Here is a 1,102,768-nt window from a genome sequence, read left to right on the forward strand (position 1 = left end):
AGCAAAAGATATGAGTTTATAGCTACTCGGCCGTTGATTGATGTTGAATCCAATTCGTACGTACTTCTCTCTGGGACGATATTTGGAGTGCAAAATTTAAAGGAAGTAATGAAAGAACGTGTAAATCACATACCTCTTTAAGAAATCCTCCATCGCATCTTTTGAGCCTTTTGGATCATGTTTTTTCTTCAAGTGATTCCTGAAATTATCCAATCTCCAGAAAATCTTTCCATTGTCACGGCAATGATCATAGCAACAATCGTATCCCACAGCTGGTCGGCTGAGGTGTCTCTTATGGACGGAATTCATGTGTCGATCTCGGTCGTTCATTGACGTAAAGCCCTGACCTTTCCGCTTGCAATCCGGAAATTGACACTTGAATGGTTTTGTATGCTTCATCTCATGTTTCCTTCAAGACCAGCCGACGGGGAAAAGGCCAATAGCCCGGAAAGACGCAGAATCAGCTATGTACTGCCACTCATTTATTTATTGCTTTCCTCTCCATTTCTTGTGTTTTTTCTATGTGCAGTTAGACTAGATGCAGCCCTGCCCCATTGAAGTAGGCATGAAAATCTCAACAGTGCGCAAAAAAGATCGCATACACCTGATTGAGCTACATCTAGTCTACTCTTTTCTGGGTGGGGAAGGGAGGGGGGGGGGGCTTTTTATGCTTTTTTTCTTCCTCCCAGTGATTCTTTCTTTCTCCATGATTTCTTTTTCTAATTGACTTAACAGACGGGCTGTTTGCTCTTACCGTCGTAATGAATCGCATTTAAACGTGGATTTGCATGTCTTGCAAGAAAACTGCCTCATATGCAACCCTGAAACTGTACTCCCCGCCTGACTCTGCGTATCACCCATCCCACTATTGATCTCCGACATTTCTCCCGGGTCCTCCGAGTATATCTCTGTTCCGGATTCAAAATTACTCGTCTCTGTTGTCGGGCTGATAGGCTGTGTAGAACGGTCCAAAGACCTATTGCGGTCAATATATTCACTATCCCAACTGGCCGCGCGGCGGCTATAGTCTGGGAATTCGCCATTATTACTTGGTGAGCGTTGTGAAGACTGCTGCTGATATTCGATGGTTTGGTGGTGGTTGTGGGTCCCTGGATATTGTACCGATGGAGGATGACCCTGCTTGTATGTCCCCCACGGGTCGTTCTTATGATCTGATAGATACTGCGACATTGCAGGGGCTCCTCCTGGTGCCCTCATGGCAGTGGGGGACTCGGGCGAGTAGCCAGAGTGCGGCGGAGGACTCAATCCGCTAGGAGTAGTTGGTGGGGGTATTGGGCCGCCGGGGCGGCCGAGTTCATACCCAAATATGGATTCGATTGAGGGGAGTATGTTGTGCTCTGGTCGACGATGGTAGTGTGGGTAATAGCCCACCGGCGACACAGGCATGTTGAAATTATCTCGCTCCATCCTGTTCTCCACAGGATAATGAGGCGGCATAGTTGATGTTGTGCTATTTTAATAATGCATACAATATTAGGCACCTCACTGTAACAGCAGTTAGCCATGGGGCATCTTGAGTTTGGGAATATGAAAGGGAGAACATTAAATGAACACAGAGGTGGGAACGAATGGAAAGAGTGGGACAGAAAGAGAAGAAGCAAGTCGATAGTTTCTGCTGCGTGCGCAAGATTGAAAATAGATTGGACGTGACATCAATATTGAAATCAAAAACGAACACAAGGAAATGTCGATAAACGGGTAAGAAAAGCCACACTGCAACTTTATGAATGTAGTGATAACCAATTATAATTGAACACTTGCTTACCTTACTTGCTGTATAGATTTAAATAGCCCTAGGTGTTGATATCTAAGACTCGATGGTGGAAGTTCGCTAAGTAAATCCTTGGTGGGAGTACGTTTGGGGAGGGAGAGTTCGGTTTGGAGCTAGTCCCCTAAATCCGTTGCGCACGATCAGTGTGGTCAGCACTCTCCCTGTTTCAATATTAACACACAAAGCCAAGTAGAGGGAACTTACAAGCGGGGAACCTTAACGCGACGGCGGAGCGGCGGCGGGGGGCAAAGCCGATACTGCGCGAGGGGAAGCGCGAAGTGACGAAAGGAGGGGGGTTGTGGGTGAAGGTGAGGGGGGGGGGGGGGGGGTGGTTGTGAAAGAAGGCTCTCTGTCTTCTGTCTTGCAAGCTCAGATCAAGGGACGGCTCGGGGTGATTCTACAAAGATCATGTCCGTAGACCGTAGATAACTATACCACCGATCTACCTACGTACATTACTCTCTCCCCTAATGGAAAGCGCTTTTAAAGAATATAATATTAACTGACTGTTCGGTAGTAAGTCTCGGCTGCAAAGAAACTTGTACGGTAGGTAGGTGTGGTTTGTATTTTATCATACGTCGTCGCCGCCCCCCCAGTCCAGTTCAAGTTCAAACCAGGTAAGTGGTTAGGGTAGTAGATAGGTAGGCTGGTAAGGTGAGTGTAAGAGAAGGGTGAGAAATAGGTATATCGTTAACCCCAAGAAGGGTCTCCTTCATAGAGTGCTGTCTTGGTCCCGCGATTACTACCCCCATGCGGTGGGATCAAGCTCTCGGCGTGGGCGCATGCACACTCAGAGTTGACGCAGCCCATAGTCGCAAAACCATTGGACGCCCTGGCAAGGCAGCAGTCTCAGGAAATATCCCAACGTCGCACCTATGCGTACCTCTCTTCCGCCTGGCTCGCCTTGCAAATCAAAAAAAAAAAAAAAAAAAAAAATTCCCCTTCCTTGACCCGCCCTCCCGTCCCATAAAGACCCGAGCACCCCCAAATAAAATTTGTTTGATTCTAGCAGGGCAGGTCCACTCCAGTGTGGAGGTGCGCAGGAAGAGAAACGGAATGCTTGGAAACAGCCTGTTGGATGGATCAAAAAGAACCTATTGCGCACATATGTGTTGTGCTGCGTTCAACCACTACATTAATCAGACAGATACAAAAGCACTGACTTTTTCTGTTGAATACTCACCAACCACCTTGTGCCCTTTCCCCTTCACTCTTCACATATTCCAGGTTATTTCTTTTCGGTTTTCAGTATCTACTAAACTACATATCCCCTGTTGTCACGAGAAAAAGCCACCGCAACGCATGATCAGGATGGCCGCCTCTAGATCTAGTTAACCGCCGGAGGTAACCGGTCCATATGGGGGTGTGTTCGACATTTCGGCGGCTATCATACCTAATTCCCCAAGTCTAGAATTGATCAGCTGGAATATCACAATCATATTTGTAGGATTAGCCAGCTGATTACATGGTTTGTTCAGACTCCGAGCAGGGATCATTATCGGCACTCGATGTAACCTTTCCTCCAGGGTTAGGGTAACTTGATTTCCAATCTACCCAGTAAGCATGACTGGGAGTTATGGAGTAGTCAGGTTTGGGCATGCGGGATGCGTATTCAGGCATTCCGCGGATGAGGTTTCCAAAATAGAAAATATCTGGCCTCGGACACTCTTAAGATCAGGTGTTATCTGAGTGGGCAAGATGTTCGATACTCTCGTGTCGAGATAGGGCCAATTGCATGCTTTCTCACTCGGTCGTTAGTGCAGTAGCCTTCCGGGAAAGAACATACGGTTTGAGTTCAACACATCCTCCAATCCCCTCCTTTAAAATTGTCATAAAGATTCAGATTGACCCTGGGAATAGCAGCGAAATGAATTTGGTCTCTAGCATATCAGCTTGTATTCCATGGAGCGTTGATATCTTTTTGCTAAGCTGGTGATGGACACACACTTGCTGATGCCAGCTGGAAGCTCGTTTGTGATGAACTAATCTCACTTAATAGCTAGATATAAGGCGAGTGTTTATCTAGAAAAGGTTTTCAGTGAGTTGGATGATGGATGTGGAGAAAACATAGCTGGAATGATGATGACGTTGCTTGAGGTAACCGTGTTCTTAAATCACGGTAGGAAACACCTGCTCGATATTATTTTTTCGTCATGTAGGTACGCAAGCTGAGAGTGGTTGCGTTTTGCACACATTCGATTCAGTTCTGGACCTTTGCCGTCGATTCATGTACGATGGAGCTTGGACGAGTGCTCTTTCATGACTCTGATCGTTTCCTCAAAGAAGTAAACACGAGCGACACATCATCGCCATCATCATCGACACCATTATCATCACAACTACCACTACAACATCCCTATAAATTTACTGTCATCATCATCATCATTTCTAGCAGCATGGTCTGCCCAGGTACAACGGCATCCTGCACCCCCTGTGATAATTGCGACCAGTCACTAACCAAATTTTGTTCTCAGTGCATCTGCATGTAGCCTTCAATGGAGTAGCCCCATGGTCTAGCTATTGTCGCCCATCATCTACTCTAGTTATCGTGTCTCAATGGAAAAAAATTTCCCCATGTACGAAGAGGTCCTAGCTAGCGGATAGCCGCTACGGTCTAAGCTTGAGCACAGATGTGTACATGTATGTACATACATGTACATACATTGGCTCTTGCACGGTCCCCTTAACTTCAAAGTCGAATTACGGCTCCACGCAGTTTAGAGAAACTAATGGGTAAGTGCTCATAAGAAGGACGGATGGCCGAGTAACTTCAACTTCAAGCAGTATTATTCATGGCGAGCCGAGAGGGAGTCTCAGATGTAAGCACGTCATAATATAAAATTAAAGAAAAGAACTCCTGCAAAATCCAGATCCAATACCCCTTCATAAGGCATCGTAAAAAAAAAAAACCAAGGAAAGGCAAGGGATTGACGCTAACGAGCACAATAAGACAAACGATATGAAATGGAGGGGAGGTGCGGAAACAGATCGATCGATCTACAGACTGGGCACATGCTGCACTCTTATCACCAAAGCTTTCCTAATCGATAAAGCACCGCCCTCTGTTTTATCCAGCCAACCTTTCTCCTAGCTTGATCATTAAGATCTCTGGGCGAGGACTCGACATGATATCACCCAATCCAAATATAGGACAAGAACAAATAGAAAATGCAAAGAAAGAAACGAAAAAGTCCATCCCTTCATAGACCCCTTAAAAGGAAATCGATAACCAGCACGAAGAAAAGATATCAAGTAAACGAAAACCAAAAACACCTCAAATCTAGAACAGTTTTTAGGGTTACGGTTCACGCAGAGATATACCCACCTCAGTGGATAAAACCGTAATCCTCGTTATCCAAAGGTGCCATAGCTACCCCCATCAAGGCCATTGGGATTTCCCCACCGGGGTAATACCCGTATTGCCCGTGATTCTCGATCAAGCTATTCGCTGTAGCCACCGTCTGAGTATGCATTTGCCCAACTCCGAGCCCGGGATTTGCGGGGAGCTGTCCAGAAGCATGCCCATAGGCAAAGTAACTCTGTTGTGGCTGCTGCTGCTGCTGCTGCACCTGTAGGTGTTGCTGTCCCGACATTACAGGGCCCATTCGCTGACTCGCTGGGCTGTGCGGTGGTGGGCGCTGTGAATATGTTGGAGACGGTGAATATCCGCTATTGATCGACGGTGCGCGTGCTCCTGTCATGGACGAAGGACTAGGATACATATCGTTCCCGGCGTACTCGAATTGATTGAGCATGGGATGTAGTCCTGAGACATTTTGCATGTTTTGGATACTATCCGGACCGAACCCCAGACTTCCGGGTGTGGAGTACTGAGGACCGCCTTGTGGGGGTGTCGACATGTTGAAATGATTGTCCATTGGTATGTGCGGCGAGCTTCGCGGAGGGGTGTGATGTGAACCATAATTTGTATTCCTGCCCGTATATTGGATGTCATCCTCGTATTGCACATCCACTGTATGATGTCGTTGACCTGATGCGTCTCCACCACCGATAGAGTCGATATCCATATCGGTTGATAGATGCTGAGCCTTCGGCATCGGCGCGACTGGGGCAGTATTTGCGCTTCTAGCGGGCGCCTGCTTACTGGAGCCCCTTGTGCTCGGCGGCACCACGGCATCATCCGTAATCAGATCCAGGACCGGGAGTGAGATTTGCTCCATGTGTCTAGCCAAGTGCACGGTCAATTTCTTCCATGTGGCACAGGTCACCCCACAGAACCTGCATTTTTCTTCCGTTGGGAGCTTTGATGTCTGCTGGTGACAGTCGTCAACAATCTGCCACACCTTATCAAAATCTTCCTGTGTCGGCGCCCCATCCGCTCCCGCGACGGCCTTGGCCGCCTTTCCCTTCTTCCCCGTCGACCTTCCGGCGGCTTTTGCGGCTGCTTTCTGTGCTTTGATCTTGGGCTCTGCCATCTTGTGTTCACGAACCAAGTGCTGAACGAAGTTATCCTTACGGTAACAGGTATGTGTACAATCGGGTGTGTTGCATGTCCACCATTCGAGATGTCTGTGGCGTTCATTCTCATGGCGAACCCAATCAGCCTTGCGCTTGAAGGATTTTGGCTCGGTGCACTCAGAAAACGTGCAGGTAAAGGGGTGGACGTCTTCGTGGACGTGCTTGGTCCAATCAGAGGGCTTTGTGAACTTTTTGACCTTGAAACAGATGGGACATTCAAATTCAGCTGGCAATCGAGAGACAGGAGGCTGAGGAACTCCAGAAGGGAATTGCGTCGCGGCTACTTTGCCTTCTGTGGGAGAGTGGTCGCCGGCAGTCTCATCGGATGAATATGCTATACTTTATGAGTTCCAGCTTCAAATGAGATTGCAGGATAGATTTGTGAGCCTACCTTCGCCTCCAGGACTGCCCGCAGAGATCTTTCTTTTATGTCCATTGTTCTCTTCTTGTCCTCCCGCTCCAATAGAACCAACGTTACCTCTACATTTTGCATTGTTACCACACTTGCCACCATTCTTGATCGTCGCAAGATGCTTTTGCCTGTGTTCAACTAATTTCTTGTACCGCTTCCCCTGTTCGTACACGATACGTTCGACCAACTTGTGATGCAATTCCGGTGTCTTAGACTTGATATGGGCTGTAAAGCCCTCTACGTTTGGTGTGATGTCTAATTTCTGCTGTCTTTGCCCAAGAGGCGGTGCCTGTGGGGGTCTGTTCAAGGTGTCATCCATAACCTCATCTTCACTATCATCATACCCGTCATGTCTATGCGGATCGGGAGGGCTCAGTAATGATTGATTCGCCGCTGCAAGTCCTCGCTTACTTGTCTCCTCGCCAAAGGTAAATCGGGATTTCAGAGTACTGTCGGGCGCGCTATCACCAGACGCAACGGGAGACTTGATGGGCACTAATGGTGGCCCACCATACTGGCCGAGCATACTGACAATGCCAAAGGAAGGTTTGTTGTTTTTATGGAGCCTTGAGCCTGTGGCAAGCTCGCTCTTGCTCCGAGCCCGACGGAGTTGTTGCATTACATGGCTTCCCACGCTCAGCCCAGTGGTTCGTTTCTCGGCCGGCGTAGGGCTGACAGACTTTGCTGTACTAGCGGTGTGCCCAGAGCTCTGGCCGATGCCCGCCGTGATGCCCGCCATGCTCACAATTGCACCATGGACACTCGTGTCAACTTTCAGAGTCCCAGGCTTTGACCATGATGTGCGCGTTTTCACGGGAGCGAAACTAGCAACGGATGCAGAAGAGGCAACAGAATCACCTCTCTTTCTGCCAAAGCTAGCTGCATCACCAACCAAGGTCTCCTTTTCAGCTTCGTCCTCGACAACCTCCGTCTTATTTTCTCTCAGTTTGTCGCTGGCGTTACTGTGCCCTCTCTTGAGACTTGTTCTCATGAGTGATTGCATGAGACTGGGCCTTCTTGAGTGTCCAGGAGGTGATGATACATCCTTATCTTGACCCTTCTCTTTGTTTCTGAAGCTCAACCTCTTTAGCAATCCGCCGTCTGCGGCAATTCGGTCTACATCGCTGGTACTGAGTCTTCGGTTTTTCGATGTCTCGCTGCCGAATGTGGCGACCCTTGATGCAGTCTCAATGTTCTGCGCATACTCGCGAAATCGGGACATCGCCGCATTCGCAGTGTGGGGCTGGCATTTCATAGCGGCCGCATTTGTGCCGCTGGGTATATGCCCGACGGTATCAATCCATGGATGCGCAGAGTAGAACTGCTTTGGATTCGGAAGCAGAGCAGGATCGTTGTCAATCCGCATCTGCTCTTCTTCTTCTTGCTCTTTCTCCGTTCTCTTCAAGGCCTCTTCAGTTGGAGGTGCTTCAGACGTATTCATTGACTCGTCATCATCATCGAGGGATCCATCGTTGGATAGAGATCCATCCGAGCTGTCATCTTCTTCATAGTCATATTCCCCTGGTCTGATATCATCGTCATCTATAACCAGTACACCTGTAATCGCCCCGGCACTACTCTCTCCAACCTTTACAATTTCTTCCTCCTCTGCACCCTTGGTCGACGAGCTCTTATTCCTGGAACCCGAAAAACTTTTCGCCCTGCCCCTCTTTGGAGCCTTAACCGTCAAACCACCAGGCTTTCCCTCCTTCCCATCCTTTCCGAATGTGGTGTCACCGTTTTTCCTCATCCAGTCTTGAATCTCCAAGGCTTTAAACTCTCGCTGCTGGTTGATTGTCTGCTCATTCAGGCTGGGGATTTCTGCAGCATCTTCACCCACACCCAGCGCAGCGCGCATTTCCGGATCATATCCACGACTCCATGCTCCATCCTCATCACGCTTGTCGACAGTGAGATCCACTACTGGCGGCGGTGACTTCACAACAGGATTACTAGATGACGCAGAGGACGCATGTGAGATTGGTGTTGGATGCTGGATATGCACACCCAGCCCCTTCACAGGTCCCGAGGGGGTGAATTGTTCCACCTTTATCTGCACGTCCTCATTCCCACTACTTCCAATACCAGGGCTTGGCGAAATAGTAGGCCTGGGGCTTGGGGGAAACGCCATGCGCCTACCACTAACACCAGTTGCCGGCGTCGAGTAGGCGGTCCCTGAAAGTCCGTCATCGAGCTCATACACATCATCGTCCGCCAGCGGCGGCATCTCTACGTCGTCAAAGTTTGGCGTCGTCGTGAACCTATCCATGAGTGTCGGCGACTCATCGTCCAGACTGTGACGCCCGCCAGTACTATGGTCATAGTAGCTCGGGTTTGGCGAATAGTGCGACCCGGGTCCCCGCGGGAAGCTCATGTTATTGTAAAAGCTACTGTTTGTGATCGGTGATGCAGCCGATAACGTGGAGGGGGAATTAGTCAGTCGTGAATGATCCGGATGAAGCGACGATGGAGACGCGGGTCGTTTGCCGTTGGGTAACCTGCTATTATTGTTCCTCACAGCCGGTAAAGTGGGCTGGTAAGGTTGTGAAAGTGATGGTGAGCCTGAAGCATCCATAGAGAAGAGGGAGCTGTCGAATGTGGGCTGTGATGGCGGGGACGCAGAGGTTGTGTAGGGGTTCATTTGTGATTTTCGCGTCTTTGGTGAGGGGGTGGAGGTTGTGGAGGTAGTCATGGCAGAGCGTTGTGAAAAGGTCCCGGGCCTGATATGATATGGTCCAATCTATATTAGGTTCTTCTGGTGCCTAGAATCGCGGGATTGTCAGCTGGCATTCCTTGACCTGCTCTTCTCTGATTCGCCAGCTAGATGGTTGAAGGATTGGATATGGGCCACCGAGGGGGGTGTACAGATGTATATGATTCAACATGCGGCCCAAAAGAGCACAAGAGATAAATAAGTGAGAGAGGGTATACAATAAGGGCTGCACGGTAGCTATCCAGAGGGGAAAACAAGAATGCCCAGCAATTCCAAAGAATGGAATTGATTGGACAAAAATGAAAATAAACCAGGCAGTACGAGGGTGCCAACATCGAATAAACGTCCCAGCTCTTATCCTCGTGCAGGATTGAAGGGAGGCCAATGTAAGAAGGAGGGACCCCATGTCCTCGTCGGTTGGGCTAGTGACAGGTACCAGAGCCGAAACCAGAAACCATCAAACCACGGCTAGGTAAAGTAAATGTGGGCAAAAAAGGGCATGGGATCGGATGAGTTGGGGAAGTTTGGGGGGATTGAGTGTGGGTTTTTTTTTTTTTTTTTTTTTTTTTTTTTTTTTTTTTTTGGGGGGGGGGGGGGGGGTAGAAGGGCAGTTCGCGCATATATTGTGAAGTAGAAAGAGCTCGCATGCTCACCCAGGTGCACAGAAACGTAAGAAAAAATAATAGAATAAAATCCCGTTCACTTAATGTCCCTATTTCTTTCCTCTCTCAAAGGCTGTTTGTCGCCGCCGCTGTAAAAACACAAACAAAAAAGACAAATGGCTATCGCCACTCAAAGTTCATTCCCGCTCCCGCCGGCCGTCGGTCTCTCTCCACTCAAATGTAAAAAATTAATAGTAATAATTAAGGACCCTCTGTGCGAATTTTTTTGGCCTTCTATTGATTGATTGATATTGATTTGGTTGGTTTGATTTTTGATTGACACGAATAAAAAAAAATGTTTTATTTCTCTTTCCTTTCTGGGAGGAGATGTAAAAAAATTGCCAAAAGCTTGTATGTAACAGGAGGAGAGGCAGTCGGAGGGGGTAGACTTGCACAGGTGCCTTCTTTTCGGTTTTTTCCAGCAACGCAGGTGAGGCGACCAAGAAGGTATAAATAAACGAAGTGGGGGAGCCAGTCAACTGGTCGTGAGAGCTAGTCGATATTGTAGGCAGTAGTCTCGGTAGCAAGTAGTAGTAATGATTGACCGAATTGGTTCGGAAGCTGGGCGCAGTAGCTAGTAGGCGGCGGTGCTGTATATATTTCTTCCCTTTGCAACGGCAAAGTGTATATTTCAACCTTAAAATGGGAGCTTTCTCTGTTTCGTTTTTGTGATGGAGCTGCGGACGGAGTGTAATGTGAGGTGACAGAGATGGAGTGGTAGTTGGTGGTGGTTGTGGGTTGTGGTTTTTAGTGAGTCCACAATCCGAGAGTCAGTCGCAGGAGGTGAGTATGTAGGCCGTAATGCTAATCGCAGGGTATAATTTAATGCCTGGGTACAAATCGAGCAAGGAACTTATTCCTGTCTCAGGCACACACGGGATTTTAGCAGGGCTTTCTTGGACGAGTTGCTAGAAGACGGTTGTTTAGAGGTACATACGATATTGTAATAGTAATAGCCGTAGGCAGTAAGTAGTAGTGGCAGTAGTATGCAAAGGCCTCTTGGGGGGAGATCTAGGTTAAGCTTTACCACTTTTTTTTTTTATTTTTTTCTTGCACCACTACCTTTTTAGACAAGAGGGTAGCACCGTATTCTCGGGTCTGTCGTAATTGGTAATGCAAGGAATGTCGAAGCTGTGCCAATTGTCGAATCACTAATGATAATCTCTCTGTGCACAAGGCGCAAAGAACAGAAAATCAGGATGGGGGAAACGAGAACGGGGGGTGGTGAGTAAGGAAGGGAGATTTTGGGCCCTAGGTGAATCCTATTGGAGTGTATGCGTTGGTGGGTTAATTGTGGGTGGAGGTTGGAGGTTGGAGGTGATGATGGCTAGATTTGTAAAGTCCTAATCGGATTCGCGTAGATTGGTAGAGATTTGCGTGTGGCCGAGAGGGCAGAGGACTGGGGAGAGAGTTGAGATGTCTAGTCTGTCTGCCTTGAGAGAGAGACCTTTTTGGAGAAAGTTAGGTTGTGAGAACCTAAACCTCGACGAATTTGGGGGAGGGGCTGAGAGCATATCGGAATGGCTGGGCATTACAACATGCCTAACAATCACCACTCGTGCAACACAGTGACAATCGCACGTTGCACTCAATCGGGGATAAAGAGCCCTTAATTCGATGCGGCTCTGCGAGAATATTCCTATGAAAAGTGAAATTAAGGGACATTGCTTTCTCTTTATTTCCCCTTTTCGACATCAAGCATGCCGGGGTTGTTTCGATAATATGCATGATGACATGCAAATCAACGTGGAGATTGATTGCAAAAGCGTCGCAAGCTTGTCGCTTAGGGTGAAGTGGGATCTTAACCTTCAAACCGTTCGCCAGCAGCCAGTAAGAAGCCTCTCTTTTCCCTTTGGGACCCTTCCACCATCATCATCATCCAGACCCCGAACCCTTTCTGCCCCTTCGCGCCGGCTGTTCCCGTATTCCCTCTTCGTTAGTTAGGCGCGGATGCTGTATTTAGGCGAGCGACCAGACAGTAAGGCGTTAGTCTGCTACTCTACTCTGGCTGTTTATCCAGCTCTCCCTGTTAGAGATGAAGTACCTGTGGTTAGTGTCTATAGATACATAACTCATCTTTGTCTCCATCATCCTCATCTTCACGGGAATCAGTCATCAGTCATCATCCATCGCTGTAGACACATGCCACGATGGGAGATTCCAATGCATACAACACATGGAGTGTCCATATCGTGAACAATCGCAGCCTTCTTTCTTTCCCACCCTTGATAGCCTGCATGCTACATGCTGCTGCTGCTCTCGAGACGCAGACTGGGTGAACTCGCAGACTGAGTAGAGTACCACTACCCATCCATTTCTGCAGAGCCGACTCGTAGAGTACAGACATACAGAGCGGTTGTTGTGTGTGTATGGTGTATGTAGTACAAGCCCACAGAAGGCCGCCTTGTGAAACGCTCCTCACGTCACACCTCCCTCACTGCGCCATTCCATCCATCTCGCGAGGTACAATCCCTCACGGATCTAGGGATGGAGTAAGCACTTGTACCTAAACGTAACTCATCTCGCTGTTGCTGCTGCTGCTGTATGTACCCCTCACGCAAATGTCCGGGCTTCTAGAAGAAAGGGGGATCGAGTGTACCTGAGAATCTCCCCTCAAACCCTACATAAGCTCTCTCGGCACAGATAGAGGATACCCAGAGTAGAGATAGAGAGCAGCAGAGTCAAGGAATACCGTATGTACTCGGGGCAGGTAAAAAGTACCGGACAATGCAAGTTTTGTCTCTGGGGTTTTTTGCAGTAGTTCACGCCTAGCACGCACACCCATTGGTGAACCAAAAACCTGCATTGTCCGGTACTTTTTACCTGCCCCGAGTACTCTACCTACATAAATGCGCACACCTTATCGCATAGATATGACTGTGCACTGCCCCACTACCAACCACACAAATTAACCATCCCACACACATGACACAGACCCCCCCACTCTCTCTCTCTCCGTATCGATACCTCCTACCCAGGTACCTACATACAACAACAACCTGGTCCTCTCTCCACAACCACAGCATCTTCAGTTTCCCCGTCCCTCTATTCATCCATCCATTCTCCCTCCCCATGTCAAACGAGCACCACGGAGTACCCTCCGCGAACAGCTCAGTGGCTTACACCCTCCCCCCCCCCACCACCACCACCACCCCGTGGCAGTGCACCCGGGAAAAGTCTACCTCTCCCCTCTCCCCTCTCCCTCTCTCTTCTTATGGTACTTGCTCCTGTCGGTAGTTGTGTTTCGTTTCGTTTCCAAATAAAACCCACTATGTAGAAGCGTTAATAAGGTTGTTTCGTGTGTGTGGGTGTGTGATATTGCCGGCCGACTGAACCGGACAGGCATTGTGTTTTCTCTTTCGGGGAATTTTTGCACCCTGGTGTGAATCTTGCGGGGGCCAGTGAGATCAAGATTGATTGATTGATTGATTGAATACTAGCTTTGTAGATTGATACCCGTAATTTGGACCTGGACCTGGACCTGGAATGGGAAGTGGGTGGATGTGGGTTTGGTATGGCCGGGTTTGGGGTGCGCATGCGAAGAGATGTTAGGATTGATGTGAATCAACTACTCTACAGAGCTAAGGCCTAAAGGGCTAGAACAGAGTAACTGCATCATGGAGGATATCACTGGTCTGGAGTACTCTTCGATTCTCGAAGGACTGGAACAATAACGCAGCTGCACGGCTGACTCTAATGACGGATGGGGGGCCTCATATCGAAAACCACGAGTATTTTTTTTCGAATAGCTAATCTCTTAAAAAGTACCCTGAGGTTGTGATGGCCGTCCTCAGAACCTACTATTAGCCAGCCGGCTTGGTACGAATCTACACTAACACTATTTAGCACTAACACTAGCAATTGTTTGTTGCCAAGACCCATGGTGGGCCAATGATCGATTGGTAGCATTATTAGTACCGGCCTACTAGTACAGTCATAGCGGGATTTGTACGGGATAGGGAACACCGTGGGGGATTATGGATACGGTGTCTATGGGGCTAATCCTTAAATCGGTTCATCTATTGAAGGTTATGATTGGCACTAGTCACCGTCACCGTGTAGTGTTCTCCATGAGACTAGACGTCTTGAAGGCCTGTCTCGAGGCTCTTGTCTCGAACAGCTCGACAACAAATAATAATAATTTTGATCTCGAAACCGGCTTGAAATCTACCAAGATATACCACATGTAGTGACATACATGTAAATACATGTAGATATTAGAGACAAAATGGTCTAGTCAACTGTTTGCTACACATCGTGGTGCGTGGCACTTGGCAAGCTTTCGGAATAGGTGGCCAACTGGGGCAAAAGGGAAACGTAGCAGTAACGGGCACTTAGATTAGTTTCTCTCTGTCACTCATAGAAGTTCATCCATCATCATCAATACATCCATCGCTGCGTTCACGTTTGAATTTGCGTAGGTTCTGGACAAGACTCGAGGAGATACGAGAGCCAGCCTGCAACGTTTATCGGGTAGAATTTGAGCAACTAGCTAATGGCTCACAACTACTCACTCGGTTTTCTCAAGCCTGTTTCGGGATTGGCAAGACGAGACGAGACCGGCACCCTCATTTCACAAGACGAGGCAGGACTGGGCCTTAGTCTCGTCTTGAACGGTGTCGTGGAGAACACTACGTGACTACATGTAGTGTGTCATGTTTAAAGCTTCTGCCTACTTCAAATATCTGTTACAGTACATACACTAGTGGTGAGAGACGCTGGCCCTTGGAATGGTTTAAATTCTGGAGTATAACCCTTGTGGGTGATCGTAAGTTTGTTCTATATTCGGAATCAGAATACCCACTATTTGCTCAAAACACTTTACGAACTGTTGTAGTCCCACGGGCCCGTACTTTTGCTTCATACTATATCTCTACCTCGGAGACCGCTTTCACACGAAAACTTGGTATTTACAAACATGGGCAAATCTCAATTTGTAGAATTGAGGTTCTTTCAGGCGAGACGACCTTAAAAGGGTAGTTAGGCTGTTCATCATATCAGCCAAGCTAGCCAAGCCAACCGGTACTCTCTACTCCCCCCTTTCTTACCTCAGATACAATATCTTCCATTCTGCACCAGAGGGCACAATTGGAGATAGCAAATATGCATGCAAATAGAATTCTGTGTCGACAATATGTCAGTGCCCGTATCGATAGTAATCCCTGATTGCATCATGTGATCGCGACCTCGGCACAACGCAGCTAGCGATCGAAGCTCAGCTCGAGAGCTTCCCGAGGCAGCTTGAAGACAACTCTGCGGAGTATCCTCGAATACTCCACGAACTCTTCACGACAATTCACTGCTCCCCGCGACATCTCCTCTCCTTTCCTCCTCCTCCTCCTCTTCAGCTCACAATATATCCAACACCCACCAGGCAAGTACACATCCACAATGTCCGAATGGAAGAACAAGCCCACCTTCCCCCCCGGCTTCCAATACTCCAGCTTCGCCGACGCAACCACTGTCACGCCCGCAGACGTCGACAGCAGCCTCCCCCCCAACTCCGGCGTCTATACCGCTGACCTCAAGCGCGACTGGTGCATTGGCTTCGGTACGCACACTCCCACCTCCACCGCTAACCCTGGCACTGATACCCCACCTTACAGTCCCCCACGGCGGCTACCTCACCGCCCTTCTCCTCAAGAGCGCCCACAAACACATCACCACCCACCCCGCCCTCGCACCACTCAATCAGCCGCACGCAATCCACATCTCCTGCACATTCTTCAACTCGTGCACCCCCGGCGCCGCCCGCATCGCCATCACGCCCGTCAAGACCGGCCGGCAGTACAGCTTCCTTCGCGCAACGCTCACGCAGAACGGCGGGGAGCGGCTCTGCTTCGAGGGGCTAATCCCATTCACGAATCTCGAGACTCTGCAGACTGGCCCAACGCTGCCAACCGCGTCCACGCTGCCGCGAAGAGGCATTCCGGATCGGGAGACAGAGTGTGTGCAGGCGCCGAACGCGAGCGATCCGCGGGTGGATGTGCGGCCGGCGTCGCGGAAGCTTATTTATGCGGTGCCGGCGGTGGGGGCGCGCACGTATGGCAGCCTTGAGGGGTCGCCGAGTGTGCGGGAGCAGTGGGTGTCTCTGAAGGATGGGGGGAGCATGGATGTTCCCGCGCTAGGGTTCTTGAGTGATATGGTAGTTATGTCCCCGCGTCCCCCCCCCCCCTACCGCGTCCCTTTTAACTGACCCGTGAACGTGATGGTAGTACCTCCCGATACCGGAGAACTACAAAGAGACCTCCCGGACGCACTGGTATCCGACGCTCTCGCTGAAGGTCGAGGTGAAGCGCATCCCGCCGCCGGAGGGATGGAAGTGGCTGTTCTGCCGTATCGAGGCGCGCGAGATCCGGAATGGCCGCATGGACGTCATGGTGGATATCTATGACGAGGATAAGAACCTGGTCGCCATCGCGAGCCAGCTGGCGATCATTGTCAGCAGTGACAGAAATAAACCGAAAAATTTAGTACCGGCGAAGCTTTAGGGTAGTTGTGAGGGGTGGCGTGGTTACAATGTAGGACTAGAGTAGACATGGTGTAGATGATCTGCGAGCGATGTTTATTTTTATACACTTTGCACATGTCCGTTTATGCTGCTGCTTTGTGCGCGTGAGAGGAAGATTCCCGTGCGTCGTGATCGGCGAGAAGCCCGTTTCCCGGTAATGACCATCCTGACATGAATGTTTGCACGGGTCGGTTGGGATCATGGGATGTCACTCGGATCTGTTCTTGCAGCGGTGTTAGACACGTTTGCGGTGCGTGATTATATAGCCATCTAGACTCTTCGTCCGTTAAGGAATCCGTCTCATCCTGCTTTTTCGACAAACGGTACTGACTGTGAGTCTTTAATCCATCCAAGGAATGCCAGATAACCAAGGTCAAATAAATAAGTAATCTATTTCCCCATCTTCTCACGTTAACCTAAGCTACACGTAACCACCACCAATTCCCCCCGTCCATCAAGGAGGGAGCCACGAACCATTATCACACATAGGACGGCACCGGCAGACAAGATGAAAGCAAAGCACGACACATGTATTCGACTACGTGCATTCACACATCCACACCTCCACACATCTACACCTCCACACATCCACACCTCCACACCTCCATACATCCACACATCCATACAAACATGACAGCATCAAAGCAGCACAAACAGTAATACAACATTCACCAAACACAGCCCAGAGCTAAGTAATATATAAAACCACGAAGAAGAAAAAGCACTACACCAGCCCAAACATAGAACAGAACGATTAACAAGTGTGGAAAATGGGAAAACGTAGATAAAATAACCACAAGCTAACGCAGCAAAGCAACTCACGCAGCAAATAACCAAACAACACCAGTTCCTCCGTGAAAATCCATCGCAAACTCCAGTTTCAACTCCTGAACACAAGTATAAAGATAATAAAAAAAAGATAAGAATAAAAAAGAACAACAATTGCAATAAACACCTTACTAAATACCAACTAGAATCGGAAGCAAAGAAAAAAAAATATCATACCACCCGGCCCAGCCAGCCAGTCATAGGAGCTACCAAATCAATTGCAAATAAGCATAAACTCCCATCCCTCTTTAATGACCTGCGCTCTCTCTAACCATCCAAGCATGAGGCATCAAAAAATAAAAAAATAAAAAGAAACAATATAATAAAAAAATAAATAAAAATAAAACTATATAAAAGCGAATCGAATTCCGCCCAAAGCTCAAACATCACCAACCTCAACATTAATCCCCGGAAACAGCTGCCCCAGCTCCGAGAACTTTGACGCAACCCCAGCTCCAGTAGCCATACACTCCCCAAAGGCGTTGGTATCCACCTCATGCCCAAAATAGGGCAATTGCTGCTGCTGCTGCTGCTGCATCTGCTGTGGGTTACCATGCATCATCATCATCATCGCCTGATGGGTAGGCAGCAAGCTGTTGTGTACCGCGGCGTGCTGGTTGAACCCGCCCGCTATGGTGAGGGGAATCGAGCCAGCGCCAGCAGAGGTCTGGATCCCAAACTGGTGGGTAAAGTGCTGCATGATCTTTGGGTCCGCGTATGTAAAGTTGGTGTTGTTGTCCCACGCAGCCCATGAGAAGCCGTCATTGGGGGTGTGGTGGTTGACGCCGCTTAGTGGCATGCCCTGCATCAAAGAGTCCATCGTGTTTAGCTGATTATCGGCAACCTGACCCTCGCCGTCGTTGTTATTATCATCATCCTCGTTATCTTCGCTGCTATCACCGGCCTCATCCTGACAGGCCGCAGCTAAAGCGGCGGCAGTGTTGTCTCTTCCCCTCTTGCTGTATGAGGTCTTATCCCGCGGTACCTCCACATTCACCTCAATCATCCACTTCCTCAGCTCGGCCATCTCGGGCACCGAGTGCTGCTCCAGCGTGCCCGCTGATGCGGCCGCAGCCGCAGCCCCCTTTTTACCATTCTTACCACCCCGCACCTTGGGCTTGAAGTGCTGTCTCCTCAGGTGCGCAGCAGCATTGTAGTCCACGCCATATTTCTTCCCGCTCTGGCAGGCCTTGCATTTGGCAAGGAGTGTCTTCCCCTTCGAGATGTCGCAGATGACATACATCTTTCTGGTTAAAGCATGCTCTCTGTCGGTGTGACGGCGCAGCTCATGATCACCCCGGAAGCCCTCAGGATGGGCCGTGCATTTCGTGCAGAAGACGCGTGGGTGAGGGGGCCGGACATAGGTGGATTTCGTGGAGGTGCTGGGGGTCGGGGGCGTGTTTGGGTTCTTCCCGGGCTTGATGGTTGGGAGGGGGCGGGAGGCAGTGGTAGTCTTTGGTCGGACTGTGGAGACGGGATTTGAGGGCTTTTGTGACTCTGACTTTGGCTCTTGCTGTTTGACATCCATAGTAGTGTCGGACGTAGACTGAGGAGTCGGCGGTAGAGGAAGAGGACGCTGTAGTATCTCCGCTACAAGCTTCTTCTCATCCATCTCTTCGCAATTCTTCAGCTCCTGCTTCACTGCTGTGGACGTCTCCTCCTTCACATCCTCCTCCTTGGCCCTCCTTTGTTTCTTCAGCCCCGCCGAACCCGGCGAATAGTAATCAGTTAGCCCAGCCAACCCGCCATCCAGCTCCTCCGATGACCTCTTCAACACAACCTGCCCTGCCACTCTCCCCAAGTCCCCCCCAGCCCCCGCAAACCCCCCCACGCCGCACAACAGATCCCCCATATCCTCGGAGAATATGTCGCCGCCCATACTCCCCGTCGAGGAATGGACTCTTAGCATGGAGAAGCCCGCATCGCATCCACTCGCCCCGCTGCCCTGCCGGCTCATCTTATGCTGGCCAAACACAAACCGCTCGGACTCGGCAGAGCCGTGCGAGAAGCTGCGTGTGTGCTTGTTGTTTTGCGGGCTCAGGTCCAGGTCCGGGAACACAGAGTCTTCCGTGTAGCTCGATGATAGCTGCGACGACGGCTGCGACCGCATCTGTGGTGCGCTGAACGGGTTTATGGTGAGTGCCGGGTAGCCCTTGTTGGAACGGGACCCACTGAAGCTTTCGGGGCGCAGGGCCAGCGGGAACGGGTCGTCGTTCTGGAACAGGTACTCCTGGAGGGCGGCGGGCGTGGCGCCGGTGTCGAAGTCGTCGAGGCCGAGAGAGTGCAGAACTTGGTAACTGGGTGCTGTAGGGGCCGACGTGTACTGCGTGAGCAGTGGTTGCGGTGGGTCCGCCGGTGTGACGGGCACCGTGTTAATGAATTGTGTGGGGGAGCGGCCGGCGCGGAGGGCGAAGCTGTGCTGAAGGCTGTTGTGCTGCGGGTTGGTCTGTGGACGGGGATAGTAGATACTCTCAGCGCCTGATTTCCCATAATATTATACCGGAGGACCACCACCAACACTCTCTTCAAGCTTCATATGTATGGGGGAGAAACAAAAACAAGGGAGAATCATACCGAGTTTCCTCGCACCATCCGCTGGCCCCCAGCCCCACCCAGCGGTGGGAGATTCGATGTCTGCGGACATGATTCTGGCCGAAAGCCACCGCTACCACTATGATTCATACCACCACCACCGCCTATCTGGATCGCTGAGCTCCGTTGGATTGTGTTAAAATCCACCGGAGACTGTAGCTGCTGCTGCTGCTGCTGCTGGGCGCTGAGGAAGCTCTTTACGGCTTCATCAGCGCCGAGGCTAGGATTCAGTTTCTGGAACCTTGCAAACTCCCGCAGTTGGCGCTGGCTGGCTTCTTCAGCGTCTACTTGATCTACTTCTAGAACCGAGTTTACGTGAGGAGATGCCATCCGAAGGGCCGTCCGTTTTCCGAGGATGAAGAGGAGGAGGAGGAGGAGGAGAAGAGTAAGGTTGTTAGTTTACGCTGATAATGGTGCTGCTGCTGCTGCTGCTGTGTAGAAAATAATAGCCGCTAGCTAGCAATGTGTAGCTGTGAAGCTTGATACGGGGTAATTGTTTTCCCACCCCGGAGGTTATAATTGATTTTAGTTTTGATTGATTTAGTTTTCTAGTAGTACCTGAACCAGCCAGCTACAAGGGAGAAATCTAATGTTTTCACTAAATATTGATCTCTCTTTTTTGTAATTAAGAGGTTTTTTTTTTATTGGTTTGTTGTGGTGGTAGTAGTGGTAGTAGTAGTAGTAGTAGTAGAAGAAGTTGGTTTTTGATTTGATTTGATTTTTTATAGCTATGTAGTTCTACTAATTTCCTGTCAGCTGGTGATTCTTGCAAGGAAGCGGCGGTAGCGGTGGTGAGTGGAAGCCGGGCTGGGGTAGAGACAGGTAGTTAATTGGGCTGGATTGGGCAGCTGGGTTGGGTTGGGTTGGGCAGGTGGAAGGGAGGATCTGGAGGGGTACAGCAACGACGTCCTCTAGGGCAATGGCGGGGCAGGCAGGTAGGCGGATTGAACACGATAAGGAATTTGGAGCAACCAACACTTTGGGGGGTTATAAGCCCGCAATCTTTACCTGACGAGCGGGGGAAAGAGAGAAGGGAGAACTCTAGCTCTTGAAATATATATCGGTATATAGTAGTAGTAGTATAGTAAGTGGGGAAGGAAGGAGGGGAAGGGGAACGAGACAGGACGCTATGTATGGCAAATCAAAAGAAGGGAGGCCGTAGGCGCCGTTCGTCGTTGGCGATGGATGGTTCGAAAGGAAGGTTTCAAAAGTTAAGACAGAGTCGAGTCGTTGTGGGGCAGTAGTAGTGGTATACCGTGTAGTGGTGAGTGGCAGTCGTGTTCTGTTGTCGTCGCAAGCAAGCAACAGTATAGTATAGTATAGTATGAAGAAAGAGCAGTGGTATAGAAGCAGAAGCAGTATAGAAGCAGAAGTAGAAGCAGAAGCAGAAGAAGCAGAAGAAGCAGAAGTAGAAGTAGAAGTAGAAGAAGTAGTAGAAGAAGCAAAAAGCAAATGTATAAGCCAGGTATGGTACGTATGCAGTATAGCTAGTAGATAGTAGATAGTAGTAGCAATAGTAGTAGTACGTCGTGGTAGTAGTAGTAGTCAAGTAGGGGAAAAAAAACTCCCAACTTATGAACAAATCTCGGAGAATAAATAAGAAGCGTCTCAAAAAGGCCGGCCAGCCCCCAAGGGATATCCCAAAAAAGTAAAAACCCTCAAACAGTTTTATGTGTGTGGTAGTTTGGTAGTGGTGTTTGGGGGGGGGGGGGGGGTGTGGCAGTGGGAGTAAGAGGGTATACGGTAGCTAGCTAGCCAAAAGTTGGAGCCTCTCTTTCTTCTTCCCAGAGTCGACATCTCTCACTGGCACTCTCTGCACTCTCTCTCATAGCATGGCTACACCACTCCCACCCTCACTCCTCCCCAAGACAAGACGTAAGTACACCTTTTTGTCAGCCTACCTCTAGATTGCCTGCCTGCCTGCCTGCCTGCCTGCTTTCTTGCCCGCTCCGCTTTCCGCCATGCCCCCCAGCCCAGCCCAGTACAGTGCAGTGACAGATATGACGGGCCCCCAAGCAACCGTTCCTTCCCTGGCCAAAGCAAAAAAAAAAAAAAGAGAAGGGAAAAAAAACCTGTGCGTCCTGGCTGGCCTACCTACCTAGGTGCGCACCTGGGTGTGTATGTGTGCAACCACCACGACCACCACCACTACCGCAACCACCACAGCGCTGCTGGAGTACAGTACCTGTATTCGCGCCAATCACGGGCAGCCAATGGATCGAGGCGGACACTGCTGGCATTGGCTGATTGGGCGGGACTGCCGACGGTGTGTGTTCCGCCTGGTAGGCGCAAAGAAGGCGGAGGTTCGACGACGACGAGGGGTGGAGGGGGGGGGGGGGGGGGGGGATGGGCGAATGGGGAGGGGGGATTGTGTTTTACCCTGGGTTTTTGCTTTGCTTTCTTGTTTGGAGGATGGAGGGAGAGAGTGTTGACGAGAGTAGCTAGCTAGCTAGCCAGCTTGGGGTGGAAGGGTGGATGGAGAGATACGACTCACTTGCTCACTCACCCCATTGCCAATGGGACTGTGGGATGGGTGAGGGAACATGGGATATCCTGGATAGACAATGTCATACAGGGACTTGTCGAGTTCAAGAAGTAAGATGAATGGACGTAAGTGGGTAGAAGTTGCATTTACTTGTTCGTTGTAGACAGTAGATACCAGCGCTCTAACTACTTGTGGATATATGTACTCTACTGTAGCTAATAAGTAGTAGAGCTGGCTAGAGAGCTGCTCAATTCGTTCGTCTACATGTTCATGGAGGATTGCAGCTGTCCAATTCATGGATGGGACCGGAAGTGTACTAATTGCAGTATGTCTGTAGAGGAGAGGAGAGTACCTACCTACTTTACGTAGCGAGAGCATGGCCGTTCTCTACTGTTACCGTGCCAGTGGCAGGTAGAGTACATGGAGTAACGTTCCTGCTGTATGTAACTGGATGTATGTAGTAGTAGTACTCGTAATCTCCTCTGCACACTCTCCTCTCCTCTCTTTCCTCTAACTTCCCTGCTCTCTCTCTCTCTCTACCGGTGCACCGTTCTCTTCGCACTCCAGTACTACGTCTCCAGAGCCTCATTCACACTCACACTCACACTCACACTCACACTCACGCTCACCTCCCACTCACACCCTCACTCACGCTCGCTCACTCACTCACTCATTCACTCACGCTCACCCATGATGCCCGATCTCTGTCCGCGTTGGTGCACGCGCGCATCACCAGAACCAGAAACCCAATTCTGCCTTGCGTCTTCCCAGCTAGCTGCTCTGTCTGTTCTAGTGCTTCCACTTCCACTTCCACTTCCACTTCCACTTCCACTTCCACTTCCACTTCCACTTCCACTGCTGTGCTGCAGGGTTCCCCGAACAGGAACACCGCTCACCCTCACCACCGCTCAATCGGGATAAAAAACGCAGAATGCAAATGAGGACACTCATAATGTAAAGTAAACCGCGAACCATGTCCTCTTGACAATTACATGTTATGTATGTATGTAGGCAGCTACATACATACATTATGTAGACATATGTAAACCTGCCATGCACTCACGATCCAACCATTCCATACGTCCTCACCATCCACCCACCTAATTGCACCACGGGCACCACCGACGAACAGAACAGTAGAACAGCCTCTGCTTGCGCGCGCGGGAGCGAGCATGTGCGCATAGCTCCGCATCCGCACCCGCATATGCACCGCACCCTCCTTCCCCGGGTTTACCAGCTCGAGGGCCATTCATGGATGAGCATGAGGCTGGAACTGACTGACTGAAGTGCCAGCACATCAGGGTGGGTGGTGCTTCTTCTTGTTCTGCTTCTCTCTCTCGCTAAGAGGAGCTGTCACTGTCACTGTCCTGCCCCCCCCCCCCCCTTCTTCTGTTCTGCTCGACATACCCCCTCCCATTGAGACACACCCCTTCCCATCGAGAAGTACCCCTCTACACACCCACCCCTCCTCCGACCCCTCCTCGCCCAAGCCGGACCATGGCGCCGGGCCTTCTGGAACAAAGGTGTGGATTTGGAACTTGGCGATGGCTACGTAGCTGGCTAGCTAGCTAGCTACTCTCGCTGAGAGGGGTGAAGCAGTGAAAGAGGCAGGATTTCCCCATCCTATCCCACCCGGCCTGACATCTGTGTTTGTAGAACAACACCGGCAAGCAAGTTACGTACCTCTCTGTCTGTATGTACCTTTCTCAAAAGTATCGTTGCACAAGCACAAGACAGGAGCCGGAAGTTCCAACTCCCCATCCCCGATACTCTACCCAAGACATACATTATTATTATACATACATAGAAACCGGGCACGGCCGGGCCCCTCCAGATACATATGACAGATCAGGGACATTGCCTTTGTGGTACTCCGCACATGCCACTGTTGCAATCAAACGGCTTGTCCTCCGGGTGGACAATGACAATTGCAAGGTATTGCAAGGTACTACATACATGTAGTTACAGAAGTATTGTGCATCGACCACTAATCACGACATGCCTTCGATCCCCCTCTCGTCTTGTATTGTCTTGTCCAAGGCTATGAGAAATGCTCTACCTGCTCTACCTACATCGTGAACCATGCAACATTGCACTATACTACGTAGAGCACCAGTCGACTCATACTCATATCACAGTCTTGCAAGTCTGTGTATCATAGCTACATGTGTACATATATATAGTATTACATAAGAACTACTCTTCCATACGTTTACAAGAGTTTACAAAAGTTGACACTCCCGAATCGGAGCCCCGATCGACCCGGCCCCCGGCCATGACAGTGCACTCCCGCTCACGTGGCTGTCTTGACCATCATATCGCCCAGTCAGGCCGGTCAGCCTTTGGGTTTAGTTGAGCACTCATCTACCTACAGCTACACCGCACCGTCTAAGAGCTACAGAAGGCAGGCAGGCATCCAACATCCACCAGCCGGGCCGGCCGGAGAGTTTCTCCAAAAGGGCATGCACTAAACACAAAACACTTACTCTAGAGTACTTCCCTTCGTATCTGCCCAGTGCAGTTCGGTTCCCATAGTTAGCAGCCAGCTGGGTGGCGGTGCACTGCAGCGTAGAGTATATTTACATAACGGAGAAAGGCGGGGTGGAGGGTCTCAGTTGATTATATTAGGTTTAGTTTCGTTTTTTTTTTTGTTTTTTTGCGGGGGGATCGATATCTGGGGGAGAGAGGGAGATGCGATATCTCGGATCGGGGGTATATTTTTACATGTATGATGTAGGCAGGTTCAGATGAGAGAGGGCCCCAGCACAGGAGGAAAGTCAGAAAGAGGTGGAGGAGTAAGAAGAAGTGGTGGGGAGCGAGCTAGGGTAGACCTGGGATCGAGGGTGCACTGTTGATTTGCGAGATGAGACAAGACGAAACTGAGGATTGCCAAATCAATCTTCGGTACAGAAGTGTGATGTGATTGATATATTGTGATATGGGATATGGTAAATATAGTGTGGGTGCATGTAGTGAGAATGAGTGAGGAGTGAGTGAGTGAGTGAATGATTGAACGAATGAACGAATGAACGAATAAATGAGTGAGTGAGTGAGTGAGTGTGATGGCCATCATATCAGTAACGTTTCCTCACTGTAATACTCTCAGCCCCGTTTCCGATATTTTAAAGTCCGGGCAGTAGAGTTATACATGTCTTTACATACTTTACATGCAATTGCAATCTACATTGTATTATTATCTACATATCACAAAGACCGATCAGAGCCTCGGCCTCTCGTATCACAATCGCACTAATACAGACCCACGAAATCACTACCAGTACAGGACTGCGGAATTTAGTACATAATACGGAGTTAAACGGGCATTACAAAAAGAACACCGTTATATATACCAGTACTGTATTCTTGCTACATTACTAGCGCATTAACGGTTATACTGTAGATATCTACATCTCCCCAATCCATGAAGTCCCCAACCCTCCCAAACCCGCCTACCTAGAGTACACCACCCCCGATGGCGTCGCCACCCTAGTTGAGTATACTAGCCAGCTTATAGCGGCTTCACAGACAATCACTCGCTCACAAACGCAATTTCCGCCCTTCCTCCAATCACAGCACGGGGACAGCCAGAGGAGATAGGTAATACGTTCAGAGCTAGCTAGCTATAGCATGGATAAGTTTATGTCAGCACCATCAGCATCATGCAAGGTCGACATGTCAGCGGAAGCAGCGGCATAATGAAAAAAATAAAAGAATAGAGGAGATCGAGGAGGAGGAGGAGGAGGAGGAAGAAGAGGTGCCGGAGCCGGCGCCCAGGAGGCATGGGCAGTCAGGTGCTCGCGGAGTGGGTTAGGATGGATGGATGGATTTCCTGTATCGGTCCCATGGGTTTTTTTCTCTTCAACTTCAACCGAACATTTGTTTGGCATGAGCTTAAGCTTAATCCGCATGTCCCGCGCGCCGCACGTCCCAGTGATAAGCGAAGGCGGGAAGGGGAAAGGAAAAAAAATGGATAATGCTCCGCCTGATCGAGGATTTCGATTGTCTCTGATATGGGTATGCCTGGAGAACCCTTCATCCTGATTCTAGACTGCTGGCTAAAATGGGAATCCTTGACCGGGTTTTGGGGTTTTAATTACCTCGATTGCTACCTGAGGTTTCAGCACGAAGTAAATACACACAACTGAGGCCTAGGTTGAGCACCTTCCTTCTCTAGCCCGCTGCCTGTCGCCTATGTTCAGTACGGCGAGTCGGGGGTCGAAGGAGCGATTGTTTGTTTGTTGAGAGCGATATATAATTATCAAGAAACAAACTGCAGGTAAAATTAACGACCATTAATACAATGCGGGTGGCGGTGGTAATTCCCAGGGTCGAGTAGAGGAGTCGAGTACCTTGTAGGTAAATACGGTACATGTAGAGTAAGCTCATGCTCAAGTGTCAACAAAAGTTCCCCTGTAAACTGCATTCATTGGATCCGCGAGCGCTGGATAGCTGAAAGATCAAAGGTAGATGGGGCCAGGGTCATGCTTGCCATGAGAATGCTGAGTAGAGCGTAGCTACCTACCTACATACAATATAATGTAGGACCGTTGTTATTAGAGTATCTAGCAAAATAAAAGTAACACCCGTACTGCACTCGAGATAACATAATCCAATGTCTGCATGCACAGTACAGTAGACCGCGAGATGAATCCGCAGGCAATCTGCTCCAAGCGCCTGAACAGAGCCTCAGCATATTATTAGAAATCCAACAAGGATTTTTTCTTCTTTTGTGCGGCGCCGCCTGGTCGCCCCAACATACATATGGCTATCATCCTTCCTTACTTGCCATTGACGATGGAAACGAGCTCATTCTCATTCTTCTCTTCTCCTCATCCCCATACGTGTACCCGAAGTCCGCCAGCGTAGTATAGTCTCAATCTTGTAACGCGCAATATGAGTTAGTAAATCCAAACCCCTTTGACTTGAACTCTGCAGCTACCCGTCGTACTGACCATGTGCACCTCGTCCAGCTACACGTTGGAGTCTTGATAAGTTCCCAACCTTCCCGTTGATTCAGACTGGAAGGCACAAGACAAACGCGGTGGTAAGTTATAAGCGATCAATGGTTCTGGGGGGCGCCTGAATTGATGCCCCATATAGATTGCGAATGGGTCCTCGGCGCCAGTAGTAGACGACACCAGCAGCGCCCTTCAAGCCACCACCACCACCACTACCACCACCACCCCCGAACCATTAAGCCCACTCCGATGTTTTCGGGAAGATTGTGGAAGCTATTTCACGGATGATGGTTTATACAGGTACGTTTCCCAATTAAGAGTTTAGAGAGCTAGCTCGGACCCGGCCTCTATTAGTAGCTACTAGCTACTACATCCATACATGTAGTTACATCTAGTAGTACTGGTAGTAGCATTAGTACTTTCGGTCAGATGTAGATGTGTTGACGTTTCCCCCATTGTCTGATCAGAGAACACACCAAGATTTGCCGTATCCCAACCAGACGCTACCACTGCGCATTCACCAAATGCGCCGAGAACTTCACCGCCTCCAGCATCGACGCCTTTATCCGGCACCAAGCGACGCACCGGATCTGGTACTGCGAAGTAGAAGTTTGCGCCTTCAGGAAACGCGAGAAAGCTCTGAAGCATGTGACAAAGCACCACAAGTCAGAAGAATCATTGAAGGTCACCTGGCTCCCGGTGCCGCCGAGGAATTTGAAGAAGGATGTAAGGACTTGCCTGAATATGGGTGTAAACCTTGACCTCGGCGACTTTTTGACCCAGTTTACCGGTGGAGGGGCGTTAGGTAGGCAGGCAAGTGCGCTGCTGAGTCCCCGTGATAATGGAGGTGTGGATATCAATGGTGTTGCAGAGTCTCTGCAAACAGCAGTATTGGCACATGTGCTTGGGCAATTGAACATGCTAGGGGATCTACTGGAGCATCAATCGCTCTCACCTAGTGCTGCTGAACACGCCCAGATAGTGCAATCTCTTGATAGGATACGTGATAGATTGGGCGCCAGAGAACAAAGGAACGGATTCCAGCTCGGCTGGAATGCAGGCTTTGGATTTCAAGCCGGTCCCGAATCGACTTCTTCTCGAGGCATCAACAGTCCGGGGATTCGATACGAGATTGGAACAATCTCGGTGGACCGTAGCGTTCCGGCTGCGCCCCAGATGTCCCCAACCAGTGAGATGGTGATAGGACGGGAGTTTCTTCCAAACATTGAAAGCGAGTCCGAGGATGATTCCGATGGAGATATCGAGGCAGAATCGAGTGCCGCGCCGACCATGGAACCCCAACAGGAAGCACACCTCGAAAAGGACCAGCAAATCAAGTATTTCGAACACTTACAGAAGTGTTGTATTGAGGCCGCATTCACGTTTTACAAACAACACAAGTCACACCTCGATACCATCAATGATAGGAGTTCAAAGCCGCTCTGTATAACCGCCAAACGCGAGGAAATCACAAGCCCCACCGATCTCAGTCTACCGCACTGGACACACCTTCTTCGGCGAATTAGTGATGCCCGAGGGTTGCAGAGGGACATGGTGTCGAGGATCGAGTCTTTTAATGGTGATATCTCACCTGTGGATGAGATACAGCATGCATTCAAGAAAGAGAAAGTAAAGTCAGACAGAGATCTTTTGGCGTTGATTCAATTGACGAGGAATTTTTGCTGGCAACTGAAGGACTGGGAGAGATGTAAGCTGTTGGACGATCTCTATGGGATAGTTGAGAAGGATATCAAAGACTTAAAGTCTATCAAGAGGAAGAGCTCACAGAGAGAAGGAAGGCCACAAAGGCCGGGGCTGTATAATCCAATGCGGTCATCACAAAACAACGACGGAATACGGAACGGCCATAGACCATCAGCAACGTGGCCACGGCTTCCGCCAGGTGAAGAGGTCGAAGCGTAGGCGTAAGTACTACGTGGAGGATAGTTTAAAGCGCTTGTCTTTGGGCGTTACTGGTACGGATTATTTGCTGATTATTATTTATTTCGTTAATATTCACTTTCGACATATTGCGTTTTCTCTTTCTTTGTCTAATATTGCTGGTTGGATCTAGAGAAGGGGGGGGAAGGGGGGTTGGAGTTAATTCGATCCTACGACTGATCTTCAATAGCTATTTGGCAAAAATCTGTTTTAGACTCTAGCTCGGTATTTGCTCTGTGGTGTTGATTGTGCCCGCTCGTTTTTTTTCTCTTTTTTTTTCTTTCTTTTTTTTGCCTTTTCAGAGTTCTGTACTCGATTGATTTCAGAGGGATTCAAGTCTTCTGTGACTACTGCATTTCTTATGTCAACTAGTACTACATCATTTTATACACGAGTTAACTTCATCGATCCAGAGTACACATATGTCTGTTGGGCTTTATGGAAAATACTAAGAGCTTTATGAAATGTATAAGCACGATCTTCATAGTCTTCTCAATGCTTCCCTTTAGGGTGACACCGAGGTCTTATAGTCGTGCACGTGGCTAGAAATAAGTCTGGCTAGCTAGCTAGACTGGAGGTCGAGCGTTTCAGCCTGAGATATATTTGCAACTTATTGTGGGCCCATTGCGCTAAGCTTTACTGAATGTTATAAATAGAGCAAGTAGTACGAGCAAATTGAAAGGGTACGGCGGAGGCGGAGAGACGTCAATGCTGGATCGGTTATATTAATGAAGGCGTTCGAATCTCAAGCCATATATATATGCTAGAGCTTACTCGATATTGTTGGTGACGTTTCTAGCTGCAAATCCCAATGCTTAAAAGTGGCTAATAGCGCAAATACATGTATGCAATATGTGTCTTCTTAAAATGACATCATGTATAACAACTTAGAGTACTTCATAAGCTACATGGGCGTACTCAATATTGTTGAGAGTATAACTTACACGTTTCCCCGGTATCACCGTGGCCGTATATACATGTATATATGGTATACCACATATTGTAGTACCTCATTTTAACTACATGCACATATGTAAATTGAGTTATAGGTTATAATTACATGTAGTACATGAACTTTAGATCAAACTACATACATTATACATGTATTTGAGCCGACAGTAAAGCTGTCCCGCTGTACTGGTGTTAGGACTTCAGTTCTAGTCAGCAATGCCCCTCTTCCCCATATCTTAGGACAATTAAGGGATATATAGAATCAGGTCACATCAGCAAAGCAGTTGTCTCTTCATCTTTGACAGTCAGCGCTCCAGCAGCTAGCAGCTTGTCAATAACCGACGTTCATCCTTTCATTATTCATGGATCGCCTTTGTACCAATGGGCCCAAAGACGTCCCTTGTCAGTTTTAAGCCGGTTTGTGCCATGGCCGGAAGGTCCGAGCTAGGTGTCAGGACTGCATACTTTAAGAAGGGCCTTGATAAAAGAAAGCCTAAGTTCCTAATCGCAGCACGCGTCGAGGAATCTATCTAGTTATGACTGTAAAATTATTTTTATGATAGCACCTTGCTGCTCATGGCGTTGGAGTTGGGCTAACTGAGATGCGGAATCGATACTTTGATCGAATAAGAACGTACAGAACCTTGAAATAGTAGAACAGAACAATATCCAAAAGCCCAGTCTAGGCTACCCCTTTCTCAGAACATGGATTCGAATGTAAACTGTACTGCCACTTATCTTTAGGCAAACGCGGCGCAGGGATGTAAAATTCCTCCCCTGACCTGCTGCATTGATGGATTAAGATCTGATATCTTGCTGGCTGTGTGACGGAAAGACGAATGTCTTCGGCTCACGGCGAGTAACCAACTCAATTGAACTTAACAGTATGCAGGGAATTATACAGTGAGACATTCATCAGGCGGGCCCGTTTCATGGATCATGGCCGACGATTCGTTGACCCTTTGATCGATTGGTCGATAGGCCGGAACTTATATTGCCTAGGCAGCTATATGTAACAGGTTGTAACACTTCCCCCATATATCAGTCGAAGAATGCGGCTGCCTTCTATCTTTTCTCTTTTATATACTCTAGTCCTTTATCAGCACCGTAGCTAAGCCTATTTAAGGTAATGTTTACAATATAGATCAGAGCAGTTCGCATTGAAGCTAACTCATTACACCTTGCGATGCAGTATCCGACAACCTGCGCACAAAATTAGGCACGGGGAAGAACAAAATTAATTCATCGATATGTCTATCATTTTTACACTAAAACGTGCACTTACGACCTCCTGCGGGCAGTGCTTACCTGCATACCAACGGCCAGCCTGCAATTGTATCAACCAGTACTACCCGCCTCTTCGTGTATAGAAGACTCGCCTGCGTATATATAGTGTGCTGCCTTATTTGAGGTTTTGATTCTTGGAAAATTAATTAGAGTTTAACTGTAGGCACGGTATAACTATATCAACATATACACTACGGCAGCAGCAATCGGTACGTAACTCAGTAAATATCACGCGATAATAGGAGGTTGAGGTATAAACAACTTGATGTTCTTCTTTACTATCCTGTACTAACCAGCCGGAAGCTATCTACAGGAATGTCCGAAAAACACACATCTCTCGCCGACCTCCATTCAGAAAATGGAATCGCTGAAAACAACGGTGATATGGAGAGAAATGATTCCTGGGAAAACCAAAATGCGATGAAAGTTCCGCAAAGATCAAACTCGATGCCTGAAGCTATGAGAAGATATCTTGGGCAAACACCAGACGAAGAGGGTGTAGTGGTATATTCGAGGTCTCGTGAATGATTGGGGATATCTATATCCGAATATAAATATGGTATGTTTCTCAAAACCACATATACAGGCTGCACGTTATTAAACAGCTTGGGCAAATGGATTAAGGCGTTAACCAATGAATCATAGGTAGCTGGGCTACTCTTATATAGATATCTAGATGAAAATTATTTGGTTTGCGCGCGTGGTTACTCTTAGTTCTAGTTTTGTTTCTTTCCTTATATCTACATATTTTAATCTACGAACCGAAAGTGTATTTGTGTTATGCTACATACATGTGTATGCATGTATTTTCTTCTATACTACGACATGTCGCCGTCTCTGCACAGCGCTGAATGTATACTCCTACCATAAGAATACGTCAATATATGCTTAAACCCACTTCAATTCACGATCTATGATTCCGGATGCAAAGTCACATCTTCCAAAGACCCCGCCGGCTGAATCTTTAAGCTTTTCGGCATGTGTACATACGTATATACGTATATATACCCAATCAAAACTTCTCTGTGCGGTCTATTCTATCAAAGATAAAGCCTCCAACCGGCAGTTGGAATTTGGGTGTCCAACGATGACTGCAGTGAGCAAGGTATCAAGAGCATATAAAATTGCAATTTATGATGATATCCTGAGGCGGGTGAGGGGTCCAAACATATCCCTCAATGATATTTCTAGACAGCTTTAGACGCTGGCTACAGGTTCGATGGTCGTACAGCATCGTGCTCATTCCACGTGGTTGACAGGGTTCAAGGTAAAGCGAGTTGCTCACGTTGCTGCCACGTTTTATGAGCCTCTTTTCTAGAACATGTGGGATTGGATAAGTAAGGCGCTATGCGCTACGCACTGATCTGAACCATTCAGAAGTTAGGGACTAGTTCTTCCTAACAGGGCGGTACGTGCTTCTCCTTTCCACTTAGACCTCACATGTACCGAAAATTAAATCCTCTTTGAATTGACTCGGAATCTGTTTCGCTCTTTGACAAGGCTTGCCTCTCTCTATCTCCTCGATCGAGAGCGATACGGGCCTCATCTTCTCTAATTGACCGGGAATTACGTTCGATTTTTATGTCAGCCTACAAACAAGATCATTCGGTGTGTGCCCCAGATTCTTACTCCAGGTTTTCCCAGGGTTGAAATGTCCAGAAAGGCAATAGATCGAACCCGGGCTGTGCATGCAGTGCTTACCAACTAGAGTTAATGAGTCCAGGTACTTCAATATATCACACAAGATTGCTCGCCATTTGGTTCGACCACTCACACTAACCACCAGTAAACATAGAGGCTGCCATGTTTACGGCGATCCCGACCCCTCAATCCTGACTCTATCAAAACCAGTCGTTATGCATACTCATGGGTTCCTTCAGAGCGTCCGAGATGAAGGTCACTAAAATATTAACCTCTCAGACCCAAGCCCCTTTTGCGCGTTACACAGCCCACGGCTGGATGATCCTTTCAAAAACGTGGAAAGTTCCATGAGATTGAGCACGCACGTCAGAGAGGTTTGGGAATGTCAACAGAAACATGTCCGTGAACTGTGATTCAAAACCGGTTCATGCGGAGAAAGCCACATGGCTGTGTGAAACCATGCAAGTAAGCACGGCATCTCAGACATGGAAACATCGACTAGCTAGAGTTTAGGTACCTCGAATTTTCCGATACAATACACATATTATTCCGAGTATTCCCAACTAACTCTAGGCGTAAGTGGTTTGTTCCAATACCTGGCTAATCAAAACAGCCCCTCCTGTACATACTTTTGTTCAAAGGAGGAAGACGCCAAACATAGCCAAGTGTATGGACTTCATGTTAGGCACCTCTACCACTATCATTTATGATATAAATCGCAAGATACGATTAGATCATGGACGCCGAATTGCCGGAATTGCCAGCGTCCCATACCAGGGTTAAGATCTAAGAATCTAAGTATAAGGTAAATTTGGATTTACTTACTCTCACAGCTAGCTGAGCAACTCAGTACTCTGGCTTATGCAGTGTTAGAGCTAACCAATCAGGCATGTCAAAAGCGCAATCGATGAGTTAAAAACAAGGCGTGCCAAAATGGTAGGCTTGATCGAGTGATATTTCATGACTACATACATACATCGAATGATCAATGCTTTTGATCGAGATTAATTTTGGAGCTATCTAAGATCAGGGACATAAAAAAAAGACTGAGAACTTCCTTGGCGTAGCCTTCTTTTCTCTCCTGGTCGTGGTGAAAACCCTATTTAGGCTACTTTCCTATCATTCTTCGACACATCTCCTTTTTTTTTCTTTCTTGTTGGTGAGTGAATCTAAGAGCCCTGTACGAGGCGTATAACTTCAGGATCTAACCGTATGGTACGAGTTAGATACAATGATAAAATTTTACATGTTGATAACCTACAAGGTTATATCCGTAGTCATGCAATGCAGGAGAGCCGGAGCTTCCGTAGACAATCACATGCAGGATCAAGGCGACTTTTGTATACGAATGACAAGCAGGACTATGTGGGTAGACAAAACATGATGTATCTGCTGTTAGCTACTGATTGATACAGCCTCGTGGTACTCCAATACTAAATTTTTGACTTGGATAGCACTGGGGAGAACGCTAGGGTTATACTCAGCGAGAAATCTCACCTGGGCTCACGGACGCCGTACCCGGTGACTGCTTCATTGGGAATTTGGTAATTCATTGACCCTAGATCTCTCCTCGAGGGTGCATAAATCCTTGGTCTATGCTAACTACATGTAGCCAGCCTACCAATCTCATAATCGCGATGATCAATCTTTGAGGAGTATCAAGAGCTAGAGACTCCATACGATATAAATGTGGGGGATAATTAGCCCTACATACGCTCTCACCCCAGACAGCCATGTGGCATTCCAACGAAAACCAAGCCTTCTGATTCACTTTAATTTACCGATTCTAGAAGACAAGGCTACGCGGTCCTAGGTACCAAGACATGTAAGTAAGACGTAGAAACCTCTCTGCGCGTTGAACGGTTTACTTTCCGATGGTATCCGTTCTTCTTACCAGGGAAAGGGATAAGAGATCTAGGATTTGAATTAAGACAAGGTACTCGATGAGAACGCGCCGCCGGCGTGCGGCACGACAACCCCTGACTTAGGTCAAGTAGATCTATGGCATTTGATTCATCAGAAGGGAGAAGGGCGTCGTCAAAAATGTGAAACCTTTATTACATCTATTGATGTCGTCGATGAATAGCTTCTAAGGGAGGGTAGTGGGCTTATTTTAAGCCCCAAGATGCAAGAGAGGAAGCCTTCAAATATCTTGTTCTGGAGTGGACGCCTTGCACAGTACTGCACTACCTGGATACCCGGTCCCTAATCGATTGCATGATGATTGGCTTATATCTGTCGAGGAGGATTCATATGGCTCCGATTAGAGGACATGCTGTGCCGCAGAATAACCTTGTACCTCACGCTGTTGGAAGAGCAGACAGTTCAAGGTATGTAGAGTAGAGACGTAATTAAAGTATCAATGCATCGAGGTCTTTTAGAGCCCATGTGTCTACAAAACTACTACTCTCAAGTAAGGCTCCGTGAGCTCTCGCCGACCTAACCACCATGGGGAATCGTGCATCATTATTCTGCGCGTATGTACGCCCTGCGCTTCATTTGAATGTGGAACAGGTAGGTTTTGAGATTCTAATTGTGACTTACTCTTCTTCTGTTGAAAATTCGACATTAACAACGTAATTGATCCACTGTCCCTGTTTTTATGATGAAATCATCATTGTTATATTGCACTCACAAAAGAGTTATGTAGCCTAGATTATTAGGATACCCGATTAGGATATCTTTCTACTATCGCCAATTGGGGAGCAGCAGTGCAACTCAATTGCTGAGCCGATGACTGATAGGAGTGCAAAATTCCAAGCGGAGAGCCTCCGTAATGATAGGTTTATTGGACGTATGCCAAAGCTCGCACGTTCAACGGAACGGAGAGGCTCCGGAGCTGGCCGCTGACTCTTAATGGTGATACATAGATCTTGGGTACAGACAATAGAAAACCCAAAATCCAGGTACCTACATACATACATACTTCATTCAAGCCCTATATGAAATTACCTGTCAATGTCCAGTACAGATACTGGGTGTAACATCTATGTTGAGTATGTACCTACTCTAAGTATATACTACAGTGGATCAGCTTACATGTAGTTTCCCCGTTCATGATCTGGCGAGTGAGCCTCGGGGCCATTTAGAACCTAACTGCCCCGGAAATTCGGATGAATAAGGCAAGATGGATGGAGGAACAGAGCCTTGTCGGGAGCTCTTCTATTCGTTATGTAACTCAGTGACCAGATATATGTATAGTTTACATACTCAAGTCAGTTGTCTCACTCAGTTATTCTAAGTACTCATTATTATACAGTGTAGGCAGGCTCAAATCCCTCCGGCCGCTCCGGAAAACCCGCTGTCTAAGCACACTTCTTCTGAATCTAGTGCAATTTGTATCCCGTGCTCATGTACTTTGAATAAGCAATGTCCTCACCGGCGTTTCGATGATTTTCAAAAGATTAGAAGATAGATTTAATTTCCCGACGTCCTCCAATTGCCAAGAAGCATGATAACTGTGCTTCCGGGGGCTCTGGGGGTTCGTTCAGCTAGGTGCAAGGTTCATAATAATTCAATGATTCATGTAGTCTAGAACAGATATTACACGTAACATTTATCGTGTACCGTTTGGTTTGGAGGCCTTCCAGAAGGCAAAGCTTATTTTTGGATGACAGAATCGTCGCAAGTGTTCGAACAGCTAGGCACAGGCGAACATCCATTCGCGTAAATAAGGTTCTTAATATGTACATGTAGTCATTCGATCGTGTGGTAATTTTTCGCTACCCCAGACGGTGGCAAGTCCAGCAATTAATAGATAGAGTAGTGAGGGAGGGGGAGGGGAACGAGCCTGTGGATGTGGAGGTGCATCAGCAGCAGTAGTGCAGAGACGCAAAGTATGGGCTGGGTTGGAGTTGTTGAGACTGGTTTTGTAGAGTATGTACCTACTGGAGTACTACTCTACGTGACAGTATGTATTACCATGATTAGGAGTTGAACTTAGAATTCTTAAGCAACTTTCTGTACGCTCACGACGGGTAATTCATCCTTGAGCCCCAAAATCATAGAGTAAAGCACTGGACAGTCTGCACCCAAGTAGAGTACCACACCGTACTCTACCGAAGTTACATGCAATTAGCCGGCAAACTACATGTATGTAATTGCAATGTAGTGTCTGCGCTGTCTGGCTAACAAGACGACGACGTTGGAATAGGCTTCAACCTCAAGGCTGATATTGTCCTTCTGTTCACGGGTCTCTGTACGATCCGTACAGCGTACATACAACTGTACTTTATTAATATGATCGCTTTTTGATCATGATGAAATCTCCAAATAGGTTCTCCTAGCCGGTAGGGACAATGACGGATGAGGCGGCTTTGATACCTCTCCATTGTATGCCCGTTTGAGAGTGTTCAAACAGGAAGTCACATCTAGTTTGAGGCTGAGAAATTTGGTTCATGAACGGGCTAATACCAGTACTCCGATCGTCACTTTCACTCAGTTTGGGTCCCATGAGCTGCTCATCTGGTCGAAAGGCGCTAGCAAGCACAGAAGAGAGGTGGCTAGACTACCTGTACGTACATGATCCAGGTCACAATTCTTGGAAAGATGACTACTGTAGGTAGGTGCAGCCATATTCTCAGCCTCCTCTTCGAACCTCGTTTTTGCAATTTGAGCCAGGTCATCTTTCACCAGCACAGGAACGTACAGCAACAGCAGCACAGCCCGCTCACAACTTAGCTACTTGCACCTACTGCGTCAAAGTGGATCCATAAAACAGTGAAACAGCAGAGCAATTATGGGTGCCAGGTTGTAAAACTCAGACGTGTGTAAGTACATGTATGTGGAGTGCATACAGAAAGAAAAAAAACGATATGCATCAATTGCTGATAGTATTTTCTGGCTGATGGTGCAGAGAGGATCAACGACCGGAGTTTAATCGACTTGCTAAACTAAACGTTCTTTATGATTTTGATTCATCTGAGTACCCACATCTACATAGGCACTATCATCAGTTCACCAGGCATCACCTCGAGCGATTGTGTTGCTACAACTGATTTTGATGCCCAGGTCTCAGGTGAAACGTCGCTGTGAAACTCAGTAACCGAAAGATGATGCCGTTCCATCTGAGTACGCGGTATATAATGCTATTGTGCATACATAAATTCACAAACGGGCCACAGAGCCACAAAAGATGATTGGTTCAATTCGGGATCCGGATGTCGCACAGGGTCCAAAAAAAAGGTCTGAACTAATTCCAAGGTAGGCTGATGATGTACCACTAGCAGCGAAAAGGAGCAGACAGACAGAAGCTTATCGTCCTCCCCCTCCAGCTTCCCCATCCCTAATTAAGAGAAATCCTGCGCATGTTTATTTGGTTATGAAAACCATAAAGCTACTGAAAGTCTGCTCGGGACTGCTCTCTGCAGCGACTCTACTTCGTCTTCGACTCTAGCAAAATTATCAATTCGCACTGCGCTCCTGTGCGAATTCGCACATTACGCACCGTTGGCGCATACCTATAAGTTATCGACGTCCGACCCTCCATTTTTACTTGAACTCGACTTGAAGGTCGATACGATAGTCAACTACGACCCTGTAGCTACGTCTTACCCTGCGCCTGTATCTGTGTTGCTTTTCATACAGGCTTATTTGGTTGCCTGTTTTACGCTTTGCGCAGCTGTTACCCACTTTTGCTCTCATTTTTGGGGGAAGGCATCTTTTGTTAAAATAAGACCTTATACCTTTTTGTCTGTTCCAGTACGCGATCGCAAGCTCTGGTGTTTACTTTTGTAAGTGCTAGCTCTCTAAATATACCCGCCTACCCGACTACCACTAGTGATGTTGCTACTACGATGCTAATACAAATACCTGTAATAGTCGATATTGACACAAAGAACAATCCATCATGGCGAGCGAAAGATGTACCGCTTCCCGACTACAAACATTGCCGGAGTCATTACAGCAGCACGCCGATTTCATCAAACCCCTAATGAAGCCTCTAATGGCAAACCTATGCACCACATTCATTCAAAACTTCGACGAGCGGAATATCGTAGAAAGTGTACCTTTAGACCTTGTCGATCCGTACTTTCTACCCTCTGAAGCTAGGGCATCCTTAGTGCAAGAAATCTCAAAGTGTATTGACAACTACCTCAACTGTAACACGTATGACTTTAATCCGGGCTACTCTATAATGAACCGATTCATAAACGAAGATCCAAAAGATGCGCCCTGGGCACCTGGACTAACTCAAAAGGATAACCACGGGGATGATATGGGGACTTCAACCTCTAAGAATCTCATCCAGCAGGCCGCCAAAGGCGTAGGCGTGGAGGGATTTGGTTGGGAAGCAGACCTAGGTATGCGCATGTCAGAAAGGTCAAGAGAGCAAAATGGCAATGCTTTTCTGGAGAGAATAGAGTCTGCACACAGGATTATCACGCAAGGAGGAACGGAGTTCTTGGACCCAAGGAGAGGGCTCGCCCCAAAAGCTATGTCGACTACTGGGGTAAGGGACCAAAATGTACATGCAGATGCTATCAAACCGCGTGGATGTTCGAGTTATATCGATGGCTCTACAAGACCGCGACAAAGTAAACGACGTGTATCTCCCGGAAATAATGGCAAAGGACTATCTACAACAGCAACAGGTACTCCGAGCCGGATGCATAGCACGAGCGCAGGTAGCACAAAATCGACTCGCCGGGAACCTAAAAGGCATAAATGCCCCGACTGCAACGAAGTATTTCAATTTGAAGCACGGCTGAAGTAAGTACTACCTACCTACTTTATTGTTCGATCTTTTTATTTGATGTTAATGCATTCCTTAGGAGTCATCAAGCCGTTCATAGCAAGACTAAATGCAGATGTCCCGTTTGTGACTCGCTCTTTGGGCGAGACAGCTCCCTCAAAAGACATCTCAACACTCCTGGCGCCTGCCAAAAGAAAAAGGATGCAAAGTTACGGAATGCATCATTTCAGAACTCTCCTACGGCGACGAGAGCTGGCAGTCAGCATAACTACTACGAAATGGATGCTACAGCTTCAACCTCCAGTCTTGTTGATGGCGGCTCAGTTAATAACTCGCCGCTAGATACCCGGCAACCTACTCAAAATTTCAGCCAGCATCCAAATTATTCTTTGACTTATATGTCACAGAGCCCAAATTCTCATTCCGCGAATTATGGATCCGCGTACCAAAATGTAAGCTCTCAAAGGCCCAGCGGGGATTGGGGCGCATTAGATCCTTCAAACTACAACTGGCACTGCGATCCGTTTCCGTTTGCCCAGTTCGAATGAGGCTTGATGATTGTGCCATCCGCCGGTCGCGTTACGGTACGCCGCCTGGCTCTCCCACATCAACCAATTACCGACTCATCAATGCAATCTAATGTTCAAACTTTTCATGTGGAAAATCTGCCGGTGGTCGGTACTCAAAAATCGAAAAACAAGGCAGCATTCTATTGAGCCCTACCTTCTAGATTCCTCGCCACACCGAACACTACTGCCACCCTGCCTCCGAGTCCGATCCATACATGATCACCATCTGAATATATGTACATATCCTTGGTAAATCACCAGGGTAATCTCAAAACCGACCCCCCACATGTGACGACGGCCTGGACCCAATTTTCATTTCCCCCTCCGCTTTCATGGCTATTGGATGAGGAATACAAACTCTCCTCTTCAAATTCTTTTTTTCATTAAAACCTTACACCATTTTAATTGGTCACTTAGTTTTTATTTCGTTAATTTTTGGTATGATTGATACTCATGTCCTGAGTTTTGCTTTGTTTGTACTTGTGCTGTTGTACTTCTATGGGTTTTGGACCTTTCCTTTTCATGTCTTCATGTTTGGCAGGATTTATATCTTGCGATAAAGGCTACTTGGCTATCTACTACCAATCATACGGTCTCTATTCATTTCCTTTGCAAGGCCAGACCATATACTCATTCGTTTGTGTATTTGTTTCTATCTTTTCTTTTGTTCCCTGATTTTATGCACCACTCCCGACTCTCGAGAGTCTTCGAAGAATCATAATTAAATACAGATGATGTACGATTCAACGTAAGCACCGTTCCTTAAATATTTGATGATTCGAGAATAAATCGCTAACTCTAAACGCATGCAGCTCTCCCTTGGCGACATCTCCAAACCACATACATATGTAGCTTCGCCCAATTCGCCATGAGATTCACGTTTGGAGTGGTGACGACAAACGAATCCCTCACAGTCGTCGTTATAGTTGCTGTCATGGGATGTACAAGAACGATATCTCGCCATAGATGGTTCAATTGCGCACCAATTTTGGCAACTTAACGATGCACCCAACTAGGCTAAATTTTTAGCCAGTGGGACGTGAAGCCTTGGTCATCAGGAAGGCTGAAGGTCTGATAGGACAGTGAATTATGCGCACCTGGTGTGCGTATTTGGGGAAAGGGAGCTTAGGGTAGAGAACTACGTGTAGCTGGCAAAAGAGAACTCTACCTCTACTGGAGGAATATATACTATACTCTCTGCCAGGAGTACCCACGCTAGATTTTTCCGTAAGGATTGAATATGAACAAGGCGGGTGGAAGTTCAGGCCATGGGTACTGTAGTTGAGTAGGTGCATATATGATGTGCTGATGTAGACATACATGTATGCATGTAACGTGTTCCTTTTGATTGATCTAGGTCGGTCGCTTGTGGAGTTGGTAACATTCAAAATTCACGATGTTTTCCTATATTATATGGGGATTTTCTTTTTGGGTATTGCTTAATTGGCTGGAAAGAAAACTAGAATCCATATCTTTTGGGCACGTTGTACCTAAAGTACCTACTTGATACAGACCTTTGATTGCCTGTGTTCTAGCCCCCACAAGGTGAGAGAGGCTGCTTCCCCCCATCCAAGTACACGCGGCAACAGCTCGCCAAAATTCAGTTGCCGAGGACGGACTGGGTGCGCAGCATGGCGCGCAAGCAACAGCTCGCCTAAATCCCAGGAGACCACTTCTCGGAACGTTCATGTGGGACATTACTAATGGAACGATTAAATAGTTCATGCACCTGTGCCTCAGTCGGGCGCTCTCGTGCTACTGGCTGGCGGTGCACATGAGCATCTGATTACATATGTGTGGTTGAAAGCCTCAGTCAAGAATATCTTGAAGAATTGGACACAGTCCATACGGTCTGGAAAGCTTATGGAATGAAGAGTACATACATCGACGATTCTTTTTCTCTTCCAAGGCGTTCTACTATAGAGTCCCAGAGTGTGTAGAGCTACATGTAGAGTACAGGTACCTACTCTAGCTATATACATGTAGTAGGTACTCTACCCACATGTACCATTCTCACATATCAATGTCAGCGCCCCTATCATGTACCTACATATTATTTCTATTTTGACCACAGTTTTAAATTTTGCTAGTCCATCGATGGAGGTGGTCGCCGCCAGCCATGTTGTTCCCAAAGATGAGATAAATGCCTGCCCAGCTTGATTTGCACATTTGGCTTACTGAGCCTCATATGTAATGTTTTCCGGTGCTGCTTCTTGTAGAGAGATATCTTATGGTCCAATTGCCTTTCATTCGGGTATGGCTGTTCCCGACTGTAAGTACTCTAACTACATGTACCTCTAGGTCTAGAACAAGTTGGATAGAGTACCTACGCTTTGACTCAAAATACAAATGTGATACATTGTGCTCGGCGAAACTCTAGCAGGAGATAGTGCGGGGGACGAGGTGAGAGATTTGAAAGTGATGTTCTAACCACCACCACCATCATCATCATCACTGTTCCAGTTCCGTGGGCGACATGACCCGCTCGAAGTGTACCTTTCTGGATTGTCAACAGTGGTAGCAGCGGGTGATGGCGGGAGGCCCAACGTTCTTGTTCCTGTCAATACATAAAAACAGATTACCTGTTGGTAATATTTCTTATTCTTCAGCCCCTGTAGAAAAAAAGTGTCTACAAGGAGGTTGGCATTGGGCAACCGACGTTCCCAACCCACCATATGGGATTTTAATCTCTAACTTCTAATGCTAGCTAGTTTTGTATGCGAGGGTGAGATGTTTAAACAGACTTTGCTGTATCTAGTTAGATCTTCGGCCCGTACCAATTCTTTACCCTGAAGGAGCCAAGCAGAGGGGTAGGAGGTATATGGGCTACTCTAAAAAGAATTTCGGAATATCGGGTACAGCCAGACACATGAACCAGGTGCTTACTGGTGATATATATATATATATATAAGCTATGAATACCCACGCACCATCTGCCTACCCGCAGTTAGTTCATCTTGTCTATTGGGCAAACTCGCTGTACAATTTTTCCCCCAGACTATTTCCTTCTGTATACATCAATCATGGCAGGAGCAGCAACATCAGCAGGTGATTTAGAATTCCCTGAGGAAGAGATCGCGCTTGACCCTTTGGTGAGTTGAAGTCTTTTAGGTTCTATGTGCGTTTTGTGGATCTAACTAACTGGTGTTTAACTCTGGACAGTGCGATGAAGATTCCGGATCCGATTATGGAACAGGGTCGTGAGTACACGAAACTTCTAATGACGGCTTATTGCACTATCTAACCTGCCTCTAGGAGCGAGTACTCCACAGATTCATTGACTTCCTCCATCTATGAGTATGACAATCCCCTACAGCCGTAATGAAAGATACAGTACTGTCACGCGATTGCGATCGAGGATTCATCTCTTCTTTGTTGAGATCTGCGATGGAAACTACTTTATAGCTTACTAATTATTCACAATTAGATATCGCTTCGAAAACGGCCGCAGATATCACGCCTACAAGGAAGGCAAATATCTCCTCCCTAATGACGAAGCCGAGCAAGAAAGGTATTTGATTTCACTCTCTTCCTGGCCCTGCTGCACACACTAACATGTGATGCTGGTATTTAGATTAGATATTCTACACCATATTTATGTGCTGTTATATAAGGATAAGCTTCACTTAGCGCCAGTAGAAGAACCCCAGAGAATCTTGGACATCGGTACTGGAACAGGTATCTGGGCAATTGATATCGCTGAGTAAGCAGATCGCCTACTGGAGCTGTTAAAAGCTATTCAACTAACTCTGGGAATTGATAATAGGAAGTACCCAAACGCCGAGGTCATCGGGACAGATTTGAGTCCTATTCAGCCAAGTTGGTATGTTAGGTTTTCCCAGCAAAAAATTAATCAAATTTTCTTAATTAGAATAACAGGGTTCCTCCAAACGTCCAATTCCAAATCGATGATGCGGAGGCCGACTGGACATTTGCAAGGAACTCTTTCGACCTAGTTCATATACGCCACTTGAACGGAGCAATTAAAGATTGGCCCAAGCTTATAAAAGAAGCTTTCAGGTTCGCTTTCATCTCTATTATTTAGTGATAGCAGCTTGCTGATAGATATTCGTAGATGTATCAAGCCCGGCGGCTGGATCGAACTCGCAGAATATGAATTATTCCTCCACAGTGACGACAATACTCTCCCCAAGGACAGCTCCCTCTACAAGTACTATGATCTATGTAATCAGGCTGCTACCAAGCTTGGACGGGAATTCATAATCGCCGCCAATCTCAAGCCAATCATTTTGGAGGCTGGATTCGAATGTGCCACCCACCAAACCATGAAGGTTCCGTTCGGAACGTGGCCTGCGGATAAGCTGCAGAAAGAGATGGGTGCATACTTATACATGACAGCTGAGGAAGGCTTTGCGGCCTTTGGTATGGCTCTATTGACGAGAGTAATGGAGATGGAGGTGGAGGAGGTCAACGCATTAATTGCCCAGGCAAAAATAGATGCGAAGAGCAGGAAGATTCATTCATATTCTCGACAGTGAGTAATACCCTTCCCCCATAATGTGGTTTAATAAACCTTTGACTAACATTGATTAGGCATATCTACTACGCACAAAAACCTATTTGCAGCGACGATGAAGAAGAGGGATACTAAGTAATTTGTAGAGCTTTTCGAACGTATTAAACCATATATGTCCTGACGATTGAGTATTGTTTTTCTTTACTTCTTTTCCTTGAATCATCTGTGCTTGTCAATGTGTTCATTTCTTCAACATCGGGCGTAAACAATGGCAATCGTGAAGATTTTCTCACTTGTAGTAATTCACGCAACGAATGGTTAACTAGAAAAGGAGGATGAATAGCCCGATTTTATTTATATTGCAGTTAATGTCACCATATATTATGGTGTTGGTTGATATACCTTTTGAGCGCCACCGTTATAATGTCTCTTTTTATGAGCTAGCATATAATTATTATTACACATGTCCTCCCACTGAATGCTACTCTCATCTACAGTCGCACCTCGTTATGTCGTAAGCGTATTCTGGGAGCCCAACCCCTACGAGATGGCAAATATACGAGACAGCAAATAGGATTTGGTGGAGGAGGGCAGTATCTGTCCCGCAAATCCGTACGATACAGAAAGAGATCCGAGATATCAAATTGGTAGACCGAACATGTAATGTTCAGCAGTCGTTGACTTGAGATATGTTGCGACCTTCGAGCTGAACACTGAGTTAGCGGAAGTTCCAGCTCATGTCCTTTATGTTGCGTGACCGCGAGACGTGTACTACGTACGTACCATATACTATACCTTTAACCTTAACCTTCCCGGAAAGCAACACTGATATGTACATGTTGGCAGCTCTCGGTATCTAATAATATGGACGTAAGGATAGGGAACTACATCTATAGCGGAATCCCGATAGCTAGTAGCATATTCGATAGTAGGCTGGCCAGAGAGAGCTCTGATCGATATCACACATACCCCAATACCCCACTAGGCCCTCAGGCCCTCCCAACAAGCTCCGAGAAAATTAACCCCCCCCCCCCCCCCCAAAGAAAAGGGCAATAAATTTACAAAAAGTGATGCTGTGGCCATATACCCTTCGCGGGGGTATCGGCCCAATACAGTACTGCAATATATTGGGCTACATTTTCCCGGTATATAATATACACCCCACAGACACTCCCACCCCCGGGATTGAACCCATGACCTACTGATGGTCATGGGGACTCAACCCACTCGGTGTTCATGCAAGACTACATGTAGCTGTCTACCCTAGACTACACTCGCCCACACAATTTTTAGTGCACTGGAAGTAATATCTAAGGGAGGGAGGGCAAAGTGAGCTAGGAAGACACCTAACCCTACAATCACAATCTACCACAAACCCACTGGCCATCCTCTTGTAGTAACATATTCGATATGGGTGTTCGATACTTGATGGTAACACACACTGGGTGACATTCTCTACCATATGTTACTGTCGAGACTCCATGAATTCAGTGCACTATAAACAAGTACATGTATCTTATGTAATATAATCGATACAGCGCTAACAGAGTGAGTGATATCTCGTGCTTAAGGCGCATGAGTTGATTAACCGTATAATTACATATACATATATAGGCCTAGGCTTAACCTCACGCGCACGTACAAGCGCAGCCTAAAACCATCATACGGAATACTTCTGCAGAAAGGAAAAAAAGAAAGAAAAAAAACAGCATTTTTTCTCGCAACCAAAAGACTTACGTGCCCTCCGATATATATATATGGCCACTAGTGCTCTAGCGACATGGTGGGGAATTAAACAAACGTCATAGCCAGCAATTGATAGAGTCAAACTACACAGCTCGTCCCATTATATATTAGTACTACACAGGCCATTCAACATCATGACACAATATTTATTTTTCGTAGCTTTGCCAGTTAGTATGGCTTGGCAATATTTGGTGGGAAATGATATGTTTGACACACTATTTTATAACCACACCTAACCCATCCATCTACGTGCTTTCTTGACCAATACATGTAATTCAGTCAATGTGCATAAAGGCGTATACGTAATATAAAAACTAAATTGGACTGACTGCAGAGTACTACATGTTCATGTAGTTCCCGTACTCTTATGTCACGAAGATTATCTTGGATGTATACGTACATGTATATGTGGAGCTAAGAAACATGGTGCACTACCTTGGGTATATGTAATTAGGTGCTTGGGTGATTCACTAAATACGTGTCATGTACGTTCGTGTTTTGTAAGGCTAGGTCTTATGAAATTATCCGGGAAGATTGATCAAGCGTAATCCGGTTACTTCATGAATTAACCAGTCAATCAATCAATGGTACACTACCTTCCCCCACATTGTTGCTTTTATCTGACCTCGGCAGTTATAGGTATGATGTACAATGATGTATGTAGGTACTTCCAACTTACAATTACAGTATTGTATAGGTTCTAAAGACAAGCGTATCAAAACGAAAGTATTTAGTCAAAATACGAATGAGCTAGGATTACAACATCCTTTTTTTACAGAGTATTAAGAGCACGTGTAAAGAAATTATGTTTTTAGTGGCTTGAACCCAGGGAAGTGCACAGCACCTCTAATGAGTCCCCGTGAAAACCCAGCCCATCTTCCGCCCTCTTCCTCTCTTTGGTGCCGACGCCCTCCTCCTCCTCTGTGCTGGCCTAGGCTCAGCAGGCTCTGCACCATCCTCAGAATCCGGATTTTCATCTGCCTTTCTTTTCCCCGTTACCGCTGACTTCGTAACCGGGGCCGCCGGAGCAACTGGAATAGTCGGAGTTGTTGTCTTATGTCCACCTTCCAGCCCCAATGCTGCATCGAGCGCATCCACCCCACTTAGACCTGCGATCCCCACCGGACCGGGAATACTGCGAAACTCGGCGCCCTCTTTTCCCAGGACAAATCCCACTTTCTCGACGTCGCCTGCAGTAACATCGCCCCCGAGTCTTTCCACGAGTGCCTTAACTCCCTCCACGTAGGTTCTATATTCTTTTGCGTCATATTTGATTTTTTTATTCCAACCCTCGCGACCAGGAGAATATAAAATCCAGCGGTACGCTTCATCTGAGAACGCTGGCACCGTATCTGGGGCCATAATGGCTAGGATGTAAGAAGCTGTGGCGGGTCCGACCCCTTTGAGGGGATCAGTGAGGTCCTTTAACGAGGCGATGATATGTGCGGTAGTGGGTGGGGACGGTGCGCCGAGGAGGTTATCGAATGCTGCAGTGGTCGCAGAGGTCACAGTGGAGGGATCGTTACTAGAGATAAGTTTTGGGAGGGCTTGACGACGTTTCCCACGTGCCCTATGGATTCTTCTTAGCTTTTGTATAGAGAGGATGGAGGTGAGGAGCTGTGGGGACAAACATTTTACAACCAAGTAACTTCTGGAGTTCCCCTTTCATCAAAAAGGGCTTACTTCTCGCCTTGACAACCTCGGGAAGTGTATTGAGCCTCCAAAGATCGAGCTCCTCAGAACTCAGTTCTGACGATTCATCTGGTTTGGCCAGCTTTGGCGCAGAATTTGTCTTTGAGAGAGCGCTCATGGTAGCGGGGTACCGAGAGAGAACCTCGGCGAATTCTTGAAGGGTGATGTGGTTCGGGGCAGGAGTGGTCGCCATCGTTTGTGTAATATCTGCGTGTGTATGTGGGTTGCTTGAGTGAGGTTGTAAGGAACGCGTAGCATACGGACATTTTCGAGGAGACGCGTTAATGGAAATGACGCAGGGCTTGGCGCCGGTGCGCGGTGATATTCATGAGTGTGAGGGGTGGAATACATGATGCCCGTGGTAATTCCGATAAGATGCTAGCTAGTTAATCGATAACGTATAACCTGGAGTCGAGCTCTGCTACGCCGGGCGATTGCATTGAAGGATACACCACTACATATGTCTGGTCACGCAGGGTTACATCTATTCAGAGTATAAATACGTAGATCTCCCCAGCCCTAGCCCTGGCATTTGCTCATTACGAGATTACATGGATATATACGTATGTACGCACATCCTAGTACTCTGATTGATACATCGGATTTAACAATCACCCCGGAAATGGTCATTTCCAACACCCCCTTCCACCACGAATTTTGAAGTGTGAAGCCGTGTACAATATATGAACGCGGGTCTGAGAAGACTTGACTTATGGGCCCAAACCTAACAAACCCAAACCACCAACCAATCCGCCCAAAAGCTGTTCTAAAGGGTGTATATTATATTTTTCAGAATTTCCTTTATGATTTAGCCAGTAGGAAGCTCCATATCAAGCTTAAGTTGGTTGAAACCTACTGTTTTAAATCTTTTATTCTGACACTATCACCATGAGAATTTTGGCCCTTGATATAGTTTTTCTATATATTCCCACTTGTTTTCCATACCTGTATTTTTGTATAGTGGTGTGGGGTCTTGGCAGATTTCAACCAAAATCACTTCAGAGCCAGTAACCCCCTTCGATACTTGAATACATGTACATAGTTTAGGTTATTTATAAATGTATTTACTTTAACTACTCTACCGCTAGAATACCGGATATACAATGTATCTAAGGGTTCTATTGCCTTGTGTAATATGTCATGTAGTTACATGTCATGTCATGGCTACCCTAAATGATGGAGAGCATGAGTTATTTTATATAGTAGAACTCACCAACGTGACTACTAATATAATGGCCTAAATATTTAGCGCTTTTATTAGAGCGTATTTACTAACCGTTAATTTTGATAATTGACACTTCGTTACTCTCTAAAGCGACATCCGCAAGTCAATTTTGGACGGTGTTGCTTGCCAGGCTGTGAAATGCGTCAAAAGGATACAAAATACAGCATATCCCGTCAGCGTATATCACAGATAGGTAGCGTGAGGAATCATTAGATCTTTAGAGTTACCCCAATCGTACCTTCTCTGCGCCGCTAGCCCTTGTGGAGAGGTAGTGTCAATTTTGCCCTTTGAAACCGTCAATTTTAAAGTGCCAATTGTCAGAAATGACACTTGGTAAATACGCTCTATTAGAGCGTTTTGGCAACGGCACTTTTCCAAATTTCTAGGTCAAATTTTGAGTTCTTGGCTCTGCGCCGCTAGAAGCGATTCCGTTGCTTCTTTGGTGTGAAATCGCAGCAGATCCTGGAAGATCGACTTGTAAATGCTTGTAGCAGCGCAGAGCCAAGAACTCAAATTTTGACCTAGAAATTTGGAAAAGGGCGTTTAGTACAGCCAGAAAATCCTATAATTCCGGATAAAACCCGATTTCTCAGGCCAAACCCCGCCATTGTGCAGATTTTAATTTGTGTGGTTTTAGCCACCGGTGTCCTTGATCTTGGAAAAGGCTTACGTATGCATGTGGATAATTGGGCGTGATGAAAATAACGGGAAAAATAAAATGTAGGTTACGTAGGTCTAGCAGTAGGCCGGTATAGCTGATCGCGCCCAATGACTTTACATGTACAAGGCTCTGGCATTTAGTGAGTGAACGGATCCTCACCTGTCAACACCCCATTTAGTTTGCTCACTTAATGCCAGAGCCTTGTACAGTCGCATGCAACAAGTTCCCGCCGTTTTTTGACAGTGAGTCAAACCATAACCACTCCACCATGAACTCTGCAAAATTTTCAAGATATGACAAGTGGCAAGCTGTTGTTATTCTCCATAAAATGGGCTGAAATACTGTACAAATAAATAAAGATACAAACTGTCCAGTTAGGAGGAGGATTGGCCTACTGGATGATCAGATTTCAATGCCATAGAGAATTCATGGGAAATGCTCAAGAGTGCACTAAAAAGGCAATGAAGTTATAGACAGAGAAGACCTCATCGTGATGATGAACCCTTTTATCGCTGCACAAGAGGAGTGGGGGGGCATTGTCTCAATCAAAGCTAGATAAATTGCCATTAAGGGTTGAGGCATGTCTCAAAGCCAATGGAGGCCATACTAGATGGTAGTCTCAAAATCGTTTTCTTTATATTCTATTTAACTCTACTATGTATTCTATATTAAATATCTTCACTTGTAGTTGAGTAACGAGTATTGAGGTCGGGTGTTGCATCGTGAACGGCGAGAACTTGATGCATGCGACTGTACATAGTTCTTTGCGAGTAATTCCAGGCTATCGTTATTACAGTACTTGAACTCCACGGTCCATAAATCAGGCGTGGCCGACTGCCAGTACCTACATACAGTACCTACATGTATGGCGCGAGAAGCCATGGGGGTACAAGTACTTGTTGTATGTACTCGCAATTTCACAGCGTTTCCGGACGCAACTGCTATTATATACACAGAAAAAACCCGCCAAGGCTATCTTTTGTATGGCATGCAATAGTGGTCGCGTCCGGAAACGTCAAAAAACTACGAGTAGGTGTGTCAACTTCGGATAACCTTATGGGAATCAGAGAAAATATCACCGTTAGCCTAGGCGCCTAGGCACTAACACCGTTATGGTAGTAGATCTTCCATTGGTTGATTCTTTAAAAAACGACACCTGCCCCTCCATGGCTTCTCGAGCCATCCCTTCGTCTGTTCCCGCGAATCACAACTTATTAGCGCTAGCGTGCAAACGGCGTCGTGATAAACCAAAATCTAACGACGATTGTTTAAAGCACTACTCGATTGTGAATTTATGTGACGAGTGGAGACAATTCTGCACCGCCGACAGCCGCTTCCAACTAGTCTGTGGATTTTGTGCCACAGATTGCCACAAGTCCTAAAAACAGACGAAGGGATAGACTTATACTACTAGTTGACGGGGTTACAATGCTGGTATTCGCAGAGTATTAACAGTGATCATGAACGACTGTCAAGCCTTTTTCCAAGTTGGAAAGTCAACCCGTAATTCCTTGCGTGCGGCTACATTTCTATCCTAGGCGAAACCGAGCATCTATCGGCTGCTTATCCTATTATTCCTACCTACATACTCGTTATTTTTTTGGAGTTTCCGGACTGAACTGGGTCTGCATATGGGCGAAAATCGTGCATAACAACCATATTTTGGTGGTATGCAAACCCAGTCCAGTCCGGAAACGCCAAAAAAAATAACGAGTTACACATACTTCACAGACATACATCTACAAATCAGTAATCGATCCTACGATTTCCTCTGGAACTACTCCGTTTCCCTGCTCAGCGAGATCCCTACTGAGCGAGATTGACATACAAATATTTCTTGGCTGCAGACTTGGGGGTCAGATTTTACGTGGTAGAGGACCCCAAGTCTCGGTCAGTAGGGATCTCACTGAGCAGGGAAACGGAGCTAGTAACCCACATTTCAATCTTCGGTTAATGCTTTTTGGGATGTGCGGGATCAAGCCGCTGCCGGCCGGTTCCATGTAAAATTAGTCCGTTAATGCATTTACATATTCTACCTGAAAACATTGTTATCAGATTTCATTGGCTAGCTAAGAGGAGTAATGCGTTGTTGTTTCTATAGAACGGAGGAACCTGATCATGAGAAATTGCGCAATGCGCATGATCGAGAGTTGTGATGGCGGCAAAACGGGGAAGATTGAGCATGAGGTCGTACAAGAGCAGTTGAGATCAGAATTAAAAAATATGACTGAGCGCGGACAGGAGAAGTTTGGAATGGGTACCATACATGCACTATTAACCTATCCCTTTCGACTTGAATTGGTGGAGATAGTAAGTAATTACTTAATGTCACCATGGCCAGTACCGCATGGGCTCTCACTCGGAGCAGCCGGTTTGAAGTTGTAGGACGGCATTAATGTCAAAAAAAAAAAGAGAGAACAAATAGCAATTAAGACATAAGCAATATGTTCGACGTGTGCGGAACTAAACGAATGCGTTAAACTTACTCGCGACAGGCATGAAGTACCCGAATATGCAGCTGCAAGTTTTTGGTGTATTTTTGACTTCTACTCCAATGGAAATTGCAGATTAGGACGTGCATTTTCGGGTACTTGTTACCTGCTGCGAGTACAGAGGGTGATCATTGGCCGCTTACGAGAGCTCGGAAACGAGGCTCCAACGTTGTGATAGGTCATTGCATATTGACTGCAACGCCACCAAGAACATTTTGGGATCTCTATCCGTTCCAGGTCACTGAGTCGATTTATGACACGAACGGTCAGGTTGGAACAATATTGAGAATAATAATCGCTCATGAAGATCAGCCAGCGTCTCATAGATCGAAACGTATCTTGCTGTACTCCAGATGCAGAAGATATAAGATTGAAGCCTTGAACCACCTTGAATATGGGTGAAAACTACATGTATTGTTCTATTTGTTTAGTATGCGATGTGGTGGTTGTGGTGCCGGTGGTGCACGGTGTTATAGTGTGTGTGTGTCTGGTGTGTGGGTTATGAAGTACGCTCGCAATAGGTATTGAGGCTCTTTGTTAGCTCACTAGCTGTATCTACCCCGATCGATCCGCGTACGCGTGGGTTGCAAGACAGGTTGAAAGCCTAGAAAGTCATTTGCGTGTTAGCCAATCCTGCAAGTCTTTTCTTTTTACCCGTTATTTTGATAGTACTAGAGTAAAGTCATTATTGAAGAAAGCTCGTGAGGGAGAGAAGGACGGCTCGAGGGGGAGTACTGATCATATATATATTATATATATAGACATTGCAACGTCAAAGTACTGTCAATCGATATTGATACTAATTCGTTTTTTCTTTTTATTTTATTTTCCGACAGTCCTATCTCTTATATTGCATGTATATACCGCCATAACTCGAAAAATTGGCTAGATCAAAATTACTTGTACGGGAAACTTATGGTGCAGATCGATGCCATTCAACCAATCACTCAAGTGGTAATCCCTGGACGGAGATAGCCAATTTTTCGAGTTTTGGCGGTATTGCCAGTGCACCCTGGCGTCACACACGTATGCATGTAGAACAACTGCTTTTTGATATGTAGCTGCCAACCCTTACCCAACTACATTTCCTGATCCCCCCACTACATGTAGCTTAGCTGCATCGCTAAACTAGCTTCCCAGGCTCGACAACTCCTCCTCCACCCCGCGTCTTTTGTCTGGCATTATCTTCAGCGGTACGGTAGAAAGAAAGAAAATTTAATCGGTTTACGTCTCACGTGTACATCACTACTTCTAGAGAGTTAAAGTACTAGTGTTATTAAGTAGAATCCAGAACCGACCAATTTACACTTTCGCGGTTCGAACGGGTGTGGACCACGTATACGTATATACGTCCTGTCAGTAATTCAAGGGCAATCAAGTGCTTATATGCTTTCCCAAGTTACTCTTTGTCCCCTCTAGAACGAAGCTTTTCCCTTACTTCCACCTTTTGAGGTTGAGCCTCCCTCGAGTCTGATGCCCCCCCACCCGTACCCAGTCACCCCCCCCCTCCTCGCGCCTCGTCATGAGTTGACTGAATCTAGGTTTACCATAATGGCCGCACGAGACGAGCACGAATATCTCTGGTTGAGTAAAGGAGTTATCACAGACATAGAAAAAGAATTGAACCCTGGAGGTCTTGCGTTTCACCCGCCAACTTCGTGGTCTTGCCCCCAGCTCTACCGTGCCCTCAAGACAGCTTATAAAAATAAGCATCCTCTAGCGGCACACGAACCACAGTATAAGGGACGCGCCCAGGAAATTGCGACAACGGAGCTCAACAAAATCTTGGAGGAGAGATTGAAGAGGCCCATGAACAACGACCCAATGGACAATTGGAGAGAGGCCAGGCCCATAGACGAGCCTTTTAATCCCACACTCATCGGCAGCAATATAAATGTTGGACGTCCGCCACCGGCACCGTACAAGAGGCATAATAGTCCACCTGCGACGACACCTGCGACGACGCTGCCTACATTGCCCTCGCAATCGCAATACACAGCAGCAAGCTCAAGCACTAGTGTTAGCACCGGCCGAGGTACAGGAACTACAGTAAATGGCAATAATGGTGGGCCCCTCCTTCATCAGAGGAATACGAACAGCCCAGGCCCATCGCCCGGAAGAGGGGCAGTTTCGATTAATGGGAACTTTCGTTCGCGTAGAGGCCGCGGCCCAGGCCACCGCTCAGGTCAGCCCCGCGCCGGTGCTCACCCTTGCCTCTTTGAAGGATGTGGGAAAAGCTTCCAGTACCCTTCGAAGCTGAAGTGAGTACATAACTCTGGCTAGTAAAATATGATGATTATGAAATGGAAGTATGCGTTCTAACGTCAATATTTCAATCATAGAGACCATGAACACACGCATTTACCCGCAAAGGACTTTGCCTGTAGGCTTGGATCATGTACAAAAAGCTTCAAGAGGATGCGCGAACTCAAGGCGCACGAGAAGATCACTCATCCAGGCCATCCATCAGAATCGGGGTCGGAGCCTAGGGATATGGAGATGGCTGATGCTGGGGAGGTAGAGCTTGTGGAAGATCAGAAGAAATTGTCAGGGCGCCGAGATGAGGATAATAAGGTTGAGATTGAGGGCGAATATAAGAAGGAGTCGCCGTCTCTAGAGCTACGTGAGCCCTCAGATAAGATCTCCGAAGCCGAAGTTGCGAGCCCAACACCTTCACCTCCCACGCCCAATGCTCGCGGAACAGCTACCCCGGAGCCTGAGCGGCATCCCTCCCCGGAGCCTGAACGGCTTCCCCCACTGGAGCCTAAACAACGTCCTTCCCAACCTCCAGTCCGTCTACCACCTCCCGATCCTAGCCCTACCGATCCTAACCCGAAACTGCCTGTTATGCCTACTAGGCCCGATGATACGGGTCTCGACAACAGCAAGAAGAGCATATCCCCACCACCAAACGGAAGGTAAGTCCATGCATTCTTGATCTACTCAATTCTAACCTTGAGTCTGATGTATTTCGTCGCAGTGCATCATCTCAAAGGCTCAATTCTGAGGCCCACATTACGAAGTTGGCAATTAATTTACTATCGTCCCCATCGTGACTTGGTTGGCCGAAAACTTGGCTCTTTTCTAGGTTGATATGCCCCCTCCACCGCGCGCTGAGAAAGCATTCAAAACTGATATTGCTTAACGGGTTATCCTTAGTTGCAACACGCTTCGAAATGAAAAAATTAATTTTTTCTCATGTAAACTTTCCTCCTCCACAAATCTTGAATATAAATATTGTATCCCTTTTTTCACCGTTTTTTTCAGTCATGTTTTTCGTACTCGCTTTTGTTTCTCTTTTGTTTATTTTTTGTGTTACATACATGTAACGAGTCTTCTTGAGCGCGCATAAAATTTGACAGTACACATGAAGCGCCTAATAAAACTAGGGTCCGGCCATCGTCATGGTATGTATATATACACTGAGATTATGACCTAACATGCATGGGTTGAATTCTTCTCACCGCGAATTCAAACACACGATCTTGGTCTGTTAGGTTGAGCCAACACCCACGTCTTCCATCAAAATCATGCGTTGCAAGCCTAGCTAGCTAGTCAACTAACTACGGCTTCCTAGTTTCTTCTTCTCAGCCCGTACAGCCAGCCTAGCGTGCTAATAGTGGGTTCTATTTATTAATCTCTCAGTGCACGCGAAGATCTCCAACACAGAGAGGCTGAGTGGAACCTGTATGTACGTACGGGGAGACTAACGAGGCTGTGGTTGTCAAGCAGCCGCGATGGGTTGTCCAAGCCCCACAACCCGTCCACTCATGAGCCATTGCCAACAGCGTCAGCCCCATTGAACCCTCTCAAATTGGACGATAGCCTCGTGAGCAATTAGATTGAGACATCTAATGCTTCGCCCGATCATATGTTCACATAAACTGAGTCCTGTGTATATGTACATTTGTTCAAGCCTTGTTCGATGGGTTTAATTTTGGTGATCATGATTCATGCAACGGGCGGTTGATACGAACAAGGCAACCACTATGACCCAATCGATGACTGTTCGCGAACACACGAACACACACACCCCAACATACGAACTCGATAGCTTCGAAGAAATATGTCTAGGTAGACACAACTAGCGTTTAGGCTCCCAGCACATAAAGTCTGCCCAGCCCAATCCTCGGGGCCTTCTAACAATTTCCAAAAGCTTAAATCAACCGAGTGCTGCAGCGACGGATGATCTAGTAAGCTTCAAGGCAACAAGCGTACATACACTACAGCTATATCATACTAGCAGCTATCTAGCGAGGCGACACAGACAGTCAGGTCAGGACCAATCTCACTAAAGGATATCACCCCAACCCAACCCACCTTAAATAGTAGTATGACCCTTATATTTGCCACCTCCAAGATTCAAGGAGAGAGAGAGAGAGAAAATAACAGTAATACTAACTCAATGTTGGTCGAGTAGAACAAAGTCAATCGGTGCTTCAATATCTATCCATCTCTCTAAGCTAAAATACTCTCAACACCTTTCCGTAAAACACGTACTTCAGTATGCTCTCCGAAGCTACTCGACCTCCATGGCTCTACCAGAAACATAAACTTGAGGAATTTGTTGAAAATCAGAACTGGACATTGAACATTGTTCAGCTACGATGCGACCGAAATCGTTGCCAGCTTGTCGACGACATCCTTGAGAAAATTGCCTTGAAGGAGCATCTCCAGCCCAGCGAGTTTGAGAAGGGCCTCGCAAGAAACCACCTAGCAGTCGATCTCCAGAATATCCTTCAGCGATGGTGCGGTATCGGGTTGAAGAAAACAATGGAGGGATCTGCCCTTTTGGGAGGCCCACCAACCCCTCCCACTAACCGATGGGCTCCTCCTCTGAACATGGAGAGGATCAATCCTGTGCCGAAAGTAGAAGTTACAAGTCCAGAGACAACTATATTTTCACCACCTGCAACGACATTCAATTGCATTGGAAGTGGAGACACCTACCAATCTCGAGCACGAGACCTATTCCCATCTTCGCAGCAACCCGCTTTGAGTTCCCGGCCGACCAAAAGACAGCTCGACGGTGTTGATCAATACGACGATATCACTAAAATGGCCAAAATAGATAGGACATCATCATTCACTTGCCCATATTATGCTCGGAACAAACACACCCCCGATCATGCAGAATGCGCAAAGAAGACCTTCCCAAACCCCCGCAAACTAAAGTAAGTGTAACTTTTCTACCCATTTTCCACATAACTACATGATATCCACCCCCGAGGTCTTGTTTTTTTTAGTATTTTAGCTAACGTACGCCAAATCTTCAGGGAGCACGTCTGGCGGTGGCTCAAACCTTTCAAGTGCGCAAACTGCGGCGAAGGTTTTGGCCGTGAGAAGACGAGAGCTATTCACTGCGAGCAGCGCAAAACCAAATGCAAGACGGCCGTATCAACATACGAGCAAAGTGCCGAGTTTCGTCGCGATCAGCAAATAGAGTCAGCAAAGAGTACTCAGGAGATGATCCGCATATTTGATGAATACGAAAAGGAAGTCAATGGTTAGTTACCTCACGGTCTTGACTGTTTTCGAGTAATAGGACAGAAGACCAGTTGAGGGGCTCACAACATGAATATAGAAGTAAATGCACAAAACCTCAACAACCAGGAGGGGAGCAGCAGCTCAGAATCAGAGGGAGGCTGCTCAAGTCCTGATAACACATCGGATAGCGAAATGGATGGTTCAGGAGATGGTTTAAAATACGTAGCGCCAGGGCACGTGGAACTAGCCGTTATGGCCGTTCGACCACGCTCAGAGAGTCTTCATCAAGCACACATTTTGCGGGAGGATTCAGACTCTACCCTCGAAGGTTTGAGCCCACAGACCCCGCAAGATTACTCCAGCCGAATACATGGACACCAACTGAGCCCAAGCTGGCAACAGGAAGGCGATCAAAACCAGTTTAGTCCGCTACACGCTCGCCGAAAAAGCGCGCCGTCGATTTATTTTACGTCAATACCTTCAAATAATTTCGTGCAGGAATCAAGTATGGGGGCTATGGAAGTACCAAAAATTACTATCACTCAACATGAACCATCTCTAAATTTTATGAGTCACAACAATAGCCCGATAGAGTTCGAGCCAGAGTTATATCAGATGCAGAATGAAATCAGTAATAGAGAACCATCATACATGACGGACCCTATGGACGAAGGACCTCAGATGACAGAAAATGATTTTTCCAACATCAGTCAGGGATTGCCATTGGGCGATAGAAGCATTCCGCAAAGAGTTGTCATACACAGTAATGGATTCGGCAGTGTTGGACCGTTTTTTGCTGGATTCAAGTTTAATTAAGTTTGGTGGTATTTCATCTCATTATTCCATGTTTTCATTTCCCATCTTTCGACTTTCGACTTTCTTTCGACTTTCTACTTTCTTTCGACTTTCTTTCGTTTTTTCGGATCATATGTACTTATGTATTTCGTGGGTCTCTCCCCTTCTTTTATGTCTATAACGTACGGCGTTTTCAAGTTGGTTATTTTGAGGCGGAATTCGTGGGAAAGCAAGGACTTTTTACCCAGTATTAAAATAAATAGTCAGATTATTACCAAAATTTCGCTTTCTCTGATTCAGGAAACTGTCTCATAAAGTCCCAGAACACCTGGTGGACGCAGGCAGATGAACTACCGGAGCGACCACTACAACTTTTCACCATATATCAGGCGTGACTATATATGTTACTAGTATTTTGGTATTTTAACCACTCCCCTGTGATTCTCACTAGGTTGTATGGGGGGTCGCCTTATAATAGAGCCCAAGGAGCGCAGAATCATAATAAATCTATAGGACTTTTTTTGTCTTGCTAACCTTGATAAAATCAAAAAATCCGATTAACCAGTAACATAACTAGCCCAAGTATCTATCTCTTTCAACGGCCAGTCACAGCTAAATTCGAAAAGGAGAAAGAAAAACTAAAGTGGGGCGATGCACGAGTGATATTTCATGACTAAGGTGACGATTCTAGGTTCACGTAGTACAATTGTCAATCAATTCCAGGTAAGTCTTATCCTAGTTATATCATTGTATCACCCTCATGTGATTAAACTTACTTCCTGATTAGTGGACAATGACTGCGGTCAACGAAGAAGGTCCATTTACCAGGGCCCGACTTTGCCTAAAGCATATCTGAAGATCTATGCTCCGATAACACCAGGTGAAGAAAGTACAGCTAGGTACCCCTCGCTGTCTATGGTATTGGGGAAAAACGAGGCTCAAATATTTTCCATCCATACGTCCGAATGAGAGGCTGGTTGCAGCCGTAGCCTTCTTCCAAAGACATTCGTTTTTCGCTTATACCCCGTCATATACTCACCCATTAATTAAGTCCTGAGAATTCTTGGTAGCAACGTCCTCACAAAATCTCTCAGGAATGAATTAACGCGCGAGTAACTTGAATCTTAATGGGTTGCTTCCGTTTCCCAGAGAAATATCATCACTATTGAGATCTGATTTCTCAAGATGTGGTCTTTGTCCTAGGCGTATGCGGAATTCTGCCGGAGACATAATATAAATGCCATAAAAGGTCGTGGCAAAGGTTGATTTCGGTTTACCAACTCCATTACATATCTACCACACTATAGCAGTTCTAAAGTAGGTTTGTATCAAATAAAGTGCATTTTGATACATTTTGCTATTGAGTTAGGGACGAACACAACCATGTTGCCGCCGTTTTCAAGTTCCTTGTTCTTCTCGGATAGATGTCTGTGGAGGCTCCTTAGTTCGTGAATCAGTGAGAAGACTCATTGACGAAAGTCTCTGTAGATCTTGATATATATGTATAACGGCCGAGAGAGGAGGGGTTCTGACGTGCCGTGTCCACATATGTGTCTACACACAAGACTATGCGCACCGTGGCTATGTAGGTACCCAGCCTGAACTACACATGATAGAACTATGATACCTAATGACGCAGGAAATCTAGATGTGAAAGATTCTTTGCGAATCTCGAACGACATTGAGGAAATGACTTGTGTCTGCAAAACCTGCCACACGCACACCCTTGAAAAGAGGGAAGGGGGGCAATCTTCGAGGATGACAGGGATGTGTGGGGATAGAGTTGTAGAGGGAATGAGTAAAGAGGTTGAAGTCTTCAAGAGCTGCGGTGACAAATATGCTTACTTCATCACATAGCATACATGTGACTATATAGCTATGGGAGTGTTTCCATTACCGGTAGTGGTGCCGGGAGAGTTAATATGTTGCTCAACCTCCGGTGAACGCAGCATAATTATCCCAGCCAACGTGGTGTTTGCGTCTTCACTCTGAGATTTATGTGTGTAACGTTGCAAGTGTTTAGGACTGCCCGCTGCTTCTCCCGTGGTCTGGACGGGTGTTTCCTTTACGGGCCCCACACTCCAGGCTAGCTACTTTCAGCTTGAAAAGCATGCCGAACTTCAACGGCAAGAAACTAAAAGCCGCGGTCTGTCAGGATGTTACGTATGCTACATCTATACTTCCATTTTTCTGTGTTATGTTCCACGATAAAGGCTTAAATTAACATCGTCCGGGAGTGACACCCTTCAGAATGCCATGTTGTGAGAAAAATGCGGGGAACACTAAACATCTCACCCGTTACACGCCAATCTCATCCCACATTTGCCAATCCTGTTCATTGCAGTTCCCGGAGCGAGGCCTCATAGAATCACAATTTGGAGTAATGCTCTCCATAAAGGTCTGCGGTCTGGAAGGATAAGGCAACCTAAACAAGCGGCTCAGAATTGAATATCCATGGGTGCATTCACACCGGAACTCCGAAAGGTATTTGGCAATGGGTCTGATATATACCCGAGAAGTACTTATGGTCAAATTATCATAGCTTTTGTGCTCGTGCCGCCATTCCGAACACTATCCATCATTCCAGCACATATAATTGGCAGTGTTGAAGATAAAGCCTTCTATAGATCCATGATATATATCATTGACTTTTAGTCAGGCAGCTAAGATATATGCACAAGAGTCTCTGAGATCATATATACAGTACTTCAATCTAGTACATAACTCTTCCGACCTGCTTTTCCCAATACTTGTTAGAACTGACCTCGATCAAGACGATAGTTCATGGCTTGTTTCTCTGGGGAGTGTCATATTTGCCATGGGTTTATTATATTCTCTTGTATCATACTGGACTGGGAGTACGTACTCATACTAGTCAAAGCTTGAACGGATATATTGCATGCAAGAAAGCCCTCAGAACCTCGGAAGACAACCAAATCCAGGGGCATATTAAGGCAAGTACATACTTCACCGTGTACATATTCAATACGCTTCCCGCTCGCTAATATTGACAACGATCAATTATATGTTGAGCTTATACCTGGCCCTAGTTCTAGGGGGAGAGTCGGATGGAGGGCGGGATGAACGGATCGGGGCTGCCTCCATCGGTATCACTGATTTGATTGGCATATATACTAGAACCTTTAAGGTCTCGAGGAGTACAAGATCCGGATCTTATTTTAAATTGATATACCGGTATTAAACGCCCATAGTGCGCCGATGGACTCGCCTATATAAACTCATACACATGTGGTTGATTTCGGCTAAGGTAAAGCCCTCAACTATCAACCAAAACGGCTACTGGCCGGTCCTCGTTTTGACGATCCCGGTATCATCCAATAACCACGTTTGTAGCTAGTATGTAACCGAGCCCTACGACGACTTCAAACCCGTCGCAGAACTCTGATTACTGAATGACATTCTGATAACGATGAATGATGGGAAAAAGTATAGGTACGATACCCCTGTTTGGGGCTGTCTTTTTTTGTTCTTGTCATTGAAGTCTTCGGTTGACGGATATAACCAACCCCCGTCATGCTCTTTTTCTTTTTCCTCCAGCTGGCCTACTAGCTACTCTGTACGGTGTACCTACAAGGCTCCATAGTTATGGCCTCTTGTCTTAGATATCCGGATATTCGTATCATAAATTTAGGTTAGACACGATCCATCGTGGTCACATAGCCCACGGCTGAATTTTTACTGGGGTTATCTTTTTTTTCCTTCTGATGAAGCAACCTTCAGTGGACTGTACTTTCTAAAGTCACATCAGACGGTAATGATCCTTCCAACATGATAGTTGTCATTGAATCAGAGTTATGTAATTTATATGATGCGGTTCCTAGCTCCCGGTTTTTCTCTAGAATATCACATCGATTCATGAGGCTGAAAGACATGAAAGCCAGATGACTCCACAGAGAGTCCACGTATGCGAAGATCTCGATGACTCATTTACAAACAGCCTCTACTGGTTGGGTCATATCTGTCGGTTTTGATATTATGATCATTGCCCTTTTGCAGGTTCTCTTGCAATTGGGCATATGTACCCAGATACACTTCCGCGGGGAGTTGAATGAATACATACGGTATGTATCTACCTTGTAGAATGTGATTGCAGTATTTTATTCGGCCTCTAAACTATGTTTACCGGTATGTAGTTACCTACTGTGCTCTACTTGCTGCGCGTGGTCAAAACTTTATCTCGCCCAATCTTGTTGATGGTGTCACGATGTAGGCAACCGATTAAAAGACCATTTCGAGAAGCCTGCCTCCTCCGTGAGAACCCTGTTGCTAGGTCTTGGCGCGCAACCTCCGGTGTGTGACGCATGCAACTCATCCAATATCGGGACTACATGTTAGTATATCCTAAGCGACTGATAGAAAGCCCACTTCTGTACTGATAATCTGGTAAGTACCTCAGGTCCAAACATTGGCATGTACTGTTGTTTGGCAGATTTTTATGGTCTTACCACAACACATAAACCTTAGGCAGTACATGCATGTGTGTCGACCAATGCCCGCAATTACATTCAAAGAAGGCTACGATATAATCTTTGCGTCCTCACTTCGCGGAAACTCGGCCGGCCCATTAGGCGTCGTGACATTTGGAGTAGGTATGTACATCGGAGAAGAGAGGCTCGAGGAGGAGGATGAGGATCCAGTCAGCCTTTAAAATTTCCTGCGGTGCTAGGATCGGATTCATCAGCAATGCACCGCTGAAGTGTCCCGGAAGCGCATTAAAGAAATATCCACATTTTTGAGCCGCATGTACCACCACAAACCACCACCGGTTCCACTACCACAGACACCATCACCCAGCAATCAATTGCCACACATGTCACGCCATCGGATAGCTTCCGAGACTATGGAACTCCCAAAAAGTAAAAAGTAGCGAGCTTGTCTAGATATCTGGATCGGCCGGTGTTGGTAACTATGCGAAAAGGTACAAACTGAACATACGTGGAGCTGGCTGTTACTGCCAAGACGACCAAGAGCCGCTGTACTATAATGTATTATTTATAGGGTTACCGAAGGCATCGGAACCCATCAACCAGCGATTATGATGAATCCATGTACGGTACTTTGCGGTTTCGGGTAGGTTTCCTTGGAACGTCGAGTTCGAGAAGATTATACATTGGGATTTATGAAAATAAGTTTAATTATTAACAAAAATCGACTGCACGTACCCGGAAACCCGTGTGACTTTTTAGGGAGCAAGGCAACAACAGTCCGCAACGTGCTGCATAGGAAGCACTCTTTTAACATTGATGATCATGATCGTTAATTCTTTGGCCCTAAAAAAATAATACCCATATGGCCATGCGTATCCCGAAGTCATTCTTTACCCCCCACTTTACCTGAAGCCTAGGACTACCCGGTAGGTCTAAAATCTACGAGCTAGCTACTTGTCCGTCAAAGAATATATGCAATCTGCTGCTTCAAGTGTCCACTCCACAATGCTTGATTTTGGGCGGCCGCCAGCAAATGCAATTTTAGCCGCTAGAGTGGATGTAGTGCGGCTCTTGTGCATCAAAAAATGACGAATTAGGTCAAGTCGCAGCCCCAGACGCGCATGGGGAAAAATTTAATTATTTAGAGCGTATCTGGTACTAGCAAGTTCGAGCGTTTCATGGGACCACGAGCCAATCAACGTAGAAGCACACCTTTTGAGGCTCTGCTACCTGCAGTCTCCCCGTGATGGAAGCCCTGCAATGCCCTCGAGCTCAAGTAGTTCTTGAACCGAGTCAAGTAATGTTAAAAAGCTTTCTTGAATCCTATCTTCAATACCTTATTCGAAATTCCCACCAACGTTCCCATGAAATCCTCCTTGAGAACTCTCGTCTTCTGGTAAAAAGGAAGATAGTTACAACCTTCGCCTTATATACTCCGAAAATAAAATTACCGTTTTGCCAGAAAGCCAGTCGCCGCTGTGACAAAAGCACACAATAATCCGAAATAGTATGCCCCCTAAATCTTCAGTTGGGAAAGGACTAACTCACCTAGATATAGCGCTTAGGTCGCCAGAATCTAGTCCTCAAATATTCCCGGAAATCTTTTATCAGTTAAAAAAACTTCTTTCAGAAAGCAATGTCTGATAACCGGGGTAGGGGAGATCAATCCAGACAAATGTTGCCTTGTATGTATACACTCATGTCTCCATATCACGTTTTGTCAAAACACCCTATAAACACGACATCTGTGTCTAAACCATGGGGCATCTTATGAATAGCAGCCCCTCAAGACCCACCATGGGAGCACATACTTCCGGTCGAGCACCCTGACCTAGCTTCCCGTCATAATGTCGAAAAGGAGACCCGTTTGCAATCTGAAATCGAAGACATAGATCACGCCTTTTCAGATTCCGCCTCCCCTGAAGCCACAATGGATCAACAGAAACCCCAAAAATGGGAACAGCTCAAGGGTTATGATAACACTTACTCCACCGGAGCCCACGACCGCTACCATTCAAAATGTGATCGCAGTAATTCACTCCAAGGACTTCACTTTAGCAACGATACCAATACAGACACGTCTTATACTTTAACACTCGGTGGTACACCCGCATCTCACTCGAGCCCTGATGAAATGACCGAATCATCAAGCACTATGGAGCAAAACTTTCCAGAAACAGTTCGAAGCAATAGTCCCCAATCAGACAATCCTGACAGTGGGCCTTCCGATCGCGGTGGAAGCTCAAGTGGTCAAGGTCTTATGGGCAATCGTCCTCGACCTTTCTCAAGGAAGTCCAAGGCCGGAATCGAGCATACTGTCACCCCTGCCCGTGCAGGTCCTGATGGTGGGTTTATTTGTAGGTTCCAGGAACGGGGAAAAGTCTGTGGACAATCATTCAAACTTCCCTCCGACATTAGGTTTGTTTGAAACCCAATCTGCGTGTTTTTGTTTTTTGTTTTTCTTTTTCTTTTTGAATTTACCTCTCATCAACATTCTTCTATAGATTCCATCTCATTGAAAACCACATGACGTTTTCCCCCTTCCAATGTGATAGATGCAAACGAGTGTACACGAGAAAATCTCTCTACACTCGCCATCTGAAGGAAGTTCCTCAGGATAATTCGACATCACGACGGACTCGTCAATGCCCTCACAGACTTGTCGAACCAGACGAATCCTATCGTATCCGAAAGAATACTTATGAAGCTCTATGGGCAATTCAACTGAGTCAAGAGCAAGTTGACAATGCGGCCAACATCATTTCTCAGTACAACGGAAAGCTTCCTGGCCGACGCAGACGTACTCAGAGCACCACTGAACATGAGATTCCCACTGCAGTTTGCGCAGATGCGTCACAGTCAGCCAGTCACTCTTCTCGGCAGTCTGAAACTGGTAAGATTCACACTTAAGCCATCTTCTATGCCATGTTCTAATTCACGGGCTTTGAAGGGTTTCCTGCTCACCAGAATCCGCCATATGTATCTCAGCCTGAGCCAGTCTATCCCCCACACATAATGAGGGTTTCCAGTGCTCCCAATCTTTACGCCCAAAACACAATTGCGGACTCAGCGGGAAGTCGTAGGCCCTCCCCTATCCCATGTTTTAGTACAGGCCCCAGCAACTCATACGAGGCGATTTCTCCCTTTCATGGCCAACAAGATCCAAATGCTCTTTCCACAGGGACAACAGGCTATGATCGACAGTATTTGAACCCTGGGGATGCACTTTACTCTTCGCAGCCAAGGGGATCTGAGTTCTATGAGGCACCTAGGGGATTCTCAACTTCATCTGACGGTATAGCTCCTCACATGATACAGAGTCGTCAAACTTCCTGGGATGATCCAGGCGTCGAATCAAGTTACGAAACTACCACTTGGTCCTCCGGAAATCGTACCGGATATCGTGAGCCTATGACATTTGAAAGCACTGGCCAGACCTCGAGTTATCAGTATTCAACTGTGAGTAGTATGTTTGGATTTGCTGGACTCGTTGGCTCCTCAGTGTCCTAATGAATGCCGAACCTCATCAGGCCCTCAATAGCGACCAAGTGCACCACACAGCTTTCAGTCAAGAGCTTAGCCCAAGAAGATGTGGTTATCAGAACGCGCGTCGTAATAACAGTCCAAAGCGGAGGGGATGAATAGTAGCTATTTCTACAGGTCTACGGAGTCGCCGGTGAATTTGGGACGGATAAAGATTTTGTTGGCCACATTGTTTAATTATGCTCAAGTTTGAATTTATGAAAAGTGGATATTTTCGATTATTTGTATATGCTAGGCAAAGGTTCAAAATGATACAATCAGAGCATAAGGTTTTTTTTCAAATTATACGCCTATGGAGAAACATTTATGCCATTATCGTTTGTTTCCAGAATCTCCATATGATTTAGTAAAGCCAGCCGGAAACTGCCGCTGTCGATGGAGTTGGCCGAAGAGATTTTAACTTTTAGCCTCTTAAACCCTCTGATAGTCAGTAGTCTCCCTTAGAGCTACTTTTCATTATAGATAGGGGGGAAAGGGGTTAGTACACGACATTAAGGAGTCGATAAGATCAGTAAAGAAACGGGGGGGGGTGTGTGTGGAGAGAGAGGTTGGTAAGGCTACATGGTCTTTCCCGCATTTCGGTCATAACGTGTTGTTCTGACGCACCCCAGAAATATATGTTACAGTTTATGTCAGTTTATGTATATATGTATGAACTTGAAATAAGTAATAATTGTAACGCAACCGCTGACTTTGACATCTAACGCCTCTGGCTACTAAGTAGCTATTATTTTCCCCCAAATATTCTGTGATGATGGCCACATATATTATATTGGATGAACGATAAACATGCAGGGCATGAAAATTTTCAGTCTGTGGCGTAGCTTAGCCAACAATGTGATACGGGAGAAGACAGGCATCCGTGAACTCATGTACGTCTGTACATGTATGTATCTAGCTGGGTACATGTACTGCGTTCGTGTGCAGGGCCGGGAATAAAGTGCACATCCCCACATCGATTATTGGAACCTTAAATAAGCGGTAATCAACCAGACACGATTGGCTTGATCCCAGAGCTGAGAGATGTAAGGGGTAAAGACATTGATGTAAATTTGTTCTGGAGCAGAGTAGCCATGAATCAGGCTGCGCATATGGCCTTACCTCTGGGAAGGGGATCTGTGAGGCCTAAATCCGTGGATCTAACACATAATCGAGGTTAGCCTTTATGCAAACCGAAATTCTGCCTACATGTAGCATGCGGTTGTGGAGTCGAAGCGCTGAAACAACACCCATGCTGAGTTCCGAAGGTCTATCCTATTGAATTTCCATCCAGCTTAATGAAATTACTTATGAATAGATCGATACATACGTATATATAAATTGATTTCGGCGCAGAAGCATCTAGACACCCCCCATGTACAAGATAGGAGTGCTGCGATGGGGTATACATATATATATGTGTTTGTATACCTTGTTTGAAACTCCTGAGATCGAGAAGGTTGTCCTAAGCATAACAAATTTATCCCTAGGGTGCCGCGTCTATTGAGACACACTTGCACAACGCCCAGGAACAACCCAAAGCTCACATATACGCTTACTTGGCCTTCTGCCGCTGCTCAATGCAAGCACACTGGACGTTTTTCTCCGTTACTGCGCGGACGGCTGGAACTTCAAGCATGGCACATGCACAGCTACGTACATGCTATGCTACACCCACGTGGCATATCTGCCCTACCGTTTAACCCTAAGTCAAGACCGGCCTCTAGCCCGCGTTCTAGCCCGCGCTTAACATATCAAATTGCAGCTGTGATTGTATGATTGGATAAACTTTATAATAACTTCATTTTGGTTCACTTCCATTAGGTTTTTACCACATCTACCTCTGAAGTCAACATGCATATTATACCAACGAAACTGAAGGACGCTAGTACTTGCAGATACTTATAGTCTCCGAAAGGTGAGCGAGAAACCACACCGTATTCCCTATGGGCCTGTTAAGGTATAGCATCATCCCACATGCCTTCGCAAGTAGACATCCTGACTCGTATCTTACCATCTTATCTTGTAGAAGCCCAGCTGCAGGCTTACAATTTTGAGCCTGCTTAATCATTATGCGAGTGATAGCCCATGATGCCAATCAACACCGTTTATAAATTCACAATTCTATTGTACGGGCACTCTGCAAACGTGTTCGTGATCAATTTATAATACTATTGATATCTAGTTAATCAGTCTTACACAAATACCTTCATATAATGATATCATCTAGTTAAGTTAGTTAGGTTTTATATATATGTAGTGGACACGACATTAAGTCCACGGACCAGATAATTGACGATATAGTCTAGATGGTTGAGTTAGATGAAATCATATATCAGTATTAGAGATATCATTGCTTATAAGTGAACATTGTTAAGTAATGTAGTTAATTCTAGAAACCTAAAGTTGGATAAAACCGCCAAAGCAAATATTGTAAGGATGGTGGGGTTGAATAGCCTAGCCACCAGAGCAGTGCTCATATCCGAGGACAGGTAGGTTTTTTTATTACGATGAACGGGTTCTACACATTATTTCATTTCTAACAAAAATATTCCAGTGGATTTGGGCCACTCTTGTCTCTTGGGGGGAAGCATTACATGCCAAATCGCTAACACTTTTGAGGAATGTCTGTACCTAAGCCTTTGAAACTAGGAGATCTATTATTCTAGTACATCTAGTAGTGAGTCAGTACTTTACTTTACCCAATGTGAAATAGTTCCATTATGACTAGCACCTTGTCTCGAGCCAGGCCCAATTCGGGTTGGGTGAATTCTGAACGTTAAGTTTAATATTTAGCCAAAGCCTGGTTTAAGACATCAATCAATCAAAAACTAGAGCATGATTACTACATGGAGTATTTAGCAGTCTCAAATAAGGTTTGAGCCTGATCAAAGTAGCCTTGACTTTCCGGCGTTTGGGACCCAGTCTCACGGATTTGAGCTTCTTATATATTTAGATATATGAGAGCGCTGTAAGTATATTAACTTATTATATGAATTGGAGCATCAAAGAGACAATTGATGCATCCGAGGGGGTTCTGAAGATGTCTATTCCTGCGACCATCTTCCTTCTCCTTTTTCATTAAGATTCGCAGGTAACCGGATCCAGGATTATCCTACGGCACGTGTTATCACGGATATCCGCCATAAGTATGACCCTTAACGCCAAGATTTCATGATAGAGCTCCTACTCATATTTTTAATTCATGGATTCAAAGAAGTTGCTAATGATATCATTACCCCTTGATTACCAAACCCTTAGACCGCAACCTGTTTATCAAGGCGAGGTGTATTCCCTGCATATTATAAAGCCCCCAACCCTCTATGCTATTTAAAAAAGCACGTGACTATGCACATCATGATGGGATCGCAATGCCCACCCTATATACATACAATATATAGAGGCAAATCGTGTAAATATGGGTGTCGATCTGGTAAAAGTCCGCATAGCAAAACTCTTGTTCCGAAGAGCCACGTAACCGATAAACCTCAAATATTCCTGAGATTCAGAGAATCTTAGTGAGGGACCCGAATGAATTTTCGGCCATTTGTTCCGTCAATTGGAGGCTGTAGAGTGTGGTAGTGAAGTGGCGAGGCTTTGTTGCATTGCCACACATGGCCCTTTTACCAGATCGACACCCATATCTACAGAGTTCCCAAATCCCCCCCTCTCCCCGAGCCTCATAGTCTTTCTCACTAACAAAGACTTGGCAGTAAGATACTTCTAATATACCGAGGCTGGCACCATTACAACCTCAATTACAATTCCGGGTTACCTTTTGACCTTGAAATATATCTATATACATTGCTTACCGCTTATATCCACTTGCCAGTGCAGAAACCTAGGAAATATGCGGGCAATTGCATGCGAGTGATATTATATGATTAACTCTGCAAAATTAACTAACCCTGCTAAACTACTGAAGAATTTCCCGCTTAAAGTTGCGTTAAAAATTGCGCGGTAATAAACTTCACTTATATATATGATCGGCAATAAGTGGCTAGATGGAGTACACGGAATCGATATCGTATTTTTAGGAGATGTTCATTAAGCTCCAGGACCAGGTTTCGTAGAATGAGCGGGTTTGTGTTCTTGAATGCAATTCGCAGTTTCACAGGCCGACTGATCAGCCTTATGTAGATCTATGAGCTAACTGAGGGGTAATACATCTTCGTCCATATAACCCAGTAGAAAAACCCCCAGTAGATGGATATCCATATTAGTAGGGCCCTAGTAAGAACGAGGATGGCTTTATCGTCAAAGCAAATTCCGCAAATCTTGATTGCGTGCATAAGATGAACTGCCGTTAAGAATGATGGTTCGGTAAAGGGATAATGTTTATACCACTTAAGAATTGAAACATACCTCACCATGAACCTTTCACTGCCACTCTTTTGGAACGTTTGTGAAACCTAGATCAACTGATCAGCTGATATCACGAAGGATCAGTACCATGCCACCAGATGGTTTTGGTCCCGGTACCTGCATGCAGCTAGTTAAAGTCAATAGAAAGACGTTAGGGTTTGCAAACTCTCTAATGCGGAGATCGGAGCGCTTTGATCAATTATAATCTCCACATCGAATGCCTTATTGCTTGACCTTACTCTGAGACAATGGTTATGAGTGAAAGGGAAGATACCGAGCCGAATTGCCGGTTAAAAGGAGATGCCAGGTGTAATGCTACTAGAACAACCCAAGACTGTTATGCCCCTCATTACTGGTGCATGCATGCATACAGTAAGTACATGTACATATCTACACGTTTCTATCAATTTGGACATTCGCTACGGTTGTACCTGGGAATACCGAAATTCTACTCCATCCGTGACTAAAATCACCGCCTTCTTAGTACTGTAAATAGTAACTCGGCACCTCAAACGAAATTTTCACATGACACGCATTTGAAAAGAAAAGAAAAAGAAAAAAACGCACAAGTGTAGTCCTGCGCTGGGGGCGATACAAGCGGCAACATCTCGATTCAACAAATCTTACCACAGCGCAATCTCTTGCCATTATGCTATAGATCTGCAAACCCACCGAAAAGTCCCCTTGTGAATCTTGAACTTCTTGCTTTGATTGAGACACAATAGCCGGAGCTTCGAGCCTCTCCCGAGCTCCCGATGCATGGCGCTTTATGCAACTCCGTCGTCCACCCATTGAGCTCTCAGGAAATGTTTCAGAATGACCACGAAACAAACTGGCCCTGTTTGTGCTCGCCAAGACACGGAACAAGATGACTTAGAAACTGCTTGACGCGGATGTGCGGGTCTCGCTGGTGTGGAATTCAACAATCTACGGGTGTAGAGAAGAAAAATAAAAAGGAAGTCAACTCACGAATGTTTCGCTGGTTAACTATACATAAGTAAGGCTTGAGGCTGAAGCAAGCCAGATCTTCGGAAGTGTACACAGGGTTTAGGTACTGTAGGTACATAGAAAGAACTTGCAGCCAGGATCTTTACCAATCCACCTCAGGACAAACTACGAGCAGCCCTTGCCAGATTGAATGGTTTTGATTGGCAGTTAAGCCACCCTTCCAATAAGACGACCTTTTGGTTTATCTATGATTAATTAATAAATATTGCTCTTCCGCTAGAGGTTTTAAGGCCTCGGCTTCTACCAACTGTCTTAGTGTATAGATAAGAATTGGTTTTCATACGTCCTTACTGGCGACGAGGAGACACTTGCATATATTCCATTTGACGTTGGTTGTAGGGAAATTTCTTAATCCAAGTAACTTAAGCCTTAGTTCAGCAGGGCTACATAAGAAAACAATCTAGCTCAGTCGCATTGCCGAGAGGCCGGTCTTCTGTCCATCAAGTAAGCTTTTGTATTTACGAGCCGCATATAATAATAGCAATGCGTATACTAGGAGTATACCGTGAGGCAAAGATTAGGGGTACCTACATATCTACATACATGTTGAAATTGCCCTTTTCAAAACGTTAATCGGCTGCTGGCCGGCCTGAGTACCATATGTATATACCCCATGGATGTTAAGGACCTCAAGAATTCAATAATTAAAGGGCAATCATCGAACCAAAGGGACCTTTTTTAGGAGTGGCACAGCTCCAAAGGCACATAACCCCAGGTTATATGGCAATGCTTGCCAACCGCTAGCTTGGTATCCATCCTTGATCGCTCTTCATATCAAGACCTTGTCGACATCTATGTTTTTGATCTTGTGACTAATGTAGAGAACCAATCGGGTTACCAGACACCTGATAGCTTGGCAAGCCGTAAGCACCGGTCGTGTTCCGTCTTGAGCAGAACGTCCAAAACCGCAGGGAGTCCCCTAGACTTCTGAGTTTCAACTCTGAGATATCGAAATGAATGTCCGAGACTAAATTTACAGAAAATTCATTCAGCATCGGAAAATTCACGATTTGTGGATTCGATAACGGGCCGAAATGCGAAGATTCGATCATTGCTTTTTCCAGGTCTACCAGAAACTATGTCTCAGTGCGGGACGGTACCCTGTGATCCCCCAGACAAGCGAAGGGCGCCTATTATATCAGCGTTATTTGGATGATGTTTCTGATCGCTGAGGATCATTGAGAACCGGAAGCCGAGTGCTTGCTAATAATCTCAATGGGGCGAAAATTATAGCAGCAATATGACTACATAACTTGGGACCCTGTTAAGGGAGTTCGTGCCTCAATTGAATCTCAGCGAATCAGCGAGGGGTGCTCGGCTGTTTTGTTTTCCCGCGGCGTCTCTGGCGCTTGATAAACAGTAGTCTAGTGACTAGCAGCGCGCGGTGGCACTGACTGACTCGCGCACCACTATGCTACCCGTGGCAGATCTGGAATGCAGACACACGTTGAGATCAGGCCGAAATCTATTTGAGATTTGAATCCTTGCTTTGGCGCTTACTCTTCTTGTGTGCTGGTGTCATACTCATACTTGGAGACAGGCATAGGCCATGTCAGTACCAACGTACTCCCCTCTTTTGCTCTTCAATGGTAATCCTCAAGCACCTGGATCCTGCGAAGATCATGAAGACAAGAAAGAAACCGCACCACGCAGAACTAAAGGTGATAAATGACTGCAGACCTTATGCCTCTGGATAGAAACGGAATATTTTAGTCGGATCTGGTGTTTGATTCCGGAAACGCATAATATTTTTTTGCACACGGTTGTAATTAACCGCCGACCCGCTGCCTGCTTGGTTCTCCCCTCTCAAGAAAAAAAAAAACCACCCTACATATCATGCGGCTCCAAAACTATTACAGCCGCATCTGCAGCCCACTATGGCAATAATTCAGTACTGACCACTAAATTATGGGGACATCCATGCCGATTTCTTCCCTCCTTCCTCAAGGTATCAGTGCACCCGGATTTCATACCTGATGAGGCTGATTGAATTTGCATGCGGAGCCGAGATATGTGGAGAGAGAGCTGCAAATATAGCCCATATGTGCGTTGTGTGATGGATTGCACAGAGCCCCATTCTTACATGGTCAGGTATGGGAAACCACTCCCGAATTGTTAGAAACTGCTTCTCAGTATGTTTTCAGAGGATGTACCTAGCTCTCGACAAGCGAAGATTCATGCCCCACACGGTTTCGAGTTCTTTTGTGTACCCATAACCCAGCCATACTGGGAATGGCTATTACTTGGCCAATGCGCTTTGAGCATTGACATATGGTATTTTGATGGGGCTGAAAGAGGTGCAGCTGTGTAGGTATGTAGGTAGAGAGAGTGCGTATGGGTGGATCTTAATGTGCCATGGTACATCCATTCTTCATTATCCGTCAATCAATTAAGTCAATCGTGGGAATAGGGAAGCCAGATCATGACTATCAGTTTGACTACCACATACATGTACTTACTACACATCAACGTACTCTACATACCACATGGTTGAGCAACCACTATCTACCCGTACGTACCCAATACCGTTAAATTTAAAAGCCTCAGACTGTGTAAATCAGACTGGCCTTACCGATGAGCCGCCTGCCGACCTGCAGGGTACCAAGTTTTATACCCCAAAATCTGGAGCGATCTGAATTAAACGTCCCCATGTATCTACGTACCTAGCTAGCTAGAAACATATATTCCCATTACTATACTAGCTATGCTGCTCCTCAACGCCCAATTCCTGAAACAATCTCAACCCCCCCCCAATTGACAACCCATTCAAGCAAGACCCCTTCCTTCTAGTTCTCCTCATACTTCCAATGCCCCATCGATCATCTTCCCCGGTCACGACTTCAGCATAGCTACATGTAGGTAGCTGCCGGCATACCTTAACATTAGATTATTCTTTAAGAAGCCCTCAGTGTCTCTTCCCCCCTCTTGCCTCGTCGCACATATCTGCATGGCATTGACGCCTTCCCGCCGAACCTCATCTAAGCGAGTCAAATTTTTATGCAAATCCTCCACGAGGAAGGTCTCAAACTATTAAAGAACGTCTGTCGATTTTAATGACTTGATTTTTTGCTTCTCCTCAGTATTGCTTGACCACCATTGGACCCACTGGCTAGAACATACAGGTTGGCCCCCATACATACATACATACATTCATCCTTGTGTGCGAACTAGCCCCTTCCATCCAACTCACTGATGGCACTCCACCAATATCCATATCATCCCCTAGGCCCTAATTACTTGCCCGCGTTGCAATTATCCCTCCCTATTCCTCTACTCATTTTAAGTTCATCTTTTACTTTAGAGTAACTTACCTGTAAGATACTGTGCATAGTTCCAAAAAATACTGGAATCCCGATTTCGCCAAACCTGTCCCATCTGTGCTGCTGGTCCGCAGGACATACATAAATTACACGCCGCCGCCCCATACACACAGAAAGAAAGAAAAAAGCCATTCTATCCTATTACATACCTACTGATCTTTTACTTCTTCCCTCTTGACACTCGGTAACTGAACCTTACGGTGAGCCTCATCAACAAACCCCCTGCAAAAGAAGAAAAAAAAAAAGAAATCAGCCTGCATCCCCATCATTGTAGCTTTGGGAATTAAGTGTGGAGTAGTAACCACAAGGCGGCAGGCATTTCATGGACCTTTACCAAAGCTCGACTTTTAAGTACCCACGCTCCTCCGAAACCATGGCTGTTCATAATCCATCCAACCCACTATTACTACCACTCGATACTAGAGGAAGCCCAAGGAGGTTTGAAAATAGATCAAACTTCAACATCAAGTCTGACTTTACACTATTTCCTCCTTCTTCTCCACTTGACAACTTCCTGTGCCAAACGTCCGATCCCATTTCGTCCAGACTATTTTCACAACCCACCACAGGCTCATATTCCATGGATACTACCACCATACCAACAACTGAAAATAATTCAACTACTGAGAAATACAAACCTTACCTCCCCTCACCTCTTTACGTGAGGGACCCTGAAACCTCTTCGCCAACCTCCGATCACTTGAGCTACACTTGCAGCAGCGGCAATACAAAGTTCAACCCACCACAACAAGGCCAAGGTCAAGGTGGTATTCAGAATAATAGTCTACCACTGGGACGAATGAGAGATACGGACCCAAGCCAAAGAATACCGTATTCACCTGAGTCTTTGGCCTCCGAATATCGATATTCAACTGGTGGTCAGGAGACTCAGCTCAACAGGACAACACCAAAAGTGAGGGGCACTTCTCCATCAGGAGGACATAATCCCCCAATGTATGGAATAAATGAATCTGCCGGCCCAGGTTCATACTTTTCAGCTTCCTTTCCTCTTGAAAAGGAGCAATCTGGCTGTAAGTATCTTGTGATTGAGTTGCACATATAGCTACAAGGAAGATACTAAACCGTGGCCTGCTAGCTCGAAATATGTCTAGCAACCGTGGAATTCCACGAAGCAGCAGCCGTTACCATCCGTATCCCTCGACGTATGGGACACCGTCACCCCATGCAGATGGCACCAGGGCAGCCAGCTATGATGAACGAATGATACAAGGAGGTATTTCTCAGAGGGGGGAACCACTCCGTTCGTCCTTCAATGGCGAGAGCGAATACAGCCAAACTTCACCACCACATCAAAGCAGAGTTCAGGACGAGCACCGAGAAGCCGCCCCTCAATGGCCTCGAACGGCCTGGTTGGCTACAGCGTCATCTGATCTTACTTCGTCCCAACAGTCATCTTCTGGGGGGCCATACCCCACTTCGTATACGCCGTACGATTCCTCAGCAAATGTATATAGAGCTCCATCAGTTTATGCACCACCATATGAGTCAGGGGCTGCTCTGCCAATTCAATTGAGGCATGGGGGAATTGAGACGCTCAATTCCAATCAGCTCGCCAATGCCATCCATTGCCCACATTGTACACAGAAGTTCCCCACTACTGAACAATTCACGTAAGCACAGCCCCCCCCCCCCCCCCCCCCGATTGACGTATAGACAGCGAACAAAAGGTGCTGATTGTTATTTGTGTTGTAGGAAGCACCAACAAAAGCACCAGAAGATGTATCGTTGCAGATTCGACAATTGCTCACGCACTGAAGGTTTCGCAACTCCAAACGATCGAGAACGACATGAGAAATCGGTGCACAAGATTCCTGGTTTCTACTGGAGATGTCTGGACCCCAACTGCTCGAGCTTTCGAAAGGAGTTTGCGAGACGCGATAACCTTAAGGATCATCTCAAGCGTATGCACACCATGCCACCTGGAGTGGATGAGGCAGAGGCCAATGCTTGGAGGAGTCAGATGGCAGACAATGGAAAATATGAGAAGCCTGACACCCAAATGCCAGGGCAATAGTTTAGAGGGTTGGAAGCGTCAAGGATTACTGGGTTGACGGACTATTTTATACGGATTCTTTTTTCTTATTCCTTTATTTTTTTTGTGGGTTGATTGGGACCTTTTTTCTTTATTTTCATTTTTTTCTTTCCTTTTCTACGGGTTGGTTGGAGTTTGTACAGCGTGGTTCGAATTTTTTTTTTTTTTTTTTTTATTTTTGGCTCGTTTTGGTTTGGTTTGGTTTGGTTATTAAGATAGGAAAGACGGGATTCTGGAGTTAAATATTTTGACCTTTTTGGTTTAGTACAGGTTTTTTATTTTTATTTTTACAGGGTTTTAGCGCAAGACACAGATCAGACGGAAATCGGTTAGCTTTGAGAGGGGTTAGTTACTGTTTAAGGGTTCCATGTCAACGTCGGATGTAAAGGTTTCGTTTACTTTGATCTACCGATAGGCTATCATGATTTTTTACAGGGTAGACCTCTAAGTAAGAGTACTTTGAGTGCTAGAGCTAGAGCCATTTTATTGTATTTCCTTTCATGATTCTTCTGTACGTTATGGGCATGAGCGAGCGCTACTGCTCCTCGTTATCTCATCACAATAATTGTATTGCAAGCCAGCTGTTACATGGCCATGGGGGGTTTTATGTATGTAGCTACAATAGCTAGACTTGCTACATAGACGGTTACATGGTATCTCACCTCTTCACACTCTCTCTTGTCTCCTTCACCCTCACTCACTCACTCTCCCCCCAATGGTGTTGTATTGTTGGGATTAGTGATGGAGTAAAACCGCAAGTGGGCGCGCGCGCGCGCGGTTGCTGTCCTCTGTCCCTTTGAGGATTACGGGCATGATTGGAAGGATGATGGCTTCCGTCCGGTACCATCCCATCCCATGCAATCCCCCCCCCCCGCTTGGCGAAAAACAACCCATTGACTATTGACCATTGATCCACCAGAGCGTTGGGGAGGGAGACATCAATTGACTGACTGACTGACACCTGCGCAGCTGTTGCTGTTGCTGCTGTTGGGAGCTGGGTATAGGTAGGCGTATGTTTACTCTTGCTTCTTATTACATCCATGGCGTAATCCCGCAGGCGCGCGAGCGCAGCGCACCGTACCCCCAGCCACGGCTCGTCGAAACATGGTACTCTTGAGCAGCTGTGTAGAGTACATATGTAGGAGTGTGTAGGTGGAGGGTAGGAGGAGGAGGAAAAAAACAAAAAAACGGAACAAAACTGTCGGACGGCAGGTGGGATGGTGGGATGGAAAGGATGGATGCGGAGGGGAGGAAAGGATAGGGAAACATGTGCAATTCCCATCCCATCGATCAGATACCTAGCAGGTAGCAGAAAGAGTACATAGAAAAATCACAGACGCACTGACCACTTTTGGGTTTTGAGATCCAGAATCTAGTGGGACTGTCCTGTCTGTCTGGTTGTGTGAGGAACTGGATTTGAAATAGGTAGAGTACCCGTGCAGCGCATTGCATAGCAGCAGGAGAAGGGTGGAAGCTCATCGAGTGTGGATGGGTGCTGGGATAGGAAGGTCCATGTGATTGGGCCGAGCTCTCTCTCTCTCTTTCTCTGTCTGTCACTCGAGAGAGCCAACAATCCCTCTGGCTGGCTTGCTAGCTGTGAGTGTTTTGATTCCCCAAGCAAGCAACGAGCACTCCGGCTCCACGAACCGCCTTTGTGGGGGAGTGTTTGTTGGGTGCGAAGGTTCGGCGGAGGATGGAGAGCAGGCAGAGAGGGAGGTACATGCTGTCTGTTGAGTATGTACGTTGACTGACAACTCAACGCATGCCTCCTGTCCTGTGGGTAGAGGATTAGAGGATGCCGCTGCCTGCACGGGGTTTGTTGTTTTTTTCTTTCTCTCTTACTGACTGCTTTACTGACTTACTGCTGACTGACTTGCTTGCTTGATGCTCTCAGTCACTCACTTGGACAGTCATCGTCATCACTGTAATTGACAGTGTAGTAATGTGGTGTTTAGGTACATGTACTCATGTAGAAGGTAGAAACATCGCAGAAAAGCTTAATTGCAAACCCACCAAGCAGAACCAGCTAGCTCCAAAGCCTCGCTCACTCACTCACTCACTCAGTCAGATAGACATGTAGAATTACAATTGCCATATATTATAAAAAGCAGTAAAATTAAAAAAAAAAAAAAAAAAAAATGCCTTATCGTCCGTCCGTACGTCTGTCACAATTGGGCAAACCGGATTAAGCCTTTTCCCGCCCGCCCGCGGCCTACTCTAGTTTTTCTACGGGTACCTTTTTTTTTATTTTTTGGGCTTCTAGAAGGGTTGGTGTGGTGGATGCAGCTTCTGGAAATGTTTTGGGGGTGCGCCGTACACGAACTGAGTTGAGGGTGGGCTTTGGTATCGTAATTGTGGTTGTGGGTGTGCGAAGCTCCGGCCGTGTGCTGCTCATGTGCCTAGAGAGCTAGAGGGCGAGAGAAGGAGAAAGAGATGGATAGACCAGAGCAGAGGAGAAGAGCATCGTGGTTACGTAGTTGCTGGTTACGTAGTTGCTGCCATACGTAGACCCCTTCGTCCTCCATTCCAATGCTCACGATGCTTGATGTTGACAATTCGCATACTTTACTTTACTTAGGTCTTACTGTACTACAGAAAGCTAATGTAGAGTATAGATATACGAACCCCGAGTGAGCTAGTGGATGATCCAGGTCTCGATATATCAGATGGAAACGACTCACACTCTCCTCTCCCCCCCCCCCCCCCCCTTCCTCCACTCCCCCACCTGGCCAAAATACCTGAGGGCAGCTAGAGTAGTAAAAATCTATCATTTATTTTCTGATTACTCGAGCTCGCTAATGTAATTCCAAAGAAAACCCATGATCTCCACTCCCCCCCCCCCGGGAGAGCGATCTGTTGCCCTAACCCGACCACTCCTCCCGTGGGGGCTAGCGTGCCTTTTTGCCTTCCGGTTCCGCAGTCCCGGGTTTTACTCTCCCATATGTCCGTATTGTTAGTGTGTGCTGCACATGTCTGCTGTGTCGACCACCGTTCCGTTCTCCTGCTCTCTCTGCCCGTGTAGACACTCTGCCCGTGTTCACGAGACCTCGAGCAGCACCCGCTCCGCCCCCACCCGGGTCCCTGCTTTTGTTGTTTTTTTGCTTTTTGGGAACTTTGAGTTCCCGCGCGAGATGTTTCAATCGATGGCAATTAAACATATGCGAGTAGACATGAACCCTAACCCAGCCCTGAGGTGGTGTTTCGGCGTTATGCGATCAATGCCGGTCCTAGCTACATATCTAGCTCTTTTCCCCCTACCTTGTCAGTACGAGTAGATGTTAGAGGTATGGTATAGAGAGACAGGGATAGCACCAGTGTAGGGATAATGGAAAGAATGCTACGATCATGATCATGGATATCTGCCCTCCCAGTCGAGGATCAAGATATTCACCGAAAGGGCCGTGTCCATGCGGTGCAGCTTGCTAGAGTATAACTTATTCCCATGTAGACCCCTCCCTCCTCTAATTCTCAGCCTCGATGCACGATTGCGAGGGGAGGGGAGGAAAGAGAGGGAAAATAAGATAACTGATATCCTTGTCGATAGTGTTGCTGACTGCGCATGCTTTGAGCCTCCTCCTCCTCCTGCTGTTCCCATGGGTTTGTGTGTTTTATCAGTCCGGTCTTATTTCTTCCGATTGGAAGTGATGGAGTGAGGGAGGGGAAGGGAACGAAGCGGCGGGTGAGGGGTTGTGACGCAGCAAGCGAGTGCACTGGGTGGGTGGTGCTGCACCGCGTAAAGCATCAAGATGGCTACTGCTCTACTCCAGATAGCTAGATATCTACAGCGCTGTACCACTGCCCATAGTAGTCAATAAACAGAGCGCCAATTAAGCTCTCCAGCGCATTAGCGACCACTGAAGTCGCATCAAGAATTGAGGCTGTTAATGAGGCTGAATGCACCCCCCCCGGATGCCCCTCCCCGGTCACTCTAAATTACCGACGCGGCGGGTGTCTTTCCTTACGGAAGAGCCCCATCCATTCCATCATCATCGAAGGGGGGCGCAGCACTCTGCTCTAACATATACTTACATGTACTTACGATAGAGTACTAGTGCGGCTTTTTTTTATGCTTAGGTTTGATCTTCATGCCCCGGGGGGGGGGGGGGGGGTGAAGGGGAATGATTGAGCCTCATGACTATATTTTTTTGCCGCACTTGGCCCTTGGGGCGGGCGGTTGTGGTTATGGTGGTGCTTGTATGTCGGGGTGCTGCGATGATGGTGGTGGTGGTGGAGGTGCTGCGATAGTGATGGTCTATGCTGGGATGGATGGGACGCTGGGGTGTATGAAGGCCGGGTGCTGATCAAGAACCCTTGGTTTCCGCGGGTGGTAATAATAATGAACTTGTATATGATATAATGAAATTTACTCAGCGAATCTAAGTGAAGCCGATCAAAGTAGAGGACTACGACATGATGTACAATCCAGACAGTACATGTTTCGTGATTTTCAGCGATCAGGGATTGTGGAGAGGAATTCGAGGAATTCTAGATGGTCAGATAGATAGAGAGCTAGATAATATGCCGTTGATTTTTCTTTCTTTTGCTTTTTCGACATATTTCTATGTAGCTTGATCTATTTCTATTTCTATTAATTCTCTGCTTTTCGCTCTGGAATTTTTTTTCTTTCGCTTTTTTGCTTTTGTTGTCCAGGCCCCCCCCCAGCTAGCTAGCTGGAAGATCTCGACTCATTCTTCACTCGCTCATGATCACTCACTCCATAATGAAAGTGCCGAACAAGAACAGGAACATTGCAATCGACAATTGGAATGCGGTCTACCCCTCTACCCCTCTACCCCCTCCTGCTCTCATGCTCTCATGCTCTCCGGGGCATGGTCCGTGTTTCATCATCATGAATGTCACCGGTGCATCTTCCTTTCTTCTCCTCCATGTCAGTCGGTACCTACATGACATACCTGGTATACCTACAACCTACATGTAGCTTGTACTCTCCCGGTATATACCTCTGTCATCGCAGCGCAGAATATAAACGTCCACCGCGCCGCACCGCGTCTATAATATACCGCTCTACTCTACTCTGCCGTCAGCACTAGCGCTCGTTTCAAATAAATGGAATAAAATACGCAAAAAAAAAAATTTATAATAAGAAGAAAACGTACGGACGTCTCACCCGCAGCTGGCTGGCAGCGCTCTCGTATATACATAGTAATTAGCAATCAGGTGAATTAGCAATCAACCAAACTAAGCAAGAAGATGTATGTACCTGTCCACTCCAATTAGCTAACTAACCAGGAAGCGTACTCTAGAGCAATTTACTCTACCTGTCTGTCCAGCGCTGTGGAGTACAGTGCTGCGCGCTGCATAACGTCAGCCCTACATGACATACACAGTATCGTTCGATCGCCATATTGTATGATATGTAGGTGATACAGGTTATATAAGTTCGATTACACGGTTTAGGGTTTCCCCTAGCTAGCTACGTCAGTGCGGTGCAGTGCAGTGTCGAGGGGTGGACTGATTGACCTGAAGAGTATCCATGCCCCCGGGTCTGTACTCTATGTACGTCTGCTAAGCTACTCTCGTTAATAATAAATTTAGAGTGTGTGCTGTGCGCGGGTCGCGCGCTCAGGCCTACCTACTATCTATCTCACAGGTGATAAGCAGCAGCGTACTCGAATGCGTGCGAGTACATCCCTTCCGAGTGCGGTAGGTACTGAACGAGCATAAGAGTACATGTAGATACATACAGTACTCTACCTAGAGTAGATAGACGTAGAGTGCTCTGCTGTGTGCAGGAATTAATTGATTACTACAATAACCTACGTGTAGTTACTTTGTAACGGGGCCATGCCCAACGTAGTAATTATTAGCTGTGCTCCAGAGTTCACCGAGCGATGTTGCGTGGTCTAGCCTCTGCTCTCCCCACGAGTCATAGAGCAAGCAGAGTGTGTGGAGTGTGGAGCAGCTACGCAGAGAGCGCCACAATCTACAAAGGGCCCTGATGGCTGACTAGACTCCTCTAGAATAAAGTGCCTATGCAACTAATGTAGATAGTCACGATACACGAACCTGACTGGTTAAGGTAAATAGACTTCATTTGATTCCTGTGGCGCTAATATTTCATACTAACTACAAAATGCGTACATGTATGTACCAAAGGAAAAAACCCTCAACACTAGAAAGTAATTGTGCGATATCCAGGTTAAATTGCCATTTCCGTGTGATGGCGAAGAAAAAAAGGTGTACTTGTAGAACTGTGGAGAGTGGGGGAGGGAAAAAATGATGATCGCCCCTAAAACTCTTCACTTCATTTCAATCTCTGCTGCTCTCCGTGTGTTTTCAGTGAATCTGAAGCCCTTCTCCCGGCAACTTGATCCTCGATCCTCGTGATCTCCCCCATAATATCCCCTACTGAGTGATCTATTTCCATCGCTAGGGCCTCTACTTCGGTCAATTTGTATCTCAACTCCTCCACCGGGCAGGCCACGACCTCCTTGTCCAAAACAAGGGCCTTCACATCCACCAAATGTTGCCTCACCCGACGCAGACTCTGGTAATTTTCATCCAGCATCTCTCTCTCAATCCACTTGAGATCCTCTGCTTTCATTTTCACTATCATCTCCGATAGCGTGTTGTCGAGGCTGCGCTCGGCTTGAACAAGCTTGACGAAAATAGGCACCCCCAGCTCGTGGAGTAGAGCCCACCTCAACCTTTTCTTCGGCAATACTTCGTCCACAGTATCTCCCAGTGTCTTGCAGAGGCCGTCCATCACCTTTGTGGCCATTCCCTCATCTGTCTTCTCGAATTCTCTCCACTTCAGCAATATTGGCCAGTACTTCTTCCAGAACGACTGAATCATTGACGCAGCCATGATCTCTGCCTTTGTGAGCGCCGCTTGGGCACCGTCGTCAGTGTGCCCGTTCTCCACCCTTTCATGCTTGGACGCCTTTGCCTGAGGATGTTTCTGCTTATTGAACGACGAAAGGGATTGGAATTGGCCCCTTTTTACCTTCCAGGCAGTCCGCATAATTCGGAATTTGCTATAAGGCTGTCGCAAACTTGATTTTTGGTACAGGGCCAAAGTTTCGATGCCGCTGTACGAACTACTGAACGCGTCCGCAAAGATGACCATGAACTTATTGATGTCAAGCTCAGATTCCTGAGCATTAATGGTCTTTTTATGGCACCAAAAGTTCCATGCTTGTATAATGCCCGTTAGGAAATCGTTTTCTGGAGCCGGCCTTATCTTGTTTCCAGTATACTGTTGCATATTGCATAAACATATTGCAAGCATATCCAGCACGCGTCTAATCAAGATATCTGGGCGTTTATTCCATGTCATCCGGAGCGTTGCGTATCTGCACGATTGGATCTTTTGAAGCGATTCAAGTACGTACTGGGCAATGGTCGCCAGAATGGTTTTGGCGGCTTCTGCGATCTCTCTGCACTCATTAAGGGGCAGGGCATCAAATGCTACTAGACATGGGAAGAAATATGTCAGATGGATCTTACGCCAATTATCTTTGATAAGAAACTCGTCGGATGATGATATAACAATCTAAGAGAGTAATCAATCTTAGTATTCACCATCCACAAACAGTAAGGGTGGCTAAAAGCCTATGGCTGGGTTTAGGAGGAGGGGGAACACAAACAAGGAATGCACAGCACTGCTCCCAGAAACCTATCACGCCATGGAAATATTGTACTTCCGGAGAATCCAGATCTAACTGCATAGGATGTATATGCCACATTAACTCAATCGCAAGCGCCAAATCTCCTTCCCTCAAGGCACTTCGAAGGCGTAGGATATCCCAGAAAGAACTAAATGGCTTTGTTTTTACCGGGCTCAAACGGCCCCAATCGATTCGGCTGATAATTTTTCGCCCGAAGATTTCACCGATATCTGAGAATAACCAGTCAGCATTTTAATTCTACCAGAATATCTTGGTCTGCGCTTACTTAAAGCATCGGCTAGGTCCACCTGTTGTAGAAGGAGCGAAAAGGACATATCGTTAACTTTCCAGCGGGTAATGCGGTAGTAGAGTAACTCCTCAAGCGCGTTACGCACGCCCCTCTCGGAGTCTCTCGGGTTTGAATATAGAGATCCTATATTAATTAAGGGGTGTGTTGTGAATTCGGACACAAAAGTGGTCGTAATGAGCAACTGCTCAAGCCAAGTACGAACTATTCCTCGCGTCAACAAAATCGCTCATAGACAGGGTTATCATAAGACCAACCTGTCCCTCTATATCTAATAGCATAAGCTACATCTCCAAACAGTCTTTGCTGGAAAGGGAGTGTAAGACATAGGATCATCTCTAGCGACGAGTTTAACAGCTAAATAACGATATAGTTAGTAAATATGTCGTTAGAAAAACAGTGGATAGAGGGACATGCTTCGAGTCTTGACAGGGAAATATCCCGGGACAGTAAAGAATGGGTATAATGGCAGCTGTTCTCCGTTTGGAACGTGCAGCTGCCCCAGAGGATAAACTCCTCGCACAATGACTCCTTTTTCAGAACTTTAATCGCATTATCCAGCAGAGAATAGACACTCTTGGCCATGTCGTCGGAAAGTTGTCTATTTAGCGCTTCAAAAGCTGAATCATGAGACATCATGATAGCCTGCTCGTTTGGTAAAAGTGGGCTTGGTGGCAGCACCCATGCACGCTGGGAGGGGTCTTCTTTTATGTAGGAGACACTGTAGAACCTTACTACTGCAGGTGGGAAACAGCCATCTTTATTGGCCTTCTTCAAGACCTCGGTACACCTTGCGAAGGATTGGAAGGGAAATTCCCTAGGGTCACATTTGACTCCGAAATAGTCACCATTGGCGACAATCTAAAATCGAATGGTGAGCAATGGTCATAATATTTTAAGGAAAAGGCAGTAAAGGACTTTATCTTACTAGCAAATCGGCGGTCAATTGTAAATCTTCGCCAATGTCATTCCACTTGGTTTCGTCCGCGGAAACTCTCCGCTCCTGAAATTGACCCATGACGAATCTTTCCAAAACCCTCCAATTGTTCTTTGTCTGTTCTCTAGCAAAGGATTTTTGGGAACTCAGTATGGAAGGGCGACTCTTAGTTATATCTAAACCTTGGCATCTCAGGAAGTCGTCAACCGAACGTTGCAGGCGTTTAGTCTCTGTCCAGCCGAAAATCTCATCCAATAGGTCGGTGGTGAAATCGTTCCCGAAAGCTCTAAACTCGATGATCTGAATAGCTTGAGCATAATCCCCCAAGCTCAGACACGTATTGACGGCCTTCATGAATTGCTTCGTCGTTATATAGTGCTGTATTAGTTCACGGGTCATGTCATACTGGATTAAAAAGGCCTCCTTCTCGGAGTCTGAACCCAGTAGCGTTATTGCCATAAGTTTCAAGTCCTTATCGGCATCCTTTTGACTTCTAAATAACACGTTAACGAGTCTGGCAAACTTGCGAAAGTTCACAGGCTTCATTTTATGGCCATGATCAATGAGGTATTGGAGTAGGTCGACGAAATAATGCCCTTCACTATATGCTGCTGCTGCCTTTTCGAAGTTTCCACAAAGATAGTATTGTTCCGCTGCTTCCTTCCAAAGGGACGCCCTGTCATAAAAGAGAGCAGCACGGTCGTGATCAGTACTTCTCCAAACCTCAGCTGCTGATTTCCAGTCGTAAATGGTGACGAAACATTTGGATGCTTGCTTTGGATGGTTTGATTCGCGGAAAAGTGTGCCAGCCTGTTTGAATAATAGCACAGACTCGGCAGGTTCTCTGTAGCAAATGTCAATTGCTTTCTGCTCCAAGATGTGTGCTTTAGAGAGACTCTGTCCAATTGAGTCTCCAGCACTCTGAAAACACCTCAAGGCCTGCAATCCACAAAGTCAGTATAAGGACCATTTTGGGGATAGGGGGGTTAAACGGATGTAATGAATATACTAACAGGATGCCAAAGCCTTTTTTCCAAGAACTCAAGGCCTTTTCGGTACCAGTCAGCCGGCGTGTTGCTTTTGCCTTGTCTCATATCCTTCATCATATCCGCGGCCTGTCGCGACGCACACAAAAAAAAAATTTAATCAGCAAGCTCAAAACCGGTTGATTCCTAGAAGCACATCTGGCCCCACTTACATTTTTATCACCCCTGAGAACAATATCCACTAACCCACCGTCAGGGCCTTTACTCCAGAGCCTCGCCATTGCCGTTATGTTTTCATCATGTTCTTCAATTAGCCAGAGCCTAGCTCGTGGTCTAGTGATAGCGACATACAGCCCTCTCAATTCCGCCGAGAGGACAGCATGCTTTCTTCTGTCAAACCCTAAGAGTCCTGTCCCTTGTTTGGTTTTCAAATCCTCCTCCATGGAGACCAAAGCTCTGAAGCTTGGACCCGCTGGGCTTCCAGAGAAGTAGTTGAAGAGGAGAACGTCATCAAACTCCATCCCCTTGCTCTCTACGATCGTGAGGATAAGATTAATCGTACCAATCTCGTCCCGCAGAGTGTTTCTTGCTTCATCATCACGGACCAGAATGACCTGCTCTGCACCGAACTCCGCGATATTTTCCACCACATCGACTGCGCCAAATAGTTTCTTGGAAAACATATCCGACGAAAATCCAACTACAAAAGGCTAAGATTAGCTTTATTCAGAAACTACTGAGACTACTGGGGCCGGGCCATCTTCTTTGAAGGTGTACTTACTGAATAGTTTTGGTTTCGGACCCAAGTAGTTGCCGACTTCTGGCTGTAGTTTATCTATCACATCAGGGAACACTACAAAAACCATGTCAGCTGGACCCATACAAACGTTCTGCAGCATTCGAGTTACCTTTCCAGAGAAGATCCACCACACTACTTGCCAATGCCAAAATCCCCTGGTGACTCCTATAATTCTTTGCCAACAAGAACAGCCTCGGTTTCTCCAAACTCTCTTCAGCTGTTTTTGAAGACCCATGCCCTCCTTTGATCACCATTGACCCAAAAAGTTGAAAGAACAGTGCCTTAATATCTTGGAACCGGAAGGTAGAATCGCGACTTATGCACTGCGCGGTGTCACCAGCCAGATGCACCCCTCTTGGGTTACCTACCACCCGCAACAAAATTTCGATCTCCCCAACACGAAGATCTTGTACTTCATCCACATAGCACTCCCCAATAGCTGTTTGTAGCCGTTCCAAAAGCTCGCGATCCTTACTCAGACCCTTACGTATATCTTTACATCTATCCAAATCATCCCACTCCCCTAGGCCTCGCCGGCGGTTCTCATATAACTCATACATCTTCCAAACAGTCTCGCGCTCTTTGCTGCCTTCCAAAAAGGTGGGCGCTAGCCGAGAAGAAAGTTTCAGATAACTTTGCTTTGTTAACGGGAGAAAGTCAGAAGCGTAGTTTCCGCCCTTGATTACCGCCATCAATTCGGCGAATACCAATTCGACCGAGATTCCCTTCCTTAAGTTTAACGAGAAAGATGGCCAATAGGCCCGCTTAAACTTTGAAAAGTCAACTCTGCGGTGCTCCCAGTTTAACTGTATTTCTGCCGAACTGGCTGGTGCGAAGTCGGTGCGATCAGAAATCCTGTAAAATAGATTAGCCATTGCTATGTTTAGATGTCCATTCAAAATGCGTACTTGAGCGTATTCTCTAACAGTCCACAAAATTGATCAAAGGTGCAGACGAGGGGCCAGCTATCTTTTCCAATAGTGAAAAGGTTTCTATCTGCATCGTCATGATCATGGTCTGTGCTTTCCCGAATTACGTGGGCCCCTGTGTCATTTTGCTCAACTTCCAATAGTGGGTTATCCAATCTCCCAAGCTGAGAGTCGATTAGTCGTCTTATATATCTTGCAATCTTTCCTGCAAGTATTGGACTTCTGGTAAGGAATATCTAAACAAAAACTCCACCGCCCAAACATTGGGTAAGGCAATCACGTGTTAGCATTACTTCATTATTGACCGAGTGATGGTTGATGATCCTACCTGTCGAGGCTCTAACCCAGCGCCTGTTCGTGTAAGATAGCCGGCCAGCAGCTTGAAAACCAAACAAGTCGTCTTTCCAGTTCCACTGCGTCCCAAAATCAACACAGAGCTTTTCCACCACCTGACTATCTCCGTCTCCTCCTCGCTCACGTCGAATGCAAATTCCGGTAGCACTCCGCATTTTTTAGATGCCTGAATACTCTCAAACATTTGCTCGTTCAGTGTATAAAACTTACCGGTAGTGAGAGCTTCGTGTAAGCCCAGAGCTTCCTCCCTTGATAGTTTATTCCCGCCCGAGTCGGTTCCTGTGGCTCCGAATTGTTCCCGCTTCAGAATGTCCTCGCTCAGCACGAACCTTGCGGGTAAGTGACGTAAGGTTCTACCCTTTCCCGTCTCTAATTGCCTCAACTTACATCCTCGAATGTAGTTATTGCTGTATCCTTTATGCGTCTTGAGAACGGTGGGAATACTCTCCAAAATCTCTTTATGATCGCCTATCCTCCATATCTTAATTATCTGTCTCCAGCCGCCCTCCAGCTCGTCCCAAGCGGCCTCGACGCCCCACAAAACTCTATAATTCTTACCGTAGACAGCTTTATACAGTTTCAACACTGCACGTTCGCCGCCATTGCCTTGCCATTCTTCCAAGATCCATTCCGGCTCTTTGTCTTCGTTCTTTGCGCCTTTCTTCCTTGCCCCGTGGTCGCTAGGAGGAATATTAGGTAACTTACTAGAATTGGCGCTCGTTCCCGCGAGTAAATGCGGTCTTGTCAAACTACGGCGGTTCCAGTATCCAGTTGCTAGCTCCTCCAGTATCTTCTTGACTATTTGGAATGTCCCATTGTGCTGCGTACCCATTAGGTCCTTCATTGCTTGTGTCGAAAGTATCACTCGCCATGGCCCCGCTAGTTGTGGAAACATGGAAGAGGGATCATAGGTACTAGATTCGGGGTTTCCATCTTCGGCGCGGAGGGTGTTCGATAGCTCATGATCCTCTGGTAATTCCGGTGGTGGGAGCGATTTTGCTTCATCGGCTTTTTCGGCCTGGCGTAGTTCTTCGGGTTTTTTGACTTTTTCTTTTCCCTTGCTTTTACTCTTTTTGCTCTTCCCGCCCTTGGGTTTTTCTTTATCTGCCAGGCTCCCGCCTATGTGATGGACTATCTCCGGGGCGACAGTACTACGTTCTACGTTGCTCCTTTCCGGAAGCCTAATCCCTGGCTCCACATCATAGAAACCCTTTCCTCTTACCACATCCCCAGCGCACACTTTACAACACGAGGCGCACGGAAAACTCCCCAAGATCTTTGCCAGTGTCTGGAAAGTTATCAGTGTTTTCAGTGTCTTCAACGCTTCCTGTACATCAGGAACTGACTGTGGCGATTTTACATTATTGCCCAACAGCCTCCGAAACATAATAAAGGAGTGTTGATCTAGCTGCGGTCTTGGTATCTCGATAACCTGACCTTGCGGCGGTAGTCGTGTCGATAGCTCTTCAGCCAGTTCCTCCACTGCTAGGGCGGAGAAGATGTTTTGGCTTCTTAGATCAGCTGCCGATTTTGGTTTTAGCGCACGCATCTTTTCTAGATCTGGGAGTTGTTTTGCGGCCTTCATCTGCTTTCTCAGAGCCTTCTTTGGATCTCCAGTTATGCGTGTGGGCCGTAGATTGTGTGCCTCCAGCTGCTTCTCAAAGTCCTCTAGCACCGATTTGAGGATTACAATCTCTACCCAGTCTGATAGAGCGCCCTCGACACTCGTGCCGTGGGATACCAAACATGATCCCACTAGTAGAGTGACACGGCACGTATAGAACTCTAGTAGCTGAGCATTGAAAACCTTTGCAACGGTGCTCTTCGATGCCATCAGCTTCTTCAGCACGTCACCGCCTGCCTTTGAGGAGATGAGGCGCTCGAGTAGCCCGACGCCGGGCGTCGTGTCGGGAATATATAGGAGACATTCTAGAACTGAACTAAGTGGCTTCAGAGATGCTTTTGAATTCAAAGCTTGCGGGATGTAGAGCTCCAGCACTGCCGTAATAAGATCCAAGAACTCTACGCTACAGAAAAAATGACTTTCATCCACAGAGGAAGAAGCTGACTTAAAGAGAGGGTGGATGAGGTTTGTGATAAATGTTTCTGGGATTGGAAGTACTGTGTGAGCACCTGCTGTGAACCCCGACCCTTTCGATTTTGGTTGGGTGCTGCTGGAGGAGGAAGCTTGAGCGCTGCTGGAAAGCGCATGAGGGATAATAGCTTGGATGAAGGTTGTGAGGCGGTGGGTGTAGTATTCGAAGCGACTGAAGTATATTTCCCTGTGGGAAGAGAGCAGAAGTGCGAGATCTGAGGTGTGAGTTGTGAGATAGCTGTATAGGGCAATGTTGACAGAGTAGGTGAGAGGCGTTCGGGAGAGGATTGTTGCGGTGAGCAAAGAATCCATCGCTGTTGTGTTTGTAGACATAGTGGATTTTGGATGTGTCGTTATCGGAAGCTATTTTTGTTTCGCTGTTTGTTTGTTTGTTTGCTATTGTCTGAGGCAGGTGAACGGTGATGGTTCAGGGCGACAAGCGGAGGGGAAGGTTGGCTGGACAATCAATTGGGCGAGAGACCAGTGAGATGACGTAGTAAATAAGGGGGCTTCGAAGTGAGGTAGAAAAATATCGATCAGGGTTGATAAATTAGCTACGATAAGCAAAGAGATTTTTGTCGAGCAACGGTGATGATGAATGGAGAGGGTGTTGACTACATGTATTTAAATAGACAAAAGGCTAGAGGTTTCAGGTTTAAGGGAGAATCAGGGAGAAAGAGCACAGGCAGAGCCTACAGTGCCCATATCTATAACCCTAGCAGGGGGGTGGTCCAAGAAACCAAGTAGTGATGGGCACGAGCCGAGCTCGCTCGACCTTAGAGCTCGAGCTTTAGGCTCGAACAGGTCGAGCTCTCTTAGTGACGAGCCCGAGCCAGCTCCAGGGCTCGAACACCTCGAGCCTTTGTCTCCACAATCCGAGCCAGCTCGAGCCCTACCCCGGGCTCGTCTCGAACCGGCTCGTGCCCATCACTAAAACCAAGATCCATAGAAAACCTGACAGGGCCGGAAATTTCGATGACGGCACCATACATCTTGCGCCAACCTGTGTAATGAGATATGATCTCCCTAAGTGATTATACGTTAGCATTCGCCAGAGACTACGTTACGGGTATAGTACCTTTACTGAAATAGAGGATTCGCACCTCACAGACTACGTTACGGACCGAGAACGATTTGGATGATCGGGTATAGCCACTATTATAAGATATATTTCAATGTGTTAGGGTGACCGAAAGGTGGAACCCTGACAAACTTCCAGCGAGTTGGAGTTTCATGAAATATCACTCGCACCCTCACCGTGCCATCAGGTTCAATGCACGCGGCGAAACCCATCCACTCAAAAATGCACTCCTCAGGAAGAAGAGTCTAGGAGGGGGGGGGAAGAGTCTAGGAGGGGGAGGGAAGAGTCTATGAGTGTGAAGAGGAGAACTTCCGAAAACAGTGGTCGATTTATACATTTTCAACTCTTGCCAGGTAAGCGACTACATGGAGTCATTGATGACGTGACACCTGTTCCTCACTTGCCAAGTCACGCTGGGCAAAGCGTGATTGCAAACTCCGCCAAAGTGGGTACAGCCGCCACTCGTTATAGTGATGGGGTCGGGACCGAAAATTGGTATCCTTATATCGAGGTTATCACTATATCGAATGATGGTTAGGTTTTCTCTGTGTGCCAGCGGATGAAGGTTGGGTTTTCTCCATGGTGGTGGTGGTGGTCGCGCGGGTTGCATGTTCCTTGCTGTCCATTCACAAATGGCTTTCTTTTCCGACTCTGAGAAGTGTTGTCTCTTTTGCTTATGCTCTATAACTGTAAGAATACACTACAAATAGGTGGGGTATGGTGTAGGATCGTTGGTGTGTTGAAGGATAGTGGGGTTGCGGGATCGGGTTGTAGAGTCACATCCACTCAAAAATGCTCTCTCGTTATAAGGATATCCATATAAAGTTACGCCAAATCCATAGTGATATTCTTATATACAATTATCACTAAACTACATACTAAAAAGTTGGGACCGCCAGGTGCCATCACTATAACGAGAATATCACTATATGCAGTATCACTATAACGAGAGGCGGCTGTAGAAGACTTGAAGTTAGCCATGTCTCCGCGCGCGAAAAGAGCATTATTTTCTGCTCCCAAAACTTTCTGGAGATCCAATAGATTTATATACTCAATATATATATTACCGTACCGTCATTTCCGTGATATGTAATGGCGAACATTGTTCGATGCCGAATTAGCCAATCAAACCCACCAAAAGCTCAAAAAAAAAAAAAAAAAAAAAAAAAAAAAAAAAAAAAAGCTAACAAAAGCGCGCCGACCAATTTGCCCTTGGGCTTACTACATATCAGCTCTATGGTTGGCTGAAAGCAGCTTGCCATTCGTCATTAACCCAGTTTCGCTATTATCCCCAGAAGAGACTAGACCCCTCGAGGTGTGAAAACCCCCATTTCCAGTTATCGCAAACATTCACCACAGATTTTTTTTCATAACCGAGGAGAACAAATCCTCCAGCCATTACCACCCCACCCACAATAACCAAATGCCAGAGCGAAACTGCCAGAGACCTCTCGATAAACAACCCATTCTACCACCCCCTTTTCCTACATACAATCCTCCTGCTTCCACCTCCAAAATATCAAATGAATTTTTCAATTCCGCACTTTACCTTCTTATCCCTGGGAAAAATACACCGCCCTCCATACTAGCCAGCTGGATTCAACGACAATGACTTGTTGAAGCTGTCTCTAAATCGTCTCAGTTACGGCCATCTGTTCACTTCTACAAGGTTTTGGGTCAGGAGAAGTCACTCGGCCGCCAAGACATTGTCGTTGGATGTCCTTAGTAAAGCGGTGGGTGATCTTTACTTTCCCTGGTCAGCCCTATCCTCACCTGGTGTGGTTCATGTGATCTATCCTTCTGGCAGGAGTGGTTTCTCGGTTCTTTCAGATTTTTTTTTTTTTTTTTTTCTAGATACGGTCAACCACGGTGTTTCGGAGAATGATCACCAGTTTTGCCGAAATTCTATTCTCGCAGTAAGTATTAATACGAAGTTATATTGATCGAGTGTTGATAGCTATGCTTACTACGGACCTAGCTAGTGTGGTGCCTTTACCCACAGTCCTTCTTGTTGTTTTTGGCAATATTTGCTTCGTTGTTTCTTTACTTCGTTAATTCCGTCCATACTGAACATGTTCTTGTCACGTCAGCTATATGTGTGTTCCTTTGTGGCTGTCTTTTTGCTCACTGCACAACGTGTTGAACATTTGCATTTGTTTACACTATCAATAGAGGACTTAATCCTCTTCATATTCGATAGATTAACACAATCAATCATCGTCTCACTTCCTCCTCTTTTCGCTAGCCAAACCAACACTTCTCGCCTCACAGACATCGGGAGAGCATTCCAGCTTCTCGTTTGGCTAGCTTGTGGTGCTGCTTCAGCTTCGATCAGCATCTGCCACATGCAACATTAGCGCCCGCCTGTCTGGCTGCGCGCTACCTATAGGAAACCGGCCATGCTGTTTCTCTGCGGGCAGCGCTTTGTCTCTACGGGTAGCTGGCGCTTTGATGGATCGATCCTTCACAGCGTGTTTGCATCCGATCAAGGCTGGGTGTCTCAGGGGCACGGTCTCACCTGCAGGCTGAGTTTATGCTGAAACATAATTGATTGCTTGCTTGAATCACAACAGGTCACTCGGGCCCAACTGACGACCTCATATCATTAATTAATTAATTATAATCATCCCCAAACATCCCCCAAACATCCCCCAAACATCTCCCCCTAGCTAGACAAGCCATCAATCGAGTATGCACTACATGTATCCACCGACGCCATTACACACACCGCCCGCGTCCCAGCCGGCGCAAGTCTAAAACGGCACGCACCCAGCCACAAACTGCGCCGCCGCGCCCGCATCATCCTCATAGTTCATATGCGGCGGCAGCGGCACGGGCCACCCCAGACAGATCAGGTCGCCAAAGTGGCAGAACGTCTTCACATTCGCGTTCATGCTGCCCGGGAACGGGTCGCCGTTGTTTGGGTCACCAAAGAGCACGATCGCGCCCACATTCGCATACTGCGCGGCCGGTATGCGCTTCGCGGCCTTGTGCACGACCTGGGCTCCTTGACTACATGTACACACCGCCACGCCGGTAAGTTAGCCTGTGTAGATATATCTATGTATATGCGTGTATGTGAGAGAGAGAGAGAGTGTGTGCGCCTACCTGAACCCCGAAAGCACAATCCTCGACCCCGGGCACTGCGTCGCCGCCTTCGCAACCGACGCCGCCATGTCCGCTGCCCCCGTGTCGGACCCGCCACCTAGATACCCCCACACGTCCGCCGGATAATTGTTGACGCCCTGCACCGCGATCTTCCCGGGCTTCATTGCCGCCAGCGCATCAAAGAAGTACGGCCCGACGTCGTCACCGACATTGCCCGGCTCCGTGGTGCCGCGGGCGAAAATGACGATGACGGGTGCGCAGGTCTTCTTTTCGAGGAGCTCGTTTCGCGTGGTCTTGACGGCGGCGAGGGCGCTGAAGGCGCCGGCGTGCTTGGCGGCGCGGAGGGACTTGAAGGCGTCTTCGATTGCGGAGACGGGCGTGGAGCCGACGGGTGCGGCGGGGATGTCAGAGATGTCGATGCCGGCGGGGGCGTCGGGTGTGGGCGTACCGGCGCCGGTGTCGAGGCCTTGTGGGGCGGCGTGGGCGAGGGAGGAGAGGAGGAGGGAGGAGAGGAGGGCGGTGAGAGGGATGAAGACCATTGTTACTAGTAACTACTTGAGAAAGACAGTGGATTGTAACGGGAGACTCGAGCTGAAGAGCTGGATAGTAGACGGAGCTACAGAGATGGATCCGGTCGAAGGAATGCAATGCAATGGCGCTGAGGGTTGGGGACGAGATATCGGATTCCCCACCGCCCTCTTTATAGCATTCCCCCTTCCCTCGCCCCTTCTCTCAAACCCAATACTCTTCCCCAATGTAACAAGCTTCCATCCGGCACCCGCAAGCGAGAGAGGCAAAGAAAACACACATTTTCATAACCTTAATATCCCCCCTCCCCCCGCCAAACTCACCACCCAATCATTACCCCCCCCCTCCCACCGCTCCAGCAACCGTAACACGCCGCCCCACACCCGCAATCTAACACACATCCCCAGCCTCGTAACCTTAGCTATTCACAAATCGCGCACCCTCCACCTCGTCGCGCTAACGGAGGCTACCCCAATGTCCCATCCGCCGCTGCCATTGGGCACCGGTTCGCGATGGTGGAGGTTAGCAACGGCCGATCGTACCTGCATGCGACCCACCCTGCACCAAGACAATCTCCCGCCGCCGGCGAATCAATCAACCCCGCAACCACTGGTCTGACAGCTCACGCCCGCGATGGCCTGTGCTTGGTCGGACGTTGAAATTAGACTACATCGGCTAGCTAGCTCGGTGCGACGTTATGCATAAAATCCACACTCAGTCAAACCACGCGCCGTTATTACTATGACCACTCCCCCCCCCCCCCCCAAACCCAAACGCCCGGACAGGGGTCCGGGCATGGCATCTAGGTAGATGCACTTCGGGGGGAACTATCTGGTTGGCCGGTCGTGATTGGCGGATAGCTGGGTTTGTTTCGTTTGCAATTGTGGTGATTAGGCCACCCTGCCATCTCCACCGCTCTACTAAGAATCGCCACCTCCTCACAGTAACAGCAACAACTACCCCCCCCTTCCCAACCACCCGCGAAACAGCGACTCGCCCCTCGCCCGCGGAGGACGAGCCGAGTGACATCCCATGAGTCCAGCGCCTAGCCATTCTCGGCTAGTTATTCCAGTGGCAGCCCACCCACCTACCGCATGCGGATTAGTGTGGGCTAATAATCTTTTCTTAATATTAAAGGGGGTTTAGTCTGTCTCTCCACCGGAGGGAGAGGCTGACTAGCTAGATGGATAGTGGTGTATTATTAGGAAATGTGGATGCGGTTAGGGCGGGGTTGGGGGGGCGAGTGATAGCGTGTGATCGGTGCTATAGCGGGAGTTGTGTTATAGGGGCAGGGTCTGTATAGGCAGTGTTTCTCATGTTTCTACAATAGGTACTTGCGTGTGTTTTATCACTCGCTGTAGATCTAGAAGGCTGCCGCCATAGCAACATATCTCTTGCCTTCCGGGAAACAATTGCAAGTTGACCGGCTCTTGGATCGCGATCAAGATGAACTAAATGAAAGTGCTTCAAGCGTTGAAAATTCCATGAAATGACGAGTTATTCGTGAGAGATATATACATAAAACATGAACCACATGAACCACATGACCATAACATAAACGATTTCATAGCGCAAAAGACAGAGATATTAATGATACATCAAGAGTGAAGAGCAACTAACAGATCTGGCGCACTAATAAAAAAAAAAAAAATAGAAACAGAAAAAAGACGAAAAAAAACACAAACTTCTTTTTATGCACCCGCTAAACTGATGCTACCAATAAATAAACCCATTGCTCCGGCATAATCAATAAAAAATAAAAATAAGAAAAACTCCCAAAACAAAAAAATGACAGACAGTTCAAAAACTCCGCAATTCCCAATTCACAAAGTGTGAGAGGCCTTTGGCTTTTCCAGTGCAAAAAACAAACCCATCGAGATAGAAAGAAAAAGAGAAAAAGAAACCATGCGCCGCCGCTCAGAAGATGAATCCCCCGCATTACAAGCTAAAAAAAGCCTAGGCCTCGCACCATGCTATTTCTTTGACTTCCTGGCACCAGACTTCTTGGGGAGCTTGCTCTTCTTGGACTTCTTGATCTCGACGAAAGCCTCCTCTTCGATGATGATGTCAGAGTGTTCGGGCTCGACGACTTCGGCGACAGCGTCAATCTCGGGGGTGATCTCCTCAACGACCTCGTCGACAACCTTGTGCTCTGGGAGAGGTTCCTCGAAGTGGGCTTCGACATGTTCGTGGATGGTCTCTTCGGTGGCTTCCTCAACGATGTGCTCTTCTGCTAGGGCGGCCATGTGCTCCTCGACGATGTGTTCCTCGAAGATGTGTTCCTCAACAATGTGCTCCGCCTCCTTCTCAATGTCAACACCCCCGATGACAGACTCAACCATTGTCTCTTCTGACTCGTGGGTCATTGGGATTTCTTCCTCTTCGGCAACGACGACGTCAAGCTTGGTCTCCTCTTCGATCTCAATGGCGGCATCGACTGGTGCAATGATCTCCGCAACCTCTTCTGTCGGGATCTCCTCAACAATGGCCTCCTCAGTCAAGACATGCTCGGAGTTCAACATTTCCTCGATCATGACCTCAGCCTCAGTGGCTTCAACTTCTATAAATGGTTAGCTTGGGTGCTAGAGAAGCTAGGATCATTATTAGACTTACCATGCACAGCAACCTCGTCTTCACAGACTTTGTGCTCCTCAACTTCCTCAGCTACCTCGACTGCCTCGACTGCCTCGACCACCTCAACTACCTCAACTGACTCAACAGTCTCAATAGCCTCAACAGCCTCAACAGCCTCAACAGCCTCAACAGCCTCAACTGCCTCAACTGCCTCAACTGCCTCAACTGCCTCAACTGCCTCAACTGCCTCAACTGCCTCAACTGCCTCAACTGCCTCAACTGCCTCAACTGCCTCAACAACGATCTCCTCTTGCGCAACCTCAACAACCTCAGGGACGACCTCTTCGGCGATAACCTCAGAGACAACCTCCTCAGCGACGATCTCAACGAGAGGGCACTCAACTTCAGCCTCAACAACCTCAATTGGAGCGGCTTCGACTTCAGCCTCAACAACCTCAATTGGAGCGGCTTCGACTTCGGCCAATGCCTCGAGATCAGTAGACTCGGTAACCTCAACAGTCACCTCTGCCTCCTTCAACTCTTCTTCAATCGCCTTCTCAGCCACTTCCTCCATCTGGACGGGCTCCGGGACCTCCTCCTTAGCAGCGTGGATCTCCTCAACCTCCACAGTCTCGACAGCCTTGACCTCCTCTTCCACCACCTCCTCAACAACGCGGCTCTCTTCCAACTGGGCCAAGTGGTCCTTGAGCATCATGGGAATTGGCAATTGCATCAGGTTAAGCTCCCATCTTCGGTGAAGCACGGGAAGACAGTCGGTGTAGAGAGCAGTCCCCTTTGAGAAGACGAGTCCACTATCGAGTACTGCAAGCGGGCGGTGAAGAGTGGGTAGTGTACCCTCACGAGAAAACACGGGCAGGAGCGGAAGGACCATAACACGTCCCTGCGCGGCAGACTTGAGCTGGGATGCGAGCATGACATTCTCAAAGTATGGGCTCTGTCTTCCGTAATTGTGGGGCTCCCATGAGCTGCAGTCCGTGTCATCGGTGCTCATCGATGCAGTGATGATCTCACGCTCCATACGGGCGTATCTCCAAGTCTCAACGGCGAACTTGACAATGCGGGTGATTCCCGAAGTGATGACGTCCATATTCTTCTGGTCCGCGAAAGGTTTGACATAACCCGCGATCTCCTCGATTACGCTTGTTGCAGCGACACCGGCGTTCTTCTTGGCGTTGGAGGCGGTGTAGCCGGCTAAGAGAGTGTAGTGACGCCAGACGGCCTCCTTGCGCGTGGACTTCTCACGAAGCTGGTTGGACATGGATTGGAAGAAGGTGTCGGCTTTGTCGTAGCGCTTTCCAAGGGAGAAAAGGAATGGCTGGAAGATACGGTGGCAAAGGTACTTGGAGATGATGTGTTGAACATATGCCATGCGGATTAGACGGGAAGCATCGCTGTTTCCGAGCATTGAGGGAAGTCCGGAAGGAAGCTCGGCGAGCACCTTGCTGGGAGGTGAGATGGGCAAGTTGGAGAACTCCCCGGAGATGTCAATAATATCTCTGGCGAGCTTCTGGAAGGCATCAATGCTAGTTGAGTGTTAGCTAAAGTTGCTTCATCGATTATCACTCGTCGTTGTCAAACAAGGTTACTTACTAGAAACAATCTCCGCGAGATCTGATTTCTGCGCCCTCTTCCTCTTCAGCGACTCCCTTGAGTGTCTCGACAAGTTTTGTATTGTCGTTCAAGAGATTGTTCTTGACACTCTCGAGCTGCTCGATCATTTCCTTAAGCTTGGCCTTCTCGCTTTCCCATTCGAGCCTTGCCCTTTCCTTCTCGGAGATCAGAACTTCTTTGTCGCCCTCAAGAGTTGCGGTCTTATCCTCGAGACTGGCAACAGCCCCTTCGAGCCCGGTCTTCTCGTCCTGGAGCGCGGCCTTCTCACCGAGAAGAGTTGACTTTTCATTGAGTAGGATAGCCTTCTCTCCTTCAAGGCCAGCCTTATCGGCCTCAAGCTCGAGCTTACAGCCCTCAAGCATCTGCTTGTCGTCTTCGAGGTTCTTGATGATCTCGTCCAATTTGGTCTTCTCGTCTTTGAAGTCAGAGATGATCTTCTCCTTCTCCTCACCCCATTCCATCTTTGCGGCCTCGAAAGTGCTAATCATGGCAGTCTTTTCGCCTTCGAAGTCCCCGTGGAGTTGGGCTTTCTGGGTAGCGAATTCCTCCTCGGCGGCCTTCTTTTGCGATGCAAAGTCCTCCTCGATGGATTGCTTCTGTGATGCAAAGTCCTCAGTGATCTTGTTCTTCTCGGCCTCGAATTCAGCCTCGATCCGCTGCTTCTCTGCCGAAAAGGCGTCTTCCATGTCGGTTTTTTCTGAGGCGAATGATTCTTGCATGCCCGTCTTCTCGGTGGCCCACTCGTCTTGCATTCCGGATTTCTCGGCAGCGAATGAGTCCTCCATAGTGGCCTTCTCGGTAGCAAAGGTATCCTCCATGCTAGCCTTCTCAGTCGCAAATACCTCCTCCATAACTGCCTTCTCATTGGCGAATGCCTCCTCCATATTTATCTTCTCAATAGAAAAGGCATCCTCTATACCGATTTTCTCAGTGGAGAACGCATCCTCTATTCCGAGCTTTTCAGTCGCAAAGTCCTCTTGCATATCCTTCTTTTCCATAGCAAACGCCTCCTCAACGGCCTTGACCTTGGCTGCGTGGTTCTCTTCCAAGTCCTTTACCATGGCTGCATGGAGCTCCTCAAGCTCCTTGACCTTCAACTCATGGAGTGATTGGATCTCCTGGACTTTGTCTGCGTGAGAATCCTCAAGGTCCTTTGTCAAGCTTCCGTGGTTCTCCTCGAGAGCCTTCTTTTCCGCCTCAAAGGTCTCCTCCATAGTCCTCTTCTCGGCATCGTGGCCCTCAACCATTGAAGTCTTCTCGTTGTCGTGAGCGGCAAGGGTCTCCTCTTTCCACTTCTGGAATTCCTGCTCGAGGGCTTCTCTCTCTTGGTTGAACTTCTGCTCGAACAGGATTCTCTCCTTGTCCTTGCTCTCGATGGAAGCATTCAGCCTCTTGACTTCAGACTCCAAGTCGGTAATTTTAAGTTTCAGGCGATTGATCTCGGCGGTGTTCATTTGAAGGTTCTGCTCCATGTTCTCCTTGAGAGCCTCTAGCTGCCTTTCCTTTGCCTGTAGCTCTTCGATATCTTTGTCCTGATCTGAGGCAATTTGGTAGTAGCGTTGGAGCTCATCATTGACAGCATTGTACCGATCACACAGCTGTTGCAAGCTGGGAATGGAAAGGGTGAGTGAAGAGACGGCGCCTTGAGCCCTCTGAATGATACCATCGAGGTTGCTATGTGGGTCTGCTGAGTTGAAACCACTTAGAGGTGGTGAATGACGGCCACCGTAGATCGGACCATCATCAATGGCATCCTCAAATGGGTACATGTCTTGGCGGGGGTGTCCCATCTCACTGGGTGCGTGGCTTGCATATCCCTGGCTACTTATCCGACGGACAAGCTCACTGCTGCCGCGGTATCCGTGCGCAAATGATGGTCTACGGGTTTGTGGCTGCTGAAGATGGGCAGAGTTTGGGGCTGTTGGTGGGTATTGACCACCATATCTGTCATCTTGGCGTCTCTGAGGATATTCTTGGGGGATCTGGATAGGTCTAGGAGGCTGGTAATTTGAGACATGGGGCAGCTGCTGGTGGTGCTGGTAATATGAAGGATATGAATTTGTGCTTGGAGGCGTTGTCTGGTGAGGGGGTGTTGGGGGATATTGTCCATGATGTGAGTACCGTGGAGAATATGGGCCTGTGGGTGATCTTGAACCGGACTTCATCATTCTTACTGGCTCTGGGAGAGGTGCAAGGTTGTCTGAGGGGAGAGGAGAAGTCGGTGCGTCAAGTGGGGGTTCTGGTGCCCTGGGCATGCGCTCCCGGTGGTGGTGAGTTGGTTCGTCGATGGAACCAGGTGGTGTGGGGATTGATACAACAGATGTAGATGCCATATTAAAGATTTCTTGTCAATCCCAGGAGATATCTGAGTTCAACCGTTCACAGTACTAATATATATTCTATAAAACTTTTGTTAGTTCAATAATTATGCTAAAGGTTTTAGGGCTGCGAATAGACGGTATATATATAGAAAGAGAAGTAGGATGGCAATAGAGTGATAGAGGGATATTCGAGATATTTGAACAAGCTTCAACTTACAAGACGCTAATAAGACCAAAAAAATCTTATAATCAAATGCCTTTACTCTGAATGAGATGTGTTGATGATGGAAGCTCTGTATCGTGGCAAAAAGCTAAAAGAGAGGGTCATCAAAGTCAGTCTATATACCCACGATGGTGGCCCTACAATAGAGGCATTGCAATATGAACAGATCTCAGGAGCGGGGAAGCTGGTGTGATGGAAAAGAAAGAAGAAGCAATTGTTTTACTAGAGATACGGACATACCGAGCGGGCCAGGAGCTCCAAACAGACAGACCTTTTTGCAAGGGCGGGGTGTGGGGTACCTGCTTGCCTGAACATGCAATTAAAAACTGTCAGTAAGGGTTCAATCAATGTTCCGACTAGAAAATTAATAACTCGAACTAAAAGCATAGAACAGAAAGAAGGAAAAAAGAAAAAGGAATGTTTATTACAATATGCACCAGAAGGGCAATATTCTGCGCCTTCAGATGGTGTGATGTGAAAGATGCCCTGGAAGACGATGGCCGCCGTGAGGATTAGGAGGGCGATATGGAAATGGGGGAGCCCGCGGGGGTTTATATGAAAATAACTTTTACGAGAAACATGGGATGACGGAGTATTATGATTCGGAGAAATCCACAAACCACAAATAATTCAAGATAGAGATATCATATATTGGAAACGGAACGGGATAAAGAGAAGAGGCAGATGTTGGTCAGAAAATAATTCGTAGAGGCAAGAAAGGCAGATCTTTTGGTAGTACAATCTGTAGGATAGGATAACTGCTTATGCAGATATCGTGCTTGGGGAGAATGACCGTATGGTGTGTGCGTGAAAAAAATGTGTGCGAGTAGTACTTACAGTACTTTCTTTTTTGGCGTAGATTCCTACCTAGGCCTCCCGTTTTCTACTTCCTTTTTTTCCGTGATTAAAGAAAAATTCAAGTACAGAAATACCTTCCAACGAAACAAATCGCTTCTGAACAGATGAGAGATACTCAAGTGTAAAAAAAATTTTGTGGAGGGGCTTCTTACATACGGGTTGTACCTATTCGCTCGCAAGACTTATGGGAGGAGAAATATAGGAAATACCACACGCTCTTACCCTCATAATTTCTACAAAAATAAGTTCAGGAGAGGCTGGATGGCACAAAGCCGCTCGAGGCGCACGTAATGGCCGTCGGAAGCCGCGTTGACAGGAGAGACGTGGCCGTCGCCGGCTCTTCGCTGCGTCCACATTGCTATCAATGGTCGGGATTTCTCACTAATTAACATAATTACCTAGCAGGTAGTCCGAGAAAGTAACGGAGGAGCAAAAGACCTGGTGGGATTTACACGAGAAAAGAATAGTTCGTTGCTGTGTTGTCAACTGACCCGCAGTTGCATGGATGAACTCTGCAGTTGAGTACGAGGTTAGAGTAGAGAAGTACCCAGAATAGCGAATTACTTACGGTTTGAGGTTTCCCACAGTCTCGGCCATGGATGATCAGCAAATAGATGAAACGCTGCCCTAAACTCTGCCCTAGAGTAGAATAGATACACACGCATAGCGCCTACCTGCATACACGCAAAAAAGACAAACCTCCAGAGCTAGAGAAAAACAGTAACGCCTCATAACGTCCATTCTTGCTTACATCGAGTCGAGGAATCGCGGTCAACTGAATGGGCAGTACGGACCAATAGGACTCTCGATTTCTCTCTGTGTTTACGGGTAGCACTGTCACATAACGAGGATTTTTGACACATTGAATGTAAACGAAAAAGAATTACAGACATTTTTTCCCCGGAACACTCGCTTGCCATGATAATCCCGTCGGATTTTTAAATCAAACTGATCCTCAAAGGAGGATCTACATGCCAAGTTCGGGAACTCTGGACGTCATGTCACGGTGGAGCATGGAGATTCTTTTCCCCGGATCCAAGCCGAGCAGCAAGGGTGGAGGTTGCTTTGCTGCCACCGTTCTCAGCGAACAACGCATCACCAATAACCTTGCGTCCCCCACCACCTCCACAATACGTCAAGCCTCAGACCCGTTCAGTATTCGCTGCACATCAATCTTAGGCTTACAGTCATGTACGTACGTACAGTAGCTTCTTAATTCCAATCCAGACATAGGTAGGTGACCTCGGCAGCTCACATTTTTGTGGGGCGAGACATCCAATAATACCACTGACGATTGGTACATACATACGTTCAACATCAAAACTACACCGTCGATACCTACGTATCTGTCGATGAGAACCCCCAGTCTTCCATCATCTAAAACGATCTCTATTGCTCACGTTGGGACGACTGCTGATACCCGCAGCGAGATCCACGATATCGATGATGATTCTGATATTCGAGAGGACGAGACTCGCTCGGTACGATGGATGCCGTTTACAGTCAAAAACCCAATCATTAATTATCACTCTATGCAGAGTGATGCAAGAGTCCAAGAATGGATCTAAGCTTTGCACCCCAATATATCTTTTGGGGCTATATGTATGGCTCAGGAACCTAGCTTGCCTATTTGCATGCACAAATTTTTATTTTCGAATTTTTTTTCCTAGCTATGTTATGTAGGTGAGAGGAGCACAGAAAAAAATGACAAAATATTAACTGTAGACAAAGAGGGGGCCGAAGATACAATGTCGTACGAACCTGCTTCTCGTATATAGAACTGGACTGCATGTTTGCTTCTGGAGATATAGGCACGGGCCTGCTTTACTGGAGTACCTGCAAAAGTAGCTGGAATGCAGGGTTTATCTGGTATGCCCGCTCGTAGTGGCGTGGAATTAAACTGGGCCCAGAGAGGCAAATTCAACGTCGGTGGTTAAAACTCCTGCATCTGCCCAACCTGAAGGAATTGCTGATGCATAAATCTGGGGGGCATGCCAATTGAGCACACACTTCCATATTGCAAACAAAAAATAGTTGAGAATTATTTAATTCCTTATCGCGTGTGGTGTTATGATAGTTGCTGCTCGAGTTAGCCGTTTCCTACTAAAACAGCTTCTCCGACGCGTTCATAGGCTTTCAACAACAAAGTGCATGCGTATGATGCCTGCCTATTATCCGGTACACGGATGATTACCGAAAATAATGCGCATAGGAAGCTTCTAGGAACAGTACCTCCTTTTGTCGTCGTTTGTTTCTACAACCATAGTACCTGTCTGTCTCGGCTGTTAGATCTAAAGTACTACAACCTATCTTCCAGCGAATGCGGGCTACGAAAATCAGTGCAGGGCGGTGATCAATTCTCGCGGCGCTAGAGATGCGGCCCAATCAAAAGGCCGAAACCGTTGCCAGGGCCGCCATGCGGGCCGCTGGCTTACTCTACCACACACGGAAGAACGGTTGAAATGATAAGTATTTAATTGCATCATTTATCATTACCGGCGGGGATTTTGATATGGACTACATGGAGAAAATACAATGTCATGCGGCTCTGACAACCTATTAGAAAACCCTCTTTTTACCGAAATATCTGAAAATATCAGTGTAGGAAGGAAGGAAACAATCAATTTCCGCAACCTTCTTTTCTTGTGAGCTGAAAATGCAAGTTGCTCAATAGTGTGGTCTTCCGAACAAGGCCACTTACGAGAAAGCAGGAACGAATTTTTTTATGCGTCGACAATCCCAGCGGGCCCGGGTTGGTTGCCGATTCACAAACGCCCACTTTACAATCGGCCCTGGCTCAAAAAAGGAATCATCTGTTGATAGCTGAGACTTATTATACCCCGTTTTCCATTGGGCTTGCGATTTGAACTTGGCTGGAGCTTTTGAAGTCTAAACCCTTGTCTGTCAGAGGAGTTTTCTTCCGATGTTTTTCTTCTTCTTACTTTTAGCTTGCCGGTCCAGCCTGAGTTGCATATAGTGGCATAGTATGAAAGCATTTCCGTGTCTGGATGACTTTACGTACGAATGAGACTGCAGTAATATCTCGAAGCCAGCTTACGCTAACGGTAGCAAACAAGTTTCTGCAAACTATCCGCAGGATAAAAAGTAAAGTGGTGATACCAACAAGAATGATCAATGTGCTAGCGTCCAAACCGTTCCTCTAGCACTTTTTGTCAGCCATAACTCGAAGAAAAAAACAGGTACGAAAACCACTAGTAATTGAGTCTGTTTGCAAGCGGGATCGCTACCCGGAACCTCTAAGGGATACGCGCTAGGAATCAAAACGCGCACAGGACCTATAGTCGGGCGCTCTTTCGTCTACCTACAATATTCAAATCTACGGTGGTTGCTTTCATGTATGCCCCCACTGAGCAGACAGATGTGTCTTGCATTTCCATTGACACATATCAACCACGACTTTCAGATAGCTTTTATTGTTTCCTTTTGAATACATCAAGAAAAATTTCAAAGCATATGCTTTCAATGTTTGCTAATTGGATTTTTACTTGAGTGTTGTTTTTGTAGGCATCTGGGTAGCTGCTATCAACGTTGTTGTGGTCAGTTGTTCCAATGAGCAGCGAACATTTTTTGTCTCATCTCATGAGTCAACCTTTTTGGGCAACCCCCAGCCAGTCGGAAAGCACAGTTGATCACTCGACACACATACCTACTCCACAACACCACTAAAACCTACAGCACACAGATGTCGTTGGTTAACGCCGAAACCTACGCCTGCGCCCTCTTCTTGGGAGTCTAGTAATTACCATTGGGATTGTTGCTGTAAATACCGATCGGATAGCTTACCGATGTTGTTGCGTTGCTGGCTACATACTAACAATTAACAAGCGATGTAATGATCTGTGGCTCATGGAGGAAAACACCAAAGCCGTCAATAGTTCACTCAAAACCACGTACTTAGCTCGCCATATCTTGAGATTCAACAAAATATTAGGCTTCACCGCAACTTCGAACCGAACACGAGCATATTCTCACAGATAAGATGTTTTAAGTATATAGATAGACAAGGAGAAGTTCCGACTTTCAATTTGAGATACTCTATTAGTAGCCACCACTTCATGCAAACGCCATGCATGAACATGAAGTGCTTGCGCCGCTAAAAAAGTAACAGTAATAATTGATAAGGATATGCAGCGTGTGAACCCTGATGATCATCAATTACGAAAACATGTGAGTGTAGGGTTGGGCCCAATAGGATTAGCGGCCCTAAATCAGTATCGCGACTGTGCGCCATGCTTGTTGCAGTGTGCATGCTGCGCATCATATGCCATCACTCGTTGAAAGTCGTTTTTAGAAATGTGCAGATGACATGTGCAGAACGAGGACCAAGACCCAAAGTGGGGGGATTCCGCAAACATTGAATGGAAGAAGTCCAGACGGTAACCCATCCTTGATTTGGGAGACAACCTCCCTCTTCACCTGGTTCCCGGGACCGTAAATTACTTTCCTTGCGAATTACTCATATCTTACGTGCAGAAAATAGATATAGCCTATAGAAAACCGGGAAGTATTCGGTAAAATGCTCAAAGACCTGAGGAAGTTTTATCCAGAATAATATCATTCCTGGATCCCATTTCGTGCTTTGCGAGCTTTCGCCCTGATGAACCGTTCTTCATACATTCCTCGGTACCTGCAACGAGAAATAATCGGAAGCGGTAAATTGAAATATCAGATCAGTAAAGTACGCCAGGCGGTGAGTTCCGGTAATATTTCCCTTTGCCACACTTTAACTGAGATGTGCAGAGATAAACCAAAATACCACAGATTACACAGGTGTGCCCTTTAGATGGCCCCAAATCATTCTTAATCTCTCAGTCGCAGCTCTCCCATGGCTACCTTGCTTTTGCTTTCCCTTTCTATCGGCCAAAATTTCTTCCCTAGCTTGCCGTACCACTTCTACAGCATCCCCCCAAACCTCTTCCGTATACACGTCCAAAGTGGAGAGAAACTCGACAGGATCATCACAGGCTACGAATAGGCGGATTGTTGGGTTTGTTAACTTCATTCCTTGAAGCTCTAGGTCTGGGGAGTATATTGCTGAGGTGAGGGGTTGTGAGAGGAGAGAAACAACGTCATGGCCATCCGATTCTAGCTCTGTAGTATGCGCATAGCCGTCTATGCCGGAGTCTAAAGGGGTCTGTTGACTTTCATGAAGCTGCGGGAAGAGCTGTCTTTCGAAAGAGGCGAATTCATCCTCTACAGAATAAGGTTGATGTGGCTGCCGGCTTCGAAATCCGTCGGTTCCACGTGTAGTAGCAGTGGATGTAGAAGTAAAAAGTAGTGAAGGAGGATGATGATCGGTAGAGAGGCCTCCAGCTGAGGTAGAGGGGTCTGTATAGGTACTGTGGAGTCGATGTTCTTGATTACTTGACTTTGTAGAAGCCAGGTATGATGAGGAAGCAAGCGAGTCAGTAATTAAAGAGGCAGAAGAAGGGCCAGTGATGGAAGAGAGAAGATTAGATGCTGAGGCTGAGATATTCGAGAAGACGCCACCAGCTGGGGGGTCTGCTACGGGAGTCGAGTCCGGTATAGGATCAGTTTTTTCTTTTGGTTGGGCATCCTGGCTATTGGTCTTTTCCGAGGACATTGAGATATTTGAGGAGCTGAATCTTTATTGTAAGTACTTGGTTGTAAAGATAGTGTCTGCGAGGGGAGCAAGAATCAAGTTCTAAAATGGCTATGAGTGCTTACATGTAGCCTAAAGATTAGTAGATGCACATGCAAATGTTGACGTATATCTGGGATTTTGTTTTGAGGAACCGAGGATACGGGAGAGCTATCGCTCAGAGCCTCTTAATCGGAAGAAACCTTCCCGAAATCGGAACACCAGGGGGAAGCGGAAGCATCATGAGATTGCCGAAGTCAGGGTACATAGTTTGGCGAGCCTTTGTTTTCCAGGTCCGGATATCTTTACATACGGGAATTTACCACGAGGGTACTTGAATGACAATGCCATATGCAAAAAGAAATAACTTCAAGGGGTTCAGCGGTAGCTTGAATAGTAGTACCCATAGAAGCTACACGTATCTACATGAAGTAAAGTATTTACACGGTAGTACTCTTCGTTACACGGTGATCTCATGGGAGTCGACAAGAGGGGCTTGTCCTTGGGTGACTAAGCACCCCACTCCGCATCAGATCAACCGAACCGTTTGTTCCCCCCACCAAGGGCGCCCTCAATACGGTGTTATCATTGACGTCGTCGTTGTCATCTCTGTTTCTCACCGTCGCCTGCTCTGCCATCTAACTACTGTTGTGCTGCGCTGTCACGAAGTAACAAGGCTCGAACAACAACTTACCTCTGTACTGCCAGCAATTTCTTTGAAAGTTTGGTTATCATCTCTCCACCCATCACAAGCAAGACAAGGTAAATATAATCCAATTAATTCTTGTCGGGTACCTATCAAGTACATACCATACCTATCCCCTCCCTGCTTCAGCAGTTGTCTGTCCGCATCGAGCCATCCCCTCCACTACATGACACGGGCACTGCCACTGCACCGTCACTGCCACTACATACCACCTCCGCTTCCGCTTCCACCTTCTTCCTCCTCACCACCAGCTACCCAATCCGCAAACCCATCCTTCCTTCTTCCCGCACAGATTATCTCCCCTCTTCCAAAAAGAAACGGATAGGCCTAGAGCCCGCCCCCCTCCATTCACCGCCGCCGCTTGTTCTTATCTTTTTATTGTCTGTGCTATTTCCCGTCTTTCACGCTGCACTTACAGTTGGAACTCAACAAACCCCTCCCTTGATCTCCTCCCTTTGCTTCCCACCCCACCCCATCCACCCATCCATCCAAGTGAACTTAACGACGTTGCTCCACGGCATCTTTATTTCAACAACGACTAACGTCGGATATTACTCCGCACCAGCCAGACGGAATTCTACAACGCCGCCGCTAGAACAAGCAATCCCGGCCTCGCTATCACTTGGGCAATCTCACCAATCTTCCCACTCAACCTATCCTTCCTCACACCTTCCCCCCCCCCCCCCCATACCTCCCCCCCTATATTCTCCCTCCTCTTCAACCTGCAGCCATCATGGTCGACGGGGAGACAGCATCTCCGACTTGGAAGTTTACACAGTACGTCTTGCTCTGTTAATTAATGATTTGCTAGCTACCTGTATCTATTTTTGGAGCGGGGCAGGGGTTGTGACCCCACTTCCCCGCTGATATCATAACATTGTTCTTTGATTCACTCGGTTTGGAACTCTCTCTAATCATTGGTGACAATTTAGGTGCTTCGGTGACAAGGGAGACGTAGAGGATATCACAGAAGGTAGTCTTAATCTGGCTGATTGCCCATTCATTGCATACACCATTCGCTAGTTTTGTTCATAAGCTAACGTTTATGAAACCTTTTCAGCTGATATAATATCAACCGTCGAGTTTGATCACACCGGTAACTATCTAGCAACAGGTGATAAAGGTGGAAGGGTGGTATTATTCGAGAGAAACGAAACGGTAAGTTCCTATATCCCTGTACACCATTTGTTACAATCTTACTGGCCGATCTTCTGGTTTTCGAACTCGCTAACCTGGGATATGTTCCAACGATACAGAAGAAAACATGTGAATATAAATTCCATACTGAATTTCAATCCCATGAACCCGAGTTCGACTACCTAAAATCCCTCGAAATCGAAGAAAAGATCAACAAGATCAAATGGTGTAAACGACAGAATGCTTCGCACTTCCTGCTGTCGACAAACGACAAGACTATTAAACTTTGGAAGGTGTTCGAGAAATCTCTCAAGGTTGTCGCCGAGAATAACCTCTCGCATGATGGCGCAACTACTGCTGTTGGGGGTATCCGGCATCATCTCCAACAACCACCTCCGATTTTCAATAATTCTACCGCCCTAAGACTACCAAGGCTCACTCACCACGATACGGTTGTTGCTGCAGTTCCCAGGAGGACCTATGCAAATGCTCATGCGTATCATATCAACAGTATCTCTGTGAATTCTGATGGGGAGACCTTCATTTCCAGTGATGACCTGAGGATTAACCTATGGAACCTAAACATCCAAGACCAGAGCTTCAATATCGTTGATATAAAACCAGCGAATATGGAGGAACTGACCGAGGTGATCACCGCAGCAGAGTTTCATCCGCAATATTGTAACTGGTTCATGTATGCCAGCAGCAAAGGGACTATAAAGCTGGCTGATATGAGAGAAAGCGCGCTTTGCGATCAACATGTGAAGTGTAAGCTCTGAACTTCCGATATTGATGAAACAATAAAGCTAATAGGATATCTTGAACATAGTATTCGAACAAGAAGAAGACCCATCTTCCCGTTCCTTCTTCTCTGAGATAATTTCCTCCATATCCGACGTTCGTTTCTCCTCAGATGGCCGATATATCCTCTCACGTGATTACCTCACCGTGAAGATCTGGGATATAAACATGGAGAACAAGCCCGTCAAAACTATTCCGATCCACGAGCACCTGAGACCACGACTCTGTGATACTTACGAGAACGACTCTATCTTCGACAAATTTGAGGTCGTGTTTTCAGGGGATGGCAAGAATGTCATGACCGGGTCCTACAACAATAACTTTATGATTTACCCCAGCGACCCTGAGAAAGAAGTCGAGGTGGTGTTGCAGGCGGACAAGAGTGCCTTCAAGGCTAAAAAGGTGGGTGTGCCTACTCCCATTAACGGTGGGAAGAAGGGAGGTTCGAGAGCAGGAAGTCCTGCTGCCGGTTCCGGTCCTGGAGGTAGAATGAGGAAGGAAACAGATGCAGACCAAATTGATTTCAACAAGAAAATCTTACACATGAGCTGGCATCCGTTTGAGGATTCGATTGCTATTGCAGCTACGAACAATGTGAGAATTCTCTTAGTAACCTCTAATGCCCTTGCTGACTTTTGTTTTAGTTGTTTGTCTTTTCAGCATTGTAGACCGGTTGTACCCATTCCTTTGCAATTGGAGGCCCGTCGTTCAATGAAACCAAGCGTTTGTGTTTTTGTTTGTCTTGACTTCATAAGAGTGACCGCCTGGGAAATTTCCTTGTTTGCATTCTCTGGTACTGTTGCGACCCGTGCCCTTAGTATTCTACCAAACAAGCCTTTCCCGACAATATTGAAGTATTAAGCTTAATATGTTGTTTCTGGGAAAATATAGCGCGCTTGAAGCCGCATGAATGTAAAAAGATCCATCAATTTATTCGTCTTAAAGGCGTCCTCCTTGAAAGGCGCAAGGTTTACGAACTACCGTTGTGAAATGATCAGTAAACTACCCATCCCTCTGTTACTTTGCGCAATGTTTGTACCCCATGTTAGATGAATTATCGGATCCATAACTGTCTCGATGGTTCACACCATCACATAAGTCAAGTCAACTGCATCTCGAGCTATATCAACCTCCATATTTCGTCCGTTCATTGTTAAAAGCCGACTTTGTTAGGAGATTTTCCTAAAATATCTCTTGAAAATAAGTATATCAGTTCAAACAGGACCGTAATTTTTTTCAGATGAGGGAAATACTTGACGTTCGGGCCTTCCTTATGCTCAATGATGCCAGTCCGATGAGTTATCTCCATCAACATCGGCATCACCCCCACGCCCGAGGTATGTGAAAAACTTCTCGCCAAGTTGAAAATGTGACCGGAAAGAAATATCAGGATCGAGGACTTCCCCGCAATTTGAATTATCAACCGCGAGTAGTACACACTTATGCATGGATGGATGGAGGATTATGTATGTATGTGTGGCTACATGAATCGATTGTCGAGTTAACAGCGCTCGCTTGGATAGGCTTCTTATCGATGGATGCATGCCGGCGCGGAGCATCTGTGGAGATGATGATCCGGAACGACAGGATGTGGAGTGCGCTGCTACGGGGATGCCATCCATGCTTGCCTGACACATGCAGTTATGCAGGCGTACACCCTGTCTAAGGCACTGGTACGAGAAGCGAGGAGGATCAATGATTTTCCGTGTCCACACTTAAGGATCCACCAATCCTCGCTGACTAAAATGTTAACGCTTCAATTTTCCATCTCGAGCGACTTCTTCCAATATATATAGCTATTAGTAGTCCCACTTCTGAAGATGCAAGATATCCATCGCATATGTATGTACACCCACAGGAAAAAAGTGATGAAACAACGAGTGAACACAAACGCGGTTAATCAACAACCATGCCTTTTGAAGGGAGGCCATACAAGGCGTCAAATATTCTTCAGAGGCCGCACTATATACTCTCTTTTTCATTTTTATAATTCAAGCACTTCTCGTCATTGGGGTTGGTGTTAAGTGTAGGCGTTGTTTCCTCACTTTTTTCCCGTGGGTGTATAATACCGATATATGGAACCTGTGCGCCTTAAGTAAGGCTTGTAACCAGAATAAAAGAAAGGCAGATGAACTACCTTATATACATTTCTGAACCCTGTAGACGCTTTTTTCTTCTTCTGGATAGATTGCGGTGAGTTCGGAAGTACATAAGGCATGTTCTTATTTTCTTTTTTGACGTGAGCCATATAACCTAAATGGGAACCGAGAACGTCTTGCAGTGACAAGGCAGAGCAAGACGCAAGTCTACATGGAACGTTTCATGTCTTTCAAAATTTGAATCATGTTCGTTTCAAGCACAGAACCTTGCTGTGAAATTTTACGGCGGAGATATCGAGGTAATTCGTAATTTTCAGCATGCCAAGGCTAGCCCCCCAAAGTTCGGTTGGAGGTATTTTAAATTTCAAGTCCACGTCTATTGTGCGAATACTGGTTTGAGTGGTAAAAATCTTTTAGTATCCTTGTCGAGACATCGTCGATCGAAATTTTTTGTCATTCCCAGACGCCGATATGTTCCTGCTCTCGTGACAAATAAGCTTATGAGATACTTCTAAGATGCAGTTACATAGTAGGCACATGTGCGAGCAACCTTGGCATAGTTGATATAATATACCTGTTTATTCAAAACCGCCCTGCTGGCCTGCCAGCGCTATCCAATACGTTTGCCTTCCCCTGGACCACCTGGCACAAAGCCTCGGGGATGAGGGAATTATTCGTTGTTTTGGACAGGTTTAAATTCTGTCAATCAGTCACAGATGCTTAGATGCAAGGCACGCAGAGCCATTGGCCTCAATGGGTTGGCAGGTATGTCGGGGGACAGAATAAGATGGCCACTAAGCCCCGGGTTTGGCTATGTACGTGTTATGCAGATAAGATTTTTGCCCAACCATTGACTGAGTCAACGGCATTTATTATGGCAGAGATTTATATGTGAACCTCGGTGCTTCCATGGGTTGGCTTTTGGGTTTATGAAAAGAAGTAGTAAATCGAGATCCTTTTGAAACATCTGTTTTTGGTGTTGTGCATGGTTGTTGCCTTGAGATCTTCTGAAATTTGCCACGTGACCAAAAATAGCAATTGCGTGCTCGCGAGTGGTGTCTTGGCAGCATCGAGGCTCAAAATTAAGCTTTTTTAAAAACGCCAAGTATTTACAGTCCAGGGATCCCCAGTCAATCAGCACGCGAGACACTTAATTCACTCTGACTGTGCTGATGACGCAAACTTAGCTTCAACGTTCTTCAGCTGAGATTCAATATATTTTCTTAAGGCACCCCAGATTCTGATCGAATCTATAGACAGGTGCACTGCCTCCTTTCTCTATTCCTTTCTTTTCTTTCTTTCTTTCTCGGGTTCACACCCGATGGCCAACATAGCTGAAAACATGGGATCAACACCGGCAGTTTTGTCTGGTTTTAACAGGTACGTCCCAGGAAACGGTAGATCTCTGAGTAAGGGTGTGACTTTTTCATTACTTTGTGTGTCTTCATGTTTCTTTCCTTCCCCTATTATATTACAAGAACATGCGGTAACATGATAGTCCTGGAAAAGGATAAGAAAAAGACCGCCACCCGTCCATCGTTGCCATCGTAAACGCAAGTCTCATCATAGCATGAAATATACAAAATTTTAGGAAGGAAAAGATTCGAACAACCCAACCAAAAAGTAGGACCGCCACCCAAGAGATCTGATGAGATATATGAGATGTGAGGTAAAAAAAAAAATAAAAAAGATAAAAAAAGATGGGAGACCACCAACAACATTCCCTCATCCCAAGCTACACCACCGTGCCACCACAACCTCCCCTAGGTTTGGGGATGAGTATACACACTAGTAGAAAAAAAACAAGCGCTCCCATATGGGGTCTGCACCCTTCCAGAGTCAAGTGTTTTTTTCAATATTATACTCATCCCCTTGCGACCCGAAGCGAAACCGCTGAGCGCGAACCCACACGCTCAATGGCTCCGCTTGAGCCGCAATAGAAAGCCCAGTGTGAGACCAAGGAGAGGACTCCCTGCAGTCGGACACTGGGCTTTCGAATGATACGTCTCGAACAGTGTCTTTGTTTTTTCCTCCCGCAGCACAACTATTTGGGTTTTATAATTGCCGATTCAATACGCCAATCGTTCGAGTTTCATCGTCAGTCAACAGTATCGCTATCAATGTTCCATGCAGACTCGTTTCCGATGCCGAATGTAGGATGAAAGTTGTGTTGAAAGTCTGAGATGCCGCGATACTGATGTACAGAGTTATCGACATCGTCAAACATAACCCAATCGCCGGTCATCACAGGGTTTGTTCTTGATCCACCTCGATAATCCTCAAAGTCATTTGGAACTATGGATAAGGGGCTTTGGTCATAATCGGTGGTATTAGTCATAGGAGATGCCCACGGGTAATTATTTCCTGGAAGCTGGCTGGGATCCAAGTAATTATCAAGGAATAAAGGAAAGTCGCTAGGCTGTGAAACCTGGGGAATCTCGAGATTCTCATTCGGCATGACTGGCGTCGAAGACTGCGACTCGTTTGCAATAGATGTGTTCTTCTTTCTCCTTGTCGGGGTAACCGGCACTCCCTGATCTCTCCTCCGCGGATTCCTCTTCATTCGCTTGTAGATGTACTGGTGTGCCTTCTCCATGTGTTGTTTACAATTGCTCTCACGCTTTGATTTGTATGGGCAAGGGGCGAATTGGCATTTCCACTCCCTTGAATTTAAGGCATGAATATCATTTTGGTGACGCTCCTTCTCCTTGTTGGTAGGAAATCCTTCAATGTGGTATTTGCAATTTACATCGTCGCATTTGAAAGGACGGTCATGTGTCTTGCGATGTTTCGTCAGGTCGCAAGGACGGGGAAAGGTCTTTTGGCAGAATTCACAGGAATAGTTGGCAGGTTCCTTGGAATTGGCTCGAGAAATTGGTGAAGAGTGAAGCGGAGAACCAGCGCTAATCGCAGAAGTGGGTTCGGATGGGGAGGTTGCGAAACCACCTAAGGCAAGAGTAGAGGTGGCTGTCAAAGATGTCTGCAAAGTTGCTGGAGAATATCCACCATGGCTGATCATGGTAGTAGTCATTCCCAATTGATCACTAGATTGCCATGGCTGCGATATAGTAGGCTGATAATATGCCCGAACATCGCAGGATTGACTTTGAGCGATGGTGTTTTTCGTGTTCTCGTCAAACTGGAAAGTAGAATTGTTGCCTATATGAGTCTGAGGGTGACTAACCAATTGGCAGGAATTGTAAACCTCAGGAGGAACCTGGGTAAGAATTTCAAGCTGTTGTTTGGGTGTATTGTTTTGCCTGAGCTTCGCAACTGGCTTGACAAACGGCCCTTGTGAGTTGAAACTGGCAGGAGTGATCGCTGGTCTTTTAATGCCAGATTCCTCGGCATCAGCCGACAACCTTCGCTTAGATACTCGCTGTTGGGCATTGGAATAATGCATGGCGCCTCCTGATACTAGGGCAAGCTGATCCAAAAAATAATTTTTTGTGTATGGAATGTCTTTCTCCCGAACACGATCTTTCTCAAGAACATCAGGATAGGCATTCTGAATCCCATTGAAGAGAGTATTGAAGAAGTTTTTCGGTGGAACGGTTGGGCTCATATTCTGCACCAGATAGTTAGCGGCGAACCCTGACAAAAAGGAGTACTTTAGGGATGTATCTACATTAACCATATTCATGATGTATTTCTCCACATCTCTCAAACATCGAATTTGCCCTTGATACATTCTTTCCTTCGCACAGGAGAGGACCTTCTGTAATCCAACAAATTCAAGGTTATCGATCATGGGACTAATTAAATGCCTCTCGATCGCGTGGATGCTTTCGAGGTCCATCATTGCCCTGCTTAACTCTGGTTGGGTAGCAAGGAAAGATTTCGGAGATAGAGTTGCCGAGCTCGGTGGAGTGAGCTCTTGGCAAGATGCCACTGTATAAGACGAGCCGGACTCGGGGACGAGGCTTGGTCGGCCCATAAGGCTCCCGTTCCCTAAGCCAGCTTCAGTCTCTAGTGAAGAAGCAGCCGAAATCTTCCTTGCATGCCCTGAAAGCGCCCTTGTTACCGACCCATCGGTGGCAAAACTTTGTAGTCCTGCATTGGCGTAGTTTGAGGCAAGCGTTCCAGGACTACCCATAGTAGACCCAACCCCAGAGTCGCTGATTGGACCCTGCACTACCGGAGCAACAAGAAGTCCCTGAGTAGTTGCTGACTGGGGATGTAGCGACATCTGTTGATGTTCGCTTGGGCTGTCCACAGTAATCTGAACAGGCTCCTGGATGGGTTCCTCTGGGTCCGGCATATACTCTGCTGTTTGAAATCCAGAAGCCCTCATAATGTAATCCAGGTCTTGATCTTCTAAGTCACCAATGGCAACAAATTCCTCGTGTAACATGTCATTGTCATCGGGGTAATTGCTAGCTCCAGGGCTGATGAAAAAAGTAGGCACTGGTTCGTCTTCTGGTCCGGATTCCTTTTGGGGTTCCTTAGACATTCTCTGGGCTTGGTCAAGAGTCTTGAGATGCGGTTCCAGCTTGGACTGCATGCGGTTCATGTATCTCTGTTGATGTTTCTCGATGTCCTTTCCAACCGGATGTGTGTATGATCTAGCCGGCGCGGGCGGAGAAATATTAGGAGACGAACTTGGAGATGGATAGGGCACGGTATGTCGCTTGTGTATCTTCATTGTGGAAGCTATGGCTGGGTGCTGCTGTTGCTGGCCTGGTATCTGCAGAGCTAATCGCGGAACGGGCGATGCACTGCGAGGAGTGGACATGTCGAAATCTTGTTGTCGGTAAGAAACTTTCTTTTGCTCGCTGCAGGAAGGCTGTGTTAGCTTATTTATGTTCTTGGGGTAAAAAGAGTAGTAGGTGGTAGGGCTGTGCGAAGTGCGAAGAGCCAAGCCATCATGAAATGGGAGTGGAAAAACAGATCAAGTGAAATGGATTGATCAAACACATGCTCGATGGGTAGCCAGTCGGTAGAATTGGTATAATGGGAGATAGGGAAGGGAAACACACTGTGATGTTGTTGAGGGTCCAGGAGCTACTATAGTAGACCTAGGGTGTGAGGATAATGTCCTTCTACTAATTTGTAGAGGATCCTGTCAGCTACTTGTACTGTAGCTAGTGACAACCACCAAGTGAATAAATAAAGGACATAAAAACGTGCGAACTTCGAAACAGAATAGTTCGTAAAAACATCAAAAAAGAACAGAAAGGCCCCTCTTCCCCTCTCCGAAGAAAGGTGGGGGTGGGTCATGGGCGGGGTGACGATATACAAGTGTGCACGTACGTGAGTGCGCACCGTTGAGTATACGGATTGCGTGGGTTGTGTGCGCAACAAACAGCGATAACTTGGATCTAAAGTGGAGCAAAGAAACAGCAAGACATAAACACATACCTGGTGTCCTCCTGGTCTTTTACTCCCCTTGACTTTCTGCTTTGCTGTCGTGTATTTGGGAATCCCATTACTGAAGAAGCTGGCGTATAGCTAAGAGATTCCTTACGTATAGGATGTAGGAGCTGTTCGAGTCACAGAGGGTTGTAGGGGTTAACGAGGAAAAATTGCTTTTCTGAAAAAAGAGTCGTAATGCTTTGGCGAATTTTCCAAAGATCGAAAATGATTAATTTTTTTGGTCTTCGATGGAGGGTCCTTTGGCTCGCTAAGTAGTAGCGGTGGATGAGGGTTGGTTATAGCTGACCTGCGGCTAGTAATAATTGAGGCTCTGTGGGTATCCCAGTTTGGTGTGGATGATTCGGTAGTAGCAAGTAACTGAAACCGAATAAAAAGTTGCGCCCGTAAGTGATGGATATCGATGATGACCCCCGATTTTTCCCTGTTGGTCGATCTTTCCTTTTTGCCTTTTTTTACTCGTCGCCGAAGGGAGCTGAAGGGTTAAAGAGGGAAAGATGAAAAGAAAGAAGAAAAAAAATAGAAAATAGAATTCTCGTATGTAGGTAAGTATGTAGGGATGGCGGCGGCCGGAAGAGCAAGGCTGATAAAAATGGGTACTGACTCTCTTTAACAGACAGACGGACAGATCACTCGCTTGCACAGCAACCTCTTGGGATCAGAAATATTGTACAGGACGCAACACAACTGATATACGATATGATATTGCTTGCTTCCTTCCCGACTATTCTAAAGAACGGAAAATCACATTGAATAGAGGGGGCACTGAGATGAAATAAGAATGGGGAAACCAGCCAACTGGGGCTCCGGTTGGAGATGCCATCATACATGTCATGAACCAAGTAAGTAAGTAGCAAGAAGGAAGGGAAAGGTAAGGGGAAGTTTGGCCAATGATGATCCGGCAATTTGGGCGGCTCTCTCTGCAATATGCGCAATGGGTGAATTGGGTTCTGACTGAGCCCGCTCTGAGGAGGCTTCGTGAAAGAGAGCGATGGGAGACTGTTTCTGTGGAGGGCAGTTCAACCTTCCTAGGCGCACAGCTTCCCATATTGTAACGTGCAGTGGGCTGTTGCCTAGCGACTACCCCTGTCTTGCAGTTGGCCCAATAACATCCCCCGTCCAGGCTGGGGCAGCGCAGCGCATATCATTAGTTCTCCCAAGTGAAGCGAAGGGACTAGAGGTCGGAATATCATGCTGTCATCCAAAAGAGCCCCGAAAGCGAAAACTTGAAGGCCGTTGCTGCAAACAAATCAACAGAAGCTGGTCAAACGTCCGGTAGAGGCGTGCGTTTCACGGCTTTCGGGCTTGCCATTTGTTCTCAAAACGCCCTTTTCTTGTGGCCAAGATCCACAAGTGACCAACACCTCCGTGATACCGAGTAGCATTTTTTGGTGGGTATGGGTAGAGAGTGCTTTCTGCCCCTTTACCTACATGTACTTACCGCACTGTCGTTGAAATTTCCCAGTGAATCGTGCGTGGTTCTTTTGCCCCGAGGGCCCTGGGGCTCGATATCTCTCCTTGATTTTTATTTTTTATTTTTTCAGTTTGAAGCGGCTATGGGTTACTGCGCGAGTCAAAGGCGCTCCTTATTTTAACGCGACCCAACCCAAGCCATTTACCGCTGAAGCCGCTGGAGTTAAACTGCCAAACTCGGCAGCAGAACCTATTTACACATGCAATATATGGACGGGGTAGATGCTCGGATAATGTGTTATCATGATATAAAGATAGATGGTTCCCAATTCGGTCTGGGGATAGTAGAACGTGGACTCGAGTAGTCTTTCTTAACATATCGAGTGCATTACCCAAGAGGGCAGTACATAATGTATGAACAGATATATGGCGCGGGGAGGGGACCAAATGGCGAGTGAGGAAGGGGGAGGAGGGGTGAAGTCGGATGGGAACACAAACAAAGATGGGTGAATGGTGATTGTGAGGGCCTGTACCGGAGCCAGTCGAGCATGGAGTGGAGGTGCTGGTGCTGGTTGCTGTCTGCACTTAGTACTGCTTAGTGATAGAGCCCCCCACGAAAGACTCATAAGCCACGATGTGCACCCCGCTGCTGCGTGTGAGTGCTGCGTGTTGCTGCGGGTTAACAGTCACCAACCCATGCATGGACACGGGATCCCTGCGCAGAGCCTCAACACCTGATCGTGATCTGCACCCGTCACATCTACGTACATACATTTGAGTTCTGCTCAACTCAACATGATCGATACCGTGCTGAACTGATTGGGCCGTATTATTATCTCATACATAAGTAGAGCCCCAATAGGTAATCATTCAGTCTTCGTCCGACTAGCATTACTAAATTTGACTGAGGTTGAGTCCTACTGACATCTGCCATGAGGGATCGACGATTCAACGATAAAGTGCCTACATTAAGTACATGTACCTATGAGAATTGGAGGATTTCTGCTTACCTACTCTTCTACATGTAAGTTACACACTTATAATTATCCTGTGTCTACATATAGGCACTTGCGTCCGTACAGTTAAAACTACATGTACGTGCTGCCCGTGAGTCCAATGCTCGTAATACTCTGGATTAAGTCCATGGATCCAAGTATGATCATGATAGGTAGACAGATACAGTAAATCATGGAAGATCACGAATTGTAAAGAGCCTCGGTTGACCGACATTACTTGGATGGAACGCTGAAACATATTAAACCCCCCTGTTCAAACTCACCTGCTAAGTGACAGTCCGCACCGTACCATGGCTGCGCTCCACCCTCTCTCACTCCGGGATCTTGTTCGTCAAGTAATGGTTGTAACACACGCACACACGCACACATACGCTTCCTCCCCTCCTCCCCGCCCCACGGATTAAGAAACACATGCGAGAAACAACAAAAAACCAGTCATCAAGGGCCGCGGATCTTCTCCCTTTACCCTCACGGGCTTGGAACCCAACCACCCACCACTTCCCTTCCCCAGTCTCTAATTCATGCGTTCCAAACTGTCGGGAAGAAGCGGCGGTCAATCAAGCGGCAGCGCCTAATCCTTTGCGGCGAATATGCGCAACAGCCAGCTAGCTGCCATTCTGCACAACAGTAGAGTAGGTACTTTGCTGTCCATATCCGATGTCTGTGTTCTATTCCGATCAGTGTCTAGAAAAAAGAAAAAAACACGGGCTCGTCCCCGGGTTAGACCAGAAAGTCCTCCCGAGAACAGAAAGGCCATTACGAAAGGACAAATACATGTAGATACAATAATACAATACACCTGCATCTCCTAAGGCTACGAAATGGTATAAAGATCATAATAATAGTAACAAAAAACTACATGATGTAGCTATTTCGAAACTCTTCTCTCGCGAGGAAAAGAAATATCGGCTCCTCAACCCAGACCCGGGAACAGCATAGCATCCTCCTTACCTCCGCTTCCAACTACCATGCGAATATGCGAAGCTTCCAGTATCGCTACCGGGAACTTGACACTGATCACGGCTGTGTTGTGCGAGTTCCTTGCATGCTGCTCCGTGGTTAAATTAGCGAACGAATTGCCAGAGTCGGTGGCAGAGGCTGAGGACTCAAGAAAAGCCCGGGCGGTTACAACACGAAAAGGAAATTTCCCCACCACCTGTCACCTCGCAGTGGCTGAGGATAACCTGACATTCCCCGCATCCACACACCGCACAAGTTCACTTCGGGCTTGAAGCGATAACAAGGACATGCCAGAAAGAAGTCCATCACCACCCCTCCTCTTTCGTCACCAGCATGAGCGTGGCTCGTGCAAACGAGACACGCACGACAGCCGCAGTGTATGACGCCATGTGAAGATGGGTCTAGATACGATCGATATTCAGAAGGTAAAGGAAGAATCCGAAACGAACCCCATACACACACACCACTCGTACACATGATATCCAGATCTTCCGGTAATCGACTATCGATCTAGGAGGTTTTACCAGAATCCGGGATTACGGACGGGCTGAGTATCATGGAAATTCACCGAAGATAGCAGAGCATTAGTTTAACGCACGGTGGGTAGAAATTGGGACATCGCAACATCAATCAGGACTTAAACAAGTACGAAAGGCAGACTCCCAGCCCTTTACCATGTCCCCGAAATTAAACGGTGCAGAAATCATGTGGAGTAGAGATGAAAATAGTAATAAAAATCTACTACTCGGAGGCGTCCCCAACTTCAGCTCTACTCTAGATACGGTACTGTATGTATCGGTAGCTTTCTCCTGCTTCAGGCAAGATAAAACAATTAGCAGTTTGCTTTTTCGATGCTCGGGATATTCCATAATTCCCTGGGACCCTTCCATCCGAGAGGATGAAAGTAAAAGAATCGAATATGATACATACTCTCCATACTCGACAAACTCGCATCCAGGATGTTGGTAGGAGTTGGAGTGTAACTACCAAGGTACGAAACCTCTTGTAGAAAAGGAAGGTCAATGAGAGTCAAAAGAAGCAAATCTAGGTTAGTTACATGTACATACCTAACCAACTTGTTTCTTAGGAAGGCTTCCTTCCTGGAACTGCCTAAAGAAAACAAAAACATTCAAGCTTTGGGTAAGTCAGCACTCAAAATGTTCACTGTTTCACAGCGATGCTCTTCTAACGCACCCCCTTTCTTCTACAGCCCTTCTAGAACAACTTTCCATCCGGAACGTGTGATGATCCTGGCACTGATCAAATGATATGCTTACTGGATGTGAACCTCGGAAATGAAACATCCGTCTAATCACCTCGTATGCCTGAGACTGAGGGATTGAACTAACTGTGAGGGGCTATGTGCGTGGAAGTAGAGGAGGTAATTCGCATAATAGCTCCAAGGATGCTCTGCGCAGAAGGCAACCACACAGTTGCGACGTACATATGCAGTCCAGAACGACGACGACGACGACAAAGACGATATCAATGACGACCAAATCAATGTGAATCACTTTGCATGATTGTCGCCACTCAAGCTAACCACTGAATTATTGCCGATAACATTAATAATTTCCCTAGTCTCTTCATGATTTAAAGGTTGCACTGTGCTTACTGTAAAACGTCGCACACCTTTAAGGTTATTTTTGTAGGAGGATAACGGCCCGAATCAATTCAACACTATTGAGTTTCTATGTATAGGGACGAGCCACCGGAGCGATATTAATCTAGATGAGGCCTGAGACGGCCGCTTCCCTTCCTCCTCTAGAAGCACATGATGGGGTAACGACCAAACTGGATGATTTTATTGTTTGCATCTGTTCCTGGAGATTTTCATTTCTTTTACCCCTTGCTCTGCCAAATCCGAGACATTGCGCTTTCTTGCAGCTGTCACAATCAGTGAGGATGGATGGAATGGGGGCGGGCGTCAGCCTCTCCCAGTAGTTTCCCTTTTTTTTTCTTTTCTGATGGATGATGGCTTTCAGCAAATGTTCCAGGGGCGGGGGTGGATACGGTGAAACCCTTCTGGAAGTGTGCGACGGAAGGAAAGAAGGAAAGAAGGGAGGGAAGGACGCGCCGCTGCGAGACATCTTGGAATGAGGCAACAGCAAATGTGAAATGTGTATGGTAAAAACGGGTTCAATCTTCTTCTTCTCCTTCCATTCCTCATGCCTTGGTATTCGGGATTGTGGTGTTGGTAAGGGGATGCACCCTTGGTTCTAGAAGCACATGTAGGTACTCTACAGGTGCAGATGAGGGGAGAGGGCACCGCCAATAAAACACGGTGGAGGCTGGATGAACATCTAAGTTCCATACATGTAGGTATAGAGAGTACTTGGTGAGGCGACGTGAGTACAAGCGGATGCAGAGTGGATATCCGTGCACTTGGGGTGCTTGGAATCGAATGGGTCCGGACCACTGTCAACATGTATGTACTCTAACTACATGTACGCAAGTATGTTCTTTCAAGCTCTGTAGCTTTACTTTTTGTCTTGGACTACCCTCCTCTATGTACTCTACGCACTTACCCTACAAAGATATTACAATCCATGTACATGTCCCTAACAGGCGTACGCAAATCCGTCTCGGTCACTCCCGTTGCAAACACCGGGATTTTTTTAGCTTCACCTAGGAGACGTAAGATTTCCACACACGCTCATAGATGCGACATCTACCAAGCGCATACCTAGAGATCTAGATATCAGTACTTAGATGTCACGCAGGCATATCAACGCCTACACGGCAGTACTTACATGCTCTGGTTTACCAAAATACCTCAACGAATATACAATTGTTGATCCCCAATTGATTTGAGTTCAAAGCGCCACTCATGATAGGGTGGTAACGTTGGACCGCATTATCAACCCGCTATCAGGTGCATGTACATCTATGTACGTACGTCCTGGATTGGGATAGCTGTAGATTGAGGACAAAGGAAGGCGGAAGGAAGGAAATGGGAGATCGAGACATGATCAGGTGGAGTATGCCTACATGTACATACACTACACATGCACTCTACCATACACGGCATACATGCACATACATATGTCCCTGTACCCATGCCGTTCTAGAGTACTGGGGGCAGGCAAAGAGATGTATCCGTGGCCGCGGGTAATACAGGACGAAAAATGATATTAGGTGTGGACCTCTGCCAAAAGAGAGACCTAAGCAAGAAGTGCATTATACGATACTATAGTTTTTTTTACCTGCGTCGAGTAGTTGCCATTGTTTTGAGTCACGAGACCGGCGTGGTGGCGACAAACAGTCTAGAATTGCATGTAATCTTGCATGTAGCCTAGAGAGCACTTCCTGTACTCACGGAAACTACGGGTTGCGTAGAGATAGATGAAACATTGCTTCCGGCTAGTACGTAGCCTGTTTCAGTTGTGGTCAGATAGCAAGTGAGAATCCATGAAGCATGGACTAGCTCCAACGAACAAACAAGTCGCTATGGAACATTGCACCCTTATTTAGGCTGGTTAGCAATGGGCCGCTATATATTTTTGTGTACATGGGTACAAAGCGACTCTATTCCAACATCCCCATATGTTACATCCCCTTGATGGCCTCATCGCTCAGTTTTTGCCCACACCAGTTTCTGGACCTGTTGTGCACTGATGTAGGAGACTGTCCTTGCTTTTAATGCCGGCATACCCCTTGGTTTCACCACGGCCTTCCACAATTACTTCTAGAAACACGGTTAAACCTTCTGTCGTGTCAACGTGGAGATGATGCTGATTTCATGAATTCAAGAAGTTCGAATCCAGGTGGCTTGAAGCTATAATGAAAACAGTAACGACGCTCGCAGCTGTATACGTATATTGACTAGGTAGGGATACACCCCACCATGAAAGTCAAAATAATCATACAAGACAACAAACAAAAATAATGCATGCAATTAAACAAAAAAAATAAGAAAAAAAAATAAGAGCTTCATGAGTGATAACTTGTGCAGCACTTTATCTAAGATTACTTCCCTCAACTTAACGGGCACCGAATATATAATTCCCCTAATAGTTTAGGTGTTATAGGTACATACCATATCACATAATCCTCACCTCTAAGCAATCAGGAAAGAAACTCGTTAACTTTATTATGAATATATGTGAGTCTAGTGTGCACCATGATTTACAAATCATGGTTCAAAAAATCGATTTGCTGATTTGATTCAACTCTCACAATCAAATCATGGTTGCGATTTAACCCAGTGAAATTGATTATCAATCGATTCTAATCATACACCAAATCATGTATAGGTCTGAGATACCTTTCATGGAAGAAGCTAGTCTCAGGAAATATGTGGATCTCAACCCAGTAAAAGAGTCCTTCCAGTGCAGGGAGTATGATTTGGATTTGAATCGATTTCCTGCGATTAATAAGTCAAATCAAATTATGGTTTAACTTGAGGCGGGCAATTGATGATTGGATTGGACTTAGGGGTCCGAGTCGAATCAAATCGAATTATGGAGCACACTAGGTAAGTCAATATAGAATATGTTGATTTTGTAGTTATGAGACATTGCTAAATTGATTGTACCTAGGCGTGCATGTGCAGCACTAGAATCATGACCGCCTACATGTATGTAGGTGCAGGCGGGTTCTGGGCATTTGGTAAGATTTAGCGATATCTATGAGACTTTCATTATGCCGAAAGAAACTGGCAATAAGATTTGGCACATTCTCCCAGTCTCGGGATTCAGAGCGAGGGTAAAGATTGTATCGTGAACTACGTCCGGGGCAATGCCGTCGATAGGGTGTAATGATGTAGAGATATAGATAGTGCATCTGCATGTAGTCAGTACATGTAGTGTCTCATTCCGTAAATACGTTAGATATATATATGATATTCCTGCTTTCTCCATTCTATAATGTTTATCTACAGAATAAATAGGACATAGAGCTAGAGCGTTGACTCTCGATCTAGACCTGCAGGTGGCTTGGTTAATTGATATAACAGCGTATAATTGTAACACCCCGGACTGTATTGGTCTAAGTTATGTGCACCTACGCGGTTCCTCTCTAGTATAAATAGCCGTCATGTCGCATAGGTTTTTAGGTGGTTTCTGTGGATGTATTATTAACATCCTGAAACGTGATCTGTTTTACTCCAGTAACGCGCGCGAACCAAATTCACGATTTCCTTGATTTTGATATCTAGCCATGGTAGTTATGATTAATTTGTATTGAAGTAGTTGATTACACATAGATACTATGTACCATTGACGCCATCCGCTCAAGTTAGTTGATTCTTTACTAGATACATGTAGACACGCTCTTAAGTCTATAGCTACATGTAGTATAGATCAGTTACTAGGGCGAAATATCGATATTTGTACCACCAAGGATTGCCAAGCCATTCTAAACCTCAAAAAAGGAGTTTGTAATCGTGAGGGACCATAGAATTGGGCTGGTGGGAAAGAGTAGTTTCTACTGTTTTATTTTTTATTTTTTTATTTTTTTTTCATTTTAAGCGGGATGCTCTTGATGGGTTTGGTTGGGCTGCTTTTGTCTATATATTGTGGATCACTCATTGTGCATGATCCCTTCGTCTGGCGAAAAATTCTTTCCCCCAAAAAAGGAAGCAAATTTTGTAATAATAGATCTCACATACAAATCTAATTCCCGTATTATAGGGTGGGCAGCGTCGCCAGACTAAGGTAGCACTATTAGTGCTGCCGGAACACCATTGGAGCTCATCGGAGGGCAACACACCCGCATGGTCGTGGCGTGATCATTAAGTATCACTCGATATCAATATCCCCGACCATAGATACAGGGAAAGGGCGAATATTCTTTCGAAGATATGCCGTGAACTTGCATGCTGGCAATGATATTAATGGAATTAACGCCACTGAGACATTTCTTGGCGTCTACTAGAGTTTTAGGAAAGATCACCGAGGTTCCTTACTTTTGCGATCTGGATGATAAAAATAGACAATTTGAGTATCGGATCTACATGAAAGGTGTTATCGCGGTGGACCTCATGACCAGGAAAGAGTAGCTAGAAAAGGTTGAGATAGATATCGATCTTGTTCCTAAGCTACTTAAGCGCCCCCAAATAAAGCTCAACGTACTTCTGTTACTGCTCCAGACATATATACGGTTTCCCTGGCCACTCGGACACCCCCCTCACTCGGACAGTCAATGGTGATTGTTGGAGAAGAGGTACAGAAGCCACTTACAACGTTGATCTTCTCTTTCTACTAACTGTCCGAGTGAGGGGGGTGTCCGAGGGAAACCGTCTACACCACCTTTTCTTTTCAGAACAGCCACCATCAACTGATCCTGTAATAGAATCATAATGCCCAATCCACTATATGAAATCACTTCCCGCATTTTAGAATCTCATGGCTCGGTAAGACCTGCTCAGAATTAGGCAAACGAGGTATTCCGTGGATACACATGGCCATAATTGATGCCAAGACGCCGAGCCTTCACTGAACTCAAAGCAGGGCCCCTCCGTTTACAAATGTGCGAACGACTACAAATTTGGTTTGTAATTATAAAGAGTTGATGTGAGTGGGGAGGTACTAACCTGCAAGTGAGTTGAATATAAATGGTATTGTACTTATAAGTCACTTCGGGGCAAAAATGAATGAGTGAAATTTGTGTCTGTATTGATTAGTTAAGCAAATCCCCGGCGTAGACATAGCCTATCACTCGTTCTAAGCTATCACCTTCATGACATATCACGCGCACAAATTACTATTTTTTCTCCTAATCCGAGTTAATGTTAGAACTCGCGCATAAATGATCAATGTTGATATGTTGGTAGCTTCAGGCTTTCATGCTGTGGTCATTGTTATATTAGGCCTAAAAACCACTTTAATTACCCCAATCATATATGTATATAGGCACTTCTATCCATTCGTCTGTCGAAAAATGCTGCCGCGCGAAAGTTGGTGCCAAGAGAGTGGCCTTTGATCACAGATCTCTTTAGCTTTCTTATCAATTGGTATTTCACCAAAATTACGAGCCTCTATTATGCGGTGGGCACCATCGACAAACGAGGGGTGAACTATCAATTCTAACTAGTTGTGAACAATCTTACATGTCCGCTCTTGAATTTTCGACACTGCTTAGGCTTCTTTCGGAGGAATGCTTATAGCAACCACAATCCTCATCTTATGTGTATCTCACCTATCCAATGGCTAATAGTGAAGTACATGTAGTAATCTTTTTAATATTTTCAAGGAACGTTGTGGTATTGTTGCAATCCGAAGTGAAGAGATTACGAGCTAGATCCTTGTGGATGATTGTGGTTGTTGCAATAGAGAAAAATTAGGATTGCAAGAATCATGATTTCGGGGCTCTCCAAAAATTTCCAAATCATAATGTGCCCAGGATCATGATTTGGGCTTTGCAACTATGCTTTGGATAGCTTCCGAACGAAGCCGTAAATCTTATGTTATCTATACCAAGTGGAATGTGACAAATGCTGTTGTATCAAATACTCTAGGTTTACTGTCATTCCACGTTTCTCTAGTCCTATGGGGATTATATGGTGGTGGTTGGGGTTTTGGGGGGAGGGGAGGGTAGCGCCAAATCTATACCATATGTTGAAAAACATATAAGACTCTATATAATCTGTATCATGATATATCACTCGTTATCTTACAAGCCCTATTCACGGATGACGTGTTTAAATAAAATGGTGGGCAACAGCGCCCTATGAAAAATACGACCTCTATCCGAATTAAATCTTATTATCAGTGCTCGAGTTTGAATATAGTACAATCTAACATAGAGAGTCCTGGGCATGAAAATTTGAATGCGAATTGAAGTACCCTGAAGACATATATCTTGACCAGGGTACATCACACAACATACTCGCAGCAGGTAACAAGTACCCGAAAATGCACGTCCTAATCTGCAATTTCCATTGGAGTAGAAGTCAAAAATACACCAAAAACTTGCAGCTGCATATACGGGTACTTCATGCCTGTCGCGAGTACCTACCAATCATCCACAATATCGTCATCAGACAATATCAAGCTTTCGATCGTCACTGCGTCCAATTTTTCGGTAGCTCCCTCATCCTTCTGATTCCTACCATCGACAATTTCTTGATAGGAAGTCATAAGCCCCGTCCTTCCTTCTTCGGCAACTTCTAGTTCGTCCAGTGCTTCGCTTGGCTCTTCATCAGGCAAATCATCGCTTGGCCCACCGATGCCTTTCAAAACAGTAACCTTCTCTAAATCTCGCATGAGCGCCCCGCCTGATCTACCGGCCATCTCGAACAATTTCATGCCAAATGAACTCTTCTCGGCTGCTTTCCTTTGTTGTCCCCTCATAATCGCCTTGAGGTACGGTAATGTTTCCAAAACCAAATCTACTTTTCCAGTTCCGAGCACCCCATGGTTATCATATCCATCGAGTCGAAAAAGGTTATCAACAACTAGATCCACCACACCTTCAATTTCCTCCTTAGTTTTCCATAATTTGAGACTCGTAGGGTAAAATATTTTGTTGTCCTTAAAATCCCGTTTGACAGGTGATGGCAATGCCATAGTTAGGCCTCGAACTGCGACCTGGAAGGAGATGTCGTCCTGTCTTATCCCCGTGGTACCTATAAAGCCGCCAAATGCTTCATGGTTACCACCTGTATTCCATGTACCGAGATTCTTGTGATATGCTCGCGATGATGTTAAAATATCACTGTCACTTAAATCCCCTATGCAGTGGTTGACACAGTCGAGAAGATCTTCGAGAGAGTGGGTCTGTCGTGAAAAGCCGCCAAGAAAATTACAAGAGCCGAGATAGTTCTCGTGTAGGGCAGATATTAAAGTCTGAGGGTCGGTACCCGCTTCGTCTATTAAATTGTTGATGTCTACTCTACTGGCTCTGGAGTTGTATGGATGAATATTCAAAAATGGTTTTGGCGGAGGTGCGACATAGACATCCTCTGTGTCGTCCCCATATCCTAGCTAACCTATTAGCCTGGGGTCACGGATATAGATAACATTACAAATCCTTACTCTTATTGTGAACTACCTTCCCAACAGCATGAAAAATCCCAAAACTTGATTCTCTCTGAGTAACGCCCGTCAATATTCTTCGCTCAAGATCTGTGAGCCCACCATCCCCCAGCTTTTGTCTGCGCTTGGGCCTAAATGTCACCTCCTCAGAAAATGCACCTAATTCTCCATTTATTGCCAGGAATTCTAGGCTCATGATTGCACTTCTGACGTCTCCACTAGTTGCCAATGCCTCCATTAAGGGCTTGCTAGGTCGAAGCTTGCGTCCAGAGTCGCATGATTCTTGAGTTAATACGTGGGAGAGCGCTTTGAGCATAAATGTAGGAGCAATTTTGTTGAAGGCGATGGAGGTGACAAGCGGATGGCGAAGGATTTCGGGGGATAGTAGACGATGGGCAGTAAAGGCACCAGGTCCGGCAACGGTGGCACTTTCGGATATTACAAGTACCAAAGGTGGTAGTGCAGCATGCACTGGAACAGGGGCAGCAAGAAATGACTTGATCGAGTGCCTAAAGGAAGCCAAAGGTGCTTGAGAGGAGGTAAAAAGCGTGTTTGGAAAATCTTCAATTAATATGACCCTTTTGGTATCGCCATCAGGAAGCGATTGCTTTTCGGGTTCCGTTCCAGTTAAACTCGACGAGGTTGAAGCTAACTCCAGGCTTCCAAATTTTGATGCCCTTCCTACAAATTCCTCGAAAATACCTGCCAGTCCTATGCCGAATTCTCCCTCTTCTCGATAGCGAATGGCATTGCTAGGATTGCCCCATTCCAGCACTTTGAATCCCAACTCCTTTGATAAGGCGTTGATCGTGGCAGTCTTCCCAACACCCGCTGAGCCCTTCAGTACCAACAACCTCTGTCTAGAAAAGCCATCAAATACGTGGCTAAGCCATGATCGAACTTCAGAAACCTTCCTAGGATTTACAGCAAGATTATCGGCCGACTGTGGTGCAAAGCGTTCCGGCCAAGGACGAGGATCAATCGCTGCATCTTTACGATTAGCACCAGTACTGCTGATGGTAGAAGGGCTGCTCCACTAAGGGTATGAATACCAACAGTTTTGGCCTTGGCAACTTTAAGTGGGGTTATAGTCAGAGTTTTGCTATTTCTTAGTTCCCGAATGCTTCCTCTGCTAGCACTCGGGGCCTCCCTTTGTTGCTTAGACCGAAGACCTCCGGTGCCTATGGATGGCTCACGGCTGTGACTTTTGAAATTTGCTGATGTGAGTTGAATTCTCTGGACAGTGGTGACCCTACTCGACACTTCAGTGTCGCATACGTTGCCTAATGCTGTGTCGGTGTCAGAAAAACAATCCTCAATCAAGTCATTGAGATCCTCGTGTTGCGAGGATGGTAGTAATCTAGTCGGTAGATTTGATGAAGAGGACAACAGAGGTTGAGAATTGGGAAAATAAGATTGAAGAGGTTTAGTCTTCGCGGAGACATCCCTTGGAGGAGATTGTATTTGTTTAAGATTGGGGTTCTCAGAAGTCTTGTTGTTTATCGAGCTAGCTTGAGTTGATCTGGGCGTTTCTCGTTTGGACTGAGATGAGAACAGCGCGAGTCTACGATTCAAAACTTGAGAGGAACCATGAGCCGTATTGGGGACCGAGCGCGTTGTGCGGGATGCCGGAGGAGAAGATCTTCGTGGAGACTTCAGTGGCGGGGATGCATGCTCATCTTCAGAGGAGTCGATTACCAGCCGGCGTTTGCTAGGTAAGGAACGAGCCGGCATGCTGATAAGGACAGAGCTTGGGAGGGAAAGTTCAGGGCTCAAAATATCAGGAATGGATCGGTGAGTTACGATTGAAGGATTTGGGTTTGATATGTCATGTATGGTGAAGTAAGAGAAAAAGAGCTGCAAAGAAAGGGTGACCTTCCAGATGTAAGAATTGGGGTAAAACAGCAAGAGAGCTTAGTATGTACTGTTCTCAATACATCAGCAGTATCGGGGAGTGAAGGACTTGAAGTCCACGGAAGGGAGACGCGATGATGATACAGTCAGGTGACCAGGTATTCTCGCTAGCTCCTGTCACTTACGCTACTCGCCAAAAAATAAAGTCTGGCGGTGAAATAAGTACCGTTGCAACGCAGCCATTCGGCCAGGTACTTAATTCACCCCCAGACTTTATTTTTTGGCGAGTAGTTATTCATCTGATAGCAAGTGATCCGGGGGAGCAAAGAAAGGGAAAAAGCAAATATGGGTATCGATGGGACAAATGATTGAAAAATTAATTCTGGGCCCTCACCAAGGTTCTCTGAGCTTTAGGAAGATTTGGAGTTTGTCCGTTGTGTGGTTCTTCGGAATAAGGATTTGGCTGTGCGGGCGGTTTTGCAAGATCGACACCCATAGGAGAACGTATAGGTGCTGTAGTTATAACAATGTAGAAAATAAGGTATTGTGAACTCTTCTACCCATATCCAAAATGCCTCCTACCCAGCGCAGAGAGTACATCGCCGGTTTTACTCCACGAGAAATATACAAATTGTGTAAATTGAGAGAGAGATTTCCAACCTTAAAAGAATCGTTGTCTGCTCCTTTACAAGACTGCGCAAGACGGCCAGATGGCCGGCCCCTTGAGCATCCAGCATTTAGTACCATGTAAAGGGATAGGAAAAGAGGGTAAAAGAAGATACTCTAAATAGTTTGAGGAAACTTTGATATATTTAAGTGACATCGGTTGTTTACCTAACTATAAACATGATATTAGGCGCCTGGCTAAAAGGAAAAAAAAGAATCAAGGCCGGCCTAATATCCATTGTGGTCAGGGGGTTTGTTAACCAACTTTAAAGAGAGATTGAACATTGACCATTTGAAGAAACATGAAGAAGCTGGTCAAGTTGACGAATCAATGCTTCCAGTATACACAGAGAGTGTATCTGAGGAATTATAACATTTCGCGCTGTCTGACAGTACCTTAAAAGTGGTTTGGTTTATAACAAAGAACCAAAAAGTTCCAGTATTAAAAAGAAGTAAAGGAGATAAGTACATTACTTGAGGGTCAGAACTGGTATTTCTATAAGCCTATTTAAAGGATTATAACGTGGGTCTATGGGCAAGGAACTATGATGCCAAGGAATACAACCGAGGCAGGGATGTAGTAGAAGATGTTCGTGACTATGGACTATGGAACGGCTCTGTTTGATCTGACAACCAAACTGTACCCTATGACATAGCGTTGTAACGGGGACTATGGGCGTGGGAACTATGAAGCCAAGGAATACAACCGAGGCGAAGACGTGGACGTAGGAGGTTCGTGGACTATGGACTATGGACTATGGGGCCGAAGGGTACACCTAAGGCAAGAACGGGGACTGTGGACTATGGACTATGGATGGTTGTACCTGGTCTAGTATACCGGGTAAACCCTATGACGTAGCGCAAACCGAATAGTATTTGTAACTGTTGTAACGGGGGTCCTTTCTAAGAGAAATAGATTTGTATAGAATAGAGACGGCCATGCAAGATAGACAATCAGGTTGCAGATTATTCAAAGATACTATCGCTAGAACTCAATAATCTTTAAGGGCTCTGCTACCGATAAGAACTTGGTTTTTCTTTCTGATGAAGACTGGAGAGAACAGGACTGAAGGGCGAGAATGAACCTGAGTACTTATACTCCGAAGGCCTCTATTCTCTGCTCCTAACTCCTTTTCTAAGTTCCGGTGGGCCTTCCCTCAGTACCGGAAACAATACCACCGCTACCCCGCTTTTCTCTAAGCGTCAGCAGGTGTTTCCGATACCCAAGGCAACCACCCTTAGTCAAAGCCTTTGTAACACCTGCAGCCTTGGTTGCCACACAACCGAGGACCTGCATGAATGAGCTGCTGCTCAGGTGTAAGCTTAATCATTGCTGTAGAGCTCTCGCTTATTGTAGACTTCCCTAGCATAGTCCCTGCCCTTCGGCGGACTTACAATGCTCAGAGGATATAGAGGATCACCGGGCAATCAGAGCTTCACTCTGGCCGATCTTCTAGACACTGGCGAGACATAGACTCGTCAGTCATTGCTCCCATGAATAGATCCCCTTCCTAGCGCCCGGAATGTAGTTACTCTAACAGCTGGTAGCTAACCACACTGCCGGTACTTGCATATCACCGTGCAACTGGCTTCTAACAATAACTCTCAGCATGTAACCGGGCCCTGTGTGTACTCATACACCAGACAGTTGAAATGGCTCCGTTACACCACTCCCCTCTTCCAGGATCTTGGTCTCCGAGATCTATAACCATTCTATTACCATTCATTCTATATGACAAGAAACTCCATGATATGCAAGGAAATGAAAACCCAAGAGGGAATAATCTACACCCCAACAATCCGCTTGTCCTTGGGTTTCTTAGGATACCTCATATGGAAATCCCGAAGGGCTTCTTCAGCACTCTTCTTGAGATGCTCCCAAGGTTCCCATGTAGCATCCTCGTTTTCATAACCTTCCCACAGCACTAGGTATTCCACTCGTCTCCTTTTCTTATTGACCCGGCTATCGGCTATCTCTCGGACAACCCAGTTCTGTTCTCCTTCAATCTCTTCGGGCTCCGGTACAGGAACTCTTCTCTCAGGATCTACCGGTGCTCGGTAAGGTTCCAGAAGAGAGACATGAAAGACCGGGTGGATTCCCATTTGGGGGGGAAGAGAGAGCTTGTAGGCACGGGTACCAATAGCTTCTAAGACCTTAAAGGGTCCCATCTTCTTCTGATCCAGTTTTCCCAAAGGCCGCTTTGTTTGCACATTGCGCCGGTCCAACATAACTTCATCTCCGGGCTTGATTTCGGGCGGTGCCAGGGCATGAGCATCATACCACCGGGCCATCCTTAATCTAGCTTTACCCAAGCTGGCGTTCATAGCCTGCCAGATAGATTCCCATTGAGATGTCATGACCTCGCTCGCTGGATTGTTCCATTCTACTCCTTCCTTTGGGGCCGGCCAGTTGGTCCTGGGTTCATATCCATAGTTGGCATAAAAAGCCGATACTTTGGTAGACTCAGAGACCGCCGAGTTATATGCATACTCTGCCAAAGGCAAGAGTTCTGCCCAGTCATCCTGTTGATATGAACAATAACTCCGCAAGTAATGTTCCAGGGTCTGGTTAACTCTTTCTGTTTGACCGTCCGTTTGTGGGTGGAAGGATGTGGACATCTTTAGCTTCACATTGAGGAGACTCATGAGAGATTGCCAAAAGTGAGAAATAAACCTGCTATCTCTGTCCGAGACTATGTCATCAGGTAAACCATGTAGTCTCCAAACTTCCTTCAAGAACAACTTAGCCAAATCTTCCGTTTTATTGAGGGTAGGAAGAGGGATGTAGTGTGCCATCTTCGAAAAGCGGTCCACTATTACCCAGATCTTTGTAAACCCACTAGATTCCGGTAACCCCACAATGAAGTCCATAGAGATGGAAGTCCATGGCCGATAGGGTATCTCCAATGGTTGGAGCATACCAAACTTCTTATGTCTTGAGGTCTTATTCCTCTGGCAGCTGTCACAGCTCCGGACATATTCCTCAACATCCTTATCCATGTTGGGCCAAAAGAAGTTGTTTTTCACCCGCTCAAGTGTCTTAAATTGGCCAAAGTGACCAGCCACCTTAGAGTCATGGGTATCGGACAGTATTTCCATCTGAAGCTTCTTGTCTTTGGGTATATACCATCTATTCTTGTAGAAGATGAGACCGTTCTTGACCGACAAGTTCTGGTCCAAATTTGGTTTCCTTTCAACCAGGGAGCGGTGCAATTCCTGCCAGAAACTATCCTCTTTAGCAGCCGTGTATAGGCGCTCTAAGAATGTATTCTGCAACTGATTCACCCTGACAGCCGCTAGCTTTGCAGGATCCAAAACCAATTGACCTGGCCTAAAAAAGGTCTGTGGCTCTGGCTGCAGAGTTTCACCTCCCTCTCCAAGGCGGTGATCCCAGCGCCTAGATAGCACATCAGTCTTGCCATTCTTTTCTCCCGGTCTGTAGACAACTTTGAAATTGTAGCCTGCGAGGTCTTCAGACCATCTAGCTTGCCGCCTAGTGAGAACCTTGGTAGAATTAAAATACTCCAAGTTCTTGTGGTCTGTGAAAACCGTGATTTCTTGCTCACAAGATTTGAGCATGTGTTCCCATTCCCGGAAAGAGGCTACAATAGCTCCCATTTCCTTATCATGAATGTCATAGTTGATCTCAGCAGGGGAGAACTTCTTAGAATAGAATGCTACCGGATGTAGCTTCCCATCGTCCCCATACTGAGAGAGCACCGCTCCCTTGGCAAAATCACTGGCATCCGTCTCGACCACCGTTCTCCTACTAGGGTCAAAATGAAGGAGGATTGGAGCGCTTGTGAACAGCCTCTTGAGTTCTTCAAAGGCCTGCTCATGTGCTGCTGTCCAATACCATTTCTTGTCCTTTTGCAGGAGGTCAGTTAATGGTTTGCAAACTTTACTGAAGCCTTCAATAAAGCGGCGATAGAAGTTTGCAAATCCGAGGAATGCCTGTACTGCCTTGATATTCTCAGGAACCGGCCATTCCTTAACTGCCTCCACCTTGTCTTCTGACATAGATACTCCTTGTTCTGAGATATGATAGCCTAGGTACTCTACCTCTCGGACATGGAAGGATGTCTTACTGATCGAGGCACAGAGCTTAGCTTCCCTTAGCTTCTGTAAGACCTTCTTGACCAGTATCTCATGCTCCTTCTCAGTTTCCGAGTAGATGAGGATGTCGTCGATATAGACAACCACTCCTTCATCCAGTAGTTCCTTTAGCACATCATTGATCATTGCCTGGAAGGCGGAGGGGGCATTGCATAGACCAAACGGCATCACATTATACTGATACAGTCCATAGCGGGTTCTGAAAGCGGTTTTCCACTCATCACCTTCTGCTATCCTGATCAAATTGAAGCCGTTCTTCAGGTCTATCTTTGTGAAGATCTTGGCCTTGAACAACCTGTCTCTGAGCTCACTCATGATAGGCAGCGGGTACTTGTCCTTGACAGTGACCTTGTTCAATCCTCTGTAGTCCACACAAATCCGCAATGTCCCATCCTTCTTAGGAATGAACAGTATGGGCGCTGCAGCAGGGCTGTTAGATCTGGAGATCTTTCCTGAAAACAATTCTTTGTCCAGGTACTCTCGGAGGGCCTTCAACTCTGGAGCGGAACATGGGTACAGCGGGCCAAATGGGGGAGCGGTGCCAGGCAAGAGTTTGATCTTCAAATCATTATGGGAATGCGGCGGCATTTCCTCAATCTTCTCTTGACTGAACACATCAGCCCAATCCCGGTATAGGTGGTGTATTTTCTCAGCAATATCACCTCCGTCCTCATCATGCCATACTGAACCAACCAATTGATAAACTGTCTCTTCTTCCTCCAGCATCTGGTATGGAGAGATCAGTTCGATCTTGGTGGCCGCTGGGAGACAATTCTGCTTGCAGTAGTCACTCCTCCAGCTCATGGTGTTGAGTTCCCAGTTAATGTCCGGGTTATGCTTCCTAGCCCAACTAATTGGCAGGTAACCGGTCATTCCTTCTTCCAAAGTAGCCACTTCCCATCGGAGTGTCTCTTTATGATCTCCCATAATCATGCGGACCGGGTGAGTGTAATACTCGCCTCCTCCCATCATGACATCTCCTTGAGCATCAAACATTGTCAGAGGTTGATCCCGCCGCACTAAGGGAATTCCATGTTTCCTGACAAAACTCTGGTTGAGGATAGCTCCTGTACAACCGGTGTCAAACAGGAAAGACCCTTGGGCGCCTTCATCCTTTCCTTTGACCGTCCATGACAGTCTTGCCTTCAGTATAGGTCTTTTTCCATGTACTGGTAAGGAAGGAAGCCTCTGTTCCAACTTTCTCTGCTTAACAGCGGTTTCCGGACTTGGTTCTCTTTGTCTTTTCAACATAGCTAATAGCTTCGGGCACTACTAAGATCAGGGATCCTTTGGTTCTATTCCCAAGCGATAATATAGCAGATGTATTGTGTGGTAGTCTTTTTAACAGCAGTTTGGAAGTGTCTTGGTAGCAAATATAACTTTGGTAGAGCACTGACAGACCAGCTGTTTCGGGTCTTAAACCCATCCTCAGAGTGCTTGGAGCAATCAAATAGGCGGAAACACAATCATAATTTATTCAAGAAAAGCATAGAAACCGAAAACCCATATGAAAGAAAACTAGTAAACATAGACTAAAAACAGACACTTTTTCTACCAGATGATTTCATTGTCCGAGTCTTGCTCAGGCTGAAAAACAAAATCTTCTGTAACCTCCGGGAGTACAACAAGTGGATCTTCTGCTACTACAGCAGCCACTTTAGCCTTCTTCTGAGAGTTGGACTTGCCATTCCCTCTTTTCCGCTTTTGTACTCTTACTGCTGCCACTCGGACAACAGTAGGTTCCTTGGACCAACAATCGGTCCATTTGTGTCTGGACTTGCCGCACTATTGCACAAGTCAGTCTATGCACTCTACCAATAGGGAGTACCGGAAGGTCATACCTTCAAGCATACTTCTGCTTTCCTTCTTTCTTCTAGAATATCCCCCGGGATACCCTTCAGTTCCACCGCTTTATCCTTAGGTCCGGGAGTCTTCTGAGGGCCGGAGGAGCTCGCAGCTTCTCTTTTCCTCTTAGGCTGCTGGTCTTTCTGAGCGGGAGGATCTTTCTTGGTCCGAGGGTGCGCTTTCTCAGCTGCCATCCCTTGGTACCTCTCATGGGTGTGCCCTAACTCTCTTAGAGCAGCTATCCGCTCCATCAAGGACTTTGGCTTGGGATTAAAAAGAGCCCAACTCATGCCTAGGTCCGGGAGGAGGGAATTATGAATCTTGTCATCCACCAACTGACCCTCATAGCCAGTCTTCCACATCAGCTGAATTATAGTATTCAGGAAGAGGTCTATTCCTCCTCGAGCTGTGTGAGTGAGGGTATTCCATTGGGCTACAGCATCATCTCTAGAGATGGCTTCACCGAAGGCAGCTCTAAAAGCATCCACAAAGGAATCCCAGCGCTTCCATCTCTGATCCAACTGCACTGACATCCCGGCAAGGCGGTTGGCGGAGGCTTGATCAATTGAGTTGTGGTATGCCTCATACCATCGGATCGCTGCCTCTCCTTCCATCAAGTTGCCTGCATATCGAATCTTAACCTCCTCAGAGGTAAAGGATAGGCTCTCAATGGAGAAGACATTCTCACATTGCCGGATGAAGGTCTCCACTTGCTCCGCCTTGCCCTGGAACTTGGAAGGTGGTGGTGCCTTTGGTTCTCGAGCCCTGGTGGAAGTAGAAGGGTGAGAGGCGGCCGGAGGTTGGAGCTGCTGGGACATCATAGCCAACAGATCCTTCTGCTGCTTTTCCAACTTCTTCTTGAAGTATCTCCGCCAGGCTCTTCTATCACCACCTTCTGGTTCCGAGTCTGAACTGTCTGAATCTCCAGGAGCAGGAGCTTGGGCCGCGGGAGGTGGAGGGTTCTGGTTTCCACCGCTTCCCCCTTGTGCATTGGCTGGAGGGGGAGCGGCGGCCGCAGCAGGAGGGGCCACAGGTGCTACTGGTGCCGGATTGCTGGCCAAAGGTGAGGTTGCTGCTGGTTGAGCAGCCCCAGACATGGTAAACCTTCCTGGGTTCCTGGCTAGCGGACTAGGAGGTCCTCGGCCTGCACCTGAGAAAAACTCTCCTTCATAGTCAAAGGGTCGGTCGGCTCCTCCAAGGAGTGGATGTGTTCCACCGAAGCGGCTAGGTGGTAAGGGTGAAGCCCCCACCGCTGGCTGCACAATAGGAATAACTCTCCTAGTGGATCGGACCGGAAATGCTGCAAAGGGGCTGGTCTTCCGCTGCATTGTCCTGGTAGCTGCTCTGGAAGAGGACCTGGAGACTGAAAGTGGTGCCGGAGTAGCTGGTCTCGCTACCACTAGTCTTCCTTCATCAAGGGCTTTCTGTATCTCGGCCACAAAGTCTGGTGGAGTTGCCGGGTTTGTCCACTCAATCTCCATGGCATCGGCTTGCAGTTCATCTTTCTCCGCATACTTTCGGAGTTCTTCCTGGACAGAGTTGACTTCATGCCTCATGTATTCAAGAGCTTCTGCCATTAAAGCATTCTGTGCTGCCTGGCGCTCTTGTACAAGGAGTAGTGCCTGACTGCCCCGGGTCAACTGATTCTGCAGGCTATGCTGGAGGTAGGTCTGAAGCTCTGTGAAGAACTGTTGGATGGAAATCTCGTCGGTATCCTGCCAGGCAGGCTCACAACCAGGAATGTAGGTCTGTAGAGCGGTCCTGGGCCTCTTGACAAGCTGTGTCTGCCCGGTGGCATCAAGCTGGAGGGGCACCGGCTGCCATTCAATCTGAAGGGGTGCATCTGGAGCCGAGAGGGCGGACATTTTGTATAGAGGAAGAATAATCTGAAGGTGACTTGAGCCTTAAAGATTATCTGTAACGGGGGTCCTTTCTAAGAGAAATAGATTTGTATAGAATAGAGACGGCCGTGCAAGATAGACAATCAGGTTGCAGATTATTCAAAGATACTATCGCTAGAACTCAATAATCTTTAAGGGCTCTGCTACCGATAAGAACTTGGTTTTTCTTTCTGATGAAGACTGGAGAGAACAGGACTGAAGGGCGAGAATGAACCTGAGTACTTATACTCCGAAGGCCTCTATTCTCTGCTCCTAACTCCTTTTCTAAGTTCCGGTGGGCCTTCCCTCAGTACCGGAAACAATACCACCGCTACCCCGCTTTTCTCTAAGCGTCAGCAGGTGTTTCCGATACCCAAGGCAACCACCCTTAGTCAAAGCCTTTGTAACACCTGCAGCCTTGGTTGCCACACAACCGAGGACCTGCATGAATGAGCTGCTGCTCAGGTGTAAGCTTAATCATTGCTGTAGAGCTCTCGCTTATTGTAGACTTCCCTAGCATAGTCCCTGCCCTTCGGCGGACTTACAATGCTCAGAGGATATAGAGGATCACCGGGCAATCAGAGCTTCACTCTGGCCGATCTTCTAGACACTGGCGAGACATAGACTCGTCAGTCATTGCTCCCATGAATAGATCCCCTTCCTAGCGCCCGGAATGTAGTTACTCTAACAGCTGGTAGCTAACCACACTGCCGGTACTTGCATATCACCGTGCAACTGGCTTCTAACAATAACTCTCAGCATGTAACCGGGCCCTGTGTGTACTCATACACCAGACAGTTGAAATGGCTCCGTTACAACTGTGAAGTACAGAAGAAGAAGAAGAAGAAGAAACTTATATTGCTTAGAAGCCGAAGCTTATCGCACACCTAACTACCCGACTACAACCTCCACCAACTAACCCGAAAGCAAAAACAAAGTACAAAAACTAACTACCGCAGCTACGAGAACTACGTACATAAAAATAAAAATAAACGACGCACGAAGAGGGCGCAAATAACAAGTGGTACAGGTAAGCAGAATCTAAGCGACAACAAAGAAACCTCCCCGTAGTAAGAATGAACCCCAAACTTCTCCGTCAACTACATAAGCGAGCACAATCCTAAACGTAGTGTTCAATCGAAACGATATCATTACCAACGTTCCCGGTGTCATATCTGTGGATGAACCTTAACAGGACTGGGAAACCACGCGCACGAAGGCAGGAGAAGCCAACCGCAACAGCGTCAGGGTGGAAGCGAGGGGGGTGGTGTAAGAGTGGGTCCTCGGGCGTCTGGTTGTCAGGCAGCGAGGAATTGAGGAGTGGTGACCGGTAGGTCAGTTAAGGAGTGGTGGGGTCGTCGGTCCCTGGAGCAGCGGCTAAAGACTGTGCCCGAGTCGTGTTTGAAGTGGTGTCCTCTGGAGGGGACATGCAAAGAGGGTTGAGCCGAAGGCTCAGTATGTATGGGGGTCGCAATCGAAAGTGCCGACCGTATTGTGTTGAGGGTGGTCTCGGAGACCGGTTGGGTTGGGGTGAGGGGAGCGGGCCGCCTCGGGTAAAAGTGGGTGGCCTGGTTAAGGCCGATAAAGAGGGGTAAGGTCACGGGACCTCGGGTAAAAAATTTGACGATAGTTTCGCGACCGAGAGGTCGCTAACTTCGCGGGCTGTCGAGCGCTTTGGCAGTAGGTTCTCGCTGACTGGAGATTACTGACAGTGTGCGTACCCAACGTGTGGGATCACTCGTGCGATGAGTGAAAGTAAGGAGGGGCGAAGGCGGCTTTCGAGAGTAGCCGCTGGTTTGGCGAGGGGTTGTAACGGCAGCCATGTGGTTTGGTCATGCGAGGTGTTAGGGTACCAATAGGAAGGGTTATGCAGTGTGGTTGGGTTTAGCGAAGTGGGTTTCTATTATGTTCTTTCTGTTTCTGTTACGCGAGAGTATGAGTCAGCATTGGGATAGGGTATGGATATATAAGGGGGGCGTTGTCTCGTGATTTCTTGTTTCTCTTTCTTTTCCTTTTCTCTTTATGCAACCTCTGTACTTTACAGTCACGAATACTATTTGGTTCGCGCTACGTCATAGGGTTTACCCGGTATACTAGACCAGGTACAACCATCCATAGTCCATAGTCCACAGTCCCCGTTCTTGCCTTAGGTGTACCCTTCGGCTCCATAGTCCATAGTCCACGAACCTCCTACGTCCACGTCTTCGCCTCGGTTGTATTCCTTGGCTTCATAGTTCCTACGCCCATAGTCCCCGTTATACTTAGGTTGCATCCTTCTACAGCCAACCGATACAACACCACCTTGCTTAGTTCTAGTCGCGACTATGTCCGACACCACTCAGGATACGCTGTTGCAGCGTCTTCCAGAATTTCTGACCACCTATGGTCCCCTCCCAGCCGATATAGACTTCGGCGAAGAACTTACGGAGGCTCATGGCCTTATTGCTGAGTGTTTGGAGGCTCTCACCAAGCCTCTTGACACCCCCGCACCACTAGAACCCGTTATCGACACAGCTCAGGAAGAGGTCATTGCCGGCCTCACCACAGAACTAGAAGCAGCCAACGAAAAGGCTGTAGATTTTTGGCAAACCTTGTGCGATAACCAGGAAGATTCTACCGAGATCATCCGAGGTCGCGACGAGGTTATTGTTGCTTTGAAGATTGAGCTGGAGGAATCGAAGGCTGAAGAAGAAGAGCTTCGGTTCCGTCTGGCACTACACCAGGAAAGTCTCGCCATTGCCGACGAGAACCTCGCTGATGTTGAAGATGAGATTCTTCACATCACTTCTGTTGCAAAAGCCTGGGAGGCCCAAGCCAATGCCACCATTGCTGATCTTCGTTCTCGTATCCCCGTTTCTACCGCTACAGTTAAATCTCGCCATGTCTCCAAGCCTCGTTACCTGGCTCCTCGCGCCCAAGATCCCCGTTCCATTAGCAATTGGCGAGAAAGGTCACTTGAAAATGGATCCCCAAAGCCGGCGTTAAAAGGTCAGCCCCTTTGGTAAAAAATGGCAAACCAAAGGGGCCAGCCCCGCCACCTGTTCCTGTTCTCCCTGCTGCTGCTGCTGTGTCTGAGGATAAGATGTCCGAAGACTCTCTTGTTGTTACCTGTTCGGTCTCTCAGAATCCCGACTCTTTCATTCCCACCTACGCTCTCATTGATACTGGAGCATCAGGATATGCTTTTATCGATGAATCCTTTGTACGTCACAACAATCTTGCAATGACCCCCCTTAGGAAATCTCGCCAGGTAGATGTTATGGATGGAAGACCTATCCAGTCAGGAGAAATTACCCACATTGTCGATGTTTCACTAGATATTCATGGTCACCGAGAAATTGCCTCATGTTTCGTTACAAAGTTGGGACATTATCCGATCGTGATGGGAATACCGTGGATGCGACGGCACGATGTCACCATTCGGCCAAAAAATAATCTACTTATTTTTGACTCTCGAAGCTGTTGTCAACACTGTTCACTCAGTGGAACGACAGTCACTGTCCATGGAATATCGATCCCTCCACCGGAACATCATACTGTTGTCGTTTCAGCAGTTGAGGAATCCACCGTCGATGTCAAGCAACTAGTACCAAAGGAGTTCCACCATCGTCTCCATATGTTCCAAGAATATGATGCTTCAGTCCTTCCACCACATCGGCCGTCACATGATATTGAGATCATATTGGAGGAAGGTAAACGACCACCGTACGGACCGATATATGGATTATCCCAGGTTGAATTGAAAGCACTACGAGAATACCTTGACGAAAATCTACCTAAGGGATTCATTCGAGCCAGTGAGTCGCCACCGGGAGCACCCATACTATTCGTAAAGAAAAGTGATGGGACTCTCCGACTATGTGTGGATTACCGAGGCCTCAATGCGATCACGATCAAAAATCGGTACCCGTTACCACTGTTAAAGGAAACTTTGGCTAAACTTTCGAAGGCACAGTACTATACCAAGTTGGATCTACGTTGGGGATACAATCAGATCAGGGTAGCGGAGGGAGACGAATGGAAAACGGCATTTAGGACTCGTTATGGACATTTCGAGTATACTGTAATGCCGTTCGGATTAGCTAATGCCCCTGCTACGTTCCAACACTGGATCAATGATATTTTACGACCATACCTCGACCAATTTGTGACAGCATACCTAGATGACATTCTTATCTACTCGGAAACCCTGGCAGAACACAAAGAGCACATTCGAAAGGTTTTGAAGGTACTTGATGAGAGTCATGTTCACCTTAAGCCTGAGAAATGTGAATTTATAGTCCAGGAAACGAAGTATCTCGGCCTTATTCTCACCCCGGATGGGAATAGGATGGATCCAAAGAAAGTTGTCGATGTTTTGGAATGGTCCACACCAAGGAATCTCCATGATATTCAAGTATTTCTGGGATTTGCGAATTTCTATCGACGTTTTATTTTAGGGTATTCAAAAATTGTTGCTCCGCTTACAGCTCTGACCAAGAAAAATGTTAAATTTGAATGGACGGATGAAAGGGAGGAAGCATTCCAGACATTGAAAAGGATGTTCACAACAGCACCCATACTAATGCACTTTGATCCGGATCGGAAAATCGTGGTAGAAACCGATGCATCCGATTATGTTTCTGCTGGAATTCTGTCCCAACGTGACGACGAAGGAATTCTACATCCAGTCGCTTTCTTCTCTAAGAAACATTCCCCTGCGGAATGTAACTATGAGATCTATGACAAAGAACTCCTGGCAATCGTACGATGTTTTGAGGAATGGCGACATTATTTAGAGGGGGCACAATTCCCAATTGAAGTTCTTAGCGACCATCGGAACCTCGAATATTTCATGTCAACAAAGTTATTAAACCGTCGACAAGCCCGTTGGTCGGAATTTCTTTCACGTTTCGATTTTGTCATTCAATTTAGACCAGGGAAACAAGGAGCAAAGCCGGATGCATTGACTAGGAAGTCGGGTGACCTACCTAAGGAGGGGGATGAACGGTTGACGCATCAAAGCCAGGTGGTTTTGAAGCGAAAAAATTTGGATTCAAAGCTAAGTTTGTTCGCGGGTTCTTTTTCAAATGAATCCGCTGAAGGAATGTCCACTGTAGAAGAGTTGTTTTCAAATGCTTATCAAGTTGACAGTTTCCCGAACAAAGTCCTTGCGATGCTTCGGAATGGCGTTCGCCATTCGAATAAAATTTCACTTGCTGAATGTACGGAGGACAACAATGGTCGGCTACTTTATCGTGGCGCACTCTACGTACCGGACGACAATGACCTTCGAATAAAACTTCTAAAAGAATACCATGATAACCCATCGGCAGGCCATCCAGGCAGAGCAAAGACTTTGGAACTCCTGAATCGAGAATAGTACTGGCCACGAATGCGAAATTATGTCGATCAGTATGTTAGGAATTGCAATGTGTGTGCCCGTAGCAAGGCATCACGCAATGCGCCCTACGGAGTACTCCGACCTATGCCAATACCTGATGGACCATGGATGGATGTATCGATGGATTTTGTTACAGACCTTCCGGAGAGTGATGGGTACAATGCAATTCTAGTTGTGGTGGATAGACTAACTAAAATGCGACATTTCATACCCACAACTAAAGAGGCGGATTCAAAAGAAGTAGCGAGGTTATATATCGATAATGTTTGGAAATTACATGGACTCCCTGAAACTATGGTATCTGATCGAGGAACACAATTTGTTGCGGAATTCTGGAGGTCACTTTGCGATCGTTTGGAAATATCGCCAAAATTCTCTACAGCGTTTCACCCCCAGACGGATGGACAAACGGAAAGAATCAATGCTGTGATGGAACAATACCTTCGAAGTTATGTTTCTTATCAACAGGACGACTGGGTTCGATGGTTGCCAATGGCCGAGTTTGCAACAAATAACCATGCTTCTGAAACGACGAGAATCTCTCCATTTTACGCCAACTCAGGGAGGAATCCAAGAATGACTTTTGGTCCTTTGGAACATGGTAGGACGACAGCGGAGGATCAGGCCAATAGTATTGCAAGGGAGATGAAGGATATATTGGATTTTCTAAAGGATGAATTATTTCGAGCGCAAAGGATTCAAGAAGAGTCCGCCAATATACGTCGAACTCCAGCACCTCACTATCGAGTAGGAGATCGAGTTTTCTTATCAACACGCCATGTCCTCACCAAACGACCATCGAAGAAACTTGATTGGAAACGCATTGGACCATACATCGTGAAGCGGATCGTTAGTCCTTATGCCTGTGAGTTGGAACTTCCTCGTTCCATGAAAGTTCATCCCGTATTCCATGTCTCTTTATTGTCGTCTGCAGCAAACGATCCTTTACCAGGACAACAACAGTTACCACCACCGCCGGTCGAAGTTGAAGGACAGGAGGAGTGGGAAGTCGAGGATATTTTGGATTCCAGGGATCGTCGGGGAAGATTTGAATACTTGGTTAAGTATGCCGGTTATGACGAAGCTTCGTGGCAGCCATTGTCGGATTTCGAACATTCGCCCGATATTGTCAAACGATTTCACAAACGATATCCACGGAAGCCTAAGCCTACCAGGAGGTAGGCCGTAGAGGGGGGAGTGGTCTGTAACGGCAGCCATATGGTTTGGTCATGCGAGGTGTTAGGGTACCAATAGGAAGGGTTATGCAGTGTGGTTGGGTTTAGCGAAGTGGGTTTCTATTATGTTCTTTCTGTTTCTGTTACGCGAGAGTATGAGTCAGCATTGGGATAGGGTATGGATATATAAGGGGGGCGTTGTCTCGTGATTTCTTGTTTCTCTTTCTTTTCCTTTTCTCTTTATGCAACCTCTGTACTTTACAGTCACGAATACTATTTGGTTCGCGCTACGTCATAGGGTTTACCCGGTATACTAGACCAGGTACAACCATCCATAGTCCATAGTCCACAGTCCCCGTTCTTGCCTTAGGTGTACCCTTCGGCTCCATAGTCCATAGTCCACGAACCTCCTACGTCCACGTCTTCGCCTCGGTTGTATTCCTTGGCTTCATAGTTCCTACGCCCATAGTCCCCGTTATAGGGGTGAACGGTGGACGCATCCCGTGAGGGCACTGAACGAGCAAAGAATGGGGGGTGTCGAGCGAGGGAAGTTCAGGGACCGAAGCAATTCGAGAATCAGTATAACTCCATCTCGGGGGGAAGAAATCCTACCGCGAGTGTAACGGGGGTCCTTTCTAAAAGAAATAGATTTGTATAGAATAGAGACGGCCGTGCAAGATAGACAATCAGGTTGCAGATTATTCAAAGATTGTATCGCTAGAACTCAATAATCTTTAAGGGCTCTGCTACCGATGAGAACTTGGTTTTTCTTTCTGATGAAGACTGGAGAGAATAGGACTGAAGGGCGGGAATGAACCTGAGTACTTATACTCCGAAGGCCTCTGTTCTCTGCTCCTAACTCCTTTTACTAAGTTCCGGTGGGCCTTCCCTCAGTACCGGAAACAATACCACCGCTACCCCGCTTTTCTCTAAGCGTCAGCAGGTGTTTCCGATACCCAAGGCAACCACCCTTAGTCAAAGCCTTTGTAACACCTGCAGCCTTGGTTGCCACACAACTGAGGACCTGCATGAATGAGCTGCCGCTCAGGTGTAAGCTTAATCATTGCTGTAGAGCTTTCGCTTATTGTAGACTTCCCTAGCATAGTCCCTGCCCTTCGGCGGACTTACAATGCACCGAGGATACAGAGGATCACCGGTCAATCAGAGCTTCACTCTGGCCGGTCTTCTAGTCACTGGCGAGGCATAGACTCGTCAGTCATTGCTCCCATGAATAGATCCTCTTCCTAGCGCCCGGAATGTAGTTACTCTAACAGCTGGTAGCTAACCACACTGCCGGTACTTGCATATCACCGTGCAACTGGCTTCTAACAATAGCTCTCAGCATGTAACCGGGCCCTGTGTGTACTCATACACCAGACAGTTGAAATGGCTCCGTTACAGCGAGCCAGAGGCGAGCGGGTAGAATACAGAGGTTGCGTAAAGAGAAAAGAGAAAGAAAGAGAAACAAGAAATCACGAAACAACGCCCCCCTTATATATCCATACCCTATCCCAATGCTGACTCATACCCTCGCGTAACAGCAACAGAAAGAACATAATAGAAACTCGCTTTACTAAACCCAACCACACTACATAATCCTTCTGCCTTGTACCCAGACAACTCACATAGCCAATCCGACTAGCTGCCGTTACAAGCGTGGAACAAGAATAATATTCGTGGAGTAGAATACAGAGGTTGCATAAATAAAGAAGGAAAGAAAGAAAACAGATAAAGCACGAAACAACACCTCCTTATATATCCAACCATAATCCAATGATGACTAAAACTTCCGCGTAATAGAAACTAAAGAACATAACAGAAATCCCTATTACAAATCCAAATCCCACTACACAATACTTCCTCTTCATATTCCAATTTATCCCTAACCGAAATACATAGTTGCCGTTACAGACCACGCCTCCCTCTAAGGCCTACCTCCTGGTAGGCTTAGGCTTCCTTGGATAACGCTCGTGGAATCGTTTAACGATATTAGGTGAATGCTTAAGGTCTGATAATGGATTTCAGGAGGCTTCATCATATCCCATATATCGTACCAAATACTCAAACCTTCCTCTTCGTTCCCTCGAATCCAAAATATCTTCGACTTCCCATTCTTCTTCTCCTTCGATTTCAACTGGAGGTGGTGGCAATTGTTGTTGTCGTGGTAAAGGATCATCTGTTTCGGGTGACAATAACGAAACAGGAAATACTGGATGAATCTTCATTGATCGAGGAAGTTTCAATTCGTAAGCATAGAGATTGATAATCCGCTTCACGCTATAAGGTCCAATACATCTCCAATCGAATTTCTTAGAAGGCCGCTTTGTTAGAATATGATGTGTCGATAGGAAAACCTTATCTCCTAAATAATAACGAGGAGCTGGAGTCCGATTCCTATTGGCTGACTCTTCTTGTATCCTTTGCGCCCGAAACATCTCTTCTCTTAGAAAATCCACTACATCCATCATTTCTTTTGCAATACGATTAGCTTGATCCTCCGCCGTCGTTCGACCATGTTCCAAAGGACCAAAAGTCATCCTTGGATTTCTTCCCAAATTGGCGTAAAAAGGAGAGACTTTTGTTGTTTCTGAAGCATGATTGTCTGTCGCAAACTCGGCCATTGATAACAATCGAGCCCAATCGTCCTGTTGATAAGATACATAGCTTCGAAGGTATTGTTCCATTACGGCATTGATTCTTTCCGTCTGTCCATCTGTCTGAGGATGAAATACGGTAGAGAATTTCGACGATATTTCCAACCGATCACAAAGCGACTTTCAAAACTCCGCAACGAACTGTGTTCCTCGATCAGATACAATGGTATTAAGTAATCCATGTAGCTTCCAAACGTTATCGATGTAAAGCCTCGCTACCTCCCTTGAATCTGCCTCTTTAGTCATTGGTATTAGATGTCGCATTTTGGTTAATCTATCCACCACAACTAAGATTGCATTGTGTTCATCGCTCTCAGGGAGATCGGTAACAAAATTCATTGACACATCCATCCACGGTCCATCAGGTATTGGCATCGGATGAAGTACTCCATAAGGTGCATTTCGAGGCGCCTTGCTACGGGTGCACACATTGCAATTCCTAACATATTGATCGACGTATCTTCGAATCTGTGGCCAATAATATTCTCGATTTAGGAGTTCTAACGTCTTTGCTCTGCCTGGATGACCTGCCGATAGTTTGTCATGGTGTTCTTTTAGGAGCCTTAGCCAAAGATCATTGTCCTCTAGTACATATAGTGCACCTCGATAAAGTAGCCCACCGTTGTTATCTTCCATACATTCGGCAAGCGAAATTTCATTCGAATGATGAATGCCATTCCGAAGCATAGCAAGGATCTGATTTGGGAAACTATCAACTTGGTAAGCTTTTGAAAATAACTCCTCTACAGTAGACGCTCCTTCTGTAACGGGGGTCCTTTCTAAGAGAAATAGAATCGGATTGTAACGGGGGTCCTTTCTAAGAGAAATAGATTTGTGTAGAATAGAGACGGCCGTGCAAGATAGACAATCAGGTTGCAGATTATTCAAAGATACTATCGCTAGAACTCAATAATCTTTAAGGGCTCTGCTACCGATAAGAACTTGATTTTTCTTTCTGATGAAGACTGGAGAGAATAGAACTGAAGGGCGAGAATGAACCTGAGTACTTATACTCCGAAGGCCTCTATTCTCTGCTCCTAACTCCTTACTAAGTTCCCGTGGGCCTCTCCTTAGTACCGGAAACAATACCACCGCTACCCCGCTTTTCTCTAAGCGTCAGCAGGTGTTTCCGATACCCAAGGCAACCACCCTTAGTCAAAGCCTTTGTAATACGTGCAGCCTTGGTTGCCACACAACCAAGGACCTGCATGAATGAGCTGCCGCTCAGGTGTAAGCTTAATCATTGCTGTAGAGCTTTCGCTTATTGTAGACTTCCCTAGCATGGTCCCTGCCTTTCGGCGGACTTACAATGCTCCGAGGATACAGAGGATCACCGGGCAATCAGAGCTTCCCTCTGGCCGGTCTTCTAGTCACTGGCGAGGCATAGACTCGTCAGTCATTGCTCCCATGAATAGACCCCCTTCCTAGTGCCCGGAATGTAGTTACTCTAACAGCTGGTAGCTAACCACACTGCCGGTACTTGCATATCACCTTGCAACTGGCTTCTAACAATAACTCTCAGCATGTAACCGGGCCCTGTGTGTACTCATACACCAGACAGTTGAAATGGCTCCGTTACACCACTCCCCTCTTCCAGGATCTTGGTCTCCGAGATCTATAATCATTTTATTACCATCCATCCTATGTGACAAGAAACTCCGTGATATGCAAGGAACGAAAACCTAAAGGGAAAAACTACACCCCAACAATCCGCTTGTCCTTGGGTTTCTTAGGATACCTCATATGGAAATCCCGAAGGGCTTCTTCGGCACTCTTCTTGAGATGCTCCCAAGGTTCCCATGTAGCATCCTCGTTTTCATAACCTTCCCACAGCACTAGGTATTCCACTCGTCTTCTCTTCTTATTGACCCGGCTATCAGCTACCTCTCGGACAACCCAGTTCTGCTCTCCTTCAATCTCCTCAGGTTCCGGTGGAGGAACTCTTCTCTCAGGATCTACCGGTGCTCTGTAAGGTTCCAGAAGAGAGACATGAAAGACCGGGTGGATTCCCATTTGAGGGGGAAGAGAGAGCTTGTAGGCACGGGTACCAATAGCTTCTAAGACCTTGAAGGGTCCCATCTTCTTCTGATCCAATTTTCCCAAAGGCCGCTTTGTTTGCACATTGCGCCGGTCCAACATTACTTCATCTCCGGGCTTGATTTCAGGTGGTGCCAGGGCATGAGCATCATACCACCGGGCCATCCTTAATCTAGCTTTACCCAAGCTGGCATTCATAGCCTGCCAGATAGATTCCCATTGAGATATCATGACCTCACTTGCTGGATTGTTCCATTCTACTCCTTCCTTTGGGGCCGGCCAGTTGGTCCTGGGTTCATATCCATAGTTGGCATAAAAAGCCGATACTTTGGTAGACTCAGAGACCGCCGAGTTATATGCATACTCTGCCAAAGGCAACAGCTCTGCCCAGTCATCCTGTTGATATGAACAATAACTCCGCAAGTAATGTTCCAGGGTCTGATTAACTCTTTCTGTTTGACCGTCCGTTTGAGGGTGGAAAGATGTGGACATCTTCAGCTTCACATTGAGGAGGCTCATGAGAGATTGCCAAAAGTGAGAGATGAACCTGCTATCTCTGTCCGAGACTATGTCATCAGGCAAACCATGGAGTCTCCAAACTTCCTTCAAGAACAACTTAGCCAAATCTTCCGTTTTATTGAGGGTAGGAAGAGGGATGTAGTGTGCCATCTTCGAAAAGCGGTCCACTATTACCCAGATCTTTGTAAACCCACTAGATTCCGGTAATCCCACAATGAAGTCCATAGAGATGGAAGTCCATGGCCGATAGGGTATCTCCAACGGTTGTAGCATACCAAACTTCTTATGTCTTGAGGTCTTATTCCTCTGGCAGCTGTCACAGCTCCGGACATATTCCTCAACATCCTTATCCATGTTGGGCCAAAAGAAGTTGTTTTTCAGCCGCTCAAGTGTCTTAAATTGGCCAAAGTGACCCGTCACCTTAGAGTCATGGGTATCGGACAGTATTTCCATCTGAAGCTTCTTGTCTTTGGGTATATACCATCTATTCTTGTAGAAGATGAGACCGTTCTTGACCGACAAGTTCTGGTCCAAATTTGGTTTCCTTTCAACCAGGGAGCGGTGCAATTCCTGCCAGAAACTATCCTCTTTAGCAGCCGTGTATAGGCGCTCTAAGAATGTATTCTGCAATTGATTCACCCTGACAGCCACTAGCTTTGCATGATCCAAAACCAATTGACCTGGCCTAAAAAAGATCTGTGGCTCCGGCTGCAGAGTTTCACCTCCCTCTCCAAGGCGGTGATCCCAGCGCCTAGATAGCACATCAGTCTTGCCATTCTTTTCTCCCGGTCTGTAGACAACTTTAAAATTGTAGCCCGCGAGGTCTTCAGACCATCTAGCTTGCCGCCTAGTGAGAACCTTGATAGAATTAAAGTACTCCAAGTTCTTGTGGTCTGTAAAAACCGTGATCTCTTGCTCACAAGATTTGAGCATGTGTTCCCATTCCCGGAAAGAGGCTACAATAGCTCCCATTTCCTTATCATGAATGTCATAGTTGATCTCAGCAGGGGAGAACTTCTTAGAATAGAATGCCACCGGATGTAGCTTCCCATCATCCCCATACTGAGAGAGCACCGCTCTTGGCAAAATCACTGGCATCTGTCTCGACCACCGTTCTCCTACTAGGGTCAAAATGAAGGAGGATTGGAGCGCTTGTGAACAGCCTCTTGAGTTCTTCAAAGGCCTGCTCATGTGCTGCCGTCCAATACCATTTCTTGTCCTTTTGCAGGAGGTCAGTTAATGGTTTGCAAACTTTACTGAAGCCTTCAATAAAGCGGCGATAGAAGTTTGCAAATCCGAGGAATGCCTGTACTGCCTTGATATTCTCAGGAACCGGCCATTCCTTAACTGCCTCCACCTTGTCTTCTGACATAGATACTCCTTGTTCTGAGATATGATAGCCTAGGTACTCTACCTCTCGGACATGGAAGGATGTCTTACTGATCGAGGCACAGAGCTTAGCTTCCCTTAGCTTCTGTAAGACCTTCTTGACCAGTATCTCATGCTCCTTCTCAGTTTCCGAGTAGATGAGGATGTCGTCGATATAGACAACCACTCCTTCATCCAGTAGTTCCTTTAGCACATCATTGATCATTGCCTGGAAGGCGGAGGGGGCATTGCATAGACCAAACGGCATCACATTATACTGATACAGTCCATAGCGGGTTCTGAAAGCGGTTTTCCACTCATCACCTTCTGCTATCCTGATCAAATTGAAGCCGTTCTTCAGGTCTATCTTTGTGAAGATCTTGGCCTTGAACAACCTGTCTCTGAGCTCGCTCATGATAGGCAGCGGGTACTTGTCCTTGACAGTGACCTTGTTCAAACCTCTGTAATCCACACAAATCCGCAATGTACCATCTTTCTTAGGAATGAACAATATGGGCGCCGCAGCAGGGCTATTAGATCTAGAGATCTTTCCTGAAGACAATTCTTTATCCAGGTACTCTCGGAGGGCCTTCAACTCTGGAGCGGAACATGGGTATAGTGGGCCAAATGGGGGAGCGGTACCAGGCAAGAGTTTGATCTTCAGATCATTATGGGAATGCGGCGGTATTTCCTCAATCCTCTCTTGACTGAACACATCAGCCCATTCCCGGTATAGGTGGTGTATTTTCTCAGCAATATCACCTCCGTCCTCATCATGCTGTAACGGAGCTATTTCAACTGTCTGATGTATGAGTACACACAGGGCCCGGTTACATGCTGAGAGTTTTGTTAGAAGCCAGTTGCACGGTGATATGCAAGTACCGGCAGTGTGGTTAGCTACCAGCTGTTAGAGTAACTACATTCCGGGCGCTAGGAAGGGGATCTATTCATGGGAGCAATGACTGACGAGTCTATGCCTCGCCAGTGTCTAGAAGACCGGCCAGAGTGAAGCTCTGATTGTCCGGTGATCCACTGTATCCTCCGAGCATTGTAAGTCTCCGCCGAAGGGCAGGGACTATGCTAGGGAAGTCTACAATAAGCGAAAAGCTCTACAGCAATGATTAAGCTTACACCTGAGCGGCAGCTCATTCATGCAGGTCCTCGGTTGTGTGGCAACCAAGGCTGCAGGTGTTACAAAGGCTTTGACTAAGGGTGGTTGCCTTGGGTATCAGAAACACCTGCTGACGTTTAGAGAAAAGCGGGGTAGCGGTGGTATTGTTTCCGGTACTAAGGGAAGGCCCACCGGAACTTAGTAAAGGAGTTAGGAGCAGAGAACAGAGGCCTTCGGAGTATAACTACTCAGGTTCTTTCTCGCCCTTCAGTCCTGTTTTCTCCAGTCTTCATCAGAAAGAAAAATCAAGTTCTTATCGGTAGCAGAGCCCTTAAAGATTATTGAGTTCTAGCGATAGTATCTTTGAATAATCTGCAACCTGATTGTCTATCTTGCACGGCCGTCTCTATTCTATCCGATTCTATTTCTCTTAGAAAGGACCCCCGTTACAGATAATCTTTAAGGCTCAAGTCACCTTCAGATTATTCTTCCTCTATACAAAATGTCCGCCCTCTCGGCTCCAGATGCACTCCTTCAGATTGAATGGCAGCCGGTGCCCCTCCAGCTTGATGCCACCGGGCAGACACAGCTTGTCAAAAAACCCAGGACCACTCTACAGTCCTACATTCCCGGCTGTGAGCCTGCCTGGCAGGATACCGACGAGATTTCCGTCCAACAGTTCTTCACAGAGCTCCAGACCTATCTCCAACACAGCCTGCAGAATCAGTTGACCCGGGGCAGTCAGGCCCTACTCATTGTACAAGAGCGCCAGGCAGCACAGAATGCTCTGATGGCAGAGGCTCTTGAGTACATGAGGAGGGAGGTCAACTCTGTTCAGGAAGAACTTCGGAAGTATGTGGAGAGAGATGAGCTGAATGCCGATGCCATGGAGATTGAGTGGACAAACCCGGCTACTCCACCAGACTTTGTTGCCGAGATACAGAGAGCCCTTGATGAAGGAAGACTGGTGGTGGGTAGACCAGCAACTCCGGCACCAAATCCAGGCTCTAGGTCCTCGTCCAGGGCAGCCACCAGAACAATGCAGCGGAAGACCAGTCCCTTCGCAGCATTTCCGGTCCGATCCACTAGGAGAGTTATCCCTATTGTGCAGCCAGCGGTGGGGGCTTCACCCTTACCACCTAGCCGCTTCGGTGGATCACACCCACTCCTTGGAGGAGCTGACCGATCCTTTGACTATGAAGGAGAGTTCTTCTCAGGTGCAGGCCGAGGACCTCCCAGTCCGCTAGCCAGGAACCCGGGAAGGTTCACCATGTCTGGGGCCGCTCAACCAGCAGCAACCTCACCATTGGCCAGCAATCCGGCACCAGTGGCACCTGTGGCCCCTCCTGCTCAGTCCGCCGCTCCCCCGCCAGCTGATGTGCAGGGTGGAAGCGGTGGAAACCAGAACCCTCCGCCTCCGGCGGCCCGCGCTCCCCCTCCAGGTGATTCCGACAGTTCTGATAGTTCAGACTCGGAACCAGAAGGTGGTAATAGAAAAGGCTGGCGGAGATACCTTAAGAAGAAGTTGGAGAAGCAACAGAAAAATTTGTTTGCTATTATGTCCCAGCAGTATCAACCTCCGGCCACCTCTCACCCTTCTACTTCCACCAGAGCTCGAGAACCAAAGGCACCATCACCCTCCAAGTTTCAGGGCAAGGCAGAGCAAGTGGAGACCTTCATCCGGCAATGTGAGAATGTGTTCTCCATTGAGAGCCTGTCATTTACCTCTGAGGAGGTTAAAATTCGATATGCAGGCAACTTGATGGAAGGAGAGGCAGCGATCAGATGGTATGAGGCATACCACAACTCAATTGATCAAGCCTCCGCCAACCGCCTTGCTGGAATGCCGGTGACTTTGGATTTGAGATGGAAGCGCTGGGATTCATTTGTGGATGCTTTTAGAGCAGCCTTCGGTGAAGCCATCTCTCGAGATGATGCCGTAGCCCAATGGAACACCCTTACCCACACAGCCCGAGGAGGAATAGCTCTCTTCCTGAATACTATTATTCAGCTGATGTGGAAGACTGGCTATGAGGGTCAGTTGGTGGATGATAAGATCAACAATTCCCTCCTCCCGGACCTAGGCATGAGTTCGGCTCTTTTCAACCCCAAGCCAAAGTCCTTGATGGAGCGGATAGCTGCTCTAAGAGAGTTAGGGCATACCCATGAGAGGTACCAAGGGATGGCAGCTGAGAAAGCGCACCCTCGGACCAAGAAAGATCCTCCCGCTCAGAAGGACCAGCAGCCTAAGAGGAAAAGAGAAGCTGCGAGCTCCTCCGGACCTCAGAAGACTCCAGGACCTAAAGACAAAGCGGTGGAACTGAAGCGTATCCCGGGGGATATTCTAGAAGAAAGAAGGAAAGCAGAAGTATGCTTGAAGGTATGACCTTCTGGTACTCCCTATTGGTAGAGTGCATAGACTGACTTGTGCAATAGTGCGGCAAGTCCAGACACAAATGGACCGATTGTTGGTCCAAGGAACCTACTGTTGTCCGAGTGGCAGCAGTGAGAGTACAAAAACGGAAAAGAGGGAATGGCAAGTCCAACTCTCAGAAGAAGGCTAAAGTGGCTGCTGTAGTAGCAGAAGATCCACTTGTTGTACTCCCGGAGGTTACAGAAGATTTTGTTTTTCAGCCTGAGCAAGACTCGGACAATGAAATCATCTGGTAGAAAAAAGTGTCTGTTTTAGTCTATGTTTACTAGTTTTCTTTTATATGGGTTTTTCGGTTTCTATGCTTTTCTTGAATAAATTATGATTGTGTTTCCGCCTATTTGATTGCTCCAAGCACTCTGAGGATGGGTTTAAGACCCGAAACAGCTGGTCTGTCAGTGCTCTACCAAAGTTATATTTGCTACCAAGACACTTCCAAACCGCTGCTAAAAAGACTACTACACAATACATCTGCTATATTATCGCTTGGGAATAGAACCAAAGGATCCCTGATCTTAGTAGTGCCCGAAGCTATTAGCTATGTTGAAAAGACAAAGAGAACCAAGTCCGGAAACCGCTGTTAAGCAGAGAAGGTTGGAACAGAGGCTTCCCTCCTTACCAGTACATGGAAAAAGACCTATACTGAAGGCAAGACTGTCATGGACGGTCAAAGGAAAGGATGAAGGCGCCCAAGGGTCTTTCCTGTTTGACACCGGTTGTACAGGAGCTATCCTCAACCAGAGTTTTGTCAAGAAACATGGAATTCCCTTAGTGCGGCGGGATCAACCTCTGACAATGTTTGATGCTCAAGGAGATGTCATGATGGGAGGAGGCGAGTATTACACTCACCCGGTCCACATGACTATGGGAGATCATAAGGAGACACTCCGATGGGAAGTGGCTACTCTGGAAGAAGGAATGACCGGTTACCTACCAATTAGTTGGGCTAGGAAGCATAACCCGGACATTAATTGGGAACTCAACACCATGAGCTGGAGGAGTGACTACTGCAAGCAGAATTGTCTCCCAGCGGCCACCAAGATTGAACTGATCTCTCCATACCAGATGCTGGAAGAAGAAGAGACGGTCTATCAATTGGTTGGCTCAGTATGGCGTGTGTAACGGGGGTCCTTTCTAAGAGAAATAGAATCGGATAGAATAGAGACGGCCGTGCAAGATAGACAATCAGGTTGCAGATTATTCAAAGATACTATCGCTAGAACTCAATAATCTTTAAGGGCTCTGCTACCGATAAGAACTTGGTTTTTCTTTCTGATGAAGACTGGAGAGAACAGGACTGAAGGGCGAGAACGAACCTGAGTACTTATACTCCGAAGGCTTCTGTTCTCTGCTCCTAACTCCTTTTAGTAAGTTCCGGTGGGCCTTCCCTCAGTACCGGAAACAATACCACCGCTACCCCGCTTTTCTCTAAGCGTCAGCAGGTGTTTTCCGATACCCAAGGCAACCTGTAACGGAGCCATTTCAACTGTCTGGTGTATGAGTACACACAGGGCCCGGTTACATGCTGAGAGTTATTGTTAGAAGCCAGTTGCACGGTGTCATGCAAGTACCGGCAGTGTGGTTAGCTACCAGCTGTTAGAGTAACTACATTCCGGGCACTAGGAAGAGGATCTATTCATGGGAGCAATGACTGACGAGTCTATGCCTCGCCAGTGACTAGAAGACCGGCCAGAGTGAAGCTCTGATTGCCCGGTGATCCTCTATATCCTGAGAGCATTGTAAGTCCGCCGAAGGGCAGGGACTATGCTAGGGAAGTCTACAATAAGCGAAAGCTCTACAGCAATGATTAAGCTTACACCTGAGTGGCAGCTCATTCATGCAGGTCCTCGGTTGTGTGGCAACCAAGGCTGCAGGTGTTACAAAGGCTTTGACTAAGGGTGGTTGCCTTGGGTATCGGAAACAACTGCTGACGCTTAGAGAAAAGCGGGGTAGCGGTGGTATTGTTTCCGGTACTAAGGGAAGGCCCACCGGAACTTAGAAAAGGAAGTTAGGAGCAGAGAACAGAGGCCTTCGGAGTATAAGTACTCAGGTTCATTCTCGCCCTTCAGTCCTGTTCTCTCCAGTCTTCATCAGAAAGAAAAACCAAGTTCTTATCGGTAGCAGAGTCCTTAAAGATTATTGAGTTCTAGCGATAAAATCTTTGAATAATCTGCAACCTGATTGTCTATCTTGCACGGCCGTCTCTATTCTATACAAATCTATTTCACTTAGAAAGGACCCCCGTTACAGATAATCTTTAAGGCTCAAGTCACCTTCAGATTATTCTTCCTCTACATAAAATGTCCGCCCTCTCGGCTCCAGATGCACCCCTTCAGATTGAATGGCAGCCGGTGCCCCTCCAGCTTGATGCCACTGGGCAGACACAGCTTGTCAAGAAGCCCAGGACCGCTTTACAGACCTACATCCCCGGTTGCGAGCCTGCTTGGCAGGATACCGACGAGATTTCCGTCCAGCAGTTCTTCACAGAGCTTCAGACCTACCTCCAGCACAGCCTGCAGAATCAGTTGACCCGGGGCAGTCAGGCCCTACTCCTTGTACAAGAGCGCCAGGCAGCACAGAATGCTCTGATGGCGGAAGCTCTTGAGTACATGAGAATGGAGGTCAACTCTGTTCAGGAAGAACTCCGGAAGTATGTGGAGAAAGATGAGCTGAATGCCGATGCCATGGAGATTGAGTGGACAAACCCGGCTACTCCGCCGGACTTTGTGGCCGAGATACAGAGAGCCCTTGATGAAGGAAGACTGGTGGTGGCTAGGCCAGCAACTCCGGCACTAAATCTAGGCTCTAGGTCCTCGTCCAGGGCAGCTACCAGGACAATGCAGCGGAAGACCAGCCCCTTTGCCGCATTTCCAGTCCGATCCACTAGAAGAGTTATCCCTATTGTACAGCCAGCGGTGGGGGCTTCACCTTTACCACCTAGCCGCTTTGGAGGAGTACACCCACTCCTAGGAGGAACTGACCGATCCTTTGACTACGAAGGAGAGTTCTTCTCAGGTGCAGGCCGAGGACCTCCCAGTCCACTAGCCAGGAACCCGGGGAGGTTCACCATGTCCGGTGCCGCTCAAGGAGCACCGTCCTCACCATTGGCTAGCAATCCGGCACCAGTGGCACCTGTGGCCGCCGCTCCCCCTCCAGCTCAGGCACAGGGAGGAAGTGGTGGGAATCAGAACCCTCCACCTCCCGCGGCCCAAGCTCCTGCTCCTGGAGATTCAGACAGTTCAGACTCGGAACCAGAAGGTGGGGATAGAAGAGCCTGGCGGAGATATTTCAAGAAGAAGTTGGAAAAGCAGCAGAAGGATCTGTTGGCTATGATGTCCCAGCAGTTCCGACCTCCGGCCGCCTCTCCCCCTTCTACTTCCACCAGGGCTCGAGAACCAAAGGCACCACCACCTTCCAAGTTCCAGGGCAAGGCGGAGCAAGTGGAGACCTTTATCCGGCAATGTGAGAATGTCTTCTCCATTGAGAGCCTATCCTTTACCTCTGAGGAGGTTAAGATCCGATATGCAGGCAACTTGATGGAAGGTGAGGCAGCGATCCGATGGTATGAGGCATACCACAATTCAATTGATCAAGCCTCCGCCAACCGCCTTGCTGGGATGTCAGTGCAGTTGGATCAGAGATGGAAGCGCTGGGATTCCTTTGTGGATGCTTTTAGAGCTGCCTTCGGTGAAGCCATCTCTAGAGATGATGCTGTAGCCCAATGGAATACCCTCACCCACACAGCTCGAGGAGGAATAGACCTCTTCCTGAATACTATCATTCAGCTGATGTGGAAGACTGGCTATGAGGGTCAGTTGGTGGATGATAAGATTCATAATTCCCTCCTCCCGGACCTAGGCATGAGTTGGGCTCTTTTTAATCCCAAGCCAAAGTCCTTGATGGAGCGGATAGCTGCTCTAAGAGAGTTAGGGCACACCCATGAGAGGTACCAAGGGATGGCAGCTGAGAAAGCGCACCCTCGGACCAAGAAAGATCCTTCCGCTCAGAAGGACCAGCAGCCTAAGAGGAAAAGAGAAGCTGTGAGCTCCTCCGGCCCTCAGAAGACTCCCGGACCTAAGGATAAAGCGGTGGAACTGAAGGGTATCCCGGGGGATATTCTAGAAGAAAGAAGGAAAGCAGAAGTATGCTTGAAGGTATGACCTTCCGGTACTCCCTATTGGTAGAGTGCATAGACTGACTTGTGCAATAGTGCGGCAAGTCCAGACACAAATGGACCGATTGTTGGTCCAAGGAACCTACTGTTGTCCGAGTGGCAGCAGTGAGAGTACAAAAGCGGAAAAGAGGGAATGGCAAGTCCAACTCTCAGAAGAAGGCTAAAGTGGCTGCTGTAGTAGCAGAAGATCCACTTGTTGTACTCCCGGAGGCTACAGAAGATTTTGTTTTTCAGCCTGAGCAAGACTCGGACAATGAAATCATCTGGTAGAAAAAGTGTCTGTTTTAGTCTATGTTTACTAGTTTTCCTTTATATGGGTTTTTCTGGTTTCTATGCTTTTCTTGAATAAATTATGATTGTGTTTCCGCCTATTTGATTGCTCCAAGCACTCTGAGGATGGGTTTAAGACCCGAAACAGCTGGTCTGTCAGTGCTCTACCAAAGTTATATTTGCTACCAAGACACTTCCAAACCGCTGCTAAAAAGACTACTACACAATATATCTACTATATTATTGCTTGGGAATAGAACCAAAGGATCTCTGATCTTAGTAGTGCCCGAAGCTATTAGCTATGTTGAAAAGACAAAGAGAAACCAGTTCAGAACCCGCTGTTAAGCAAAGAAAGTTGGAACAGAGGCTTCCTTCTTTACCAGTACATGGAAAAAGACCTATACTGAAGGCAGGACTGTCATGGACGGTCAAAGGAAAGGATAAAGGCGCCCAAGGGTCTTTCCTGTTTGACACCGGTTGTACAGGAGCAATCCTCAACCAGAGTTTTGTCAGGAAGCATGGAATTCCCTTAGTGCGGCGGGATCAACCTCTGACAATGTTTGATGCTCAAGGAGATGTCATGATGGGAGGAGGCGAGTATTACACTCACCCGGTCCGCATGATTATGGGAGATCATAAGGAGACACTCCGATGGGAAGTGGCCACACTGGAAGAAGGAATGACCGGTTACCTGCCAATTAGTTGGGCCAGGAAGCATAACCCGGACATCAACTGGGAACTCAACACCATGAGCTGGAGGAGTGACTACTGCAAGCAGAATTGTCTCCCAGCAGCCACCAAGATTGAACTGATCTCTCCATACCAAATGTTGGAAGAAGAAGAGACAGTCTATCAATTGGTTGGTTCAGTATGGCATGATGAGGACGGAGGTGATATTGCTGAGAAAATACACCACCTATACCGGGATTGGGCTGATGTGTTCAGTCAAGAGAGAATTGAGGAAATGCCGCCGCATTCCCATAATGATTTGAAGATCAAACTCTTGCCTGGCACCGCTCCCCCATTTGGCCCGCTATACCCATGTTCCGCTCCAGAATTGAAGGCGCTCCGAGAGTACCTGGACAAAGAATTGTCTTCAGGAAAGATCTCTAGATCTAACAGCCCTGCTGCGGCACCCATACTGTTCATTCCTAAGAAGGATGGGACATTGCGGATTTGTGTGGACTACAGAGGATTGAACAAGGTCACTGTCAAGGACAAGTACCCACTGCCTATCATGAGTGAGCTCAGAGACAGGTTGTTCAAGGCCAAGATCTTCACAAAGATAGACCTGAAGAACGGCTTCAATTTGATCAGGATAGCCGAAGGTGATGAGTGGAAAACCGCTTTTAGAACCCGCTATGGACTGTATCAGTATAATGTGATGCCATTTGGTCTATGCAATGCTCCCTCCGCTTTCCAGGCAATGATCAATGATGTGCTAAAGGAACTACTGGATGAAGGAGTAGTTGTCTACATTGATGACATCCTCATCTACTCGGAGACTGAGAAAGAGCATGAACTATTGGTCAAGAAGGTACTACAGAAGCTTAGGGAAGCTAAGCTCTGTGCCTCGATCAGTAAGACCTCATTCCATGTCCGAGAAGTAGAATATCTAGGCTATCACATCTCGGAAGAAGGAGTATCAATGTCAGAAGACAAGGTAGAGGCAGTTAAGGAATGGCCGGTCCCTGAAAATATCAAGGCAGTACAGGCATTCCTCGGATTTGCAAACTTCTATCGCCGCTTTATTGAAGGCTTCAGTAAAGTTTGCAAACCATTAACTGACCTCCTGCAAAAGGACAAGAAATGGTATTGGACGGCAGCACATGAGCAGGCCTTTGAAGAACTCAAGAGGCTGTTCACAAGCGCTCCAATCCTCCTTCATTTTGACCCTAGTAGGAGAACGGTGGTCGAGACAGATGCCAGTGATTTTGCCAAGGGAGCGGTGCTCTCTCAGTATGGGGATGATGGGAAGCTACATCCGGTGGCATTCTATTCTAAGAAGTTCTCCCCTGCTGAGATCAACTATGACATTCATGATAAGGAAATGGGAGCTATTGTAGCCTCTTTCCGGGAATGGGAACACATGCTCAAATCTTGTGAGCAAGAGATCACGGTTTTTACAGACCACAAGAACTTGGAGTACTTTAATTCTACCAAGGTTCTCACTAGGCGGCAAGCTAGATGGTCTGAAGACCTCGCAGGCTACAATTTCAAAGTTGTCTACAGACCGGGAGAAAAGAATGGCAAGACTGATGTGCTATCTAGGCGCTGGGATCACCGCCTTGGAGAGGGAGGTGAAACTCTGCAGCCGGAGCCACAGACCTTTTTTAGGCCAGGTCAATTGGTTTTGGATCCTGCAAAGCTAGCGGCTGTCAGGGTGAATCAGTTGCAGAATACATTCTTAGAGCGCCTATACACGGCTGCTAAAGAGGATAGTTTCTGGCAGGAATTGCACCGCTCCCTGGTTGAAAGGAAACCAAATTTGGACCAGAACTTGTCGGTCAAGAACGGTCTCATCTTCTACAAGAATAGATGGTACATACCCAAAGACAAGAAGCTTCAGAGGGAAATACTGTCCGATACCCATGACTCTAAGGTGGCTGGTCATTTTGGCCAATTTAAGACACTAGAGCGGGTGAAAAATAACTTCTTTTGGCCCAACATGGATAAGGATGTTGAGGAATATGTCCGGAGCTGTGACAGCTGCCAGAGGAATAAGACCTCAAGACACAAGAAGTTTGGTATGCTCCAACCGTTGGAGATACCCTATCGGCCATGGACTTCCATCTCTATGGACTTCATTGTGGGACTACCGGAATCTAGTGGGTTTACAAAGATCTGGGTAATAGTGGACCGCTTTTCGAAGATGGCACACTACATCCCTCTTCCTACCCTCAATAAAACGGAAGATTTGGCTAAATTGTTCTTGAAGGAAGTTTGGAGACTCCATGGTTTACCTGATGACATAGTCTCGGACAGAGATAGCAGGTTCATCTCTCACTTTTGGCAATCTCTCATGAACCTCCTCAATGTGAAGCTGAAGATGTCCACATCTTTCCACCCCCAAACGGACGGTCAAACAGAAAGAGTTAATCAGACCCTGGAACATTACTTGCGGAGTTATTGTTCATATCAACAGGATGACTGGGCAGAACTCTTGCCTTTGGCAGAGTATGCTTATAACTCGGCGGTCTCTGAGTCTACCAAAGTATCGGCTTTTTATGCCAACTATGGATATGAACCCAGGACCAACTGGCCGGCCCCAAAGGAAGGAGTAGAATGGAACAATCCAGCGAGCGAGGTCATGATATCTCAATGGGAATCTATCTGGCAGGCTATGAACGCCAGCTTGGGTAAAGCTAGATTAAGGATGGCCCGGTGGTATGATGCTCATGCCCTGGCACCGCCTGAAATCAAGCCCGGAGATGAAGTTATGTTGGACCGGCGCAATGTGCAAACAAAGCGGCCTTTGGGAAAACTGGATCAGAAGAAGATGGGACCATTTAAGGTCTTAGAAGCTATTGGTACCCGTGCCTACAAGCTCTCTCTTCCCCCCCAAATGGGAATCCACCCGGTCTTTCATGTCTCTCTTCTGGAACCTTACCGAGCACCGGTAGATCCTGAGAGAAGAGTTCCTGTACCGGAGCCCGAAGAGATTGAAGGAGAACAGAACTGGGTTGTCCGAGAGATAGCCGATAGCCGGGTCAATAAGAAAAGGAGACGAGTGGAATACCTAGTGCTGTGGGAAGGTTATGAAAACGAGGATGCTACATGGGAACCTTGGGAGCATCTCAAGAAGAGTGCTGAAGAAGCCCTTCGGGATTTCCATATGAGGTATCCTAAGAAACCCAAGGACAAGCGGATTGTTGGGGTGTAGATTATTTCCTCTTGGGTTTTCATTTCCTTGCATATCATGGAGTTTCTTGTCATATAGAATGAATGGTAATAGAATGGTTATAGATCTCGGAGACCAAGATCCTGGAAGAGGGGAGTGGTGTAACGGAGCCATTTCAACTGTCTGGTGTATGAGTACACACAGGGCCCGGTTACATGCTGAGAGTTATTGTTAGAAGCCAGTTGCACGGTGTCATGCAAGTACCGGCAGTGTGGTTAGCTACCAGCTGTTAGAGTAACTACATTCCGGGCACTAGGAAGAGGATCTATTCATGGGAGCAATGACTGACGAGTCTATGCCTCGCCAGTGACTAGAAGACCGGCCAGAGTGAAGCTCTGATTGCCCGGTGATCCTCTATATCCTGAGAGCATTGTAAGTCCGCCGAAGGGCAGGGACTATGCTAGGGAAGTCTACAATAAGCGAAAGCTCTACAGCAATGATTAAGCTTACACCTGAGTGGCAGCTCATTCATGCAGGTCCTCGGTTGTGTGGCAACCAAGGCTGCAGGTGTTACAAAGGCTTTGACTAAGGGTGGTTGCCTTGGGTATCGGAAACAACTGCTGACGCTTAGAGAAAAGCGGGGTAGCGGTGGTATTGTTTCCGGTACTAAGGGAAGGCCCACCGGAACTTAGAAAAGGAAGTTAGGAGCAGAGAACAGAGGCCTTCGGAGTATAAGTACTCAGGTTCATTCTCGCCCTTCAGTCCTGTTCTCTCCAGTCTTCATCAGAAAGAAAAACCAAGTTCTTATCGGTAGCAGAGTCCTTAAAGATTATTGAGTTCTAGCGATAAAATCTTTGAATAATCTGCAACCTGATTGTCTATCTTGCACGGCCGTCTCTATTCTATACAAATCTATTTCACTTAGAAAGGACCCCCGTTACACAACCACCCTTAGTCAAAGCCTTTGTAACACCTGCAGCCTTGGTTGCCACACAACCGAGGACCTGCATGAATGAGCTGCCGCTCAGGTGTAAGCTTAATCATTGCTGTAGAGCTTTCGCTTATTGTAGACTTCCCTAGCATAGTCCCTGCCCTTGGGCGGACTTACAATGCTCAGAGGATACAGTGGATCACCGGACAATCAGAGCTTCACTCTGGCCGGTCTTCTAGACACTGGCGAGGCATAGACTCGTCAGTCATTGCTCCCATGAATAGATCCCCTTCCTAGCGCCCGGAATGTAGTTACTCTAACAGCTGGTAGCTAACCACACTGCCGGTACTTGCATATCACCGTGCAACTGGCTTCTAACAATAACTCTCAGCATGTAACCGGGCCCTGTGTGTACTCATACATCAGACAGTTGAAATAGCTCCGTTACAGCATGATGAGGACGGAGGTGATATTGCTGAGAAAATACACCACCTATACCGGGAATGGGCTGATGTGTTCAGTCAAGAGAGGATTGAGGAAATACCGCCGCATTCCCATAATGATCTGAAGATCAAACTCTTGCCTGGTACCTGTTACGGGCATGCCAAGCATTTACGGGAGTGAGAGAAAGGCTAGTAGATATCCCTATACCCTTTTTACTAATGGCAACACCACTATCAACTCCGGTTCGCACCTACGAGGTACGGTGCGATCAACATGCGACCAAATGCGGAGTTGCGGTTTTCCTAGTTAAAAAACACGTTTTTGACCCCAATAATAACCCCCGGAGCGTCAAACCGCCGGAGGGGAGTGTTTTGGTACCGGTGGATATATGAGGGACAGCTGGAATCAATCGGATCGAAGATTGGACCGCTCGGAGCGAATCGGCGCAAGCTGCCAGCCGACCGAGTACCTATCGGCGGTACCTGTGGGCATGAGAGGACTCTGCTATGTGGGAAAGCGATGTGGGAAGAGGCCTGAGTAGGTAGCCTTGCTGTCCGAGACCTCCGAATAGCCGACGCTGACGATTATCCACCAGACGGCCGATGGTTAAGAAACATCGACAGGGAAACGTGCATTAGAGTGGGTAAATAGGTTGAGGGGTTTCAGCGGCTTTAGGAGTTTGGGTTACGGACTTAGGAGTTAAATGTTCTTGGTTATTTTTCAGGGTCTCGGGCATGCCCCAAGTGTATTCTGTATTATTAGTAGACTGGGTCCTCGAGGCATAAGCGAGGGATATAAATACTGTGTCATTCACTGACTAGCCAAACCATCATCGGCGAAATCAGAGTCTTAACAATATAAATCGTTGATACGCGAGTTACAACTTTATTTGACTATACTTTTGGAAATACTTTATTCTATCGTGACTTCGAACTCTACCTGAACTATTACGTCGAAGACGGTCGAACATCACACGCTAACTCTAGTGAATCTTTGTTGATAACGTAGCTCGCGGGGCCCGTATCGGATCAAGGAGAATCATACTCGACGTTGACTGAAGAGACCTTGGAGACTTCTACCTTTGTAGCTGTTAGCCGAACTCTGAGCTCCGCGTAGTGTACTCTGGTGGTCTGGTACGCATCCCTCACAGTATATTGTTACTCACAAGTTCACTTGGAGTAACGAAGTCACCTCAAAGAAAAGAACTATCATCGTTATCCCCTATCACAATGACTACCCGACGGGATAATTACTTCATAGATACCTCGGCCGTAACTGAGGAGGCCGGAGGAGAAGATTCTATGGTGATATCAAGGGCTGCTAGCCCAGACCCCCTACTTACGGGAGGACCCTCTACAACAACTAGGCAATCGAGTAAACGCTCTGCTCAAGCCCAGTTTGTGAGGAATATGCAGGAGTTTTTGGATACCCATGAGGCTCAAATGAGGTATCTTGGTGCAGCTGGACAGGCCGTTTGGCAGCAGCTACAAAATCTCCAGGAGCAAGTCCAAGGGAGTGGACAAATCCTGGACAAGAAGGTACGGCAAGAAGCCATTGCCCAAAAACAACATCTGGAATCGCTCTTTGAGCTCGTCTCCAGTGTCCAACAAGCACACGAAGCTGCACGAGCCGCCGACCACAAGGTTCTGGAGCAAAGCCATCTGCAAACCCAGAATCAGTTACAGGAGGCGGAGCGACAACTGAGGATCGTGAGAGAAGAGCGGGAGCAGGAAAAAGGGGAGCAACGAGCTTGGTTTGCGGAATTCAAGCGGTCCGATGCGGAAAGAAACCAACGGATAGCCGAGATGGAGGAACTACTGCGACAACATCTGTCAGTAGCACCTTCTGTGGCAAGTGCTCCTTTAGACCCTAATGCGCCCCGAACGGTTCCTGTTGGTAATGGCAAGAAACCCGAAAATACTGGCCCAGTAGGAGGAAACGCTGGTCCCGTAGGAGGAAATGGAGGCAGGCGACCGGAGGATGCCGGCCCAGTGCAGGGCAATAGTGGCAGAGGACCGGTGGGAGCTGCTCCAGTTGGCGGGAATGGTGGAAAGCAACCTCCACAAAACCCACCAAGAGGAAACGTTGGGGGAGACCCAGAACCTTCCGACGACGATGACGACGACAACAGTGAATGGTCGTACGGTCGAAAGAACTGGAGAGTGAACCGAGGCGGGAACCGGAATTCGGCGCCGCCCGAAGACGAGGATATGGTAGATTCGCTCGCCAAAATACCCTTTGAGTTCGATAATGCCAGGAAGCATAACCTGCGGCATTGGCTCATGGAGTGCGAGATCTACTTCGAGCAGAAACCCAAGAAGTTCCGAACGGACAAGAACAAGGTACTGTTCGCTGGAACGTATACGTGTGGGTTGGCAAAGGAGTGGTTCATGGAATACATCGAGACCAAAATGCTAGGACCGGCAGCCGCGGACTACGCTACTTGGACTCGTTTCCGTCAGGAGATTAGGAAACGCTTCTTAAGCACTCAGGAGGCTATGGAGAACGCGATGAAGATGCAGCAGTTTAAGTACTCTGCTAACATCGGAGACTACCTGACGAGAATGGAGATCATGAACCAGCATGCTCAGATGAAAGGAGCATCCTATCGCGCCGCCCTGCTCCAAGGGCTACCAAATGAAATCCGGGAGCGCCACTCACGCTTCGATCCAACCGATGACGACTCCGAGTACATCCAACAGTTGGAACGAGCCGGCAAGGCTCACGAGGCTTATCAAGAACAGATGAGGATGTTGGGGAAAGGGGAGTCGAGAGGAAGGGAGTCCAACAATGGTGGGAACTCGCGGCAGAAGGAGAAGGGGTTTAAGATCAAGGGGAGGGCTCAGACCGAGGAGAAGGAAAAAGGACAAGATAAGAAGAGCACCAGCAAGAACAAGTCGGGGAATAAGCCAATATACCACGACTACGACGAAGCCACCAAAGGAGTTCCACAGCCGGTCCGAGAACAGCGAAAGACCGATGGAGCCTGTGTGCGATGTGGCCGAAAGGGTCATCTTTGGAAGTGGTGTCGTTCAGATGCTAACAGCAGTGCATCTATCTCCTCTTTCTCCCGAAAGCGTACCCGCGATGACGATGGCGACCACGATATGGAACCACCAGAACCCCAACCTCAGAGAAAGCGAATGAGGCACCGTGCTAAGAAGCCAGCTGCGACGGCTGCCGCGGAGTACACCAGTGGGCAAGCGTTTGTGCGAGAACGCGGATCGGAATCTGAGATGGATTTCGACGAGGATTTTTAAAAGGGGACTCTGATGAGTCAGGTCAGGAGTATCCCCAGATTGCTATGTTATCACTGACGGAAAACAACAAAAAAAATATGAAAAGAAAAAGGCAGGAAGGGAGAGCGTCCTAACCGGAGAAAAAACAGAAAATTTTGGAGGAACCTATTCATGGTCCTCGACCTATCGTTAATCAGTTCCTTTGTTTTGCGGAAAAATGTTTACCTTGTAAGGTGTTGTTGGATACTGGTGCAACTGGTCCTGTTTTGTCTGCTGTTTTTGTTGATAGTTTTGAGGTCCCGAAGGTGAAACGAGACGTCCCGGCCCGGGTATTTGGATTTACGGGAGAAGTTATGAAGGGCACGGGACACGCCTTTACACAACCATTAATTATAATGTCAAGGGGGCATCAAACACAGTTGTCATTCGAGATCGCCCCTCTCCCACTTGGCATCGATGCGATACTACCGAACTGGTGGTTGAAAGAACATAAGCCGGTACTAGGGGCAAATGGGGAAGTTTCCTACGATGGCGAGAACTGTAAGAGTCGATGCTTCACTGACAAGGAACCTCAAATAGAAATGGACGAGGGTGTACTAGACGATCCGGAGGCCCAATTCATCGGTAGTATTTGTCTTCTGGAAGATGAATCGGTCAACCTCCGCGAAACTCTTCCCTCTTGGCTCCATGGGTTCCTTAAAGTCTTCCTACCATCGGAAGCAGACAAATTACCACCGCATCGATCTTACGACCACGCGATAGATCTCGAGCCAGAAAAGCAGCCACCATGGGGACCCGTCTACTCCCTATCCGAAGTCGAACTGAAGGTGCTTCGGGAGTACTGTGAGGGATGCGTACCAGACCACAAGAGTACACTACGCAGAGCTCAGAGTTCGGCTAACAGCTACAAAGGTAGAAGTCTCCAAGGTCTCTTCAGTCAACGTCGAGTATGATTCTCCTTGATCCGATACGGGCCCCGCGAGCTACGTTATCAACAAAGATTCACTAGAGTTAGCGTATAGAATTCGACCGTCTTCGACGTAATAGTTCAGGTAGAGTTCGAAGTCACGATAGAGTAAAGTATTTTCAAAAGTATAGTCAAAATAAAGTTGTAACTCGCGTATCAATGATTTATATTGTTAAGACTCTGATTTCGCCGATGATGGTTTGGCTAGTCAGTGAATGACACAGTATTTATATCCCTCGCTTATGTCTCGAGGACCCAGTCTACTAATAATACAGAATACACTCGGGGCATGCCCGAGACCCTGAAAAACAACCAAGAACATTTAACTCCTAAGTCCGTAACCCAAACTCCTAAATCCGCTGAAACCCCTCAACCTATTTATCCACTCTAATGCACGTTTCCCTGTCGATGTTTCTTCTCCATCGGCCGTCTGGTGGATAATCGTCAGCGTCGGCTATTCGGAGGTCTCGGACGGCAAGGCTACCTACTCAGGCCTCTTCCCACATCGCTTTCCCACATAGCAGAGTCCTCTCATGCCCACAGGTACCGCCGATAGGTACTCGGTCGGCTGGCAGCTTGCGCCGATTCGCTCCGAGCGGTCCGATCTTCGATCCGATTGATTCCAGCTGTCCCTCATATATCCACCGGTACCAAAACACTCCCCTCCGGCGGTTTGACGCTCCGGGGGTTATTATTGGGGTCGAAAACGTGTTTTTTATGACTCTGGGTTTTTTGGTCGTAATTTGGTCGCACCACACTCCGCGAGTGTGGTCAAGAGTTGATATTAGCGTACAGAGGGTATTGGGGTATCTACTAGCCTTTCTCTCACTCCCGTAAATGCTTGGCATGCCCGTAACAGCTTACCCCCCTTCTAGGGTGTCACGTCTCGGGACATCTTCTGACAGACTATGGTTCCAGTAAACCTGCTCCACATATCACCCGCGGTGTCTGTGGAGGGGAAGGACTTAGCCCCGTAGGGTACCTCTATAGTCTCAGGCGTTGGTCCTTCACGGCCTTGGGGTTCCTTCGATGGAAGTCGCGGACAAGGTCAAGTACTTCCTCATTCATAGCGTCCATGACTTGATACGTACAGTCACTCATCGAATAGCCCCGCCATTTCACCAGGTATTCCACTAATCCTCTTCTGCTTTTCCGGCTCCCCACGATACTTTCCACTTCGTACAGCACCTCTCCTTCCTTATCGACCTCTTCGGGAGTTGGGGGACGTTGTTCTCGACCTGGGATACTGCTCTGTCGATACCGTTCCAAGAGTTCAATATGGAACACATTATGGATTTTGACTTGTGGCGGCAGTTCCAGTTCGCAGGCTCGTTTCCCGGCTAGTCGGATGATTTTGAACGGGCCGAGTTTCTTGTGATCGAGTTTCTTGGTGGAGCGACGTGTCTTGATATTGGTCGCATTGAGCATAACCATGTCTCCCACCTTGAAGTTAGGCGGTTCGTCCCTTTTTCGATCATAGTATTTCCCCATCTTCTCCCTGGTGTCTGTTAAGCGAGCGAGAGCAGAATCATGAACCCCTCGGATGAAGTGAGCGTACAGGTCACTAGTTGGGTTGACCACTTCGGCTTCTGTTGGCCAGTTGGTTCTTGGGTTATAACCGTAATTGGTATAAAACGGAGATTGACCCGTGGCGGTGGTAACCGAGTTGTTGTAAGCATACTCCGCCAACGGGAGTAGCTCTGCCCAATCATCTTGCTCGTAGTTGCAGAACGCTCGTAAGTAATGCTCGAGGGTTTGGTTGACTCGCTCTGTTTGCCCATCGGTCTGAGGGTGGAAAGCCGTACTCATTCTTATCCTCACGTCCAATAATTCCATAAGGGATGCCCAAAAGCTTGAAGTAAACTTGGCGTCCCTGTCGGAAACTATATCAAGAGGCAGCCCATGGAGTCGCCAGATTTGACCGAGGAATATCTTCGCTAAATCCTGCGCGGTCGTTTCTGCTACTAGGGGAATGAAGTGCGACATCTTCGAGAACCTATCGACTACTACCCAAATTTGGTTGTATCCCTTCGATTCCGGTAACTGCACGACGAAGTCCATTGATATCGATTGCCAGACGGAATGTGGTGTGGACAATGGTAGAAGCGCACCGTACTTCTTATGGCGGCTGGGTTTGTTGCGCTGGCACTCGTCACATGACCGAACGTAATCATCAATCCACTCGTTCATTTTTGGCCAGTAGAAGTTACGCGTGATGAGTTCCAAAGTTTTGTCTTGTCCAAAGTGTCCTGCCACTTTCGAATCGTGTTCTGCCTGTGCGATTCGGATCTTGATACGGTCGTCTGCCGGAATGTAGAGTCGATTCTTATAGAAGAGTAGCCCGTCTTTCTCAGCGATATCCTTCATTTCCCCCAGCTTCTCTCCCTGCTCAACTCTCTCTTTCAATCCTACCCATGTCGGGTCTCCCGATGCCGCCTGCCTGACGTGATCCAGGAAATTCTTAGACCAGTCAATCACCCCCTTGGAGGCAAGTGACACCGCTGATACCACAAACTCTTCCTCCGCCAACTGTCCGGGCTTAAAGAACTTGTCTATCGGCTGTTTCCCAAGCGTGCCTCCCCCTTCAGGACGGTACTCCGGCCGTCGCGATAGTGCATCTGCCTTCCCATTTTTGGTTCCCGGGCGGTAAATAATCTTGAAGTCAAATTCCGCCAAAGATTCAGCCCACCTTGCCTGTCGTCGGTTAAGAACCTTGGTTGTTGAAAAATATTCCAAGTTCTTGTGATCCGTATATACGAGAACCGTTCGGCTAGGTCCTTCGAGGTAGTGACGCCATTGCTTGAAGGCTGACACAATTCCCAACATCTCCTTATCCCAGACGTCGTAGTTGAGTTCCGCTGGGTTAAGTTTTCGAGAATAGAAGGCAACAGGGTGAGTCTTTCCGTCAATAACCTGGGATAAAATTGCGGCGATAGCAAAATCACTTGCGTCCGTTTCCACGATAGTCTGGCGATCTGGAGAGAAGTGTACCAAGATCGGCGCAGACGTAAACAGGGTTTTGAGTTTTTCGAAGGCTGCTTGGGCCGTCATAGACCAGACAAAGTTCTTAGCATCACCCCTGAGACAATCGGTAATGGGTTTACAGACCCCGGAGAAATTGTGGATAAACCTTCTGTAGAAGTTGGCAAAGCCCATGAAGATCTGTACTTCCTTAACGCTGCGCGGGGCTTGCCAATTCGTAACAGACATAACCTTATCCAGTGCCATGGTGACGCCTGCTGGGGCAAGGATGTATCCGAGGAACTCGATTTCGGTGAGCTCGAAGAACGATTTCTTCGGGTTGGCGACCAGGTTGTATTCTTGTAGCCTGCTAAGTACTTTGCCGACCAGCTCCCTGTGTTCCTCTCGGGACTTGCTATATATTAGAATGTCATCAAGGTATACTACTACCCCTTGATCCAGGAATTCCCTCAGCGCATCATTCATCATATTCTGGAAGGTCGCCGGCGCATTTGCCAGCCCAAAAGGCATAACGAGGTACTCAAAATGCCCGTACCGCGTACGAAAGGCTGTCTTCCACTCGTCGCCGTCTTTGATCCTGATGAGGTTATAACCTTCCTTCAGGTCAATCTTCGAGAAGATAACCGCGCCTGCCACTCGATCTCGCAGCTCGTCCATAAGCGGTAACGGATACCTGTTCTTGATGGACACACGGTTAAGTCCACGGTAGTCAACGCAAAGTCGCAGACTACCGTCCTTCTTCTTCACAAATAGGATTGGGGCTCCTGCAGGAGATTTGCTTGGCCTAATTTTTCCCAATCGCAACATTTTGTCCAGGTATTCCCGAAGCACCTTTAGCTCGACTTCGGATAGGGAGTAAACGGGTCCCCATGGTGGCTGTTTGCCTGGTTCAAGATCTATCGCATGGTCGTAGGATCGATGCGGTGGTAATTTGTCGGCTTCCGACGGTAGGAAGACTTTAAGGAACCCATGGAGCCAAGAGGGAAGAGTTTCGCGGAGGTTAACCGATTCATCTTCCAAAAGACAAATGCTACCGATGAATTGGGCCTCCGGATCGTCCAATACACCCTCGTCCATTTCTATTTGAGGTTCCTTGTCAGTGAAGCATCGACTCTTACAGTTCTCACCATCGTAGGAGACTTCCCCGTTTGACCTTATAACCGGCTTGTGTTCTTTCAACCACCAATTCGGTAGTATTGCATCGATGCCAACCGGGAGAGGGGCGATCTCGAATGATAGCTGTGTTTGATGCCCCCTTGACATTATAATTAATGGTTGTGTAAAGGCGTGTCCCGTGCCCTTCATAACTTCTCCCGTAAATCCAAATACCCGGGCCGGGACGTCTCGTTTCACCTTCGGGACCTCAAAACTATCAACAAAAACAGCAGACAAAACAGGACCAGTTGCACCAGTATCCAATAACACCTTACAAGGTAAACATTTTTCCGCAAAACAAAGGAGCTGATTAACGATAGGTCGAGGACCATGAATAGGTTCCTCCAAAATTTTCTGTTTTTTCTCCGGTTGGGACGCTCTCCCTTCCTGCCTTTTTCTTTTCATATTTTTTTTGTTGTTTTCTGTAACGGGGGTCTCTTCTAAGAGAAATAGAATAAGATAGAATAGAGACGGCCGTGCAAGATAGACAATCAGGTTGCAGATTATTCAAAGATACTATCGCTAGAACTCAATAATCTTTAAGGGCTCTGCTACCGATAAGAACTTGGTTTTTCTTTCTGATGAAGACTGGAGAGAACCGGACTCAAGGGCGAGAATGAACCTGAGTACTTATACTCCGAAGGCCTCTGTTCTCCGCTCCTAACTCCTTTACTAAGTTCCGGTGGGCCTTCCCTCAGTACCGGAAACAATACCACCGCTACCCCGCTTTTCTCTAAGCGTCAGCAGGTGTTTCCGATACCCAAGGCAACCACCCTTAGTCAAAGCCTTTGTAACACCTGCAGCCTTGGTTGCCACACAACCGAGGACCTGCATGAATGAGCTGTCGCTCAGGTGTAAGCTTAATCATTGCTGTAGAGCTTTCGCTTATTGTAGACTTCCCTAGCATAGTCCCTGCCCTTCGGCGGACTTACAATGCACCGAGGATACAGAGGATCACCGGTCAATCAGAGCTTCACTCTGGCCGGTCTTCTAGTCACTGGCGAGGCATAGACTCGTCAGTCATTGCTCCCATGAATAGATCCTCTTCCTAGCGCCCGGAATGTAGTTACTCTAACAGCTGGTAGCTAACCACACTGCCGGTACTTGCATATCACCGTGCAACTGGCTTCTAACAATAACTCTTAGCATGTAACCGGGCCCTGTGTGTACTCATACACCAGACAGTTGAAATGGCTCCGTTACACCACTCCCCTCTTCCAGGATCTTGGTCTCCGAGATCTATAACCATTCTATTACCATTCTATATGACAAGAAAACTCCGTGATATGCAAGGAAATGAAAACCCAAAGGAAATAATCTACACCCCAACAATCCGCTTGTCCTTGGGTTTCTTAGGATACCTCATATGGAAATCCCGAAGGGCTTCTTCAGCACTCTTCTTGAGATGCTCCCAAGGTTCCCATGTAGCATCCTCGTTCTCATAACCTTCCCACAGCACTAGATATTCCACTCGTCTTCTCTTCTTATTGACCCGGCTATCAGCTACCTCTCGGACAACCCAGTTCTGTTCTCCCTCAACCTCTTCGGGTTCCGGTGGGGGAACTCTTCTCTCAGGATCTACCGGTGCTCTATAGGGTTCTAGGAGAGAGACATGAAAGACCGGGTGGATTCCCATCTGGGGGGGAAGAGAGAGCTTGTAGGCACGGGTACCAATAGCTTCTAAGACCTTAAAGGGTCCCATCTTCTTCTGATCCAATTTTCCCAAAGGCCGCTTTGTTTGCACATTGCGCCGGTCCAACATAACTTCATCTCCGGGCTTGATTTCAGGTGGCGCCAGGGCATGAGCATCATACCACCGGGCCATCCTTAATCTAGCTTTACCCAAGCTGGCGTTCATAGCCTGCCAGATAGATTCCCATTGAGAAATCATGACCTCGCTTGCTGGATTGTTCCATTCTACTCCTTCCTTTGGGGCCGGCCAGTTGGTCCTGGGTTCATATCCATAGTTGGCATAAAAAGCCGATACTTTGGTAGACTCAGAGACCGCCGAGTTATATGCATACTCTGCCAAAGGCAAGAGTTCTACCCAGTCATCCTGTTGATATGAACAATAACTCCGCAAGTAATGTTCCAGGGTCTGATTAACTCTTTCTGTTTGACCGTCCGTCTGGGGGTGGAAAGATGTGGACATCTTCAGCTTCACATTGAGGAGGCTCATGAGAGATTGCCAAAAGTGAGAAATGAACCTGCTATCTCTGTCCGAGACTATGTCATCAGGCAAACCATGGAGTCTCCAAACTTCCTTCAAGAACAATTTAGCCAAATCTTCCGTTTTATTGAGGGTAGGAAGAGGGATGTAGTGTGCCATCTTCGAAAAGCGGTCCACTATTACCCAGATCTTTGTAAACCCACTAGATTCCGGTAGTCCCACAATGAAGTCCATAGAGATGGAAGTCCATGGCCGATAGGGTATCTCCAACGGTTGGAGCATACCAAACTTCTTGTGTCTTGAGGTCTTATTCCTCTGGCAGCTGTCACAGCTCCGGACATATTCCTCAACATCCTTATCCATGTTGGGCCAAAAGAAGTTATTTTTCACCCGCTCTAGTGTCTTAAATTGGCCAAAATGACCAGCCACCTTAGAGTCATGGGTATCGGACAGTATTTCCATCTGAAGCTTCTTATCCTTGGGTATGTACCATCTATTCTTGTAGAAGATGAGACCGTTCTTGACCGACAAGTTCTGGTCCAAATTTGGTTTCCTTTCAACCAGGGAGCGGTGCAATTCCTGCCAGAAACTATCCTCTTTAGCAGCCGTGTATAGGCGCTCTAAGAATGTATTCTGCAATTGATTCACCCTGACAGCCGCTAGCTTTGCAGGATCCAAAACCAATTGACCTGGCCTAAAAAAGATCTGTGGCTCCGGCTGCAGAGTTTCACCTCCTTCTCCAAGGCGGTGATCCCAGCGCCTAGATAGCACATCAGTCTTGCCATTCTTTTCTCCCGGTCTGTAGACAACTTTAAAATTGTAGCCTGCGAGGTCCTCAGACCATCTAGCTTGCCGCCTAGTGAGAACCTTGGTAGAATTAAAGTACTCCAAGTTCTTGTGGTCTGTAAAAACCGTGATCTCTTGCTCACAAGATTTGAGCATGTGTTCCCATTCCCGGAAAGAGGCTACAATAGCTCCCATTTCCTTATCATGAATGTCATAGTTGATCTCAGCAGGGGAGAACTTCTTAGAATAGAATGCCACCGGATGTAGCTTCCCATCACCCCCATACTGAGAGAGCACCGCTCCCTTGGCAAAATCACTGGCATCTGTCTCGACCACCGTTCTCCTACTAGGGTCAAAATGAAGGAGGATTGGAGCGCTTGTGAACAGCCTCTTGAGTTCTTCAAAGGCCTGCTCATGTGCTGCTGTCCAATACCATTTCTTGTCTTTTTGCAGGAGGTCAGTTAGTGGTTTGCAAACCTTACTGAAGCCTTCAATAAAGCGGCGATAGAAGTTTGCAAATCCGAGGAATGCCTGTACTGCCTTGATATTCTCAGGGACCGGCCATTCCTTAACTGCCTCCACCTTGTCTTCTGACATAGATACTCCTTGTTCCGAGATATGATAGCCTAGGTATTCTACTTCTCGGACATGGAAGGATGTCTTATTGATCGAGGCACAGAGCTTAGCTTCCCTAAGCTTCTGTAGTACCTTCTTGACCAATAGCTCATGCTCTTTCTCAGTCTCCGAGTAGATGAGGATGTCATCGATATAGACAACTACTCCTTCATCCAGTAGTTCCTTTAGCACATCATTGATCATTGCCTGGAAAGCGGAGGGAGCATTGCATAGGCCAAATGGCATCACATTGTACTGATACAGTCCATAGCGGGTTCTGAAAGCGGTTTTCCACTCATCACCTTCGGCTATCCTGATCAAATTGAAGCCATTCTTTAGGTCTATCTTTGTGAAGATCTTGGCCTTGAACAACCTGTCTCTGAGCTCACTCATGATAGGCAGCGGGTACTTGTCCTTGACAGTGACCTTGTTCAAACCTCTGTAGTCCACACAAATCCGCAATGTCCCATCCTTCTTAGGAATGAACAGTATGGGCGCCGCAGCAGGGCTATTCGATCTAGAGATCTTTCCTGAAGACAACTCTTTGTCCAGGTACTCTCGGAGGGCCTTCAACTCTGGAGCGGAGCATGGGTATAGCGGGCCAAATGGGGGAGCGGTCCCAGGCAAGAGTTTGATCTTCAGATCATTATGGGAATGCGGCGGCATTTCCTCAATCTTCTCTTGACTGAACACATCAGCCCAATCCCGGTATAGGTGGTGTATTTTCTCAGCAATATCACCTCCGTCCTCATCATGCCATACTGAACCAACCAATTGATAGACTGTCTCTTCTTCTTCCAACATTTGGTATGGAGAGATCAGTTCAATCTTGGTGGCCGCTGGGAGACAATTCTGCTTGCAGTAGTCACTCCTCCAGCTCATGGTGTTGAGTTCCCAGTTGATGTCCGGGTTATGCTTCCTAGCCCAACTAATTGGCAGGTAACCGGTCATTCCTTCTTCCAGTGTAGCCACCTCCCATCGGAGTGTCTCTTTATGATCTCCCATAGTCATGCGGACCGGGTGAGTGTAATACTCGCCTCCTCCCATCATGACATCTCCTTGAGCATCAAACATTGTCAGAGGTTGATCCCGCCGCACTAAGGGAATTCCATGTTTCCTGACAAAACTCTGGTTGAGGATAGCTCCTGTACAACCGGTGTCAAACAGAAAAGACCCTTGGGCGCCTTCATCCTTTCCTTTGACCGTCCATGACAGTCCTGCCTTTAGTATAGGTCTTTTTCCATGTACTGGTAAGGAGGGGAGCCTCTGTTCCAACCTTCTTTGCTTAACAGCGGGTTCTGGACTTGTTTCTCTTTGTCTTTTCAACATAGCTAATAGCTTCGGGCACTACTAAGATCAGAGATCCTTTGGTTCTATTCCCAAGCAATAATATAGCAGGTATGATGTGTAGTAGTCTTAGTAGTGGTTTTTCGGAAGTGTCTTCGTAGCAAATGTAACTTTGGTAGAGCACTGACAGACCAGCTGTTTCGGGTCTTAAACCCATCCTCAGAGTGCTTGCAGCAATCAAATAGGCAGAAACACAATCATAATTTATTCAAGAGAAACATAGAAACCGAAAAACCCATATAAAAGAAAACTAGTAAACATAGACTCAAACAGACACTTTTCTACCAGATGATTTCATTGTCCGAGTCTTGCTCAGGCTGGAAAACAAAATCTTCTGTAACCTCCGGGAGTACAACAAGTGGATCTTCTGCTACTACAGCAGCCACTTTAGCCTTCTTCTGAGAGTTGGAATTACCCTTCCCTCTTTTCCGCTTTTGTACTCTCACTGCTGCCACTCGAACAACAGTGGGTTGCTTGGACCAACAATCGGTCCATTTGTGTCTGGACTTGCCGCACTATTGCACAAGTCAGTCTATGCACTCTACCAATAGGGAGTACCGGAAGGTCATACCTTCAAGCATACTTCTGCTTTCATTCTTTCTTCTAGAATATCCCCCGGGATACCCTTTAGTTCCACCGCTTTGTCTTTAGGTCCAGGAGTCTTCTGAGGTCCGGAGGAGCTTGCAGCTTCTCTTTTCCTCTTAGGCTGCTGGTCCTTCTGAGCAGGAGGATCTTTCTTGGTCCGAGGGTGCGCTTTCTCAGCTGCCATCCCTTGGTACCTTTCATGTGTGTGGCCTAACTCTCTTAGAGCAGCTATCCGCTCCATCAAGGACTTTGGCTTGGGGTTGAAAAGAGCCCAACTCATGCCTAGGTCCGGGAGGAGGGAGTTATGGATCTTATCATCCACCAACTGACCCTCATAGCCAGTCTTCCACATCAGCTGAATAATAGTATTCAGGAAGAGGTCTATTCCTCCTCGAGCTGTGTGGGTGAGGGTATTCCATTGGGCTACAGCATCATCTCTAGAGATGGCTTCACCGAAGGCAGCTCTAAAAGCATCCACAAAGGAATCCCAGCGCTTCCATCTCTGATCCAACTGCACCGGTATTCCAGCAAGGCGGTTGGCGGAGGCTTGATCAATTGAATTGTGGTATGCCTCATACCATCGGATCGCTGCCTCCCCTTCCATCAAGTTGCCTGCATATCGGATCTTAACCTCCTCCGAGGTAAATGACAGGCTCTCAATGGAGAACACATTCTCACATTGCCGAATGAAGGTTTCCACTTGCTCCGCCTTGCCTTGGAACTTTGATGGTGGTGGTGCCTTTGGTTCCCGGGCTCTGGTGGAAGTAGAAGGGTGGGAGGTAGCCGGAGGTTGATACTGCTGGGACATCATTGCCAACAGATTCTTCTGTTGCTTCTCCAACTTCTTCTTAAGGTATCTCCGCCATCCTCTCCTGTTACCACCTTCTGGTTCCGAGTCTGAGCTGTCCGAACTGTCTGAATCCCCAGGAGCGGGGGCGCGGGCCACGGGAGGGGGAGGGTTCTGATTTCCACCACTTCCACCCTGTGCATTGGCTGGAGGGTTCTGGCTTCCACCGCTTCCACCTTGTGCATTGGCTGGAGGGGGAGCGGTGGCCGCAGCAGAAGAGGCCACAGGTGCTACTGATGCCGGATTGCTGGCCAGTGGTGAGGTTGCTGCTGGTTGAGCGGCCCCAGACATGGTGAACCTTCCCGGGTTCCTGGCTAGCGGACTGGGAGGTCCTCGGCCGATACCTGAGAAGAACTCTCCTTCATAGTCAAAGGATCGGTCAGCTCCTCCAAGGAGTGGGTGTGTTCCACCGAAGCGGCTAGGTGGTAAGGGTGAAGCCCCCACCGCTGGCTGCACAATAGGGATAACTCTCCTAGTGGATCGGACCGGAAATGCTGCGAAGGGACTGGTCTTCCGCTGCATTGTTCTGGTGGCTGCCCTGGACGAGGACCTAGAGCCTGGATTTGGTGCCGGAGTTGCTGGTCTACCCACCACCAGTCTTCCTTCATCAAGGGCTCTCTGTATCTCGGCAACAAAGTCTGGTGGAGTAGCCGGGTTTGTCCACTCAATCTCCATGGCATCGGCATTCAGCTCATCCCTCTCCACATACTTCCGAAGTTCTTCCTGAACAGAGTTGACCTCCCTCCTCATGTACTCAAGAGCCTCTGCCATCAGAGCATTCTGTGCTGCCTGGCGCTCTTGTACAATGAGTAGGGCCTGACTGCCCCGGGTCAACTGATTCTGCAGGCTGTGTTGGAGGTAGGTCTGGAGCTCTGTGAAGAACTGTTGGACGGAGATCTCATCGGTATCCTGCCAGGCAGGCTCGCAGCCAGGAATGTAGGTCTGTAGAGCGGTCCTGGGTTTTTTGACAAGCTGTGTCTGCCCGGTGGCATCCAGTTGGAGGGGCACCGGCTGCCATTCAATCTGAAGGAGTGCATCTGGAGCCGAGAGGGCGGACATTTTGTATAGAGGAAGAATAATCTGAAGGTGATTTGAGCCTTAAAGATTATCTGTAACGGGGGTCTCTTCTAAGAGAAATAGAATAAGATAGAATAGAGACGGCCGTGCAAGATAGACAATCAGGTTGCAGATTATTCAAAGATACTATCGCTAGAACTCAATAATCTTTAAGGGCTCTGCTACCGATAAGAACTTGGTTTTTCTTTCTGATGAAGACTGGAGAGAACCGGACTCAAGGGCGAGAATGAACCTGAGTACTTATACTCCGAAGGCCTCTGTTCTCCGCTCCTAACTCCTTTACTAAGTTCCGGTGGGCCTTCCCTCAGTACCGGAAACAATACCACCGCTACCCCGCTTTTCTCTAAGCGTCAGCAGGTGTTTCCGATACCCAAGGCAACCACCCTTAGTCAAAGCCTTTGTAACACCTGCAGCCTTGGTTGCCACACAACTGAGGACCTGCATAAATGAGCTGTCGCTCAGGTGTAAGCTTAATCATTGCTGTAGAGCTTTCGCTTATTGTAGACTTCCCTAGCATAGTCCCTGCCCTTCGGCGGACTTACAATGCACCGAGGATACAGAGGATCACCGGTCAATCAGAGCTTCACTCTGGCCGGTCTTCTAGTCACTGGCGAGGCATAGACTCGTCAGTCATTGCTCCCATGAATAGATCCTCTTCCTAGCGCCCGGAATGTAGTTACTCTAACAGCTGGTAGCTAACCACACTGCCGGTACTTGCATATCACCGTGCAACTGGCTTCTAACAATAACTCTTAGCATGTAACCGGGCCCTGTGTGTACTCATACACCAGACAGTTGAAATGGCTCCGTTACACCACTCCCCTCTTCCAGGATCTTGGTCTCCGAGATCTATAACCATTCTATTACCATTCTATATGACAAGAAAACTCCGTGATATGCAAGGAAATGAAAACCCAAAGGAAATAATCTACACCCCAACAATCCGCTTGTCCTTGGGTTTCTTAGGATACCTCATATGGAAATCCCGAAGGGCTTCTTCAGCACTCTTCTTGAGATGCTCCCAAGGTTCCCATGTAGCATCCTCGTTCTCATAACCTTCCCACAGCACTAGATATTCCACTCGTCTTCTCTTCTTATTGACCCGGCTATCAGCTACCTCTCGGACAACCCAGTTCTGTTCTCCCTCAACCTCTTCGGGTTCCGGTGGGGGAACTCTTCTCTCAGGATCTACCGGTGCTCTATAGGGTTCTAGGAGAGAGACATGAAAGACCGGGTGGATTCCCATCTGGGGGGGAAGAGAGAGCTTGTAGGCACGGGTACCAATAGCTTCTAAGACCTTAAAGGGTCCCATCTTCTTCTGATCCAATTTTCCCAAAGGCCGCTTTGTTTGCACATTGCGCCGGTCCAACATAACTTCATCTCCGGGCTTGATTTCAGGTGGCGCCAGGGCATGAGCATCATACCACCGGGCCATCCTTAATCTAGCTTTACCCAAGCTGGCGTTCATAGCCTGCCAGATAGATTCCCATTGAGAAATCATGACCTCGCTTGCTGGATTGTTCCATTCTACTCCTTCCTTTGGGGCCGGCCAGTTGGTCCTGGGTTCATATCCATAGTTGGCATAAAAAGCCGATACTTTGGTAGACTCAGAGACCGCCGAGTTATATGCATACTCTGCCAAAGGCAAGAGTTCTACCCAGTCATCCTGTTGATATGAACAATAACTCCGCAAGTAATGTTCCAGGGTCTGATTAACTCTTTCTGTTTGACCGTCCGTCTGGGGGTGGAAAGATGTGGACATCTTCAGCTTCACATTGAGGAGGCTCATGAGAGATTGCCAAAAGTGAGAAATGAACCTGCTATCTCTGTCCGAGACTATGTCATCAGGCAAACCATGGAGTCTCCAAACTTCCTTCAAGAACAATTTAGCCAAATCTTCCGTTTTATTGAGGGTAGGAAGAGGGATGTAGTGTGCCATCTTCGAAAAGCGGTCCACTATTACCCAGATCTTTGTAAACCCACTAGATTCCGGTAGTCCCACAATGAAGTCCATAGAGATGGAAGTCCATGGCCGATAGGGTATCTCCAACGGTTGGAGCATACCAAACTTCTTGTGTCTTGAGGTCTTATTCCTCTGGCAGCTGTCACAGCTCCGGACATATTCCTCAACATCCTTATCTGTAACGGAGCCATTTCAACTGTCTGGTGTATGAGTACACACAGGGCCCGGTTACATGCTGAGAGCTATTGTTAGAAGCCAGTTGCACGGTGATATGCAAGTACCGGCAGTGTGGTTAGCTACCAGCTGTTAGAGTAACTACATTCCGGGCGCTAGGAAGAGGATCTATTCATGGGAGCAATGACTGACGAGTCTATGCCTCGCCAGTGACTAGAAGACCGGCCAGAGTGAAGCTCTGATTGACCGGTGATCCTCTGTATCCTCGGTGCATTATAAGTCCGCCGAAGGGCAGGGACTATGCTAGGGAAGTCTACAATAAGCGAAAGCTCTACAGCAATGATTAAGCTTACACCTGAGCGGCAGCTCATTCATGCAGGTCCTCAGTTGTGTGGCAACCAAGGCTGCAGGTGTTACAAAGGCTTTGACTAAGGGTGGTTGCCTTGGGTATCGGAAACACCTGCTGACGCTTAGAGAAAAGCGGGGTAGCGGTGGTATTGTTTCCGGTACTGAGGGAAGGCCCACCGGAACTTAGTAAAGGAGTTAGGAGCAGAGAACAGAGGCCTTCGGAGTATAAGTACTCAGGTTCATTCCCGCCCTTCAGTCCTATTCTCTCCAGTCTTCATCAGAAAGAAAAACCAAGTTCTCATCGGTAGCAGAGCCCTTAAAGATTATTGAGTTCTAGCGATAGTATCTTTGAATAATCTGCAACCTGATTGTCTATCTTGCACGGCCGTCTTTATTCTATACAAATCTATTTCTCTTAGAAAGGACCCCCGTTACAGATAATCTTTAAGGCTCAAGTCACCTTCAGATTATTCTTCCTCTATACAAAATGTCCGCCCTCTCGGCTCCAGATGCACCCCTTCAGATTGAATGGCAGCCGGTGCCCCTCCAGCTTGATGCCACCGGGCAGACACAGCTTGTTAAGAAACCCAGGACCGCTCTACAGGCCTATATTCCCGGCTGTGAGCCTGCCTGGCAGGATACCGATGAGGTTCCCTTACAACAGTTCTTCACAGAGCTTCAGACCTACCTCCAGCATAGCTTGCAGAGTCAGTTGAACCGAGGCAGTCAGGCACTGCTCATTGTACAAGAGCGCCAGGCAGCACAGAATGCTCTGATGGCAGAAGCTCTAGAGTACATGAGGTCGGAAGTCAACTCTGTTCAGGAAGAGCTCCGGAAGTATGCAGAAAGAGATGAACTAAATGCCGATGTTGATGCCATGGAGATTGAGTGGACAAATCCGGCCACTCCACCAGACTTTGTTGCCGAGATACAGAGAGCTCTTGATGAAGGAAGGTTGGTGGTGGGTAGACCAGCAACTCCGGCACCACTTTCAGTCTCCAGGTCCTCTTCCAGAGCAGCTACCAGAACAATGCAGCGGAAGACCAGCCCCTTTGCAGCATTTCCGGTCCGATCCACTAGGAGAGTTATCCCTATTGTACAGCCAGCGGTGGGGGCTTCACCCTTACCACCTAGCCGCTTCGGTGGAACACATCCACTCCTTGGAGGAGCCGACCGATCCTTTGACTATGAAGGAGAGTTCTTCTCAGGTGCAGGCCGAGGACCTCCTAGTCCGCTAGCCAGGAACCCAGGAAGGTTTACCATGTCTGGGGCTGCTCAACCAGCAGCAACCTCACCACTGGCTAGCAACCCGGCACCAGTAGCACCTGTGGCCCCTCCTGCTGCGGCCGCTGCTCCCCCTCCACCTCAGGCACAAGGAGGAAGTGGCGGAAATCAGAACCCTCCACCTCCAGCAGCCCGTGCTCCCATCCCAGGAGATTCGGATAATTCTGACAGCTCAGACTCGGAACCAGAAGGTAATAACAGAAGAGGTTGGCGGAGATACCTTAAGAAGAAGTTGGAGAAGCAACAGAAGAATCTGTTGGCAATGATGTCCCAGCAGTATCAACCTCCGACCACCTCCCACCCTTCTACTTCCACCAGAGCTCGAGAACCAAAGGCACCACCACCATCAAAGTTCCAAGGCAAGGCGGAGCAAGTGGAAACCTTCATCCGGCAATGTGAGAATGTGTTCTCCATTGAGAGCCTGTCATTTACCTCTGAGGAGGTTAAGATCCGATATGCAGGCAACTTGATGGAAGGGGAGGCAGCGATCCGATGGTATGAGGCATACCACAATTCAATTGATCAAGCCTCCGCCAACCGCCTTGCTGGAATACCGGTGCAGTTGGATCAGAGATGGAAGCGCTGGGATTCCTTTGTGGATGCTTTTAGAGCTGCCTTCGGTGAAGCCATCTCTAGAGATGATGCTGTAGCCCAATGGAATACCCTCACCCACACAGCTCGAGGAGGAATAGACCTCTTCCTGAATACTATTATTCAGCTGATGTGGAAGACTGGCTATGAGGGTCAGTTGGTGGATGATAAGATCCATAACTCCCTCCTTCCGGACCTAGGCATGAGTTGGGCTCTTTTCAACCCCAAGCCAAAGTCCTTGATGGAGCGGATAGCTGCTCTAAGAGAGTTAGGGCATACCCATGAGAGGTACCAAGGGATGGCAGCTGAGAAAGCGCACCCTCGGACCAAGAAAGATCCTCCCACTCAGAAGGACCAGCAGCCTAAGAGGAAAAGAGAAGCTGCGAGCTCCTCCGGACCTCAGAAGACTCCAGGACCTAAAGACAAAGCGGTGGAACTGAAGGGTATCCCGGGGGATATTCTAGAAGAAAGAAGGAAAGCAGAAGTATGCTTGAAGGTATGACCTTCCGGTACTCCCTATTGGTAGAGTGCATAGACTGACTTGTGCAATAGTGCGGCAAGTCCAGACACAAATGGACCGATTGTTGGTCCAAGGAACCTACTGTTGTCCGAGTGGCAGCAGTGAGAGTACAAAAACGGAAAAGAGGGAATGGGAAATCCAACTCTCAGAAGAAGGCTAAAGTGGCTGCTGTAGTAGCAGAAGATCCACTTGTTGTACTCCCGGAGGTTACAGAAGATTTTGTTTTTCAGCCTGAGCAAGACTCGGACAATGAAATCATCTGGTAGAAAAAGTGTCTGTTTTAGTCTATGTTTACTAGTTTTCTTTTATATGGGTTTTTGGTTTCTATGTTTCTCTTGAATAAATTATGATTGTGTTTCCGCCTATTTGATTGCTCCAAGCACTCTGAGGATGGGTTTAAGACCCGAAACAGCTGGTCTGTCAGTGCTCTACCAAAGTTACATTTTGTTACCAAGACACTTCCAAACCACTGCTAAAAAGACTACTACACAATATATCTGCTATATTACCGCTTGGGAATAGAACCAAAGGATCTCTGATCTTAGTAGTGCCCGAAGCTATTAGCTATGTTGAAAAGACAAAGAGAAACAAGTTCAGAACCCGCTGTTAAGCAAAGAAGGTTGGAACAGAGGCTTCCCTCCTTACCAGTACATGGAAAAAGACCTATACTAAAGGCAGGACTGTCATGGACGGTCAAAGGAAAGGATGAAGGCGCCCAAGGGTCTTTTCTGTTTGACACCGGTTGTACAGGAGCTATCCTCAACCAGAGTTTTGTCAGGAAACATGGAATTCCCTTAGTGCGGCGGGATCAACCTCTGACAATGTTTGATGCTCAAGGAGATGTCATGATGGGAGGAGGCGAGTATTACACTCACCCGGTCCGCATGACTATGGGAGATCATAAAGAGACACTCCGATGGGAGGTGGCTACACTGGAAGAAGGAATGACCGGTTACCTGCCAATTAGTTGGGCTAGGAAGCATAACCCGGACATCAACTGGGAACTCAACACCATGAGCTGGAGGAGTGACTACTGCAAGCAGAATTGTCTCCCAGCGGCCACCAAGATTGAACTGATCTCTCCATACCAAATGTTGGAAGAAGAAGAGACAGTCTATCAATTGGTTGGTTCAGTATGGCATGATGAGGACGGAGGTGATATTGCCGAGAAAATACACCACCTATACCGGGATTGGGCTGATGTGTTCAGTCAAGAGAAGATTGAGGAAATGCCGTCGCATTCCCATAATGATCTGAAGATCAAACTCTTGCCTGGGACCGCTCCCCCATTTGGCCCGCTATACCCATGCTCCGCTCCAGAGTTGAAGGCCCTCCGAGAGTACCTGGACAAAGAGTTGTCTTCAGGAAAGATCTCTAGATCGAATAGCCCTGCTGCGGCACCCATACTGTTCATTCCTAAGAAGGACGGGACTTTGCGGATTTGTGTGGATTATAGAGGTTTGAACAAGGTCACTGTCAAGGACAAGTACCCGCTGCCTATCATGAGTGAGCTCAGAGACAGGTTGTTCAAGGCCAAGATCTTCACAAAGATAGACCTGAAGAATGGCTTCAATTTGATCAGGATAGCCGAAGGTGATGAGTGGAAAACCGCTTTCAGAACCCGCTATGGACTGTATCAGTACAATGTGATGCCATTTGGCCTATGCAATGCTCCCTCCGCTTTCCAGGCAATGATCAATGATGTGCTAAAGGAACTACTGGATGAAGGAGTAGTTGTCTATATCGATGACATCCTCATCTACTCGGAGACTGAGAAAGAGCATGAGCTATTGGTCAAGAAGGTACTACAGAAGCTTAGGGAAGCTAAGCTCTGTGCCTCGATCAATAAGACATCCTTCCATGTCCGAGAAGTAGAATACCTAGGCTATCATATCTCGGAACAAGGAGTATCTATGTCAGAAGACAAGGTGGAGGCAGTTAAGGAATGGCCGGTCCCTGAGAATATCAAGGCAGTACAGGCATTCCTCGGATTTGCAAACTTCTATCGCCGCTTTATTGAAGGCTTCAGTAAGGTTTGCAAACCACTAACTGACCTCCTACAAAAAGACAAGAAATGGTATTGGACAGCAGCACATGAGCAGGCCTTTGAAGAACTCAAGAGGCTGTTTACAAGCGCTCCAATCCTCCTTCATTTTGACCCTAGTAGGAGAACGGTGGTCGAGACAGATGCCAGTGATTTTGCCAAGGGAGCGGTGCTCTCTCAGTATGGGGATGATGGGAAGCTACATCCGGTGGCATTCTATTCTAAGAAGTTCTCCCCTGCTGAGATCAACTATGACATTCATGATAAGGAAATGGGAGCTATTGTAGCCTCTTTCCGGGAATGGGAACACATGCTCAAATCTTGTGAGCAAGAGATCACGGTTTTTACAGACCACAAGAACTTGGAGTACTTTAATTCTACCAAGGTTCTCACTAGGCGGCAAGCTAGATGGTCTGAGGACCTCGCAGGCTACAATTTTAAAGTTGTCTACAGACCGGGAGAAAAGAATGGCAAGACTGATGTGCTATCTAGGCGCTGGGATCACCGCCTTGGAGAGGGAGGTGAAACTCTGCAGCCGGAGCCACAGATCTTTTTTAGGCCAGGTCAATTGGTTTTGGATCCTGCAAAGCTAGGGGCTGTCAGGGTGAATCAATTGCAGAATACATTCTTAGAGCGCCTATACACGGCTGCTAAAGAGGATAGTTTCTGGCAGGAATTGCACCGCTCCCTGGTTGAAAGGAAACCAAATTTGGACCAGAACTTGTCGGTCAAGAACGGTCTCATCTTCTACAAGAATAGATGGTACATACCCAAGGACAAGAAGCTTCAGATGGAAATACTGTCCGATACCCATGACTCTAAGGTGGCTGGTCATTTTGGCCAATTTAAGACACTAGAGCGGGTGAAAAATAACTTCTTTTGGCCCAACATGGATAAGGATGTTGAGGAATATGTCCGGAGCTGTGACAGCTGCCAGAGGAATAAGACCTCAAGACACAAGAAGTTTGGTATGCTCCAACCGTTGGAGATACCCTATCGGCCATGGACTTCCATCTCTATGGACTTCATTGTGGGACTACCGGAATCTAGTGGGTTTACAAAGATCTGGGTAATAGTGGACCGCTTTTCGAAGATGGCACACTACATCCCTCTTCCTACCCTCAATAAAACGGAAGATTTGGCTAAATTGTTCTTGAAGGAAGTTTGGAGACTCCATGGTTTGCCTGATGACATAGTCTCGGACAGAGATAGCAGGTTCATTTCTCACTTTTGGCAATCTCTCATGAGCCTCCTCAATGTGAAGCTGAAGATGTCCACATCTTTCCACCCCCAGACGGACGGTCAAACAGAAAGAGTTAATCAGACCCTGGAACATTACTTGCGGAGTTATTGTTCATATCAACAGGATGACTGGGCAGAACTCTTGCCTTTGGCAGAGTATGCTTATAACTCGGCGGTCTCTGAGTCTACCAAAGTATCGGCTTTTTATGCCAACTATGGATATGAACCCAGGACCAACTGGCCGGCCCCAAAGGAAGGAGTAGAATGGAACAATCCAGCAAGTGAGGTCATGATTTCTCAATGGGAATCTATCTGGCAGGCTATGAACGCCAGCTTGGGTAAAGCTAGATTAAGGATGGCCCGGTGGTATGATGCTCATGCCCTGGCACCACCTGAAATCAAGCCCGGAGATGAAGTTATGTTGGACCGGCGCAATGTGCAAACAAAGCGGCCTTTGGGAAAATTGGATCAGAAGAAGATGGGACCCTTTAAGGTCTTAGAAGCTATTGGTACCCGTGCCTACAAGCTCTCTCTTCCCCCCCAGATGGGAATCCACCCGGTCTTTCACGTCTCTCTCCTAGAACCCTACAGAGCACCGGTAGATCCTGAGAGAAGAGTTCCCCCACCGGAACCCGAAGAGGTTGAGGGAGAACAGAACTGGGTTGTCCGAGAGGTAGCTGATAGCCGGTTCAATAAGAAGAGAAGACGAGTGGAATATCTAGTGCTGTGGGAAGGTTATGAGAACGAGGATGCTACATGGGAACCTTGGGAGCATCTCAAGAAGAGTGCTGAAGAAGCCCTTCGGGATTTCCATATGAGGTATCCTAAGAAACCCAAGGACAAGCGGATTGTTGGGGTGTAGATTATTTCCTTTGGGTTTTCATTTCCTTGCATATCACGGAGTTTCTTGTCATATAGAATGGTAATAGAATGGTTATAGATCTCGGAGACCAAGATCCTGGAAGAGGGGAGTGGTGTAACGGAGCCATTTCAACTGTCTGGTGTATGAGTACACACAGGGCCCGGTTACATGCTGAGAGCTATTGTTAGAAGCCAGTTGCACGGTGATATGCAAGTACCGGCAGTGTGGTTAGCTACCAGCTGTTAGAGTAACTACATTCCGGGCGCTAGGAAGAGGATCTATTCATGGGAGCAATGACTGACGAGTCTATGCCTCGCCAGTGACTAGAAGACCGGCCAGAGTGAAGCTCTGATTGACCGGTGATCCTCTGTATCCTCGGTGCATTATAAGTCCGCCGAAGGGCAGGGACTATGCTAGGGAAGTCTACAATAAGCGAAAGCTCTACAGCAATGATTAAGCTTACACCTGAGCGGCAGCTCATTCATGCAGGTCCTCAGTTGTGTGGCAACCAAGGCTGCAGGTGTTACAAAGGCTTTGACTAAGGGTGGTTGCCTTGGGTATCGGAAACACCTGCTGACGCTTAGAGAAAAGCGGGGTAGCGGTGGTATTGTTTCCGGTACTGAGGGAAGGCCCACCGGAACTTAGTAAAGGAGTTAGGAGCAGAGAACAGAGGCCTTCGGAGTATAAGTACTCAGGTTCATTCCCGCCCTTCAGTCCTATTCTCTCCAGTCTTCATCAGAAAGAAAAACCAAGTTCTCATCGGTAGCAGAGCCCTTAAAGATTATTGAGTTCTAGCGATAGTATCTTTGAATAATCTGCAACCTGATTGTCTATCTTGCACGGCCGTCTTTATTCTATACAAATCTATTTCTCTTAGAAAGGACCCCCGTTACATTATCCATGTTGGGCCAAAAGAAGTTATTTTTCACCCGCTCTAGTGTCTTAAATTGGCCAAAATGACCAGCCACCTTAGAGTCATGGGTATCGGACAGTATTTCCCTCTGAAGCTTCTTGTCTTTGGGTATGTACCATCTATTCTTGTAGAAGATGAGACCGTTCTTGACCGACAAGTTCTGGTCCAAATTTGGTTTCCTTTCAACCAGGGAGCGGTGCAATTCCTGCCAGAAACTATCCTCTTTAGCAGCCGTGTATAGGCGCTCTAAGAATGTATTCTGCAACTGATTCACCCTGACAGCCACTAGCTTTGCATGATCCAAAACCAATTGACCTGGCCTAAAAAAGATCTGTGGCTCCGGCTGCAGAGTTTCACCTCCCTCTCCAAGGCGGTGATCCCAGCGCCTAGATAGCACATCAGTCTTGCCATTCTTTTCTCCCGGTCTGTAGACAACTTTAAAATTGTAGCCCGCGAGGTCTTCAGACCATCTAGCTTGCCGCCTAGTGAGAACCTTGATAGAATTAAAGTACTCCAAGTTCTTGTGGTCTGTAAAAACCGTGATCTCTTGCTCACAAGATTTGAGCATGTGTTCCCATTCCCGGAAAGAGGCTACAATAGCTCCCATTTCCTTATCATGAATGTCATAGTTGATCTCAGCAGGGGAGAACTTCTTAGAATAGAATGCCACCGGATGTAGCTTCCCATCATCCCCATACTGAGAGAGTGTAACGGGGGTCCTTTCTAAAAGAAATAGATTTGTATAGAATAGAGACGGCCGTGCAAGATAGACAATCAGGTTGCAGATTATTCAAAGATTCTATCGCTAGAACTCAATAATCTTTAAGGGCTCTGCTACCGATAAGAACTTGGTTTTTATTTCTAATGAAGACTGGAGAGAACAGGACTGAAGGGCGAGAATGAACCTGAGTACTTATACTCCGAAGGCCTCTGTTCTCTGCTCCTAACTTCCTTTACTAAGTTCCGGTGGGCCTTCCCTTAGTACCGGAAACAATACCACCGCTACCCCGCTTTTCTCTAAGCGTCAGCAGGTGTTTTCCGATACCCAAGGCAACCACCCTTAGTCAAAAGCCTTTGTAACACCTGCAGCCTTGGTTGCCACACAACCGAGGACCTGCATGAATGAGCTGCCACTCAGGTGTAAGCTTAATCATTGCTGTAGAGCTTTCGCTTATTGTAGACTTCCCTAGCATAGTCCCTGCCCTTCGGCGGACTCACAATGCTCAGAGGATACAGAGGATCACCGGGCAATCAGAGCTTCACTCTGGCCGATCTTCTAGTCACTGGCGAGGCATAGACTCGTCAGTCATTGCTCCCATGAATAGATCCCCTTCCTAGCGCCCGGAATGTAGTTACTCTGACAGCTGGTAGCTAACCACACTGCCGGTACTTGCATATCACCGTGCAACTGGCTTCTAACAATAACTCTCAGCATGTAACCGGGCCCTGTGTGTACTCATACACCAGACAGTTGAAATGGCTCCGTTACAGAGAGCACCGCTCTTGGCAAAATCACTGGCATCTGTCTCGACCACCGTTCTCCTACTAGGGTCAAAATGAAGGAGGATTGGGGCGCTTGTGAACAGCCTCTTGAGTTCTTCAAAGGCCTGCTCATGTGCTGCCGTCCAATACCATTTCTTGTCTTTTTGCAGGAGGTCAGTTAATGGTTTGCAAACTTTACTGAAGCCTTCAATAAAGCGGCGATAGAAGTTTGCAAATCCGAGGAATGCCTGTACTGCCTTGATATTCTCAGGAACCGGCCATTCCTTAACTGCCTCCACCTTGTCTTCTGACATAGATACTCCTTCTTCCGAGATGTGATAGCCTAGGTACTCTACTTCTCGGACATGGAAGGATGTCTTGCTGATCGAGGCACAGAGCTTTGCTTCTCTAAGCTTCTGTAGTACCTTCTTGACCAGTAGCTCATGCTCTTTCTCAGTTTCCGAGTAGATGAGGATCTCGTCGATATAGACAACTACTCCTTCATCCAGTAGTTCCTTTAGCGCATCATTGATCATTGCCTGGAAGGCGGAGGGGGCATTGCATAGACCAAACGGCATCACATTATACTGATACAGTCCATAGCGGGTTCTGAAAGCAGTTTTCCACTCATCACCTTCGGCTATCCTGATCAAATTGAAGCCGTTCTTCAGGTCTATCTTTGTGAAGATCTTGGCCTTGAACAACCTGTCTCTGAGCTCGCTCATGATAGGCAGCGGGTACTTGTCCTTGACAGTGACCTTGTTCAAACCTCTGTAATCCACACAAATCCGCAATGTACCATCTTTCTTAGGAATGAACAATATGGGCGCCGCAGCAGGGCTATTAGATCTAGAGATCTTTCCTGAAGACAATTCTTTATCCAGGTACTCTCGGAGGGCCTTCAACTCTGGAGCGGAACATGGGTATAGTGGGCCAAATGGGGGAGCGGTACTGTGAGGGATGCGTACCAGACCACCAGAGTACACTACGCGGAGCTCAGAGTTCGGCTAACAGCTACAAAGGTAGAAGTCTCCAAGGTCTCTTCAGTCAACGTCGAGTATGATTCTCCTTGATCCGATACGGGCCCCGCGAGCTACGTTATCAACAAAGATTCACTAGAGTTAGCGTGTGATGTTCGACCGTCTTCGACGTAATAGTTCAGGTAGAGTTCGAAGTCACGATAGAATAAAGTATTTCCAAAAGTATAGTCAAATAAAGTTGTAACTCGCGTATCAACGATTTATATTGTTAAGACTCTGATTTCGCCGATGATGGTTTGGCTAGTCAGTGAATGACACAGTATTTATATCCCTCGCTTATGCCTCGAGGACCCAGTCTACTAATAATACAGAATACACTCGGGGCATGCCCGAGACCCTGAAAAATAACCAAGAACATTTAACTCCTAAGTCCGTAACCCAAACTCCTAAAGCCGCTGAAACCCCTCAACCTATTTACCCACTCTAATGCACGTTTCCCTGTCGATGTTTCTTAACCATCGGCCGTCTGGTGGATAATCGTCAGCGTCGGCTATTCGGAGGTCTCGGACGGCAAGGCTACCTACTCAGGCCTCTTCCCACATCGCTTTCCCACATAGCAGAGTCCTCTCATGCCCACAGGTACCGCCGATAGGTACTCGGTCGGCTGGCAGCTTGCGCCGATTCGCTCCGAGCGGTCTAATCTTCGATCCGATTGATTCCAGCTGTCCCTCATATATCCACCGGTACCAAAACACTCCCCTCCGGCGGTTTGACGCTCCGGGGGTTATTATTGGGGTCAAAAACGTGTTTTTTAACTAGGAAAACCGCAACTCCGCATTTGGTCGCATATTGATCGCACCGCACCTCGTGGGTGCGAACCGGAGTGGACATTAGTGTACAGAGGGTATTGGGGTATCTACTAGCCTTTTCTCTTACTTCCGTAAATGCTTGGCATGCCCGTAACACCTCTATAGTCTCAGGCGTTGGTCCTTCACAGCCTTGGGGTTCCTTCGATGGAAGTCGCAGACTAGATCAAGTACGTCGTCACTCATAACGCCCATGACTTGGTAAGTACAGTCGCTCATCGAATAGCCCCGCCATTTCACCAGGTATTCTACTAATCCTCTTCTGCTCCTCCGGCTTCCCACTATACTTTCCACTTCGTACAGAACCTCTGCTTCCTTATCGACCTCTTCGGGAGTCGGGGGACGTTGTTCGCGGCCCGGGATACTGCTCTGTCGGTAACGTTCCAAAAGTTCAATTTGGAACACGTTATGGATTTTGATTTGTGGTGGCAGTTCCAATTCACAGGCTCGTTTTCCCGCTAGTCAGTTGATCTTGAACGGACCGAGTTTCTTATGATCGAGCTTTTTGATGGAGCGACGTGTCTTAATATTGGCCGCATTCAGCATGACCATGTCGCCTATCTTAAAGTTCGGCGGTTCGTCCCTTTTCCGATCATAGTATTTCCCCATCTTCTCCCTGGTGTCCGTTAAGCGAGCGAGAGCAGAGTCGTGAACTCCTCGGATGAAGTGAGCGTACAGGTCACTGGTTGGATTGACCACTTCGGCTTCCGTCGGCCAGTTGGTTCTTGGGTTGTAACCGTAATTGGTATAGAACGGAGATTGGCCCGTAGCGGTGGTAACCGAGTTGTTGTAAGCATACTCCGCCAACGGGAGTAGCTCTGCCCAATCATCTTGCTCGTAGTTGCAGAAGGCTCGTAGGTAGTGCTCGAGGGTTTGATTAACCCGCTCTGTTTGCCCATCGGTCTGAGGGTGGAAAGCCGTACTCATTCTTATCCTCACATCCAATAATTCCATAAGGGATGCCCAAAAGCTTGAAGTAAATTTGGCATCTCTATCGGAAACTATATCAAGAGGCAGCCCATGGAGTCGCCAGATTTGACTGAGGAATATCTTCGCTAAATCCTGCGCGGTCGTTTCTGCTACTAAGGGGATGAAGTGCGACATCTTTGAGAACCTATCGACTACTGCCCAAATTTGGTTATATCCTTTCGATTCCGGTAGCTGCACGATAAAGTCCATTGATATTGATTGCCAGACAGCATGTGGCGTGGACAGTGGTAGAAGCGCGCCGTATTTCTTATGGTGGCTGGGTTTGTTGCGCTGGCACTCGTCACATGACCGAACGTAATCATCAATCCACTCGTTCATTTTTGGCCAATAGAAGTTACACGTAATGAGTTCCAAAGTTTTGTCTTGTCCAAAGTGTCCTGCCACTTTTGAATCATGTTCTGCCTGTGCGATTCGGATCTTAATGCGGTCATCTGCCGGGATGTAGAGTCGGTTCTTATAGAAGAGTAGCCCGTCTTTCTCAGCGATGTCCTTCAATTCCCCCAGCTTCTCCCCTTGCTCAACTCTCTCTTTCAATCCTACCCATGTCGGGTCTCCCGATGCCGCCTGCCTGACATGATCCAGAAAGTCGTTAGACCAGTCAATCACCCCCTTGGAGGCAAGCGACACCGCTGATACCACAAACTCTTCCTCCGCCAACTGTCCGGGCTTAAACAACCTGTCTATCGGCTGTTTCCCAAGCGTGCCTCCCCCTTCAGGACGGTACTCCGGCCGTCGCGATAGTGCATCTGCCTTCCCATTTTTGGTTCCCGGGCGGTAAATAATCTTGAAGTCAAATTCCGCCAAAGACTCAGCCCACCTTGCCTGTCGTCGGTTAAGAACCTTGGTTGTAGAGAAGTACTCTAAGTTCTTGTGATCCGTATAGACGAGGACCGTTCGGCTAGGTCCCTCGAGGTAGTGACGCCATTGCTTGAAGGCTGACACAATTCCTAGCATCTCCTTATCCCAGACGTCGTAGTTGAGTTCCGCTGGGTTAAGCTTTCGAGAATAGAAGGCAACAGGGTGAGTCTTTCCGTCAATAACCTGGGATAGAATTGCGGCAATAGCAAAATCACTCGCGTCCGTTTCCACGATAGTCTGGCGATCTGGAGAGAAGTGTACCAAGATCGGCGCAGACGTAAATAGGGTTTTGAGTTTTTCGAAGGCTACTTGGGCCGTCATAGACCAGACAAAGTTCTTAGCATCACCCCTGAGACAATCGGTAATGGGTTTACAGACCCCAGAGAAATTGTGGATAAACCTTCTGTAGAAGTTGGCAAAGCCCATGAAGATCTGTACTTCCTTAACGCTGCGCGGGGATTGCCAATTCGTAACAGACATGACCTTATCCAGTGCCATGGTGACGCCTGCTGGGGCAAGGATATATCCAAGGAACTCGATTTCGGTGAGCTCGAAGAACGATTTCTTCGGGTTGGCGACTAGATTGTATTCTTGTAGCCTACTAAGGACTTTGCCGACCAACTCTCTATGCTCCTCTCGAGACTTGCTATATATTAGGATATCATCAAGGTATACTACTACACCTTGATCCAAAAATTCCCTCAGCGCATCATTCATCATGTTCTGGAAGGTCGCCGGCGCATTTGCCAGCCCAAAAGGCATAACGAGGTACTCAAAATGCCCGTACCGCGTACGAAAGGCTGTCTTCCACTCGTCGCCGTCTTTGATCCTGATGAGGTTGTAACCTTCCTTCAGGTCAATCTTCGAGAAGATAACCGCGCCTGCCACTCGATCTCGCAGCTCGTCCATAAGCGGTAGAGGATACCTATTCTTGATGGACACACGGTTAAGTCCACGGTAGTCAACGCAAAGTCGTAGACTACCGTCCTTCTTCTTCACAAATAGGATTGGGGCTCCTGCCGGGGATTTGCTCGGCCTAATTTTTCCCAATCGCAACATTTTGTCTAGGTACTTGTTACGGGCATGCCAAGCATTTACGGGAGTGAGAGAAAGGCTAGTAGATACCCCAATACCCTCTGTACGCTAATATCAACTCTTGACCACACTCGCGGAGTGTGGTGCGACCAAATTACGACCAAAAAACCCAGAGTCATAAAAAACACGTTTTCGACCCCAATAATAACCCCCGGAGCGTCAAACCGCCGGAGGGGAGTGTTTTGGTACCGGTGGATATATGAGGGACAGCTGGAATCAATCGGATCGAAGATCGGACCGCTCGGAGCGAATCGGCGCAAGCTGCCAGCCGACCGAGTACCTATCGGCGGTACCTGTGGGCATGAGAGGACTCTGCTATGTGGGAAAGCGATGTGGGAAGAGGCCTGAGTAGGTAGCCTTGCCGTCCGAGACCTCCGAATAGCCGACGCTGACGATTATCCACCAGACGGCCGATGGAGAAGAAACATCGACAGGGAAACGTGCATTAGAGTGGATAAATAGGTTGAGGGGTTTCAGCGGATTTAGGAGTTTGGGTTACGGACTTAGGAGTTAAATGTTCTTGGTTGTTTTTCAGGGTCTCGGGCATGCCCCGAGTGTATTCTGTATTATTAGTAGACTGGGTCCTCGAGACATAAGCGAGGGATATAAATACTGTGTCATTCACTGACTAGCCAAACCATCATCGGCGAAATCAGAGTCTTAACAATATAAATCATTGATACGCGAGTTACAACTTTATTTTGACTATACTTTTGAAAATACTTTACTCTATCGTGACTTCGAACTCTACCTGAACTATTACGTCGAAGACGGTCGAATTCTATACGCTAACTCTAGTGAATCTTTGTTGATAACGTAGCTCGCGGGGCCCGTATCGGATCAAGGAGAATCATACTCGACGTTGACTGAAGAGACCTTGGAGACTTCTACCTTTGTAGCTGTTAGCCGAACTCTGAGCTCTGCGTAGTGTACTCTTGTGGTCTGGTACGCATCCCTCACAGTATATTGTTACTCACAAGTTCACTTGGAGTAACGAAGTCACCTCAAAGAAAAGAACTATCATCGTTATCCCCTATTACAATGACTACCCGAAGGGATAATTACTTCATAGATACCTCGGCCGTAACTGAGGAGGCTGGAGGAGAAGATTCTATGGTGATATCAAGGGCTGCTAGCCCAGACCCCCTACTTACGGGAGGACCCTCTACAACAACTAGGCAATCGAGTAAACGCTCTGCTCAAGCCCAGTTTGTGAGGAATATGCAGGAGTTTTTGGATACCCATGAGGCACAGATGAGGTATCTTGGTGCAGCTGGACAGGCCGTTTGGCAGCAGCTACAAAACCTCCAGGAGCAAGTCCAAGGGAGTGGACAAATCCTGGATAAGAAGGTACGGCAAGAAGCCATTGCCCAAAAACAACATCTCGAGTCACTCTTTGAGCTCGTCACCCATGTCCAACAAGTGCAAGAAACCGCACGAGCCGCCGACCACGAGGTTCTGGACCGTAACCATCGGATTACCCAGAACCAACTATTGGAAGCGGAGCGACAGCTGAGGATGGTACGAGAAGAGCGGGAGCAGGAGAAAGGGGAACAACGGGCTATGTTTGCGCAATTCAAGCAGTCCGATGAGATAAGAAATCAGCGGATAGCCGAGATGGAGGAACTACTGCGACAACACCTGTCAGTAGCACCATCCGTGGCTAGTGCTCCCTTAGACCCTAACGCGCCCCGAACGGTTCCTGTTGGCAATGGCAAGAAACCCGAAAATGCTGGCCCAGTAGGAGGAAATGCTGGTCCCGTAGGAGGAAATGGAGGCAGGCAACCGGAGGATGCCAGCCCAGTGCATGGCAATAGTGGCAGAGGACCGGTGGGAGCTGCTCCAGTTGGTGGAAATGGTGGGAATCAACCGCCACAAAACCCACCAAGAGGAAACGTTGGGGGAGACCCAGAACCTTCCGACGACGATGACGACGACAACAGTGAATGGTCGCACGGTCGGAAGAATTGGAGAAGAAACCGAGGCGGGAACCGGAATTCGGCGCCGCCTGAAGACGACGATATGGTAGATTCGCTCGCCAAAATACCCTTTGAGTTCGATAATGCCAGGAAGCATAACCTGCGGCATTGGCTCATGGAGTGCGAGATCTACTTCGAGCAGAAACCCAAGAAGTTCCGAACGGACAGGAACAAGGTACTGTTCGCCGGAACGTATACGTGTGGGTTGGCAAAGGAATGGTTCATGGAATACATCGAGACCAAGATGCTAGGACCGGCAGCCGCGGACTACGCTACTTGGACTCGGTTCCGTCAGGAGATTAGGAAACGTTTCTTAAGCACTCAAGAGGCTATGGAAAACGCGATGAAGATGCAGCAGTTTAAGTACTCTGCTAACATCGGAGACTACCTGACGAGAATGGAGATCATGAACCAGCACGCTCAGATGAAAGGAGCATCCTATCGTGCCGCCCTGCTCCAAGGGCTACCAAATGAAATCCGAGAGCGCCACTCACGCTTCGATCCAACCGAGGACGACTCCGAGTATATCCAACAGTTGGAACGAGCCGGTAAGGCTCATGAGGCTTATCAAGAGCAGATGAAAATGTTGGGGAAAGCGGAGTCGAGGGGAAGGGAGTCGAATAATGGTGGGAACTCGCGGCAGAAGGAGAAGGGGTTTAAGATCAAGGGAAGAGCTCAGACCGAGGAGAAGGAAAAAGGGCAAGATAAGAAGAGCACCAGCAAGAACAAGTCGGGGAATAAGCCAATATACCACGACTACGATGAAGCCACCAAAGGAGTTCCACACCCGGTCCGAGAACAGCGAAAGACCGATGGAGCCTGTGTGCGATGTGGCCGAAAGGGTCATCTTTGGAAATGGTGTCGTTCGGACGCTAACAGCAGTGCATCTATCTCCTCCTTCTCCCGAAAGCGTACCCGCGATGACGATGGCGACCACGATATGGAACCACCGGAACCCCAACCTCAGAGAAAGCGAATGAGGCACCGTGCTAAGAAGCCGGCTGCGACGGCTGCTGCGGAGTACACCAGTGGGCAAGCATTTGTGCGAGAACGCGGATCGGAATCTGAGATGGATTTCGATGAGGATTTTTAAAAGGGGACTCTGATGAGTCAGGTCAGGAGTATCCCCAGATTGCTATGTTATCACTGACGGAAAACAACAAAAAAAATATGAAAAGAAAAAGGCAGGAAGGGAGAGCGTCCCAACCGGAGAAAAAACAGAAAATTTTGGAGGAACCTATTCATGGTCCTCGACCTATCGTTAATCAGCTCCTTTGTTTTGCGGAAAAATGTTTACCTTGTAAGGTGTTATTGGATACTGGTGCAACTGGTCCTGTTTTGTCTGCTGTTTTTGTTGATAGTTTTGAGGTCCCGAAGGTGAAACGAGACGTCCCGGCCCGGGTATTTGGATTTACGGGAGAAGTTATGAAGGGCACGGGACACGCCTTTACACAACCATTAATTATAATGTCAAGGGGGCATCAAACACAGCTATCATTCGAGATCGCCCCTCTCCCGGTTGGCATCGATGCAATACTACCGAATTGGTGGTTGAAAGAACACAAGCCGGTTATAAGGTCAAACGGGGAAGTCTCCTACGATGGTGAGAACTGTAAGAGTCGATGCTTCACTGACAAGGAACCTCAAATAGAAATGGACGAGGGTGTATTGGACGATCCGGAGGCCCAATTCATCGGTAGCATTTGTCTTTTGGAAGATGAATCGGTTAACCTCCGCGAAACTCTTCCCTCTTGGCTCCATGGGTTCCTTAAAGTCTTCCTACCGTCGGAAGCCGACAAATTACCACCGCATCGATCCTACGACCATGCGATAGATCTTGAACCAGGCAAACAGCCACCATGGGGACCCGTTTACTCCCTATCCGAAGTCGAGCTAAAGGTGCTTCGGGAATACCTGGACAAAATGTTGCGATTGGGAAAAATTAGGCCAAGCAAATCTCCTGCAGGAGCCCCAATCCTATTTGTGAAGAAGAAGGACGGTAGTCTGCGACTTTGCGTTGACTACCGTGGACTTAACCGTGTGTCCATCAAGAACAGGTATCCGTTACCGCTTATGGACGAGCTGCGAGATCGAGTGGCAGGCGCGGTTATCTTCTCGAAGATTGACCTGAAGGAAGGTTATAACCTCATCAGGATCAAAGACGGCGACGAGTGGAAGACAGCCTTTCGTACGCGGTACGGGCATTTTGAGTACCTCGTTATGCCTTTTGGGCTGGCAAATGCGCCGGCGACCTTCCAGAATATGATGAATGATGCGCTGAGGGAATTCCTGGATCAAGGGGTAGTAGTATACCTTGATGACATTCTAATATATAGCAAGTCCCGAGAGGAACACAGGGAGCTGGTCGGCAAAGTACTTAGCAGGCTACAAGAATACAACCTGGTCGCCAACCCGAAGAAATCGTTCTTCGAGCTCACCGAAATCGAGTTCCTCGGATACATCCTTGCCCCAGCAGGCGTCACCATGGCACTGGATAAGGTTATGTCTGTTACGAATTGGCAAGCCCCGCGCAGCGTTAAGGAAGTACAGATCTTCATGGGCTTTGCCAACTTCTACAGAAGGTTTATCCACAATTTCTCCGGGGTCTGTAAACCCATTACCGATTGTCTCAGGGGTGATGCTAAGAACTTTGTCTGGTCTATGACGGCCCAAGCAGCCTTCGAAAAACTCAAAACCCTGTTTACGTCTGCGCCGATCTTGGTACACTTCTCTCCAGATCGCCAGACTATCGTGGAAACGGACGCAAGTGATTTTGCTATCGCCGCAATTTTATCCCAGGTTATTGACGGAAAGACTCACCCTGTTGCCTTCTATTCTCGAAAACTTAACCCAGCGGAACTCAACTACGACGTCTGGGATAAGGAGATGTTGGGAATTGTGTCAGCCTTCAAGCAATGGCGTCACTACCTCGAAGGACCTAGCCGAACGGTTCTCGTATATACGGATCACAAGAACTTGGAATATTTTTCAACAACCAAGGTTCTTAACCGACGACAGGCAAGGTGGGCTGAATCTTTGGCGGAATTTGACTTCAAGATTATTTACCGCCCGGGAACCAAAAATGGGAAGGCAGATGCACTATCGCGACGGCCGGAGTACCGTCCTGAAGGGGGAGGCACGCTTGGGAAACAGCCGATAGACAAGTTCTTTAAGCCCGGACAGTTGGCGGAGGAAGAGTTTGTGGTATCAGCGGTGTCACTTGCCTCCAAGGGGGTGATTGACTGGTCTAAGAATTTCCTGGATCACGTCAGGCAGGCGGCATCGGGAGACCCGACATGGGTAGGATTGAAAGAGAGAGTTGAGCAGGGAGAGAAGCTGGGGGAAATGAAGGATATCGCTGAGAAAGACGGGCTACTCTTCTATAAGAATCGACTCTACATTCCGGCAGACGACCGTATCAAGATCCGAATCGCACAGGCAGAACACGATTCGAAAGTGGCAGGACACTTTGGACAAGACAAAACTTTGGAACTCATCACGCGTAACTTCTACTGGCCAAAAATGAACGAGTGGATTGATGATTACGTTCGGTCATGTGACGAGTGCCAGCGCAACAAACCCAGCCGCCATAAGAAGTACGGTGCGCTTCTACCATTGTCCACACCACATTCCGTCTGGCAATCGATATCAATGGACTTCGTCGTGCAGTTACCGGAATCGAAGGGATACAACCAAATTTGGGTAGTAGTCGATAGGTTCTCGAAGATGTCGCACTTCATTCCCCTAGTAGCAGAAACGACCGCGCAGGATTTAGCGAAGATATTCCTCGGTCAAATCTGGCGACTCCATGGGCTGCCTCTTGATATAGTTTCCGACAGGGACGCCAAGTTTACTTCAAGCTTTTGGGCATCCCTTATGGAATTATTGGACGTGAGGATAAGAATGAGTACGGCTTTCCACCCTCAGACCGATGGGCAAACAGAGCGAGTCAACCAAACCCTCGAGCATTACTTACGAGCCTTCTGCAACTACGAGCAAGATGATTGGGCAGAGCTACTCCCGTTGGCGGAGTATGCTTACAACAACTCGGTTACCACCGCTACGGGCCAATCTCCGTTCTATACCAATTACGGTTACAACCCAAGAACCAACTGGCCGACGGAAGCCGAAGTGGTCAATCCAACCAGTGACCTGTACGCTCACTTCATCCGAGGAGTTCACGACTCTGCTCTCGCTCGCTTAACGGACACCAGGGAGAAGATGGGGAAATACTATGATCGGAAAAGGGACGAACCGCCGAACTTTAAGATAGGCGACATGGTCATGCTGAATGCGGCCAATATTAAGACACGTCGCTCCATCAAAAAGCTCGATCATAAGAAACTCGGTCCGTTCAAGATCAACTGACTAGCGGGAAAACGAGCCTGTGAATTGGAACTGCCACCACAAATCAAAATCCATAACGTGTTCCAAATTGAACTTTTGGAACGTTACCGACAGAGCAGTATCCCGGGCCGCGAACAACGTCCCCCGACTCCCGAAGAGGTCGATAAGGAAGCAGAGGTTCTGTACGAAGTGGAAAGTATAGTGGGAAGCCGGAGGAGCAGAAGAGGATTAGTAGAATACCTGGTGAAATGGCGGGGCTATTCGATGAGCGACTGTACTTACCAAGTCATGGGCGTTATGAGTGACGACGTACTTGATCTAGTCTGCGACTTCCATCGAAGGAACCCCAAGGCTGTGAAGGACCAACGCCTGAGACTATAGAGGTGTTACGGGCATGCCAAGCATTTACGGAAGTAAGAGAAAAGGCTAGTAGATACCCCAATACCCTCTGTACACTAATGTCCACTCCGGTTCGCACCCACGAGGTGCGGTGCGATCAATATGCGACCAAATGCGGAGTTGCGGTTTTCCTAGTTAAAAAACACGTTTTTGACCCCAATAATAACCCCCGGATCGTCAAACCGCCGGAGGGGAGTGTTTTGGTACCGGTGGATATATGAGGGACAGCTGGAATCAATCGGATCGAAGATTGGACCGCTCGGAGCGAATCGGCGCAAGCTGCCAGCCGACCGAGTACCTATCGGCGGTACCTGTGGGCATGAGAGGACTCTGCTATGTGGGAAAGCGATGTGGGAAGAGGCCTGAGTAGGTAGCCTTGCTGTCCGAGACCTCCGAATAGCCGACGCTGACGATTATCCACCAGACGGCCGATGGTTAAGAAACATCGACAGGGAAACGTGCATTAGAGTGGGTAAATAGGTTGAGGGGTTTCAGCGGCTTTAGGAGTTTGGGTTACGGACTTAGGAGTTAAATGTTCTTGGTTATTTTTCAGGGTCTCGGGCATGCCCCGAGTGTATTCTGTATTATTAGTAGACTGGGTCCTCGAGGCATAAGCGAGGGATATAAATACTGTGTCATTCACTGACTAGCCAAACCATCATCGGCGAAATCAGAGTCTTAACAATATAAATCGTTGATACGCGAGTTACAACTTTATTTGACTATACTTTTGGAAATACTTTATTCTATCGTGACTTCGAACTCTACCTGAACTATTACGTCGAAGACGGTCGAACATCACACGCTAACTCTAGTGAATCTTTGTTGATAACGTAGCTCGCGGGGCCCGTATCGGATCAAGGAGAATCATACTCGACGTTGACTGAAGAGACCTTGGAGACTTCTACCTTTGTAGCTGTTAGCCGAACTCTGAGCTCCGCGTAGTGTACTCTGGTGGTCTGGTACGCATCCCTCACAGTATATTGTTACTCACAAGTTCACTTGGAGTAACGAAGTCACCTCAAAGAAAAGAACTATCATCGTTATCCCCTATCACAATGACTACCCGAAGGGATAATTACTTCATAGATACCTCGGCCGTAACTGAGGAGGCCGGAGGAGAAGATTCTATGGTGATATCAAGGGCTGCTAGCCCAGACCCCCTACTTACGGGAGGACCCTCTACAACAACTAGGCAATCGAGTAAACGCTCTGCTCAAGCCCAGTTTGTGAGGAATATGCAGGAGTTTTTGGATACCCATGAGGCTCAAATGAGGTATCTTGGTGCAGCTGGACAGGCCGTTTGGCAGCAGCTACAAAATCTCCAGGAGCAAGTCCAAGGGAGTGGACAAATCCTGGACAAGAAGGTACGGCAAGAAGCCATTGCCCAAAAACAACATCTGGAATCGCTCTTTGAGCTCGTCTCCAGTGTCCAACAAGCACACGAAGCTGCACGAGCCGCCGACCACAAGGTTCTGGAGCAAAGCCATCTGCAAACCCAGAATCAGTTACAGGAGGCGGAGCGACAACTGAGGATCGTGAGAGAAGAGCGGGAGCAGGAAAAAGGGGAGCAACGAGCTTGGTTTGCGGAATTCAAGCGGTCCGATGCGGAAAGAAACCAACGGATAGCCGAGATGGAGGAACTACTGCGACAACATCTGTCAGTAGCACCTTCTGTGGCAAGTGCTCCTTTAGACCCTAATGCGCCCCGAACGGTTCCTGTTGGTAATGGCAAGAAACCCGAAAATACTGGCCCAGTAGGAGGAAACGCTGGTCCCGTAGGAGGAAATGGAGGCAGGCGACCGGAGGATGCCGGCCCAGTGCAGGGCAATAGTGGCAGAGGACCGGTGGGAGCTGCTCCAGTTGGCGGGAATGGTGGAAAGCAACCTCCACAAAACCCACCAAGAGGAAACGTTGGGGGAGACCCAGAACCTTCCGACGACGATGACGACGACAACAGTGAATGGTCGTACGGTCGAAAGAACTGGAGAGTGAACCGAGGCGGGAACCGGAATTCGGCGCCGCCCGAAGACGAGGATATGGTAGATTCGCTCGCCAAAATACCCTTTGAGTTCGATAATGCCAGGAAGCATAACCTGCGGCATTGGCTCATGGAGTGCGAGATCTACTTCGAGCAGAAACCCAAGAAGTTCCGAACGGACAAGAACAAGGTACTGTTCGCTGGAACGTATACGTGTGGGTTGGCAAAGGAGTGGTTCATGGAATACATCGAGACCAAAATGCTAGGACCGGCAGCCGCGGACTACGCTACTTGGACTCGTTTCCGTCAGGAGATTAGGAAACGCTTCTTAAGCACTCAGGAGGCTATGGAGAACGCGATGAAGATGCAGCAGTTTAAGTACTCTGCTAACATCGGAGACTACCTGACGAGAATGGAGATCATGAACCAGCATGCTCAGATGAAAGGAGCATCCTATCGCGCCGCCCTGCTCCAAGGGCTACCAAATGAAATCCGGGAGCGCCACTCACGCTTCGATCCAACCGATGACGACTCCGAGTACATCCAACAGTTGGAACGAGCCGGCAAGGCTCACGAGGCTTATCAAGAACAGATGAGGATGTTGGGGAAAGGGGAGTCGAGAGGAAGGGAGTCCAACAATGGTGGGAACTCGCGGCAGAAGGAGAAGGGGTTTAAGATCAAGGGGAGGGCTCAGACCGAGGAGAAGGAAAAAGGACAAGATAAGAAGAGCACCAGCAAGAACAAGTCGGGGAATAAGCCAATATACCACGACTACGACGAAGCCACCAAAGGAGTTCCACAGCCGGTCCGAGAACAGCGAAAGACCGATGGAGCCTGTGTGCGATGTGGCCGAAAGGGTCATCTTTGGAAGTGGTGTCGTTCAGATGCTAACAGCAGTGCATCTATCTCCTCTTTCTCCCGAAAGCGTACCCGCGATGACGATGGCGACCACGATATGGAACCACCAGAACCCCAACCTCAGAGAAAGCGAATGAGGCACCGTGCTAAGAAGCCAGCTGCGACGGCTGCCGCGGAGTACACCAGTGGGCAAGCGTTTGTGCGAGAACGCGGATCGGAATCTGAGATGGATTTCGACGAGGATTTTTAAAAGGGGACTCTGATGAGTCAGGTCAGGAGTATCCCCAGATTGCTATGTTATCACTGACGGAAAACAACAAAAAAAATATGAAAAGAAAAAGGCAGGAAGGGAGAGCGTCCCAACCGGAGAAAAAACAGAAAATTTTGGAGGAACCTATTCATGGTCCTCGACCTATCGTTAATCAGTTCCTTTGTTTTGCGGAAAAATGTTTACCTTGTAAGGTGTTGTTGGATACTGGTGCAACTGGTCCTGTTTTGTCTGCTGTTTTTGTTGATAGTTTTGAGGTCCCGAAGGTGAAACGAGACGTCCCGGCCCGGGTATTTGGATTTACGGGAGAAGTTATGAAGGGCACGGGACACGCCTTTACACAACCATTAATTATAATGTCAAGGGGGCATCAAACACAGTTGTCATTCGAGATCGCCCCTCTCCCACTTGGCATCGATGCGATACTACCGAACTGGTGGTTGAAAGAACATAAGCCGGTACTAGGGGCAAATGGGGAAGTTTCCTACGATGGCGAGAACTGTAAGAGTCGATGCTTCACTGACAAGGAACCTCAAATAGAAATGGACGAGGGTGTACTAGACGATCCGGAGGCCCAATTCATCGGTAGTATTTGTCTTCTGGAAGATGAATCGGTCAACCTCCGCGAAACTCTTCCCTCTTGGCTCCATGGGTTCCTTAAAGTCTTCCTACCATCGGAAGCAGACAAATTACCACCGCATCGATCTTACGACCACGCGATAGATCTCGAGCCAGAAAAGCAGCCACCATGGGGACCCGTCTACTCCCTATCCGAAGTCGAACTGAAGGTGCTTCGGGAGTACTGTGAGGGATGCGTACCAGACCACAAGAGTACACTACGCAGAGCTCAGAGTTCGGCTAACAGCTACAAAGGTAGAAGTCTCCAAGGTCTCTTCAGTCAACGTCGAGTATGATTCTCCTTGATCCGATACGGGCCCCGCGAGCTACGTTATCAACAAAGATTCACTAGAGTTAGCGTATAGAATTCGACCGTCTTCGACGTAATAGTTCAGGTAGAGTTCGAAGTCACGATAGAGTAAAGTATTTTCAAAAGTATAGTCAAAATAAAGTTGTAACTCGCGTATCAATGATTTATATTGTTAAGACTCTGATTTCGCCGATGATGGTTTGGCTAGTCAGTGAATGACACAGTATTTATATCCCTCGCTTATGTCTCGAGGACCCAGTCTACTAATAATACAGAATACACTCGGGGCATGCCCGAGACCCTGAAAAACAACCAAGAACATTTAACTCCTAAGTCCGTAACCCAAACTCCTAAATCCGCTGAAACCCCTCAACCTATTTATCCACTCTAATGCACGTTTCCCTGTCGATGTTTCTTCTCCATCGGCCGTCTGGTGGATAATCGTCAGCGTCGGCTATTCGGAGGTCTCGGACGGCAAGGCTACCTACTCAGGCCTCTTCCCACATCGCTTTCCCACATAGCAGAGTCCTCTCATGCCCACAGGTACCGCCGATAGGTACTCGGTCGGCTGGCAGCTTGCGCCGATTCGCTCCGAGCGGTCCGATCTTCGATCCGATTGATTCCAGCTGTCCCTCATATATCCACCGGTACCAAAACACTCCCCTCCGGCGGTTTGACGCTCCGGGGGTTATTATTGGGGTCGAAAACGTGTTTTTTATGACTCTGGGTTTTTTGGTCGTAATTTGGTCGCACCACACTCCGCGAGTGTGGTCAAGAGTTGATATTAGCGTACAGAGGGTATTGGGGTATCTACTAGCCTTTCTCTCACTCCCGTAAATGCTTGGCATGCCCGTAACAGCTTACCCCCCTTCTAGGGTGTCACGTCTCGGGACATCTTCTGACAGACTATGGTTCCAGTAAACCTGCTCCACATATCACCCGCGGTGTCTGTGGAGGGGAAGGACTTAGCCCCGTAGGGTACCTCTATAGTCTCAGGCGTTGGTCCTTCACGGCCTTGGGGTTCCTTCGATGGAAGTCGCGGACAAGGTCAAGTACTTCCTCATTCATAGCGTCCATGACTTGATACGTACAGTCACTCATCGAATAGCCCCGCCATTTCACCAGGTATTCCACTAATCCTCTTCTGCTTTTCCGGCTCCCCACGATACTTTCCACTTCGTACAGCACCTCTCCTTCCTTATCGACCTCTTCGGGAGTTGGGGGACGTTGTTCTCGGCCTGGGATACTGCTCTGTCGATACCGTTCCAAGAGTTCAATATGGAACACATTATGGATTTTGACTTGTGGCGGCAGTTCCAGTTCGCAGGCTCGTTTCCCGGCTAGTCGGATGATTTTGAACGGGCCGAGTTTCTTGTGATCGAGTTTCTTGGTGGAGCGACGTGTCTTGATATTGGTCGCATTGAGCATAACCATGTCTCCCACCTTGAAGTTAGGCGGTTCGTCCCTTTTTCGATCATAGTATTTCCCCATCTTCTCCCTGGTGTCTGTTAAGCGAGCGAGAGCAGAATCATGAACCCCTCGGATGAAGTGAGCGTACAGGTCACTAGTTGGGTTGACCACTTCGGCTTCTGTTGGCCAGTTGGTTCTTGGGTTATAACCGTAATTGGTATAAAACGGAGATTGACCCGTGGCGGTGGTAACCGAGTTGTTGTAAGCATACTCCGCCAACGGGAGTAGCTCTGCCCAATCATCTTGCTCGTAGTTGCAGAACGCTCGTAAGTAATGCTCGAGGGTTTGGTTGACTCGCTCTGTTTGCCCATCGGTCTGAGGGTGGAAAGCCGTACTCATTCTTATCCTCACGTCCAATAATTCCATAAGGGATGCCCAAAAGCTTGAAGTAAACTTGGCGTCCCTGTCGGAAACTATATCAAGAGGCAGCCCATGGAGTCGCCAGATTTGACCGAGGAATATCTTCGCTAAATCCTGCGCGGTCGTTTCTGCTACTAGGGGAATGAAGTGCGACATCTTCGAGAACCTATCGACTACTACCCAAATTTGGTTGTATCCCTTCGATTCCGGTAACTGCACGACGAAGTCCATTGATATCGATTGCCAGACGGAATGTGGTGTGGACAATGGTAGAAGCGCACCGTACTTCTTATGGCGGCTGGGTTTGTTGCGCTGGCACTCGTCACATGACCGAACGTAATCATCAATCCACTCGTTCATTTTTGGCCAGTAGAAGTTACGCGTGATGAGTTCCAAAGTTTTGTCTTGTCCAAAGTGTCCTGCCACTTTCGAATCGTGTTCTGCCTGTGCGATTCGGATCTTGATACGGTCGTCTGCCGGAATGTAGAGTCGATTCTTATAGAAGAGTAGCCCGTCTTTCTCAGCGATATCCTTCATTTCCCCCAGCTTCTCTCCCTGCTCAACTCTCTCTTTCAATCCTACCCATGTCGGGTCTCCCGATGCCGCCTGCCTGACGTGATCCAGGAAATTCTTAGACCAGTCAATCACCCCCTTGGAGGCAAGTGACACCGCTGATACCACAAACTCTTCCTCCGCCAACTGTCCGGGCTTAAAGAACTTGTCTATCGGCTGTTTCCCAAGCGTGCCTCCCCCTTCAGGACGGTACTCCGGCCGTCGCGATAGTGCATCTGCCTTCCCATTTTTGGTTCCCGGGCGGTAAATAATCTTGAAGTCAAATTCCGCCAAAGATTCAGCCCACCTTGCCTGTCGTCGGTTAAGAACCTTGGTTGTTGAAAAATATTCCAAGTTCTTGTGATCCGTATATACGAGAACCGTTCGGCTAGGTCCTTCGAGGTAGTGACGCCATTGCTTGAAGGCTGACACAATTCCCAACATCTCCTTATCCCAGACGTCGTAGTTGAGTTCCGCTGGGTTAAGTTTTCGAGAATAGAAGGCAACAGGGTGAGTCTTTCCGTCAATAACCTGGGATAAAATTGCGGCGATAGCAAAATCACTTGCGTCCGTTTCCACGATAGTCTGGCGATCTGGAGAGAAGTGTACCAAGATCGGCGCAGACGTAAACAGGGTTTTGAGTTTTTCGAAGGCTGCTTGGGCCGTCATAGACCAGACAAAGTTCTTAGCATCACCCCTGAGACAATCGGTAATGGGTTTACAGACCCCGGAGAAATTGTGGATAAACCTTCTGTAGAAGTTGGCAAAGCCCATGAAGATCTGTACTTCCTTAACGCTGCGCGGGGCTTGCCAATTCGTAACAGACATAACCTTATCCAGTGCCATGGTGACGCCTGCTGGGGCAAGGATGTATCCGAGGAACTCGATTTCGGTGAGCTCGAAGAACGATTTCTTCGGGTTGGCGACCAGGTTGTATTCTTGTAGCCTGCTAAGTACTTTGCCGACCAGCTCCCTGTGTTCCTCTCGGGACTTGCTATATATTAGAATGTCATCAAGGTATACTACTACCCCTTGATCCAGGAATTCCCTCAGCGCATCATTCATCATATTCTGGAAGGTCGCCGGCGCATTTGCCAGCCCAAAAGGCATAACGAGGTACTCAAAATGCCCGTACCGCGTACGAAAGGCTGTCTTCCACTCGTCGCCGTCTTTGATCCTGATGAGGTTATAACCTTCCTTCAGGTCAATCTTCGAGAAGATAACCGCGCCTGCCACTCGATCTCGCAGCTCGTCCATAAGCGGTAACGGATACCTGTTCTTGATGGACACACGGTTAAGTCCACGGTAGTCAACGCAAAGTCGCAGACTACCGTCCTTCTTCTTCACAAATAGGATTGGGGCTCCTGCAGGAGATTTGCTTGGCCTAATTTTTCCCAATCGCAACATTTTGTCCAGGTATTCCCGAAGCACCTTTAGCTCGACTTCGGATAGGGAGTAAACGGGTCCCCATGGTGGCTGTTTGCCTGGTTCAAGATCTATCGCATGGTCGTAGGATCGATGCGGTGGTAATTTGTCGGCTTCCGACGGTAGGAAGACTTTAAGGAACCCATGGAGCCAAGAGGGAAGAGTTTCGCGGAGGTTAACCGATTCATCTTCCAAAAGACAAATGCTACCGATGAATTGGGCCTCCGGATCGTCCAATACACCCTCGTCCATTTCTATTTGAGGTTCCTTGTCAGTGAAGCATCGACTCTTACAGTTCTCACCATCGTAGGAGACTTCCCCGTTTGACCTTATAACCGGCTTGTGTTCTTTCAACCACCAATTCGGTAGTATTGCATCGATGCCAACCGGGAGAGGGGCGATCTCGAATGATAGCTGTGTTTGATGCCCCCTTGACATTATAATTAATGGTTGTGTAAAGGCGTGTCCCGTGCCCTTCATAACTTCTCCCGTAAATCCAAATACCCGGGCCGGGACGTCTCGTTTCACCTTCGGGACCTCAAAACTATCAACAAAAACAGCAGACAAAACAGGACCAGTTGCACCAGTATCCAATAACACCTTACAAGGTAAACATTTTTCCGCAAAACAAAGGAGCTGATTAACGATAGGTCGAGGACCATGAATAGGTTCCTCCAAAATTTTCTGTTTTTTCTCCGGTTGGGACGCTCTCCCTTCCTGCCTTTTTCTTTTCATATTTTTTTTGTTGTTTTCCGTCAGTGATAACATAGCAATCTGGGGATACTCCTGACCTGACTCATCAGAGTCCCCTTTTAAAAATCCTCATCGAAATCCATCTCAGATTCCGATCCGCGTTCTCGCACAAATGCTTGCCCACTGGTGTACTCCGCAGCAGCCGTCGCAGCCGGCTTCTTAGCACGGTGCCTCATTCGCTTTCTCTGAGGTTGGGGTTCCGGTGGTTCCTGTTACGGGCATGCCAAGTATTTACGGGAGTGAGAGAAAGGCTAGTAGATACCCCAATATCCTTTGATACTAATGGCAACACCACTATCAACTCCGGTTCGCACCCACGAGGTGTGGTGCGATCAATATGCGACCAAATGCGGAGTTGCGGTTTTCCTAGTTAAAAAACACGTTTTCGACCCCAATAATAACCCCCGGAGCGTCAAACCGCCGGAGGGGAGTGTTTTGGTACCGGTGGATATATGAGGGACAGCTGGAATCAATCGGATCGAAGATCGGACCACCCGGAGCGAATCGGCTCAAGCTGCCAGCCGACCGAGTACCTATCGGCGGTACCTGTGGGCATGAGAGGACTCTGCTATGTGGGAAAGCGATGTGGGAAGAGGCCTGAGTAGGTAGCCTTGCCGTCCGAGACCTCCGAATAGCCGACGCTGACGATCATCCACCAGACGGCCGATGGAGAAGAAACATCGACAGGGAAACGTGCATTAGAGTGGATAAATAGGTTGAGGGGTTTTAGCGGATTTAGGAGTTTGGGTTACGGATTTAGGAGTTAAATGTTCTTGGTTGTTTTTCAGGGTCTCGGGCATGCCCCGAGTGTATTCTGTATTATTAGTAGACTGGGTCCTCGAGACATAAGCGAGGGATATAAATACTGTGTCATTCACTGACTAGCCAAACCATTATCGGCGAAATCAGAGTCTTAACAATATAAATCGTTGATACGCGAGTTACAACTTTATTTGACTATACTTTTGGAAATACTTTATTCTATCGTGACTTCGAACTCTACCTGAACTATTACGTCGAAGACGGTCGAACATCACACGCTAACTCTAGTGAATCTTTGTTGATAACGTAGCTCGCGGGGCCCGTATCGGATCAAGGAGAATCATACTCGACGTTGACTGAAGAGACCTTGGAGACTTCTACCTTTGTAGCTGTTAGCCGAACTCTGAGCTCTGCGTAGTGTACTCTTGTGGTCTGGTACGCATCCCTCACAGTATATTGTTACTCACAAGTTCACTTGGAGTAACGAAGTCACCTCAAAGAAAAGAACTATCATCGTTATCCTCTATCACAATGACTACCCGAAGGGATAATTACTTCATAGATACCTCGGCCGTAACTGAGGAGGCCGGAGGAGAAGACTCTATGGTGATATCAAGGGCTGCTAGCCCAGACCCCCTAGTAACGGGAGGACCCTCTACAACAACTAGGCAATCGAGTAAACGCTCTGCTCAAGCCCAGTTCGTGAGGAATATGCAGGAGTTTTTGGATACCCATGAGGCACAAATGAGGTATCTTGGTGCAGCTGGACAGGCCGTGTGGCAGCAGCTACAAAACCTCCAGGAACAAGTCCAAGGGAGTGGGCAAATCCTGGACAAGAAGGTGCGACAAGAAGCCATTGCCCAAAAACAACATCTGGAATCGCTCTTTGAACTCGTCTCCAGTGTCCAACAAGTACATGAAGCTGCACGAGCCGCCGACCACAAGGTTCTGGAGCAAAGTCATCTGCAAACCCAGAACCAGTTACAGGAGGCGGAGCGACAACTGAGAATGGTAAGAGAAGAGCGAGAGCAGGAAAAAGGGGAGCAACGAGCTTGGTTTGCGGAATTCAAGCGGTCCGATGCGGAAAGAAACCAACGGATAGCCGAGATGGAGGAACTACTGCGACAACATCTGTCAGTAGCACCTTCCGTGGCAAGTGCTCCCTTAGATCCTAATGCACCCCGAACGGTTCCTGTTGGCAATGGCAAGAAACCCGAAAATGCTGGCCCAGTAGGAGGAAACGCTGGTCCAGTAGGAGGGAATGGAGGCAGGCAACCGGAGGATGCCGGCCCAGTGCAGGGCAATAATGGCAGAGGACCGGTGGGAGCTGCTCCAGTTGGTGGGAATGGTGGGAATCAACCCCCACAAAACCCACCAAGAGGAAACGTTGGGGGAGACCCAGAACCTTCCGACGACGATGACGACGATAACAGTGAATGGTCGCACGGTCGGAAGAATTGGAGAAGGAACCGAGGCGGGAACCGGAATTCGGCGCCGCCTGAAGACGACGATATGGTAGATTCGCTTGCCAAAATACCCTTCGAGTTCGATAATGCCAGGAAGCATAACCTGCGGCATTGGCTCATGGAGTGCGAAATCTACTTTGAGCAGAAGCCGAAGAAGTTCCGAACCGACAGGAACAAAGTACTGTTCGCTGGGACGTATACGTGTGGTTTGGCGAAGGAATGGTTTATGGAATATATCGAAACCAAAATGCTAGGTCCGGCAGCCGCGGACTATGCTACTTGGACTCGGTTCCGTCAGGAAATCAGGAAACGTTTCCTAAGCACTCAGGAAGCTATGGAAAATGCGATGAAGATGCAGCAATTTAAGTACTCTGCTAACATCGGGGACTACCTGACAAGAATGGAGATCATGAACCAGCATGCTCAGATGAAAGGAGCATCCTATCGTGCCGCCCTGCTCCAGGGGCTACCCAATGAAATCCGGGAGCGCCACTCACGCTTCGATCCAACCGATGACGACTCCGAGTACATCCAACAGTTGGAACGAGCCGGCAAGGCTCACGAGGCTTATCAAGAGCAGATGAAGATGTTGGGGAAAGCGGAGTCGAGAGGAAGGGAGACGAATAATGGTGGGAACTCGCGGCAAAAGGAGAAGGGGTTTAAGATCAAGGGGAGGGCTCAGACTGAGGAGAAAGAAAAGGGGCAAGATAAGAAGAGTACCAGCAAGAATAAGTCGGGGAATAAGCCAATATACCACGACTACGACGAAGCCACCAAAGGAGTTCCACAGCCGGTCCGAGAACAGCGAAAGACCGATGGAGCCTGTGTGCGATGTGGCCGAAAGGGTCATCTTTGGAAATGGTGTCGTTCAGATGCTAACAGTAGTGCATCTATCTCCTCTTTCTCCCGAAAGCGTACCCGCGATGACGATGGCGACCACGATATGGAACCACCGGAACCCCAACCTCAGAGAAAGCGAATGAGGCACCGTGCTAAGAAGCCGGCTGCTACGGCTGCTGCGGAGTACACCAGTGGGCAAGCGTTTGTACGAGAACGCGGATCGGAATCTGAGATGGATTTCGACGAGGATTTTTAAAAGGGGACTCTGATGAGTCAGGTCAGGAGTATCCCCAGATTGCTATGTTATCACTGACGGAAAACAACAAAAAAAATATGAAAAGAAAAAGGCAGGAAGGGAGAGCGTCCCAACCGGAGAAAAAACAGAAAACTTTGGAGGAACCTATTCATGGTCCTCGACCTATCGTTAATCAGTTCCTTTGTTTTGCGGAAAAATGTTTACCTTGTAAGGTGTTGTTGGATACTGGTGCAACTGGTCCTGTTTTGTCTGCTGTTTTTGTTGATAGTTTTGAGGTCCCGAAGGTGAAACGAGACGTCCCGGCCCGGGTATTTGGATTTACGGGAGAAGTTATGAAGGGCACGGGACACGCCTTTACACAACCATTAATTATAATGTCAAGGGGGCATCAGACGCAACTATCATTCGAGATCGCCCCTCTCCCACTTGGCATCGATGCAATATTACCGAACTGGTGGTTGAAAGAACACAAGCCGGTTATAGGGGCAAATGGGGAAGTTTCCTACGACGGTGAGAACTGTAAGAGTCGTTGCTTCACTGACAAGGAACCTCAAATAGAAATGGACGAGGGTGTACTGGACGATCCGGAGGCCCAATTCATCGGTAGCATCTGTCTCTTGGAAGATGAATCGGTTAACCTCCGTGAAACTCTTCCCTCTTGGCTCCATGGGTTCCTTAAAGTCTTCCTACCATCGGAAGCCGACAAACTACCACCGCATCGATCTTACGACCATGCGATAGATCTCGAACCAGGGAAGCAGCCACCATGGGGACCCGTTTACTCCCTATCCGAAGTCGAACTGAAGGTGCTTCGGGAGTACCTGGACAAAATGTTGCGATTGGGAAAGATTAGGCCGAGCAAATCCCCTGCAGGAGCCCCAATCCTATTTGTGAAGAAGAAGGACGGTAGTCTGCGACTTTGCGTTGACTACCGTGGACTTAACCGAGTATCCATTAAGAACAGGTATCCGTTACCACTTATGGACGAACTACGAGATCGAGTGGCAGGCGCGGTTATCTTCTCGAAGATTGATCTGAAGGAAGGTTACAACCTCATCAGGATCAAAGACGGCGACGAGTGGAAAACAGCATTCCGTACGCGGTACGGGCATTTTGAGTACCTCGTTATGCCTTTTGGGCTGGCAAATGCGCCGGCGACCTTCCAGAACATGATGAATGATGCGCTGAGGGAATTCTTGGATCAAGGTGTAGTAGTATACCTTGATGATATCCTAATATATAGCAAGTCTCGAGAGGAGCACAGGGAGTTGGTCGGCAAAGTCCTTAGTAGGCTACAAGAATACAATCTGGTCGCCAACCCGAAGAAATCGTTCTTCGAGCTCACTGAAATCGAGTTCCTCGGATACATCCTTGCCCCAGCAGGCGTCACCATGGCACTGGATAAGGTTATGTCTGTTACGAATTGGCAAGCCCCGCGTAGCGTTAAGGAAGTACAGATCTTCATGGGCTTTGCCAATTTCTACAGAAGGTTTATCCACAATTTCTCCGGGGTCTGTAAACCCATTACCGATTGTCTCAGGGGTGATGCTAAGAACTTTGTCTGGTCTATGACGGCCCAAGCAGCCTTCGAAAAACTCAAAACCCTGTTTACGTCTGCACCGATCTTGGTACATTTCTCTCCAGATCGCCAGACTATCGTGGAAACGGACGCAAGTGATTTTGCTATTGCCGCAATTCTATCCCAGGTTATTGACGGAAAGACTCACCCTGTTGCCTTTTACTCTCGAAAACTTAACCCAGCGGAACTCAACTACGACGTCTGGGATAAGGAGATGCTAGGAATTGTGTCGGCCTTCAAGCAATGGCGTCACTACCTCGAAGGACCTAGCCGAACGGTTCTCGTCTATACGGATCACAAGAACTTAGAGTACTTCTCAACAACCAAGGTTCTTAACCGACGACAGGCAAGGTGGGCTGAGTCTTTGGCGGAATTTGACTTTAAGATTATTTACCGCCCGGGAACCAAAAATGGGAAGGCAGATGCACTATCGCGACGGCCGGAGTACCGTCCTGAAGGGGGAGGCACGCTTGGGAAACAGCCGATAGACAGGTTCTTTAAGCCCGGACAGTTGGCGGAGGAAGAGTTTGTGGTATCAGCGGTGTCGCTTGCCTCCAAGGGGGTGATTGACTGGTCGAAGAATTTTCTGGATCATGTCAGGCAGGCGGCATCGGGAGACCCGACATGGGTAGGAATGAAAGAGAGAGTTGAGCAAGGGGAGAAGCTGGGGGAATTGAAGGATATTGCCGAAAAAGATGGGCTACTCTTCTATAAGAACCGACTCTATATTCCGGCAGACGACCGCATCAAGATCCGAATTGCACAGTCAGAACACGATTCGAAGGTGGCAGGACACTTTGGACAAGACAAAACTTTGGAACTCATCACACGTAACTTCTATTGGCCAAAAATGAACGAGTGGATTGATGATTACGTTCGGTCATGTGACGAGTGCCAGCGCAACAAACCCAGCCGCCATAAGAAGTACGGTGCGCTTCTACCATTGTCCACACCACATTCCGTCTGGCAATCGATATCAATGGACTTCGTCGTGCAATTACCGGAATCGAAGGGATACAACCAAATTTGGGTAGTAGTCGATAGGTTCTCAAAGATGTCGCACTTCATTCCCCTAGTAGCAGAAACGACCGCGCAGGATTTAGCGAAGATATTCCTCGGTCAAATCTGGCGACTCCATGGGCTGCCTCTTGATATAGTTTCCGACAGGGACGCCAAGTTTACTTCAAGCTTTTGGGCATCCCTTATGGAATTATTGGACGTGAGGATAAGAATGAGTACGGCTTTCCACCCTCAGACCGATGGGCAAACAGAGCGAGTCAACCAAACCCTCGAGCATTACTTACGAGCGTTCTGCAACTACGAGCAAGATGATTGGGCAGAGCTACTCCCGTTGGCGGAGTATGCTTACAACAACTCGGTTACCACCGCCACGGGTCAATCTCCGTTTTATACCAATTACGGTTATAACCCAAGAACCAACTGGCCGACAGAAGCCGAAGTGGTCAACCCAACTAGTGATCTGTACGCTCATTTTATCCGAGGGGTTCATGATTCTGCTCTCGCTCGCTTAACAGACACCAGGGAAAAGATGGGGAAATACTATGATCGAAAAAGGGACGAGCCGCCTAACTTCAAGGTGGGAGACATGGTTATGCTCAATGCGACCAATATCAAGACACGTCGCTCCACCAAGAAACTCGATCACAAGAAACTCGGCCCGTTCAAAATCATCCGACTAGCCGGGAAACGAGCCTGCGAACTGGAACTGCCGCCACAAGTCAAAATCCATAATGTGTTCCATATTGAACTCTTGGAACGGTATCGACAGAGCAGCATCCCAGGCCGAGAACAACGTCCCCCAACTCCCGAAGAGGTCGATAAGGAAGGAGAGGTGCTGTACGAAGTGGAAAGTATCGTGGGGAGCCGGAAAAGCAGAAGAGGATTAGTGGAATACCTGGTGAAGTGGCGGGGCTATTCGATGAGTGACTGTACGTATCAAGTCATGGACGCTATGGATGAGGAAGTACTTGACCTTGTCCGCGACTTCCATCGAAGGAACCCCAAGGCCGTGAAGGACCAACGCCTGAGACTATAGAGGTACCCTACGGGGCTAAGTCCTTCCCCTCCACAGACACCACGGGTGATATGTGGAGCAGGTTTACTGGAACCATAGTCTGTCAGAAGATGTCCCGAGACGTGACACCCTGGAAGGGGGGTAAGCTGTTACGGGCATGCCAAGTATTTACGGGAGTGAGAGAAAGGCTAGTAGATACCCCAATATCCTTTGATACTAATGGCAACACCACTATCAACTCCGGTTCGCACCCACGAGGTGTGGTGCGATCAATATGCGACCAAATGCGGAGTTGCGGTTTTCCTAGTTAAAAAACACGTTTTCGACCCCAATAATAACCCCCGGAGCGTCAAACCGCCGGAGGGGAGTGTTTTGGTACCGGTGGATATATGAGGGACAGCTGGAATCAATCGGATCGAAGATCGGACCACCCGGAGCGAATCGGCTCAAGCTGCCAGCCGACCGAGTACCTATCGGCGGTACCTGTGGGCATGAGAGGACTCTGCTATGTGGGAAAGCGATGTGGGAAGAGGCCTGAGTAGGTAGCCTTGCCGTCCGAGACCTCCGAATAGCCGACGCTGACGATCATCCACCAGACGGCCGATGGAGAAGAAACATCGACAGGGAAACGTGCATTAGAGTGGATAAATAGGTTGAGGGGTTTTAGCGGATTTAGGAGTTTGGGTTACGGATTTAGGAGTTAAATGTTCTTGGTTGTTTTTCAGGGTCTCGGGCATGCCCCGAGTGTATTCTGTATTATTAGTAGACTGGGTCCTCGAGACATAAGCGAGGGATATAAATACTGTGTCATTCACTGACTAGCCAAACCATTATCGGCGAAATCAGAGTCTTAACAATATAAATCGTTGATACGCGAGTTACAACTTTATTTGACTATACTTTTGGAAATACTTTATTCTATCGTGACTTCGAACTCTACCTGAACTATTACGTCGAAGACGGTCGAACATCACACGCTAACTCTAGTGAATCTTTGTTGATAACGTAGCTCGCGGGGCCCGTATCGGATCAAGGAGAATCATACTCGACGTTGACTGAAGAGACCTTGGAGACTTCTACCTTTGTAGCTGTTAGCCGAACTCTGAGCTCTGCGTAGTGTACTCTTGTGGTCTGGTACGCATCCCTCACAGTTCCATATCGTGGTCGCCATCGTCATCGCGGGTACGCTTTCGGGAGAAGGAGGAGATAGATGCACTGCTGTTAGCGTCCGAACGACACCATTTCCAAAGATGACCCTTTCGGCCACATCGCACACAGGCTCCATCGGTCTTTCGCTGTTCTCGGACCGGGTGTGGAACTCCTTTGGTGGCTTCATCGTAGTCGTGGTATATTGGCTTATTCCCCGACTTGTTCTTGCTGGTGCTCTTCTTATCTTGCCCTTTTTCCTTCTCCTCGGTCTGAGCTCTTCCCTTGATCTTAAACCCCTTCTCCTTCTGCCGCGAGTTCCCACCATTATTCGACTCCCTTCCTCTCGACTCCGCTTTCCCCAACATCTTCATCTGCTCTTGATAAGCCTCATGAGCCTTACCGGCTCGTTCCAACTGTTGGATATACTCGGAGTCGTCCTCGGTTGGATCGAAGCGTGAGTGGCGCTCTCGGATTTCATTTGGTAGCCCTTGGAGCAGGGCGGCACGATAGGATGCTCCTTTCATCTGAGCGTGCTGGTTCATGATCTCCATTCTCGTCAGGTAGTCTCCGATGTTAGCAGAGTACTTAAACTGCTGCATCTTCATCGCGTTTTCCATAGCCTCTTGAGTGCTTAAGAAACGTTTCCTAATCTCCTGACGGAACCGAGTCCAAGTAGCGTAGTCCGCGGCTGCCGGTCCTAGCATCTTGGTCTCGATGTATTCCATGAACCATTCCTTTGCCAACCCACACGTATACGTTCCGGCGAACAGTACCTTGTTCCTGTCCGTTCGGAACTTCTTGGGTTTCTGCTCGAAGTAGATCTCGCACTCCATGAGCCAATGCCGCAGGTTATGCTTCCTGGCATTATCGAACTCAAAGGGTATTTTGGCGAGCGAATCTACCATATCGTCGTCTTCAGGCGGCGCCGAATTCCGGTTCCCGCCTCGGTTTCTTCTCCAATTCTTCCGACCGTGCGACCATTCACTGTTGTCGTCGTCATCGTCGTCGGAAGGTTCTGGGTCTCCCCCAACGTTTCCTCTTGGTGGGTTTTGTGGCGGTTGATTCCCACCATTTCCACCAACTGGAGCAGCTCCCACCGGTCCTCTGCCACTATTGCCATGCACTGGGCCGGCATCCTCCGGTTGCCTGCCTCCATTTCCTCCTACGGGACCAGCATTTCCTCCTACTGGGCCAGCATTTTCGGGTTTCTTGCCATTGCCAACAGGAACCGTTCGGGGCGCGTTAGGGTCTAAGGGAGCACTAGCCACGGATGGTGCTACTGACAGGTGTTGTCGCAGTAGTTCCTCCATCTCGGCTATCCGCTGATTTCTTATCTCATCGGACTGCTTGAATTGCGCAAACATAGCCCGTTGTTCCCCTTTCTCCTGCTCCCGCTCTTCTCGTACCATCCTCAGCTGTCGCTCCGCTTCCAATAGTTGGTTCTGGGTAATCCGATGGTTACGGTCCAGAACCTCGTGGTCGGCGGCTCGTGCGGTTTCTTGCACTTGTTGGACATGGGTGACGAGCTCAAAGAGTGACTCGAGATGTTGTTTTTGGGCAATGGCTTCTTGCCGTACCTTCTTATCCAGGATTTGTCCACTCCCTTGGACTTGCTCCTGGAGGTTTTGTAGCTGCTGCCAAACGGCCTGTCCAGCTGCACCAAGATACCTCATCTGTGCCTCATGGGTATCCAAAAACTCCTGCATATTCCTCACAAACTGGGCTTGAGCAGAGCGTTTACTCGATTGCCTAGTTGTTGTAGAGGGTCCTCCCGTAAGTAGGGGGTCTGGGCTAGCAGCCCTTGATATCACCATAGAATCTTCTCCTCCAGCCTCCTCAGTTACGGCCGAGGTATCTATGAAGTAATTATCCCTTCGGGTAGTCATTGTAATAGGGGATAACGATGATAGTTCTTTTCTTTGAGGTGACTTCGTTACTCCAAGTGAACTTGTGAGTAACAATATACTGTGAGGGATGCGTACCAGACCACAAGAGTACACTACGCAGAGCTCAGAGTTCGGCTAACAGCTACAAAGGTAGAAGTCTCCAAGGTCTCTTCAGTCAACGTCGAGTATGATTCTCCTTGATCCGATACGGGCCCCGCGAGCTACGTTATCAACAAAGATTCACTAGAGTTAGCGTATAGAATTCGACCGTCTTCGACGTAATAGTTCAGGTAGAGTTCGAAGTCACGATAGAGTAAAGTATTTTCAAAAGTATAGTCAAAATAAAGTTGTAACTCGCGTATCAATGATTTATATTGTTAAGACTCTGATTTCGCCGATGATGGTTTGGCTAGTCAGTGAATGACACAGTATTTATATCCCTCGCTTATGTCTCGAGGACCCAGTCTACTAATAATACAGAATACACTCGGGGCATGCCCGAGACCCTGAAAAACAACCAAGAACATTTAACTCCTAAGTCCGTAACCCAAACTCCTAAATCCGCTGAAACCCCTCAACCTATTTATCCACTCTAATGCACGTTTCCCTGTCGATGTTTCTTCTCCATCGGCCGTCTGGTGGATAATCGTCAGCGTCGGCTATTCGGAGGTCTCGGACGGCAAGGCTACCTACTCAGGCCTCTTCCCACATCGCTTTCCCACATAGCAGAGTCCTCTCATGCCCACAGGTACCGCCGATAGGTACTCGGTCGGCTGGCAGCTTGCGCCGATTCGCTCCGAGCGGTCCGATCTTCGATCCGATTGATTCCAGCTGTCCCTCATATATCCACCGGTACCAAAACACTCCCCTCCGGCGGTTTGACGCTCCGGGGGTTATTATTGGGGTCGAAAACGTGTTTTTTATGACTCTGGGTTTTTTGGTCGTAATTTGGTCGCACCACACTCCGCGAGTGTGGTCAAGAGTTGATATTAGCGTACAGAGGGTATTGGGGTATCTACTAGCCTTTCTCTCACTCCCGTAAATGCTTGGCATGCCCGTAACAAGTACCTAGACAAAATGTTGCGATTGGGAAAAATTAGGCCGAGCAAATCCCCGGCAGGAGCCCCAATCCTATTTGTGAAGAAGAAGGACGGTAGTCTACGACTTTGCGTTGACTACCGTGGACTTAACCGTGTGTCCATCAAGAATAGGTATCCTCTACCGCTTATGGACGAGCTGCGAGATCGAGTGGCAGGCGCGGTTATCTTCTCGAAGATTGACCTGAAGGAAGGTTACAACCTCATCAGGATCAAAGACGGCGACGAGTGGAAGACAGCCTTTCGTACGCGGTACGGGCATTTTGAGTACCTCGTTATGCCTTTTGGGCTGGCAAATGCGCCGGCGACCTTCCAGAACATGATGAATGATGCGCTGAGGGAATTTTTGGATCAAGGTGTAGTAGTATACCTTGATGATATCCTAATATATAGCAAGTCTCGAGAGGAGCATAGAGAGTTGGTCGGCAAAGTCCTTAGTAGGCTACAAGAATACAATCTAGTCGCCAACCCGAAGAAATCGTTCTTCGAGCTCACCGAAATCGAGTTCCTTGGATATATCCTTGCCCCAGCAGGCGTCACCATGGCACTGGATAAGGTCATGTCTGTTACGAATTGGCAATCCCCGCGCAGCGTTAAGGAAGTACAGATCTTCATGGGCTTTGCCAACTTCTACAGAAGGTTTATCCACAATTTCTCTGGGGTCTGTAAACCCATTACCGATTGTCTCAGGGGTGATGCTAAGAACTTTGTCTGGTCTATGACGGCCCAAGTAGCCTTCGAAAAACTCAAAACCCTATTTACGTCTGCGCCGATCTTGGTACACTTCTCTCCAGATCGCCAGACTATCGTGGAAACGGACGCGAGTGATTTTGCTATTGCCGCAATTCTATCCCAGGTTATTGACGGAAAGACTCACCCTGTTGCCTTCTATTCTCGAAAGCTTAACCCAGCGGAACTCAACTACGACGTCTGGGATAAGGAGATGCTAGGAATTGTGTCAGCCTTCAAGCAATGGCGTCACTACCTCGAGGGACCTAGCCGAACGGTCCTCGTCTATACGGATCACAAGAACTTAGAGTACTTCTCTACAACCAAGGTTCTTAACCGACGACAGGCAAGGTGGGCTGAGTCTTTGGCGGAATTTGACTTCAAGATTATTTACCGCCCGGGAACCAAAAATGGGAAGGCAGATGCACTATCGCGACGGCCGGAGTACCGTCCTGAAGGGGGAGGCACGCTTGGGAAACAGCCGATAGACAGGTTGTTTAAGCCCGGACAGTTGGCGGAGGAAGAGTTTGTGGTATCAGCGGTGTCGCTTGCCTCCAAGGGGGTGATTGACTGGTCTAACGACTTTCTGGATCATGTCAGGCAGGCGGCATCGGGAGACCCGACATGGGTAGGATTGAAAGAGAGAGTTGAGCAAGGGGAGAAGCTGGGGGAATTGAAGGACATCGCTGAGAAAGACGGGCTACTCTTCTATAAGAACCGACTCTACATCCCGGCAGATGACCGCATTAAGATCCGAATCGCACAGGCAGAACATGATTCAAAAGTGGCAGGACACTTTGGACAAGACAAAACTTTGGAACTCATTACGTGTAACTTCTATTGGCCAAAAATGAACGAGTGGATTGATGATTACGTTCGGTCATGTGACGAGTGCCAGCGCAACAAACCCAGCCACCATAAGAAATACGGCGCGCTTCTACCACTGTCCACGCCACATGCTGTCTGGCAATCAATATCAATGGACTTTATCGTGCAGCTACCGGAATCGAAAGGATATAACCAAATTTGGGCAGTAGTCGATAGGTTCTCAAAGATGTCGCACTTCATCCCCTTAGTAGCAGAAACGACCGCGCAGGATTTAGCGAAGATATTCCTCAGTCAAATCTGGCGACTCCATGGGCTGCCTCTTGATATAGTTTCCGATAGAGATGCCAAATTTACTTCAAGCTTTTGGGCATCCCTTATGGAATTATTGGATGTGAGGATAAGAATGAGTACGGCTTTCCACCCTCAGACCGATGGGCAAACAGAGCGGGTTAATCAAACCCTCGAGCACTACCTACGAGCCTTCTGCAACTACGAGCAAGATGATTGGGCAGAGCTACTCCCGTTGGCGGAGTATGCTTACAACAACTCGGTTACCACCGCTACGGGCCAATCTCCGTTCTATACCAATTACGGTTACAACCCAAGAACCAACTGGCCGACGGAAGCCGAAGTGGTCAATCCAACCAGTGACCTGTACGCTCACTTCATCCGAGGAGTTCACGACTCTGCTCTCGCTCGCTTAACGGACACCAGGGAGAAGATGGGGAAATACTATGATCGGAAAAGGGACGAACCGCCGAACTTTAAGATAGGCGACATGGTCATGCTGAATGCGGCCAATATTAAGACACGTCGCTCCATCAAAAAGCTCGATCATAAGAAACTCGGTCCGTTCAAGATCAACTGACTAGCGGGAAAACGAGCCTGTGAATTGGAACTGCCACCACAAATCAAAATCCATAACGTGTTCCAAATTGAACTTTTGGAACGTTACCGACAGAGCAGTATCCCGGGCCGCGAACAACGTCCCCCGACTCCCGAAGAGGTCGATAAGGAAGCAGAGGTTCTGTACGAAGTGGAAAGTATAGTGGGAAGCCGGAGGAGCAGAAGAGGATTAGTAGAATACCTGGTGAAATGGCGGGGCTATTCGATGAGCGACTGTACTTACCAAGTCATGGGCGTTATGAGTGACGACGTACTTGATCTAGTCTGCGACTTCCATCGAAGGAACCCCAAGGCTGTGAAGGACCAACGCCTGAGACTATAGAGGTGTTACGGGCATGCCAAGCATTTACGGAAGTAAGAGAAAAGGCTAGTAGATACCCCAATACCCTCTGTACACTAATGTCCACTCCGGTTCGCACCCACGAGGTGCGGTGCGATCAATATGCGACCAAATGCGGAGTTGCGGTTTTCCTAGTTAAAAAACACGTTTTTGACCCCAATAATAACCCCCGGAGCGTCAAACCGCCGGAGGGGAGTGTTTTGGTACCGGTGGATATATGAGGGACAGCTGGAATCAATCGGATCGAAGATTAGACCGCTCGGAGCGAATCGGCGCAAGCTGCCAGCCGACCGAGTACCTATCGGCGGTACCTGTGGGCATGAGAGGACTCTGCTATGTGGGAAAGCGATGTGGGAAGAGGCCTGAGTAGGTAGCCTTGCCGTCCGAGACCTCCGAATAGCCGACGCTGACGATTATCCACCAGACGGCCGATGGTTAAGAAACATCGACAGGGAAACGTGCATTAGAGTGGGTAAATAGGTTGAGGGGTTTCAGCGGCTTTAGGAGTTTGGGTTACGGACTTAGGAGTTAAATGTTCTTGGTTATTTTTCAGGGTCTCGGGCATGCCCCGAGTGTATTCTGTATTATTAGTAGACTGGGTCCTCGAGGCATAAGCGAGGGATATAAATACTGTGTCATTCACTGACTAGCCAAACCATCATCGGCGAAATCAGAGTCTTAACAATATAAATCGTTGATACGCGAGTTACAACTTTATTTGACTATACTTTTGGAAATACTTTATTCTATCGTGACTTCGAACTCTACCTGAACTATTACGTCGAAGACGGTCGAACATCACACGCTAACTCTAGTGAATCTTTGTTGATAACGTAGCTCGCGGGGCCCGTATCGGATCAAGGAGAATCATACTCGACGTTGACTGAAGAGACCTTGGAGACTTCTACCTTTGTAGCTGTTAGCCGAACTCTGAGCTCCGCGTAGTGTACTCTGGTGGTCTGGTACGCATCCCTCACAGTACCGCTCCCCCATTTGGCCCACTATACCCATGTTCCGCTCCAGAGTTGAAGGCCCTCCGAGAGTACCTGGATAAAGAATTGTCTTCAGGAAAGATCTCTAGATCTAATAGCCCTGCTGCGGCGCCCATATTGTTCATTCCTAAGAAAGATGGTACATTGCGGATTTGTGTGGATTACAGAGGTTTGAACAAGGTCACTGTCAAGGACAAGTACCCGCTGCCTATCATGAGCGAGCTCAGAGACAGGTTGTTCAAGGCCAAGATCTTCACAAAGATAGACCTGAAGAACGGCTTCAATTTGATCAGGATAGCCGAAGGTGATGAGTGGAAAACTGCTTTCAGAACCCGCTATGGACTGTATCAGTATAATGTGATGCCGTTTGGTCTATGCAATGCCCCCTCCGCCTTCCAGGCAATGATCAATGATGCGCTAAAGGAACTACTGGATGAAGGAGTAGTTGTCTATATCGACGAGATCCTCATCTACTCGGAAACTGAGAAAGAGCATGAGCTACTGGTCAAGAAGGTACTACAGAAGCTTAGAGAAGCAAAGCTCTGTGCCTCGATCAGCAAGACATCCTTCCATGTCCGAGAAGTAGAGTACCTAGGCTATCACATCTCGGAAGAAGGAGTATCTATGTCAGAAGACAAGGTGGAGGCAGTTAAGGAATGGCCGGTTCCTGAGAATATCAAGGCAGTACAGGCATTCCTCGGATTTGCAAACTTCTATCGCCGCTTTATTGAAGTCTTCAGTAAAGTTTGCAAACCATTAACTGACCTCCTGCAAAAAGACAAGAAATGGTATTGGACGGCAGCACATGAGCAGGCCTTTGAAGAACTCAAGAGGCTGTTCACAAGCGCCCCAATCCTCCTTCATTTTGACCCTAGTAGGAGAACGGTGGTCGAGACAGATGCCAGTGATTTTGCCAAGAGCGGTGCTCTCTGTAACGGAGCCATTTCAACTGTCTGGTGTATGAGTACACACAGGGCCCGGTTACATGCTGAGAGTTATTGTTAGAAGCCAGTTGCACGGTGATATGCAAGTACCGGCAGTGTGGTTAGCTACCAGCTGTCAGAGTAACTACATTCCGGGCGCTAGGAAGGGGATCTATTCATGGGAGCAATGACTGACGAGTCTATGCCTCGCCAGTGACTAGAAGATCGGCCAGAGTGAAGCTCTGATTGCCCGGTGATCCTCTGTATCCTCTGAGCATTGTGAGTCCGCCGAAGGGCAGGGACTATGCTAGGGAAGTCTACAATAAGCGAAAGCTCTACAGCAATGATTAAGCTTACACCTGAGTGGCAGCTCATTCATGCAGGTCCTCGGTTGTGTGGCAACCAAGGCTGCAGGTGTTACAAAGGCTTTTGACTAAGGGTGGTTGCCTTGGGTATCGGAAAACACCTGCTGACGCTTAGAGAAAAGCGGGGTAGCGGTGGTATTGTTTCCGGTACTAAGGGAAGGCCCACCGGAACTTAGTAAAGGAAGTTAGGAGCAGAGAACAGAGGCCTTCGGAGTATAAGTACTCAGGTTCATTCTCGCCCTTCAGTCCTGTTCTCTCCAGTCTTCATTAGAAATAAAAACCAAGTTCTTATCGGTAGCAGAGCCCTTAAAGATTATTGAGTTCTAGCGATAGAATCTTTGAATAATCTGCAACCTGATTGTCTATCTTGCACGGCCGTCTCTATTCTATACAAATCTATTTCTTTTAGAAAGGACCCCCGTTACACTCTCTCAGTATGGGGATGATGGGAAGCTACATCCGGTGGCATTCTATTCTAAGAAGTTCTCCCCTGCTGAGATCAACTATGACATTCATGATAAGGAAATGGGAGCTATTGTAGCCTCTTTCCGGGAATGGGAACACATGCTCAAATCTTGTGAGCAAGAGATCACGGTTTTTACAGACCACAAGAACTTGGAGTACTTTAATTCTATCAAGGTTCTCACTAGGCGGCAAGCTAGATGGTCTGAAGACCTCGCGGGCTACAATTTTAAAGTTGTCTACAGACCGGGAGAAAAGAATGGCAAGACTGATGTGCTATCTAGGCGCTGGGATCACCGCCTTGGAGAGGGAGGTGAAACTCTGCAGCCGGAGCCACAGATCTTTTTTAGGCCAGGTCAATTGGTTTTGGATCATGCAAAGCTAGTGGCTGTCAGGGTGAATCAATTGCAGAATACATTCTTAGAGCGCCTATACACGGCTGCTAAAGAGGATAGTTTCTGGCAGGAATTGCACCGCTCCCTAGTTGAAAGGAAACCAAATTTAGACCAGAACTTGTCGGTCAAGAACGGTCTCATCTTCTACAAGAATAGATGGTATATACCCAATGACAAGAAGCTTCAGATGGAAATACTGTCCGATACCCATGACTCTAAGGTGACGGGTCACTTTGGCCAATTTAAGACACTTGAGCGGCTGAAAAACAACTTCTTTTGGCCCAACATGGATAAGGATGTTGAGGAATATGTCCGGAGCTGTGACAGCTGCCAGAGGAATAAGACCTCAAGACATAAGAAGTTTGGTATGCTACAACCGTTGGAGATACCCTATCGGCCATGGACTTCCATCTCTATGGACTTCATTGTGGGATTACCGGAATCTAGTGGGTTTACAAAGATCTGGGTAATAGTGGACCGCTTTTCGAAGATGGCACACTACATCCCTCTTCCTACCCTCAATAAAACGGAAGATTTGGCTAAGTTGTTCTTGAAGGAAGTTTGGAGACTCCATGGTTTGCCTGATGACATAGTCTCGGACAGAGATAGCAGGTTCATCTCTCACTTTTGGCAATCTCTCATGAGCCTCCTCAATGTGAAGCTGAAGATGTCCACATCTTTCCACCCTCAAACGGACGGTCAAACAGAAAGAGTTAATCAGACCCTGGAACATTACTTGCGGAGTTATTGTTCATATCAACAGGATGACTGGGCAGAGCTGTTGCCTTTGGCAGAGTATGCATATAACTCGGCGGTCTCTGAGTCTACCAAAGTATCGGCTTTTTATGCCAACTATGGATATGAACCCAGGACCAACTGGCCGGCCCCAAAGGAAGGAGTAGAATGGAACAATCCAGCAAGTGAGGTCATGATATCTCAATGGGAATCTATCTGGCAGGCTATGAATGCCAGCTTGGGTAAAGCTAGATTAAGGATGGCCCGGTGGTATGATGCTCATGCCCTGGCACCACCTGAAATCAAGCCCGGAGATGAAGTAATGTTGGACCGGCGCAATGTGCAAACAAAGCGGCCTTTGGGAAAATTGGATCAGAAGAAGATGGGACCCTTCAAGGTCTTAGAAGCTATTGGTACCCGTGCCTACAAGCTCTCTCTTCCCCCTCAAATGGGAATCCACCCGGTCTTTCATGTCTCTCTTCTGGAACCTTACAGAGCACCGGTAGATCCTGAGAGAAGAGTTCCTCCACCGGAACCTGAGGAGATTGAAGGAGAGCAGAACTGGGTTGTCCGAGAGGTAGCTGATAGCCGGGTCAATAAGAAGAGAAGACGAGTGGAATACCTAGTGCTGTGGGAAGGTTATGAAAACGAGGATGCTACATGGGAACCTTGGGAGCATCTCAAGAAGAGTGCCGAAGAAGCCCTTCGGGACTTCCATATGAGGTATCCTAAGAAACCCAAGGACAAGCGGATTGTTGGGGTGTAGTTTTTCCCTTTAGGTTTTCGTTCCTTGCATATCACGGAGTTTCTTGTCACATAGGATAGATGGTAATAAAATGATTATAGATCTCGGAGACCAAGATCCTGGAAGAGGGGAGTGGTGTAACGGAGCCATTTCAACTGTCTGGTGTATGAGTACACACAGGGCCCGGTTACATGCTGAGAGTTATTGTTAGAAGCCAGTTGCAAGGTGATATGCAAGTACCGGCAGTGTGGTTAGCTACCAGCTGTTAGAGTAACTACATTCCGGGCACTAGGAAGGGGGTCTATTCATGGGAGCAATGACTGACGAGTCTATGCCTCGCCAGTGTCTAGAAGACCGGCCAGAGTGAAGCTCTGATTGTCCGGTGATCCACTGTATCCTCCGAGCATTGTAAGTCTCCGCCGAAGGGCAGGGACTATGCTAGGGAAGTCTACAATAAGCGAAAAGCTCTACAGCAATGATTAAGCTTACACCTGAGCGGCAGCTCATTCATGCAGGTCCTCGGTTGTGTGGCAACCAAGGCTGCAGGTGTTACAAAGGCTTTGACTAAGGGTGGTTGCCTTGGGTATCAGAAACACCTGCTGACGCTTAGAGAAAAGCGGGGTAGCGGTGGTATTGTTTCCGGTACTAAGGGAAGGCCCACCGGAACTTAGTAAAGGAGTTAGGAGCAGAGAACAGAGGCCTTCGGAGTATAAGTACTCAGGTTCATTGTCGCCCTTCAGTCCTGTTTTCTCCAGTCTTCATCAGAAAGAAAAATCAAGTTCTTATCGGTAGCAGAGTGTGAGAGATGCGTACCAGACCACAAGAGTACACTACGCAGAGCTCAGAGTTCGGCTAACAGCTACAAAGGTAGAAGTCTCCAAGGTCTCTTCAGTCAACGTCGAGTATGATTCTCCTTGATCCGATACGGGCCCCGCGAGCTACGTTATCAACAAAGATTCACTAGAGTTAGCGTATAGAATTCGACCGTCTTCGACGTAATAGTTCAGGTAGAGTTCGAAGTCACGATAGAGTAAAGTATTTTCAAAAGTATAGTCAAAATAAAGTTGTAACTCGCGTATCAATGATTTATATTGTTAAGACTCTGATTTCGCCGATGATGGTTTGGCTAGTCAGTGAATGACACAGTATTTATATCCCTCGCTTATGTCTCGAGGACCCAGTCTACTATTAATACAGAATACACTCGGGGCATGCCCGAGACCCTGAAAAACAACCAAGAACATTTAACTCCTAAGTCCGTAACCCAAACTCCTAAATCCGCTGAAACCCCTCAACCTATTTATCCACTCTAATGCACGTTTCCCTGTCGATGTTTCTTCTCCATCGGCCGTCTGGTGGATAATCGTCAGCGTCGGCTATTCGGAGGTCTCGGACGGCAAGGCTACCTACTCAGGCCTCTTCCCACATCGCTTTCCCACATAGCAGAGTCCTCTCATGCCCACAGGTACCGCCGATAGGTACTCGGTCGGCTGGCAGCTTGCGCCGATTCGCTCCGAGCGGTCCGATCTTCGATCCGATTGATTCCAGCTGTCCCTCATATATCCACCGGTACCAAAACACTCCCCTCCGGCGGTTTGACGCTCCGGGGGTTATTATTGGGGTCGAAAACGTGTTTTTTATGACTCTGGGTTTTTTGGTCGTAATTTGGTCGCACCACACTCCGCGAGTGTGGTCAAGAGTTGATATTAGCGTACAGAGGGTATTGGGGTATCTACTAGCCTTTCTCTCACTCCCGTAAATGCTTGGCATGCCCGTAACACAGAGCCCTTAAAGATTATTGAGTTCTAGCGATAGTATCTTTGAATAATCTGCAACCTGATTGTCTATCTTGCACGGCCGTCTCTATTCTATCCGATTCTATTTCTCTTAGAAAGGACCCCCGTTACAGCCGGAATGTAGAGTCGATTCTTATAGAAGAGTAGCCCATCTTTCTCAGCAATATCCTTCAGTTCCCCCAGCTTCTCCCCTTGCTCAACTCTCTCTTTCATTCCTACCCATGTCGGGTCTCCCGATGCCGCCTGCCTGACATGATCCAGAAAATTTTTAGACCAGTCGATCACCCCCTTGGAGGCAAGCGACACCGCTGATACCACAAACTCTTCCTCCGCCAACTGTCCGGGCTTAAAGAACCTGTCTATCGGCTGTTTCCCAAGCGTGCCTGCCCCTTCAGGACGGTACTCCGGCCGTCGCGATAGTGCATCTGCCTTCCCATTTTTGGTTCCCGGGCGGTAAATAATCTTAAAGTCAAATTCCGCCAAAGACTCAGCCCACCTTGCCTGTCGTTGGTTAAGAACCTTGGTTGTAGAGAAGTACTCTAAGTTCTTGTGATCCTTATAAACGTGAACCATTCGGCTAGGTCCTTCGAGGTAGTGACGCCATTGCTTGAAGGCCGACACAATCCCTAGCATCTCCTTATCCCACACGTCGTAGTTCAGTTCCGCTGGGTTAAGCTTTCGAGAATAAAAGGCAATAGGGTGAGTCTTTCCGTCAATAACTTGGGATAGAATTGCGGCAATAGCAAAATCACTTGCGTCCGTTTCCACGATAGTCTGGCGATCTGGAGAGAAGTGTACCAAGATCGGCGCAGACGTAAACAGGGTTTTGAGTTTTTCGAAGGCTGCTTGGGCCATCATAGACCAGACAAAGTTCTTAGCATCACCCTGAGACAATCGGTAATGGGTTTACAGACCCCGGAGAAATTGTGGATAAACCTTCTGTAGAAGTTGGCAAAGCCCATGAAGATCTGTACTTTCTTAACGCTAGGCGGGGCTTGCCAATTTGTAACAGATATAACCTTATCCAGTGCCATGGTGACGCCTGCTGGGGCAAGGATGTATCCGAGGAACTCGATTTCGGTGAGCTCGAAGAACGATTTCTTCGGGTTGGCGACCAGGTTGTATTCTTGTAGCCTGCTAAGTACTTTGCCGACCAGCTCCCGGTGTTTCTCTCGGGACTTGCTATATATTAGGATATCATCAAGGTATACTACTACACCTTGATCCAAGAATTCTCTCAGCGCATCATTCATCATGTTCTGGAAGGTCGCCGGCGCATTTGCCAGCCCAAAAGGCATGACGAGATACTCAAAATGCCCGTACCGCGTACGGAATGCTGTCTTCCACTCGTCGCCGTCTTTAATCCTGATGAGGTTGTAACCTTCCTTCAGGTCAATCTTCGAGAAGATAACCGCGCCTGCCACTCGACCTCGCAGTTCGTCCATAAGTGGTAACGGATACCTGTTCTTAATGGACACACGGTTAAGTCCACGGTAGTCAACTGTGAGGGATGCGTACCAGACCACAAGAGTACACTACGCAGAGCTCAGAGTTCGGCTAACAACTACAAAGGTAGAAGCCTCCAAGGTCTCTTCAGTCAACGTCGAGTATAATTCTCCTTAATCCGATACGGGCCCCGCGAGCTACGTTATCAACAAAGATTCACTAGAGTTAGCGTAAGATGTTCGACCGTCTTCGACGTAATAGTTCAGGTAGAGTTCGAAGTCACGATAGAGTAAAGTATTTCAGAAAGTATAGTCAAAATAAAGTTGTAACTCGCGTATCAACGATTTATATTGTTAAGACTCTGATTTCGCCGATGATGGTTTGGCTAGTCAGTGAATGACACAGTATTTATATCCCTCGCTTATGTCTCGAGGACCCAGTCTAATAATACAGCATACACTCGGGGCATGCCCGAGACCCTGAAAAACAACCAAGAACATTTAACTCCTAAGTCCGTAACCCAAACTCCTAAACCCGCAGAAAACCCCTCAACCTATTTACCCATTATAATACACGTTTCCCTGTCGATGTTTCTTCTCCATCGGCCGTCTGGTGGATAATCGTCAGCGTCGGCTATTCGGAGGTCTCGGACGGCAAAGCTACCTACTCAGGCCTCTTCCCACATCGCTTTCCCACATAGCACAGTCCTCTCATGCCCACAGGTACCGCCGATAGGTACTCGGTCGGCTGGCAGCTTGCGCCGATTTGCTCCGGGTGGTTGGATCTTCGATCCGATTGATTCCAGCTGTCCCTCATATATCCACCGGTCCAAAAGCACTCCCCTCCGGCGGTTTGACGCTCCGGGGGTTATTATTGGGGTCGAAAACTTCTTTTTTAAGTAGGAAAACCGCAACTCCGCATTTGGTCGCGTATTGATCGCACCGCACCTCGTGGGTGCGAACCGGAGTTGATAGTGATATTGCCATTAGTATCAGAGGGTATTGGGGTATCTACTAGCCTTTTCTCTCACTTCCGTAAATGCTTGGCATGCCCGTAACAGCTTACCTGTAACGGGGGTCCTTTCTAAGAGAAATAGAATCGGATAGAATAGAGACGGCCGTGCAAGATAGACAATCAGGTTGCAGATTATTCAAAGATACTATCGCTAGAACTCAATAATCTTTAAGGGCTCTGCTACCGATAAGAACTTGGTTTTCTTTCTGATGAAGACTGGGGAGAACAGGACTGAAGGGCGAGAATGAACCTGAGTACTTATACTCCGAAGGCCTCTATTCTCTGCTCCTAACTCCTTACTAAGTTTCGGTGGGCCTTCCCTCAGTACCGGAAACAATACCACCGCTACCCCGCTTTTTCTCTAAGCGTCAGCAGGTGTTTCCGATACCCAAGGCAACCACCCTTAGTCAAAGCCTTTGTAACACCCGCAGCCTTGGTTGCCACACAACCGAGGACCTGCATGAATGAGCTGCCGCTCAGGTGTAAGCTTAATCATTGCTGTAGAGCTTTCGCTTATTGTAGACTTCCCTAGCATAGTCTCTGCCCCTTCGGCGGACTTACAATGCTCAGAGGATATTGAGGATCACCGGGCAATCAGAGCTTCACTCTGGCCGGTCTTCTAGTCACTGGCGAGGCATAGACTCGTCAGTCATTGCTCCCATGAATAGATCCTCTTCCTAGTGCCCGGAATGTAGTTACTCTAACAGCTGGTAGCCAACCACACTGCCGGTACTTGCATATCACCGTGCAACTGGCTTCTAACAATAACTCTCAGCATGTAACCGGGCCCTGTGTGTACTCATACACCAGACAGTTGAAATTGCTCCGTTACACCACTCCCCTCTTCCAGGATCTTGGTCTCCGAGATCTATAACCATTCTATTACCATCCATTCTATGTGACAAGAAACTCCGTGATATGCAAGGAACGAAAACCTAAAGGAAAAAACTACACCCCAACAATCCGCTTGTCCTTGGGTTTCTTAGGATACCTCATATGGAAATCCCGAAGGGCTTCTTCGGCACTCTTCTTGAGATGCTCCCAAGGTTCCCATGTAGCATCCTCGTTTTCATAACCTTCCCACAGCACTAGGTATTCCACTCGTCTTCTCTTCTTATTGACCCGGCTATCAGCTACCTCTCGGACAACCCAGTTCTGCTCTCCTTCAATCTCCTCAGGTTCCGGTGGAGGAACTCTTCTCTCAGGATCTACCGGTGCTCTGTAAGGTTCCAGAAGAGAGACATGAAAGACCGGGTGGATTCCCATTTGAGGGGGAAGAGAGAGCTTGTAGGCACGGGTACCAATAGCTTCTAAGACCTTGAAGGGTCCCATCTTCTTCTGATCCAATTTTCCCAAAGGCCGCTTTGTTTGCACATTGCGCCGGTCCAACATTACTTCATCTCCGGGCTTGATTTCAGGTGGTGCCAGGGCATGAGCATCATACCACCGGGCCATCCTTAATCTAGCTTTACCCAAGCTGGCATTCATAGCCTGCCAGATAGATTCCCATTGAGATATCATGACCTCACTTGCTGGATTGTTCCATTCTACTCCTTCCTTTGGGGCCGGCCAGTTGGTCCTGGGTTCATATCCATAGTTGGCATAAAAAGCCGATACTTTGGTAGACTCAGAGACCGCCGAGTTATATGCATACTCTGCCAAAGGCAAGAGTTCTGCCCAGTCATCCTGTTGATATGAACAATAACTCCGCAAGTAATGTTCCAGGGTCTGGTTAACTCTTTCTGTTTGACCGTCCGTTTGTGGGTGGAAGGATGTGGACATCTTTAGCTTCACATTGAGGAGACTCATGAGAGATTGCCAAAAGTGAGAAATAAACCTGCTATCTCTGTCCGAGACTATGTCATCAGGTAAACCATGTAGTCTCCAAACTTCCTTCAAGAACAACTTAGCCAAATCTTCCGTTTTATTGAGGGTAGGAAGAGGGATGTAGTGTGCCATCTTCGAAAAGCGGTCCACTATTACCCAGATCTTTGTAAACCCACTAGATTCCGGTAATCCCACAATGAAGTCCATAGAGATGGAAGTCCATGGCCGATAGGGTATCTCCAAAGGTTGGAGCATACCAAACTTCTTGTGTCTTGAGGTCTTATTCCTCTGGCAGCTATCACAGCTCCGGACATATTCCTCAACATCCTTATCCATGTTGGGCCAAAAAAAGTTATTTTTCACCCGCTCTAGTGTCTTAAATTGGCCAAAATGGCCAGCCACCTTAGAGTCATGGGTATCGGACAGTATTTCTGTGAGGGATGCGTACCAGACCACAAGAGTACACTACGCAGAGCTCAGAGTTCGGCTAACAGCTACAAAGGTAGAAGTCTCCAAGGTCTCTTCAGTCAACGTCGAGTATAATTCTCCTTGATCCGATACGGGCCCCGCGAGCTACGTTATCAACAAAGATTCACTAGAGTTAGCGTGTGATGTTCGACCGTCTTCGACGTAATAGTTCAGGTAGAGTTCGAAGTCACAATAAAGTATTTCCAAAAGTATAGTCAAATAAAGTTGTAACTCGCGTATCAACGATTTATATTGTTAAGACTCTGATTTCGCCGATGATGGTTTGGCTAGTCAGTGAATGACACAGTATTTATATCCCTCGCTTATGTCTCGAGGACCCAATCTACTAATAGTACAGAATACACTCGGGGCCTGCCCGAGACCCTGAAAAACAACCAAGAACATTTAACTCCTAAGTCCGTTACCCAAACTCCTAAACCCGCAGAAACCCCTCATCCTAATTACCCACTCTAATACACGTTTCCCTGTCGATGTTTCTTCTCCATCGGCCGTCTGGTGGATAATCGTCAGCGTCGGCTATTCGGAGGTCTCGGACGGCAAGGCTACCTACTCAGGCCTCTTCCCACATCGCTTTCCCACATAGCAGAGTCCTCTCATGCCCACAGGTACCGCCGATAGGTACTCGGTCGGCTGGCAGCTTGCGCCGATTCGCTCCGAGCGGTCCGATCTTCGATCCGATTGATTCCAGCTGTCCCTCATATATCCACCGGTACCAAAACACACCCCTCCGGCGGTTTGACGCTCCGGGGGTTATTATTGGGGTCGAAAAGGTGTTTTTTTTAACTAGGAAAACCGCAACTCCGCATTTGGTCGCATATCGATCGCACCACACCTCGTGGGTGCGAACCGGAGTTGATAGTGGTGTTGCCATTAGTATCAAAGAGTATTGGGGTATCTACTAGCCTTTCTTTCACTCCCGTAAATGCTTGGCATGCCCGTAACAGCTTACCCCCCTTCCAGGGTGTCACGTCTCGGGACATCTTCTGACAGACTATGGTTCCAGTAAACCTGCTCCACATATCACCCGCGGTGTCTGTGGAGGGGAAGGACTTAGCCCCGTGGGGTACCTCTATAGTCTCAGGCGTTGGTCCTTCACGGCCTTGGGGTTCCTTCGATGAAAGTCGCGGACTAGATCAAGTACGTCTTCGTCCATAACGTCCATGACTTGGTAAGTACAGTCGCTCATCGAATAGCCCCGCCATTTCACCAGGTATTCCACTAATCCTTTTCTACTCTTCCGGCTTCCCACTATACTTTCCACTTCATACAGGACCTCTCCTTCCTTATCGACCTCTTCGGGAGTCGGGGGACGTTGTTCACGGCCTGGGATACTGCTCTGTCGGTAACGTTCCAAGAGTTCAATATGGAACACGTTATGGATTTTGACTTGTGGTGGCAGTTCCAACTCACAGGCTCGTTTCCCGGCTAGTCGGATGATTTTGAACGGGCCGAGTTTCTTATGATCGAGCTTTTTAGTGGAACGTCGTGTTTTAATATTGGCCGCATTAAGCATGACCATGTCGCCTATCTTAAAGTTCGGCGGTTCGTCCCTTTTCCGATCATAGTATTTCCCCATCTTCTCCCTGGTGTCTGTTAAGCGAGCGAGAGCGGAATCGTGAACTCCTCGGATGAAGTGAGCATACAGGTCACTGGTTGGGTTGACCACTTCGGCTTCCGTCGGCCAGTTGGTTCTTGGGTTGTAACCGTAATTGGTATAGAACGGAGATTGACCCGTGGCGGTGGTAACCGAGTTGTTGTAAGCATACTCCGCCAACGGGAGTAGCTCTGCCCAATCATCTTGCTCGTAGTTGCAGAACGCTCGTAAGTAGTGCTCAAGGGTTTGATTAACCCGCTCTGTTTGCCCATCGGTCTGAGGGTGGAAAGCCGTACTCATTCTTATCCTCACATCCAATAATTCCATAAGGGATGCCCAAAAGCTTGAAGTAAATTTGGCGTCCCTGTCGGAAACTATATCAAGAGGCAGCCCATGGAGTCGCCAGATTTGACCGAGGAATATCTTCGCTAAATCCTGCGCGGTCGTTTCTGCTACTAGGGGGATAAAGTGCGACATCTTCGAGAACCTATCGACTACTACCCAAATTTGGTTGTATCCCTTTGATTCCGGTAACTGCACGACGAAGTCCATTGATATCGATTGCCAGACAGAGTGAGGCGTGGACAGTGGTAGAAGCGCACCCTATTTCTTATGGCGGCTGGGTTTATTGCGCTGGCACTCGTCACATGACCGAACGTAGTCATCAATCCACTCGTTCATTTTTGGCCAATAGAAGTTGCGCGTGATGAGCTCCAACGTCTTGTCTTGTCCAAAGTGTCCTGCCACTTTTGAATCGTGCTCTGCCTGTGCTATCCGGATCTTGATACGGTCGTCTGCCGGAATGTAGAGTCGGTTCTTATAGAAGAGTAGCCCGTCTTTCTCAGCAATATCCTTCAATTCCCCCAGCTTCTCCCCTTGCTCAACTCACTCTTTCAATCCTACCCATATCGGGTCTCCCGATGCCGCCTGCCTGACATGATCCAGAAAATTCTTAGACCAGTCAATCACTCCCTTGGAGGCAAGCGACACCGCTGATACCACAAACTCTTCCTCCGCCAACTGTCCGGGCTTAAAGAACCTGTCTATCGGCTGTTTCCCAAGCGTGCCTCCCCCTTCAGGACGGTACTCCGGCCGTCGCGATAGTGCATCTGCCTTCCCATTTTTGGTTCCCGGGCGGTAAATAATCTTGAAATCAAATTCCGCCAAAGACTCAGCCCATCTTGCCTGTCGTCGGTTAAGAACCTTGGTTGTTGAAAAATATTCCAAGTTCTTATGATCCGTGTAGACGAGAACCGTTCGGCTAGGTCCTTCGAGGTAGTGACGCCATTGCTTGAAGGCCGACACAATTCCTAGCATCTCCTTATCCCAGACGTCGTAGTTGAGTTCCGCTGGGTTAAGTTTCCGAGAATAAAAGGCAACAGGGTGAGTCTTTCCGTCAATAACCTGGGATAGAATTGCGGCGATAGCAAAATCACTTGCGTCCGTTTCCACGATAGTCTGGCGATCTGGAGAGAAGTGTACCAAGATCGGCGCAGACGTAAACAGGGTTTTGAGTTTTTCGAAGGCTGCTTGGGCCATCATAGACCAGACGAAGTTCTTAGCATCACCCCTGAGACAATCGGTAATGGGTTTACAGACCCCGGAGAAATTGTGGATAAACCTTCTGTAGAAGTTGGCAAAGCCCATGAAGATCTGTACTTCTTTAACACTCCGCGGGGCTTGCCAATTCGTAACAGACATGACCTTATCCAGTGCCATGGTGACGCCTGCTGGGGCAAGGATGTATCCGAGGAACTCGATTTCGGTGAGCTCGAAGAATGATTTCTTCGGGTTGGCGACCAGGTTGTATTCTTGTAGTCTGCTAAGTACTTTGCCAACCAGCTCCCTGTGTTCCTCTCGAGACTTGCTATATATTAGGATATCATCAAGGTATACTACTACACCTTGATCCAAGAATTCCCTCAGCGCATCATTCATCATATTCTGGAAGGTCGCCGGCGCATTTGCCAGCCCAAAAGGCATGACGAGGTACTCAAAATGCCCGTACCGCGTACGGAATGCTGTCTTCCACTCGTCGCCGTCTTTGATCCTGATGAGGTTGTAACCTTCCTTCAGGTCAATCTTCGAGAAAATAACCGCGCCTGCCACTCGATCTCGTAGTTCGTCCATAAGCGGTAACGGATACCTGTTCTTGATGGACACGCGGTTAAGTCCACGGTAGTCAACGCAAAGTCGTAGACTACCGTCCTTCTTCTTCACAAATAGGATTGGGGCTCCTGCCGGGGATTTGCTCGGCCTAATCTTTCCCAATCGCAACATTTTGTCCAGGTACTCCCGAAGCACCTTCAGCTCGACTTCGGATAAAGAGTAAACGGGTCCCCATGGTGGCTGTTTCCCTGGTTCGAGATCTATCGCATGGTCGTAAGATCGATGCGGTGGTAATTTGTCGGCTTCCGATGGTAGGAAGACTTTAAGGAACCCATGGAGCCAAGAGGGAAGGGTCTCACGGAGGTTAACCGATTCATCTTCCAAGAGACAAATGCTACCGATGAATTGGGCCTCCGGATCGTCCAGTACACCCTCGTCCATTTCTATTTGAGGTTCCTTGTCAGTGAAGCATCGACCCTTGCAGTTCTCACCATCGTAGGTAACTTCCCCATTTGCCCCTATAACTGGCTTGTGTTCTTTCAACCACCAGTTCGGTAGTATCGCATCGATGCCAAGTGGGAGAGGGGCGATCTCGAATGACAACTGTGTTTGATGCCCCCTTGACATTATAATTAATGGTTGTGTAAAGGCGTGTCCCGTGCCCTTCATAACTTCTCCCGTAAATCCAAATACCCGGGCCGGGACGTCTCGTTTCACCTTCGGGACCTCAAAACTATCAACAAAAACAGCAGACAAAACAGGACCAGTTGCACCAGTATCCAACAACACCTTACAAGGTAAACATTTTTTCGCAAAACAAATGAACTGATTAACGATAGGTCGAGGACCATGAATAGGTTCCTCCAAAATTTTCTGTTTTTTCTCCGGTTTGGACGCTCTCCCTTCCTGCCTTTTTCTTTTCATATTTTTTTGGTTGTTTTCCGTCAGTGATAACATAGCAATCTGGGGATACTCCTGACCTGACTCATCAGAGTCCCCTTTTAAAAATCCTCATCGAAATCCATCTCAGATTCCGATCCGCGTTCTCGCACAAACGCTTGCCCACTGGTGTACTCCGCAGCAGCCGTCGCAGCCGGCTTCTTAGCACGGTGCCTCATTCGCTTTCTCTGAGGTTGGGGTTCCGGTGGTTCCATATCGTGGTCGCCATCGTCATCGCGGGTACGCTTTCGTGAGAAAGAGGAGATAGATGCACTGCTGTTAGCATCTGAACGACACCACTTCCAAAGATGACCCTTTCGGCCACATCGCACACAGGCTCCATCGGTCTTTCGCTGTTCTCGGACCGGCTGTGGAACTCCTTTGGTGGCTTCGTCGTAGTCGTGGTATATTGGCTTATTCCCCGACTTGTTCTTGCTGGTGCTCTTCTTATCTTGCCCCTTTTCTTTCTCCTCAGTCTGAGCCCTCCCCTTGATCTTAAACCCCTTCTCCTTCTGCCGCGAGTTCCCACCATTGTTCGACTCCCTTCCCCTCGACTCCGCTTTCCCCAACATTTTCATCTGCTCTTGATAAGCCTCGTGAGCCTTGCCGGCTCGTTCCAACTGTTGGATGTACTCGGAGTCGTCATCGGTTGGATCGAAACGTGAGTGGCGCTCCCGGATTTCATTTGGTAACCCTTGGAGCAAGGCGGCGCGATAGGATGCTCCTTTCATCTGAGCATGCTGGTTCATAATCTCCATCCTCGTCAGGTAGTCCCCGATGTTAGCCGAGTACTTGAACTGCTGCATCTTCATCGCGTTTTCCATAGCTTCCTGAGTGCTTAGGAAACGTTTTCTAATCTCCTGACGGAACCGAGTCCAAGTAGCATAGTCCGCGGCTGCCGGGCCTAGCATCTTGGTCTCGATATACTCCATAAACCATTCCTTCGCCAACCCACACGTATATGTTCCAGCGAACAGTACTTTGTTTCTGTCCGTTCGGAACTTCTTTGGCTTCTGCTCGAAGTAGATCTCGCACTCCATGAGCCAATGCCGCAGGTTATGCTTCCGGGCATTATCGAACTCGAATGGAATTTTGGCGAGCGAATCTACCATATCCTCATCTTCGGGCGGCGCCGAATTCCGGTTCCCGCCTCGGTTCATTCTCCAATTCTTCCGACCGTGCGACCATTCGCTGTTATCGTCGTCATCGTCATCGGAAGGCTCTGGATCTCCCCCAACGTTCCCTCTTGGTGGGTTTCGGGGAGGTTGATTTCCCCCATTCCCTCCTACCGGAGCATTTCCTACCGGACGCCTGCCACTGTTCCCCTGTATTGGGCCTGCGTCTTCCGGTTGCTTGCCTCCGTTTCCACCAACTGGGCCAGCTTCCTCTGGTTGCTTGCCATTCCCTGATGTTTGGGGGCCAGCATTTTGGGGGTTCTTGCCATTGCCAACAGGAACCGTTCGGGGTGCATTAGGGTCTAAGGGAGCACTAGCCACGGAAGGTGCTACTGATAGATGTTGTCGCAGTAGTTCCTCCATCTCGGCTATCCGTTGGTTTCTTATCTCATCGGACTGCTTGAACTGCGCAAACATAGCCCGTTGTTCACCTTTCTCCTGCTCCCGCTCTTCTCGTACCAACCTCAGCTGTCGCTCCGCTTCCAATAGTTGGTTCTGGGTAATCCGATGGTTGCGGTCCAGAACCTCGTGGTCGGCGGCTCGTGCGGTTTCCTGCATTTGTTGAACATGGGTGACGAGCTCAAAGAGCGACTCGAGATGTTGTTTTTGGGCAATGGCTTCTTCCCGTACCTTCTTATCCAGGATTTGTCCACTCCCTTGGACTTGCTCCTGGAGGTTTTGTAACTGCTGCCATACGGCCTGTCCAGCGGCACCAAGATACCTCATTTGTGCCTCATGGGTATCCAAAAACTCCTGCATATTCCTCACGAACTGGGCTTGAGCAGAGCGTTTACTCGATTGCCTAGTTGTTGTAGAGGGTCCTCCCGTAAGTAGGGGATCTGGGCTAGCAGCCCTCGATATTACCATAGAATCTTCCCCCCCGGCCTCCTCGGTTGCGGCCGAGGTATCTATGAAATAATTATCCCTTCGGGCAGTCATTGTAATAGCGGATAATGATGATAGTTCTTCTTTTCGAGGTGACTTCGTTACTCCAAGTGAACTTGTGAGTAACAATATACTGTGAGGGATGCGTACCAGACCACAAGAGTACACTACGCAGAGCTCAGAGTTCGGCTAACAGCTACAAAGGTAGAAGTCTCCAAGGTCTCTTCAGTCAACGTCGAGTATAATTCTCCTTGATCCGATACGGGCCCCGCGAGCTACGTTATCAACAAAGATTCACTAGAGTTAGCGTGTGATGTTCGACCGTCTTCGACGTAATAGTTCAGGTAGAGTTCGAAGTCACAATAAAGTATTTCCAAAAGTATAGTCAAATAAAGTTGTAACTCGCGTATCAACGATTTATATTGTTAAGACTCTGATTTCGCCGATGATGGTTTGGCTAGTCAGTGAATGACACAGTATTTATATCCCTCGCTTATGTCTCGAGGACCCAATCTACTAATAGTACAGAATACACTCGGGGCCTGCCCGAGACCCTGAAAAACAACCAAGAACATTTAACTCCTAAGTCCGTTACCCAAACTCCTAAACCCGCAGAAACCCCTCATCCTAATTACCCACTCTAATACACGTTTCCCTGTCGATGTTTCTTCTCCATCGGCCGTCTGGTGGATAATCGTCAGCGTCGGCTATTCGGAGGTCTCGGACGGCAAGGCTACCTACTCAGGCCTCTTCCCACATCGCTTTCCCACATAGCAGAGTCCTCTCATGCCCACAGGTACCGCCGATAGGTACTCGGTCGGCTGGCAGCTTGCGCCGATTCGCTCCGAGCGGTCCGATCTTCGATCCGATTGATTCCAGCTGTCCCTCATATATCCACCGGTACCAAAACACACCCCTCCGGCGGTTTGACGCTCCGGGGGTTATTATTGGGGTCGAAAACGTGTTTTTTTTAACTAGGAAAACCGCAACTCCGCATTTGGTCGCATATCGATCGCACCACACCTCGTGGGTGCGAACCGGAGTTGATAGTGGTGTTGCCATTAGTATCAAAGAGTATTGGGGTATCTACTAGCCTTTCTTTCACTCCCGTAAATGCTTGGCATGCCCGTAACAATTTCCATCTGAAGCTTCTTGTCTTTGGGTATATACCATCTATTCTTGTAGAAGATGAGACCGTTCTTGACCGACAAGTTCTGGTCCAAATTTGGTTTCCTTTCAACCAGGGAGCGGTGCAATTCCTGCCAGAAACTATCTTCTTTAGCAGCCGTGTATAGGCGCTCTAAGAATGTATTCTGCAATTGATTCACCCTGACAGCCGCTAGCTTTGCAGGATCCAAAACCAATTGACCTGGCCTAAAAAAGATCTGTGGCTCCGGCTGCAGAGTTTCACCTCCCTCTCCAAGGCGGTGATCCCAGCGCCTAGATAGCACGTGTTACGGGCATGCCAAGCATTTACGGAAGTGAGAGTGAGGCTAGTAGATACCCCAATACCCTCTGTACGCCAATGTCAACTCCGGTTCGCACCTACGAGGTACTGTGCGATCAATAAGCGATCAAATGCGGAGTTGCGGTTTTCCTAGTTAAAAAAACACGTTTTCGACCCCAATAATAACCCCCGGAGCGTCAAACCGCCGGAGGGGAGTGTTTTGGTACCGGTGGATATATGAGGAACAGCTAGAATCAATCGGATCGAAGATCGGACCGCTCGGAGCGAATCGGCGCAAGCTGCCAGCCGACCGAGTACCTATCGGCGGTACCTGTGGGCATGAGAGGACTCTGCTATGTGGGAAAGCGATGTGGGAAGAGGCCTGAGTAGGTAGCCTTGCCGTCCGAGACCTCCAAATAGCCGACGCTGACGATTATCCACCAGACGGCCGATGGAGAAAAGACATCGACAGGGAAACGTGCATTAGAGTGGATAAATAGGTTGAGGGGTTTTAGCGGACTTAGGAGTTAAATGTTCTTGGTTGTTTTTCAGGGTCTCGGGCATGCCCCGAGTGTAATCTGTATTATTAGTAGACTGGGTCCTCGAGACATAAGCGAGGGATATAAATACTGTGTCATTCACTGACTAGCCAAACCATCATCGGCGAAATCAGAGTCTTAACAATATAAATCGTTGATACGCGAGTTACAACTTTATTTGAATATACTTTGAAAATACTTTATTCTATCGTGACTTCGAACTCTACCTGAACTATTACGTCGAAGACGGTCGAACATCACACGCTAACTCTAGTGAATCCTTGTTGATAACGTAGCTCGCGGGGCCCGTATCGGATCAAGGAGAATTATACTCGACGTTGACTGAAGAGACCTTGGAGACTTCTACCTTTGTAGCTGTTAGCCGAACTCTGAGCTCTGCGTAGTGTACTCTTGTGGTCTGGTACGCATCCCTCACACTGCCGTCCAATACCATTTCTTGTCCTTTTGCAGGAGATCAGTTAATGGTTTGCAAACTTTACTGAAGCCTTCAATGAAGCGGCGATAGAAGTTTGCAAATCCGAGGAATGCCTGTACTGCCTTAATATTCTCCGGAACAGGCCATTCCTTAACTGCCTCCACCTTGTCTTCTGACATAGATACCCCCTTTTCCGAGATGTGATAGCCTAGATATTCTACTTCTCGGACATGGAAGGATGTCTTACTGATGGAGGCACAGAGCTTAGCTTCCCTAAGCTTCTGTAGTAACTTCTTGACCAGTATCTCATGCTCCTTCTCAGTTTCCGAGTAGATGAGGATGTCATCAATATAGACAACCACTCCTTCATCTAGTAGTTCTTTTAGCGCATCATTGATCATTGCCTGGAAGGCGGAGGGGGCATTGCATAGACCAAACGGCATCACATTATACTGATACAGTCCATAGCGGGTTCTGAAAGCAGTTTTCCACTCATCACCTTCGGCTATCCTGATCAAATTGAAGCCGTTCTTCAGGTCTATCTTTGTGAAGATCTTGGCCTTGAACAACCTGTCTCTGAGCTCGCTCATGATAGGCAGCGGGTACTTGTCCTTGACAGTGACCTTGTTCAAACCTCTGTAATCCACACAAATCCGCAATGTACCATCTTTCTTAGGAATGAACAATATGGGCGCCGCAGCAGGGCTATTAGATCTAGAGATCTTTCCTGAAGACAATTCTTTATCCAGGTACTCTCGGAGGGCCTTCAACTCTGGAGCGGAACATGGGTACAGCGGGCCAAATGGGGGAGCGGTGCCAGGCAAGAGTTTGATCTTCAAATCATTATGGGAATGCGGCGGCATTTCCTCAATCTTCTCTTGACTGAACACATCAGCCCAATCCCGGTATAGGTGGTGTATTTTCTCAGCAATATCACCTCCGTCCTCATCATGCCATACTGAACCTACCAATTGATAGACTGTCTCTTCTTCTTCCAACATTTGGTATGGAGTGATCAGTTCGATCTTGGTGGCCGCTGGGAGACAATTCTGCTTGCAGTAGTCACTCCTCCAGCTCATGGTGTTGAGTTCCCAGTTGATGTCCGGGTTATGCTTCCTAGCCCAACTAATTGGCAGGTAACCGGTCATTCCTTCTTCCAAAGTAGCCACTTCCCATCGGAGTGTCTCCTTATGATCTCCCATAATCATGCGGACCGGGTGAGTATAATACTCGCCTCCTCCCATCATGACATCTCCTTGAGCATCAAACATTGTCAGAGGTTGATCTCGCCGCACTAAGGGAATTCCATGCTTCCTGACAAAACTCTGGTTGAGGATTGCTCCTGTACAACCGGTGTCAAACAGGAAAGACCCTTGGGCGCCTTCATCCTTTCCTTTGACCGTCCATGACAGTCCTGCCTTCAGTATAGGTCTTTTTCCATGAACTGGTAAGGAGGGAAGCCTCTGTTCCAACCTTCTCTGTTTAACAGCGGGTTCCAAACTTGTTTCTCTTTGTCTTTTCAACATAGCTAATAGCTTCGGGCACTACTAAGATCAGAAATCTTTTGGTTCTATTCCCAAGCGGTAATATAGCAGATGTATTGTGTAGTAGTCTTTTTAGCAGCGGTTTGGAAGTGTCTTGGTAGCAAATGTAACTTTGGTAGAGCACTGACAGACCAGCTGTTTCGGGTCTTAAACCCATCCTCAGAGTGCTTAGAGCAATCAAATAGGCGGAAACACAATCATAATTTATTCAAGAGAAACACAGAAACCGAAAAACCCATATAAAAGAAAACTAGTAAACATAGACTCAGACAGACACTTTTCTACCAGAGGATTTCATTGTCCGAGTCTTGCTCAGGCTGCAAAACAAAATCTTCTGTAACCTCCGGGAGTACAACAAGTGGATCCTCTGCTACTACAGCAGCCACTTTAGCCTTCTTCTGAGAGTTGGACTTGCCATTCCCTCTTTTCCGCTTTTGTACTCTCACTGCTGCCACTCGGACAACAGTAGGTTCCTTGGACCAACAATCGGTCCATTTGTGTCTGGACTTGCCGCACTATTGCACAAGTCAGTCTATGCACTCTACCAATAGGGAGTACCGAAAGGTCATACCTTCAAGCATACTTCTGCTTTCCTTCTTTCTTCTAGAATATCCCCCGGGATACCCTTCAGTTCCACCGCCTTGTCTTTAGGCCCAGGAGTCTTCTGAGGTCCGGAGGAGCTCGCAGCTTCTCTTTTTCTCTTAGGCTGCTGGTCCTTCTGAGCGGGAGGATCCTTCTTGGTCCGAGGGGGCGCTTTCTCAGCTGCTATCCCTTGGTACCTCTCATGTGTGTGCCCTAACTCTCTTAGAGCAGCTATCCGCTCCATCAAGGACTTTGGCTTGGGATTGAAAAGAGCCTAACTCATGCCTAGGTCCGGGAGGAGGGAATTATTGATCTTATCATCCACCAACTGACCCTCATAGCCAGTCTTCCACATCAGCTGAATGATAGTATTCAAGAAGAGGTCTATTCCTCCTCGAGCTGTGTGGGTGAGGGTATTCCAATGGGCTACAGCATCATCTCTGGAGATGGCTTCGCCGAAGGCTTCTCTAAAAGCGTCCACAAAGGAATCCCAGCGCTTCCATCTCAGATCCAAAGTCACCGGCATTCCAGCAAGGCGGTTGGCGGAGGCTTGATCAATTGAATTGTGGTATGCCTCATACCATCGGATCGCTGCCTCTCCTTCCATCAAGTTGCCTGCATATCGGATCTTAACCTCCTCAGAGGTGAATGACAGGCTCTCAATGGAGAACACATTCTCACATTGCCGGATGAAGGTCTCCACTTGCTCCGCTTTGCCTTGGAACTTGAAGGGTGGTGGTGCCTTTGGTTCTCGGGCTCTGGTAGTAGCAGAAGGTGGAGAAGCGGCCGGAGGTCGGTACTGCTGGGACATCATAGCAAACAAATCCTTTTGTTGCTTTTCCAACTTCTTCCTGAGGTATCTCCGCCAGCCTCTTCTGTTACCACCTTCTGGTTCCGAGTCCGAACCGTCAGAACTGTCTGAATCCCCTGGAGCGGGAGCGCGGGCCGCTGGAGGTGGAGGGTTCTGGTTCCCACCGCTTCCACCCTGTACATTTGCTGGAGGGGGAGCGGCGGTCGCAGCAGGAGGGGCCACAGGTGCTACTGGTGCCGGGTTGCTGGCCAGTGGGGAGGTTGCTGCTGGTTGAGCGGCCCCAGACATCGTGAACCTTCCCGGGTTCCTGGCTCGCGGGCTGGGAGGTCCTCGGCCTGCACCTGAGAAGAACTCTCCTTCATAGTCAAAGGATCGATCAGCTCCTCCAAGGAGTGGGTGTACTCCACCGAAGCGGCTAGGTGGTAAGGGCGAAGCCCCCACCGCTGGCTGCACAATAGGGATAACTCTCCTAGTGGATCTGACCGGAAATGCTGCGAATGGGCTGGTCTTCCGCTGCATTGTTCTGGTAGCTGCCCTGGAAGAGGCCCTGGAGCCTGGATTTGGTGCCGGAGTTGCTGGTCTACCCACCACCAGTCTTCCTTCATCAAGGGCTCTCTGTATCTCGGCCACAAAGTCTGGTGGAGTAGCCGGGTTTGTCCACTCAATTTCCATGGCATCGGCATTCAGTTCATCTCTCTCCACATACTTCCGGAGTTATTCCTGAACAGAGTTGACCTCCATCCTCATGTACTCAAGAGCTTCTGCCAGCAGAGCATTCTGTGCTGCCTGGCGCTCTTGTACAAGGAGTAGGGCCTGACTGCCCCGGGTCAACTGATTCTGCAGGCTGTGCTGGAGGTAGGTCTGGAGCTCTGTGAAGAACTGTTGGACGGAAATCTCGTCGGTATCCTGCCAGGCAGGCTCACAGCCGGGAATGTAGGTCTGTAGAGCGGTCCTGGGCTTCTTGACAAGCTGTGTCTGCCCGGTGGCATCAAGCTGGAGGGGCACCGGCTGCCATTCAATCTGTAGGGGCGCATCCAGAGCTGAGAGGGCGGACATTTTGGTATAGAGGAAGAATAATCTGAAGGTGACTTGAGCCTTAAAGATTATCTGTAACGGGGGTCCTTTCTAAGAGAAATAGAATCGGATAGAATAGAGACGGCCGTGCAAGATAGACAATCAGGTTGCAGATTATTCAAAGATACTATCGCTAGAACTCAATAATCTTTAAGGGCTCTGCTACCGATAAGAACTTGATTTTTCTTTCTGATGAAGACTGGAGAAAACAGGACTGAAGGGCGAGAAAGAACCTGAGTACTTATACTCCGAAGGCCTCTGTTCTCTGCTCCTAACTCCTTTACTAAGTTCCGGTGGGCCTTCCCTTAGTACCGGAAACAATACCACCGCTACCCCGCTTTTCTCTAAGCGTCAGCAGGTGTTTCTGATACCCAAGGCAACCACCCTTAGTCAAAGCCTTTGTAACACCTGCAGCCTTGGTTGCCACACAACCGAGGACCTGCATGAATGAGCTGCCGCTCAGGTGTAAGCTTAATCATTGCTGTAGAGCTTTCGCTTATTGTAGACTTCCCTAGCATAGTCCCTGCCCCTTCGGCGGACTTACAATGCTCAGAGGATATTGAGGATCACCGGGCAATCAGAGCTTCACTCTGGACGGTCTTCTAGTCACTGGCGAGGCATAGACTCGTCAGTCATTGCTCCCATGAATAGATCCTCTTCCTAGTGCCCGGAATGTAGTTACTCTAACAGCTGGTAGCTAACCACACTGCCGGTACTTGCATATCACCATGCAACTGGCTTCTAACAATAACTCTCAGCATGTAACCGGGCCCTGTGTGTACTCATACACCAGACAGTTGAAATGGCTCTGTTACATTACCCCCCTTCCAGGGTGTCACGTCTCGGGACATCTTCTGACAGACTAAGGTTCCAGTAAACCTGCTCCACATATCACCCGTGGTGTCTGTGGAGGGGAAGGACTTAGCCCCGTGGGGTACCTCTATAGTCTCAGGCGTTGGTCCTTCACGGCCTTGGGGTTCCTTCGATGAAAGTCGCGAACTAGATTAAGTACATCTTCGTTCATAACGTCCATGACTTGGTAAGCACAGTCGCTCATCGAATAGCCCCGCCATTTCACCAGGTATTCCACCAATCCTCTTCTGCTCTTCCGGCTTCCCACAATACTTTCCACTTCATACAGAACCTCTCCTTCCTTATCGACCTCCTCGGGAGTCGGGGGACGTTGTTCCCGGCCTGGGATACTGCTCTGTCGGTAACGTTCTAAGAGTTCGATGTGGAACACGTTATGGATTTTGACTTGTGGTGGCAGTTCCAATTCACAGGCCCGTTTCCCGCCTAGTCAAATGATTTTAAACGGACCAAGTTTCTTATGATCGAGCTTTTTGGTGGAACGACGTGTCTTGATATTGGCCGAATTGAGCATGACCATGTCGCCTATCTTAAAGTTCGGCGGTTCGTCCCTTTTCCGATCATAGTATTTCCCCATCTATTCCCTGGTGTCTGTTAAGCGAGCGAGAGCGGAATCGTGAACTCCTTGGATAAAGTGAGCGTACAGGTCACTGGTTGGGTTGACTACCTCGGCTTCCGTCGGCCAATTGGTTCTTGGGTTGTAACCGTAATTGGTATAGAACGGAGATTGACCCGTGGCGGTGGTAACCGAGTTGTTGTAAGCATACTCCGCCAACGGGAGTAGCTCTGCCCAATCATCTTGCTCGTAGTTGCAGAACGCTCGTAGATAGTGCTCGAGGGTTTGGTTCACCCGCTCTGTTTGCCCATCGGTCTGAGGGTGGAAAGCCGTACTCATTCTAATTCTCACATCCAATAATTCCATAAGGGATGCCCAAAAGCTTGAAGTAAACTTAGCGTCCCTGTCGGAAACTATGTCGAGAGGCAGCCCATGGAGTCGCCAGATTTGACCGAGGAATACCTTCGCTAAATCCTGCGCGGTCGTTTCTGCTACTAGGGGGATGAAATGCGACATCTTCGAGAACCTATCGACTACTACCCAGATTTGGTTGTATCCCTTTGATTCCGGTAACTGGACGACGAAGTCCATTGATATCGATTGCCAGACAGAATGTGGCGTGGACAGTGGTAGAAGCGCACCGTATTTCTTATGGCGGCTGGGTTTGTTGCGCTGGCACTCGTCACATGACCGAACGTAGTCATCAATCCACTCGTTCATTTTTGGCCAATAAAAGTTACGCGTGATGAGTTCCAAAGTTTTGTCTTGTCCAAAATGTCCTGCCACCTTCGAATCATGTTCTGACTGTGCAATTCGGATCTTAATGCGGTCGTCTGCCGGAATGTAGAGTCGGTTCTCATAGAAGAGTAGCCCATCTTTCTCAGCAATATCCTTCATTTCCCCCAGCTTCTCTCCCTGCTCAACTCTCTCTTTCAATCCTACCCATGTCGGGTCTCCCGATGCCGCCTGCCTGACATGATCCAGAAAGTCGTTAGACCAGTCAATCACCCCCTTGGAGGCAAGCGACACCGCTGATACCACAAACTCTTCCTCCGCCAACTGTCCGGGCTTAAACAACCTGTCTATCGGCTGTTTCCCAAGCGTGCCTCCCCCTTCAGGACGGTACTCCGGCCGTCGCGATAGTACATCTGCCTTCCCATTTTTGGTTCCCGGGCGGTAAATAATCTTGAAGTCAAATTCCGCCAAAGACTCAGCCCACCTTGCCTGTCGTCGGTTAATAACCTGGGTTGTAGAGAAGTACTCTAAGTTCTTGTGATCCGTATAAACGAGAACCGTTCGGCTAGGTCCTTCGAGGTAGTGACGCCATTGCTTGAAGGCCGACACAATTCCTAGCATCTCCTTATCCCATACGTCGTAGTTGAGTTCCGCTGGGTTAAGCTTTCGAGAATAAAAGGCAACAGGGTGAGTCTTTCCGTCAATAACCTGGGATAGAATTGCGGCGATAGCAAAATCACTTGCGTCCGTTTCCACGATAGTCTGGCGATCTGGAGAGAAGTGTACCAAGATCGGCGCAGACGTAAACAGGGTTTTGACTTTTTCGAAGGCTGCTTGGGCCGTCATAGACCAGACAAAGTTCTTAGCATCACCCCTGAGACAATCGGTAATGGGTTTACAGACCCCGGAGAAATTGTGGATAAACCTTCTGTAGAAGTTGGCAAAGCCCATGAAGATCTGTACTTCCTTAACACTGCGCGGGGCTTGCCAATTCGTAACAGACATGACCTTATCCAGTGCCATGGTGACGCCTGCTGGGGCAAGGATGTATCCGAGGAACTCGATTTCGGTGAGCTCGAAGAACGATTTCTTCGGGTTGGCGACCAGGTTATATTCTTGTAGCCTACTAAGTACTTTGCCAACCAGCTCTCTGTGTTCCTCTCGAGACTTGCTATATATTAGGATATCATCAAGGTATACTACTACACCTTGATCCAAGAATTCTCTCAGCGCATCATTGTAACGGCAGCTAGGTGGGTTGGCTATGTGAGTTGTCTGGGTATAAGGGAGAAGGATTATGCAGTGTGGTTGGGTTTAGCGAAGCGGGTTTCTATTATGTTCTTTCTGTTTCTGTTACGTGAGGGTATGAGTCAGCATTGGGATAGGGTATGGATATATAAGGGGGGCGTTGTCTCGTGATTTCTTGTTTCTCTTTCTTTCTCTTTCCTCTTTACGCAACCTCTGTACTTTATAGCCACGAATACTATTTGGTTCGCGCTACGTCATAGGGTTTACCCGGTATACTAGACCAGGTACAACCATTCATAGTCCATAGTCCACAGTCCCCGTTCTTGCCTTAGGTGTACCCTTCGGCCCCATAGTCCATAGTCCACGAACCTCCTACGTCCACGTCTTCGCCTCGGTTGTATTCCTTGGCTTCATAGTTCCTACGCCCATAGTCCCCGTTATAATCATTCATCATATTCTGGAAGGTCGCCGGCGCATTTGCCAGCCCAAAAGGCAAAACGAGTGTTACGGACATGCCAAGCATTTACGGGAGTGAGAAAAAGGCTAGTAGATACTCCTATACCCTTTAATACTAATGGCAACACCACTATCAACTCCGGTCCGCACCTACGAGGTACGGTGCGATCAATATGCGACTAAATGCGGAGTTGCGGTTTTCCTAGTTAAAAAACACGTTTTCGACCCCAATAATAACCCCCGGAGCGTCAAACCGCTGGAGGGGAGTGTTTTGGTACCGGTGGATATATGAGGGACAGCTGGAATCAATCGGATCGAAGATTGGACCGCTCGGAGCGAATCGGCGCAAGCTGCCAGCCGACCGAGTACCTATCGGCGGTACCTGTGGGCATGAGAGGACTCTGCTATGTGGGAAAGCGATGTGGGAAGAGGCCTGAGTAGGTAGCCTTGCCGTCCGAGACCTCCGAACAGCCGATGCTGACGATTATCCACCAGACGGCCGATGAAGAAGAAACATCGACAGGGAAACGTGCATTAGAGTGGATAAATAGGTTGAGGGGTTTCTGCGGGTTTATGTAACGGCAGCCATGTGGTTTGGTCATGCGAGGTGTTAGGGTACCAATAGGAAGGGTTATGCAGTGTGGTTGGGTTTAGCGAAGTGGGTTTCTATTATGTTCTTTCTGTTTCTGTTACGCGAGAGTATGAGTCAGCATTGGGATAGGGTATGGATATATAAGGGGGGCGTTGTCTCGTGATTTCTTGTTTCTCTTTCTTTTCCTTTTCTCTTTATGTAACCTCTGTACTTTACAGTCACGAATACTATTTGGTTCGCGCTACGTCATAGGGTTTACCCGGTATACTAGACCAGGTACAACCATCCATAGTCCATAGTCCACAGTCCCCGTTCTTGCCTTAGGTGTACCCTTCGGCTCCATAGTCCATAGTCCACGAACCTCCTACGTCCACGTCTTCGCCTCGGTTGTATTCCTTGGCTTCATAGTTCCTACGCCCATAGTCCCCGTTATACTTAGGTTACATCCTTCTACAGCCAACCGATACAACACCACCTTGCTTAGTTCTAGTCGCGACTATGTCCGACACCACTCAGGATACGCTGTTGCAGCGTCTTCCAGAATTTCTGACCACCTATGGTCCCCTCCCAGCCGATATAGACTTCGGCGAAGAACTTACGGAGGCTCATGGCCTTATATGCTGAGTGTTTGGAGGCTCTCACCAAGCCTCTTGACACCCCCGCACCACTAGAACCCGTTATCGACACAGCTCAAGAAGAGGTCATTGCCGGCCTCACCACAGAACTAGAAGCAGCCAACGAAAAGGCTGTAGATTTTTGGCAAACCTTGTGCGATAACCAGGAAGATTCTACCGAGATCATCCGAGGTCGCGACGAGGTTATTGTTGCTTTGAAGATTGAGCTGGAGGAATCGAAGGCTGAAGAAGAAGAGCTTCGGTTCCGTCTGGCACTACACCAGGAAAGTCTCGCCATTGCCGACGAGAACCTCGCTGATGTTGAAGATGAGATTCTTCACATCACTTCTGTTGCAAAAGCCTGGGAGGCCCAAGCCAATGCCACCATTGCTGATCTTCGTTCTCGTATCCCCGTTTCTACCGCTACAGTTAAATCTCGCCATGTCTCCAAGCCTCGTTACCTGGCTCCTCGCGCCCAAGATCCCCGTTCCATTAGCAATTGGCGAGAAAGGTCACTTGAAAATGGATCCCCAAAGCCGGCGTTAAAAGGTCAGCCCCTTTGGTAAAAAATGGCAAACCAAAGGGGCCAGCCCCGCCACCTGTTCCTGTTCTCCCTGCTGCTGCTGCTGTGTCTGAGGATAAGATGTCCGAAGACTCTCTTGTTGTTACCTGTTCGGTCTCTCAGAATCCCGACTCTTTCATTCCCACCTACGCTCTCATTGATACTGGAGCATCAGGATATGCTTTTATCGATGAATCTGTTACGGGCATGCCAAGCATTTATGGAAGTGAGAGAAAAGGCCAGTAGATACTCTAATACCCTCTGTATGCTAATGTCATCTCTGGACCGCACTTGCGGAGTGTGGTGCGACCAATATACGATCAAAACACGGAGTCATAAAAAACACGTTTTCGACCCCAATAATAACCCCCGGAGCGTCAAACCGCCGGAGGGGAGTGTTTTGGTACCGGTGGATATATGAGGGACAGCTGGAATCAATCGGATCGAAGATCGGACCGCTCGGAGTGAATCGGCGCAAGCTGCCAGCCGACCGAGTACCTATCGGCGGTACCTGTGGGCATGAGAGGACTCTGCTATGTGGGAAAGCGATGTGGGAAGAGGCCTGAGTAGGTAGCCTTGTCGTCCGAGACCTCCGAATAGCCGACGCTGACGATTATCCACCAGACGGCCGATGGAGAAGAAACATCGACAGGGAAACGTGCATTAGAGTGGATAAATAGGTTGAGGGGTTTCAGCGGGTTTAGGAGTTTGGGTTACGGACTTAGGAGTTAAATGTTCTTGGTTGTTTTTCAGGGTCTCGGGCATGCCCCGAGTGTATTCTGTATTATTAGTAGACTGGGTCCTCGAGACATAAGCGAGGGATATAAATACTGTGTCATTCACTGACTAGCCAAACCATCATCGGCGAAATCAGAGTCTTAACAATATAACTCGTTGATATGCGAGTTACAACTTTATTTGACTATACTTTTGGAATTACTTTACTCTATCGTGACTTCGAACTCTACCTGAACTATTAATTCGACGACGGTCGAATTCTATACGCTAACTCTAGTGAATCTTTGTTGATAACGTAGCTCGCGGGGCCCGTATCGGATCAAGGAGAATCATACTCGACGTTGACTGAAGAGACCTTGGAGACTTCTACCTTTGTAGCTGTTAGCCGAACTCTGAGCTCTGCGTAGTGTACTCTTGTGGTCTGGTACGCATCCCTCACAGAATCCTTTGTACGTCACAACAATCTTGCAATGACCCCCCTTAGGAAATTTCGCCAGGTAGATGTTATGGATGGAAGACCTATCCAGTCAGGAGAAATTACCCACATTGTCGATGTTTCACTAGATATTCATGGTCACCGAGAAATTGCCTCATGTTTCGTTACAAAGTTGGGACATTATCCGATCGTGATGGGAATACCGTGGATGCGACGGCACGATGTCACCATTCGGCCAAAAAATAATCTACTTATTTTTGACTCTCGAAGCTGTTGTCAACACTGTTCACTCAGTGGAACGACAGTCACTGTCCATGGAATATCGATCCCTCCACCGGAACATCATACTGTTGTCGTTTCAGCAGTTGAGGAATCCACCGTCGACGTCAAGCAACTAGTACCAAAGGAGTTCCACCATCGTCTCCATATGTTCCAAGAATATGATGCTTCAGTCCTTCCACCACATCGGCCGTCACATGATATTGAGATCATATTGGAGGAAGGTAAACGACCACCGTACGGACCGATATATGGATTATCCCAGGTTGAATTGAAAGCACTACGAGAATACCTTGACAAAAATCTACCTAAGGGATTCATTCGAGCCAGTGAGTCGCCAGCGGGAGCACCCATACTATTCGTAAAGAAAAGTGATGGAACTCTCCGACTATGTGTGGATTACCGAGGCCTCAATGCGATCACGATCAAAAATCGGTACCCATTACCACTGTTAAAGGAAACTTTGGCTAAACTTTCGAAGGCACAGTACTATACCAAGTTGGATCTACGTTGGGGATACAATCAGATCAGGGTAGCGGAGGGAGACGAATGGAAAACGGCATTTAGGACTCGTTATGGACATTTCGAGTATACTGTAATGCCGTTCGGATTAGCTAATGCCCCTGCTACGTTCCAACACTGGATCAATGATATTTTACGACCATACCTCGACCAATTTGTGACAGCATACCTAGATGACATTCTTATCTACTCGGAAACCCTGGCAGAACACAAAGAGCACATTCGAAAGGTTTTGAAGGTACTTGATGAGAGTCATGTTCACCTTAAGCCTGAGAAATGTGAATTTATAGTCCAGGAAACGAAGTATCTCGGCCTTATTCTCACCCCGGATGGGAATAGGATGGATCCAAAGAAAGTTGTCGATGTTTTGGAATGGTCCACACCAAGGAATCTCCATGATATTCAAGTATTTCTGGGATTTGCGAATTTCTATCGGCGTTTTATTTTAGGGTATTCAAAAATTGTTGCTCCGCTTACAGCTCTGACCAAGAAAAATGTTAAATTTGAATGGACGGATGAAAGGGAGGAAGCATTCCAGACATTGAAAAGGATGTTCACAACGGCACCCATACTAATGCACTTTGATCCGGATCGGAAAATCGTGGTAGAAACCGATGCATCTGACTATGTTTCTGCTGGAATTCTGTCCCAACGTGACGACGAAGGAATTCTACATCCAGTCGCTTTCTTCTCTAAGAAACATTCCCCTGCGGAATGTAACTATGAGATCTATGACAAAGAACTCCTGGCAATCGTACGATGTTTTGAGGAATGGCGACATTATTTAGAGGGGGCACAATTCCCAATTGAAGTTCTTAGCGACCATCGGAACCTCGAATATTTCATGTCAACAAAGTTATTAAACCGTCGACAAGCCCGTTGGTCGGAATTTCTTTCACGTTTCGATTTTGTCATTCAATTTAGACCAGGGAAACAAGGAGCAAAGCCGGATGCATTGACTAGGAAGTCGGGTGACCTACCTAAGGAGGGGGATGAACGGTTGACGCATCAAAGCCAGGTGGTTTTGAAGCGAAAAAATTTGGATTCAAAGCTAAGTTTGTTCGCGGGTTCTTTTTCAAATGAATCCGCTGAAGGAATGTCCACTGTAGAAGAGTTGTTTTCAAATGCTTATCAAGTTGACAGTTTCCCGAACAAAGTCCTTGCGATGCTTCGGAATGGCGTTCGCCATTCGAATAAAATTTCACTTGCTGAATGTACGGAGGACAACAATGGTCGGCTACTTTATCGTGGCGCACTCTACGTACCGGACGACAATGACCTTCGAATAAAACTTCTAAAAGAATACCATGATAACCCATCGGCAGGCCATCCAGGCAGAGCAAAGACTTTGGAACTCCTGAATCGAGAATAGTACTGGCCACGAATGCGAAATTATGTCGATCAGTATGTTAGGAATTGCAATGTGTGTGCCCGTAGCAAGGCATCACGCAATGCGCCCTACGGAGTACTCCGACCTATGCCAATACCTGATGGACCATGGATGGATGTATCGATGGATTTTGTTACAGACCTTCCGGAGAGTGATGGGTACAATGCAATTCTAGTTGTGGTGGATAGACTAACTAAAATGCGACATTTCATACCCACAACTAAAGAGGCGGATTCAAAAGAAGTAGCGAGGTTATATATCGATAATGTTTGGAAATTACATGGACTCCCTGAAACTATGGTATCTGATCGAGGAACACAATTTGTTGCGGAATTCTGGAGGTCACTTTGCGATCGTTTGGAAATATCGCCAAAATTCTCTACAGCGTTTCACCCCCAGACGGATGGACAAACGGAAAGAATCAATGCTGTGATGGAACAATACCTTCGAAGTTATGTTTCTTATCAACAGGACGACTGGGTTCGATGGTTGCCAATGGCCGAGTTTGCAACAAATAACCATGCTTCTGAAACGACGAGAATCTCTCCATTTTACGCCAACTCAGGGAGGAATCCAAGAATGACTTTTGGTCCTTTGGAACATGGTAGGACGACAGCGGAGGATCAGGCCAATAGTATTGCAAGGGAGATGAAGGATATATTGGATTTTCTAAAGGATGAATTATTTCGAGCGCAAAGGATTCAAGAAGAGTCCGCCAATATACGTCGAACTCCAGCACCTCACTATCGAGTAGGAGATCGAGTTTTCTTATCAACACGCCATGTCCTCACCAAACGACCATCGAAGAAACTTGATTGGAAACGCATTGGACCATACATCGTGAAGCGGATCGTTAGTCCTTATGCCTGTGAGTTGGAACTTCCTCGTTCCATGAAAGTTCATCCCGTATTCCATGTCTCTTTATTGTCGTCTGCAGCAAACGATCCTTTACCAGGACAACAACAGTTACCACCACCGCCGGTCGAAGTTGAAGGACAGGAGGAGTGGGAAGTCGAGGATATTTTGGATTCCAGGGATCGTCGGGGAAGATTTGAATACTTGGTTAAGTATGCCGGTTATGACGAAGCTTCGTGGCAGCCATTGTCGGATTTCGAACATTCGCCCGATATTGTCAAACGATTTCACAAACGATATCCACGGAAGCCTAAGCCTACCAGGAGGTAGGCCGTAGAGGGGGGAGTGGTCTGTAACGGCAGCCATGTGGTTTGGTCATGCGAGGTGTTAGGGTACCAATAGGAAGGGTTATGCAGTGTGGTTGGGTTTAGCGAAGTGGGTTTCTATTATGTTCTTTCTGTTTCTGTTACGCGAGAGTATGAGTCAGCATTGGGATAGGGTATGGATATATAAGGGGGGCGTTGTCTCGTGATTTCTTGTTTCTCTTTCTTTTCCTTTTCTCTTTATGTAACCTCTGTACTTTACAGTCACGAATACTATTTGGTTCGCGCTACGTCATAGGGTTTACCCGGTATACTAGACCAGGTACAACCATCCATAGTCCATAGTCCACAGTCCCCGTTCTTGCCTTAGGTGTACCCTTCGGCTCCATAGTCCATAGTCCACGAACCTCCTACGTCCACGTCTTCGCCTCGGTTGTATTCCTTGGCTTCATAGTTCCTACGCCCATAGTCCCCGTTATAGTTTAGGAGTTTGGGTTACGGACTTAGGAGTTAAATGTTCTTGGTTGTTTTTCAGGGTCTCGGGTAGGCCCCGAGTGTATTCTGTATTATTAGTAGACTGGGTCCTCGAGATATAAGTGAGGGATATAAATACTGTGTCATTCACTGACTAGCCAAACCATCATCGGCGAAATCAGAGTCTTAACAATATAAATCGTTGATACGCGAGTTACAACTTTATTTGACTATACTTTGGGAATTATTTTGCTCTATCGTGACTTCGAACTCTACCTGAACTACTACGTCGAAGACGGTCGAATACTATACGCTAACTCTAGTGAATCTTTGTTGATAACGTAGCTCGCGGGGCCCGTATCGGATCAAGGAGAATCATACTCGACGTTGACTGAAGAGACCTTGGAGACTTCTACCTTTGTAGCTGTTAGCCGAACTCTGAGCTCTGCGTAGTGTACTCTTGTGGTCTGGTACGCATCCCTCACAGAATCCTTTGTACGTCACAACAATCTTGCAATGACCCCCCTTAGGAAATTTCGCCAGGTAGATGTTATGGATGGAAGACCTATCCAGTCAGGAGAAATTACCCACATTGTCGATGTTTCACTAGATATTCATGGTCACCGAGAAATTGCCTCATGTTTCGTTACAAAGTTGGGACATTATCCGATCGTGATGGGAATACCGTGGATGCGACGGCACGATGTCACCATTCGGCCAAAAAATAATCTACTTATTTTTGACTCTCGAAGCTGTTGTCAACACTGTTCACTCAGTGGAACGACAGTCACTGTCCATGGAATATCGATCCCTCCACCGGAACATCATACTGTTGTCGTTTCAGCAGTTGAGGAATCCACCGTCGACGTCAAGCAACTAGTACCAAAGGAGTTCCACCATCGTCTCCATATGTTCCAAGAATATGATGCTTCAGTCCTTCCACCACATCGGCCGTCACATGATATTGAGATCATATTGGAGGAAGGTAAACGACCACCGTACGGACCGATATATGGATTATCCCAGGTTGAATTGAAAGCACTACGAGAATACCTTGACAAAAATCTACCTAAGGGATTCATTCGAGCCAGTGAGTCGCCAGCGGGAGCACCCATACTATTCGTAAAGAAAAGTGATGGAACTCTCCGACTATGTGTGGATTACCGAGGCCTCAATGCGATCACGATCAAAAATCGGTACCCATTACCACTGTTAAAGGAAACTTTGGCTAAACTTTCGAAGGCACAGTACTATACCAAGTTGGATCTACGTTGGGGATACAATCAGATCAGGGTAGCGGAGGGAGACGAATGGAAAACGGCATTTAGGACTCGTTATGGACATTTCGAGTATACTGTAATGCCGTTCGGATTAGCTAATGCCCCTGCTACGTTCCAACACTGGATCAATGATATTTTACGACCATACCTCGACCAATTTGTGACAGCATACCTAGATGACATTCTTATCTACTCGGAAACCCTGGCAGAACACAAAGAGCACATTCGAAAGGTTTTGAAGGTACTTGATGAGAGTCATGTTCACCTTAAGCCTGAGAAATGTGAATTTATAGTCCAGGAAACGAAGTATCTCGGCCTTATTCTCACCCCGGATGGGAATAGGATGGATCCAAAGAAAGTTGTCGATGTTTTGGAATGGTCCACACCAAGGAATCTCCATGATATTCAAGTATTTCTGGGATTTGCGAATTTCTATCGGCGTTTTATTTTAGGGTATTCAAAAATTGTTGCTCCGCTTACAGCTCTGACCAAGAAAAATGTTAAATTTGAATGGACGGATGAAAGGGAGGAAGCATTCCAGACATTGAAAAGGATGTTCACAACGGCACCCATACTAATGCACTTTGATCCGGATCGGAAAATCGTGGTAGAAACCGATGCATCTGACTATGTTTCTGCTGGAATTCTGTCCCAACGTGACGACGAAGGAATTCTACATCCAGTCGCTTTCTTCTCTAAGAAACATTCCCCTGCGGAATGTAACTATGAGATCTATGACAAAGAACTCCTGGCAATCGTACGATGTTTTGAGGAATGGCGACATTATTTAGAGGGGGCACAATTCCCAATTGAAGTTCTTAGCGACCATCGGAACCTCGAATATTTCATGTCAACAAAGTTATTAAACCGTCGACAAGCCCGTTGGTCGGAATTTCTTTCACGTTTCGATTTTGTCATTCAATTTAGACCAGGGAAACAAGGAGCAAAGCCGGATGCATTGACTAGGAAGTCGGGTGACCTACCTAAGGAGGGGGATGAACGGTTGACGCATCAAAGCCAGGTGGTTTTGAAGCGAAAAAATTTGGATTCAAAGCTAAGTTTGTTCGCGGGTTCTTTTTCAAATGAATCCGCTGAAGGAATGTCCACTGTAGAAGAGTTGTTTTCAAATGCTTATCAAGTTGACAGTTTCCCGAACAAAGTCCTTGCGATGCTTCGGAATGGCGTTCGCCATTCGAATAAAATTTCACTTGCTGAATGTACGGAGGACAACAATGGTCGGCTACTTTATCGTGGCGCACTCTACGTACCGGACGACAATGACCTTCGAATAAAACTTCTAAAAGAATACCATGATAACCCATCGGCAGGCCATCCAGGCAGAGCAAAGACTTTGGAACTCCTGAATCGAGAATAGTACTGGCCACGAATGCGAAATTATGTCGATCAGTATGTTAGGAATTGCAATGTGTGTGCCCGTAGCAAGGCATCACGCAATGCGCCCTACGGAGTACTCCGACCTATGCCAATACCTGATGGACCATGGATGGATGTATCGATGGATTTTGTCACAGACCTTCCGGAGAGTGATGGGTACAATGCAATTCTAGTTGTGGTGGATAGACTAACCAAAATGCGACATTTCATACCCACAACTAAAGAGGCGGATTCAAAAGAAGTAGCGAGGTTATATATCGATAATGTTTGGAAATTACATGGACTCCCTGAAACTATGGTATCTGATCGAGGAACACAATTTGTTGCGGAATTCTGGAGGTCACTTTGCGATCGTTTGGAAATATCGCCAAAATTCTCTACAGCGTTTCACCCCCAGACGGATGGACAAACGGAAAGAATCAATGCTGTGATGGAACAATACCTTCGAAGTTATGTTTCTTATCAACAGGACGACTGGGTTCGATGGTTGCCAATGGCCGAGTTTGCAACAAATAACCATGCTTCTGAAACGACGAGAATCTCTCCATTTTACGCCAACTCAGGGAGGAATCCAAGAATGACTTTTGGTCCTTTGGAACATGGTAGGACGACAGCGGAGGATCAGGCCAATAGTATTGCAAGGGAGATGAAGGATATATTGGATTTTCTAAAGGATGAATTATTTCGAGCGCAAAGGATTCAAGAAGAGTCCGCCAATATACGTCGAACTCCAGCACCTCACTATCGAGTAGGAGATCGAGTTTTCTTATCAACACGCCATGTCCTCACCAAACGACCATCGAAGAAACTTGATTGGAAACGCATTGGACCATACATCGTGAAGCGGATCGTTAGTCCTTATGCCTGTGAGTTGGAACTTCCTCGTTCCATGAAAGTTCATCCCGTATTCCATGTCTCTTTATTGTCGTCTGCAGCAAACGATCCTTTACCAGGACAACAACAGTTACCACCACCGCCGGTCGAAGTTGAAGGACAGGAGGAGTGGGAAGTCGAGGATATTTTGGATTCCAGGGATCGTCGGGGAAGATTTGAATACTTGGTTAAGTATGCCGGTTATGACGAAGCTTCGTGGCAGCCATTGTCGGATTTCGAACATTCGCCCGATATTGTCAAACGATTTCACAAACGATATCCACGGAAGCCTAAGCCTACCAGGAGGTAGGCCGTAGAGGGGGGAGTGGTCTGTAACGGTAGCCATGTGGTTTGGTCATGCGAGGTGTTAGGGTACCAATAGGAAGGGTTATGCAGTGTGGTTGGGTTTAGCGAAGTGGGTTTCTATTATGTTCTTTCTGTTTCTGTTACGCGAGAGTATGAGTCAGCATTGGGATAGGGTATGGATATATAAGGGGGGCGTTGTCTCGTGATTTCTTGTTTCTCTTTCTTTTCCTTTTCTCTTTATGTAACCTCTGTACTTTACAGTCACGAATACTATTTGGTTCGCGCTACGTCATAGGGTTTACCCGGTATACTAGACCAGGTACAACCATCCATAGTCCATAGTCCACAGTCCCCGTTCTTGCCTTAGGTGTACCCTTCGGCTCCATAGTCCATAGTCCACGAACCTCCTACGTCCACGTCTTCGCCTCGGTTGTATTCCTTGGCTTCATAGTTCCTACGCCCATAGTCCCCGTTATAGTTTAGGAGTTTGGGTTACGGACTTAGGAGTTAAATGTTCTTGGTTGTTTTTCAGGGTCTCGGGTAGGCCCCGAGTGTATTCTGTATTATTAGTAGACTGGGTCCTCGAGATATAAGTGAGGGATATAAATACTGTGTCATTCACTGACTAGCCAAACCATCATCGGCGAAATCAGAGTCTTAACAATATAAATCGTTGATACGCGAGTTACAACTTTATTTGACTATACTTTGGGAATTATTTTGCTCTATCGTGACTTCGAACTCTACCTGAACTACTACGTCGAAGACGGTCGAATACTATACGCTAACTCTAGTGAATCTTTGTTGATAACGTAGCTCGCGGGGCCCGTATCGGACCAAGGAGAATCATACTCGACGTTGACTGAAGAGACCTTGGAGACTTCTACCTTTGTAGCTGTTAGCCGAACTCTGAGCTCTGCGTAGTGTACTCTTGTGGTCTGGTACGCATCCCTCACAGTATATTGTTACTCACAAGTTCACTTGGAGTAACGAAGTCACCTCAAAAAAGAAGAACTATCATCATTATCCCTTACCACAATGGCTGGCCGAAGGGATTATTTCGTAGACACCTCGGCCGTAACAGACGAGGCCGCAGAGGATGCTATGGTACTATCTGGGGCTGTTAGCCCCGATCCCCTACTCCAGGGAGGACCCGCTACACAAACTAGGTCAACGAGTAAACGCTCTACTCAAGCCCAGTTTACGAGGTCCATGCAGGAGTTTTTGGATACCCATGAGGCACAAATGAGGTATCTTGGTACAGCTGGACAGGCCGTTTGGCAGCAGCTACAAAACCTCCAGGAACAAGTGCAGGGGAGTGGGCAGATCCTGGATAAGAAAGCACGGCAAGAAGCCATCGCCCAGAAGCAACATCTTGAATCGCTCTTTGAGCTCGTCGAAAATGTCCGGCAAGTACAGGAAGCCGCACGAGCCGCCGACCACGAGATTCTGGACCGTAACCATCGAATTATCCAGAACCAACTGTTGGAGGCGGAACGACAGCTGAGAGTTGCAAGAGAAGAGCGAGAGCAGGAAAAAAGGGAACAGCGGGAACTGTTGGTACAATTTAAGCAATCCGACGACGTAAGAAACCAACGAATAGCCGAGATGGAGGAACGTCTACGACAACATTTGTCGGTGGCACCCTCCATGGTGAGTATACCCTTGGACCCTAATGCACCCCAAACGGTTCCTGTGGGCAATGGCAAGAACCCCGAAAATGCTGGCCCAGTAGGAGGAAACGCTGGCCCAGTAGGAGGAAATGCTGGTCCCGTAGGAGGAAATGGAGGCAGGCAACCGGAGGATCCCGGCCCAGTGCAGGGAAATAGTGGTAGGAGACCGGTGGGAGCTGCCCCCGTCGGCGGGAATGGTGGAAAGCTACCTCCCCGAAACCCACCAAGAGGAAACGTTGGGGGAGATCTAGAACCTTCCGATGACGATGACGACGACAACAGTGAATGGTCGCACGGTCGGAAGAATTGGAGAACGAACCGAGGGGGAAACCGGAATTCGGCGCCGCCTGAAGACGACGATATGGTAGATTCGCTCGCCAAAATACCCTTTGAGTTCGATAATGCCAGGAAGCATAACCTGCGGCATTGGCTCATGGAGTGCGAGATCTACTTCGAGCAGAAGCCCAAGAAGTTCCGAACGGACAGGAACAAGGTACTGTTCGCTGGGACGTATACGTGTGGGTTGGCAAAGGAATGGTTTATGGAATATATCGAGACCAAGATGCTACGACCGGCAGCCGCGGACTACGCTACTTGGACTCGGTTCCGTCAAGAGATCAGGAAACGCTTCTTAAGCACTCAGGAGGCGATGGAGAACGCGATGAAGATGCAGCAGTTTAAGTACTCTGCTAACATCGGAGACTACCTGACGAGAATGGAGATCATGAACCAGCATGCTCAAATGAAAGGAGCATCCTATCGCGCCGCCCTGCTCCAAGGGCTACCAAATGAAATCCGGGAGCGCCACTCACGCTTCGACCCAACCGAGGACGATTCTGAGTACATCCAACAGTTGGAACGAGCCGGCAAGGCTCACGAGGCTTATCAGGAGCAGATGAAGATGTTGGGGAAAGCGGAGTCGAGAGGAAGGGAGCCGAACAATAGTGGGAACTCGCGGCAGAAGGAGAAGGGGTTTAAGATTAAGGGGAGGGCTCAGACTGAGGAGAAGGAAAAGGGGCAAGATAAGAAGAGCACCAGCAAAAATAAGTCGGGGAATAAGCCAATATACCACGACTACGACGAAGCCACCAAAGGAGTTCCACAGCCAGTCAGAGAACAGCGAAAGACTGATGGAGCCTGTGTGCGATGTGGCCGAAAGGGTCATCTTTGGAAGTGGTGTCGTTCAGATGCTAACAGCAGTGCATCTATCTCCTCTTTCTCCCGAAAGCGTACCCGCGATGACGATGGCGACCACGATATGGAACCACCGGAACCCCAACCTCAGAGAAAGCGTATGAGGCACTGTGCTAGAAAGCCGGCTGCTACGGCTGCTGCGGAGTATACCAGTGGGCAAGCGTTTGTACGAGAACGCGGATCGGAATCGGAAATGGATTTCGATGAGGATTTTTAAAAGGGGACTCTGATGAGTCAGGTCAGGAGTATCCCCAGATTGCTATGTTATCACTGACGGAAAATAACAAAAAAAATATGAAAAGAAAAAGGCAGGAAGGGAGAGCGTCCCAACCGGAGAAAAAACAGAAAATTTTGGAGGAACCTATTCACGGTCCTCGACCTATCGTTAATCAGTTCCTTTGTTTTGCGGAAAAATGTTTACCTTGTAAGGTGTTGTTGGATACTGGTGCAACTGGTCCTGTTTTGTCTGCTGTTTTTGTTGATAGTTTTGAGGTCCCGAAGGTGAAACGAGACGTCCCGGCCCGGGTATTTGGATTTACGGGAGAAGTTATGAAGGGCACGGGACACGCCTTTACACAACCATTAATTATAATGTCAAGGGGGCATCAAACACAGTTGTCATTCGAGATCGCCCCTCTCCCACTTGGCATCGACGCGATACTACCGAACTGGTGGTTGAAAGAACACAAGCCGGTACTAGGGGCAAATGGGGAAGTTTCCTACGATGGTGAGAACTGCAAGAGTCGATGCTTCACTGACAAGGAACCTCAAATAGAAATGGACGAGGGTGTACTGGACGATCCGGAGGCCCAATTCATCGGTAGCATCGGCTTACTGGAAGATGAATCAGTTAACCTCCGTGAAACTCTTCCCTCTTGGCTCTATGGGTTCCTTAAAGTCTTCCTACCATCAGAGCAGACAAATTACCACCGCATCGATCTTATGACCATGCGATAGACCTCGAACCAGGAAAGCAGCCACCATGGGGATCCGTTTACTCCTTATCCGAAGTCGAGTTAAAGGTGCTTCGGGAGTACCTGGATAAAATGTTGCGATTGGGAAAAATTAGGCCGAGCAAATCCCCGGCAGGAGCCCCAATCCTATTTGTGAAGAAGAAGGACGGTAGTCTGCGACTTTGCGTTGACTACCGTGGACTTAACCGTGTGTCCATCAAGAACAGGTATCCTCTACCGCTTATGGACGAGCTGCGAGATCGAGTGGCAGGCGCGGTTATCTTCTCGAAGATTGACCTGAAGGAAGGTTATAACCTCATCAGGATCAAAGACGGCGACGAGTGGAAGACAGCCTTTCGTACGCGGTACGGGCATTTTGAGTACCTCGTTATGCCTTTTGGGCTGGCAAATGCGCCGGCGACCTTCCAGAACATGATGAATGATGCGCTGAGGGAATTCTTGGATCAAGGTGTAGTAGTATACCTTGATGATATCCTAATCTATAGCAAGTCTCGAGAGGAACAGAGGGAGTTAGTCGGCAAAGTACTTAGCAGGCTACAAGAATACAACCTGGTCGCCAACCCGAAGAAATCGTTCTTCGAGCTCACCGAAATCGAGTTCCTTGGATATATCCTTGCCCCAGCAGGCGTCACCATGGCACTGGATAAGGTCATGTCTGTTACGAATTGGCAAGCCCCGCGCAGCGTTAAGGAAGTACAGATCTTCATGGGCTTTGCCAACTTCTACAGAAGATTTATCCACAATTTCTCCGGGGTCTGTAAACCCATTACCGATTGTCTCAGGGGTGATGCTAAGAACTTTGTCTGGTCTATGACGGCCTGTGAGGGATGCGTACCAGACCACAAGAGTACACTACGCAGAGCTCAGAGTTCGGCCAACAGCTACAAAGGTAGAAGTCTCCAAGGTCTCTTCAGTCAACATCGAGTATGATTCTCCTTGATCCGATACGGGCCCCGCGAGCTACGTTATCAACAAAGATTCACTAGAGTTAGCGTGTGATGTTCGACCGTCTTCGACGTAATAGTTCAGGTAGAGTTCGAAGTCACAATAGAATAAAGTATTTCCAAAAGTATAGTCAAATAAAGTTGTAACTCGCGTATCAACGATTTATATTGTTAAGACTCTGATTTCGCCGATGATGGTTTGGCTAGTCAGTGAATGACACAGTATTTATATCCCTCGCTTATGTCTCGAGGACCCAGTCTACTAATAATACAGCATACACTCGGGGCATGCCTGAGACCCTGAAAAACAACCAAGAACATTTAACTCCTAAGTCCGTAACCCAAACTCCTAAAGCCGCTGAAACCCCTCAACCTATTTATCAACTCTAATGCACGTTTCCCTGTCGATGTTTCTTCTCCATCGGCCGTCTGGTGGATAATCGTCAGCGTCGGCTATTCGGAGGTCTCGGACGGCAAGGCTACCTACTCAGGCCTCTTCCCACATCGCTTTCCCACATAGCAGAGTCCTCTCATGCCCACAGGTACCGCCGATAGGTACTCGGTCGGCTGGCAGCTTGCGCCGATTCGCTCCGGGTGGTCCGATCTTCGATCCGATTGATTCCAGCTGTCCCTCATATATCCACCGGTACCAAAACACTCCCCTCCGGCGGTTTGACGCTCCGGGGGTTATTATTGGGGTAGAAAACGTGTTTTTGAACTAGGAAAACCGCAACTCCGCATTTGGTCGCATATTGATCGCACCGCACCTCGTGGGTGCGAACCGGAGTTGATAGTGGTGTTGCCATTAGTTTCAGAGGGTATTGGGATTATCTACTAGCCTTTCTCTCACTCCCGTAAATGCTTGGCATGCCCGTAACAGCTTACCCCCCTTCCAGGGTGTCACGTCTCGGGACATCTTCTGACAGACTATGGTTCCAGTAAACCTGCTCCACATATCACCCGCGGTGTCTGTGGAGGGGAAGGACTTAGCCCCGTGGGGTACCTTTATAGTCTCAGGCGTTGGTCCTTCACAGCCTTGGGGTTCCTTCGATGAAAGTCGCGGACTAGATCAAGTACGTCTTCGTTCATAACGTCCATGACTTGGTACGTACAGTGGCTCATCGAATAGCCCCGTCATTTCACCAGGTATTCCACTAATCCTTTTCTGCTCTTCCGGCTTCCCACAATACTTTCCACTTCGTACAAAACCTCTCCTTCCTTATCGACTTCTTCGGGAGTTGGGGGACGTTGTTCGCGGCCTGGTATACTGCTCTGTCGGTAACGTTCCAAGAGTTCAATATGGAACACGTTATGGATTTTGACTTGCGGTGGCAGTTCCAGTTCGCAGGCTCGTTTACCGGCTAGTCGGACAATTTTGAACGGGCCGAGTTTCTTATGATCGAGTTTCTTGGTAGAGCGACGGGTCTTGATGTTGGTCGCATTGAGCATAACCATGTCTCCCACCTTGAAGTTAGGCGGTTCGTCTCTTTTCCGATCATAGTATTTCCCCATCTTCTCCCTGGTGTCTGTTAAGCGAGCGAGAGCGGAATCTTGAACTCCTCGGATAAAGTGAGCATACAGGTCACTGGTTGGGTTGACCACTTCAGCTTCCGTCGGCCAGTTGGTTCTTGGGTTGTAACCGTAATTGGTATAGAACGGAGATTGGCCCGTGGCGGTGGTAACCGAGTTGTTGTAAGCATACTCCGCCAACGGGAGTAGCTCTGCCCAATCATCTTGCTCGTAGTTGCAAAACGCTCGTAAGTAGTGCTCGAGGGTTTGGTTGACTCGCTCTGTTTGCCCATCGGTCTGAGGGTGGAAAGCCGTACTCATTCTTATCCTCACATCCAACAATTCCATAAGGGATGCCCAAAAACTTGAAGTAAACTTGGCGTCTCTGTCGGAAACTATGTCGAGAGGCAGCCCATGGAGTCGCCAGATTTGACCGAGGAATATCTTCGCTAAATCCTGCGCGGTCGTTTCTGCTACTAAGGGAATGAAGTGCGACATCTTCGAGAACCTATCGACTACTACCCAGATTTGATTATATCCCTTTGATTCCGGTAACTGCACGACGAAGTCCATTGATATCGATTGCCAGACAGAATGTGGCGTGGACAGTGGTAGAAGCGTACCGTATTTCTTATGGCGGCTGGGTTTGTTGCGCTGGCACTCGTCACATGACCGAACGTAGTCATCAATCCACTCGTTCATTTTTGGCCAATAGAAGTTACGCGTGATGAGTTCCAGTGTCTTGTCTTGTCCAAAGTGTCCTGCCACTTTCGAGTCGTGTTCTGCCTGTGCAATTCGGATCTTGATACGGTCGTCTGCCGGGATGTAGAGTCGGTTCTTATAGAAGAGTAGCCCGTCTTTCTCAGCGATGTCCTTCAATTCCCCCAGCTTCTCCCCTTGCTCAACTCTCTCTTTCAATCCTACCCATGTCGGGTCTCCCGATGCCGCCTGCCTGACATGATCCAGAAAATTCTTAGACCAGTCAATCACCCCCTTGGAGGCAAGCGACACCGCTGATACCACAAACTCTTCCTCCGCCAACTGTCCGGGCTTAAAGAACCTGTCTATCGGCTGTTTCCCAAGCGTGCCTCCCCCTTCAGGACGGTACTCCGGCCGTCGCGATAGTGCATCTGCCTTCCCATTTTTGGTTCCCGGGCGGTAAATAATCTCGAAATCAAATTCCGCCAAAGACTCAGCCCACCTTGCCTGTCGTCGGTTAAGAACCTTGGTTGTAGAGAAGTACTCTAAGTTCTTGTGATCCTTATAAACGTGAACCGTTCGGCTAGGTCCTTCGAGGTAGTGACGCCATTGCTTGAAGGCCGACACAATTCCTAGCATCTCCTTATCCCAGACGTCGTAGTTGAGTTCCGCTGGGTTAAGCTTTCGAGAATAAAAGGCAACAGGGTGAGTCTTTCCGTCAATAACCTGGGATAAAATTGCGGCGATAGCAAAATCGCTTCCGTCCGTTTCCACGATAGTCTGGCGATCTGGAGAGAAGTGTACCAAGATCGGCGCAGACGTAAATAGGGTTTTGAGTTTTTCGAAGGCTGCTTGGGCCGTCATAGACCAGACAAAGTTTTTAGCATCACCCCTGAGACAATCGGTAATGGGTTTACAGACCCCGGAGAAATTGTGGATAAACCTTCTGTAGAAGTTGGCAAAGCCCATGAAGATCTGTACTTCTTTAACACTCCGCGGGGCTTGCCAATTCGTAACAGACATGACCTTATCCAGTGCCATGGTGACGCCTGCTGGGGCAAGAATGTATCCGAGGAACTCAATTTCGGTGAGCTCGAAGAACGATTTCCTCGGGTTGGCGACCAGGTTGTATTCTTGTAGCCTGCTAAGTACTTTGCCAACCAGCTCCCTGTGTTCCTCTCGAGACTTGCTATATATTAGGATATCATCAAGGTATACTACTACCCCTTGATCCAGAAATTCCCTCAGCGCATCATTCATCATGTTCTGGAAGGTCGCCGGCGCATTTGCCAGCCCAAAAGGCATGACGAGGTACTCAAAATGCCCATACCGCATACGGAATGCTGTCTTCCACTCGTCGCCATCTTTGATCCTGATGAGGTTATAACCTTCCTTCAGGTCAATCTTCGAGAAGATAACCGCGCCTGCCACTCGATCTCGCAGTTCGTCCATAAGTGGTAACGGATACCTGTTCTTGATGGACACGCGGTTAAGTCCACGGTAGTCGACGCAAAGTCGCAGACTACCGTCCTTCTTCTTCACAAATAGGATTGGGGCTCCTGCCGGGGATTTGCTTGGCCTAATCTTTCCCAATCGCAACATTTTATCCAGGTACTCCCGAAGCACCTTCAGCTCGACTTCGGATAGGGAGTAAACGGGTCCCCATGGTGGCTGCTTCCCTGGTTCGAGATCTATCGCATGGTCGTAGGATCGATGCGGTGGTAATTTGTCTGCTTCCGATGGTAGGAAGACTTTAAGGAACCCATGGAGCCAAGAGGGGAGGGTTTCTCGAAGGTTGACCGATTCATCTTCCAATAGACAAATGCTACCGATGAATTGGGCCTCCGGATCGTCCAGTACACCCTCGTCCATCTCTATTTGAGGTTCCTTGTCAGTGAAGCATCGACTCTTGCAGTTCTCACCATCGTAGGAAACTTCCCCATTTGACCCTATAACCGGCTTGTGTTCTTTCAACCACCAGTTCGGTAGTATTGCATCAATGCCAATCGGGAGAGGGGCGATCTCGAATGATAACTGTGTTTGATGCCCCCTTGACATTATGATTAATGGTTGTGTAAAGGCGTGTCCCGTGCCCTTCATAACTTCTCCCGTAAATCCAAATACCCGGGCCGGGACGTCTCGTTTCTGTAACGGCAGCTAGTCGGATTGGCTATGTGAGTTGTCTAGGTACAAGGGAGAAGGATTATGTAGTGTGGTTGGGTTTAGTAAAGTGAGTTTCTATTATGTTCTTTCTGTTTCTGTTATGCGAGGGTATGAGTCAGCATTGGGATAGGGTATGGATATATAAGGGCGGCGTTGTCTTGTGATTTCTTGTTTCTTCTTCTTTCTCTTTTCTCTTTACGCAACCTCTGTATTTTACAGTTACGAATACTATTTGGTTCGCGCTACGTCATAGGGTTTACCCGGTATACTAGACCAGGTACAACCATCCATAGTCCATAGTCCACAGTCTCCGTTCTTGCCTTAGGTCTACCCTTCGGCCCTATAGTCCATAGTCCACGATTCCCGCCTTGGTAGCATACCTCGGCCCCATAGTCCATAGTCCACGAACCTCCTACGTCCACGTCTTCACCTCGGTTGTATTCCTTGGCTTCATAGTTCCTACGCCCATAGTCCCCGTTATACTTAGGTTGCGTCCTCTATCGCCAACCAATACAACACCACCTCGCTTAGCTCTGGTCGCAACTATGTCCGACATCACTCAGGATACGCTGTTGCAGCGTCTTTCAGAATTTCTGACCACCTATGGTCCCCTCCCAACCGATATAGACTTCGGCGAAGAACTTACGGAGGCTCATGGTCTTATCGCTGAGTGTTTGGAGGCTCTTATCAAGCCTCTTGACACCCCCGCGCCACTAGAACCCATTATCGACACGGCTCAGGAAGAGGTCATTGCCGGCCTCACCATAGAACTAGAAGCAGCCAACGAAAAGGCTGCCGATTTTTGGCAAACCTTGTGCGATAACCAGGAAGATTCTACCGATATCATCCGAGGTCGCGACGAGGTTATCGTTGCTTTGAAGATTGAGCTGGAGGAATCGAAGGCTGAAGGAGAAGAGTTTCGGTTCCGTCTGGCACTACATCAGGAAAGTCTCGCCACCGCTGACGAGGACCTCGCTGATGCTGAAGATGAGATTCTTCACATCACCTCTGTTGCAAAGGCCTGGGAGGCCCAAGCCAATGCCATCATTGCTGACCTTCGTTCTCGTATCTCCGTTTCTACCGCTACAGTTAAATCTCGCCATGTCTCCAAGCCTCGTTACCTGGCTCCTCGCACCAAAGATCCCCGTTCCATTAACAATTGGCGAGAAAGGCCACTTGAAAATGGATCTCCAAAGCCGGCGTTAAAAGGTCAGCCCCTTTGGTAAAAAATGGCAAACCAAAGGGGCCAGCCCCGCCACCTGTTTCTGTTCTCCCTGCTGCTGCTGCTGTGTCTGAGGATAAGATGTCCGAAGACTCTCTTGTTGTTACCTGTTCGGTCTCTCAGAATCCCGACTCTTTTATTCCCACTTACGCTCTCATTGATACTGGAGCATCAGGATATGCTTTTATCGATGAATCTTTCGTACATCACAACAATCTTGCAATGACCCCTCTTAGGAAACCTCGCCAGGTAGATGTTATGGATGGAAGACCTATCCAGTCAGGAGAAATTACCCACATTGTCGATGTTTCACTAGATATTCATGGCCACCGAGAAATTGCCTCATGTTTCGTTACAAAGTTGGGACATTACCCGATCGTGATGGGAATACCGTGGATGCGACGGCACGATGTCACCATTCGGCCAAAGGATAATCTACTTGTTTTTGATTCTCGGGACTGTGTTAAACACTGCTCACTCAGTGGAACCGCAGTTACTGTCCATGGAATATCGATCCCTTTACCAGAATATCATACTGTTGTCGCTTCAGCAGTTGAGAAATCCACCGTCGACGTCAAGCAACTAGTACCAAAGGAGTTCCACCATCGTCTCCATATGTTCCAAGAATATGATGCATCAGTCCTTCCACCACATCGGCCATCACATGATATTGAGATCGTATTGGAGGAAGGTAAACGACCACCGTACGGACCGATATATGGATTATCCCAAGTTGAATTGAAAGCACTACGAGAATACCTTGACGAAAATTTACCTAAGGGATTCATTCGAGCCAGTGAGTCGCCAGCGGGAGCACCCATACTATTCGTAAAGAAAAGTGATGGGACCCTTCGTCTTTGTGTGGATTATAGAGGCCTTAATGCAATTACGATTAAGAATCGCTATCCGTTACCATTGTTGAAAGAAACCCTGGCCAAGCTATCAAAAGCGCAATATTATACCAAGCTGGATCTACGTTGGGGATATAACCAAATCAGGGTCGCCGAGGGAGACGAATGGAAGACGGCGTTCAGGACTCGTTATGGACATTTCGAGTATACTGTAATGCCGTTCGGATTAGCTAATGCCCCTGCCACGTTCCAACACTGGATCAATGATATTTTACGGCCATACCTCGACCAATTTGTGACAGCATACCTAGATGACATTCTTATCTACTCGGAAACCCTGGCAGAACACAAAGAGCACATTCAAAAGATTTTGAAGGTGCTTGATGAGAATCATGTTCACCTCAAGCCTGAGAAATGTGAATTTATGGTCCAGGAAACGAAGTATCTCGGCCTTATTCTCACCCCGGATGGGAATAGAATGGATCCGAAGAAAGTTGTCGATGTTTTGGAATGGTCCACACCAAGGAATCTCCATGATGTTCAAGTATTTCTGGGATTTGCGAATTTCTATCGGCGTTTTATTTTAGGATATTCAAAAATTGTTGCTCCGCTCACGGCTTTGACCAAGAAAAATGTTAAATTCGAATGGACGGATGAGAGGGAGGAGGCATTCCAGACATTGAAAAAGATGTTCACAACGGCACCCATACTAGCGCACTTTGATCCGAATCGGAAAATCGTAATAGAAACCGATGCATCCGACTATGTTTCTGCTGCAATCCTGTCCCAACGTGATGATGAAGGAATTTTACATCCAGTTGCTTTCTTCTCAAAGAAGCATTCCCCTGCGGAATGCAACTATGAAATCTATGACAAAGAACTTCTGGCAATTGTACGATGTTTTGAGGAATGGCGACATCATTTGGAAGGGGCACAATTCCCAATCGAAGTCCTCAGCGATCATAGGAACCTCGAATATTTCATGTCAACAAAGTTATTAAACCGTCGACAAGCCCGTTGGTCGGAATTTCTTTCACGTTTTGATTTCGTCATTCAATTTAGACCAGGGAAACAAGGGGCAAAGCCGGATGCATTGACTAGGAGGTCGGGTGACCTACCTAAAGAGGGGGATGAACGGTTGACGCATCAAAGCCAGGTGGTTTTGAAGCGAAAAAATTTGGATTTAAAGCTAAGTTTGTTCGCGGGTTCTTTTTCAAATGAATCCGCTGAAGGAATGTCCACTGTAGAAGAGTTGTTTTTAAATGCTTACCAAGTTGACAGTTTCCCGAACAAAGTACTCGCGATGCTTCGGAACGGCGTCCGTCACTCGAATAAGATCTCGCTTGCCGAATGCACGGAAGATAACAACGGTCGGCTACTTTACCGTGGCGCACTCTATGTACCCGACGACAATGACCTTCGGCTAAGACTTCTAAAAGAGTATCATGACAAACCATCAGCAGGTCATCCAGGCAGAGCGAAGACTTTGGAACTCCTGAATCGAGAGTATTACTGGCCACAAATGCGGAAGTATATCGATCAGTATGTTCGGAATTGCAATGTGTGTGCCCGTAGTAAGGCACTACGCAATGCACCCTATGGAGTACTCCGCCCGATGCCAATACCCGATGGACCATGGACGGATGTGTCAATGGATTTTGTTACCGACCTTCCGGAGAGCGATGGATACAATGCAATCTTGGTCGTGGTGGATAGGTTAACTAAGATGCGACACCTAATACCAACAACAAAGGAGGCGGACTCAAGGGAAGTAGCGAGACTGTATATTGACAATGTTTGGAAATTACATGGGTTACCCGATACTATGGTATCCGATCGAGGGACACAATTCGTTGCGGAATTCTGGAGGTCTCTTTGCGACCGTCTGGAAATATCACCAAAGTTTTCTACCGCGTTCCACCCTCAGACGGATGGGCAGACGGAAAGGATTAATGCCGTAATGGAACAGTACCTTCGAAGTTATGTTTCCTATCAACAAGATGACTGGACTCGATGGTTACCAATGGCTGAATTTGCGACCAACAATCACGTTTCAGAAACAACAAAGATATCTCCTTTCTTTGCCAATTCAGGACGAAATCCAAGAATGACGTTCGGTCCTTTGGAACATGGTAGAACGACAGCAGAGGATCAGGCTAATGGTATTGCACGGGAGATGAAGGAGGTATTAGATTTTCTACGAGATGAGTTGTACCGAGCACAAAGGATTCAAGAAGAGTCGGCCAATACGAGTCGGACTCCTGCCCCTCACTATCGTGTGGGGGATAAAGTTTTCTTATCAACACGCCATGTCCTTACTAAACGCCCTTCGAAGAAACTCGATTGGAAACGCATTGGACCATATATCGTGAAGCGGATCGTTAATCCTTATGCCTATGAGTTGGAACTCCCTCGTTCTATGAAAGTTCATCCCGTATTCCATGTCTCTTTATTGTCGTCTGCAGCAAACGATCCTTTACTAGGACAACAACAGTTACCACCACCGCCGGTCGAAGTTGAAGGACAGGAGGAGTGGGAAGTCGAGAATATTTTGGATTCTAGGGATCGTCGAGGAAGATTTGAATACTTGGTTAAGTATGCCGGTTATGACGAAGCTTCATGGCAGCCATTGTCGGATGTCGAACATTCGCCTAATATTGTCAAACGATTTCACGAACGATACCCACGGAAGCCTAAGCCTACCAGGAGATAGGCTGTAGAGGGGGGAGTGGTCTGTAACGGCAGCTAGTCGGATTGGCTATGTGAGTTGTCTAGGTACAAGGGAGAAGGATTATGTAGTGTGGTTGGGTTTAGTAAAGTGAGTTTCTATTATGTTCTTTCTGTTTCTGTTATGCGAGGGTATGAGTCAGCATTGGGATAGGGTATGGATATATAAGGGCGGCGTTGTCTTGTGATTTCTTGTTTCTTCTTCTTTCTCTTTTCTCTTTACGCAACCTCTGTATTTTACAGTTACGAATACTATTTGGTTCGCGCTACGTCATAGGGTTTACCCGGTATACTAGACCAGGTACAACCATCCATAGTCCATAGTCCACAGTCTCCGTTCTTGCCTTAGGTCTACCCTTCGGCCCTATAGTCCATAGTCCACGATTCCCGCCTTGGTAGCATACCTCGGCCCCATAGTCCATAGTCCACGAACCTCCTACGTCCACGTCTTCACCTCGGTTGTATTCCTTGGCTTCATAGTTCCTACGCCCATAGTCCCCGTTATAGTTTCACCTTCGGGACCTCAAAACTATCAACAAAAACAGCAGACAAAACAGGACCAGTTGCACCAGTATCCAACAACACCTTACAGGGTAAACATTTTTCCGCAAAACAAAGGAACTGATTAACGATAGGTCGAGGACCATGAATAGGTTCCTCCAAAATTTTCTGTTTTTTCTCCGGTTGGGACGCTCTCCCTTCCTGCCTTTTTCTTTTCATATTTTTTTTGTTGTTTTCCGTCAGTGATAACATAGCAATCTGGAGATACTCCTGACCTGACTCATCAGAGTCCCCTTTTAAAAATCCTCGTCGAAATCCATCTCAGATTCTGATCCGCGCTCTCGCACAAACGCTTGCCCACTGGTGTACTCCGCCGCAGCCGTCGCAGCCGGCTTCTTGGCACGGTGCCTCATTCGCTTTCTCTGAGGTTGGGGTTCCGGTGGTTCCATATCATGGTCGCCATCGTCATCGCGGGTACGCTTTCGGGAGAAAGAGGAGATAGATGCACTGCTGTTAGCATCTGAACGATACCACATCCAAAGATGACCCTTCCGGCCACATCGCACACAGGCTCCATCGGTCTTTCGCTGTTCTCGGACCGGCTGTGGAACTCCTTTGGTGGCTTCGTCGTAGTCGTGGTATATTGGCTTGTTCCCCGACTTGTTCTTGCTGGTGCTCTTCTTATCTTGCCCTTTTTCTTTCTCCTCAGTCTGAGCCCTCCCTTTGATCTTAAACCCCTTCTCCTTTTGCCGCGAGTTCCCACCATTATTCGGCTCCCTTCCTCTCAACTCCGCTTTCCCCAACATCTTCATCTGCTCTTGATAAGCCTCATGAGCCTTGCCGGCTCGTTCCAACTGTTGGATGTACTCGGAGTCGTCATCGGTTGGATCGAAGCGTGAGTGGCGCTCCCGGATTTCATTTGGTAGCCCTTGGAGCAGGGCGGCGCGATAGGATGCTCCTTTCATCTGAGCATGCTGGTTCATGATCTCCATTCTCGTCAGGTAGTCCCCGATGTTAGCAGAGTACTTAAACTGCTGCATCTTCATCGCGTTTTCCATAGCCTCCTGAGTGCTTAAGAAGCGTTTCCTGATTTCCTGACGGAACCGAGTCCAAGTAGCGTAGTCTGCGGCTGCTGGACCTAGCATCTTGGTCTCGATATACTCCATAAACCATTCCTTCGCCAACCCACACGTATACGTTCCAGCGAACAGCACTTTGTTTCTGTCCGTTCGGAACTTCTTGGGCTTCTGCTCGAAGTAGATCTCGCACTCCATGAGCCAATGCCGCAGGTTATGTTTCCTGGCATTATCGAACTCAAAGGGTATTTTGGCAAGCGAGTCTACCATATCGTCATCTTCAGGCGGCGCCGAGTTCCGGTTTCCGCCTCGGTTTATTCTCCAATTCTTCCGACCGCGCGACCATTCACTGTTATCGTCGTCATCGTCGTCGGAAGGTTCTGGATCTCCCCCAACATTTCCTCTTGGTGGGTTCTGGGGAGGTTGATTTCCACCATTCCCGCCGACGGGGGCAGCTCTCACCGGTTTCCTGCCACTATTTCCCTGCACTGGGCCGGCATCCTCCGGTCGCCTGCCTCCATTTCCTCCTACGGGACCAGCGTTTCCTCCTACTGGGCCAACGTTTTCGGGGTTCTTGCCATTTCCAACAGGAACCATTTGGGGTGCAATAGGGTCCAAGGGAATACTCACCATGGAGGGTGCTACCGACAAATGTTGTCGTAGACGTTCCTCCATCTCGGCTATTCGTTGGTTTCTTACGTCGTCGGACTGCTTGAATTGTACCAACAGTTCCCGCTGTTCCCTTTTCTCCTGCTCTCGCTCCTCTCTTGCGATTCTCAGCTGTCGTTCCGCCTCCAGCAGTTGGTTCTGGGTAACTCGATAGTTGCGGTCCAGAACCTCGTGGTCAGCGACTCGTGCGGCTTCCTGTTCTTGTCGAACATTTGCGATGAGCTCAAAGAGCGATTCGAGATGTTGCTTCTGGGCGATGGCTTCTTGCCGTGCTTTCTTATCCAGAATTTGCCCACTCCCCTGCACTTGTTCCTGGAGGTTTTGTACCTGCTGCCAAACGGCCTGTCCAGCTGTACCAAGATACCTCATTTGTGCCTCATGGGTATCCAAAAACTCCTGCATGGACCTCGTAAACTGGGCTTGAGCAGAGCGTTTACTCGTTGACCTAGTTTGTGTAGAGGGTCCTCCCTGGAGTAGGGGATCGGGGCTAACAGCCTCAGATAGTACCATAGCGTCCTCTGCGGCCTCGTCTGTTACGGCCGAGGTGTCTACGAAATAATACCTTCGGAATGCCATTGTGGTAAGGGATAATGATGATAGTTCTTCTTTTTTGAGGTGACTTCGTTACTCCAAGTGAACTTGTGAGTAACAATATACTGTGAGGGATGCGTACCAGACCACAAGAGTACACTACGCAGAGCTCAGAGTTCGGCCAACAGCTACAAAGGTAGAAGTCTCCAAGGTCTCTTCAGTCAACGTCGAGTATGATTCTCCTTGATCCGATACGGGCCCCGCGAACTACGTTATCAACAAAGATTCACTAGAGTTAGCGTGTGATGTTCGACCGTCTTCGACGTAATAGTTCAGGTAGAGTTCGAAGTCACAATAGAATAAAGTATTTCCAAAAGTATAGTCAAATAAAGTTGTAACTCGCGTATCAACGATTTATATTGTTAAGACTCTGATTTCGCCGATGATGGTTTGGCTAGTCAGTGAATGACACAGTATTTATATCCCTCGCTTATGTCTCGAGGACCCAGTCTACTAATAATACAGCATACACTCGGGGCATGCCTGAGACCCTGAAAAACAACCAAGAACATTTAACTCCTAAGTCCGTAACCCAAACTCCTAAACCCGCAGAAACCCCTCAACCTATTTACCCACTCTAATGCACGTTTCCCTGTCGATGTTTCTTCTCCATCGGCCGTCTGGTGGATAATCGTCAGCGTCGGCTATTCGGAGGTCTCGGACGGCAAGGCTACCTACTCAGGCCTCTTCCCACATCGCTTTCCCACATAGCAGAGTCCTCTCATGCCCACAGGTACCGCCGATAGGTACTCGGTCGGCTGGTAGCTTGCGCCGATTCGCTCCGGGTGGTCCGATCTTCGATCCGATTGATTCCAGCTGTCCCTCATATATCCACCGGTACCAAAACACTCCCCTCCGGCGGTTTGACGCTCCGGGGGTTATTATTGGGGTCGAAAACGTGTTTTTTTAACTAGGAAAACCGCAACTCCGCATTTGGTCGCATATTGATCGCACCGCACCTCGTGGGTGCGAACCGGAGTTGATAGTGGTGTTGCCATTAGTTTCAGAGGGTATTGGGGTTATCTACTAGCCTTTCTCTCACTCCCGTAAATGCTTGGCATGCCCGTAACACGGCCCAAGCAGCCTTCGAAAAACTCAAAACCCTATTTACGTCGGCGCCGATCTTGGTACACTTTTCTCCAGATCGCCAGACAATCGTGGAAACGGACGCAAGTGATTTTGCTATTGCCGCAATTCTATCCCAGGTTATTGACGGGAAGACTCACCCTGTTGCCTTTTATTCTCGAAAGCTGAACCCAGCGGAACTCAACTACGACGTCTGGGATAAGGAGATGCTAGGAATTGTGTCGGCCTTCAAGCAATGGCGTCACTACCTCGAAGGACCTAGCCGAACGGTCCTCGTCTATACGGATCACAAGAACTTAGAGTACTTCTCTACAACTAAGGTTCTGAACCGACGACAGGCAAGGTGGGCTGAGTCTTTGGCGGAATTTGACTTTAAGATTATTTACCGCCCGGGAACCAAAAATGGGAAGGCAGATGCACTATCGCGACGGCCGGAGTACCGTCCTGAAGGGGGAGGCACGCTTGCGAAACAGCCGATAGACAGGTTCTTTAAGCCCGGACAGTTGGCGGAGGAAGAGTTTGTGGTATCAGCGGTGTCGCTTGCCTCCAAGGGAGTGATTGACTGGTCTAAGAATTTTCTGGATCATGTCAGGCAGGCGGCATCGGGAGACCCGATATGGGTAGGATTGAAAGAGTGAGTTGAGCAAGGGGAGAAGCTGGGGGAATTGAAGGATATTGCTGAGAAAGACGGGCTACTCTTCTATAAGAACCGACTCTACATTCCGGCAGACGACCGTATCAAGATCCGGATAGCACAGGCAGAGCACGATTCAAAAGTGGCAGGACACTTTGGACAAGACAAGACGTTGGAGCTCATCACGCGCAACTTCTATTGGCCAAAAATGAACGAGTGGATTGATGACTACGTTCGGTCATGTGACGAGTGCCAGCGCAATAAACCCAGCCGCCATAAGAAATAGGGTGCGCTTCTACCACTGTCCACGCCTCACTCTGTCTGGCAATCGATATCAATGGACTTCGTCGTGCAGTTACCGGAATCAAAGGGATACAACCAAATTTGGGTAGTAGTCGATAGGTTCTCGAAGATGTCGCACTTTATCCCCCTAGTAGCAGAAACGACCGCGCAGGATTTAGCGAAGATATTCCTCGGTCAAATCTGGCGACTCCATGGGCTGCCTCTTGATATAGTTTCCGACAGGGACGCCAAGTTTACTTCAAGCTTTTGGGCATCCCTTATGGAATTATTGGACGTGAGGATAAGAATGAGTACGGCTTTCCACCCTCAGACCGATGGGCAAACAGAGCGAGTCAACCAAACCCTCGAGCATTACTTACGAGCGTTCTGCAACTACGAGCAAGATGATTGGGCAGAGCTACTCCCGTTGGCGGAGTATGCTTACAACAACTCGGTTACCACCGCCACGGGTCAATCTCCGTTTTATACCAATTACGGTTATAACCCAAGAACCAACTGGCCAACAGAAGCCGAAGTGGTGAACCCAACCAGTGACCTGTACGCTCACTTCATCCGAGGAGTTCACGATTCCCCTCTCGCTCGCTTATCAGACACCAGGGAGAAGATGGGGAAATACTATGATCGGAAAAGGGACGAACCGCCGAACTTCAAGATAGGCGACATGATCATGCTTAACGCGGCCAATATTAAGACACGTCGCTCCACCAAGAAACTCGATCATAAGAAACTCGGTCCGTTCAAGATTACCCGACTAGCTGGGAAACGAACCTGCGAATTGGAACTGCCACCACAAGTCAAAATCCATAACGTGTTCCATATCGAACTCTTAGAACATTATCGACAGAGCAGTATCCCAGGCCGAGAACAACGTCACCCAACTCCTGAAGATGTCGATAAAGAAGGAGAGGTTCTGTACGAAGTGGAAAGTATTGTGGGAAGCCGGAAGAGCAGAAGAGGATTAGTGGAATACCTGGTGAAATGGCGGGGCTATTCGATGAGCGACTGTACTTACCAAGTCATGGACGTTATGAATGAAGACGTACTTGATCTAGTCCGCGACTTCCATCGAAGGAACCCCAAGGCCGTGAAGGACCAACGCCTGAGACTATAGAGGTACCCTACGGGGCTAAGTCCTTCCCCTCCACAGACACCGCGGGTTGTAACGGCAGCCATGTGGTTTGGTTATGCGAGGTGTTAGGGTACGAAAAGGAAGGGTTATGCAGTGTGGTTGGGTTTAGCGAAGCGGGTTTCTATTATGTTCTTTTTGTTTCTGTTATGTGAGAGTATGAGTCAGCATTGGGATAGGGTATGGATATATAAGGGGGGCGTTGTCTTGTGATTTCTTGTTTCTCTTTCTTTTCCTTTTCTCTTTATGCAACCTCTGTACTTTACAGTCACGAATATTATTTGGTTCGCGCTACGTCATAGGGTTTACCCGGTATACTAGACCAGGTACAACCATCCATAGTCCATAGTCCACAGTCTCCGTTCTTGCCTTAGGTGTACCCTTCGGCCCCATAGTCCATAGTCCATAGTCCACGAACTTCCTACGTCCACGTCTTCGCCTCGGTTGTATTCCTTGGCTTCATAGTTCCTACGCCCATAGTCCCCGTTAGACTTAGGTTGCATCCTTTATCGCCAACCAATACAACACCACCACGCTTAGCTCTGGTCGCGACTATGTCCGACACTACTCAGGATACCCTGTTACAGCGCCTTTCAGGATTTCTGACCACATATGGTCCCCTCCCAGCAGATATAGACTTCGGTGATGAACTTACCGAGGCCCATAATCTCATTGCTGAATGTTTGGAGGCTTTCACCAAGCCTTCCGAAATCCCCGAACCCGTTATCGATACGGCCCAAGAAGAGGTCATTATCGGCCTCACCAAGGAACTCGAAGCAGCTGACGAAAAGGCTGCCGATCTATTGCAAACCTTGTCCGAATGCCAGGAAGACTCTACTGAAACTATTCGGGGCCGCGATGAAGTTATCGTTGCTCTCAAGGGCGAGCTTGAGGAGTCTAAGGCTGAAGAGGAGGAGCTTCGGTATCGCCTGGCATTACATCAGGAAAGTCTTGCCATCGCTGACGAGAACCTCGCTGATGCTGAAGATGAGGTTCTTCACATCACCTCTGTTGCAAAGGCCTGGGAGGCCCAAGCCAATGCCACCATTGCTGACCTTCGTTCTCGTATCTCCGTTTCCACCGCTACAGTTAGATCTCGCCATGTCTCCAAGCCTCGTTACCTGGCTCCTCGCACCAAAGATCCCCGTTCCATTAGCAATTGGCGAGAAAGGCCACTTGAAAATGGGTCTCCAAAGCCGGCGTTAAAAGGTCAGCCCCTTTGGTAAAAAATGGCAAACCAAAGGGGCCAGCCCCGCCATCTGTTTCTGTTCTCCCTGCTGCTGCTGTGTCTGAGGATAAGATGTCCGAAGACTCTCTTGTTGTTACCTGTTCGGTCTCTCAGAATTCCGACTCCTTCATTCCCACCTACGCTCTCATTGATACTGGAGCATCAGGATATGCTTTTATCGATGAATCTTTCGTACGTCACAACAATCTTGCAATGACCCCTCTTAGGAAACCTCGCCAGGTAGATGTTATGGATGGAAGACCTATCCAGTCAGGAGAAATTACCCACATTGTCGATGTTTTACTAGATATTCATGGCCACCGAGAAATTGCTTCATGTTTCGTTACAAAATTGGGACATTATCCGATCGTGATGGGAATACCGTGGATGCGACGGCACGATGTCACCATTCGGCCAAAGGATAATCTACTTGTTTTTGATTCTCGGGACTGTGTTAAACACTGTTCACTCAATGGAACTGCAGTCACTGTCCATGGAATATCGATCCCTCTACCAGAACATCATACTATTGTCGTTTCAGCAATTGAGAAATCCACCGTCAATGTCAAGCAACTAGTACCAAAGGAGTTCCACCATCGTCTCGGTATGTTCCAAGAATATGATGCTTCTGTCCTGCCGCCACATCGACCGTCCCATGATATTGAGATCGTATTGGAGGAAGGTAAACGACCTCCATATGGACCAATATACGGCCTGTCCCAGATTGAATTAAAAGCGCTACGGGAATACCTCGATGAAAATCTACCAAAGGGATTTATCAGAGCTAGTGAATCACCGGCAGGAGCACCTATACTATTCGTAAAGAAAAATGATGGGACTCTCCGGCTATGTGTGGATTACCGAGGCCTCAATGCGATTACGGTCAAAAATCGGTATCCGTTACCACTGTTAAAGGAAACTTTGGCTAAACTTTCGAAGGCACAGTACTATACCAAGTTGGATTTACGTTGGGGATACAATCAGATCAGGGTAGCGGAGGGAGACGAATGGAAAACAGCATTTAGAACTCGATATGGACATTTCGAGTATACAGTAATGCCGTTCGGATTAGCCAACGCCCCCGCCACCTTTCAACATTGGATTAATGATATTCTACGTCCCTACCTCGACCAATTTGTAACGGCGTATTTAGACGACATCCTGATTTATTCCGAAACTTTATCGGAACACAAGGAACACATCCAAAAGGTTTTGAAGGTACTTGATGAGAATCATGTCCATCTTAAACCTGAGAAGTGTGAGTTTATGGTTCAAGAAACAAAGTATCTTGGTTTGATTCTCACCCCGGATGGGAATCGAATGGATCCGAAGAAAGTTGTCGATGTTTTGGAGTGGTCTACACCAAGGAACCTTCATGATGTTCAAGTATTTTTGGGATTTGCGAATTTCTATCGACGGTTTATTTTAGGATATTCAAGAATTGTTGCTCCGCTTACGGCTTTGACCAAGAAAAATATTAAATTCGAATGGACGGATGAGAGGGAGGAGGCATTCCAGATATTGAAAAAGATGTTCATAACGGCACCTATACTAATGCATTTTGATCCGGATCGGAAAATCGTGGTAGAAACCGATGCATCCGACTATGTTTCTGCTGGAATCCTGTCCCAATATGACGACGAAGGAATTCTACATCCAGTCGCTTTCTTCTCTAAGAAACATTCCCCTGCGGAATGTAACTATGAGATCTATGACAAAGAACTCCTGGCAATCGTACGATGTTTTGAGGAATGGCGACATCATTTAGAGGGAGCACAATTCCCAATTGAAGTTCTTAGCGACCATCGGAACCTTGAATATTTTATGTCAACAAAGTTATTAAACCGTCGACAAGCCCGTTGGTCGGAATTTCTTTCACGTTTCGATTTCGTTATTCAATTTAGACCAGGGAAACAAGGGGCAAAGCCGGATGCATTGACTAGGAGGTCGGGTGACCTACCTAAGGAGGGGGATGAACGGTTGACGCATCAAAGCCAGGTGGTTTTGAAGCGAAAAAATTTGGATTCAAAGCTAAGTTTGTTCGCGGGTTCTTTTTCAAATGAATCCGCTGAAGGAATGTCCACTGTAGAAGAGTTGTTTTTAAATGCTTACCAAGTTGACAGTTTCCCGAACAAAGTACTCGCGATGCTTCGGAATGGCGTCCGTCACTCGAATAAGATCTCGCTCGCCGAATGCACGGAAGATAACAACGGTCGGCTACTTTACCGTGGCGCACTCTATGTACCGGATGACAATGACCTTCGACTAAGACTTCTACAAGAGCACCATGACAAACCATCGGCAGGACATCCAGGCAGAGCAAAGACTTTGGAACTCCTGAATCGAGAGTATTACTGGCCACAAATGCGAAGGTATGTCGATCAGTATGTTCGAAATTGCAATGTGTGTGCCCGTAGCAAGGCACCACGTAATGCACCCTATGGAGTACTGCGCCCCATGCCAATACCAGAGGGACCATGGACGGATGTGTCAATGGATTTTGTTACCGATCTTCCTGAAAGCAATGGGTACAATGCAATCCTGGTTGTGGTAGATAGGCTGACCAAAATGCGACATCTGATACCAACGACTAAGGAGGCGGATGCAAGAGAAGTAGCGAGGCTGTATATCGACAATGTTTGGAAGTTACATGGATTACCTAATACCACTGTATCCGATCGAGGGACTCAGTTTGTTGCAGAATTCTGGAGGTCACTTTGCGATCGTCTAGAAATATCACCAAAGTTCTCTACCACATTTCATCCTCAGACGGATGGACAGACGGAACGGATCAATGCTATCATGGAACAATACCTTCGGAGTTATGTTTCCTATCAACAGGATGATTGGGCTCGATGGCTACCGATGGCCGAATTTGCAACAAACAATCATGCTTCGGAAACAACCAAAATCTCTCCTTTCTATGCCAATTCGGGAAGAAATCCAAGAATGACTTTTGGTCCCCTAGAACATGGACGGACAACAGCGGAGGATCAAGCTAATGGTATTGTACAAGAAATGAAGGAGATATTAGGTTTCTTAAAGGATGAGATGTTTCGAGCGCAACGAATACAAGAGGAATCAGCCAATGTAAATCGGACTCCAGCTCCCCACTATCGGGTAGGAGACCAAGTTTTCTTGTCGACACGTCATGTCCTTACGAAACGACCATCCAAAAAACTCGATTGGAAACGCCTCGGACCCTATGCGATCAAACGAGTTGTCAGTCCTTATGCCTATGAGTTGGAACTCCCTCGTTCCATGAAAGTTCACCCCGTATTCCATGTCTCTTTATTGTCGTCTGTAGCAAACGATCCTTTACCAGGACAACAACAGTTACCACCACCGCCGGTCGAAGTTGAAGGACAGGAGGAGTGGGAAGTCGAGGATATTTTGGATTCCAGGGATCGTCGGGGAAGATTTGAATACTTGATTAAGTATGCCGGTTATGACGAAGCTTCGTGGCAGCCATTGTCGGATGTCGAACATTCGCCCGATATTGTCAAACGATTTCACAAACGATATCCACGGAAGCCTAAGCCTACCAGGAGGTAGGCCGTAGAGGGGGGAGTGGTCTGTAACGGCAGCCATGTGGTTTGGTTATGCGAGGTGTTAGGGTACGAAAAGGAAGGGTTATGCAGTGTGGTTGGGTTTAGCGAAGCGGGTTTCTATTATGTTCTTTTTTGTTTCTGTTATGTGAGAGTATGAGTCAGCATTGGGATAGGGTATGGATATATAAGGGGGGCGTTGTCTTGTGATTTCTTGTTTCTCTTTCTTTTCCTTTTCTCTTTATGCAACCTCTGTACTTTACAGTCACGAATATTATTTGGTTCGCGCTACGTCATAGGGTTTACCCGGTATACTAGACCAGGTACAACCATCCATAGTCCATAGTCCACAGTCTCCGTTCTTGCCTTAGGTGTACCCTTCGGCCCCATAGTCCATAGTCCATAGTCCACGAACTTCCTACGTCCACGTCTTCGCCTCGGTTGTATTCCTTGGCTTCATAGTTCCTACGCCCATAGTCCCCGTTAGACGGGTGATATGTGGAGCAGGTTTACTGGAACCATAGTCTGTCAGAAAATGTCCCGAGACGTGACACCCTGGAAGGGGGGTAAGCTGTTACGGGCATGCCAAGCATTTACGGGAGTAAGAAGAAAGGCTAGTAGATACCCCAATACCCTCTGATACTAATGGCAACACCACTATCGACTCCGGTTCGCACCCACGAGGTGCGGTGCGATCAATATGCGACCAAATGCGGAGTTGCGGTTTCCCTAGTTAAAAAACACGTTTTCGACCCCAATAATAACCCCCGGAGCGTCAAACCGCCGAAGGGGAGTGCTTTTAGACCGGTGGATATATGAGGGACAGCTGGAATCAATTGGATCGAAGATCGGACCACCCGGAGCGAATCGGCGCAAGCTGCCAGCCGACCGAGTACCTATCGGCGGTACCTGTGGGCATGAGAAGACTCTGCTATGTGGGAAAGCGATGTGGGAAGAGGCCTGAGTAGGTAGCCTTGCCGTCCGAGACCTCCGAATAGCCGACGCTGACGATTATCCACCAGACGGCCGATGGAGAAGAAACATCGACAGGGAAACGTGCATTAGAGTGGGTAAATAGGTTGAGGGGTTTCTGCGGGTTTAGGAGTTTGGGTTACGGACTTAGGAGTTAAATGTTCTTGGTTGTTTTTCAGGGTCTCGGGTAGGCCCCGAGTGTATTCTGTATTATTAGTAGATTGGGTCCTCGAGACATAAGCGAGGGATTTAAATACTGTGTCATTCACTGACTAGCCAAACCATCATCGGCGAAATCAGAGTCTTAACAATATAAATCGTTGATAGGCGAGTTACAACTTTATTTGACTGTACTTTTGGAAATACTTTACTCTATCGTGACTTCGAACTCTACCTGAACTATTACGTCGAAGACGGTCGAACATCACACGCTAACTCTAGTGAATCTTTGTCGATAACGTAGCTCGCGGGGCCCGTATCGGATCAAGGAGAATCATACTTGACGTTGACTGAAGAGACCTTGGAGACTTCTACCTTTGTAGCTGTTAGCCGAACTCTGAGCTCTGCGTAGTGTACTCTTGTGGTCTGGTACGCATCCCTCACAGTATATTGTTACTCACAAGTTCACTTGTAGTAACGAAGTCACCTCAAAAAAAGAAGAACTATCATCATTATCCCTTACCACAATGGCTGGCCAAAGGGATTATTTCGTAGACACCTCGGCCGTAACAGACGAGGCCGCAGAGGATGCTATGGTACTATCTGGGGCTGTTAGCCCCGATCCCCTACTCCAGGGAGGACCCTCTACACAAACTAGGTCAACGAGTAAATGTAACGGCAGCCATGTGGTTTGGTTATGCGAGGTGTTGCGGTACGAAGAGGAAGGGTTATGCAGTGTGGTTGGGTTTAGCGAAGCGGGTTTCTATTATGTTCTTTCTGTTTCTGTTATGCGAAGGTATGAGTCAGCATTGGGATAGGGTATGGATATATAAGGGGGGCGTTGTCTCGTGATTCTTTGTTTCTCTTTCTTTCTCTTTTTTCTTTATGCAACCTCTGTTCTTTACAGTCACGAATACTATTTGGTTCGCGCTACGTCATAGGGTTTACCCGGTATACTAGACCAGGTACAACCATCCATAGTCCATAGTCCACAGTCCCCGTCCTTGCCTTAGGTGTAACCTTCGGCCCCATAGTCCATAGTCCACGAACCTCCTTACCTCTACGTCTTCGCCTCGGTTGTATTCCTTGGCTTCATAGTTCCTACGCCCATAGTCCCCGTTACACTTAGGTTGCATCCTCTACAGCCAACCAATACAACACCACCTCGCTTAGTTCTGGTCGCGACCATGTCCGACACCACTCAAGATACGTTGTTGCAGCGTCTTTCAGAATTTTTGACCACATATGGTCCTCTCCCAGTGGATATAGACTTCGGTGATGAACTTACCGAGGCCCATAATCTCATTGCTGAATGTTTGGAGGCTTTCACCAAGCCTTTCGAAATCCCTGAACCCATTGTCGATACGGCCCAAGAAGAGGTCATTATCGGCCTCACCAAGGAACTCGAAGCAGCTGACGAAAGGGCTGCCGATCTATTGCAAACCTTGTCCGAATGCCAGGAAGAGTCTACCGAGACTATCCGGGGCCGCGATGAAGTTATCGTTGCTCTCAAGGGCGAGCTTGAGGAGTCTAAAGTCGAAGAGGAGGAGCTTCGGTATCGCCTGGCACTACATCAGGAAAGTCTCGCCACCGCTGACGAGGACCTCGCTGATGCTGAAGAGGAGATTCTTCACATCACTTCTGTTGCAAAGGCCTGGGAGGCCCAAGCCAATGCCATCATCGCTGACCTTCGTTCTCGTATCTCCGTTTCCACCGCTACAGTTAAATCTCGCCATGTCTCCAAGCCTCATTACCTGACTCCTCGCGCCAAAGATCCCCGTTCCATTAGCAATTGGCGAGAAAGGCCACTTGAAAATGGGTCCCCAAAGCCGGCGTTAAAAGGTCAGCCCCTTTGGTAAAAAATGGCAAACCAAAGGGGCCAGCCCCGCCATCTGTTTCTGTTCTCTCTGCTGCTGTGTCTGAGGATAAGATGTCCGAAGACTCTCTTGTTGTTACCTGTTCGGTCTCTCAGAATCCCGACTCTTTCATTCCCACCTACGCTCTCATTGATACTGGAGCATCAGGATATGCTTTTATCGATGAATCTTTCGCACGTTACAACAATCTTGCAATGACCCCCCTTAGGAAATCTCGCCAGGTAGATGTTATGGATGGAAGACCTATCCAGTCAGGAGAAATTACCCACATTGTCGATGTTTCACTAGATATTCATGGTCACCGAGAAATTGCCTCATGTTTCGTTACAAAGTTGGGACATTATCCGATCGTGATGGGAATACCATGGATGCGACGGCACGATGTCACCATTCGACCAAAGGATAATCTACTTGTTTTTGATTCTCGGGACTGTCTTAAACACTGTTCATTCAATGGAACTGCAGTTACTGTTCATGGCGTATCGATTCCCTTACCAGAGTATCATACTGTTGTCGTTTCAGCAGCTGATAAATCCACTACCAACGTCAAGCAACTAGTACCAAAGGAATTCCACCATCGTCTCCATATGTTCCAAGAATATGACGCTGCTGTTCTGCCACCACATCGACCGTCCCATGATATTGAGATCGTATTGGAGGAAGGTAAACGACCTCCATATGGGCCAATATACGGCCTGTCCCAGATCGAATTAAAAGCGCTACGGGAATACCTTGATGAAAATCTACCAAAGGGATTTATTAGGGCTAGTGAATCACCGGCGGGAGCACCCATACTGTTCGTAAAGAAAAGTGATGGGACTCTTCGACTCTGTGTGGATTATCGAGGTCTCAATGCAATCACGGTCAAAAATCGATATCCGCTACCATTGTTAAAGGAAACCCTGGCCAAGTTATCAAGAGCGCAATACTACACCAAGCTGGATCTACGTTGGGGATATAACCAAATCAGGGTAGCCGAGGGAGACGAATGGAAGACGGCGTTCAGAACTCGATACGGACACTTCGAGTATACAGTAATGCCATTTGGATTAGCCAATGCTCCGGCCACATTCCAACATTGGATCAATGATATCCTACGACCTTATCTTGACCAATTCGTAACTGCATATCTGGATGATATCTTGATATATTCGGAAACCCTGTCGGAACATAAGGAACACATTCAGAAGGTTTTGAAGGTACTTGATGAGAATCATGTTCACCTTAAGCCTGAGAAATGTGAATTTATGGTCCAGGAAACAAAGTATCTTGGCCTTATTCTCACCCCTGATGGGAATAGGATGGACCCGAAGAAAGTTGTTGATGTTTTGGAATGGTCTATACCAAGGAATCTTCACGATGTTCAGGTATTTTTGGGTTTTGCGAATTTCTATCGACGGTTCATCTTGGGATATTCGAAAATTGTTGCTCCCCTTACAGCGTTAACAAAGAAGAATGTCAAATTCGAATGGACGGATGAAAGGGAGGGAGCATTCCAGACATTAAAGAAGATGTTCACCACAGCACCCATCCTAGCGCACTTCGATCCGGATCGGAAAATCATAATAGAAACCGATGCGTCCGATTATGTTTCTGCCGGAATCCTGTCCCAGCGTGATGATGAAGGAATTTTACATCCAGTTGCTTTCTTCTCAAAGAAGCATTCCCCTGCGGAATGCAACTATGAAATCTACGACAAAGAACTTCTGGCAATTGTACGATGTTTTGAGGAATGGCGACATCATTTGGAAGGGGCACAATTCCCAATCGAAGTCCTCAGCGATCATAGGAACCTCGAATATTTTATGTCAACAAAGCTATTAAACCGTCGACAAGCTCGTTGGTCGGAATTTCTTTCACGTTTCGATTTTGTCATTCAATTTAGACCAGGGAAACAAGGGGCAAAGCCGGATGCATTGACTAGGAGGTCGGGTGACCTACCTAAGGAGGGGGATGAACGGCTAATGCATCAAAGCCAGGTGGTTTTGAAGCGAAAAAATTTGGATTCAAAGCTAAGTTTGTTCGCGGGTTCTTTTTCAAATGAATCCGCTGAAGGAATGTCCACTGTAGAAGAGTTGTTTTTAAATGCTTACCAAGTTGACAGTTTCCCGAACAAAGTCCTTGCAATGCTTCGGAATGGCGTCCATTACTCGAATAAGATTTCGCTTGCCGAATGCACGGAAGACAATAACGGTCGGCTACTTTATCGTGGCGCACTCTATGTACCGGATGACAACGATCTTCGGCTAAGACTCCTAAAGGAACATCATGACAAACCATCGGCAGGCCATCCAGGCAGAGCGAAGACTTTGGAACTCCTGAATCGAGAGTACTACTGGCCACAGATGCGAAAATATGTCGACCAGTACGTTAGGAATTGCAATGTGTGTGCCCGTAGCAAGGCACCACGCAATGCACCTTATGGGGTACTTCGACCTATACCAATACCCGATGGACCATGGAGAGATGTATCAATGGATTTCGTTACTGACCTTCCGGAAAGCGACGGATATAATGCGATATTGGTGGTAGTGGATCGACTAACCAAGATGCGACATCTGATTCCCACAACTAAAGAGGCGGATTCAAAAGAAGTAGCGAGGTTGTACATCGATAATGTTTGGAAATTACATGGACTTCCTGAAACTATGGTATCTGATCGAGGAACACAATTTGTTGCGGAATTCTGGAGGTCCCTTTGCGATCGTTTGGAAATATCGCCAAAGTTCTCTACAGCGTTTCACCCCCAGACGGATGGACAAACGGAAAGAATCAATGCTGTGATGGAACAATACCTGCGAAATTATGTTTCTTATCAACAGGACGACTGGGTTCGATGGTTGCCAATGGCCGAGTTTGCAACAAATAACCATGCTTCGGAAACGACGAGAATCTCTCCATTTTACGCCAACTCAGGGAGGAATCCAAGAATGACTTTTGGTCCTTTGGAGCATGGTAGGACAACAGCGGAGGATCAGGCCAATAGTATTGCAAGGGAGATGAAGGATATATTGGATTTTCTAAAGGATGAATTATTTCGAGCGCAAAGGATTCAAGAAGAGTCCGCCAATATACGTCGGACTCCAGCACCTCACTATCGTGTGGGGGATAAAGTTTTCTTATCAACACGCCATGTCCTCACCAAACGACCATCGAAGAAACTCGATTGGAAACGCATTGGACCGTATGTCGTGAAACGGATCGTTAGTCCTTATGCCTGTGAGTTGGAACTTCCTCGTTCCATGAAAGTTCATCCCGTATTCCATGTCTCTTTATTGTCGTCTGCAGCAAACGATCCTTTACCAGGACAACAACAGTTACCACCACCGCCGGTCGAAGTTGAAGGACAGGAGGAGTGGGAAGTCGAGGATATTTTGGATTCCAGGGATCGTCGGGGAAGATTTGAATACTTGGTTAAGTATGCCGGTTATGACGAAGCTTCGTGGCAGCCATTGTCGGATGTCGAACATTCGCCCGATATTGTCAAACGATTTCACGAACGATATCCACGGAAGCCTAAGCCTACCAGGAGATAGGCCTTAGAGGGGGGAGTGGTCTGTAACGGCAGCCATGTGGTTTGGTTATGCGAGGTGTTGCGGTACGAAGAGGAAGGGTTATGCAGTGTGGTTGGGTTTAGCGAAGCGGGTTTCTATTATGTTCTTTCTGTTTCTGTTATGCGAAGGTATGAGTCAGCATTGGGATAGGGTATGGATATATAAGGGGGGCGTTGTCTCGTGATTCTTTGTTTCTCTTTCTTTCTCTTTTTTCTTTATGCAACCTCTGTTCTTTACAGTCACGAATACTATTTGGTTCGCGCTACGTCATAGGGTTTACCCGGTATACTAGACCAGGTACAACCATCCATAGTCCATAGTCCACAGTCCCCGTCCTTGCCTTAGGTGTACCCTTCGGCCCCATAGTCCATAGTCCACGAACCTCCTTACCTCTACGTCTTCGCCTCGGTTGTATTCCTTGGCTTCATAGTTCCTACGCCCATAGTCCCCGTTACAGTAAACGCTCTGCTCAAGCCCAGTTTACGAGGTCCATGCAGGAGTTTTTGGATACCCATGAGGCACAAATGAGGTATCTTGGCACAGCTGGACAGGCCGTTTGGCAGCAGCTACAAAACCTCCAGGAACAAGTCCAAGGAAGTGGGCAAATTCTGGACAAGAAAGTACGACAAGAAGCCATCGCCCAGAAACAACATCTCGAATCGCTCTTTGAGCTCGTCGAAAATGTTCGACAAGAACAGGAAGCCGCACGAGTCGCCGACCACGAGGTTCTGGACCGTAACCATCGAGTTACTCAGAACCAACTGCTGGAGGCGGAACGACAGCTGAGAATCGCAAGAGAAGAGCGAGAGCAGGAGAAAAGAGAACAGCGGGAACTGTTGGCACAATTCAAGCAGTCCGACGACGTAAGAAACCAACAAATAGCCGACATGGAGGAACGTCTACGACAACATTTGTCGGTAGCACCCTCCATGGTGAGTATTCCCCTGGACCCTAATGCACCCCAAACGGTTCCTGTGGGCAATGGCAAGAACCCCGAAAACGCTGGCCCAGTAGGAGGAAACGCTGGTCCCGTAGGAGGAAATGGAGGCAGGCAACCAGAGGATGCCGGCCCAGTGCAGGGAAATAGTGGCAGGAAACCGGTGGGAGCTGCCCCCGTCGGCGGGAATGGTGGAAATCAACCTCCCCAGAACCCACCAAGAGGAAATGTTGGGGGAGACCCAGAACCTTCCGACGACGATGACGACGACAACAGTGAATGGTCCCACGGTCGAAAGAACTGGAGAACGAACCGAGGCGGGAACCGGAATTCGGCGCCGCCTGAAGACGAGGATATGGTAGATTCGCTCGCCAAAATACCCTTCGAGTTCGATAATGCCCGGAAGCATAACCTGCGACATTGGCTCATGGAGTGCGAGATCTACTTTGAGCAGAAGCCGAAGAAGTTCCGAACGGACAGAAACAAAGTACTGTTCGCTGGAACGTATACGTGTGGGTTGGCGAAGGAATGGTTTATGGAGTACATCGAGACCAAGATGCTAGGTCCAGCAGCCGCAGACTACGCTACTTGGACTCGGTTCCGTCAGGAGATCAGGAAACGCTTCTTAAGCACTCAGGAGGCTATGGAGAATGCGATGAAGATGCAGCAGTTTAAGTACTCTGCTAACATCGGGGACTACCTGACGAGAATGGAGATCATGAACCAGCATGCTCAGATGAAAGGAGCATCCTATCGCGCCGCCCTGCTCCAAGGGCTACCAAATGAAATCCGGGAGCGCCACTCACGCTTCGATCCAACCGATGACGACTCCGAGTACATCCAACAGTTGGAACGAGCCGGCAAGGCTCATGAAGCTTATCAAGAGCAGATGAAGATGTTGGGGAAAGCGGAGTCGAGAGGAAGGGAGACGAATAATGGTGGGAACTCGCGGCAAAAGGAGAAGGGGTTTAAGATCAAGGGGAGGGCTCAGACTGAGGAGAAGGAAAAGGGGCAAGATAAGAAGAGCACCAGTAAGAACAAGTCGGGGAATAAGCCAATATACCACGACTACGACGAAGCCACCAAAGGAGTTCCACAGCCGGTCCGAGAACAGCGAAAGACCGATGGAGCCTGTGTGCGATGTGGCCGGAAGGGTCATCTTTGGAAGTGGTATCGTTCAGATGCTAACAGCAGTGCATCTATCTCCTCTTTCTCCCGAAAGCGTACCCGCGATGACGATGGCGACCACGATATGGAACCACCGGAACCCCAACCTCAGAGAAAGCGAATGAGGCACCGTGCCAAGAAGCCGGCTGCGACGGCTGCGGCGGAGTACACCAGTGGGCAAGCGTTTGTGCGAGAGCGCGGATCAGAATCTGAGATGGATTTCGACGAGGATTTTTAAAAGGGGACTCTGATGAGTCAGGTCAGGAGTATCCCCAGATTGCTATGTTATCACTGACGGAAAACAACAAAAAAAATATGAAAAGAAAAAGGCAGGAAGGGAGAGCGTCCCAACCGGAGAAAAAACAGAAAATTTTGGAGGAACCTATTCATGGTCCTCGACCTATCGTTAATCAGTTCCTTTGTTTTGCGGAAAAATGTTTACCCTGTAAGGTGTTGTTGGATACTGGTGCAACTGGTCCTGTTTTGTCTGCTGTTTTTGTTGATAGTTTTGAGGTCCCGAAGGTGAAACGAGACGTCCCGGCCTGGGTATTTGGATTTACGGGAGAAGTTATGAAGGGCACGGGACACGCCTTTACACAACCATTAATTATAATGTCAAGGGGGCATCAAACACAGTTGTCATTCGAGATCGCCCCTCTCCCACTTGGCATCGATGCAATATTACCGAACTGGTGGTTGAAAGAACACAAGCCGGTTATAGGGGCAAATAGGGAAGTTTCCTACGATGGTGAGAACTGCAAGAGTCGATGCTTCACTGACAAGGAACCTCAAATAGAAATGGACGAGGGTGTACTGGACGATCCGGAGGCCCAATTCATCGGTAGCATTTGTCTATTGGAAGATGAATCGGTCAACCTCCACGAAACTCTTCCCTTTTGGCTCCATGGGTTCCTTAAAGTCTTCCTACCATCGGAAGCCGACAAACTACCACCGCATCGATCTTACGACCATGCGATAGATCTCGAACCAGGGAAGCAGCCACCATGGGGACCCGTCTACTCCCTATCCGAAGCTGAGCTGAAGGTGCTTCGGGAGTACCTGGATAAAATGTTACGATTGGGAAAGATTAGGCCAAGCAAATCCCCGGCAGGAGCCCCAATCCTATTTGTGAAGAAGAAGGACGGTAGTCTGCGACTTTGCGTTGACTACCGTGGACTTAACCGTGTGTCCATCAAGAACAGGTATCCGTTACCGCTTATGGACGAGCTGCGAGATCGAGTGGCAGGCGCGGTTATCTTCTCGAAGATTGACCTGAAGGAAGGTTACAACCTTATCAGGATCAAAGACGGCGACGAGTGGAAGACAGCCTTTCGTACGCGGTACGGGCATTTTGAGTACCTCGTCATGCCTTTTGGGCTGGCAAATGCGCCGGCGACCTTCCAGAACATGATGAATGATGCGCTGAGGGAATTTCTGGATCAAGGGGTAGTAGTATACCTTGATGATATCCTAATATATAGCAAGTCTCGAGAGGAACACAGGGAGCTGGTTGGCAAAGTACTTAGCAGGCTACAAGAATACAACCTGGTCGCCAACCCGAAGAAATCATTCTTCGAGCTCACCGAAATCGAGTTCCTCGGATACATCCTTGCCCCAGCAGGCGTCACCATGGCACTGGATAAGGTCATGTCTGTTACGAATTGGCAAGCCCCGCGGAGTGTTAAAGAAGTACAGATCTTCATGGGCTTTGCCAACTTCTACAGAAGGTTTATCCACAATTTCTCCGGGGTCTGTAAACCCATTACCGATTGTCTCAGGGGTGATGCTAAGAACTTTGTCTGGTCTATGACGGCTCAAGCAGCCTTCGAAAAACTCAAAACCCTGTTTACGTGTTACGGGCATGCCAAGCATTTACGGGAGTAAGAGAAAGGCTAGTAGATACCCCAATACCCTCTGATACTAATGGCAACACCACTATCAACTCCGGTTCACACCCACGAGGTGCGGTGCGATCAATATGCGACCAAACGTGGAGTTGCGGTTTTCCTAGTTAAAAAACACGTTTTAGACCCCAATAATAACTCCCGGAGTGTCAAACCGCCGGAGGGGTGTGCTTTTGGACCGGTGGATATATGAGGGACAGCTGGAATCAATCGGATTGAAGATCGGACCACCCGGAGGGAATCGGCGCAAGCTACCAGCCGACCGAGTACCTATCGGCGGTACCTGTGGGCATGAGAGGACTCTGCTATGTGGGAAAGCGGTGTGGGAAGAGGCCTGAGTAGGTAGCCTTGCCATCCGAGACCTCCGAATAGCCGATGCTGACGATTATCCACCAGAAGGCCGATGTAGAAGAAACATCGACAGGGAAACGTGCATTAGAATGGGTAAATAGGTTGAGGGGTTTCAGTGGGTTTAGGAGTTTGGGTTACGGACTTAGGAGTTAAATGTTCTCGGTTGTTTTTCAGGGTCTCGGTGTAACGGGGGTCCTTTCTAAGAGAAATAGAATCGAGTAGAATAGAGACGGCCGTGCAAGATAGACAATCAGGTTGCAGATTATTCAAAGATACTATCGCTAGAACTCAATAATCTTTAAGGGCTCTGATACCGATAAGAACTTGGTTTCTTTTCTGATGAGGACTCGAGAGAACAGGACTGAAGGGCGAGAATGAACCTGAGTACTTATACTCCGAAGGCTTCTATTCTCTGCTCCTTACTCCTTACTAAGTTCCGGTGGGCCTTTCCTCGGTGCCGGAAATAATACCACCGCTACCCCACTTTTCTCTAAGCGTCAGCAGGTGTTTCCGATACCCAAGGCAACCACCCTTAGTCAAATCCTTTGTAACACCTGCAGCCTTGGTTACCACACAACCGAGGACCTGCATGAATGAGCTACCGCTCAGGTGTAAGCTTAATCATTGCTGTAGAGCTTTTTGCTTATTGTAGACTTCCCTAGCATAGTCCCTGCCCCTTCGGCGGACATACAATGCTCAGAGGATACAGAGGATCACCGGGCAATCAGAGCTTCACTCTGGCCGGTCTTCTAGTCACTGGCGAGGCATAGACTCGTCAGTCATTGCTCCCATGAATAGATTCCCTTCCTAATGCCCAGAATGTAGTTACTCTAACAGCTGGTAGCTAACCACACTGCCGGTACTTGCATATCACCGTGCAACTGGCTTCTAACAATAACTCTCAGCATGTAACCGGGCCCTGTGTGTAACGGCAGCTAGGCGGGTTGGCTATGTGAGTTGTCTGGGTATAAGGGAGAAGGATTATGTAGTGTGGTTGGGTTTAGTGAAGTGGGTTTCTATTATGTTCTTTTTGTTTCTGTTATGCGAGAGTATGAGTCAGCATTGGGATAGGGTATGGATATATAAGGGGGGCGTTGTTTTGTGATTTCTTGTTTCTCTTTCTTTTCCTTTCTTCTTTATGCAACCTCTGTACTTCACAGTCACGAATACTATTTGGTTCGCGCTACGTCATAGGGTTTACCCGGTATACTAGACCAGGTACAACCATCCATAGTCCATAGTCCACAGTCCCCGTTCTTGCCTTAGGTGTACCCTTCGGCCCCATAGTCCATAGTCCACGTTCCCGCCTTGGTAGCATACCTCGGCCCCATAGTCCATAGTCCACGAACCTCCTTACGTCTACGTCTTCGCCTCGGTTGTATTCCTTGGCTTCATAGTTCCTACGCCCATAGTCCCCGTTACACTGTGTGTACTCATACACCAGACAGTTGAAATGGCTCCGTTACAATATCACCGTGCAACTGTAACGGCAGCCATGTGGTTTGGTTATGCGAGGTGTTTGGGTATGAAGAGGAAGGGTTATGCAGTGTGGTTGGGTTTAGCGAAGCGGGTTTCTATTATGTTCTTTCTGTTTCTGTTACGCGAGAGTATGAGTCAGCATTGGGATAGGGCATGGATATATAAGGGGGGCGTTGTCTCGTGATTTCTTGTTTCTCTTTCTTTTCCTTTCCTCTTTATGTAACCTCTGTATTTTACAGTTACGAATACTATTTGGTTCGCGCTACGTCATAGGGTTTACCCGGTATACTAGACCAGGTACAACCATCCATAGTCCATAGTCCACAGTCTCCGTTCTTGCCTTAGGTCTACCCTTCGGCCCTATAGTCCATAGTCCACGATTCCCGCCTTGGTAGCATACCCCGGCCCCATAGTCCATAGTCCACGAACCTCCTACGTCCACGTCTTCACCTCGGTTGTATTCCTTGGCTTCATAGTTCCTACGCCCATAGTCCCCGTTACACTTAGGTTACATCCTCTACAGCCAACCGATACAACACTACCTTGCTTAGCTCTGGTCGCGACTATGTCCGACATCGCTCAGGATACGCTGTTGCAGCGTCTTTTAGAATTTCTGACCACCTATGGTCCCCTCCCAGCCGATATAGACTTCGGCGAAGAACTTACGGAGGCTCATGGCCTTATTGCTGAGTGTTTGGAGGCTCTCACCAAGCCTCTTGACACCCCCGCACCACTAGAACCCGTTATCGACACGGCTCAGGAAGAGGTCATTGCCGGCCTCACCACAGAACTAGAAGCAGCCAACGAAAAGGCTGCAGATTTTTGGCAAACCTTGTGCGATAACCAGGAAGATTCTACCGAGATCATCCGAGGTCGCGACGAGGTTATTGTTGCTTTGAAGACTGAGCTGGAGGAATCGAAGGCTGAAGAAGAAGAGCTTCGGTTCCGTCTGGCACTACACCAGGAAAGTCTCGCCATTGCCGACGAGAACCTCGCTGATGTTGAAGATGAGATTCTTCACATCACTTCTGTTGCAAAAGCCTGGGAGGCCCAAGCCAATGCCACCATTGCTGATCTTCGTTCTCGTATCCCCGTTTCTACCGCTACAGTTAAATCTCGCCATGTCTCCAAGCCTCGTTACCTGGCTCCTCGCGCCCAAGATCCCCGTTCCATTAGCAATTGGCGAGAAAGGCCACTTGAAAATGGGTCTTCAAAGCCGGCGTTAAAAGGTCAGCCCCTTTGGTAAAAAATGGCAAACCAAAGGGGCCAGTCCCGCCACCTGTTCCTGTTCTCCCTGCTGCTACTGCTGTGTCTGAGGATAAGATGTCCGAAGACTCTCTTGTTGTTACCTGTTCGGTCTCTCAGAATCCCGACTCTTTCATTCCCACCTACGCTCTCATTGATACTGGAGCATCAGGATATGCTTTTATCGATGAATCCTTTGTACGTCATAACAATCTTACAATGACCCCCCTTAGGAAATCTCGCCAGGTAGATGTTATGGATGGAAGACCTATCCAGTCAGGAGAAATTACCCACATTGTCGATGTTTCACTAGATATTCATGGTCACCGAGAAATTGCCTCATGTTTCGTTACAAAGTTAGGACATTATCCGATCGTGATGGGAATACCGTGGATGCGACGGCACGATGTCACCATTCGGCCAAAGGATAATCTACTTATTTTTGACTCTCGAAGCTGTTGTCAACACTGTTCACTCAGTGGAACGACAGTTACTGTCCATGGAATATCAATCCCTCTACCAGAACATCATACTATTGTCATTTCAGCAGTTGAAAAATCCACCGTCGACGTTAAACAACTAGTACCAAAGGAGTTCCACCATCGTCTCCATATGTTCCAAGAGTATGATGCTTCAGTCCTTCCACCACATCGGCCGTTACATGATATTGAGATCGTATTAAAGGAAGGTAAACGACCACCACACGGACCGATATATGGATTATCCCAGGTTGAATTGAAAGCACTACGAGAATACCTTGACGAAAATCTACCTAAGGGATTCATTCGAGCCAGTGAGTCGCCAGCGGGAGCACCCATACTATTCGTAAAGAAAAGTGATGGGACTCTCCGACTATGTGTGGATTACCGAGGCCTCAATGCGATCACGGTCAAAAATCGGTACCCGTTACCACTGTTAAAGGAAACTTTGGCTAAACTTTCGAAGGCACAGTACTATACCAAGTTGGATCTACGTTGGGGATACAATCAGATCAGGGTAGCGGAGGGAGACGAATGGAAAACGGCATTTAGGACTCGTTATGGACATTTCGAGTATACTGTAATGCCGTTCGGATTAGCTAATGCCCCTGCTACGTTCCAACACTGGATCAATGATATTTTACGACCATACCTCGACCAATTTGTGACAGCATACCTAGATGACATTCTTATCTACTCGGAAACCCTGGCAGAACACAAAGAGCACATTCGAAAGGTTTTGAAGGTACTTGATGAGAGTCATGTTCACCTTAAGCCTGAGAAATGTGAATTTATAGTCCAGGAAACGAAGTATCTCGGCCTTATTCTCACCCCGGATGGGAATAGGATGGATCCGAAGAAAGTTGTCGATGTTTTGGAATGGTCCACACCAAGGAATCTCCATGATATTCAAGTATTTCTGGGATTTGCGAATTTCTATCGACGTTTTATTTTAGGGTATTCAAAAATTGTTGCTCCGCTTACAGCTCTGACCAAGAAAAATGTTAAATTTGAATGGACGGATGAAAGGGAGGAAGCATTCCAGACATTGAAAAGGATGTTCACAACAGCACCCATACTAATGCACTTTGATCCGGATCGGAAAATCGTGGTAGAAACCGATGCATCCGATTATGTTTCTGCTGGAATTCTGTCCCAACGTGACGACGAAGGAATTCTACATCCAGTCGCTTTCTTCTCTAAGAAACATTCCCCTGCGGAATGTAACTATGAGATCTATGACAAAGAACTCCTGGCAATCGTACGATGTTTTGAGGAATGGCGACATTATTTAGAGGGGGCACAATTCCCAATTGAAGTTCTTAGCGACCATCGGAACCTCGAATATTTTATGTCAACAAAGTTATTAAACCGTCGACAAGCCCGTTGGTCGGAATTTCTTTCACGTTTCGATTTCGTCATTCAATTTAGACCAGGGAAACAAGGAGCAAAGCCGGATGCATTGACTAGGAGGTCGGGTGACCTACCTAAGGAGGGGGATGAACGGTTGACGCATCAAAGCCAGGTGGTTTTGAAGCGAAAAAATTTGGATTCAAAGCTAAGTTTGTTCGCGGGTTCTTTTTCAAATGAATCCGCTGAAGGAATGTCCACTGTAGAAGAGTTGTTTTCAAATGCTTATCAAGTTGACAGTTTCCCGAACAAAGTCCTTGCGATGCTTCGGAATGGCGTTCGCCATTCGAATAAAATTTCACTTGCTGAATGTACGGAGGACAACAACGGTCGGCTACTTTATCGTGGCGCACTCTACGTACCGGACGACAATGACCTTCGACTAAAACTTCTAAAAGAATACCATGATAACCCATCGGCAGGCCATCCAGGCAGAGCAAAGACTTTGGAACTCCTGAATCGAGAATACTACTGGCCACGAATGCGAAATTATGTCGATCAGTATGTTAGGAATTGCAATTTGTGTGTCCGTAGCAAGGCATCACGCAATGCGCCCTATGGAGTACTCCGACCTATGCCAATACCTGATGGACCATGGATGGATGTATCGATGGATTTTGTCACAGACCTTCCGGAGAGTGATGGGTACAATGCAATTCTAGTTGTGGTGGATAGACTAACCAAAATGCGACATTTCATACCCACAACTAAAGAGGCGGATTCAAAAGAAGTAGCGAGGTTATATATCGATAATGTTTGGAAATTACATGGACTCCCTGAAACTATGGTATCTGATCGAGGAACACAATTTGTTGCGGAATTCTGGAGGTCCCTTTGCGATCGTTTGGAAATATCGCCAAAATTCTCTACAGCGTTTCACCCTCAGACGGATGGACAAACGGAAAGAATCAATGCTGTGATGGAACAATACCTTCGAAGTTATGTTTCTTATCAACAGGACGACTGGGTTCGATGGTTGCCAATGGCCGAGTTTGCAACAAATAACCATGCTTCTGAAACGACGAGAATCTCTCCATTTTACGCCAACTCAGGGAGGAATCCAAGAATGACTTTTGGTCCTTTGGAACATGGTAGGACGACAGCGGAGGATCAGGCCAATAGTATTGCAAGGGAGATGAAGAATATATTGGATTTTCTAAAGGATGAATTATTTCGAGCGCAAAGGATTCAAGAAGAGTCCGCCAATATACGTCGAACTCCAGCACCTCACTATCGAGTAGGAGATCGAGTTTTCTTATCAACACGCCATGTCCTCACCAAACGACCATCGAAGAAACTTGATTGGAAACGCATTGGACCATATATCGTGAAGCGGATCGTTAGTCCTTATGCCTATGAGTTGGAACTCCCTCGTTCCATGAAAGTTCATCCCGTATTCCATGTCTCTTTATTGTCGTCTACAGCAAACGATCCTTTACCAGGACAACAACAGTTACCACCACCGCCGGTCGAAGTTGAAGGACAGGAGGAGTGGGAAGTCGAGGATATTTTGGATTCCAGGGATCGTCGGGGAAGATTTGAATACTTGGTTAAGTATGCCGGTTATGACGAAGCTTCGTGGCAGCCATTGTCGGATGTCGAACATTCGCCCGATATTGTCAAACGATTTCACAAACGATATCCACGGAAGCCTAAGCCTACCAGGAGGTAGGCCCTAGAGGGGGGAGTGGTCTGTAACGGCAGCCATGTGGTTTGGTTATGCGAGGTGTTAGGGTATGAAGAGGAAGGGTTATGCAGTGTGGTTGGGTTTAGCGAAGCGGGTTTCTATTATGTTCTTTCTGTTTCTGTTACGCGAGAGTATGAGTCAGCATTGGGATAGGGCATGGATATATAAGGGGGGCGTTGTCTCGTGATTTCTTGTTTCTCTTTCTTTTCCTTTCCTCTTTATGTAACCTCTGTATTTTACAGTTACGAATACTATTTGGTTCGCGCTACGTCATAGGGTTTACCCGGTATACTAGACCAGGTACAACCATCCATAGTCCATAGTCCACAGTCTCCGTTCTTGCCTTAGGTCTACCCTTCGGCCCTATAGTCCATAGTCCACGATTCCCGCCTTGGTAGCATACCCCGGCCCCATAGTCCATAGTCCACGAACCTCCTACGTCCACGTCTTCACCTCGGTTGTATTCCTTGGCTTCATAGTTCCTACGCCCATAGTCCCCGTTACAGCAACTGGCTTCTAACAAGAACTCTCAGCATGTAACCGGGCCCTGTGTGTACTCATACACCATACAGTTGAAATGGCTCCGTTACAGAGACCCCCGTTACAGTTGTTGCCAGTCACCTTTCATCCATTACACTAAAGTTATTTTTACTTTTCTACCGAGGTAATTTTCCCTCATTTTTCATGAAGACTAAAAGTGACATTACAGATCTCTCTTTTACAGCCAAAGTTTCTTTCTTATATAGTGCACATACTCTTAAAGGCAGGAAGTGAAACAATTGTTGCTGCAAGGTGACTCTCAGGCCAATTACTGTACCAATTTCTAGCCACTTTGCTGAATCTCTGATTTTAAGGAAGTATAAATAGGTATAATACTGTTCCAATTTGCCAATTTCAATCTGTAATAACTTTACAACTAGGATAGTTATCAAAATCCTGTTCAGTAAAAGTGAACTCCACCGCTACGTCTACACGTTTACTGTACTGATCTTTTTAATTTTTTTTGGTGGTAAAGCCATTCGCGATTGATTTTTTGTCACTTTTGGTTACCTTTAATACGGGGGACACCATATCTATCGAGGTATCGCCGTACTACGGGTGCAAAAGCTCTGTCTGTATTAACGACCGGAAAACTATACATGATCTCGAACTTCTTCCCTTTCGGTATAATGCACACTTCGTTGCAAAACCTCCCAATTGATAGTTGTCACAATACCCTGTACCACCAGATATCACTCGTATCGTTGCAACTCTGTTTTACCTTCATAAGAATAATACTAATAATCATAATAATCTCTCGAACTCACATACAACCTTGCAGTTATTACATTGATTGATTGATTTATCGCTTTATTAATTATATACACCCTATCTTATCTCAATTAAACAGTGCAATACCCACATGACTACGTAGTTGGAATTACTTTCAAAGTTTAGCCTCCGTTCATGTAGTTACGCTGCACGGTGATATCTAATATGTTCTAGAGAATTTGTGCTAAATCAAAGCCTTTCGAAAGCTCCCAACCCCCATTGAGTTTACTCAGCATTCAACATCCCTCTGACCTTATGGCACAATAAAAAGCCGGGTGTCTTGGACATAACGGTCCCATCGCCATCATTTTCGGAAAGGTCGAATGATACCATCAACTAGGAAAATCGAATTCCAAGAAGTAAATGATATCCCCAACCAAAAGCGGCAACTTGTGGTCGCAAGATGGGCCACTCCGAATTTTCATGCACGCCACAATTTCAGGCGCTTATCAATCCAAATCAGTAGTAAGACTTTATTTCATCTCACAGTTGTTTCGGTTCCTCCAGCCTGTTAACCTGAACAGATTAATGTGCGTGCTTTCTTGGCAACAAACGACGCTGTCTTACAAGATTGCTTTTGATATGACGAACCGTTGTGATGTAGTAAATTTTAAGATGACCCAATCGCATTATCCCTTGGACGGATGAAAGTTGTCAAATTCGCGACCACACTCTTTCAGCTATCACTAGCTTAATATGGCAATTGTTCGAAATTCTTGATTGGCTCTGTTGTTATTGCCAACCGTAAAAAGCAAGATAATTCCCTTACCAAGTGGCGCACGGTCCAGGTCTCGAATTTGACAACTTTCATCTGTCCAAGGGATAACATACTGTCGCGTGTACTGCGCCATATTTCGTGATGGTATTCCTCAAGCGAGTGATAGCGGATGGAACGCCGTTTTTATTGCGCAAGGGAAATGGGTGGGGCGGCAACCGATCTTTTACCGGAACAAGAACTTGTGCATTAAGTCTTGGCCAATCATCTTACTGTAGCGCACATGACCCGAACGAGAAGATTGATAGTCCACCCCGAAATGTCCGGAACCGCCGATTCGTACCTTGCAGTAGTGTCTCCCCATTCCTTCCTTTGACAACCATCCACAACCACCACTCATTTAAGACGCATGAGTGTAATGATATCCATTGGAACTACTCTGAATATTGTAAAATAGCACTAGATTTACTAGTTGATACTCAAGTATATTATGTAGCTGACACTAGTTACCTACTGACATTGAGATTGGTCGTGAACTGGCGCCTTTATTATAATTTACAGTACCCAAAGGGCTGCCTGTACCGACAAGCTTCCGAAGCAGTTAATGCATGGTCCAGATAAGGAAGCCACGAAACCAAATGAATTTCGCGCCGTTAACAGCCGGGGTGTGAGAAGGGCTCTATCTCGCTTGGCAGGGCACTTGCCTCCCACTAAGCCTAAATTGTTGGTTAACAAGAGTTTATGGGGGAAGGGGTGATGATGATGGTGGGGTGGTGAAATAGTTGATAGGGATAGGTGGAGGGGGTGGAGGGGGTGGAGGGGGTGGAAGGACCATCAATTTTCATTAATTACTGTCCGCAATGTTAATTTCGCGGGGGTATGAGACCTTGTGTTCCCTCAATTGGTGAAGCCTGGCGATGAATGCGAAAAAGGCATTCCTCGTGCCGGAAGCATACAAACTACATACATCTGTTGTATGTATGCTTCAGTGCTCCAGACTATGGGGCACCAACAAGGCTTTTTCGATTTGTTTGCGGAAATTTCACATGCACCCATGATATCTCGCTTGATAAGCTGCTCGAATCCCACACTCTATGAATGCACAAGGCGTGTCCTCCTCACATCAGATTGCTAGGGTTACTCCTCAAAGAGTGGAGCAACTACGATCATTGTATTTATGCCTATAGAGTATGAATACAAGTATATGATGTAGATACATGTACTTACGCATGGAATACATGTAGGCATATATCCCATACCCCAGTCAATCAAACGTGCCTGTCCTAGCTCCATATTGTAAAGAATCCATGTTAAATTATTCAATGCCCTGTCAGTTCATTCACTAGTTACATTGGCTACAGCCGCCATTTTTCGCCATAATAAAACCTGTCTCAGCGCCAGGCCCCCTTTTCTTTCTCCTCTTTTCTCTCCCCACACCTACTTCTATCTTGATATCTACCTCTATTGCCTCCAGGCGTCCCTTCGTTCCTTCTCTACACCACAAGTCTGTCGCTCTTTGAAAGTCACTCATTTCTTCTCGTGATCACTCGCTATTCACGCAGCCTCTCTCTACAAACCGCTCTCTATAATTCATTGTGTCAACAGTTTATCTTAATACAATCAAAATGCGCTTCACCTCTACTCTCGTTTTGGCAATTTCTGCCTTGACCTCTCTTGTTGCTGCTGCAACCACAACCTCATCGGGCGAGAATCCTATCACCTATCCTCTTGGCGGCAGTATCAAGGCCGGTTCTGATGTTACTATCACTTGGTACGTTCAATTAACTATTTAGTGCAACATATCGTCCATATACAATTCTCTTGACATTCTCGCTGACTTATTGGATTTCAGGAGCGTTACATCCGGCAATTCTTGCGACCTTGTCTTGAGGAAGGGCAAGGACACCAATTTGGACGAGGTCTTGGACATCGCAAGTGAGTATTAACCTAAGTTTCTGCTATTATATTCACACAGGAATGGAATATTTTCACTTCACATTTTTACTAACATACATGTACCTTCCAGCTGGTATTCCTAACACTGGTGCTTTCACTTGGTCCGTCTCTCCTAAGATCTCGGCTGGTAGCGACTACTCCATCCAGATCACCGCTGGTGATAAAGACAACTACTCCCCCATGTTCACCATTGAGTCCGATGTGACCTCTTCCTCTTCCACCTCGGCTTCCTCTACTTCAACTTCCTCCAAGTCGTCTTCTTCTTCTTCTTCTTCTTCTTCTTCAAGCACTTCTTCGACTACCCTTTCTACCTCCACCACCGCATCCACTACCGTTTCAGCCAGTGCTACCACTACCGCAGCCAATACTTCTACAACTGCAACAGGATCATCCAACTCTTCTGCCATTCTTAGCACTACCCGCGCTGCTTCTTCTTCTGCCACTCCCGAAGCCACCGTCGTGGCTGCCAATGTCAACAGTGGTGCCCACCTTGCCTCTCCATTGGCGTTGGTCATGTGCATCTTCGCCGGTCTCATGTACCTCAACTAAAATATCAACAATATACGGTTGAAATCGTGCTTATAGGGAGGGGATGATTGATTTCTAGCTTAATGTTTCTCAAGTGATTGTATGATGATACATTGTTTTTTTTCTACGGTGACACGCATTCTGTGAAATGACAACAATGCTGTTGCATTGGTTTAACAGACTCCCTACTGGGATTCTGTTTGCCATTAGTTCTTTTGAAATATTTTATATTCTTCTGTCTATTACTATTCTTGTTGCTTTGGTGTTTGTAGGTTCTGTTGCGGGAAATTAATGATTGAGTGAGGTTGAAAGTCTAACTGTTAAAAGTTATCATCAAAACATATTGTGAAACCAGAAGTGAATATCTGCGCCACTACACCAATTTGGAGCCAAACTTCCTCATGAATTGTCACTCGCCTTGGCAAATCGAGCCTTGCAGGTGTCTAGATATATATATGTATGTCTCTCGCCTCAGTAGCCAGCCAATTATTTTAATGCAGGCGTGAAATTCGAGACATACACTTATACAGACTTCCGGTCACAGGAGAGCTGCAGCTCCTAGTGCGTCATTCTAGTATTTATATAAAAATAATATCATGTTACATCCACGATGAGATACATAGATAATCTTACTCCAGAGGTGAGTCTTCCTTATGCGCCAAGGTCTTCCAATTACGGGCTTGCGCCAATCGTTGGGCGTATAACTCAAAACTCGCTCCCATCGATGGTGAATCCGTTTTGAGACCACCAAATCACACCGAGTATTGACGAATAAACCAGCAAGTTAAACAAGCCCGAATCTGGACCTGGACAGGTAATTTCGTCACCTCTTAACTGGTATGTAATTAATGACATACTACGGTGTTCTCAGGGTGTTGGAGTGAACGTGAACTTGAAATGAAGCTGCTATGATTCACGGTCGATAACTGCTAGAAATAACTTTAAAGCCTGCGAGGGTACCTCAATTACTTGAGATACGATGCGACAGGACAACTATCATCGTTGCGCAATGCTCATTGGTATAGATTCATGAGACATCACTCGCCAAGGTAGAGAAGTTAAACGCTTGATCAATTCATTCATTGTTTGCAAGAAGTAACATGTTTTGAGGGAGACTGCCTATTCCAACTTTTCTATAGTGTGGTTGTTGAAGTGTTCCTTCTGGTCAACTGTTAATTGCCTAGCTCGAGCTGCAGTCATTCTCGGGTCAATGGCGACACTGACTCGACAATCTGTGTCTTGCGGGGTTAACCAAATTTGGCCCCGAAATCGGTTGTTTCGCGGGCTTGAGCACGAGACAAAATACAGATACAGTTCTGTTAGATGGTACAAGCGGAGTGCGGCCTCCGGCCGCCAAAAAGTAGTGAGGAAACGGGGGCACGGTAGGTACTGTGATGACATTTTCGGATTGAAATGTATAGGCGCTAAGCTTGATCTCTCCTCGTGGGTAATCTGTGATATTAGCTCAAGTACATGTATGTACATGTATGCATTAAGAGTTAAAGAAATGCACTCACTCTAGGTCAGTTCTTTCAATGCATATGAGTACTCTTGCTCACAATCGGGGTGCCGCTGCGCGGCACACCGACCCTCCTTGCTCGCCGACTTTGTAGTAAGTACATGAACAGTCGCAACCAGATATGCCGGGACTCAATGCACCGGATCCCTTGCTGTCCTGTACGAGATCCTCTGAGTATATTGTTTTTCCTACTGCAAAATCAATTTGCTATCCCGCACGAAATCCTTAGAGTCTTGGCAACCCGGCATATCGAGTTGCGACTGTGGTGGGGAGTTCGAAGTTAATACATAAGTCTTTTCTTTTATCCATCAATTGTAATGACTACACGCTTTTTAAATATGCCAGTTCCCTTCCATCTCGGAAGCAGTTCTTTGCCTGACGATACGCAACCTGTAACTAATAGAAAACATTCCTGGTGACAAAGAAGACTATTAGATAAAAAATTAGCGAAATAATTACCAATATTGTAAATTTATATGCAACTCAAAACAAGGACTCCAGCCAGCTTGACAGGGCACAAAGCTTATACCGAAGAAATATAGATTACGGGTCGAGCTTCCAAGCTCTAAGAAGGTACAGGTGTTTATCAGTGAGGTTTATATCGCGGCCAAATTTTGAGATTGATGGCATTGAGCCTATAATGAAGGCTAAGAAAAATACAAGCAGAGAGAATCATGGGGTTAGATCTGTATTTTCCTGTTGTGGTTGTTACAAGACGACATTGGAGTTGCTTTCACATACAAAACTTGGTCGTAATGCAAGCATCCTGTTAATTATGTAAACTCGATATTTTTATTCGTTTGGCCTTCTTGAACCTATGTAGAGTAAAGAGAGTGATTTAACAAGAGAACGCGCACCAAAATCCCATACCCTGTCACTAAGAGCCAACTTCTTTCCATTTTTATAATTCAGGTTCAATTAAGCACCACCGAGTGATAGTTTATGATTACGCGCATCAAGAGCGAACTTGTCTAATTGCTAGGCAACTACGAAATGTACCACAGGGCTGGGCTAGTCGATGGATTTCTCGTGAAGGTCACACGTACGTACGAAGTCAACCCCCGGAGATGGAGTCTGAATAGAGCGAGTTTTGAAATACGCAATTGGAAATGTTAGGCCGGGTGGAGGAAATTTTAATACAGTTTTTGGAGAAGGGCACTAGATTGCCCTTAACAATCTTGCCCATCATTGGAAAGTTACCAGTCAAAAACAACACAACTCTGGATATTTATGCAACCATCTCAAACAATGAACCAGTGAGTTCTCGTCCCCCCTGAACTCCCGATCACTTGCGCAACTCCACGTAGTTTGCAGGCTGCCGATGTGTTAGCAATTTAAAAAAATCCACGAGGGAAATGATGACATACAAAGAGGCCGCGCTTTCCACCGTATGTTCCCAACCACCAATCATCGTCTGGAAATTCGATATCTTCGATGATTGCCTCATCAGGGAAGGAGAGTTCATTCTCTTCTGTTGCTTCATAGTCATACTGGGCAATCGCCGATGGGCCGTTGGTGGCTTGGTGTTCTTCCTCCTGCGGTGGAGGAGATTCTACAGAAGGTCTATCCTCTGGTCGAGAGGGTGGAGGACCTTGTTCTTCTTCGTCTCCCTCGATAAGCTCAACATAGTTGCTGGGGAACAGACCACTCTCCCCCTGTACGTTGCGTCCAGCCCACCAATCCTAGATGAATTAGCACAAACGGCCGTACTGTATCGCGACGTCAAAAGAGATATATACCTCGTCGACCATGTCGACCTCTCCAACAATCTGTCCCTCGACCAAGTTTATTTCGTTCGGCTCGGTTGCTTCGTAGTCAAATAAGATGAGTGCACGCCTTCCTGCGCTGCCTTCAACGGTTTCACCTCCTGCACCTATACCAACTGTTTCCGATCTAACCCTTGCTGGCTCTTCGTCCTCAAGATCATCTTCTTGTGGAACTACCCTACTCAAACTCTCTATGGGAATGGATGATTCTGGCTCTGGTTCATGTGTTATGGGATCTTCCTGTTGCCTAGATACGGGCATTGCGATCCTAATAGGACTTCCGGGAATCTCAGGAGTGGGTGGGGTAGGAGATCTTGGAGGTTGCGGCGGTGGGTGTGGAATTCCAGCTGCGTTTGTCTCATCTTCATCATCAACAGGCTTAGGAGGGAATCCAGGGAGTGCGACGGCCCCTCCAGCGACGATAGTAGGCCTGGAAGAGATATCAACGGGTGGAGGTGGAGGAGCACGCTCTCCTGTAGTTTGCTGGAACTGGTAACCGCCGGTTCTTGGAGGGCTCTTTGGTGATGTCGGTGCCCCCATCGGGGGCGCGCCTGAAAATTTATTTCTCAGTGCGCTGATACCACCCGCGGGGGCTTGTACATCCTCCTCGTGGTCATCCAATTTTTGTTGAGCAAACTTATTTGACAAGCCATCATTACTCCCGGAGCTACGGCCGGTGTTTGAGGTGCTAACAGGGGGGTATTGCTGGCCTGCGTAAGTCGGCGGAGTGGTTTCGCTGGCGCCTGAGAGACCGCGCTCTCTAGCTTTCTTTTCAGCCCATAACTGGGCGGGCGTTTTACCACCGGAGGAGCCAAAGTCTCTACTTGCAGAACCCACAGGTGCAGCTGCTGGGACAGAAGGATTCAATCCGAAACCACCAGGCGTGGGTGGTTTAGTACCAAAGCTGGGCGCACCTGTCCCAAACTTCTTTACAGGTTTTGGTTTGGGGAGAGAGGTGAGTCGCTCACTTTGCGAAAATGCAGCTGATCTCTCTGATACCGGTCTTGGCCTTTCTTCCTCTTCTTCATGCGCCGGAGATGGCCTCGCTTGAGCTCTGATGGCTGCGATATCTACTTTACCAACCGGCTCGTATGCACCCTTGACAATCTCCGGACGCTCAGATTTCTGCTGTGCTTGAGCTCTAATAGCGGCAATATCTACTTTTCCAATAGGTTGATAGGCTCCTTTCACGATATCCGGTCTATCACTAGCAGATGATGCACTGCCATAACCAGATGTAGTGGATGTTGGCTGAGCTCGAATTGCAGAAATGTCAACCTTTGTCGGTTTATAAGCAGGCGCAACCTTTTCCAACTGGCTCCTCGTTACAGGTGGGGCATCTGCACCCCAGCCATCACTGTCCGTCTGCTCTTCACGTTTGTAGGGAGCTCGCGAGCCTGTAGCACCGGAAACTCGAGTAGGTGTATACGCAGGTTTAGACGATGGAGCCGGCGGCTTCGGGGCAGATGTCGGAGGAGCGGTGGAAGTGCTCGAGGACGAATACTTAGCTCCCGAGGCATCACCGACCTTCTGGACTATAGATTCGGGTGAGAGGTCGGATTCAGACCGGGCAGTGACTTGTACATGGTAACCCTAAAACATCGATAAGTAAATTTTCGATGCGAAGGATAACGCATAGCTCTATCGGGTAGCTACTCACATGCAAAACTTTGGCGGCCGCGTTTAGATGGCCGGTGAAATATCCCTTGACTCTTTCCGGGACGCCCTCGCCACACTTTCCCCAGCTAGTCAATGAGGTTATCCGGACAGTGGAGGGGTTGGAGAGCTTACCCAGGCAATCAGAACAAACTTGGGTAACCCAGAGTTCGGATCCTTAACCTTGACGAAAGCAAATTGCACTTTGCCATCATTGAACTCTTCGATGAGCTCCTCAAGCTCGCCATCTGCAAACACAAAAACCGCCTGTCAGTGTTCGTTTTTAGGAAATCAGCAATGGGCTATGAATGGAATGAGTCGTTTAAACCTCCTGTGCTATGCACTTTCAGCGTGCTAGCTTTGGATGTAGAACTCGCAACAAAGGCATTCTGCAATGGTACTGAGACAGCAAAGACAGCCCACTGGGCATGAGTTGGGGACTTATTTGCGGGGGCTGGAGATGAGACGAGGGTTTTATAAGAACGGCCAATCTCGGGAGAGATGTCTAGGGAAGCCATGATGTTGTGAGAGAGATGGCTGGATGTGTATATGTGAGATAGATAGCAAGTAGGTCAAGAGCAAACTTCCGGTAGGATTAGTGAGTATGATGGGAAGGAGAAAGGGGAGGTCGAAGAACAGAGACGACAATTAACAGGGCCACAGGGTGGTGGTGGTGATGAGCATTCATACGCTCTGACGACAACAAGCATGTGGCGGGACCACAGGTTGTGGCTGTGCCGAACAATTAGTATTAGTGCTTAGGGCTCGAATCCAACGGAAAAAATGGCATTGAACTCCTTACCCTGCACGAGGCGGGATTTGTGTGGAAGTTCAAATGAAGAAGTTATAATTATATACTCTATATAAATCACTAACTCAATGCTAAACTCCGAGCAACGTTGAAGATAATGGTATTTCTCAGGCGCGCATAATAGTGATTTTAACCACTCGTTCCTTCTATGTATATACCACTACAGATACTGTTAATAATATTAATAGGTGTGGATGACTTGTCTTATAATTAATTAAACCTATCGAGGAGTTTGGACCCACAGACATCTGGCTATGGTTGCTATCATGTACATATGGTGCCGGTCACGATAGATCAACATTCCGGAAAAGCAGTTTATTAAAACATATATTTTGATTTTATAATTTAAATTTTGAGTCTCGATAAATGTTTTACCGGAAAAATTGGCTGGTTTTAGGTTAAACGACAGTGATTCCATGCACATATAGGCTGGAAGGTCCTAGTTTTTTTGAATCCTAGGTACATGTACATGTATCTACTCCTTCAAAAATGGATGATCGAGGAGGCTGAAACAGAGAATTTGTAATCCTAGTGATTACCTACAGGTTGTCTATCTTCAAACTTTGAATTCCTTAATATTTTTTTGAAGGCTCGGATATAGTTGGGCCAGAAGAGTTTGTTTTGGAGTACAATAAATAGGTAATAAGTGATGGAAGGGCTGGGACACAGTGATACTTGCTTTAGGTAAAAAGTCACCAACATACGTACGGTGTTTACAGATAACTGTATCTCAGTTGATCAGAGCGTTCCATCACTTATTACCTATCGCTATACATGTACGTACTACAGGTATTAATCATTAATCGTAGCCGGCACCATACATGTAGGTAGGTACAGGCCTGCTATACGGTGATTATTTTTCGTGATCGTCTACGTATCCCGATTTACTTTATACGTACATGTATTTCTTTATCAAAAGTTGCTCTAGAAATATTAGGGATATTCCATTATTACAAGGACAAAGTACATTTATAACAGATATCGGCATATATTGATCTAGATCTCAGGTGAATGCAATAGCAAAGCAGCATTTATAACACTGCTTCATTCTATAAACTATAAGTTATTTCAGGCGTAAAGCACTTCATCTCCCTCTGCTTCCAGGTGTATGAGCCACACAACACCATCATTTTCGATTTCAGGGACCTGTTGATGAATTGAATGATTTTAATTTAAAGTTAATTCTCGTGCATGTGCTTTGAAGATCAAGTAGTTACAGTGCTTCAATACATGTATGTAGGGACAACAAAGATCATCTAGTGTATACAATCAAAATTCCATGTGATGCGTACCAGAGATACATATAGCTATAGAGCTCAAGACACATGTACACCCGCGGGAAAAAGTGACGAAACAACACCTGCACTTAACACCAACCCCAATGACGAGAAGTACTTGAAATACAAAATGAGAAAGAGCGTATATACTACGGCCTCTGAAGTGTATTTAACACCCTTATGGTATCCCTTCAAAAGTCATGGTTGTTGGTTAACCGCGTTGGTGGTCACTCATTGTTTCGTCACTTTTTTCCTGCGTAGTGATGGGCACGAGACTTGAGGTCTCGAGACCAGGTCTCGAGCTTTCCAAACGAGACAAGACAAGATCAGTGAAAATAGTCTCACGATTATCTCGAGACTATTGTGGGTTGGTCTCGAGACGTCTCGCGAGATCATTTTAGACCCTTTGAGAAGGTTTTGGAGGGATTCTACTTTTTCGAGGGAGATAATTTTTCCACGAGATGATAATTAACACAAACAGTTGCAGAAATATCATTAGCTTTCCTATATTTCGCCTTTTTCCCAAAGTCTCGAGACCTCTCGAGACTTTGCGAAAGGTCCCGAGACAAGACGAAACCTACTACCCCTAAACACAAGACGAGACGATACCCCCTAAATGTGGTCTCGTTTTGTCTCGTGCCCGTCACTATTCCTGCGGGTGTATATGTTTATTATAGATGCAGCTAGATAGGTCTGAAGCTGAGTCTCTCTAACCAGAAATACATACATATGTACACAATTAAGATAATTATACATCATACAAGTGCGTAGTATATGAGTACTACCTGGCCGGTACTACGGGAAGTAAATCAGCAAGGTATTTCTAAACCTTACTCACCAATACCCAGTATTCCCACAAACATTACGGCAGAACTATGGTCTTTTGGGTTATATCGCAGCCGTGGTGCTACCGTAGTGATCATGATTCCACCCCGATTTTTGCTGTCGTAGCTAGCTACATACATACAACCCCACTATTGAAAACAGACTCTAACACCTCTTTCTGACATTTGTAATTTATACTCGCGGGTGGGTTAGTGAGGGTTTTACGGTTTTGATTGGCCAGTAAGTAGGCATTCGCAATTGAATCATGTTCTCCATATCTGACCCGGAAAGGACTATAGCGCCGTATATGAATTAAGCAATAAAAAAAAAAAAAACTATAGCGCCGTATTCACAGCTTATCACTCGGAAAATTCAATCTAATTGATGGGAACCTTGAAATATAAAGTATTACCTTCCTAACATCTACTCCAATCAGGTCATCGGGCAAATTACAATGTCAAATTTTATGCACTATCAATCTTATACCTGACATCACCGACAGTGATAAAAGGGATTCGGGTAATATAGTATTGCGTTTCACCCGAACAGACAATGGGTAGCAGACGTACCGGGGTCAGTCTGTTAATAACTACACCAAATTCCAATGGGAACAAAGTCCTTGGAAAGGCGAGGTGCAGGAGTATCATTGAGTTAGATACGCTCTATATATGCCATGCCCGTTTTGGCCTATTCAAACCTTTCCCAAGGCAGTTAGGACCTTGATAGCTCGAAATAAACGCTGGTGAAAGGCAAGAGACTTCGATCAAGATACCAGAGTAACGGCATTCTTGTTATTCCTGTTTCTGCTTGCCAATTGCAAAGTCACATAACTTCAATATCAGCCATATCCCCGTTTGCGAATATTTCTTTTGTAGGTTTGTTGAGATCTCTAGGCTTTGATTACAGCTCAATTACATTTCAATTCAGTTTCTATGACCCATATCATCTATACCAAGTTCACAACAGAACACGATCAGGCACGTAACGGGCAAACATCGCCCCGCGTTTCTCTCTTCTCCGAACGGAACTAATTATTCGGCCGTGATTTGTTCGGAACATAAAGTTGCAGCGCCACATAGAATGTAGACTTTGACGGTTCTAGACGCCGATACCTAGAATGAAATAAGGTTGATCTAAACCCAACCAGCCTAACACAGAAAGAAAGAAACGAAAATTGAAAACCGTCTTCCACTACAGTACAGGCCTCGGCTCCAGGTACAGCAACGTAAATTTGAGAAGGTTTAGAATAACTTGGTAGGGAAACAGCAACCTACATCTAGAAGATAGAGGAAGCCATCTCCAACTCATGTCATTCGTGAAACTGAGGTATTTATAGCTCACAAGTAGTCTTTATTGTCCACGCCTCCTTTAAACCTCTCACTAAGGGTTCTGAACTTCGACAAAAACGCATCTACGTCTACATATGTCCCCTTCAACCACCTATCACCACTTTTCGGATCAAACTCTCTCCTTCCATGTACTACTCTCCTATTGTTAAAGATAACGCACTCTCCCTCGTTGAGTTTAAGCTCAAATTGTGATTCCGGATCTTCTATACTCGTGCCGAGATTACGAATTGCATGAAGCCAGCTCCTAAAGACCCTATTATCCTTACCATTCGTATCGACCTCTATTGGTGCCTGGAACGGCGGCGACCAGTTCATATGGTCAATGCGTGGCTGGCGGAGGTATGTGTTCTTCTCCAGAACAACCGTTGGCCGGGTATAGTGGTAATGGTGCCCATCATTCTTATAATGGAAGGTAACAGGGAAATCGCATAAGGCTTTGAAGAGCGGTTCGGAGGTCATCCGGACTGTCTGTGCAGCACGAAATGCATCGGCGAAAAGGGAAGAACCACCCGTGGCACTGTTGCGGATGCAATGAAGGAATTGAAGCCCAGGAGGCGATTCAAAATAAAGGAGGTCCATGTGGAGGCCAAGATTGAGGGGAGTGTAGCTGAGCTATTGTCAGTGAAGTGTTGATATATGAGGATATGTGAAGTACAAACGCTATGTTTTTAGCATCTTTAACGCTCTTGACATCCCAAGTCCTTCCGTAGAAGGTTTCTTTAATGTTACCTATCCGTTTGGCAATTCCTTCGACCGAATTCTGCCTCGAGTTTTCCGGAACTTTACGAAGGAACACCAACCCATATATTGATAGGTATCGAACAGCTTCGAGCAGCATCTCGTCGGACTCCATATAATCCTGGTAGTCAATCCATAGCACATCTTGCTCCATTAACCGCTTATCCCATAGGACTTGTCGTCGATCATTAAAGTTACTCCTAAGCCTCCACCTCAGGTTTGCTTGAGTCCGAAGAAAGTCGAAACTATAGGTACTTGTGTGCTGACCGTCAACTCCTGGTCCTGTATCCCACTTGATAACGAGTGTGCCATCAGGGAGCGCTGTTTGGAACTTTGGCTTCGTGTCGTAGTTTATGTCGGAGGTCTGGATAAGCTTTTGTTGCGTTAAAGGGTCGACACACATATGGCATCTACAAGCGTCTCGGAGGAATATATTGTCGAATGCAACTTGTTCTCCCTCAATGTCAACCGTGACATATCTGGAGGCGGTTGTTTGAATGACTGAAAGACGGTTTATTGCCTTTCTCGTTGGTAGAGGAGCCCATCGTTTCTCTTCGGGGTATTCTTGTTGGCGAGGAGACCTTGACAAGGCGAAACCTCTCATCAGATTGTATTGGATATCTCTGCTCGAGCGCCACACAGAGCTGTCAGCTGACGCCGTGGGCCGGAGTTTTTGGCAAGCTGGCCTTCTCAGGAGCCCGAGTGGGCTTTGTCTGAGGATTGATTTCATCATGGCGGGAGAGAAAGTGTAACTTGAGAGCGGGACAAACTTGATCACAACTTCTCTTTTTTTCCTCCACACAACCTCCGTTCCTCCGTTGAGGCTCTTTAGACATCCCTTCAACTTCAACACTCAGCAACAAGCGCTAAAAGAGCTAGAAGTAAAGGAAGAAAGGAACCCTTCCAGAGAGATATCATAAACGAGCAGACTTTGGTTCGTGATGAGCCGAGTCGGGAAATCGAAATACGGAAACGAAAATGCAAGTAATCTCATGCTCACGTCTCCTGTGATGTCATAGGTTACATCCCACCAACAACAAAAAAAATGTTTCAATATCGGCATTACTAACGTATGTTTACAGGCCTCGAAACGAAGCGTTGTAACTGCTGGTGCCATCGCAGGTCTGGTTTCACGGTATGCTCTGCACAATCCCCTATTTATCGTGTACCGTCACATTCGGCGATGTCAAAATATAGAAATAGGCTAACCTCCCCAGGTTTGTAATAGCACCTCTCGACGTCGTCAAGATCCGCCTCCAGCTCCAGATTCACAGCCCTGCCGCGAATTTTACTCACAATGGGCCATTATATCATGGTATCTTTCCGACAATGCGGACAATTGTCGCACAAGAAGGGATCACTGGACTATGGAAGGGAAATATCCCAGCAGAGGCTCTATATCTCGCATATGGCGCTTCTCAATTTCTTACATACCAGCAAACACATCTCATGATCACGAAGTCAGGTTGGGAGGTTCCTGAGAGCGTAAAATCATTTATCGCCGGAGCTACCGCAGGAGGGCTTGCAACAACGGCTACATATCCTCTAGACCTTCTCCGAACCAGATTCGCCGCACAAGGTCAAGAAAAGGTTTGTCTTCATTCTTTCCTCTAATGATGATTCTTTCTAACAACCCCGCAAATAGGTCTACCAATCTATAAAACACTCGGTTCGACATATTATCGAAAACGAAGGTGCTTATGGCTTCTTCCGTGGCCTTGGGGCCGGCGTAATTCAGATTGTACCTCACATGGGCCTATTTTTCATGAACTACGAATTTGCCCGTCAGTACCTCTCTACTGTACAACAACTCCCGAGTGGATGGTCAGATGCTATAGCTGGCTCCTTTGCTGCCACCGTTGCCAAAACAGGTGTATTTCCTCTTGACTTGATCCGGAAAAGACTACAAGTCCAAGGTCCTACCAGGCAGAAATACGTCCATAGAAACATACCAATCTATGCAGGCATCTTTGGTACCGCTAGAGACATCTTAAGTACGGAAGGACTCAGAGGACTATATAAAGGGCTCTTTGTAAGCTTGGTGAAAGCAGCACCGTTGAGCGCAGTCACGATGTGGACATTTGAGAGGAGTCTAAAGGGTTTGACATGGTTAGAGGAGAAGAAGATTGTGCTGTAAAGGTTGAGTTGGTTCAATGTTTCCGATGTAGACTGGATGGGAATTGTCATTATGGTGTTGTGGGGTAGTTAGTATATACCTTGTGGGACTAGTTTTTCAACGGGAGGCTGGGCTGGATTCTTGGTGTTTTTTCTTGCTTTTTTTTTCATTAATTTAGTGGGATGGCATTTGATTTCATAGGGAATAGAGTGCATGATGGGGGGGTATTTTATAATATTAAGCCGTCGATACCAAAATTCCACCAATTTTAGCTTGAGACAACTTCATGCGATATCACTCGGTAGTCTTGGCTCGCACGATGAAACATCTCTGCCCCCTAGGTTGGGATTTGGATCTGGCCTATTACGATAACCGAGTGTGCGGAGAACTGAAGATTGTATCATTGGCACATGCCATTCACCCATATATCGACAGCCTTGTTTTTATGGGTTTGGGATTTCATCCCCGCCTGTCCAACCACATACCATAACTCAACCAATAAGAAACGGCCTGTGTTCCAGGAACACCGTGTCTGTATCTGCAACAAAAAAAAACCTGGTCCTAGGAGATTTATAAGCTCTTGAATCACAAGGCCTCCATAGGTAGAGCTACGCACCGGGACCGATCCACCCTCAACTGCTTAGCTAAGGCTGTAAGGAGCTCAATCTAATCTTGAGCTCGCAGCCCCCAAACAACCCCCAGCTACATTTCAGCATACAAACGTTTCGAGGTATGCACAGTCTATCAGTTGTGCCCGATGCCCCGAGAAGAAGCTTTGCGGGATGTTAAGAGATGGGCACGTGACCGATGTCCTCATGTGGTTGATTCATGGATTGCCGGCCGTAGCGGATGAAATACGGATGAAATGGAAAAAAAAAAAAAAAAAATGAGATACGGGAACTTCAGTCTACTCTATGTAGAGCAGGCAGGTACGCATAACTCGGATCATTGTGAAACCCCATGACCGTAACGTGTACATCGTTCTTGTGGAGATGACTAAACCGCCTAACTACAGGACATTGCCATTGCCATTGCCAGACAGACACCAGGCAGACAGAAAGCTCTGTGCACCTTTTTTGATCAGACGCGCATTCCACCATTTCACCACACAGCGGAGGAGCTCAGTTAAAATAAAAGTGATCGGGTAAAGGGTTAGGTGGGGGATGTTCGGCGAGAATTGCCCTAAGGATATAGGGGTCCAATAGGGCGTTTACAATCATCCGTCACCCCTGGTCACTTGAATCTCTCAGAACGCCAGAGGTTTGCACTTTTGGATGGTTTCTGAAAGTTGAGCAAAAACAGCACACATGTTAGGTTCTGGGCCCAATCAGCGGAAAATCTTAATAATGCGGAATGTCTACACCTCCTATTTACATGTATTGCGTCATGACATTGGTATTGCGGGTTATTCTCATGCAATAAACCTCCGATACATGAATTTGATCTTAGTGTAGAGAAAAACCCCTTACCATACCCCCCATAGCTCAACCGCCACGATATTAGAAAAAAAGATCACCGCGGGGCCATGTTTAGGACTACAACAAGGACATCATAATATCAACCGAGAACCCCCAGACCAGACCATCTCAAGGGAAGTTTTTTTTTTCGTACGTACCGGAGATTTTCCCTACCCCGCTACTCCGGCAGCATTTCCCAAGGTACTATTGTAGATCATGTCGTTAATTGCAGCCCACTCTTTCTTCAAGTCTCGGGGGTGGTATTGTTGGCTGGATGAATGATTGGTATGACAGCTGCTGCATTGCAGATGCTGTAGACTAGACGCCCAAACCACATTTTCCACACTTTTTTCGCTGCACTTTCTGCTTCTCCGGATTAACGTACTGATACGAGGCCAGAAACCAGATCTCTTCTGTGATTGTATGTACCCTAGATATTGTAGATACTTGGCTAGTTTCATTTATTAAGATGTGATGTGCTTTGTGCACCTTGCGGGGTTAGTAGGGTACGGCCTGGTCCGCCTGGATATTGACCCTCAATCTCAACCTCAGTCAAGGCTTGTATTACGGCTAATCCTTTGGTCGGAGAGGGGAAGTTGTATTGCACTTTCACAGCCATTGTGCTATCTAATATCAGTGATAAGCTATATACACCGATGACGGATCTGTGGTTGTCCATCTCCGGCGTTAGATACCACAATCTGGTGCGCATTTGTGGTACACGCTTGGATAATGTAAATATATAACCACTCTAGAAATTCAATTATCGACACCATAGAGCACGTGACATAATGCCGGGTCAAAATGATACTTTGCAAACATCATTGAAGAAGGCGCTTGTTAATTATTACTTGCAAAAGAACATCGTGGGCTCATTCGGTAGTCAGTATATAGATGAGCTAGGGCCGGAAGAACCATTGTTTTTCCTACAAATATCCCCATTCTGGGGTATCACAATCACTACGGTGCTGTAGTATACAATCTAAGAACAGTACATAGGGTTTAAGTACATATATCTGGGAATTTCCCAACTCACATATGTTTCAGTGGCTAGCCCTGTTCTAAGATGGAGATTCAGTCAGTAGCAATACATAAGCAGCTCTATGATATACAATATTCTACAGTTATATAAATTAATTGTCTTTACAGACAAGCCCTCTATCTCTAGTCCCTGGCCGCTTTTCAATGCGCCAGCACGACTGGTTTTCCCTTCTCCCACGAATTCAAACTCTCCCTGATATTCACCCAATACCTCAGCCTTACCGCCTCAATCTTTGCATTCTCCAAATCATCCTCCTTGAAGAGCTCTCCCAGTCTCTTCAAGCTGCCCTTGATCCTCTCTTCATTAATGACCTTCATAGGCCATAGATCCTCCTCGTTCTGGGCCTCCTCGATCTCTTCCCTGGCCTCCAGCACCTCCATCAACAGCTCCTGGTCATCCATCTTTAGATTCTCGTCCTCGGCCACGTCGATCCCACGCAGCTGGAGGATGTACTGGGCCCGGTGAAGCGGCGAGAGCAGCGTGCTGTAGGCGTGGTTTAGGTAAGCTGACCCTCCCTCGGCTTGCCGCTTTAGGGTCGGGTCGGTGACGGTGTCGGGGTGTGTGAGCTGCTGGAGCTTGAAGAACTCTTGGCGGAGAGCGCGTGGGTCGAGATCGAAAGGCCCGCTGGGCGGTGGCCCGAGTGGGAGCGTGTTGGGGAAGAGGGAATAATAGGTTGGGGGCACCTTTGGCCCGTTGGATGAGGAGCGGCGGAGATGCTGCAGAGGCCGGAGCCGTAGCAGCGGGCGTAGAAGCTTGTTGTTGATTGCCATTTTCCTGCCCGAACTGTAGTAGAGATGGGGTTTTTTTTCCTTTCTTTCTTTGCAGTTCCTCTAGCTAGAGTTTTACAATGCGCAGGTGACGTTGTTTTTGATATTGAAAAAAACCGGGGTTTACAACCTTCCAACTCCGCGATTATCAATTGGCGCGCGACGTTTGCGCGTTCATGAATCATGAATCATTTCTCCAACGTCAACCAATTACCAGACTTGTCCAGATTCCCGAATTTACATAAAAGTCTTCCCTACCGATCACTCTAAGCTCCATAGATACCAAACCCCACCCCACGATGCTCTCGCACAGTGGTTGATACATTGGTACATGTACCTCTCCCAAACCAGACCTATCACAACCACCCACAGCCACGATCATGATTGTTCGTTGTTGGCGGCCTGCCTACATACCGCCCACCGCCCCTGGATGGATGTAAGAAAAAAACAACGACACTTCACTTTACAGGTTACGAATGTTCCTTTTTCTTCTCCCGCCGATTTTTCTGCCTGCGTAACACCATCGTACTTGCCATTGCAAACACCCCCGCGGGGATCGAGATTTTTTTTCCTTTTTTCTATTTGCTTTTGTGAGTTCTGATTGATGGTTGCTTCCCACACAATTCAAAACACGGTAGAGGCAGGATGCGATACAAATGATCAAGTAGATGTTATGTTAATTTCCCCAGCCTGAGGCTTTGAGGAGGTGGTTTTTGTTAATCCTATTGTACAAAAAATAATTGTTTGCCCACCAAAAAAGTACCTACCATACCCCCCTTTCCGTGATGACCTGCCTGCATCTGAAGATGTTTTCCCAAAAGAAATAGAAACCCATGAGAGAAAAGAGAAAAAAGTAAATATGAAATGAAGCCCCCAACCGAGAGTAGAAGAAAGAAAAGAAAAAAAAAATTGAAGGAAAGAAGGAAAGAGGAGGGTAATCCTTACCTTAACTTTCCTTTCTACTTATCCATTCGACGCCAGCCGGCCGGTAGAGGGTCCTTTTTTTGTAGTGTTCTTCGAGTTTCCCATAAAACAAAAATCCAAGTCCAAACAGCCATAAAGAAACATGAGGAAGTAAAAATAAGAAAAATAAGAAATGAAAAACAATACAATTATTTTAGAGATTTAAAAGCGAGGCAAAAAAAGAGAAGTAGGAAGAAAAGGATGAGATTACAGCAGCTTCCACATCACGTCAATGATCGTTCAACCACGTACTCTCACCCTCTTCGCGCCAGGCTGTGGAAACGCGCCCCACGCCGCAAATGGCGCCTGCTGTTGCTGTTGCTGTACATTCTCCTCTTCATCGTCCGCCCACCTCTTCCTCTTGCTCACGCCGCCACTTGGCGCTGCCGCGGCCGCCGCAGCAGCAGCAGACATGTGCATTTCGAGCTCCATCTCCATCATCATGTCGTCGCCGTCATGCTGCACAACCACAGGCGCAAAGCGTTCCTCGCCGCCAGAAACATCAATCATTTCATCCTCGACGACTGAGCCTTCAGGCGAGGATCCCAGCTCGCACTCGGGCACCTGCGTTTCCGCTGGAGCCTGGAGCATACGCCCGCCGTGGTAGGGGTACACGCAGTCATCGTCGTATGACGAGTAGTCGTCGTCTTCGTCCATGCCGCCGTTGTCGTTGAGCAGAGGCATGGGGTTCTCGGACGACGAGAGCTTGTACCCGGTGTTGGCGCTCTCGGGACGCAGCTCCTTCAGAACTTGTTGGTCGACAAAGTCCCAGTCGGGGTCACGGGCGCCGCAGGAGAAGCCGGCGTAGACGTGGCGTTGGGTGGAACGCTCTTTGTAGGAGAGCCATTGATCTTGCTTGTAGGAGTTCATATTGATTGTAAGGGAATTGGTAATTTTATTTGGTTATGGTAGTAATTGCAGTAATTGCAGTAATTGCAGTAGTGGTAATTGTAATTGTGATGCTAGAGGTGGAGAGAGTAGATGGTGGGTAATAGTAGTGTAGATAGGCTGACGGATGAAGAGTGGGTAAATATGATGTAGTAATAATCGTGTGAGGAGGTATGATGGAGCGAGTGAGTGAGGGTAGATGATGGAAGAAGAGGAAGAAGGAGAGGAAGGGAGAGGAGAGGAGGAAAGAAAAGGAAGAGGAAGAGAAATAGCAAGAGAAATAGTAAGAGGACAGGACGAGTGAGAGTGGAAGAGGGAGAGGTTAACTTCAAGTACGGCATGAGGAATGGCTTCCAAAAGGTGACAAGTGCAATGTATTATTATCATAAAAGGTTAGCACCATATCGGAAATGGACAAATGGGGAGGCTGGCAGCAGCAAGCAGCAGGCAACAGCCAGACGACAATCTACGGACGGGGGAAAAGAGACAGAACGGACGAGAGTGGGAGCAAGACGGACAGTCAGCTCTCCAACTTACTAACTTACTAATAACCTGCCGATAGTACCGGAGGAGACGAGGAAAGAGAGGGAGGGTAGGTAGGGGAGGGGCGAAACAGGAGCGCAGTCTGAAAGCGGTAGCGAGCAACTCACGCCGTCTCTCTCTTCTCCAACGCCTAGCCTACATAGCTATGCGCGATGTCCATCCCCCACCGATTCGGCTACTACCGCAGAGCCCCAAAAACGAAGACCTGTGATTGGCCAGAAAAGGCACCTAATACTACCCCATACAGGGCTGAATCAACAGAACAGGACCGAAAAAGTCGACATGGTCTCTGCTCCCTTCTTTCTGCGATCCTCCCCCACCAAATTCCAAAATCGCGTCTTTCCAGAGTAATTTGGCCTCCCTTCCTTTCTCTGGCGTCCTCTGACACAATCCGGAGGGTGGAGAGCCAGGGAGGATCGCAAATATCACCCGCATGCGGCTTCAGTTAGCTGCTTCTGCCTACATGTCTGTCTGTCCAAGTTTCGCCCTGTTTGGCTAATACGGGTCCACGATCTACCAGGTTTTACAAAACAACGATGGAACGACCAGAGCAGGCCAAATCTTGGGTTTCCATGCCAACAGTCATGATCACCATCATCAACCTTCTGTCCATTTTTACATTTTTACATTTTGGCAAAGCAACCGGAAGGGAAAAACCCATCCATCCCCTTGAAACGGCTCGGCTATGTGCATTACACAACATGTTTATCAACTGGGGGTCACAAGCGAGGGCTGTTCATACAAGCCAAGACCCTGTATCCAGAGGCCAAAAAATATTAATTCTTCCAAGGGGTAAATGTGTTTTTTTCCTAGGCCCAGTTTACAATTTAGATTAAAAAAAAAATACAGAAATAGAAACGACAAGAAAGAAAAATCAGACCAAGACACCACTGGACAGACAGCCTGAATCAAAATCGGCAAAAACCAGCGAGGGCTCAGGGTTGCCCAAAAGAAAGAATGTGGAGTGTCATCTCCGACTTTCCGGGCGGCTAGTACCAATCAAGGCTCAGGGTACCAGTTCGATTTTATGGAGACCCACCCTCACTCAACTCTTTTAAGAAGATAAACCCCCAAGCCCTAAAACCAGAAGCCATAAAGGACAGAGGGCTCAGGGCTTCCTTCGCAAACCTCCCCAATGCACCAACCCATACCAAATCCACCCAGACCACGTATCCCACTCCCGCAGCCTCACTCTAGACGCTCATCAAGCCCGCCGTCCAGAACTTATATCAAATCCATCTAGGAGTGCAAAAACGCCCTTTTCCCTCCTCCTTCTCCAGAACAAGGAATGAAGCAGAGAGGGCCAAGGTAATTTCACCTTGTCCGGATGCACCTAACCGTTCGAGGTGATCTTCCGTAGACCTTTCTCTCCCTCTCTCTCGACTGACTTCGTACCACACACCATTACCACACCACACACCTGCATAATTGACCCTGGGGGGAAAGAAACTCTTATCACCGACGCGTCATGGATTCTCACTCGGTAGGTGTTCTCACGCTAGGCGCCGCGTGTAACACACTCCATATCAAGCTCAGGGGGGCACCGGGCGTTGTGTACGTAGAAATACAGACAGGTCCCTAGCATACAAAGTACCCTCTGGATAGGGAGGTGGTCACTTTTCGCAAGTGAAGAAGATAAAAACATCTGGCGGATGTCCACCGCCGCCGCCGGCCGGATAAGGGTCTGGCCGCGCGCCGTGCGAGCGCTATCTATCATATCAGCTTTTCCCTCTACTCTATCCACGACGCGTGGGGATGAAAGAGGGCGAAAAAAAACCGGATCATTTTTGTCGGAGCTCCGGGAGGTAAGATGAAGAGAGAGAGGAGGGGAGGTGTCCCTGTAACATTGGGGGGCTTGGAGGTGAGGCTGGTTTAGGAGTCCGTATTTCTTTCCTTCAACTACCCACGCCACCACCACCACACCAAGGAGAGGGGGGGGGAGGAAAAAAAATAAAGAATGATTTATCACAAGGCCCCTTGACTGCGCATGCGGTGCGTAGCTAGCAGGAGGGATGTGGGAGGGCCTTGGTAGTAGGGTACGCCAGGAAGGAGAGAACTGGGGTGTGGAGTGCAGGGGTTCGCCTGTGAGCGTGCTCACTCAACTGCCTAGGTTGGGTTGGCCGCGAGCCTTGGGGTTGTGAACCCTAAGAAGCTATATTTGGCAGACCAAGGTTTACGTGTGTTTGACTGAGTACTCAGGTGCTCTACTTAAGAGTAGCCGCGGTACTGTGCCTAGGTAGGTTTACGTACTGCTGGCATTGTAAATACTTACAGATAGACACCCCTTATCTCCAATAAGCTCTGTCGGACGAGGTCAAAGTACCTACCTACCAGTGCCAGTGACGATAATTCGACATTGCAATACTCAGTGAGGGCTAGAGTGCATACATGTAGCTAGGTTACGTGTTGAGTTCCAAGAAATCATCACTGTCAGCCTTGTATAAAAGGCGTGGGCTATGCGCGCATCGATATGTTCAGTGAGGTATAGAACAGTTGATATGTCATCTACAAGTAATTACAGTCGTTCGCGAACGGACGCATTTTCTTTTGACGTATAGTGGCCATGAGTAGATATGAGTATGAGCCGGCGATTTTGGGGGGGGCGATACTTTTGTAATTTCTCATCATCCGGCCTTGTCCACCAAATTGCAAAAGTCCGTGTTTATATTTGCATTTATGAGCAAGGCGTCCATTCTTGACTAAACGCCTACACATCCAGAACCAGAACCCGCCAGAATCTAGAACCCAAAACCATTGTTCTCGAGCATCAATAGAGTTTGACTCAAGGCCAGCAGCGCAGGGGGAGCTGTTTTATGTAGAGCAGAATGGAATCTGGGGAGGAGGCTAGCTGCATCGATGCACCGATATTGTCTACATAACGGCGTTTAGTGTCTCTCGCAGAACAAAGGGCCGGCCGTCCCTTTACATAAGACATCTTTAGGTCCATCACCGCGTGTATGATATGTAGGTACATGCTTTATGCTTAAAATGTCGTTCCTGTAGATCGCTGTGTGGGGTAGGTAATAGCGGAGGCTGTTTTGTTTCCAGCGTGCTTTGTTTGGCGTGTAATTTAATCGAGATTTTAGTGTCTGGGAGTAAAGAGATGCTTGGCTTTGCAGTGTATGCTGGGATCACGATGTATCACTCGAGTGGCGTGTTTGGGCGGGGCGGCGAGTTGGATGTCGTAAGTGGAAGCAGCTAACTAGTGGGCTTGGGTAATGACCCCAGACCTTCAGTAAATATTCAGCGCACCACCCGGAGCACCACCGGTGTACTCGGTATACCATACATTTATACACCACTCAATCACCATGAAGAGAAAGAAAAGAAGGAGGATCAGATTTCCCCCAGCTGGCCGGATTCAGTCCATTTTCCTCTCCTGTCCCTGAGCTCCTAAATGGCGTGCACGTGTAGTAAGTTTGTAAGTGCACTTCCGTATGGCCGAAAGCTCACAGACGGGCCAAATATAGGGGGCCCGGCCCATGGAAGAAACAGCCGGGTCCGGGCCGGCCCAAGTCGCCCTCTAGCAGCTCGTCCATGAACAAAGTCATATGCTATACGATATGTTCATCACTACACTGTTGATTTACGTACTATTGATGGTATGGAACGAAGATAACCAAGTTCAACATATCCCGTGAACGATGGGATAGAATAACTCTTAAGTAAAGAGGTCCCGAATGGATGAATGGGTGTATTTGGCCTCGAGATAGAAAACCTCGGATGTGGCTTAACACGAAGAAAGTCGGCCTACTTGGTATGTCGCAGCGAAGGCGAGGAGCGTGTCATGTGCGATTACACCTCTGACGTCCGGCATTGAGGGCTGTAGCATTCAATTCACATATACACATAAACATCCAATATAGTTATGCGTGATGCAAAACCCAGCACTCGACCGTTTGGTAGCGGATTCGCTGGACAATGAAAGGGCTAGAGGGTGTAGATATACCAAAAACAGATACCGTAACTACATCCTTACCACTCCGCAGCATTCTTGTATTACACTATCTTCAAAAGATAAAAGGTCTCGAGACGCTCCTTCTCGCTGTATTCTTGGTGGCCTAGGCGATTGGGGGGAGCTTGTGGATAGGCCACGACACACCGAATCATAAGCCTGTGTCCTCATCTTCATACCAGGCTACTCAACCCCGAACTACATGTACGCCTACCTCCCACGAGGGAACCCTTTTGGTATATGCAATACATACATGCATGTAATGTCTTTTGGTCTGGCCTTAAGATTTTTCTATTTGTCCATATGGGCACTGAGGATCAGATATTCTATTTTTGTAGGTATGTGTTCTAGTGGGTATGGAAGCTTAAGAATAAAGCTTTTTTGGGGGAGGGGGTGGAGGGATATTTACTGGTACTGACAAAATGCGACTCGGGAAATGCTAACCAAACCTTACAACTACTAAAAAAAAGGGCTCGGGGTACTCCTGACGGCTTTTGGTGTTTGGTTGTGCGGGCGTGTACGTGAGAGGGCGGAAGGGCCGTCCCTGTTCTTGTTTGTCATGAACGCTTGTAGATATGCTTATATCAACCCGGCATGTAGTGCCTTTAGAGGTGGAGTTGTGAATTATTTTACTATTATGATACCTTGTGGCAGATCCCTCGCTCTGATCCTCTCCCCCGCTGCCTGTTTTACCACCGAGTGATAATCTAAGACTAGATAACAGACACCACAAAAACTGGATATAAGCCTGCGGTTTTAACCCGAGAATTGCCATGATTTTCACTATAATCTGATGGCAGATGAAGATATCTTTCGCGAGTTAACGGCTCGCAGCTAATCGTTCTAATCACTATTCACCTCAATCAGGCACCCCATTATCCAAAACAGTCCATCCCACCCGGCATCAACTACAAAAACACGAAATCCCCAGGCTGTAAACAGGCACAACAACAACACGTCCTCCCAAGATCCACCTAGCTACAGTACTCACAATGGTCAGAACCTCAACCCAGCGGTCCACGGAAGAGCCACAGACACAGAGACCTTCAATTATAAGGAAGCGGAGTATGAGGGGACTTCTGGATGTCGACGGTTGGAAATGTGCGCGCCCCCCTACTAGTTCGATTGGTTGATCCACTGATAACTGATACCCCGCGCTGCACAGGCAATTGCAATCCACGGTACTTATCACAACTGAAACGGCCCATTCCATTGGTATATATATCAAGGTGAATCACTAACACTTGGCTCCTGTGTTTGCAATACCTAGACTCCCTGCAGTCAAGTGCACCGTCAGAAACAACGGCCTTAACCATGGCCGTCGATGTACCCAAACCCCACCAACCACTCCCTGAAAATCTGGATCTGGATTGTTAATACATAACCCAACCCCACAGACTACAAATGCCCCAATGCCGACACAGGCTGCGATTTATTCCTCTGGGAAACCGAAGCCATTACCCGCGAACCCCGCCCGGACCCCAGGCCCCTCTCACAGCCCGACCTATCGCTCCCTCCAACCCCCTCCACAGCCAGCAGAAGACACACCAGAGCCAACCCCAATCCCGAGAACGTAGTGGCGGCGACGCCGTTAAATAAGCGTCGCATCAGTGTAGATCTCACGTCCGATACCGAGCCCGACTCCGAGCGTGATGATGAGGATGTAGAGCCGTATATGAACTGGCGCGAGCCCTCACGCTCCTCAAACGGCGTGGCAACCCCGCGGAAACAGCGGAGAATTGATACCCAGCTGTCGCCTTCCAAGTCAAACAATGTGCAGCTGCATCAATCGCGTCTTCCCTTTGGCCCAGCAGAGGCGAGCTCATCCTCCAACCCCCGCGATGCGCTCTCTCCACATCCCGCATTAGCACCGCCGCCGCCGGCCACCACCACCGGCCCTCAACGCAAATCCCCGCGCCTCCACCCCGAAGCCGCCACCGCCCAAACCCCATCTAGACCACACCCTTCAGTCTCCTTGTCCGACAACATTCCCACTACGCCGCGCACTAACCCCGTCCGGCGCACCCTCTTCGGCCCGCGGCCGCGTACCCCGCCGCCGCAATCCCAACCCGCCTACGTGCCCGTCACCCCGGGCTCCCGCAACCGCAACATCGGCAGCCCCGGGCGGGGGCTGCAGGACACCCTGATCGCCGACACGTTTAAGCTGCTGGACCGCAATGGCGTGAGCCTGGCGGCGTTCTCGGCAGACCTCAGGGCGGTACTGATGCGGCATGTGATGCAGAAGGAGGGGATCTCGCAGGGGCGGGATACGCTGCGGCTGGCGATTGCAAGGAAGGATCTGGAGGTGGCAGATATTGGGGAGAGGGTTAGGGAGGTGGAGGGGAGGAATGAGACGCTGGAGAGTGAGAATGGGAGGATGAAGGAGGAGGGGGAGAAAATGGAGGAGGAGGTTGTGGAGATGAGGGTTAGGGTTGAGGAGCTGGAGGAGGAGAACGAGGCGCTGAAGAGGGAGAAAGAGGCGTTGGTGGAGGAGAAGGCGAGGATGGTGGAGGAGAAGGCGAGGATGGTGGAGGAGAAGGCGAGGATGCTGGAGGAGGAGAAGAAGATGAGGGCGGAGATGGCGAATTTGGCTTCTAGGCTTGGTAGGTGGATGATCGACTGGACATAATTGGAGAGCTAGGGAGCTAACTGCTGTCTTATCGTAGGACGAGTGAGCCTCGATTCGCAAACCCCGCAGCGGCAGTTTGAGGGGGTGATGTTGGAGTTGGATACGGCGTATCTCAATATTAAATAAATTGGAAGTGTCAGGTCTTGTGGGCATACTGATATGTATAGATTGGAATTGTGGCCGCATTAGAGGGATATACTTTGTTCAATGGGGCTGTGTTTTTGATATACCTATCCTATGTTTGCGATAAGTATTATTTGATGAAAGAGTTTCGGATTGTTAGCGTCGGCGTATCTTGGTTTTTGTTTTTTGTTCTTTTTGGGACATTGTTGAAATGATAAATGATATATATGACCACCTCAAGGGCTGTGAAAATGAGGGTTTTGAAAGTACAGAGCTCGACTGTGAAAACAAAGCCACATAGGCCGGCTCATAGTCAGTCGCATGAAGAGGTTTCCATTATATGTAAATTCGTTGAGCAAAAATAATTGCATGCATACATGTACGTACATATCGTAACCATGGCCTACAAAATGATCGTTAGCTACATGTAAGTACAGCTAAAATACACAGGAGTACATAGGTACTAGGGGTGTGCCAACTCGCGACCGCGAGTTGTACGTTGAATTATGGGTATCAAATAAAATTTAATTCTCCCTCTACAATCATGAGGGGCCTTCGGCCCCATCCTCCTCCTCTCGTGAGTGCTCAGTACTTTGATGTGTCGTGCTGACTAATCAACATCCCTGCACTCAGCAGCCAATCAAACCGTTCCAATGTTAGAAAACTTAGCGATAGTACATTATAGACATACATGTACTTTCAAATAAATCGATATATGTATACTTACTCACACGCTTCCAGAACTCTGTTTTCGTCCGTTTGACTGGGCGGAGGTTTTTCTGTTATCGTGATGATATCCAGTGCATTACCAGCAAGTAAAAGAAAAGACAGAGAATAGACCGTAGCCAATCTAACTAAGAAAACTGGACAGCAAGACAAAGGAAAGCAAGACAATAAGACAGCAAAACAAGACCACGAACTCTCTTTACAGGCAACCCGCATTGAGCAGCCAACGATTACTTCAACTCCGGCACCATTGGATTTCCATATAGCAGAAATAATTTACGATTAAGGGTTCAGTGCGATTCGTGTACCCTCGGAGTGTACCTAAAGTACTTGGGCACACAACCACCGGTTGGGATGAATGAGCAGGTGTCATTGATCGGGTATAAAGAGAAGTGAGAGAATTGAAGGCCCTTGCCGGGTTTTTTTTACACTCGTACAAGTCGAGATATTCGTATTAAGCACTAACTGCCACCCTTCTATCGGCGGACTCATTCAGACAGACGGAAAGAATCATACAAGGTAAGGTAAGGTAAAAATTCAGTACAAGACGGCGAGGCCTTGTCCGCGTTATTTGAGAAAGAAAAATATAAGCAAGAAGAATAAGAGAAGAAAAGAGGAACAGAAACCACAAGAATTAAAGTCATTAAAAGCTCCTTACACCCTACACCCAATGTGCCAATCATCATGCCCAGCACGTTTTGCGCACAAAAACAGATAGTCCCACAGAATCAGACAAACAAACTGTAATAATAATCATCATCGACCCCCTCCCTACTCGGCAAATCTGGTGGGTTTGTGTGGAAGTCATCCGTGTACCTCACATTCAGCAGCCGGATCTTGAGGCCATAGTTCGTCACCAGGTTGATGAGTTTACTGGTCTCACTGGTGATCGGCTGTTGGTTCAGGAGCATCAGAAGCCCATCCAGCCACTCAGACGCAACGCTATGAGTTTGCGGGTGCAGTGTCAATAAAACAACCTCTCTGGCATGTTTGCGGTCTGGTGAGTCGTGTGGCGGGTACCCATGGATCGTTATCTTGGTGGAGCCGAGCTTTGAGGCTTGGGTTAAGGTGTTTGTGGACGAGTTGGAGACGATGGACGCAGGGACAACATTTGAGACTACACTAGAGACTATTGAGAGGTCGACTATTTGCAAAAAAAAACATATTAATAGGGATTCTGGTGACCAAAGGAAGATGCATAACTTACTCTTCTCTGGAAGCTCTTCCAGTTTCGGCTCATACGCAGTCTCCATTTCATAATCGCAGTAATGCAGATATCGGCGATTATGTGACAGTCTCACATAACGCCACGCCGTTGAGTGCGCTTGAGTCTTCTTCTGCTCCTTCTGCTGCGTCGTCCCATTTTCTGTCCGTGGAGCAACCGTCACAGGGAACCATGCGCCGTGCAAAAGACACCTTATCCGCTGTTCTTTTACGAACTGGAAAGCCTCCGATTTCAATTCTTCCCTGACCTGTTTCAAGTGATTCCCCCACGCACTTTCATATGACTGCTCTAGTATCTCCATTTGCAAATCCCTCAGCCTGAGATACTCAAACAGCGTCAACTCTTCCTCTACTTCCTGCACTTCCTTGGTCCGAGGCGCTTGGCCGACGACATGGTAGATTAGTACTCTTACGAGTTCTGCAACCTTATCAAAATCTTCTGCGCTGGCACCTGTCTCGGTCCATAATCGAAGGAAGGCTTGGAGGCCGGCGGTGTGAAGCCGTGACCATTGAAGAAGAAGGGGACGAAAGGCGCGCTCATAGTTCGTTCGTGATTCGAGGACAGCATAGGTTTTCGCGTCGTCAAGATCGGATTTATCAACTTGGAACTGGTGATAAAGAATAAGTGTAACAGTGATGCTAGCACGAGCAACGGGGCAGCGGAAGTCCAGTGTTTTTGCGTTTTGCTCAAGTAAAACCTGCTAAATATCAGAAACGTGCGCACCTCAATGCTGAGTGCAACTTGATGAAGCTAGGAAAAACAAACCTTTCGAAATCCGTCTTCGTCCTTTCTCACAAAATCTGTCAAATCCATCATTCCCAAAAATCCAACTTCTCCAAACTCCCATGCTGGTGATTCAGTCTCGAATCCTAGTCTCCTCCATTTCTCGGGGTTGTGTTTCTTCTTTGTTGAGGAAGGATCTGAATGTTTCTCTGGGGCACTGGCCAAATGGAGGCCCTTCAGAGCTATCCGGTGTTCCTTCACTTCTAAATCTACCTTTACGTCTCTCCATCTTCGTAGCAATACCTTTGTAAGCGCTTGAAATTCAAGCAGCGGGTGAGCAAGATCTTGTAGGGCCGAACTTTGCATAAGGACCTATTATAAGGCAGTCTAGTCAGATATATGGTCTGCCAACTGGATAGGTAGTTGTTGATCTTACAAAGACAGCCTTAATAACTCCTAAGTCCTGCAACCTTTTGATAAACCTCGGCCACTCGTTATCCGCATCATTCGTAATAGCATCTCGCATTAAAGAATTGATCAGTTGCAGAGAGTTCGCACAAAGCGCATGATCAGCAGACGATAGCCGGCTAACCAGCATTTCCAAGAACTGCGGATGTGCCCCAATAGCTGGTTTCAACGCCCGGAAGCCGAATGGACCAGTGTATGAACCACGTGCTGAGGTTATATGTGGATGCGATACAATAGAAACCAGGATCGACATTGCACCACGGAGGATGTTTACGAGGGGATGGGTGACTATCAGTTCAACCACCTTTGATAACAATTCGTGTCAGTGTAAATTCCCAACTCTTCTGGCCAGCATTCCGAGTTGAGATTTACCCGTGATATAAGCTCGGCATTGACATGGTCCCATCCTTTATCGAGTTCCAGTAGTCGCGAGAACGAGGTGAGTGAATACGCCAGAGTATTGCCGCTTGCTGTCAACGCCAGTTCCCGTAACTTCGATAGGCCTCCCTGAGCAATGAATCGTTCCGCGAATGAGGGGTCCCCGATATTTGATTGAAGCTTGAAGACTGCCATTTTCTTGACGGCGTCCTGTTGATGCTTAGTCAATGCATGTATCTTTTATCTCCCCCGACACCTCCGCCTGCTCCTATCCACGCATAGATTGGAATGAAGAGAGCTATGCAGTAGCAATAACCTACTTCATCATTAGATAGCCGCTCGATAAGTTCCGAAATATTATCCATTTTTCCTAAAGAGCCGAAGCTCGTAGTATCGGTTCGGTTCCGTGGGGCGAATAGGGGCGAGCCAGAGGAATATCGAAAAGGAAAAGAAAAAAGAATGGAAGCTAGAACTGTACAGGCACAGCAGACGAAGGTAGCGATTCCAACATGTAAGGGATGGAAATCCCCGTGATCAATTCTCCGAGGACCAAAGGTGTGAAATTTTCAGTGAATCAAATGGATGCGCAAGCGGTGAATGAAGGATAACACTCTTTTTTCTTGCGGGGACAAGCGGAGCTTCCCTGCCTGTGCCCGATGAAGTTGAGTCGCGAGCCTCGCGATTGGCGCACAGGCCTCGCGTCCCTGCCAGGGACCTTCCTCTCCCGCTGTTGTTGGCTTCCTGCAGATCCGCAACTGAACCAAGCGACTATTGGACGAAAGATACTCTGGAGTAGAGTAGGTAGCTTTAAAAGGCTTTATTGGATGAAATGAATCATTAATTTCAGCTACTACTACTACTATAAGGCTCTTCTCAGGAAGTGCCGAGATTGTGTTCTCCGAGTGACATTATATGATGTAAGTTCCTTACCATGACGAGGCAAGTTAATTACACCAATTGCATGTAGTACCACCTCAGTCAGATCTACAGAGATGATTTCATCTCCCATGTAACTTATTTGTGTCGAGATGCAGTTTTATCCCAAGGATCTCTCTTGAAAGAATCTGGGTGTGCTTTTATATGAATCATACAGTATGAGTGCAATACAAGCCTCAAGACCAAAACCACTGGAAAACAGCTTATATCCTATCTGTTTTGATCTCAGTCTCAGTAGACAGTTGCTGAAGCATTAGAAAGGGGGGGTGGTTCGATTCACGACTGTGTTGAGTTAGTGTTGTGTGAGAGCCCCCTTGGTAGTGTGGCTGTAGCGATGGCGGTGCTGTGGCTTAGTTAATTATGGTTGTGAAGAGGATTAAAAAAGATGTTATGTTGTCCTTCGGGACATTTGGTCAATTTGAAACGATACAGAGAAGATTAGCATGGCCCCTGCACTAAGGATGACACGCTTCACAAAGATGAGCTAAACAGTTTTTTTTTGAAATCGTGTGGTCGGAGGTTCGACTCGCAAAGAATCCACGCCTTTTTTTTTTCACAACTTATTTTTCGCTACCTCCCAACACTCACTACACACTACATTCCCATTCACTTTATCCCTTTCATTCCACCCGAGATCTTCCGCAACATCCATACAAAACGCGGAAGCAAACCACAATTGGCAGGAGTCAAGTCTACACACCCACAGCTTGTGCTTCACAATATGGATATACAAAACCGCAGCGACTGGTTCGAGACAGGGCCTGGAGTACTCTTTCAGTTTTTTCCCCTTAAAGGACAGCGCTCTCGACAACTTAGAGAGCCATGACGCCACCATAATAAAGCATTAGCACCAGATTTTCCTTTACAGGTCGAGCTATGTACATACATACATGTAGCTCCATAGAAACCCAAGAACAACCTGTGAATTTACAGAGGCAGGCGTGGCCTAACATTGAGTAATCGTGCCAGACTCTCCAGTGCATAAGATGATCCGAAAACGAGCACAAGCCTAATAAGCTACCCGGTTGAAACGTGGGGAAACCGTTCAACAAGCATTTGAATGTTCAGTAGTACATCGTATCATTATCCACGGCAGATCACTCGCTTTTGTAACTTTCCCGCCGAGCTCCAGAAAGCTACCCCCGCTCCCCCACCCCCGCCAAAAGGATAACACGGGTGAAGTATTATGAAACCACAGAACATCAAAATCATTACTTCTTCTAGTCAATGACATCTGATGGTTCTGCATACCCCCTGTACGATTTTATCCGTAGAAGGTTGCTGGAAGCCAATCGTATGGATTTGGAGACCCTATAATTCAAGTAATTAAGACTATTGGATTGCGACTGTACTGGCGGTACTACAATGCATTACTATATAGTCGATATACCATGATCTGATTCCAACAAAGTGGCCGTCGAACAGTCCACATTCACGAAATGTCGACGCGTCTTCACCCGACGCTAGTATTCCTCTTGTTATAAAATCCCCATAAACCTCCCGAATATCTTCTCAGTAGCTATCCACAAACTCTTGAACTCCACACATATAAACGCCAGAGTATAAGACACGACTAATCAATCGCCCGATCATCACCCCACACTTTTTACCTAAATGGCAACCATCCTAAGGAGATTTATTGACCGTACGTACCTACATGTCTACACCTTTTTCTTTTTGCTCTTTCCAACAATTATGTACAATTAAGTACCAAAAATAAAATCTAACCCAAAAATAGCCGGCTACGCAGCTGTCATGATAGCATTCTGTCCTCTTGTTACCGCACTCGCTGTCACTGGCTCGAGTGGCGCGAAAATGAAGCACAATATCAACCTCCTCCTCATGCGAAAAGACGTCCCGCAGTCGAGGACCGCGATGCAGGTGTTGGAGAATAGGGGGGAGAGGAGGTTTGACGAGTTTTATGTTTATGATTAGGGGTTTGAGATGGGTTTGAGGGAGAATATTGGATGATCGATCATGATATTGCGTTTGTTTTGTTACGGGAGTTAATTGGTTGGGCTATATACATATGAGGATTTGTATATTTTTGAGCTTTGGGTTCGGGGTGGCTTTGCGATTTGGTGTTTTTCTCTCTCTCTGTTTTAATTTGCTTTTGAATATATTCTATATAAATCATTCTCTGTCCTTTACACGGGTGAATTATTATTTTCTACTATCGGTCATGACCAAAAAGAACTTATAATGAGCAAAGCCTTGATCATGATCCAATACAAAGCTCCGTAGAGACATGAAGTCCGCGTCCGATTGTAAACGGAGCCTTTCTATAACTACCGTGGTGCGTTGTTGGCCATGGCGTGACTATCATAATCTTTTTTTTCTTTTCTTTTTCTGTTTAATTCATTGCAGCCTTACAGACTATGATGATCGATCATGAGAAGAATCATCAAAAAATCTACATTCCGATGATGAAGCAGAACCTTGCACAACCAATCTGCTATAAAATAAAAAAAGAATATACTCAACCCTAACCCTGGTACTTATATTATGACATTTCTAGCGTATATGCCAATGATTGAAATAACCGTATTTAAATTTAGTACTATAGCTACATTAACGCCCGATTTGGTAAAAAAATAAGCCTCCAGTAACGATTTACTGACAAATAAGCGTTAAATAAGGCCTTATTGACAAACAATGGCGGTATTAGCCTTAATTTGAGATAAGGCTCTTTCTTGGGTAAGAGTTTTTCAAAAATAAGGCATATATACGGCTTATTTTATGGATAAGTATTAGATTTAGATAATTATTATCAAATAACTTAAGCCTTTACACCTGATCTCCCTTATTCATCAAGTAAGGCTTTTTTAAGGATTTTTGGTGGATAAGGTTTATATAAGGCTTAAAAATTCGCATTATATTGGCCATATATTACTTCCAGCACCGAAATTTCAGTTCCCCTATGGCTTAGTGGGTAGCATGAGGTAGATGCTACCTGCAAGGCTCTGGGTTCAACCCCCCGCTTTTTTCTTTTTGTTTTTATTTGAAAATAATCCTTAAAAATCGACATAGCCTTATAATCCTTATAATCCTTAATAAGCCTTAAAATCCGAAAAAGCCTTCAAATCAGAAATAATCCTTATTTGAGATAATGCTTATTGGTTTGAGTTTATTACTGGAGATGTAAAAACGGAATAAGCAATAAACTGCCAAAAACGGTTAAACAAGCCTTATTTCAGCGTTATACAACGCTTATAAAAATACCAAATCGGGCGTTAAAATAGCGTTCGGCGGGTTACAAAGATTTCCCCCGGAAGACCTCGGCGTCCTTCTGATACATCAATATCATTGTCCTGGCCTAATCTAATTGACTATGAACATGAGCGCCTCTGTATATAAATGTAGCTATCGTTATCGATATATCTACGCACATCCAACATGGGTGGGTGAGTATGTATGCTGTGGCGGCCTATTTAACTCCGGATCCCTCATGAATCTCTAATCCCAATTGAAATTGCGGCTTCAGAAGTAAGATTGAGAACTTGTGCACTCATTTTATCGACGGCTTTTTTTCTACCTCTTTTTTCTTTGTCATTCTTCATGGACCTTGATATGATCATGGATACCTTTTTCTATTCTCCCATTCGTATCATATATGGCCAGCTGCAGTATTAGATCCTCGCGCGCACTCAACCACCCGTTAGCTGCGCCTAATCGGTCTATTCTTCCACCATATTCCCGGCCCCGATAACTTCCAAATCACCAATACCTACATCCCCGGCTACACCGGAGGGAGAGGATTTGTACATAGGCCAATTGAAGACCCAGTGGACTTGTAAGTAAGTACTAGTACTATGGTTATCGGTAGTCTCAAGAGATTATATATACCGAGAAGACGGGGTGTCGACCGGTATCAATGGTAGTGTGATCAGATTCGAGGCGAAATGAAAGGGCAGCCTGGGGTTGGGTGTCTTAAGATGCAGCGTGGGCTGGAAAGATAGCTTTTTAGGCCATTGGGGTTGGAGTAGATCCATAGAGCTATGAAACCGCTCGATCTAATTATAAGTAGACTGCACTGGGCCCGGGTGTGTGTAGGTTTGTAATAGAGGGGTTGGATCAATGATACCTCCTACGTTACCACAGTGCTAATCGGCGACTACCGGCCATATATCCTGCAGTGAATTCAAAAAAACTGCGTTTGAGAGGAGTATCTAAAGAGGAAGATGATGTGGGGATAATTTGAAACAATCGACGTGCCCGGCCGGTCGATGAAGCTGCCGGTCTAATTCCTTCTATATCGATAGTCGATCGATAATCGATGATACCGTACTGATGAAATGATTACGGTGCTTTACTCTCCCATATACCCCTCGATATACCCCTCCAGCTACCCTTTACCCATTATAATAAATTATCGCCGGTAATATAAATATGTGTTAGCGAATCGACGAACCCCGATATCAAGTCCATCGCTACCACCATCATCACCAGTACCAAGGCAGCTATAGGTCAGATCTATCGTGCTAATTGGCCCGTGGTCATATAAATGACTACCCTAAAAGACACAGTCATTTAGTTTATGACTTTGTCACTTCTAGAAAGTGACATCGTCATTTAATGGTGAAGGACATAGTCGTTTATACGGCAAACGATTTAGTCACTTATCTTATGTTCCTAGAGCTCAAGTCTCGGCATAAGCCCAGAGCACGACCTTGCTCCTCCCATCCCGGTCCAGTCTCTCCGTTAAACCCTCGTCAAACTCTCGTCAAATTAACCCTCCAACAGAGTAGCAGGCGGGTCATCATCAGCGGGGTATACGTCTAATAATAAGGCATATCTCTAGAGGCAAGAGCCAGAAGAAAACCCCCTGTGTCAATGGAGTAGATCTATGGACTTGTCCACGGAGCGCTGGTGGGATAGGGATTGGATCGAGTGATATACTGTGATATGAGCTAACAATATCGTATATATAGAGTGCTAGGCTTCAGGATGTAGCCTCGCGGCCTCGAAATAGTACCGGTAGTGTCTAGGTACGAGACTGAGCTGTCAACTAAGGCTATGCTTAAATTGAATTAACATAAATACTGAGGTCCTTGGGCGATACGTACCAAGCGGTATTCCGTACTATCGTACGACATACGTGACTGTCAGTTACGTATACTACAACTGTTGATTTATGGCAAGGAATAGGCGGCGTGACAACCTGTCCCAATTAAGATCGTATAAAGCTAGAAACTCTAGTAACACATTATCACCTCACTTCTCATCTCGTCATTGGAACACAACACCTTACAGTACCTAAGAATTTAGAGCGACTCATCTTGAAATTCACAGGGAAGTAAAATCATAACCCACTAATACTTTAAACCCAAGTACCGGCAGCTAGGCCAGTTATATCTACTAATTCCGACTAGAAGTAAACCGAAATTCACAATGAAAATTTGGCAAGTAGAGACCAGTCTGGACAAGAGCTTATGTGGTCTCGTCTCCAAACCTGCATGCTTTTTCATCACTACTTCTACCGTTCCCCGTACCTTGATGGTCTTTTTTATTCGGAGACTTTCTATCCAGTAATACCTCCTAAGAGTGTTTAGACCAATTAATACAACCCGTTATAATATCAGCTTATATTCAAAATACCATGTTCATGTGCATGAGCTCTGACAAACGAACTCGATTAATGAAGTAATCGATCAATCAATCAATCAAGACCAATGAACCCGTATCGATCATGGGATATCACTCTCGCCGATTCGCCGGCAGCCATCGAGAACTAAGCCAAGATCTGGGGTCTATTGGTACAACGAGGCAAGTAGTTGTTAGCCTAGGAATCTTTACTGTCCATGATGGATAACTCGTCCAGACTTGTACCTAAAATGCGGCCCGCCGTTGCTTGACACAACCGCGAGGCGAAGATTTTTGGACCGGTATTTTAGCTTCTAAGGCAAAAAAAGCAAGTGGAGTGGATCGTTCAAGCCTCCAGAGATTTCCACGGAAATCTGCTAATATTTGGCTTCTAAATAGTCGAGCTATTACTCTAGGCTATAATAGGTTCTGCTCTGCTCAAAATTATTTGCGCTTCGGCCCGCGATTCCAGGGCAGAGGCAATATTTGGCGAGATAATATTGATCAAAACCATACCGCCGAACCCACAACGTCACTGATCAAGATTGAGTTAAGGGGATAAAAGACACGAAATGAGACTTTGTCGCCTTGGTTAGTAGTTTTACAAGCATTCTAATAGTCGATAGAAACGATGCTTCCGCAATTCCACGTCTTTACTACCACAGCCAAAGTATAGTGGACCACGCAAGGCACATGGCAGTGCTATCATTGCGCATTGTCCCCGTATGCCTTGGTTTCCGCAGGTCCCGATATGTTGAGGGCTTTTCCGGGGAGAAAGAATTAAATTATATTTTGTACAAGTTACATAGCTGAATAAGTGATATAAGGAAGTCGAAGTATGTACTAACAATTGCCAGTGAAATTGCCTAAAGCTCAAACAAATTGACTGGGGCGAACACGAGGGCTATGGTATACAGCCTTGAGCGTGAAGGTCTCAAGCGAAAATACCCCGAGATCGAACCACAGTGCCACTACTAAGGAATATATTTCCCATGAGTAGATGAGAATGAGACCGTGACCAGCGAGCGAGTGGTACTGGTGGATTTGAGGCATATATTTACCTGAACACGGAGGCCAGAGCACAACAAGCCCTACTCGATCGGCCCGTCCGGCATCGTGGTTGAGGATTGAGCTGCGTGAAATATAGCATTCCGAGAGCTAAGGCGTCATATCCGGCTCTCGGACCAGCATGTCTCACTTTTCTTCAATCATGGAAACTCACTCACCCATTTACTCTCAGACGGGTCCATATCACCGGGACTATTTATAGACCGACATATACATATATACTGTACCACTACAATACCGAGGAAGGCCCGCGCCTGGTAGCCGAAATCGCTTCATTGGATACTTGGATTTCTTGCGGGCGTAGAAAATAGCACTAGCTGGCCCCGGTTCTAGGCTGCACCATCACAAATGAGCGAGTGATTAATGAAGGAGATAAACCTGAGTTCCTGGGCTTGCTTGACTCTCTTGACTCATCAAAGAAAAATGCCTCAGAAATTTCAATACAAATCGCGATGACATTGTTCGCTAAATATTGAATCACAGCTAGCTGCTAGCTGGCCCGATCCATAAACTAATTGACCGGTAATCCAATTACCGCAACCGCAATAAGATACAGCAACGGCATCACCAAGGTGCATATATGTACATGGTAGAAGATCATCTCCGTGGCGGAGGTGATGAGGATCTGGTGTGCAGTGTCACTATATACTGGACGCCAGGGCCAGCTAGCTAACTATATAGAACTCACTCCTTCGATTTAATTTGAGCTCCGGGAAAGATGCTCGAATGCCGGTTTATTGCTCGGATGCATCATGCTTGTGCCATGTTTCGTAAAGAGATTCGCGAGGCGCATATATTACATGTGCGAGATAGACTTCCATGATGATAAAGGAATCGCGTCCTTCACAGCTAGATAAGGGGTAGCAGCAGCCTCGACATTGCTTATCATCAAAGAAAGGCGCCGAGTGATATCTCATGTTGCGGAACAACGGGGAGGGCAAGGTAGCGGCTTATCAGAGGGATACATTCTCCCACAGTCCTTCCTTCTGGGTGGACCTCCCTGACTGATCGACCACCCCCATGCTGCATGCTTTACACCTGCACTGCAGAAAACGCATATAACGAGATCAATAACTAGATATGGCAGACCGCATTGCGATCCCCCCCTCCCCCCTCCCCCATCCCACTCTTTCACCCTATCTACTCCTCTCCTCCGAGGGAGTTTTAGTGCGAACGGACCTCTGTTGTTTCTTGTTTTTCCTTTTTATTTATTTTAGGTGGTGGCTTTTTTTTCTCTGGGCACGCATATCGAGATGAACTCCTCTGCATAGGTGGAGTAGGTAGAGTAATTTATTGGCCTCGATCAGAATCCGAGCTTTCTGCTCATCACCGTCTGCATGTACCGCCATTGTACATCTAGAGTAGGCCTCCTCTGCTCCGGCCTTCGGCGCACCTACGGCCGCGGACGGAAACCTGGGGGGAACGCCGAACTGTTGCCTAGGTCCTAGGTAATGAGTAGGTAATGCCTATGCACGACCGTTAAACTTCACTCCAGCGGACTACCTATCCACTTTTGCCGCGACGTCGTGTATGGGCAAATAAACCAAGAAAAAAAAATTTGAAACTGGTGTCGAGACGAAAAACCCGCCGTATCGGAAAAACGTTAACCCCGCACCTAGCCTGTCTGGTCAGCAATAACAGGTTTTTACCGGTAGTCTAGCTAGCTAGATACCTCCTCGTACTCTATACGGCAGTTTTGCCTGCAAACGTGGTGAGGCTTACTTGTTACTTTACCAAGCAACAGAATGCTTGATTGCCATTCGATGGGACATGCGTGATATTCCCAGGGTTAAATAAATAGGTAGGTGTCGTATCGATATCTAGGTAGAAAGGGTGGTGGACGGCTGGTAAAATCCATCAAGAGTAGAGTACCTAACTAGCTCCTCTAGGTTTCCCGGCAGGCAGCTCTGTCACAAACCCCCCTGTCTGTCTCCCTGGATAGAGTACTTCACCATCTACCTAGAAACGGCGGTGGGTGTAAGTATAGCTATACTCTAGAGTGACAAGCTACCCACAGTACCCCGTTGACAGGCCCCAATACCGGGCAGTGCCGACGGACGGAAGAGAGGGAGGAGGGTGGAGGGGGGGTGGAGGAGGACGGAGGAAAGTGGCACAAGTAGGGTACCGGTAACGGTATCGGGACGTTCCTAATAAAGGCCCCCATCCCAGGGTAAGGTACTCTCAAACTCTCCAAGCGAGCGGTAAAGAAGCGCATCAAAACGGAAGATCTACCAGCCTGCTATCCTGATCCTTGACCAGCTAGCCACGATACGGTAGCAGGGTTTTGGTGTGCAACCAGCTACTCTAGCTTCCCTCACGCTCTCCATCGGACTTCACGACATCGAGATTTGAAATCGCACGTTTTGCTTGGAGGCGGGGGCCACCACACACACGCTGCATATCCACAGCGTGGGGCGGAGTAGGGTGCTGCACAGTAGGTGGAGTACATAGAGTAGATAGAACAGCTAACCTCTTATTTCAATCCCTATAAAAACACATACACACACACACAGAGAGGCAAAAAAACACCCCCGGGGTATATATTCCAACATTATTATTCGCTATTCCTTCCCATTTTCCAGTCCCCAAGACAAAATAAAAACAAAAAATTGGTCATGTCCCACGTATTACCCATAATCACTCCTCCTCCTTCTGCCAGTTCAAATCAATCAATGGGCTTAATCCATAAGCTGCTTGCAGGGAAATAAGGATGAGATATATAAGGAAGAAAAGGAAAAGAAAACGACACACAGAAAAAAATACAGTCAGAAAGGATTTGTCACAAAACAACTTTTATACAATGTTTTCCAATGCCATATAATACTTTCCCCCACCAGCACAACTGCAAGCACTACCCTTTCCTTAAAAACAAACAAGAAACCCCCACCCCGAGAGAGAAACCCAACCGACCGACCGAGTACTATAGAAGACGATACGATATAAAAAATAAAAATAAAAAAGTGCCACGCCACCACCGATACAGAGTAAATAATAGAGTGGGTAGAAATAAAAGCAGACTGGTAAAAAAAGGAATGCGAATATTACATGAAAAAACAAAAAAAAAACACATGGCAGTAATATAAGAGAGCCAAACCAACCCAACCTATACCAAACAAAAGAAACAAAATATAAAAAACCAAACCGCATTGTAGATCCAATGAAGAAAAGGAAAAGAAATTTGTCGAATATTGTACGATGTGCTATGCCATCCAGTCTCGACCCAACCGCTTTCAAAAGTCTTAGGGAAAGATTCCGCTAACCCGGCTGTCGAAAAAATGATAATTCGACACCAGTTAAACGCTCCGCCTTTGCCCCAAAGAGATAGGCGGCGGGTGAAACTAGTTTGGTGGAGAAGAAAGAGAAAGAGAGAAAAAAAAAAGGATAAAAACGCCACGACCAGATACCATAGAAAAAAAAACTCCTCCCATTTGATGTATTAACCGAAACCGGAAGCTATAGATCTCCATCTCCGTACGCGCGAAGCTTGTCGGAACCGAACTTTTCCGGCCAAGACTCCCGAAACTCAATCCCGGCCACACCCGCAAATCGCACCATTCCCCAATTACCCCGTTCATCTGCTCCAACCAACGTTCCAAAGCACATGCGCAATGTCCCTAGCAGTATTGACTGCATCAACAGCTCGCCCAAAAAGACCTGCTGCCGTTTCATCATCCTCATCCTCGTCGTGCGTGTAGTTTGGTAGTTCAAAGTCCTCATCCTCTACAGCAGCTGTGCTGGCCCCAAAACCTCGAGATCCGAAGCGGTCTTGCGTAACTGCCACACTATCTCTTCGAGTAGCAAACGAAAAGTGACTTGGCTCCCAATCAAGTTCTGCCATATCCTCGTCGTCGTCTTCCAAGATGTATGACTTTGTACCGACTGCAGCCAAGCCTTCTGATTTATCCGTTGCCTTGGCCTCCGTTGGACTAGCCCCAAATGATGAGAAGAAGCTGCCAATATTGCTAAAAGTGTCGCTCTTCTTGACTTCTACAACTTCCTCAACGGCTTTGAGTGTTGTGGATGGCAGCATGGCGATCGTCTGGTGATCGCTGGTGCTTCCTCTTGAGTTCAATTTGTTTGATCCCTTCTTCGGCATCATAATCAAACCATCCTCATCGGACGAACTATCCTCAACGTTCTCCACCTCAAAGACATCGTCCTCATCTTCATCCTCCTCATCCTTGTCAACGGCAATGCACTGCTGCACCTGGTCGTTAAAGTGAATATGCTTTGCACATGAAGGTGACTGGGAGCCGGTTGAAAGTGCTGAAGGAAGCTCCTTAGTGCTGATGGCGCTAGTACTCTTAGAGTCCTGGAAATATGTCGAAAAATCGGAATTTGCACGTGAGACCATAGCGGGCCGACTTAATCCCGATTGCTGGGATTCAATTGCAGCCGCGGCCTGTTTGAGCAGACTCGAATTTGACAAAGATCTTTGCAACATCACCTCAGACATGCTTCTTTTCTTCAAAATAGGTTTCTTCACCAAGAAAGACCCCGATGTCCTTAATCGTGATTCTGTTGGTGAAGCAGTTGGTGAAGGTGGATCAACCAGCAGCGAAGACTTCTGATTTCCAGTAGATAAAGGTCCATACAGCCATGTGACATCGCAATCCTTGAGCCTATATATTCCCACAGTCAGTCAAAAATGCCATGCCATATAAATTTACCTCGGCTGAATTTACCAATTCAAAGTCTCTGGTGACACCGTTCTCAGTTTGAATTTCGATTTTGCCCAGGTCCTCCATGAAGCATTCTCTAACCGGGCGGCATTGCTATACACCTTTCTCTTACCCACCATGTACCTCCACGACGCCCAGATGTCCTCCTCCTTCCAATCGTGAGACAGGTAGTCGACATGACGTGATGGCTCATGCCTGACAACGCTGTCATCGGCAGGCACCACAGCCACGTGCGGGGGCTCAGCAACCAATGGATGGCCGAGGGGCGTCGTTGTCGGTGTGGGGTAATCACTGATACTTGGCGAAGAAAGCGTTTCCGACTCTGGAGACGAGGAGCCAGTTCCTTGATCGTAGACCGGGAATAAAAGTTGATCATCAATATCTATAAACGAAGTGGTGGTATCCAAACAAATGCTGCTTGCAACTGACGAAGTGACGGACGAGCTTGCGGAGTACGAGACGCTCGAGAGCGGCGGCGAGGACGATGCGATTGAGGATGGTGGTGGTGACAGTTTGCTGGTGTCGTAGTGACTGTGGTACTGCGAGCGAGGCAGTGAAGTACCGTAGGAGGGCACACTGTGGTATGAGGGTTGTGGGGAACCACATCGAGGTGACGATGAGTAGTATCCATCCAGAGAGTGTATAGGTGCAGCCATGACTTCGGCCATTGTTGGTTTTTTTTTGGTTTGGTTTGGTAGTGGGGGATTGCTTTGGTTAACAATGGGCGCGGAATAAGATGACAGTTGATGAGATCAGTAGTGGGGAACTTCTCAGACAAAGGCAACCGCTGGTAATAAAAAAATCAATTCGAAATAGTCAAGAAGGTTAACCGTTGTAGGTCTGGTGGAATTTTCCAAGTGCGCTGCCTGATTGACCACACAACAGGAAGAAGTGGTAGAAGTGGCAGTAAGAACGTTGTAGTGGGCAACGTTTATTTTCTTCGAGTTCTTGGAGTAGAGGCTCTCTTTAGTGTTTTTGCCGTTCCCTTTTTTTTAGAAGAAAAAAAATAAGGCGAGGTGGTGGTGGTGGGTATAAGACGTTTGGTGCGGGCAAGCAGGTGTTTTGACCGGTTCCCAGCGGATGCGAGTGTTGTTGTATGATGCACTTATGCGAGGGAACAAGAGACCAGGTGCAGAGAGTCCAAAGGGTGCAGGCCACTGGTAGTAATAGTTGCAGATGGTTTGTGGTTAAATGCCGAGACTGGAAACGACGCAAGGGGAACAGCGGAATATCAGACTGTACAGCGGCGGTAGCATTACTTAGTTACAGGGCGTAGTATGTAAGTGAGAGTGATAGGGTAAGGGGGGGGGGGTTGGTGGGAATGGAGAGGAGGAGGATTGATGGGGATAGAAAAGGGACAGTGAGAGAAAGGAAAATATTAAAAAGAGAGAGTAAGAGAGAAGTGAACGAGTGGGAAAGGACGTGGTGAAGAGCGACACTACGGAAACCGGAAGGGAAGGAGTTGGCAGCAGCAGAGAGAAATCCAAGACAAGACGAAGAAAGAAGCAAAAGAGTGAGCAGCAGCTATGGATGCAGGCGCAGGTCAGGGAAGGAACGCTGAAGTGAAAAAAAGAAAAGCTCCCCGAAGCGAAATGTAAAGCTAGGTTTCGGACAGGGATTGGGGGCGTGGATAGGGTGGATTGGATCCTCGTCCACCTGGAGACAACGGGTTACGGGGGGCGGTGAAAGACAAGAGGCGTTGTTGGGTGTGGATGCCTCAACTGTTGTTTTTGGAATATCCAGAGTAACTTCACCACGAGGACATGTAGAAGTGCTCTACTCATCCACAGAGAATCTTACCATGACATACCTTAAGCAAGTGTATCATCTACATACAATACACACTCATACAGCTACTCACTTACAGGTCTCTCTTTCGCAATTCCATGTAATTCGTTGTGATACTTGGCCGGATGGACCCTGGGAGCAATCCATCACCAATGGTCACTCAGCAAAACAACGTCCACCACCGATCTTCCCTTCCTTCTTTATTCCTTCTCTAGCACGCCTATCTCCACCCCCCGACAAGACTGCACCATTACGTTGAGATGACCGGTACTTTAGCGAATATCTTGTACGCACATCTACCCCTTTGTCTTTGTTTCTCGAAGGGGATGGGGCACACATGTTTCATACATACTCTAGAGCAGATAGAGTAGATATGCTGTAGTATCCTACGTAGACGGGTTCCTTCTCCCCTTCTCCAAAGGGCTTTCTGATCAGCAAGCACAAAACTCTATTTTGGCTTTGGAGGTGGAGTAACTGTGCGATAACGGACGGCATGGCATCCTCGCAATCCTTTTCTTGATAGGGCTGGCCAACCAGCCAGATACACAACCATGGACAGTTGTGGGATAGAACCGTAGATAGATAGGACTTTCCCGTATGTGCGACGGGCGGTTACGGGTCAATATCATAACAATCCACACCAGGAATGGAGTGTACATATGAGCTATCTCCGCGTAGGTATGTAGATAGAGCACTCCTCTCAATATCAAACTACGAGTTGAGGCAGGAGGGAATAAGAAAATAAAATTTAAAAGAAAAAATGGAGATTGGGACATTGGGCGACCATCAAATTCCAATCCAGACGAAAATGTCGACACAACTAGTCGAGGGAAACACTCTTTGACCGACGACCTCCCACGATGGCAGTTGAATTCCAACGGCAATAGGCAGTGGAAAGGAAAGGAAAGAAAAGAAAAAAACAACAACCGTGGAGTAGGAGATAGGCCTACAAGTCGGGGCTGTACAGACTGTACCTACTCCGAACGGAGATTCTTCCCTGCGGGCTTCTGTTCGCCGCTTTCTCAGGGTTCAATCACTCACTTCCGGAATTACTATCCCCCCTGTAACTGTTGTATCATTGTCTTCCCCTTCCACGATCCAATCGTTTACCGTCCCCTCAGATGCCCCCTACCCTGCGAAAAAAAAGGTTCCAATTGATATATCGACTGCGTCAATATGCTGTCGCAGGCAGACACAGGAAAAGAAAAACACCCCTACCACCTAGTGAGTGATAAGTAACTCAGTATCAATTAATCGCGAGCTGCCCCGTTGCTGTTATTATTTCATTAATACCGGGGCGCGCAAGATTGCAACGCTCTATCGTATATCTCGTAGCTTCCTGGATGCCTACATGTACCTAAGTACCTGCCTGCTCTCCTTTCTCTCTCTATGCCCCCCAAATTCTGGCCTTGCAAAGTCCCCAATTCCAAGAATGTCAAGAGCAACCCAGTCTAAGGCTTACACCCCTCCTCCGAACTTCCACCCCCAACCCCCGCCCAAAGTTTTTTCATTAGCAACATAGATGCCAAGCTAACACCTGTACGGTGTACCACCCCTGTGGGTTCAACACTCAACCTTTTGTTGAGCGCTCTCAGACACAACCAGGCCAACGAATGGCCTTGCGAAGAGCGTGAAAGAGGAGAGAGAAAAAAAACCCGGGGAACCCGCTTTTCTGGTTTGACGCCACATCGACGACGATCCCTTTCCCTTCCCCCTCCAAAAGATGATCTCTGTGATGTCGAAGTACCTTGGGAAGGTTCTATGGAAACCCATACAACGTTCATCCCATTACGTTTCTGCCCATTTTTTGACTCTACCTTGCCACAACATCCCCCGGCGGAAGTCACGTTTTGTTGAGGTCCCTCACCCCTAATTAGCTGGCTAGTTAGGCCGGTGACCCAACCACGATGATGCTTCGTCGTCGATTTCTCTCCAACCCCAACGGACAGAAGGACTGTTCTCACCCCCTTGATGGGTCTATTTAGTTAGTAGTTAACCCACAAACTCTGAACATTGCGGGGGCGGCCCCAGGGATTTGGGGGGGGGGGGGGGGGGGGCGGTTTCATGAAGGAAACATATTTCTGGGGAGCGGGTTCCTTCCGGCGACGGGGTTTGAGGAAACAACACACCAGCCAGCATGGACGTAGGTGGAGGGTACTAGAGGTACATCCGGCTACTGTATCCTATATGTATCTGCAAACAAGTCGGAAGTCACACCTTGTAGACACCTATCAACATGAGCAATCCAAAGCCACAGAAAGCATATTTTATTATTATTATCACCATTATTAACCATTTTAACCACGCCATGAGGCATTGCGGAAGGAAGTCCACTAGAGTAGGTAGATACCTGCTACTGCAGCAGCAAGTAAGAAGGCGAAAGAGGAGAGACGCAAACGTGGTGTTTGTTAGAACGAATCTTGAATAGGTGCAGTTTCAAGATCCTAACTTCATGTCGCCCATCACAGCACTGGCAGTGGCAGCAGTGGCAAGAGAAGGGTCCACAAAGCAAACATCCATGGCCGACCATCACATCTGCAGGGCTGAAATGTCACCAAGCACGTAATGTTAAACCCTTACCACCACCCCTCTCGTTCTCCGATCTGTCCGTTTGTCCGGACGTCGTTGTTCTTGCGTTTCTTTCTTTCTCCCAGAGCAGCAACTGTGAAATTGTTTAGGTTTAGAAATAGCTTAGCCTTGTGCGTAGAGTATGGTTGCGGTTGCAGTAGCAGCATATAGCCTGGCATGCACCGTTGCATTGCTACTCTACTATACTCCACTAGCGTGGAGGGGTCAATGATGATGATAACAACATGCAGGTTCGACGGACATGCCGCTAAGAAATTCAATTCATCCTTTTCCTACTACCTGCTCTACTTTGACCCAAACCTATCGGTATCACTTCTCCCTTCACAGGTCTAGTTTGTAATTTCCGGCGTCGTTGTTGCTGCAGCTCGATATTCATGTGCACCGCCATTGGAGCACTTATGAAATCTTTCATACTGGGCCGCCGCTGCTGATATGCTATGCGCCTCAATAGGGTCCTGCTGCTGCAACCTCATGGCGATCCTACATAGCATAACATAGCATAGCATATGAGTACTTTTATGTAGGGAGACCGTATCTTGCTTTGGCTTCCTCAACTTCCCCTCTTCGCGGCATCATGGAAAACATATCTACATAACCGAGAGTTTCTGGTATCTGGTAAAATGGAGTACATAGACAGACCGACTTCCCCGCCCTCTGGGGCGAGCTGCAGCAGTAGTTAGTTGCATAGTCAGTGCTCTACCTAGAGTACCAGTTACCCATGATACCTACATGTACCTCTAGAAAGCAGAGGTGTCCCCCTCATCCCCATACACCCTCCCCGGATCAAACACATCCCTCTGCGCTGTAGTTGGCCGGTGCAGGCTACGCATACAAAACGGCGATATGCCCACCACCACCACCACCCAGCTATGTAGGTATCATCCATCTCCGTCGTCGGCCCACAATTCCCAAGCCGGAGTCGCTGCACAGGGAATGAGAAAGTCCAAGCTTTTGCACCAGATCTCGACCCCACAATTCAATTCCTCCCCTTCTTCCCCCCTCCCCCTTCGTATCTAAAAAAAGGGCCCACGAGTGCAGTCAGTCGATGTTCGTGATGTCTTATCCGACACCTTCCTCCTTATCGCCGGTGCCTCAAAAGGGGTTAGGCCGGTTAAACAGTACCAGCCTTCAAAATTCGAAGAAACGTGACCCCTTCGGCATCACGGTTCCCGAATTCCACGACCAGGACCCAGAGCGGCGGTGCCGAGGATGTCAGGGAAGGTAAAGTAGAGTCAGCGTCCCTCCCCCTTGCCCTACCGACCGGACCGAGTCCACAAAACCGGACCGGCGCGAGTAGTGATATCCGTGTGCGAATCCTCTCTCCTTTTACACATGTTCCTTTGCGCCCTACCTGGACCGAGCGTACCTAGGTAGTTACATAGGGCCGGGGGGAAGGGGAGCGTGTGAGGGCACGCGACCTGCTGTTTTATTGCGACATGATATCATGCAATTTCCCCCGCAAAAACACCGCATGAAATGAAACAGATCGATTTCGGACCCTTAATCTGTCTGGGCTGATTGTGGGCTGTTCACTCGCTCGCTCACGACACACACAATGAGCAACGAGCAACAACAATAGCATCGAGAGAGAGAGAACGAGAGAGGGATCCGAGTGAAATAAAGAATTGTCGATTCCTACATAGTTTTACTATAACCAGCTAGCGTCCCGATCATGACGTGTTTCTGCGCGCGTAGGACTTTTATTTCCTCTCTGAATTGATTATTTTGGGAATCCAGCAAGAAAGAGGTGAAAGGTGAGTAAGCAAAGCTGTAGCTGTGCGCAAAGTCGAATCATTTCTCCGAGTGAGGGGCTGTGATGGGGATGAGTATCCAAGCTGTGCTGGGGAACGGCGTAAAAAGTTGATGGCCTGAGACAGACAACATGCCAATCGCGCGCGCAGGCCGAGCAGTCGGGGTCTGTAGGTTATTCCGTAGATCGTGTGTACAGAGAGAGCAAAATCCGGGGAAATAATTGGCGAAACATCTGATGTTTCTTACAGCTCCGAAGGAACAAAGTCGCAAACCTTGATCGCGGATGGGGGTCCAGGTTTGGTATATGGACTCGAGAGTTACATATGTCGGCATATGTGGGATCGAAGAAATTCCAAGCCTGCGGGACCGTGGCATGGGCCAGTGGGAACGAACCCCTCAGTTGAGCCGCAATCTTGACTACACGTCCCCCCGCGAAAAACCCCACCACTACCACCATCTGATACACACAGCTCAGTTACATCAAGAAATGGCCGACAACAACAACAACGAAGAAGCTGGAGCAGCAGCTCCCCAGGAGCCCCAAGCTAGGGTCGTTCTCTACTGCGGAGGTAAGATCTTCGATTGGCAGTTCTTCTTTGGATCCCTTCCCCCACCCCTTGATGTCCGATTTGCAATGCTGATGAGGTGCGTCGGTGATGGTGGTAGTGTGTACATTACCCCCGGAGGTACCCAACCTATCCCACGGACACAGCTCTTTGATTCTGCGAGGCAGTACATCGACGTGATGCTAACGCTCGACACCGAGTCAAAAAGTACTGCGAGTTCGGCAGCTCCGCAAAGAAGTGCAAAGAATGGCTCGAAGAGAATCACCCTGACCTTGTGGCCTCGGTTTACAACACTGGTTGGGCCCCCCCCCCCCCCCCCCCCCCCACTTCTACCCCCACATGTTCTGTTTTTATCTATCCTCAGGCTTATGGGACACTGGCTGACTGTGGTTCTTTTCTTATCCACCTTTCCAGAAGCCGTCGAAGCTGCAATGTCTCACCTAACCGTGGACGCCCTTGCTCGCGCAGAAAAGGCTGAGCAGGCCGCGGAGAAGAAGGCAATCAAGGAAACCGCGAAAGCTGAGCGCGAGCTCGCTAAGAAGCTCTCGTCAAAGATTGTCCTCAAGCGGGTTGAGCGTGCGAAGCGCAAGCATGTGATTGTCGTTACTGGGCTCGAGGCGTTCGGGCTGGACCTGAAGAAGGTTGCGAAGGACTTTGGCAAGAAGTTTGCGTGCGGGAGCAGCGTGACAAAGGGGGCGGCCGCGGGACAGGATGAGATTGTGGTTCAGGGAGACCTGAGTGATGATATACTGGAGTATATCGAGGAGAAGTATCCGGAGGTGCCCGTGGATAATATCGAGCAGGTTGAGGAGAAGAAGAAGAAGAAGAGCGAGGGGCCTTGAAATTAATGGTGATTCTTGGTGTTTGCTTTTTCTTTTAAATCATTTCCTTCCTGCTTTCTCTTTGTAGTTTTTTGGCTTACGATTTGGCCCTTTGTAAGTACATATGATGCGGCGTACAATAACCTGAAGGTCGGGCGATAAATTGGCCCATCGGCGGGGTTCAGCCACTTACATTGGTTTGAATAATTGTAGGGTCGCAGAAATGACTCTTTTGCTAGATACCAAAGCGATGAATTGAGGAACAAACTTAAGCCCTTCATGATTAGAATACCTAAAGTCCTATCCCAACAAGTCGACGTGAAGTCATATCATCTATTGCCGATCGACGAATCGGGTCACATACATGTCTAACATTGCATTGACTTCAAAATTTTGCTATCAAGCATGCTCTGCAGTGGGAAACCGAACAGCGAACAGAAAGCATTGAATTCTAGGAAGTCCTGACTGGTCACGCCTGGGTAGTATTGATATAAAATAAATAGCTTTCATAAAATGCTAAGACCAGTATCTCACAAGGCCACACCAAATAACACTACAAGCGCAACCCCCCCCAAAGTCACAGCCTAGTGAGGTCTGTGATTAAAATACCATTCGAGTACTTAGGTACAATATCACGCTACACATACCTTACCCCCCCCCCCCCCCCCCCTCTCCTCTTCCTCTACTTAACTCTTAACCCATAGCTAAATGACAGCCCCGCCGGCTGCAGGTACACACATTTATTCCACGGTTTCGAAAAGCCTGCACCCCGCATGTCACAGTCCGGTGCGGTCATTCCCACAGTTATGAAACCTGGTAGCTGATGGACAGATCTGAGATAAAAGTGTTGCAGCTGACGTCGTTGCTCCCAACAAAAAAATCTCGTGTGGTACGACTGGATTCAACAAATTTATTTTCTTCTTATTGCGCAAGATTGGCGTATAACCAGTAGAGTAGAGTACTGTCGTTCACGGGTTATTGGCGGATACTGGGTGATGGCGGACAGGGCAAAAAAGAGACACCCAAGCCAACTTTTACCTGCAATTCGCCAACACCCAGTATCCGCCAATACCCCGTGAACGACAGTACGTAGCTTTGGACGATGTATATAAACCCAACAGTAGCAGTAGTCTCGATCGCTGTCTTTTGTGCGAGCCGTATCTCGCTTCGCTGCCGGTGTGCGTTACGTGTCTGCCGCTGGGTCAATGATTGTAGCGCAGGTTATTGGGCGCTCGGTCATAGACTTCACTGATCAACGACCGAGACTTCTTTAGCTTTGTACGTTGCCCATATCTCCACGATATATCTCACCCGCTTTCCAGATTTGGAGTAAAAGAGGCAAGCGAATGTCAGTGGCCTAGCTGCCGGTACTTGGGGTTTTAAGCATCTGCGGTTGCGATTTTTATCTTTACGGCAGGTTCTTTGCCAGGTTTGGAATGATTTGTATGTTTGATAATATTTCCAGCTTCCTTTATGCGCTAATTATTTTGGTCGTAGAGCTTATGCCTAGCTTGACTCGTCTTAAGTGAGCTAAAGATATATTTCATACTTCCTCGCGGGGAATTCTGTTACCTAGAATGAGGGGTACATGTAGTTGATATCAAGTGAAACATCAACTAGAACCGGAGAGGGATAGTACTTCCCCGGTAAGCCCTGGTGATCGAGTGGTGAATGTCAAGATGGGCCGCTTTCCTAGGCCGGTGCTGCAAGACGTTGCGTGTTCCAATGATTACATATAATGAGACCAAACTGTTGGATGAGAAGGAAGATGATAATTTACTGCTTTATGCGGTATTATTGAAGACAGGTTGTCAGGCTACCAATCCCTTGTCGTAAGTCTGCAGTTGTAGTATACGTAACTGATAGTCACGACGCGTATGCCACGGGAGTACGATGGAAGATCGTATAGCTCAGTTTCGTACCTATATGTATATAGACACTATTGGTATTATCTTGGGGCCACAATGTTACATCCCAACGGCTAGTGGGAATACCTACAGTTGTTAAACTATATCATGAGATATCACTCGTGTGTCTAAGGCCCAATCGCAATACCACTAGTCGCTCTTTTCCGTTGACCCAGGAGTCTTCTTCCGGCCCTCGCCTTTGGAGATAAGCCTATCAGCTTTATAATATCAAGCGCTGATAGTACTTGCCAGATTTTTTTATTCTGTCCAATCCAAATCCGGTAAGTAGGCGAGTATATCGTGAAAAACAGGCAAGATAGCAAGGTGAAGTCCATTGTGAAGCGGCTTTACGTCCGAACCACAATGGGGAGTCGGTCAGAATAAAAAATCCGGCAAGTATTGATCAACCTGCCCCTCCCTCGGAGGGTTTCGCTGGGAGGTTGATCTTGTTCGAATCTGCCGGCCACTTTTATATTTGTTGTTTTTGTTAAAAAAGCATAGAGTGGTGCTCTTATCCCGCACCACGCCACTAAACCTTGATATCAGGGTTTGTCGATTAGCTAAATGTAATTTCTTCAAGGGTAGTGAACTGTGTGTAAGTGCAGTTGATCTGCGAGATGAATTATTACCTATGTTATCAGAGATAGGTTATCATGATGGGTGGAGGGTTTGTTGATTGATTAATTGATAATTCATTGATTGTGTGCTGATAGGTGGGGGTAGCTGGAGGGGTAAAGAGGGGCATATGAAAGGTATATGTGGAGGTAGTCTCCGTGCACATCCGCTACGGGCAGCAAGCTGCTCACTGTAGGATCTGGAATATTACAGCAGGTTTCATAATACTAGGCTCAGCCGAACGAAATAACACATAGAACAATTCTTGTAAAGTTAAGCAAGATTACTCTATTAGGCAACTCGAGATACTGCTTTAGGTATCTCAGTTTAAACTTTCAGCCGGATTGCCTACATATAGTTAATGAGGCTATGGAAATTACCTAGAGAGGTAATAGCTTGAAGATTCCTACTATGTGATACGACGCTTCACTGAGCCTAGTATTATGAAACCTGCTGCAACTTTCCGAAAAATGTCGGGAAAAAACCCCGACGCTCTCCATTTCCTATGTCGGGGTCTAGCTGAAATGTGGTATCAGCCTCTAAACCTTAATTTTAATGTCGGAAGCTGAAAAGGCTTTATTTTCCGTATGTACTAAATTGGGCCCGACTTCCGACAGCTTCTCTCCGACGTTCACCAAGGGTCGGAAGAATAATAAAACTCCAGCCCCTCCGGTAGAAGGGCTGGATACGAGACTAATTTGGAGGTTATATGAGAGTATATATAGGGGCACACACCGCAATTCACATGGAGGGGCAACGATCGCGAAAGACCCTGAGCCCAGCGCGTGATGTAACCCCACGACTTGCCGAGGAAGCGACCCCATCATGATCATCTTCAGCCATCAATCGAAGGACATGTGATATCTCTCGAGATCTCCCGAGGGGGGATATCATCTAGATAGAAATGTTGCGCGGTTAGTATTAAATGAGACTAATATATATAGCTATACTTTAGAGTCTGCTGTAGCACGACCTCTAGCTATCTATGGTGGTTGTTATGTGTCATGAAACATCACCTACGTATCATGGAGTGGGAGGGCAGGGAGCGGGAGGGAGTAGGAGATGCGGAGATGGGGAGATGCGGAGATGGGAAGATGGGAAGATGAGGAGATGGGGAGATGGAGCTCCTAGCCTACATGTAGGTATATACCTCATACCTTCATGTACTCTAAGATCAGGGTCACAGGAATGGATGGGGATATCCGGGGCTGGCTGCGCGATACCCTCTCTCTAGAGTACAGTGGTGAGGTCATTCTCTCCGGAAGAAGAATGCCGCGCCTGTCCTATTCGCAGCATCAACTAGAGGCGGGATCGAAGCTGGCTGATCGACGAATCACCAGCCATCACTCGCACCGAAATTCTCCAGCCCACGCATCTCCACTTTAGCACATGGAATCACCTCGATATCAAGAAGACCCAGAAGCTGCATGAAGTGCACACAACGTACCAAAACGTCCAGACATCACATCACATAGCACACAGCACGGTCGAGTCATCCGTAATTAACGACCAGTCACGTGGAGCCAATGATCAACCTGCCCTGCCACCCGCGCTGTCTGAATTCTCACTCGCACTCAAGCTACAACCACCACCACCATCATCACCACAACTCACTCACACTCTGCATTTCACTCACGACTTACCCTCCATTGCGGACTCACAACACCACTCAACACCGTCCCTGCCAAGCCACCTCCTACCTAACCATCACCTCCGGGTAACTGGCAGCCCCCAAGCTCTCTGTCACACAGCCATAGTTACCTCCGCCGCCGCCCGTCAAGAAAGCTGGAGCTCTAAAGGCGATTCTACAGCTCGCGAACTCCCACAATGTCGGGCGGAAACATTCGAGGGTAAGTCTCTCCCGTGCAGCTCCCACTCACTGGCAGGGCTCGCGCACACAGCTAACGCCCTCTGCAGATTCAGCTACTTGGAGGTCAGTCGGTTTTCTCGGGGGTGCCGTCGAGCGAGCAGGAAGTCATTTGTGAATGAGTTGAGATGGAATTGACACCGCTATAGAACCTCCCTCCAATAACGTTCCGCCGCCTGTACCAGCAGCCCGCAACCTCCCTCGCCATCTTCCGCCGCATGCTCCCAAACCTAGGTACGCGCACTCACCCACCCGGGGGTGCCTCTCACCCCCCACCCCCCACCCCCCCCCCAAACTCAGCAGCACTAACTCCCCCAACAGCCAAAGTGATAGTGACCACTCTCCTCTACAATGACAAGCCTATCCCCCTGGCAGACCTCGAAGCGCTGATCCGGCCCGAATCACACCGTCAGCGCGAAGACGCCTTCAGCAAGCTGCGGCGACTGCACATCATCGCCGAGGCCGCGGATGGCATCAGCCTCGACCCCGTGTTCAAGAAGAACTTTCGTCTGGCGCTGACGGGCGGCGGGTCGCACCACTCGTTTGGTGTGCCGTGCAACACGCCCGACAAGAAGAACGTCACGGTGGCCTTCCTCGACGAGTATGCGCAGAAGAAGTTTGAGAGCATCCTGCACTTTATGGTGGGCACGCACAATGACACGAAGCCCGGCGATGGCGTCATTGAGCTGCTGTGTATCGGGAAGCTGATGGAGCGGCAGTATGACACCCCCCCCCCCCCCCCTTCTCTTTCCCCACCCCACGTACCCGGAGGACAAGGCTAACAGCAGCAGAGGCAAGGGCACCCAGGCAACAATCACAAAGAACGGCTTCTCCTTCCTCCTCCAGGAAGGCAACTCCCAGATCTGGGCACTACTGATCCAGTACCTGGACTACGCCGAGGACCTCAAGATGGAGAAGACGGACGTGCTGCACTTCTTCCTGATGCTTGGCTCGCTGGAGCTCGGGCAGGCATACGCCGTCGACACGCTGACGCTCACGCAGCGCACCATGCTCACGGACATGCGCGACTACGGTATCGTGTATCAGCGAAAGGCCTCCTCAGACCGCTTCTACCCCACGCGCCTAGCTACGACGCTGACGAGTGAGAGCGGCGGCTTGCGTAGCGCGAGTCAGACGATGGAGGTGGCGACGGGCGCGGATAAGGCCGATGATGGCGGGAAGGGCTTTGTCATTGTTGAGACGAACTACCGCGTTTACGCCTACACCAGTATGACCCCCCCCCCCCCCCCTTACCAGCGCAGCAGCAGCAGCAGTAGTAGTGCTAACACAAAAAACAGACTCCCCGCTACAAATCGCAGTCCTAAACCTCTTCGTCCGCCTCACCACCCGCTTCCCCAACCTCGTCTCGGGCCGCATCTCCCGCCACTCCATCCAAGAAGCCATTAAGATGGGCATCACCGCCGACCAGATCATCAGCTACCTGACCGTGCACGCGCACCCGCAGATGCGCAAGAACCTCGTCATCCTCCCGCCCACCGTCGTCGACCAGATCCGCCTGTGGCAGATTGAGGGCGAGCGAATGAAGGCGACGCAGGGCTTCCTGTTTAAGGACTTTACGACGGCGCAGGACTTTGAGGACGTGGCGAGGTATGCGGGCGAGCTGGGCGTGCTCAAGTGGAAGAGTGTGGCGAAGAGGTGCATGTTTGTGACGAGGCATGAGCAGATTGCGGAGTGGCTGAAGAGGAGGGCGGCGGGGGGGAAGAGGTAGTGTAAGAGGGGGGGGGGGGTGAGGGTGCTTTTTTTTTCTCTTTAGTTATAGCGGTTTTTTTTTTCTTTTTTTCTTTTTTTTCGGTTCTTTTCTTCTCTACTCGGTTTTTATGTCCCTTTATCTTACTATCTTTTCTTTTGGGAACGGGTCTGTCAGTGAGCAAACACGAGGCCATCGTGTACGCACCTATTTTTACGGGGCAAGGGGGGGGGGCGCGGAGTATATTAGATACGAAATTTGGTAATTATTAACCTGTACTTTTACGCGGTATACTACTTCATAGTTCGATCCTGCACACCGAGGAGAATCACTAGGAATCTGCTGGAGAGGGAGTGAGGGCCTGTAAAGGAATGTGTTGGGCAGTGTGTAGTGGTAAAATAGATTATCCACCTAGCTCGAGCTCTACTATCCCCGCAGCTAAAAATAAAAATTGAACAAAAAACAAGCACCGTGAGGATTCGACCTCGGCAAACGTCCTATAGCTACCCAGAGAGGTGCATTTTCACTTATGCTAACGAAACAACTTTTGATAGACTGGGCGGAGCAGGTAGCAACTAGCTAGGTATCGGTGAAACAACCCGTAAACCTCTCTTGTATGAAGGCGTTAAAATTAGTGAGAGTGAGCTGTGCCATGAAGCTATGGGTTGTCGGCACATGTATGGTGGGGAGAAAGGGAGGGGGGAGGGGAATCATAGAAAGTCACTCGTATATACCCGCGGGAGGGGAGGTGGTTGGCGTATAATTTTATAATCATCAAGTATCACTCGTAGATATTAAAGCCCGTGCTTTTTTTTTTTTTTGTTTAATTCATTAATTATTAAAGCCCGTGCTGTTGGATATTTGGCTTTTCAAATGATGTCGAACGGGTACGGGTGATCTGTCATGTCGAGACCTGTCCTTGTCATGTCGAAGACAGCTGTCTAATGACAGTTGTCCGATCCGTGACCATATAGCTAGTTAGTTTCTTTGTCGAGATCAGAATCAAGTCACTTAACTGTCTCGCCCTCATTCTGTCTCGCCCTCGTCCAACTTTTTCAACACGTGCTAGTATTCAAGCACCCCCCCGAAACTGGCACCCCGACGGCAATCTGGCTCCATCTTGTAAACAGTTTGTGGCCAATTCGGAAAATATCGACGGATGGATTGAGATTTGCCCCATCGATGGGCGAAAAGTTAATTCTATTATCCTGGCTGGTTTTGGCGTTCTATGTTCCTTACTCTACACACTACTATCATATTAACGGTTTCCCCCATTGCTCTGTCTATTTGTTACCCCGGATTACTACTAACGACGACGAGAATTAGTACTAGTTAAATGAAAGCTCAGCTTTTGGTCCCATAACTCCCTGGAATTGCAATATTTACAACCACCCATCTATTTATCTATTCAGCCATCCACCTACTTCCTCACAACCTCCACCACGCACCTCCCCACGCCCACCTCCTTCTCCTCCCTCACCATCCTCGTCACCCACCCCCCCCTCGCCTCCACTACCTCCAGAAACTCTCCCACGCCTCCACCAACCCCGAAATATATCCTCTTTGCCGCCACTAAACCCTTTCCTCCCTCCTCCACGGTCCCCAACAGCACATCCGTAAACAGCCCCAACGTGGCCGGCGAATAAATCGTCTCCGACCCCAACACCAGCCCAAACCTAGCACCCCCCAACAGCGCCAACATACCCTCCCCCCACCCACCACTCACAAACTCAACACCCACCCCACGGCTCTCCAGCGTCGCCACAAACTCGTCCACTAGCTCCTGCGTCACCTCCAGATCCCCTTCATCCTCCCACGCTGCCCCAGCGCGCAACATGCACCACACCAGCAGCAGATTCGGCAGCGTCACCAGCCGCAGCACATCCACATTGTAGTCTGCGAGTGTGAAGCTGCAAGGCGTGCCACTGACCAGTGCCGCCTGGAAGAGATGTAGTGACGGCAGCGCCGTGCCGCAGCCGAGCTCGAGGACGCGGGTAGGGGTGGGTGTCAGCGGAGTGCTGAAGAGGTGCTGGACGAGGTCCAGTGAGCACTCCCAGGACTTGAGGCCGCCCTCGTAGACGGAGGTGTGGATGTCGGAGGTGCCGATGAGGGCGTTTGGGGTGGTGGAGGTGGAGAGTGGGTCTTCGGACATGAGCTGCATGCGGACATCGTAGAGCTCGCGGCGGGGGAGGCGGATGTGGGGGGTGGGATGCAGGGTGGTGTAGGAGATGTTCTGGGGGAGTGTGCTAATCTGGCAGGTGTTAGCTGTGGGGGTTGTGGAGGGGGGGGGGGAGGGAGAGGGCGCACTAGTGAGGCGAGTGTGTGGTGCTGCGCGGGCGTGGTAGGGGCGGCTGTGGGTGCGGCGGGGGCGGGGGCGGGTGCGGCGGTCATGGGGGTGTCATCGTCGCTGTCGCTGTCGCCGCCGGTGGAAAAGTTGAATTTGAAGGACATTGCGGGTTTGGTCTGGCTGGCGGCGGGGTTGGTTGGTTGCAGGCGTTTTTGCTAAGTTTGTAGATTTGGATTTGCGCATGGAGTGGGTTTCTTAGTCATCCAGCATTAAGTTGTGGAAATCCGGGGGGGCGTGATCATTGACACTCGAGACATCGTGAGAGACCTTTAATTACATGTATGGTTGTGAGGAATTATCACCGAGTAGATAGATGAGTAAATGATTAATATGCCTCCAAATAGGCTGTGTCTGGCCACACAATATGCGCACCGTCCGCAGAATGCCCAGTGCATGTCATGAGCTACGTACACTACCTGAACCGTGGACTTGTATAATTATGGCCTGTCCTCAATAATGTCGTATAACGCTGGAAACTCTAGCTAGCAGTCCTGTTAACATCATCATCGTCTTTCTTCTCGATCTCACCCAATAGCTACATAGGTCTTGTTATAGCCGTTGGAACACGCACTGCCGTACAGTACCCATGGTAATGCACACCAATTACCCAGTGCATATAACCCCCTCCTCCTCCTCCGTCATGGCTCCTCACTCAGCCCATCTCATGTAGTCGAGTGATATTCCAAGACTCACTCGCTCACTCGCTCACTTCCCCGCCAGTGCCAACGACCGCTCTGCGATGACCTCACATCGCTGTGTGTCTGTCTGTGCCCGGGTTTAAATTCTGTGTCTCTCTGTCACATGCAACCAAGCTTCGCAGAGAGCCGCAACCGCAACCGCAACCGCAGCCGAGTGGGCCGAGCTGTGACATGTGGTGGAGCAAGCCATCTTCTGGATTGTGTCTGTCCCCCGACACCGGATCTGGCCCGGGAGGGAAGCTAGGTTTCCCCACACCCGCTGCGCTCCTTTCTCTACCTCTACATCTACGTCTATACACCTATATACGTCTACAGCTATATCTACGTCTCTGTATTCTACGTCTCGTCTCTATTCTACGCGTCTCGTATTCAGACTACTCCAACACCTTGCTATCTAGAAACCCCTCAGGACAGTACACAGTAGACTCCACCCCCCCCCACAGACGCCATGGCCGCCCCTATAGCCCCCTCAAAGCTTCAAGCCCTCCAGGTACCTCCCCTCCCCTCCCCTCCCCTCCCCACCCCCCTTCCCCTCCTCCACCCAACCAAACTAACCCCCCACCAGGAAACAATCACCACCTTCCTCCTCGACCCCCGCAACCATGACCTCCTCACAATCCTCAAGGGCCTCCGCAACGGCCTCGTCTACGGCACCAAAGTGCGCTTCCCCCACGCCCTCGTCATGGTGCTCCTCTTCCGCTCCGGCACCCTGCGCTCCAAGGCCTCGCAGATCTTCACGGCCACGCGCACGCACGCCATGAACCTGGGCCTGTTCGTCACGCTCTACAAGACCGCCATGCTGGCGCTGCGGCACGTCAGCCCCACGGGCAAGGAGCGCAGCGCCGACAGCTTCGTGGCCGGCGCGCTGGGCGGCTATGTCGTGTTTGGCCGCGGCGGTAGTGGTAATAGTGTCAATATGCAGATCGTGGTGTATGTGTTTGCGAGGGTGGTGCTGGCGCTGGCGAAGCTGACGGTGAGTGATGGCCCGCTGGGCGTGGTGAGGGGCGAGAAGGCGAGGGAGAGGGTGGGGAGGGTGGCGTGGCCGCTGTTTGCGGGCGGGAGTTGGGCGATGGTTATGTGGTTGTTTAGGTGGTATCCCGAGGCGGTGCAGGGGAGTATGAGGAGTAGTATGGTGTATTTGTGGGTATTCCTTGTGCTGGTTTTGGCTGTGGGGAGTTGGGTTGCTAATGTGGGTGTGATAGGTATGATAATGCGGAGACGTGGACGGGGATTAGGGACTTTTTGATACATAATAAATAGATGGGAATGGGGGCGTTTGGGGAAAGGGGGGACTTTGGGTTTTGTGGGGAGTGGGACTTGGGCATTGTATTGTGGGTGTGGGTGTATGATAGATATCCGTGGAGGCGCTGGTCATTTATATTCCATAACGTATCACACGCCAAAGCGCTGAGCTGCTAGCTGACTGACTAGAAATGAAATGAGAAATAAATAAAAAAATATAATACATTTAGAAGCAAGACTTATTTACATACAAGAAAGATCTCGTATACTCATTCCGTCAATGAAAACAAAAAGACTCGTACAGAAGTACCAACAAGCTATAATATAATAGAAATAATAAAAATCTAATTTAATACAAACCATTAACCTCCTCAGCTGCAGTTCGGTAGACATCGAGTCCAGAGCCCCAGAGTTAACCCCCACCTACAACCTCCGCACCCCCACCTCCTCCTCCCCCGACTCCACACTCGCCCTCATTGCGCTCGCCCCCGCGCCCGACCCCGGCCTCTGATAATCCACACTCAGCCTCCCGCGGTCCACCGGCCCCTGCGCACTCCCCGCCTCCACATCTACACTCCTCTTCCTCGCGCCAAAAAACCTATTCTGATGGCTCACCACGCTGCCCCCCGCGCTCCCCGCCCTGCGGCGCTGGACCCCCTCCCCGCGGTACTCTGAGCTGCTGCGCGACGTCGTCCGCGCCAGCTCCGCCTCTGCCTCTGCCGCCTCTGCCGCCTCTTCGCGCTCCCGCTCCTCGAGCACCTTCACCATCGGGATGTGCTGCTGCTTGCGCCGGTCCTCGAACACGTCGCCCGAGTCGTCGGAGGACGCGATGTCCTTCACGCCGAGTGAGAAGTCGACCTTTTTGTTGCCGCTGCGGCTGGAGGAGCGGCCGAGGCTGGTGCTGCGCGTGAGGTCTAGGTTGTGGTCTGGGCGGAGGATGCCGCCGGATGGTGTTCCACCGCCGCCGGGGATGAAGGGGCGGTACTCGCCGTCCTGTTTATCTGGTCCGGCGCCGCGGTCGAGCACGGACTGCTGCAGCTGGTCGTTGTTGACGGATTGGAGGAAGACGGGGTGACTGCTCTTTTGCCCGGGCCAGCGCATGTTCGGCGACTCGATGCCGACCTCGTCGACGGCCACCATGAGCGCGCACATGAACTTGTTCCGGCGCTGCAGGCGCACCAGCTCGTTCTGCCAGTTGCTCTTGTAGAAGAAGACCACGTTCAGCTTGACGCTGTGCATGTCGGGGATGTCGCGCAGCTCCGTGATGATCTTGGGCTGGTACTCGCGCTTCTCGGCGGTGACGAAGGCGAGCAGGCGCTCGCGGAGCTCCTCGATCTGCTCGAGGGAGGTGCCGAACTTGCACACCACGGGGATGGCCTCGGCGAGGCCGCCGGACCGCCGCATGTTCAGCACGAAGAGCGTGTTGAGGAGGGAGTTTGGCGCCTGCACGACGTGCCCCTCGAGCTTCTTGAACTCCGTGTACATCAGTGCGATCTCCTTGACGAAGAAGGTGTCGATTGTGCCGGCGCCCGTGTTGTAGATGTCGACGCGGTCGCCGACGTCGAACGGGTGCTTCACAAAGACGAAGATGATGCTCGCGAGGAACTCCTGGGCCGTGGCCGAGAAGAGCCAGCTGAGCGCCAGCACGGCGCTGGAGGCGGAGGTGAGCACGTTGGCGGTGGACTTTGAGATGAGGCTGAGGAAGACGAGGACCACGATGACGGCGACGATGAACGTGAGCACGTCGTCGAGCTTGCCGATGACGCTGTCGAGGTCCTTGAGCGAGGCGGCGATGGCCTTGCGTTCGCGCCCGATCTCGACGCAGGCGAGCTCCATTTCTTCGCACGAGATGTCGCCGTTGAGGTCGCGGTCGAACATGACGAAGGCGGCGTCGGCTTCGTCTTCGGAGGAGAAGGCGTGCTTGAGGTCGTCGGCTAGGACGTTTTCGCAGCCGTCGCGGATGAAGGTGCGGTAGAGGCGGCGGGCCAGCTATTGGGAGAGGGGAGATGTGTTAGTTATGGGTAATGATATATCATACATATAATGACGGTGTGTTATATAGGGTCAATGATCAAACTTACAGCTTGGCTCCCCTCGGTGGTGTACAGCAGCGTGAGCACGACCTGCTGCGGCGAAGTACTCTTCGACACCTGCTTCCCCGTAAAGTCGCCGGCCACCTTCCCAAACACATCGCCGACGCGATTAAACGTCTTCTGCGCGCCGGCCCTCGCCTGCTGCAGCCTCACCAGGGGCGTCCGCACGCCACTCGCCAGGTTCGAGTCCCGCTTCTCGTCCAGGTCGCGCTCCTTCTCAAACTGCTTCGAGTAGGCATACAGCTTCGCCAGCGAGCCGATCTGGAACTTGTTGAGCTCGATGCGGTCCTCGTAGGTGCGCTGGTGGAAGGAGATGGCGATCAGCTGGATGATGATCTTCTCGGCAAAGTTGAGCACCGTGGCGACGAAGAAGCAGAGGAGAACGATGTTGGCGCGGTTCTCCCAGTAGCGTGTGGACTTGTCGCCGTTGTTGTGGTGGTTGGTCATGGTGGGGAGGAAGGAGACGAAGATGGCCAGCCACCAGAAGAAGAGCGTTGCGGGCACTTCGAGCATGCGCGCCATGTCTTTCCATTTTTTGCTGTTGTTGGTGAAGACGCTGGTGAGGAGGGAGAAGAGGTAGGGGAGGCATTTGGCGATGATCTAGGGCGGGGTGTTAGCATTGGAAAGCCCAATTTCGGGTTATATGGGGGAATTGGGGGGGGGGGGGGTGTGGAGTACTTACTCGTGCGGCCCAGAGGGAGAGCCAGACTACTTCGAGCCAGACCATGAACCACATCAGATACACATCACCCACTGCAGCTTCATGAAACACCAATCCCCCCAAGAGCAGGGGGATCAGTAATATCAGCACCAGCGGAATGATATACGTGAAATACCGAATGATAACCGATGATTCATGAACCTTTCCGGAAAATTATCAGCTACAATTCATTGGGATTTTCAAGAACATCAATTCTTCGGTACTTACAGTCTTCATAAACTGCGCAAACCCATTCTGCGGCTTCTCCGGCGGCCGCCACACGCCCTTGCCATTGTCGTGCACCGGGTTCGTGGCAATATCAAAATCGTCGACGGGGTCCACCACCTCGCTGACCCTGGACCTGGAGCGGTGTCTCCTGCTCCTGCTTCTGTCCAGCCCCGTGGCCGACGCATTCGTCACCACGCGCTCCGCCTTCAGTAGCTCTAGGTCGTCGTCGAGTCGGTGGCTCTCCTCCCGTTTTCGGGACTGCGAGACGTGGCGGTGCGGGTTGAGGTCGTCGGAGACGGTGGTGCCCGTGGTGGGCCGCAGGTCGTGGAGCTGGTGCCGGGTGAGTGGTGAGTCGGTGTAGGTGTGCTCGTCGGAGGGGTGCGGGTGTGGGGTGGTGGTGGTGGTGGGCCGTGAGTGGGATTGGTAGCTGCCTGGCGGGCCGAACTCGGGGTAGGAGGGCTCGGGGATTTCGTGCATGGGGGTCGACATTGCGGTGGGTGGTGGGAGTGTCAAACTCTAGTATGCATTGAAGTATGCTGTATAAATAAGAAGAAACAATCGGAGAAGTATCGGCTTCCGGAGGGGCCGCTTCGTCGACGCAATTATAACGAAATATAGCAGGGAACAAGAAGGGAAAGATAGGAAGCGACTGGTTTAGGGATCAGAGGAGATCAACCCAAGGATCACTAGTTTGAATTTCAAGATAGATGGGAATTGAGATTGGGTTTTTTTGTTTAGTGATGTTTTGGTTTGCTATGTACATGGACGAAGGACATGGTCCCGTCTTTATACCCTACTAGCTCGTAGAGTAGAGTAGAGCGTTCTGAAATCTCCCAAGCTATACCAGCCATATCCATTATTAGCAGAGTTACTCTACTCGATACTTTTACAAAGGTAGATGGTCTGGGGAAATGAGATGCAGGCATTTCTAATAGAAACGCGTAGTGGATGTGGACGGGGTCTGTATATTCAGGGGAGACGCGGGACTTGTTGAGAATTAGAGTACCTAGTTGCATTATTTTGGATTTTTTTCACCTCTTCCCGCCGGAAGGCTCCCCATCAGGCACTGATGTACAGACAGCAATTCTGTGTGCAACTGGAGCACAATCGGGAGGAGCAGATTTGGTGGGGGGTTAAAGCAAAAGGGAATAGAAATAGTGATGATCATTGAAAAGTTCTGAAATGGTACAGACAGGCGGAGACCCTTTGGGTTAAGTATGACGCCACTGTCGTCATAAGGTTTGTAGATCCCGGTTTTTGGGTGGTGGTAGGGAGAGACCAGATGTGCCTGCTGGCTGCAACAGCGGAGGGCGTTCGATGGACCGGCCGCTGGATGGAGGTTGGAAGGTTGGAAGTTGGAAAACGGGAAACCGTTGTGGATGTCGACAGGGTCCAGTCAGGTCCACCAACGCCGGGAGAGGTTGATTCCGGGCTGTCTCCCCCTGCCGAGACATGTGCCTCGAAAGCCACAAAAAAGAGAGAGAGGCACCTTGATTTATCCGATGAATAGGTCCGATGAAGGCTCTCTAACCTTCAACTCCAGATGAAGGGCGAAGATAAATCAAGGCTGCTTGGTGGGTTCTGTTTGGCTGGTCTTTCTTTGTCTCTCTCCTCTCCCTGCGTCATATCTGACAGGGACCACACCACATCAAGGGCTTGCGCTTGGATACGACTCGTCGATTCCTCTAAACAACGCAGAATGCCAAGCCTCCCCGTTCCCTTCTACTCAATCATCCATCATCCTCTCAACTCCTCTATTCCAGTTCTGTCTTGTCATACAATTAAAAAATTCTGACATTTCTTCCTCTCCGAATTTTTCCTCATTTTTCTTTCTAAATAACGACTCCTCTCCATATTAGATTCTGCAATAATGAGGGGTGAAGTAAGCAAGCTGTTTTTCCAATTCTAGTTCTAATTCCACATTCCCTGACCAACGATCGTCCTATCTATCTATCTATCTCTCCATATCCTCGCATATCGTGTCGCTTATGATGCTGCTGCCCATGATCGGATCTTTCCCATTCATTCTGATCCCTGGCTTGATAATAATACCAATAATAATAATAACGCACGCACCGTCATCTAACCTCAACTCTTCTCACCTCCGTAGATCCTCCACGTCCACGTCGGCCAGGCCGGTGTGCAGCTAGGGAACAGTGCGTGGGAACTGTACGCTCTAACTTCTTTCCCCCCCCACAGTTCTCTCTCATCTCCTCTCCTGCTCCGTGGGTTGACTTCATAACTCCCCCGTGTGTGTGCTGCTCCAGATACCTCCTGGAACATGGCCTGGGGATGGATGGCCGTCCAGACCCAAACACAACCGCAGAGGGTGGTGGCTCAAATGAGACGTTCTTCTCGGAGGCCGGGAATGGGAAATACGTGCCTCGGTCCATTTTCGTGGACTTGGATCCCTCGGTCGGTTTTTTGTTTGTTCTTAGCTGTTGCTGCTGCTGCTGCTGCTGGGTGAATATGAGATAGTTACTGCTGCTAATGCAGGTCTACTGCAGCCCATTGATGAGATCCGGACTGGTCGCTACCGCCAGCTGTTCCACCCCGACCTCCTGGTCAGCGGGAAAGAGGACGCGGCCAACAACTGTAAATAGAACGATTCGCTAGGTAGCAAGACGAGACCAAAAACTGCTAACGGGGACGCTTTGGGTGCTCCATCTAGATGCCCGCGGCCACTACACCATCGGCAAAGAGATCCTCGAAAACGTGATCGACCGCATCCGCCGCGTAGCCGAAAACTGCTCCAGCCTGCAGGGCTTCCTCGTCTTCCACTCCTTCGGCGGCGGCACTGGCTCCGGCTTCGGCGCGCTGCTGCTGGAGCGCCTCTCGGCGGACTTTGCGAAGAAGTCGAAGCTCGAGTTCGCAGTGTACCCCGCGCCGCAGACGAGCACGGCCGTGGTGGAGCCGTACAATGCGGTCCTGTCGACGCACAGCACCATCGAGAATGCCGACTGCACGTTCTTGGTCGATAATGAGGCTGTCTACGATATCTGCAAGCGCAACCTGGACATCCCGCGCCCGGACCATGATTCGTTGAATCGCTTGATTGCGCAGGTGGTGTCGTCCATCACGTCGTCGCTGAGATTCGACGGGCATCTGAATGTGGACCTGGGCGAGTTCCAGACGAACTTGGTGCCTTATCCGCGTAAATAGATCCTTCACTCTATCAGCACCAAGCAAGTTACTGACCACAGAGATCTCCAGGTATTCACTACCCATTGATCAGCTATGCACCCGTCATCTCCGCATCCAGGAGCTCCCACGAGTCCTTCAAAGTCTCTGAGCTGACCTTCCAATGCTTCGAACCGCACAACCAGATGGTCGTCTGCGACCCCGCCAAAGGCAAATACATGGCCGTCGCCCTGCTCTACCGCGGGGACGTCGTGCCCCGCGACTGCAGCCTCGCCGTCGCCTCCATAAAGGCGCGTGCCAGCTTCAATCTCGTTGAATGGTGTCCCACCGGCTTCAGTATGTTCAATCCGTCACACACTCTCATCTTGGAAACCCCCCCACTAATTATGGAAACTCTTTAATGCAGAACTCGGCATCAACTGCCAGCGGCCAATGTCGGTGCCCAATGGCGAGCTGGCGTCCGTGGACCGCTCGGTGAGCATGTTGTCCAACACGACGGCGATCGCGGAGGCGTGGTCGCGGCTCAACCATAAGTTCGACCTGATGTATGCGAAGCGCGCGTTCGTGCATTGGTATGTGGGCGAGGGGATGGAGGAGGGCGAGTTCTCGGAGGCGAGGGAGGATCTGGCGGCGCTGGAGAGAGGTGAGTTGACCCCCGGGCTGTCTTGATATGAGGGAGTTGGGGTACTGATGTGGTTTTTTGGGGGGGTGGGTAGATTATGAGGAGGTTGCGATGGACAGTCCTGTGGAGGGGCATGAAGCGGAGTATTAGTAGGAGGGAGAGGGAGAGGGAGGTAGCACGCGGTAGGCAAACAGACGCTACGTGCTGGGGTGCGCATCGGTCATTTTTTTTTTTACTTTTTACGTTTGTTCGGAACAGCACCCGCCCCCTTTGCAATTGCTTACTGCAAGTGGAGTGCTGGGAGCAGCAATAATGATACTCGCTCTGTAATCTAAAAGAAAAGGATTCACTTGAGATGTTTATGTCCCCCCCGAGATAAAATTCATCATCAGATTTAGGTAGAGCTAGAAGTAGATGAGAGAGCATGGCATGGCATGTTTTTAGTGTTTATGGTCACAGTCATTTAGCGATTCTGGCTGTCTTGTTTTAGCTAGGCTTTATGAGTTGTTCTTTTCGTGCCCAGGTTTTTTTTTCTCTCTCGATCCAAGTGCAGTGCAGTGCAGACTGTGCAGCAGCCAGCAGAAACCGCACGTGTTGAGTGGGCGTGGATTGGGGGCGATGGTGGGGCAGAACAGACTCTCTCTGCAGTAGCGAAGTGTGAGTGTGAGTGTGAGTGTGAGAGTGAGTGTGAGTGTGAGTGTTGCTGCGGCAACGGGGGACGTGCCCGTTGCAGGCCACTCAAGCGAGACGTAAACAAAGGAAATGCAGCCAGAAACCCAAAAGGCCATTTCTCGCTTCTGCTCTTTTCTTTTCTTTCTTTCTTTCCCCGGGCAGAAAGAAGAGGAAGAGACAGCAAACAGACGACTCACCACGACACGACCACGACCACTACACGACCACTACACCACCATCACCACTCCACCATCACCACTCCACCATCACCACTCCACTATCACCACTCCACCACCATCACCACCACGGCCATCCATCCATCCATCCATCCATCCATCCATCCATCCCCGCATCGCTATTCCAACTAGCTAACCCCGTGAATATACCCACATGTCGCTAGTCGATCTCTCATCTAATTATTAAAGCAAATAAAAATTAAAGGAAATTAAAGGAAATATCTCTTTCACCCCCAACAAAGAACCACTTGCAGCAGCACCTCTGCAGCAGCCCAGAAATGACATCAATGTCAGCAAGCGTCTCCACCCCCTCCCCCCTCTCAGCACTGACCCGCCCCGCCAAACAACGACGCCAAAGCTCCTACCTCACGCACTCGCGCCGCAGCTCGCCGCTCTCAATTGGCCGAATGAACGACTCGGACGAGGACGAGGAGGAGGACGGAAAGGCCCCGCAGCTCAGCGCGCTGGCCCAGATGCTGCTCAACGACTTCCCCGAGTCGCAGTCGGACCGGGGATCGCGCACGCCGACCGCCGACCCAATGCCCGGCGTCGAGTCGGTCATCCCCCGGAAGCGCATCAGCTGGGACCGCTCGCCGCCGCCGGCAGCGCGGGACGCAATGATGGAGGAGCCGCACACGCACCGCCGCAGCGTCAGCCCCGACTATGCCGCTGCTCGCGAGCTGGTCACGCCTGCGCCGGGGAGGTATTCGCGGCGCGTGCTGGGCTCGGGCGGGTCCTCGGGGAACTCGGAGGAGCTGAAGCAGGAGGAGGGCCAGAGCTACTATGGGAGTGTTGCGAAGCCGAGCGCGAACCAGCCGACCATGACGATGCAGCCGTCCACGACGGCGTCGGCGAGCCGGTGGAAGCGCGCTGGGAGGGGGCTCGCGGGGGGGCTTGCGGGGCCGCCGAGGAGGGGCCCGCGGAGGGGGAGCGACCCGCAGGATATGGAGGGGTATGAGGGGTATGCGGTGGAGGATGCGGGGAGCGAGCATAACCCGATAGAGATCAAGGAGATAGATGAGCCAAGCTCGGGCTCGAGCTCAAAGGGATTTGGCGGGAATACGAGTATGCGCGAGGAGACGCCGGTCGGCGAGGGCTCGTTCTCGATGATGTCGAGGAGGTCCAGGAGATCGAGTCCGGAGACGTCAATGCAGCAGCAGCACCCGCGCTCAATGAGCCTGTTTTCAAATAATACCCCAGAGGAAATGCGGTCCGGATCGCCAGACACTTCAAGGCGCTCCTCTTCCTTGCGGGCTGCGGCGGTTGCGGCGGCGGCGGCAGCAGCTGTGCCCCAGGTTCTGGCAGCAAAGGACAAGGAGAACATGCCCCCGCCACCCACGTTCCGGCGCCCCACATCCACCGTGCCAGCTTCAAAGCGGCTGAGTTTTGCCGCGGAGGAGATTAAACCTGTTGTCTCCGCAGCAGCATCTCGCGCCCCGTCTCCTGCGGAGGAAAAGGAGTACAAATCGTTCGCTCCGACTCTGGCGGCAGCAGCAACAGCAGCAGCCGGGTCGCCGGAAAGGAAAAACGTACTGTCGATGAAGAGCAACAATACGCCGCTGCGGCCGCCGCCCCCGCCGCCCCCGCCGAAAATGTCGATGCTCGAGGCGGTCACGGCGAGCGCGGGGGCGTCGGCGACGGCGGCGCAGCAGTCGTCGAGGAAGCAGCGGTCCGTGGTGCATGTCAATGGGAAGCCGTACAGGCGCCTTGACGCGATCGGGAAGGGCGGGTCGAGCAAGGTGTACAAAGTCATGGCGGAGAACTTCAAGATACTCGCTATGAAGAAGGTGACGTTTACGGCGCAGGACGGCGAGTCGGCCATCCGGGGTTACAAGGGGGAGATCGACCTGCTGAAGAAGTTGGCGCATGTGGATCGGGTGGTAAGGTTGTATGACTGGGAGATTAATGATGGTAAACAGTGCTTGACTATGGTAAGCCACTCCCTCCCTCCCTCACTGACCCCCCCCCCCCCCCCCAAACCCCCTCCTCACCCCCTCACTCCATTTCTGCCGGCATGGTTTTCTGAGACTAATTCTGGGTGGGGGGACCAGTTGATGGAATGCGGCGAGACCGATCTGGCAAAGGTGCTCATGATGCGACACAACAACGAGGACTCGCAGATGGACATCTCCTTCATCCGCTACTACTGGCGCGAGATGCTCCTCTGCGTCGAATCCGTGCACAAGCTCAACATCATCCACTCGGACCTCAAGCCCGCCAACTTCCTCGTCGTCCAGGGCCGCCTCAAGCTCATCGACTTCGGCATCGCCAACGCCATCGCCGACGACACCGTCAACGTCCACCGCGAGTCGCAGGTCGGCACCCTAAACTACATGTCGCCCGAGGCCATCGTGGACATCAACGCCGCCTCCGGCAAGGCCATGGCCAGCGTCGGCGCCCCGCGCCTCATGAAGCTCGGCGCGCCCAGCGACGTCTGGAGTCTGGGCTGCATACTGTACCAGATGACGTACGGCCGCGGGCCCTTTGCGCACCTCACGTCAATGTACCAGAAGATCAACGCCATCCCGGACCCAAACTACGCCATCGACTACCCGGCCACGGGCATTGGCGGCGCGCCCGTGCCGGCGTCGCTGGTCGCTACCATCAGCGGGTGTCTGCAGAGGGACAAGGGCGAGCGGCCGACGATCGCAAGGATGCTGTCGTATGATGACCCGTTTTTGAACCCGGATACGTATCGGCCGGTGAGGGAGGGCGTGGTCGATATCAGCTATGAGGTGCTGAAGATGCTGATGGAGAATACGGTCGAGCATGTGAGTGTGAATGGCGCGGCGGATAAGGAGCGTGTGGCGGCGTGGGCGACGGATGTGTATAAGAAGCTGGAGAGGAGGATGTGGGAGTCGAGGGGCGGGCAGAGGTAGTAGTGGGGGGTTTTTTTTTGGCGGGGGGCGATCGATGGGCTATCTTTTTTTGTGGGGTGCAATATGTACCTTTATATTTTTTCTTTTTTTTTCTCCTTTTTTTTTTGTGATGGTTTGCGCCTTACTTTTGGTTTATAAACATACCCGGTTTTTCTCTGTGAATTATGCCTCTTTCTTTCTTTCTTTTTTTTTATTGGTCTTTTTTTTTATTTTGTTTTTGGTGGGAGTCGTTGTTTTAGGTTATGATGGGTTTGGTTCCTTTTTTTTTGCGGTGTTCTTCTTATTATTACTGACTTGACGATATTGACGAACTTTTTTTTTCCCCTTCCACTTTATTACTTTTTCTTACCCCCCCCCCCCCCCTCCCGCCTCCTTTTGAATATATGTACGTTTTTGTGCGTCGAGGTGCCGTATTATTATCCCCCCTTTCTTCGATTCTCTGCTTCTTGTTTATTATTCAGGTTATTTCTACTACTGCTTGCAAGCTGCTATCGCGGCGCCTTGGTGTGTGACTGATGCACACTCTGGGCTGGCTTCTCTACTTCTTTTTCTTATTTCTTTTTTTTATTCGTTTTGCTTTGTTTATCCTCCTGTAGCAGCAGGAGTTAGGGAGTAGTAGTAGTAGTAGTAGTAGTAGCTGGTGGCGTAAGGGGGGGCGCGCGGGTATAGTTATTAGCTCTTATTGTTATTACGGGTCGGTCAATCGGTCGGTCGGAGTAGAAAAAAAAAAATAAAGCGGTACGAATAAATAATATAGTTTACGAATCTATCCAGAGCGCAGTCGAGTGATGCTGGATGATGCGGTCGACGCGGTGTGTGTGTGTGCATGCAGACATGCAGACATGCAGGTACGTACAACTGGCTAGCGAGCTGGCTGGCTGGCTGGCTGGGTCTCGGCGTGGTGGTAAGGGGGGCACGCACACACGCGAGCTGCTAGAGCTCGAGCTCGAGTTCTGGAGACTTCGATAGCTAGCTACACACCTCTATCTCTACCTCTACCTCTACCTATAACATAACCTATACAACTTAGCTACACATCTACACCTCAACAACCAAGCTGCACCCATCACCATCATCATCATCATGGCAGATACAGATACAGCTACCCACGACCCCACGGCCACAACACACTCCCCCAAGCCTGAGAACAAGCCTGAAGACAGACCCCATCCTCCTCCCACTACCACTACCGCTACCACCACCACCACCCAAGACCCAGAACCAGACCCAGCATCGACAACACCGAAAGCAGAGCCTCCATCTCCATCTCCGCCGCCACCACCACCACTACTACCACCGACGCCACAAACCACCACCCCCACCCCCCGCCTCGCCCGCCTCCCGCGCCCCAAGGTCACAGCCAAGATCCGGACTACCACACGGCGGGTATGGCCCTTCCCCCGCCTCCCTTCCCACTTGCTATCCCCCTCCCTCTACCCCTAGCTCTCTACCTACTGCACCCCCTCCCTATCCCCCGTCTCCGCCTACCGTTCGGGTGTGGCTAATAGTGTGGACAGGACGACATGAGCGCGCAAGAAGCGCAGCGGCGGCAGCTCAACAACGAGCGCAACCGGCGGACGCGGCAGCGCAAGATTGAGCGCGAGATTGCCAGTGGCGTGCGGCATAAGGACGGTGAGTGTCTTTGTCCTTTGTGTTTTGTGGGGGAGGTAGGGGGGGGAAGGGGCTAACGGGTGTGTGGGGGGGGGAGTAGGCAGGGTTAGGAGGTCGACGGAGAGGCCTTGGTGCTGATGAGTGTGGGGTGAGGGTTAGGAGGAAGACTGGTTGGGGTGGCGGGATGGATGGGCGAGTGATGCATAGTGAATCACTCGATTGGGTGGTGGTTGGTTTTGGGGGGTGTTAAATAGTAGGGCTGCTTTTCGGGGAGCTTTGGGATTGGGCTGGTGTGTAGTTTGGAGAAATCTTGTTTGCAAGTCGGGGCTAATCGACCAAGCAATAGGTTGGATTCCAACCAATTGAAGCGCAATTGGAATTGGGTGATACCAGAAGGTGCTGGCGAAGGCCGCTGTGGGGGGGAATCAGGATATTTTGCTTTTTTAATTATAATATTATTATGGGGTGTTCTTTGTACTGCTCACATTGCCAGCTCCTGACCTCACACCCACCGCCAAGCCATGCGGCTCCCCCAACCCTTGGCACCCACAACCCACGCAAAAAAAACCTTCCCAACATCCCACCACCACTCTCTTCCCCACCACAACCCCCCAAACCACCACCCCCATCACAATGCCGCGCACCACCGGCACCCGCCCACCAGGCAACCGCACCCGCGCCCGCAACAACCCAAAAAACCGCTCTCTGAACGCCTTCTCAATCGCACAGTCCACCACCACCGACAGACCCAGCATCCCCGCCCGCCGCCTCGGCCAAGCTCCGTCCAAGAAACACAAGGCACGCAAGCACGAATCCGACGATGACGACGAAGAAGGCGCTGGCAGGGGCCGCGGTGGGGACGACGAGAGCGTAGACGGCGGCAGCGACTCGGACGGCGGCCACTGGAAGGTTGGCGTCGACAGCGACGACGAGAGCGACATTGACTCTGACGAGGCGATGGGCGAGAGCGACGAGGAACGGTTCGCGGACTTTGCGTTCCGCGGGAGCAGCTCCACGGGGAGGCCGAAGAAGGCGAAGGGCCGGAAGGAGGTCACGTTGGAAGAGAGCGGGGACGACGATGACGAGGAGGAGGAGGAGGAGGACGAGTCGGAGGAGGACGGGGAGGGCTTCGTGGACCTCTCTGAGATGCTGGATCGGGCGACGCCGAGCGATTCGGAGCCCGAAGACGACGAGAAGGCGGAGAAGACGGCCAGGAAGCCGCAGCAGACTAAGTCGAAGAAGCGTGCAGCTCCGGAATCCGAGTCGGAGGACGACAGCGACAATGGGCTGGATCTGGAGGAGTCAATGTCCGAAGACGGCGACGACGACGAGGAGGAGCCCTCAGATGGCGACGACTCTGATACAGACTCGTTTGCGCACTTCTCGGAAGAAGACGACACCCCCGAGGACCCCGCGAAGCTCGAGGCCCTCCAGTCCCTCATCACCGCGCTCCCCTCGGGCTCCAAGCACGCCGCGAAGCGTGTGCGCCTCGACGACCCCAACGAGGGAAAGACGCCCAACGAATACAACCTCTCCATCGGCACCGCGTCCCAAAAGCTCACCCTCGACGACCTGATGCCCACCATCACCGACCCCAAGCTGAAGAAGTCGCTCAAGGTCCTCTCCGACACTGCCCCCGCCGGCACAAAGAGTTCCGGCGTGCAGGGGAAGCTGTCAGCGCCGCTGGCAAAGCGCCAACAGGACCGCATCGACCGTGCCGCGGCATATGTCAAGACGAAGGAAACACTCGGCCGCTGGGTCGACACCGTCAAGATGAACCGCGAAGCCGACCACCTGCACTTCCCGCTCCCCAACGCGCCAAACGCGCCCATCCAGGCGCCCAAGCGGCTCCTGTCCATCACGACCGCCACGGGCCGCACGCCGCTGACGGCGCTCGAGGCCACCATCTCGGGCATCCTGAAGGAGTCGAACATGGAGTCCGAGAAGAGGATTGCCGAGTTTGAGGAGCTCAAGACGAACAAGCTCTCCATCGAGGAGGTGCAGAAGCGGACGGCGGAGCTCCGCATGGCGAGGGAGCTGCTGTACAGAGAGGAGCTAAAGGCGAAGCGCATAAAGAAGATCAAGTCAAAGGCCTACCACCGCGTCCACAAGAAGGAGCGCATGCGCCAGGAGCAGGCGATCGAGGAGGCGCTTGCGCTGGAGAAGGGCGGCGTCGTGGGCGAGGAGGAGATGATGGAGCGGGAGCGCAAGCGGGCGGAGGAGCGCATGACGCTGCGGCACAAGCAGAGCAAGTGGGCCAAGGGGATGAAGGAGTCTGGGCGCAGTGTCTGGGACGATGAAGCCCAGGATGGCGCGATTGAGATGGCGCGGCGCGCGGAGGAGCTTACAAGGCGCATCAAGGGAAAGGACATCCGTGGCGAGGGCGAGGAGTTTGGTGAGAGCAGCAGTGAGGAGGAAGACGACGATGCGTTTGACGAGGAGGGTGTGGAGCTGAGGAAGAAGCTGATAAAGGATATCGAGAAGGCGGAGGCCTCGTTGGGTGTCTCGTCGTCTGGGGCTGGCAGCAAGCTGGGTGGACGCTTGATGGGCATGAAGTTCATGCAGAACGCGGAAGCGGCCAAGAAGAAGGAAAACGACGCCCAATTGGAAGAGCTCAAAAACTCTCTGGTGGACGGCGACAGACTGAGTGATGTCGGCGAAGACAGCGAAGCCGAGGAGGAGGAGCCCAAACAGGCCAGTGGCAGAATGACATTCAAGCCTGGAAAGAAGGAGAAGCCAGCCGCCTCCAAAGCTACCCACAAATCAGAGTTTGAGGAACAGGACCTCAGCGACCAGGAACAAGATGACGAGGAGGACGACGAAGAGGACGAAGAAGTCACAGTCGTCAACAAAGCCAATGCAGCCTCCACGGCTGCTGCAAAGAACCCCTTCACAGCACCCAGAACCACAGCCGGGACAGCCGGGGGCAAGCACCTCTCCTTCGGCGCCAGCAAAGACGACGACCCGACACCCGCCGGAGGCAACCCCTGGCTCTCGCAGGACGCCGTCCCCCACGTCAAGCCCAAGCAGCTGACCATCACCAGCGGCAAGGTCGAATCCAAAACCGAGCGCAGCAGCAAGAAACTCGCAAGGGACAAAAAGGCGGCCCTGAAGAACGGCGACCCCGCCGAGAACGTCGAGGTCGAAATCGACACCTCTGTCACGCTCAAGCTGGCGCCGAAGACGGTTGCAAACCCCGACGACGGCGACGACGAGGAGGTGGACGACAAGGACATCAGCCTTATCCCGGCCAAGGGCGGGAAGGCCGCGAGGTCCCAGAGGGCGCTGGTGAAGCGGGCGTTTGCTGGGGACGATGTGGTGATGGACTTTACCAATGAGAAGAACGCGGTCGTGGAGGAGGAGGGCGACCAGGTTGTCGACGAGAGCCTACCTGGCTGGGGCAGCTGGACCGGCGAAGGGCTGAAACCGAAAAACCCGGACCAGCCAAACAGGTTCCTCAAGACCGTCAAGGGAATTGCCAAGGACAAGCGAAAGGACGCGAAGTTGGCAAAGGTCATCATCAACGAGAAGCGGGTTAAGAAGGTATTATATATCCTCTATATTTCCCCTTCCACTCGTTCGTGCGCTAATTGCGATGTTATTTTTTGTTCCAGAATGTGAAGTACCACGCATCGGCCCTCCCACACATGTTCGAGACCAAGCAGCAGTACGAGCGGAGTCTGCGGGTCCCGATCGGGCCCGAGTGGACCACGAAGGCGACCTTCCAGGACTCGACGATGCCCAGGGTCATGGTCAAGAAGGGTGTTGTTGTGGAGGCTATCTCTGCGCCGTTTAAATAGGGTGTTTAATTATTTCTTAATCTTTCTGTATTTGTGGATAGGTTTCCCTTTTCTTTTTCTTTTGTTCTCTCTGTTGCTTTGGGATAAAAGTATTGCGGGTTTATTTGCTGTAAATATCCTCCGGGTGGTAAAAAAAGTGAATGCGAGGTGGTGGTGGTAATCATTTGAGGAGATGCTGTAGCTACCATAAAACTACATGTAGAGTGCTGTTGTGGACAGTGTATACATCTTTTTGAGCAGTGCTGGTATATACTCTGATCTATCCGCGAAGACCGCTATATATTCCTCGAAGATTCGTAGATAGACCAACCCGCCCCAACTATGATTGACCCCTGGCCTGAATTTACCAAAATGCCTTCATGAATTATCACTCGGTATTGGAATACACTCGCTTAGCTGAAAAGATCTCGCTATGAGTGATGAATGGTGAAAGCAAAGAAAAAGGATAAAAGTATACTTCATATGAATTAACAATAGATACTTGAAGTCGAGCCCATGGAGGGGGGAGGCGGAGCACTTGACTAGATGTGTTGTGCAAGGAAGACAGACCCAGATAGCAGATAACTTCGACCCCCACCCTTTTTGGTTTTGGTAGGGGGTGCTGGCTGCCGCTCATGATTGATGATCGCGGGGGATTATGCAGGTTTCTGGTCCATTCCGGGGTGCCGTTGTTCTAGTGCTGGCATTCTTTTTGTGGGAAACATTATCCTCTCTCCTCTCTGCTGAAATAGATATAGGATGGACTTGATGAGACGAATAGTTTGATATATTGGTCTAGATATATGTATATAAGCTGTTTTATAGCAGAGCCGAATAGCTGAGGACACATGTTTGACAGCGAGACCTCCATCGTCACCTTAATTACCACCCGAAGGACACATGTACAACACGTCCCGGTAGCTTCATGGGATGGGTCGGGATAAAGACCAAACCTGGCAGAGTCGTTTGGTGCCGAACACCCCACTAAAATCCGCCATCCTGCCATGCGGCCCTAGGAAGAAGTTATGCCCGTCGTCACCCATATATACAGCTTGATATAATTAGGGTTCCCTGCGAAGCCTTCCTACAGCTCTACGAGGAGGCAGGTAATTAAGCCAGCGCGTGTAGATACCGCTGCAACCCAAGCCAACAGCCACCCAAGCCAACAGCCACCCAAAGTAGCAGACACCCGTAAAGGAAGTAGAGCTACGAAGAAGCATCCGCGACCGAGGACCTAACCTATAGACCTCCTCGGGCCCTCCCGCTATCAAGCGAGTGATAACTTGTGATTCCCACTCGAAGCCATGTTTGCCGGTACGAAAAGTAGGTTTACGGCGAAATCTTGACTTGTCTTCTTGTATCACGGTAGATGGAACCTGTTTTACAGCTGGCTGGGTGCAGCGAGGTGTTATAATGGGTGGTGTATTTGGCCGGAGCTCTCCTGGACTGTTTGACATCACACAGTAGTGGGCCCTACCCGCATTGGTGTTGTAGTTACCCGCTCCTCCTCCTACGACTATGTATGTGTCTACTGTATGTCGTTGCAGTACTGTGAATCTACCCCACATCTGTGATCAATCATTGAACACAGTGATCGAATCAGCATCACTGGTCTGGTTATGCAAAACCATCAGACAATTCACCAGATATCTCAGCTCCGTATGGCCATTTAATTCCTGCCACATATAAGCTTAAGGGGGACTACGTTGAAAATTAAACTCACAACTAGTACTGGAGAACGACCATCATCACCAACATTACCGACTAGCTAGCATGTCGGTCACCCCAAATGCATACATATTCAACAAACCGCCTCTTGATGAAAAGAGTGACTGTTTGCCTGCAAGTTCTTTTGCCACATGGTACGGGAGAATCAATGGGCTTTTATAGAACCAGTGTCCGCCATATATTCTCTAGAGAGCAGGTAGCACAAACGCCCCAGCATGGAGGAGCCCCCCAAAACCCAGGCAAACCGTCCAGTCAATGGAAACCGCCGCTCCACTACCTACTCGTTCTAGAAGAGTAGTTATGGACCTTTTGGGTATGAATGTTCCCCGATCACCTTAGGAAGTCAAGTGACATCGGCCCGTGAATCCGATAGAGAATACCCTAAAGACCCTTCGAACCCCTCTGGAAGTAGAGTACACATGAGTACTCTACCAGGATCAACCTGTTCTCACCAGGGAGGATTGGGGACAACTACCTACCAGGGCCCTCCTAACCTGTCTTTAATTCTCGGGCTCTTCCGGTAAGGTTAAAGATCTGGGGAGGGGGTCTCAGACATGACTCTAGTCTTGGCGTCATGAACAAGAGGAGGAGATTTGAGCCTCGTAGGTATTGTCAATACCTCTGGTCATCCATGCGCACGTCCTCTACCGCCATAATCGCGATGGACGCGGGGAACACCGATGTGCGATATGTATTAGAAATTTGGTTTTTGTGGATATCACAGGGGGAGAGTTCAGTGCCTACTCTGTTCAGACTGAGTATGGTATATTTATAGGTAGAGGGAATGGGAGGCTGTTGGATGAGGCGTATTGATCTGGTTTATATCTTTTGATAAGATCATAGAAAAACACAGTTTTTCCTCCAGTACATACATATGCTCATGGTATGGACTTCTCAATGACTACCTGCCGCGGTCTAAGCGTTCATCTAGTGTATCGATACCGATGCCTCTATCCGCTCATGGCAAAGCAATTAACACCCCCCCAGTTATCTATACCATGCTTGTCGTCTAGCATAGAGTACCTGTAGCTTCGGATTAACCGGCCAGCAGTGGTCGCGGGATGAGTTAATTATCTCGCAGGTCCCATCCCACGCCTAATTCCGAGAGACTGATGATGGGCCATTCCAGAAGTGTTTCTCCTCAATGTCATTTGCCAGGTGGGGCGAACCGGAAACTGCATGCCCAGAAACCTAATAACCACTCCCTGGTGGGCTGCGGGAGGCGCCGAACCTGCATAAGATTCGAATTTGAAGACCTCAGCTGCTAGAAATGATGGGACGAGATTAAATACCCAGATACCCAAGTCGATTGATTGCAGAGCTTGATTTGCAAGACCCTGGAGGAGTGGGTGAGCTGCGGGTGCGATTATGCATAATACACCGCTGATAAGTCGACAACTCCTCGTCATTTGAGGCGCATGGATTTCGATATATGTATGGGAATCCAATTAAACCGTGGTAATCTAATAAATGACTTACATTGCGACTAGTCTCTAGCTAGTAGTGGCTACTAGCTATTAATATAGCCCGTTTCCTAGATTCATCATATGGTGCTCAAGGCTCAAGCGCAACACTCTGGGGTTGTTTCGGTACTCGGTACTCTTCTTGGACTTGGTGGTAATTGGACGAGGTCAATGTGTAAGTGCGCCAGGGTATCCCTTGAATAAAGACTGCGAAGGTAGAAATTTCTGTCCATATCGGTAGAATCTGGTATTGATGCTTAGTTATGTATGCAGGTATGTATGGTACATGGTGGTTAGAGTAGAGTAGAGTAGAGTGAGATAAACACTTTTTTCTCAAATATTGATATCGGGGTTTGGGGGCGTAAGGTGAGGTGCAAACATGCTTGAAAGTGCAGTTATAGGGGCCCTTGCTTAACCTTGTTTCTAAGCCGCTGACGTCCGAATGGAAGACGACGAGAAGGGCGCCCCGGCGAAGGGAAAGAGCTAGGAAGGGAATGTGCTAGATATTGCGGCAGTTTACAGTCCTCAGTAGAAATTGCCCTCTCTTTCTTTCTAGCAGCGTGATCAAGGGGCTCGTGGTGTCATCCAAACGTTCAACGCCCAACGTCCAACGTCCAACTGTGAATATCAGACGTTGAAACACCTGCCCATATGAAGCGTTGTTCATACACAATGCACACATGTAAGGTACACCGTACATACATACAGATCTTCAACCCACCACCCATCCTTCAGCGCTTCTGAATGGGCAGAGGCGCTAAATGAAGCCCTTGCTCTGCTGTACTCAGACATGTCGCCAAACCAAGCACAGGAAGGAGCCTATCGGCTTGGCGTATCTGATACAATGTTTACCCCTGGCATATTGCTCCTGGCCCCACCGATCAACCCTTTTGTCTGCCCTCACCGGGGCCATGATTGGGCAGTGGCATCCCCACGCTCGCCTGTTGGTTCATAAACCGACACCTAAGGCCGTTTTTTGCGCGCGGGACCTTTCCTGGGTCTTTTCCTCTTTCTCTGCAGGCCCCCTGGACGGAGCTTAGAGAATTTCATTTTCTGTCTCGAGTCTTGAAGACCGAACACCACCACAGACTTCTCCCCTCCACACTCCCTTAACATCTCACGCTCTTTTTACCTGTGTTGTTGCATAACAGTTGGCTACCTAGTTTTTTTTCCCCCTCCAACCCGGTGTGTTGGAAGAACCGTCCGTCGACAATCCACTTGAAATCCCCGTAGCAATAAACTATTATCACACACTCTTTTTACAGCAGCCCGCTGTCACTGATTTCCCCTTCCCCACGGACCGCCCGTGAGTAATGAGAAATACCGTCTCATGAGGCTCTTGTAAATCACCTTCACACTCATTAACTACTACTGCTTGGACCCACGTCCAAATACCACTCATTAACAAACAAACTACAACTCTGTGCCGGTCACAACAAATTATCACCGCTTATCCAGCAAACATGACAGTCCTGTCGTCGAGTGAAGAAGATCAGTCCCTTGGGATCCATATCGCGGATATGGATATGGAGGACGAGGCGGATTATCGCAGCCCGTTGTTTGAGAAGTATGGAGCGGAGATAGGAGAGGAGGAGGTTATGGAGGAGGAGGACCTGTTGAAGAAGGCAGACGGAGAGGTCTCGAGTAAGGATAGGAAGCAACTCTGGCTGATCTACTCGTTGCATTTGGCGGAAGCGTATGTTCATCTCTCTCTCCCCACTGAGTTGCTCCGAGATACTGACTGACGTATGGGCAGTATCGTTGCATCGAGTCTTCAACCGCAGCTATATATCCTTCTTCGTGATAGCCAGCTATGTGGAAGCGTCAACTCTGCATACTGGACTGGCTTGGTTGAGACGGTTTTTGCTCTTGGTTCAATTGCGGGTAAGTTCCCCTTCTTGAAGATGTTGGTTATATAGTGAGTAAGAAGCTAAGACATTTTTAAGGTCTTTACTGGGGATGGATGGGAGACAAGTTGGGCCGACGACCTGTCGCCCTGGTTGGAATATTGGGATTGTCAGTATCCTGTGTAGTCATGGGCTTTAGCAACGGTCTGTTGAGCTGTTGCTTGATCCGCGCGTTTGGCGGGCTCATGAGCTCTTCGATCCGTGTGTCCACAGCGACAATGATTGGAGATGTCAGCGAGACGTCAAGCGCGAAGGCTCGCAACTTCTCCAGACTGCCCCTTGTGGCTACAGGTGGTGTCATTGGACCTCTTATCCAGGCACTTCTTGCTCATCGTTTCTCATCCGAAAATGAGATTTGGAAGAGATTCCCCATTCTGAGCTCCCAGCTAGCTTGCGCAAGTTTGATGTTTATCATTTTCCTCATCAACTTGGTTTTTCTCAAAGAGGTGCGGGTTTCGATTTTTCTCTCATAATTAGTTTTCCTTTCCTTACTTACTGAGTGCAACAGACTCTACCAAGCACCACTGCTGCCGAGAATCTCGATGAGGAAACGCAACCGTTGTACGGTCGCCGCAGCGATTCGTCTGACTTCTTGACCGAGAAGGACACTTTCCTTGGCCAATCGGAGACGACGTTGGCGACACCGTGCCGCAGAACCACGTTTTTCAAGAACGACAGACCGGACCCCATGAGATTTAGCGAGATTATGAAGGCGCCATCGTTGATGATCCTCCTATGCTCCTATTCTTTCCTTTCGCTTCACTCGGCATCTTTTGACCAACTGCTGCCACTCCTTGGCAACTCACCGACCGAACACGGTGGACTTGGGCTGCCTTGCTTCTTCCTGTCATTCGCTGTTTTGTTCGCCGGTATCGCTGCCGGTACAGTCATCTATTTAGGGTTCGCCAAATCAGTGCAACGTTTAGGATTACTGAGACTCTACCGCCTATGCTGCTGGGTCTTCCCCTTGATCTACATCGCGACACCTCTCGTGTCCAAGGTCGCCCGGAGTTCTGAGATCGCAGTATGGATTTCATCTGCGAGCTCCATCTTCACAAAGACGCTAGTCACTGGATTTGCACAAACACTTGTCGCATTTCTCGTCACAAATGCTAGCCCTGATGCATACAGCCTTGGAAGCATTATGGGCTTCATGCAGGGTGCGACTGCGTTCCGGTCTCTTGCGGTTGCAGGGACTGGAGTCGCCTTCTCGCTCAGCGATGATGTCTCGATCGAGACGACAAACTACAGCCTATGGGCAGCGATGACCATCATCTCGCTCGGCGGCGCTGCTGTTGCGTACTTTGTGAGGGACCACCCTACCGTTAGAGACTATGAGTCGAGTCTCAAGTGGGAGGTCTGCTACGAGAGCACCGAGGATCTTTCTCTATAGAGAGCGTTTGCATCCCAACGTGGTATCTCCACATAACGGCCTCGAGTCGGGCTTTTTTTTCTTTCCTTCTGTCTCTACTCGGGTGGCCTTTTTTATCATGCCGGGGCAAACTGCCGCGGCGCCTCTTTTTGTTTGTTGATTAACACGATCAAGGATTGATCAGGGGATGTTTGATACCATTTTTAACTTGAAGTTTTCACTTTCCACTCAATTTCTTGCTAGGGGAACCTTTGCTTTTCTTTTTCGTTGTTGGGTTAGCGGGGTCGGTTCATTGGTGGGGTAAGTAGAAGTGAGCCGGGGTGTACCGGTACAAATATTTGCTTGCTTAGTAGGGTTAGTGGGGGTTGGTCGGTGTGGTACGATTAAGCTTTCTTTAGTCTGGCTGGTTGGTTGGTTTGCTTGGGGTTCTTATTTTTTGGGTTGGGAAATTGTGGATATTGTTTTCACTGTAACAAATATATGGAGTGGAGGACTGCTGCTGAACTTTTTAACACTTACTTTTTATTCCCTAGTTATCTTTTTTTTTTGTCAAGTTCGGGTTCCCTTTGTATCTTCTAGTCTGTATTACACCTCAGTTAGGGTGTCGATAGAGAATCTCGCAATGGATTTTCGATCTTCTTAGTACCAAGGCCAAAGTACGTGACAATTATTCCTTAGTAACGGGTTTGAAAGCCATCAAGCCATCAAGCCATCATAGCGCCAGGATCTTTTATATCACATTAGTAGTGGTATATTCTACACAAGATCAATATTGCAATGTGTATCGGTAGATGCATACTCAATATTTCTTTTTCAGAGAAGAAACATGATCCATGAAGCGGAAAAAAAATTAACGGTGGTCAAGATAACTGTAGAGTATGTCTCCTTGCATATGGTATGCATCTAGAGTTACTCTATTTTGCCGTCATATGGAGCGTGCAGGATGCACTGTGCAGTGCACCGCATGCAGCAACCCTACTTTATTTCAAGGGTCACCGTATGGAGTTAAGTGAAGCCATTGTGGTTGATATTCTCTGTGCCTAGTACTACTGCGCATATCTACTACGAGTAGATAGAGTTGCGGATATGCGATGGTTACCATCGGCTAGATATCTCATTCGTTCTCATTCGACCGATAGACACTATCTCTCCATGCACTGGTAGGAGATGTCTCTGTACGTGGTTGAAGCTTGAGGGTCTAGAAGGTAGGACCGTACCTATTGCGGAGAATACACAAACTGCACAAACCAAGCTCAGTGAACTGTTATGTATCCAGTACAGACAGCGAGGGCATGACCTCTACTGACGTCCATGGAATACGATCAGGCACTTCCAAGACACACTCCTGCGCAAAAGAGTTGTGGTGGTGGTGAGGGAAAATGCCTGTAAAGCAGGTACGAGTAGTTAATTGCGGATTTGTCAGGTGAACTGATTTGTAAGGATTTTTACGACTCGGAGGAACTCAACAAGCGGCGGGGAAGAGCTCCAAAAGTTGAGGGTGTGTAGGCAGGGCTTGGTGTGTGTTAGGTTTCTAACTCCCGACGGATTCAGTCGGAAGCTTCCATCAGCTACTCCCGAGATGTCGCCATCGATTGGTGAGATCTATTTGAGAAAGGTGCAGGAACGAGCTTCGATGCATAGCTACTCCATACATACATTGTCAGCTACTTGGTAATACATTTTTTTTTCCCTACTCCTACTTGAGTCTTATAAAGACCAGCATTTTCTTCGTCTCGTCTTCTCTCTCCCTCCCATCTACCAGTTCCCCTACTACACTTTCTTCCTTACTCGAATTCTCTCAAGATCTCTTTGTTTGTTCGGGAATTTCTTGCGATTATACCAGTTTTCTTCACTTTCTCACTTGGTTGCCAGCCTTTTTACCCTAAACGCCACCCTTCTATTTTAAAGAAACCTCACCAAAAGCCAATTCCTCACTAAAATAGACAATGACTATCCAATCGATTCAAGATGTACCTGCCATCGATGAGGAACCCCGTTTCGCTAAGGACAACCGTGGGTTTGGTACCAGGGCTGTTCAAGCCGGTTCACCCCACGACCCTGTAACTGGGGCTGTTATCGCACCTGTATGTCCCCCATACCCCGCCATGCCCTGTTTGGGCGCTATTAGAAAATAAATAAAATACTAAACAATTCTCTATTGCAGATTTCCCTTGCTACCACCTACGCCCAAACAGCAGTAGGAAATCCAATCGGTCTTTACGAATATTCTCGTTCGTCGAACCCCAACCGTGACAACTTTGAGAAAGCTGTAGCTGCACTCGAAGGCGCCAGTTACGCTCTCGCCTTCTCATCCGGATCTGCAACCACTGCTACAATTCTTCAAAGTTTGGCAGCTGGTAGTCATGTCATCTCCATCAGTGATGTCTACGGCGGTACCCATCGTTACTTCACAAAAGTTGCAGCTGCCCACGGTGTTCGTGTGTCGTTCACGGGTGCCATCGAAGTCGACGCAGAATCCATGATTGGCCCAGACACCAAGCTTATCTGGATCGAGACCCCAAGCAATCCCACATTGTCGCTGGTGAACATCAGCGCCATTGCAAAGATTGCGCATCAGCACGGAATTCTTGTAGTGGTTGATAACACTTTCTTGTCGCCATACATCCAGAATCCTCTCAACCATGGAGCTGATATTGTCGTCCATTCGGTAACCAAATATATTAACGGCCATTCCGTAAGATTCCCATTATTAACATCTTAATATTGAAACCTCGCTGACCTGATTGTTAGGATGTCCTAATGGGTGTTGCTGCATTCAACGACTCACAGCTTAACGACCGCCTCACGTTCCTCCAAAACGCAATCGGCGCCGTTCCCTCTCCCTTCGACTGCTGGCTTGCCCACCGTGGTCTGAAGACTCTTCACCTCCGTGCAAAGGCCGCAACTGAGAACGCCACTGCCATTGCTACTGTCCTTGAGTCCTCGCCATACGTTCTTTCCGTCAACTACCCCGGCCTCAATTCTCACCCGCAGCGCAAGGTTGCCGTATTGCAGCACCGTAAGGGTATGGGTGGTGGTATGGTCTCGTTCAGAATCCAGGGTGGACGTCGCGCCGCCGAGAGGTTCTGCCAGGAAACGAAAATCTTTACACTTGCAGAATCCCTCGGTGGAATTGAGAGTCTTTGCGAGTTGCCAGCCGGTATGACCCACGCTGGAATCCCCGTAGAGGCGAGGGAGAAGAACGGCGTTTTCGATGACCTCATTCGGTTGAGTGTCGGTATCGAGGATACTGAGGACCTGGTTGATGATATCATCGGCGCACTTGAAAGAGTCAACAACTACGTCCAAGGAAACAAGGCTTAAGCTGTCTACCCAGCTTGCCTTTTCCTTTTCTTCAAAGTTTCGGTTTGTGCGTTTGCATACATAGAAGGGCTTCTTTTTTCTTAATCGGGAAGGGGGGCGGGGCTACCTGATAGATTAATTGCCTTTTTTCTTTTGTGTGGTCTGATAGTTTTCCTTGTTTCTTTTCCTATTTTCTTCGGGCTTTATTGGTTCGGTAATGGCGTTACGAATTTTCATTATACTGTGTTAATATAAACAGCTGGGGATTGTTCTCTCGGTTTTACATAGTACTTGCTAGTTACTCTACTTATAGATTAACAATAAACTGGAGTCTTCTATTGCTGAATGACGTTTCTAGTCAGATATTTGATGTGAGTGCACGCTCAGGCTGATTCCAGAACATTTCTCAGTCAACCATGTGGTTGGCGAATATTTAGAGTTTCCTGGGTTTTCCGAGGATTTACATAGGAATTCTGGAACCCAAAAATATGCCCAGTCCGTTAACCTCACATCACCTCACATCACCCCTCGAAGCATCAATCATACCAGCGGCCGAGATAGTCCGTTATACCTGCTGATCATTGAAAGGATAATCTACCAAAAGGGGAGCTAGTGAACAGAGTGTAGAGTAGGGTTTGTGGACTTAGCAAATCTTCACAGGTTCATACATCGTCGAACGAGCCATGAGCAAAGTCTAAATACTCGCCAACCAGCCGGTTGCCCCAGATGTATGTCGGTTTCCTTTGATAGAGATACCATACGGGTACTTGCATGTAGCCATGACGAAAGGTGGGGGATCAACTTCATTTTGGCAGACTGCCGTATCTATCCACCTCTGGAACCCTAACATGCCAATTATTTACAGTGCCAGAGAGGGTGAAACTGATACCGTATTAGTATTGTGGTAACACGCTCACATTTGTGTCACTGTGTTCAAGTGGTAGAATTGACCTCATGTTCGATGGGATTGGGAGTCAAGAGTATTGGTAGACATGTTGAGCGTGCCTTGATATGTCTCAGTGTCACTTACATACATAGTATTTATCTCAAGAAATGGTCACTCCAGTACTTTTTGTGGCATGTGAACTTCCTGTTCCAAAACTCTGTACTTGCAAAGGTGCCGGTGGTAGGTCTGGTGGAGTCTACCTATAAGGGAGGGTACTCGTACTTCGAGGGAGCTCTGTTTCAGTTCAGAGAATCCACCCTGTACAACTTTCAAGAGGTGTTTGGTGGAGGAAGGAACGGTGTCACCAGCTCAATCACGGCTCAGCACTCACTTTCCAGTGCGACAAGGGTAACCAAAATCTACATCACCAAGTTACGAGAATTGGATACGCGTTCGCGTAATCGAAAAGAAAGAAAGAAAAATGGGCTCTATTGGATATATATCATTGTCCTCAAGATCCCTCGAGAAACCTAGTAATACAGACAAACCGCGCGCGCCTGAAAAAATGCCCTTCGAATTTCAATTAACCATACCATTCCGTCCCCTGACCCTGAATGTCATTATATATACGCCCTAGCTAACAAACCAATTCCACGTAAGCCCGTGAAGTAAAAAAAAAACCTTTTTAAACTTCAATTCTTGTTGTTTTTCGTGCCCAAGGTGAAATAGTTGATCGTTTAACTAAATTCCTCGGCCTTTCCGGCAATCAACAATCCGATAATCAACCCAAATAGTCCCAATACACTGCCAAAGATCTCAATGACAAGGATCTTGACGAACAAGGCCGCGTCGGCAGCATCGGCAAGGGCTGCAGAAGAACCAGTGATACCGACGGCAACACCGCAGACAAGGTTGCAGACACCAACAGTGAGGCCTCCCCAGAAGATAGCCCAGCCTGTGTAGTAGTTCTTCTCGGTGAAGAGAAGTTCTGCTGAGGGTACGTTGCCAAGTTTAGACGAGAAGACAATACCTGTTTACGAGGCGTCAGTGGAATATGGCAAACAGAGAGGCTTGCTAAAGGGGTACAAACTCATAATAACCCCATAAATGGCGACAACTTCGCAGAAAATAATAGAAATCAAATTCTTAGTGCGGATGCGCGGTGCTCGTACTCCTCCTCCAATTATGCTGGAACCAGTGACGAAGATACCCCTGCGACGGCATTGTGAGAAGTGAACCTGTGGTAGAATATGAGGTGCCATACCATGCTGCCCCCACGACACTAAGACCTATACAAAGGGCCACTCCCAGCGAGGCCCATGCGTATGGTGATGTTTCTTCGAGAAAGCGACCGACCTGGATTTGCGTCCGTAAGTATACGCCCACTTAGGCGAGAAATGGAAGGTTGTGAGGAAAATAGGAAGAAGGCGTACATTAAAGGCTTCGCCGTCACCATTGAAGAGCATATCTATCTTTCTCCATTAGCTATCTAGACTAGTGACGACACAAGCCCAACTGGATAAACTCGAGGGGCGCGGCAAACAGGACAAACGTACAAGTTCCGACAACGACCACCGCAGTGGTAAGGCCTCCATAACGAGAGTAAGAGCCGTAGTACCCCATCTTTATTGTATTCGTAAGGAAGGAAGTCAAAATGTGTAGGGTCTGTAGGCGGTTTTCTGTAGAGGACGTGTTTTCGTGGGTATTCCGGGGGTGATTCGTGATGTAGAGGCCGTAGCAATCAGCTTTGGTCGACGTGATGTGAGGCTGGGTGGTGTGGCTAGTGTGGGATTATGTCATCCGCTTCAATGAACTGTGGGTCAACCTCTAGGATCTCCTACTCCATCTTCATCATCTACATCTCCATCCAGCTGCGTCTTCATCTCCATCCTCGTGGGAATCTCCATTGACGCAATCTTTCCCATCATTTCCATCCCAACGGTGTCTAGCCCATAGCTTCCCCCGCCTTTTAACGGAAAACCCACGGTACCCCTCCAACATGGGTTCGGACCCTCAATATGCGTCGTATCCCAACTTGCTCCTCTCGCAGCACATATTCACTCTCAAAACTACCTCCTTGAGCTCTAGCCATGCCGCTTCTCAAAAAACTTTGACTGCATCCATCAAGGAACTCTCTCAGGCGCCGCTGTACCGCTACTTGGCGCACCCAGTGGATGGCATTCTCTCGGGCAAGATTGATTGGGACGAAAAGTTCTACGAAGAGCTTAAGAAAAGCAACGATGATGAGCTCGAGGGATATGAGAAGGAGCTGAAGGAGGTAGAGGAGAAGGCTGGAGAATCAGAGGTCGTTGAAGCTATGGGAAAGAAGGCAGAGTTTTGGGCCAGGGTTGTCGATAAGGTAGGCCATTACCTTTATCGATGTTTTCAGATTGACATCATATCTGCGGCTACTTCCTGTGACCAGGAAGTGCTGGTTATCTAGCTTCAAGTAAATCTGACTCTTTTCATTCTTAGGAGAAAGCTCTCGCTGCCTATGAAGAGTTGTACACAAAAACCCCAACTCTTGGTGCCAAGATTGACATAGTCCTTGCCATAATCCGCATGGAGATGTTTTACGATGACAAGATGGCTGTAAAGAAGAGCGTTGAGCGTGCTAGACGGTACTTAATCGCTCAAACTTAGCTTTTCCGCGGGAACTGAGATCTAATTTTGTTTGTAGGCTTATTGACACTGGTGGAGATTGGGATCGCCGTAACCGCCTCAAGTCCTACACTGGCCTTCATCTCCTCTCAAGCCGTCAATACACCGAGGCCGCGCCACTATTGCTTGATTCACTATCAACCTTCACATCCACCGAAATCTGCACATACTCCTCGTTAGTCCTATATGCGGTTCTCGCCGGTACTATATCATTAAACCGTGTTGATTTCAAAGCAAAAGTTATCGATTCGGCTGAGGTTCTGGCCGTACTTGGATCCAAGAGTGGTGGGGCTGTATCTGCGGGTGATGTCGAGATGATTGACGCCGACATGGAGAACACAGATGGATATTCTTCGCTAGAGACACTGGTAAACAGCTTGTACCTGTGTGACTACAAGAGCTTCTTTGTGGCACTTGCGGAGGTTGAAGAAAGATTCTTAAGCAAGGACCGCGTATTGGCTGAGCACAAGGCTTGGTATGAACATCACCCAGCTTCCAATAATCTTAGATAAACTAACAGGAATGCAGGTACGTTCGTGAAATGAGGAGGAGAGCTTATGCACAGCTCCTTGAATCATACCGTGTTGTCGGACTGGAAAGCATGGCTAACGCCTTTGGTGTTTCCGTTGAATGGCTTGATCGTGACCTTTCGAAATTTATCCCATCCAAAAAGCTCAATTGCACCATTGACCGTGTAAATGGTGTCATCGAGACAAACCGGCCAGACGATAAGAACAAGCAATATCAGGATGTTGTAAAGCAGGGAGATCAGCTGCTTACCAAGCTGCAAAAGTTCGGTCAAGCCGTCAGGTTGAGGGGTAGCGAAAGAGCTTAGATTAGATCATAGATCACGTTGTAGTTATTTGGGGATTTTGATGGCGAATATCAAGCATTTGCTCTTTACAGCCTGAATCAATACATTAGGATGTTTGTAAAAAGAGAAAGAATGTGCTGGTGTGTTAAAGGTTATTAAAAGATATTTTTAAGTTGCCTTGGCTCTGTTAAGCTTATTAGATCCAATTCATCCTTCGTTAAAAATCCGGCTCCAGCTAGTATTAGCAATTAGAGAAACGAAATGGTGGACAATAATACAGCCTGCGCTACTTCTTACTGAATTAGTAAATATATATAACATGCTAGGGAGTATCTAAAGCTACTCTCTAAAAGATTTTCGTATTAAGAGGATATGTGACTTACATCAGAGCATCACAGCCATTTTGAACTTAATGCTCATTACTAATACCCATATAACTTGATCAATGACTTTTTTTTGGAATGGAATTGCCATGGATGAGCGCGCGACGTTACCCACAAGACTATAACATGATATTTCCCAACGAGTCTTTGGGAGATACAAGCAGTTGTATGTTAACGCTTAACTGATTGAAATTTGCGATTATCGAATACTATTGATCTGCCGCTACTTGTAGTTACCAGTGCAGTATACTTCAAAAAGCATTAATACTGATCATGAGGCGTGAATAGGAAGAAATAAGAAGTCGATAAGGTTCCTAATCATGAGCACTTTAGATACATGTAGTGCTGTAGCATGCAAGGGCCCTCTAGCTCCGCGTTCCAGCTATATGTATGTAGCTTCCAAGTATGATCGAATAGTTAGCTCTCAGCTTTTGGGGTAAGAATCGTATAAAGAGGCCCAATTGAAACCTTGGCGGTTAACGTTTCTTTCTTAAGGTATGTTCAAAAGAAAAATAAAGTTTTGAACTCTAGTAGCTTTCCCTGACCTGCACCAACCACTTCTCCAATCCGACCCCAACTCGGGCCCTTTTCTCTATACACTAATTTTCCAGGTAGAGACAGAACCCCCAATTGTTGTAAAACGAGCCCTCTCTATCAGCTATATCTCAAAACTTTATGCAGATGCAAACTTCGTCTACTCACCCAAACTCTCTGCTCGGTGGCTCTTCTCTGATGCATAGTATGTCCATGCCTTCAAGCTCTCACTCTTATCTCTTTTACCAGCCGAACCAAGGCCGTTACAGGCACACTGATTAAACATTGCCTGTCAGCTTATATCCCGGATCTGGTAAATACCATACCAAATGCTATGAGCTATGCAATTCCGAGGACACCTGATACTAAGCTTCTTAAAGGAAGGCGGTTTCGGCTCGAGAGAGCTACATGCCTTGCCACTTAAGGCTCCAATCTGAACCTTGTTGAGGCATAGCGCTCTAGAGTCTAGACCAAAGTCCTACCTCCCAGTACATTCGAGGCGCCATATTTCTCATCACCATGTCAGGGTTGCTTTGATGCCACCCTCACTAAGTGTATCGAGACCGTCTAATTCTAGAATACGAGGGACTTCAAGATACACCATACAGCCAATTGCAAGCGTAGTGCCGGTATCATCCCAGTTTAAGCTAGAAGATCGAAGTGGTCTCCATCCACCTTCGTTTTTGGATAGCCCAGCATCTCAGGAAGTAGGCACTTCCCGAACAAACTACCGGAATAGGGCTGTCAAAACTGGCTCCATTATCGCCGAGGATTGCCCGTTATCGTATTCACCACCCCTCCGGTGATGTCATCCTCTGCTGAGACGTGTGAGCGTGTTGATCTCGAGCGGATGGATGAAATAGCGACTAGCTGCTGAAAACAAACTCCGACAGATTTGGAAGTTTCGACCCAGCGCCTGGAATGGGTATGGATTTGGAAATCCATTCTCGGAAGATCGCTTGCTTACCGACAGCGGGGAAGTATCCAACATTGTCCACGTCCACGTGGCAGGCCCTACTGCGGACTGCGAAGTATAAGACTATAACCGATGAAGTGTGTCTATAGTTGAACCTGCGGCATCACAGCGGGGTTTTGAATTGATTGAATTATGAGATCAGACGTCCGATCTGCGGTCCGTAATCAACTATATCATACATGGATCTAATCAATAAAGCCAACCATCACCCAGACGAGCTATCATTGATGACAGGAGATCACTATATATAAGAAAGGCTCAAGGAGGATATTATTCGAGCACACGGCCCTTTAGAGTACATATGGTTTCCGGGCAGTCTCTCACCTACCTTGACGCTCTGTTCCGTGTGTGATTATCGATACCAAAGAATAATCTCCAGTATTGTATCTTGATGTTGTCCCTGAATAAAAGACTTGTGAGAAATGGTACGTAACTAATTACTGCAGTAGTGAGCACTATATTGCCGTATCGACTGGTGGAGTTGAGCGGGGCGGTACGCCTGTCCGGGAGAACATGTGGAGAATATCGCAGTGAGAAGGCGGATTCGAAGTTTTTAAAGAACGCAATTTCTAGAGAGAAACTAGCCTACTGCTAAGATCGGCACTTTCACGGCTACACCCCCTTCTCTAGACATAGTGAAAAGCACTGGCCGCCCAAATTTTTGAAGTTACAAGCTTCGAGAGGCTCGCATTAATATTACCAACATTATTAACGGAGCACTGGACTTGTTTCCTAGATATGGCCTAGTAAAACAACTAGGCATGAACAAGAGTAGATGACTAATCAAATATTACACGGCCATCTCAGGATTAGTCTGTGGCCCTGAAAGTAGATCTGACAGCGCTAGCCCAAAAGGTTGGTTACTACAGACCTCTCTATGCACGGATTTCACGAAGATATCTTTAGGGCATCGGACATCCCCTATTTATTTCGCAATCCGAATCCCCCGGCGAGCGTTCTGGAAGTTCTCCGTGTTCAGATTTTTCCCTCGGCAAATACCGCCCCGGTCTACGGATGCCCGAAACGTTGCGGTATGATATAGGTGGCTTTTTTTGCTTTCTTTCAGTGGCTGAGAATAATCTAAATCGCCAGCACGGGATATCGCAATACAAAACCGAAACCGAAACCGAAACATACGGACAAGAACTTTTAGGGCTTACACTCACATACGGCACATTTCGGTTAGCCAAGCGTGAGCTGACTCGGGAATAACAAGAAGGAAATAGAGTCTTTCAACAAGGCTCTTAGGAGTACTGATTTGTGTTTTTGTGTTCAATATATCACGCCAGCGACATGGTTGGCCGACCCCATACCCCTGAATTACGGGGAACTTGATACATCTTTAAGCACCCCGAGTACAACTCAGTTAGTCTAAGGGGTAGCGAAAAATCAAGCTCTTCCAATCTGTGGATCGGGAGCTTGCATTTCTCTTGTCGGTGAATGTTCACCCTGAAGTCATCAGCTTGGCAACGGATTTCTCCAGTTCACGGGGATCAATGAAAAATCCTGGTGTGTATTCATGTCGTTCGTCTCCCCTCTGGATGGAAGGTTGTTGTTGATATCGGCGAACTTATTTGTCATAATATTTCGGTATGTGCCGTGAAAGCTGGGGTAAAATGGGGGATCTCAAGGAGACTCACAAATGATAGATTGTGTCAAGAATAACTCTACCTTAGGCCTTACGTTACCAAGATAGCTTTTGGTTATCATACGGTACGTACGTCTGCAGTTATAATTCCGTGAAGGCCCTGGATAGGAGATAAGGCCGACCCGTGGATCACAGGGAAGAAGAAAATTTTTCTCAACCTCCAACTCCCATCCGATCCCACTACACTTCAGATTCCCGAGCCGCCATGCAATGCGCTGCAGCACGAGTCAACTGACTCGGGTGATATCCTATGATCTCAGTTGATTGGCGATCCTAGAGGAAACAAGAAAGCATTCTCCGGGTCGAAACAAAACAAACAAGAGTCTGGGCTATTCTATGATATTGGTGCTAGATTGTTCTGTACGTGTACTCTACTGTCCGAGACATTTATGCCGGTCGGGTTCACAGACCTTTCCTCCGGATGTTCTATCCTCCCCCTTCTTTTTTTTCTTTCCTTCCTTTTATACTCCCGGACCAAACATACTTGTAGGGTGCTGGCCCCGTGAAAAAGGGTCCTCCAACTTCTAAGCTTCTCACTTCCTCCATCACCTCCCCCCGCCCCCCCACCCCACGATGGCATCTCACCATCTCGCAGGGTCCGTGATCTGAATCAACTGTAGTCCTTGGTAGATCACTGTTTTTGTCTTGACATCAGTCAGTTACAAAATTACACACATAATTATACAACCGCAACTATAAAAATAAAAAAGCTTAAAAATAAAATGAGGAATGAAAAGCGATTCGCACATACATGTAGTAGTTGTGCACGCTCCGTGAACTAAAAACGGGACAATATAGAAATAGGCTCAAAACACTGTGCAGCGTTTCTCACTTGCGCACAATTGTCTATGAAGCATGCAAGGCGTGTTGGATAAAAACATGTAACAATCCGTGACTAGCCTAGGTGGACGTATAGTTTTCGTCGATTATACATGCGCAAACAGACATGGATTAAGATACATGTATGTCGAGTATCATATAGATGTCTTAGGATACTACATGTATGTACATGTAGGAACATACATGTATGTGCTCTTTACTCTCGAGGTTTTAAACAAGCATTCACAGGCGAAGGTCAGTCGGTGACTTGCAGGAAACGGGGCAGTTGAAGTATCAGATATCAAAGTGCTAGTAACTACTGTAGCTTCTTAAATATTTTTTTTTTTAGATTCTCTGTGGTTCATCCACACGATCGATTGAGTTCCTCCTAGTCTTTCCCCATCGAAAGCCATCCGGCCCAATTATCCTGTCCTACGGTGACAACAACCTATGAACCTTATGAACAAAAAAAAAAGTACCCCGCCCAGAGATAACTCAGAGAAAGGGTAACTTAAACCAGAATTTTTTACATATGCAGACTGAAAACAAGGAATGCGAGGAGGAGGGGAACGGGCGGTGAGAGGAATGAAAACGCATAATACGCCAACCTGGTAAAAAATTCAAGAAGACCCCAAATCGCTTGCACATATGCAGCTAAATCAAGATGAAGAAACCCGAAACAATAGCAAAACGCATAAGAAAATGACTCGGCCTCACAGACCAACGCTGCATAAAAAAGGAGCAGCCCAATAATATACCGGATTTCATGATAGACGTGAAGTTAAAGAGATTATAGCCACAAAAGAAGAGGAAAAAACCATGCGCCGCCAACCCTGATGAAAATAAACAAAAAAAAAAGAATTTTTAAGGAAAGCGAAGAATTTCGATGGATGACCGCTGTAGTTCATGCTGCAGGGACGACAGTAGGTAGGAAAAGAAAAATAGACATGTGAAATGGTGTAATAAAAAAATAAAATAAACCCGATTCCAAGCGCCAATCGCTTGTATCACCGACTCCCTCCTGTGATTCTTCGCCAAAGTCGTTTCAGCCCTGAATCCGACTCCTTCCCTGCATTTCCCCAATCGAATTGCCCAGCATCAGAATCACTCACTGGAGGTAATTCTTCGAGCGCCAGAGGGTCGGTATCCTTTTTCCACCCGTACAGCTCATTTTCATCTGCTCGCAAATCCTTCCTTGTGAGCGTCATTCTCAAAGTCATCTCCCTATTGCCAGGCTCGGCGTGCAGGTAAGGATCGAACAGAGAGCCATTGTTCATGCGCGAAGGCAGAATGTTTGTGCCCATCAATGGCTCGCCAAATTCTCTAAATTTATTGTCCCTAAGCTTGTGATAGGCAAGCAACTCATTCTGCGCCGAAGATGTCTCAGTATCGTCGAAGTTGTCGAAGAGGGGGCTATCGAGGGTTGAATAATCGTCAAGCCCGGGTTCTACCCTGCGAATAGTTGCCGAAGTGTTTGGTCGGCACTTGAAAAAGTCCTTGCATCCTGTTGCTGAGGGGAAACCAAACTCAATGGCCTCATCAAATTTCTGTGGAGATGCAAGGTAAACACGGAGTTTTAGTCGTGCTTCTGGGTCTTGATAGTACGCCGCATCTTTATCGATCAAATGAATGCTTCTCTGTCTGGAACCGCCCATGCTGTGCGACGCTGGACGACGGGCCGACCCTAGCGACGGCCGGCTGGGAGAAGATGAATGCGATGAAGGTGCTCTATATGGTCTTGAAGACAATGACATTGCCCTCTGGATAGATGGCTTCCCTAAGGGTTTTGCTGATGTATCTCTTGATACTTGACTGTAAAACTCATCCAACCGCAAATCCAATGTACCATCTTCCTCCATCCACCTAAAAGACTTCCTAATTTCTTCCACTGCATTCATCCCATCCAAGTCCAGGGATGATGCTCGGGATGTTGAACTTGATGACAAGCTGTTTAAGGTATCTAGGCTTCGGTTTGCCTGTCGTCCAATCCTGTAGATAGTTTCATCTGCTGCATCCACAATTATGCTCTCACACTTGCTTGCCAACAAGATACGTTCCTCTCTCGAGAAGTGCTTCCTCCTAATAGTCTCGGGAAGCTCGAGATACCACTTAGCATCTGCTTGTGACAAAATGAACTCGTCGGCTGTTGTACCAGGCGGCCTGTTTAATATAAAATTCGATGCGTGAGGTAGTGAGGAGTTGCTTCGAAAGCTATCGAAGGATGGCCTAGCCCTTGATTTTGGCTTGTTGTGCTTTGCGCTGTGTGAGCTCTGGCTTCTACCATGGCTAGAAGGTGGTAATGAGGAACCAGTGTGTTGCTGCTGTGCATACCGAAGTCTTTCAAGCGACGAAAAGTACTGCACAAATGAATCGTTAGATTGAGATCCTCAGTAGAAATCTGTACAATTGGATCTTGGCCAGAATAGGAGCTAAATTTCAATGAAACAATATTAAAGTGTTATTTTTGGACTTACTTTACGTCGAACAGCAGGCGGTAGGTTGTCGAAATCAACAGGATCCATTGCGGGAATAGGTGCCCTCATCTTCATTTCAGGATTGTTTGAGCTTATTCCAGCAGTACAGCACGATACACGTTTGAATGTAGGACGAGGACCTTCGTCTGATGAAGAAGAATCGTCGTATAGAGAACGTCTTTTGGAGATCTTACGAGTCACTGCCGGGGTATGATGCCTCGGTGAGCGAGCAGGATGTGATATAACTGGGCGTGCAGAAGGCATTTTTGTGGGAGATGCACGTATTGTGTATTTTGATATCCCTCTCTCGTGAAATGGTGGGTGTGGGTGTGTGGGTGGGTGTGTGGGATGAGAAGGAGGGATGAGGAGAAGGGAGTAATGTTGGATGATGATCGGATATCAGACTGATAGACGCTGGAGCTTACTAGTAGGGTTTGACTTGCAGTTGAGGGGGGGGAGTGAAGATCAGTAGATGTTGCTTCTTTTCTTGCGTATTCAAGGACAGACAGGCTCCAATCTGCATCAGAGTGTTCCTCCTTTGCTGCTGCCTGGTGTTAGTTACTGTTTGGTACCGTCCCGTTTATGGTCAGATGCTGCTCTGCTGGTTTCCCCAAACTTGAATCGAAGAACGCCAGTGCCCTATCCCAAGGAATTGGAAACGGGAACGAAGGGGGGAGGGGGAGCAAGTAGGGGAGATATGGGTTATTCTCGACACGACTGGAGGAATGGGAATGAGATGGGATACGGCCTGCAGGAGCAGAAGACTTTCCTGTGCTCACTCCGTAGTGTCCCGTTGGTTGAGTTGAGCTGTAGGTAATAGTAATGCAGAGTAGTACGCTTGGCTGCTGCCGAGTTCCCTTCTTGACACTGGGACTGGTGGTGGAGGTGCTGGTGGTTGTGGAGGTGCTGCCTGCTGCTGCTTTCTGCTTTCTGTCTGTCTTTCCCACCCCGGTATGTATGTACCGGTACCAGATAGAAAACCCAACTCGATGTGTAGGGAGGTAGCGTAAAATGGCTAGCTATGTCTGTCTGTACATGTACAGTATGTATGAGATGTCCGTCTCGGAGGCATTACCACAGTGCTTTCGGCTGAGACACTCCGTTGAACGTCAGGGCCCACCTGCCAGCGAGTGCAATTTTCTGCATCGTTTTGATTTGTTCGTGACGCAAACGCCTGCACGACGCGGGACCGAGCCAAACATCGCGCACAACGCCCACACCAGTGACCAGTCGTCCCACAGCTCGCTTGTTCAGACTCCAGGTTGGTTAACCCGGCAACTCCCCAGGCAGAGTAAAGTACTAAGGGCTCGTACCTGAGGCTAGATCAGGTACCTTGGGGCATGGAGTACCTACTCTAAAGGTATGGAGTGGAGGTACATAGCTATCTCGACAGGCAAGGGGACCCCCCTTCCGTCCCCCATAAGACCCGGGGAACTATTTTCCTTTAATTCCGAATTCTACAAGACGCATAGCCGATGGGACTCTGCTCTAGAGTACCTACATGTTTTCATTGCCGTACTCTACGCACATACAGCAAAGTACTATTAGTAGGCACGACACCTGCCCCAACAGGAATGTCTACCTGTAGCCTGTAGGTAGAGCACATACTCTACCACAGTATGTCTATATAGTACTACAATACAGTGTTTCTCAAAAATAAGAAGCTAAGCCATTTTCGGAATTGGACAGGGGTTGGTGACAGGGGTGCAGAGGTGCGGTAACAATAGTATTTTTATGGGATGGGAACAGGTTGGGGAGGTAGGGTAACCAAAGAAAAAAAAAACCCGGTTTTCAAGGGATGGGTAACTACACCTTCTTGACCACAAATTTCATTCCCCACCATCTTTCAATTCAATTATCTTAACAAAAAGCATCCATACCTCACAATCATGTCTACTGCCAAATGCTCCCAATGCAAGCATGATAAAGCCATTGCGGAATATGATAGAAACCGCCGCGGTTCTCTTTTGAGATCATGTAGAGATTGTTTGGTATGTATTTCTGCAACAACCAATAGAAACATTATTTGACAATTTGCAGAGAAGACAAGCGGAGATGAGATAAAGACGTGCTTCTTTGCGAGCCGGGCAAACAGTAGAAACATTAGAGGTATGTACTATAATACTTAAGAATTGCATCTTATAAATGCTTACAACTTCTGTTGATAGCTATCCCCACCCAGAGCTGTAAGACAAGGAATACGTTCTGCCTTTCCTTGCGCATTTCTCAGTTCCCGTTTACAATGGAAAGAATTGAATATGGGCTCAATGACGATCGTTTGCGAGTCCTGTTCAGCTTTGCATTGGATTGATGAGCGAATTGCAGCAAGTTCAAAGATAAAGCCACGCTTTGAAATCTGTTGTAAAAAGGGAGATGTTCAGCTGTTACCTTTGCAAGCACCACCTCCGTATTTACAATATCTTTTGCAGTCTCCTGATCCGGTTGCAAGAAGATTTCGGACCAGTATTCGTGAATACAATGCTGCACTCACGTTTACATCGGTAAAATATACTGCTGATCAACGGGCTCCAGCGCAAAGTGGTGGTTTGCAATGTTTTCAAATCCATGGAGAGCTTTACCATATGCAAGGACCATTGCATCCACAACAGAACGTCTCACCAAGCTTTGCACAGCTATATTTTTACGACCCTGAGTATGCAGTTGGTGTACGACATGAGGCACATCCCAACCTTGATCTTACCATATTGCAGAGACTTAACTCGAAAACAATTTCCTGTAAGATTGTGTTTTGCAATGACAGTAAATAAGGCACAGGGACACTTACTTGACATTGTAGGTATCGATTTACGAACTTCATCTTTTACCCATGGACAATTGTATGTTGCTTTGTCAAGGGCAACAGATATCACGGGGACCGTAGGCGATAGACTGTGGTGCCAAGGAATACAACCTAGGTAGTGACGTAGACGTGGACGTAGACGTAAAGGTATACTTTGACTATAGACTATGGAGTGGCTCTACCTGGTATGATAAACCGGTTGGAGCCCTATGACGTAGTGCGGACAAAGAATAGTATTCGTGGAATAAATACAGAGGTTGCGTAAAGAGGAAAGGAAAGAAAAGAAAACAGAAGAAAGCCGAAACAACGACCCTTTATATGTCCAGACCTCAACCCACGATGACTCATCTTCTCGCATAACAGAAACAAAAAGAACATAATGGAAACTCGCTTAACAAATCCCACACACACTACACAATCCTTTCTTTACATACTCTGACACTTCGCATAACCGAAACGTATGGCTGCCGTTACAACAGACGTCAATAAGTTACGAATCTTGCAAACAGAGGAGAGGGGTGGGGAAACTGAGAACATAGTGTATCCGGAGGTACTGTTGCGGGGATAAGAGTTGCACATTATAGAATACCCCTTACTGTCTTATATCTTTCAATTGCAGTGAGTTACGGCATTTATTACACTGTTGCAGGAACAAATCAAAGCTTACAATCACATACAACTCCTTGCATAAACTTGCAGAAAAGAAATATCAATTGTAATCAGCTGTAAGATAGTTGCGAGAGTTGCAAACACAAACTTTCTATTGTTAAAGCTATTGGAAATGTTTCTAACTAACTTAGAGTCTGATTACATTTAATCTTCCATTTCGTTCATGATATCCTCAATTGCATCAGCCACTCCCTCCACCGCTATCAAAAGCCTCCACCATTTTTCCTTGGTAGTGGACCGCTTCCTCTTTGCAACTCTCCTATGCCTGTCTGCACCCTCCGCAGTAACTGTAGAAGAGCTTGCAATGAGTGCAGAGCGTTCGCGAGGTTTAATTTCTATTGCATATGTTTGTAAGTCACTGTAAACACATTGTAAGACATTGTAGGAATTGTAAATTACATACCAGGACGAAAATTGCAATATTTGCCTTGGCTATTGTAGTGGCAATTGGTGCAACTACCTGCAAACATACCCTGCACAGTTACACATTCAATAAAAGGGCCCTTACCGTCAGTACAACAGTCACAAACTGCCTCTGCAAGTTCACCCCTGCTGTATCCCAATATAGCCTCAACATTAACTGGCCTTGCCATATTAAGACCCCTGTCTTCCTTAACCATAACAGGTCTAATCCAATCCATACTAGCCAATTTCTTAGCAGTAGCAGTATTGGTAACACCACCCATTACTAATGCCTCAGCAGCTGACTCATGATACTGAATGGGGCGGGTATCGGAAGGCTTGGCAGCAGGGGTGCCTGAATCGGAAGGCTTGGTAATCGGCTCGGCGGTATCGGAAGGCTTGGCAGCAGTGGTACCAGAAGCAGAAGGCTCGGCAGCTGGCTCGACGGTATCGGCTTGCTTGGCAGCTGGCTCGGCAGGAAGCTCAGCGGTTTTAGAACTCTCGGCGCTCTTAGAAGCCTTGGCAGCTCGGGTGCGCTTGGTGGGAGGCTTAGCGATAGGCTTGGCGGTGGCTGTAGGGGTGCCAGAATCAGAAGGCTTGGGAACCGGCTCAGCGATTTCGGTAGGCTTGGCGGTTTCGGAAGACTTGACAGAAAGTTCTGCGGTTTTAGAACTCTCGGCGGTTTTGGAAGCCTTGGTAGCCCGTGTGCGCTTGGCTGGAGGCTTGGCAGCCAGGGTGCACTTGGCACGAGGCTTGGCAGGAAGTTTGGCGGTTTTATTGCTCTTTGCAGACATGATGGGGGTAGTAGTAGTAGACATTGTTTGTGGATGATGAATTGTTTGTTGATGACGATGAATGAAGTGGATAAGAGAAATTTTCTGGCTCTATTTATTCATCATTGGAGCAACAGTAACCCGCCCAACTTGAAGTTGCAGCAGTAACCCGCCCACTGGCATGTTTCCAGAACCCTCCTTCGCGGTCGCGAAGTGGCCACTGCTAGTATGTATGTACAACTAAGCACTCAATTGGTAAAACAAAATCGCCAGAATCGATTTTTCCAGGCTCTTAACCAACAATGGCTGCGAGATTCCCTTCGAAATAAGTAAATAAGTATACGCAGCGTGTATCTGTATGGGGGATTGTGGAACGTTAGAGCGCGAATCACAGTGGTGCTGCCGTCTCTCACTAACTGCATTAGTCTAGCAGTCCTAAATTTGGGCAGGGGCAAACTACCAGGTATACTAATTGAGTAAAGTGGGGTGTGTTGAGATGCAGTTTAGGTCAGGGGCACGACTGGCTCGTGCGCATACAGAAAGTAACCCGTCAACGACGGTGGTGCGCAAGCCGCTGGCTTGCTCCCAGCGTCAATTGTTCCTATTTTTTGATTCCTCAACGACAGGATGGTTCTGAAAATTCAAAAAGGCTGAAAGGATGTCTGGCAGTATGTGTCCTGTGCACAGTACCGCGCATATAGGTATATATTTCACCAAAGGCGGCACTGAAGTTATCATGCGTATGTATGTTCTGGATATCTGGTAATATGTTTTGTTTAAGCACCTTATCTAGATCTCCCTTGTTCATACTGTAATCACCACAAAGTACATGAAGTAAGGCTATGGACTTCTATCTCCTGCTTCCCTTACCTACAATACAATGGGTACTGCAATTATCACTGCGGTGCTTGACAAACGCATAGAGATGTCCACCACCATGGCCACTTAAGCCCTATGCATGCATCATGGCATCACTGACTCCGGTTTCTGGATGTTCCCTTCTCCCCGGTCAATTTTTGCGCATATGTTTACTCAATTTGGCGCAGAATTCTCGACTATACCGACACCGCTACACCCAGCCCTAGACCATCGCAAAGCTTTGAACACCCTCGCGTTTGGACCGGGGTTTCGACACTAGGAATAAACAGATCCCCACTGTAGAGTAGTTTTATTAGGCATCATGCCACTTTCAAAACTCCTCCTCATCTCCACGACTGAATTTACGGTGGAACCGAGAGAATCCCATTCCCACTTTCTTCCAACCTCGTTCAGTGAGTGTAGCCATGCAATAAAAGCCACGCCGCCGCCGCAAGTTATAAAATGTCTCAAGGCTCAACTTCCCCCCATAATGCCATGGGTGATGCTTACATAGCCACGTTTTTGCCTGCAAGGCTAGCTCGGCTGCAAAAAAGGGAAGGGAGGTGGGAAAATTGTTTCGTTGAGATGGTGCATCGACATGGCGCGGAAACATTTTTCGTCATGAAGCATGATCTTAATTCGATGCTGCCGCCGGATCCAAATTGATACAGCACTTTTACTGTTGGCAGCAATTGGACCCCGCAGTTCATATCCTAACCAGCTTCGATTACCTTCGGACAATCTTCGGTGAACCCGTTTTCGAGGTCAGTAGGGCGAGCGCCTAAACCGACCAACAGGAGGCCTTCCCCTCACAGCCCTATAAACAGGAGATCACTCGCTTGACAAATCTGGAGGTTCGACCAATCACATGAAAAGTGTGCCTTGAAATCAAGACGCGTTCTTTTTTTTTATTCTTTATTCCTGACAGCTACATATGAGGGGCATCTGCATTATCTATGATCTGCCCAATTAAAAACCTGGCCGATTGGTTTCCGGGGAATCATAGTCTCGGGGCTCGTGTCGAGATTCGAGCATGAGCGAAGAGGCGGTAAACAAACAAACAAACAAATTAATACTAACTGGATGAACTCTCGTTTTTTTTTCTCGAAATGCTCCCCACCATGAGGATCCTAGGAATAACTACCCACATAGGCATCATGATGCGAGAGCTGAACACGCTTAAGGCTTAAAGGGACGGACTCAAAGAGAGATCCGCCGAAACATCCCTAAAATGGTTGTCTCAACCCCACGTGAGCACGTTGGCTATTCGTGATGCGTTGATACGTGACTGTTCGGGAAGAATAGGTCGATCCTTGCTCTTTTCCTTCACTCTACAAAAACCCCTGCAGTAAAAAGCTCACGAAATATTCCGGCGATAAGCGACCATCTTTTTGCTGGCGGTGACCGCAAAAATACCCCGTAAAGAACAGGGAGGATGAATATTCAAGAACATGCTACGCAGCCTACGCCGTAGCCCGGTACCTGCTTAACCCAGGAAGGTCCCTGTATAAGTGCGTTTTTCGCGGTGAATGTAAGAACAGTAAACGTCACAGCCGTTTGAAAAGTTAATTACGGATAGTGTAAAGGCTGATATGGCTTTTTTGTAGCCCTCATTGAAGATCTCAGCATATACGAATTTTGGCCCCAAATTTAACCTGCTTTGAAACAAATGCGTCGCTGATCATGGGTCATCGATGGATGGATCGTGCTACGTCTTCTGGCGGCTAACTCGTATGTATGGCGCTATTCAGATAGGTAGATAACTCTACATTTATCATTGACTCAGATATTACAGGTTGAGAGGTCTTTTTTTTTCTTCCTTGTCTTACACCTGGGACCTACCGGTACTCCAATTATTGATCGTTCCCTATCTACCTAGTGCCTCGGTATCCCGTAATATCACCGCTCTCCAGTGTCATGGCGCCGGTTACACGTGAGCATAATTTTTAGTTGCTAGATAGTTTTGGACAAGATGTGGAGCCTTAAGGAACGACGAGCCATCTAAGACTTTCCCAACAATCATTATGACCTTGGTACTCTATTACTACATGATGTTCCCGTTCGCTAGCAGTATGTACCTCCGGCTTCCCCGCTCTTGGATTTCTAAAAGATTTACTAGCATCGAGGCGATGTAAGCCACGATATGCTGTGTAATGGGTTGTTCCATTGGGACGCTGATATTGCCTGGGTAAAGGTTAGTTATGCGCACAGACCGACAATGGCGACAATTATCTAGACATATAATTTGACGAAATAACTGCTAATCGGCGGTATCTACCCAGGATACTTGGGTTTATGTGTATTGGGCCTTTGGCTCCGGATCGACGGGTACCAAGAGCTGTCCGTGATATGGGTTCAGTGGGAGGCTCTTGAGAAGATCATAGCTGCACGGTCGTATGACCTGCTTGATACAAGTCAAGATTATGGTGCGCAGCAAGACATATGAGGCTCGAATGGTTGGTAGTTGATGCATAACTTTAGAGTGAAGAGGGTCATCTTGGAAATCTGTGCATGTGTGGTCTCAGGATGGAGATGGTGCAGCTGCAGCCGCCCGATTAGTAACAAAAAGTATCGTGCAGAAGGCCTCGCAGAAAAAGAAAATGCGGAATGATGTAGGTAAGTTCCTTTGCTGCAAGTGTTTCAAACGGCCTGCCTGACTGTTTGGTTGCTCAAAAGTTAATCGTGAGAAAGAAACGCGAGTGATAATCTGTGAATCTATATATATGGAGGATTTATTGCTTCGTCATGCGGGCTGGAAATCTATTCGTACCACTCCTGTGCCCCATAATATACATGTGCAATGGTTTATATCCAACGGGAATCGGTACTCTATTATACGTCTTTACAGTGCGTACATGTAGTATCCCGGCTCTACCACTGATACGCTGCGAAATCTAGGATGATCTGTTATCTGGATTTTTCACCTTAGCATATGTATCTTCGCAGCATCATGTACATATGTATGATACATACGGTGTGATGGGACCTTCGAGTGACTGCCATGTGTTGCCTATCGATCTCTTTGCAAGTTTCTGGTACATAGTTGATGCGATTTTAGTACCTTTCCTAGTCTGGGGGCCATCTATCTAAATTTGTGCGCCGGGGTTGTAGGACCAATTAAATGATACGTAAAGTCTCTTTTGAGGACGTGCAGAATTTTGGGAGTCATTTTACTAAGTTACCCCGCGGGTCTAGTAGGTTACTTGGCACCCCGAGAGTGGCCTTCTTTATGGGAAACACCGCTTGAAAACTTAGACCTGTATAGACTTTAATCATCGACCCCCGAGGGACAAATTAGGCAGTAACATGATTCGAGTGATCATAAACGAATAATAAACCTAATTTTAAAACTACCGACTCCGACTGGCCCTATCTTTTATTAAGTTTTTACACAACATCGAGCGCTCTGGGTCTCGACCTGAAGAGTTTCTACTCAAAGGAGGACTAGCGATCTGCAATCGTGCGCATCAGTACTAGTATCGTGACCTTATTTGATTTGCTTGGCAACATAGCTTGTCTTTATCGGTAGCACTCCGCATTTATCGACATCCAAGCAAATCCCATCATCAGCTACCTATAAAATCACTCTAGCACATTTACTCCGCAATCATGAGCGATCTTATCCACGGACTGACCAGTGTCGAAGTCGCAGAACTTACAAAGCGGACCATTGCAGCTAAAGACGTCGCATACTGTAGGTGTCTTTTGTACTGCTGCTACTGCCGTGGTTAAGCTTCACGGCAGCTTTCTCGGAAGTCATGTTGATATAAGTCCTTCCGAACCTAGGTCCGTACTCAAACTTCCAGGTCGGTTGCGCTCTGCTTTGCGATGATGGCTCGTGGGTCATTGGTGCCAACATTGAGAATGCCTCATACCCGGTCACAATCTGCGCCGAGAGAGTGGCTCTGGTAAAAGCGATTGTAGGTTCAAAATTGAGATTTGCAGAACGTCTTGGCCTGATACTGACATGAAGCGGGGGGGAATTATAGACAGAGGGAAAGAAGAAGTATAGGGCAATTGGTGTAGCCACAAACATTACCCCGCCGGCATCACCATGCGGTACGGGGCTCTACTTTTGAAATTTTCACGCTTGGAACTACACAAAAAGTCTTAATCTAATCGGATCAATAGGAATGTGCCGTCAATTCATTCGTGAATTTGCGAGTCTTGAGACGCCTATTTTCATGTACGACAAGAACGCGGAATACGTGGTCAGGACACTAGAGCAGGTGAGAATAAAAGAAGGAGTCATAATTAGTCCTGGAAGTTTTTAGAATCATACACTGACAAATTCCTTTCACTTTGTCGTCGTCAGCTCCTGCCTATGTCATTTGGCCCCGATGATCTCAACCATGCTTCGGAGCTCCCCGGCCATGGCGATAAGAAGTAAGTACAGAAATTAGAGTACTTTACAGCTTGGACCATTTGATGATATTGTAGCGACATCGTTTATATAAAACATTCTATTTATGGTAAAAATGATTCCTAGTTGAACTTGTCTGCCTAAAGTTTTGGATCTTCGCTTTCGAACAGATTCTTGAAAGCTTGTCCAACTTCCAACGAAAGATCGAAAGCTTGTAGAGCCCTTCCCTTTTTCTCATATGCCAGCCGTGAACAATTTCTTGTCATAGCTGAAGCACCAAATGCTGACAATGCAATCAATTCAGAATCAGATAAAGAGTTGTCGTGTCTAATATAAAAAAATCCCGTCAATACTTGAAATAACCGGGAATATGTAGATCGTTTACTTACTTCCAGAGTCTATCTTGATATGCCTTTTTCCAAGCCAGAAAAGTAACCAAACATCCTGTCAACGTATCGCCTTGACCTCCACTTCTTTTCAATCCTCCCTTGAGATCGCAGACCATTGTATGTTTCCCATTGGATATATAATCCTTCGGCCCTTTCTGGATAATAGTAACCCCTCCAAACGCCTTGGCAAGCCTTGAACAGATTTCCGTCTCATCACCATCAGAAGGCTCAATCTTCATGGTTTTACACAGTCGCTCGAACTCTGCTTTGTTTGGTGTTAAGATGGCGTGTGTATAATTTTGGACCACCGACGGATGATTCTGGACCAGGAAAAGTCCATCCTATCGCAAACTGAGCATCATTTACTGCTGGAACAAATGAGGAATATACTTACGGCATCTACAACAAAAGGCATTCCTTTCTTCTTCGCTGCTTCTATGATCAATTTGGCCGTATCTTGCATTAAAGAGTCTCTCCCTAACCCTGGTCCAATGACGATGGCATGAAGCCGGTCCAGCATTTCCTCAATCTTGGTACTAATCTCCTCGGCCGTATCTGTCCCTTTCTCGCGGTGGTGCGACTGCCGCATGTAAGGATGTACCATGATATTAGGAGAATATGCTTTGATCACCTAAGGAAAAGTTATACGTCAGAAGGTAGTTTTGAATTTGAAGATATGAGAATATCACTTGAGCAGCTTGAGGTTCACAAATAACGTGGGACATATCCGCGCCTATACATTTAAACTTTAGCTAAGGTCACCAATGATTAATTCTGTGTGTAATACTGTACCCACCCATCAACGCAGACGCATTTGCAGAGAAAAACGGCGCGCCCGTGTAGCTAAATTTGGCAAGTAAGCTGTTATGTCAAAATCAATGAAAGGGTTTCCAAAACTAACTCTTCAGAACCACCAATTACGGCAACTCTTCCCTGCTGTCCTACGGTAGGTGAGATTTATTGACCTCCTGTGTTTTGATTTTTACTTATGGACGAAAGATAAAACCTTTGTGCATTGTTTCCAACAGAGGAGGAATGAACTTCCTGACCCTCATGAGGAGCTCTTTGGGCGTTGGTGTAGGAATTGGTGGCATTTTTGTTGGCGTTTAGAGGAATTGAGAAAATTGGTATCTGATGGCTTCAAGTCAGTGAGGTTTGTGGTGTTGAGGTTTGAGAAAGAAGGTTTGTTGTTTGGTTCTGCTTATTGCTTTACGGGAACGGCGTCATCAGTATGACGTAGGGACCTATGCGGGGTGTTCCGATCATCACGTGAGAGCATTTACAGTGAATCATAAAATATCACTCGGTCTCTGTTTTGGTGTTGTTTTTGAATTAGTGATTTTGATAGGCTAATCGAACAATATTACATATGATTTATGCTCTAGTCCCAGTTTAGTGACTGGGATAAGAAAATATGCTTTACCCTATATCTATGTGATTGTAAGTTTGGTAAGCTCAGTTAGGATGTGTATGCGTATTTCCGATTCAGGGCACGAGCTTAATCCAGTAGTACTGGCAAGAGACTTTAAACGATTAGTATTTGATGAGCATGATATGTATTCAAAAGAATACAGATTTTAGTATAGTACCACGCATATATCCGATCCCATTTATTTTCCAGGGTTCTTGCAAGCTTCTAGATCTTCGATGTATTCGCAGCTTAGACCAAGCGTACCGGGAGTTAACTATAGATACCGAGAATCTGATAAGATAAACACACCTATTTCACAGCAAGATTCTCTTATCAAATTCTTCGTATTTACCCTCAACACCCGGTACATAGAGAATATGAATATCATATTAAAAGCTATGTATCTTATTCCTTTGAAGCTAGGAATCAGGAATGATGCTCATGCCTGTGTAACTGTGATGGCTCTAATCAAGAGAATATACCCTTTGACAAGGATTGGGAGAAAGATGTCCTGCGTTTGCAATCTCAGTGGCCTAAGGCATCACAAGCCACATTAATTATTTGACGATCTTCTAGATCTACCGACTGAATCCTGTTTGCACCCATCCCCCAAAGAGCGCATTTTGGTCATTTGCCATAAAACCTGTAGCTAATCTTCTAGAATGCCAAGAATTAATTAAGTGAGCTGCCGATCACTGACGCAGGGCTGCGGTAGGATCAACAACTTATGTAACTGGCCATGGTATCGCAGGTATTCAACATTCGAAAATCCTGCAGTCGGGCTCTATGACGTTTATCACTCAAGGCTACTGTCAATGTGATTGAACACAGTAGATCTATATAATAGGCCCTCATCCCGACCTCTTTTGTTCTACATCTTCCCAGAAACCTTTGCATTACAATACTGCATCCAACCTTATCACAACTACAAATAAATCTTTACTTTTATCTCAAATCACAATCAACATGCCTTTGACTACCCGCCGCGCACATGCTACTCGTAGCACTACTGTTGCTAGAAAGCCATCTTTAATGTACCGCCTTACCCACCCTGCGGGAACCAGAACAGTAGGGACCAGATCAACAGTGGGAACTAGAGCGACCCGCAGAAGAACCAAGGCTACTGGTCCAGCCCCAGTATCGACCCACCGTCGTGCTCGCACGAAGCCTACCTTTGGTGCTAGGATTCATGGTTTGTTACATAACTTTATTTGGTATCGAAGCTCTACTAACATTGGAAAAGGTATGGCAAAGAAAGTTGCCGGAACTCTTACAGGGTCCAGGACCAAGAAAGCTCAGGTAGGCACTCCCATAATCAGGTTCATGTGTGTTTATTATTCCTTGCTAACAAGCTGCCAGGGAAACGCAATGGCGAACGGTAGAACTCCCGGATCTCGCCGCAGGAGACATTTGTAGATTTTCTAGTAGTCGAGTTATTAGAGTCGAGACTAGACAATATGACCTGCAATAGCTTTCGAATTTCTTATCTTCATTATTACCCTTTACACTAGCTTTTTCTGCTCTTCTTAGTAATAGTTTGTTTTCATTTGTATTTGTACGATTATGTAGTTTTATAACGAATCAATGAGTCATGAGAAATCTTCTATAACACATGTAGTAACTGTAACTGTGATATGGTTAATGATAGATATTTGGAGGTCAGGCCAATGCCGCGCCATGAATACATCTAGGTAACGGCTACGGCCGTCGCCGAAGGTCAAGTATAACATCTATCCTACGTATATTTAAAGCAGAGTGCTTTACTTACACGCATGGGGTATGCCAGAATCTCGGAAACCAGATTGGCTACAGGCGCCCCATAGATACTGCATCACAGGATATCTTTTTCGCTGCTGGTACGCATTCAATCCCACAGTGACAGACGGTACATACCGGTATGTAGGTACAGGTACTACATGTTCTCTTGGTTTCAAGTTCCGTGATCTCGGCTGCTACTACATACTTATGGCAAACCCACCCGGCATGCGCATGCAGTTGTGCAGGTTCAAGGTATTTCAAGTTTCAACTGCCACGGACAGTTATATTTAGTTTGTGGTTAAACAAAGAACTAGGTGTCCCAGACACTTTGTTTAGTATCTCGCTCAAATATCTTGAGCTTCGTCAGCACCCCTATCTTCGAACACTACCGTAGGTACAATGTTTCCAGAGATCGAAGATAGGTCTGATGACCACTGTCCAGCGATGTACCGTAGGAGGTACTGTAGCTATCAACCCCATCCATGTAGGTACAGTGTAGTTACTTATCGGTGCCCCACCATTTTTCCGGGCGGGGCCACTTGGCGCTGACTCGAGAAACGAATCAAAAGACGGTCTAGTCTTCAGCTCTGGGAATATTCCCCGCAGGTACAGATCCGTACACCTGCCTAAGTACCTCCTCCTACATAAGCTTTCGACGTTCCACATTGCGCAGAAGCAGCCCAGCCTCTACCTCCTCCTCTTGACATTACACCGCTGTAGAGTCCGATTGCATCTTCATCCCCAATTCCCCAATCATTTATCGTAACTTGCCCTTTCTAAACAGGACCGTCCTCAGTAATGCCCTCTCCCGACAATGTACCTTTGGTGGCTTCCCCAGACGGCTCGGAAATAGATGAGGATGCGTCTATGCATCGTGAAACATCTACTGATGGTGGGAGTATCGACCAAGCGAATAATGATGGAGTTCTTTCATCGTCGCCCGAAGATGATCACGCGGAAAGAAATTATAACGGCGGGAGGGATGGGGAGAGAAAATCTGCTTTTTTTGACTACAAACAAGAAAAAATATTGAAGCAAACAGATGCGAAGCTGTTTTACCAACCGCAGCAACCAGGGGGCAGTGGGTGGAATTCACCTATAATGCGAGCTTCGACCTGGGGCGGTGGAGGGAATGTAAGTAGAGCCGCCAGCGTCAAATCAATCAACTCTTCATACCAACACCCAAACCCGCATTCACACGGACATCAATACTTGGGACCGGCAGCAGGAGCAACAATTGGATCCAGTGTCGCAGGTGCCAGAGGTATGGGCGCACCAGTAGCACCAGTGGGACTGGCCTCCCTCGATAAGCCCAAGGAGCACGAAGGGATACAGGCACCAGAGATGGGCCGTTTTGACCCTCACGGCGTCATATCAAGTGCCCAAGATCTGGCACAGCCGCATGACATTGCCTCTTCGCATGGAGAGGCCCCAAGTGCTCCAAAGGGATCATATGTAGACAGTAGGTGCCCTTGGATCAAGTATCCAGTATTCCAATTTCAACCAGGGGACAATATCAGTAACTCGCTTTCAACTGAAATAGAAGATCCTGTACTTTCTAACGAGCTTACAACTATCTATACCAATGTGCAAAAGATCTTGGACCTTCGCCATAAGTATTTGCGGGTTTCCCTCCAAGGCCATGCCGATAATCCTAAAGACGACCCTAGCTGGAAGATTTACCCACCCCCACCAGCTCCTGTCTGGGTTGAAGATGCACAACGTCCTTCCACTGCCCAAGGTGAAGGTTCTAGCAACACTAACTGGGGCACTAGTAGTGGGGAGTTGAGACCAAGAACTGAGCTTGAGAAGAAGGGAAGAAAGCCAGGGCACAATATCGGGGAAGACTTTGTGCTTGAAGAGTGTGAGATCCCTACGGAAGATGAGATGGAATTTAAGCTTGATGATCAAGGCGTATACCAGGTGTATGAAAACAAGAAAGGTATTCATCGAGCTTCTCATGATGTAAACTTGGGCCGTAGATCTAATGTTGCATGAAAAACAGCGCTTGACGTCGGCATGCCAATTATTGCTATTCCAACGCTCCGAGAGTACTATATGGATCTGGATCAAGTACTTGACATTTCCAGTGATGGCCCTAGTAAAAGTTTTGCCTTTAGGAGATTGCAGTATCTGGAGGGGAAATGGAACTTGTACATCTTGCTGAACGAGCATCAGGAAATGGCCGACTCGAAGGTAAGTGACTCTTCAGCTGAGGATCAATGGTTCCAATCCTGATATTGATATCAATTGCTAAACTTTTGGACGGATAGAGGGTGCCACACAGAGACTTTTACAATGTCAGAAAGGTCGATACGCACGTTCATCATTCGGCCTGCATGAATCAGAAGCATCTTTTGCGTTTCATCAAACACAAGATGAAGAAGAGCCCCGACGTTAGTCGAAATTTCACCATTGGTATCGTTGTTCTAAATGCTGATTTATTATCGTAGGAGGTTGTGTTGTTCAGAGATGGAAAACATTTGACCTTGGCGGAGGTGTTCCAAAGTATCAATTTGACTGCTTACGATCTCAGTATTGATACCTTGGATATGCATGTTAGTAAAAAATACTTTGATTTTTTTTTTTTTTTTACCGAATCTTTACGGCAAGTCAACTGACATTACCACAGGCTCATACAGATTCCTTTCATCGGTTTGACAAATTCAATCTGAAATATAATCCGGTCGGCGAGTCACGTTTGAGAACCATTTTTTTGAAGACCGACAACGATATCAGAGGCCGTTACTTGGCAGAAATCACTAAGGGTATGCATAATTTATACAATGTTCCATTTTCAGTACTAACAGTGATATCCAGAGGTTTTCGTCGATTTGGAAGCCAGCAAATACCAAATGGCTGAATACCGAATCTCAATCTATGGCCGCTCTGAGGACGAATGGGATAAACTAGCTGCATGGGTCGTAGACAACAAGCTCTTCTCTCACAACGTCCGCTGGTTGATTCAGATCCCCAGACTTTACGATATCTACAAGTCCACCAACCTCCTTAGCTCATTCGATGAACTTATTCGAAACATCTTCAAGCCTTTGTTTGAGGTTACCAAGGATCCGACTTCTCATCCAAAGCTTCACATCTTTTTACAAAGAGTTATTGGTTTCGACAGCGTAGACGACGAAAGTAAAGTAGAGAGAAGGACATTCAAGAAGTTCCCATTCCCCTCAGCTTGGAACTTCAAGACAAACCCTCCATACAGTTACTGGGTCTACTACCTTTTCTCCAACATCGCCTCTTTGAATGTATGGAGAAAGCAGCGCGGATTCAACACATTTGTTCTCCGGCCTCATTGTGGAGAAGCAGGAGACACAGATCATCTTGCTGCCGCGCTTCTTTGCTGCCATTCCATCAGCCACGGCATCCTGTTGCGCAAGGTCCCGCTCTTGCAGTACATCTTCTACCTTGACCGTATTGGAATTGCCATGTCCCCTCTGTCCAATAACGCACTTTTCTTGGCGTATGACAAGAATCCGTTCCTCTCGTACTTCAAGCGGGGATTGAATGTGTCGCTATCAACAGATGATCCCCTCCAGTTTGCATTTACAAAGGAGCCATTGATCGAAGAGTACTCCGTTGCCGCACAAATCTACAAGTTGAGTGCTGTTGATATGTGTGAGCTTGCCAGAAACAGTGTGTTGCAATCCGGATTTGAAGGTGCTGTCAAGGCGAGGTGGCTAGGAAACGACTTCCATCTGCCGGGTGTTGCAGGCAATATGATGGACAAATCGAATGTTCCCAACATCAGAATGGCTTTCAGGCATGAGACCCTGATAGAAGAACTTGCAATGTATGTTTCCATTCAAAGCACAAAGCTTACAAGGCATTTCAGCTGATTTTATCTAGGATCGAACGTTACACATCCCAAGCGAGTTCCCAGAAGCCTTCCCACGCCACTTTGCAGACAAAGCTCCTACTCCCGACTTCGGCCGTACAAGGATCACGTCCTCACTCTCCCACAACAAGCATGCAAACAAACCCAACCTCTGTAGCCAACTTCTCTACTACCGCATCAATGGGAGGACGACCGGCTTTCCTTGATGCTATTTCCCCGGGATCATCTAGGTTGAGCACATCATTTACGCCTTATGAGATCTACCAAAACCCCATGAACACTGGCCTAAATATTGCCGGGACCGATAGAGGCCACAACAGCGTCGATGGCACTCATACTCCCACCCATCCAACCCTTTCAAGGGCGAACACTCTCGCCACCAGTACGGTGATGGATGGTGGGGGTTCCAGGAGCCCCGGCGGGTACATTGACGGTATGAAGGATCTGCATATCAGTGGATCTGAGCCGCGTGTTTGGCCAGGGGCGTTTAGCAGACGTCAAACCAGTTTATCGGAGAAGGAGGGGAGCATCGCCAAGGCAGAAAGGTCTGGGAGTGTCGTTGAAGAGACTCCAGAGGAGGCTTAAGTTAAGGGGTTGTCGATACCGGGCGCAAGGGAATAGTCTTTTATTTCATTTTTTTCTTGAAGTTTCCTTTTTTCTTTTTTTACTAGGCATAGTTGTCATATCTTGCAATGTTGAGCAAGAAATACCACGAATGATCATGGACTTTCTTTTTTACCCCCATCTTTCGTTTTGGTTTGTCAGAGGTTGTTAGCATAGCATATCCGGTCCGGACGAGACTCACGGCGTACGTAGTTGGTTGGGAGAATTGGGTTTACTATTTAGTGAGAGAGTTTTTCAAGAAATAGTTACATTGCTCGCACATACAGGAGTAACTGTTCATATACACGATGTGTTAGCTTCGAGACCTATAGGCTAAGCTGCAGCAGCCCGTTTAGTCTCAATCACCATTCCTTCCATCCTTCATCATCCGAGCAACAGAGCAAAATAGCCAGGACAGTCTTCTCGAGACCTATCCAGACCTCAGATATGTGGAAAGAACCCATCCACCAACAGCCTGAAAACGAGTGACTATTCACACATACGAGTGACTACCCATGATGCCAGCCGAAAGGGCCTTCGGGACAAAATATCCCGGGATACCGATCATTTCCCCGGAAGTCTCGGCAGCACAATTGGCAAATCCTGGTTAACGAGCAAAGGGCAGATCTGCAGGTATTAATAAACGCTTGCTGTTTTATACATACACAGCATGTGCCTGCAGATGAGCTTGAATAATCTTGGGTATGCATATATGGGGACATATAGCCCGAAGGAGCACGGGCTCTTGGAAGAACTTCCCTTGGGCCCGGCGGAGGAGCTGTGTTAGTAGTGTTAGTAGTAGTAGTAGTAAGTAAAGTACCGCTTTGATACCTGTACATCCAGCTATAAAACCGCCCCCCCCCCCCATACCCACAATGCCAGTTCAACAACGACCTACCCACCATCCAAAATGGCCCGCCTCCACCCCCTCCTCCTCCCGCTCCTCTCCGCGCTCCCTCACGCCCTCAGCACCCTCACGCCCTACGCCGGCCCGCTACCGGCACACCTCACCCGCACCCCGCTCGGCTTCGCGCACGACAGCACCGGCGGCGGCCTCCCGCCGCCCGCCAACACCTCCTACATCGTCACCACCATGCCCTCGCTGCGCGCCGCGCTGCAGCTCCCCTCGCCCAAAACAATCTACGTGAACGGCACCCTCTACGGCAACACCATCGCCGACAACGGCACGTCGGCCGACTGCCAGTGGTACATCGACCACTCGGCGTCGCCGGCGTTCAACTTCACCATGTATGTGTTGAGCCTGAACGCGACGTATGTGGCGGCGGTGGACGCGGCGGTGGATGCGGCGAACGGCACGTGGGAGGGGGGGGATGCGAGTGAGTATCGGGGGAGGCTGGGGAGGATGAATGGGTGGCGCGGGCAGGCGCAGAATGCGCAGAAGGCGTGGGAGGCGGTGGAGGTGGGGGGCGGGACGAGTCTGGTGGGGTGGGGGGAGGGGGAGGCGGGAGATGCGTTGGTGGGCGTGAATGTGAAGTTGAGTAGTGTGGATAATGTGCATGGTGAGTATTGCGCTGTGCTGGAGTGGACGGTGTAGGGAAGGGGGGGAGTGGTGGTTAATTGGTGGATTGTGTAGTAAGGAATCTCCGCATCGTGCCGCCGCAGGACTGTTTTCCGGCGCCAGAGACGTATCCCGCGACATGGTGTGTAGCAATCCGATCATTGACCCCCCAACACAACCTTCCTATCAATGATTGATTAACCCGCGTGTAGGAACGCGAGATACGACGCAATCTCGGCCGTCACGGCGACAAACATCTGGCTGGACGGGCTGATCCTCGAGGACGGGCCCGAGGACGTGCAGCCGCAGCCCTTCCTCGGCGGGTGGCTCGTCGATAGGTTTGACGGGCTGTTTGACGCCGAGGATGGATCGGATAATATCACCTTCTCGCACGTAAGACACCCTTCACTCTGTGTCTGTAGCATAGTGTAGAGATGATCTCTGACCTTCTTTTGCGCGCGAGCAGAACATCGTGCGCAACCACCACAAATCGCTCCTCTTCGGCGGCGGCAACAAGGAGGCCGACCGCGACCTGGGCAAGATGCGCTTCACAATCTACGGCAACCACTTCAACAACAGCGACTCGCGCAACCCGCTGATGCGCTTCGGCACCTTCCACCTCGTCAACAACCTCTTCGACTCGACCAACAACCAGGCGCCGCTGTTCCCGGCCTCAAACGCCACGGACGGCGACGGCGACGGCGACGACGACGGCGACACGGACGTGCACCCGTTCCAGTACCATCTCGGCGTGTACAACCAGAGCAGCGTGCTGGTGAGCGGGAACGTGTTCCGCCAGGGGGGAATGCATGCGCAGGACACGAGCAGGGTGTTTACGTATAGCGATTTGACGCGCGCGGATATACCCGCGAGGCTGTGTGTGAGGCCGGATGAGGGCGGGGTCGGGGACACGTTTAATGGCGCGAGCGTGGATCTGGAGGAGGTGGCGAGGGGCATCTTTGAGTACCAGGTCGGGCTGGGGAAGGCGGTGGAGGGCGGGCTGGTGTGGGGGTGTGATGGCTTTGGGGGGGCGGAGGTGGCGGGCGGGTTTGCGAGTGCGGAGGAGGTGGAGAGGTATGTGTTGGCCGAGGCGGGGAAGACAGGGGGCGATTGATGTGGATTCTCTAGTTTCTGTTTTTGTTTTGTTAGTTTTAGTAGTTTTGTTATTCTCGTGTTCGGCCTTGACATGTTTGGGGTTGGGGGGGGCATTCATGGTGTTGAAGAATGGACGTGTGTGTGTGAGTTTGATGCTTGACTGCAGAACCGAGTGAGAATGCATGCTCGGCCACCCCACCTCGCTTATCGACAAGCCCATCTCGCAGCCCTCGCATCCCCCCGTCCACAAGTGATGATACTAATAGATACATGTACCCATACCCATACACATCCATCCAAAACCCCAATCCCCCCCCGTCCACAAGTGATAATACTAATAGATACCCATACACATCCATCCCCCCCGCCCCCCCCCCCCCCCACCATAGCATATCTCCAGCCATGGACGCCCGCCTGTACATGCTCAACGTCGAAAAGGACCCCACCGAGGCCACGCGCATAGCCACCCAGTCCGCAAAACGTATTGTTCCTCTCATTACCACTGTACAATCCCACAGACAGCGCAATCCATAGTAACACTCCCCCCCCAGGTATCGAGAGCAAAGCGCTCAAGCTCCTGGACGTCGTGCAGTCGCTCGGCGAATACCTAGTCGACGACGACAGGACCGTGCGTGCCAAAGGTCTGAGCTGCCCTGCCCGCCCGATAACGCAAATACACGACTGACTAGTCACTGCGACTGCAGCAATCTCCTACCTCTCCGCCGTACTCTCATCGCTCGACTCGAAAGCTCTTACCCGACAACATGGTTCGCCCCCATCCTTCTCCCCCCCCCCCCCCCCCCCCAATCCTTCTCCCCGCCCCAAGAGCTAACCACACAAGCCAGTGGCGGTAATCGCGCAATTCCTCTGCGACCGCCTCGACGACGAAAGCGGGCTCAAAGAAACCAGCACGGGCCTCATCGCGCTGCAGGCCATGGCGCGCTTCGGCAAGGACGAGGCCGTGACCGTCACGGAGGCGCTGTGCAAGGTCGACCTTGCGAAGCACCCGCAGGGGACGCGCTTTGTGGTGCTCACGCTGCTGAACGGGCTGATGGAGAGGCATAGGGACGGTATGTTTTTTTCGAGCGCTCTGGATGGTGGTGGTGGAGGTGGTAGAGTGGTAGAGGGCAGGGTTCTTGCTGACTGTGGATAGCGCTGAAGAGCATGGGCGGGAGGTTTGTGACGGGGCTGGTGGACCTGGTGGGCGGGGAGAAGGATCCGAGGAATTTGATGATTGTGTTTTCGGTCGTCAAGGTTGTGCTGGTGGAGTTTGATATCGTGATGCATGTCGAGGTTTGCATTCCCCCTTCCGAGAGAAACCCACTCTGAATACTCGAAATCTAACCATAGACCCCCCACCCACAGCTGCTATTCGACGTCGTCTACTGCTACTTCCCCATCACCTTCCGCCCCCCGCCCGACGACCCCTACGGCATCACCGCCCAAGACCTCAAGCACCGCCTGCGCGCCTGCATCTCCTCCACACGCTACTTCGCCGCCCAAGTCTTCCCGCAGCTCATCGAAAAACTCGACTCCACCTCCCCCAGCGTCAAAAAAGACGTCCTACAGACCATCGCCGCCTGCGCCACCTCCTACGGCGCCCCCACCATCGCAACACACTCCGTCCAGCTCTGGGACGCCGTCAAGTTCGAGATCCTCAACTCCACCGACGAGGACGAGCTCGCGCAGGAGGCCCTCAACGTCGCCCACGCAATCGCGCAGACCCTCTCGTTCGGCCTGAACGTGGTCCCGCCGCCGACGTCGCCGCTCGCGCGCTTCCTCAAGGGCCTCGTGAAGGAGTGTCTCAAGCTGCTGCAGGAGCCGCAGCAGAAGCAGGCGAAGCCCGCGGGGCAGGTGCTGGCGAAGGTGGCGACGGCGAGCGCGGCGGCGCACGCGTATGTGGTGCAGACGGCGATGCCGGCGCTGCTGCTGATCTACAGCGACGCCGAGGGGATCGCGAAGCAGCGGGCGCTGCTGGAGGTGCTGAATCTGTTCCTCGAGAGTTCTGTCAAGGTGTATGGCAGCTGGGGGGACATGGCGGCGTACCCGGCGCTCGACAACCCGATGGGCGAGTTCCGCGAGAAGCTGTTTGAGATGTACTCCAAGGCGCTGATGGGGTCGACGAAGGAGGAAGCGGGGTTCCGGATCACGGCGCTGCGGGGGCTGGCGCTGCTGGCGAGGCTGAGGAGGTTCTTGGAGGAGGGGGAGGTGGGGATGGTGGTGCAGTATTTGGATGAGGTTGCGCTGGAGAAGGGGGAGAAGGTGGAGTTGAGGGAGGAGGCGCTGAGGGGGTTGAAGGATGTGAGCAAGTTGAAGCCGGCGCTCATCATGAGCATCACTTTCCCTGCGTTCATGGCGCAGCTGCCGGACTACGACGACGATGAAGCGGGCAGTAGCGCTTATACGGGCACGCTGGAGGCACTGGCGAAGCTGAGTCTGGAACGAGCGGTGTTTGAGATCCTGCTCACCAGGATGGTCAACAAGCTGGAAGTAATCCTGCACGGTATGTCACCCCCCTGACCCGCTCCTGTAGAAACAATCATTGACCCCCCACACCCACACAGGCGGATGCGGACCCGCCTACCCCCGCGCCATCCTCTCCACACTTCTCTACGTGCTGCAAAACATGCCCGAGCGCAGCAACGACGACATGAAAGCCCACTTCACGCGGCTCGTGCCCTCGCTGCTGACAAAGACCGTGCTGCCGCTCATCGGCGACGAGGGCTCCCGCGTCATGGCCGATGACTCGGTGCTGGATGTGAGCGGACGACTGATCAACATCCTTGTGCGCGCGCTGGACGTGGAGCAGCAGACGGAGATCATCGGGCAGGTGTTTAACCTGTTTGTGCGCGGGGAGCCGTGTGAGTATATTCCTGCTGCGAGCAGAGAGAGGGTGGCGGCCGAGTTTAGGCCGTTTGATGAGTCGGCGCCGAAGGAGCAGAGCGGGTGCTTTATTATCTTTGCATATGTCCTAGCGGCAATGAGACGAGAGGTGAGTTTGCCAGCCAGCCAGCCCAACCCAGTCCAGTCCAATTTCATGAGCTATCAATCATTGACCCACCACACCCAGATCCCCCTCCCCGTCGACTCCCTCCCCGCCTTCCTCCACTCAACCATCCACCAAGCCGCGCACCCCAAGTCGCCCGCCCACCGCATGAGCCACCTGCACACCGCCTCCCTCCTCACCAACAAATGGCTGCGCACCCCGCAGGACACGCCGCCCCTGCAAGCGCTGACCAGCAGCCTCCTCGCGCCGCTCCTCTCCGCCCCGCCCACCGCCCCCCACGACGAGCTCCTCGGCAACAACCTGCGCATCCTCTTCTTCATCGCCAAGGCGCTGGTGCTCCGCGGCGACAAGCACGGCATGGACATCACGGCCGACCTCGTCGCCCTCCTCTCGCACCCAACCTACGGCGCAACAGCAAGTAAAGGTTTTGCTGCGCTCCTTGGTGATGATGCTGACTTCCTCACGAGGGCCAACCACGCCGTCGTGCGGCTGCTCACGAAGCAGCGCATCTTTGCGTTCTGCGTGCCGAGGATCGTGGACGGGTTTAAAGCCGCCGATTCATGTAACTTCCCCCCCAACCCCAACCCCCACCCTCTCCCCTCCCCTCCTCTCTGTCCGCCAGAAAAAAAAACTAACAACCTACGAAACAGCACTCAAACCCCCCCACCTCACGGCCCTCTCCAACATCCTGCGCAGCGTGACACCCCCCGTGATCCTCCCCTCCCTCCCCACGCTCCTCCCGCTGCTGCTGCAATCCCTCGACCTGCGCGACCCCTCCGTCAAGCTCGCCACCATCGACACGCTCATCGTGACCGTGCGCGAGTCTGCCGACGCCGTCAAGGAGCACGTCGCCTCTCTCGTGGGCCGGCTGCTGTCGGCGTGTGGCGACCGGGAGACCAATCCGCCGCGGGTGCGGGCGAAGGCGCTGCGGTGTCTTGCGGCGTTCCCCGGGGCGCTGAGGGGCGAGCTGGTGTTGCCGTATAGGCGGCAGGTGGTGAGGGGGTTGGTGGGCGTGTTGGATGATCCGAAGAGGGGGGTGAGGAAGGAGGTGTGTATTATCTGCTCTCTTTTCTTTTTGGTTTTGTGTGGGGTGAGTGTGGGCTGACTTTGGGGGTGTGGTATGGTAGGCTGTTGATTGTAGGGCAAAGTGGTTCGCGATGGATGAGCCGGAGGCGTAGGTATAGCGAGACCATCATCTATTTTACACATAGATTGCAGGGGAGGAAAGAAAAGAAGAAGAAGGTACATATATTATAATGGACACAAAAGTTGGCAATAGACTCAAAAGTGTATTATATTCACAGCCCATCACTCAACTGTACCCTGAAATCATCTGCACCCAACTACATACTTAGCAACAACTCGTTTCAGACTAGCGCGTAAACTCGTGCAGATATCATGAATCAGACCGGAAAGTGAAGCACCCCGTAGTAAATCAAATAAAGAATAGCAGCGGCTCCTCAGGTTCCTAAGGCAAAATGACTAGAAAAATAGTCGAAAATAGCAACCAAACATATCGAGACCCCCCAAGCGCCGCCAGTAACTGCTACTAATACAATTCTTATGGGAAAGAAACTCCTTATTCAAACAGGCCTCTACTCATCCTCAACCTCCTTTGGTTTCAGGTGGTCTAGCTTCAAGTATTCGCCATTGAACGCTCTGATAAGCCACTGGCTGAGACGATCGTAGACCATCCTGTTTGCATTATCTGTAATAATGAACATAACCAGTTAGGGGTTTACAACACACAAGGGGCGGTGAATGGACTTACGGAAATAAATTGAATGGTCAGAGTCGGGGAACACGTGAACATCATAGTTTTCCACACTAGCAAGGTCCAACTTGTCCAGCAATGTAAGGGAATTCTGGAGATGGACGTTGTCATCGGCAATACCGTGCATCAAAAGAAAGCGAACGTTTTGAGAGATCGCCGTCACATTGCTGATTGCCGAGCTTTCGTAACCGTCAGGATTGTTTTGTGGGGTATGCATGTAGCGTTCGGTATAGATCGAGTCTGTTATAACCACAATAAGCTCTAGTCATGGGAATATATAGCTCCGAGAGCTGAGCCAAAAAAAAAAAAAGAAGACAGCTTGGAGCTATCATTGAGTATAGCTCACACAAATGTGAATACTCAATTTTGCTGCCAAGATGTGCTTTTTGTTTGTCTAGTTCTAAGGGCTCTAGAATTATAGGGAGTGGGGAAACGGGCTTACCATAGAATCGCCAGTCGGTAACGGGTGCGACTGCCATACCATAAGAGAACGTCTGGCCAGCATCTTGTTCCAGAGTTTTGAGAGTCATGAAACCACCATAGCTCCATCCCCAGATGGCAATTCGTTCCTCGTCAACATAATCCTTGGCTGCCCATATCTTTGCAGTCTCGATCTGATCATTTGCTTCCCAAGACCCCAAGTCATCTCGGACAGCGACACGAGCCTTCCTCCCGATAAATCCAGTTCCTCGCCCATCTACAGTGACGACGATATACTCAAGGGCTCCAGCAATGTAGGCTTGGAAATCAATCTGGAAACTCTTGGTAACAGACTGGCTGCCTGGGCCACCATAAACTTGGAAAAGGACAGGATACTTTTTCTTCGGGTCAAAGTTTGGGGGTCGTCGCTCAACAACTTCCAAGTCGAAGCCATCGATATTTACAGTCGAGTAGTGGAAAGTGGGGAGTGCATATGCCGCTGCGAGCTTTGCAAGCGCTTGATTCTTCTCAATATCTTTCTCGAATGAATCGCCTTTCTTGGACTGTGTGCTGACTACCTTTTGCCAAGGAATATCGGGTCCAGAATATGTTAGTAGGGCATAACCCGCCAGTTTTGAGAAGGAAACATCATAACGTCCGTCTTCAGATACGTTCGTCAGAGCGCGTTTGTCAGAACCGTCGAGTTTGACGCTATATATGTGTCTCTCGATGGGGGAACGCTCAGTAGAAACATAATATACCAATCCGTTTTCCAAATCAATCGCAGAAGGGGCGTCAACAACTTCCCATTGACCGGATGTCAAAAGTACGGGCGCTGGGTTATCAAGAGGAGTAAAATATGCCAGATGATCGTATCCTTTATGAATGACAGTGTCAATATATCCGTCATTCTTCCGGCCTTTAGAAGGATCCGCAGGAATATATTTCGTATTTTGTGTCTACACCATGGTTTAGATCTTTTTGTATTTCAGAATTCGGGATAGAGAGATTTTACTAACCACTTCAAGCCAGCCCCCATCGAGCGATTCAACATCTACTTCTCTCACAACCTTTCCAGTCCGTGTACTAACATCAATCAAAACCATTTTTAGAAAATCACTTTCGCGATTACTTTCTTTGATGAGGACATTTTCCCCTCCAGCCCACAAGACCTCTGTAATCAATCTATCATCATCAGAGAAATCGCCTTCAATGTCAACAGAGAATATTTGCTGCTTCTCCACATCATAAAAACGCAAATCAACCACAGGGTTGGGCGCGCCAGCTTTTGGATACTTGATGAACTCGAGTTCTGGATAATTTTCCTGGCCAGGCTCAGGGATCTCGCCTGAAGGACGCGAAACGAAATACTGAATTGGATATTCAGGGACCTCTGTCTCATTTGTTCGCAAAAAGGCAAGATGACCTCCATCTGCGCTCCACCAAAGTGCTTTGTTTCCAGAGAATACTTCCTCTTCATAAACCCAATCAGGAATACCATAGAACAACTCTGTCCCGCCATCTCTAGTAATTTGTGTGACTTTGAATACATCTGACGTGGTCTGTAGGTCTAGCTGATGGATGTATAGGTTGTTGTCAAGAACAAAGGCGATAGAATTTCCCTGAGGAGACCACACTGCCAACGCACATCTTGCCTCTGGATCAGAGGGTACAAGAGGCCGAACAACTTTTGTGGCGACATCATAGATCCAATATACAGCAGTGTACGAGTGGCGCCAATTCTAAATAATTGTTAACACAAAATAAGGCCTAGAATCACAAGACGCGAGAGAGCTGTACCGATTGAACATCCGATGCCACGAGGACGCGTTTTAAATCCGCACTAGGCCACGCTTTGGAAACATGAATCGGTTGTCCATTGCCCTGCAAGGACCTGCTTTGCATTAACACGATCGTATTGCTGGTATTTGTAACATCGTGTACCTCAAGGAAGTTATTAGATGAAGGGGGATTCTGTGTTAAAAGCAAGCCGTCCTCTGAGCCAGTAGCACCGTCGATCCATTCAATCTCATGTCTTCTACTCCTCCATTGCCCTCCCATGACTTGATCAAGTGTGATAGTCTTCCCCAAATGTGATGGTAGTGTTGAATCGGGGGTATCTGCCCATTTGTAATGATCTCTAGCAATGTATACCACAAGGGCCAGGGCCCAAGCTCCAACCATCACAGCTCCAAGGATATACACAGCTCTTCTAACTTTCCTTTCAGCAGGTTTGAGACGGGATTTTCCACCCTCAAGGTCATCATCACCGTGCTTTTCCCTGTGAATGGGCGCCGCTGGGTTGTAATCTGTGTCATCTCCATCACGATTTATCCTTTCGAGAATGAGGGAAGTAGTTGAAGTAGAGTCTATAGAAGACCTAGGAGAATCACTAGCTTCTCCTCCAAGTACTCGCGATGGTTGTCCCTCCACGTCCCGATAGGGTGCTGGATCGTACATTTTGTATAAGATGTTTAGGATGAGTTGTTCTCCAGTAGAGCGCAACTCCAGGTGGAAGAAGGATCTTAAGTTACTGAGGGAGAGCTTGACCCCTGAGGATGTGTGAGGTGGCTTAAGCCCTGTCCGGTGAGATCTACTAAATACATATGCTTGGAGCTTCTCAGGCGGTTAGGTATTGCATTGGGCGATCGTCGCTAGTTACATAATCAACGCATCTGTATCCTTGTGACCAGGAACATGTAGGTACTGACTCGAGACTACTTCATGGAGTTTGATTCAGTATTAGGGTTAGGGATCTTTTGTTACGGAAAAGATCAATTTTCGGTAGACGAGATGTACATATATTAGTTAGCACATGGCGGAAAATGACACACTTCACTATCAAGATCCAAAATGATAAATCACAGTCAACATTGTAAAAGAGAACTACTTGTAACCATAAATCCGTTTATATTCTTTCACTCCTTTTATAGATGTTCCCATAGAGGAAAACTGCCCTTGCCGTATTTCTTTATCCCATATTGGAAGGTTCCTAGGACGGCTTTTTTATGTACAGTCGCATGCAACAAGTTCCCGCCGTTTTTTGACGGTGAGTCAAACCATAACCACTCCACCACGAACTCTGCAAAAGTTTCAAGATATGACAAGTGGCAAGCTGTTGTTATTCTCCATAAAATTGGCTGAAATACTGTACAGATAAATAAAGATACAAACTGTCAGTCAGGAGGAGGATTGGCCTACTGGATCACCAGATTTCAACGCCATAGAGAATTCATGGGAGATGCTCAAGAGTGCACTAAAAAGGGAATGAAGTTATAGACAGAGAATACCTCATCGTGATGATGAACCTTTTATCGCTGCACAAGAGGAGTAGGGGGCATTGTCCCAACCAAAGCTAGATAAATTGCCATTAAGGGTTGAGGCGTGTCTCAAAGCCAATGGAGGGCATACTAGATGGTAGTCTCAAAATCGCTTTCTTTATATTCTATTTAACTCTACTATGTATTCTCCATTAAATATCTTCACTTATGGTTGAGTAACGAGTATTGAGGTTGGGTGTTGCATCGTGAACGGCGAGAACTTGATGCATGCGACTGTACATACAAGAGCCCGGTACAATCCACCTAGCCAAATATTTATAAAGAATGCCGTCCCTTTGTTTCTTGACGTCAACCCAAGGTTTCCACTCCTAGCTGGCAACGATAAACTACATCATGTGTAGTTATATATTCTTATAATATTTACGGAGATCTACTAGGTTCCTGGTCTTTTATGCTCAGAGTAATCAGCATATATATATACCGTTTGCGAAACCTTTCTTTTGACAGTGCGTTCTGCTGATCTGTCATAGGCGATGGGTGCTCAGGCTATATTGAGTTTCATAGGTATAAATTCGCCCTGAATAAAAAGGTAAATAAATACTTTTAAACAACGGATCTAGAGCAGTGAACTGACCCTGACAAAGTGGGCCGTCACGGTTGCCTGGTGGAATTATGAGGGGTATTTGTTTTAGCCAGCTGGATAGTTTATAGAGGCTGCGCTGTGGATGTAATGGTACTGTACCAATACGGAATTATACAAAACTTTCGAGTTAAATCGGAACCCTAATTGTTATACCGTAAACCTACGGTATTTTTCCAGATATGGTACTGGCCGGACCCCCCCGCTTTTTTGGTACTGTAGTTTATGTGCGTATCGTATCTTTCTTACTATTGTACCGTCATTTGTAGATTCTATCTTCTTAGGCCCATCGTGTCCTACATACATATACCACCCAAGTGCTATGGGCCCTTGTTGGCATGAAAGTCCTTCAATGACATCCCTAACCTCTCAAATACACTCATAAAATTGATATCTCTATAGATCCACACCATCCTAGGCGCTCCTCTCCTCGAACCTTCTAGTACTTATTCTCACTTACTAGGTACATTTGGAACTTTTATATAAGCCTGGAGATTTGTAAATTGATGAAAATATTTGGATTCTATTAAATGACGAGGGCGCCGGATATAAGGTTCCAAGTGAAACAGCCTTTATTATAATAGATGTGCTTACTATACCTACCTACATGTGCTTGTATTCAGGACCTCGTGTAATCATTACCAGCAATGAGTAAGCTATGATTAAGCGTTGAAATCAGTACTATTCTTGAGATGGAATTCGTTTCACGCACCCTCAGATCCTGCGGAATCACAAAAAAAACTAAAAAAAAAACTAAAAAAAAAAAAGACTGTTGAAATTCACGGTAAATACAACAACCCACTGTCCCCACGTCACAACTTTTTTCTCTAATATCTTGACCAACTAAAGAGACAGAGATTTTTACTTCATTCGTTCAAACATATATTTTTGTTGAGGCAATACAGTTTATGCGAATTGGGAGCAAAGTAACAAGGAAAGGGTGTACAAAAATGCTATGAGGCCAAATTTACCATGGGAAAAACATGAGGCTTATGTCTACAAGAAAGATTTTACGAAGCTGACAACAACTTCTTTCAGCTTGGCCTCAGTCTCCTTGGACAATGCACCCTCCTTGTTGATTGTGTCGATCAGTCCGGACTCGTTGCTCTTGAGGTGGGCAAGGAAGTCTGTATGGCTGTTAGCTCGTACTCCTATTCCATTTAGACCTTATATCGAGATACATACCTTGTTCGAACTGGCCAATCCTGCTAACTGGGATGCTGTCAAGGTGACCGTTTACACCAGCATAGATCAAAGGAACCTGCTCCTCAACGGCCATAGGGGAGTATTGCTTCTGCCTTTAATGGTGTTAGAGAGCTACGGTACATAAGCGGGGATATGTAGAACATACTTAAGAAGCTCAGTGAGACGTTCACCACGGTTCAAGGTGGACTTGGTGGACGCATCCAAATCAGAACCGAATTGGGCGAAAGCAGCGACTTCACGGTACTGGGCCAAGAACAATTTCAGGGAACTAACTTCAGAATTAGTGACTGGTTGACAATGGTTTGAACGACCTGAAATGCATACCCAGCGACCTGCTTCATGGCCTTAACCTGCGCAGCGGAACCGACACGGGAGACAGAAAGACCGACGTTGATAGCGGGACGGATACCCTTGTAGAACAACTCAGACTCCAAGAAGATCTGTCCATCGGTAATAGAAATGACGTTGGTGGGAATGTAGGCGGACACATCTCCTCCCTGGGTTTCAATAATAGGAAGGGCGGTGAGAGATCCACCACCGTGACTGTTGTGCATCTTGGCCGCACGTTCGAGGAGACGAGAGTGAAGGTAGAAGACACTAGGATAATTAGAACCTGAATGAAAGCCCTAAGAATTGTAATCCACTTACTCTCCGGGATAAGCCTCACGTCCAGGGGGACGACGAAGCAAAAGAGACATCTGACGGTAGGCAACAGCTTGCTTGGACAAATCGTCATAGATAATGACGGCATGCTTTCCATTGTCACGGAACCATTCACCAATGGCACATCCAGTGAAGGGGGCAAGGAACTGCAGGGGAGCGGCCTCGGAAGCTGTGGCGGCAACAACGACAGTGTACTTCATGGCATCGTTCTCCTCAAGGGTTTTGACGAACTGAGCGACGGTGGAACGCTTCTGACCGACAGCAACGTACACACAGTAAAGCTTCTTCTTCTCGTCGGACCCGCTGTTCCAGCGCTTCTGGTTGAGAATTGTGTCGAGAGCGACAGCGGTCTTACCAGTTTGACGATCACCAATGATAAGTTCACGCTGTCCACGTCCAATAGGAACCATGGCATCGACGGACTTCAACCCGGTCTGGACAGGCTCCCTGACAGACTGACGGGGGAGAATACCAGGAGCCTTGACTTCGGTACGTCTCCTCTCCTTGGCGTTGAGAGGGCCCTTTCCATCAATGGGGTTACCGAGGGCATCGACGACACGTCCAAGAAGTGACTCTCCAACAGGAACATCAACCTGATACAAAATTAGTAAATGTAATGGTCAATGCAATAGTATAAAATGATATGGCATTTGATGGGATGAAAGTGCAAAAGGTACTCCATACAATTTCACCGGTACGCTTGACAGTCTCTCCTTCCTTGACAAGACGATCGGAACCGAACAACACAACACCGACTTGGCCAGCCTCCAAGTTCAAGCACATACCCTTGACACCTGATGCGAATCTGATAAAAAAAATGAGTAAACATGTTTCATGTTTCATGTTTCATGAGTATATGATTGTACTTACTCGACCAATTCTTCGGCCTGAACGTTGGCCAAACCGTGAACTCTGGCGATACCGTCACTGTCGAATAGCCGATTTAGCGCTGCTTGGTACAGGTACATGATAGATTTAAAAAGTCATAATCCTACCCGATAGACAGAACTCTTCCGGTCTCAGCTAGGCCGGCTTCTTCGGAGACACCTCGGATCCTCTGTTCAAGGATGGAAGAAACCTCTGTTGGAGATGCCTTGGCCTCCCCGGCATAGGAGCGGACATGGCTAATCATGGCAGGAGCGACATTTCGTGCCTAGTTATAAATAAACCAAACATCAGCATTTTATCGCTTGATCAATGATTGAAACAATTCAGAAACATCTCGGGTTGTATCCGAAGTCAATTGGCTATGGATATGGTATTTCCCGGATGAAAAAAAAACTGGTTCCGGAGGGCCGAGGATGAATTGAAATGAGAAAATTCGACAGTATAATCTACGTACCGCGACGATTCTGCCAGCAGAGAAAGCCCCGACGGAGCGGGTAGACTGACGCAGGGCCGATCTAAACATTGTTAATGATGATGGCGATGATGATAATTAAGGTGGGTGGGAGGGTGGGGGGGAGGTGTGGTTGAGGGGAGAGTTGAGTTCTGAGACCACAGAGAACGGACGGCGGGGGAAAGAATGATGAATTTTGCAGACGAGGACAAGCCAGGCGGCGGGATGGACGGACGAGTGGTGGGCAGCGGCAGAATTCGGAGCGAACTGTGATTGGGTGTGGCAGTGTGGCGTAACTAGACTAGTAGAAATACAATAGAATTGTAGGTACAAGATGTACCTACATACATCTGGCAGTTACAGTCAGCCAGCTCGAAGGTTTGGTTGCCAAGATTCTCAGTCTGTCCTGACCTCTTACATGCTGTACCTAAATTACTACTGTATGGGGTACTCTAGCTCAAGGACTGATACATGTATCTAATTCGAGTAAAGGATTATGGCTTTGTACTTGCTCGGCGTATGCGTCATAGGATAAGAAGGGAATGCGTACCATCGTAGCAATAGTGGTGTAGAAATATATGCTGACCTACAGTAGTTCCAGATACGTACATTTCGCATCTAGCCCACAATGAAGAGAAGATTATTAGATTTCAATGGGCTTTATTTTAGAGCTGAAACCTTTCAAGGCCTTATATACCACATAATCTGTCTGGCAGCTAGGACCCAAAGTATATGTGGTTCCATATATAGATTTTGAGGTCCATCTCCGGGTGTTATGTAATTTTAACCGACGCTGCAACAAAGCCATTGTAACTGGGATGGACTTAGTGCATACAGTACTGTACCTACATACCTCACGTCTTCATCAGTTTAATCCCGTGAAAGCTTCAAAACGCGTTACCTACCCGCTATCTCCATAGTATACCCTCACTCTCCTTCAACCCCCCAACACCTCAACCCTCCCGTCGGCAGGAGATTCTTTTCAGAGAGGAACAAAGAAACTACCGAATACCCTTCAATCAACCGTCACGACTAGCTACAATGTTCTTCATACACGAGCTTCAGCGTACTATCACGCTCCACCCATCTTATTTTGGCCCTCATATGCGCGAGTACCTTATCCACAAACTTCATGCAGATGTGGAAGGTTCTTGTACCGGTCGATACTTCATCATCTGTGTGATAGAACACGATAATTTCACTCTAGGGAGAATCATTCCAGGCAAAGGAGATGCTGAGTTTACGATCACTTACAAAGCTGTTGTATGGCGACCTTTCAAGGGTGAGACAGTAAGTTCACTTTACTCTCCTGTGATATGTTCTCGCCAGAGCGATATTGCAGTCAACTCACCGCGCTGTTTTCTCCCGACAGGTTGACGGAGTTGTGAGCTCTGTCAATAAGATGGGATTCTTCGCCGAAGTCGGCCCTCTTACCGTCTTCGTGTCTAGCCATGTAAGTACCGCTGCTCTGTTTTACAACGTTCCTTCTCACTAGCCAGCTCATCCCTCGGGAAATAAAATTCGATCCTACCTCGAACCCCCCACAATTTTCGGACAATGGCGACCAAATTATCAACAAAGGCTCCCAGATCAGAATCAAACTTATGGGGACAAGAAGTGATGTTGGGAAAATGCATGCCATTGGCAGCATCAAAGAGGTATATTATTCAATTCGGCTACCGTCACTTGTAATTCTAACATGCTAATCAAATTTCTAGGATTACCTTGGGTAAGACCGATGAAAAAAACCCGAGCCCCATCCAAGTATTCATACTGACCGGTTGATAGGGTATTATAAACCATACGCTGGTCACGGAATTCGCCATCACTGTCTTCGATGTGGTCTATAATTTCGGTTACCATTTATAACCATATCCCAATTTCTGCACGCTCTTGGACGTTTCAACTCTCACGTAGGCCTGGTTATCTGACTCAACAGGGTTTCCCTACATGTTTTGCTTGTTGATACTCCCAGCGTCGCAAGCGTGTAAAATCGTTTTCCTTGTTGGCAGGAGGTTTCATATATTTCAGCCATCTTGCTCAGGGTGTTGGCTATCCTATTTTTTTTCTTTCCTTTTTTGATACATCTTTTTGTTAGCCAACCGCTCATCATATCCTCGTGAAGGATCGCAGCTGGTCGAGAAGTGCATCGAGTTTGAATTGGTTTGAACTCGGTTGTTTTTCTTTCTCTTTCTCCCTCTACGTCTAATGCCCGTGATTGGTTATCACTGTAAATTATATATGTACTTCCCCCCCTTTCCTTTTCCTTATCTGTTTTGGAGTTTGGAAAGAAAAGCACAGTTCAATGTCCCTGTTATGCCTGGGTCTTTATGGAATTTTCGAGTTTCTGAAAATCAGATCCGCCCGCTTAATATGTTGTCCTGTCGACTGGCAATGTGTAGTAAACGTCTGTAACACTGAAAAGGCGGGTTGAAGTCAATCAGTGGTTCAAAGAATATATTCGAGCTCAGGGAGGTAGATGTAAATACAAGAGAATTTAGACAATGGATATGTCTTCAATGGGATCCAAGGTTCAGGTTCTCACGAGTGTATGGACCATAACTGCGGAAATCCTCAATCTGACGATTAAAATACGGACAAGATAACGTCAATTTAACGAGCTAAATATCAGTCCTTTAATTTTATATTCTCAAAGAAAACTGGTTTGCTTCGCCCCGGCCCCATATGCATGATTGATTAGCCATAACCGAATATATTTTATTCGGCTATAGCTACCTATCTGTTTATCTCCTCAATTGAGAAATCCGCAAACAAACCAGCTCAATAGCTCGATTTACAGGCTCAAATTTTACAAATGAACACATGTTGATATCTAGAGGACCAGACTGTATGGGTTGCAATTAGGTCATTTCTGCAGATAGCCATGCCAATGATTGATTTGCAAGTAAAGGTACACAAGGCTCCAATGGGTTTTTGCATGCCAGTTTTGGACTTAAAGTTATAAAGCAAAGTTTTAGAGACTCAAATACATGCAAACGTGGTATGCAGATTTTGCTGTAGGTAGGGAATCTAAATGCAGGCAGAAAAAAATATTCAAAGCTGATAGGTACATACATACATACATACATACCTGGCAGTAACAAAAAAAAGTTAAAAGAAAGTTGAGTGCGGCTTGAAATGAGCGGGGAGAAAATAGAGAGATAATAGAATTGTGTTTCAACACCACCGGCAAGAAAGAGAATTGAAAGGAAGAGGAAAAAGACAAGCGGTATTATTATAGCATGCTCGCTGAAATGATGATGCTAAGTTGAAGTGAACAAGAAAAGAACAAGTAGAGAGACCAGAAGCAAATGCAATCGGATTAGATGCAAACAATTAATCCTCCAGAGATTAGTCAATATCGACTAAAACTAGTCTTGATACTTTTATCGGTGCCTCTCATATCATCGATATCTTCAACTTTAATTATACCCCTCCCCCCTCCTCCCCGGCCACAAGACTCACCCTTCCCGTACGAGAGATCAACCATCTTCGTTTTGGTCTTTTCAAATGATTTTACTTGCGGCCAGTCTCGTATTGACGGGGTCGCATATTGCTGATGATAATCTCTATCTTTATTCCATCCACTAGTTTTATACTGGTCATGTTCTGAGGTGACATGACCCCTATGCAAAGACACGGGCTCTGTTTCATAAGAGGGAGCCATTTCTTTATAGGAACACCTGTTTGAGACCACAGGGCTTCGCGATCTTCCTCTATAAGCAGCCTCTCTCACTGGCGATCGTAGCGGCGGGTAAGGGCGGTATTGAGTTGTTGTAGACTGGAGAGGAATCAAAGGGTCCCTGGATGTTGTTTGCCCTCTATAGTCAAACTCATACTGAGTGACATAACACCCACCTGAAGGTATGGTCGAAGGTAATGGCGGAGCAGGATACACCAATGGAGGTATATGGGACCACTCGGTACCCCGATAACCTTTCTTATAATCCTTTAAGCTATAATAGTCGCTTGACAGTGGCTGTGGAGGTGGCGGGGGAAGAGGAGAAGCAGGGGAAGGAAGAGGATATTTTGTGTCATAGTATTTATTACTTTCCTTAGGGTACAAAGGTTCACTATACTTCTCTTTCAAGTATGCTGACTGTTGTCGAAGAGGTTTATAGTCGTCTATGTCATGGTAAGAATAGGACCTCTTGCTAGTATGACATGGCGCAGTGGGCGAATTTCTTAAATTCGATATTTTGTGTAGCGCTGTCTCAGGCAACCTAGGCATATTCCGACTAGTGGGACATTTGGGATGTGCATATCTAGGCATCGACTTTCGGTCATGTTGGTTACTACGGAATGCTGGTGGTTCAATCGGACGGTTGTGCTTCCTGGGCTTGTTTGGTGTGATTTGAAGACTAGACCGGTCGTGTTCGAGGATATTATCCCTATCACCCTGGGGATAGGGATCAGGCGAGTAAGCTGACGAGTCATGTGCTTTTTCTGAAATGACCACCGAGGTATATGCTATTTTTTCTTTTTCTTTGTTGCGATCCAGTTGTAGACTATCCTCCGTATTTCGGAGGAAATTCTCAAGAAAAAGCTCTGCAGCGGTCATTTCTGGTTTGTCAACACACTGAGGTGATTTTGTTTGCAGTTCTGGCTCATGAATTTTCATGAGAGATCTACATCGATGGTCGTTGCTATTAACGTGTGATGAACGTTGGCAATCGATTCCAATGTGAAGGTCTTGTTGGGGGTTGGGATTCATTCTAGCTGGGGTTGTAGATATTTCCTTATGATTCTTCAGTCGTATACCTAAGTATCAATATCAAAGTACCATTAGTTGACCTATTGATTGGTATGCATTCATGATTAATTCTAATGGGCAGGAGGAAGCTTGATATGATTTCTTGCTGAAAAACCTTCTAGGGTAAAACTTTACCTTTCTGCTCTGATCCTATCTCCTTGGGTGGATTACACATATCAGTATTGATGTGACCTTCAGACGGAACCCCACGTGTTGCTTCATTGATTATACCGCTAGAACTCACTCCAGGGAATGGCAGAGGAAACGCTAGCGGGAAAACGCCTTTGAGTAAGCTGTATTTCTCTACGTCCATCCCTTGTGCTTGGCTTATCATTCCAATAACCCTTGTTTCAGGTAACTTCACCATTTCTGTTTTCCAATCCGGTTTTATCATGGCTCGATTTCGTAATATATGGATAGTTTCGAAATGCTGAAGTAACGCGGAAAATGCGAAAAGCCTTCCAGCTCTAATATTGCCTTCAGCTGTGGACGGCGGAGGATTCTTGTAGCACTCAAGACAGTGGAGACCATTTGTATTTCTTATAGGCTTCAAAGATTTATATTCCTTGAGTGCCTCAATGAACACTGCTAATGAGGGCTCGCAAGAGAACTTGTTCTGAAAACTGGGAACGATTTTCGAGATAAGATAATGGACTCGAACAGACGATGGAAGGTCCTTGATGCCAGAAAGTTGAAACCAGGCTTCCCGAGAATCCTGAGATATTTGTTCAAGATAGATACAGTGAGTTTGACTGATGGATTCGGACTGTGGGATTTCCTGATGCACTTGTCGGTGATGAGGAGGATAGTTGTAACCAGAATAATTCGAGAAATTATAGGCTGAATGCGATGTATGTAGACCGACAGACACTGGGGCAAAGATTCCCGGAAGTTGGTGCGTTATGGACGTTTGAAGAGATGGGTAAAATTGGCATTGACTAATATTCATGTCCGATTGGAAAAAAGGAACAGCTGTGGGGTAGGGGACTGGATCAAGTTTGAACGGCAGCTTTTCTGGCCAATCGGTCCTCCAGTGAACAACTATTGGCCCAAAGCTCAGCTGCGAAGTGTGTTTAGCAGCGTAATGTTGTATAGCACCTTCAAAGGCGTAGAGTCTCGAGTTGTGCTCGCACCCACTACAAGCAAATAGTTCCCTTCCAAACTGGTCTGTCAATGGCCTGATCTTATTATCAAACACGAATTTCATGTTCTCTAATGTCAACCTTCGAGTAGTAGGCACTTCTAAAGTTGCTTTACCAACTCGAGTTGTAGTATCAAGAGGGTTAATGCGGTGGGGATCATCCGTAGAGTAAGGGGTTTCCTCATAGAACCGACGCCTGCAATAGCTCAAAACATCAACTGCGAACTTCGAGGCAGTGTCTTTTGTGATGCAGCCAAGCCAATGTTTGGTAATTTCATCGGCGTATATTATCAGCCTTGCACGCACAGGAACCTGGAGTTCGTCCCATTCAATTTCTTTTCTTTCCTTTGTTTCTTTTTGCTTCTGCTCTAGAATCTTTCGATCTTCGTGCAGCAACTTTATCTTTAGTGGACCGGTTTTTCCATAGCTCTGTTCATCTTCATCTGAGATTTGTTTTAATAACTTAACTTTGAGGTTTTCCCAAGCGTACTCAGTGAGAGGAAGTGGTATTTTGATGGCAGCTTGAAACGCTGGCAACTGAGCCAAAAATTCTGGCTTCAGAAAAGGTCTCATTTGAAGACAGCGGAATTCGATGTCGGCGCGACGCTTAGATTTCACTTCTAATGCTTCGTGGACAGTATGCTGTACTTGAACAGAACCCGAAACCTGAGAAGAATCAAATTGTTTGAAATCTGTGAAAGGCATTAGCAACCAATTATGGACGCTAATCTCACTGCGGTAAATATAGGACAATGTTCGATGATAGTAGGGCCGATGATAGGTAAAATGTAGGGGGGAAGCTGGGATCTCAATAAAGGGTCCATCATACAGTTATTAGCCCCACCAGCACTTTCCGGTTCACAGAGCAGAAGGCCAGCTTTTGATTCTATACTCACGGCACTCGATTTTGTAACTGAGCTATTGTCGAGATTCACGCTTGGATTTTGATGCAGAGCAGGCCCTTCCCGGCACTGGTCATCATTATGAATATTCCCAGGCTGCACAATATATTCTTTCTGTAGCAAATCTCCCTGTAGCAAGCCAAGTTTTGCGCCGTCTCCACCTGGATAGGAACCACCTGCGCACGCTGATCGGGGATCTGACCCGTTAATCTTCATATTTTCGAATCTTTCAATTCTTATGATATCTAGCTTATGGGCCATTCCTTCGGCTTCCAGGCATTTCAACCATTCTTCCTGGGCTTTCATATCCTTTGCTTCTTGATATCTTTCGAGTATGTCTTGAATATCAGCATTCCAAAATATTCTCGTCAGACCGATATTTGGTTGGTAATGTATCGAGTTGGAGATCCAGTTATTGCGCAAGTCAACGATTCCAAATGGTAAAGGGGTCAATAAAACGTCAGGAAATGACTCAGATGAGAGAAGCACAAATTCCTGAAGAAGTACAATGATTAATACTAAACGCCTGCAGGGGCGTGGTAGTCTTGCCCTCACCTTCGTAGTATTTTCCTCCAAACACACTTTACAGCATCTCACCCGGAAAGGCCAATAAATCACTGCCTTTCTAGCTTTGACGTTTGGTGGTCTGCTACTATGTTCTCTTCTGGACGCACCTTTTTCACAAAGCATGCACCCAGTTCCCAGAATAAGACTTAACATCTCCGATTCATCTAATCCAAACACGGGTTTTGGGTGGTCTGGGAGATATCTTTTTCTGCTCCTTTTCCAGATATTTTCATTATCCAAATAGCTTTTAAATAACTTGCAGGTACGACGCTGGCGGCCCAGCTCAGCCGGGTGTAGCAGGGAAAATATATTGGCCCATATAACTTCTGGAAGTATAAAACAAATGGTTTGTTCAAGGGGGGTTCTCGAGTTGGGAGAGGTAGTAGCCCTTGCTCGCTTGAACTCTGCGGGGGTCCTGTGATATTCGCAGTCGGAAACAGCACGTTTTCGACTCACAGCTTCAAGATTGAGAGCTTCCGACGTATCAGGGCTGAAAACAGAAGGAGAGCCCGACTGAGAGTTACCAGTATATATGTCCTCTTCGGAGCGGTAATCATCCCCTTCTTCGACGCTTTCGTAAAACCTCTGATGGATAGTAGTACAATTGGGACCAACCCGAATCTTGCGGAAGGCTGTCATATCCAGAGTTTTCTCTAGAGTAATACCTTAAACTGTGAACTGCTCGCTTGGTAGAGGAATACGAGAGGAACTAGGGATGATCAAAGAAACCTCTTAGAGAGTCGAGAAATAAATTTGACAAACCAAAGCTTCAAACACCGAAAAAGTACGTACAGTTAACACAAGAAAGAAGTTGGCAGGATATTTGTATTGTAGGCGCCGTTTGTAGGCCCGAAGAATTGTAGATACCTGCCAGTATGGGGCTACGATGTAAGGGGTGAGTAGGACCAAGAAATGTGTAAGGATATGTACTTACAGCTAGCTCTGGGCGGCTTGTACGTAAGTACCTCCATACGTCAGAGCTCATAGCTAGTGAATCATGGTAGGGTAACAACTATAGTCCTTTCCGGGTCAATGGCGAACCTGGTTCAATGGCGAATAGCACTTATTGGAAGGACCTCACTCCATGCAAGTACATGTACGTACTCGTAGTTTTTTGGCGTTCCCGGACTGGGTCTGCATACCACCAAAATATGGTTGTCAAGCACGATTTACGCCCATATGCAGACCCAGTCCATTCCGGAATTTAAACGTCAAAAAACTACGAGTATATAAGAGTCCTTGGGTCATGCAATATCTACTATTATACATGTATATATATACAAGTAGTTTCCGGTACTACATGTATATCAATCAGTCCAATATACAGGCAAGCCGCTTTGCGGCTTATTTTCTCTATTTACCTGTTAGTCGAGGCTCTCAGGCCGCTGCGCGGCCCTCGACCCCTCCTGACAGGCAAAGTCCATCACTATATCTACTCTAGTCGATATGTGCCTTTTCTGATATCCTCCATATATCAGTGGACAGGTCAGACAATTTCTCCAGTTCAAGCTGCAAGTATATCCCTTTAGCAGCCACCAAGCCGCTAAAATCGAACTACTAATCGATTCGGCCAGAACCAGTAGAAAACCTATTAATAATCTAACACCACTCAGCACAATACCCTATGTTCATATCCAACACATGTTTCAAATGAAACAAAACCTCTCTCAATGTCGAGCCAATCAGAAGCTTTTAAATGCACAAGCATATGCAGGTTATAATTATATACTTATTAGATTAGATGGTCAATACAAACAAGCAGGTAGAGGGGGTCATAACTTTAGATAATAAGGAAAGTATCTACAAGTAACTACTGTACGTACGTAGCCGTTTTGCACGAAGATAAATTTAAATGGAAAGGGCTATATATTATTCGGATGAGGCAGCATGATCTTGCATTACCCGGCTGGCTTGGTATACAGTCATTCACGGTATTTTCCGTCTTGGCATTAAACTTTCGACTGAGCCTCAATCCAACCTTCAATATCGTTACCACGATAAATCAATTAACCTGACCAGAATGCTCCGACGACTCGTCATACCATAGCTACAATACCGTACACACAGCTAGTAGCTATGTTTATACTTGTGCGACCTCTCCAGGCCCAATCCCTAGAAAAGGAGCAGCACTGACGGAGAAAATTGTAGTCCAGCTTCACCGACCTAGTCATAATCGATCCCCAGGACTTCTCAAAGCCGACTGTCGATGCGCTTGAGGACCAGATCAACACCAAATATGCGAACAAGGTTCATTTCTACCGGATTATGTAGTTTTGCGCCAAGCTAGTTGGCTAACAGGTGTGGGATGTGTACAGGTCGTCTACAACATTGGGCTCTGTATCTGCCTATGGGACATCCTCAAAGTCAGCGAGGGCATGGTAGGGCATGGTAGTGGTTCTGCTCACGTCAACGGTACGCCAACCCATTCAATCTTTAACTTCTGTTCGATACTGATATGGGGGTGTAGTTGAATTTCGACTGGTCGTTTTCCGCCCGTTCAAGGGCGAAGTTCTCACAGGCCGTATTTCCTCCTCCACAGCACACGGGATTAAAGTACGAACAGATTTCTTCGACGAGATTTTTATTCCTCACCGCCTATTATTTGAGGGCACGACCTTCGACGGTAAGGAGCAGGTTTGGATATGGAATAACGACGGGCAAGAGTTCTACATGGACAAGAACGAACTCATCCGGTTCAGGATTGAGGAGGAACAGTTTGTTGACCAGCTGCCGATTCCACCCCATCTAAAAAACGATGAGGCAAGCTTGCATAAGAAGCCACCGTATTCGCTTACGGCTTCTTGTCAACAGGCTGGGATGGGGCTTTTGCAATGGTGGCTGGATGATGAGGGCGAGGGCGAGGGCGAGGGCGAGGAGCAGGAATAATGTTTTGGAGTTGTATGTAAGCGGGATGGTGTAACGCCTGTGTTTTACTTTCAGGTTCTTATAAGCCAAATTACTTTGCGCTCCCTCTCAAAACTACATATAAGTGTTGATGTCCACCACGAAGAATATCCTACGAAATTAAAGGATTGGTACGAAAAATGGTTGCCAGAGAAAACACCCCAAGGAAATATAACTAACTCGGATTTGGTATTATCACTAGGGTTTGAGACTATTGAGTCAAAACACGCATGCTGAGTATAATATCATAAAAAAAAACAAAGCTCGACGTTTTCAAAACTAATATCACAATTCGAATTGAAACAAGTCAGTGGTTCTTGACAACCATGCCTAATCCCATGCGTAAAAGGCTAACATGCAAATAACATCATTCGTTCCTCAAAGTTCATCGTCATCATCACTTCCCAACAGCTCGCCTTCATCGTTGTTGACAATCGAGTAATCTGCCCCTCTCGCAAATGACTGTCTGCTAGTATACCGCCTCGTCCTAGTAAACTTCCCTCCAACCCAAGTGCCAATTGCCTGCAATATTGTGGGAATCGACACAACAACCGCCACGAGAGCTGCAATGACGATGATAGGATATCTGATAAAAGGACTCTGTCCGCTTGAGTCTTCCCCAAGCCTAATAGCACCAAACCGACCATCCAATATTTTTGTCCAGACGAACCAACCGATTCCAAACGCGGCCGCGATAGGTGTAACCACAGCGAGGAAGAGCATAAATCCCTTAGCGCCGCGCCCCCGTTTTTTCTCGAAATCTTGTTCGTGGCCAGGACAGGGCTTTGGTGTGGTTTTCTCGAGTTCATGGCCACCCTCGCAGGTGGAATAAGGAATGCGGCGGTAACCCGTGGGTTCAAAATATTCTATCGCGTTTTTATCCTGTGTACAGATGGCCTTGTGATCTGGAGGACTGTAGCCCTTGACTAAGCCACAAGTTCCATCATTTTGTCGTTCATAATTGAAATCACTATGCAGCACAAGTCAGCAATCAAACAAAGCCAACACAACCTAGTAAAGACACTCGGATCACAGACCATTCAAAATCTCGGTTGCTGCACGGGCAATTCTTTACAATTTTATGCGAATTTTCGAGTGATCTTCCAATATAACAGTTGTGCGATGGGATTTTACGGGCGTACTCTGTTACGCGCCCAAACAGACAACCAGGAAGGCCTGCAGGGTGCTTCGGCGACCAAACTTCGAAATCGTCACTATTCGCTTCATCACCCTCCTTTAATTCACCTATATAACATGGTTAGATATCAATATTTAGGGTTAATGAATTTCAGCAGAAGACTTACATTGAACATCCGTGATTCCAGTAAAATCAAGTTGAATTGTCAAAAACTCGTCTCCGCCACCTTCTTGTCTACCCCAAAGGATAAACTTTCTACTCGTATCAGTCGGCAGCGTCGAGATATCTTTGACAACAACCTTCTCGTCCTTGTCCGCAAATATGTACTCATGCCAGTTTTCACCCTCGTCAAGGGTATACACTACACGGTCTGTCGCAGCCATTACATCTACGATGACAATGATGGAACCTTGGTCACCATACTCCCACATATGCTGTCCTTTTCTAACCTCCTTCCATGTGATGCCGCCGTCCCTGGTCATAAAGGTATCGCCGTCTCTATAACCTGTAAGTTCTCTTCCGACGTTCCCAACACCCAACATCAAACCAACAGCAGAGCCAGATGCGAATGTGTCCCTGGGATCAGTTCGCTCGGTGTAGTGGTGTAGATTTAGATGGCAATCATCTACATTTTTGGGATTGCAGGAGTAGTCCTTGTTCTCAGAGTCTTTCCCCTCAACCTGAATGTATTCCCACGTTGCTCCATCATTATGAGTAATCAAACTTTCCAGCTTCTTCTTCTCCCCATCTAAAGCTTTCTCCGCATTAGTGACACGGTTTGCGATGGCGACTCCCTCAAGACTGTGCATTTTCTCGAAATCGACGAAACCAAGTTCGTTCCTATTCACGGCATCAAGAGAGAGAACATAGTTTGTGCCGTTGAAATTTGACTTCAGAAGACTCCCGTATTCGAATCCTTTCTTCGGGTTGACAGTTACATGCAAGAAAACAGAATGTGTATTCGAGTCCAAGACTGTATATGCTGTTTGGTGGGGAACATTGAAGTTATGTGGGAACTTAGCTTCGGCGAAGTTATAACCATCGACCGATGCTGATGCCTTTAGAGAGGTTTCATCCTCATTGATACTTGCAACAACGATAAACTCGGCTATTGTCGCATAACCGATAATATCATCGAAGTGCTTTTTTTCATCATCGAAAAAGTTGTCACTAGCAACAAGTTCAATGTTGCCAGAGCCATTCTCCTTCGCGTCATGTTGACAGAAAATCAACTTCTCAGATTGGACCTTTTGCTTCTCGCCACGAACCCACTTGCAAGCTCCAACGTATTCAAGTAATTCATGCCACTCAAAACCGTTGTCTTTGGTATAGTAAGCAACTGCATGACAGGTTTCTGATTTGTCGCAATCTGCCTGGCCGGTCCAGATGAGCCAGTTCTTTTTTGTCGGGTGAAAATCCATTACTTGAAGGTTCCGCCTGTTAGGTTTTGAAGGGACTTTGTCCATTTTCTTGAAATTGCGGCCGCGATCTTGGGTGTACCAAACCTCGGCATCTGGTGTAATAAAATAGACAGAATCGTAAAAGTAGGTGTTGGGGTAGATCGACACAACCTCGACATCTTTGAGAATTCGCTCCCATTTTTCACCATGATCATGGGTGAGCCAAATCTCTTGCTTCTCCGTTCTCATTATAATAGTCTAGTAAGGACAGATAGGGTTAGTTGTATTCGACCCTCAATAGATAAGATGTCCTACCTCATCCTGGTTACTAGAGCTATCCGATTTCTCAAGATAGTAATACTCTGCAACTTGGGAGCCCGGGAACGATTTCTTTCTATTAACGATATCACCGTTGGACGGAGGCGCAGTAGCAGCTAGTTATGTATGGTTAGCCTTTGTGCGGGAATAATTCTGAGGGATCTTTACCATCTTTACAACTTGTCTCCACCTTCTTATCCAAATCTTTCCCACCCTCACAATCATTGCCCGGAATTTTACGGTAACCACTAGATCCCATAAATGTGTCTTCAGGCTTCTTGCATTCCCCGGAGGGAGTGGGAAATTTTGCGCCCTTCGCCTTAACACACTTATCCTTTCTCTTTCCGTTTTCCCTGACATAATTGAAGTCACACTCAAAGTCTTCTTCTGTGCACTTGCAAACATCTTCTTGAGGCTCAGGATCCTTATAAAGATCGTCAATATAACACTTCGCGTTTTTCTTCCGCCTCCAGAAAAATTGTTTGTGTCCCATCAGGCAGTCTGGCTCGCCATCCTCATCAAGTCGAGCGTACCACTTTTCGAGGTCATCATTTTTGTCGCTCTTATCAGACTTACACTTACGATCGAATACGTTAGAAAAGTCAATAGAGAAAGCAATAGTTTTTCGGTCTCTATTGGTTCCAATAAGAGTGAAGAACAGAGATGTTGAATCCGGCGTCGTTGTAAGCAACCTGGCACGGACTTTTTCATCCAGCTTGACTGAATCCCAATCATCGCCGTGATTAATTGAGTAGAAAACCTCGTCAGTCATCTCCTCATCGTTGATGGCGACAATAATTGAGCCAGAGCCTCCAAACTCATACTTGTGAGCTTCTTTACGCACACGGTTCCATGTGAGACCCGCGTCATCTGAAAGATATAAATCACAATCCGTATAGCTTTCGAGGTATTTGCCAGTATTTCCAACTCCCATCAGAATTCCGGGGGCTGGGCTGGAGAAAATTCGCCCCCCATTTGCTAATGCGGTGACTGAAAAAAGGTGAAGATCATCACCATCCTTCGTCTTAAGAGGCTTCCAGGTATCAAACTTTCCGTCATCGAAAGAAATCCTTGAAATGACTTTTTTCTGCGCGGAGTTGCTCTTGGCAACTTCATCGGCGTTATCCACTACGTTTGCTAGGATGATACCCTGGATATTCTGTACTTGTTCAAAATCCACATAACCCTCAGGAGCACGGTTGGTATACTCAAGGTTTTTAGTGAAATATGTTCCGTTAGAATTGCTGGTGAACAGGGAGCCCATAGGGTTCATAGGCTTTGTCGTGAGAACGTCTACCTGGATGCTATATGGTGTTGATTCCAAAATGGTATAAGCATCCTCTTTAAGCCCGCCATGGTCATGGGGGAACTCTGCGCGGTCCCAGTTAATTGTGTCATCAGTAACATAGCTGCATAGCACTTGTCAGTGTCATAATATATATCACTGAGACCCAAGGAAATGTGACATACAGTGCCATCTCATCTGTGCCTTTGCTCTTGACAGCGGCAACAATAAATTTCTGTACTCCTGCGATACCAGCCAACCCATCAACAGTGCTATAGCCGTTTAATTTGGGCTCAACCTCAGTATCAAAGAAGTTATCCGAAACCACTAGTTTGCGATGTTCCGCAAAGCTATCTTTGCCATTGACAATACAAACTATGGTGTAGTCCTTCGCTTCACTGAAGATTTCGGTTCCACGAGCAAAGATACAGCTATGAGTGTCATCTCTAAGCTGCTTCATATCGCTGTCGAAACCATCCTTTGTATAGTATGTCTGCAAGCCGACATATCAGCACCATTTATGTCAAGAGAACCCTAGAAAATGAACTAACTCACCACTTCCTTGCAATTGAGTCCGAAGAAATCATCATCCTCACAGATTCTGCCAGCGTAAAGTATTAAATTCGGTTTTTCCGCATGAAATGAGAAGGCTGGCTGAGTATAAGACGCTGGGTATTTGGCCTTGAACTTCTGCCAGCTCTTGCCCTGGTTTTTGGTGTACCAGTGCTCGGTATCCTGTCCCAGAATGAAGGCCCGCTTCTTATCGAATGGATGCTCGATCAGATCCCATGCATCACCCTCTGGAATATCCTGTACTTTTTGCCATTTCTTCCCATCATTATCTGATCGCCAGATGTTTCCCGCTTTCGCATCTAATGTTAATATGACCTGCATCACAATCAGCTTACAATCCGGCAGAACACAGAATAATATCTCTAATGAGTAATACCGAACTATCATCGAAGTAAAAGAAGATTGCAGGTATGTTGTCAAATTCCTTTGAGTTCACTTCCGGACCTTTTGCATAAGCAGCCTAAAAGCGTGACATATCCTGTCAGCTATCACAACGGTATATTTAATCCATTATCAAATTCTTACAGTAGATAGCAACGCAGCTGCGAGCGACCAAACCCTCAGCAGTTGCATATTGGGCGATATGAATGGAGAAGAGGCGTTGTTAGGCCGCCGATCACAAAGGTGACGCTGTTGGTCCGAGCACAAATATCGATAAGTTCGAAATGGTGGCGAGGTTCACTCCGAGACGAGGACACGGTTTGATAAGAAGCTTGATAACTCTTTTTAAAATAAGCAGATAGAAACGAACCTCACACAAAGCAAGGAGAGGTCGTAGTAGATTATCACAATGATGAGGATGAAGATACGTTGCTGGAGGTGGGGGGTCGTCTACTGATAGAAGGGGGGTGGTGGGTTCGAAGTTGCTTGAGTCTTACCTAGCCTGCGGCTGAGACCATTGGTGGGACGCGTGGAATTGCGACTTTGACTAATAACAGCTTAGGTGGCCGCATCCAGCGATCTGCAGCAACAGTCCTCTCATGTTCATGCCATAGATCCTGGCCCTGACATCGCCACATATCGCCAGAAACTCGTGTTTCGTTATTTCCCTTTGCCTTGCTTTTATTTTAGGCCAGGCGCTGTTTCAATTTCAACAGCATGTACATGTATGTACCTGCATGATATTGGAGCGCCCACATACCGTTACACTTAGTAGAACAGTTGAATTCATTGCAGTGACTCATCACTTGAGGCTCTTGATACTGTTCTACTTTTCTACTTAAGCTTTGCTTTCTCAACAGATATATATTGGGTTTAATACAATTGTATAAGCGATAAATGATTCAAGTAAGCTGTAGGTATGTAGGCCATAAAGCACCAGAAAAATTACGAAGTCAAACATTGAAACATTGATTTAATTGTGATACAAAGACTTACTTTAAGCACTAATATTTGAAGTGATTAATGTAAGGGATGAGAGCGAAATTCTAAAAGCTACTGAGCTAGTTATCCGAAACGAAACACAACGCCTACTGAAATGCCCCCCAGCATGCGCCCATAAACAGTGAATAGTTAAAAGACCCGGAAGGACCAGGTAGGTATAAGAAGAAATCAAAAGATTATAATTCACGAGAAGCTCCCTCTGAGAGGAATTTGGCTTCTGAGGTAGATGTTTGACCACCATGTACCCCTTGTATCGTGGTAGGTTCTTTGGAGGTCTCATGGGCCCGGGGCATCTCTACCTCATTTCCAGCTGTAGCCAAAAGCCATAGTATCACCAATATAGATATGAAGCCCCACAACAATCGTATCCTCCCTAAGGCAGCATTAGCGACATTTCAAACAATCCACAAAGCTATTCGGAGTAAAATCACATACGAGAAGCCCTCTGCTTCCACACAAGCTCCATCTCCTGCTGCTTATCGATTTTCCCTTGTACATTCTCTAATCTCTTCCTGTAAGCCTGTACCTTCATCTTCTCTGCCCCGAGCCGCTCCTGAAGCTTTTGAATCGAAACCAGTTCTTCTTGGAACCTTTCGATCCCTTTTATCTGAGCCGCAAATTCCTTCCGGCAGCCGATATCGCCATCATCGAATTCCCGGAGGACATCCTCTGCTGCACTTCCAAGATTTTTAAGCTGTTCGCCCATCAAGCGGATCTCCTGCAGTTTCCGCGACACCGCGGAGTAAGTGGTTTCTAAACGTTGCATCTGCCGCTTACTTGTTTCCTGAAGGTCGCGAACGGCAGTGGAAACTTCTCTGCCCAGAAGATTAGAGTGCGAGTCAACGAGGCAAACAGACACCACGGAGACCTACAACTGCTGCTCCGACTGTAAATGCACTGAGGGACCCCTATCTCTTTCCCGGTCTCGTTCCCTTTCCTGCTTTTCTGCCATATCGGCTTGCAACGAGTCTTTCCGGCTCATAGGCTGTGAGCTTGTATCTCTATGATCCTCCATTTCTAGTTCCGCCGCTACTCGGACACGTTCATCGTGGTTTCTGTGATGGTGGCGTTTGAAGTTGAGTGTGCCTGCGTGAGTGTTGGAGCGTATCAGAGGTGCAGGGGGCTTGATCTTGAAATCCCCCATGTTCGTTGGTTATGGTTTGTTTGTAGGTGTTGCGAGAAACGACAGGCTGTTATTCAACTCCAGGGGTGTCAGGCACATGCTCTTTCGGTGCAGTCCCACAGTCTCGGTAACTAAGCCTTTGCAGGTTGAGAGCTGGCCACTAAAGGCCCGTAAGGGGAAGTAATGCAGGTCCGGCCGTGGAGAGGCTCCTGCCGATGCTAGTGAAATCCGGGGTACCAGATGCAACCTAACATTTTGGTCCTCAAGCACAATACTGCGATGAAATGCGCGCAGTGGCACCACTTAATGTTGCAAAAATAGCTTAAAGTTCTCTAGAATAAATTAACTGCTGTATCTCGCGAGTTCCAAGAACTACGTGCATACATTTAAGAAGCACTCCGAAAACATTGATGTCTCACAGCGACTGAAGGCGGCGAGCTATGGATTTTGACATAGGGATATGTATATTTAATAATGCCCCAATATTGATTGCAAATCTTGTTACATGTATGTATATCTCCCCAGGTATCTGGCCTAGCTATGGCACGGTACATAAGTACATGTAGGTACAATTAAAGGAAACACAATGTCTCTAGAAGGTGCCTTTATAGACACACATATTAAAGTCACAATTCAAATTCTCGATCATACATGTAGTTATGCTGAAATTTGAAAGTGGGTTTGCGCGAGTTTACGCCTGCTTATAGTTCTGACGAGTCATTTTTCTGGGCCGCATATAAACCCAAGATATGTACAGCTTCGACCGAGTATTTTGCAACGTAATGTGTTTCTCACATAATTTGATAGGTTTATCAATGACACATACTGAACATAGGGATTTAATTTGCATAGCGTATAAGAGATTTGTCTCCAGTTATGGCGATGTGGATGAAATCGTGAAGATAGACCACTAGAGATCATCTGGGGCCACTAAACAATCACTCTCCTCTTTCACTAGAATTCTTATTTCACCGATTTATATCTCCTATACTTACAATCGCTTAGATACTATGGTCAACTGAACGAGAGTAGTTTTCAGTAAGTTTGCCCGGGAAATTATCCTGTTCCGCAACAGGAGATCATACAAATTTTCGGTATATCGTACAAAGGCAGAGAGACAACGACGCGCAAGGATCTAAAGACCAAGTAAAAGAAAATAGAAAAGGAAGGAATGATGAAGGATGATATACGATCACCTCTCCTTCAATGCCTTATTTCTCTTCTCACGCCTCTTCAACCTCTCCACTCTCTTGACATGCATTTTCTCTGCAAGCTTCTCATATCTCTCCTTCTCCGCCTTTGCTTCCCGCTTTGTCTTCAAGGCTGCTATCCGTGCCTGTATACATTTTTACTCGTAAGCTTTCATGTCCTTAGCCTGGGGTAGTAACTGATACGCACCACTCTAGCAGCTTCCTTCTCTTCCTTGAGCTCCTTCTCTCTGGACTTCATTGCGGCCAGGGCCTTTCGCTCTTCAAGGCGGGCTTCCCATGTCTTGCTTGTGCCAGCTTTAGGCCGGAAGGCTTGCTTGGCGGGTTTCCATTGCTTTCCTGGTTGATTGATAACATCTTAGTATTGTTGTCATATTTCTACGTGAAGAAGAAAAAGAATTTATCTCCAAATGCGCAATGAGAAAAATGAGGGGAATAAGAGGGGCATGATGATATTCATTAACATAGAGAGGCGAAATACCATTCTTTCGGGCACCGGCGATGGGCGCAATGGAAGCACCGACAATATCCTGCGCTGCGGGGGCAGCAGTTCCTACTGTCTCAGCCATAATTCGTCTAAATTCTTCTCGGTAGCGATCGGAAAGTGAATTGGGGGCCTGGTGGGTTGTAGTGATAGTAGTCCTGGTGGGGGGGTAGTGGGGAAAGCTTGCGAGCTCGATAACTTTGTGTGAGGCAGAAATTATTTTAGAGATGTTGCTAATAGAATCTCATCAGATGATCAGATTTGATATGATTAACCAGGATCTGTGCCGTGTTATCTGATTGCATGCATCGCAGCCTTTCCCTTTGTGGGCGAGGGGGAAACAACAACTGCCAGGAACTGAGAAAATTTGCAAAGTGGCTTACAGAAGTGGGACTTTTTTCTCAATTCACTTCCCCGATGAGTACTGAAGAAGTTTTGGGGTCTCCCTAGTTCTGCTCTATATATTACGGATATTCATCTGCTTAACCAATCTCGCACAATCCTCCGTTTTTGACAGCTGCTGGTCTAGTAGAGGCAAGGTCAGGGTTTATTTTCCTGCACAAATAATCCCTCGAACTTGTCGTCAGCACCGTCAATCGTCAGAGCGACGTTTCGTTGCCAAAGCGTCCCTCCTCCTCCTCCTCCTCCTCCTCCAGCTCATCAAAACAAAAAGGAGAGTGCTTCTCCTTTTCCTGTTCCCATTGCGCCTATTCTTTCTTTCTTTCTTTCTTTCTTTCTACTTTCTACTTCTGTTCCGTTACATCAACATTACTATGACATCCACTCGATAGCTTTCTTTATTCTCTTTTTATTGTGGTGAAATTATTACCAGGTCTTTCAGTACAAATTTACTATACCCCATCTGCAAGATAACTGGACTCCCGTAAAGTACCGTACCAATGTCCCAGGAACCCATTCTTCTCGATGTCGCAGCGGCGACCAGTATTCATTCAGAGGCTGCAGCCCTTACCGGCTTCAAGGACCTATTGTTCGGCTCGGTGAGTCTGCTGGTACTGCAAATTCAACTACTTTCGAAGCTCATAGAAACTGCGCGCAGATTGCTGGAATGATTGGCAAGACCATTGAATACCCATTCGACACTGTCAAGGTATATCCGCTGTCAAAAATTCAGATCACAGTATGGCAAATTACTCACCCCCGGCCTGCAGGTACGGTTGCAATCGCAACGCGACGATGCCCCACTGCGATACCGTGGACCGCTCGACTGCTTCCGGCAAACAGTGGCGCAGGACGGAATCCGAGGCCTCTACCGTGGGATCTCGTCGCCTCTTGTAGGAGCTGCTGTTGAGAATTCGGCACTGTTCTTTAGCGTAGGTGGACCCTTTGCGCCCAGAGGTTGGTTGCGTCATAACTAATCATATGAGACTTCTAGTACAACATCGCGCAGGGCTTCGTCAAAAAGACCCTCTACCCGGCGATCCCAGAGAACGAAAAACTCCCGCTAAATGCGCTAGTCTTCTGCGGTGCCGCCTCAGGCGCCTTCGCCTCCTTCATCCTCACGCCGATTGAGCTTATAAAATGCAAAATGCAAGTGCAGACGATCGGGTTACAGCGCCCTGTCTCCTCCGGAGCCATTCCTAGTGCAACAGCAGGAATCCATACTGCAGCGGTCCGCCATGCGGGGCCTATTGCGCTTATTGGAGAGGTTTACCGCGTGTATGGGGTTCGCGGGTTCTGGCATGGTCAGTTTGGAACCTTCCTTCGGGAAACCGGAGGGAGCGCAGCGTGGTTCGGAAGTTATGAATATATGAGCGGTATGCTGCGTGGGTTGAGTGGGAAGAAGACGAACTCTGCTGGGGAGCAGATGATTGCCGGTGCTACGGGTTTGTCATCTCCATGTTTATTTTCCCACCTATATGTCATGATGATGCTGACGTTATAATAGCGGGTGTAAGCTACAACTTTATGTTCTACCCCGCAGACTCGGTTAAGTCGCGTATGCAGACCGAAGCCATCGGCGCCAAGGGTGATAAGATGGAGTCTTTCTTCACCGTCGCGAAGAAGATGTACCAGGCCGGCGGCATCAAGCCTATGTATAGAGGCTGTGGCATCACATGCATGAGGAGTGCGCCCTCTTCAGCTGTTATCTTCTTGGTCTATGAGAGCTTGAAGTCGTACTTCGCTTAATAGACTTTAAAATTTTGATGGTTTCATTGGAGCATGGGTCGGTTACTTGATCTTATTTTTCATGCGAGCTGGCTGGCTGGTTGTTGGTGCATATTATTTTGTATTTATTCTGTTGTTTGTAGTACTGGTTTTGGCGTTAAAAAGACACCATGGGCGGCGTGGAGCACAGATGTATCAAGGTTTTTCGTTAGGAATAGACAAAATTTGGTTTCTAGAATATTCTTCCAAAGGTTCTTTATATTACATGTGACAGAAGGCAGCCGAGTGATTGCCTATGATCCAAATCTCTTGGCAACTTTTTTTTTTTAATTCAACTCTTAGCACCTCCATTAGTGTCACCTTCGTTTATAAGTAGCCCTTTACACAGTTTAGACGTCGGAAAGATAGAGACCCTCGGATGGTCACGCAGCGTTACTATTGGCAGGAAACATGCAAGCCAGCAAACCCATTGACAGAGGAAGGTGTAGCAAATACATGTATATCGTGGGGTGATCAATTTTGAACGTGTTGAAACCGAGTCCTTCGTTGATTGAAGGATTCTTGGAAGGAAAGATAGATAGGGTCCTAGTAGCCTCAATCCCAGCCCCTATTGGTGGTAATCCTCTGCGGTGGAGATCCAGGCTGGTACCCTCCCTCCCCGCCACTCGTCCATTCAATCCCGATGCTCATAGTTGCTGTTTCGGTAGCCTTGGCTAATCTTTGGTTTCTAAGCAGTCTCGTACCCAACCCCTACTTAGCAGCAAGCTGCTCTCGCCAGTATGGAAGTAGAGGGGTTGGGGACGAGCCTAGTTTCTAAGCTAACTTGGCAATGCATGGTACTAGCGAGCGGCCCGGTTCGGAGTTTTGTAGACCATTGAGTTATCCCAGGTCTATCAATCTACTCGCAAACATAGATCTCCCACCCACCATGTTACGCTATGTCGGATCTTCATTGATGTCAGCTCACCCACGAGAATTCATGAACCGAGGTTATTCGTGGGTGTGTCTGGGACCACCTTGAATCCAATCCCCACAAAATCTTGGAAATTATCACATTGATCTGGGTATGAGAGGAAGAGCGGTGAGATAGGCCTGGATGCGTGGTCACACCTGCTGGTGCGTCTTTCTCGGTAATAACTGTCCCTCTATAGCTATCAGTGGCTAGAGGATCCAGTTAGGTGGCTTATACCGGAAGATTGCTCAACCTTTCAAAACATCACGTTGTTCCCCATTGGTTTAGCACACCCATAAACTCGTCAAGCATTGCGGTCCATAGACTGGACTGGCTCAAGCTTTGATTCCACTAGCTGAGCTGAGTCTTCTTACCTACATATTGAGTTGACTCAGCATAAGTCTTTTTCTTAATGATGGCCGCATATGAATTAAACAAAAAAAAAAAAATTTATGGGCGCGTTCAAGCTGCATGAGCGAAATCGAGTGATATCCTATGATTAAATAACCTTGGTACGTGGCAGAGGGATTTTCTTATGAAATCTAGCGAAAATATCGAGGGTTTGAAGAATGGGGAGCCTCTTGTCCAATAAGACTGGCTATAGGCTGATATCTCTTTCCCTCTATAGAGGGTAGGTTTCGAGTTAGTGGCCCTGAGAGAGGAAAGCATGTAGAGGCAATCATTTTTTGAATACCTCTCTACTTAAGGCTTACTTTATTACTTAGGTTTGATAATATTTACAATACAAAAGCCTCGAGCTTTACGTGTTTCAGCTCACACCGAGCCGAAGGGTTCAGGCTTATGCTTCGACTAGATTCGAACCGGTTCATTAATCACACCACCAATGGTGGCGGCGACCACAGCGACCACAGCCATCACTTTGAATCCAATCTCAGTCATAATATAGGTAGCTGGACACAAGGAAGGCAGGAAGCAGGCCCATTAATAGGAGGTGATGTTATGTTTTCCCAGATACGATTGGAGGGACCGGCCTGGGGTACTATTATCTTTTACCCAACTCTTGAGCTGCTTCAGGCACAGGTATTTCCAATACGGGCCCTTCACAGACATTCGTGAATTGCGGGCTTTTGCCAGCGGAACGGACTACGGTATCTGTTAATCCTCTGGTGCCCCTTTAGCTCATACGATTCACCAGACAATTCCTAGCCTATGCGCTGAATCGCCGATGGAATGGCTTTTATATTTTTTGGGATTTGTTCCTATATTCCCTATCTAAATATGCACCTGCATCGATACTGACAACCTTCACTAGTACACATAAATCCTTCAAATTTTGTTTAAACTTGTTGCTTAATGCCAATTGATATAAAAATTTATAGATAGCTTTTTAGTTCAAGGAGAAGCTGTGGCATCCCAATTGAAAAGAGATTCTAGCTCTCAGTTTGATCTATGGTTTAAAAGCATGCGAATAGTAAGGATAAAGCGGAGCCTCTTTCAACTAGATTGTTGAACTACGTTTTAGGTATTAGAGTGCTCTTTTGATTCCACCTTTGCTAAGCACAACATGACGGAGGTGATCCTGCCCGGGCTGAGGCACAGAACACCCCAGGGTGAGGGATGTACATACATGTATATATGTACTACATATCAACAATATATATATATACAATCTCTCTGTCCCACCAGCGAAGCCTTTCTCTTTGCAATTTAAAGAAAAATGCCCTTTTCTGGAAGTAGCTAGCTTAACAGGGCATTGAAATTTAACAATTTAACCTTTCTTGCAGGAGGCACGCCAGCTGGACCCTGGTGGGTGGCACCATCCGTAAAAAAAATCTCTGAAATGAAGAAACAAAACCCTCCTTATAAGATTGTGGAGATTTAGTATAACGCAATTGGTTCGGGGTTTGTTTAGCTCTGACAAAATAAATTGCAAAATCATTTGAATCATGAAATGTCACGCGGATTAATCTCTCGAGGCTTTTTCGTATCATCGTGACCACCGTCCATTCCAACCTCAACAGACCCAAGCGGACATAAATTTGCAGTTTGTCGGATCTCAAGAGCCTTTATAGGAAAGCTCTGGACGACATATATGGCACATCGATAGCTCGCTACAGTCTTAGTGCGCGAATTGGCAATTTGTAGGAGGGCCCTGTACTGGCCTAGTCAATTCTTAGAGAGGTACACGGGATCTCAGGGCTGCACACGAGAGGCGTGAGCAGCCTACTAGTGAATGAACCCACGCGCGAAGCCCCCTTCTCACGAGGTAGGCATTCATAAATACATGTAGAGTTGGTGATCATAATTATCCTCTCGACTGTTCATATACATGTATATAGGCTATTCTGTAGGATGTGAATTCTTATGAGCTCCAGCCTAACCCCGAGCGATGCAGGGAACAACCCTCTACTCAATTTCGTGGCTAGAATGAGGCTTGCACTTACTTCATATCCCAGATCTCCAGCTGCGCCGGTCCTAAAGTCCCAGAAACCTGGCCCAGCCTTAACTAACAAAGGTGAGGCTATATCCCATCCTGGCCCAAGAAAAAGATCCGGACCGCCACCGCGCCCCCATCTAACTCTAGGGCCACATATTACTTGCTTGGAGCACGACTCCATAGATATAGTAGGGATATATCAGTACATGTAGATACCTAATATGCCGCTCTAAGGCAGCATTGCAATGGCGATTCTGTGGCAAAAGAACGCTCGTAAGGCGGCTATATACCTCCCAGTCTCCCATATGACCATGATATTCTGCATGCGGCACAGGCAACAGCGGGGATCAAGTTGAAGTTGAGATGAGAGTTTGAGACCCAATTGCAAACCGGGTGGTGGACCTAGGCCGGATGTGTAGCTGGCCGTTGGAGGAAATCAGTACTGCTTGCATCGCTCAATTTGGGTCAGATTTACATGCCATTGAATAATCACAGGCATATGGTTGGAACCATAAGAGTCTGGTCATATATAAACGTTGGCCATACCCAGGCCAGATTCTCAAGTCCAGGCGTTTTTATGCTGGATCCATGTATGGCATAGATTGGGCTGGCATCACCTAGCTCCGACTTCAGATAAAATCAATTGATCGATTTAATGTTTGGGCTTACATGTACATGTATCTACATGTAGTATGCGTAGCTTACTGCATGTGCATAAGGCCATATGTACATTGCTTTCAATGTATAATGTACATGTACCTACCCTAAGATGGTGACGCAAATTTCCACTTTCCGGTAGTTCAATGGAGGATGCCTACAGCGAATTTGTACAGCCAGATCTCAGATCCGCACTTTTTTTCATGCCACAGGTGCTAAAACTGGTACTGTTCGACAACGTCTTTGGGGTCAGTTACATATACTCTCGCCTCATCACCATCAACAGGAGCGACATCGTTATTGTCATCGTCGTCGTCGTCGCCTCTTGGCCATCATCATGCCTCTTTCCTGTTCTCCACCTTTTCCTACACACGCGCTCTTTGAAGAGAAAGACACTGCCAAAAGCCACTCAAGCGTCCCTGCTGCGTACGGTTAGAAATTGTATCGGTTCTGCAACTGGTCTACCGCTATTACGCTTCAAGACTTATCACTCGGTTAACATGAGTGTCGAGGTCAGGCTAACTCAGGGAACGAGTTTCACAGTTCACAACGTCCTCTTTGCCTCTCACAACGGTTGATCTTGGATTCCCAAGGAGATTACAATGTGCTGATCCGGATACAATGGACCAAAGAATGGCGTTACTCTACCCAAGGAATCCCTTAGAGGCAGTCATCTCTAGATCCGCTATCTAAATTGGGACGTATGTTCATGCGGAGAGTTTCAACGCCTATGCGTCTCGATCGACAATCCCGCCCTCAGCATACAGACCATACTTCAGAAGACATTAATAAACTATCCGATATGTTATCGACGGCTCGCTTACTTATAGTCTTGGATATAGTTGCGCATGGATCAATCTCGGTGGCTGGGAGATTGAAAAACACAGGCACTATATTCGGGATTCAGTAGGTGCTTTATTCGCAGAGCCGCTACTCTGCCTTCTCTAACTTCAGGGCAGGGAGGTTCCGTGGGATAATTCAGATGGCAGTTCAGGGATTAAGTAGCTCGGAGTATTGCTCTGCACCCCCTTCTACCTAATGGCAAGGATCACGAAGATACTCTAGATAAACCCTGTTCGCGGGATATGCCTTCGGTACATATCGAGTTCCGACCTTTAAATTCGTCTGATGGATTTTATGCCGCTTATCTGCATAGCAGGCGGTTAAAGCTGGTCCGTGATAAATGCCGTCAACTAGGTGCATATCATCCTAGTCACTTCTCTCATGGCACGTGGGGAAACAAGAGTAACAGCCGAAACCGTCCTTTGCTTTACAGCAGAGTTTTTGCTATATTTATCTTCACAAAGTTGCCTGCATCATGAAGACCTACAGGAAGCACCTATATGGCGTGTGGCAGAGTTTGTACCACAGGCGACATCTACAATTGTACCTACATAGTTACATCGGGGAACCAAATGTGGCCGTGCACCTCATTGAAGAGGGGGGCGCCGGAGAAAGCTTAGTGAAATTCGAAAAGATCAGGCATTAGGCTGGGAGTATGATGCAGTGTAGACTGTGTATGTACTCTAGTGAATCCACTTGCATAGGAGCTAGGGTTCATAATACTTGGAGAAAAGTTTATTTTTTGCCCTTGTAACTCGATTTTGCCCTTGGACGTGACGCGCTTTTACGGATACTCTAATGTGGAGTGGAACAGTGGAACAGTGGACAAGATTTATTCTGCAGTCGATCAAACTCTCCTGGTCCACAGGAAAACCGATTTGAGTTTGTGAAACCTGGTGTGCAGGTTTGAAGAAAGGTTCGCCGTCGAACACCAAGATTTCCAATATGCCCCTTCACGACTACATGATGTAGAGTAGAAATCGACTCGTACTCCGGAACATCAAAATATATCTCGACTAGAGCAGAATTCCACTAAGAGTCGTCTACAAAACCAAAATAGCTTAGTTATTACAAGTCTAGATAACAGCACGGGCCGAATAGGTAAATTAAGCTAGATTACATGCGCCATTTGGTAAGAAGAACCAATTCAGGAAGTCAGCAACTTAAACAACTCGACAATTTTGGTGTAGCATCGGAGCTATATCCGTTTTCTGTACAGAAATAACCGATCAAATGACCTGCCGACTCTAAAGGCATGTCTCAACCTTATTTGTGTAGGCGGATTTACAGAACTAAAGGTGTACTGTAGGTATGTAGTTTTGTTGCCTTATAATTAACACAACCGTAGAGTACTGCAAAGCTGATTTACTGTACATACAGAGCGCGCGGAATATTGGTAATCCAGCGTATCAAATTGCGGTTTTATTCCAAGAACTTTATGTCCTTAATTGCCGCCATGATCATTTCGTTCTGGCGAATTGAATCCTATAGCACTGAGGATTACAGGGTTTTTAATCTCCCTATGAAATCAAAGAAAAGAAAGGGGTGGCTTCCATAGGGCTGGGCGGCAGCTTTTTATCTCGATGGTCGGCTGGATATGATACGATGGCACCTGCATGAGTCAAAATTCAACATTCCGAAGACCATACTACCTATACAGTTACAGGACATACCTGCGACAGACCCCTGCCTGGAATGCTGCAGTATCGGTGGTTGTCACTATTTTGGACCTCCGGTGAGCACTTACTTCATCCAGCATGATGGTCCAACTATTTTACCAATCAGGAACAGATCAGCCCTATGGGCCTATCAACCCTTCCTTTCCAATTCTGAAACGTGACAATAAATATCTACAAAATAGAAAGGAATTGAAAATTAAGAGGGCAAGAGGAAGAAGAAGAAGAAGAAGTCTTCTCCCTTATGCCTTAATACTAGAGTCCTCGGGGAGTCTACTAATAGCTATCGTACTACAGAGTAACATAAACACTCGTGTTACTGCCACTAGGCGTGGCACATACATACATAATTTCATTTAACTATTTCATACTAGTTGCCCATGAGCGTAATCCCTTAGCAACTGTATGATCACCATGAAGAAGCCAACACAGCCATCCATCCACCCTAGCCAATCCAACGGGCCCTAATTTATATGGTGGATAATAATACTTACAAGCGATCCCGTGCTGAGTGAGAGTACTTAAGAAGAACCCTTGGTGCTTCTACTTTTATTATCTCTGGTTCTGTCTGTCTGTTGGTTCTTTCTACCTTTGCTTTCTTGCTTTCTTGCTTCGAATTTCTTTGCACGAACGTACAAACAGGGCAATTAAAACAAGAAAACAATAATTATGAGAATCCCAAGTACTGTTTTGCCTCGGGCAACAACTCAGCCGGTCAATTCTACAATATCGGTTGACTTTGTACACCCAACACTCGAGATGGAAAATCTCTATCTATTGCCTTTAACAGTAAGTACCCAAAGACCAAAACAATAAGATAACAATGGGTAATACTAATACTCCAAACCAAAAAAAAAAAAGGTCTCCAAGCCCAGCGTATCTTTCCGGGCTATGCTATCAAACCGTCTCACCACCAGCTGGTTCCCCCTCGCCGAAGCCTGTAACAACACCGGTCCCGACGACACCAAGCCATGGTACAAATATCTCGAAAACTGCTATGAGAACCAACTCCTCGACCCCTCAAAGTCCACAACAATGACACAGACACCCAACGGTGCATTCTCCGTGCCCAGTACCAGCGAGCTTGCGGATGTCTGGGGTGAAGCCTACCGGGGCCAGGGAGGCACTGGGACTGATACTATGACGATTGCTGGGGTTGATATTCCGGATGTTGAGCTGAACTTTGCGACGGGTATAAATAGCTCGCATGCGCATGTGGGGTTGGCAAAGGGTTCGACACTGCTGGATAAGTTGGTTGAGCAGAAGATTATTAACGCGAGGGCCTTTTCGCTGTTTGTGGGGAGTGATGTGAGGTATTTGCAGAACTGGGATCCGAATGCGAAGGTACGTTGCATATGGAATCTCTCATAGGCAGGGGAGGAAACACCGAATTTTGTTGGTGGATATTGAGAGTTGATATGAGATGGTGTTTATTGCAGGATGCGAACTATCCTGGATCAATCGTTTTTGGAGGCCTCGATTTCGCAAAACAGAGCCAAACGTACATAAGAGGTGACCTTGACTCGGATGGGATTCCCCAGCTCGATGTCTCAGGCATAAACGTCCATGCACAGCACGCGGTATATGACATTCTGGGAGACCTGAAAGTCGATACATATGATGCAGAGATCGATGTCTCGAGCCCTTGGATTTACGTTCCCGAGGTTGCTGCTCGTACGTACCGATGATCCCACCCTCTTGTCTTTGCTCGAGGACTTTGCTAAACCCGGGTTCTTTGCAGAGGCTATTCGTGCTAAACGTGATAATGACTGGAACGCCTCGGGTGATATTGTGAGCACCCCTGTACACCTGGGCAACATCTCCATGACCGTGAAGGTGAGGGGAACTGGGCATGGGGGTGCATCGGAGGTCAACATCACATTTCCAGAATCAAGTACGTGCCCGCACCGATTCAATCCCCAAATCGAGAAATCCGAACGACTGCTAACATATTGGTTATAATATAGTTTGGGGATGGGACAGGAGTTATTACGCGGAGCCCAAAGTCACAAAGGACAAATTCTTCCCGTTCCTGATCAACAAGTCCACCGCCCGCGCAAGGGTTATCCTTGGAAGGCCCTTCCTGAAGGCTGTCTATCTTGTGAGTTTTTTTTTTCATATGCTATTACTTATGTGTATATATATATATATTTCGAGCGAGTACTCACAATTTGGATCTTCCCCGTAGGCAATCAACTATGACAGCAACGAATTCCAAGTCGCCCCCGCCAGCTACTCCTCCGACTCCCAAATCAAACCCTTCGGGGCTGTCGCCGCCGACGGCAGCAACAGACTCGAATCCTTCCCCAGCCTAACCAACGAGGAGGGACAACCAAGCCCGACCGTCACAGCCCTTCCCGACCCCAGCGGCACCGCCCTCGCCGACTCCTCCTCCAGCTCCAGCACCCCCACCGGTGCCATCGCCGGCGGCGTCGTCGGTGGAGTCCTAGGCCTCCTCGCAATCGCAGGTCTCATCTTCCTGTTCATGAGGCGGGGCAAGAAGAAGCCGTGGGTTGAGAACAGAGAAAATGTCCTGCCTACGCCGTCAACGGCCGGGCTGAGTCCCGACGCGATGGGCGCCGCTGCCGCCGCCCCCCACAACCAGGAGCAGCCGCAGGAGTACTCCAAGGCGGAGCTCCCGGCTAGCACCGAGAGACATGAGCAGTACTATGCGCCGCTGGGAGAGCTGGCGGCCGGGTCGCCGACGGAGGTGAAGCAGGGGTACTATCATGAGCCGGAGGTGGACCCGCAGGAGGTGCCCGCGAGCCCGGTGGTGCCGGAGGCGTTTGTGCATGTGCCGAGACCACCGCATGCTGCGGTGCCCGGGCAGGAGACACATGAGTTACCGTAATCGGGAAGGGTGTGTTTAGAGTAGTGGACTTAATGTTTAGGGGTGTGGATAGTTTTGTATAGTACGGCTTTTTTTTTTTCTACTTACTGCGTGCGTGTAGATCCAGCGTTCGTTTGTTATATGCCTTTCTTTTGTCTGTATGGAGCGGCGTTTTGTACATGTACGATAACTATAATTCATGATAAAAGTAAATACAATCGAATCTGCTCTGCCTATACATAGCTGTTATCCTTGGCACACATTAGCTATGGAATCAAGCTTAAGCATAAGCTTAAATCAACCCTGGCATCTACACCCAGCTAACCTCCGCCCCTGTCCTTGTTCCCAAGAGAAGTGTTCTTTACATTGGTACATACGCGTCTGCGGTTCGGCCCGGGCCATGCATGGAATTGAGTTTATAGCTAAGGTTTTAAGGCCTGGTACCTTGCTCATTGCAGCTGTCCTGGAACGAATATTGAAGTATCGGCTTTCTTCCTTTCACTACTTACCTAGATAGAGATAGTTGTGAGTACATGTAGCCATGTATACTTGTGGATCCAGGGCACACTCCAGTGAATACTTCGTCCCCCTCCCTACAATGTGGGTTCATGGGATATCACTCGACTGTGCCAATCTTTTGGAGACGGTACATGTATATATGCCGAGCGGGCCAAGGTCTGGCAATATTGCTCTAGTCCAGTGAGCATAAAATGGCCCATTAAGGAAGAATTATTTAGGAGTGAAACAAATACCGGCAGGCAAGCAGCGGCTCACCCACCCGCAAAGATAACCGCCCGCCCGCCCGGCTGTCCGTCCGCAAGGCGGTCAAAACTAAATTTTAGCAGCGCTGAAAAGGCATAACGGCCGCTATGAAGTTGGCAACAACTGCCACGTGGTCACGTTAGTAGTTAGTGGTATTAGCTGCGCTACTCAACTGCTAAGGTGCTATATTTTAAGGCACTTTTCGCCGGCATTGCATACTGTTCATATTTCGCGTCTTGTCCGTTGTTTGGCAAACACTCTCATTGCGGGGAAGAATAATTGATAACCGGCGTTCAGATTCTTTTATGTGATATCGAGGGCTTGGTGGGTGAATTGGTGCAGGCATATATACTTTCGAGCAAACGAGGCTAAAATACTGTGTTTTTCCCAGTGTATTTCCGTGTATGTACCGGTAGTAACTCTCCGCCGAAAGTCTTTCCCTTCGCTTCGTCTACTTTTTTTTAAGTTTTTTTCCTTAGGCTCCCTGCATGCTTTTGTACGTCTACTCATTTTTTTGTCTGCTATATTAATACTGCCACTTCTAGGCTCTAGGGATTCGGAGATATATATTATTGCACACGCCAGCGGTGGGTCGTCTGTCCGTCCGACCATTTGCAGCAGGCGTCTTGGTGCGAGTGACACCCCATGATCCACGCCTTTTTTACTTTTTTTCTTTAATTCATTAATTCATTAATTGCGTATGATCCGCACCTCACCAACCTTCATCCAAAGCCATAAACTTCGTCGTCGTTGCCCGCCCATCCTTGGCACATCCAGCATATAACAAGCTCCTCAACCGCCTCTTCCCTCCCTTCCTTTTTCCATAAACACCAGGAGTCAGTGACTTCCCCAACCGTCCCCCGAGCCTCAGGACGGGTGCGAGATTGGGCGGGGAAGCCACTGACGTTTCCTGTCCGGAGGCGTCCCCCCCTCTCTCCTCCCCTCTGGGTAGGAGAGGAAGAGGAAGATGGGGACGATTCTTCTCCCGTCGCTGCTGGACAGCGACGGGGAGTATTGAGACTTGCCCGCCGAGGAGGGGAAATCCCCCCCCTCATGGCTTGGAGCCCTTGTGCGCCCCGCCTCCTGCACTCTGAAGAGAGGGGGAGGGTTGGGCCGGGCTCGCCGAGGGGGGGATATACCCTCCTATGGCTAGAGCCTTTGTGTCGGCCGCCTCCCGCCCTCGAGAAGAGGGGGTGGAGGGCCAGGCTTGTCGGGGGGAAGAATCCCCCGCATGCTCTGAGCTGTTGCGCCGCCTCCAGCCCTCGAGAAGAGGGGGAGGTCGGCCGTGCTCGCGGAGGGGGAGAAACTCCCCTCGTGGCTTGCCCCCTCCTGTCCTCTGTGGAGAGGAGGAGGTTGTTCGCCGGGGAGGAGAACCCCCCCCCCCCCCTCGACGAGCCTGGCTCACAGCTCCTCTCCTTCGAGGACAGGAGGGAGAGAGAGACTTCTGGCCATGAGGCAGGGGGTCTCCCTTCCTGTGGCTGGAAGCCTCTGCTCTCCCTCCTACCCTCGAAAGAGGGGGAGGCGTGAGCCAGGCTCGCCGAGGGGAGACCATCCCCCCTCACAGCGCCGCCTCCCCATTAGGGGGTTAGGCCCGCCTGCTGAGGGAGGAGGGGAGCCTCCCCCTCATGCCAGGCAACGTCTCTGCTCCCTCGTCGAGGGGGCGGCCGACGTTTCCCCCCCGTTGGGTTCCTGGGCGCTGCCGAGGGCCTAAAAGGGATGAAAATGTCGGTTTTGGCGTGGCTGGCCCGCGAGGTCGAAAGGCCCCGAGGCGGCCAAGCTGGGTGTTGGCAAAATGGGGCCCGAAGAGGCCGCTAGTTGCCCCTCCGCCCCAGCCCCCGCCTACCTGTAGACTTGCGGCTTCTGGGTGGTCCTTATGCTCCGCCTCACGGTGAGGTAGCAGGTCTCCGCCAGGATGTTTCGTTTGCCCCTCCTACGGTACGGGGAGGGGCTATGTTTCCCATACACCGCGGGGGCGAGAGGCAGCATTTTTGCGTCCCTGTTGGGTCCTGGGCGTCGGCGAGGGCCCGAAAAGGATATTTAATGTTCCTCTTACCTCCCGCCGGCCTAGATATCGAACCGCGCCTAGGAAGTAGTTAGTAGAGTTTGCATCTTCCTAGGTCGAATTCGGAGGTTTGGTTAGGCTGTATGTCTATAACGTAGCTATATGTAATCTCCGAGGTAAGTGCTAGAAACGGAGGCTGTTGAAACGTAGGTAAGATTACCGCTCTAGGACAACCACCATTTTTTTTTTTTCTTACTTCTATCCTGGGAGACCCTGTGGAGTGCATTTCTCTATAAATACTTGAGGCCCACGGATTTCGAAGGAACGCCTGACGGGTCGAGATGTTGCCCTGGTTTGGCTTTGTGACGTGGTCGAGCTCGAGCCTGATGACATGTCATGATGCTGACCAAATGCTAAATGTGAACTTCCGAAAGCCCCTCTCCAAAAAAAAAAAAAAAAAAAAAAAAAAAAAAAACCCATAAAAAGTCCGTAGAACACAAACACCGTGAGTAGCTGCCAGGATGTGCATCCCGGCTAGAATCACCAGATATCACTCGCACGAGAATCTTCCATCAGCGGCATGTGTTGTTTGCGAATGCGGGAATGCGAAGGTAAACGCAAAGTCTGCGAGACATGGATGGAGGCCTCTTTATATACCCCATCAAACCCTTAGTGCGCTGAAATATCCATCATTAACTACAATGTACATGTGCATGTACATGGAGTGACGATGTCATAGTGACGAACACGTGTGTCTTCCTAGCTAGGCTCGGAGGCCACGCCATCGTGTACCAGCGTTACCGCTGTTCAAACAGCTTCCGGTAAAGAGGCTTGGATATGGATGTGTGTTTGACCCAGGGTACGTGGTCTATGTATAAGTGCTACAAATGTCGCGGGTATCCCTTAAGCCGTCGATGCTGACCCCCCCCCTATAACAGAAGAATTAAATTTGTATGAGAGATCTATTACATATTTGATAAGAGAGATAACGGGATCTGTTAGTAAAGCCACACCAAATTCGCTTTTTTTTTTTTTTTTTTTTTTGGTGGGTCAGATAGCTAGCAGTTCGATGCTTGGTAGGAGTATGTACAGAGAGACCACACTCAACATAAAATAATGTGGCTAGAACAATTAACAAGCTTTCTTCCAGAAACTATTTTCTACAGGGTGGTCGACTTTGATGGTTCGCCGGCGTGAGCAGAAAGGCTAGAATAGGGTTTATTCAGGCACATATATATAGACCCATCTCTCCTCGACGAGTCTAACCCCATGATACCAAAAGAAAAAGCTGTTAGCACGAAGCACAGTTTTCCAGTCCGGGCCAGTCAGTTTAGATTTCATTATTGGAATATCATCAGTGATATGTAGTCTGACACTCTCATGTATACCCTACCACGTACTCACACCAACAACCCAATCCCAATATCCGATTCCGCACTCATATCACACCAATGATCATCTAGATAGCCCCTCTACACCCTACACTCTACTAAATACTCCCTCCACCACCCTCCCACCCCCCACCATCCCCTCCAACACCTCCCGAAACTCCCCCTCCCCATACACCCTCCCAAACCGATCCCCTTCATGCCCAAAGTCCAAAAACCGCTCCAACGTATCCTCGCCCTCCTCTGCCCCCCACACACCCAGTCAGCCCATCCACCATCCCCCATGCCCCTCTCCCCTCTCCCATCCTCATCCCCAGGTTAGAATTCACTCACCTTCCGACACAATACAGCTCCACACCGGCGGCTCCGCCACCCACCGCCACCCGCGGTCGCCCTCGTCGTTCACGATCTCGCGCCACATGTGTGCGCGCGTGCTCGCAAACAGGCGCATGTAGTCCTTTGCAGGGACGAGCTTGAAGTGGGCGGGCGGAGAGGCGGGGTGTGTGGGGAAGGTGTGCGAGAGGTAGCTGTGGTGGGAGAGGCCGAAGGGGAGGGTTGTGTCGAGGTCGTAGACGGTGATGGTGTGTGGGGTGGTGCGGGGGTGGTGCAGGAGGATTACGTGGTAGTCCTTTGGGGGGGGGGGGGGGGTTAGTAGGGCGGGAAGGAAGGGGAGGGGGAGGGGGGAGGGTACCCAGTAGACGGGGGTGTCGGGGGTGGTGCAGACCTACGGGGCGGGGGGTGTTAGTTGGTTTGTCTTAGGAAATAAGAGTAGCAGTGGGGTGGATATAGGTAGGTACTTTCTGGAAGCTCAGTGCGACGCCTGTAATAGGTTTAGCTGGGTTAGCACTTGTAGCACTCTCTCTCTCTCTCTCTCAGGTTGTAGATGTTTGTCACTCAAGTGATATCCCGCAAGCCCAACTAGCTAGGCAGAGCTATAGCTACCACACGAGCACCCATATATTCCACAAGGCAAGCAAAACTAACACTTCTCAATATTCGAGATAAAGACCACATAGAAGTCTTCCCAAAGCTCGGGCGCCACATGGTCCCGGATCATGCAGTATATGTTCTCCTCGCAGTAGCTACAAGCACACCCCGGTCAGACTTATACCCCACCCAGATTAAAAGTACCGAGTAAAAAAAAAGAAATACAAACGTACAACTGCGTGTATTTCACCTGGGACAGCTCAAACACGCCCGTCACTGCGACAAGCTCGGTGGTGGAGCTGTCGTTGGGGGCGTTTGCTAGGTCTGCTATTGCGGCGGGCATTGCTGGAGGGAGTATGGTGCAGCTGAGTGCAGGGTCTCAGGTAGAGCAGAGCAGTACCAGGCATTTAAATAAACTGCCCCACCTGGGCGTACCTACAGTGGGTTCAGCCTAACGCAACCCAACCCAGAACTCGGTCCACCACTCAGGCCCGCAGCTGGCTAAATTATAGTAGAGAGTAGAAGCACAATAAACTGGTTTAGAGACAGTGCAGTGGGCCTGGTGCATGTGCTGGTTTTCTACTATCTTTGGTACTCTACCGCTCTCGAGTGCCGATAAGCGAGACGTCCCGTTCCCGTTCCTGAGCAGCAGCAGCAGCAGCGGGATCCCTGCACCGCACCGCACACAAAACAGCCAGCCAGCCAGCCAGGTGCGACCAGAGAAAGCGGCTGAGGTGTCCTCTCACTACATACTGCTCCATGCCTCCATGTAGCTACGTAGCTGCCGAATTTCTACATCTCCATCTTTTCTCTCGATACCAGTTATTTTGATCATTTCCTCTGAAATATAATACAACCCATACCCGGTAAGTAAAGCACCCGCACCCGCACCCGCACCCGCCATCCCCATATATCCCGCCATTGCTAACCACCCCACTAGTAATGGCAAAAGGCCGCGCGACCTCTTCCGAGCCCGCCGCGGGCGCAGACATCAACAAGATCGACGCCCGCCCTCACCTCGACGGCGCAAGCAGTGGTGGTGGTGGTGGGGTGTCGACGCTGTCGGCGCTTGCGCAGGCGACGGTGCCGGCGTGGGTGCAGACGGCGGTCATGGTCGGTCTGATCTTTGGGGGGTGCTGCTCAAACGTGAGTTCCGATCATTGGCCCCTCTGTGCGCGGGGGGTGTTTCGGCGCTGGGGAGCTGGTAAAGAAGGAGGGGAAGAATAAAATGAGGATGAAGAAAATGCAGAAGTAGAAGAAGAAGAAGCTAAACCCACTGCCACCCCGGCGCAACAGGTATTCGCCCTCGAAGCCATCATCAAGTGCGCCTCTCCCCCCTCCCCCCTCCCCCCCCCCGCCTCCCCTTCTAACTCCCATCCCCCAGAACCGAACCGCAAAGCGGGCACCTCCTCACCTTCGCGCAGTTCCTCTTCGTGGCGCTCGAGGGGCTGCACCACCACTTCGACCGGCGCTCGCCCACGCTGCTCAAGAAGAACGCCGTGCCGCTGTACCGCTGGGCCGTGCAGATCCTGCTGTACTTCAGCGTGTCGGTGCTCAACAACTATGCGTTCGGCTTCCGCATCTCGGTGCCCGTGCACATCATCCTGCGCAGCGGCGGGAGCATGACCACGCTGGTGGTGGGGTGGGTGTTTGGCAAGCGGTTTGTCCCTCTTCTCCCCTCTCGGGCACCCTGACTGATAGGATGCGGCCGTGGGATTCTAGCTACACCCGCCTGCAACTCCTCTCTGTCCTAATCCTCACGCTCGGCATCGCCCTCTGCGCCTACAGCGACAACCCCCCTCCCTCCCGCAGCACCTCCCCCACCGCCACCGCCACCTCCACACCCACCTACATCACCGGCCTCCTCATCCTCCTCCTCGCGCAGGTGCTCTCCGCATTCATGGGCCTCTACATCGAGCGCACCTACCACACCTTCGGGCACCACCCGCGCGAAGGCCTCTTCTACAGCCACTTCCTCTCCCTCCCGCTCTTCCTGCCGCTGCTCCCCTCCATCCGGTCGCAATGGGAGCGCCTCGAGGGCCTGCGCTGGTATCTACTCGCCAATGCGGCAACGCACTATGTTTGTTCGAGAGGCGTGAATTTGTTGGCTGCACGCTCGAGCGCGCTGACGGTCACGGTGGTGCTGAATGTGCGCAAGCTGGTGAGCCTGGTGGTCAGTGTGTGGGTGTTTGGGAATGTGTTGGGGTGGGGTGTTGGCGTGGGGGCGGGGGTCGTGTTTTTGGGCGGGGGCTTGTATGCGTTGGAGGGGCAGAGGGTGAAGAGGGAGAAGGCGGCGGCCGCGGCGGCGGGGGGCGGGAAGAAGAAGGATTGATGGGGGGAATTGAAGGGGGGATATATACAGTTGCTGCAGTTGTGATACCATATAGTTTAGTTTAGATAGATTTTGGGTGCGCGGGATGGGCGCGGGATGGAATAGATATTGTGGTTGTGGTAATCATTCCCATTTTCTTAGTGTAGTGAGTAGTAGTAAAATGTGGTTTTCAAATAAAGTAACCAGTGGTTGATGTCTTTTGATCATTGACACTCGGTCATTGTTACTACTGATGACCACTGCTACGCGTGCACACCACAACAACCCAAAACCCAAAGCCAAAACCAGATAGTTACCTGAGATCACTTTTTTTATTTTATTTAATCCTTTTGTCTAACTACCCATCTAAACACCCTTTTGAAAAAAACCGAACCGAAAAGAGTAAAAAGACCAGAAAGAAGAACCAGCCACCGAACCAGCACCAAATTGAAACCAGAACCAGCATCAAACAAACCGGGAAAAAAAAAAGAGAAACAAAAAACCAGAAAAAGAACCCCCCCCCCTCCCCCCCCAAACCAAATTACCCCCTCATCACCGTATTCTCCCTCTCAAACCTCATGAGATACCCCACCTTCCACCCGCCCAAGCCCCCCACCGCGACCTCCAACGCCACCCCCTCCTCAAACCTCTCCCTCAACCCCGCCACCATCTCCCCCTGCAACCTCACCTCCTCAAACCCGCCACTCCCCATCGCCGTCCCCTGCTGCTGCTGCCCACCCCCCTCCGCACCGTCATCTTCCTGATAAAACACCTTCACAGCCCTCATCGGCCTCTCCACCGCGCTGCTCGTGTACCTCACGTCCGTGCTAAACAGCCACAGGCGCAACTTGCTCTTCTCCTCCTGCGCAGAGGAGGAGACAAGCATACGCCGCACTCCCTCGCCCTCGGCGAGCGCGAGCAGCTTGGCGGCAAGGAATGGCTCGAGCGGGTACGAGTACTCCTCGCTGATGCCGTGCGCAGAGAGGTGCAGCTTGAGCTTCCACTTGTTGAGGCTGTAGCTGCGTGTCTGGGGGTCGGTGGCGCCGAGGTGGGCTTTGCAGTTTGTGCAGTAGAGGCCGTGCGGGTATTGGGTTGACTATCCAATCATTTAGTTAGTTAGCTTAGTTATTATCGTAGAGGACCTTTTTTTTTTATAGCTAGCTAGGGAGATAGTTCGCCCGAGCTGCAAAGAAAGAAGACCGGGAAAGAAAAAGCGTAATGTTCCTCACTAACATTCCCCCGCTGCCTGCAGGCTTGTGGCAGAAAGGTGAAACTAAGAGGATTCTACAGCGGCCACTTCCCCAGGGGAAAGGGACCGCCGCTCTCTCGCCGCTCCCCCGCGTAAGGGTCCCGCGGGCGCTATGCATGGGACGTCCGCCCGCGTAGGCCGGGGGAATTGCTTTCCCCGGTAACACAGAGCCGGCCCGTCATGACAGCATCCTCACAGGGCCCCCCGAGTGGGGAGGAGAGAGACAATTAATCTGGGGCAATTGTATCGATGCAGATAACCACTGAAGTGGGCTACTGACCTTCTTTTTGCCCCGTTCATTTTCCACAAAGAAAAAAAGAAAAGGAATAATAAAAAAAGAAAAAAAAAAGAAAAACAGAATGGAAATTACCTCAACAACCTGCACACCCACACAATCCGCCTGCGCAACCAAAAAATACGTCAAATCCACCAGCACCGTGCCCGCCTCAGCTCCAAACCCACCCTGAAGCACGCCATACCTCGCCCCCTCGCCATTCGTCGCGGCGGCGGCGGCGGCGGCGGCGGCGATAGGAGCAGTATGAGCATTAGTATGAGCCCCATTAATCTGCTGCTTCTTCTTGTCGGGCCCGGGCTTATGGCAATGCCAGAACTCCATCATCTCGGCCCAATTGCCCGACGGCAGATCCTTCCACGTCTTCACGGCCGCACCATCAACGAGCACGCATGCACACGCCTTGCACATGAGCGAGACGCTCTTCCCAGACTGTGCCAGGGCGGCCGCGGTCCACGGGACATAGTTCTCCGCGGGCTCGTTGTTTGGAGGTGAGGCGGGAGCTGCGACGGGGAGGCGGTACGAGAGTGTTTTTTCGCCTATGGCGGTGGTTCGGAGGGTTGATGTGGCGACGCGTACGGCGACGGCAGCAGGGAGCGGGAGGGGTGTTGATGTGCCATTGTGCACGAGGAGGAGCTTGGTGGGGCTTGTGAGGGTGAGGCAGGTGGTGGGCGTGGACGGTGTGGGGAGCGTTATTGAGATTGAGATTGAGCGGATGTTGGGGAGGAGCTCAGCGTGGAAGAGCGGGGTGGGGACGGGGGAGGCAGACATGGCTGGCCGTCTGTGGTATGCGGGACTGATTGTACTCTAGCTGGTACAGTCTGGTTCTGTTGATGTCTTGTCAATTGCGGGACAGGCAGGCAGGGTTGTTGCGGTGGGGTTTCGTTGCTGACGAGCGTGTGCTTGGCAGTAGTCTGCGCAATGGAATGGACAGCCCAAACTGACATATGTTGTGATCCCGTCAGGAGTAATCACTCGATCGGGGGAGTAAGTACATGTATGTTGGCAGCGGTGGCTAACGGATAACACAGAGCCCACCTGGAGTAATCACTTGGAGGCGTGATTGCAAAGAGGGCTGGCTAATAATATTTGTTGCAGTAGCAATCATTTCTACTACTACCGATCTACCAGGGTCTTGAATAACCAGGGCTTGAATACTAAAGCTTCAATCTAATCTGTAGGCTATGTAAGTGACTGCATCCCGTCAAACCAAGCTCTCCACCTCTCCCAACCCTTCAAACTCCGTCCACTCCCCCTCCATTCCCTGCAAAATCCGGCTCTTCTCGGCCCACCTCTCCTCCAGCCATGTCCTCAGCCCCTCCTCATCCTCCGGTAGCTCCTTGATCTCAAATCTACGAACATGCACATGGAACCTCCACGGCGGCGAGACTCGCGCCATAGCAAATGTCTCCCACATTGTAGGAGCATCCATGAATCCCTTCCCACTACCACCGGCCTTTGAGTAGGCCAGGGTCAGGTCGTAGACGTGCTTGATGTGCGAGCTGCCGTCACGCAGGTTCTGCACCTCCGTCACGAACCCTTTGGAGCGCGGGTAGAGGACGTGCGGGAAGACAGGCTTCCCGCGGCTCTCGCAGAAGGTTTTGGTGTCCTCCCATTTCTTCTTCGTGAAGCGAGTGCCTTCAGAGTACGCAATTAACCCTATACGGGATGTCAGTCCATCGATCAAGAATATGGCAGGTCAATTGGTTTTTTTTTTTTTTTTTGGGGGGGGGGTTCCTTACAGATTGGCAGAGCTGCGCTCTTGATGCCCTCAAAGAGAGCTTCAAACTCCTTACGATCATTCACCCAGTTCCTCGAGACCATGGGCATACCAAGCGCAATCATACCCCACCCCAAGAACGGGACCCACCGCAGCGAGGCTTTGGCAAAGTATCTACTGCTGCCCAGCATGCCCGCCTTGACGGCCAGAGCTTGGACCAGGTAGAAGTCCGTCCACGAGACGTGATTGGCAATCACGATTGCATTCTCCAAGCGCGGGAGATCATCCCCAGAAACGGTGATCTTTGCGCCCCGGGAGCGCTCAAAGTAGAGCTGGATGTGCACCCAGACGGTGTACGCGATCTGCGAGTTTACCGCGTATATCTGCGCGGGAAACGGCCATGAGAAGGGCAGGGTGAGGGTCAAGAGGATGTTTGCGAGGATGAGATGGAGCAGCCAGGGGATGAAGAAGAGGAGGGCTCGAAGAATGGCTACCGGGGATTTTGTGGATGGAGCCATCTTGTGGGGGGGCTTTTTAGTTATTTTGGCTACTGCTTTGTTTTAATTAGGGGGGGGAGGAGGAGGTGGAGCTTTGATGCTGGAGCTGTCAGAGCTTGTACAAATAGTTAGTTGGAAACACCAAGGATCTGGGATGATATTTGGGACATCAGGACAGATCGCGGGCCGCATGGTCGATCTCCATTGCGTGCATTCTGGCTGGAGATCAATAATTGATATGTATGTAACAATGTGCAGGATTCCAAGGGCACTCTTGAGATCACGATGGGAGCCTTCACACTCACTGTCCAGGGCAGAGAAAGCCATCCTACTGGGCGCGTGTCGTGTCGTCGTCTACAATTGAAGCTGTAGGCAATTACTGCATGTTTCCAGAACCCCCAGAAACACACTTGTCTCTCGATCTCATCCCCATATTGGCCACCGTCATAGCAGAGAACAGAGTAGAATAGCAGTAGAGCCACCATCGTCATCAAATTTCCACTCCGTCCTATCCAATTTCCCCACTACTCTACGTAGGCAGCTTCGGAAATCTCCATCCTGATGCACAGGGGGGTTTTACTTACAATTCACCCTCCCGAGCATCAAAACCAGCAGGGCGGTGCGACGCCATAGATCCAGACCCGCAGCTCCCGAGCTCCGCCCTCTCTCGATCCCCCTCCATCCCCACGTGTGGCTTTCCTTCCCGACGTCAAAAGAAGCTTCAAGTTGCATGGGTGGCAAAAACGCAGTCTTAATATAATCCTGCTTGCTGCGCCCTCCTGAAATTCGAAATTCTGCAGAGGTTCTCTGGTATATATGAAGGACGGTCGGAGTATCTAGGTTCCCCGGAGTCGAAGAAGCAGAAGAAATCCAGAGAGACAGGACGGTTTAAGAGGACGCTAAGTACTTACTTTACGCTCTAACCGTGCCCCAACACGCTCCCCTTCCCCCATCCCTTCCCAGCCAGATCAGATCAGATCGATCCGAACGTTGCTTTCGCTACTGAACTCTATCGAAATAATCTCCGGCACCCCTCGAGCTTCCCCGGCCTTCTACATTCAACCATCCCAGATCACGGGGAGGAATACGAACCTTTGGGTCAGGCGGTATATAAAGGGATCCAGGATAAACATAATACAACCGTAACACCCACCCACACAAACCGACACACCCGCCCCCCCAAAACAGCGTTTCGAGTATTTGTCAACCTGCATATGCGCCGAGCCTGCTAAGAACGAAGGGAAGATCGCATCGCCTGTTCCCCCGCGACCCACCCCGGCCCTCTCCCTCTGTTGCCTGACCATCGATCCCTTTCTCTATCTAATACTACCATAGAGAGAGAGAGAGTTCTGTTTGCAGCGACCATAAAAAAACAAAAAGAAAAATTTATCTACGGCATCACGTACGTGCTTTGAAATTGTGTGGGTAAACTTTTCTCCTTTTCATTAACTGTTCTTGGTTGTGAGGAAAAATATCAATACTCAAAAATAAGCTGTTCAGTCTAGCAGTACTACTACTACACTACTACTACTACTACTGCCACTACTATCGCGATATACTCTACTGTCCCAGCTCAGCTCAGCTCGGCCAACAGCTTACAGCTCACAGCTCACAGCTCAGCTTCAAATAGCAATAAAGGGAAAAGGCACACGGGAGAAAGGCCGACTACTTATCTCCCCTTGATTCCAATTCCTCCTTCCAAATCTACCGCGCACGCGCCAGTTTCGCCCTCACCAACCGAAAAAGCGCAACAATTCCAAATACTTCAATCTCTCAACCTTTCTACCGGCAACCCACGGCTAACCCACAAACCACAATCACTAACCACCACACCACACACCCCTGGCCGAGAGAGCATTAAAGCAAAAGCACCCTATCAAAAATTCCAAATCTAGCCTAACAAGAGAAAATTTAGCAAAAAAATAAATTAGAAAAGCAAAAGATTCCAAATAACCCCCCTCCCCTCCCAAAACCCGCTCGACCCCCATCCCCCAAAATGTCGGACAACAACAACAACGAGCTTGCTCCGCATGTCGTAAATCATATGCACGACCTGGGCATGTCACCGCCGCCATCGGATCAGACGAGTCCCGCAGAGCGTGAGTCGAGTAGTTTTTCCTTAACAAAAGAAAAGAAAGAAAGAAGAACCCTTACCTTACTACTACTGCTGCCCAAACAATACTATACAGCCTTACAATTATACCCCCCCCCCCCCCCAGCTAGCCAATGATGGCAGTTACATGTCTATCAATGAATTCCAAATACCTACCCTTACCCCTACCCTACCCTACATATGTCATACCCATCTACCGTCCTATCCGTGATCAGCCCTACACATCATGATCACCGGTATCCCCCATCCATACAAAGAAAGCGAAATCGAAAAGAAACCCCACCCCCAACAAAAAAACAATAAAAAGAAAAAGCCAACTAACGGTAACCAGAGCCGAGCTCCGAAGGCTCAAACTCAGGCAGGTTCAGCCTCGACTTTCTCAAGCTCGGGCTCGGGTCTCGCAGGAAAGGTATCTACAACTGGTTATGTTTTTTTTTTCCTTTTTGGCTCCCATCCCATCCCCGGCCTGTCTGCTGTCTTACCTATCTGCAATCTGCGTACCTTATTTCATATTTTATGGAGGGCAGGTTTTGCCGACCCCCCCCATCACCTCCTTCATGATTTGAGTTTTTTGGGTGATTTGCAATGTCTTGCATGCCTACCTGGTCCACCTACCGGCCCGTGGGGTATGTGGGTTGGGGTTAATTGGGGTCGGGGTTTGGGTTGGGGGGTGATTGAACCTTGTGGGCATGCAAGTATTTGGAAGTAATCCATTCTTCCGTCACCACGCCTCACTCTGCGGCAGGGTGACGGGTTGTGACGGGGGCGGCGCGGGAGCGGACATTCATAGGCCTAGGTATTATCGAAATTGGCCTACTATTAGGCTAGATGATATCAAATACCCAGACCAGATACCCTGAGGGAGACAGACAGAGACAGCGAGACTGAGGCAGACAGAGAAAAAAATGATGGGCTATTTGGATTTGCACGCTGACACAACACGCTGCTGGCAGACGGCGAGAAACCGAAGCGTCGGGGCCCTAAGCCCGACTCCAAGCCGGCGCTCACTCGGCGCCAGGAACTGAACAGACAGGCGCAAAGGTACGCGCCCCTAGCCTATACTCTTCCCTGCTTTATATACCACCTCCCCTCCTTCACAGCCCACCTCCCCCCTCCCCCATAAGCCTCCTCAGCAGCTCCTTCCTCCCCTACCTCCCCGAAAGCCATACCATACCACAAAACCATAAGCAATGCCGGCTAACAACCACCCCCTCCGCCCCACGAACACAGGACGCATCGCGAAAGGAAGGAGTCCTACACCAAGAACCTCGAGGCTGAAACCACACGGTATGCACACCACCACCCTCAGCCCCCATCCCCATCCCCATCCCCATCCCCGCCCTCATCCCCGCCCCTCCTCTTCCTCACCCTATCCCTCTCCTCCCTCCTCCTCCTCCTCTTCTTCTCCCACCCCGCTCTCCCCCGCCCAACTGCTCTACCGCGAATCCTTACGCCGCATTAGCCTCGCCGCCGAGTTCACCCGCATCCAGAAAGAGAAGGCCGCCGTAGTGGCCGAGAACCAGCGTCTTCACGAGGAGACGGCGCGCCTGCGCGCGATCCTGGAAGCCCATGGCATCGCGTACACGCCGCAGACGGGGTACACCATGGGGCCCGCTGTAGGCCAGGGCGTCCCGCCGCCGGAGGTGGCCAGGTTCGGGAGGACGTATAATGAGATTGGCATTGATTTTGTATTGGCGTAAGTCCTACCGCCAGGGGGTGTGTGTCGGGGGGGGGTTGGGGGTGTGGGGGTGTGGGGATGAGGAAGAGGTGGAATGACGGGGGGTGCGGATGGGAGGGTAGGGGTGGGAGTTGTATATATTGGGCGGTGGGATGGTGAGCTAGAAGTGAAGTGGGAGTGAGGCTAAGATGTGCGGGTCGTGATTCGATTCTATAGGTTGGAGAAGCCGTGCATGGACCATATCCAGCTGATGTTTGGGAATATTGACAAGAACCCCGAGGCGGACTTCCACGGGCACCGGCTGATGGTGTCGTGCCCGCCCGAGCCGCTGTACCTCAAGCAGCATCAACAACAGCAAGAGCAGCAACAACAACAGACACATGCGGAGGTGCCGTGGGGCGCGCAGACGTGGGATCTGGCGGCGAACGAGTTGTGGGATCTCTTTAATATGCAGGATAGGTTTGAGCTGGAGGGGGAGTTGACGCCGATTGCGTGAGTATTCACCCTTCCTTTCTACTATCCCACCACGTTTCGAGGGCATCATGGTAGTAAATATGGGTTGGGTTTTTCTAATTATCAGACGAATACAGTGTTTGGGTTCTCGTCTCGCAGCACCCGCAGTTTGCCTACCTGGACATGAACGACTTCAACTCGCTGGCGGAGGGCCTGCTGCTGAAGGTCAAGTGCCACGGCTTTGGCGCCGTCATTGAAGAGTTTGAGGTCCAGGACTCGCTTGCGTCGCTGTTCTCAAAGAAGCAGGGCGCTGCTGGGTACTGATTGGCCCTTGCAATTCGGAGGATTCTTTTCTCTCTCTCTCTCTCTCTCGCCTATCTGGCTGTTTGTTTTTACTTTTCTGGACTTCTTTTTTGACATCTTTTTTTGTTGTTCTGGTCTTTTTGTGTGGGACCGGTGGGGGAAAAAGTATTGTGGAGGGTGTTTTAGTTCTTTTGGTAATCGTTCTTTTGGGTTGTTTTCTTAAGCCTGTTCTGTTTTTAGTTATTTATGATTGTGTGCTTTCTATGAACTATTTCTTTGGGTAATAGGGAAAAGAAATAATAAAAAACAGGAATAACAAGCATCAAGAATCCAATCGAGTCAGTTATTGTGATTACAAGTATTAGCAGCAGGAGTACCGACCGTCCCCAAAAGCCACAAAACAATCGTTGACCCTGCTCGTGGTTAATAATCGGCAGCCAACCAAGCCCACAATCAGCCACCACAGCAACCACACAGACACACACACACACACACACACACACATCCCCTGTCGCTGCAACGGCAACTACAGACAACCAAAACCTCAACCCTCAAACACCGCTGCACACCGCACCCAATCAATTAACCCCGACAGACGCGATTCACACCGACAAACAACACTCCCGACCACCACTCCCGGGAAACCATGAAAGGGCCCCTCCCGGTGTGAGCTGCAAACCAATCTCTCTCTTTTCTCTCTATTCTTACCAGACCTCTCTCTACACACGATAACTAAACACACACAGACCAAGACCAAGACCAAGAAGCACCCCCGGAATGAGCGACCAGGAACTCTTCTTCGCCCTCCTCCGCGTCTCGGCCGCACAAGCGCTCCGCGCTGCCGGCCTCACAACCGCGAAGCCCTCGGTGCTGGACGCTGTCACTGGTGTGCCCTCCCCTCCCTTCCCCACTCTGTTCCCCTCCCCCTCCACACCCCCCACCCCCCAATCCCCCCACGCCCCCCACCCCACTAACACCCCCAGACATCCTCTCCCGCTACCTCACGCTCCTCGGCAGCACCACCCGCGACATCGCCGAGTCCTCCGGGCGCACCCACGCCGAACTCCCCGACGTCCGTCTCGCACTAGAACACGTCGGCTTACTACGACCACTCAACATCTTCTCGGACCGCGACGACGAGGACACGCGCGCTGTGGACGCCTTCGTGGAGTGGATGAAGGGGGCACAGGCGGCCGAGATGCGGCGCGTGGCGGGCTTTGGGGTGGCGGGCGAGGAGAACGTGGTGCTGGCGGCAGGGGCGGGGGCGGTGACGGGCGCGACGACGATGCCGGCGGTGGCGGTGGGGGGCGCGACGTTGGAGAGTGGCGCGAGGGGGGAGGAGTGGGTTGCTGGTAGGTTTTCCGCTCCGTGGTTTTGGGGGGTGGGTTGTGGGAGGAGGCGGGTTTTGTGGGTGTGTGCTGACGGTGGGGGTGTGGTAGCGATTAGGAAGGTTACGGATAAGAGGCGGGCGGTGGGGACGCAGTAGCGTGTGTTCTGGTTCTGCTTGTGCTGTGGGAGTCTTTTGGTGGGGGATATATATCCTCGCCCCCAGTGTCCCAAATTCAAATCCTAATAACCTCTAGAAGAAAGCGAAAAACACACTACCGTGGGCTATGGGCAAGGTGTTATATGACCCTGTTCAGATAGCCACTACTTCTCTTTTGTCTTGTCTCTTTTGTCTGCTCTCTTTTGTCGTGTCTCACAATAAAGGCGTTTCTGTTTCTGTTTTCTGTTTTCTTTCCTGTTTTTTTTCCTGCTTTTCCTGTTTTTTTTGGCGGGGGGGATGGGGGCGAAGGAGAGGAGGGGGGGGGATTGTAGTTCCTGTAGCAGCAATCAAAACACAGACCAAAATCCCGTAGTAAATACGGCCGAGTGACTACCCGTGACCCAGTGCTCGAACCGGGTGCTACTCTGTGATGCAGCCTGCAGCCACCTCTGTTGGTCCCAACCGGATCTTGGTGCCGCATCATGGATAAGCACCCGTACGTGTGTTCACATGAGCCGAGTGATGCGTCATGATCACATCTATATGCGTACTAATACAAAGTGCTTACACGGAATGCATTCCTTTTTACGCTGTCTGCAGATATACTTGCTGGCTGTGCGCCTGCTTGCATTTACTTTGGGACGTCACGGGGTTAGGCAGGGCTAGACATGGAAACGCTGTGGGGTTGGAGAGTTTATTCATCACCGGTTCAGAGTTTACGTTTACGAAGGCCCTTGAGGGCTTGTCTACTCCTTGGTACCTGGCCTCACTCACCTTTAAGGTTTTACGACTCCTAAGGGCCTCACTGCACCTCAAGGCAAAACCAACTCTTACTGACCTCGAGCAGCCTATATACGCCTTACTATGAGCTCTTGCTCTGATCAGACCTCAAGGCCATTAGTTCAGGGGCAAAACTACACCGCCTCCCAGAACTGGACCATCAGATCCCCCAGACAGAGCTCATATCACAACCAGAGTTTTTAATCTCTTTCAGGCCCTCGGCATCGCCCAGAGCCTGACAGGAACCAAAAAATTGGCTATCTTCCTCTCAAAAATAGGGAGAAGAAAGGCCCCTCCTCGCGGGGAAAGCCGTCCTCTTCCCCTATTTCTGCGTTGCGGCCAGGACGGCCTCACCCGACGAGCACCCAGCGAGTGCACGCAGCCAAAGACCAAACCAAAAACCCTGATCCCTTTTAGGCCATCGGCACCGCCCAGGGCCCAACAGGAACCAAGGCTCTGGCTATCCCTCCTCCCTCTACCTCCACCTCCCTCTACCTCCACCTCCGCTCCCCTCCCCTGCAGAGGTCAAGCAAAACAGCCCACCCCCGGACCAGCTCACCTCCTCAACAAGCACACCCCCACCAGCAATTGCCAAAGGCGCCTCGCCCGTGAGCTAGCCAGCCCAGGCCACAAATCAATGCGGCCCTCGCCGGCGCTCACGCAGCCAGACACCCGCAGCTCTCGCCGGCGGGGTCGCGCTCCCTGAGGAGGGGAGGGGGGTCGAAGTTCCCCCGCCCTCTCCCCCCTTGAGGACCCTAGGCGCTGCCGAGGGACCCAACAGGGGAGGGAAGAGATTGGCTGTTGTGGGGGGGGGGGGGGCTTCTCCCTCTTGGTTTCCCCCTCCCAACCCAAGTAGGAGCTCTCCCGGGTCCCTCCGGACCCCCCGACGCCCGGGAGAGCACCACCGCCAGCCAGAGAAGCTCCCCTCGGCCTCCAGGCGACCGCCCCAAGAGAACACCACGAGGTCCTCCCGACCTCCCCCACCCCACCACGGGCACAACCGCCCAAAACACCCCCACCACAGCCAACGGCCCCAAGTACCCCCTACCTCCTCCCAACCATCCCAGCCAGCGGGAGAACAGCAGGAGGGGGAGTACCCAAGGACAAAAGAAAGCAGTGACCCGCCCCATCCCAGCTCACACCTGGCCTAAGGCTCAGAGGAGGGTTTGTGGGGGGCCACTGATTTTGATGGAGAAAGAAAGAAAGGAAGGGAGGAAGGCAAGAGGTGATGGAATGGTCTAGTTATATAGCGATTCTACTAAGGATAGATGGGCGGCGAAAACCCTAGAGTTTACCCTGGATTTTGGGTTGGGTTGTTGGGGTTGAGGCTTGGCCGCCGCTGTGCTACATGTGTGTACATGTAGGTAGGCCATGTAAGCTCTGGGGAGTCGTAGGGATAACTGGGAGGCGTGAAGAATAAAATGGGGGTCATCGAGATGGAATGGAAACTGTTTATAGGTATGAAATCCAGACCGGCTTGCGGGAGTTATATATTTCCGAGCAATGGAAGACGAGGCCGGAGAAATTATTTACTTTATTTCTTAATACGTGAGAGGGTGGATGAGGCGAGGCGAGCTGAGATGAGGTGAGAGCGAAGTGCCATAGCTGTAAGGCTGCATATATGCACTTACATTTATTGGTTAGACCAATCAATCAAGCTTCGTATAGTCATAGACCGTCACTCGGGTGCCAAGAAAAAGGCCCCTCCAGTCAGCTTCCACCTCAACGTTGAGGCCGTGGACACACCACCACTTACACCATACCCACAACTCCCGATTTAAATGGACAAGGGCTGCTAACGAATCACCGAACCAGCCTATGAGGACAAGCGAGTGATGGTCCATGAAGCCACCACACCACCGCCACAAGTCTCACTCTTACAATCGATGTTTCACTGTATCACTTAACTACTCGGCGGTACGCACACATCACCCGCCTACAGGATGGACTAGCCCGTAGATTCAAAAAACATAAATTCCCTTTTAAACTTTTATTCTCCAAGAAGGTTTCAGACATGCAAAGGTAACAATAAAATCATATAAATTTAGATACCCCCCTCCCCTTTCCACACACACACGCATACGAACGCACACCAAACCTTTCCCAAAGATCTAACCAGCTGCCATGACGGCAATGCATCCGTTCTTCCCGCCATCCAATCCAATCCACCATATCCGTCTGTACATGTAATGCTGTCCCAAGATAAAAACCCTATTATGTAATGAAAAGAAGAAAAATGACGTTGCCATGCAATTTAAAAAGGGCCTGATCAAATTAGTCATATAAAGAGAAAGATGGAAATTTGGGGGGGGGGGGGGGGAGGAAGGAAAAGAAAAACGATATCGATCTCCCCAGTCATGTCTGGTCTTATGCTTGGTTCCCGGGATGTATGACTTCTCTCCCCCTCAGCTTCTCCTACCGCCAGCTACTCGGCTAAGGAAAAGAATAAAAGGCAAGGAATTTTCCCAATAGCTTATCCCATCAACCTACAGCAATGGAGGGGAGGATTTGAAAAACACGAGCAGTAAACGACAACTAAGGAGTAGAGATAAAGAAAAAGTCCATGCAATTGATAGAAACAAAAAGCAAAAGCGAAAAAGAAAAAGATAAAAACAAGCATACGACACCGAACGACCGAGGACCAAGCAGACCAAGCCAGAACAACCCTATCAAAACGACTCCCTAAAGGGAGAGAACCCACAGAAGAATTTTTACGTTAATTCTCGTATTTCTCTTTCAATGCCATCACTCCATCAAATACAAGTCAAACTTTGCGTAGCCCTCCCATTAAGCAGTAGTGCCTGATGGTGGTCCCTCCAGGTCAAGTTTCATCACACCTCCCTTGTGCTCGCGGGCCTCCCTCAGAAGATTGCCAAAGTATTTGACAGCCACCTCACTCTCCTTCTCAAGCTTCTTCTTCTCTTCCACTGTCCTGCCCTGCTTCTCGATACTTCTCTGGAAAGCTCCCCTGAGTTCCTCGGCGGGAAATCCAAGAACCTTTCTGCATTCCTTCATAATTCTCTCAGAGTTGGCGTGGATGTAATCCATGGCTTCCAGCTCCTTGCGAATCTTCTTAGCGAGCTTTCGGGGGACAGCGTTCGGAATATCGGCGATCAAGAACCAGGCACCGGCGGCGCCAGCGACGAGGAGAGCAGGAACAATCAGCTTACGGGTAGTGCGAGGACCGAGCATGCTAGTGGCCTTCCACAATCCATCGATCCAGCTGCTCACGCCGAAGAGCTGTCCTCCAGCCATAGTGGCAACAGTGAGACCCATGCTCATACCGGCAACCTTCTCCTGCTTGTCAAAGTCGAAGAAATCAAAAATGTTGATCTCGGTTTGAATGGTCTTGCTCAATTGGTGCTTCTTGCGGGAAAACATCAACTCCTTGCGGAAAGCCTTCTCAACATATTCATCCCCAAGGTGCATGATTCCGAGGGCCTTGATTGAGTTGATACCTCCCACGGTCTGATTTCTGGCGTATTCTTCGCAAACCGTAACTGACTTTTGAATCTTTTGTAGCATAGCCTCCTTTGTCTTCTCTGCGTAAGCAAACGCCGAAAGAACTCCATCGTATTCAACAATAGCCTTGTCGTCGATGTGGGCAATTGTGGCGGAGATGTTCTTGCGTGAGAATCCATAGACGTTGTCACATGTCTCATCAATGGTGACTTCAACGTTATCCGAAACAGCAGTACGTGCTTGGACGGATTTCTGGAATTCAGGTGTGATTGTCGACAACTCGTCCCGAACTTTCTCAAGTTCCGCTGAGGTAACGTTGATGTTTACTTCCGCTAAAGTCTCCAAATCGCCAAGAACGTTCAACAAGTAATGCTTGGCCGGTGCCAACTTACTCCTCGCCCTCTTCTCTAGCACAAACCGCCTCAAGCTCTGCTCTAGCTCGTCAAACTCCTTCAACTTAGCACCATCCTTTCCTTCGATAACAGCATTTGACGATACAAAGTGCACGAGCTCCTTGGCATCTTGGTGAGTTCTGGGTGATAGCTGGGCAACTTGTTCGAGGATAAGTCTCTGACATCTGGCCTTGTCCCTGATGTTGTCGAATCGGTTAACAACGATAAAGATGTATGCCTTTTCGTTAGCAGCAGCCTGGATGAATTCCTTTGCTGACAGAGTAAAATGGTTTTCGGCGCTGACAACAAAGACGACAACATCGATTTCCTCTTGCCGTGCAAAAACAGCTGTAGTCTTAATAGAATCAAGGTTAAGACCCGGTGCATCAATAATGGCGATATCAACGACCCCATTACGCAGGAGAGACTCGTCGATTGCCCGGACATCTTCAACATAAATCTTAACCTGGCAGTACACATCGTTCTCTACAACAATCTCCTCCAACTGGTCGAGAGAATAGACGTGGTATGTGCTGCTATCATGTCGGTCGTAGAGAGCACCGTTGATGGGAATAGCATGAACCTCCTCAACCGATGAGTTTTCGCGGGCATCGAGTACTTCACAGAAGATACTGGTGCATGGTTGTTGATCTTCAGGGAGTACCTTCTTACGGAGCAGGGCGTTACAGAAAGTCGATTTTCCAGCGTTGAGATCACCAGTAACCAAGACCTTTGAAGAGGTATCCTCAATACGATCCCGGAGGAGCATCAAGTGCTTTACGGACTGTCCAATCTTCCCATCCAGTAACGAGGCGATAGATGACTTCTCGAGAGAGTGTACAAGTTCGGAGGGCGAGAGAGCACCAAGTTTCAGATCAAGCTTGAGGACGTTAAATTCCTGCGCAATTTGTGGTGTAACAAGACGGGGTTGCTCAGAGGTTTCGGCCTCTTCAGACAGTGCCTCTGCACGCTGCACTGCCGGGTAAGTGGCGGGCCATTTGCTATTCGCAGTTTGGAAGTTCTGCATATCAAACATTAGCATGTCACATGTGACCACCATTATTTAGCCTGTTTCAACCTCGAACTTACCTTCAGTGTCTCGACAGTTCGGCTGATCCATCGTCCAAGAGCAACACGATTCTGGTTGCTGTAATGAAATGTCAGAAAAGGCTCGAGGTAATAGATTAAAAGGTTTAGCGATGGGGTTCGTACAAGTATAGTTGGTGGACATGACTTGCCCATTGTCTCCTTTCGGGATCCGCTATCATTCACGTCAGTATCGCCGCACCTTGTATGCGATCGCACCGATGCCACTGGAGAGGCAAAGGAAAAGGGAGAAAAAGCCAGTCACATCACCACACAGGCAACTTACATGATTGTCCAGGAAGCACTGAAACCGAGAAATCGCGGTCGCCATCCTCAACAACAGATCCACCGTAGCCGGAATCACTGTTAGCGGGGCGTTGCTGCTGACTCGGGTTCTGGGCGTATCGAGACATGTTGTAAATGTTTGATGAGAGTGAAGAATCTTCTCTCAAGTTTGACAGACTCTTGTAGGTCGTCAGTCGTCAGGGGGTGGAGGGGGGGTAGTATAAACGAACGGATTCGTTTCGATTCACAAGCGTGAGTGATAAGTGGACTGGGAAGAAAGGAGGAGGAGGGGAGGAAGGGAACAAAAAACAGATCTAGGGGAGGGAGTGGCGATAAGTGGGTGGGGTGACGAGAAGGTGCAGGGTGAAGGGAGGAGTGGCGCCTTGCCCTAGAAGGTGAAGGTGTGTGAGATTTTCAATGGGTCCACCATCCTCCACCAACGAGAATCTCTGACAGGGTAACCTTGAAATCATGAATGTGACGGTTTTGTGAATACATAGGCACTTTACATGTAAACCCCGCAGTCAGGATATACCGGTAAGTGAGAAGATTCCCAAGAGAATTTTTCGGGCAACTGCTGCCGCTCTCCCCTCGGCCCTTCACTTTCATGCAAGTCTGAAAGCTCCAAGAGTTCATACTCTAGATCTATTTACAGCTGGAATAGACAACTAAGAACAGTGAATTTAGGGAAAGTTACCCGAGTTTATGATTTCGGTTGTGGCCGGAGCGGCGAGCGGGTTTAAGAAAGCGGGCAGGGCCCATGCCTTTCATCCCTTCCCTAAATTAGAAAACCACTACTGTGGTGCCTACACTCACGCGAGGTATTGGTACATACATGTAGTTGACAGAACGTCATAAGCAACGTTGAACATGATACATTGCATAGCATCCTATCCAAGGCATGTAGGTACTCTACTCTATTCTAGAGTAAATCTAACGGTATCTCCAGATGAAATGCCATCTGCAAGCATGATTGATATGTTCAAATAAAATGATCAGATGATGAGATCAGCAGCAGGTAGGGCTAGGGTTTCTCGATTCTTCCAGAATTCCCCCAATTTCTACCGGAGGAGGGAGACAGACAGCTGTGATTGGGCACATCCAGCCCCACAACGATTAATTCGAAACACACTCGTGCTCATGGTGTAACTTCTATCTAAGCCAAGGAAAGGAAAAAAAAAAAAGAAACACCCCTTCCAAGCAACCTCCAGGCAGCATTATTATGCACATAGACACGCGCGCACTTTTCTAGTTACAGCTCATCGTGCAGACAAGGCGCGCAAAACAGAAGAGTACATAAAGGGGATGGGGAGCAGAACATCAAAAAGAAGTGAGAAAACCAAAGTGGATATAATATAAAAGGCAAAATGAAAAAGAAAAATGACAAAAAAAGGTCTTTAAAAAGGGTAAATTACACATGACGACGATGATTGACGGTGCAGAAGCATGTGAGTCGGAATCCTCAAAACTCAATACATCAGCACTTGTGGCCCAGTCTTGAATCTCACCTTTTTGATGAGGCCTACCACTTCCCCGGTCTTTACCCCTCCTTCCTTCCGACCGGCCTCTCCCCCCTCCCTCATCCCGGCCAAGATTCAAACATTCAAATGCCGTGCCAACCAGAAATTCGACTCAAACAAAAAATAAGAGGAAATTTTTTACGATGCTTGAATAGGAGAGAAATGGAGTTGAAGACGAAAGGAAAAAGAAAAAATATTCAAGGTATAACGCAAAAAAGAAACTAAAAAACATGAACAAGTGAAATTGAGGGGAAAAAGAAGTAAACACCAACATATCCACCAAGCCCCGCTCCCCGAATATCCAAGTATCGCATACCATACTCCAATCCCAAATGCCAAAAAAAGAGAAAGAAAGAAACTAGGGAAAGAAACCAAATAAGTGGCATAGAACAGTTTGTTAACAAACCTGGCTCCCCGAATAAGTACCACAAAACCCGCCTGTGTAAGTAAGCATGAAGGGTAAAAGGAGAAATAAAAACGGCCAAAACGTCCCAAGCCATGAATGAAGAAAGGAAAGGGTTGGTTATCAATGAATTAAAATAGAGAACCCATTAAACGAAGGTTGAACAATAATGCTCTGAAAATAAAATACTTTTTTTTATCCATTTGCCAATATCCCACCTTATTACACCTACTGAATTTGGCCCTTAGATTAAGCCAGTAACACCCATAGTGCCTTGTTGCTGCGGTTGACGGCCTTGATGATTTTGGCTCGAATGATTTTGACCTTGTTGGCCTTGTCGATTACCCCATTGAGTTTGATTCTGACCATTTGGGGGATGATGAAGGACGCCATGATGGTTCGGGCCGTTAGGACCATTCTGGCCACCATGGCCATTCTGAATGGTGTTCTGACCAATATCGCCCTCCTGGCTTGAACCGGAATTCCCACGACCGTGCCCTCGGTGGTACTGGTTAGGATTACCACTTGGGGCATGGGCGTTCGGCGGAAAATGTTGGCCAGGTTGGTTGGGTTGAGGCATACCAACATGTCTAACTGAAGATTCTTTTTGGATCGCAACATTTTGAGATGGATCGGTATCCACACGATGGAAGACGGGGGTTGTTGGGGCTCTACCATCCTTAGACCTTGGTGGTGAACTGGTAGTTTGAGGAGTTCTTCCGGGAGCCGGCCTATTAATAAGGTCACCATATCGTTTCAAAATATCTTTAGTTGTAACATCCGCGCCGTTGGCAAAAAGATTGGAGTCGTTCAGTATTGATAATAAGTCCTCAGGAACCTATTTAAACAACTATTATTAACAACCACCATTTAAATATGCCTATAAGATAGTTTCTTACCTCGCACATAGTCTCGTTACATGCTATTAGTGTGTGTACCGCTTCAATAGCTAGAAAACTATCGTCCATGCCAGCTTCTTTCTTTTGGGAGTATAGAATATTCGGTGTGATAACAGTAGATAGGTTGTGAACGTCCATCTTACTTCCAGACTCTTCATCAATGTGAGAGAATGACGCAGCCCAATTTAGGAAAGAAAAAAGGATTTCCATAGTATCTCTGTGGCTTTTGGGAAGCAAGCAACATGTGAGGTGAAGTATACGACGTTTCTTCTCTTCATCCATGATTTCTATCACGCTGTCAGCAATCCCAGGTGATAATATTTGCTACAGGCTATTGCTTACTTTGAGAAGCCACGAACAAACGATGGAGCTTGAATGTTAGTAACGGATCCGGTAATTCTCTTAGAAACTTTTTCAAAAGCGCTGCTATTTGGACAGGGCCCCAGCCGCTCATCTCTACTTGAGTCTCACTCCGATCTATTTGGTCCGCAAGTTCTTTAAGCTTTCTAATATTGCCATTCTTTCGGAAAACACCCTCGACAGACATATCTGAGACATTCAGTAGGAGAACTTTAACCAGAGTAACCGAAGTATAGAGTATGATAGGATCTTACCCATTTGACGCATAGCCACCACGGCATCGTCTAATATTTGAGGTATTCGTAAAGTTCCGGGGCCAACACCCATGCTCGATTCGGCGCCGTCTCGCTCGACTAGCACGTCTAGCGCCACGCCAAAGACACCTAGTGTTTTTGTAAGCTTCTTGTTTGACATGATTTTCCTGACTACGGCGGCAAAAACACCTTTCTTTTTGGCACCCTTTTTCTTATCAACTGGTTGGAATGCCTTTCCGAATTTCCCCCAAAATGTCTTCTTGTTGGTCTCTATCAGTCCTAACAGTTCCTCCAAATTAAAATGACCTTCCACCAATGGTTCCATTGAAAGAACTGCAATATGTCGTACGATAAAATAATCGATTGCAGAGAGTTCCGAAAAATATCTTTTTGTCCTAACTGGTGGTGGCGGAGGTTCTTGTTGGCTTCCCATATCTCGTAATTTGTCAACTGAGAGATCTCTTTGATGCCCATTAACAAGTTTTGGCTGACCTGGTCCATCCGCTTCTCCATATGGATTGGGCCGGTGGTGCTTGAACGCGTTTGGCCGTTGTTCCCGGGCTTGCTCAGCGGCAACAATTCGCGGTATATCGTCAAGGGTTAGCACTTTATCATCGCCAAAAGTACGAGCCTCCTGCTCATCTCCATTATATTCCCTGTCCTCAACTATGTGGAATTGCCCTGTATTACGGCGCCTATCAACTTGGTGTCCATCTGAGGATCCTGGTCGCACACTGTCTGCCTCCGGCCCTTCAATTATTCGGGACTGACGGGCTTTCTTCGCCGAACTTCCAAGTTGCCGGTCTAGGCGGGTCGATCGTAACCTACGAATGTCGTTTATCGTGTTGGTGTAGGCTTCAGTTTGTTCCCCGCGTTCCCCACGTTCCCCACTATATGACTTTGACCGCGTATCTGATCGAAGTAGCGGAGGTTCAATATTACCAAGCTTATGACCCTCACTGGAATCGTAACTCCGGAGATTGGGGTCATCTACCAAGTTACAACTTATTAGATATTCTTTTTGGAACCAACAAGCATATAATTCGTACCTGATGTATGCGGGAGTGTCCCTCCTTGCCTAAGTCTCAGTAACAGCCGGGCAAGTGCCACACGTAGAAGATAGACGTATTGTTTTAAGCGTGTTACACGCTCAAATGGCCCACGGGTGTCCGATACTTGAGAGGCACAACTGGTGCAGAAAACACATTGCTCTGCTTCAAACCACGTGGTCTCGTCAAGATGGCCCCTCAATTCCCGCTTACAGTTTGAACATGCTAGGCAACTCATGTGCCACCTCTTATCATCAAATTTGGCACACTCCTCCTCAATGGTGGTGCGGCAAACGGTACAGAGATCAGAATGCTGATCTGCTAGGTTTTCCGACAATCCCTGCGTCGATTCAAGAGATTGTTTTGGTTCTTTGGTGGACTCTAAGTCAGATAGCTCTTCAAGAAACAACCTTAAAGCATCAATGTTGTTGTGCTCTCGTTCCTACATACCGGTATGTGGTTAGATGATTTTCCGCTAGACAAGCTTTCGGGTGGTGCATTGGGAAGCGGGAGCTTAGTACCAATCTTAAGGAGCCTTGCAGAGTGATCCGTATCAGTAGCTTCAGGTAATGTGCAAGGCCGGTAACAAGCGATAATAGCTCTTGTGTAACACCGAGCTTTCTTACACCGGTTTCTTGAGTTTTCGAGAGAAGACTAAAAAACGCAACTATCTTCTTACACAGTAGCTTCGCTTCTCTGGAGTAAGACAAACCTGTTTCGTGTAGTAATCAAAGAGTCAGCTTTATGACGTATGTCTAATAAAAATAGGTATTTGTGGTGGATTCCGCGAAAACGGCCAAGCGCTGTGCATCACAAAAGAACGTACCCTTCACTGACATGCCACTGAATTGAGCATCCAAGTTATCTGCGGAACCGAAAAGTATTTCGACATGCCAAATGAACTTTTCAGCCACGAACACGCCGTCTACATATGCTCCATTAGAGACATGTAAAAGCATGTCACTAATACATGCTGCAGAAGATTCTTCGAAAGATGATAATACACTCCAGATACGGTAGACTTTGTCTTCCATTTTCTCTTCGGCATCCCGAACCAATGAGCGCCTCTGAGTTGAGGGGTCCTCTACAGATGGCGACTTTGGTTCCCCGGTTTCCTGAGGCGCAAGCCGAACATTCCAAAACTAAAAATAAACCAAATAACATAATATTAGCGGTTATTCTTGCCATTTGAACGAAAATATTCCGCAAAAATGCCCAGAAAAGCACACAGTATTATAATAAAATTTGTAGAGATAATGTTTGCAAAAACCCCCCCCCCAACTTCTCGGAAAAAACCGACCTTATGTATCATATAGCACTCCGGGTGCCAGTGTTGATTCTGTCCATTCCGAAAAATTTCCACAAATTGCTTTAGAATTGCGGTTTGGCATCCGTTGCACCGGGCTGCAAATTGGGTTGAGTAGTGGTAATGGCAGTAAACTTTGCCGTCATGCTCATAGTAGGAATCCTGTGGCCCAAACACTGTTGGACAAACACAACATGTAAAATGCTCAATATGGTATTTCCGTTCTAGGGCAGTAATGTATGAGCCCCTTAGCGCCCCACCACATTCATGGCAAAGAAGGTCTAGGCGTCTGAAATAATCCGTTTCGCACAGCGGATATTGGCCTTCTCCTTCCTCCTCGTCCACGGGGAAAAACTTGGAGGCTACTGTTACTCCGCAGTCCTAAATCAAGTTAACAACAGCAAACTCTAGGAACAAAATCACATAAGGCTGAACAAAACTTACCCTGCATTTAAAACAATCCAAGTGAAATGTTCCGCCAAGAGCACGCACAAATTGACCTGTTAAAGGACCCTGACACTTTCCACAAATCCGAGTAGTTTTAGGGGAGCTCCCATGAGTCAGTCCGACAACAACACCCCCTCCTACAGGTACAGGCTCAGTTGGGGATGTAGGAGAACGATCATCAAGCTGTCTGTTTCGTGATTGGGAGGTCGAGGGACTTGGTAATGTGGTCGTGAGTTGAGGGAGGTCTTGCTGTGAATCGATTACAGGACGCCCAGGCCCGTCTGATGGTGCAGACATGTGATCTTAAAAAAGGTTGGCTCGTAAATGTGGAAGCAATTTCAATATTCTCGACGGGGTTGCCTAGCTGCTTAGTTGTCGAAGGACTGGTCTAAAGCAAAATGAAGGGAAAAAGTAAAATTAGAAAGAAAGAAAATAACGAGGGAGCCTCTAGGTGCAAAGCTTCGGTTGTAATTATTTCTCGCTCGGCGACCGATGAGATTGGTAACAGAACAGAGTTGTCACGCACGCCGAGTTTCTGGGAGCTTAAAAATTAAAATTTAAGCGTTGCTATTTTGACGATACTGGAGGAGGTCGTCGAGGAGGAAAGGGGTGGTTATGGGAAGAGCAAGGGAGCCGGTGACAAGCCCTCGGCGACAATGGCCCATGCACACACACACCCAAAAGAGCGGGGGGGGATCGTGTAGGTATGTACGTGAGAGGGGGAAGGCAATGCTAAAGGAGCGGTCAGTCTTTCTATCCACCAAACAACTATTCTATGGCGAATGATGTATCTATCCAGAGCAGCGGAGATGGGATGCAGCAGCAGAAGCACCAGCGGTGGAGAAGGGATTGCGGAGGAGGAAGAGTGGCTATTTTGGGGCTGCGGGAGAGGTTGGGTGTTTGAGGACAACCAGACAGACAACCAGGGCACGGCTGCGTTGTGGGGAGAAGTAGGTGAGACTGGAAAATGAAGCTAACAAATTCCACGACTGGAAGAGCAGAGCAGAGAACTAATCGACAGCGGGCGAGGCCAGAATGCAATTGCAACCGGAACAGCACCGCCAGCCGCAGGTACCTAACGCCTAGCACGCGACAACCAAAAAGATCGAGACACGAAGAGCGTCGACCTTTTTTGTATATTCGTCTACGGTTTTTCTAGATACATGCCAGGTTCTGTTTCAAAAGGTTCTCAGCTAGGTAGCAGCGCCCGTAGAACTGGTGCACTGCAAGGGACAGAAGGCTGCAACTTTGATATCACAACACTGTAAGCGGGGGTTCAGAGGATTAAGCAAGTATTGAGCCGCTGAGATACAGATGGAGCGAGAGATAAATCCATCCGGAAGCTGCTGGTGAATCCCTAGGGACGCCGGTTGCTGAAACTCACTTGTTTGATGGGAGTGTAAAAATAAAGATAGATCGGCTGTTCAGGTTACCCATGGTACTTTAGGTGGTTGATGTCAACGGAGATAGAGAGGCGGTGCGAGACGGCGAGCGCTCACTGCATGAATGATGGTCGCTCTACGAGGTTGTTTGGAGGAGAAGACTTGAAGGGTCCCTCCTCTCCAAACTCGGCATCGCAGGTGTGGAGGGGCCTCTTCTCTAACCCAATACGGAAAGGCCTGCTCTTTGTCATCTGCCAAGGGCAGAGAGAGCTGCACGATGGGTGACATGCTTGTGTAGTCGTGCTGCACTTTTTTACAGCTGTTTGCTGTCTGTGAGTCTTCCTGCAACTCTGAAAGTAACATTTGCACGTATTGGAAGCAAACAGTGAACCTACTACTTTTTTCCATCTCCCTGCTTACTTTTGTGTCTCTTCTCCACACCTCAGCCTTGCTTGACCCTTGAGCTTGGTGCCTCACCTCTTCCGCAAATACCTCTTGAACTCCCTTCTTTAGGTTCCCAGCTCTTATACTATTCTCTCCTACGACTACTTTGTATCCAGCCAACATGAACCAATCTATCATACGTCTTACTAGGGTTTGTTGCTCTTCTGAATCAATAATTATTCTTATTCCCCAAGAACCCCTCATTAACCCCGCCTTATAGGAGCTCAGCGAGATCAAAAAGTCAAACGACCTATGTGAGCTACTTCCCTGCTAATCATTACACCGCTGCGAATGCTGTTTTAACATCGAGCTTTCAGCTATCGCTGTGGCATGTAAAGACTCGGATGTCCGAAACGTCAAAGCCATCATCTTGGGACCTCCAGACACACCATACGAGTTCGGCTTCTTCGAGGTTTTTATCCCAACTCACGCCTCTTTTTCCTTTATGTTCTTTTGCTCCCATTCCTCAAGCTTCGTTCAACCCAAATAGCAGTAATCTCCTAAATGTCGCTCCGTTATTTCACGCTAACTCCAGCTGCTTTCTCAGTTTTCACTGAAATTTGGTAGAGGTAAGCTGAAATCGTTACTAACACCCTACAACATATGCCATATCTCCCAAACATGCAACTTTGAGCTCATAATGCTACTTCATAGATTACCCTGCAAAGGCCCCGGCAGTTAATTCCTTAACAACAAATTCTGGAAGGTGTCGATTTAATCCAAATATATATGCGGCGGGAAAGGTTTGCTTGTAAGTTCGCCTATATTTATCGACTTTGTTTTCAGCCTAGAGCTAACCTTACTACAAAATCAGATCGATCTTAGGGTAGGAATTTAAAATCCACTACAAGTAAAGAGCGTTACGCTTACAGTTATCAAATCAGAACATGGAGAGGAGATCGTGGAGAGGAGTGGTCTTCGGCACAAGGGCTTGAATCCATTCTGATCTCAATCCAGAGCCTCATGTCCTCTAACCCGTATGAGAATGAGCCCGGTTTTGAGAATGCAAACCAAGACCACGATAAAGAAAACATGAAGGCGTATTGTCTCAAAGTAATTCCCAGATTGTTACCTATGCTATAGACAAATTGCTTATCTATATTTCCAAATTTTCAGATTCGTCACGAAACACTCCGTGTCTCTGTGATATCCAGGCTTGAAGAACATCTTGGCATCAATCCAGACGGCACAATTCAATCCGTGCCTAGTCCAATGGAACAGGACGCATATGACGAAGACTCTAGTATAGTGGATCTGGAAGCCCCCGCAGTGTTTGAGCCTTTCAAGGATCTCTGTAAACGCCGCTTTCTTTGGTATTATGACTCTTATGTTGCTTCCATCGCCACAGAGCGCGAGAAGGTTACAGAGAATCAAGTATTCGCTAGGATGCCGTTTGAGCACTCTGGAAACGCAATGGAGGGGAAGTTCTTGTATTCCGAACTGGAAAGAAGACTTAGACTTATCAAAGAGCGGCTTGAAAAGGAGACTAAGGATTGGGCGGATGAAGGGTTGATTCTGAAAGGCAAGGAAAGTGGTGTTGCGGCAAACTTGCAGAGGCAGTTTGAGCAGACAGTGGAACACTTCAAGAAAGAAACCTCCGTCACACTAGACGTTGAATTGGTTAACGGCAATCCGTTCCTTTGGCGAGTTGTGCGTGAAAAAGTTCCAGACATTATAACACATATATATCAAACGACTAATATATTCATCAGACCTACTTTGGACGACCGATGACGAACCTAGATGGCGGTCTATTCACTTTTGAATTGGCATTCAGTCCAAGGTTTCCAGAGGAACAGCCACGAGCAAGATTTCTTACTCATCTTTATCACCACAGGATCACAAGTATGGATGGCTTTAAGATACCCTCGAATATAGCTTGCTGACGTATTGCGAACCTAGCCGATGGTATTCCGTGTTATTCCCCCCGAAGATATGATGATGGGCGTCATCACATTGATGCTATCATTCATCTCATGGAGGAAGAAAATCCTCCCTACGATCCACGTACGCAGGTCAACCAAGAAGCCTCAAAATTATATTGGGGTTCTAAGGAGGATAAAAAGGAATATAATAAGAAACTCAGGAGGTAACTCTTGGTTCCCCGGCTCGTTCTCTTTGATAAATCTCTAAGCTGTCCTCACAGATCCGTCCAAAGGTCCATGGAGTGCTAGAAAAACGGTGACATTGAAGGTGCCCAACATGGAAAAACAAATATACCCATGATATGATTGATGTTTTAACCCTGGAAGGAAGAACTTAACATCGCAGGTTAACAGGTCTAGGCCCTGGTTAATTCCATCTATAGATTGCCCTTCAATTATTCTTATTTTAAAAGTGTTGGGAAAGTATTATTTCCGTAGTAAAAGCTAAATTGTGCAGAATTCGGGATTATTGCTGGAAGGATTTTTTTCTTGGTGAAATATCGGCTTTTCTAAGGGATGGTGGGTGGCGTTGGATTCATTTTTACGGTCTCTCTGTGTTGAAAGTTTTACGATTTGAGATGTCCAGATAAGTAATTTCAATCAGTAGTTTCTCAAAAGGAAAAATTGATTTCCTAAGCCACCCTCCCCTCGTACAATCTGTGTAGTGACAAATGAGCAAGCTGTCAAATTTCCCTCGGTACTACATGTATAAAATTTCCTTCAAAGCACATACATGCTATGCAATGACAGGCCAGTTTGCAGCCCACATCCCCTGGGTCCAGATAATACGCATATCAACGTCCTTGACTTCTTTGAAATTCACTGAATAAAACGAAAGGTAGGCTGGATAGGAGGTCATCGTGCTGTTGGAAGTTTAGTAATCATGGGGTAATGATAATATTTACGGGATCAGTGTCCTGAGACGGCTTAGCGCCAGGGTTAGGTCTGGTACAGATTCAAGCCTTTTTTTGTTTAATTCATTAATTGCATTACAGATTCAAGCAAGATGTCTATCATTAATACCGTGTGAGGCTACTATGTAGCTGTTCACTGAGACTAGATGGTCTATCATGCTAATTTGAGAAATATGCTTAGGTGCAACTCTGAGTTTACAGTTTCGGTCAGTTAAATTGCAACTGAGTAGTCGTGATGAGTGGCCGCCTCGTGCGACATGCGTAAAAGGTTACTAACAACGTGCTAATATCCAGTAGGTTGAGAATTCAGGAACCATATCATGTCTATATATATGACCAGTAGTGGTTTAACCCTCGGAGTGCTTTGTTGACTGACACGGATGCGTTCACTGATCGGACTATCATAGTACAGTGGTAATGCGCATGCATGTTAAAATCTTGAGTCAGCCTGTAGACGTCTTCACGGGGTATGGTTCTCACGGGGGTATGGTGCAACGTTCAAGAACGTCAAAAATGAGCATGGAGAATTCGAGAAAAATCAACAGAAGTCCTTATTTTGCACAGAAAATTGTATCTATAAGCTTTATTTGCTGATATTCCTCATATTTTTTGTGCCCATTTTTGTCGTTCTTACTTGTTGCACCATACCCCCGTGAGCACCATACCCCAGTGAAGGCGTCTAGAGTATAAATTCAGATGTGAGCAGGGTAGTAAAACCAGCTAGACATAATAGTGCATTACTAATCGGAGATAGACTCAAGGTGACGTCATAGAGCTTCGGAAAAGGGTACATAATTATGAGCATAAATCCCAGCGCGTGATATATAAATCATATATTATCACTCGTTACAGTTCAAACGAATTTCATGACTTGTTACAATAGAAATTCTTAAGAGATTGAAAAGAGTAAAGGAATAGGCTAACCCACTTAAGACCCGGTAGTTAAAAAAGAAGAACTATAGGACTATTCTTACGCGAATTCCATCTCATCCGGCCCATTGTTATTGTTAAACCCGATATCATCAGTCTTTCTTAGCATTGTGAAGACAAGCGACTCTAGGCCCCTACAAATATTACTCTCACCCTCATTGTATTTGCCGATAAGACTGTCTGTCGTCCACAAAACCTCTTCACCAATCTCGAGGTTTGTGTTCTGTTGCAGGGCCCTTTCAATCCTGGTTGGAATCAGAGCGAATGAATAATGAAGCATGCCAGAAAACACCATGTGCAACCTAAACGATATCAGCATAATTCGCTAAAAATTAGGATCGAGGAACCAGAGCAAGCTGTGTAGTCCACGAGGTCATCGAGTCGAGGCACAAAAATTCCCTTGTCTAGACCTTTGGCTTTGCCTGGCTTCGGGGTATTGGTCCTCGGTGTGCCTCAAAACCCTTGGGATCAATGCGAACCGGAGGCCTCGTGAACTACAACGGGAATGGTTTATCTTACCTGTCATGAGCTACGGCCTTATATTGCTCGGGTACTCGCTTGCTACGCCTGATGATCATCTCCATTACTTCTTTGCAAACAAGGTCGATATCTTGTCCTTCTGTGACTTTTTTACTAATGCATGGGCGCCGAGTTTCCCGCTTGACGATAACTCTGTCGACAGAAAAGTCTTTCCCCCTCACAAGAAAACTGACGTTTGGAATATCAGAATCACCTGGAATCCAGAGACTTTCGAAAAGATCCTTGAAGACGGGCGTTTCATTATCAATGATCTTTCTCCCAACGAGAGCAAATCTGGCATCCCATGACCTAGAACAAGTTCAATTGATTATCCTCAGATGAATTCGGATAGACAAACCTAAGAGGATGGGCCCAGTAAACACTGCCAAATGCTTGTTGGTCGCCGTAGATGGTCGCCTCAAAAGTTCTGGCATTAACCTCCATAATACTATTGCACAGATCAGTGACAGTGTCCAGTAAAAAAAAAAAAAAAAAAAAAAAAAAAAAGGGGGGGGGGGAGATTAGAAGTGAAATCATACTAGTTTTTCCCTTTATATTTACAATGAAACTCGTAGGTAACCGTTTTTTTGATATGGTCCGGAGAAAAGAGCATTTCGGCCTTGCTCATTTTTAAGTCGGAGATAAACTCCATGTCGAAGAACTCGGTGGTCATTCTGAACGCGTGTCATATCAGCACTCATATCTTTATTAAGACCATAAGCAACAAATGGCTTTACAAATCAGTAAATATCGTTTTTATCTCCGGGGCTTTCGTTAACGATTGCGACCACTCAGTCCAGTCAATGCTACCCCTAGAAAGTGCCTTAGGAACATCGGCTAAAATGATACGTCCTAATCTTCATAAAGTAAGCACTCCAGGGTATTCAAACGTATATGTGGTAACTCGACTTACGAAGCTTCGAAAGTAACGTGGCCCCGCCAACTGCGAATATGTTCAAAGCTACCAATATATCAGTACGTTGTCACAGCCAAATAGATATCCTAAGTCTTACCTCTTGCTAATTGTATCATAAAATTTTAAGCTGTTGAATTGTTTGAGCCTGCATCTCGTCAATATCGTAACATAAGTATGTGTACATGCATGTAGCTGGGGATAGATGGTAACTTTTTGCTTTGATCTTGCCCGTCAAATAAGCCTCTGTGGCTAGGCGCCTTCTGTCTCATAGTGCTCCGAATTTCTCGAGTATCTACCTCTGAGACACCTTCCTTATCAGAAGATTCGGTGTTTGTTTTTGGCTTCCTCACTCTTGGTTGTCTGACTGTCCTAGTAGTAACAGCACCTGTTTGTTCCTTTTCTACAAAGGAACCATGTATATTAACAGCCCTCCCAATACCAGTTCCAAGGTGTCTCTCGGGAAGACTGAAAACCTGAGATATAACGTTATGAGTTTTCAGCGAGGTGTCGCCCTCGCCTTCGTCCTCAGTTTTGACATTACGATCGAAAGCAGGAAGTTCTTTAAAATATTCGCTAGATATAACACTAGCTTTTGTTCCCTCTTCTTTCGGGCTTTCTTCATGTTCTTCGAGGAGCGCTTCTTTACCGGCTCTCACTCTAGGAACGCGTACGGCACCGGTCATGGAGCGTTTCGACGCCCTCTCGGCCAAGTCTACACTTTCTGGTCGATCACCAAGTTCAAATCCACCATCGACCCTAGGCTGTGTTTGACGTGCAGGTTTAGGGGTAGGCACGTCTTTGATAATAGTCTGTACTGCTGCACCTCCAGGACTATTGTATTGGCCTACAAGATCTTCGGGGTTGAGACCTGAGATATCAGGGCTTTCCGGTACTTTCTTAGAGACTAGCCTCTTAGACACATTGGTCGGGTTCATATCCTGACTACCCCAGACATCAAATATATACTCCGCCCAATCACGTGGTGCAGATGCAGATCGTGTGAATGCTGCCCAAATGGGTGCTATTGCAACATCACATGGGAAAAACCGATCCAAGTCAGGATTGTATTCCAGAAGTCGAATAAGGAACATCTTATCAGCGCCATATGTTTGCCATTTAGACTTGTCGTAAAACAGTGTCGTCCTTTGCAGCTCACTCTGCTTTGATAATGGGACTAGCTTGAATTCAAACTTTTTCTTTTCCTCGGGATGAACCAAAACTACCGAGATTGGTTCAAATCCGCGTTTCTTCTTGGGATTAGTCAAAGCTTAATTCAAATTTTTTAGGGAGAACCTACAAAGAGTTCTTCAATTTTTCTAAGTTTCTTGAGGACTTTCTCGATTGTCGGGCGACTGTTGGCGCCGATCTTGACATTCCTCTTTTCCCAGTCTGGGAAAACAGCGCAATAGCACACCTTCGCAATCTCGTTCGTGAGACTACGTCCATCATGGAGATGTAACATCAAACTAAAATCCGCCGCTGTAATTCTTGGTTCCCAATATTCGATGCATGGATAGTTGCCAGTCGTATCCGCCAACGTAGAGGGATTTTGTAGGATATATCTTGGATCTCTCGAAGAAACCTATTCTAGATTCAGTCTCTGTAATAGCTCTCCTTTGAAAATAGACTTACGATGTCATTTTGCTTCTTATAAGAATCTCTGGGTTCATCTTCCCTTTCTGACCACTCAATAGCTGGTGAATTAAGCTTTGTGAGCCTAGAACGATGGATGGGCGCATATTCCTAGACCTAATTCAGTTATTGCGAGGTATGTGACAAGAGGGAACCAATACCTTTGGTGTACGGCGTTTCGACGTCTCTGTATCGATCGCTTTGCGGATCAACTCCATGAAATTCGTAAATGCGACTTCAGCATGTCTTCTATCCCCTTCTAGAACGAACGTCTAGAGGTGGGTTAGTTTGTTATTTCGGAGATAAACAAACACCTCTAGGGAAACTACGTGATTTATAGGATTGAATTTGCACTCAACATGGTTCGCATAACTCTCTTGCCTATATGTATCAACTTAGGAACGTCCGCAAACAGAGAGATTATGTTGGCTTACTTGTAGGTATTGATGAGACTGTCTACAGCAATAGGGCCATACTCAAAAACCTGAATCGTTGATTTCAGCAAACTTCAACTTCGTATAGATCTCAGGACTTACTGTGCGGATCGTGACAACTATACTAGGGTCGTCAGCCATGGCTAGAATATAGAGCGCAACTAGCGATCCTATTTGAAGCAATTGTTAAATACCAATTACCACTGGTGAGAGATAACGAGCAGGGGCTTTTACTTCTGGTGATGAAAAGATAACTTTTAACTTAGTAAGTTGAAAGAACGCAGGGTTTGAGAGGGAAAGAGATGTTGGGTGACAGCGGGAGCTACATGTAGCTTTGGCGTTAGGGCTGGATGCCTTATCCGCCTTGGCGCTATATTTGAGCCTCAAATTCTCAAATTAGAGAAAGCACTAGTAAGTACATGTACTTGCCGGATTCTTTATTGGGTCCGACTCTTTTACTACCTACTCTAAATCCGGCAACTACATGTAGGTGAAAATAAGCAACAGCCCTTGGGAAACTTCCTTACGAAGCCGTTTCCCACTAGTTCCGGACCCAATAAAAATCCAGCACAACTACAAGTACCCACAGTATACATCCCCACCCTAGCAAACCGGCCAGAGTTGACGGTTTCGGCAACCACGTTTAAATGTGGCGAAGTGTAAATTGTCGGTTTTGACACTTGGTAAATACTCTCTAATCAAAGTGCCTCCGACGCACGCAAGAATTAAGGGCAGTGCATATTAGATGTACAGCCACTCTGCAAAAGTGTTCGTGATTCCGATTTCGGAGTGAGACATTTCTTCATGTCCAACCGTGGTGGACCATCAAAACCCCCCAATAGAAGACTTTCCTAGTGACCAATGGCGCCCGAAATCAATGTTGAAGGTGATTAATGACCTACTTTCTTTTATATATAGTCACGAACTATATTATATATTTTTCGTTGTTTTGAATCTCAACATTAATAACATCAACTCCACGGGTGCGCCACACTGCGCACTGACATTAAAACTAAATCACGAACACTTTTGCAGAGTGGCTGTATGTATATGTATGTACGTTTACATACGACGCGGAGGATACAAGTTTAGAAACCACACCAAAAATTAAGTGTACTTTGGAGCTCCAACTTTCTCCTTGTAGCTTGTAGCTCTAAGCGTGCTGAGGTATTTTTGTCCTAAGATTTCCGGATCATAAGTGGTCACTCGAAGCATCTAGACAAAGATAATTTTACGCCAAGGCTTGATGAACCTCCTCGCAAAATCATATCCTCGTGCTGAGACTAACCGTATTTCGTATGATGGTATTCCGGCCGGAGATTACCAACGGCACAGTGATAAGTGGGAGCTTGGATCACCTCGTGAATTTTGCCACGCACGGGAAATAGAAAAGTAAACACAAGACATGTACAATAGCTATAGAGATAAGCTGATCTATATGTAGTACCTACGATGCGTATCTCCCATAGCTGTATGCTAATAATTAGCTATTTTAATCCTCCTATCCGCAGCAGAAGGCCGCAATATATACAGAAGAATAAGCGGCACTGGCTACAATATTTGCCAAAGACCTCTAGATATGAAGTTGTTAGATTAGAATGAAATACTTAACTTGAGTGAGTGATATAGTTTCTTGGTGGAATACCAAAAAAAAAAAAAAAAAATTGAAGTCCCGAAAAATATAAACATAAACCTTAAGATACTAGAAGAGAAATAGAAGAAAAGACATAAAAGAAAAATAGATGTTGAAGAACATAGGGGGTTAGCCAGGGGAATAGTACGCTCGCCAAATGAAGGTAAAGAAAGTACTAAAACACTACATGTAGTAATCATTACCGCAAGATATACTGACAAAGAAACCAGAACACACGAACAAATAATAAAAAAAAACATTGGCACAACCTCCGAAATATCCCCGGAAGAAAAAAGATTCCGCCTCTTCTATGGTACACATGGGCATAGATTGATCAAGATCCCACCTACCCCTCCTGCAAGTCCTCCTCCGTGCGATCTAGACAATGAAGAAGTTAAAGCAAAATGTGGTATAAAAGTATAGAAACAACACCAACTTGATCCCTTCAGAATCCCATCCAACACCATTCAACCACTGTTCCCCTGACCGAGCTGGGCCCTTTCGATAACCAAAAAAAAAGTAAAAAAACGAAAAGCAAGAAACGAGAGAGTAAGAGACGAAAACAAAGAGAACTCCGTTTTGTGTGCTGTCCAGCCAAACCCCGTCCCAATGCTCCTAATTGATCATTTCAATTCTGCAGAACCGGTCTGTCCCCTAGTATGAAAATCACTAGATCGAACTTAAACATCAACAACCATACAGTAGTCGCCAAACTCCTGCACCAATCTATGAGAAATACACCATCTTGCACATGCATGATGTGACTACCCTCACAATGCAAAATTACTCAAGTCTTCCGCAAGTCCCTCTGAACAGCCATAACATGTCGTAGCTTTCCAAGGGTCTCTTTTGCATCAGCCAGAATCTCATCCGCTTCCCTCCCAGTGGCATCCGCCCTTATCCGTATATCACCAACATCTCTCTCGGTATCGTTCATGGTCTTCGTGTATTTATCGGAAATCCGATTCTTGGCGACCCGCAGCTTTTCGACCTCTTGCCTTTGCTGTTCGATTGTGACCTCGAGCCGCTTCAGTAGTTGGTGGTCTCGCTCTCGCTCCGACTGTAAAGCTTCTAGCTCAGCTCGTAACCTATCAACTCTTGTCCTATAACCTTCGTCTAAATGCTTCCAACTCTGTTGCAGAACCTCATATTGATTCACTGCCTTTTTTCTTTCCGATGTCTCATTGCTTAGGGTAGTCATCAGTTCCTGAACCTTCACGTCACTTTGCCTAACAAGCTCGTGGAGACTCGAGTCTGCTTCCTGACGTCTCGCCATCTCTCGCTCCTTCTCCGCCTTCAATTCTTCGATCTTGCGATCCTTTCGAGCAAGCGAGGTTTTGTCGACATTGGTCTGGTGTATGAGATTTTCGTTTGTACTCTGCAGCGAATCTCTTGATGACCGGATAGCCTCCTTTTCCTTCCTCTCCTCCTCCCTCGCCGTGGTCTGTGTCTTCAGGTCCCTTTTCAACCGATCGTTCTCCGCCATGAGCCTCTCAATCACCCGTCCACTCTTTCCGGTCTGAATCCGATTACCCGAGCTCTGCTGTGTTGTACCATCGAAAATGTCGCCATTCGGCCCCGGAGAGATTGACAATAAGTCAACCGCGTCTCGGCCGTCAAGACTTCTCCTTTGATCCGGGGTCCTCTGGCCATCCATATCACTACTGTTTCTCCCGTCGGGAGTTACAACACCGGGTGGCAGCGGCATATCATCGTCGCCAGAGGTGGGCGTGTTGCCGTTCATACCGGAAGTAAGTTGTTCAAGTTGAAATATCTCTTCAGCTCTATCGTCTGTTTATTTCTCCGAACAAACTCGATTTTGTCGGAGAGGTTCTCGCGTCAGCCCAGAGTTCCCCGAATTCAGTATGTGTTCTGTTCTTGGTAATTTTGATTTCCTTTTTTTTTCCCCTGGGGAAAGAGAGTATTTGTTTAGATGTGTGTAATTTGGATTGTTTATGGACAGACTGAGAGAGCAGCAACAAGCAACAGACAACAACCAAGGGAAGGGAATTGGTAGGCACCCCCCTCCTTCCTGAATTCCCTACCTGGCCGGGATCTGCTACTTGCCTCACTATTTATGGTCGCCCCAACCGCACAGACATCTCTTGGGGCGAAAACGCGGTAGCGAGGATGCTGATGATGAGGACAAGAGCAAAAAATAGGAAAGGATAATACATGATAGGTAGGAGATAGGAGAAGATGAGGTGAGAAAGGGACCAGGAGTGGAAGAGTGGAGGATAGACTCACCAATATCGTTCTGCAGAAGGACTTGTAGACACTGCAGTTCTTGGAATTGTTTTGTCATGATATCTCCGGGCGGGTGTAATAAAATAGAAGAAAGAGTAAATTTACGTAGAGGAAGTGGAAGAAATGGCGGTCATGCGGTACTATATCTACATGTATCACTCTCTCTGTTTCTTCGCTTAAGTACATGTATGGCCCCTCTATCTACTTGAGTCCTTCCTGCGCGCTGGGACACTTGCCTGACAGGCTCAAGGGGTCGGAACCAGTCTGGGTTGAGACGGCGGGCGTCTGTCTGACTGTTCAGACTGTAATCCTGTGGTGAGTGAGGCTCGTTCCCACTTTCTTGCACTTACATACAAAATCTTAAAATAATCACCCCCGGCCGGCAGCCAATCCCTGAGTCTATCTATCGTTGAAACGTCTTCCAGAAGATTTTTATGAACATTATCTCATGCAAGGACTGCAAGGGATGGGCAGAAGGGGCAGTCCCATGTCTTATATGCAATATGCCCATGATTTCTCCACAGTTTCACTCCATTGTGATGATCATGAATATCACCATCGTCATCACCACCATATTCTGGTTAATTGTTTGCGTTATTACATGGTATTACTAAAACGCGAAGAGGATAATAATAATAATAGTAGTGATACAAGCTTCCCGATGACATTTTGAGATAGAAAATAGAAGAGAGGAAGAATATAGGTATCAGCACATTCAACGATCCTCAACCAGTGACAAGTAGAACATCAAATCAATAATACGTAACTCCGGCCCATGCTTTTCAGGAAACAGTCCCACAATACTTCTACACGGAATCAAAAAAGAAGCAGATGTTAGGTAGGGGAAATGAGTAGGATATAGAACGTAAAAACTAAGCTACCATCCCCCAAAGCAATTATAAGGTAAGGTTTATTGCTAGTTAATCGTGGCTGTTGTTGCACTATTCCTCTGTACCAGAGTGGCCGTCATGCCATTTGCATTCTGGGCGTTGCTCTGCGCGTTATCTATGGCAGCAAGCGCCTCCGGCCTCCATTTTTGCAAGAGCTTCTGTGCTTGAACACGGACTTCGACGTCTGTAGGAGACTATCAGTACAACGTTTTTAGAGTTCTGGTAAGAAAAACTGCAACTTACGGTTCTGGTACAAATCTTCGAGGACATCCATGCACATGTCCCTGACCGGGGGTCTCAACATCGCCAAATAGCTGCCCTTGGTCAGTATCCACCATGTATATTCAAATGGCGAGAGTGATCACGAACTGTAGCATCTGAATTCCCAGCATAGCTCTATCTGGGTCCAAACACAGCATTTTAACCTTCTGCATGAGCTCTACCGTAACCTCTGGGATCTCCGAGAGCAACCTCATAAAGAGCCTATCTTTACTCTCTAAAAATGGAAAGATCCCATCCATAACTTTCATCATCCATTTGCGGTATTGCGGCTCCCTATTAACCCCCGCGCGCGACATCACCTGGTCATTATACCATTCCTCATTGAGCCATGACACAGCAACATCCATCCTGCCTCTGAAATCGGCGATGACAAAGTTGTACAGTTTCTCGCGAATCGCTGTGCTTAAAGCAGTTGGGACTTGCATTTGAGCGATCTCTCCATTTTCTTCATCTTCACCCTTCACCTCCTCCTTCTTCACAGTATCAGGCGCAGTATCACCCATCCCACGAGTTGCTAGTCTAGTAAGGACAGCAATCCAGCCCTCTCTATCCCAATTACTAGCCGCTAGCCTATTCGCTCCCAGCTTACTTTTCCGAGAGATGAGAGAGGTCTTATCAAACTGGTCCACAACGGAAAACATTCTGTCTATGGCCTGGATAGCTATATCATGCATTTCCTCTGGGGCAAGTGAGGTCGGAGGAGGGAGACGGAATTTCCCGAGTTGGAGCTCACGTTCCTCTTCCTCCTCTTCCCCCTCTTCTTCTTCTTCTTTTTTTTCGATATCTCTTTGTTCTACTTGCTCACCTTGCGTTTCCTCAGCCCCTGGTTGAGCAGCCTGGCCTATTTGACCATCTTGTGCTGGGATTGGCACGGAAGCTGGTGGTACATACGCCATAAGCGCAGTATACCGGTTGTTAACCGCCTATATAACCTGCCAATCAGCAACCTCCCCAATTCATAAAAGGGAGAAACATAAGAAAACATACCGCGATCGCCGCCTGTAAAGTCTGCTGACTCAAGCTGTTGATACTGCCTACAATTATCTGTAGCACCAAATCAATTGGCAATTGCTGCCCATCAAAGCTAGTCATGGCTACATCAGTCGAAAGCGTATAAAGCTGTCCATAAGTCATTGGTCCAGTGATAACAGCAACAGGTGGCGGTGGGGGTGGTGTAGCTGTGGGTGTGATCACAGCCTGCGCCTGCGCATTCTCCACCTTCATCCTCTTGATCGCCTCGGCCTCAGGCTGTGTCTGAGTAGGGGCTGGCCTCTTTCGAGATAGCTCCTCGAGGACCTCAACTTTTGCCTGCGAGAGACGAGTGATGTGTTGAGAGATCTTGGCCGTGTATGGCCCGTTCTGGTTCGCACTATCACCGGAGGAGTAGAGAGTCAGTAATCCCCATCGCCGCATTACTTCTTCGCAGCTGGAATATGTGGGGGCAATACCGTGCAATGTTCATCAACAATATCCGTACCGTCTTCTCCATGCACTGCATCATGAGGCGGTTTTTTACAGTATTCGCCTTTGCGATGATGGCCAGCGGGTTGAAGTTCATCACGGCACTCAAGATCTTGTGTGCGAGTGGAGCGCGCGTCTTGACAATTACCGACAAATTATTCAAGGTTGCCGTGGTGAGAGCAGGATCACTATAGACAGATTGTCGAGAAATCGATCATCAATACCTATTATTATCTACTGAGGGGTTGTTTTTTTTTTTTTTTTTTTGGGGGGGGGGGGGGGGGGGGGGGGTAGATGAATGAATGAATTGATGAACTAAATGAGAGCTTTGTCCAACCTTGGGTCCTCATGGAGAATACTTAGAAGCCTATCGAGTAGACCTTGCGCCTCCGCATCCAGTGCAGGCAAGGAAAGTACAGGGTGGTTAGTAGGGACCATAGTCAATGATATCTCTGACCTGTCTGCAAGCTATACACCCCAACCAATTCAGCTATTAGTGACGTCGGGAAGTATCGAAGGGAGCATTATCAAATAAAGCTAATAAAGAAGAAAAAACACTCACTCTAGGATCCGTGACTCCCCTCGACTGCACCAATATGACACGCTGGACAAACTTGATACACCCTAGGCGCACACCCACTGGCCCTGAATCCCAAAGACTCAGAATCTTGGATTTGATCATGTCCATTTTGTCCCATGTAGCTTGATCATCTCGATTATTGCACCTGGAAATTTAATAACGGCAAGAAAAGCACTCGGTCTCAGTAAATCGTTCCTCACGTCATTGTCTTCTTTTCCAGAAAAGCAACACCAAATAAAAACAAAAAAAGAAGAAAAAAGCAACATGGAGCGCAGGAAATCAAACTCAAGTGGACAAACTAGAGTCTTTCCTTGATTTGGGGTAGTAACGGGCTGGACTGGTAATAAAATAAATGGATAGAGTGGATAGGCAAAGGCAAAGAAACTTGAACTTCAAAAAACCAAAGCAGTAGTGGCAGCAGCACGTACATATACCTGAACACCAGCGGATACACACTCGCACTACACTGGACCACACTCTTGAGGATGCCCGCCTCCTTCTCATCCATCAACCTCACCATAGTGTCCAAGCACGTCACGGCTAGGCTCTGCTTCTCGTTGATATCCACCACGGGCGTCGAGAAAGTCTCTGCAAGGAAGTCAGCTCCCCAACGACGTAGCTCCACGATAGGCCCAGACACGATAGGCAGGATCCCGTGGAGGACTTGCGGCCAGTAGACAGGGTCGCCGAGGACTAGAGCGCGGGCATCGCCCAGTTGGCGGAGTTGGTCGGCGACGGGAGTGGCGGCCATTATAAGTGTTTTCTTCTCTTTGGGGGGGATGTTTTATTTGGCCTGCGAACTTCCTTTTCTTCGAGCCTTATGGCTTGTTTCTTTTCTTGGCCAGACTTGCCTGGCTAGCTTTCTGTTCTTCTCTCTGTTCTGGCCTGCTCTAGCGGGTACGGTACGGTACGTTGCTCTATTACGACGCGAGAATGGAAAGGAACTGGGAGGTTGGAAGGGGAGGATGAGATTACAGGGGCAACAGTGTAGTAAGAAGTGAGGTAGGTAAATAATAGAAGCCAGCACTGGCAGTGTAAGAGGAAATTGAGCCGCTTCCTTCAGCCTTTCCCCCTTCTTAGCTTTGCTTCAGGAAATCTTATCTCCTCGAGGGTTTGGGAAGCAGAGGTATTGTTATGTTAGTAGTTTACCCTCTGAAAGAAGAAGAAAATGGATCGATTGCGAAAAGATTGAGATTGATGCTGTTGGACGTCGCTTTGTTGAAGGTTCGCGAGGACGTGTGCAACACTGGGACAACATATTCTATTGTTGGTGTGGCGCGTTTGTTGGATAATGAAACGCCTGCCAAGGAAATGCTTTTTAACCAGCCTCAAATGTTGAACGATGCCATCCTTTGCAACAGACTAGAGCTACATATAGATATGAAATCGCATATGTTAAGTATTATTCGGACACGAGAGCTGTACTAATAATTTATACAGAATTGAGCGGGGAACTAAAGACTGCTCCGTTACTGTACTAAATTTACAATGTCCCAAATTAACCCCTCCCAAACTTATCACCCATATCTCATTTCCCTAAAGGTCCACTTGTGATGGTACTAGTGCCCACATTCGGTGTCTTTGCAGGCTGGGTGGGCGCATCTGGTACTGTTACATCCTCAAAGTTGTCCTGGGCGACAGCCTTGATTGTGTAGAGGTCTATATATTCCTACGTGTCAGCAATCCCGTTATGATTCTCTCTCTTGATACGACCAGGGAACTCATTACAGATTGACCCAGTCAGCGTCAGAATAGCGGCGCCGGTGAGAAGGTTCTTGACCAAAAAGGGTTTCCGAGCACGAATGAGAGACGGCCCTTGTGTGTAGTCGGACTGGTAGTATGACGAGCGGGGGGCTCTATTTGGAGGGACATGCGTGAGCTTCTTCACTTTTGTTCACACTGAAAAGCGGGGAGGGGGTTTACACTGGGCCTAGGAGTCTTCGTGTAGGTATCATTGTAGGTCGTTCCGTCTGTTCAGTTTACAGAATGTTTGACTCAGTTTCGGTGGTGTTGGTTCAAACGTCAAGAAGTTTTAGTGCAGCGGCGGTCGCCGGAATCGACATTGCGCCATTACTGACGCAAGTCTACATGTATGCAGACCTCAGAACGCCAAGCTTCATCTCTCTACTGCTCACGTGTTTGGGAACCTCGACAGGCGGTTGTCAGGCACAGGTATCTAGCCTTACGAACGCCTAAAAGTGTTTAATAACGTCACTGGAGAAACAATATTATGACGAGATGCCTCCCCATGAACCATGAGCATGCGAGTGATACTCTATGATGGAACTCACGCGGTGCCCCTATGTTCTATATCCCCACGGGAGTTATGTAGGTGCCTCGGAATTTATATAATTCTGTGAATGTGCCGGAAGTTGGGAGGGAACCCGAATAATTCAGCGCGTTGCCGAGAAAAGCCGATAAATCATTTATCATTCACCCCGGCCCAACCCAACTCAAGACATCCAAGCTTTGCGGCTCTTCTTCTACCCCTGTCTGGTAACACAACAGAGCTACAAGCCAAGTTTTTTTCCTTCTACAAAATCTCATTTGTGTTGCGAAATAGCAATTAACTGAGTATAACAAAAGATGTCGGATTACATATATCGCCCACCACCGCCCCCACCACCACCGACACCTTCCAACAGCTCCGGGGGCAGCGCAAATCGCGGGGGATACAATGCGAACTCACAGCGCGGCTCTGGAGGCAATCGCGGCAATAGAGGGGGAGGCGCACATAGCGGAGGCTTCAATCGTGGTGGTAGTGGTGGTGGTGGTGGTGGTGGTGGAAATGCTGGTATTGGGGGACAATGGGGAGATTCTAGTCTAGGTCAACAGTACCAGCAATTCCCCCAACAGCAGCGGCAACCACATCCACTCCCTCAATTCCCACCAGCTGCACACTACAACCCAGCCTTTGTAGTACATCAGCAACATCAGGAGCACCATGGGAATCAGCAATACCAGCAATACCCATTATATCAGCAGCAGCCACATCAACCATATCAAAACCACTATTTAAACAACAACCCAATCTACACAAATCCACAGTACCAGTCACCACCAGCTCCTCCTCCTCCTCCCTCCCAGCAGCAGTTACATAACCCATACCTCTCCTACTCTCAAGAACACTACCAGTCCCAGCATCCGCGATCCCTACCCCTCAAACCACCCCAAAAGCAGCAGCATCCACCCTTCCCCGCTGCCGGCTGGCCTACCCACTCCTCCTATGGCCACTTTAGCCCGCCTCCCCAACCGCCTCCTAGAAAGCAGCAGAAACGGGAGCGTGATGATAAACCTGATATGGACAAAGCTACATGGCTCTCTCTCAACGGCGGGAAGCTCATTGGGACTAATATCGCCCCTCCGGAGACACCGGAGGAGATTGAGGTCTGGATCGCGCAACGAAAGAGTCGATTTCCGACTGCGAAGAAGATTGGGGAGAACCTGGAGAAAAAACAGGAGGTAGCTGCGAGGGCAGAAGCAGAGGCGAAGAGGGTTGCTGCGCAGCAGAAAAAAGAGAGGGACTTAAAAGCTCATGCAATAGGGGGCAAACGAAAACGTGTCACCGCTGATACTGGAGATGGAGATGGCGCGCCACTATTATTAACGGGCTCAGACATCGATAATGACTACGACACCAACGCCTCTGACTCTGACTCTGACTCTGATGGTGCACCGCCTGAAATCGCATCCTCAAAAGTCAAATCTACAGTCCCCGAATCCGCAATCCAAAAGCCCGAGGGACAGGGGTTCAAGAAGTCAACTGGGCACTGCCGTGATTTTCTGCGCGGAAAATGCGCGAAGGGCGATCGGTGCAGATTTCGGCATGAAAAGGAGCCAGTTAAGAAGAAGGAAACTAAGGCCGAGGAGAAAAAGACTTTATATCAGCGGGTATGTGTTCTTGGGTCCTTGAGTTATGGGGTTGTGAACGTATGGGTTAGGGTTTGATGTCTAACTGTGAGTGATAGCTTGTGGAGCACGATCGGGAGAAGGAGAATACTCTTATGCTACAGGTGATTCAGTACCTGATCGACAAAGGGCAGCTGCCAGAGGAAACATGGCCCCGTCAGGGATAGCAGAAGACTTCAACCAACACTAAGTAATATAAATTTGCTGTTAAAGTGTTTACCGCGAGGGTGCCTTTCCTGTTCTTAATAATTGTACGATAGTCGCAGTGTAAGATAGAATACATAAAAACCTAGTAAACCAACAGAAGCCAAGTAACTTTTTCTATCAAAATCATTTATATTACAAACCTATTAGACCGTATTAATCCGTTTTTCTACTTCGCATTCTTTGCCTTCCACGCCTGTGATCTCGCAACCGCTCTAGCTCTCGGCTTACCCGCCTTCTTCCCACTCCCCCCCTTCTTAATCCCACTATCTGTATTGGCCGTAGCTCTCAACCCCTCAAAAACGTCACCTTGACTCTTGAGCTGTGCCGCTGCCGCACGTCCAAGAATTTTGCTTGCACGGTTGAGCTGGTCCCGCTTACGGGGATCGACTTTAGGTTGGTAAATAGATCCCTTTATGTTGTCTCTTGGTCTATGAGAAGTAGGGTCAGGGCGGCGATCACGGTCATTTTCAGTTGACCTTTTTGCGTTTCGTTTGATAGTTCTAGCGCGTGTGACGCGAAGTTTACGATCATTAGGCATGCGCTTTTCATGGAGCAGAAGGGCCTCATCGACAGCCATTACGTCCTGTAACCATGTCAGTGGGTTGGTGGTGGTGTGGGTGAATGGTTGATATACATACCTCAAACTGAACATAGGCAAATCCCTTTCCAACGTTTGTTTTGGCATCCCTAACAATGCGTACACTCTCGACCTTCCCCGCGGTGGAGAAATGCTTCCAAAGACTTTCCTCCTGTGCCTCGAAATCCAAGTTTCCAACGAAAACACATCGTTTGGCATCTTGAGGTGCCGGGTGTGCAACGGAGTCGACACGGATGTGGCGGTCAAGGAGAACAACGCCGTTGAGTTTTAAGGCTTCACGAGCTGCAGCGGCGGTTTTAAAGACGATGTAGGCGTTCAAAGTTTGTTGCTTCTCGTGGAACTTGTGGGTGATAAATGCGGCCTTTCGGGGAATTTGTTCAGAGAAGGCGATGGAGCGGAAGCGGACGCTCTCGATAGGGCCAGCGCCAGCGGTAAAGTGGGATTTGAGGAGTTTGTATTCGGGCTGTTAGAGGTCAGTTATTGGGATTCCAAGTGAGGGTAAGGTGGGCGGATTTGACTTTTGAGGAAACCACTGTAGAGGGGACGTTTCCAAGGAAGACAGTCCTGACAGCTTTATCGATCTCGATTTGCTTTTCATCTCTCAGAGTTTCGTGCTTAACTTGGAACTCTGACTCTTCTTTCTTATCGTTTTCGTCCTCTGAACTATCCTTCTCACTCTCTGGAACAGTGATCCCGGCCTTCTTTGCAAGCTGTTTATTCCTCTTCCCTCTCCTCTCTTCTTCTGCTGCATCTTCTTCGTCCTGGAGCTTTCGGAGGTAGGTGTCCTCGAGTTCCCCGTTCTCTTCCTTCCGTTTCCGCTTCCGTTTCTTATCTGTTATTGTTACTTTGGCTACTTCCGGGATTGGGTCGGTAGGATCCTCGGTATCTTCGAGATCGGCAATCTCTTCATCAACCTCCGAAAGTTCGGCATCGGCATCGACAGCATTTTCCTCATCATTGTGCCCCTGCTCTTTACTTTCCTCGGGTAGAATACGGGCAGGCTTTATGGGAGCCTTTACAGCACCAAACTACAGTAACAAAGAGTCAACAATGTATCCTTATTGAGTAGAGTCAAGGGTGAAATACGCACGCTCGACTCAAAGAGAGAAGCCAATGAGGGGTCAATTTTCTTTTCAGGAAGGGTCGCAGTTGACATCTTTTCCTTCTTGGAAAGTTTTTCTGATCTGTCCTTCTTTCCCATTGCTTCAAAGTTTATGGCGGGGTAAATATGTTGATTGGAGGGGGGAGCAGTCTGGTTGTGGGAGCGACTTCTTTGAATTTTTCCAGCTCTCACTTTTTTTTTCTTTATCGGCGCTCGGTGTTGAAGACGGACAAGGGTTCCTGGCGTGTCAGGTGGAGCGGGTAAAAAAGTTTTGGGATAAGTGCAATAAAGTGCGCGTGACAATAGCGTTGTTGAACTGACAGATTGGCAGGGCAGTCAGGATATTTTAAATACATGTAGGTAAGGGCAGGCACACATCAAGAGATTTGGCGCAAAGGTTTGGTTTCAACGTTTTCCCCTAGTGAATTTTCCTCTGCCCCCGGATTTCTTGGCACTCAAGCCGGCAGCAATATCAGTTTCGATCAGTTCCGCACACACAGAGTTACTGTTACTGGGATGTGTGATATGGGTGGGTGTGAGTGAGGGAGTGAGTGCGTGAACGATGTGTGGGTGTGCAGTGGGCGCGGTGTATGTGCGGATTATTGGTATTGTGAGTGAAGCTCAAATTGGGCAATGGAGAAGGTATTGTACATGATGATGACGGCCGGGAGAATAAAAAGCAAGCAAGCAAATAAGCGTTATACATATAAATAAAAATAATTAAAAGTACATGTAAGGTATCTATGTGGAGTGAATGTAAGTCCAAGTGCACTGATTTTGATTGTTTATGGAAGTGGTAAAAGATGCGGCTTCATGCTTACTGCCAGAAAGGTTGTGGACAGTGGGGGGTCGCGCCGTCCATACATGTAAAGAGTTGCTTGCTTGTTGGTGCCGGCGGAGGCTGGGGGGGTACATGTGGTATGGTGTAGGTACTGCGGTGTAGCGTAGGTATCCCTCGCCCTTCTCCGCCGGTGTTTTCCTCTTCTCGCTCACTGTATGTACCTGGACGCTTCCACGAAACAACTTTCCCCCACCAGCAACATCCACCTCCTCGAAGGTCGCCCCATAATCGCCTTCACGGTCCAGTGTTCGCCATCCGTCCGTCCGCCGTCGATAGGCTACCTGTACATCTTCCTGGCCGTATCGTTCATTCGAATAATCGAATAAGTTGTCTTGCTACTGCAAACTCTTCAGAACGCTCCATCTCCGCCTCTCGCTATCTGTGTGTGTATCTCTGAGGCCTGCCTCCTTCGAGACCCTCCACCCACTCTCGCTCGTCATAGGAGAGAAAAGGTGCCCTTTCCCCTTCCCCTCTCCCCCGGCAACTCTCGCACCATTCCGAAAAGAGTCCGATCATGTTCCCTTATTCTTCTCATCTGTCACTGTAATCACTGGTCCTTCTGCACCCTGATCCTTCCCCTACTCACCAATACCCATTCTCACTCACGCACACTCCTAATTTCCCCATCTTTCCCCTCCTCACATTATTCAACTAACTCAGGTCCAGTCTGTGTTTCCCCTCCGCCGTATATTCCCGGCACGAACGCTTGTTTGGGGCGGCTCTTCTGGGTCCCTACTTTATCTTGGTGCCAATCTTTCCAATCTTTCCGTTAGACGTCACCATCCTGCTAAACACCACAACCACCACCTCCCTTCCACGGCTCTCACTTCCACTCTTGCATCTACAGAGTCCGTCTCCCTGTAGAAATCTCGCTTCATCCGCTGCTCATAGCATGACACCAGCTCCAAAACGCGGCAGCAGATCTCGTCCCTCCACCATAGCTCTGGAAGAATCTGGTACCACTCCTCCTCGTCCTATTCCCCTTCTCCCTCAAAGCCCTCACTCTCCCCGCACATATTCCCTGTTCCTATTTGGATATCCTCGCACCTGTCTATCCCTACTACCTACCATCCTACCCCCTCCTTCTCCTTCTCACAAGTCGGCCAACCTCTCAGGAATCTAACCAAAGACTCCCCTACCTCCTACTACAGCAGGACGGCGGCCCCGAAAGCGAACGCGTTCAACTAATTCGTTACCTTTATCCTCCGAACCACCTTCAGTTGTACTATCTACCCTCAACAACCGCTCTCGATCACTTCCTCGCTCTAACGCAACGAAGCTACTCGACCGCCGCGTTGACGGCCCCCCAGAAGACTCAAAAGTGCCGATCCTCTCTGATCGAATGGCACCAGACGCTACAGCTGTCGAAACACAACCCCTCTCCGCCGGAGCTCTGGAGAATTTGAACGGCCCACCCCGCCCCTCTCTCTCAGGAACAAGACGAAAGCATAACGGTCACGCTTCGGACCGCGACTCCGAGTCCAGCCTCAGCGACATTGGCGAGGATTCGGAGGCGGAAACTGAAAGGCTACACAATTCCCCGCTAAAACAGAGACCGAAATTTGTGCAACACAGAAAAGATTCAACATCCACAACGCAAGCAATCGCGATCGAAATGCCAGTCAGGAAAGAGGTGTTGCTTGATCAGGGGGATGTTTTTGCAGATGACGCTGCTGATGATTCTACGCCCTCTACACCTACACAATCTAGCCCCAGCAAAAAGCGGAAAAGAGACTTTCAAGAATCGCCTATTGTACGACCTACGGAAGAGCGGAAGACAAGACCATCAACACCACCCCCTAAGAAAAAAGTACATACCCCTCAAGTACCATCAGAAAATAGCAGTGTGAGCACGCTGGAAGGGAAAAAACCGAACACGGACGACGATGAACATCCTGCCATCACTAACGGAATTCGCCAGGAGACCCCAGTTGCAATTGTGACTAACGGTAAGGACGTTCGGCCAGTAAAATCAATTGTCAAGGTTGCTACATCCGCTGTGGAAGAATCCGATAGCAATCCGGACCAAGACCAAGAATCTGAGCGTGCTATTGGAATTGAAATTGAAGAGAATACAGATGTCGCGGCTCCCATAGTGCCAGAAGAAGAGCATGGCGATGCTGTTGATACGATTGGGGTGGATGACGAAGGTAAGCTGTGTAGTGGTAAGAGCATTTTTTCGGCCGGCTTTTTTTTTCTAATAACTCAGATTTAGAGCGCGCGTTAAAGAAGAAAGCTGCTATGGAAGAGCTCGCGGAGATAGAACGTGTTTTCGCACACCTCAAAGATAGGTTAGGACTAAGCGAAGCCGCCTTACTATGACGTAAAACCTTTTTGCTGACACTTGGCATAGAATTTATTCCGAAAAACTGCGCAGAGTTGAAATCGAAATGAAAATGATACAAGATGGCACCCACCCTGAATACGTCGCCCAGAAAGCTTGCATCGACCAGAAATTAGATGAAAAAGAACGTCTGGCCGACGCCCAGTACAAGAATGGTATGGAGTCTCTAGAGATTGCCACCCGAGTTACCAAGGCCCAGGTGCATTCACAGTATTATCAACGAGTGAGAGAATTACGAGAGAATACCCTCAATAAATGCAGTGAATTGTGGTATCATATTCAAAGAGAACGGAGGGCTGGCGATACATTAGTTTCAGGTTTGTCTTGCCTCGTGGTTTTAGTTTGCTTAAGCAGCGGAAGTAACACGGAACTACAGAATACACCTATCGGATACCAGATCGTGCAAGTACAAGGATACAGCACCGAAGACAGTACAATTGGGAAGTGGCACTTCTGACAGGAATTTCTAAACACGTTGGTTTTCCAGCTGCCCCTGACGTCTTGGGGGCATCTGAGGAAGAACGGGCGGAAGATTTGGAGGCCATCGGAGTAAGTAGTTATTTCCCCGTTTTTTTTCTTTCGCTTGGTGTCCTTCTTGGGGCACGGGGGATGCGTAGCCACGGGTGAAATTCTAACGTTTCTTTTGCAGATCGCTCCACGTGTACCTGTGAGGGTAAGTGCAACCGTACAACCACCTGTATTACGCGACCGACTACTTGATGATCATTATGAGAGGCCTCAGCCTATTCATTGGTCCCAAGTCCAACGACACTCGCCGCCATCTCCTGCACCCCAACCTGTTCAGGCCCATTCGCATCCCCACGTACATATTCACCATCATCATAATCGAAGACATGCCGCGTCTGGGGTGTCCAATCAGCCTGACCAACCTCTTTTCCTTAAACAGCGTGTTCCCTCTGCAACAGGTTCGGCAAACCCTGGTCACTCCCAGCCTTCAAATGTTCCATTATCCGCATTACTGCAAAACGACATAAAGCAAGAACATTCTTCACCACGACCTCCATCTAGCCTCGCACTTTCCATTCATGGCGGAAACAACCAAAATCGTTCTCCTCAACTAGTACACAATCACCCCCAGTCACATCCCTCTCAGCGTCCATTACAGTATAACTACTCTGGACATCCGATGCCGTCACATCCACTGCAACCACCACCTCATCAGCACCATAGTTTATATGCCAGCGCTAGTAGTATAGAATCACATCCAGCTCCACCACCAGCAACACAAAGGATAATTGATCTGGGGAGCCCGGCCCCTGGGGAAAGGATATATGGGAGAGAAGTCGAAGCACCAGATGGAGGATTGAAGAGGCTGAAAGAAGAGAGCGATGGTTCACTTGGAATGCCCACGGCAACTATGAGGTTTCCCTCACGGATGAGTGGTTTCTAATATGGCTTGGGTGTTGCACGTAATGAGTGTTTATAGGGTCACTGCGGGGGTCATGCATAAAGATTATGGTCGGGTCCGGTTTATTACTGGCTTTTGTCTGAATACGGGTTTGTTTCTTTTTTTTACACGTTTGGGAGGCGAATTGTGTTATGGGTACAGTTTACAAGGAAAGGGGACTAACACCAACCCCCCCCCCCCTCTTTGTGCATTATTTATTCCGTCTGGTTCTTATATCTTTACTACTCCGGCATATATCGGGTTCATCTATTATCTGCTAGCTTTTGTCAGGCCTTTTGTGTAAATCGTTTTTCCTCGGGGGGTCTTGTTTTTTGTTTTGTTTTGTGGGCGGGTGATATTTTGGTACTATCTTCCTTTTTATTTTCCCTCTTTCTTCATTGTTCTCCCATTTCCTTCTTTATACTTAGGTTACTCCTTCTCTTCACACATCCATTATCCCTAACCCTGCCTCTTTTTAGAAGGCAGGACTGACTTGGTTTTTTGTTTTGTGTTTATTTTTTAATGTGGAGTATGTGTTTGATATCGTTATGATGGCTTGGTGCGTGGTGAGTTGGGGCTGTTGGAGGCATTATTTGTGCGGAGGAGTTGTACGTATGGCATGGGGGCTAGAACCTGGGGTTTTGTACAATCACTCCATATGTGAAACATATCTCTTTTGAATCTGATGCATAACGGCTGGAACAAAAGAAAATGGACACGGCGTAGACAAAAGACGTGGGACAAATCTACATTAGTATAAAATTACAGTCGTTGCTGCAATGAAATGTTATCCGCCAAGCAGGCATCGAGTGTTTCTTTCTAGGAATATATAATACCGTAATCTTTGACTCTATCCAGTCCAACGAGTTTGACTGGTGGATTCAAGAGAATTGTCGTTCAATGTTTAACATTCGTTTGCCGGTGAAAGAAAGCTTACCGGAAGCACCGCCAGATCGATTTCAATCTGCTACTTAGAATTAACCAAGGTAGTATTAACCTAGATATCATCAAGACAATGGCACTGTAGGGATATATGTATATCTAAGTCGAGGGCATTCAATGACTTAATTACATGTAATAAGTAACATGTAATGTATATACAAGAATTATCAATCAAATCAACCAATCAATACATGTACCTACATAAGTGGAACTGTCGAGTGATAATGCATGATGCGCTTGATTACCCACCTTTACTACCAAAGCCAACATTTTTAGCTGTAGAAAGATTGAGAACTACATATCGAGAGAACGAAGTTTGACAGTACTATAATTTTAAAGTGTTTTCTGAATTGATGATTTGAGTTTCGCAGAGTTTATATTATGTATGTTCGTTCCCATACAAGAGATGAAAACTCCCGTTCCGGTTCTCCAGCCACACGCACGGAAGAGGGCCAGATCACAAGTCTGTTGGCGAATATGCGATGGGAAAAACGAACGTAAAATGAGTATAAGGCTTGCTAAGTTGCGTTCTGCAGAAATTTATTTAGTAGAGAAATGGTGACACTGGATGAGCACTACGAGGTCATTATGACTCTATCCGTAGGAATTCAGTGGTTTAGAACAAAGCGAGCAGTAAAGTCTTAAAATGAGAAAGGGAAATTTGTGATCAAACATATGTCTTTAGAAAAACCAGACAAAGCCTCCATGAATGACTATAAAAAAGTTGCAACCCTAAACACGTACCAATTACACCGCCAACGTGTTGGCGAGGTTTAAACAGCACAAACTCCCACCTGATAACCCCAAACATACCCCGAAAAGGGGGGAAAGAACACAGGTACTATAAAGTACACCTACCAACCTGTAAAGAACTCAATAAAAAGTAGGAGGGAAATAAAATAAAACACAGATACACAAAACTCCCTTATAAATCCCCATCTTGACGAAAAGAAAGGAACATAAAACAAAAACGAGAAACACCCATGACAAAAGAAAGCTAGGAATAATGCATAGGCGGGTGACGGCAGGGAATAAAAGCGAGGGGAAACGCATGATATGGTAGTTTAATGAATGAAGATAACTGAGGAAATAGTCATCTAGAAATCAAGGCCGCACAATACGTTTACTCAATAGTAAGTGCCACCAATTCTTTCCGAAAGGGTTTGGTGAATAAATGAAGAAGAAAAAACTCCGCCGAGATATACCTAATTGATCTGCGCCACATCCTAACCCCATTAAAAACGTTAACCCGATCTCAGATCGAGACTAGATTATTTCTTGGCCATCTTTGCGGCCATCAACTTCTTCTTTGCAGCTGCCTTCTTTGCAGCCAGCTCTTTCTCCCTCTTCTCTTCTGCTTGGTCCTCTAGAATAGCTACTCTCCTGCTTCGCTCCTCCTCCTCAAGCACATCAATACCTGCAGCTTCCATATCACTTCCCGAATCATAATCAGATTCGTAGTATATGTATCTATATGACGATTGGTTGATTAGTAAACCGAATTAAAAATCATTTAATCGGATGTATAAACGTACTTTTTGCCGCCGCCACCATATCCACCACCGCCATATCTCGGCCCGCGTGCGGGCACGTCGTCTTCATCGTCAACAACGAAATCATCTTCTTCATCCTCCTCGTAGGTGTCGTAACGTCTACCATTGTTTTTTTTGGAAGATGTAAAGCCACCGGCTCTACCGCTACCACCACCATATCCGGTGTCTTCACGCTTTCTTTTCGTCCCAGCTTCCACAGGGCCTCCATTCTTCCCCCTATCTGGAAGTTTTCCTTTTCCAGCAGCTCCCTGAATATTCCCTACAGATGATCTGCGGCTGTCAATACCTCCGACGCCTTTCTTCCCAGCTGTCGTCTTGACGGTTTCGCCGGACTTTTTCCCGGCAGAAGTGCCCTTTTCATTGCCTGAAGCAATGCCCGGGCTCTTACTATTCCTGTCATTCCCAACTACTCCTGACTTTCCAGCCTTCTGCTCTTCCAGCTTCTTCTGCCACGCACGTTGTTCCTTCACTTGAGGTCGGGCTTTGTGTGTAATTGTTCCTGAAGCCGACTTCTTCTCTGCTTGGGCCTGGGCTGCCCTAGCCAAGAGTTCCTTATAACCAGGCTTTTTAACAGTCTCTGTTGGCGTGTTTCCAGCAGAATTTGTGCCAGGTCGTGTGGTACCAGGTCGTGCACCAGCAGTTGTAATTTTTGAAACAGTTGGCCTATGAGTACTAGCTGATGCTGCCGTTGTGGAAGCCGGGGTTGTTTTTTTAACTTTAGCTAGAAGCGCTGCCCGCTGCTTTAACATTTCCATAGAACTTTGTTGAGGATCATCTACTTTGCGTTTTTTAACGATACCGCCAACATCTGTTTTCGAAGACGGTACTGAAGAGATGCCATTAGTCCGAGTAGTAGTATTGGTAGTACTGGTAGTAGTATTGGTAGTACTGGTAGTAGTACTAGTAGTGGTGGCCGGTTTTGATGATGTAATCGGAGGCCGGGATTGTATTGTACTTGTACTTGTCGTAGATGTAGTTGTTTTAGAGCCATCTACAAAGCCAGCCAGAAACAGGATATCGTCAGTGACAACCAATTATATTTCAAGCATATGTTATAGTTTCATAAAAATAGAACATATACAGGGAGGGGGCAACAGCAGGGCAACAACGAAAAAGGCACTCACTCTGCTGAGCAACCAAGGGCTTCTTATCGCTGTTAACTCTTGACGGGACTGGCCGTGAGGCTGCAGAAGAACTTGTTCCAGCTGCCACCGTAGGGTCAAAACGGCTAAGGAGCGAGGAGATGCTGAACTGGATTACGAATCGGGCGATGACCGCGCGCCCAGCGAGTTAGCCCGAGTTGACGCTGAGAGTGAGAGGAAGGAGGGGTGAGGGTGTACCGTGGGGTCAGCGTCGCTGAAAACCATCGTGAACCAGGGTTGCGGTGGCTTTCGTAGTAGTAGTAGTAGCTGTTTTCTCTTAGTAGGGGAGGTCAAAAAGCTGATGTGGTGTTGGTTATGGGGAGGTGGTTCGGATGTTGGAAATTTCGAGGTGGAAAAGCCCTGATTGCTGGCAACAGCGACCACGACCACGACGGACAACCAAGAGAACAGCAGAGCAAGTCGCGTCAACAACAACGCGGAGTGACGCTTTCGAGAGAGCCTATGTGGTAATAGCTGGCGATGTCAAAAATGGGGAGCTGATTGGCAGAAGAGGATCCTCTCTTCAGTGTTGTGTATGAGCCGGAAGAGGGAGTCTTCATAAGACTTACTCTACCATTCAATTTCTTTATTCAGTCAGCCACAACATTCCGCCACATGAGTCAAGGTTTAGCCACATGAGTGAAGCCACATCGGCAAAGCCACAAGCACAAGGGCTATAACCCTCGTAAAGCTTGAAGTCTTCACCAGTCACACCCCCACCAAACACCATCATCAGTCTGGAAATTTCCGGAGTAAATCGTTTTCACCTCAACCTAACATCACGACATTCCGAACAACGAAGAGCTTTCCCCGGTCCATTGCGGTTAAACTGATTGCTTCTCTTGTTCATTCCACTGTAAGTTTTTCCACAATATTTCTACTAGATAAATTGTCACTAATATTCGCCAAGTGACAAAATAACACAACCACAAAAATGAAGCACCTTGCTGCCTACCTCCTCCTCCAGATCGGTGGAAACGCCTCACCCTCTGCTGAAGACATTAAGACCGTCCTCAGCTCTGTCGGTATTGATTGCGACGATGACCGCGTCTCCTCCCTCCTCAAGGAACTTGAGGGCAAGGATATCAACGAGGTCAGCTATAAATTCTTCCCAATGGCGTAGTAAAGACGGGTGTCGTCCAGGAATAGATTTGAAGACTAGAAATTTGCAAGGTCTTTTGACAATGCAATTTTTCCAATATTGATCTCTATACCCGTGCATGCGTTTTCATACATGACTTGGAGAACTTTTCACTGATGGTCCAACAGTTGATTGCTGAGGGATCCTCAAAACTCGCCTCCGTCCCATCTGGTGGCTCTGGTGGTGCTGCTTCTGGTGGTGCCGCCGCCGCTACCAGCGGTGGTGCTGCCGCCGAGGCCCCCGCCGAGGAGAAGGAGGAGGAGAAGGAGGTTAGTACCAACTTATTATCCTCATCTACTACATACCTCAAAGTTTCTAATGCTATTATAGGAGTCCGACGAGGATATGGGTTTCGGTCTCTTCGACTAAGCGGGTCGCCTCTACGAGCACCAATCGAACGAAATCAAAAAAATCCTGGAATCTGGCTGGAAGGAGGGGGAAGTTGTGTCTTGTGGAAAACCCACAGATCTGTATATTTTATAGATTTGTGTGTGGGAAATAATACAGCGGAGGCGCCTTCTAACCTACTGAGTTTCACGTGCACTTGACGATCTTGTATTGCCGGTTCGAAGTTAAACAATGAGTGATAATCGTAGCTGACTCCCAAAGATACAATTATCCCCGTGGATCCATCTAGGTGTCACTCTAAGACCAATAAACAGGGAAACCATTCCTAATTGAGTTCTAAGTTTTGTTTAGGGAAATAAAAGTACAAAACTCCTTACATACACTTCCCAGCTGCCCACCCATTGTCGTTCACATTTCCGCCACCACTCCCATTCCCCCCTCTTGGACTCTCATAGTATGTGTCCATTGTCATACGTCTAGTCTCTGCCTTCCTTAGACGCTTTGCCAATATCATCTCAAGCGTTTGACCCAGCGCTGTTGAGTCATATAGCATCCCTCTTCCCTCGACTGGATTTCTCCTCCCGTAAACCTGAAACGCATCGATGCCAAGCGCTTTCAGTTCGTCATCATTGACCATCGGTGCTCCATTACCGACCAGATATATGACGTGTGTCAAGTATCTGTTCCAGTCCTGAGGCTTCAGTTCCTTACCCTTAAAGGCAGAATCAGAATATGCGCATGATTGAGCTACTGCACGAACGAACTCGGCCGCCGTGAAAGAAGCGTTATCGGGCCCCGTTTCCCGGTCATGAGAGCCGTTTAGAAGGAGAATCTTTGGAGTATTGCGTCCAGTGGCTGCGAGAGTCATGCCAATGTTACGGAGGACAAGACAAGGGATAAGAGAAGTGTATAAACTCCCGATACTGTAAATTATTGCCTGAGAGTTTTCGATGGCCGTAAGGACCTTCGGATTGGCGTGAGGCCTGATTTCTTGGCCGTATGGATTGATGTACCATATCCGTTCAATCCTAGACGACATTGCAGTTTCTTCGATCTTACTGAATTCGATATTCTGGGTTCGGAGGGAAGCTAGAGATCCAGGGAGGTTCGCATCTTCCTCTGGCTCTTCCGGCTCCTCTTCGAATACATCGAAGTCCTTTTCAGAGCCATTTTTAGAGCTTGGTTGTGATTCTGCAGGGATGGGCAGCGCAGACGGGTTGGATGGATGGGAAATCTGATTTTGTCCGATAATAACGCTTTTATCTGCCAATCCTGCAGCTATATGGTGGGCAAAATTTGAGTTGATGGCTGGAATGACTTGCACATTTTCCGGGATTCCGGTAATGGAACGAAAAAGATATATAGCGGATTCGAAGGAGCCGAAAAAGATACGTGCTCCAGTCAGGAAAAGGTTGCCGATTGAAGCGGAATGAAAGTTGAAGGAGGATTTGGGACGTTGACGTTTGAGGAGTTCGAGGTTCAGGAGGACGAAGAATGAACGGAGAAGTTCACGTTTTTCGGATGATATCTTAGGAGATTAGAGCCTTTATTTAACTTAACAGTAGGGAAACTAACATGTTTCCAAAGGCCGTGTGTGCCTTCGACAATAGCAAGCCACTCAAAACGAGCTTCATCGTTGGAGGGGGGAAGACGGTAATTGAGAAGACTCTTAATCGCTATTAACTCGACATCCTCTGTGTCTTCGGGGACTAGCCTGATAAGACGACCTATAAGTAGCAGCCAATAGATAAGCTTTGAATCATTGGGGTTGAACCCTTGCGTCCACGCGTCCAAAAGAACCAAAAAATATGCAGGTACGGGTACATACTTCTAACATCTCCAATACCAGGGCCACCAAATACTCTCAGAATCTCAGAGGTGCTACCACCATTATCTGAAATCGGGAGAACAAAATCCAGTGCTCGGTTGCCTTTGCTTGCAAGGGTCTTGAAAACATCGATAAGATTATTAGCTGCGCTGCCTCCACTAAAAACAACGAGGTGTTTTTTCGTCGACATCTCAATATTTTTCCCTGAAAGATGGAGTAGCCAAATAGGAAGAAGCGAAAAAAAGAGAGAGGAAAGCCAGGTTGAAAGGAAAGCTCCCCGCAAGACAATACCCGAGCATGACCCGGCTCTTATATGAATAAGTAGGTAGCTAGCAGGGGAAAACTAGGGGAGGGGGAGATAAACCGATTTTACGGAATGTCTACTTTTAGAAAACGCCATGGTCTCCTGTTCGCACGGTTGGAGGAGGAAGGGACGAAACAAATTTAATCTGGTTAAATGTCGCGTGGAATCTCAAGGGTGCAGATTCATTAAGGGTTAGTTAGGGTGGAGCAACCATGACGGCGCCCGTGTCCTTCAACCAGGTCAGAGAACCTGGATGTGTAGTGTGATGTTCTGTAACGTTGTCCATGACCAATAGTACTACACGGTGACAGATATTTTAAAGTACTTTCCAGAGTAAGGCGGAAATCATCCTGAAGTGTATTTCTGGGTTAAGCGGGGATAGAAAACTCTAGCTGTTGCTTCGTCTTCATATCATTCTTCTGGGCTTATATATAATTACAGGAGTACTTCAGGCACAATGAAAGGAAATATGGGTTCTGGATTAGTCATGCTACATATCTTCCAGGTAATCTACTTAGCTAGTACAGTAGTCTGTATCATGTAGGACATCAATACCCCGCCATAAACAGCAGAACAATACCCACTCCAAGATGCATTCTTCGCTGGTCCGTGTTCAAAGTGTCTTTAGTTTCTTTACAACAGTTACATTCTGTGTCGCTGCCTTTGTAGCATTGTCAGCTGTCCCTTTCCCCGCAAACCCAACAGCTACTGTCGATGTTCGCAAGTTTCGTGTGTAAGGACACCTTTCCATATTTACTAATTACTCAAAATCGACTTTCCTCCTAATCATGACTTTGATTATAGGATAAGGGGACGAGCTCACCAATATTATGCTTCAAAAGTGCAGGAATACGCATTCATTAACTTTGATCTTGATGCTGGTACTTTTTTAACTTGATCTACATGTGAGATTTTCGAGTTAGCTTACGCCCGTAGATCTAGAATCTCTCTTCAACTGGAACACAAAACAAGTATTCACCTATATCTCTGCCTCTTACCCGGGCTCTAAATTTGTCAATCTCCCAATATCTCTGTTTCTTGCTCTACTACCCTTGACAGCTAATCTCACATCTATTCGATAGTCTGAGAATGAAGCTGTCATCTGGGATGCAATTCTCCCTCACCGCTCAGCTTCGAGACTCCACCTTAAGAATGAACGCGCAAAATATAACATTAATGATATAACTGGGAAGTTTTCTGATCGTGAGAATATCACACTGAGCCTTTACTGGAACGTACAGCCACGTGTCGGTGTGCTTACTTGGGGTTCAGTCGGGTTGTCTGAGGCATTCAAGTTACCGCCTTTGGAAGGTAAAGGGAAGGTCTCGGCAAAGAACTAAATTGTGATAGGTGATGAGAAAGAAAGATATGCAAATACTTGGACCTTGGTTTGAGTTATTACTACCAGGACTAGCATTATTTCATTATTTATCAATGGTGGGTATTGGTATGGGTTCAAACTAGGAGATTATATTTATATATTTATTAAGAGGAAGTACTAGTAGTATTGGCAATGCCGTCCGGAATACATTCATGATGTACTCGGGCTCCAGGTAGGCAAGAGCCCTAGAATTAGAATCTGGAGTGACCCATTGTGATTCAGGAGGCGAGCTACCTATATAGCGGCCTCGCTTTATAAAGACTAGGCCGCCTGAGGTAAGCAGTGTTACTCGCCTCAAGAATCTCCAGGTTTATACATGTGTGTACATGCAGTAATGAGGGATATACCGGTATAACTCATGTAAATACTTACATGTAAGTAGTTGTGCACGTGTTGGCCCTTTTTTTTTATAGAAACACGATTCTTGAGTTTGATGATCATGAGGGATTGCGTATAGATCTAGAACTATTCGTGCTGGGGCGTATGAGCTCAGATTTATTAATTCCATATATTGACAGTGGCTGTTTGTAGCCAAATACATGTATATAGAGAGAGCTCTGATCACACTGTGCCGGGATTCCTCCAGAATACCTCAAGGCAAAGATTCGTAGCCATGTTAACGTCGAAATGGACATCCCGGGAAGCCACGACACGACAGTCCCTTCACCCCCTCTTAATCATAACTGATATGATACCATCATAGACCCAATTCGTCCCGAGCTCCGGATTTATCGTCCGATCAACGAATTCAGTAAAAGGTGCGCATGCTTTATAGAATTTCGTGGTTAAAGATCACGTCTTGAAGTGATATGATCGAAGGGCCAGAGTTATATTTATTATACAACTTAATTACATGTAGCTATGTTTTTTTTTTTAAAAAAAAAAGAAAAAAAAAACCATAGCGCTTTCCGGTCTTCCATTTCCTCTAATTTAAAGTCGATTATATGGCCCTCTTCCCAACAACCCACGTTCTTATATATATGCATATGCAACGGCGGATCAGTTGGTGAGCGAGTGATATTGCATGATTTCAAACCTGGTCTCCTACCGATTCTAATCGCTCGCCGATCGCCGGGTCGCAGGCCCGATAGATTTTTCCGCCCTGTATCGAAAAGCCATATGTATGCGGGGTACCTCCTGGTCCGCATGAATCCCGCCCGCAAGTGCACAATATTTGGGATTCTGGATTTTGAAATGTGTACCTCACAATTTTTTTTGCCAACACTTGAAAATATGGAGAAATATAACTACACGGAAATGAAGAAAAATAAAAGAAACGCCCATTCCAGTGCAAGATACCCACAAGAGACAAAAAAGGAAATACGCTTTCGTGGAAACAAATCCGCAGAGAGAGCGTCGTCATGAAAAAAGAAGAAAAGGCGGTGCTGAAAAAAGAGATTAGAATAATAAGTGCTTAAGAAGAGTAAAAATTTCTCTTCTACCATGTCTGGGAATCGTCTCCATCATCCATCATGGCAAGTACTGCAACTTCAGTCTGTAACATCCTCTCAAACTCGTCCCTCTGAATACCTGCAGCCTTAGACAACCGGTAAAGACTTTTGATTGTGCTTGAAATGTGTTGCTTGACCCCAAGTTCACTCTGCACTTGTACTGCCGCATTCTCCTCTAACTTTGTAATCGAGTTTCTGGTTGATGAGGAGGAGGACGCAACAGATATAGGTCGGGGCGCATGTGTTACTGAAGTGTTTTCATCCTTATTCGATAGGAATGACGACGAGAGAACCGTTGGAGGGGTCGTTGATGCTGTATTCGCAGTAGTAGTTGACAATGGGGAATATGATTGTGGGTTTAAAGGGATCGTGATTGGGTTGGAAGATTCAGCCGAAGTAAGTTCGGGTTCAAGGGCCGGCTGTACATCTCCATATCTTGCGTAATATGAATCCTCAGATGGCATATCCGTTTTTTGCGGGACCATTGGGGTACGTGCAGGGGTGCGGTCATACATATCCCAATAATCATCATCCTCGCCCTCGCCCTCGCCCTCGTTTGCCACGGGTGCCTGTTGTGAAGCAGTAGCAAAGGATGCCGACGGTGCCACCAGAGACTTGTAGGCATCGGATTGATCATAGAAGGCCTGATCAGCTTCGCCGACCGTTGCGTACCATTTTTGTTTTTCGGAATCTTCCGTGAGTCGGACATCTTGGATTTTCCAACCGTCATCCTCACCATCTGGATCGTTTCCAATCCAAATGTAGGTGACTTCTACATCAAGCTCCAAAAGCTCTGCGCATGCCCTTATGGTTTCTTTATCTTGTCGATGGAATCCTTTCAAATTTGTTTCGCCAACCTCAAGCTCACCAGATGATGGATGGGGAATGAATTCTTGTGTTGCCAAATGCGCAGAGAGTTTGGGCCCTGCTGTAGCAGACCATGTCAAGAGAGCGAGCCAGGTCTCTTCGACGCTAGAGCTCGCATTGCGAGCGGGAGCAAGGAGACGAATTCGTTGGCGAAGAATTGGGGACAAAATAGAGAAGAGAGATGGTGGAGGTTGCGGGGATGTGAAGGCGGTGGGAATATGTGCCAGGAAAGCTGGAAGGAGCTCTGACAAGATCGGAGGAGTAATGAAATTAACCATTGTTGCAACGGTGAGTATCTGGATAGGTGATAACGAGTGAGACTTTGCAGGAAGAATTGTCGTGTGGGGGAGAAAGTAAGTAATTTATAGAACTTTGAGAAGTACTAAGATCACAAGGAAACTATCCTGCAACAAGGTTAGCTAAGTGCAGATACAACAACTGGGCCATAGGGCTATTTGATACCGAGGATTGATGAGTCTCTGAAAAGCAAAAAAAAAACGGTCCTGTTTAGGTCGAAGGCTATTTAACAGCGAAAATATGTATACCCGCTGCGGCTGTTTAATAGGTAAAGTAACTACGGAAGATCTGACCGAGAAGCACAACGACGCCCGGGTTCCCAGATCTGCTGGTGGAACAAGTGATGGGGTAATCCTTGCACGAGTTAACGCAGGAGATAGAGTAGATGCCAATTTTCAAGGCGCTGTAGGGGAAAAAAAAAAGAAGATAAATTCTTCGTTTGTCTTAAGAAATGAGGGTTCTGAGAAGGCTCACCAAAGCAAAGGTGTAGAAGATTATTTTAGAGCATGGTTGGTAGGATGTTCTGCAGAAGATATTGGGTGAGTGGATGCTTGTGACCGGACAAATGGAAGATGCTCGCGACGAAAGCTCGGTGCAAAGGATCCTAAAAGGCGGGGGAATGTCCTTCATAAAAAGGACATCCGGATGAGAAAGCCATTGGCGTCACACGGGCATATCATCACCACGATGTGGCAGTGCACTATTTACATGTATTTTACATGTGAACTCGCTCGACGAGCGAAATCAAGCCCACTAATATACCAATATGCAAACTGTTCAGATCTGAAAGATAATCAGAGGTATATGTAGCTATATGTACAAAGATTAGATTTTTAATATATCGGTACTAACATACTAACAAAGACCTTTCCCAGTTGTATCTCATCTAGAGATATCGACACTGGCATGTGATTTCGTTGCCCTACCTATTTCACTCGGGGTCGCACTGTCGCAGTATTCGTTTGAACATGGTCCATTACATATGCACCGCAGGTTGCATGTCTTGAAAATCTGAAACTCATCATAGTACGGCAGTGTCAGCACCTCATGTGCCTAAGCTTACTCGATTTACTAAGCTAGGGGGGCCGGGGGAGCTTCGAGGTCTATTTGGTTGGTGTGGCTTGTGGTGGCAGTTGTGTGGCTCAAGATTGGACGGAACTGGCTAGATTCTTGGCCATCCATAATCAGGTATCAAATCCTTAAGCAACAGAGAGGAAGACGAGGAAAAAGGAGTAACATAAACAAGTATTTCAGTTGTTGTCTGAAGCTGAAAATCTTTTCTGTCTCTAATTCTTGCTTACTTCGCATCCCCTATTTCCTATGATCTTGCCTGTTCCTGCATCCCCTGCTTGATCCCGATTGCCGGAAAGCTAAACGTCAAAGTTGGGCATCAACCACACACACAACATCTTCCATCCCCTCTCAAGTCTTCTACTTCTTGTCCATCCCATCACCCTTACTTTTTTTCTACCTTCTCTTTCCTCGTTTACAGTAGAGTATCATGGCGTCTCCATTCTTGGGAGTGTATACTGCTAGTTACGCGTACACTCCCCAGGGAGAAGGGGAACTGGCCTTAGAAGAAGGTGACCTTCTCTATGTCCTGGAGAGATCTGACGATGATTGGTGGAAAGTAAAGAAGAAGGTCAACAACTCTGATGATGATGAGCCTGTCGGCCTTGTGCCTGCCACTTATATTGAGGAGGTGAGCTTTCTTATGCACTTGGAGGACACCATGTCCGCCGAGAGGGGTTGTTTGAGGAAATCTCCACATTATCGGAAGTCTATAGAGCTAAGCTTCTGCCCATGATAGACCAAACCTGTCGGTAAATACAAGGCGCTATACGAATATGCTCGACAAACAGAGGAAGAGATATCCTTCGACGAGGATGTAATTCTGGATGTATATGACGCTACGGATCCAGACTGGTGTCTTGTAGGTCGTAATGGTGAATATGGATTCGCTCCGGCAAACTACATCGAGAAGCTAGAGGGACACGATGCGGATGATGCGCATGGTGTAGAAGATACTGTACCCTCACCTGCTTCTGAGCACGCCCCGGTAGCTGCAGCAGCTGCAATAGTTAAGCATGTTGCGTTTTCTGCTCCCCCAAAAGAAGATTCACCACCACCCCCTACTCCTCCTAGACCTGTATCAGAAGATTCACGCCCTCGCGAGCTTCCTTCTGCCAATCTTGCCAGTATTATGCAGCATAGGCCAAATCAACACTCCGTATCTTCTAACAGATCCCCTTTGGCTTCACCAACACTGGCAGCACCACCGCGAGAGTCAGCTTCAGAGCGACATCATGACCGCGGCTCGGAACGTAGATCAAAGCCAGCGCCTACCTTTGCGCATTCGGATTCTGAATCCGATGGACCCTCGCTTCCTGTCCGGCGTCCCGGTCAGCCCAGATATGCAGGGGAGAATACCCATAGCGCTGATGACACATATGCAATTCCTCCAGGATTCCAGACATATCCAGTTCAAGAGGTTGATGAGAAGAAGAAGAAGCGAGCTGCCACATTTGGAATCGGGGCTACTCGTGTTATTCTCTTGCCTGATAAGAGCAGCCGTCCAAGAGAGGAGTGGTCTGTACAGCACCTTAAGGGTTATAACTCAGAAGGAAAACATGTTTTTATCGATTTGGAACAACCAACTCGCAATTTAGATCTTCACGCTGGTTCTAAAGATGCAGCAGAGGATATTATCAATGCACTTTCAGAAATTCGAGGCGCGTATAAACAGGCCGGCCTCGATGAAGTCGTCGCAGCGGCGACAGGTGGAAGGAAGAAAGACATCGGAACTATTCTTTACGATTTTCAGGCAAAGGGTGACGACGAAGTTTCGGTGATTGTTGGCGATGAAGTTGTTATCATTGATGCTACTAGCGAGGAATGGTGGCTAGTCGAGCGGAGAGTTAACGGGGAACGAGGGGTAGTACCAGCTAGTTACATCGAAAGGGGAAGAAATACGGCTATCACACCGGGGATCATGGCCTCTCCGGCCGACCCTCGAGATAGAGTTAGGTCGCAGCACTCAAGCAGTGGTAATGGAGGACGAAGTACTGGGATACCTACGAGGACGAGCAGTTTGGCCGGAAACCAACACAGGCCGGAAGGCAGGAGAAGTAGACCAGACAGTACCACAGGCTCTGATAGGGCACAAGCCACGTCCGGAAAACAGAGTAGGCTTCAACCATCTCGTTCACGTTATAGAAAGTCTGGGGCTTGGGGTGCAGTCCTGCTGACAGCTACAATCACAGAGCCAGATAGTTCTCAGGTCCGCCAGTGGACCGATCGCACAGGGAACTTTAAAGTTGAGGCGCAGTTTATTGGATACAACGATGGCAAGATAAACCTTCACAAAAGTAATGGAGTTAAAATTGCAGTACCTGTGGGTAAGATGTCACTAGAAGATTTAGAATACGTGGAAAGAAAGACTGGTATCTCTTTGGATGAGGTTAAACCCGTGAGTGCCTTCACGGCGAAGAATCGGAAGCCACAAACTGGTATTAGTTTTGAGACAAGCAAATCTGCGCCAGCGTCATCTGCATCGCCTTCACTTCCATCCTCTACGTCCCCGACGAAACAAACCAACGGAGGCTACGACTGGTTTGAATTCTTCCTGAGTTGTGGTGTGGATGTAAACGACGTTCAGCGGTACGCAACAGCCTTCGAAAAGGATAGAATGGACGAATCGGTTTTGGAAGACATCCAGCCGGAAGTCATGAGAATGCTTGGGCTAAAAGAAGGTGATATTTTACGGGTAAATAAAAAGCTGGATGAGAAGTATGGAAGAAAAAAGAAGAATGTCGCACACTTTGACGAAGACAGGGAAGAGGGCTCAGGATTGTTTTCAGGTCCTGGTGGTACCTTGAAGAACAATACACGAAAAGGAAGACCAGCCCCAGCGGTACAGACACCAGGTTCGGTGGACCCGGAAGCTTTCAAACAAAAGAACGATTCAAAATCACCAAGGGCCTCTCCGGCACCTGCTTCTCAGACCCCACCTCCTGCTCAACCTGCTGAAAAGGTGGCTGGTGGTTTTGATGATGACGCATGGGCACCAAAGCCGACCACTTTGAAGCCAGAATCACCCGCACCTCCTCCACAGCCCCCTCGTGTAGCCTCCCCAGCAACGCAGCCAGCCCCTGTACAACAGCCAGCGCCTACTGGGGCCATGGGCGACTTGCTATCATTGACTACCCCTCCATTACAACCAACTATCGCAAGTCCTCCTCCTCAACCTGTTCCTGTTCAGCCTGCTCCTGTTCAACCCACCCCACAAATCCAACAACCTCCAGTAACACAACCTCCTCCGTCATTTATGACCAGCCAGGCCACTGGTATCAATTATGGAGCTGGTAACATTCCATTGGCTCCCCCTATCCCAAACCAGTTTGGAAACCAGTTCACTGGGGTCAATCAGCCCCAGAACCAGTACACGGTGGGAAGGCAGCGACCTATGGCGCCAACTATGACAGGCACAAGCGGGTTATCAATACCCCCTCCTCCGCAAAGGCCAGGATCGGCGCCCCAGAACTTCACCCCTGGCATGACCTTGCCTCCACTCACACCCTCTTTCACGGGTCAGCCTGGTATGATGTCCAGTTACGGACAAATGGGAGCACAGCCAATGCAATTCCAAAACATGGGCATGACGGCCCCTATGGCAATGCAACCTACGGGGCAAATGTACCAGAACATGAACAATGGCATGATGCCTCAAAACACAGGAATGCCATACATGAATATGGTCAGTCACGCCACAGGCGGGATTCAGCAGCCTATGCCACATAATCCATTACAAGCCCCGCTCATCAATCAACCAACGGGACAATTGCAGAGCTTCGGCCAACAGCAACAACTTGGCTATATGTCAGGGCAGCCTACCATGAACGCTGGAAGAGGTATGGGTGTTAATTCACTCTTGCCACCGCCATTGGTACCCAATGCAACTGGTGCTCAACAACAATTTACAGGGGCTAGGCCCCTAGTTGCACAACCAACCGGACCCCCGCCCAATGTGAAATTCGGGGTTAATTCAGCGAAAAAGCTAGTGCCACAACCGACAGGAAGGGCAGATTTGACTAAAGCTAGTATGTTATCACTTTATTTTCTGGAATTAACATCATCGGGTACATTTACTAACTAAAGCATTTTATTTTTAGCTCCGGACAACCCATTCGGATTTTAAGTTTGGATTTTATGCGTGGGTCTGCCCGTTGAAATGTGTAGGTTGCTTGAGAGTATCGAAGACAGTTGGGAGGACGACAGATGGTGTTCGATTAGTTACGATAATGTTTTTTTTCGTCAATCGTTGACTTTATATAAACTCTCTTCTATTAATCTGTGTGTATGCCTCTACAGCGATTTTCTTCAATCACGAATGGAAGAACTTGTGTTTTGGTAGCAAGAAAGTAGCACTCCTTTTTCTTTTTGTCTGTGTTGTGTCTCGTTCGTTGATACTCACCTTATACACACCTATTCTGTTGCCTTTTTGGACCGATGCTTATATTTATAAGTTGTCTGTGTGCGTCATACCCTATTTTTGCATCTGAGTTTCGTTTTTCTTTTTTTTTATTCTCGACAAAGTTTGGTTTACATCTAGCGATATTTTAGTGAAGGCGTAGTATATAGAGGTGAATGCGTTCTAGGTATAATTTTGAAAATTCTTACTGCTTGCGGTGACATATCGAGTGATTTTCCATGAGCCTCGAGGTTTCGGAACGTACAAGTACCGGGCGTTGAGGTTAAATACGAAGAATCTGATAAGAGAATCTTGCCGTGAAATAGGTGTGTTTATCTTATCAGATTCTCGGTATTTATGGTTAACCACGGTACATACTACTACATCTAGTTATGCCTCAATTGTTGATAGCGAAGCGATATGTCTTACTCACACTAAGCCCAGACTAGAATCTTATCAGTATATGCCTTTTTATATCGTGTTCAAAGATCACTTCGGTATGAGAGTTGCGTTCTCGGACCAATAATAGTGCGAGGACCTCCTTTTCAGGAAAGTTTGGTATTCTGCCTCTTTACTCCAGACGTCGTCTTATCGAATAAATTCGATCCATAAGACTGGGGTTTGAATGAGCCACGGGTTATTTAATTCCGGAGGGAGAGCATATGAATTTGAAGTAAACGTCGTGCAGTCGGAAAACACCTTCGGGAGCTAGTCTAGAATTAAAGCTTTGTGTTGCTTCTAGAACCTCTGTTGGTGCAAGTGGGGGAACTAGATGGGGTTACCATCGCATGCTCTCGGTTAACATGATGCGAGCAAGGATCGGGATGGGTTGGGTTGGGTGTTCCCACGGGTAGACGAGTGACTTTCTGTAGTTGTAGGTCCACACTTGCCCGGAAGGCCAGGGCAGTGGGGGGGTCTATCTCTCTTCCGAGGTTAGAGAACGGAGGTTGCGCGGGTGCAACCGGAAATCGTTTCGTCACAGTTTCCCTACCCAGTGCCAGTAAAGCTAATAGAACTGTCAGTTGACTTCCATAAGGTTCCTCGTTTAAGCAATTAGTTCCGTAGGTAGCTTCATATTTAAGCTTCCCCTTCTTCCCTCCTTCTTTGTGATACTTTGGTTTGGTTTTTGATTATCAGTTCTGAGGAGCGAAATCACCAGCAATCTACTTCCGATATATGTAAGTTTGATCTTCTTGCATTGCGTTGCCTTACTTGCAGCTTGCTTCTTGCCTCCCCTGTAAATAGTGGGGTACATGTCTTATCAGTAGTCCTTTTATCGTTTACCACTAGCCAGGAACGCGAGCTCTAGGATGAATTATAAAGCTAACCAAGTACGGGAATAACCTCTAGACCATAAAAGTCCGCTTCTAAAAGCAAAAATGGGTGTTCTTGATATTTTGACCAGGAAGAAGGGTGTCATCGTTGGCGACGATGTCTTGAACGTAAGTTACTAATTGTTAGACCTGAACATTTAATTTTTAGCTTCTATCGGAGTTCAATTACTGGTATACTGATAAACTGCTTTTGGGCGATATATAGCTTTTCAAATATGCTAAAGAGCACAAGTTCGCCATTCCTGCTATTGTATGTATTTATACAAGTGATATACCGAGGATGATTTTGGTTTCTGATCACAGGTATAGAACGTCACATCCTCCTCAACCGTCGTTGCATCCCTGGAGGCCGCTCGTGATGCCAAATCACCGATTATCATCCAGATGTCCCAAGGAGGATCTGCCTACTTCGCTGGAAAGGGTGTTTCCAACACTGACCAATTTGCGTCAATTTCCGGTGCCATCTCTGCCGCTCATTACATCCGTAGCATTGCCCCAGCATACGGGATCCCCGTCATTCTCCACACAGATCATTGCGCAAAGAAACTACTTCCATGGTTGGACGGCATGCTTGACGCCGACGAGAAGTACTTCGCCGACCATGGTGAGCCTTTGTTCAGTTCCCATATGATCGACCTGAGCGAGGAGGACAAGGAGCACAACATTGCCACAACCAAGAAATACCTTGAGCGGGCAGCACCGATGAAGCAATGGCTAGAGATGGAGATCGGTATCACCGGTGGTGAGGAGGACGGTGTAGACAATACTGGCGTTGACAACAGCTCCCTCTATACGCAGCCTGAGGATATCTATGATGTCTATGCTGCCCTCTCCTCAGTCTCACCCTACTTCTCCATTGCCGCCGCTTTCGGAAACGTCCATGGTGTTTATAAACCTGGCAATGTTAAGCTTCACCCAGAGCTGCTTGGTAAGCATCAAGCGTACACAAAGGAGAAGATTAACTCCAACGAGTCGAAGCCTCTGTTTTTGGTCTTCCATGGTGGCTCTGGCAGCTCAAAGGATGAATTCAAGCAGGGCATTGAGAATGGCGTGGTAAAGGTTAATTTAGATACTGACCTGCAGTATGCCTATCTCACTGGTATTCGTGACTTTGTTTGTAAGTGGCCTAGTTCGACCCTACCTTGAGTAGACGATTTCTAACTAGCTCCTTAGTGAGCAAAACCGACTACATCATGAAGCAAGTTGGCAATCCGGATGGCGACGACAAGCCAAACAAGAAATACTTTGAGTAAGTGATAAAACTCAAGCTTTCTAACATGCGCTTAAACTAACTGAGCAATTACTAGTCCTCGAGTCTGGGTTCGCGAAGGTGAAAAGACCATGTCCGCTCGTGTTAAAGAGGCCCTAGAGGACTTCAACACAGCGAACCAGTTGTAGGGAGAGGGGACAAAAATGTTTTTTTCGGGATTGATCTAGAGTGATTATGCGTTTAATTCTTGTAACCTAGCTTTTTAAAAATAACTTTTTAAAAATAGCTTTTTGACATCGATTTTTTATTAGTGTCCTTCACTTATAATGTAGATCACCATTGTAGATTACCTCTGGCGGCTAAGTCCGGGGGTTTACTGCCGTATTCCGAAGAGGTGCCAGAAGCATTCGAGCATGGGGCGGATAAAGATATATCCTAGTCATCAACTATCACTCGTACCAGGCGTCTCGACACTCATCAGATATCACTCGAGATCTATCCAACGGTAACTATGTTTGTTTGTTGTTCGGTTTGTTAAGTCATTGGTTGTATGCAACCCCGCGACTATGAGAATACCTGAAGTCTTATCCCTAGGATTAGGGGTTCGGTCGCAGAAGTCTAATTAATTGGTTGATTGGTTGGTTCACATGTAGCCTTCCATGATCCAGCTATGATACTGCTCTCCTTTCCGCCGCCTGGCTTCATGCCATAAGAAAACAAAATGAAAAATATAAAAATGAGAACAAGTAATGGAATCCCAACTTCTTTTCCTTGGATTTCAGTGGATCATGATTTCGGTATATGTGCAGCGGTATCCGTATTATTCACTATTCCGAATATAGTAGTGGTGTCAACATGATAAGGTTAAAGTTTTGGAGGGTGTAGCCCATCCCATCCGGAGAATTGTGACTAAAAATCAAAACTACAATAGTAGTGACTCGATTTTTATGGTGTACTACGTATCTACAGAGGCTGTTGGCGGTCGACTCCTGCCATCAAGATTTGGGTTGGGGAAATGATTGGAAAAGATTGGTTGATATATTTTGATAGACTTCTATACCTATTCCCTTGGTTATATAAATACATGTATCTATGGAATGATAGTCTAAAACTTAAGGGTAACGATCAATTGCTTTTTGGATGATAAATGAAAGTGTGTACTTGCATGGAGTACATATATCATTGTTCAAATATAGTCATTGTATCCAGCATTGTATTAACCGAACAGTGGAAGCCATCCCGGGGATATTTTTGAAGGTTTGTAGGCGTTCAAATGTGGTCTGTAGATCCCTCCAGGGTGTGTCTACAGAGTTGTTGTGAGCCGTTTCTATGCAAGATCTGTAATTTATCTTCAAGGCTTCAAGTTTGAACACCTTCAGAATATCCACGGGAAGGCTTCCAGTTGCAACCCCGTGGATATTCTGAAGGTGTTCAAACCTGAAGCCTTATAGATCTTGCATAGCAACGGCTCACCACATCAAATTCTGTAAAACAAGACCAGAGCACAACGCTTCCCCATTCGACAGTGGGGAAAGAATAAGGCTTGTAAACATGATACCTATATCTCCAGTTGCTAATAGTGAAGCGCCAATTGAATTTTTAGAAGATGTTGTTGTGTTGTTTTGGTCATTTGAAGTATGAGAGTTGTAAGCAGACTGCCAGGTGAGTAAATCTGTAGACACCCCCGGGGGGGGGGGGGTCTAAAGACCGCACTTGAACGTCTACAAACCTTCAAAAATATCCACGGGATGGCTTCCACTACGCCTATATCTAGGTATCGCCATCTATATATCAACTATACAGACTTGCTCCCATATATAGGTGCAATAAAGACTCGTACTCGTTGAACGGAGAGCTAGGAAATGAGTATGCTGAGTGGAGGTATTAAGGTTATCGTTCAAGTATACTAGCTGGAAGAGTGATGTTCCTACAAGCGCAAAGTTTAGTTGGGCCCTTAATTGATAGTCTCCTTCCTTTATGGCCCACATGAGATGGCCGACGATTATTTTCGAGCAAAGCACTGAAATACCCGGGCTCCGAGGGTCAAACCCCAAGCAAAGATGTAAAATACGCTGGCAAGTGGTATAGAATACTATGTGGCTGATTAGGGCGGATTTCAAGTTATCCTACTAGAATCAATTGCTATGCTATCTTAGAAAATGGAAGCCACAAAAGAAAAGAAAAAAAGAAAAAGAAAAGAAAAACACTGCAAGCATCGCCGCCGAATGGCTGATCAGCGATAACTGACAAAGCTTCACCGACACTCATGTTAGCTGGCGTCCAAGCCCTGTAGGTATCTTAGGGCGACAAAAGATGTACCGGTTCCGGGTACTAGTCCATAAAGTGGGTTAGGTTTGGGAATTTTGCCTTTTTGATGAGCAATAACTTGAAAACCACCAATGGAGAATGTAGAGGTATTTGGCTGTATGGTTCGACGTGTTCTTCATGATCTTAGTTTGAACAGAGATAAGATTCATACCAAAGTACTTAGAGTGGTAGTATATAATTATACAAACGTCCCCAACCCGGGTCCAAAGCCCCCAACAAACTCCCGACCCATGAGGGTACTTCATGAGAAGATAAGAAAATAAAAGAAATATAAGCCCATAATGAAAGAGAGAAGGAGATACAGCCATAAAGAAATCTGTCATAATCATCTAATTCTTCGAATCCCATGCAGATCATTACGGCCAACCATACCTCGACCAGGATTTAAGAAAAGTATAGAAGCGCTGGCTATAAAAACAAGAGCAAAGTAATGACCAGATAAATGTCCCACCCAAACCAGATAGTATATAGCAAAAAGTGATAGGAAACGTGGTAATGATCGATGGAACAAAGGAGAGTATATCCATACAGCCAGAGATAGGAAAAGGAAACGAAATGTAAGAAGCTTTATACAAAAGCATATCAAAAATAAAGAAACGATATGAGAATAATCGGCGCAGGAAGAAAGCTAACGGACTCAATCTTTTGCAATGACGGATATTTAAGCTTGAAGTGGATAGAAGGATGGCAAAAACCCTATGGCTCGTTCCTTACCGGCCGTTATGACGCCCTTAAAATGGTATGAAGCAATAAAAGAGTAGAGGGACTGGAGTCAAACACAACCGCCCATTGACCAGTGAACCGACCACATTTCCCCAATCTAAGAATAACCGTACTGAACGCTACCATTCCGGTTCGAAATCCAAACAAAGAGCCATACTACTCAATCCCTTGATCCTTGTTAAAACCACCAGATACCTGCCATCTTCATCCGTATCCAATCCCCCCATCCCGCCAATTTTTCCACCACCACTACCACCCAAGAAAATAGTAGGATTTGTCTTAACAGACATTAAGCCCCAATCTTCCTCTTCCTCCCCAAGATTCTGTCTACGTCTTCTACGCATGATCTCTGGCTGTTGAAGTTTATGCCTCGAAGTTTGTCTGAACCATCGCTCCCTCGGCGGAGGTGGGGAGGTCGAAGATGTAGAAGAGATTGCTGGGAGAGAGTCGCCGGCAAAAAAAGTAGACGGGGTGGTGGCCGAAGATGTGAGGGAGTTTATCGAAGACGAGGAGTTACTTGAGGCTGTACCAGGACGATCCATTGAGATAGATTCACGTTTCCGCTTCAGATTCCTTGTTGCGAGTGGTGGTTCTTCTTTTGGATTCTCAAGCCACGGGCCAGTCCAACCTCCTTCGGGAACCTCTTCGTATCCGACTGTATCGATCCTAGCCGTGACAGGAGTCTTTGTTCCAGGGCCTACTGGAAAGTGGTTCCATGCTGTTATAACCGGAAAGGATGCTTCGGAATCATCATCGCTTTCGTCATCGCTACCGCTAAGATCGCTGGTGGTCGAAGTTTTCTCGGGACTCTTATTTTCGTCGTAAATAACCCAGCTAATACCACTATCAACATTTAATGCCTCCATCCTTGTGTATTCGGCCATCGGCCCATAGTAAAACCCCTCACGACTCTCAATCGCAGGTCGATTTTCTATTATAGGACGCATCTCATCATCTGCATATTTACTCTGGTAACGGCGAACCTCGAGGATATCAAAGTTCAGCGTTTCGAGGGTCCAGACTGAGAGGGTGGGATACTCCAGCTTTTCGTTAGCGTTGCGAGTCTTAGGCGGTATAACGTGAGGATGTGAGGTAGATTCAATAAGTAGAAGATTAGGATAGCCCTTCTGTGGGCTTGGGTCAGAACTAAATTCCATTCGGATAGATTTCTCCAATAGGTTCGTCCCTATCCCGATACCACTCCTCTCCAATTCAATATCTTTGAGCAGTGTTGCGTCCTCTCCAGAATCGTTGGCCAAGGAGTAGACCAGAACCTTATATGCAGCTTTTTTGGGAACTTCTTCTCCCGGAATCTTGGAACCTCTGTCCTCGAAAGCAACAACCATTTTTTCAGGCTTGCCTTTCCTGAGATTTGATGTAGGGAAAACGGTGTAGGCACCTGGGGGCTCGGGAAGAAAGTTTGGATAACCAGGACGCTTCTGTGTCGGCCATGAATCACTTAGAACGGTTCTAGAAAGCATTTTCCCGGTGAGAATACAGTGAACAACAAGCATATATCTGTACTCCTGAGTGATAACCCCGTTTGGTCCAGGAACTGTAGGCATTTGTGTTTGTGTTAGGTAATGAACCCATCCTCTAGTTCGCTGCAGTGAATTTGGGTTGTCCGCAAGGGAGACCTTCCACACAACCTCATCTGTCTCATAATCCAAAGCGGCCATCTCCAATCCCCAGGTTAGAACCTCTCGAAATAAGAGTACCACCAAACCACTTCCGTTTCTTCCAGGAACATTTTCGACAGCGGTAATTTGGTGAACATGAGCGATTCTATTCCCGACACTTCCGAGCTTTAGACCACGACGACCGCTGATCCCTTCTCCAATCTTTTGCTGCCAGATTTTCCTGTTCGACTCGCACCAGAAAAGATATCCTGCCGTGGATGTAAACCCTCTATCACATATATGGTGTAGACGGTATTTGTGAACTTTAGTTGGTTTGGCTATGGCCCTGGCATGAAGTCTAAATGTAGCGCGGGAAAAGCTAAGACATACTTCTGAAAGACCTCTATTTGCAGCAGCCTTTTTGGGGCTTCCAGAAATTGATCGAAGCTCATGCGACATTGAGGGCCTGCGCTTCATTTTGGACTTTCCTTTGCCCCTGGCAATCTTTTTGGGGGGTTCTTCCTCATCCTCTTCCTCCTTGATGTCTTCTTCCTTAATGATCTTGGATCCTGGTCTGGTGGGGACGATGGTTGTTGCATTCATCTCATGCAGCCGTTTTGTCTCCTTTGAGCGAGGGAAGTGCGCCTGCAAGGCAACCTTGCAGATATACTCAGAACTCAAGATATTATTCCAGGTTCTCGAGACTCGACGAAGGCGGATGATATCGATGGGGGGCAAAAGCTCTGCTATGATTGCAAGCTCATAGATATTGAGCTTACGGAAAGGATCCGTTCGGCCCATCTTTGATTGTGCTTTGCTGTAGAGGTAGCCGATTCTTTGTTTGTAGATGTATTTATGGGTTACAGTCGAAGTATTGTGGGTGGTGATGTTTGTGGATCACTGTGACGATAGAGGCAAAAATAGAAGGTTTACCGACGAGACTAACGCGGTGGGGGGGGGGGGGGGGGGCGGAGAGCAGGAGCGGTTGAAGGAAAGATGGGATGAAGCTAAACCCTATAGCAACGGTGAGGATCTAGGATGAAGGAGAAAGAGCGAACTCCGTAAGGATGGCAATGATTATGGTGATGGTGAGGCGGGGCGGGGGAGAGGGAGGAAGGTGGAGAGAAGGAAGGAGAAGATAGAGAGAGAAACTCGGAAAGAGAGCTCGACCGCAGGGCAGACCCGCACAAGTATCAGCAGCGAAGCAGCAGACCGTTGTTGAGTGGGGCAAGCAAGCCTGACGATGACAGCAGACAAACAGATAGGCGGATGGAGAGTTAGACCAAGAGGCAAAGTGGGCAGCATACTCTAGGCGTCGGAGGAGGGGGGCGTCAGTGCAGAGTAGCTACATGTAGCTGTCTTTAAAGCCTGTAGAGCACCATACTCTACCGGTACTCTAACTTTGCGTGCATATTATACAGGCAGTAAGTACAGTGGCACCTCGCTATGCTGAATGGCTAAGATACAGATAATTTCGTATAGGATAGCAAATCGATTTTGCAGCAAGAAAAATCATACTCTCAGAAGCTCTTGTACACAGCAAGGGAACGTCCGGTACATACGTTGGGTTCCGGCATATCGAGTTGCGGCTGTATTTGCTTGCAGGCGCTTCACTAAACTCACTCACTCACTCACTGCTCGGCAGTCACTACATTATAGGTAGGGGTGGAGTAAGGGTGTTCTTTCTGCTTGTCAAAGCTATGCAAAGAGCGCCCAAACGAACGAAGGAGTTTAGTGAGTGAGTGAGTTAAGTGAATAAATAGGTGAATGAGACCACAGGCCTACACCTGGCCTCTTGGCCGAAGTCGCCATGTGGGTAAAAAAAAAAAAAATCATGTTGTATGTAACAGTGTCGGGGCTGCATAGTAAATGACTTGCCGGAAGATATTTAATCGAAAATCAACCGATGGATGGATGGATGGATTGGATGGCCATGGATGGATGGATGGGGTGGATATTGTGTCTGGGAAGGTCCAAAAGGCAATAACAGTCCAATACCCTGTCCTGTCTGTACCTTAGACATTGGTATTGCATGCTGTAGGTATGATATACATTAGTCAAAATAACCCATTCAACTCGGAAGTGCAAAAAGCCATGCTTTCGATAATAAGCACTTTGTTGACCAATTCAGGTGGTGAACGACATGCTGAGCGTTTTGGTGGCACTGCCGCAGGGGGTCCAGGCGATGAATGAAGGGAGGGACCTGGGAGGGACATGGGTGAGGGAAGATGATGGAGAGACGGCGGGGTTCCAACAGTCACACACATTTAACACACAAGACCCTGCGGAAAGTAAAAAACAGTTGAGAAAAGTAAAAAACTATTTATTTACAAGTTTTCCCCCTCCCCCACTGAGTCCATGCATACTACATGTAGTTGTGAACCCAACTAACCAACCAACACGGTTTCCCCCTCCCGAGCATGGGACGGGAGGTGGAAGAGGTTAGGCTCCCCTGTCGTGCTGCAGCCTCGATTATCTTGGGAAGTTTTCAAATCTGGGAAGGACGGCGATCTTCTGACGCGATACATGGGATTTCTCACCCACTCTCTCCCCTATGAAAAGAGCGAGGTTTCCCACAAGGAGGAGACTGGAATTCGCGGCTTCTGCCGGTGCACGTTGGGAGAGGATCGTGCACGTCGAGCGAACCAACAACAACAGCATCGACACATCTCTCTCAGTGGGTGGACCCATAGCCAGAGTACAAACGTCCAGCACCCCTCTCATCCTTCACGGAGAGGTTCAAACCATCCAAATCAGTCGAGAGATGCTGCTGCAGAAACTAGCTGGAGTACGCACCCACTCACCCACCCAACAGCAATACATACATACATACCATTTACCTCACTTACAAAACCACCCCACCATAATCAATAAACAACCGCGACAGCCGAATAAACAAACACCCGCGTGGATAGATATCTCATCGAAACACGCGCACAATCCAGAGCAGTCACCTGGGCTTTCTGCATGGATCATATGGAGGAATAAAGGAATAATCAGAGATGCTTATTCCTTTAGATTCACAGATGCTGCCATCCATCTGCCTTCAACAAAGGCACTGCTCTACATACCTATCCGCAACCGCAGGCACCAAGGCCTATGTACCTATCGATCCTCGATGCGGCCCTGCAGCTCCCAAGACTCTAGCTTACTGCATTCTCGCATGTTGTCCCCCCCCCCCCCCCCCCCCTTCTTCGCAAAGCACACGCAGAATGCCCGCCAGGCCGCTCCTTTGCCTATGGTTTTTTTTTTATTTCTTTTCTTTTTTCCCACTTCACTTCAACACCCCCACCCCCACTCACTCGGATCAACCATGGATACATAGTGCTGGACTTATTTGAGTGCATACCTCACTCACTTCAGAGTAGAGCGGAATCGGAGTACCTGCTCGCACAAAACAGACACATATACTTTGCGAGTCGGCTCGGGCAGTGCGGAGCGAGTGGCCTTCATTAATTTGTCGAGGAACTAATGGGAAAGTGTACGACTTCGGAAAGGCGCCCGACAGACCGCCGTTCAATGGCCACTAATCGCATATATATGCTTTTCACTGGCGAGAAGTGACATATCTTCTCCATCTTTGGAACCGAGGCATCAGAGGAGACTTTTACCTCCCTTTCGGTTACGCGGTTCCATTAAGTTAGTCCTACTGGGAGCTCATTGATTCGTTCGGATACCATAAGTTACTGCACCTGCACGACTGCATATTCATGCTGCACAACCGGGGACTAAAAACAGTATCCTCGAAAAACGTTGTTTAGCAAAGGCAAAAAAATTTCACACGTCATCTCTAGCCCTTACCGGTAGAGTTGCTTTCTCCCGGAAATACTGACCTACGTCAGTCGATTTGGAAGAAATATCTTTCTGGATGGACTGAGCCCCGCCCTTTTTTTAATCTTATTTTTGGGGCCGATGAGGCTTAGACAGACATCTGATATCAAATCAATGTAGTGCAGCAATACGACGACTATTAGGACCTCCGGGGACGATTTTCCTTTCCTTTCTTTTTTTTGGCACATTGGACTGTTCATTCTTCCTAGCTGACTGAAGTCGGGAATAGAGTACCAATCGTCGAAGGTAGATTCGGGCCGAAGGGTGTCCTGTACATTATTCCGGATTGGAAGCCCGGAAAAGAAAACCTGCTGACAAGATGTGCTATGCACTCAGCAAAACTCGGGTTGGTAATCATAAATATGGAAACATTTGTTTCGATTTACATTTCCTATGATATTATTGGAGACCAAGCCGAGAGGTGTATCGGGGTTAAATGCCAGTCCAATTATTTTAATCTGAACCTGAGAGCTAAAGTTAATTGGGTTGAGCATCGGCTCGCGGAAGTCTTTATTGGGAATCCCGACATCAACTGGATTACCAATTATCATGCTCAGCACATCTACGCAATTGCCCAGGTTTTGTCTTCCTGAGGCGCCGCTATCGTGACTCTTTCTTATCCGATCATGATCAATCACTCACAAAAATGCCAAGTTCAGGGATCTAGGAGGCATATAATTTTTTCCAGACCAATAATACGCAATAAGAAACCCAGTTGAAACGATGAAAATCGCATACTTCATCATCGAAGAGTCCTAGCGAGGCCAATTGACCACAGCAGTGTTTTGGTGCCTGGAAACTACCCCATGTTTTGAGCCAATTGGGCTCTAGCTGGTAACGGAATAAGCTTCTTTTGCTCCCATGGATTGTCGATCACGATACCCGCTAAATGCTGCATGATGCGGCAAGGGCTGAAGAATTTCAAGCGCGACCTAGCGCATCGGCAAAGAAATGAACCGATATCTTGGCGACAAGGGAGGCTTGAAGATCCGCTAAACAAATCTATCCTCGGGTTGATACGGCTTCAATATCCCTAGTCAACCCCACTTCGATTTGAAACTGGAGGTACATTTAGTATTATAGCATCTTTCTCTTTCCCAGCAACGAACGTTACCTTAGCAGGCTTCTTGACCTTGACACCATCTTCCTGCAGAAGATAACACTTTGAGGAAGTAGAATTCCGATGGTTCCATACAGTTTTTACGTAATGTATCCCGGTGGATTTTGCTAACCTGGAAATCACTAGAGATCTTCCAAATATGAGACGGGATTGTGTACTATCAATATATGTAAAGTAATGGCACCTAAATGCATGTATGTACCTTTAGTATGGCTATGAGAACTAGCTCCTTTTAGTCGATTCTGTTGAAAAACATTCTGTTGAAACGAATACTACGTATATTTTAGATCTAGAGTTCACCATTATATATGTACATGTGAAAGTGGGGATTATGTTTTTAATCATAAAAGATCACTCGCTATATCACTTATCGGCCTTAGATCAAGCACGGAATTGTTCGACCCACCTATTTATTAATATTACAGAATTCGATTATTTGTTTACCTATTCATTGAGACCAATCACAGAAGGATTATATTAGCGGACAGCAATATAAAGTCAATCTTTCATCATGACCATGTCACACTAGCAGAGATAGGACTTCTGGAACAAGCAGGCGGTGCTTCCAGGCTGGTCCCGGCAGAAAACACATTCACATAGTACCGCAAAAATCAGAGAATGGGTATCCTCATATGTATATACACACCTGTAAATATGGTACCCTATCGATCTTGAGCGAGCTCTAGTATAGCTAAGGGATGTTTACCGCGAAATTCGATATTATGGCCTCCCAATATGCTGTACCCTAATTTGCATGCCCTGGATAGCCGTTTCCAGTTTTTTGTGGTGATAGAGTAACGGTGAGGTTTTTAGCATAAAATAAATCATTCAAGGCGCTATTAAAGAGAGTCGAGTCACGTGGAAACTTCCATTCCATGCCGGCTGGAAAAACACCCCCCCACATTTTCGGTGCGGGCAACACTCGCCTGTACCGAAATTTAAATCGATCGTGAGCGGGCAGCGGGATTGATGAAACTTTCTCTCTGACCGGTTCTCCAGTTCTCATGACCGTTTAAAGGAACTAAAGCCTCACTACATGAATTTTCCAATTATCTTTACAAAACTTACGATTGCCTGTGGCAAGATACGTAAATATAGTGATCGTATTTAGGTTTTTGTCCCCGGACGGGTCAGAATATGAATCATGGTGTACACGGCGGTGTGCTGCCAATTGGCATCGAAATTCCCTTTTGAGATTCGGGGGGAGATTAGCCATGAGCATGGGGCGGTTTGCGCCAAAACCCACTAGTACTTAGTATTTACATGTACTTACTTTTTTGAGGTTGAGAAGGAGGTACATGTACATGCAGTTGCCAGTACAAGGCATCAGCAAAAGATGACTTACATCCGAGTGCAAGGTGACTCGTTGGAGGCGCGTTCTAATTTTGCCACATATATACGCCCTACGTATACGCATACATCCACGTCTCCCTGATACTGTATGCACATGTAGTACCTGCCGCTGAATACACCTATTCATCGAATATCCCTCGGTTCTCTTCCTATATTCATCCTCTTGTGGCCTTATATTATCCAACCCTAGCACTTTGATATTTGGCCTGAGACAGCTAAGAAATTGCATCTAGCTTAGCACAATAAAGTGATAACTGGGTTCACTCACAACGAGTTACGGATGGAAGGCGGGTGCGGTTCCATGGCGCATCTATTAGGCGTTGGCTTTGCCCAGCGAACCGTTTCCGTCTTCTAGCTATAGTTCGCTGTGCCAAAATTTGTGTATATATCATCCACTCCTTGGTGGCCCCGAGAACCCTCGAAGTAAAGCTAAAGACAGATATGAGTCTCGAGGTACCCCGACCTTTATGCACCTATTGCATGATATCATCGTCTGGCCTTGAAGCTATGGCATTCAAATAGGGCCGGTCGTAAGCCCCCAGCTTTGCGCACCATGATATTTTCCGCTGATAATATTCTGATAGTACGAAGGTTAGCTGGTAGGGTAGGATCTAGGAGACAATAGCGATCTCTCTAAGTACTGGCATGGTAGACGGTGCAGTCGGAACGCCAGTCTTAGCCGATGATGCGTGTGATGTTTCCCTATATATATATACCGAATGATGTAAGTTGTCTTCTGGTAGTTGGGGGGGCATGAATACTGATAGGGAATTTAGAGACGCAGGGACTGAAGCCGAGTAGGTCGAAGGTCGGAGTGGTATCGAGGCAACCTCGTGTCCCAGCCTCGAGCAGCCTCATGTACCACAGTGCTAGTCAGAGAAACCATGTAAGTGTTTATATCCTAGTACTCTATGCAAGTGTTGACTATTTATGTGTATTCTAGCTCTATATAAGCGCTAGTCTACTACTTGTTCAATGCGTGCATGCTATCTATACAACTACATGTACCTATTAGGGTCTATGACACAGATACCCATTCCCTGTTAGTCACTTCCTACATGATGCTTACCCACTACTTCATGTGCATTTGCCCAAAATTCACTGACTATTTGGATGCTTACATACATCCAGTCTCTACCTATCCCTTCGTCTGTTCCCGGTAATCACAACATGTTAGGCCCACGACGGCGCCGTGATAGACACAATTTTAGCGAAAACCAGTATACTCCACTACACTTTAGAGAGATTTTGCGTGGCAAGTGGGTCAATCTTGCACCGCCAGTCGACGGTTCAGCTAGCTTCTGCAATTTGTATGTAGGTGAGCCACAGATCGCCGCATGTCCTGAAAACACACGAAGGGATACAACCAAACCAGTGGCCGTTTACCTCCTATTAAGTTAAGACCCCAGTTCGCTACCCACTTTACTACATCTTATATGCTACTAATCTAAACTTATCTGGTATATACTTTGAAAGGGGGCTAGAAAATACTCTTAGACGTTACATGCATGTATGTACATGTAGTAACGTCTTTTGCTTGCCAAGGCTTACAACTATTGGTTAATGTATGCCAAGCCCCGAGTGATACGCTGTGGTTGAGTACATATATACAAGCCGGACCCGTACACCCGCAACTAACTAGATAAGGCGAAAATATCATACTAAAGCTAGGGCTAAGCTCTTGTATTTGATTTTATGAGACAGTGTTCATGAAGTACTCGAGGCCGTCCCAACATGTGAGCAGGTGTTTCAATCTTGCCACCGTTTTTGCACTGCAGCTATACATATGAGCCAGACCGAGGATGTCCTCACTAGCATGCGCATAGAACCTACGGTAGGTACATACTTATACAAGTGTGCATATATTTTATGAATCGAATCACCTTTTTTAGGGCCCCATCAGATTGATGACTCAATTATGGCTAAGAGGGCCTAAAAGCTAACTGCGGGGCAAACGAATGTGCTTCTCGATATTTGCGATTAATTGGTACTTAGTATATTATTATGGAATCGAGGAGATTTAAGCCATCTATAAGTACTGCGATTTTCTAGGAAACCCCTGCCTGTATATGTAAGCGGCCTCCTTGCATATTATGCAGGTATTTGTAAGTTGGTGCTATCACCATTGCCATGGCGACTACATTAAAGCAGCCTATTCCGTATATGTATCTAATAGCATCCGGCACATGCTGATTCCGTTCTTACAAAAATTTAATAATACAAACTCCGCCAAAGTCCGCAACATCACCTCTTAAACCGATCTTTGACCCTCAGAAGGCTGGAAGGAAACACGAATATCATGGCTCCAAAACTATCGCTCGCCGAGACCCTCGATCTTATATTTGGGTTATTCCAATTCAGTAAGTTGAAACTATATTCCTCTTTCGCCCTGATAGGCATCACTAATAGCACGCCTACTAGTTTTGCAAATAATCCAATACAGGATTATCAGTCTCCTGGGCATCGAATTTTCTCTGGCTCGAGAGAAAAATCTAGGTATCTTCAAGATCGGCTATGTCTGTCGGCGCTTCTTAATTTGGCAGATACGGTGCGTCAATCCGCCATTGCTCACTCTTATATTCATAGTCGCAATGCTTCTATAGCGTGTATATGCAGATCTTATAAATTAGGGACTGATTCGGGACACAGTGCGATAACTGGAGAATCCAGTACTCGGCCCACATACCTACGCTACTGTGAAAGCCGAAATATCAAACCCTGTATCGAGCCAGTGCCCAACGGTGGGTATGCGCTCTGGGTAGATAAAAAGCAGTCACCTGAGAAGGTTTTAGTGTTCATTCATGGTAGGTCGATATTCCCTCTCAATTCCGCCGCGCTAATCGGCTGGAAAATGTCTAGGAGGTGGATTTCACGTCGGGTTATCGAGCGGTCATATTAAGTTTATCGACTCCGTAATCACGGAGGCAAAAAGTCCGGGGTTTCTTTATCCACCGTGATCCTATAGTATGGTTCGTCTTCAATTTCCTCCATCAGACGTCCGCGTGACTAACAACAAGAAAGATCTGGCACCTGAAAGCAGGTATCCGACACAACTCATCCAAGCCATTTCGCTTTTCAAGCATATTCTTGGCTCGGGAATCAGCCCATCGCAAATTATCCTCGGCGGTGAGTCTGCGGGCGGAAATCTAATACTAGGCCTCCTCTCACATATCCTTCATCCCAATCCCGAGTTCCCAATACTGCCTGAACTGTTGTCCCAGATTGGCGGAGCAATTATAATCTCCCCATGGGTGTCGTTCGACACAAATAGCGAGTCTATGCAGGGCTATAATTCCGAGCATGATACTATCTTCCCGGGTATCATGGATGCGTGGTCAAGCAGCTATCTCGGGTCGCAGGAGGCGAGGAATGCATATTCGGAGCCCATTAGAGCGCCGGAAGGATGGTGGAGTGATTTGCAGGGCGTGGTAAAGAGGATTCTTATTACCGCGGGGGCAGAAGAGGTGATGCTTGATGACTTGGTGAAGTTTTCACAGGTGTTGGGAGGGATGAAGGGAGTAGAGTTTAATCTTGAAAAGGGGCCACACGCAGTTCCAATACACTCTAATGAAGAGGGTGGGCCAGAAGGATCGGTGATGTGGAGTAAACAGGTGAGGTGGGTAGGGGAGACATTAAAGGAGATACCCTAAAGTTTACTTCAGGGTTAAGCGAAGAAATGTGAGAAAGGCCAAAATGCTGAGTGCTCTGAGGTCTTAATGCTGAGCCAAAGGTGGAGGTGGACAAACATGATATAATGTACATATAGTTATCCATGTTTGATATCGAGAAAATAATCAACGACCACCACCAACAGATTACTACAACTCTGGGAACGAAACTATGTACTTCGAATTAGGTAGTAAAAGCAATCGCATATATTAAAGACTACTACAAGTGCAAGAAAGGAGGGTCGAAAGCCGCGCAGCGACTTGAGAACCCGACTTCGAGCCCTTGTAGAGTAAGAGCACTTAATTAGATATATAAAAGCTTCAGCTCCAGTTTAGTAGGTGATACATAAGTGATTTGTAACATGTCTTCGGCGGTTGCAATGGGGTTTGTAAATGATATCTATATCTATAAAAAAACTTATTAACGGGGATTGATATTTTTATCCGGGGGATGGGAGTAACATTCCATGTTAACTCGGGGATCAAGGGCTAGAGTTCGTATTAACTTGATGCCATAGGTGCATGTATTATGGTCACTCCTCATATTTATTTCTTCTTTCATACACAAAAAGACCAAAAAGTACTGCACATATATCTGCCTGACCAAAATTCACTACTCCCACCTTGGATTAAACCATGGACCTTCTATACAACATGTAGTGATATGCAAGGCCTAATTTCATTACTTTGTAGATTAGTAAATTCTTCTCCGATTAACCTATCAACGATTTACATCATAATAACCTATAGCTTATAGAAAACATAGGGTTTTAGGCAGCTGTACGTACGACCATGGCACCATAGACCTGACTGACTATGAGGAAGGCCTATATAATAATTAGATCTCGTCCGCGTCCAAATTCTTGATCCGCCATTAATATAAATGGATAAATGGTGTTCCAAATCTCTCAGAAGAATTACTACGGTATAAGAAGTCACAAATACATAATCACAATGATCGGTTGATCAGAAATACGCGGGTATTAAGCAGAATCGAGTGATTTATTATGATTGGTATTAACGGAAGGTAGAAAAGAGGATCTGGGCCGGGTAGGATTTGTATTGTTGGTTAGGACAACAAAATTGCTTTGTATTTCTACAAGAATTCCATCACGCTATAGATATATGGTTGTAAAAAAAACAGGATTGTTTAACTTGTATATATAACTACACAATATGAAGTAACTAAACGTAGCTACTAATGCGCGTGAATAAGTTTTTCCATTATGCAGCCGCAGCTGGAGGATGAAAGGATGGGGGGACGGAAAGATAAAAGGGAGACGCTAAATTACTAAAACCTGTGCTTGGAAAATCAACTTATACTTAGTTGATTTCAAACAAACTCTGTCTGAACAGAGCCATATTTAACACCTTTTTACGATTAAGAAATCAGTCCCACATATAAATCATTGATAGGGTGTCCGAGATAAACATACCATCGATACGCATCACAAAACTTATAGATGCCGAATCCATCGTCATCTCCAGGTCGTACGAGATCTGATATTGATCTGGATCCCCCAATGTCTTACTCTTCCTTCTCTTGAATTTCGATCTAGGAATAGTTGACAGGTCCGCACTCAGCCTACAAACCTCTGTTGTATTCCAGGACTTGTAAGTTGGCGCATTGTCATCATCACAGCAGTAGATGGCGACCTCTTCTGAGGTTAAATTGCTGCTAACCCCCACGGTCCTCGACCAATTGAGTGTCACGGCCTTTGTCTCCGACACAGAGTCCCCCTTGTTGAGATACCATCTCATCAAGTTGGTACACTTGTAAAACCCTTCAAAGGAAGACCAGAACTTGCTGGATTCTGGGTCGACACCTTCGCGAAACCTGCTCCAATACCTAACTCCGTAGTGGCGGCGGGCTTGTCTTTGGGAAATGAGAGGTCCCTCTAGACCACGTTTGAGAGCTCCACGGACAACCGCAGTCCAGCTGTGTTACAAAGGCCGTTAATAAATGAAGGGAGACTTACAAGGAATAGAGAGGGTTACATACGCATTTTTGGGTTGCATTATAATTATTTCAGGATCTACGCACAAAGACAAGCGCTTTCGAAGATAGTCGCTGGCACCAAACCCGCCAACAAGAAGAACAGCAGCGATGTGTCCTCCCACCCTCTCTACATCTCGTATTTGGTTGAGAACAAGTTCTTGTACTTCTGAGACAACTGGTTCAAATATTGTTCGGACTTCTGCGCGGGTTACGATTAGAAAGCCATCTTGAATGCCGTTGTCTTCGGTCGGGTCAATTCCCGGAGTGCTGACAAAGTATTCGTCAACCTGAGCAAGATCGGAGAAGTTGGGTTTGATAAACTCATCAAATTCTTTGATCATTGATGCTTTGGCCTCTGGTCGGATTTTCGCCATGACGTCTGCCCCGATCCTGTTTTCTAGATATTCCTCGAACCTATTGGCAAACTTTAGTACCGATACTCCAGGACTTCCTTTAAATATCCACCCACCTTCGATTCAGATATGTACTGCCACACAGTCCACCATCACCTACTACACTTTCCTCCACTTGTAACGGATTCAATTGCGTCACCTTATACGTAATTAGATCCACAGTTCCGCCCCCTGCATCGCACACAACAAAGTTGTCACCTAACCGCAGGTTGTTTGGTTGGATCGCGCTCAGTGTATATATCGCTGCGGCTTCTGGCTCACTAATACATGAGATACGGGACATTCCTGCTTTCTTTGCACATTCGAAAGTTAAGTTGCGAGCTCGGTCAGACCATAGTGCCGGGATAGTAAGGATATATTCAATGGGTGTGTCATCCACGAATTCTGTTTGCATAAAATGCTTTTAGCTTGTATACTTGTGCTAACCGCATGGCGTTGAAGGATTTGATTATACTTTGACTGTATCTCTTGACCAAAACCCCCATCGTGTGTTTCATCAAGGCAGTAAGATAGTTCGTTACATGTTGTGATGTATCTCCAGAATAACCTGGGGGGAGTTCGGTCCTGCTTGGGTACCTCCTTGCCAGGCTCGATGGTTTGGTTGCTAGTTTCTGGGATGGATCCAGTTGCCTGTTCTCGGAATTAATCGATGTAGTCAGAGCTAGCCAGAGATTTATATATATATACAAATAAACTTACAGTTTGAACCACTGATGTCTTTTCTGCCCTGGCCTGATGTCGAATCCCCATCTGTATCCTCCAGGTGCCCTGTCATCGTAAGAGACCTCGGTAGGGACTTTGTCGGATGTCCTGTTTCCTCCACTGGGCCAGGCAGATATGACTTCTTTATCATCCGGCTCATCTGTGTACGCCTTCATAGAGAGTTAGACAGGGATATTCTATGTAGAGAGATAGCTTTATGGGCAGAAGTCGGTTAAGAGGGGCTCACAAAAGCTACACCAGAGAAAGTAGTACCGAAATCAACTGCGACGATAATCTTTGGCTCTGAGTGGGCATTCATGACTGTAGTAGGGAACTAAGGACTTTGGTAATAGTCGTTGATACAAAACCGCTGCCGATTATATAGTATTTTAAGGCGAGCAAAAATACAGCACACGTCAAAAATTGTATAGATAATCAGTTCGATCTCTTATCATGAGAGCGGCACCTTTCTCATATTTATGAGGTCAAATTAGAATATGGTGGTAGCAATTGGTTGGTTACATACATGTATATGGTTGTAACGGGATGCCTGAACTGAGGCCTTGCAGCAAAACCTTCCCCGCAACAAGGCCTCCCACACAAGACATGTAGGCCGATAAGTTTCGTACTCTCAGTGGCATTTAATTGGCCGTGTGTCTATATTGTGTAATAGCATTGACTTTCATGAGTACCCCGCATGCGCAGAATCAATGGATTACATGTATTAGATATCATCCTCTTTCTTTCCACTCATATTTATCAAAGGGCTACCTGACCTTTCAAAACCACAATTTACACGAGTAAAACCACGATTAGCGTTGTCTGTTGACCCAATCAAACAAGCCTCTCCATAAGCACCATCGCAGTTATATCAATTGATATTACCATCAGCAATGGGGCGGTACAATGGTATGTGCTCTTTCACGATCGGGCTTAAAATTCCTACTCATAATAGACATAGACCCAGACCATAAGATGAAGGATGCCGATGATCATATTACTATGAGCCCAACCGACCCTATGCAGCTTTCCGAAGGACCGAGTGAAAAATGGCAAAACCCTGGGTCAAAATCTTGGACACAACGCACTTTGGGAAGAATTCGCGAAACATCAAGCGCTCCAGTTTTTCCTGGACGTATCACTCGCAAAACAGCTGCAACTGCACAGCGCGCAAGCACCTCGAGCGCCTCTGAAGCCAGACCGCGCCGCCGAAGTCACGACAACCCTGGTGATTACTCTGAAGACTGTGAGAGTTGCACTAGGCTGAATGAATCCTATGAGAGGTTACTCACGGAAAAGGATACCTCTTTTCAGCTAGAATTTCAAAAGGTCACTACGGAAAACGAGGATATGAAAAAAGAGATTGATCGTCTAAGAGCTGTATCAGAAACATCTGGATGCGATGAGAAAGCCCAACAACAGCTTGAAGCCCTTAAGGAACGCATTCGCACTCTGGAATCCGAGTTGGTTTCAGCCCACAAGTACACAGCTGAGCAAAAGTCCGAGAACACTTCGTGTCATACACACATCGACGAGCTTAAAGAGCGGCTGAAAAAATACCACGAAGAAATCGAAGACCTTAAGTTCGAGAGGGACACGTTCCATGGAAAGTTACAGAGTATGACTGGGGATCGCAAAGAAATGAAACAAGCCATCGACAATCTCCGATCAGAAATAGTCGCTCGCGATAATGATGTTCGTGGCTTGAAGCAAGAAATCTCAAGATCCCGCGCCAGCAACCCAGCCTTTATGCCGGATAACAAGATAGTCTCCGACTACCAATATCTCCTCTCGCATTTAAGTAACTGGGCTCTATCGAATTTCCGAAAATTAGAGCCGACAAATGTCGATCAGGTCATTGCGGAATTAAAATTAGATCCTACGACCTACGATGCGATCACTGCGTGTATGAAGGAAACCGCTGGCCGAAAGTGTCTTGCTATAAGCTCGCTGGTAATGCGATTTATTAGTAGAGGTATCTTCCGGCCATTTCTTTTTGGATTGGATGAGACAGAGGAAAAATACCTCAAAAGCCTTGAGTCTAGCCTCGCCGAGCAGAGCACTGAAAAGGAAATCCAATTTTGGCGTTCCACAACTTTAAGAATGTTGATTGCTAGTAAATCGCACAAGAGTAAAGTCGATTCCTCCATAGATAAGGTCGCTTCAGAGATCAAATCTTTCCTCGAAACTATATTTCCACCTTCAGCTGGCTCGCCAGTATCGAATTACGGGGCAGAGGCCTTGAAAACGGTAATCACGCATGCAGCTGAGCTTTCACTAGCGCTCCGTATGCAGCGACCATCGTACACGTTGTCGGCACCACCTTCGGGGAGTCCGTTCCTGAAACACATGGAATCTGCAGAACCTAGCTTAGATAATGATGATAGTGGAGGGGGCCTTATGGGAACTTTAAGACGGACGAAGCCACCACAAGATAAAGTTAGGCTAACGATCTTTCCTTTACTGCACAAGTCAGGAAATGAAGATGGTGACGAGTACGACAAGGTTTTTGTTATACATAAGGGAAAGATACTGAAGGCTTAAAATGTAGTACAGGTATGAATGTAATGTGGGTTATAGGAGAAGGGCTTATTCGTTGGCTTATGTTAAAATGATCAATACGAAAGTTCTCTTTAGTAAAATCAACTTAGGCCGAATCTACACGTTTCAATTTCTATACTTGAAGGGATACATGTACTTTCGATCAAGGTTATGACCCAAAAGTCCAACGTACGCAGTATATATATACCCAGTCAATTATTCCAACGGAATATTTCCGTGTTGACTCCAAGTTATACTCATTTGATAGTTAGATGACCCGCTCTGATGCACTGGCTTATTTCAAATTACCTTGTAGTCTTGTGTGAATATAGTATCTATCATATACTATCACTCGACCTAAATATCGCTAACTAACCATAATGGGCATAGTGAGATATTCAAGAAGTGATAGGGGGGGTGGTTCTCTCAACCAAGAGATATTTGGTAAGTAAGAAATGTGAAAAGAGTGTCTATTCCACTAGGCTCATGAATCAGCTAGCTTGATACTTCTCGTGAAGCTGTGGTTTCCGCGTGGGATTTGTAGTACACCCTCCGACTACATGCAACACGATGGTTTTCGCTGTATCTCAAGACTTTGTAGCATAATCGTGCACCACCACTTGGCGAGGGGAAACTGGTGAAGACGATGCGAGCCTGGCTCCTCGCAGATGCCATATTTTTTTTGCACTCACCAATATGAAGCCTAGCCGGTGGTCACACATCAATATGTCGATTGACTACATGTACCCCCTGTGAGTTCTTCCCAATAAAATACATGTATCTATTATAAAAAAAAGTAGAGCAGGCTTTACTAGCGTATCTCAGCCAAGACGTTTTCGCTTACCAATCAAAACGTGAGCGGAACGTTTGCCAAGCCTCAACTAACCTCCCAATGCTCCTCTAGGCTCTAGGTACTTGACCCTCACTACATGTACATAACCTTCACTCCCCCTTCCCCAATTCAACCCGGAGTAAAACTCGACAAAAGTGGTGAGAAGCGCCTTACATTTCTCCCCACGCAAATCACAGCGACCCATCTTTCTACGCGATCTCGGTTCGGTTACACTGACTGAAGTCGCGTCCAGTCCAAATATCGCGTTTGAGTTTCACTAACCGATTGCTGACAAATACGTCTTGGCATATTTGGTCTTGGCATCATCGCTTCATGATGGCCAACCCCACGTTCTTCAACCAACCTCCCAGCACCTGGAACATCATCGACTACCTCAACCAGCACGACCCAACATCACCATCCTACAACCAGCAGCATACCCTCGACAAATGGATCAAAGCACTAGTCGCCATCTCGAGCGATGCGAAATCCACCCCTGAACAACGCGACAAAGCCCAGCTCCTCAAGGACAAGTATCGACAGGTGGTAGGTGTCATAACCTGCTTTCTTCCCCTCCTTATCCAGATCTGTATGCACAGGCAGTGCAGGGACACAGATGAACTGCTCGCTCGTCTGCTGTTCAAGGCGCGGATGAACTGCTCGCTCATCCGCTATAAACTCTTGCGAGCCAGCGCTGTCTTCCCCCGTGCTACCAGGAACCTGCTCGGTTCTTGGAGTCAGCGACCTGCTCGGTCGCTGGCTGCTCGCGCGGGGGCACCACCGGACCCAGACGACCTGCTCGGTCGCTCTGTTCCCTTCGGTGGTTATCAGATCCTAATAGGCCATTGTTGCTGACACTTGATTTCATAGGGCCGGGACTCCGACCGCATCCGCGCCCGAGAATGGCTTGCCGGTTTGCAGCCGAGCAAGAAGAAGAAGCAGAATGCAGGCTCTTCTGTTAACATTTATAAGGCGCCCGTAATGAACATAGCCCAGGGGACTTTCGAGAATTCCGTGGTCGGCTCGACCATCAATCAGTCCGGGAAGAGGAAAGCATCTGATGATTTAGATGCAAGCGACTGTCTGGGTGATGATGAAAGCCTCGATGAGGATATTGTCCGTGCCGACCAGGACGAGCAGGGAGAAGGCACCCCCGCTGCTGCTGCTGCCCAGCCTCTTCAAGCAAACGATGACCCCCCTTACAAGGAGTTTGTTGCCGCCTACAAGGCAATGACTGACGAGAGCAAGTTTGTATTCTCGGAGACAGGCCGCGTTTTAGAAGACGTGATGTTTGAAAATGCCAGTGTTCTCACTGAAAAGCACACAGCGCACTTGTGGGTAGTTGACTTGGACCACCCCGTCGTCACGTCTTGGTTCCAGCCAAAAGAGTTAGAAGAGCTGCGAAACCAGATGCTGCCCATGCCAGAGCTTGATGAACCTTTCCTGGCGTCCATGGCGAGGTTTTCCCATGTAGGCCTATCTAATTTAATCTATAATACATTTGATCTACCATCTTCTACCTGGATTCTTTCTTACGTATCATCGCAATTGTAGGCGGACACAACAGAAGAGTTCCGACGCATCGTTGAAGAAGTCCCATACCGCCCCAAAGGCGAGCCTTACGACCGCTCAATGCACTTTGACGCCGCATGGGTCAACATCGTCATCCTGTCCATGTAATCTTCCAACCATCTTGCCATATATTCCCATGGCCATATATATAGCGTGATACTTACCACACCCCCACACCACAGGCTCTCCATCCTCGAGTCCCCAAACAACCTCCTCCACTACCCCAACCTCCGCGAAGGCTGGTACGACTGCAACCCCTGGTCATTCCTCATCGACCAATGCCTCCTCGGCCTCAACGGCGTCCTCGTCCAACGGCAACTCCCCCCCCCCTTTTCCCTCCCCCTCCTCCTCCACCCACTAACACCCAACAGCAAAGAGATCCTCTGCCTCGCCCTCAAGCTCGCCAGCCCCCTGCCCACCCGCCGCTTCGACGCCATCATCCACACCCTCGCCGAGTCCCCCGTGCTCGAGTACGGCGCCATCGAGGTCGCAAAGTCCTTCGAGTCCGTCCACGCCCGTAAGTGGAGTAGCGATAGTAGTAAGCTTGCCCTGGCGCTCCATGCGATGTTGGCGCGTCTGCGCGGCGCGGTGGAGAACGATGCGGAGGCGGTAAGGAGGCTGCAGGTGGTGGGATTGATGAATGCGGGCTTGAGGATGCAGGTCGTGAGGATGGGGGTTGTGGGGAAGGGGGGGAATGTGGCCGTGCTGCAGAGGGGGAGGGTTAAAGCTTTGCCGACGGAGGTGGGCGCCCTTAGGGGCGTGTTTGCCGTTATGATTAGTGTGGTTATGTTTAAGGTGAGTTTCTTTTCTTCCTTTGGCGGGTGGGTGGATGGTGTTGACGTGGTGGGGTGGGCAGCGCATGATACAGGATTGTGTGGAGGTTGTGAAGGGCTATAATGGCCTTTCGGGGGCGGGCGCGGGGAAGACGAGGGAGGAGTTCTTGGAGGAGTTGGGCAGGCAGAATGAGCTTTAGTGCTCTGTCCGACTCTGTCTCTCTCCGTCCCCTTTCAACTTTTCTCTGTCCTGCTCTGTTGCGAGGATAGATCAGGATATACAAGTATGCATATAGGCCAGGAGTTTTCAGTACATGCAATTAATGTGCATAATTAGATAGCACCTTAAATAACAAACAATTTCTAAATTTCAGCGGAGTTGTGCAGTTAATTACCTACCCGGGAAACAGATAGAGTACCGGGCCATTAGGGTGTTTTAAGAGAATAAATAGGCCACCCTTCGCAACCGGGGCCAAATGACTACATTAGCCGGTTTATAGATTACGGGAATAATACAGTGACAACAGTAGAGTAGAACCAAAAAGATCCGGATCATGAAGTCACTCGGTGAATATAGATCATAAAATATCACTCGGTTCCCGCGGCCCGCCGCATCTCCCTGTGGAAGTTCGACAGTGGAATCATGGATTATGACTCGGTGTGGTGCGCTTACTAATTCGGCAGGCGGGTTACTTTGTAGTCGAGGGCAATCCTTGCTGTAAGGGCACTGTGACAGAGTTAGATACACACCCGGCCGGTGCGACAGGGCCACGTCTAACCAAGAGCTTTGTGCTTTCATGCCGACGAGTGTTTTACCACCGCACGCAAGTGAGTGAGTGGAACGCCAAAAAAGTTTATCACAAAAAGAAAGTCTTGTAATGATCGCACCAGGGGTCGAACCTGGAATCTCTTGATTTCGGATATGAATCGTAGTCAAGCGCCTTGCCATTGGGCCATGCGACCGTGTGTGATGGCTGCTAAACAATGTTTATAAACAAACACATTAGTTACTAGCGTGGAAGCTGCTAATTGTTAACGGAGAATGCCGCCGGTAGACAGTTTTGGCAGGATTGCTGGGAACTGAGTGACACTTGTAAAGGGATGTGAGGGACTTTGCCAGTCGCTTGCCCGTCACTGGAAGAAGAGACTCGGGCGAGTGCTGCCGTGTGAAGGATATACATAGGATATTAATAACTGCTGTCACGTGGCAGGGCGTCCTCGCTTGAGCTGTCTGTCTTGATTCTGTCTGCAGAAACACTCAGTGAAACAGACAGCTCTCACAGACACTCTCTCACTCACACATTCTCTCACACTCACTGTCTTCGCTGCTGTCACTCTCCTGTCACTCTTCTCCTGTCCTGAGTCTCTCTCTTCCTCTTCCTGTCACTGTGAATGCAAAGACATCTCCTCGCCCCGGAAAGTCCCAAGCGCGTTCCAGCTATTCCTGCAAACGCGCACCCTGCAGCAGTTGGCTGCTTCTGAAACTTGGCCTCAACCAGGATCGGGTTTGGGAGCCTCACCCAACAAGACAGATATCACCACTGTGCCTTACCTCGACTTGTTTGCTCTCGACTCGCCCCCCCCCCCTCTCCCATAACTCACTCACTCGTCCACGAAACCGCACTCCTCGCAGAAGCCATAAATAAACTATGGTTCGGGGCGCCCTCGTACTCCTTGCTGCAGCCTCTGCGGCTACTACCGTCAACGGCCTCTTCAGCGTCAACGATGACATCCTAGCTTTCCCGCAGGTAAGCTCGCTGTCGGAGCTCTCCCCCCGCTGCCCGCACAAGTGCAACTAACCCAATTCGCCCCAGTACGAGATCCAATTCCCGCCGGAGCCCATCCCCGCCTCGGAAGCATCCGCTCTGCTTGCGCAAGCCCCCACCTCCTCCGCCTCTCCCGACTCTACCACCCCCGACGACGCCGCTACCTCCTCCGAGTCCTACGAAGCGCTCTGGCTCAACAACCGGCAGTATCTCTGCTCTGTACCCGTCGTGCAGGCGCCACCGGCCCTCAACGCAACCGAGAAGGAGCTCTCCCGCGCTGCGGAGGAGAAGGAGCTTGCGCGGGCGACTACGCGCGGTTGGGAGCTGCTTAGCGGGCTTGAGGGCGAGTGTCTGTATTTTGTGTCGGGATGGTGGTCGTACTCGTATTGTCATAACCGCGAGGTTAGGCAGTTCCACCAGAAGGCGCCGACCGCCGGGAACAATGCGCAGTGGCCACCGGCGGAGGATCCAATGACGCCGAGTTACGTCCTGGGTATGGTGACACCGGAGCAGAGGGAGAGGGAGAAGGGCAAGGGCGCCGGGACAGAGCTACAGGCGACAGGGGAGCTGCGCTTTTTGGTGCAGAAGTTGGGCGGTGGGACGACATGTGATTTGACGAGGAAGGAGAGGAAGATTGAGATCCAGGTGAGTCTTGGTATTCGGGCTAATTGGGTGCATGGGTGTGACTTACTGACGCTATGGGTGTAGTTCCACTGCTCGACAAAAGGAACCCACGACCGTATCGGCTGGATCAAGGAAATCTCCATCTGCTGCTACCTTATGGTAGTGTACACCCCGCGCCTCTGCGACGACGTTGCCTTCCTTCCGCCGCGCGAAGACCGCGCGAACGCCGTGCAGTGCAGAGAGATCATGGACCCAGAGACACTAGCCGAGTACTACGAGCAGAAAGCCGAGCTCGAGCGCACTGAGGCCCTAGAGCTGCTACAGGCCGCCCTGGGACTCACCGCCGGCGGGGCCGAGGCCGAGGAGGGCCAGAGTAAAGTGGAGAAGAAGAAGGGAAAGAAGAAGAAGTCGGCGGTAGCGGGAGAGGAGAAGAAGAAGAAAGCTGTGGGGGAGGAAGAGAAGCTGGTGTTGGGGAAGGATGGGGAGGGGGCGGAGGAGCATTGGCATGATGAGTTGTAGTGTCGTCTCTTTCTCCGATTTATTTTTATTTTTCAAAATAGCTCTTTTTTTTCGCTGTTCTTTTTCTTGTTCCTGTTAAGTGGGGTGGGGTGGGGTGGGGTGAGTGTATGATAGATTAGGAGTGTAGAATGGGGATGGTCCGAGTGATGGGCTGTGATTACGTGCGGACGGGAAATGACTAGGATGCCGCTAACTGCGTAAGGAGGGGCACGTGATACTGGTATTGTGCATGAGAATACGGAAAAACAGATATGGAAAATGGCATTCCAGGAATGGGAATTATCAATTGAACCGTGGGCTCTGCCTGTCTTGTCCTGTATTACGAATTGCGAACCGTGAATTGCGAACCATCAATCGGCGAATCAAAACTACATACAAAAAAAACTCTCAAGCTATTTACATTTACTGAGGTCCACTCGAACCGTGTAAAAACCGACCAACACGAAGATGCGAATCGCAATGAACACACCCACCCACCCACGCACACTGCAATATTGGCCCTGCTATACAGGTAGTTGCGAATCTGCCTGAGTGAGTGCAGTTTCATCGGGCATCGTTCGCCCTACCATGCCCCCATCGGGATGCGGCTTGAGTAGAGTATATGTATGGATTGGTGTCAGTGGCCCGCGGGTGCCACATCCACGGTTCTATGCAGCGGAATGGTATGTACATATAGGTACAGCGGGAGGGAGGAGCGGGATGGAGGGCGGGGGGGGGGGGGGGGGGGAAGGGTGTTTACGGGAGTGGAGGCGGGAGGGGGAGGTTCGGGGGTGTACACATAGGTAGCAGTAGAGGGAGATAGCAGTAGTTTACGAAGCCTTGAAGATAGGGCGCTCGAAGATAGCTCTATCTTTCTATCTTTCTATCTTTGCTTTGCTTTAATTCTACCCTGTTCTGTTTATGCCCTCAACACTGACTGACTGCGATCTACATACGCATGCCATGAGCTCTACTTATGCCCGACGCCGGGCCCTTCTGCACATATTGTGTGCATGCCAACTTAACCGGGAGCAGCAGATAGATTGCCTGCCTGCCTTGCATTGCCTATGCAAAAGTAAAGTACGTAGATCGCTCTTTTCATGTACGACATTTATTTATGTATACTGTAGATTGTTTGTCTCGTTTCACCCGGGGGGGGAGGGGGGGGAGTTATTGATTGTTTCATCGCCCGCCGGCCGTTTGGGTGTTTGTGGGGAAGGTTAATATCAATGCCTGCTCTGATCATCTCTGTTACGCTATCATCTATGTACCACCCACCGTCACTTTCTTGGCGGGGGATCTTTTCTTTTGGTTTTTTTTTTTTCGGGGGGCTGGCTGGCTGGCTGGCTGGACTGACCCGAGGAGGCGAGGCAGCACGGGACGTTTTGGGGATCCGAGGATGTTGATGGCGAGGTTCGGTTCGGTTAGGTGCGAGGTGAGCGTTTTTTTTGGGTGTTCGGAGGTGAGGTGGTGAAGGAAGGGGGCAGAGGTGGGTGCTGGACCCCGGGTATTTACGCTGAGAGAGATCTTGTGGTACCGAAGGATGCATGGAAGGGTGGAGGGGTGCGACGGAGGGGAGGGGAGGGATCGGGTGGTTGTAATATCTGCGTGGTACGTACATGAATGTAGTCGCGGGCTGGCTGGGTGTTTCAGGGTTGGTGCATGAAGGGAAGGGGAATACTCTACATAATTAAGGGAGCTGTGGTTTGCCGCGGCGAACCAAATGACTGGTGGATGGGGATGTGTTGGTGGTGATTGCGGAGGCGAGTGTGAGAATTGGGGGAGTTGGGGATTGGGTATCGGGGGTGGAGGTATCGGGGGATTGGTGGTGGTGGTGTTGCGGGTGCGAGATAACTGGATGTCTTGGCTTTGGTTTCTTAGCTTCTTGATGTCGAGATGTCTTAGAAAGTGTCTCTGGAGGGTTAGTAGTTACCAGGAAGTGGGCCCTCTCCCCGCAAAGTGACAAGCAAGCGCCGTTACGACAGAGGAGGAGGGGGAGCGTTACAGGTGGAGAGGAGATAGAGTATGGAGATAAGTAGAGTGCAACCAAGCAAGGAACAGAACATATACATGGGGCCGGGGGACAGCCTACAGAAGTGACAGACGACTGACTGACTGTCACTGAACTGACGGAAGTGTCAGTCCAATGCTTCAATGGGCATAGGCGCTGCTCTAGTTGGCTGTGTGATCAGCTGCAGCTATGGATGAGGTTAGCATTACATGTATGTCCATGTATGTCCATGTATGTCCATGTATGTAGCAGGACAGGTGTGTGCTAGTAGGAGTGACTTGACTGACAACCGGAAAGAGTCTTTCTTCTCTTCTTTCAACGTCACTTCATTCACGATATCGTCCATATACTTGCTTTGACCGAGAGATACAACCTGTCTGCCGGTGGGGGGAATAGTAATAGTAATAGCAGGCAGTTGTTATTTCTCAAAGTGCTGGCTGCTGCAGTATCTACACAATTATAACTCGGATTCGGACGCACTCGCATTATCTATCATTCACTCAATCATCTCTCTCTACTTACTGTAACCCCCCTCGTCCCTGTCATTTCGCGCCCCCCCGTCACCTTCATTATCCTCACTCTCATTCTCGCTCGCCTTCAACCCCCCCCCCCCCCCCCCCCCCCCGCGCCTCGCTGATGCTTTGCTGGGTGTTGCTGTCATAATTCTCACACACCCTCTCCCCGCAATAGGAAATAGCCCTTTTTTTTTTTTTTGATTTTTCTCCGCTCACCAACCTCCTCAACTCCCTCCTCGACAACACCATCACGACTCGGCCCTCACACACCACACACCCACACCCTCCCACACCCTCCACACACCCTTCTCCGCTCACCCACCCATTCACGGCGCTATGATGCGAGCGTCATGCAGCAGCTCCTCCTGCTGCTGCTCATTGCGCTCACGCCTTATGGCTCAGACTCAGGGCATTCGCTGCGGCAATGGTAGCCTGCGTGGCCTGGCCTCCTCCTCCTCGTCCTCAGCAACGGCCTCCTCCTCCCCTTCCTCCTCCACGCTAAGGACTCCCAGTGAATGGGCAAGAGTGTACCCAGTCGCAGCTGCATTGCCGGGTGGAGGAGATAATAACAGCAGTACTCCCACCACCTGTTCAGGGGAAACACTACCAGTGCCGCTGCAGGTTCCACCACAGCAGCGCCGAGTTAATATAATAGTGTCGCCCATCCTCTCGCAGCTCCATCCTGCTGCTTCCTCTTACTCTGCAAAGTCGTCCTTGCTCTCGGAAAAGTGGTTTGCCTCTACTGCTGCATACATGTCTCCGTCTCTTGCAAACCCGCTGGTTGTTTCTCCTACGCCTATACGGCCGTTCTCGACGATGGGGAACTCGAGGTTTAGCACTTCTACGCCGGTACTTAATGGTAGTGCCACCAGCACCGCAACCGCAGCTACCACCACCACTACTGCCGTACCGGCTGCTACTGCTACACCACAGCAGCAAAAGTTCACATACCACATCTCGGCATCCTTCGCCGCGAAGCAGAAGCGCTTCAGTCCGACGACAAACATATTCAACTTCAACCCCTACAACCGCGTTCAGGACTCCGCGCGCCGAAAGTCACGCCCGGACGCGGGACAAGATGCCTTCTTTGTCTCACGGATTAACGATAGTGGCGCCGTCGCCGCGGGAGTGGTAGGTCCCCCCCTTGCCTTGTGTCACTTTGTGGGGGGAGTTTTGAAGGGGTCCGTGGGCTAACTAAACAAGGCGGATGGCGTGGGCGGGTATGCCGAGTCCGGGATCGACTCTGCAGACTTCTCACACACTTTCTGCGAGCGCATGGCTACGGCCGCTCACCAAGCGACCACCGAAAGCGTCAGCGCAAAACAACTTATCGAGACGGGATACCGCCGCATCCTGGATGAGGACGCAATCGCGGGCGGCGCAAGCACGGCCTGTGTCGGCGTCGCGAAACCAGATGGACAGCTCAATGTCGCAAAGTAAGACCCCCACTCCCCAAACACACATACTTGTGAGACCCATTGCTGACACAGATGTGCGCCCTCACCTCAGCCTTGGTGACTCTGGCTTCCTCATCATCCGCCAAGGAAAGATCCACTATGCATCCGCCCCGCAAACCCACGATTTCAACACCCCCTACCAGCTCGCAATGATCCCAAAGAAGCTTCTTGCCCAGGCGCGCCAGTTTGGTGGCGGGCCGTTCTCGGACGAGCCGGCGGACGCACAGGTGTCGACGCACTCGCTGCGCAACGGCGACGTCGTTGTCTTTGCGACCGACGGCGTCTGGGACAACCTCTCGATCCAGGACGTGCTGCGCGTCGTCACGGACGAGATGCAGATCGGCAAGGGCTGGGTCAACAGCGGCGACGTGGGAATAGTCCCAGCGCCGAACTTGGAGGGCGTGGCCGCGAAGACGGACGGAAAGGGAATACAGGCGCAGGTTGCGAGGGCAATTGCGACGAGGGCAAAGAGCGCGAGCGTCAGCACAAAGCTGGACGGGCCGTTTGCCAAGGAGGTGCAGAGGCTCTTTCCGGGGGAGAACTTCCATGGTGGGAAGAAGGATGATATATGTGTAGTTTGCATGGTTGTAGTCGAGGTATGTTTGGTTCTTGTTTAGTGTTCTTTTTGTTTTGGAGTTGGGGGTTTGATACTGATTGTTTGTGGGGAGTAGGCAAAGGGCTCGACGGCACCGAAGTTGTAGAATATGTATTTTTTGTTCTTTCCCGTTTTCTTTTTTTTTTTTTTTTTGTATCTCTCTCTTTTTTATTATTATTATCATGCTGCATTTGGGGATATAGACGGGCATCTCTTTTTCTTCAATGGCTTGTTGTTCATTCTTACCTCTTACCTCTTATCCATCTAACCACCACCACCTACCACCTACAATCTACTCGGCGCCCTACACTGCGCCGGACATAACACACAACACAGCACAACACAGGACTAAGGGTGCGGGGTGCTATATACACGCCCTCAACCTCCTCCTTCACAACACTATTTCCTTCTTTATATATATATATACTTAGTTTGTCTCTTTTGTTTTTCGTCATGCCCCAAAATGTGGGTTCGGGGGCCGGGGGGTCACTTTTTTGCGCTTTCTGAGGTTGCGCTTCTGTTCAATGCGTTACGAAAATCTGAGTCACGAATTTCCTTTGGGCAGGCGGGCGGGTATGGGATTGTATTAGTAGCGGGAGCGGGGAAAGGGGTTCGGGGGTTCGGGGGTGCGAGGGGAGGGCTGTAACAAGGGGCTGCTGCTATGGATAACTGGTATTCGTTCATGATTATAGACGGCAATCGTGTGAATTGCGCAATTCTTCATACTCTACCTTGATTGATTGATCGATTGATATTTATAATCCATTCTCATCTCTTGAAACAAAAACCCCCAAAAAAAGTCCCTGCAAAATAAACTACCTAGGCCTACACTTGCTGAAACCTGAACGAGCAAACGAACAATGACGCTCGCTGCATGCAATGCATCCTTTTCCCTTCCGTTTTTTTCTTTTTTTCCCCCCTACATTTCTTCAGATGACCCTACCTACTAGCTTCCTTTTTTTGGTTTGTTGACGTTATGATTTTTGCTTTTTTTGGTTTTTGGGTGGTGAGGGTTATCATCATGTGGAGGGTTTGCTTTTTTGTTGTTGCTTGGAGGTTGGTGGTGGGCGGTTGTGGTGGGGCTTGAACGGTTTGGGTTAGTGTGGAAGGGAGGGAGGCGCGAGTGATGGGCTGTGACTGCAATCGATATAAAGTGTGATGATTGCTGAGATACATGTAGTTGGACATAAAATCAAATATAAGAAATCCGGTGGCCTATCCATACTTTACTGCTCGTCTTCCTCCTCCGATTCTAGCGGTTTGTTGTGCGGCGTAAGTCAGTGCGTAGTCAGCTTGATAACCCGAGTCACTCTCATGATTGGAACCCGGCTCCTTTTTGAAGTAGGTACAGTCGAATCGCCCTATAAGGGTACCTCTGATAAGGGTAATCGCCTTATAAGAGTACAAGCCGATTCCGGCCTTCGGCCGGTAAGGATAATGAAATAGGGAGGGGTGAAGACTCTACATGTCACTAGAGCTAGAGGGTTGTAGTATTGCTGTGGGGGGTGTACTTTCACATATGGTGAACTGCCGCTGAGCTGCCCTGTTAAAGAGGTCTACTGTCGGTACCTGTTAAGCGGTGTTCTTTGATCTGATTAAATGAGCTGTACTACTATCGCCTGGATACTGTTAGGCTAGGGGTGTATTTAATGGTGTGTATTGTCGTCATGCTAGGGAGTTAAACATACCACAACCACCAAACACATATCACAAATACCCCTAAGATTCACTAGTATTTTTTTTACTTTTTCTTAGCTGATTCAAACAATACCAAACAATACCCAAAACATACTAAAATCACCAAAGACATATCACAATCACTGAATAACAGAATAACAACAAAAAGAAATGATAACCTCCCACATAACCTTTCTTTTTAGCTGGCTCACCCTATTCAATAGCTTAAGGAAAAGAAAACATCCAAAACCCAGCCAATCAAAACCTTTAAAATACACATTGCATACTCGGGCTATATACTAATTAGATGGGTTCTCGGGCTATAATAGCCTTCGTAGACACAAATTACCCCTAGCTATAAGGGTAAACGCCCTATAGGAGTACGACTTCGCACCACTTTTGTACCCTTATCGGGCGGTTCGACTGAATATGACTTGTTCGGGTTCTGTGGCTTGTTCGTGGTAGTAACTACGTATGTTATCTCAATGTTAGTGGATATCTACGTATTATTTCGAGTATCGATAAATAGCCGGCATACGCATACCATTGAGGTCTTTGTTACAGTATTGACATTTGGGGTTAGGATCCTCATGAGAAGAGCCTGGTGTGGAGGGCCTGAAAATTGGTCAACGATGAGTTACGTATCAAAGAGAACCATTCGAAAATTATAGTAGTAGTATCTTACCTAACCTTAATGTAGTCTTCTTTCTCGTCAGGGAAGGGGCGTGGTGTGAGGGGCCTGAAAATTGGTCAACAACGAGTAATACATCGAACAATTGTAATCGAATATCATAGCGGTAATATCTTACTGTATTTAGATTTTTCTTTTCTCGGGAATTGCTGAGCAGTTACTACAACTATAGTTCTCATCCTCCTGGAGATTTGGAGAGGACTCGGGCTTGATTGATTGATTGATTAATTCACTAATTGGAGAGGTCTCGGGCTCGTTACTGTTAGGTTCATTTTTTTATCTAAAGTCTCGGTAAACGTGTGTGTACGTGTAGCGCGAGGATCTTTGTGGATCTTCCTCCGGTGTTGAAGTAGGTTATCATAACGAACAAATCCTCTCTCCTCGGTCCTGTCACAGCCTTCGAATGGACAGGAGTAGAGTAGGACAGCTTCACCTCTGGCGTTATGCGGACCGCTCGGACGGCTCGTACGGCGCCAAGACGAGACCGGGGGTGCCATGGATGGAGAGGGAGATTTCTGCTGCAGCATCATGTGCTCTTGATGCTTAATACTCCCGGATCCCGTATTATAATATTTGTCGTCAAAGCTGTACTGGTGTCCAGCTTGTGTGGGTGGGTTGGATAGTATATCGGTGCCTGTGCATTTAGGATTTAGAGGATCCTTATTATTGTCCTCTTGATTTAGCGTCAAGGAGTACGCCGACGCCCTGGGGAGTAAAATTGGAAATGGGCTAGGAGTTATTGAAGCATCCATGGCAGGTATACTGGTGAGCGTTTGTGAAGTACTGACTGTGACTTTATTGAATATTGGTTGAGATTGCTGCAAGCTGGGAGAACACTGATTGATCGAGTGGGGTGTAGGGAGACTTTTGTAATCACTGCTCTCATGTTTAGTGGATTTATTGCATTCATCCTCGATGCTTGCCGACAATGCCATAAGAGCTATATCATCCATATGTGTTCCAATATGAAGTTCGATGGATTCCTTGGTCTCCGGGATAACTTCACAACAAAAGGGACAGGAGATCCGGTCGTTGCCAGCCTTTGGTATTTTAACTTTGCGATTTTCTACAATATCGTCGATATCGGATGCGATGACTGCTCCTTCTAGATGATCCTCTAGGATGTGGCGTATAAACTCCTCCCTCTCTCTGAAAACCTTAGCACATTTATCACTACAGTGCCATTCGAAGGCATTATGTGGCCGGTGATGCTCAAACTCGTGCGCTAACCAGTCATCTCTTCTAGCATATGTGGTAGATTTCCATGGACAATAGTTGAATAGGCAGCTATATGGCCTGAGACTAGCTAGATAATCGCGTGATTTTGGTATAGGCGTTTTGCCGCTAGGTATGGGGTTCAAGGTGCGGCCAGTTGAAGTTGTTGATGTTGAGGCTGGTGCTTCTGACGCAAATTCCAGAAGGGGGTCTATTTCTGATGAGCCTAGAGAATCCCGAGGGATGGAGTTCGAATCGCCTGTTACAGGGTCCGGGAGTATTCTTTCATATGATTTTTGATCTTTGGTCTCTTGGGTGAGGGTGTTCTTTTCCGCGAACCTCCGGCTGCGAATTCTTTCAACTCGTTCCCAGTTTAACTCGGCCAGAGTTTCGATTAGGTGGTCATTAATTTTTGGAAACTTGTTCCGGATGTCTATCCTATATGATTTTGTCGCAGCGCCATAAATTTGAACAGGGGATAGCTGAACCTTTTCATGCAGTTTTTTGACGAGAATATCTTCTTCCTCAATTGGGAATAATTCGCCTATAGAAGGAATGAGGTCAAATAATGAATCCAATGAGTCTCCCAAGTCGCCAACGATCTCGAATAGGTCGAGTCCTAGGGGTTGACCGTCGCTATCGCTATTGCTTCTACTATCGTTGATTGACGCTTGCCCCACTAGGCTTGCAATATCTGGCATAAGTATTTGCACCAAACCTAGTAAACCTTCTAAGTCCAGCATGGTGGGGGGCTTGGATAGATTGACTTTAGGGACTTTCTCACGAGTGGGCGACCCAGTGTTTCTTTTCGTCCTATCATTTTGTAAAGGTTCCTTTATCAGCCCCTCACCACAAGTTTGGTCTATGGGCTCTTCGATCGATACTGATTGGATTGTTGATGTGTTATTGATATGAGCTGCTATGATGTTGGACCGGAGGCTGGGGCTGGGGCTTATCGGAACTCCGTGTGACCCTTTTGGGGACTGAACATTGATATTTGAGAAGTATGTATCAAGTGTTCTTGCTATACTGCATAGTAAGATAACTGTAGACTCTTTCAAGTACTTATTTTTTGCGTTTTCGAATAATATATCAAGCTTTCCCTTGGAGACAGCATAACTATCACCCCATAGTAAAAGCCGCCCTATCTCTTCTTGCAACTTTGCTCGGTCCTTGTTTTTACCCACTTTATGGCTGGCATAGGGAATTGATGCTTTGTATGTAGTTATGCAGAAGACAAAAAGCTCCCAGATGATGTAGTACATATGACCTCGTTCGACGGCTGGATGAACCCGAGAAAGAATTAGACGCAGCACTGTATTTGGAAATATTTTTCCTCCTGTATTCATAATATGATTCGGTAGTACATACCTGTTTGATTCGATCAAGATATTTTGAAATCCTTGGAATTCGAAGATATAGAGAGAGCACCGAGGTGATGTTGGGTAAGGCGTGATTGCATGCAGTGTTAATATATAATGATATTTTAGTGTATCCCCCAGATTTCACGATGGCAAGCTAGAGTTATAATGATCGTGAAAGTTGCGACGATAAGCTTAGTTTTAGAAAAACGTAGAAGAAATATATGACTGTCACTTACTACTATTAACTCATCAAAAGCTAGCGACCCGTAAATTGGCGAGTTTGGTTTTTAAAAGCGGGGCTTGATGGATATATGTGGCAGCCTTGACTGATCAAACCATTTTTCAGCCTCGTGCTGCATGTGCGTGGACAAGGCGCAGTCGCGCACCAAAGGGTCTACATAAAAAATTCCAAGATTTAACTACCAATTATGTTCGAAGATATATGACCTCAACATGTAGATCTTCGCACTAGACATCCACCGTGAGGCCGAATTCAAATAACAGGATCCTAACGCAATGTGGAAATCGTGACCTCATTTTCAATACATCTTTCCACTTCTAAATCAGGATATCCACTCCCTGTAGCAGTTAGTATTTGAATATCAACCCGGCTATTCTATGTGAATCGCGGGCACAAACAAAGGGTTATATACTCGCGCGGCCGAGTTTCGACTTACTCACGTGACGCTATTTAACAGGTTTTTGCGTTATGTGATTAAGTCGAAACTCGGCTGCGCGAGTAAGTATATTAGCCTGATAAAGATTACAACGTCAGCTACTAACTGGTTCTACCGGCTCATAGGCCGGTGCATTAAATATCCATATATCTATATAGCGGCTCCAGCTTATAGCAGTGAAGAAAAAACCAATAGCTCAGACAAATTAAGGATCGACATCGATATCGGTTGGTAACAAGCTTGTACTTTCGCTACATAGAAATTTAGTTGGTAAGATTGACTTCCAGATTTAAGTATAACATATTACAGCTTGGGCTAAATTTTAGAATAGCTTTGAATATGGAGGTTGCGGGGGTAGTTCTCGGGGCAGTCGCGCTAGTTGGGCCAGTACATGATCTATACGACAAATGCGCCATCCTTTTCGCCAACATCCGTAACTACATGAATGATTTGAGGAGATGCGGAGAGAAACTCTCTATCCAAAAGTTTGCTTTCTTGCAATCGCTCCAGCTTCTTCTCAGAAATCTTGTACAGGATGACTTGGCAGAGAGCATGGCGAAAGACAAGACTCATCAAAAATGGAAGGATCTAAAATTCAAAGCTGACTGGGATAAAGCAATGGGCAAGTGTTTTGATGACCTTTTGGGGGGTATACATGAAACTCTGCGCGAAATTGAGGGAAAGCTCTCGAGATTACACGCAAGCGGGGGCGCAAATCAAAATAACACATCGGTGGGTTTATATTTATTCTACCTAAGAGAGAAGGAACCATTAAAGGAAAAGGAGATATAGGTCTCCCGGTCATCAAATATTGTAAGCCGGGCAAGAGTCACAGCTTGGACTCTAAGAACTGGCTGGGTCGTGTCCGGAAAGAAGGAAATTGAAATCCTGATCAATACACTCCGTGTTCAAAATCAAGATTTGGGAAATCTTCAGAGGCAACAGAACTCTTTGCAAAAGACTGGGGCCCGCCCCCGGGCCTTTAGTTCGAAACCTCTCGATTCAAAAGCAATTTTGGCACAGCTTCTCGCTATTTCCGAGGTTGCGAAAAATGTTTACGACGGGTTGGCGGTGACCGCACGGTGTTCTTGTCACCGTGTGAATTTACAGCTCCGAGGACAGCCCGAAAGTCTAGATATCCCAATGAGAAACACAAGCCTAGACCTCACCTATAATGCTTCAAACCTCACCAAAAGTGCTTCGGAAATCAACTTTTACCTTATCCTAACGAAGGAGATCGGAAATCAGAATACCAACCTTAACTCTGATGAACGTTGTGAGTGTACATGCATTACTATAAGTTCTGAGGTGCAGCAATCTCTCCCGGGGAATCCAAATCAACTATCTTATGGGGTACCGGATCCTAAGAGGATAATTAGGCTTGGCGGTATTGAAACTTCTTCTGCACGCACCATTATAACGGTAACCGATGACAGTCAGCCTTTAAAGGAACGAGCTATGTCGATAGACCTTGGGACTGGAAAGAAAATATTGAAACTTGAGCTTTCCGAAACTAATCATAAAGCTCACCCCGCGACGATATGCACTGCCACGGTAGACATTCAGACCAACAATATAACTCACGATATCGATGAAAATGGCACTACACTTTCTATGACCTCCCAGGATATTATAGAAATCGATAGTCTTTGTTTACGACTAGCTAAACTCCGGCCAGAAGTACGGGGGCGGGAGCTCATTGGGAAAATATCAATAAACGAACGCGATAATTTAACCCGCCACTGCCTAATGTATCGGGAGCCTCTAGTCTCAGGCTTTACTTCTCGAACTTCACTAGAGGCAATTCTGGCACGGCCCGATAAAGAATGTCTATTACCCCCTATAGAACGTCTTAAAATAGCCCACAGGCTATCACTCTCACTACTCTACTTCGGGCCGAACTCTCCGTCGTGGTTTCAAGAACGATGGCGGAGCCGGGATATCTTTTTCTTCCTGAAGCTCCAGCTTCCAAACAATAGATACACTTTGGATCCATATGTAGTACCATGTTTTTCAGCGGCAGTAAAGCCCCCTTCGATCAATGCCAAAGCCCCGACTACACCATTAAAAGGTATCGCATTGAATGAACAACTCTTTTCCCTCGCAATAGTGCTCATCGAAATTGCTTTTGGGGAAAAGTTACTTAACATCTACGAACCCAAAGAGATCCCTAAGAAAGACGACGATGATTTTACGGAGATCCTTAAGGCTCGGAGTATTTTGAGCTCGAATACCCTTTTAAAGAAGATGGGGCCTGTATACTCTAATGTGGCTAAGCGGTGTTTGGATTGTCGATTCGACGGGACCCTTGAGTGCGATCTCAGCAATACCGAGTTACAAAAAATATATTATGAACAGGTCGTTTGTGAGCTCGAACGTTGTCTAAAGGCAGTCCAGAAAATGCATGAAATTTAGTGATGAGTGTTCGGGATAGGGGGACCTTCAAGGACGACGCTCATTTTTGGTTTTCTTTTTTATACACATACTGTCACGAGCACTATGGCTGGGATGTCAGTTGTCAGTCTTATTTTTATAAGTCACTATCTCTTACATTCAGAAGTTACTTTTCTTATTTTCATAAGTCACTATTTCTTACATTTGTTACAGGCTACTAGCCTATCATTTTACGGTTATATTTTCTTTTCTTTTCTTAAAAATATGTGAGAGGCGGAGGAAGTGATTGGGAAGTTCTGGGGCAGTGTGATATTGTCATAGACTACGGTCTGCATACAATTAATGAATTAAACAAAAAAAAAATGTCAGTTGTCAGTGACCTCAAATTGTCTTGTATTTTTTCGGGTCTTTATCAGTATCAGTGGGGATCTGTCCCATATTCTCGTGTCCCATACATGTAGTTCTTTTGTCAGCAGTCAGGAGCAGGGGAACGCTATTAGTATTTTGATATCCATGAGTGTATGTACATGACAAAGTGTTTTCTCTTTCATTCCAGATCCTTTCCCTCTGTAACTATTAGATAAGGAATCGACCTGTTGTTCCCTCTCTGATTCCGTTTGAAACTGCAAGATCTAAAGAAAGAAGAAAAAATGCTTTTAGATTGCCTTTCAATTCTGTTCTTCCAAAACTCCCGCAGAAAGGGGGCGTAAGACTCAGAAAGTAGTTTGCCCGAAACCTTCATGTTGTGATTGTCTATTATTTTGCTAGCAATACCAGGAGCACCTTATTCTCAGAAAAAAGAGGATCGGAATGAAATCCTATCCCAACTAGAGCGCTCGTCACTGTATATCTACAGACTCGATCAAGCAAGTGTAGTTTCTCGTCAAATTCATGGCGTTTCTCCCCATGAAGTAGCCTTTAAATACATGTAGTGAGTATTACACGCGCATAGAAGGATTAGATAAATAAATCACATATTATCACTCGGTGCTAGACCCTTCCAATTCCCGAATTGATCCTTAGTTATTACCAAATTTTGACTATTATACACTGGAATCTATAGGCATCCATACATTTCTATTAAGCCTATAGCTCGATATCCTCCCTGGCCCATAGCTTACAAGTCCTATCCTGCCCACTACTCACAATAAACCTATTGTCTCTACTCACATCCACACTCATGACGTTCCCTGAATGTGCGCTCAAATTCTTGACCAGCGCCCAATCATCCGTCGAGAAGATGTTGACATTTCCGTCAAACCCACTAGTGACGAAATATGTTCCCTCTGTTCTCATAATATCTGCAGCTGTCCCCTCCATCTCATCGACGCCATCCGGTTTCCCAGAAAAGAACCGGACATCCGATACCAGCCCCTTGTGAGCCCCGATTGTGGCCGTACATCGTACCATACGTACGTCCCAGACCTTGACGGCTGCATCGCCGGAGGAACTAACAACACGGTACCCGTCGGGGCTCCAGGCAAGGCCTGTTATTTCTCGGATATGCCCGTCAAGGACCATTATTGTGCGGCCCGTCCGGAGATCCCACACACGTCCAATAGAGTCAAGTCCACCAGAAGCGATCAGCGCACCGTCGGACTGGAAGGCAACAGAGTAGACTTCTCTACTGTGACCTTCCTGTAGGAGCAGTTCTTTTTGCGTTGTGAGATCCCATAGCCGCCATGTTGTGTCAAATGAAGCTGAGGCAAGATAGTTCCCACTCGGGTGGTGTTCTACTCTAGCAACACGCGCAGAGTGTCCCGAAAGCGTAGCGATAGGAAGATCCTGTGTGAGGGACCAAAGGTGAATATTGCCTTCGCCGCCTCCGGACGCGATATTAGCGGATGATGCGTCCAGAGAAACAGTAGCCTGTGGGTGCCAGGAGAGGCCTCCGACACGGTCAGTATGGCCCCTAAGGAGACCTTTATCCTCCATATTTGGCACGCCGAGGAGCTTGATACTCCCGCTCCAAGACCCCGCTGCAATGATCTCGCTATTTGGAGAAAACCGTGCTATTGAGACTGCACGCTCCCCGGCCAATTGTGATCCAAGAACTTGGTATCCTGATAGCCGCTCCTTGATCGCCCGTCTGTGTTTGATATGTTTTTGTAGTGGCACCCCCGCCTCCATTCTTTGCCTCTCTACCCGCTCTTTCGCTCTTGGCAGCGAGTATCCTGCCATCCATCTTCGTGCCTCCAGCAGCGCCGGTTCTCCTGGAGTGTAGAACTCCTCGTCCTCGTCCTCGTCCGCCTCAGGCGATGACACCCCACCAATCATATCCGTGTCCTCACCACCAGCCTCCCTAGATGTCCCTTCTTGTATATGGTAAAGCAGCTCCCGGAGTCGATCTCGACGGTCGGCTGGACCTTCTCCGAAGAGCGTTATGGGTTCTTGGAGCTCCCGGAGTCGAGCACGTACCCGGCCGTCGTCGGTGGGGACAATAATAGCCGCGGCCTTCTTTTTGCGCTCCATTTGTGAGATGATTGCGGAGGCTTTTTCTGGGGCGACACCTGCGCGTGCCGTCGAGGGTATGTTGTAGTCGCGGTCGATTGGGACATTGTTGAGATCGAGCATATCGGAGTCCTAGCTGAATGTTAGTATGGATTGATTGCAAGTGTGAGGAGAAGGAGGGGTACATCATCTTCGACATAAGCCTTCCGAGAAGGGTGGATGGCAGACATTTCTGAGGTGAGATTTATAGGACGTGAGGGGTACTTCCGACGAGAATCGCAGCTGGGGCTGCTAAATTGAAGGTGCGAGTATTGAATATTAGCTACGACTAGTAACTGGATAGAGGTGAGGTTGAATGTGGCTGAGGAGGGAGGGTAACTGCCCACGGGGTTAGACTGGTTTGCCACAACCCCTTGGCGAGTCTAGGATGAGGCTTGAAAGTCTTGTTTTGTTACCCAGCTAAAAATCCACTTGTGTTTCAGCACCCTGTTACCCCTGCTGCCCTAGATCACCCCACATGTTTCTAACTGACTACGGTTACCCGGTTGGATATTATCAGGGTTAGGGTCTCATTCTGGCCACCTTTCTTGTTCTCCCCTGCTCAGTGGAAATTTGGAAGGAGCATTCAGCCGCGTGTTCAGCAACAAAGAGTAAGTGAGACGACAGCTCAAATTGTGTTCAACAACTTCAGGGGAACAAAGAATCCTCCTCCTCTTTTTCTTCATATCCATCTTTCTTCAAAATAACTTGTTGCTTTAATCAGTTTTTATAATTCAATCTTCTACTATTTCTCTACACTCGTTACTCGAATTATCTCTCTCAGCTCATTTGTTCTTAACGACAGAATGTCGGACTCTCCCGTAGGGGTCCGCCAGCGCTCCTCTAAAAAAAAGTCGCCGTCATCGCAGGCTGGGGTTGGCTCAGGGTCTGAAGATGAATTATTATCAAAGACAAATGCCCGGAATGTTGCCTCTGTCTCTGCGCCTACAACTTCAAAATCGCCATCGCAGCTTGGACACAAGCTTAGTTTAGTTCTAGTGACTGTTTTAGCCTTCATCACAAGATTCTGGAAGATTAGCCACCCCAATCAGGTGGTATTTGATGAAGTGCATTTTGGAAAGGTGGGTTCCTTTAGAGGAAAGAATTGAGGAGTACAATGATTACTGACCCGGTGTGCAGTTTGCTTCTTATGTATGAAATCTTTAGAATATTTTCTCAAAACCCTTGGAGCTGTAGCTCACTGATTACATTTTGCAGTATCTACAAAGAACATACTTCTTCGATGTTCACCCGCCGTTCGGAAAGCTCCTTTTCGCCCTTATGGGTTGGTTCGTTGGATACGATGGGCACTTTAAGTTTGACAACATTGGCGATTCTTACATCGACAACAAGGTTCCTTATGTGGCTTTCAGAGCTATGCCGGCATTAATGGGTTCTCTGACAGTCCCGGTGGTGTTTCTAACCATGTGGGAGAGTGGTTATAGTCTGCCTGCTTGCTTGGTTGCGACGGGATTGGTTCTGTTTGGTAGGATCTGCACTCGGGGTGTACTCAACAGCCATTGCTTATGATTGTGAATAGACAACGCCCATATTGGCCAGACTCGTCTCATTCTCCTCGATGCGACCCTTATCTTCGCCATGTCACTCTCAATCCTCTGCTACGTCCGATTCTACAAGCTCCGTCACATTCCTTTCAGCCGTAAATGGTGGAAGTGGCTTCTGCTTACGGGTGTTTCTATGTCATGCGTCATCTCCACAAAATACGTGGGAGTCTTCACATTTGTTACTATCGGCGCGGCTGTCGCAATTGACCTGTGGAACCTTCTCGACTACAAGCGTGGCCTCTCTCTTCAGCAGTTCACCAAACACTTCGCTGCTCGCGCCTTCGGACTGATCATTGTGCCTTTCTTTTTCTACCTATTTTGGTTCCAAGTTCATTTCGCGATTCTGTACCGTAGCGGGCCAGGTGACGACTTTATGACTCCGGAATTTCAGGAAACCTTGAGCGACAATGCCATGTCATTGAGTAGTGTCGATATTAACTACTATGATACTATCGTTCTCAGGCACAAGGAAACCAAGGCCTACCTACATTCTCACCCCGACAGGTATCCATTGAGATATGAGGATGGAAGGATTTCCTCTCAAGGTGTGTGCATGCCGGGTGAGAATATATGAAATAAACAAACATAGGCTTACAAAATGATTAGGCCAGCAGGTAACCGGATATCCGTTCAATGATACAAACAACCACTGGATCATTCTTCCCGCTGTATCAGTTCCTGAGGACCAGCGCACCAACCTCCCTGTTAAAAACGGAGATATCGTCAAACTCCGCCATGTTGTCACCTCCACAGATCTCCTCTCTCACGATGTCGCCTCACCTTGGTTCCCCACCAACCAGGAATTTACCACTATTGAAATTGAAAAGTCTGAGGGTGAACGCCATAATGACACTCTTTTCGAAATCAAGATTGAGAACGGCAAGAAGAACCAGAACTTCCGCACCATGGCCGGCCTCTTCAAGCTCCTTCACCACCCATCCAAAGTCGCCATGTGGACGCACACCAAACCTCTCCCGGATTGGGGCTACAAGCAGCAGGAGATCAACGGGAACAAGAATATTGCACAATCATCCAACCTCTGGTTCGTCGAGGAAATTCCCTCCCTCGCCGAGACAGACCCCCGCAACAAGAAGGAGGCCAAAAAGGTCAAGCCTATGCCTTTCCTCCGAAAATACCTCGAGCTTCAACGCGCTATGTTCCACCACAACAACGCACTGACCAGCTCCCACCCCTATGCTTCACAGCCAATTCAGTGGCCCTTCCTCCTTCGCGGTGTCTCCTTCTGGACTAAGAACGATACCCGTGAGCAAATCTACTTCCTCGGTAACCCTATTGGCTGGTGGCTCTCCTCATCTGTGCTTGCAGTCTTTGTCGGTATTATCGCCGCGGACCAGCTCACACAGCGCCGTGGGGTTGATGCGCTTGACCGCAAGACAAGGAACCGCCTTTATAATTCGACTGGCTTCTTTTTCCTTGCCTGGACAGCGCACTATATCCCTTTCTTCTTGATGGGGCGTCAACTCTTCTTGCACCACTACCTTCCCGCGCACCTTGCATCTGCTTTAGTCACGGGTGCACTTGTGGAATTTGTGTTCTGTGTCGAACCCCTCGAGACAGAGAAGATTGGGAAGGATGGGAAGAAGATTTACGAGGCTCGCAAAGGACCGCAAAGCTTGATCGGCGCGTGGATCGCTTGTGTGGTCATTTTGGGGGCAGTAGCAGGCGGATGGTACTTTTTCGTGCCACTCACTTACGGCAGTCCCGGGTTGGATGTTGCTGGTGTGATCGCTAGAAAATGGTTGGGATATGATTTGCATTTTGCCAAATAGGCCGTGATATTGAGTTTATTTGAGGTGTTGAAGAGGAAAAGTAAGAGGATGTGAGATAGTATTAATCCAATTGGGTTGGAATGGTTACTCTTTTTTAAAAATCCTCTTACATTTGCATGTATCTCCGATGCGAGTTCATGATTGAGCTGTACTTGTATCGATTTTTACTCTGTGCCTAATAATTATGGGCACAGGATTGTTAAACATATGTAACCTCATGTACTACTGTGATAGAAATACAGTTTCGTTCACGAGATATGTTTTCTCACATGACGAATGATCTCCTGTGACTGCAGCTATACCATCGATTCACACAGGGGCTAGAGTAGTGATAAATGCATAAGTCTTGTGTCGCGGGGGAATATAATATTAAGTACTCTTTGTATTTCAAGAAATACTCCTAAAGATTTTGTACTGCTCTCTCCTTTTGTTGGTTCATGCATAGGCTTCCCGGAATGGCTATAAGAATTCCCTACTCGTCCCTGTACGTACCAGGAAGCTCCCTTGATCAAGCTCATGCACCATATACCTCGGCATTGGCGCCTTAATTCCCTTTAATATACATGTAGTGAGCAGAGAAAGAAAAACTATACACACAGCAATGAGGCTCCGATAAAAAAAAAGCCAAAACATAGCATCGACAGGTTGCTCCTAGTCCAGGATAAACTTGGATCATAGAATATCACTCGCGAGGATTCGCCCATGTGCGATCTCTTTACTGTTACAAGTACCACTTCTGAGGTTAAAATATGGCTCAGCCCCCGGTGCTGTTGCCTTAAGCAAAACTATAATCTGAAGGCCTGAACCTGAACAACTAGGAAATATAACAGCTAAATATCTCACCCTAACCCTAGATGGAAACGATCGGATAAGATTAGATTAGATTGGCTTTAACCGAAGACCCACGGATCAATGCTTACTCCGCCGGCACTTCCGACACTGATTGATGGATTGACTCGGAATTCGTTTGGATCCTCCCAGTTATCGAAAGTTTTTCTAGAAGCGAGGCCATGTTGCTCTGAAAAGAGGTCTATGAATGATCGTGATTGTTTGAGAAAGTGCCGTCGATTCGGTAGGCTCACCTTAACTTGAGACGTTCAAAAACCAGGGACCTTACCCATCCTTTTTACTCTGAAAGCAAGGGGAAGAAACTTACGAAATGGGTCAGATATGGAGAATTGGAGACAGAAGAGAGAGAGAAAATATAAGAAACGAAAAATCAAAACGGCAGTATGATACAGAAAACCCCAAGAGACTTCTTTTTCTGCTCTAAAAACCGTCCGAGCAAGTAAAAAAAAAAAAATATAACACCCAACTTCCCTTTCCACAGCCCCCCCCCCTTTTTTTTCCCCCCCATGTATATTCCCTGGACCCAAACTCTATTCGTGATTATATGCGGAAGCCAAATCAATCCCTTTCCCATTTTTTTTATATTCCTTTTAAGAGTTCCCCTGTATCAGATACACCTTATGAATTGAATAGGCAAGATGGAGGCGTGTGTTCATCTGAGCAGGTTTCCATATCCGCCACTATTTATCCGGCCAAGGCGAAAGGTTCAAAAACAGAAAAATCTAAAGAGACGCCTTCTTGTCGTCCGCTGCCAGCTGCAGTAGGAAAGCCTCCAGATCAAATCGTGGGTCATTGGGGTCGGTGATGACTAGAAGAAGAATCCAGTTATTAGCCCACAAAACGAAGCCAATTGAAGGGATATGAGGTGTGTGTGCATACGTCCGTCAGGACCGACAGACTTGGGCGCGTTCTTCTTTGCCCACTCTGCCTTCGCCTGCATGATCAAGGCTTCTTTGTGGTTGTATTCGTTCTGGGCCTGGCGGACCTTGGCCTGGGCACTCAGCTTACGCTGGTGGGTGAAGCCGTAGAACACTCCCGCGCCGAGAGCGGTGTACCGGAGGACCTATGTGGTGAGGAAAAAAAGCATCTGGGATTAGCAAGTTTTTAATTCATCCAACAAACTACACTGTTGATTGATTTTTTGAAGGGGGAGGAGGGGGGGTTGATGGAGGGGCTGTGGCGATGGAGGGGGGTTGCTTTGGCCGATGACGGACGAAACAACGAAAAAAAGCCGGGGGATGATTTTTTTTTTTTCCTTTTCTTTTGTTGCTGGATTATGGGAGCGCTTACATTCACGGTTTGTGTTGAGAGAACCATGGCTGCGGGGGGTGAAATTGATAGCTGGCCGGAGGTGGTAGAGTGGAAGTTAATTGACAGAATGCGAGACTGCGGAAGGACGCTGGTTCAAAGGGACGACGGGGGTGGAGGAGAACGAGCGGTAGGTGGAGGAGTCCGAGGTTCCTTGGTGGTGGTTGGTGGTTGGTTGACGTTGCGTCCTCTCGGGAAAGCGCTCAAAACAGAACGTTTCTCACCTGAGGAGTAAATTGATAGCCAACGGACCACCAACGAGTATAAAAAATATTATAACAGCACATGATAAGCTTTAGAGCGATTTTCTCATGTGATCATAACCATATTCAAGGGCTCATAACGCGCGTATCCCAATGTTTTCTGTATCTCACCGTAGCCGCATCTCCTCCTGCATGGACGTTACTTAGCGAGTAGGCCAGGAACCTTCCTTTCTTCTTCTTCCGGTCCCTATTCCTATTCCTATTCCTATTCCTAGGAGCATAGGTATTTTTCGAACTTCCCCTGTCTCTCACTCTAAAGGCACGTCGCCTAGCCAAAGGATTTCTGTCATATATACAATACATACACAGCTCCCTACCCCACTCACCACCCCACCTCACACGAACCAGCATCCATCCTTCGTTCCATCGATTCCATAGCTGTTATTCCATCCCCAGAAACAAACCTCCATCACGAGCCCACCATGAGCACAAATACGACAGAGCAGCGAAGGGCAGAGATAGCCGCAAAGAAGGCAAGGCTTGCAGAGATCAAGCGCCGGAACCAGGAGCGGCAACAATCTCTCTCAATCCAGAGACGGAGCACAGAGCTTAATGAGGTACAAACTTACATTCCCGCAGAAGTATACATCTTCGGCACGGGCTAATCCATCTACCTGGAGGGCCGACAATAGGTTACAGCGCCTCTCCCCCGGTCCTACGCCGACAGGCGAAGCTTAGAGGATCTGGTAAATGTTCTCATAGGCGACCGCCCGTCCTCGACGGGGCCTGGCGCAATGAAGAGCAGCAGGTCAAACTCAGTCATGTCTGGTGCAGATAGCAATTTTTCGGACTCGGCTTCTCCCACAATAATGTCACCGTAAGAAAAGAACTCCTGGAGGGAAAAACCTTGTTGAAGGCCCATGCTAAGAGCCCTGTTTCATTTGCAGAGGTGTTGCAATGACCCCCGACTCTACGCCTACGCCAAATCAATTGAATTTGCAGCATATGTCCATAGCACCCCTTACAATCACCTACGACGCGCCACCGTCCCCTGTACGCGAGGTCGTGACCTACAGCAAGGAGGTTCAAACTTCGGAGGCTTGGACTGGGCCTGACGATGAGGAGGGACATGATGGCTCCGAGAGCAGATCGCGAAGGACGGACGAGGAGCTACGGGAACAGATACGCAAAGAGATAGAAGAGGAGTTGAGGGAGCTCCATGCCGACGAACAACAGCAAAATGGAAATTCCGGGTCAGATTCAAATGGAGGCTTCTTTGCAAGGGAGTTGACGGATGAGGAAAGGGCAGCAATTACAGCCTCGGAGGACTTTGTGGACTTCATCGAAAGGTCCTCGAAGGTCGTAGAAAGAGCATTGGATATGGAATACGACGTATTGGCGGACTATGGGTTGGGTATGAACGCCGAGGACGAGGAGCAAAGCGGAAGAAAAATCAAAGAGATCGCGCAATTCTACGACGAGCGGTGGTCAAAGAAGAGGATGATTAGTGATATTAATTATTCACCGAAGGTATGGTCGAGAGAAGTACTGCGGAAGAATAGTAGCTGATTTTGAGCAGTTTCCGGAGTTACTTCTGGCGTCGTACACAAAGAATCCTTCTGCACCACACGACCCTGATGGTTTGGTTCTGGTCTGGAACATGCATATGCACGACAGACCGGAATACGTCTTCCATGCACAGGTTTGTACTCCTTCTTGTCATCAGAAATCCTTCTTCTGACGAATAACTTAGAGCGATGTCCTTACTGCGCGGTTCTCGCCCTTTCATCCCAATCTCATCGTAGGAGGGGCATACAGTGGGCAGGTTCTCCTATGGGACACTCGTGCTAAATCTCAACCTGTTTTGAAAACCCCCCTAACAGGTTCGGGCCACACGCACCCGGTCTACTCCGTTTCAGTAATCGGAACCCAAAACGCAAACAACATTCTCAGCTGTTCAACAGACGGTGTAGTCTGTGGCTGGACAGTGGACATGTTAGCGCAGCCGCAGGAACTCTTGGAACTGATCACACCCCCTCCCTCCAAAACCGACGACCTCAGCCCGACCTGCATGGCATTCCCCCACTCAGACCCCACCTACTTCCTCGTCGGCACTGAGGAAGGCACAATCTACCCCTGCCACCGCTACGACCGCGCCGGCGCCAAAGCCGGCGTCGAACCCCGAATCTCCTACAAAGGCCACGCAGGCCCCGTCATGTCCGTCGACTTCCACCCCGTCCGCGGCCCCGTAGACCTCGGCGACCTCGTGCTGAGCAGCTCCGTCGACTGGAGCGTAAAGCTGTGGAAAGCGCGCCCGCCCGCCGCCACCACCTCCAGCGCAGCGGGATCATCGCAGGTCGCCACGCCCATCTTGGAGTTTAGCAGGGAGGACGTGGTGTACGATGCTGCGTGGAGCCCGGTCAAGCCCGGCATGTTTGGGCTCGTCGATGGCGCGGGCCAGCTGGAGATCTGGGATATCACGGTGGACACGGAGGTCCCCGTGGCGAAGGCGCAGCCGAGCTCGAGGGTGGGCGCGACGCACCTGACGAAGGGCTTGAATAAGCTGGCGTGGGAGGAGCATGATGGGAAGAGGGTTGCGGTCGGGGGGCTGGACGGGACGGTGACGGTGTTTGAGGTTGCGATTGATCCGCCGCGGAACGAGGAGTGGGCGAGTGTCAAGAGGCTTGTGTCGAGGGCGGAGATGGGGAACAATAGCATTACTACTGCTGCGGGGAAATAAGGGGAAACGAACGCTAAAGTCTGGCTCTTTTTTTTGTTGGTGCGTGTGTGCTATGCGGTAAAGCTTTTGTAATGTGGATTTTTTTTTCGTTTTTTGTCCATGTGGAAAGCGTGGATGTAGGGTGGAACTGGTATCTGTACTGTACTTTACTGCTTATATATCATGGGTGGCGGGGTTAGTTTTTTTTTTTTTCTCTTCTTTTTTTTTTTTATTAGTACTCGGGGAATGGGATACTGTAATTCTTATCTCGAGTTCTGCTCCTAAGTACTTGCTACATAGGGTTGGTGATATAGGGTTAGTTAATGGAGTGGATTTCCATGTAAGTGCTCGTTGTATAACTTCTGTTGCTGTTGTGAGAGCACTTCTGTCTCAGCAAAGGTTGCTATATTTAATCATGTATTATCACTCGCACCAGAGAACTCTGACTAATAATAAATAGCCCATGCCTGCAAGTAGCATCCTACACGATTCTGCTTGTTTGTGTTTGCGCAACTCAGCTCGAGTATGAGCGGTGCTCTAACTGCAGCGTTCAAACCAGCCTCGGTCATGGATTGTGATTCGGACCAACTGCCTGGTATCTCGTTACACAGCCATTGTAACGCTGACTCTTGTGTAGCTGTAGCTACCTACAAGTAGTCACAGACTCACAGACTCACACCTATATATCCTCTCATCTAATCTACAACTTCTTCCGCTTCTTCCTCTATCTCGCCAAGGTCATTCTATAGCTAACCCGCACACCCCCCACCATGCCGACGTCTCTAACGGACCCCTCGCTCCTCACCCTCTTCCAAGCCGCACCCCCCACCACCCGCCAAGCCTTCCTCCACTCCCTCGCGCCCCACTTCCACCCCGCCGACTGGCACAACCTGCACACCCTCCTCACCGCGCACTCCTACCACGTCGACCTCCTCCCCCTCCTCCCGCTCGAAATCACCCTCCAGATCCTGCGCCTCCTCCCTCTCCACGAGCTGGTCCTCGCCCGCCGCGTCTCCCGCCGATGGAACACGCTCCTCCGCTCCCCGGACGTGTGCCGCTCCCTCACACGCCACTTCTTCCCCGCAAACACCGAAACGCACGTGCAGGGCCCCGCGCACCTGTTCGAGAACCTTGCCTCGCGGCGGCTGGCGTTCCTGCGGCACCGGCCCGCGGCGGTCGAGGAGCTCGTTGCAGACCCGGCCGAGAGGAGCCTCGATGACGAGTTCAGCGTCGACATCGATTTCGAGCGCTGCCGCATGGCCGTCTGGATGCGCGGCGAGAACAGCATCGTCGTGCGCGACCTGCTGTGCGGTGCGTCGGGGCCCGCGGTGCTGCCGCGGTCGTACATGGACGACCACGGACAGATCGACGAGGGGTCGCTGTCCGGCGCGGTTGTGGCCGCGGTGTCGACGACGATGGGCGTGTGCCAGGTGTGGGAGCTGGCGACGGGCGACACGCACTCGTTCAGGCTGCCCGGCGCGGAGGTGGCGGCGATGCACAGCGATGGCCATGTCACGGGGATCCTGCTGCACCGGCGCAACCTGGAGTATCAGCTGGTTGTGCACAGCGCGGCGGCGAGGAGGACGAGGTGCATCGACATTGCGTGCGGGGAGCAGTACAATGGGAACCAGCTGATTGTGCATGAGGCCAGCAACAGGGTCGTCCATATGAGGTATTTCGTGGACGGCAAGCTGGATATCGAGCTGGCCTCGTGGAGCATCGACACGGGCAAGTTTATCGAGAAGTCAACGCTGCGGGTCCCTACCCAGAATGAAGTGCGGAGATTCTGGCCTGTGGGGAACGGGCGGTGGGTGATGCATGCCAATCTCGGATACAATGCAGATTCTATTAGCACAATGCGTCGCGAACTGGATCTCACAAAGCCAGGTCTGAATATTGTCGCCAAGCCTTACGAGGTGTCCATCAGCAAAGTATTTCCAGAAGTCGAAGAACACTTTGGGGGCTTTTGGCTGAAAGAGCTTGGAACCTCTGGCAGCATGGCCTGGACCTTGACCAGTACCGCGTTGAATGACGACCTCATAACAGGCCTCATCTGGGAAGAAGGTAACCTGGAAGCGAGGGCCATTGACTTCCCACCTTTTCGGGCCGAAAACTCGACGATACTCGGCGATAAGCAATTTGCCCCTTACTATTTTGACCCATATAATCGATTCGCGCTATGGGGTTACTGCCCAAGTAATTCTGAACCTCTGGAAGTCGGGGTGCCCGATAGGTGTGGTTTTGAATCTTGCGTTTTAATCGTGGAGAGATATTATGGTATACATGAACAGCCAGAAAAAGTTCCGGGCGTGGCTATATAGACGGTGGCCCGAGGAGAAAACTATATGATGTTTGTTTTGCTACCATCAGGGCCTACTGACATCCCCCCTTTCATTTTTATCAAAAATGTATTTAGCACCCGCGCTGGATTAGGGTCTGTTTGGACAAGCCAGTAGTTCGGGTTGTTGGCAATAATCTGACAGATTATCGACTTAAGTGGATTATTGTAGTATTCCATGCTGGTTGTGCAATTGAATAGTCCCACTTTCTGGACTGCGGCCCGATTATCCCAAAGAACTAATCACCTTCAGAGGTAGTAAATTAGTATTCCCAAACAACGCAGAGCAATATTTATAGAGTGGCTGCTCTGAGTACGATCCGGGGAAAGGGAATCGTAGTCATTTCACCCGATATTCCTGTACGGTGTAGTAGATGCATAGCTTCTTCTGAGTCCGGATCCAGGCTTCCTTGCGATAATTATTTTCCTACAGCTGCTGTTATACCTATATACTGCTTTCCATAGGCTTAAAATTAGTCCATCTCCGTTGTCAGTATTTACCTAGTCTAAATCCAACTGTCTCGATTCCAAATAATCTAATAATTAGTCCTGGTTGCCTGACCAATAATCCGGGCACGGGCCTGGACCCACTCGGACCCATGCACGTGACCACTCTCCGCTAACTAACGCTTACACAGCATTACTTAACGCATGACATGAAAGAAAAAGGCACTCGCATAATCGATGATTGATGCACGGTCAGTCCCATCTAATGTTCAAGTCAGCCATTACCGATGGCTAGTAAACAACCAGCAAGCGAGCAAGTTTTTTTTCCATGAGCTTCTCCACCCCGTCTGTAGACAAGACACTGGACTGGTAGGAGGGTGGGAGGGTGGGTAGAGTAATAGTATATAAAGAGCCCAGTCCTCCAGCTGTTAGATTTAGCAAGAAAAAAAGGTTATGTTTACTGGCTCATCGATCATTGTCTCCATCCGTAACGCAGCAATCACTATTTGGATAACCTTGACCACGTTTTTGAAGACCCTGACTTCGTCGCAAACCCCATTCCAGTACAGCAGAAAGGAAATAGACCTCCCAGAAACCATGTCTGTCGCCCGAACAATCGTGAAAGCCTTCAAGGCCATCGAGAAGGCCGAAGGAGCTGGCGCAAGGGTCCGCCGCTCAGTGGGGACCCACCAGCTCCAGCACTTCAGTCCCTTCCTCATGCTCGACCACTTTACAATTGGCGAAGGTGCCGGATTCCCGGACCATCCTCATCGGTTTGTACACTCTGCTCGTCCTCTCCCATAGCTAGACAGGTCTCTAACAAACACCAGTGGGCAAGAAACAATCACCTACCTCCTCGAGGGCGCTGTCGACCATGAAGATTTCGCCGGAAACGCCGGCACGATCCATGCCGGCGATCTCCAGTTCATGACCGCTGGGCGCGGTATTATCCACGCCGAGATGCCCGGCAAGTCAGTCGACGGTAAGCCCAACGTTGGGCTACAACTGTGGGTGGACCTGCCAAAGCACCTCAAGTTCTGCGAGCCGCGGTACCGCGACCTGCGGGCGTCGGAGATCCCGGTGGCGAAGACAGACGGGGACAAGGTCGAGATCAAGGTGATTTCCGGAAACTCGCATGGGGTGGATAGCGTGCGTGATTTGGCGTACACACCGGTGTGGATCTTGGATGTGACGATGAAGCCGGGTGCGAAGCTGGCGCAGCCGCTGCCAAAGGGGTGGAATGCGTTTGTGTATACGCTGAAGGGGAGTGCGGCATTTGTGGGGAAGAGGGTGGAGGCGTTTCACAACGTTGTGTTTGCGCAGGAGGGGGATGGAATTGATGTTGCGGTTGATGAGGCCGAGAAGGAAGATGCGCGATTTGGTATGTTCTTCTGTTCTTCTGTTTCCTCTGGGTGGCTGGATTGCTAACGGTGCATGTTGTGGTGTAGTCATTGTTGCGGGACAGCCTCTCGACCAGCCGGTGGTGCAGTATGGGCCGTTCGTCCTGAACACAAACGAGCAGGTCTACCAGGCCATGCTTGACTTCCAGAGCAACAGCAATGGCTTCGAGAGAGCCAAGGGATGGAAGTCAGTCATCGGGAAGCGCATGTAAAGGAGGAAATATTGCCATTTCTTACTTTCTTTCTTTCTTTCCTTTTGTTTGGATACCACAGGTTATAACGTTGCTTTTTTTCCTTCTCTGTTTTGATATCAGTGTATTCTATTGTATTCCGGAGTTATGTATTTACTACAAATTTAGAGGTCAAAGGAAATTCAGTTGATTATTAATCTACTCTAGATATGAACTGGAGTGGCACAGATTGGGGGTTTGGGGGGGGGGCCAAATGCAGTTCGAGTGATTGACTATGACGGATGCTTGGTTGCTATCTGGTGGTAATGAATCGATATAATCTAGCCACGAGAGATCGAGAGACTGGGTGGTGGACAGAGATGAGAAAGACAGACACCCGTCGACGAGCCGATTGGGTCTTGGCTTTAACGTGACTTTGCTTTTGGAGCGCTGAAAGGACATTGTCGATAGGAGCGAGACTGAGAGTGGATGTATTGACAGACCCAAAGGTCTATCCAGGAAGTATTTATACAGTCTAGGTTTGAGAGGACAACCACATGTGTTCACACGCAATTGCTTGTCCAGACACGTACATACGACCTAGAGCCACATAGCCAACGGATCCGCCCATGCCAGCGCAACGTAGCCTTACCAACACCGAATCCCCGAGTATAGCACATCTACATCTACATGTATCCAGCACTCTCCCTCTGACCGATGTCTATATACACACAGTTGCCCTTCCCACCTCTGTGCGTTCACACCTCTTCTCTGGCTCCGTTCTTCTACGGGGTCGGTGGGAGTAATTTGAATATAGGCGTCCATATATTGTTTCATTTGCACAGTGCAGCCTCAGCTGTAGGGTATTTCTAGCTAGTGATCTGAACCTCGATAAAGATTGCCGCAGACAGACGAACTTCAATAAAGGGTTGGGAATCCGATCGTGCCGTTGTGTTGGGTGGTTGTCGCCCAAACAGCTCGATCATGAACCCTCACTCGGAGCCGAGGGGACAGTCTTTGCTGGATATGTGTCGTTCAAGGCAGTAAGGTCACGGTGTCGAGTAGTAGACGCTTTCAAGGGGAATAAACGGTGTCCTATCCGGGCTCCTATAAGATGGCTTGTATTATCTTTAGACATCGACAGCAACTGGAGTTTTAAGGCTCGCCCTACTTTCAACAGTCTTCATATCTACAGACAGATGGACCCCCACAGTATGAAATACATAGTAATCAGTCAAAAATTCATAGAGGCCCGGAAAGAGGTCGGTTTTTCTCGGACGCCGTATGCGATGCGGTGTTTTGATGAGGTTCTAGTGGAGGTAAGAGCTGCATGACTGTCTACGCCCATGTTTTCCCATGGTGGGCGGTATGACTCTACGTTCTCAGACAGGCAACAGATTAAAAAAGAAAAGAAAAAACTACTAGTATTATGAACTACGAACAATCAATCCATCAAAGCAAAAAGAGAGTGTATCATTAAGCAGCCCAACTAAAACGAGAGTAAGTACGTCCCCATAAACACCCAACTACCTATACCACCTCCCAATAAACCCCCAGGCTAATTTGTCTCCCCATCAAAGCCCCCCCACTTCACAAACTCCCACGCCAGCTTCACCGCCGCCTTCAAATAAAACTCGCCATCCTCCTCCCACAGGCCCGCCGCATCCCTCATCGCCCTCACCGCCTTGAGATAGTGCACATCCTTACTACTCTCCTTCTCCAGCACATGGCCCACCACCTGCTCCCACCCGCGCCCCTTCACGTCCACGTCCTCCACCAGCTCCGGGTGTATCATGGGGCGCAGCTGTATTATGTACACTATGATCACAAACAGCCAGTGCGAGCGCACCAGCGGCAGCGCATACTTCACGGGCACCACAGGCAGCAGCGTGCGCACGGCGTGCGACACCGTCAGCAGGTGCACGTAGAAGAAGTCGAAGTTGGTCTCGCCGGGGGTGTGGGTTGCGCAGAGCAGGAGCACGGCCGCATGGGTGATTGCGCGGTGGATCTGGGCGAGGTCCGTGGTGTCGAGGGAGTAGTAGTGCTCGAGGACGGCGGACTCGCGCTCGGCGAAGAGCTTCTCGATGTTGACGGAGCCGGGGGAGTCGAAGAGGTTGTCGAAGCGGGCGTCGGTGCGGATGGCGTCGAGGATGGCGAGCGGGTCGGTGGTATGGGCCTTGGAGGAGAGGGATTGCGCGGCGGTGGTGTGGGTGGGGACGAAGCCGGTGGTGGGGAAGTCGCGGTCGATGTAGTTGTGCAGGAAGTTGTAGTTTGTGGCGGCGAGGGTGAGGGCTATGGGGGGGGGGGGGGTCAGTCTCTTGTTATAGAGCAGTGGAAGTAAGGATAGTAGGAAGCGGGGACAGACCTTCCATGGCAACGTCTTTGCTGTTGAGTTCAAAGGCGTACTGATGGCGGCCATGTTAGATCACTCGGCACCTAGGTCAATGATTGCGATATCCACTTACCCCAAGATGGATCAACGGATGCCCCACTGCAACACACCACCACGCCCGTTAGCACACCGCCACCCAATCCAATCCCCAAAAAGGCAGAAAGAGACACTTACATCCCCCAATGCCTCCAAACAGCATTGGCTCCGGCCCCTTGAGCATATACTCCGTGACGACCGCCTTCCAGTCATACCCAAACCTCACCAGCTCGTCTTCAAAGAAGTCCAGGAACGCTCTCTGGTACCTATCGCGCCCACCCGCATCAGCGCCACCCTGCACCCAGAGAGGGAAGAACCAGCACCCACTCGCGCATCGACAAAAAGTCCCTCCAGTCATGCCTACTAATCTCGCCCGGCGCATCCACCCACGGCTCCAGATGGCGTATCTCCTCCTCATACATGCCATTCAGCGTCTCCGCGCTCGCGCCCAACAGGTATGCCGTTCCCAACGCCTAGCCAATCAGCCCACTGTCTTCTCTCGACCACATCATAGAGGAAAAAGGGAACACTTGCATGCGGCAAATGGTTATGGTATCTCAGCTGCGAGTACAGCACCGAGTAGTTATGGTGGTTCGCGCGCAGCAGGTGCTTCAGCGTGCGGTCGCGCTTCTCGGGCGACGTCTCGTAGTCGACGGTTGCGACGGGCGGGAGCCCCGTGTACGGTGCTTGCTCGGTGGAGGTTATGTCGCTTGTTGATGCTACTGCGCCCATTGTGCTGTGTGCTGTGTGCTGTGTGCTGTGTGTGGGAGTGCAATTGGTAGAATTGTGTGTGAGATGCTTCTTTATATCGATTGCAATGGAGCTATGGATCGATCGAGGGTGCAGCTCGGTGCGTTATATAGCTGCGACGCGCGCGTATGAGGTCATGGTTACCCGGAACCGCGGGCGCCGGTACGGGATGTGCCGCTGACAAATTGTGGTGCTGCCATAATATGTGTTTCGATATCTACTTCAATTCTCTACATACCTACAGTGCCCACCAGCCCACCTCCGCATCCACAGCGCAGAACATTCACATCCACCACAGCACAAGAACCCACAATGTCGTCCACAACCCGTACCGTCCCCCCCACCGGTCAGTCCCTCTCCATCTCTCCCCCGTCTCTCCCCCGTCTGTATAATAGCTAACCCGCACGCAACCCACAGCAAAAACCTCCGATGCCCCAGGTACCTACCCTCACCCAGCACCCAGCACTTACAACCGCACCACCCTCGGTCTCCATCACAGCTAGCTAACACAAAGAACCGCAGAAAACGTAGTCCTCAAGCCGACCGCCAACGGGCCCAAGCCCTGCTGCGTGTGCAAGGACGAGAAGGCGTCGCGCGACGAGTGCATGCTCTTCAGCGACAAGGGCGAGTCGCAGTGCCTGGACAAGATTGCGGCGTACAAGGCGTGCATGGCCGGGTTTGGGTTCAAGATCTAGCGGGCTTAAATCTAGACTAGAATAGAAAATGGCGGTGTACAGTGTATGATATTGGTACTAGTTTGGTATAGATGGAATGGGTTAGATAGAGGCGGGCAATGAATTACAAGGTCTCTTCTCAATGCGTGGTTGTCGAAGAGCTTTTCATGATTGTACGAGTGATGCCAACGTCAATGATCAATGCGTATCCAAATGTAAATCGGTGCTATAACAGCGCCCCAAACACAACTCTCTAACTACAAATCCTAAAAAGATATCTAAAGAAAAGCCCCTTCCACAGTCCCCCCCCTACTCGCTCTTCACCTTACACCTCCCACTCTCCCACCACAGCCTCTGCATCACCCACCCCCACGCCACCACAAACGCACCAAAACACACCTCCACCCCCGCCACCACCCACACATCCGGCCACCTCCCCACCCCCGCCCCGCCAACCCACCACTCCGCCGCATGCAGCCCCACCACCGCCGCATACCCGCCCAAATGCACCCCCCTCCCCACCCACCCCCTCGGCAGACTACAAAAGCCGCCCATAAGCCACGCATACAGCAGGGCCACAACACCATACTGCAGCGCGAGGCCATCGCGCCGCAGCAGCGGCCACATGCTAAACATAGCCATATTATTAACCCACGCGACCCACGCAACAACGTCCTTGTCCAGCGTGCCGGCGAGATACAGCGTCAGCGGCACGAGCGGCAGCAGCACGCTCTTCTCGTGCACCTGGAACGAGAACATGTAGAAGCCCCACGCGCAGGCCGAGAGCGCGAGCGGGAGGAGGCGCTTGTGCGGGTTGAGGAAGATGATGATGCACGGCGGGGCGATTGACAGGAGGGTTGCGAGCAGGCTGTGGTCCCCCCTCTGTTAGCAGTGGGGTGGGGAGAGGGAGAAGAGAGGGGGGGGGGGGGGTAAACTTACGATACTTTCTGGAGCAGCGGGGCCTCGAAGCGTTCGCGGAACTTGATGGCGACGTTGGCGGCGCACCAGAAGTTTGCGACTTTGTCTTCCCAGAGGCCGCGGGCGAAGGGGAAGACGCGGAAGAGGCACTGGCCGACCTGTTCCGTCCCGCCCAGGAGCACGAGCGGCGCGAATACCAAACCGAACGACACCACGACTGTGATGCCCAGCAGCACGAGGCGCACAATGTTGAGGCGCGGAAAGACGCACAGGCCGAGGAGGTAGGCAAAGACGACGGGGGCGTAGTACAGCGCCATCTGCTTGAATGAGAGCGCGAGCACGAAGAAGAACGAGCCCCAGTAGATGTGGTCTGTGAGGAAGCAGTCGAGCGCCGAGATGGCGAGGCCGAGCATGACGCTGTTGTACTGGAAGTGGCCGTTGTCGATGATCATGAGTGCGGGCTGGAGGAGGATTGCGGCGAGCGCGCAGGCCTTGTCGTATTTGCTCATGGAGGAGAGGGTGCCGTAGAGGCGCACGAAGATCACGGTGGCCGGCACGTAGAGGAGGAAGTCGGAGACGAGGACGGTCGCGCGCATGTAGGTCTTGAGCGAGGGGTCGTCGGAGCCGCGGGAGGTGTGCAGAGCGAACCAGTCGGGGTTGATGCGGTCGCCGCTGCGGGAGGGTAGAGCTGTGTTAGCTACCAGCTACGAAACTAACCAACTGCTACTCCGGAGAAGAAAGAAAAGAAAAGGCAGCACGAACATCACGCCCAGCACCCACGAGTGGTATGCAGTCAACGGCGGGTAGTCCAGCCCCCACCACTCGAGCTCGTGCCAGTACCACTCCCGCACAGGCAGATGCTTTGTGATCTCCATCCAGTGCCTCTGCGCCTCGAAATCACCGTGCATTGGCGGCGCGGCCATTCCTAATTTCCCCCCACCACCAAGAGCTGTCAGCAACCCATTCCCCACCATTAGATTCACACCTGGTCCCCTCCTCGGTCTGGATACATACCGGAATACGGGCCCAGCCCCACGGCCCACCTCACCAGCAGCACCACCATCAGCAGCACCGGCAGCACGAGCCATTGCGACGACGCCGAGCGCAGCGGATGCAGGAACGACGCGAGCGGGAACGGCAGTGCCGGGAGCGAGAAGGACACGGAGCGCGTGGGCTTCTTCTTCTTCTTGTGCGGGGACTTTGGGGGAGCTGGTTGTTGCTGTGCCGGTATCGCCATTGCGGGTATACGGACGGATTGTTTTGGGGGGGGGAGAGGGAAAAAAGAAGGTCGGGGGGGTGAAGACGCTCAGAGCAGACACAGCAGCATGGGAGGTCGAGGCATTGCAAGCTGGTCTCTTTCTGTCTCACTTCGCTAAGGGCATGCCAAGGCCAATGATCGCCACGTCGACAGGGATGTGGGAGCCGCAGTGCCGAGTGAGAGCCTGTGATTGAGGGGGGGCCGGGGGTTGTTTGTGTGGGAAATGGAAATGGAAATGGCTGTGGGGAGAAGGGAGAGCGGCCGCGAGGAGAGGGGACGCTGGGTCCGGGGCAGCAATTGTCATGTTGGGGTCTCGCGTGTGGGTAGATGCGACCGAGTGATCCCCCATGACCAGTGCCGGCCCAGCCAATGGCTCCCGCGGACCAATCCATCGATCCATGAGATCCGTGAGATCCAGTCGAGTACCTCCCATCCACAATCACATCTAACACCGACAGCATCCACAACCACCCCATCCACCCATCATCCATCCACCCATCATCCATCCACCCATCCATCCACCCGTCCATCCACCCGTCCATCCATGCCCCCAATTGACACGCCAGGAAACACGTAGGCCCGCCCTACTCCAGTCCTCGGAGGCTGATGGGGACATGTCGACAATGTTCCGACAAGTAGCTAGCTGCTAGAGTAGGCAAGTATGTACATGTGGTGCGTGAGTGAGTGAGTGAGTGAGTGAGCGAGCGTGTGAGTGTGTGAGTGTGTGCATACATACATACATACATACATACATACATGTCGAACACTTCACATCAGCAGCATCATCACCACCACCACCCGCATCGCATGCAGTCTTCGTGTTGAGCTGTGAGTTAGTCAGCCTGTCTGTTACATATATTATCGCTCCCCTTCCCCGCCCAATCACGCCCCCCCCCCCCCGCTAGCACCGTCTTGGGCAAACCGGCCAGGGCGTCGGATGTTGCCGCACTGAACTTTTTTTTGTATGTGAGGGAGCTAGTTACAATATCACATTGGGGGGAAGGCCGTTTGGGGCTTGACAGACCTCCTTCTGAACAACTGCTTTAATTGACGATACTTTATACCCACCGTGCGCCCACGACACCGCCAGCACCCGCACCTAGGTGTCTACAGCACCTGTCCACATACCAGCCTACATCTCTAGCTATCTACGTGATCCAAGTGCCTCTATACGACATCCACACATCTCCATGCCCCACGACCCTCCCCACAGCACCTAGCTTCCCGAGCACCACCTACACACCCACACCAGCACCTCCAAACACCACCACAAACACCACCACCCCCCATGGCCCAAGCCCAAAGCGCCGACCACCCGCCTCCCCCGCCGCTCAAGCGCCGCCGCGACGACACGCACCACCACCGCCCCGCCAAGCACAAGCGCCCGTCCGCCGCCCCCGTCCCGTCCGAAGACAAGATGCAGATCACCCTCGAGGCCGCCGCACCACCACTGCGAATGCTACCGCAGCGGTGCCATGTGTGCTCGCGCGCGCAGAGCATCGGCTTTGGCACCATCACGGTGTGTGGCGCGTGCGCGAGGGGCACGTGTTATGTGTGCACGCGGAGGTGCGATGGCTGTGCGGAGACGGTGTGTTCGGGGTGCTGTGAGGAGAGGGGCGTGCAGTGCTTTTGCGGGAGGTGTGTGGGTGCGGGGAGGTAATGCTATGCTGGGGGGGGGGGACGGGGAGGAGAGGGAAAGGGAAAAGGGGGGGGGGGGGGGGGGAGGATGGGAGGGGGAGGGGATTGTTTCCTTTGCTTGGTTTGGTTTGTTTGGTTTGGATTTGGCTTTGGTTTGGCTTTGGTTTGGTTTGGTTTGGTTTTGCTTGCTGCGTGGGTATGTCTTTAATTTTCTTTTCTTTTCATTTTTTTTTATTACTATCTTCAACTCTTTCCCATCTCCCCCGGCCCATGGCCCAGCCCATACGTTACTCTATCTACATATCTCTACCACTGAAAAGAAGGGCCACGTCGACATCGACGACGACGTCAAGGAAAGGAAAGGATCAAGGACGCCTGTGATGGACGGATACACGAGCACAGGCAGGCATATATAAAAGCACACTCATAAAAGCAACATAGCATAAATTAATACTCATTGCAACTGCATCTGAATCCAGTTCTACATACATTACGATCGAGTGACACACACACACACACACACACACACAACCGCCCATACTTAAGCTTTCGCTTACTGCAGAGCCGCAACCACAGGGTTAGGTGTGTATTCGAATCCCCGTGGTACATACAGGTAGTGTTTTACCCGCTCCTTCCTTTCCTGTCCTGTAGACCGCGTGTGTCTTGACTCACTGCTGCGGGGTGAAGCGAGGGTTTGTTCTAGAACTTCGGCTGGAAGGAAGGTAGATAAGAACTTTATTAGTTGGTTAACTACATGTAGCTGTTGGTAGGTGCATGTAGTTAATTTGTTTGTTCGCTCATACCATAGATACATGCGAGCGTTGACGCGGCCAGTAGGGCCACCAATCTATCGAGCGAGCGTACCCAGAGCACAGCATACCTACCTGCCTGATGGCTAGTACTTGCTACTTGGAGCTTGAGTGTACGGTTGTGGAGCTCTGGGCAGCTTGCGTGGGCTTACGTATGGAGGATGACTGGAATGTAGTGGAATGCAAGAGACGATGATGATGAACTCTCAGTTAATTGAGCTCATGGGATAGCGAGGGGTCTGTACGTAATTGAGATGATGGTGATGATGGGGAGGGGAGCTTGGGGGGTATGAGTGGAGGGGGGGTTGGGTTGAGGTATAAAGGCACCTCTGCGCCGGTCCAGCTGAAGGACATCAGGAGCTTCAAAGCCAGTCAAAGTGGTATTCAGCTGTTCTCAAAAACCTCAGAAGCTACAGGCAAATCATATCGGTATTTAGCTCTTCAAGCCATTATCCTCAAAGCAATTCTCTCCTCGGGCTCCTCAGTCTCGTTACCAAAAGCCTATCTCTCATAGAGCTCCTAAACCACATTACCAAAAGACCTACCTCCTCCAGCAGTACACAATGTCCAGCACACCTCCCCCGCGCACCTCTTTCGACTCCACGACCACCGCCTCGACGGCCCAGCGCCCGCTGCTCGAGCATGCGCAGCAGGGCGGCGACGTAAAGGCGAAGATCAAGGCTGTCTTCAAGAAGGCCAAGTCCACCGAGGAGCAGCATGAGCAGGATAAGCAGGAGGACGGGAAGAAGAAGAAGGCGGCTGTTCCTGGGAGTGTCAAGCAGGGGAGCTTTGGGGGGGAGTCGAGTCATATGAGGATGCATATGTAGCTACATAGCTAGCTAGATGGTCATATATGGGCAGATGATGAGTTGTGGTTGTAATGGTGTGTGGTTGGGTGTGGTAACTAAGGGAAATGATTGATGTGACGGAAAGTTTGTAGTAATGGAACGGGGTTAGTGCGTTATTAGGGGAGGATTTCATGTTTGGTCACTTTTTTTGTAGCGAGAGAATTAAGGATTTTTGAATGATCGGTATTTATTTGATAACATACTGGTACTACATAAAAACACGGAAAAAGAAGCAGCTCCATTTACTGCTTGTCGTTCTGCGCATAGAAGAAGTTGGCCCCTGCACTCGCATTAGCACCCGTTTCTAAGTAATGAATTCACCAAAAAAGTACTACAATTACTCACCTATGAGCTCCAACCCATACTTATCCGCCCACAACTTCGCCCCCTTCCTCTCCGCCGAGTCCGCATGCCCCCACTTCTTCCTCTCCGACGGCGCCTCCACCCTCTTCCCCGAGCCCTTGTATAGCAGGAACACATACCTATGCTTCCCCGTCTTCTCCGGCGGCGCCGGGCCCATGTACTCGACGACCTGCGTCGCCTTTGACATGTCGATTCCCAGCGTGTCTGCGTTCGCCGCGGCCGTGACTGCGTCCGGAGACGCCACCTTGACGTCCGTCACGATCCAGTGGCAGAACTCGGACCACTTGTGGTCGTCGCGCGAGGGCGCGTCCGGGTCCGTGAGCACTACGGTGTAGGTCTTGCTGGAGTCGGCGTCCTCGGGGGTGATCTGGAGGTGGGGTTGGTCTTGGGTTTCGCTGGGTTTGAGGGTGTTGCCGAGGGAGACGCTTTTGTTGTCGGGGTAGACGACGGAGATCATGGTGCTGGGGGTGAAGTCGTTGACGACTGGGGGTGTTAGCTGTGGTTGTGGAGTGTGGGGAGGCGGGTCTGCTTTAATGATTACATGTACATACCATCGGGGATGATGTCATGTTTCTTGAGACTGGTGGGTGTTAGTGATTGTTTATAGGTGTGATATTATTTGCAATTGCGATAAATCGTTTGTGGCCCGATATGATTACTACCCAAGATAAAGTGTGTAATCATTATCGGATCAAAAAAGATCCATCGGCATTTCTAGGTAATGGAGCTATCTGGAAACTCACGAGTCACGGAGCGACTGGTTGATAGTTACCTGTCAAGGTGTTAATTGGAGCTAATTGATAAATGAAGCATTATAATATATAGCACTCACAAGAGGCATTCTGTGGATCAATGGTTTTGATACTGGTCTGATTGCAATTGAACAGGCTGGTTTGGAGACAGTGGTACGTGTGATACTGCGAGAAGCAATAGAGAAGAATGATTTACTGAAAGCTGAAACCATCACGAAATGCTAGAGGGATTAGAAAGTTGTCTTGCTTTATATAGGCCCAATCCAATCTGGTGTTGCTTGTGATCGATGCGTTGAGAATGACGTCGAGGTCGCAGACTCGCAGTACCTGAGACCATCTTATTATTAGCTAAGCAGACGCCCAGGAATAACGTTGATCCGGGGTACATACATTAGACCTTGATCAGGTTTGGATGAGAATTTCAAATCAATGAAAAACCAGTCTGCACACATCCAGCAGCCACTTTGGCAACTCTTAATAAACTCCATCTGCAGGATCTTCCCGTGGCAATCTTCGATGCTTATCCTTCTTTTTCTGTCAACCAACCTGAGGCCAATGATTTTTTTTTCACCCTGATCTCTGGCGCAGCCTGAGACAACCACCCAGGAAACGCGCTTGCATTGCCGTGCAACGCTGCCGAACCACCAGGACCCTCGCGCCGGGCACACAGAGCCGCAAGCCTCGCCGGCGGCAACTTGCGAAAGCCAATTTTTGCGCCGGTGCTATCTTGCTTGTGATATTCCGTAGCTTAATTGGACGTCTGCATGCCGTGTGCTACTCACATGTTGTGTTGCCATAGGCACGCTAAGTACATGTAGTTATACTTTTTGCGTTGTTTCGCTCCGGCCGAAACTTGGCGGGGTGAATCTTCGTTCGCCAGCAAATCAATTCGGCTTCACGCAAACACCCACGGCCAAGTCATCATACCTCTACCTCCCCGCACCTTTCCCTCCCTCCCTCCCCTCCAACCCCCCGCTTTCAATTCAATAGGGTAGGATAGAAAGTCTTTCTTTCTTGCGTCCTTTCTCTCTTCTCTTGTTTTCTCATCTTCATCTACCCCCCACTCCCTGTCTCTCTTTCCCGCTGTCAGTTTAGGACATCGATACATCCATCTAATCTCTATCCCGCAACCATGGCTTCTCTTGGGTAAGTCCCATCTACTTGCGCCGTCCCGCACACCCCAAAAATTAATTGCCTTCGTAATGCTCATTCATTCCACAGTGAAGATTTGCTCGGTGTAGTCAACAGGCTGCAAGATCTTGTATTTATCTCTCTCTCTCTCCTCCGCGGGGTATGCCCCTTTTATAAGTGCACATCTTTTGACTGTGGTTCGCCTCTTTCAGGTTTTCAATACGATCGGATCCGACTCTGGCCTTGACCTACCTCAAATTGTAAATTTCCCTCTCTCTCTCTCTCTCTCCCCGCCCTCACCCCCGCCCTCACCCCCTCCTCTCTCCGCTCCTACCCCACCAGTCAACGCGAATATAGTTACCGTAGTAGTAGTGGGGTTGGCGTCGCCGTCAATCACCCGTCGCTAACCCGTTTCCGCACGCCCGTAACATAGGTCGTAGTCGGTTCCCAATCCAGTGGCAAATCCTCGGTCCTTGAGAACATAGTTGGCAGAGACTTCCTTCCCCGTGGGTCGGGTATCGTTACTCGTCGCCCATTGATCCTCCAGCTCATCAACATACCGACGGAGGATGGGTCCAACAGCGTCGAGCCCCACAGCCCAGAAGCTGTTGCCGAGCACCCAGAGTTTGGAGAGTTCTTGCATCAGCCTGGGCGCAGATACTACGACTTTCACGAGATTCGGAGGGAGATCGAGGCGGAGACGGCGAGAATCGCGGGTAACAACAAGGGCATCAACAGGACTCCGATTAACTTGAAGATCTACTCTCCCCATGTGCTGAGTTTGACTTTGGTGGATTTGCCGGGTTTGACAAAGGTTGGTATATTTTTAAGGCTACATAGCTTACTAGGACTATTGGCTGATCCTGCTCAAAACTACAGGTGCCAATCGGGGACCAGCCAACGGATATTGAGAAGCAGACGAAGAACCTTATTTGCGAATACATTGCTAAACCCAACAGTATCGTCCTCGCTGTCTCTCCTGCCAATGTCGACTTGGTCAACTCTGAAGCTCTCAAGCTTGCCCGCCAAGTCGACCCACAAGGGAAGAGGACCATTGGTGTGTTGACCAAGCTGGATCTTATGGACCACGGCACCAACGCCCTTGAGATTCTTTCCGGAAGGGTTTACCCTTTGAAGCTTGGATTCATTGGTGTTGTGAATAGGTCCCAGCAAGACATTCAAGGAAACAAGTCCCTCGCAGATGCCCTCAATGCTGAGCGAGAATTTTTCAAGCTCCACCCGGCATACCGAAACATGTCGCACCGATGCGGTACCCAGTTTTTGGCAAAGAGCTTGAACTCTGTATGTTAGACCGGTTTCTATTATGAGGTGGGGCTACTTTACTGACCCCGCTTTAGACTCTGATGGCGCACATCCGGGACCGCCTACCGGATATCAAGGCCCGGTTAAATACACTCATGGGCCAGACACAGCAGGAGCTCGCGTCATATGGCGATATGACTTTCAGCGGAAAGGAGCACCGGGTGGGTTTTTATTGCTGCCTTAAAGGTCGACTGGGCTAATTTGTGCAGGGTTCCCTTATTCTCCAACTTATGACCCGTTTCGCCAGCTCTTTCATCTCTTCCATTGACGGAACCTCCTCTGAGATCTCTACAAAAGACCTTTGCGGTGGTGCAAGGATATACTACATTTTCAACAGCGTTTTTGGTAACTCTCTTGAGCTTATAGACCCCACTACAAATCTTTCGGTCCTCGATATCCGAACCGCCATTAGAAACTCTACAGGTCCCAGGCCAAGTCTTTTTGTGCCCGAGCTCGCTTTCGACCTACTCGTAAAACCTCAAATCAGGCTCCTGGAGATTCCATCTCACCGATGCGTGGAGCTTGTATACGAGGAGCTAATCAAGATCGCTCACACTTGTGGAAGCCAGGAACTTCTGCGATATCCAAGACTGCAGGCAAAGCTGATTGAGACTGTCAGCGACTTGTTGAGAGAGCGATTAGGGCCCACTTCTACTTATGTCGAGAGCTTGATTGCGATCCAGCGAGCATACATCAACACAAACCATCCCAACTTCCTTGGAGCTGCTGCGGCGATGTCCTCAGTGATCTCAAACAAACAGGAGAAGGAGAGGAAAGCTCAAGCTTTGGAGAGAAGAAAGGAGCGTCCTGCCAACGCACGCAGGTCAAACCTGGCATCAGATGGCCAGCCAATTACAAATGGCACTGACACACCTGAACCGGAGGAGAGTGTAGGCCCTAACAGCACCAGTGAACTTGTCAGGCATTTCCGTGCCAACTCTAGGTCCATGTCTCCAGCTCCAGGTCACCACCTTCAAGCTTCGGCCGTCAGCGGAGCCATAAACGGAAGGCCAAACAGCCCGCAAGTCTTCACCTCACCAACACAGCAGCAAAACAAGGCAACTGACTCGTTCCTGAACTACTTCTTTGGGAAAGAAGGCGGAATGCCAGCGTCCAGCGGAGCTACACCGAAATCTGTTCCGGAACCCAGCTTCAGCCAGAGCGTCAGGCGCGGCCACGAGAGAATTGAAAGGGAAAAGTATAACGCGCAAGATGTGCAGAGACTGTCGAGAGATTTTGATGACAACTCTCTGGTATGTAGTCCAATGGGGGTTTCTATGGCCGGACCGGTACTGAGATTTTCATACTTTGTTCAGGAACCTGCTGGCCAGCAATCGGATGAGCCAGTTCTTACAGAGCGAGAACAGATGGAGACTGAGCTGATCCAAAGGCTGATCTCATCGTACTTTAACATTGTTCGCGAGACTATCCAGGACCAGGTCCCGAAGGCGGTCATGCACTTCCTTGTTAACCACTCCAAGGATGCCATCCAGAACCGATTGGTCACCGAACTGTACAAGGAGGACTACTTCAGCGATCTACTGTACGAGGATGATGCCATCAAGGCGGAGCGTGTCAAGTGCGAGAGGCTGCTGAAGACATATCGCGAGGCGGCGAAGATTATCTCGGAGGTTGGACTTTAGGCGTAAAATGACAATTAAGATATAGATTGGCGGCCCCGTAGGACTAGGGTTGAAAGTGTAATTATATATATATGACGAACGCATGAACGGGTACGAGCGATTACGATGGTTGGTTTGGGTTGAACAAAAAAAAAATGCCTGAGACGGGTTTGTTGGTGGTGTGTTTTTTTGTACTTTTCTTTCTCTTTTTCCTTTTTCTTTTTCGGGGAACGGTTTTTTGGATCCAATAAGTCGTCCACCCCCCGCCCCGTCGTTTCCTTTACTCTCTCTCTCTCCCTCTCTCTCTTTACCTCCCTTTTTTCCTTTTTTCTTTCCGTTTGTTTTTTGTCCTGTTATTCCTTCTCTTTCTCTCACCTCTACGAATTCACTATGTCCAATTTCGTTTGGGTTCTCTGTTCTACTATCTATTATGGGATGTAAGGACTTGTTTGGTTAAGATGGATAAGAAAGAGCTGTTTTTTTTCCTTCCCTTGTTCTTCTTTCATATCCATTCGTTTTTCAACATTTGCGGAGTGGAGGGGGAGGAGGGGGGCTGTTGTGTGTCGTACAAAATAAAGTTAAAGAAACCATGCCTGTGCTGCGAGTGATGGTGTGTGATTGACACATTACACCATTTATAAGGGCAATCGCCCTATAAGGGTATGGATTTATGGTTCAATACTTTTGTGTGTAAAATTAAGGGTAAATGGCCGAATACTTTCTATAATGATACCCTTAGCAACTTGAGTATTTTTTTGCTGGTGCATACATACCCTTATAGAAAGGGTAGGGCTAGGGTCAGATCTCTCCTACAACTCGATTCGACTGTAGTCTCGTGCCCATTTCCTACGAGCAAGGGAGATGCCGCTCCTGCAGGGGGAAAGATAAAGGCGGAAGTAATTAAAGGAGAAGCGGGGCGAGTGTAGTCTTAGTAAATAGCTTGAATACATGTTCCCGGTCCAAAAGAAAAAGGGTGCGATCAAGGATATTGCTAATGAATAAAACTTCAGGGAAGGGGCCACAAGTAAGACGGTCAGATTCTAGAGGGACGATGGAGCTATATTTGGGTCCTTGGAAGAACGGAGCCAGAGAGGGAGCACAAACGCATACAGGTCAGAAGGACAACTGTACATCAGTCAGAGTAAGAGTGCTGGGTAGATGTAAACCGCGTAAATACTTCCTAAATAGACCTCCGTATCTGCCAGTGCATTCACCTTCAGTTGCTTTCCTATCGACCATGTCCTTTCAGCGCTCCAAAGGCAAAGCCGCATCAAATCCGATCGTCTCATCTGCGGTCCTCGCAATGTCGGTTCCGAGTGATGGTTCATGATTGCTTTATTTTGGGCGACGTCCTAAAAGAACGGCATATAGGCCGGTGACTGGATTTTTAACCCTCTTATTGATATTATTCAGCTTATGATTATACCTTTGAAGTGGTTTCAATGAGTAGTACGGAACGAGGTCGTTAGTAAAATTATGCTGCATGCAACAGTTGGGGTTGCACTGTGGCTCGCAAATAGAAGCAAAACTGAAAAAGCGAATTTATAAAATCGTATCCGTATTTTCCATCGTATATATGTATTATTACACACACACCCGTACAGTGTTTCTCTCTATGACGCTCGCATGTACCCTTTAGTACGTAACAAGCCGTAGGTACAGACTCGGTACAAATGAGAAAGAAAAAAAAAGATTCATATGGCACTTTCCGACTCATTCCACTCATAAAGATGAATGAAGCCCGAGACATATTCAAAAAGTTATCAGAGATGCGCCGTAAGGGACTCGAACCCTTCCCAGTTGCTTGCTCGACCCTTTTCAGGAATCAATGGAAGGCAACTATGCTACCCCTGCACCAACGGCGCTTGAGGGTTCTTCAAAACTTTGGGCAATTTGAAAACTTGGCTGAAGCTTATTAGTAGGTTGAGGTCTGTGGTATTCGGGCTAAGCGCGATGGGGATAAGGTTCGGATTTTGCGTGACAACGATGCACCACACCAAACTCTGTGGAACCACAGTATGACCACCAAGACTAAACAGCTCGGTGGAGGAGTCATAAGCAGTCGAACAAGGAATTACATGCGCAAAGACCAGTCATCAACGGTTAGCTTTTTTTACTCGGGGATGATAAGTATTCCTCGGTACTATAATTCTGGGCATTGAGAGTTTCGGTTGTTATGAACAATATTGGGAGTAGGCTTATACATGCAAGCTTGAAGCACCAACAGAAAATTGCTGAGATGATTATTAGTGATTTGTGAACTGCCGTCACCATAACTTAAATCCGCATACGTGTATCACCCTCATATGGCGAAGAGGTCTTGGTGGTTGGGATTCTATTCTCAGCATTCCTTGTGATAACGATCATAGAAGATCACTCAACCACGTTACTCATCACAAAATATCACTCGTGTGCACAGCCCATCGACCATTCCAGATTGAGGTATCCTTTTAAGCCGAAGAACATATCCATAGCCTACAACCCTAGAATAATGTGATATCGGTTTGCCCTAGATGTAAGGATGCAGGCAGTAAGGGCCAGTGAGTGATATTTCATGATCGCATACCCCGCCGTCAACGAATCACGCTGGATGGAACGTGATTTGTCGAAGCAAGATAGCGTCCCCAGTGAAAAAAAGCAATCACGCATTAGGGGCTCTTTTACAGAATCTCGGACGATATCACCATGCAAATCATCTACTGTTACCGATTCCGATCGGACGCGCCGACATCCCGCCCGATCGAGATCCAACCTGTCAAATTCTAAAAGTGTGTATCCGTCCTGTCTTTCGAGTGTTTCTCACCGCGCTAAAACAAAAGATTCCAGAAACTGAGCTCCCTCTTTAGGGTACGTCACCACATCATACGTTGAGGTGTGCAATCTACTACCCGTTCGTTACTGCGATCTTGTCGTATCTTGGTCCTTCAATTACCTGAAGCCGTTCAGAAGACATGGTTCACGCCGGGATTCCGGTCTCTGCCGTGCCTATCTCATTCTAGCTGGCAGCTCAGTTCAGTGCCCCAACGGCGGTTCCCATGGTAACAGGTTTGCATGGTTCCTTAAACCCGGTCTGGGCTCCGTCGTTCCGGCTTGGAAGTCAGTGCCGATTCGACAACAACGTTATTTGTTTCCGACCTGAACAAGACGTGTTTGTTTCTTGGGCTCTTGTGGTATGTGTTATTTCAGAAAACATTGTCTGACGTCTGATGACGATTTTGATCTGCCTGTTATGATGATAGAGAGACGAAGAGTAATCATTTAATTGCTTTTACTATTTTTTGTGAGCTGCATCTGAAGAAAAAAAAATCATGTACATATGTAGGTGACTTACCTCAGGGGTTGTTATAGTATATATAAACTAAGGCTGCAGTATCCGTGGGGATTTCAAAAGCTATGCGCGTGTCGAAAGTGCTTTGTAGAACCACAACCACTCCCAGTGTCAGGCGCCCTTTGGCGTAGATATGGGAGGTTCGATAGAAGCTCTCTTATTTCTTTTATATTCACACACACACTCTACTTTTGAGGAGCGGGCTTGTGACCATGGTCTCATAACTTGATTTCAGAATTATTTAACGTTGGGTGGCGGCACACGCCGCACTTCCTGACCGCACATTTCAATGCATTGCGCCGCACCATGCTGACTGCACATGGATCCAAAGAAGAAGGCAGCAAGGTGTGGCTGGATTTCAAAGGCCAAATCCAGTGTCACCAAGGAACTGGATGCTGGAATTGCATTTATCCGATCGCTGATAGAGTACTTACTCTAGTCTCTAGGGAGAAGCTGTCTGTTTTCACTTGTGATGCTCAGCATTTGTGCGAGTGGGGGTTGGTGGTGGGGAATCGAATCGCACGGGCGATAACCCCATATCCTGCTATCGTAATCGATTAGATATAGGCCTGGAAAGGCGGGGTATGAGATTGGCTCAACGCACCACCGGCACCCACGAATGAAGGAACCTCGGTACAACATAGGGCGAATTTGGGCCAAAATTCGACAAGAACCTTCATCGAGATCCTAAAACCCTTACATATGGGCTGGGGGACAAAAGCTACTGCGAGTGATAAGAATAGAGACGCTATTCCACATGTGCAACTTACATGAACCTTTTCCAGTTTATTCCCCTGCATCAGCCTTGACATCGTGTGCATAAGTGGAAGGGCTAAATGCGCCGACGAAGGGAGGTCCAAGAAGTCCTCTTGAGTTTGTCGCTTTCCAGCGTCTCCCCGGAGCCCCCCCGCGAGTGCTGCTTGCTGCTTGCTTGCCCAGCAGTGCTCGATTCCATTATGGTCCACGAACCTGCCTCGCTTCCCCCCTCCTTCGCTTACTGAGGGTTACGATAGATAGACAAACAGATAGCCAGGCAGCCCTCTCCGCAGTCAGTTGCACACGCCTCTTCATTCCGGCGGGTCTCATACTTGCAATGAAAGTGCACGTAGAGATAGACGGAGTGTAAGAAACACGGGACGGATGCCTCAAATAAGTCCGCCGAGACTGAGCGAAATAGCTCCTCCAGTCAGACAGGTCTCGAGACCAGGACTTGAACGAAGAAGTTCGTGTAAATCCTACCGGATTTGAGTGCCAAGTTAAAGAGAGGATGGGTGCAGGCTTGGTGGTTGCAACTTGGGGCTACCGTCTGGTCGGGAGGGATTTTATCTCTCATGCTTTTTGAGGCGGGATTCTGGGATGTTGCGCCGAGAGAAGTCCAGCTGGCTGAAGGGGGCGAGGAGAGTTTGGCCTACTAAAGAGAGCTTGGCTCCCTGAAATTACTCTCCAGCTGTGAGTTTACGTTGCTTTGGATTGTTGTTTCTCTAGGGGTATCTGCGTAATAATTGAGGTCAACAACCTGATTTCTCGGCTTGCGTCATTATTATTCTTTGAAGTTCTTTCGGAAGTCTTTTATATCAGGCGTTAGAATTCACACACACCCTCACTCCCCTCCGGACTATTCCTGCCAGAAGTCCCAAGAGTTATCTATTCACAGGTTGCATTGAGTGGCGTTGCTACTGTCGTTGTCAAAATGTTCGTTACTGCCCTGTCGCTCATTTCTTAATCCGATCAGGCTCTGCGGAAGCTTACACAGTGACATCTAGGGCCCGGTCCGAGAAGAAGAACCCTCTTACAGTGTCGCAACGGTCGAACAACCTCCAGTTCTCACGTTCCCCGCATTTTAATGGACTCCCCTCATCCCAACTCGGAACTCGATCGATTTATCTATATACGGACCCACGCTCGATTTCTGCGGAGGGACGTCCGGCGAAGAAACAGTTCCAGCCTAATAATGTCCATACGGTTCCAAGGGAGGATTCCAGCAGCCCCCCACCACCACCGTATACCCGTCGAGCAATTGCTTCGTTGATTACACCTTATTTGCAGCAGAACCCCTCTAAGCGTACCAGCAAAAATGCCCGCCATCCCCACAGGCTTTCCTCATCTGCTTCGTCCATCCGCAGCGTAACCAGTAGCATTCTGTCTAGGAAGCGGAAACACTACTATGAACACCCTACTCTTGCAAAGCTACCCTCTGAGATCTTGGATGAAATATTTTCGTACTTGGACCAGCCTACTCTACTATCGCTTGTGAAAGTATCCAAGCGGATGGTAGAGGAAGTGGCGTACACGCTGTACGCTCAACCATGCTTTGCTTCGACGTATCGTTTCGCACAGTTTGTCACGGTAGTGACCCAAAATCCCATGCTAGCCCGGATGGTGCGTGTGCTGGATCTGTCACAGTTGGGAGCATGTGTAGAGGAAGATGTTCCATTGGCTGGCTGGAGGGAGTGGAAGTACAGAGACTCACCACTCCACACCATTCACAGAGATGATGTAGGGAAGAAGAGAATCACATCTAGACCCTCCATCATGTCTATGAAATCCGCTACCTCTAGCATCGTAAATAGCGGCTTACACCCGCTCCCGTCGCCGTTCCTGAAACAGTATTCCCTTTCCCGAGACGTGCCCATCGGAGCACTGATTCATCTGCTCACAGCTTGTACTTACATCCGGAAGCTCAACTTTTCCGGCGTACCGCTGGCAGCAGATTACTCGGTTATGCACACCAAGTCTGCGTCGTATACGCCTGTTGCGTTCACGGGGCTGCTTTTCGTTTCTGATGTCCCAAAAAGTTTCACTTGGAAAGAGGGTGACACGAAGCCTTTGCATGCAGCTGTCGACTTGGTGGATGCTATTACCAACCTGAAATGTTTGACCTCGCTTAAGATCAAAGGCGGGCTTTGGGTGACGCGGGACGCAGCCACCACACTTGTTGAAAGGTGTCCAAAGCTTGAGAAGGTTGACTTCAGAGAGTGTGGCATGTATAAGGGGAACCGCTGGGCGGTGAACGGGCCAAGGGACAAAGTCAGAGAGGTTCTGCTTTCGGAGGGAGACGTGCAACCAACGAGGAGGTAAATTTGGGTACAAATTTGGAGTATCAAAAGTGTTTACTGGGAACTGTATTACTGTAGCATCATGGGCGGGGACTTTTGCTGTTTTGTCTTGCTTGGTTTTTTTCTCCTTGTGGGCTCGATCCTTGCGCATTTGGGACATTGGCGCAGGCACCCTTTATCTTCTTCTCTTTTTTATTATCTTCTCTTCCGTTGTATATAGCTACACGCAGCTTCCTTTTGTCTACGGTATTGGTATCTTATGAATTATGTAGTTATGATTTATCTGATCATCATACAAAGAATCTCGATCGAGTGATATTCTGTTCAAATGTTGAGGCTCAACTCGCGTAGCTTGGTGGCAGTGATTACCCCGCCTAAGCCACAACTCCACGTCCCCCCACAAGCTTGACGCCTGCGGGAAGTCAACCATATGAGACTTTGGAAACCTCATCTGAATTTCAAACCATCTCGCGAGCCACCAAACATCTAGATAAAGCTCTGATATCTCTGCCAGTTGCTATCCTATCACTATACGTATACTTCGCTCGAAATGGCTTCCCCAGAAATTCAGAAACAGCTCGCCGATATCGAGAGCTCCTCGACCTCTCAAGGAGATAAAGGATCGGCCTTCACTTCACTTCTCAACTCTATCATCGCCTCCTCTGCACCGGAGCAGCTAACTGCCAACCTCACAGTTTTCATCGACACTATTCTTTCCGATAATGTAGGAATTGTGACCTCGCGCCCCGTGCTCGCAGAGTACGTCAACGCAATCTCGAAGCTCCCCTCCGCCGAGATCAAGAAGGAAGTTTACGAATACACCCTCGAGAAGATCCGCCCCAAGATTGTATCATTCGAAGAACAAGACTGCAACATCCGAGAAGCCCTCGCAACCATCTACGAAGCCGAGGAAGAGCACGGCGAAGCAGCAAAGGTGCTCCAGGGAATCCAGCTGAACCCCCACCAACGTCAGATCACCGATGAGTTTAGGCTGCAGATCTACATCCGGATCATGCGTAATCTACTGGAGGATGACGAGTCTATCTCAGCGGACGTGTGGCTCAACCGTGCTACGCTGTTGATCCACAAGTCGGAGGACCCCCAGCTCAATCTCATGTTCCAGATGTGCCAGGCTCGTATTCTTGATGCGAAGAGGCAATTCTTGAATGCTTGTTCCAAATACCACCAGCTGTCGTTCTCGCCAATCGTAGCTGAGTCGGACAGGATGCAATGTCTTTCTGCTGCGATGACTTGTGCTATTCTTGCCCCAGCAGGTCCGTTACGTAGTCGTTCTCTCGCAACACTCTACAAAGATGAGCGTTCTCCTCAGCTCCCACAGGACTATGCGCTCCTTGAGAAGATGTACATGGACCGTCTTCTATCCCAGAAAGAGGTTGATGAGTTTGCATCACGTCTAAAACCGCATCAGGTCGCTACACAATCAGATGGTACAACTGTATTATCAAAGGCCGTCATTGAACACAATTTGCTCGCCGCCTCTCGTCTCTACAATAATATTGGAGTTGAGGAGCTTGGTGTGTTATTAGGTCTTTCGGGCGAGAAGGCGGAGGAGTATGCTGCCAGGATGATTGAGCAGAAGAGAATGAGTGGGCAAATTGACCAAATTGATGGACTGATCTACTTTGATTCGATCTCTGGCGCCGCAAAAGAAGGTGGTGCGGCCATTGGAAGTGCAGAAAAACCAGTAGGCAGGCAGATTAGAAGGTGGGACGAGAACGTTAGCGCATTGGCACAGGAGGTAGAAAACATCACTAGTATGCTACAGAACGAATACCCGGTTAGTGATTCATCAAGCGTAGCTCCATTGCTGTGGTTCTTAAGAGACAGTCACTGATGTATTTTCTTTACAGGACTTTGTGGCTGCGCATTTGGTCACTTGAGTAAATGTTAGTGGGTTTCTCTGTAGTAATTTTATAAGCATTAGAGATGATATCTACGAAGGGTAAAGATAAAAACTTGACCTGGTTTTGTTTTTCATTTGGAGTTTATGGGAGGGGTTATGTTTGTCCTGTTTTTATTTCCTAGTCGTCATTACGATAGGTTGCTTCACATACCAATCAAGAATAGAGAGGAAATCGCAGACAAAAAAGTTGCCAGTTTTAGGCACATGCTTCAACCTGTCTTTGGATTTCAGGCGTGAAGCACGAACGATCACTCGATGCATGTGCCAAATTAGGCCTAGCGCCCGCGAAGGTGCTTCTATCTACTGCTTCCACCAACCACTCGACCTTTCTCCTCGGGCAATAACTCTATCCCGAAGATCCTCCAATAGCACAGTGAGGGGGATCCGCAAATGATGGAATGATGATGATTGCTTGGGAGGGGTTGACGAAGGTTTGCTTTTTCATGTTCCTTCCTTTTTGTGACATCAAACGGCGGGTGTGCAGAATGACACGACACAGTCCAGAACGATATAAAAAAAGAACTCTGGGTGTAGTTGCACGGAAAGCTCCTGCTCTTTCTTCCAGACGGTTTTGAGTCGAAGCTGCAATAAAAGCTGCATGTGAAGCTCTGAGAGTGAGCTTGACTCAACAGGACCACGCATTCCCGCGCAGTTACCACATGCAGAGTCACGGTAAGTACCAATGACCGTCCAGTCGGAAGTTAGCAGTGAGCAAAGATTCAATAATCTCCGAACCAAGCACTAGAATGATTACTGGTGATTCTCGAGTTCCACCAAGCGTGATAATAGGCCGCCGTAGAGTATATCTATGCGTATTTAACCCGGGCCCGGAGATGCGAAAAAGTGGCGTGGAAATGTATCCTCGCCTCAAGTGCCGTACGTGCATGCTTCGTTTTGCTTTTCTTAATCCAATTACTCGCAATTTCACAGCGTTTCCGGACGCAACTGCTATTGCATACACAGAAAAAAGCCGCCAAGGCTATCTTTTGTATGGCATGCAATAGTGGTCGCGTCCGGAAACGTCAAAAAACTACGAGTAGTCCTTCTCTGCAGCGTAATATCCTGTATCCCGGTTTATATTCATGACTGGAGCCCGGCCAAGAGGTCAGAAAGGCACAGTTTGGAGGCGGTGGCGGTCAAGTAAGTCATTACCGACATTGCACGCACAAAGTCTAGGCCTCTCAAGAACTTGGACAAAACCTCAATCCGCAGCGTTTATCCTATCCTCATAAGCTTAAGATGTTACGGATATGATATGCCCTAAGCCCAGTTCTTCCCAAAGCGAAAGAGTATCTCCGTTCATGCCAGATCGTGCAAAGTCAGCCTGCTACTGAAAAGTGCTAAAAAGAAAGTCCGGACACCAAATTGCCAAAGTGCAAATCCGTAACTAGCACTTCTTACAGTACCTTAAAGTCACTGACCCATGAGAAGTTTCACGGACGAGTAAGCTTCGGTCTATATCAATCCCACATATTGATATAACCCACGCTCAGCATTTGCTTCGAAGAGAAGAATGTGCTTAGTCTTGAAAAAAAGATATTATGAATGGGGTCTACCCCATAAAACCTAAGCGCCAAACCGCAGAGACCTCAGGCCCACAGTCCACACCAATGTCTCCCGCAACATAAAAAAGCTCCTGCCTCCAACGACACCGCTAAAAATCTGCCTATGCTACAGGTTTAATATCCCTTATAACTTTTGCTACGCCCAACTCCCTCTAAGATAGAAGAGCATCTCTATTCATTCAAAACCTCGGAAACCGCAAAAACCGCAAAAACCAAAAACTTTAAACTCAAGAGCCAAAAGAAGACTCCAGACACCAAACGCCAAAGAATTTAAACAACCTCCAAACCCACGGCTAACCTTAGTTAACACCATAAAAAAAACTGCCCTAGAGGCATCGTCCAGCAGGCAAGTCTTCAGTCAATATTCCTCATGCATAGAAAAAATAGACTTAACATGTCATCGCCTAATTCCTCCTAAAGCGGAAGAGTGCCCCGTTGTCAAAACTGAATTGTATGGGGAGTAAGGAATCATGGGAAAGAACATACATGTATCTCTAGACCTATTACTAAAAACAAAACCCCTCGAAAGCAAAGCCGGCCCTGCATTATTAGCCGGACTCCAAACTTCGAAAAAATCGAAAAATGTCCAGCCCTAAATTCCACTTACTATCACCAAGAGCAGCACTCGGCGGATAAGTAAGCTTCAGCCCATCCCATGTATCCTAATTAACGGTCTCGGAATACTCTACTCCCAACTCTTCTCAAAGTAGAAGAAAGCCCTCACTCATGAAAATCTGAGCTGCATAGCGGGCGAAGAACGACGGGGAAATGGCACATAAATTTGAACTCAAATCCGGATTCCCCAAAATCCGGACCCACATAAGCCGAACGTCGATTCCTGAGTCCACATCTAAGTTAACCCCAGATATCAATCTTATCAGACTATGACTAGCTCATTGATCTCCGCTATAATCGAGATAAGGCCTGACATGGCATATACTGTGACCTATCTCACAGCTCTCCTCCGCACCAACCAAGGACCATTTCAGCGCATTGACCAGAGTCTTCAGATATCCCCAAAGCTTATTATATCGGTGATTAGTATATCTAAGAAAGAATAACGGTGTAGCATCATATCCCCATAGCTCCACCATAGGTCCATAGCATGTAGTATCACAGGTTCTATTACCGTCTCCTGTTATAAAAACCAATATGGGGAGCAAAAAAGGAGGTGAGGGAAAGCACATATCCTCTATTCCACGCGGCCGTCAAACCTCCAAAAACCAAAGCCAAATACGTTTAGACCGCAAACCGCAACCCCAATCCCCAAAAGCCAGGCCATAGACCCTTAAAAGACCAGCACACAAATAAAATCTCCAAGTCTACAGACAGCTCCGCAGGGCCCACAGTGCTCGGATGATAGAAATACTTGGCCGGTATCACCCATACATAGCAAAATAGATTCGGCATACATAAGGTAAAAGGGTATATCCCCTCAGAAAATGATGATGAAAGCCAAAACCCACAAAGCCAGACCCCACAGAAGCCAATTGCAAAGCCAAAGCCAACTCGATCTCCCCAAAGACCGAACAAGCTCAGACAAAAAACTGAAGGCTCACAGACCATATCTAACTCTCTCACAGCGCCTTAAGACTATATTACCCCAATCGACTCATAAGTTTCAGCCTATAGATCTATATGCCCCTAGCCCACATGTATCCCCACGGGCTCAATCCCTCCTATACACAACCTATAACTCCAATGTAGACGAGTATCCCCGTCCCGAAGAGCCGGATTGACTGGGTACCAAACCAAAAAAACGTCCAGGAAAAAAGTGAAGATCCCATAAAATCCAAAGCCAAACTCCAACTACCCAATATCGACTCCAACTCGAAGGCTCAAGCCCACAGCTCCCATAGAACCCCAAAGCCGCTGTCTCCACTGACACCACTGCTCAACCAAAGCTAGCCCCAGACTACATGCCCTATCCCACATATATCCCCACGGACTAGATGTCTCCTAAGCTCAGCTACGTAACTCTAAGGCAAATAAGTATCCCCGCCCATACAAAGACTGAATTCTTCGGGAGCAAAGAAACGTCTAGGTAAGAATCCAAAGCCCACAAAAGCCAAACCCAAACCCAAACCGCAACTACCCAAATATCGACTCCAAACCAAAGTCTCAAACTCACAGCCCACATCCCGCACCCAGCCCACAGCTCTCGGCGCCTCAAAGCCATCCCCCCCCCCCTTGCATTACTGCCTAAAACAAAAGCAAGCTACAGTCTATATGCCTCACCCCCTCATGCCATATACATCACCACTAACTCGGTCAATGCCACCTAAACTCAGCCTGTTCAAAGCAAAAGAGCATCCCCACATGACATCTCAAGCAAGGAGTGAAGAGGAGCCTGGAATGATGTCCAATTCCCAAAGTCAACCCCCAAAAGCCAACCCCACGAAAAACCGAACCCCATGAAAGTTAATTCGACCCCAAGGATCCAAAAGAACCCACAAAGCCAAAGAACCCACAAGCCAAGCCCGCAAGCCCACAGGCTCACAGCAGACCCCTCGCATAGCGGCCAGAGGCCGCCGCTGACTATGGTTTGGTCAATTAGTGGAGCTTATGTTGCACAGCTGCAGTTAGTTGCCTGTATCTCATGTTGTAGGAGCGTAGAGAGGGTAGGTGGCTGTGTGTGGGGGTGAATGTATAGACATGGAGTGGTAGACAAGAACGGGACGGCTATGAAGAGGAACCTGGGCGGTTGGCGAAGAGTAGATGAGGGAGAAAAGAATTGTGGCTATGGGGGTAAAGATAGACATGAATCAGTGCGTAGGACAAGAGTAAAGACAGTTGCGTGGAAGAGCACAAATGGTGCGTGAAAGAGAGTAAAAATCTCAACAGGGGATTGAGCGGGTGGATTTAGCTGGGTAACTAGCTGGTTAGTAGGAGGAGTGTGGATCATAAACGATCACTCGGTTTATCTTGTACTGGCCGTGTTGGATATGTGTCGTTCAAACAGTAAATAACCCGCTGTCAAGAGGAATGGTGTCCTACCCGGGCTCCTGTAAGATATGTAGCTTGTACTAGCTTTAGACATGGACATCAATTGAAAAACTCTAAGACTCGTCCTACTTTCAACAGCCAGCAGCGCGTTTGTTTAGCTTGCTGATACATAGGGTACGGGCGCGGGACGAAGCGATCAATTCTTATTTTCATCACTGGTGAGATCCTCCTATGTGGCCCAGCTTCCTGAAAGCGATAATGGGAAATACTGATGGGCCTGGCCCGGGGGAGTATAGATATTTGATTCTATGAACGAGCGGCTACAGCAGGCCGAGCTAGAAAGAAAGAGACGCTCTGTTTGAAAATACCATTGACTTCCATTGTTAAGAAGAGCTTGACCTGATCAATTGAAGTTATATACGTAATTATAACATCTTAAGTTGGAATTGACCACGTTCCCAAGAGGCCACCGTTCAATAAGCTAGCAAAAGTCCAGATAGTGTGACGTGTTCTCGATACTGTCCACATCAACTACATAACAGACAATCCATTCGGGAACCATTCCAGCACCCGACATCCACCACGAGTGACCGTCCGTGAGCAAACTCACACACTCAAAACCACAACCACAACTACAATCACAAATCCACCAGCACCGCGATCCCAGAAAGCTAGTACTACGGTTTTCAAAAGCCATCATCCACAGCTAGCAGCGCATATCCAGCTGCCCGGGCAGCACCCCAGGGTTAGGGTTCCCACACACCGCTCCACAAAGCAACCACCAGCATATATCCAAGCTCCGTTAATTCAGGAGGGGCATCTCAACCTCATCTGAAACCCCTTCACGCCCCCCCACAAACCCGCAACCAAAAACGCGCAATGGACGAACTCGCCGGCCTCTCCTGGAGCTCGACGTCCCCAACCCCAAACAGCAGCAACAAACCCCCAGCACTTAAGCCAACAGGAATGTCGTCGTTCGCAACCACCACCAACAACACCCTCCCCATCCGCCCCAGTCCCCTCTCGTCCCGCACGGCCTCGCCAGGCCTCGCGTCGCCGCCGGCAGGGACGGCGTCAGATAGCTTCGCGAACCTGGTGAGCTTCGGGCGGAGCAAGCAGGCGTCTGAGAACCTGTCGCTGCAGGAGCAGCAGCGGAGGCTCCAGGAACAGCGCGCAAAGGAGGAGCAGGAGCGCAGGAAGAAGATTGATGCGCTATTTGGCGGCGGGGAAGCGAGTGCTGGCTTCTGGGACTCGCTGGAGACGGGGAAAGGGGGCAGTCATTCGGCACCACCGCCTCCTCCTCCGCCCCTGGATAATGACGATGAGGACATTCTGGCGGCGTTTAGTGCGTCAGTGCCGGTGGACAATAGCTCGCATTATCCGCCGCCGTCGCAGGTGTCAAACAGCTCTTACAGTACGCCGAGGAGCGGTACGCCGAGGAGCGGTACGCCGAGGAGCAGTACGCCGAGGAGCGGGACTCCGCGGAATGGGATGGCACCGTCGGGCTCCCATTTGCAGGATTTGATGGGTTCTACGAGTTCGAGCTACAAATCGGCGGAGCCTATAGATCCATTCGACATTGAGAACCTACCAAGCCGGGATACACCCACCACTACTACTACAAATAATAATAACAATACAGCCGACGATGACTTTGACATCCTAGGTGACCTCGCAAAGCCGGTTTCTGAGCTTCCCCCGCGACGAGACCCTACACCCCCGCCGAAGCCGCAAATTGTGGAACCACCGAGGAGCGCAGACCCAAGGGACCCGGTGATTGCCGAGATCATGGAGATGGGGTTTACGGCTGCGCAGGCCAAGAAGGCGCTCATCGAGACCGATTCCCTGGATGTCCAGCGGGCTGTCGGGTGGCTACTAGAAGAAGCGCACCGGAAGAGCCGGCCGGCGTCATCGCAGCCAATCTCGAGATCTGTCTCTGAGCAAAGCCAGCGCGGGAGACGCAACGATGAGGGCGGAAGGCGCAGAGAGGAGGGTAGGGAGGACTCGAGTGTACCTGCCTGGGCTAGAGACCGGAGCCGAGAATCGGGCGGCGAGAAGGACATAGGTGCATTGGCCCAGGAAATCGGTGGCACTCTGTTTAAATCGGCAAATAGTCTGTGGAACACGGGGAGGAAGAAGGTTGAGAAAGCAATTGCCGAATTCCAGACAGAGGGCTCCAGTGGGGAGGGCGGCGATCCAAATATGCCAAAATGGATGCGTGATCAGCAATTGGAGGCCAACACAATCCCCGCACGGGCCCGGGAAACAGGAGACAGGCCGTCAAGAAACAGGTTCGACGACGAGGACATGAGGCCTGCACCAAGGGCTGCACCAAGGGCTGCACAACGGTCACAGAATGCCGCCCCAGAGCCGGCATTGACCGAAGAGGCCATGATGTTAGAAGCTGGAAGCGGGCCTCCACCTAGGAGAAAGCAGGAACGAGAGAGAGAGCGGGAACCGTCTTCCTCTTCGCCGTTTCCACGATCCTCATCAGCCGTATCGGAGAAGGAAATGATCCAGCGCCAGCGCCAGCTCGCATTCGAGCAGGCCATCCGGGACAAAGAGCGGGAGATGCGGGAGCGAGAACGGAGGCAGCAGTCTTCAAGCATCCCCAACAGCAGTGAGCGGAACAAGAAGCTGACGCGCGAGGCCGTCGAGGAAGACAGCTCTGTGCAATACGTATCGAGAAACCGCCGCCGCCCACCGCCGCCAAACGTGCCATCGAAACCCAAGCCAGCTACCCCAGAACCCCCGCAGGGAGATCTACTATTCGGCGGTGGGCCAGCACGGGAACAATCACGCAATCCATTCCAGCAACAGCAGCAACAGCAGCAACAGCAGCAACAGCAGCAACAGCAGCAACAGCAGCAACAGCAACAACTCCGACAACCCGCCCCCCGCCACTCTCCCGCCCCAACACCCACCCCACCCCCCGCTCCACGGCGCACAATCCCCCCCCGCGCCGCCGTCCCCCTCTCTTCCGCCGCCGCCAATACCTCAACAGCCTCCCGCAAAGAAGGCACAGAAGCCTTCAAACGCGGCGACTACACCCTTGCACTAACACACTACACCTCCGCGCTCTCCCCCATCCCCGACGCTCACCCCATCCGCATCATCCTCCTCTCCAACCGCGCCCTCTGCAACCTCAAACTCGGTGACCCACGCTCTGCGCTGTCTGACTGCGAGTCCGCCCTCAACATAATCGGCCCCGCTCGCGGTGAAGGCGAGACAATAGCCATCGACGGCGCTCAAAAGGACATGAAAGACTTCTGGGCCAAGACAATCACACGTAAAGCCGAGGGCCTCGAGCAGCTCGAGAAGTGGGCTGACGCCGCCGCAACCTGGACCATCGCCGTGGAAGCCGGCGTCGGCGGCGCTGTTGCCGCTGCTGGCAGACGCCGCTGCGAGGCCGCATTGAAGCCGAAGGCGCCACCCAAGCCGAAACCCGCAGCACCTGTGCGGAGGCCTGCGGCGCCGAAGACGATGGGGGATGCGACGGCGGTACGTGCGCTGCGGCAGGCGAATGCTGCGGCGGACCGTGTGGAGGATGAGAAGCTTGCGCTGCACGACAGCGTTGAGGCGCGGATCGGCGCGTGGAAGGCTGGTAAGGAGGGGAATCTGCGGGCACTACTAGGAAGTCTGGATGTGGTGCTTTGGGAGGGGGCTGGGTGGAAGAAGGTGGGGATGGGGGATCTGCTGATGCCGAATAAGTGTAAGGTGGCGTATATGAAGGGGATTGCGAAGGTGCATCCTGATAAGGTATGTAGACTCTTCTATTTCTACTTGTTTATTTAGTTTGCTAATAATTGCTACAGATCTCGCAAGACGCAACGACAGAGCAGCGCATGATTAGTGCTGCAGTGTTTAGTCTTCTCAATGAGGCGTGGGATGGGTTCAAAGCTGAGAACGGACTGTAGTTGAGTTCGGGAAATGGGGTTTCTTTTTTTTATGTTTGTATTTTTTTTCATCAGAAAAAGAAAAGTAGGCATTAGTTAGTTAGCGCGCGTACGGACCCGGTAGACTGTGCGGGATAGATTTTTCAGGTTATTGTGGTAATTAGGTTGTTAAATACATGTAGGCAATGAGAATCGGGGAATGGCAGCTAGCTGGGGAGGGGATTGAGTGTAGCCAGCTTCATGATGCTGTAGCGGTGGAGTGAGTAGCTGTACTTCTCCACGAGACTAAAACAGTGAATTGATAGCTAATAAAAAACGAGCATCTAAAAAGTTACATTACTAGAATTCCTGTCAAAACTATCATTCTCACCATACCCTGTGTAACCAGTCAGGATCCCTTGGCACAATTTGCTTGGCATTCCATCCTTCATGCGGCTCAAGTCCACCTCAACAACACAGCTCCATCACCACAACCACAACTACCACGGCCACTATCACCACCTCATCCACCACCCTCCATATCACCACCCCAAATTATATACAACCCCCAATCCACAATGGCCGAACTCCTCAACAAGCCCCGCGCAGACCTAACGTATCCCCCCCCCCTTCCCTCCCTCCCCAATCCCCCATCCTCCTACCATCATCCCACTAACACATATCCACATAGCGAATACGAGATCGCCGAGCTCGAGAAATACGAATTCAGCGCGGGACCCCTCTCGATCCTGCAGACGGCCGTGCGCTCGCACAACCAGGTGCTCATCTCGTGCCGCAACAACCGGAAGCTGCTTGCGCGCGTCAAGGCGTTCGACCGCCACTGCAACATGGTGCTCGAGAACGTCAAGGAGATGTGGACGGAGACGCCGAGGAAGGCGGATGGGAAGAAGGGCAGGCCGGTTAATAAGGATCGGTTTATCTCGAAGATGTATGTATCACCTTTGGGGCGGCAGAGGGGGTGTGGGGAGAGGCCCCCCGGGGGGGGGGGGATTGTGGGGGTGATGGGTGATGAGTGCTAATATATATGGCGGTTGTAGGTTTCTGAGAGGCGATTCGGTGATCCTTGTGTTGTTGAGTTAGGGGGGGTTCGTTTGGACTGGGGCTTTCTTCTCTTTTCTCTTTCTCTTTTTGCTGCTTCGTTGTGGGTGGGTGTTGCGTAGGTATTGACCTTAATACAAAAAGCGTGATGCCTGGAAACTTGAATTGTTGCGTGACTGAATAGCATATCGTGTCTCTCTCCCAGCTACCAAAGAATTGCTATACACTAGCTACTTGTGTGTATAGAGGTGGATATATTGAGGTTGTGAATATCAATTGTTGATGATGATATGGAGGAAGAGCTTCCCATATGCTTAGGCCAGCTTCAGGAGTGGTCAAAGTTGTCGAGGAGATGTATATTTGTACTGCTGTGATTTATGTTATTAAGAGGTGTGCACAAGTACCATTGGAATTGGGGAAGATATGGCGTTTTCGGATCACTAGGTATCACTCGCATCGATTTATTGAAGTAATAATTGCCGCTAACCGCGATGGAGCCACTTCTTCATACGTGCTCTTCCATGTGGGCTTGTAGATATTAGGTATATGCATGGTTTTTCCGCATTGTCTATAGAACGTTCAGAATTAGTGTATTGAAATTCATAAATGGTAGTGGTATTCCCTCCATAACTGTGATGAGAAAGAAGAACTGGATTACTTGCCGAATTTTTTTCTCGTGCCGAGCAAACCTATTCTTCCTGATATGGAAGAGTCGCAACGACTTCACCTCACCAAATAGCTATCCGATTCATGAAGTTTTAGGGCCGTTACTTCGTAGCACTCCAATGTTTCCGGATGAGGAAGAAAACAGCTGGACACAAGAAAATTTGGCAAGTATTTCATGTGAATATGGGTTAGGGTTTCGTGCGAGTGGTTAACACAAGACCTACCAACGTTGGAAGCATAAACCACTTGGCTTATACAGGATAAGACATGGTCCCTATAAGAAGTTGTTAGCGGGCGAATAGTAAGCATCGAACTAAAGGAGTACGACCGGCGTTGCCGCACCAACCTAAACAGAACTGTGCAATCATAAAAGATCACTCGAGAATAAAGACAGGCCATTCCAAGCCATCCCTCCGACCAAAAAGGCTACATGGCTTGTGACTGACCTGTCTAACAGGTCTCTGATGCTTTCCCTATCTCCCCCTGGTATGCACCAGAATAAGCAAAACTTCCAGTCACGAAGACCCTAGTCTTGCTGCGCCACTGGTCCCTACTACGTAAGCTTAAGATTATGTAGCTACATATATCCTCACTGCATACTCAGACTTTCCCACTGTCCAAAAATAGTCATTACGAGTCACAAGCTGATGAAATCCCGTTCCGGTATCTCTTCTCCATGGCCCACTTGACCCCACCTGTATCTCCAGCGCTCAGTGTGAGAGGGAAAGGGGGAGGGCCTACGTATTGTACTAGCTACGCATACCACCCTCCGGAATGAACACTAAACTGTCGCTCGATCGAGGCATGGAAGCACTTGACTTCGTGTCTGCCCAAGATATAATAACTAATCGGACGTAGGATCCTAACGCCGAAAACGACAATCCTTCTGCAGGTCTGGGCTTACAAGCTGCAGCTTGGTCGACCGACAGCTCGTATGGCAAACCCTACTTACCCCCACATGGCCGATGAGAATAGGACATCTATAGGTAATGTGCTTCGCCGTCTTTCCCCACCTAGAGATGATACGAGGGGGGGGGGGGGAGGGAGAATGTATTGTTGGTAATGAAGATGGGAGCTCCTCGGCCGGTTTCACCTAGACGTAAAAGCATACTGGGGGGAGATGGACTGCCTCCTCAGCTGCACTAGAGAGATAATGTTTTCGAGACAGGCCGGAACCATATTGGCATACTCTGCCAGATGTTTGCTTTTTGTACTCAGGTGTGCAGCCCATCTAGGGTACCTTGCTTCGAGCCGTTTTTTTTTAATGCGCTGCATGGTACGTCGTTTCTTTATTGCATGCAATTTATGACATACGAGGCTTTCCCTCAGTTTGGCACCCTATCAACAATGTCGAATGAGCGCTATCGGGTCCTGCAGCATAATCAACGGAAAATAACACTTTTCCCTTCCCATCACAGTAACAGCGTAGATGTACCTGCACTCAGGTTACACAACTTACGCATCCTCACGGATGCAAGATGCTGACCTTTGTACTCCGCGAACCAATTATCATGATCCGGGACCAGACGTAATAGACACTTGTGAATAGCTCATCTACAACGGGGTGGAATATGCACATGTGCGCTTGGAAGCTGGCATCTTCACTATAAACGGAGGCATCGTGCTGTACGACAGAAGAATCATAAATCTCTCCACATCCTGCAGTATGAGATATCGAGCATATTGGGGTTCCTACATGCTGTAATACCTCATGGAGCAGTAGCCAGTAAACTCTGCGGGATATGATTATATAGAAGCAGAAGTACCAAACCTCAGGAAGATAGTACACGTGGGCATATGGGTCCAATGATAATGCCTTAAGGTCGGCCTCGGATTCCGGTTGATGCATACCCCAACCAATGCAAAGGCGGTCCTTTCTTTTTGGCTTTGGAAGAGTCGCACAACAGCAGTCCAGTTGGGCCAATAAATACCACGGCATCGTTCATGTTTTCGGGCCGTTTGATTATGCACAGGCGATAGGTCGTCTACGTAGGTAACTTCACCATGCCCTTTCCCAAGGCGTACAAAGACATCCCGTCGCCGAGGTTTGCCTCGTACAACTTTACAAAGCTCGATCCCATCACCCTCTGATGTCCAAACCAGCTTAATGCTCCAGTGACTGGGCTCGATTAGGTCATGCTTAACTATACCTGGCCTTAGCACAACATTCAAGCTTTAATTTGATCTCGGGAAAAAATTGGAATTTGTGGTGTCCACAAAGGCCTTCGATCAAGGCTTGTACTTTCTGTTGGCCCTTGCATCCTGCATAGGAGGCAAGGCGGATTTCCGAAAGAAAAATAATAACCTGTCTTCAAGCACTGATTCTATATTTGCACTTAATTACCGAAAGCCCCCGCGTGGCTGGTGGCTGTGCAGGAGATGCAGCGAGTGATCTCTCATGAACGAGGCCTGTCCTACCCGCGCGTGGCGATCATAGGTCGATTAATTGGTTAATACTAGAGACTTGAACTTAACCTCAATAGAGATAGCTTATTATTCTCCGTATTCTCCCAAACCTTCATGCCTTAGATTATGAGCTAGGAGTATACGATGAAGATATTCTTCACAGTTTTTTGCAACATTAGACAATTGCAACGTCCACTACACTGTTTAAAGACTCCAGCCCTGCTATCTTCATGGGAGAGTTAGCTCTCCCTTCTTATCACGTGAAATGATGAGGTGGTTCGTTCATAGATCAACGCACGGGTCCCGATAGAGAATCGGTGGCAAAATTCAATGGAGTACAATATGATATGTACGATAAACTAGCTTAGCAAGTTAAATACATGTACTTGATGTTTAGATAAGTGCATTTAGATAACCGAAGTTTAAGGCTGACTTGGGCTGGTCGTCTGTGCTGGCCACTAAACTCTCTCAAATTTGCAAGGCATAATATAATAGCGTGCATGGACTGAAACCTGTAATTATATCTTGACCTTCTTTTGGCACGACGTAGAGATTTGAGCCGAGTTTCTTTGTTTCCTTTTTCTTTTCCCATACAGGTACTTTACCCAATGTACCTACAATATATGTATGAAGTATGTACCTTGCCCAGCACGGAAATTCGGACTTACGCTATATATGGCAGCTATTATGTATTCTACGAAACAACGGAGTTTCCGAATGTGATAGCTGACTGAAACTCCAAAGTGCTCGGCCGGAGCTCAACCATTAATATTACAGAATGCTAGTTATCAAGTACCAAAGACTTTATGATAGTCACTTGATATATAACTTCGCACTCACATAAGTAACGTGACATTATAATTCAATCACAGCGAGTAATTATATAATTTTGATGTCACGCTCTGTTGCCTGTTTGGGTGTTCATATCCATTTTATTGAATTATAGATGTATTGCATGATACTCTATTAAAACCCACGCTTTTAAGCCGAGTTGATAATATCAATAACTATATGATTTCATCAGCTCTCCTAATTCTAGAAATATACGCTTGAAACAAATCATAGCGGGTAGGGAAGAGAACAAGCAACTTACAAGCGGGCTTCAAGCTAGCGCCACCAACTAAAAATCCATCAACATCCGGCTGGGTCGCAAGCTCCTTAGAGTTCTTGTCGGTGACAGAGCCGCCGTACAAGATCCTGGTAGCATCTGAGGCTTCAGCGGAGACCTTTTCCTTAAGCCATGAGCGGATAGCAGCGTGAACTTCCTGGGCTTGCTGTTGGCCCCACCGAAATTAGTTGAACTTCAAGGTCATAGTTTGAATTAGAGATGCAATCAATCATATTACACGTACCGCAGTGGTGGCAACCTTTCCGGTACCAATTGCCCAGACAGGCTCATACGCAATAACAATCTTACTCCAATCCTTTACCTGTTCGGCGACAGCTGCAAGCTGCCGAGTTACGACATCGATAGTGACTCCCTTCTCACGCTCCTGTTGAAGAAATTATTATTATTGGTCTCATTTGAGAGAGTGGGAGGGAAGAAGAAAAGGCGACACAAACCTCCAATGATTCACCAATGCAAAGGATCACACTCAAGCCTGCATCAAGGGCAGCCTTGGTCTTAGAGGCCACGAACTACTCAATTGAATTTAATAAGTATATCACGAGCAATATAAAAAGATATTAGATTGACAGATACCTCATCAGATTCGCCAAAGATACTCCTACGCTCAGAGTGACCAAGAATAACCCAGTGGACCTGAGCATCCTTGAGCTGCTGGGCGCTAATCTCACCAGTATAGGCACCGTTTCCCTTATCATAGATGTTCTGAGCAGCAACCTCAACGCCGTTTCTAGTGATCTCCTTCGCAAGGAGAAGGTACAAAGCCGGGGGTGAGATAACGACCTCTGGGAGAAAGTTAGCTTCTGTTTTTGTAGAATCTGTTCTTCGCTCTGGTGAAAGATTCTTCTTGGATAAAGGAACCAAATATGGCTATTTGAAGAAGTTGGAGTACTAACCAACACTGTTGTTCAACTTTGCATTGTTGAGACAATCGATAATGCTCTTGATTGAGGAAACAGTCCCATTTGACTTGAAGTTACCACCTACAAAGAATTTACGAGCCTTGCCGGAGGTGATTCAAGTTAGTGAAAATTCTTTGAGCTTTCTCTAAAAGATTGGGGGTTCAGAAGATGAAAACAGATATCCACCATTGTATTTGGTATGTGATTATTTTTGCTTTAGCTGCGATTGATTGTTCTGTTGGGGCTTGGAGTTGTAGTGTTGATGAGGAAAGCTTGTGGAATTAAGTGAGATCACCAGCGGGGTTGGCGGGGGAGGGGCAATCTGTCGCACAATTGCAACCACGCACCCATGCTCTTCTCCTCCCACGCACGCCATAGTGCTCTATGTGACTAATAGATCTCAATTTAATGAAGTCCTCCAGGCTGCTTGTAGCGGTCAAGTAGCTGAGTACAATGAGTTATCAAATAATATCAACCCTAACCCTAGTCTTGAGTCAGACAACTTAATTCATGGATACAGGCTATATAATAATCCCGATTCAAACGCAAAACGTCTTGAGCTAGATTTCTCAAGGCCCCTTTGGCGGTTGATTAGGTGGAATTCGAGCGTTTAAGCCATACGTATCTATGTATGTATGGGCGTGGGTACTTTGATTTCCATCAATACTCCACGATTAATATAAGATGTACATGTAGGTATACGTATATGTGCCTACATGATGTAGGTAATTCAATTGCATTCAGCCCTAATACTATGACATGGAGTACATGTAAATGATAGTAATACTCCTGTAGCACATATACATGTAGCTTACCTATTATTATAGGACTTCTTTTAGTAACTATACATGTAGCTATACTCTAGTAGCACTGTGCGTACATACAATGCCAAACTTCAAGTCTCAGATACGTAACTATACCTATAGTTAATATACATTTTCCCCTCTATTTAGAATATAGGTCAAATCTTCATGCACGATGTAGTACAATACAGCAGCGCTACTGTATATACATATAGGTACTTGCTTACCAGCAAGTAAAAATCGTAGCCGACATCCCTGCTTTAATGAAGGTAACCGAAACAGCTTTTCATGGCTGCATCTTCACATCGAGAAAGTCGCGGCCAAATTGGGGCCAATCACGTTAGGCTGATTATTCAGTACTGTTATCGATAAATTCTGAACACAAAATGTCATCAAAATAAGTGATGAAAAAAAAACCATATCCCTACTCAACACTTCAAAGAACAAACCCATTCAACTCTCTAACCCGATATATGTTTATTTAAGTAGTTACCTCCACACACTCTAAAACCTCTATAGAAATCGATCAATCAGTAGCCTCAGAGACAGGAGACTTCGCCTTCTCAAGTATCTTTTGGTACTTTGCATTGTCAAAGACCCAGATACCATCAGTCTTCTCTGGTTCTAGAACGACGCCAGATTTATCGCCGAGGGCTTTCAAGACGGGGTCTTCCTGGACTCTAGTGAAGTATCGTCTTTCCCACTCTCTTCCTTCCTCCTTCTCTTTTTTCCGAAGCTCGCGCTGCTCATTTTCAATTTTTGTCTTTTCCGCGCTAGTGGTTTCGAGGTCGCCATTAACAATTGCAGATTGGACTTTAGCCCAAGCATTCCTCGACTCGAGAGGATCTTGTTTCTCAAGAGGGGCGATATACAAGGGCGTAGTTTTGGAAGCCTTTGCGTTGTAAAGATCGAACTGTATTCCATAAGTTATTGCATCTTTTACAGGAAAACTAGTCTGACAAACCTCCTTCTTGGATTTTCCTTCCTTGATTATGAAGCTATCCGTCCATTGACCATCAATTGTGTATAGAATATCCTTGCTACCTTCTTTTGATAGGGTTGCCGTGAAGGTATTCTTCTTACCAGTGACCCATCCTTTTCCACTGTATTCAATTTTGGCGACATATCCAGTAGATGAAGTGATAGTGCTGCTCTTATTCAATTCAACATATGGGGATCCATAAACAATTCCCTCAATATGGAGAGATGGGAGCGTGATAACATCTAAGATGAGTCAGTGATACCGACAACAAATTAGGACTATGATAAAAATGAGCTCAGCTGACAATCTTCGTTGAATTCCTTCAGGTGGTATTTTGCATGACCAATTTGCTTGACAGTGATTGTTCCCCTGGTAAACGATGCTTTTTGGCCATTGTAACCCTCAAGTTTTACTCCATGCTTATCATTGATAATAGCGTATGCAGTGACTGGTGGGTGGTGGCTATAATCTCATCTATCAGTAAGCCCCCAATTATCCAAGAACCCAGAGAGCTAACCTGACTTGCTCCGAGATTAACTGAGTGTCGCCGATAACTCCGCTTGGGTCTTTCCAAGTGCCAAGAAATAACTCCCCCAAAAATGGGTTCAATGGCTTCTTCTCGGAACCGCTATTAGTAAGTGTATTAGTACTCGAGTATTCTCTTCGTCCAAACCATTCTTCCAAGGCATGAAGGAAGAATTTACAGTTTCTCGTTCCTGGAGCTGTATTGTTGCTTCAGTGTCGACAAGAACCACTTTAGCACCGCCAGAGCTCTCTTCTGCGGATCCTTTTCCTGTGCAGGGGCTACAAAGATTTCCGGGTGTTCCGCCTAGATATTAAGTCAGTACGCTTACTTCAGCCCAAGTAAAAGGGGCCAAACTCACCCAGTACCCGGAATACTCAGTCAAACTAGTAACACTCAAAATAAAAGGCTACATGCGAGATCATGTCAGCACTACGTATACTAGAGGATTGGTATATCTGTACGAGAGATCTGAGAAACGAACAGGTGCTGTCAAGCTCGCCAAGTCGCCGTTGAATGATGCGATGGACTGTAGTTGTCGCCATTTCGTCAGCACTGCTTAGTCAAATAAAAGGAGGGAGATTAACAAACCTTTAGAAATGGTCCCCAGGAACTCTTTGCAGCTTGCGGCACGTCACTACCTTCTTCTCTACTGGTACTCATAATGGCGGGGGTGGTCTAAGTTGATTAAAAATGGGTAGGCAATACTCTAAGTGACAGTTGAAGGGTAAACGCAAATCAGAAGCAATAGGGGTAGTTAAGGTAGATTCTTTGGAGCTGACGATGTTGGAGGTGAAAGGAAGGAACGACGGATCTCAATTCCACAGGGCACCCGCATATTCGCTGGGCAAGGGCGGGCATATTACGTTATCACACCAAGAGTTGGCTGGGAACGATCCGACGAATGACGACACGGCCGGCGGCGGACTTAGACAGTTGACGGTGATTGGTGAAGGGCATACAAAACGTACTCTATGTACATGTACATAGCTAGGGACATGCAAACATGTTACATAACATTAAAGCCCTGTTTTTCTAATGGTTTTGTCGACTTTTGAGGTTTAAAGTTTTTAACCTAGTACGAGGAAATGGATTATTAGTATACAAATTCGGTTATGAACAAATTGGGTTGCAATTGTGATTATTGCCGAGCTTTTTGCCTCCAAGGTTTATGTGTGCTGTTGCCATACTTTATGCCTGACTAGGGGTTAGCCCGGTATTACTAAGTACATACTCCGAACAGTGATTGACGACCTTGCTTTTAAACTAAATTTGAATAGAGCGTATTTGCCAACCGTCAATTTCAAGAATTTACAAATTGTGGGGCTCCGAAATGGCAACCGGGGCTGTTAATTTTGAATTTCGGTGGGGCGGCGTGCTGTGAGATATACCAGGAGGATCACAAGTACCCAGTTTTGTTACTACCGAAGCTAGTATCATGGGTATGAATTTTCAGTTCCAACAGCGTACTTCACAGGTAGCGTGATGGGTTGTCTGGTTTTCGGGGTTTATTCTGTCATACCGTTAACCAGATCGATTTTGGCCACTGCGGGGAACTGTCAATTTTGCCTCCCGAAACTGTCAAGTTTGAAGTGTCAATAGTTGAAATTGACGGTTGGCAAATACGCTCTATTATAAGTCGCTGACTCGAGTCAGTCAAATCAACCAACTACATGTACGATGCAGGGGACAGGATATCTTTATTACTTGCCAGATTTTCAATAGTAGGACGGATTTTGGGCGATTCTAGTGGTTGCTACCTAAAATTCGTCCTACATATACTACATGTATTAAAAATCTAGCAAGTTGTACGCACTGAGTACACATACATATATACATGCGTTAGTCTCGTTCCCAGACCCAATCCAGTGATGGTAGTGGTGGTTGAGTACATGTATTTTTGATATGATAGTAATTTAGCGTGGTCGTAATTTATTATTGTCCACACCACCGGATTATGTCTAGAACGAGACTACATGAACTTTTGCATGTAAGTACATGTATTCAGTACATACATGTACATGTATTTACTTGTATTTACTTTGTACCTATAGCCGCCTACATCTAATCCTGTCCTAGGTCTCTGTAAGTACAGATTCCGGTAGAATTATTGCGAAAGTGGGTTCTCCGTGACCCGATAGTCCTATTAGCCCTTAAAAGATTTTTGCTACGAGCACAGACCAACAGGATCCACTCTTTTAGCTCTGGCTTTCGCAATAATTCTACCGGAAACTGTAGAAGTAAAAAACACTTGAATGGGTAAAGTCTTCTATCGTCAATACAGACGAAGGGATGCCAACTACGGTCACTTGAACATATAGTGCTTGTCAGATCGTCTCTGGAGTTTGTGATCATGTCTGGTGATAAACAGGAGCTTTTCTATAATCTTCGAGCTGGGAGGCCATATGTACATGTAGTACATGCTAAGTCTTCCTCGTGTTGGACTGCTAGTGCGCACGTGTCCGACCAAAAGTTAATAGTATGCGTAATTTCAGACGAAATCAGCACTATCAAGATCCAGAATCCTGACACAGAGTGCAGTAATGGCGATATGTGTATTTGTTAAATCACAATGAATATCTCACGATATATACTGGCTACAGAAACATGATACATGGAGTTTCGGTTCAAGATTCTTGGTGCGATGTCAGGCAAGAATTTACCATTCTATGGCCATGGATCCGGACGTGTGAATGAACACATACACCTACAAAGACACCTGCGCTCCCCCTCAACCACACATCAACTACAACAATCCATCGAACACATTCCTTCATTCATCACCGCCATGCCCTCCATTGTTACTATCAAGGAAGAAAAGGTTGAGTCCGACTCTACCCCAAGAAAGACTCTAGATGAGAAACATGAAGTGAAACTTGAAGAATCCTCTTCAGACTTAAACCCCAATATTTATGAGGAGACCGATGAATGTGACTTACAACACTCAAATCACCATGTTTGGCTTGTTAAACTCCCAGCGTTTATTCGAGAAAACTGGAATCCCATCCTCTCGAATTCTGAAGAGGAAGTTGTTCTTGGCCGAGTCATGGTCAATAAAAAGGATGCCAGTGTAAGAGAACCTACCTTTCTTTATCGTAAGCGAGTGGCAAGAAACTAATGATCCTGAGAGGGGGCCATGCGCCAGATGATGAAGATCTTTCTTTCTGATGAGCAGTATGTCAATACCGGGATTCCGCGAGCGTACAACCTGAAACCAACCAACTCGGAACTTGCAAACACCTTCGTGTTCACGGAAAAGGTTACCTTAAAGAGAAAGGCAGAAGAAGATGATGAGCTTCCTGAAATACCTTCTAGGCTCCTCAGGAAAGTTCACGTCAAAGGGCCACAAGGAGAAGGGGTAAACCCTACATTTACCCGCCGAATTATAAAGAACAGTGAGCATCATTACCACACATCTACATAAACACAATTTTTTAACATAAGAAAATATAGGCCCGACTGCCCTCATGGGAACTGCAATTGCTGAGCTAGTTATGCAACCTGTTAAAAATCCTGAGAATGCAGAATTTGAGCGGCAACGAATCTTGAATGCGAGGAACCTAGAAAAAAAGACGAAATATTTCAACAAACACATCGATGACAATGCTTTCATCTCCAAACAGACTGGGCCCATGGCCATCAAGCCTTTCTTAAAGATCACAGTATGTGCTAACTCACATCCTTCTTCTATTTGAAAATATTATCTTCTGACACCTTGTGCTATCATAATAGCAATCTAATAGCCTTCGTGTGAAGAAACTCGACAAAGCATATCGTGGCTCAAAGGAAACCATCCAAACAAAACTTTTCGACCTTTTCGAAGATTATGAGTATTACTCAATTAAGCTTCTCGTTGAGAAACTTGACCAGCCAGAAGCGTATCTTAGAGAGATATTGGAAGATATTGCAGAATACACTGTTCGCGGGGACTATGCTGGAAAGTGGTGCTTGAAGAGCGAGTACAAACGGAAGTTGGAGAATAGTTAGTGGTCAATCGATGTGAGAAATCACTATACGCGTGAATTACTCATAATCCTAGCGATTAAACCTTAGTTAGCTCTGGTGAGACCCCCTGCTAGATTAACGCATAAGTTGTATTTTTGATATTACCTTATGAGAAAGTTTGCCATAGTGGTTTAGCAATCTTGAACCCTGTATACATGGGAGGAAAATAATCGGTGCTACTCCTGTGTAATTTCATATGTACTTTTTCTTTAATTCACATGTATACTTTCCGTAAATCATGCTCTGATATCTACATGTATGCCTTATGGATTGGACACTTCCTACTTGTGTATGGGGTAATTTGAATACTTAATATACTAGATCGCTAAAACCCCTCATGGAGCTCTAATTCATTGCTGGGAACTGATACCTGACAATCTATTTGAAAGGTTGGGTGAAGGCATGCCTAGGCACATTGAGGCTGTTAAAAGGACAAGGGGTTGGTACACAAGACATTAGATGTCATTTAACTATACTACAAAAAACCAGTTCTTTAAAGCATCAATTGTGCTTGTGGTGGGGCGGCGCGAATGCGATGATTTCTGACATCATGCTATTCATATATGCACGGCCAGATAAATTCACGTACTTGACTTTAACTACATACATTATATTGTATGCTATATACATGTATGTGTGTATGTGTTACATGTATGTATATGGGTGTCGATCTGGTAAAACCGTCCGCACAGCCAAATCCTTATCCCGAAGAACCACGCGACCGATCACTCCGAACCTTCCTAAAGTTCAGAGAACCGTGGCGAGGGCCCGGAATTACTTTTTCGGCCATTTGTCCCATCGTTGCGTTACCACAGTACCAGGCCTTTTACTAGATCGACACCCCTAGTTAGTACGTATAGCTCGTCGGAACTACATGTAGGCATTGGCGTATTAGAGATAAATGTATGTACATGTACTTGAGCGTTCAAGTAGTTTCATACCCTAAAACTACATACGTGTACAAATTACCGTGAAAAAGTCAAAACGATATTGGCAAGAAAGGCCAATGTCACTCATCAAAGACAAAGTTAACCTTCTTTCGGGATACACACGATCTCACTCGACACATTCACGTGATCTTTGCCAAGAAGGCAGATGCGCGCCACACAGCGATCCTAGTCGGACATGCCATGCACGGACCTGGTCCCACCACTTATGATCGCAAGGACAAAACCCAGCGAACCGCCCCCCATTCTCTCCCTCTTTCCCCTTCTTTCCTGCATTTGCTCTTTTACCCCACCGCCACCATCATTAGAAACTTCATCTGCATCCTCCAGCCCTTTTGGAATCACACAGTTTGTAGTATCTTTGGCGCATTATTATTATACCATGTCTGAAGACCAGGCACTTCTAGCAAAAATAGGCCAGCTTGCTGGTCAGCCACCCGGCCCCTATCGCATTCGGTGACTCTTTCGAGGCATGGTCTCAGAAGCTGATGATGGAAAACAACGTAATCTACAGGTCAAATCAATCGACATAAAAATCAACGGGAACTGGCACCAGGCTCTCCTTCTTCTTCCAGTACTGGGCATCAAGGACAACATCCTTATCACTCTTCTAACTATCGTATGGGACTCTTTACTCTTCTGCTACGCTGTTTACTTCATTTCCATATCTGTTTTCTCTGATAATCTGGATTTGTGGCGACCACTACTTGCACGCGATGTTAACAGTCAACTATTAGAAAATTCAACTAGGGGAAGAGGCACGCCATCATGGCGACCGCCGATAAGGGCTGCTTACACCCGAACTAGGTTTCGAGGCCGAGGAGGCCGGGTAGCACCTGTTGCTTATTCACATAGAACCCTTGTGGTCAATAATAATAAACCAGTATCTGGGTCGACGAGCCCTACAATTGCCACAGCTTCCTCAGTATCAAGTTTTGGCACCGAATCTATAAATGCGGCATTGCCTTCTCCAACATCAGTCCCAGTACCTGGGTCCAGTTTGCCTGCCCAGCAAAAGTCGACGGCATGGGTGGCAAAACGCGCACCAGGTGCGGTGCAACTTATCAATAGCTCCATTTTTGGCCAACAGGCTCAGGCGAAAGCCAAGGAGAGATTGCGGAGAAGAGAGGAAAAAGATAAATTGAAAATGAAAAGTTGGATGCAAAAGTCCCGTGGTCCTACTTATGGAGGGTTGGCGTCAAACACAAATCAAACTCCTTACGAGGTCATAATATCAGGGGAACGCTATCGAGTTGCTGCAAACGGCAGCAAACTAGAAAAAATATCTGGTGAGGGCAAGGAACAAACATTAATAGGAATGGAACAAAATAGTGTTGGGTTTAACTGGTCAGCAACAGATGATCCGAAGGCAGCGAAATCCACTCCTAAGAAAGCCGTCGTTGGTGGTGTTAATTTCGTACGAAGTAAGAACGGGAATCTTTGGAGGGCTGGTTTAGTGAAAGCATCACGGTGAGTATACATCATTGCCTCCATAGAGCATTGTCCCACTCTTATCGTCTCTCGTTGTATGGCTGACAATAAACCCTATTATTTTACGGTACAGCCAATCAACGAACACGCGCGGTTTAAAGATTAATAAACCCTGCAAATACTTTTCAAATACCGGTACCGACTATTTCTTCCAATCGCTTATCTCGGCTCTTATTGCAGACTTCATTGTTGCCTTAGAGCTCCCCTTCACAAAAAATACCGCGCCATTGGATACAAATGGGAAAGGGTTGATGAACTGACTCGATCACTCGAATTTTTTTTTTTACTTATAGGACAATGCAAATACGGGATGTCTTGCCCATACACCCATGATGCTCACAAAGTTGCTATTTGCCCGCGATTTCTCAAAAATGATTCGTGTCCGGACGGGGATTCATGCGACTTGTCTCACGATGCCAAGCCACATCGTGTTCCAGCGTGCCTACATTTTGGTTATGGCAATTGTCAGAAAGACCAATGTTTGTATGCGCACGTCAAGGTTAACCCTGCTGCTCCTATCTGCCGCCCCTTCGCAACCTATGGATATTGCGACAAGGGCGCAGAGTGCACCGAGCGACACGTACGAGATTGTCCTGACTTCGACGAAAAGGGCGTTTGCAACGACAAATCGTGCAAGCTATCACACGTGCAAAAGGCTGGACGAAGGCGAGTAATAGAGAAAGCGGCCGCCGCAGCCGCTTCGGCCCACAGATCCAGTGTTGAAGAGGACAAAGATTCCGAGGAAAGCGATATTTCCAGCGAAGAGGAGGGTGAAGAAATCAACAGTGATGATGTCGATTCTGATGCGTTTAGCGACGATGATTTTCTCTCTAAGGACGACACTCCTCATGAAGTCACTATGCAACAGGACTTTATCCACTTCTAACCCAATGAACATAGATACATATAAAAAAAATAGCCAAACTTGCTCAAGAAGCAATGGTCTTACTACTCTTTTTTGGGACTTATTCGACCTTTCCAGATATACCCCCGGTTTTTCTTCATTATACCATGTTTCATGCGCGCGTCGTTAACTAATCTCTATTAATATGGGGATGACTTCACCTAACATTGGACGAAGTGTTGCTTTTTTTTAATGCGATCATTCCTTTTTTTTCTCCGTTCTTTCCCCTTGTATTTTCTTATTCTGCTTAAACTTCTATTCTCATGCGATAACGGCTGGGAGTCTGGGGAAAGTAAGCAGGCCGTCTCCCCGAGATGTTGCTTTATTGGCGGTATTAGTTTTTGTTAGGGTGGGAAAAGTCGGGCGTTTGGAAGGTTCTATTGGTTGGGTTGGTTGTCTCGTTTCTTCTTACTGCGTCTCCTCATCGGTCGATGAGACAGACACGTGGAAAGCCGGCGTCGACGACGAGTCGACAATCGATTGTTTGTGATACACAGAAATGGTAACACAGTCAAGAAGAGTGCAGGCTGAATAGAAGAAAAAAAATAAAGAGCTGGAAGTAAGAGTTGGAAGTGCAACAATGGAATGGTTATTTTGGGGGGTCAGGCGCTCTTCGAAAGAGGAGGAAGCGAAATACATGGTGGGGAAAAAAAGGGATTAGTTCTGAGGCAAATGTTGTAGTTACGAGAAATACGAGACAAAAATAAAACATAGTAAAAATGTTACTTGGAAAAATCAACTCTTGTTGAAAACAGATGTGATCCAGAAGCCTAATGACGAACAATGCAAGGTGATGATGTTGTATGTTGCCTTGTTGGGGCTTTGAAAAAATGCCTGTGGTTTGTTTCCCAGGATCAGTAAGTGGGAAACATTACAACAAAGCGCTTGTATGTGGGGCAAGACAAGGGTGGTGTAGAGTATTTGCAAAGTTAGTCAGGGCTCCGGGATATCCTGTGCCATCTGTTGGTGAGCTGTTCGTCTTGGGTTGTGCAAGAGTATTTGGTTTCTGCCCTTTTCTACACTCCGCATGTTTCAGGATTGGAAGTTATTAGTTCTACCCCTCCCACGCCTATTTTGTATGTCTTTGTCCATCTGTCCAGGCCCCCGTCCTGTCCGGTTCGCTGGTAAACGAAAGCATGCAAGGTTAATGTCGGGCCATTTCATCATCATCGCTGGTCACTGGCTGCAAGCCCATTCCAGTCCAGTTCAGCCAGTGATGATGCTGTTCCTTAGCAACTCGTCTCGAAATCAACAGGGGCAGGGGCAACGCTTCTGCACGACGCCGCCGTCATGAATGAAATGACATGACATGATGGCGGAGAGCCTCGACGATCGAGAGAGGTTGATGTGCTTGGCTACAGTGGAACAATGTATATGTCATGTTGTATGCAGCAGAGGTAGAAGATTTCACCTGAAAGTCCCTGTCCCTGGTGATCGTAATAATTGTAACTAGGTAGAGTAGGTACATACCTACATGGTACAGTAGTTAGACATTTATTCATTCCAGTGCGATGGATAGCCCAGGATGGCTGGAGGGATGTCTACACTCTACATTACAGTGCAGAACCAGAATTTCAAAGTCATGTTCATCCGAGTTAAGTATGTGCATAGTAAGCTCCCTCAGGGAAGTACCCAGAGTATTCCTACTGATGTCTAAGGCTACATGTATCCTGTCTGCAAGGCCGGGGATGGGATACTTAGAACTAGGTACTAGGAATAACACAGCTACTAATCAGGTAAGGATGTACGTACTGCCTTGAAGTGCGGATTCCATTTCCGCATAGAAAAAAAATAGTCTAGAAGGAAAAGGGATAGTTATGTCTATTCAACAGGCGGTCCATATCGATATTTCTAATAATTCTCTGGTTTCGGTAGTTGAGATTTGACCAGGAACTATATCGCGGCTATCGATTATCGATTATCTATCGGAGTGACACTAATATTAGAGGGGCGAGATGAGTAATACGTTAGTAACGTGTAACGCACTTGGTTCACGATCCGTGTTGAGATAATCTGGGGAACCCAAGCGAGCAAGTATGGATTAGGGTTTGCATTCTCCAGCTCGTGACAGCGGGGTTCGTTTCTATCGCGTCACGTCAACCCGTTATCGATATCGGGATCTATCCTTAAAATTCCTTGCTGTTGTCCGACCAACTCAACACACATAAATTGGGTCGATAGTTTTGTAAACATGGTCCCGGGTCGAGACTGACATAGGTACATACTCAGAACAACGTTTGCTGCCCAAATTTCGAACAAGCAGGGAGAAAACCCCGTGCTGATTCTGATTTCTAACCCCACCGCCTGCAAGAACGCCGTCCCTGCACCGTCAGTCTTAATCCATCCAAGCAGTCATCTTATCCCCACTTGATTCTGTCAGTCCCCGGATCCATCCGCCTTCAAAACCGTTCCTGAATATGTTGCGTGACGTGAGGTTGAGGCTCCTACCGAACGTTCTCGACTGTCTACGCTGGTCTCCGGATGGGCAGCTGGCCGTGTCAGCCAGTGAGGATGTAATTATCTTGGTCCGTTCTTTCAATTTGATCTTCCTTGCCCCCAAGATGTGGCCAAAATTTAAATACTTCGCAGAAAGCATGCCAAATAAAATTTTGCCTACGTGCATTAGAGACATAGCTAACCAGAAGCCCCGAGTCTTGCAGGTCCCGAAAAATGGAAACACTAGCGGAAAACGCTCGCACCAGTTTCACCATGCTCGGGCGAATCTGAGGGAGTTAATGGTGAATTCCATGAACGATGAGATCCCCCCTGCAGACGGTATTGTTCCACTCACTGGGCTTGATCATTTTTTGAGTGTGGGCGAAATCGAATAGTTCAGGGGCTTTAGACTTGATGCTGATGTTTGAGATTTTCGAGACGCAGCGGAGATTTACAGTATCGGCGACGAGCAGGGGCCCGGGTATGCGAAGCAATTGGCATGGTCGCCTTTGGGAACTTCCAAGTATCGCAGGTCAGTCCGGTTCAGTGGCTACAGGATGCAGGATAAGAGCTTAGAGCATGATCAGAATCCCCACTAGTTGAAGAGACAATACTGAAATATAATGATGGTGATTGGTGGTGAAGATGCATTTTGGCAGTCCTCGCAACGAACCACCAAATAAGAATTTTTGAGCCCAAAGACCATCCTTGGAGCGATTGGCACCTGGTACGTGAAGCGAACTTTCTCACACCAAATCTTTTAGACCAATCATTTATTACTCAATATAACAAAAAACTAATTGGCGTGGGCAGAAACACGATCTTACACTTGACATATTCGACTATGAAGGATGGACGTCCGAAAGCTCCGATGAAACTACGTCCAGACTACGCTCAAGAACACGAGCCATATCGTGGTCCCCCGCATGTCACTTATTTACAGCACGCCGTTGTGGCGAGTCACTGATAGCAGCAGCCAATGAGAACTTTGAGATTGTATTTTTTAGGTTTAACTTACTCTTGTATCTAGTCTGCCGAGAAAATTTCGTTTTGCTAACTAGGTGGGGGAACGCAGGGTCACGCATGACTACCACTCAATTGTGGGGTATTTCACTGCTGCTGAAGGTGCAGGATTGCAAGCGGGAACTGGAATACAGGCAACATGGGTGAACAATCTCACCTGGAGCCTGTGGAAACGTGCGCAGGAGGAGGGGAAGAATGAGGCTTTTTTGGCCTATTCATTTCATGGAAGGGTTTACATGTCCAGAGTTACCATAGGCCTAGACGTGGATAAAGAAGGCAATCCCTCTGTCAATGTTTCGGTTGGAGAAGAGACTTTGGTGGGCAAGTCTATGTCGGATGTTCATCCGGTTTTCGCAATCGCGTGGGCTGACGAGGTATGCTCAGACCGCAGAGCGATCAGACAGTATCAGTGATCGTTTTGCTGATATGATATTGGTGCAGGAATTCAATGGATTGTCGATCCTGGCGTATGCAGTATCTAAATACATTATGATCGCTGCGATAAACACCGATGGAGAAATTGTGTCCACGAGGGAGTTCGTGAATGGGTTTGTAGAACCTATTACTGGTACGTAATATTCCTGACTGGAGTTTTGAAGCAGGAGCTCTGACCCCAAAATATGCCTGTAGGCCTATGTTTCACACCCTCCACAAATTCATCCGGAGTAGTCCTACATGCTATTACTGTCAATGGTCAAAGCCAAACGGTAGTTTATTCTCCGCTCTCCGCGGCTCTTTATGACCACAATAATATCTCCACCTGTCACACATCTGGGGATATTGACCAAACAGATACCCATATGCCCGATTCCTATCCAGAAGACAAAGAGGAAGAAGAGGCACTTCGAGCAATGGCCACCCGCTGGACCAACGCCATCTCACTAAGGAAGCAGGATTTCGTGAACGAGTACGAGCTTTCTGCCGCCAATTGCAGGGTGTATGGTATTGCACCGAGCCCTCTAGGTGGCGTGATAGCGGCAGCGTGCAGTTTCCACCCAAATGATAGCTTGGAGTATATTACTGCATCAAAAGAGAACACTAGGATTGTATTTGGTACACATGAAGGTAGTGAAGGGGTATGGAAAGCAAGGGGCTTCTTAGCTGGAGAAGAAATAGACCTAAGTAAAGTGCCGAATCCTATAGCCCGGGCAAGTGAAGCTCTCCTCTTGGAGGCAGAGACTCTTGGTGACAACCGGGAGGGTATCTTGAGGAATATCCGGAAGTCTTTAGATCGTTTTAAGGGAACAGGTTGGGGCCTAGACAGTGCTTCTATACCATCGGAGGCGGTCGAGAATGCTTTATCCGCCAATATCCTCCTCCAACCTTCGTTGAATGCGCTTCGATATAGTTCCTGTCTAGAGATAATCCCTGATAGCAACAATTTTGGTCTTCCGTTAGTCCCACGGGAGAACACGGAAATAGTAGCACATCACATCAACAGTATCCTCCGAGCACCTCGGAATGAGACTACCGCTAGATCGACGCTGAGCAAACGCATTCTATATTCAGTTGCATGTATCGGCATTCTTGGGTTGTACAACCGCCGACCTGTACTTGAAGCTGCCCGGGATGCTCTTAGCTGGCTTTCTAGTGTCGATGAAACGTCTACCGATAACGCAGGGGATCCCGAAAGAACCATCATAGATGTCATCACTGAGCTTCAGATTGTTGAAAGACGCATTGCCGACTTGGACGTCATAGAACGCGGAGACGACGACGGTTCAGGTCTGGCAACGATTCGGGAAAAAGACAAGCTATTCACCAGCAAGTTCGAGAAATGCACGCTCTGCAAGAAAGGAATGGTCTGGGAGGATCTGCGAGTTGCGGAGTGCGAGGGGAATCATCGCTTTTCGCGTTGCGCGTTGACGTTCCTCCCAATCAAGGAACCAAAACTCACCAAAGAATGCACAATATGCTCGAGGACCGTGCTCGGGGATGCGGTGCTTGAAGGTGATAAAATGGAAATGAGGACTAGAGGACATGAGGGTAAGAAAACTTTGGCTGAGGCGGTTTTGACCGGATTGGACATATGCGTACATTGTGGCGGGAGGTATTGGGCGAAAGGGAGTTAATCACATATATATATCCTTCGCTTTTGTACTTTGTTGCTATGGACGTCACGGTACTTGTAGACTGAATGAATATCCGATATCCTGGGAATACTTGTGTTTTTGAAACAACTCCTTGATCGTCCGCCTCACTCGGGCATGGGAGGAAAAGCCGTTATGATACCGGTACTCCGGATCTCTCAAAACTCGGGATGTACGATTGCAAGCTGTGCATGAAGCATGGCCAATGTGGAGCCCCTGCGCCGTCCGATTGGGGAGGTCATTGCTGATTGGAATACTCGCGATATGCAAAAATCGGAAGGGGGGACCCTTAGGTGATATGTGACCGCTAAGTCCTTCAGTTTTCTAGAATGCGGGGTAGTTCTGTCTTGAGAGTTACTAATTGGGCTGATAGCGCATGCGTACCCTATTCGTCTCCCGAGACCCGAGCGAGACTTTGTGTCTCATCCTATTGCTTTGTGCAGTTCTGAAAATTAACAAGGGTAAGAAAGGTGGGTTTCGTCATTTACATGGAGATGGGCCCTTTAAAATGGTACATCATATGATCTAATGTAGAGTATGTAGCCTCTCTGCCATTTATCAAATAGATTGTGTCGTTGCCCGTTGAAGCCGACAGAACGGGCAGTTTTGTATCATGCCGTAGGATAAGTACAACACGGCCTATTAAATAACATAAGTATATAACAGCGATAACCTGCATTAGCATCAAGGCTCCAATCCCAAATCTGGTAGCTACACAGCCCCTTTCATCCTTACGTATTTAGATGTGGGGTGGGAGTGCACCAGTAAATTATTTTTCTCGGGCAGAAAAAAAAAGAAAAAAAGAGTTGAGCAGCAGATACAGTCGTTCACGAATACTGCCACTTGACGAACAGGGGACTTTGGGCCAATAGAAATTAAAAGGACTGGAGATCTCGCAGCTTGGCTGTTGCTTGACTATTTCTTGCCATACTTGGAATCCCTGTTCGTCAAGTGGCAGTATTCGTGAACGACTGTAGGTAGGGGGAAAAAATGTGAGATGTTGAGATCCACGTGAGACCGTCTTCAAAATCATTTGCCCTTGGTCGGAAATACAGCCAACCAGCGATGCTTTTTAGTCCCGCTCTCCTCTCCAAGGAGCTCCGCGATATTACATGACCAATGTGACGGGCCGGCGAGTTCCATTATTTTAAAGTGACGTTTCTTACTCATGCTCGTTACAAAACCACTGTACCAAGCGAGGAGTTAGTGTGCGTTCATTTGAGAACCGCATGTGCCCGAATTTCACGATGTGTGACCGCGGCCAAAAGGAAAGTGAAGAAAAGAAAAAACTTCCTCGAACGGCGTGAGCTCCGAGGGAGAGGATTCGAGGAGAAGTAAATCAAATATCCTACATAGAACATGCCGTATTCAATTGTCTTAGGAAAGCCGCAACTTCGCCGCATGCTATCATAGAACCAAAAACTGACTTCAAAGGGTTTCGCATCGGGGATCTGGCCCATCTCTGATCTCCGAAGTAGAGTATTTGCGCGTTTTTCCCGAAAGCTTGATCCCCCCCCCCAAATGAGAATTAGAGGACACACACAAACCAAAATAGACCGAGAAAACTGAGTATCCGACTTTACCGATCAAGGTGTGGGATTTGTGACCTAGTTCAATTTATGTTTCAGGCATGCGGCATCATGATAAAGACCTGCATTGTGTGCACTTTTTGACCCTAAACGACGTAAGAGTAACACCACATGTCTGTAAGTGCTTCTGCTGCGAAGAGGAACGTTTAGAGATCTTGAATCCATCCGGGTAAATTTCTAAATTCTGTGAGGGGGGAAGGTCTGCGGCTTTATAGCTAGCAAGACATCAAGGTGCAATACCTATCTTGTCCTCTAGCTCGACTCTCTCCTTATCGTATGTGTGTTTATTCGGGGACCCACCCAGTATGCAGAGCTGGTGGTTGCACCACCACCAAACTTGGGCGAAGAGTGGTTCGTAGAACTGATCGACGGGTAAATACCCGGGTCTACATGAGTTCCGGTTCCACTGTATATGAACTTGTTTCGTTTATGTCGAGGTGCTGTGTGTGGAGACGAGGCAGAACGTGATTCAATTCGTCAATTGCTGCTTGCAGTCTGCGGTGAAGAAGGAAGAATTGAAGACCCGTCCGGCTCTACTGTGGAGCATACATCGTGTAATTATCAGGATATCCGCCGCCGCCGCCGCCGCCATCATGTCCGATAGATATGTACATGTATATACATGCCAGAAGTGATATCAATTCGGAGGCTCTCGGAAGATTGGTACTGATAGCGGGTACCTGACTGCTGCTTCCGATGAGGATGGATGAGGATGGATGAGGTTCATGTACACCATCACACATATCATCGCATACATGTGAGTACGGTTGAGTACCGTAGTTAGAAACCCCTGTGTATGGGGTACACTTCAAAGTATGGAGATTTGAAAGCAAGAAATCGTTGAGGAGGTTGAGGTTATAAGTAAGGATTGTTGGATTGTCGGGTTGAGGTGAGGTTTCAAATTCCTCAACGTCTTTAGTAGGTAACGTAACATGTAGTTACCGATGATCAGCCTTATGGTGACTCCTTTCCTTTGTTCCTGTTCCAGGGTCCGCCAAGCGTCAAAGCATTCCCGACAAGGCCTTCGAGAACGCCAGGGCCGCACAGACTAGAGACCTGACCATGCTTAATTCAACCGCGAACCTCATTTAGTCCCTTCCCTGATTACACCACCAGAATCCCTGGGCACATCACCACCATCACTTAATAAAACGCCGGGCAGTGAAACAGAGGCAAATACGCAATATTCATTCCCACCACAGGTATCAATCCGCAGCTGCAGATGCAAGGGCGTTTGACTGTATTCTGCGCGTGCACAGAGACAGCATCGCATCAGTACATAGCAGCAAAGAGGTTTGCGTCGAAAACACGCGGATGAGATGTTCCCGGGAAGGATCAGAAACGAGATGAGGGTCGAGACTCCCTCAACCAATTCTTTATGATCGCCATTTTTATGTCGTCTTCCGTTTTGACAGGATGGATCGAAAGGAAGAAAAAAGAATTATACTTTAGGTTTGCAGCCATCCAATGGCTAGACCCTTCAAAATCAAATCATAGTTAGGTGGAAAACCGTTAATGGCATTCTCAAGGAGTGAGACTTAAAGGTGAATCATAAAATCACATGTTTGGATTTAACGGTTGTGGTTGTGGTTGTGGTTTTGAGTTTTCTGCCTACTTCTGTTACCGCGGGTTTTTGTTTAAAGGGACCTATCAACGCCCACTAAAATTGGTACAGTACTACTTTTGATAATTTCCTGTTTTACCGGCCCGCCGACTCCGCAGGCTGCACATATGTGAGTGTTTTACTGGAGTCTTAGCCAACTCGAGTACTTGGACAATAATAATAACTGATAGGGTCGATGGATGTCAAAATGCACATGTTTAATGATCTCCAACGCAGTTGTGGGAAAATCTTTTCATCGCAGATGTCACAATCCGGAACTGTCCTTGCGCATATTACCTGCATTGGCAAGATCGAAAGATCGAGGGAGAAATCAAGGTTCGGATGAAACATTTATGCGAGATGGAAGTGGAAGGATACCTACAATCGTTACCCATGTCATGCCCGTAGGATTACACATTTGAATGTAGGTATGTATTTTAGCCTCTTTCACAAGCCACTCACGAATAGTTGACATATCTTGCGTGCACCGGCGGCCGGACTCTAGAGGGACTTCAACCGTACCGGGTCTTCGTTGTATTCTATTTGCTGAGGACTTTGACATTCGATTAGCAGATCTGTGGGATTGATGGGGATCGAAAAATGTTGACCGGAACTTTTTTCGCTACAGCATTGGTGCTACTGGCCTTCGGCGTATGAGCTCAAGCTAGTGGTAAATAAAAGCTTTAATCCTTACCAGTCGTTATTCGGTTTTCCATTTCCAGTGGCCCTCTTGATATCGGGCACGGATTGGTTACAGAGGGAAGCACCTAATAGCCAATTAATGAATACTGAGAGTGGAGAAGAGTGAAATGATTAAATCTCGGCTTTCAGTGTCGGTAACTACAGTATACTGACGTTGATGATTTGAGTAACTTCGTTCATTGAATTATTAACGACTGAGCTATATGGAAGGGTCCTAATTGCAATTCTTGGTGATGGGGATAAAAAGCAACATCACCGCAACGTTTCTCTGTATTCACAGATGGCTCCTGTGCTTCAGTAAGCCCTGCTTGAACCGGATTTGAATCTGCACTGCAGGGTTTCTGCTTGACCAAAGGAGAGAGTAAACGCCTACGTCAATGGTGGCATGAGCGTGAGAGCCTCCATCAGAAATATCTCCTCACGACACACATATTGTGGTACATACATACCAACCAATCTTTTGGATGTTGTATCACCACCAAAACGCGGGTGTGAAGTTTATCGAGAAGTTTGGGTCCTCCTTCCGTCCCGCCCGGGATTCGGCAAACGAAATAAATCAGAAGGGAAAGAAAAGAAATAAAAGGGCGGGGAAAGGTGAGGGCGGGGTGCGATGCCGGGTACGATCATTGGCCGACTGGTATTCGCCCCTCCTCCCGCCTAGCTAGAGTAGTAGGTAGGCCCTTAGCTCTTCCGTTTCTTGCCTACCCTACCCCCCGACGACAAGCTACCTATGTTGAGTACCTCGGGCACCAGAACCTATGCCACAGCCGCAAAATGGGATAACGTTTGCCTTCTGTCTTGCCATGTTTCATTTCTCCTCAGGCGGCTGAGGGTTTTTTCCCTGTTAGCCATGGCAACTAGGTCGATTGGGTACGGGCTACTGATGTACAAGTTGACTTGGGTACATATGTACTACCGATTTGGACCAAAATTGTACCAGTCATCGCGGGGAGAAGGAACGAAGCTGCGGACTGATAGGAGACGACAGTCAGTAGGGCGGCAGCGGCAGCGGGGACCAGTCGACTGCCTACGATAAAGCGACCGGCCGATAAGTTTGCCTTAACCTGTCTCGGAGTAAGTAAGGCCGGTCCGAGTGTGAGGTAAGGTAGCTCTTTAAGCTAGTCTTGGCTCCATGTATGTACCCCAAGTATCAGATACATTGGGGGCGGCGTAGAGTACATCATGGCCCAGGTCTGGTCTTACGCAAGACAACTGCTTTCGCGATCATTACCCACATAGTAACCTTCCGATAGAGACATGTAGGAAAAGCATTGGTCCCGATACATACCTTGCCCTCAGCTATCGCCGGAGATTTTATTTTAGCTTCCTACATCGGGCGATGGAGAGCGGCACTCTAACTTTAGGGTATGGCAAGTACATTCCCAAAGCGCACTTTAGGGTTGTCTCAATCGCAATATCACTCTAGATAGCAGCAAATCATAGTGTGGGGTGGAAGTCAAGGCCCATGGCTGACCCTCTTTGAGAGTACTCCAACTACGCACATCTGATACATACATGAATAGAGTATATTCATGCACTGACTGGTACTTACATACAGGCCTGAACGCGCAGCCTGCGGATGCGAAATCCTAGAGACCGTGAAAAGATCAGAAAGAAGAAGTGCAGTGGGGGAGAAAATTTTCCCTTCTTTTTCTACACTTTTGGAGTTCGGCACTTTTAACTATACCGATCTCGAATACCCTCGCGAGGTTCCATCTACATAAGACATAAGCCTGAACCCAGAAGAAGCAAAGGATCTGTCGAAAAACAGGAAACTGGGCGACCTGAAAAAGGAAATATCGGCTCTTTTATCACCCAAAGGGAAAGCAAAAAGAAAATGCTGCCTGCCTACTGTCTACATACAAAAAGATTGGGGAAAGGTTCAAGGTGACAGGCGGCGTGACATCGCCAAAAAGCCCGGATTGGGCAGCGGCAGACGCGTCATGAAAATCACGTCCGGAAGGCCCGTGGGGGACTCAACTTTTTTTTAAGACCCAGGAAGGGGGCTTTGCGCTGTTTATCCTGCCTGGGACAGTAGGACCCACCCTATCACCTTTGTGGAAGCTCCAACCAATTGTCTGCATGAGTAGAGATCAAAGAGGGGAAAGGCGCAAAAAAGGGTAGGATTCCGTAACCGTGATCAGGCGTGGGGCGGAAAGGACGGGGGTTTGCTGATACGGGATTGACGGATAGTTGGGCACTTCGGACCAATCGCTTGTGGTCCTGGTTAGTGGGAGAGGCTGCCAGAGGCATTCTCGGTCGGTAACAGGGAACTTCGGAAGGTATCCTGCCTGGGAGACTTGCGTGATAATCGTTGCTTGGGGCGGTGCGCAAGGGCGGACGGGTAGGCTGTTTGGAGCAGCTCGAAGCCGTGGTGGTTTGCGACCTTGATATCTTTTTTGGCCCTCCAAGCTTACGGTACATGCCATAGATACCTAGAATACCTACCACTCTACTATTCAGAGTACTCCCATGCTCCGCCGCCATCATTCTCCATGAGCAATGCCAGTACTCAATGTGTAACTCTACTCTGCCTAGAGCAGTCAAGGTAAATACTCTAGTGTAGAGTACCTACAGTAAGCTATTACTCCAAGCAAGTACTTTTTTTTACTGGGGTGAGTGGTCAAGACAAGAATGGGGAAAAAGCAAATACGAGACGCGAGAGCGAGGCGACTTTTTTGGATCATCCCCAGACGAGCGCGTCCATTCGGATCACAGAAGGAAAGGTTGGTGTTTTATGCTATCCTTAGTTCCCTAGTTCCTCGAGATCTGCTCACGCGCGCGTGGATCGATTTTTCGCTTATTGGGCTGGATCCTCTAATTTTTTGATTTTTGATTTCGTTTATTTTTTTGGTCCTGGCTTTTCCCTTCTTTTCTGCCTGCGGAAAAGGCCAATGATATGTTGCACTCCATGTACCACTACCCGCCGTTTCCCTTCGTTTCCTCTAACTATAGGGTATGTAACGGTCCATGTTTGGCTTTGTTTGTGAATGGGAACCATATTCAGCTACCGGTATATACACCTATTTGCATGAAAGGGTACATTCGACGAGGTTCCGGCCGCGGCAACTTGCAACAATTGGCGATAGTTTTTGTGATGAGTTTCCCTTTTGTCACTTTTTGTCATTAATATTCTGAATGCATTGTACTTTCATGTCTTTCCTTTTCTTATTTTCGTTCATTTCTCCCCGTAGTTGGCTGGGATGATGTCTTTCTCTCTTACAGGTTACGCCACGGACCGTCTGGTCTCTTCACAGAAGATCAGGCAGGACGCGCGCAATTGGGGTGGGTCGCGCGAAATCTGAATGGAAAGTTGCCAAAAAGAAAAAATCAAGGCAAAATGGTGCGCCGCGGACATGGAGAACCTTGCTCTACAGTACAGCCTGCAATGTCAGTCGAATCGGCACCCTTCGTTCCCCAAAATAATATAAATTATTTATCGATGGGATACAAAAATATTGTCGGTATGAAATATATACATTAAATAAAAAAGACCGCATGTTACGGTTTAGGGAACAGAATAGCCCCATTGATCATGGGAAAGGTGGGATAATGATCAGCGCAGATTCCTAGCCGGATAGCCCGATGGAAGGAATATTGAGAATCCGGGAATTCACGAGGGCAAGCAAGCCAAAAAAGTTTGGCTCCAGAACGGATACAGACGATTGACAAATGGTCACGGTGCGCCGTAAGGACCGACATACCTATGAGGGAGGGAGACTACGGCACCGACAGGACCAGACGGGGGCAAAAAAAACCATCGATTCGCTGCGTCGAGAAAAAGAGGCTGCGAATGGTCAAGACAGCCTGCCCTGCTTAGTTGAGACACAGCTCGTGAATGGATCTTCGCGTGGATGCGACACTCTCTCACCACTCTCACTCACTCTCACTCACTACTCACTAGAGCGCTCTCAATCACTTCCAACCAGCTAGCCTCGTTCAATAGGACTCTCACTGAGGACCATTTAGAAAAAGCACATTTACATGGGGAAGGAGGGGTGGTTTTGGATCTTAGTGGAGGGCGCGAAGGGAAGAAGAAGAGGGGCTTTTTCTATTCTAATACCCACCAGTGTATTTGATTATTCCTGAGAGGTCCTGACCGCATGTCTCCTCCCTTCCCTTCCGGTGGTGGGCAGCAGCTGGCTCTATCGAATGGAAGTGCAGAACAGATGCTTCTAGTGGCCAGGATCATGAGTGGACAGAGTGAAGGGGGGAGGGATGGGTGCAAGGTGACAACGAATCAGACAGGAGGGGCTGCAGGCTGAGGAACAGAATCGTCGCCCCAGCAGCAGCAGCAACAGGAAGCACGCTCCCTCCCAGTTGCTTTCCCAGACATGGTCCATACTGGATTGGACGAAGGGCGCGGGTCTCTCTGTGAGGGAGGGGGTCAGGCTACAGTAGAGAAGCAGCCAAGGATCATGCCCACCCGCTATATATCAATGGGACGAGCTCGGGGCTTCTGATTTTCCATATTTCCTCTCCGTTTCCCCCTCCTCGTTCCATTTTCTCTCCCCAGACCCAAACGTGTATCCGCCGTTTTAAGAGACGACCCATTTGTCTGTATAACTGAGTTAAATTACAGACCATCGTCACGAATTTACTACTACATCTTCATAAGTCTTGCAGATACTGCATTGATATTATTTTGCTTCCCCCTCACTTACTTTACGATACCCCTCTGTCATAGTACACACACAAACACACACGCACACACACACACACGCGAGCGAAATGTCTACAGGAGGATATCTTCCGTTCCAGATGGAACAATACCTTCAGCATAGTCTTTCTGTCGATACACGACGGACATGGCTGGACGATGATGAATCGTCAATACTTGACGAGAACATCCTCGACAACAACCTTCTAGATTCTGCTCTCGATATGTCTCCAATCGACCGACGACGTCCTTCCCTATTGGAGTCATCGTCGGCCATTTTTTCTCCCTCAAATGACTGGGATTTTGATCATGATATGGGTATGGCTGGTCCCGCCGATGATGCTGCCGTCCCAGCGGCTACTTTCGAGCACAGCAATGGAACCAACAACCCATTTATCAAGCTTGAGCAGGCACAGCCATCATACGCTCAACAGAACGGTTCATGGTCGTCGAATCATGGTGCTTCAGGCTCGTGCACACCTGCCCCGGCATCATACGACAACAATGCGTTCCCCCACTCCACCTACGAAGATGGCTCTGCATACCTCGCTCCCGCGATTTCTGCAAGCCCCGCAGGTGCTTTTGATAACAACATCCACATTACTCCTCATGCCACTGTCTTCCAATCGAGCCTAAACAGCTCTATGCCATCGACACCGGCTCAGAAGGATTGGCAGGCTACTGGTGCTGAGCACGAGGGACAGCCAATGCAGAAGAGGATGCGACCACAGAGCCCCAGCCCGAGAGCACATTCTCCTCTGCACGTTCTGCGAAGAGACGGGATCCGAAAGAAGAACGCCCGTTTTGATATCCCGGCTGAGAGGACTTTGATGAACATCGATCAGTTGATTGCCCGATCAAACGACGATAACGAGATCAAGGAGTTGAAGCAACAGAAACGATTACTCCGAAACCGACAGGCGGCGTGAGTAAACCCTTGGATACGTTTTCTTATCTTGTAGCCATTTACTGATATATATCATCTAGTCTCGATTCTCGCCAGCGCAAGAAGCAGCACACTGAGCGCCTCGAGGAGGAGAAGAAGATTCACAGCGCTGTCATCCAGGAGCTTGAGGATAAGATTAATGCGATGGCATTGCAAGAGGAGGCTCTTCACCAGAGACTCGAGGCTGTTGCCCGTGAGCGCGACTTTCTTGCACACAAGGCTGAGACTCTTCAGATGGAGAAGGAGGATATGGTCCGCAACCACACCATCGAGACTGGCGAACTTCGAAAGAAGAACAGCTACTTCGCGGAGCAAATTCAAAAGATGCAGGACACTCTTGAACGTACTCCTATGGCACATGCTGCCAGCTCATCTGGTTTCAGCGATGACTTCAACTTGGATACCGACTTTGATCTTAATGACAACTACTGGAATGACCCTATGCAGATGTCCAACTCTGAGGTTTCTATCAAGGCCGAGAAAGTTCAATCACATGGCGATTCGGACAAGCCGGCAGCTGCTCCTGGTCTTTTGCTTATTGTATGTCTATCATTTACACTTTTTTTTTTCTTTTTTTTTTTTCTTTGAAAGAAAATATGTACTAACATCTTGTGCTCTAGCTTCTTTTGTGTGGTGCATTCGTTGCTTCCTCGAAGTCTTCGATTCACTCTTTGCCTCCTCTGCCAAAGCAACTTCAAGCTGCCTCTGCTAGCGTTTTAAGCAACATCTTTCAAGATGCTGGTGTCACAACTATGCAGCCAAACGCTGTTGAGGTTGCTGATGGATCCTCCACTTCTGACTGGGTGGTTGCTAAGTCTGCCGTACCAAACATGGTTGGACTTGACTCTTCTTTGGCAGTATTGAACGCACAACTCGATGGCAAACCAACTACCGAACAACAGCACGAGCAGTTCATGCAACTGAGTGCCGCTGAATACAACGATGTTACCACAAACAACTACCTTCGTGATCCTGAACCGATTTCTCAACGTGGCCGACGACACCTCGAAGAGGGTCTTGCTTCCATGCGAAATAACAAGGGCTCCGCTGCTGAGGTTTATACACGATCGCTTCTCTGGGACAAGGTTGATGCCGAGGTAGTGCGACGCTTTGCTGCCTTCGCTGCACGAGCACAAGCAGATACCAAGGTCAAGACCGTAGGCGAGGGTGGCGGATATGGCGATAGCGCTGTATAAAGCGTCTACAAATATTTTCTTTGCTATTTTTTCTTTCTTGGAGGCACCAGACACACCCCAAACGGACTTTGCTATACGCATTTATTTCATATGTCTTACACTTCCTTCCCGACTATGAGCGGAACAAACTCTTCGAGCACTTGGCTCGACCGATCGACAACGATCACCCTGGGTCTTCACCCAAATTTTCTTTTGTTTTTTTTGTCTGAAGAACGGCCTAATCTTTTTGACATTCCTGCGCGGATTGATGGATTGATGTCTCGATCTTGAACTTGACTACCTTGGTGCGGGGCTTGTTTGGTTACCTACGAAAGGTGCGGTACTTATTATGTGAACTGGACTGGACGACTGCGATCGACGAAATTTAAAGACGATGCAAAGTATTTACGATATTGACGAATTGGGCGGCCTTGATGAGCGGTATTATTCAGCAATTTGGACTTGGTCGGCGGCGGCATAGCAATGGAAATTGGTTTTGATATTCCTGCTTTTGATTTTTGCGTTTTTTTATTTGATTTTAGCGTTTTCTCCTCCGTAACCTCAAGTTTGCTTGTTTGCGTGCGTTGCCATTCCCCCCCCCCTTAGTATTTCTTCCTTGTATCTTTCTGTATTTTTGCGTTTGATTTTGCGTTCTTGTTTCTTGCTTTTTATACTTTATATTCTCACAGTATTTTAGCTATACCTGAGGCTGGTTTCCTCAGGATGGCTCTCTGGCGGCCTCTTCGAGTTTTGATTTCTCGGTTCTTTCTCTGTAATTAAATTCGTTCAGGTCATACTTCTTTTTTCTTGGGGGGCTTTGCTTATATTCTATCTATTGTCTTGTTTTTACTGCTACGTTTTTTTGTCTTATGTTTGTCTTCTTGATCACGAACGTCTACGAGTTACGATGTTACGATATTTACGCCGTTACGACGTGACGACGGTTTACGATTTTTCTTCTCCTATTACTCTCTATCTCAGCCTTGGGGCTTGATATGTTCTTGTTTGTTAGTTGTGTTGAATTGGCTTCTGTTTTTAATTTGAGGACTGAGAATTATTTCTTTCATATTTTTGATAAAAATTTGGCGACGATATTAAGAGGAGCCTTTCATCATATAGTAAAAGGGCGGTTTCCTGAATAGTCTTTTCCTCTCTCTCAGACACAATTAGTATCATACTTTACTTTGATTTTTCTTTTATATTACGATAGACTACTAGTAACTATGTACTACCTGAAGAAGTTGAAAATAAATATAGGAAGAACATAAACGGATTTTCCATGACATCAGACACCCTTCCACTTACGATTCCACTTTGATATCGCAATCTAAAACACTACAAGATTGATGGTGACAGGGAATAGGTGTTCCAAGATCCTAGAGAATGGTGCTTTTTGGCGTCTAGAACATGGAACGTTTTCCCATCTTAATCGTCCTTCATGTACTTGTCCTTGTATATCCTAGAAAGATCATGAAAAAAGCAAGGTATTGTCAGCCTCACGCACGATCAGGTTATCGCATCAAAAGAAGCATAGTAAAAAAGCATGGGCAGGAAAGAAGCGAGAAAGCCACTTGTGGCCCTGCCTCACAACAAAGTCACTCAGCAAGGTCACCCAGGTTTCCCGAAACAAGTGGTGATCCTAGCCGAAACGCCAAAAAAATAGCAGCGACCAAAAAAGAATAAGAGGGAAAATATTGACCAGCATGTGTACTTTAGTAGCAACAATTAAGACCACGGGGATGACGGAATGCATTCTTACCAACTGTTACCGAGAATCTTGTTGCCTTGCTTTTCAGCCATGCGGTAGAATTTTGCAGCTTTGTACTAGAATAGAGTGTGAAACCGAGACCGGGGGTGAACCCGGTCGATTTTCTTTGCGTCAGCCTAAGTCTAGGAAGCCTTATTTTTTTTTTTTACAAGCAGCGATCAGGGTAAAAAAAGTCCTCTTTCCCCATCCACCGAAGCTTCCGAGAGAAAGTACCGACATGCCGATATATGCCCGGGGTATGGAAATCCCCGAATGGAGGTTTGGGATTTATACGTAGATCATAGGTGCTGGGAGTGAAGAGCGATTATCAGATACTGACCTTATCCTTCTTACATCCAAATCCCTCCAGATAGCACCACGCGACCTCGTTCTGTGCATCCGCGTCGCCCAGGTTTGCTGCAGTCTCGTAGTATTCCCTTGCGGCAACGGGATCCTTCTCCACACCCCAGGCGTGACGGAAGCAATTGCCAAGCTCGAATATAGCAAGCACCAGCTCTCCCTTCGCGGAGCCGCCCTTCTTCATCCCGGCGGCTAGTGCTTGCTCTTCGACGGCGGCCGAGTTACGAGCGGCGGCCTGAAGGTAAGTGAGTGCCTTGGGAAGGTCTACGTCGATACCCCATCCGTGTCTAAACATCACATATTAGTGGATCCTGCCCTTGACCCCGAAACTCCGACCTGGCAACCCCCGACTGGCAGAACTTTTGAATCATGAATCATGATATGGTGATAGCGATGGAAACAATAGAGGGTGATCGAACCTTAAAGCTAATCCATAGAGAACCTGGCTCAATGGGTTATTCTGCTCGGCAAGCTTTCCGAACATTCGAGTTGATCTAGCTAGCTCTGGATAGGTTCAAAATGGCTGTCAGTCCTGTCCGTTCACCGCAAGCTTACATATTGCTTGTCCAACCCATTCCCTTCTATTTATCGACCGACCATGGACCTTAGGCTTAGGAGCCCAACAGAGTACAATGAAACCCACCTACGTACCTCCGGCTTCATGAAGTCGTATGGCTTCCTGAATATTATCCTGTTCGTCCGATTTCACCATCAGAATCGGCCATCAACGATCATCATCGAAGATCACTTACATCAGTATCTACGGTGCTGACGACGCTCGTGCTCCTCTTACGTCCGCCGCTGTCCTCCGCTCCAAGATGTCCCCCAAGATGCCCAACGCCGTTTACAGAGCTCGGCTGTCCCCCGGACGCCAGGAGGGCTGCTCTGTGTTCCCACTGATCCTCGCCAGCGCCTTTCTCGAGGCTTGGTAAATTTACTGGGACATGAGCCGAGGATCTTGAACGGGGTCGGCCAAAGCTATGGATATGGAAGGAATCTCTGAAACGGTCGGACAAGGGTGACTTTGGCCGAACTCTATCAAGGGACAATCTTTCGTTTACCGGGCTTGAACGTGGTTGTCCATCAGGAAAGTCCGGAGTCATGAGGATAGCATTTTGAGACAACTGAAGCTCTGTATTAGCTCAAGATATCCCCTTCGTCTGATAACTTTGATAAGAAACGCGGAGGGGAACAGGGGATGTGTTGGGTGGAGGGGGAACTTGCAGTATCACTCCGCATGAGTGTGATTTCGGGAGTTGATCGCGTGTCCAGCGGGGGTCCTTTCATATTTTTCTCCTCTCTCTTGAACATACTCTTAAACTCAGTTAAAGGCATGGCGTCTTGCTGATCTGTAGGGTCCTGTTGGTTGGTGTTTCTTCGTGTTTACCTCGTGACAGGGACAGCTAGGAGTGTTTGGAGCTCGTTTAGGAGTATGAGGGGTTATCTTTTCTTGATGCGGTTACCAGAAGCTCTGGTGATTAATGCAGGTGAGTATCTGTGAGCAGTAAACTATGCTGCTGCTATCCGTGACGACTGATTGATTTGTTTGGTTTGGTATAAGAATCCTTTCGAGAGAAAAGAGTTGTGGTGGAGTGGCTATTAAATGTGTATATATAGTCCAAGTCGCCTCCCTTCTACGCCATGATATCTCATCGCTCGGCCCCAAGGAATGTTTGTACATCGAGAAGTCCGTGAATAGGGAAATTATATGGTGTTGCAGATCGGCGGAGAGTGGGAGGGGGGATGAGCAGCTAAGCCACACTCAGTCAAGCAGTTACCGAGCCCGACAGGCTTAATTACTACATGTACCGCACATAAAGCTGACCATGTCTTAAAATACATCCTTCGCGCTTACCAAGGTTGCTCGTCACCAAGCCGCTGGTTTTCCTCAGCCCAGAAATGTCATTCGGAAGCTTCCGTCTTCGCAAATGAGGAACATGCACACAGATGTATTTGACAATAGACACAATGCGCACTTTCTTCTCCGATCGTCAGAGCTATACATACATGTACATACGTACATACATAGATACAGATACAGAAAATTAGGATAGGAAGAAAGGAAAGAGAAAGAACAAAAAACGACATGGCTCAAAGAATAATGAACGTCGAGTGTGCACGCGGATATTCGTGCAACTCGGACCGCCTAGAAAGTAGAGAAATATAATAGTAACAATAAAAATGGATACCAAAGAATGACTTGTGACGCCTGGTCCCATTGCAACGCTAGTCCCCGCAATCTGCCATACAATCAAATCAATCACTGTACATACCAGTTCCAACCTCTTCGCCTTATTTTCTCCTTGCAGAAACATGATAAATAAAATCTGCCAGAAAGTTCCTCGTAGCTCATGTAAACACCAAGAGAAGGGAAACAGCAACAAACAAACGCCTTTCTAAAGCTTTATAAATAAAGTTCATGAAATAGAATATAGACTCCACACACACAAACACAAATACACACTGACGCGCTATTAAAACAATATCCATCAATCCAACCATAAAGTACTACTCCTCAGGGGTGTTGCTTCGACTCGAACCAAGGAAATGCGACTGATCTATCTTCATGATCCACTCGATCATATCTCTTTCATCTTTTGCCGCAAAAAGATAGGTGTTGAGCGGTGCGTAAACAGCAAATACATGCGGCCTCCGCAGTAATTTTGCTACTTGTGGCTGATGGTCAATTCGGCAGTGGCTGAGGTTGACCGCCATGATCTCCTGGCCATCAGATACCCTAAACATGTGCATGTATGGTCGTCGCAGCTCGAAATATCTCTTCACCCAAGCCTTATTCGTTTCGTCCAGCGTCCACAGATACCCGGACTTAAGCATTGGTGTACTGCAACAGCGTCAGAAAGTGTCAATCATACGATATACTAGCCTCGATACATACCTTCTAGGAATCTGCCGAACTTCAGCAATCAACCTAGGTGGCTCTGCCTCAGTTGCTTCCGCAAAGCAGGCACCATTCTGCGGGGGCTCGGTATTTCTTCTCACGAGGATCCTCTACATACCCGTTAGCATGTTATATAGAGATGACTAGCGTATTGCGGTAACCCACTTCACTTGGGTCCTTCCCGGAGGTCCAAAGCTTTACGAACTTTCGTAGCACAGTGATCTGCGGGTCTTCCACTAGGATTGGCATGATGCTTGAGACCGTTGACGTCTCCCGTGTCATTATCTCGGCTGTTTCGATCTGCTCGACTGGCTCAAAGGTTTTAACTGTCTCGGCTGTTTCGATTTCGGTAGCGGGGGGTTCCTGCGCCTCCCCTTTAAGTTTACCGTTTTCTTTAGATGCGGACCTCTCCAAATCCAAACTTGTTATACCCTCATCCACGAGGATGCTCTCCGGCAGACCGTTTACACCAGTCACACCAAGTCCCAGCCCACCATTTTCAGGCTGCATGACCTCTTCCATCGATACCGATACGGGATTTAAAGTTAATGGAGACCCGTTCCTAGTAACAGGTAGCGACCCCAAGAACCCTTTCGCATTCTCCACTTCTGCGACCCTTATCCTTCTCTTTCGTGCCCTTAAAAAGTCCCTGACAAGACTCACACCTCGAGGCATCCATGGGCCAAGATTTTCCTCGCCCTTAACATATCTATGTAGTGTGTTCATTCTCCATAGGTCCCCCGCCCTCCTTGCTACAGCAGGTCGGATAACAAGTTGAAATAAACCCACACTCACATGTATGATCCTGCTGTTATTCCACATCTGCAAGAATTTGCTTGGGGTTTTGACGACCCTAGGCTGTACTTGCGAGTAGATATCTTGTGAAAACGCGATTGGTTCCGACAGCCTATCCGACGTAATGTTCCACCGCAGACTCATCTGAACGCGGTACTTATCAGCAGTAGTCCGGTCTAATAGTATCGAATTGTGTAGACTGGAGTCCCATTGTGCGACAACCGTGACTGTACTTGTCCCGTCCGCGTTGGTTTTTACTACAGGGCCCAAGACAGGATTAAGCCTTATTTCTCGAGTGGTTGAAGAAAGATCAGGAATTTTGCCCCTGGGATCCAATAAACGAACTTGGCCCATCCGAATATGTGTGATGTCACGCCACTGCAATGTGTCTCTTGAACTGTGCGTGAGGCTAAGTTGCACCCTACGCTGCAAACCCTGTCGGAGCTGGAATGATCCAGGATCAATATCAGACTGCTGTGACACCTCTACTGGCAGATACTCCCCCGTTTCAGAGAGCTCCAGTATTTGTACCGTTGAAAACACATCATGCCGTTCTTCTGTATAGAACTCGGTTTCGTTTAGGCGTGCACCCCTCTTCTTCTTTGGCGAAATTGGCTTGTTGTCCCGCATATCATCCCAGCTGATGAGCTTTTCGAGGTGCATCTGCATTATTTTTGCGAAGATAGCTACCCGTAACGTTGCATTCCTTAGCGGAGTTCCTAATGGAATACTCATACTATGGGTGCTATGAAATTTGACCGGGCCTTCATCAAAGTCGGATACAACAGTGGTCGCAGTAGCACCGCTCTCATCAGAGACTCCAGGGATAAACATCTGGGCGTGAACTGATGTTCCCTCCCGTTCAGCAAACCCGACCATTTCTCGCATAACGACATTGAATTTCAGAGTAGATGAGGGGGCTTCTGCAGAGGATGGTTCCAAAGCGAGCTTAATCATGCCAACCACGCTGGCAGTGTGGGGCGAAGTAACGTCCAGGACAAATTCTTGAGACCGCGACTCGAAAATTGCAGTGAGTGGTACATCGACATCCCCTATCAACGAATATTGTGGAAGGATAGGTTCTGAAAAAGGATCGTCGAGTCGGAAGTGCTTTGTAGAGAGTTAGTTGGTCATGTATATATGTGGAGATTTGGAGAAATTCACCTGTAAATATTCTGGTCGATCTATGTACTGATAAATCTGTCTCATTTGACGCACACGGGTTTGAAGTTTTTCCAGGGACCAAAGATGTACTACTGCGTTTTGAAAATCCATCACCCTCACCCCAACACAGGGCTTACGCGCCATGTCTAGAAACTCATCGTCTTCTGCTGATATCCCATTAAGTACTAGATCATAGCTTGACTGGAATGTGTGTCCTTCGTCCACGATTGTAAATTGGAACACAACATTCTTTTCCATTTCATTGCTCATAATCTGTGCCTCCTTCAGAGTAGCAGCATGCTGCAAAATTGCCTCGGCCATACGAACATATCTCCGTTGTCGCCAATGATCGACGGTTTGCTTCGCGAGACTCTTCTCTTGGCCCGTTAAATCCTCTGGATCTTTGTTTTTCGGGGGAGAAAGACTAATCTCCTCGAGTCTGCTTTCAAACTCCTGTCGCTGCTTTTCTAACTCTTGTCGCATCTCTTGTTTGGCCGAATCCAGCTTTTCCTGCATCTTTGTTCTTTCTGCTTTGATCTCCTCGAATTCAACATTAGCTTCTTCTGCAGCCTTCAACTTCTCTTGATACTCCTCTTTTTGCCTTTCCAGTTGTTCTTGCATTTCCTCTTTCACCATTCTGAGCCTATCTTCAGCTTCCCCTGGAGTTCCAGGTATCGTGATCATCGTGTCGAGTGAAAGATCGTCTAAGGTACCCATCGAAGTGTATTTCTCTCGACTGCCAGGGTAAGACATTACTGACTCCGTCTCATCATCGATTGAATCCAGCCGACTATCCGGTCGCCCCTTCCGAATCATCTTTACCCTCTGCATTTCCTCCAATAATACATCCAACTCATCATCCGTTAGATTGGTTATCCTCGAATTGTCTCCTAGTAATGCAGAGGCAGCCTCTCTTCGTGCAAACGACCAGTCGATATCCCTACTATTTGCAGGGATGTGTGACGGCGAGTCTGGTCGGCTACTACCATTTGTCTCTGATTCAATCCTTTCCATCATATCAGCAGTTATCCCATTGCTCGATGAGTGTCGATGGTCGGGGGATTGTGCCCCAGCGTTCATGGTAGCAGACTGTCGTAGTTTATCTCTTTCTGCACGTGCTTCCTGCGGGTGGTTAAATCGAAATATATGAAAGTCCCCTAAGATAATACGATATCCTGTTCGTAGCCTTCGAGGTGCATCTATTCGCAGACCGTTGACCATCACTGCTGCCCCTTCGTTCGGTATTAATGTAACCACTCCATTCTCATTCTCAAAACGACAGTGATCCATGAGTATCTTAGAGCCGTTGAGCCGGATCTGCGCAGTTTGTGAGGTTTCAACGTTTCCAACAGTGGTCGTCCCTGCCTTAATATTATATACAAGGCACTCAGCGAGTAGAGGGTCATCACTAGCTTGTGTGAGCCATAATTTTTAATCGATATATAATTAGGATATAGGAGCCGAACCTCAGATTGACAAGATGTGGTATCCTTTTTGGTGTTGATAGGCCAACGAACCCCTTTTCTATACTAATTCCCAATTCCTCCAACGCAGCCTCGCGCTCCTTGTGGACAAGCTGTGTCTTCTCCATTCTTTGTTCCCATGTTTGATTGAGATCTCCCAGAAGTTTTTCAGAAGCAGTCAACTGTTCTGCAATTTCTGCCTTGGAAACCTTCTTTATCACTCCATCGGGGGTCGTGATCGTAACCATTTGTTTTTCCAGTGGTGTGTCTGGGGCATACCTCTCCTCCTCTGGTAAACTTCCACCGCCTGATAATTTTGATCTCAACTGCTGAAGCTCTTCCTTCAACTCCCGAATCATTTTTGCGTTCGGATCCTCATTGACAACGGCATGATTCTTGATCCGCTTTGCTGAGTCGGCATATCTTAGTGTCGATAATGTCTCGTCGAAGTTTATATCAGCTGGTGAGATAGCTGCAATCATAGCCGTCATACTATTACCTCCCAGTGAATCCTTCAATAACCATGTCAAAATCGAGTCTCTATATGGAACCATATTTGCATTCTTTTTCTTCCCAGTTGATAGATCTGCCAAAGCCGCAATGACACGGCCCAAAGTTGATAAAGACCTGTTAATTTCTGCTCCCTCCTTTAACCTAGCCCCGGTAGCCCCGGTAGATTGTGCCCTCTCAGATCCTGCCAAATCAACCAGACTTATTCTCGATACTTTTTCAGAATCGAATCCAGTCTCAGTATCGTGAATTTTTTGCGATAATATAATTGTAAAGACGGCGTGGGAACGCGAAGATGTTTCGTTCATATTGGTCGCCGCAACTGTTCGTGCTTTGTTGCCCTCGTCCATAAGGTTTTCAATTTCAGCGAAATTGTTAACTATCAATTTTGCAAGATCTTCAACGTAAGGTCCTAAAGCTGGATGCTCTCTGACTTTCAGATTCCCTTTAGTGGATGGATTTAATAAATCACGAACACGCTCGTTATAAATTTCTAAGTACGAAACTTCAACGGTGCATTTTAAGTTCGGATCTGCTTGCATAGCATCACTGTGGCAAGTAATGTTAGAGTCGATCATCATATAATGTTAATACAACTTACATTCGCTCAAACATATGCTGGCAAATCTTTGGGATAACACCATACTCCTCTCCGTATCCCATCTACCAAATCACAACTATTAGTATCAACTCCAAAGTCTTGTCCGATTCCTCCCCCCTCCGAGTGATAGAAACCACAACTCGTACCATAGAATATGATTTCCCGGAACCTGTCTGGCCATAAGCAAAGATACAGTTATTATAACCCCCAAATGCATTATCCAGTAATGGTCTTCCGAGGTCGTCAAAAAGATTCCCCTGGCCCGCTAAACCGGCCGTCAGCATCAAATCCCATCGAACTAGCCCGTCCCGAGATACCCACCATATGGACAATCGGGGTCGTCTTTTGAAAAACTCCAGTAACTCCGGTCGAAATTAAACGTCTTGGGGCCGCCGTGGTCCTTAGACCCTTTACCCGCAGTCTTTTCCGCGCCAGGCGGCGGTAATAAAACCGTTTGGCTGTCTTTCATCTGAACAATACATTTTGCGCCTCTGTCTCTCTCTATTCAACGAGTTCCCCCAGAGCATCAGCCGCAGTCCTCCCAGGTATTAAGCGGTGACAAGCAAGTACCTCTGCTATTGAACGGCCGCACACGCACCACCACCTTAATATTCGCCCCCATTCTTGCGGTCGTTGACCGGATGTCCTAGAAATCCCAAAATTCCCTTCCGCTCCACTTCTTCAGTCCCTTATCCTTAGTTAACCTAGAGTAGTTTGATGGTATGGATATAGATGGAGATAGCAGAAAGCTTCGGATTTGACGGGACCTAAAAAACGTTGAATGCGTTAACTGTCAACTGTCAATTTTGAGGTCTTTGAGTAAACGTTCTTATAAGGGATGGTAGAGAAGGAGCGGCAAACCGTAACGCGTCGGAATATTGATGGCACGCACCGTGCCCAGCGATGTAAAGAAGCCCGTGTATCTTTGCGGGCAAGAATAGTTCAACTGATCTAGTAAACGGGGGGTTGACTGTTGACTATGCTGGGGCGAAACCTAGGAGATTTGAGACCCTGAGATGGAGTGCAAGGGGCGCGGGTCTTGGCAAGATGACCTACCTACACCAGATGAGCAAGCACGAGTCGTGGTGGCTTAGAGCCATCAACAGCAACTCTGCCACAGCTACCCTTCATCAAAGAACCAAACAATCCACACAATGGTATACCTCTCTCGAAGTGGGGAAAGGAAAAGGGGATTCCGAGGGCGATGTGCTAATCTATAATTCTACAGTCTGCCCAAAATTCAGCTGGAATACAGACCCTCCTCGATGTACGAACACCCACTAGCTCCAGGGAATAATACTGATGGACATGTAGGCCGAGAGAGAGGCACAAAAGATCGTCCAAAAAGGTACGAAGCTATCCCACTCAGCTATCATATAGAAAGCTCAACGCTGATTGTCTACCTAGCAAGAACTTGTGTGTAACCCTCCGCCTTAAGAGACCCCGCCCTCTACCCCTCAGCAGTATCTAACACCTACAATCTCCCATTCAGATCGCACACAGAAAGTGAAAGACGCTCGCAGTGAAGCTCAAAAGGAAATCGATGAGTACAAGAAGCAGAAGGAAGCAGAATTTGCAAAATTTGAATCCGAGGTTTGTTCCTTATCTACACACGGTTCTACGAAACCCCAGGGTGGTGCTCACTAACTCATAATAGCACACTGGGGTCAATGCAAGGGCCGAGGAGGAGGCAGCTAAAGAAGTCGAGGAGAAGCTGAAGGAAATTGAAGCGGCCAAGGGGGAGAAAGGCCCCCAAGTCATCGAGGAACTATTGAAAGCTGTCACGGACATTAAGCCAGAACCACATCGTAACGCTGCTGTCACTCCTGTTTGAGCCTCTTTATGTCCTCGATGTTAGACTTGCATGGACGAGAATTCGCAAGCACACCTCGTCGCTTTAAGCAACCATATATCTCTTTAAAAACATACTAAACTCTACTACTTTGCCGCAATTATCTTAAACAATATCCTTACCATTCGTCTGAAACATGAAAATATAGCTGTCAGGTCTTTAATTTACTTGGTTAAACGAATCATCCTAGGAGTATATACACATATACACGCTAGCCAAAAGGCGTTCAGTAAAAGCTGTGAATTCAGCGCAACTGGGTGAACACAAAACTAGGCATCATACGAACCAATTTCGTTTTATTATTTTCTTGCCCCTGAATTTTGAATTTTGGGTGAGGTATTCAGGTTTTATTACCCGCCTGGTTTCGCTGAATTTATGACTTTGGTAGAAGATGGTATTCTGACCCGTGGACTGTCAAGGTATTGACGTGCCCAGGGTGTTCGAAAGCGATATCTATCACAACATGCACTCCCTATATTCAGATTTCGAGTACAGAATTCTTCGCCATGTATAAGCATACATTTGGTGGTATTTTAATACAAGGCATCTACTTTCCAGGCAAGAAGCTAAGTACTGTGAAGCAGCAATAATGACCCAGCTTCCAGGAAATCAACATAATAACAGACCTTTTTTCTTTCTCTCATTATGAAGAGAATCTGCACTCATATTGGCCTTGAGATAGCCTCGTGTGAGAAATCACCGAATGAATGCGCATCATCTTCCAACTCCTTGGTAGTTGTTGATTTCAAACCTCTAATTCTAGATACATATTGTAGGTACGGTTACGACGAACTTGAGATTCCATACCATCTAGGCCCGTAAGGGCTCAAATCGCCATTCGAACACAGCCCGACCGATCTGTACAGTCGGAATATCTACTAAATGTAGGTATACATGTAATTCTTGGATATAGATCGCTGTCTTCGCGCCAAAATCGACCGACCACTTAGGCTTCTCTATATATATTAACTCTCAATTGTTTCCCGAAAACCATGAAACCTTCGATTGGGATAGAAGGATGTGCTACTTAAGAACTACCTAAAAGTATACATTTCAATACAAAGTATCTCCATTCATCAAATACATGTATTTAAGGGGTTATGTGGCTTTCAATTCGTAGATTTTGAGATTTGGGCAGATTTTGTCAAGACCCCATACAAATTCGAAGTATTAGCACATTTTCCAAGAACAAAACGCCCTACATCAATTCTACCGTGGTTAAGGTAAAATTTTAAACGTTAGTTCCTGGTATTTTTTCTGATTTTTAAATTGTATCATGATTATACTGACTGTCACAAATAAATAATATATTCGAATTGTTGGCTGCACTTTACACCCGTTAACGCCCGAAAAAGGGAAGTGTTTGCCGAAAGTGAAAGTGCGGTATAATTCGCACCGTTAGTGATCACTACAGTCGCTCACCTAGTGACGGCAGATCCTGTCTGATGGTTGTGTTTGCAGTAATTTCCCCTTGGCGTCTCAAAGTTAACTCTATTATTGGCCTCAAATCCCTGACCGCCATCAGACAGGATCCGCCTTCACCCCGTGAGTGACTGTACCGCAGTCAACTAGAAATCGTGCACGGTCCTCTATCCCTTAGTCTGCCCCGCGTCCTACTAAATATATCTCAGAGTAAAAAGTGCCGGAAGAACTCCTGAATGGCCAAAAAGGTATTAAATGTCTGCCACAGCAAGCCACAACTACATCACACCAACTACATCACACTAAGACAGAGCAGTGGATGCTAATGACACCAACGCTCAACCTCACTACTCCCATTAAAGATACCGGTCGAGTGGCTGAATAGTAGGCTGTGACGTCATTGTTCTAGTGGCCTGTTTGGCAGTTTAAGGCGTTGCAACGGACTTACCAACGGGTCACTTATGTGGAGAGGACGAGTTGCTTTCTAGAAAAGTAGATTACCTATCGTTTAACAAGTCAAGTTAACCAAATGTGGTTGGGTTGGAGTGATATTGTAGCAACAGGAAACAAAAGCAGCTTTTTTATTTCAGTCGGTTTGTTGACTTTGGTTGACTTTTGTATTACAAATCTACTGGACAGAATGTGTTGCCAAACACTCAAAACTTTTCAAAAGTCAATATTTCACGGATAAGTCATTCCCCACCAAAATTTAACAAGTCGACCCCGTTGCCAAACGGGCCCTAAATACATGTATGTTTTCACTCTGGACAGAAATTTTGAAAAGTCACTTAAATTTATACAGCATATAATATAACCACCTCGTAATTTATTCCAATAAAATCATCCCGGTATGTAAAAAGACCAACTATAACAAACCCGATTGACAAGAATCGCCCAAAAATAAAAAACAAATGAACAAAATATTATCAAACAGTAACAGGAAGGAACACCAATATGAAGAAAAAGAAAAAAGAGGAAAGAAAAAACTCCCGCTATCATTTCGTCATGAAAATTATTTCCCTCAAAATATGTTATAGTTGAAGTCGTCCATAATTCCAGAAACCGGACTAACTAGTTTACTCGAATAATAGGCAATTCGACACCCTCTTGATCCAGTGACTAATTCCCTCCTTAACTTTCTTACCTTCTCGACCTCAGGACTCTTCCCCCATTTGAGGACGCACTCGTATCCCTCTTGGTAGCTTTTATTATAGAGCCCACCTCCTTCTTTATACCTTCAACTCGATTTTCCTTCAAGCTACCATTGCTTCCCGTAGCTTTCACGCCACCCCGTCTCAACCCTGAACCCGTGGAAGCTACCGCCGCATTTTTGGGTTTACTCTGCGAACTTTTTGCCTCGCGATTCACGGCACCTTGACCAACTTCCGCGCTAGTGAAAGTAGCATCTAAAGATGAGCGGGTCGTTGCACGGGAAGAAGATCGACTGGAGGATGCTATTGAGGGGGGGCTGGAGGGTATATTTCTTATAACCCGGGCTGGTGCCTTAGAGGTTGTATTTTTATTAGTCTTGGTGGAAGAAGACGGGAGAGTAGATGCTGAGGGAAGGCTGGGTTTTGAAGGCGAAAGGGCGAGGGGGCGGGGTGTATTTGCGGTAGCAGGAATAGGTGGTGGTGGCATTTGTTCCCGGGCAGAAACTGTATTCTTAGTGACCCTTTTCTTCTGGACCAGAAGGCGTGTTGACTGGGGACTTTCTGTTCCTTCTTCTCCCCCGCTATTGAAGATACACTTAGTAATGGTACGACGACAAGAGGATACAATAATAAAACCTCAGCCTCTTTATATCCTCCACGAATTCTTTGACCGCTGCAGAGTTCAGCTTGGCTGACACTGGTCCATCAGTAACAGCGACGGGTCCATGTTGTGCGAGTAATTCCCCCATTGTAACATCCCATAGTTTCTTTGGTACTCTATTAATGCGCATTTCGATCCTTTGTTTGAGGGCCTGCGCTTGCATCGCACATTGGGAACGAAGTTTCTTAGCTCGCTCAGTTACTATACAAGTTAGACAGTCTTTCGAGGTTTCATATAAGGTCCCACAAACGTACACTCTAGGTCCAGATTTTCTATTAAAACCATTTTCTGGTTCTTTGTAACTCCAGCAAGACGTACCTGGCGCAAAGGCGACTTCATGGGTGTCTTTATGGCCACTTGTCGTGAGGGTGATAGCTGTGGAATTGGTAATGGCGAGGCAGAAGCTGTCGGTGAAGCGCCCTTCTTACGGCGGAGTGGAGCCATTTTTCTAGAACACTTTTCCTTGTAATATCTTCTAATACCACGAATTCTAGTTCCTTTTCCTGTATCTGGAGGAAGCCGGACGAACGCGTAATTGTTAGCCAAGTATAGAGTGTAGTTGATTAGGATGTCGCGTTCTGAACAAACAAACACGACAAAGAAGCCTGCTAATAATGCTTGGCGTATGGCCGGGTAACCCACTTCACGATTGTAAGTTGAAGGTGGGTTGTGCTTTGCACCTCCGGATAGCTTACTCTAGCGTTCGACCTCCCCTCCATCACCACAACCACAACCATTACCATCATCGCCATCAACTCAAATTACAACCCAGTATCAGCTTCATCTACACCATCTCTCTTTATATAATTCATATCCAATACAGCTTTAACTATGGTGCTGGAGGCTACTATGATCATGTTCGTCTTCCTTGGATGTATTGAACTTTGTTTCAGAAGCTTACTAACAACATATAGAATCGACAATAGCGAGAGTAGTAGAAATGGGGACTATTCGTATGCTTTCTACCGCTCTCTGGATTTTTTGATTAAATGTAGAGCTTGTGGCTGATAAAATACCTGAATCAGACCAACCCGTTTCGGAGCTCAAGCTGATGCCGTCACACTCATTTTTGAGGCCAAAACCCAAGCAAATCCCGAATCTTCTGTCGGACTGATGACGATGGGTGGAAAAGGCCCGGAGGTGTTGGTTACGCTGACAACGGATGTTGGGAAGATATTGACCGGAATACATGATACCAAGATAAAAGGAGGAACTCATTTAACTACAGGGATTCAGGTAGCAGGGGTAAGTCAAATATATATCCTTAAAGGTCCTCGATATAGGGCATAATATGTATTTATTGCATGTAATGTGAATTTGGTGCCGAGGAACCTTGGTAGCAAGTATGCTGACTTCAGGGTTCACAGCTTGCGCTGAAGCACCGCCAAAACAAAGCGCAACGTCAACGTATCATTGTTTTTGTCGGATCGCCCATCACCGAAGATGAAAAGACACTTGTCAAGCTTGCCAAGAAGATGAAAAAGAACAATATCGCGATAGACTTTATCAACTTTGGAGAGGTCGATTCAGAAAATACCACCAAACTTCAAGCCTTCGTTGATGCCATCAACTCTAATGATAATTCTCACCTCGCTACAATTCCTCCCGGCCCTCATCTTCTCTCAGACCTTCTTGTTACTACTCCGATCTTGGGCGAAGCCGGAAGTGCGCAATCCGGTGGTGCGGGTGGTGAAGGTTCTGGTTCCGGAGAAGGTGCTGGGGCGTTTGAGTTCGGAGTTGATCCTAGCTTGGATCCAGAACTGGCTCTGGCGCTTAGAATGTCTATGGAAGAGGAAAAGGCTAGGTTGGCAAAAGAAGAGAAAGAGAAGGCAGATAAAGAGAAGAAGGAAAGCGAAGGCTCGGGATTATCGGGAATCAAAGAAGAGGATGAGAGCACACCCTTGTTGAAGGACGACGAGAAAGACGACGGTGAAGGTTCGAGTGGGAATAAGAAAGATGACGATAAAATGGATATCGCATGAGCAACGGCTAGAGTCTTCGCTTTAGGAAGAATTTCGATATATCCGGGTTCAAGTTTGAGGTCAAGGCCAAGGCCAAGGCGCATGTGCAATGTACAGTATCAGCCATTAGACCATCGTCTTCTTGATCCTAATTCCCATTGAGCGTTATTAGCATCAGATCCCTGTTCTTTTTTATGTCTCTGCCCAAATAAGTGCAAAGAAGATAAAGCTAAATGTTTAAACAGCCCTTTAGAGATAAAGAATTGTATCAGACGCGAGTAAACCCCTAATGAGTTTCTTTTTTTATGTTAAACCTCTCCTCAAAGGAAAATAAGTTTGGTTTTAGGTCATGTCTTCATTATATGCCTGGAACTGATAGCCGCCCAGACCGCGATGACCCCATTTAAACTGGAGAAACTGGGACGTCCGGCTTTTTCCATAATGAAGCATACTACGTGACTATCTGGGCCATTTTATGCGGCAGTGGTACCACAAAAATCAGCTTTTATACCTGTAGTGTTTGAGTCCCCAACGATTGACGGGTAGGAAAGAATAGTTATATCCAGGCACTACAGCCAACGCGAGGCAGCGATACCCCGTTGGCCGTCGGCGAAGCGGGGGCGGCGTAAATTTCTTTTGGGTAGAGTAGGCACATGTATGTATGTATATGTATGTACTCTACTCTAGAGTACTCCACATACTCTAGGTACATATACGTACTCTAGGTACTCGGGGCTATGTACCTACTCTAGCGAGAAGCGTGTAAATCCCAAGTAGGAGGCTAAGGCCGTTATTGAGGTATCATGCTGGTGCTGTGGATAGAGGTACTCGCAATTTTTTGGCGTTTCCGGACTGGACTGGGTCTGCATACCACCAAAATATGGTTCTTATGCACGATTTTCGCCCATATGCAGACCCAGTTCAGTCCGGAAACGCCAAAAAAATTGCGAGTACATACATACATATGTGTACCGTAGTCCAATTACGAGGACTACCGATACTGCATATGCCACATCTTTCCACTTTTGTTTTTGGCAGTTACTTCCTCCCTGCACTATCTTTTTTCTTTTTCTTTTCGTCCGAATCTGTGCTACGATAAGGAACTCGGCATATTCATTTTTCTAACGTTTTATAAACCCCAGGTGCGCGCAAATCCTCTTGTGAATTTTTTTTTAGTTTAGTGAGTTACGCGCCACGTGAGGACGGTAAGGTATCGTGACTTAAGCGCAACCGCGGGACAGTAACAGTAACTCAATGATTACAGTTAGTACGACTTTGGACTAGACTACAAACTGTGTGTGAATGTAGTACAAGCAAACAACATCACAAACTGCGCTCTAAAGTTCTGTATACTCTTCTGACACGCTACAAATCTCTCTTCGGCGACACGCACATCCTCTTTGTTACCTTGTCGATAATAATTATAGATCCATAAGCTATATATATTTTTTGCTAGCACCTCGCCCAGATGAGCTTATACTCTGCTACCTAATATGATTATAGTGATAGATAATATCATGATGTCATTGCAGAACCGGAACGCCATTCGAAGAGATATTTCGAGGATCATTATTTATCCGGTCCCGGTCATCTCTGAAAGGCCACGTCCACAAAACTTCTGGAACTCGAGATACTCGATACAGCCCTGGTACCGTTGAGAATTTCAACTCTGGTTCGCAGATCCTATTGCACATTAAATTAATATGATAACGTTTACGACAGGGGTTGTGCGTTACAGGACAAGATATCGAAACATTTCCTCGTGATCAGGCGACGTCAAAATACATACATACAAGTAGATACTACTGCTGTATACTAAAGTAATCCTTGTGACATCGGCGGCCGAAATTCCGTAAAACATAGGCCGAGGTATCGCCTAAGAGGATGTTATTTGACCCATGTTTCCGTAGAAGACGGATTTCAAGATCTTTTAGACTGAACTCCACATCACGTGCCACAAAACTTCGAGCAGCTTTCTGTAAAAAAAAAAAAAAAATCAATCCATAAGTACATACAATACAATCATTACGAGAAGAAGCATCTGAGCGGAAGCTAATACCTAGCCGGGAGCACTGGCTGAAATCGCCTTGCCTTAAGAATTAATTATCAAATCCGCTAAACATCAATCCCTTTCCTGGTGATTTGCTGAGACCATCCCAACTCAGAGGGGGTCAGAGCAAAATACTGTTGAGATCTCAACCGCATAAGAAAGGCAAAATTCGTGATGCCGAAGGAGGCTGTGATAACAATCTGTAGATGTATGTACTAGCCGTAGGGTATGTAGCAGATAAATGATTGTGATAAAGTTCGTCCGAGAATGCTGTGATATTGAATCGTACTACGAAGCGAGGCTGTTTGGGACTACTGTGAGTTGCATCTGTTGAGGAGAGCCCCACTATGGAGGATAAGGGCTTTTAGTGCTACAAGGTTGAAATGCGGCCACGAACGTGCGCATTATTGTTCAGAGCTACATGTAACTAACGGTGCTGTTGCAAAGGTCTTGGCATCATTGACACCTCACTAGGCAAGTAATATCGTAAAAATCTTGTTACAAGACTCCAAGACGTATCTACACGAAACTCACATCGCACTATGATAACTAAGTGCAATTGTCAAGGGTCGGGGCTGATAAAGTGAAAAAAAATCTACCTGTTCATGTTTCCCCCGCCTTCGAGTTTTAGTAATTGTAGACACATAGGGTATGCCGCACCGGCCTGTAACTTATCTAATGTTTGAAAAGAGGCATGTAACTTCGACGATCAACACTGTACTCGAGGGGGATGCAGTACTGCCTTGGATCCCCAATAGTAGCAGTCCACATAAATTTTAGGAAAAAATAATTCGCTCGCCTAAGAAAAGGTGACGGTTGAGTTTACTGCGTCAGCTGCAATGCAACTGATCATACTCTACTCCTCTTCCCGGGCCCCTTGTAGGAAGTATCAGACATCTGTAGGTGGATAAACAATTTTTCTACCATTCTTTCAAAACAAAGAAACCAGTAGTAAATTGGGCTACTGAAGCACAGAAGATCATAGCACTAACAGGCCCAGGGAATGCATGATCCCTGACCGTCATCATCGAAATCGACGAGCTAGCGTTTCAATACAGACATCATGATCATCCCGGGCTTCCTGTAACTCTGATACACTTATTGCTTACTGTGCCTTCAAACCATGTCCAGTTATTGCCCCGTTACCAATTGTGTACTTGCCTAGGAATACCTAGGCATGCAAAGTAACTACATGTACCTACTCTACGCCCCCAGTCTCTTGTGGTTTGCCGTCCTTGCATGAGCCGGCCGGCTGTTCCATTGCCTATATGCTGTGCTTTGTACCAACTTATGATAATACGATAAAAAAAAAACGGCAGATATCACCAATGAGAGTTTATTCAAACCGGCGGAAATAGGCGGAAAGGGAATCAAACAAGTCTTGAGTTTTTTTGGAGTTATGAGTAATGGAAACCATGGCTCTCATTAATTCTCGCAGAACACACCCTCTTAGTTTTTGAAACCTGTTTCTCGCTTTTTTTCCCTTCTCTCTATTCTTTCCCTTCGGGTATTTCTCGATGGGTGTGTGTGATGCGCGTGTACGTGGTCGGAACGATAAGCTTTTTCTTTTTCTTTTGGCCAGTTCTTAGGACGAGAAAATCTGAGGCTCAAGCTTCCCGGGCGATAACGGGGTAACAAAAACAGTACCGCCGTGAGATCTCATCGCCAAAGAACAATAATAAGAAACTGGGCTAGGGAGAAAGAGAGAAAACGGCAGACGGAACTTATGCCGTACCGTGGGCTGTTTCAGCAGGCATTCAGAGGAGTGACACAACCGAAGAAACATGGTGACATGCGAAGTTTATCAGAATCCACCGAGCGGGCACGTGGACATCGCCATGGCAAGACAATTGAAATCAAAAGTGAAGAAAATTACATGTATCTACATGTAGTACTAAGACGGTACTTCCCAGGTGAATACATATCACTAAACATGCTCACTCGCATCGGACGAGAGAAAAAGAGCATCCCGACAGCTTTCGGATCTTGCAGTGATCAATCGATTTCGATTCCCTGACCTCAATCCCGTGTTGCTAGTTATACAGTAGATCTTGTCTTCCCGAAAACTAATAATAATAATAATAATAATAGCAGTAAGAAGGAAATTGTAGTAATGAAAACCTTGCTCGCTTGCTGAAAAACCACTCTCACAGAAACACCAACATAAACATAAACAAACCAAAATATAAACCAAACCGAAAAAGGCATTTGAACCAAGGATATAAGGCGAAAGCAAGAATAATTCGCTAATAATGATAATAAAGAAAGAAGCGAATGTATACCCCACCCAGTGATAATGAAAACCTCCAGAAACCATAAGAACAGACCCCAATATACCAGAAACCAAAAACCAGAAAGAGACCCATTGTTGACAACCTCTTCGCCGAAATTTTGTTTTTTCCCCAAGATCTTAGAATGTTACTCCATAAAATAAAGAAATGGAACGAAAGAAAAGAAAAAAAAAAGCCCCAGAAAACCCAGAGGAAACCATCCAAGAGCCATTATAAAGGAAAATCCGCCAAACCGTGACTTCACCCATTTTTTTTTTTGATAAGTTTTCTCCCATATCTTTTTTTGTGTCCTTTTTTTCTCCTTTACCCTTATTTTTCAAGTTTTTTTGATTTGATTTCTTCGCTTTCCATCTTGTCATCGCAGTAAAAGAGTATCGTCCATTTAAGTATTAGCCTGGTCCATCTCGTGTGTCGTTAAGATCTTCGGTCAGGGTATGATAGTCAAGGGTGCCACGCCCTCATTACCTGGCCCCAAGGCTCAATTTGGAGAGAAGTGAAAGCGTAACAAAAACAGATGCAAGGTGCCAAAGCGAATCAGATGAAGGCAAAAGGTAGAAAGGTAAAGAACATTTGGGTTTGAAGTGAGATATCCAAAAAGAAATTAGAAGTCCAAAACTTTGAGATGAGATATAAGATATAAAAACCAGAACCAAATAAATCAACCACTCTGGATACACCAGTGCCCAAAAACTCTGTAATCACAACCGTTGATATAAAATTCCTAAACACGCTAAATAAAGAAAATGCAAAACAAAAGAAAATGCCCAACGAATAGAGAATAGAGAATGTCACAGGAAACTTTGGAGCATGTGTGTTATACTTGATCCATGTCCAGTGATGGAAAAGATCTTATGAAAAGTGCTCGTGGAGCTCGTATCGTCATCAACTTCGTGAAAAGGACTTAAAGAGCTAAATGATGTGCGTCTTGGGGTCGATAGGATGGATATATATTGGGATCTTCGATTTTGTCGAAGGTCTCGAAGGAACGTTGGAGTATTTTGGCGAGTTCGTGGATTTAACGCAAATCGTTTTAGATGAACCCCCATCACCGATGGTCTAGTCTTCCTCATCTATACCCCCCAAAACATCATCATCGTCGCTCTCACTCGGCATATTGGGAAGAGACAATCTACCATTAACTGTTTTTGGCTTTTTTCCAGGAGTGCCAGACGACAAGCCTCCTGGAGCCTTCCTTTTCATCCCACCACTAGTTGGCGTCGTATTATTTCCAGTTCCAGCCCCCATAGGGTGGGGTTGCCGATTAGGTGTTCGGTTCACGTTGCTGTTCGGGTTCATTTTGTCCGCCTCTTTACCCTTCACTGCACCAGCTTGCACGTTGTTACTTCCAGCTCCCGCTCCAGCATTTACTTCCTCATCCTTCTTTCGTCTCTCCATTTCCGCAACTTCATCTGCAGTCAAGAATCTTCCACCAGGCCCTCTGGGCCGTCTCATTGCATGGTTATGCCGGGATTCATGCAGATATGGTTTTCGTTGCTTCGACGTTAACCTAAGAGCTTCTTCGAGCTTCTGACGAGCAACACGACGCTTCAGTATTCGGTGAAACTGCTTGGCATTAACATAAAGAGGTGATTCTTCCGCCGGCACAAGATCTGGAGACTGTTGGTGAGGTTGTACAGGCGGATGCATTGGTGATTGTTGCACCGGCTGTGTAGGAGCTGGGGGTTGTTGTTGAGGTGGTGGGGGTGGGGGAGCTTGCTGGGTTGCTGGCGGTTGCGGAGGAGCTGAGGTTCTTGTGTTATTTACTGGCTGGGCATGCTGCATAGGAGGAGTCCCAGCGGGAGCTTGATGTTGGCTCATCCTTCGCTGAGGTGCACCCATAGCCTGCTGTTGGGGCACTTGCTGATTCGGAGGTTGTATAGCTTGCTGAGGTCCAGCCTGGTTTGTAGCAGCTACAGCCATTTGTGGAGACCTGTTTTGTGTTCCTTCCCGCTTAACCTTCACTGCTGCGGCATTCATTCTGGGTGATTGTACACTCTGTGGGCCATTTCCCTTGAGATTCATCGCATCACTGGACATATAGTATGTTCCTGTATTTCCCAGGTAGTTTTGGTAATAAGGGTGTCCTTGGCCTTGAATTGGAGAATGTTGGTTTCCTGGCGGATGCATACTCGCGTTATTGTGATGAGATCCTCCCCCACCAATCCCACTACCAGTGTTCTGTGGCGAGTATGCTGCTGTAGCATGAAGATGTGATGGATGGGGTTGTGGAGTAAATCTAGCGTATGCTGCATCCATTTTGGAAGGTCTGAATGATGAAGCTCAAAATGCCTCTGAGTATTCTGTGGAAATATTGATGTCTCTTTGAGCTTCCACTCAGTGTTGATATCTTATTTTCTGATGTGACAACTGGATGTTGGCCGAACGATTAAAGTTTGAGGATAGTTGATATTCTGTGTGTGTCTCGTAAAGCCGTGAATTCCGTAGCAACGTAAGACGCGACGACGCGATATGTCGAATGTTATCTCAAAGACACCACGGTGGGCTCAGAGAAGAATGACTGGATGGGGTAAATGCGGAGAATCTGTCAGGAACGCAACCGTGCGGGAAGAGGCAGCAAGGTCTATAAGCTATAGTAGGCGGCAAGGTAGATAGAGCTTAACTGACAGGTTGTGAACTGATGAGTCTTAAGCTTGAGGCTTTCAAAAAATCCAGCGTGCAAGTAAGTACAACAATGACGGTTCGTCAACTAGTTGTCGCAAGTCAAGTGGCTGGCCGGTCCCAAGGTGCAGTAGTGGAGCTTCCCGTCACAAACTACGAAGAACGTGAACCCGGCTGTTGCCTTATTCGTGAACGTCAGAATACTATGTTCTGTAACAGGTTGTTGCCAGCGACTGTGCAAAATCTGCCGTAGAATGTCTCAATTCCAGACAAACCTTCGTTTGGGGTGGGTTTGTTATTTTTAATTTTTTTTTCCTTTCCTCGTTCCAAAAAATTGCAGAGCAAAGCACGTGTCTGTCTGTTGCGTTGGCCAAATATTTTGCGGAAAGAAAATTCGAAGGCCGCTGGTAGTGGTGGTGTTGGTGGGGTGTGTGTGCGTGGGTACTTCGTAATGGGATGGGGGGGCAACCTGCAGCTTGAGTGATGTGTTAGTGACTTGGAGCAAAGAGCGCGGGGGAGGCGTTAAAAGGGAAATCGTACTGAAGAGGCTGATCTTCTACCTAGCCAATTGATGAACAGATTCTGATGGCTGGCGTTGAGTGGTCTTCAAGCGAAAGTACCAGCAAGGAACTGTATGATGATACTGAGGTCGAGATGCCCGAGCGTTTCGCACACAATGTTTCTCCGTTCCAGTGAAAGACTGCTGGGGATAAAGGTACTTTGCAGAGAGTAGTAGTAACGCCTAAATTGTAGAAAAGTATGATGACGATGAAAGTTCCTGTGTCGGATTGGAGGACCTGGAATTGGACGGATTCTAGGGTGGAAGACTGCGTAGGAAGTAATAATGGGGAGTTATGATTAGCAACCGTTCTAGCTTGCGATGCGGCAGTGAGGATGCACGCTGATTGGGAGGGTGATGCGCTGGCAGTCGGTCTATGCAGTGCAGAACACGACACTACAACACTGCCGATCTCAACTAACTATCGAATTTTCAAGGGATATTTTATTGTAATTTTTTTTCTTTACCTTTTTCTTTTCTTCTTTTCAAACACTGCCCAGCTGGGGTGGTGAAAGTTAAGTTACGGCCCCGAAGATTTACAACCCTGGCGCGGATTGTTTTCGTCGTGCTTCTTCTGCTGCTTGATGACGGAACAGTTGGTACCGTACCGGTGTGTGGTGCTGTTGTCGATGCTGTTCCTGCTGCCGCTGATGCGACTGCTACTACTGCGACTACCTACTCACAGTTGCTGCTGCCTCCCACCAGGTACGGGTTTTTTCTTCTTCTTTCCTTAGTAGACTAGTGTGTGGTCTGTACCCTGAGTTCGAAAGAAGCCCACAAATAGACTCTGATAATTCGTCAGGGTGACAGTCAAAAGGGCGGATTCGGTAGCAGCAAAGTCAGCTGCTTTACCTGTGCAGCCAGTCAGAAGTCAGCAGCCGACCCTTTGAGCGCACACGGGTTCCCAGCCCTACGGAACAGACGCAGGACAGATAATCAGTCTAATCAGACGGTCAAAAAAATTCAGAGCAGTACAGCCTGAAGAATGAGATATGACGAAGGGTAACAGATTCTTGGGATTTCACCTTGCTATTTTTTGGGGAGCAGCAACAACCTTTTTTTTTTTTCCTTTCTCTCTAAAGGTGGGGGGGGGGGAGGGGCCAACTGAAATATGATTGGGCGCGAGAGGCTGGGATTCAACGAAGAAGTTCTGGAGATGGCAGCGGGGGTAGCAGGGCAAGGCCAAATAGGACTTTTTTTTTTTGGCTGGGCAGGGTTTGGGTTTGGAAATGAGATGGCACTTTGATTGGTAAAAACACTCAGCAACGCCCAGCGACGCACCGAAGCCTTAGAAGTGTGGAGGCAACACGCGAAAAATCGAAAAGGGGAAAGACTTGGGGTAAGTGTCTCAAGAAATGCATTCCGACCCACACTATCGGACAACCATAGCCGGTGTGGCAGATTATTTCCGCGCGCGAAAGGCTGCTGTGATGTGATGTGTTCGTTAGTCATCACGAGAATGGCGGTGGCTGGGTGCTTCGTGGGGCATCCCGATTGGTTGAATCCAGTTTCACTTCAAATGTGAAATATGTACCTACCTTCCCTGGGCGCAACGTGATGTCGTCCGCAGCATTTTGAATCAAGGAAAAACATAGAAAGTGACGACAAAAGGTACATCCTGTAACCTGGAGCTGTAGGGAAAAAGAAGCCTACATGCGTAGGAGAATGTAAGTACAAGGTACTCTACTCTAGTACTCTATTATGCCTAGTACATGTATGTATGTATGTAGGCAAAGTCTGATAATGCACAGCTCTATGCAAACTCAGATCATCTGTTGTCATTTCGCAAGGTGGTCTTGTAGGCTCTATCAAGAATTGGGCATGTAGTTCTGATATTCTAGTATTCTGCGATAATATCAGCTGGTTTCCAGACAGATATCTTTTCTTTCCTATCGATTTTCCCAGGCTTAATCAATGTGCTTGACGAGCCATCGCGACATTTGAGTCTCGATATCCACATCAATGTCTCTCCGGACACCGTCCGCGTCTCACCGTCCGCGTCTCACAGGGCCGAAGAATTGTTTTTTATCTCCATCTCCTCTTATGAACCCGATCTTCAATCCCTTACTCCGAGTCCTCCCGTGTCGGCCTAAAAGACTATCCCGCGGAGCCTCCGCCACCACGATCCCGGTCCCCAGAGGGGAAAAGCAAGCGTAGCCAGATATCACACTCAAGAATTCGATCCCATATAAAAGAATACGGCAAGGCGTTCGCAGGACGGGGCTTGAGATTATTAAGGGTTCGAACCATAGGCAGGGTACGGGCCGCTTGTTGACAATTGATATCTCATTGATATCGGATCAGGTAAAGCACGGACGAGAATGAGTCTGTTTTTGACGGCAGACGCGATGGGATGGGTCGTCGTGCTCACGCGGACGCATAACGCGGGAGCACGGGTTAGTCGCAGAAAATCTTCTCGCCAAATCCTTCGGGCGCTCTCATCTCATCTCATCTCGACTGATCTTCATTGCTTCATTTCGCTCCGAACCCTGCTTGGTCCCGACCACCATCGCTGTAAGCAACTACACGCAGGTGTCATAGTTCGTCCCCACCCCTCCTAATATCGTCACTTGTTTTGTCTGGCTGTTTTGGCTCTGGAGTTTTGCTCCGTTGATTTCTCTTGTTTTGTCTTGTCCTGTCGTCGTCCCTGGCCTATCCCTACTATGGATGGTCCTTCTAGTTCATCGACTCGCTTGTTCTAGATCCCCCATCCCTCGCAGCAACAGCACGTCACTTCAGGTACCAGGAACGAAACCACACATCAGATAGTTGCACATGCCAGCCATAGAAGAACATTCAGTAATCTCACGAGCCTAAGCCGCAAATAAAATTAAAAAAACACATAAATCGCAATAAAACGAAGAATATACCTCGAAACTGTCCAGGGATCCCAGGAGAAACAAATTGCGGGAAAGAGAAATAGAACAGAAAAGAAATTTTGGAAGCGCGCGCTGTTCACGTGGGCCCAGAGGTTTGAAACTACAAGTCCGACATCAACCGAAATGAGGTTTATGCGCAACACCTCGATAACCGATCTGCACGCCAACTTTATGTTCCTTTTGTTCGGTTTCAGTTGCTTACCCATAGCGCACGGACAATTAACTGAAAAATCCAAGAATAACAGGGGCGGTTCTGGATTTGCAGCAAGCGTCTACGGTAACCATTATGAGACCGATGAAGTTATGGATAGTGATTTTTACCAGGTTAAGCGAATAAACTTACCAACAGATTGGCAAATAACAAGCAGGGCACCCTTTCCACAAAAGGAAGCCTTCATGTCTGAGATTTACGAAAACTGCTTAGTTTGTGGTTGCAGGGATAGTAAGGCTGCTAACTAATACCGCACGGGGAACTTGGTGTTCGTGATGAACTCGCAACACGATGTCTTTCTTACAAACAGGGTATCACTGTTGTACCTTCGGGTTCCGGTGGCTTTCCTCCTTCCTCAACGGCTGGCGAACGTTGGTATTGGAATGGACACGATCTTGCATCTCCACTTGTTATTTATCGTTTCAAGATCTATACATGTGAGTTTCTACGATCATGTGTCCAAGAAACATTCTAATGCTTCTTATTTTCCGTACAGGTTCCCGAACGCAAAATTACCCGTGACAGGCCGGTTTGGTGCGATCGTGGGGGTCCTTCGTACCTCGTATTTTATTGAATTCGATTCATAATTACCATCGGAACAACAAACACTCGTAAATCGCTTGGCTGGTTAAACTCGGGCGACGGCTGTTACATGTTGACAGTTAATATCTGCAGATCGTGGTGGTAAGTTTCGTTAACTAACTCTGGTTCCGAACTTCCTGCATTCGCACATCTCATTTCCGGTAATTCCTAACTGCCGTATTGCATAGAACTGACTAACCTGTCAGAAGTTTCAACGGCAATATTCATCACGTGTTTTAGTCTGCATAATCTGAATGTGGCATATCGATACTCTAGTGTTCGGTTACGCATGCAAGCGGATCGGTCGCATTCCAAACCTCTGAGCTTAGATCTCTCACCTTGCTTTATTCACTAATCCGATAGTTGGCAGAGCGAAAATACCGGCTTCACGACAACTCTTCATATTCGCACGGCAACCTTTATGACAGATTCTTTACGGAATCACAAATATATAATCGGCCTAAGAATTAACAGTAGGTATCTATGGAAACACCCGTTATTGAAACTAAATTGAGAAAGATTCCATCATGCGACAACAAAAGAATAAACTTCCATATGTATTTTTTTCTGCAACCATACAGCCTAGGCTATAGGTCGCGCGCATGCACCTATCGCTTTCTGGGGTTTCTTAATTATAACTTGGAAAGCCACTGACCCGTCTGTGATACTCAATTGCTAGGCTGAGAAATAATCTCACCACTTTATCTTATTTTCAATAGGGAATTAACAGGGACGACTTACCAATTTTGAAAATGACACAAGCAAGAGGCTGACATGGTTTATCAAACGTCCAGTTATGTGTGACAGTAACTGTCCAAGCTAAGGTCGTTTTGTGATTGATTAGTTACCCGCCTGTACAGTACACAACGTCGGTTCCTTATTCTGATCAACTAATATTAGCTAACCTATTTGGGTCGATTATTTAGTTAAAATTATTTGGATTTTATGTAAGCAGGCGACATCTTCAGAATGCGATGCACCTCCGACCAAAATTTACTTACGCCACCGGGCCCACGATTATTTTCGAACCAAATTTCTGAATCACATAGAAATCTCCCCTTATCACCCTACTAACCAATAAAACTTTAATTAGAAAACTTTGAGTATTAAGCGGCATACAATGACTATCTGGTCGAGATTAGATTTTCATATCTTATTAGAGTTCAGCTTCTGAGAGTGGGCTCCAAACTTAGAAATTAAAATAAAAGTAATAGAAGGTCTGATTCGGTTCGGACCCTCTGACGGGGCCAAAAACAAAAGTCCGCGGAAGATGAAAACCCGGGGAAAACGGACCCCGATAACCAGGTCAGCTTGCTGTCAGGCAACAACATGTACTCAATGACTGTGTTTCTAGACGATGTCTTAATCAGTCAGATACCTGGAATTGGCATCTGACGATGCTGGGGTTCTATTACCGGTTTAGTGAGATTCTGCTTGCAGCCTCGAATCACGGTCGGCACTCTGGTTGTTCGCCGCAGGACAGGCTGAGTGATTAGCGCTGCAGCCCAATAAGGAATTTACGGGAGAAGGCAGAAGTGGGAAAAGTTGCCTCAGTAGTCTAGGGGCTATGTATGGTCTAAATTGCTACAGAAAGCTGGACCCCATCTCATCCATAGCCTTCGCGACCCACGCCGTTGGGTGCATATCCTAGCTCACTGATGCAAATGGTGCGAGACGCGTGTGCCCCTGCTTCTGCCTCATGACAGGAGGAAGGCACAGCAGAAGACATAGTGCGCGCCCTGGATACGTGGTTGATTGGCTATGGTGGAGATTGCCAAGATGGTGATCTCGGTCATGGATTATCACTCGATGATGATCTTGGTCACTAACGGCTTTGGGGCATGCCCTAGGCGTCTACAGCCTATAAAGAAGTGTTATAAATACTCATGAGCAGGTTTGTGAGAATATTGCGGTGTGAAGCGAGGTGATCGAATTATGATGATGGCGATGATGCTGTCGCCCTGTAGTGGTGTGAAGGCCTTGTGGATACGAGACACGTGAATACGCACACAAGCCATGAGTCCTCGAAAGCTTACTACTGAGATCTCAATGTACTCATATAGTATAGCACATGTTAAAAGCTTCCAGGCAGATCAGCCTGGATCACAGTCCATCACTCGCGCTAAATCCTCCCCAGGGCTGGAGCAGCGGTGAGACATTTCTCAACCGTAGCTCCACCGACCTTGCCATGGGAGAAGGTTTATCCGCGTTAATGTGCCTGCAGGAGACCTCCGGTTTCCGGCCGAGTCGGTGGCTGGTTTTGGTTTATGATATTAGGGAATTCACTCTCCAGCCAATCTGATTGGTGCTTTGCCTTTGCGCGCTCTCATTGGCCGGAATCTGGATACAAGTCTCGCGCCAAAAGCTGAGTTTCAAGGATTATTGACCGCAAAAGAATTAAAATGGATCTTATTTGCTTTGCAAAGGAGATCATGTGGCTATGACTATCCGTTAGTAGTTGATCTATGTATAGCCTATGATAGAAAAAACAGGAGAAAGCGCATAAAACAGTATCCCTTGGCTATCACTATAGCTTAATCTGATCTCCGTTATCGCACGCTATAGTAGTTTATTTACTCGGGATTGCGGTTATCGGCAACTATTGGCGGGATATTTCCTGTTTTCAGGTGTATATTCTCCACAATACTCTATGATGAGAACAGACCATTATCTTTGTTTCATGACATCTCACCTCTCGCCGTCAAAAATCCCTCATTGATCAAGCTATGATGGAAAATACTAATACATGGGTAGTATCAAACGCCTCATCTCACAATGTGCTTTCATTCATATCCTTCCAGCCAGCCAGCCAGCCAGCGCGTCCCGAAACTCCTCGCTGCGAAGACCGGGCCATAGTCAGGTGCATCTAGCTGGACAGAACCGGCGCGGTGGACCCGTTCCGTTGACTGTCCTGGGAATTGAACTAAATGGAAATATGGTGGCGCTTCTATGGACGATTGTCATCCATTTTTTTTTTTTTTTTTTTTGGAAACGGCGAAGGAATTCTGTTTTGGGATCGATAGACATTAGGTACTCTATCTATGGACCGATATTGTCCCTGCGCTTTTCTTCCAGGAACCCCCACCCATGATGGCGGTCATGTGGGGAGCATAATTGCACAACTAGAGCAGCGGTGATCAATTGCACTAGAGCGGCGAGGGCTAGCCGAAAGACGTTGGCTCTGTAGTACCCTAGACTTGCTTGTGCTTGTAAAACATGTTTCCAGGAAACTGATTTGCAATCTTGCATGTGCTATTATGTCTCAATGATTATTGATTCGATTTCTGGGTGTGGAGCACAAGCTCGATGCTCGTAAAACTACTCGGGAAATTGATAAGAAAATTACTCCCACATGGACCATTGCCTGAGAATTTTAATCTTTCCCCCCACCCCCAAAAAAATACTCCGCAATTAATAACTGCCAATTTCTAAATTATATCGATGATTGCATGTATGTCAGGGACTAGAGACCGTCAGATAGCTTGGGACGTCATCCATCTTTTTACTACAATGCATTGAAAGGATATCCCGAGAAGAAATGATGTCTTCATGGATTAAGCCTGCAGTGATGGTTTCGGAACGCTCCATCGAGTATCCTCTCCCAGTCGGCTGACTGCTAGGCGTTGGAAAAGGAAAAGAGAAGGAAAAAAGCATTCGTACGTACATAAGCACGTACCCGGTATATCGATCCCACAAGCGCCAGCTTCTATCATTGCATATGTAGGGAGTTGGGTTGCATGGAGGTTCGAATTGTTGCCGGTCCGCGAACATATGTGCAACGATTCTCAAATTGTAATAACCTTCAAAGAAATCGGAAGTATCGCTTCGACGGATGAAAAATATAGACACGTATACAGACTATAAGCTGCTGTCTCTCCTGGGAATTACCATCGGGTATGGAAATATTGCATCGTGATAAAAAGCTACATGCAGTGCATGTTTCGGATCGAGTGATAGCATATGATGTTGTCACCCACGCAACCCCCTCAGCACGGCACAACTTAACTCTCTAACAAGCTTGAAACCTTAGCATACTGCAGAGGTCGGTTAAGACTTTCAAAGCGGATCTAGGCTAGTGGTGTTGGGAGCTTTTTGAACCGCACACCACAAGCCACAGTAATTACTTTTTGGACAAGTTAAAATCTCGTGTGCAAGGCCAGCAAGCAGGATTCGTGTTTCATGAAGCTGCACTCGGACTCCGCACACGTGGAAGAGCTGGGTACAAAAATAGTTCAGACTAGGTAGTTCAGTACACAACTAGAGTGAATGTAGGCATAGTAGCTGAAATGACATAGTATCGCGAGTAGTTGACTGCTCGTTTATCATGCAAATATCTAATACTTCACTGGCCAAGACTCCAAGGATAAGTTTGAGCTCATGAGCTCGAATAGTGAACTGAGTGCTGATTGGGTGCATTTTCGGCGGACTCCGAGGAGTCAGTTCTGCGCATATCGCAGCTTTGATATAGCATTTGAGCAGATGTTTTCTTCCGTTAGCTAGAGGTAGTGACCGGTATTGATGGCTGTCATGATAAGATAATAAAAACTTTAATTTCAAAACCCGAACATCTAAATCCGGTAGGCATTCGGAGAAGCTAAGAAGAAAAAAAAGAATGGTGGGTTTCATGACCCTGTATAGTGTGAGTGATGATCCGTGAACTTATCAACCCGATTTGATCGAACTAGCTATAAAGCTCCATTGAATATAGATTAATTCTACTAGTAACATGACAATAATAATAATGATGATGATGACGATGATGATGATGATGATGATGATCGATGATGGTGATAGTAATGGTGATTATGGTGATGATGATGAATACTAAGTGTAATTATTGGACAGTACACTACTATACAAACCATTGGTTGCCTATTCAAAATATCATGCACAGCCAAGATCGATGAATACATTTAGGTATGTAGTTATGTGCAGTTAATCTATTTCTCTGCACACTAGAGAGAAATCAATTATAGAAAAAGCAAATCATACATCGTGTTGGGCTACGAAACTCAATGCGTTTATGGGTATATTGGAATTTTCTTGAAATCAAAAGAAAAATCCTGTCAACTATTAGTGGCATTTATGGAATTCATATGCAAATGCAAAGCCCCGTACTAATGCGTACACCCCCTCCTTAGGCATATTTTCAAAACACTATGATTTCGTTATCACCTGCATCAATCCATGTGGCGTTTCGCGAGTTTCTGGAGCTCATGACAAATAATGCGCACCATAGCTAAAGGATGCAAGTTCACGATCAGTAATCCAGACTCGAATGATACTTAGTAGGGTAATGGGATATGCAAGTTAACCATGACTTACATGCTCCGCCATGCCACCATGGCAATATACCTTCACCACATCTCCAGTCCCCTCATCCAAGAACGCATTGACAGGTCCCAGCCTTCCATGCTCCACATTATCCTTCAATATGTTCCAGAAATTAATCTTCTTATTGGGGCTCTCCCAGGTGTTCATATCGACCCTCCAATGACCTCTCTCCCACGTCCGTAGCTCCCTAGTTTGGCTCCGCTTGAGCTTCTGATATTTCCCAACTAGAAGGTCTCCTACATCTGTCATCTCTCGCAATTGCGGAGTTATGAGCACTGGTGAAGAGTTTGTGTCCGGGGGAGGGGAGATTAACTCGTAGGCCCCATCAGTGGCGAGAAGTGTCCTTAGGGGATGTGATTCCGGATTATTGTTTTGGACCGAGGGTGAGGCAAAATTGGAATGCAAGGAGCTTAAGGAGTAGTCTGAGACTGCTAATGAGGACTCATGGCGTGGGGACAGTGGGGTAAGTGTGCTTGTGGTTGGAGGTTGGTTGTAGCAGAATGAAACACCTGGAAGTGCCGGGAAAACCGTTGCCTCTGTCTCATCGGTATATGCCCCTTCAGCACGAGCTGCAGGTACAGCGAATGGATCACTGGGCATCGGGGGTTGTGAGTCTGGGATACTGGCAGGTGGTGACTCCCATGAATCGAAGCGGGAGGTGGCATAGCTACTGTCGGATTCAACTCCATCCTCGTCTAGACTTAGAAGCCTGTGAGATTCCACCGAGCTTGGGTTTTGAGCTACATCCTCCGGAGTACTAGTTGGTGGCAGAGGAGGTATTCCTCCTCTGTAATCAATGAGGGGTGATAATAGGCGAGGTATCACATATTGTTCATCTGCAGTAGCTGTAACAGATTCAGAAAAAAAGCTCCAATTTGTTATCTGTAGGCATTGAAGTAGATAATACATTCCACACTATGTTCTAATAATATTTCATAAGAATCCCCAGCTACAGCCGTGGATACACTCTCAGAAGAGGACGGCTCTTCGCCATGTTTCTTTAACGCCCTCAACTCTCTCTGTACCTGGTCCCCCTTCTTAGGAAAGGTAAGACTAGTGATATGCGTTCTCTTCTCTGGCATAAAGCTGAGGATTGACAATGCTTGTGCTCTGATTTTGTCATCTTCACTTTTGGAAGTTGGTGCCGCCGAATGGACGAGGATTTCGATGTGTGTTTCGGACATTTTTGTTCATGGGGAAGTGCATGTTCAGGATGGAGGAAACTGTTCAGCGAGAATGTTGGTGTCGTACGTCGCTTAGTACAGAGGATCGAACAGCGAGGTTGAGGACGTGGTCGGCTTGGCGACAGCACATGGCCTTGTGGTATGTAGGTACAGGACCGGTACTCTACATACATGTAGGTACATACCTACATGTGAAGTATGCAGGTATATACATGTATACTTATGAGTACATGTACATCTAGTACATAATAAATGTATATATATGTAATCTACGCTATGTAGGTACATGTGGGTACATGCTCAAGAGCGGAGTACTCTATAGCTAGTTATTCGAGTAGGCCAAACTACATGTATGTACATAGCCATTAAGCCTGCGTGCAAACTTTTGGGGTTCAATTTTCTATGAAACGTAGGTACATGTACATGTGGTTGGGGCTTTATAATTTATCAAGTACATGTAAGTACATGTACTTATGTATTACTTAAGTAAATTAACTGTAGTATTAGGTGATATCATACTATACCTACATGTACTTAGTATTGGTTACGATATTGATACGTAGATCTTGTTAGGACATATCATAAAACGCATAAACTCTATTACTATGCGAGTAGGCTAAAACTGGTAAGGGTTAATCAACGTTCGATCTTAGTTTCAGCGTATTTATGGTAAAAACGATCTAGATCAGATCTGATCTAGATGTGAAATTTGTGTAAAACTGGTTTTTTTCTTCTCTTTCTACCTACCTACTCTACTGTCCTGTGTTGATGCCACCTGTTTGGCTAGGTCTCTATAAGCTGGTGAGTTTAGAACAATTCTAAAGATCGCAACTTTGATACTGATCCAAGTATTAATCAACCCAAGATTACTGATGGGAAATTAATGATATTACGTATCAAAGCGGTCAGTTATTAACTACTTGTACATACATGTACTTAGAGCCTGTTCGGTTGACACAAAAATCCATAGATTGGACTCAATAAAGTAATTACCTCCAGAGATTTTTTTTATTCAATCCATGGATTGCAACCAATTCAGTGTCAACCGAACAGGCCCATATTTATGTATGTAAATACCTACATGTATGTAACTACTCTAGTAACTCCGGCCCAGATCGGAATGGCGTTTCAATCTCACCCACAGGCCTGGATTTCGGTGGTAACACCTGTCAACGGGCATATTGGCCATGGCTTTACCCCTGGGTACGATGGATACCTTGCGCCTCTACCCTACCGGAATTCCGGCATCTTATAGAAGCCGGAATTTCTAGGATGCCTTCAGATTGAGGCGGTAGATTGTTTCTCAAGATCCTTGTCGCTCTGTTGGAACACCGTTTTCCACGTGCGCGCTTCCCCGAAGAGCGACTTGGGATTATGCTTGTATTTGCATTAATAATTAAAATAGCTGTACGCCTATATTGTAACCCTGTTTCTCCCAGGGAGCCTCTTGAATACAGTCGCACCTCGCTATCTCGTAATTCGATATCTCTGATCTCTTGCTGTCTCGTACGGATTTGCGGGTTAGGTACTGCCCTTCTCCACCAAAAACTATTTGCTGTCTCGTATATTTGCTATCTCGTAGGGGTTTGGCTCCCAGCATACGCTAACGACATAACGAGGTGCGACTGTATATGTAGCCGCTAAAGGACTGTATAGGAAGTAGGTCAGTTGTGATTTCCTACCCTTATTATTCAAGACGGCTGATCAAATACCCTATGAATATATCACTAGGTCAAATTGTCTGTGAGTGCTGTGTTGGGCTAGATAAGTCCCATGGTAGGTATTATTTCCTTGAGTGATAGTCACAATTTAAATCTAACGAGTGATATATTGTGATTCAATGCACAGCCTTTTTTAGGGCATGATAGTTTTTGTTGTTCTCAAGTGTTTCTGTTTCTTAGAATATTATTAATCTAGTTATAATACTCAGTGGAATATATGCATTGACTACCGTCTAATCTGAGAGTTTTATTTTTTGAGATAAATGTCTTTCGGGCCTTCTCGAGCGTTTTGCTTTCAGTATCGCAATTTTCCGCATGAATAAGTAGGAAGAGCTTGCATATGCAAAAGGGTGAGAACGAATTTATCTACTTCATTAGACCAGTCTAGGCAAGCAATTGGTCAGCTCAGGATTACTGGGTGTATACTCGGGGTAGTAAAGCATAAACAGCAGCCCTGTTTTGTCTCAAGCCTAAAACTTCTGTGTCTGGACAAATCTAGACACTACACCAGTCATGGGGATGTTTTGGTGGCCAGTTTGTATCGGGCTCGGTGTTTCTAACGGTTCCATATTTAATAAAGTCTCGATCATACTTAAGAATGCATATTGAGCTAGTACAGATGAGTATCGTATCCCCAGGAAACACTCAGTAAATATTGCCTTATCATATTGTCAACCAAGCGTTTGAAAATGGTGTGCTAGGCATTGGCCCAACACCTCATGTGATGATCGCGATTTTCTCCTCGAGCCATAATAGCACCCCACGACCCGACCGTCCACCGTCTGGGGCATCGCACAAACCTAACCTAGCAGTCCCCGGTTCTTGTTGTGCTCTCATGTATGAGCGGGCTGGTAAAGTACGGGCCATTTTGTTTCAAACAAGGTGGTCTGATCTTTGGACAAATGGTTTCTCTGCGATTAACGCCGTAGATGACACGGTCTGTCGGACGTCCGCATCGGATTGGATTGGATTGTAATCCTAGGTGTGATAGCGCAGCGAATGAGAAACGAACAGCCAAGCAATCAGGTAAAGAAAATCTATCGGTCCACCTCTTCAGCCAATGATATACCAGCCAACTGCGATCGAGCCTTCCCCTCGCTTCAGATTCTTATCAACATCGACATAAAAGCAGCTCTCGGACCGGAGCTTCCTGCTTTATTCGAGTTAATTATGCAAATCACACATGCTGAAAACGAACGTTCTACTCCAATATACCGGCCGGGATCTTCTCCGATATTCATTGTAAACGTAAAAAGAATGATGGCACATTCCCTGCCGTAATTTGACCAGCCTCTAAGTTTCAAAGAGATAATGCGTTAAAGATTCGTGAACCCCCACCTTTGCTCTATTATCCAAAAGGTGATTTAGTAGGCTATGCATATATGCCACAGTTCCCAGTCAATATGTGATATAATCCTTGAAAAGGTCAGCTGAGACGATCTGCGGGAGAGGATTCTGCAAGATGGCTGCGGGGCCTTGGGAAAAAGTGAAACGAAACAGCAGGAGACATGAAATGTGAGCAATAATCTTTCCCCATCTGTGCTCTTCGGCAGCCGGCTCTTGACTAGATCGAGATTGACCGTTATTCCCTTTTCCCGAGTGATTACCACGCCATTAACCTTTTATTTGATCATTGACCAATCACCAAACCAGCCTGTGTGTAGATGTATTCCTGTGGATTCTTGCTAAACAATCAAAGGTAATTCTAGAAAGGTAAAAACTAACCTCAACAAATATGATGATTGAGTGGCCCCCACAAGACTGACCTAAACAAGCATGATGAATGAGCTTGTCTCATAAGTTAGTGAGTAGGACTAAGCTCAGGCCTTTCGAACCTTTATTGTATAAAACTGCCAAGACATACCTACGAGTGATTTTGAGTGACTTGAAGAAGATTCGTTGATGAGGACGCTCATAGTCTGGTTAGTTTAATTTCTAGACGACTCACCACGTTCTGTGACTCCTCCAATGGGTCCATTCCCTAGCTGAAGATACAGGGAAGGAAACTCTCATCCATGACTCGAAGGTAAAACTCTATGGGGGCGGGGAGAGGTTCCTGAACACTGGCTTCTGATATGAGCCAGTACTACTACTAACATTACTAACCATTGGCAAGCCCTTCAAGCAAGCCATTTTATAGAAAGTTTAATCTCACATGTTGAAAGATGTTATCCCGCAGAACCCGCTCGTCTTATGGAAAACATCATTTATCATATCCGAAAGTTGGTAGTAAAGAGCGAGCATCATTTCTGGAAAGCCAATTGCTAAAGGGAATTTGTTTAATTCACTACTTCCCATCAAAAAGTACTTTTTTATAGTGCTTCATTTCCGCAATACTCTCAAGAATGTCCATCCTCGCTTCATGGGTTTCCTTCTTTGGCGGAACATTTCTCAGGGTTTCGTCTGAACACCACATGCGCACAGCCTCCTTCACCGTGGAGACATCTAGAAGTCGGTAGTGCAAGTGGTCGATTATCGATGGGAATTGTCGGTTCAGGAAAGCCCTGTCAGTATGAATAGAGTTTCCGGCCAGAATTGCTACCTTCGGAGTCGGAACATATTTTTGTATATATGCGAGTAGCTGTGAGGTGGCAGCTCCAATAGTGGTTGTGGAATTCAAAACGCGGTTGGTTAGACCAGTCTAAGTTCTTATCATTAGATTTCAAAGAGGAATATCAGAGTGGAGTATTAAGAGCGATTACAGAGGCATGAGTCCGCTGGCACCATTCTCCCATCTTGTCAAGTACAGGTTTTTCGTAATGTATGACGGTCTCAAATCCCCCATTGTCAAGAAGATTTAGTTCAAAATCCGTGATATAGCAACATATTTGCAGTATAACGTCATTTCCGTCATCAAGCCCGGTCATCTATAGCCAAAGGTAAGTTTCGAACTTAGTGTTTGTGGGCTGTTGGGTGGGCTCAGTACCTCACAATCTATCCACACTATCGGAGCAGTTGAGCGATTAAGCATCTTCGGTGATTGATACAAATGATGTTTAAATGTCGTTGTAAAATAGCTCGGTCCTGAGATGCGACTGATGAAATGGCCTACAGGGCGTTGGTGGAACCAGAAAACCATCAATATATGTATCGTTGTAATGTAATGGGTGAGGCTTGAGCACACCTCTGTCTCAGATCTCCCAAACTTAAATCAGAATAAAACCCTAGCCCTGATCCTTTCATCCATCAATTCATCCACCAATGGTGGCACAGTATTCCGATTACATAAGTGTGCGACTTGAAATGTTTTGACCTATTCTCAAAGTTGCTGTGCCCCTCCTCCTCCTTTGGCTCTCTCATAACCTGGTTGTCTAGACGTCATTGTGACAAAAAAAGAAACCCCGTCGCATTGGCTTCCCTTCGTTCCATCCTTCTGCGAAGGAATTCATACCCTTCCCTCCTTTTACGACGGACCCTAGGGAGACTATTCTCTGCCACAGCTGTTGTAAAGATGAAGGTTCAATGCCAGATTATCACCACCCCAGCCGATGATTCTCCGGGAACCACTCTGTTACTCCATTTCGACCAACAACGTTATATGATTGGTCAAATCGGTGAAGGTGCACAGCGAGCATTTATCGCACGAAGCGCACGGCTCAAGAAAATATCGAATATTTTTCTCACCGGGCGAACACAATGGCAGAATACCGGCGGGCTCATCGGATTTCTCTTGACTTTGGGAGATAAGGAGGAAGGGAAGACTTTGGATGCAGCGAGGCTGGGCAAGCCAAACATTGCAGCAAGCTCGGGGGTTACTGTTCATGGTGGCGAGAACTTAATGCACACACTTGCTACCGCTCGACCTTTCGTTTTCAGGAAAGCCATGAAACTGAAAGTTCGGGAAATTCCACAGCAATCTGAAAAACTATTACCTGCGAGAACGCCATACTATGGCGATGAAAATTTGACGGTTCATGCTATGCATATCTTTCCTGATGGCCATAAAAAGTTGGTAGTTGTTGGAGTAGGATCGGAGAAATCCTCAGAAGAAAGTAGTCCAAGCGACGATGAGACTAAAAGGAAGCGTTCTTTTGAAGATTTTTCGGGCAAAGAAAGTGTACAGAAAGCTCAAAACCGAAAGTCAATCCTTCAAGGTGTGGTTGAGAACATGTTTTGTTCTGACTGGACCATGGATACCATGATGGAAGATTCTGCGCCTGTCAACGAAAACGATATGATGAGAAATTCGGCCAGTGGAGACTCAAAGAGGCAGCGCAGCTCTCCGCCGACCAATGATGCTTTCACGACCCAGGAACATGACTTTCAACTTTCCACCAGGCCTCCGCCACCAGGAAAAACCAGAGCTCCATGGCCAGCATCAACTGTGACACATCTCCCACGCTCCAAACCTTCTGAAATTTCATTATCTTATTTGTTTACCCTTCGCCCCGTCCGTGGAAAATTCTTGCCCAAAAAAGCCATCTCTCTCGGTGTAAAACCCGGTCCAGATTTCTCTAAAATCTGTAACGGCGAATCAATTGTTGTCGCCGATGGCAAGATTGTTAGACCGGAAGACGTAATGGAACCAACTAAACCAGGTACTGGATTTGCTGTCTGCGACCTGCCCGATCCAGCATATATCAATGATTTCCTAGCGCGAGATGAATGGAGGGATATAGAAAGACTCAAAGTAGAAGTTGAATGTTTTTTCTGGATCCTGGGTAAAGGAGTCATAAAAGATCAGAACTTAAGGAAGTTTATGAAAAATATGGCACACGCCCGGCATGTGGTCAGCTCTCCAGATGTTTGCCCAAATACCATCTTTTACCAGGGGGCTGCAGGCGCTGCGACAAAGCTTAATATGATGGATGAGAGCTTTTTCCCTATACCTCTTTCGAGCAATAAGGCATCGATTGAAGATTTAGAGGGGATTGAGCCTGCATTGCCAGGGCTTGTTTGGCAACTGGAACCAAAACGGGAGCTACTGAAGGCCGGTGTTATGGAATTTTTCGACGTGGAGAAGGCTGTGGAGGACACAGAGCCTGATTATGTCCAGTTGGCCAAAACGGTCAAAACCCAAACCTTGGGAAATACAGCAGAAACGTTTAAGGAGACTCCGTGGAAAGATGTGGAGATCATCACTCTTGGTACTGGATCCGCAAGTCCCAGTGGATATCGGAACGTGTCAGCGACCCTTGTAAGGGTACCTGATGCTGGAAGCGTTCTCTTTGATTGTGGTGAGAGTACGGTTGGACAACTAAGGAGGCTATATACATCAACAGAGTTAGCTGGGGTGTTAAAAGACTTGAAGGCGATCTACATCTCACATCTACATGCGGACCATCATCTTGGTACCACTGCTGTGCTGAAAGCTTGGTATAACGAAGTTCACCTCAAGAACGAGGAAGTTATTGGAGATGGAATCATGAATGTTGTGGCCCCGTGGAAATTTCTAGTCTGGTTAAAGGAATACGCAGATGTCGAAGAGTTTGGGTTCTCAAAGATTCGCTTCGTAGCCTGTGGGGATATCCCATTGAGAGCAAGAGAGCAGGCAAGAGATCGCTCAATCATCACTAGCATCAACAAGCTCCCTGATGTTCTCAACTCCATGTCGCTAAAGGATATTCAAACTTCACCTGCTGTCCACTGTCAAGGTTCTTTTGTAACGGCTTGGACATGGAAAAACGGGTTTAAACTCGCATATTCTGGTGACACTCGGCCCACGTCTGGCTTTGTCAAGATCGGAAAAGACGCCACAGTACTTTTACATGAAGCTACGTTCGATGATGAATTACAGGCCGAAGCAATCGCGAAGAAACACTCGACGACATCTGAAGCTTTGAGGGCAGGGATGGATATGGGTGCAAAGGGGGTCATCCTGACACATTTCAGCCAAAGATACCCAAAGTTGCCAGTTTTCTCAACTAAGGGGGATGGAAATGGGATGGACATTGTCCTTGCGTTTGATCTATGTAGGATTCGCGTGGGTGATATGGGGAGGTTTGCAGGGTTTTTTCCGGCATTAAGAGAACTCTACAGATACGATGACGATGTGGTGGCAAATCTTGATGAAGAGGAAGAGGAAGAGATCAAGGTCGAGGTGGGAGCGCAAAAGAAGAAGCCAATGAAAGAGAAAAAATGAAAGAGATGGAAGAGATGAAAGAGATGAAAGAAATGAAAGAGATGAAAGAGATGAAAGAGATGAAAGAGATGAAAGAGATGGAAGAGATGGAAGAGAAAGAAAAGGTATAGATTCCTGCTTAAACTGTCAAAAATAAAGCCAAAAACTCTGTAACTATCAACTTATTTAATGAAGACATTGCAGTTAAAAGTGAGAAATACACAATTTTGGTGTCAAAATCAATGGCCCGCTTAGGAGCGGTCCAAAACAGAGCTTTTGTGGTCAAAGACTGGTACGAATATAACTCCATTTCGAGAATTATCTTGTACCCAGCCTTCTTCTGATTGTATAAACATCGGGTGTGTCATACATAAGAAATCTGTTGTAAAACGCCTAGGTGAGATCTGGGTGAGATCTGGATGGCATGATAATTTCCCCTGGTTCCGCTACATTAATCTGATCTGTCAACTCATTATTGAAAAGTTTGCAAGAGCGTTTAGTGTCCTGATTGAAATAATATAGGGTTCGTGGTTTTATCATCTCATGCGGATTATAAGAGAAAATTATAAAATGATAAAATTTACTTTACTATCTACTTCCGGTGAAGTTTAGAATTTATATCAGACTTTTGGGAAACTCGGGCAATACTCGGCTGAGTAGAGTAGTTTGTTTTCTGCACACCTAATATTCAATATTTAGATCATAATATTCCGGAAATTAGCTGTTTTCAGTAGCCTGGCGAGGCCCCGAGGAATTTGATATCGATGCTGACATACAGGTCTTTTAATTCTAGACTTCTTATAGAGAATTCTAAAACGCTGTGAGATACGAACCCGTACCATGGCCAAGACATGAAGTCTGGGCACGAGAAATGTCGATAGTTTTGAGAAATCGAGTTGCGTCTGGCATGCCATCTTACATGTCTAGGAACGTTAACTTGCTGTCCGTTTACAGACACTAATGGAGGTTTTAGTAGTTTTTGGTATGCACTCCCCCTCGAATGGGCCCTAAAGGTATCCCCACCGCATCTGAGAGTATTTGTCAACGCATCTGCAGTGTTATCCGAGTCATAGCTGGTGAAGGAAGAGCCACAGTGGCTGATGATGATATGTGGCACATGCACGTGGCTTCACTTCGCAAGCTTCACCTTCTGGGACCTTGGACCGCCGACCGCGACAACTCCTGAAGATCGGTCACCACCTCTCTACTTCAACTTCAACTTACCGTCCGCTCAACGAAATTTCACTCGCCCTCCTTCACAAATCAAATACTCATACCTTCGCTTTTGTACCAATTTAATTCACGATTTCCCTAACATCTCGGTAACTATGGCAGCAGCAGGAGCAGGCTCGTACTCAAACCCGTTGAAGAAGTTCAAGTACGGCACCTTCCTTGACTCCTATTCTGCCATATCTTATTGCGTCGGGAATTGCTAATAACATTTGCGCAGGTTGGTGTTTTTAGGAGAGCAGTCGGGTACTGAATTAACCAAAGAGCTATCACGAGAGTGGCAGGCTATAAATGCTGAGAACAGTTTGCTAATACAACTCGGAATATAGTTGGAAAGACATCATTGATTACTCGGTTTATGTACGACTCGTTTGACAACATGTACCAGGCCACCATCGGGATAGACTTTCTTTCAAAGGTGGGGCAACATTTACCTCCCTTGAAATGCCTCTGTTTTTATTCTTGGAGAAAGTGAGACTAATGAGAAGGTGGTGTGACAGACAATGTACCTTGAAGATCGAACAGTGCGGTTACAGCTTTGGGATACTGCTGGACAGGAGCGATTCCGATCCCTGATTCCTTCCTACATCCGGGACTCTAGTGTTGCAGTTGTGGTGTACGATATCACGAGTACTGTCTTCCCCAACCCCCCCCCTGATTCTGAATGCTGACTCCCCGCAGACCGTGCCTCTTTCATCAATACCTCTAAATGGGTCGATGATGTTCGTGGTGAACGCGGTAATGACGTTATCATCGTCCTTGTCGGTAATAAGACAGATTTGAACGATAAGCGCCAAGTCACTACAGAGGAGGGTGAGAAGAAAGCCAAGGAGTTTAAAGTTATGTTTATCGAGACTAGTGCGAAAGCCGGGCACAACGTCAAGACTCTTTTCAGGAGAATTGCACAGGCATTACCGGGTATGGAGGGCAGCGTTGGTGGTGAACAGGATAATGGGGGTAAGCGTTGTGTCTCAAAGATATGCGAATTCTATGTTACTAACGAAGTAAGTAATGATCAACATCGACATGAAGGGTGCCGAAGCTGGAAACCAGGATAGCCAGTGCAATTGCTGATATGGAGGATCATAAACACGCTTTTTACGGTAACGAGGATACAGATTTCGATAATGATTACGATAATAAATATACAGTTGGTAGTGTATTTTTCGGGGAGCGTGGTTTTGGGGGGGGGGGGGGGGCGGCGCAGGAATTCAAAGGGGGAAGTTCTCAAGAAATCGGTGTTTCTTTTCATGATATTTTCCCTTGACTCTTTATTTCTATGTTCGGATTTTTACTTATCTTAGCTTTGTTTTTTCTGTTGTCTCGCCGATGATGTGAACTGAAAGAACACCCTTGCGAGTCCCTTTATTCCCGATAAATCGTTTGCTGGTTTGTATGCTTTAAGGGGCGGTTACTTGTGCTTTTGATGTACCCGGAAGGTTTATTGTTGATATCGAACAAATAAACTGAGGGGCCAATATTTTGAGAGCTCAACTCGATATATGAGTTTGTGCTATTGGTATTGATATCGGGAACTCGATTAGTATAGACGTGGATGAATAACAATGATAAACGCAAAATACTAAGGCTTCTACTGAGGTTTATAGAACCACATGTATTTATCCGGGTGTTCATGGTACTATCATGCTGAGACCACTCGTCAAGTGACATCCAGCATGTCTTGGTATATATGTGAATTTATGAAGCTACATGTACTGGTGTTATATAAGATTACCCTTCGAGGCCCGTCCAATGAGGACTCGAAGCTCCCAACGGGTTTTAAGCCGGGTTTTAATTTGAGCAAAAATAGCTAACTGCATATAGTGGGAGGTTTTGTTTACTATTAAAAGATAAATTGCCCCGCTAACGCCGATATATATTGAAATATAAAACACAAAAAATCAAAGTAGTTAAAATTCCATTAGTTGTTGGTATTGAATCTTTTATATCATACAATTAGCATTTACTCTCAATCATGCTTGAAGTGGGACTCACCTATAGCCACATTCACACCGGTAAAATACCGTAGCACCTTCATCCGCACTTCGGAGTTGTAGCGTATAGAACCACATCTTCTCCCTCCCACATTCGGGGCAGGTCTGTTTGATCTCTGCTTCTGTCTGCATATCTTCTGCAGCCAAACTTTGAACCGCACTCTTCTTCAACCGGAGCGCTGACGGGAATGCAGAAAGTGCAGACTGAGTTGTAACTGTCTTGTTACCGGGGTCTGTAGAACTTTAATTAGAGCCTGATGAGGTAAGAATCGAATGAGTGGGAGTAGACCTTTGGTGACGGTGCCGCACATTTCGCATTCGAGCCTGTCAGTACCGGCGACGGAGTCGAGGAGATTACCGCAGTCGCTGCAGAACACTAGGGTTCCGACGGTAGACATTTTTTGAGTTGTCGGTTAAACAGTGTTGAGTTATAGAGGGCGGAATTATGTAGAGACAGAGCTTCACGAAAATCCAATTGAGGCTCTGTTTGGGTTTTTTTTCTTACAGGGAACGGTGGGGTGTGAGGAGGGTAACTCTATGTGAAGACTTGGCGTTAAAGTGAAGTTTTCAGGAACGTGAAACATACAGTTTGTGGGTTCCTGCAGAAGGGGGTCATAACTGATTGGATTAGGCAATGGTAACGACGAAGATCAAATCATCTTACTACATGTAGAATCCCAACCTACGTGTAGGGACGTGTACGTACAGTCGCACCTCGCTATAATGAACGTGCATATCCGGGCCTATTTTAATACAAGGCTCTGGCATTTAGTGAGTGAACGGATCCTCACCTGTCAACACCCATTTAGTTCGCTCACTTAATGCCAGAGCCTTGTACCTACAACAAATTTTGCAAATAAGGGTTAGGGTTTTCTTCCCATGGTTTCCCATTAGTTTTCCGATAGCGGCTGAGTTGTTTCTTTTGGAGAGTCTATTAGATATTGATTAAAAAGGTTGAATAAACAGGCAAACACCTCGTTAATCACCAGCGATTGAAAGAAAGTTGGGTGATAATTCCTTATAGCAGATTCTAGGCTCGTCCCCAGCCCCCCTGCTTACATCCTTCCAGTGTGAGCAGCTTGCTGCTAAGTAGGATGGGTACGAGACTAAGCAGATTAAGTTTGTATGGGAACAGGGGTGTGACAGGGCATTCTCATCCACTACACTAAATCCGATTTTTTCCTTATAGAGGTATTTTTGGTGGGGAGAAAACAATCCCCAAATCCCGTTCCTTATAGCAGATATTCCTTACGCCGGGGTTCCTTACGGCAAGGCGCGACTGTACGTAAGTATATATATCTACAAGTAGCTGCTATAGCGTGCGTATATGTATATATAAAAAATTATTTTCTGTGTCTAGCAACAACATGTATCCGAATCCCTCGACCCGTAACAATTTAGACAGAGGGAGAAATGGAGAAGTTGCCAGTACCTGAAAGGTATTGATGTTCTCTAGCTTTGTATCCAACACGGTCACAAGAAAAAAAAGTACCGCGGGTTATTAGATAGCGAGAGGTTCATCCGTTTACAAAAAAATCACCGAAGTACAGTAAAAATCATAAATACAGTAAGAACAGAAAAAATCAACTAAGAAGTGTTATTGCAACACAGAGGGTATCTAATTTATTATGGTGCGATGGGTATTTAAGGGGTATCTAATTGTTTTCCTAAACTGAAATCTAGTTAGCATTTCGTTCAAAGAAAACTGAGCGCATGGATGGTTTGAAGTGGTAATGATAGAACAAGAGTCAGAAAGTACAGAAGGAGCAACCTTCATTGCAAAAGCTATTCCGCATAGTAAGAGTACAAGTCTCTAGGACTGGTGCCAGCTATGAATTCTCATCATATTGTCCTGGGAGGGTGTGATGGGGAATAAGAGAACGGAATTGTAAACTTACATTAGTTGGAAACATGAGATGATTCGCAGAATATCTCGTTGGTAATTTGTTGCTTCGATGTTCCACAGATAATGCGATGATGAAGGTGGGTGAGAATTTTTTTTGGAATACCTCCCTCTTGCCAAGATGCGGCGAAAATAAGCCCTAGCCCTACCGAGAACCGTTTACTCCAAGATCACACTGTATCACTCGTGAATCGTGACCGCATTTGGGCCCGTGATTAATTTCTTGCTTAGTATTACCACACCGTAAGCCCAGATGTCCCAAGCCTGGAGGGCTTTAGAGTTGATTATAAGTACTGCAAAACTAGAATTGAGTATATAATGTCTTAATTTTACAACGGGGACCCAGATGTTTGCACTTTGTAGTTGCGCTGACAATCCCAAAGGGGGTAGGTAAATGACTGTGCGTGACTGTAGGAAATTAAAGAACTACATACATTAGTAAATTTAAACCCCAACCGATAACAACTTCTCAATATGATTATCATCGTGTGAAATAGGGTAGTATCCGAGTCATTTACACACGATTTCGAGAAGCTGAGACCGGAATTGTACCCACGTCCTTTTCATGGTATATGAGACGTTTGCCGTTAATTTAATGTGTAAGGGGTGAATATGTAGCTACAAGGTGGGAATTGAAGGTATCAGGAACAAAAAAAAAAAAACCTAAGAAATTCGTAGCAAAGTATTACCCCCGGCTTTCCATCCTATTTTCAAGCTAACCTCAACTTCACCCTGGCCAGCGACCGCAAGAGAAAACGAGCAAAAGAAACAATCCGATCTAAGAAGCATCACGGTGCCTATGTAGAGAGTAACAATAAGAAATCAATCGAGCCCATCACAAATATAGCCTGTAATAGCAACGCCTGTCATTCCGTTTGACGTATTATCCATCTGACCAACCTCTTAAGGTTGAAAGCCTTTGAAAATGAGTGAAAATTTGTATTCTCTCGACCAAAATCCTCTGCCTTCCTTCAAAGCGGAACCGGGCAGCAGGCGGAAACACAGAAAGTGACACCCCACCAAGATAGAAAGAAAGAAAAAAATACACAAGAAGAAAGTATAACTACAATTCGAAATGCCACCCTACTACAAACTGCAAAAAAAGACAATCCACCCAATTTTTTAGTTTTTTCTCTACTCCATCCGTATCCATTTACTGACGTGACAATCATATCGAACCCGCTATCGTGCATGCATTTTCTCCTAAATATTTGGATTTATTATTTTCACCTAGGGTACGAATATGATTCTGTAAGGAAAGTCAGTACGGGCACCTTAAATAAGTTAATGGAACTCACGAGAACCCTGCGCATCTCTAGGTATATTTAAACTCGCCAGAAGACCCATCATTGCCTCTGGTCTGAACCTTACTGCTTGGTATTGCTGTGCTCCTGGCAATATACTCAATAAGTACATCAACATTTCCGGGAGTGCAGGCGCTGGTGGTGGGGGCGGCGGTTGCTGGTGCATTGGCTGTTGTTGTTGTTGCTGCTGCTGCTGCTGTTGTTGTGGCCTTCCTTGGTGCTGCTGGCGTTGGTAACCACCTCGTGCATCGTCCCTTCCGACATCCCGGTCTGGCAAGTTACCACGCTCCCGGTTGTGCTGCTGCTGCTGCTGTAGCTGTAGTTGCTGTTGTTGCTGCTGCTGCTGCTGTTGTACACGTTTCTGTTGGTCAAGCCTTCGCCCAGCAGCACCCTTAAGCGGTGAGTCCGGCCGTAAAACCTTTCGTGGTCGGTGCTCTGACGAATCCGAGAGGTCTTCATTCGCGGGCCTCTTAGGGGATGCGATACCAGCTCCAACGCGCCCATTAGGAATGGTAACTTGAATTTGTTGCCGGTTATCAGTCTGGTTGTAATCTTGCATCATTTCTTGACGTCCGCTTGATTTGGGCCTGCACTGTTGGCTTGGTGAAATAACAGATATATATGAACATGGGTCAACGCTCTTGTAAGAGTATCTTGTAGAAAACCGGTTGAGATATGGATCTAAATTATCGTTAGAATCTTTCTCAACTACACTGTGAAATTTTTAAGGTTCACGGACCACCAGGAAATAGCTCACTCATCCGCTTCTCGAGCTTGTACACCTGATTGAGATCACCGTAATGTGCCTCATATTCATAAAAGTACTGGTAAATCTTCTTAGTGTTCTGCGCTGGCGCTTTGCCAACGAAAGTCTCAAACACAGCTCTGGCATCTGTTGACAGTCAACACGCATCCAAAGCAGTAGAACGAACCAAATTGGACTTACTAGTGATATCATTATCTGCTATCAGATGTTTTAGATATTCCAAGGCAAACTCCTCGTCCTCAGGAAACAACTTCATGCCCCGCTCAAAGATCTTTAACGCAGCCGGGTCTTTATAGCAATGGAATTCGATAAGTGCACTAGCTACGTATACATCGCTAGTGATTTTGCCCCTCTTCCTCGCATCTGCAAAAATCTGTCTGCTCCCGCCAAGTGGCTCATTAACCTTACCATGACCTTGGACACGGCGCATGGCACGCATAAGGTTGATCCAAACCGCTGAGATTGTTCCGGACATAACTTGAATCTGCGCCTTTGTCGACTCTTTGATGACTGCAATCTGGGACTCCTTTGCGGATTTATCCGCCATTATATCCGGGTCGTCGTAATCATCGTCATCTCGGCCTCCTTGAGGGTCTTGGTAGCCCTCCTCAAGCTTTGCAATCTCTTCTTTCTCTTTTTGTTGAGCCTTACTAACCTGGGTGTATAATACATTAAGAAGATCATCATACGGCTTCCTAATCATTTGGCCCTTCCGTACTAGGGCCTCCTCACCACCTTCAACAGAAATGGTTGCTTCAAGTCGCTCAGCGTATTTAAAATGTAATAGACAACTCTCTGGGTTTGCGACCATGCCTTGCTTGAGGAACTCTACTCCCTGGTCATCCATTCCATTCGCGAAGCACCATTCGGCCGCGTCAAACCATATCTCGGGCCAGAATCTCAGTGCCATGAGAGCTTGCTTAAAGACATATAAAATTCTTGTTTTTAAGCCTGCGGGATCGTCCTTGGATAGTACCAAGGGATCATCCTTCTCCCATTGAATCCATTTCTTCCACAGCTCTACCTGTTTGGTCCAATCCTCGTATCCTTCATATCCAGGTGCTGGGGGGAGCCGTGGAAGCGTTTCTCTTCTAAGGCCCTTTGTTGTATTTGTCAATTCGATGAGACAACTCCGGGCGGTCATAAATAGTGGCGATCTTTCTTGTAGGAACTTTCTAGCCTATAAATTCACAATGGAAGAAAGAAGAATAACCAATTTGTCAGAGTCACGTTTTTTTTCTATGCAAAAAAGTTTAAAAGAAAGAAAAAAAAATGGACAAGTTTCTTGTGGATTGGTTTTAAATACCGTTAGCTTGTTAAGCCCTTGTTCAAATTGGTCGTATTCTCTCCATAGCTGTTCAACTCCTTGCACGGGCATAGTAACAGCTTTTTGGTACACCTTCCTCAGTGAATCCATTTTTTGCTGATCCTGCCAACCACTCCCGCCTACATTACCTGGTCCACTTTTGACGAACTGTACATGGTCACCCCAGATCTTGCCGGCTTCGCGGTCACATCCGACACTGTTTAGAACAAATTCATAAGCCTGGGAAACAATGGCACGGGCTTTGCCGCCTGTATCGGTGGTGAGGTTGTTGCGTCTCCGGATGTAGTCGAGGTAAAGTGACCAAAGTTCAACATTGGGCACATTCAGAAGAGAACGGAAAAAAATTTGCTCCACACGAATCAATTCGTTGTTTGCCAGCTCCATCTTAACGTATGCAATCCATTGCTGGGCCTGTATCACAACATTAGTATATAATATATCAAACAGGGAGCACATTATTGGCACATAGTACAGATGAGCTGAGGCTCCGACAAAGGAAAAGAGGAAGTAAGAAAAGGGCCATATATATATACATATATATATTGTTTTCTTTTATAAAAGTAGGACTGTGACCTACCGCTGCTGGAAACACTACAAAAAACCTTTCGTAAGCTGCCCTGGCATCGTCAAGTTTTCCCTTTTTGCGATGTTCCTCAATTAGCGCCAACCAGGCATCAATGTCTCCTCTGGGATCCTCCTTGATCCTGTCCTCAAGTTGCCCTACGATATCCTGCGGAAGTCTTCTCCTCTTATTTGAAACAGGAGTAGCGGTCTTCTGGATAGAATTCTGTGCTGGTACAGTAGGAGTAGGGGCAGTGGTAGTGGTAAGGGTAGATACTGGAGGAGAAGCAACGGACGCCGATACAGGAAGTGAATCAACATTATGAGAACCAGTATTTGGGTTCGTGTCAATAAACATGGGAGGAGGGGTCTGGTCACTAATATTCTCATCAGGAACATAGGCACCATCATCGACTGTCGCAGAGTCGGCACGGGTAGGGGCAGCTGAGGAACGTGCAGAGGAATCTTGAGTAGTTGCACCAATATCAACAGTAGAGTGGTCGTGATGAAGAGTAGTAGTAACTTTCTCGTTGGCCGAGGCGTCAACACTAGAAGATCCTGTTTTCGGACTTGAAACAGTAGCAGGGAGAAGGGACGCAACAGGCGAGACTTCTTCCAACGCGGGAGTTTTCATATGAATATCTTCATCTTGTTCTTGTTCTTCGGCTTGCTCTTGATCTTCTTCTCCCTCTCCTCCTTCTTCTTGCTCTTGATCTTGATCTTCTTCGGCTTCTTCCACTTGTTCCACTTCTTCTTCTTCTTCTTCTTCTTCTTCATGCGGAGAAACCCCCCTAGTGCCATCTTCTGACGCTGATACGGCTTCTAAGCTCTCTTGAGCACTCAGCGACTCTGCGCGCCCGTTCGCACCCTTATCATTTTCACTACCCAGGTCATTTTGGGTATTTTCCAATTCTTGCAACACCTTCATCGCGTTTAGGAACGCGGCTTCGGCATCGTCAGAATTAATGGCTGCCATTGTTGTTAATCGTAAGAACAAGTAGTAGAGGAAATTTAAAACACAGGAAAAACAAGTATTGTTAAATTCCGAGAGAGAAAAATGAGTGAGAGAACAATTGTGGTGATGAATTCCGGGTGGCGATTATAGAGGTGTTAGTCTATTATTCGTGGTTTACGTAGAAGCGTCGCGCGGCGAAAAATAAAGGAGTGGTGTCTAGGTGTCTGTTCGATGAGATGAGGATGACGCGTGATGTCAGTCGTGGGTGAGAGAAGTGCCTGGATGGTGACAACTGACTGACCTTGGCAGACAAGGACCACCTGTCTTTGAGAGAGCGCCTATGTCCCGTAGGTGAAGAGGACAGAGGCAACGCGCGCGACAGAGTCAGGTAGAGATGTCGTCGGGCGACTTACTTGGCGGACACAATGGGTGGGGGGAGAAGATGGGTGATGATGGATTTGTTGGGCAGTGGAGAAAGAAAGTCCAGTGAGAGGAGAGAACAAGAAAAGGGCGAAATGCGGGTTCCAACCGAGACATGCAGCTAGCCAAGAATATGTCGCCAAGACGCAATTTTTTATTTTTTTTTGTAGAGTATTCTGAATCTCTGATACTCTCTCTGCCTACAATCTACGAGCGTTGCTTCCTCTGTAATCAGAATCAATGAATTGTTGTATGTACCTCGCAAAATACCTACATATATGTGTCCAGACCCAGGCGGTCAATTCCATTCATACCCAACACTCAATACTTACTCTACGAGTCTCTCACATAACTGTCACATAGGATTCGCTTTGACTGTCTCCATGGGGACCGCGCACTCCTGAAGTCTGCAGTATCGTAAGCGAGACAGGATATACTCTATGTTGAGTACGTGTACTCTATTTTATCGATGCTCTCTCACATGTTGCGCGCAGGCGCTAGTAGATCCGAGTAGGTACAAGTGATGGAAACTTGGGAAGTGTCGCAGGAACAAAGGGCGGAATAAGTACATGTAGGTACATAAATGTGTATTAGTAGCTACAGTATTCTGCAAAACTGAACTCTAGACTCTAGACTCGGAATACTAGGAGACCCGTCGCCCCTTGCTCACACCGGCAGTTAAGTGGGTTTCTCCGATGCCCGAAAGTCACACAAGGTCACAGAACTTGTTGCCCTCACCACCGGATGGTAATCATAAGTGATAATCTATGAATCAAAAAGATCACCAAATCCCGAATGCATTGAATTTAAAACCTGAAACCCACGCGCGGAAATTAGTAAGAAAAAAAAAGAAAAAAGAGAGAGAAGAAAAGCCTCTCCAACCCGAGCTCCGATGGCTGCTGGCTTGTAAATTCTGTCCCTTCCTCCATTTTGAGAGACATTCCAAAAATTCTTGGTTCATCAATGTTTCTGTTTCTGGTCCCCCGGATTGACATGAATTACACGGTCTAGCCCTTTTAAAAGATCTTCTCGACGCTCTCTCGAACATTGAAATAACAGACATTTTTTCGAAACTATAATACTGAGACAACACACTGACCTCAATATCGCAATACCATTTGTAGCGCACGGAAGGAGAGGCGTTAATTGACGTCACGACGCTAGGTTTATCTTTATCTCGCTAGAGTACATACGGGGTTCGCAGTCGATTTTAGTCTTATTTAGCATCCTATGATTGCATATCCATATTATGCGGTTTTAAGGAAGTAGGTAGTAAGCTGAGGTATCGTACATTTATAATTGTCCAAAGAATAACCATGATTCTGGCTCAAAAACAGTATCGAAGGCTAGGAATAACAAAAGAAATAGGCTTAGTTCACTGCCTCTACTATAAATTACTTGTGATTTGGAATCTGGGAGGGCAATAGCTTTCGTAGGGGGTCTGCTATCACTTAAGCAAGTCTCCCTTCCCCACTTCCATACCCCTAATTCTTTTTCTCCCGATATTTCATGCTCCCCCTTCCTTTAAATTTCACCTCTGGCTCGCCACTTCTGCCAACTCCCCGGTCATCATCCATTCTGGCGAATCTCTCCATCTCCCGTTCGTTCTCCTCTCTACGGATCCTCTCTTCCGCTTCCTCGTCACGCGTATACTCATATGCCTTCTCCCTATGCCTCCTATGCCGCCTTCTCGAAGGTGACCGTGATCCCGAGTGATACCTTCTCCGCCGGTGCCTATGCCGTGACCTCGAACGTGACGGAATACGCTTTGGTTGCAGCGGAGAGGAGATCGAGTCTTCCGGTTCCTCCATGATCGTCGCATTTGCATCTGCCGGTCCTGCGCCCCGACGCTCCCGAGACCGCCCTCGCGAGATATCCTCTACCGGGGCTGCGAGAGTTTCGGTCTCAGCCCCTCGGGGTCTACTCCTACTCCGGCTCTTTCTATATCTTGACTTTCCGTCCCGGGATCTTTTCCGTCTATGATGCCGACTTGATTCCTCTCTGCGGTGCTCATCCCTTTTCCCCCGCTCGCGCGATCGTGACCTTGGGGAACTGCGAACTTCAAGCTCTTTGCGCGTCTCTCGTGCTGCTGGAACGGGCACAGGGTCCCTCTTTTTGAATACGAGCTCTCCTGAGCTTGCGATAATGACATCTTCGAGCGGCCTATCGGAATCGTCGACCTTGAGGTCCTCTATCTTTTTGACAACATCCATGCCCGCGACTATATGTCCAAACAACGTATGTTTATCCGTTAGGTACTCGGACTCGGCCAATGTTATGAAAAACCTTTCCATCTCATCATTAGCCCTCAAATTGTCCTTCCAAGCATGTAAATGTGCTTACTGGCTACTGTTGGTGCCCTTTCCTCTGTTCGCCATGCACACAAGTCCCTCTTTATCGATCTTTCGCCAACCCAAGTTCTCGTCGGCGAACATTTTACCATCGTAGATACTCACCCCGCCAGTTCCATCGCCATTGGTGATATCGCCGCCTTGGATCATGAATTCTGAGATTACGCGGTGGAAGGTTGAGTTCTTATAATGGAGGGCGTGGGTTATACCTCCGGGGGCTGTATAGGTTCCATTGGAGCCGGTACATAGGAGCCTGAAGCTACATAAGTCAGTTAAACGTATTTTTGAAAGGATGCGGGGCTGGGAGGATACTTTTCACAGGTTTTGGGGGTCTTGTCGTCGAAGAGCTCGATGGTAATGCGGCCGGCAGGCTGCGTGCCGATTTGAATGTCAAAGAAGACGCGAGGGCGCGGCATTGTAAAGGTAAAAGTAAAAATTATTATATGATGTAGGGGAAGAAGGTTCAATAAGGGTTTGAGGAAGGGAAGCTGGAGGAGAAGGTCGGAGCTTCTGATCAATATCACTCGAGTAAGAGTAACTGCTTGACGAGAAGGGTACTTTACAGAGCAAGGGTTTCCTTGCAGGCATAAATCTTGGCGGTCGATACCAGATCATACATGTATTATCAAGTTAAGCTTATCAACTGTACATGTATGTATTTGATTGTTCTAATGGATACATGTATTTATTCATGTGTCTCGTCTCAGGTGTAGGGATGAACTTCACAGGCCCCATTAATTCCCTCGGTTTAATTAATGCCCCCTTGGTTGCTGTAACCAAACACTGTGTACCTGTGCCGCGCTGGTGTTGGCACTCAAAGACCAGTGCCAACGCCGCGCGCTGCCCAACAAAATAATTCCCTCTGTACGGTATTCTTCAGTACGATTAGAGATACTGATAACACAACTTCTGCCACAATTTCGACTTGAACTCCTAAACATCCCACCCATCACTGACCATGGCTTCATCAGTCAACGAGGCCGTAGCCAAAATTTCGTCCACTCTCGGCCCCTTCGCCATTCCCGCCCTCGCTGTCTTCGGTGCACTCTCGGTTTTATCCATAGGCCTCAAGACTGTCAATGCTATCCTGAGTCTCTTCATCCTCAGCGGAACTAATGTAAGAACTGTTCTCTCGTGTAAATAATCACTTGGCATCTTCTGATACACCATAGCTCCGCAAATTCGGTCCCAAAGGCTCCTGGGCCCTAGTCACTGGCGCCTCTGACGGCATCGGGAAAGAGTTTTCCCTCCAGCTCGCTGCAAAGGGGTTTAACATTCTCCTCGTCTCACGCACCGAATCCAAGCTTGCAACCCTAGCAACTGAAATCGAAAGCAAGTATACCAGTACCCAGACGAAGATACTTCCTATGGATTTTGCTGCAAATGACTCGGCCGACTACGACCGTCTTGCAGCGCTCATCAAGGACCTCGATATCGCAATTCTCGTCAACAACGTAGGCAAATCACACGACATCCCGGTCCCCTTCCTCGAAACTACTCAGAAGGAAATGAATGATATCATCACCATCAATGTTACTGGTACCCTAAAGGTCACGCAGCTTGTTGCTCCGGGAATGGCGGCGAGGAAGCGTGGGTTGATTCTGACCATGGGGTCGTTTGGTGGATTACTACCGACACCGTTTTTGGCAACGTATTCCGGGTCAAAGGCGTTCTTGCAGCACTGGAGCACGGCGCTGGGAGCAGAGCTGAAAAGGGATGGCGTTGAAGTGCAATTGGTTGTTGGTTATCTTATTACTTCGGCTATGAGCAAGATTAGAAAACCAAGTATGATGATCCCGACGCCTAAGGGCTTTGTCAAGGCTTGTCTTGGGAAAATTGGGGTTAAGGGAACGGCGGCGGGAATGGAGGGGACTATTACTCCATACTGGGCACATGGGCTTATGCACTGGGGTATTAATGCGCTGGGGATCTTCAATGGTACAGTGCTAATGAAAAACTTGGGCATGCATGTGTCCATTAGAAACAGGGCTTTAAAAAAGAGGGAAAGAGAGGCGGCGCAAGGAAAGAAAGGATTGTAGGTGACGAGTTTGTAAAGAGCGCGGTCAGAACATAGATAGTGATTTAATAGCTTCAAAGGGTGCTTTTTAATCTAATTTTCGCTATCTAAATGAACCATTGGGATTTGGGTTTTAGGTGCTGAGTGATGCTTCCATTTCTATTCTTTGTTTGTGTGGGGTTAGGAACAGTTCAGTGATGTTTTGGAGACTCCCAAGAGCCCAACCTGCATTCCATTCCTCGTGCCATTTATATACCCAAGAAACGACCGAACCTCTTTCGCGCGCCCTAAGTAAACAATTCCCCTTGATACCCCATAAAAATAGTGGTGCAAAAGTACTTGCATATTCCCCAGCACCAGACTGGCCTCCCCACCTGCAGATAAACAAAACGCCCAGACGCGCCAAGCCCCAGTCGCAACAAGCGCAACCGCAGCCAACAACACCACCCAGCGAACCCAGACCAAACCTAAGGGAACAAAAACAGAAGTCGTAACGTTCATTCATTCACGTCAACCGTCCATCACCACCACCACCATCACCTCCCTTACGCATAACGGTCCGCTCCTTTACCCCCAACCTTGGAACGCGTCTCAAATTCCACTCCCACCTCCACAGTCCGCCCTACACCAATCTCCCCACACACAGCGTCACAAACTCGCACCCTACGCCCACAGGGAAATCCTCTCCCATCCCTCCCCACACGCGACAGAAAAGGACAAATATAGAGAAAGAAAAGAAATGTCGATATTCGAGACCCCGCTATCGCAACGGCAGTTCCAACCCTCAGTCTACGCGGCGCCCGCCACAAACACTCTGTACCCAGAAGTACCAACCGATCTACGGACACCAGCAAGAACTAGTAATACATACGGAGGCCCTCCCGGTGCCTCTGCTGGCTTTGTGACCCCCGAGCGTCCGGCGGATGTGGCAAAGCATCCGCAACAACAGCAGCAACTGCAAAAGGTCCCGCCTACGGCAGACAATCTAAGCCCTGTTGCGCGCGCCGCAAGGACCGTAAATGAGTACCTGACCACCGAGGCACGGTATCCGCAGCTAGACGATATTGTATCTCGTAAGTTTTCCCTCTTGGTGCGTTGTTTTGGAAGGGCAATGTAATGCAGGGTTGTTAACAAGGTGTGGGATGAATAGAGGGCCAGTCGTCGGATTATGATCTCCCAAGGTCTCCGGCGTGGGAGCCGTTTCAGAGGTTGTTCAGCCATACGATCCCGGATTCAATTTTCGAACAGTATAACCGCGCAACGTCGCACACGCTTATGGGCCTGTTTGCGGAGTTGAAGCAGGCATGGATCACGGTTGATAATCGGCTGTATATGTGGGATTACACAACTCAAGGCTCGTTCCAGGGCTATGAGGACCAACCTAACAATATCACAGCGATGCGCCTTTTGACACCAAAGAAAGGTGTATTTGTTGAGAGCGTGAACTATGTGCTAGTTGTGGCGACGACGGTCGATATCTTCCTGATGCCAGTGAAGGCGGTGACGAATAGCAGGGGTGGGAAGGATGTTACGCTTCTCACTTCGCCGCTGAGCGTTCCAACCAAAGGACTGGGGGTTAGTATCATTGAGGGGAGCAAGAATACTGGAAGGATCTTTTTTGGCGGAAGAGGCGATAATGATGTTTATGAATTTACATATCAGGTACTAAAATTATTTCAGGAGATTTTTCGGGTTCAATGGTACTAATAAGCATATAGGTACAAGAGAAATGGTTTCATGGAAAGTACGGAAAAATTTGTCATACAAATGGTGGTGTTTCATCATTTGCCCCAAGACTCCCGTTTTGGGGCAGTCCTAAAGACAGTAAGTTTATCTTTGCTCTAAAATAGAAGAAAATGAGAAACTTATTAAATTTGGCTAGCCGAATACATCGTACAAATGGTTATGGATGATACACGGAATCTTCTATATACTTTATCATCTAAATCGGCAATCAGGGCTTTTCACGTCAAGGGAGACACCACTCTCCAGCTAACTATTACCCACTCCTTCTCACATACCTTGGCAAATATCAGGGTCATGATTGGAAACACACCATTACTGGAGCCTAAAACTCCCATTATTGCCATTAGCCCTGTCACCTCATCTGAAGCTCGCCGTACACATTTGATTGCTGTTACGACCTCAGGCTGTAGACTGTACATGAGCGCCGTAACTTCAGAGTATGGTTTTGGGGGCACCGATGCCGCACCAACAGCCATGCAGGTTATTCATGTCCGTTTCCCACCATCAGGGACTGGCCAGAGTTCTCTCAAGCCTACAAGAAAAGCTAAGGTTTTTCCACCTGGGTACTTCTTCTGCTTCGTAGACAAGCCAGACTCGAACGTTGATGAGCTATTCCTGTCCGCCCCTGACTCCGGGAAGATTGCATTACTGGCCGAGAGTGGAACCTCTAGGCTTCAACTTGCCGAGACAGGCATGACATTACAGCTTGATTCCCGTGTAGAAGCCGTCGAGCTTGTTTCTGCCCCTTTTGGCGCCAGCAAGGGACCCAACGGGTTCGGGAACGAGGCTGCAGTGCAATATGATATGGCCCCAACTGAGGTCGCGATCTTGACAAACTCGGGAATCCACATTATTAAGAGACGGAGACTTGTGGAGGTATTTGACGCTGCCATCCGCTATGGCTCAGCCGGCTCCCCACTTGGTGTTGAGGGTGAGGTGCGGAAGTTCTTTGAGACATATGGGCGGGGAGAGGGATGTGCATCTGCGCTTGCTGTTGCATGTGGTGCTAGCATCGAGGTCAACCAGATGCAAACACGTATCACTGATGTTGAGGTGTGCGATCTTGCACGTAAATACTTTATTGAGTTCGGCGGAAAGCCACGCACTGAAAGCGTCTATGACTCATACGACCAATCCGCGCTGCCGAGCTTGGATAACATCAAGGTTTCCGGCAGAGCGGAGGGTATTGCGCTTTATATCTCAAGGATCGTCAGGTCGATATGGAAAAGTGTCATGATTGTTGAAGCCCCTGGCCCCGCACCTATGTACAAGAGCAATGTTCCGATTCCCAAGCTGAAGGGGATTCAGGAGCAGCTAGTCAGGCTGGCGAAGTTCTTGCAAACAAATCGCAGCTTCATTGTCGGTCTGTCTGGCGCGGAGTCGCTCATGGGACTGGGAAGCCGCGTTGAGGAGGTTGCTCAACAAGCTGAACATCGCATGCTTCATGCGCTTCTTGCCCTAATCGAAAGTATGATTGAGGGAATTTCGTTCGTCCTTTTCTTGTTTGATGATAAACTCGACGATATCATTGCTAGCCTGCTCCCAGCCCAGCAGGAGGAGGTCAAGCGGATTACTTATGATGGGCTCTTCACTACCGAGAGTGGACAGGCGCTCGCGAAGGATCTCGTCACCGCTATCGTGAATAGAAATATCGCGGCAGGAATGAATGTAGATACAATCGCGGATGCGCTCAGGAGACGATGTGGAACTTTCTGTTCGGCAGATGATGTAGTGGTATTTAAAGCCATCGAGCAGGTCCGTAGAGCAAAGAACGAGACGTCAGACCCGGATGCTAGAAACAAACTGCTCAGGGAATCATTGAGGCTCTTCGAGGAGACGGCAGGAAGCTTGACCATGGAGAACCTGAGGGATACTCTGGCACATTACCGGGAATTGGGCTATTACCCAGGCGCAGTGCAGTTGGCATTGAAGGTCGCAAATGAGCATGATAGGGGCAATGAAGCTCTTGGGTTTCTAGCTGACGGCGGTTTAGATACTGTGAGTTTTATTTTTGTTCTGATCTTGGGGAATAGACGGGCGCTAATTGGCGGAATAGGATCCGAGAGCTAGCTTTTATCATAAGCGGGTCGAGTGCTATCGTCTGATTTTCGAGGTCCTTGAGGAGTTGGATCGCGTGTTTGGCACTGTGCCAGAAATGATCGATGGGGTTCCCAGTCCAGCCACACGTATTCGCAACGAGACATGGACCCTTGTCCATAGCTCCCTTGACGAGACATTCCACAATACCCTTTATGACTGGCTCTTTACACGAGGTGGCGGGGGCAGCAGTAAACGTCTCCTTGACGTGGACTCGCCACATGTTCTTTCTTACCTCAAACGTACCTCCGTAACCTCACTTCCCCACTCCGAGTTATTATGGCAGTATTACGCACGCCGTGAAGATTACTTTACCGCGGCGGAGGTACTTCATAAGCTCGCACAGAGCGATTTTGACCTAACACTGGGCAAAAGATTGGAGTTTTTGAGTCGTGCGAGAGGTTTCTGCCATAGTTATGGGCCTATGGGCACAAGACAGAAGATGAATGAGTTGAGCCACATGATCCAGGAAGAATTAGATGTAGCAGCAATTCAGGATGACATATTGAAGAAGATTAAGGACGACGATAGGATTACCCCAGCGAAAAAGGAGAAATTATCGAAGGAGCTAGACGCGAACTTGATGAGTCTAAGTGATGTATATTCCCCATACCTCTTTGATTATGGTATATGATTATATACTAACTGGGAAAACAGCTTTTCAACAAATATGCGGATCCATATGGATACATGGAAATCTGCCTTGCCATCTTCCAAGGCGCAGATTACCGCGGTGCCAACGAGATTAGAAAATGTTGGGAACAGCTCATCTCTCAAGTCCATGCGAAAGCCGTTGCCGACCAGCGAGTGCAGCCCTTCGAGCTTGTCGCTGACACCGTTCGTCGTCTCGGTGCTCGCTTCTCATTATCAGAATATATCTTCCCTCCAAACGATCTTGTCCCTCTTCTTGAGATATACGCCTACGAGAATCAGCGCGATGTTGGTCCGCCTACATGGGTCGTTGATACTCTGTCAGAGGCCGGGATTGCGAACGAGACAATTCTGAGAATACTCGATGAGATGTTCTGGCGCGACGAGGTCCCATTCAAGGGAACCGCAAGGAGAAGGCTGGTACGTGATGCCGTCTTCGTGGCGGAGAAATGGTTCGCAGCCGCCGTGAGAAGAGGCGGCGAGGCTGCGTTGAAGACAGAGATGGTCAAGAATGTGTTACATCAATTCGCGCAGGCGATTCCAGACGGCACAGACAAGGAGAGGATCGTGAGGTTGATTGAGGAGATCACAAAGAGGCTAGGATAACTTAATGTATCTTTTCAAGGTGGGAGAGGGTGGGAAAAATGATTAATGCAAGGTTTATTCTTTTCTGTATTTGTGTTGTGTGGTTTTGGTACAAATAATGTCTTTTTTTGTCGATTTCCTTGAAGCATGAGAGCCGGTAAAGAGTTTGTATGGATAGGTTAGGTTGGTAGAACATTCTTGATTTTTCACCCTTTTCTGTTACTCTTAAGATCTTACCACCCACCTACTTTTACAGGTGCCAGGGATAGCGGTTGTATATTAGTATTCTCAGTACTGCATGCATTTTGATATCCTGAATTAGTATATGTAGATTGTGGATTGTGTTCTCTGTTTTGTTCTTGGCAGGCGTTGTGCAATTGTAGGGATTTAATGATCCTTGGAAAGCTTGATTTGACTTCTTGACGATGGAAGTTGATCCCAAGAGTTATTTTGGGATCTCAGAACTGCAGAAATTTGATTCGAGGTCGAGCTAAAAAGAGAGAAAAAAGACTGGGAATTGTTTCTGATGTCTGATTATCTTACTACATGTAGTCCACCGTAAGCTGTCCCTGACGAATATATGCACTTTATGTATTGTTTCCCGCCCACGTGTGTAACTGGGCCGGGAAAACTGTATGCACCTACATGACATCATTTCCGGGGGTATCCGACTGACCACCTCAGTCCCTGGGTTGTTAACCACCATAAAGACTTCCGCACCATACCATTCCTGATACCGACATCCTTATCCGTTAAACATTCCAGTAGAATATCTCCAATTCGTTTAATTTATTCCCACCTATCTAATTCGGGTAATAAAGAAGGAATCTGGGAGCCACTACAGCGGAAATAAAACTACCTATCATGACTTCTGGTACGATTATTCCTACCATCTCTGAGGAGACAACATTACAGCTACCGCCGTCAACGGACCACAGTAGTGTATGTTGCTACTTATTCCCACTATGAAGATGTTGAGTTGATGAACTGATGGTGACGAGCAGAACGACCATGCAGTGTATATTGACGGTGAAGACGATGACGAAGATAATGAGCACGTTCTCCAGGTGAATATAGAATCTGATTGAGGCAAGCCTAAAAGAAGGCCTACATGCCTATTTTATGCTCGTATTTCTTAAAAACATTTATAGGAGCTTACCTAGTTTTATTTGTCCCGGTTTAGATAACATTTGACCCCCATGTTCGAGCAAACCGTCGACGAAAGTCGTCAATAGTCAGTATGGAGCGGCTCACGCTCAATTCCACCATTTACGGAGGCGGGGTAGGAGTAGGAGTAGGAGCAGTCGAAGCAGAATTTTGTGCCAGTCGCTCCCGCAGTAGCTGCTTTATTCATTCTCACCTCGAAGCGTACCAAGATACGGGTGATAATCGTGTCAATGGCCCGCTCGAGTGCAACAGGAACAACCCGGTTGAAAGGATCGTCGAGCAGAGTATCCCGCCGTTTATGAGCAAGTCAGAGCTCTCTGATATGGTCCTCGGGGTTGGGGAGCTGAGCAAGCGATTCTCGAACATGCGTATCAAAATCAAGGTTAAGACGGTAATGATCTTAACGAAGACTTACGATAAATCGCTTATAAAGCACACAAGGAGGTTGGCAGAGTGGATGCTATCGCCCGAGAGGGGAAAGAGTTATGTTGTCTATATCGATAGCGTTTTTAAGGACACACCAGAGCTGGACATCGCAGGGTTTTTTAAGCAGTATCCGCAGTACAAATCTCGTATTCATTGGTGGGATGCAGAGCTCTGTGCAACGAAGCCTCACACATTTGATATGGTGTTGACGTTGGGGGGTGATGGCACAGTCTTATATGCAAGTTGGCTGTTCCAGAAGGTCGTCCCCCCGGTCTTCTCGTTCGCTCTAGGTTCATTAGGGTTCTTGACGAAATTTGATTTCCAAGGATTCCAGGAAACTCTTTCTAGCGCTATCAAGGATGGGGTCATGGTTGGGTTAAGGTTGAGGTTCCAAGGTTCGCCCCATCACAAGTAATCACTCGATTGTCTTACCGTTACTAACGTTAGGTTTTGTAGGGGCAATCATGCGGTGCATTGATAAAGCTGGGGTCGAAAACAAGGATCGGGATATTACAGCAGAAATTCTGGATAGGGCAGTTAATAGACAGTTGACACATCGTTTAGATGTGGTCTACACTGTCCTTAACGAGATCGTGGTTGATCGCGGACCAAACGCTAGTATGTATCCTCTACATACACATACCATTGCGTTGACAAGTGCTGATTTTCACTGCCAACAGCCATGTCCGCCACAGAGCTTTATGGCGATGATATGCATCTCACTACTGTCCAGGCAGACGGTGTATGTATTGCTACTCCAACTGGATCTACTGCGTACAACCTTGCTGCTGGGGGATCTCTTTGTTATCCAGAGATTCCAGCGATGCTCGTAGGTGTCATTAATATAAATATTGTTTCCCCTATTAATACCGAACTTTAGGTTTCACCGATTTGCGCACACAGTCTCACTTTCCGCCCTTTGATACTCCCAGACTCCATGGTTCTTCGTGTTGGTGTCCCTTACGATGCCCGCACTACGGCTTGGGTCTCTTTTGATGGGCGGCAAAGAATTGAGTTGCAACGTATTACTCCCTCACAAGTTGGGCTTTGTTACCGGAGAATCCTAACTCGTGTTATATAGAGGGTGATTATGTTATGATAACTGCTTCCCGATTCCCATTCCCCTCTGTCCAGAGCAAAGGTGAGAATAAGGACTGGTTTGACTCTATCCGACGTACCATGAATTGGGGCGTGAGAGCCAGACAAGAAGCTTTTACTTAGCTACATATACGTAGTTCCCTGGGCGGTTATGGGGCGGCACGGATCTTAGGGATATTATTTCATGAGATGGGTCTTTTAGACGCCGTGTATAGAATTTCTTTTCGGACTTGCGTGGTGGACATGAGGCTTGGGCGTTGTGCAGATATCTAACTTCTGCTATGAATACCTCAATTTGGAAATACAAGCTTCAAGAATTATTTTGTATATGCACGGCATGGGAGAGGTTAATGATAAAATGTCGAATTCTCAAATTAATTCTGTATACTGCCAGATTACTATCAAAGTCCAACGGAATTCTGTTAAGTATGGTAGTAGCCTCACTAACCTTTAGGTATTGTACAGAACTCAAGCAGCCTAGGAAATGTCTATTATGGTTGTTCTTTACTCTTCGATCGGGTTCCTCCAACGAAGCGACTAGTAGGCATAAGGGTGAAACCCTGTACTTGTACTGTAGATTGTGGTGCGCCGCCATAGACTACGGTCTGCATGCGAGTATGAATTAAACAAAAAAAAAAAAGATCGGGTTCCTCCGTATCCAAATGTTGCATTGTTTTATAGGGCTAGGGTTCCTTGTGCTTACAAACAGCATCGCACATTCTCGTCACTGCGCCTCACGTTTGGCTTCTCTCCAACCATCTACCACGTTTCTTTGCCCCCCGTTAAACGCTCTCCCACGTAGAGCCTCAGCATCACTTCTACATACAGGCATCTTACACAGTCCTATCTGTCGTTACTGCAGGATCGATAATCACAGGAAAAAGGATTCTATTTGTTTGTTGAGTAGGAGGATCGACGGATCAGGGCTCGGAGGACTTCTCCTAGGCAGTCGTCAACTGAACGGGTCATCGCCCATTCAGGACGCCTCATCGATAATTATCTAGCGCGCACAGCTTCGTCCATCCCTGAACACCAGCGAAAAGATGGCGATGCTTCCGCCCCCCGCCCCGACAGCTGCTCAGCACCAGAAAGCGTGGGAAGCAAATCATAACGTCTCCGTCATGTGTCCCGACTGTCGAGAGGTCCCAGCAAACCTAGTTGAGGAGTTCTCATCGGGTGACATGGTGTGTGGCTCTTGCGGGCTAGTTCTTGGTGACCGTATCGTGGATACTAGATCCGAATGGCGTACCTTCTCCAACGACGATCAGGGTGGTGATGATCCTTCGCGTGTTGGTGACGCTGCGAATCCATTCTTGAACGGAGCTCAGCTCGAGACCACGATTTCTTATACACCCGGCGGTGCGGGACGAGAGCTCCACAGAGCGCAGAGTAAGACATCGCATGATAAGACCGCGAAGGGGCTTCTGGCCGCGTACAAGGAGATTGGTGCTTTCTGCGACTCCATCAATATCCAGAAGATCGTGTCAGACGCGGCCAAGCAGCTGTTTAAGGTTGTCGATGATAACAAGGCGTTCAAAGGGAAACCTCAGGAGGCCATCATCGCCGGGTGCATTTTTATTGCCTGCCGTCAGTGTAATGTTCCGCGAACGTTTCGTGAGATCTTTGCGTTGACAAAGGTTCCAAAGAAGGAGATTGGGCGTGTCTTCAAGGCACTGGAGAAGTTCTTTGCCGCACAGGATAGCAAGAAGATGGAAGAAATCACAAAAAGCGGTGGTATCGTGGATGATAGTCAGCAGTATAGGACTACTAGCTCGACGAAGGCCCACGACCTCATGATCCGTTACTGCAATAATCTGAACCTTTCGCAGAACTGTACTACAATCGCCCAAGAGCTTGCTAGCAGGGCAGCGAACACTGGGACTTTGGCCGGAAGGTCCCCGATCTCTAGTGCTGCGGCTTGTATCTACATGGTCTCCTACCTCATGAAACAACCCAAGACCGCGAAAGAGATTTCGGGCGTCGCGGGTGTCAGTGATGGGACGATTCGGAACGCCTACAAGCATCTCTACAACGATCGGGCGAAACTCATTGACCTCAAGTGGATCGAGAACGGAAAGGGGGACATTAGCTTGCTCCCATCATCCTAAAGGATATATCTATATACCTTCATACAATAGAGTGGTTAAGTATGGGAGGATGTGTCTATGGCTTTACAGACATTATTTGCACCATCTCTTTTGTTACCTAGACTGAAAAGCGCAGTTCCGGTTCTTTATCATCTTAGTGGTCATTAAATTGATTAGTTGTTCGTTTCCTGTTGTATTCATAGAGCTTTTTTACCTCTCTCTTTTGTTTCGCAATATTGGCGTTGATAAAAATGGAATATGGGGAGGTGGGAGGCTAAGGGGGGCATTCTTTTTTTATTTTTTATTTTTTTCCTTTTACAGGCGACTCTCGTTATAGCGATAAGGTTGGGACCGGGAAGTGGCATCCTTATAACGAGATAATCACTATAAGAAGTTCAGGGTTAGGTTTTATTGGAACGGAGAATAAGATTTAACAGCGGAAAGGGTAGAGGAGGAGGGTAACAGGGCCAGCGAAAGGGAATGGGTCCAGAGTGTACTAAATTTGGTATTAGTTCGTTGTTGGGTGAAAGTTTCGTTATCCAGCAGATGTTTTGTATTGGCTAATTCGGAAAAAATGTTGCGTTTTCTGCTTTTCCTTACTCAGACCCATTTTCTCGTTAGGTTTTTGATCTCTTGATATGAGGATACCCTTACAAATTTTCACTAAATAATGATATCGTTCTATCAACAATCCATACTAAAAAGTTGGGATCGGCAAGTGCCATCCTTATAAGGTGAATACCACCATATCTCTGTATTTTCGAATAGTTCCAATCGATTCATATGTCTATATGCTGGTTTGTTCTGAGGGGGGTTGTCTATCGATCGATCGATTGATTGGGAGGGGGGGCAAAATATCATACTACGTTTCTATAACATCTTTGAATAAAAATAAAATAGTTTGCGTAACTTTGCGTGAGTTAGTGTTGGATTGGAGAGTTTCTGAAACTACTGACTACGGGAACACGGGAGATCACTCGGCCGGCCTTGCATACTTTGGGAGAATGTTTGTTGTTCGATCAATTTACTAGTACTATAATTCCACCCCGCGGTGGCTGAACTTTGCTGGAAATATCGTAGAGATGGGATTTAGAGAGAGGCATTTGTTTATAGCAAAACACAGGTTTTGTTTCTTTAAACGAAATATCGTGATATTCGAGTTTTATCACGATATCGAAAATGTTCGCTGTATTTCTTTAGTAGTATCCTATAGCTCCACTTTCAGTGCTACGTATATGTAGTACTAAAGCCCAGTATCGCGGTCTGTCCCATCACCCTGATCTCTTTTTTTTTTTTTTTTTAAATATGCCACAATATGCCACAATATTCTGGCAATCACTAGATTATAATTATATGCATGCCGGATATTTGATTGTAATCTTTCATGCCGTCTTGTACCAAACAGCATATTTATAATAATTATAGAACGCACCGGCCTAAGTCTCAAACTTATCTGGAGGTTAGACCCCCATGGTGATCGGCGTCATGGTATGTGCCGGTCCCTTGATCTCGGGGTGACGTTTAAGGTCTTACTTTACCCCAGATTCTAACCGATACAGATTAGGAGCGGGTATAGTTCTTGGTTTAGTATTCAGAGCAATATTGTCAACTACATGTAGGTACTCTTGATATAATTAATACAATGTTTGGACTTCTAAGATTGCGATAAAATTATGCACATGAAGGTGAACAAAGAACGTACTACTAGTAGGGGCCTGTTCGGCACGAATATCATAATGTTCTCGACATTATGGTAAGAAGGCGTTTGGTAGACGTCTAGACGAATATCTGGTATTAATAAATATATATTCCTGGAGGTATTTATTGCAATTGTAGCCCCGTGAACCACCGTAACCTAGCCTACCGAATACCTCAATACCGCAACAATACATGTGCTTACATGTAGTTTTGCTTGGGATGAAATACCACACAGCCGAAAATACCATAGTATTAAAACCAAGATGCACCCGAGAGGGCCTAACTACATGTACTCTATCTAATAATGTAGGCACATACACAGAGTACTCGTAAATTCATGACGTTTCCGAACACGACTGCTATTGCATACCATATAAAAAGCGCTAAATCCACTTTTTGTATGTCATGCAATATTGGTCGTGTTCGGAAACGCTATGAACTTACGAGTAGAGTAGATGTATATATATTTATAGAACCGTTACACAAAGAATCAGTGAAAGCTGTTGCTATTGTCATTGAAGGTCAATGAATGATTAGTTAAATTTAACGGATTTCGCAGGATCAATGAAAGATGGATCTGGAACCGAGCCCATGCTTTTAAGCTTAATAAGACCATGGAAAGATTCACGATACACATACCCATGGGAAGATCTTTAGTTATAGATAGATAGTATGTTGATGTAGACGCGAGAGTGTACTCTAGGTAAGTACTCTACCTAGATCTAGATAGCACCTAGCTAGGATAGATAGGAGTTGCGCGTGCACGTGTTCCTGACCAGGGGCGTTCGGTGTTCTCCTTTGAGCCCTTTCAACTTTGGCACCTCCTGAACCCGCCAAGGTGCTCACTTGTCTGTGTCCTTTCCAAGCTCCCTATCTAAACATTCGAAGGGGAGCCCGCCAACCGCTCTGAACTTCCCTCACCCTCCCCACACCCCGCCCCCGTATATATTTTACCCCGGACTTCTTTGCTCCACAAAAAACTCGCCTTCACCCCGCATAAGCAGGCGTGTTTGTTTGTTGAGAGCCAGTGAGCTGCTAGAAACAGGAGTCATGGTTACTAATTCCCTTCCACAGCTGGCCATGGACTCGGAACATTCACACTCCTCTCACTCGCATTCTCACTCGCATTCTCACTCGCACTCGCCCTCCCATCTACATTCGCATTCCCACTCACACTCGCACCCACATTCAGGATCAGGGTCAGGGTCAGACTCGGATTCGCACTCGCACTCGCACTCTCATCCACAAGAGTCTTCCCATTCCCATTCGCATTCGCATTCGCATTCGCACTCCCGCGCCAATGGCCACAATTGTAATGGGCCTACGTTAGGCGTCCAGAACGGATATGCGTTTCCATCTCCCTTCGTAGGCACATCAGCACCACCGTCCACATATCTCGCTCCAACGGAGTTCCCTGATAACGGGAGATCATCCGTAGGGTATTTACCAATGTCTCTGCTTATTTGAGTACTTGTGAATACTGACTCCACATTTTAGGAAACCCTCAGTATCTGCCTCGAACTTTATTACGCCTCTTTCACTAGTGGCGGCCTTTCTTCTCGCAGAGCTCTCGGCCCCGCGCAATAAGGCCGCATTCACCTCCGAAAACGTTAATGTTTCCTCAGCTTTAAATCCACTCGAGACATCTGAGTCCGGTCCGGCTCCGCTTTCCGCGCTCCTCAACAGCCTCTCCTCGGCCTCTGCATTGGGCGCCGGAACACTTCTTTTGCTCGGTAGTTATAGGAAGCTGCGGCAAATTATCGGGGGTGGGGGCGGAGGTAATTCAGATGAAAGTGGCGGGAAGTTTTACCCCAAGAAGCGTGGGGAGCAATTTAGCCCTCTTGTCGTGGTCGAGAAAGCGGTAGGCGCCATGGTGCCTTATTTTGCGGCGATTGAGTTGGGCGCTGTTAGGACTGCGGCGATAGTGCTAAGTATTTCTGCAGGGGGGTTGATTATGGCCGGGAGAGCCGGAGATATAAAGGGTATGGTAACAAGTAAGAAGGGCGCTCTGGGAGCAATCATAGTGGGTGTGGTGTATGATTTGTGGAGAAGTAGTGAGCTGGAGAATGGTTTGTGCCTACCTCCGCCATGTTTTTCCGGGATGCCGAGATACTAATTACACCATATATATAGGCTCTCTTTCATGTTTAATAGCATATGTGTTTCTAGTCGTTTCACTTTTGTTCTTGTCATCGCCATACCCGCTATTGTTCATTCCGTCGGAAAAGTCGTCATCATCGTCGGGGACACAAACTCCGCTCTCAACAAAATCTACGCAGCTGCGGTCTAGCTTTCCAAAACTCACCCGGAATCCGTCAACACTGATGACATCAGCGCTTACTGGGAAAAACCCACTTATTTCCTCTTATCACACTAAACTATCGCTGATCTCTGGAGCCGTGTTATCGTCGATTACTGCCACAAATTGGGCCTTTACCGGATCTACAATAGAACTTACACAACCTGAAAATTGGTTCTATCTATGGGCTGCAGCGGTTGTTTCCGGATTGGTTGCGATAGAATTTGGCACGGGTGTCAGGAAGATTGGATTTGGAGTTGGTACCTTTACAGCGATAGTAGCTGGCTGGGCAATGTTAATGTCCGATATGACGGCCGTAGTAGGGAACGTTATTCTTGCTAGTATGATGTGGGTGGGAATACTACTCGATGAAAAGGCCCAAAATCATGGCCATGACCATGATCATGGACACCACCATGAACCGAAAGAAGCCAAAGCCCCATCAACAATTACCAAAAGTCTTCTACGTATGTCCGAGGGACTGCCTCTATTGCATGGTATCCTTATCGAAAGAGATTCGCGGCGGATCTTCTACTTCATGTGGTATGTATCATCCGCTCGAACTACCGCATGTATGGTTTTCTAATAACGTCCTTTATATAGTCTTAACTTCGCCTTTATGCTGGTCCAGACCTGCTACGGCTTTGCAACAGGCTCTCTCGGTTTGATCTCGGACAGTGTTCACATGTTCTTCGACTGCCTCGCCCTAGGTGTCGGCCTCTGCGCAGCAGTAATGTCGAAATGGCCGCCCTCAATGAAGTACCCATACGGACTGGGCAAGATGGATACTCTTGCCGGCTTTGCCAACGGCATTTTCTTGATGCTCATATCTGTCGAGATCGTCTGGGAAGCCATCGAGCGTCTCCAGAAGCCTACAGAGATGTCACGTCTTGTCGAACTCATGATTGTGTCTAGTCTTGGGTTGGCAGTAAATTTGGTCGGTATCATGGCCTTTGATCATGCGCATATGCACCATGGTCATAGTCACTCGCATGGTCATAGCCATGAGCACGCTCATGAATCATCTCACGATCATGTCCATGTCCATGCCCATGCCCATGATGATGACCATCACCACTCACACGCCGAGGAGCCTGTTGTATCCCCTCCGTCTCATAATCACCCACATGATTCGGAGAATATGCACGGTATCTTCCTGCATATCCTTGCTGACACGCTTGGCTCCGTCTCTGTTGTGATATCAACGCTTGCAATCCAATACACTGGCTGGACCGGCTTCGACCCGCTGGCGTCCGTGTTTATTGCAGTGCTCATCTTCCTTTCCGCCATCCCACTCGTGAAGTCTTCCGCCTCTAATCTCCTTCTCACTGTGCCCGCCAACACGGAATATACTCTCCGCGAGACTCTCGCAGGTGTTAGCGGCGTAAAGGGTGTCGCAGGATATACAGTGCCCAAGTTCTGGGACGTGGACGGCGTGGTAAGAGGATGCCTACATGTGCAGATAGTCAGAGGCGTGGATGCCGAGGCCGTTTGCAGAGAGGTCGAGAATTGGATCCAGAGCGGGCTTGGAAAAGTTGAGGTCTGTGTAGTAGCGGAGAGAGGAGACAGTGCGGGTAATTGTTGGTGTACGAAAATTTAAGTGGATTTAATGTTGCGGGGTGAATGATTTTCTTGTAGTTATCTTTTTTTCTATCCTATCATTTCTCGATAGTGATGATGCTGGTTGGTGGGTAACTATGTATTATGTTATGTATACATGCGGATGCCGGGAATGCGCTATGAAGGGTGGGTTTAGGGTGACGGGACTAAATGCAAATACTGTGCATTGATTAGATATATCCTCTGGGTGTTGGAAAGCTAGAAATAAATGCTTTCTATCGCTTCTAATTAATATTGGTGGTATGCGGTTGAGAAACCGTTGGCATGATGCTACTAGCTCCAATATTCGAAAGTGTTCGTGAGAAGGAACACCGAGAGAGTTTGTGAATGCCGTAATGTTTACAAGGGAAGAAGTGCAAGAGGATGATCTTTCTGGACATATTATGCATACTTCCTAACCATCGATTCCATCTAAGAAATAGCGTTTGGGCTTTATTCTGACAAGAAATGCTGTCGCTCACCCCGGTCCCTGGGCAACATAGTCCTCCCAAAAACAAGAGTGCTGAATGCGTAGCAAGGGGCAGCACAAACTTCTTTATATAATCGAGCCATACATAGAGTTGCCAAAATGAATTCTGGCCATCGGACACTTGCCGACGGCGATGATAAAGTATCCAATCATCACTTATCACTCGGCTACATATTCTGTTGGCGCTGTAAGTATCCCTTAGTCTGTCAGTAAACGATGCCCCCTGCTTGCAAAGATTGTGGCAAATACTAACAAATCGTTACCATTTTCTCATCTGAATTCGGATTTGCTGTACCTATATGAAGGGGCAGCATCGACAGGGTAAGGGATAGGGAAAGGAAGAACAAAGAATGGTACGTGTTAAGAGAGTTGAGGATACTTCCTAGAGTTGAATAGTATAATTAATGAGGGTGTAGAGGATAGGTGAGGTTTCTTGTGTTTTCGGGGGCCTAAATGCGCTGGTATTTTTGACCCATATGAAGCTCCTCCATAAAACTATTAGGATTCTGCTGGCATGGTAGCCTGAGACTTGATGAGCTTGTCTACTATATCTAATTTGAGTGAAATCAATTAATGAAGTAATCAATCAATCAATCAATCTGAGTGAAATGATGCTCACGAGTGATATCCTGTGAAGATGTAGCCTGATTGATTGATAATTCATTAATTCTGAAGATGTAGCTATATATATAGCCTTCAGACTACAGCATATGAATCAGTACCTATATATTGTCTCAGTACTAATTATATTTGAAATAAAGTCCCGGTATATATATACTTAATATCGGGTTATATACTGGGGCATGTGTATATGTACTTGGGGTTTTCAAAGTCCAAACTCCGAAAAATCGTAACTTTGGGTGTTCCACATATCTTATGATAACATAAAGTTCACTTGTAAATATTGGTTTCTTGAGTTAAGATAATAATTCTCGCTAATACATACTGCTAGATATCTTCATTTTTAAATACGCCTTGTGGCCACGTTGAAAAACCATAGGGTTGGGTTGGGCGAGTACTCTAGGATCTTCTGTAGTTGAAGAACTGTAAGGTAAGTAGCTCAAACTAGAGTAGTAAGCTGGATTTATTCACATGCGGCATCACTATCGTATTTCTACCGCACTAGATAACCCCTCTTTTTGCTGCTGTGTTTATTAGAGTAGAAAAAATGCAAGCGCTGCGTACTACTTCAATCCCATGCTTCTCCCCCTGTCCAACCAGCGGAGATTGGCTCTTCCTCCATGCCCTTTTCCTTTTTTCTCCAGCCTCCGTACCCAACTGTTGACTATTCGGGCCGTGAGACGTCTAATTGGCAAGAATAGTAGTTGCGCGAAGAAGCTCTGAAGCGCAGCCGGACAAGAACCTAAACTCGCAAAATGCGATGATTTATACACACAGTGTATCTAACTGACAATACTTAACTCAGGAGTATTTACCGGGAGATGAATTTGAATATGTTGCCTTTATATCCCGATAGTAACTTTCCATATGGAACAACTATCTGTAGAAGATAATGAGGTTGAATTCAACGCCCAAGCCGCCAAGACCCAACGATCACCAACCCGTAAAGCTTGTCTTATCCACGTGTACTGCATTGAACACGCAACCCCGCAACTATTCTCACTCCAATACCGCAATTCAATATGGCGCCTACCCTTACAGCGGTATATAGATCTCCTCTTTCCACGGAGCCTCATATCTTCTCATATCCTCTACCGGAATCTGTAGCTTCTTCTATGGCTACGGGTACTGATGCAAAGACGCAGCATCTTTCGGACCTCCGAGCGGCGGTCATAAAACTTCAGGAGGAGGTAAATACGTACCTAACTGAAAGAATGCAAGCAGAGAAAAAGGCGGAGGAGGATGCGATGGCGGAGGAGAAATATGGCGAGGAGGAGGGAGAGGAGGAGGATTAAGGTCATGAGGCGGGTGCGGATGTCATACGGTCTTGGGGATTTTTCTACTTTGCGGGAGAAGGCTTTCAGGATTTTTTGCAGTACTTGTTGCGCAAAGGCTGTCGGTTGTCAGATCGCCTTTCTTTTCTTTTTTCTTTTTCGCAAACCTTGGAGCCCGCGGTTTGTGGAAAGCTTTGTGAAAATTCCCTTCCTTTCCCGCTCTAAAAATCGAAGAATCATATCAAATCTGGGAACTCGTTTGACGAAAGGCTGTTACCTTGCTGAACTGGCAATCTTTTGTCAAACCGCGATATTATCCTATATGAAAAACTCGTTTCTTTTACTAAAAAAACATTTCTTGAGGATATGAGCTCATCAACAAATAACCAAAAGAAAAAAAGTAATAAACCCCTGTGTGAAAGTAAAAGAACAGACATCATTAAAACCAGAAGAAAAAAAAGTCGACTGAACCCCGAAAACCCTTATGTGTTATCAAGCGTACACGCTCGCTTGTAGCCTTTGCACACCTACCAACTAATAATGAAGGGGGAAAGGAATAAAAACCATGTTGTACAAAGCAGCCCGTACTTTACATTTCCTTCTGAGCACAGCCATAATGTACTACCATTCCACTTAACCGAATATAAATTATGTCAGTATTAGCCATAGTTGGAAAGCACACTTAGAATGGATGTTACATACCTTGCAGTTCTCAAAATAACACTAGTCCCCAACCTTTTGTGACAAACCGGGCACACCCTTTCCTCACCGACAATGACATGCTTATTCCGGCTTTCTAACAATCTTTCTTGGACATCTACCCTAAAACTTGCCCTTAATTGGGCTGCCATGCGGTTTTCTACCATACGGGAATTCGTATGTCTGATCCGGCTCTGGAAATAAGTTTCCAGATTCGAGATTTTGATGTCTTCAGGTATAAGCTTCAACGCGTCTGAAGCTTCTAGCCTTGCACCGTGCCGAGACAGAATTGAAAGTGCTGGACCGAGCTGCTGCATATATCCTGGTGGGGGACGTAAATAGAGAGAGAGGAGAGTATGGTAGACTGTCGTAGGCTTTGAGGTCTCGGCGGGATCTTCAGGAGGCGAAGCGTGGTGGATTTTAGCACAGTATCTATTACTATTAGCGTATATTTAGTAAATGCGGGAAAGTATAATATCTACTCTTCAGCTTTCTCGTGATCCCTCAGCTTGAACACATAAATTTCTAAGGCTGTCTTATGTTGTCCCATATTACTCAATACCACTGCCCTTGCCTCATAAAACTCCGGATCATCCCTCGGTAACCATCCAAGAACTTTCTCATTCCGGTATTGCTTTGAGCTAACCAGAAAGTCCAACAACTTCTCTCTCCATTTCAAGCGTTCTTCTTCTCGTCCATCAAAGTCATCCTCGGTTAGAGTTTGTAAATATAGCCAGACCATCCGAGTGTGGAACTCATGAGTTGGATCGCCGAGCTCGTTGATGATATACTCTAAATACTGCACGGCAAGCATTCTATCAATCTCCTGTAGATACTCGAGAACTTTCCCTCTCGGTAATGATTCTGCGTTCTGGGAGTCGGTAGTGAAGACTTCCATCCCTAACTTTGGGTCTATTTTTAGTGGCCATCTGGCATATTCAAGGATCAGGTCAATATGACCGGTCTTTAGGTTCTGCAAGTATCCAATCGTCCTTTGTGGACCCTGAAGGTTCATGGCGCGGGAATCTACACGCTCCTCCTGCCCGAACTGTCTTAATAGCTCTAATGCTTCTTTATGAAGCTCCTTCTGACATAGAAAGTCGACTAACTCTGTAAACATTCCCAGGTCCTGGAGTTTTTCACTAACGACCGCCGGATCGCCATGTTTCTGGACTCGAACGAATGGACCGACTAAGCGGGGATTCGTGATAATATAAATCCTGAATAGAGTCGTATCTACAAGCCTAGCTGCCTGCATGAGGCTGTCTAGCCGTGTAGTGGCATCCTCCTTTAACACTTCAACATTTTCCGTATGGTTCGCAAAGCTAGAATCAAAGAGGTCATTCTTTGAGATTGAAACTGGAGAGGTGGGGCCACCGGTATTTGCGAACGAATCAAGCGGCTTGCCATCAGCATTGAAATATTTCGATATCTCGCGCCGTGTGTCTGCTAGAAAAGCAGCCAACTCGTTGGCAGCTGTCTTTAGCTCGTCGCCTTGTAGTATCGGCGGTGCTTCAGGGACAGTTTGAGTGTGCTTTACAGTGATACTCGCTGTATCACTGTGATCGTCCGGTACAACCGCCGCCGTGTTACGTCGTACACCAAATGAAAATATGGAAGCAGTCTCAGAGTTCTTCTTCATGTGTGACAGATTTGTTTTCTTCAGCTCGGCAAGGTAAGAAGGGGGCTGGGCTTTCCCGGCCTCCACCTCCGCCTCTTTCTTCCTGCCAAGGTTCCCACTTTCCGCTGGCGTTTTATCGGCTTCTGGCGCTTCTTGTATAGTCGTAAGGGTCTCATCACCTTGCTCAACTGCCTCAGGGGATTTCGTTGCTTCTGTTGCTTCTGTTGCTTCACCTAGGCCACCATCCTCAGCAGTTTCGGAGGGGTCATCATCTCCCGAATCTGTAGACTCCGTTGTATCTTCTTCGTTCCTATTGGTCTCAACAATCGACAAATCACCCGCAATGACTCTAGGAAACAGTCGTATCGCCCTTTCTGGTGGTGCTGAAACTTTAATGAAAAGATCCATACTCTCTCGATATTTCTTTTTGTCAAACAATCTCTCTGCCTTCAACATTTGTACCTCTCGTAACTTTTCCTCTTTGCGATCTTTCAACAAAACATTTTCAAGGATTTCTAGGAGACTGATAGCTTCATCTAGATGCTCACCATCCACGAGCTCCTTGATCTGTGTCTCGTAATCTGCCGTACTCATGCGCCATACCTGTGTTGGGGATGCGACGTAAAAGAGCTTTCCCGCGTGGACAAGGGACACGTTCGGTGGGGGGACGTTAAGAGTTGATACATTAGGAAGATGTATTGTTTGTAGTAAAGTCTGTGTTGACGGATTACGGACTTCGAGGTGTTGTTTGGATGTGTTAAGAGATACTAAATATGGGTATGAAAATACAACTGAATCTGGGGATACTGGCCATGGGATTGGTGGTCTATCGGGTATAACGTTGCCTTCCTTATCGATGAACAGGCTTGTGGCTAAAGAGTATGTGTAAGCAGTTGTGACAGGGAGCGGGCTTTTCAGCCATACTTACTATCTTTTACTAACAAAAGCTCATCTCCTCCTAAATGTGTACTCAATGGTTTCGAACCCCATCCTCCCATCCCCATGTATGCCGACCAGCCCACTTGCTCTCCGCCGCCTACTACAGCAGCACCATTGCCTTTACTCTCTGGTGGGACTATATCTTCAATAGCGCCAGTCTGTACATTGACCGTCACAAATCCACCTGATAACCCCGCCACAACCTTTTGTCCACTAGCCCAGGTCAAAGACCTAATAGCCCCGCTCAAAATGACTTCTTTGCCCTCCTGAAACTCCTCATCATGCCACGAGTACAATAATAGTCTTTTCTTGATTCCGATGGACAATCGACTAACGATACTAGGAATTTGTGTTGTCTCATCCTTTTCGATGTTACTGGTCACAGCAAACGTAGTGGCTCCTTTCGTCTTAGATAATGTTTCCTTGAGAGTGAACTCGTCGAGGTCGTGAATATGAACGTAATTGTCACTAAGTGTAACGAGAATCTTAACCTCCTTTATACAAGCCAGAAGCTCGATCGACCTTCGTGAGAACTTGTCTATTGTACGTAGAAGTGATAGTGATATCTCGGGAGTGTCTGGGTTTAGTACTTGGCACACCCTTAAGGTGCCATTTGAAAGACCTAATAAGAGCTTGTCGCCTTCAGAACACAATGGATGTCAGCCTCAAGACTGCAAGAGCTAGCGGGCATGGAGTATTGCTGTTATTATTGGGTCGTCCTACCATATGCCAACAAGGACTCAATTCTAAAGCGCTCTCTCGGGCCGAGCTCCAAGATTGAGCGAGCATTGAAGGCGTTGAGCATGGCGGAAGGTAGCCAGCCCGCGGCAGAGCTGGGTCAGCTATTGTTATTAAGAGCTAGATTGGTAATCTATAAAGACGATTGTAGACCGATATTAATGAGAAGGGGTCCGATAAAATAGCGATCGCAGGACAACTCAACTCTACTCAGACAGAAGAGGAGACAGTCAAAGAGACTGGGCTACACCACCAGTGGGGAGTTGATGCAGGATGAAGTCGCGAAACGGCCAACACTGACTGTGCCAAGAGGTATGACCATGCACCCCAAGCGACATGTCCGGGTTCATTGGCTTAGAGCCGCACTAACTGATTGGCTGACTGGAGTGTAGAGATGTATGTATTACCTCATTCAGGGTAGGCACAGTAGCCTACAGTTCAATATGCCGGATCCCTTGCTGTTCCGTACATACAGTACTGTACTTACAAAATCTTCGGACAAAAATCTTGACCGTCCGGCATACTAGTAGTGAGGTACTGTATAGCCATGGGTTGGGACCTACGCCACCGATACACTCGCTTATGGCGGTTGCTTTAGCCAATCAACGACCATGGACTTTATCATGAGAAAGTACCTATGGCACTACATGTAATCCCCCTCAGCAGAAAACTAGCAAATAAACATCATATTATTATGTATGCAACGCACAGCGCTGTATAATTTCGCCTCTCTGAAATACGGCGCCAATATCTGGTCCCTATCGGTACTGGATTTACTTACGTACAGTATGAGAAAACGAGGTGAAACCATTACCACAGGACTGCGGAATTAAATCGGCATTTCAAAAAGAATACCGTATCAATACCGTATTCTTGCTGCATTACTGGCCTATTAACGGGAATACTGAAGTAAGTACACCTATTTTTGGTACTGTGTGCAATTACGTATAAAATAAATGAATGCAAAGTACGTAGTAGGTAGAAGAATCAAATGCTTTTATTTATCCATTATTCGTAAACAATTCCTCCGCTAAGTGTTTTGTATTGTATAGTACAGGTCGATCAAAAGAGAAAAAAATGATACCAGCTTTTACCTTTGAAAAGAAACTAAACCCCCTTCCCCTTCTTCTTCTCTTTCTCAATTTTTCTTCGTTTCTCCCTTAGATTCTCAACTTCCTCTTCCTTCTTCTTGTTTGAGAACTGCATCTTCTCATACAACTTACGCTTTCTTCTGGACATCATTATCTTTTGCATTTCCTTTTGCTCCTCCTCTTCTCTCTCTTGCCTACTCTTCTTCTTCTCCTTCTTCTTCTTCTTTTCTCCGGCTGGCAATTTGATACCTGCTGCCTCTGCTTCCAATTCCCGCTGATGCTCTTGCTGCGCCTTCTCCTCTTCATCCTCAGACTCTGGCTCTTCCTCCTCCAATGCGCCCACTTCGATCGCTTCGTGTTCGTCTTCCTCATCTCCACTTTCCAGATCCACTTCCATCCCACCCTCGATATCGTCTTCCTCATCCTCGCTCATTTCCTCGTCGGCGACATTAGGTGCGGTAGGATCATATGTCTTTTCGTCGATCTTGACCCATGGACTCAAGTGAGGAGGTAAGAGAGCTCCAGGGCCGTACTCGGCAGGCGAAAGTAGTCTCCCGATATTAACACAATCCCAGATATACTGCGGCTGCACGTAAATGCGTCCCGGAATCCTTCCATTGACTTTCTTGGCCTTGGATGCATCTGCCATTTCTTCATCGCCATCAATTGGCATGAGCGGGAGTGCAACTTGCTTAGCGGGGGGACGATCAACAATCTGGTGAGTGATTAATGGATCATTCTCGTTCTCAGTGAATGCACCCTCTCCGAGAACCAAATCCCATCCAATTCTCTTACATCCGAACGATCTCAAAAGGAACTCAAGTGGTTGTCTTGGAGTCTCGCGGGAGAGGAAGAAGGTGAATGGCGCAAAGAGGTTTGCTGGATCTTGAGATCCTGAGGTCCCAACATTGCTCATGTGAGGTTGTAGCAGCACATCTGCGCCAGTGGCGACAGGCTTAAAGGTGTCAATAGTACTCTCCCCCATCACAGAATCTTCTTCCAGTGTAGTGGTCTCAACAGGATCTTCCTCATCCTTCTGTTCAAGCGAAGCGATCTTCTCGTTAAGTGTAGCAAGCTGCCTCGACATCGCCTTGGTATTGCTTTTATCATTTCCAGCAGCCAGTAGAAGGCCAACACCTTTTGCCTCCAGGCTAAACGCCCTTAGTCCCGCACCCTTCGAGTCTGCATCTGCGTCGAATTTTGGTGGATACACGAGGCCTTCCTTGGTGTAAAGTCTGAAAAGCACAAATCCAACCAAAGTGCTGTAGAATTCAACGAACGTGCCCATAACCCTGAAATCAACATCTACAGGAACATTCTGCGCAAACTTATATGGTACTAGCCACAGAATCTCTTGCCCTTGAATCTCTGCCTGGTAGTATATTCCCTTGATCGATAGGAAACTCTTTCTCAATGAACGCGTGCGGATGATGTAGTGCTGCCACTCATTGGAAAGCCTCTCGCATGTTGCAATAGTCTCGGGGTTGAGATTGTGATTAGTTGGAAGGTTGGCAAAAAGAAACAACATAGAAACTGCATCGTCAAGATCACGGAGTGCGTCAGTGAAGGTGGGGTAGCGCTCTTTGACGATATGGTCAAGTTTAACTTGGGGCTTGTTATTAGTCTCGAGACGCTTTGCATCGGAATAGTCCCCACGGCCGAGGGCTTTGTTGAGCTTTTTGGCGAAGGCTTTGTGTTCGCGAAATTTTTCGAGGACGGGCTCGTGAAGTAGATATTGAATATCTTTTGTCTATAGGCAAATGTATTAGAATTAGACCCTGAGAATATACAGCATTACTTTTAACATACGTAGTAGAATGTAGTGGCGGCGGTAGAGCCCTTGTTTGCCTTTCTTTTATTCCGAGGTTCACGGGGGTAGATTCCTTCATACAATATATCAGTAAGCCTAATTCCTTGCCCAATTCGAAGAATTTTTGCGTACCTTTGAAAATACACAATCTTCGGAAATCAGGCAGAGAAACCTGGAGCTTACGGACCGCTTTTGTTCTAGTTATGAAGTTTTTCGCATTGCCGGCAACACCTATGCAGCACAGGTTAGTAAAAAAAGGTCTCGGTCAGGAAAATTGAAAGCCCAAGCCGCGGTCCAATTTTGTGGAACGGATTGTGCTGTAAGGGGTGAACGGGGTTTGTTACCCTTCTTCTTGATCCGGCCCATTATGAAGTTTATTATTTTCTGCTTTTTGATAAAGTACAATGTAGTTGGTGTTGGTTATTGGCGGGAAGAGAGAGAGTCGCGGAATTTTTTTCTTGAGTCTGGGTTGCCACTAGTGTAGTGCGGCTCAAGAGTTGGCCTGCAACAAGGGGATTGTCTCAGCTTCAGAAATACTTCCTACATGTTTCCTCCCCTCATTTAACGTCATAATTCTGCCTGTTATGGCGCCGGGCATCAATAATCAACAAATCCGGCCATTGGGTTCAAACTTTTCTCTCTACGGGTTATACAGCGAGAGGTAGAATTATTGTAGAAACAAGGGTCTAAAAACAGGGTTTAGGTGGCTGACTCGGCCAATAGGACTCTTCCCATACTTCTACAATAATTTTACCTCATGCTGTATAGAAAAAAGTTTATTTTTATCCCCCCCCAAAAAAAAGTACAACACTGTACCTACATGTAGGTACATGTATGTATTGGGTTACCCGGCTGATAGGACCTTAGTGGTTAAGCTACACTAGCTAGAAGAAAGCTTTGGGTCGAGTCCATGGATCCGGATTACATACATCATGTAGTAGAGTAGAGGTTAAGATGATCTCTACTAGTAGTCACCGGGGGAGAGAGCTTGGTATCCATATCCCTTTCATTTCCTTTAGCTTCTCGAAATACATGATCACGGTTGGAGAGACTTGGAATTCATAGATGATTGAACAATGTTAATAGATATTTTTAAACTGCCCAAGCTGTCCCTCATCACAATGGCCCAATCTGTTTAGCCATTTAGGTGTGTAGGTGCACCAGTTCCTAGGGATAGTCCGGATCAGCCAAAGAGTATTACACATTTATATTGAGTTTCAATTTTTCAGTATAATGTGGGGCCTTTGATACCTGTACTCACCAGCAGGCTTGATGATATTTCCTGATGCATCCCTGACTTCTGAGTTTGCCTTTGCCCATGCCTTCCCTTCCTCGGTCTGACTCCAATGTTTCCCCGCTTTGATAAGTTCAAACTCTTCCTTCGTCACTTTTGTCTCTGGATATCTCCCGAACCCCCTTGACTCGAATGCAGCCTCGATAACAGAGAGCGGTGCATTGATTCCGGCTTCGCGTGCGATGTCGAGAATTTCCATACGCCGATGCGCGGCATCTTTTATTGCCGTGGCGACGAGACGGTCGATTTCCTCTTCTGTGAGCTTTTGTGTGGAGCTTGACATTGTTTGTATTTGATGTTTGTGTGGAATGAGTCTTTGATGATTGGTGGTGGGTGATGATGAGGGGAGGTCTGGCTACTGGTGCTTATATAACAAAGGTCATCCTATCTATGTCCTAATTCAACCTATGGTTATAAACCTTGTCATAGCGTTCTAGCCTGCGAAAGAACCGCAAATAGATATCGATGAGTTTAATACTAATGAATCAAACTCGATAGTACCTAATCATTTATTTCTTTACGCGCGGACAGGTTTAATCTAATGTTTAACGGATCAACTTCATGGCCTGTCCTGTGTCATATCAGTCATACATACATGTACATAACCGGATCTCACAGTACTCTACTAAATGTTCTTTACCACCACCGAGACTGTGGCCAAAGGCTATATTAATCTATAGGTTTATCGTGGCTGCGGTGACTGGCCTCATGCATAGATACATGTAGATATCAAGACCTTATCTTATCTTATCTTATCTTATCTTATCCCATATTATCCCAACTTATCTTAGCTTAGCTTAGCTTAGCTTACCTTAGATCTTTTTTTTTTAAGTCGCACATCACTTTATTTGCCCAACTGTGCGCACGTACATAAATCTCCAATTCAAAACTTGCCCATGATAAAACCTTCATAATCTCAATAAAGATAGTAGGGAGTGTTAACGCCACTAGCCAAGCTTCAGAAGAAATCATGGTCCTCAATCCCCCACCGAAGCGCTCAGCGCCGGCAGAGCCTAATCTAGTAGCAAAGAAAAGGAAAGCATCTACGAAAGGTGGTAAAAAATCCATAAACTTTTCCTGCCTTTTCCTTCCGCAATTTATAGTATGAACCAAACTAATAAGAGGGGTAAATAGTAAATTCATGTCCTTACCCAGACTGCGGGAAAACATTCACGAAGCCATGTCGCCTTGAGGAGCATATTCGTTCTCACACCGGGGAAAGACCTTACATATGCACTGCGGATCCAGAGAATTGCGATAAAAGGTTTTTACGAAATTCGCACCTAAAGGCCCATGTAAAAGCATTGCATACGAAAGAAAAATCATTTAAATGCACATTTATGATTGTTCCCGGAAACGAGGAAGATCGGGGTGCTTTTGGGTTTAAGAGGAAGGCACCCGGAGGTGCCATCGAGCAAAATAATGGTGATGGGAAGGAACCTAGAGAGTGTGGGGCAACTTTCACCACAAATCAACATTTAAATAGGCATTTAGAGAGTCATATGAAAAGTCTCCCTCATGTGGTAAGTTAAGGTTGCTTCCGTGATGGGCCCTTGGCTGACTAAATTCAACCGTAGTGTACAGACTATCCTCCATGCTCGGAAGGATTTCGGAAACGTGGTCCATTACGGCGTCATATCCGCGAGGTGCACCTTAAATTATTACCATGGGGATGCACGTATAAGGACGTAGAAAATCCCGAGCATGGGTGTACGGCTGCTTTTGATACCAAAGGAAAATTGGGAGGTCACATAGATAAAGTTCATAAGGGCTTAATACCAGCACTCTATACCTGTGCCATGTGCAGTGCTTATACAGAAGGCGAAAAAGGACCCGAGCCAGCGCCTGGGGAAGAAATTATTGTCACGCCAAGGCAAGGAACAGAGCAAGAAGGCAACAAAACATCAACAGGAAATCCAGATCTTTGTAATGGTGGAATTGTTGAAAATCTCAGTCCAGAATCCTCCACCCCCTTTCCAGTGGTTCGTTCCATGCTTGTCACCAAACCAGTGGAGAAAATATTTTATCCTGAAACTGCCAGGTTGCAGGGTAAAATCGGGTTTAAAACATATCTAGAGCTTCGCCGTCACACAATACACATGCATCCTCCTACCTGTGTTCAATGCCGTTACACTTTTAAGAACGCCAGAAATCTAAAAGTCCACATCGCAAACACTCATGGTGCCCTTCTAGAAGAGAGAAGACATCATATTTGTGAGCAATGTGGCACGGGTTTCACAAAGGTATGGTCATCCATAACTTTTAGTGTCCAATTACTCATGGCCTTTTAATTTAGAAACATGCACTAAAAGTTCACGTCCGTCGAGTACACGAGGACCTTCGCCCTTTCGCCTGCGTAGACTGTCCCAAAACCTATGGCTATAAATCTCAGCTCCAAATACACATCGAAAACCATCATTCCGGTCGCAGAAAGCCCTGCAGAAAGCCACGCGGTAGATCCACCAAGAAACCGAATCTTATTCAACAGCTTACCGGCATGGGGTACGAAGAAAGCGGGAGGAATATCGAATGTGTTGTCGACAATTGCGATTATAGATTCGTTAGAATTTACGATTTAAAAGTACATTTGAGGAGTCTAAAGCACCATGGATTTGATGAAGGTCAGGTGGAAGAATTGATCATTGATGCAGAGGGGGGTAGACGAGAAGAAAACGGGGAATATAACGAGAATGATGACGAGGACGAGGATGAGATGACGGATACAGACAGCTCTGGTAGTGGGAGTGATGAGGAGAGCGATGTAATAGCGGATGGAATGGAATATGTAAATTTATGGGATGATATGGGTGATATGGATTTGGATAAAGAGAGTGGAGATGTTTCTGGGGAGGAATGATTTGTTCTTTCCGGCGTGCTAGTACATGTAATCATAAGCCGTGGTGAAAACACTCAAAACATACTTGTTCAATTGGATAGTCTAGATTTCTTCCTAGGAACATCTAAATCCTGTACTCTATCATTTCTTTTCCTTTCAGAAAAAAGAATTGCTTACTACCCCCTCTCCTGGAATGAACAGCGTCAAGGTATTGACCAGTCTTCATCTATCGAATCATATTCTGCCAATATAAGCAATCATAGGCCTAAAAGATCGAAGGAACCGTTTTATCGCTGCTCCTCTCTGTGGCCCCTCTGAATACCGTCTTTTGGATTTGTTCCTATTCTACCCTTTTAGCAACGTATCAGCCACTTCAATACAAAACATCATATGTTAAAGCTGGAGATGCATTCTCCCCCTTTAAAACGCTCTGTAACAGCTCCAAACAATCTAGGTTTAGCTGCTACAAAAGCCAAGGATAGCTTTACTACAGGGAATATCCCTCGACATCGCTCGCTCAGTCCAAATCCTCGGTCTCGAACACATAGTAATGATTCCCCGCGACCATCAGAGCTACTTTATCACAAGTCAGTGTCGATAGGAATTCCAAGTCCACTTTCCCACTCGCACTCTCACTCTCCAAGTTTAGAAACCAGAAACGCTCCAAGTAACTCTGCACCGCACTCTCAAGTACATGATTTTGAGCCCAGTACTTCCAAGTTACGTCCCCAGAACTTAACAAAATCAGATGATCGTAACTCTGAACTTCATCCCCCAATGGTTTGCGCTTCCGAGGCTAGTGGTTCATCTATTGGGAGAGTTTATATAAGCGCAGAGACATCAACAAGATCATCCAAGATTCAAAATACGCCACGAAACGAAGTAGATTATGATTACCTAGGAGTACTACAAAAGTCAGATTATCACTCGAACACATCTTCTCAATCATGCCTTAGCTTTTACGTTCCACCGACATTTGATACGGAGAGGATGCATGTTGAGAGTGAGCATTCGAATTCAGGTACGAGCGGATTCACATTGTCTGAGAGCGATAAAAGTGAAGCTCTGAGCAGGGTATCGGGTTATGTTATGGCCGAAGTCCAAAGAGGCTCTAGAATTGTTCCCGAGGGAGGTATGCTGGATTTGCAGTTTCCAATACTGACGACTCCCGACTTACAATCTCTCGTAGAAGCATCCTCAAAATTGAGGATAGATCCTGACGATTTTGAAAGGAAGCTCTTGGTTGAAGATCCTGACCCTTTATTTCACAGATCCCTTAATAGTGCTTTACAGGGCGAACCCCTGGATCAAGTACTGGTTGAGCAAGTGGGATCTTTTGGAGTTCATAACCTAAGAAGTGATACCTTAGGTCAACTACCCCGTATGACTACTATTGAAGCATTACCATTGCATTTGTCGCCCCCAGTTCTACCCACTAAAGAAGGTTTATTGGGAAAGATCACTCAGTTAGAAGTTCCGCCTGCTGTACCAAGTGGAGAGATAACACCTAGCACTGTGGTCCTTCCCGGCGAATATTTTCGTCGGCGCCATAGCGGATCTCATATACTTTCACATGGGCATAGGGATTTTTGTCTGAATCTTCAGATTATAGATCATGTACCATCGCCGTCGCCAAAAATACTTATCGGACCTCGGGTTTCGTCCGATAGACCGCCAAATACCCCTGAATCTCCATTCACGTTAATTTCGAGGGAAAAGACGAAAGTGAAGGGTAGAAGACAAAATTCACCATCGTCCTTAATCACATTCTTATCTGCGGTTAGCCCAACTGAGACCTATGGCGTTCCAGGAAGATCGAAACTAAAACCTCCCGGGAATTCGAAGGTGAATTCGTCCGGGATATTACTAGTGACGGTTTCGGCAGCCACAGTGATATGCTTGGTACCTGCGTATGGAGAAACACACATTTTGCTGACTGAGATAGAGAGTTCAGTTGGCCTAACCAATGGTGTGTAAACGTACAGAAAATAACTTACACTTTGTATCTACTGACATGATCGTACCGGTAGCAGAATACCCAGCGCATATTTCTAGGGGCCTTGCCGAGAAATCACCATGCATGAGAAGTTTGAGAAAGGTTATCGAGAAGGACGGCCTAAGAATTCTTTCGCAAAATAATTAATTATGCCTGTTGTTCAAATTCGATATTACATTCGAACTTTGGGTCGAAGAGTCCTTTCGATATGCTAGGATGAATGGTCTGGTACTCGTCTATTCATAGCGTTTCCGAACACGACCGATACTGCGTACCATATAAAAAGGAGGGCTTGACGCTTTTTTATCTGGCATGCAATAGCAGCCGTGTTCGGAATCGTCATGAAATTAGTAGTACTCTACATACACTCTGCGTGGTCTGGTATTTCCCTATCCTGGATTAGAATCAGCACTTGATGGCTTTCCTATTGGCTACGATCTCAGCCTCTAATAAGAGAAAGAAATCGACTGCTCATTCGATATTCCCTGTGTACTAAGTAATGATTAGGATTAAAACAAATCCTTGATTCATGTAAAATCACTCGACCAATTCTCGCCAAGCCATGTACACTGAAGTTTACTTCAGGGTTAAGCGAAGAAATGTGAGAAAGGCCAAAATGCTGAGTCATCAATTGTGCTCTGAGGTCTATGCTGAGCCAATTGCCAAAGCATAGATCTATAGGTGGAGGTGGACAAAGAGAAAGACGACATGATGTATGTAGATGTAGTTATCCTGTTCGATATCGAAAAAAATAATCAACGACCACCACCAACAGATTGTTGCAACTCTGAGGACGAAACTATGTGTATGCATATGTATGTATGGTGCGCCCAATCATAAAGGTAGTCAAAAAATTGGGGCGAGGTCGAGGTAGAATAACTTTCCAACGAAATAAATTATGAAAAATCTGGTTGGTAAAATTGAAGTACTAGTGATGAAGAAGAATTTTACCAACCAGATTTTTGATATCTCTCCTGGTTAAAAAGTTATTCAAGCTTGAAATTCGGTATTTTAGTATGTAAAATGCGCCAAGCAATCACAAAGTGGAACAGGCTTGGCAGTAGGGTAACTGCAACCTCACCACACCTCAACTACACCTTTACGCACCCAAAGCTGGTAGGCAACAACACAACCAGTTTTCAAGAGTTAAATTCGTAATTTTGGGAGGTTATCCAGCTAGATACTGTGAAAAGGACTTGTCTTAATCTTGAAAACTCGAAGAGTTATGGTGCATAGAGTAAGGGGACAATAATGTTGCATCCCTATCATTCTCAGCCCCATAGCAACCACCCCCACCAAATAATTTTGAGCACAACAACCACACAAGATATTATTCTCCTCTTCGGGAACATAGTAAATAAGACGTAGCTTAACAATATAGAACCCTGAAAATAATTTTAAATTAAGTAGATAATGATTTATAGCCTTTTTAACAATGAAAATGCAAATCCTATCCCTATTTGTGCATGTAAAAATTCATTTTAACTCTTCTATATACTTTTAAGCTAATCGACTATTACCTCCCAGAATTACGAATTTAACTCTTGAAAACTGGTTGTGTTGTTGCCTACCAGCTTTGGGTGCGTAAAGGTGTAGTTGAGGTGTGGTGAGGTTGCAGTTACCCTACTACCAAGCCTGTTCCACCAACCAAACCTGACTTGTCACCTTTTGTCACCTTTATGCGTGGGCGCACCATACTTCGAATTGGGTAGTAAAAGCAGTCTCATATATAAGTATGACAAGTGCGAGAGAGGAGGGGTCGAAAGCCGCGCAGCGGCTTGAGAGCCCAACTTCGAGCCCTTGTAGAGTAAGAGTACTCAATTAGATACTAAAGCTTCAGGGTGTTGCTAAGCGCAGCGCAGCTCCAGTGCCCTGAAGTTTACTTCAGGGTTAAGCAGGTACTGGACACCAGGCATTGCTTAGTCATTTCATTTAGTCATCATCGTGCTCGCTCAGCTCATTCAAGGGCAGCTGCGTCTAAAGTAGGCCAATTAAAGGTGAGGTTTGACATCCTACCCGTAGAGATCTTCCACCTCCGTCCTATCAGTTGCGATGAAATTAAGTATTGTCTCCACGATAGCAACCATCAACCTCACCATTTCCTTAAGCCCACCAACCACCACCATAACCAATGGGTAATTAAAGCCGGAGGGAATTACTTAACTTCCCCGAAAGCACCCCACACCCGAACCCACGGACCCACGAACCTACATAACAGAGCGTATTTATCACAAGTGTCATTTTGACAATTGCCCTTCGAAATTGGCGGTTGCAAAGGCAGAATTGACCGCAAAGCTGCAAGGCGAGAAGGAGCACTTGCAGAGTAAATATTATTTTACTAGTCAACTGTTTGCTTCAGGGCGTCGCTAAGCGTAGCGCAGCTCCAGTGATCTATAGTATGTAGTAATGCTGACTAAAACCGGTTACGTGAAGATGCATCTTTGATCGTCCAGTCAACCACTCACTCAACTCTGTGCTGGTAAAGTTCACTTGGTGAGGTGTAAGAAACAGAAGAGGTGATTAATAACTAAATACATGTAGGTACAGTTACCATACCTACCGTACTTACATCAACATGCAACTAAACACATTCAACATCAGACAAGCTGTATATAACCAGCGCAGCAATATGACACACAATATCAATATTTATACCAACCCTTCTTCTCTCGGGGGCACTGGCCTCTTCGCAACTACTAAAATCACACCTGGTCAGCTCGTCCTTGGTATACCAGAGCCTCTCGTCACCGTCCCAGACGATATACATCTTACGGAATGCTGCAGTCGATGTATGGTGTGGAGACCCGCCGGAGGTGGGACTTCAATGTTGAACTTATATGAAGATGAGAGATCTTTAAACTATTGTACTGGCTGTAGAGTGGTAAAGTACTGTAGCAAGGTATGTTCCTATAGCCAAACTCATCAGAAACGAATAATCGCTAAATTAATAAATACAAAGGACTGCCAAAGAGCCGATTGGCGCGCGCTCCACAAAGTGGAATGTGTAATTTTTAAGAAGCTCCATCCACGTATACTTCCCGGATCCGTTCGTGCTACAATACGCATGTTATGGACCACTCCCGGGGAAGCATGGAGCCAGATAAATTCGCTCGAGAGCCACGAGAGCGAATTCAGAAAGACAGACAAATGGGAGATGATAACTTTAATGGCCAAAGGAGCACATGGATATTCCGGAACAATTTTGGGGGAGAAGGACGTCCGAGGGATCTATGCAAGGGTCTGGATATCTACGCCTGTTATATAGAGTGTGAGTTAACAGAATGCTAACGGAGGGATGGAATAGCTCTTGATTAACAGCATCACCCTCGTTAACTCTACTTTCGACCCAATTGGTATCGCTTTTGACCCCTTAGCAAGTCTGATGAATCATTCGTGCGATCCAAACTCTGTGATGGTATTCGATGGCCGCACCATTTCCGTCAGGGCACTGCGGGAAATCGCAAAGGATGAAGAAATAACAATCTCTTACATCGATAACACCAATCCGACTTCTCGTCGCCGTTCAGAGCTCCAGGAACGATATTTTTTTACATGCTCATGTCAGAAATGTGTGTCACCCGCAACCGTCAGCGAATTGAAAGAGGTCTTTATCGATATCCCAGGTGTTCCCACCTCTAATCTCGAAGATGATGCCTGGGCGGCGATTTCTACACCTTCGGAGGATGTTTTGTTAAAAGCCATAAAAACCCTCCATACGACGAAATTATGGCCTCTACAACGACAGCCACTGCCACTGCTGCATCATGAGCTCATACACAGCGTCTACATCCCTTTATCGAAATGGCCCCAAGCGCTGCTTCACTCGCTGCTGCTATATTTATATGTCGACCCTGTGCACTATCCCCAAAGACATCATCCAGTGAGAGTAACGCATGCGTTCACGCTTGTTAGTTTATTTCTTCAAGTTTCCGGAGGCTTGGACTCGTTAGAAAGGGTAGCACCAAAAGCCAAAGGAATGGATTTGGATTTAGGAAAGATCATATGGGGTTTGCTATGCGAGATAGTCGCGCACGTAGCGTTATCACATGGTACTGAAAGTACATTTGCTCAAACTGTAAGGAGAAAGAAACAGGAGGTGGGTGAAGATTTGGGTGCTAATGAGACTACTGGGCTATGGGTGGGGAAAAGAATAAATGATGTTGGGTTAGAGGAAGAATTGGTGAAGGTTAGGGTACTCGTTGGTGGGTTGTTGGAAGAAATGAAGAACTAAATCTATATGTAGTTATGGTGTAGGACATTACTAGAAGATCAAAGTCTTACTTAATTTGATAATGGTAAGTTCAAGTAATCATGAAAAAAAGTAGTGGTGGATCTGAAAATTTAATTATGCAAGGAGGGATTCTGTTTGTACAGAACAAAGGCCTCCAACGTATGATTGCCCCAATCCCGGGCAGCCCAAGGTGATCTTGCCTCGTAGACCTCCTTACCTTGAGCTGCCCCAGAGACACGCTGGCCATGTTGACCACACTAGCATTGCCAATACCACATGCCACTGCTACATACTGGGTAAGTGACTAGGGTTAGGGTTATACATCTAACAACTGCCGGAAGAACATGTATCTAGATATAGCAAAAGCTTGCTATAAGGGTACGCCCAGAGCCGGAATTTGGTACCGTTACAGGGAGATTACCCTTATAGAGAGAGTGCTAGTGCTGAGAACTAAAGAAAAGGGACCGACAAGTGCTACCCTTATAGAGATTCCCCTATAGGAGGTGCCCTTATAGCAAGCTTTCGCTGCACTGGGAAATCGTACAAAAGACCAGTGATCCAGAGATCAATACCTACTCGTGTATTCTATTCTACAATAGAAGAGACTTTTTATGTACAGTAATTTGGAGTAGAATCTCAAAAATATTTGACATGCGCCGTACCAACCATTATTTAGGGTAATAAGAAACCAAACTTAAGGAAACAAATCGCGATTATCGAAGGCCATTAGCTTTAGTTGTTGATCACCGTCCTCCTCAACATCTCCATATAATCTTCCGCCTAAATCTGCCTGTGTATCTAACCATAGCAAGAAATCATCAGTAGACTTGCACCCAGCATGTCCATGATGTTTCCTCTTCAAGGCACTTAGAGCACTAAAAATTTTCTCCTGGACGTCGTTATCGATTCCTTTCTCAGTGCTTTTCAGAAGAGTATCCTCGAATAGCGAGCAGAACTTCCTTTCGTCGATGCCATCTCTAGCAGGATTAAAATGAGTTGATCCACCTTGTTTCTTCATGACTTCTGCGTCAGATCGCATGTCTTCGTTGAGAAAATTGTCCTCAATGACGATAGCGGATTTGCCCATGAATTCAGAATCACCATTCTTAAAGAGTTGATGCAGTGTTTGTAGGCCCTGTCCAGTGAGAAACTCGGCGCGAGTTACGGGGGACTTGATAGCTTGGTTAAGCGCATATAAGATCCGTGCCTTAACGTTGTTGTCGGTTTCCCTTTCGAGGGACGAAAGTAGTGTCCTGATTAGCTTCACCGAACTATCCGAGGTTGCAGAGGCGAGTGCTTTTGGATTGTTTGAGAGCGCACTGCCGATAACAAGAGCTGCCGTTGAGCGAATAGTTGGATCGGGCGAGTTTGAAACCAAGGTGAGCAGAGGGGAAACGTATTTTGGAGCTGAAACTTGAAGACCCCAGTAGATTTCGTGAACTAGATCTTCCAATGACAGGAGAGCGTGGGTAATCTCAGATGTTGAATATTTTGAGTGCTTGAGAAGGACTTCGAGGGAATCCGAGAAGGCGAGCGCTTCGCCAGCAGATGAGGGTAACGGTGGTTTTATAGCGCCATCAGGGCTAATCGGCGCTCGAGGTATAGGCTTTGGTGAATCTATGATCGCTGCCTCCTCATCTTTATTGGGGATAACAACCACGCCAGTATGATCATCATCGGAATCGCTGGCGACATTTATTTTTGCCTCTTTCAAGCCCGTCTCGACGTTGAGTCTATAATGAAGACCAAGGGGTACCACTTGATCATCGTGAATGATCTGGAATTCATTCGTTGGAACAAAGTGTTTGGAATAGCAGTTTGTGTCATGACAGATCAAATCTGATGATGACTCCTTAGTAGGATGTTTGTCGGGGATGCTGTGCGTTGCACTAACCACGAGGGCAGGAATTCCGAAAAAGAGGGCGAGCCAGGAAGGTCTCATGGCTGTGAGATGAATTTCAGGAAAATAGTCTGTGTATGAGATTCGGTCTGTATAGCAGGTAGATAATTCGTATGCTGCACAAAGGAGAGGGAAACGGAGGGCTTATACAGGGTTATAATACGTACTATGTATTTATATATCATCAGCAGTAGAGTAAAGTATTGCTGAGATGATCACAGGTGGCATCAACAACTTCAGTCGAGAATGGGTGCCAAGCCGTAGCTAGATGGGTTAGGGGTTTTAATGTGATTGAAAATCTAGTACCGATGTTATGCGCCGGCTTAATTGACCATAATTGGATAATCTTTGTGGGCTTTACTTTTTCCCAATTCGATTTTGAAACAAAGTGGCAAACAGGTCTTGATGATTTCTCGAGGACGTAGGGTACAAGTATCCTTATCGTTGACTCACTGCCGTCCATCTTTTGTCGGTTCTTCTAATTTTGCGGTGTTGCATGGGAGAAGAGCTTCTCTGATTAACCCCACCAACTACCAGCGACAACCCCTCCCTCACCCCTCCTCAACTACATTCCTTGTTCCGCATCGTCTCTTTCGTACCATGGTCTCCTCCGTTCCCGTCGGACCTTCCGAGGTGGAATGGCCTGCTCGTCGTGTAAGGGAAACCTTTATTGAATACTTCAGAAAAAATGGTCACACTGTTGGTTGGTTTTCCAATATTATTGTGTTGCTCGTGATCGTGAAAGGCTAATATTTGAACTCAATTTTTCTTTCTTCTAAAAAAGTGCCTTCTTCGTCCGTTGTGCCTCTGTCCGATCCAACCTTGCTGTTCGCCAACGCGGGCATGAATCAATTCAAGGCTATCTTTCTCGGAACTGTGGACCCTGCATCGGATTTCGCAACTTTGAAACGTGCCGTCAATACTCAAAAGGTGAGCTTTTTCAACTCTTTTAACTCGCTTATAATTTGCAATCTATTTGATTAATCGTCTATTCACTGCGCTCCAATCTTCTGTATTCCACATTCTAAACATTTCAAGAAACTAACGCCCAATTGCAGTGTATTAGAGCTGGTCAGTATCCAGCTACGAATTCAATAATCTGATGAAACATATCTAATAAATAAAAAGGCGGCAAGCACAATGATTTAGACGATGTTGGGAAAGATAGCTACCATCATGTAAGTTTTTCTTAAGCCAAGTTGTATCTGCGCGGAGATTGATTTAAACCTATGATGTTAGACTTTCTTTGAGATGCTCGGGAATTGGTCTTTTGGCGACTATTTCAAGAAGGAGGCTATCGCTTTTTCCTGGGAGCTCCTTACTAAAGTTTACAAACTCGATCCCGATAGGTTATACGTGACATACTTCGAGGGGGATAAGGCTGGGGGGCTCGAGCCGGATCTTGAATCAAAAGAACTTTGGAAATCCGTGGGTGTTGCTGATGATCATATTCTTCCAGGGAACATGAAGGACAATTTCTGGGAGATGGGAGACCAGGGCCCATGCGGTCCCTGCAGTGAAGTTCACTACGATCGCATTGGAGGGCGCAATGCTGCTCACCTCGTCAATCAAGACGACCCAAATGTGCTTGAGATCTGGAATAACGTCTTTATTCAATACAACCGCGAAGCTGATCGGTCTCTACGGTCTTTACCAAACAAGCATGTTGACACTGGTATGGGTTTTGAACGCTTAGTTTCTATCCTGCAGGACAAGTCATCCAATTATGATACCGATGTATTCACGCCACTCTTTAAGACGATCCAAGAGCTCACTAGTGCAAGACCATATACTGGTGCTTTCGGGGAAGACGATAAGGATGGAATTGATACTGCGTATCGAGTGATTGCAGACCACGTCCGAACACTCACATTTGCTATCTCGGATGGGGGAGTTCCCAACAATGAAGGGCGCGGATACGTTGTAAGGCGTATCTTGAGAAGAGGTGCTAGATATGCTCGAAGATACTTCGATGTTCCAATCGGTGAATTCTTTTCCCGGCTGGTACCGACTCTTATTCATCAAATGGTAATACCCCCGATCACTGGCCTATTAAAATTTCTCTAATATTTCAATCAGGGTGAAGTTTTCCCGGAGATTAGAAGAAAGGAGACCGATGTCAAGGAGGTGTTAAACGAAGAGGAGGAATCTTTTTCTCGCACTCTTGACAGAGGTGAAAAGATGTTTGCACACTACGCTCAACAGACCAAACTTAAAGGCTCAAAAACACTCAATGGTACCGACCTTTGGCGTTTGTACGACACCTTTGGTTTTCCAGTCGACCTCACAAGGATTATGGCCGAGGAGAGCGCGCTGGAAATCGATGAAGCTGAGTTCGAGAAAGCAAAAGCCGAAAGTAAGGAAGCTAGTAAGGGCAGGAAGAAGGCGGGTGAAGCCGAGCTTCTTAAGCTAGATGTGCATGATCTTGGTAAACTGGAAATGATGAAGAACGTTCCTAAAACGGATGACCAATATAAATATGGTGAGTAGTGTGCCACTAATAGTCGAAAATAGAACTAATACTTCCGTAGGGCGGGGAAATATTACTAGCCAAATCAAAGCTATATACTACAACAAGCAATTCGTTGAAAGCACGAAAGACATACCCGAAGACGCCCAGATTGGTCTTATTGTTGACAAAACCAACTTTTATGCGGAGCAAGGTGGCCAAGAATACGACACCGGAAAGATTCTTATTGACGGACAAGCTGAACTTGATATTCAGAATGTGCAGATGTACGCAGGATATGTTTTGCATACCGGCTTCATGAAATATGGCTCGTTTTCAGTTCTTGACGAGGTCATTTGTGAGTATGACGAGCTTCGCCGTTGGCCTATCCGCAATAACCATACTGGTACTCACGTCCTTAACTACGCTCTCCGCGAGGTTCTTGGCGAGGGTATCGATCAGAGGGGATCCCTTGTTTCGTCGGAAAAGCTCCGTTTTGATTTCTCACATAAAACCGGTGTTACCGACGCGGAACTTGAGCAAATAGAGAAAATCTCAACGGATTATATTCGACAAAATCTCGAGGTTTATGCTATGGACGTTCCTCTTGCTTCCGCCCGCGAGATTGAGGGAGTTCGGGCTGTCTTTGGGGAAATTTACCCTGACCCAGTTCGTGTTGTCTCTGTCGGAGTACAGGTCGAAGATCTTTTAGCGGATGTCAAAAACCCTCAGTGGAGGAAGGTTTCCATCGAGTTCTGCGGTGGTACTCACGTCCAAAAGACTGGAGATATCAAAGATCTTATCATCCTTGAGGAGAATGGTATCGCAAAAGGTATTCGCCGAATAGTTGCTGTTACCGGTGAAGATGCCCACGAAGTTCAACGCATTGCTGCCGAGTTTGAGGCGCGAATAAAGACCCTCGAGAAGATGCCTGCTAGTGCTTCAAAGGAAGCACAAATCAAACAAACCCAGGCGGATCTTAACAATCTTTATATCAGTGCTGTTAAGAAGAGTCAGCTGAAGGAGCGCTTCGCAAAGATTCATAAACAGATGCTTGATGACCAAAAGGGAAAACAAAAGGCTGAATTGAAGAAGGCTGTTGAGATAGTCACCGAGTACTTCAAAGACAATAGCGATAAGAAGTATCTCATAGCAAAACTACCAATCAGCGCAAACTCAAAGGCAGTGAGTGATGCGATCAAGCACGTTCAGAGTAAAAATAAGGATAAGACCGTCTATCTTTTCGCTGCGGATACTGTCGATCAGGGTGCGAATGGCAAGGTTATCCATGCTTGCTATGTTTCTGAGGTAAAATTATGCTATTTCATCCAACGAGAATCTCTACGTGGCTGACTTGTCTTGTAGGAATTTGCAAAGAAAACCTCAGCAAAAGATTGGGCTGATAAAGTCTCCGAAGTGGTTGGTGGTAAGGCTGGAGGGAAGGGTGCGACTTCCCAAGGTATTGGGAGTAACATTGAGAAGGTTGACGAAGCGGTTGAAGCTGCAACTAGGTATCTTGAGGGTCTTTCTCTGTAGTTAGTATTAGTCCGAGCTTTAGCCATGAGGACAATGGGGGTGTTTGGTCATTTCGTTAGTTCTGTTTTTACTATTTACCTTACTTTTTTTTCTTTCCTTTTTCCTCCAGGTTTCTAGGTGGCCGTTTTGATTCCCAATTACCTGTTCAGGTTGTGGTAACAGTGAATTAAATATTGCCTGAGCAAAGTTAAGGGTAGAGAACCGGTTTATTCTTAAATCCAGGTAATCATTCAACCCACACACACAAGAGCCAAATTCTAACTATAGTAACAGTGTATCGAGTGGAGTTTGAGTATATCACAAAGATTGTAATTATTTTCTCAGTTCTGCAGAACTTACATGTAGTATTTTGGAATTGCTTTACTGAAGATCATGCACAAATATTCACTGAATCAGACTATCGCGGTTTTCGCCGCACAGTGACCTCAGTCAGAATCACCAAGAATGGCCATTTTCAAATCTTTCCCCCAACCAATTGTTAAGGGATCCACTAGAAGTCTCGTATTCCTTAGGCCGTCAGACCGGATATAAATCGTGTTAGCTAACTTACTAGAATAGAAGTTGTGATAAAAGAAACACTCGAGAAGAGGCGATATATTACAGTACCTTCACGATTAGTTGCTCAGTTCTTAATGTCACAAGTTCTTCTGTAACGAACAGATTCTAGTGATCTAAATCTGAATTCCACACAGAATCATACTTAGGGCAACTGTATGAAGGATACAAGATCAGGGGATCTCAATGTCAGTGTGACTATCCGCTGAGACGAATTATGTATGTACTATAAAATTCCAGCTCTGTCTGCTTGAAGAAAAAGAAAGGCTCCACAAACTTGAACGTGGGCCTGAGAAAACTTGACTTATCTATGGATCGGCGAAGGCCAGGACGCAACGCAACAAATCCAATAGCACAACCACCAGATATGGGAAACAAGTGGGAATATGTACTCGCGCGGCCGAGTTTCGACTTAATCACATGACCTATGAGCAACGCAAAAACCTGTTAAATAGCGTCACGTGAGTAAGTCGAAACTCGGCCGCGCGAGTAGATAAAAGTCTCGCGCCAGACTCCCAGGATTAGGGTCAGGGGTGCGGTTGGTACGCGTACGTGCGGGTTAAGGCCTAGGGGGTACCCTAATTGCCTAATTAACGTAAAAACACCCTGGGGCTGATAGGATTTAGCTCGAAATTACGTATTAGCGATGCAGGGCTAAGAATCCGACAAAGTATCTGAGTTTATCGAGACTAGATAGACTACATGTGCCCTGAAGTTTAAGTGGGCATAGTCGCTCAGCATTTGCTTAGTTATCCTTGAGTCATCATCGTGCTACGCAACTCAAGCTTGAATGTAGAGACTTGACAATTCGGGAGGTTTCTAGACAACTTCACATGAAGAATATGACCTAACAAAGCATATATATATATCCCTGTATCAAATAAAGAATTCTGCTGTTTTGACCTTTTTAATTTCGTCGATTGCCTTTCGAAATTAAGGAAAGGAAGGCGTTAATTTACTTTGCAGGAGTTACGGCGAAGCTGAAGATAAACTAGGCTACAAGTGCTAGAACAAGTGCTAGAAGTACCTATGAGCCGTGAGTTCAGGGCGTTGCTAAGCGCAGCGCAGCTCCAGTATATCAAGGGCTAAAATTCTCTCGCTTATGTAATCTTTATCTGGTACAGCTGGGGAAGCCTATATCCGGAGCACTTTTAGCCCCGACTTCTAGCGTCAACTACTCGACCACCACAACCCCTAAATTCCTTTAATAATTCTACTGCTTCTTCTCTACAGTTCTATAGAGAGATAATTAATTTAGGTGTTGTGGTTGAGGTGTGGTTTGAATTTAAAGTTGGTACATTTTTGGTGGTGAGCCCACTGAATGTCGCCTCTTTTTATTGCCTAATCGGGTAATTCTTTACTCCAAATCGTTCATTATTACCATATTAGAAAGGAGATCTACCACATTTACTCCATAACTGGTTAGCGTATAAATAATAGGGAAATAGTCTCAGATCCCTTGGCATTATCCTATTTATTTTAATTACTTAAAGCAGTACTTAATTGTATTAGTAATCATCAAACTGAATGTCGCGGACACTCCGGGTATAGGCTTCCCCAGCTGTATCTCAACCGACTCCTCAAAACAGCAGGCTTCCACCAACTTAATGATGAGCCCCCTACACTAAAGGAACTTCTGAAAATATAATATACACCCTTTAGAACATGCTCTATCAGCAGGAGAAGCTTTGGGGTAGATTGATTGGGTGGTTTGGGCTTGTTAGGTTTGGGCCCATAAGTCAGGGTAAATAAGGGTTAGGGCTCCTTACCCGCATCGCATGTCATCACGCGTGCGCCAAGTCCGCCGTCGCCTAAACTTTTTGAGCGACACTACCAGTTGTAGGTAGAAGACTCTGCTACAACACACTGCAGAGGTGAGGTTCCACCATCCACCCAGGGGCAAATTCACTGAGCGGCCATCAATCAGACGAGCGCCTCGGTTACGTCTTTCAATCTCTGCCTGATAAATTAGTGTTTTTGAAAGACTTTCTCTTCGGTCTCAATAAAAACAGCTTCAAGACCACCGAAAGTTGCCAACAACACTTCTTAGCTATGGGTGACCGCGGCGATAGATACACCCCCTCGCACAGTCGCGACAATGACCGCGACTATGACCATGACCGCCGTGACCGTGGCGGTGACAGATATCCCCATGACGACAGAAGACCTCCCAGCGAAATGCCCCGTTTCACTGGACGTGAAGACTCTCGTGCTAATGGTCACGAATTCTCATTCGAGCACTCTCGTCAACTGCCTACCGACTCATATCGCCCTGATAGCAACGACCAGCGATCTCGAGCCCCACCGTCAGGACCTCGTCGTGGGGCTGGGCGAAGCGGATCTTCGAGAGGAAGAGGAGGGGGAAATTTCGCTAGAGGCGGTAGGGACGGGAAACCCTTTGTGTTTCATGCCCCTGTCCCTGCACATGAGAGGCCTATATTATATTTCGACACTCGCGAGAAAACACCTGAATTGATGGAGGGGATGGCTCCAGGCAGCGGGGATCGTTTCAAAGAGGATATTGAGGATGGGGTTAACGAGGGCCAGGTCGAGGGTGAATATGAATGCGAAGAGAAGAAAGATGACACTATGGACACTCCAATGGAAATGTCGGGAAATGAAGGTGAAGCTGAAAGCGGGAGCGCCCCTAAGGACAAAGTTGGGGAAGAAAAGGTGGGAAAGTCAGAAAAGAAACCGGACGTTATATCAATGATCCGGGCATTCAAAAAACAAACCGCTACCACTCGCAATGAGGTCGCTGAAAACGATGACTTTATTCCGTTCTCGTTCATTGATGAACCGGCTGCGCCGCAGCAGCAGCAGTCAGAGTCTGAATCAGAATATGAAGCTGAACGGGAGCGCGAGGAGGGTCGTAAGATGCGCCGCGCTAACGATGGTCACAGAATTGTCGAACATCATGGCCGTAGTAAGGACTTGAGTAGTGGCGATCTGAAAAGCCCTTCTGCTGGCGGCTTCTCACATCGAGACGCACTTTACAGTCGTGTCGATGAAAAAAAGCCTGTTCAGGATTTTGGCCCGCCTGGGGCATCAACTTTCATGGCTGCGCCTGCAGCACTTTCAGCGCCTCCGGGTCTAGGAGAGCCTATCAAACTTAATCTAGAAGAGGGCTCGAAAAAAGTTTCTACTGTTGAACATCTACCGAAGCCTGCCAAATCTTTCAATAACAAGGACGGAGATATGCCTTGGCCTCCCCCGCCTCCGAGCCCTCTTACCTCCGTCCCCGCCCCACCCCCGCCGCCACCAACTGGGGTGGGTATACATATGGATATCCCTAAGAAAAGGAAATTTGATGAATTCAACCGGAAACGGAATGTCAATCCCGCAACTGCTGATGGAAACGTTAAACCCGAGTGGGCAATTAAACCTGGCAGCGGGGTCGATCCTATACCATGGGTTAGGGGAGGAGCTGATCACTCGAGGTCTTTGGAAACCACAGATTGGTATGCACATACACGAATCAAATAAGATATTCAATAAACGTCTTTAGAGCCAGCTAATGAATTTTAAGGCTGCACAAGGAAATTACGGATTTTATGGCCTACATTCAACCGCGTGCCTATGAACACGCTATCCGCCGAGATCTCGTTCACCGCGTTCGTCAAGTGATCACTAACCTCTGGCCTGACGTTGATGTTCGCGTTTTTGGCTCCTTTGCAGCAGAACTTTACCTCCCGACATCCGATGTCGATTTGGTAGTTGTTTCGAAATCCTTCGTTGAATTCGACCTACCCAAGTATAATACAAGACAGTCCCTAAATAAGTTAGCAGGCGCACTTAAAAAGTCTGGCATTACAACCTGGCAAGACGTTCAAGTCATTGCGTCTGCAAAAGTGCCGATCATCAAATTTACAGACAGCATAACAAAAATTCACGTGGATATTTCATTTGAAAACTCTTCTGGGCTCGTTGCAAATGAAACTTTCCAACGTTGGAAAATTGAATACCCAGCAATGCCAGTCCTTGTTGTCCTGATAAAACACTTCCTTTCGATCCGCGGCCTTAACGAGCCGTATCAAGGCGGCCTTGGATCCTTCTCTGTCACATGCATGGTAATTTCCATGCTTCAACTCCTTCCATCGGTCCGCAGCGGAGCAGTCGATCCGCGCCTCCATCTGGGCGTAATGCTTCTTGAATTTCTCGAACTCTACGGGAAGAACATAAATACTAGTGTTGTTGGGATCCGCGTCGACGATAACGCCCCAGGCTATTTCAGGAAGACCGGTGTATTTAATGTTAACCCCAACCATAAGACCTGGCAATTATGCATACAGGATCCCCACGACCCTGAGAATGATGTCGCAAAGAGTTCATATCAAATATCTCTCATCTTGCAATGTTTTGCCGACGCCTACGATGCGCTGGTGAAACAGATGGCTTTACTTGACAGTTTACCATTCGAAAAGCGAGCTGGAAGGTCAATTCTCGGTGTCATAATAGGTGCCAACTACAGGAATATCAGTTCAATGCGGGAAACCCTGAAGCACGTGTATCGACAGAAATATGGTTCGCTTGATGTAGAAGACATCATGGAGACAAGGGAAGCCAAGGGTCCTGTAATTACTGCAAAAGAAAAAAGGGAAAAAAATGTGGGCGGAATTTCTGCTACGAAGCCTAAGAGATTGAGAGGTCTTGAGCAGCCTCATGAGAAACGGGATAGTAGAAAAGCGAAAAAAGAGGCGAGAGTAAAAGAGAGGGCGATGGAGAAGGAAAAAGCGGCTGGTGGTGGACTGAAAGACAAGGAAGTGATCATCATCGATTGAATGACCTGGATCTAGACTACGATATCTCTCTCTGTTACTACAATCTTTCTATCTTGTTCTTCTGGGATTTGAAATTCGTTTTTTATCGGTATTCCGGAGTTTTTTTTTCCAGGGCGGTTATTATTGTTTCTCTCCCTCTCACTTTTCATATGCCTTCTTTACTGCTTCTATGTATTCGACAATAGGGTCTTTATCAACATACTGGTTTTCAAAAGGGGGACGGATCGAGTGTCGAGTCATCGATTTACAGAATGGATTGAACTTGAATAAAGAGTGTCATTGGCACTAGACTTTAAAACGTTCCATATTGTTAACCTTATCTTGTACTCGATGATATCCTTATTCTCATTCTTGTTCTCATCCTCATTTTTTTCCATCATTCTAAATCGCACAAGTTTCTGTTTTGAAACATTATTCTCCCGTAAGTGTAATGGTTACCTGTACCTGGCCTATTTGGTTGTTCAATCCGAGCCATTCAAGTGTGAACTACATGTACCTTACCAGCTGCATGCACCTACATGTACTTAATACTCTACCCTCTAGAGTACACGTAAATTTACACTTACTACTTGCGAGTCCTATGGACCCTTAAGGCCCATGGCCCGAGATAAATCCTCTTCACGATTGAATCCGACCTCTCCGCGGGGTATTCTCGAACATGTAGGTATGCTGAGCTTACAACCTTTTGCTTGCTCTACGTAGGTGAATGAAGCTCAGTGTTACACGTGCACTCGATTAGATTATGTACTTGAATCACGGCCCCAGACAAGCTTTCCCTGGGCCCTGATCTACCGCTAAGCCGCATTTTAATGCAAGACGGGCCAGGCTGTCAAAACTGCGGGGTCCGTGCCTTATAGCACCAGAATCTATATAATCTCTATCCCATGGTACCATAATACCATAATACCCTATAACAAAATTCATATCAGCATTTTACAATGGATCCCCAAGTTCAACTTCTCCGTCGGCAGTATCTCCAGCTTGTTGAACCTTCAAACCTATCGTTCCCCACCGATCCCTCAACTCTCCGCTCTCCCCATTTCCAAGCATCTCTCTACGAGTCCCTTTTCTCCTCAAACCAGCCAAATAACACCTCTCCTCCAGAGAGATACACAGCGCGTGTCCTCAAAAAGCTTATAACCAAGCTATCCGAACCCCCAATTGCACTAGGAGGAGAAGAGCAAGATCAAGAGCAACCTGTGATACCTACCCCGTCCATCCATCCTGCAAAAAAAGTTAAGATCGACAACCTCACACTACTCCCCGAGCAGGAAATCCATGAGCACTTATTAGAGCTCTACACTGAGCTGCTCTCGCGCTCCTCGTCGGCGGCCTCTCCTCTTGATCTAGAGGCATCGAGAAGCTATGTCACGTACATCTTCCCGCCGAGCCCGTTCAATGGGGGTGAAATTGGTCTGCCAGTAACGCTACATGAGTCGAGAAATATAATATCTGGTGCAGGAACGACGGGGTTAAGGACTTGGGAGGCGGCGCTAGCGTTGAGCGAGTACTTAATTTGTGCACATCTACAGAATATCTACAAGAACACGGCGTTCACTCCGACTATTGAGGGTGTGGGAAGAGTCCTGAGGGAGTCTGATAGAGTCCTGGAGCTGGGGGCAGGTACAGGACTAGTATCAATTGTTGCTGCGAGGCTGGGAGCGCCAAAGGTACTTGCCACGGACGGGGACTCGATGGTGTGCGAGGCGTTGGCAAAAAACGTGCACTTGAGCGGTGTCAGCGAGACAGTGACTGTAAGGCAAAGACTATGGGGGGATGAAATCGAGATGGATGAGGACTTCGATCTAGTCGTTGGTGCTGACGTGGTAATTTCTCTTACTTTTTTATCTCCCCCCTTCCATTGCTGCGTGAATTGACATATCAGACCTACGACGCAACCGTGATCTCGTATTTGATCAAGGAGCTTGAACAGCTTTTTGCTAAAAATTCCCACATCCGAGTCGTCATCTCAGCAACCATACGCAACGAAGATACCTTTGCTACGTTTGAAGAGGCCTGCCGTAAGCATGGCCTACCCCATTTAGAGTCATTCACCCTAATAACCATAACATGAGTATAGGGGATAGCGGGTTTGTGTTGGAACAAAAACTCTGGATGCCACCTACCCCACAGATATTCTTTTATGACCAAATTGCACAGATTCGGATCATTCGCATTATGAAGAGCATAACCAAACCATTGGGGCTTTAAGAGGAGTATTTGTGCTCGTATATATCAGATTAAGTCGTTAAAATCACGGAGGAAAATTGGGAATTGTTTCTTTTCTTTGTAGAATACATACATAGTAACTTTCCCTGGTGAGTTAGTAAGGGTCAATAGTGAATTAAGCATGCAAGTTTTATACATAAATACTAAATGAACCTTTTGTCTACGTCTAATAATTGAATGATCTAGGTCAGAAAGGTTAATATGAGACGAAAGATTGAGGCCATCTTTCTCTTTGTTCAAGCTTCGTTGGTACTGGACATGGGTGTCGAGTGATGATCCATGACTCACTGAGACCTGAATCCGAGTATCGGCCTAGACGCCCTCACGGGGGTATGGCGGCCACGGGGTGTGTGGGAATATATGGGTTGTTTCCTTCTACAGACAGCTAAACTTACAGGAGTAAGTATATTCCCAATATCTCATGAGATTGGAGCAGTTCATAGTCTCATACAATATTAATTCCAAAATTGATTGGTACTTACCACCCTTGCAATAGTGAAATCTCCACACCACCGTAGTCGCCGTACCCCCGTGAGCGAGTGTAAACGAAGTTAAAATGTTTTAATTCATACATATCATGTTATCATTGTGTGGTGAAACGATCTTCTCATGATCCATCTTGTTTTGGGGAAGAACTTGCCCTAACCCTGAGTCTTGAGATTCGGGGTATTTTCGGTAGCCATTCAACTTGACTTACAGGCATGTCGTTTACCCCAGGGAAGAAGATTAGTTGAGGCGGAACGGATTGTTTGCTTTAGAACTCCGATATTTTTTTTTTGAGGGATAAAGTTTACGTGGAGGATATCGTTTCGGGGATACGGCAGGTTGATCGCGACCAGCGGCCAAAAGATATATGTCTTTCTTACTTAATTAACCCAATGCAATTTATTTGGATACGATTGCATCGTAATTGAAAATCTGTGGCGTAATTGAATATTTAATCTCTCTACCCTTTAAAACCAAAGAAGCAAAATAGTACAAATCCTTTGGTTTTCTATCAGCATCTGACAGCCTAGGAGATATGTATGTACGTATGATAGTATAACATGTAGATACTAGATCTTAGAAATATGACAGGAGAATGCGATGTTGCTTATAGATACATGACGTGTAGTAATTCATTAAATATAGATACCAAGTACTACGTATCTTTATGAATCTCATGGATCACTCGGATCTTTCATTATTACCACTCATATGCGAATTAATGTACTCTTTTGACATCTATATGTAGGCACATCTTTCTAAATCACCTCGAATATGTAGTTAAGTGGAAAGAACTGAATCTTTCGCGCGCCAGCTTCAAACAGTCCCAAACCTAAAACAAATGCATGCGCCAAACACCATACATCCCAAGCCACGGGAGAAGGTACGATATAAAAAAAGATAGATGGCCCCTTTTACCTATTCCCCTTCGCCCCACTCGGAACACCTGTTCTCCTTTTTTTCAAGACATTCCCAACCGCGTCCCTAACCTCTGGATCATTCCTGACTGTGTTCTCAACTAACCAGCTTTTCATTTTGGTCTGTATATCCCTCACTGTATCCACATCTGACTCGTGCGGGAGGAAGTCGAGCGCAAGGAGATTGCTAGCTTCGGTGTCTGCAAGCTTTGTAAAACCAAACAGACGCTCGAGTTGTGGGCGCATGGACTCGACGGTGGGAGGGCCCGTGTTTCGTTGTGATTGAAAGAGTGGGGCAAGTTGGGAAATTGCGATGAAAGTCGTAAATGCGATTTTGCGTGCAAGAATGAGCTGCTCGAATGGGAGGAGAGGGGCGAAGAAAGGTAGTGAGGGGAAGGCAGGACGGGTCACAACAGCAGTTTCGAAAGTGATCAAGCAGAAGAAGGTGAAGAATCGCCACTATAAAAAAGTATTGTTAGAATGCTGACAAAAATGTATAAGTAAATGCGACATACGTAGCGCCCGAATTCTGCTTTCCCAAGGACCGACAAGATCACTAGGAATAATAGACTTCCCACATAATATGGGAGCATCACTGTACCCCCTCTAACCAGATAGTCGTACATTGAACTGCAATGTTTCCAGTCTAGCATGTCAGGTCCAAAGCGATCATACGCAAATCTCTTAACCGGATCAGACAAAACATCATATGCCAGCTTCAACATGACGAATTGCTCCTCTCCACCAAGTCCAACTTTATCCGGATGATATAACACTGTAAGCCTGCGGAACTTAGACTTGAGTGTTCTTTCATCCACATCAATATTGGACCTCATGAATGCGTAGAAATTGGGCGTGTGTATAATCCCATGATAGGATTCGTAGATTGTGTAGAGTAGGTAGGCGCCTATGACACTGATATTGATGCGCTTGTAGTCACGCACCCACCGTGGGGTACCTCTTTGTGGGATTGGATCGCCGGCGCGCGTTATAAAGCGGTACCAGAATGACAGGATCCACCCAGTGACCATCTGTGGGCCGAGAATACAATTAATATATACATACATGTATAATATTTGAAAGCTCCTAGCACCTGGAAATATAATCCTCCAGGGGGAACTTACAGAAGGTAGGAAAGACCACCCAATGAACGAAAGAAGTGCTGACATCGCGACGACAGAGCGATGGTTCCACGTTGGCTGTGTAGAGAATACAAAGAGATGGTCTCTATTATATAGGTACCCTCACAGAGCTCTCATCTCCACATGGAAGCTGCCGGGGTGCATGAAATTAAGGTTACCCTGCCTATATGCACAAATGCCAAGATTTCATCCCAGGCACCAAATGCGCGAACTTTTTTCTTCACAAGAATCTCAAAAGTTGCAGGAAAATAGCAATAATGTCATCAGTAACCCCCACAAAACGCGAAAAGAAATCTAAAAAACATAGCAAAGAAGACAAAGGCCTTAAACGCAAACGCCACGCAGAATCCTCACAGCCTTCTCTGTCCCCGGAGATATCCAAGAAACCTCGAACTGCCATTGCCTCTACAAAAAAACAAGCTCAAGCTCAAAATGGCGAACCAAAAACCCCATTTCACCTCATGACAACTTCATTATATCTTTCCGTGTCCCCTCGATACTCCTTCTGGCCCGAAGAGACGTTTGGCCATCTCATCTCAAACCCGGATCCGTCCCTCCGCCCAACCTCCGAGCAGGCTGCACGGATGCTCTCTTTCACTCCAATCAACGGCCTACGGAAAGATCACCTTGATCCACTTCTAATGAGCTATTACGAGCCTCTTGACGGCGTTGTAATTGCATACGACAATATCCGGTTCGAGTCTGACAAAGCCCGCATTGCAGCAGAGTCCCCGTTTGCACACGTCTGGGTCACTGTTGACTTCCTTGTATGGAAACCAAAAAAGGGCGATGTCTTGCAAGGATGGGTCAATCTGCAGAGTGCATCACATGTGGGGTTATTAGTGGAGAATACGTGGAATGTCAGTATCCCTAAGGAAAAGATTCCGGAGAGCTGGAGTTATCATGAGGTTAGAGAGGGGTTTATTCCAAAGAAACCAGAGGTTCCAGTTCCGAACGAGGTGGGAGAGGAAGAGGGGATGGAGGGGATGGAGGGCGTGGAATATGGGAATGCCGAGATAGATGCTGGTGGATGGATGGATGCAAACGGTGAATATGTGGATGGGCTCCTCAAATTCCAGGTAGAATCCGTTCAAGCAATTGGGCACATATTTTCAATGGAGGGGAGCTTGCTGAACACCGAGGTTATTGAGAGCGTGGTGTTTTCGGGTAAAAAAGAGAAGAGGAAAGATAAAAAACATAAAAAGTCTAAATCTTTAGCGGCAGAATAAAGGAGGAAATGGAAAGGGAGTTTTGTATATATATACCGCGGTCTTTTTTTCTTTTTCTTTAGTATTTTTTGAACCTAAAGTTGATATCGATATGGGTCATCACGTTAAATCTAGGAATACATGTAATTGTAGCATACAGTATAACCAAGAAAAGTCTGATTGCATACAATTAATGAAGTAATCAATCAATCAAGAAAAGAAAAGTCTGAATTATCACGACTTGAATTCTATAGCTCACCGAGATCCGAGATTGAGATCCGGAATTTGAAGTAGTAAGTTTGAAACCATACATGCACTGAAGGCTAACATTCAACCTCGGCTGGTCAGTCCTCCTTGCATACTTCAAGGTACGCCTTTGAATAGAATGGGGGATATCCCTAGCTTGCGAATTTTGCGATCAAGTTCTTTTAAATACACCTACTCACCACATAATTTTCCACATCACATTATCTAGACAGCGTGCTATCTACCACACCATCAATCACCCACCACCAATCACCCACCATCAATCACCCCCCCCCCCCCCCCCCAATCAATCACCCACCAAAAATCACTCCTATTCGAACCACTATAATAACCAAAGCAAAACATACTAATATGGCACCCATAACTGTACACGAATGGCGCCACCACCTCTCTGATACTCTTTCAAATAACACAAATGCTATTTCCGGTAACTCGCACGATTCGGCGGTTGCTTATGAGATATATCGCTTCAACCGTATCCATGAACTTGAGCGAACACTTGAGATGCGCAAGGCTGAACTGGAGGAGATTCTTGAACGTGTTGATTCAGATCATCAAAAGAAGCTTGAGTTAGATGAACTCTTCGCAAGTTTGGATGCGGAGGATTCGCAAATGAAACTAAATGCTACCGATGGGCAGAATACAAATCTGGAAGGTCTTGAGGAGCTCTTAGTACACAAGAGGCTACAGATTGGGGGGGATGCCGTCAGTAACCGGGATTATCTGTATGAATGGCTCGGAATAGCAGCGGCTAATAAAGAGGGTCTGGAAGGTTTGAAAATAGATAAATCGGGTTTGGAGGATGTGGAGGTAGCATGTGTAGAAAAAACCGAGGAAGGTGCTGTGAATGGCTTAGAGAATTTGGGAAGCGAGTGATACTCTATGATTGTATGTAGGGTTTCAGCTGCAGTTACTAATAAAAATCTCTTTAACTACACTTACTAAGTAACTTATTTCTAGCCTGAAATAGTTCAGTGGGAGGATTATAATTGTAGTAAAGTAATACTTTGTTATGTATATTGGGTTTGGTAAGTACATGTATATATATTGGAACGGGTAGAGTGAGGAAACGTGGTGATACAGTGCAAATACTCCGTCGAGGACAACAATATATAAATAGCAACAACATCTTTTTAAAACTTTGTTTTGATTTTGTTCCCTTAACATCTTTCATCCTCATCTTCTAGATATCACATATCATTGGATTGCACCGCAGTCATGGATCCTAATCGTTTAACAATAGGGCCACCCTTGCCTCCCCCCCCTTATATTCGAGGTCCTCTCCCAACACGTTCTCCAACTGATGATGTAATTCGGAAGTGGAACCTTGCAGAAGAAACGAACAAAGCTCGCTGTTATCGTTATGAGTCTGAACGTTATCGTCGGATTATAATGAGCGAACGGACCCTGGAAATGAGGAAAGCCGAATTAAGCGCCATTTTCCAATGTTTCACGGTCAAAGCAAAGGTAGAGAAGGCGAAAGGGTCCCTCGTTATGGAGGACATTACCAACCGAAGCGCAGCTATTACACTTAATCCGTTACAAGAACTGAGGAGGAGCATTGACCCAGAAAAGGGATTTCATCTTACTCTGGATCTTGAGCGGGACACATCGCAGAGATTAGATGATTTCCTTACTATCGAAGAACCGATTGATCAAAAGAGTACATCATCGCAAACTAGCTGTAAAGATATGTTCATAGCATGGGCTAGTAAGCTACCGAGGGGTAGCTATTTAGATGAAGAAGCTACTGATAAAGAGGAAGTTGCAGAGAGATCTGATGTACAGAGTGGGAGCTTTTTGAAGGCCAAAAGGGATATAGAGGATTCACTCGGATTTGACGAACATGAAGATATTATACTTGTTTCGCGGAGTGTTCGGGCATCGAGGAACGGGGGCAATGGATTATGTTGATATCATGAAGATTCATGGTAAGAGCAGTGGCGTTTCTCCCCTAGATATGGGCAATCAATGTTTCTGGGGAGCTGCGAGTAGCGGAAAGGATGTATCGCACTGGGGTTCATTTAATTGAGTAGGCACCTACTATGCCGTCTCTTTGAGGTGTATAAATAAATTGCACATGCATATAATTAATGCAGAGTTTGTTTAAGACTAAATCATTTTAAGCTTAACGTACTGATTAGCTGACTATGTAGCTTAATTGTACGAATGATTAAAAATTTGACTTGCTTGATTCTCACGGTTCATCACTCGCCAAATCTCATCCTTGTTATAAGTTATGTAGATCATTAGGGAGTTCTGTGGCTTAGTAGTGGTTGGTGCGCCACAACTACATGTAGAGAGCTGCAAGGTTCATGCGAGAAGCAGCAAGAACGTCACCTCTCACTCACCTCGTCTCGATTATTTAGAGTAAGCAAGCGAAATATGGAAGCCATTAAGTTCATGGAGTAAGTGCACACTTACTGCTATCAATTCATAGCGAGCTTCATAAATAATTCCCCGCACAGTTATCTCAGGTCGGAAATAATAATTCTTTACGTCGGCCCAACAAAGATCCAGTTCCAGGCCTACGAACTAGCACTGCAAAAAATACCCCTTTTCAAAATTTCTCTACTAGAAACTCAACCCAAAGAAACCGGGGCCGTAAGGAGCATCTGCCTACCAGAAGATAATGCGAACGGTATTGCGGCCTTGATTCAATATTTATACTCCGAAACATATACACACAATATACCAGAAGCACCCACACGCACACTTATCGAAGACTGGGAGTATGAAGGGGTGTGCCATGCCTGGGTCTATAAGACTGCCGCAAGATATAAATGTCTGGGGCTGTGTAAACTTTCAGCAGAGAAATTTTGGGGGGTTTCTGAGAGAATGATAGAAGCAGATCTGCATATCAATGCGGTAAAGCTTTGGAGATCCGCGTACAGCGTGGGGTTTCACTGTTTTATGGGTGTGGATGGCCATAATAAGGAAGGAAATTGGAGAGGGACTTTAAGTTGTGTGAGGGACTTGGCTAATAATAAATGGGGGGCGGTACGAGGGATTATGATCGATTGCCCAGAGTTGGCTTGTGATTTGTTGGCCTTGACAAGCAAAAACATACCTGTATAATACGTTGATCATTAGCTATATTGTATACGTACTGTTATCATATCTATAGAGTACTATGTGAAATTATAAATGAATCCCGGGAAAAGATGTACTATAGTACTACTCGAGTATATATATACGCGATAAACGTGAAAGCAAGAATATGTGGTGTATAACGCTAACGGTTCTATATAACGTACAAAATTATATATAAGGTACATATATCATTTTATGTGAAATCATGATCATCGCCCTCGGTCGGTGGATTATTTCCTGCCGACAGCTTAGTTAAACCCAGATCTCAAGCTCATTGCATGTAAAATGTAGTCTTGGCAGGCCTAAGGCTTTGTCGGTAAAAGACTACATGTACATGTAGTTACGGTGCCACGGGTTTTAAAAATCTTGCCCGCTAGTGTGGCATATATTTAGGTGTGGCATTCTAGATAAATACAAAAAAAAATCTGTGGCATTGTATACGTAGTCTTTTACCATTAATTTGTAGGCCATGGATCGACTAACGTCATCCGAACAAAAGGCCACTTAGACTAGCTCAGCTACATATGTGCGTATAGCATATCATCATATTAACGTCTATTCCGTCAAGAACGAGCAATACCACCAGCACAAACGAAAACTCCAAAATGTCTGTGAATTCCGATACTCGCTCTGAGCATGATCTTCATCGATACATGTCATATACTAAAAAGCGAGCACTCGAAACAGCAGCCCGACACAAATATGAAGCCACACGACAAGAACGGATAAAACAGAATGAATATACAGCCGAAAGTCGCAAGAGTGGGTTAATGGAGATATTTGAGAGTGTTGATAGGGGCTCGCAGTTACGGAAGTGTGGCCAATCGGGAAAGCCGAAGACAACCCCTCTGGGAAATACCACTAACACATCCAAAGCTCTCAATGTCGCTAGGGTCGAGGGATTCGTTACAAAAACCGAGATAGTACCAATGCTGCCATGCAAGGGCTATACCCTACCACATAGGAATCTATTCATCGGAGGAAAGTGGCCCGCGTTAGACGTGAATGAGTGGAGGTACGAAGTGTTCGGGTTGGAAAGATTAAGAGATGAGACAATGCAGAAGATATACAAGATATCAAATCTTCAACATGAACATGAAAGATCTGATGATCAGCAGGGAGAACCTTCGGATGGGAGCCAGTCACAGTCACAGAGCTTCGATGTAGAAGATTGCCAATCGCAAACGCTTGAGCAGAAGACATTCATTTTTACGCAGGAATCACAAGATCTATGTCATGCGATACCATTGAAGGCGGGTAATAACTTTAACAAAAGTGATAATGGCCCTGGATGGGAGGATGGGATCTTGTGGGATAATGGACCAGCTTATCTCTAATAGGTACACTTATGTGTAGTCTCAATGATGTTTTCAAAGGCCAAGCGCTTCCAGAAAACGATCCCGTCTATTGGTGTTGCGTTTATGTGTAAGAACAGCTTAATTGGTTTATCAATACCTATGAATAAAGGGTAAACTTTGTACAGTACATAAAAGATAATAGACGTATGATGATATATTCTGGCTGTCACTGCAAAATTGAAAGTAAGACTCCTTTTGGGATTACTCTGTAGTTAAAATCATGACCTACTAAGAGTGTGATATATGGCTTGGCCTTTTGCCAGTTGATAATCCAGTAATGATTATCAGACATTACTGTTTATAAGAGGGGCCCAGGGATTATGGATCCCCCGTGCGGTACGGACGTAGTATCAGTAGCTGGACTAAATCTCGGAATATTTCAAGCCTGCCTTTGCGTGCACACAGATGCATTAAGTACATGTAATTAAAGTACTTATGTGCGTGTAAGTAAGTACTGGCAACGAAATCGATAAGATTCTGAGTCTCCGACCCCGAGACAATGAAGTTCCAAGATAATGAGGTACGGAATATCGAGGTAATACTACACAACACTGGTGGAATGAGAATTTGATTGTTAACAGTACAGGACTTGGATTTATGTAGGTACATGTACGTACATACATATTGTACGTACATACATGTACATATAAGTTGCGGCCGCGGTTGCCAAGAACGAGTGATGGTTCGTGAAGGACCCGGCCCGCCAACACCGGTTGCGGGTCGGTTAGGTCTTAAGGGGTCAAAATGGCTTTTGGTATTTGGGATTTTATCGTAGCTTTCGCCTTCACCCGCTTTTAGAAGAGTTTTTCTGACTAGTGCGCACACTAGGACGAACTTGTTTCTTTACAAAAAAAGGTCATAAAATGGCCGGTAGATGTATCGAAAACTGGATAAAGCAGAGTTCGAGCACTTTAGATATATGCACTACTTTTCTCGTGGTAGAGCCTCTAACCATAAATTTTACAGGTTTGATCAATTGAAGTGTCCAGACCCTGATCTGGGTAAATATCAATTTTAAGGCCAAGTTTGTAGAGTGGTTCTGGGGGGCGAGAAATGTAGATATCTGAACGTTAACTGCCCGCTGATTATGAACGGAGCCTAGTTACTCGGCTTTTTTTTGGCCCTTGGATATAAATTCGCCAAGTATTTCCGCTGGAATTCTAGAGCAGTGCCAAGAGATTGATATCAGGAGCCTCTAATCTTCAAAAGAACAGTTGAGAAGCTAGATAGTTGCTAAACCATTCGTGGCAGATTCCTATACTGAATGTGATCGTGTAGGGCGAGAGAGGATTAAAAGTCATGCTAAAAATAACTTTTACCCAAATTAGAAATCTACTTTTATTAGATGTTTCATTTGGGGGGAACCATATCATAGCCTCGACCTCTGCAATGTCCGTACCGTAATCGTTTCATCATAAAAAAATACATACGTATCATAAACTCTGTTTAACCCCCCCCCCCAAAAAAAAAAAAAAAACACACGTATACGTATATGCTTTGAGACCTTCGCTTGGTATCAAAGGCCACCATAATCATCGTCGTCGTCATCATCATCATACTAACAATGTCGGGCATTGACCAAGTACACATACTACCAGAAATCATCGAGGAGTCTGAAATATCTGCCATATCCACCAAAGATAATCCATCGGAAACCTTCAAGACAACAGATATCGCCATGTCGAAAGCAAATAAGCTCGAGGAGGAGCTAAAAGATACCGCTGTACCAGCTGGCGAGCAGATGCTAATATCAGAATCCGTGATCGAATCAGAAACCACCACCGATGTTGACATCCCGTCCAGAGGAACCAAACGTCCTGCTGAAGAGAGTGTTAATGCAAGTCAAAAGGCAGGGAAAGAGGACAACAAGGAGGAGGTAGAGGAGGTGGTGGAGGCGATGGAGGAGGAGGAGGAGGACGTCGCTGCCACGGATGGAGGAGAGCTCTCGAGATGTGAAAGCAGAGCCCAAACTGAGGATAACGGGCTTTTGGACTTGAATATGGACCCGGAACTAGATGCGATGGATGTGACTGACCCGCTCCCAACTACGGATAGCTCGAGTACCAAGCCCCTGTAGCTCGATGGGTGATAATGTTCGGAGTGAAAAAAAAGCTGATGCATGATGATACCCAGATATCGATCCTCATATCCTCACCGACAGCGGCAAGATCAGTTCAGACCATGTATCCCCTGCTGTAGTCTCATCCGGTATGGCCAATATCTCTCCGCCTGATTCTCCACCCTCCTCGTCTAGTAGTCCGCCATCATCGTCTGTCCGCGATGCTATTGAGAGTGTGTGGAGCTCAAGACCGCCATATGCGGACAACTCCGCGTATATGAAACCTCGACCATACAAGTCTCGTAGGGTTTCTGAGCCTAGTGTTTACGAGGCTGCCAGACGCAAAAGAATCATACAAAATGAGCGGAGTGTCGCCAGGAAGAAACTCGAGATGATGCTGTTTTTGGAGCAAGTCGACTGTCATATGAGAATGCTGGCGGCGAGGAAGGCCAGTGAAAACAGGAAAGTCGTGGAGGGCGGGGAGGGCGGGGAGAGAGGGCCCGGAAGGGCTAACTCAGTGAAGCAAGAAGATGATGATGGGGAGGATAAAATGGATTGTACAGTGGACGAGCTCTTTAATCCACACAAAGCGGAGGGGGAGGCTTTCAAGAGGGTAAGTTCCGGCGCTGGATTCTAAGTTTTAAAGATTCGCATCCTCAGAGGGCTTATAAACTACATTAATTGTAAGGATGCAGGCTCGTTTCCGGCGGCTGGGTCGGTGTAAGTCGATGCCTCACATCTCCAACCAAGAGGTCCGAAAAAAACTGCCCTTTTAAATGTCCACCCCATTACAGTAGATCGCTGAAAGCTGCGCGAAGGTTACAACTGCTGTTTCGACGACAATGGCTTTGGGTCTGTTTGTATGAATGGTTTTGTAATGTCTTGTCTTGGTAACTCATGATGATATATGTGTGTGTGAGTTTTTTTTTGTTTTACACATGAGATGCAGAGGATACTGCGATTTGTTTTTATGTAATAGTCGAGGTTGGATTCAATTCAATTGCATTGGCCATGAACGGATTTGCTTTGCAACCTCCATGCAAGTGGAGTCTCTGATGTATAACAAAATCCAACTTTTCTTGCGGTCAGACAGTGTCGTACTAAGTAGAGTACGTAATTCCTGAATGCGCGCGGGACTGGTGTAATCATAGAATATCACTCGTTCACATGGCATGCCCCACAAGCACGTTCAATAAGAACTCATTTCTTTGTACTGCTTCGGAATTGTAACCTTTGCTGAGGTTTTCATGTTCTATGTGTTCACGCGGTCACTAACAGGGGATATATGCAATCATGACTGAATCGGCGAGAATAAAGAAAGAAAGGAACACGAATTGAATTCGAGGAGTTATATATGAAGTAATCATCTATGGAAGTAAAACAGCTAGATGACCGTCGCATCGATAGATAGGCGTAGTTATATGCCCCACGGGGTCAGGTAGGCTTTTGTTAGCTAGGTACATTTTAATTCAGCATAATTAAAGTGACGAGGTCTAGAGGCCCTTTCTTTAACTTAGCTAGTTGTCTCTCTTAGTGTGCTATAGAAGTGGGTTTGTTATAATTTAATCGGATGAATATGATTTGATTGCATGCAATTATTATTCTCGGATCCCTATTAACATCCTGACCTAACCAACAAACCCCCCCCCCCCCCCTCTCCAACCGCCCCATTCAAGCCCCCAAGCACTTCTCCTCAAACACGCCCACCCCCCACCCCTTCTTTGAGTACCTCATACACCACCTCATCCCTTCCTCCTCCTCCCCCTTTTCCCCCCTCCCATACGCGACAATCTCCTCCCCACCAGCAAACTCCTCCTCCGCCGCCCGCCTCAGCGTATGGAAGCAGAAGTAATGCAGCGCCCGCGCCACATTCGCCAGCTCCCCATACCAATCACACACCCTGCTGTCCCCACGGTTTACGCTGGTGAAGCGCCAATCGGCGGTCCAGTCGCGGTCGTAGAGGTCGACGAACTCGGCGGCTTCGCCGGGCGCCAGGCAGGATTGGTTGGGGAGCTGCTGGATGCCCCAGAAGAGATTGGAGTATTTGTTGCGTGAGAGGGGCTTGCTGTCCGGGAGCGGGGTGCAGCCGTAGCGCGTGATGGTGTGTTTGGAGAGCGAGGAGTGCAGGTACTGGGTGTAGGTGATGGGGCGCGGGGGTGCGGGGGCGATGCGCGGGTCGGTGGTGTGGTTGCCGGCGGGGTGGGAGTAGGGGGCGGGGACGCGGAAGGGGGCGGGAGAGGGGGGGGAGTGGGTGTCGGAGTGGTGGGAGGACTTGGAGAAGTCGCAGGTGTAGCGGTTCTCGGTGAAGATCGGGCCCCAGGCGTCGTTGTAGGTGACGGTGTAGGTGAGTTTGCAGTGGGAGGATGAGGAGGCGGAGGCGCCGGCGCCGGCGGGAGGGTGGAGTTCGGTGGTGGGGGTGATGCTGGTGGTGTCGAGGTCGGGGAAGTACTCGGCAGGTAGGGCGAGCGCTAGAGATACTAGCAGCGGGAGAATAAATTTGGGGAGCATCGTGGGTGAGGTAATGAGCTATGGCAGCTGTGGTGCTGGTGCTGGTGCTGGTGGTGGTGGTGGTGGGATGCTGGTATATAAACACTGGTGCGGGGGAAGGTAAAACAAACAGCCCACCAAGAGAGGTCAGGTCTGGGGCAGACAGCTACGTCAAGCGCCTATTTGTGGAGCAGAGCTACATATTGCATGGATAGCTAATCTGCAGATGATTGCCTGTTTTGGATGGGAGCTGTTGTGCGACATGAGCGGTGTCTGCATGGTCTGCACCTCTACATGCAAGGACGTTATTGGAAACCTTGGACCGTCGAGTTGGATGGTATATGTAGCTTAGATAATTTCTTAACTGCTCCGGTTTGGATGAGAGACGTTCTCTGGTATTTGGCTGTGCCGTAGAACTTGCGATGGGGTACATACATGTACATATAGCTATGGACCAGCGACCAATTCGTGAGCCCGATAATCCGATATATCCGAGTAAGCATTCGATCATTATGGTGTGCCAGCCATAACAGGAGTCGACGGTCAACTTAGTTGACTCAGAGTCTCAGACATATACATGTATACCCGCCAGCTAGGTAGAACCGGATTGAGGGGAGCAAGTGCAGAACTAAGCCGTGCTACGTAGGATGTATGTACCCTGCTCATCACATATCGATGGCCCGGGACCTTCGGCAGTGTAGCGGCCGAGCCAACAATCACGAGCCATCACTCGTTGCGTACACCCGTGACCCGCACGACCGCACGGCCTCCCCTGTCGCCGCCGTGTAACCGGTATCATGCACCCGTTACGTGTACACAATTTCTTTCTCGAGCTCGTCTTCAAGGACCGGTGCCTTGCGATTGAGATATTGAAACCGCCTGGGCAGGCAGGCCTTCTCGTTTGTGCTGCTAATTGGTTCGGGTGCTTTCAGTTGCCTGTAAGGAGGCCCGCCGGACGGTAGTATGATCCGCGGGTAAGCCGGTGGTGTATAATGAGCCCGGTGGACGGAATTGAGGTTCGGTAGCATACGACAGCTGCTTGTCTTTGTGTTTTAGCAACGCAAAAAACAGACAGACGTTAGAAGCGGACAGGATGCGGCAGATACGTGGCACGAACTCTTTCATCTACTTTGTGCGCACCTAGGGTAATCGTTTCAGCTCCAACTGGTGTGTTTGTAGAGTATCCTGTGGCCCGTGGGGATGGGAGAAGGTAATTAATTGGTGAGCTCGAGCGGGGGGGCGGGGGCATATACTATTCTCGCATTGTAAGAGTCTTAAAAAGACCTCTTCCTACAACGGATCGGAAAGGAGGCCATAAGAGAAGAACACATCTAGCTGGATGTTTCCTCCATCGTGGTCCACAAGGACACTTGAAGATATCCTCGAGGCGCATTGCCCTGTTCTTGTCTGTCCTCGAGGTCCGGCGGGGCCGACAAAAAGAGCAAAAATAAAATAGAAGGCATATTCTATTCTCGGCTTCATCAAATTCGGGTATATTAGGTGTGCGTTACACGCATATGTAGCAAAGAAATGACCTTGGAAGGCATCGAAGCAAGGGCAGATAGTGTCCTCGAGACAATTAAAGACACACAGACGCTCGTCCTCATGGACCACACTAGTTTACTCCTTCATGTATGTTCCCCGCACGGTCGCAGGATGTAGTCTGGATTAAGAAGAAACGGGTTCTAAAATCCGGGTAGCGATAATGATTTCATTTGCGTGCTGTATTCTTGGTGGCCCTGTTGATCTGGTGCCGGTGTAGAAGTGTGTGGGAGGTGTCTTCTACAGGGTTATTCAATGGAAGGTCGTGGTATCATCTCGGTACGTGATCGATCGACGGATGGCTACTCCTGAGTTCTATCGAGAACCTTGGGCTCATCAGGAAATCGCTCAACTATATGTATGTTTCATGACTGTTGCGAGTTAAGTTTATAGTATGGATGCTATGCGTCTACTTAATGCCTCTGCCTATAAGCGTTAGGTTCGAGTGTAGGCTCTAGAAACGTACATAGTTCTTATAAAGGAAAAGAAACCTCCTCAGATATTAGCAGTACAGGTAGCCAAACTATGGGGCGGTAAATGTGTCAAAAGGAATTTTACCAACGGTAGTAAATTATTTTACCACCGGTGGTGAAATAATACCAGTATTTATACCTAGAATCCTAATTTTTATGATAAAAGCACAGATCTTTTTGGCCAAAAGGGGCCATATAATGCCAATATATATGAAAATTGTCCACCGGTGGGAAAATTTTCATAAGTTTTGGCATTAATGGTTGAACATTTACTTCTGTAGCATAGCGCAGCATAAAGACCGAAACCCAGTGTTTATACCGGTGGGGAATATACTAATGTAGGATAGCGTGCAGACACAATGACCGAAATCCATCCTGCGTGTCTTCTAAGCGTGTGGGAAGCCCTAGCTAGCCTGGCCGCCTGTGAGCCGTGACCACCGCCACCACCAACACCAACACCACACACGCCGACTCTGGGCTACACACGGGCCGGGTGGGACACCAGTACTGCAACGTGCCAACACCCGAGCATGATACCAGCGAAGCATCTATTTCGAGCCATATATATACGCCAAACCTCCTCCTCCTCCTCCTGCATGGCTATTTTGTCGCGCAGGCTACAAAAAAAAAAAAAACGATTACTGACGGGCTAGCTAGCTTAGTACATTACATAGATACATTAGTACTACCAAGGTCAGCCATATATATATATATATACAGCCAAGTACATGTACATGTAGTTCTCTGGGTAAAAAAAAAATTCTTTTTTATGTAGGTACCGTAAGCCCGGTATCCCTAACGGGTCAGGCGGAGAATTGACCATGATATAGCTGCATGCCGTCACGGTCGCCAGGCTGTATATATCCATCTCGTATTCTGTACCACATGCTAAATCTTGAGAGAAATATTATAGTAGGGCGATTGCCTCGCCTAGGAAGACGCATTTTCCTGTGTTCAGCGGGCTGGAAGTACATGGTGTGTGGGTAGGTGTGTAGCCTCTAGATCGCTGCGGCGAGGAGAAAAGTAGGCGAGTGATGGTTGATGATTGTACTTAGCTTTGGGATGTTGATACGCACCCCCCCACCCCCCCCCCCCGCGCTTTTTTTTTTTTTTTTCTGTTCACCAGCGGGAGAGAAAGAGAGAGCTTTTTTTTTTTTTCTCACGACTACTTGTATGATTTATATCAACGGATTATAATTGGGACCACGGGATTACTGGAAGAATCACTAGTAATACCAATGCTCGATTCTACAAGTAATTCCCACCTAATAAAACAAAAACAAAAACAAAAAAACACCCAACTCTCCCTATCTACCCCCCCCCCCCCCCAAACTAAAACCCCCTACCTACCCCTCTACCTCCGCCCCCGAATCTCCTCCAAGCACCTCCTCCGATTCTCCCCCTCCTGAAACAGCGCCACCACCAGCTCACACATCTCCTCCACCCCAAACTCCGCCACCAAGCCTTCCCTCCACAGATAACAAATCTCCACCATACTACTCTCCAGCACCTGCTGCAGCGCGCGGAACTTGATCCACGCCCCACAATACACGGCCACCATCCCCACGCCGCCCACCGACACCGGAAACAGCGCCTCCACCCCCGCCGCCAGCTCCTCGCACAGCCCCGCCAGCCGCTCGCTCTCGGCCGCCGCAATGTCGCTGATGTCCTCGACGTCGCTGATGAGCCGCGCGCACACGGCGTTGAGCAGCGAGCCGAGCGACTGCGAGAGCGCCGACCGCGACAGGATGGGCGACCAGGTGGCGCGCAGCTGCTGCATGTGCGCGACGGTGCTGGCGATGGCCGTGGCGCACGCGGCGCTCTGCGGGTAGGAGGTGCAGTTGACGAAGCCCTGCGCCGAGTCGAGGTAGTCGGTGAGGACCAGGCGCTGGCTGTGCAGCTCGCGCGCGTAGGTGCGCTTTCCGAAGGCGGCGGTGCGCGCGGCGTCTTCGGGCGGGATGGTGGGCGGGAGGAGGGAGGTGAGGCGCTGCGTGTCGTTGTAGAGGAGCATTCCGGCGGCCGGGTGGTGCGCGTAGTGGAGTGGGGCGAGGGCGCGGTAGGCGGCGAGGAGGAGCGGCGGGAGGGTGTGTAGGTCGGGGGCGGCGGGGGTGATGGCGTTGCGCGGGAGGCGCGTGAGGTGGCTGGCTTCGGTGGTGAGCGTGGTGATGAGCGTGAGGATGGCGTCGGGGATGGAGGTGATGGTGTAGGTTTCTTTGAGCGTGACGTCTTTGGAGGTGGAGGAGGAGGAGGTGGTGGGCAGCGGCGGCGGCGGCGGCGGCTGTTCGGGGGAGCTGGAGTGCGCCGACTCGCTGGTCGTCGGCGTGTAGTCGGCCGTCTTGGGCGTCGCGGGCGCAGCGGGCTCGTCGTCGTCGCCCCACTCGCCCCAGTCGAGCTCCTCCTCCTCCTCCTCCTCCTGCGGCGCTGCTTCTGCCTCTGCGGGTGCCGGCGCCTTCTCCGGCTCCTGCTCCTGCTCCTGCTCCTGCCCCGGCTTCGCAGCAGGCTCAGCGGGGGGGGGATCGTCGATATCGAGGTCCTCGTCGAGCCCCCACCCGCTGGCATCGTCGTCGTCGTCGTCGTCGTCCTCAATCGCCATGTCCAGGCCCTTCGCAACCTCCTTCGCCACCGCCTGCGTCTCCTCCTCCTCCTTCCAGTCCTCGTTCCACACCGCAGCGCCAGCAGAGTTCCTCCGCTGCTCCGGCTTCGTGGGCACCTTCTGTGTCTCGGAGCGCTCGACCACCTTGGTCTCGCGGATGCCCTGCGCGACCGTCTGCCGCAGCGTGTCGAGGCATGTTTCGCGGCGCTTTGCGAGCCAGACGCGGGGCGCGCGGCCGGCCCACTCGCGCAGCTCGCTGTCGCGCGTCCAGGCGATGCTCTGCAGGTGGTCCTCGAAGCGGCAGGTGTCGGCCAGGAGCGCCTCGAGCGCGGGGAGGCGGTCGAGCGAGCTGGGGACCGAGTGCGGGAGCGTGGAGGAGGTGAGGCGGGTGGTGAGGCTGGAGACGAGGATGCGTGAGAGCGGGGAGGTGACGGCGGGGGGGAGCTGCGCGTGCAGGAAGTTGATGATGAGGCGGAGGGAGGCGAACATGCGCGCGGCGCTGAGGTCGGTGCTGGGGGCGGCGGCGGCGGCGGCGGTGAGGGTGTCGCCGGTGACGGTGAAGGTGGGGGCGTGGGCGCGCTGGGTGTCGAGGAGGGGGCTGATGAGGAGGGTGTCGAGCTGCTGGTGGAGGTGGTCGACCTTGGTGTTGAGGAGGGAGAGCGCTTGGAGGGCTTCGACGACTGCGGTGCTGGATATCACGGAGTCGCCCTCTATGTGTTCCAGTTGTCCGTCAGCATCACCAACAAGAGCAGCAACTCACACGAGAAAGCGAGGGAAGCCCGACCTGTAATCTCCCGGCGAATGCGCAACTCGCCCTCCTCCTTCCGCACACACACAATCTCCGTCCACCCCCTCTCCACCCGCTCCACAACACTCTTCCGCAGCCCCGCCGCCCGCTCCTTCATCAGCTCCACCACGATCGTCTCGCCCGTCATCTCCGCGAGCGCCCTCTCCGCGCCCTCCAGCACCACCATCGCCTGCGCCAGCTCCCCGCCAGCGCTCAGCGCCGCCGCCTGCCCCAGCGTCGCCGAGACCATCTGCAGCAGCCCCAGCCGCCCCAGCAGCTCATCGTTGAAGCGGATCTCGGCCTCGAGGAAGCGCTGCTGCGCCTCGGCGTCCGCGAGCTCCGTCTCGAGCGCCTCCTCCTGCGCGGCGAGCGCGAGGATGCGGTCGGCCTGCGCGTTCGAGGCGTCGATGTCGGCCTGCAGGCGCCGCGCTTGCCGGATCCACGGGTCGAGCTCGGGCCCGTTTGCGCGGCTGACCTTGCGGATCTCTTCCTACACCACCGGGCGGTTAGCCATCAGCACAGTGGCTCTAGGGGAGAGCTGCGGCAGCAGTGGGCAGCACACACATTGACCTCCTCCTGTGCCTTCTCTAGATGGGCGATGATCTCGGGGAGCGCATCGGACGGCAGGGAGGCGCTGTAGACGTCGTCTGAGTCCGGGTAGGTGCCTGCGACGACGTTGGCGTGGACTGCGTGAGCGAGCTGCCCGGCGGTCACCGTCATGATGGGCTTTCGTTTCTGTATCGCCTGTGTTTGTTTAATTTACCTGGTTTGGGCTGTTTTCGGTGTTTCGTGTGGAGTTGTGTCGTGGAAACACCTATCGAGGCGGGGTTGCAGGTTGGTTGCAGAGCTTGGTGATCGTCACGCAGGTGGATAACCCTAACCCTGGGCTGTGTGGATGCAACTGTCACCGCCCCGGTGAGAGAGCTTTGGCGATGCGGAGCGATGCGGGGCAGGGGGGCGGCGGTATTCCATTTGCATTGCCAGCCCGCATTGTGCTCATGGCACGTATGCAATCCAGCTACGTTGCCATCAGGCCAGCTGGGGGTGCGTGGACTCGAAGGGATATGCGTGTATGTCCATATTACATGCAGCCGACCCGGTGTCTGCCTGCGTCATGAGATATCACTCTTGGCCAAAAACACCCACAACGAGCCTGCTTCGGGGCGTAGAGAGAGAGCCTTTGTGTGCTGGCAGCACCCGTAGCTGCCAGCACCCGTAGCTGCCAGCACCCGTAGCTGCCAGCACCCGTAGCTGCCAGCACCCGTGGCTGCACAAGAGGCTGGAACGTGCATGCTCTGCCTACATCACATGACCTCGATGGAAGCATTCAAACGGTGCAGTGCATCGGTCACGTGCTCTGCTTACTCACCCGCCAAGCCCCGACGTGACAACATTCTCGAATCTCCCTGAGCTTCCTTCCGATCATTCAATTCCCACGCACGCCACAAACCCCCCCCCCCCCCCATCACGACTCTTCCCCACAACCACAGAACGCAAACAGCAGCCACCAGCAGCAGCAACACCATGTCCTACCCGCCCCCCCCCGGCACCTCCTCCTCCTCGCTCCCCCCTCGCCCTCCCCCCCCAGTGCGCACCTACCAGTCCGCGCCCACCAGCACCTTCTCCGGCTTCCGCCCGCGCTCGCTCGCCGCCCCCTCCCCCATCGTCTCGGCGCCGCAGCACCACCCCTACCACCAGCAGCCCCCCCCCTACACGCAGCCGCCCTACCCCGGCGCCGCCGCCGCGCCCACAACCTACGCGCCCGCCACCTACAGCGCGCCCACGACCACGACCCCGCACATCATCAACCCGTTCCCGCTGCCGCAGGCCTCCGCGCCCTACCGCCGCGCCGACCCCCGCTACCCCGACCTCGACCCCGAGCTGCAGGCCCAGATCGCGCAGCAGCAGTCCATCTACGACCCTGCTGCGCGCGCCGCCGCATCCACTTCTGCCTCTGGCGCGGCGCAGAAGACCGCGGACGCGGAGTATGCGAAGCCGGTTGTTGGCGGTGGCGGTGGCGGTGGCGGTGGGGCGGGGGGGGGGAATAGGAATGCGCCGACGGTGCTGCGGCAGGGCGGTGGCCAGACGTGGACGGATGGGACGCTGCTGGAGTGGGATCCGAGCCATTTCCGCTTGTTTGTGGGGAACCTGGCGGGGGAGGTTACCGACGACTCGTTGCTCAAGGCGTTTGCAAAGTATCCGAGCGTGCAGAAGGCGAGGGTCATTAGGGATAAGCGGACGACGAAGAGTAAGGGGTATGGCTTTGTGGCCTTCTCGGATGGCGATGAGTATTTCCGCGCGGCGAGGGAGATGAATGGGAAGTATATTGGCAGCCACCCGGTGCTGCTCAAGAGGAGCAATACGGAGATTAAGCCCGTGGTGGTGGGCGGGGCGCGGAAGGGGAAGGAGGGGGGCGTGCTGGGGGGACGGGTCGAGAAGAAGAAGAAGAAGAAGGGCAGGGGGGAGGAGAGGAATGTGTTGGGGTAGAGGAGAGAGGTTTGGGGGGTCTTTTTTTCCCTGTGGGAATGGTGGGGAAGTTGGGGCCGTATCACCCAGCTTTTTCTCCCTTTTTTTTTCTTTTTTCTTTTCTCGTTTGGCCGTTTTCCGCTTTCTTCTTACGCTCCCTTCCTTTGCCTTTCTTGCTGATGGCTACTCTAGGCGGTGGAGGAGGCTTGGGTTCGGAGCCCTTTCTTCACTACTGTTGATGCGGGAAAGTGGGAAGGGGGTGGGGGTATAAAACGTCGTTCATGTAAGTAGCTACTAGATTGAACTTTTATGACAGAGATACAATAATAAACTAGCAATTCTCTTTAGCATCTTCTCCAGCATTGGTGTTACTATCTGTCTGTGCCCGTGAGAACATGTAGTTTGTGTGAATCACTGCCCGGCGTTGTGGTGTCAACTCGAGTCCATTTCATGCCAACACTGTAATGCCACGGATCTGATATGTGATGTAGCACAACTATTCTACCACACATCCACCGTATATCAGATCCCTCCCCAGCTATCATTGACCCCCCTATCTACCATACCCAAGCCCCGAGTATCCAAGTGACTATTCCACCGATACTTATCAGCATCAAATCAGATAAGATAACCCACTCTATAAATAGTCACCCCACCAGGGTTAGGGCTCCCCGCCCGCCCGCCCGTACCATGCGGCTCTCCCTCGTTCCTCCCCCCAAGCCAGCCATATCTGCATGTGTAACCACCAACCGCTATCTCCACCCCTGTCTGTCTGTCTGTCTGTCTGTCTGTCAGTCTATCTATCCGTCCGCCCCCACCACCAACCACCAACCACCAACCACCAACCACCACAACCACAACCACAAACAGCAGTAATGACCGCCCCCCCGGACGCATCGCAGCTGACAAAGTGGGAGGACGCATTCCAGCACCCGATCCCCGTTGTGCGCGGCCTCGAGCGCCAGCTGCAGACGGAGCTGGGTGCGAGTAAGGAGAAGCTGAGGGGTCTGGTTGGGTATGTACCCCCCCTCCCCTCTTTTCTTCCCTTCCGTGTTGAGTGGGTAGTGGGTAGTGGGTAGTGGGTAGTGGGTAGTGGGTAGTGGGTAGTGGGTAGTGGGTAATGAATAGTGGGGTGCTAATGGGGTGGAATGGGGTGCAACAGAGAGAGCTATCGAGACCTGCTCCGCACGGCAGAGCGAATCGTGGAGATGGACCGCGACGCACAAAAGGTCGAGAGCTGTCTGGCCGAGACGTCGCGCGCGTGCAGCTCCCGGCTACTGGAGCGGAAGGCGAGGAACTTGAGGATGTTTGAGGAGCGGGTTGGCGCCGAGGGTACTGCTCTTTTTTTTTTCTTTTTTTTCCCGTTATATATATATATATCTCCGGGGAGAGAGAGGGATTGTAGCTGACTGCGGTGTAGACAGGGAGAAGTATGTGTTTGCAGCGCAGCTGGCGGTGCTGGGGAGCTGCCCCAGCGTTGTGAGCCGGCTGCTGCAGAGGGACGAGGGCGGCGAGAATTGCCTGCTGGCTACAAAGGTGTTTGTGGTGCTGCGGCTGCTGCTCAAGAGTTTGCTGCAGAAGGTTGGTTTGTGCATGTGGTGGCTGCGATCATTGGCCCTCTTCCGTCCCCGTCCCCGTCCCCTTCCCCGCCCCCGGTTTACATCAAATATCTGGAAGAGCGATCATTGACACACCCCCCCCCGTTCTACTACACCACAGGGCCCGTCAGTCCCGCTACTCGAATCACTGAAGCACCAACGCACAACGCTCACCGCCCACCTCACCACCCACATCGACCACCTCCTCACCACGGCCACCCCCCACCTCACCACAGTCCTCACCTCCTACTCCCTCCTCAAGACCTCCTCCCCCTCCGACGTGCTCCGCCACTTCCTCTACATCCGCTCCTCCGCCATCAGCACCCTCACCGCCGAGCGCACGCCCAAAGCCACCCTGGCCGCAATGGCGCTCTACAACCAGACGCTCGCCCACGCCGACGCCCTGTTCCCAAAGCGCCTCAGCGACGCCCTCATCCTGCTCAAGTCGCGCCCCCTGTTCGCCGACCCCGCGCTCACCCAGCTCCCCGATCTGGCCCTCGACACGCACGCCAGCTGGCTGCCCGACGAGCTGTCGGGCTTCGTGCCGTGGGTGCGCCACGACGACCTGGAGCGCGCGCGCGTGGCCGAGCTGGCGGCGGCGTGGGGCGAGCGCGAGCTGCTGCTGCTGAACGAGGGGGTGGAGGGCACGCTGGCGGGGATGGAGGACCTGGGTGCAGTCGTGGGGCTGCGCGCAGAGGTGCTGGCGCTGTGGGGCGCGGGCGAGAGGGCGAGGAGGCCGTTTGCCGCCGCCGCCGCCGCCGCCGCCGCCGCTGGTGGGGACGGGCTGGGGGGGGGGAGGCAGAGTGAGCGGTTGAGGGAGCTGGTGGGCGCGAGGATCGCGGGCGTGGTCAGGGCGAAGAGTGCAAGGTTGGCGGAGGTGGGCGCGAGGATCAAGGAGGAGTTGGAGGGCGTGGGGACGCTGGAAGGTTTGTGTCCTTCCTCGCTGGATGGATGTGGGGGGGTCAATGATTGGTTTGACCGCTTTCTGGATGTGTGCTAATAATCTTGTTTCAGACTCGACCAGCCTGTGGGACCCCGTCCTGCTCAGCATCCCGCTCACGGCCGGCGGCGCGCTCTTCAAAGAAAGCGTGCAGTCGCGCGTGCACGGCAAAAACAGCGCCATCAAGTCCTTCCGCGCCACCTACGACGCCTTCCTCTCCGACATCGCAGCCACAACCACCACCCTACACTCACTACGCAGCCCGCCCACTCCCACCACTACCACCACTACCACCACCACCGCCGCCGCCACCGACGACGCCGACGACGACTTCGACGCCGAAGAGCAGCGCGCCCAGGAGGCCCTCGAGGACTCGCTGATCGCCGAGACGGAGCTGCGCTCCGCCCTCGACGCCGCCTACCGCGCCCTCGAAACGACGCTGGACCGCCTCGTCGACTCCACCACCTCCGCCCCCACCTCCACCACCACCACTACCACCACCGCAGCCACCCGCCAGACAACGTTCCTCCTGCGCACAATCCGGCAGATCCGGCAGCACCCCACGCCGCTGTGTCCGCTCCCCTGGTTCTGCAGCGCGCAGCTGCCGCGGCTGCACAGTGGCGTCGCGGCGCTCGTGGGGCGCGGCCCGGCCGAGACTGTGGGCACGCTGCTGAGGCAGCGGAGGTGGAGCGGCGTGTTGGCGTCGCGCGCGCTGTGGGAGGGGAGCCCGCCGCTGCCCGTGCAGCCGAGTCCGCTGGTTTTCAAGTTTTTGCTGGATCTGGTGGGGGGGATGCATGAGGCTGGCGACGACGTGTGGACGCCCGCGGCGGTGAGGGGTGTCAAGGTGTTGGCGTGCCAGGAGCTGTGGGGGGCGCTGGAGGGGGTTGTGGTGGGGAGGGAGGTGGCCGAGGTGCGCGGGAAAGAAGAGGGGAAAGAGGGACAAGCGGAGGGGGAAGGCGGAGAGAAGGAGGAGGGGGAGAAGGAGGAGGAGGAGGGGGTGGAGGCAGCGGACGAGGATGCCCGCGTGATTGGCAAAGACTGGGCCGTGCAGCTGCTCTTCGATGCGCTGTACCTGGACGAGGCGCTGCAGCGCAAGGGCGCCAATGCGCGGAACTCGGGCATCTCGAGCCTGGCGGGGAAGATCGAGGCTACGGTGGGCATACGGGTATGTATTCTTCTCTCTCTCTCTTTCTGTTCTTCCTTGGTGGATTTGGGGTGTATGCTGACTGTGTGGGTGTGTGATATGTAGCTGGGCTTCGACGAAGAGCTGCGGCGGCGCCTCGAGGGCTGCGCGAGGGAGTACTGGAAGAGGACTTGTCTGCTGTTTGGGCTGCTTTCGTAGCTGGCTAGCTAGCTGGTTGGTTGTGGGGGGGGGGTGGTGCTTTTTCTTTTCTTTTCTTTTAATAGGTTTCTCTTGTCATTTTTTTTTTTTTTTGTGTGCGCTTGTAGAGGAAAACTACTAGCTGGCTAGCTTAGCTTGTGGTGGTGATATCTAACCTTGAGCTGTTTGTTGGATTTGAGCGTGTGCGCGGGTTACTTGTTTTTGAAACTGCTTGTTTTGTTTTTGGTTTGTGCCCGCTTGGTTCATGTGATTATACCATTGATTTTTTTGCGTCTTTTTCCATCCTTAAAAAACATCGTAGAAGAAAAGAGCACAAAAGAGCAAAAAAAGAGCAAGAAAAGAAACTACAACACGAACTCCATCTAAAAACCTAATCATTACAAAAAGAAAAGGAAAACAACTAAAAACTAAAAAACTACAACTAAAAAACCAAAACCTACACAACGTCCACAAAGCCCGCCATCGGATCCTCCGCCAGCCTGCGCTGCTTCATAAAGTTCTCCATATCCTCCTCCGTGACGCCGTCCCTCATCTGCGCCAACTTGCGCTTCCCCTTCTCCGTCGCCGACTCCCCCTCCTCCTCCTTGCCCTTTCCCTTTCCCTTTCCCTTTCCCTTCCCCTTCCCCTCCTTCTCCTCCACCTGCTCCTCGGCCTGCTCCCGCACCACCAACTCCTGCACCACGCTCCTCGGCGCCACGGGCGCCACCAGCCCCAGCCTCATATTCTCCGCAATCTCCGCGGCCCGGATCCCCTCCACGCCCGTGCAGTAACTATTCTTCGTATGCGACCTACAGCACGCATACCCCCACCTGCCCGCGCGCCACCACGACCCCCACACGGCCTTATGGTTCCCGACCAGCACGTCCTCCGCATACTTACTCCTCGGCGTCACCTTCTCCCTCCCCTTAACCTGTCCCTCAGGCGTATACTCGACATACCTCTCCTCCTCCTCCAGCACCGGCGGCCTCGCCTCCAGATGCTCCCCGCCACCATACCGCTCCAGCAGCCTCCTCCTCTCCTCGGCCCTCCGCTTCTCCGCCGCCTCGGCCGCCGTGCGCTTCAGCTGCTCGGCCTCCGTCGGGTTCGCCTGCAGATGCATGCGGTTGCGGTCGCCGCGCTCCCGCGTCTCCCACGCCGCGCGCTGCAGCTTCTCAAACTCGGCCGCGTCGCCCGAGCTGCGCATAAAGTTGTCCTCGGCCACCAGCGCCGCCGCCTGGTCCGAGCGCGCCCCGCGGTCCACCATCGTCCGCGTCTTGGGGTCGTACTTGGCCGAGTCCAGGTCCAGGTCCACCAGGTACTTTGCCGTGTCCTCGCGGATGCGCAGGTTGCGCGTGCTGATCCTGTTCGCCGAGTCGTACCCCTGCCCGGGCGTCTCGCTCTCCTCCGCATACTTGTCCTCGTCGTCCACGTCCTCCGCGGCGGCAGCAGCCGCAGTGGTGGCCTCAGACCGCTTGCGCAGCGCCTCCATGCGCAGGTGGTCGTCGACCACGCGCTGGTGCTCGCGCGCGTCGTAGCCGTTCCAGCGGTCGCGCTTGCCGTCCCAGCCCAGCTCGAGCGTCTGGATGGCCTCGTCGGGCTGGATGTCCTGGCCCGTCCAGCGGGCGCCGAGCTTGCGCGGGCGGCTGAGGCAGTCCTTTGTGGCGTGCGACATGGCGCCGCAGTTTGTGCACGCGCCCGGGCGGTACTTTGTTGCGCGGGTTGTCTTGGCGCCGCGGTCGTACCATTTCTGTGTTTCGAGGGTGTCGGCGGCGGGCTTTTGGAGGCGCTGGTGCTCGACTGGGAGGGGGCGGTGTTAGTGGTGAGTGAGTGGCAATTGGGGGGGGAGGAGGGAGGGGGGGGGAGGGGGACGTACGGTAGTCGGCTCCGGTGCTGCCGCTGCCGGTGTTGTTGTTGTTGAAGTAGAAGGGCCGTTTGGCGATGAAGTGGGGGATGTACTCGTTCTTTGCCTGCTTCTCGGGGTTGTGCTTGAGGGAGGATGAGGAGGACGACATGTTTGGCTGTGGTGTGCAGTCTGCCTGCCGTCGGTGGTATACTGTGTCTTTAGTTCAGCTGTGTGATCCTTTTGCGGACCGGGTGATGGCTGGTGATTGATTGTCCGAGTGGTGTTGTGTTGTGGCAAGGGACCTCTGCAGCTTGTCGGAGGTGAGGTTGGTTGTGTGAGGTGAGGTGAGGTGAGGTGAGGTTGAGGTGGTGATGGATGGATGGATACACAGCGGTGGTGGTGGTGGGAGTCTTGGCGCCAAGGATGGATGGGCCCAACGTCGAAGGGATGCGAGGTGCAGTGCAATTGAATAACGGACGGTGGGGTGGCTTCACGGGGAGCTGTCTAAAATAATCTTTTCGAAGGAATGGAGCAGACTGTACTGGCTTTAATTTATGGAGCTGGGATTGGAGACTGTGGACAGGCAGGTGGGTGGTGGTAGGGCACAGGTGAATGAGACACAGACACAACTGAGAGCTTCACTGCTCTCCCTTCTTGCAGCATCCATCCATTGCCTATTCCTGGTATTTTAATATACAGCCAATCGTGTGATGTCTCAAGTGACGTTCAGCAGCCATCCCCGTCGGTCCATGAGCTGCAGGTACAGATAAGAAGATACACGAGGTAACAGAGCGAAGAAGACAAGACACCCGACACCCGACACCCCCGACGACGACGACGACGACGACGACGACGACGACGGCCCCACCACCACAGCTAGGCTCTAGTGTGTTCTACAGTAGTGCCCGCATCTCCCAGCCTTCCTTCCTTCACTTGACGGGGGAGGCAGCAACCAAGGGACGGACGGGCACACACACAGAGTTACAGTGACACTCCCGACCGACCGACCGACTGACGCACCCAATGCTCTCCCTCGCCTCTCTAAACCGCGCCACTCCCTCCCGCGCTATCAAGACATTCCTCTTCCTGCGCCGGCCCCTCATGACTCACCCACAACCAGCAGCAGCAGCAGCAGCAGCAGCCATGACTCCCACTAACCCCACTAACCCCACCATCCCCACCACCACCACTCCCCGCACTCGCACTCCCTCTCCCACCACTCCCCCAGCACCCAAACGCCGCCGTCTTCACAGCACCTCCCCCACCCCCTCCACAATGTCCACCACCACCACCACCACCACCATCACCACCACCACCATCACCACCACAACCCCCCGCATCGAACTAAGCGACACCGAAGAGACCGTGCGCCGCCTGCTCGTCGACGCCGGCGCCGAAATCGACACCTACAACCGCACGACGGGCGCGCGCAACAAGGAGCCCGTGGTGCTGCGCTTCACCGGCGGCTGGGTGCGCGACAAGCTGCTCGGCGTCCCCAGCCACGACATCGACGTGGGCATCAGCCGCATGACGGGCTACAACTTTGGCCTCTACCTCGTCGACTTCCTGCAGCGCCACTACCACAGCTATGGCATTGAGCCGGGCGCCGTGCACAAGATCGAGAGCAATCCCGAGAAGAGCAAGCACCTGGAGACGGCGACCATGAAGATCTTGGGCCTGGATATCGATCTGGTGAACCTGAGGAGCGAGGTGTACAAGGGGGATTCGAGGGTGCCGATTATGGTTTGTCTGCCCTGCCCTACTCTAGAATACTACGTTCTGCGGGGCCAGAAAGAAGATGCTGATAGACCCCCCCCTCCCCCAGGAATTCGGCACCCCCGTCCAAGACGCCCTCCGCCGCGACTGCACTGTCAACGCGCTCTTCTACAACCTCCACTCACGGCGCGTCGAAGACTACACGGAGCACGGGCTCGAGGACATGCGCAACAAGATTATCCGCACGCCGCTGCCGCCGCAAGAGACCTTTGACGATGACCCGCTGCGGATACTGAGGCTGGTGAGGTTTAGCTCGCGGCTAGGATTTGAGATTGTGCCTGAGGCGAGGGAGGCGATGAAATTGCCGGAGATTATTGTATGTATCTTTACCTTTTTCCGGGGTGGTTTGCGAGTTAGTTGGTGGTCGGGCATGGCTATGACTCGGTTGGCCGGGCATGAGATATCACTCTACTCCTCCCTCCACACCCTCCCACTCCACCACTCCACCACTCATCCCCACCCTTCCCCATACCACTATCTCACTGTGTGCCACACTAACACCGCCCCTAGGACGCCCTCCGCCACAAGATCTCGCGCGAGCGCATCGGCGTTGAGCTCCACAAAATGTTCACCGGCCCCTCCCCCCACCGCGCCCTCACCCTCCTCTACGAGCACTCCCTCTACCCCGCCATCTTCTGCCCGCCCACCATCCCCTTCCCCGACTCCCTCCCCCTGCACACACTCCCGCGCGCCCTCGCCGCAACCCGCCACCTCACCACCCTCACCACCCCCCTCCTCCCCACCGCGCACGGCCACTACCTCACCTGGCTGCTCACTGCAGTCACGCCCTGGAACGGCGTCGTGCTCGAGGCAGACATGAAGCGCAGGACGCCCGCTGCGGCCTCCGCCGTAAGGGAGGGCCTCAAGGTCGTGAATAAGGTGCATGATGTTGTTGCGCGGGCGTTCCAGAGCGTGGATGCTGTGAGGGGCGTGCTAGCCGAGGGGGAGTGGGGCAGGGCGAGGTTGGGCGTGTTTGTGAAGGAGTTGGGGGCGGCGTGGAGGAGCTGTGTGTTGCTGAGTGAGGTGTTGGAGCTGGTGGAGGTGTGGGAGGGGGAGGAGGAGCGGCCTTGTGAGTTTTTTTTCTTTTTTCCTTTCCTGTTTGCATTCATGTTTGGGGTGCGGGTGTGATGACGGGGACTAATGTGTGTGTGTGTGTGTGTGTGTGCGTGTAGCAAAAGAGGCGCAAGCCATCATCGACAAATACGAACACCTCGCCGCACGGATCATAGAGCTCGGAATGGAAGAGGCATATCTCATAAAGCCACTCGTCGACGTATATTCCCTCGCCTCCCACCCCCTTTCTTTCTTCCCCCATCACTCCGCTAACAAAAACAAAAACCAGGGCAACGAACTCCTCACAATCTTCTCGCGCCCGCGCGGCGCCTGGATCGCAAAGGCGATGCCCAAGATCCTCGAGTGGCAATGGGACAATCCGGCCGCGGGCAAGGAGGAGGCGCTGGAGTGGGTTAAGGCGCAGAAGGCGTTTTTGCTCCGGGCTTAAGTAGGAGCTAGTTCCTTTTTTTTTTTTTTTTTTTTTGTTTCTTTAGGGGCTTATATACCGCGGTAATAAAAGTATCTTTTTAATTTTTTCTTAGTGCGGGTGGTGAGCTGGTGAGGGACGTGGAATTACGGGCTGCAAATGATAGATCTATAGCCTAGCTTAGTAGTATCGTTGCTAGATGTTGTGGTTAAGACCTTGAGTGGGATTTTCAAGAGCCGGAATATTGGGGAAATTGATGCGAGTGATATCTCATGATTGATTCTACCTTAGGTCAGCTGTAACCTCCAAGACAAACCCCGCCTCTAAAATTCCGCAAAGAGCTCTTTGGGTGCCCCGGAGCATGTGATATTACCCACTCCAATATCAATTGGAAATGCAGTGTTTAATCTTGCGTGAGGAAACGTTCTCAGGTTGCTGGTGATCGAGGTCTGAAAGCCCCCAAGATTACTCAGGCTATTGCTCGAATTATGAATATGAGAGTGATAATGATTGGATCAAGTGGGTTACCGCAGCTTAACTTACAGCATCTCAAAACTAACTCATATGCTAAATCGATCGATTACCACAACGTAGCTCTTGTAGTGTCTTAACACCCACTCCGCTAACCTACCCCACAACGTTGACTGATGGCTCAGTGAGACGGCTGATCTCTTAGGTTCTTAGTTCACGAAGTTGCCCCTTCGAGTTCATGGCTATCTCTATATACATGTACTTCTACACATTTACAATTATTACTCTGTACCCGACCTATGCTCCATATCCCAAGCCATTACAAGAGCAAAAAAAAAAAAAAAGAACAAAGGGAGGGCCGGGATCGATGGGCTGCGTAATACGGAAAAAAAAAAAAAAAAACTTTAGGATAGAAGGCCCATCAACAAACTGATCTCTTTCGAAAATTCCACGTATAGTAGGCCTAAATTTAAATCGAGTGAATGGGAAAAGATGGGATGAAAGCTCACCTCTCCCCGGTCTAAAAAAAAAAAAAAAAAAAAAGATCTGTAAGATCACAAAGGACACGGAACAGGGACGGAGGCGCAAGGGACAGGAACGAAAAAGAGGAGGAGGGGCCCACGAGCGAACTGATTTCTTTCAAAAGATTCACGCACAGCGGCCTAAATCGAGTGAAAGAAAAGAGACGAGACGAAAGCCCGCTCCTAACCCGCCGATGAAAATGGTCAGTAAGACCAAACGGACGAGGAAAGGGACGGAGGAACAGTGGGCAGGAGCGAAGGGGACGGGGGACAGGCACAAGGGACGGGGGACAGGCACAATGGACAGGCACAGGCACAGGCACAGGAACAAGGAACAAGGAACAGGGACGCCCACAAGAAAACCAATCTCTTTCAAAAGACGCACGCTCAGCGGCCTACATCAAATGAAAGAGAGAAAGACCAATAAAGGTCTCTCTGGTTTTTCAATCCAGAAATTCCTTGGCCTGCCGAAGCAAGCCAAGAGCAGCCAACATAGTTGTAGTTTTCAACTAGCAAAAATCGAAGCTCGGACGAATCCTCACTGCTATCGATCTTGCCCATGCACTGAGATAGAGAGAGAAGAAGGGGTGTGGGGGAAAGTGTGCTTTTATTGTAACGTCGGGCGGCCAAATTGGTTTATTGGCACGGTATGCTGGCCATAGAAAGGGGCAAGAACCATTATGTATAGAAAGAAAGAAACCCCATATGGTAGGATACGTACCTCGTAATGGCTTGGCCCGGCGTTAAATTTAACAACACAGAAAGATCAACCAATATGAAGAAGGCCAGATTTGTAATTATCTTATGTATGTATGGTTATTCTCTACAATCGTTCTTCTCGGCGTCAACCAATTGTTTCTCATCAGTATGTCCCACGAGGACGCTTGAGGCGAGGTTTGAGAGTGTCCTCGAGGCGCCACGTCCAGCCTCGTTGACCTCTTACTCAAGACTAAGTAGTAGCAAGTACTGTAGCCCGTCAAGGTTGGTAACTGTTCTCTAAACCCGCGCGGGAAAATACAGAGGAGGAGGAGGAGGAGGAGGAGGAGGAGCAGGTTTGGGTCATGTATGGCCTTCGATAGTTCCTGTATCTGTTTGTGATACTCGGGTGTTGGCACATAGTAATAAGTACGTTGCAGTGTTGGCGCTTCACCCGTTGCTTAGGGTTGTTCCGGGTTTCTGGCATTTTACGGCTTTGGCTCGGTTTGTTTATTCTACTACATACCCGGTGGATTTGCTCATACGCCATGGCTGTTGGCTGTGCTCTGCGGCTGGGCTCTCTTCCCATTAGGCCATGGTGGGAGGCACGAACCTTGTACCGTGGGGGTGAACCTTTAGATCGAATATAGCTTATAGTTGAAGTGTTCCTCACAGGATATCACTCGATAAGGCTTGGCAAGGTTTTACAATCTAATATAATTTTTATTCCATTCCACCAGACGAGTAAAAAGAACAAGGATAAAGAGACGTTGCAACACTTCGACTATAACTTATAGAAACATTCCCATCAAGTAGTAGTTAAGTTGTTTGGAAGAAAGAAGGGGTGGGAAGGTAGTAAGTAGTAGTTAATAGTATACAAAAACAGCATTCATAAAAAAAGAAAAGAAAAAGAAAAATAAGAGAAATCAACATTTTCACACACTTTAATCGTAATTAGCATTCCTATGTCTTTTTGAGGCCCCTCCCGCCGGGGATCTTTCTCTTTCTTGCAGGCCGTGTTTCTGTCCTGCCTTTTCTCCGGCAGCCTTCACGAAGGCTTCTACGCCGAAGGGGTCGGCGGTGTCTTTTTCGAACTGGACGGGGCCGTCACGAGCCTAGTACAACACACACACACCAATTAGCAACTACGCCAGAATCCAAGATATGTATAAACTCACCTCCTGGTCGCCACTCCCCTTGAACCCCTGCGCCGCCCTCCCCAGCACCTCGAAGCGCCCGCTCTTCTTGATCCTTTCCATCTCGCCCTCTGCCGCATCCTCATCATCCTCGACAGAGACCTTCGGGCGATAGATACTATTCGCCGCCTCCTGCGCGGCAAACAACGGCTTATCGTACGGCTGGTCCTCGTTGAAGCCCACGTCAAACCCACTGCTCTGGTTGAACAGTCGGCTATCCCACATTGTCTCCTGACTCTGTGTCGGCTTCGCAAGCCCCAGCGCAATCTTCTCGCCAATATCTCTCCCCTGCTCGCGAGCCAGCATCGCAATCTTCCGCTCAGTGCCCATGCGCTTCATGCGCAGCTCGCGCTCCGCCTCGCGCCGTCGCTCAGCACGCATGGCTGTTCGCGCGGCGGCACTAGATGTGTCGGACCCGCGCGAAGACGACCGACTCCGTGATGATGCCGGTGAGCGGGAGTCCGCGGAGCCAGAGCGAGAGCGAGAGCGGGACCGAGTGCGGCTGCGGCCGCGGGTGGCATCCTCGCGGGCCTTCTGTGCGAGAGCGCGGAGATTCTCCTCTTTCTGCATCTTCTCCTTCTCGGCGAGCTTCTGCTGCATCAGTGCGCGCTGCTTGACTTCCTCTCGGGCGTGGCGGTCCGCCGTGAAGAGGGCTTCGGCGAACTGTGCGAACTTATCGTTGATGGTTACGTCCTGAAGACCTCTTCCGTCGGCTGCCAGACGCTTATCAAGCGGGACAGTGTAACCCTTGGGATTCTTCCAGTTGGACACAGGCGGGGGTATAGTCCACGCCTCTTGGTCTGCAGCTGTCAGCTTCCGCGGCGGCGAGTGCATGACCGGCGGTGGGGGGCTGGGCGGTCCTCGGGGGATCTTCTTGTGCTTGAACTTTGGCGGCTCCATGGGGTCCTGCTGGCGCTCGACGATCTTGATGATCTTGTCTGACCGCTTTGTGGTATCTCCAACCTGGTTGCTAGGGGTGTAGCGGACGTACTGCGCCTCCTTCCTATTCGTGCCCTTTATCGTTTTCGGCTTCTGAGCGGCGACAGCACCCGACACGAGAGCGGCCAGCGCGGCCTTTGTCTTCTCTGTTGTTGCCGCAACATCCTCCTCTGACGGGCGCTCGAGCGAGATCTCGCCGACGTCGGCGCGTTGTCGCAGCGGAATGAGGTCCTTAAATGACGCGTGGACAATTCTGGAGCTGTTGTGACCCTGGCGCGCGATAGCGTCATATTTTATCTTGCCGTCCGAGTCGACTTGTAAGGAAAGGGCTTTTGATGTTGTCGAGGAGCCTTTGCGGCCCATGTCGAGTGGGTACTGCGCGATGGGGATCTCGGGAAATGCGCCACCATCGTTAAAGTCATCAGTGGATCTGGGACGCCATGATGACCGCTTTCCGTACTCTGGTGGTGCGTTGTTCTGTGTGCGTTAGCTTTAGAGGGGGGTGGGAGGTAGGGAAATGGAGCTGTAGCGTACCTTGAGGACTAGCTGTGCTTGCTCGGCATCGCCGCCGCCGAGGATGCGGGCTCCGCTGGCACGAGAGGGGGCGGGTTCGTCAGGCGTGTAGCGGGGGGCGGGGAGAATCTTGTTGAGGCCGGCTGCAAGTGACATTTTGTGGAGGTGGATTTGGGGGGAGGGGAGGTTGTTAGAGGTTGGAGGTTTGTGGAAGGATGCGTGGTTGGATTTTTGGTGATGTCGCTAGCACGCCAAGGAATTGGAAGTTAGTGCCAAGACAAATGATCATAGGGGGGATCATTGACAGCTCGAGCTCATGCAACTACAGTGCTAGATTCGATTCTCTGCAATTGGGATTTAATTAATATCCCGAAGAACCAGACCTGGAATTGGAACGAATTTGATATCCCGCGGTGATTCTGGTAACAACTACAATATTAGGTGCACACTACTTAGTTAAACTCACACCCTGTCATTTCCACTTTATCGCGTCGTGACCCAAATCGCGTCTCCCCAAGTCGAGTGCACATACAGCGATCCAGAACTTGCAAACGACCACGCAAACGACCGCGCAAACACCACAATGACTCAGAACAACACCGGAATACCTCTTTCGTTCTCTCACAATCTTGCGCCAATCCGTTTGATTGAGCTGCCCCCAGCGCTGCTATCCTTGCTCTCAAACACCAACTCTCCGCCCACGTAACAAATTCTACCCAAGTTCTGAAAGGCTATAAATATATGGCTGACACCCTCATAGGCTACAAATTAAAGCTTCATCCGCCCCAACAGACACCCACTCAACCAGTAATCACGCCGTTCTCACTACACCAACACAAACCTTCTCCCTCCGCCAGGTCTACTCCTCCAACTCCCTCCTTCTCCTAAAGCCCTCCACCACCACCGGTCTAAACGTCGTTTCCACGGCTAATAGCTACATGGAGCTCATTCCAACCATCCACAATGCCAAAGATCTGATTCTGAAACACATCCCCGTATTCCCTCCACCCGCTGATGTCACCCCCATCACTCGTACGGAAATCCTCGCCTCCCTCCCCGTCTCAAACGGCGAGTTCGACGCCGCCTGGAGGGGCCTCCACTGCTTCACCTGTCCCAAGGGCTTTGCGTACCGCCCTCTGCCCTCGGCAGTTCTTCAGACGTTGAAGACGATCGAGCTAGTCAACTCTGCGGGTGATGACGGCATTGAGCTGAGCAAGTTCATGCCAGAGGACCTTGTAGAGGCTATAGACCGCTACTTTGCCTCACTCCATGATGAGGACGATGAGGATGACGATGAGGAGGTTGAGCGCTGTATCCCTGGCCTCGTAGAGGCCGTACTATTAGAAGTCGGCTTGGCCAATTGCAGGATGGGGTCATGCATGTCAATATGTGAAAGTACATGGATGGCATGGCTTGGAAGATTGGTTTTGGAGGATTGGGCTTTAAAGAGTAAAGGCGATATGCTTTATGCCTCGTTCATGACAAAGTGGAAGCAGGAGGCCCCGGATTGGTGTTCGGCAATCGAATGCGAGTTGAAGAACATCGAGGCATGCATTTACCCTCTCCGGTTTCTTTGATATTGTGCTAATCGTCTCATAGGGATGGTACACTCTTCCGACTCCTAACACGATTCGTTTTGCTCCGGGAGGCGATGCTGTTGCGGTTGAGGTTGAGGTGCCAAAGCCGCAGAAAAAGAACAAGTGGCACGAGAAATTCGGGAAGGGCAAGAGACGTTGATATATTCTGCGTATCGCCCTCACGCTTCAAATGATGGGTATATCTATTTATTCAAGAACATCAATGTTTTATTTCTGCATCTAAACTTCTCTTATTTTAGCTTTGGCAGGAACACTGAAAAACATGCTTGATAGATCATTGACTACTTGACCGTTTGTGAAAACCTGTGAAATCGAACAACTATGTACCAGAAATTAGAAGATACCAAGCTTTTTATCTACTCGGCTGATTTCGCAAGTCGTTTTATAAAAGATCTATATTGCTCCAGGTTGTGACTACACGTAGTGTCAAGATAGATATTTAGAATCATGGTGTATCACTCGGTTCCGTGGGAACTGATGAAAGGCGCTCAAAGAACCCTCGACACTTTAAATACGTGCCTCCAACCTCATCAATGTAATTCTACAACCAAATACCCTCAGCCCTCATACATGTATCCCTACAATGTGTCTCCGGAGAGTTGCTTAAGAGAGCCGAAGTTCGCCTAATCTATATTTAATGTCAGATCAGGGTAAGAGATTTTCAGGGTTAGGATTCATGAGGATCCAGAGTCTAGCCAGCTTAATGTTCTTCCCTAGAAAGAGGTAGTCATTAATATACTTCGTGCTACTAGCGGTTGTCTGTGTGAGCTGGGGCCTTGATGAACAATATCCAACCCCATACTAGAGGGGCCAGAGAGACCAAAGAAATCAAGCGGGTAACAGAGAGTTAGTACATCCGTCTATTCGTATCTGTTCCATTCTATGGTGCACTGGTAGTATTAAAAATAAAACGCGCGGTAGACCCCCCCCCCCCCCCCTCTTCTATGCGGTCGTTTAAAATACCCATTCGCCGGATCGCACTAGCATGGCAGCTCGTCTCTATTAGCTCTTTGCAGTGTGACCAAGGAGGGACTGGCGATAGCCGGGCCGTCGATCAGCTCACAGTTCATGGCCTTTAAATTTGATTGCCTCTACTAAACTCAGTAGAAGCTGAGTGTACCCTTGAGCCCCCGTCATAGTCACACTGTTCCACCAACCACAGTTGGATAGGGCCCTTCTCGGGTCATCCAAGCTGAATTGTGATGCACAAGCAGCGATGGTTGGCCTCGCCTATCTGCACATCCAGTCCTGTCGTAGCACCGATTCCTATCTCCTCTCAGCAATATGCTAGTGGCAGGTCTCGTGTGCTGGTCAACCTCCAAACATCCACAATACCAGAATTTTGCGGGGAAAGGGGCTTTCGTGGTCAGATCAAAAAATTCACCCGGTCTGCAGTCTTCTGGGTAGGTGGTAAATCGACGTCCAAAGAGTCATTAATTTCGCCTCTAAGTAGGCAGTATATTAATATATACCTACGGTGAAATATGTATCTGAATGGGGGTCCCAATATGCATCAAAATTCGAATCACAAGACACAATGAGAGTCAGAAAGCCGGCGGCTGGATAACATAACAGACAGAAGCCGACGAGCCCCTAGGGAGTCTTTGAAGGACGAATCCAGTAGCCTAGGCGGCACCGAGGCCAAAAGCCCAACTACCCGGCCATAGTTTTTCTTCTGAAAAAGAGCCGTACTAGATCGCCCGATAAAGGCACCGCCCAACCGTGGACGGATTCCGTGGATGGAAGATAGAACAGCCTTCCCCAAGCCCCGCCCATACACTACACTACCGCTTTTTACCCCCAGAAACAAACGCCAAAGACCCCCATTCTGCAAGTTTTTGGTTGCCGGATAGAACAAACTATTCTTTTTCAATTTCTTGTGGACGAATATTGTAGCTGGGGGGTTCTAAATATGGTGGTCGTGGAGTATCGCTCGATCCATTGGGACTTGGTGTAGGGATAGATCTATAGATCGGCTCCTACCCAATAACTTTCTATGCCCATGCTATCACCATGTGCTTCGATGCTAATGCTTAAAACTTCTAGGAGTCTAACCAACGGGGCGGAGGACCCGCTATGTATGTGCATGACTAGACGGTTCTAGATGATCACGCAGTGAGACTCTACGTGAGTTTTGAGGAGTAAAACACGCCAAGAGGCCCCAAATCTTATGTATGGCTCCGAGACCTAACTTACCATCCGAGTGATAAATCATGACCAACGCTAGAGATAAGTTTTCGCCAGAAAGAAAGGCTTGAATTTCATACATGTCGGTATAAAAACGAGAGAAAATATTGTAAGGAAAAAAGGCTTTAAAAGTACAACATGAAACCATAAGAAAAACAGAACCCTAATTATTCCCCCAAATCCCATTTTCATTTTTCTATGCACCCTCTGCAAAGGTAAGTTCCACTAAGGAGTCGTTGGCTCCGCATACCTAACTTCATCATCATCTCCTGCCCACACACCTGGAGTCCTCGGGTTTCCGTATCCTGCAGCTGGTGTTGGCGCGCCTTGGTAATACCCACCTCTGGGATCTCTGGCCGCGTATCCCGATGCACCTGGTGTCGGGGCAGCGCCATAAGGTGCAGGCGTAGGTGCGGTGTCAGCCCATCCACTACCGGAGTCTCTTGGCGTTGGCGCTGACATCGGACCTGGGGTGGGTGCTGATATCGCACTAGGTGTAGGTGCGGACATGGGATTCCCAGGGGTAGGTGCGGACATTTCCTTGGATGAATATGAAGGTGGAGCAAAATCCGGGGATGCAGCATTATAGGCTCCAGGTGTGCGGGCACTGTAAGACGACGTGGAAGGACCATCCATGAATGAGTCTGGGCGACCGGGTGTCTTAGAACCGGCATCCCAAGCGCTGCGTTCTGAGTCACCAATATATGGGGTACGGGAAGATGGGTTCCATCTATGTAGCATGTTAGGACGGCTCGGGTGCGCTCGGAGGTCAGAAGAAGTGGACTTACGCTGGAGTACGATTTCCGGCATATGAGGTGCGACTTCCGTCCATGCCCCAAGCAGGTGTTTTCCCTCCAGCCGTGTAGGCAGGCGTACGCCCACCGTCACCACCGGCCATCCAAGCCGGGGTTCTAGAGCCACCAGCCATCCAGGCCGGTGTGCGGCTACCACTGTGATCGACTTGAGGTGTACGGCTACCGCTTTGAGAGCCCCAGGATGGCTGGTCTCTAGGAGGACCGTAACCTCCGTGACCTCCACGGTCTCCTCCACCACGCCCTCCGCCATCACCACGACCGCCCGGACGAATAAATTCCTGATAACTACGGATTGTGCCAGTGATTGGACTAGGTATCTCGTCAGTTATAATCATCTCCGTGTGGCGAGGGGGAAATACTCTTTAAAGCCCAACTTCTCCTTGTCAATAGAAATCGTCTTATTCTTCGTGTGCAACTCTACTCTTGCCTGTAGGTCCGTAGCATCCTTTACAATTCCCATAAGCCCCTTCTGAGGCCCCATTCTAATAATAATGGTCTGACCAATGGTCCTGTCCCTCCCCCCAATTTTTGGCGGCGGGGCCATAGGTGCATTCTGAGGCCTTCCGTTCCTCTGGAGCGCTGGATTCATCTTCGTGAGATCTGGACCGGTCTGTGTAGCAACTCTACCACCCTTGGCGACGATCGTGGCAACGGCGTTTTGTCTGGTCACGAACACACCAGAGTTCTCGGCCTGTTCACGATTGTGAAGAAAGACGAAAGCTCGGAAAATGTGCAGAATTACACCGGTACGAGTTTCACCGGCAACCTCTTTCACAGTATCGCCAACGCGGATCTCGGAGTTGTTACGATCTGTTGCAACTCCGTTTCGACGATTGTTGATTTTGTTTGAAATCTGTGAGGGAACTATCATACGGCTGTTGCCGTTTTGATCAAGTACACGCAGAGAATCGCGGTCTACTTTTGTCACGCAGGCTACAGTAGCCATGCTGAAGATAAATCAGTATAAGTCCAGAATTTCGGAGGAGATGGGTAAGATCCTACTCAAGCTGTACTAAATCGTGTAAATCATATTTACCCGTTTGACTGACTCCACCTGCATCGCTCGCCTCTGTTAAATCCTTTGAGAAGACCGTAATTTCATTCATGTTCAGATCACTGAGAATAGTGACCTTGTCTTCAACCATTCTAACAACCATTCCTACTTCGTCTCTGTATTTACTTCCTCCGGTAACCTTGACGTGATCACCTTCTCTAAACTTCTTTCGTAGACCCTTGGAAGGAATCTCAATTCTTTTCCCCCTAAGATCCCCTTCGGTCACATCCATGGTGACGATATCATTCTGGACACTGGTAACCTTCCCAATGACACCCTGCTGTTCACCGTCATAAACTTCAACAGTGTCTCCAGGCTGATAACTGGACTGTGTGTTTCTCAATGATTGTGCAAGTGCGCCCAGATCCAAATTCTCGGTCCCGTCATCGCCAGTGGAGGATGCGAATTTTGACACCTCTTCAAGTGTTGGGTTAACGTTCTCGGTCTGGACCAAACTAAGCTTCACATCCTTAACGAGGAAACCATCTTCATATTCGTCGCCGAGATATGTAAAATTCTTCTTTCCGGCTGAGGTAGTTGTGCCTTGTTGAAGATACTTGGTATGATTCTTCCGAGCATCAATCTCGGAGAAAAGTCTTTGCGGCGGCCTTCCAACGAGAGAATTTCCCTTATTTCCGAAAGGATTTCGCTTCCTTTTTACGCCTGGTGGAAGGTTGTCGTTGTCATCTGGATTATTGCCGTAATCAAGTCTGGGAACCATACGAATCCGAACTTCGAGACCACTAGCAAGGACGTTCTCAACCTGCGCAAGATCACCTTGATACTTGCCGCGCTTGAAGCGAACCCAAGTTCCTGGGGTGATCTCGGCCTTCTTGACAACATACAACAGATCAGGCATTTCCTTGATTGGAACCAATAAGATCTTTGTCATCGGGTATGCGAATGAAACGCCTTTAAGAGCGTGCATCACATCTGCCTGTTTCCTTGCCTCAAGATAGATATATCCCGGCATAGTGTTCCCTCTCTCGAACGCGCTGGTGATCTGTAATGGCGTTTTCGTCATCTCGCTCTCCTCTTGCTTCTTTAAGATGGAGAATATGATCTCCCTCTCTTTCCCAGGCTTACACTTGACACCCCAGATGCTATTATCATGGACTGAGGGCAGTAGTAAACGCCTCGGTACCACCTGGGAATCTCCCAGATTACGCCTCGAGGATCTTCCATGTCGCTCCTTGAATCCGGCCGCAAGTGCTTCCATGTCCTCCGCCTTTTCCTGCTCGAATTTTCGATCAAGCTCACGATGACGATGGTCGTCGCGCGGGTACATTCTCAGATCATTTAGTTCAGGCTGGTCCCCATCATCAGCAATAAAGCCGTCCTCCGCGCGATCTTCGTCATCCTCATCAATATCGTCTTCATCCGCGTCGACTTCTGCTTCGACATCCAAGAACACATTTCGAGGGGCTTTGCGGTGGCGCTTTCTTCGAGGCTCCTATATTAACCATTTGATTAAGCGAATGGATACCACCAATTGCAATTCCCCTAGCCGCAACGTGAAGCTGGGTGATAGGGGTTTAACTTACGACCTCCTCGTCTTCTTCCTCGTCCTCATCATCGTCCTCGTCGTCATCGTCATCCTCTTCCTCGTCATCTTCCTCCTCTTCGTCGTCCACAGCTACGGGGACTGTGTTGACCTCATCATCAGGTTCCCCTTCGGCATCTTGGTCGCCGTGCGCAATTCCGGCGCTGAAATCCTGGTCGTCTTCGTCTGATTCGTCGAATTCTTGGTTATGTAGGTTCGATGCAGCCATGGTGTTTAATATTAGGAGGAGTGATAGAAGATAGACTGGGAGAATTTCGCGTATGGGCGGGGGGTAAGTTGTCCTTATATACTCACGGGCAAGGTGTGGAGCTTTTGGAGAACCGGAAAGGTCACGAAGAGCAAAACAAAGCTCGGAGCTGTGGCGTCTGCCTTGGCGCATGCTGGGCCCCAGGCAGGGTAATCATAAACTGGCGCTCGGCTTGCTCAACATGTAGCGACACCTAACCCTGGTTTTCATAATAATTGACTCATCAAAACTCCATACCTACATGTATGTACCAAACCTAACATTCAAAAATAAGTAGGAGGTACAAAAATTCTTAATTACACTCTAGCATTTTGTGGTCCCCCCCCCCCCCCCCCCACTGCAGCACATTATACATGTACATGTAAGTACATGTACATACATGTAGTACGTATATACACGAACGAATTATAGAATTTTGATAGGATTTAAATCCGCATGTTATACCGTGTATATGTGTATCCACCACCAGGTGTAGTATCCGAGTACTTTATCACTAGCAGAACCTTTGGCCCACAGAATGTGGTCATGCTTTCATGTATAATATAAATGTTCATGTTCAAACTCTTCTCTCAGAAAAAAAGAAAAAGAAATAGACAAAAAATTCCACTTCTTGAGGGGCCCGAGCTAGTCCACGACCCCCCAACACCAAGATTACCGCGGCCGAAACGGGGCGCTGACTCGAGGAGAGTAATGTCACTACTACACTACCGAAGCTACTGGTGTACTGCGGACGGAGAACATATTTGACCTTGACGCTCTCCCCTACCCGCTACCCTCCCTTCCACCCTCTCATTCAACTCAACCCATGCACTATGGGGCCTTTTTTTTTTTTTTTGCGCTGTAGGACCGCTCAGTATTGTAATGTGCCTCCTTGGCCACCCAGCCCTGCTGTGCACACCAAAAGAACGGATGTAGACAAAACACTTCTAAGAGATGTATATAAATTCTTCGAAATAGACTATTCCAGCCTCATATATATAGAACTTATCGGAGGTGCACATGAGGCAATTTCCTTAAATCTATGCGTCAAATAACCTAAGGTTCAGTTCATAGACGACAAGTACTACATAATTGAAAGCCTCAAGTATCCATGGCCATCAGATATTCCAGTAAACCCAAATGCCTTCTAACATGTAGTTGAAGAAAGTATCGTAAAGTACAAGACCACCTCCCAAAAAAAAAAAAAAAAATGAAAATGAAAATGAAAATGGAAAATGGAAAATGGAAAATGGAAAATGAAAATGAAAAATGAAAAGGAAGGAAAACAAAGAAGGAAAGAAAGAAAGGAAAAGAAAAAACGCCCTATTCATCTCTGAAAAAGAAAGAACCTGAATATACCTATACAAGTGTATTGTCCAATTTATCCCATCAAGTCAATTCATGTCCAACGCAAATCTGCGCATGACCTTTTCTCTACATTGGTACATCCTCCATCTCGACAAGATCATCGTCATCATCGTCATCAATCTGGATAACATCCCCAGCGCCTCCAGTTGCCTCCCCTCCTTCGCCAGGTTCTTTCTGACTATCAGGCTTATACTCGTCCTTCAATTGCCACTTCCCAACGTAAGGTCCGTTTCGATTGATTTGCGCAATTTCTTCGAGAACTGACTTGAGGTACTGTTCAGGCTGTACGAGCCTCTCGCGGAGGCCCTTCATTGACCAATATTCGTGTTCGCCAAAACAAGTAAAAAGTGCTGAGACAAGCTCGGCGTGTGGAATACGTGCAGCCTTATTGTCGGTGGGTTTTCGTACTTTCTCGGTTTGTTTCTACAGTAAAAATTAGAAGCAAATAACAGTAAAGCGCCATGTAGGAGAGACATACAATAAATGCGCTGAAACTCTTTGAACCAGCACCTGTAGTACCCGGCGCCAACAAATTTCCACCAATATGCTGATCGTCCAAAAACTTTGTCGTAACTCTCGGGGTATTTGCCTGATCGAATTTGGAAGCTTGAAAAGCCTTATACTCCGTATTCAACACCGGACTCATAGAGCACTCGTGCCTGACCGTTCCTGCTAATGCCGTCCGTTCTAGGTCCCATTAATAAAAATTAGCTCTAAGTGTTAGCAGGAAGCGCAGTAACGTACTCGGTATAGCCTTCCTTATATATGGCTGGAATCTCTGTGGCTTCCCCCAATTTCCTTTCCCGCCTCCACCACCACCGCCGCCACCTCTGTCACCACCGCCCTCCTTATTCCGATCCTGGTAGAGAAATCTCGGTGGCATTGGCGGCTCCCCTTCTTTTACTCCGCCGGTATTCATCTTACTCGAAAATCCCGGCATATCCTTTTCCGTAAACACAAACGTATTCGTAACTTCCATGTTCGTAATTCGGAGGTCATACTCTGTAGGCACATCTCCATTCACCTCATTTCGCTCCAGAGATAATTTAAGCTACTCGATGTTAGCGAGCCAACCCCACGACCTCCAAAGTCGACTTAAGACGAACCTGCTCGTTATTGTTCGGGTTGACCTTCACAACACCCAACACAATCTCCTCATCCTCATCGATATCATTCCAGCGCTCCGCTACAAAGCTTGGTAACTTAACGAGCCAAACGGCTTTACTACCCTCGACCATATCAAGATCCCCGGCATCCTCGTATAGTTCATCATCGGACTCAGGCTTTATGGATGGAATACTGGTCATATCGATATCTTGGTTCTCAGATTTAGGCTCGAGCTTTGTGCCTGGGTCGGGTTTGACGGTAGCCATTATCGCGGGTTATGGTGAGATCCTAAGTATTGTAAGGGTTGAAAGAGCGGGAGTAGTAGTTAGGCGTGAAGTGGTTGGTTTGAGTAGGATTCTTTGTCTGCGCGTTAGATGTTCATTGTATCCAGTGGCACTAATTCACGCGTGTAGCTTAGGCATTGTGTCACTGATACCATTTGTGCGCTAGGTAGGGGTACAGCTGGTACCATTCTCCCACCTATCAATGCGATCATTGATATGCTAATACAAGCTAGATGTATATGGAACCACCTAGTAGAGACTACCTCTAGAGTCACTCTCTAGATAGCTTGGCTCATGTCAAAGATACTGAGAAACGAGCGAATGAAATGTGTGGACCAAAATACTTGTATGCAGGTGGGATGTGCATGGGTCTAACACAGGACACAGGGACAGGTTGTAGTAGGGGGTCCTTGGCGGGTATTTTTAAGGATACATTTACATCTGTATCTACGAAAATCTATCCCGCGACCCAAGTTTGTAACAGTACCAAGCTACCCCCAGGCCTTCTTTGGGATCTTGGCCATAGATATAAGTAGCCATGGTCGTAGGAATTCAAGCTCTTCCGATTGAGGTGAGTTTGTTTCTCTGCCGGTGAATACCTGCAGTAATATCTATTATCACAAAATATAAGCCAATCATCCTAACCTACACATCCCGGACAGTTAATCCAACAGATAGCCACCAATCTTACTGCCATCGACGACCTCAATAACTTTTCTCGCACTTGTCGAACTTTCCATTCCGCAATCCAGCCCCAATTTGTCTACCGCGAGCTCTTCCTAAGCACCTACGACCGTCCAAATAATGAAAACTACAACTATAAGCACAACTACCGTTGGAGAAAGATTGTCCTCGAAAAATTCCTAAGATCCAATCACTATAGAGTCGAAAACTTGACGCAAAACCAGGTGAAGATCAAGGTAGTAGAAGATGTGCCACTTACAATAGAAATCCTTGAAGGAGTTCGAGAGCTTATCTTCGGTCTATCCACCCGTTCCCATATAATATCAACATACACTAACACACATCACAGAAGCAACCTCTAAGAACTTCGCGCAGCTCGAAAGCTTTGCCTCTAAATCCCGCAACCTCCTTATTTCTTCGGGTCTCAAAGCTCCCCGAACGCAATACTTCATGCTAGTGCAAATTCTACTCACTAATATTGCCCTTACCAAGCGCATAGTTTGGGCCGACACCAGTGAATACTGCAGCGCCTACACTCAGGCCCTCGCATACGGTGAGGCGGATAGGAAGCTCTTTGCAAATGATTACGCAGATGAAGATGATATAATTCAGATATGGGCTACTGCGAACCTTTTTTTATTACATCTAGGAAATCGCATTCCTGGATCGGAAAGCTTGGGGTTGAAATTGACATTTGATGGAATTTGCGGGGAAGGACGAGGGGCGCCGGATTTATGGAAGAATAACTTGTGGGTTGACGTAGAGCCGGAATTTCCTAGGTATTGGTTTGGATTCTATGGTAGGCCATATTGTAAAATTATAGTAATTTGGATTTGTAGCGGGGGTAGGCTGAGGCGTGCTTGTGAGCTGACCTGTGGGCGCAATAGTGTATCTCGATCCACCAGATCTTCAGGTGCTTCATACCTTCCGCCCCAATGGCGAGGTGAGGCTTCAGGAAGACCATTATGACGGCAAACTGACCGTAGCACCCTCTTCCTCTTTCTACATTTGACTATTCTAACTTTCACTTCCAACACAGATGATGGAGTTCCTTGCTAAAACACCCACAACCTTCGTCGGCACCGGCACCGACGCGGATGAACCCTTCACCATACAAGGCAGCATTAAGCCCCTCCCCACTTTTTACTCAATATTTAAATTCCGCCGTGTCTCTTTCACGACTAACTACAGCGCCGGCGATGGCTGGTCGTATGAGGGGTGCTTACTACCAAATTCACAAACCATCCTTGGAAGCTGGTCTACTTCGGATGAGGATATAGCTGATCCCATGCCCCCTCGGGGTCCGTTTATCATGTGGGCAGTAGGGAAAGAGTACTGGGAGTATGAGAAAGCACTTAGGGATGATGAGGGCAGGGTTGGAGAAGAAGACGATTTTTTGAACTTTTAGAAATTCGGAAGCGATCGATTGTCAGTTTAAATATATCTTGCTTTATGTCTGCAGGCTCATGAAGTCACACACAGACATACTAAAATTACACATGAAATGAATGGTAAAAAAATAAAGGAAAAAATAAAGCCCGACCCAAGTAGAAATAGAAGGGGAAAGGTTGAGATCATGAAATGAAAAGAAGGGCAAGGCAGGGCTTGCACCAGTCTTCTTCCTATCCTGGTCCCATCATCACTAACTCCAGGCTATCCCCTAGTTTTTTAACATGAAGAAACGAGACAAGCTTGAGTATATGAGAAAGATAAGATACACAGAATTGAATGAAGGTAGGTTTATGCTGTAAAAACTGGTGGAAAAAGTAGGGGAAAGGAGGGATTTTATATCGGTCCAACGGAGAAGGGCAAAAATGGTACAAGAAAAAAAGGAAACTTCACATTGGACCTTCGCGACATTTCTTTAAAAACTTTCTTTCACATACTATTCTCTCCCACGCACATGTTGCTTTGGTATGGATTACATAAGGAGTTGACCGAATTTTTGAGTTTTGAAAAAGAGGAATTCAAGAGAATTGAAGATAAGGAAAAGGGAAACGAAAAAAATAAACAGTTACAAACCCCCAACGCTTTTTTTTTGCGCCCAAAAACGCCTTATATAGTCAACTCTCCTTTTCCCTCTGTTTTTAAAAATTCGTATGTGTTATTAATGGAAGGGGTTAGGATAAACCCGATAGCTTTTCTTTTCACCGGAACGAGCAAGGCAAGCAAGCAAAAGAGCATGATGGTGATGGTATGGAGGTACATAGAGATTGGTTTGCATCACGCTTTGTTTGGCTTTTTCTTTTCTTCATGGCTCTCGCTTTATCTTGATTTTAGGGTTGATATCGACATCCTGTAATACGTATTAGTACCAAACATTAATAATACAGGAGGTGTTGAATGCATTACAAGAGAATTACTCACGTCCGCCTTCCTCTTCACTCCACCGACACCCACATCTGGAGTTCCCGCTCTACTACGTGGGGTGCCTGCGGCCTTATCTTTACTTGCCTCAGCATGGCAGCTGGCATGGAATATGCGACCCCCAACCTGCTTCGCGTCCATAAATACGAATTCCTCTGTTTCCTCGTGCCACTGATACTTGAGTTCTTCCTGACATATAGGGCACACAGTACGGGTAGGGGATGTTTCAGAAACCACTACATATTGTTCCTTCGGATCTTGCTCTGGCTTCCCGGTGGTTGAGAACTCGGCACTTTCAGGGCCACCGGGCGCGAGCGAAGAGCTGTCTTCGCCGTCGTCGCGCGATTTTATCCATTCCTGACAATTGGTTGGTCAGTGCGTTTCATAGACATAAATGAGACACTTTGTTGTGTGGATTATTACCTCTTCACCCAAATACCAACTTCTGTGCTGTCCACGCTTCATGGACTCAGCCATTCTCTGATGTACACGGAAGTGCCAGTCTAGATGAGAAGCTTTCTCTCTCTTTCCCTGTTCAGTATCCGCAAAGCGTCTTGCGCAAGAACTGCACTGATTCGGTAGAGCCTCGTTCAGCATTGGAAGAAGGTGTGGTCGTGGTCTTTAATAAGCAGCAAAAAATAAATCAATCACCAACTCTCATCAGCATACGTCTTTCTACGAGGATAATAATCTATAGAACTAGTCCTTCCACGAAAAATAAAGAAACAATGGAACGAAAAATCATGGGAGAGAGTGCACCGCGTAGCTATTACATTTTAAGGGACATAGATTTCATTTCTACGTCTATTGAGCGCCAGTCCAGCTTCCCCTGCCTTTGCGGGGGTGTCTGGGTCAATGGCGGGGGTATAAAATTGCCTCCAGGTGGGGCAAAAAGAAATGAAGGCAGCGCTGATGGCGGCGGAGGTGGTGGCGGCGGAGGTGGGACAGCACCTCCCATCATTCCTGGGAGTAAACCTGCTTTTTGAAGTGATGCTATCAATGATGCCGTATCTCCATTTAATGCCATCGAAAAGTTAGGAAGTTGCGGTAGTCCTTGAGCTACTGGCACTGGTGGTGGAGGTGGCGGTGGTGGGGGAAGATTCATGAATGGCTTCTGCGTCGCAGTCGCCAATAGGGCCGCAAGATCCTGGGACGAAAAGGGCAACTGAACCGGAGGTGGTGGTGGTGGTGGCGGCGGCGGCGGGGGTGGTGGTAGAGCCATCACGGGGGGAGGTGTTGGATTTGCCAACCTTTTAACCTGATCCCTGACCGATGCAAGTTGCGCTGGAGGGAGCTGTTGGGTCTTTAAGATATGCTGTAAGTCAAGTAATGCCTTCAATCTTTTCTGGATATCTTGGTTAAGTGGATCTTCTGCAAAACGTTTCTGCGATGTTTCAATTAGACCAGATATATCACTATGCAAACTGTCTACACTAGCAACAGGGGGTAGTTGCTGAGACATTCCCGCAGACGGTGTGAGATGGTGATTCGCCGGCGGCTGGGACACATGAGGATGAGAATTTATACTGGAATAATTTTGATGATTGTTGTTTCCACCCACCGTACTTCGACTATATGCTCCTAAGCCATTCTGACTATACTCATAAGCTTGTCCATTTGGATACTGTGGGGCAGCACCATTCATGACAGGGGGTGTACCCCGATATTGTGGTGGTGGGGGTGTCGGAACACCTGGACGATTATAACCTTTTGGATCCTGGGCCTGCTTCATCTGCTTCTGCTGAGTCTGAAGCGCCACTGTCCGGGCTTTGATTAAAGCATTGTCGATTTTCCGGGTGACTTCCGAAGAGAAAACCGGAGATGTAGATGATGAATTTGGCACTGGCTGCTTCCAAGTATGCAACATTTCCTCAAGTTTGCGTCTGATTTGGGGGTCCACCTTGGAATATGCGCCCATAAATGTAGAATACAGATCTCTCTGGAAGAATAGAGTATACGGGGTCCCAACGTTCTTTGCTATAGAATCCAACAGATACAGCGCCGGGAGCTTTTTGGCTGGGGCTGCCTATTTTGAGGGGAAGGAACGTTAGCAATCTAGCTGCGCATCGCATTTATTTACGCAAAAGATCATGCACAAGAGATATAATGATAGCTATGATCTTGAGTCATGATATTTGTAATTAAGCGAAGGCAAAGGAATGGAACAAGACGCGTCGCATATATCGAGGCAACAAGCCCGGGGGCGTCGACAGAGAGGGCGCACGATATAGACCAGACCGCCTTAACTTAAGGAAATTTGGGAGGCTTACTTTGTTGATGTGATCTTCGATGGACCGAGCGATTGCCTGCGCTGCGTGAATATTTTCCTTTGCGATGACCGTGAGATTGCTGATTTCATATCTCGAGTTGAAATGTAAATCCTCCAACGATGACTTATAATCTTCAGCTATCTCCTCGGAAGAGAGTTGTGTGGAAGACATCGGGGATAATGGCTGACAAAAAAAATGAAAGATTGTAAGGTGGAAAAGGTCGCGCGAAAGGCAGACAGGCAGTCAGGTAGCAGCGCACAACACACTCTCTCTTGAACTTCCTTTTCTCTCTTGATCTTCAAGTCTTTTGGTAGATGTCTCTAACTATTCACTTTCACAAAAAGGAAAAGCAATACGAGACTCCGGATCCGAATCAAAACACACGCGATTCACTTATGTTTGTCCCGCTGTTCTCCTTTGTTCCTTGTGGCCTTGAGTACTCCCCTCCTTTTCCGAAGTTTTCTTCTTTTTCTTTCCCTTGTAACCCCAGCCAAATCAAAACCAGTATCACCTTCTTGTATTAATCGCGAGAGGGAAGAAGAATGCTGATATCGCTTCACTCGCCGAGGCTGTAGTAACGGGTGTGTAGGTGGTGTTGAAGAGCTGACGTTGGATATCGTCGTCGTCGTCGTCGTCGTCGGGAAAGATGAGGAGAGAGGTTGGGACGTGAGCGCTGGCCTCCGCCCAAGGGTTGAAACGGTGATACAAGGTTGTGATTGGTTGCGGTGAGTCAAGGGGAGAAAAAAAGCCTTGCTTGCAATCTGATAAGATTGTCCCAAGTCCTCGGACACGGCCACTGAATTATTATGTAACCTATGTAGGTACTTACTGAACGCCAGCCGAAGCCCCCGGGTTTTGTTGATTTTCAGGATTTCCCTTAACTACATGTATGTACTTACTCTTCTTTCTCTACAATTTTTTTTTTTTGAAGCGACTACACGCACGTATCTCCGGGTCATTTATGTGACGTTGAAGGGTCTAGAAGCAGCCACCTCGGCTAACGAGGAATGCCGGTTGTCACGACTAGCTGTGAGACATCATTTTACGTCTAAATCTTACCGCCCAAATCTCCACAGGGTGATCTGTGACTACATGTATTGCTCTATCAAAAGCCTTCATTTAATGACATTCAACAGCCCGGTACGTCCTAAAACATGAAGAGTGAGTCGGGAGTGCGTGGCGGTTGTGTTTTGCGCCAGACCTTAGAGATTGAACTTGTATGTACTGGGGAGAACTCTTATCAAGAACGGGATCACTCTACTTCTTGTGTAATATGTCTTTAGTGAAGCTTTTCATCTAATTTTTCCCCCCTGAAGCCTTGAAATGGGGGGGAGCTGTAGATAAATTTATCCACTTTTTATTTTTTCCAAAAATAAAAGCGGTCGGGTTGCGGGTTCAAGCTCTTGGTGGGGCCGAGTGACGTATCATGATCCAACTGCCGCTATACAATATTACACAAGTAGGCTAGTATTTTATTCCACATATAACTCTAGTCTACTACAGATCCCTCCCTAGTTTGTCTATTCTTTTAGACTGGTATTTATTCTCCCTGACCACCACCACCTTGCCTGGCGCCCTTAGCACCACATATCTCATCAACACGAAGCAGGAGGCAAGCAGACTATCATAAAATTATTAGCCAAGAATTCCTCAAGACTTCTCAAAAACGCAATTAGAAACTCACTTCAATAGCAGTCTTGATACTCTGCAATTTAACAGCCTCGGGTTCCCAAACACCATACTCCTTCATATCTACGATTTTACCAGCCTCGCCGTCGATCCCAAAAGTATACTCCTTCTGTGCGTGTTTTGCCCTTAGCTGAGTAAGTACCCTAATTGGAGATGCACCACAGTTCTGAACGAGAGTTCTTGGGATGACTTCCATTGCTTCAGCAACGCTACGGTAGGGCCACTGCTCAACACCCTCCACCGACTTCCCAAGCTCAGCGAGACGGACAGAGACGGCCATTTCAGTGGCACCTCCGCCGGGAGAGAGACGAGGATGGAAAAAGACGTTGCGGGCAACAGACATGGCATCTTGAAGATTGCGCTCAATCTCGTTGAGGATATCCTTTGAGGGACCGCGGAGAAGGATAGTGCATGCTTTGGGATCAGCACATTTGGTAATGAAAGTGAAATATCTAGTAATATTAGATAGAGGGCACTAGTAAGGGAATGCGAATTAAATTCATACTCATCACCAATTTTCTCAATCTCGAAGAGACCACAGCCAGTTCCAACATCCGACTCTGCGATATCATCGACACGATTGACAATAGTGGCGCCAGTCGCACGAGCGATACGATTGTTGTCAGTCTTTCGGACACGACGAAGAGCAGTAACGTTACCCTTGAGAAGGTAGTGCTGAGCGAGATCTTTGAAATTATTAGTTCATCTAAAATTATATCTTTCCTAACAAGGAGTATTGAGATACATACCAGAGACACCCTTCTCGGTAATGACCAGATCTGGTTTGACGGCTAAAATATGATCACACATAGCCTTGACCTGCTGTTCCTCGATCTCTAAGATTTTGCTCCAATCCTCCTCCTTTGAGATCTCGATATTCGTTTGTGACTCCCCTTTCTTATATTCCAGAGGGCAATCCAACAATACAACTCTGGGGTTCTCGATTCTTCTCCTCATCTTTGGGTGGGTGATATCTTTGTTGACCATGACACCATCAAGCACCCTTGAATCCTCGATTTCTCCACCCGGAACCTTCTCAACCTTGGCATAACGTTTAATATCTACCTCGGTCTTCTCTCCAACTTGTTTTGCCACAGTACGAACCGCCTGGAGGGCAAGGCCGCACATCAATTTTGACCACCTAGAAACAAATTTTGTGCCGATTGAAGATGAAATTAACTGGTACATTGCCTCGTCGTCAGAGGTGTCGATAGGAATTGAGACCTCCTCGATGATCTGGAGAGCATCGGCGAGGGCACGCTTGAATGCGGAGATGATGACAACCGGGTGGATATTGCGTTGAAGATGAGGAAGGGCCTGGGCGAGAATCTCACCAGCAAGGATGATAACAGTTGTGGTCCCATCACCGACCTCTTCATCCTGTAGTATCGGGATAGTGGAGTCAATATTTGCTTAAAAGCTAGATAAGGGGGATAGCTCCATTGACAGAACCATCACGAATGCCATGAAAATCATCACTAGTAATAACTAACTTGTGTCCTGCTCAACTCGATCATGCTCTTGGCAGCCGGATGCGCAACCTCAATTTCTCTCAGGATAGCATGTCCATCGTTTGTCAACACAATCCCGCCCATTGGATCCAACAGCATCTTTAACATAGCCTTAGGGCCCAAACACGACCGAATGATATCGGCAACGGTTTTAGCAGCCGTAATGTTTGAAATTTGGGCCTTGCGTCCTATTTGCGAAGACCTATCAGTAATTACCATTTCACTGATAGCTAATATACGGTGGTGTTGAGATTAACAAACCAGTTTGACGCTCTCCCGCCCCGGTGTTCACCACCATCACTGGTGCCTGCATCATTAAATTATTTAGGCTACTTTAGCTGAAACTGGGAGATTTTTGATTAGGAAAACGGAAATTCGTGTAGGTGAGAGAAAGGCGGTTGTGGAAGGGTTGATGGTGGGGGGATTAAGGTCGCGGGGGGATGCGGGGGATGAATAATTTGGATGGTTTTTCCGTATTGTTGGTTGCCGCCAAGGCCATGTGAGTAGGGTCCAAAGGGGCCACGGGATTTCCTCAGAGCTCTCTTAAAGCTTCAACCTCACCTACCTCTGTCGTTCATTATTAACCCCACAATGGTGTCTTGGTCCACGATCCAGACGCTCCTTGTCCTCTTTGGGCCTATTTTGTATACCAGAGGCAAGGCTTTCTACCAATCAACCAAATCTCGTGGTCCTCCTCAACCACTACCCAAAGCTTCAAGGCGTCTTCTTAACGTCCTTTTCGTTACCGCCCTCATTGCTCTCGCCTCAACGTTTGAATACTTCACTCCTGAAAATATCTTCACATTAACAGACTCTCGCCTTCTACAAACTCCGACAGACGTCTTGTTCAATCGTGTGTCTCACATCCGCGAACTTACTCCATCAGATGAAATTCTCCGCCGGCGCCTAAGCAGTAAGGAGGGTCGGCTCCTCTACGCAACATATGGACCTGGCCCGCTCTCCGAATGCACCTGGTGTAAAGTCGATGATCCGAATACGTTCTTTTTTTACGCACTTCCAATGATGGCGCTACCACATCTTCTCCATATTGCTGTCATTGGAATTGTGACATCATCATTCTTTTCTCGTCATGGTGTCATCTGGAGGACTCAAGCCACTATAGCCGGTGTTGCATTATTTCTGGCTGAAATCTACATGGCCGGCATTTCAACCTCTGCTCATACGCTCAACACTATAGCCAAAACCCAGCAGGAAACCAAATGGACACATTGGAGTCTGTTTTTATACCGAGGCGTTGCCATGGCTGCCTTGGATGGAATCCTTGGTTACTTCGTTTTCTTGTCTGGAACAGGCCGCTGGACTCTTGGTCTCGAAGGTGTCCGTATAGAAGAAAGACTTGAAACCCTTACAAAATCGATCGAAATTGTGGCGTCTAGACTTCATGCAGATAACCTATTGCGCCAGACCATACTGCGCAATAAAACCCTTCGAGAAAGAATGGTTGATCATTGGACAAACGAAGAGAACGTTGCGCGTGAAATTATGGAGGATGATGAAGTCCAGCAGAGTAGGATAAACTTTGCTACGAATAGATCCAATTTGGATAAACTTGAGGAGGAAGCGGGAAAAAAGAGTGAGGGGGTGGTGGATAGGATCAGTGCATGGAGGGGTTTTCCAGCTGGAAAGGCTTCTTAAGTTTGGGGGATTGCACCATGTACGCCGATTTATTAAACTTTTAATGGGAGCAAGGCATTTTTGGACAGACATTTTAGATCCCCAGATTATCACTCGTGCCTGAAAAATAGGACTAGCCCACTTCGGAATGCTTGGCATATAAATTCTGGTTCTATGTACTACATGTACATATTCTCCTCTGTTTCCTATGTCCTGAGATAAAATTGCGTAGCTGGTACGAAAGTATATGGCCCGAGGAACGGGACGACCGAATTTCTAAGTTTGCTTTTCTGCGGAGGGAATGTCAGGGTTTCTTTTCAGTTATTGCTTCATGTTTATATCTTTCCTTTGTTTACTTTCTTTCGGCGGTAAGGTAGGGGAGGGGTGTTCACGCCATAGCCTAGGCTCCATGCGATATTCTTGTACCCAGAAATAAATGAAACACTGATAAAAAAAAAAAAAAAAAAGGTACTACATGTACATACTCTAATAATAGTGAACCTCATCACAAAAGATAAAGTGCAATAATTTGCAAAGCACTGTAGTTGATCCGACCCATAAAGCGACCAAGAGTATCGAAAACCCACACCGCAAGCCAGCACCTGCAATAATGCACTCAACATCTACTATTATCCTCAATAGATGGTGACTCCCACTGCGTGATGGCATGGAGCTACTTCTGATGGGACTAGAACGTTGAGTCTGGCATTTTTTTGGCCATAAGTACATACATGTACCTACCTACAGTAATTGTACTTCATACTCCATTCATATAATGTACATGTAGTAATCGTGGTTATTCCCAACAAACTTCGTTATTCGAATATCTATATCATTTCTTATTACAGAACAGCTATATTTATCAAAAATAGAGGAGATCATAAAGGGCCACCGAGTGTTCTAAACCATAATGGTCGCTCAGTTTTCCGAGCCCTTCCGAATGCCATGCACATACTGCTTAAGGTATGTACTATGTACTTACTCAGGATTATCCATCTACAAAGTTCATAAAGTACATGTAGAGAAGAACCAGCTTCACTAGAAGTCAAGCGTACAAGGGTAGAAGTCCGTTCAGGTTTCATATCAAGCAATTGAAACTATATTTTCGACACGTGTAAGTTCGACTCAATCACCATCGGCTCACTCGGTCATTGACATCACGAGTAGGTATTCTCCCTCATTTGGCGATCAGATGATCCTTGGTGCGCGGGTTAGGGTTGGCGGTAAATGTAGGTACGTAACAGCCGCATAAGTACATATCGCGAGTCTACCGTTTATCCTAAGCTGCCACCCCTCATCTCGCAGGAAATCCCTCCTTCCCCGGTACCGGTACCTACATATTCGTACCCCACATTCGCACTTATAAATACCTGCTGTTATTAGGGTTCTTATCCTCTGATTCAGTCTGTGTTCACTATCCGTTCTCAAGCAATGGATGGACCTACAGTTAACTTCGGCGAAGAGCTGAAGGTATGCCCTCCGCCTCCATCTCCAAAGCTTATGCCATACGTGTCACACAATGCTAACACTTGAACCTATCGCGCAGGACGCCTTTAAACCTGTCTATGCATGGGTACGTGCTCGACCTGAAACGCCACATATAAATACATCTACTAACGGCTTGTTCCGGGTAGACTGCGAATGGAATCGAATTTTTGGACGATGCTCAAGCCTTTTACCGCGAGCGGGCAGCGTTAGAGAAAGATTATGCTACAAAGATAAGCGCATTAACTAAGAAGTTTCTTGACCGAAAGGCCAAAAAGGCCTCAAGTTTAAGCGTGGGTGATACGCCTCAAATGACACCTGGAAGTTTGGAAAGGTATGTGTGGGTGTTGTAGACTACAGCTTATAGCTCTCCCCCCACGAACCGAGTGTCTTAGAAGAACATGCTAAAAGAATCCTTCTATCTAGTGCTTCAGTAACTACTTGGTCAACAATACTCACTAGTCACGACTCACTAGCGAAAGAACACGATAACTTGTCTAATGCCCTCATTACCCAGATTTCGGACCCCCTAAAGGCTATTGCAACTCGATACGAAGAATATCGAAAACTGTACAACACCTTGAACATGAAGGTCATGGCCGATAGGGATGGTGTATACAGCGAGTTGAAGAAGAGCAAGGGGAGCTACGATGCGGAGTGTAAACAAGTTGAGGATAAGAGAGCGAAAGTTGACAAAGCTTTTGACTCAAGTAAAACAAAGGCCGAGAAATCTTATAGCCAAGAGCTGATAGAAATGCACAATATTAAGGTCAGTAAACGTACTAGATCTCTGGAGAACCCGTAATTTACCAGGGTCCCTAACGCCGAACTCGATGAAACTAGAACACATATTTAATAAAGATCAATGTTGCAAACCGACACAAGCAGAAATACTATCATGAGGATATTCCTGATATATTAAACGTTTGTATCTTTCTATTTAAACCTTACAGTGGGCACCAACTAAATTTTACTAGTCTCTCCAAGATCTAAACGAGACTCGTGTTACCAAACTAAACGGCATCTGGACCTTGGGTTGTCAGCTTGACATCAATTGCAGGCAAAACTCTATCACTCTCCTCTCTGACACCGTGAAAGAGATTGCCAGAAACCTCCCAGCCCTTGATTCAGCCATGTTTTCTAGGCATAACATGGGCGGTTGGGTCGAGCCAAACAATTTTGAGTTCGAGCCGAGTCAAATATGGCACGATACTAGTGACATCGTAGTCGATGATCTTGCCACAGTATTCCTGCGGAATATCTTGGGAAAGAGCAGGAAAGAACTTGAGGGGGCAAAGGCTCAAGTAGATGCGAGAAACAGGGAAATCGAAGGCCTGAGAAAAACAAGAGATAGCATTAAACTCAATGAAGAGATGCAACTAAAGGAAGCCGAGGTTACTAGGGTAGGTGCTTGACCTTTTTGTGGTACCATTATTTAGCGGCTAATTATGTTTGGCAGAGTCTATTAATTCATCAAGAGCAACTTGTTCCTCATTCATCTAAACTTACAACCCTTCAGGTTGAAATCAGCACAATTCTCAATGCTGTTGGGGATGTTGAGCGTGGAACTCAAACCCATAAATTTAAATCAAAAACCTTCACGATTCCAACCACCTGTGACCTATGTGGTGAGCGAGCATGGCGTCTTACAGGTGCAGGCTTTTCATGCCAGGACTGTGGATACACTTGCCATGCGAAATGCGAAATGAAGGTTCCTGCACAATGCCCCGGTGTCTTGGATAAAGCGGGAAAGAAAGCCCTCAAGGAAGAAATGAAAACTACAGCTCCTGCGACCGGAGGCGATAGTGGTGTAGCATTAAGCAGAAGCAATACCATGAACTCACTATCGTCATCTTACGCAGTAGGGGGCGGAGGGGCTACAGTGCCTCAGCGGATGGGATCAACTTTGTCGAGAACGACTTCTCCGGCTACCAATACACCCGCGGAAACCGCTGTTCCCGCCGCATCAAGTTTGAATGCAGTGGCTGCTGCTGCTTCTCCAGCAGTCCGGAGAAACCGTGTCATCGCCCCGCCGCCAGAACGCTATGTTTCTGCACCGCCCCCAGAGGCGCCTGAGCCATCGGCGGAGAAAGATGAAGTAGTAGGTCGTATGCTATACGCATATTCTTCGAATGGTGCTGGCGAGATCAGTGTTGAAGGCGGACAAGAAGTTGTTATTGTCGAACCCGATGATGGTTCCGGTTGGATTCAGGTTCAAGTAGGTTCCTTGAGCGGTCTTGTGCCAGCTTCCTATGTTGATGCTTCACCACCCCCCTCAACACCTATAGGGGGCAGGCCTGACAGTAGACATTCCTCCTCCAACGTATCGATTTCAAATTCGATAGTTGGAAGCATGACAGGCAGCGGAACGATAAAAAAGAAGGGACCAGCTGTAAAGCCAAAGAGGGGTGCAAAGAGGGTGAAGCACGTTGAGGCTTTATATGAGTATTCTGCAAGATCGGATCTTGAATGGGATATGCTGGAGGGTGATCGGTTTGTGTTAGTAAAGGAGGATAGTGGGGATGGATGGTGTGAAGTAGAGAAAGGTGGAGTTACTAAAAGTGTGCCATCGGCCTATGTGCAAGTCATTGATTAGCATAAGATGTGGTATTAGTTGTGGGATTATCTTAATTTGATTCACCAGATTCTTTGTTGCACGCAATGGATTGTGAGATTGCTTTACTTTTTGTGAAAGTTAAGTAGATTCTTCTCCGCCCAATTTCCTTTCCTTTTTCTATACGATTTCCTCTATTATGTTATTGGTTTGTCCTTATATATTGCTGTTTCTTTTCCCTCTGAATGGGACATTGCCTGTGCTGTACGAAAAGTTCTTTGTTATTTCTTTACGGACTGGCTACGAGGGTCTTGGTTAACTACTATTCGTGAGGTTTATGGAGGCGTTCTTTGCATGATTTGTATTACAATGCTATTCAGTTATTTTTTGTTTGTAACATATACAGCTGTTTAAGACTGATAGTTTGAGAGTTCGGTGGTGCGTGCGGGGTACTTAACATACTTTCTTTCTATCTACTTAGTCGATCTATATTATACGGCACCCCATCTACTGTTGGCCCCTACTCTATTCCAGTGGGGTTAGGCAATTCATTCCACACTTTGCCCCCTTGGTATTAGAGCAATGTTTGAGGGTCGTTAGATAGAATTTTATGATGAAGCAGGTGGTAGAGTTGATAATCAAGTCCTGAGAATTGTTGGCCGCAGCGGCCTCACAAAATTTCTCGGGACTTAGTTAACGTGCGAGTATGTGCCTCTAATATCTTGCTTCCTTGCCAAGCATGTCTAAGTCAATGATTCAGATCCCCGGAAATACCAATTTTGCCAGAAAAAGAGTACAGAAAAATCTTTATAGAGGGTTTAACAGTATATTATGAATGTTTGTCTTGACATGATATACATTTGCACGGCAAAAGCTCGGGAATTAACCTCCCCTCAGCTAAACTCCTCCGGTTTTCTTCCCAGCGCAACCACGCCACTCCTTGCAGCAAGCAATCTGCAAGATCGTCCAGCTTCTTCCCAGGTGTTCTCTTTGCCTTCTTCCCATTGACCGTCTCGAGCGGGACAAAGTCATCAACCGTATCTGCTACTTCCTGGTTGAACGATATCACATCTCCATTCTTGATCCATTCGGATACTAGAGATATCTTTGCTTGCTTTATATTCCCGAAAGCCTTCTTCCCCGTAGTCTCTGTGTCCACATCTTGGCCTATTTCCCTCAAACCCTTAATTATCTTCATCTTCATCTCCTCCATCTCTCCCGCCCCTCCGCCCTCTACCACTACCCCCTCTACCACCCCCTCGAGGTGGTTATGTGATTTATCACTTTTCTTCTCAAACGTTTTGCCAACTTTGCCGATCCAAAATCCACTGACCCTACTAGGAGAAACGCTCTCCGCTGCCGGACTCTTTCGCTGTGTATCTTCACCATCCCCTACATATCCTACAGAATAGAAAAGAGCGTGAAGCATAGCTTCAAGCATATTAACCCGGATCGTCCACTGTTGGATTGCGGAAGCCCCTTGTGACCTATATCGCTGTTGTTCTATGATAATCGCATCCGGTGAGAAACGAGATAGTGTTTTACGAACAAAAGTGTTCGCTATAACTGCAAATTTGGAAGGTTCGAAGGACTCTGTGCTTTTCTTCGGTTTTCGAGGCTTTGCTGGAATTACTGATCCGTCCAAATCTGGTTTTGCCGATTTCCGGCTTCTCTTTTTTGCCGTGACTGCGGGGCCTGTCTCTGATTCCTCCGGTGTAATTGGCTCCTCTACTGGCCGTTCAGAAATAGAAATAGTTTCCCAGGCTATTACGTTCGGGAGTGCTTCCCCAACCGGACTCTTCCCCCCAATGGGAACCTCTATCACACACAATGCCAGGTTCCTAATCCCCATATCAATACTCAGGACTCTTTTTGTCCTCTGCCCCGTTTCTACCTTCCTCATTTTCACTTCTTCTTCCTCTTGAGACCTTTCCTTCTCACAACATTTTAAAGACCTGTCGAAAAATCCAACGTCTTTGCAGCAAGATTTTGCAATCCTGGCCGCAAGCTGCGCTTTCGCACCAGTAGAATTGACACCAACTGCTACGGCGAGAGACCTGAGTGCGCTAGCCTTCAACTGGAGAAGCATAGGGGAGAGGTGAGATGCCATGGGGGAGAGGTGAGATGCCACGGCGACTCCATATGTTGATACCAGTATTCTTTCTTGATGTTTGCAAGGACATTCAAATTCTTACATTGCAAATAGGCTGACTAATCCATAAGCTACGTTGATTAGCATGTAGTGGTGTCCGTTTCCAACAAAACGATTAGAATAACCAAATCCCAGGATTGTGGTTACCAATAATTGGTCATATTACACTGTGAGACGCAGGGACCATGAGCCTGTATGTATTTGTATGCTTTACATCCCGATTATTTCCAGTTTTCATTCTAAGTCTTTGCATGCACATACATGTAGGCTGGGAACGGTCCTAGGACAACGTGCGTACTGTACTGTACAAGGTATAATAACCGTATTGTAGGTGCATACATGTATATCGGCATCCCCTGCTCAATGAAGCACACATGGGTCAGCGTGATATAAACAGCCAAACTCTTGTACTTGATCGTTGTGCCGGTTTTGTTCATTTATATTGGCAAAAGTAATAACTGAGCATACTCAATGAATCCCCTATAACATGATTTCTGCGGTATCGCATAAGAATGCCGGTTTGTTATTGGCCGTACCATACATAAAAGTACATGTACTTGATATAATCCTTCCTACCAGTACGTGCGTACTCAATAAGTAGGATTATACACCACTCTCTGCGGCACATTGGTAGGTATATATACTTTGAATGTGCTTTACTCTGTCTACTACTAATGATGGTAATAGTAGCGAGCCCCCCATCGCCAAAGATGCTATCAAGTTACACAAAGTGGTTGAAGGTGCGAGTGGGGTGGAAGAAGAAGGCGTGCGGTAATTATAAAGGGAGATATATTGCTTTGTTCTGTCCATCAATAGAGAGCGGTCAAGGATATAAGTAGAGTATATGGGAGAAGATTTTCGGGGCTTGCATCGGCCATACACTCCTCCTACTCACGATGAATCTTAACCCGCGAGGTGGAGGTTAAAATATGGTAATCGGAGAATTTGATTCTCCGGATCGACATCTTGGCAGGATGAGGCTCGGCGGGACCCATATAAGTGTGCAGACTAGCGGTATGTAATGACGTTCCCGTACCCTTCGGGGATGACATAATTCGGGACCAAATGTGTCTAGAAACATGACGTATGTATTCATGTTTATGATGTTGGAATGGCGCTTTGGTACGTAAACAAGATTTTTCATTACTTGGTATTTCTAAATATCCCCAAAATAGGTTTCTTACACAAAAATCGACATCACGGGCTATCACTCAGTGAGTGCCAGGTATTACGTTGAGTATCCACAAAGAAAGAAAGAAAAAAATACAGAGGAGCGCAGGATTTTAACAAATAAAACAAGAAACGAAAGTGCGGTTCAACCATCAAAATCCACCTTTCACCTCCTTCAGGCACACAAACACTTAGATAAATCTCCACCTCTTTGCAAGAAAAAATGAAACCATCACAAAGGTGAAAATCACACCGAGGATTCCAAAGAACCAGTAATAACTATCCTCCTCATGTTGGCCGGGAACATGGACGTTCATTCCGAACAGACCACAAATCAAGTTCAGTGGAACGAGAATAGTCGCAATCGTGGTAATCTTTCCTAGAACCTCGTTGGCACGACTACTGGCCATGACTGAGTCGACCGAGAGCTGAGCAAGGTAGTTGGAGTGTGACCGAGACAACATCTTCTCGAAATGGGAAAGATTGCTCATCATAGTGATAACGTGATCTAAAAATCATTAATTTTATTCACCTATGACTGGTTTGGACTGAGACATACCTTGGATATCACCAAGATAGAGACCGATCTCGCCACGAGGTGTAACCTGGTACTGTTCGTTGCATCTTTTTGCAAAACCCTTGATGACGTCGGCCTTGCCCCCTAATAGCCGCATGAGACCCATACACTTCTTACGACATTCGCCGATCTGCTTGAGGAGTTCAGTGTAGTCATCTGTCCGTGCGATGAATACAGCATCCTCAATGGCATCAGACTCTTTCTCAATGTCGTGGATGGATGGACCGAATGAATCAGTGATATCGTCACTACAGGTTTAATTAGTATAGATCATTAAACTATAAGGACTTTGTTTGGATGAGACCTACATCAAGGCGTAGCAGATCCAGTCAGATGACAAAGCTACATAATCCCTCAATTGCCGTATACGCTTGCGCACTTGAGCACTGTGCTTGCATGGGTTGAAGTGGAAGCTCAGTACTCCTTCGCGGAACACGATGATATAGATATTGACAGGTTCCATAAAGTCCGGGGAATCCCTGTCCTGGATAAAAGACCGGAAACACACAAAGTAGTAAGAGTGGAAGAGCTCGACCTTCTCGCGGGTCTCCTGGACACGGATATCCTCGGCCGTCAAAGGATGAATCGCGAATGCCTTCATGAGCATGCTCAATTCCTCAGTGCTAGGGTTGAAGCAATCGAGCCACCAAACACCCTGGCCACCCCGGAAAAGGTCGTGGAAGTTCTCGCCGTCGCAGAGAAGGTCACCGATTTCAGGAGCATGGATTGTAGAATCCATTTCCGAGGAGAAGAAGCTAAAGCGATCAGGGTTGCTCATTCGCTGGTTGCGAGACCCTGGTGCCAAAAGATCGACTTTCTCATCAATAACCGAACATACATCGTTATCCTTAGACACCTGAACCGAGGCGTTTGTGTTGGTGGGCGTCAATTTGGTTTTGAAACCCTCAAAGTACCTTTCCGCCTTCGACGAGGAACAGCTGCTCATCTTTCTCCTCTTGGTTTGGGGCCTCCCTCGGTTTTGGTTAGCCACAAATTCATCCATCTCCTCAAAATCAATACCACCCCGGACCCTGGTCTCTTCAGGTGGGGGGAAGCAGACATCCTCCTCCGCCTTCTGTGAAGCCTCATCGCCGGAATTGACAACGGATCCTTCATCCTGATTGGTGAAAGTTGGGCGACGGGACATCGTCCGCCTAAGTCCCAAGACAAGCTCCGAGGGAGCTTGGCTGGTGATCGTTGCAGACCTTTCTTGACGACGGCGATGTTCAGGATTCGCAAATGCATTAACTGAATTTGGGGGGGATGGTGAGCGGGAAGAAGCGCGCGACGGATAGCGAACGCTATATCGACTTGTATCGTTATTAGGGTCGGAAGAACGGGGTGACAAGTTGTCATGGGCATCGTCATCGACAATTGCGTGTTCGTAGTCCCTGTGGATAGGGTTATGGCCATCTCCAATTATGATTGCAATATCGGGACGATCACGAATATCCTCAACACTTCTGCTTATCGTGTTCGAGCGTGGAAGGGAGTGTGCTTGCAGGCGGTGGTCATCCAGTTCTGCCACGGGAACTCCGAAAGGAGGTGAGTCGGAGCGTGGGGTTTCCATTTCGGCGAATTTTATCGAGAATCTAGTGTACTAGAAACTGTACTACTCCTTCTTTTTTCTTATTATTTTGTGACCTTTTTTTTGTGTGTGTGGCAATATTAGACGGTGGGTATTTTTTAAAGCGTAACGACAAAAACGTTTCTAAACAAATTAAAACAGCAAGTCTACCAAGGCACGTAAGTAACCGTCTTGATATCCAAGCATATGTTTTCGGTCCCTTACCTATCAAATAAAACAAGCTAAGTGCGATGCACTATGGCGAGCCGCCCTATGCGCTCACCGCGGTAGTTGCAATCAATTTGAATGCCGTTGTGGGGTGAGCATGTACCCCTCAAAGAAAACTATGTTTTCGAGGAGGCGGGAAGCGGATGTAGAAGGAACCGGTGAGAACGATATCAGGGTACGTTATCCTAAAGAGAGACCGAGCGGTGACAGACAGAACTTGGCAATAACACAGGTGATTAAGTTTTTATAGTTGTTGAACCAAAGGTCAATTATGGAGGTTTCTCGGATACTCCGTAGACCCAGAATGGACCGAGGAGAGGGTAGGCGAAGGAGAACTTGAAGCTGGTGGATCCCGCCAACTTGGTGGTTTCTGGGGAAGAAGGGTGACGAGGTGTTGGAATCTCGTGATCGACGGGGGTAGCTGAGGGACTGAACAGTGATGAAGCTGTAGGTGATGAGAAGAGCGCGGTGGCTGATGTGGCTGAAGGTGAGAGGGTGAAGCTTAGAGCTGGGACTTGTTCAGGGCTGGGCAGGAGGAGGGGGCTAGATAGTCAATGCGAAAGAGGACGTTGAGTTTCCATGTGAGTGAGGGAGGAAGATGGGGGCTAGCGTGTGCAGTGGCCGGAGCAGATAGCTACTACGAGAGAGAGTACGACGACGCCGAGACGGTCCAGGGCAGAAGGACTGCGATAAATGGCTGTGGGATGTGTGGTTGGAGCAGATAGACACAAACAAAACAGATCCGACAGACTGGCGAGATGGATAGTACCGGTATGTGAGATGTAAGTTGAGAGGAGGACAGGCAGACAAGTCAAGACAAGACGTTAAGTTAAATGTGTTCTCGTGGGAGAGAGGGGGGGGTGTGTGAGTCTGTGTGAGTGTGTGAGTTGTGTGAGTGTTGGGGAGAGGAGTAGGTAAAGAGGACTGGCGCCGAAGAAGTAGCTAAAAAAGAAAAGTGAAAAAAAAGGGACAGTCCTCTCTCAGTCCAAGGAAAACAAGCCCGCTCACCCACACATCCCATTGGTCACACAAGCCCTGGCACAACCCCAATCTCGACTAGACACCCCCCTAACCCTAACCCGTTCATACTCGGCAAATCACTTAGAGCGATTTATGCACGCTCTCCCGCCACCTTGGTCCCTTTTCTGCAACCCCGATTTCCTGTCCAGACCTCTCTCCTCTTTCCAGTCCTGCTCTGAACAACCCACGGGACCCTCTGCCGCCGAGCGTGAGAGAGAGAGAGTAATATCAGTGTAACATCAGGCTAGTTCAAAAATATCCCTCACATTCCAGCAATTCATGACCCACGCTGGTTATTCATTCGCTCTGGTTGGGTTTATTCAAAATAAAGAGGTGGAGTTCACCTGCCCTACCGTTTCAATAGGTATCTCACCTCCCTCTCTCCGCACAAACGACATCAAAACAACAGGTGATAGCGAAATAAAGCCAACGCAAAATAAATAAATTCTATCTCTTGTCTAATTCCTACCCATCGCAGACCTGGTAGGTGGAGGGTTATCTATGCCACACGTTCCCACCAATCTCTCTCCTATCCCCTCAGCTGAAAGAAGGACTTTCGATTGATTGAATTTGCGGCACCAGCACTGACATCACTTTCACACCAACCAATTTCCATGGTCAGGCTTCAACGAAGGAAAGAAAGAAAGAAAAACCTGAAGCGGCTACCTACCTAGAAAGTACAGTCCTGGTCTTGACAGTGGAACCATACAATCCTTTCTTCACATGTCCCTTTTTTTCTTTCTAGGAACCGAAATCTCCCACGTAATTTTTTTCTTAATATCCATGTCCTTGCATATGGGTTCGCTTCAAGGAACGACTAGTTTTTCCGTTATCGCTTGCACCACCCCCCAGTTTCCAGCAGAATTATTTTTTTCCTTGATGGAAACGGAGCGGTTGGATGTTGGCTTTGGGCTTGAAATATCAAATTTACAAGAATCAACGCCGAACAAAACAGCCGCGCCTTACCGCCCTGTTTGTTCCTGCGCATCATGGACGCCTGGAACTGGATCCCTACATACACCCTCTTCTCAAGTAGATTGCCTACCTACCCGTACGGTGTACCTACAGACAAGATACTCTAATATATCCGTCCTGCAAAATGCAATGCCATGTAGGCAGAGTACATCACTTACCGGTATCACTCCCGAGGTGGAGTAAACATAACCTACCCGCAGCGCAGCCGCATTCTCCAGAGAATGCGCTATACCGGACACGGCAATAGGTCGCGAGGACACTCTCACTCTTCAACCTGAGTGAAACCGTCTGCACATAATAATTGCTGCCGCACGTTAAAAAGAAGCTGGTGGAAGGAACAGGGACATTCTGATGGATGTCCTGCATACTCTAAAGTACTCCGTGCGACAGATATTGCATTGCATTACATACGCACATCATGGAGTACTCCATTGGACCATCCATTGTATGGTTATTTCTTTTGTGAAATGGAGGCAAACAGGACACAAAATAAATGAATAAAAAAAAGACGACCTCTCCCCTCTGTTTTACTTGACCTTAGGAGTGCCTAGCTACAGCCGAGAAGGTTGTGTGCAGGCGTCCCTGAACATGTAGGGTAGCAGGGAAGGGCTTGTGCAGAATATGGATGGCGCGCAGGAGAGAAGAAGTGCATGTATGTAGGCGGCGGCATGTTGGAAAAGCAAGTCAATCAATAACTCGTTGTGCGCTTGTTACTACCACATGCTCCAAAGACCTTCTAGGTTTCAGGGCTACAGAACTCAGGAGTTTAAAGTTATTGATCACTTAGCATTTTCTAGGGACAAAGAACACGCACGCTGTTGATTGCTACACGAAGAACTTCGAGGATGAAGGATAGCCGTTATATGCAACGTTAGTAAGCTTGAGCTTCACTAACTGATAGGACTCAAATATCTACCCTGAGTCACTTGTCTCCGGTAATGATAAGGCGTGACCTCCTCTTAGACAAAAGAGCAACTGAGATCGTAGGCTGGAATATGAATCATCGATTCGTTAGGTGCGTCTTAGAACTGTTATGACTACACCAATCAGGTATTACCAATGCCACACTCGTACGGCGTTGAAGCTACAGTATGTGATTGAAACAGTGGTACAGACATAATTACAACAGAGCTTACTACAATTGCGCCCATAAGCTTGACAGCACCGTGATATCTACCGTGTATTGAAGGTATATACGGAAAATAACTCAGGCCCACCACCCAAGTAAAAAAGTAAAGTAAAATAAATACCTGCTGTTTTCAAAGTTCTGGCGCACTCAACAACTACCCCCCAGCACGCTCAGTACGTAGTATACCACCACCCAGGACAAGAAACGCAACCCTCTCGCTCCACTAATCTAGGTTTCGGATAAAAATCTTGGAGACGAGATTCCGAGAGAATGGCTCGGCGCTCCCCTTGCGGGGTATCACTGATAGATAGGACGGGACAGCGCATGGGTGGGTCTTGGGTGGTAGTGATAAGAAGATCCGGGGGAGGTTCCGAAAGAGGTTATGCTTTCTTGTGGACCCTGAAGAGAACGCGTGGCTGTTGTAGCTTTGGCATGGTCAATTAAGTTATACATCTTTAAGGTTTAAGTGTGGCTTAGTAGCGAGTGAGAATTTGTGATGCTGATAACTGTCGCATTTCACACAGCATGCGTTACTACATCATGTACAATGTCATATAGACAGGCCATGTACATACATATATGTACATATGTATTTATATACGTCGTAGTACTGCAGCTGCGTACATTTAGTGTGATTAAGTGCTACAACTGATAGGATCTGCTGCCTCTAATTCTGTATCGATACCTATACATGTATGTACTCTATCGATACATCGGTGCCATATGTATCGCTACATTACTAGTATCTTCCTGACGTTTTTGAACTGGGCCATTATTGCATACACCCAAAATCATGAGCTTGGCGTATTTTTGTATGGCATGCAATATCAGTCGCGTCCACAAACGTCAGGAAAATACGAGTAGAGGTTACAGGTGGTATAATAACATACTCGATATAAACAACTAGAGAATCCTGGCGCAAGCAGCCTGTATCTTCTACCGGATTGTTAGACGCCATTTATCCACCAAGTACATATAGGGTAAATATATCACCAACATACTTGCTAATAGCTACAGTATAGACTACGGAATATCCAAACATAAAACATACCATTTAGAGTGTACATGTGCTATACTCGATCTACGAATGCTATATCAATCTGACGCCAATTGCAGCCACACATGCCCAAAGATCTCCGGCAAGCCAAGATCTACTCTATGTATGCATGTACGTTCCCTACTCGTAGTTTTTTGACGTTTCCGGACGCGACCACTATTGCATGCCATACAAAAGATAGCCTTGGCGGGTTTTTTCTGTGTATGCAATAGCAGTTGCGTCCGGAAACGCTGTGAAATTGCGAGTAGTATCTCTAATTGCAATATCACACATGTTAAAGTAGAGTGGACGGGAGAGTACGTCTGCACCTCAAATTCGGTAATGGGGCTTGGCTATGGGGCTCCCGGCGCTGGTACGATGCACCCCACGATGTTGGGATGCAGTCTGTGATGTTAAATCCACTGTATCAGAAGGAGACGCGCTCCATGAAATAACAGCACCACACACACAGAGTCATTAAAGTACTCACCAAGCTACTCACTATTACTACAAGTATATTGTTATGCACTGGTCAAACCGGACCAACCCTTAGTAGGCGGATAAACTCAACTAGCTGACGTAAGACAGAGAGAAAAGATAAACTAAGGCCACTTTTGGCTAGTTTTTGCTTTTTTTGGTTAATGCTACTGCTTACATGTATGTATATAGGCTAGATATGTTTGATTCAATACATTTAATTAACGCGTAAGTCTCAAATAAGATTAGATAATTGGTGTGAGTGAGATCGTGTGAAGGAAGGAAGATAAGCAAGAAATGCCGAATTCCGAATAAGAAATTGTGATCCGATGGTTATGTGCCACTTTTTATTCTGTATTGTCATATCGATTGTAGTAGGTTTCGAGCATCGTCACACACAGGTCATCTTTGTCCGCGGCCGCGTGGCCTTCTTCAAAAAACAAACTCATAGCTTGAACCATCGTAGCTTTTTACGCCCAGGGCACTGCGAAGAATGCATGGGTTAATTTTGGGAAGGAATAATATATTGTAGTTCAAAAAAGGGGTGAAAAATCGCTACCATAGTAGACGGTATGCCGCCGGACTGCGCTGGTGTCAATTCCGGGAACATCAGTACGGTTTAGAAACTACGTTAAGAATAGCGTTTGGTGGTTTCGGTCCAAGTGTTTTGAAAAAGCAGCTTAGAGCTACATTTTCTAAACTCCGTTAAAATCATCATGCATACACCGTTTTCAATTTTAACGGAGCTTTACCCCTGTTAACCTTAGTTTAGGCCGTTCTCAAAAGCGCCCTAAATTTACTTGTTGACCATCTAACTCTAATTACGTTGTGACATGATGGTTGTGCGACCTAGTTAGCTTAGCTCGTTGGTGATCTAACGAGTGGTAATGGTGTTCTATGTACTTCCGGCTGCATCCAGATAAATTTATTCCTTAGATTTTATATAAGAACTCGACTCGGTAGGATCAAAGGAGGAATTCTCACATGAACGTTACACAACTATAAGATAGCCCTAACCCACTGATCTTAGACTCTTTCCAGTATAGTTCTAAGCGGCTCTCTTGAACCCCGCAGACCCCCCGCCAATACCACACCGCGTCTTCCTAAACATCTACTCTACAGTCACACAACTCCCATTTTTCCAACTCTATCCTTTTTTTCCCTACCTAATCCACGACCTCTGAATTCATAATGGCAGCACCTGGCGCGTCTCTCGAGTCTCGTATGGGCCCAGTGCCTACAGAAGCAGCTCCTGCTGCTAGTGACGCCACTGCTCCCATCGCCGGTTCTAACATCACAGTCCAAGGTGCTACTCCTGCTCCTACTGACGCGACCCCCGATGAGCCTAGTGACCTTGTAGAGAGCAACTATGAGGTCGCTGTGAAGCTCGTAAATATGCAGGGGGACCCGAACAGTCCCCTATACTCGGTCAAGCGATTCGAGGATCTCGGAATGTAAGTAGCTTTTGTCTTATTTTTGCGAGATCGTGTTAGTTTAGTAAGAAATCCGGTACTGATGCCTCTTTTCTTAAAGATCGAAAGAGCTTCTTGAGGGAATATATTTTATGAACTTCAAGAAGCCTTCCAAGATCCAGGAGCGCGCGCTTCCACTCCTTCTTTCAAATCCCCCCACAAACATGATTGGACAGTCGCAGTCTGGAACTGGAAAGACAGCTGCTTTCGTTCTCACCATGTTGACTCGTGTTGATATGTCCAAGAACCAAGTCCAAGCTCTGTGTCTTGCCCCCTCGCGAGAGCTTGCAAGACAGATCATGAGTGTAGTTCAGACCATGGGCCAATTTACCAACATCAAGACCCAATTCGCCATTCCCAACATGGTAGCTAGGGGGCAGAGGATTGATGCTCAGATTGTTATCGGTACCCCGGGTACGGTTTTGGATTTGGTCAAGAAGAGGCAGCTTCCCGTTGACGGGATCAAGGTTTTCGTTTTGGACGAGGCCGATAACATGCTGGACCAACAGGGACTGGGAGACCAGTGTATCCGTGTTAAAAGGTGAGTTCCGTATCTTATAATGTCGGCCATTGACACTAATCCCACCAGTACTGTCCCACCCACCGCGCAGATCGTTCTCTTCTCCGCAACTTTCCCCGATCAAGTCGTCCAATACGCCAACCGATTCGCTCCAAACGCCAATCAGATTACACTGAAACACGAGGAGCTTACCGTCGATGGAATTAAGCAGCTCTATATGGACTGCGAAAACGAGGAAGACAAATACCGCGTGCTTGTCGAGCTCTACCACATCCTCACAATCGGCTCCTCGATCATCTTCGTTAAGAAGCGTGAAACCGCCTCTGAAATCCAACGACGCATGGAGGCCGACGGTCACAAGGTTGCCGCTCTTCACAGTGCCTTCGACGGTAATGAACGTGACAGGGTTATCGATGACTTCCGATCAGGAAAATCTAAGGTCCTCATCACAACAAACGTGCTTGCACGTGGTATTGATGTCGCAACCGTCTCTCTGGTCGTCAACTACGACATTCCGCTCGATCAGAACAACAAACCCGATCCACAAACCTACCTTCACCGTATTGGAAGAACCGGGCGATTTGGACGTGTCGGTGTTTCCATATCGTTTGTGCACGATAAGAACAGTTGGGCCGAGTTGAACGAGATATCCAGGTATTTCGGTGTGGAAATGACTCGGGTGCCAACTAATGATATCGATGTAAGTTCACCTCCCACTTTATATCCATCCATCTGGCCTTGGTGACTAACAACAGCTACAGGAGGTTGAAATTATCATCAAGAAGGCACTTAAGAGTAAGACTGCAGGTGTTTCAAAGGCCGAGTCGTAATCCAAGGACACCTCTTTGGATTTGCTTCGTGTTATTGCGCCTTGTTCCTGTTCGCAGAAGTAAAAATTGCGATGCGATTGAACGGATGTACAGATCTATGTCTTCATGAATGACGAAATTTTTATAGGACATGTGAGATGGGGTGATCACCTTTTTCTTTCCGTTTTTGTTTCCTATTTTCTTTGTTTTCTTTTGAAAGTCTGTATAATATCTTTATGAGGGGTTAAATTTCCTTTTTGTGGCCCGAGGTCTTTTTGGCGGAAAGAGCAAGTACTGTCGATGTTGTTAGAACATTGGTTGAGATATCAACTAGCTGAAAAGCTGCGGGATGAAAGTTAGTCAATCTATCTTCACTCTACTTAGACTGCCCTGAATGATTGAAACGCTTACTTGGTATGTGATAATATATGTGTTCTTTATGACTGATAGATCTGTCCAATGTGTGAGCCTGGTGCTCCGGTATGAAAGTCCAAAGCTGCATCATGAGAGCAGAAAGGAGGGGAGGTTTGATGCTCTCCGCCTGACCTTAGAACCGAGTGATATCCTGTGTTTTTGTCATGTAGCGCATCCGTTTTTTTTTTTTTTTTTGTTTGTTTAATTCATTAATTGTATGCAGCCCTTAAGCTATGACAATATCGCACTAACGCATCAGTTAAACATCGAGCTCAAATTGTATGCCCACCGCCGGAAAAATATGCTGGATTCAAGATATCCAAGAGAAAATTTTTCGTTGAGCACCAGGCTTGTTTTTTCTCTCTGGAGCTCTGGCTCTTGTGGGGATTTGAGGATGAATAGGCGCATGGGTTTTCTTTTGCGTTGCGGCTTAGTCGGGAAAGATGAACCTGAATGGTTTCGATGATAGGTCCGCTTGAAATTTTGATCCCCCTACTTCGTTGGTGCTGCGGTGAGATGAAGTATGTTGGAGATGCGAGGACGGGAGGAGGTGAGGTTAGGGGTGAGGTTGGAGATGAGGTTGGGGGTGAGGTTGGAGGTGAGGTTGGAGTGAGCCTACGCTAAATGATGTCGTTAAAAGCCCCCCTGCCAGGAGATATGCACTGCTACATAAAGGCATAGGATGGCTGTTGCCCTCGTTTTTCACCTTTGTGCTTGTTGTCCCCGAGCGCGTGGTGCCGTGCTGCAGCCACTTCAGGAGGGGCTGGGATAGAGCTTAAATGACACCAAACCAGAAACTTTAATGTTTCTCCTACTCGTTCCAACTTACACAGCTTTCCTCATGTTATCAGTTTGTGGGATTTAGGTTTATGCATTATGAGTGAGATTATATGCTTCACAGTCCTCCATACTTGTATCTTCCGCAGATAAATTCGTCTTCCATAAACGTGTGTGCGTGTGCATGCATCACGGCAGATCTAGAATTTTCAGAGGGTATTGGCCCTGGTAGGCGTAGCGGGATCCGGGAAGGCAAGGCTACTTGGGAAATTGTCTGAGCCGGGACCTACCAGCATAGGGTAAGGAACTCTGAGATCCTGTACTTGATCCTCCCAAACGTTGACAGACACAGTTTGTGAATCAGCTAGCACTAGTCTCATTCCTAGCCTCGCACTAATCCCCTACTAGTATCAAGCTGTTCTCTCATGCCCTGCCTATCATCTACGGATAGCATACATGTAATTATAATCTGGCACATGGGTGTGGGTTAGCGCGCGGTTGCTAGTCACAGAATATCACTCGGTAACTTCACACATATTCTCAGATGACAGGTGAACGACAATAACCCATGGAACGCGGCCTATAATCTATCCCTTAGTTGACGGATCCATCTTCTCTTTCAGGAGCTTTAAGAACGCCTGCACTTAAGCTACCACATGATGACACGGCTCGTTGATGGGCGATAATATCTTCCCGGAGACGCAACCCAGCTTTCCGCCTCAAGTCTCCAGTCGATGGAAAAAAGAAAGTTGTGAGACTACCTATTTTGTAACAGCAGCTTAAGTGCAAACCATCAACCATAGCTTTCTCCATACTATCCACATACCACCGCAGCTATAGCTCAGGTTCAAGTCGGGCTCTAACTTTAGAAGTAGAGGACTTGTACAAGACATGCGGCATGTCTCATAGCTCACGCATTCGACGCAAGATAGAAAAGACCATTCATGTTATGTTTACATCATAGGAACTTAGTCTCGCACCCATTTTCTACTTAGCAGCAAGCTGCTCAAGTGGGAGGGCTGGGTACGAGCCTATAGAAAACTGTGACTTAAGATCAATTGAATCTATAGATCTTCTGGCCTAAATGGCATAAGGCTGGACCATACTATATATTCGGTCCGTCGGGCTGGTCGGAGAATCACTAGGGGACGCACTACTATCGGGATGCTGCTATACGGGAGATAGCGATCTTTTTTGGTACCGTAGAATGGAGCTACAGTGTCTTATGTCCCGATAGAGATGAATAATTACTACCTTTTATAGGTCTCGCAGTCCCGCGTCGGCCTAATGGGTAATATAAGCGGCGAATGGAGCTAGCTTATATGACAATAATATTATGAGAAACGTTGAAAGTACTATAAAAGCCTTGAAAGACGCTTAATAGCTATCGACCCTTCGGGGCGTTATTAATCTGCAGATACCGCCAATTGATATATATGCTGTATTGGAATTGTGTGGTGTAAATTAATAATTTAAATAGACATACTCGTTAACCTCGTAAGTCTTCTCAAAGCTACTGAGCTAAGCCCGATCAGCTCTCTCAGCAACTATGACAGCAGCAACAGCCTCAGATTTTTACATCTGTAATTATTCCATCATCATAAAAAAGTGCATTGCGTGATTTGAAAGAACATCGTCTCTTACCCCCTCTTTGAAATTTTCTATTGAATTCAGTCTTCATCTCCTCCTCGAGCTCCATCCATCCTCCATACTATTTCCACGATATACATATCTTTTCCTTTTCGTACACAGCAAGCCACTGATTTCCAACCTGCATATGCACACGAAAGCTTAGCGATTTCGCCAATAACTCAATTTCACGCAATTCGGTTCCGCAATTTGAATAATTCCGCGAAATACCAAAAACTCTGAACTCAGTACGAGATATCCAATTTGACGATCACCAAAACAAGCACCGTAAACAATCCCAGAGCGATTGCAAAGCCTCATAGCTCGCAATCACAAACTCACAGTACATCCCCAGCTCTCCAAATCTCTAGAACTGTGAATTCGAGTAAAAACAATGTATATATAGGAAACAGACCAAGAATTCGGCATCAATTGAGGCTTACGGCAAGCTCCGTTGACCCCTGCACGCACCCGCGCTAGCGTCTCCCTCCCGTTCGTTGTGCCAGCCATCATGTCAGCCCGACAGCCCCAAGCCAATGGACCCATCTCCTCCGCTGAATGTGTTACCAAGAGACCCTCCTCACCGGCACTACCACCAGTGCCACAACCACTACCTGGTCCACCATCACCACCACCACCAGCACACTTACCACAGACACATATTCTTCCACGCCGCACCCGTGTACACAGGTACTCCCTATTTACAGAGTCCCTCAAGGCAGTCGAACCTCAAGGACGCGAGGCCAAAGGAGTCTTCAGAACCATGCCTGCTGCTGCACCAACCGTCAAGCAGACGGTCGAGGTCGGGAAGCCGGGCGAGTACAAAATCACGATCGGGGAAAGCTTGAGGCGACATGCTGACGCTTCGTCGGACGATGATGCCGCCTCCTCCGGGGATGTGTTTACGAGTGTGAAATGTAGCTATAGCTCTCTCTCACTCTCACTCTCACACCACTCACATACTCTGTTTACAGCTATACTGACTGAGTGCCTAACTATAGACAACTATAAACCCAACACCGCATTATCGAATCCCATTCCGCCTCAGCTCACAAAACATGCCCCGACCGGTCCTGCCCCATACACACTGTCGCTCCCAGGCGCCGCCGCCAAAGCCATCACATACACTGGTAGTCAGCACGTGCATCCTCCGCGGAAAGCAGAGTGCATACTCCTCTTCGACCACACCACGCAGTCTTTCACCCTCGAGAAGCTCACAAGTACATTTACGTTCAACGCCAAAGTCTATGCCCCTGCGCACCCTGCACTGCCGCTCCGCCCGCCAATCCCGGACGGCGAAGAGACTGACGAGGAGGAGCGAGAGGAGGACAACCCGTTCGATTACCGCCACTTCATCAACAAGAAGCCGACTACAAAATCGCGAGCCGAGCAGAAGAAGGAGCGCGAACAGCGCAGAAAGGAGGCGCTGAAGCGCGCAGGCAAGGATGTGCCGGAAGATGAGCCGGAGGAGGAGGACGACGAGGAAGACCTTGGCCTCGGAATCTCCTACAATGGCCGTCCGGCGGTCAGCGGTAAGGGATTTTTGGCGTCGCCTGCCATCGGGCCAAGGAGGAATGTTGGCGGGAAGTCGCCCTTTGCCGGGAAGAAGCCTGTGGGGATGTCGCCTGGTGTGCGGTTGCCTAGTCCGGGTCGCGAGAGCGAGAGCGACGAGGATGAGTCGGAGGAGGCTGATGATGAGGAAGAGGATGACGAGGAGATGGCGGCGCCACCTCTAATACCCCCACCACCAGCGCCGAAGAGGAAGGCACCCGTGCAGAGGAAGAAGGCTGCGGCGGCGGCCCTCGTGGTTGAGGAGCCGGAGGAATTGGTGTTTCCGGAGCTGATGGCCATTGATGAGCCATCAGAAGAGGAGATCAGCGACGTTGACGAGAGCGATGAGGACGCTCCGCCGCCACTACAGAAGCAGCAAGCGCCGCTTGTGGTGGAGGAAGAAGAGGACGACGAAGAGGATGACCTGGCGAAGCTGCTGGAGAAGGAATTGGGTGATGGCGACGGTGACGAGATCATCTTCGATGATGATGGTGAAGTCCGAGGCGGTGGTGCCGCAACAGAGAGTGGGTGGGGTGCGGAGAGTACTTCGGCAGCCACCGGCGGAGGCCCCATCAGTATTGCGGGCATGATGGGCGCTGACGATGATAGTGAGACCAGTGAGGAGGAGTAACTTCCTTACCTGAGTTTTTTATTTACTTTTTTATTAAAAATTCTCCATTTTCACCCTTTTTTTTTTTTTATTTATAAAAGAGTCTTTTTCTACTTGGTTTCTCTTAGTGATATTGGGGGTTTCCTTTCGGTGTTTTCTTTTTCTCTCTCTTTTTTTTTATTATTATTCGGTTCTTTTCTTTAAAGGTTATTTATTTATGCACCCACCCGGGTTGGGTTGGGTTTTGACGGGGCGGGGGCGGCCGGCAGGCGCCGGTAGTAGTTACTTGGGACAGGGCAGGACACGAAAAATCTACAAACAGACCTAGTGGTCTAGTGGGTTATATGAAAAAACGAATGATCGATGGCTTTCTTTGTGTTCTTTTCTTTATTATATTATTATTATTCGTAGTTTTCTTTTATTCTCTCTTTGAGATGTATATTAGAAGATTATATCTTGCCTTTACTATAGGTGATTCAATGAGAGGACATTGATTGATATTATATGCTGTTGGCCTCTTTTTGTTGAGGTTGAATTGATTGGGAGTTGGGGTGAGGTTTTTGATGCCCTGCACGGGGTATCACTCGCATCTGTGCACCATGGTGTTTAGTTTATCCTCCTCACACTTTATTTATTTCGCCGCTTCTAGCTCCCTAAAATTAGTTCAACCAACAGTGGGCGCGGCAAGCGCTGGAAATTGATGCCTCTATCCGTAGTAGTTTGGGTTATTGTTCGCACACGTTTGAAAGTCTGCGTGTAGGTGAAAAAAAGCTAAGGCACGAGACTTCAACCGGAGCGATGCAGATTCTTCTTTTGGGTTAGTTCTTTTCTCATAATTCCCTTTAATCGCCTCATCCTTTCTTCTTTCGTTGTGATGCAATGACGAGTGCAACTACAAAGGTGTATGGCCATGGCAACGAGAAGCCACTTTGTATGGACATAAACATAGTCCGTGATCCCTCTTCAGTTTACTGTGCCTTCAATTGTCGATGATATCTGGTCAAATGGCTAGCAATAATGATAGCCTAATCATAGCTCTCGACAGCATAACGTTATCCCTCCACAGCAGTAAATGTGGGTGTGGATATGTCGCAGGGTCCTTAGTACTAGTGGTGTCAACATTCAGGAGGCCTCGAGGCCCAGAAAACCACTCCAGAGGTCTTTCATCCAAGTTTGGGTTATAAAAGGCCGAGATAAGGGACTCTTGACGGCTAGTAGAGTAAGAGATTATAAAAAGATATCCCCACGGCCTAGCTATAGAGGAGCTTTTTTAGGTCCAGACTGGCCGGTATATATATTTGGTTTGATCGCGGATATCTTTGAGGTTAGTTAGATATAACTATAAATCCGCACTTGATAGAAGATAAACACTCTAATTTTGGCGACATACCTGGTAGAAAATGCTTATAAAGCTGGTGTTTCTCATTTACGTTGAGTGTTGGAGACGATGGTAGTTCCCAAACCACCGCTAGGAAATCTTTCATGCTCCAAGGCGCTATATCACTAATCATAATGTGCCGGGGAGTGACATCGGTGTCAGTGACTAGTGCCTCTGCCCTAGCCGCTAAAACTAGAGTTAAACTCCGGTTTTTCAGGAGGTGTATAACGTTGTGCGGCCAAAAGATGGCATGTCTCCCTACTGCACGGGGGTAGGTTGTCCCTGGCGGACTGCCGGGATCCAGCCTTCTTGCGTTGGCTCAGAACTAGATTTATTTATGACAGGTCAGGCACTAGGGCTTTGCTGGGAATCTGTCAATAGTAGCGGTAGGATGAAACGTTGGCAGGATTAAACCTCGCTGCTTTTAAATACTGGAAGCTCAATAAGGGAAGTAAAGGTAGAGAGTGTAGACAAGAGGGGTAAATAGAGAAAAGAGGGGAGAAAGGAGAGGTAGATACGAGGAAGGTGCGGACATGGCTATCCAAGAGATGGCTCAAAGCTAGCAGAATCAAAAGCGAGGGGGAACGAGGTAAGGTTTAAAGAGATGGCTACTCTTGATTGAGGGATAGAACTGAATGAGGACTGGGGGGTGCGGGAATGGGGGGAGTGGGACGTGGGACTGAAAAATGCAGAAATTGGCTAAGTGTAATTCTTTGCTTCATGGGTGGAGTGATCGACCATCAAACATTCTCTCTTTGTCCCTATTCCCCATCGCGCCCAGGACGTGCCCTTACACTCCTCCTTACCATGCCCCAATCACTTCACCCCATTCACCCTTATCCGGTCGTTCCTGAGGTTCGGAGAGTGGTTCTCCCTCATCCCTCCGCTCGTTCTCCGCCATGCAAGCTTAAGGCCTATAGCTATATAATTTCTCTAAGGATTTTGAAGTGAAAATCCCAGGCCCATGCCCAGGGTTAACTTATCAAACCATAAAAAAGTGCAAGTAGGTGTAGTGTAGATCAAAGTTATATGCTTATATTTGTTCGATGTAGATTCAGTCCTCTGGCCTAGGACAACGATGTGAGCTCTGGTTTGGGTTGTTGATGAGTACCCCCATTAAACACCATACCGTATTTTGGTTGCGTATACAATTAATGAAGTGATCAACCAACCAACATTTAATTAATGAATTAAACAAAAAAAAAAAAAAAAAAACCAACCAACATTGTGTGCTGGAAATTTATAGCCGAGTGATATTTTGTGATGCGATGTTCTTGGCTTGGAGTAATCTCTTTAGGCGATCTGTTGTATTATTGATAGTTAGAAATTAAACTCACAAATTACACCTAAACTCTCAGACATTATATTCGCCACGCTTTAGACTCGCTATCTATTATTTACAGAAAAAAGAGACATGAATGAAACCCAATTCGCCAGTAAAAAAACTCCATCCCAAGTACACTTACCCATTAACCCATTCTCAATAGTGTCTATGTTCTCCCAGCAAGCGTCTCCAGTCTCCCAGCAAGCACCTTATGCTTTGCAACGACGCCGACCCACTCTTCTCCTTCCCCGCCTCCACCTCCACCGCCAAAGCACTCAACCACACCCAGCATGGCTCCAAACTCACCGCCCAATCTCCCTAGACTCCCCGCCGCATATAGAACCTGCGTCAATAGGCTCTCCCTGCCAGCCTTGTCCTCAACCCCGCTGAGATATTCACCCAGCACCCCAGTGAGCAGCCCCACAAGGTGCAGAACAAACGAAGCAAGAGGATCCGGCGGCTGTCCCCCCTCTGGATCATCCTCATCCCTCGCAGAACTCAATGTACTCGATGAGCGCGATCTAAGAGTCTCCGTACGCGAGGTGAATGTAGGCGGCGAGGAGATCGTAGGTGATGCCGATGTAGCAGCAGTCGACTCCGCCGGCAATGAGTTCGGAAAAATACTCCTGTACATCCCAACGATCGCGAAGCTCTGCTCACGGAACACCTCGATCCAACGCTTGAGGTAGCGTTCTTTCCCAGCCGCACCCGTCGCTAACTCCTTCAATGGCTCGAGGGCGTCCAGCAGGCTCGACAGGTATGCGGCACGACACACCAGAAAGAGGCCTCGTAATCCGCGTTCGTCAAGAGTCTGTCCAGATGTGCACCGGCGTAGGAAACCAATTGTTTTCATTGCTGTAGGAAGTTTCAGGGGGCCGCGAAGCGTTGTGATCAGGTTGGTGACCATGGTTTGTTGGAGGGATGCGCAGGCGGTTGCAACGGAGGCAATAGTAGGTGAATTGGGGTGGAGAGCGTGTAGACGGCGTACATGCGCGAGAAGATCGAGAGCTGTCGGGTGCGAGGACGACGCAATGAGGGTTTGGAGGTGAGTAGGGAGGTGCAGTATGTCTAGTATGCGGTCGAGGTTGCGGGAGAGCAGATGTGTAGAGGCGCGGGTGGTGAGGTGAGGGCCATCCCGTGTAAAGGTGGTTGTGAAGTGGGTGATCTGGTCGTCGACGGTAGGTAAGGTGGTAGTAAGGGTGTCGAGAGAGGTATTCAAGGAGGTAATGGCCTCTGGAACGGAGGAGAGATGGTGCGAGGAGGCGATCAGTTGCTTGTGGGAGCGCGAGGAGAGCTTCTGGAGATTGAGAGTAAGGCTATGGAGAGAAGCGGAAAGGGACGAAGGTTCGGTTTCGAGTATCGAGGTGAGTGAGAGGGAGCTTAGACGGGTGAGGTAGGTGCTAGATGTGGTGGGGTCAGGCGGGGGTGCCGTGGGCGGCATGTGCGGGAGTAGAAGCTCCAGGAGAGGGTCAGTAGTTGATGTACTTGATGGAGTCGTCATTGTGGTAAGTGTGAAGCTGTAGAGGGCGTAAGTGATATTCACAGATACCGAGTGCTCAGTGATGTCTGTAACTTCAATTAGATCTTCCGAATAGGTAGGTTGTCGATGTTGACACCCCGCGGCCGTTACCCGGACGAGTAGCGGGGTGAAGGGTGGTACCTAGAGCACCCGGTACATATACATGTAGGTACATGATGGAGCTCGAGACAGATATATATATAGTCAGCTTTCTGAACCTGGAGCCTCTGTATGGTATATCTCACCCACATGATCCCAAAATCAGAAATTGATTTTGAATAGGGACCACAAGTATAAGGCTGAGGCATGACATACAGCTTTAATTAATTAAGAGACTTGGAGGCTTTCTGTTTTTTTTTTTTTTTAGTAAAGGATAGAACTAGCTTGTCTAAATTCTATAATATAAATACCGAAATGTAATTACATGAGGTGTCTCACTGGTCTTGGATTATTCGTAGGTTTTATGTGGCCGAGTGATATATTATGACTTATTGGCGTGTACCCCGCTGTCTCAGTCTCCCCCGCTTAGCAAAACCCAATCCGAGAACAGAATGGGCATCAACACTATTTGCAATACTTACGTGATATCCTATTTCACGGCTTATATAGAAGGAGCAAGAGTGTAATATGAAAAAAGCGGTCTAGATGAAAAGCTCCCACGATAAGGTCACCTAATATACCAGCACTAATGTCCTCCGTACACTCATTTGTATATTCAATTCCTTAGCCCATAGTAATTTCGAAGCTAGGTAAATCCTGCAGACCCATACAATGTACCCGGAGCGTTTGTAGCCCCGTATGCATCTCCGCAGCAGTAACCTACATGTAGGTAAATGCAGTAGTCTTGGCATTAGCACAACCCCACCAAAAGTGATTCGATCCCAGCTCTAACCCCAACCCACACAACGACCTCACCCCCACAAAGGAAAAGAAACACCCCCTTCCTTCATCACACTCTATCAATTGCCGGTCTCCCTGTTTTGCTTCCGGTGTGAGAAAGCTCAGAGGCCTGAGAGAGGTAGGGGTGTCCCTTACCCCCCATCAGCAGGCTGACCCCTCCTCTCCTCCGGTTGGCTACAGACTAATTAAACTTCAGTTATAGTAATACAGAGATTCGCAAACCTATTGCCCATCATGCCGCAAGCTCCCCTCGCGCCAAAAGACGCAAGTCTTTTCCGACAAGTTCTCAAATGTTACGAAACCAAGCAATACAAGAAGGGCCTCAAAGCCGCCGAAGTCCTCCCCCTCCTTTCCTCCAGCACGCGCACACTAAAACTAACCCCCCCTTAGCAAATTCTCAAACGCAACCCACATCATGGTGAAACGCTCGCCATGAAAGGTCTAATCACCAACTCCCTCGGCCGCACAACCGAAGCCTTCACTATCGCCAAAGAGGCCCTGAAACAGGACATGAAATCGCACGTCTGCTGGCACGTCTATGGCCTCCTCTACCGGTCTACTAAGAACTTTGAGGAGTCCATAAAGGCCTACAAAATGGCGCTGCGCTTCGAGCCAGAGTCTCAACAGATCCTACGCGACCTTGCGCTCCTCCAGATTCAGATGCGCGACTATGTGGGATATATTGAATCACGGCGACAGATCTTGCAGGGGAGACCACAGCTCCGACAGAACTGGACCGGTCTGGCAATTGCGCAGCATTTGGCAGGGAGCTATGCGGAAGCTGAAAATGTCATGGTCAAATTTGAGGAAACGCTGAAGGTGCCTGTAGGAAAGGGCGATGTGGAACATAGTGAAGCAGGACTATACAAGAATATGATTATTGCGGAATCCGGAGATATTGAACGGGCGCTAACGGACCTCGAGAAGATCTCAAAGACTACATTGGACAAGATCTCAGTGTTAGAAAAGCGGGCCGAATATCTGCTGAAGCTTGAGAGGAAAGAGGAGGCAGTGGGGGCTTATAAGGTGCTGTTAGAGAGGAATGCGGAAAAAAGGGCGTACTACCAGGGTCTAGAGAAGGCAATGGGATGTGAGGAAGATACAGCGGCACGAAAAGCGCTGTATGCCGAGTATGCGGAAAAAAACCAAAGGAGTGACGCACCCAGGCGGATCCCCCTGGATTTCCTAAGCGGTGATGAGTTTAGGGAGGCTGCGGATGTGTATCTGACGAAGCTACTCAAGAAGGGTGTGCCATCGACTTTTGCGAATGTTAAGGCCCTCTATGCTGATGCTGAGAAGCGTGCGACCATTCTCGAGCTCGTCCAAGGATACGCTGCATCGCTTGAGAATGAGGAGCCACAGGTAGTCGAAACTCCTACCAACGGAGATGCGAATGGTGACGAATCAGCAAAGACTACTAAGCCGAGCGAGTTCAAGCTGTGGACTCTCTATTTCCTAGGGCAGCATTACGACCATTACCGCACACGTAACACAGAACGGTCGCTGGAATACATCAACAAAGCCCTCGAGCTTAAACCTGAGCAGGTAGAACTCCACATGACACTTGCACGTATTTATAAACATGCCGGAAATCTGCAAAAAGCCATGGAGAAGATGAACGAGGCCCGTAATTTCGACAAAAAGGATCGCTACATCAACACCAAATGCGCCAAGTACCAACTCCGCAATGACCACAACGAGGAGGCCCTCGAGACCATGAGTCTATTTACAAGAGTACACTCCTAGCCCTCCCAGATCTTTGTAGAACACTGACAGGAAAACTAACCACCATTTCGTAGAACGATGCACATGGCGGTCCCCTCGGCGACCTCCTCGAAATGCAATGCGTTTGGTTTATCACCGAAGATGGTGAATCCTACCTCCGCCAGGGCAAGTTCGGCCTGGCTTTGAAACGTTTCCACGCCATTTTAAAGATTTTTGAGGACTGGACCGACGACCAGTTCGATTTCCATAGCTTCTCACTCCGGAAGGGACAGATCCGCTCATATGTTGAGATGCTCCGGTGGGAAGACGCCCTGCGCTCTCACCCCTTCTTCTCGCGCGCCGCACTCGGAGCCATCAAGGCCTATATAATGCTCTCCGATAGACCCCACCTCGCACATTCGTCCCTCTCAAATGGCAACAATAAGAAAGTTGACTTCGAAGGTCTCTCCATTGCAGACCGCAAGAAGGCCCTTAAGAAAGCCAAACGCGAGGCTCAAAAGGCACAGGAAAGAGCCGTCGAGGCCGCTGCCAAAGCAAAGGAAGAGAAGGCCAAAAACGCTCAGGTTGCCAATCTCGACGAGGAGAAGAAGAAGGATGACACCGACCCCTTAGGAACAGAGCTTGCACAAACTAAAGAGCCACTAGAAGCTGCTCTCAAGTTTTTGAACCCACTGCTTGAGTTCTCACCAGGCAAGCTGGAGGTCCAAACGAGTGGCTTTGAGATCCACTCTAGGCGGAAGAAGTGGCTGCTGTCAGTAAAGTGCCTCCGTGCCGCGCAGAAACTTGATCCCGAGAGCCCTGTAGTACACGAGCAGATCATACGCTTCCGAACCATGGTCTCAAAACTTTCTGACGAGGATATCAAAGCCCCGTCCAAGGAGATACTCATCTCAACGCTTGAGGAGATCCTCCCCGCAGCTACCGACCTGACTGCCTACAATGACGAGTTTTCGGCTAAGCATTCTCAGAGCGCTCCTCATATCCGTGGAGGTACCTTTTCCCTTCCCCGCCCTTTGCTACCCGCACACTAATACACGATAGCACTACGAGCCCGCCGCTTCTTGAACGCTGATACGCCCACTACACCGCTGTTTGATGCGCTGGACCAAGAGGGAATATCTCTTTATGATGTGCTGCAGGGACAGTCACTGCTCCAGGAACTGAAGGCCCCGGAAGAGAAGATTAAGGAATACAACCAGAAGGCTGCTGCGAAGTTCCCGGACGCAGTGGTATTCAGAGAGAAGGCTGGGACGGAATAAAAAGATTAGTTAGATATTTTTCAAAGAAGAAAAGAATATAGCCATCAGTTAAAAGTCAGGGTTTGTGATTTGGCCAGGTTTGGAAAAGAAAATTGCATGTATATTTTTTCTTCTTTCCTTTCTTCCCGTCTGAATAGTGAATTTTAGTTCAGCAAAAGGTAGTCTGGGGGTTTAGAAAAAAGGATTTAAATTTATTGGGGGAATTCCAAGGAGCAAAAGTTTCCTTTTCTTCTGTAAGCTGGAGGGTGATAAGAATGGAAGTGATGGTTTGAACTGTTTTTAATATGTTCTACTCGATTAAATTGAGCAGAATACTCTTGAATCAAACTCTGGGCCAATAGATGTGTAGAACATAGATGTTAAATAAATGGCTAGCGCCCCGCACCTGGTGAAACTCCTCCCGTAAGAACTAAGTTATTGTTGATTGAAATATATAGGATGAAGCCGAGGACCAAAGTCGTTTCACACTCACCGTAGTTACATGTAGGTACATATATGTACATATATGGCATTATTTTTCTTGTCGTGGGGAATCCTCAGTGTGTCGACGAGTCGAATAAATTCAATCGCCTAGCTCTGGAGCATGCACTAACCAATACCCGGAACCCAAATAGATGACATCCCTGTGGCTTCCTGATGTGGCATCATCTTAGATTCATGAAAATATCTGAATGATGAGAGGTATGACTGAATAAGTATTTCTATGTTAGCCAGCTTTCTACCGAAATCAAGATACCTCATGTCTAAAAATCGAGCCGAGCCTCTAGAAGAATAATAAGGGGTATAGGAAGAATGGTTTCGTCGAGAACTTGATTGAAAGTCTAGCTCCAGTCTAGGCCCGACTATGATCCTTATCCTGGTTCAAATACCCAAAGCTACATGTAGGTAATCAAGTTCTTACCTCTGTCGATCTGCCCTGGTCTCGTGGTCAAGCAAGAGCCAAGACGTACAGTTATGAAGTGACATTCATTACGTTGAGATCTGCAAAGCCCGAGTCAGAGCTCTCAACCGGCCGAGCACCACGATGAACGCGGAAGAGGAAACACCGGCCACTAACTATCATGTCTCTTGGTCTAGAAAGACGACCTCTCATGGGTTATTACTCGCACTTCACGTTCAAATCGGTATCGCGGATCAAGAGGCAAGAAGATTTTGATATATTCGATTCTATGAACGTTATCTATATAAACAGAAACGTAATATGATTGAAGACAAGACAAGATAAACAAGAGAACCCATATCTTCGCCCACTATTAGAACAAGAAGAACATCAAATAGAAACGATAATAGTACAGCACACCCAGAACATTCCTGTCGCTGAATATTATAAGGCGATTATAGAATGACCTAGTCGGCAAGAACGCAAATTAGAATACTCGTGATTAAAAGAACATGGGTTTCGGAGAACTTACATAGCATATGCCATCACAATTTTGACAAGAATTTGTAACATGTGGCTGGGATACCTCGTATAAGATAGGCCCGGGGCTATAACGAGATTCCACTCGCGCCTGTAAATGGTTTTGACCTTGATGAGTGGAGTGGCCCCTTACAACAATAATAGTGGAAGGATGGTCCTGGGCTTGGATCTGAGCTCGATGGCGAGCAGACTGGGCATGAGCTAAGGAAGTTTGAGCATGAGTTAGGGAAGTTTGAGCATGAGTTAAAGTTGTATGAGCCTGAGTCAGAGCAGCCTGAGCCTGAACATCAGCAATTTGAGCCCGGGTTCTATCAATCTGAGCCTGAGCCTGCGCTTGGGGTTGCTGCAGTAGCTCGGAGTTTCCGGTGGGTGTATACCCTCTTGGGAGGGTCGTATGGACCACGATCTGTTGTCTATTCTGTCTCTGGTATTCTTGGCCCCTATGGGTAATGGAAATATGAGATCCTTGGGGCAGCACAAAAGTTCCTATCTGTTGAACAGCACCCGCTAGTACCAGACCTTGGTTTGAAGGAAATGGGTGTATCTCATCAAGTGCATGCTCATGAGAGTGGTGGATTTCCATAATAGGCATCGTGGCGGTTATGACCTTAGGAGTAAAGACGATAGGCTCTTTTTTAAAAAAGTAGTTATATATATGTCAGGTTTTATATTGGCGTAGCAGATAGAGGGGGCGTGGAATAAAAAGAGAGTGTGTGCTAATTCTGGTGGCTATTTATTGCTTTCTTTATGATACCTGATGACTTCATGAATAGAAATTGTTTTTAATCTAGGAGGGCCTCTAGCTCTATACTCTCCCTATATGTTCTCAATTGTAAATCCAATCGAAGAGTAATTTCAATTCAATAGCGTATGAATTATACTCTTCTATACACTCATGTTGTTACCGTTCGCAAAAACACTATCTTGAAGCTGTATAACTTGATCTATTTACCGTATAATAAGAGGCCCAATGCGGTCACTAGTAGATACGACAGGAATCCGAAACTAATCCTACACTTCTTCAAGGATGTTGCTTTAGACTGATAATTCCTATTAAACAGTTAGTAATGCTACACCATTGACCCAACATACTTTATGCAATTAGACTCACTAACTCCACAACTTAAAACCCGATAGCCCGTAGCGTAGTTTACTAACTGACAAACACCGGCACAGTTTATCAGACAGCCGAGTGACAATTTATGACCCTTGCATTTTTAGTAAGGATTGAATTAGGCGCCAAACCATATGCAACGACGTCGCCTCTCGGTTACGGGGTCAATGATACTTGAGTCAATAACTTGGCTAATCGCTAAATGTGGTTAGTGTGGTTTCTTGGGAGTGTTATTTCTACACGTTGAAGAATTGAATCATAGACTTGGTATTGAATAAACCACAAAAACGCAATTGAATTACCAAGGAAAACAGCTTCATGCCGTAGAGTTACTAACACCAGCCCTCGTTCTAAAACAATCTACCATAAAGAAACTCATTACACGTACAGGGCTGCTTGATAGAGAGTCTAAGCTCTGCCCTTACCTTTGCCTTTTCCAAAGTCATTATCATCATCTTCAGCCAATGCCTCCATGATTTCCTTCCTTTCCTCCTCCTCCATCAAACTCAAACGAATTGCCATCTCTATCTCGTTCTCAAAATCTTCCTCTTCCTTGTCGTTACTCTGATACTTTCCTTTTCCTTTCCCAACAATCGGTCGACCGTCTATTTTATCTAAAGGAAGTCGTTCCCATCCTCGGCTTTTCGAAATGGACATAGGGGGATGTAATCCTGTTGAGTTGCTATTTTCCGGTCTAGAGGAGGATGAAGATGCTCCTGAATAGGGATAGGGCGAGTAGTGACTAGCAGAGTGGTTGATGCTCGAGCCGAAATCAGAATAAAGGTAGTCGGCATCTTCCCATACCCCATCCTTTGGTTTGGAGCTCCCGCCATCTCCAGGGTTATTTTCCAGAAGGCTTAACCTCAAGGCCTCTGCCAAATCCATATCCACATCATCATGACCATCTTCGGTTGGAGTCTTGTATTCGTCCGCAGTGCTATAGCTGCTCACAGAGGGCGCCGCATCAGGAGTGACAGTCCTGCTGCTCGTAACGCTCTCCCCCAAATCTGTAGGAGCTGAACCGTTTTCACGCTCGAACGTTTCACGGCTAATCATTGTTGCGTATTCGACCATTTCCTCTTCACTTAAGGCCGCCCTGCCACTAGCTATACCATAACGGTTCTTTAAATCCTCTTTTTCTTTGCGCTCTCGTTCCTTCTGTCTGAGGAGATGTTTCGTTTCCGATTCAATTACTGCCTTTATTGCGCCATTGCCTCTAGAAGGTGCTCCACCAGCTCTAGACCTCGTGCCTTGTTTACGTCGTTTTCTTTCTCCTTCTATGGCTGGAGATGAAAAGCTCCAATAGCGGATGTGGGTGCCCAAAGCTACTGCCCCACGAAGAGATGTCGCGTCCGGGTCGAGGATGATACATCGTGCGGCAAACTGGTTATCTCCAATACCAAACTCATCTTGAACGCCGGCATCAGCCTGGGCCAATCTACGTCTGGCGCGCAACGTAAACCGAGAATGAATATCGCGTATCCGTGAAAGTGTGGAACCTAGAGGATCCCAAGCCTGGACCAAACCGTCTGTACCACCATGGACCAAATATAGTGACGAGAGCGCCAGACTTGCTATCTGAGGAGAATCTGTGTGTATAACTCTTAACGGTTCATGAACTCCAACACCCGCAATATCCGGGAGTACAGGACTACGGATGTTCCAGAGGAAAATAGATCCCATAGAAGTACCAACAGCGAATAGCCTAGCATTTCCTCCGGGCACGTCCGCATCCGTTCCGGGTTCTTCGCGATCGGATAGAAGTGCGAGATTAGAGTTATCCATTGCCGTGGCTGTGATAATATGAAACCCTTTTTCTCCAAGTTTGAGTTGTGTAGCGATCCACCTATCCGTGAAGTCCGCAGCCGAATTCGGACTGTCATTCGGACTGCTTTCCATTTTAATTGTATTTGTAATTTTCTCGGCCGAATCGTCAACATATCCTCCGAAAAGAGAGCTTTCCGAGGCGCCGATCTCCTCCGTAGGACTTATTACCAGTAGCCCACGAACAAAATCACTCTTGGCCCCAGAACGTGATGTGCGGGGAGCTAAATGATACCTATACAGAACCGACTCTGTTACATCATCCTGGGGCCGAGGTCGCCTCTCGATGCTCTGCTTTTTCCCCATGACTACATTTTGATCAGGCCAGTCCACCTCAATGAACCAATCCATTCCCCAGCCTTCCCATAATTCCTTAACCTCTCCATAACTCATTTTCATCAATCTTTCATCCCTTGCCTTTTCCCATTTGGCCTGCTGATCTTTTGTCGGGGACGTTCCGGGCATCGAAAAAGTTGAGTTGCACAAAACAGTTGTGGTTCGTGCTGTTTGTGGTATTATTTTCCAGATGTCAAATGAGTCCTTAAGGTAGTACACCTCGCCGAGAGCATTAACGACCGCAATCCAGAAATTCTTTTGTTTCATCCTCTTGATTGAATAGTCGTCATCCACCTTTATCGACACAATTGGTATGCCGGGAGAAACAGTGAATTTCTTGGCACGTGTCAAACCGTTCTCCTTCCCAAAGCTTAACCCATGGATTGATACGACACCCCGGCTGTTACCAACCACAACCCCCGCACGCCCTTGGGTTGTCTCGAGTACTCCACTAGAACGTCTTTTCGCAATCCAAAGAGCCGTCACAGCAGGACGAAAACCATCGATCTTCTCGTGCTCGGGTCGAATATACAGTCCAGGTGGTGACGCAGCTATATATGGCGATGTATATGGGTGAATATAAACTTTTCCATCCGGTACATTCTCGCCATAAATCCAGCCAATATCCTCTGAAAGATCCATCACTCCGGATGTCCCCATATCCGTTGCTACCTCAAAACCATGAAGCCCTAGCAAAGGTTGATGGAGGTCGGGCCTTTCCTGAGTGCGTAAGGAAGCCTCCGCTATCGGAGGCCTCTCTATCCTGCCTTTATCAAAAATTAGCGAGAGGGGTAGGGCACCCGTAGATCATATGTCTTACCAATTGTGGGGTCACTCGCACTAACAACTCCGGGAGTATGGACAGATGCGTGCAATAGCCTAACACCTCTCGGCGTGAAACTGGCTGTTATATGACTTACGCTCCATGCTGCCGCAGGATATGTGATGATAATGCTTCCATGAGAATTCTGATTTGTAGGACTCGATGCGCTTGTAGCAAGGGATGCCTTTCCTTTGCTTAGACTTCGCAAAAGACGTGTGCGCAGGATGTATTCCCTTCTCCATGAATTAATGCCATTATCCGATGCGGATAGACGTGTAAAATGACGCCTATCTTGTGAAGAGGACAAGGCGGGGGATTCGTGTATATCACTGGATGATTTATCGGCAATTATAGAAGGAAAGTAACGAGAGAATGCAGATCGCCACGCATCTGGTGAAGTTACAAGAGAATAGAATCGCCGCGATATAAGAGCGGCGGTTAAAAGTGTTTGCGGATCGAGAAAAGATAGTGCATGGATCAAAATCTCTGAATAATAAAGATGTCAGATAAGGTGTTTTAGTTATCGTGCATTTTTATTTTAGGAACTGTAATAATACCGTTGGGAAACCTGGAGATCGGGCTATCTCTCCTTCCGTCCCAGTTCGTCTTCTTGATATGAAAGGCCGTCTCCGTTGTGGGAGAAACACCCATTGCCTCATACTTTCGGATAGCATCTTTCTTAGAGGGATATTCGCTGCCTCCATCATCCCGAGGTAGACCCTCTACCGAGCTGTCCTCGGGTGCGTTCAACCGAGACGTTCGCTCAGGAAACCCCTCCCCCGAGGCAGCATCGTCAATGACGCCACCTGAACCAGTAACTGCCTGGGGATCAACGCGGATGGGAGGTTCTGTTGAGACCGAGACCGGGAAGCCATGTTGAGCTGTTTGGTTATAGAGAACTGAGGCTGGCTGGATGATGGCTGTATCAGAGGATCCGTTGATAATATCGGGGTGCATAAAACGGGGAATTCAGGAACCGGGGGAAACAGTAAAAGAAAATCGACCTTTTACAAGGAAGTCGATATTTCAAAGGATCAAGCGAAACAAATCACTTGATGGGTTTGGGAAGCGATAGGGTAGTTGAACTAAATCTCTAATGAAAGGAGGCAGCACGGTTGATGTTAATGGTGAGGGACTGGTGAGAATGTCTTTTTTTTTTTTAGAAGCTGTTTGAGGTTGCACAAAGAGGAGATGAGACGAAGGGCTGATGAGAATTTATGCTTGTAAGCGAATTTTACATCCCCGAGTCTGCAATTTACAACTTTGGTTTGAACTGCCAAACAACCTGAATTTTACCACATGCCATTAATAGGGTCGAAATTAAGCAGGGCCCGGTGGACAATGATGCTTCACTAATATGCAGCCAATCCCTTCTTATCTCTCCGATCGCTTCGATGACTGGACGACCTGGGTCATACACTCTCACTCGCTGTAACAATTCAGCCGGTGGACGTAAGCCGCACCCCCATCCTTGCACATCAACGGGATGCAGGCTCTGCTCAGGCTAGCTAGTAAAACACGATGTCACACAGTCCCTAGAGATGGTACGGGATGGGAGATGTTAATCCTGACTCCTGGGGCGCCCCGTAGCTGGCATTTGGGATCCAACGGAAAGAGTCTGGTACCTACCCGCACCCAGTACTCTGCAGCACGTTCCAGCAGCAAAGAGAAATGATATGCGTGCCTGCCTGCATGTACTTGCAACACTCATGTCTTCCCCGCGAAATCCCCCCCGGAATATACACCGGGCAAGCTAGGTACATGCCCATGTTTACTGTGTGATTTTGTTACTTTACATAGATACTTCATACTCGTAATTATGTATTGTCCACCCTCGTCAACTCACTAGGAGAGGAAGCCTTTTATTTACCTCTTCTCCGATCCGAGGCAAATCCCGAGACAGGACCCTTTCGGTAATCGAAGCGTGCTCTCCACGTGTGTGCGTGTTAATAATTGATTTTTTGTACATTCCCGAGCAGGTGGGCGGCGAATTGAGTGACACAAGCGGGGAAGATGTGTTTCAGGGTGCGAGGAAACTACTCCACAAGATTGCTACGTTGCCATGGAACTACATGTATTTACGCCAGTCGAGGCGCCGCACCGTATGTACCCTCCTACCTCCATGTTCGTGCTTCCAGAATTGCCGGAAGATGGCCGGTTTATGCAATTACTGAGCCGGCTCCGTACTTCTTCGTTACCTGAATACACACACTTATTTACCCCCGGGATACTAATTGCTGCTTGCCCCTTGTGTGAGGAGGTTGGAGAGAGGTTGGAGAAGGGTATGTCCTACCCAAGTATACATGTACTACTAGTCGTCGTTTTTTGGCGTCTTTAAGGGACCTCATCGCTCACCCCCTCCCTATTCCAAAATCACCAGAACACGTCTACCTAGAGTACATAGCTGTGCTGTCTATGTGACGATCATTCTTGTGCCGCGAGCTCTTTACCTACGTCTTTTTGGAGCCCGTGCAATTCCCACTTTCCCGGAACCAGCTTTGTCCTCCAAGCGGCCTACCCCGAAATATCAACTTCGGTGTGGTAATTCCACCTGCTCACAGAATTTAAAAGCTAGACATCCCCACGCACACCTGAATCTTGCCCCACCACCGAGGTTTTCACGGGACTTTTAGATACATAGAGGAGCAAGGAGATAAAGTGGGTGTCCGAGCTTACAGCACATACGGCGTACATTTACATACAGCCAATCTCTGGGACGTTGACACGCCATTCCGCCTTTCGAAGATCGCAGCGCCCAACATACGCTGGTAACAAAGAATTCCGCACGCCTCTTGGCCAATTCCAAGTCACCGCCATAAACGGTGGTCCCCGTCAAAACGCTTGGGTCCGATTCGATCGCTAAAACCCAAATATACGATTCAAATCCCATCCCAACAACACATTCCCTGTCTTACTTAGGCTCCGTCGAGCTGGATCCCGTCGCCGCGGGTGTCGTCGTGTGTGGAATCGAACCAGCATTCGCCGTCTATAGTTAGGCCGTTTTGTTGACCCCCTTGACTTCCCTCAACCAAGGAAAAGCCTCCGCTGTGCCGCTGCCACAGGGCTCTTTGGGTGCGGCAGATTGATTAAAGATCAGCTACGGCTATCAAGGACCCACCCATTTTGTCATATATATATCTCCAGGCAGTCTCCCATGGAAGGTGGATTTATGGATTTATACGTCCCACCTTACGGGCCTCCTTCTGCATTCATGAGCACTTACGGTTCCTCGTCGTCTCACGACCATCCCACCTCACCTACGAGCACAAAAAAAGCCAGTCAGGTGTCCTTGCCAAAGCCTCCAACTTTTGCATCACGGCATGGCCGACGATTTCATGGCGATGAATCAATACCTTATTACTTGCCCTGTGATGTACAAGAGCTGAGCCGACAGTCTTTATTCCATGAGGTCCAACGTGAAGTATATGGGGGGTTATATTGTGCAGAATTCAGCGATAATAACATTCCGTGCAAAGTTCTAGAGCTTTGCTGTGGTACAGCGATATGGAGTGCAAGTGTGGCAGATGAATTTGCAGCCCGGGGAAGACCAGACGTTCAGTTCGTTGGTTTAGATATTGTTTCGGTGCACGCGGATATGAAGGGAGTCAACTTTACATTCGTCAAGCATAATTTTCAAGTGTTACCGCTCCCTTTTGCAGACGGAGAGTTTGATTACGTCTTTGGCCGGGAGATTTCAATGGCCACACCCATTAGTGATGCAAAGCAGATGACTGAGTGTGTACGAATCCTCAAACCAGGGGGGACCCTTGAGATTCAGTGTTGTATGTGTCCCGACTTCCTAATGCCGGAAGTCATTTATTGATATAGTTTATTCGGATAGCGGATTATTCCATTCGATCGCTACAGCGATCCCATATTACCTCCTATACTCCTGGTTCCAGTGCATACACGATGGTACCAACCACCCAATTTGCGAGCACCGCCGAAAACGCATACATCCACGCCTGGAACGAGCGGATAACAAAGATGCTGACGAAGAACAATCTATCGCCGGTGCCTTGTACACTCATCGGTCCTCAACTTTTGATGGAAGAGGAAATTGTAGGATTGCAATCGAAACGGGTAGCTCTACCGCTAGACGAGATATGGTGGGAAAGTCCCAACTCGGATTCAAAAGCACCGCATCTCACACGGGAAAAACGGATCAGCGCGGATGCTGCCAGCATCGAAAGTAGATCCGGAATTAACCGAAAAAGTAGTCAGTCAGCCACACGGCGTTCTTCGACATCTTCAGGATCCCTTCAGTCGCCGTTGACTGCCTCAGAAAAGGCTGTAAGGAATCTGGCAAAATTGACGTTTTCCCAATTAATTGAATCCCTTGAGCCTGTACTACGAGAAACAAACTCAATCCGGCAGGATGATTGGGATAATTGGTACAAAGAGCTCATGGTTGATTTCTTTGAAAATGGAGGACTGACGGGAGGGGAGTGTATGGAATTTGGGGCCTGGTGGGGAGTAAAATCAAAGTCGAGCTAGTTCGCCGACATTGCCTTATTTTCTGCGGGAGAATGGTTTTTTTTTTTTATTGATATCCATTTTATTGTTGAAATTGGAAGCGTGGTTTTGGAAGAATTGGGCGGCGGGTCTGTTTTGGGGATTTTTTTTACGGTGTATGCTCCTTTTGATGCTTAATGTTAGCGATGTTAGTTTGGTGTCTTTGTTTGGTGGGCTGGGTCGAATTGCCAACAAAGAGTCTTGGTAGGAATAAAGGAAGCAAATTGGAGGAGAAAAGTTTTTCCGGTGTCCGGCAGGTGGTGGTCTTTCTTTTGCGGTCGTGGCTAGCAAGGGGCGTTAATCTGAGCTTTTTTCTTCTTTCCTTCTTTCTCGCACCCAGTACTGGGCAACGAACGTACTGTAGGTATCCTAAACGTATGTATTTAGTTTTTCTAATCGAAGGATTACTCAAATGAAGAAAAAACTTCTTTAAGCAGTTTTTATTTTGGCTAATTTTTCATTCTGGATCGTATAAATATAATTGAGTGTAGCTACATGTATATGTATGTACCTACATGTATATTCTCTCTCTCGGCGCTCTGAGCTAATCCCGCACAGTCCAACACGCCAGTGTCGCCTGTTGTCAGATCATTTCATCGACATTTATTTTTGCCCATGGAACACCTATCTACTGTACTCTAGGTAACCTCTCAAGGGGAAGGTGACAGCTGTCTGAGACTCCCCGATCGGATTTTATTTTGGTTCTTTTGACGGTTAATAGGCACATTTTCCAGGCATTTAAGGTCGACCCCTGGATCGGGAATGGCGTTGGAAGCTTGCCGTGAGGAGATTAGACCAGGAATTGAACCCTGGGGTAATCCTAGGTTGACACTCTACCATGTAGAGAGTACCCACATGTATGTAACTGAGTACGAAGATGCACCATTGAGGCGTTGGGGCATGACTACCAAATACATGGGAATGTGAAGCAACGAATGCTAGGCTGCGGTATTCGCTGGTGATCTATTGGAGCGGAGAAGTGAACTGGATAATGCGTGCCTATTGGACGAAGGTTAAATAAAGATTATCGGGGAAGCCGTAGATACGGCAGAGTTTTTCTGCAGTTCTGCATGTAGGTAGAGTAGAGGTCCCTAGGCTTGGTAGCACACTTTCACTGCTATCCACTCGTTCTCTTAATCGCCCCCATGAAAAATTTCAGGCTTTACTTCCTTGCTAAAACTTAAACCGCGAAGGCTATCCACTGGTGAGAATGAGCCATAGGTATCTTAGAATAGGTACTAACCAATTTCACAGCGCGAGGACCTATGGCTAGCAGCCTCCGCTGATGCCGGTTCGATTCAGAAACAGGGCCATGAATTCTTTTTGTACGGTGAAGGTAAGTAGTGGAGAAGAAAGAAAAACGGGAGGGTTCAAACTGACTTTGTGGCTTAAACGAAATTACTGGTAGGCGGCGTCCTTCGTCATCTGAGATCGGTTTTACTTTTAACTGCAGCTGGCGGGTATCCTTACTGGTGGATGACACAGGTCTCAGAATTTGCGTCGGATTTCAGAAAGCGGGAAACTCCGTTCATCCAATCCTGACATCCTAGCCCATAAGGTCACCAGAATAGGAATAGCAGTCTTGAATTAGGTGAACTGGTCTTGATGCAAGTTTAGACGATTGTTTAATGTTTAAGGAGGTTCGGGGATGCTTGGATCACGGAGGGTTGTACGTAGGATACCTAGAAGGTTCAGCTGGGCAGAAGGCCGGCCACAAATCCCCACTTTCGCTGTGGTAGTCTAGAGCGAGTGATTGTTTATGATTTTACTAACTTAAATATCTTCTCGCTCAATCCCACTGGTCAGTTGGTGTCACAAGGTTAGAGATCGCGCTCACCTACATACCCATAAATTCCGTCCTCTGTAGAGTACCATCTATCCGATTTCTCTCTGTATCCTGCAGATTGTTATGCGGTTATTGTAACTACTGCAGTTGCAATTGCCTACAACACAACATGCAAGCGTTGGGTACATGTTATGATTAAGGATCTCATGTAACGTGGGGATGAGATCACCAAGGCCTAGGGCCAACCGTAGGGTTGGTTCGTGGGACGGCCTGGACCGGCACCGTCCGCCTTCTGCTAGCGCAATCTGAAACTACATACATGGCATGCAGTTGTATTGCCTAATATGCGTCGTTATCAACAACCATCAATTAACGTTGACTGTACTGAGCTGTGATGCTCTAACTCATCATTAACAAAAACAGGATTCTAGGTTGAATTGCAAAAAGCTTTCAGAACTTGATTATCTGTCGGATAAAACTGACATATAGGTACAATGTCCCTCGCCGGAAATCATCTGCAGGTGATTCAAGGCATACCTAAAATTCATTAGCTTACTTATACTAACGGACCAATATTTCATTGTAGATGATAATTAAGCTCCAAAAGCAAAAAACGAGTACGCGCTTCAACCTATGTAACGTGAGTTGGATCGGTTTGAAACGGCACTGCCTCGTTTTCTAGAGCATGGCATTGTCCACTGGGTGACCTTTCCCGCAGTGCAGAAATATACATGCATGCAAATATGTTTTGCATTTCAGTTACTACTACCTCATTGGGGAGGAGGACTTTACGGACTTTACCTAAGTTATGCAGACTCTTTTCACCGAGTGATATCAAATGACTTTGGGACCTTCCTGCACTTCAATCTAGATCGAGGTGATTACTCATCTACGCCTTTCGGCAGTGATAGTCGCAATATATAGCACAGTCATCTTCTTGCAGAATAGCCTCGAATTCCGCTTGAGTCCATCAGGAGGTAACGTAATGCCTCAGCTAAGTGCTCAAGGCGCTTGGGATGCATTTATATTATTGAAGGCAATTGCTTAACTGCGGTTGCTTTCTCAACATCTAGAGTGAGCTATCCACAATTTACCTAACACATCATGATCAGGGGATTACGAGTTTGAATTACTCTGGTGGCATAATGGCTTATACTTATGCTCGGCGACCGATATCTCGATGGTTAAGAAAGAAAAAATGCGTCATCACATAAACCTTGAGCGCATCGAGATAATCCATTAGAAAGCGTTACCCCGCAGTTCATATTGACCTTTATTAATCACTTTACTATACTCCGCTTTTACTTTGAGTTATTTACATCAACTAAATCATGATGGTGTCATAACTCCGCCTTAGGGAAGGTTTATTCTCCAGATAATTTCATATATATATAGGCGGAGAAGGTATACTTAATATGCCCCACAAGGTTTAGATGGGAATTTACGTAGTGACGATATCAATCGAGGTGCGTGTAAAGTCAGAAACAGTTGCATGGGGATGGATCTGTTACATTGCAGATGGTTATCGTCCGTCTCAAAGGATTTTACTATAGCTAGCGACGCCATAAAGTCTCTTTATCTCCGAACTTATATAGTAGTGCCGAGTGAAATATCAGTACAAAAGGACATTCCAGGTTTTACTCCTCTCGCGTATTCTTACAATTCCACCTGGCCGATATTTTAGTCGGCATCTCTTGTCCTTTATGGAAGAGATACGTCTCATAATCTGGAGATTTCGGCAATCTTGGTAGCTTGACACACCGAGTGATATCTTGTGAGTAAAATTCATCCTACCTTCTAACGTTATAATTACATTCCCATAGTAAATATTATTAACAGATTAAGAGGATTAAAACTCTTCTATTGGTTCATCAAAATATATAGACACATAGATACCACGATTGCAACCCATCCACCAGTTGTACCTACATGTACCTACATACAATCGGAGTAAAAAAAAAATTGATATTATGATTTCAGGATTCCCGTAGAAACAATGCCTGCTTGTTCATTTTGTGATGGCTTGAGGTAAGTATTGAATCGGCCTGATATTAGATTTCGAATATTTGTGAATAGGCCCAAGAAGTGACGGAATCATCAATCAATCAATCGGCTGCTAAGTTAGAGGTAGCAGGAAGACTGAGTGACAAACCATGATCAAAATACGAATTGCATCTATTTTTAGGCTGAAGCAAAGGTTTTCTGGGGGGGAGAAAAACGATTTAAACTACCTTACATGAACTTGATATCTCTATGAAATACACTCAGGTATTTAACCATTATAATATACTACAGACTGCCAAGTATGTACCTCCGGCGGGACTGCCAAGAAAAATCCCAGAGCCTCATTCCACTAAATATTGCACTTTAACCACTACTCCACGCATCAGAAAAGGCCTATTTATACCAGCCCCACCTCGAACAAAGCAATGGAGTCACCAGCGCCCGCACCAGCACTATCATTCCCCCCACAGACCTTCCAGAAGCTCTCACCTTCCTCATACCTTCTGCGCCATCTCCAAGCGACCCCACCAACCCGACCCTCTGGCAGATCGCCGAGTGCGTTCCGCGAACCAACAGTGCATACAAACTCATTATCCCATGCGCACGGGTCGGCAGTAGTGAGGACGGGAGATACAGCGGTAGTATGCGGTGTGCGCGCTGAGATTCTAAGTCTCAAGTATGGAGACGGAAAGTCTCAAGGAAGGGTCACGGTCTTGAGGAGCAACGAGGACGAGGAGTTGATGAACGACGAAGAGGACGGTGGTGAGGGCGAGCTTAGATCGAGGAACCTGATTGTAACAAATCTGGAATTGGGTATTTAATAACCTTCCTGTGCGCAACTCGAGAAGCCAATAACTAACAAGAACAGGCACTGGCTGCTCCCGCGACTACCACCCCGGACCCCCCTCAGACTTTGCGCAAACAACCACCTCACGCCTCCACCGCCTCATCTTGTCATCCACTTCCTCATTAATCTCACCATCCTCCCTCCGTATCACACATGATGACGAGATCAAGGCATACTGGGTCCTCTACATCGACGTCCTCTGCATCTCCCTCGACGGCAATGTCCTAGACACTGCTTGGGCCTCAATTATTGCCGCCCTACGCTCCACACGACTACCTCGCGCATTCTGGGATGCCGACTCAGAGAGTGTCTTGTGTGATCCTGAAATGAAGCTGGGACTGCAGTTGGGGCCGTTGTGCTTTACGGCAAGTTTTGGCGTTGTGAGTACGGGCGCAGAGGAAGATGGCGAAGAGCAAGATGGGAGCAAAGTCGTGATCCTATCGGATCCTGATGAGTTCGAGGAGAGCGTGTGTGAAGAGGCCGTGATGATCTGTATCAGGGAGGGAGGTGCCATTGCGAGAATTGAGAAGGGAGGTGGGCTGCTATGTGGAATGGAAGGGCTAGGAGAATGCGTCCGAAGGGCTAGGAGTAGATATGAGATTTGGGAGAAAGTAGTTAGAGACGCAGTATAAATATCTCGATAGTCTCAGTGAGCTAATTATGGGTTTCAAAAGTTATACAGCTAATGAGTTTTACAAGTTTAAATAAAAATATAGGATTGGATCAACTTAATATTTATTCTGACCAAATAAGTTTAAGAAATAGCCAAATTTCCTCAAAATCATTGACAAAAAACAGGAGCGGTGAAGAGACCGAGTGATATTCCATGAGGGTCAAATTTTCATTCTAAATCCAACATATACGTAGTATATCCAGTCTTCATCGTCGCCCCAATGTTTTCCATCCCTCCGTTTTATCAAAGCATTCGTGAATAGAGGATTCCCCGCGCGCCCGAGTTCGGAAAGGATCTAGCGCTATCATCCCCAAAGCTCAGATATATGTAGATGGCCTCCCCAATATCCGCGCTAGTATATTGGTTATTTACATATATGTGATGGTGCGCGGCCCAATGACCCCCCCGGCCCAAAACATACTAGAGGAAGAAAGAGTGGCCGGTTAAAAACCACTAGGAGTTATTTTTTACATGACCGAACAGTGCTTTATGTAGTTCTTCAAGACAAAAGACTTACGTGCCCCGGATACGCCCTGCTTTGAGCCTGTCCGGATCTAACGTGGTGGGGGGTTGAACGAGTGCAGTAGTATAGTCAAGAGAGCCGTTCAATTGAATCCCAATTTTATAATATTTGCTTTGATAGCTTTGGTCAAGCTTTAGTTTTAGGACAGTCTAACTAGTGTACGCTCTGGCCCCCGACCGCTGCCAATTCAGACGTAATTATAAACTTATAAGACCTTCAGTCCTAAAATGTGGCGGTGGTCATATGTTGACCCTACATACATCCACAGTACTAGAGCTCTCAACTTGCCTTCCTAGCTTTTACCGTTTTCGGATCCGAATTGTAGGGAGGTTAGGGTTAGGGTTGTCCAATGAAGATTGATAAGCCTTAAACCTCATGAAATTCTTTAACGGCGCTGCATAATACACCATTAAAACGATGACTCGCCTCCAAACACACTACGATATTCTCTCGCTCCCTCCCACCACCCCCTCTACCCCCCTCCCACCAAACATTCTCAAAAAGGCTTACCACCGTGCACTTCTCCTGCATCATCCTGACAAATCCCTGTCCCCAAGTACCAAGGCTGAATTCACGGTCGACCAGATCACAACTGCATACAATGTTCTGTCGACGCCGCATCTGCGAGCTGAGTATGATAAAAAACTTGGTGCAATGAATGGTGGGGAGACGGGTGATGATGGGAAGGTTCTGCAGGCTGTAGACTTAGACGATTTTATAGAGAGGGAGGAGGGGAGGTGGACCAAGAGCTGTAGATGTGGGGAGGAAGAGGGATATGTGGTTACAGAAGAGGGCTTAGAGGCCGGTGATGATGTGGTCGGGTGTTGTGGCTGTAGTTTGTGGTTGAAAGTGGGGTATGAGATTCTTGAGGACGAAGATGAAAACGTTACGGGGAAGGAATAATGCACTGGTATTTTGATATAGGGTAATGAACTTTTAGCGGAATACGATTATGGTTTGTTTCCCCAACACTCAGTTCTAGTGAGGGCTAGAACTGAGCAGCAGCGAATGGCAACTATCCATAGGTAGCTCCAGCTAGCTAATAGCTGAGTTGATAACAGAGCTATATCTCAACGGGTTCGAGACCTCCGATTGAAAGGGTAGAGATTCGGGAAAACCATGCCTATCAAATTGCAAAGTATGTACATGCACCTACGTACATGTACGTATGAGTTTGAGATGGAATTTGTAAATGAGGAAAATGCAGGGAATCCAGACCCAGTGGATCCCGCCTAGCCTGTTATTCTTATTTTAGCTATTTGTTCTAATCTCTTGGTAGGCTTGTAAGGGGGGTGTGAGCACCTGCCAAGGTTCAAAACAGATAAAGGCCTCAAAATGCTGGTAACACCTAACCTGGAGATTAGATCAATGTTCGGGAGGTCAAGCACTTGATCAACCTGTTTAGATGTGCGTGCTTTGTGTAGAATACGATTGATTTGGTTTTTGGCTTATGGAGCACTCTGCCAGTGGATCCGGGCTAGGATAACAGAGCTACAGGCTATGAATCAGAATATAGGACGACGATCGTCGCGATCGTCCCCGAGTCATTTTATAGTAAAAGCAATTAACAATTCGAGTTTAATGACTATGCGTAAAACTGGATGGTACGAAAACTTTGTAAAAATCAAAAAAAAAAAAAAAGGAACGAGGTAGAGCTAGAGGATACTATCTCTTCAATCCATCTCCTGACATTCACCCAGATGAACAACCCCATCACTCAAAATCTCCAACTCATACTGACTTGAATCATTCCCCCCGCCAGATGCATCCCCCATCCTTTCCAACACTATCCGATACCCCCAATCCACTTCTACATCAATACCCCCCGTCCTAACTCCTTGTGGCACGTCTGAATATTCTCCCTCGGGGCTCGAGGCCTTCTGCTCCTTTCCTCTTCTCCCGATCATTTTCTCAACGGAGACCCTTAACATCGGCTGCGCTCTGGAGCTGGCCCATATAGTTCGTGCCTTCACGGACACAACCGTCAGTCTCTCCACTTCAAACGGGTAAGCTACAGCATTTGCTCCATCTTTCCAGATACCCTCCACCGTCTTTCTCATCTTCCCAGCAGACTCGGACGCAATTGGCTCAAAAACAGCATCCGCGGATGTCGTCTCAACACTTAGAGTGAAATCACCAATCTGGCCAGGCTCGAATGTCGACGCGACTACAGTATATTCACCTGCTTGTAGGTTTGTGGTTTCAGCTATTGCACAGCCACGTCGATACTCTCCGCTTTCGGTGATGATGTCTCGGGTTGTTACTGATGCGATGCGTTTACCTCCTCCCCAGACAAGTTTAACGTGTACCGACAGGGTCTCGCGAGCTTCGAGAAGAAGAAGAAGATTACAAGGCTTGGAGATTGAGAGTCTGAACTGTGGGTTGTTTGAGTAGGTAGGCGACTGAGCATTCCCCCCTGCTGTTTCGGGGAGCCACTGCGACTGCAAAGTACGGTGGTAAGTGTATGGATCTTCCGCATCGCGTATCTGTAGCGGCGTTAAGGAGAAGGCGGAAAGAGTAAAACTGTATGGTGTCTTTGGTAGATCTTGTGAAGAAACGGCCACAGTATACGTAGTTTTTGGAGGCACTTCATCGAGACGTAATAGAGTCTGAGGGGAGTCAACATAAGGACCTCGATGAAGTGCTCCTTCAGAACGATAGGCTCGACGGCCCTCATTATCGAATACATAAAGCGAAATGTAACCTTTTTTTTCATTCGGGTCGTAATCCTCCCCAGTGATAGTAGAGGTGAGATGTCGTCCAAGTAATAGCCAGATAAGTGCCGATTTCGAGCTAGTATTCGTGACTGAAAACTGAGGGTTTCTACTAATACAGCCTTCCGACCTTTTGGTTGAGAGATCCCAAGAGAAATGTAGATCCTGCCGGTGGGTGAAAAGCGCTGGGTTCCAGTTAAGATATATGCTCGCGAAGTGACGAAAAACACTGTCCAGAGATATCCAGAAAACACCTGGTGAACATGAGTCCGACTTTTGAATTGCTATAGGAAGAGATTCCCGGAGATTTTCTGTTTTAAAAGCAGGCCCTGCCTCGTCTTCGTCGTCGTCACCATCTCCATCCTCATCTTCGCCATCATCAAATTCGTCCTCATCAGAATCTACTCCTGAAACACCCGTATAGGTTGCGCCCTCACTCCATGGATTCTTAACCTGTAGCCACTTCTCTCCATCTTCGTCCTTCAGACCCAAAACGGCATAGTCATGCTCACCCACGAGTCCTAGTTCACTTTCTTCCCGTCTGCTCATGCTCTCCGTACCTAAAGTGATCAACACATCACCACGGTCCCACGCTTTAAGTATCCTTTTCCACAGATTTCCTTGGTTTATATCATTCGACTGCAAGAACACATGTTCCGGAATCCAACCTGTCAATGCAAGAAGATCCGTTCCCGAGTTAGATCCGGGGAAGTCATAGCCACCCATCACTTTCAAGTATGCTTTTTCGATCAGTGCGGGGTAGAATACACTGGGATTATTACGACAGGTTACGTATAGCGAATGTTTGTTATTGGATGCAGGTAAGAGATCGTCGATGATTACCTGCAGAAATTATAAACGACAAATTTTGAATAAAAAAGCCGAATAACTTACCTTTCGGTAACAGCCGTTAAAATATAGTTTTACAAGATATTTGCCAGAAGGACTGGTTTTCGGATTACCATGTATATCTTGTGGGTAGAGAATATTGGACACAAGCTATTATTTCAGTCTGTTAAAAGCTTGAATATTGACGTTTGGTGCGCTCAGGTTAATTAATACCTTTCCAAGGGACCTTTCCTCTCTTGCAATCGCAGAACAGAGACTAGCGACCACCGAACAATCGGTTATTACATCCTGGGCAAGATCAAATACGGACCCAGTTCCCCCTTCAGGATATATCCTTGCACTGCCTTGATATAGTTCGTTCGGGCGCTTCCAGCCTTCCAGCATTGTGAACTGTAAGTCCGAAAGTTCGAGCAAACCGGAGGGGTCTCTCGTAATACCATTAGCCGAAGATAGTGGAGTATAGCTAGAATCAGGAAATCTCACGAGAATGGTATTGGTCCGGAAAATTCGGTCGCACCTGGAAGGTTTTCCCAAGGTGGGAAGATGTCATTGTTTACCTTGGAAGATTTCAGGAGAAGGGTCTGTTCCTTTACTGATAGTTTCGTCATAGATAACGGAGGTGTTTTGATAGCGTCGGTTCTTTTTTGGAGTCCATCCTGAGACTTTGTAGCTTCCATGGCCTGAGAGACTGGAAGAGGAGTTGGGGAGTTGGCCTTCATAGCTCCATCACTACTACCATTCCCACTACCTCTACCTTTTCGTAACGCTTGGATATTCTCTGCTCCTGCGGTAAACTCTTCGCGTTTTTGTTGGAGCTTTTTTTTATCGGCGCTCTTTTGAGCCCGTTTCCCGAGTTTCATGCAATATTCCGCAGCTTCTATTGAAGCTTTCAACGCATCGTCGTACTTCTCGGCCGCGAGGAATGCGCTTATGCGAGATTCGGCTGCCTAAACCCCATTAATTTACAGCTCTACAAAGGGGTTGACACAGGGGAATATATAACTTACAACTATGCTTTCATCATACGGGCATTTTGCAGCTGGTTTTGCTGAAGAAAGTTTCTGTCTGAGCTTTTGCATCGTCGTCAGTGGCACTGCTTCAATGATCGGGGTAGGTATGTAGGAGCGCTTTTGTAGTAACTAGCAATGCACACGCTGATAGGAGATAAATCACATGATCGATACATATAGTTAGTAGTTACCAATAGACTGGCGGTGACACGTGACAGTCGAAGTATACATGTATTTAGAAAGTCCTTAATATTATACTTGGCCATAGACTTATCTACATGTATCGATTTTATAATCAAAAGCTAATAAGACATAAGTGGCTTTCCTAGAATCATCCTTTCATAGTGAATCCCTTCGTTTGTCCCGAAACGCCCCAAGCAGGAAAGGATGAGGCATAGCAGTACTCAAAGTGGAGATAGCAAAACCTTTGATCCTACTATAGTAATACTATCGCCCAGCTTGGTTAAAAATCGAAAACCTTGAAAACAGCGGAAGGGATAACCTCATTCCATAACAATATCTGTGAAATTAATTGTGGTTTAATTATTTTACCCCAGATCAAGATTATGATTACAGTATTTGAAATCTTGGCATTGTAGCACCCTTGTCGGTCAGGTCGCATTCTAAACTTTTTGAGCCTCTTGACATTGCTTAAAGGTGAGACAGCTCGCACCTCCGAAACTACAATCCCCAATATCAACACTCAACAACTTCCAAAAATGTCACGAGGAGGAGGAGCCAGAGGCGGCAGGGGCGGCGTCGGTGGCCGTGGTGGACGAGGAGGCGGCGGTTTCGGCGGTGGAGGTGGCTTTGGCGGTGGTTTCGACGATTTGGTACCCGATTACAGCGTCACTGAACTTTTCCCAGTGAGTCATTTTTTCTTGCGAATTGTCGCCTTTATTCTTCTTTCTCTTATACGTCAGTATTAAAATATAAGGAGTTATAGCCCCAACCGCCGCCAGTACAATCCTCACTTATAAAAGAGGAGCGCGCAATAATCGCCCGATTTCGGAGTCATCGGGAGAAAATTCATAATGGACCTATGTAAGCTTGACATTTGTGCATTTCTGTAATTTCTGGAGATAACTCTAATCTAATTGAGTATAGGTACACAATAATGTCTAAGAAACGAGGCATGGAAGATCCATTTAACGATGTCTCGAAATACTCGCAAAAGTACAAAAAACAGCGACGAAAAGTTCCACAACTTGATGCACGCCCATATATCCACGAGCTGTTCCCATTGGAGCTACATTTGACTCTCGGAATTGACCCCGAGGAAGTCAACGGCAAAAAGAAAGCTATCAAGAAAAAACTACAGTTTAGCGCATTGGATACACTGGATCCATTAGGGGATCTTGCCGATGGTGCGGGATCAGATATAGAAGAAGGTACAGAAGGGGCTGATGCAGAGGGCGCAGAAAAGAAAAAGGGTGGCCTTCTGAGAGGGTTACTGGGCGAGGAGGCAGGCGACGATGAAGACGAGGAACAGGAACCAGAAGAAGAGGAGATTGAAGATGACTTCGGAGATGACGAAGAAGGAGATTATAACGCTGAGCAGTACTTCGACGATGGAGACGATATAGGCGATGATTGGGGAGACGAAGGGGGCGCTGAAGATTATTACTAAGGAATCTTTCCATGTTTGAAACTACTTCAATTTCTGTATGATAGACATCCGAGTCGAAAAACTAAAACAAAAGCCATTATGGCGATAATACTCCGAATAGTCCCTTGCGTTTGATTAATACTTGGCAAAAAAAAAAAAAAAAAAAAGATATCTCGCAGAGATTCGCAGGTGGCCGCCTATTACACTAAGCTTTCAGGCGCGTTTCGGCCATCCTCTGAAAGCATCTCAGACTCATGCTTCACCCCGTCTCCGGCTTCACCTTCAGCTCCCTGGTGATCTTTATTCCCATCCTCACCGGCCTCCTCAGCTCCCCGGCGATCCCTATCTTCTCTCCTCACCCAAACTCTCTCTGGGGGCGCTTCCATACAGAAATTCTCAAACAAGGTTTTGCCCCCATCTCTAACTCTGGTCAACCAAACCGCTCTCTTGAATTCCTCCTTGATCCTATTAACTCCAGGGCCATTACAAGTCCTACTGACGTTGTGTTCAGTCTCGAAGGGGTCCTCTACAGCAAAAAGGTATCGATTCTTGACCCCCGAGTTTTCTGTTCTCCCCGGTTTAATAACAGCTGCAACCCAACCTTTCTCTTGTTTTGTCATCAGCCCTCCCTTTGTCCGGATAGAGACCACCTCACGCCCCCACTGAAAACCGTGGGCGTAGTATTCAAAGAATCCCTTCAATAATTCACCAATATCCATGGTGTTATTCGACTTTGGTAATTTCTCGATGTCCTTATAGAACCATATTTCGAAAGTATCGTCGGAATCACCCTCAAATATTATCTCGTTTGTTGGTGCACTATCAGGGACTGGGAAAGTTTGAAGGTTCGGGAGAACCGGTGGTTTAACAACATTGATCAGGTAATGAAGGACTATCAGTGCGTAACCATATGAAGATAGCGTTCCTCGGTACGGATTATTTATATGGCGTCTTTTAGCCCACCACTATTAAGTTGATTAAAAATACGGAATCTATGTGTCAGCAGTCTGCAAAGGATCATAATTCCGGGAATCCTTTGTTCCCAAGGAGGTTTAAAGCCATACCTTAATGAATATCATCATCTCTTTGACCCTGGGATCACATTTGCTGTATGTCAATAACATTTGGGTATTGTACAAAGCTAAATGATTGCTGAAACCGATGTCGCATTGCAGCTCATACGGGCTCTGTTCAGTAGCTTTCTGCACAAGCTTGAGAATTGGAACACGGGTTTTTGTAAGTAGAGTAGTGCCGAAGCCTTCTTCTTGAAGTTTTGATTCGAGGAGCATAGGTATTCTGAAGTTAGATGATGGATCATCTGAACTTTCATTGAGAATATCGACTCGATCACCGCCTGTGAAGATAACGTCGAGATCGGAATTGGCGGTTGCGAAGCCGGCTGTGAATCAAAGAAAACAATGAAGGTTAAAGCATATTAGATTATATTTCTAGTATCATGTTTAATCAAAGAATGAGCTAAGAGGTACACGTTTAAAGAAACGAGTATCAAAAGGATTTGAAATAAATTCGACTTACTAACTAAACTCCCAAAAGCAATCAATTTTGCGTCTGGAACTATCGTTTTACTGATAGCTTCAAGTCTCTCTAGAAGTGCATGCTTCACCAACATTTCTGACTCTGGGGGAGCTGCTTCGGCTATTACTTTTTTTGAAAGCTCACTCAAATACTGGCATACCTCTGGCCCAATGTCTCGCTGTAGTTGGCGCTGGTTATAATAATCACGAAAATTTCTTCGTCCATGTGCTTCACCCCTAGCGTGATGGGGGTTAGTATTGCGGGTGTCAATTGGCAGTGGCTGATACTGAGTACGCTGCTGGGGTTTTGCTGTTGTTGATTGTTGCTGCTGAGAATAATTGGGTGGAGGCGTTTTTACTTTAGTAGGTTGGGTTCCCAGAGGTGGAAAGTGGTCTAGCGCATTCAAGGGTAGAGCTCTGGGTGCGTTCTGTGATTTGTTAAAACCCTGCTCACGCTGTCCACGAGGCGGACTTCGAATATTCCGCCCCGCGGTCATTTGGGGGGGGTGGTTTCGTTGTCTCGGCGGGGTATTTTGCTGTGGTGGTCGGGTTTGCGGTCTGTATTGCTGCCCCATCTGAGGCGGTATATTCCCTAAATCACCTGAGGTATTTGACGAGATGTTCATATTTAAGTTTTGAGACTGAAGTCCGGGATATTGACCAGGCGGAAAATGTAATCCAGTAGGTGATGCTAAATTTGTGGCTTGCAAGCCTGGTGGTTGTGGTGGTTGGGATGGGTATTGTCCTGGATAGTTTTGGAAAGAATTCGTGGGAGCAGATGCACTTGAGAAATCCCCTGGAGAGAAGAAACCACGTGGTAAGCCATGGAAAGTAGGCAAGGCATTTGAGCCCGTTGGATATACAGAAGGTAACGTAGTAGGATAGGGAAACTGGTCAGAATAGGGCAAAGATCCGCCCATATTTCCTGGCAGCATACCAAACAAAGGAACAGACTGTCGCTGTTGGTGCAATGGAGTTTCATGAGAAAATCCCGGCAATTGTGTAAATGACTGCACTGGTGCAGATAGGCGGGGGTTTACAGCACGATTGTTTGTAAGAATCATTCCTCTCAATTGGTTCTCCAAACTCTCCGCTGAGTGAGAACCTGGAGGGGATGATCCTGCAGACTGGTTAAACGACATGCTGATGCCAAGTGTGTCGAGATGTGGAGCGTTGAACACAGTTGAGACAGCGATATGATATTATGAGATTAGAGAGGAATCGTGTGTTGCGGGTCGACTGAATACATAGAATTTGGCGGGGTGGTTAGGCGTTTTCTCATGGCGGGGATGAATGGATGCACAGCAGATCTGCAAGCGGGTTCGATGTCATACTTTCAGGCAGCAACTAGCGCATCACGTGTAGAGCCTTGGCTGCATTACAGACAGACAGAGCCTCATGCGTCGGTCTTCTCGAGTTGTCTGAAGTTCTGAACGTCGCAACTTCCCTGCGTGCACGTATTTTATATTCCCACCCCTTAGGTGGTATCAACATCTTGAATCAAACCACTTAAGCCCTTCTGAACCTTCATATAAAGGCCGGTTATATTCTAGAACCGCGTCACGTTGCCTACTGTTCTCCTCTTCCAGGTCTCAGCGGTTCGAAAATGCGGAATGGCAGTTATATTCGTGCTTTAGGCCGGCAGTCGTTCGAACCATCTCAAGGACCCTCTGTTCCAGATAGTGAATCCCCAGATCATGGCTCTTCCACCTCAGAACAATCACAGGAGATGCAGAGACGTTTGATCAAAGCCCAGAACGATGTCTTAGCTACTGTTGGTGTCTGTCTACGGGATACCAAGGGGCAGGAGACATCAGAAGCTATAATGCAGGAAAATGAAGTCGGATTACTTGTCGGTGCTGTGGATCTGACTATCACATATTTGGCTAGTTGGCCACTGGTAGGTATCAGAAACAGACTCCAGGTAAATATCCATTCACCAGAAATCACTCGAGCATCAACATCTATTGTTCCTAAAGTTAGGATTGAGTTGGTATAACGGCTGATAATAATAACCTTAGACTTATCGGACTTATGAAGGGTGGCGGTATAAAGATGTTTTAATAATGTCCTGGCAAAGCAATAATATCTTTCAGATGCTATCGGGAATGCCAGCCCATCTGTGCTATCAGCTTGTGAATGTCGGCCGGGACTACCTTCAGGCAAGGTTCTTAAGATGGTTGAGCCGTAAACCTCTGTTCATAAATAAAAAAACAGGAAAGCCACGCAGATTTGTTTTAAATTCTCTCGACAAAATGTACATTCATTTTTTAGCTGCAAGATTCTCGGCGATAACATAGCTGACTTGTTTTAGATTTTCTACGTGCTCCTGGTTCCTTGTATATCCACTCTACCAACACTCAATCTTGCAATCGCTCCATCTGATACCTCCCACTCCATTGCTTCCTCCTGTCACTTCATTTGTGCCCTTTTCTACACTCTCACCGTTATCGCTTCCTGAGCTCACCACGCCCTTATTCTCCCTGATTACAGTATCAGCTTTAGCTACACAAGCTCTCGGGTCGTATTTCCTGTTTTCTTTTCTTCAACAATCTGTCTGTGCAATGTTGCAATACAATCTTTTTCACCGCCTCCGCCGAGTCTTACCCCGCCCCGATAATCCAGATGGTGCATCAATCTCAGGAGCTCTTGATGATGACGATATCGATAGCTATGGCCGCTGGGACTCTGGACGTCAGCCCCACACTCACCCACGCAGAACAGTCATGGATGAACCTAGCATAGCAGCAATAATGATTGAAGAAACCCGTACTTTCGCTGAATTTGGCGACCGAGAACGAAGTTTCTCGGCAACGGTTCAGATCGAACATCAGCAGAGATCAGGTTCACCTCCTGCCGACGCTACACAATTAGAAGAAGACTTGAATGATTTTGAGGCCAGAGCATTGGAAGCAGCAATGCAAACCAACGGAGGTCCTCTACCACACCCCCATCATCACACACCAGCTGATCCAGCTGCCGTAACCGCTCGGATGAGATCAGCAAGGCAACAACACCGTGTAACACGTCTATCACAACACCCTGCAGACGTCGTAGCCTCTCACGCATCCGATGGCATCGCAACTGCCCTCAGTAGCGGGTTTGAAAGTGCTGTTATGAGAACTGTAGCAAGGAGTTTCATGATCCGGCAGATGGGGGTTGATCCAAGCCCTATTTATAAACCAAGCGACGTCTTTGGAAACTGGAAACTGGTAACGAAGGCATTGGCAGGAGAATGGGCCTTGATGTTCATGTTATTTGAGGGCAGCTATTATGCCACGACTTTTATTGGAATTAGGTGGTTCGGGTGGGTGTGACATATCTTCCCATGAGGGTTTGTGGCTAACCTTTTGAGTGTAGGTATCCGAGGAGCCTTTGAGTTGAGCTTTGTCTCTTATACACAACCTGTTATTTGGCGTTTGTGATATCAATTGCGTTGTCTTATAGCGGCTGGCTTAGGTTTTATGTTCGATTTATTCAAGCATCAGGAGGGTCGCCGAGTATCATCATTATACTCTTGAAAGTCACTAGTTGAGGTGCTATTGGAACCAATAAGAAAACTTTATAGTTAATTATAAATTAATTTTACTGCAGTCATTCGCAAATCCGAAATACGCCTCTACTAAATTTAAATACTCTACCTATATACAATTAATAAAGTAATCAATCAATCAATAGATGCTCTGCCTACTCGGAACGAACGAGTGATGGCATGTGCTTAAGGGCCTGTTTATTATAGTTATTTGTTTATAACACGATAAAATGCAAAACCTGCGTACTTGAAAGGCTCACGGGGACCGGAATATGCAGGTTTTTTTTCTATCTTTCTTTTTTTTTTCTTTTTTCTTTTTTTCTTTTTTTTTGATATGTATCATGTACATATCTGAGTTGGTGGATAAGCCGGTCTAACGAACCGGTTTATTTGGTCTTTCAAACAGGCCCTGGGTGAATCATCTTATCATGAGATTACCTACTCCTCTAAAAAATATACAATTGAGGAATCTGTAAATGCATCTAGCTCCTTCATAGAGGCACGACAGCCAGTGTTAGACTCGTCTACAAGAGCACATTGAACAAAAAACACTGGTGATGAATGTTCTCTAGATCTCCGATACCAGACCCTTCCTAGCACGGTGCAAGATATTTTAGGACAATATCTTGCTTATGTCCACGTATATAACTATGTGCAAATGCAGAGCCTGAGATTTGCACCAACCCTTTGCGTACTATATCAATCTGTTGGTCTAATTGTTGAATTGTGGATATGAGAATTGATATTACGTAAAATTGTATATCAACCCAAGAGCTAATGATCAATCTTACCTATCTGTGCCAAGTTGAGCTTTATTGTAGCTTCACCACCGTGTATGTAGGTTCGCGCTTACCTCCCCTCTTTACTCCATTGCTACATGATGTGGTAGCTGTATTTAGAAAAACAAACATATCTTGCAAGTCGAGCTCTGGGGGGCTTCAATTGACAGTTCTATCACCTATAACTAACCTCTAATCCCAGTCATCGTCATCATCACTCTCCACCACCTTGGTTTTGAATATCCCCCCCGTAATTCTACCAGTATCCTCCGTCTTTGCCCTCTGAAGCACTCCGCAAGCAAGCAACCGGTTCTCCAACATGGCAGTGCTGAAGTTATCAGTATTGCCCAACTCTGCGAAGCCCTCGATACGATCTACACTTTTGCCATCGATGAAGGAGATAAGGCATGGTAGAACGACAATTTTCAGTCGCTCTACGAGGAAGGGTGCGTTCTCGACATGTATGCGGGTGAAACGGGTGTCAAAGTGTTTGGGTGCGAGAGTGGAAAGATGGGTATCCATGATCTGACAACGTCGGAAATCAGGGTGAAAGAAGTGGATTATTGTGTATTTTGTAGAGCTGGATGATGGTGAGTAAGACGCTTAACAGGAAGGAGTGGGCTAGATGTATATACGTGGTGAAATCCATAACCTTCTTCTCCGATGTGGATTCTTCATACCCTCCGTGAGCTCGGTCTCTCATCTGTCGTGCTCTCATCATCCTACAACACGCCCATTATAAGCAATCCATAACCGCAAACAACATGTATTGATAGAGCTGCTCATACTCATCGTGCAACTGTTGCATCCTCTTCTCGCGGAACGCGTCCAATGCCGCCTCGTCTGCCTCAAGCTCGTCCAGAAGCTCATCCTCCTTGTCGTCGTTTTCTTCGGCATCCGGGCGCTCCTTGTCGAGGACCTTTGCAACAGTTGGATCGAGCTCAGCACTCATTTTGGCAGCAATTGGATTTGTAAATAGCTTGCAGCTTCCGTTTGATGGGTTAGGGTTGTTTGCGGGGTTGTGGTGTTCTGCAAGGGCTCTCCTTCTTTCCTGGTCTTCCTTCACCCCGTCGAGAGTTAACCACGTTGGTGGTAAAGTAGTGGAACGTGCACGCGCGAACCTTGGCAAACGTAACCCCAGCTGTCCCTGACCTATCTGGGCCCTTGACCTTACAAGCCTAGAATTATATAAACCAGCTCTACAATGGCATCTTCCGCCCCTCCACCACCTGCTCAATTCCCCCTACCAGCTGTACATACCGCTCTATCACCGTATATACACCCTCCCCAAGAAACACTTCACATCCGTCAGCTAGCAACCCAGCACCTCGCCAATCTCTCCACCGAGAAACGTATCACAGATGGTTCCGGCTCTACCGATGAATTCCGCCGCTTCCTCGATTTTGAGCTCGGCCGGAAGGGACCAGATTCTGGCGTACGGAAGGAGTATCTAATCGCGCTACGAGAAAACCTCAAAGCAAAGCGGGAATATGAAGCTATGCTCCGCGAGGGAGATGACGACAATCCTGGCGATGAAGAGGAGGTGAACGATTTAGAGGAGGAAGGGTGGAGGGAACTATATCTCAACACGCTAAAACTACGCCGGCAGCATGAAAGACTGGAGCTACTCAGAGTTTACCTGAATACTGTCTCTAACCCTAATGCTGAAGATCTTGCTGCAGAGGCTGCTGAGAACTTTAATGAACAGCCGCCTGCACCACCTATCCAACTTACTGCACAGAGAGGTACAGGCATTGGAAGTGATAGTGAGGATATAAAAGCAGGGGTGGAGGCAATGATACTACGGCTTGAGAAGGAAGTCGTTGCGGCATATGAAGCCCTTGAGAAGGAGAAAAACAGGATACAAGATCTTCAGGAAGGGCTTCACGATGATCCTCAAGGCACAAAAAAGGAAGCGTTAATCCGAGCCCGAGATACACTCATATCATGGCTTGAGGGCCAACTTGCACGTACCACAGCTGGCGGTGAGCCTGAAGACGAAGATATGATGGATGTTACCTCCGAAGAAGAAGTTGAAGGGGTCTCGGCGCAACAAATAGTAGACCGGATTCAAGCAGCTTACAACGACTATCTCAGGTCCCGAACAGAATTAGTACATATACTTGCCTCTGCACCTTCCATTGACGAAACCGGGCCCCTTTCTATAGATCCTACCGATCTCCCAACTGAACTTCCGGGTACGATGAAGAAGACTATACCTGCACCACCAATCCTCAGTGTGCTAACAGCGATGGAGCACCTTTTACCCCTTACTAAATATGCAAAATCTCTTCTCTATCAACGAACACAGCTCTCAACCTCGCTCTCATCGCAGCAAAAGAAATTACTCCGCCTTCTAGAGTCTTCCCTCGAAAAGTTCTCAATCCAACCTCCCCCTATCGCCGCTACCACCGTCTCCCCGTCACTCGAGATGGTAACAGCGCTAGCCTCAACATCAAAGGCTGCGATAGCGAAGAATTGTATAGAGGTTGGCAAAAATGTGACTGACGCAAAAAAGACGCTTGAGAACGTTGAAGGAGTGTTGGCGGAGGTGGAAACTTTAGTCGTCATGCCAAAGAAAGAAGTGTCTAAAATTCCTATGGCAAGGAGGAAAAAGAAGGGGAGAAGAGAGGAAGAGGAAGAAGTGGACAAGGGCTTGTGGGGAGGACTAGGAGGTGGGGTGGGGGTTATTGGGGATGGGATCTAATGGTGAGTAGTAAGAGGGTTTGGTATTCTATTTTTTATATCGCTATTCTAATAATACCTAACAGTGTGAATTTAATGTTTTAGAAGTATTGCTATTGTAGCTTAGATTTTAAATAAGCGTCATGACCTACTTAGTATAAATAGAAGAAGGGCTTCCGAATAATAATGTTTCCCACACACCCCAGATGCTTGACATTGAATGGGTTAGGGTTGATGTGGGTGTTCTATTCCCAATTTCACCTAGCGCCAAAGCTTGTCTCATCTCATGCTCAAGATCATCTCCAGCGGATCACCCAATCGCGCAAAAGCTCTCCTCCACACAAAACGCTCCCCCTCATACCTCTCCACCACCAACACACTCCTTTGCGCAGATGGCACCTCCTCCTGTAAATGAGCCCCTCAAGAACGTTGACGGTACCTTTTATTCCTGTATTTCGCCCCCCTATAGCCACCTCGACTAACCTACCCTTGCAGTCCACCTCCGTGCCGTCATCGAAACACTCTACGAGATTTCCGTCGGTGTATACGGCTACCAAGGCCCAGAATCCACAGACGTCCTCGCGAACCAAATGTACCGCTGCGATTTTCCCCCTGCGTGGCGCCTGAAGCTAACAAACACATAGAAACAAGCTATCGACGCAGTACAGCACACTCGCAAACTCAGCCTCCAAGCTACCCCCCGACGTCGCGGTCCCGCGCGAGGTCATACAGTACATTGAGGACGGGCGCAACCCGGACATCTACACGAGAGAGTTCGTGGAGATTGTGGTCAAGCAGAACCAGTTCATGAAGGGGAAGATGGAGGCGTACCGGGACTTCCGCGACGTGTTGGCGGAGCAGATTAAGGTTTCGTTTCCGGAGTTGAGCGAAAAGGTTGAAGAGGTGGTAGAAGGCACGGGCGGAAGAAAAAGGGTTAATGGTGCGTAAATTGGAATTTTTCTTGTTTCTTTTGTTCTTTTTAAAAAATAGTAAGGCAAGGGAGGGAGGCGAGGGTCTGTAATGTGGAGGTTGTGGCAGGAGAGAGGCCCGGAGGATTGCGAATCCTTGTATGGTTAACCACTCTGCCTGCTAATAAAGGGCTAGGTCTATCATGATTTAGACTGCGGAGTAAAGGGGGAATGGTTTATAGCATCCGTTGATAACGTAGTATCATGCAGTAACTTTATCTCACGCATGGCGCTGTTTATATTAGAATAATGAAAGATGATTTATTTCACAATGTCCTAATGTTTTTACAAGAAGATTCCGGTGCGCATGATCATTGAAATTTGACTTGCGGTGGTCTGATATGCGACAAGAATTTGCAGGATATGAGAGAAGGTTCGAGAAAAACAGTGTAAGCCAACGGAATCAACCAATAGTAATGGGAATCAATTCGATCACGAGATTGAACAATCCCAAATTTCAAACATAGCATAGATACAAACCCCATGATTTAGCCCAAGTACATCAACGCTACTAACCTCGGAACCCCTCGATCAAGACCCTGTACGGCCACAATCTACTACAAGAGCGAGTAGCCGGTGTCTAGAATCTAGATCTCCCCATAACATTTGTTAACCTTCTTCCTCACCAGCCGGTATCCGCATAGCCGTGGAGGAGAACGGTGACTTCCGCAGCGCAGCCCACACCGAAGTTCCCTTTTTACGAGAACTAGAACAGCTTCGACTACCTACAGCTAGATATGATATCTAATATATACCACAGGACAGGTCTTTTGTGCACCATGTAAGATAGAAATATAGAGTTCTCCAGTTTCTCCCGCGCGCGGGAGAAAGAAATGGCTGGTGGGATGCAGCATCCATCACCTTTCCCTAAACATGGCTTGGGAGAATATTCTTAATTCTGGTACCAAGCTACATGTAGCTGGGATACAAAACAATCAAAAATGTACATACATACCCTTCTCCACCCTTTCCCTCCCTCCGTCCCACAAAAACTCTTTGGGGTGGGCGGGGTGCTGGTCGAGTGATACCCTATGACGCCCGAGATTGATTGATTGATTGTGACGCCCCGAGAAGTAGCTACTTGTATCTAACTACCTCCAAATCTGCGCCATTTGACTTATTTACTACCCTGCCATAGACTCGAGGTGTGTTTCTTGCCGTGCTTAATTGGGGGGGGGGGGGGGTATACTTGGCTATTTGTCTGTTTTATATCTACATGTACTACCTGTATGAGCGGTTTTCCGCGACTCTATTTCGGGCTGATATGTAGCTACATGTAGACATAGCGATTTTTTTGATCGATGGGTGCATAGATATAGTATACCAGGGTTATATTTTCAAGTCACTAGATGGGCATATATAAAGGGTTATGGAGCTGTAGACACAGTAGTCCGGATCTAAGCCTATAGGACTGTAGGTATGTAGATGCGAGCTTAGATAGATGGACGAGGCGGCGCCATGCAGAAAGAGCTATACACAATTGCAAACGCAACCACGCCGCTGCCAATGATTCTCGAGCCAGATTACTGTTCCTGCCAATGCAACGGCTGTCTATTAACCACTGCACCGTCCTATCCTACCAGCATCTAATCTAACCCTCCCCCTACCTTCCTTCAACTCTAAAGACTATATACACACCCCTGCCACCCCCCCTCTACCTCCTCCTCAAGAACCAATTAAACGCCAACTGCATGACCTCAGGCCCAAACGGCGACGGCACCTCCGTCTGCCCGGGCCTCGCCACGGGGTGGCGCAGATACACGGCGTGGCACGTGTTGTGGTTGACCTCGAGGTACTTTGGGATGAACGCGAAGGGCGGGAGGTAGTCTCTTGGCCGCCACGGGGTGGCGTAGGGCTTGCTGTAGTCGATGGGGTTGTTGGGGTCGCCTTTCTTGTGGGAGGAGGAGGGGGTGTCGAGAGAGAGGGCGGCGAGGGCCTCGTCGGGGGTCACGGGGTCGGGGGCCTCAGCGGAGGAGGCGGAGGCCTCGGCGGATTCAGAGGGTTCGGGGGATTCGGAGGCGGCGGCGGCGTCTTCGGGGGTCTCGGTGGACTCGGACTCGGACTCGGACTCGGTGAATTCAGAGGCGGACTTGCCGGTGCCGATTTTGGGGGCGCCGGTGGCGTAGAGGACCTTGGTCTGGTCGACGGAGAACATGTCGCCGGGGTTGAGCATGTAGTTCGGATGCGTCATCTATCCCCCCATTAGCACTCTCTCTTCCCCTCCCTTCCACCCCCACCCCTCATTCTCACTCCCCCCCCCAATACAAAACTCACCTTCTTCCCATTCACCTTCACAAACCCATGAATCACAAACTGCCTCGCCATCCTCGGACTCGCCGCAAACATGGCTCGATAACACGCAATATCCAGCCGCCTCTCCATGGGCCAATACAGCTGGCTCATATACGGCACGGCCTGCACACCCACGCCCTGGTCCGCGCCGACGCCGGCGCCGCGGCCAGCAGCCATGTGCGCGCCGCTGTGCTCGGCAAGGTCAACGCTGTACATGGGCACGACGGCCTTGAGCGTGCGCCGGAACATGGTCTGCCATTGGCGCGCCGTCAGGTACTCGCCGTGGTAGGCGCGCGTCTCGGCCTTGGAGGTCCACTTCTGCTGGAAGAAGGTGCGGCGCTCGAGGCGCGGGGGCCGCTGGCGGGTGAGGTTGTACAGGTTCCATTTGGACCAGGATTGGCGCATGCGCTGTCGGGGGTGTTAGTGGGGGGTGTGTCATTGGAGGGGGGGGGAGGGGAAGGGGGGGGGGGGGTACCGGGCGTTTGAGGGTGAAGAGCTTTTCGCGCATTGTGCTGGGTGGTGGGGTGGTGGTTGGCCGGGGGGGGTTGTGGATGGCGGGGTGCGTCGTGGTGGACGTTGCCGGTGTCAAAGTTTTCGGATGGTGGGGGCTTGGCGGGGGTCGAGTGAGATGCTGTGGCCGGGGATCGGGACCGCTGTGTCTGGCTGTGGAATGCAGAATGGGGGTTCTGTGTGTGCTGCAGCTGTCTCTGCGCGGTGGCGGTGGCGGGCTCTCGCTTGCACTGCTCTGCGCTGTGTTTCTGCTGCCCGCTGAAAGACGTCGTTGGGTGCCCGCGGATTAACGGTTAATCCGGGGAAGCGGCTGACTAACGGGACGCTCTTGGCGTGGCGGCAACGTTTCTCGAGTCAGCTCTCCAACCTTCAAACAGCAGCTCTCCACCATCTTATCTTCAACGCCCACAAAAACCAATACCAAAAACACCTCACATAACCAACACCCCCCAACACCCCCCAACCCCCCAACCTACCGCCCACCATGCCCCGCGCCGAAGCCGGCTCCCTCAAGTCGCTCAACAACAAAATGAAAGCCAAGGGCCTCCAACGCCTGCGCTGGTACTGCCAAGTCTGCGAAAAACAGTGCCGCGACGAGAACGGGTTCAAATGCCACACGCAGTCCGAGTCGCACGTCCGCCAGATGCTCGTGATCGGCGACAACGCCAAAAAGTTCATCACAGACTACAGCACGCAGTTCCAGCGCGACTTTTTGCTGCTGCTCAGGACGAGCCACGGCGAGAAGAAGATCAACGCGAACCACTTCTACCAGGAGTACATCGCCAACAAGGAGCACGTGCACATGAACGCGACGCGGTGGATCTCGCTGAGCGAGTTTGTGAAGCACCTTGGGCGCGAGGGCGTGTGTCGGGTGGAGGAGGGGGAGAAGGGGCTGTTTGTCAGCTGGGTGGATAGTGGTCCCGAGGCGATGCAGCGGCAGGAGGCGATTCAGCGGAAGGAGAGGCAGGACCGGGGCGACGAGGAGAGGGAGCAGCGCGCGATTAGGGAGCAGGTGGAGAGGGCGAGGAGGGATGCGGAGGTCGCGGGCAGGGACCTGGAGGGCGCGGAGGAGAGGGTGCTGAAGAGGGGGGAGGGCGAGAAGATTAAGCTCTCGTTTGGCGCGCGGAAGGTCGAGCCGGCGGAAGCTGAGGTGAAGGACGAGCCCGAGAAGGTCACGGAGTATACTACTGCTGCGCCGGAGACGAAGGCGGAGGCGCCCCCGCCGCAGCCGGCGAAGGTCTCGCTCAAGATGGCGGCGAATAAGCCGAAGAACGTCTTTGCGGCTAAAAAGAAGGACGCAAAGAAGGAGGCCAAGAAGGAGGCCACGGCAGCGCCAGAGAGGCCGATGAGCGCTGCCGAACGCATCATGAGGGAGGATATGGCGCGCAAACGGCTCAGAGGCGGGCCGGGGCCTGAGGGGCCGAGAGATACAAAGAGGCAGCGAGTTTAGTTCTTTTGTTTCTTTTTCTTTCTTTTTCTGTTTTGTGTTGGTTCTGGGCTTGGGTTGTAACATATATTTCTTTCCATTGGGTTGGGATAGTTAGTTAGCGGGTGGAATGCACTGAGAGTTGGAGATAGATATCTGTGTTTCTGTTGAAATTGAGATTCCTGGGCCTTAACCCGGAGTGCGGTTCGTGCCTGTATGTAATCATGGTCATTTCTATATAGCACTGTTCTAGTAATGGCAGCATTGGCAGATTTAGACCCCAACCCTTGTCACGGTGCTTTGAGTTGTAGGCCCATAGGTAGACTCATATCGAGTGTTCCTTTGTGGTTTGTATATACACTACTTGTGGTTGAGTAAATACTACTGCTATCATGACATTAAGGTCTGTTTGTCGGATTCTATGATTCACGGGTTATAGTTTCTGTCCTGGAATATATGAGCTGTCCTAGCATATAAAGAGGCCTACGCTTTATGCTTGGGTCTGTATAGGTACTCTATTGCAGGTAGCGGCGGCGGCGGCGGCGGTCTATGGCCTTTGTCTACCCAGAACAGACGTGATATCACAATCATGGCCTTGTGCTATATGTTGGTGAAGCTACAGACAGAATCGAGCATTTTTTCAATAGCTTGTTAGTTCAAACTGGCCAGCTTTGAGTGCTACTGTAGTCGCCGGATCCTGCTTATAAGAAGGCCAGTCAGTTCACTGGCAATTCTCATTTCATGCTTGTTTCAGCCGCCTGCCCTCCACCTCCAGCCCAGGCCTAGCTAGCTACATGTAGCTATTCCCAAGCTCGTATTCCTTTATGATAGCTGTCCTTTATCACTTTGAATAGGACCTAACTGGGCCGCCCATAATATAACCCCACGCCATCTCACGCAAAATTATTAATAGCGCCCCCCCGGTACGGTAGTGGTCAATCGTACACATCTGTCTGGCTTTGTGTAACTACGATGGCCCCAGAAATCATCCGAGTGGTATGGTATGGTATGGTATCTGCGCCACATGTCAAGATGTGGCTGTTTGTTCGATGAACAAGTAAAGGGTTTCATGGGGTTCTCTATTGAGAACTGTATATATAATACCTACCCCGGAGATGCCCTGGGAGGTGGGAGGTGGTGCGGCGAGGATTCGGTTGATGCGGATCCATTTAGCGACTCTTCCAGAAGACACGACCGGTGCTGTGTGCTGTACCTTGCATAGCCACCGACCACACACGCACGCGCCACTTACATGGGTGTTGTTGTTACCCCTGTCCTGGGTAGGGTGTCTAAGGTGGCCTTTAATTCTCAACGGTCACAGGTAGACAGCTGAAGTGCACTTGCTGTGGTAAGATGGGCAGAGGATGGATGGATTGGTGGATGGATATATGGAGTGGAACGGATGGAAGAGGGACGAAGGCCAGGAACATCCGTTGATGGTGTCATATATGGGCTGCTGCCCTCCCTTCCCTCTCTCCCGGCCCCCCGCCTCGATACTGCTGCTGTTCCCCCCCCCCCCCCCCCCCCCGTATATCAATTCAATCTGTCTGCCCATTTCTGCTTGCTGGCTGCGGGTGCTGCTGTACTGCTGTAGGTAAATTGATCGAGTGGTGATTCGCGCGTGTGGGTTTCATATATTTCTGTGTATTGGGGTCTCGGATATCTGGCCTCTACTAGCATTCTGCTGCACGCTGCACTCCTGGCTGGTCAACTGCGAGTCTACTTTTCTCTCCCGCTCCCTCTTATAACTTCTCCTTGCTTCCGGAGCTTTATAATCAGGGCCTGTTCCTTACACATCCGGGTCATTTTTTTTTTCTCCTTCTCCTTCTCTTTCTCTTTCTCTCTCCTTTCCCGTCCCGTCTACTACATACTTTAAATATCTTTAGCCAGCAGAATTCCACTCTACAGTTTTCTGCTTCTACTTCTTCTTCTTCTTCTTATTCTCGAGTGCACCTATTTGTCCTCTTGTGCAACACTCACTCTGTGAATACCTACCCACCTACCCACAACTGCTTCTACAACACCCCCGAAAGGACCACCTCCCACAATGCGGATCGCCCGCACCTCCCAGCTCCTAGCCGGGGCCGCACTGCTCTCCTCAACCCTCATCGAGGCCGCCGCCCCGCCACCCAGCGTCTGCAATGTAACTTCCCGCACCCACCCACCCCCTGGAGCACCCTACTCACATGTACAGAACTCCCCGAGCGAGCTCGTGCCCGACGGCTGCGCCTCCTACGACACCATCGAGCGCCTCAACAAGAAGCTCAACCCGCTGCTGAAGGAGATCACCCACGACACTGACTACTTTAGCTACTACCGCCTCGACCTCTTTGGGCGCACGTGCCCCTTCTGGGACGACGAGGGCATGTGCGGCAACATTGCCTGCGCCGTGACCACCATCGACGACGAGAAGGACATCCCCGAGATCTGGCGCGCGGAGGAGCTGGGCAAGCTGGCGGGGCCCAAGGCGTCGCATCCGGTGAGTCGGGAGCCGACGGAGCCGTCGCCGCTGAAGGGCGCGCTGGGCACGGACCGCGAGGAGAGCTGCATTGTGGAGGAGGATGAGTGCGATGAGAGGGACTACTGCGTGCCCGAGGACGAGACGGAGGGCAGCAGGGGCGACTATGTGTCGCTGATTGAGAACCCGGAGAGGTTCACGGGGTATGCGGGGGCCGGCGCGCAGAATGTCTGGAAGGCGATATATAGGGAGAATTGCTTCGACAGGCACCCGGAGCTGGAGGAGCCGAAGGGGTCCGCGGGGTTCTCGAAGAGGAACCCGGCGGCGATGGAGTTTGCGGGGGTGATGCAGGAGAAGGGGAAGCATGAGTTTGGGGTTGGGAAGGACGGGAAGCAGAGCCTGGTGGAGCTCGATGCGGACGATGAGTGTCTGGAGAAGAGGGTCTTCCATAGGGTCATCTCGGGCATGCATGCGAGTATCTCAATGCATCTGTGCTGGGACTACTTGAACCAGTCTACGGGTGAGTGGGGCCCCAACTACGAGTGCTTCATGTCCCGCTTCAAGGGACACCCGGAGCGTGTACAGAACATCTACTTTAACTACGCCCTCCTTGCCCGCGCCGTCTCGAAGCTCCAGAACTACCTCCAGGACTACACTTTCTGCTCCGGCGACACTTACCAGAGCCGTATTACCAGGGCTAAGGTCCTCAAGCTTGCCAAGACCGCTGCCTCCGCTGAGCCAATCTTTGATGAGTCTCTCATGTTCCGGGGCGAGGTGGCAGGTCTCAAAGAGGAGTTCCGCAACCGCTTCAGGAACGTCTCCAGGCTCATGGACTGCGTCGGCTGTGACAAGTGCCGTCTGTGGGGTAAAGTCCAGACGCAAGGATACGGAACTGCCCTCAAGGTCCTCTTCGAATTCGACGAAGACGCTGAGCCCGGCGTTAACCCTGTCCTCCGCCGCACCGAGCTCGTTGCGCTCGTCAACACCCTTCACCGTGTATCCGACTCCCTCGTTGCCCTTGACGCCTTCAAGGCCATGTGGGACCAGCGCCAGGCCGAGGAGCTGGAAGCGAAGAGAGAGGCGGGTCGCAGAGCGGCTGCGGGGCCTAGAAAGGAGGGGGAGGTTGAGCCGACTATCAAGGAGCTGTTCGTGGAGGAGGTTAAGGTCGTTTGGATGACGCTCATGTTTGTCATGAGGAGTTGGTACGAGGTGCCGAAGCATCTGTAAGTTTTATCTCGCTCTCTGTGTCTGTGAAGTAGAAGTGGATAGGAGGCTAATTGGCAATACATAGGATGATCATTGGACTGTCGGAGGCGAGTCAGCTGTGGGATCGCGCGATGGGGCGGGCGCCCAGAGAGGCGTTCTATAGCTGGAAGGGGGACAACTATCTTAACCCCAAGAACGAGCTCTAGCTAGCTAGTTGGTTTTGTGAATTTAATTAGGAGGGTTCCTTTTTTTTTCTTTTATAGCTGTTTTTCCATCTCATCTCGTTTTGGGGGGGTGTTTTGTTTCTTGGTTTTTTTTTTTTTTTTTTTTTTTCTCTTATTTACCAATTAGTTTTTTTTTGTCTCTCTGCCCTTTTTGTGTTTGAAAGGGTGGGAGTGTATAAAGTTATTCCTTTGGCGGTTGTGTATGAATGCGTGCGTGGTAGATGAGTGTTATTTTAGTGGTGCGGAATTGGGACGGGGATGGAATTGAAGTGGTTCCGTCAATAGTCAGTATTAGTGCAGTGCATGTGCGGGTGAATGAGCGCGATTGAAGAAAAGTGCCTCCTGGAGAGAGAGTGATATTCCATGTCCCCCACTCTGACGCGTATGTAGAGTAGCTCCACGGCACCGCCAAGCCCTAGCTCCACCCCACGTCAGTTAGCACCATACCAACCCACACCCTGAAGCTCCCCCTCACCATCACCAACCTCACACCTCACAACATCATCAATCCACACACCACTCCAACGATAGTAGAGTGCTGCTCCTATCCCCTCCATCCATCCACTCCATACCCCCAATTAACCAATTAACCCCCACCACCAACCCCCAACAGTAACAATGTCCCCCCACCCCCAAGCCCACCTCCTATTCCACGCCCCCATCGCAGACCACTCCTTCTCGGCCGACAGGAGCCTCCTAGCCGTGTCCAGAGACATCAAGGTCGAGCTCTACGGCCACGAGGCGGACGGCAGCTTCAAGTTTAAGGAGGAGCTCGTCGGCCATGATAAGACCGTCACCAGTGTCGATATTGCGGCCAAGAGCGGCAGGATTGTGACGTGCTCGCAGGGTAGGTTTTGGCTTCCTTTCCGGTTGGGTTAAGAGTGGTTTGTGGTTGCGGGAGTGCTCTTAAGCTCGCGGATTGGAGGTTTTGAATGCTCGACTAACGTCCCCAGACCGCAACGCCCTCGTCTGGGAGCCCTCCCCCACCGGCTGGAAACCTACCCTCGTGCTCCTCCGCCTCAACCGCGCCGCAACCCACGTCCGCTGGTCCCCCGACGAATCCAAATTCGCCGTCGGCTCCGGCGCGCGCGCCATCGCCGTCTGCTACTTTGAGCAAGAGAACGACTGGTGGGTGTCCAAGCACCTCAAGAAGCCCCTACGCTCCACGGTCCTCTCCCTCTGCTGGCACCCCAACAGCGTGCTCCTGGCCGCCGGCTCCGCCGACGCCCACGCCCGCGTCTTCTCCGCCTTCATCAAGGGCGTGGACCAGCGCCCCGAGCCCACGGCCTGGGGCGAGCGCATCCCGTTCAACACCGTCTGCGGCGAGTACATGAACTCGTCGGGCGGGTGGGTGCACGCCGTTGCGTTCTCGCCGAGCGGCGATGCGCTTGCCTTCGCGGCGCACGATTCGAGCGTGACGGTGGTGTATCCGGCGGCGCCGGACGCGCCGCCGAGGGCGGTGGTTACGGTTACTACGCAGATGCTGCCGTTTGTGGCGCTGTGCTGGACGAGGGAGGATCAGCTTGTGGCGGCGGGGCATGATTGCCATCCCGTGGTGTTTGAGGGGAGTGTGGAGGGGTGGCGGCAGGCGTATGCGGTCGATGATCCGAATAAGGCGCAGCAGGGCGCGGCGCAGGAGAGCTCGGCGCTTAATATGTTTAGGCAGATGGACCTGAAGGGGAAGAGTGGGGTCGGCGATGATGCGAGTCTGAAGACGATACATCAGAACTCGATTGCGAGCTTGAGGGCGTATGAGAGCGCGGGGGGAGAGGTGGTGAGGTTTAGTAGTAGTGGGTATGGGCTTTCTTCCCCCCTTTTTTTGTGTTGTGTGGTTATCTGTTGTTTTGGGTGAGACTGATTTGTGTGTAGTGTTGATGGGAGAATCGTCATCTTCCCGGTTGCGCAGTAGACGTGGATCAGAGCGGTGCCGATACCGATACCGGTACCGATACCCTGGAGGACTGGGTTGGTTTGTGAGTCTGGAGGTAGTTAGTTGGTAGAAATCATCAAGTAGATACATAACGTAGTGGCAGAGAGAAATATCATATCGTTGCCGTATTCTTATGTGTTGTGATTGAGTGATGAAGAGCGAAGTGAGCGTGAAGTGCTAGTGTGGTGAGTGCAGTGGCCGAGTGAGATACTATGACCGGTTTCTTGGCACTGGCGGGTGTAACGAAAAGAAACCACTGCAGTTCGAAAGCACTTTCGAACCACAGTCAAGTAGATACATTGATAAAGTGAATTTCCACGCTCTTGACCGAGGTGTCCTTCCGGTTGATAGTACCTATTTGTACAGCCTGTCATGATGGAATCAATCCTAGCTTTCAGCTACATTGACCAGAGGCAGTAACTAACCTCCTCCTCCTCCTCCTCCTCCTCCCATAGCTATAGCCACGCCCACCAAAATGTCCCGTAGGTACAATCCACTTTGTGTTTACCACACCATAGCTATACCGGTGTTCCACAACACAAAGCGCCCGCCCGGCACATCCATATCACGAGGCCCTCTAAAGTCAACATCTGGTCCAAGCCCGCGACTGCTGTGGAATAAGCTCTCGTGGGCTATGGTACCGGGTTTACTAACGATGGGGCGCGGGGGGAGGGGGGGGAGTTAATCATGGTTGCTTTTTCGGTCTGGTGCTATCATGGCTTGGTTGGTGAGAAGGCGTTTATGGGGGGTGGAGCCCGGGGCACAGAGATATGTAGTAGCGTACTGTGACGAGACAGAGAGAGTCATCAGGTCAGTACCAACCCGGGCAGGTCGATGATAATGATTATGGGCCTTTTCTATGCGACAAGTGCACAATCACGGAATATCACTCGAATAGCTCCGATTCTAGTACTGCAGGGTAAATCACCACACCACATTCCAACGTAGCACCTCACCATCATCGCCAGCCCGGTTCTGGGCAGGAAAGAAGTCTTGCATATTCTATCGCAGCTCAAAGAACCCACATAATTTGTACATGGGAATAAGATAGCTCAATATTCAGCAACCCCCCACCCACCTCCACGCTCATGAATTGGATCCGCTTTCCTCTACAGATTGGTATAGACAAGACAAGCCCACTCCTACCAGCACCGCATACTTTTTTCCCGCCACAGCAAAGGGTGGGAAAAAAAGGCAAAAAAGGGGGCTATGCTAATAAACCGGGGGAAATAAAAGGGAGAAAAAAGAAAAAGGAAAAAAGAAGCACAAAATCACAAAACCGCCTCCCGGCCAGTCTCATAAACTAAACTACACTGGGCCCTCAACCCGCATGCTCGACAATCTCGCTCTTCAACAGCCCGCCCTTCACCGTGTGCCTCAACTGCTCTGGCACGGGCTTCTCCACATAGTCCCACTCCTCGCTCCCCTCTGCCGCGTGCGGGATGTCGATGTTGATTGCGGTGCTCTTACTCGTCAACACCTCAATGTCGGGGTTGGTCTTGCTCAGGTATATCGTGCCGCCGTCGCACTGGTCGACCTGGACCGTAGGCGCGCTGCCGTTGATCTGGAGCGAGAACGAGTTGGACTTGATGATGTCGATCGAGGACACGAGGTTATCAACGATCACACCCGTCTTGGTGCACTCGTTGATGGACACAGCATTAATCTTGCCGTTGATCTGAATCACGGTATTTTTACAGCGGAAGATAAAGACGGATTGGTTGATTTCGACGTCCTCGAGGACGAGAGCGCTTTCATTTTCGTAGTTTTCCTAATGCGGCGTTAATAATAGCTACAATGTAGTAGCAGTATATGCAGGGTGGGAGGGTGTACAATCATCCACTTGTTCCCATCCAACTCCTTCTTTGGTGGCTTCTTCATCGTCAGCCCTGCTGGCTTCGCTCTCGTCGGCGGCGCTGGGGACTTCCCGCGCAGGCTTCCTGAGGACCCCGGCCTCGCGGCAGGAACCACAGAACTGGCGCGCAGCGACGGGTTCTTGTGCGTCATGTCCTCCTTGCTCACCTTCCTCAAGCCCGCCGTGACATCTGCACCGCGGTTGATCGCCGCAAACACCGAGCTGACAGGGTCTGCCTTGGGTGAGCTGCTCCCATCCAGTGCCGCCAAATTCGGTAGTGGCGGAGGAGGTGGGGGTGGCGCCCCGCCCGAGAACCCGAAAGCATTAGAACTGGAAGCACCGTCCAGAGCCAACAGGGCCTCCCTTGCATCAATCCCTTTAGCGTTCCATGTCAGTCCTGCAGGATACCACTTCTTCGTGTACGCCTGCAACGCGGTGATCCAGTTATAGATGGAGCGCACCCACTCGACGCCCGCAGGCTCCTTCGTCGTCAGGATGCGGTTTCCCCAAAACTGCGCTCCACCGAGGGTCTCTCCAATGTGTTTTGGGGGGGCCATGTCGGTTGCAACCCAGGTGAGACTGGTGATGCCCTCGCTGATGGTCTGGAGATAGGTGATGTGACGCGAGGCGCGGTTGGACTCGCAAATGTTGGAGGCGTTTGCCCATTCGCGCTGCATCGATGTCAGGAGGTCCATGAACTGCGTGGACCCCTCAGGCTTGCGCGCTTTGGTCGTGATCAGGAGGAATTTGCGTTGTGCGGCGAAGCACTTTTCGACAGCTTTGCTCTGCAAACTAAGTTAGTGGAGCTCCCCATGGAGTATGTGCGTGTGAATGAGAGTGGGCCATACCTGCTCAATGATAAGCGACTGGTCAAGAGCTTTACTCTTCTCAACATATGTCGCTACAGGGCCCGCAATAAGCTCATCAAACTCCTCAACGTTCGGAGGAAGCTCCTCTTGGACAACGGGGGGCTGCGGCAGTGGGACGTTCCTGATTGTCGATGCTGCACTCTCAGTGCTCTGGATCTGCTGCGTGGTACTGCTGGACGCCGCGTAGCTTGGGATTGAAGCAATATCTTCGAGACGAGACGTTGCGGCCTCGAGCCTAGCTTCTAGTGTCAGCAGAGCTATCTAAGAACCTGGGGGAGAAGGAGCGAGAGGGAACAAACCTCTTGATGAGGGTCGTTAGGTTGTGCATTTGTGTAGGATGGGCAGCCATGGTCGTGATGAAGTGTGGGGAGTATTGGGGAGCGGGGGGAGTAGAGAGTCGGTGGTGGCTTTCAGGGGGGAAGATGGGGTGAGGGGTGAGCTTGTAGGGCTGGGTACTTGGAGGGGGCTGTGTGGGTTACCCGGGCGAGGCCGAGTGAGCTGTGGTGAGCTTGTGGGACGTGAGGTTACAGATGAGTTCCGTAATGCATAGCACGCAGTGGGCAGTAGTAGGTACAGCGTCTCAGGAACTGAACATTGGGATCCAATCCCCATCATGCACTGAAGATCCCCAACTCCAGTAAGTACATACATACAGAAACAACTGTGAAACCACTGTCGCATTATGGCAATGCCATTAAACATGCGGGATCAATATTATTACTATCATATCATCCTAGTTCTGTAAAAATATCTCGCCCTGCAGTAGCACAGCATGTATGTACCTACATGTAGCATTCGGTAGAGCCCACAGCTCCTCATAGAACATGTTACACAGTTATCCCTCTCAACCCCAACCCACACAGACGCACTCCCGCAGAGCCTCACCACCACCAAACCAAACCAGCTAGGGCAAACCCTACCCACACACAACGACCCAGTCCACCCCTCCGCCCTCTCCGCCAAAGCACGCATCACGAAAAAAAAAAAGATAATACCCACTTCGCAACCACCCACCTCACACTACCCTCCCAAAACCGAATTTTCGAACCTCCCGCTTCGTCAAAAATCCTCAAATCGTACGTCTTTTTTGTTTTCGCCCCCCCGATGGAAACGGCTGGGAAAAATTGATGACGGGGACAAAATTGGCTGACTGGGTGAGGGGGGAATTATAGATCAAAAAATGGATTCTGGAAAGGCTGCCGTTAAGCTCGTCAAGGTCGTCAAGGTCCTCGGGCGCACTGGTCCGTAACCTCCTCCTCTCTACCAACTTTCCAGCGATACAACCACCCAGAATCCAAAAACCCTAACCAATATAAACAGGATCCCGTGGAGGCGTGACCCAGGTTCGCGTCGAGTTCATGGACGACACCACTCGTTCTATTATCCGTAACGTCAAGGGCCCCGTCCGTGAGAACGACATTCTCTGCCTCCTTGAGTCCGAGCGTGAGGCCAGGAGACTGAGATAAGCGGTTTCGTGTGTTCGCTGGGGTTCTCTTTTTTCAATGTTTTTCGCTACAATATAAAAAAAAATGGAATTGGGCTTCCCTTTTTTAGTCCGGATAGGAAAAGGATTTAGGGGTGGAATGTACCGGTAGGATTTTTTTTTACAAAAAACAAAACTATCGGGGATTTCAACGTTTTTGGCCAATTTCTTCTCTCTGTTTTCTGGGTGTGGTTGGGAATAATGGAGTGTGGGACTTGTTGATATATCGGCGTTTAATGATTCATATTCGACTTTACGAACCGGTACTCGGGAACCTTCAAGATTATGGATATTGGGGATATTTGAAGATTTTAGAAGAGCCAGTAAGAACCGGAACTAGATTATATATTCGCCAACCCCCAAACGCAGCAAACTTCGAACATTCCCCCATACACGACAATTTCGTAACATATCCAATGTTTATCGAATCCAAAAGAAGCTGCTATTATACCATGAAATGCGAAAGGAAGAAAAGATGTAAAAAAAAAAGAGAAGGGACAAATTAAACAAGTGATACCAATTGCCCACCTCTATAGCTGTGCCAACATAGTCTCCAAAGAGTGCCGATCATACTTGACATATTTGTCCCTCATCAAGTCCTTATACTTATCATAAAACCTGCCATAAAGCGGGCCAATAAATCCAATCTCTTTGGCCAGCATGGTACGTACTTCCTTATCAGGAAATGTGTACTGCTTATGTCTCTGCACAAGGTCCTCAAACGCCGTATTGAAGTTCTATCCTAAATCAGTCCTGTACCACCCCAAAACTAAGAGCATTAAAACTTGCCTTGAACTTCTCTTTGACGCCCTCCTTCTCCTTACTAGTTAGTGTGACCTTCCCCCCTGAGTGCTGCTTCGTGTATGTGACGTCCATCAGGTACGCTGCACATTCCTTCCACTGCTCCATGTACATCTTTACAGCGTCTTTTCTCCACTTCTCGACCTTCTGCTGCGCTTCCCGAGACATGATATTCGCCAGGTCGCTCTTCCGGATATTGCTCTCAATATAGTGAACATTGTTTACCATAAAGACCGCAACCGTGGATGTCTTCTTGATCATCACCCTCGCTTTCTGCTCCAGCTCATGTATCAACTGATCAATGGCATCAAGACAGAACTGCGACAGCAGCTGCACTCCATCCGCACCAACGTCAAAGGCCGACATTGTAGGTGCAGTATATGGCTTGTTACCATGCCAATTTCCCTCTCCCAAAGAGACCAAAAGACCTGATATCGCATTAGGATAATCTGACATTCTTCTGAGTCGGGCCATGACGTTCGTGGTCAGCTCTGCGACAGTATTGTCCAATGGTAGAGCAACTGTGCTTGACCCACTCTTCTTGATGTCCTCAAGAAAATGCGAGAAACTGCTTTGCGCGGTGAGCCGCAGCGGTTTCAGGGCCTCCGTGAACTCGCGCTGCTCGCCTGTTTTTGTCTTTAGACGCAGACTGGCGGGCTGGACGTTCTCAATAACGTCGTATGCGAGGAAACAGTCTGTCACCATGTTTGCCTTGACGAATGCGTTTAAATCTGCTAGGGTCTTTTTGAAGACGCCCATAGGCTGCAGCGTAGTATTACTGTACACAGTTGGCCACTCCGAGGACGGGAAGAGATGGCAGATATTGTCGTACTCGGCCTCGAAGATTGCCTCGAGGGCGTTTGTGTACATCGATATGCCATTCGAGCCCTTATCGTACGGTGCAACAGTGACGCGGCGAGTAGTATTTACCGTTGCAAGGGCCAGGGAGGCCAACGAGTTGGTCATGTAGGGACCACGGACTTCGGCATATATTGTGTTTGCATTGGATTGGATACCGGAGGACTGGGCGAGTGTCGATGAGAGAAAATCATTGAGCACCGCAAGCATGTTGACCTTCTCAGAACTAAAAGTCGGGAACGGCAGTTCCTTTGTGATGTAATGGAGTGGTTCGACAGACTTGGACTCTTCTGCCAATGCTTGCCTGAATAGGTCTTCCAGCTGCAAGCTTCCGGCTTTGAGCAGGCCGGTCTTAATTCCGGGTTAGCCAAAAATCCTCTCGATTTCCTTCCAAGTTGTGGGGACATGGATGTGTATGCAGACCATCTGCCCGACCGCTTTCTGGGAGCTTCTCAAGTTAGACTTTTTCAAAGTCCCCATTGCCTCGTTGATCCTCTTGAGAGCAGCAAGATACTCGGTCAATCCAGTCGCCTTGGGTCTATTGAACGGATGAACAAACCGAGTAAGCTATCCATTGTATTGTAAAAAAAAAAAAAAAATTGTAGGGTAAAACAGAAAACATTGCCATCGAATGACAAGCTGCAAGGGAACCCACCCCCGACGAATGACGCCTTCCTCCTGAGAAACGACATCTGCAGGTTGTCGTATCTTATCGATTGCGGCTATGGCATCATCGATATCTGTCAAAAGTGTCCAGTTCATCAGCCTCCGTCATCGTCATCGCGCCGCCCCATAAAGAATTTTTTTTTCCCCATCCCGCCAGCGAATAGAATCTGCTCACTCCCAGCAAGGGCCGTCAGGGACTGTGTCTTGCTGTAAATCGGTTTCACAGCCTGTTCGACATTCTGGGCGCTAGCTGAAAGCTTCTTCAAGCTTAACGAGATCTTGGTAGTGAGATCTGCGGTCTTCGATAGCTTCCTGTGGGGAGGGAGGCAGGTAACGAGAGGTGAACCCTGGGTCAGGAAATGAATTGCTTCTAGAATGCTCCGGGGGGAAGATGGATGGGGTGGGATGAGACTCACGACTCGAGAACCTCGACCTCAGCAGACAGCTCGTCCATCCGAAGGCCGTTCATGATGGACGTCAAGGGGGGTATGTGAAGGGACTTGTGGGGTGGACTGTGGGGGGAGAGAACTACAAAGATTCTGACCCTGGGGGGTGGGTGGGTGTGAACGGGTGAGCGGGTGAGCGGGTGAAAAGCTGTAGGGGGGGTAAACGGTAGTTTAGTTTGGTACGTAGGATAGGTAGCTGTGTTGGGTGGTTTGTTTCCGACGAAGAGAGCGTTGTCGTTGGACCGTCAGTGAGATGTCTCACCCCTGTTTGGTGGTTTCAAGCGTGCAGATCTATCTTACGAGGGGACGCGGCGGGAATTGAGTTCCCCCAACCAAGAACCTTTTTCGCAGTGTTCTAGAAAACGACACACTGCAGGCCAAGTCTAGACCAAGACCCAGTCGGATTCCCCCACGGTTCGGAGCCTCTCAATACCCGGATCTGTCTTCCTTGGAAGGGGAAATAATAACTTTATTCATTGTGTCACTACTACTCTCTCCATGCACCTACACATATGCAGCCTTTGATCTTCAGAACTCGGCAATAGTTGGGGGAATGAGGATAGCTAGCCAGGGAACACCGATTTTCAGTATCTTTATATGAAAATCCTCTCTTCATGCTGGCACAAGCTTATTGCTCAACCCATTGTGTACCTTGGACATGCATCGTCTGGGCCCTCGATAGTCAGGACCCTACTCGTCAGACTCTCCAGGCGCTCGGGCTCTGGGCCATGCCTGGAGAACGAGAGTGAGGTGATGTGGGTCCCAGCCTACCACCAAACAACACACGCAACAAGGGTTTTAGATCTCGAGTCATGGATCTCCTCATCCAAGCTTTTTCCCTTGTCATCTCGCCTAAGAAGGGTCTATGTACTATGCAACAAGAAAAGTAAAAAAAAAAAAAAAAGAAGAAAAAGGGTTCAGCTTACATAGTTTAGTCCATTTCACAAGCTGGTGGTGGGGTTGGTTGCGGGAAAGGGACCTTTCCACAGGCCGGAGTGGCCAGTAGGGAACTAGGATGATTGGAAGCGGGCTAAGGTATAATGACATCAGGGCGCGTGCTCTACCAGTAAGGCGAAACAGAGCCGCACGTTTTTTACCCTCCCTCCACACCGGAACCAGCCGCGGATATGTGCAAGTTCCAATGCAATTAGAGATACCCCTTCACCACCCCATCTGCGGCTATTTGCTCTCTCGACTCTTCCCCCCTGTCCGGGGGTGCCTACATATAGGTGCATGTATCTACTCATAATGGAGGTTGGATCTCTTCCCCCCACACCTTGTCCTTCGTTCAATTCCCGTCCTAATAATCATTCACCTAATACTATTACTACCTAAACTATACTCTACTACGACGTCTACTGCTACTACTACTACTGCTGGCTAAGATAAGTTAGTATTTAGCGTGTGCTCCACAACCGACACAAATATCATTACCAGCATTATTAAGCATCACATATCACGAACCTGTTAATCCGCCATCCGCCCAACGACTTTTTACGAATAAACATCACTACCTTTCTACCATTTACACTTGAACGAATACCAGCCCCTATATATTCCTTACAAAAGATTTAAAAGAAATCATATATATACATTCATAAAATACACCCTCAAATGCCACATTCCGAAGCCGATATCGATGGAGCCTATTCCACTACCGGCTTCACCTGTACATCCTGTGATGTGACATTTGGTGATCCTGATGACCTCAAATCTCATTACACTAAGCATCCCAAGCACCACTACTGTGACCGATGCCAAATGCACTTCTCCACGTACGAGCACTTCCTCCAACACCTCCTCGACTCACCCAATCACAACATTTGCATCACATGCCGCCTCGACTTCCGCACGCCCACCTCCCGCAACCAGCACTTCCGCACATCCCCTAAACACATCTTCTGCGGTCGTTGCAACGAACACTATAGTACCACCGCCGCCCTTTCCTCCCATCAGGAACGGTCCCCGCACCACCACCACTGCCGCGCCTGTGCCCTCGACCTCCCATCCCACAAGGAGCTCCTCCGCCACTATAAAGCTGACCCTACCAAACACCTCTACTGTATCCCCTGCAATGAGCTCTTTCCCACAGTAAAGCATCTTCGTGCTCACATTAAGGGTAAAAAATGCAACCATTTCTGTGACCGCTGCAACACCCACCATTACACAACCACCTCCTACAAGTCCCATATTACCACCTCGCCCAACCACCATCCGTGTGACCGCTGCAGCGCCGACCTCCGCTCCGCTGATGATCTCGCCGCACATCAACGCCACGCCCACCCGTTCAAAAAGGTCTCCTGCAAATCACCGGCGTGCATGCGCTCCTTCGAGACATGGGAGCAGATGCTAGCCCACCACACTAAGATGCATAAGCAGTTTTATACCTGCCCTGTTGCGAGCTGTCGTGAGAATTTCATGAGTGAGGGCACGATGCTGTCACATTTTCAGCGCGCGCACAAGAACCAGGTGCGCTGCAAGGCGGCATCCTGCGTGGACTCGTTCGAGTCGATCGAGGACATGCTCTCCCACTACAGCAAGTGTCACCGACTGCTGAAAGGGTTTCCATGCTTTAATTCACGGTGTACGAAGATCTTTAAGACACTACCAGAGGCAACGAGACACTCGAAGGAGCCACATTTGGCGTGCGCGGTGAGGGAGTGCAGGGAGGTGTTTCCAAATAGGCAGGGGATGGTTACACATATGTTTGGGAAGCACTCGGCGTGTGGTGTGTGTAAGGAGAAGGGCGGGGAGAGGTGGGTGTTTGGGGATCGCTGGGAATGTGAGGAGCATTTTAGGGAGAGCGCGCATTTGTATTGTTGGCTGTGCGCGGAGATGTTTTTAGAGAGGGGGATGTTTGAGAGGCATCATGAGGAGAAACATAGGGATGGGAGGAAGGAGACCGTAGAGGAGGTCGAGTAGTTGTGGATAAGTTCACTCTCCTTTAATTTGCTTTGGTGGTGGCTTTTTAACTTGTTTATATATATATATCGTTCGTAATGATGTGTTGGTACATATTTTTAGTATTAGTTAGCGTCTAGTCTTTTTTTTCTCTTTATTTTTTCTATTTCTCTTCTTTATCCTTTACGGTCTGGTTTTACCCGTTACATGCATTCATGACCTTTACGACGACATTCATTACCCCTACATTTTCTTTGTATGTACCTATACCCTCCTTTATACCCTTTTCCTTTTCTCGGACCAAAAGCAACATCTGGACATGAGCGTATGGCGTTGGTGGGCAAAAAATAATATCTACAATTGCTAATATAAGTATATCTGTTAAATGAATGCCCCGAATGTCGGAGACAGACGGGGTCGCGGGTGGAATGGTACAAAGTTGCCTATCTAAGTTTAGTTCACTATGAATCAATGATTATTCAGCCAAATCCACCACAGCCTGGGAGCATTTTCCGGCGTAGTCTCTGGCGGTCATTCCTTGGCACATATAAATCTCAAAGTCAGTCCCTTTTACTAGGTCGACTTATGTAGAGAGGAGAGAGAAGGGGATCCTGGAGGGTGGGAGGAAGAGGGAGTGCCGAAGGCACCCCAATACCGAGTACCCCATGATTATTGAGAAAAAGGTTATATATAAATGTATCTATAATCCATAATTATAACCCAAGTAGTCGCAAGGTAGACTTCAAAGAAGAGCAGAAACATTCGGGGTCTAGCTAGCCTGTTGGCAACCAGTAAACAAATCAATCAATCAGTCAGTCAGATCAGGCTAGTGTTGTGTGAGTGATATTCTATGCATACTAGTGCGTGGTAGGGTCTTGCCACTCCAGAGGCCCAATTAGTAGAGTAGTGGTTGACACACTAGACCCAACCTAATTTGTTCGCAGAGTCCTGGTAATTAACCCTTGACAACTCCTGTCAAACCTTACTTTTATTTCAGGGTAATGTTTCAAAACGGCAATTGAAACATTATCGAGGAGACGACCACTTCCTTTGTAACTTAGAAACAGTGGCACTTGGCACCACGCCCATGAGCCCACCCTGTACGCGGGATGCTAGTTGAGTTCGGGGCCAGAGCTAGATGACCCGTTGTTCTTATGGTTGGCTACATGTACATGTAGGTCATAGTTGGCACAACGAGTTAGAGTACAGATATCACTTAGACTTGGAGTATCAGTGAGAAGGAGCCATCCCACCTTCTCCCTTCAATCAACACTTTATCCCGCATACCTCCCTAGATCTGTCACTGGATTCACAGATCGTCTCTCACCAATCACACAAGCCCCTCATCCCAGGTACCCAAGGATCATCAGATGAGCCCCTCCCGATAAGTTGCCATGTATGTACGTACATACGTACCATGAAATTCGAGTGATTGGGTGTAGATAGCTAGAAAACTAACTACATGTATAGACAACTCAGACCCCTCATAGTTGTGGCTTGTGAACAGTTTCTCACTCGGACTCGGTTATCAATCTATCAACTTAAAACCTCACCAAGTGTACGGGCCGGGATCGATACACAATCGAATCAACTCTGTCAAACTCCATCCATTTTCTTCGCAGTTCGTAAACGATATATGTTAGATCTACTTAAATCTGCATACAAATCTCTCGAGCGTGGGATTAGAGTTCATCTCGTGTAGCACGGGACGATCCAATACGGGGATAGTCGGTGCCAAGACATGTCATGTTACCGCCCGTACCTGCATGTGCTGTGCTGTGCGTGTTCCCCGCCATCCTCATCCCCCACTGCATTAGGGTGTTGAACATCACCACCACAGTCAATGATTTCTGTTGATTGACAGCAGCAAACATTCAGGATACCCACCACCGCTCTAAAGAACCGCCTCCTCCACTCCACAACCCACAATGTCCTTCTGCTACACCTGCTCCCGCTCCTTCACCGGCCCCCGCTCCCTCCGCCAACACCACAAAACCTCTCCTAACCACTTCTTCTGCAACCGCTGCCACGCCGTCTTCAACACTCACACCGCACTCACCCAACATCTCAACGATTCTCAGCGGCACAACATCTGCCCTCTCTGCCCTCTCATGGACTTCCACACGCCCTCCGCCCTCATTGCACATTTTGTGCACTCCACCCGCAAACACTTCTACTGCGAACGCTGCACCCGTCATTTCCCCACAAAGACCGCTCTTAACTTCCACAAAACCGACTCGCACAAGCACCACCTCTGCCGTCCGTGCGGGCTTGACTTCGCCACCTGGGACGGGTTGCGCACGCACTACATCCAGCAACCGTCCGCGCACCATTACTGCGCGCGCCATAACCTCCACTTCACTGACGCCCGCACAATTAGACAGCATTACCAAGAATCGCCCGAGCATAACCAGTGCGAGGGGTGTCGCCGTGACTTTGTGAATGCTAGGGGCCTGAGAGAGCATTGGGTGCAGAGCCCGCTGCACCATTATTGTCAGCGCTGTGATCGACACTTTTCGGATACGAGGGCGTTGGGACAACATGTTGAGAACTCGGGGAGCCATCATGTGTGTGTGGCGTGTGACATGGATTTTGAAACTGTCAGGGGGCTGAGGGAGCATTATGTCCAGTCGGAGAAGCACCATTATTGTCAGAGGTGTGATCTGATGTTCCTCACCGCTTGGGCGCTGCAGAAGCATTATGGTGACAGCTGGGAGCACCATATTTGCAACCTCTGTGGGAAGGATTTGAAGACGGAGGATGGCCTCATTAGTCATGAGGATCAGGTGCACTATTGAGGGAGTGGGACTGGGTAATGTTTTCTTCGTTTTTTATGCCTCCATTATGGGTCTTATGTGGCGGGCTAACAACCATTTGAGTTATTGTTCTTGCTTTCTTTGCTTTGATTCCATGAGCTTTATTTTATTTTAATTTTTCTAGCCTAGACGATATGTAGGGTGGGCATTCGGTAACCTTATATGGACTTGCTCTTTGTTTTTAATGGGACAGTGTATTCCTGGCTGGATGCATGGTTTGAAGCCCATCAAATAACAAATATCGTGCACTAGTAAGGGCAGTCAAGTTTGCGTCTAAAGAACCCTGATAGAGAGGAGCGGGCTGCAGCTGGACTGACTCTTTTATTACACGGTAAACACAGCCAAGGCCTAGTTGAATATTCGCATAGATATCACTCGGCCCCAAGATCGTGAGTAAATTGTCGCGCTGCTTGCTTTAGCCATCACGTCTACACTTGAATGAAAGATGTTATGATATTTATCGAAATTTGCTCCCAAAAAAGAAAGTATCGTACAAATTAAGCAAAGGACCACAGTCTGTCATTCATCAGTACATCCTGCCAAGGATCGACAAATTATATATGTGTGTGTGTGTGTTGGAATGGCAGGCCCCGTTATGTATGTTAGGGGAAATGGCTTTATAGAATGCTAAGGTCCTGCAGCGCCGACTATCTTCAATCCCAACGGATCACCCGAATAAGCCAACCAGTACTTGTTCGGGTGCCAGGCGACGTTAGGGACTGGATGGCTTGTAGGGACCGTATACACATGTTCACCAGTGTCCAGATTTGCCTATTTTTATTATTAGTTATTTAGTATACATAGATATACAAACATTGAGGTTATAAACTTACGATATCAATATTAACGGCGCCCGGTTCATCGCTTCCAGCGCAGATATACGCGCCGTCAAATGAAATACTTAGATTTCTGACAGGACTTTCCATGTTTCTTAACGTGCGTTGGCAGATCCATTCTTTAGTATCCCAGACGCTCACAACAGCATCACTTCCGCCAACTGCTAAGGTAGATCCACGAGGGTCAAGCTCCAGGCAGAAAGCACCAGACGAATGCGCTTCTACCGTATAAACGTGTTCTAGAGATGGCCAGTCGCGGAGCACAACATGTCCCTGACCAGTGGTAAGAAGTAGAGTATCTCCAGAATGTGAGAATATAATTTGGTTTGTTTGTGTTCCTTCTTTATGTGTTTTAAGAATTTGCGATGTATTGCGTGGATCAATAAAGTGTATTTTATCATCCTAATAAAACCCTTAGTAAGGTAGCTTGTTATCAAGGGTCTGGAATGATTATTACTTTTGTTCCTACTGCGACAACGGAGCCTTCGGGATGATATGCTAAGCTGATATTCTCGCCGCTAGTTGAAGTGATTCCCAGGCACTTGTTACCTAACAAATGCTCGATTTAGCGTCTCATTCGCTGAGGGATAAATTAAATACGCAGCCATCACTTACTTCTGTAGTCCCAGAACCTAACAATTCCGTCTCCTCCACAGCTCACTAGCTTATCTGCATGGGTTGGGTCCCATGCGACTCTATCTACACCCATAGAATGACCTTTAAGTTCGGTGCTGTTACGGATTTCCGGCTTTTCAGGATTCCACACCCGTACCAGCTTATCGGTCAGCCCGCAGGCTATTCGGTTCCCCAGGATATTCCATGCGATTGAGCGGATAGAAGTGTGTGAATGGTTGCTCGATCTATGCTCGCGATATTCTCTAGTTTTCAGACCCGCAAAGAATTGGGGAGCTGGGATGGATTTCATCATCAGCTCTGATGCACTATCGTTCTTTTGACGATTATTGGAAGATGGATTTGACGAAGACACGGCTGGCTGTATATGGGAATTAAAGGCAATACGACGGACTGGTGGGGAAGACACACCCTCTGCCGGAATGGCAGCAGGAGAGCGTGTGATGGAGGATGATCGAGCGCCGCCCTTAGGGTAGTAATGGTGACTGTTCATCCGCAGCTGGTTTGAAGTACGGGAGCGGGAGTGGGAAGCATCGTTCATTGTAAACGAGGAATAAAGGAGGCCCAGAAAGTGAGTGGTGTAATTGATGGATGGGGGGCGAGACGGGTGGATGCGGGGGGGGTATGAGAAGGATCGAGGGATAAAAAGCAGGAGATGGTGGTGACGATGCGAAAGATAAAGAAAGTTGAATATTTTCAGGCGTACCTCTCTCTTTGGGCCATAGTTTGCGTGGAGGAGGTGGAGGAGCCATTGCGTATGGTGTGGATACAAGAAAGAAAGACGTGTAATATCGTGCTAACTAGCGGGTAGCCGATGCGAGGTCTACACGAGCTCAGGCTACTTTTCCCTATGATGTTAGACTCTGTAGTTCTTGAAAGGTTGCGGCTCTTAGGGCTTCGCGTCTTCGCGTTGCGGCCCAGTATTGTTGTTGGTTACTAGGGCAGTGCAAGCCAAGCGTTGTGAACGCAACTACCAAAATACGGATCCTATATTCCCTACCGAATGCTTCATTGATCCTTCTCACAGCTCAAATGATGTACAGTTGCAACTCGATATGCCGGATTGCCAAGATTCTAAGGATTTCGTACGGGATAGCAAAAAATCCGGGATAGCAAATTGATTTTGCAGTAGGAAAAATCATATTCTCAGAGGATCTCGTACGGGACAGCAAGGGATCCGGTGTATTGAGTTCCGGCATATCGAGTTGCGACTGTACATACATACATGTATATTAAGGATAGTGTATACATGTACATTGCAGATTTATCAGAGCTTCTAACAAACGATCAGTATCAGCCCAGAAATCCACGGTTAGGAGCTTGATACAATAAATAACACGGGTAGATATTAATACTCAGTACCAAAAAAGCGGGTGGATCCAGTACCATATCTGGAAAAATACCGTAGGGTTACGGTATTGCTACGGTATTGCTACGGTATAATAGTTAGGATTCCGATTTAATTCGGAAGTTTTGCACAATTCCGTATTGGTACAGTACCTATTACATCCTCTTTTTTCGTACTCTACATGTACTTCAACTACATACATGTACTTGTATACTTCGAAGTTAAGGATTTAGATTATCCCTTGGACGGATGAAAGTTGTCAAATTCGCGACCACACTCTTTCGGCTATCACTAGCTTAATATGGCAATTGTTCGAAATTCTTGATTGGCTCTGTTGTTATTGCCAACCGTAAAAAGCAAGATAATTCCCTTACTAATTGGTGCACGGTCCAGGTCGCGAATTTGACAACTTTCATCCGTCCAAGGGATACAGTACTAAAAAAGGGGATGTAATATAATAGGTACTGTACCAATACGGAATTGTGCAAAACCTCCGAATTAAATCGGAATCCTAACAAGTATACCGTAGCAATAACGTAGCAATAACGTATCAATACCACGTAACCTTACGATATTTCGCCAGATATGGTATTGGATCCACCCGCTTTTTTGGTGTAGGCAAAATTTAAAGCAGATACTTTTAGCGGATATATGTAAAGTACATGTAGTGTTGACTATTCCACCGCTAATTTATGAACGGTTGATATGTGCTTGATGACCTCCATGTACATACTTAAGAAGTGCTTGAGTGTTGTTTATAGGGTACGGTAATGCTAGGGGAAAGGAAACTTACATATGTACTTAGGTGCATGTAGCTACATGATATTGTATAGTACAATAAACTACATGTATGTATCTATATCCATACGGTGACCTGTTTCATTTTTCTATCAATGACACTATCGAGAACATGTACAGCCGCATTCGAAAAGTTTTGGCACCTCCGGGCCAAGCTCAAGAGGCAGTCCTTTCTGCTTTGCAATTCTCATATTCGAGACCGTTGTCAGAGAGCTCTGCAGTGTCTCCATTGAGGTCATACCTGTCAATAAGCTGAGTATGCGCGAGTGCTATGGTTGTTGGTGGGCTACAATTCATGAACAACTCAATATAGTAGGGTGCCAGTACTTTTTCGAATGCGGCTGTACAGCGACAGGTAATTACATGTATGTAAGTAACGGAACGCCCTGAGCTACAATTATACCTGAAAATACCGGATGTTGGTGGCGTTTTACCTAAAACAGGTATCACTGTGTCTCAGCCCGTTCCATCACTTATTACCTCCCACTCTACATAGGTACATGTACATTTAGACTCGGAAGGCCTATATCTCAACCGAGTGACATACTGTGATTAACGCCAAGCCTCTGCGGAAGCACCCGTCCCTAGCAAAAAGTCTTCATCGAAAGCTCACTCTACCATTCAGCTCACGTATTCCTCACAATGCCACCAAGATACAGCATCTTCGCCGCCTTTTCGGCCCCTTCGGCTTTTCTTCGACCCTCGGGGGTCCGTACAATTACTATAAACCCCTCGCCCCCTCGTGGCAGCTTCCCCCGCTTTGCTGATGCCATGGAACGCAATGGCAAGCCCTTCAGCGAAGGATTAGACGCTCGGTTACAGCTATTAAGGCCTCAACAGCCCACCGGACAACCTGGAGCAGCAGAAGAAGATAAAAGGGTTGCTGATAACGAACTCATCATGACGAACTACAGGTTTGCACAAGGTGATACCTATGCGCCGCACGATCTGAGTTTCCAAGAGCAAAGGAAGAGGAGGGCAAGGAAGACACCGGCCTTTGATGCGATGGACCTATTGGGAATCAACCCCATCAAAGAGTACAGGGTAAGTGAATTGGAAGAGAACGGGAGGAAGTGAAATGGAAGCTAATGACAAATAGAACTTTTCTATGATGTCCGAATATGTCACTGAGTTGGGTCGTATCAAACACAGTAGTGTGACAGGACTGCGACCGGTAAACCAGAGGAGAATGGCCAAAGCGATTCGAAGGGCGATTGGGTTGGGTCTTATGCCGGCGGTTCATAGACACCCTGAGGTTATGGGGTATGCTAAACCGGATAAGAAGTTCATACCTAAGGATTGGTAAGGGGAAGCTTGTGTAAATAACTGTATATGTGTTGGTATAGATCATTGTCTTCTCTATCTCCGATCGATTTTACATAGTGGGGGAGGAATGAGTGTTTCCAACTAATTGCATACGATAACAAATGCCTAAACAGCTCACATTTAATTCGCTGCCCCTAGATATGCGGAATGGTATTAGAACGAGGTGCAGTTAATGGAATACATGTATCTGTGAAAGTGTGAGACTGTAGTGTTAGGCACACCAAAAAAATCCCGTTAAATACTGGGAAGCATGACCGAGTCATTTAATCTGACTACATGTAGGAACACAATTGACACGTAATCGAATGTAACTGCGGTGCCATACTCATCGAATACATATGTACTTACACATACCTGGAAATTATTGAGATTCTATCATCACTAACTACATATATAGACCATGCGACGGATATTCAGAATGTAGAGTAAATTTAGAGTTGAGAAGTTTAGGTCCTCGTACATCTGCGGGTACATACATGAACTTAAGTGCTGCATGGTTTTGCTCTTACCAAGATTGGAAACTGGGAGGTCCGAGGTCATAAACAGGCATTTCGTTGGGGTGGCAGTGATTGGCGGGAAACGATCTAACGCTTCGTCACCTCTCCTATCCCTCTCCCTCTCCCTCTTCTTCTTCTACCCCATCTCCACCCCCCTTGAACCTATCCGTAATTCCACCTCATCAACCCTCTTTTATTCACTCGCTCAACCTTACTCTCTCGCTCATTCACAAGCCCACCGGTAAGCTTGTAAGCTTGTAGGCTCGCCATGTACAATGCGACGGGCTTCCTGGGTGCGAACGGCCAACAGGCCGGTCAAGGCCAGTATCAGCAGCAACCGCAGCAGCAACAACCACAACAGACTGGTTTCCCAGGTCAACAGCAAATGATGCCACAGCAGACTGGTTTCCCAGGCCAGCAACAGCAAATGATGCCACAACCAACGGGATTTATGCAATTCCAACAAACAGGATTCCCAGGCCAGCAAGCTCAGCAACAACAATTTCAAAACCAGCAACAGCAGCAACAACCGCTTCAACAACAGTACACGGGATTTCCAGGTGCTCTTCAGGGATTCCCAAGTCAGCAGGGGGTTCCTCCGGTACCCCAGTTGCCGAATATGACTACGTTTTCACCACCACCGCAACAACAAAACCAACCACCACCACCGCCTCAGCAATCTACTACTCCAACCCCCAAGAACCTCGCAAAGATCCCGAACATAAGGCTGAGTTTCATTACTGTCGCCGATCAAGCGAAATTTGAGCAGCTGTTTAAGGCTGCAGTAGGTGATGGGCAAGCACTACCAGGTAAGAAGCCCGAGCGCTATTGCTAGAACCTAGGTCTAACATCTGGAAATAGGCGATACCGCGAGAGATATCCTTTTGCGATCTAAGCTCCCGGCACAAGATCTGCATCAGATTTGGCAGCTTGCAGATACCACCAAGTCCGGGCAGTTACTCTTCCCCGAGTTTGCATTGGCAATGTATCTCTGTAATATGAAGCGTAACGGGAGAACATTACCTTCAACGCTTCCCGAAGTTGTTAAGAATGAGGTTAGCGGTATGGTCGACATTATTTCGTTCGGTGTTCCAGATTCCGCACCGGCTGCCCCTGCGAGGTCGAATGTTCCCAGCTTTGAGGTCAGCGCCCCAAGCCAGCAACCACCTGCGAGACAGAATACGATCTCCCCTGCAGGGTTTGGTCAAAACCAGACGAATAATTCACAACTCTTGGGAATGAATATGAGCACGCAACCAACCGGCTTTCAACAAACTGGATTCCAGCAGCCTCAACAGACTGGGTTTCAGCAGCAACCAACCGGATTCCAACCGCAGCAGACCGGATTTCAAGGCGGTCTTCAATCCCAACAAACAGGATATCCAGGCCTTCAACCTCAACAGACGGGATTTCCCGGGCTTCAAAACCAGCAGACTGGGTTCCAGACTCCATCGTTACTGACATCTCAAGCCACTGGATATCAGTCTAGTATTGGTTCTTATAGTGGGTCGATACCCCCCGTTCCCCCGATTCCAACCGGTATGTCTTCGCTGTCTGTCGGGGGACCGCTCCAAGCCCAGCCTACGGGACGTCCAGGACAATGGGGTTTCGTGAATGCTCCTACGAATATTCTTGGTGGTATTGAGGCTCTGCAGCAGCGTATGATGCCACAGAAAGGCCGTGAGGGTGGATTTAGTATGCAAGGACTACAGGGAAATGCAGTGATTCCATGGTCAATCACAAAAGTTGAGAAGGAAAAGTATGATATTGTCTTTGAAGGCTGGGATGGCTTTCATAAGGGATTTATTACCGGCGACACTGCAATCGAAGTTTTTGGGCAGAGTGGATTGCCGAAAGAGGATTTGATGTCCATTTGGACCTTGGCAGATACAGGAAATAAGGGAAAGCTTAACAAGGATGAGTTTGCTGTGGCAATGCATTTGGTACTTGCGATTTGTGGTTACTCATACATGCTGTCAGGTTACTAACTTTACTAGATCTTCCGTAAACTCAATGGATACGATATCCCCGCCCGCCTCCCCCCCGAATTGATCCCACCATCTACCAAGAAATTTTCAGAGTCTCTTAATACTGTAAAGTCATACCTTCAAAAAGGACAGACAGCAAACGCTCTTCAATCCCAATCAACCGGCGTCAGTTACATGAAGAGTCGTTCTTTCCATAGTGACACTAATACCAATGCTGGAAAGAAAGACGGAACAGTATACCGTTTTGATGACAATGAAGTTGCCTACACATCTAACGCCCGCCATCGTGCGCGTGGCGGTAGATCACCATCCCCAATGCCAGGCTCTTCTGCATCTCCTGCAACCGAAGAAATGTCCCTTGACCAGCTCCGTAAGAAAGTACGAGAAAAACAAATTCTTCTCGAGGCTGTTGATATAAAAGACGAGGCCGAAGGCGAGAACGATGAGATTCTTGATAGGCGTGATCGTAGGGACGCGGACGACCTCTACCGAAGGATCAGAAGGGTTCAGGAGGACATCGATTCACATCCTAATGCTGGACTTACTGGTGGGGATTCTGAGGTCGAGAGAAGGCAGCTAAGGAGGCAGTTGCAGAACCTTACAGATCGCCTTCCAGATCTTGCAAGCAAAGTGAGAAAGACAGAAAGAAGCATCGCGGACGCTAAGTTGGAATTATTTAGACTACGAGATGCAAAGGCTCACCCAGGATCTGCTGCCTCTATTATAGGAACTGGACCTGGAGGCTCAATAACCGAATCCGATAGGATCAAGGCGAAATCCAGGGCCATGATGCAGCAAAGACTCGCGGCATTGACAGGGAAACAAGTTGCGCCGGATGGTGACGATGACGAGGGTGGCTCCAGGAGACTGGCTGAAGAGACTCAAAAAGTGAATTCCGAAAAGGAAAGGAATGAGAAGATGATTAGGGATGTGGAAGAGAGTTTGAATGACTTTAAAAAGAATCTAGAGGATAGCATTAGGGATATACCTGCGGAGGGTGGAAGTAGTGCCATTACTGACCACGAGAGAAGGAGGTGGGATGAGGCTTTGGGCGTCGAGGACGAAGTCAAAGAATTCATTTTTGATTTACAAAGGCAAAGCCGTGTTGCTAGGGACAAACGTGAAGAGTATGATAACCTCTGACTTTATTTCCGGGAGATTTACTGATATCTGCCAGCGACCGTCGTTATAATGATCGCCCAAGAACAAGCTCTTCTAGAGCAGCTGAGGAGCCGACAAAGACTTTATCATCGCCCCCTCGCTCCTCAACTCCAGCTTCTAGCACCGCCTCATATTCATCCTTTAAATCTTCGGAAGAGCGTGCAACGTTCATTAAGCAACAGGCTGAGAGGAAGATGGCCGAACGACTAGCAGCTCTCGGCTTGCAACCACCCACCCGATCCACCATGGGTGAAACTACCCAGCAACGTATGGAGCGTGAACGCAAGGAGAAAGAAGACCGCCTTAGACAAGCCGAAGCGGAAGAATCTCAACGTGAGCAGCAGAGGCAACAGAGGCTTGCTGACGAAGGGATTAAACCTCCGTCTCCTATTGCTTCTAAAAAGCCGCCACCACCTGCGCCAAGGAAGGCGAATAATTCTAGGATCGAGGATGAGAGAAAGAAAGCCGAAGATGATGCAAGGGCAGAGCAGGAGGAGAACTTAAGGAGGGAGCAGGAAGCTCAGGAGGCTAAAATACACGAGTTGGAGTAAATCCCCCCCACTATACTTGAGAAATTACTTTTGATGTTAATTTTTTCCGATAGGGATGAGACACGACAAGAAGAAGAGGAACTCATGAGAGCACAGGAGGCTGCAAAGGCCAGACTACAGGCACTCGAGGAGGGCGTCAAACAGGGTAAGCTGAGAAAGGAGGAAGAGAAGCAAAAGAAGAAAGCAGCACTCCAAGCATCAAAGGAAAAGGAGGCTAGACTTGCAGCGATGCGTGCCGAGATTGAGAAAGCCAAGGAAGAAGAGGAGTGAGTTATTGTTCTATAAATAAGCTATTGACTCAACATGCTAACTCACGTTCTAGACGTTTGAGACGTTTGCAAATGGAACTAGAGGAGGATTCATCTTCGGATGACGAAGAGCCAGAGACCGTGGGTAAAAAAACACCCACCCAAGAAACGGCAGTCGAAGAATTTGTCCTTGCGCCTTCAACACCATCAACCCCTCCAGCACCAACACCAGCACCGCCACCACCACCGCCCCCAGCACCCCCCCTTCCACCAAGCACTCAGGTATCCTCTCCTACTCCTGGAACCCCAGCTGCCGATAAGCCAAGCAACAACCCCTTCTTCAAGAGTTTCGGCCCAGTTCCTACCGAAAGTACTACTGCCGCTATATCCTCGCCTCCTTCGACTGCTTCCGCAGCTAGCAAAAACCCATTCTACAACTTTGGGAACGATGCCGCCACTAGTGTGCCTCCGGCAACCCAATCTCCTCCACGAACTTATCGTCACCGTCCCTTAGACGAAGATGACTGGAGCGTAGTCGATGATGACAACTCTGATAGTGACGACGATGATCCTCTAAACCGTCAAAGTACCAAGGAACTTGCGGAAAAATTCTTTGCGAACATGGCCCCCCCAAGGCCGTTGAGTAGTATGGGCAATGAAGAGCCCTCCTCAAGTCCGGTACAAACTGGTGCGCCACCACCACCACCGCCGCCACCACCACCACCACCACCACCACCACCTCCAATGCCCGGAATTCCCGGGATGGCGGCCAACCCAGTTAACTTGCCTGCCGCACCACCGCCAGATGTTGCGAGTAGTAGGGGTGATTTACTAAGTCAAATCGCTATGGGAAGACAATTGAGGAAGACTCAGACAAAGGATAGGAGCGCACCGCCTTCCGGCGGAAGGGTCTTAGGATGATTTGTGAAGAGGGTGCTTGGGGCTAATAGAGGGCCTGAAATGTGAGATATTGGAATTTCCACCATTCTTTAGTCGGAAAAACCGGACCTTCGTTAGCTGTTTCATTTGTTATTTTCTTCTGTTTGTCTTCTGCGAATAACCCATATATACACGTCGATCCTCGAAATCTTTTTTATGTATGAAATAAATTGTTGGGGAGTAGTAGTAGTCTTAGTCGTAGATTGTGTTCCTAATGAAATTACCACATCGGTATACATAGTTAACTCCCAATTGTTTTTGGAGTTTTGTAGGGAGTTTTTCTCTACTAATGTTCTTAGAATTACTAAGCATGAATCGATCTCGAGCCTAAAATTTAAGCGTCACTGCTCTGGATAGCATGGCGTTCTGTCAGTACTGTCTTACTGTATATGTAGTTTTACTACAAATTCTCAATCAAAATTCGTGCTACAGCAGAGATTTTTGTCTCCTTAAAAAGGGATTTTCCTTGAGAAACCAGTGCCCAGAATAGTTCAAGTCGGCCTTGACATGTCATTTATCATTTATGTGTATCATGTCCCTAGAATGTTACTGGTCAGTGAGTGTTAACGTTAGTGGGAGCATGCACCTTGGCAACGCACACGGGCCCTCGCTAACTACTGTAACCATGTACATGTAGTTATTAAGCAGTAACACAATTTAGCTGCAGCCAAGCAGTCGCGATCTTTAAACCTTTACGCGTCTTTGACATCAATCATCCCAGCAGCCAACCTTTTTTCCAAGATGGCGCCTTCAAAACGACGAAGAAATCCAGCTGAGACAGACGAGGAGAGTGAACACGAAGATGCAACCCCTCCACCTAGGAGACATTCGGTACTGTTCATCCCCCCCTAAGAACAAGGCTGGATATATACTAACTAAGTGCTTTGTTAGACATCCAAACGGGCACGTACAAATAGCGATGACAATAATGCAGATGAACAAGACTGGAGAGCGCTCGAGGATGCATCCACTCAACGGGCGGCGATTGCCATTAAGAAGAAGATGAGCGAGGTGGTTGAGAACGTATATACCGATCTTTAAGCATCAACAGCCCTTGATAGTTTATTGATCTTTGTAGGTGCCAGCAGATCATGGGATTATACTCGCCGTTATTTGCGAAAACTTTATGGTTTGTGTGCCCTATATGGAGGGAGAAGAGAAGCTAATAGGCCATAGTGCCACAAATTTCTGGAGATTAAATTTGGACCTTTCATAAACTTCGTTATCGGACATAACGGGAGTGGAAAAAGTGCAATTCTTACGGCAATTACACTGGCACTTGGTGGGAAGGCGGCCAGTACAAACCGAGGGAATGCTATGAAGAGTTTCATCAAGGAAGGCGAGGAGTAAGGATAATCCGATCACAATAGCTTTCCCTTCCTTGCACAGTTCTAATAATAGGCGAGTAATAGACAGGCTAGAATTACAATCAAGCTCAAGAATGGCGGCGAAGGTTTCAAACGAGATCAATATGATGATGTCATTATTGTCGAAAGAAACTTTAGTCGAGAGGGAAGTAGTGGATACAAACTCAAGTCGAAGCAGGGGAAGATAATATCTTCGAAACGGGATGAATTAGATGAGATCTGTGATTGGTTTGGGTTGCAAGTCGATAATCCCATGAACGTACTGACACAGGATCTGGCCCGTGCATTTTTGAGCACCTCAACAAATCAGGACAAGTATAAATTTTTTGCGAGAGGAGTACAGTTGGAGCAACTGGATCAAGATTATTCTCTTATCAAGAACGGGATTGATAGTACGGAGGCAATCCTGGAAACGAAAGTCGGCGATATAACGGAACTAAAGGCGACTATGGATCAGTGGGCTGAAAAAGAACGGCAATTGGAGAGCCACGATACTCTGAGAGACCGCATTCAAACAATGAGCCATCAAATGGCCTGGGCACAGGTTAGAGAGGCTGAGTTGCACCTGGGAGTTCTTCAGGAAAGGCTTCAAACATCGCAGAGCAAAGTAACTAGGGCTGAAGAAGAGCGCGAACAAGCGTCTTCGCAATTCGAAAATGCAAATCACGCCCACGAAGAATTAATTAAACAAGTCAGAATCGAAGAAGAAAAATTGACTCCTCTGGAGGAAGCGAAGGACGCAGCAAAGGCACAAATGGATCACATCAAAAAGGAGCTTCAGACCTTAATAGTATGTGGCTTCAATCTCCGATTGTTATGTTAGTTATTAATAGTTCAAAATGATAGGGGTCAGAACGTGAAACAAGGAGCAATGTTCTCGGTGCAACCAAAAAGATCACCGAGACAGAGCAAGAAATCATGGGTGAAGAGAACAGACTAGAAGGAGTTAATGGCGGAAGCAATATTCAACTGATGGAGGACCAGCGAAGCGCTGAAAATGATGTTATTAGGATTAAGGCGGACATGGAAAGCCACGATCAAAAGAACAAGGACGACAACTCAAAACTCCAGGACGCAAAGCAGGAATTCGACCAAGCTATAAAACTCGTCGAAGCAAAAAAGGCTGAGATCGAAAACAAACAGATAGCTCTCAGGCAAATTAGTGCTGCGGAGGGCGATTTCATAAAGGTATTTGGCGTAAAGTTACGCCCTCTTCTTGATGCCATCCAAAGTGAACGTAGTTTTCGTGTCAAACCTGTCGGTCCCGTGGGAATGTATGTCACGCTTCGAGAGCCGAAATGGTGGAGCATCATCGAACGGATCCTGGGTAATAATCTATTGACTTTTGTCGTCACTTGTTATGAAGACAGTGAAATTCTAAAGCGATTGATGAAATCCATCAACTGGTACGGACACACCTTATCTTTATTACTCTAAAACACCACTAACATCTTATAAGTGAATATCCATTAAGCATTACCCAGGCGAAGCCGTTGAATCTTGTTGAGCCTGATCCTCGATTCAAGACTATTTACAGGATCTTAGAGGTATTTAGCCCCTCATCCAGGAGACACCTACTCCGGTCTCTGACCTTCCCTAGATCAGTGACGAAAATGTAAAGAGGCAACTCGTTATCGGCAACTCCATCGAGCAAGTTATCTTGGTTGAAGATTTGGAAGATGCAAATCGTATCATGGAACGAAGGACTCAAAATGACCATATAAATTCATGTTATGCTCTTAACTTGAAGCGTCAAGGGTGGGGATTGAAGGTTGGTGGAAAGTAAGTAGATTCCAATATAAAGTATGAATTTATATTAATTTGTTCACGTCTAGCAACGGAGCCAGTGGCGTGACTCCTGTCATTGCTTTCACAAGCCAGGCTCGTATGAGGACAGATGTTGGGGCACAAACAAAGTAACATCCATTTCCACAATACATCCTGTCATTGATCAGCAATTCGCTAATCATTGGGGGAAAAAAGATTTATCGAACAAGATATACAACTCCTTAAGAATGAGCTTGCTGACCTCGAGCAACATGCTCACGACAAAAAACGTGTTAGTGATGGGCTATATTACGGTATTCAAGGTTATAATGTATGTACTGAACCCTCGCTATGATTAGGAAGGGCTATCTTAACATTACCTTAGCGTCGTAAGAGGGATCTAGAATTAAAGCTTCACCGGGCCGAGGATAAGGTTGAGGAGTGCAAATCTAGGTTGGAGGAGGCTGCGCAGGATGGTAAACTTGGCGCTTTACAAGAGAAGCTAAAGGCAGGTTATCCAATTGTCATATAAAGTGCCAACTGCTTACATTTCCTACAGGTTTTTAAAGAGAGAGAACGCATGGCTACTGCCTCGTTCGAAGAGCTGGTCGTCAAAAAGGATGAGTTTAGTGCTGAAGCTGATAAACTATATGCACAACTAAAATCGACCGAGCAAGACCTAGCCCTTGCTCAACAACAGGTCGAAGATCTGAAGGTAATTGTGCCTTCTTTTTCGTTGTAAAAATCTCTAACATCTATCAAGGCTATGCTTTACAAGTCTGACCGAAAACGGTCACAATGTCTTGCAAACAAGAATCATTGGTATGAACAACTTGAGAAGTACCAACAAGAAACAGCCCGCCTAGAGGACCAAATCGCAACGCAGCAGGCAACAGTTGACAACTATACCGGAATGGCTTCACGGATTTGTGAACGGGTTGAAATACCTAATGACGAGACATGCGATGCTCTGGAAAGGAAGTTAGCCGCACTCCATGAAGAGCTGAAACGCGCTGAGGCTTCGTACATCATCCTTTCACTTTGACTTATCTGAGCCATCTAATGTTATTATAGGCTTGGTGGAACTGCGGAATATATCCATGAAAAGTCTGCTGAAGCAGCACAAACCTATATTGATGCGAGGAATCAGAGAAATGAATTTCAAAGACTTCTTGGCGTGGGTCTATAATCAATAAACGTTTACTTGGTACATTTTTAACGCATTTATGTGCTTAGACGCAAACTAGAGTTTACATGGAACGTATACGCCGCTGGAAGGAATTCCAACGCTACATCAGTGCGCGGGCACGGGCTCAGTTTAACTGGATGATGAGTGAACGCGCATTCAAGGGGCGCTTGCGCCTTGAACACACACGAAAACCTCCCGAACTTATCCTCGAAGTTCAACCTGGCCAGGAAGAAACCGGCAACCGTGGACCAAAGACCCTTTCTGGCGGTGAAAAGTCTTTTTCGACAATTTGTCTACTTCTTTCTTTGTGGGAGGCAATGGGCTCTCCAATTAGATGTCTTGATGAATTTGATGTCTTTATGGACGCGGTCAACCGTACTATCAGTGTGAATATGATGGTATGTTTCCTCTGACGTTGTATTCTGTTTTGAGCTAATGCTGTTTATAGATAAAAACTGCTGAACGTTCGATTGGCAAACAATTTATATTGATCACACCTCAGGCGATGAATAGTACGGCCGCATCAAACCAAGTCAAGATCATCCGGTAAGTAAACACCGATGGAGTCGCATCCCCCCAAGTAAAATGGTATTAATAGTTCCCAAAATAGAATGGCCGATCCCGAGAGAAATAATAATAACCAAACACGAATTGCTTGAATTCAGCAGTCTCTCGGCTACTGTAATGAATTATACTTTTTCCTTTGGAGTTTGAAATCTTGTGATCATGTGGCGTTTTTGAATGGCGGATACTATTTTAATGCCCTCCTCAGAAACATCAGCGGGTTATCCTCTCGCCGCTTATTATTACCATGGGCTTTGAAGATGATGAATATAAATATTTGGCATTATCTTACAAATACCTTAATATAACCGGGCCCATGAATAATCTTTTGTGCAAGGCCATGGCCGCACTAAACCAATTAATCAAAGGTTTAGAGTACTGGAGATATCTAGGACATTTTTTTATATGCCGTAATGAAGATGAAGCTCTTGCTACTGAGGAAATCGAACAAGTTAAAACGATCGGCGCTTAAGTAAACATCTTCAACAATCTCTGTCGAGTGATTTGCCATGATTCCAAGTGGCAGTTCAAGCAGGACATCAACCGAATCCCAAGCTTTCGATTGCCAGAGCTTAGATCTTGAATACCCTCTTTCCAATAATAATGCGTGGTCCGATTGTATTAATTGTTTTTCTCTGATCAAGATACAACCAATTTCAGCTGACACGCCATACATATCACGATATATATTATTTCATTATGAAACTACGGGCACACGTGTACAACATGTGTTTAGATCGAGCCCAAGTAGAATCAAGACTTAGTTTGAATGAATTGCTAACGTTCCCATATCTAGATCCCAAGAAGTGAAGTCATATTCCCAGATCCTCCTACAGGTGGTTCCGCGGACTTTCCTTTTGAGAAGCTATAGGACATCGGTGATACGTATCTCTAGCTCAAGGGTGCGAACCTAGTGCGCAGTCAAGGGTCTAGTTAGCCAACGAGTTAGTTACTTGGAAGATCTAGGCGCATTTCCTCGCTCATCATGCAAGACAACTGTACTGCATCATCATGAGAATTTTTTTTGATAGAAAACGGAATTATCGATACCATACAAGAAACCAATGATAGCGGTAGATGTAACTGACCAGTGTGGTATCAGGTGGCAGTAAAATCCATTTATTAATTCATGACTGGGCGAATAACTAACGCACTAAACTCCCATCTCAGTTTCTGGAGGGAGGTGAAGAGAATTCCATCGATATCGATCAGTGTACGTGTGTCAATAGTCATGATCCTGCAACAAAGCCTTTTTGGACAGAGAGTCTAGCCCCGGCAACTAAAAGAGAGAAAAAGAAAAACTGACAAAAGGATACTTGGCCGTCAGATGAGCTTCAAGCGCATTTTGACGCGCGTCTCTGGGAAGTGAGTGTATGGGATGTGTGTATGTATAGTGGGTGGGAAGGATGTTGAAACGAAACATCGAGACGGTTTTTATTGCTTCCGCCCGCTCATCCCCACGAGGAAAACACGTGGTGCAGTGTGGGGCGGAAACAGCAAGAAAAAGTTTTCCCCGCCAAAGGACATACCCCATCTCCAATATATCGCACATAGGCAAACCAGGATTCTTTCTTTTCCTTTCTCAGATTTAGATATATACCTATCATCCATAAGTCCCCAGTCGATGTGAAACCTCAGGTTTGTCTTATATGGTCATCGTTATCGCCACGTGGGGGGAGACAGCTGCAGTGCAGCCCTTCTTCAAACCTTACATACATACCGTGTTGATAACAGTGGATAATGCGTTGACCGTTCGGCAGAGAGGCCACTTCCGGAAAAACCACAATGCTGCACGTAGCTAACTATTGGGATTGGAATGTCGACTGGATTCCAACCACGTTTTGATGCTTCGCAAGCCCAATCCGAACCAGCACCATACCCCCCGGGGGTCGGGGATTCATATAGAGACTTCACCCGTCTCTTGAATGATAAAGTATAGGGAGAGTATAGTATTTTGGAGTACTTTACATACTTCATGCATGAATTTAGTGATCTGGATCTCACAGGAAAGGGCCGGGTAACCTAGAAAACAATTGGACAATTTTCCATGTTCTAGCTATTATTATTTTCATGCATGATAAGAAACGGCGTGTTCCCCCCAATCGGTAAAATTAAGCTATAGGGGACCGCAGGACTAACCTGGGTTTCAGAATATGTCATGTAGGCTAAGTATTGATAAACCTTCCTTATTCTATGGTATGTGCGTCAATGAATCGAATTTACAACGTTTATTCGAGGATGATATGGCTTCGCGACCTTATTTGCATGCAAACAGCTGTAGTCCAGATATACTCTATTTAGTGATCAAATAATCATAATAATAGGCTTAAGACAAGGAATATATAGATGGAAGAAAAAATAAGTCGCAATAACCAAGTGTTGCTGTGAAACCGACACAGATTGAATCGACTAGGTCAAAGCCAATGATAAGTGCAGGAATTTGATCATGCATGAACTTCCGCTTTGCAGATATTATAAGGTTCATCTCAACAACGACAACCATAATGTATGGAGCTTTAAATCTATCTAATACGTTAGGAGTTATTGTAAGAGCCCTAAATGCAGAGCACTGGTACTAAACCAGTGCTCTGTTAAATTATCTTTGGAAAAAGTTGGATCTTATAGATGAACCACCCCAGCGCATCATATAATCTCACTCGGTTGCTCCAAAACGGAAATTTACTAGAAATATGTTCAGAAAATGCCTACAGTTTAATAGATGGTAAACTTATCTTACTTTAAAGTATTTAAAAAGTTCTGCGGGATTATTTGGCAATATTTTGAGAGATGGACATATGCTGTGCCCTGATGAATCTTTGTATGACGTCGACTTATTGGTGGACGATTCTTTTGAAGCCAGGCGGGGCTGTTTGTGCCCACTGTAAGCTTAGATAATACAAAACCGTTACAGCTAAAGACAGCCCCTTACTTACCCCATTATTTCCCTTGCAAGTTTATGTTGTATGAACCGTCATCATGCCCAGATTTAATAAGCTGCATTTGTCGAACATCTCCGAGCGACATTAAGTAAATGTGATGAATATTCCCGCAGCCTTCACTTAAACCCTCGCAGCACATGATGTAGAATAAAGAAATTTTTTGATGCGGGAGTTGGCACCGGGGAGGATTATTTGCTTGACCACGGCGAGAGCGTCTCTATCCGGAAGCCGCCCAGAAACCTATTCTTCAAGAGGAAAGGTGTCAGGAACGGGAACGTGGGAGCCAGGAGAACCACGTTGCGAGGAAGCGTGGCATGCGCGTGCTAATTTTGCCATGCTTTTCTGCTTATTTTACGCGCTTGAATAACAGCAGGGATAACTTTGGTGCCGCTTATCACACCTAATCCGTCCAAATATTATTACTGCAAGCCCAGGATCGTCCAAGATCATCCCAATTTCGATTCATTGTTTCCTGATAGACTCCATAAGAGCCTGCGATCTATAGAAAACCAGCTGCTGGGGTTTACGGAATTGTCTGTCAGCATGCATCGCCTCTAACCAGAAACAAAACAATGGCATCTGTAGTCATTAGTTGTATCATTAGTAAACCAGCAAACCACGCTTGTGGGATTGCTATTTACCAACGATAATTTTTTGCTTAGGGTTGAGAGCAGCCAAAATCTTTAAAGTTTGCAAAGACATTACCAGGCCTAGTACCGGTTTATCCAAATGGAAGTGCTGAGGTAGGGCAAACGCAGCCATCAAGATTTTTATAGCATACAAACATCGCATGTTAAAGGATTGAAGAGCCTATAGCAGGCCTAAAGCCTTCCTTACCTTTACCATGGTTTCCTCGGCACTATTTGCCGCCTTCGCAGAACCCTCTCTAACCACCTTTTCCAAAAACCCATCTCCTTCCGTCTCCGTAATTCTCGTGTATTCGCTCCTGATATTCTCTAAACTCTCGTTGATACAATCGGCCACCCTCTCCTTGAAAACTTTCTTTGTCAAACCCTCAAACTCACTTGCCACGTGTTCAAAATCTTCCCGGCCTTGTATATGCGCATATATTTCTATCAAATTCGATAGGCCAGGCCGTTTTTGTGGGTCATAAGTGATCCCGTGGCTTTCGAGAGAATCCGTTAGAGCTACTTTAATCTTTCCCTGCACTGAAGTGGGACTATCCGTAAGTAGGATCCGGGACTTCGGATCCGGGGCTGACTTTGACATCTTTTGGGTTGGGTCGCTTAAGGACATGACACGTTTGGCAGGAGCTGACACAAATCAATATTCTTGCCTGAAGAAATCAGAGGATAAATTGCTTACACAGCAGCGTTGCCGGTAGCGGAAAGACTTTGCCATAGGTATGGTGAAAGGCACCGACGATATCTCTTGTCAGCTCTAGGTGTTGCGCTTGGTCTTCACCTACTGGAACATGGGTGGCTCTATCAAACATCAGCTAATTTAAAAAGGTAAATGAAGAACGTAGTAAGAAGCAAGGAGAGGCTTCGAACCTATGCACCAGTATATCAGCTGCTTGAAGCACGGGATAAGAGAACAATCCCAGTTTAAGTGCTGCTGTAGATTTATCTTCCAGAGAATGATGTTCTTCTGAAATACCTAATTTGCTCTATTGCCCCACCGCATTAGAAAACTACCCCGCTCTGATATGAAAGAAATCAAACCTTCCACTGAGTCATCCGTGAAAGTCGTCCTGTACTTGCTATGCAGCTTAAAATCCACATCAATTCTGAATGAGCCGGAACCCGGCTTTGCTCAAATATGATGCACCTATCAGGGCTCAGTCCAATCGCCAGCAGTGTTGTGAGCATTTCCTTCTTCCATTGTCGAAGATTGGATGCCTTTTGAGGTGACGTAATTGCATGGAGATCGACGATGCAAAAAATTAATTTTGTTGATTCTGTTTCTGTATTTTGGAAGTTTGCCCATTGTTTGAGAGCACCGAGATAATTTCCCAGATGGGGGACGCCAGTGGGTTGGATGCCAGAGAAGATAGTTTTAGGTGTAAACGATGCAGACGTGTGGAGGCCTCGAGGTAGACAACGTGGAGAATGCCACTGGGATTGCAGGTTCCGGTGCGGAAGCGAATCTAAAACTCTAGAGCCACGTTTCATGTTTGTTTACTTCTGGGGTCGTTGGAGTGAGGGCACAAAAAATGTGGGTTGAGGCTCAAAAAAACGGCGCTCGGATCACCAACAGCCCTGCGCACAAATGGGGGGACAAGTCCAAAACCCGTCTTGGCTTAAATGCTATGTAGTAGGTACATGTATGTATCTAACCAATCTCAACTTGCGCCGACACGCTTCCCACTCGGTACCCTACCGGGTCTATAAATCTTACATGAGGCGTTAATTTATTCTAAATTTACTACCGGTTTGACTATTGATTGCTCTTACGAACGTCAGATTTCCTATATACAGAGATAAGAATATCATACATAGATCGACTATTTCTGTTTCAGGAGAAATATCTGTTACCATTATCGGCATAAAATCAATATTGATATCGTTCCGGATCGGCGTTTAACCCGAATTGACAAAGTTGTATGTAGAGTATGTGGGACCTCAAATCAGCAGGTGTTCGTCCCACAACCAGCTGAAAGAGTTTGACAATGTTCACCAACTACTCCGCGGTCAACGATGTGGGTGTCCCACGCGAGGAATTCTAGGGAGCTTAGTCTGGCCAAATTAGTGATTATTTGTACTGATAGAGTTGAAGAAATTTATGGAACATAAAACTCAAGAGCGGGGTTGAGGCGTTTAGTACATACATCCTACACATGCCAAAGCATCCAGATCTCCCCCACCCCCATCGAGTAGATAGCAATATCCCCCACAGCTTTTCCTACATACCGCAGTATACGTATACGTCGCCGACCACTGCGGAAGAAGTTACACCGCAGCCGTTCCGAGAAATTAGATCAGTAAGTTCTTTATACCTTAGGCATAATATTAACGATAATTCAGCTGAGGAGATAGTCGTACTATACTTCACTACTCAGAGGCTGGGAAATAAAGATATATTTACACATGCATGATGTTTATGGTGTCTGTTTAATTCTTCGATTTTCCACTGTATGCGATAGGTCTTTTTTGTTATTGTTAGGAGGTCCTATCGTTTGAGTATCTCCAACAAAAGCATGCGCAACACAACAGTAGTAATAGTATGTGCGCACCACACCGCCTCCTTGACTGATACATACAGCGCCAAAGGATCAGATTGGGCAGTCTGAGGGCCAACTGCAACACATGCGGTAGAGAGTGTGTTCTGTAGAAGAATAACAGAGGGCGCTGTTATCCGTCTCCAACGAGGCCCAGCAACGACTGTCTATGGGTGGACCATCTTATCCAGAAGAGTCCCCTCTTCCGTTTGCTTTTAAGCAGTGCTTTTCTGGAGACGAAGCCCCACCACTATCGGTTCTTTCCAACCTGATTTCTTTTTTTCCAACCATTTCTTACATGCATAACGATGTAGGTTCACCCTCCTCTTGAATCAATAGGACAATCTTTCACAGCATGACAGTCTACCAAAAAGGTATGAGTTACCGGAGAAGCGTCGTTTCTTTTTTTCTTGTCTCGTCGGTCCTGAATTCCCCTCTTGTGTGTAGTTAGGTACATGTAGTCTCGCGGATAACTTCGTAGTCCATGAGATGCATACATATTATTACAGGAAACGGCCATCGTCACGATTGGGAGCATTTGTCTGCATCGGCATCGACTTTGGTACCAGCAGAGTAGGTATTTATGATGGTGAAATCAAAACTTATCGTATGCGACGATGATCTTTATGTGCACTAGTTAGCTTAATTAATAGAGGAGGGGTATGATGTAGGTACAATACAATACATACATACTTGTTTCACCAGGTAGATCCTTCAGATGCGATCAGTATCTACATGTATCGTGCAGCATCTTTGTTTTTGTAAGGTACATCCAGAAAGCGAACATTTTCGGCAGCGATTTCAACTCTCAAGAACCGAGAATTCACAACGCGGCTCGTTCATTCAAGCCAGCCGCGGTTGAGGAGCGTTTTTTGAAAGTAGTGATGGTCGCCGACGTACCAACCCTGGACATGAGGCCGTCATTTCATCCTACAGTTCCCCGGAACCTAGAACGGTTTCGCGTTCTAGTATGTATCTTAGGTCCAGACAGCCGTTGGGTCTTGGGATAGAGAATTTCGCCCTATTATCAAAAGTCCACTGATAATTCCTGCATGAAGGTATCTTGTGGCTCAGAAGAACAGGATTGTTCAAGTTATTTAACCGATACTCGGAGTGAAGCTGATAATCCGGTGGGATGGTCTTCTATCAACCAGAGAAGAAAAGCTCCTCGAAGATCGACAGCCGAATTCTTTGTATTCATGCACTTCAAATCCATGGGGTTTTCGCTGCTGAGAAGCTTTCAATTGAAACAATGCCAGGAGTTTTTGCTTTTCCCCGATCTCTTGGACATTTCTTTCGAAACATTTTGGCCATGCGGTATAGGTGCATCGAGAACACGTTTTGCTCACGTCTCTGCCAAACCGGACCAGTCCGAAAAGCACGTTGCAAACCCTGTTAATAGCCAAACCCTTGGCGTGTTTCGGCAAGTCTTGAAAATTAGTGGGCCCAACAAGATCCACTCGGTAAAGGTGTTCCCGGTTTTGTTCTCATGCCCTACTCCTCAGAGCCAAGGCATGATTCCCTTCGACGGGGCGAAAGATCACTCGACGACAACTGCATTGCGTCGCTGGAAGCACCTATATGATTCTTCCTTATCTGCAAATTGGATTTGTGTATTCGAGGCAGCTTTCAGCGTTGCAAAGCCACTTGCGTAAATAAACATTCCTAACTGCCAACTCGATATTTGATACCTCAGGAAGTTTCTCAGGGTATACTTTCTTTTTAGACTATCGTCGCATCACATCTATTCAATTTTGAGTCGCACGAGCACGTGTTAGGGCCTGTCCATCACTCGCAGATTCGCTGGGATCTTTCCCCCAAAGCCATGCCTACCACGCTTAAGTGCCTTCTGTGCCTATTTACCGATGTAGGTACTTACTAGGTGGATATTTTAGGACCTTACTTTAAAGTAACATCCTAGGTTCACTTCTGCATAAACAACAGAGTAGGCTTTTTTCGTTTTATGCCTGGACCCTGGGCTGATTTGGCGGTTATCGGTTCATCCGGTATGAGAACTAGATGTGTGTATGCACATATCTCTAACAAGGGCACTCTACTTACGTGCTCTGTAACTTATGTATACTACCTTCACTGAAATAAGCATATAATATCAATTCAAATCATGGCGTCAGGATAAAGTTGACTATATAAACAGAGATGATCATCAGGGGAGATGGAACTTTGGGGGAGGGGGAGGGGGAGGGGGAGGGGGAGGGAGGGATATCCAAGCATGTGAGGGCGAGACGCATATAATAATTGAAAGGGAAATCGCAATCACAATCGTAATGCTATTTTGTTCGTATCAATATTGTCTATAATTATTCGAAACTCGTATGTATGTACCTACATACATACAGGCACTATGAAAGGTATGTAACGTACCTACGTATGTACATACATACATACCTGATTGGCCATGGGGTTTCCTCCGGATTGGCCCAGACGCGTCTCCAGCCACATATCCCCGAAATCGTGACTTTCTGAGTATGCGATGTCGATATCAAAACCTGGGTGGTGACCGCAGATGTTTCCTTTCAGTGGCCCATGGGGTATCCGAGAAGGAAGGAAAGACGCTGTGCGCTGCTTTCGAGACGAGACATGTACATACACACATATGTATAACAAAGTCTTGTTAAGTTATTATCTCTAACCAGACGATTGGCAGCCATGGAACTCTTTTAGATCTCCACGATCCAGTGGTCTGGTCGTGACACACTGCTCTTCGTCCAACCAGTCGACAATTTTGCTTTTTTCTCCAAATAATATCAGGGTCCCCACCCTCTAAAGCACCGGACAATGCTGGGAAGAAAATGAAAATACAAAAAGCCAGTGGACGATTGAACTTGTAAGGTACATTTAGGTAGACGTGGGTGGGGTATCGTTTTATGTGATACATGTTGTTTTGAAGATCGAGATGATTGTCCGTACCTATTTTGCCCTCCCCAACAACTACGAATAGCAACTAGTGCCCGTGTCTTCACACAGTAATAGCTGAGAGAGGACTTGACCCTGAGTCCCCAATGCAAATTTGCACGACACGGACTAAAAGCCAAATGAGACCGGTTTCTCTTTTATATACATGTAGTTCGCCAACTAATTATGAATGATCTTGGGAAGGATAAAGACCGCCTATGTGGTAATGAATATACTTCCTATATCAACTTATCTCCTGCCAAAACCTGAGGGCTCAAGTACAAACATGCACATGCAGAGAGAGTACCTACGGCTCGAAGGATTACATGTACTTGCGGTGGTATGGGAAGATCTAGATGCCCCAATACCCTCATGTACTTCGCAATTTGTACATGTATGCCTCGGAGGGTGGCAGCACAACACACATGTGCATAAGTACGTATATCTGTACTGTTTTTGAAAAACATCACCGTCACCAGTATCAAGAACTCACCTGGTATACGTAGAAATAATGTGAAGTACATGAGCTTAAAACTCTCTCTGACAAGAAAACACCTGTTAAGTAGGCAAGACATGTATCTAAGTAGGATCAAGTACGGTTATAATGTATGTACTCTAACTGAGGCCCCGCAGATTATACATAAATGGAGCTACATGTATATATATACATTAATAGAAGGGCGCACGCGTAGGTACTTGTACGTATACATGTACCTAGGTAGTGATGAACTCCATGTGCGCCACCCCTTAGACTACATGTACGATTAATACATGTAGATGTACATATATTTTAATGATGTATTTCCATACATCATAAGCCAGATCAGACGCCCCTTAGATTAAATTTATTCAGCAGCAACTAAAACACCTAACATGATCATCAAATGGTAAGTAGTACAGGCGCGCTATTTATTAACTATTCTTAAAACTTCTGGGGGGGAATAAGTAAAGGCATTGCTTTTCCCATTCACTCCGTCTTTCTTTTTTGTTTATCCATCAACTTTCCAGAACACTCTGATCACACTCTCCAAATTTGAAAGATCTCCGGAGTGTGACAGAGCTCAGTGCAGTGACCAACGTCTCGGTTCCGGGGTGGTGTTGAGTATTTGAAGCAGCCATCCGACCCTCTCCCTCTCCCTCTCCCTCTCCTGTGCGTGTCTCTCTATACAGGGTAGCCTTTGTCATCGCGGGCAAATATACTTACACTTACATTACATAGCATTTATTTGAATTACAGCAGCAGCCGACGAGAAGGACCAGCAGAAACATCGGAGCAGTTGCAGTCTTCGCACGTTACTCTGTTAGGCGGATCAGATAGGAGTGACTGCCTGCAAGGGTAGGTAATGTAGTACCCATTGCCACCCCCCCAGCCAGCTGCCACTAGCTGCTGCCACCCTCTCGCGGGGGGGCTGTTCCACATTTCTGAGCGAGCCTGTAGTAACCTTGCGGCAGCCAAGTGGAGAACTACTTCCACATCCTAGAGACAACAGACATATCATTCCGTACTTCCCACACACCACACTGAGCTGCTGCAACCGTTCGGTTGATTTGCCTCGTGGAACCTAGACCCTCCTCTCCACTCCAACTCCTCCTCGTCAAAAAAATCTCCCAGAACAAAAACTCCTACCAACCCCCTTCCCTTCGTTTTTCTTGCTCTTTGATCGACTCGGTCTTTCCGTCTAGAAACGAAACATTAAATAAACAAAACGAGGCCCAGAGTCGGCTTCAATCACCAACCAGCCTCTACCATCTCTACAGAAAAGCCGTTCAAGAAACTCCTCAGGCCTCCCCGAATTCAACTCTAACGAAAAGCGATTTCTACTCCCCTTCTCCCTTGCTCACCTTTGTCGCTCTTTCATTTTAGTCACTCGTTAAATCTCATCCTCCGAAATTATGGAGACAAGCAGCCTGCCCTGGGATCGACGGTCATCCGTTTCCACTGCTCAAACCCTACCTCCGTTGGCAAACATCACGGGCAAGCCATCGTCTGCAAACAGTCACTCACCTTCCCTCAGCCAGCAGTCTGGAGACCTTCGAGATTCCGGCAACTGGTCGATGGCCTCAACGAGAGTCAGCAATAGTAAAGCCCCCTCCCCCTCCCCCTCCCCCCGTTCTCTCTCTCTCTCTCTCTTTTTTTACATACTCCCGGAGCAGCTGTAATACTGTCTGGAGGTGGCCAAGCTAACTGAATCAAGTTTCCGAATCATTTTCACCACAATTGACACTCCCTCCAATTGATGCCCATGGCCCCTCGCGTCAACATTCACAGGAGAATAATGGCGCTCCTTCATTCAGTTACAACCACTCCCCGACCGGTAGCACCTTTACCGCCTCAAACACTAGTTTGCACCACACAACTCCCCCCGGTACAATGTCGCAAGATGGGGCACTCCCTACACCTTCGCCGTCTGCGTCGCGACGAAGTAGCTTCGATAGTCGACTAAGCAATCTTCAGCTTTCGTCTCCAATAAGCGGTACACCTGCAGCTAGCCAGGTCAGTTTGGCCAGTACTTTACAGCGCGAAAGAGGAATTCAAAGTAATTCCCCGGCACCGCACAGGATGGATAATGGGCCTTCAGATGGCACAAATGGAGTTCCCTACAGCAATCCCTACAACAGATACAGTGTAGTTAGCAACAGCGATTCGATTAATGGATATAATGGAAACTCACCAAAGACTGGTGGTGTAGCTCGAACTGCTCCTCCAATCGGCGCATCAAGGTTTTCTTACAACCAAGGCCAAGTCCCTCACCCAAACGCTCCATCGCCAACAAAGGGTTTCCCATATGCTTTCCCCGATCCTGACCTTGCGCCACCAGGCCGAACTACAAGTCGTGAGGGGATTGCCCCGGGAAGGATCAGTACTGGAAGTTTGCCTGGTTCTGCGGCGAGTAGCATCTATAGCTCAAACTCATTACGTCCTGGCCATCATTCCCATATGAGTACGGACAATAGCTCCACAGCTATCACATATTCCAACAACCAATATCAGGCAGGTATGAATGGCAACCATCACCACCACCATCATCTTCAGCAAGATCGGAAATCAAGCCTGGGTCCAAGTGAGGCTGGCTCCTTGACTGCTACGCCATATTCAAGGACGCCCGAATTGAGGGTTAGCCATAAGTTGGCGGAACGGAAGCGAAGAAAGGAAATGAAAGACTTGTTTGACGAATTGCGGGATCAGTTGCCTGCAGAAAGGGGTGGGAAAAGTAGCAAATGGGAGGTTCTAACAAAAGGTTTTATCCCATTAAATCTCAACCTCCGATATTTTCTAACAGATAATTCTAGCGATTGAATATATCAATCAATTAAAGCAAAACCAGGATAATATGGGTCGCACCATTGAGCAGCTCCAGCACGAAGTTGAAACACTCCGAAATGAAAACCACATGCGCCTCGAAATGCAGGAGAACCTTCGGATTGAATCGGCCCAAAATTTTCATCACCCATCACAGCCCAATGCGTACCATCCGCAAACTCACCATGCAGCACACAATAGCGTCAGTAATGGACCAGGGCGGATGCAAGGCATTGAACGATGCTAAAAAATATTTATATCATTTCTCAACTCATGTTAATGTTTTTCCTAATTCACCTGCTGCGAGAATCTGTTCTCGCGGATTGCAACCTAAATTTGCATGGCTTGGCGCGACTACTTTTCTTGCAACAATTCCTACTGTATTTCTGTCATGTATGTTGACGGTGGCCTGGATGTCCCTTCTTCAACGAGTTATCAACAATCGTGGTATTTCTTTTCCCGCTGGATATCTTTTGCTTTTCTTTTTGCGGGGGCGGTAGTTTGAAAAAAAATCTTTTTTTTTTTTTTTTGGTGGGGGGGTACGGCTTATTCTCAGGTTTGTGCTGTGGGCGGGACACGGTAATTTGACCGAATGCTCACTTCGATCATGTTTTGAGTAAATATCCCACACGATCTAGGTAATATCGGAGGACCAGGCAGGTTTTCGATATAGTGGCTCATCTTACGTCTTGCGATATTTCTCATTCAATTGACCGATCTTTTCTTACATGTTTTTCTTTTTGGATTTATCTATTCATCTTGTCTGAGTCGAGGGAGGTATCTTTTGAAACTATCTTATGGGACAGGGTGTGCAAAGGACAGGAAATGGGTCGATACGGATGGGTCATGGCGGCGGGTCACAGGTGTTCTTTTTCTTGGGAGGGCTTTTTCATCTTTTACTATCTTGTCTACTCATCTTTTTATATTTTTCTTTGTAAACCCTCATCATGGTTGTATTTACTCTATAGGCCTATTCTCACGGGCTGAATAGTGTGTTGAAATCTATCGAAATGGATTTCGTATTAATTATCGAAAAACGAATGGCATAGGTTTCTGCATTTCTGATTGACTGGCCGAGTAATTGATTGATTGATTGATTGATTGGCACTCGATTCCCGTGGCCGCACCAGCTAGCCGGCGAATCCTTTGCAGCAATACCGTGGGAAGCAAATATTGGGCCAAATGACATCACACTGTATCACTCGTATGTCCAAGATTCACGAATTGCTATTCCAAATTAATCTGTTTTAGGATAAGATTTACGCAGGGCCTGGCTTAGCACTAGGAGATCTACTCTACCTAGGCTCGGCTTGGGTTCATGTAGCGACGTCCCGGGTACTGCGACTACTCTAGTAGGCATGTACGTAACTACGGGTACTACCTGAAATCAGGCTTTATTACTTATAGAACGAAGTATATACCTCTTTGCGCATTCTTATATGTCGCAATATTGTTATTGTGTAATCCGTCCATCTTTAAAATCCCATACAGTATTTATACAGATAACTATATGGGAAAACAGGGTGATATTACCGATATTACTGCAGTACAGGAGTTTAGTGGTGGAGGATACCATATCTGTAGATCAAATGAGCATATATATAATTATAAGGGAAAAAACGGCTTCTGTTTATGTACTTATATACTATACGAAGATCGATCGTGTTCAATCGAGCAATGCCTATATAACGAACGTCGGCTCCAATGTCCCTTTTTTTCATTGTACAAGTATTTTACGTGCGATTGGTATTCAGTATAAAGTACCTACGTAGAAACATCAGTGTAACTGGGTGGCCACATATGGGCGTACTAAATATATATGTAGTAAACATTCCACAGCATTTTGTAGACATGCACGGGCATGAATAAAAGAATACATACATAATCCAATCAGCCGTAGATCTAGTACTCAATACATAAAAGTGTTAAGAGCAGCTTGCGGGTTGACTGTTTGTGTCCACTGCAATGGGTCGTTTCTTAATTACGCGTAGTACTGTGTTCAGACAAAGGATTCGGCCTAACAAAGGACCAACAAGCAGCCGTTCGTAGACCAGTAAGAGCAACAAACGTACAACAGAGCGTAAAAGAAGCACATAGGCTGGATCATAGCAAAAGGACCATGTCTGCAGATAACGAAACGTAAATAAACAGGCATTTCGCACGTGTCATGTGGCCAATTAACATATAATGTGGCCTGAGTCATCTCCTATATATTTCTCATATTATACAAAAGAAAAACTTTGCAAATGGCGAGAGTTAATTGGACCGGGCTCGCACATGCAGGATAAAGAACCTCGACAATCCACCACTAAAATTAAAACCTCCCCGGGATTCTCATGTACTATAATCTGGCCAAGCTTACTAGACATCTCTATATAAATGAGGTGTCGAGTATTTTTTTTTTATGTACAAGGCTCTAGTGGCATTAAGTGAGCAAACTAAATGGGGTGTTGACAGGTGAGGATCCGTTCACTCACTAAATGCCAGAGCCTTGTATGTATATGCATTATAGCCTATCTACTCTCTGTATATAGTTCATGACCTGTTTTTTTCTTTTTTCTTTGTCAATGATTAATCGATTGCTCTCGTTGTGGCATAAGAATGCCTCTCTGGCTTTATGCTGGATTTATATATCGTACATGCAGATGATGGGCGGGATTTATATCTAGCATGGAATTCTATATTACTATCCGACTAAACAATTAGATCTCTAAACGTCCTTCATTAAACCCCTAAGTATCTACATGCACACCGTGCACCGTGCACCATGTACCATAGATCTGGTGGAGTACGAATATAAAGCGCGATCGAGGGTCCATAACGTCAACAAGCAATGCAATCCAAGACATACGTTCATGGTGACTTAGTTATAACTAAGAATACTATAGCGCGCGGCCAGTGACTCAATTATTTATATATACTCTGTATATATATAATACCAAAAAATGGTATGGATTCGCTACTAATGATGGGCACGAGACTAAGTCTCGAGACCTGACGAGACGACCTTGGGATAAGACGAGATGTCTCGAGAGTTTTTCTCCAAATCTCGAGATAAGTCTCGAGACTTCCGAGTGATGTTAAATGATCCAAATCAAGGGCTCTTCCTAATATTTAGACTTCTTCGTGATCAGATTTCCCCATATACAGGCTTCTGAAAATCGGGTGTGCATTTTGGACCCGAATTCTATCCACAATTTATTGCCAAGAATTTCTGATCCCTGTTCAAAAGTTCAAATCCGGATTGAGTTTAGCTTATAACAGTCTCGAGACTTACCTCAGGTCTCGAGACTTCCAAGACTATGGTGGGGCGAGACAAGACAAGACGAGACTTGGTGCAAAATGGTCTCGTCTTGCCTCGTGCCCATCATTATTCGCTACGTTATTCCCGTTAATGCGCTAGCTATAGTAATGCAGCAAGAATACGGCATTACTATATTCTTTTTGTAATGCCGGTTTGATTCCTTATTATTCACTAAATCCCGTAGTCATACAGTACTGATTTCACCCACTGTATATACATATATAGGTATATATTCGAATTCTCTTTCAAGCTTTAATTTATATGATTACGTATCCACCCCCTATAGTATACCACAAATCAACAAAGAATGTAATAATAATTACAGGTCCAATTAGAACAGAGAAGTTCTATTTCGAGCCGATTAAGAGAGCATAACAATATTTCGGGACATTGTAATTGGACTTCTAACTCACATGATAGGGGAATACTGCGATATCGATGGATTGTGCTAAATCTGTACACGCTTTAATTTGCCATGTATATGTGCCACCTACTATTATCGATTTCCCTGATCGTGGAGTTCATGAATTCATGGATCTCATCCTAAAGCCGAGTAATATGAGTTTAATGCGGTATGATACTGCTCTATGCCACCCATGCATGAATCAGGCCATTAATTGAAGGTACACGAGGCACTAGAGGTAAGGCGAAAAGATCTAGAGCGTATCGACTGACTTCTGCCTCGAGGTACGTGAGGAGGCTGTGGTTTATCGAAATGTTTCGATCTTGTTGGGGTATGTATGCTTCGGGCTACCCCTCGATGCGTATATACCGACCTCATGGATTACATGACTGATCCGGTCTTATTTATGGATATATACACAGAATTTTTAATGGACCACAACGCATCTAAAATTAACTCAGACCATGCCAATATTGCAATAGAAGAAATGGCTTCTGGGTATGAAATCTCAGCATGAACTCTTGTATTGGTATTGGCAGGTTGATAGATTTTCCCGCTTGTTGAATGATCGATTAAATTAACCCCACCTTCGCTTTGTGACGAGATTTGTGCACTTCAAATCGCCAGGATTGTGTGGTGGCATTTCAGTGACCTATAATTTTTAACATACATAAATGCTAGGGGCATATCAATAAACGAAGTTACGTTCTGGGCTTAGTACTCAAGAATATTGAGACCGCTGTTATATATTTCTGAGTGGTCCATATAATGATCAGCTGTTGATCTGGAACCCATTATATATACATGTATACCACGAATGTTTTTAGATAGACCCTAGGCCTGGTATATAAACACCCAGTGCACTTGAAATTAATTACCTACGTCATGTTCAAATATTTAAAACTCAACACTTTACGTGTCGATCGCGAGCCCAATTAAAATTAATCCCATGGGGTCGGACCTAATTAAACCACTTTGCGCTTAATTAATATGAGACTAGAATTTCTAGTCATTAAAGCATCGAGCAGGAACCTCGACACAGCCTGAGACTTACATCTTTTTACCCACCCCTAGTACAGTACCTAGGCTTCGGGAAAAGGTACTTGTTGGCTTAAGCTTAAGCACTTAAAGATTGAGTATCATGATGGGTCGATATTTCGGGATTAGGGCAATATTTTATAAATAGACCCAAGGTATATATATCGATAACTTGGAATTTCGAGATCATCACTTCCGTGAAGTTTGTGGATTTGATATCAGTGCTTAGTGTTCAGACATTTGCAAAGCTACCAAAATCTAAGGCCGGCGGGGGTTCAATTGATTCTAAGTACGACCAAATTTATCTCTGAAGGTGAGATTTCTTGATATGGGATATGTTCATCAATGAGCTGACGAGGGCTGCAAGAGGAGCAAGAGCAAGTGTTAGTTCAAACGCTAGTGCCAAGAACCATCCAAATACATAAGCAGTTCAAGTCTTGGCATAGTTACTGTTTGTGGGAATGTTGACCTTATAACCCTAACCCACATCGAGTGATGACACATGAATACATATATGGTGCGCCCACTCTTAAAGGTAGCGAATCGCGACGAAATGTCAATGGCTGATAACTTTGCAACGAAAAATGGTAAAAAAAAAAGCGTAATGATAGAACTCTAGTACTAGTGATGAAGTTTAGTTCTATCATTGCAGATTCTTGATATCTGTCTGGGTTGTAAAGTTATCAGAGGTTGAAATTGTGTATTTTTGTATGTAAAAAGCGCCAAGACTGAGCAAAGTAAAACAGTATTATACCCATTTATACCCCCTCAAAAGTGAATTGCGGCAGGAATACAGCAAAGTGGCTAGGAATAAGCCTTCTCATTGGCCTTGGAGTTCACCTTGCAGCCACAATTGTTCCACTTCCAGATACCGCCGTGTCACCTTTAAGAATGTGCACACCATACATACATATCCATATTATAGTCACTCAATATTACTATAATTTTACGGTGCGCGGTTTCACTATTACCATTATAAGTTTATAAGTAATATTGAGGGCTGACGGCCTATCCTACTATGGCTATTACTACCCACTTGAGTATCCGATAACTGGTAACGAGCGGCCGGAGAATTATAACACAGTTTACACCACTATATATATGCGTAGCATAAACATCCACAAAAATATACGCCGTCAAGCCACTTATATTATAATTACCAATACTGGCAAAGCACAGCGAGGTTATTAAGCTTGCCTTTTGATGGAAGCCCCGCGGCCGTTGCATTAACTGCTGCTTCGAGCGAGGTCCGACGACTCTTTTTGTTGATGAACTCTTAAAGGTACAAAGTTGGCTCATGCATTATAATGTAGTCAGTGGTTTACTAAGTTTTTATATATGATATATCTAATAAGTACTAGTATACTATATAATTATAACCTGTATGTATGTGTGTATTCTTTAAAGTCTTTGATTGGTTGATTCTGGGGGTGGGGGGGCCGGTTGGACGATATATTTGAGCGAATGGAGACACTCGTAGCTATGCCTAGGAAAGACAAGGGACTTAACCTAATCATGAAAAAATGCACAGCCTTCGACCATCTCATGTGATAGAGAACCATTTTTCCGGGGGGCCAAAAAGCGAGAGAAAAAAGATGGCTACATACATAGTCCTAATAAATTCTTGATTTGAGTTACGTCAATCTCTCATAATTACCAGTCGTCAGACTCCTGACGGTTTGCGATGTCTTATTGTCCCATATATGGAAAGGTCAATAGTTGATAGTCTAAGGAACAAAGGCTAAGTACCATAAGGTTTATGTTTAGAATAAAGCTATAAGAGTACGTAGCGTATATATATGGAATGAAATTATATATATAGTTAGTCCATGGCCAGCTTGCTTCACTCGTACATGTAACCAGGCGACTCATCAGCCTTGGTCTGGCCTACGCCTTATAATCGCCCGACTAATGTATTATTATAGACTGTAAAGGTAATTGCCACTGGGCCAGAAAGATATATATTTCTAATATTTAACTTGAGAGATATTGATATTAACATAAGTCGAGCTCAATATATCTATATACATTTATAAGTACAGGTGGACGCTGGCCTTCGGTCAGGTTTTAAATTTTATATCTAGGTACATGATCAGTATTTTAAATGAACCCTAGGCCTACAATGCTTTTCTAAGCATACATCATTAGTAAATACATTAATATGTAGTACTATAGTGTGATCCAAAGATAACCATTTAAATTTAATATATATGAAGGTATATCTATAGATCTATCGGGTCCCATAATTATCTTATTTAGACAGCAGCAGAAAATAATCTCCTGTCACTACCGGCCTTTACCTTTCTGTCTCGGGACTGACAGTACTTTATGGTTCGGAAACAACTAATTTACTGTATTCTCAAATTATGTATCATACAAAAAGATTATTTCAGCTCAATACTTAGTTGCATGCAAGAGTCACGTAAACCCTAGCCAATGAAAGTAGTTCTGACTTGACAATAATATTCAAATGTACCCAGTAATGACTATCTTTGATCTTAACCTATTAAAAAAAGCGTCAATATATACTCACGCGTTAATTAAGTCCTGAGAAATTTTTGTGAGGTCTGTGCTACCAAGAATTCTCAGGACTTAATTAAGTAATGCGCGAGTATAGAGTACCGCCTCCAAAAATTGAAATCATAATTAAAATAAAAAATAAAAAAAAAGGCGCGAGATAGAAAATATAATAGAAACAGAATTAAAAACCTCGCTGAATATCTATAAAAATTCCCCAAACAGAAAGAAAACACTCTAAACTACATGTAAATAGGTATCGTTTTCCTTTCGTCATAAATCATCACTCGGCAAGCTCATGGACTACACCCTTTTGGCACAACTACTCTTCCCTTCACATCCTCTTCTGCGCATTCCCAAATGACCTCTTTAACACCTTTGAAAACCTTCTCCACCGCATCTACCGCCCAAATGACATCGAGATGTTCGTATTCCTCAATAACGGATCTGTGAACAAGCCTCACATCCGGCTCCTTACCCTTATCAAATCTCCGCAGCAGCCTCGCTCCATCAACAAGGTCATCACTGCCCGCTATCCAAAGTGCGATTGGAGGGCAGCGCGAATCATACCACGCACCGCCCCCGACTGAGGACGATGATGAAGAAGCAGAGGGCGCTGGAGAGTGTTCGTCCCCTCCATCGTCGTTAGGTCTTTCCCCGTTTGCAAGGGCGGATTGATGCTTCTGTTCTTCTTCTGCTTCTTCAAGAGCAGCTTCTTCTTCTTCTTCAGTGTGAGTAGAGAGAATACACCTGTGGCGAGCAAATCCGCCCAACCACCAGCGAAGTGTCTCAGACGAGACATAAACAGGCGCAAATTGGAAGAAACGGCTACGAAGCCCACGGTCCCAGAGTCGATCACTCCAGCCAAACAGGAACCAAAATACACGATAGCCAAGAGCGCCGTAGATGCTCGCGGGAACGGTGGAGTGCATCGTCAACATGAACGGAATGAATGCATGTATCCCAAAAACTATGCGGAACATACTTGGCGGGATGATCTTCATGAACTTGAAGTAGAACTTGTCAATAAGTGGGCCTGCGTAGACCGCAGGGGCGAGAGCACAGAATACAGTTATCTTTTCGCCGATATCGGGACGTTGTTGCTTGGCAAGAGCTACAAAGGTTTGTGTTGTTCCCTGCGAGTGGCAGACGAGGCCTAGCTTCTTGAAGTGCGTACGGGCTAGAATATGATCGATGAATGCAGGGAGGTCAAGAATGCCCATTTGCCTAATATTCCATGCCCACATACGGGGGTCGCTATATTTCAAGACAGTATGTGATGGTTTGAAACCGCAACGGTTGTTACCAAGCCAGACATCATAACCACTGGGAGAAACGAGTGAGTAAGAATGCAATATTGGAGAGGTTTGATGGAAAGAGCAGACCTTTTACATAAGTAAAATGCCAAACTATCTTCATCATTAACACAAAATGATCCTGAGCTCTGCAAAAGTCCATGCATAAGCAACACTGGATACTTCTTTCTCCCTACCCTTGCACCGCCCTCGCCGACCTCGCCAGGATAATACGGTGGATCATCGGGGTCAAATATGTGTTGCAGGTTAATAAGAAAACCATCCTCTGTTTCTACCTGGAACTCTTCAAGCTCGAGTCCAACTCTTCTAGCATAGTATCCGACATCACATAACAGCTTATCCTTGCCGCCTGTACGCTGTCTATTCATTGCTCCTCTCCCGCCGATCTCAGCCTCGCCAAGGGTGTCTAGTGAGTTTTTCTTCTGGCTCCTCCACACCGCTTCTTCAAGCCGCCGTTTCTCGGCGCGTTCCTTTTCAATTTCGTTGAATGGGCGTGATGCGTCCGGATCTACTCCCTTTAAATTTTTGATTGCGTTTGATACAAAGACTGGTATTGACTTTGCGATAGACCCTGCCACAATCACACCAAGAAAAGACAGTGATAAAGCGCCGCTCGTAACGCGAAAAAACATACACTGCAATCTTCTCAGCGGCGTAGCAGGTCCGTAAACCGGCAAAGGTGGAAACAATGGATTGGTTGATGCTGGCGCACGTTCTATATTCGTATGTGTTTCATCTTCCTCCCCACTTATGCCAGCTGTTCGTTTGATTTTACCTTTCGCCGCGTCAATAACCACGTGCGGAGACGTCTCGTCCCTACGTGGCGAACTCGATAATAACCCATGCTTCCCTTCCTGCTCTTCTTCTTTCTTTGATCTCAGAGCGTTGAGCTTGCGCGCCTCGCACAGGGGGACTCCCGGGAGCCTGTGACGGTCCTCGGTCTCTATCACGGTATCGTTTGGGGTGATCTCGATTGCCCTGTACGCGGAACCTTCGTTTTCGCCCACGCCGAGAGAAACGGATTTGCCTTTAAGTGAATCATCGTCAGAACTCGAGATGAAGGAAGAGGTAGATGTGACGGAGGAGGGCGACATGATTCAGTTGTTTAGGGAGATCAGTGTCGTGTGTGGGTACGAGTTTATATAAGAGGGAGCAAAAAACAGTACACAACAAACGGCAGCCGCGCCGTTGAGGGTCCTCCTGAGACAGGGAGGCAGGAAGGAGATGCTCTGAGTCGCTGTCGCTAACTAAGTAGGGGGTGGGGGGGATGGCACATGATGTCAGCGGCTGAAGGAGCTACGTGCCAACCTGATTGCTTGTCTTTGGGGGCAGGCATGTGAAATCCAATGCACCCTGTCAATCGAGGGACGGGAATATCGTTGGTGGTTAGTAACTGATCGCAGACATGAGAAAAATTCTTCTGCTTTGAACGGATCGTTATTGTTGAATCTTATTCGTCTAAAAGCGCTGCCGATGTGTTTGTAAAGACGTAATGTAGTGTGGGCGATTGAAGGATAAACTCGCCATATGGTTGCAGCGAACGTGGAGGAGTCCAGGAGCAGCTCCAAGGGGTCACATCTATCGATTCAGTCCTCTAAGAACTCTATCCAACAGCGCGAGAAAGCTCCACGTCAGGCTTCTTCTTAAAATCGCTGATATATCAGCTATCAAGCTAAGGTTACATGATCACGTTCGGCTGCCCAATCAACAGCTACATGTCGAGCACTCTTCAATACATGGACCACCTGTACCAGGGATGCTTTTGGGAATTTTGGCGCCCAATACCGCAACACTACATGTGCAATACCTATATATTTATCGAGTTCCATTTAAAGATTTGTCTTTGTTTATTATTGAACGTATTTAAAAGGTTTCAAGTGGGCTTCCCAGTGTGAATGTCGTCCTCACCTTACTGCCTATTCCAGTCTTACTAGTTAAGACCTTGCCTTGAAAGCACATAAAACATGCACGCATGCAGCCAAAGGTCGCACAACAGATCAGTAGGTAGAGTACTCTACAGAGGTGTTGCCCAAGGAGATAATGTACAGAGATCTTATCAACCACGGGTGATTATTACGGAGAGTTCCGTGTTCGGATAAGAATTGTACGACCCTAGCACTCCTTCATGATCGGTCACTCGAGGGCCGGCACATGAGGGGAGGGCTAACTACATGTAAGTACATGTAGATTTATCGGGGTCGCTTGGAGGAGGAAATAAAAATGACTTCCGCAAAGCACGGCTTCCTGGCACCGAGTCATATGCGATATCATCAGACACCTTAGGTAAAGGGGCCAAACTCATTACCAAGCGGCTGCCTGTAGATGTCCACAAAAAGCTTGAACGCGTCCTGACTCGTGATGCGTCTTGAGTAACGTACTACGAAGTATGCAGGCAATTTGTGGCACATCAGGGACAAGTGTGGCTGGTATAGGGTTGACCGTATGTTGCCCTAGCAGACAGTCCCGTCTTGGCGCCACGCACACAATGGCCTGCAATACTCTGGCGCATACACACACATCGAAATTCTCAGGACCTACAGCAACAAAATAAACGACAACCCCCCGCCGACGAACCCCCCCAGCGCACCGACTTCTCCGCCATACTACGGCCGTAACAAACTAAAGTCGCCGCAATCATGAAGTTGAATATCGTGAGTTTCCCAGGTCGTTCTTTTGAGTTCTAGCTGTTCTGGACGTAATTTCTGTCATTATCATATAATTGGATGACAGCCCACTAACGATAAGCTTTTATAACTAGGCGTAAGTCCTCTACCCTGGTCAACTTAATCTTTTTCAATTACAACTCCTTCCCCGAGCATAAAGAATGAAAGGTTGGGATAAGATGGGAGAGCTGGAAAGGAATGGATGGGGGAGGGAGCGGAGGGGGACGGGAGCTCAAAGCACAGAAAGCGAAGAATCAGGGACTGACTCGAAACCTCAACAATAGCTACCCCGCCCAGGGCACTCAGAAGTTGATTGAGATTGAAGATGAGCGTCTTCTCCGCGTTTTCATGGAGAAGCGTATGGGTCAGGAAGTTCCCGGTGACAGCGTCGGTCCCGAATTCGCTGGATACATCTTCAAGATCACCGGTGGAAACGACAAGCAGGGTTTCCCCATGAAGCAGGGTGTTATGCACCCTACTCGTGTTCGTCTTCTTCTTTCTGCCGGCCACTCTTGCTACCGCCCAAGAAGGACCGGTGAGAGGAAGAGAAAGTCCGTTAGAGGATGTATCGTCGGAATGGACTTGGCCGTCTTGTCTCTGGTCGTCGTCAAGCAAGGTGAGGCCGACATTGCCGGTCTTACCGATATCACCCACCCCAAGCGTCTCGGACCCAAGAGGGCCACCAAGATTAGGAGGTTCTTCGGTTTGTCCAAGGATGACGATGTATGCTCTTTCCTCCGCCATTTGTTCGCCTTTTTATATATTGGATGCGGGCATAAGATATTTCATCGTGGCCTTCTAACACATCTGCTTTGAATACAGCTCCGCAAATTCGTCATTCGTCGTGAGGTCCAGCCCAAGGGTGAAGGAAAGAAGGCCTACACCAAGGCCCCCAAAATCCAGAGGCTCATCACTCCTCAGCGTCTCCAGCACAAGCGTCACAGGATCGCTCTCAAGAAGAGGAGGTCAGAGGCTTCTAAGGAGGCTGCTGTACGTCCCCCCCCCAAAAAAAAAAAAATTCTGGGCCTAACACCAAACTAATATAAAACAGGCCGAGTACAACAACCTTCTTGCCAAGCGCCTTAACGAGGAGAAGTCCAAGCGTTCTGAGGTTCGCAAGCGCCGTGCTTCATCAATGAGGACTGGTGCCGCCAAGACCTCCGCTTAAATTCCTCAAATGCAAATAGAAAAATATTAAAACAAAAAAAGTTTGTAATTTCTTTTTCCGGTCATGTCGCTAGGGATCAGGTGTGGTCGGGCTGGGAAGCGTTGGGAGCAAAACTGTGATGAATTTGAAGAATAAAAATAAATTCTTTTTTGTTCCTCTTTTGTGTATAAAAACATCACCGGAAAACCACACCCCTTGATATCCCCCCACGACTGACCTGACAAGACAATATACAAAATTCAGGCTTTTTTTATCCTTTCTTTTCTATCTTTTTATTCTGGCTATGGTTTGTGGCTGGTGGTGCGGTATGGGATTGATATTATTATGGATTGGGGTGTTCAAAATTTGTAGATTCTGCTCAATTAAGTTGGCGTGTTTTTGTTTTTCAGATTGATGATCTCATGTGAGTACAATTGAACATCCTTCTCCATACGGTCTCGGATCTCGACAGAAAAGCTTCTACGTTCTTATATCTACATGCATTTACTTGCCAGGGAAATAAGTTTCAAAAGCTGCGGCGGAAACTTACTCTCATAGCAAGTAATTAATTATCAAACAGTATGACTTCGACCTCTGCCTCCGAGTGATCGCCTGTGACGAAGCAGTCCAACTGCGATTGGATGTACTTGGCGTACGTATACAGACATACACAGAGATCGTGAGTCAAACTTTCGATCATGGGTTTCTCTGTAGGTGGCAAAACCAACACCAGCTTCACGGTGGTGATGTGGCTACTTGTATGTTATGAGTATATAGGTACAGCCATTCAGCAAAAGTGTTCGTGATTTAGTTTTAATGTTAGTGCGCAGTGTGGCGCATGACCCATGACGTTGATGTTATTAATGTAGAGATTTAAAACAACGAAAAATATATAATATAGTTCGTGACTATATATAAAAGAAGATAGGTCATTGATCTTATTATTCATTGATTCCGGGCTCCATTGGTCACTGGGAAGGTTTTCTCTTGGGGGGTTTTTAATGGTCCGCCAGAGTTACATATATAGAGAAATGTCTCACTCCGAAATCGGAATCACGAATACTTTTATAGAGTGGCTGTACATACATGTATGTATTACTTTAGGGCCCGTTCGGCAAACATGCTGTTTGGGAATTTTAGCGTTGTAAGATTACAACCGAATATGCTATAGTCGAAATCTGGTGATTTCCAGAATTTTGTGTCATGTTCGGCAAACCAAGAGGTCAGGGTGATGGGACACTTTTTGCGTTGATTGATTGATTGATTGATTGATTGATAATTCATTAATTGTGTGCAGCCCGGAGGCTATGACAAGACACATTTTGCGTTGAGTACAATGGTTGCAACGGAGATATCGCTATCGCAGTTCAAAAATTTGGGTCTGATCCAAATTTTGTAGATTGTGATATTGGGGCTTTTAACAGCTGTGAAATAGCACCGAAAGTGGTTGCTAGAACACTACCACAAGATATAATATAGCGAAAATTTTCAACCGAACGGGCCCTTATTTAAGTCAATATTACAAATAACATTGATTGTTATATGTATTTCTCTGGCAAATAGGAAAGCCTTTCATCATTATACGATGCAAAATATAATCCATGTGCGTGTTGTTCAATTAGGATGTAAGGTTTAGTATTAATTACAATTGGCTTAATTAGTGGAGTTAGCTAGACGCTAACGCCTGAGTATTATGTATACATGTAGTGACGAGGTTTAAATCACATGAGTTGCTACACTACATGTACATTGTATCACGCGGTTTGAATTTTCTTACTTAGATTTTTACGCATCAGCTTTTGTGACTGGGTATGAGCTTTGGGAGATGGCCTCGTTTGGGACCCCCCCCGCAACGTCAAGATGCGACCACACCGGGAGGATTTCGGTACATAGATGTATGTATACAATGCCACATTTACAGAGTACAGAGGGCCCGCCTGGCTATGAGTCCTGTGCCTACATCTTCAATATAGGGCCTCCCAAACAAGCAGAGGAGTATCAGCTGTACCATCGAAAGTGGTCACATCATAAAACTTTATGGAATACAAGATGTCTCTAGCAAACATATGCCTAGACACGTTTCAGGATCAATGGTATCTATCTAGTCTTGTACCCATCCCCTATCGTTCATCTGGGTATCGATGACACGTTATGATAGGATCACGTGGATGGTGGTCCTTTTATATGCAGAAAATGCACAGCTTGTGCACAAGACCACATTGTGACATTAAGCCGGATGCACCACTATAGCTATCGACGTGCATACATCACCCTTAATTGGTCTTGCGCTTCTGGCTTCTCTCATCTACTGGTATTTAAGGTAGGCCCGAAGGGCATTGGTTGTATGGCTGTCGCTGGAATGCTACTGCTCTATATCACTAGGAGCAAAGACAATACCGATTCTCCCTAGTTCTAAGCCTAAAGTTACAAAGGAATCTTCCCTTACCCAAACTGTAAGTACCATTTCTTATACATCATCTTCCAGCAGTCGTGCCGTCAAATTCACAGAAGATCACTCGGCATGGTTTCGCCTATAAAAAATCCCTTGGTATTGGTTTTTTGACCTATCTTTCTTTCAAAGGTATTGTTTTAAGGGAAATCAACCCCCACTCTTGAGTTCTGGCATAGTTATTGATATGTCTCAACCAGCGTCGATCCATCCGTGCACGAGCCTTCAGCTAAGGGACATCCGAATGTGTAACTTACAGACGCATATCATGTAGGAAGTATGTATACATATGGACATACCGCCCCAAAGTCTGCCCCCACTGTCGTTTTAGGATTTCCAACAATATGCACACTTATCTGCAACGGACCTTGGGCCTGTTAAGTCAATCTTTGCCAACATGGTGATTTCAATAAACCCCACTCTACTTGCCTTGAAAAGAAAACAAGGCAGAATAATTAGATTATGACCTGACAGCTGGAAGAATTCGGGTTGTTAGGCATCGAAACGTCTTGTCTCAAATAATGAGAATTAAACATCGAAGCGCTCTTTGGTGGATTAATCGGCATGAAAATAGTCACGAGTCTCTTGCATTGACACCCCACCGAGCCGTGGAAGCTACAACTGCTGTATACTTAGCGGCCTGAGGTTCAAGGATTCTCCCCTTAAATTATCATTTTTGTGTCAGGTTATTCAGCGGTGGGAAGTGTCAAGTGTTGTGTTACTGGTTAACTGGATCGTCTCAATAGCTTCTGTCCCCGAGCCGTGGGTACTCTATGTTTTATCTCCGCTATCCAACTTTCAATAAGAGTTTGTGTCAACGGCAGCTTATCCGATATGAAAAGTCTCAATGTTTTGATTATTATCGCCGACGTTTCGATGTGTTGTTTTGACCTCTGGATGTTTTGCACTGTTGTGGTTGGTTTGCCAAGACCCCCTTAAAGTGCACTATGATGGTTTGACACCTGTCATATCACAATTGACACTATGGCTAACTGTTCCCGGGTTAATTTTTAGGATATCATTTTTACCTATGGAATCATAATACATCTATTGGAAATGGGTTATGAGAAACCCTTCACGCCTTTAAGACACCGCGGCCCTCGAAACAATTTGAAGGATAAAGATTATCAGAGGGCGGAGTATACAGTTCCCATAGCATTTTTATACGGGACACGGTGACAAAAACCACAATATTCTGCGACAAAAATTCGATGGGAATGACGTCCGACATTACAGCTCGTTACAGTATCGTTTTTGCGTCTGTTCGATACAATCATTACAATCTGTTCGATCTGTGGAGAAACAACCCAACAACAGAACAACGCCTCCCAATGATTATACAGTCACCCGCTGTTGTAACGAACGCTCCCATACCGAATATTTGCTGTATCGAACCACTTGGGCTGGCCTTTTGCCCACCCCAGCAAAGAGTTTGGTCTGCTGTACCGAACAATCTGCTATACCGAGCGGAAAGGTGCTTGAATATGCACGTTCGTTATAGCGGCGGGCAACTGTAATCTAAAGCCAATCTTCATGGATACTCGGGGCAGGTGATGAATACCGGGTAATACAAGTTTTGCGTTTGAACTTTTTTATTGGAGTCTATCATCAAGCACCCGTGTGGATTAGCGAGAAAGGGACCCCGAATACATACGACAACTAATAAATTTATCACCTGTGTGTTTCGTTTAAAACAGATCAATTCGTCCCAATAGTTATCGAGAGAACCCTAGTTTTGATTGCTATTGGTGTCCAAAACTCCGACAAAAGACAGGGCATCCAAACGCTCGTGCTCTACGGCTTGGACCACCTTTCATCGTTATCTGGCAGAAGGGATTCACACTGAATGGATGATCGCCCGGAAATCCTACCATGTATGTAGCAAGACTGGCCAATTATCCGACGTCGATGCCCAGCCAGGCGCATTTAATATAGATGCACACAGTAAAACAACCAGGGTTATAGAAATTCCTCAACCCTAATAAGATCTACTTTTATAGAGTTATAATTCGTCCCCTAACCCCAATATGCCCACCCCTTTTCTAACGGTAGTTGGAGATAAAGTAGTTGTTTGCAATAAAAGAATAGCCGATACCCCTGGAATACGTATTTCAAGAAATGAGTGATATTCTATGATCTGGGTTTAATCGCTAATTCCCCGAGCTCGGGAAAGACGGGTGGCGATAGAACCTTCAGGAGATGGGAGTCCTTGTAACGTCAATTATCCAGGATAACTTGGATAGAAAACCTCCGTGACGCGTCGCAGAGGGCAACTTTCCACGATTATCCACGATTTTGTGACCGTGATTATTTCCTTTTAAATCATTTGCCAGCACTCGGAAACAGAAAGGCCCACATACAACATTCACTTATGCTATGAATATCATACATGTAGCTCAGAGTGGCAACAATTTCAAGAGCTCTAAGGTTATGCACAGGCTTGATGGTTGTCGACTCGAGCTAGCTGGAAATATGTGAGAGTAAAATTTGGACCAAGCCCACAACTGCAGCTACAGATTGAACTGCGCAGGAAAACATTCCTACATACCTCGATCCTAAGAGCTTCAAAGATCTACCTAAATTATCATACTAAGGGATCTTAGTTTCCAGATTCCACCATTCTCAGTGCCACCGATATCCTGATCTCACTTAACCATAAATACCTATCTACACACACGATGGTATATATATTCTTGCCCATATAATTCCGACCCGTGCTCCGAATTGCGCAATGACCCTGATAGCTGGAACTTGGAAGGATCGCTCGAGCCCCTCTATTAACGTATGTTGATCATCCCAATATTTTGGTTAAAGTTTTCTCTAGTACGGCCGACCTCTGAGCGTTAATTTGTGTGTTTAATCACTGGTACATGGCTCAACCAGTAGCAAATCTATCGTCTTGCGCATGAACACACTCTGCAAGAATTCCATACACTTAGCTAGCCAGTAAGGCGTATTCTTTCCGAGCCCACTATTGCTCAGGGAAGGAGAGAACGGACTGCATGTTTCCATCGAAAGAAAAGCCTTCGGTTTACACTATCAACGCCCCTCTCTTTTGAATATACACAAGTGTGCGATCAGACTTGCATAAAATATTACGTGCAATTATTTTTCTCTCAGAGCATGCCGTATTGCGTGGCTGTTGAAACATATGGGTGAAACACCTAGCAGATCTTGGATGGCGAAACCACAGAGACTCTGATAAACCAAAAATGACGAATCCAAGCGGACAGCGGTAAGCCACATTTGCCCGACTCACTCATTAACTCGCTCATACTCCACCACCGGTTTTCTCTCCGCCGCCGCCGTGCTCCATCCTTATGCGCAAAGAACGAAATGGAGTGTGCGCCGAACAAACCTTTACTGCAGTTTTCATTGGATGAAACAAACCTGCATAGGTAATCAGAGGTGTCTCAGACCTTCTTTCTCTTGGACGGAAATTGAGACCCTGACAAGACGAGACGTCAATGAAGCGTACCAAGTACCGGGTTGCTACTCGCTCGCACGTTATGTCTGTCTATCTGCCCGTCTATTCAGTTGACGTGTAGGTAGTAAAGGTAAGTGACCGAGGGCAATTCCCTGGACAGACACTCAAGGCCAGGTTAATCCGCTGGGTAGGCCCCCGAAGAAGTCGCAATTTACTGTGCTCCAGGCCGTTAAATGTTACGGTGGACTTCAGCTGCTCATGTATCCCGCCTAATACAGTTCTTGCCTTTTCTATCTTTACTACTAGTCCCAGGAAACCAACCAACATCCCGCTTTCTTCGCGAGATCCTAGCCACACGATGAAGATCACCAATATAAATCCATCCCCACTTTTTCAGAATTGGGTTTTCTGTGTTCTATGATATGAGGTTGATCCTCGTAACAAAAACAGAGAGCTGGGTATATCCATGGGCCTCAGGCTGGCATACCGTGTGACTGTTGACAGGCTACATCCGGCGCGGGGAGAAACCGGAGTTAGCTAACTAATGTCGAAGGCGTGAATATGACGAGCACAAAATAAACGGCAATAATTAGAAAAAGCATCTAGTTAAGCGAGATACGTGTGTGCTCATGTACGCATGCAAGATAGGGGGTTAATTATGGGACGAGATGGGACGAGGTTACTACATGTAGTGTTGAAGCCATCCAGCTAACCACTTTGTGCACTAGCTAGAGGTACAAGGGTCTTCGGGCAGAGTACCGGCACCATATCTGTACTACCAACACACAACAACTTCACGATAATTCCATACATGAGGTACTCTATCTACTAATGTCCAAGGTGCGGGGTACGTGAGAATAGTAGAGCTAGAGCTGTGTCTGGAGAGATCTCAGTGAATAGTAGAGTAACATATATGTGAGTGAACCCTTGTGATTGAAGCCTAGACTTCGCCATTCCTGGGGTACTTGATTGCAAGATCGGAATTATTACCAGTAGTAGCGAGCAACTGGCTCTACGAACGTTCTCGGAGACTTATTGCCCAATCACATCACTTTCTTACAAACAATACAAGGCGTCAGGGAGCGAGGTTAAAGCACTACAATCTACATGTATCTGCTCTATCTTTTGCCGAGTGCCGACCCTGCTAGATAGTACTCCAGAGTCCGCATTTCTCCATGCACATGCATATGTATACCTACTCTACTCTACTGTAACATGATATTTTCGATCCAACAGAAAAAAGAAAAGAGAGAAAGCCAGGCAGTAGATCAGGAGAGGAGGTAGAGTAGAGTAGCTGGACACTCTATTTACTGATCTGCTAGGATAAGACTTACCTACTGAATGATCTCTTCCAATGGAAAAGGCTAATAACTTTGCCGGGTTTTCCTGTACAGTCGTCCGCCGATATAACGAACGTGCATATTCCAAAGTTTTCCGTTCGATACAGCAGATTATTCGGTATAGCAGGCAAGTTTCTATGTGAAATTTAGATTCGGATCACAGAAACCCGTTCGTTATAGCAAATTTGTGGCTTTTTTGGCATTCGTTATATTGGCGAACGACTGTGCAACTTTCATGAGACCACTATCCGCCTGCTATTGGTCACGCCCACACGTCCTAACCGTACTGATTTATTTTGATTTCCAAATAATAAATAAAGGGCCTCGAATATATCCTACATACTGGGTTCTGTGGACTAAAGAAACTAAAGAACCATTTTTATCGCTCCCACCTTCCTCTCGTTTATACCTAGACACGCGCAGCAAACACGCACCTCCATCCATGGCCGTGGCAATCCCCAGATTCCGAGAAGCCGCGCCCAGAGAGCATCATTTGCATCCAAGCTGGCTGCTGGTCTGTCTGTAGGGAACCGTTCTATCGGAAACTCTTGTACCTCGAATCATATCACATTGATATCTAACTGCAACCACCACCCACAACACAATTGCTATCAATAATAAACAAGGCTTTGGGGGGTGAAATATTGGCTATCAAATTTAATAAATATAAAAGGGCATTCTCTGAAGTCAAATGTGGAAGAAGGTACATGAGCTAGAAGTAGAGAGACTTGGAGATTTGGGTCTTGGCGCATTTTTTGCAACTCAACGTAACAAAACCAACACAATTCATGCTGGAGGTATAATATTGTAATTTTCAACTGATAGAGCGATTATTCATATGCAAAATATATAGTCTTCCAATTCTCAGAAATAATTCATGACAATTGGTGGTCTAGGACCATGTTGAAAAGTGGCATTTTTGGTGTAAAATGGGTGCCTTCCCATGATTTACGACCAAGAACTATACATATATGTAATCACATATATAGGGTTCTTATTGCACTGGAAGAGGAAGAGCTAGGGGGGCCCAGATCTTTACGCCGCAGACCTGCAAGATGTAGCACCGGTAGTATGCAGGGCCTTGTCGACCTGAGTGACGGGTTCTCTGATGGTACGAGTGCTCGTCATTCGTTCCCACTTCTGGTGATCTGGATGAATGTGTTTCACGCCGGTGCAGCGCACGCTGTGCTGCAGGTAGGGTGGCCGAGGCTACTCTTTACTTTATCTTTCTGTTCTATGTATGGTGCTCTACTCTAGCCTCTACTCTACTCACTACATGTACTCACTACTGACTAGAGGGCTACTGGCCGGATGATCGTGAGTGAAACCTCGTGTTTATGTGTGTGTATAAATATGGTATCTGATAGTCCACCGTTGCGGTGCATGCACGCCCACGGGAATTGTAATACGAACCGAACGAGCGCGGCTCCGACTGTGGTTAGCTTGGCTATGATACTCTATGATGGGGTGCAATGATGAAGTTAACGCGCACATGCTTGGGTGCTGCCCTGCTTGCAGATGTCGGGGTGAGAGTAGTGTTTGTACTCCGATGGGTCATAGGAATTTACGGTAGCTACTACTAAGGGACGGATTAATTGTCCGGCATTCAGGGGGCCAAGTAACTTTATAAATACAAACTACGCCGGTGGAGGAGAGTAGAGTACTAGCATGCAGTAGAGATAGTAGAAATTGTAGAGTTTTGTATGAGCTCTAGTACTAGTACTCTGGAGTCTAGTTACTCTACTCTATGGTCTCTACCTGCAAGGAATCGGGACAGCAACTAATGTTACTACATGCTCCAACTAAGCTAGCAGCTCGCTCCCGCCAATGTCAACTCTACTTTTACTCTACCGGCCGCGGCGTTCGTCTGGATCGGACGGAAGCGACACTCCCCTACCCTTCTGTCTGCCATCCTCCTCTTTCCTCGTCCTGGGCATCCCACTTACCACTAGCGCCGTCGCGCGTCTGTCTTGTCTTGTCTTGTCGCCTGTCATCTAGCTACATGTAGCTGCTGGAATCTAGCTTCGTCACATATATATCACTCACTCAGCTAGAGTAGATGCAAAAAGGGGCTCAAGCGACCACAAGCTGTAGAGTTTTTTTTTCTTAACAGCTTCCGGAAGGATCTCTTTTTTACTTTTTTTTTTATCCTTCTTTCCATTTTCCTAAGTCCCATGGCTTTCGGCCGTTCGGTTATTTAACTAAAGCAAATTACACCACTCTAGCTTAGCTGCTCTCTATTCTAGAGTAGGTACATGTGTACCTAGACATTGTAGGTAGGGTACGTACGGCTCTCGCTTTGACCCCCCATGGCCGTGGCTGGAGGGCGGGATTTCGTAAGCCAAAGTGGGAGAGGAGGTAATTTAACTTTTGGGGGAGCGAGGGAGGGAGGAAGGGGAGGTGGGAGGGGGCGCGGAGGGGGGTAGGGTAAACTTTGGGTTTTTGCTATGTAGCTGCGGAAATGGGGATTAGCTTGGTGGTCGGTAATAAACGATGGGTGGTGGTTGTGGACGCTGACTTAGGTTTGGCTTGGATGGGATGGGATGATGGGATGGGTGGTGGTGGGTATGTACCTTTCCTGGGACCTGTCGATCTTCCCGGGTGGGTACATATGGAGTGGTGAAGTAGTAGTCTGTTGTGTATGGGCTTAGGGTTGCGGCCGTATTTGAGGGTATGTAGGTACATGTGAGAACGTATTTATGTACCTACTCGTGGGCACGTTTGTGGAGATATAGACAAGATATGCACATTCATTTTAATGGCAGATACATACTATACCTACTCCAGAGCAGCAGGTGGGTCTAACTGCCAAACGTTAACGCACGTTGTGTAGAGTACAGCTCTCTACCTGCCCTGGCACATATTCTACATAAACTCTAGAGAAACACTTTTTTCCAGAAGGGTCTGTGGATTGTTTCACCAAGGTTGGCTGACTGGCTAGCTGGCCCACGTTTTGCCCATGGCGTAATCTGCCGACACCCGCAGAGGATGTTTTGTATGTTTGTCTGGTTGATTGGTTGCGGTTGGTTGGGGGCCAGATACATACTGAGCTAGGTGGAAAGAGTTTGGAGAGCTAAGACAATGAATGCACCGCACTGCACTGCAGTGCGGTGCAGTACAAAGAAAGAGGGAAGAAGGGAAGAAAGAAATGAAATAAAGAATGGGGGTGGTGTGGTGTGGTGTAGGTGGCGTGCGAAATGTAGGCACTGGTGAAGTGAAAGATAGAGTGCACCTCGAGCTCCCGTATCGATCTAGGGTCGAGGTGGTAATGATTTATCGTACCGTAATATATCATGGTCATGATGGCAATACTGATATTGCAGAATATTCCTTCTCTCTTCCATTCCACCTTACTCCGGCGGGATTGGGGTTCCGACGCCGCATTTCGAAGGCGAACGATCTTGGACGAGGCGACTTGGCTTGATCATGATCGTGTGTGTATGGTGGGATTGATCGTAATGGTTAATTGTGGTGGCCGGTGGGTTGGCCGCAACAGAGTAGCAAGCTTCCTTCCTCCCCACCCTCTCCAGATGCACAAGCAAAAAGAAAGCATGTAGAAAAATGAGACCTGCACATCATTACTCCCCGCCTTTATTCCACTCCAGCTTCTTTGCAGATTCTAGGTATTCTAGACGATGCCTTTTCTGGTGGGTGGTGGGTGGTGGTTGTGGTTGCAGGCAGGCAGCCTCATCTCGTTGCTCGTCCGTTGCTTACTTGCAGGGCGATGATCAATGATGATGCTGTGTTTCTACTTGTCTACTGTACGTCTCTCTACATGCTCTCCACACCAGCTGCCTCCGGAGTACGCTTTGCTTAAAAAGATTCTCCGAGCTCATGTAGCCAGGTCCATACGATGAAAAAGAACGCACGCCGGTAGAGTTGAAGGAACAAGGCTGCAAAGGATGTGTGTGTGCATGTGTGTCTCCGTATAAACTATCACGGAGAAAAAAAAAATGCTTGCTAAAGTATCTAACACAACCCCACACAAGACAGGTAGTTTGTTTGATCTCTGGCTAGCTAGACTATGCTCGGATTTCTTTTCTTTTCAATCTCAATCAAGATTCAACTCCGTCATTCTGTTTCTTGAGTGTTGAGATATTCCGTCTGCTCATCGTCATATTACTGCTTCATAGGTCTCAGGGGAAGCAGGCAAAAGAAAATAAAGAGCGAAAAAAGAGGAAAGGGAACCCCTTGCAACCCCAGCCAGCTTGTGTGTAAAAAAAAATAGAGAGGGGAAAGAAAGACGGAGCCAGAGACAGAGAACGTATCAGTTCACACCGAGACACTCTCTAAGGGAGCCTTTTTCCCACCGGACTGGTAGCAGTAAACCTGCTTATCAGGGCGCTGGTGCGCTCGGAGATATTTCAATATCAATCCTCATATATTTTTTGGCCCCCATTCTGGCTTCTTACTTTGTTCGATATATCGATTCGGCGGGACAAAGGGGAGGTTTAGAGAGAGAGCGCTGCTACTACTCTACTAATTTCTAACTACTCTTATTCTGATATCCTGGTCGATTTTTTTTTCTCCTCAGCGCTCTAGCTTCTTGAGAACGAGAAGGACACCCCCGGTCCAGCGAGCGAGAGCGAGAGCGGTCCCACACTATATCACCCTCGTATACTTTTTTCTGACGAATCTGGTCCTCTCAAATGAGACATCCTCCACCACCTTTGATACGTCTGAGCACAGGCGCAGGTGCAGTGGTAGGTGGACCTGCTGCTGCTGCTGCTCGCGACGATTCAAGAGACGAACGGCAACAGGCTCCGTGGGCGGTCCAATATACGCCTTCCGTGCAAACCTCATCTGTCCCGCCTGTCACGCCCCACTGTTCTCCACAAAGCAATAACACCACCCCGTTTCCTCAAAGTGAGCCTGCTGCTGCTGCTGTTACTATTGCTACTCTTGATCCGTCGTCCCCCTATACCCCCCGTCAGATCAAGTCCACCGTTGTTACTGTTGCTGCTACTACTGGTGATAATACAATTATTACTGCTGCTACTACTGCCAGTGTTTTCCCCTCTCCTGGTGCCCCTTTGTTTGCATCAGTGGTCAACAATATGATGTTCAGGATGGGAACGAAATCGAGGTCTCCTCGGCGGGCGGCCTCGTCCTCGTCGTCGTCCGCGCTGTCCACAATATCGGCACCCACGTCCGCACCGTCGATAATAACCTCGAAACCAGGTTCACCCACTAGCTCCTACTCCGCTTCCATGGTGGTCCCGGATCCCCTGCAACGGCCATTCTCACCCTGGGGTTCTTCCGATTCCCAATCATCAACATCCCCTCGCAATTCTACAAGGATGTCAAGGGGGACGTTTATTAATAAGAGGTCGGGCTCGCCCACGGCGAGCGTGGGCACAAGCAACACCTCAATCATGTCGAGCCGTTCAAAAAGTTTCCTGGGCCGAAATCGCAAGCAGCAGCAGCAGCAGCAGCAGGCGGACACAGAGTTCGACCCAACCACATTCAGGAAGAACCGCACGAGGCCGGCGAGGAAGGGGCAGGACGCGTTGTATGGGGAGTATGAGGATCTATTTGACGACTCTCTGGACGAGGATCTAAATGAGGACTCTCTGCCCTCCGATGGCGGTGGCGACACGGACGAGGATGGGTATCTGATGTTGCGACGCAAGAATGGCAATGGTGGTGGTAGTGGTAGTTGTGGTGGTGGTGGTTGTGGTGGTGAGAGTCCTGTTAGCCCAAGATCGAGAGTGACGCCGAGGAGTGTGCCAATGCAGGATGATATGCGATATAATGGATCACTGTCTCCCCCTCCGCCTGCGCCGCCGCCAAAGAACTGGACGCAGAAGAGGTCGCTGGTCGTTGTTACTACTCCTCCTCGAAGTGCTCCTGCGTCTGTAGACGAACCTCTCACCATATCCGTCACATCCCTTCCCTCTGCCCCTCCAACACCCCCGCCAAAGCCCATACTCTTTGCCCTCGACACCAAGAACCTTACCATCACCACAATCCACAATGGCAATAGCAACAACAGCAACCACAACCACAACCACAACCCCATCACTCCATCATCATCACTATCCTCTGCCAGAGAGCCAGGAGAAACAAATGGCACATCTCCTGCATCATCAAACCCACCTCCGCACCGTCCTCCCCCCGATGCCCCAATCAGTGCTGCTCCTGTCGAGAAGAACCGCAGTAAACGATTAAGCAGACAGTTCCTCGAGCAGGCAGAGAAAAATGATGGCCTGGGGATCATCAGAATACCTTCCCCAACACTATTCCACTCGTCGTTTACACCCAGCGCTTCCTCGTCCAGCTGGTCGGAGTTGCCCGGTCACGCGACAAGGAGCCCGGCGCTTACACACAGTCCATCCTCTTATACACCACGGCAACCCCCCCAACCCACAACCGCCTATGAGACGCTCCCGTCCGACGACGACTTCATCCCAACCGGAATCCTGTTTGACGAAACCCCCGACGGCCTCGGTGTCTTACCGCTCTTCTCAAGCAGAAGCGAGAACTTCTCACCACGGCACCACAGCAATAATCATCAACACTACAATAACAATTCCGACACATACTTTCCCCCGCAGACTCCGCAAATGACGCAAGTCATCCTAAACGAGCTCCCGCCGGAGAGTCCGGGTGACGTTTCAGCCTCAACAAGCAAATCCATCGAGACACTGATGGATACCTACATGGAGACCACCGACACTTATAAGGAAGTGCAGATCCGCGTTGCCGAGGATGACAAGGACGCAAAGGAGGCTATCCTGCAGTCGTTGGCTCCAGAGGTTGTGACGGCGTCGATGATGCCCACCCCTGCCGAGGAGAAGATTCTTCTACTGGATGAACAGCAGGACGATGCCGCGAAGGATTCGTCGTATCTTCGCGCATTCAGGACGTTCGTGAAGAGCTCGGGCGAGAATGACTCGTTTGTGCATAGGATGCCTCGCTTCGATGCACTGCAGGCGCAGCGTATCTGCTCCCATCTGAGACAAGACTACCCGCTGATTGCAGGCGGATCGAAGCGAAGGTCTGCGGGCGGAAAGGCGGCGGGCGGGACTGTGCCTGCCAAGCAGAGGGAGGTCGGGGAGGAGATACTAACGAGCCTATGGGCGCTAATGGCCCTGAGATGGATGAATTTCGGAAGGGTCATCATTAGTCCGGGACACGAGACTTTGCTGGCAGCATCGGCAAAGAGGCTGACGAGGCGGGCGACGGTCAAGATGGATCAGAGAGCGACGCAGATGCTGGAGAATGTGGTGGTCGAGGGGTCGGTTCCGGATCATGAGAGGAGGCGGGTGCTGGATTTGGGCGGGTTACCTATCGGTATGCATTCATTCACTACTGCTTATTTACTACGCATCTACAATATGGGGTTTTTCTTTCGATGGTTTCTAATGGTTCTATCTAGCGGACTGGGGCTGGCATTGCGCCTACGATTATCCAAAGGCAAAGGTCTACACTGTCACCACTCGCACTCACGGCAAATCCTCGGCAGAGGACCCCGAGTCCCAGGATACCCCACTTTCGGCGGATAAATACCGGGGCCCGAAGAACCACCGGCACCTGGTGGTTTCGAACCTCTGGAAGCTCCCGTTCCCGTCCAACCACTTTGACGTGGTTTCGGCACGTACGTTGTACTTGAACCTGAAGACCACCGTCCCCTCTCGCTTGCAGAACGACCAGAACATGGACGAGTATGACCTATGCCTGGAAGAGTGTCTGCGTGTGCTGAAGCCTGGTGGACACCTGGAGTTTACCCTGTTTGATAACGACATCATTAACCCGGGCCCATTGGGGAGCGAGCTTTCGGAGAAGTTTGGAAAGAGCCTTCAGGCGAAGGGCTATGATCCCGAGCCGACGAAGAAATGGATCTCGAGGCTGAACCGAGCGGGGTATGGGGAGATCAAGCGTAGTTGGATGTTCTTGCCAATGGCCCCGCCGTGCTCGAAGCCAAAGGTTCCATCGAAGGGCGAGAACCTCCCCGCTCACGAGTCGCAGGATCTTGATCTGGCCAAAGAGGAGGTGCGGAAGAAGATTGAAGCGTGGGAAGAGGGCAGCACCAAAAAGGGCAGTCTGGAAAATGCTTCCCCCATCACAGGATTGGTGGGCAGCTGGATCTGGGAAAAATGGATGCTGAAGACTAGCAATGAGTCCGGAGAGGGCGAGTGGTCCTTGGCGGCAGATACAGTGGGGAGCGTCCTCAATGAGGCCAAGGAAAGAGGCTCGGGATGGAGGACATTGGTTGGTTGGGCTAGAAAGCCACTTCGCGTTGGGCAGCATTAGGGAGAGGCGTCTTGATTTTTTATTTTTTTGTCATAGGGGTTCATTTGGTTATTTTTTGTTATCTTTTTACTGCGTATCTTCGTTTATTCAGGGTTTATGGGATCATGGCGATAGCGTTTTTTTTATTCCGGCAAATTGATTGCAATTGGGTTTCTGGGGGGGTATTTTTCACGGCCACCGCTCATTAATGTTTTGTATCTAGAAACTTCTTCTTCCCTTTTACTCCCCCCCACCCAACTGGATTGCTTTTTGATGGTTCGTTTTTATATCTTTCTCTATGGGTGTTTTCCTTTGGAATGAGCGTCTTTTTTTTGGTCATACCCTTTCTCCTTTCACGTCATTGCTTTTCTTTGTGTTTTCTGGGATGTTTGGGCAACGGATTAACATTTTTTTGTTTCAATGCTTTTATGGATGGGTGGTTCAATTGGGCTGTCATTTACTCTCTCCAAAAAAATTGGGTCTCTTTTTTGTTTCTTTTCTAGTGGGTATAAAAGGGGAATTCTTCGGGGTTTGGGGGGGGGGGGGGGGGTGTGTTTGGGGCTGGGAGGGACCTTTCTTTTCTTGAAGACGCAGCGCTGGATGCTGGCGGGCGAGCGGAACGGGGGCGGGGGCGGGGATCCATAGCTGCTGCTTTATATAGCGGGAAAGAAAGAGAATAAAGTGCTTTGCGTACTACATAGTGACTCCGCTGTTGTGACTTGACTTGCAGATTTTTTTCTCTGTTTTTGAAACGGGCGCGGAGATTTATGGCAGGTAGTGGTTAGGTTAAGGGGTGGATGGTCTTTGGGGGTGGAGAAGCATGCAGGTACGACAATATGGCAGCGGGAGACTAACTACTTGTAACCTAGCTGGTTATAAATACAATTAAGGATTAGTATATACGTAGGTGGGTGTACGTTTACCCGATAAAGTCCCCCCTCCCATTCCCCTTCATCATTCGAATCCCGTAGATTTGGAATTCAATGCTGCCATGTTGGGTGCCTTACATGATGTTTAGAGTACTCTTAGGCAGGTACTCTACTCTTTGAATATACCTATAGGACCTCCCTATGTGCCGAACCTCTCGCCTTACTCTCGCTCTGGCCTCGGCTATGCATGCATGCAACGTCAACGGCTGTCAGTGTCAGACCGTTGGAGCAGGAGAGAGAAGGGGGGGGGGTATGTGCGCTTCGGTGCTGGGTGGTAGATATGGTTAGGGGGAGGGACGTTCAAATCTCATATGCAGTTATGGTCCCACTTTTTTTTTTTGCTTTCTTGCTTTCCTGTTCTCTATACTTTCCTTCTACGTTTCTCCATCCCTTCATCCTTCCCCCTTCCCCCCCTGGTCCGGAAAAACTGGTGGGGGTGAAGTTTATTTTACGTAGGGAGGTAGCGAATTAAGGGAGGTTTGGGGATCTGTCGGTGGGACGGACGCACAATGTGTGTAAGCCATTGGCTTTCAAACCCCACGCGTGAGTAATGCTGAGGGTCTGGGTCGTGCTGGATAGAACAGGACTGGACTGGACTGGGTAAGATAGGGTAGGTTCGAATTTTGGTCTAGTCTGTATGAATTATACTAACTACTCTGATCTAGTTAGGGCTTCGATGGGGGAATACCTACCTGCCAGGCCTCGAATCATGCGATATCACCCGGCTTGCAATTGCAATATACACATCTCAAGGGGCGAGGCATGATGGCAATTTGGGGAAATACATATTGGGACGGCACTTTTTGGGGGAGAAATCCCGCGGCCCTGGTTTTGGTACTGACCGTAGGATGGGGTGGGATGGGATCCGGATGGGCTGGGCTGGGAGATTTGATATTGTGGTAGAGCTCGAGATCGAGAATTAAGGTGCATACGTAAGGTAAAATAGATGTACAATACGGCGCGTTGAGCACCCCCTCCCCTTTTGCTTCTCGCTACCGGCGGTGGTGGTACTGGATTCCAGCGGTGTGTTTGTTTTCTTGCAAGGGTGGGCTCGGTGGGTAGTCACGGTGCTAAGAGTAAATTTTTGGGATGTAGATCGAGCCTGAGGGCGATGCGCCTGGATTATGGTGGGAAGGCGCATCATCATCTCTCACTCGACAGGAGAATTTTGCCCTGAGTTCGAAGTCAGTTCGGTATGGTGGGCCGCCTGCTGGTAACAACTCACCCTGCGCCCTCCTTGGAGACGGGACGCATGTAGTGGGGTCTGAGCCTTTCAACGTCGCCTTTGGAGAAGGCATGCATGATGTGTCTTCATGAGACGCCAAAAAATAAAGTCTGTTGATATTTTAGGTGCGGTTGACACGCAGACTTTATTGCGAGTAGTAAGTGCCGATATGCTCTCATACATATTCCAGAAAGTCGCGGTAGATGATTGGCTGATATGAAGTTAGAACAGCCGGGACCGACAACAAGCACCAATGGAGTAGAAGTGAAACATACACCGAAAACTTGCATTTTTGCTGCGAGTGATCATCTACTCGTCTATTCATAGCGTTTCCGAACACGACCAATATTGCATGACATACAAAAAGTTGAATTTGGCGCTTTTTTATATGGTATGCAATAGCAGTCGTGTCCGGAAACGTCATGAATTTACGAGTACAGACAGCATTTAATCTGCAGATAGAGTTGGAGATAGAGGAACCCCTTAAGGGCCTAGTTTCGTGACCTCCGTTTCGTGTGGCGAGCTTATGGAAAGCGCGGGAATACTTGGCACTCTGGTGTTGGGGATGTTTGTGTAGGTACATGTAGGTACATATACACATATTTTAGTGTGTACATATGTATATGAGCCGAATCTCTTTCTGAGGCTGTAGAAGGATAGGGAGAGCGATCTAAGAATTTTCTAGTTCTCCTAGGTCCTTATGATTCGAAATCCAACATCCAACTTTATGTAATAGTGGCATTAGGTAGTTTTCTTTTTCTCTTTTTTTTTTCTCTTTCACTTATTTCTGAAACTACAGCCATATTTATATGCACCTACTGTGATGGTCTACTCGATAGGTATCGTCATGTACTCTACAAACGCGCGTATATTCTCCCACGTGGATTTGTGGTTGACTTGATAGACATTGAGTCGGGCCGTTCGCGGGCGAACCTTCTCGTAGTTAGGTTAGCTAGAGCTACTCGCAACAGGCCTGAAGTACCCGAAAATGCAGCTGCAAGGTTTTGGTGTATTTTTGACTTCTACTCCAATGGCAATTGCAGATTAGGGCTTGCATTTTCGGGTACTTGTTACCTGCTGCGAATACTCTAAATGTTCTCATGTAGTATTTAGGGCCCGTTTGGGAGCCGAGACTGTGGAAAACGCCGTTTTGCTTAGGCCTCCGTTAGTGGGGAGGAAACGAAGAAATTTTAAAACGGAGTTTTACGCATGATGTGTACTGTTTGGGAGACTGTGATGTTGATGGTTCAACGAGGCAAAATTGGGTGATGGCAAAAGATGTTACAGTTGTGATAAGAAAAAGTAAGTCAGAGCTACTTTTTTAAAAACTCCGTTTTCATAGGGTTAACGTTGTTTTCTAGACTCGCAAAATGGGCCGCCAAACACAACCAGTTTTCTCAGAATGGAGTTTTCACCAGAACGGAGTTTCAAGCCCTAATAACTCCGTTTTGGACCGCTCCCAAACGGGCCCTAAGCTCTATCTCCCGCGCTACGTGGCCTACGAGCATGGACGCACTACATATATGTATGGTTTGCGAGGAATCAATGAGTATTAGAGCGTATTTGCCAACCGTCAATTTCAACTATTGACACTTCAAACTTGACAGTTTCGGGAGGTAAAATTGACAGTTCCCCTCAGTGACCAAAATCGATCTGGTTAACGGTGTGACAGAATAAACCCCGAAAACCAGACAATCCATCACGCTACCTGTGAAATACGCTGTTGGAACTGAAAATTCATACCCATGATACTAGCTTCGGTAGTAACAAAACTGGGTACTTGTGATCCTCCTGGTATATCTCACAGCACGCCGCCCCACCGAAATTCAAAATTCACAGCCCCGGTTGCCATTTCGGAGCCCCACAATTTGTAAATTCTTGAAATTGACGGTTGGCAAATACGCTCTAATGCAGCGACTTTGAATATTGATAGACTGGACGAATGACAGGCTATTAAGTAGACATCGTTGACACGAGTTGCATGATTTGAAACAGTGGGAAACAACGCTGCGCGCGTTGCGCGTTTCCCTTTGATAGTTATGTATTTACCTTCAATCGGCTGGCCGGGTTGGCAAAGGGGCATTAGTTGGTGCTGCATGAATAAAAATACTCAGGCCCTGGAGGTCTTCCCGGTTACGCGCAGATCCCGTCATGCAATCATGTGTACATGTAGTGTCTATGGGTTCTTCAGATTCCGTCTCTAGAGTAGAGTGGGTTGCCAATCGGGCACAATTGAACTCCGGCGTGGTAGAGACGTAAGCTCTGAATTAAATGCTACTAGTAGTGTCTTACTCTCGAATCGCTTTTTGAAGCCTATAGACCACGACCGATCATGAATCGGTACAGAAATTGGAAATGTGATGAGTGAAATGCCCCCCCCCCCTTTTTTGCAAAAAAAAAAAAAAAAAAAAAAAAAAAGCTTGCCTAGAAAAAACATGGTATGGCATGCGCAGATTCACAGTAAGTCGGTCTCTCTAGGATTTAAACTGCCTCAGATCTCCCCTCGTGGTATTTGGCCACAAAGAACATATATATCAAAAGCGCAAGAATTCATTACACCCACATACAAGTCTTAGGTAGGACTCAATTCCAATACCGTTTCAATAATTTCATACCTTGACATTCACATGGGTTGGAATGATTATAACTCTACTCTAGCTAACCTTGTACGTGGCGCTGGTAGTCAAATTACTACATAGTGCTAAAGTTCGAAGTTATTGAAGAATCCCAGACATTAAGCTACATATAGCTGGACCTCTGTCTACTATTGGGAAGAGGCTTTTGTGAAAGGTATATATAGGGACCAATGTCTTACCAGAGTATGATGAAGTCGATGCTGAATTCTTTACTACTAGGAATCCTGGTATTAATCTGAACTTTGACTTGTAGTCCTCGTCTTCACCTTTGGACTTTGTGTGGTCACATGACCATACTCTTCAAAGTAAGTGTATTCTGTATTTTATTGTTGTTGTGTGTAACTTATTTTTTGTTCCTAGTAGGCTAACGTCTATAAATTTTTAAAGGAAATAACAAATTACTCTACCCATTACACAAAATGAGACCACCATATATAGTTTTCCCTCTCGTCAAATCTAGGAGTAACATCCTCATAGGATTAAACATTCTTATTGCTTCTCTATACATCCCCGGTTATGCCCGTGCCGCCTGTACAGGCTCTGCTTGTGAACCAGCAGAAGGGTGGGATGATTTCGCCAATAACCTTGGGAGCGATTTGGCTCCATTACTCGCGCTCTTCGGCGAGCAAGTCACCAAACAGTACATGAGTGAGACGTTGAGTTGGGTTGATAATCTAATATTTTGTCTTGCTCCTTTGGGTGTCATCACCGCCATAGTGTCTGCGATCCGTGTTGGAGGCAGCCCGAAATTGAGGTCGTTGGTTGGCAGAGCGAAGGAAAGTCGTGGTGAGGTGGAGGCCGATTTGATGTCCTCCACATCTTCAGATGTCTGCGAGCTGTGGAACGGTGAAGGCGTCGTTAGGGTTCTTGGCCGCCCAGTCCTGTTACAATTGGTTTACGAAAAACCAGATGAGAGTGGTTCGGAACCGGGAGTTGGGAATCAAATTTGCACCTTCGTGGATGCAATCTATAGTAGAAAGCTATACAAGGAAAAAGGGAAAGGGAAAGACACTGATCAGGACACTAAAGAGTCTCCCGATCCGGAGATCGAAGAATACCGAAAGCGCCAAAATCCGCCCAACCTCTCACTGAACGTCAGCATGATACCTGTACGAAAATGGGTTTTGATCCTTTTCGTTGTAATTGGGGTTATTCTTCAGGGCGGCGTTCTAGTGTATGCCGCAATTACTCAGTACATTTTGAAATTAGAAAAGAACGATGCTCCGCCGATAGGTTATGGTTTCCCGCTCTTTCTAGCAGGCACAGTGGTGCTTGCCACTGGAATGTTTCTGTGCGCGCAGGTTGTGGAGTTGAGCACTGAAGAAAAGGTTTGGGTCCCAGCCGATGATAATAATATTGGTGCCTTTGAAATCATCTGGCTCCAACAAGGAGGGCAAACTGTCGGCGATCAACGGTTCGAATCATTCGCACGCAAAACTTCCGGCGAAACGATCATAACATCACATAACAATTCTAAAGCGAGGTCGATTCTACCCTTTCTGGTTATAGTTGGCGTTGGTGCTTCCCTAGTTGGCTTTATCGCGCAATTTGTCGCAATGCGCGCATTGCACTCATCAGTAACTGCGGCACAATTGGGAGCTATTTTGATCATGACTGCTATACGATCCTGTGCACACATCCAGAGAATGAGCGACAATGATATCAAGAAGCCGGATGATGTAGAGGGACATGAGCTAGACTGGCTCGCAAAGGACTTGAAGCGCTGTAAGACATGGATGGTTATTTCAGGGCCCGAATCGCCTGGAGTGTCCATATCAGAAAATAATCCTACAAACAATACCGCAACAGAAGTCATGGCTATCAGAACCGATCTTGCAAAGTTATCAAAAAACTGGGAATTAGAAGACGGAGTCCAGGTTCACAACCTCGAGAAAGCGATAGAGGCAGCAATTAACACTATTTACCTTCATATGGTGTTAATGCCTGATGAAGACGAAGATAAATCGAGTTTCGAGTGGGTTCTCCGGGTGAAGGTAGAAAAGAAGAAGGTAGAAAAGAAGGAGGTGGAGGAGAAGGAGGTGGAGGAGAAGGAGATGGAGGTGGAGGAGGTGAAGATGACTATCGAGAGAAAGAAAGACCAGAACAACAAGTGGAAACCATGGAAGGTTAAGGAAGGAGAGCTTGAAGCTGTCCTCTGTCTTTGGATATCTTCTCTTATGGAGGAATCCAGGGAAAGGACCAGGAAAGAATTAGGTCAATACTCAAATGTTCGTTGTTTATCCGCCGCTTCTTCCGAACATATGTTTGACCACAAAATATGGAGCTACCGCGGGACGACTCCAGTGAAGAAGCAATCGCCGGCTGATAAAATACGATACTTTGGACGGACGACTGGCAAAGGAGATTTTTGGTGTGTCGATACTGGATCGGATCTCAAAACGCTTTGTGTTCAGGAGTTATACGCAGCGTTCATGTTTGCGGTGGTGGAACTTATCAAGGACGTTGGTGGAAAAACCGGACAGCGCACTATTACTGCTCAACCCAACGAGAAAGATGCTGATGTGGAAGGTGATCTCTGGAATAAATGTGTGCTGACAAACACGAACGTCGACTTACTCGCATCGAGCTTTCATGAATCTCATCTTGGTTCAATTGAAGAGGCCTACATGATCATCATTCCTGCGTTACGCGCCGCCAAAAAATCACTTTCAGTTCATGATGTTCACGGACATCTGAGAAGCGTGGCAACCTTTTTGGAGAGTAAAGGCCGTTTGAACGAATCACGTCAAATTGATAACTATATATATTCCAATATAAGGGCAGCTCCTGATAGACCGATTATCGTGCTCGCGATGGATCGACGTCGTTTAGAACGAACTAAAAGGCTTTTGAGGATACCTCCCAGTGAGGAATCGGTAAAAGAGTGGAATTCAGCTTTCACGGAATTTCGAGATAACATAGATCACACTCTTATTCGGGTAAAAGGTCTGGTGAATCTATGCATTAGTCAAAGGGAACACAATCCCAAAATGGACTTCAACGAGATATTCCAAGAAACATTTACGGCCTTGAAGGACTGGAACATTCATCAGAGATCTGGATTCTGGATAGTTTTGGAATTTGCTTGGTTTGCGCTGCATGAGGGAAAGGAAGACGAGGCTGGAGAGCTTGCAAGGCAAATATGGGATCAAAATATCTCAGCTCGTGGCACGATATCACCTAAATTAAAATTCGAAGCAGCACAAATTGTAATAAACGTCCGTCGGAATAAAGGAACTTTTATGGGTATGGATAACCTGAGTCCATATCTTCGACCCCACAACTCGGAACGACACCCTGATCATACACGCCGCAAAACTCACAGTACAGATTCCCTGGACGACGACCAAGTACCTCTTGATCTTATGCTAATAGACCAGTGGAGGACTCCGGTGCAGGCGGCAGCAGGTGCTGGCGGGTCGGAACTTGTGGGATTACTTTCGAATCTTGACGCTGATATTAATGCGAAGCCTATAACTACCTACTTAAAGATGCAGGGCGAAGGATATAATAGTCTGAACGAAATTATAGATGATATTCGGGGGCGATCTTTTGACATGTTAAATGGTGGTTTGGCTAGAGTAAGTAGACGGGTACAGAAATTCTCGGGAATGACAGCGCTACAAGCAGCGGCAGAGGGGGGTCATTCAAAAACAGTGGATTTACTGTTGAATATGAAGGGGGATGCCAATGCCCCGGCAGGAGAGTATGGACGTACAGCACTACAGGCGGCAGCGGGAGCAGGGTATCTCGACATAGTAGAGCGACTACTACGGGAGAAGGCAGATGTCAATGCCGAGGCAGCAAGATGGGGCGGACGCACAGCACTGCAGGCGGCAGCGGGAGCAGGATACCTCAACATAGTAAAGCGACTGCTAGAGGAGAAGGCAGATGTCAATGCCAAGGCAGCACAAGACACCGGACGCACAGCACTGCAGGCGGCAGCGGAAGCAGGACACCTCAACATAGTAGAGCAACTGCTACAGGAGAACGCAGATGTCAATGCCAATGCAGCACAAGACAATGGACGCACAGCACTGCAGGCGGCAGCGGGAGCAGGGCACCTCGACATAGTAAAGCGACTGCTAGAGAAGAAGGCAAATGTCAATGCTGAGGCAGCAGAAGACGGCGGACGCACAGCACTGCAGGCGGCGGCGGAGGCAGGACACCTCGACATAGTAAAGCGACTGCTAGAGGAGAAGGGGGTATGTGTCAATGACTATGCAGCACCAAAGAACGGATGCACAGCACTGCAGGCGGCAGCAGGAGCAGGGCACCTGGACATAGTAGACCGACTGCTACAGGAGAAGGTATTTCTCTATCCCGAGTCAGGAAAGGATAGACGCACAGCACTGCAGGCGGCAGCGGGAGCAGGTCATCTCTATATAGTAGAGCGACTGCTAAAGTGTGGGGCAGGCGTGGGTGCCTCGGAAGGAAAGTACGGACCCACAGCACTGCAGGCGGCAGCGGGAGCAGGTCACCTCGACATAGTAAAGCGACTGCTAGAGGAGAAGGCATATGTCAATGACTATGCAGCACCAAAGAACGGACGCACGGCACTGCAGGCGGCAGCAGGAGCAGGGCACCTCGACATAGTAGAGCGACTGCTACAGGTAAAGGCATACCTCAATGACGAGGCAGCAGAAGACGGCGGACGCACGGCACTGCAGGCGGCAGCGGAAGCAGGGTACCCTGATATAGTAGAGCGACTGCTAGAGGAGAGGGTAGATGTCAATGACTATGCAGCACCAAAGAACGGACGCACAGCACTGCAGGCGGCAGCGGGAGCAGGTCACCTTGATATAGTGGAGCGACTGCTACAGGAAAAGGCAGATGTCAATGCCGAGGCAGCAAAAGACGGCGGACGCACAGCACTGCAGGCGGCGGCGGAAGCAGGACACCTCGACATAGTAGAGCGACTGCTACAGGAGAAGGCGGGTGTCGGTGCCGGGGCAGCAATAGACAACGGACGCACAGCACTGCAGGCGGCAGCGGAAGAAGGTCACCTAGATATAGTGGAGCGACTGCTACAGGGGAATGTCGACATCAATGCCCCGGTAGCAAAGGATGGACAGACAATACTGCAGGCGGCAGCGGAAGCAGGACACCTTGATATAGTAGAGCGACTGCTACAGAAGGGGGCAGACGTGAATGCCCGGGCAGGAAAGCACGGACGCACAGCACTGCAGAGAGCAGCGGGAACAGGTTACCTGGACATAGTAGACCGACTGCTACAGGAGAACGCAGATGTCAATACCGAGGCAGGAAAGTACGGACGCACAGCACTGCAGGCGGCAGCGGGAGCAGGTCACCTTGATATAGTGGAGCGACTGCTACAGGAAAAGGCAGATGTCAATGCCGAGGCAGCAGAAGACGGCGGACGCACAGCACTGCAGGCGGCGGCGGAAGCAGGACACCTCGATATAGTAAAGCGACTGCTACAGGCCGAGAATATAGATGTTAATGCCGAGGCAGTAGACGACGGCGGACGCACAGCACTGCAGGCGGCAGCGGAAGCAGGTCATCTCGATATAGTAGAGCGACTGCTACAGGAGAAGGCATATGTCAATGCCGATGGAGCACCAGACGCCGGACGCACGGCACTGCAGGCGGCAGCAGGAGCAGGTCATCTCGATATAGTAGAGCGACTACTAGAGGAGAAGGCAGATGTCAATGCCGAGGCAGCAATAGACAACGGACGCACAGCACTGCAGGCGGCAGCGGAAGCAGGTCATCTCGATATAGTAGAGCGACTGCTACAGAAGGGCGCAGATGTCAATGCCGATGGAGCAGCATCTGAGGGCGGACGCACAGCACTGCAGGCGGCAGCAGGAGCAGGTCATCTCGATATAGTAGAGCGACTACTAGAGGAGGAGGCAGATGTCAATGCCAAGGCAGGATTTTACGGCGGACGCACAGCACTGCAGGCGGCAGCGGAAGCAGGACACTTTGATATAGTATTGAAACTGCTAAGGGAGAAAGCAGACGTCAATGCTCCGGCATCTGAGCGTTGTGGATACACAGCACTGCAGGCGGCAGACCAAAATGGCCACAAGAAAATAGTAGAGATGCTAGAGAAAGTCATATCCAGAAGAGATAAGAAGATGAGGTCAACGCAACCGCAAGATTCCTGAAACCTATCGAAGAGTGAGTATTTTACCCCTGGCATCACCCCCCACCCCCTCCCCTCGCCCCAGACTCGGCGGTAGCATCCAAATAGCTAAACAGAACACAGTGTCCTAGAAGGAGACGAACTATACGAACCGATCACTGTTCCTTTTAAGCACCAATCCCACGAACATATGCAGCAAAATGATATATAGAGCCCCTTCGGATAGATGGACTTGTGGACGAATTTCTTTTCTTTTTCTTTTTCTGTTTCGTTTTCGTTTTCGTTTTCGTTCTTGTTTGTCTTTTCCGCTTCCGAGTTCCCATTTCCATTTCCGTTTCCGTTTATCCCCGCTTCCATTTCCTTCCTCGTCAAGGCCAAGTTGCAGAGATTCCTGGACCAGTGTACACGCATGGGGGCATTAGTTAGTTTAGTTTAGTTTATATACACGCAACACGTTATTTATACCTATTCTCGCCACATTTATATGCAGAAGCCAAAAAAAAAAAAAAACCTACATATAGTCACTCCACAGCGCGGGCCATAACCAGCGAGTGACACCTCATGATTGCGCCAATCATTGACAGGCGTCAGTAGCGTGGGTCGTCCGATACAACCGAGTGATACCCCATGACCAAAGATGGGGCGGTGTGATCATTGACACCGCGGTGTGGTTGAATCATTGACAGGGCAGGCCGGCGTGTATGCCCCGCACACTACCTATAGCTGTTGTCGGTGGTGTGGGGAAGGTGGTGGAAAAGGTGCTGCTACTTATAGGGCAGCTGGTGGTGGTCGGTGACTGGTGTTTGCTATGTGTTTGCTGTGTGTGTGTTTGTTGTGTGTGTGTGCTGTGTGTGTGTATGTGTGTGTTGGGGGGGGGGGGGGGGTGTTGTACAGGTTGTATATGTTGTCTAGGTAATAGTTGTATCTGTTGTATTGGTCGTATAGGTTGTTACGATATAGCGGTAGTGCAGTGCAGTGCACCCGGCGACGCACAGGTAGTGATATTAGTAGTGATATTAGTAGTGTTGGTGGCGCACGTGGTAGGCGACGGCAATTAGCATATTGGGAGGCGGGCGGAGGCCGTTCAAAGAGGTCGGGGCGGGGTGTGTTGTGTTGTTAGCCGTATGCATGCCACAAGATTGTTGGTACTCCAGCCTGTTCCTACTCACGGATAGCCCGGTGATGGAATAGCCCTGCAGTCCAGTATAGCACGCCCCCGGAAGTCTTAAATCTGGTCCTCTGGGAGGGGACGAAGGACGGGGGAGAGGGTCGATAGAAAATCTAGCCCTCATGCCCTCGCCCTCGCCGCTTCCCAGAGGACCGGTGTTAAGACTTGGAGTCATATGGTGGTGGTGGTGGTGTGGAGATATGGATAAGCTAGAGATAGGTGTACCGCGGTTTCCCCCGCCATCCGCCCGCACTCGCACCCGAACCTCCACGAAGATCACAACCCGCCTCCATGAGGATCACAAGCCACCCAAAAATCACAAGATGTCAAAATAAAAGGAAGAAAATAAAGAAAGAAAACAGAGAAAAAGGGCAAAACTTTTTATTTCTGCGCGGATGGGGTTAGTTACTAGTATACACGCACCCCCCCCCCCCCCCTCCTCTCCCACCACCCATCCAGCACGATAAGACAAGAAAAAACAAAATAGAAAACCAACCCCCTACTCCTCCTCCTCAATCCCCGCCCACTCATCCTCCCCCCCTTCCCCTTCGCCCCCTTCCCCTTCCTCCCCCTCATCCTCCCCACCTTCCACCTCCTCCCCATCCTCAGCAACACCCCACTCACCAACAACATCCCATCGATCGCCCTTCGCGCTCTGCGACACGTACTTGACAAACTTCAGCACGCCCGCATCGCGCAGCACGATACTGAACCTGTTCCACGCGGCAGGCATCGTGAAGAGCACGCTGTCGTCGTCGTCGGCCTTGGCGGTCTTGTAGATTGCGGGATCCGACTTCTTGGCCTTCTTCTTCTTTGCGCCCTCGTTTTCGTCGTCGTCATCGTCGCCGTCGTCGTCGGTGTCGCTGTCAGAGTCGTCGCCGGCCATGTACCTATTTTACTACTATTAGCCTATTGCCCGCTGGGTGGGTGGGGAAAGCGCGGGAACGCACATCTCGTAACCACCAACACTCCTCTCCGAGTCATCGAATTTACTCGGCCTGGGCACCTTCATCTTCGCCTTCCCCTTCGCGCCCTTCGCCGTCTTCTTAGCCTCCTCATCATCGTTATCGTCTTCCTCGCCGCCCCACCCTCTCGACGGCGTGATGCCCAGACACACCTCGACCCGCATCGCCGCCGCAGCAGCCTCGCCATCGCCCTCGCCGTTCTCGTCGATTTCGCCCGCGCCCCCGCTACCCCCGTAGCCAGTGGCAAGCGTGTAGTCGAGGCCGCGGCGGAAGCGGCGCGCGAGGAGGTTGCCGGCGAGGGTCAGCTGCGTGTCCGTTGCGAGCTGGAGGAGCTTGCGGAATGGGCGGGAGGGGAAGAGGACGGTGAGGAGCTCGTCGACGGGGTTGGTGGGTGGGGGGTCGCTGCGCGAGGGGGGCTGCTGAAGGTAGAGGTAGCGGTGCTTGTGGGGTGGGGTTGCGACGCGCCATGGCTCGGTGGGGGCGGCGTGGAGGGTGCTGTCGAGGGGTTCGAGGTGCGCTTTGAGTTTGGCGGAGAAGGATTTGGAGAGGAAGTGGGTGATCTGCACGGAGGAGTCCTCGCGGAAGGCGTCGCGGAGCTCTTCTAGTGTGTCCGGGGTCAGGTAGGTGGGCGCGATGTACTGTAGCAGGAAGGTGAGGTCCGCTTCTGTCAGGATTGAGTCGTCGCTGGCTTCTTCATCTTCTTCGTTGCTGTTGTTGTTGTCCTCCGCCTGGGGTTCAACTTCCTCGGTGACTGCTTGGGGCTTCGGAAAGTCGAAAGTGTCGCTCTTACTCTGCAGCTGCTGCAGCGAGCTCTTCTCCGCGAGCTCCTCCTCGAGACCGGGGATGTAGCCCTCCTCGCCCTCCTGTGGGATATGGAACCACCCACTGATCGCCATGCGGATACGCTCCTCGTCGTCGCCGCACTCATACACCTCCTCCACATCGTGGAAGCTCAGCCCAGGCTGCACCTCGAAGAAACTCAGCTGGTTCCACGCCGGCGGGATCACCTTCTCCCACATCGGCTCCGGCACCCGCGTGACGCCGTCATCGGCCACCACCGTCGGATACAGGCGCAGCGCGCCGCCCCAGCTCTCCTGCCACGGGCTGTCAGGCGACGTGAGGTACAGGATGTACGAGACTCTGCGGGAGCCAATGACGTCGTCGTGCGTCAGCAGGTGAGATCCGGGGGTGTAGACGTTGATTGCCATGTCGGTCTTTGTGCCGCTGAGGGCGCCGCAGCCGGTGACGGCGCAGACGTAGTCGCGGAAGGTCTTTGAGTAGAGGGCGTCGCGGAGCTGGCGCAGCGAGGGGAGGAGCTTCTGCATGGCGCGCGGGAGCCCATCGAGGTTGGCAAGGTCACCGGATTGGTGGATGCGGTAGATGTCGGTTTCCTTGGGCGTGAAGTGCAGTGAGGTGAGGGCCTCGGTGCGGACAGAGCGGAGGAGGGCGTCGTCTATTAGCTCGTGGATCACGGCGTGTTTGTAGCTATAGGCGGAGAGAAAGAAGGGGAAAACGTTAATTCAAACTATGTAGCTATAGATATATATATATTTCCCCAACCGGGATTGCAATGGGTATGGACGGGGCGGGGCGGGGCGGGGCGGGGTGGGAGTTGGACAGTGTCCAGGCAGCATACGGGGTGGAGGAAGCATATTCTTCTCGGTACTGAGCTTCCACGGCTTTGTCGAAGAGGCCCTTTCGGAACGATGATTTGACGTCCACAGGAGCCGGAGCCGGAGCTGGCGAGGAGGCCTTTGACGGTTTTCCCTTCTTCACGGGAGAGCTGGGGGCAGCTGTCCCTTCAGCCTTTCGCTTGGCCATTGTCGAGGAGGGAGGGCTGAGAATTATTGTTGTTGTTGTCTATGAGAGTGATAACGCAAGGAGGAGAGCAGAACAGAGAGGTTGCGAGAGGAGAAAGTTGGGACGAAACTTTTTTTTTCCGCACCGTCAGATCTGACCATATCGGCCCATGCACGGTGAGGCTGGCGAATGATTGTTAGTGTGCGTGTTACCCGGACGGCGGGAGGGACGAGGCACGGACCACGTGGGGCGAAAGAGCCGCAGTGCGGCTTCTTCCGGTAGCGGCTTTCGGCGGTCTCTTCGATCAACCAGCTGCCGGCGGTCGACAAGAGAGACAGAGCTACCCAAGCCTTTGGGGCGAAGCAGAAGTTCAGTATGAGCCTTTCTCCTATGTGCATGCATAATTATAATAAAAGAAGGATCAAGCTCTGTTCATGGAAATTGCAAAACTCGAATGATAGGATGATGTGATTGTGATGATGATGGGATCTAGATCTAGAAAGCAAAGGGAAAGACACGCTACATGTAAGTACATGTAGCTATCAGGGGAACGGTGCTCGCTGCTCGCTGCTCGCTGCGATCTGTCCTTCCTTTGACCCACCGTCCATCTGCCCCCACCCGGGAGCGTGTGTACGTGGAGCACATCAAGCTAACCACGGTCAATCTACTAGATAAGATTAGATCTTGCCTTCAGTCCTCGTCGCAAGGGACGTTAGGGTTTCACCAGATATCAGCGGTAGAAACAGCTACATGTATGTACATGTAGCTGCCACGGACCCGGACAGGCATCGACATGTGCGCAGCGCGGTACTCCTTCTCTCGCTGAAAAGGTACATGATAAATGTATGTATCTTGGAAGAGGTGTTGGCACCAGAGTAAATGGTGCAACCGCGTCTATCGTGTCCTCCACGGCGCCCGCACGCATCTGCAATACATATCTCCCGCAGTAAAGCCACGGTTCCCCGGCTACGTCTACTTACCTTGAAATAAAACCAAGTTCCATCCCCCCATCCCCCATCCCCCAAACCACAAACCACAATCACCATCATTGTAACCCCCGGGCCCATCTACCATTACCTCTCCCTCCCACAACCCCACTGTACCATATATAATCCACCCTATTAATCCCCCACCCAGCCATGCACCGCAGAAGAAAATCCACCCGCCGAGAAGGCAACACGGCCTATGCCCCTCCGCACACGCCCCCACACCCCGTCCTCCCTTACGGCTGGACCGCCCGCTTTGACACCCGCTACCAGCGCTTCTACTACGTTGATCTCGCCACCAAGCGGACCCAGTGGGAGATGCCGCTCGTGGCCGTTAACGCTCCCATTCAAGGTCGAGGTAAGATATATCCGCCTTTTATCAGTATAACTCCAGTAGAGGTGGATGGTTGACAATATATATTAAAGCATCGGGCGAGTATCATCGGCCTCTGTCGTTTCCGGATGGCATTGAGACCCCAGAACCACGAGAGCAAGACACCGGTGGCAGAGGGGAGCAGAGGCTGCTTATCTGTGCTTCTGGTGAGGGTGGCTCTGGTGGGCAGGGCTCCGGCGAGAACCGAGGTGGTGTTGGTGCCGGTGGTTGTGCACATGCCGGTTGTGCGAGTTGTGGGGGTTACAGTTGTGGTAGAGGTGCCACTGATCATAGAGAAGCCTCAGGCTGTGGGGGCCGCAATGGTAATAGTATAGAGATCCGGGCGGCCTCCCACGAGTCAGGTCCCAGGACTAGCTGCAGTGCACTGCACCGAGAGGAGGCACATCGAGCTGATGGCTGTGATCATCGATCAGTACATTACTCGCAACGGCCTCATGATCAGCCGGGTTACTGTCGGGAAGATAACTCTAGATCTGTCCATGTACATGGATCAGCAGAAGCTGTGGACGTCTCAGTGGGAGCCAGGGCCTGCGGAACCTCACAATCGAGAGAAGTAGTCGACAGAGGTCGAAGCAGGCCCGCTGACCTAGGCACCATACTAGACTCTGGACTATCTCTTGTAGCAGATACCGGGGCCGGTTTGGTACACACGGGAGCTGGCTTTATCCATAAAGGCGCCGAGATAGTTCGGGAAACGACCGACTTAGCTGTTAACACTGGTGCTGAGATAGTACGCGACGGGGTTGGCTTACTACACAATGCGGCTGATGTAGTTACTGGCAGAGACGAGCACAGGCACAGATGTGCTGACTGTCCACATTGTGGTGCCGGCACGGTCCGCATCTCTAACGGGTCTGAGTTGATGTGCGGAACAGCTGGCGTCAACCAGATCGTTGGTGCTGGGGTAATTGGCTTAGCGAGCAGAGGAGACCTTGTGCACGGAGTTGATTTTCCGTATAGTGGGACTGGTGTGGTCACTATTCCTGGTGGCACTGAGCTGGTTTATAGAACCGCTGGCGTCAATCGGGTGACTGGAGCTGAAGTGGTGCACACAAGGACCGACGGGGACTGCGGCGGGCAATTGACGCATAGAGACTACCCACCTGCTTATGAGGGCCGTAGATTGGTGAATTTCTTCAGAAGGGCTTTTCGAGGCTTTTGGATGTTTATAAGAGAGGTCACGAGAACTTAGTCTTATTGGGAGGGTGTTATGTATGTGGCAGCACTTTCGCGGGATCTGTTCGGGCTTCGAACAGACAGTGACTTGGAGCCTGGGAAAAGTGGCAGCACAAGTAGGCGCTGCTGGTTCGGCGCAGACGAATGGGTTGGGGTTTGGTAGTGCTCGTGGGGATACTCTAGAAGTCGGTAGTTAGATTAGCCCGACGCTTCTGAGACGTTAATGAATGGAGTTTTAATTTTGACCTTGATGGGTTTTGTGATGGGTGTGCTTTCTTAGCTGCTTACTGCTGTGCTGTGTTGGCTGCTTGTGTGTGTCCGGGTCCTGAAAACTAAAACTAAAACCCAGACTCAGTCGGTATTCCTTGGTGGTGGTGGTGATGGTGGTGGTGGTTGACTACCTAGAGGGTCTACTACCCAGAAGGCCCTGTGGTTGCTATGCCAAACACCCTAGTTGCTATGCGGTTGCTATGCCAGAAATACAGGTTGCTATGCCAGAAAGCCGGTTGCTAGCCTACCATGCATGGCCAGTGATATTACTCACTACAATACAATGCAATACAATAGGTATACCCAATTAGGAGAAAACACCGTAGCCGTAGTCGTAGGGCTTGGGAAAGCGACTGCAATATCCCTAGGTAGTCGTCGTCGAATACCTGCAGCTTAGTAGTACCTGGCCTAGTAGCTTAGTTAATACCGACCCCTGCCAAAAGTAAAACCTGCAAGGGCAATCATTGATAGCAACCACCGGCGACAACCACGCTATTCGGGAAGGTGCTTCATGGGATGTCACTCGGTCGTTGGGGCACTTCTCATATGATGTTGGGAGGGGGGGGCTTGCAAGAGGGGTTTGGGGGGGGGGGGGGGGAGGTGTAGGTGGAGAGATGTGGTGTGATACTATAGCTAATGTAACTAAGGGAAAAATCTAAAAGTTTATCTACAGAATTTTAAAGTACTTGTAATCGTAGCTACATGTAGCTATATAACCTAGCTAACCCCCAAACCTAATCCAAGAACCACGCTCTCTAGCGTCTATCTATATGTGTTAATCGAGTCTGGGAGGTCGTGGGGACGGTATGGGTTCAGGAGTGAGTATAGAAAGAGAGGTGATCAATGCTAATATATATAAAAAAAAATCTCTAAAACCGTATCTACAGAAAATAAGTACTCATATCATAACCAACTATATAACCCAGCCAGCCACCCCCCCAACCCAGCCACCCTGCACTCTCTCTATCCCTCCATCTACCCATCTATATACCCCCTCCCCCCCCCCCCTTCTCCCCCTTCCCCCTTCCCCCTTCCTCCCCATCACACCCTCACAACACTCCACACCGCCACCCCCACCCCCCTGGCGGCCATCACACCCAACGCACACCTCAACCCGCGATCATTCCGTACGGCCACGCCGTCGCTGTCCAGCACCACATACTCGCCGCACTCCCACGGCAGCCCGTCCTCCCTCAGACACTCGTGCAGCCGCCGCAGCGTCGGGGGCGAAGAAGCGGCGGCGCCGTCGTCGGTGAGGTCGCACAGCTGCACGCGGCAGCAGTCGCGCGGCGTGAGCGGGTGCGGGAGGGGGATCAGGAGCGTTGGTGCTGGTGCTGGTGCTGGTGCTGGTGCGGCGGAGGGTGCGGGTGCGGGTGCGGGTGTGGGCGTGGGTGTAGATAATGGCGGAGACACAGCGGGCGCGGATGGTGGCGGGGTGCACTCAACCGCCAGCGGCTGCGGCTGCGACTGCGACTGTAACTGCAACTGCAACTGCAACTGCGGCGGTGGTGGCGACGGCGACGGCGACGGCGTATTCCTCCTCCCCATCGCTGCCGCACCCCCACCTCCCCCACCACCACCACCACCACCACCCCCCGCCGCAACAACCGCGCCGCGCCGCCGCTTCATCCGCCGCTTCGCCACATCCATCGTCAGTGTGAGGAGCGCATAGCTCGTGTTCTTCCTCATCTCATATGTCCTCTCCCCTGCCCCCATCCCTCCTCCTCCCCCCCCCACCGCTCCCGCGGCGAGGCCAAAAACCTCCGGGTGCAGCTTCTCGAGCTCGTGCGCGACCTGGCGCTTCCGGATCTGCACGGCCTGGTCGTTCGCGCTGGCGAGGAGGATGCCGGCGTCGGTGAGGAGCGTGTGGGCGGTTGCGCGCAGGGCCGTGAAGAGGGCGTCGTTGTGCGTGAGGTTGAGGTGCGACTGGATGCTGCGGAGGACGGGGGAGTTGGATGCTGCGGTGGGGCGTTAGTGTGTGGTTCTGGGGGTCTGGGGGGAGGGGGGAGGGGGGGGGCTTACTGGAGTGCGGGGTCTTTGGGAGCGGTGTTGCGGCGGGGGTGGGGGTGGGTGTGGGGGAGGGCGTGGTTGTGGGGGAGGGTGTTTTCGGCGGCATTGTGGGTGTATGTATGTATGGAGTTTAGTATAGCTGATATCTTTCTCTCAATCGTCTGCCACTCCAGTCCAGCCAAACCCTAAAATGCCCGTGGAGGTGCGAAAAGGCATCCTTATATATATATATATATATCCAATCCCACCCACCCACCCACCCGGGCCCAGTATGTACACCCTTATCAAACGCACTCCCCTCCCCCCCTCCCTCCCTCCCGACCGGCCACCAACACCATGTACCAGCGATCCGGCCCCACGAAAACAATAAAAATAAAAAAAAAAGAGCATGCATCCCATCCCACAGACAGCCGACCCCTTCCCCTTCCCCGACCCCTTCCCCTTCCCCGACCCCTTCCCCTTCCCCTTCCCCTTCCCCCAAGGCCATGTGTCTCACCCCGGACGAGCCCAGTGCCCCGGCCGCGGGGCTACGTACGTACGTCCACACGTACGGGCTCGGGCTCGGGCTCGGGTGGGATGGGATGGGATGGGATGGGATGGGTAGTGTGGTGTCCGTGCTCACGGGCTAGCTAGCTAGCAGGAAGAAAAGCTGTTATCCGTCAATAACCCTAAATCAGGGGAGACAGGGCCCTACATAAAATCAGGGGAAGATCTGTGCGGCCACCAAATTTGGTTTTTTGACAGGTTGGCCATTTGGGGGGGATTGGGGGGGGGGTTGTTTATTGTTGGTACAAGTGTCTCTGGGATATTGGGGATATGTTTGGGGGTCATGGGTGAAATTAATGAGGAGTTAGTTGCCTTGATGCATGTCTTGATGCTTATTATAACGTTCGATCGTTAATTATAACGCTGGATTCAATCCGGAATCTGATTCCGGATCCACTGATCTCCGTCACTTCATATCCCTCCCTATTCCTCGCAGCGCCCCCCCCCCCCCCCCCCCAGAAGAAGCAGAGCAACTCGCAGACCAAACGCTTGGACCCTCCCCTGCCTACATACATACATATACATACCCCCCAAGCTTAAGTCTTGGCCTTAAGCTTATAAAACTATAACACAACCCTGGCTGGACATTGCACTGCACCGATAACCAACCCGCTATCGACCTAAACAGCCAAACTATCCCTTGCCCCCCCCTCCCCCCCCCCCCCCCCAAATCCGGACTGCCCCTACGGACCGACCACCGCCGGAGATGCCCGGGTGATATGCAGGGGTGTGGGGGGGGGGGGGGGCGTGCTCGAGACAGACAGGAGGAGGCCGAGTGAGACAGTGTGATTGAGATGAGGTTTGTGCCGGGTAACGGTGTGTGTGTGTGTGTGAGTGTGAGTGTGGGTAGGGTAGGGGTGTGCCTTAATATGGAAGTGGGTGGGTGGGGTGGGTAGAGTAAGCAGGATGAGATGAGCTCACTAGAGTACTCTAGGTACAGTGCCTGCATTGACATGGTCGTGAGTGTGAGTGAGTGAGTGAGTGAGCTCTGCATAAGACAGGATTGAATCATCATCGATCCCCCCCCCCACCAGCTCATCAAACAAAAAACATATGTATATACACCAGACACACAACGCGCGCCCCAAATATATAGCTAGAGAATTAATTGCAATCAACACGTAACGAGAAACAAAAAAAAAAAAAAACACTTAATTGCACGATCCTGATCCCGAATATTACCCCCAGTGTAAAAATAGTTGAGTGGAGTAAAAAAAAAAAAAAAAAAAATACTAGATAATATCAAGCTGACCAAAAGAATAATAATAATAATCGGTATCCAAACCCATGATACCCCTGAAATAAACCCGCAAGCAAGAATCATTAGTTGAAATCAATCATACATCACATACCCTAAGCTATCCCCGCGCGCGCGCGTCACCGTACTACGTACACATACACAGTTTTCTTTTCAACATCAATTCATAACCGGACTCGTAAAGTGAAAAAAGAAGAGAAAAAAGAAGAAATCTGAGCTACTACTCCACGCTATGAAATGGGATATTTGCCTCAGTGGTAATGGAAAATATAGATAGAGAAGAAAAGACATAGCAAATGCTTCCAGCGCTGGTGTGTACGAAAACTAACAAGTAACCCCTAACGAACGCAGCCATAAAATCATTTCCCAAGCCAGAAGAAAATGCATCCCAAGATAATGCAATTCATAAAAATGATATCCATCAATCATTCCACATATAAAGAACCCATAAAAAAAAAGGAAATACGCCCTAAAACTTCAGAAACTTACTAAAGGTCCTCCTCATCAAACCGACCTTGGCGGCGTCCTCACCGTCCGTCATATTCCCCGCTTGCCACGGCTGCTGCGAAGCGTTTCCATAGCCCTCGGGGTACCCCACCTCCATCTCTCTCATCATCTCCTTCTCGCGGCTCCTCTCGCTGTTGCTTCTAACTCTTCCGCCCTCTCTGTGCTTGCTCTTTTTTTCCTTCACATCCCGCACTTCGTTTCCGTTCAATGCCGCCAGTCTCCTTGCCTCCCGCCTCTCTTCCTTTCGGCGCCGTCTCTCCTCATCGTCTTCGGGGCCCGCGGGCCGAGATCGGGAGCGTGTGCGGTCGACCTTGTCGCGGCTCTTATGGTGGTGGTGGTGTTCGCGTTCCCGCTTTCCCTCCGACGAAAGAGAGTGACCAGAATCCTTCGGGTGGTCTGGGTTATCCCCATCAGTCTGCCGTGCCTCACGCTCCTTCCGTGCGCGGCGTTCAGCGCGCCGGGCCGCTTTCTCGGCCTTTGCTAGATCGTCAGATGCAGCAAACGAGGGTGAGAATGGCGCCTCTGGGTTCGGAGCGTTCAGATCTTGCTGGTCACGGTGGGGCTGGCCCCGGAGGTACTGGTCGCCGCCGTAGACACTCGGCGAGATCTCGGGCTGGTTGTCGGGGTTTTGGATCGGGAGGTTGAGCTCGTCCGTAAAGCGAGGCGTCGCAAGCGGGGGAGGAATGCCCTCGAGCTCTTCAGCTTTCGCTTTGGCGGCTTTTTGAAGGGCCTTTTCAAGCTTTCGCTTCTCTTTGCTTCCATTATAAAGATGGTTTTCTGGCCTATGTTAGCTTGATCCTAGATATTTGTCTGATTCCGCGGGCACATACCGAGTTCTCGACCCTCTCGAAGCGCCTTGTCGTCTTCATGTTTCCGTCTCCTCTTCTCTCTCTCCTCGGGGGTTAGATGCGCAGAATCCTTCTTCTTGTGGCTGTGCTTCTTTTCTCCGGACCCGGCGCTCCCATTGGGACCTGGGATCGGGTTTTTCAAAGAGTCGGAGCGGGACCTTCTGTTGGTTCCAGCTGGCGGCGGCCGGGCATCCGGCTCATGAAGGACCTGGACAGGCTCGGCGCCCATATCTGGCGGCGGTGATCTCTTGGAAGACTTTTTCCGCTTGGGTTGCTCTATTGGTCCATCAATGTATGGTGACATCGGGGGTTCGTTCATGATGACAGGCTCACCAAGGATAGCGGCTGCTTTCTTGGACGACTTTCTCCGTTTCAGCTGATCCTCTTGTTGTAGCTCATACTGTTGCTGTGTCGATTCGGTATCAATCGGGGGCGGGCGAGACTTCTTGGATTTCTTCTTTTCCCTCCGCTCCTCCTCATATGGCATTTCCATACCGCCCACGATCTGAGGTTCTACAAATTCTCCCGCAACAACACCGTTACGTCTGGAGGCTTTCTTCAGCTTGCGCCTGTCCTCTTCGTACTGCTGATCATATTGCTGGTCGTATTGATCGTAGGGCGCTGCGGCGATATCTGCGTATACGGGCGTTGGCGCGGTTAAGCCCTTCTTCGCAGCCTTTCGTGCCTCGCGTTCGGCTTTTTCTTCGGGTGTTCTGTGCTTCTTCTCCTTCTCCTTCTCTCTAGGATCCCGATCTCGTGATTTACCATCATCTCGTAGACGATCGCGTGACTTTGCTCGGCGCTCGCCAATCCCGAGTTCGCTCTTGTCCCTTTTCCCCCTCTCGCCTCTGTCTCTACTCTTGGCCCTTTCCCGGTCGCCCCTATCGCCCTTATCTCTATGCTTCCTTTCCTTTTCGGTTCCATCTCCAGAAGACCTATCCTTCTTTCTATGAGACTTGTCTTTCTTGGGCCTCCTGGAACCATCCTGTACGCCAACCGCAGACATGGCGAGCGCCGCAGCGCCGGCAGCAGCAGCAGCTTCGTCATCGAGCGGGCCGGCGGCAAAGCTTGTTTCGAAGGGATTCTGCGTAAATGGTTGCTGCAGGGTGGGCGGCGTGGCATCTTTATAGGAGCCAGTGCCATTGGACAGTGCAGACACTTCAGACATTATGGGGGGCGCGGTTACGATTGGGTCCTGTGGGTCTTTTTCGGGCTCTGTGGGGGTATAAGCTGGCGGGGGGACCTCGACGGATGATGCTTCTTCGGCCGCTGTTGGGGAGGGTTCTACTTCACCAGGAAGCTCCTCGTTGTCAGTCTTTGATGGGTCGTTGGGATTGGCCTCTTCCTGCTGCGGCTCTAGCACCGGAAAGTGTTGTGGTTCGTCGTCGGCGGTGTCGGCGGTGGGGGCAGCGTCTACGTCTTCTGCTTCTTCAACAACTTCAGTGCTAACTTGTTCGTTTTGCTCTGCGACAGGAGGAGGAGGATGTGGGTGGGTTATGGCTGTTTGATATCCGGCAGGGGGTAGCGGGAGCGGTTCGTTAATGTCGTAAATTACAGTGATTATTATGTTATTGCTGTTATTATTATCTCTCCTTAGCTGATGGGTGGAATCGAGTGGTGGTTCCGCGAAATCAGTAGAAAGAACCTTCTCCTGATCGCGATCTTGTACCAGAACCTGCTCTCCCTCTTGATCGCTTTCTTCTTTTTCTTGTTCTTCTCCCGAGTTGGCGTTCTGTTCTTGATATTCTAGGATGGGGTCAATGGAATCGGGAGCGGAAACGGGAGCAGCAGAAGCAGCAGAATCTTCAGCTGAGGTGTCGGCGGGGTTGGGGTTGTTTTCTTCGCCTGTTGTCTCGGACGGTGGGTCAGGAGCCTCGTCACGGCCTATGGGATGACACTCGCTTATTAGCTTGGTACACACTAATGGGGCGAAAGCTGAATGGATGGCCGAGGCGGTAGCACCCCGCAGCAAGGCGCGCTTGGCAGAGACAGGGAGGGGTGCGATATGCTGATTCTTGAAACAGAGAGCTCCAGCCTTCGACCACTCAGAGAGTGGAAAGAGGTGCAGGTTGCTGCTGCTGCGCAAGGGTGTGGGCAGCGGAGAGAAGAGAGGAAGGGTGTTCAGTGATTGATTGATTGAGTTCTCACCAGTATTATCGTCAGTTTTATTATCTTCGTCGTCTTCACCGTCCGCACTCGGTGGATCTGATGGAGTCGATGGCTGATCCTCTGGCAGCAGCTCAGTGGACTCCGGAACGTCGTTTGGAGAAGGTGCCTCCACCTCTGCCTGCGGCGGTGGAGAAACTGACCGTGAGGGCGGGTGTGAGGAGGAGGGGGAAGGGGAGGAGGGATCTTTGACCGCTTCTGTACAGTTTTCAACATCATCCTGGCTTGGTTCTATTGCAACTGCTGCTGCTGCTGCTGTGTCTGGTGTGATTATTACCTCTTCCTCCGGAAAAGGTTGTTGGGTATCATCCACTGCATCTTTTGGTTGAGAGTTCTCTTCGGCCTGTACGACATCTACTTCTCTAGAACTTGCCACTTCTTCTTTTTCTTCTTCTTGTTCGTCCTCTTCAATTTCTTCATCGCTATCACTTTGATCGTCGTCATCATCATCTTCTTCTTCGCCATCTTCGTCTTCATCGTCTCCTTCCACTTCCACTAGTTCCTCTTCCTCCCCCTCTTCCGTTCCTTCCGTATCTTGAGGTGGTGGAGGAGTAGGAGGCTGTGGCTGTTCATCACAACCATTTTCTGATATCCCCTCCACCCCACCTACATGCCCATTCTGATCCCCGTCCCCGTCCCCGTCCGCTCCCTCTCCCTCCCCTTCCTCATCATCTTCGTGGTGTACTTTCACACCGCCGTCCTCTTCCTCACCTGCGTGGTTGTCGTGGCCTTCTTGCTGTTGTTCGGCCTGCTCCTGCTCCTGCTGCTGCTCCTGCTGCCCGTTGCTGTCCCCTTCCTCTTCAGTCTGCAACGAGTCTACCACCTGTGGGGCAGATCGAGATTCGTCGTTCGCATCTTGCGTGCTGCCCGAATCCCCCGAATCCCCCGAATCCCCCGAATCCCCCTCTAGCCCTGATTGAACAGTTTCTTCTTCCTCTGCCGCTACCACCACTTCTTCTACTGCTGGTGCTGTCCCTTCGTTGTCGCTGCTCATGATTGATTGCTTTTATTTGTTGAATCTGATTGCTCAATAATAACCTTCCCCCCAATCGTTCCTTTTTTTCCCTTCTCTTCTCCGGTAGGTCAAACTCAGGATCGTAAAAACAAAAGAGGATAAAAAAAGATCAAATCGGTAAATTCGCTCGCTCAAACGTGGATATCTCTCGCTCCAGGCACCGCAAACCCACACCTCATCTGAATGCGCAAAGAACTATTGTAGGGAAAAAAAAAGAGAAAGGGAATGCAAAAAATATCTCTACATATGACGGGCCAGATAAGACAGGATAACCTACCTGCTTTTCCTACGTAGGGGGATAGGAGTAGGTACATACCTACATCCTTTTTTTTTCTTCTCTCCCCTTCTCCTGTCCTGTCCTGGAAGAAGTCTATTTTTCGCACCCCACCATGACGGGTTTACTCATGGTCGGGAGCGTCTCGCCATTGAACTGCTTGGTTGATCCTACATATCCAACCGCCCAGCAGCCAACCAACCCGGGCGTCCCTACCGGTAGGCAGCTTTTCAATTGGAGCCACGTTCACCCAGGGTCTCCGAATGGCCGGTCGCTGAGCCAGAGCAGGTACATACATCTATCTACTCTACTCTAGCTTACGTGCTGCGTCCCTGGCGTCCTAACGTCCCTTACACCATTATTCACTAAATAATATTCCACCCTTACGCCTGCCGTACCTAGTAGGTAGGTAGGTAGGTGCAGTAGAGTAGGTGTGTAGTTCTGATACCTACAAGTGGAGTATGTAGCCCGGGTGCTTTTTGCCTTAACCTTTTACTGGTTTTTATTTTTCCTTTCGCGGAGACCCGCACCGCTAGAAGGAACAAACCTTTGGTGCGACTACACTTTTGTGGGACCTGCGCGACGGCGACGGGAGGTCCAGGCGTCCCGAAGGAGACGGGTGCAGACGACATGCGTGGATCGACTCTTCTGGGGTTGGGTTGGGGTTGGGGTTAAGAAGAGTATGACCTAGATACATACGTAGATCTTCCTGTCAAGTAACGGTTTTGCCCGGCTTAGATGACACCGAATCGTGCAAACTCACCTCACCACAACCACAACCAGAGTACGTATGTAGAGGAGTGGGTATCTACACAGCCAGCTATCGAAATCTCGAGATTACTTAGGTGCGCAAAGAAGAAGAAAGATCAGTCAGAGAGAATGTTTCCCGCAGCTCGCCCAGTGTGAGCAGTTGCTCCTCCTCGTGCGTGCACGCATGCGTGAGTGTGTGCGTGCGTGACATGCCAAAAGCCTCACACCTCAGCCGTCTCAACCAATCCTCCGGGTCCATCCAATACCTCACAAAAAAAAATGTCGACGGAAAAGAAAAAACACCGATCGAATCGCAGCAATCAATATGAGATGCCGTCACTTCCACCCGGCATTTTGCTCTATGTGTAACGGCCGTTAAACAAGGTGAGTGCTACTCTACGGCGCTATGTGACACCCTCTCTCTCTCTCTCTCTCAGGGTCCAGTCACTGTGCAAATTTGTATGCGTGTGAGGAATGAAAGAAAAGCTTCCTTGTAGGGATTACATGACATGCAGCCAACCAGAAGATTTACCCCTCCCGCTTATCTACACTCTATGGACGATTGAATTTTTTTTTTTTTTTTTTTTTTTTTCGCTTTCCCGCCTTGAGCCTTCTGTGCGGACAGCGGGCGAGCCGGTTGGGATGGCAACTCATAAAAGCGCAGATAGAGGCGCACCTGCGCGCTGACAGCTATAGAGTAGAGCAGAGGGAGACAGAGCAAAAGCGGGGATTTTGTCCTCCCGGGAAATATATACACTTTGCTGTGGGATCATGGGGGACTCTAGCGGGGTTTGTTTGAACCTGGAATTCGCCTTTGCTGCTATGCAGCATAATAAATGCAAACTGCATACATATCGAGTCCCTACCTCGAGAGCATAGAAGTGCCGGGTGTTGTTTGGTTCGTTCCAAAATGATGGTAGGGTTAGGGTTCACTGGCATTGGATGTTTGTATCGTGACGAGGATCAGACCGACACGCATATCGCACTCTGGAATTACTCTGTATTACCGGCACGATGAGGCTTCCTCTTCGAATCTTCCTGGGCTTCTCTACGATTACTTGAGCGATGGGCACTACCTACATAAATAGGTCTAAATGCAGTTTTAAGGTTGGACACGATAGATATCCATAGCTATGTTCCCATCGGAACTTTACTTCTGGAGGAGTTAGAATGGCGGGTTTGGTTTGGGTGGCCTTCCCGATCCTGCGGCACGACACGTGCCGTCCCCACAGTTTCCCATAGGAGCTGTCAGTACTGTCACTGCTGTCAGTAACTCATTCGTTTTGGCCTCGGGAGCGAGGAGGAAGGGCCAACCTCCTTCTACTCGCGCCCCAGACACTGAGAGGGTAGAGTACGTATGGGTGACCAGCACAACCCGCTCGAGTTGGTGAGAATTACCCATCCATGTCCCTCCCACTCTTCGCAGATAGGATAGAGAGAAGGGGGGGGGGGGTTGGTACTTCCGTTTGGATAGACCTACGATATGGTCGCTAGGTACCTTCTCTGGCCGTGACTTGTCAACACTAGCCACGGATATATCCAGGGTCTTGCTGGCGGTGGTGGGCCAGCCACTTCAGCGTCATGATCTGTTGGCTGGGATTAGGCCGGGCCGTGGGTGCAGCTGTCACGTGCTGGATGTGGTAGGTGTAGCCGAGTGGTTCATGGGTGGTCACTCGTTGGTGAGGGTGAATTGGGTTTTGGGGGTTTGATCCGTAATAGACGGGTTTGGTACTGCGGTGGATAGGGAGTGGGGGGTTGGATGGGAGAGTGAGGGGGCGGGGTTTTAGAGGTTGGTTTGATGGGGTTGAATGGGTGGCTCACCAAATATCACTCGGACCTATAGTTTTAGTGGTTATGATATCGTGATTGATTGAGAGCGCCCGGTTAGAGCGATAAAGGTAAAGTAATACATTTTATCTGGCTATCTTAGTTGGCCACATCCCGGCTAGACATGGCATACTCTCTATTTCGTATATTTGTATCCATTTGTTTATGTGGGATATGAAGATTATCCCTTAGGCCGTCAGGCCGAATCGCAATGTGTTACCGAACCTGATATGGTTAATGTTCTCTGATAAACGCTTTCAATGTTCACTCTCTCCTTGAGTATAATACCATACCCTAGCGAGCTCCACCTGTTCCACCAGAGACAGGGAGAGAATGAACAATAACTGCGTTCAACTGAGCACATTAACCATATCAGGTTCGGCAACACATTGCGATTCGGCCTGACGACCTAAGGGATACAATAGTTCGAATATTCTCACGAATTTCGGGTCAAGCCTGTTACTTTGAGGAGCTAATGGCTCTATTCATCGGGCCAATTAATTCTCTATCAAAGAAGCTACGAGACCCGTTGCGCGTAATAGTAGGAATCGCACCCAAGCCCGCATAGGGTCTTTCCTTTATTATATCGACGTTTTGGGATAGGCCAGTCTAATAAACAGTATTAGTCGGCTCCCGAAGAGGCTTAGCTGGCTAAAGTTTAATTTAATATCGCAAACAAAACTCTAAGCTAGCAAGATCATTACAGACAATGTTGCAATCATCCTAGGAATACGTTACTACTGGTGAGAAGTGAACATTCTGTAGGGGCGTAGGTTATAAACAACAAGCACGTCTTTAGAAGTCTTTAACACCGTTTCAAGACACATCTCACCGGTTCTCAAGGCCGAGGCCAAGCCAATCCTTGATTAGCCCCCACAAATCCCAACAGAGACTAGCCCTAACCCTGACATTGAGCCGCAGCCAAGATCGTTTAACGACACCTCACCTCACACCCATGCTCAGCGCAAACTCAAAATTCACAACACGCGTCCTTAGCTGCAAAAGACAGACAACCATATATATATGGAGTCCTTCAATATGTCAAACATCGACGTTCTTGATGCCTCAGGCCCAGGACCCTTCCCACCCCTCCAGAAGGCTATCGACCTGCGTCCTGAGCTGAGGACGCTGACCATTGCTCGTGGAGGCCGTGAAAACCCTGCCATGTTTGAGGGTTTCTTGATGGCTATGCGGCAGACAAAGCCTTTATACTACAGACTTGTTCAGTGCAACGTAGCAAAGGACGACGGCAACGAGATGTTCAAGGCGGGCAAATTTCCCGAGGCGAGGGCAAAGTATGTCGAGGCCGCAAAAAAGATTCTGGGTGAGGACTTTGTCTTCCCCGTCGAGGCCCGCAAGGTAAAGAGTGAGAAATACATGAAATTGGTGTGGCAGGAGATGATGGATGTGGTTGCGTGCTTTAATAATATGGCGCAGTGCTACATCAGGGAAGGAAACTCGGAACAGGTTGGTCAATCTCTTATCGTTTTCTTTTCCAAGGCTGGGTTTTATTTCCGTGATAGGCATGTCACGTGAGTTACATGCGAGGGGCGAAGGATGGTTAGGCCTTGGGCATGAGGCTAATAAGTAGTAATTGAATCTCAAATAGGCTCTGGAATGGCTTCAAGAAGTTGCCGTAATCTACATGAACCAATCCTTCGCACAGAAGACACCGCTATTCTGTAGCCCTCCCCACCCACACCCCAACTTTCCCTCGCCCAGCCTAACAACTACCCTAAATAATTTTATAAAAATTCTTCTATTAACGACCTCTTATTTTCTTGTGTTTTTGTGTTGTCAACAATTGCTAACGTGATGCCCACGACCTTTCTTTGTCCCTTCATCGCATTTATTCAGATTGGAAGAACACAAATCTCCTGATTGAGGAATACTATCTCAATCAGCAAAAATACCACCTCCGCCTTTCGCAGGTATTCCTCAAACTTCTAAACACCTCATGCGCGGTCCACCACTCCTGGGCCGTCGCCTCAATCTCCGGATCCATTGCAACGCCCCAGAAGCCTCCTCGCGTCACCAAGATGCTCGATGATGCGAACGTGATGAAATTTGCGCAGTACCGCCATCCTGATATTAATCTCCCCGACAGGCTCAAGGTTTCCTACCCCAATCTGCAGATCCGGGGGAAATGGGAGAGACTGGTGACAAAGAGTCGACCTCCAGCACCACGACTCGGAATGGCTACGTGGATTTGGAGGGGGAAGCTGTATGTTGCGGGCGGCCAAAGTGCAATGCAGGATCGTGTTAGGGATATGTGGTGCTTGAATCTTTCCACGAAGCCGGAGGAAAGGAAATGGCGTAGACTTGTTGATATCCCACACCATACCCAAGGAGGTCCACAGGAACACAGCACCGCTGGGATTGTGATGAAAGTGTGGGAAGATAAAGCTTGGCTTTTCTTTGGGTCTAAAACTGTTTGGGCGTTTGACTTGGTTGAAGAAACCTGGGAAAAGAAAACAACGGTTCTCAAGAAGAAAAAGAAATGGCCGTATGAGAAAAATGACTTGTCAGAGTATGCGATGGAGGTATATAAGGGCAAAATGTATGTTTTTGGCGGACAAGATGGTCGTATGCAATTAGGCTGCAACCTGTTTATGGCATTGGATCTCAAGGATTTAACATGGGAACTGATCTCCGGGACCTCCGAACCGGTCGCAACACACGACTCTCCAATGCTCAGAGTCCATCCTGAGGCCTGGGTCATTCCAAAGGAAAACAAGCTGTTTATCATGTACGGAAACGCAAACCGTATGGGGGAGAGCCTTGGCGGCCGAGAAGGAACCCATGGCGCCGAGTGTGACTATACATATGAGGATATCTGGGCGTTCAGCTTCAGCACCAAGACATGGACTCGCGAGAAAACTCGAGGAAACTACCCATGCCCACGAACTGAGTTTTCATGCGCATACAACCCAAGGCTCGATAGAACTGTTGTGTTTGGAGGATATTGTGGAACCACGAATACATATTTCCCAGATCGAGGTGTGAACTTCACATTTGCCTACTATGCGGACACATATATCTGGAACCCTGCAGACCGAAAGTGGAGCCAAGTCCTCACCCGCGGGTTCCCAACATACCGCGCGCAGGCCCGTTTGATTATTGATGAACAGAGCGGCAAATCGTATTTGTTTGGCGGCTACACTAACTCGGACTTTGTGCCGTCTAACCACGTTGTTTCCCGTGCTTTTAACGATCTGTGGGAGCTCAAGATTGACTTTGAGGATGGGCGAGGGGGGATTGTGGACCGAGTGTTGGAACTCGGTAAAGACGAGAAAAGGACCGCTGTGATGGGACCGTGGGGAACGTGTTTCTGTTGTGGCGCTGTGGGGCAGTGGAAGATGTGTGGTGGTAGCTGTGGTGGGGTTGTCCGGTATTGTTCGAATGATTGTGGGAGGGAGGCGTGGACAGAGCATAAGAAGATTCATCAGTGCAAGGTGAAAGAGGTTGTGCGAAAAAAGACCTAACCTTGAGGTGTAGGATTGAAGGACTCAAATTTGTGGAGATATCCTTGAGAGGAAGTATCGAACATTATAAGAGAGTGTAGTGAATTGTTTCAGTAGTTTTTGCGAATGAGTGAATAGAGCAAGGATCTCTTCTCTTGCTTGACCTATGGGTATCGCACTCAATTAACTCTTGGGTTGAGAACTTCACTGCTTTTAGTCAATAGGTTTTCTGATCAGATACACCGCCTGCGCAATTCTCGTTGTACTAGTCTATCCAGAGATCCGGTCTGTTCGAGAGGGTTGCTGCGGGCTGATCCATCCAGAAGACTGATGAATTCCATAAGAGTAGAGAAAGTACTAACAACGTCGCCATTGTGCATCGTTTGATAGATGTTACACTACTAACTATAGCAGTTGATTCCACAACTCCATGTATGCATCTTCAGCTTCCGAAAGCTTCCAAGGTAAGAACTTAATAGAAAGGTAGTGCTATCACCTGTCTTATAGGGACTGTGAAGCTGGATATTTCTCGCGTTGAAAATCAAAGAGTTAATCATAGATAATCACTCGCCAAATCCCTTGGCAAACCAGGGGTGTGAAATCGCCAAGGCTAGATATCTATACAACTGATAGTATAATTGGTTTACGATGATTTGGGTCTTGTACAGCTGCGCGGCTTATTTGCACAGCTTAATGATACATGTACTGACTGTGGTGGTAGTGTTAGGCGCTAGCGAAACTGCCGTTGGAGCGCAACATGTTATCACGATATCAATCGTCTGTAGTGCTAGCTTCGGAGTGGTATGTAGCTGTAGCAGCTAGATTAGCTGAGAGCGGTTCCTTGCTTGGTGTGACGTGAATTTAGTGAATTTAGTAGTCATGTGGTTCGCGGACACTTGCGGCGTCTGACTAGTGGTGCTACCGACGACTATATAAGCACATGTAGAGTGCAGTGCGCTATAAATGAACTTTTTTTGCCTCGCAGTACGTAGATTAAACATTCCTGCGTTATCTCGTTATATCCTTTCTCCTCTCCAGCTCTATATACAAGTATGCCAAAATCTAGAAAGGCTCCGCAGAAGAAGAAGTAGCCAAGACCGAGGGAAAAGAGAAAAAAAACCTATCAAGAAAAGACGAGGTAAAGGAAAATAAACCCAAAAGTAAAACCCAATACCATATAGAGAAAAAAATATTGATAGATAAAATTCTATCCAACACAAAATGGTACTCATTAAACTAGAAATTATTAAATTACGCCCACTTGCCCAAAACACCCATCAAGATCATTCCGCACAGCAAACTGGCCATGGCTACTGTAGTAAGGGCAACGCCTGCTCTCTTGAGGTAACCGTGGATCCAGTCACCAGCCCACATTTCGACAAAGCCAACCCACATCAAGATGCCGGCACTCAAAGAGTTCAAAGTACCGAGGGCAATGAGAGTGGCTTTGTCGGATCCGTTGAACTGCTGAAGAACACCGATACCAATGCCCATGCCAAGGGGAGTGATGCAGGCAAAAGCACCGGCCATAAGCAATTTCGACAGGCTGGAGACGCTGGTCAAGGCAGCAATCCGAGAGCCAAGAGCAAGACCTTCAAACATCTGGTGGAAGATGATGACAACTAAAAGTCTCCAGAAACCCGAATCGCCAGATACAACGGTTGTGATTCCGATCACTGTATTGCACTGAGTTAGTTATTGCTCCTGGTAGAAAGAAACTGGACTAAACATACAGATAGAGTGGAAGATAATTCCAGCCTCCATGACCCAGACACTGAGATTGTCGTCCGTGGGATCGATGCAGTGAACATGTCCGTGCCCTTGACCTTCTCCCGCATGAATTATTTCGGGATCTGATGAGTGATGCTTAATCTCGGATTCCTCCCTTAGAGACGAAGCCGCGGATTCTCTCTGCCCGCGCCTGTGCATAACGTAACGTCCACCAAAGTACTCGATCAAAAAAGTGAGAAATGCCCCAGCCATGGCGATGGCCATAACCGTACCCTCATATTCCAACTCTCCCATGCACTCGCTTGCGAATAATAGGTTCGCATGAGTAAGAAGATGCACGAAAGCAGTCGCGATAATCACACCAGTACCGAATTGCTTGATTATGGTGAAGCGGATTCCAGTGGTCGAAATACCCTTGGCTATCTTCCGAAGTATGATGGGCCCGAATACAGCGAAAGAGGAGGTGGCAAGAACAATGAAGAGTGAGCCAATGCGGATGTTAAGATTATATTCGCGGTCGGGTCGTTCACAGGTCGCTTCTTGCTGAGCCGCCGTACCGCCAGTGCAGTGTTCAACTCCAGCATGGAAATGGCAATTCTGAGCTTCCGCTTCCTCCTCATGACCATGACCCTCATGGCTCTCCTCATCTTCCTCCTCATGACCGTGTCCCTCGTGCTCATCATGTCCCTCTTCCGAGTGGGATTCTTCGTCCGAGTCGAGGGCATGAATAGCCACATCCTCACCGTTTTCATTCACACAGTAGCTAGGGTGCGTTAGTGAATTAATTGATATATGATAGATGGAATATGCCTTACAATTCACCATCATGATTGTGGCAGTCATTATACTCTGTAGAAAGGGATTCGCTGGAAGAAGTTTGGGTAGCCACAGCGATCTCTGTCCCGGAGGGAGCAGGTGTACAGTATCTATCAATTGATATCAATTAGTATTTTGTAATTAAATATATCACGGAGATGGATATAACTAACTGAACATTGTCGTGCATATGGCACCCAGTCAGAGCAGTAATTGCTACATCCACTGTCGAAGAAGCTGCTGACGATGTAACTGGAGCAGCTGTGATGGTGGCCGGAGAAGCGACAGATGACGTAGTGGGGGCGGCAGCAGTTGTGGAAGATGCCCTCGTGCTTACAGCAACAAACTGGCCATCGCTATTCTCGCAAAATCTAGTAGGAGGAAGGATTAGCATTGTTGGAGCAAGAAATCGTGGATATCAAAAGGAAGGGTTTAGCATACTGGACGTCTCCTTCAAAGCGACAGCTCTGCTGAGAAACAACAACTTGGGCCGAGGACAGCCCAAGCAATAGTAGAAGAGATAAACTGGTTTTGGGAATCGGAACCATTTTGAAGTAATTTTATCGGACCTGCGAGTCGATTAGCATATTATTCCCTTGTAATTGATGAATCAAAAGCTCACAATTGATGGTATCTCTTCTGTATGTGAATCTCTGATGGGGTAATGATGTACGGTTGGCTATTGTACCGAAGGAAGAGAAAACCCCGCAGCCAAAAAAAAAAAAGATTATTGAGCTAAAGGGAGGGGGTTCCTCAAAAAAACAACACAACAAATTAAACGGAATGGAGGTCGAGATCAGTTATTTCACGGCGTAGGAGGTGCAAGATATATGACGGAGAGAAGTGTGTGAGGACCTGGATGGTTCCTGGACAGGGCGGGAAACGGTCACGTAAAACTGCTACCTGCCATCCCAAGCATATGGACAGCAAGGTTCCTCTCGGCAGCCAAACTCTGCATCTTGGCAGCTGGGCAAGTTGTCACCGCTGGACCGTGGGTGGACGCTTTCTACAGCTTAGGGCTTTTAGGAACTTTTAAGAACTCCCAGGAGCGCCAACCGCACGGCGTTGGTTTGACATCTCCCGCCTTGGTAACATTGGATGGATTATAACCACCAAGGTGTCCATGCCAAGTAAAACCCTAGCCACTTCGATCCCCTCTAGCCGTTTTACGAAGTGGGGTGGAAATACATGCTTATCGCGGCGGTGGGATATATCTCACCCAGTAGGTGTTGTTCTGAGCTCTTTTCTTGAAGTCAAAAGAGCTGTGATACTCTACCCCTCCGTTTACACAGCAAGTAAAAAGCTCTGTCCTAGCAAAATCATCCCCCAAATATCATTGTCCTTTTGATATTGTAATCCAGGCCATTCCCCGTAAATGATGCATCATACAATTAAAGTATGTATAACCTGCTCAGTACGTAGCACATACGTGTCGGAGTCCGTATATTGGGAAGATACATGTATCTCCACAAAATTCTCCAGAACGATACTATAACTGAAATAAGAATCATAAGACAGAAAAATTTGGTTTCGGAATGTCTCATTTGCTTTTCTTCTTCATAAAAGTTGTAAGTATTGATATATATCATAGCTTTTTATGGCATACTGGTAGGCTGCAGTCTTCTCTCAAAGTATTTTGAGAATACTTTGATTTTTCTTCAATCTTGGAATCTGACATATGATAACCTACATATAATATCAATACACGGAAGAGACATGCAGAAGGTCATCAGATGTCCAGGTTCGCCTATAATATTGCACCTATCCATAGACATGGGCCGGGAATGTTGGAAAAATTCGATTTTACGAGACGAGCGTTTCCGTATTATAATATAAAAACGGAAATCTTACAGCTGACTGTAACCCTAACGAATCTCATACTAGACAAATCACTCCAAGGCCCTCTTCTCAGCTTGAGTTCTTTCCAATTATGGAGGCGATATGATAACTTTATCTCTGTGTATCGTTTCGTTTCCATGAGGGAATTGATCGTCATATATATATATTTTAAATGCATATACTCGTGACTTGGGCGCCCAACTTCTGTACGCCAAGATCTAGAAGCTGCACTGCCATGTGCAGTAATGATGTTGTATAACGGCGCGCGCGTGCACCATGGCCATGCTTTAGTAACACTGCAATAGTCGTTATATATACACAACAGTAGAAATAAAATATTACATATGTTGTACCTTCGGCCAGAGCCCACCAAAACAAATTCTAATAGGGAAGCAAAGCAGAAACGGGAAGGGTGCTGATTCGAAGAACAACTTTCCCTATGCTGCTTTAAGTTTCGGTTTTTCAGCCAAGCAGTTGGATTAGCCGGCTATGCACATTTGCCGCTAAGGTGCGGCAGATATCTGTAGTGAATTCTTTAAATTGCGAGAAGCTTCCTGCTTTACCCGTAAGACATTTTCGTCATTTTTGGTTCTCAAACGAGATAAATTAGACAAGATTGACCTTGGCTGATCATTCATGAACATTGAAGTAGTATTCCTCTAGTAACTCCGTAAGATAAAGACAAAGAAATCGAAAAAGACAAAAGAAAAAAGAAAGCAGCAAAGTATAGAAATCTTATAATGTAAAAACAATCCACCACCATACTGCTAGTAGTCAAACAAAAAAAAACCGTAAGCCAAGTTACAGGTCCACTCCAAACAGGTCATTGTCTTTCCCCAAAGACGTTAGATATGTTTGCAGTCATTACCCAACCATTCTAAAAAGAGACACAAGAGAGAAAAGAGAGAAAAAGAGAAAAGAGAGAAATATAGAAATAAATAAATAAAAAAACTCAGTCTATCCCGATCCCGATAAAAAATTGCATTCATTTAACCTAAGCTCCCAGCATCCGGCATGCCTTATTGATGCTTTCCGAGACAGCAGCCACCTATTACAATTAGTGTCGTTATGAAGAGGTATTAAAGAAGCGGAAGGGGCTTACATTATTCTGGTCAAATGGCTCAAAGTGGTTACCAGGGATATCAATAACTGGTATTTTGGCACCAACAAGAGATTCCCATCCCCCGGTTGCAAGAGTAACGTCACTCCTGTTCGATAGCCATTCATGCGGAGCACAATTCAGGCCTGCTGTAGAGAACCCTTCTCGACTCCTCAAAAGGACCATCTTGGGGTTGGGGCCAGAACTAGCAGGCCGGTAGTTAACAAGGTTCCGGGTATTGTTCTCAAATTGCGTTCTGATCAAAGACTCGATCTTTTGACGAGATGCATTGCCCCCCGAGGACCTCCTGGAAACCGCTGCGATAACCTCTGCCGGAAGTCCCTGATGGTTGACAGGGGGTGGAGAATCAATCAAGACTACACCAGTGACAGGCTTTCCAGACCTAAGAAGCTGACGGGCAGCTTCAAATGCGACAACTCCACCATAAGACCACCCTAGATGTAACGCGTTAGATATCACTTAATGAAAGGGGATGGGTTAGAGGCAACTTACCACCAAGAATATAAGGACCAGGACTTGTCTCTTGAATATCCTTAGCGTAGGCCGAGGCCATATCTGCAAGCCCACCAGACCATTGCTCCATCTCAAAGAAACGTGGGTTGTAGAATCCCCAGGTGTTTCGCTCGAGCGGGCTCAGACGTTGGTAGTAGTTACACATGCCGCTGCCGTCGTGAACAAGAAACAGGGGCGCACCCGAACCAGCTCTTGTCTGAAGAGAAACTGGATTGGAGGTCATTTGCAGCATTTTCTTCAGTTCGGTAGTGTCATCTTTGGCTGGCGATACGTCTTTTGGCGCTGGAGCGGAAGGGCGAGGCATAGATTTCGTAACCAAGGACTCGAAATCGTAAATTGTCTTGCACTCGTTCATGGTATCCGGCGAAATATCGATTCCAATGCTCTGCTTCAATGAATGAAGAACCTCAATAGAAGTCAAAGAATCCAGACCGAGCGACTCAAGATCAGTGTCAGGTTGCATGTCACTAGCGGAAACTCCAAGTATGGATTCCAGGAAACCCTTGATATCAAGAAGAGCCGGGCCCGACGGAGGACTGGGTGGTGGGGTATCAATGAGCGCAGGAGCTGCTTTAGGGGCCGGGGCTGGAGGAGGAGCAGAAGGAGGAGGTGCTGCGCTCTGAGCAGGCATGTGCTTGGAGATAGCGTCCTCGAGATCTTTGACAGTGTGGCAGGCGGCCAATTCAGAAGAATCAATGGTAATCTGACTGAAAGTGGCCTTCAACTTATCCGCAATCTCAAAAATCATGAGGGAATCAACCCCAAGAGCTTCCATCTCGGTACCGGACGTGACATTATCAAGGGAAACACCGCAAACCTCCGCAATAACCCTGGCAACCTGACCAACAACATCAACAGCTGGAGCCACGGCAACAGCCTGAGGGGCGGCCTGTGGCGCAACATGCTGGATGACAGGAGTAGAGATAGTCTTGGCTGCTTGAGGAGTTGGAGCCTTCTTTCCAAGAGTATGGGCAAGATGCTTCCTGAACTTCGCGAGATTGACCTTCTTGAATTGCATGCCCTTGAGTCCACCAATAATCTTTCCGGCTGAGTTCGCAGCGTAGGCATCAGCAATAAAAGTGCTTTCCTTGGCTAGGTAGACAACGCTGCAGAAGACACCAAAGGTATCATCGTAGTCGATCTCGTCGTAGAGAATCCTTGCTTGGCCAGTCTCGTTGCAGATACATGCTTCCTCAGCGGTGACAGAACTGTTCGCAATGAAGCCCGCAGCATGAAGTAGGGTGTCCATAAATACTGGGTTGACGACATGCTTTCCACTCTTGTACCCAGTCGGTATCTGGACGATGGCATAGCCCTCAGTACCAGTCTGATCGATTGTCATAGATTTGATGGTCTGGTAGGGCTTGGAGTATGATACAACTCGAGGAAAGATCGTCTCATACAACATGCGGGTATGAATTGTCTCCGGACCCTGGCGGCCATTCGAGGTGAAGATAGAGATCTTTGTACGCTCAAGCTTGAGGCCTCGGTGGTTAAACTTGTGCTCAATACTTGCCTTTGGAATCTGCTTTAGTTCACCGGCGCAATGAAGCTGAGATGAATTTGGGTTGTCAGTATAGGAAGATACAGTGAAGCTGCTATCTCCAGTGAGACTATCAAGCTTCAGGGTGACGCGGACAATCTTTTTGGAGCCATCTTCATAGACCAAAGGATGCGAATACTTGATCTTGCTCAAAGTGTGCAGGGCAGCTGTTGTAGAATGAACACCAAACGCCGCAGAAGACATGGCAAGCTCGTGATAAATAGAAGCCGGGCAAAGTGCTGCTCCACCAACTTGATGCCCCATGATAGAGGAGGCGAGTTGGGATATCGGAGTCTCAAAGATTCCATCGACACCATCACCTGGAAGCTGGACGCAAGAAGCAAGCATCGCGTATCCAGTTGCCATACCAGTCGACGGCTCAGGAGCGATATCCTTGACCTCAGTTGCCTTGTTGTGTTCCTTGTAGTCAACCCAAAATTCCTTATCCTCGAAGGGATACGATGGAATATCCACACATATTGCCAAAGAGCCAGCATATACCTCACGCCATTTCGCTGGGAACCCGGAGAGGAAAAGACCTGCAAGGGAGTCCGAGAGACTAACCCAAGGGTCCTTTGTCTTATGCATTGATGGAATAAACTCCGCATTACTGGCAGTGGATCCAAGAGTGGATCTAACCATGGGCAAAGAGATAGGATGGGGCCCAATCTCGATATACCGGACATTTCCTGAGAACTCTGGGAGAGATGTGATTTCCTGAATTTCCTCGGCAAAGTGGACAGTGTGACGCGCATGTTTTGCGAAGTACTCGGCGTTGATATCTGATGACCCAATGATCTTTCCAAGAACGTTGGATCCAGTAATGATCCGAGGGGCAGAGAATTTGACAGATCCAGCAAGCGCAGTGAGTGGTTCAAGGATGGGGTCCATGGCAGATGAGTGATAACCGTAAGGAACATCGAGTTTGATACACTTGGCAATGGAGTTGTCCTTGAGATGGGCGCGAAGAATGTCAACCTGCTGGAGATCACCGGCAACGACACAGTCTGCAGTGCTATTACGGCAAGCGATGGTCAAGTTGGAGAGATCTGGGCGAGACTTCAGGAGTTCCTCAATCTTTTCCGGAGGAGCGTTGACGGCCAACATCCCACTGGCAGATGGCTTGCAAAGATTGGCCATCATGCGTGCACGGTTGGCAACCATTTTAAGACCATCAGAGAAAGTAATAACCTCAGATATAGCAAGAGCAGCATATTCTCCGAGACTGTAGGGAGAGAGTTAGTAAATTTTATAATATTAGGATGTGAGAGTGATTACCTGTGACCCAAAACTGCATCAGGCTGAAGACCAAAAGAAATCCACAATTTAGCCAAAGCATATTCCAACACAAAGATAGTGCATTGGAAGGCCTCAACTCGTTGTTTAGGCGTCAAGTCCGGCTCAACTCCGTCAGCGGCTTCCATGATAGGTAGCACACCAACAAATCCAAGACCCACAAGGCTGGAATGGGCTTGAAGAACGATCTCACGGAATACCGGAGAGGTTTGCATCAAGCTTCTCCCCATACCAAGATACTGGCTACCTTGTCCAGAGAACACAAACACGGTCTTTGACTCCTCAGTTCTCGCTGGGATCTGCTTAGGAACTGCCTTTTCTAGCTCAGAGATAAGCGCATCAAAAGAGCTAGCAGTTACTGCAATGCGATGGGCGAATGGTTGACGGCGGGCAGTGGCAGTATAGCATACATCCTCAAGGCAGAGAGTATCTTTGTTCTCCCTAAGGTATTTGATGTACTTATGGCGTAGATTCTCGAGTGCCTTCTTATTTTTTGCAGTCAAGGCGAATAAGTGTGCGGCCCGGGTAAGCTCAGCAGGTTTCTCGATGAGCTCAGGAGCCTCTTCGAGAAGAAGAACACCATTAGATCCAGCAGCGCCAAAGTTGTTGAGTAATGCAAGACGACGAGCGCCCTCCCTGTGGGAAACCCACGGAAGATTACTGCGTGCAATTTCGACCCCGTCGGTTCCCAGAGGAGCGATCTTGGGGTTAAGTTTCTTGAGTGAGATTTGCTTGGGAATGGTCCTGTGCTTCAGCATGAGCAACAATTTTGAAAGACCGGCTGCCCCAGATGCGGCTTCACAATGGCCGATATTTGCCTTGACAGAGGTGATATGTAGGGGCTTATCAGGGGTTCTTGTCTGGGCAAAAGTTCCACGAAGGGAAGCAAGCTCGGCGGGGTCACCAGCTTGAGTACCCGTGCCGTGAGCCTCAATAACACTAATGTCCAAAGGATCAACACCAGTCTCCTTGAGAAGCCGTTTGAAAAGGACCTGTTGTGTAGCAGCGTGGGGATGAGTGATGGAGTGTGTTTCACCGGATTGGTTGACTTGCACACCACGGATAACACCAAGGATTTGGTCGTTCTCGGCAATAGCGTCAGAAAGTCGCTTGAGGACAAACATCCCGCAACCCTCGGAACGACAGTATCCATCCGCAGATTCATCAAACGCCTTACATTGCCCGGTAGGAGACAAGAAATGAGCACGATCAAGGCCAAGGTACATCTAGTAAATCACGCGTTAGGAGATTGTCATAAGTAATTTGCGGTTGGAATGACTTACATCAGGGCTGGTAATAACGTTCACACCACCAGCAACGGCAGCGTTACAGTCGCCAGCTTCAAGGGCACGACAAGCCTGGTAGATGGCAATCAAAGATGAAGAGCATGCTGTGTCTACAACAAGCGAGGGACCGCTGAGTTTCAATGCATAGGAAATACGTCCGCTTAAGAAAGCTTTGAGGTTACCGGTACTATAGTACACGTCAATGTCGTCCCTCAGGTTTTCGCTGTAGTCGCCCGTCGCGACGCCAACATAACAACCGAAGGACTCCCGAGCGAAAGTGTCGGTAGAGTCTGCAACATATCCTGCATTTTCAATGGCGGTGTACGCCGTTTGAAGGAGAACACGCTGTTGTGGATCGAGTGACTTTGCCTCACGAGGAGAAATGTTGAAGAAAGTATTGTCAAAAGCAGCAGGGTTTTTCAAGAAGTTGCCAAACTTGGTGCCCATTGATCTGACTGGTTTGGTACCGCTTGAAGTGTCGTAATAGTTCGACACGTCAAACCGGGAGAAAGGGATCTACAAGTGTCAGCAGGTCTAATCATAAAATATCACTCGCGTCGCAGAGACAAACCTCAGACACGGTGTTGAGTCCTTCTTCAAGGACTCTCCACAAACCGGAAACATCGGTTGCACCAGGCATATTAACACCCATACCAACAATTGCAATGCCATCTTCTGGCTTGAACCTCAGTGGCTTCTGGCTTGCAAATGTCGCTGCAGCATCCGAAGTGTGCGACAGGTCAATCAAGTTAATATTCTGGTGAGGAGGCCTCTGGGCCTGAAAAACCGATCCAGTTCCCGGACCAAAGTTGACAAAAGACGTCTGTGTGTCGTTTGCAACTCTAATAGCATTCGAAACCATTCCATCGACAGCTTTATCCCAGTTGACACATTCAATGAGGATCATATCCAACACAAGCTCAAGTAGAGATTTGCTAGAGGTAGCGGGCGAAAGCAGCTTGCCGTTAACTGTGGAACGTAGGGGGATCTTTGTTTCTGCCAGAGTGGGGAACTTGAGGTTACGTCGAATCAGATGCGATTGGACCCTTTCTTTGACAGGCTGCATGACACTCCCACCGTGGTACAGAGTGTGCACATTGGTAAATCTAGTGCTGAATTTCCCAGCAACTTCCTCAATCTGGAATCGAGCGAGAATATCGCCACGACCAGAGATAGAAACAACTTTCTCTGAAGAGACAGCAGTGAGGTGTAGAGGTCCAGTGGACTGATAGTTTCCATATTGCAATATGTGAGCAACGAGATCGAGCAGCAAAGACAAAAACACCTCCCAAGAAGACGCTTTAGGCGATGACGCCAGCGAGATGGAGTGCGACGAGGGAGAGGGAGGAGGTGGGGGCCGACTAACCGTTTTGTTGAAGGCGGCAATGCGTTCGAGTGCGACTTCTCGAGTCCAACCGAAAACCACTAAACCCCAGGACAGCAGTTCTTTCTCACCCTCCTGTCTTTCAGATATCCTGTATAGCTCTGTCTCATATCCAATCCACACCGCCAGCTTAAAGGCCTCGACGGTGTTAGAGAGAAAATCAACAGTAGTATGTGAGCTTGCGACAACTGCAGCAGCCAAGGATCCTGAACAGAATCCAGCAACTTCAGAGAATGAAGCTGCGGCAGTTTCAAGCGAAACACCGGGAGTAGTTTCAATGTATGAGAGATATCGAAGGAGTTGGAAAAGTGTCAAACTTGTACCTTGAATGATACATGAGGATTGATACTTTTCCTTTGGCTCAAGTAGACTTCCCGGACTGGGGAAATCTGCAAGGTCAATGCCAATAACTGCGCGCTCTTCATCAGTCAAGCTGGAGAGTTCGGCGGTAAACGCATGGTGGGCAGCCTTAAGCAGCAGGGATCCGGAGGCGGTAGAGGCATCTTTGGTAGCGACAGTTCGAGCCTTGGGCGAAAATATTGAGAGGGAACCTTGGCCTGCAAAAATTGGAATACTTGTGGTCTTCATCTTGAGGCTGTATGATTTCTTTGGGGGGAGAAAATCAGAATTTGCAATTGGGGGGGGTAGGGAAGATGATCGTGGATCAAGTGAAGTCGTAGGGACAGAAAGAACTTCCAAGATACTGGGGAATATCTTGTCTGTATGTGATGGGGATTTGAGGGTATCTGTTTCCGGAGAAGGTTGGTGTGAAGAAGGGGAGTAAGGAGGATCTCGGCTCAGAAGCCGATTGTCTGGAAGTATGATATTGGACGTCTCGTTATGTGGAAGACTCTAGAGGAGATATGGGGGTATCTCGTCTTAAAGAGTCAATTGATATGGAGGATACTTTAAGAGATATTTGGGGAATATCTATTTTTGCTGGAACTGTGAAGCTTGGAGATATGGGGAGTATCTCTTTAACTTTGAGGATGAGAATGGAGGTGATTTTTGGGTTGGGAACGAGAGTAGATATGAGGAAGAATGTCTCTGGGTGAGATGAAGAATTGAAAAGTAGTGCAGAAGGTCTGAAGTATCTATAGTAGGATGGTTCAATTCTTACCACATCGTCATTGTCACAGGCCTGTCTCTGAAGTTTGGGGACTTAGCAGGTGGACCGCCTGCCACAGCCTGACAGCCTCAAAGTTGCTCACAATCTGACAGCCCAAGAACCTGGAAGGCGAACAGGAATCTCTACTGGAGAGTTATTCCTGGCCACTACAAAGGCTTCAGACAGAGTTGCAGACACCCATTAAGGTTACTCCGAACTCGGTGCATATCGCCGAAGTCAGGAAACCACCACAACTTTTGGCCGCCGCCAGGGTCGAGTCCCAGATAATCTTCCAAGAACTTTGCTTCTTCTGGGGCACAGCTTAGCACTCGTCCAGTCTGACCAGAACGGCGACCATGAAGGATAGGTATCAACTAGATTAGGAAATAGAGAAACGAGAGATTTAGTTTTCTGGAGAATAATAGCGAAAGTTGACCCTGCCTTGCTTACAGGTAGTTTAACCCATCTGCATTTGCAATGAATTATGTTCATACTTCATCCAGGTCCGATTTGTTGTAGCGTCGATTCGCTGGGGGGCGGGCAGTGCGATATGTCTTGGCATGTACTCCGAGTAATCTGAACTGTATACACCACAAGCACTACGCACTAGAATCTCTACCACCCCTCAACTTTCCTTTGGTAAATCTTTAACCGAGTTCTATTCTCGGTTCGAATAGCCCCTTTGAAATTTCTGTGGTTTTCCCTTTTTCATCAAAGACTCAGCATAGCTTTTTTAATACAGATAGGGTGTTATCTCTGGCTAGATTCGAACCTCGCCTCCTTGGTTTTCGTATTTGAAGCTTAAGGGCCCTTACTGAATGTATCCGTCGAGTTTAATGATTCGACAAATTGTAATCTGACAGTGTTTAGTGATAGATAAATTTGGTCACATCTGAATCTTCCGCTGTACGGGAAAAGTACACGTTACACGTTCCGGCCCCACCGAAGTATATATTTTATAACTACACTAAAACTAAAGTGCAGCCGAAGCTGAAGGTATGATCAAGCAACTAGAACATATCCCATCCGCGGGTAATCCGCTGATGCAGAAACGATTGACAAGAACATTATCCATGTGCACCAAGGCGACCCCCAAAACCCGGCTTACAACATGATCCACACCCACTAATGATGTCGAAATCATCCCACTAGCATCGTAGAGCAAAAATCAAGTACGTGATTATTGCCCTAGGCTATTTTGATATTTAGCCTCTTGCCCCGTGATAAGCTTCTGTCTTCTCAGGGACCGAATGCACGATCACTCGATCCATATCTGCACCCTGGATGCGGTACTACATGTCGAAAGATTAGCGAAGATTGGAACACCTCATATGGCCATACGGAGGTCCCCTCTAACTTTACCATGTCCCCTGTGCTGGGATGCTTCATTACTCCATGCCACACCACACAATTGACACTACCATATAAAGAGTTTTCTAGAAGAAGCAATAGAGATACAGCTTTTGCTGCATGCTTGCCCCCCCCCCCCCCCCCTCTTCCTTCCTCTTCGTTCGCGTACTGTACCCTGGGTTGTATCCAGTCATTGACTATAGATGCGAACCATGATTGGTTGGCGCAAGGTAAACGATCCTTTCTCGGGCAAAGATATTATTATGATACCACTTGAAGGAACCAGCCGGGCTCATCGCCGGAAAAGGAAAAAGAAAGAAGGCTGCATGTGTATGTACATGATTGAAGATTCAATCGATGAAAAACAAGCTTGATACGAGAGGCAGTAAGCCTCATCAAATCATAGCCATTATTATCTTACCTGGCTGTGTATGTACCTATTTTTGACTAAATACGTGATAAAATTGAATACGGATGTATCCATTACCTCGGCAGGACAACAACCTATGAGTAACGCCCATTACTCCGGACGCAGACTCTGACCCGGATTCGAGGATGTAGGTAGGTACAATTGTAGGCACTCTACAATTGCAACCAAGGCCGATGGACTAGTGAAAAGTCCGACTTTACCTACAGGTACCAAGACTAATGGCATACACTCTCGTTGACCAAGAGAGTAGTAGCATTCAATCCTGTATAGCGACTGCAGGATCAAAGTACAAAAACACATTCACATTTACCTGGATCCTCTTATAATATTAGTAACCCGAACTGGTTAGTAATGGCTAGGGTGAAAGCGTGTACTCTACATGTACATGTACATATGCCGTTGGGAGTGTGTAAAGTTGGCGGATATATATATACCCAAGATCAGTCTCACTCATGTTATGTTAAGATCTTATACCACGTGCTTTATTCTGGTCCTAGCTGTGCCTTGGACATAAAAGCTCTACTTCAGTAGCTGAACTTGAATTCCTCCAGATCACCACGCTGGCATCCAACAATTCAAAAAACCGCAAGACAGAATTTCTGTTGCAAAAAACTTTTTATAAAAAACTCCAAATCTTGGTCAGAACTCTCAGAATTCGTATGACCAGTTTCTTAAAGAAGTTTTTCAAGCGAAACTCATCTACAACAATGTCTTTTCGCCGGCCAAATTTCGAGCTTCTTCACCCGCTAGCTGCCACCAAGAATGACAACATAAGAACCTTCCCTGAGCTGCTCGCCTTCAATGCTAAGCATAATGGATCCTCTCTCTTTTGTTTCCAAGGCGTCAAAGATTCTAGCGAGCCGCCAGTCCCAGTTACTTTCGCACAGTTGCAGAAGGCAGTCGACCGCTGCAAGGCATGGCTCACTTCTAACGTCGCCGGAATTGAACTTCCCAAGGTCGACGCAGATGGGAGGGTTACAAAATCCCCCGCAGTTGGGATACTGATGGGCAGTGATGTGGGGATTATTATCTACATGATGGCGCTTTTGGCGCTTGGCGTACCTGTGAGTGAAACATCTGCTAGGCGCAAAGTGCGGTGGTTTTGTCTAACATTATGTTAGGTTGTTCTTCTTTCAGCACGGCTTACACCAGTCGCGATTGCACATCTCTTGAAAGCCACATCGGCAGGAGCCGTACTGGTCTCAACCCGCTGCACACGTGCGGCAACCGATGCGCTGTCATCCTATGATGAAGGCGAAAAACCACCCGCAGTCTATGAACCCATCTCGTATGAACGTTATCTCGATGACTCCGATCCAATCGGATGGGCTTCACTGGAGGTACCCCCAACCTACAACGTCGTCGATGAGATGGATCGTAATGTAGTCATTATGCATTCCTCCGGCACCACCGGCTTGCCGAAACCAATTTATCACCCGCACAAATATCTTCTGGGATATGCAAACAATCATTTGTTTGGCCCTGAAGAAAAGGTGGACGGTGTCAGTTGCTCTACACTTCCACTCTTCCATGTGAGTTATCATATTGGTATTCGGGAAATAAAGTATATTTTCTAATTTTTATAGGGTTTTGGCCTTCTCGCAATATCACTCTCATTATCGATCGGCAAGCCCTTCTGCATCCCTGCAGCTTCTGTAATTCCAACAGCAACGTCTACTCTTGCCCTGATACGCAGCTGTAATGCCCGTTCCCTTATGTCTGTTCCCTCGATTCTTGAGGATATTGAGAAGCTACCCAACAACGAAGGTCTGGATGTCCTTAAACAATTAGATTATGTGGTTGTTGGTGGAGGACCGATCAAGTCCGGTAATGCAGAGGCACTTGTTGCGGCAGGTGTAAAGCTTCTGAATCATATGGGGTGCACCGAAATCGGTGCAATTGCTCCTATATTCATTCCCGGTCCAGACTACGACTGGCATTATATCCAGCTCCGTAAAGACATCGGTCTGCGGGTAGAACCGGCTGAAGATGGCCTCTTCAAGCTCATAGGTTACCCGTTCGGATGGGGTGTTGAGTTTCCAGTATCGGACTTGCTTCAATGCAACCCCCTCCAACCGGAAACACAGTTCAGGGTTCTTGGTCGTGCAGATGACCTGCTTATTCTTGCAACTGGAGAGAAGATCCTCCCAAGGATGATGGAATCGACTGTTTCAAATGATAGCAAGGTGAAGGATGCAATCGCTTTTGGAGATGGGAGATTCAACATCGGATTGATCGTTGAGACCAATATCGAAATTGACCCAACAGATGAAGCTCAAGTCAAATCATACATTGACTCCATCTGGCCTTCTGTCGAGGCCGGAAATGAGTTCACCGATGCACATGGCAAGATCACCTCCAAGAGCATGATAGTTGTGACAGCTCCGTCTTACAAACCACTTGCTCGAACCGACAAGGGCAGTTTGATCCGGAAGACCATTGTGAAAGACTTCACAGACGAGATCGAGGAAGCGTACAAAAAGTCCGAGCACGAGGGGATTGAAGCTATGCCTCCTGCAGGGCAGACCGAGGATATTAGAACCTGGTTGAGAAACATGGTGGAAAGAGGCTTGAATCTCGGGGATGACGACGAATGGACCGACCAAGACGACTTCTTTGAACTCGGCATGGACTCTCTCCAAGCAACAGTTCTTAGGCGCAAAATAGTCGCGGGAATGAACAAGTCTGGAGGTGATGGGGGCAGCCTCCAACCAGATCTAATTTTCACCTATCCGACTATTGAAAAGATGGTTGGTATTCTGGCCGGGAAAGCTGTCGTGGCGGGTGACCGAGAGGACCGTGTGAAAAACATGGCGCAAAAATACATCAACATTGTTAACTCGCTCGACTCAAACTCTGGTGCAGTTGTCCTCATTACAGGATCTACTGGTAGTCTTGGTGCCTTCCTTCTAGCTCAGCTTTCGGGCCTTCCTAATGTTTCAAAGGTAATTTGCCTCAACCGCCGCACCGGTGCTGCAATCCGCGATTTCAACCTACGACAAAAGAAAGCCCTCGAAAGAGGTGGTATTGAGATTCCAAAATCCCATTGGGAGAAGATAACTGTTCATGAAGTCGATCTTAAGTCCGCACAGTTTGGCCTTTCTTCTGCAGATTACAACTCTCTAAAGAGCGTTACACACATTATTCATAATGCATGGCCGATGGATTTCAATCGCTCCCTCGAGTCCTTCGAACCCCATTTCCAAGGAACTAAGAACATCATCGAGCTTGCACTTGCGGCAAACACACTGAATACGGAAAACGTTCCACGAATTCTTTTCACATCCTCTGTGGCTGTTGTGGGACGATATCCTTCTCTCAACGGAACACCTCTGATTCCCGAAATTTCTATGCCCGACCCAAATGTAACAGACCATTTCGGTTATCCCGAAGCAAAATGGGTGTGCGAACAGATGCTGGAGGAAGCAGGCCGTACCTATGCCGGACGAGTCGAGACCATAATCACCCGTGTTGGCCAGCTTACAGGATCGGAGAGCAGCGGTGCTTGGAGTCCCAAGGAGCATTTCCCATCAATTCTCAAATCTTCACAGACAATTGGTAGCCTTCCAGCTGTCCAAGGTGTAAGTTTAATCCACTCCTTCACTTCCACACTTACTGTACATTATTTGGATCAGCACTAACGCATATATGAAACAGACACTGTCTTGGATCCCAGTAGACCGGGCAGCTAAAGTTGTTATCGAGCTCCTTCTTCAGCCCACCAAGCCTGCCCCTGTTTATCACCTTGAGAATCCCATGCGTCAACCTTGGATGGACATCCTGACTTTGCTTTCTCGAGCCCTCGATCTCAAATCCTCGGAGGAGGGCAAGCCTGCAGTGATCCCCTTCGATCAATGGCTTGACAAGGTCCGCTCAATCGACGACTATGAGAAAAATCCTGCTGGCAATGTTGTGAAATTCTTAGAAGAGGAATTTACATCAATGGCCAGTGGAGCAGTAATTTTGGATACCCAAAAGTCGCGAGGTGCATCGGATACCTTGGCAAATTCAGGTGGCATTGAAAAGAAGCATATCGACTTGTACGTCAACTATTGGAGAAGTATCGGTCATTTGGGGTAGATTTGAGACTTGTTTTGGGGCCCGGGTAAGAGTAGGAAAAGCATCGACTGACATTCCTTTTTCTTTTTCTTTGTAATTAAAGACTATCTTTTGATCATTTCCCTAGATTCAGCTCGTCAGTTTAGAATCGATTTTACTTCAACCTGATTTACCCGTATGATCACAAAGTGCAACTATTGTTAGACATGATTTTCGGCGGTTCTGGGACCTAAGTAATATGTTCCCTGACTTACTTTCTACTTTTAGGTATTGGAATTTCAATTCCTATTCTGGAAAATAATTCCGGAATATGACTGATCTTTCGGATAACCATATGGTTGGATTGATGAGATAGTTGAGATGCTGTAAGACAATAGTTGGAGCACACAGAATATCATTGGTTTCTCGGTATCGCTATCAACGGATCTCATCCATGATTAGATCTGTGAAAACGCGAACACAAGATACCCCGGTCCAAGTATTAGCATGTGAAGGCAAGCCCGGAGCAATGATAGCACGCCATGGGCGCACCATTCAGAGAAATCACAAAATGATCCCAGCCGATTGGGATTGGTTATGCACCCGCTCTTTGCACCCGCTCTTCTGGATCCCGAGTCCAAGTGACTCTAAGGCACCCCGCAATCTATGTAGGTCAACGATATGTCTGACCCAAGGTTGCAAAGTAGAGGTAGAGTAGGTACATGGGGCTGGATCTACCCCCGAGCCACTCACTACCATGATGCTGGTGACGCGAGCTGAAACGATGGTTCAGCAGGCTCGGGCCACAAGCAGGGACTGATTAGTAAATTAGAAGTATTCATGTACGTATATGTATGTACCTACATGGTAGGATACGAGCGTTCCAGCACACAAGGAGTGTCCCAAGGCCTCCTTAGAAGCGGAGCCCAATGCCTTGGATCGTAAGCGTAGGTACATTACATACCTTAGGTGAGCTCTAAGCAAAGAATGTCGAGGTTACAGGGACGAATAACACTTTCTTGGAGGTGGGTAAGCTTTGTCTTGGCGCCCGGATCAACCTAAATTCCCCTTTTGGGACCATCCCCGATTTGGAATCCAATGGGGGGGTAAGCCATTCGTCCGGAACTTATTTTTTCCTGCCCTATCGTGTGGAAAATACATGTCCTCTGCGCTTTTGCCTCGCCTCCTCCAAACTCTAAAAAGAAATAAAAAATAAGAAAAAAGTAAAAAGACCCAGAGGAGCTCTTGTTCCACGGAGCATCCGAGGGAATTCTACCTGGCAACACCTCAGGTATCTTACGGTACAGGCCACATCAAATCCACCAGAACCGTGCAGCTGCAGCTAGCTGCAGCAATGTACATGATCCGTGTTGCCGTTTTTTGCTGCCCACTTGAAGTATTCCTTGACGTAGAGAATACCTAATAATAAATGCACCTGTCCAGTACTGCATATGGCGCGCCAGTGCGCTTCTTGCCTTTTTCTGTGTATCTGGGACCGAGTTTTTTTTCATGAATGAATCGTGGAAACAAGTCATGATTAACGTATCTAATCCGTCAATTTATCAAAAAGAAATCTAGCCTTCACCGCGGTTCTCGGTGCCGGTGCCACTGATATACAGATTCGGATCATCCTGTGCTTGTGTGCGGGGGTCACCAATTACGGCCTATTTACATCAGGTCCAATCCATGACGGATTGCTATTTCCAATTGGCGTAAACATTCATGAGGCTCAATGTATGCATGTAAGCACTGGATTAGTCTCTATTCAGCTCGTATTTTGCACCTTTATGAAGTTTCTGAATAAAGATCTGCGGCATTGGCTGCCCCCTTGTGAGTATCGTAAAGTGGTGTGTTGTAAACAAGTGCTCAGAAAACCAGTTTCAAAACTTGTTATCGAGGATACTGCATAGATTATCACTCGAATATGGTTTTCTCGATTTGCGCACAAACTTCGCCTTGCATGTATGTACGTGTATGCAGAATATCAGAATATCATCAAATAAAAGGTAAAAATCAATTTGCTCTTAAGCGAACTGAACTTTGGGGTGAACAAGCTCAATCTGGCTCCAATCAGATGGATCCGATCGATTATTTCCCTTGGTAGTAAACTCGACTGGCGGTAGCCTAGTTTGGAAACCATATTGCTTATCTTGAGAAGATACGGTGCAATGATCGGGAGTGTTGTAACTTGGCGGATTCCCCATAGAGGCATTATCCGTCGCACAAGCTCATGAAATATCACTCGAAATCCGAATCACGTGCGCTTTTTCTTGGTGTATCTACCTAACCCCTCGTGTCCCCATCGATCATTGATCCTCCAAGTATGCGGTACCAGACTACATGTATTCTCATCCAAGCAGCAGCTACTGGAGGAAATGCAGCAATAAGTAGTGCGCAATCAAGGAAAGATACTTATTGCAGTTCAAGGCTCGTTTTCTTGGCTGAAAATCCTTCAACTGTAGATCCTTTTTGATAGAATTTCTTTTGTTTGGTGTGCCACTTACGAAGGCTAAAAAACTCTATTTCAAAAAGCACTTGTACCTGGGACCGACTTTTATTCAAAACGAAGTATATGGAGGCCGTTGTAACGCTAAAGTCCACTGTACCTTTAACCCTGCTAGTGAAGTTTGCGTTTCAAAAAGTTTCGCTAACGGAAGTTTCGTGTCACCAATAGCCTAAATACACATTTAAGCGATATCCATGAGTCACTGGAAATAAATGGATCTCATCTGATGTCATTTATGAGCTCGGGTCTGTAATTGGTGCGAGTTCTGTTCGAGCTTTAAGCGAGTGATAGCCTGTGATTCTCAAAAGCGCCTTCCTCTGCCCTTATGGACATCATCTCCAATTTTACCAATAGTACCGTTCCATAATAGTAATGCATTAGTGCTAAGCGGAGGTGCAAATTTGGGATCTTCAAATGTTTGGTTACTAATCTACTCCACTGGTAGGAGAATTTTATCCAATGTGAGATCATGTTATCGGAACAAGGGCTGTTACCAATCCTTGGTAGTCTCGTGCCTAATTAGGGGTGATATGGAGCTGGCTTGCATGTCGCATGGGAGCTTCATGGGGTCTCATGGGTTCGAACCTGTTTCCTCGAGAAGACATCATGACCCGACTCGTCTCGACACGAGGAATCGTAGCACAACCGGAAATGGAAGGAGTAGAGTTGTCCATTTAGCGAGGAGACCTTCGAGAAGAATCTATGTACACAGAAGTCCATATACATACCGTGTCCATCACACAAACCCTAATTGCCAAGCCACATTACGCGTTTCCATAGATCTTCTCAAACCCCTCATTATGTTCCCCAACGTGCGCTAAACAAAGCTTTACATCCTTCTCTTCCTTCAGAAACTGGTCTATTCTTTCCAAATTTAGTCTCGCATCATCCTCATCCAAGTGCAAATTATAACTCATATTCCCGCCCTTCTGGAACGACGTGAGGTGAGCACAATGATGACAAGAGTCACCGCCTAACAATAGCCTCCCATTTTCCGTCCTCACTAGAGCAACCTGGTGTCCTGGAAGATGTCCCGGCGCATCGATCAATAGAACGCTCCCATCACCAAAAAAGTCATGCGCCTTCGGCCACGGACCCACAGACGTCGCATAATCGGCGTCCTCGAGCTCCTGTGTACGACCGTCTGGGAAGTTCTCCTCCACAAACCCCGAGTCAGGGTTTATGGGCCATCCCGGGCGGCAATGAGCTTGTGTTCCTTTCCCGAGGATCATCGTCGCGTTGGGGAACTTTGAGGGATCCCCGATGTGGTCTACGTGGGGGTGAGATATGAGGATATAGTCGATGTCGGCAGGTGAGATCCCGTTACTGGTAAGAATCTCTGCAGCGTCTTGGACGATTGTTGGCCTCATGACAGCTGCCATGGCCTCTCGAATGGACGGCGAGATCTTGCTGGAGTCCTAGTTTTTTTCTTGTTAACTGAGGCTAGTGATTCTAACGAACGGTCTAGTACCTTAGCTATGCCCAAATCCCACAATGCCTGGATTTTCTTCTCGGGGTGATAGATATAGAACGCCCATACTGGGAGTGCTACCGACTCATCTCCATTCTCAGGAGTCGCATCAGCGAAGAGATATTTTCGAGTTAAAAACCCCGTCGCTGTGAGGAGCGGTCTGACTTCGACGGTTGCAGCCATTGTATAATAATAATAATCGAATCTTCTCGAGGTGTGTTTCTTGATGTTCTATCAAACTGTAGGTGAAAGGATTAACGTATACTTCTTCAGAGCAGATAAGTCACCTTATATAGCAAAGATTTCTCGGCACTTATAGAATCGAATGATCTGCTCAGTGGCTCAAGAATTCTTCAAAACACTATAGAGAAGCACTTCCGGCCTCCAGATCTCAACGTTTGTGATGTTGCTATCACTTGATATTTACTATAAGGATTGACGTCACATGACGTCACACGAAGTCAGGGGGGTTGACTCATTCTTGATAATATAATCTAACAATTCGGTAGACAGTATCGAATCCGGTTAATCTAGTACTATTTACTACCAAGTTCCGGTACTAATATTCATCCTAATCTCCGATAAATGACTATCTTCGGAACTCGACTTTCCCGCAATGAAGCCCGGGTTTGATTAGTATAAAGACCGAGACTCTATTCATCACGAGCACTCTTTATACGAGAGTTACATATGTCCAAGGACGTGCATGGATCTCTGTTTATCCGTCGTAAATAAAACTCACGCAACGGAATGACGTGCGTAGGGCGTTCGGTAAAACCGTTGATTGTCAGAAAGCGCTTAAGACCACTTTTGGCGGGAAGACATTTGTTTGGATATTTCGTTGAACATCCTCAAATGGCATAACCCGGTAACAACTTTATTCAGAATCAAAGCTATCACCGCGTTTATAAGTGGAGTTGGGCCACGCAACGGCATTGCTGGAAAGATGCTTGAGGTGTCGGGATTGATCTCCAAGTTGATGGATTCGAACGAAACTCGGGCCCTGAAAGTAATTGCGCATAAAATGTAGAATTCACCCAATTGTAGTAGTTTGATGAGGAAGAATCTTTCCTTCGCGATCGGGGTATAAGGATTGTCTGGAATCCAACCCACGTACTCGTAGAATATGGTCAAGTCGATAATTAAAGCCAGTTGTGAGATAGGGAGACGTTTAACTACGTTGCACAAATCGATCCTGCTAGCTGCAAGAACATAGATTAGCGTGATAAGGATATCTCATATTATGATCGCCTAGCTCCATTATTTTATTTAGCAAGCGCATATTGATATAGCATGAACAATCATTGCCCCGCATGGCGATAAAAACATTGAATAAGGCCCCGCATTATCTGCATATCTCTCTACCTACATTTATGTAGCTCATAACCAGTTCAAGAATTATTACATGTAGTATCGCGATAACTATCATTTCTCGGCTGCCGGTGCCGGCCAAAATTCGGCGTTGCTTTTTCGCAAAACACGCGCTTGTTATGCATATTACTGCGGTATTAGGTACATGAGCCACCAGATCTTGTAAGGGGATGTCTCGGAGAAAACGCTACATCTAGATCTTAAGAGCCTAATAGCGCAAGAACATCAACATCATTGGTGAATTCTTACTTCACGTCTACTCGCGACAGGCATGAAGTACCCGAATATGCAGCTGCAAGTTTTTGGTGTATTTTTGACTTCTACTCCAATGGAAATTGCAGATTAGGACGTGCATTTTCGGGTACTTGTTACCTACTACGAGTACCTACTAGCACGCGTACATGTACATGCCGGAGACTTTTACATACCTGCCCACCGGCGTACTCTACCCAGAATTTCGCCGACTCAATCGGGCTACTACGCTCCGAGACAGATATATAGCTGGAATAATTATGGTTACACTGGCTTGGTGATTGTATTGATTTGCTTCTGGGGTCTGGATCTGGTGCGAAAAAGGTGCTGAAAGTACAGTCATACGCATAAATTCCACAGCCTTGGGTAGAAGAAAAGTGTCCACATGTGCCATCCACGATCTTCGAGCAACGGGGGAAAGTAACGCGATGGAGATACAGCGTGCATTTCATACTGAGTGGGGCTAGGGGGGTTATATATGATACTTCTTTTGAGGTTTTCTGTTACGTTATCAGAGTACGTATTGTGTTTGGGAATGGGTTCACGATAATCCTGGAGGGCTAATTGGTTTCCAGTAGACCCTTTGATCGTAATGTTGTCAGCTGGTGGAGTAGGGGTTTTGCTTTTCGAGAATGGAATTTCTTTTTGAGAGGAATTGTCTTGACCTCTGGACCTACCCAATCATTTTGCATTGAGGTCAGTTCCGGGTAGCGTGGGATGGGGGATCTGGAGGCTGTGAGGATGCTGCGTGAAACTGCTTGGAAAGGCGTACGTACCCCGCTGCTGCGAGAAACTTAATTGAAACTACGGTGAGATATTTAAACTTAAAGTCTTGCTAAATATAAAGCTCAATTATGTTTAGCAATTGGTAAGCTCTTGGTGCGGATGTTCATTTCCTCTTTGCGCTCATGAAACACCTGAACTGACCGTAATTATAATTGCAGTACATACCAGGGATCGAGCGGTATCGTGGTCGGAATAATGCTTTTGAAAGGATTCTAGTTTGAGGGGAACAGGCGAATAGCATTTTCAAATGATCCAGCTCAGATCATAGCAATATCAGGTCTCTCTTGCCAAGCAAGAGGAAACTGTAATGAGAGGATCCGGATGCCGAACTAGGAATTCGAATTCTAGAGTCAATATTTGCAATATCTGTTGATTGTGGCAAGTCATTGCGCCTATGGTGGATATTGTTAATAATTGCATTGTTAAACGTTTTATGATGTGTACGTAGTTTGGACGTTGTTCCAAGCTATCTGTACTTTTGAATTAGAGGTAATTTGGCCACTAAACTGTAAAGAGCGAGCTTTCGTTCTCTCTCCTTGATTCTACTCATCAATTCATATAATACATTCTCTATATTCTCGGTTCTTTATTTTGCTAATTCACAAAAATCATCTCAGAAAACAATATCTATGTCAACAAGTGGAGAGTTCTGACGGTAAAAGATGTTGGTATTGTGCTAAATTAAGTACTAGAATATTTGCTAACTTGTGGGGTGCCAATTCATTTGACAAATTTTGGTCTCCCGTCCTTGTATCTGATCATATATATTGCATGGAGGAGACGTTTCAAACAAAACTAAAGAATCACCGAACATAGATAATTCTAGCTCCGTCCTCGGTAACTCTGCACAAAACTTTGCCCGAGTTCAATATATTATATATGGGACAGAAACTTTGAAAAGAGTCTAAAAGCCGTTTTACAGCTAACTACATATACTTAACACCAATTGAAATTTGTACAAAATACGCCACCAAATACACAACATATCACTCGACACACAAAGAAGTCAGCCCAGGTAGTTATATTACAGCCAACCCAATATCGATATCAAGAACACTACTTGAAATCCCTCCCCATCGGGAACGACACCTCGGGCCACTCCTCGTTCAACTCATTCGACAACAACACACTCTTCACCCCAGTAAACAAAAAGTCAAAAAACGCCGCTACAAACGTCTTCACCACCAGCGCACTCCTCGCTGCCTCCGCCGCGCCATACAAGCCCTCATACACACCCTCCGGCATTTCCTCCGCCAGCCCCAACAGCTCCGTCAGCACTGGGAAATCTGAATAGCCCATATGCCGCAGCCCGCTCACTCTCACATGTCTCCTCCAGCTCCGCAGCCTCTCCCACACCTCCACCTGTGCCGGACTCCGTACAACATCATCACCGTGCGCAGAATCCATGTACATAAACGGCTTATTCAACCCCTCGCCCACAACCTCGCCGTAGAAGTCCCCGTCCATGTTCAGCCCGCCCAGCACCCGCCCATCAAGCCAACAAACTTCTGCTGCTACTGCCCCGCCAAACGAGTGCCCAAACACCGCCAGCCCGCCGATATCGACAAAGTCAGTGAAACCCGGCACATGCGCCATGATCTCCCACACTGCGTCAATCACATACACCACGTCCTCCGTGCGCGCAGTAAACGCCTGTGATACCTCGCTCAGGTCCAGATCTGCCTCGGGCACGCCCACGAAGTGTCCCGTGGCCACAGAGCCATCGGCCATCTCGACCGCCTCGGCATCGTAGGTGTGGTCGATGGCAATCACCACATACCCTTTCGACGCAAGGTCCTCTAAGATACTGGTATAGAACACGCGCGAGAGCTGGAACCCCGGTGAGAAGATGATAATGTTTGTGAGGTTGTTGTCGGCGACGTGGAGGGTCGCGCCGGGGAGCGAGTTGCTCTGCAGAGCGCTGAGGGTACCAGCCTGTAGGCCCTTGGCGGCTTCGTAGGCAAGGGCTGCCTGCTGCTTCATGTACGAGGCGGCGTAGTACAGGGTGTGGAGTGTGCTGTGTTTGGCGGGGTAGAAGACCTGTACCATGAATGTGCGGGGGATATTGGGGGTTGGTGCGAATACGTCGAGCCGCCGAGAGTCGTGTATCTGTATCTCTAGGGTACCGACGGTGAAGGGTCCTGTGGGAGGGGGGAGCTGCAGTAATTGGGCGGATACATGAATGAAGAGGAGGGTGATCAGGGTGTACAGGTAGGCTTCTTTTGCCATGGGGAATGCAGTATTAAATGAAGGATATATAGGAAGCCAGAGGTCAATGATTGTTTAGCTACTAAAAGTGCTGGTGGGTTTTTGGAGGGAAACTGATGGTCCGATCACCTCCAACCTGGAGATACTCGAATATTGAGTTATAAGTAAGGTCATTCTATACGTGAAATACTTCTAAAGACTAGTTGTGAATTATTGAACACGAGAAATTACTTGTAGCGCCGCCATGAGAGAAATAATCTTGGCAGGAAACAAAGAACAGAAAACGCTTAACATTGTGTTTCTGTAATAAAGGGAAGACCCTTGAGAAAACTCTTGATATTGTTCGGAGGCTATGGCTACCGGTGGCATTATAATTAGGGACATTCCAGCAGTAATTAACAAGTAATTACGTAGTTCATGTAGACAGCCGGGGGAAAGAGTTCGTTCCCATAAATGAAGCGGCATCAAACGGAAAGATACATTTACGAGTGGAGTAGTTACACATCCTCCGGGAGAGGAGAAACTATTACAATGACTCAAAGGCTTCAAGTACTAAGTTTGGTATGCCTTAGAGCTTGTCGCATCGTGGGCGGGCCGTATGAGGGTTTCAAACTACATGTAGCTATTTAGCCGGTTTGTATTGTGTTCCTACTACTCTGTGGTGGATTGCCACCTAGAATATGCGTAGACACCGCGCTCTCTGCGATAAATACAAATAACACCAAGTAATTATCGGCGGAGTTACTTGACTCTCTTGTACCTCTTCGTAAAACGTGTAGGGTGAGTGATACCTCATGACCGAGCCCGGCCGACCGCTGCTATCTCCCTGCGCGACCGACACCGTAACACAGAAACGATAGAGTCTGTAACTATTATCGTAGTCTTGGGGGCATCATCAGCTCGCTGTCGCTGTGTTACTATACCCACCATCGCGGTCGCTATGCAGCGGGTCAAGCGAGGCTAGATCTATGTAACGCAGCTGTAGCTGTAGCTGGGTTAATTACCAAGCTACATTGCATTGTTCCGTGATGAGTTTTTCCTTCCTTCCGACCGACAACATTACCAATACAAGCACATTACCGACAATTCTGCGTCCTTATCTTCCCGCCTTGTAATGTATTGCCGAACGGTTCCGATTATATATTCCTATTCAATAGCCGAAAGAAAATTTAAAACCTTCGGGCGGCGTTAGCACAACGGATTTTACGCTAGCCAGGGTGGGTAGGTTGCAAACCAGAGTGATAATTCATGACGGGCGCCCACGACCGAACACCCCCGCCGAAAGAAACAAACGTAATTTTCGCTGCATGCTGGATACGGAACTGCTTCCAGCCGAACCGCTCTCTTCTTCTCTCGATTTCTCTCTCAACACAGTAAACGCGCGCGAGGCGTAGCTGGCCGGCATGCCAGGCAACTACACACGTACATAGCTGGGGATTAGAGTGCTGGTATACATGACTGACAGACAGCTACGTGCTGGCCAGCTGCTAGCTGCGCAAAGGGCACTTCGCTAAAAACAGCTTAAGGTTTTTTTAAGCATCTGGCTGGCACGCATGGGGGTGTGTAAGGTAAAGTAAGCTATAAGGTAATGTCAGAAAAGAGAGAGAAAGAGCCAGAGCCGAGACGTGGTTTATCTCTGTATGGCGGGAATGACACCGTTAGACCGTACATGTACATGTACGTATCGATACGTTTATACAGCCCGGGAACATTTTTTGCCTGCAAACGCAGACACACAGACACACGAATATCGTCGGGCTGACCCCAAGGTGCTCATAGCTATAGCACTAGCTGGGAATTATTTTTTAAAAATGTCCCCGAGGGGATGGGAAGATCTGTTGTTCCCTTGTCCCTAGAGAATATTCCCGGTAGACGTATAATTCGATCAACAGTATGAAGCAATATATTAATATTGGCAACGACGATCGGAGCGTTCCCAAGCACCGCACATACCACAGATTTCCTCCAGAGGACGAGTTACCGACTCGCAGGTTGCCGGTAATCATCTCTGACATTTTGCTACCCACACGGACGGAATTAACACCTTCCAGGAACCAGGGGCAACCGTACGTACAGTTATACCTGACGGCAGTTATAGATGGGTGCATAGCTAGGGATGAATGACTCAATCACGATTCCGATAACCTTCGGGATCAGTACTGGCCAGTGGATCCATGGCCATCAACTCGCACACACCACACCAAACAACCACACCCACTCGCATACCCACGTACTTGCACACCCACTCGCACGCGCACACCCAGCACCACACACATATATACACCAGGTTGACCCAGGATTGAGTGTGGGTGTGATTGGCATGTGCAAGGTCAAACAATCCTGCTAGCCCAAGAACAGGCTCCTGATGGATGGGAAAAGAACAGGAAGGAGGTGTCGGGATACAACCGAGTGGTTCGGAGAAACTCACATACCGAATCGACAGGCTTCCGTTTAATGCCTACAATTGCGCAAGGCATGGAGCTACATGATGATTACCTACCTAGGGACCCTGCCTTATGATTATATATAGCTCCCATTCCCTTCACTGGTTCCCCACGTGGACCATGCAGCCCTATTGCGCAACATAATCGGTAATTGTTGCTTGGAGAGTAATATATTTACTTTCCTCGCCAAGATTCTGCAAGGCAAAATCTGATCTGACAAAATCTCAAATCTCTCGCGTCAACTTTCTCAATGCCAGTAAAGTTACTTACTTGCGACCTTACTTGCATGAATGATGACCCAATCCTCTTAGCGTCATGTCGTCCCAAACCTGGGGACCGTTAGGTGGCGTGTGTCAAGAAAACGGTTTAATCTTCGGTAATCGATGCGCCCCTTCTAAAAGGTGCACCTAGCAAAAGGAATCGATAGGTTACCGGTGCAACTGGCCCAGATCTATTGACAAAGCATCACATGAATATGCCTATACTGTGAATGTGGGAAATGGCATTACGGACCTTAAGTCACTCATACGGCGCCCAGCCAACTTCGGCATTCGGAGATAAACACTGAATGCCGACCCGAGACTTGAGAGTCGATCTCGGTCCCTTAAACCCTAGATGGTGGGATATAACACCGGTAGAGGTTCCACATAACCAAAAAGCCCCAATACCTCATGTAAGCATCGCACGGCTTCTTTTTGGTGATAGTTCACGAGCCGTGCATAGGATATCACTCGGTCTTGGCAATATGGATCCGAGGGTTAGGTTTATTTTCAATCCAACGAATCCGTGTATAGGGAATCTGATAGGCCGGGAAATCTTATGGCCAGCCTAAACGCCCATCTTTATGATTAGTATACCTGTTGAATTGTTGAAAGTAACAAATGAAATCGGTGTTAGCCAGCGCTAATTCCGGTAGGTGTTCTTTTGGCCTATTGCAAGGGTCAGGTTTTACCATCAACCGTCAATGATCCATTTGATCTGCTTATTGTCTTATCTTTTTTGTGGTCCGGAAGATGCGGGCGACAAACCTAGTTTCACGTGTACAGATAATTTTCTGGAAATTGTATCTCCCATGGTCCGCGTACCGGTAAACAGTTCAGCACGATTGCACGTACATTGTAGATATGTATGTATGGGGACGTCGACCCCGGAACTTGGAATCCGACCACAGCGCAGTCATAAGCAGTAGTCACATTAGACTTTTCAGAGACCGTGTACCAAGTGGTGATCAATTGGGGGAGAATCAAGGTCCTTGTGTCACATGGTGATGCGGACCAGTGCCAAGGAAAGAACTCCGGAGAAACCCCCCTCTTTGGTATCCCTTGGCACAGGAAAAAAACAAATGGGGATCATCAGTTATGCAGCCTGCGGTAATACCCATCACCTAGTCGATTTCATCATTTGTCAGTAAGTAGAACTGCGTGCGGCTGAGACATGCGATTGAAAGGAGTTGAGTGCAATATCGCATGTTGAAAATATTCGTTAACCTATCCACTAGGGTACCACTGTCCTGGGAAGTCTTATAGAAAGTCATAGGAGGAGGGCGAGCCAACATAGTTTTCTCGATCTAAAAAAGAGGTGGGGTATGATCAGAGGCGAATACTTAGAGGCCTAGGCCGTTTCGACAGCTAGGCCTCATGCACATGGTGGTTATCAAAGCTTCAGGTTTTCTGATATGACGAACCTTACAGGCTGCGCCTTGTGCCTTGATCTTCACCTGAGGTGATGATAATGTTTGAGATGTACGGTCCATATTCAGAAAAAAACCTCGAAGCACATTTTCCCTTTGGAAGATGCCGAATTCAAGTGCATTTGTGGGGTATTCATCAAAACCGCAGTGAGATAGCGAATCAATATATATCTTGACAAATAGAAATCGGTAGACGATAAGAGAGTGCCGTATAGATCAGTTTGGAACCTTGATCATTTAGCTGTTTCCCAAGCCTTCTGGTCATTGTCAATAGACAATCTTCGCAGATCGTGTAGGATCAATATGTACTGAACAAGTATTAAGACACACTTCGACGATCGTGTATTGTCATTGGGAACTAATTCGTTCCCCACAATTGAGGTAGAACATATACGGACCGGGGGATAATCCTGTTACTCGATCACCTCGATCAAGGGAACCGGCCACCATGGAGCGAAAGATTCTCAGTATGCCCCGTGGACCCTCTAGCTACTGGTCTTATGTAAATCATATGTATAGGACGCTGAACCGTGCATCATCTCGAACCGTCCTTTGGAATTTTAAGGCTGAATGCGTCTGGTTTGAAATCTGCAGGGACGGCCGACAAGATGCGGTTAGTACGCACTTGTAAAGTACCTAGGCGTGTCTGATAGTAGCGGATAAATTATAATCCCTATGTGGTGATTAAGCTTACGTTTAATAGGTCTCATACGCGTAATCTCCTAGACAGACAACTGGCTGAGTATTCGGCTGTGAATGAAAATAAGTACTTTACATGATGACAGCGAGACAGCAAAGCCGCTAAAGTACATAAATAAATATAGATATAAGACCATTTACCTTTATGTAACGAAGAATTTCTTGATTCCGTGAGAGTGTAACAGGCTTGTAAGATCTGATCCGTCATCAACTCAAGAGCAGTAAGTTGTGCCTGGAATTCTGGGCCTAATCCGAGAGTAACATATGCGGTCATTGGAAAGATTTCCTCTGTGAAAGATAGGTTGATTCGACGTGATGGTTAAGAAGATTAAATCTGTACGTCTATTTACCAGCCTGTGACCTGAGATATATGGCATGTAGTCACTACATGCAGTCGTGACCGTTGGCAATCTGGCCTAGCCACTTTCATTTCACTAGCCCCTTTTAAGAGCCACAGTGTTCCCAAGCCAAAGCCAAGCCATAGAGACCTGCAATATACCCCCAAACTACATGTACACACTAGCTAAAACTTCATGTACCGCTAAATCTCGAGTTATTCGGGGGGTTGCCAAGGCCACCTGCTAAACTAGATTTAGTTTAGATCCTGTAAAAGAGGGCTGTTTTCTTCCTCTAAAGGTGAAGATCCTCAGCTTTTTGCCTTGGAAACCCCCCCGAATAACTCGAGATTTAGCGGTAGGTATCCTAAGAGCCGTTTGGTATCACATTACTGAGGCAATATGCTATATCAAGTACCTAGACGACGTTGGGATAACTACCAGAAGCAATTTGATGATTTCGTTAGAATTCCCAATGTCACAATATCGAAGATTATTACATAAAAACTCGATAGAATGTTGCGATTCATAAAAACTGCAATGCAGCCACATTACCCCAAGTAAAAAACGGTTGTATTCTTTTCTTCCGAGCGCGCTAGAATATTAGAAAATATGCACATACGCTTTTCATTTCTTGGCGACAACCCTGCATTTGTAATATCGTGATATTTTTCTCGTGGGCAGCCAAGTAATTTGGGATTTGTTTGCACCATGTACTGTGAATCTCGACTATATACATGTATCTTAATCCATGAAAACAATGAAACAAAGACTCATATTAGTATGCATGTATATGTAGTTATGCGTTTACTGTTACGTCATAAGCAATTGTAATTGGACTCCCGAAGAGTATAGCTACATGTAGCAACATGATCGATACTACATGTATGATGGAACAATACGATCTCTAAGGTCTATAGTCCTATCCCATGTAGACGCAAACCTCCCCCGCGGTTTTGAGAATAATTGATGCCAGTATGTTTACTATGCCATGCTCGTATCCGTGATAACAAAGAGTGACGTTCTGTTCCTTGACCTAACTGGATCTCTGCAAAAGAAAAGAAAAACCCTTAAACAAACTAGGATCGCAATGGGCCCAGGACCCCAGCGAATATTACCCCTACATGTATGTAGGCCACAAGAGTGGGGGGTGCTGCGCCAACAATTGGTTGATGCCCTCGACTCCTTACTTCCCCGGCGAGCCGGTGCCGAAGAAAAGAGACCCTGCACTTCACATCCATAGAGTGGAATGGGCACATATACATGTATGTCGTTTTATTGGGATGAAGCGTCACATGCTCTGGATGGTAGAGATAGGCATACCCATGCATGCCAGCTGGAGAAATAATGAAGGTCCGAGCCAGCAAGGTCTGGTGGATATACCTTGTTCTGGAAGTTTTAGTTAGCAAATAATTTTCAGATCTTGTCCCCGCCTCCAGTTTCTGTTGCGTGGACTTTGAAAAACATCGATCTACCTTGTTGTTGTCGGTGATGTTTCAGCCATGCGGATCTGACAGTATCGGATCAGTTACCGAGAGTAGATCAAACATTCTGAAGGATCTTACGTTAAACTGGGGATGAAACGAAGAGGGCTATGAGGGGATGTTATGGAGAGTTCCTGGAGAATCGTACGATGGCATTGAATGATCAGGGGTGCTTCACAGGTACATGTTGTATACTGACTGTACTAAAACTGAAATGCTAGATTTCGTGAAATGGGATTTATACCCTCCAAGCATCAAGTGTTATTTATATATTTATGTGGAATGAGCTTTATTCACTTTTGCGGGATAAGATTTGACCTATCAAACTAAAATTTAAAGTGAAGACCACCCCTTTGATACATGCAGCTCTAGATACATAATCTAACACTACTAAGGAAATAGAAAATATTGCGATAGTAACATCCTGGATACACTAAGATCCCACTGTAACTAATTCTTGGCAACATCGTCATGATCCGTTGAGCCTGCAATATCCTTCCACTCTTCAAGGGTCTTCCCAGTATCCGTACAAAACCCTCCAATCACCTTCAATGCATCCGACCCTAATGGGATTCTGCCGGGCAAGGCCTTCCCCTGCACCCTTCCTGTCTTCGTCAAAATCTCAACAATCACTCGCGCACCCTTTTCAGGGTCCCCTGGTTGCTTGCCATTGTATGCCGACAACATGTTCCTCAGAGGCTCCATCACAGGGTCATAGTCGGCGATGTGTTTCACACTCGATGTACGATGTCCCGGTGCCAAAAAATTGGTACGGAAGTAACCTGGTTCAATGCACACAACCTCTATCCCGAGTGGTGCAACTTCTTGACGAAGGCACTCGCTCAGTCCAGCAATCGCAAACTTGCTTGCACCGTACATACCGGCTCCACCGAAGCCTCTCCAACCGCCAATCGACCCCATATTCGCTATCACGCCGGATTTGCGAAGTCGCATGTAGGGCAGAACCGCACGGAGCACCTTCGTGACACCGAAGACATTGGTATTCCAGGATTTGAACTCCTCTTCCGGACTATTTGCAATCTTAGTGACAAAGGTCTTTTTGCACTGATGCAGGGGTCAGTGTTACATACCTGCACTCTTCAATAGCACCCTCAAGGATATAAGCAGCATTGTTGACCAAGATATCGATGTGACCATAGATTTCAACTGCAGCAGAGATAGTCTTATTGACATTTTCTTCGGTGTCGGTAACATCGAGCGCAAGGGTCGCAGCACCGAGGGCTTTTAGGTCCGCGATTTTAGCTGGGTCACGAGCAGTCGCGATGACTTTGTCGCCGTGAGCGAGGGCAGCCTTTGTGAGAAGTCCGCCGAAGCCAGAGGAGGTACCAGTGATGAGCCAGATCTGAGGAGACATAGTTATATGATTGAAAAAGTAGATGACTTGAGGTATCTTGTTGATATTATATATAGATTGAGTCGAGTGTTGAAATCGATGATGTTGTTGGAATTGTTGGAATTGAGTGCTTAACCAAGCTCTATATATGCTATCTCAATCATCATTCTAACCCCCAATTTCTCACACGAAAGTGGTATGTTAGTTAATTAAAAGGCTATCTCGACATGGAATTTTGTGAAGTTCTTCTGTTGAAGCTCACGATTTCGGTAATAACGACTCTTAGGTCCATCGGCGTTGTTCGTTGAGTGCTATCGCCGAAAACGCTAGGTTTTAGTTGTAACGCCGAATGCCAAGATCCCACGTGACCCAAGAGTAGAGAGCTAGATAGTAGATAAAAGAGCTCGGTCGCTCTAACTCAAGGGCCGAAGGGTCGATAGTTGCTCCAGCAGAGCATAACTGTCATACACGGTTAATTTTGTGAAAGTTATTGTAATTTGTGCCTGTTCTGATGGATTCCGTCCGTCCTCACCTAACCCTCGATCTGACAGGGCAGCAGCTCACTGTATCCAACCAGCTGCACCCAAATGTAACATTGATGGGTCATTTTCGCATGAGGCTCTGGCTCACTGATGAGAGATGATATGTAGTGGATCTACCGATCACTGGAGCGAAGTTCGGCAGACCAAGTGTGGTGAGTTCTTGAGCTGGGAGAGCGAGCGAATAGCGTTAGCAGTGTTTGGAATTTGGGTTTCGGCTTTCGTCAAAGCCGAAGTATTAGTACTACCTACCTACGTGTATCACATCAGTAGCACAAAATAAACAAAGGGTACAGGACCTCTTCATTACGGTCCAATGGTGGTACCAGATGCCTTGACTCACTCTAGCCTTAACTGTGCCTACAAAGCTCGAGTGCGACCTGTCAACTTCCTAGTAACGATAGGTCCATACAGTACCTACTATCTACACGTATCTATCTATCGATCCAAGGCAAGTGGCCTGGCGCGCTTAAACATATCTCGCTTTCTAGCTATCCACCAGGCTCGTATATCCTCGGACGCGGTCACGTCAAAGCTAGGACCTGAAGAGTGCGAAATCAGAATCCATAGGCTCCATTCAATCCTTATTTAAATACGAACCGATGAAACAAAGTTTCCAACTTAGGTGTGCTTCGCTAACAACTCACGCACGTGTAGCACAGAAGAACCTCTCTCTTCGTGCCATCGAATCAACCTGGATCCGATTCTTTAAGCAGCTTGACGTAATTGACCTCTAGGTATTCTGATATCACGCCAAGCAAAGCTGGCCCCCATCTGTAGAAACACTATTAGTTTTGTTTCCAGTAAATGAACATCTCTGAAACGACTTCAAACGACATGTATGCCTTCCGTCTTTCGCGGTACCTTACTAGATGCTGGTCACCCCGCAGCTTCCGAGTGCTATGGACCACGGGACATTCTACCCCTGTGCCTCCGCCCCAGAGTTGCTACCCCGGATTAAAGTCCCACTTATCGCCTATCAATTTAACACCGGCCGCTACCCCCACAACGTAACGAGAACTCGTTTTCTTCTCGAACCCTGCAGAGAAGGATCCCGTATTCAAAGTGATGGTTGTTTCCAACTTTACCAGAGTAATACACGTGCGTAACGTGGCGGATATATGGTTTGACATGGAAAACACCCAGAGTCTGTGTCCTGTTAGTCCCCGCCCTGCGCATCGAAGGCTTGATTTAGAAAAATTGTATCATAGTTATTTGCTTTTCTAAAACGGCTATCTCCAGGTTTACTTCTTTCTGCGGACCTCGATCAACCTCGAATTAATCCTCGCCATGAGAAGTGAGATAACTTTTGCTGGGGAATCGTTTGTACTTAGAGTTATTAGGAATCGCGCAAATATGTATATATATATATCACCATGACTGTATGAATGTGTTGTGACCTCCACATGAGACAATTATTGAGGTCCCTGCTGATAGTGTATACGTACACAGCTACTCTACATTTCTAGTCAGCGTGAAAATAGACATTGATGATGTCAGCGTAGCTGAGCTTGAGGCTATAACTTATAGCTCATCTTTAGTTTAAAATTTTGGTATAATTCGATCAAGATCAGGCACGTTGTCTCAACAGAACGCCAAAAATGTCAAATCTGCATCTAGATATATGCTTAATCACAACAGTGCATGCAGCTATGATTCATTGTGGTAAGCACTAGATGATCACTACAAATCTCAAAAGATATAATTATACTATCAGGAAGATAGACAAGTGTATAAAACAGACCTAGGAGAGTACTCAGGTCCCGAGTGGAAGATTTCTTTTCGGGAAGGCGGAGGGCTTAATAGCCAAGCTTTATTTCACCGGAACTGGTGTTCTAAGCTAATGGCCCAAACAGCAAGAGGTGCTAGAATGGAGGGCAGAATTGTACGAGATAGTCTAGAATATACGTATGAGTCTTTATTAGCAATATTAGAGCAAGACGTATACGTTGCTAAAGGCTCACAAAATCAACCTTCTCGGCTACATTGATATTCGTTGATTCCGGGGAGGGGGAAACGCCTCACAGCATCGATCGGGAACCTTAATGACGGGCTGAACTGATTGGTTGACTGATTAGTTGGAGGCCGAGTAGTTGAAGTGGGAACACACCGAAGAAACCGGTTTAGGTCACAACACTGGGTATTTGACCCAAGGGTGCTCTTTAACTGGGTTTTCATCCATTACTTAATGGTGAGATGATGAGAAAGACTATGTAAACTCTAAATACAGAACCTAGAAGCCAAGATAAGGGTCCGGCCCAGCATGGGTTAGAGAGTGAAAGATATATACATACGAGGGTCTACTCATGCGGGTACATGTAGATCACGCACTGCCCGGTCCTCACCTTCGTACCGTGATGCAGATGAACGTTTCCCCACTTCCTATTCCAGGCGATGGAACCGACCAATAACCGATTAACTGTGCTGCAAGAAGAACGCGTCCTGAAAGCGCCAGATTAACTGGCCACTCCCCCGGGATTCTTCTTAGATATATGCAGCATGTGCAAAGACGGCATCGAGCCAATGCTGAGCGTCCTCAGAATACGAAATGTTTCTATCCCATTTTGGACTATGGTTACTCAGCCTTTAAACCTCTGGTCCTCATGCCCTACAGCCAATGTTGTTGCCTGGAGATGGAGAGCCGAGACCCAATAGTGGTCTCTGCTTCCTTTCCTCTACGCGCTCAGCCACCGCTTACCAGCCTTGTTTCTGCGACTTTGGGTTTAACGTTTTTACTGCACAGCATTCCGATACATATCTCAGAGATCTTTGCCATCTGGCACATTAGGAACATACCAAATATCTGTCTCTCAGCTGTGACAATTTTGACAGCTGGCTCCCATCGCGTTGCAAGAATTGAATAGGAAGCTGTGGAGGCAGAAACGGGCATGCTTATATTTCAAAACCACCACAACTTCCAATTAAAATATCAAAAGGCTAATGAGGATAAGGCCTGGCGCACCGTGCATAGTGAAGTATCAAGTCTACTAGTAATGCACAGGGGATGTGACGGAGGCCGGAAAAAAAAGAAAAAGAAAATCTGTGAACCGGAATAAGCAATTAGCATTACCTCTGTCGAATTGCAGATGGCAGCAAAATAAGAAAGATCTGCAGAGCGCCGGAGAAGGAAAATCTTTGTGAACCACCCTAGGGCCTGACCTCGTACTCACACCTCAATGCCACTGCTTTCCCGATCTCTTGGAATCCAATCAGAATCGTGTAGCGGGAAGGCGATGCGTATGGAGTGTTCAAAGCTTCTGTAACACAGGCAGAAATGCTTTCGGTAGTTCTCTTCCTTCTTTCTAGTATGATTGTTAGAGGCTCATTTTGATAGGTTTAGTCCTCCTATTAGATTTATTTTATACTTATGCACCCTATACAGTAATGATGCCTCTTTCCTCCTCGAACAACACCCACCCCGCTTCACTATAATCTCACATAACTTGGTTCAAAGATTTGAATTCAAATCAGTAATCTATCCCTAAGATCCGAAGCTTGGTTTAAATACATCTTGTATTTCCAAACTTATTGGTTAGACAGTTAGGTTACAACTTAGCACTTACCCCCAGACACCCCACTCATACATCGATACACTGCCAGGATATAACTTCAGCATACATATACCTGCTCTACCTCTCTCTCGACAACATAAGCGAAGCCTACTTATAGTCACTGGCTCCCACCGTTCATTCAAACTTGATATCCAAATTCAATTTCGAATTTCATAACAGCTTTTATTCCACCTTGCCTCGAAATATCACAAAGACCTGTTCAAGAGAATCATAGTCTTTTCAAACTTTCTGGTTATCTCAGTAGTCCCCATCATCATGATGTCCACATTCGACCCCCACGCAGAAAGGCTATGGAGCAAAGAAGAAGACAAACAACTACGAAATGCCGTATTCCAAGGTAGGCTTCAGCGCACTGAAGCGTGAAGTATTTACATGGCTGATTTGGGCAATAGAGAAAGAACAAAAACGGCCAGTAAAATGGGATACAATCGCAGCATCATTACCTCGACGGAGTAAGAAGGAGTGCAGAAAGCGCTGGCATCATACAATGATGGAGGCGGTGAGAAGATGCAAATGGAAACCGGAGGAGGATGAACGACTCTCTACAGCTGTAGGGAAATTTGGAAGGAAGTAAGTGCGCGATATACTTCTTTTTTTCATCGGCAGAAATAGTGCTTCATTGCGGCGCCAAAAGATCTCCCGGCAGATTGACGGCGCACTATCTCTTCAAATTCTTATTATTATTCCTCGGGCTTCTTCGCGACATGGGCATGTGGGCCTGAAATTCAATAGCTAACATACGTAACGGTGCAGGTGGATTTCAGTAGCCCAGGTTGTCATGACCAGGAACGATAACGGTATGTGTACCCCTGCCCACGAACCCTGGTTTCGTGGGGTCCACGCCTAGGTGCATGTTGTATTGACTCCAATTTAATAGAATGCATGAGACGGTGGAAAGAAATACAGGCCAAAAACGCAAATGCGACCCCGAATGCGGCCCCGGGTTCTCCTAGCAGCATATGGTCATTAGACGAGGTGGGTACAAATACAAAGTCCTTCCATCATCACTCCAAAGATTCGCTTTAGAGACAAAATCTCAAAACATATACGTATATTAACAAGTCTTTTCAATGCTTCAGCTTAACCAAACTCAATCGCATCCTCAGCATGCTTCTATCAGCTCAAATACCTCATCAACAGGCTACTCTCCCAGCACCACTTCCTACGTTGATGATCTCCTGCGCGGCATGGGCCAAATGAGCCCCCAGACCACACAATTTGGCAGCATGGACACCGAGCCCTTAACTATGCACTCGCTTGATACTCCTACGAGTTTGATTGACTCTCGGGGACCCGAGATCCACCAGGACTTGGATGCGTTTATTGATTTTGATGCGGAACGCTCGGGAAACTTCTTCGAGCCCCGCTATGATTCTGACGGCCATCAATCTGATTCCAGCGAATGGGGCTGGTTTGATAGTATGATGCCTGGAACAACTCATGGCAGTCGTCCCCAATACGACAATAATGGGCTTTCTATTGGTTCTGGTGGCTTCATGATTGATAGCCATCCTGGTGAATTGATGCACGATAGCCCGGGGGCTCTTGATAGCTCATATCCAAGGTAAATTACATCAAGTCCTCTTTGCCACAACAAAAACTAACAATCTCCAAGCACCCGAAGTAATTCGGTCGTCCCACAGATGCAACCGCAAGTCTCGACTCCACAGGCACCGGATTCTTACGATACAGGCAATCGAAACCTGCTCTCCTTGAAATCTTCAGGTGCCGTTGGAGGTGTGAAGGTCGTCATTGTCTGCAAATCGAATGATCTACGCACATTGAGCTCGCTGGAAAACATCATGAAGAGTTTGAAGGCAAACGGCCACTCTGTTATTCAGGACTCGCAACCACTTGGTCGCAATGACTACCTTTGTGGATCTTTGGCGTATGATGGTAAGACGTCTTCTCGTGTATTAGGAATGAAACGTCCCGCTAACTTGATTTCTCATTCTAGATGTGTTACAGGATCTTGTAGGGGCTTGCACGTAACAATGTTCGCCACATAACAAAAAAAAACATGAGTACACAAAAAAAGAAAGAAAAAAAAGAAAAAAAAACAGTCTGCCCATCCGGCACTTTCCTTTCGTCTTGCTTCATGGGATATCACTAGCTTTAGGTGTCAACTTGTAATTTTTCGGAGTTAGGGTTCTCTTTACTACTATTTTCTTGTTCTACAGCGCTCGGTGTTCTTAATGATTTCCTATGTACTTATGTCTTTTCTTTTGTTTTTCTTTGTTTTATAGACCTGTAGCGCTTTCAAGCGAAAGCTTGTATACATGTATATATATTTGGCTGCCGCACCTCATGTTCGCCGGAATCCCGGAATCAACCATATCTTGTGGAACTTAGCTTTTCGGGTCTCGTATCCTGTACTCTGTGCATCCAAGAGACTCGATAGTTCTTTTTTTTTTCTTCCTTCCTTATTATCTCGGTCCGCTACCAAGAATCAAGAAGTGTGTATAGCGGCCTAGTGTGTAAATCGGACACCGCGTCTTTCCCGGGCTGTGGAGTACTTGTGATCATGAACGATCTTAAAAACGATCGTTTGCATTTGGGTTCCTGTCATTGTGAGCACATAGGTACTTTCAGGCCTCGTAAAAGACTCCACGCGGAAGATATTACTCGAACTCTGTTCTGGCCAAAACAAATTTTTATACTCTTGAATCATTGATCATTTGACATTTGTAATATGAAAGATCTATATTCTACAAGAGATGTGAGCTCGGCCCCGGCACACCCAGGGTCAGGGTTTGTGGTATTCTAAATTTATGTGTGACGACGACTTGAGTGCAGCCAACAAGAGCACTGCGAGTCAAGGCAAACTGGGGAAAAGTTCCCTTGAGGCACCTCTAACTCATCTAGGGGCACTTCTTACTCTATTCTGGGTATGTAAATAGTGATCTTTGTATTCTTAAGCTTACATGCGGGAAATTCAGCACATTCGATAAAGTTGCCAAGTGGGGGGGGGGGGGGGGTCGTCAGGCTGAGGCTCGTAAGACAGACACCTCCAAGCTTTAACACAACCCTATCCAAGGTAAGGGGGTACTAGTTGGATTAGGGTTAGGGTTATCTCTGAATTTGTCAGATGGGCTTACCCGATGATGAAAGAAGTAGTACTACTGTACGTGATTGCGCCCTCACTTCGAAGAATCATAGCCTTCAAGACAGGCAGCGCTCACGAGGACGCCTTGAGGGAAATCTGCCACCATGCCTCGATCAAGCAGCCTCGCAGACTCCTCCTACCCCCCCTTACTCTAATCTGCTCCGAGAGGTTTTACCTCGTGGATCAAGTTGATTTGCATGAATAGCCCCCTGGCACTGTTCATCAACCTCAGGGTGGTCTTTGAGGGTAGAATGCTTGTCAATGGCAGGAGAACCTGTGTAAGAATGCAAGTCTCAAATTAAAGCAGGGATACAAATGAGTCGCTGAGTTTCTAAATCGAGACATTTCATAATACGTCACTAGCTCCTAACTGTCATTTGAAGGTTTCTTTTTGCCCCGGACGAGTAGGGAGACATCGTGACAGCTCTACTACAAGAAAGTGGCTTTTATTTAGTTGAGAAAGATGCTTAGCACCCCTGAAAGATGCCGAAATTGTTGTGTTTCGGAGGATTATATACGCAGGGCAAATTGTAGGTGATATGAACACCATATATGTAGTGATTACTTAACTGATCGAGAAACTCAATAGTACTGCACAGAAAAGTGTATGTATATATCTTTGCCAAGAGATTCTGGTTATCAATGTCATGAAAGACACATATGTGTCTTACTTCCTCTTTGGTATAATCAACTGAACTACATATCATGCGGTGAGTGTGTATTTTGTACATAATCTAGCATCCCCTCTCCATTTTTCGAGCCGATCAATACGCTCGTTACATGTATCCTCCAATCTATCAAGTATACGTCATTGTTGGCACTCTAACTTGTAACTCAGCTTCCCTTTTACTTCTCCTTCATTCTAAGTTCCACAACTCTGCATTTGAAACATTTTATTCTACCATATCAAGATGCTTTCTTCGACCTGTACCTATATGACCAAGCACACTACATCTGTAGCATTGAAAGAACTGATTCGCGGTTTAAAGTGCTCAGAACTTTAATAGGTTAGTGGATACAATGCCAATCAAATGCAGAAGTGCCATAACTAATAATCAAGAAGGGGTTTACTATGCTCCAACCCCATGCCTCGATGGCAAACTATTGCACTTCCGGTAGCGAGTCCACCAACAGGGAATCAGGGTCTGAATCCATCTCAGAACCTGGAGGGAGTCACAATCGGTTTACAGCCATACCTTGCAATTGCTAATGATTGAATAGATGCTCCATGTTCCCACATGTGCAAACTCACAACCCCGAGTGAAACCCCTTCTTCACGATCAACGTCTGTAAACCAACCTCTTCTTTTCTTCCCTTTCTTAAGAATACACCTGCAGAAGTTTTCCGCTTGCTAACTTTATCAAGTAGCGGGTGTGTTTATTGCTTCCAGGGTTGTCTCCCTTGTTCTCACCCATGTGTAACACCACATGAAGCAACTCGGTTCTTCACATCCATCCATACAAACGCGACCCCGGTATCCCTGAACATTCCCTGGATTCTTCCCCCGAAACCACGATAATTTACCGAACGCAGTACTAGCCGCTTGATTGTGCTTCCATTATGGACGCTATATCTAATCCGGGGAACCAGCTCACAATCCTTTACCAGGTAATCAGCGTGTTTCAGCACTATTACCGGTACCGAGTCAAGATTAGGCTCGATTAAAGGATCTAATAAAGAAACCCATAAATCAGTAAGTACCCCCACATGTTCATACAATGTGGGGGTATCGCCATAGAGGTATTTAACTGCAATTTCGTCCAGTATTATTCGAGCCCGACAGCTAGCACTAACATCGCGCCGGTTTGTTAGCCGGCACATATGGCACAGCCCATAGAGAAATGTGATTAAGATACTGTCATTGTTAACAAGATAAATATTTGTACTTTTCATGGCGAGGTTTCTGCGCTGAGTGTAGCTAGATGAAGAAAAGAAGGAAAGATATGGCTTATGGGAGCCTTCGGTCGACGGGCGAGGGCAAGATTCCTCAACCAGAAGTATACCTAGGATATCCTAAAGAAATTGTAAAGTCAGAGGAAAGTTTCAGCATACTAAACTTCTTAATAATACTCTCAAGAAATCAAACCGACTAAACATGGAAAGTTTTCTGAATCATCATATATCACTCGGTCTCTTAATGTCCAAATCAACCAGGTTCATCTGCCTTATCGGTTTAGCTATCGGCCCGGCCCTGCGGAAATTAAAATATCATATACATACCAAAGATAAAATATTTCATGACTTCCTTTCTACAATTCCCGATTCGAGGTTAACCTTTTATGGATAAAATTTCAAAACCAACTCTCAATGTTTCTGACTACCTTCGTTCAGTAATATCATTCCGTTTACCAAAAAGGATGTAATTCACTTTCAGAATAGGTTTTGGAATCTCTGTACTGCAGTGGTTTAGCCTTAGGTATTAGATTCTGTACATGAATGTATGAAGAACATACATATTTGCCTAGTTCAAATCAGATCGAGACTGAGCTACCCAGTCATAATGGGTGTTCCTAAGTTTTCAGCTGCCAAGTAACATATGCCATAATTTTGATTAGATATCCATATTTTTGAGTAATAGAGCTGCAGCCCCCCCAATTGACGCAATAATTCGCAAATTGGAGTTTATAGTAGTTTTACCTGCTGTGATTCCTTTGGCCATCAATCCATTTTAAAGGTCTCATCCCAGCAAAACAACTTCTAGCGCCGGTCAAAAAAATGTAAACCGGAACGAAGTCTCGATCCAGTATTTTATCCGTATGGGCAACTGTTAATCCAAATTGTTGAATCTATCAATTAAATTGTGACACATGCCAGTTTGAATACGAACCAACCTCTATTTTCCCACCTCATGAGATTATTTCCGAATTTAGTAAATGTATTTTGGATCAATTTCTAGGACATGAATGTCACCTTTTCGAGGTAAGTGTATTTGATACATTCCTCTCCGGCATAGGCTACATGATGTGTGTATGGACGGGCGGATAGCTAATGAACTCCGGTCCCAATCAGACTTGATGTATTGAATTCACCTGGAAGATATTGGCGATGAGAATATGCGGCATACTGAACTGGAACCCGAAAGCAACTAAAAGACCCATGAGACCAGACCTTGTCCAGAGCACACGTAGTTTTCCAAACGATATGACCTTGACCATGCACACAAGATCGAGGATACGTGAGGATGAGGGGTAGTTTTAGTTTTTCCCTAGGCTGGAGAAAAGCTGCAAGTGTCAGCCAAGTTAAAATTCATGTTACGTATGTAGCTAATTATCAGGCGAGGGGCTTTGCATGATCGCCAACATTCTTCATAAAGAATGCACCCGTCATAACCAAGAAAAGATGGTGCCATATCTATTATTATCAAAGTAAAAATTCCTTTTTTTGGTCATGACTGGCTCAGTACGCCACCCAAAGCCAGTATGATCGTGGTTGATGTTCGCGAGCAAACGCCATCGATAAATCCGCGGGACCCGGTCGGTCGGGACTTGATAATATTTATTCTTTGTTCAAGAATCGGGGTATTAAATAGAGTGATCCGTGAAGCTGTAGATTGTAAGACATATGCCTAATATGTTTGATGCCATCTTAGTATAAGATATTATTATAAGGCTGGCGGTCTGTCGCAAGTAAACCACCGAAGCCTGGGGGTTTCACCGACGAGTAGGGTGCAGATGGTAGTGCATTTAGACTGCACCTGTGACGGGTTGTGTTCTGTAATTCGGGGTGTCTACGTCCCGATAACGGATGCAGCTCCTTTGGGCATTGCGTTAAGTGATCAATCAGCATGCAAATGTGACCGGCGTTGAGAAATCAAAAGAATTATCCGTGTCTCAGTTTGTGATCGCGTAGCTAGCTGAATGTCCGTTCCGACGGCGGAATCAAAAGTTAACATTGGAGAAAGTATCCACGCTCATCATTAGATTATGCCACAAGGGATGGCAATGAGAGGATTTACCTCTTCAATGGTGATATCTCAGTCGTCCTGGTATAGACTTCATGGCCTATGGCCCTTAATCTCAATAGCAAGGACATCCTATAATTTAACGCATGTAAATTAAAGCTCAAAATCGTATGTGAGGACATATAGTTGCAACTACATGTCCGTGACTACAAAATTGCTGAATTGTTTGATATTGTTAGCCCATAAGTGTTAGTACTTTACCAAAAAGATCGGTAAATACTAAAATATGTGCGCACAGATTTTCTGTGTCCTATGCGAGGGGAGACACAGTGGGTACCGTTCATAGGTTGTGTGAGTTTTTCGGCTTTCGGGTCTGCATGCGCCTACTCAGCTGCTTTTTTCAGCGCCACAGTTGCGGCTTTGAGAGCCGCCCGCCCTCCACATTGGGTAGCAAGCTTGATATTCTAGAAGTCTTGAGTATTGCCTGTCATAGCAGTGTATGTAGAGCCATCTTGTTTGAACCATGCCCTGATCAGCATGGGACCCATTGATCAATTGTATATAGTGATGGAGATATTATATCATCAAAGCGAACCGAACCTCCGGTCCATACCGGCTTAGGCCCTGTTTTGATCATTAGCTTGAAAAAATAAAATAGAACCAGATTTTGAACCCACATTATCGAGATTCCTGTCCCTAGTATCGATAGCATAGTCAAGATGTCTTTAGCGGTCCGGAGTTTTCCAAATGATCAACAGCACAGTACCAAGGCCAAAACGCTATCTATCCATGATATTGAAAAGGCTGAAATTATGTGACAATGAACCAGGTTTACAGTCGTGTTGGTCCGAATAAGCGGTTCCACCAAACGATGGGAATAGGGGACGTCGGATCAGTGTATCAATCCATTAGCGGGTTGGCTACAGGGACCGAAGAATTACAAGTGAGCCCCATCCAGTCTTCAAAATTCTTCTTTCGGTACGGATCGTCTGCAGGTCTGGCAAATTGGTACAAATAGAAACGTATCTATGGTGTCTATTTCGGGAGTTTCGATCGGATCCTCTAGTTGCCAGGCTGTGACGACGTGGCTCTGGTGTAGACCTTCATTTGTCTTCCATTCCAGATGTCGTATGTTATCATCGAAACGTGCGTGTCTATTGGTTGGATATTCGTGTAAGCCTTAAGCAAGACAACTTTATTTCAGCCCCAGGCAGACATAATAGAACCAATAAAGTGCAAGGGCAAACTTCTTTCTCGATTCTTGAGTTAGTTATATCCTGAATACGAAATTCCATCAGTTAGTTAATTGGCCCAATATCTGTAGATAGTGTAGATATCAAAAATAACTCTCCATCACATACATAGTTATGCCAGAACTGCCCCATGAGGCAGCAACTGAATAAGCGTTTCTGGTGGCCGGTGCGTAATATGTCTCTCACTGCGTAGCGAGCTGGTATTTTTGTTTGATTTCCTGTGCCACAGAACTTTCGTACGCCATACGTCCTGGTGAATAAAAACGAATCAGTCCCGTACTCATATCGGTAGACAATCGATCCCTACTTGATAAAAAAAAATCGCTTTCTCATGGGGTTGAGCCTCAACAAGTTCGTGATAGACAACATCATTAAATGTCCGCAGAACTATGGGGTTAGATTTGGATATTTAAGCGCATGTGAATCGAAATAATAAGGAGGAACGGGTGGGCGAGCGACAGTTTATCTCGAGATCTGTTCTATTCAAAAAAAAAAAAAATCATCCTTATTCTCGCTCTTCTCTTCTCTTCGAATTAAGGGTTACCTTGTAATCAAAAGGTCTACAAATGCTTTTGAAGTTCTTATACATCCCTGTTTTACTTCGGGCCTGAAGGGTGTTCTTGTTTTAACGACAACTAGGTACTCGCATTTTCCATATTCAACTCGAAGAACCCGGGTAAAACCGTTAGTCATCTCTTTAAATTCTTGATACGTATTGCGCGGGGGGAGGGATATTTGGGCCAAATGCACAGGGGAGACCGTTAATTGAGCGTCATTCTACTAGCTTTCTGCACGCCCTTTGTAGATCTTCTGGTTGCCGAGTTCCGCTATCCAATTGCTGTGCGTACTTCTTGACGTGCAAAGAGCGGTGGGTTTAGTTACCCGGGGTCGCTGCAAGTTATTATGATAGTTTTGCATAGGTGTACATATAGAAGAGGCTCTTGGATCATATCAGTCAAGTCCGGTAAGAGAATTTCTTATTCCTTGAACTGTTTGTTGTGGCTGAGTATCTTTGGTTTCTAGAAGGGTGTACCTAGAGTTTCGCCCTCTTTCCATTACGAAAAAATCCTGACTCCGGCAGACTGTACGTACGTGTACCCATAGCTCTGGTTGGGATAACGTGGGATAGATTTCCTTTGAATATATTTATATATATAGCAGCAAAACCCTTAGCTACTCCGGCCGCGCGGAGCTCCAAGAAACCCTAGTAGTAACACCTCTTAACGATGAGCTAGACTGAACTCATGAAGTACATGATAACTTCGAGGGTACAGATATACTTGCATGGGCGCTCGTGGCCAAATGTGTCCTTGGTTTATGTATCCAGGGACAGCACCCTTTGATTTCGGGTTTCTCTCTGTTGAGGGGGGTTTTGGGGGGGGGGGGGGTCGGTGTATTTCAGATGCTACAGATGGGTCGGCCTAGTCTCAAGATGAAGTCGTGATGGCAAGATAACTTAATTGGTTTATGTTGAAGAAAGGATAAATGCTGTAGGTATGGTAGCTGTGCCATCCAGACTAGCCACCAGATGTGACACTTAAAATTTGATAGAGTAGAGTACATGTACAATACATGTACATATAGCTACATGTATGTCACATTCTTACTAGTGACTCCTTAGGTCGCGCTAGGACTACTACAATTACACAGTCCGCTCCAAGCTGGCTTCGTCGTACGATCGTGACGGCCTAGAGCATGTAGATAAAGCCAATATACATGCATACACCCATGATCGATTAAATAGAGCTTCCCTACATCGACTACCCCAGGAAACTCCAATGCATCTATTGATACCGCTTGAGATTGAGGGTTCTTTGTGCGATTTTCAAAACAATTACCAGAAGCAAGGACGTTCAAACAAAGTGTGGCTGTAAGATCTACAGCGGTAGTGGCGTTAGTCAGATCTCTACATACACAAGTAGAGTAGCGTTTCCTGATTAGGCGACGGGTGTCTTTAGCGGCTGGGTGCCTTGTTCGTTTCAACGCTACAACCTCTAATACCTTAGCATGGTTCTCCCTCATCCGGTAGCCATGCCAAATTAAAGTACATACCTGTACTTCTCTCTCGAGGTAGTTCTGGCAGCTACCTATGACTTTGTAGGTAACAACATGTACTGTCCCAGAACCTCTTCAAACTCACCTTTTTTTACCTTGAGCCCCTCATTTTTTGTTAAGCTTATTGACAACGGAATTAAGGCTAATTATAACTAGCATTTGGCGGAGAATTAATTATCCGAGAAGTACAAGGAACGTCCCTTCCGTTCTCGGCAGATGAGCTTTATATTGTGCCCGCCCGATCGAAGCAGATCGAATGCCGAAATTCTTTAAACCCCAGGAAAGTATTCCTAGCATCCCATAGTATTAGCAGGTATCGCCCAGCCAAACCTAGGCACGGGGATAATGATTATGAGAAGCACCCAGAAATAAACCAAAATCTCAAGAACCAGATACTTAGCCTCAAATCGTTACAGGTCCACTTACCCCCTCCGAAAGTCCCCTTGTTCCCTGTTTCGAAACAGCACTAGTTGAAAGCGGTTTGACGAAGCTTAACTTTACGAAGGGAGCGGCTACAGGGGGGAGTGTGCCGTTCGAATCTATGCGTCATGCGGAGGCAGATGTGATTTGAGATTTACGATGTGCCTATTCTAGTACTCTAGAGCTGGAGTAGAGTAGGAGTAGATTACATGTTACATGATGCGTTAAGCACCTTGCATACGTACATGTGGTTGTGGGTGTGGTAGTAGGCTAATTTCTGCGGTGGGAATCACCGCGGATACTCCGCTGCTCTCTGTACCTACTGTCGGCACATCGTGCAACCTTACGTGTCATCCCGGTAACATCGTAACTCATGACAACAGAATACGGGGTGGATGGTACCTTTTCTTCGTAAATTTGTCTGCCTGTGCGTGCATTAGTCGAGATTTTCCCTAACGAGATCATTATCCAGGAATACCTAGAGTACATGTACCTACATGTACTTACTATTTGTGATAACAACGTCGTTCTTATCAACAAGGATCATCACCACCCAAATCTTCAATCGACCTTGAACCTGAGAGAAATGCAGCCTTATGGGTACATGCAGTTACTTTAAAGGGACATACTTGTTTTCTCACCGCTTGCTAGGTGGATCACCGAAGACAGTTGAAAAACACACCACAAAAAAAAGAAAAAGGTAAAGGAAACCAGAATGCATGGTAGGACGGCCAAAGACAAACAGGTTTAGGACTCGATGAGCATGAGATGGGTAGATGGAAAGTAAAGTGAGCTCAACTGTTTTGACTAACGCTACATGTATTTACCCCACCATACCATCCATACGGCATGGAATTTATATCTACATGTATTTAGCTCATATCAGGCCTAGGTAGGTACCGTGAATTGCAAGCACATCGTTAAAATAGCTATGATTTTGTGGCTTGGTCGTAAGAATCCAGAATTTCCTTTTTTTCTATAGTCTCTCGACCATATATTCCTTGATTGTGTTGAAATATAACTACATATAATTAACTAAGTACATGTAAATACTTCATAGTAGTAGATAAACCATGTGGGCTGTAATAAGTGAGCTAGTATTACGCCTTGTTTCGTTTGATGAACGCCTCACCGCCACGGCTATGCCACTAGCACTAATGTTCCGTGAGCTAGGTCAAGGCTGTATGCGAGAGGGTTATTCATTCTTCTATGTTCATAGCGAGTAACAAATAGATTGTCAGGTCATTTGGCCAGGAAAATGCTACATGTGTATACATTGTTTTTTTTTTATAATTCCTTCCATCGTAAATATTGTTCAACATATGAATGTCGATGCCTTGGCTGGGCCGGCTGGATGGTTGGCTGTTATCTGGCCAATAGGTAATTACATGTATACATACATATATCTACATGTAGGTTAGTTTGGAAGCTTTAATGAATGAATTAAACAGATCCAAAGAATTGCTTGTAATAGAGTTCCAGATAACCTCATATCAGCGATCTAACTCTCCCTTTAGCTCTTCGCAGATTAATCTCAAGAACAACGTACGTATACCTGGAAGATGGACGGCGCGAAAAGGGACAGGTACCATGGATACAGTTTTCACAAATCACCACCAGTTCAAGAATAACGTGAGATGAGAAGCTCCTGCTTGTACAACCTACCGATAAAACCCTTCCAGTGCACATGCTGATCCAGAAGAACGAGTCCGGACTCCGGAATATTCCTTACCACCCCCCCTCCCCCCCCACGCCTATTCGTGCCTCTACATGACAGCTTTCCATTACAAGGCTAGCCGTATTCGATGGGGCACTGCCATCATACCAACTACAAACTTCTTACCTAGTGTGTAGTCAGCCTGTGAGCCAGCCCTTTATATGCAGGTGTCTATTCTCCAGCTCAAGTCGATATAATAGCTCTTTGAGCCCCTCTGAATTTTCATCAACTCGCTATTTAATACGACCGCTATTACGACTTCTAAAATTTGCCCCGGGAAAAAAATAGTTTATTCCTCTCAAGTAACTTTTCCCATTCCCTGGTACTTTGCCTTGCGTTGAATACTTCATCACCCGGCCCCGGTCCAGACCTTGCAACCTTTCCCGAACGAACGGACAACTAGACGGAATGCCTCGAGAAAGAAGAAAGTGGACCGAGGCAGAAGACGCAACACTGCGGGACGCAGTCTTGAAAGGTCAGTACAGTCTCTTTCAAGAATACTAGATTCCTGGAATGAGCAGGGCTAGCTTGCATAGATACATCTTTTCCTTTACTATTCCTAGCAATGGAGCCGCTAGCTAGTAGGATCAGGAAGATGTTTCTTAAAGCCGATACTGACAATTCTGTAACTACTAGGAGGAGACTCAGCCTGTGACTGGCATTTGATTGCCTCCTGTATCCCTGGACGTACCAACAAAGATTGTCGAAAGAGGTGGCATTATAAGGTTGCAGCGACTGTCAATAAAGGTCCCTGGGAGGTTGCTGAGGATGAGCGGTTGTGGGCAGCTGTTCAGGAACATGGAAGTCGGTATGTGGGACTCGAAAGCTTCCATTGCGTCGGGATATACTTACCAAGCTTGCCAGATGGGCGCTCGTTGCACAGGTTGTTAAGACGCGAAACGGGGATCGTGAGTTGGATTTCTCTTTCCCTTAGATCTCTTTCGATTTACAGGCGCTAGAAAGCCTCTAGATCTGTATCTCAACTATATATATTGTGAAGTCCCATGTCTAACCTATAGTTTTTTTTATAGAATGCTCGAAAAGGTGGTATGATGCGTTAGACCCAAGTATCGATCACAGCCCATGGACACCCGAAGAGGTAGGTTTGATTTAATGTTACAATTCGATATTTTGTCAGGGAAACGAAATCTAATAAATACCAGGATGCCAGACTGCTAGAAGCCATCAATAAAAATGGTCGTAACTGGAAAGCTATTGTAAAAGCTTATTTCCCACGTCGTACAAGCCTTTCGGCCAAAAACAGGTACCAACTCCGATGGGTGATCGCTGTTGAATTATCCTCAATAAGATCTACAATAAAGTTTAAAAGGAATATAGAGAGCTAACTGACGATACGCGCCATGAATAGATACTCGTTATTGATCAGAAAAATGGAGCCAAAGACCAAACATTCCGGATCTCAAACGGGAGCTCAAAAAAAATCAAGCTCTCCTAACATCAAAGCACCGTCTAAGCTACAGCAGCAGGAACACCCCCAAGAGGCAACATCCCCAGTAATTATGGCAAATTCATCACCCCAGTTCCATCAGCAAGGTTTGAGTCTTGATGCAGATCGACAACTACGTTCCAATTCCTCCTCTTCGGCACAAGATACTATTACTGGGGGGTCAATTGATGCTCTTTTTGCTCAAACAGGCCGCCAGCAGCAGTACAATGAAGATCCGCCCTCCGACAATCAAGACCAAATAATGTATGGAAGCCCTCTCAGCGGGCGCAAAATGACGCCCGATGTTCATGGACCTCCATACACCTTCCAAACCTCAGAGTGCCCACCGTTGTCACCCACTGACTGGTCATTATTGACATCATCTTCAAATGCTGGCAGCACACCTGAAGCAACCTTCCCAAACAACACACCGCCTGGTTCAAACGAAGAAATGTCAATGTTTTTCAACGGTCTTCAACTCAACGCTAACCGACTCCGCTCGGTCTCTTACGGTTCAAGCACTTCTAAACACGCTGCAGAACAGATGATATCTCGGTCGCTTTCCCTAGACCAAACTGCGTTACTAGATTATAATGGCATGGTGGAAGAAGCAGGGCCTCTGAGCAGCCTACTGCAAGGATATTCTCCAAATGTGCAGTCAGAAAATATGGGGCAGCGAGTCGTAACTGTTTTAATCAACTCAGAGGTGTCTGAAACAGTCAATAGGATTGTTAATCAGATCGGAAGCGAGGATGGAGTTAGTATTGCTATCCACCTGGGGTGAAGTAACAGGTATAATCGTGCAACAACTAGCTGGGCTAGATAGATTTTTGGATAGCTGGTGGTGGGCGTTTGGCATGGGTGGTTCTTTTTTGTTTTCGGGTTTGGTTATTACGTCTACATCTTTGAAAAGAGTTTCTCCGGTTTCTTATCGTTGTTTTTGGCTTTGCTTTGTTGGGTTGGGTGGGCTGAATTTTTGACCTTGTTTCATCACTTCCTTTCCTTGCTTACTCTCTTATTTTCTTATTTACATTCCTTGGTCCTTTCATTTGTCTTTCATAGTTATTACTGAAACGAGGCTTCAAAGTTATAGTTTACTTTTATTCTCCCCGTCGTTTTCATGAACATGGAGTGGCCTAAGGAGATTCTCAACACAAGGTGATGAGTTTATAACTTACCAAGTATAGTACTACGTGTAGTTGCTTCTAAGCATATCTATTTCTTCCCAAAGGTTCCAGTCTTGGTTGATAAGGAACCACCTTCTGGTGTAGGTACTTAATTGCTTCTACTGCACTGCACCATAACCTTAAGTAGCTAGTTTCAGGATAAGTACAGCGCTCCAAACCAAACATTGTTTCTCAACCCCACCGATAATAAGCCTACTAAACAGACAACCCGCCTGCATTGAAAAACGTGGGGGGTGCGGGGAGGAGGAGAGGGGCGGGGGATAACGTATCTATCCAGCTAGCTGCTAAACAGCCAGATATTTCGATTCCTACGTACAAATGTACCCGTACTGTGCGGCATGTTTTTGCGGACCGGGCCAGAGTAATCACTCGCCCTGAATCGATAGCTATCTAGCTACTACTCGCTCCTCTAATATTATCCCTGCCCAATCAAATAGTGGTGGGGGATAAGGCAGATGTGCACTTGTAATTATAAACATATATCCACTTATTCTTTTCAGATCTGTTGCCCCATTATAATTACAAACACTATGGACGGCCTGGGATGGGTGTGGCGTGGCGGGGTAGCTAGGTTTGCAGTGGAGTGGATAGTAGGTGGGGAGGTGAGCACGTAGCTGGGCTGGGAGATGCGAAAATTTGCCCTTGGGGACTGGATGGCATTGGTGTAGTTGGTACGGGGGGGGCTTGGGCTTGGAGGTACATTGGTTAGCTGAGCCTAGCTAGCTTGGCTTTGCAATTTGGAGATGGTGATGTTTGATGTCGTGGGTTTGCACATTTCGGGGTGCTGGATCTGGTATATTGTGCTTGATTCTACTATTGTCCGAATCCTTCACCGGTATTTGGAATTCGTTCATGACCAATTGTTTTTCTTTTTGATACTCTGCTTACAATCATTTCTAGCCAAGTCTATAGCTACGTAAGCTAACCCCGAATCATGATCATATCAGTACCCCCCTAGCTTAACAATCAAATCAAAACAATTGCAAACGTCAAACCCAATTACAGAAACAAAACAACACCCCTCCGAGCTCCAGTCCAGTTCCGAGTTCCCGGGCAGAAACATACTTACCACGATATCCGCTCATATATCATCACTGATAACATACCTTCCGGAGTTCCGTACACATCAACACAGCACATCCAGCACAAGGACCTTCAATTCCGTGGCCAGTGGTCGATCTTTTACTTGTTCTGTGAACACACTGCTTATAAAGACGGAGCTATATATATATATCTTACCTGCCCTACCAGCACGATTAGTTATATAACGTGTTTTGTGAACGGTTCATCTCATCCCTATCTCCATTATATTATATATCTAGCTATAGCTGGGTTCCGGTCCGAAACTTGGACGAACCACCATGCCGAGATTTTTTTTCGGCAATTCGATATATCATCAGAAGCTCTCGGCGCTTACTAGATACATGTACTTGTAGCTAGGAAGTAGGTACTTGGGTAAGTATCTTTTCCTTATCTCGGAGCTTATTCAGAGCGACTGACGGGTAGCTTTAGTTTTGGGTTTTAGAGTATGCTCATGCTCACCCGCCGCGCCTTAACTATAGCTTATGCTTATTTGCTTGGCCCCGGGCCCATGTACACTAGTACCCATTGGCATACATGTACTAGCTGTAATGCACTAAAGTAGCGAGGGTTAGGTTAGGGGGCAGGCGGTGTATATACTGTATCTATCCACCAGGATGATTCTCCGAGATTGTTTCACTGGATGGCCGAGAAAAATGATGAAAGTTACTGCGAGGTGATCAATTGATATGTCTTCAAAGCTGCACTGGTCTAGCTTCTATCGTACGTTTATGCGCATGAGGGGCGGATGAGACATATTATCTGATTCTTGGCCCTTCATGCGCCAACGATCCGATGGTGATCGTCGGTCATAATATTACCTGACACTGGTGATCCCAAATTACAGTAACTGAAGATCTTAAGAGGCTCAAGGCTAACGACTGGCCTCAAGTTCTGTACCTGAAATATCCACGCCCCGGACGCCTCGGAACCAAAAAAGAGGCTGTACAGCTACAAGTACGGCTAACGTACGTACGTTGACTTGACTAGCATAGCATAACGTCCCGGCCGTGGCCGTACATGGGTACCGGGTGTGTGCTAGATCAACGATGTGTGGGACATCTAGTTGGTCTGCCTTCCTGCCTGCAGTGCACTGGTCCGGACGATAGACTCGCACGTGTCGTAGGCGTTTTTACTCCATCTCCCAGGAGATTCACCGGTAGGTGGGTGTCTATGTCTGTGTCTGTGTCCTTCCAACGGGTACCTACCTCTTCCATGGCGTCACTACATGGAGCTTGTGTCGAGTTGTGATCCGTACGTTCCGCCCCCCAGCTATCCCATACATACATATAAGATAATATGTTTCACAATATATGATATTATGGATTATGGCAGAGTCATGATGAGATGACCGTGCTGCATGTGTGGTACGTACATGATGAGCTCTATACTAGTGCGTTGTTATGTTTCCAATTGTACCAACATAGATCAAACGTCCGGCTCTTGTTGCAATTGTAGTACACCTGATCTGAGTACTTTTTGTTCATGATCCAGAACATTACCACTTCCTGCACAACGCAGTTCCTAAGGTACGAACATGTTCGAGAATTTTCTTTCGCCAGTGCTCAGCTGGACTAGGCTGAATTTCCTACAGCACTAGCTCGTGCAGCTTTGGATTCGTGTGAAGACTGTGTCTCACATGAGATTGATGACTCTCCTATTGCATAGGGCAACATAGTTTAAATGTTCCCCGCGGCGTGCACGTGCCAGTTATATATATATATGAGGATGATCTGCAGCTCCCCGATCCGGGCCCGGAGCCTGGTGGGTGCGAAATACGCCGGATTCTCACGGAGCGTGCGTTCGGATGTTTAACGACGTAGCCAGCTGGCCGACTACTCTATGTAAATGTAAGTATTGTATATCCACTGAACTCCATATACCTACATGTACTCCAGTGCCAATGCTACTTCCTTTGTGCTCTAGAGCTAGGTCTTTTTTCTTTTCCGGGCGATATTCTCCGCTGGCCGGCGCATGATCGCCATACATATCTGCATCGGTGTCATATGAACCGCCGTCACAATATTATATGCATGTAAGTACCGAATCCGGTCGAAATTATTAATATTGGCAGATATATTAAGTATAGTTAGTAGTAGATCATGATTCGGCCAAGTCTGCTTGACTCTAGTAATTCTCATTGCAACAAATAACTGACTTTAATATTTAGCATCACCCGCCTGGCCCAAAAACAAAAGTGCGGGGAGAGCGTCAGATTGAACCAATCCCTTATCAGAAAAGTGAGGGGTAGCTAAGATAAAGCTCGATCGTAACGACTTGCCTTGCGGTCGTCAAACATGAGATGCGCGCTCCTTATCGCCAGTTGATCGTATCAAATTAAAGCGACACCCGGGGCCAAGGGGCTGGAGTTTCTGAACGTCCGACTCCTAGGGAAACCACGCGACAATCTCACGCGGGTAGCTCGACAGAACTGCCGTGAAAAGGATATCCCCCGGGGCCCGGCGGAGAAGAGCGTGAACCAAGATTTCTACTCAACAGTATATGCTCGATCGGATGGTATTAACTGCAGTGTGGCTCAACTATCTACAGTCGCGGGGCGAAGGAACTGGTTGCCAAGAACGAGTGATGGTATGTGAATATATTCCACCATCAAAAGAGTTGGTCGGGCTGTCTGTCGGTTTCCGGTCGCTATACTTATGCGCGAGGATGGAGTAGACCCTGAGAGTAAACAACAGGTTCGTGTTAGGGCTGGGGTAGCGTGTGCATGTGCGGTCTCCTGGAATATGGTGTGTTATTCCAGCTTAGGAAGAATATATATTCGATTTATTTATTTTACCAGAGGCTAAATAGACGAGAGAGAGCTCCCCGAGCTCGGAAAGGGACCCATTGCCATCTTTGGTGGTATTCAAAAGTACATGTATCGCAGCGCAGTGCTACCAAAAAGCACAATACCGTCGACTTATAAAGAATGTCAAGATTTTGTATCGAGTGATACATTGTGACCCTGGCCCACAACAAAAACCAATTCGTGATCTTTGAATAGAAGGGAACCGACGAACAAAGCCTATCGAGGTGAATTGAAACAATTGAAGAGGTGAAGAGGTCCCTCTTATAGCCACAGGCAGAGAACAACTTGTTCTTCTAAACGCAAAAGCACAGCTGGTAATCCAAAGTGCATAAAGCAACGCTAGTTGTCCACAACGACCGGAAGGAATCGCCACGGATAACAGAAAGTAGATGAATGCTCGGGTGAGTGCGTGTATCTCGAATCTTCTTCAAGGGAGTTTGTGCAAGCAAAGGGATAAACACGATCGGAGAGAGAGTGCTACGTGTAACTTTGGGGAATGTAGTTCTGTCTACATGTAATCAGTCCACGTGTGCAGCTAGTGGTCGGATGCATCAAGCTAGCCACCTCACAGAGCACCGAACCACAAACATCACGATGCAACTCCAGTTCTATCTCGGGGATCAAACATCAATACGCAATTCAGACGACAATATCAATCTACTTTTTACAAACTTCTTCCGCTATATATATATATATACCTCAACCAGCCAGCCAGCTACACAAACTTCTAAACATGACCCGTACTTTATATGTACCACACTCCCCACCACACCCGAGAGTGTTCTCCCAAAATTGCAAAAGTCACCCCATCTCCATCTAAGCCTCGAAGCTCCTCGCCTTCTTCGCCGCACCCGGGCTCCAGACGGCCGGACCAGGAGCAGTGTAAGTGCCCGAGGGGTTGAAGTAAAGGTTGAACACAATCCCAGGATCGGCATACGTATACCCACCCTGGATAGCATAGTTCTGCGACGGCGAAGTGGTACCGCTACCAGTAACCTTGATCTGTACGCATGAGGGGTAGAACTGTGCACCGCGGGCACTGTTGGCGCTGTAGGCTACCTCGGACTCGTGCAGCCCAATGATCTCAGCACGGATCAGGTAGTCGCCGGCCTTGAGCCAGCTGGGGATGGTGACGCTGTGGCGGCCCTTGTTGGCGATCAGCTTGTCGACGGCCCAGGTTCCGCCGCTGAGGCCGTCGGAGGCAATTTTGGTCCAGACTGCACCCGCGCCGTTGCTGGAGGCGGGGGCGATGTAGACTTGGACGGGGCCCTTGTGGGACTGCGTATCATGTCATGTCAGTAACTGTGCCTTAATTGCATATCAATCTGGTTATGAAATCTGGGTACTTACAGAAGCAATGATATCATCACCCCTAGTATCATGGTACCACTCGAACTCGAACGTAGCACCAGTCGCAACAGTCACAGAGCTGCCAACTGCAGTGGTGCCGGCAACGTTGCAGTTGATGGCGCTGCTGGTGATGTCCTTGACGGGGTTGTTGTTGGGCGGGGAGCGGACGTAGACGCCACGGCCATCACCCTGGAAGGCACCATTGACCCAGACACCATACACACGGGTGTGGGCGTGGGCTCCAGTGGCGAGGAGACCGGCAGTCATGAGGGAGGTGAGGGTGGTGAGCTTCATGGTGGCGGTGGAGAGAGGAGATGGGGTATTAGGTTTAGGTAAAGATTGGTGGGCTGTATATAAGGATAGCTGGTTTAGAGAGTGACTGTGAAGGCAAGTGCTACTGGTGAGGACTAATGGAGAAGAGATATTGACGATGGGGATAGACACGCTTTTATATCTGCTTCTCTGCCAATTCTCGAAGACCCAGAGATTACAATTACAATCAATTCACCCCGTGAGGATCCGAGCAAGGAAAGACAAGAAAAAAAAATAAGCTGTCAAGATTACAGCACAGACACCGGTACAAATTTCCCCAACGGCCCGGCCATCCAGTGATTGAAAAAAAAAATCCTAGTTGATCATTACTCTTTGTTTTGATACCCAGCGGTAGAGGCAGTGAAGTGAGTGGGTCTAGCTAGCTAGCTGTCAGGCCAAGAAAAACTTAGATATAAAACTATAAGACTCGAAATCCCCGATTGGCTGTACAATTAAGCTACTACAGGGGCCTGGAGTCTCTGTTAAACAAAGCACGTGCACTTTCAAGGTACAAAGCAAAGTAGAGAAGGCGTTGTACCCTAGGAGCTTTTCTACTTTCCTCATCTAGAGTGTACCAAGCCCTCCCTCTATCAAAGGTCTGGGCATCTACCTTCATTCCTAGCTAGCATCTCTGTATTCATAGATTGAGTTTCTGTGCAACAGAACTTCAATTGCAACGTCAAAGCTAAAAAAATATTAAATATACACATGAAGTTTCAAGGCGCACTATCGGCCAAACTTCGGCGTTGTACAAGGCTACGTAGTTGCCAACGTCTCTGTACATGAGGTGGGTCTACCAAAGATTTGAAATCCGGGGATGCGGATAATTACTGTTCGTGTAGATGTGGATCTGGCTGGGTTCTGCAATTGCGTCTAGACTTTAGATCTGTATACAGTTGAAGATAAACATACTGTAAATTATAAACCAATCGCCCAGCCATTGCGAGTTTGTAGCTCATGATCAATTACAAAGCCCAATATCAAAACCACAAAGTCTGCGCTCCAGCAGCAAGCCTTCCAGCAAGCAGTAGTATCCGGGCTTTCGGGAGTCTCCAGCCATTGCATTGAACAATTTAAACATAATAGCTAGCTTACGAAGAATTCAAGCTTAAGGGGTCATCATTAATCTCCTTGATCTACGTGGGGGACGTTGTGCTACACTTTAAATTCTCGGGGCTTCCTAAATCGCCGGCGGCTTGGTAAGAAGGCATTATACATGTAATTAAGCTTAAGACAACCTACCTCGGATATTATAATTAACATTCTACTACATGTAAGTAAATAAACGACACCCTCAGTCTATTGATGATCCATGTACAAAGGGGAGGTCCTCGGATATCCCATAGTAGGTGGGTCAGTACGTCTTTTTTTTCTTTCTTCAATTTTCCCGCCATAGCTACATGTACTCTCCCTCGAGCTCCTGAATATAAACAAACCTCCCTACTATCTAGTACTGTACAAGACTCTTGGCACCTGATCCCCACCCCAGCTCCAAAACAATCAAAGCCAGGCTAGTACTCCACTTCGCCGTGCCAAGAATTAATAGAGTACCTACAAGCACTCTAGCTCTAGCTCTAGCTAGCTAGCTACCACTCTACCCACCCTACCCACTCTACCCACTCTACAGAATTAACAGACCTTGCCCCGGATCACCCCCTAACTTCTCCCAAAGCAATCTCTCAGTTTGAGATAACCGTGACTCTTGGCGTCCGGGGTACCGCAACGGCATGTTCCGGAGCGTTCTTGACTGACATGGCGGGCCGTCGGGCATGCCGGCCCGGGAAACCTGGCCATGGTGACAACGGTGACTAGAGCACGAAGGGACGCGACTACTTTACATGTCCAACAGAATGACTTGCTCTTGGGAATATCTCCAGTCATACTCTTGTTACTCAGTAGTAGCGGAGTAAAGATCCTCTGTTTCCCTTACACATGAGAGTCGCCGGTTTCGAATTCATGACCGGCCGCGCACGAATTCGGTCTTCCCTGTACGCGGCGCGCACGCGCCGGCCGGTCTACTCTACCGAAAACACAACGGCCAAATTATCGTGTTCAATATATTGTTTTTTTTTTTTTTTTTTTGCCACGCTGCATGCCCTATTGACTACTCGTATTTTTTTGACGTTTCCGGACGCGACCACTATTGCATGCCATACAAAAGATAGCCTTGGCGGGTTTTTTTCTGTGTATGCAATAGCAGTTGCATCCGGAAACGCTGTGAAATTGCGAGTACATACTCCCTGGTAAACCTAATCGGTCGGGGGAGGCGGGTATCCTTCCCCTTGAGAGGACAGTTTTGAAACAGGGTGCCCTACTAAATGTACACTTCTGGGAAATGCCTTACTACTGGCAATTTATATATCGACATCTCGTAAAATGATTATTATTGTTTTTCACTTGCCCTTCCGGGAGGCCGCAGGGGGAATTTTAAACTCTAAACGTTCCAGCCGCAAAATTTAAGCTTGGGGTTAATTGGTATGTAGCTGGTATCGACTCACCATATATAGAAGTGCCTCTAGCTCTCCAGCTGCCCGTTCGTTTCTCGTCATGATTCTTTTAGGTTTCTCACTCACCACGCACATATCGCTCTGGCCTGAGCTGACGTGTGAGTGAGTGAGTGAGTAAGCGAGTAAGCGAGTAAGTAAATATCATGTCAATTCTCCCTTAACCCATTAACCTAGCTTCAAACCGCTGTGAACCCCGTCACAACACGCCAGTTCCCAGTCGGACCCTCACGACGGACCCAAAGACTGTTGCCCCAGCAAGTGCAACAGTCAATGTAGGTAAAAACCACAACCTCAGGCAAAGTGCACATTCCAACATGCACCTAGTCGTTCGTGTCGTGTGACGGAGATAAGCTTCTGTCTGGCGAAACAGAATTAAGCTTGGAGTCTATATATACATGTATATCAGCGGGATGACTCGTCACAAAGCCTTAGCTGGAAAGAAGCTTATTCTCACACCACTCGTACTTGCGGCCGCTGTTCTCTAACGTGAGATTGTAAAGTAGTTGGAGTTTATACAACACCCCACGCACGCGTATAACGGATACGAAGAAACTGTGAAGGTTATCCTTTCTGCGCCTTTTTTCGATCCGGGGGTTTTTTTTTTGGGGGGGGGGGGGGGTTTGGGGTGCACGGGATCGGCAGGAATAACAGGTCTGGAGGTTGTGATGTGGTAAGTGTAGTTATGTTGGGCTTCGAATTCGAGGAGCCAAGTTTTCGCGATTCGTATAACCAGCGTAGCCTTCGAATGTGGTGGACGCATGTCGCCCGTAACAGTAACACTCGATCCTTATCAGGTATAAAAATAGTTCCGATCAGTTGCAAGTGAGTACATACTTGACTACCAGAACAGCGGGACGATAACGCCCTGCCTGCCACCTACATAACCTCCTTACTCAGTTACCCTGGATACCGCCCTCAAAACAAGCTTTCGCAGAGCGGGCGATTCCGAGTCCCCAGACTGGAAACACACCCTGCCTCACTCAGCGGGGAATAGTTCTTCAGCCGCTGGCAGGATATCTGCGTGTTGATGTCAGAGGCTTGTGTTGACTGCAGGAGTGGTTTTCGATACGATACGTGTGCATGTGGGGATGTAGAGGACATGTATCCGTTAACTTCAATCGCTAAATTATACCATTACCATCCCAAGCTCTTGGTTGAGTGAAACATTCATTGTCGTTGTAGGTAGATTAGAGTATATGTGGGTAAATAAATCACACTAACATCACACCAACGTCATGTACCTTAGTTCCCGGTGGTAGATTGACGGCCACGGCTTGCAGCGAGTTGGATATCAAGGATCGAGTGCGTAGATCTGGAACTCTTGAATCTCGGTCCTCTGTGTATGGGTGTAATTGATGCAATCGCTTGGCTTAGGAGGTTTTTCGATAAGAAAATCACATAGATGATTTCATTAAGAGGTTTGGTAGAGTCGATCCGTTAAATACTTTACTAGCCTCTTAGAGCCAGGTATCCGCCCGTCATCTTCAACAGCAGTTGTAGATACCTATGTTTGTGACTGACAAGGACCGCCTAGAATCGATGGTCAATTGATGCGGACACATGTGTCCCGCTAGTAGTAGATACATGTGCCAAGAAAACTACAGAATACACGTATATGGTGTTTTATACTTCAAGCTTGTCACGACCAATCAGTGGCATAATTACTTTAAACACTCTTATGGATCATTCACGGATTTTTACCCTAACATCGTGATTAAAAATCGTTGAAGCTGCCAACCATGGAGACTAATGGGACACATCAACCTCTGGATTGACTTTTTCAGAACATTTGGCAAACCGGATCTTGGCAATGCTACTGAGAGGCTTCACAGTGGAGACTTAGCTTGGGCTTGAGAAGTTCTTATTCGTAAGCTCCTATAAACAATGATAATTGGTTTCATAACGTTGATAGATTTTGATATTGCCGCATCACCGACGGGATTGGCGTCATAATATATCACTCGCACAAACCTCCACCTCCCTCTAAGCCAACGCCGACGCAATCGCCGCATAGGCGGGCTTCTTAACCAACGACTCATCCCATGGGAGAGCAGCTCCTTGTCCCGAGAACACACTCGGAATCCACGAATATTTCTACACCACTACCGTCAGTAACTCTTCAACACCCATTCAACAAAGAAAGGAAACTCACATCCGTATAATCCCAAATCGTGACCCCGACACATCTTGGCACACTCACACACGCCTTCACGACTGTCCCATAATCCGTCGCCTGCTGCGCAAGCTTCGTCGCATCCGACGGCGTCGTCATCCTAATGTCCAACTCCGTGATGGCCACATCCACGCCCAGCGATGCAAAGCTGGCCCAGTTAGTCGCGAGCGTGCTTGGTACGCTACCGGAGATGAGATGCGCCTGGACACCGATACCATCGATGGGCACACCGGCGGCAAGCAGCTTCTGCACGAGGTTGTACATGGCGGTTGACTTTGCGCCGGTGCCGTCGATGTTGTAGTCGTTGATGTAGAGCTTTGCGGCGGGGTCCGCGGCGCGCGCGGCTTTGAACGCGATGGAGACGAACTCTTCACCGAGGGTATTGTAGAACACGCTGTGGGTTTGGATTCGGTGTTAGTATCAAGAGGGAGTGAGATATATGTAAGGGCAGCGAATATACCTGGTACGGTATGTGCCATCGTCATTGAAAATTTCATTGACGACATCCCAGTGCAGGATCCTGCCCTTCCAGTTCGTCACCAACTTCGTCACATGCGTCTGAATAATCTCCGTCAACTCCGCCGCACTGAATCCACCGCTGCTAACTATTCACCACACAACAATTAGTCTCATCCCCACTACCACTCGGAGAAATACATACCCCAACTTGGCAGCTGCGAGTGCCACACCAACGTATGCCCGCGCACCTTCTGCCCATTGGCCTCCGCAAATTTCACAATGGTCTCTCCATTCGTGAGCGTAAAGGTCCCGCGCGTGCCTTCTGTCGCATCCCACTTCATGCTGTTCCCGGGAGTGATCACTCCGAACTCCTTGCTATTCTTCAGGATAGTCGTATATGCCGCGTCGCTGAGCTCGCCGTTGTCCGTCGCGGAGCCAAAGTACGTCTTTCCCTTGGCCACGGCGAGGGTGTTGAGGCCCGGGCTAGCGCTAGCTGCCGTGGAGGTTGTTGATGAGGCGACGGCGGTGGTGGTTGCGGTTCCGGCGATACATTGGGAGTAGTCTGGCCTTGTGTTAGAAGGGCAGCGGGGATAGTGAGGAGGGGGGAAGCTTACAGTCGTTTATCTTAGTGCAGGTGGCGCCGGAGACGCAAGTGGTTGCTCCAGTCCAGGTAACACCGCCCTGGAGGTGGTGTTAGTAGGGCTTCTAGTTTTCAGGCTTCGGGGGAGGCTTACACATTGGCCCCATAGTGCGGCCTGACCATTGACAGCAGTGGCCAGCACGGCCGCTCCGAGAAGAAAGTGTGCAACAACCATTATTGTCTCTTTGGGATGAGATGAAGAGTTCCAAAGCTGTTACTGAACAGAGAAGACCCAACACAGAGGGATTGGCAGATGGTACTTATATACCAAGTTCAACTTAATTTATTATATCAAGCTCAACCCACTATATCAACATCAAACATCCCCAGCAGGTACCCCGAAAAGTCCGAGAGGATATTAGATAGGACTCTGCAGGTACCGGGACGGGGTTCCGGAGTGGAGCTTAGGCTGCACGGAGCCATCGGAGTGGGCGACCAATTGAGCCTAAGTTGAGTGGTTGCAATTGGCGCCGCGGTCTGTCTGGGGTACATAGCCCTAAGACAGGAAACATTATTACTGTGGCTTGCCTTTAGTTAATTAGTAGGGTTTTATTAGAGGTAGAGGTGCATGTAGGTAATATATACAATCAAATACGAGTATGGTAAACATTAGTAGACCCCGCACCGCCACCGTGCGCAAGCGCCACAACCCTGCGAGTTTCGGCTTTAGTATAGTATGATTGATCCTTAAATTAACGGTGCAGGCGTGTATCCTGTATCGAAGGGTTATTAACACACCACAACTCCTGATCGGCGCTCTCGGACCTGTGTGGTGGTTCGTTAGCTATATTAATCACGAGTGGTCACTCGATGGGGCCGAGCGCGCACCTGGCTGTACTGTACTACTAGCGGTCTAGGACGAGCGAGCTGAGCACACATACCTATACTAGAGGTTTTCCCGTTTGTTACCAACCGGAATCATTTCATGATGCCCAATCTCAATTTATACTATCAATTCAAACCAGGTTGGTGAATGAAATAAAGCCTTACGTTTCTCTTTTCCCTGCTACTCTGGCCTGGAACCTTTTTGCCTTTGGAAGTACTTTCCCGGGCGGAGTAAACAAAACAATCATTTTATTAAAAAGCTATTCCAGCATATTATATTCCAGTACACCCTTATCGTTCTATGTAGGGAGCCTGGGTGCAAGGCCAATCATCACCCGCCATTTGCGAAATTCCTTTTCGTCCTGACCTTTTATATATTAGGAGATGTAGATTGTACCCTCCCGGTAGAAGTCACTATGTACGAGCAAGATACTTTCATTATATCGCAACAGACCTCGTCCAGATTCATATGCGGTCTCATTACATACTTCTCCCATCGCCCGGCCAGGGAGGCTGAATAGGCTCAGATCATCGGGAGAAAACTTATATTATATTGTTGCATGTCGTAAACAACCTGCACCCCACCGGCCTGTTTTACCCCACATCAGATTCGATTCGTGAACCCCACTATCGATTTTGCCCGGATATTTTTTGCAGCTGGGGTGCCAGCGCACGTGGGCCTCGACTAGATGGCATTCGGGTCCTCAGACGGCCAGTCCCGATGTCACCGCTCGTCCGTACCCAGGGTGTTGTCTGCTCATCTCGAGTGGTCGTATCTATAGAAGGTATTTCAATGGAAATATCATGGATGATAATTCTGTTAGGAGGTTCGGCGGGAACCTCTACTACGTTACGAAAAAAACGGGGTGAAATCAGTACTGTATGACTACGGGATTTAGTGAATAATACGGAATTAAACTGGCATTACAAAAAGAATACCGTAGTAATGCCGTATTCTTGCTGCATTACTAGCGCATTAGCGGGAATAACGTAGCGAATCCATACCCTTTTTTGGCATTGTAGCTTTCCCTTGATGTCATACTGATACCACGTCTCCGCCACAACACCCTTAAACTCTATCGTACATATATACAGCCACTCTGCAAAAGTGTTCGTGATTCCGATTTCGGAGTGAGACATTTCTCCATAGGTAACCGTGGCGGACCATCAAAAAAAAAAACCAAGAGAAGACTTTCCCGGTGATCAATGGCGCCAGGAATCAATGAAGAATAAGATCAATGACCTATCTTTTTTTTATATATAGTCACGAACTATATTATATATTTTTCGTTGTTTTGAATCTCAACTTTAATAACATCAACATTACGGGTGCGCCACACTGCGCACTGACATTAAAACTAAATCACGAACACTTTTGCTGAGTGGCTGTATGTATACATACATTATATAACTGCAACTACAAACATCTATGTATGGCCAGTTGCGTGGGTGTGTTTCTTTCCTGCCTAGTAGAATTTGATATATAATTCTAGAAGCGCTCGACTAGAGGCTGAGTTCTAACTTCAGTCATCATTTCTCTCTTGTTTGGAAGTCTATTCTTTGCAGGGTGTCACGGATGTTAGGCTCTTGAGCTCGAGTGATAGTAGGTGAGGTTATGTCATCATATTCTCTCAAAATGCTACAAATACATGTACACTCGATATTGATCCAATGGCATCTATAGATCTACACGTAGCTAAATGCTTTACACAAAATAAAATTAAACAAATGAAACCGCAAGTTATTTGCAGGCATAATTAAAGCTACGTATGTAGTTATGTGTGCCCTCTCAATAGAGGGCCGGGTCAATTCCCACCTCGCCGACAGACTGATATCCAACTAGAAATAGCTCAAAACAACTCAAAATATATAAACGCCCTTAGTAGTTCTTAAAGTAACGCCAGCAACACCACCCCAAAAACAAAAGAAAAAAGAGAAAAAAGAATGATTACGGAACCTCCGTCTCGACATTAGGTCTTCTCGGCTCCATCTTAAAATGCCCCTTCACGCCTTTCCCTGCGTCCTTCACGCCCTTCCCCACCCATGCCAGTGTCCTCGCACCTTTCCACTGCATCACACCTCTCTCCCTCTTGTGTAGCTCCCTCTGCATATCCCTTTTCTTCGAAAACCGCCTCTTTAGCCCACCGATACCGCCAGTCTCACCACCCTCGTCGCTTGAGACCTCGCTAGTGTCTTCGTCGTCATCCTCGCCGCCGCCAGCGCCGTCAACGCGTGAAGAGCCTGTCCCACCTTCAGAGTCAGAGGATGCCGACGAGTCCGTGACATTTGGATCGTCTCGGGTAATACATTGCTGTGCCTCCACGACATCCGCAAAGTCCTTCTCCTGCTCCGCGGCACGCAAATGGGCGCGCGAGTTCATTGCTAGCCCCCGGTGGAAACGTACAACTAGTTCGACGTGCCCGACGTGTTTTCCCCAGCGCTTCTGTACCTGACCCTCCACTCCGCAGTTTTGGATGAACCCGTCTAGATCCTGTGGTTGGTATACATCTAGTTTCACTGTTGTGTCCTCCTCGTCTGGGATATCCTTCAGCCACAAAACTGCTGCCGCATAAGTTTTATCCCGGCGGAGTTTCGAGTCTCGGCGGAAGTAGAGAATTAGTGGGACCGAGTGTCTGTTCCGAACACCGAGTCCGAATCCTGTTCTTGATGATCCAACTGGGCTCCAACCGTTGTTGTTTTCGCTTTGGGGCGCACGTTTGGAGACAAGTGGGGTCTGGAAGGTGATGTAGTCTGCTTCTCGGACTTCCTTATCAGTAATTCCAGCTGAGGAAATGTGCTTTGATATGATCCGGATCGTGCCAACGCTAGATCCAAGAAGTGGCCTCGGAAGCTGTGCGTCGATTGATCTAAATAGTAGCGAGACACGGATCTTTCCATATCCAATTCCGCCCTGCATGGGGTAGTATCTACTAATCATGCTAGAGTTTTTGAGGACATCCTTTAGCTTGAATTCCACGACGCCTAAAATAGGGTCTATCTCTCTCATTCTTGAATCAGACACTACGATCAGTACTGTACTTGCTTTGAAATCCCTAACGAAGCGCTCGGTTCCGGCATTAAAAAATGGTTTACTGGTCATCGGCTTTACACGGGTTTTGTAGATCTTCTCTTGGTCGAGAATGATTGAGCAGTAGGCGGAGGGTAGGTTATCGGCTTCCTCTTCTTCCATGTTGGAGGAGCCACCCCTGCGGGATGCAGGGCGACCTTTAGAGCCGGTGGTGCTATGTCGTTCAAGGGCAATAATGTTGTGTATTTGAATAGAAAGAATACCGGCGGGAAAGGCAGGGTCAGGTGGAATATAGCCAACCCTGGTTTCTTGTTCAGAGTCGACTTTACTGTTTTTGGACTTGAATTCCTCAGATTCCTGTGAAATGTTTAGTTTCAGGTTTTAATACACGCCATGAGAATAGGGCAAACCTCGAAATCCCCCGGAAGTCTCTCATCAACACCACTAGTAGCTAGGTCTTGATTCATATCTCGCTTTCCATGAAAGACTACGGACCAATTGATATGGCCTGGCATATAGTGCCCATCCTTAAATCCCTGAAGTCTATCTCTCCTCTTGCTCAATTGTCCCCGGTTCCTCACCAATTCTGTCACATCCACCTCAGTCCTCCCAACAATATCATCCGCCGTAAACCTATCCGAATCCCACAGTGTCACACTCAACTTCTCTGACGCTTTAACTTCATCTGCGTTCACCAGAAGCACTGCAGTCTCATCCCATACAGGGTTCAAATCACCAAAAATAATCCTCGTGCTCCACAACGGCTTTGCGTATTTCGAGTAGCTTAATGTAACATAACAATCACTCTTCCCGTTGATATCCGCAGCCCTGATAGCCTCAGCACAGTTGATGTGAACCACCAATACGCCAATTGCGAGAAGCGCTTTCTTGGTGTCTTCGCCAACTAAGATTTTGGAGAGGTCTAGTGTGTAGTTTGAGGGAGCGACGAATTCCTTTGCGGCAGTTTTGATGGAACTGTTGATAAAGTCTGAGATCACGGGGAGGTTCATGACGTTGAAGAAACGCTGATTGAGTGGGACGGCAGCGATCTCGATTTTGGGCATACCCATAAAGGAGAATGTGGCTAGCTTGACGAATGGTGGATCTGGAATTAGTTGAATTTTTACACGGCATATCCCTGTGCATCCCCGAAGCTCAACCCAAACCGCTATATCGAGCATTAGCAATATTCAGTATATTGATGCCGGAAATCTTGCATACGTATCGGTGTTCCCATCACCCCCTTCACACCAAACGTGAGGTGTATCAACAGATTTGCATTTTTCGCCTTGCTTGCAGCGCTTGAACCACTCGGGCTCGCCCTATACGCAAATGCAACTTCCAATGCCGCCCACTCTCCCACTTCTTCCTGCTCATTCAACCACTCCGTCGGGCCACCCGGAACTTCGCTTTCATTTAACCATCTCAGTGATAAAATTCTGATGGGATTCGTTCCCTGCCCCACATTTGTGACCTTTACCTCATTCACAATCGATGGTATCGATGCCTGCATCACATCCTCGAGAAGATCCACCATCGATGAAAAAAGATCTGCGTTGACTTGAGGCCACAGTTTCGCTATGGTCCCGTTGAGCCATTCAGCAGACTCGTTTCCTTCAGTGCCCTGAATGTGCATGCGGTCGATTCCTTGGGTGGTTTGCGCGTTGTGGATGATGTCCGTCCAGACGCTCTCAACATTTCTCCACCAGGTTACACCACCGGCGATGGTGATGAAAATGGAGATCGAGTATGGCAGAGGGAGACAGCCATTGAGGATGATGAAGGTGGTCATTACAAAGACGATATATTTCAGGGTTAGGTCGCGGAGCTATGGTTATTAGTCAAATTTCAATACTCGCCTCATTTTCACACGCAAACTCACCTCTTCCATGAACTGGTGCCATGCTTGTGGTGGGTGTACTTCTGGGTGTGTTTTCTCGATTTCTGGGGGTGGTGCATATTTTGCGTCACATATTTGGACACTGCCTTGTTAGAACCCGCATCCAGAGCACTACCACTCCGCAGAAGAAAAACTCACCTTCTTCCCGTTATAGGATCTACTACTTTCTTTGAGTTCTCTACTACTTTTCTCTTTCGCTCTTCTTCCCTCTTCCCGTTGTCCTCTGGGCTGCTTTCTCTTTCATTTGCGTATACATCTGTCCACAACGACTCGATCCGCGGAACCGGATTCCTCCCTGAATAGAAGCGAGGATCCTGTTCTATCGCTGAAGTATTTCGCCGATGTCGAGCCCTGATCGTACGGTGTCCTATATCATTGTCTTCAGAGTTACGGTTTTGGTCAGTTGTGGTTGTGGTAGCAGCGGTGGCCATGGACAGTTGATATCTTCTTCTTGTTCTTTTTCCCGTAGGGTTTTGCGCTGGGGAGGATGCTAAAAAACTCAATTGACTGGCGGACGGAAAATATAGAAGGGATGAAGGAAGACATACTATTCCGAAGAAGACTTTGTAACCCGTAAGTACCAAGATTGGCAAGTACACTTATGATGGATGCGACTGCAATTGTCCTCTAGTTTGTATACTACTGCATCTCCACAAATCTTGCAGGCCCCCAAGTTCAGTTCAGTGACTGAGCCAAGACAGAACACGGACGCTTGAGACAGCGTGGGATATTTTAGCCCATTTGCCAAATCCGAAGTCGTCATTTCCGATAAACTGAGGCAGGGTACATACATGTAGTACCATTGTTACCGGATATCTACTGGGTGAATATGTTTCCCAAGAAACCAAAGAAACAGTCGTTACGTGGCTGCTCTCCAACAAGGCACAGTCCACCAGTAACTAAACAGATTTTCTGCCACTGTTACCTTCCCGATTTACGAATTACATCCGAAACCGTTGAATCTCATTCCATAAGTCTTGATTTCTGCTTCGATGTGTGCGTGGACGTCATAGTAATCAATAAAAACCTATTTCGTGTTATTGGCCGTTTCCGAGGAGTTACATTGGCACAGCTACGCCCAGTCTGTGACGCGTAACGGCTCAACTTGGCGACCGGCATTTAGCCCTTGAGCAACCACCAACAACTTCACACGATGCTTCACTGTATTTACTGGAATGGTTCCCCGGCAGGGAACACATGGCTTTGAACACAGATCAATAGCATCAGCACGCCTGATGGTGAGTTATAATAAACCCCAAACTTCCTCAGATACCAGACTCGCACTCACTCGTTACCACCGGCCCCTTCCACGCCCCTTCAAACACGAATCACCCCTCAAAGCTCATGGATGGCCTTCCAGAAAATAAAATAAATTAAGCTTAAGACCGCCAAGTCGGGGATCTCCTGCACTTCGATCCCCGTTGGTTTACCTAATTAACCACCCCGGATGGGTGCGTGGAAACAACGGCAATCGGCAATCTCGGAACCTCATGGTATGACATTTTGACAGTTATGCGGGCTGTGTTAACTCAACCTGCCGAGTTCCCAGAGAAGAGGGCTGAGAGAAGAGCTGAAAGGAGGGACTTTGGCCCGGGAGGGGGCGAGGTTATATTGAAGGCCTTGGTTGGGGATGTAGATATTATGATAGCTGGTATCGACGGTGGTCCATGCAGCGGTGACATAGTCATGGACAGTCACTCGAGGTTTTAGGCGAAGGTGGTTTGGTCCCTCTTTACCCGCTGTGCCCCAGCTCAACAAACGTTGCTCCGATACCGACGTTGTACCAGCCTGGATGTCAGATAATTGGGCGGAAGTCGACTGTTTGCGTTTTTCATGGTCCTTTAGCTAGGCAGAAGCGACATCCCCTACTACTCAAGGTCTTTATTCTCCCCACGCAGTATGATTAATAAAGCCAAGAAAGCTTTGTGCTTCGCCTTGAGACAAGTCGACGCATCATTACCCCCTCAGCTCGTATATCTTACTGCCCGGTGCTAAAACAGTAGGTATTTGCATGCTCTAGAGGGTCTCTCTCATTGAGCGCTTAGCTCCTAGTATAATTCCTAGCAAGGAACCACTTTATAATCCACTAGACCCTAGGTCCAATCCTCTGCAAAATAGAAGCTTCTGAGAAATTTCTGGCTCTTTTTCTGAATAGATCTCTCTTTCCCTTCACGCCATCAAACCAAATTTCCAAAACCCTCTTTACGAAAAGCAACTTTCCCTATTGATTCGATGCACCGGTATTACCTCCTGAAGTTATCGATTCGCACCTTCTTTGATTGAGAAATCATCCAGGATTCTATACGCATTTAGCTTGCGCAATTGCATATGCTCTCTCACTGCCCTCCTGCACCCCTCACGGGACCCCTTCCACCACATATTTTTTTGCGTCTCTTTATTATCGATAAGACCACCTCCCCCCCACCCCAACTGCTGATCTCTGAACATGATGTCATGTAGCTCACGGGAGAAATTTGGTTGACTCGTCAGCAATTCTATGTACGGTTTAAGATTTACGATGTGAAAGAGCTAAATGCAACCTCGCAGGGCGCGAAAAAGGGCCGAAACCTAAATTATTTTAGATACTGCATGTAATACCCTTTTATAACGGTGATTCATAGCTGCCAAAAATCGGCGGCGCAGGATAATCGATGCCCGCCGAAATGCGGGACCAGAGAGGCGCAGGAGCTCGGACGCCAGACACTACAACCAAGACCGATCATTATTTCAAAGTAACTGTATAAGTCTTGTATGACTTAAATGTTGTGTATGGGTTCAAAAGCTCAAATACTTACAAAAATGTTTACAGGTGTATGGGGAAGGTTTCCAACGAAATAGTGTTTCTGATACTTACATCCAAGTATGCATGTTAGCCAGCGCGTGTTTCATGATATATCACTCGAGTTTCATTTGGCATCGATTGGCACAAATAGAGTTGAGATACAACACCCTCTGATTCTCTGGGTGAGAATACAGAAGATTCAAACTATTCAAAAATATGCTCATGTGAAGGGACGACATTGAATGATGGCTAGCCGCTAAGTTTGCAGTGACGCATGGGGTAAATAATAGCATGTAGTGAACCGCAATCGTGCGCGGCACGGTAATTTGTGGCAATCTTCCGTAGCCAGGCTTGCAACATCACTCCTCACCACCCCAACCACTTCAATTAAATATCATCCCATCTTTCATCGAAATCCTGACCCAATCATCAAAATGTCAGGTGAAACCGGCGGGGACAACGATGACCAGGCGGCCATGCGCAGCATGGACGAGCTCGGAACACCTCACAACCTACAGATTGGAAGACTCTTCTACCACTTTAGATCCACTCCAGACCCCTCTGTGAGTCGAGGGACAGTTGTTGTTCCTCAATTGGATTGGGAGGGGGTGAGAAATGAGATGGAGCGATTGTCCATTGAGAATCAGAGGCTGAAGGATATCATCATCTCTATGCACCTCAATCCTCCTGCAACAGTCAGTTACCGGAGTTACCAGGGCCATGCATCATCATCAACTGGGAACGGTCACAATATCGAACTAATTATAGGAGCAGGAAGCCTTACTTCAATTTCATCAGTCCCATCCCCGGACTCAAATGTACGACATGATGGCAGTGTTGCTGATGATTCTGTGTCCGTCTCTTCTTTGCCGTCAGATCAAACCGCTACTACTGAGGGGCCTAAGACTGATATTGTCCCGGCCAATTCACAACCAGAAGAATCCTTCGACTGCGTGGGGCTTGAAACATCGTCCGACATTTCATGTAAGTCGAATATAACACCTCAGTCTCTTCAGGTTGCAGATTATTGATATTCTCTGGCATAAATTTGCAGACAACACCGCTTCAGAGAATGATGTTACACTGGATGAAAGTGACGATTCTGTATCAGATTGCAGCACGATTCGGATCTTCGAAGTGGAGGACGCTTTTTCAGATAGTGAACATGTCGAAGCAGAAGACCAAAAAGTTGGTGTTAATAAGCATTCAGACCATGAAGGCGATATCCATATTGGTGTGGTTAGCGAATCAGAATCGGGATTCAAGTATTCCAGTCGTCTAAGATCTTCAAACAACTCGCTCAAGGCCCAAGCTATTTCAAGTGTTGAGCAGGATCAATATGGAACAACAGATTTCTGGGTAAACCAGAGAAACAGTGCAAGGTCCAGTGGACGCTTGAACTATGATGTCCCGGAGGATTTTGATCCTGAGCAGGATGATGTTTTGAGCGATGTTGAAACCGTTCGGAGTGATGAGGCGCTGACAGCCTGGGGAATTGAGCGTGAAACGGCCTCTAAAGAAACTCGACTTGTGCCCAGTGAGAAAGGTATTGAAAAGGAGAGTACTTGTAGTGATGATGAAGAGGGGTGGGAAGGTATATCTGGAATTGTCTTCTAGCAATATTGTCAGGATTTTTTACTAATGGTTAAATAGAGTTCGCAAAAGAAATCAATTCAACACCAAATCTTCGTTTGTGCAATTTTCAAACCCCCCCTACCCCAACTTCGCCGGGAAATATCCCGCGGGCTATTGGCAACATCAAAACCGAATCTAGATACCTGGGGGAAGATGGTACTTCAACTGTCACTGGAGATCATTTCTCGACGAGCACAATCAAAACCCCTATGAATTATAAGGTGCAAGCTATTGCCAAAACAAAAGAAAAGGCCAACAGTCATGAAGTTTTAGTTGATCTGTTTGAGGAAAAAAATTCGGAAATAGATGAGAGGGACGAAATATTTCAGGACAGGCAACATATACCACAGTCTTCTGCTTCTATGCTGGACCTTCGGACTTCACAGGAGGCCGCCTATGTCGCGCGACGAAAAGACTCCGCGTTATCTCCTGCCAGCTGCACGGGAACTGGATCCTCTATTTCCCCACATTCGAAGCTTTTTTCTAATCCCTCAACCCCACGAAGCTCCGATCCCTATGGTCATAACACGGCCCCCTTGATTCCCGTTACGTTAACAAGTCCTGCAGGGCGTATAATCCGGTCTCAAAGGTCAGTTGAATGGATGCATCTTAAGCCGACAGGTATGGATGATAGCGCCCGCATTCAGCCCTCAAGTAAGTTCATATCTGAAAATGAGCGCATCCTTTCGTCTTTTGACCCTATGGATGATGTTGTTTTCATGCCAAAGTCTAAAGGCGGGGGGGGCAACCTTGAGGCATCTGATATCACCAAGAACCAAGTAAAGGCTATGAATGAGCCAGGAAATGATGAAAGTTCTATCCTAATTCCAGGAATCAAAGAGATGCAGTTTCAAACCCTGAAAGAGAGGTGTCAGGGTGACATTACCTCTCGCAAGGTAGAGCATACCGTTGATAAAACGCCGCAAACTAGACCGAAAATTAGCCTTGAAACCCACACTCAGGAAGCTTTGGCCAAAATTGTGGAGACTCCGGTCATCAATAAACCTTCTCCGAGCGTTCCACCTACAGTCAACCTTTCAGCGAAAGAAAAACAAGCAAAGGTTACCAAAGCCTCTCAAAACATGCCTAACAGAGTGCCAAAGGCTAGTCATAGAATTTCGTCTCCTACCGCACTCAGGAGTAGAGGCTCGAAAGCTACTGCATCTCCAATGGTAATTTCACCAAAAGAACCAAGCCGTCTGGAGGAGCCCGAACTCCATCACAAAAAGTCTATTCGTTTTTGCGACGTATTAACCTCGAACCCGATGAAGCCCGAATCTCAGGCCACTAAAGTCGACGTGAATAAACCTTTGGTCTCCATTCTAAAATCAACACCTGCTGAGCCACTAACACACCTCTCGGATAATAATCGCATATACAATTACGAATACACCAGGGAAGTGGTTGTTTATAATCTTCCGAATGATATCACATTGTCTAGCCTCCTTCGACAGGTCAGGGGTGGACTGCTTGAGAAAGCCCTCATTGATTCGTATGACTTGTCGGCTCGACTGGTTTTCGTGGAGCCCGAGGCTGCCAGGAGGTTCTACAATCACATTCACAGAATTGGCTTCTTTGTGCATACAGAGATCCCCGCGGCTCAGTTTTCCTTGAAAGAAAGATTGATTCAGTGTAACCTTCGTGGGTTCATATGGACTAATCATTCGTGCGAGATTCCCGTGCATATGATTCAAAACATATGGAAACACGGCATCACTCGTTGCCTAATAATCAGTAATTTCCCCAGAGACATAGGAGTTATGAGGCTCATCGAAGATGTTATGGAGCTCTTAGGTTTGCCAGCCGTTGAGACAAAATATATTATCGAAGGAACTTCAACCGATCGGGATTTATCAAGTACTAGCGTATTCGTACGCATTGGGTTCTCCTGCATTCAGTATGCTTTCAGAGTAGGCAAAGATTTATCTACATATTCGCCGCTCTATTCCAGAGTTTCTGTGTCATATGACAAAGATCCATGTGGGGGTTTAATAAGCAATGAACCACCTAGCTGTTGGACAGGTGGAAAGGAAATTGGGAATGATAAGCCAGCAGTCCCGTCGCCAGCAATAAAATCACAAGCGCTCAACAGATCAGCACCACTTGCATGCACTGCTGCTCCAAAGAAGCCGACGACGAATGTCCGTGCCGATATCGTGGCTTTGTGGAATCAGTTTGATGACAAAAGTCAGCCCGTTCCTGTAGAAAAATTACCAGGAAACCCACATGCCACAGCCAGTGCTCCTCCAGTAGCAGACATCTCTATTGCGTTCAAAGGGTTTTCAATCCCAAAGAAGAAAACACGAAAGTCACCTGGAGAATCCAATCCCAATATTGCTCCTGACAAAATCATTCCACAAAAGGCCCAGATCCAAAAGAGCGCTATCCAAGATACTCCGTCACCAGCGATGCTTGAGCAGATCACTTATGACAACTGGGGGGTAGGCCTCTCCACAAAGGCTTCACAGCCCCCACTAGGCGCTCATTGGAACTATGGGGGACAGGAAGTGGCACGTGAATATAACGAAGCCATCACCAAAAAAGCTCGCAGGATGCCGGAAGCCCTTAATATTCCCGATGAAAAGCCGAAGATTGAAAATATTTGGCCAGAGCCTCCTTTGATTGATCGTATAGTTCATTTGAAGAATCTTCCTCGCACTTTTCATGTTGCTCGTCTTTTCCGCTTCATCCGTGGGGGAATGGTGGAGCACGTCGATCTGAAGCCTCCAAACAGTGAATACAACACTTCGAGTGCAATAATTGTATTCGTCGACCCGGACTCAGTCAAAAGCTATCAAAGTTATCTCAAATCCCCTGGCCTTACTGTTGAAATGAACCAGCGCGTCGTTTTTGCAGAAAACATCAGACCTGACATCGTGGAAAATATCCGCTCGTTGGGTCATCATGGTTCTCGCACCCGGTGCTTGCACATCGAGTCGTTACCAAACGGCACCATGCTAGGAGAATTTCTCGGAATTATCGAGGGACACATGAACCACAGCAATCTCGAATTTGAACACGCTGCTATTCGTAAGTCTAAAGATGGTGGTTCTGAGGCCTTTCTCAGACTACTCAGCATCGGTACAGCGGTCTTCGTCGCTCAAGTTCTGGAGAGGAGCTATACTGGTATAACTATCACATATGATAGGGACCCGTGTGAGGGCTCGGTGGAGGAACTGGATGAGGTTAATTTGGAATTAAGATAAAAAATAAGTGGCGGGATTCTTACGCAGGCTTTATTTTCCAGTTTTTTTTCGTTTCAGTATTTTACACACTCTCTCCGGTATTACATATCTACCTTCTCCCTTTATCACCTAACCCCCACACACTAGCTGAATAAACATCGCAATACGTCACACCTGCGTGACTAAACACAAAAGAAATATCTGTTTTCTCTTCAATCTCCACGAGTGATCGGATTGACTAGTAGGGAGTTTTAATAATTAAATAATAAGTAGAATATCATTTCGCGACTTATGGCGCCAAGGCCGAGTGATGACCTATCATTCTTGGCGACGAAGCGAGATCGAAGCAGATACGGGCCATTTGGTTGTCCTGTAGATATTTGAAGGGGTAATAGATGAATCTCGGGGTATTCTTCAAGTTGGCATGTTCAAGTTATCAAAAGTCGAGCTCATCCTACTCATCACCCCTTTGACGTTTCTAGAAGCACCTTTGTATAATTCGGTGTGTCCATAGTCATCCTCCATCTATTCACATGTCCGGCCCCAAGGTGAAGGAACCATGGGGTTGGAAATGACCTACATTCCTCTCGGCTTATTTCCCGACCACTTACATAGACTTTAGGAGCGAGTGAGAAAATCCGACAAAGTTGATATCATTTCAGCCGGAATTCTCATTATAAAGCTAGAAACTCTAGTAGTCCTATCAATACATTACCTACCATCTTCCTTCTCAGCCAATAGCTTGATCTCGTCATAGCCACTGGAACACACAACGCCGTACAGTCCCATTCAAAACTTCATATAAACTTTATCGCAAGGAGCTAGCAAAGTAAGTTTTGATTATCGGACCGATGACCGATGACTGACTGACTCACGCCTCTTGGGCTTTGGGCCTTATGTGAGATCGTTTCCACAACACACTACACCCGTCACGGACTAGACCAGCAATCGATACATCGCCAATCGGCCACAAAATTCGGGCTGCCCCCACATGCAGAGTCATTTCCCCATATCTCACTCTACCTACATAGCTAGGGCTGTTCGGAACCTCCCTCCGCCTTGTACAGTCTCCCTCCGCTATAACGAACCTGCATATTCCAAAATTCCTCGTTCGATACAGTAGATTATTCGGTACAGCAGATAAAATTCCATCATTTTCTATGTGAAATTGAAATTCGGATCACCAAAACCCGTTCGTAATAGCAGATTTGTGGCTTTATTGGCATTCAGTATATATAGCGGAGGTAGACTGTACATAGATTCAGCTGCTATTACAGTGCGTCTAGGCCGACCCCGCTAATTAATCGCTCCGCGGCGTTAAAAAAAAGGTTTAAAGCTTCCATTTACCAATATGACGACGGATGCCGATAAAATAAGCTGGTTCCCCCTTTTACACGCTCGTCCACCGTCGGCCGTTATGCCACCTCCAAGAGAAACCCGCCATCTCTTGCTGTCTGTCGCCAATGAGTTAGAAGCAGACAGACCCGACAATGTGTCACTTCAAAGTGATCAAATACACCGGCTGCAACTGTGAAGTCAAGTACGTCGTATCCTGCTGCTCCCAAGGCACGTTACGTCTCCAAACCACATCACGGGGTAATACTGATCGAGCTGCACCATATATAGGGAACGGTAAGGGTGACTGTGCTGGGGTGTCGATGTATGAGAGGGCTGTTGAAGGTGGGGTTTGTGGGAGAAGTGATTGCAGCTATTATTGCTATTGGGGGTGCAGTGGAGGAGGGGGTGGTGGTGGTGGGAAAGCTTAAGGTGTGCTGCCGCTTGAGGACTTGATAGTACTCGCGATGCTATGGGTATTCATAGGTAGGTGAGATTTGCTTAGATAGTGATTAACATATGTGCACGCATCCCGTGAGGAAACTTCGCTGACCTTCGATTGCCAGACAGGGCTTGAGCTATCCAACCAGTGCTTTCTTCCCTTCCGGAGGAAGAGTCTAATATTTTTTTCGAGAGAATACTCACTACTATTAGCTATGTAGCCACCTTCCAATATATAGGAAACCCACCATGCACTTGTGTCACTTGAAACGAAGCAGAGTGATAATCGATGAACCGGCAGGGGGGGGAGTGGATTGGATCAGGCAGGTACGAAGGGCACTTGTGCAACACAAAGCATCCATTCATCCACCCGCCATCACCACCACGGTAGAGTATCACCAACCAACCAATGCACGCATGAGTAACGGAAATACCAACGAGTTAATATAACCAGCCCACACCGCACACAGCAATCAATAATAATGATAATATAGCTCTCTCTCACTCTACATACCCCAGACCTCGGCTGTAGTTAAGCTTACCGCGGGACGATCGGCTTTGCCCCACGCAAGCGAGCCATAGCGTCATTCCGTCATTCCCCCGGCGCGACACGACATCCAATTCTAATCCCCCATATCAGATACCATATCAGATATCAAACCTACAACACCCAGCCAGTCCTCTCCCGACAAATTCTCCCTTTGAAAATCCGCAAAAGACAGTCACAGAGCAAAACATGGCATCCCCAGACACTGGCTCACAGCTGATTGCCCAGTCCCTCTACTCCCTCGGCGTCAAGGTCATTTTCGGCATCGTCGGCATTCCCGTCATCGAGGTCGCCGAAGCCTGTATCGCCCTCGGCATCAAGTTTGTTTCCTTCCGGAACGAGCAAGCAGCGTCCTACGCTGCAAGCGCCTATGGATTCCTCACTGGCCGACCGGGCGTCTGCCTCGTTGTCGGTGGCCCCGGAGTACTACACGCAATGGCCGGAGTGAGTCCCCAGGGTTAGGGTTTTGAATGATTTGTCTAATATGGAAATAGGTTGGAAACTCGACTGTCAACGCGACATTCCCACTCCTGCTGCTGGCAGGGAGCTCAGAGACTACCGCCGGCCCTACAAAAGGCGCCTTCCAACAGCTTGATGCCGTATCGCTGCTGGCGCCGCATACAAAGCTCGCAGTGAGACCCCCGAGCTTGGAACAGCTCCCGGAGAGCATTCGAGAGGCATACCGCACCGCTTTCTGGGGCCGGCCAGGCGTGGGCTTCGTGGATCTCCCCGCAGACTTCATCCAAGGCACCCCCAGAGAGAAAATTACAATCTCTCCGGTCCATCCCCAGCCCCGCGTCAGTGGCTCACCCGCTCAAATCCGGGCCCTCGCCGATGCGCTCAGAGGCGCAAAAAAGCCGCTCATAATCATTGGCAAAGGCTGCGCCTACGCGCGCTCCGAAAATATCCTTCACAAGTTCATCGAAGCCACCAACATCCCCTTCCTCCCCACTCCGCAGGGAAAGGGCGTCCTATCCGACAACCACCCGCTCAACATCGCCACCGCGCGCTCTGCAGCTCTCAAGAACACCGACGTCGCAGTCCTCCTCGGCGCGCGCCTCAACTGGATCCTCCACTTTGGCGAGACGCCGAAATGGTCTTCCACCGTGCGGATCGCGCAGGTCGACATCTCGCCCGAGGAGCTCGGCCGCGGCAGCACAGACCCCGCCCTCTCCGTGACGGGTGACATCACTGAAGTCGTCACACAACTCCACAGTGCGCTCTCTGGGTGGCGCTACAGCGACGCCTCATGGCACGGGCTGCTCTCCGCTTCGTCGGCGAAGAACGTAGCTGCCGCTGATAAGAAGGCCGCAATCGTCAAGAACCCGCTGGGCTACCACCGCTCGTTCACGCTGCTCCGCGAGCACCTGGAGAAGCTTGCGGGCGGCTCCCCGGACGATATCGTCTATGTCTCGGAGGGCGCAAACACGATGGACATCTCGCGCAGCATCTTCAGCGTCACCAAGCCGCGGCAGCGCCTCGACGCGGGGACATATGCCACCATGGGCGTGGGGCTCGGATATGCGATCGCGGCCGAGATCGCCTACAACCACACGCGCGAGACGAGGACCAGTACCCGTAAGCGCGTTGTCGCCATCGAGGGAGACAGCGCATTCGGGTTCTCGCTGCCGGAGATCGAGACGATGAGCCGGTACCGGCTGCCCATCATTGTGGTGGTGGTCAATAACGGCGGGGTGTATCGTGGGACCAGCGATAATTCACCTGCGTGGGGGACGGAGGTGTGGGACGCTGATAAGGAGGGGAGGAGAAGTGCGCAGTTGTTGCCGTCGACGGCGTTGAGCTTTGAGACGGGGTATGATGTGGTGGCGGAGGGGCTCGGGGGCAGAGGGTGGAAGGTGAGGACTGAAGAGGAGTTGGAGCGTGCGGTGAAGGAGGCGTGGGCGTATGGGCAGGGGCCCAGCGTAATTAATCTGATTATTGAGAGTGGGAGCGAGAGTAAGCTGGAGTTTAATTGGCTGGGTAAGAAGGAGAGTAAGCTGTAGATGCGGAGGTTGATTTCATATATCCATTGCTAGCTAACTGTTATGTGTTTTGAAGACTTTGTAGGATTTGCTGGGTGATGTGATTCGGAATATATGTAGTTATGCCATATCTAAAGAACATAAAGATTTCGATTCTTCTTATCCTCTCCGTACTAAATAATTGACCTCCATATTAGTGCTTGTAATTGTAATCTAGAGCCTGGGAATATCCTAATCACTAGCCCGAGTAGAATCCACAACTCGTAATATGCGCCTTCCACAGTAGATTCGGGGGTACCGAGAGCTGCAGCTGAGATAAACCATCAACAAAGCGGAAACACCAAAGACCAAGACAAGGGTAAGAACCGTCCAGGTATCCGGTTTTTTTGATAGTTCGGCGGTTGATAGTCGGTACGCGGTGGGTTGTTGTTCATGTGCCATCACTCGTTCTTGGCAGTTGCTTTATGGGCTGGGTTGGTGATTCGGGTGAGCTCGGGGGGTGTTTACAAAAATTCATTCCCATTCCCGGATTTTCTTCTCGGAGGGTCTTACCGGATGTTGACCCAGCCGAATATCGATGTCTACAGATCTAATAATCACCGCAAAAATCCAGAAGTTTAATGTTTGTGGTGACACCTATATAGCTACTAAGCTCTTTTTTACCTTCCTTGCATGCAGTGTGTGTGATAACCATTGTCGATATAAAAACTATTTTTTTACCCCACCCTCCAGCCGCCTTCCGCCTCAAACAGACGCCGAACATTTGCTATTGAAAAGCCTCCGATCCGGGATTTCAACACATGCCCATGGCGCCGTCTCACCACTGATTATGTATGGATCAACAATACATTAGGCGTTTAGTCCTAGAGACAAGTGACATGTGAGACATGATAGTAGAACTGAGGACGCTGATGTCACTCGACTAGCTAGCCTGTGGGTAAATGATCACAATGTCTGATTCACGTTACCCTCAACTGCGAAAGCTTTGAACCCCCGGCCCCCGACCCCGCCGAAACTTCGATATGGAATAGATTTTTTTTTTAAAAAGAAAAGTCCTTACTCGTGGTACTAGGTGCAAACTCTTTTCTTGACAAATTAAAGTGTCAAGCAACAAATATTGGAGTGTCAACTTTATCTATACTCAAAATAAAAAGCCTATCTGAAAAACTACAATGTCATGTACTTACAATAAAGAAACCCTAACCCACCATGAATCACTCCAGCCGTGGCTTCGCCGGTCCCCGTGCCCCCCTTAAAAAATAGAACCGGTTATGGAGCCATGATCCCAGCTCAAAAAAAATTGAAACCGAGAGCCCGGAAAGAAAAGTGTGCTACTAAAAGACTAACCCAAAAGCGGCACGATAGAGTTTTAAAAAGTTTGGGGGGTGGGGTGAATATTTATGGCGATAAGAACATGCCGAAATGGTTTTGTTTTGGCCGATGATCCGCTATCAGATAAGACACTAGAGCACACACATCCTGTTTGACACTATGGTAAGACTTTCGTTTCTATATAGTACTTGACTTTAACGTCACAGGTGCCACGGGCTCCTTAACTCTTGTGGACTAACACTGATCGATATCACAGCCTCCAAGAGGGGCTGATCTGTGAGTGATCTTTGTCGATACATGAAGAATCGGCGCACAACGCCGGTACCGAGCGCGAGCGCTTCGATAAACGAGTGATAGTCTATGATCGAATTCATAAGGGTATCATATTTACACAGTTGGCTATTTCAGATATTTGATACACCCACACACCCTCTTCTTTTCTATTGAGTTTGATCGTATAAAAGTACATGTATTGTCCTATATATAATCACTGATCATGATTGATGCTATGTTTTTTGTGGCTTTGGATGAACTTCAAAAAGGTTGCAGACATTTTTAGGGCAGCGACAACTGCACAAGCTGACTGGTTGAACGACAAACAGGGATCTCTACCAGTCAACGCAGTGGTGCTCAGGCCGATATCCAGCCAATTCATTGGCTGCACCCCGACCGGTACTTTCCTTGTGGACCAGGATTCATGATCACGCACAATCACTCGCGGTTCCCAGGATACCCCATTGGCGATACACCAAACGCAAATATGGCTCAACCCTCTATCTTTATCTTGAACTCTAATTTTTAAGCATACACAAGCCAGGACAAGTGTGCATAAAAAAAACCCACCCAGGCCCCGAAGTCAAATCCCGTCAAGCCCAAGGCAAGAAGCTCCGAGGCGAAACCGGTTACCGTTTCAAGCAAGGTCCCGGCCAGATCTAAACGTCCCCAACAAAGTTAACAAGTAAAAAATACACACAAGCCCCACAGAGGACCCCACCACCCCCCCCCTTTTTTTTTTGTCCTTTGGTCCCCTAGGAATCTTTGCCTGAAAAGAGCTGGGTTGAATATGCGGATGTTGACTCTCGCTATTTGATTCAGAGCAAAGCGTGACAGGCCTAGCTAGCTCCCCTTGCAGATATCGGGTTTGACACCTCCACCGGCTATTTAAGCTTAAGCTTTGAGCTCCAAATGTCCCTGAGGCGTAACTTTGTGGGACGTCCCTCTTAAGCCAGGGGCGTTGGTGCATGATGTGTGACATGGGTTTTTTAACATGGTTGTCACGGTCGCAGTAGTATTAACTTGTATTATGATTAGAACGTTGAGGGGAGAATGGTGGGTGTAAGTGGCACTTTTGTAAAGGACTGTTGGTATGTAGTAATCAAATGAGAGATTATAATTAGTACTATTACACCGCATCTAATCAGCTCTGAAGATGTTTGGACCTCGACGGCTATCGCCCGTACGAAGGTGATAGTAGGATAGATGGAACAGGTGGCTGCTATCCAAGACAGGTGGCTGGAATGGATGTGTTACTACAAGTCTCAGCCCCCTACACTTGGTCCTCTCTCCTTACACTGCTAGCTACCCGAGCCAATCAGCCAGAGCTTGTCACGAGAATAGTTAACGGAGAACCCAGACCTCTTGTCAAAATTCGCTACCCGTCGATTCCAAATTCTGTACTCTATTACCAGGAGTGTGGATGAAACCGCTGCCGGCCGGTTCATTCTGTCTAGCCTTCGGTGTTGCTCTCATGGCACAAGTCCCTGACCAGAACGCATATTTAACTCGAAGGCTCCAGTTAACTTGTTGCTGCATTCAGTATGTATTCCGGTCCCCTTTCTTGTACAGTACGATATTTGGGCCATTGCTGACACAAGGGAGTGGAGAGGGGGGGCATATCAGAGCTTATAAAGAACTTATATTTGAGACATCGCGAATTGATATAACCCCCTCTGGTGGAGCCACCGCGGAAATCTCGCCCGACCGTACCGTATCGGCCCTCAAATCTGGGAAAATAAAACCGATGAGGATGAAACTTCAAGTGTGGGGGAGTGCCCTTCCGCCGCGTAATCATCTCTGGTCGGCGACTGGGGGGCCCCCCGCCGCGATATAGGCGTAAACAATCCCGATTTTGACTCCGTGCTTTGCCATGATTTCTTCTGGTCGGCAAACCGTTATGCCGATAATTATAGGTATCCGAATGGCGAGCTTAGGGGGGTTAGATGACGTCGATGGAGCTCAAGAGCCGTTTTCTCGAACGGGTTTCTCTCGGGAACTCCCTCGGGTCCGAAAATAGGCAATCCCCCCCAATATTGACTGAGTGATAAGTTGTGACCAAGCCGGTCGCCAAGAAACCTAAACAGTTAGACCAGGGTCCAATAGTATCACACGGGCACCCCCCCATGTCTCAGATCTCGCACTTGAAAATGGACTTTAGGAACCTCGGTTTTTGGAGTAAAGTACTTATGCACTCTACTCTAGAAGCACAACTTCCCTTTTGCTCTATTGAGGTTAGTACCCTAATAATCATCATTACATTAGGCTCCGCTAATTGATCGCCGAATTACCGAAATTTCCTAAAGACATCTGGTACAGATGTGCCAGGATTTCGTAGAGTCGAGACTTTTGCCATTTTCAGGGAATTTTATCTCTCTTACCCATCTCGGAGATCACTAACCACTGACCAGGCCTCTGGGTGCGCGCAACCGCCCAATGGGATGTCTCGTAGGCACGTGCCAGAATAGTAAAACCCTATCCAACCCCCCCTTTTTCCGGAGTTCACACGCGATGGTTGAAGCGTTCGCAGGACCCCGCTGTCTCGTCCTACCCTAATTTTGGGGCCTTCGTAGTAATTTTAAGAGAATAGACCGGGTTGGTTCGCGGGTTATGATGTCAACTTCCTCGGCATACGTCAAGGGCTATTCTATCGAGGTCAGTGCGTTGCCCTTACAGGTGACGGGGCGAAAGCCACCAATCTCACGGTCTATTTTGTGCTGCAGAGTATGTAGAGGGCAGAGGATGTGCTACTCTACGGGCCATGAAAGGGGTTCTCTCGTGTACTTTACTTTGCGGAATGGTGATTACTTTATGGGAGGTTCATATAGTTCCGTAGTTGCCGTGCCTATCCTCTTCCACGAACCTGAGATCACTTTTTCCCCCTCTGCCTAAAGGCGCGTAAAGGTTGAGAGGGCTGAACGAGTGAGATTCTATGATCACACGGGAGGGATGAGATCGACCGATGTTGACATGACAGGTGGTCGCCCAGCTTATGTGTGGAGCTGGTCATCCATCAACTCACACCCAGTAATATGCATTTGCCAAAAGTGTAGAAATAATAATAACGATAGTAATAGTAATAATAATACAAGCACGCCAAACCAGTAGAACCCCATTAAAAAGAACAACCAACTAGTCCTACATACCCGAGATCTCGATCTTTCCTGCCAATAGCCAATCCACGGTATAATTTTTTCGGTCACCCCCCCTTCCCTTTGTGTTTTTGTATTTATGTTGCTTTTTTTTTATTTGCTTTGCATTCCCCACCATACCCGAGAAGCTTAATCACAATCCTCCTTTTTCCGCTTCATGCTCCTAACCTGCACTAAATGTTGTGGCGGACCTACTGCAGAGCCTCCGCACAACCTCCCCAAAACCTCCCTCATGAATCCGGGAAACTCCTCCATAAGCATGCCCACCTCACTATCTGCTTCCCTGAAATCCCACCTGTAGTCTTCCCACCTCGCCGCCACGGTGGCGGCTAGCATCCGCTTCAGCTCGTCCTCTGGTGCGGATATGCTTGTGTAGACCTCCTTCACCAGCTCTAGCCGCCGATCATCGCAACGTGTCTCGTCTTTTACGAGGAGGTAGATCTTGAGTAGCGCCTCTTCCATGAGCCTTGCTATACGAAATCGCAGGCCCAGGATATATAGCCGAGCATGTGTGGAGAGCTGCTCGGATTTCTCGCTGCAGTTGTGGGGGAGCGTGTAGTGTTGCCAGTAGAGAAAGTTTACGAAAAGGGCAATAGTTGACGGGTCTGCGTCGAGAGCGAGATTTTGGTTCTCGGATTGTGGGGTAGGGAGCAGGCGGGAGAAGTATGGGGATTTGGCGATCAGGATTTCGCGGTGCACTTTGAAGGGCTTGCGGTCGCGGCCGGCGAGGAGGGTTACTATGGGCCCGTGGATTGTACTGAGGGAAGGATTAGTTAGGGTGTGGAGAAAAGACAGGATGTAGGTGCATACCTCATATTGTGTACTCGGGCTGAAAGTCGGGCTGGACCTCCTGAACTTTGAGGTGGGCGTGGAATACGGCGAGAAAATTGGTGATAAATAATAAGTACTCAAAAAGTACGCAAAGCTATTAGATCTAAGCGAAGTCGTATTGTATATTCAAGCGAAGTCGTATCTTATATCAAGCGAAAGTCGACCAAGTATGAGAGATAGAGAACAGGTTCACTCGCTCTTTATAGATATTTCTTTTTTAATTCCCCAGGATCCAGGCAGCGGGACGATGTTATATCCCTACGCATCCACCATTCCCCTTCCATCTAGTATCCCAGCCTACCGCGTACTAACATCATATCGCACAGACGGCAGCCCGGTTGTCAATCCATCTGGCTCCTCTCAGGTCCATGGTCTTAGATACGCGTTGGCGCTTTGCTTTGCCTGCTTGCTTGCTTCCAGTAACCAAGTATTCTTTCCTTTCCCCGGCTGTGGCGTCTGAGACATGAATGACACAGCGTGACAAATTACTAAGAATGTAACATACCGTACCACCATTTCTACAATTGGTGTGCTTGACGATGCTGTGCACAGGCACTGACTGGGTGCTGCATCCTCTTTTCCTCGACAGGACATATTCGCCGGGAAACTGCATTTCCGTTTTGCCTTCTCGACTTAATACTTACTTTGCCCTCCCGGTCACGGTATCATGCGTTCATGTTGTTTTAGATTTCGAATCGTGCCGCTCAAGGCCTCTCAGCTGGTCAGATGCATGTCTTCGGGCAACTTATGTAGGTACCACCGTCACGCCAGAGTGAGTGGTCGTAGCTCACGAATTGTCACTCACCCGTCGATACCAACTCTATGTCATTGTTGTAACGTGTAACTATCCCATTTCTTGGATGCTGAAGCATCAATGTACTGTAGATCATGTTTAATTTAATGCAGGGAAGAAAAAAGGAAGAGAAGAGAGCGAGAGACGGACCGCTACCTAGGGCGGGGTCAAAGGTTATTTCCGAAAAGGCCGACCGACCGGCCAACTCTTATCAGTACATAAAAAGCAAATTCCCCCGGAGCATTGTTTGTTGGGATTTTGTCGATGTTTGTTTTTGACAGACAGCGCCGGGGGCTGAACGTCTAGAGTACGCACGTATACGGCCAATATGTGTACCCATAAATTGAGAGTATATAAATGTGTTTCATTGTCACGCGGTAAAAGCGTTAATTTCTTTCAGTCGCTGCACGTCAGTGAAAGAGTATGGGGCGGGGCGGGATCGTGAATGTGGGAATTGGGGGGGGGGGGGGGGGGGGGTTCGGAACGACACCGACCCCGGCCAGGCCAGGCCTCCGCGAGAGTCAAAGGCTATTTCTGGTTGATGTTTATCTCCGAAATAGTATCTATATTGCCGGGTTGATATATCAGTTTTAGTAATTCCTTTAATTCTAATAGGCCAATCCTGACGAACTTGATTCATCAGCTGGTTTATTGATATTGGCGGCACTTGTCCTCAGGTACCCCTCATTGTGGAGTACCTATGTGATAAAGAACAGGATGATGCTTCCGGAATCACCCTGCCTTTGACCAAGTTCCTATTTTTTAAAGAGGAACATAGTTGAATGGGGTTTATAGTGCGGGAATCTAAAGCCAATTTAGTTTTGGCGTGGAGTTTGTAAATCAATAAAGCAGAGGAATTAACCCACACGAATAATAACTTTGAGAGGAGGTCTCCTGGGGTAGGTGCGCCTAGCTCAATAATATGTACTTATATAGTCTCCACCGATGTTCACCTCCGTGTCTCGAATGAATCCATCGATGGCTTCAAGGTCCTTCGATCTCGCGGGTCACGAGGTTTTCCTGCACAAGATTGTCGATCTGCACTTTAAAATTGTTTTTTCCAACTCATCAAACAAACCCCACATAGTTTGTTGGTGGGACAATTAGTCTTACAGATAAAACAGTTCCCTTGATATTATAGCGTACTGTGGGGGATGTGATGAGGAAAAGAAAATCTGTCGCTCGAATCGTTTTTGTATGTTCAGTGATTGACGCCGAGGACTGTAGTAGAAGGAACTGTGCGTAGGTTGCCTATATACGGTATCTTCCAGAAGAATCTGCTTTTAGCTTTGAACTTCGTCCTAGTTCACTTAGGAGATACTACTAATAGCGTCAGTGGATATTATTCAAAGGAACCAACAATGATGTCTGAGGTGTGATGGGAATCAACTCACTAGCTGTATCTCTAGATATCTTTCAATGACAATCCTTGTCTAATTGACGAATCAGCAACGGCATGTGTATAGTTTTCAGTGAGCTAGTCGACATATTGGCAATACTGGGGATCGAGAGTGTGTGGTATATTCTCTAGGGGTAAGATGTATGTATATACGAGGGATATATGTGTACTTACGTATAGAACCTACGCATCCAACTTTTATCTGCTAGCTTTTCTCATACTGTGGTTTGGTTTGTGATATCGGTTTGACACGTAAACGCGGTCCGGCGTCTCGATGATATCTCAGGCCGTCATCTAGACAGGAACAGTTAGTGTTATCCTCTATGACCGGCGTTGTCGTCGGCAATATGAAGAGACCAACTCTCAGTGGGGAATTCGAGCGAAAAAAATCCATTATATTTCTTCGGCCTGCATGATGCATGCTTAAAGTTGTAAGTACGATTTTTCCCGGGTACTCTTCGGAGCTCACACAGTTGCCCGGCCGAGAGATTAAGAATCTCAGCCTCATCCGAATAAAGTTTGGAGATCCGAAAGTAGGTGGGTCTGCTAGTCTTAACAATCACCCCCGGGAGGAGCACCCTATGAATCAGATTGGACTCAACCGGTCAACTGGGAAATGAAAGCATCAATGGCAGGATAAAGTTAATTCGAGTCGACCCATATACATATTCACAATATCCAAGTGGCCATTAACCAACTTCCAGAAAAAATAAAATAAAATTCGATATAAGAAAATAACTTTTCTTTTTTTGATAGGGAGTCATATTACAAACTTCTAGCTGGCATTGCTTGTGCCGAGTGATAGGTTATGATTGAATAGATAGATTGATCGATTGATACTTCATTAATTGTATGCAACCCGGAGGTTATGACAATATCTGACAAACCAAAACGAAATTACATAATGAAACAGATAAAACGACAAAACAGAAAATCCCATCCAAAGAAAAGCGCTACTAAATGTCGATGCCTTTTTAACTCATTCTTCCCTTCCTATAATTATAAGCCGTTAGTCCTTTTCTCCTATTCTAACCCTCGTTTCATCCTTCCCTTAGGTTACCTCAACCTATTTCCAGCTCCCTTGGTTCGCCCCGCGCGCGCCCCACTGTCCCCTCGCTCTAGTCGGTGTCTCCACCGCAGGAATATGACCGAATAGATGTATTGTTGTTGTTTATTAACTCCTTGATGACCAAATCAATAACATAGCAGTTATAAATTTATAAAGAGAAGTGACTTTTATTTGATTTTTGTATATAGTCTTCTTGCAGTGCAGCTCAATTATCACTTTATCTAACCATATATATGAGTACATGTACAGCGGTGGGTAATAAGCGATGGAACGCCCTGAGATATAGTTATACCTGCAAGTACCGTATATTAGTGGCGTTTTACCCAAACCAGGTATCACTGTGTCTCAGCCCGTTCCATCACTTATTACCCATCGCTGTACTTTAGTGTTTAGCCATTAACCTTATGCTATTGTGGCAGACATTTGTAGGTGCAGCGAAAATTGAGTGATAATGGCTTCCATCAGCCGGAATCCTTGAGGGACAAATACAGATGTTTACCAATAGGTGTTGGTTCCTTTATATCTATTGTGTAGGGTGGCGAGCTTTGTGTGCGGGCCGGGTGGGTGGGGGTATATAGGAGGTCTGATTATACATAGGGTACTGCTATCAACTACTGGTACATATAAACTCATACCAGGTGTTCGATGTTTTAGAATATCTATCTCTTTATTTAATAACATTGAATGGGCTATAAACTATAGAGTAAATGCCCCCTGCCAGCGAAACCTGGACGATGCGTGTGGTTTTGAACTTCCCTGAATAGGGACGTTCACTGAAGGATCATAAAGATTGAGTCTTTCCCCCTTATCTTTCTCATCTTGTCTACTTCATAATTATCTAATATCTACCCAACAGCTTAAGTTCGTAGTGCTGATGAGGTATTGAAGTCACAAACCCTCACTCGCGGGACATATAGTACATTTCTGCTTCTGCAGGCCTAGGATATCACGAGTAGTAGGTTATTAAAGTTTAGCAAATTATAGTTAAGTTGAAACCTCAATATCGTCAGTGGTAATAATGTGTCCAGCATAGCTTTCAAGGCTCCGATAGAATTTATTCTCTCCATCGGCTTTAGTCCGAGGTTGTAGAGGGTCTCTTAGTTCCGATAATGATATCTGTTCACTGTTAAGTAACTCCCAAGTTATCGCTAACATTACTCATACCCTACATGAATATCTGTTCAAACGAGGTCTAAACTCATTTCTTCCTCTTTTAAATTTCTTCATCAGCATGACATAATCTCAGATTGCTCTCAAATCCTCAAGCCCTCGGCGGCAAACAGCAGACTTAGTAGGCCCTTAAAAGCTTCATCATAATGTCACGTTCAATATTAAACCTTTGGTGTATATTCTGAATTCGAACTCAATACCACAATAAGGTCGTTAAAAAATACGGCTCCTAAATGTCAAACAATTGGGCACTGGTAGGAGACATATGCGCCAAGGCCTTAGCTTCGCATCAGTTGGGTGGAGGAATAGCAAAAGTTCGCATTTTCTGCGAGGCCTTGAAGGACTTTGGGGATTTTAAAAGAATTTGGTACCACTCAAGACTATTTTTCTTGGCCTGGGTGCATCCGGAGCGGAATGAAGACGATATATCTCCAACTGCGCCGTATCGTTGAACTGTAATCTTCTTCTGGGCTCAGGCTGCTTCTCGTCTGCGTAAAAATGCTTATTGATATAATCCTCCCCCCGAATCATGCGCCTAGACTGATCGATCGCGCAACCCCTTACCCGATAATATATGTTCCAAATATCCATCCCGATGCCTCAATTGGCTATATAACAGCAGCACTATATATATTGTTAGTCCTAGTGCCCCTTTCATCTCAGTCCTACTAAATGGTTGTTTAACACCCTTGCTTGTTGTACGTACTTTAGTAGCAGCGGTCATAGCCCCTGTCACCAGCCAACCAGATACTTATCGTACCTTGCATATCTATCTGGTGGCGGTCGACTCCGCGCTCCGAGATAATTTATTAGATATCTCACCTTCCTATTCCTGTTTGGAACAACTCTAATAATCTCTACTCCAACTGCACCACGAGATAACTCGATTGGACAACAAAGATCGTCTCCAGGAACAGGCAGGTGGGATGAACTCAGATCCGCCCAATCATCTCGCCAAGAGCTTAATTGCGCCCTGGGTGATTTCTCATGCAGATATCTGTCTACGGCTGATAGTAAAACGCGGGGCTTGCTGTTCAGCGCTCGTGAATTCTGCTTGTAGCCGCACGTGGACTTGGAGCTCACACTTTCAACATAGTTACACCTTCTCATCCCATCCCGATGTTTGCCCTGAAGTTCCCGCGGTGGTGGCGACCACATCCTTAATCCCAGAGCTCAATTATATAGGGGAGTGCGCCTTGGTGAAGGGTATAAAACTGGCAGACACTGCTGCCTATTCGCAGAGTTCCAGCGCGTGCAAAACCACCTACTCACTCTCTTGTTGCCAATAATGAGGTTCATTCTTTTCGCCCCAAGCTTCCTCCCCTCACTTGTTTCGGCCGTGACCATCTCTGCGATCAATGGCCCCGCCTTCAGGTCTCCCTACGAGAACCAGAGTGTGACCAACGTCACCGGTCTAGTCACTGCTGTTGGCCCCTCTGGTTTCTTCCTGCGTGATACCACGCCTGATAGAGATGTGCGTACTTCGAATTCGGTATATGTGTTCACCACATCCGCCACTATCAGAGGAAGCGTCGCAGCGGGGGATATCGTCACGATTGACGGCAAGGTTTTGGAATACCGATCCAGCAAGGACTACCTATATCTTACTGAGATCACATCGCCGACAAACGTGCGAAAGATCTCGTCGGGGAATGCGGTCAAACCAGTAGTCCTGGGTGTGGATAGGTCTCCGCCGGCGTACCGGTACTCTGCGCTGGATGATAACGATGTTTTCGGTGTTCCGAACAATAGAAGCTTGGTGTCAGTGGTCAATGCCACACTCCAGCAGGATAAGTATGGATTGGATTTCTGGGAAAGCTTGAGCGGGGAGCTAGTGTCTGTAAAGGCGCCAGTAGCAGTCTCAATGTCAAATAATTATGGCGATGTCTGGGTTCGTGGGAGCTACAGAGTTACGGGAAAGAACTCACGAGGCGGGTTAACCATTGTGCCCGGCGTTGGCGCAGATGCGAACCCTGAAGCCATCCGTACTGCTCCTCAATCTCACCCAGTATTGATATAAAGCTAATTGACCGCTGCAGTGATCGGTGACCCTCTAGACGGCACTGACAACGCCGCCACAAAGCTCGGGGATGACCTCGGCGACATCACAGGTGTCATAACCTACGCGTTTGGCTTCTACCGCATACTCCCGCTCACCGCCCTCAGTGTCAAGTCTAACGCGCTCCCCCTCCTTCCCCCACCCACAACCCTCACCTCCACCGGCGCCTGCTCAGGCCTTACATTCGGCTCCTACAATGTCGAGAACCTCACACCAAACTCTACACACCTCCCTCTCGTCGCCGAGCATATTGCAACATACCTAAATACCCCCGACTTCGTCTTCCTGCAAGAAGTTCAAGACAACGACGGCGCCACAAACTCCGCCGTGGTTTCCGCAAACATCACTCTGCAAACCCTCGCCGATGCAATCGAGGCGATTTCTGGCGTAGAATACAGTTATCTCACCATTGACCCCGTCGACGACAAAGATGGCGGTCAACCAGGAGGCAATATCCGTGTGGCATACTTCTACAAGCCTGACCTCTTCTCCCTCCGCAACCCTAACCCTGGCTCAGGCTCCGACAAGATCGAGATCCTCCCCGGCGGCGAGCTCAACTTCAATCCTGGCCGTATCGACCCTGAAAACGAGGCGTGGACAAACTCAAGGAAGCCGCTGGTGGCAGCATTCGATACTGCGGGTGGGGAGACAGTATACGCAATCAATGTGCACTTTGGCTCTAAGGGCGGATCGTCGTCGCTGTACGGTGATGCTCGGCCGCCGGTAAATGGTGGTGTAGATGACCGCCAGAAGCAGGCGGAGCTTGTGGCGGGATTCATTCAGGAGTTGCAGGCTGAGAATGAAGGTGCACTCGTAATCGCCGCAGGAGACTTCAATGAGTTCAGTTATGTGAGCCCCATGAAAGCTTTTAAAGATATTGCCTGGGACTTGGATGAGGTTGTGGGTATACCGGTTGAGGAGAGGTATACATATCTGTATGATATGAATTGCCAACAGCTGGATCACATGCTAGTCAGTAGACCATTGAAGAAGGGTGCGAAGTACGAACATGTGAGTTTCTCTCTCGACGCGGGAAGATAAGGTGATGATTGGTGTGAAATGGGTTACTGACGATGATAGGTGCATATCAATACATGGAATACGAAGGCTGCACAGGTCTCGGACCATGACCCAAGTTTAGCCAGGTTGAACACTTGTAAGAGGTAGATCATATAGTAATGTATATAGCATCAGATTACATGCTTAGTTCGCATGGATACGGGTGTATGTAAATTAGGAAGAGAATACAAATTAGTGACATGAGAAACGGCTAAAAGCTCCGGTATCAGGAAGGGACGATACACACAAGGATCATTGTAGTGACTTAGTCCAACGAACGAACGGGTAGTACTTTGGTATGAGAAAATACGGTAGTATTTTTGGCTTTTGTTGAATAGATAGACTTGTTTGGCCGGACTGAACGTGATCTACCTTTACCACCCTGTCCCCTATGGGAGGTTTAACGGCCCACAAAGATGAAACAAATGGGCTGTAAATTATATTAGGACGTAGATGAGATCCTTGGTGGAATGATCCTCCACTCAGTCGCCTGAAAATTCATGCTGTTCCGATGAGTCCAATCATTTGTTCGGGGATTGGCCAAACTTCCCTTTGACCTACCCGAGTCCGAGAAAGAAGCACAAAAACCGATGACATGATCTAAGTCCTGCATGCCCTCATAACTCAGCTAAGCACATGAAAAGGTCTGTTTGTATGAATTTACGGTCTCCCTCGCTGGGGGAAAAAAAAGCTGGCCCAAGTGATTCTACACAACAGCATGGTGACATTAGTTACAACGGGGGTAGAGGGACGTCCTCTGGGCCTTTTCGTGTGTTCTAACACCTAGCCTCGTTCTGTGACTCGGCGCTGTCTCTTTTCTCGTCAGATTTCTAAACCTTTCACATTACGCTCTCAAACAAGATTACAGAATCGACACAAACGTCTAAACAGAACATTGAATTATCTCAAGCATACAAGATTATTGCACCTATCCATCCCTACAGGGTACCATGATCCCTTGACTACTGACTGAAGACAGCAAGAGAATTCCAGACACTCAACAGCGCCCCGCAAAGATAGGGAGCTTTATAGCAGCATCAGATCTGGGTGCGACGACACAAGTGAAGTCAACTATTGTCATGATTTGCCTTATTCCAAGTCTGCCCTCCGAAGGATGCTGATGATCTTTCTATCAATTCAATTGACAACGACCAGTCCAGGTCTGTTCTTTGTTAGTATTTTTTCAGCATCAGAGAAGACAACGCAGAGGAAGTCATTTTTCATCATTTGCAAGGATATTGGTTCTCTGTCCCCCCAGGATGATATCTTTCGATTCATTAAGAGACCATGACCAGTCCAGGTCCTCCTGATTCCAGTACATACATTGATGGAAGCATCAGAGCAAATAACCCGATGCCAGTCATTTATTCTCATCATATGCTGTTGGATTGACTTATAAGCCTCTGCCCTCCGCAGGATGCCGATGATCTTCCTGCCAGTTCAACTGACCATGACTAGTCCAGGTCCCTCCTCTGTTAGTAAAAGAGCATCAGAAAAAGACAACCGATTGGAAGTCTTTGTTATCATCATTTGCAAAGTTATACTCCTTAGTTCTGTTTCTCCTCCGCGGGATGCTGATGATCTTTCCGCCAGCTCAGCTGACGACGACCAGTCCAGGTCACTCCCATTTTAATATATATGAGCATCAGAGAAGACGACGCGATAATAGTATTCATTCTCATCATATGCTCGATCTTGAAATTCATGGATTGACTTACAAATCTCTGCCCTCCTCAGGATGCCGATGATCTTTCTGCCAGTACAAATGGTTACGACCAGTCCAGGTCCCTCCTCTGTTAGTAAAGGAGCATCAGAAAAAGTACTACCAATTGGAAGTTTTATCATCATTTGCTATTATAACCTACCCCTCTGGCTCTCGAACGATCAAAATCTTCTTTTCTCTTTCAGAAAGTTAGTCGTAAATAATTGAATAAAAGGGTCTAGAATAGAGACAAATACCTGCACAGGCTTATGGTGTTATTTAAATAGTCATCTTTCTATTATAGTTATCACTCCTATGTATCGAAGATGTTAACAATAATTCGATAGATTGTAAGATCAGGTCCTACTATGTCGTTAAATACCTTCATAGAGGGTCTTAAAACGTATTAGCAATGGTAAAATTGATGGATTATAAGGTATGATCACTCACGCAATTCTTAACTTTTAAATGATGTTATGCTAACGATAAAGCATCTGGAATATCGGTGAGTATTAACTCTACGAGCGCTTAACGATTGGGCAAATACCCGTAAAATTGGCGAGATAGTGCAAGTGAGTATTAATATGCAGAATGGGGAGTCGTCCGTTTGTTCCTATTCTCCAGGCGAGATGGATAGTTTGATCCAGAATATCGGGAACTGCCCTTATCGAAATACAACACTAAATCTCAATTGCAAAAGGTTAGTTGGCATCGATAACATAGATATAGGCACGAAGGGGTGGAAGAGGACTCTTTATATACCATCTTTTGAAATCATTCTCGAATAAATGATGAAACGATCAATTCTCAAACAAGAACTAGCTGGTACCTTGAACCTTTTTAGCATCAGAATCTAAAAGACGACACCTTGGAAGTCATTCATCATTTGCTTTTCATGAACCCTCAGTATGTTTTCGAAAATAACTTTTAAACCTTTTCTCCTATCCTCCACAGGATGCAGATGATCTTACGGTCCGCATGAACCACGACCAGGCCAGGTCCCTCCTGTATTAGTAAAAAAAAAAAAAGAATTTCCACCACAGGATGCAGATGATCTTACGATCCAAACGGACCACGACCAGGCCAGGTCCCTCCTGTTTTATTAAATCAGCATCAGAATAGGACGACACTTGCGAAGTCAATCATCATTTGCATCTACACCCCTTTGTTTAAATTTTCTAAGCTATCATTTGCTATTAATTAACGCTGAAATCTATTGTCATGTCAGTATTAGAACGAGCAGCAAATCTTAAGGTGCACTCAGCGTTGACTAATATCACTCTTCATGTGGATCGTTCCCACAGAATGATGATCACGGCATATAGTCGGAGGATTTGTTATATATATTGAGCAACTGTTTATACGGGTTTACGATTGCTTGATTCAGGATGAATATTTTCCTATCCCTTTGAAGATATTTGTATATCTTTTGGATGTCAGCTGTCGTAAACACGCATCGACTGAATAGCCCAACATAATATCAACTAGGGAAGCCAAAGGATCGGGAGATATTACATGATATTATTTTTGCTGCCGCAAGAACGATGCTTCTCTTTTTAATATGATGTTGGAAGATTGTATAATCGGTGTATTTGCTGAGCTACTGCTTATACAGACTTATGCTTGATTGATAGAGGATGGATATTTCCTTATCCTTTTAATTTTTCCTTGTCAGAATTTCTGGATTAGGGAACAATATCATCAATCCAAGGGAAAGGAGTCACTACCTAATATCTTTGATGACACCCGTTGGAAAGATATTCGTCTTTATATTTGAGACGACGATGATTATGATAATGAAAGATGGCATATTCGAAACCTTGTCTTATAACTGAGCCACTGCTTATACCGATTTATGCTTTCGATAGAGGATGGATGTTTCCTTATCCTTTCGATGAAGTTCATTTATCTATTCGATGCCAGTACATACAGTTAAATGAAGATCAATTAAAGAGATATTGACAGTAAAACCAAAGAATAGGGAGACATTACTTCATATTATTTTCATTTGTTGCTGCTGTCAGAAAGATTTTATCTTTAAATGCGATGGTGATGAAAGATGGTATATTTTCTTATATTCGAGCAACTGTTTATGCGGATTTATGCTTGGTTGATAGAGGATGGATTTTTCCTTATCCTTTTGATGAAGTTTATTTATCTTTTAGATGTCAGCACGTACGATTAATGAAGGTCGATTGAAGTAAAGATATATCAACGGAAAATTGAATGAGAAGAAAACCTTGATATTTTTAAATTTGCTAATGTTGGCAGGAATATTTTATCTTGTTGATATGATGAAAAATGGCGTAGTCGAGGCCTTATTTAATATCTTTTTGTTGAGCCACTGTTTATACAGATTTACGCTTGCATTATATAGGATGGATTTCTTCCTTATCCTTTTGATGATGTTTTTTTTTTTATCTATTCGACGTGTCAATACATGCTCTTGATGGAGATCGATAGCGAGGCAGTATTTACAGCACAAGGCAAAGGATAAGGAAAACTTACTTAATATCGTTTCATTTGTTGCTGTTAATAGAAAGTCGTATTCTTCAGATGATGATTGGATTCTGATAGTAAGGTGTGTAGATTCTGTTGCTTTCAGCGTTGATAATAAGTTGTTGAGAGAATGGTCGTCATTTGATGATAAAAAAGAGGACAACATCGGAAGTAGCAGAAAACTCACCATTATTTGTTATTATAAGTTCCCGCTGGTTATTTCCGATGATTCGCTGCTGCTCATCATGATGAAGTCTCTAAGTCCGTTAACAGAAGAGAGGGAAAGAATCTCAAGATTCTGATTCCGCATCAGAAAAGACGGCTTCACGATTGAAGCCATCGATATCATCATGTGCCTCATCGTTGATAAAGGAAATAATGATAGAAAGAGAGAGAGAGGAAACTCAATATTATTATTTGCTTCATTATTCTGCTTATAGGATGATGAAGATGAGTTTTGAAGCCCTGAATATGCTGATATTTTGGTGTAGAGTGATGGTTGAGAGAAAAATAATGGAGGAGAGGAGAAGGATGGAGGATGGAAGAAGGAAGAGGAGAGGAAGGGACGGAGCGAGGAAGTTTATACGTGGTACTTACTCTATGCTCATGCCTACGCATACGAGTATACAAGAGGCAGCCAAATAAGATTATGCACTGGGAAAGGAAGCAGGCAGTCTCCAGTAGAAAGATATCGGTATACATATATGTATCTGTCTGCTTCTACCAGGGTTGATATTAGCCAAGAGTCATCGAAATAAGGTTTTGCACTGGGAAACGAGCTAGACGCGGCCCGCACAGTCGAAAAGAGATACAGCAAGAGTGGGTCTGCGTACCTGCCTCTGACAGCACATGTATCTACATTAAATGAACATGGTTTGACAAATAAAGTTGCGGGGAAGGGAGCAGACGGAGGAATTGTCTTGAACAGATACATGTACATATAATTCATCCAGTCACGCGCCTAATAATAATATACATGTACATGTATCTATCATGTTAGAGATGTATATCGATTGATAAGTACTTATATCGACTGAAGGTCGGCCGTATCGTATTATTACATGCATTCCCAGAGAGCTATCTTGACTTCTTCGAAAAATATCTGGGGCCGATTGTGTATACAGTACGTCTACTAATCTTGTTAACAAAAGCTGAGGGCACGCGCATTAGTACCTATATGTAGTCTCATTTTCGACATGTTCATGCCGCTTCTACATACATGTAATTTATCAAAGCTACCAGTAAAAGGCAGCATCCTTGACAATGATACATCATGTACCTCCCATGTCAGCCTTCTGAGATATCCTCTAGTATAACGTACACAACCTACATGTAATACATCAATAGAATAACGGCCAGGGTTTACACACCAATCATATAAAAAGCATACATGTATCCAAACGTAATCATACGCCAGCATTCGGCACCACTGTGACATCCCATGATGCAGGTCGGAAAAAAGATAATCCTAATTCTAAGACCTACATCAACGACTCCTTGTGGCGAGCTAACTCAGCTCTTACTCAGTGTCCATCATACCGTTTCATACGCCAGGATTCGGTACCGTGATAATAACTCATGATGCAATCCGGAAAAAAAAATAGGCCCGATTCCGGGATCGAACCGGAGACCTGTCACAATTGAGAATTTAATTCCCGGGGAGAACATAATGATCTCCGGAGTCAGTTATCATCTGCTGCTAGCTAGAAGCTAACGAAGTGATGGTCAAAGTCGAACAAAATAAGTAGGGTTCCTCACAAAAGCAAGATCCAGAAACGCCGAAGGCGTATGAAGCTGACAATAAATTTATCCTCAGTCAAAGAGAAATTCTTGGAAAGGACATTCACCCCCATAACGCCGTAATGTAGAATTGAAGAGGTGTCTTGATATCGGCGTGATCAATGAAATGACTCGAAAGCCCTTCATAGAATTTGATTTGATGTATCAGATAGGGACTCGTGACATGGACTGTATTGTATGCATGTCGTATAGAATTTGCGAGGGTGTTTTCGGAAGATGGGATGGAAACAAAGACACGTGATTGTTAATCGGAAGAAACCAAAGAAAGATACACAGATCTTCCTTTTAATTTCTGTAAGTAAATACAGGTACATGTAGTTACATAACACGCACAAGGAATAAAGGTTTCACGAAGTCTGGCCAGAATATGGCTAGAGGAGCTGGAACCAAGGTAAATCTCGCGCTTGAAACCAAGTCTCGACATATAGCAGCAGCTCCCCAATAAATAGGCACATCTAGGAGCCTACCAAAATCCAAGCCAAGTACCAGAAAACCCCGAGAGACGATAGAAGTCGGGGTAAAGGTACCAATTGCAAATCCTTCAAACAAAATCACAAACACTGAAAAAATCATCTTTTACTAAGCAGCACGCACAGCGGCCTACTCCAAAGTATAAAAAATAGAATTGTATTTCAATACATATGTATTGTATGACTGATGAAGAAACAAAGGAGAGAGAGCGAAAGCTCTCTCTTTATAGTTACAAATCTAGAGGCCAAAACTGCCTCTAGTACAATAGTACACATAGCCTAGAACAACGTCTAGCTTTTACAATAATACGTCAACAATAGAATTGTTGACAGCAAACAACATAACAACATAGCAACGATTGACAATAATCAACAAAAACAACAGTAACTACTATTGTACGCATACTAACGGCTCCCTAAAGATGTAGTAATATCATCTCTAGGCTCTTCCTCCTCCAGAAGGGGGGGGAGGCGGTCTGAACTTTCAAAAACAGTATAACTGGCCGGAAACAAGCTTCTTTGTGAGCCAATTTCCTCCCACCAACCAGAACGATACCTCTTTTTGGGGGGCTGTGGCCCATTGAGACATATTTCGAACAGGTCTGCCCACGAGGATGGCAATGGGGCCACATTAAAGAAATCATCATCTTCGTCATCGGAAAACGACGAGTTGGAGTACATATCGTTGTCATCAGAATACTCGGGCCCAGAATAGTCAGAGTGGAGACCGCCTTCTGGATCGGAACCATCAAGGGTAAGTTCGGACACGTTATTGAGGTGCCGCTCCCACGAGGAGATATGAGTTATAGAGTCAGTACTAGCTGCAGTACTACTCCCGACGACAAGATTATCTGAGGAGACATTATCATCTTCAGCGTCTTCTACAGCTTCCCACCAGTCGCCGATGGGAATGCAGGGCTTGGAATTGGAGGGCTGTGAGGTGCCAGATCGGTACTCCTGGG

The 1,102,768-nt window shown here is 47.6% G+C and overlaps 288 protein-coding genes across 288 annotated transcripts in view; 156 read left to right on the plus strand and 132 right to left on the minus strand.

The window, feature by feature from the left end:
- Positions 1–750: 750 nt before the first annotated feature.
- Positions 751–1,458, minus strand: H6S33_001999 (uncharacterized protein; the record flags this gene model as incomplete). The annotated part of the gene is made up of 1 exon (XM_044833805.1): positions 751–1,458. One exon carries the CDS (start codon positions 1,456–1,458, stop codon positions 751–753), a length of 708 nt encoding a protein of 235 aa, XP_044693142.1.
- Positions 1,459–5,118: 3,660 nt separating this feature from the next.
- Positions 5,119–9,375, minus strand: H6S33_002000 (uncharacterized protein; the record flags this gene model as incomplete). The annotated part of the gene is made up of 2 exons (XM_044833806.1): positions 5,119–6,605; positions 6,663–9,375. 2 exons carry the CDS (start codon positions 9,373–9,375, stop codon positions 5,119–5,121), a joined length of 4,200 nt encoding a protein of 1,399 aa, XP_044693143.1.
- A 6,074-nt stretch (positions 9,376–15,449) lies between these two features.
- On the plus strand, positions 15,450–16,549 carry H6S33_002001 (uncharacterized protein; the record flags this gene model as incomplete). The annotated part of the gene is made up of 3 exons (XM_044833807.1): positions 15,450–15,609; positions 15,665–16,203; positions 16,274–16,549. 3 exons carry the CDS (start codon positions 15,450–15,452, stop codon positions 16,547–16,549), a joined length of 975 nt encoding a protein of 324 aa, XP_044693144.1.
- Positions 16,550–17,776: 1,227 nt separating this feature from the next.
- H6S33_002002 (uncharacterized protein) lies at positions 17,777–20,319 on the minus strand (the record flags this gene model as incomplete). Its single annotated transcript, XM_044833343.1, has 2 exons — positions 17,777–19,843; positions 19,972–20,319. The coding sequence occupies 2 exons, from the start codon at positions 20,317–20,319 to the stop codon at positions 17,777–17,779; spliced, it is 2,415 nt and encodes an 804-aa protein (XP_044693145.1).
- Positions 20,320–27,367: 7,048 nt separating this feature from the next.
- Positions 27,368–29,355, plus strand: H6S33_002003 (uncharacterized protein; the record flags this gene model as incomplete). The annotated part of the gene is made up of 4 exons (XM_044833344.1): positions 27,368–27,371; positions 27,445–27,518; positions 27,575–27,732; positions 27,900–29,355. 4 exons carry the CDS (start codon positions 27,368–27,370, stop codon positions 29,353–29,355), a joined length of 1,692 nt encoding a protein of 563 aa, XP_044693146.1.
- A 2,571-nt stretch (positions 29,356–31,926) lies between these two features.
- H6S33_002004 (uncharacterized protein) lies at positions 31,927–32,139 on the plus strand (the record flags this gene model as incomplete). Its single annotated transcript, XM_044833345.1, has 1 exon — positions 31,927–32,139. One exon carries the CDS (start codon positions 31,927–31,929, stop codon positions 32,137–32,139), a length of 213 nt encoding a protein of 70 aa, XP_044693147.1.
- Positions 32,140–39,100: 6,961 nt separating this feature from the next.
- On the plus strand, positions 39,101–40,494 carry H6S33_002005 (uncharacterized protein; the record flags this gene model as incomplete). The annotated part of the gene is made up of 2 exons (XM_044833346.1): positions 39,101–39,963; positions 40,026–40,494. The coding sequence occupies 2 exons, from the start codon at positions 39,101–39,103 to the stop codon at positions 40,492–40,494; spliced, it is 1,332 nt and encodes a 443-aa protein (XP_044693148.1).
- A 3,044-nt stretch (positions 40,495–43,538) lies between these two features.
- H6S33_002006 (uncharacterized protein) lies at positions 43,539–45,127 on the plus strand (the record flags this gene model as incomplete). The annotated part of the gene is made up of 9 exons (XM_044833347.1): positions 43,539–43,607; positions 43,678–43,715; positions 43,771–43,812; positions 43,943–44,026; positions 44,090–44,218; positions 44,282–44,338; positions 44,395–44,535; positions 44,591–45,010; positions 45,070–45,127. The coding sequence occupies 9 exons, from the start codon at positions 43,539–43,541 to the stop codon at positions 45,125–45,127; spliced, it is 1,038 nt and encodes a 345-aa protein (XP_044693149.1).
- Positions 45,128–47,584: 2,457 nt separating this feature from the next.
- On the minus strand, positions 47,585–48,623 carry H6S33_002007 (uncharacterized protein; the record flags this gene model as incomplete). Its single annotated transcript, XM_044833348.1, has 2 exons — positions 47,585–48,308; positions 48,370–48,623. The coding sequence occupies 2 exons, from the start codon at positions 48,621–48,623 to the stop codon at positions 47,585–47,587; spliced, it is 978 nt and encodes a 325-aa protein (XP_044693150.1).
- A 5,213-nt stretch (positions 48,624–53,836) lies between these two features.
- Positions 53,837–55,864, plus strand: H6S33_002008 (uncharacterized protein; the record flags this gene model as incomplete). The annotated part of the gene is made up of 10 exons (XM_044833349.1): positions 53,837–53,865; positions 53,949–54,001; positions 54,100–54,150; positions 54,208–54,216; positions 54,267–54,276; positions 54,350–54,873; positions 54,968–54,993; positions 55,053–55,069; positions 55,151–55,726; positions 55,789–55,864. The coding sequence occupies 10 exons, from the start codon at positions 53,837–53,839 to the stop codon at positions 55,862–55,864; spliced, it is 1,371 nt and encodes a 456-aa protein (XP_044693151.1).
- A 1,450-nt stretch (positions 55,865–57,314) lies between these two features.
- H6S33_002009 (uncharacterized protein) lies at positions 57,315–59,111 on the plus strand (the record flags this gene model as incomplete). Its single annotated transcript, XM_044833350.1, has 5 exons — positions 57,315–57,982; positions 58,085–58,314; positions 58,393–58,623; positions 58,698–58,719; positions 58,880–59,111. The coding sequence occupies 5 exons, from the start codon at positions 57,315–57,317 to the stop codon at positions 59,109–59,111; spliced, it is 1,383 nt and encodes a 460-aa protein (XP_044693152.1).
- Positions 59,112–61,200: 2,089 nt separating this feature from the next.
- H6S33_002010 (uncharacterized protein) lies at positions 61,201–62,347 on the plus strand (the record flags this gene model as incomplete). Its single annotated transcript, XM_044833351.1, has 7 exons — positions 61,201–61,253; positions 61,533–61,574; positions 61,633–61,692; positions 61,746–61,806; positions 61,865–62,048; positions 62,141–62,238; positions 62,303–62,347. The coding sequence occupies 7 exons, from the start codon at positions 61,201–61,203 to the stop codon at positions 62,345–62,347; spliced, it is 543 nt and encodes a 180-aa protein (XP_044693153.1).
- An 879-nt stretch (positions 62,348–63,226) lies between these two features.
- H6S33_002011 (uncharacterized protein) lies at positions 63,227–63,806 on the plus strand (the record flags this gene model as incomplete). The annotated part of the gene is made up of 5 exons (XM_044833352.1): positions 63,227–63,236; positions 63,322–63,441; positions 63,508–63,523; positions 63,576–63,700; positions 63,778–63,806. The coding sequence occupies 5 exons, from the start codon at positions 63,227–63,229 to the stop codon at positions 63,804–63,806; spliced, it is 300 nt and encodes a 99-aa protein (XP_044693154.1).
- A 1,368-nt stretch (positions 63,807–65,174) lies between these two features.
- On the plus strand, positions 65,175–67,048 carry H6S33_002012 (uncharacterized protein; the record flags this gene model as incomplete). The annotated part of the gene is made up of 4 exons (XM_044833354.1): positions 65,175–65,223; positions 65,317–65,956; positions 66,043–66,431; positions 66,489–67,048. The coding sequence occupies 4 exons, from the start codon at positions 65,175–65,177 to the stop codon at positions 67,046–67,048; spliced, it is 1,638 nt and encodes a 545-aa protein (XP_044693155.1).
- A 9,078-nt stretch (positions 67,049–76,126) lies between these two features.
- On the plus strand, positions 76,127–77,788 carry H6S33_002013 (uncharacterized protein; the record flags this gene model as incomplete). Its single annotated transcript, XM_044833355.1, has 3 exons — positions 76,127–76,784; positions 76,850–77,384; positions 77,467–77,788. 3 exons carry the CDS (start codon positions 76,127–76,129, stop codon positions 77,786–77,788), a joined length of 1,515 nt encoding a protein of 504 aa, XP_044693156.1.
- Positions 77,789–84,071: 6,283 nt separating this feature from the next.
- Positions 84,072–92,177, minus strand: H6S33_002014 (uncharacterized protein; the record flags this gene model as incomplete). Its single annotated transcript, XM_044833356.1, has 12 exons — positions 84,072–85,322; positions 85,417–85,667; positions 85,724–85,948; positions 86,002–86,101; positions 86,162–86,605; positions 86,673–87,620; positions 87,695–87,796; positions 87,880–88,367; positions 88,449–88,520; positions 88,576–89,321; positions 89,375–89,559; positions 89,724–92,177. 12 exons carry the CDS (start codon positions 92,175–92,177, stop codon positions 84,072–84,074), a joined length of 7,266 nt encoding a protein of 2,421 aa, XP_044693157.1.
- A 3,501-nt stretch (positions 92,178–95,678) lies between these two features.
- On the minus strand, positions 95,679–96,572 carry H6S33_002015 (uncharacterized protein; the record flags this gene model as incomplete). Its single annotated transcript, XM_044833357.1, has 2 exons — positions 95,679–95,937; positions 96,034–96,572. 2 exons carry the CDS (start codon positions 96,570–96,572, stop codon positions 95,679–95,681), a joined length of 798 nt encoding a protein of 265 aa, XP_044693158.1.
- A 1,962-nt stretch (positions 96,573–98,534) lies between these two features.
- On the minus strand, positions 98,535–103,100 carry H6S33_002016 (uncharacterized protein; the record flags this gene model as incomplete). The annotated part of the gene is made up of 3 exons (XM_044833358.1): positions 98,535–99,121; positions 99,175–100,663; positions 100,800–103,100. 3 exons carry the CDS (start codon positions 103,098–103,100, stop codon positions 98,535–98,537), a joined length of 4,377 nt encoding a protein of 1,458 aa, XP_044693159.1.
- Positions 103,101–108,952: 5,852 nt separating this feature from the next.
- H6S33_002017 (uncharacterized protein) lies at positions 108,953–109,774 on the minus strand (the record flags this gene model as incomplete). Its single annotated transcript, XM_044833359.1, has 1 exon — positions 108,953–109,774. One exon carries the CDS (start codon positions 109,772–109,774, stop codon positions 108,953–108,955), a length of 822 nt encoding a protein of 273 aa, XP_044693160.1.
- Positions 109,775–111,231: 1,457 nt separating this feature from the next.
- H6S33_002018 (uncharacterized protein) lies at positions 111,232–113,104 on the plus strand (the record flags this gene model as incomplete). The annotated part of the gene is made up of 6 exons (XM_044833360.1): positions 111,232–111,275; positions 111,431–111,471; positions 111,559–111,656; positions 111,755–112,403; positions 112,465–113,030; positions 113,081–113,104. The coding sequence occupies 6 exons, from the start codon at positions 111,232–111,234 to the stop codon at positions 113,102–113,104; spliced, it is 1,422 nt and encodes a 473-aa protein (XP_044693161.1).
- A 572-nt stretch (positions 113,105–113,676) lies between these two features.
- Positions 113,677–114,068, plus strand: H6S33_002019 (uncharacterized protein; the record flags this gene model as incomplete). The annotated part of the gene is made up of 3 exons (XM_044833361.1): positions 113,677–113,773; positions 113,827–113,902; positions 113,960–114,068. 3 exons carry the CDS (start codon positions 113,677–113,679, stop codon positions 114,066–114,068), a joined length of 282 nt encoding a protein of 93 aa, XP_044693162.1.
- A 2,565-nt stretch (positions 114,069–116,633) lies between these two features.
- H6S33_002020 (uncharacterized protein) lies at positions 116,634–119,270 on the minus strand (the record flags this gene model as incomplete). The annotated part of the gene is made up of 2 exons (XM_044833362.1): positions 116,634–118,103; positions 118,164–119,270. 2 exons carry the CDS (start codon positions 119,268–119,270, stop codon positions 116,634–116,636), a joined length of 2,577 nt encoding a protein of 858 aa, XP_044693163.1.
- Positions 119,271–131,252: 11,982 nt separating this feature from the next.
- On the minus strand, positions 131,253–134,009 carry H6S33_002021 (uncharacterized protein; the record flags this gene model as incomplete). Its single annotated transcript, XM_044833363.1, has 3 exons — positions 131,253–132,220; positions 132,276–133,259; positions 133,328–134,009. 3 exons carry the CDS (start codon positions 134,007–134,009, stop codon positions 131,253–131,255), a joined length of 2,634 nt encoding a protein of 877 aa, XP_044693164.1.
- A 2,571-nt stretch (positions 134,010–136,580) lies between these two features.
- Positions 136,581–140,162, minus strand: H6S33_002022 (uncharacterized protein; the record flags this gene model as incomplete). Its single annotated transcript, XM_044833365.1, has 1 exon — positions 136,581–140,162. One exon carries the CDS (start codon positions 140,160–140,162, stop codon positions 136,581–136,583), a length of 3,582 nt encoding a protein of 1,193 aa, XP_044693165.1.
- Positions 140,163–145,665: 5,503 nt separating this feature from the next.
- On the plus strand, positions 145,666–149,201 carry H6S33_002023 (uncharacterized protein; the record flags this gene model as incomplete). The annotated part of the gene is made up of 2 exons (XM_044833366.1): positions 145,666–147,997; positions 148,064–149,201. Coding segments are annotated over 2 exons (3,470 nt in total), but the record flags the coding sequence as incomplete, so codon positions are not given.
- A 2,014-nt stretch (positions 149,202–151,215) lies between these two features.
- On the minus strand, positions 151,216–151,878 carry H6S33_002024 (uncharacterized protein; the record flags this gene model as incomplete). The annotated part of the gene is made up of 1 exon (XM_044833367.1): positions 151,216–151,878. The coding sequence occupies one exon, from the start codon at positions 151,876–151,878 to the stop codon at positions 151,216–151,218; it is 663 nt and encodes a 220-aa protein (XP_044693167.1).
- Positions 151,879–151,971: 93 nt separating this feature from the next.
- H6S33_002025 (uncharacterized protein) lies at positions 151,972–152,535 on the minus strand (the record flags this gene model as incomplete). Its single annotated transcript, XM_044833368.1, has 1 exon — positions 151,972–152,535. One exon carries the CDS (start codon positions 152,533–152,535, stop codon positions 151,972–151,974), a length of 564 nt encoding a protein of 187 aa, XP_044693168.1.
- A 1,008-nt stretch (positions 152,536–153,543) lies between these two features.
- Positions 153,544–156,821, minus strand: H6S33_002026 (uncharacterized protein; the record flags this gene model as incomplete). The annotated part of the gene is made up of 3 exons (XM_044833369.1): positions 153,544–155,418; positions 155,468–156,570; positions 156,806–156,821. The coding sequence occupies 3 exons, from the start codon at positions 156,819–156,821 to the stop codon at positions 153,544–153,546; spliced, it is 2,994 nt and encodes a 997-aa protein (XP_044693169.1).
- A 3,033-nt stretch (positions 156,822–159,854) lies between these two features.
- Positions 159,855–160,436, plus strand: H6S33_002027 (uncharacterized protein; the record flags this gene model as incomplete). Its single annotated transcript, XM_044833370.1, has 1 exon — positions 159,855–160,436. One exon carries the CDS (start codon positions 159,855–159,857, stop codon positions 160,434–160,436), a length of 582 nt encoding a protein of 193 aa, XP_044693170.1.
- A 3,623-nt stretch (positions 160,437–164,059) lies between these two features.
- Positions 164,060–167,641, plus strand: H6S33_002028 (uncharacterized protein; the record flags this gene model as incomplete). Its single annotated transcript, XM_044833371.1, has 1 exon — positions 164,060–167,641. One exon carries the CDS (start codon positions 164,060–164,062, stop codon positions 167,639–167,641), a length of 3,582 nt encoding a protein of 1,193 aa, XP_044693171.1.
- A 2,562-nt stretch (positions 167,642–170,203) lies between these two features.
- On the plus strand, positions 170,204–173,176 carry H6S33_002029 (uncharacterized protein; the record flags this gene model as incomplete). The annotated part of the gene is made up of 3 exons (XM_044833372.1): positions 170,204–172,183; positions 172,363–173,067; positions 173,126–173,176. The coding sequence occupies 3 exons, from the start codon at positions 170,204–170,206 to the stop codon at positions 173,174–173,176; spliced, it is 2,736 nt and encodes a 911-aa protein (XP_044693172.1).
- A 988-nt stretch (positions 173,177–174,164) lies between these two features.
- On the minus strand, positions 174,165–177,722 carry H6S33_002030 (uncharacterized protein; the record flags this gene model as incomplete). Its single annotated transcript, XM_044833373.1, has 1 exon — positions 174,165–177,722. One exon carries the CDS (start codon positions 177,720–177,722, stop codon positions 174,165–174,167), a length of 3,558 nt encoding a protein of 1,185 aa, XP_044693173.1.
- Positions 177,723–178,635: 913 nt separating this feature from the next.
- H6S33_002031 (uncharacterized protein) lies at positions 178,636–182,217 on the minus strand (the record flags this gene model as incomplete). Its single annotated transcript, XM_044833374.1, has 1 exon — positions 178,636–182,217. One exon carries the CDS (start codon positions 182,215–182,217, stop codon positions 178,636–178,638), a length of 3,582 nt encoding a protein of 1,193 aa, XP_044693174.1.
- Positions 182,218–185,672: 3,455 nt separating this feature from the next.
- On the minus strand, positions 185,673–186,806 carry H6S33_002032 (uncharacterized protein; the record flags this gene model as incomplete). Its single annotated transcript, XM_044833376.1, has 1 exon — positions 185,673–186,806. One exon carries the CDS (start codon positions 186,804–186,806, stop codon positions 185,673–185,675), a length of 1,134 nt encoding a protein of 377 aa, XP_044693175.1.
- Positions 186,807–190,190: 3,384 nt separating this feature from the next.
- Positions 190,191–193,772, plus strand: H6S33_002033 (uncharacterized protein; the record flags this gene model as incomplete). The annotated part of the gene is made up of 1 exon (XM_044833377.1): positions 190,191–193,772. The coding sequence occupies one exon, from the start codon at positions 190,191–190,193 to the stop codon at positions 193,770–193,772; it is 3,582 nt and encodes a 1,193-aa protein (XP_044693176.1).
- An 854-nt stretch (positions 193,773–194,626) lies between these two features.
- Positions 194,627–198,038, minus strand: H6S33_002034 (uncharacterized protein; the record flags this gene model as incomplete). Its single annotated transcript, XM_044833378.1, has 3 exons — positions 194,627–195,408; positions 196,142–197,118; positions 198,007–198,038. 3 exons carry the CDS (start codon positions 198,036–198,038, stop codon positions 194,627–194,629), a joined length of 1,791 nt encoding a protein of 596 aa, XP_044693177.1.
- Positions 198,039–201,997: 3,959 nt separating this feature from the next.
- On the plus strand, positions 201,998–204,028 carry H6S33_002035 (uncharacterized protein; the record flags this gene model as incomplete). Its single annotated transcript, XM_044833379.1, has 1 exon — positions 201,998–204,028. The coding sequence occupies one exon, from the start codon at positions 201,998–202,000 to the stop codon at positions 204,026–204,028; it is 2,031 nt and encodes a 676-aa protein (XP_044693178.1).
- A 4,711-nt stretch (positions 204,029–208,739) lies between these two features.
- On the plus strand, positions 208,740–210,770 carry H6S33_002036 (uncharacterized protein; the record flags this gene model as incomplete). The annotated part of the gene is made up of 1 exon (XM_044833380.1): positions 208,740–210,770. One exon carries the CDS (start codon positions 208,740–208,742, stop codon positions 210,768–210,770), a length of 2,031 nt encoding a protein of 676 aa, XP_044693179.1.
- Positions 210,771–217,569: 6,799 nt separating this feature from the next.
- Positions 217,570–219,600, plus strand: H6S33_002037 (uncharacterized protein; the record flags this gene model as incomplete). The annotated part of the gene is made up of 1 exon (XM_044833381.1): positions 217,570–219,600. The coding sequence occupies one exon, from the start codon at positions 217,570–217,572 to the stop codon at positions 219,598–219,600; it is 2,031 nt and encodes a 676-aa protein (XP_044693180.1).
- Positions 219,601–219,677: 77 nt separating this feature from the next.
- H6S33_002038 (uncharacterized protein) lies at positions 219,678–223,235 on the plus strand (the record flags this gene model as incomplete). Its single annotated transcript, XM_044833382.1, has 1 exon — positions 219,678–223,235. One exon carries the CDS (start codon positions 219,678–219,680, stop codon positions 223,233–223,235), a length of 3,558 nt encoding a protein of 1,185 aa, XP_044693181.1.
- Positions 223,236–224,359: 1,124 nt separating this feature from the next.
- Positions 224,360–226,249, minus strand: H6S33_002039 (uncharacterized protein; the record flags this gene model as incomplete). The annotated part of the gene is made up of 1 exon (XM_044833383.1): positions 224,360–226,249. The coding sequence occupies one exon, from the start codon at positions 226,247–226,249 to the stop codon at positions 224,360–224,362; it is 1,890 nt and encodes a 629-aa protein (XP_044693182.1).
- Positions 226,250–230,208: 3,959 nt separating this feature from the next.
- On the plus strand, positions 230,209–232,105 carry H6S33_002040 (uncharacterized protein; the record flags this gene model as incomplete). The annotated part of the gene is made up of 2 exons (XM_044833384.1): positions 230,209–230,240; positions 231,129–232,105. Coding segments are annotated over 2 exons (1,009 nt in total), but the record flags the coding sequence as incomplete, so codon positions are not given.
- A 5,371-nt stretch (positions 232,106–237,476) lies between these two features.
- H6S33_002041 (uncharacterized protein) lies at positions 237,477–238,007 on the minus strand (the record flags this gene model as incomplete). The annotated part of the gene is made up of 1 exon (XM_044833385.1): positions 237,477–238,007. A coding segment is annotated over one exon (531 nt), but the record flags the coding sequence as incomplete, so codon positions are not given.
- Positions 238,008–239,970: 1,963 nt separating this feature from the next.
- On the minus strand, positions 239,971–241,185 carry H6S33_002042 (uncharacterized protein; the record flags this gene model as incomplete). The annotated part of the gene is made up of 1 exon (XM_044833387.1): positions 239,971–241,185. One exon carries the CDS (start codon positions 241,183–241,185, stop codon positions 239,971–239,973), a length of 1,215 nt encoding a protein of 404 aa, XP_044693185.1.
- A 1,222-nt stretch (positions 241,186–242,407) lies between these two features.
- On the minus strand, positions 242,408–243,484 carry H6S33_002043 (uncharacterized protein; the record flags this gene model as incomplete). The annotated part of the gene is made up of 1 exon (XM_044833388.1): positions 242,408–243,484. One exon carries the CDS (start codon positions 243,482–243,484, stop codon positions 242,408–242,410), a length of 1,077 nt encoding a protein of 358 aa, XP_044693186.1.
- Positions 243,485–243,535: 51 nt separating this feature from the next.
- Positions 243,536–243,784, minus strand: H6S33_002044 (uncharacterized protein; the record flags this gene model as incomplete). Its single annotated transcript, XM_044833389.1, has 1 exon — positions 243,536–243,784. A coding segment is annotated over one exon (249 nt), but the record flags the coding sequence as incomplete, so codon positions are not given.
- A 51-nt stretch (positions 243,785–243,835) lies between these two features.
- On the minus strand, positions 243,836–245,965 carry H6S33_002045 (uncharacterized protein; the record flags this gene model as incomplete). The annotated part of the gene is made up of 1 exon (XM_044833390.1): positions 243,836–245,965. A coding segment is annotated over one exon (2,130 nt), but the record flags the coding sequence as incomplete, so codon positions are not given.
- Positions 245,966–246,042: 77 nt separating this feature from the next.
- On the minus strand, positions 246,043–248,094 carry H6S33_002046 (uncharacterized protein; the record flags this gene model as incomplete). The annotated part of the gene is made up of 1 exon (XM_044833391.1): positions 246,043–248,094. The coding sequence occupies one exon, from the start codon at positions 248,092–248,094 to the stop codon at positions 246,043–246,045; it is 2,052 nt and encodes a 683-aa protein (XP_044693189.1).
- A 1,013-nt stretch (positions 248,095–249,107) lies between these two features.
- Positions 249,108–249,480, minus strand: H6S33_002047 (uncharacterized protein; the record flags this gene model as incomplete). The annotated part of the gene is made up of 1 exon (XM_044833392.1): positions 249,108–249,480. A coding segment is annotated over one exon (373 nt), but the record flags the coding sequence as incomplete, so codon positions are not given.
- A 982-nt stretch (positions 249,481–250,462) lies between these two features.
- Positions 250,463–251,988, minus strand: H6S33_002048 (uncharacterized protein; the record flags this gene model as incomplete). The annotated part of the gene is made up of 1 exon (XM_044833393.1): positions 250,463–251,988. A coding segment is annotated over one exon (1,526 nt), but the record flags the coding sequence as incomplete, so codon positions are not given.
- Positions 251,989–252,287: 299 nt separating this feature from the next.
- On the minus strand, positions 252,288–252,521 carry H6S33_002049 (uncharacterized protein; the record flags this gene model as incomplete). Its single annotated transcript, XM_044833394.1, has 1 exon — positions 252,288–252,521. A coding segment is annotated over one exon (234 nt), but the record flags the coding sequence as incomplete, so codon positions are not given.
- A 56-nt stretch (positions 252,522–252,577) lies between these two features.
- On the minus strand, positions 252,578–252,832 carry H6S33_002050 (uncharacterized protein; the record flags this gene model as incomplete). The annotated part of the gene is made up of 1 exon (XM_044833395.1): positions 252,578–252,832. A coding segment is annotated over one exon (255 nt), but the record flags the coding sequence as incomplete, so codon positions are not given.
- Positions 252,833–252,862: 30 nt separating this feature from the next.
- Positions 252,863–254,071, minus strand: H6S33_002051 (uncharacterized protein; the record flags this gene model as incomplete). Its single annotated transcript, XM_044833396.1, has 1 exon — positions 252,863–254,071. The coding sequence occupies one exon, from the start codon at positions 254,069–254,071 to the stop codon at positions 252,863–252,865; it is 1,209 nt and encodes a 402-aa protein (XP_044693194.1).
- Positions 254,072–254,113: 42 nt separating this feature from the next.
- H6S33_002052 (uncharacterized protein) lies at positions 254,114–254,455 on the minus strand (the record flags this gene model as incomplete). Its single annotated transcript, XM_044833398.1, has 1 exon — positions 254,114–254,455. The coding sequence occupies one exon, from the start codon at positions 254,453–254,455 to the stop codon at positions 254,114–254,116; it is 342 nt and encodes a 113-aa protein (XP_044693195.1).
- Positions 254,456–255,413: 958 nt separating this feature from the next.
- H6S33_002053 (uncharacterized protein) lies at positions 255,414–255,730 on the minus strand (the record flags this gene model as incomplete). The annotated part of the gene is made up of 1 exon (XM_044833399.1): positions 255,414–255,730. A coding segment is annotated over one exon (317 nt), but the record flags the coding sequence as incomplete, so codon positions are not given.
- Positions 255,731–255,987: 257 nt separating this feature from the next.
- H6S33_002054 (uncharacterized protein) lies at positions 255,988–257,883 on the minus strand (the record flags this gene model as incomplete). The annotated part of the gene is made up of 1 exon (XM_044833400.1): positions 255,988–257,883. A coding segment is annotated over one exon (1,896 nt), but the record flags the coding sequence as incomplete, so codon positions are not given.
- A 9,960-nt stretch (positions 257,884–267,843) lies between these two features.
- H6S33_002055 (uncharacterized protein) lies at positions 267,844–268,981 on the plus strand (the record flags this gene model as incomplete). Its single annotated transcript, XM_044833401.1, has 1 exon — positions 267,844–268,981. A coding segment is annotated over one exon (1,138 nt), but the record flags the coding sequence as incomplete, so codon positions are not given.
- A 1,034-nt stretch (positions 268,982–270,015) lies between these two features.
- Positions 270,016–272,061, plus strand: H6S33_002056 (uncharacterized protein; the record flags this gene model as incomplete). The annotated part of the gene is made up of 1 exon (XM_044833402.1): positions 270,016–272,061. One exon carries the CDS (start codon positions 270,016–270,018, stop codon positions 272,059–272,061), a length of 2,046 nt encoding a protein of 681 aa, XP_044693199.1.
- A 77-nt stretch (positions 272,062–272,138) lies between these two features.
- Positions 272,139–272,703, plus strand: H6S33_002057 (uncharacterized protein; the record flags this gene model as incomplete). Its single annotated transcript, XM_044833403.1, has 1 exon — positions 272,139–272,703. A coding segment is annotated over one exon (565 nt), but the record flags the coding sequence as incomplete, so codon positions are not given.
- A 98-nt stretch (positions 272,704–272,801) lies between these two features.
- On the plus strand, positions 272,802–273,758 carry H6S33_002058 (uncharacterized protein; the record flags this gene model as incomplete). Its single annotated transcript, XM_044833404.1, has 2 exons — positions 272,802–273,638; positions 273,700–273,758. Coding segments are annotated over 2 exons (896 nt in total), but the record flags the coding sequence as incomplete, so codon positions are not given.
- A 1,138-nt stretch (positions 273,759–274,896) lies between these two features.
- Positions 274,897–278,028, minus strand: H6S33_002059 (uncharacterized protein; the record flags this gene model as incomplete). Its single annotated transcript, XM_044833405.1, has 1 exon — positions 274,897–278,028. One exon carries the CDS (start codon positions 278,026–278,028, stop codon positions 274,897–274,899), a length of 3,132 nt encoding a protein of 1,043 aa, XP_044693202.1.
- A 5,702-nt stretch (positions 278,029–283,730) lies between these two features.
- Positions 283,731–285,755, minus strand: H6S33_002060 (uncharacterized protein; the record flags this gene model as incomplete). The annotated part of the gene is made up of 1 exon (XM_044833406.1): positions 283,731–285,755. One exon carries the CDS (start codon positions 285,753–285,755, stop codon positions 283,731–283,733), a length of 2,025 nt encoding a protein of 674 aa, XP_044693203.1.
- A 2,072-nt stretch (positions 285,756–287,827) lies between these two features.
- Positions 287,828–288,904, plus strand: H6S33_002061 (uncharacterized protein; the record flags this gene model as incomplete). The annotated part of the gene is made up of 1 exon (XM_044833407.1): positions 287,828–288,904. One exon carries the CDS (start codon positions 287,828–287,830, stop codon positions 288,902–288,904), a length of 1,077 nt encoding a protein of 358 aa, XP_044693204.1.
- An 11,844-nt stretch (positions 288,905–300,748) lies between these two features.
- H6S33_002062 (uncharacterized protein) lies at positions 300,749–302,599 on the plus strand (the record flags this gene model as incomplete). Its single annotated transcript, XM_044833409.1, has 1 exon — positions 300,749–302,599. One exon carries the CDS (start codon positions 300,749–300,751, stop codon positions 302,597–302,599), a length of 1,851 nt encoding a protein of 616 aa, XP_044693205.1.
- Positions 302,600–302,676: 77 nt separating this feature from the next.
- H6S33_002063 (uncharacterized protein) lies at positions 302,677–304,245 on the plus strand (the record flags this gene model as incomplete). Its single annotated transcript, XM_044833410.1, has 1 exon — positions 302,677–304,245. One exon carries the CDS (start codon positions 302,677–302,679, stop codon positions 304,243–304,245), a length of 1,569 nt encoding a protein of 522 aa, XP_044693206.1.
- Positions 304,246–314,567: 10,322 nt separating this feature from the next.
- On the plus strand, positions 314,568–315,447 carry H6S33_002064 (uncharacterized protein; the record flags this gene model as incomplete). Its single annotated transcript, XM_044833411.1, has 3 exons — positions 314,568–314,713; positions 314,795–314,877; positions 314,969–315,447. 3 exons carry the CDS (start codon positions 314,568–314,570, stop codon positions 315,445–315,447), a joined length of 708 nt encoding a protein of 235 aa, XP_044693207.1.
- Positions 315,448–318,230: 2,783 nt separating this feature from the next.
- Positions 318,231–320,885, minus strand: H6S33_002065 (uncharacterized protein; the record flags this gene model as incomplete). Its single annotated transcript, XM_044833412.1, has 6 exons — positions 318,231–318,260; positions 318,313–318,627; positions 318,685–320,304; positions 320,372–320,446; positions 320,503–320,634; positions 320,712–320,885. The coding sequence occupies 6 exons, from the start codon at positions 320,883–320,885 to the stop codon at positions 318,231–318,233; spliced, it is 2,346 nt and encodes a 781-aa protein (XP_044693208.1).
- Positions 320,886–324,617: 3,732 nt separating this feature from the next.
- On the minus strand, positions 324,618–326,100 carry H6S33_002066 (uncharacterized protein; the record flags this gene model as incomplete). Its single annotated transcript, XM_044833413.1, has 2 exons — positions 324,618–325,236; positions 325,289–326,100. The coding sequence occupies 2 exons, from the start codon at positions 326,098–326,100 to the stop codon at positions 324,618–324,620; spliced, it is 1,431 nt and encodes a 476-aa protein (XP_044693209.1).
- A 245-nt stretch (positions 326,101–326,345) lies between these two features.
- H6S33_002067 (uncharacterized protein) lies at positions 326,346–327,504 on the plus strand (the record flags this gene model as incomplete). The annotated part of the gene is made up of 4 exons (XM_044833414.1): positions 326,346–326,351; positions 326,450–326,502; positions 326,585–326,957; positions 327,013–327,504. 4 exons carry the CDS (start codon positions 326,346–326,348, stop codon positions 327,502–327,504), a joined length of 924 nt encoding a protein of 307 aa, XP_044693210.1.
- A 2,618-nt stretch (positions 327,505–330,122) lies between these two features.
- Positions 330,123–330,752, minus strand: H6S33_002068 (uncharacterized protein; the record flags this gene model as incomplete). The annotated part of the gene is made up of 1 exon (XM_044833415.1): positions 330,123–330,752. One exon carries the CDS (start codon positions 330,750–330,752, stop codon positions 330,123–330,125), a length of 630 nt encoding a protein of 209 aa, XP_044693211.1.
- A 1,200-nt stretch (positions 330,753–331,952) lies between these two features.
- On the minus strand, positions 331,953–332,582 carry H6S33_002069 (uncharacterized protein; the record flags this gene model as incomplete). The annotated part of the gene is made up of 1 exon (XM_044833416.1): positions 331,953–332,582. One exon carries the CDS (start codon positions 332,580–332,582, stop codon positions 331,953–331,955), a length of 630 nt encoding a protein of 209 aa, XP_044693212.1.
- Positions 332,583–333,576: 994 nt separating this feature from the next.
- Positions 333,577–334,201, plus strand: H6S33_002070 (uncharacterized protein; the record flags this gene model as incomplete). The annotated part of the gene is made up of 3 exons (XM_044833417.1): positions 333,577–333,587; positions 333,664–333,935; positions 333,993–334,201. The coding sequence occupies 3 exons, from the start codon at positions 333,577–333,579 to the stop codon at positions 334,199–334,201; spliced, it is 492 nt and encodes a 163-aa protein (XP_044693213.1).
- A 3,889-nt stretch (positions 334,202–338,090) lies between these two features.
- On the plus strand, positions 338,091–339,853 carry H6S33_002071 (uncharacterized protein; the record flags this gene model as incomplete). Its single annotated transcript, XM_044833418.1, has 5 exons — positions 338,091–338,199; positions 338,264–338,279; positions 338,369–338,424; positions 338,496–339,701; positions 339,765–339,853. The coding sequence occupies 5 exons, from the start codon at positions 338,091–338,093 to the stop codon at positions 339,851–339,853; spliced, it is 1,476 nt and encodes a 491-aa protein (XP_044693214.1).
- A 1,451-nt stretch (positions 339,854–341,304) lies between these two features.
- Positions 341,305–343,735, minus strand: H6S33_002072 (uncharacterized protein; the record flags this gene model as incomplete). The annotated part of the gene is made up of 6 exons (XM_044833420.1): positions 341,305–341,720; positions 341,784–342,498; positions 342,567–342,896; positions 342,961–343,296; positions 343,365–343,580; positions 343,691–343,735. The coding sequence occupies 6 exons, from the start codon at positions 343,733–343,735 to the stop codon at positions 341,305–341,307; spliced, it is 2,058 nt and encodes a 685-aa protein (XP_044693215.1).
- A 2,185-nt stretch (positions 343,736–345,920) lies between these two features.
- H6S33_002073 (uncharacterized protein) lies at positions 345,921–346,241 on the plus strand (the record flags this gene model as incomplete). The annotated part of the gene is made up of 2 exons (XM_044833421.1): positions 345,921–345,951; positions 346,045–346,241. The coding sequence occupies 2 exons, from the start codon at positions 345,921–345,923 to the stop codon at positions 346,239–346,241; spliced, it is 228 nt and encodes a 75-aa protein (XP_044693216.1).
- An 8,287-nt stretch (positions 346,242–354,528) lies between these two features.
- Positions 354,529–356,307, minus strand: H6S33_002074 (uncharacterized protein; the record flags this gene model as incomplete). Its single annotated transcript, XM_044833422.1, has 2 exons — positions 354,529–355,579; positions 355,643–356,307. 2 exons carry the CDS (start codon positions 356,305–356,307, stop codon positions 354,529–354,531), a joined length of 1,716 nt encoding a protein of 571 aa, XP_044693217.1.
- Positions 356,308–362,255: 5,948 nt separating this feature from the next.
- Positions 362,256–363,176, plus strand: H6S33_002075 (uncharacterized protein; the record flags this gene model as incomplete). Its single annotated transcript, XM_044833423.1, has 3 exons — positions 362,256–362,454; positions 362,535–362,630; positions 362,749–363,176. The coding sequence occupies 3 exons, from the start codon at positions 362,256–362,258 to the stop codon at positions 363,174–363,176; spliced, it is 723 nt and encodes a 240-aa protein (XP_044693218.1).
- Positions 363,177–367,504: 4,328 nt separating this feature from the next.
- On the plus strand, positions 367,505–369,273 carry H6S33_002076 (uncharacterized protein; the record flags this gene model as incomplete). The annotated part of the gene is made up of 6 exons (XM_044833424.1): positions 367,505–367,527; positions 367,595–367,610; positions 367,694–367,778; positions 367,866–368,262; positions 368,336–368,772; positions 368,843–369,273. 6 exons carry the CDS (start codon positions 367,505–367,507, stop codon positions 369,271–369,273), a joined length of 1,389 nt encoding a protein of 462 aa, XP_044693219.1.
- A 1,399-nt stretch (positions 369,274–370,672) lies between these two features.
- Positions 370,673–371,703, minus strand: H6S33_002077 (uncharacterized protein; the record flags this gene model as incomplete). The annotated part of the gene is made up of 2 exons (XM_044833425.1): positions 370,673–371,503; positions 371,560–371,703. 2 exons carry the CDS (start codon positions 371,701–371,703, stop codon positions 370,673–370,675), a joined length of 975 nt encoding a protein of 324 aa, XP_044693220.1.
- Positions 371,704–372,745: 1,042 nt separating this feature from the next.
- Positions 372,746–373,557, plus strand: H6S33_002078 (uncharacterized protein; the record flags this gene model as incomplete). Its single annotated transcript, XM_044833426.1, has 3 exons — positions 372,746–372,787; positions 372,863–373,437; positions 373,500–373,557. The coding sequence occupies 3 exons, from the start codon at positions 372,746–372,748 to the stop codon at positions 373,555–373,557; spliced, it is 675 nt and encodes a 224-aa protein (XP_044693221.1).
- A 405-nt stretch (positions 373,558–373,962) lies between these two features.
- H6S33_002079 (uncharacterized protein) lies at positions 373,963–377,049 on the minus strand (the record flags this gene model as incomplete). The annotated part of the gene is made up of 4 exons (XM_044833427.1): positions 373,963–375,528; positions 375,621–376,232; positions 376,315–376,494; positions 376,561–377,049. 4 exons carry the CDS (start codon positions 377,047–377,049, stop codon positions 373,963–373,965), a joined length of 2,847 nt encoding a protein of 948 aa, XP_044693222.1.
- Positions 377,050–378,852: 1,803 nt separating this feature from the next.
- Positions 378,853–380,473, plus strand: H6S33_002080 (uncharacterized protein; the record flags this gene model as incomplete). The annotated part of the gene is made up of 6 exons (XM_044833428.1): positions 378,853–378,975; positions 379,068–379,155; positions 379,232–379,714; positions 379,774–380,037; positions 380,108–380,344; positions 380,418–380,473. The coding sequence occupies 6 exons, from the start codon at positions 378,853–378,855 to the stop codon at positions 380,471–380,473; spliced, it is 1,251 nt and encodes a 416-aa protein (XP_044693223.1).
- Positions 380,474–381,518: 1,045 nt separating this feature from the next.
- H6S33_002081 (uncharacterized protein) lies at positions 381,519–384,110 on the plus strand (the record flags this gene model as incomplete). The annotated part of the gene is made up of 2 exons (XM_044833429.1): positions 381,519–383,162; positions 383,283–384,110. 2 exons carry the CDS (start codon positions 381,519–381,521, stop codon positions 384,108–384,110), a joined length of 2,472 nt encoding a protein of 823 aa, XP_044693224.1.
- A 1,083-nt stretch (positions 384,111–385,193) lies between these two features.
- Positions 385,194–386,087, plus strand: H6S33_002082 (uncharacterized protein; the record flags this gene model as incomplete). Its single annotated transcript, XM_044833431.1, has 6 exons — positions 385,194–385,496; positions 385,628–385,742; positions 385,822–385,834; positions 385,881–385,891; positions 385,976–386,011; positions 386,068–386,087. 6 exons carry the CDS (start codon positions 385,194–385,196, stop codon positions 386,085–386,087), a joined length of 498 nt encoding a protein of 165 aa, XP_044693225.1.
- Positions 386,088–386,354: 267 nt separating this feature from the next.
- H6S33_002083 (uncharacterized protein) lies at positions 386,355–389,521 on the plus strand (the record flags this gene model as incomplete). Its single annotated transcript, XM_044833432.1, has 2 exons — positions 386,355–389,264; positions 389,336–389,521. 2 exons carry the CDS (start codon positions 386,355–386,357, stop codon positions 389,519–389,521), a joined length of 3,096 nt encoding a protein of 1,031 aa, XP_044693226.1.
- A 4,633-nt stretch (positions 389,522–394,154) lies between these two features.
- H6S33_002084 (uncharacterized protein) lies at positions 394,155–395,991 on the plus strand (the record flags this gene model as incomplete). The annotated part of the gene is made up of 4 exons (XM_044833433.1): positions 394,155–394,387; positions 394,448–394,575; positions 394,638–395,044; positions 395,107–395,991. 4 exons carry the CDS (start codon positions 394,155–394,157, stop codon positions 395,989–395,991), a joined length of 1,653 nt encoding a protein of 550 aa, XP_044693227.1.
- Positions 395,992–397,916: 1,925 nt separating this feature from the next.
- Positions 397,917–399,294, plus strand: H6S33_002085 (uncharacterized protein; the record flags this gene model as incomplete). The annotated part of the gene is made up of 3 exons (XM_044833434.1): positions 397,917–398,054; positions 398,135–398,665; positions 398,722–399,294. 3 exons carry the CDS (start codon positions 397,917–397,919, stop codon positions 399,292–399,294), a joined length of 1,242 nt encoding a protein of 413 aa, XP_044693228.1.
- Positions 399,295–400,896: 1,602 nt separating this feature from the next.
- On the minus strand, positions 400,897–401,782 carry H6S33_002086 (uncharacterized protein; the record flags this gene model as incomplete). The annotated part of the gene is made up of 5 exons (XM_044833435.1): positions 400,897–401,189; positions 401,250–401,371; positions 401,424–401,515; positions 401,593–401,627; positions 401,716–401,782. The coding sequence occupies 5 exons, from the start codon at positions 401,780–401,782 to the stop codon at positions 400,897–400,899; spliced, it is 609 nt and encodes a 202-aa protein (XP_044693229.1).
- Positions 401,783–402,158: 376 nt separating this feature from the next.
- Positions 402,159–403,655, plus strand: H6S33_002087 (uncharacterized protein; the record flags this gene model as incomplete). The annotated part of the gene is made up of 4 exons (XM_044833436.1): positions 402,159–402,518; positions 402,635–402,780; positions 402,840–403,295; positions 403,349–403,655. 4 exons carry the CDS (start codon positions 402,159–402,161, stop codon positions 403,653–403,655), a joined length of 1,269 nt encoding a protein of 422 aa, XP_044693230.1.
- Positions 403,656–409,001: 5,346 nt separating this feature from the next.
- H6S33_002088 (uncharacterized protein) lies at positions 409,002–410,732 on the minus strand (the record flags this gene model as incomplete). The annotated part of the gene is made up of 2 exons (XM_044833437.1): positions 409,002–410,351; positions 410,469–410,732. 2 exons carry the CDS (start codon positions 410,730–410,732, stop codon positions 409,002–409,004), a joined length of 1,614 nt encoding a protein of 537 aa, XP_044693231.1.
- Positions 410,733–414,081: 3,349 nt separating this feature from the next.
- On the minus strand, positions 414,082–415,157 carry H6S33_002089 (uncharacterized protein; the record flags this gene model as incomplete). The annotated part of the gene is made up of 2 exons (XM_044833438.1): positions 414,082–414,272; positions 414,446–415,157. The coding sequence occupies 2 exons, from the start codon at positions 415,155–415,157 to the stop codon at positions 414,082–414,084; spliced, it is 903 nt and encodes a 300-aa protein (XP_044693232.1).
- A 4,422-nt stretch (positions 415,158–419,579) lies between these two features.
- Positions 419,580–420,360, plus strand: H6S33_002090 (uncharacterized protein; the record flags this gene model as incomplete). Its single annotated transcript, XM_044833439.1, has 5 exons — positions 419,580–419,664; positions 419,757–419,890; positions 419,960–420,029; positions 420,102–420,199; positions 420,286–420,360. The coding sequence occupies 5 exons, from the start codon at positions 419,580–419,582 to the stop codon at positions 420,358–420,360; spliced, it is 462 nt and encodes a 153-aa protein (XP_044693233.1).
- A 113-nt stretch (positions 420,361–420,473) lies between these two features.
- On the minus strand, positions 420,474–421,816 carry H6S33_002091 (uncharacterized protein; the record flags this gene model as incomplete). The annotated part of the gene is made up of 7 exons (XM_044833440.1): positions 420,474–420,660; positions 420,723–421,063; positions 421,117–421,353; positions 421,412–421,455; positions 421,519–421,565; positions 421,624–421,663; positions 421,729–421,816. 7 exons carry the CDS (start codon positions 421,814–421,816, stop codon positions 420,474–420,476), a joined length of 984 nt encoding a protein of 327 aa, XP_044693234.1.
- A 1,283-nt stretch (positions 421,817–423,099) lies between these two features.
- H6S33_002092 (uncharacterized protein) lies at positions 423,100–423,549 on the plus strand (the record flags this gene model as incomplete). The annotated part of the gene is made up of 4 exons (XM_044833442.1): positions 423,100–423,167; positions 423,231–423,325; positions 423,377–423,432; positions 423,493–423,549. 4 exons carry the CDS (start codon positions 423,100–423,102, stop codon positions 423,547–423,549), a joined length of 276 nt encoding a protein of 91 aa, XP_044693235.1.
- Positions 423,550–424,689: 1,140 nt separating this feature from the next.
- Positions 424,690–428,326, plus strand: H6S33_002093 (uncharacterized protein; the record flags this gene model as incomplete). Its single annotated transcript, XM_044833443.1, has 8 exons — positions 424,690–425,353; positions 425,435–425,833; positions 425,897–426,087; positions 426,165–426,287; positions 426,345–426,449; positions 426,524–426,659; positions 426,712–427,696; positions 427,753–428,326. 8 exons carry the CDS (start codon positions 424,690–424,692, stop codon positions 428,324–428,326), a joined length of 3,177 nt encoding a protein of 1,058 aa, XP_044693236.1.
- A 928-nt stretch (positions 428,327–429,254) lies between these two features.
- H6S33_002094 (uncharacterized protein) lies at positions 429,255–430,977 on the plus strand (the record flags this gene model as incomplete). The annotated part of the gene is made up of 4 exons (XM_044833444.1): positions 429,255–429,864; positions 429,939–430,005; positions 430,076–430,256; positions 430,330–430,977. 4 exons carry the CDS (start codon positions 429,255–429,257, stop codon positions 430,975–430,977), a joined length of 1,506 nt encoding a protein of 501 aa, XP_044693237.1.
- Positions 430,978–431,360: 383 nt separating this feature from the next.
- H6S33_002095 (uncharacterized protein) lies at positions 431,361–435,143 on the plus strand (the record flags this gene model as incomplete). The annotated part of the gene is made up of 10 exons (XM_044833445.1): positions 431,361–431,439; positions 431,510–431,599; positions 431,663–431,725; positions 431,804–432,028; positions 432,112–432,251; positions 432,309–433,461; positions 433,523–433,950; positions 434,029–434,527; positions 434,616–435,013; positions 435,093–435,143. 10 exons carry the CDS (start codon positions 431,361–431,363, stop codon positions 435,141–435,143), a joined length of 3,126 nt encoding a protein of 1,041 aa, XP_044693238.1.
- A 417-nt stretch (positions 435,144–435,560) lies between these two features.
- Positions 435,561–438,619, minus strand: H6S33_002096 (uncharacterized protein; the record flags this gene model as incomplete). The annotated part of the gene is made up of 5 exons (XM_044833446.1): positions 435,561–435,673; positions 435,737–435,979; positions 436,182–437,118; positions 437,179–437,901; positions 437,960–438,619. The coding sequence occupies 5 exons, from the start codon at positions 438,617–438,619 to the stop codon at positions 435,561–435,563; spliced, it is 2,676 nt and encodes an 891-aa protein (XP_044693239.1).
- Positions 438,620–441,076: 2,457 nt separating this feature from the next.
- H6S33_002097 (uncharacterized protein) lies at positions 441,077–443,360 on the minus strand (the record flags this gene model as incomplete). Its single annotated transcript, XM_044833447.1, has 9 exons — positions 441,077–441,207; positions 441,266–441,378; positions 441,432–441,554; positions 441,611–441,883; positions 441,935–442,542; positions 442,634–442,754; positions 442,820–442,876; positions 442,945–443,102; positions 443,292–443,360. 9 exons carry the CDS (start codon positions 443,358–443,360, stop codon positions 441,077–441,079), a joined length of 1,653 nt encoding a protein of 550 aa, XP_044693240.1.
- Positions 443,361–444,329: 969 nt separating this feature from the next.
- H6S33_002098 (uncharacterized protein) lies at positions 444,330–445,086 on the plus strand (the record flags this gene model as incomplete). Its single annotated transcript, XM_044833448.1, has 5 exons — positions 444,330–444,578; positions 444,661–444,741; positions 444,788–444,946; positions 445,007–445,017; positions 445,077–445,086. 5 exons carry the CDS (start codon positions 444,330–444,332, stop codon positions 445,084–445,086), a joined length of 510 nt encoding a protein of 169 aa, XP_044693241.1.
- A 1,557-nt stretch (positions 445,087–446,643) lies between these two features.
- On the minus strand, positions 446,644–451,290 carry H6S33_002099 (uncharacterized protein; the record flags this gene model as incomplete). Its single annotated transcript, XM_044833449.1, has 4 exons — positions 446,644–448,049; positions 448,177–449,874; positions 450,012–450,579; positions 450,640–451,290. The coding sequence occupies 4 exons, from the start codon at positions 451,288–451,290 to the stop codon at positions 446,644–446,646; spliced, it is 4,323 nt and encodes a 1,440-aa protein (XP_044693242.1).
- Positions 451,291–452,727: 1,437 nt separating this feature from the next.
- On the plus strand, positions 452,728–453,537 carry H6S33_002100 (uncharacterized protein; the record flags this gene model as incomplete). Its single annotated transcript, XM_044833450.1, has 4 exons — positions 452,728–452,739; positions 452,800–452,898; positions 452,967–453,063; positions 453,119–453,537. 4 exons carry the CDS (start codon positions 452,728–452,730, stop codon positions 453,535–453,537), a joined length of 627 nt encoding a protein of 208 aa, XP_044693243.1.
- A 396-nt stretch (positions 453,538–453,933) lies between these two features.
- Positions 453,934–458,842, minus strand: H6S33_002101 (uncharacterized protein; the record flags this gene model as incomplete). The annotated part of the gene is made up of 9 exons (XM_044833451.1): positions 453,934–454,525; positions 454,698–454,800; positions 454,860–456,351; positions 456,409–456,527; positions 456,580–457,820; positions 457,882–458,189; positions 458,252–458,584; positions 458,646–458,729; positions 458,795–458,842. 9 exons carry the CDS (start codon positions 458,840–458,842, stop codon positions 453,934–453,936), a joined length of 4,320 nt encoding a protein of 1,439 aa, XP_044693244.1.
- A 986-nt stretch (positions 458,843–459,828) lies between these two features.
- On the minus strand, positions 459,829–460,796 carry H6S33_002102 (uncharacterized protein; the record flags this gene model as incomplete). Its single annotated transcript, XM_044833454.1, has 3 exons — positions 459,829–460,025; positions 460,088–460,467; positions 460,525–460,796. 3 exons carry the CDS (start codon positions 460,794–460,796, stop codon positions 459,829–459,831), a joined length of 849 nt encoding a protein of 282 aa, XP_044693245.1.
- Positions 460,797–461,967: 1,171 nt separating this feature from the next.
- Positions 461,968–462,552, minus strand: H6S33_002103 (uncharacterized protein; the record flags this gene model as incomplete). Its single annotated transcript, XM_044833455.1, has 3 exons — positions 461,968–462,111; positions 462,174–462,322; positions 462,465–462,552. The coding sequence occupies 3 exons, from the start codon at positions 462,550–462,552 to the stop codon at positions 461,968–461,970; spliced, it is 381 nt and encodes a 126-aa protein (XP_044693246.1).
- An 814-nt stretch (positions 462,553–463,366) lies between these two features.
- Positions 463,367–464,615, plus strand: H6S33_002104 (uncharacterized protein; the record flags this gene model as incomplete). Its single annotated transcript, XM_044833456.1, has 5 exons — positions 463,367–463,465; positions 463,525–463,575; positions 463,637–463,798; positions 463,861–464,311; positions 464,374–464,615. The coding sequence occupies 5 exons, from the start codon at positions 463,367–463,369 to the stop codon at positions 464,613–464,615; spliced, it is 1,005 nt and encodes a 334-aa protein (XP_044693247.1).
- Positions 464,616–472,011: 7,396 nt separating this feature from the next.
- Positions 472,012–473,971, plus strand: H6S33_002105 (uncharacterized protein; the record flags this gene model as incomplete). Its single annotated transcript, XM_044833457.1, has 5 exons — positions 472,012–472,464; positions 472,560–472,794; positions 472,862–473,014; positions 473,088–473,221; positions 473,309–473,971. The coding sequence occupies 5 exons, from the start codon at positions 472,012–472,014 to the stop codon at positions 473,969–473,971; spliced, it is 1,638 nt and encodes a 545-aa protein (XP_044693248.1).
- Positions 473,972–475,434: 1,463 nt separating this feature from the next.
- H6S33_002106 (uncharacterized protein) lies at positions 475,435–476,698 on the minus strand (the record flags this gene model as incomplete). The annotated part of the gene is made up of 3 exons (XM_044833458.1): positions 475,435–476,282; positions 476,350–476,419; positions 476,600–476,698. The coding sequence occupies 3 exons, from the start codon at positions 476,696–476,698 to the stop codon at positions 475,435–475,437; spliced, it is 1,017 nt and encodes a 338-aa protein (XP_044693249.1).
- A 1,495-nt stretch (positions 476,699–478,193) lies between these two features.
- On the minus strand, positions 478,194–479,372 carry H6S33_002107 (uncharacterized protein; the record flags this gene model as incomplete). The annotated part of the gene is made up of 6 exons (XM_044833459.1): positions 478,194–478,345; positions 478,436–478,730; positions 478,794–478,826; positions 478,900–478,922; positions 479,087–479,184; positions 479,263–479,372. The coding sequence occupies 6 exons, from the start codon at positions 479,370–479,372 to the stop codon at positions 478,194–478,196; spliced, it is 711 nt and encodes a 236-aa protein (XP_044693250.1).
- Positions 479,373–479,971: 599 nt separating this feature from the next.
- On the plus strand, positions 479,972–481,361 carry H6S33_002108 (uncharacterized protein; the record flags this gene model as incomplete). The annotated part of the gene is made up of 4 exons (XM_044833460.1): positions 479,972–480,175; positions 480,263–480,351; positions 480,414–480,689; positions 480,752–481,361. The coding sequence occupies 4 exons, from the start codon at positions 479,972–479,974 to the stop codon at positions 481,359–481,361; spliced, it is 1,179 nt and encodes a 392-aa protein (XP_044693251.1).
- Positions 481,362–481,881: 520 nt separating this feature from the next.
- On the minus strand, positions 481,882–483,652 carry H6S33_002109 (uncharacterized protein; the record flags this gene model as incomplete). Its single annotated transcript, XM_044833461.1, has 2 exons — positions 481,882–482,436; positions 482,960–483,652. 2 exons carry the CDS (start codon positions 483,650–483,652, stop codon positions 481,882–481,884), a joined length of 1,248 nt encoding a protein of 415 aa, XP_044693252.1.
- Positions 483,653–484,085: 433 nt separating this feature from the next.
- H6S33_002110 (uncharacterized protein) lies at positions 484,086–485,119 on the minus strand (the record flags this gene model as incomplete). The annotated part of the gene is made up of 2 exons (XM_044833462.1): positions 484,086–484,540; positions 484,624–485,119. The coding sequence occupies 2 exons, from the start codon at positions 485,117–485,119 to the stop codon at positions 484,086–484,088; spliced, it is 951 nt and encodes a 316-aa protein (XP_044693253.1).
- A 1,975-nt stretch (positions 485,120–487,094) lies between these two features.
- Positions 487,095–489,666, plus strand: H6S33_002111 (uncharacterized protein; the record flags this gene model as incomplete). The annotated part of the gene is made up of 7 exons (XM_044833463.1): positions 487,095–487,197; positions 487,543–487,620; positions 488,165–488,252; positions 488,442–488,498; positions 488,674–488,907; positions 489,106–489,381; positions 489,480–489,666. 7 exons carry the CDS (start codon positions 487,095–487,097, stop codon positions 489,664–489,666), a joined length of 1,023 nt encoding a protein of 340 aa, XP_044693254.1.
- A 756-nt stretch (positions 489,667–490,422) lies between these two features.
- On the plus strand, positions 490,423–491,131 carry H6S33_002112 (uncharacterized protein; the record flags this gene model as incomplete). Its single annotated transcript, XM_044833465.1, has 3 exons — positions 490,423–490,531; positions 490,629–490,997; positions 491,085–491,131. 3 exons carry the CDS (start codon positions 490,423–490,425, stop codon positions 491,129–491,131), a joined length of 525 nt encoding a protein of 174 aa, XP_044693255.1.
- Positions 491,132–494,698: 3,567 nt separating this feature from the next.
- Positions 494,699–497,264, minus strand: H6S33_002113 (uncharacterized protein; the record flags this gene model as incomplete). Its single annotated transcript, XM_044833466.1, has 4 exons — positions 494,699–496,786; positions 496,855–496,912; positions 496,978–497,026; positions 497,138–497,264. 4 exons carry the CDS (start codon positions 497,262–497,264, stop codon positions 494,699–494,701), a joined length of 2,322 nt encoding a protein of 773 aa, XP_044693256.1.
- A 2,044-nt stretch (positions 497,265–499,308) lies between these two features.
- On the minus strand, positions 499,309–503,671 carry H6S33_002114 (uncharacterized protein; the record flags this gene model as incomplete). The annotated part of the gene is made up of 10 exons (XM_044833467.1): positions 499,309–499,583; positions 499,642–499,897; positions 499,959–500,245; positions 500,301–500,507; positions 500,573–501,562; positions 501,622–502,063; positions 502,143–502,333; positions 502,448–502,763; positions 502,922–503,308; positions 503,372–503,671. The coding sequence occupies 10 exons, from the start codon at positions 503,669–503,671 to the stop codon at positions 499,309–499,311; spliced, it is 3,651 nt and encodes a 1,216-aa protein (XP_044693257.1).
- Positions 503,672–503,772: 101 nt separating this feature from the next.
- H6S33_002115 (uncharacterized protein) lies at positions 503,773–504,453 on the plus strand (the record flags this gene model as incomplete). Its single annotated transcript, XM_044833468.1, has 4 exons — positions 503,773–503,825; positions 503,937–504,074; positions 504,123–504,328; positions 504,404–504,453. 4 exons carry the CDS (start codon positions 503,773–503,775, stop codon positions 504,451–504,453), a joined length of 447 nt encoding a protein of 148 aa, XP_044693258.1.
- An 868-nt stretch (positions 504,454–505,321) lies between these two features.
- H6S33_002116 (uncharacterized protein) lies at positions 505,322–507,293 on the plus strand (the record flags this gene model as incomplete). Its single annotated transcript, XM_044833469.1, has 9 exons — positions 505,322–505,351; positions 505,421–505,454; positions 505,518–505,612; positions 505,748–505,769; positions 505,855–505,951; positions 506,085–506,253; positions 506,317–506,850; positions 506,913–507,045; positions 507,103–507,293. 9 exons carry the CDS (start codon positions 505,322–505,324, stop codon positions 507,291–507,293), a joined length of 1,305 nt encoding a protein of 434 aa, XP_044693259.1.
- A 1,716-nt stretch (positions 507,294–509,009) lies between these two features.
- On the minus strand, positions 509,010–512,611 carry H6S33_002117 (uncharacterized protein; the record flags this gene model as incomplete). Its single annotated transcript, XM_044833470.1, has 13 exons — positions 509,010–509,271; positions 509,489–509,797; positions 509,847–509,936; positions 510,058–510,162; positions 510,226–510,340; positions 510,402–510,449; positions 510,712–511,651; positions 511,702–511,986; positions 512,037–512,147; positions 512,198–512,308; positions 512,366–512,417; positions 512,471–512,520; positions 512,573–512,611. 13 exons carry the CDS (start codon positions 512,609–512,611, stop codon positions 509,010–509,012), a joined length of 2,517 nt encoding a protein of 838 aa, XP_044693260.1.
- Positions 512,612–514,890: 2,279 nt separating this feature from the next.
- Positions 514,891–515,847, minus strand: H6S33_002118 (uncharacterized protein; the record flags this gene model as incomplete). The annotated part of the gene is made up of 1 exon (XM_044833471.1): positions 514,891–515,847. One exon carries the CDS (start codon positions 515,845–515,847, stop codon positions 514,891–514,893), a length of 957 nt encoding a protein of 318 aa, XP_044693261.1.
- Positions 515,848–517,266: 1,419 nt separating this feature from the next.
- Positions 517,267–520,314, minus strand: H6S33_002119 (uncharacterized protein; the record flags this gene model as incomplete). The annotated part of the gene is made up of 8 exons (XM_044833472.1): positions 517,267–517,424; positions 517,484–517,554; positions 517,610–518,445; positions 518,510–518,891; positions 518,971–519,171; positions 519,321–519,451; positions 519,546–519,708; positions 519,992–520,314. The coding sequence occupies 8 exons, from the start codon at positions 520,312–520,314 to the stop codon at positions 517,267–517,269; spliced, it is 2,265 nt and encodes a 754-aa protein (XP_044693262.1).
- A 777-nt stretch (positions 520,315–521,091) lies between these two features.
- H6S33_002120 (uncharacterized protein) lies at positions 521,092–521,626 on the minus strand (the record flags this gene model as incomplete). The annotated part of the gene is made up of 4 exons (XM_044833473.1): positions 521,092–521,222; positions 521,292–521,419; positions 521,487–521,533; positions 521,585–521,626. 4 exons carry the CDS (start codon positions 521,624–521,626, stop codon positions 521,092–521,094), a joined length of 348 nt encoding a protein of 115 aa, XP_044693263.1.
- A 523-nt stretch (positions 521,627–522,149) lies between these two features.
- On the plus strand, positions 522,150–523,639 carry H6S33_002121 (uncharacterized protein; the record flags this gene model as incomplete). The annotated part of the gene is made up of 2 exons (XM_044833474.1): positions 522,150–523,454; positions 523,532–523,639. The coding sequence occupies 2 exons, from the start codon at positions 522,150–522,152 to the stop codon at positions 523,637–523,639; spliced, it is 1,413 nt and encodes a 470-aa protein (XP_044693264.1).
- A 206-nt stretch (positions 523,640–523,845) lies between these two features.
- H6S33_002122 (uncharacterized protein) lies at positions 523,846–525,478 on the minus strand (the record flags this gene model as incomplete). Its single annotated transcript, XM_044833476.1, has 4 exons — positions 523,846–524,262; positions 524,318–524,740; positions 524,796–525,305; positions 525,368–525,478. 4 exons carry the CDS (start codon positions 525,476–525,478, stop codon positions 523,846–523,848), a joined length of 1,461 nt encoding a protein of 486 aa, XP_044693265.1.
- An 897-nt stretch (positions 525,479–526,375) lies between these two features.
- Positions 526,376–529,975, plus strand: H6S33_002123 (uncharacterized protein; the record flags this gene model as incomplete). Its single annotated transcript, XM_044833477.1, has 8 exons — positions 526,376–526,503; positions 526,574–526,672; positions 526,887–527,176; positions 527,441–528,370; positions 528,436–528,511; positions 528,574–528,881; positions 528,941–529,113; positions 529,214–529,975. The coding sequence occupies 8 exons, from the start codon at positions 526,376–526,378 to the stop codon at positions 529,973–529,975; spliced, it is 2,766 nt and encodes a 921-aa protein (XP_044693266.1).
- A 2,210-nt stretch (positions 529,976–532,185) lies between these two features.
- H6S33_002124 (uncharacterized protein) lies at positions 532,186–533,834 on the minus strand (the record flags this gene model as incomplete). Its single annotated transcript, XM_044833478.1, has 5 exons — positions 532,186–532,384; positions 532,450–533,293; positions 533,423–533,458; positions 533,592–533,718; positions 533,808–533,834. 5 exons carry the CDS (start codon positions 533,832–533,834, stop codon positions 532,186–532,188), a joined length of 1,233 nt encoding a protein of 410 aa, XP_044693267.1.
- Positions 533,835–534,543: 709 nt separating this feature from the next.
- H6S33_002125 (uncharacterized protein) lies at positions 534,544–535,119 on the plus strand (the record flags this gene model as incomplete). Its single annotated transcript, XM_044833479.1, has 3 exons — positions 534,544–534,702; positions 534,879–535,019; positions 535,081–535,119. The coding sequence occupies 3 exons, from the start codon at positions 534,544–534,546 to the stop codon at positions 535,117–535,119; spliced, it is 339 nt and encodes a 112-aa protein (XP_044693268.1).
- A 352-nt stretch (positions 535,120–535,471) lies between these two features.
- Positions 535,472–537,116, minus strand: H6S33_002126 (uncharacterized protein; the record flags this gene model as incomplete). The annotated part of the gene is made up of 3 exons (XM_044833480.1): positions 535,472–536,626; positions 536,674–536,825; positions 536,927–537,116. 3 exons carry the CDS (start codon positions 537,114–537,116, stop codon positions 535,472–535,474), a joined length of 1,497 nt encoding a protein of 498 aa, XP_044693269.1.
- A 704-nt stretch (positions 537,117–537,820) lies between these two features.
- On the plus strand, positions 537,821–538,570 carry H6S33_002127 (uncharacterized protein; the record flags this gene model as incomplete). Its single annotated transcript, XM_044833481.1, has 4 exons — positions 537,821–537,963; positions 538,035–538,111; positions 538,167–538,243; positions 538,313–538,570. The coding sequence occupies 4 exons, from the start codon at positions 537,821–537,823 to the stop codon at positions 538,568–538,570; spliced, it is 555 nt and encodes a 184-aa protein (XP_044693270.1).
- Positions 538,571–540,049: 1,479 nt separating this feature from the next.
- H6S33_002128 (uncharacterized protein) lies at positions 540,050–541,207 on the minus strand (the record flags this gene model as incomplete). Its single annotated transcript, XM_044833482.1, has 1 exon — positions 540,050–541,207. The coding sequence occupies one exon, from the start codon at positions 541,205–541,207 to the stop codon at positions 540,050–540,052; it is 1,158 nt and encodes a 385-aa protein (XP_044693271.1).
- A 1,520-nt stretch (positions 541,208–542,727) lies between these two features.
- On the plus strand, positions 542,728–546,423 carry H6S33_002129 (uncharacterized protein; the record flags this gene model as incomplete). Its single annotated transcript, XM_044833483.1, has 3 exons — positions 542,728–542,928; positions 543,037–546,325; positions 546,398–546,423. The coding sequence occupies 3 exons, from the start codon at positions 542,728–542,730 to the stop codon at positions 546,421–546,423; spliced, it is 3,516 nt and encodes a 1,171-aa protein (XP_044693272.1).
- A 1,652-nt stretch (positions 546,424–548,075) lies between these two features.
- On the plus strand, positions 548,076–549,428 carry H6S33_002130 (uncharacterized protein; the record flags this gene model as incomplete). Its single annotated transcript, XM_044833484.1, has 5 exons — positions 548,076–548,138; positions 548,236–548,280; positions 548,340–549,147; positions 549,204–549,279; positions 549,338–549,428. 5 exons carry the CDS (start codon positions 548,076–548,078, stop codon positions 549,426–549,428), a joined length of 1,083 nt encoding a protein of 360 aa, XP_044693273.1.
- Positions 549,429–552,410: 2,982 nt separating this feature from the next.
- H6S33_002131 (uncharacterized protein) lies at positions 552,411–554,711 on the minus strand (the record flags this gene model as incomplete). The annotated part of the gene is made up of 1 exon (XM_044833485.1): positions 552,411–554,711. The coding sequence occupies one exon, from the start codon at positions 554,709–554,711 to the stop codon at positions 552,411–552,413; it is 2,301 nt and encodes a 766-aa protein (XP_044693274.1).
- An 8,469-nt stretch (positions 554,712–563,180) lies between these two features.
- On the plus strand, positions 563,181–563,864 carry H6S33_002132 (uncharacterized protein; the record flags this gene model as incomplete). Its single annotated transcript, XM_044833487.1, has 1 exon — positions 563,181–563,864. The coding sequence occupies one exon, from the start codon at positions 563,181–563,183 to the stop codon at positions 563,862–563,864; it is 684 nt and encodes a 227-aa protein (XP_044693275.1).
- Positions 563,865–565,215: 1,351 nt separating this feature from the next.
- H6S33_002133 (uncharacterized protein) lies at positions 565,216–567,315 on the minus strand (the record flags this gene model as incomplete). Its single annotated transcript, XM_044833488.1, has 7 exons — positions 565,216–565,253; positions 565,319–565,821; positions 565,885–566,295; positions 566,351–566,678; positions 566,749–566,924; positions 566,994–567,166; positions 567,244–567,315. The coding sequence occupies 7 exons, from the start codon at positions 567,313–567,315 to the stop codon at positions 565,216–565,218; spliced, it is 1,701 nt and encodes a 566-aa protein (XP_044693276.1).
- A 574-nt stretch (positions 567,316–567,889) lies between these two features.
- On the plus strand, positions 567,890–569,540 carry H6S33_002134 (uncharacterized protein; the record flags this gene model as incomplete). The annotated part of the gene is made up of 2 exons (XM_044833489.1): positions 567,890–567,905; positions 567,958–569,540. The coding sequence occupies 2 exons, from the start codon at positions 567,890–567,892 to the stop codon at positions 569,538–569,540; spliced, it is 1,599 nt and encodes a 532-aa protein (XP_044693277.1).
- A 1,165-nt stretch (positions 569,541–570,705) lies between these two features.
- Positions 570,706–572,914, plus strand: H6S33_002135 (uncharacterized protein; the record flags this gene model as incomplete). Its single annotated transcript, XM_044833490.1, has 5 exons — positions 570,706–571,179; positions 571,240–571,839; positions 571,924–572,045; positions 572,124–572,736; positions 572,798–572,914. The coding sequence occupies 5 exons, from the start codon at positions 570,706–570,708 to the stop codon at positions 572,912–572,914; spliced, it is 1,926 nt and encodes a 641-aa protein (XP_044693278.1).
- A 1,449-nt stretch (positions 572,915–574,363) lies between these two features.
- Positions 574,364–575,623, plus strand: H6S33_002136 (uncharacterized protein; the record flags this gene model as incomplete). Its single annotated transcript, XM_044833491.1, has 3 exons — positions 574,364–574,462; positions 574,529–575,125; positions 575,189–575,623. The coding sequence occupies 3 exons, from the start codon at positions 574,364–574,366 to the stop codon at positions 575,621–575,623; spliced, it is 1,131 nt and encodes a 376-aa protein (XP_044693279.1).
- Positions 575,624–578,532: 2,909 nt separating this feature from the next.
- H6S33_002137 (uncharacterized protein) lies at positions 578,533–578,883 on the minus strand (the record flags this gene model as incomplete). The annotated part of the gene is made up of 2 exons (XM_044833492.1): positions 578,533–578,743; positions 578,828–578,883. 2 exons carry the CDS (start codon positions 578,881–578,883, stop codon positions 578,533–578,535), a joined length of 267 nt encoding a protein of 88 aa, XP_044693280.1.
- A 61-nt stretch (positions 578,884–578,944) lies between these two features.
- On the plus strand, positions 578,945–580,286 carry H6S33_002138 (uncharacterized protein; the record flags this gene model as incomplete). Its single annotated transcript, XM_044833493.1, has 4 exons — positions 578,945–579,259; positions 579,332–579,564; positions 579,638–580,181; positions 580,257–580,286. The coding sequence occupies 4 exons, from the start codon at positions 578,945–578,947 to the stop codon at positions 580,284–580,286; spliced, it is 1,122 nt and encodes a 373-aa protein (XP_044693281.1).
- Positions 580,287–582,989: 2,703 nt separating this feature from the next.
- H6S33_002139 (uncharacterized protein) lies at positions 582,990–584,506 on the minus strand (the record flags this gene model as incomplete). Its single annotated transcript, XM_044833494.1, has 2 exons — positions 582,990–583,083; positions 583,140–584,506. The coding sequence occupies 2 exons, from the start codon at positions 584,504–584,506 to the stop codon at positions 582,990–582,992; spliced, it is 1,461 nt and encodes a 486-aa protein (XP_044693282.1).
- Positions 584,507–586,143: 1,637 nt separating this feature from the next.
- Positions 586,144–588,116, plus strand: H6S33_002140 (uncharacterized protein; the record flags this gene model as incomplete). Its single annotated transcript, XM_044833495.1, has 3 exons — positions 586,144–586,536; positions 586,597–588,019; positions 588,082–588,116. 3 exons carry the CDS (start codon positions 586,144–586,146, stop codon positions 588,114–588,116), a joined length of 1,851 nt encoding a protein of 616 aa, XP_044693283.1.
- A 1,168-nt stretch (positions 588,117–589,284) lies between these two features.
- H6S33_002141 (uncharacterized protein) lies at positions 589,285–590,879 on the minus strand (the record flags this gene model as incomplete). The annotated part of the gene is made up of 2 exons (XM_044833496.1): positions 589,285–590,781; positions 590,835–590,879. 2 exons carry the CDS (start codon positions 590,877–590,879, stop codon positions 589,285–589,287), a joined length of 1,542 nt encoding a protein of 513 aa, XP_044693284.1.
- Positions 590,880–591,494: 615 nt separating this feature from the next.
- Positions 591,495–594,043, plus strand: H6S33_002142 (uncharacterized protein; the record flags this gene model as incomplete). The annotated part of the gene is made up of 5 exons (XM_044833498.1): positions 591,495–591,770; positions 591,829–591,840; positions 591,907–592,174; positions 592,229–592,798; positions 592,860–594,043. 5 exons carry the CDS (start codon positions 591,495–591,497, stop codon positions 594,041–594,043), a joined length of 2,310 nt encoding a protein of 769 aa, XP_044693285.1.
- A 1,571-nt stretch (positions 594,044–595,614) lies between these two features.
- On the minus strand, positions 595,615–596,209 carry H6S33_002143 (uncharacterized protein; the record flags this gene model as incomplete). Its single annotated transcript, XM_044833499.1, has 3 exons — positions 595,615–595,700; positions 595,772–595,955; positions 596,183–596,209. The coding sequence occupies 3 exons, from the start codon at positions 596,207–596,209 to the stop codon at positions 595,615–595,617; spliced, it is 297 nt and encodes a 98-aa protein (XP_044693286.1).
- A 676-nt stretch (positions 596,210–596,885) lies between these two features.
- Positions 596,886–599,143, plus strand: H6S33_002144 (uncharacterized protein; the record flags this gene model as incomplete). Its single annotated transcript, XM_044833500.1, has 5 exons — positions 596,886–597,020; positions 597,096–597,280; positions 597,351–597,933; positions 597,983–598,105; positions 598,157–599,143. The coding sequence occupies 5 exons, from the start codon at positions 596,886–596,888 to the stop codon at positions 599,141–599,143; spliced, it is 2,013 nt and encodes a 670-aa protein (XP_044693287.1).
- Positions 599,144–599,892: 749 nt separating this feature from the next.
- On the plus strand, positions 599,893–601,443 carry H6S33_002145 (uncharacterized protein; the record flags this gene model as incomplete). Its single annotated transcript, XM_044833501.1, has 1 exon — positions 599,893–601,443. One exon carries the CDS (start codon positions 599,893–599,895, stop codon positions 601,441–601,443), a length of 1,551 nt encoding a protein of 516 aa, XP_044693288.1.
- Positions 601,444–602,504: 1,061 nt separating this feature from the next.
- Positions 602,505–603,519, plus strand: H6S33_002146 (uncharacterized protein; the record flags this gene model as incomplete). The annotated part of the gene is made up of 3 exons (XM_044833502.1): positions 602,505–602,680; positions 602,738–603,288; positions 603,356–603,519. The coding sequence occupies 3 exons, from the start codon at positions 602,505–602,507 to the stop codon at positions 603,517–603,519; spliced, it is 891 nt and encodes a 296-aa protein (XP_044693289.1).
- A 1,516-nt stretch (positions 603,520–605,035) lies between these two features.
- On the minus strand, positions 605,036–606,637 carry H6S33_002147 (uncharacterized protein; the record flags this gene model as incomplete). The annotated part of the gene is made up of 6 exons (XM_044833503.1): positions 605,036–605,769; positions 605,843–605,882; positions 605,943–605,968; positions 606,044–606,171; positions 606,233–606,378; positions 606,440–606,637. The coding sequence occupies 6 exons, from the start codon at positions 606,635–606,637 to the stop codon at positions 605,036–605,038; spliced, it is 1,272 nt and encodes a 423-aa protein (XP_044693290.1).
- A 330-nt stretch (positions 606,638–606,967) lies between these two features.
- Positions 606,968–607,350, plus strand: H6S33_002148 (uncharacterized protein; the record flags this gene model as incomplete). The annotated part of the gene is made up of 3 exons (XM_044833504.1): positions 606,968–607,001; positions 607,073–607,093; positions 607,178–607,350. The coding sequence occupies 3 exons, from the start codon at positions 606,968–606,970 to the stop codon at positions 607,348–607,350; spliced, it is 228 nt and encodes a 75-aa protein (XP_044693291.1).
- Positions 607,351–607,638: 288 nt separating this feature from the next.
- Positions 607,639–609,484, minus strand: H6S33_002149 (uncharacterized protein; the record flags this gene model as incomplete). Its single annotated transcript, XM_044833505.1, has 4 exons — positions 607,639–608,197; positions 608,269–608,919; positions 609,010–609,196; positions 609,262–609,484. 4 exons carry the CDS (start codon positions 609,482–609,484, stop codon positions 607,639–607,641), a joined length of 1,620 nt encoding a protein of 539 aa, XP_044693292.1.
- A 1,309-nt stretch (positions 609,485–610,793) lies between these two features.
- Positions 610,794–611,165, plus strand: H6S33_002150 (uncharacterized protein; the record flags this gene model as incomplete). Its single annotated transcript, XM_044833506.1, has 1 exon — positions 610,794–611,165. One exon carries the CDS (start codon positions 610,794–610,796, stop codon positions 611,163–611,165), a length of 372 nt encoding a protein of 123 aa, XP_044693293.1.
- A 1,350-nt stretch (positions 611,166–612,515) lies between these two features.
- On the plus strand, positions 612,516–612,779 carry H6S33_002151 (uncharacterized protein; the record flags this gene model as incomplete). Its single annotated transcript, XM_044833507.1, has 1 exon — positions 612,516–612,779. The coding sequence occupies one exon, from the start codon at positions 612,516–612,518 to the stop codon at positions 612,777–612,779; it is 264 nt and encodes an 87-aa protein (XP_044693294.1).
- A 263-nt stretch (positions 612,780–613,042) lies between these two features.
- Positions 613,043–614,127, minus strand: H6S33_002152 (uncharacterized protein; the record flags this gene model as incomplete). The annotated part of the gene is made up of 5 exons (XM_044833509.1): positions 613,043–613,080; positions 613,146–613,646; positions 613,715–613,743; positions 613,907–613,935; positions 613,996–614,127. The coding sequence occupies 5 exons, from the start codon at positions 614,125–614,127 to the stop codon at positions 613,043–613,045; spliced, it is 729 nt and encodes a 242-aa protein (XP_044693295.1).
- A 920-nt stretch (positions 614,128–615,047) lies between these two features.
- On the plus strand, positions 615,048–618,012 carry H6S33_002153 (uncharacterized protein; the record flags this gene model as incomplete). The annotated part of the gene is made up of 7 exons (XM_044833510.1): positions 615,048–615,061; positions 615,137–615,206; positions 615,480–615,860; positions 615,926–616,348; positions 616,405–616,530; positions 616,579–617,622; positions 617,686–618,012. The coding sequence occupies 7 exons, from the start codon at positions 615,048–615,050 to the stop codon at positions 618,010–618,012; spliced, it is 2,385 nt and encodes a 794-aa protein (XP_044693296.1).
- Positions 618,013–621,259: 3,247 nt separating this feature from the next.
- On the minus strand, positions 621,260–622,131 carry H6S33_002154 (uncharacterized protein; the record flags this gene model as incomplete). Its single annotated transcript, XM_044833511.1, has 6 exons — positions 621,260–621,262; positions 621,323–621,349; positions 621,754–621,776; positions 621,843–621,863; positions 621,924–622,026; positions 622,090–622,131. The coding sequence occupies 6 exons, from the start codon at positions 622,129–622,131 to the stop codon at positions 621,260–621,262; spliced, it is 219 nt and encodes a 72-aa protein (XP_044693297.1).
- An 878-nt stretch (positions 622,132–623,009) lies between these two features.
- H6S33_002155 (uncharacterized protein) lies at positions 623,010–624,397 on the plus strand (the record flags this gene model as incomplete). Its single annotated transcript, XM_044833512.1, has 2 exons — positions 623,010–623,026; positions 623,083–624,397. The coding sequence occupies 2 exons, from the start codon at positions 623,010–623,012 to the stop codon at positions 624,395–624,397; spliced, it is 1,332 nt and encodes a 443-aa protein (XP_044693298.1).
- A 528-nt stretch (positions 624,398–624,925) lies between these two features.
- On the plus strand, positions 624,926–626,276 carry H6S33_002156 (uncharacterized protein; the record flags this gene model as incomplete). The annotated part of the gene is made up of 2 exons (XM_044833513.1): positions 624,926–626,173; positions 626,247–626,276. 2 exons carry the CDS (start codon positions 624,926–624,928, stop codon positions 626,274–626,276), a joined length of 1,278 nt encoding a protein of 425 aa, XP_044693299.1.
- Positions 626,277–631,689: 5,413 nt separating this feature from the next.
- On the plus strand, positions 631,690–634,727 carry H6S33_002157 (uncharacterized protein; the record flags this gene model as incomplete). The annotated part of the gene is made up of 2 exons (XM_044833514.1): positions 631,690–634,569; positions 634,626–634,727. The coding sequence occupies 2 exons, from the start codon at positions 631,690–631,692 to the stop codon at positions 634,725–634,727; spliced, it is 2,982 nt and encodes a 993-aa protein (XP_044693300.1).
- Positions 634,728–635,263: 536 nt separating this feature from the next.
- On the plus strand, positions 635,264–635,786 carry H6S33_002158 (uncharacterized protein; the record flags this gene model as incomplete). The annotated part of the gene is made up of 3 exons (XM_044833515.1): positions 635,264–635,301; positions 635,377–635,634; positions 635,744–635,786. The coding sequence occupies 3 exons, from the start codon at positions 635,264–635,266 to the stop codon at positions 635,784–635,786; spliced, it is 339 nt and encodes a 112-aa protein (XP_044693301.1).
- A 4,011-nt stretch (positions 635,787–639,797) lies between these two features.
- Positions 639,798–641,033, minus strand: H6S33_002159 (uncharacterized protein; the record flags this gene model as incomplete). The annotated part of the gene is made up of 7 exons (XM_044833516.1): positions 639,798–639,823; positions 639,910–640,090; positions 640,169–640,309; positions 640,380–640,454; positions 640,519–640,727; positions 640,839–640,944; positions 641,031–641,033. 7 exons carry the CDS (start codon positions 641,031–641,033, stop codon positions 639,798–639,800), a joined length of 741 nt encoding a protein of 246 aa, XP_044693302.1.
- Positions 641,034–642,173: 1,140 nt separating this feature from the next.
- On the minus strand, positions 642,174–643,815 carry H6S33_002160 (uncharacterized protein; the record flags this gene model as incomplete). Its single annotated transcript, XM_044833517.1, has 8 exons — positions 642,174–642,560; positions 642,612–642,871; positions 642,934–643,091; positions 643,147–643,257; positions 643,334–643,458; positions 643,514–643,561; positions 643,637–643,681; positions 643,744–643,815. 8 exons carry the CDS (start codon positions 643,813–643,815, stop codon positions 642,174–642,176), a joined length of 1,206 nt encoding a protein of 401 aa, XP_044693303.1.
- Positions 643,816–645,940: 2,125 nt separating this feature from the next.
- Positions 645,941–647,139, plus strand: H6S33_002161 (uncharacterized protein; the record flags this gene model as incomplete). The annotated part of the gene is made up of 4 exons (XM_044833518.1): positions 645,941–646,222; positions 646,283–646,547; positions 646,606–646,814; positions 646,885–647,139. 4 exons carry the CDS (start codon positions 645,941–645,943, stop codon positions 647,137–647,139), a joined length of 1,011 nt encoding a protein of 336 aa, XP_044693304.1.
- A 1,347-nt stretch (positions 647,140–648,486) lies between these two features.
- On the plus strand, positions 648,487–650,481 carry H6S33_002162 (uncharacterized protein; the record flags this gene model as incomplete). Its single annotated transcript, XM_044833520.1, has 6 exons — positions 648,487–648,532; positions 648,619–648,723; positions 648,842–649,399; positions 649,463–649,574; positions 649,669–649,730; positions 649,889–650,481. The coding sequence occupies 6 exons, from the start codon at positions 648,487–648,489 to the stop codon at positions 650,479–650,481; spliced, it is 1,476 nt and encodes a 491-aa protein (XP_044693305.1).
- A 2,953-nt stretch (positions 650,482–653,434) lies between these two features.
- On the plus strand, positions 653,435–656,030 carry H6S33_002163 (uncharacterized protein; the record flags this gene model as incomplete). Its single annotated transcript, XM_044833521.1, has 5 exons — positions 653,435–653,467; positions 653,749–653,942; positions 654,011–654,332; positions 654,400–654,526; positions 654,589–656,030. The coding sequence occupies 5 exons, from the start codon at positions 653,435–653,437 to the stop codon at positions 656,028–656,030; spliced, it is 2,118 nt and encodes a 705-aa protein (XP_044693306.1).
- A 4,642-nt stretch (positions 656,031–660,672) lies between these two features.
- Positions 660,673–662,700, plus strand: H6S33_002164 (uncharacterized protein; the record flags this gene model as incomplete). Its single annotated transcript, XM_044833522.1, has 10 exons — positions 660,673–660,726; positions 660,791–660,812; positions 660,931–661,042; positions 661,196–661,201; positions 661,266–661,307; positions 661,501–661,651; positions 662,033–662,062; positions 662,136–662,224; positions 662,374–662,490; positions 662,571–662,700. 10 exons carry the CDS (start codon positions 660,673–660,675, stop codon positions 662,698–662,700), a joined length of 753 nt encoding a protein of 250 aa, XP_044693307.1.
- A 1,973-nt stretch (positions 662,701–664,673) lies between these two features.
- H6S33_002165 (uncharacterized protein) lies at positions 664,674–666,744 on the plus strand (the record flags this gene model as incomplete). The annotated part of the gene is made up of 3 exons (XM_044833523.1): positions 664,674–665,527; positions 665,590–666,088; positions 666,169–666,744. 3 exons carry the CDS (start codon positions 664,674–664,676, stop codon positions 666,742–666,744), a joined length of 1,929 nt encoding a protein of 642 aa, XP_044693308.1.
- A 2,054-nt stretch (positions 666,745–668,798) lies between these two features.
- On the minus strand, positions 668,799–669,933 carry H6S33_002166 (uncharacterized protein; the record flags this gene model as incomplete). Its single annotated transcript, XM_044833524.1, has 4 exons — positions 668,799–669,117; positions 669,250–669,334; positions 669,482–669,521; positions 669,583–669,933. The coding sequence occupies 4 exons, from the start codon at positions 669,931–669,933 to the stop codon at positions 668,799–668,801; spliced, it is 795 nt and encodes a 264-aa protein (XP_044693309.1).
- A 1,405-nt stretch (positions 669,934–671,338) lies between these two features.
- Positions 671,339–676,884, minus strand: H6S33_002167 (uncharacterized protein; the record flags this gene model as incomplete). Its single annotated transcript, XM_044833525.1, has 9 exons — positions 671,339–671,672; positions 671,727–671,839; positions 671,895–673,634; positions 673,689–675,096; positions 675,155–676,210; positions 676,263–676,324; positions 676,409–676,527; positions 676,584–676,763; positions 676,833–676,884. 9 exons carry the CDS (start codon positions 676,882–676,884, stop codon positions 671,339–671,341), a joined length of 5,064 nt encoding a protein of 1,687 aa, XP_044693310.1.
- Positions 676,885–677,416: 532 nt separating this feature from the next.
- Positions 677,417–678,096, plus strand: H6S33_002168 (uncharacterized protein; the record flags this gene model as incomplete). Its single annotated transcript, XM_044833526.1, has 5 exons — positions 677,417–677,419; positions 677,491–677,529; positions 677,577–677,610; positions 677,755–677,855; positions 677,920–678,096. 5 exons carry the CDS (start codon positions 677,417–677,419, stop codon positions 678,094–678,096), a joined length of 354 nt encoding a protein of 117 aa, XP_044693311.1.
- A 2,580-nt stretch (positions 678,097–680,676) lies between these two features.
- On the minus strand, positions 680,677–681,792 carry H6S33_002169 (uncharacterized protein; the record flags this gene model as incomplete). The annotated part of the gene is made up of 3 exons (XM_044833527.1): positions 680,677–681,268; positions 681,324–681,549; positions 681,603–681,792. 3 exons carry the CDS (start codon positions 681,790–681,792, stop codon positions 680,677–680,679), a joined length of 1,008 nt encoding a protein of 335 aa, XP_044693312.1.
- Positions 681,793–682,179: 387 nt separating this feature from the next.
- On the plus strand, positions 682,180–683,330 carry H6S33_002170 (uncharacterized protein; the record flags this gene model as incomplete). Its single annotated transcript, XM_044833528.1, has 4 exons — positions 682,180–682,205; positions 682,263–682,301; positions 682,374–682,593; positions 682,716–683,330. 4 exons carry the CDS (start codon positions 682,180–682,182, stop codon positions 683,328–683,330), a joined length of 900 nt encoding a protein of 299 aa, XP_044693313.1.
- A 5,376-nt stretch (positions 683,331–688,706) lies between these two features.
- H6S33_002171 (uncharacterized protein) lies at positions 688,707–689,906 on the minus strand (the record flags this gene model as incomplete). The annotated part of the gene is made up of 1 exon (XM_044833529.1): positions 688,707–689,906. One exon carries the CDS (start codon positions 689,904–689,906, stop codon positions 688,707–688,709), a length of 1,200 nt encoding a protein of 399 aa, XP_044693314.1.
- Positions 689,907–690,129: 223 nt separating this feature from the next.
- Positions 690,130–692,280, minus strand: H6S33_002172 (uncharacterized protein; the record flags this gene model as incomplete). The annotated part of the gene is made up of 10 exons (XM_044833531.1): positions 690,130–690,192; positions 690,276–690,307; positions 690,424–690,450; positions 690,545–690,744; positions 690,810–690,829; positions 690,890–691,224; positions 691,296–691,503; positions 691,585–691,615; positions 691,681–691,769; positions 692,200–692,280. 10 exons carry the CDS (start codon positions 692,278–692,280, stop codon positions 690,130–690,132), a joined length of 1,086 nt encoding a protein of 361 aa, XP_044693315.1.
- A 1,913-nt stretch (positions 692,281–694,193) lies between these two features.
- On the plus strand, positions 694,194–695,430 carry H6S33_002173 (uncharacterized protein; the record flags this gene model as incomplete). The annotated part of the gene is made up of 8 exons (XM_044833532.1): positions 694,194–694,355; positions 694,415–694,447; positions 694,777–694,803; positions 694,871–694,973; positions 695,020–695,057; positions 695,231–695,277; positions 695,345–695,359; positions 695,427–695,430. The coding sequence occupies 8 exons, from the start codon at positions 694,194–694,196 to the stop codon at positions 695,428–695,430; spliced, it is 429 nt and encodes a 142-aa protein (XP_044693316.1).
- A 4,219-nt stretch (positions 695,431–699,649) lies between these two features.
- Positions 699,650–701,018, minus strand: H6S33_002174 (uncharacterized protein; the record flags this gene model as incomplete). Its single annotated transcript, XM_044833533.1, has 3 exons — positions 699,650–699,739; positions 699,826–700,679; positions 700,742–701,018. 3 exons carry the CDS (start codon positions 701,016–701,018, stop codon positions 699,650–699,652), a joined length of 1,221 nt encoding a protein of 406 aa, XP_044693317.1.
- A 5,172-nt stretch (positions 701,019–706,190) lies between these two features.
- Positions 706,191–708,821, plus strand: H6S33_002175 (uncharacterized protein; the record flags this gene model as incomplete). The annotated part of the gene is made up of 1 exon (XM_044833534.1): positions 706,191–708,821. One exon carries the CDS (start codon positions 706,191–706,193, stop codon positions 708,819–708,821), a length of 2,631 nt encoding a protein of 876 aa, XP_044693318.1.
- A 1,712-nt stretch (positions 708,822–710,533) lies between these two features.
- H6S33_002176 (uncharacterized protein) lies at positions 710,534–711,104 on the plus strand (the record flags this gene model as incomplete). The annotated part of the gene is made up of 3 exons (XM_044833535.1): positions 710,534–710,660; positions 710,712–710,987; positions 711,040–711,104. 3 exons carry the CDS (start codon positions 710,534–710,536, stop codon positions 711,102–711,104), a joined length of 468 nt encoding a protein of 155 aa, XP_044693319.1.
- An 847-nt stretch (positions 711,105–711,951) lies between these two features.
- On the minus strand, positions 711,952–712,422 carry H6S33_002177 (uncharacterized protein; the record flags this gene model as incomplete). The annotated part of the gene is made up of 3 exons (XM_044833536.1): positions 711,952–711,970; positions 712,026–712,257; positions 712,314–712,422. The coding sequence occupies 3 exons, from the start codon at positions 712,420–712,422 to the stop codon at positions 711,952–711,954; spliced, it is 360 nt and encodes a 119-aa protein (XP_044693320.1).
- Positions 712,423–715,211: 2,789 nt separating this feature from the next.
- On the minus strand, positions 715,212–718,861 carry H6S33_002178 (uncharacterized protein; the record flags this gene model as incomplete). Its single annotated transcript, XM_044833537.1, has 5 exons — positions 715,212–715,912; positions 715,971–716,123; positions 716,178–717,177; positions 717,304–717,735; positions 717,902–718,861. 5 exons carry the CDS (start codon positions 718,859–718,861, stop codon positions 715,212–715,214), a joined length of 3,246 nt encoding a protein of 1,081 aa, XP_044693321.1.
- A 1,883-nt stretch (positions 718,862–720,744) lies between these two features.
- On the minus strand, positions 720,745–722,027 carry H6S33_002179 (uncharacterized protein; the record flags this gene model as incomplete). The annotated part of the gene is made up of 3 exons (XM_044833538.1): positions 720,745–721,546; positions 721,604–721,864; positions 721,924–722,027. 3 exons carry the CDS (start codon positions 722,025–722,027, stop codon positions 720,745–720,747), a joined length of 1,167 nt encoding a protein of 388 aa, XP_044693322.1.
- A 542-nt stretch (positions 722,028–722,569) lies between these two features.
- Positions 722,570–723,650, plus strand: H6S33_002180 (uncharacterized protein; the record flags this gene model as incomplete). The annotated part of the gene is made up of 2 exons (XM_044833539.1): positions 722,570–722,728; positions 722,784–723,650. 2 exons carry the CDS (start codon positions 722,570–722,572, stop codon positions 723,648–723,650), a joined length of 1,026 nt encoding a protein of 341 aa, XP_044693323.1.
- A 717-nt stretch (positions 723,651–724,367) lies between these two features.
- On the plus strand, positions 724,368–728,728 carry H6S33_002181 (uncharacterized protein; the record flags this gene model as incomplete). Its single annotated transcript, XM_044833540.1, has 6 exons — positions 724,368–724,701; positions 724,779–725,290; positions 725,347–725,452; positions 725,511–727,372; positions 727,431–728,069; positions 728,129–728,728. 6 exons carry the CDS (start codon positions 724,368–724,370, stop codon positions 728,726–728,728), a joined length of 4,053 nt encoding a protein of 1,350 aa, XP_044693324.1.
- An 843-nt stretch (positions 728,729–729,571) lies between these two features.
- Positions 729,572–731,521, plus strand: H6S33_002182 (uncharacterized protein; the record flags this gene model as incomplete). Its single annotated transcript, XM_044833542.1, has 7 exons — positions 729,572–729,649; positions 729,712–729,774; positions 729,891–730,695; positions 730,757–730,918; positions 730,981–731,129; positions 731,181–731,322; positions 731,382–731,521. 7 exons carry the CDS (start codon positions 729,572–729,574, stop codon positions 731,519–731,521), a joined length of 1,539 nt encoding a protein of 512 aa, XP_044693325.1.
- Positions 731,522–732,441: 920 nt separating this feature from the next.
- On the plus strand, positions 732,442–733,506 carry H6S33_002183 (uncharacterized protein; the record flags this gene model as incomplete). The annotated part of the gene is made up of 1 exon (XM_044833543.1): positions 732,442–733,506. The coding sequence occupies one exon, from the start codon at positions 732,442–732,444 to the stop codon at positions 733,504–733,506; it is 1,065 nt and encodes a 354-aa protein (XP_044693326.1).
- Positions 733,507–736,263: 2,757 nt separating this feature from the next.
- H6S33_002184 (uncharacterized protein) lies at positions 736,264–739,082 on the plus strand (the record flags this gene model as incomplete). The annotated part of the gene is made up of 4 exons (XM_044833544.1): positions 736,264–736,622; positions 736,681–737,252; positions 737,317–738,025; positions 738,086–739,082. The coding sequence occupies 4 exons, from the start codon at positions 736,264–736,266 to the stop codon at positions 739,080–739,082; spliced, it is 2,637 nt and encodes an 878-aa protein (XP_044693327.1).
- A 2,132-nt stretch (positions 739,083–741,214) lies between these two features.
- On the plus strand, positions 741,215–741,487 carry H6S33_002185 (uncharacterized protein; the record flags this gene model as incomplete). The annotated part of the gene is made up of 1 exon (XM_044833545.1): positions 741,215–741,487. One exon carries the CDS (start codon positions 741,215–741,217, stop codon positions 741,485–741,487), a length of 273 nt encoding a protein of 90 aa, XP_044693328.1.
- Positions 741,488–742,055: 568 nt separating this feature from the next.
- On the minus strand, positions 742,056–745,530 carry H6S33_002186 (uncharacterized protein; the record flags this gene model as incomplete). Its single annotated transcript, XM_044833546.1, has 5 exons — positions 742,056–742,098; positions 742,169–742,597; positions 742,648–744,658; positions 744,715–745,365; positions 745,449–745,530. The coding sequence occupies 5 exons, from the start codon at positions 745,528–745,530 to the stop codon at positions 742,056–742,058; spliced, it is 3,216 nt and encodes a 1,071-aa protein (XP_044693329.1).
- A 1,040-nt stretch (positions 745,531–746,570) lies between these two features.
- H6S33_002187 (uncharacterized protein) lies at positions 746,571–748,730 on the minus strand (the record flags this gene model as incomplete). The annotated part of the gene is made up of 4 exons (XM_044833547.1): positions 746,571–748,304; positions 748,364–748,437; positions 748,497–748,595; positions 748,709–748,730. 4 exons carry the CDS (start codon positions 748,728–748,730, stop codon positions 746,571–746,573), a joined length of 1,929 nt encoding a protein of 642 aa, XP_044693330.1.
- Positions 748,731–749,208: 478 nt separating this feature from the next.
- H6S33_002188 (uncharacterized protein) lies at positions 749,209–749,941 on the minus strand (the record flags this gene model as incomplete). Its single annotated transcript, XM_044833548.1, has 4 exons — positions 749,209–749,226; positions 749,294–749,328; positions 749,526–749,531; positions 749,626–749,941. The coding sequence occupies 4 exons, from the start codon at positions 749,939–749,941 to the stop codon at positions 749,209–749,211; spliced, it is 375 nt and encodes a 124-aa protein (XP_044693331.1).
- A 687-nt stretch (positions 749,942–750,628) lies between these two features.
- H6S33_002189 (uncharacterized protein) lies at positions 750,629–752,515 on the plus strand (the record flags this gene model as incomplete). The annotated part of the gene is made up of 4 exons (XM_044833549.1): positions 750,629–750,713; positions 750,793–751,181; positions 751,236–751,901; positions 751,955–752,515. The coding sequence occupies 4 exons, from the start codon at positions 750,629–750,631 to the stop codon at positions 752,513–752,515; spliced, it is 1,701 nt and encodes a 566-aa protein (XP_044693332.1).
- Positions 752,516–753,044: 529 nt separating this feature from the next.
- H6S33_002190 (uncharacterized protein) lies at positions 753,045–754,637 on the plus strand (the record flags this gene model as incomplete). The annotated part of the gene is made up of 7 exons (XM_044833550.1): positions 753,045–753,081; positions 753,243–753,626; positions 753,684–754,150; positions 754,207–754,226; positions 754,305–754,339; positions 754,440–754,463; positions 754,528–754,637. 7 exons carry the CDS (start codon positions 753,045–753,047, stop codon positions 754,635–754,637), a joined length of 1,077 nt encoding a protein of 358 aa, XP_044693333.1.
- A 3,019-nt stretch (positions 754,638–757,656) lies between these two features.
- Positions 757,657–758,721, plus strand: H6S33_002191 (uncharacterized protein; the record flags this gene model as incomplete). The annotated part of the gene is made up of 2 exons (XM_044833551.1): positions 757,657–757,728; positions 757,795–758,721. 2 exons carry the CDS (start codon positions 757,657–757,659, stop codon positions 758,719–758,721), a joined length of 999 nt encoding a protein of 332 aa, XP_044693334.1.
- Positions 758,722–759,415: 694 nt separating this feature from the next.
- On the minus strand, positions 759,416–760,663 carry H6S33_002192 (uncharacterized protein; the record flags this gene model as incomplete). Its single annotated transcript, XM_044833553.1, has 1 exon — positions 759,416–760,663. The coding sequence occupies one exon, from the start codon at positions 760,661–760,663 to the stop codon at positions 759,416–759,418; it is 1,248 nt and encodes a 415-aa protein (XP_044693335.1).
- A 363-nt stretch (positions 760,664–761,026) lies between these two features.
- Positions 761,027–764,606, plus strand: H6S33_002193 (uncharacterized protein; the record flags this gene model as incomplete). The annotated part of the gene is made up of 8 exons (XM_044833554.1): positions 761,027–761,324; positions 761,406–761,551; positions 761,680–761,692; positions 761,750–761,799; positions 761,861–762,649; positions 762,701–763,103; positions 763,153–764,378; positions 764,436–764,606. The coding sequence occupies 8 exons, from the start codon at positions 761,027–761,029 to the stop codon at positions 764,604–764,606; spliced, it is 3,096 nt and encodes a 1,031-aa protein (XP_044693336.1).
- A 2,607-nt stretch (positions 764,607–767,213) lies between these two features.
- H6S33_002194 (uncharacterized protein) lies at positions 767,214–769,942 on the plus strand (the record flags this gene model as incomplete). The annotated part of the gene is made up of 2 exons (XM_044833555.1): positions 767,214–768,622; positions 768,691–769,942. The coding sequence occupies 2 exons, from the start codon at positions 767,214–767,216 to the stop codon at positions 769,940–769,942; spliced, it is 2,661 nt and encodes an 886-aa protein (XP_044693337.1).
- A 938-nt stretch (positions 769,943–770,880) lies between these two features.
- On the plus strand, positions 770,881–772,153 carry H6S33_002195 (uncharacterized protein; the record flags this gene model as incomplete). The annotated part of the gene is made up of 4 exons (XM_044833556.1): positions 770,881–771,141; positions 771,214–771,768; positions 771,828–771,963; positions 772,023–772,153. The coding sequence occupies 4 exons, from the start codon at positions 770,881–770,883 to the stop codon at positions 772,151–772,153; spliced, it is 1,083 nt and encodes a 360-aa protein (XP_044693338.1).
- Positions 772,154–773,571: 1,418 nt separating this feature from the next.
- On the minus strand, positions 773,572–774,743 carry H6S33_002196 (uncharacterized protein; the record flags this gene model as incomplete). Its single annotated transcript, XM_044833557.1, has 3 exons — positions 773,572–774,033; positions 774,090–774,605; positions 774,699–774,743. 3 exons carry the CDS (start codon positions 774,741–774,743, stop codon positions 773,572–773,574), a joined length of 1,023 nt encoding a protein of 340 aa, XP_044693339.1.
- Positions 774,744–774,973: 230 nt separating this feature from the next.
- H6S33_002197 (uncharacterized protein) lies at positions 774,974–775,945 on the plus strand (the record flags this gene model as incomplete). The annotated part of the gene is made up of 2 exons (XM_044833558.1): positions 774,974–775,624; positions 775,676–775,945. The coding sequence occupies 2 exons, from the start codon at positions 774,974–774,976 to the stop codon at positions 775,943–775,945; spliced, it is 921 nt and encodes a 306-aa protein (XP_044693340.1).
- Positions 775,946–776,542: 597 nt separating this feature from the next.
- On the plus strand, positions 776,543–776,969 carry H6S33_002198 (uncharacterized protein; the record flags this gene model as incomplete). The annotated part of the gene is made up of 2 exons (XM_044833559.1): positions 776,543–776,896; positions 776,964–776,969. The coding sequence occupies 2 exons, from the start codon at positions 776,543–776,545 to the stop codon at positions 776,967–776,969; spliced, it is 360 nt and encodes a 119-aa protein (XP_044693341.1).
- Positions 776,970–777,636: 667 nt separating this feature from the next.
- H6S33_002199 (uncharacterized protein) lies at positions 777,637–778,105 on the plus strand (the record flags this gene model as incomplete). Its single annotated transcript, XM_044833560.1, has 2 exons — positions 777,637–777,658; positions 777,714–778,105. The coding sequence occupies 2 exons, from the start codon at positions 777,637–777,639 to the stop codon at positions 778,103–778,105; spliced, it is 414 nt and encodes a 137-aa protein (XP_044693342.1).
- Positions 778,106–779,889: 1,784 nt separating this feature from the next.
- H6S33_002200 (uncharacterized protein) lies at positions 779,890–780,621 on the plus strand (the record flags this gene model as incomplete). Its single annotated transcript, XM_044833561.1, has 1 exon — positions 779,890–780,621. The coding sequence occupies one exon, from the start codon at positions 779,890–779,892 to the stop codon at positions 780,619–780,621; it is 732 nt and encodes a 243-aa protein (XP_044693343.1).
- Positions 780,622–782,206: 1,585 nt separating this feature from the next.
- On the plus strand, positions 782,207–783,567 carry H6S33_002201 (uncharacterized protein; the record flags this gene model as incomplete). Its single annotated transcript, XM_044833562.1, has 4 exons — positions 782,207–782,702; positions 782,776–783,314; positions 783,397–783,453; positions 783,520–783,567. The coding sequence occupies 4 exons, from the start codon at positions 782,207–782,209 to the stop codon at positions 783,565–783,567; spliced, it is 1,140 nt and encodes a 379-aa protein (XP_044693344.1).
- Positions 783,568–784,372: 805 nt separating this feature from the next.
- Positions 784,373–785,209, minus strand: H6S33_002202 (uncharacterized protein; the record flags this gene model as incomplete). Its single annotated transcript, XM_044833565.1, has 1 exon — positions 784,373–785,209. One exon carries the CDS (start codon positions 785,207–785,209, stop codon positions 784,373–784,375), a length of 837 nt encoding a protein of 278 aa, XP_044693345.1.
- A 3,348-nt stretch (positions 785,210–788,557) lies between these two features.
- H6S33_002203 (uncharacterized protein) lies at positions 788,558–791,303 on the minus strand (the record flags this gene model as incomplete). The annotated part of the gene is made up of 3 exons (XM_044833566.1): positions 788,558–790,506; positions 790,581–791,073; positions 791,148–791,303. The coding sequence occupies 3 exons, from the start codon at positions 791,301–791,303 to the stop codon at positions 788,558–788,560; spliced, it is 2,598 nt and encodes an 865-aa protein (XP_044693346.1).
- An 804-nt stretch (positions 791,304–792,107) lies between these two features.
- H6S33_002204 (uncharacterized protein) lies at positions 792,108–793,070 on the plus strand (the record flags this gene model as incomplete). The annotated part of the gene is made up of 1 exon (XM_044833567.1): positions 792,108–793,070. The coding sequence occupies one exon, from the start codon at positions 792,108–792,110 to the stop codon at positions 793,068–793,070; it is 963 nt and encodes a 320-aa protein (XP_044693347.1).
- An 854-nt stretch (positions 793,071–793,924) lies between these two features.
- Positions 793,925–796,929, plus strand: H6S33_002205 (uncharacterized protein; the record flags this gene model as incomplete). The annotated part of the gene is made up of 6 exons (XM_044833568.1): positions 793,925–794,064; positions 794,212–794,381; positions 794,470–794,630; positions 794,769–795,573; positions 795,662–796,752; positions 796,837–796,929. 6 exons carry the CDS (start codon positions 793,925–793,927, stop codon positions 796,927–796,929), a joined length of 2,460 nt encoding a protein of 819 aa, XP_044693348.1.
- Positions 796,930–797,365: 436 nt separating this feature from the next.
- H6S33_002206 (uncharacterized protein) lies at positions 797,366–798,920 on the minus strand (the record flags this gene model as incomplete). The annotated part of the gene is made up of 2 exons (XM_044833569.1): positions 797,366–798,705; positions 798,782–798,920. The coding sequence occupies 2 exons, from the start codon at positions 798,918–798,920 to the stop codon at positions 797,366–797,368; spliced, it is 1,479 nt and encodes a 492-aa protein (XP_044693349.1).
- An 854-nt stretch (positions 798,921–799,774) lies between these two features.
- H6S33_002207 (uncharacterized protein) lies at positions 799,775–802,028 on the plus strand (the record flags this gene model as incomplete). The annotated part of the gene is made up of 5 exons (XM_044833570.1): positions 799,775–800,494; positions 800,577–800,843; positions 801,038–801,596; positions 801,700–801,800; positions 801,870–802,028. The coding sequence occupies 5 exons, from the start codon at positions 799,775–799,777 to the stop codon at positions 802,026–802,028; spliced, it is 1,806 nt and encodes a 601-aa protein (XP_044693350.1).
- Positions 802,029–804,639: 2,611 nt separating this feature from the next.
- On the minus strand, positions 804,640–806,499 carry H6S33_002208 (uncharacterized protein; the record flags this gene model as incomplete). The annotated part of the gene is made up of 3 exons (XM_044833571.1): positions 804,640–804,810; positions 804,874–806,307; positions 806,365–806,499. The coding sequence occupies 3 exons, from the start codon at positions 806,497–806,499 to the stop codon at positions 804,640–804,642; spliced, it is 1,740 nt and encodes a 579-aa protein (XP_044693351.1).
- Positions 806,500–806,926: 427 nt separating this feature from the next.
- Positions 806,927–808,080, plus strand: H6S33_002209 (uncharacterized protein; the record flags this gene model as incomplete). Its single annotated transcript, XM_044833572.1, has 3 exons — positions 806,927–807,045; positions 807,104–807,890; positions 807,943–808,080. The coding sequence occupies 3 exons, from the start codon at positions 806,927–806,929 to the stop codon at positions 808,078–808,080; spliced, it is 1,044 nt and encodes a 347-aa protein (XP_044693352.1).
- Positions 808,081–810,353: 2,273 nt separating this feature from the next.
- On the minus strand, positions 810,354–813,769 carry H6S33_002210 (uncharacterized protein; the record flags this gene model as incomplete). Its single annotated transcript, XM_044833573.1, has 5 exons — positions 810,354–810,858; positions 810,917–811,252; positions 811,303–811,890; positions 811,946–813,450; positions 813,542–813,769. The coding sequence occupies 5 exons, from the start codon at positions 813,767–813,769 to the stop codon at positions 810,354–810,356; spliced, it is 3,162 nt and encodes a 1,053-aa protein (XP_044693353.1).
- A 1,452-nt stretch (positions 813,770–815,221) lies between these two features.
- Positions 815,222–816,528, minus strand: H6S33_002211 (uncharacterized protein; the record flags this gene model as incomplete). Its single annotated transcript, XM_044833574.1, has 4 exons — positions 815,222–815,578; positions 815,634–815,842; positions 815,900–816,206; positions 816,262–816,528. The coding sequence occupies 4 exons, from the start codon at positions 816,526–816,528 to the stop codon at positions 815,222–815,224; spliced, it is 1,140 nt and encodes a 379-aa protein (XP_044693354.1).
- Positions 816,529–817,084: 556 nt separating this feature from the next.
- H6S33_002212 (uncharacterized protein) lies at positions 817,085–818,638 on the plus strand (the record flags this gene model as incomplete). Its single annotated transcript, XM_044833576.1, has 5 exons — positions 817,085–817,117; positions 817,209–817,527; positions 817,580–818,029; positions 818,118–818,212; positions 818,270–818,638. The coding sequence occupies 5 exons, from the start codon at positions 817,085–817,087 to the stop codon at positions 818,636–818,638; spliced, it is 1,266 nt and encodes a 421-aa protein (XP_044693355.1).
- Positions 818,639–819,481: 843 nt separating this feature from the next.
- Positions 819,482–822,038, minus strand: H6S33_002213 (uncharacterized protein; the record flags this gene model as incomplete). The annotated part of the gene is made up of 6 exons (XM_044833577.1): positions 819,482–819,526; positions 819,598–819,954; positions 820,021–820,216; positions 820,371–821,095; positions 821,159–821,623; positions 821,868–822,038. The coding sequence occupies 6 exons, from the start codon at positions 822,036–822,038 to the stop codon at positions 819,482–819,484; spliced, it is 1,959 nt and encodes a 652-aa protein (XP_044693356.1).
- Positions 822,039–822,181: 143 nt separating this feature from the next.
- Positions 822,182–822,919, plus strand: H6S33_002214 (uncharacterized protein; the record flags this gene model as incomplete). The annotated part of the gene is made up of 4 exons (XM_044833578.1): positions 822,182–822,264; positions 822,443–822,592; positions 822,689–822,754; positions 822,895–822,919. 4 exons carry the CDS (start codon positions 822,182–822,184, stop codon positions 822,917–822,919), a joined length of 324 nt encoding a protein of 107 aa, XP_044693357.1.
- Positions 822,920–823,407: 488 nt separating this feature from the next.
- H6S33_002215 (uncharacterized protein) lies at positions 823,408–825,383 on the minus strand (the record flags this gene model as incomplete). Its single annotated transcript, XM_044833579.1, has 6 exons — positions 823,408–823,488; positions 823,552–824,008; positions 824,062–824,242; positions 824,306–824,936; positions 825,050–825,255; positions 825,329–825,383. The coding sequence occupies 6 exons, from the start codon at positions 825,381–825,383 to the stop codon at positions 823,408–823,410; spliced, it is 1,611 nt and encodes a 536-aa protein (XP_044693358.1).
- A 275-nt stretch (positions 825,384–825,658) lies between these two features.
- Positions 825,659–826,723, plus strand: H6S33_002216 (uncharacterized protein; the record flags this gene model as incomplete). Its single annotated transcript, XM_044833580.1, has 1 exon — positions 825,659–826,723. The coding sequence occupies one exon, from the start codon at positions 825,659–825,661 to the stop codon at positions 826,721–826,723; it is 1,065 nt and encodes a 354-aa protein (XP_044693359.1).
- A 1,410-nt stretch (positions 826,724–828,133) lies between these two features.
- H6S33_002217 (uncharacterized protein) lies at positions 828,134–830,783 on the plus strand (the record flags this gene model as incomplete). Its single annotated transcript, XM_044833581.1, has 7 exons — positions 828,134–828,172; positions 828,249–828,275; positions 828,337–828,521; positions 828,614–828,956; positions 829,031–829,111; positions 829,165–829,590; positions 829,647–830,783. 7 exons carry the CDS (start codon positions 828,134–828,136, stop codon positions 830,781–830,783), a joined length of 2,238 nt encoding a protein of 745 aa, XP_044693360.1.
- A 787-nt stretch (positions 830,784–831,570) lies between these two features.
- On the minus strand, positions 831,571–832,851 carry H6S33_002218 (uncharacterized protein; the record flags this gene model as incomplete). The annotated part of the gene is made up of 1 exon (XM_044833582.1): positions 831,571–832,851. The coding sequence occupies one exon, from the start codon at positions 832,849–832,851 to the stop codon at positions 831,571–831,573; it is 1,281 nt and encodes a 426-aa protein (XP_044693361.1).
- A 1,403-nt stretch (positions 832,852–834,254) lies between these two features.
- Positions 834,255–836,210, minus strand: H6S33_002219 (uncharacterized protein; the record flags this gene model as incomplete). Its single annotated transcript, XM_044833583.1, has 3 exons — positions 834,255–834,571; positions 834,623–834,888; positions 834,949–836,210. 3 exons carry the CDS (start codon positions 836,208–836,210, stop codon positions 834,255–834,257), a joined length of 1,845 nt encoding a protein of 614 aa, XP_044693362.1.
- A 6,053-nt stretch (positions 836,211–842,263) lies between these two features.
- Positions 842,264–843,894, plus strand: H6S33_002220 (uncharacterized protein; the record flags this gene model as incomplete). Its single annotated transcript, XM_044833584.1, has 4 exons — positions 842,264–842,526; positions 842,606–843,085; positions 843,134–843,764; positions 843,826–843,894. 4 exons carry the CDS (start codon positions 842,264–842,266, stop codon positions 843,892–843,894), a joined length of 1,443 nt encoding a protein of 480 aa, XP_044693363.1.
- A 3,310-nt stretch (positions 843,895–847,204) lies between these two features.
- Positions 847,205–848,875, plus strand: H6S33_002221 (uncharacterized protein; the record flags this gene model as incomplete). The annotated part of the gene is made up of 2 exons (XM_044833585.1): positions 847,205–847,610; positions 847,695–848,875. The coding sequence occupies 2 exons, from the start codon at positions 847,205–847,207 to the stop codon at positions 848,873–848,875; spliced, it is 1,587 nt and encodes a 528-aa protein (XP_044693364.1).
- Positions 848,876–849,926: 1,051 nt separating this feature from the next.
- On the plus strand, positions 849,927–850,401 carry H6S33_002222 (uncharacterized protein; the record flags this gene model as incomplete). Its single annotated transcript, XM_044833587.1, has 3 exons — positions 849,927–850,178; positions 850,252–850,304; positions 850,395–850,401. 3 exons carry the CDS (start codon positions 849,927–849,929, stop codon positions 850,399–850,401), a joined length of 312 nt encoding a protein of 103 aa, XP_044693365.1.
- Positions 850,402–851,722: 1,321 nt separating this feature from the next.
- On the minus strand, positions 851,723–853,057 carry H6S33_002223 (uncharacterized protein; the record flags this gene model as incomplete). The annotated part of the gene is made up of 1 exon (XM_044833588.1): positions 851,723–853,057. The coding sequence occupies one exon, from the start codon at positions 853,055–853,057 to the stop codon at positions 851,723–851,725; it is 1,335 nt and encodes a 444-aa protein (XP_044693366.1).
- A 1,152-nt stretch (positions 853,058–854,209) lies between these two features.
- On the plus strand, positions 854,210–856,959 carry H6S33_002224 (uncharacterized protein; the record flags this gene model as incomplete). The annotated part of the gene is made up of 4 exons (XM_044833589.1): positions 854,210–854,311; positions 854,366–855,709; positions 855,775–856,690; positions 856,742–856,959. The coding sequence occupies 4 exons, from the start codon at positions 854,210–854,212 to the stop codon at positions 856,957–856,959; spliced, it is 2,580 nt and encodes an 859-aa protein (XP_044693367.1).
- A 1,335-nt stretch (positions 856,960–858,294) lies between these two features.
- Positions 858,295–858,971, minus strand: H6S33_002225 (uncharacterized protein; the record flags this gene model as incomplete). The annotated part of the gene is made up of 2 exons (XM_044833590.1): positions 858,295–858,306; positions 858,372–858,971. 2 exons carry the CDS (start codon positions 858,969–858,971, stop codon positions 858,295–858,297), a joined length of 612 nt encoding a protein of 203 aa, XP_044693368.1.
- A 930-nt stretch (positions 858,972–859,901) lies between these two features.
- H6S33_002226 (uncharacterized protein) lies at positions 859,902–863,433 on the minus strand (the record flags this gene model as incomplete). Its single annotated transcript, XM_044833591.1, has 3 exons — positions 859,902–862,420; positions 862,474–862,962; positions 863,034–863,433. The coding sequence occupies 3 exons, from the start codon at positions 863,431–863,433 to the stop codon at positions 859,902–859,904; spliced, it is 3,408 nt and encodes a 1,135-aa protein (XP_044693369.1).
- Positions 863,434–865,630: 2,197 nt separating this feature from the next.
- H6S33_002227 (uncharacterized protein) lies at positions 865,631–866,973 on the plus strand (the record flags this gene model as incomplete). Its single annotated transcript, XM_044833592.1, has 2 exons — positions 865,631–866,258; positions 866,318–866,973. The coding sequence occupies 2 exons, from the start codon at positions 865,631–865,633 to the stop codon at positions 866,971–866,973; spliced, it is 1,284 nt and encodes a 427-aa protein (XP_044693370.1).
- Positions 866,974–867,753: 780 nt separating this feature from the next.
- On the plus strand, positions 867,754–868,533 carry H6S33_002228 (uncharacterized protein; the record flags this gene model as incomplete). Its single annotated transcript, XM_044833593.1, has 4 exons — positions 867,754–867,838; positions 868,185–868,195; positions 868,246–868,327; positions 868,400–868,533. The coding sequence occupies 4 exons, from the start codon at positions 867,754–867,756 to the stop codon at positions 868,531–868,533; spliced, it is 312 nt and encodes a 103-aa protein (XP_044693371.1).
- A 2,673-nt stretch (positions 868,534–871,206) lies between these two features.
- Positions 871,207–872,260, plus strand: H6S33_002229 (uncharacterized protein; the record flags this gene model as incomplete). Its single annotated transcript, XM_044833594.1, has 2 exons — positions 871,207–871,594; positions 871,650–872,260. The coding sequence occupies 2 exons, from the start codon at positions 871,207–871,209 to the stop codon at positions 872,258–872,260; spliced, it is 999 nt and encodes a 332-aa protein (XP_044693372.1).
- Positions 872,261–873,241: 981 nt separating this feature from the next.
- H6S33_002230 (uncharacterized protein) lies at positions 873,242–873,727 on the plus strand (the record flags this gene model as incomplete). The annotated part of the gene is made up of 1 exon (XM_044833595.1): positions 873,242–873,727. One exon carries the CDS (start codon positions 873,242–873,244, stop codon positions 873,725–873,727), a length of 486 nt encoding a protein of 161 aa, XP_044693373.1.
- A 770-nt stretch (positions 873,728–874,497) lies between these two features.
- H6S33_002231 (uncharacterized protein) lies at positions 874,498–877,466 on the minus strand (the record flags this gene model as incomplete). The annotated part of the gene is made up of 5 exons (XM_044833596.1): positions 874,498–876,381; positions 876,433–876,537; positions 876,601–876,814; positions 876,871–877,334; positions 877,395–877,466. 5 exons carry the CDS (start codon positions 877,464–877,466, stop codon positions 874,498–874,500), a joined length of 2,739 nt encoding a protein of 912 aa, XP_044693374.1.
- Positions 877,467–878,116: 650 nt separating this feature from the next.
- H6S33_002232 (uncharacterized protein) lies at positions 878,117–879,027 on the plus strand (the record flags this gene model as incomplete). The annotated part of the gene is made up of 3 exons (XM_044833598.1): positions 878,117–878,263; positions 878,344–878,441; positions 878,505–879,027. The coding sequence occupies 3 exons, from the start codon at positions 878,117–878,119 to the stop codon at positions 879,025–879,027; spliced, it is 768 nt and encodes a 255-aa protein (XP_044693375.1).
- A 179-nt stretch (positions 879,028–879,206) lies between these two features.
- Positions 879,207–881,683, minus strand: H6S33_002233 (uncharacterized protein; the record flags this gene model as incomplete). The annotated part of the gene is made up of 4 exons (XM_044833599.1): positions 879,207–879,971; positions 880,071–880,405; positions 880,695–880,778; positions 880,837–881,683. The coding sequence occupies 4 exons, from the start codon at positions 881,681–881,683 to the stop codon at positions 879,207–879,209; spliced, it is 2,031 nt and encodes a 676-aa protein (XP_044693376.1).
- Positions 881,684–882,147: 464 nt separating this feature from the next.
- On the plus strand, positions 882,148–882,540 carry H6S33_002234 (uncharacterized protein; the record flags this gene model as incomplete). Its single annotated transcript, XM_044833600.1, has 1 exon — positions 882,148–882,540. One exon carries the CDS (start codon positions 882,148–882,150, stop codon positions 882,538–882,540), a length of 393 nt encoding a protein of 130 aa, XP_044693377.1.
- Positions 882,541–883,105: 565 nt separating this feature from the next.
- H6S33_002235 (uncharacterized protein) lies at positions 883,106–883,858 on the plus strand (the record flags this gene model as incomplete). Its single annotated transcript, XM_044833601.1, has 1 exon — positions 883,106–883,858. One exon carries the CDS (start codon positions 883,106–883,108, stop codon positions 883,856–883,858), a length of 753 nt encoding a protein of 250 aa, XP_044693378.1.
- Positions 883,859–885,044: 1,186 nt separating this feature from the next.
- On the minus strand, positions 885,045–885,804 carry H6S33_002236 (uncharacterized protein; the record flags this gene model as incomplete). The annotated part of the gene is made up of 3 exons (XM_044833602.1): positions 885,045–885,432; positions 885,488–885,574; positions 885,641–885,804. The coding sequence occupies 3 exons, from the start codon at positions 885,802–885,804 to the stop codon at positions 885,045–885,047; spliced, it is 639 nt and encodes a 212-aa protein (XP_044693379.1).
- Positions 885,805–886,056: 252 nt separating this feature from the next.
- On the plus strand, positions 886,057–887,559 carry H6S33_002237 (uncharacterized protein; the record flags this gene model as incomplete). The annotated part of the gene is made up of 1 exon (XM_044833603.1): positions 886,057–887,559. One exon carries the CDS (start codon positions 886,057–886,059, stop codon positions 887,557–887,559), a length of 1,503 nt encoding a protein of 500 aa, XP_044693380.1.
- A 370-nt stretch (positions 887,560–887,929) lies between these two features.
- On the plus strand, positions 887,930–888,485 carry H6S33_002238 (uncharacterized protein; the record flags this gene model as incomplete). The annotated part of the gene is made up of 3 exons (XM_044833604.1): positions 887,930–887,972; positions 888,033–888,129; positions 888,182–888,485. 3 exons carry the CDS (start codon positions 887,930–887,932, stop codon positions 888,483–888,485), a joined length of 444 nt encoding a protein of 147 aa, XP_044693381.1.
- A 1,674-nt stretch (positions 888,486–890,159) lies between these two features.
- Positions 890,160–891,305, minus strand: H6S33_002239 (uncharacterized protein; the record flags this gene model as incomplete). The annotated part of the gene is made up of 3 exons (XM_044833605.1): positions 890,160–890,696; positions 890,780–891,205; positions 891,273–891,305. The coding sequence occupies 3 exons, from the start codon at positions 891,303–891,305 to the stop codon at positions 890,160–890,162; spliced, it is 996 nt and encodes a 331-aa protein (XP_044693382.1).
- Positions 891,306–891,791: 486 nt separating this feature from the next.
- Positions 891,792–892,757, plus strand: H6S33_002240 (uncharacterized protein; the record flags this gene model as incomplete). Its single annotated transcript, XM_044833606.1, has 1 exon — positions 891,792–892,757. The coding sequence occupies one exon, from the start codon at positions 891,792–891,794 to the stop codon at positions 892,755–892,757; it is 966 nt and encodes a 321-aa protein (XP_044693383.1).
- A 2,023-nt stretch (positions 892,758–894,780) lies between these two features.
- On the plus strand, positions 894,781–896,603 carry H6S33_002241 (uncharacterized protein; the record flags this gene model as incomplete). The annotated part of the gene is made up of 3 exons (XM_044833607.1): positions 894,781–894,876; positions 894,928–896,414; positions 896,483–896,603. The coding sequence occupies 3 exons, from the start codon at positions 894,781–894,783 to the stop codon at positions 896,601–896,603; spliced, it is 1,704 nt and encodes a 567-aa protein (XP_044693384.1).
- A 636-nt stretch (positions 896,604–897,239) lies between these two features.
- On the plus strand, positions 897,240–898,530 carry H6S33_002242 (uncharacterized protein; the record flags this gene model as incomplete). The annotated part of the gene is made up of 3 exons (XM_044833609.1): positions 897,240–897,468; positions 897,575–898,415; positions 898,491–898,530. 3 exons carry the CDS (start codon positions 897,240–897,242, stop codon positions 898,528–898,530), a joined length of 1,110 nt encoding a protein of 369 aa, XP_044693385.1.
- A 1,342-nt stretch (positions 898,531–899,872) lies between these two features.
- On the minus strand, positions 899,873–901,624 carry H6S33_002243 (uncharacterized protein; the record flags this gene model as incomplete). Its single annotated transcript, XM_044833610.1, has 4 exons — positions 899,873–900,322; positions 900,385–901,191; positions 901,255–901,510; positions 901,575–901,624. 4 exons carry the CDS (start codon positions 901,622–901,624, stop codon positions 899,873–899,875), a joined length of 1,563 nt encoding a protein of 520 aa, XP_044693386.1.
- An 831-nt stretch (positions 901,625–902,455) lies between these two features.
- Positions 902,456–902,741, plus strand: H6S33_002244 (uncharacterized protein; the record flags this gene model as incomplete). The annotated part of the gene is made up of 2 exons (XM_044833611.1): positions 902,456–902,516; positions 902,596–902,741. The coding sequence occupies 2 exons, from the start codon at positions 902,456–902,458 to the stop codon at positions 902,739–902,741; spliced, it is 207 nt and encodes a 68-aa protein (XP_044693387.1).
- A 547-nt stretch (positions 902,742–903,288) lies between these two features.
- Positions 903,289–905,552, minus strand: H6S33_002245 (uncharacterized protein; the record flags this gene model as incomplete). The annotated part of the gene is made up of 6 exons (XM_044833612.1): positions 903,289–903,495; positions 903,548–904,768; positions 904,841–904,955; positions 905,073–905,157; positions 905,259–905,395; positions 905,500–905,552. 6 exons carry the CDS (start codon positions 905,550–905,552, stop codon positions 903,289–903,291), a joined length of 1,818 nt encoding a protein of 605 aa, XP_044693388.1.
- Positions 905,553–907,143: 1,591 nt separating this feature from the next.
- Positions 907,144–908,451, plus strand: H6S33_002246 (uncharacterized protein; the record flags this gene model as incomplete). Its single annotated transcript, XM_044833613.1, has 1 exon — positions 907,144–908,451. One exon carries the CDS (start codon positions 907,144–907,146, stop codon positions 908,449–908,451), a length of 1,308 nt encoding a protein of 435 aa, XP_044693389.1.
- A 1,907-nt stretch (positions 908,452–910,358) lies between these two features.
- On the plus strand, positions 910,359–911,228 carry H6S33_002247 (uncharacterized protein; the record flags this gene model as incomplete). Its single annotated transcript, XM_044833614.1, has 1 exon — positions 910,359–911,228. The coding sequence occupies one exon, from the start codon at positions 910,359–910,361 to the stop codon at positions 911,226–911,228; it is 870 nt and encodes a 289-aa protein (XP_044693390.1).
- A 645-nt stretch (positions 911,229–911,873) lies between these two features.
- H6S33_002248 (uncharacterized protein) lies at positions 911,874–913,256 on the minus strand (the record flags this gene model as incomplete). Its single annotated transcript, XM_044833615.1, has 4 exons — positions 911,874–912,017; positions 912,080–912,484; positions 912,540–912,631; positions 912,698–913,256. The coding sequence occupies 4 exons, from the start codon at positions 913,254–913,256 to the stop codon at positions 911,874–911,876; spliced, it is 1,200 nt and encodes a 399-aa protein (XP_044693391.1).
- A 2,247-nt stretch (positions 913,257–915,503) lies between these two features.
- Positions 915,504–916,167, plus strand: H6S33_002249 (uncharacterized protein; the record flags this gene model as incomplete). The annotated part of the gene is made up of 2 exons (XM_044833616.1): positions 915,504–915,905; positions 915,961–916,167. 2 exons carry the CDS (start codon positions 915,504–915,506, stop codon positions 916,165–916,167), a joined length of 609 nt encoding a protein of 202 aa, XP_044693392.1.
- Positions 916,168–916,952: 785 nt separating this feature from the next.
- H6S33_002250 (uncharacterized protein) lies at positions 916,953–921,553 on the plus strand (the record flags this gene model as incomplete). Its single annotated transcript, XM_044833617.1, has 6 exons — positions 916,953–917,493; positions 917,546–918,627; positions 918,682–919,799; positions 919,850–920,380; positions 920,438–920,650; positions 920,707–921,553. 6 exons carry the CDS (start codon positions 916,953–916,955, stop codon positions 921,551–921,553), a joined length of 4,332 nt encoding a protein of 1,443 aa, XP_044693393.1.
- Positions 921,554–922,312: 759 nt separating this feature from the next.
- Positions 922,313–926,553, plus strand: H6S33_002251 (uncharacterized protein; the record flags this gene model as incomplete). The annotated part of the gene is made up of 17 exons (XM_044833618.1): positions 922,313–922,402; positions 922,463–922,594; positions 922,650–922,700; positions 922,748–922,917; positions 922,984–923,728; positions 923,785–924,344; positions 924,398–924,485; positions 924,539–924,720; positions 924,774–924,854; positions 924,922–925,036; positions 925,091–925,213; positions 925,265–925,420; positions 925,469–925,728; positions 925,780–925,882; positions 925,942–926,292; positions 926,343–926,440; positions 926,505–926,553. 17 exons carry the CDS (start codon positions 922,313–922,315, stop codon positions 926,551–926,553), a joined length of 3,354 nt encoding a protein of 1,117 aa, XP_044693394.1.
- Positions 926,554–928,480: 1,927 nt separating this feature from the next.
- Positions 928,481–929,396, minus strand: H6S33_002252 (uncharacterized protein; the record flags this gene model as incomplete). The annotated part of the gene is made up of 6 exons (XM_044833620.1): positions 928,481–928,510; positions 928,598–928,623; positions 928,832–929,033; positions 929,116–929,140; positions 929,196–929,324; positions 929,392–929,396. 6 exons carry the CDS (start codon positions 929,394–929,396, stop codon positions 928,481–928,483), a joined length of 417 nt encoding a protein of 138 aa, XP_044693395.1.
- Positions 929,397–930,207: 811 nt separating this feature from the next.
- Positions 930,208–931,532, minus strand: H6S33_002253 (uncharacterized protein; the record flags this gene model as incomplete). The annotated part of the gene is made up of 4 exons (XM_044833621.1): positions 930,208–930,671; positions 930,724–930,842; positions 930,912–931,027; positions 931,083–931,532. The coding sequence occupies 4 exons, from the start codon at positions 931,530–931,532 to the stop codon at positions 930,208–930,210; spliced, it is 1,149 nt and encodes a 382-aa protein (XP_044693396.1).
- A 5,852-nt stretch (positions 931,533–937,384) lies between these two features.
- Positions 937,385–939,039, plus strand: H6S33_002254 (uncharacterized protein; the record flags this gene model as incomplete). Its single annotated transcript, XM_044833622.1, has 3 exons — positions 937,385–937,571; positions 937,687–938,730; positions 938,783–939,039. 3 exons carry the CDS (start codon positions 937,385–937,387, stop codon positions 939,037–939,039), a joined length of 1,488 nt encoding a protein of 495 aa, XP_044693397.1.
- Positions 939,040–946,350: 7,311 nt separating this feature from the next.
- H6S33_002255 (uncharacterized protein) lies at positions 946,351–948,464 on the minus strand (the record flags this gene model as incomplete). Its single annotated transcript, XM_044833623.1, has 3 exons — positions 946,351–947,311; positions 947,533–947,941; positions 948,005–948,464. 3 exons carry the CDS (start codon positions 948,462–948,464, stop codon positions 946,351–946,353), a joined length of 1,830 nt encoding a protein of 609 aa, XP_044693398.1.
- Positions 948,465–950,231: 1,767 nt separating this feature from the next.
- H6S33_002256 (uncharacterized protein) lies at positions 950,232–951,201 on the plus strand (the record flags this gene model as incomplete). Its single annotated transcript, XM_044833624.1, has 3 exons — positions 950,232–950,756; positions 950,856–951,023; positions 951,085–951,201. The coding sequence occupies 3 exons, from the start codon at positions 950,232–950,234 to the stop codon at positions 951,199–951,201; spliced, it is 810 nt and encodes a 269-aa protein (XP_044693399.1).
- Positions 951,202–954,026: 2,825 nt separating this feature from the next.
- Positions 954,027–954,808, plus strand: H6S33_002257 (uncharacterized protein; the record flags this gene model as incomplete). Its single annotated transcript, XM_044833625.1, has 5 exons — positions 954,027–954,029; positions 954,111–954,120; positions 954,376–954,391; positions 954,472–954,544; positions 954,644–954,808. The coding sequence occupies 5 exons, from the start codon at positions 954,027–954,029 to the stop codon at positions 954,806–954,808; spliced, it is 267 nt and encodes an 88-aa protein (XP_044693400.1).
- An 8,237-nt stretch (positions 954,809–963,045) lies between these two features.
- H6S33_002258 (uncharacterized protein) lies at positions 963,046–966,652 on the plus strand (the record flags this gene model as incomplete). Its single annotated transcript, XM_044833626.1, has 2 exons — positions 963,046–965,692; positions 965,778–966,652. 2 exons carry the CDS (start codon positions 963,046–963,048, stop codon positions 966,650–966,652), a joined length of 3,522 nt encoding a protein of 1,173 aa, XP_044693401.1.
- A 1,417-nt stretch (positions 966,653–968,069) lies between these two features.
- H6S33_002259 (uncharacterized protein) lies at positions 968,070–969,047 on the plus strand (the record flags this gene model as incomplete). The annotated part of the gene is made up of 7 exons (XM_044833627.1): positions 968,070–968,103; positions 968,166–968,170; positions 968,226–968,403; positions 968,466–968,497; positions 968,656–968,753; positions 968,928–968,942; positions 969,017–969,047. 7 exons carry the CDS (start codon positions 968,070–968,072, stop codon positions 969,045–969,047), a joined length of 393 nt encoding a protein of 130 aa, XP_044693402.1.
- A 2,793-nt stretch (positions 969,048–971,840) lies between these two features.
- On the plus strand, positions 971,841–977,555 carry H6S33_002260 (uncharacterized protein; the record flags this gene model as incomplete). The annotated part of the gene is made up of 2 exons (XM_044833628.1): positions 971,841–974,286; positions 974,344–977,555. The coding sequence occupies 2 exons, from the start codon at positions 971,841–971,843 to the stop codon at positions 977,553–977,555; spliced, it is 5,658 nt and encodes a 1,885-aa protein (XP_044693403.1).
- Positions 977,556–979,200: 1,645 nt separating this feature from the next.
- H6S33_002261 (uncharacterized protein) lies at positions 979,201–981,487 on the minus strand (the record flags this gene model as incomplete). Its single annotated transcript, XM_044833629.1, has 3 exons — positions 979,201–979,591; positions 979,652–981,151; positions 981,303–981,487. 3 exons carry the CDS (start codon positions 981,485–981,487, stop codon positions 979,201–979,203), a joined length of 2,076 nt encoding a protein of 691 aa, XP_044693404.1.
- A 1,118-nt stretch (positions 981,488–982,605) lies between these two features.
- H6S33_002262 (uncharacterized protein) lies at positions 982,606–983,403 on the plus strand (the record flags this gene model as incomplete). Its single annotated transcript, XM_044833631.1, has 3 exons — positions 982,606–982,810; positions 982,879–983,039; positions 983,188–983,403. 3 exons carry the CDS (start codon positions 982,606–982,608, stop codon positions 983,401–983,403), a joined length of 582 nt encoding a protein of 193 aa, XP_044693405.1.
- A 1,930-nt stretch (positions 983,404–985,333) lies between these two features.
- On the minus strand, positions 985,334–986,408 carry H6S33_002263 (uncharacterized protein; the record flags this gene model as incomplete). Its single annotated transcript, XM_044833632.1, has 2 exons — positions 985,334–986,250; positions 986,315–986,408. The coding sequence occupies 2 exons, from the start codon at positions 986,406–986,408 to the stop codon at positions 985,334–985,336; spliced, it is 1,011 nt and encodes a 336-aa protein (XP_044693406.1).
- A 2,167-nt stretch (positions 986,409–988,575) lies between these two features.
- H6S33_002264 (uncharacterized protein) lies at positions 988,576–992,621 on the minus strand (the record flags this gene model as incomplete). Its single annotated transcript, XM_044833633.1, has 5 exons — positions 988,576–989,390; positions 989,444–991,345; positions 991,610–991,690; positions 991,771–991,825; positions 991,905–992,621. The coding sequence occupies 5 exons, from the start codon at positions 992,619–992,621 to the stop codon at positions 988,576–988,578; spliced, it is 3,570 nt and encodes a 1,189-aa protein (XP_044693407.1).
- A 3,910-nt stretch (positions 992,622–996,531) lies between these two features.
- On the plus strand, positions 996,532–998,978 carry H6S33_002265 (uncharacterized protein; the record flags this gene model as incomplete). The annotated part of the gene is made up of 3 exons (XM_044833634.1): positions 996,532–996,960; positions 997,103–997,175; positions 997,351–998,978. The coding sequence occupies 3 exons, from the start codon at positions 996,532–996,534 to the stop codon at positions 998,976–998,978; spliced, it is 2,130 nt and encodes a 709-aa protein (XP_044693408.1).
- Positions 998,979–1,000,208: 1,230 nt separating this feature from the next.
- H6S33_002266 (uncharacterized protein) lies at positions 1,000,209–1,002,052 on the minus strand (the record flags this gene model as incomplete). The annotated part of the gene is made up of 5 exons (XM_044833635.1): positions 1,000,209–1,000,633; positions 1,000,691–1,001,451; positions 1,001,504–1,001,614; positions 1,001,678–1,001,875; positions 1,001,946–1,002,052. The coding sequence occupies 5 exons, from the start codon at positions 1,002,050–1,002,052 to the stop codon at positions 1,000,209–1,000,211; spliced, it is 1,602 nt and encodes a 533-aa protein (XP_044693409.1).
- Positions 1,002,053–1,004,337: 2,285 nt separating this feature from the next.
- Positions 1,004,338–1,011,073, minus strand: H6S33_002267 (uncharacterized protein; the record flags this gene model as incomplete). The annotated part of the gene is made up of 7 exons (XM_044833636.1): positions 1,004,338–1,004,391; positions 1,004,446–1,004,897; positions 1,004,956–1,007,744; positions 1,007,798–1,009,041; positions 1,009,099–1,009,617; positions 1,009,673–1,010,326; positions 1,010,468–1,011,073. 7 exons carry the CDS (start codon positions 1,011,071–1,011,073, stop codon positions 1,004,338–1,004,340), a joined length of 6,318 nt encoding a protein of 2,105 aa, XP_044693410.1.
- A 3,007-nt stretch (positions 1,011,074–1,014,080) lies between these two features.
- H6S33_002268 (uncharacterized protein) lies at positions 1,014,081–1,017,453 on the plus strand (the record flags this gene model as incomplete). The annotated part of the gene is made up of 4 exons (XM_044833637.1): positions 1,014,081–1,014,437; positions 1,014,495–1,014,905; positions 1,014,960–1,016,954; positions 1,017,031–1,017,453. The coding sequence occupies 4 exons, from the start codon at positions 1,014,081–1,014,083 to the stop codon at positions 1,017,451–1,017,453; spliced, it is 3,186 nt and encodes a 1,061-aa protein (XP_044693411.1).
- A 3,228-nt stretch (positions 1,017,454–1,020,681) lies between these two features.
- On the minus strand, positions 1,020,682–1,021,571 carry H6S33_002269 (uncharacterized protein; the record flags this gene model as incomplete). The annotated part of the gene is made up of 2 exons (XM_044833638.1): positions 1,020,682–1,021,335; positions 1,021,389–1,021,571. 2 exons carry the CDS (start codon positions 1,021,569–1,021,571, stop codon positions 1,020,682–1,020,684), a joined length of 837 nt encoding a protein of 278 aa, XP_044693412.1.
- A 3,282-nt stretch (positions 1,021,572–1,024,853) lies between these two features.
- On the minus strand, positions 1,024,854–1,026,026 carry H6S33_002270 (uncharacterized protein; the record flags this gene model as incomplete). Its single annotated transcript, XM_044833639.1, has 1 exon — positions 1,024,854–1,026,026. The coding sequence occupies one exon, from the start codon at positions 1,026,024–1,026,026 to the stop codon at positions 1,024,854–1,024,856; it is 1,173 nt and encodes a 390-aa protein (XP_044693413.1).
- Positions 1,026,027–1,033,107: 7,081 nt separating this feature from the next.
- Positions 1,033,108–1,034,032, minus strand: H6S33_002271 (uncharacterized protein; the record flags this gene model as incomplete). Its single annotated transcript, XM_044833640.1, has 2 exons — positions 1,033,108–1,033,687; positions 1,033,749–1,034,032. The coding sequence occupies 2 exons, from the start codon at positions 1,034,030–1,034,032 to the stop codon at positions 1,033,108–1,033,110; spliced, it is 864 nt and encodes a 287-aa protein (XP_044693414.1).
- Positions 1,034,033–1,038,380: 4,348 nt separating this feature from the next.
- On the plus strand, positions 1,038,381–1,040,114 carry H6S33_002272 (uncharacterized protein; the record flags this gene model as incomplete). The annotated part of the gene is made up of 7 exons (XM_044833642.1): positions 1,038,381–1,038,459; positions 1,038,515–1,038,692; positions 1,038,876–1,038,919; positions 1,039,000–1,039,097; positions 1,039,202–1,039,686; positions 1,039,738–1,040,018; positions 1,040,080–1,040,114. The coding sequence occupies 7 exons, from the start codon at positions 1,038,381–1,038,383 to the stop codon at positions 1,040,112–1,040,114; spliced, it is 1,200 nt and encodes a 399-aa protein (XP_044693415.1).
- Positions 1,040,115–1,041,933: 1,819 nt separating this feature from the next.
- H6S33_002273 (uncharacterized protein) lies at positions 1,041,934–1,043,079 on the plus strand (the record flags this gene model as incomplete). The annotated part of the gene is made up of 8 exons (XM_044833643.1): positions 1,041,934–1,041,938; positions 1,042,218–1,042,235; positions 1,042,292–1,042,371; positions 1,042,450–1,042,513; positions 1,042,597–1,042,702; positions 1,042,819–1,042,865; positions 1,042,923–1,042,968; positions 1,043,041–1,043,079. The coding sequence occupies 8 exons, from the start codon at positions 1,041,934–1,041,936 to the stop codon at positions 1,043,077–1,043,079; spliced, it is 405 nt and encodes a 134-aa protein (XP_044693416.1).
- Positions 1,043,080–1,043,374: 295 nt separating this feature from the next.
- On the minus strand, positions 1,043,375–1,047,438 carry H6S33_002274 (uncharacterized protein; the record flags this gene model as incomplete). The annotated part of the gene is made up of 21 exons (XM_044833644.1): positions 1,043,375–1,043,388; positions 1,043,449–1,043,477; positions 1,043,550–1,043,624; positions 1,043,682–1,043,689; positions 1,044,056–1,044,061; positions 1,044,139–1,044,213; positions 1,044,293–1,044,313; positions 1,044,677–1,044,793; positions 1,044,883–1,044,922; positions 1,045,184–1,045,261; positions 1,045,326–1,045,346; positions 1,045,426–1,045,439; positions 1,045,730–1,045,753; positions 1,045,807–1,045,825; positions 1,046,152–1,046,240; positions 1,046,377–1,046,406; positions 1,046,491–1,046,632; positions 1,046,690–1,046,769; positions 1,046,927–1,046,989; positions 1,047,265–1,047,322; positions 1,047,416–1,047,438. The coding sequence occupies 21 exons, from the start codon at positions 1,047,436–1,047,438 to the stop codon at positions 1,043,375–1,043,377; spliced, it is 1,026 nt and encodes a 341-aa protein (XP_044693417.1).
- A 3,544-nt stretch (positions 1,047,439–1,050,982) lies between these two features.
- On the plus strand, positions 1,050,983–1,052,805 carry H6S33_002275 (uncharacterized protein; the record flags this gene model as incomplete). Its single annotated transcript, XM_044833645.1, has 6 exons — positions 1,050,983–1,051,049; positions 1,051,211–1,051,382; positions 1,051,439–1,051,482; positions 1,051,606–1,051,673; positions 1,051,738–1,051,838; positions 1,051,944–1,052,805. The coding sequence occupies 6 exons, from the start codon at positions 1,050,983–1,050,985 to the stop codon at positions 1,052,803–1,052,805; spliced, it is 1,314 nt and encodes a 437-aa protein (XP_044693418.1).
- A 5,108-nt stretch (positions 1,052,806–1,057,913) lies between these two features.
- Positions 1,057,914–1,058,741, minus strand: H6S33_002276 (uncharacterized protein; the record flags this gene model as incomplete). The annotated part of the gene is made up of 2 exons (XM_044833646.1): positions 1,057,914–1,058,375; positions 1,058,448–1,058,741. The coding sequence occupies 2 exons, from the start codon at positions 1,058,739–1,058,741 to the stop codon at positions 1,057,914–1,057,916; spliced, it is 756 nt and encodes a 251-aa protein (XP_044693419.1).
- A 4,508-nt stretch (positions 1,058,742–1,063,249) lies between these two features.
- H6S33_002277 (uncharacterized protein) lies at positions 1,063,250–1,064,713 on the minus strand (the record flags this gene model as incomplete). The annotated part of the gene is made up of 6 exons (XM_044833647.1): positions 1,063,250–1,063,360; positions 1,063,419–1,063,833; positions 1,063,900–1,064,044; positions 1,064,101–1,064,460; positions 1,064,513–1,064,579; positions 1,064,633–1,064,713. 6 exons carry the CDS (start codon positions 1,064,711–1,064,713, stop codon positions 1,063,250–1,063,252), a joined length of 1,179 nt encoding a protein of 392 aa, XP_044693420.1.
- Positions 1,064,714–1,067,311: 2,598 nt separating this feature from the next.
- Positions 1,067,312–1,070,722, minus strand: H6S33_002278 (uncharacterized protein; the record flags this gene model as incomplete). The annotated part of the gene is made up of 6 exons (XM_044833648.1): positions 1,067,312–1,067,604; positions 1,067,671–1,068,748; positions 1,068,802–1,069,559; positions 1,069,613–1,070,219; positions 1,070,274–1,070,373; positions 1,070,430–1,070,722. 6 exons carry the CDS (start codon positions 1,070,720–1,070,722, stop codon positions 1,067,312–1,067,314), a joined length of 3,129 nt encoding a protein of 1,042 aa, XP_044693421.1.
- Positions 1,070,723–1,071,738: 1,016 nt separating this feature from the next.
- H6S33_002279 (uncharacterized protein) lies at positions 1,071,739–1,072,419 on the plus strand (the record flags this gene model as incomplete). Its single annotated transcript, XM_044833649.1, has 5 exons — positions 1,071,739–1,071,784; positions 1,071,841–1,071,923; positions 1,072,002–1,072,007; positions 1,072,079–1,072,168; positions 1,072,312–1,072,419. 5 exons carry the CDS (start codon positions 1,071,739–1,071,741, stop codon positions 1,072,417–1,072,419), a joined length of 333 nt encoding a protein of 110 aa, XP_044693422.1.
- A 1,088-nt stretch (positions 1,072,420–1,073,507) lies between these two features.
- Positions 1,073,508–1,077,914, plus strand: H6S33_002280 (uncharacterized protein; the record flags this gene model as incomplete). Its single annotated transcript, XM_044833650.1, has 3 exons — positions 1,073,508–1,074,057; positions 1,074,128–1,074,667; positions 1,074,727–1,077,914. The coding sequence occupies 3 exons, from the start codon at positions 1,073,508–1,073,510 to the stop codon at positions 1,077,912–1,077,914; spliced, it is 4,278 nt and encodes a 1,425-aa protein (XP_044693423.1).
- Positions 1,077,915–1,080,405: 2,491 nt separating this feature from the next.
- On the plus strand, positions 1,080,406–1,082,219 carry H6S33_002281 (uncharacterized protein; the record flags this gene model as incomplete). Its single annotated transcript, XM_044833651.1, has 2 exons — positions 1,080,406–1,080,660; positions 1,080,711–1,082,219. 2 exons carry the CDS (start codon positions 1,080,406–1,080,408, stop codon positions 1,082,217–1,082,219), a joined length of 1,764 nt encoding a protein of 587 aa, XP_044693424.1.
- Positions 1,082,220–1,087,084: 4,865 nt separating this feature from the next.
- Positions 1,087,085–1,087,770, minus strand: H6S33_002282 (uncharacterized protein; the record flags this gene model as incomplete). The annotated part of the gene is made up of 2 exons (XM_044833653.1): positions 1,087,085–1,087,712; positions 1,087,766–1,087,770. 2 exons carry the CDS (start codon positions 1,087,768–1,087,770, stop codon positions 1,087,085–1,087,087), a joined length of 633 nt encoding a protein of 210 aa, XP_044693425.1.
- A 1,337-nt stretch (positions 1,087,771–1,089,107) lies between these two features.
- H6S33_002283 (uncharacterized protein) lies at positions 1,089,108–1,090,764 on the minus strand (the record flags this gene model as incomplete). The annotated part of the gene is made up of 12 exons (XM_044833654.1): positions 1,089,108–1,089,142; positions 1,089,211–1,089,222; positions 1,089,354–1,089,383; positions 1,089,446–1,089,488; positions 1,089,591–1,089,617; positions 1,089,693–1,089,754; positions 1,089,839–1,089,899; positions 1,089,974–1,090,012; positions 1,090,153–1,090,161; positions 1,090,229–1,090,272; positions 1,090,340–1,090,557; positions 1,090,748–1,090,764. The coding sequence occupies 12 exons, from the start codon at positions 1,090,762–1,090,764 to the stop codon at positions 1,089,108–1,089,110; spliced, it is 597 nt and encodes a 198-aa protein (XP_044693426.1).
- A 2,741-nt stretch (positions 1,090,765–1,093,505) lies between these two features.
- Positions 1,093,506–1,095,443, plus strand: H6S33_002284 (uncharacterized protein; the record flags this gene model as incomplete). The annotated part of the gene is made up of 3 exons (XM_044833655.1): positions 1,093,506–1,094,202; positions 1,094,257–1,095,287; positions 1,095,357–1,095,443. 3 exons carry the CDS (start codon positions 1,093,506–1,093,508, stop codon positions 1,095,441–1,095,443), a joined length of 1,815 nt encoding a protein of 604 aa, XP_044693427.1.
- A 3,625-nt stretch (positions 1,095,444–1,099,068) lies between these two features.
- H6S33_002285 (uncharacterized protein) lies at positions 1,099,069–1,101,389 on the minus strand (the record flags this gene model as incomplete). Its single annotated transcript, XM_044833656.1, has 13 exons — positions 1,099,069–1,099,072; positions 1,099,125–1,099,195; positions 1,099,277–1,099,295; positions 1,099,392–1,099,458; positions 1,099,546–1,099,629; positions 1,099,724–1,099,793; positions 1,100,370–1,100,391; positions 1,100,445–1,100,497; positions 1,100,598–1,100,665; positions 1,100,907–1,101,043; positions 1,101,101–1,101,210; positions 1,101,295–1,101,330; positions 1,101,384–1,101,389. The coding sequence occupies 13 exons, from the start codon at positions 1,101,387–1,101,389 to the stop codon at positions 1,099,069–1,099,071; spliced, it is 747 nt and encodes a 248-aa protein (XP_044693428.1).
- An 822-nt stretch (positions 1,101,390–1,102,211) lies between these two features.
- The window catches only part of H6S33_002286 (uncharacterized protein), a gene marked incomplete at both ends in the record, with an annotated part of 717 nt that continues 160 nt past the window's right edge, over positions 1,102,212–1,102,768 (minus strand). The window contains 2 exons of the mRNA XM_044833657.1: positions 1,102,212–1,102,505; positions 1,102,692–1,102,768. The exon at positions 1,102,692–1,102,768 is cut by the window's right edge and continues 160 nt beyond it. Coding sequence (XP_044693429.1) covers positions 1,102,212–1,102,505; positions 1,102,692–1,102,768 — 371 coding nt within the window. The remainder of the gene's footprint in view (positions 1,102,506–1,102,691) is intronic.

Source organism: Morchella sextelata, assembly GCF_020137385.1.
Source record: "Morchella sextelata strain SCLS chromosome Unknown scls_12, whole genome shotgun sequence".
Lineage (NCBI taxonomy): Eukaryota > Fungi > Ascomycota > Pezizomycetes > Pezizales > Morchellaceae > Morchella > Morchella sextelata.